The following is a 970,935-nucleotide window of genomic DNA, read 5'->3' on the forward strand; positions in this document are numbered from 1 at the left end:
TTTTGTCTATTCTATTTCCAAGATTTTGGATCATCCTTACTATCATTATTCTGAATTCTTTTTCAGGTAGACTACCTATTTCCTCTTCATTTGTTAAGTCTGGTGTGTTTTGACCCTGCTCCTTCAACTGCTGTGTGTTTTTCTGTCGTCTCATTTTGCTTATCTTACTGTGTTTGGGGTATCCTTTTCACAGGCTGCAGGTTCGTAGTTCCCGTTGTTTTTGGTATCTGTCCCCAGTGGCTAAGGTTGGTTCAGTGGGTTGTGTAGGCTTCCTGGTGGAGGGAACTAGTGCCTGAGTTCTGGTGGGTGAGGCTGGATCTTGTCTTTCTGGTGGGCACGTCCACGTCTGGTGGTGTATTTTGGGGTGTCTGTGGCCTTATTATGATTTTAGGCAGCCTCTCTGCTAATGGATGGGGCTGTGTTCCTGTCTTGCTAGTTGTTTGGCATAGGGTGTTCAGCACTGTAGCTTGCTGGTCATTGAGTGATGCTGGGTCTTGATGTTGAGATGGAGATCTCTGAGAGATTTTTGCCGTTTGGTATTACGTGGAGCTGGGCGGTCTCTTGTGGACCAGTGTCCTGAAGTTGGCTCTCCCACCTCAGAGGTACGGCCCTGATGCCTGGCTGGAGCACCAAGAGCCTTTCGTCCACACGGCTCAGAGTAAAAGGGAGAAAAAATAGAAAGAAAGAAAGAAAGAGGCTATAATATAGTGAAGTAAAATAAAGCTATTATAAAGCAAAGCTATACAGACAAAATCTCACCCAGAAGCATATACATATACACTCACAAAAAAAGGAAAAGGGGAAAAATTAATATATCCTGCTCCCAAAGTCCACCTCCTGAATTTGGGATGGTTCGTTGTCTATTCAGGTATTCAACAGATGCAGGCACATCAAGTTGTTTGTGGAGATTTAATCCGCTGCTTCTGAGGCTGCTGGGAGAGATTTCCCCTTCTCTTCTCTGTTCGCACAGCTCCTGGGGATCAGCTTTGGATTTGGACCCGCCTCTGCGTGTAGGCCGCCTGAGGGCGTCTGTTCCCCGCCCAGACAGGACGGGGTTAAAGGAGCAGCTGCTTCGGGGGCTCTGGCTCACCCAGGCCGCGGGGAGGGAGGGGTACGGAGGAGGCGGGGCGAGCCTGTGGCGTCAGAGGCCGGCGTGACGTTGCAGCAGCCTGAGGCGCGCAGTGCGTTCTCCCGGGGAAGTTGTGCCCGGATCACGGGACCCTGGCAGTGGCGGGCTGCACAGGCTCCCGGGAGGGGTGGTGTGGAGAGTGACCTGTGCTCGCACACAGGATTTTTGGAGGCGGCAGCAGCAGCCTTAACGTCTCATGCCCGTCTCTGGGGTCCGCGCTGATGGCCGCGGCTCGCGCCAGTCTCTGGAGTTCGTTTAGGTGGCGCTCTGAATCCCCTCTCCTTGCGCGCCGTGAAACAAAGAGGCAAGAAAAAGTCTCTTGCCTCTTCGGCAGCTGCAGACTTTTTCCCGGACTCCCTCCCGGCTAGCTGTGGTGCGCTAACCCCTTCAGGCTGTGTTCACGCCGCCAACCCCAGTCCTCTCCCTGGAATCCGACCAAAGCCCGAGCCTCAGCTCCCAGCCCCGCCCGCCCCGGCAGGTGAGCAGACAAACCTCTTGGGCTGGTGAGTGCTAGTCGGCACTGATCCTCCGTGCGGGAATCTCTCCACTTTGCCCTCCGCACCCCTGTGGCTGCGCTCTCCTCCGTGGCTCCGAAGCTTCCCCCCTCCGCCACCCGCAGTCTCCGCCCGCGAAGGGGCTTCCTAGTGCGTGGAAATCTTTCCTCCTTCACAGCTCCCTCCCACTGGTGCAGGTGCCGTCCCTATTCTTTTGTCTCTGTTATTTCTTTTTTCTTTTGCCCTACCCAAGTACGGGAGGAGTTTCTTGCCTTTTGGGAGGTCTGACGTTTTCTGCCAGCGTTCAGTGGGTGTTCTGTAGGAGCAGTTCCACGTGTAGATGTATTTCTACTGTATCTGTGGGAAGCAAGGTGATCTCCACGTCTTACTCTTCCGCCATCTTCCCACCTCCTCCTATATTCTTTTTCATATTCTTTTCCATTATGGTTTACCACAGGATATTGAATATAGTTCCCTGTGCTATTATGGTATGACCTTGTTGTTTATCCATTCTGTATATAATAGTTTGTATCTGCTAATCCCAAACTCCCAATCCATCCCTCCCTCACCCCCCTCCCCCTTGGCAACCACGAGCCTGTTCTCTATGCCCGACAGTCCCTGGTTTCTATTCAGGGATTCGTGTGTTTCTACCTGGGGATCCAAGGTTGGAGCACTTGAGCTCAGCTAAGCCAATGAGCACATTGCATTCCCCTAGGCATGTGGTTGGCCCAGAGGTGAGCAATGGACCCACGCAAGTCTAATCGGAGTGCTCTCAGAATCTTTAGCTCATGATGCTCTTTCTTGGACATGAAAGACAAAGCACACAGCCTGCATCTATGGGCAGTCATCTTGCCACCATTAGTGAGTCAGCTTTAGGACGAAGCTCATACCAAGGAAGGCAGAATGGAGAGAAGACTCAAAACAATACTTTGGTGACATCCCCTAACCCCTGAAGCAACCATTGCTTAAAGCTCCTTCTACTTATGAATTTTTTAACATTGAAGTATAGTTGATTTACAGTGTTGTGTTAATTTCTGCTGTACAGCAAAGTGACTCAGTTACATATATATATTCTTTTTTATATTCTTTTCCACTGTGGTTTATCTCAGGACATTGAATCTAGTTCCTTGTGCTATATGCAGTAGAACCTTTTTGTCCATTCATTCTATATGTAATAGTTTGCATCTATTAACCCCAAACTCCCAGTCCATTCCTCCCCACCTCACTCCCCTTTGGCAACCACAAATCTGTTTTCTATGTCTGTTTGTTTCTGCTTTGTAGATAGCTTCATTTGTGTCTATTTTAGATTCCATATATAAGTGATATCATGTGGCATTTGTCTTTCTCTTTCTGACTTACTTCACTTAGTACGATAATCTCTAGGTCCATCCATGTTGCTGCAAATGGCATTATTTCGTTCTTTTTTATGGCTGAGTAGTATTCCATTGTTTATATGTACCACATCTTCTTTATCCATTCATATGTCGATGGACATTTAGGTTGATCCATGTCTTGGCTATTGTGAGTAGTGCTGCTATGAACATGGGGGTGCATGTATCTGCCTATGGATTTTTTAAATGAGACTTTATATGATAAATTTCCTTATTGTTTAAGCCACTTTGGGTCAGCTTTTCTGCTATCTGCACCAAAGAGGGTTCTAATTGACTGATAACGGGAAAGAATTTAGTACTTGGACTTGATAGAAGATCTATTTTGGTACCTCAGAATATATCATTGGTACACTTTGTGGTAATACATGGGTGTGCACTTATTCTTTAAAGTGTACATACGCATTGTATGCACTGTTGTATTATGATATTTCACTATTAAAAAGAAGATAGTTAATACCATTATACACCCATCTAGGCAGAATAACCAATAGTATTCATTCAAAAATATTTATTGAATGTCTATTATTTGTCAGACACATTCTAGGTCTTAGGGATATAGTTGGGGAACAAGAAAAAAATCCCCATTCGAAAGGATACAATTTAAAAACACAGAGGATCTATAGGAATGCCAGGTAATGATGTGTGCTATGGAAAAAGTAAAGAAGGTTAAGGGAGGGATGAACAAGTGCTGTTATTTTAGGTAGCATGGCTGGGAAGTCCTCTCTGATGAGGTGACGTATGAGCAGAGACCTGAAAGTAGTGAGGGTGAGCCTTGCAGATATTGAGGGATTCAGAAGGAGCTCTCCAGACATGGGAACAGTGTGTGCAGAGGTCCTGAGGTATGAGTGAGCTTAGAGCACTCAGGACATAGCACGGAGGCCAGTGGGCTGGAGTGCAGGGACTGGGGGAGCGGGTGTCAGAAAGAAAGCCAGGAGCACAGCCTCATATACAATGTCAGGGGCTCTGATTACCTTCAGAGAGAGGTGGGGTCTGTCTGGAGGATTTTGAAGGAATATTAGGATCTGACTCAGTATTCAAAAAATCGCTGTCGGGTGCGGAGAACAGTCTGTTGAGACTAAGGACATGGGGTGCTTTGATGTTGCTTGCTTCAGCAGACTTCTATTTCTTTTTTTTTTTTGGCTGTGCAGAGCGGCTCGTGGGATACTAGTTCCCCGACCAGGGATCGAACCTGCGCCCCCTGGAGTGGAAGCGGGGAGTCCTAACCACTGGACTGCTAGGGGTGTCTCTCAGCAGACTTCTAAATAGCAAAAAAGCACTGACCTGAAAGAGAACAATGCACAAGTTATTGCATTTTATTTTTGTCCCCAGAGTCCTTCTGCACTGTGGTTTCTGTCCTTCTGCAGGATGCCGTTCTCCCTGAGTGACTAGGGAGCCTGTAAATACAGCAGGAGTATTGGGAGCAGATGATGACAGCGGTGCCTATGACTTTGCAGAACGTGGGAGTCCCTGCCCTGGGTGTTTGATAACCTCTGACCTCTGACCTCTGACCTGGGAGGCAGCCCTGGGCAGCAGAAGCAGCAGTGAGTCTGAAACCCATGGCCCTGCTGGACCCCTGGACTCTGCTTCTTCTCTTCTGTCAGACACATCTATACCTTAGCCTGTAGGCTGTTTCTCTGTAAGATGATTTCAAAATGAACACAACGTAATGTTCTAGGAGTTGAAATTAAAAATGCTCACTTAGGGACTTCCCTGGCGGTCCAGTGGTTAGGACTCTAAGCTTCCACTGCAGAGGGCATGGGTTTGATCCCTAGTCGGGGAACTAAGATCCCATATGCTGCGCAACATGGCCAAAAAAAAAAAATGCTCGCTTAACCTAGCTAGATTCCTTCTCTACTTTCCAAAAGGGAGAGGGCAAAGAGAAGAGGTTGAGAGAGCATTAATAACTCTCCAGATGATCTCTGAATACTCCTGTGGAAGGATTAAGGGTTCCTTTGAGGCATCTGGCCAAAATACCCCCCTGTAGTGTTGCATTGAAATTAACTGATGAGATAAGCTTCCTGTTTTAGTTTCCTGTCTTTGGTTATAATTGCTGCTGCAGCCGTGCTCATCATTTCCTGCAGGTTTTCCTTCTCTGGCTGTGATAAATATTAATGCCTTTAATTTTTCATTCCTCCCTTCGGCCTGGGATTCTGTGAAGAGTGAGATTTTCTTGTTCTTTAGTCTGCCTTTCTCAGCGATGAAAAATTTTCATTTTCTACAACAGATCTTCCTAGGTTAGTTTTTAATTCAGACCTTCACTTTGGTTTTTCTTTGACTATTTTAAAAAGAATGAGAAGCCTACAAAAGCCAGAGCTGAATCCAGGGCTTTGAAGCTCATCATGGTCTCTTTTTCGTTGTTTTCTCTCAAGAGTCCTTAACCTGAGGGTGTCAGTTCCCTGTGATTCTAGGCAACATTTTGTATGTTTAGGAAGATGTGGTTTATTTCGCCTAGAATAGATGTCATAACTTCATCAGGTTTTCAAAATATTCTTACTAAAATAAATTTTAAAACATTCAGAAACGCTGCTTAACCATTCTGGGGATCATTGCTTTGGGCAAATCTAGTGACTAATCCTTGTGATACATGGGAACAAACATAATCATATCTTCTAGAGATTGTAGGAAAAAGATTCTCTCCTCCCTTAGAAGCACAGGGCATTTGAACCAAAAATGATTACCACTTCCCCACCCCTTCTTCATTGCACAGATGCAGAAATGAATTTCTCAAATCTCACAGCACGGGAGTGGCAGAGCTGGGGCGCGGTATTCTGTTTACTATCCACGTTCCACCAGCAGCAAGGTGACATCTAGCACTCCCTAGTATTCCACTTCCCAAACTCTTCTCTCTTTATTAAGGTACACTAGTTTATTCCCTCCAATGAAAACAATTTCATTCCAAGTACCAAAGTGATATTTAGTAATTGACAAGAAACCTGACAAATCATATAAAGGGTCTGTATGTCATAAACCTGAGAAATCATTTCTTGTCCTTCCCAGCCTACAGAGGACATCCCTGTGCTTTTTTTTTTGGCCACACCATGCGGCATACAGGATCTTAGTTCCCCGACCAAGGATGGAACCCCCGCCCCCTGCAGTGGAAGCACAGAATCTTAACCACTGGACCCCCAGGGAAGTCCGTCCCTGTGCCTATCATGGACTCCAGCCATTGCATTGTTAGTTATCTCTTTGTATCCATGCTCCCCATCTCCCTCGGGATTTTCGGGGCCTTGAAGACAAGGACCTTCTCTTAAATGCTTTTATATTCCAGAGAATCTAGCACACAGGCCCAAGCACTATTTGTACATTCCATTGCACTTTTAGGACATTGTCTAGGTGTCACCACTGTGGATCATAATTCCTAAGCTCAGTGCCTTCAAGGGTGAGGCGGATAATGAAGCAGAACAAGTGTAGGACCATAGGGACAGTGGAAACAGCAGAAAACTGGGAAATTTGTGCCCCATCAAAATTAAAAATTAAAAATAAAACAAACTTCAGAGGCCAAACTTCCAGCTATCGTGACATGAAATGGTCAGTAAATCCTCTCCTCCCCAGGCAGTATGAAACTGGACAGTATTGTCAGAATCAACCATTTCTGTGCTTTGGAAATTGGCCAAAGGCAGATAACAAATTGAGAAGCGTTTACTCATGAAAAATGGATACAGCTTCAGGCAAGAACAGGTCTGTAGCCCTTTTGTCTGGTCTGTTTCCATCCCAGCCCTCTTCCCAGTTCTGTCCACTGTTTTATCAGCAAGGGGCTGACCAGAAAAAAATATCAAGTTTACTGCCAAAGGGGTCAAATCAATTTTGAGCAGAGGGTGAAAACCTATAGCACTGACAGCAACAGAGAACTTGGCAGGAAACAAATGGGGAAAACTCACATCTCTGCAAGTTTGAGAATGTGCTCCTGATTAGGGTAAGTGGTGAACCAGCTACAAATTTAACAGAAAATCTTGGAATGGGACAGCCAAAGGGTTGAGATGGGCTCTCCACACATCCCTGCTGGCTGGGAAACTATGCACATGTGCAGGAGAGACCCAGGAGAGCCTGGTAGAACGTGAATGCTGTTTCTCCAGGACCTAGCACAGTGCCTGGAATATAGGAAGTGCTCCGTTTATGTTGAATCGATGAATGCTAGTTGCCATATGCAGTATATCTGTCTATGAGTTGCCTTAACTGCTTTGCAGAACAAGACAGGGTATAAGTAGACACATTAATTAAAAGCTAATATTATTAAATAATATATGTTGGGAGAGGGCTCAGGAGAAAGGAGCCATTAAATACCTGAGAATCCAGGTACATGGGAGCAAATCCAGGGAGAAGCAATGGACAAGGTAATGGACAAAGCATTTGCTCCCCTGGAAAAGCTCTTTCCCTGACACCCTAAATACACAGGCCTGACTCTTGGTACTTTTCTAAATGCAGGCTGGCTCCTTTGTGTTGAAATCTTGCTTGGGAGAAAAAAATGTATGTGAAGTGCTTAACACAGTGTTGGTAATGAGAAAACTCAGTGGAAGTGTTTGTTTTCAGGAATGGTATAATAAGGTCTTCTGGACATTCCTGCCTTGATCCAGATTTCATGGCTCCAAATAATTTTGCCAGGAATGATAAAGACCCAGATGTTAAAGACACCTCCTCCATTTCCAACTCTTGGTCTGTAACTTCCTTAGGGAACACAAGTAAAGCCCATTAGACCAGAAGTTTATTCAGAATTTGGGGGCTCATTCAGCCTGGTCCTCGGGCAGAAGACTGGCTCCATGTGTGCTTTGCTGCTCAGGGCTTGTAAGACCAAGAAAGGCCTTCTCTTGAGGTTGGAACAGGGCCCAGGAGCATGTGAACGTTTGGGTACGTTGGGCTGGCATGAGTGACTGATGACCCCAAATACACCCCCCACTTCCCTCCTCAGGGGACAGTGGGTTCTATTTACAAGGAGGCAATGAACTCCCAGGAGAAAAGACACCCAGCGAACACCTGGTGGAAGGCACCCAGCTAGACTCCTGAAGAGCAGTGCTCCCTTCTTCAAGGCGTTGCCTGGTAAGAGAGTTTTCATCATTCTTGGCAGTGTAGGCTTGCTCCTCTCCAAGAACCATAACTCGGATGATGTTAGGTGTATTAGTCAGCTCAGGCTGCCACAACAAAGTACCACAGGCTGGGTGGCTTAAACAATGGACATTTATCTTCTCACATTTGTAGACTCAGTGTCCCAGATCAAGGTGTGGGCAGGGTTGGCTTCTCCTGAGGCCTCTCTCCTTGGCTTGTAGATGGCCGTCTTCTCCCTGTGTCCTCACGTGGTCGTCCCTCTGTACCTGTCTGTGTCCTAATCTCCTCTTATGTCAGGAGGCCAGTCCTGTTGGATTAAGGCCCACCTATACAGCCTCACTTTATCATAACCACCTCTTTAAAGGCCCAACACCAAATACAGTCACATTCCGAGGTACTGAGGATAGGTCTTCAGCATAGGAGTTTTGTTATGATTCAGCCCATCACGTTAGGTAACCGAGGCGCAGGGGCAGGGGCAGCTTAAGGCTGTAACTAACTCAGCAAGATTGGAAGAAAAGAAGAAAGAGTGTACAAAGAGGGGCTTTGAAGGGAATAAGGGAATTAACATTTGTTTATTTAGCCTCTACATACACAGGCAATATCCTAGGTGCAGTTTAATGAAATTTCGCAACCATCTTATAAGGAAATTATTCTTCACCTTTTAAAAAATAGTGTTACCTTCCTTTCGTCTTTGTTTTTAAAATCTTATTCTGATGGTGGTGGTTGAATCTGTGAAAAAACTTAAATTCCAAACGTTCAAACTCGTTTTGACGTTTAGCTCTTCTCTTGGATCCTCTGAGCCCTGGCAGAAATGTATATGAGCCTATCAGCTGAGCATTAGACTATTTCCCTGAAAAGCTATGAAATACCCTTCAGCATCCCTAAATGCTGGCCTGATCCCACCTGGACATCAGGGGACTGCAGTTTGGTGTGGTCAGTTGTGTGAGGGGTAAGCCTGGGATTGTACATGTATGTACCTTCATGGGGGGGTTGGGAGGAGGGTGGGAGAGAATTTTCTGCTGAATTTTGTCTGACTGAATGAATAGATAAAGAGATCTACCTCTTAAATGAGACGCTGAGCATTTTATTCCTTCTTCACCCTTCCTCCTACACAGACACAATGTATCCTACATGATATACCCGGAGACCAGCTACATGGTTTGAGGGAGCCAGTGCAAAATGAAAATGCGGGGGTCTCTTGTTCAAAAATTGTTGCTGAACTAAACTTGGATTTGCTTGCCTGATGTGCAGCAAAGCCAACCCACTGACACCAGGCTGTGGGGAAGGAGAGTGCAGCGTTTATTGCAGGCTCCAAGCAGGGAGTCCAGGCAGCTCATGCTCAAAAGGCCCGAACTCCCCGATGGCTTTAGGGGAAGGGATTTTAAGGGCAACGTGAGGGAGAGTGTCCCCAGGTGCATGATCAGCTTGTGTACGTCCTTCTGATTGGTTGGTGGTGATGCAACAGGGTGGTATTTCGGGAGTTAACGTCATCAACCTTCTGGTTCCAACCGGTCTGGGGTCTATCTGGTCAGCAGTTTCCACCTGGTGGATGTTTCAGTATCTGCAAAACAACTCAAGGACATGGCTCAGGATATTATCTGTAGCCCCTGAGAAGGAACTAAGGGTCCTTGACTTTGTTTTATGGCTAAACTATTATTATTTTGTCTTGCTCGACTGCTTTCCCTTGTTTCTGCATTTTCTCACTTCTCTGATTAAATTTGCTCTCTGGAACTTGGGGAAGGCCTAGGAGGCTAAAGCTTTTCTACAAACAAGAGGTGGGGGACATAGGGGTCTGCCCCCCGGGAAAGTCTCGCAGGGTCCTGTTCGGTTTCAAAATGATGAATAAGTTTAAGATGGTGACAGCCGAGCTTGAACCCAACCGTGAGGTCCTTCTGGGTGGGGGCCCTGGGGGGCTGCCCAGGTCACACACACATGAGGCTGACCCTCTGACCCTGCCACTTGTCTCCTGGGGTCATTGGACCGAAGGGGACCCTCCTGGTTAATTATTATCCCTCTCTAGATGAGCAGCTGATACTTTGTCTTCACTTGCAGACTCTCCATCCCTCATCCCTAGTTACCATGGACGCATTCTCAGCTGGCTTTCCCAAGAGAAAGGAAAACCCGCCTCTGGCTGCAGGTATTCCTGTTAGTCTGCTCAGCACTGGGGAGGCGGATGGGGCTTGGTTCCCTGGTCATAGCTGACGCCCCTCTGTCACTCTCCTCCCACCCGGCTCCTCCTCTCTGAGGCCCCCCAGCCTTCCCAGACTCTGCCTGTGGTGGTAGAAAAGTGGGAACACCTTTGGAATTTTATCATTTCTATGGCACTGAGGCTGGCAGGATTGCTGGTGCATGTTTTCCGGGCGGAGTCCTCTTCTGTTTCTTCTCCAGCCAACCCTTCTTGGCTGCGGGGGTTCTGAGTGGTCGGTGGAGGTGACTCAGCCGCTGGGCAGTGCTGGGCGGCCAGCCCTTCGCTGTCCCCCTGAGCACAGGCTCCTTTGCCCTGGCCTCACACAGACCTACTGACACCACAGCTCAGCCTGCTCCTCTCTTCCCTACTCTCCTCGTCCTGATTCCCTTCTTTGCTGGCTTCTCATCAGCACGGCTGGTGGGCATTTGTACCAGCCCTCGGGCTGCTCCCAGGGCCTTGCAGATATGAGGGGGCTTCATCCCACCACACTCAGGTTCCTGAGAGGTACCCTCATGATAGCCAGCAGCACTATCGTTACACCCCCAGCCCTTTTCAGTGAGCCACCAAGATGCTTCCTGAACCTCAGGGGCCAGCCCCTTCCTTCTGAGGAGTGATGTAATGTAGGGGTGGTTACGGGGTAGCAGGGGTATACGGCGTGTGCACAGTGGTAAGCCGCCACTTCAAGAGGAAATCCTCTGCTGCTGTGCAACCCAGCTTCTATCCTTTAACCTCAGAGATGACCCTGAACTCTGAGGAGCCCAAGGGGTAGTGAGAGCCTGAGAGCTATAGGGACACCCGGGCTGGGAGTCAAGGAACCTGGGTTCTGGTCCTCTGTAGCAGACAGAATAATGGTCCCACAAATGTCCGTGTCCTAAACCAGTGAATATGTTACCTTACGTGGCAAAAGGGACTTTGCATATGTGATGAAGTTAAGGATTGTGAGATGGGTAGAGATGCCTGGATTATCCAGGTGGGTCCAATATAATCACAAGCCTCTTTGTAACAGGGAGGCGGGTGGGTCAGAGCCAGAGAAGATGTAATGCCAGGAGCAGGGGTTGGGGTGATGTGATCGCTGGTGGGAGTCACGAGACAGAGAACGTGGGCAGCCTGTAGAAGCTGGAAAAGACAAGGAAACTGGTTCTGTCCAGAGCTTCCAGGAGCAACGCGACCCTGCTGACACCCTGGTCTTAGTCCAGTGAAAGCCATTTTGGACTTCTGACCTGCAGAACAGTGAGGTAATATATTTGAGTTGTTTTAAGCCTCTAAGTTTGTGGTCGCTTGTTACAGCAGCGAGAAGAAATGAATACATTCTACACCTGCCATTAATGGAGGTACTTGACTCTTGGGTGGGTAATTCCTCTTTTTTGACCTCAAGTTATTTACATTAGGGAGTGTGATACACAATCGTTTTCAAACATTTACTAGGAAATTTAAAGGAGCAGGATGGTTTTATTAGTTGAAATCATGTGCAGAAGCCCAGTGTCAAGCAGGTGAGAGTGGAGCTTCTTTGGTGCTTTGGGACCTGCTGGGCTGTGCTGAGTAGTCAGAAGGCGCTGGCAGAGCTGGAGGTGGGCCCTCAGCGTGTCTCTTGTTATTGACTTTCCCTCTGGGGGGAAGGTGGGCACTTGTGTACTTGATTGGTTGACAACTTCTGACACACACCAAAAACTCATTGGAACTGAGTAGAACTTAAACTACTGTTGTTATTACTTTTTCTTTTAACGCTATGACCTTTATTTATTACTTTTAATTTAATTTTTTAAAATAAATTTATTTATTTTAGGCTGTATTGGGTCTTCGTTGCTGCGCGCGGGCTTTCTCTAGTTGCGGTGAGCAGGGCTACTCTTCATTGTGGTGCACGGACTTCGCATTGCGGTGGCTTCTCTTGTGGAGCACAGGCCCAGTAGTTGCAGCGTGTGGGCTCAGTAGTTGTGGTGCACTGGCTTAGTTGCTCCGAGGCATGTGGGACCAGGGATCAAAACCGTGTCTCCTGCATTGGCAGGCAGATTCTTAACCACTGGGCCACCAGGGAAGTCCCTACTGTTGTTATTAATGAGGCTTTATACACGTATCTTACTTGGGGTGCTCTATACAACTTATAAGAATAGATCTTATCTTCAAGGTATGTCCATTTCTTGCAAGATCCTCATTTCAAATCCCTGCCTGTTCAGGAGTTTAAGCAGGGAGGTAATGGCCATTAATACAACACATCATCTGGAAAGTTTGTCACTGTTATTGAAATTGACTTTTGCAGCCTGCCAGCATCCTCAGTGCCCTTGGGGAAGGTCCACTCTCCTTGGAGTTTTCCTTTTGCTTTTCTTCTGTTGCTCTTGAAGTCTAGCCAGGGTCCAAACTCGTGCCTCTATACGTGACTCTGAGTTTCAGATGTCTAAAGTTGGGGACCTCCTATGACATCGTGCTCAAAAAGTGGAAGGGATAAGTAAAGGGGGCAGCAGACTCATTTTCTCACTGGCACTAAAATTCTCTGGGAGGACGCCAAGGGCAATGTAAACCCAGCCCGACTGAGAAATCAAAGCAGCATTTAAAAAACAAACAAATAAGCTTCATGGGCGAGTATCTCAACTCCCTTAATAAAAGCAACTTTAGGACTAGACAAAACAAACACAGGAGTGGAGGAGGGTTATTAAATGTGAACTTGTGTGTTCTGTACTGGATAATTTTTGGTCTCTCTCTCTTCCTCTTGATATAATGTATAAGGATCAACAGAGGAGCTTGTTAAAATTGCAAATACCTGCATTCCTCCAAACCCAGAGATTCTGCTTCAACAGGTCTGGCATGAAACATTTCAGGTGGTTCTAACATGCATGGCCCTAGGAGGAAATTATGACAATCATTGACAATTGCGTCTGAGCTACCGAAGTGAAGATAGCTTTAAGTCCACTCTTGGAAACTCGAACAAGTAGGACCCTTGTGTATACTTCTTTTTATTTCCTGCAGTGCCTCTTTCTACAAAATTTTTTTGGGTGACTGCATAGTGGTTCTCTAATAAAAAAACATTAATTGGGCTTCCCTGGTGGCGCAGTGGTTGAGAGTCTGCCTGCCAATGCAGGGGACACAGGTTCAAGCCCTGGTCTGGGAAGATCCCACATGCCGCGGAGCAACTAGGCCCGTGAGCCACAATTACTGAGCCTGCGCGTTTGGAGCCTGTGCTCCGCAACAAGAGAGGCCGTGATAGTGAGAGGCCCGCGCACCGTGATGAAGAGTGGCCCCCGCTTGCCGCAACTGGAGAAAGCCCTCGCACAGAAACGAAGACCCAACACAGCCATAAATAAATAAATAAATAAATAAAAATTTAAAAACAAAACCAAAAAACATTAATTATCTTTGTTATACAACATTATGTTATATAATGCCAGCCCTAAACATATTGTAACCCAATACATTTTGCATATAGCTATCTAGTTTTCCCAACACCATTTATTGAAGAGACTGTCTTCTCCCCATCGTATATTGTTGGCTCCTCTGTTGTAAATGGACCATATATGCATGGATTTATTTCGGGGTTCTCTATTCTGTTCCATTGATCTAAGTGTCTGTTTTTATGCCAGTACCATCCTGTTTTGATTGCTGTAGCTTGTAGTATAGTTTGAAATCAAGAAGCATGATGCCTCCAGCTTTGTTCTTCTTTCTCAAGATTACTTTGGCTATTTGGGGTCTTTTGTGGTTCCACACAGATTTTAGGATTATTTGTTCTATTTCTGTGAAAAATGCCATTGGAATTTTGATAGGGATTGCACTGATTCTCAAGGTGGCTTTGGGTAGTATGGCCATATTAACAATATTAATTCTTCTAATCCATGAGCATGGAATATCCTTCCATTTATTTGTACCATCTTCAGTTTCTTTTACCAGTGTCTTATAGTTTTCATGGTACAGGTTTTTCACCTTTGAGGGGAATTCTTGAGTTCCCATGCTTCATCCTTGCTGCTTTGCTTCTATATTCTCTCTCTTTCACTGTTAAGAATTCTTTCTCCTTGGCCTTGATTCCTTTTGCAGTCCTCTCAGTGGTTGTAAAGAGCTCTCCAAGCAAAGCTAGAAACTGCTGAACCAAGATAAAAAGCCTTCTCCTCCTCGCTGAGATCTTATTCATTCATTCACTCATTCATTTGTGCATTCCACAAATAATGGTTGAGTGCCTACTTTATGCCAGGCATGTCCTTGAAATGAGAGGTACAGAGATGAAGAAGACAGTCAGGGTCCCTGCCCTCATGCAGCTTATATTCTCGTGCAAAAAAATAAACAAGAGAGGGAGGGAAAAGAAAAGAGAGAAAAGAAAGAAAATCAGAGTTGTAGGTGCTGAGAAGGGAATTAAAGGGAGGTGGTGGATGGCGTGACCAGAGGACTCTAGATTGGGTGGTTAGGGAAGATTAAACATCTGAGAATCATCTGAATGTCAAGAAATTATTATGCAAATAGAAAGAGGGGCATTCAGCCAAGCAGGAGTATGTGCTCAGGGAATGTAAGATCAGACCAAACAAAACGCAATTAATGGTATAATTTTGTGCCCCCACTAAATACATTTTCAAAAAATCTTATTTCTCTTTTTTGTATATCCATTAAAATGGACTATTCGGAATCAGAGTCAACTGTGAGGAAGTGGAGCTTAGCAGAAAACAGAGACTACTGAAAAATGTTAGCTGCTGAATGGAATGGTCAATTCTGATAGAATTTCTTTCCACAGTAATTTGCCACCCTTCCTAGGCAGGAATCCTGCCTTTTCTTGTTCTCAGAGTAGAAAGGAAGAAGAAGAAACCCAAACCTAACCCAAAACATCCCACCTCATCCCAAACAGAAATAACCCCTATTACCCACCAGCTCCAGCCATGAAAGAAGAGATTGCCATCAGGGTATGACGTCATTATATTCTGCATTAATTGGAGCAAAGGAGCAGAGAAGAGGTGAGGTTTTGGGGAAGAATGCTCAAAGAACTACACCCTTCCTCCTTGATTGTTTAGAGCAGCCTTGCAATTAAATACTAAAAATATACCAGCTATAAATTGTTTGACCAACTCACCAGCTGTGGACTGGATTGTCACCCCCAAATTCATATGTCAAAGTCCCAACCCCCTCATGTGACTGAATTGGAGATGGGGGCCTTCAAGGCAGTGATTGAGGTTAAACGAGGTCATAAGGATAGAGCCCTGATCTGATGGGACTGGTGCCCTTATAAGAAGAGGAAGAGATACCAGAGATCTGTCTCTGCCATGTGAGGACCCACTGAGAAGGCAGCCATCTGCAAGTCAGGAAGAAGAGCCCTCACCAGGACGGGACCATGCCAGCACCTTGACTGTCATGGTCTTGGATTTCCAGCTTCCAGAACTGTAAGAAAATTAATTTCTGTTGTTTAAGTTGCCCAGTCCATGGCTGCCCAAGCAAACTAAGACATCACCCCACCTCTAGTTGGCACAGAGATGGTGCAGTAAAATGAGTGAAGGATCATGACTCCCCCCATCCCCAAGTCTAGTGTTGGAAAAATATCCAATGAGATCACGGTCCCTCAGGATTTAGTGTCAAATAAAAAAAAAATCTCTATTTTTCATAACTTAGAACTAATGTATTGAATAGTATTTAAAGCAAAAGTTTAATAATATTTTAAATTTTTATTTTTCCATTTACAGCAGGCCATTTGAAATGTTTGTTGAGTGAATAAATGAATCTATGAAAATGATACCACTGACCCCATAATAGCTAAGACTTGTACTTTTACATTTTCCCCCCAATGTTGAGGTCAGTTTTATGTTGGACCAAGACTGGCTCTGTATCAAGCAGGTGTGTGTCAGCTACACCCTCACCAAAAATGGAGCACAATGTCTGGGTGCAGGATGACTTTACGGGACCCCAGGCACTTATGCCTTGATGTGCTCCTTCCTCCATGAAAAAATTTTAAATTATATTTTATAATGACATTCTTCTGATTTTAAAAGAAATGAACACGAAAACACTTTTCCGAGCCCGTGGAAGTATCATGCGCCCTGACAGATGTTCCTTCTCTGTCTGGAGTCCAAGTCCTGCTTCCATCACTTTTTGGCTGTATGATTTTGGGGACAATCCCTCGGCATCCTCATATATAAAAATGAGGTGAATGAAGGTGTAACAATATGGAGAAAAATCCTCCATGTTAGCAAGAAACTTGTTTGATGGGGGGATACTTTGATAAGAGTCTTGGGATGGGGTGCGCTGGAGGAGTAATGGTTTCGTGAGGGGTGCAGGGTGAGCTGGGGCTGAAGACAGAAGAATCTTCCTCTCTACCCACCAGGCCTGGCAAAGGAATTTTGGGGTCAAGGACAGAAACGTCAAAGGAAGAATCTTAGGAAGAGGCTTGTCTTTGTCTCCTCAGGTCACCTTCAGGAATATTCCCATTTTCCTTTAATGCTTTCTGAGAGTTGAATCTGTTTGGGGAGAGTGGAGGGTGCTGAATTCTGCTCCGAGGTGGGCCTGGGTCTAGAACAGAAACTCTTAGCCCAGGGCCCAAAAAGCTCTCAGTAAACGCTGCCCTTTGATATTAACAGCCCAAGGCAGGCTTGAAAACATGGTTCTGGCCTCATTTGCAGCATCAATACTTTGTTTCGCTGATAAACTAACTGGCCCAGATAATCATCCAGGGCAGTGGTTCTCAACTGGGGTGATTTTGTCCCTCCACCCCCTTGGGGACATTTGGCAAAATCTGGAGACAATTTTGGTTGTCACAAGGGGTGGGGGGGAGGGTATATTGGCATCTCATGGGTAGAAAGAAGCCAGGGATGTTGCTAAACATCCTGCATTGCCCGGACAACCCCACAACAAAGGATTGTCTGGCCCAAATGTCCACAGCACTGAGCCTGAGAAACCCTGGTATGGAGCCTTTCGTCTGATGACCACCCAGGAATGAAAATGCAGGGAGCAATCTTTATAGCACACCATGAGGTCCCCTGACTCTATTATTTAAAAAAAAAAAAAAAAGCAAACAATTATATTTATGAGCTTCTTCCTCTCCACTGCCTCAGATGAACTGACATCTAACTAACTTTACTAGTACTGAATCTGCTAAATATGTTTCTTTTATTCTCAGGACTAAAAAGCAGATGTGATTTTCCAGTCCAGGTAACCTGGCAGCAGTTAGGCCGTGGCGATGTCCATCTAGAGCTAAGCTACCACTGCCCTCTGCTGGAGAAGTTTGGAACTGCAGCTTCAAGCGCTGAGAACCAGAGATTCTAATTGAGCAAGGGTCTGGTGCCTGGTGGTCACCCTGGGACTCCCTTTGCTGGCATTCATGGAACTCCCTTGGCCCCTCCCCTGGTTGGCATCTCAGCCTGGGTTTCCCCCGGAAAGCAGAGCCTGAGCCCCAGGTCTGCATGGAGGTAGTTATTTTGGAAAATGATCCCTGGGAACAGGAGGGAAAGACATCCAAGGGGTTGTTGTGAGATAAGAGAACATGTATATGCTGGTCTCTGTCCCCAGGTCCTGGCACAGGGCTCCTGAGACCCTTGTCATTTCCTGAGTGATAAGCGCACCAGGAGCATCTTTTGTCCTAATATTTGCTTCTTGACCGTGGTTTCATACACAGAGCTCCCAAATCCCTTGGAATTTCCTGGGTGAGAGCAGTGCCTTTCTGTTCTGAGAAGGTGACTCTGGGATCCACTTCAGAAGAGTCTGGGTGGGGACCGGGGGTGAGTGGGCATGGGGCAGATGACACAAGATTGGCCAGGATGGTTGATAAACTATCCACTGAGGATTGTGAAAGCTGGGCCACGAGTACATGGTAGTTTATTACCACATTCTCTCGTCTTTTCCCTGTGTTTGAAATTGTTCAGAATAAAAAACCCATGTAAGATCAGACCCATTGGAAAAATGGAAAAATAGCCATTCCAGGCTAGATTCATGGTGGCAGGGAAGGCGGAGGAGGGTGTATGAAGGGTGAATGACGGGAGCCTCAGACGTCTCCAGCTGCTTTCCTAAAGCATCACCGTGTGCAGACACTGCATTTCAGGGGCGAGATAAACAGTCTGTCAGGGGAACCGGACACCTTCCTCCAACACCTGCTGGTTCCAGGCTTTTCCAAGGCAGACTTGTCATTCGTGGTGAGAACCTGTGGTCTCTGAGAAGTAAGTCCTAGTGATTATTTCACCAACAAGTTCTCCATAATTCATCTTTAAAAGAATCAGAGAATTAAACCTGAAATATGTCTTTATAAAGAGATGGGGAGGCAGCACGCCAGAAGCTGAGCGGTTCACGCCAGGCTGGCTGGTTGTCTGAGTTCAGTACACAAGCCTCGGGGCGCTGTCAGCCCGGAGGAGTATTTAAGCAGGATTACCTGGGCTCCTTGCTGCTGCAAAGACGGATGCTTTCTAAGTGGAACCTCTTCTCCTCACAGTGACCAGGCATGATGCTGAGTAAAATAATGGTCACAAGGAACATCACCAGGCCCCTAATGAGAAGCTGTTGACAGAAAAATTGCTCTAACCTTCATCAAAAAGCCAGTAAATGTCAAGGAAGGGACTAGAGATGCAGCAGCTCATAAATTCCTTCTCCAGGGGCCACGGGAGGGGAGTTTGGGGACCACACACTTGCTCAGCCTTTTCCCTGAACGTTGCTAAGGAAACTTCCGGAAAGCTTGGATTGTTTATGGGGCGGCTCACCCTGACAGTCTCGAGGGGATGTCACCAGGAAGGGCACCCCAGCTTCTGGTCAGAACATCCTGCATTGAGTACCAGGGCTGGCTAGGTCTGTATCTTTTTAGTCATCTAGACCTTGTCTGTGTGATGTCACAGTTTGTAAGGGCGCTGAGATCCCTTCCGGCTTGAAAAGCTAAAGCTTCACGTAGAAGATTCCATCTGCTCATGAATGAACCAGAATTGATTTTTCCTCTTGGTTCCTGTAATACTTATTGCCTACGGTGTTCATTTAGCAACCGGTCAGATGGCCCCACTGTAACGTGTCTTCCGTGGCTAAATCTTGTTTCCACTTTTTTGTGAGGGATGGGGGGTGTTCCCTGAGTGACTGATGTGAATCTATCCCTTGACTTAGTTTGGGTTCCCCAAAGGCAGACCCCGAATCAAGGGCCCGTGTGAAGGCAGTTTATTTGGAAGGTCATCCCAGGAAGCACAGATGAGGGCGTGGGACCAGGTGAGGCAGGAAGGAGAAAAGCAGATGAAGTTTGCATTAACGAGCAGGTCAGTGCTATGGGTGGTGGGCTCAGCCCTGCCGGTCCTGCCTGAGAAGACACAGCCCCGCACCTGAGAGCTTCGCCCTCCGACAGCCAGGGCCCAGGGCGGTTATCCACACACCCCACCTGCTGTGTTGAGGGGTGTCCCTGGAGGCCTTACCTCCCCGCCACTGTGGGGTTTGTGTTGAAGGCTGAGCCTGTTACTGGAGGGCCAGCACCACCGCAGAGGCGGAGACAAAGTGCTTGGGGGCGGGTCTTAGTCTGCTCGCTGTAACAGAACACCTGGAGGACTGGAGGACTTAAAAACAAATGTATTTTCTCCTAGTTCTGGAGGCTGGAAGTCCAAGGTCAAGGTGTGGGCAGGTTTGGTTTCTCCTGAGGCCTCTTTCCTTGGCTTGTGGACAGCCTTTCCTCTGTGCATATATATCCCTGGTGTCTCTCCTTCTGCTTATAAGGACACTAATCCTTCTAGATTAGGGCTCCATCCTTATGACCTCATTTAACCTTACTACCTCCTTATAGGCCCTAGTTCCAGATACAGTCCCATTGGGGGACAGGGGTAGTTCAACATATGAACTTTGTGGGAACACAGCTCATTTCATAACGGGGAAAGCTGTTATCTGTGGAAAGTGCCCACCACAGCTGCACGTGATATGGAGGTGGGTCACGGGGACAAGGTGGGGGTGGTCATCAAGTCTCATCTACATTAATCCTCCAACCACTTAGGAGGCAGGTATCACTATCATCCCCCTTCTAACCATGAGGAACCTGAGGCTCGTAGAGGTTAGAGGACTAGCCCCACATGACACAGCGAGTCACAGGGCGTGGGCACAGAGGCAGCCCAACTACCTGACTCCTGTGCATGACAGCTATTTTGTATTTGAGTTTTAACGTGGTCATGACTTATCTACTAGACTAAGTTCCTGGAGGGTCGGAATTGTCTTAAAAAAAAACCATCGCATGGTGCCTCGCACAGTGCTCTGCAGTTTATTTATTTATTTATTTTTGTTTATTTATTTATGGCTGTGTTGGGTCTTCGTTTCTGTGCGAGGGCTTTCTCTAGTTGTGGCAAGCGGGGGCCACTCTTCATCGCGGTGCGCGGGCCTCTCACTATCGCGGCCTCTCCTGTTGCGGAGCACAGGCTCCAGACGCGCAGGCTCAGTAATTGCGGCTCACGGGCTTAGTTGCTCCGCGGCATGTGGGATCTTCCCAGACCAGGGCTCGAACCCGTGTTCCCTGCAGTAGCAGGCAGATTCTCAACCACTGCGCCACCACGGAAGCCCCGTCTGCAGTTTAGACTCAATAAATACATGCAGTGATGTTTTAAAATGCTTTCAACTGTTTCTTTTGGAAATAGACGCAGGGGAAAAAAAATCCATGCAACTGAAATAAAGGAAATTAAATCTGCTTTCACGGGAACATGGTAACTTGTGTGTGTGGGGTTCACCACTAGACTGGCAGGAGGACAGGTGTGAGGGGTCCCTGGGGTGGGTGGGCTGGGTGGGGTGAGGGGCACAGTGAGTGACCCTGGCAACTGTCCATCCTCCTTTAGGGACCGGGCGGCGTTGCTGATATGGGACTGGGCCTTGAAGAAACTTCATGCGTGAAAACTGGACAGACTGGGTAACTTAAGGGATAATTATCAAAGGATCAGAATAATACGACAGCAGTAACAAATGAGCCAATTTTGGTTTAAATAGGCATATTAACCATTTCAATAGAGTCTGTCAAGAGCAAATCAATTAGCTGTCTTCTCCCCTTGCCAACCAACCATATATTTTCTCTCTGTTCTATCACCAGAAGTGTAAGCATTTGGAGGCCAAAACATGCTTCAGCTGTGCTTTAAAGAAAGAAAATGGGCTTTTTGGAACCCTGGATCTGAATTCATCGAAAGTAACTCCTGAATACCGACCTACACAGAGACACCGTCAACTTCCACGGACCTACAGAGAAAACATGGATTTAATTCATGTTTTGCTGAGCTATTCAACTTTGCAAAACTGATTTAGAAAATGTGGTCTGAGAATTTTAAGAAATTTCTCATGTCTGTGTCACAAGCCTGGACGGGGTGAGGGTGTGTGTGGGGAAACTGCACCCTGGCTGCATTCAGCTGGACCCGGAAAGTCTCATGGGAGATCTATGCTGTGCCGGGCAGTGTCCAGGCGCTGAGAAATAAACAACAGAGGACTGATGTGGCCCTGCAGGAACGCACACTCTTGTTCGGGGGCAGGGAGCATGATACACTAGACTGTGATTAAAAAGAACAATTCAGTGTGCTTCCTGCACAACAGAAGTGTCTACAAAGTGATGGAATGTCGCCGTCACCTCAAAGCCAGTAAGAGGGGTAGCAGGGTGGCCTGGGGGAGAGTCCGTGCTCAGAACCGGCCCCCCTAGATTTCAGACCTAGCCCCCTACCGGCTGTGTGATGACAGGCAAGTCACTTAGTATCTTTGTGTTTTAGTTTCTTTTCTGTAGAATGGGGTTCATAAAGCCTAGTGCATAGAGACTTTATGAGGATTCATGTATTAACATCCAGAAAATGCTTAAACAGTGCCTGGCACAGAGCAATCACTACATCAGTTGAAGCATTGATAAGCTTTAAATCACACTCCACTTTGATCAACACATTTTTCTTCCTGTTTCTAGATTCCTAGAAATTTCTAAACGTGGCCAGTACCATCTCAATACAGAGTTAGGTAAGGTAAATATTGAAAACATACAACAGAAAAGGGAAAGATTTCTTAAATCTGTGAACAAATACTTGCAAATTGGGTCAGAGCTGAGACGTTCCTGGGCAGGAAGGGCAGCCTGGAAGGAAACATCGCTATGAAAATCAGCGAGGACGTCAGAGGAGCATAAACCCCACAACACCGGACTCACCCGGCCCCCAGCCTCCCCGCCCCCTTTCCTGTGGGACAGCGGCCTCCCCTCCCCCGGGGAGCCAGAGGGTGCCGGGCCCTCCCATCCTGCAGGCCCAGGACGGCCTGCCAGCTTCTCGGGGGGCCTCTGGTTGGGACCTGAAAAATACATTCTGGGCTCCAGAACATGAAAGAAAAACCCCTGCAAGACTGAAATTTCTAAGTTTATTAACAGTAACAGGTGAGCTTCAATAAGGCTGATTTGAACTCTGGCCTCTTAACGACTGCCAGGAAAGAATAATCACTCATTGGTCAAATATTTTAAAACAATTTAAAAGCTTAGTGCAGTGGGTTTTCAGAGGACGGAGAGAGGAAAGGGGGCCCCTAGACAAAATTAGGATGATTGCCGATTTCACTCTGTAGGTGCTTCCCAGCCGGACATTTTAAAAAGGTTCAGGTGTGGCCCCCAGGCTCCGAGGCTCCGTAATGGATTTCTCGTGCTCCAATGTAATCAGGTGTTTTCACTGTTCACCACTTCTCGGGAAAGAGGCCCATCTCCTTTTGTAAAAGAGCATTTTCTCTGAGCAAAGCTGCCTGTTTCTGGTTTCACAGCAAGTTTCCACTGCTGTAGAATCTGCAGTGTCAGAACTGGGAGGACAAGAAGGTCCCAGAAGGGGACCTGGGTGCTGAAAGAGGCTCCGTCACCTGCACCGTCACACAGCTAGATGGTGGCAATCCTCGGACTTGAACTCGGTGTTCTTCGAGGTTGAATCTGTGCTTCTCCTGCATCCCCTCGGTAAGCAAAGCTGTGTTGCCTTGGCTCTGCCATTTCTGATTGGTTTCCTTTGAGTGTGTTGGTCGTCCGTCTCTCCAGGTTGGAACTGTGATCTTTTCGGTACATTGGGAGGACTGCGGTGTGGTGTCAGAGGCACGGGATTCAGAGTCATATAGATGCTGGCTCAACTGTGGCCAATGCCTTAACTACTCTGAGCCTTGCACATACCAGGGGAGCAGAGAGAGCTCCTTCCGAGGGCTGCCTGTCAAGAGTTTCGGCTCAATAAATCTCCTGGCAGGCCCCCCCATTTGTTGGTGTAAAATTAGTCATTTATTCGCGCCATCTGTTTGTTTTTTGGGGGGCCGAGGCCGGCCTTGGGAATGCTCTCTCCCCCAGGCCGTGCAGAATCAAAGGCCCCTTTCACTGACTTTCTAGTCCCTGAATCTACTAGTGGGGGGTCTTCTGGGCTGAGCTCAGCAAAGCTCCCTGAGCAGTAAATGGTACAGAGGGAAAGATGAACACACGAGGCTTTCCAAAAGCAGTCATGTGTGGTGATCAGAAAGTTTTCATTCAATATCCCAGTGGAAGGAAGCAGAGATGCAAATTAAGCCCCAATTTATATTTGCCTTGGGGGTGAATTAATATGACACTGGTGGTTGGGTAGCAGATTTTCCTTCTGGATTATTTTCTGCTCCAGCGATTATTAAGATTTATAGCGAGTCCCTGAGGCACTTCAGCTCGCAGGTTGGGAAGCCAGCCTAGAGGCCAGAGGATTTCCGGGTTGGAGGCTATGGTGCCGCTCATACAGAAACTGGAAAGGCAACTTGGTTTTCCTTGGAACGTGTGAGAAGGCTTTGCTAGCTTTCTCCAAAGCCCAGAGTTTATAACACCCTCTCCTCACTGTGGGATCTATCAACAGCCACACAGCAACTCCCACGGGGGGCAACCCGCAGGACCCCCCCCGCGGATTATTTTTGAGCAGATCATGACGGCCAGTCCTTCACAGCCTGGGTTGAAATTTCAGACAGTTGTTTATCAGATTCGTGGTAAAACTCCACTGGTGATTTGCCAATAGTCAGATCCCACGTCCCCGGTGCACTGGCGAAGTCCTCCAGGGGGCGCGCTTAGCCCAGCCCTGGGTTCTGGAAAGCTGAGGGGCAGGGGGCAGGTCTTCAGGCCGGCCTCCCTCCAGCCCAGGCTCCCCGACAAGGTGGGCAGCCGGGGGTGGGGGGGAGGGCATCCACGGCTTTATCCGTAAGCTGGAGGCGATGGTGGCCCCGCTCTGCTGGATTCTGGTGGTGACTGAATGAGGATGTACAGGGGGTGCTGGTGTATCCCAGGCTCCAGGGACTGGTGGCTCTGATGATCTTTCTTCTTCTGAGGAACATTCTCAGTAACAAGCTCCTCCTTTCCAAGAAAACATTCTTTTTTACGTTTATTTTATTTACTTTTGGCTGCGTTGGGTCTTCGTTGCTGCACGCGGGCTTTCTCTAGTTGCGGCGAGCGGGGGCTACTCTTCGTTGTGGTGCGCAGGCTTCTCATTGCGGTGGCTTCTCGTTTCAGGGCACGGGCTCTAGGCACGCGGGCTTCAGTAGTTGTGGCACTGAAGTTGTGGCTCAGTAGTTGTGGCTAGCGGGCTCAGTAGTTGTGGCTCGCTGGCTCTAGAGCACAGGCTCAGTAGTTGTGGTGCAGGGCTTAGTTGCTCCGTGGCATGTGGGATCTTCCCCGACCAGAGCTCGAACCCGTGTCCCCTGCACTGGCAGGTGGATTCTTAACCACTGCGCCACCAGGGAAGCCCTCCAAGAAAACACTCTTTTTCACCTTTCTAAACTCTGGCAAAGAAAAAAAAAAGGCCAATCTCAATAGAAACCCACTAGGGGACCTCCCTTCCAGGGGCTGCTTGCCCCCGTGATTAGAATGAGAACCACCGGGTAGAGCCTCACGGGTGTCTGTCTTTGGTACTAATTACATTTACGGCCACCCTACTCATAGGTTAAAGAAAATTGGCCTTAAAAAAAATGATCAGCCCCAGATGTGAGCTGGCGGATGAGAGGTCTAGGACATTTCTGGGGCCTAACTGGACCAGAAGCCAGAAAGTAAGATGTTTAGGTCCTAAACCACCTTTGGGGAACTCAAATGCTTGATGCTAGTCTGGATTCTTTACCAGAAGCTGAGCAGAGTTTGGAAATGTTTCCAGAGGAGGTGATTCTTCGTGGGGGAGAATGTGTGTTCTGCGTCCCTCCTTTCTCTCCCTGATGCTTTTATCCTCAGGTTTAGCCCAGGGTCCGGGTTCCCAGTATCCTGGTGGCAGGGACCTTCATTACAGAAGCACCAGGCACCTACTAGATGTCCATCAGCACAGGCATCAAAGAGTTTATTGATTTTCTTCTCTCAGCCAGCTTACAGTCTGGTTGGGAAGTTAAAATTACCAGTCTCTCTAAATAGGTAATCTTTAAAAGATCCCATAAGATTATCCCAAAGCCAGAGGCATGATTATTTCTCAATAGAATCAAGAAGATTTTCAGAGTGGAGAGTATCTCGTGGAGATCTGAAATGTTTCCCGTCGTGGGCAACCGGCACCACCTCCACCTTGGGGGCCCTTTCCGGTCACAGAGTCGGGCTGAAATCCTTCCTTCTCACCTCAGTTTTATCTTCGCCTTCTCCCCTGGTGGGGGGCATCCCCTCCCCTAAGGTCCTGGGAAGGAGCATCACACACGGGCTTTCTTGTGTGCTCACAGCCCTTCCGCTCACGTTAGCACCCGACCCTCCAGGTCACCCCTTCCCCAGGGAGCGCTGGCTCGTAACCCAGACCCCGTGCACTGAGACGTGACTGATGCCGGAAAAGCAGGCTGGCTCTGCTACAGTCACGAGGCAGCAGTGGCGTCTGGGGGTCGGAAGGTCACGGGTGGGGCCGGTGGTGGGGAGCCCTGAGCGCTGCCCACTGGGCTCACGGCCCCCGGTTCCTCTGATGAGGCCGCTCAGTGTGACCAGACGGGCTTCCTCTTCTGGAGGAAGGCCTTGACCCCCTCCTGGCCATCCGGCAGGCCCAGGTTGTCCACCATGGTCTGGGAGGTGAGGTGGTAGGCGGTCCTGAGGTCCTGAGCCAGCTGCCTGTAGAAGGCGGCTTTGCCCAGCGACAGCACGGGCCGGCTCAGCGAGGCCACCTTCCTCGCGATCCTCAGGGTCTCCTCCTCCAGCCGCTCCTCCGGCACCACCCTGCTCAGTAGCCCGTGGAGCAGGGCCTCCCGCGCAGAGATGGGCTCCCCGGTGAAGAGCATCTCCAAGGCCACCTGTGGGAAGGGACAGGGGTCGTTATTTAGGCACCGGCCGTCCTGCGGCCCAGCGCCACCCAGGCCCCACCCGCCCCGGTTCACTCTGCAGAGACGTTTGTACCCTGACGCTCAGCCCAGTTACCTGCTCCTCAAACACCATGTCCCCCATCACCCCTGAGGTCTTCCATCCCCAGACTCCTGCCAGGGACGGGATCCATGAGCACCCAGGAGAGGGGGGGGCCCTCCTCATCTCCTTCAGGTCACGTGTCACCACTCTATTGAAATCATAGCTCATACCCCAGCACCATCCCCCTTCTGGCTGCATTTTCTTCCTTTGCACTTCCACCATTTACTATATATTCTACACATTCATTTTGTTTATTGTATTATCTCCTTTGTTGGCACAAAAACTTCACTAGGTCAGAGGCTTTTTTTTTTTTTTACTGTTCTGTTTATTTCTGTATCGCCAGCACCAGAAGAGTACCTTGCACATAGTAGGCAGTGCCAGGATATTTACTGGTGACTGATTTAAGGAGTGGATGGATGGAGGCAAACACAGTACAGGAGAGGTGATGCCACAGTCCTGCAGAGGCCAGGTCAGAAGGTGACACGGCTTCCACTGGTTCTTTCTCTCCGGCTGTTCAGCCTTGGAGCCCAGCTGCCACGCCGTGAGGAAGCCCAAGCCACACTGAGGCTGTGCTGTGTGTGCCCCTGACCAGCCCAGCCGAGGTCCCAGCTGAGAGGCAGCCTCAACAGCCGGATGTGGGAGCGGGCGGGCCCTCAGACCACTGCCCCCAGCTGTCATGCTCCCCTTTCAAATCTTCCCGGCTGAGGCCACGGACCTTGTGGTGCAGAGATAAGCCTTCCTCTCTGAGCCCTGTCCAAGTTGCAGATTCACGAGCTAAACAAATTACTATTGTTTGGAGCCACTGAGTTGAGGGTGGTTTGTTACAGATCATTGGACTAGCTTGTGGTATCACCAGCACTTAAGTCATGGTTTTTCAACCTCAGGGCTATTGTATGTTTTGGACCAGATAATTTTTTTGTTGTGTGGGGCTGTCCTGGGCATTGTAGGATGTTTGTGGCATCCCTGGCCTCTATCTACTGGGCAGTAGTACCCCTGTCCCAACTTGTGACAATCAAGGCACTGCCAAACGGCCCCTGGCGCCAATATTGCTCCCAGTTTAGAACCACCGATTAAGGTGGTTTTTTTTAATCATGAGACTAGATCGTATCACGGAGCGATTGGGCTTTGGTGGAGGAGGAGAGGCCAGAAGGCGGGTACAGATGGAGCACACAGTGGACTGGACTGGCCACCAGGGACAAGGCGATGTTGGCCCCATTTTCTCCTCTGCAGTTAGGGGAGAGGACTAAATCCCAATGTTGTCCAGTTTTGGAAATTTCATGATGACATGTTGGAGGCAGCAGGAGCTACAAGGCTATTTCATAGTTGAACAGGAACAGCACTGTCACTGCAAAGCATGTCTGAAGTGCCTGTTTGAATGTGGAGCTAAAAACCGGTGTGGCTGATCCAGGGCTGCTAAGTAAGATGCCTCTGAAGACTCCCAGCGAGTCCCAGTGAAGGGCAGAGGCCAGGGCGTCCGATCTGGGGAAGGAGCAAGAGAACACGAGAGTCACCCCCTGTCCCGGGCACTCATGTTCCTGGCCCACCTTCAACTTCCTACCTGGTCCTACCTAGTTCATGGCCCTCTCTGGCATCAGTGTCCTTACCTGCCTGGTGGGGTAATGCTATTTAGCACCACATTGATTTATAGGGGTTGTACCCACACGGATTAGATAATAGAGTGGCATTCCCTGAGAAAAAGAAAGCCTATTTTATGGCGAATTAGCACAATCTTTACTTACTGTTTCCCCTGAAACTTCAGATGAGAGAAGAAAATACCTCCTCTCATCCTTTTCTGTAATCAACCCTTGTTAGGGTCCCCCTAACAAGGTGGTGATTTTATACTTCCTCTTCCCAGAGTATCTGTATTAAAAGCAACAAAAAGCGCTTGAAGCCAAGGCTGATCTTCAAGGCTGACCCCTGGTGTCTGATGTTCCCAAGTTCCAATCCCACTTACCAACTACACGAACTTAAGGGGGCAGTTTAACCCTCTGAGTATGTTTCCTCATCTGAAAAAATGGGAGTAAAGATTCCCATTCTCCTGCAGAATTGTGAAGATTGGAGAAAGCTGTGTAAAACTTATACTACAGTGCGGGGCACCCAGGAGGCCCCTAGAAAATGCAGTGCCTGTTATTAACAGGCTTCTTCCTCCTGTAAATTTGTATGAATCTCCAATGTTGGCTTTAGGTATCAAGGCCCCTGATTATTTAAAGCAGAGGGGTCTCTGGGGTTCCTCAAGTCACATGTAGGAGAAGAACTAGCTGGTGGTGCGTCAGCATTAGGGCTGCGATTCGGCAGGACCGGAAGGGAAGGACCTGACAGGGGATCATGGGTTAACTTCATCAGCCGGGAGACCTCCGGTGAGTCATTGAGACCCCAGCCCTTCCATGAGGTGGGCTGTTGAACATACGCCTGTGGTGGCCACAGCTTCACTGTTAACATGCAGATTCTGACGCGGTGGGTCTGGGGCGGCAGGGGGGCCTGAGACCCCCGGTTCCCAGGCTCTCTGGTGATCTGCACGCGGGCTGGGTAGCAAGGCTTTCACTTAACATCCTCTCCATCTTGCAAGTTCTACTCTGATCTAATCAGACAATTAGGAATTCAGATTCCGCAGATGCACAGAGTTACTGTGGGTAAACTGGGGGAAGCAAGTGTTCCCGCGGAGACCTGACTCGTTTGGGAAGCCGGGGCTCTGGTCTTTCACATGCTCCCCCTGACCGTGGTACCCACTGCTTGAGGGGCTGGGCGAGACCAGCTCTGACTGGGGGAGGGAGCAGCTGCACCAGGCAGGTCGTCTATATGTGCAACGAAGATGCATATTTAACTCAAGCCGGGGGAGGGGGACACTTTGCACACGTGGTAAATGATTCACGCCCAGGCTCAGTCTGGCTGGAACCCGAGGGCTCCTCGCCACGGTTTCTGCAGGACAAAAGGCAGCGTCCTCCGCAAGCTGGGCAGTTCCCGAGGGTGACCAGCAGAGGGCACTGGCGACCCACACCTGCCGCCTCACCCGTGTGAAAGGGGCGGAGCTTCCCAACCGGGACACTTTGCAAAGGCATCTGCTAGTTTTGCTTCCCGGCGGATGTGCACGGGGACGCTGGCCTGTCACCCACGCAGTTGGCGGCCCGTGTATGGATGCGTCCCTGTGGGTGCAGCCAAGCACTGACGACAGGCGGGTGTGTTTTGGTCGGTTTTAGATTTTTGTGAATCCCTAGTTTTCCTCCTGGGGGGGCCACGCAGGTGAGATTTATGCAACATGGTTCTGAGAACTGGGCTTCCTGGGAATTTAAGCCCTGTTTTTGTCAAAAAAATTTTTCCTTCTTTCTTCTCAAAAACGAATTTAAAATTTGACACATATGATCAATTTGTAAGTTTCTGGGACTCAAGTATAAGCCTTGATTTTTAAAGTTTGTTTTTAAGATTTTTTTAAATGAGAATTTATTTTTAATTTTTGGCTGTGTTGGGTCTTCGTTGCTGCGCACGGTCTTTCTCTAGTTGTGGCGAGCGGGGACTACTCTTCGTTGTGGTGCTCGGGCTTCTCTATACGGTGGCTTCTCTTGTTGCAGAGCACGGGCTCTAGAGCGCAGGCTCAGTAGTTATGGCGCACGGGCTTAGTTGCTCCGCGGCATGTGGGATCTTCCCCGACCAGGGCTTGAACGCATTCCCCTGCATTGGCAGGCAGATTCTTAACCACTGTGCCACCAGGGAAGTCCTAAAGTTTGTTCTGAGAAAGAATATATTCTTATCCGGAAAGTAGGGCTGATTTAAAGGTTTCAAATGCTTTAACATGTAACCTTCCAGAATGTTAGGTGTCAAAGCTGAACAGTGGCAGGTTGGCCAAGCAACCACCTTTAATGTGCAAAAGGCCTGGAGATTTGATTTGCACAATTATAAGATACTTCGTTCATAAGCTCTGACGATAACTTTGTGATGCATTTTAATTTAATGTGCTGGCACCAAGCAGGGACTTAAGAAGTATTTATTTATTTATTTATTTATTTATTTATTTTTTTTAAATTTATTTATTTATTTATTTATGGTTGTGTTGGGTCTTCGTTTCTGTGCGAGGGCTTTCTCTAGTTGAGGCAAGCGGGGGCCACTCTTCATCGCGGTGCGCGGGCCTTTCACTGTGGGGGCCTCTCTTGTTGCGGGGCACAGGCTCCAGATGCGCAGGCTCAGTAGTTGTGGCACACGGGCTTAGTTGCTCCGCGGCATGTGGGATCCTCCCAGACCAGGGCTCGAACCCGCGTCCCCTGCATTGGCAGGCAGACTCTCAACCACTGCGCCACCAGGGAAGCCCAAGAAGTATTTATTGAATGAATATATAACATTTAAGGTAAATGTGTATCCTGGTGGGATCCAGACACCCCCCTGAGTCTGAGGACACTGGAGCAAGCTGTTGTGTTCTGAGGGTCACCTTTTCCAATGTGGAGCCCACATCCAGCTGGTTTTCATAAGTGTGTGTGTTTGTAGGTATCTGTCACCAGAATTTTCTCACAAACACACATTTTTGTAAAAGCTAATGAGGAGGTGCATGAAAGGCAGGTGTGCTCCCCTGAACCTCTTGGTCCTGTGGCTTGATTTCCCTTGGCGCTCATTTCTTTTGTGCCTCCGGCATATGAGCAACTGCTAATTTTCCTAGTTGATGCTAAAATGGTTAATATATTCTAGAAAGCAATTTAGATTCCCTACTTGCTATGACTCTGGCACCCCCTTTGAAAACAGATTTCCAGTTGAGAATAAGGATGTATTTTTCTAGAACAAGGAAACCACCGGTTTCCACTTAAGAGCTGTTCAGTAAACATTCTTTATGACGTTATAGGAAGGAGGAAAGCTTTGTGAAGAAAGTGGACTTGACTCGGGTTAGCAATGACAGAACAACTCTGGCAATGCAGCTCCTTCTGGGGCAGATTTGACACACCATGTACAGGACATTCCTGCAACCACTGCAAACCTGACACACTTGGTGTATCAGCTACTTTTAGTCCGTTCTGGAATGAGAGAGATTGCTGGCAAACAGGAAGCCAGCGACAAAGTGTCCTAGCCTCTTATACTGGCATATGTCACCATGCTATTATAGCTCATGGGCAACCTTTCCGTGAAACAAAACTGTGTCTGAATTGCATTTCAAATAAGAGTGCAAAAAATGTTCACCTTTATGAAAACAAAGCATATCTAAAAACCTAACCAGCTGTATTGAGGGGTAGGCAAGAATGAAAAGCAGTGATTTACAAACTGACAGCCACTGGGATAACCTCCCAACATGAGACATTAGTACATTCAGCCAGCTCTGCTTTGGGCAGAATGTCCTGAATCAAATGGTACTTTCAACAAGAAAGTTCTGGAACTCACCCTCACAGGCACTGGAGGATTACAGCTAGCAAGGGGGTGCAGGGAGTTCAGTTACCTTTCTCGGCAGCGCTCTCCCCAGGGCCACCCCGGGGGTGGAGCAGAAGAGCCCGATGTTCACGCCCGGCGCGGCAAAGGAGGACTTGTCACTCGCCACGGCAATGTCACAGCTGGCAACCAGCTGACACCCGGCGGCAGAGGCCAGGCCGTTCACCATGGCAATGACGGGGACCGGGTGGTTCTGGATCAGCACCATGACCTGAGGAGCAAACACACCTGCTTCACTTCCATCCAAGAGTGAGGTGCGACGTGAATACTTAGGATTTTATGTGACTTTACTGTTTTCAGAGCCCTTTTCCTATGCTATCAGTGTATCAGATTCTATGACAAAAGGGTAGGGGACGTCACAAAGAGAATAACTTTCATTAAATATCGACGGTGAGCCAGACTGTATGATTTGGTCTTCCTGAGATCCAGGAGGAAGGAACCAGGACACCAAGGGTCACGGGGGAAGTAACCCCCTAAGGCCACCAGATCCGCAAGGGGAACTATGGGGTCTGAGCCACCTCTGTCTGACTCCAGGCCCCTGGTCTGTCCCCCAGCATGACTTCTGTGAGGATGCTGTCCCCTCAACCACTCCCCTAGCAACCCTGCTGCAGAAGAGGGCTGACTTTGACCTCTGGGGAACAAGCAGTTCTGTCCCAAAGGTGCCTGCGTGGAGCTCTTGTGTTAAAAGTCTGAAACAGGTGGGAAAGGGCCTGGGAGGTAATTTCCTTAGTAATTACTTCTCCAGTTACCACCATGATACTCTCTCAATTCCATTAAGATGGTGGGGAACACCCCGCTGTCATCAAAATAAACAAAATTCCAAAATGCATTGGCACAGAGAGGGGAGCTGGAGACTGGCTCAGGTGAGACCCCCCTCCCCCCCAAAATCTCCAGAACTTTAACTTAGTTTTGCAGCTTATGAAATAACTTGGCTAATTTCTCCATTTTTTTCCATGACACTCTAAACAGATTGTGTTACTATGGTGACTTCAGTGTATAAATGTTTGCCCTTCGACCCCGGCAGGAGGGAGGGGAGGTGGGGACCTGGGCTTGCTTCCCACGCAGCTGCTCCAAGGAAAATGACCTTCACGGATTCCAAGGTTTTGCCTAAGGAACTTACTTTTTGTGTTCGTGAACATTTGGTACTTGTCAGCTTTATTATAAAATGACCAATTATATATTTAGGGATATGATATCATATTCCTGACTTTGGGGGGGTCGCCTTTTGAGAATCTGGTACATGCTAATGACCCTCCTCCAGAGGAATGCACATATATGTACCAGCACCCCAAACTGCTGGAGGGTATAGGGGGTTCGTGCACATACGTGAGGATGGGGAAGGTGAGGGGCAGCGCTGCTTCTCAGTGGATATAGTAGCAAGCAGGCTGCACAAGAGCGTCTAAGGTCTGACTGCAGAGACAGAAAAGACTGTTTCAGCTCTGAGTGTCATCCGTCACCTGATCAACTGAAGGTATGAAGAGTCAGTTGGCTGTGACTTGGGTGGTACAGTCTGTCTCCTGCCTGTCGTCTAGGAAGGGCTGAGATTCCACACAAGCTGGTGGGAAATACTTAGGCGATCCAGTAGATCACCAACATTAAAAAATATCGTACCCTCGATCTAGGAATTCTAAGAAATAATCTGAAATAGGGCAAAAAGCTGTCTGGACAAAGATGGTCACCAAATCATTATTTTATAATAGTAAAAACTATAAATAATATAAATATACAAAAATAAGTAAATGGCTATATAAACTAAAATATATTCCAATGCAATGGAATGCTACATTCTCATTACAATGAAATTTTCTGAGAGAAATATCAGCATGGTGGTCTGGAGCGAGGCTGCTGGGGGCTGACACCCCATCTATCACTTACTTTCTGCCTATCCCTCAGTCTTCACATCTGTAAAATGGGTATAATTATAGTAACAACCTTACAGAACAGGAGGATTATGTAAATTAACATGTCTAAAAGTTCTCAAAATATCACCTGGCACATAGTAAGCATTCAATGCTATGATGATATTATACAATTATACTGTATAATCACACCCATGTATGATCATTCAAACAAATGGGTACACATGGGAAAGGATGAAAAAGAAATACAGCAAAATATTATTTACAGTTCTCTCTGGGTGGTATGATCATGGGTGTAGTATCAGTAATTTATTTTTGTTCTTCTAGATTTTCCAAATTTTCTATAAGAAGTATCTATTACTTTTATGATTAAAAAAATATTTTAAATAAAGTTAGAGGGCAATTCAGGAAAGACAGAGGGAACGTAGCTAATACACCAGCTGGGTAACCAATCCCTTGATTGTCAAGAATGATTAGTCCTCCTGTTTTGCCTCCTGAATTCAGTACTTGTTTTGGTCCTGCCTACTCCAAAATGGGACATAAATTTAACTCTGCCCCGGCCTCACTGAACAGCATCACGGAGGGTTCTACGCTCGTTCCCAAAGCAAGTGGCCCTGTCCCTTTGTCATGTCAGTGGTAGGTGTGAGGAGGAGGGAAGACTCTTCCTGGGCCAGGGTTTCCACCTTCAAACTTGAACGGGACAAAAGAAGAGACCAGGATGGGCCTCCAGCGAAAGCCCCCCACATCTACCCGAGGAAGGTGACGTTTGCTCTTCCCTGACCAGGTGTTTCTTCTCATTCTCAATTTGCCCCATTTCTGATTTGTAAATAACTAACCATCATGCGGCACTTGTGGTCTGTGACAAATCTGCTACAGAATTTAGATGCGGAGACAATCCAGATATTTCTTCCTTTCTGCCATCACCTGTTCTCATGCATAAACTGAACGAGGAAATACCTAGCTCATTCTGTTCCAATCTGCCTGCTGATTACACTTGCAAACTGAAATCTCGCACAAGTTCATGGTGTTCAGATTTATCCAGGGCAATTTGATTTTCTTCGAAAAAGTATTAAAGAAGTCAGTGTACTTTCACTCCTATTTTACTACATCGGGGTGAGGTCCTGTTTGCGTCTTTTTTCAGTGAGTTGGAGGCATCTGTGGGGTGGAAGCTTCCAGAAAATCTGGCCTTTGTCTGGGGAAGAAGCTCAGCTCCCCTGTGGCCCTTTGCTGTTTAGATCTCAGTTCATGAAGATACCACAGAAAAGTGACCAAAACAGGCCCTTTAGGGAGGATGGAAGGGCTCCACTGGTTCTCTACGATGATTTTCTATTTCGACCAAACATACGAGGTATTAGTAGAAAAATAACTTTTAAAGCACCAAGTCCTGGCAAACACAACAGCGGAATGTCCCATAAACATCATTAATGTGAAACAAAAGACCGAAGTCTTGGCTCTGACTTGCTTCCATCTCCATGAAGTCAAGTTGGTCACTTTTCCGGTTTGTCCCTCCACGAAATGAGAAACTATAATCTGATCTCCTAAGGGGTTTCTGGAAGGGCAAGGAAAACGAGAATGTATCCCAATCACCTTCCCCTTCCCCTCTCTGATGCTCACTTCTGTCTGGTCTACATTGAAGGTATTGCTAAATATTTGTTGAATCATTAATAACATTAATAACCAAAGAGATGAATGACTAAGTCAATGTATGAAGGAGAAACTAGGTGAAGTAATCTCAGGGTTAGGTTATGAAACTGCTTTATACGTCTTCCTTCTCAACTAGATTTCCAGTTTCAGGTCGGCTGGAAACTCTTTTTTCCTTCTGTTTCCCTCAGTATCTTGCAAGTATGCATATAGCGGGTGCTCAATAGATGCTCATTAAATGAACAATGTGTTACTTAAAGTTGGATTCTATATTTTTGATTATCTGGGTTGATTTGATGCATTTATAAGTCATCCCCAACTTTTGTTCTTCCTCCCCTATATCTGTTGTCAATTTCCCTCCTTAATGTGGTTAAAGAGACAGAAGATGGCGTAGAGGTAAAAATGAAGAAGTTAATTTTCCTACTTGGAGGCAGTGATTATAAAGGTTAGTTGAAAGAAGGGTTTGAAAATAATTTTAAAAGTCATTATTGTTATGAATGCTCTCTTTGCCATTAACAGAGGTGTTTTAGTTTAAAATTTTAAAACTTTTAATAATCTTAGGTTCTTCCTCTCTAAAGATGTACCTTTCTGCCCTTTACCTCTTACTTAAGACATGGATACCAAGACATACCCCCTTAAGGTAGAGGTGGCAACTCTGAGTAGCAGCATATGTTTTCCTTTCTTTGGCCTATGGCAAGATCCAAAGCCAACCACGGTCACTTCTGAAAAGTCTACACCAAATAGTTGCTTGGATGAAGCGTTCGCCGATGACCACAGAGGTTTCAGTAGTTCTGCAGTGGTGACGTCTCATAGCTTAAGACCTTATCTGTGAACTAGAAGCCTAATTCAATATTTAATACAGTTGTCACTCTCAGGCTTGCAATGTCAACTGTCACCCTGGCTTACCTCGGAACAGGTTCGGAACACTTCAGCGTGATAATCTGGGCCGTGCTCATCCGTCAGTTCCTTTAAATCATGCCCAGAAGAAAATACAGGGCCCTCAGCTGCAATGTTTCCAGTTGAGCAAAGAAAAGACAGAGATGTAAATAGCCAGAGCTGGGGCGATGAACGACTTCAGGGAGCGATCGTATGGACGCTGTGGACACTTAGAGAAAGTTAATGGCCCGATTTTGATAAGAATAATTCCAGTTCGCCTGAAAAGCTACAGCCAGTATTTTATGATGACAGTGCCGGGTGAGGCGTCTATTTTCTAAAAGGTCCCTGGTGGAAACCAGTGAAAACAACAATTGCAAAAAGGAGACGGCTCAGTGACCAAGGCGACGGTACTCTTTTCAGAGTCGTCCCTTTGGTCCCACACTTTTTGTTTTGGGACTTGGACTGGCCTGAGTACACAGACTCACCCAGGGCCACATAAATCCACCCGGCCTTCAGCAGCGCCCCTGTCATTTAGCCTGTAGACAACGGCCACCCCTGGGGCTGGAGTCAGGAAGGTCAAAGTGTGAAAGAGAATCCCTTTATTTTATAAACAAGGGACCTGAGGACGTGATTCTATTGTCATTGTTGTCATTAACCACAACAACAAAATGTAATTCCACTGAGAAGCCGGTAACACCTCTTCATATTTCCTCTTGTCCTGGCGGTTCTGACAGGCAGCAAGGGAGGAAATGGTGCCGTCTGGAAGTGAGCTGCCTTTGCTGCATCCGGGTTACGCCCCCCCTGACTGCTGACCTCAAACAGCTCTATTTCTTTTCTCTTCACCACATGAAACAGTTGAAAATGTATATTCAACCACTGATAAGAAGGTCACGTTCTCCGGAAACACTGATCCTTAATTTTTTTAAAAAAAGCATCACAGAGCATCATCCATATTACTTGTCTGTGGATGCTTTAAAATACTGACGTTGCTATTATTTATACCACTGCCATCATCACCAGATAATCTGGTAAAAATTCTTACTGGAAAAAGAGCAAGGAAAGAATTGGGCAAAATAGGGCACCTTTTCTGGCACCGTTGAAGAAGACTGCGCATCTCAGTTGAGAGCCTGGTAAGAACTGAAAGACAAACCGATCGAGTGTCCTAGCAGCCTGGTCCTAGCCGACTAGGCAGTCTACCAAAAGGATTGGTGATTAAACCCATCATATAAGGTCCATGAGGAAATCAACGCTCTGCTTTTGATGGGAAGACCAGCATAGCCACGAGTGGCAATGTTTAGTATCCAACAGAAAGGAAAAGACATATTTTCACCGCACAGTAATCTTTGCCATAATTTCCACAGTTAGTAGTGTCAGGACCAAGGTTCCCACCATGCACAAGTTTAGGAGCTTCAAAACAATTCTCCCATTAAATGAGGGAATGCCCTAGTTAACCAAAGAATTTTGAGACACCTCTTCTGGGCTCTGCAGAACACTGAGGATGGACATCTGATCAATACCTGAAATAATAATGACCTTCAGATCTTGGCTTTCGGCTTCATGAAGAATGTCGTTTTGGAGAGATCTCAGCATCGCCAGTGACAGCGCGTTTCTTCTCTTTGGATCGCTCAAGACAATGCTCCTGCGAAGAACAATTTATAATTACCGGGTCATGTGCCAGTCAAAACAAGTAAGGATCCTTTGCAATTCCTTTCTAATTTGGGAGCTATTTTTAAAACCCCAGAAAAGAGAGCTGTGGGCGCTCAGAGGCCATTGAGAGGGTTTGTTAACTCTCGGGAGTGACAGCTAAGTCAAGACAAGGAGACTACCTGAAATGCAGGTGGGGTTCTCTCTCTCTTCCCTTGAGTTGTTTCCCTTTTTCTCCAAGTTTGCTGTCAGAACCATTACTGCCACCTCCACAAAAAGGGCAAGACGCAGCCGTTCCAAAATCATCACCGCCCAGACTGAGTGGCTGCGAGGTTTGTAAGACAGCGGCGGGGGCCGGAGGGGTCTGACACCCAGTGCTACTTTCAACTGGCTTCTTTCCATTGTTCTTCAGAAAGAATAGGTTAGAGAAGGAGCCAAGAGAGAAAATACGGCCCCAAATCTCCTCCCACCCACCCCACGGGAGAGGCAGCTGAGGTGCAGATGCCAGTATGCATATCTGACAACACTGTCTCACCTTCTCTATAGTGACATCCTGTAATTCAAAAAAATCATTCCTGTTTGAGAATGGGGTGATAAGTGAAGAACTGAGCAGCAAGAGGGCCTCCTGGACGTCATCCCCCAAAAGCTGGTGTTCAAAGGCCTGCTTGCTGTTTTAAAGTACCCCACGTGCTGGTGATAATAACCTGGATTGTCATCTTACTGCCCAAACACAGAAATGTCTTCTTTTTGCTCTTATACGGAATGGGCAATGAGCCAGACACCAGATGATTGTTATATATTTTCTATGTGTTTCCCATCCATCTCCGCCCACGTTTTCTGCCTTCCTCATTCTTTTTTTTTTAATAAGTGGCTTTTTTAAAATATAAATTTATTTATTTATTTATTTTTGGCTGCATAGGATCTTCGTTACTGCGCGCGGGCTTTCTCTAGTTGTGGTGAGCGGGGGCTACTCTTCGCTGCAGTGCGCGGGCTTCTCACTGCGGTGGCTTCTCTTGTTGCAGAGCACGGGCTCTAGGCGCACGGGCTTCAGTAGTTGTGGCACATGTGCTTAGTAGTTGTGGCTCGTGGGCTCTAGGACGCAGGCTCAGTAGTTGTGGCACATGCACTTAGTTGCTCTGCAGCATGTGGGATCTTCCCCAACCAGGGCTCGAACCCGTGTCCCCTGCATTGGCAGGTGGATTCTTAACCACTGTGCCACTGGGGAAGCCCCTCATTCTTTTTTGAATCTGATATTTCCACTGTTGTGTGTCAACTTGGATCCTCAATAAATAGCCTCTGTGCCATTGTTTTCTGGGAAACCACTTCGATGACTGAATTTATTTCAGTGCGTTATTAAGAATAACCATTTTCTTTGGAATGCCACTTCAGTTTTGCTGCCATCTTCAGGTGGCTGTGATAGCCGTTGTTTGGTTTCTCATAAATATGTTCTCTCCCAAGTACAAAAGTGACTGGTAGCTGATATGCTTATAGCCCCAGAAACCATATTTTGGGGGTGGTGGAGAGAGACTGCTGATAAGCCTTCCAATAAAATAATGAGTGTGCTTGCTATAACAAACCTAAAAAGCTGCCATCCCATGGGTGACATTTGCTTAAATTAAATTCTAAGGCCTCAGGCAAAATTGTGTAAAAAGATGCCAGCCCTCAAATGCCCTTGATGTGTCGTGTGTCCCGTTAATCCTTTGGCCGGAGTGCTCTGAACTGCGAGTTCACCCAGGGTCACCAGGCTTCTGTGGCTCCCACGCCACCAGAGCTGTTGCTGCCGAGACTCTCCCAACTGCCAGAAGCAAACCCAGTGGCGCTGTGACCCTGCTCGCCTTCTGGAAACGCGTTCCTCCTCCCGTTCTTCTGGTGCTTCTCTCCTCCTGTGATGGGCTCCCAGCCCTCTTCTCACCCCCGGATGCCACGGTCCTCAGCGCCCCCTCTTTGGCCCTCCTCTTGCTCCACACACTCCTCCCAGGCGACTTCACCGGGGCCCTGGCATCAGCTACCGACCGCCTCTGTGCTGACCACGCCCAGTCCTGGCCCCACCTCAAACCTCTCTTTGAGCTCCAGACCCGCAAGTTCACCGGCCTGCTTCCTGGACTCCTCCACCGAGCTGCCCCTTGGGCGTCTTCCCCCAGTGACCCAACCGGCCCCTCCCCCTTTGCTTATCTCAGAAAGCCATCCTGGATTGCGGTTCAACTGGTTATTGAGACCCAATGGCTCCGTTCCTCATTCCACAGGATATCAAACCCAGTGGATAATACCTCCTCAGAATCTCACCCGTCTGAATTCCCCCAGTGGCTACCTTGGTTCAGAACATGGGATGTCTTGCACCTGGAGCTTTAACACCACCCCTCTTGAGAGAGGATCTCTTTAAGAGTGAGGTCACCACCAGGGCAGGTGATAAAAGTGTAAACTTTCCGGGGCTTCCCTGGTGGCGCACTGGTTAAGAATCCGCCTGTCAATGCAGCGGACACGGGTTCGAGCCCTGGTCTGGGAAGATCCCACATGCCGCAGAGCAACTAAGCCCGTGCGCCACAACTACTGAGCCTGCGCTCTAGAGCCCGTGAGCCACAACTACTGAGCCACAACTTCAGTGCCACAACTACTGAAGCCCGCACACCTAGAGCCCGTGCTCCGCAACAAGAGAAGCCACGGCAATGAGAAGCCCGTGCACCGCAACGAAGAGTAGCCCCCGCTCGCCGCAACTAGAGAAAGCCCGCGCACAGCAACGAAGACCCAACGCAGCCAATAAATAAATAAATTTATTTAAAAAAAAAGTGTAAACTTTCCATTCACGGGGCAAGAGATGGTCCCTGTAGATGCCGCAGTGAGCTGTCGGAAGGCCATCCTATCGGCGTAAACCACCAGAAGGTCCATGAGGCAAGACACTGCCAGATTCCCACACAGGGGAGACACTCAACACGTATCTGTTGACTGAATTCATGACCAAAAAGAGCATTTCTGTTTTTCACGGCCAGTTCCACCAACTGCTGTGGATTTTAACCTCGTCTAGTTTTTTGGCATCTCTTTTAAACCTAAGTGGCGAGTACCCTGAGATGGCACGGCAAGAGGACGAGTTTGGAGGCGGATGGGCCTTTCTCTGGCTCCTGGCAACCCTACCTCCTGGCCATGTGAGCTAGAACAGGCTGTTACCTCTCTGAACCCACTTCCTCACTGTCGAGTGGGGATAACGTCATCTACCTAGTGGGCTGTAGTAAGGGTTAGGATAAGGAGTGTGGAGCGCCGAGCACAGTACCCAACTCTGAGCTGGCCCTCACTACGCGGCAATACTGTCACCGAGAGAAGCAGCTTTGAAAAGAGACACTTGAGTGAGTTGCTCCAGCTCACCCACTTAGTGCCTGACATAGTTCTGCTTTAGTGCTGGCCTCCGGGCTTCCTTCCTACTAAACCATTCCCAGCATGTGTGATAGATTGTTCCCACCATCCCCCCCTTCTGATTCATGTTTAACTCTGGAGAATCAACGAGATCTTCTGTTGCCTGGCTGCCATGCCAAATGGGCCAGATTGGCAAAAACAGAAGTGCCCTTGAAAATGGGCAAGAAGGGCCCCTGCCCGGGCCCCTCTTCTAGCAGTGCCCCTCCAGGTGAGCAAGGAGTCCACTGGGAAGTTGGGATGTGCCCACCTGGAAATCACCACCCTCTTCCACAGCCCGCCCCAGTCACCTGAAACCCTGGAATTCCCTGGCTCTGCAGTGGGCACCATTAGGCCCAGAGGGTGGCTGTGAGCAGCTGTCTGTGGGGGGGTGAAGGATTAGACAGATTGTGGGCATGCTGCATGGGGTGTCTGCAGACCTGTGTGCCAAGCCCCTGGCAGAGCAGCAGGAGGGAGGGGTGGAGAGGTGGGGCAGGCAGGCAGCACAGGGTGGGAAGAAAAGAACAAAGCTGCAGGCTCTCCCTGCTTTGGGGGAGTTCCTAGGAGCCTGGGGATTGTAAATTCAAACACAGCCTTCCAGGTCTTATGACGGCCTACTTGTGAGGGGAGGAGAAGAAAACATATTTCACAGCTTGATTTGTAAGGTCTAAATACTCAGACATGCTACCTAGGCCTCCCTCTGCACTCTTGCCCTGGCCAGGCAAACGTCAGAGTGAGGCCTGGATGGGGCTGGGGCCTTCTACCTTTATCACGCCACCGTCCACTTTCAAGTGTGTGCCCTGGTATGTTTTTGTAAAAGGGTTTTAGGCTTGTTGAGCCAAAGGGCAGAGCTCAGTACCCTGTGTCCTTCAGCCTATTTATTTACCTGCCCTCACGTGGGCACTTCTGGATGAGGGCCAAGGAGCGGCTCGGTTATGCCTGACCTCGCCTCGGAGCCAGGTCAAGTTTGTGAGGCACAGAACCCTCTACTGAAGGGCTTTCTCAAAGGTACAGCAGCGGGGGAGCCTCCCACAAGGCTGCCCACGCTGAGCCCAACTGCCCTGTCGACTTGGCCTGGGTTTAGGGGCAGTGCTGGAGCCCTCCCAGGTAGCCCCACTTAAATCCTCCGTGTGCGTCCTGCAGGGTCGCGAAAGCCACTGGGCCCAGGCAAGGGACGTCTGTAAACGCAGCATCCGCGGATTCCCTCCACGTCGGACTTCTCCGCCAGACCGATCCGCTGTGATGGATAAACTGGGCTCCGTGGCTGGCGGAGCTGACCCCTGACCGAGCCTCGCTGTACTCCGCATGGGGTGGCGCGGCCGGCAGCCCGGCCTCCTCCGCCCCTCTCTCTTCCCGGGTCCCGCCGGCCACCCTCCCTGGGAACAGCCCCGCACGCCCGCGGGCTGCTGACCTGATGCCGTCCCGCTGCCGCGTGCTGGTGGGGCGCGACCCCGGCTCCGGCCGCCCGATCCCGGCCGGTCCCCCGCTGCAGAAGCCGGCGGTGAGCAGAGGCCACGGGCCGCGCCGGAGCCAGCCCGACCCCTTCGCCCCCAAGGCCCGCAGGCCCGTGGCGGCGGCCATGGCGGCCAGAGACGCGCCGGGGTCGGACGCCACTGAGCTCAACGCCAAGGACCGTGGGCTCTGGGCACTCCGAGGGGCGCGGGGGCGAGTCGGGCAGCTGCGCTTCGACCGCTCCGGGCAGCGGGCAAAACCGAGTCGGGGATCGCAGGCCCAGGTTTCGACCGGACTCTTCACCCAGACCGGACCCAGCCCCGCCGCCCCGCCCCCGTCCCCGTCCCCGTCCCCGTCCCCGTCACCTCGCCCCCGTCACCTCGCCCCCGGGTCCCTGCCGCCCCGCCCCACCGCCCGGGCCCCCTAGTCTTCCGGCCCCGCCCCGACTCTCCGCCCCCCGTAACCCCTCCCCTGGCGCCCCGGCCGCCCTTGCTCCACCCCCGAGCCCCGCCCCCGATATCCCTACACCGCCTCTGATCCCTCCCCCCGCGCCGCCCCGCCCCCTGGTCCCTGGCGCCCTTCCCGGGAGGAGTTGAGGGCTTGGTTCTGGGGTGAACGACTCTAAACCTGCAGGGGCGCTCTGAGGGTTTTTCTCTTGCAAGCCCAGATGAAAGGGTTTAAAGGAGGCGAGGAGTGGTGTAGCTTGCTCCTTTTTGTTACAACACCAAGAACATAGTGGTTTGCCTAGATTAGGAAAAAATGAAGTGTCGGCAGGTAGCGAATGATGTGAGCTAGGGACGCCACCTTTTTACAAATTGCTTTATCCTACCCATCCTATCCCAGACCTCGCATGTGATCCCTTGAACTGTATCCCACTCAGGTATTGGCTTTTGAATGCTTTGTGTCTTCTGTTACCGAGAACCCGTGGGATCTACATTTATATCTTGCGTTTTCCCAATACACCAAGGAGGGAAAGGGAGGCGCTTTTCAGGAGATAAGTGGCTGGCACGAGACAGGGTACATCCTGCGGCTGAGAGCTGAAGTGTGATGAGAATATCCTCATTGTCATTTGCTAGTTAACTGCTTCCTGTATTCGTTAACTTCCTAAAGTCTGGAGATTTGCAGGATACTTGGAAGGAAGGGTCTGGGCCCTCAAGGATCTTCCAGTCTGTAGGGTTGACACCATGCCCAGGACCCTCCTCGGGCTTTGACACTGAGAAATTTTGCAAGGATAACAATTATACAAAGGCATCCACAGGCGGGGCCATTGAGGTTGCACAGTGGCTTAAAATAGTCACCCACTGGATTCCTTTGAGTGAGGCCCCCTTTAATTCTCAGCTTCATAATTGGACAGATCACTTATGTACAGAATGATATTTTGAAATATCAATTGGCATCTCTACCAACACCACCACTCACTCCATTTCCTTGGTCCTTGTTCCATTCAGGCAGCTGGGGCAGAACTCTGAGACACACAGGGGCAATTCCTGGCTTTCAATTTGTAAAAGCCCAGCCTTGGGATTGGAAAGAACACCATGCAGACATAATAGATTTGGGGAGCAGCTGATGAATAGGAACAAGGCCTCTAACCTGAGGCCAGATTAAGGTCCCCCAGGTTTGAGGGCAAGGATAGGGCAAGTAGGACTTCAGGAAAAGCCAGAAGAGAGTGGGATTCGGGAAAAAGGGTGTACCAAAGCCTCCTGGAGGAGAAGTGGGAATAGTGAGAATAGTGGGAAGGATTGCTCCTTTCCTTGGTAGAACTCCAGGTCACTCATGAGACTCTGGGTGGCACGGAATGTCTGGGCAGATGGACCTAAACACCTCATAGAATTTCCCATGGTCCAGTGCAGTGCTGTGACAACAAACTTGTCCCTGTCCTCTGAGAGGGGATTGGAAACAGCTGAGAGAGGTCTGGACCTGAGGAGGCCCTGAGGCCCTGAGGGGAACAGAGATGACTCAGCAGGTGTGGACTGACAAGTTGAAGACAAGGTGGGGACGAGGACATCTCGGGTGGATGCTGTCACCTGTACCCTTCTGGTAGACTGGAATATGCTGAGGTGACAAAAACAACTACAACAAAAACAAGTCTATGTGCCCCAAACAACCAAGCCTCATTTCTCACTCACACTACTGTTCTACTGCAGATCAGCTGAAAACTCTGTGCTGAGTCAGCCCTGTCTTTGCCTCGGGACCCAGTGGAGCAGCTTCTATCTGGAAAGTTGCCAGTCTCTGGGGCAGAGGAAAAAGAAAGGATGGGAGAGGACTTCCCTGGTTGCACAATGGTTAAGAATCCGCCTGCCAATGCAGGGGACACGGGTTTGAGCCCTGGTCCGGGAAGATCCCACATGCTATGGAGCAACTAAGCCTACGTGCCACAACTAGTGAAGCCCGTGTGCCTAGAGCCTGTGCTCCACAGCAAGAGAAGCCACGACAATGAGAAGCCTGCGCACCACAACAAAGAGTAGTCCCCGCTTGCCGCAAGTAGAGAAAGCCTGCACGCAGCAACGAAGACCCAATGCAGCCAAAAATAAATAAATAAATAAATACCTTTATGAAATTTAAAAAAAAAAAGGAATGGATGGGAGAAGCATGAACTGGCACTTGGTCCCATGATTCATTTGCCAAAGCAAATCACACCACCACACTTACCTTCAGATGTGCAGGAAAGTACAACCCTCCCATGTGTTTGGAAGAAGCAAGTCTTTTTGAGCAATGATTGCTTAATGATGACCACAACTGCCCAAGCACAGAGCCTTGGTGTTATAAATGAACAGATGCTTATTACTCAGGGATCGGGAATAGAATTCCAAATTGGCTTAGTTTCTGCCACCAGGCAGAATGGAGGTTTGAAATAGAAATAAGCTGAGAAATAAAAGGAAGTTAAATCCTTAGAACACTTGAGTTTGCACACTGGGATTGGTGTCCATCCTCCCAGTCATGCCAAGTGCTGCAGAAGAGACAGAACATGTTCCCTGAGGCTGTGAGTTGTGCAGGATCAAAAACTCTGACCAAAGTGATCACCATCATGGACCAGTCCACCACCGGAGGACCTTTTCCACCTTCTTACCAAGATGAAGTGTCATTGGCAGGACGGGAGGTTTGACTGGGAAGAGATAAAGAGACTGCTCCCTCCCAGCATAGGAGCTGGAGTAGAGGAGAGACCTGGAGTAGAGGGTTTTGAGAGAAGGAACGAGGAGGGCACTCGGAGCGTGAACGTCACAGATGAAAATGGAAGGTTTCAGAGACAACTTCCACCTGCTTCTAAACTTTATTTAATAGGGAACTATACTCAATATTTTGTAATAACCTACAAGGGAAAAGAATCTGAAAAAGAATAGGTACCTATGTGTATAACGGAATCACTTTGCCATACACCGGAAACTAACACAACATTGTAAATCAACTATACCTCAATTTTTAAAGAAAGCACTCTGAAAATTGTCAAAAAAATTTTTTTAAATTTAATAACAGTCGCTCTTTATGAAGACCCCCACTCTGTGGCAGTGCCTGCACTTAGCGCATTACTTATGCCAGCTCAGGGTGACCTGTGAGACAGGTACCATTAACCTAGTTCAGAGAGGCTTCGCCAGCCCCACTCGCGCTCAGCACAGCAGTTACGAAGTTGGGACTGGGCGCCGGAGGTCACCTGAAGGATGGGCTGCGATGGAGGTTTTCATGCTCGTCTAAATTCCTACACTTGCTCTCCCATCCCTTTCATGTCTCCTTCCTCCCCTCATAGCTCTCTGTGCCTCTAGCCCTGGTTTGAGAGTGGAGAAACACACAAAGACGGAAGTGGAGATGGACAGCCATCGTGTTATCCAGGCGGGAGTCGATATCGCTTGCTGAAACGCTCATCCATCCTTAAGCAGTGCGAGTCTTTTCATTCGGGCTGTTTCTCCAGGCCTCCTCTGCCTCTCATTAATTTTGGTAGGGGCTGCTTGTCTTTCTTCTCTCTTGTTCAGTGCCCTTCTAATCTATTTTTCCACGGGAGCCCTGACACAATCTGATTTCCAGGTTGCTAGCAGGCTTCTCTCTGGCTTTGATTTATGTGTGCCTTCCCTGTGCCGCATGTCTTCGCCATATGGATGTGTCTTCGCTACCTTTTCTCAGTTTCTTTAAAGACCCACCGATGCTTGGCAGGACGTTGCAGAAATAATGCAGAATAAAAGACAGTTCTAGGGGGCCTGGTATCTCAGGCTTGATGTTGGAATGAAGGAAGATTTAGAACTCCTCAGGGTGCAGAGAAAGAAAAGTGAAGGGCAGATTTTCAGCTGCTTATGGAGCAGTTTTTGAACTTCTTTTGATTGATTTCGGGCCCTTCAAAGACAGGCACGTAATGACACGGTTCAGAGTACAACGTGAGAGATCTGGGGGCTTAGTTTCAGCAGAGATTCCTCTGGCATCCGGCTGATTCTCCTGTTCTAGCTTGCCACCCTCATTCTCCCCACGTCTGTCCCTTCTTCCCACCACCGCCACCCCCAGAGTGGTCATAGGAGGATCAAGCGCCTACACACCAGAACGTTTCAGACGTTCATTGTTTTACACAGCTGCAGATGCTGTTCAATGCCCCAGTTTTATTTTGTATTTTATTTGTAATCCACCAGTCATTATCCAAATGCCTTTTGCGAACCTAAAACTTCTTCAGAAAGACCCATGCCTCAAGGTGGGTGAAAATTAATTTAGAAACGAAATGGGGTGGGGAGCAGGGTGCATGGATGAAATGAACTTCCTTTATCCCCTCTTAGCACAGATTCTTGAGTTTGCTCATATGCCTTAAACCCAATGAATTCAGTAACATCAGGTAAAGGATATGGAAAAGTGGTACAAACAGATGACAAGGGGTGTGTGTGGACAACGTTTTGAACGAGCTTGCAAAGTTAAAGCATCCTGTTAGTGGAGTTGATAGACTTTTGGAGGGTAAGAGGTCATTCAGGGGAGGCGTGTTGAATGTTTGATCCATTAAATGGTGCAAGACAAAGACAGCCATGCAGCTCAACACTGTTCATGGTCTCTGAACAGAGCACCGCAGGGGCGGGAACCCACCGGCTCCTGTCTTTCCCACCTCCTGCAGCTGCATCACACCTCACCATGATTATACTCCTGCAACAGCAGAGGAGGTCAGTACTTTATTTATTTACTTATTTATTTTAAAATTTATTTATTTATTTATTTTTGGCTGTGTTGGGTCTTCATTGCTGCGCGTGGGCTTTCTCTAGTTGCGGCGAGCGGGGGCTGCTCTTGGTTGTGGTGCGCGGGCTTCTCATTGCGGTGGCTTCTCTTGTTGCGGAGCACGGACTCTAGGCACACGGGCTTCAGTAGTTGTGGCTCACAGGCTTAGTTGCTCCGCAGCATGTGGGATCTTCCCAGACCAGGGCTCGAACCCGTGTCCGCTGCATTGGCAGGTGGATTCTTAACCACTGCGCCACCAGGGAAGTCACGAGGTCAGTACTTTAAAAAGAAAAGAAAAGCAATGGGCATCCTGGCATGGAACAGGTTAACCTTCAGCCAAATGGAACATTCCACCATGCAGTGTGGTCTACTGCTGGAATATTCCAGATAGCCTCAGCAGCAGGGAGTTAAGGGAGTGTTGGAGGGGAGGAAGGAACGAGGGGTGTTTGCTTGATCAGAAGTGGGGGGGTGATTTCCTACTTGGTTGCTGCGAAGGAGGGAGGGGGAAGGTTTAGCTCTTGTAGTTACTAGATTACTAATTGATGACCTCAGCCAGTGACCTCTGAGCCTTGTTCCCTCATCTGTAAAATGGGGGGAATAGTTTAAATAATTTGCATAATCCATTCCTTGAGCTCGTCACGTGCCAGGTATTGCTCTAGGCACTGGGGAGACAGCAGTGCTCACAGCTGTGTCTTTACTCACAGAGGGCTTGGGTTCTAGGGAGGGGAGTGGCAAATAGATTCGTGGGAAGTGTGTCGGATGGTGATGGACACCCTGGAGAAGGGTAAAGCAGAGGGAGGGGTGTTATTCCGTTGTAAGGGTGGGGTGGGTCAGGGCATGTTTGATAAGATGGTGTTGGAGCAGAGAACCGGAAGTGTGGGGAAAGCCCAGCGGGGTGCTGGGGCAGGAGGGCTTCCAGGTGGTGGTGGCGGGAGCAGAGTGAGGGTAGGAGAGGTGGCGGGGCCAGCTGATACTGGCTTTTTATTTAGGTGGCAGCAAGCCCTTGGCTTTTTCACGCTGAGCAAGGTGGGGACCCACAAGAGGTGTAAGCAGGGGAGTGAGTGGCAGGACTTGACTTGCCCCCCACCCCCAAATAGGGGCATCATCTCCACCTCTCCCATTCCCCAAGTGAGACAGCTTGGTCAGAGGTTAGAGAATCACAGTCTATCATGAAGCCACAGCTTCTGGCCTCATTTCTCACTCCTTCCTGGACGTCTCCAACTGGGTATCATCCTTGCTTCCCAAAGCTGATAGGCCCCAGTCCAAACGCATGCTCTGCCCTCACTCGATCACACTTCTTCCTTTTATTCCTATGGAGACTCAAAGCTTTCATGTCTCCTTGAAGGCCTGGAGTGTCTCCTTGCTTGTTCCCTAGACTGAGGGTTCCCCACCCCAAACTACATCCTGATCACCCTTCCCTCTCGTGGTTCACTCCTATACCCCCATTAAGACAATTGCAATGGCCTCTGAATCTGGCCTCCCTGCCTCTAGCCTTTCCCCTTGAACTCCATCCTGGAACCAGATTAGCCTTCCTGGAGCCCTTCTCTCCATCCCCATTGACACCTGCCTCAGTGCAATCCCCACTGTCTCACCTGGCAATTGCAGAAGCCTCGCAACTGGTGTCTCTGACCTGCCCATACCCGCTCCTAGTGCGTTCTTCACACTCGACCCAAGTGATGTTTGTTTATCAGCTGTATGTGTGGTCACATTCCCCCCAACTCTCCTTGGCACTTAAAGTGCAGGCTCACTGCCGTGACCTGTAAGGCCAGCATGGACGAGTGTCCATTCCCACTATGCCATCTCTGGTCACCCACCTCCCTTGCTCCTGTCTTTCAACCACATCAGCCTTTTTTCCAGCCTCTTGAGCTCAGCAAAATCATTTTTTCTTTAGAGCCGTCACACAAGCATGGAAGGTTCATTTCCCGAAGCTTCACCTGGCCGTCACCCATCTCTCCTTCAGTTCTAAAGTCATTGTCTCAAAGGGCACGTCTCTGACCCCCAAACTCAGTGAAGTCTCCAGCCCCTCATTATTCTTTATAGGACCCTGTTCTTCATCTGCCTTATCATCACCTTTAATCAGGTATTTATATGTATGAATTCTTCTTTATCACCTCTCCCCTGTATAAGCTCTGTAAGAGCTGGGCCTGTGTGTGTTTTTCCCAACGCCGTGTGCCAGGCACAGACAGGCACGCTGATAGCTGTTGAACAAGATGGTTGAGTAGATCAAGGAATAAACGAGCATCCCTTCTCTGGCTCCACTATATCACCCAGGGAAGTCCAAGTTTGTTGGACCTTAATTCCCATCCTTACTCTTCACACATCCGTGCTCCAGGAATGCAAAACTCCTTGCTCTTCTTCCCACAGGTCCTGCGCTTTTCTGCCTTGATGGTTTTATTATGCCACTACTTAAAATATTTCATAAACGAAGGAATGAAGGACTGGTCCTAAATCATACCCAGTCTTCAAGGCCCGTATCAAATGGGCCGTACCTGCCATGAAGCGTAAATGATAGCCTGAGCTGGAATTAATTTCGCCTGCTCTCTGGCTTTCATAGCACTTTCTCTGTAACCACTAAAGGCATTTGTCACGTTTTACCTCTTTTTTTCAAGTTTCTTTCTGCGTGTCTGATTTTCTCTACGAAACCACGAGTTTCTTGAGGGCACGATCCATGTTCTCCTCACCTCTGTATATGCCACCGCGCGATGCTTCAGCGTAAGTGAGGTAAAAAAAATTATTATGGGTTACTGATTCAAAGTGATTACGATTTTTCAAAGCACTTAAATGGTAGTTCCCTCTAGAGACACGTGGAGGTGCCCTAACCAAGCGAAATGACACAGACTGCTCTAGGTGGATTCGTTTCTAAACTATTTTATATTTATTTTTTAATATTTATTTTTAAATTGAAGTATTGTTGATTTACAAGGTTGTGTTAATTTCTGCTGTAGAGCAAAGTGATTCAGTTATACATATATATACATTCTTTTTTTAAAATATTCTTTTCCATTATGGTTTATCACAGGATACTGAATATAGTTCCCTGTGCTATACAGTAGGACCTTGTTTATCCATCCAATATATACTAGTTTGCATCTGCTAATCCCAAGCTCCCAATCCACCCCTCCCCCCACCCAGCCTACCTCTTGATAACCACAAGTCTGTTCTCTATATCCATGGGTCTGCATTTCTAAACTATTTTAAAGATGATGGGGTCCCTTCTGAATTCTGTCTCACTGATCATCATATTGACCAGCTGTGGATGACAGGAAAGAAATGTAAGAGACGATTTAGTGGGTAAAGGAAGAGAGTTAATCGATTAAAAACAAAGATCGCATCTGGTCAGAGAGACAAGGCGAAACACAACGCCTGCTTTCTCTGAATGAGGGGCCCTGTGATCGCAGACAATGGATATAATATTGGTATCGTGGGCCTCCAAATAAAGAAGGGCTGGGGGCTGTGTCATGGAACGAATTGTGCCCTCTCAAAATTCATAGGTTGAAGCCCTAACCCCCAATGGGGTGGTATTTGGAAATGGGGACTTTGGAGGTGCTTAGGTTTACATGAGGTCATGAGGGAGGGGCCCCATGGTGGGATTAGTGTTCTTATAAGAAGAGAGACCAGAGCTCTCTCTCTGCCATGTATGGACACAGTGAGAAGTTGGCTGTCTACAAGCCAGGGAGAGGGCCCTCCCCCAAAACCTGGCCATGCTGGCACCCTGATCTCCAACTTCCAGCCTCAAGAACTGTAAGAAAACAAGTCTCTGTTGTTTAAAGCACCCAGTCTATAGCCTTTGGTTGGGCATCCGGAGCTGATTCAGACGGGCTGTGTGAACGGGAGGGGTTGCCTTTCAAACGCTCTTTCCTATCAAGGAAAGATCGATATTTAGATAAGAAAATGCTGGAACATACATCAGGAATAAACAACGGGATTTCAATCCCCTACCAGATCTTCTGATTTTGTTTTCTTAAAGTATACGTGGTGTTTTGAAGACCTATCATACGTGTAATAAAGGAGCACCGTTAGCTTTTTCTTTCATAATGGGCGTGTTGGTGGCAAATCTCTTTCATTAGTTTGTTTGGACCAGAATTTTATTTCTATTTTTGAACGTAGTCCTTTCCATTCTTAATGTTGGGACATTATGTGGGACATGGGCTCCGAGAGCTCTGTCACCTGGGCTAAGTTGATTTTTTTTTTTTCACTATTGGTCTAAATGTGCAAAGCATTAATTATAATTAATCCAGGGATGTCTATACAACAATAGCCATAGAAATTGCTACCCAGGACACTTTGGCATGCCTGGATTTACATGTGTCAAACCATCGCTTTCCCGATCCCTCCTCACTACCCTGTGCTACTGTAAGACCTTTACATTTTCTAATTTGCATGTTTATTTATTTGGAAAAGCTGAATTTGAATAAGCTGAATATATTGGTAGAATTCAAAGGTGCAATTTAAAATTAAGGTGGTTTATGGACTTGCCTGGTGGTCCAGTGTTTAAGACTCCACGCTTCTAATGCAAGGGACACGGGTTCGATCCCTGGTTGGGGAAGTTCTGCATGCTGGGAGGTGCGGCCAACAAACAAACAAACAAACAAACAAACAAGTAAGGTGGTTTACAAGCTGAAATAGAAACTCCTCCTTTCCATCCTCCAGCCCTCCTCCCAGCTCCATCCACCTTCCCAAATGGGCTGTCCTGCCTCTCTATGTGTGGGTGTCTGTGTATAATCATACTCTGCATACAGATGGGGCTGAGTTTCACATCATAGTGAACATAGTGTAGCTGTGAAAACATAAGCGTCTTCTCCCTCATCCTCCTCCTTGGAAAAGGCAGGAACCTCAGGGAACGCTTTGAACTTCCGCATGCATGGAGTTGGTGAGGGGGTACTGAGCTGATTATCACTAGATCTTAAGAAGTAAAGAGGGCCCAGTTTATAGCTAAGTCACAGATCTTTTCTAAATGTATATATTTTATAACATGTAATATAAACTTAGAATAATACAGTGTAATATTTTAAAACCTGCTTTTTCCCCTAATAAATGATAAATACTTCCATGACACTGAATATTCTACAAATGACTTGAATAGCAGCATGCCATTTTATAATACCGCTTTACTGTAATTTATTTGACCAATCACTCTTGACAGACATTTAAATTGTTCCTAATTTTTAGTATGAAAGTAATACCACAGTGAGCAACCTTTTGCATAAATCTCTCTGCACATCTCTGGTGTTTCTCTAGGATGAACTCCTAGAAGCAGAGTTGCTGGATCAAAGGATAAGAATGTATTTGATGGCCTCTGGTACTTGTTGCAAAATTGTCCTCCAGAAGCATGGTTCCTCTGATCTCAAGTTTTTTAAAGAGGAAATGTATTTGACCTAGGATCAGACTTGGTAATCACCTATTGATATAGTTCATTTGCTCCGCAGAGATAAAAACACCCACTGGATGCCCTACCTTGTACGTGTACATCCAGCCTCGTGGGTTGAACAGTTTTTCAGGTATTTTAAAGACTTCCTCTGCATTCATCACAACGAAGGGCGATGTGGCCGAGACGGGGATAGGCAGAGGGTGTACAGGAAGATCTTACAATCATTGCAACTTTACTACATCGTTTAATGATTCCAGACAGTTCACAGGTTGATTAGCAAAAACTCCAGAGAAAGACCCAAATGTTAAAACTTTGAGGTTAGATTATCATTGATTTAAGAAACAAGTTTACAGAATGCCTATTTCAGTAAGTAGGCAACCTCAGTAAGTTACACCCCTTTGGAACACTGGCCGTGTGGTCCTCCTGGCCCACATATCATCCTCTCCTCTGTCCTCACCTCATGGGAAAGGGATCTCTTTCCCTTTGTCTGCACTGTCTTTTATATATGAAGGAAATGCCTGTGACCTCCTGCAGTCAGATATGCCCCCTTGATTTTTTTCTCTTTTGTAGAAATGTTGCTCATACCCATCTGTTGCATTCTGTCCTCTTCCCGCTTCCCCGTGATGACTCCCTGCCATCACCCCTTCCATCACCCCATTAGCAACGGCTCTCACCATTCTCAGCCCGGTGTATTGATAAAAGGAAACGAACTGAGTCTGGAATCAAGACATCCAGGTTCTAGTGATACTTGTCTACTCATCTATCAGACGGGAGCGTGAAGCTAATTGGGATTGTTAAAGAAAATCCAGAGCTAGGCTGAATGTGGTGAAAGCAGCAGAACCACATTTTATTGAGGACTCTTGCAACAGGGGAAAAAGACCTGAGTGCAGAACCAGGCTCAATTCCAAGTCCAGCGTGAGCAAGTGGGAATTTACAGCCCAGGAGTGGGTGTGGGTTGGTGGATGGAAGATTCCTAAGAAACAACATCAGGGGTTGGCGGGGGGATTCTGGCTAACCCACCCTAACAGGATTCTTGCCAAGGGCAGGCCGGGGAGATCAGATATTCCCTGGGGGTTGGTGAAGGATGAGGAACCTGGTCAGATATTGAGGGTGATCAGATATGGAGGGCGGGGGATTCTAGCTAAACCAAATTAGCAGGATTCTTGCTAAAATTGGACAATGCTGAGATGAAGATGGAAGTCCTAAAGCTGAAGCCTGGAAAAGCTCAGGGGAGCCTGGGTAGAGTTTGAGCAAGGAGGGATCTTTGTCCGGATGTTTTTTCAAACTGTCTTGAGAAGCCCCAGGGGTTCTGAGGAGAGGCCTTGGGACTGTGGGTTGCAAGAGGGTGGAGCTGAAGGCCGGAGCAGACAGCCCTAGCCTCTCGCCCAGCCCCGCAGTTCCACTCGTACCTGTGTGATATGCTGGGCTCTAGCCACCATTCCTTAAGTAAGTCAGTAGAATGAAGAGCATTAAACTAGAAGATGTGTGAAGACCCTTCCAGACACATCATTTTAGGATTTGGAGTCAGCCTCCAGCAAGCTAAGCGCTTACTTTTCTTCCTAACAGACACCCCAGGGAACTTTGCATGAAAGGGAGAGAGACTTTTTTTGTGAATTACAGAAACTCGCGATGCTCAGTCTGCCCCTTCCTTCTGTCGCACGCATCAAGGACAGACCCTTCTGAAACCCATTTACACAGCCAGCACCGAAACTCTCTCGCTTCCCAGGGATAAGTGTTCATCGCTGCTCCTGACTTGCATTTTAGGGCATCCGTCCTCTGTGGGAGGCCCTGATCATTCATCCATTTCCACAGCGCACGCTGTAGTATGATTAGTGCCTGTTCTGCAGAAGAGGAAACTGGGACACAGAAGGGATGAACAACTGACCTCAAGTAGCACGGATTGTTTCTCGGGGTGGAGGGTGAGTGAATCAGGGCTGGCGCTTCCCCAAACCAGTTCCCTTCCTGCTAAATGCCACCCTGCTGTGGAGAGACTCTTTCTCTTTTCTCTTGATGGCACCCTGAGTACTTCTGTCTTTTTATTTTCTTCCACTGGGAAACCAGCCAATCACAGCGTGGCCACAGTGGCCAAGGAGGCAGCCTCTGGGCTTGAAAGGCGGGACTCAGAGCTGAAAGACGCACCTTGTCAGAGCTCTGGGAGAGCAATGACACTTCTCCTGCGTGGCTGAGTAAAAGGAGGAGACGGTCAGTGGGGTTTGGCCACGTTGCCCCACCCTGACCTCATCTTTCATTGCCATGGGGACAATCATGGGCTGCAGCACAAGGACATCATGGAATAACCTGGAGACAGCCTAGCTGTTGACTGAGTCTCAAATAACTTTTAAACTCATCATCATCATTCATGACTTGAAAGCCCAGGCCCATTTCATGTGCAAGAGCTGAGTTTTTGTTTTGTTTCTAAAGGGAAAGGATTCTAGAGGTCCAGAAGTTTAACTTTTAATGAAGAGGCAAAGCCCAAAGAACTCAAAGAACAAGGGTTATACCATAAGAGCTTCCTAAGTCTTTCCGTTTTGTGGCACACATAGAAAACTATATAATACCGTGTTTGTAGAGTATACTGGGCAAGGCAACTGGCCACCAACTCAGGGTGACAGCCCACCTCGAGCTCCACCTGGCCACCGGGAGGCAGAAGGGATCAACATCGTGTCCCACCTGTAAAGAAAAGAATGTTGCCTGCCATTCCAGTTCTACAAGGATCAAGCCATTAGCCACTGCAGTGCGCCCTGGGAGGATTTCAGGATGGAGAAACCCAGGAAGCATTCTGTGCTTTGGTGACATGGCCCCTAGATAGTTAAGATGCATATCTAAGGAAAATTTTCGATGCCCTTGGATTCTTGCATCTTCCTGTATATAGAAAAGCACTAAAATCATTAACTTGAGGTATCTGGGGTTTTTTGTGTGTGATTAGCAGGAATCTTTTACCAAGATGTATGCTTGACTATATGTATTTCCAGCCAAAAAAAATTTGTACATACCCTGGCTCCTCCTCTACCTCTTCAAAGCAGTTCCTCAGAGCTGTCTGAGAGGCTGTCCCCAGGGCTATAGTCCTCAGTTTAAGGTCCCCAAACAAAACTTAACTCACCACTTTTTACATTGCACATTTTTCTCTCAGTCAACACACCCATCCTGGTTACAGCCCACCATCAGGAAGCTCTGCCAGATAAATAAGAGTTGGGGACAATCACAGTGATGTGACAGTGACATTTCCCATTAAAAAAAAAAAAGACAGAAAAATAACATCTAAACAGCAAAGAATAGAGTGAGACTGACGTGGATACGCTGAACAGGGCTTTCCCTGGGGGAGTCTTGAGGGGACTGGAAGTAAATTTTTTAAAATTCAAGATAGGACCATGGGGAGGCGGGGAGGGGGGGCACCACCTCACACCCATTAAGGTGGCTACTTAAAAAAAAAAAACATAAAACAACAAGTGTTGATGAGGATGTGGAGAAATTGGAATCCTTGTGCACTGTTGGTGGGAATGTAAAATGGTGCAGCCAGTGTGGAAAACAGTATGGCGGTTCCTCAAAAAGTTAAAAATAGAACTACCCTGTGATTCAGCAATTGGACTTCTGGGAATACAGCCAAAAGAATTGTGAGCAGAGTCTTGAAGAGATATTTGTACACCATGTTCATAGCAGCATTATTCACAATAGCCAAAAGGTGGTAACAAATCAAGTGTCCATTGACAGATGAATGGATAAGCAAAATGTGATGTATACACATGGTGCAATATTATTGAGCCTCAAAAAGGAAAAAAAATCCTGACACATGGTACAATATGGATGAACTTTGAGGACATTATGCAAAGTGAAATAAGCCAGTCCCTAGAAGACAGATACTGCACAATTCCACTTATATGAGGTACCACGAGTAGTCAAATTCATAGAGACAGAAAGTAGAATGAGGGTTGCCAAGGGCTGGGGGAAGGGGGGTGAGTGGAAAGTTGTTGTTTAAAGGGTGTCAAGTTTCAATTTTGCAAGATGAAAAGTGTTCTGGAGATGGATGGTGGTGATGGTTTCACAACAATATGATTGTACTTAATGCCGCTGAACTGTACACTTAGAAATGGTTTAAGGTAGTCAATTTTATGTTACATGTATTTCAGCACAACTTAAGAAAAAATTCAACATATGGGATTAAAAAAAACCAAGATAAGTTTGGGAGGATCTCAGACAGAAAGGGCTTGTGTCTTGATTTTCTAGAAAAGCCCAAGGAGGCTACAAGCCTTGGAGAGAAGTCACCTTTACTAAAGCGAGTGACATCTCTGCAGAGGCTCATAGGACAGAAGGTGGCCCCTTCTCTATCCCCTACATCTTCTGGCCTAAGGACCTCCCCTGTGGAGAGAAGCAGGAGAAGGAAAACCCCGATGTGACTGACTCAGAGTGACTGGGAAGTCACTGAATTGACTCAGGTTGCCTGGAATTGACTAGGTCAATTTCTGCTATGAAGACAGAAATGATGTTATAGAAACGTATAGAAAGCACATCCTTCCACATTTGATGTCATTATCCTAAAACACACAAGCTGGAACAAAACAGAAGAACATATGCCAGGAAAAAATAGGACCGTGGCTGGATTTGCCCCAGAGCTCTCAGCCATCTGGCTTTGACTGTAATGGTATCTGTCACATCCTTTCCTTCGTGTGGTCTTACCCAGACGAACTTCCTCAGTAGAGGTGACTGGTAAAAAGGGGCCCAATGTGAGTTATCATTTGAGTCACCCATGGGTACAGAACCCTTTCCCATTTTACAGGGTCCAAGAGTTGTTGCTGTGTGTGATTGATCCTGATAGAAAGTTTTAGATTTTGTGAACTTTTGTCAGAGCGTAGCAAATTTTTTAAAGATTATGTTTGAATGTTTTATTGCAACCGGTCTGCCCCAAACATCACCAGAGGGTCAGCCTCATTTACATTCATGCTTATACTGCAGTATGGCTGTGCTTTTATCTTGCTTTTCTAGAAGAACTTCTTTCCTAGGGTTTCCCCCTGAGCATTTCTGGGGCTTTCCAAGGACACCAACATGTCCTTGGATCTGTGCTGGCTCGCCCACCTCCCCGGGCCTCGTGCAGGACTCTGAGGTGGGTCCCAGCCACTGCCACCACGGCTGCCTCCTCTTCCTGGGTGAGTTTCTAGAACAAGGAATTCCCTCCAGCTTCCACCCGAGGTGGGCACGAACTCTTCCCTTGCCCCCCTCCGCCAAAGTGACAGCTCAAGTCAGGTTGTCAGAGTATAACACAGAGAGGAATATCGGGATGGTGACAGGCCCCGGGCGCTGAATGGCTATTGGTGGAATAGATGAATTATGCTCACAGGCTGTGAGGCAGAATCCAACCTACCCTTGAACCAATCCCGACGCCCTGGTCTGGGCCCAGCTTTCTCCTTCAGGGGACCTGAAGGAGGAAGCTGTTTCTGCAGCTCTCCCGCCCTCCTTCTGGGCCGCTTCCAGTGTGATGGGCAGTGGCGTGCCCACCCCTTACTCAGGGAGGCCAGGGTCTTGCCCAGTGGCCACCAAGGGGACGCAGTGGCCCAAACCTAGCCCCTTCCGAGTCTTCAATCTTGGACAACCTGGTGGCTTTCACAACCTCTCCTTTCCCCACATCCTACCCCACTAAGAATAAACAACTCACAAATACAACAGCAACAAAAACGCCACACATGCCAACCAAAGGATAAGCAGTAGTTCCTGTAAAACAACCTCTCAACCTGTTAGCGCTGCTCTCCAGTCGCCATTTGTTGCTTCCAACCACCCGTTGCCCAACCAGTGGGAGAAAACGAAAGTTCTTCTTAGCATTCTTTCCCTTTTCTGGCCATCCTTTCCCACCTCCTTGCACGCTCTCTCTGAGGTTGGACGTGCTGTGTCAGGCGGAGGCCTTGATGCCTCTTTTGTGTCGAAAAGGAGAGAAGGCATGTCTGCTGTGGAGGTGCTTAGGTCAAGGCCCTGGGAAGCCTTTTCCTTTGGCTCCTACTGGTCTCTGGCGCTGGGCCAGCGCTGCTCTGAGGGGCAGGGGTGGGGACGCCAGATAGAGACGTGGCCCCTCAGACGGCTGGACGGGGGGGTTCCTGGAGCACAGACGTTCCCCCCTCGCTCCCAGAGCCAGCGGGGCCTCTGTCCCCTCACGTCCGGCCATGCCAGCTCCGTTTATGAAAGGACTTCTTCATTTGGGGCCAAGTAGCCTCCGCTCCACCCATCCTGGCTCCCCAGACCAGGCCATGACTGTGGGACCAGGTAATCACCCTGTGGTCTGGGGTGAATTTTAAGGCAAGTTTGCTGGAGGATGGGGGATGGAGCCTGGGTTTCTGGCTACGTTTGATCCTTCAGTTGACATCCCTACTCGGACCTGGAGCTGGGTGTCAGGCTAAGGCCAGCCTTTTGGCCCCTCTCTTTGGGGGCCAAACAGAGATGCCAGAAGGCGTCCCAGATTTTCCAGGCCATACGTCCTAATGTCCCAGGCCGTTCAGGTACTGGGACGCAGGCCACTGTGGTAACAATGGTTTTGCCTCTTTACTTCCTAAAACTCCTCCTTCCTAAGTTCAAAACCCAGTAAGAATTTTTTCCAACCAAGATCTTAAAGTTTATCAAGAGCATCTATAAGTTCTTCCTCCACTGCATCCAGCAGCAGATGTGTAATGGATTCTGTGACCTCACGCAAGTGCTGAATGAGGGTATGGAAGATCCAGAAGGTTAAGGAACAGCGTGCGGTGCCCTAGCCTTGGTCCATGGCAAACCGCTCGGATAGCATCCTCTTAGTTGAACTTTCCTAGGCTTCCTTTTCCTCGGGCGTGATTGCAGTCTGGCAGATCCTTCTCGGCGTGTGAGTGGACGTTGGTGTGTGTGAATGTGTGGGCAGCCCTTTGTCTGGATTGCCAGGCCCACCCAGGCCTTCCTCCCACTAGCATTCGGGTGGGAGGACAAAGAGACTCACTCCTGGCCAAGACTTCACACAGACGTCTCGTTTGCTCCTCGAGATGTCACGCCAGCGCGGTGCCTCGTCTGGCTTTTGTATAATGCCTTGAGTTCTGGAAACACAGACACCTACACCACAGCAGCTGGGTGTCTGTGGATGCCCCAAATAGCAGCTATTTCTCAAACAAATATAGCGAGGACGGAGTGATGTTTTAAAGGGGACTTTTCATCAGGAAAGAAAACATAAGTTGATGTTTCTACTGATTCGATGAAAGAGATACTTCCATGCAAACTGAAAAAATACAGGCATGGCGGGTCCTGCACGTCCTTGGAAGGATGCAAGGTGGGGAGGAAGTGATGGGCTGCTGAGGGAAGGCCAGAAGGTACTGAAGAGAGTTAATGCTTTCCCTTGAGGAGGGAGGACCCTCGTGTGCTTTTTATTCTGCTGGAGCAGTGCCGGGCGTCTGCAAATGGATGGGGGCCGAATGCAGAGAAGACAGTCGAGTCTGGATTCTAGTTGTTTCTGTTCAGAGATCTCCCTAAGATGTTCCCGAGGTTCTCTCTCCAGCTGTGGTTCAAAATGCAGCCAGGTGATCCAGAGTGGGTGTGAGGTTACACAGCAGCCCCCTCTACCTGCACCTGCCTTTCCTTTTTGGAGGTCAGAATGCCCCCTCCTTACCATTCCTCATCCCTGAAGAAAAGTGAGTGGGAGAGAGGGTGTGACTGCAGAATTCCAAAGGGTCTCTGTTAGGAACCAGCCATACTCCCAACACTTTCTTACACAGTGAACAATTTTCCTCCCAGCCGGCATGGCTTTGGGTGATCAAGGAGTGCTATTTCTAGAAGCTCCATATCTGTTCAGCAGGGCAAGGTTCTGCTGCCTCTTTTCCTCTCTCTAATGGCCTTTTCTCCCCCTGTGAATAACAACAATGATCATTAAGATTATTCACTCAATCAGTGAATGTTTATGAGCGCCTGATTATACTGGGCACTGTTCTCAGGGGAGATGCCTGTCATAAAACCCGACTCGTGCATAGCGCTTTACAGTTTACAGAGTGCGTTCAGTTCAGATTAGATCACCTAATCTTTTCTTTATGCATTTTAAACATTGTGGTAAAGGACACATAACAAAATTTACCATCTTCACCATTTTTAAGGGTACAATTCCGTAGGTGTGAAGTATATTCACGTTGTTGTGAAACTGATCTCCAGAACTTTTTCACTTTGCAAAACTGAAACTCTACCCATTAAACAAGAACTCTCCTTTGCCCCTCCCTCCAGCCCCTATCAACTGTCTGCTTTCTGTCCCTATGAATTCGATGACTCTTGGTACGTCATATAAGTGGAATCACTCAGTATTTGTCCTTTTGTGTCTGGCTTGTTTCACTTTGCATAATGTCCTCAGGGTCATTCATGTTGTAGCCTGTGCCCTGATCTTTTCTAAACCTCTATAGCAACCCTTCCAGTTGGGGTTCCATGCTTCACAGGTGAGAAAATGGAGCCTCAAAGCAATTAAGCAATTGCTTGGGGCCACATAGCTAGTGTAGTGGGCTGAATAACGTCTCCCCAAAAGCTGTGTCCAAGCCCTAACCTGCAAATGTGACCTTACTTGGAAATAAAGACCCTTGTAGGGTCTTTGCAGATGTCATCAAGTCATGGGTCTCGGGTTGAGATCATCCTGCATTTAGGGTTGGGCCCTGAGTCTAATGACTGATGTCCCTATAAGAGCAGGGAGAGGAGGACTGAGATACACAGAAACGGAAACACAGGGAAGAAGGCCAGGTAAGTGAGGGGCTGGTCACAGCTCTCCGGCAGCCCCGGCCTTCCCCACCCTACTCTCTGCTGCAGGGGGCTGACCTGAATGAACTGATCCACAGGCTCTCCTGTCCCCTGGCTTCCAGGTGAGGTCAGCAGGCTTATCCCCCTGCTTGGCTCTCCTCCCGCGAGGCCACTTGGCCAGAGGTCACTGCCCCTCCAAGCCTCTCTTCCTGGAGTCTGGCATGAAGTCCCTCCCTCCTCTGTCTGGTCGCCACTGTAGCTCTTCTCCCTGGCCCCCAATCACACCTTTGAGCTAATCCTTTAGCGATCAAACCTCCCCTAATCACCCTTCTGGGCCACGTGACAGCTGTTTCCTCTTGGAACCCTAAGTAACACGAACCACTAGAATGTGAACTTCATGGGGGCACCTGCTTTTTACCTATTTTTGTGCTGTATCCCAGGAGCCTCGACTAGTTCCTGGTAAACCTTTCAACAGGAAATCTTTGCTGAATGACCTGGATATGGAATACTCAGGTAGGCTCTAGGCTTATCTGCATTGTCAGTTCCCAGCGTTTATTGTCTCCTTTATAGAGAGAACACTTTTAGGCAACTTCAGATTTTAAATATGACTTAAGCAGTATTATTAATAAAGCTTACGGTCATTTTTGGGCCCCCTCGCCCACTGTCCTGCATTTGGCTGGAAGAGCAGGACCTACGGAGACCTGATGGGTCCACGATTGTTTGGCTGGAGAACACTGATATTCTTTCTGCTATTAGAATAGTCTGAACCCAACCTGCCGCCCCACTGGCTTCCACACGTGTCTTATTTCCCTGCAGACTCTTAGATGGAGTGGCTGACACCAGCCATGTTGGTCCCCTCTCCATCCTCCCCTGCTGGGGCCTCCAATGTCCCTCCCTTGCTGGCACTAAGGCTTCTCTTCCTGATGGTCACTGACGCCACCTTTATTTAAGGAGCCGAGGGTCTTTCTCCATGTCTCTCTCTCTGAGCTTTGTGTTACCCTTGACCTACTCCTGCTTGTCCTCTCTCTTCTGATGAGCTTTCTCCTCTCTCAGTTGTGGTCCTTTCAGTTTCCTTCTGCTCTTCCTGCATGTGAGGTCATTGCCTTGAGGGCCAGGGTGCAGCCGCTGTTGCCCTGCACGCCCACAGCCCTCCAGCCAGGAGATGTTCATTTGTTCTGATTCTTCTTCCTCCGCCTGGTGCCTGCCCTTCTTTTTTTTTTTTTAAAGGGCATATCCTTTTTTAAAAAAAAATATTTATTTATTCATTTATTTATTTGGCTGTGTCGGGTCTCAGTTGTGGCACGCGGGATCTTAGTAGCGGCATGCGGGATCTTTCGTTGCGGCGTGTGGGCTTCTCTCTAGTTGTGGCGCATGGGCTCAGTAGTTGCGGCACACGGGCTCTCAAGCACTCAGCTTAGTTGCCCCACGGCGTGTGGGATCTTAGTTCCCCGACCAGGGATCAAAACCACGTCCCCTGCATTGGAAGGCAGATTCTTAAGCACTGGACCACCAGGGAAGTCCCGTGGTGTCTGCCCTTCTTGCTCCTGGTTTCACGTGGATGTGGGCTGGCCCCACCACTGAGTCCTGTTCCCTCTGCTGTGTTCTAGATCTTGTGCAAAACTGAATCTTCCCAGGCAAGAGGGTCTGTTACCCTTGATGTTGTCCCTTAGTGGGTACTTGGATTCCTCAAGCAATCGTTACCACTTGGTGTATTAGTCAGGGTTCTCCAGAGAAACAGAACCAATAGGATCTATCTATCTATCTATCTATCTATCTATCTACCTATCTATCAAAAGATTTATTATGTGGGATTGGCTTATGCAATTACAGAGGACGAGAAGTCCCACAATTTGCTGTCTTCAAGCTGGAGACCCAGGAAAGCCGATGGTTGTTCCTGTCTAAGTCTGAAGGCTCAGAGATAGAACCAGGAGTGTTGATGTCCAAGGGCAGGAGAAGACTGTTATCCCAATTCAGTCGGGCAGAGTGTGAATTTGCCCTTGCCTTTTTGTTCTATTCAGGACTTCAATGGATTGGATGAAGCCCACTGCGCTGGGGAGGGGCAATATTCTTTACTCAGGCCACCAATTCAAATGCTAATCTCTTCCAGAAACACCCTCACAGACACACCCAGAAATAACCAGATATCTGAGCATCCCTTGGCCCAGTCAAGTTGATACATAAAAGTAAGCTTCAGACTGGAACATCTGCCTTTCTCCTCCACCTTGATTGAGAGTCAGGCCCTGCCCTGGATGAGAATTCACAGTGGATGCTGATTTCACTTTCTTCGGAATAATTTTCTGCTTCTTTGGAAGAGGCACCTTCACTACTGTAGAAACCAAATGATGGTGCTTCTGATTTTCAAGAGTCCTAGATTCTGAAGATCTATCTGACCTGCAAATGAAGACTTGGGGATGATGGCAATATATTTATTTCTCTGATGGCAGAAGGGACCGTGAGTCAAATTTCTTTTTATCTCTCATAAAGAAACCATGTTCTGTTCTCTCTGGGGCAGGGGTACAGGAGGCATCAGAACCTTCTAAACTTGGGGCAGTCTGTGTGCAGCAGCATGGCACAGTTGTCTCCCAGGTGTGCCCTTGTTATCTGGGTAGTCTAGCTCCTCAGAGGGCCATTTCTCAAGAAGAGGGTTCCAGGCTCCACTAGGTCTGGGAAATGCTAAGTGAAAGCAAAGTTATATAGGCTGCTTTATTGCAGAACTTATCAGTGTCCTTAATTTGCTAAATCAGCCATTGAGTCAGTACATACCTCTCTACCACCCACTGTGTGTATGATGTCGTAGGAGGTGCTGGAAACCTGGGGGTGAGAAGGTTGATATGAAGCTTATATGCCAGTAGCAGCTAGACAGGAAATAACTACCTCTCCACTGAGAATGCAATTGTGATGATCGATAAGCACTATAAAGGAGAACAGCCCGCTGTTGTGAGAGTGCTTATCTCTAGGTCCTAATCAGTCTGGGGAATCCTGGAGCACCTTTTCTGGGGAAATGACGTTCAACATAAGACCTGAAGAAGAAAAGGCTGTGGACCAGGAGGAAGCCGTCTGGGTGCGAAGACTTTCAGACAAGAGTGCGGTTTATGCAAATGTCTTGAGTAGGAAAGGGCTGGGTATATTGGCCTTGTTTTGAAAACAAATCAGATCTCAAATCAGGGAACTCCTCCCTCTACACCGCTTTCCACCCTCCTGTGTGTTGTGGGATCAGCACTTGGCTTTGGTTTTACAGAAGGATCCCTAGCAGGGGTTCGGGAGGCTCGGGCTGCGGTTGCCACCAGTCAGTAATTGGCAGAGAGACGGTGTCCTGACTTCGCTGAGCCTTGTCTTTCTTGCCAATAAATTCAGGGATGGACAACATGATTCTGAAGATCCCTTCCAGCTGCGGTGTGCTGTGATTTCTTGGGAATGTGCCTCATTTTCTTAGGGTAGAGAGAGAAGGGAGTCGAGCTCATATTAAACAGGGGAACTTTGAGGCTAGGAGGGAAGTCGTTCAGTACTGTGGAGGGTGAGATAGAAAAATGCAGCATGGTGACCATCCTAAGGCCTGAGGTGACCCAATCAGGACGTTCTGTAGTCACTGGGGCCTCACTGTGCTTTTATCATTTATTGAAGAGCTGCTATTTGCCAAGTGCTCTGGGGCATGCGGGGCCTTGCTGTGAGTCTGGAGGGCAACCTGGAAGGGGTGTCCTCACCCCACGTGCTTTCTTCTTTCAAAGGCAGGATTTCCAGGGACATGAAGCCTAAAGGGCTCTACTGGGGACAAAGGGCTCTGATGGACACTGGACAGGCCAGAGGGCTGCCCAGGAGAGACTGGCATCTCTTCCTGCCAACCCAGCCCCCATTCTGGGAGACCCTGGGGTGGGAACAGTGACCCAGAATCCGGGAGAACCCAGCAGGAGACTTTCAGAGGAGCATTTATTTTATGAAGTAAGTGACACGCTCAGAATGCCAACCCAGTCCTATTTTCGAACTCCTGCAGGTCAGAAAAGAAGACGCCCTCCGTAGCACCAGCCTAGAAGTTAAGAACGAATAAGGAATGAAAACTATGATCTCCCAGGATCCCCGTTTCTCTCTTTTTCCGCTTGCAATCTCTCTCTCTCCTCCCCCCCACCGCCCCTCCACTTGTTTCTGCTCCTCGGAGTCAGATGCTTCGTTCCATCCTTCCTCCCTGTCCCAGAAAACAGACACTGGCTTTGCTGCTGCTCTCAGATTTCTTCACTGCAAGAACTTCATGTGAAAAGCTTTCTCCCTGCTTGGAGGGAAGTAGAGCACTAGTCTTATCTTTGAGCTGTGGCTGGGAACATTCTGGGTGCCCACACCCACCCTGCCCCAGGCCCACAGCAGATACACGTCCTGCAAAGGTCCCTTTCTCCGTGGGGCTGGTGTGTTCGTTTACTAGGGCCTCTGTCACAAAGTACCACACACTCTGTGGCTTACACAACAGACAGCTATGGTTTCATGGTTCTGGAGCCTGCAAATCTGAGTTCAAGGTACCAGCAGGGTTGGTTCCTTCCGGGGGCGGTGAAGGAAGTGTCATTTCCAGGCTCTCTTCTTAGCTTGTCCACGGCCGTCTTCTCTGTGTCTCTTCATATCATTTTCCATGTGCGTGTCTGTGTCCACATTTCCCCTTCTTATAAGGCCACCAGTCACATAGGACTAGGGCCCACCCTAATGACCTCATTTTGACTTGATTACCTCTTTGAAGACCTTATCTCCAAGAAAGGTCCCATTCTGAGGTACTGGGAGTTGGGACTCCAACATATGAATTTGCAGGAGATACACTACAACCCATAACAGCCAGTAAGTTTTTTTTTTTTTTACTTAATTTACTTATTTATTTATTTATTTATTTATGGCTGAGTTGGGTCTTTGTTGCTGCACATGGGCTTTCTCTAGTTGCAGTGAGCGGGGGCTACTCTTCGTTGCGGTGCGCGGGCTTCTCGCTGTGGTGGCTTCTCTTGTTGCAGAGCACGGGCTCTAGGCGTGCGGGCTCAGTAGTTGTGGCTCGCGGGCTCTAGAGCACAGGCTCAGTAGTTGTGGCGCACGGGCTTAGATGCTCCACGGCATGTGGGATCTTCCCGGACCAGGGCTCCAACCTGTGTCCCCTGCATTGGCAGGTGGATTCTTAACCACTGTGCCACTAGGGAAGCCCAACAGCCAGTAAGTCTTAAACTTCAGTGTACCTATGGCTTCCCTGGGGGCTTATTAAAAACTGGATTGCCAGGACTTCCCTGGCGGTCCAGTGTTTAAGATTCTGTGCTTCCAATGCAGCTTCCAATGCAGGGGTTGTGGGTTCCGTCCTTGGTCGGGGAACTAAGATCCGCATGCTGTGTGGTGTGGCCAAAAAGAAAAGAAAAAAAACAAAAAAATGGAAGTGCTATTGACAGCCCCACAGATTCTAATTTGATAGAACTGGGGTGGAGTTCAGGACTCTGTGTTTTCACAGCTCCCTGGGATAAGTGTGATGTGCCCCTTCTTCCCATAAACCCCTCCCAGATTTCATACCATGAACTCAGCACTTCGCTTACTGAGGGCTTATAACGGTGTTGTACCTACCACCTCAAGCTGCAAAGAAATGACTTTCTTTTGTATCTAGCTTTTCCTAAGTCCCTACTGCAGGGCCAGGCCCCACTCACAAGTCACCACACACCCTCTTTAATTTTCCACCCTTGTCACATCTGGAGGCTGCCAAGCCCACTTTGATGGCCATCATCCTCTCTTACTGGTGGGTGGATGGTGTGACTTGGGTTTGGGACTTTGGGGCCCAGCTCTCCTGCTTATTGACTGGTTGATCCCTGGGCCTCTCTGAGGCTGAGTTTACGCACATCTGCATTGAGAAACTTCCTTGTCCATCCCAGAGGGCCCCTGACTGGATCGAAGGAAACAATGTTTGCAAAAGGCAGGGTACCTGGTATGTAGAGAGGGCAGAGTGGACACTGGTTACTATTATAATCCTCTTCCTGCTTCAGATGGCAAAATCCGATTTAACTCATTTCTGCAAGGCACATGTGCTATAAGGCAACAAGGGGAAAGTCTATCCCAGAGACCACAGAGGCTGTCAGTTCTGGAAATGAAGATGGAGCCTCTCCTTCGAATGTAGCATCCAGTGTCAGCACGTGAGATCAGCAAGGTGTGCTCTGAAAACCTGTTTTAGAAATCCGCTGCCTGATGACTTCTCGCCTCAAAGGTATAGTGGTTATACCAGGATGGCATAATGGTTACAAGCACAGGGTCTGGAGCCTGCCTGGCTTCAAGGGGCCAGTACCATCACCTCCTAGTTGTGCCACCTTTTGCAAGTCACTTAACTTCTCTGTGCCTTGGTTTCTTCATTTGTAAAACAGAGAAATAATCATTCTGTGATGGTTAATTTTATGTGTCACCGTTGACTGGGCCAACGGTTGACCAGAGAGTTGGTAAAACTTTGTTTCTGGTGTGTTTGTAAGGGTGCTTGGGGAAAAGATTAGCACTTGAATAGGTAGACTAAGTAGAGAAGATCGCCTTCACCCATGCAGGTGGGCCTCACTCAAGCTGCTGAGGCCTGAACGGAATAAGCAGGCAGAGGACGGGCGAGTTCACTCTCCCTGCTTGAGCTAGGCTGGCCACCTGCTCCTGCCCTGGGACATCGGTGCTCCTGGTTCTTGGGCCTTTGGACTTGGACTAGGACTTACACCGTCTGTCCCCTGATTCTCGGGTCTTCAGGTTTGAACTGGAACCACACCACGGGCGTTCCTGGGTCTCCAGCTTGCAGAGAGCAGGTTGTAGGATTTCTCAGCCTCCATCATCACGTGAGCCAATCCCTCATAATATCTGTCTGTCTGTCTGTCTATCTATCTATCACCTATTGGTTGTGTTTCTCTGGAGAACTCTGACCAATAAAATTACCTACCTCACTGTGTTCATTGTTTTTTCTTGCTGTATGACAAATGACCACAAAGGTAGTGACACCCAGTCATAATTCTGCAGGTCAGAAGTCAGGCAGGCTCAGTGGGACCCTCTGCTTAGGGGCTCATAGGCTGGAATCAAGACTGTTATCTGGAGGCTCTGGGGGTGAATCCACTTCCAGGCTTACTCAGATTGTTGGCAGAATTTGGTTCCCTGCAACTGTAGGACAGATGTCCCTGTTCTGGGTTTACTGTCACTCCAGGGCCTCTCTGGAGTGGGTTGAGTCAATGAGTGCATTGACTCATTCTTGTGCTTTGCATTTCTGTGACTTCCTCTTCTGCCCCTGATCTTAAGGGCTTATGTGATTATATTGGGCCCCCCCAGATCATCCAGGATAATCTATTTTAAGGTCAACTGATCACATCTGCAAAGTCCCTTTGTCATGTACGGTAACACATTCATGGACAAGATAGCAAATTCATAGTCTCAGGAATTAGTGCGTGGAATCTCTTGGGGCACCATAATTCTGCCTACAACAAGGGTATTCCTTAAAGACTTTCCCCCTGGATCAGAGGTCAAGGTGTATTTTACATACATACAATTTCACCTACAACACAGGCTGTAATATGTTTTGTTTTCTCTGCTCTTCAGCACAATCCACATCCAACTTGTGGATGCAGTGGATGGTAAAGCTGATCCCAAATCATCTATGTCAGCCTGCCTCTGTGGCTCGATTCTTGCAAAGCAGTGTGTGGTTTGGGTGGGGTGGCTATTCTACCACCCCCCTCCAGCTCCAGAAATGGGTCCTTGTTTTCTAAGGTAGTCCTACCCTACCCCCAGGCACACTGATTAGTTCAGAGATGGGCATGTGGTCCATATCAGGAGGATGTTTAGGATCTCTGATCCAGTTGGGGGAAGGTATTCTCTTCTTGCTCTATGGGATGGAGGCAGCTTATCCCAGGAGCTGCTCGTGACCATCTTGTAACCAAAGAGGACAGAGCCCTTGGTTGAAACCGATACCAAGAAGACAAACAGGGACAAGAAATAGAAAGAAAGATGGGTTTTTGGTGGCCTTGTTGAACTGCTGGATCAACCCCTGCCTAAAGCCCACCCCACATTTGGGCTTTTCATTTATGTGAACCAATAAGTTCTTATTGTTAAAACCACTTTGAGTTAGATTGGCTCTTACTTGCCATCAAAAAGTACCCCAACAGACAGAATTTTTTTAACAATATGGTGATTTTACAGATTGGAGTAATGGATGGGGCCACCGAGAGAGGTGGGGTCTCCTGGGTTTTTCCTCCCCCTGCACTGTGGGGACTGCAGCCATGGGTCCCTCTGAGTTGTGGTCGACAGTGGGGTGAGGAGTGGCCCTGGCAGAGCAGGAGGACTGCCCAGCTGGAGAGGCCGTGGTCAGACAGGGGGCCCTGGACCCCGCACGGGACAACCCACCTCCTTCTGCTGTCACGCCTGCCCAAACGCACCAGAGGGGGTGACACTGAAGAGGGAAGGACAGGCCAGTACCTGATTAATGTGAGTGACGTGCTGGGCAGGGCCTGGCACGTGTAGCCCTGGGACAGAGCCGCACGCCCTGCGTCCTCTGAGGTGGACGGTGCACCAGAGCAGGGGGCGAGTCACCAGAGAATAGGCGTTTGCTTTTTCTCTTCTTCAGCAAGGTCTGTGTCTAAAAACCACCTCCTTGTTATGGGCTGAATTGTGTCCCCTCAGAATCCCTATGTTGAAGCCTAACCCCCTGAACCTCAGAAGGTGACTGCATTTGGAGATAAGGCCTTTACAGAGGGGACTAAGGTTAAATGAAGGCAGTGGATGGGCCTCTCATCCAACATGACAGGTGACCGTATAAGAAGAGGCAATGTGGACACACAGAGACACACCAGGAATGTGCCCACAGAGGAAGGACCACACGAAGACGCTGTAAGAAGGCGGCCATCTGCAAGCCAAGGAGAGAGGCCTCGGGAGAAACCAACCTTGCTGACACCTTGAACTTGGACTTCCAGCCTCCAGAACTGTGAGAACATAAATGTCTGTTGTTTCAGCCACCAAGTCCTTGGTATTTGTTACGGCAACCTGAGCTGACTAATACACCCGGATTTAATGGTGCTCCCCTAAAAGATATGTCCAGCAGAACCTGTGAATATCACCTTATTCAGAAAAAGTATCTTTGCAGATGTAATTAGGTTAAGGATTTCGAGATGAAAACATTCCAGATTAACCAAGTGGGCCATAAATCCAATGACAGAAGACAGAAGAGCAGAGGCGAAACACAGAGACGGCCGCGTGAAGGAGGCGGAGATCAGAATCATGGAGCTACAAGCCAAGGATTGCTGGCGGCCCCCAGAAGCTAGGAGAGAGGCATGGAAAGGGTTCACCCTCAGAACCCCAGAAAGACCAACCTGCCAACACCTTGATTTCACACTTCCGTCCTCCAAAACTGTGAGAGAATAATTTCCGTTGTTTTAAGCCACCCAGTTTGTGGTCATTTGTTATGGCAGCGCTAGGAAACCAATACACAGGGGGACTCACATTTGGGGCCCTCCAGGCTAGATTTAGTCCTGAGGAAGAGGCTGACCCCACCTGTAAGAGCCCAAGCTTCTTGTGCACAACTCTTGCCGGGTGGTGGACGGAGATGGCTGGTGGAATCAAGCAGGAACGGTGTCCAGCAGCAGTGCTCGGTGGCCTCCAGAAGCAAAGACATTTTAGACTTGTTGTGTTTCTCTGCTGAGATGGTGTGGACCTCTTGGGGTGAGGAGGGAGAGGGAGAGCCCCATGAAGGAGATAAATGGATTTCCTCAGACCTTAGACAAGGTCTGAGTATTAATGGTAAAAGTAAAAGGGATGTAACCATATGTGCACACTGATTGGAGCACTTTTTACTGGTCACCCAGGGCTGGACCTGCCCCCATAGGTCTGCTCTGGGCTGTGCTTTTGAACGTGGAGATTCCTCACATCTCTATTTCTGCGATCCCTTCTCAAAAAAAATGTAATTACAATTCAGGAATTCTGATGTTTGAAAGAAAACAACTATTATTGGTTAAGCCAGAGGTGGGGTGCTGGAAAACAGTGGGCACCCTCCCCCTCCCCCTTCTCCCTCTGTGCCAAACCCTGGACCCCACAAACCACACAGGCAGAGCCAGATCGCTCCATGGCACTGCCAGGTAGGGGAATCACCGCTTGTTACAGGAGCATCTGTGGCCAGGAATCAGGTGAGGAATTCCTAACATCTCTGGCAGACATGTGGGTGGGTTTACCAAATAGTGGCTCTCCTTCCTACCAGATGCCTCCTCCGGCTGCAGGATGATGGCAGCACTTAGCTCTGGGTGCCCTGATCTTCTCTCTGTTTGGCAAATTCTTCCTTGGTTTTCTCTGTGCCCAGGTCCACTTCACACACTGTGTGAGTGTAAGTTAAGGAAATACGTGATCACGGCCCACGGGGGTGGGGGAACCTGGTGCCGGGAGAGACTGGAACCGACCTAAGGGCTTGGAGTCAACCAGGAGCCTTCCTGGGATAAGGTGAAACCCAAATCAGGGCAGGGAGTCTGGGCTTTGCCACTGGACGCCAAATGTTAGAGGGTGCAGATTTTTGAAATAATGGTTTTAAAAGACTGTAATGTTGTAAGCTGGTGACTTTTTTTAAAAATTTTTTATTTTTTTGGCTCCACGGCATGTGGGATCTTAGTTCCCCTACCAGGAATTGAACCCCTGCTTGGGAAGCATGGAGTCTTAACCACTGGACCACCAGGGAAGTCCCTTAAGCTGGTAACTCTTGAGGAAGTGCCCTACCATACTCCTTGCCTCTCCCATCCCCACCCGAGGGCAGCTCTCTGGCTGGGGTGGCCAGGTGACCCCTGTCCCTGTGTCAGCTATGGTGGACACCGGGGTGCAGAGAGGAGGCTTTGTCTATGTAGGGACCGCTCTCCCCTCGCCATCAGGCATATGGTTGTTCCGTTGACCTGAGGGCACTTTTCACATTTTGATCCTCTACTGCCAAAATGGCTAGTAGAGCTAGCTATAAACTTGGGGAAAGATTCTCTTTGGAGGAAGACGGACTCCTGTGCACCTGGAGAAGGACCAGGCGAAGGGATTGGAGAATGTGGATCCTTGGCAAGGGCCTGCCGAGGTACCGGCCACAGAAGCCATCTCTACCAGTGGAGCAGACAGATTAGCTTTGAGGGTGGAGGCGCCTAACAGAAACGAAAGGCTTTTTCTCAGATGTCAGCTCAGTTGAAAGCAGGTCCCTGTTTTCTTGGCTCTGGTTGAGGCCAAGAGAATGTCCGTCTCCAGGTGGGGACTAAGGGCTGGCAGAGGTATTGTGGGGAGAACGCTGGGGTCACCGTCCCAGAGCCACCACAGCCTGGGGGCCTGTTCTGTTCTCTGCTGCCCACACCCTGCTCGGTGGAACGCTGGTCTGTAATTTCATGGACCTGCATTTCCCAAGAATAAAGTCAGACCACAACTCTCTCACTCCCTAGAACTTACTGAGATCAACAGAACATGGTCATGTCCAGCCCCAAACCCCACTGTCGGTGCTCAGACACAGAAAAGAATACAATCCTGTACTGTAAACTTTGAAAAGTGGTCCCTGAGGAAAGAAACATGATATACTAAGTAGCTCCTAACTCCAACTTTACCCCCTGCAAACATCCCTCGAAAGCAAAATATAAAAAGGAAGATTAATCAATAAAATCAGGAACATTCTCTAGTGAATGAGACAGCTTGACAATATTGATAGGGAAACTGCATGAGAATAAAAACTCTTACCCCGCCCCTCCACCCCCAGGCTCTCAGGATCTTAGCCCCTTTCCAGAACTCCAGAAAATTTGGAGGACTGACCCTAAGACCCGAGGGATCCATACAGCAGTTAGAAATACTCATAATGAGGTAGTGTGAAATCTAGGACATTTCACACCATCTCAGAAGAGAAAGCTAGGTGCAGCTTTGCCAGCAAAGGCTGCTCGGAACCCCACAGAAACTCTCCTCTGTCTCTTCCCTGCCAAGTGACCAGATACAGAAAGTGGCTATGACTGCAAAACCCCCGTCAAAACTATAGCTCAGAAGGGGAGACATAAGCGATCCGATAAGGAATGACGTATGTCACAGGGAATTCAACCACACTCTAGGAGAGAGAAACAGAAGCCTGGAACAGCAGACGTGCAAAAATAATCAAGAAAGCAAAGGCAGGAATAAATAAACAGCCATAAAGATGATGGACGAAGAAACCAGTCTGGAAAAAAAAAAACCTCATCAAAGGAACACAAGTAGATTGGAATCCGTGTTTCCGGCTGTAATAGACACAGGTGGATCCCCAGACCCCCTCTAATAGGCCGTGTTGGCTGCTGACAGCCAGCCCTTAGCTGCCCTTAGCTGCCCTTAGCTGCCCTTCTGCCCAAGATGCTATGCGGCCTCCCCAGCCCCAGGGCAGCTGGAAGCCAAGGCCGCCTGATGAGGAAAGGCTGGGCCCCTCGCCTTAAGGTGGACCAACCTCATGTTCAGGCTCCAGAGTGCTGACTTGTGGGGCCCACAGCTTTACCCAGGACCGTGTGGGTGGTGCTCGAGAAGCATGTGAAGGAGACAGTTCACACCAATTGGGACTCATGGCTCACCTATTTCTCAATGAGCACAGAAAGCCTTATTCTTTCCCCACCCAAGAAGAAATAGTTCTAAGCCCTTGATGTGGCTGTAAAGGGAGGATTTTCTGCCCAGAAACTGGGTTTCACTGAGGCTTTTCCTGGGCCTGGCATCCAAGCCCAGCGTCAGCAGGCTGTGGGCCGTGAGCAGGTGTAACTGGTTTTCTGGGCGATGACGGTAGTGAGGTCACCAACGAGCCATCCCTCCTGTGTGTTTAAATGGCACAAGCCCAGAATACCTGAGTTTCTCCTGGGGTGACAAGGAAGGGACACACCTGGGGCCAGTCTGACTGCTGATGCCATTTTCTATATCCAGATACTTCCCTCAACCCTGTGTATGAAGCCCCTTTGTAGAGAAGATCTTCTCCTCTGGGAGACAGAGCCCCCGTCCCCCAGCATGGAGCACTACTGAGGCCACACCAGATAGAGCTGGCAGTAGCTGGGTCACCCTTGTCCCCTGGTTAAGTAGCCTATCAAAGGTGGTTTCTCCTGAACAACTGGTCTACCCCGTAGTACCTGGCCTGGTCCTGTGTGTGGCTTGCGTTGGTGACACCTCCTAAAGCGTGACTTTAGAGCTTCTCCATGATGTTCCTCCCTACCCCTCACCTTCCCCCGTATCTCCTGTTCCTTCAGACATCTGAAATTCCAGTTAGACCATATTCCTCTTTGTATTAAGTCAGGCTTCTCCAGAGAAACAGGACAAATAGGATATATACAGATAGACAGATATACAAAGGAGATTTATTGTGAGGGATTGGCTCATGCAATTTTGGAGGCTGAGAAGTCCCACAATCTGCCCTCTGTAAGCTGGAGGCCCAGGAAAGCCAGTAGTGTAGTTCCAATCCAAACCTGAAGGCCTGAGAACCAGGGGGCTAGTGGGTAAGTCCTGGTCCAGGTCTGAGGGAGTGCTAATATCTAAAGGCAGGAGAAGGTGGACATCCCAGCTCAAGCAGACAGAGTGAGTTCCTCTTTCCTCTGCCTTTTCGTTCTACTCAGGCTCTCCATGGATTGGATGATGCCCACGCACATCAGAGAGGGAAATCTTTACTCACTCTACCAATTCAAATGCTAATGTCTTCCGAAAACATCCTCATAGGCACGCCCAGAAATAATATTTTACCAGCTACTTGGGCATCCCTTGGCCGAGTCATATTGACAATTAAATTACCCAGCAAGAACACAGATGCTGCTCAGAGAGGCAATAGCTCCACTGCCAGAGATCAGCCATTGACATCTTGATGAAAGACCATCACATTTTCCCTTAAAACCTGAGGTTTAGGAGAGCATAGGGCTGGGCTGGGACCTACAAGAAGAAGGAAAGGAGTGAGGTGGACACTAGGGTGGGCAGGTGGAGGAAGCTGAAGATTCCTTTGTCTACTTTTACAGTTTGTCTGTGGGCTGGTCCAGCTTTGGGCCAGATGTGGGAGAGAGGGCCACGGGGTACAGAAGTCCACCAGGACCCTACATACTTCTTCCCAGACCTGTGCCAAAGCTAACCTTGCTTGAAAAATAAGATCAATGCACTGGTGAGCCGTGGTGAGCTCTGGGGACTGTGGAGGAACCCAGCCTTGCCTCCCCAACCTGTCCAGTTACAAACGAGGAGGAACCTGGAGCACAGCCACCATTGGCTTCATGCTCTACGGAGCTGCCTAATGACTAAGGACTTCTCCTCTGAGTCGGGTTTGTTACCACGTTTCGCTCCTGGAATGCATTGTTTTCTTTCCTTTTTAAGACATTTGAAGTCGTTTGATGAGCTGATGTTTATATTTCATGTTCTCTCATGCCAAATGAGCACTTATTATCATCTAGAATTACAAAAGCATTTGGTGTTTTCCAAGCTTAGCTACCTTCAGATTCCAAGAATATCTTGCTTTTTATACAATATAGGGGGTCTGAAACAGTTGTATGTAAATCCGATTTCTGACAATTTAGTAATGTTGAAAATTCACTAGTGACCAAAAGGAAACTTCTGATGGATTTGGGGTGGGGGGAGCAAAATAAAATAATTATCATTCTGTAATGATTACAGTTGCCTCTGTGCTAGACAATTGAGGTATCGTAGGTTGAGATTCTGGGTTGGCATTTTTTACAGGAAGGCATCCTGTAAAACATAAAAGTAACATAAATGCTTACTTGTCTTATATCCTCTATGTAGTTATCCCGTCTTTTCCTTCATTTTTTTTTTCCTCCTCCACTTTTACTTTAATTGGGCTTTAATTGGGCTTGACATAACAAGTCAAGCGCATTAGAAGCCAGACCAAGACATTCAGGGATAGTCCCAAGAACCCTGGGGCTGGCAGGCACCCCAGCTCCAGGGGAAGCCATCCGTTTCCTCAACTGGTCCAACTGGCAAAAGGTAATCACTGTTTGTGGCGCTTGTTAAAGCAGCTGGTGGAGTGAGAGCTGGTTGAGCTGCCCCTTCGCACCCAAAACAAATGAAACACCTACTGTTCACAGCCCCATCCTAGGTGCTGGTGCAAGCGCCTTCCCTGGATTCCCAAGAAGTCAGCCTTGAACATGAGTCCTTGCTGCCTTGAAGGCTCATAGGCGGGTCCTGCCTGGAAGTAGTGGGGCACAGAGAGGGGTCTCCTCCAGCCCTGGCCCCAGAGTCCCCCTCAGCCTGGAGTTCTCTGATGGCAGCGGGAGCCCCAGAGTTCTGGTGACTCGGCAGGGAGGAAGCGGTGACTCAGCAGGCTAGTTGTGATTTTAAGGTGTGAGGCAGCGGCTCACTTAAATGAAATGCAGCCTTCTCCTCTCCCGTCCTAGAGGGAGCCGCCAGAGCCCTGGTTTAACACGAGTTAAACAGGTGCCAGAAAGAACAAAGAACTCTCGGCCTGCTGATCTGGTTTGAAAGCTGCTTGTGCAAGCGGCCAGGGCAGGGCTGTCCCAGTGTCTCTCAGCCCAGCCCTCCCCGGCCGCCCTGAGGTGGCCGTGCGTTCTGGGGTGAGGCCAGTGGCCAGCAAGGATACGCTTATCTCCGTGATCCAGCAGGCCTGGGATCTAAAAGGCAGACTCTTTCCCTTCTTGTTCCAAACGTGTGTGTGTGTGTGTGTGTGTGTGTGTGTGTGTGTGTGTGTGTGTGTGTGTGTGTGAAATTGCAGGGGGAGGGGGGAGCCTGCAGGGCACAGAACAGCATCTCTCATGCCAGGTGCCCCGTCTGTTCCCCTCACGCTGGAGCTGGGCAGAGCAAGAGGCTGAAGTTGATGTTACTCCACTAACAAAGACAGAAGCTTTGAAACAGACCAGCTCAGGCCTCCATGATGGGAGGCAGAGGTTCTGAAAGGAGCCTGATGGGAAAGTTGCTGTTTCACTTGGCTCAGTGATGTGGGACAGAGAGGAGGGGAGATGCACCCTCGGGAGCCGGCTCTGCAAAGTGGAGACAGGACGAGGGCAGATGGGATTTTGCAGCTTTGTGCCTTTTTAGGAGGTCGCGCTGTAACTGCTCTGTGCGTTCTCCAAGAAGCGGGCTGGGGAGAGCACCTCAGTTGCCTGGATTGGGCACGGGACAGAGCATGGAGCCCTGGCAGCCGTTTGGGGGGAAGTCAAAACATAAGCCAAGGCCAGTCCAGGCCAGGATGGTGGGGTGGTTTCACCTTGTGAGCCAACTCTGACCCCAGGATGCTGTACTGAGAAGGATCCTAAGTCTCTATCTTAACTGTCTTTCATGTTCCACCAAGGCTGTCAGGGGTGCAGGAGGTCCTTAACCAGCAGACTGCCCAGCTTGTGGAGCTGTGCATCTTTCCTCATCTCTGACGTGCATGTGACCCAGGTCACACAGAACTCTGATTCCTGGGTTGTGGGACCCCTTTCTTTATGAGCCCAGACATATCTGGGCTGGGAGGCAGGGGCAGGCCAGGGCCTGGAAGGCTGAGCCCAGATCTCTTCCTGGTCAGTGGACAAAGAGCTGGTAGCTAAATGTGGGACCCCTTCTCCTAAAACTCTGGCAGGTTGGGGCAGTTTTTTGACCATTGCCCTGGGGACAGAGGCTTACACAATGGTGGGTGCACTCCTCCCAGAAAGGCCCAAAGTCCAGAATAGAGGGCGGTCTCTGGACACCTGACCAGGTGCGGCTGCTTGGTGCCTTGCACAGAGCCTGGGTGGGTTTGTGTGGGATTAAATAAATTGAAGCACATCAGTTAGGGTGGTGCTGTTATACACTAGGTGCTCCATGATTATAAATTCACTTTTCCTTTCTCTCTTTTGGAAAAAATGTGGTAAAAATGTGCATAATGTGAAATTTACCATTTTAACCTTTTTTTTTTTTAAATTAATTAATTAATTAATTTTTGGCTGAGTTGGGTCTTTGTTGCTGTGCGCGGGCTTTCTCCAGTTGTGGTGCGCGGGCTTCTCATTGCGGTGGCTTCTCTTGTTGCGGAGCACGGGCTCTAGGCTTGCGGGCTTCAATAGTTGTGGCACGTGGGCTCAGTAGTTGTGCCTCACGGGCTCAGTAGTTGTGGCTCGCGGGTTCTAGAGTGCAGGCTCAGTAGTTGTGGCGCACGGGCTTAGTTGCTCCGCGGCATGTGGGATCTTCCCGGACCAGGACACGAACCTGTGTCCCCTGCATTGGCAGGCAGATTCTTAACCACTGCATCACCAGGGAAGTCCTGATATGTCCTTTTGTGACTGGTTTATTTCATTTAGCATAGTGTCCTCAAGGTTCATCCATGTTGTAGCAAGTGTCAGAATTTCCTTCCTTTTTGAGGCTGAATAATATTCCATTGAATGTATATGTACCACATTGTTTTTATCCCTTCATCCATCAGTGGACACTTGGGTTGTTCCCACCCTAGGCTATTGTGACTAATGCTGCTATGAACATGGTATATGCGCGTCCATTTGAGTCCCTTTCATTGAGTCCATTTCAGTGCTTTTCTGGGCACACACAGAGGTGGATCCTTTCTCCTTTGAAACACCTTTAGCAAATTTGATTTTCAAAAATTTGAATAGATATCTTGGAGGTTGGAGTCGGCCAGCTGTTGTCTGTAGCACTGTCAGATGGCTTCTCACCCTGTGTTCATCTTGGGGCCCAGAGATGAGGTCATCAGCCCACCTGGCTCCTGGCTCTGTATGGGTCCTCTCTCCCCCGCAAAGAGCCTTTTAATCTCCCTAGGCCCCTGTCCCTTCCAGTCTATAGCACTGATGGATCAGCCTAAAACCTACACTTTACAAGTCCTCCCTGGAGCGTGAGCTGTAGCAACAGCCTTCCACCTGTGCCGATCCTGCAAGTCCGTCTTTTCCGTTGGCCCTAGTGTCATCCACTTGCTGTGCACATCTCACCCTAACACCTCCCGCTGCCTGCAGGATACGGGTGAGGTCTTCCCTGACCATGCCGCCCCACTTTTTGCAATTTATACCATAGTTGCTCATAGTTTTGCCCCTTCTATGCCTTTGCTCGTGTGGTCCCCTCTGAATGCCATCCACCTATTACGCCCAACCCATCCTTCTAATATCTACCTGATCCAATTTACCTCTGAAGACTCAGCTCAAGGATTCGCTCCTCCAAAAGGCCTTCCTTGTGTGGCCTGGCAGAGTAGGAATTCAGAAATGTCTGATGAATTGACAAGGGAATGGCATCCCCAGCGATCTCCCTCCAGGTGAAATGCGAGCTTTCTTTTAATTTTTGCTTTAGAGGTGGGGTCATGCCTATAAAGGGTGTGGGCTCAAGTAAGTCCCACTGGGCGTCCATCCCTTCCCTGGTTGGACAGTTCTCTAAAGTTGAAGGTTAACAGAAACACCAAGGGCTCTTTGAAAGGAAGAAGCCACTGAAGGACACGGTATAATTGGAAGTTGTACATGGAGCATAGTGGGGTGATGGCGGCTCTTTAAGGATTTATTGTACAACTTTACGTGCATAGATCTATGTGTGAGTCTAGATGTGTAGACCTAGCTCTACAGGAGTCTTAGTGCTTTGTCAGTAGCCATGAAGAGCACTGCCTCTCTGATTTGTCCCCTGGCCCCCAGGGTCCCCTAGAGTGGGGGAACCAGAGCCGGGCTAAGCTTTGCTCTGTCCTGGGAACATTGCTTGTTCCATCTAGGTTGTGACTTAGATATTAATAACTCCGTTTCTTGCTGTCCTCAATCTGGTAGCTTAGCCCTCCCCCATGGGGTGCTTGCCCTACATGTAAGCACATTCTTCCTTGTTCTCTGCAATAGTTCAGGCTTAAATATCACCCTTTGCAGAAAATGTAAATGCTAGGACGAGAAAGTACAGAGTTCAACCGGTTGTAGGTTATAAGTAGTGATTATACCACTTTCTCAGTAATGCCTGCATGGTGATTAGCACTGTGTATGTATTATACCCTATATATGGGGGCTGCTGAAATCTCCTTGGTAGAGACAGACTTCAAATGCAGCTGCACTGGTTTCAAAACAACATCAGTTTAATGTGTGAGAGCCCATTCTGTCACCAGGAAGCCAAAGTCATTGTGACATGGATTGAACCACTTAACCTTGGAGTCATTGCAACAGTGGTTGAACCACTGAACATTGTGGTGGTGGCAGCCTGTGTCTGATGGATATTTTTCTGTCTTTGGGATGTTAAAAAAAAAAAAAAAAAGTCACAGAAAACCCTGTGTGAGGAGGATAGAACTTCCCTTCAATTTATACCTTCTCTCTGAGGCTGGGAAGAGACCAGACAGAGATCTCCAAAAATGGCTTCCATGCATGGGCCAGCCCTGCTGTGGTCCTTGCCCTGCTCTCATTTTGTTGAAATTCCCATCCTAGCTGGGATTCTGTTCCCAACATGGGTCACCCCTCAACCTGTGGGATGTGCCTAGAGAATCCCCTCCACGTTATACACAACAACGGTTCCCACAATATTTCTTCCCTCCACTCTTTATTCTACCTGGTCTCTGCCCTCAGGAAGTTTGCAGACACGTAATCGATCATTATGGCATTGGGGGAGATGAATGCGGGGATGCTGGGTTTCCAGGAGAGCCAGATGAAGGCCCTCAGCCCAGCCCAGGGAGGGGGAGCAGAGCGGGCATTTAAAGGAGGTGACTTTGGGGGTGGGGGGCACAGTCGGGAACGCTTCTTTTCAACTCCTGGTGTTTCCTTCCATGTACAGGAAGCTTTGTTAGTGTAACGCTTCTGGTCTCCTTCTGCCATGTTGCTTCCTAGAGGAAGAGGAATTCCTTACATTTGGAAAGAGAAACTGGGTTTGCAGAGTCCAGATACGTCCTCTCCTTTTCTTGGCGAGCCAGCCTGCCTGCAGAGAGCGCAGGTCTGCTCTGCCTTCCACCCCGCCCCTGCCCCCACTGTAAATATTCCAGGGGCAAGCACGGAGGTGTGCTCTGACACAGCACAGCCTGTTGCTGGGTGGGCAGCTGTATTTGAAGCTGGGGTTAGTGTCCAGAAGCCCCTTGTTTGCAGATAACATAAGCCACATTCTCCAATGTCTATTCTGTCAGTCTTAAAGATGATGTTTTGGTTTCCATCTGCCTGGCTCCTTTGACTTACTTCTCAAGGACTCAGAACTTGGATAGAGAAGAAGGGTGCCATTTGGGGGACCATGCTGCATTCCAGTAGTGACAGTCAGCTCAGCCCCAAACTCTGATCATTTAAAGAAAAAGGAGGTTGGGAGCATGCTCTATCTCCAAAGTGGCTGCCTGTGAAGTATGTGGGGGTGAACTGTACAGACACAGGGAAGAGAAAACACAGAGCTCAGAGTGGGAAGGATTAGCGTCCAAAGACTGAAACACACCAGTGTGGATGGAACATTGTGACTGAGGAAGGAGTGATTGAGAAAAGCCTCGAGAAATCACCAGACCAGACCATGCAGGCTTTGCAGGCTAAGGAAGAAGAATTTGAATTTTATTTTAAGAGCGATGGTAAGTCAGTGAAGGTCTTAACAGGGCAATGATATGGTCTCATTTACGCTTCAAGAAGTCATTCTTTTGACCCTGGTAGAGAATGGTCTGTCGGCTGGGTGATGACAATAGGGGAATTGGGGATGAATCCTAAATCTGGCTTGATGCGTGGATGGAAGTGCCATTTACAGAGTTGGTGAAGACCAGGAGGAGGATGGGGAAGGTAATTAAATTTCAGATGTTCCAAGACTTCTCAGTGGCAATGTTAGGTAAGCAGTTGGATATGGGTTCTGGGACTCAGAGGATCTGGAAGAATCCCAACATTTAGAGGGGTGTGTATGTGCGTGCGTGCGTGCGTGTGTGTGTGTGTGTGTGTGTGTGTGTGTGAGTGACTGTGGATACCACGCAAAGGAGACAAATGAACACATCCCTGGCCAGTCCATATCATCCTGCCTGGACAGTCACTGACTAGAGAACACTAGCAAAACATCTTTTTTTTTTTTAAATTTAAATTTTTATTTAGCAAAGTTTGGGGCTGAATGATACAAACAATTTCCTTTGGAAAATTCCGTATAGAATACCTAGCATTATAAAGAACTATCATATGATTTTATTTTGGGGAAATTTTCATAACTTCCAGGATATTTTTCTCTACACAATAACTAGTTGTCAATCATTTTCCTGTTGAGGGCAAAGAATGCACGAGACTTTTCATTCATTACAATTGATGTCTTTTGCAAAAGGACCCCTTAATTAATGTTTATATGGGGCACATAGCTTTTTCAAAGACATCCGGTCCTTCCTAACACACACAGCTGTGTTTGAGAGCCTGATTTTTCACCCAGCCAAAGGACCCCACAGGGATCCACTCTTCATCTCGACCTCTGCCTTTCCACATTTTTCATAGTGGAGCCACTTTCCTGCAACGCTCCTGCTGGCTGAATTGCATTCATCTCCATGAAAGGGGCTGCCGATATTTAAAGTTCATTTCAGGAAGGTTTCATAATAAGAACTGGGTAAAATAACATAATCTCATTTTAAAACATTTCCTTCCTCTGTTCTGCTGATAGAAACAAACAATTCAGAGTTCCATCTGTCCTGTAACAGGTCCAGATTGCATGATGTGGTTTTTGAAGTTATTTGTTTGCTTTGTTTCAGGGCACCTCTGGTGGGATTCCCTCCCCTCCTGGCTGCATTCAGACTGTGCCATTTGATCCTTGGAATTGCAATTCCAGGAGCAAAAATAATGAGCTAGCATTGTAGGAAAATGTCACTCAGCTCCAACACAATCAGAACCTAGGTCTGGGGAGGGCTGTCAAGCTCTAAAAGGCAGAGTGGATTTTTGCTTAAAGGAACATTTTTAAAGTCAGTATAAAAACACACAAGCATGGAATAAGACAACAGCAATAATAATCCAAATGTGAGTCTATATGTAATGTGCTGACAGGCTCCGTGGTATATTAATCTTTTTTCCCTCCCTGGGCCTCTGAACAACCAAGGCATTTTATGGTGCTAATGCTACACTGAGAGACCCTTTCCTGATGTGATCTCAGTCCCAGATGAAGGTGGAGGGGACCACCTTCTACAGCTTTGCCTGACTTTTCCTTTCCTGGGTTTCCAACCCGCCCATTCCATTCCCTGTAGCTTCTAGTTTGAGGGCCGGCAAACCTTTTCTGTAAAGGGCCATGTCTTATTGGTTTAGGCAACTATAACAAAATACCACAGACTGGTGTCTTGTAAACAGAAATTTGCTTCTTACAATTCTGGATACTGGGATATTCAAGATCAGGTGTCTGGTGAAGGCCCACTTCTCAGACTGTGCCTTCTAGCTGTAACTTAGTGTAACATAGGGGTGAGAGCTCTCTGGGGTCTCTTTCATAAGGGCACTGATCCCATTCATGAAGGCTCCACATCCTAATACCATCAACAGCGGGTGTTAGGTTTCAACATATGAATTTTGGAGAGATGTAAACATTTAGACCAATGCAGGCCAGATGGTAAATATTTTAGGCCTTGTGGATCACACATCTCTTTCACAACGACTCAATTCTGTCACATAGCATGGGAGCAGCCACAGACAACATGTAAACAACAAGAGTGACTGTGATCTAACAAACTATTTATGGACATTGAAATTCGAATTTCAAATAAATTACACATGTCATAAAACAGTATTCTTTTGATTTTTTTTTAAACCATTTAAAAATGTAAAAAGCCTTTTTGGCCCATGTGTTGTTCAAAAAAAGGCCGTGGGCAGGACAGATTTGGCCCATGGGCTGTAGTTTGCAGCTTTTGTTCTAGTTTATTTCTTTTGTGCTAATGTTCCTCCTGGCCACTAGGGGCACATGACTTCCTCTTGACCACACATCAAAATTCTTTCACTACAAAAGCAAGGATGAGAGTAAAAGTTTCTATCAGATTGCAGTTGAAATGAGGAAGGATCCTTCTTATTTTCATTTTTTTAATTCTTTTTTACTCACTTTCCCCTCACTGCGCTCTCTGCTCACCTCCTCACCTAAGTGTTGATCTCCTAAGCTTTCATTCTCTTCCATTCCCCCTTCTCCATTATGTGCTCGATTCTCTTCCAGGACTTTCTCATCAAATTTCACAGTTTGGGTTACCCTTGTGTCTTAAGCCCATGCTGGGCAAATGCAAACCAGACGGTCTGTGACACAAATTTCACAGGTTTGCAGCCAAATGAGACAAATGGGGATGATGGAGGGAGGTTTTCATATAAATCTATTTGATTTAAAGGAGTCTCCTTTATTCTGATGGCTTTCATACTTTTTTTGGAATTACAATATCTGGTCTTTTTTGAAGTGGTGGTGACAGTAGATGGTAATATATAACAAACAAAAAAATTAGCCATGTGAACTGCCCTTTTTTCTTTTTTGAGAAATTTTACCAAAATTTGAAATTCAAAGATTGACAACAAGTATAAATATGATTCCTACCCCAGCCTCTCTCCTGGGTTCCAGACCCATAATCTGAACTGCTCACTGGACATCTTACCTGGAAATACTGTAGGCACCTCCAATTCAACATGTCTAACTTGAAATGTTTTACCTTCCCTCTCCTCCTTCTTCCATCCCTCTTTCCCACCCTTCCCTGAAATGAACTCAGATTTTCCTTCTTCTTCCTGAATCCTCTATCATGGTCAGTGCATCACTCTCCCCTTAATAACTCGGGTTAGAAATGTGCAGTTATATCTTACTCCTCCCCCTTCCTCCCCCTCCACGGCTGATCAGTTGCTAAATTCTGTTGATGTCACCTGAGATAAGTCTCCTGAATTGGTTCCCTCCAGCATCTCCAATGCCTCTTCCCCTTTCAGCCCTTAATAGTTTCTTGGTTCCCTACCAATTACCCCCTGCTCCATCAGTCTTCCCTCCAGCTACCAAAATACTGTCATTAACAATCATCTTTCTAAAACAGATCTGATTGTGTGATTCACCTGCTCAAAGAAACCACCAAGTTCTTCTCATTAGGTACAAAATAAAGTCTTGGATTTCCTACAGCTGTTACTCAGGACTCTGTGATTTGCCCGCAGCCACCTTGCTAGCTTCTTTATATATTTACCTTATAAATTTATTTATTTATTTATTTATTTACATTTTCTATTCTCTAGTCAAAATGACTTAGTCACTTGACTTCCCATCTTTATTCCTTTGCTGATAGCATTCCTTCCATTTGGAATGCCCTTTACTCTTCTCCAAATAACTAAATCCTGCTCAATCTTCAAGACCTAACTAAAATGTCACTTTTTCTATGGAGCTTTTCCTTGTCTTTTTTTTTTTTAATTAATTAATTTATTTTTGGCTGTGTTGGGTCTTCGTTGCTGTGCGTGGGCTTTCTCTAGTTGTGGCGAGAGGGGGCTACTCTTTGTTGCGGTGCGTGGACTTCTCATGGCGGTGGCTTCTCTTGTTGCGGAGCACAGGCTCTAGGCGTGCAGGCTTCAGTGGTTGTGGCACGCAGGCTTCAGTAGTTGTGGCTCGTGGACTCTAGAGCACAGGCTTAGTAGTTGTGGTGCATGGGCCTAGTTGCTCCATGGCATGTGGGATCTTCCCGGACTGGGGCTCGAACCCGTGTCCCCTGCATTGGCAGGCGGATTCTTAACCACTGTGCAACCAGGGAAGTCCCAGCTTTTCCTTGTCTTTGTTCCTGCCTATCTCTTCCCTACACAGCAATCAAAGCAACCTCTTCCCAATACTAATCAGAGTATTTCTTTCCCTTTTTTGAAGCCCTTCAATAGCTACCCATTGCTCTTAGAATAAAGATCAAACTCTTAGCATTGTTGACAAGGCCCCTGAACATTTGCCCCACATCTGACATTCTAGCTTCATTCCTCACCATCCCTGTGATGGTTAATTTTATGTGTCAACTTGACTGGGCCATGGGGTGCCCAGATATTTGGTCAAACATTATTCTGGGTGTTTCTGTGAGGGTGTTTTGGATGAGATTAACATTTAAATGGGTAGGTTGAGTAAAGCAGATTGTCCTCCATAATGTGGTGAGCCTTGTCTGATCAGTTCAAGGCCTGAAGAGAACAAAAAGCTGATCTCCCCTGGGCATGGAGATTTCCTCCTGCCTGACAGCCTTCGGACTGGGACATTGGTTTTTTTCCTCCCTTTGGACTCAAACTAAATCGTTGACTCTTCCTGGGTCTCAGGTCTAATGGACTTGAGACTGGATGACACCATCCACTCCCTTGGGTCTCAGGCCTTCAGTCTTGGACTGGAATTACCCTCTTGGCTCTCCTGGGTCTTCAGCTTGCTGACTCACCCTGCAGATACTAGGACAGACCCGCCTCCATAAACACAGGGACCTATCCCTTATAATAAATCTCTCTCTGTATATATCAATGCATTCTATTGGTTGTGTTTCTCTGGAGAACCATGACTAATACAATCCCTTCCCACCCTAATTATCATCTGCAGCAACCTGATCTTTCAGTTTCTTGAAAGTACTAAGTCCCTTCCCTCTGTGGGGACCCTCCATCCCTCCTTCATGTCCTGGCTAAAGCCAAATCCACCTCAAGCCTCAGCTTAAGCATCACTTCCTTAAGAAAGCCTGACCCCTCTGCATCCCCACCCCCACGGCTAGGCCAACTCCCTCTAAACATCTTTCCTAATACTTACCATAACTGTAATTTAAATGTTTATCTGTGAATTTACTTGTTTAATGTCTGTGTTCCTCCCAGGACAGGGCGCTTCCTGAGGGCAGGGACCACACCTGTCTTGTTCAACACTGTGGTCCCAGCACGTGGCACAAGGCCATGCATGAATGGATGAATGATTGCGTGGACCCCTGTGCCGTGGCTGATATTATACCAGAAGTGATTATGTTCTGCAGAAGACAACAAAAGTGTTAGGGCAAGGTAAAGAAATAAACAACCTGCCTGCCTTCATCTGTGTCAAGAAGTGTAAATCCCGAAGAGAAAGACTGTTTTTCTTGTAGTTAGTAATATCGCTATTGCTCTGTCACAGCTAAGATAAAAATCAATCTAATTAAAGCAACAAGGTGTTTTCCAGTTGGGTAATTTTGCTTGTTGTGGTTTTTAAAGTGTGTGTAGAGCTGGATGATAATAAATGACTAAGAGTCAGGACAGATGAAATTTTAATTTTTGTTTCTTCACTTTTATCCTTCTCCCACTTTCCATAATGACTTCCGTATGGGGATAAACATGACTCATAACTTGTGTTTTTAAGTTAAAAATGTATAAATTGTAGCTCCCTGGTCTGCCTCATTATTTTCACTTTGCAGAGACTTCCTATTAAGCCAGGTTGTCCTTGATCACTGAGGCCTCCCTGGACGCTGGGCAAAATGAAGCTGAACTCCCTGACGCTGGGTTTCCCACGGGCAGGCCCACCTTTGCTTCTGAAAGACCTTGCAATTCCCTTCTTCCATCTCTTCTGCCTCTTGTTTCCCTTCTTCCTCCCCCACACCGACTTGGCCAGTTTCCATCAGAGGTTTGGAGTGGGGTATTTCTTTTATTCCCCTATCGTGTGCTAAATTCTATTTACAATTCTCCAAAGGACACAACATGCAATTAACGGAAGAAAAATTTTCCAAAATAATGGTGAAGATTTTGATACGTGGGAGACCATCAATGAACAAATCAGTTAACATAGATATTTAAAAAAAAAATTTATTGAAGTAGAGTTGATTTACAAGGTTGTGTTAATTTCTGCTGTACAGCAAAGTGATTCAGTTATATACATGTATTCTTTTTCATATTCTTTTCCATTATGGTTTATCCCAGGATATTGAACATAATTCCCTGTGCTATGCAATAGGACCTTGTTGTTTATCCATCCTATATATAATAGTTTGCATCTGCTAATCCCAAACTCTCAATCCTTCCCTCCTGTACCCTCCTCCCCCTTGGCAACCACAAGTCTGTTCTCTATGAACAGACGTGTTTTGAGAGTCTTCTTTGAGATCCGTTCTGTAGTAAATGATCGAGAGCTACAAAAGTATACCATTATCTATTTGTTCCCCACCTAATTAGTATTTATTGAATATTTGTCTTATGCAACTCAAAAGATAGTGTTGGAGCTGGAAAGCCCCATGTGCTAAAGTGGGGCATGTCCAGAGGAAAGGAAAGGAGGAAGTCAGTTAGGAAACGTGTCCTCTGGTGTGAGGTGTTGAGTGCCCACACCTGAGAGGTGATAAAGCCTCATGAGGCTCATACCTGATTTGTTCCCTCTGCATGGCTACTCTGAATGCTGTTTCTCTAAGTATCTTCATGGCCACCTCCCTTACCTTCTTCAACTGTTTCTGCAGATGTCACTGTCTCAGTGAAACTTCCTTATCTGTTATGTTCTGATTTTTGTATTTGGTGTCTCCCCCAAAATTTATAGGTTGAATCCCTAACCAGTAATATGATGGTATTAGGAGCTGGGGCCTTTGGGAGGTGATGAGGTCATGAGGGTGGGGCCCTCATGAGTGGGATTAGTGCCCTTATGAAAAGAAACCCTGCAGCGCTCCCTCATCCCTTCCTCTAGGTGAGGACACAGCAAGGAGACAGCCGTCTGTCTATGAACTTGGAAGTATGTGCTCACCAGACACTAAATCTGCTGGTGCCTTGAACTTGGCCTTCCAGCCTCCAGAACCGTGAGAAATACGTTTCTGTTTATAAGCCCCGCAGTCTGTGGTATTCTGTTCTAGCAGCCCGAGGAGACTAAGACACTCACCGTGCTATTTAAAATTGCACACCCCGTTCCCTCTGCAACATTCCCTGCCTTGTACTCTCAAATTCCCTTTAACCTTTCCAACTTTTCTTCTTTTCATAGCATTTGCCATCTTCCAATATACTATATAACACCCATATTTATTTTGTACATTAGTTATGTTTGCACACACACCCCCCCCCCCGACTATCCATTCCATGAAGGCTTATCTGTTTTATTCACTGATGTATCTTAAGTACCTAGAAAAGTGCCTGCATATGATAGATGCTCAATTGGTATGTTTTGAACAAATGACAGGGTCACATATTCTTAGCGAGTTTGCTTTTGTGTTCCTCTAGAACATCACAGCATTGAAATTGATAAATAATTTACCTTCCAACACCTGTTAGTTGATGCTATTGCTTTTGTTTCCTGGTTTTTAAGTAGCTGAGAGGGAATCATGGAAGTGGTAACTTTATTGAGAATGGAGATGCTAAATTTGCATCCAAGGAGCAGGTGGGTACTCTTTCTGGATGTTTATGGTTCAGACTCCAGACACTAAAGACAAGGAATGAGTGGGGGCAGCAAGACTTAGGCTGGGACTGGAATAGCTGGAATTTAGATCAGTGAAGGTCGTAGGAAGAACCTTCCTGGCACGATGCCCCAGGGGCACAGATGCAGGAGAAAACAGAGCGTTGGTGAGAAGATCAGCCTGTGGGATGATGGGGACTAAGGTGAAACAGGAAAGGAGGGTCCGGATGCTGAGAACCAGGAAAGCTGGGCAGAGGAGTTTTGACGTTTTGTGATGAGCCACGAGGAGATAGGAAGTGGCCCGATGAGAGCTTGTTTTAGCAGAGTCTTGTAGCTGCTTTACACAGGCTGGCCTGCAAAGTGGAGCCGGAGAAGGTCAGAGTAACCTGCCTTGATGTTGTTACCCACAAGCCAGCCAAGGTCTGAACAAGGTGTAGTAAGGGGTCATCTCAGAGATTTTGAAAGAAGCAACTGAAGTTTTTCCGATTTTTATTATGAAAAATTTCAAACATACAGAAACATTTGTAATATATTACTCTACATATATATGTACACACACACACACACACACAACACACACACACACACAAACATTGCCTGTATCCAACAACCAAAACAACAGAATTTTAAGTGGGTTTTATTTCATTTACCAAGAGTCTACAGATGGGTTACAGCACGGACATTATATACACAGAAGAATATTTTTCCAATTATTGCAGTAAGACCTCAGATTCAACATATGATCATATTTTCTCATTATAATTTCAATGGAATCAAGACTATAATGCCATTTTTAGGATACTTAGTTCTCGAATGCAAACCTCCATGTGAAGTCACGATTCATTAAATTAATGAGGAAGGCAACGTGATGCTGTTTGGCTGAGTGCATCTGTGATTGTAATCTCTGCCAGCAAAATATTTTTTAAATGTTCCTGTTAGCTGGGTTGAGATGGAAAATATTGTTTTGTTCCCCTCTAAAGAAAATAAAAGCTTGTGCGGTTACTTTTTTTTTTTTTTTGCCAAACATTCTCTGAGGATAAAGAGCTCATTCGTGCTTCACCATCTTCACCTCTCGTGTGGGGAAAAAAAAAGTAAAAAAGTGAAGTTTGAAGGTGAAAATACTGACGAAAATAAGACTTAGCAGCTTGACGTGTATTTTTTTTTTTTTTTTCTTTTTCCAGGTTTCTTCCTTTCCCCAGTCTTCTGTTTTAGGTTGTTTTCGTTGCTGTGTGTTTTCTTCAGCCTTTTCGGTCTGACCCAGCGTTATTTTCTGTGTCCATCCATTCATAGGTCACCGTTGTCACTCACCAGTTCTTTCGTGGGTGACTTGTTAAAATGCCAGTTCAGTACCTTCAAACTGGTCCACTGTATCTGTTTTAAAACCACAGATACTGCAGACTCACTGAGGTTGAGTAGTGCGATAGTGAGGGCCTTTGAATTCTCTGTGTAATAAAGAAAAACCCCCTGGATGGGGGTCAAGGGAAATGGTCTGACGGTGAGTTTTGGAACTGTAGGTTATCGCGTTCCAGCGAGGTTCCTAACTGTTAAGTTCCCACAACAATGGTTCTCAGGCCTGTGTCTTCCTCATTCTGTGGGGGATGAGGTAGTGGTTTGCGTACCACACTGCTTCAGAATAGAGTGCTGGGGCCACCCAGCCAGTAGAGATGGATAGGACCGTGTGCCAAACGTCCAGTCAACTCTGGAGGGAATGGGGGAGGGAGAGAAGGAGGTGGGTACTTTTGCTTCGTTCCCTGGGAAGAAGTTCCACCCTTTTCAGTGGTCGACTCTATTTATTTGCCTGGCTCATGAAGACAGTTGCTCTTGTTCCTTACCCTCATTCTTTTTTTGCTTTTGTGTAAAAAATTTTTTTCTATTGAAATATAGTTTGATTTTACAATGTTGTGTTAGTTTCAGGTGTACAGCAAAGTGATTCAGATATATATATACACACATATATATATATATACATATGTATATGTATATATATTCTTTTTTTAAGATTCTTTTCTCTTATTGGTTATTACAAGATATAGAGTATAGTTCTCTGTGCTATACAGTAGGTGCTTATTGGTTATCTATTTTATATACAGTAGTATGAATATTTTAATCCCAAACTCCTAATTTATCCCTCCCTGCCCTCTTTCCCCTTTGATAACCATAAGTTTGTTTTCAATATCTGTGAGTCTATTTCTGTGTTGTAAATAAGTTCATTTGTGTCCCTCATTCTTTTAAAATCCATTTTGACTTGCACAAGTAACACATGAATACATTCTCATTGTAAAATACAGATAAAGACAAAAATCTCCCTGAATTCCTCAATACCCAACCTACTTCCTCCCCCAGACGTAATTGCTAGTATCATTTTGGTATAAATGTGTCCAGATTTTCTTGTTTGCATTTCAGTAACCATATTTACATAGAGAAATATAGAGTTTTGTGTATGTATTTACGTGAACAGTGTTACGCTTTCTGTAGCCTTCTGCAACTTCAGCTTTCAGTGAACAATACGCCTTTGAAATCTTCCCATAGATCATTGATGTGGTCTTTTCCATCTGAATTTACTTCATTCCTTCTTCTACTGCTACATTGTATTCCATGGATGTGCCAAAATTTAACCAGGCTCCCTAATGATGGTTTTTAAGTTGTTTCCTTTTTTAAAAAATTTTAAACACTGATGTAATAAACATTCTTTGCTTCTTTGTGCATACACTTGAGTAATTCTCTAAGACAGATGGAAACTGGGACAGACATCCAGAAGTGAATTGCTAGCTGAAAGGCACAGGCATTTCATAAAGATAGATCCTGACAAAATCCCATCCCCCAAAAGTGTTATCAGAGTACCGCCGGTGAATAGAAGACAATCTATTTCTCCACCTTGTCTATGGACAGTCTTGAATATTTACCGCTCTGCTTTGCAAAAACATAGTATCTCACTGTCATAATTATAAATGGTATTTCATGAGAATTAGTGGCCACTGAGCACATTTATTAGCTACATGCCCTCCGTCTTCTCTTTTCCTCATTAAGATGCCTTAGATGTTTCTTTTAACAAATGTACATAATGACAGAAAGATGTGCGTTATTTGAGGGGGTTGAAATGGAAATGCTTCGATCTAGGACCTGGCCCCCCTCACCGGGTACAATATCTGTGTTTGGGGTCTGGACTGTGGTGGGACCAGGGGTCCTGCCTCTTGTCTAAAATGACTTGGAAAGCTTACAGTTATTAGCTTACAGTTAACTATGTCTAGTTACAGCGAGCGGGGGCTACTCTTTGTTGCAGTGCGCGGACTTCTCATTGCAGTGGCTTCTCTTGTTGTGGAGCACAGGCTCTAGGTGTGCGGGCTTCAGTAGTTGTAGCACGTGGGCTCAGTAGTTGTGGCTCGTGGGCTCTAGAGCACAGACTCAGTAGTTGTGGTGCACGGGCTTAGTTGCTCTGTGGCATGTGGGATCTTCCTGGACCAGGGCTTGAACCCGTGCCCCCTGCATTGGCAGGCAGATTCTTAACCACTGTGCCAGCAGTGAAGCCCCATCTGGCGGCTTTTAAAGAAAGAATTCTCTTTTACTTTGGAGGCTTAGTGACGCCGAGTCAGGTTTTACTGCTCACCCATATCCTTTGACAAGGCTTGATTCTAAACTACAGTCAGCTGGTCAACTGAAACGTTCTGGCCCCTGTTCATCCCCTTCTGAGTGGTTTTCATTCATCCCCAGAAATACCAAAGGCTTTCCTCGGGTCTTCTCATCCCCAAGAGCAGATCTGAAGACATCATTTTCCTGGTACATTCGATCTTATCACTTATCAGGACAGGGCCCTTCTGAGCAGGACATTTTCATGCCCTTCACTCCTTGACTCCAATCTACCTTTTTTAACCTCACCTAGATCCTCCTCTTTCCCACTCCCACCAATCACAAGCATTCTAGAATCTACCTGAGGTTTCTGAGCCCAGTGAAAGTCTTGAGAAACGCCTTGGACCCGAAGGCAGGGGTGGGGCTGCCAGCGACTGCTGTTCTGTTGTGTTCCCTTCGCCTGTCCCCTCGAAGAGCTGTCTCTGCTTCACTGTTCTCGGCTGGCCACACCCTCGCCGCTTACCCTCTGCCCCTCCCCCTCCAGCCCAGCTGTTTACCCCCAGCTTCTTCCCTCCTGGCTGCAACCTAATCCTGCAGCCTTCTCTGCCTACCAGGAGATTGACTTGGCCTCTTCCAAGAGGTGTGGGCAGTGTCTGCAATTGAACCTAAGGTCCCTGGGAAACTCAACAGCTACTCACCGCCATGTGCTTTCTCCTGGCTCCCCACCCAAGCAATGCACTGACACGGACCGGATGAATGCTTCGGCTGGCAGCCACCGGTATGGTTTCAAGTTCCCACCTGCTGTCATTTTGTCCTACCTGTTTGTCCAGGTGAATGCTGTCTACCTTAGAAGGTAAGATCTTGAAAACAAGAGAGCAGTTCTATGCAGTTCCCTCTGTACAGTGCTTAGCCCAGAAACACAAGCAATTAGGTACTTAATAAATGCTTCCTGGTGGTAGAATACTACAGGAAATCATTTCTTTAATTATGTATTTCTTAGACTTTCTTGGACTTATCTCTTGAACTAGGTGGAAAGTGGGTGGAGTGGGGTTAGAATGGTGGTGATTAGTTTTTAAAACTTTTTCCAGGGGTTGAACTTCTAATTTGCATATGAGTGATTCCCTAGAGGGTCTGATCTGATGCATAGTTCTGGAAATGTAAAGCATATTTACAAAGCCAGGTCCCCAGATGAGCTGCCGTACGCAGATCTGAACAAACATGAGTGAGATCATCCCATTCTTGGCCTCGAGTTATTGCAGTTCTGCTTTGGAGACTTGTTCCAAACCAAATAAAACACGAAGGGCAGAGAGTGTTTCCCCATTGCCGTGCCCCGCCCGACTCTCTTGAGTCTTTAGGCAGCCAGGGCACCTTGCTTTATGTCCGATTTTTCATTTTTAAATAGAAAATTTCTACAATTTAAAGAATTGTTTAAACTTACACAATTTAAATTTTAAGTGTAACTTACTTGTTGGGGAGGGATGTGGGTGTATCATTTCATTTGAAGAGTAGATAAATTAAAGGAGGTATATAGGATTGGAATCAGAAAAAGCTACAGATTTTTATTTTTTGTTGTCTGTTTTAGTTTAGCCAACTTGACCTTTCTAAGCTTCAGATCTCTTACAATAAGACAGGTGTAATAACATTTTAAAAAACATATGAGTAGACTATTATACTATCCCTTATAGCTTTAAGTTCTTCCTCACGAGGCATTATCAGAATACCACCCCAACGATTGTCCTGGGCCTCTTTGGTAAGACTTAGGTCTGTGGACTGAGGCCTTCTAATCCTGGCTGGACCCAGTGACTCACTTTGTGATAGGGAGACGGTCGGTTTCCTTGTACAAGTTTCAGAGTAGTGAGATGGGAACCCTAACAGCAGCTAGGGTGCTGTCTGCCACTGTCTGCCACCCAGAGCTACTCAGAAGCAAAAGTTGCTACGTGAATGCAGAATAGAAAGCGAGCCCCGTGTAGAAAGGACTTGCCCCCAGACTGCATGTCACAGCTAAAAACAAGAGCTCTGGACTTCCTGCCTCATGGTCTAGTGCCCGGGCCAGATGTTTGGTGAGAGAGGAAGTAGAAGGGACCAGCTCCAAAACTCTGTCTGCTTTCGCCAGCTCCCAGCTGGCCTGGCATCAAGGGACTTTCCCGGCTACTATGTGAAGACGGTTTCTGTCTGGCTCCATCCATGAATAACATTCTGGTGAGGACCAGGGACACTGCTGCCCAGAAGGTGGATGTTGGTGGAAGCTCGTGCCATCCCCATACCCCTGCTCACACCCCTGTGTGTGTTCCCGAGGCCTGCAACTTCCTGGGCTTGTCCATCAGAGCCAGGCACAGGGTTTGCTGGGAAGGACCCCTTTGAGGGATGCGAAGGGGCAGGGCCCCGCTTGAGCCTGTTGTGAACAGAGCTGGGATAGGAAATCCAACTGGCAGAGGAGGAGAGAGAGAAGGAGAGCAAGAGGGAGAGGTGTGTGCGTAGTAGAGGGGATGAAAAAGAAAAAAAAGAGGCCAGAAGACAGAAAGTGGGCTCTCTTGTTTCATTCAACTTAATTTTCATTTCAAAATTCTTTTCCTGTCTCTCTGTTCTGGGCTGTCTTGTCCACTCTGCTTCCTGATATTCTGACTCTCAGCTTTGGTGTGTTTCATCTGCGGTCAGCCTGGCCCTCTGTTTGTTTCCCACTTTTGCCACATTGATCCAGGCATTTTTTCATTTTTTTTGCCTTCTGCAGTTTCCAGAACACACTTTAGAGAGAGCACACGTCTCAGGAATTGGGTGAAAAGCTCTATTTTTATAAGAACATACTTTTTTCTTCCTCCTAAAAACCCTCTCTTTTTTTTTTTTAATAGTTTTTTGTTTTTTTTGGGTTTTTTTGGCTGCGTTGGGTTTTTGTTGCTATACGCAGCCTTTCTCTAGTTGCGGCAAGCGGGGGCTACTCTTCGTTGCGGTGCGCGGCCTTCTCATTGTGGTGGCTTCTCTTGTTGCAGAGCATGGGCTCTAGGCGTGCGGGCTTCAGTAGTTGTGTCTCCCGGGCTCTAGAGCTCAGGCTCACTAGTTGTGGCGCACGGGCTTAATTGCCCCGTGGCATGTGGGATCTTCCCGGACCAGGGCTCGAACCCATGTCCCCTGCATTGGCAGGAGGATTCTTCATCACTGCACCACCAAGGAAGCCTCTAAAAACCCTCTCTCTCTTTTTTTTTTTAAAATTATTTATTTATTTATTTATTTATTTATATTTTTGGCTGTGTTGGGTCTTCATTTCTGTGTGAGGGCTTTCTCTAGTTGCGGCGAGCGGGGGCCACTCTTCATCGCGGTGCACGGGCCTCTTCACTATCGCAGCCTCTCTTATTGCGGAGCACAGGCTCCGGACGTGCAGGCTCAGTAATTGTGGCTCACGGGCCCAGTTGCTCCGCGGCATGTGGGATCTTCCCAGACCAGGGCTCAAACCCGTGTCCCCTGCATTGGCAGGCGGATTCTTAACAACTGCGCCACCAGGGAAGCCCTAAAAACCCTCTCTTGATCCCCTTCTGATTTCTCTCAGCCTCACGGTTCATTTCCTCCTACACCGACTTCTTCTTCCTCCTTTCTCCTCACTGTGGGTTGTGTTTTGGTAACAGCTTTATTGAGATACAATTCACACATCTTACAATTCGCCCACTTAAAACGTTCAACTCAGTGGTTTTTAGCATAGTCACAGAATTGCGCATACATCACCGCAAGCCACTGGAAATCATTTCCGTCACTCCCCCAAAGAAACCCTGCACCCACCAGCAGTCACTCCCCACCCCGCTCCCCACCCAGCCCCTGGCAACCAATATTCTATTTTCTGTCTCTATGAATTTGCCTATTCTGGACATGTCATATAAATAGAATCACCATAGAGTATTGTCCTTTGTGACTGGCTTCTTGCACTTAGCCCAGTGTTTCCAAGGTTCATCCATGTTATAGCATGTGTCAATTCCTTGTTCTTCTTTATTGCTGATACCCAGAGATTTCGTGTGTCCATGTGGCATGGACAAGGCTGGGGCAAGAGTCAGATGTGATGACGCGAACATGCGTTGTGAGGAAAAGAATGCAAAGTGATAGATTATTGAAATACAGTGTGGAGCTTTTGCCAGAAATAGTGCTGAAATTATATTAAGGACCATCAAATAACCCTGGCAGAAGATACGACAAACCCTCCCGAATTCAGGAGGGGTCCAGTCTAGAAAATCCTTTCCATGTACATCTCAGTGCTCCCAAACTCCCTCCTCTTGTCCCTTTCTCCCTTTTTGCCTCTAGTCTTTTTGTGCAAAGGAGCAGCATCACCCCGCTTGGAACTGTGTGCCCATGAGGTTGTACCCATACCTGGGAATTTCAGTTCCAGTCTTGGTCAAGAAGGAGGGAAATGATTTCTTTCTTGGGAATTTGGAAGAGCTCAAATGAGAAAGATCAATAGATAGGTTGAGTTGGCTTTTTAAAGTAAAAAAGATGTTATCAAGTCAGGAGGAGATAAAAACCCAAGATACTGATAGACAAGAGCTTGGAGGCTAATTGGCATTGAAGTCTGATGTCATAACAAGACCATGTGAGAGCCAGCAGGCACAGGAGCAGGGAGTAAATTTTGGTAGGTGTGGGTGGAGGGAATCAAGGAAATGGTGTCTTGAATTTCCTTCATTCTCCTGGCAGAGGTTGGAAAGCTTCCTGCAGCCTCCAGCATGGTTCTCATACACAGAAACAGCTGGCCATGTTTAAAGTCAAGGAGTTAATAGGAACTGTAAGCTAAGAAAGGAATAGAGGAGCAGGATGGGAAAGCTCTCCGCTTGCAAAAATATCTCAAAAATTATATTAATAGTTCCAAAATCCATTAAATGTAAATGTCACGAACTTGATTCATGTGGCTCCAAAACATTAATATACAAAAAGAGAAAGACCATTTTAAAGCTCTGGGATGGCTGGCATTAGGATATTTTAAGGTTGGGTTGGAAAGAAAGCAGAGAAGTCAAGGTATGATTTACCGTGTTCCACTGTCAGGTGATACGCTGCTGTGCACTCTGAAATTCTGAGACTCAAGCCCATCCCAGACAGCCCTCATCCATCTGCCATGTTCTCTAAAGGGCCCAAGTGGTGCTGCTTATGCCCCTGAAGTTTTATAGAGTTCACAGAGACAGTTATTCTATTTATAATCTTCTGTGACCCCAGGACCCAGACGTGCATCCCCAGAGCTGGGCAGGAACAGATGTGCTAACCACCACCACACAGTATTCCAAATTCATTCCCTCACTCAAGTAGGGAACAAACAGGTATTAGTACTACTGCCAGCGTAGTAAGCTGAGTGCTGGGGACAGAGCCATGAATAAAATAATCATGGTCCTGGTTATGAACTGAACGTGCTCACCCTCAGTGTGGTGGTGGGGTCTCTGGGAGGTGATGAGGTCGTGAGGGTGGAGCCCTCATGATAAGATTAGTGCCCTTATCAAAGGGGCCCCAGAGAGCTCCCTCACCCCTTCCACCATGTGAGGACACAGCGAGAAGACAGCTGTCTATGAAGAAGAAAGTGGGTCCTTACTTGCCACTGAATCTGCATGTGCCTTTAAATTAAAAAAAATTTTTTTATACAGTTTTAAAGGTTACTTTCCATTTACAGTTATTACAAAATATTGGTTACATTCCCCATGTTGTACAACACATCCTTGTGCCTTCCTTACACCCATTAATTTGTACCTTCCAATCCCTCACCCCCTCCCCACTGCTAACCACTAATTTGCTCTCTATCTGTGAGTCTGCTTCTTTTTTGTTGTATTCACTAGTTTGTTGTATTTTTTAGATTCCACATGTAAGTGATATCATACAGCATTTGTCTTTCTCTGTCGGACTCATTTCACTTCGCATAATCCCCTTCAAGTCCATTCATGTCACTGCAAATGGAAAAACTTCATTCTTCTTTTATGGCTGAGTAGTGTTCTATGGTATATATACCACATCTCTTTATCCATTCATCTGTTTATGGATACTTAGGTTGCCTGGCAATTGTAAATAATAATGCTATGAACATTGGGGTGCATGTATCTTTTTGAATTAGAGTTTTTGTGTTTTTTGGATAGATACCCAGGATTGGCATTTCTGGGTCATATGGTAGTTCTATTTTTGGTTTTTTGAGACACTTCCATACTGTTTTCCACAGTGGCTGCTCCAATTTACATTCCCACCAACAGAGTACAAGGGTTCCCTTTTCTCCACATCCCCACCAACATTTGTTATTTGTGTTCTTTTTGATGCTAGCCATCCTGACAGTTGTGAGGTAATATCTTGTGGTTTTGATTTGCATTTCCCTGATGATTAGAGATGTTGAGCATCTTTTCATGTGCCTGTTGGCCATCTGTATTTCCTGTTTGGAAAAATGTCTGTTCAGTTCTTCTGCCCATTTTTTAATCAAGTTTTTTGGTTTTTTGATGTTGAGTTGCATGAGCTGTTTATAGATGTTGGATATTAATTCCTTATTGATCATATCATTTGCAAATATTTTCTCCCACTCAGTAGGTTGTCTTTTCATTTTGTTGATGGTTTCTTTTGCTGTGCAGAAACTTTAAAGTCTAATTAGGTCCCATTTGTTTATTTTTGCTTTTATTTCCTTTAGGAGATAGATCCAAAAAAACATTGCCTTGATTTATGTCAAAGAGTGTTCTGCCTATGTTTTCCTCTAGGAGTTTGATAGTATCTGGCCTTACACTTATGTCTTTTATCCATTCTGAGTTTATTTTTATATATGGTGTTATAGAATGATCTAATTTCATTCTTTTAGATGTAGCTGTCCAGTTTTCCCAGCACCACTTATTGCAGAGACTATCTTTTCTCCATTGTATATTCTTGCTTCCTTTGTTGTAGATTAATTGACCAGAAGTGCGTGAGTTTATTTCTGGCCTCTCTACTCTGTCGCACTGATCTATGTATCTGCTTTTGTGCCAGTACCATATTGTTTTTATTACTGTAGCTTTATAGTATAGTCTGATGTCAGGGAGTGTGTGAATCTGCAAATGCCTTGATCTTGGATTTCCCAGCCTCCAGAACTGTGAGAAATAAATGTCTGTTGTTTATAAGACCCCCAGTTTATGGTGGTCCGTTACAGCAGCCCTCATGAACTAAGTCAGGTGTACTCATGCAGCTTTGAGTGTGTGGAAGCAACAGGCATTAAACATGTTTTTAGTTATAACTGCAGGAAGGGCTATGAAGACGCTAAAAGTGAGGGTGTATTGCAGGGGACACTCCCTGAACTGGAAAATTGCTTTTCCCCTGTGCTGAGCCAGTCTGTGTTTCTGGGTCAGCTTCCTGCTGCCTGGGTCTTTCTTCCTTTACAATGAGTTCCCAGCCCTCTTGCAAATGAACTTCTCTCAGGTCACCCCAACATTTTCCGAGACTTGTCTAGGTATATCCCGCCACAGGACATGGTTACAGTCTGAACTCAAGCTGAGATCCCTATTGTGTATGTGAACTTTAAAAGTTTTCTGTTTCTTTTTTTTAAATTGTGGTTAAAAGAAATGCATGACATGAAAGTTACCATCTTAACCATTTTTACATGTAGGTTCAGTAACATTAAGTACATTCATATCGTTGTTCAACTATCACCACCATCCATCTCCAGAACTTTTCCATCTTTCTGAGTGGAAACTCTGTGCCCATTAAACAAAACTCCATACTTCCCTTTCCCCCAGCCCCTGGCAACACCATTCTACTGTCTGTCTCTATGCATTTGACTATGCTAAGAACCTCATATAGTGAAATCATATAGTATTTGTCTTTTTGTGTCTGGCTTATTTCACTTAGCATAATGTTTTCAAGGTTCATCCATGTGTAGCATGTGTCAAAAGTGTGTGTGTGTGTCTAATTCTAAGTATCATTGATGCCCCATTCTCACTATATTGTCAGGGTCCCCTGACATGGTTTTAGATATGGACGTGGATACTGAGCAAAATTTAATAAAGGAGCTATTTATAAGGGTGTGGGTTTAAGGAAACTAACAAGGGGTGGTGAAGCCCCCCGCCCCCCGCCAGAGCTAACAACCATTGGGGGCTGTTACCACTCCAAGGCCTGAAGGGCAATGGGGGTAATGATTACCAGAATCTGGAGAGAGTATTGTAGCTGGAGACAGGGCCACCAGTCAGGAGCTGAAGACCTGGGGAGAAGGGAGAATAGATCCCCACTTCCCTCATCCCCCACCCCCCAATCTTCTTCCTGTGCTTTACACTACCCAACTCAACCAGGAGCCAGAGGGCAAGACTGGCCTTCCCAGGCACAGAGCATGGGGGCAAGGATGGAGACTGGACCTGGAGGAGCAAACAGTATATCCAGCCTACCACCTTCTACAAGGAGTTAAGTGTGGGGTGAAAGGGGAGGCAAGATGAGAAGCTAAGAACAGGAGTGGGCTGAGTTCCTCTAAAAGAGAAAGGAGGGTGTGGGAGATACTCAGAGGGAAAAACACGTCTGAAAGGAGAGAGAAAGAGCTGGAGAGAGAAAATGAACAGAAAGTAGAGAGATCTGACAGTTCCAATGAGAGACACTGGGAAGAAACCTTAGGAAGAAGAGATGTCCAAAGGGGATTTACTGTGTGAAGACCTAAAACTCCCCTTTCAGTGTTTCAAGGGACCTTTAGTAAAGATCACTTTATTTTCAAGGCTTTTGTAGAATTTTGAATGTGACACTAAGTTGGACCATAGTTAGGAACAAGAAAGACCAGTTTTACTTGGCATGGAAGGCAGAATAATGCCCCCAAATATGTCTGCATCCCAATCCCCAGAGCCCATGAATATGTTAGGTCACATGGAAATGGGAATTGTTTGCAGATAGAATTAAGGTTGCTAATCAGCTGACTTTGAAATAAGAAGATTATCCTGGGTGGGGCCAATGTAATCATGAGACCTTAACTGGGGAAGAGGGAGGCAGAGGAGTCAGTGTCAGAGTGGCATAATGTGAGAAAGACTTGATTGGCCATCACTGGCTTTGAAGATAGAAGGAAGCCACAAGCCAGGGAATGCGGCAGCCTCTGGCAGCTGGAAAAGCCCTTCCAACAACCTGACCTCCAGAACTGTAAGATAGTATATTTGTGCTATTTAAGCCACTGTGTTTGTGGTAATTTGTTACAGCAGCAATAGGAAACTAATACACTTGGGTTTTATGAGTGTGGCGCATAGGTAGCTAAATTTTGGATTGAAAATGTGAAGCTGCTTATAATTACCGTAAATACTGTATGTAAATTTATAGCTATGAATTTTACTGATAAGAGCTTTGATTAAACTCCTTAACTTCCTCACACTAGGTGAAAACACACTAGCTAAAGCAGGACTTGTCCTTTATACTTGCTTTCAGAGCTGTAGTAGCTGTATGGTTCTTTTAATCTTGGTTCTTGTGTAGCTGCTCTCATCCTGATTCCTTGATCAGTGGAGTGTCTGGATTTTCACTTTGTGGCTTCCTTGGTCTCCTTTGAGAGACTAGTGCTGTGCCCACTTCTGAGCCCCCACAGTCTGTTTTTAGGGTTCTCCATACAGGTGGTTTAATGTCCAATCCGTCATGCAAAGGTTTTGCTCTTCTTTGTAGCCTCCTTATTGCTGGCATGAGCTTTCACTTCAATCTTGTTGGACACACAAACACAGCAGACTTGTGGTGGGAAGGTTTAAAAGACGAGCTTTCTGGTGATGACAATACCCACAGAATAAACCCTCCACTCCCAGGCACCTGCAACAGATAAGCTTCTCTATGTCAGCATTTCCACAGCTGAAAGAGGTACTTTCAGGCATTGCTGGCAAGAGTTCAAAGCAACTTAACAACTAAGGAGGAGGACTTAGTAATATTTAATAAAACAACATCAATGGGTCTCACCGAATTGAAATCAGGGTGTCAGCAGGGCTGCATTCTCTTTGATCCAGCAATTCAGCTTAGATTAATTTATTCTGAAGAAACAACCCCCAAAATGAAATACAACATATGAAAAAGGTTATTGATTGTGGAATTTCTTATAATAGCAAAACATTGAAAGCACAACCAAAGTTCTTGTCCATAAGAGACTGGTTGAATCCATCATGGAACAGTCAAGTCATGGAATATTATACAGCCATAAAAAAGAATGACTGAATCACTACGAACTGATGTGTGAGGATTTCAAAGCTATATTATTAAGTGAAAAAAGCAATGTGGAAAAGAATATATAAAGCACATTACCATTTGTGTAAAAAAAGGTTGCAGGGGGATGAGAATGTGTGTGTGCATGCATGCTTGTTTTCACAAGAATCACAGAAAAGGTAAACCAGAAATAAATGAAAATGATTACCTATAGGGCGTAGGTGTGAATGGAGTGGAAGGAATACGGATGAGAGTAATAGTTTTCGCTTCTCTGAGTGTATCTTTTTAGGCAGTTTTGAATTCTGAATCATGTAAAGGTTTTAAGTATTAAAAAATTACATTAAATCTAAGAGGAGTTAAAAAAAAAAAAAGAAACCTTGAAGTTGAATGCAAACAGAAACAAAGTAATGTATGTGGTTAGCAAATTGATGGCATAACAACACAGAGATAAGAACTACATGTAACTTTTAAACCCTGTGCTTTTGACTAGTGGGATATATTCTAAGGGGAAAAAATCGGCAGGAGGCTTATGAATTAGGCTAGTAATTGAGACTAATGTTAGGGTCATCGTGCAAACCTCTCTTGTGTATGTTGTAGGATACAGCAAATGAGTCAATATATTAATTGTGTGTGGGCGACCTAAGGCCCTCACTGTAGCAGGGGGGAGGTAATATAGAATGGAGGTAAATATGGAATGGTAATATGATCCTGCAATGAGAAATGGGGTATTAGAATGAATTCATGATGTTCCAGTTCTATCCACTGTTAAAGACAAAGTGGGACATTAGTTAAAGCTGTGAAAACATATTTTATTCAATAACTAGTGACAGTAGGGAAAAGAACTGAGCTCTGTTCTGATTTGCACAGAGTGACTGGGTGTTTTAACAGGAGAAGGAAGGAGTCGGGAGTGGGAGAGAGCAGGGCTCAAGTAAGTGATTACCCTGGGTCGGTCAGTGTAGATGTGATTAGGTCAGCTGTGTCTGTTAGCTGGCAATCACCGAAGTGAGAATTCTTCACCCCACAGAGATTAGGAAACAGAGGTACCTATACTTCCTGACGATTACATTTCAAAGGAATGGCTTTTAGGGCCTTGAAAATGACACTCTTGGGTTGTAGGAGATACATACACATCTCAAAGGGACAGAACAAAGATTCACAACTGTAGGCAATTTTTAGTGAATGCACTAAGAAAGGCTGGTGAGGGGCCTGTCCTCAGGTGTTGGCTGGAACAAACAGTAAATTCTCCTGGGACTGCTGAGTTTTCCAAGCAGGTGTTGAAGGGAGGGGCTGGGGTCATCCTAGGGACATGGCCTTATGCTGCTTGAAGCCATGCTAGAATTTAGTTGTCTCTTGGTGCAGAGGTTTGGATGGAGTTGTTACATGCAGTTCTCACCATTGAACGTGCCTTGAAGCAGTGACACCCCAGGACCAATAGACACAGTAGTACTCAGATCTTCGTTTCTAAATACCATTTCCCTCTAAAATGAACAAGCCTCCTTGAATAAATTGACTATGCATCAGGGACAGGGCAGCTATAATGTGTTTGGAATGTCTTCTTGTGCCAGAAATCAATGGGTGGGACCAGCTACATAATTTGCAGGGCCCAGTGCAAAATGAAAATGCAGGGCCTCTTGTTGAAAAACTACTAAGAATGTCAAGACAGCAACATCATAGCAGTGAACCACATAGAAGGCTTTGTGAGAACAGGGTCACAGGCCCACGAAGCCGGCCCTATTAATGGAAGATGTGTTAAAATTTCAGAAGAGCCAGCTTGAAGGGGCTCTTGCTGGTGAATTTTGGGACAATTTGAGCACTAAAAAAAAAAGAATAGTAATAACAATGGCTTATAAAACACAGAATTAAAAAAGAACCAATTGAGACTTCCCTGGTGGCGCAGTGGTTAAGAATCCTCCTGCCAGTGCAGGGGACACGGGTTCAATACCCAGTTCGGGAAGATCCCACATGCCACGGAGCAACTAAGCCCATGCGCCACAACAACTGAAGCCCGTGCGCCTAGAGCCCGTGCTCCACAACAAGAGAAGCCACCGCAATGAGAAGCCCGCACACCGCAAGGAAGAGTAGCCCCCGCTCGCCGCAACGAGAGAAAGCCCACGTGCAGCAACGAAGACCCGACAAAGCCAAATAAATACATAAAAGAAAGAAAGAAATTTATAAAAAAAAAAGAAACCCATGAGTTTATAGTGATACTGAAAAGTAGTATCACTAAACACCCTTGCACAGAAGGGAAAACTTTATGAGGAATGCCAGCCAATAAATGTAGACAGAATAATATAATTAGAAAATTTACCATTTTTACCACCACCAATGTAATAATGATACTAAAATATTGGGTTAAAGATTGTTGGGAAACAGGATATTCACACAATTTATAAAGTCTCCCCTTATCACCCAATAGATTACTTATTAATTACAAATGGGAAAAGATGCCTTTGTGATAGAGAGATCTGACAGAAACCATCTTACCCAAGTGATCAGCTTAGCATGAGGGATAATGAGACAATGTTATCATGCATCTCTCAATGTGATGCAATGAAAAGTACATGTGTAGTATTTTGCTCAAAATGTTTAACCTGAATCTAAGCATGAAGAAACAAACAAATACGGACTGTGGGACATTCTACAAGGCAACTGGCCTAAGCCCTTAAAAAAAATGTCATGAAAGAAAAAAAGTCAGGGGGAGTTGTTGTAGGTAAAAGGAGGGTAAAGAGACATGAGAACCAAGTGAATTGTATGACCATTGATTGTCCTAGATTGAAAAAGAGCTACGGGAGACATTTAGGGGACAACTCTGGAAACTGGAATTTTGGACTGTAGATAATACTATTGTATCAATGTTAAATTTCTTGAGTGTGATGATGGTGTTGGTTATGGTTTTGGTTATGGAGGAGAATGTCTTTATTTTTAGAAGATACATGCAAAAGACTTAATGCCCCAGTGTCTGCAACTTATTTGCAAACAAAAGGGAGAGAGAAAGGGAAAGGGAAAGGGAAAGAGGAAGGGGGAGTGGGAGGGAGAAGAGGAGAGGGGGAGAGGGAAGGAGAGGGCAAATGTGACAAAATGTTAATGATTGTTTGAATCTGGGTGATGAGTGTACAGCTATTCTTATACTATTCTTTCACTTTGCTATAGGAGAGATATTTTTAAAATAAAAACTTGGGGGAAAAAGTTTTCCTAGCTAAAGTCATCTCTCAAGGAGGAACACAGTAGCACATCAAGGGCAGAAAGCCACTCTAGGTTGGTTGGCAGGACCCCTGAAGCAGCAGACATGCCACCTGGCACTTCAGCATCATTCACGTGTCTCCCAACCTGTGTGCCCAGCATAGTCGTGGTGAGCAGAGCAGAGCTGACAGCAGGCAGTGGTGTGAGATGGGCACCTGTTCCCAGTGTGGGCTAACAAGAGCCAAGACCAGACTGGTAGACCAGCTAGTCAAGGGCTGAGGTTCCTTCCGTGCTGTGAGAAAGCAGGAAGTCTAGTGCCAGTTCAGGCTCGGACAACTTCTTTGGGTCTTATTTGAAAATTGGGGAAAATATACCCTCTTATTTATGCAACAGAGATCAAATAAGATCTTGTACGAGACAAAACAGTCTTCATAGATTTTCTTATTATCTTATTTTGTAGATTATCTCATTTTATTTTATAGATTTTAATTCTGGAAATATAGATAGCTTTTTTTCACATATGAGCTGTTACAGATGTACTTGCTGTTTGTAGTTCTATTACAGTTTGTGTCCTATATGTACAGAATTTATGATCTTTCTATTTTATACGATTTCCATTAAAAAAAGAAAAAAAAAAAAGCGGTGCACCTAGAAGGGTCTCTGCTGCGTTATTGAGTCCTCCTAACTATTTAGGAGTCAGAAGCAGAGGACTTCTTTTCTGACTGGGGTTCACTGAGAACAGATTGCATATTTCAAACTTGTTTTTCTTTCACTACCAGTATCCTTTCAGGACTGAGTGCAGTAGGACACATGTCACATCATGACGTGCTTTTTAGGTGAATCAGCCTAATGGACAGTAAGGAATATTCCTGAAAGCCATTCCTGCACCAGAGTAGCTAGCAGCAAGCGTACACCCAAGTGACTGTGAACCACATGGATATATCCCGCCAAACCCAGTAAAATGCATCCCTAACTCAACTTCCCTTTGGCTAGAATCCAAAATGCCATAGCCATTCCAGTGGTATCTGTGCAAGGGGAAGGAGGATGGAGAGAAAATCCAAGAGGAAAGAGACAATGGTTTTAACTGATTACAGTTAATATATCTTACTTTAAAAAAAAAAAAAAAGAGAAAAGGAGAGGCAGAGACAGGGGGAGGGATAGACAGGGAGAATCTCAGTGTTACATTAAACAGGAAATAGAGAGGTCCATTGGGCAGTCAGAAATGTGGGTTTGAAGAGATGATGGATGGTAATGTAGAGATTAGGGATGTCATTTCACAATCATAGCTGCATGAGTGGATGAATCCCCCCAAATGAAAGAAAAGAGGACAGAGGACAGAATCTTGGGTAATGCCTATATTTCATTGTGAGGTAGGGGGGATGGCTATAAAATGAGATGGCTATAAAATCTTAGACCAAGACATTGATTACAGCCCGGATATGAAGAATGAACACAATCAGGTTGATCTGGGGTTTTGTCATTCATAACAGAAAGATTTTTGATAATACATACATTTAAATATTTAAAACCAGCTATAAACCTATATTTATAGCTCTTATACAATTATAAAATCAAAACATATTAAGTACTAACAAAACTACAAAACTCATAAAAATAGAAATTGACATTCAGTATGACAAATGGTACTGTTTTGCTGAAATAAAATCACTGCTATTGACGTTAATAGGAGAAAATCTATTTATATGGTTGAGATTTCACTTGCTGGTTTGGTTATTTTGATTTTGAGCATATTTCCCATCATTTGAGTAATTGTCATGATCTCTGGTGATATTTTTCCTTGTGGACAGAATTTATTTTATATCCCCTATCCATTATTTAGAAGAGACCGTCTAATGGTGCATCTCAAATATGATGGCAAAAATATCAGTTAACAAAGTTTATTCACGGATTGTTCACTGTACCCACTAATGATCTGTTGTAAGCTGATGTGTGTTTTCATCATGGACTTCTTACTCTAAATCACTTGCAATGTGAGCATGGAGCTGAACTCTGGGACACACTCTTTTGAGTTCTGTATGCTTATACCACCATGTGTATTTTGATGACTTAATTCTCCCACTATTTTTCCCCAATCAAACTACTACAATACTTTTCATCTCTATAGCGTGGCTTCCGATGGCCTATAAATACTTCACCATATAAAGAAAAGAACTAAAAATATATAATCAACTAAAATTGGGTGGTGGAGGGAAGCAAGGGAGGGGGGAGAAAGGAGAGAGATACTAATTCACCATTGCTCAAAATAAGGTGTTAATACTGTCAAAAGAATGTTCATACCAACCTTTCCACATGAAAGCCTTTATGGGAGTCAGTGTACCAGGAGCGTGGGAGTGGGAGTTAAACAACTCTGAATCTGGTGATGCTCTTACCAGCTTTGACATTGGTAAGTTACTCAATCACTTGGTTTTCTCATCTGTAGAGAAGTGTTATGATGATTAAATGAGGTCATGTAGCTAAAATGCCTAAAACTGCCTGATCCACGGTTGGTGTTCAGTAATAGTAGTTATTATCAGTTTTTGACACTTAGCAGGGCTAGGATAAATGTGGAACTTAAAATGCTGGTAGATTAGGTAAGTAAGGCTCAGAGGTCTGATAGGTCTGGACCTACCAAGCTAAGGGCGGGCGTTGGCTCTTAGGACTATTTAGAGTCTGTATCCAGGTTATTGCTGGTTCTAAATGTTTACAATGCGATGTCCTGCTGTGTTTGTGTCAAGTTAGTGCACCTGTCCCCCAACTGTCCAAAAACCCAGTGTCACTTACTAATCATATCTTTTTGTAAATTTCATTATCAATTTGGGGAAAGGCTTTGGTACACAGTCCATTCCTGGGGGTTAAAATGATTATTTCCTTCATCTTTGAAGATGATAATTCTTTTGGTTTTCTTTGGAGCTTCTCCTTTTAGTCTTTCTTAAAGAACTAATTTCTGTTCTTTTTCATTGCTGTTGTTAGTCTGAAGAGTTCAGTCCTAATCACTGCAGGAGCAGAGGTTAAGTTCAAGCAGCCCTGGTTCCATCCTGGCTGTCATTTAGCTATTGCCTGATCTTTTTGAGCATGAGTTTCCTCTGCTGGCAGATGAGGAACAATAATGCTCACCTCCTGGATTGTTAAGAGGATTAAATGAGAAATGGCTCTGAAACCCTGGACATTTCATCACTGTTCACACCTTCCCAACTTCTCCCACCCCAGTTAAAGAGCTCTTTGCAAGATTAGCAGTTCTTTGGCATACAAAAAAAAAGTATTTAGTTCCTGTTTGGAAAATATTAAAAATTATAGCACCAGGCTGAGTCTTAACCACACTTGAGAAAAATTGGAGAGGAGTTTTAAATTGGAAGCTTACTTTATTCAGGATGAAGAAATACTGAAATCAAGGGGGAAAAAATCTGCTGTTAAATTAAATACATGATTATTATCATAATTTCTTTTTTTTTTTTTAACTGAGAAGTACAGCTAAAACACAAATGATTTCCAAAGATTATCTGCAAATGCATTTAGTGCGAGGCAGTGTGGTGCAGAGGTGCTGCTAATGAGCTCTGCTAATGAGCTCTACGGTCTCCGCAAGTCACCCCCTCTCTCTCGCCTCATTTTCCTCACCATAAAATGGGGTGATTGTTCTTAACTGGGGGAGGGGAGGGAGGTTGAGGGGATGTGTGGGATGCTTCTGCTCTCACAGTGGTGATAGATATATGGTAGCCATCTTCCCAGAGGGCCCCCAATGACCCCTAATTCTGGGGTTCCCATCGCTGTAGACCCCTCCTCCGCAATACTGCATCAAGGTTGGTCTGTGTGACCCATAGAAGGCTTCAAAAGTGAGGGCCAGGGCTTCCCTGGTGGCGCAGTGGTTGAGAGTCTGCCTGCCAGTGCGGGGGACACGGGTTCGAGCCCTGGTCTGGGAGGATCCCACGTGCCGCGGAGTGGCTGGGCCCGTGAGTCACAATTACTGAGCCTGCGCGTCTGGAGCCTGTGCTCCGCAACAAGAGAGGCCGCGATGGTGAGAGGCCCGTGCACTGCGATGAAGAGTGGCCCCCGGTTGCCACAACTGGAGAAGGCCCTCGCACAGAAACGAAGACCCAACACAGCCATAAATAAATAAATAAACAAATAATTAAAAAAAGGAAAAAAAAAAAAAGTGAGGGCCAGCCATTCAAGGTTAGAAAAGGCACCGCAGCTTCCGTCTTGGGCTCCTTCTCCCACACCTCCCCTTCCCTTTCTCTCTGTTTCTCTCTCTCTCCCTCTCCCCCTCCTTTTCTCTGTCTCTCTCTCTCTCTCACCACTTGCTCAGTGGAAAGCCCTGCTGTGAGCAGCCCTGTGGAGGGGCCACGAGATGAGGAACTGAAGCCTTCTGCAAACCAGCCAGATGCGTGAACTTGGAAGTCAGCCCTCCAGACCCAGTCAGGTCTCAGAGGACTGCAGCCCCAGCTCATACCTTGACGGCAGGCTCGTGAGAGACCCTGAGCCTGGACCACCCAGCTAAGCTGCTCCCAGATTCTTGACCTACAGAAACTGAGATAATAAATAGTTATTGTTTTAGGATGCTAAGTTGGGAATAATTTGTTTTGCAGCAATTGGTAACTAATACAGGATGCTACTGGCTTTTAATTAGCAGAGTCAGGATGCTAAGCACCCTGCAGTCTGTGGGACAGTCCTGCTCCCAAAATTCATGTATTGGAACCTAATCCCCAGTGTGATGGTATTTGGAGATGGGGCCTTTGGAAGGTGATTAGTTCATGAGGGTGGAGCCCCCATAAGTGGAATTAGTGCCCTTAAAAAGGGACCCGCAGAGAGCTCCCTCACTCCTCCTGCCATGTGAGGACACAGGGAGAAGACAGCTGTCTATGAACCAGGAAGTTGGCCTTCACCAGACACTGAATCTACCAGTGCCTTGATCTTGGACTTCCCAGCCTCCATAGCTATGAGAAATAATTGTTTAGTGTTTAAGTCACACAGTCTGTGGTATTTTTGTTAAAGCAACATTAATGGACTTAGACATACCCCCACTGTGGAGATCAGACCTCTCCCAACACTGGCATGATCTCTCCCAGCTTGAAATGTGTATGATTGTCTTTTGCAAGTTAAAAGCATAAGGTCAAAAGGAAAAGGTGTCCATAAATTGCTATCTAGTTCTATGCACATTGAAATGCAGGTATCCAATAGCCCAGTGATTCTTCTTTGAATCTATCCTGCAGAAATCCTGGCAGATGTGCACAAAATTATGTACAAGGATGTCTCTTGCCCCTTTGTTTGCAATACCCAGACACTGCAAATAACCTAAATGTCCACCAATAGAAGATTAGTCAAATAAGTTGTAGTACATCTAAAATATTACACAACTCCTAACAAAAATGAAGTCAGTCTATATGCAATAGCATAAAATGAACTCTAAAGTATATTGTTAAATGAAAATCTAAATCACAGAATAATATAAATGGTATACCGTTCAGGTTTTAAAAACAGTATGCTGTGTGTGTGTGCACATGTATGTAAATGCATGTAAATAGATAAGATATGGACTGATTCACCTCAAACTCTTATCAGTAAATTTCTAGGCGGGAAGGAGCTGTGTGAAGTGGAACTTTGACTTTTGTTCTCCAAAACACTGTTCTGTTTGAATTTTTTACAAAAAACATTACTTTTGTGATTATAGAATGTTCTAAATTATTATGTTCAGTGATATTGGTAATGTCCTGTGTACTTTGGGTGCCACTGAGGTTGGCAGTGTAACAGAAATGGGGATGTCGGCGTGGAGCATATTTCACATCTCAGCCCTGTGAACTCTGCAGTCCCCAAAGGACCCATCACCAGCTGGTCTGGAAACATTGGAAGCAGCTCCAAGTCCAGAGATGGAACTGGGGACACTTAAACTCAGAACGTCCTGGAGACCCTCAGTTTCCCCTTGGCTCCTTTAAAATGGAAGCTGTGCTTCCTCCATCATTTCCAATTTCAAAGTGGAGTCAAAGATTTCAAGTAAGAAGTGTGACTTTATATAGGTTGGACTGGAAAGCATCTACTCCTTTGCTCACATTGCACCTCCCCTTGTTCATTGACAGGCTGCATTCTTACCTCTGCAGCTCTTTGCCAGATAAAACACATGCTAATAGAGTAGACCTCACTCATTATCAACCAACGAAAGCTTGGTGTTATGTGTCCAAAGTCCAAAAAGGTACAAACAGTGAGATGAAAATGAGAGTAATAAATATGACTAAGGAAACTGAAAGTTTGATTTATCTGTGAAGATAAAACAATAAAGATAAACAGTACAGGGACTTCCCTGGCAGTCCAACAGTTAAGACTCTGTGCTCCCCATGCAGTGGGTGCAGGTTCAATCCCTGGTCAGGGAACTAAGAGCCTGCATGCCGTGTGGCGTGGCCAAAAAGGAAAGAAAGAAAAAGATAAACAGTACAGACATCTCAGCCAATGATAAATAAGATCCAAAGACAAGAGATAGGGAAACAACAAAAGAAAAAAAAAAGAGAGAGAGAGAGAAAAGAAGTACATTTTAAAAGACTTGGTTGATCATTGCTTGACCACCATGATTTATTTATTTATTTATTTGTTTGTTTGTTTGTTTTTGGCTGTGTTGGGTCTTCATTGCTGTGCGTGGGCTTTCTTTAGCTGTGGCCAGTGAGGGCTACTATTTGTTGCGGTGTGCGGGCTTCTCATTGCAGTGGCTTCTCGTTTCGGAGCGTAGGCTCTAGGCGCATGGGCTTCAGTAGTTGTGGCACCTGGGCTCAGTAGTTGTGGCTCGTGGGCTCTAGAGCGCAGGCTCAGTAGTTGTGGCGCACGGGCTTAGTTGCTCCACGGCATGTGGGACTTTCCCGACCAGGGATCGAACCCGTGTTCTCTGCATTGGCAGGCGGATTCTTAACCACTGTGCCACCAGGGAAGTCCCTTGACCACCATCTTAGGAAAATAGAAAATTGCATAGTCTGGGTTGAACAGAAACTCAAAGGACTCCCCAGATGCCCTTTTCCCTGGGGTTTGTTACGAACAATACTTGTTCAAGACCTGTAGAGCCAAAGATGTTGTTTTTCCCCACAATCCACAAACCCCTTACTCAGGACAGGAAATGTACATTCAGTGAATGACTATGTCAAAAACACAATAAAAGAATGGGAAAACCTTACTTTTTTCCTTTGTATGGAATTAAATAGTTGGAAGGAAGCCAAGGAAATGACACATCTCACCTCTGTTTCTGGCTAAACAACCATTTAATCATTGATAGTTCTTAATCAAATTGGGGTCTTAGATACTATAGGTTAATGAATTTATTTTCCAGCAACCAATTTTAATTTTTTTGTGTTTCCATGAGGAAATGAGATACAGTACCTATATGTAGATTATAAATCGATACTACTTTTTAAATTAAAACTAGTGGAAAATTATCCTTTGTACCATCTGCCTGAGTAGTAGTTTGGTTACTTGCATGCACAGGCTTGTGTTGATTTTTAATATCTTTATTTAAGTAACTTCTCTCCAACCAAGTCAAGGCAGAGAATAAATCTTTTATTTCCTTCATGTTTTTCTGAATATACTTGACTTTTCACTTCACCTCACAGAGTCTTAGTTTCCTCATCTGTACAATACAAGTAAGAAAGTGGTCAATAAAAGGCTGTAAAGTGTAAACTGTATTAAGGAAAAATTCTGTGGGAAAGGAAATGTGATATTAAAGGGGGAAAGAAACCATATAAAATGCCATCTGTTAAAAAAGAGGTTGTTCAAATATTTTAAAATATGATGATAGTGGGTTATAACAAATCACCATGCTTCGTAGATTCCATTAGATTTATTTAGAAGAATCATATAACAGTTTCATTTGAAAATATTCATATTTACACTGTATTAGAAAACTCATTCTTGCAACTATTTAGACTTAAGATAACATTTTTTAATATGCCAACTTAAAAAGGTACAGGGAGAGTGTATAATCTTTCAAAGTACTTTTAGGAAGAAAAAAGGGGGAAAAAAACATTGATTTAGGGAAGGACAGAACAAAGAGGACTAAGAAAGGATAGTCAGAGAGAAAGAAAAAAAACTCAGTGAGCATGTTCACAAAATTCAAAGGAGGAGAGACTTTGGAGGAGGGAGATTGTTCTAGGCCTCAGAGAGCTGAAGCAAGGCAAGTGCCACGAGATAATCTGCCGAGGCTTCAATTCATGAGAGTACAGGTCCATGGGAGACAGTTCACCCTTCCCCTGTCCAAGGGGGATTTTGAGTTTGGAGATCAAGGATTCCCTTGTCCCCTGAGGGGCTCACAAGGAGTTGAATTGTTTGAGAGCAGAGGAAGCGCTCCAAGGATACTGCAAAATTGAGAGAGGACTATTTAGTGAGGACAGTGTCCTAAGGGATTGGGAATGAATTGAAGCCCGTGGACTCTCAGAGCAGTGGGGCCCAAGGCCTTCCCCCTTAGGAACCCGGGGCATGTGGCAGGTGCAGTGTCCACCTAGGGGGGAACGAGGTTATCTAGTCTAGACAGCACCCCCTGTGCCCGGCTTAGAACAGAAGCAGGGGAGCTATTCATCCCCGATGGAAGCGTAGGGGATGGGCGAGAAGCAGGTCACTCCAGACTCTTGGGATCCAAAGATCCCACCCCCAGTGTTGTGTGCTGTCTAAAACCCTCTGGAATCTTGCATGACCCAGGTCCCAGGAAGGGAACCCCAATAATGGCAGAGATTGGATTTCTTCCCTACCTAGTGGGAAAGGGAGCTTAGAAACAGATTAATTTTTAGAGGGGGCAACATATAAATAGAACATTTCTTTAAGTCTGTGTGTTGTTGCGTATCCAAAGCTGCTCCATAAGGACTGAAAAGTATTTGGTTGCATCTGACAGCTAGGAGGTCATAGGTGCAGTTTCAGCAGAGTGTGGGACAAGATCTAGATTTTATGGAATGTAGAATGAGTGGGAGGTGAGGAAGTGGAGGAAACACATGCAGACTGCTATTCCTAGAAATTTGGCTATGAATAGAAAGTGAGATGAAGGGTGCAAGCTTGAGAGGATGCAGAGGAGAGGATTCTGTTGTGAGGCCCTGAGAGCAGCTTTGGAACATCATTCTAGCTGACTGTGGTCCTCCTGTCCAGCTTCCCCAGGCATCTTTTTGTTATTTCCTTGGTATTTATAAAGGAATGTATTATCATAATAAAGGTATTTAACAACGAGGTCCTACTGCATAGCCCAGGGAACTATATTCACTATCCTGTGATAAACCATAATGGAAAAGAAAATGAAAAAGAATGTGTATATATGTATAACTGAATCACTTGGCTGTACAGCAGAAATTAATGCAACATTTTAAATCAACTAAACTTCAACAAAATAAATTTTAAAAAATTCTAAGGAAAATAGTGGCAGACCAAATTCAATAATAATAATAATAATAATAAAGGTATTTATTGTAAGGTCAAGTGAGCTGCTTCAGTAAATGAACTCGCAAGTCTCAGTGGCTTAACACAATAAGGTTTTGTTTCTCATGAAGTCAAAACCCAGTTGCGTATTCCTACTGGGACCCAAGCTCATTTGATCCATGTCATCTTCCATGCGTGGCTTCCAGAGTTGCTCTGGAAAGGGAAAATAGAATAGAGAATTGCCTGTGGGAGGTTTCTGTGGGCCACGACTGGAGGGGATGAACATCACCTCTGCACACTTTGAGGAGAGTGCATTTATGTGACCACACGTAACTGCAGAGTGGCTGGAAATGGAATGTGAGTCCATGAAGAGGCAAGGCTGATGAACGTGCACTGGTCTCCACCACGTTATTTACCCACTCACTACTATGACCCACTTAGCCTGTATCTTAGCCTCTCAGGACCCCACCTTCAGGTGAGCCTGGTATCCCGACTAGGGTACTGCCCAGATTCCTGTCTTAACCTATTTCCAGGCTGATACATTTAAGTCTCAGAGTTTCTTGTAGAGACAGTAAGGGAATCATCCCTGCTTAGAAGTGAAGTCACAAAACCCGTACATTCTTGGCTTGGGAAGTATCAGAGGGGAAGGCTTAGGTGTCTGGGGGCGGAAGAGGCAGCAGGACCAAACACCCTCCCTTGAAACATGGGCATTTCACTTTCCCTTGAGCATCTCTACTGTGATGACCACTGTCACCACCATGGCCACAGATACTTTCTCTATGAACGTCCTACCCCCAATGTAAAGAAACCCGTCTTCAGAGAGTTGAGACAAGATGGCATTTTCACAGAGACTTTACTGCATTCTAAGGGAGGACAAATGGAAATAAATGAAGCTTCACCAGCTTTTCCTTGTGAGCATTCTCGTTAGCCTATCTTTTGCCTCCAGCTGTTATCCTCAGTCTCAGGGAGCTGCAACATTAAACAGTTGCCTCTAAGTGTTTTTCACAAATGTCCCAGGGAAAAGGCTGTTCTCACTGGGTGAGCTCTGAGTCATGTCAAAGACAGCCTTGCAAGTGGAGTCTTCTAGGTTGGACAGACAGGTCAAATAATGACGATTCTCTGGTAATGAGGTGTTGAAGGAGTTCTGACCCTATTCTCCCCTTTCCAGTGGCTCTCTGGCTGCTGGGTTTTTTGGGGATTTTTTTTTTAAGGCTACCATGGAGCTGTAGAGAGGGGATTGAAACAGGAAAAGTTAAAACACCTCAAGAATGTTAAAACATTCTGATCAGAATTCTGCAATTTTTCTTGATTAAACACTCCCCAGATTGCTGTAAGCCTTGGATTAATTTCCAGAGTTTTGAAAATGCTGATCCTGTCAGTTTTTGCCAATTCTCTCATTGCTTTTTTGTAAGGGAGCATTTTCATAGGTCTTTACCCCACACCATTTCTGCTGACATCACCCTGTATTTATTCTTATTAGCCTCATTATCCTTAGAATGGAAAAGTTCAATCTTATTTGGAGCTGTTACACACTGCATCTAGCATATCAATTCACTCATTCAATCATCCATTCATTCATTTAAGAAAAAATTGTCGGGTTCCTGATATTTGTTCAAGCTTTGTGTGAGGTATTGAAGATGCAACAGTGAACAAGGCAGACCTAATTCCTGCCTCAATGGAGCTTATATTCCAGCGGGGGCAAAAATTGGGTGCGAGGGTGACGGGTGTTGAGGATAGGGTGAGAAACGTGTAATAGAAAATAAGACTACAGTGTGATAAGTGTTATGATAAGAACGTACTGGGTTCTGCGGGGGGCTTGTGGGAGAGGCATCCAACTTGAACCTGTCAGGGAAATCTGAGAAAGTTAAAGAATTCATCATGGAAGAAATGACATCTAACATGAGATGGCAAGAATGACCTCAGTTTGGCCATGTGATGATGGGGAGGAAGGTGTTCCAGGCAGAGGTACAGTGAGAATGTGAGAAGTTTTAGCACTGAACTCCTAGTTGAGTAGGGTTAAAGTACTGAGTAGGTGGGAAAAGATAAGATGCTGGAAATACAACTGGGGCCAGTCATAGTTCACCTTTATAATAATATTCCGAGGGCAGTGAGAAGTATCTGCTGGGACTATCAGTGTGCTTTTTGTGTCTACGGTCCCTCCCTTGTTCAAGAAATAACACTCCCTCTTTTTTTGGGAATTGTTCTACCCTCCACTCTACCCTTATGGCTCTAGTGAAGCTTCGCGTCACAAAACTCAAATTCTGACTGGGGATGTGAGGATGTTAATTAAGTTGAGCCAATCAGAGTCCTTTCTGAGAATTTTTGTTTTTAATTGGAACTATAGAAAAAGGAGGTATTCTTGGATTGTGAGGTTGGGCAGAGAAGAATCTGGGCTTAAGGTTATGGTTTAATGGAGAACGCTAGTCTGAAAGAATAAATTCAACATATGAGGAAAAGCAAAGAGAGGAAGAAGAAGCAGCCGAAGAAGAGATGGAGGAGGAAGAAGAGAAGGGGGAAGAGGAGGGGGAGGGGAAAGGGAGGGAGGGGAGGAGGAGGAAGGGAGAAGAAAGAGGAAGAAGCAGAGGAAGTAGGAAAGAGTCCCGGCATATTTGGATCCTTGGATCAGTCATCCTTGATACCTAGGACGAAACCCTGAGGAACACGGCGTTTAAAATATGGGCAGAGGACAAATAGTCTACAAAGCAGATGGAGGGGAGATAAAGAGGAGGGAGAAAAATCAGGAGAAGGAGGCATATTGGTTTTTAAATTTAAAAAATTTAATTGTGGTCAAAAACATAAGATTTGTCATCTTAACCATTTCTGAGTGTACATACAGTTCAGTAGTGTTAAGTATATTTATATTGTTGTGCAACCAATCTCCAGAACATTTTCATCTTGCAAAAGTGAAACTTCATACCAATTAAACAACAGCACCTCCAGCCCCCAGGCCCTGCCAGCCACCATTCTACTTTCCACTTCTGTAGATTTGACTTCTCTAGGTACTTCATATAGGTGGAATCATGCTATATTTGTGACTGGCTTATTTCACTTAGCATTATGTCCTCAAGTTTCATCCACTGTAGCATGTTTGGTACATTGTTTTATAACCAAGAAAAGCCACAGGTATTTTCAAGGGAAAACAGTTTTTGAAAAAATGTGAATATCTGTAGAAAAATTAGAATCACTGAGAAAAACTTTTGCACAAAGGCATTCTGGTAGTTATACAATAAAATTTACAACCAAACTATGTGAAGCGTGAGCGTTACTCTTAAAATGTATTTTTCATCACCTTAATTTCTCCCATACATTTGTTTAGTTCCAAAAATATGTTCTTCCCTATGGTAGCAAATATGACATAAACATCCAAATTCATGAGAAATGTGCGTTAAAGGTCTATACTCAGCTAGTCTATAAATTAAGTATAGGTTTAAAAATTCAAGTAACAGTTGCTTAGACAAGATAAAATGTTATTTTCTCTCACATATTATAAAAAACAAAGTAGGCGGTCCAGGGAAGTATGGTGCCAGTGTCATAAACGTCCTCCTTGGAGACACAATATGGCTGCTGTAGAACTTATCAATGTATTGCTATCTGGATTTCTGGTAGGAAGGAAGGAGATGGGAAAAGAACAGAGTAAGCTGAAGCCTGAATCAATGATTTCTGCATGTTTTTCATAGGCTACTCCAACTGTAAGGAGGGTTGGAAAATGTGTGTTTCAACTGGGTATAGTGTTACCCCAACAGTGTATGGAAGGAAGAAGTGGGGAATGAACAGCATGTGATGACCAGCTGTCTTTGACTCAGACCATTATCAGTGAGCTCTCAGCTAACATCCAACTAAAATTTAGAACACTGTCCCTGTTAATGAACAGCTAATTGATGTCTCAATCTTATATTAAAAAAATGGACCTATTTAATCAATGACATTTTGCCAGATAAGCAGTGTTTATGGCATGTGGGTACACACATGCTTTTTCGTACACTTTTTAACCTCCTATCTTGGAGCATCCTAGCCTCTGGGAAAAAAAAGTTTATGTTTTCTTTTGAACAACAGAAAACTCTCATTGGATACATCATTGAGGGTTTCTTTTCTCTTGAAATCAGAAGTTGTCCTGGGGACTTTCGTCTCTCTGTTTCTGCATAGGTTATATGACTATAGGCATGTGACCCACATGCTTATACTGAAGGGAATCTCAGGGCAATAGCTCATCTCTGTGTGACAATTTTCTGGTCTTCACCCAAGATGGGGACTGTTTCCCAGGCCTCCTGTCAGTATTATGACTTAACACCCAGTGGGCTGCAGAGGGGGCATTTCCTTCTCGATTTCACCATAAAAGTGTGAAGTTCTATAGGCAGGAGCTGCTGGGGAATGGGATTGGGAGCTCTGGCCTTGTACGTGGAGCTAGATCAGGAGCTGGAAAGTAAGGAACTTAGGGGCCACCAGGGAATGTGTCAGCTCCTCAGGGTTAGAGTTTAGATATTGTAAGAGAGGGGGCGGAATAGGGTCTGTGAATCCCAGGAGGAGCTACTTATGTGGGGGTCAGACCCCTGTACTTTGAGAACAACCGTGTTTGATAATAACAATTTATACATGTATTTTTATCATCTGAATTTAGTCATGGCAAAACACCAAGCTCATCTAAATTGAGAGATCTGTCTACAAAATAACAAGCCTGTAGTCTTAAAAAAATGTTAACGTTACAAAAGGTAAAGAAAGACTAAGGAACTACGTCAGATTAAAAAGACTAAAGAGACAGATCTACTAAGTGCAAGGTGTGGTTATGGACTGAATCCTGAGCTAGGGAAAATTTTGCTATGGGACATTATTGAGATCATTGACAAAATTTCAATATAAACTGTATATTCAATAGCACATTGTTTCTTGATTTTGATAATTGTCCTGTGATTATGTTAAAGCATGTTCTTATTCTTAGAAAATTCACATTTAAGTATTTGAAAGTAAAGGAGCATGATATTTATGCATTATTCTCAAATGGTTCAAAATGGGTGTGTGTGTGTGTGTGTATGCGTGTGACTGATAATGAGATAATAAATGTAAAATGTTAACAACAGTGAATTTGAGTGAAGCATATACAAGAGTTCTTTGTACTTTTTTTTTTTGCAAATTTGCTATACATTTGAGACTCTTATCAAAACAAAAAGTTAAAAAACAATCTTTACAGAGGATCTACTATATGCCAGACATTGTTCTAAGCATTGAGATATAGCAGTTAACAAAAGAAAAATTCTTGTGTTCATGGAGTTTCCATCCGAGAAGGGGGAGACAGAATAAACTAAATAAGTAAACTATATTACATTTGGATGGTGGTAAGTGAAATGGAGGGAAATAAGCAGGGGAGAAGGATAAGAAATTCCAGGGTGAGGTATTTGCGATTTTAAGTAGGTGGTGGGTTAGATGTCTCCTTTTGTGCCACTTCAGATCTCTTGTGTGCGATCTCTGACCATCCTAACCCAGGTGCAACCTGGTAGCACCACCTTCACCTTGTCTCCCATTGTAGGGCTGCTCTATTGATGACAAGGTGTGGGACACATCTCTCAGTGCCCATGGCCACGCATGCACGACCATGGACACTAAATCTCCCCGTGGGGACTTCCTTGGTGGTCCAGTGGTTGGGACTCTGTGCTTCCACTGCAGGGGGCACAGGTTCGATCCCTGGTGGGGGAACTGAGTTCCCGCATGCTGAATGGTATGGCCAAAAAAACAACAACAAAAAAGTAGGATCTGTATAAAAAATAAAACATCCTCAAAACAATAATTCTATAAAAAAAAAAAAAGAAAGAAAGAAAATCTCCTCCTGCAGTTAACCTTTGACCAGTGTGGGACAGGAGCTGATAGTTACATGCTTCCTCCTTTCTCCTCCACCCCAGATGGGTGTAGAAGTCCTGAGGGACATTTAGAAATACATCTCAGTTGGTCCTATAGAACCAAGTAACAAGTCACCAACTTCATAATGCAACCTTGCATCTTTGTGTTGGCTCTCCCCTCTGCCCTGCTTTGCCTCCTTCCTCCCTTCCTCTTCTGATCCCTGGGGTCACAATCCCCAACGAAGTATGCACACAAAAGCATCTTTCTCAGATTCTGTTTTCTGTGGGAACCTAAGCTATGACAATGGGTGAGGAAGGCCCCCCCCCGACCCCGCTGAGAAGGTATCTTTTTTTTAATAGGAATTTATTGAGAATTTAAAACAATCCAATAAGATAGGTTCTGTTATTATCATCTCTCATTTCATTGTTGAGGAAACTGAGGCTTGGGGAGATGATGTAACTTGTCCAGGATCCTACAGCATAGCAGTGGCAGAACCCATTTAGTTTGTCTCTTGGCTCATGTTCTGAGCCTTTGTGTTCTGCCCCTTCTTTTCCCCCATTGTATTTATTAATGCCATTTCAAAAGTTCCAGTGTCTATCAGCTAAGTCAACAGAAACCTAAGAAAGAATTTTTGTCAATGTGGGGTTCTTGGGTTAAGGGAAAATTAATAATGAGGGTAAGGGCGTTAGTGATAGTAATAATCTCACTGTGATTAGTCAGGATAGGCTAGACTTGGCTGCACTAACAAATAACTCCAAAATTCCCATGGCTAAAACTAAGATTTAGTTCTTGCTCATGCTACACTCCTACTGCTGGACAACTGGGGGTTCCACTCTGCATTTGTTGTAAGTCAGGCTGATGGGGCACCCAGCATCTGGAGCACTGCTTTGCTGGTTGTTGTGGCAGAGGGAACGTGTGCTGTGAAGGGTCTCACACTAGCAATCATGTGTTTCACACAGAAGTTACATATGTCACATTCTGTTCACAACTCATTAGCCAGAATGACCCCACTCAACCCAAGGGGGCTAGGAAGAAATCCTACCATATGTCTGGGAGGCAGAGGGCCAGAAATATTTTTTAAGCATCACTAACGACTGTCACACCCACTGAGCAAACCCCAAGTGGAAATGAAACTCAGGTGCAGAGGCAAGTTCTCCATTGTCAGCATCTTGTCCTCATAAGGAACATCTCTCAGAGATTAGGGAGACAGAAATCCCTTATATTTGTGTTTTTAAAAAATATATATTTAAAAAATTGTATTCCAAGTGTTTCTCTTAAAATGCCTTTTTAGATTATTCTTACTATTATTAATTTTTTGAGGAAGGATAACAAAGACTCCAATATTAAATACACAAGCTTCCCTGCTGCTGAAACAAGTGACAACATTCTCTTTAACCTCAACGTAATTATGTCTTATTAATAGTTTTATTTGTATATCCTCTATTTAGTCAAAGACACTCACAGTTTATACCCAAATACGTACACAGTGTAGAAAGATTATCACTGGTCATTATCTATAACATCAACTGCCATTTTGAGTCTGTCTACCAGAGCAAATTTTGTTATATTTTGGCCATTGATGTAATGAAAATGAAAAGAGGGTTTCTATATCGATTTGCTTCTTGGTCCTAGATTTTGCAACGTTGGAAAAGGTGGATCTTAACATTTTCTTTGTCAAAAAGAGTATATTTGGTATTCTTTGAGAAGTGGCTTGATGCTGGTATCACAATATATACATATATGTCATTAGCCATTCTTTGACTGAGCTGCATCTTCTCAGCTTCTTGAGGATAATGCCACGTGGGAATCTTTATTGAAGAAAGGTGCTGTGGATCAGCGGTCCCCAACCTTTTTGGCATCAGGGACTGGTTACATGGAAGACAAGTTTTCCATGGACGGGGGGTTGTGGGGGGATGGTTCAGGCAGTAATGTGAGCCAAAGGGAGCGATGGGGAGCGGCAGATGAAGCTTCGCTTGCTCGCCACTCGCCTCCTGCTGTGCTGCCCGGTTCCACAGGCCTCGGACCACTACCGGGGGTTGGGGACCCCTGCTGTAGATTATAGCCATGGTTCCTCCTTATCAGTGAACCCTCCACTTCATCCTAGAAGGAAATGAAATTGCCCTTGCACGGTTTGCTTTGTTCAAAGCTCTCTTCTTTTGTACTTTTCGCTGCTCCTCAGTACTTTTTTTGGTTGATGTTCCTCCTTTTACTTGGAAATGGATTTTATTGCATAGTTGATCTTAGTATCTCCCAGGTAGCAAACATAAAAATGCATGATATGTAATTCCCAAAGCTGTCTTTTATTTTTCCACTTTTTTAAAAAAATAAAATTTATTTATTTTTGGCTGTGTTGGGTCTTTGTTGCTAAGCACGGGCTTTCTGTAGTTGCGGCGAGAGGGGGCTACTCTTCATTGCGGTGTGCAGGTTTCTCATTGCAGTGACTTCTCTTGTTGCGGAGCACGGGCTCTAGGCGCGTGGGCTTCAGTAGTTGTGGCACTCGGGCTCAGTAGTTGTGGCTTGCGGGCTCCAGAGCGCAGACTCAGTAGTTGTGGTGCATGGGCTTAGTTGCTCCGCGGCATGTGGGATCTTCCTGGACTAGGGCTCGAACCCGTGTCCCCTGCACTGGCAGGCAGATTCTTAACTACTGCGCCACCAGGGAAGCCCTCCACTTTTCAAAAGGACTTTTTTTCAGTTGTAGGTACTATGGGCCTTCCATTATAGCCACACAATAATTGTCATGACCACATAATATACTGCAGGACTCCCCTTGTACTTCTTGCTGAAGAGTAAAAAATGAACAACTAACATGTAACAAAACTTGGGAAGAACATTAACAGGCAAAGGATACCTGTTTTGAGTCTTTGCCTGGATACCAACAGAGATTAGCTTATTATGATAAAGGATTAGTAGCCCAAAGTTATCCCAGAGGAGGAAAAGATTGACCATCTTGCTCTGAGTTCAGTCATTCCTTTATTCAGTCAGCCTGTCAATCATTTACTGAGTGTTCACCGTGAACTTTGTTTTGGAGCTCTGAACGGGCAGGTAAGTGACATGGTCAGATTTAAATTATAGGCAAATCATGCTGTTAACAGTGTGAGGCATAGCTGTGTGGGAAGGAGTGAAGAATGGATGGAAGATAAAGAAGAGATTTGTATTAATCCAAACACAAAGTGATGAGAGATTGAATCAAAACAGTGGTGGTGGGAATAGATGAGGAGGAAATAGATTCAGCAGTTGTCTGAAGATGGAATCTACACTTGTTGACTTGTTGGAAATGGGGACAGATGAGAGGGAGCAGTAAGGAGGATGCCCAGGTGGTTGGCTTGGACAATTAGGTGGATGGTGGTGCCATTTATTGAATATGAATACAAAGGAAGAATGGTGTGTGTGTATGTGTCTGTGTGTTTGTGTGTGTGCATGTATGTATGTGATTAAGTTAGTAGTAGAGGGGTTGCTGGGAGGGATATGATGGGTTAGTTATGTGGGTCTGGTGGTCAGCAGAAAGTTTCATTTATTTAATAAATCACTGTGTGCCTGGGCTCCAGCTACAAGTGTGGCAATTGGATCATTCCCATACGGGTAGTAGTTAAAACCACGGTGTGGATGAGATCGTGTTAGACTGTGAGTGGAATAAGAAGAGCCCCTTCTCTCCTGTATCATCAGCCCCTCTCCTGCTCCTGGATGCTTTTATCAGCAGTGAAACATGCTCTTAGGTTTCCCACCTTGGAAAATCCTCTCTGGACCCCTCCTCCCTTCGGACCTGGCTTCGCCCTTCTCCTGAGCTGACTCTTGCTAAGGCATCCGGGTTTTCCATGTTGCCACATCTAAGGAACACTCCAGTTTTCTGGCCTCGCAATAGTAGGATGTTCCCATAGGTCCTCACTGCTCCTCTGGCTGCTCTGAATGGAGGACAATGACTCTTTGTCTTACTCAGGGTCACCTGCCACGTGCCCTATCTGGGCATTGAAGTAACACTGTTTATGCCTCTTTGTCTCACAGTGTCCCCTGGGAAAACATCTCTTTCAGTCCTTGCTTGCAGCCTCTCTTGCCATTAAGCTCAGCCCTAATCTGGGGGTCTGGGCTGTAGGTTAGACCTTGACTGTCCTCTTCCTCCAGCTTCTCCATGCCCCCCATCTTCTCCCCATAGAGCCGACCCCAAACTGCCTTAGACACTGTTCCTTCAGTGAAAATTCCCATGCAAATAGGTGTAACATGTCCGGATGTTTATTTCACAAAATGCAGAGTTTTAGAGGGGAAAGGATTTTGAAAGTAATACAAGCTCGCTGTAGAAATTATTCAGGAAACGTAAAAATGTATAAACACAAGAAAATTTCCAGTAATCATTACCCAGAAATTACCACTCAACGTTTTCAACGATTTCCTTCCCACTTTGGTCTATGTGTCTCACACATTTTATTCAAAAATAAATTAGTCCAGTGGTTAAGACTCCACATTTCCAATGCAGGGGGCGTGGGTTTGATCCCTGGTTGGGGAACTAAGATCCCACATGCTGTGCGGTGCGGCCAAAAAAAAAAAGTATACTATATATGTAGTTTTAAAAAGTCAGTGAAAGGTATATTTCCATTGTTAATAAATATAGATGGACATAATTTTTTAAAAATTTATTTTATTGAAGTATGGTTGATTTACAATATTGTATTAATTTCTGGTATACAGCAAAGTGACTCAGTTATACATATATATTCTTTTTTATATTCTTTTCCATTATGGTTTATTACTGGATATTGAATATAGTTCTCTGTACTATACAGTAGGAACTTATTGTTTATCCATTCTGTATATAATAGTTTGCACCTGCTAATCCCAAACTCCCAATCCATCCCTCCCCCACTCCCCCTCGCCCCTGGCAACCACAAGTCTGTAGATGGACATAGTTTTTAATGGAATTGCATTCCATTAGATGGGTTGCTCTATTTTAACCAATTCTTTATTGGCATGGAGGTGGCTTCCAATTTTTTTTATATTGTAAACAAGGCTGTGATAAACGGCCTCCTTATACATAGATCTCTGTGGGCCCTTTTTGTATGTGAGTTATTTCCTTAAAAAATATGCCTAGACCGAGACAGTGAGAGGCCCGCGCACCGCGATGAAGAGTGGCCCCCGCTTGCCGCAACTAGAGAAAGCCCTCGCACAGAAACGAAGACCCAACACAGTCAAAAATAATAAATAAATAAATATTTTTAAAAAAGAGATTAAATACTTAAAAAAAATGCCTAGAAAGTAAATTACTGGACCACTGTATTTACATTATAAAATCTAATACATATTGCCACAGTGCCCTTTAGTTAAATCCTACCAGTTTACATTCCTGCCAACCCATATCACCAGATTCTCAACATATTCTGGGTGTTTTAAAATCTTTGCCAATATGATAGATGAATAATTACATTCTACTGGCCTCAATTTAGGTTTGATTACTTGTGAAGCAGAACAGGCAGTTATTCATCATCTGTGTTTCTATATTTCATGAACTTCCTTGCCATGGACCTTGGTGGTTGCCCAGTTTTCTACTGGCACATTTGTATCGACTCGTACTACAAGACAGGATAACAGCAATGATTACCGTCATTATTTAGAGTAAAATTGACCACTGAATCTGATTAACACATTAATATAAGTTCTGTGAGGGCAGGAACCATGTGTGTCTTGTTCATTTTTGATACTATAATGTACAGTACTTGTATAGTACTTGGCACATCTAGGTGCTTAATAAGTATGGGTTGAATTAGTAAACTCCCCTTTTTTTCATTGCTTTTTTAAAAATAGACTTTATCTTTTAGAGCAGTTTTAAGTTCACAGCAAAATTGAATGGAGGGTGCAGAGATTTCCCATATGCCTCCTGCTCCTCCTACCCAGACACACTGCCTCTCCCAAGATCAACATCCCTCACCGGATGGTACATTTGTTACAATTGATGAACCTACATGGACACGGCATCCTCACTAAGAGTCCATACTTTACATTAAGGTTCACTCCTGGTGTTGTATATTCTGTGGGTTTGAACAAATGTATAATGTCACGTATCCATTATTAAAGTATCATACAGCATTTTCACTGCCCTAAAAATCCTCTGTGCTCCAGCTATTCATCCCTCCCTACTCCTAGCTGCTGGCAACCACTGATCATTTTACTGTTGCCATAGTTTTGCCTTTTCCAGAATGTCTTAGAGTTGGAATCATACAGTACGTGGTCTTTCAATGTTTTATATACATTCTCCTTTAAATGTAAACTTGACTTCTAATAGCAAACTTAAGCTGGGCAGTTTCACTTCTGGACCAAGGCAAGCTACATTTTCTGGGTTGGAAAGAGAATTGTTTTAATTTCACATGCATCCTTCCCAGCTCAGGTAACATAGGGAAGAAAGGAGTGACACATACTAAAGGATGGGGAGTGGGCAGGTAAGGGACGTTGGTAGCTGTTGTTCTCAAGTCCTGCCCCTTTGTAAGTGCTCAATAAGTGTTGTTGAAAAAAGGGAGGAAGGGTGGGAGAGAGAAAAGAAGGAAACTTCCAAGTACATTATGGGTAATTTAACTTAATTATCCAGTCTCTGCTTTGATTTTAACATGACAATATTTAGGTTTACAAGGCGGTGAAGCAAGAGTGACCTATTTTTTGAGTGAGTCTGTTGGGCTTGAGGTATAGAAGACCTTTAGACGTAGCTCCTGTCCTTTCACACATTTAGGGCTAAAGAGTGACCTCTCTGTAGTGAAGTATTAACCAGACTCAGAAGACTCACAATAGGAATGGATTAACTTGGCAAGGGACATGGAGATTTTGAGAACATTGTTGGTCTCTGAGCTACCCCCGGTCAGGTGTGTTAACTATGATTTGAATGCTTTCTTACCTTGCTTTCCACTGGCTGTGAGTGATTCAGTGGCTGTAACTCTCTTCTGGCCCAGAAGAGAGTTTAACCAATGCTTTTCAAAGGCAGATGAGACATTAGAATCTGATGACATGATGATATCACGTATAAATTCTCCATTGGCTTATGACCGCCACAAGGGTGATGCTCTGTTTTTTTATCATTGAATCACCAGCTCTTGGCATCACAGTGCCCAGCACACATTAGGGACTCAACAAATATTTGTTGATTGAATGAGTGAATGAATGATTTTCCATAAATGAATAGCTTATCAAATACCAAGTCCTAGCATTAAGATGAATTTTTCTAAATTCTTTCTTTTTTTCTATTTTTTGGCCATGCTGGGCAGCATGGGGGATCTTAGTTCCCTGACCAGGGATCCAACCTGTGCCCCTGCAGTGGAAGTGAGGAGTCCTAACCACTGGACTGCCAGGGAATTCCCTTTAAATTTTTTTTTTAATTTTTAATTTTTTAAAGATTAATTCTTTCATCTCTATACAGTTTTAGTTAGAGAAACTTTTTTTTTTCTTTTTTTTTGGAGAATAGGTCTCCTTCCACCACCCCCCCCTTTTTGCTGCTTAATGAATTAAGTCTAAACTCCTTAGGCAGGCATTTGAAGTCCTCCATAATGATATGCTCTCAAGTTGTGCTCCTAGGATTACTAATTTTCACCTAACACCAGTGATCCAGCTAAAATGGATGATTATTCTTTATTTTTAAAAATGGACCTCCAAACTCTTCTGCTATTAGATTCCCTCTGACCAGGTCAAATCCCATCTCCTCTGTTATGACGCCTGTAAGATTACCTGGTGAATGTTGTGATGACCCACCATAGCCATTCCTCTTTTCTTTCTCACTGGCCCAATTTTCCATGTGAGAACCATACCTTCCCCATGTGGGAAGAAGCCTAACTCCATATATATATATATTTCTCCTATAGATATCTGTACAATCTGTACAATATCTGTACAATGACTTGTCTATAGTCATGGCTAAACAAACTCATTTATTAAAGAAACAAATGAGTCTCTTAAGGCTGAGTAAATTTCAGTGGTTATAGAGTTAATTTTGGTCAAAGGATTTACCTTATTTCTATGAAAAATTTATAGTGTGGTTTAAAATTCTTTTATAAATATAAAAACTCAAACATAAAACTCGTAGAAGAAAACATAAGGGTAAATATCCATGACCTTGGATTAGGCAATAGGACACTAAAAGCAGAACAGTAAGAGAAAAAAGTAGATAAATTGGACTTCATCAAAACTGAATACTTTTGTCCATCAAAGGATATTATCAATTAAGTGAAAAGGCAACCTACAGAATGGGAGAAAGTATTTGCAAATCATATATCTGAGAAGGGTCAGAATACATAAAGAACTCTTACAATTCCAAGATAAAAAGACAAACAACCCAAGTTTTTAAATGGGCAAAGGGATTGAGTAAACTTTTCTCCAAAGAAGACTTACAAATGGCCAACGAGCACATGAAGAGATGCTCAGAATCATTAGTCGTTAGGGAAATGCAAATCAAAACCACGAGACACCACTTCTTACTCACGAGGATGGCTATAATCACAAAAGTAGAAAACAAGTGTTGGCAGGGATATGGAGAAATTGGAATCCCTGTGTATTGCTGTGGGAGTATAAAATGGTGCAGCCGCTATGGAAGACTGTTTGGCAGTTCCTCAAAAAGTTAAACCCAGATCAACCATACGACCCAGCTATTCCACTCCTAAGTATATATCTAAAATAATGGAAAAGTAGGTACTGAAACAAATTCATGTAGCACATGCTTATAGCAGCACTATGTACAAGTCAAAAAGTAGAGACCAACCAAATGTCTATCAATGGATGAATGGGTAAACAAATTGTGGTATATCCCCACAGTGGAATGTTATTCAGCCATAAAAAGGAATGAAGTAGTGACACATGCTATAACATGTATGAACCTCATACTAAGTGAAAGAAGACAGAGACAAAGCTCATGTATTGTATGATTCCATTCCATTTATATGAAATATCTGGTGTAAATCCATAGGGACAGAAAGCAGATTAGTGGTTGCTGGGGGTTGGGAAGACAGCAAATGGAGAGTAACTGCTTAATGGGTACTGAGTTTCTTTTTGGGGTGATGGAAACGTTTTGGAACTACATAGGGGTGGTGATTGTACAACATCGTTAATGCACTAAATGTTACTAAATTGTTCACTTTAAAATGGTTAATTTTATGTTATGTGAATTTCACCTCAACCGCATCCAAAAATCTTGTATGAGTGAGTCAGTAGGAGTAAAACATACTGACATGCATTTAATACTCAGCTATGAAGTAGTTTTCAAAATTGAATAAATAAATACCTGGATTCTCAGCTAAACTTTCAGTATTGATATGGCAGAAGGCAGTGTTACCCAAAGTGTGGGTTGTGTTCTATTGATGGCAGGTAAGACGGACAAGGCTTTAAATAACATTGCCTTGCGTAGTGAGAAATTTAAATTCTTTACTGAGATTTCAGTCACCTTTTAGTCCATGTGAATATATCAGTGACAGTCTCAATTTGGTGCTAGGATGTTTGCTGTTAGTACATTTAATGTCTCTAGTACATGCTAATCTCCCTTTACAACAAAGAGAGAGCAGGCTTCAGGCTCAGAGCCCTCTGGGCAGTGTTATTCTAGCGGTTTTTTTTTTTTTTTTTTTTTTAAAGATTTATTTATTTAATTGATTGGTTGCTATGTGGGGTCTTCGTTTCTGTGCTAGGGCTTTCTCTAGTTGCGGCAAGCGGGGGCCACTCTTCATCGCGGTGCGCGGGCCTCTCAGTATCGCGGCCTCTCTTGTTGCGGAGCACAGGCTCCAGACGCGCAGGCTCAGTAGTTGTGGCTCACGGGCCCAGTTGCTCCGCGGCATATGGGATCTTCCCAGACCAGGGCTCGAACCCGTGTCCCCTGCATTCGCAGGCAGATTCTCAACCACTGCGCCACCAGGGAAGCCCTCTAGCGGTTTTAATATCATTGTTTTCAGTGTGTTCTTTTTTACTTTTATCTTCTGTTTATGTCATGTGACATCTGTTTTCTACTTTAGTGATTGCATTCTACTTTACATAGTGATGCAAAATTTCCTCTTTACATTGATCTAAGTAGAAATGTGAGTCAATAATAATATAAATGGTATGAAGATTTAAGGGATAAAGTAGAACCCAGATGATTAAATAGGACACACCAGCATAAAGACACATTCTCTAGATTTCGAATATAAGGACCCGAGTCTCTCCCTACCCGTGCAACTCCAGACACATCACTTAGCCCCTTGTGCTACTGTGCCTGCCTACCTCACAGAGCTTTTATGGCAAGTGCTTTACAAATGTAAATTATTGTTATTAAATTACTGTTTATGTTGGGTATTGCCTGATCTAAGGGCTGCATTTCCCAGAGTCCTTTGCCAGCAAGTTCTGATAAGGTTTAGGTTCTGCCCGTGAGATGCACTCGAGATTTGAACAGCATAAGGACCATGCCATTCTTCCTCCAGGAGCAGCTGACACGAGGGTTTGACAGACATAAATTTTTGCAGTGAAGCTAGGCACCAAAGAGTGCCCCTGACGGTCACCAGCTTCTAAGCCGCAGGGCAGCTGTGACATTGGCCATGATTTCCTGTCATTTCCTGCAATATCTGATCTCTGGGTGCAGCAGCTTCCTGACATTGGGTCCATAGCTGACGTGGAATAACCTGAAAGTTAGTGGAGGGTCATTCTCAACCTTCACCCATCCACTCCTTCCAAAGCCTTTGTACACATCTGATTTCATGGGTTAAATATTCAATATCTTTCTGCTGGTAATACCTGGAGTAGTTTCTTTTTCCCTCACTGAATCCTAACTGAGATATTATTTATTTCATTGAATTTATGAAAAGCTTACGTTTAATAATAATACAAAGAGTGAACATTTTTTGAGTGTTTACTACTAGTCATTGGGCTAAGCATTCTGCATGCATAATCTCACTTAGTCCTCTAAGCCAACCCCATGAGGTAGTTTCTATTGCTGTCCTCATTCTGCAGGGGAGGAAACTGAGGCAGAGGGCTGCACACTAACCCAGGTCTCAGAGGTGGCCAGCGGTGGAGTTGGGGTTTGAACTCAAGCTGTCTGAATCCAGAGATTCCTCAATGACTCCGCGGTAGACTGCCCTTCCCCCTGCAAAAAAAGTTTACTTTAGGTCGTCAATAAAGTCAACTTCAGGTCTGAAACAAGAAGTGTCAGTTTCAAGGGTGACACAGCACATATACTGCATGTTACTTGAGGGGGGCAGCCTAAGCGGGATCTGGGACAGGACCTTGTAATCAAACACACTAACTGTTCTGCGATGAAGTGAGTGTTCATATTACATAAGGTAAAGACCATCATAAATAGCCAAAGGAAAGTGCAGTTGCTACCCAACGAGTTTAGATGGCAAATTATTTAGGAAAAAAAACTTTTGGTTTTCAGAGCTTTGTGGATTCCAAAATTACAGATTAGGAATTACAGACCTGATATTTTTTTTTTTTTGCTGCCCCACGCGGCTTGTGGGATCTTAGTTCCCTGACCAGGGATTGAACCCGGGCCCTCAGCAGTGAAAGCATGGAGTCCTAACCACTGGACTGCCAGAGAATTCCCCTGGACCTGCATTTTAAATAAAATATTAGCAAATAGAAAAGATAAACTGAGCAGATAAAAAAATTTTTTTTCCATCCCTTGTTTTATTTTAATTGAGTCTTTGGTCTGGCTCCTTGTGACCACTCCTTCTTTCCTTTTTTAGCCAAAGCATGTGGGCAAAGACTATTTCATATCTATTTAAGTCAAATGTAATTGTGAATATATTTACTTTGCAGACACCAAAAGGTTAAGGTCACTGTGTTCTTTCACAGCACCCAGCAACATCACCCCACTTCAAAGGAAAGAACCAGACAAAATCGGCAACTTAGTAGTGAAAAGCGTGATCGGAATACGTTAGGATCTCTTACAGCTCACCTCATTCTTCTACAACTGGACCTTCTAATACAGCATTTCTGTTAATCTTGATAAAGCTATTTACTTATTAAGGTTTTAGCTAAAATATATCTAAGTATAGCTTTAACATTTTATTTTTAATCAATTTATTCCAGTTATCTGTAAGTGGGTAAAAAACCACCCTAAACTCAATGGCTTAAAATAATTTATTATTGCTCTCCTGGTTCTGTGGGTTCTGTGGATTGACTGAGATGTCCTCATTTGGGGTTTCTCATGGGGTTGCACAGTTGGGGCTCAAGACATCTTGAAGGCTTGACTGTGCTGGATGTCCAAGATGGGGCACCCACATGGCTAGCAGTCAATGCTGGGGGCTCAGCCAGAGTTGTCATTCAGACCACCTATGTGTGGCCTCTCTGTGTGGCTTGGGCTTCTTTCAGCATGATGGCTGAGCTGGGAGGGAGCCCATCAAAGATAAGTATTCCAGAGACCCAGGTGGAAGCAGTAAGACTTCTTATGATCTAGCCTTATAAATCACTTAACATCACTTCCACCTGATTATTTTTGTCAACAGTGAGTCACAGGTCCAGCCCAGATTCAAGAGGAGGAGAGCATAAAAGGATGTGGATAGTGAGGCATGGTTCACTGGGGGGTCATCTTTGAAATCCAGCTCTCAGACAATGTATATAGATTTATGTGTACAGAGTTTAAAAGTAAATTCAAAAATCACATACACAGAGGCAAAAGTTTTATCGCCCTTCAACGGAGACAAAAATGCCTTGAAATTGTACTTCAATTTTTTTCCATATCTTAGAATACTTTTTAACACAACTCTGCTTGATGAGACAAATAAAAAACAAATAAATGGCATGAATGATATCTAAAAGGTGGTCAAACAGAGAGTTGAAGTATGGAAACTCTAAGTTGAGCAGACAGAAGAAATTCTCTAAAGCTATAAAAACATAAGGAGATGCTTTTCAAATGCTATGACATCAATATAGGTCTCTGGCAAACCATGACAACCATTCTGGTGTGTAATCAGGAGCAGGTTGGCTTGTGAACCAAAGAGCAGAGGAGATAATGAGAGGCAGCCTTTGTAGTTGAAAACAAATCATTCCTACATTTTTTCCCCTTTGAGTCACAGACCCTTTGGAGCACATGGAAAAGTTAGGAAATATTTTGCCCAGAAAATAAATGTATTTTTAAAAATTGAAGTAGAGGTGATGTACAATATTATATAGGAAAAATGTATATTTGTATACCTTTGTTCCTTCCTTCATTCTTTCCTCCCTCTCTCCCTTCCCCCTTTCCTCCTCCCCTTCCTTCATTCCTTCTACAATTATTTAGAGAAAGCTCATTCTGTATCAGACACTGATCTGGACTAAGGGATAAAGTAGGGAAGAAGACAGATCCGTTCCCCAGTCTCACAGCATGTCCATTTTTAAGATAGACAGAAAAAACCCAAGTATACCAGTAAAAAAACAAGACGACCCCACATAGTTATAAGGAACAAACTGTGTACACAGCATCTTGCATACAGTTTTATGGGGTTCACAGTCGTGCCATGGACTCTCCTTCCTTGCTGTGCAATCAATAACTTCTCTTTTAAACCAAAGGATAACTTTTCAGTATGAGCATTGTGGATGTGGTTGTTGATTAGTTGTTGCTTTTTCACTTATACTGGGTACCCAGGTATTGACTGGCCCGAGTTGTTTTCAACAATGAAGCACAATTATACACAGTGTCACTGGAGCTGACTTTCCTAACCAATGGAAGAGCCCTGGCTCCTTATGAGATTTCAGAAAGTACTACTGCTGGTGAGCATGACAATGTGCCTGCAAGGCTTTCCACAGCTTTACTAAAAAAAAAAAACTCCCCCCACTAGGGAGCTATCTGCTTACCCTCATTTAAAAAAAATTAAATGGATCCAATAGCCATGGGTTCACATTTCAAATTCTCAATTTACAGGAGACTCTAGGAACGCACCCTTTCATCCATATTCTGAAGATGATAGTGAAGGATGTATGATTTGCTTTGGAGATTTTTTTCCCACTATGTCCTATGTTCTTCTGTTCTCACCACAAATTGTACTGCTGGCCTTAGCTATTATGGCATCCTGAGGATTTAAACATATACTTTTACCTTTGGCAACATTTTAAGTTTTTTTTCATTAGCATAATGCATAACTTTTGCAAAAATGAAATGCAAATATCCACCTATCTTATTCCATCATAATGTGTGAGACATAGTTCTAAACCTTTGTTAGTTTTGAAATATTTTAATTGGTAACATAAACTGTTACTCCATACTTTTTTTTTTTTTTAACTTTTTGGTGCTTTATGGATATCAAGCTTTTACACTTTCTTCAGTTAATATCTGACATTTTATTGAAATGAATATAAAAGTGGAGTGAGCATAATCTAAATATAATTATTTAGGGGGTTGGTAAAATATGCCCTGTGGGTCAAATCCACCTATTTCCATGATAAATTTCTAGTGGAATACAGGCACACTTATTCTTTTACATATTGTCTATGGCTGCTCTCATGTTCATTATCTTTCCCCTTTAAGAAAAAGTTTGCCCATCCCTGATTTAGAGGAAAAATGATTCTATCTTTATTTCCTTGCTAATCATTGACATAAATTCTATATATTTATCATATGCCATAGATAAGTGAATTTGCATGCCTACCACGTGTCAAGCACTATGCTAGGGATATAAAGACAAAACTTTGTGTTTACGGTTTAACAATAGCTCTAAGACGGTTAATAAAAAAAAATTCTGGGAAGCCCCTAAAGGTATACCTAAGAACAAATACAGGTTTTTTTTTTTTTTTTTTTTTTTAACATCTTTATTGAAGTATAATTGCCTTACAATAGTGTGTTAGCTTCTGCTTTATAACAAAGTGAATCAGTTATACATATACAATATGTTCCCATTTCTCTTCCCTCTTGCATCTCCCTCCCTCCAAATACAGGTTTTATACTGAGGTGACACAATTCATTCGTGACACTTTGACTTGGGGAAAATGTGGGTTTTTCTGAACCTTAATCATGCTATTATTGTAGTATAAAATTGAGTCAGTGGTGCTCATAATTAGGTCCAAAGTAAAGTTTTCAAAAAATTACCCATAAAATTTATGGAAAAACATATCTGAAATTTCCACTTCGTTTTGCCAAATAAGCCTGGGGCTGAGGTTGTTCATCCAAAATCCCATTAACTCATTAACTAGTAACTCAGGGTTCTTGTTTATGATGTTTGCGAGGATGTCCCTTGAAGAACATCTCTTGCGTGTCTCTGTGGTCCCCAAGGCCTCCTGAAATGATGAGAGCACAACCACAAACATGGTGATTTAATTCAATAAATGTTTATTGAGGGCCTACCATGTGCAAAGCAATCTCCTGGTCCAGTGGGGGCTATAAGGCTGTATGAGAGGGGGCTCCTGCCTTTCAGAAATTCAAAATTTCCCAAGCTGGGGGATCGCTAATCAGAGCATTCCATAACTTTTGGAGAAGTGTCTGGGTGTTGAAAAAGTTACCAAAGTCCTGCTGTCCGGCCAGCTCCTGATCTGTTTTTACCCCAGTTCATTTCATATATCAAGCTATTTATGGCTTTGTTTTGTTTGCTTTTTGTTTTTGTTTTTGGCTGCACCATGCGGGATGCGGGATCTTATCGATAGTTTCCTGACCAGGGATCGAACTCGTGCTTCCTGCAGTGGAAGCGTGGAGTCTTAACCACTGGACCGCCCTGGAAGTCCCACTATTTTTGGATCAGGATCATTAAACACGGGTCTTCACAAATCTGGCTTAAATGTATGAAGGAAGACCCGAAGGGAAGTATACATTGTATTTTCTTAAAGAGTGTACAAACGAGATCACAACATTTGTGAGCTAGAAGGAGAAGCCTTAGAGACCATTTGAGACCTAAGCTTATGCACGGTTCTCAAGGTTGCATCCTTTGGAAGAGGCCGTGACCCCGCCTCCTTCCTCCCCTCCTCTCCCATAGTGCACACAGCACCCAGTTTCTTGGTGTCAGTTTTCAGCAGCTGGAAAAGAGAGATAATAGTCACCATGCAGAGTTGCCAGCTTTAGTAATTCTAGTTCCTGGAATCAAGGACAGGAAGCCTTTTAGTCATTTGCACACCCTAACTTTGCTAGCTTCTAGTGAATAAATCATTTAACTGCCAGCTAATTACAGTATTGGAAAGTTTACATCAGTCATCTTTTTATGGAACCTCTTGATGGACGATTCTGGAGATTAAAACTCTTGACAATTTCCATGATCTAAAAAAGGAAAGCTGACCTAGAGAAATATGGGACAAAAGATCAGCATTTCAGAAGTCTCAAGCAGCAATGGGATCTTACACAGTAGCCTATTTAAAGTGGTGATTTGAACACTTAGATTAAGTTCCTGGAAAAAGACAGAAATGTGACTTTGGTCACAAGCAGTGCCATTTTATTGAATGAATGATAATTTTGCACTTTCTAAGTACCATGCACTTGCTTCCAGGTAACAACCCTATGAGGCAGGTACTATTGTTATGCCACTTCACACATGAAGAAGCCCCGCTCCAGGTCCTGGCTCTCCAGTGCCGCCCGGGCCTTCCCTCGGGGTTCCAGGCGCCGCTTCTGGCCGCGCATCCCGGGGAACGGCGCCCGCACCCGGCAGCGCGCCCCCGCGGCCGGCGGGAACGCGGGAGCGGCGCCCACGTGCCGCCGGGAAGAGGCCGCCCGGGCCGCGCCAAGATGGCGGCGGCCGCGGCCGCAGCGGCGTCGGTTGGCAGCGGCCCGTGAGGCGGGCGGGGCCGGTGGCGCGGAGGCGGGGTCCCGGGCAAGCCGCCCTGGGAGGCGGGGGCCGTTTCCATAGCGGCGGCAGGAGGTGTCGCGCCGGGGAACTTCCTGGTTCCAGGGCTCGGCTTCGCCGGGATCCTCTTGGAAGGGAAACAATGGGGCGGAGGGCACTGCAGTAGCCGCCGCCGCGCCGGGACCTCCTGGGCCCCCGGGACTCCCCGCGCTGCCTCCGCCGACGGGACCGTCCGGAGGTAAGTTCTTTTTCTCCTCTCCCCCAGCCAGGGGCCGGCGGCGGTGGGGCTCGGCGCGTTTCCTCCAGGCAGGGACTCGGAGTTGGCCCCGGGGAGCCGGACGCCGCCATTCCCGGCCCCAGGGGAGGTGGACGGAGCAGCGCTCCCCGTCCCCGCCCTCCAGGGGGGCCGGCTCCGGAAACGAGCGCGGCCGCCCTGGCCCCTACCCCCTGGAACCTGGACGGCAGCGTGCTGCGGGTGTGATTGGCAGGTTGGCGGGCGCCGGGTAGGGGGCGCAGGGGGCGTGCGGGGAGGGTCTGGCGGGGCCGGCGCGGGAGGGGACCTGCCGACCGGTGAACGGGGGCTCTGGAAGGGGCGGGGGTCGGCCAGGTCCGGGGGGAGGGGAGACCCGCTGCCTCCCCCTCCCCCCCGAGCAAGTTTCGGTCCCCTGGAGACGTGTCTCCCTTGCAAGTTTCAGTTGCGTCCTCCAGAGTCCAAGTGGGCAGGACTGAGGCAAACTTCGTTCTTTTAAATTATTGCCTTCCTGCCGCGGGACTTCGTTTCGACTAGGCAAGGGCAGGATGGGGTGAATGAGGGCTTTGGAGAGGCTGGAAATCTCTGCGCCTTTGCAGAGTTTGCAAAATAGTTTGGAGCTCACAGCCGGGTGTCGGTGCAGCAGTTGTGATGCGGCAGAATGGTTACTCGCAGGTATTTTAATGCCAAGAAATGTGAAGAGTCTATGAATCCACGGGTGGACATTTCTAGAAACTGAAGATTAAAGTCTGCCCGCCCCCCTCCCCCCGCCCTTCATTTTAATCCACGGAGGCTTTTTAGTCAGTAGATTTCAACCTGAGTTAAATGAGTCCCTTATGGGACTAGGAAAGAGTTTTGAATTGGGGCAATACCCAGTCATTGGAAATAATGTGACACATAGAAAAAAAGTGGGGACACGGTCTTAAATATTTTGTTTGCTGGAAGAAAGTGATTTCAAGCCTATATTAATCCATTTATAAATAGAAGTAAGTCTTTGGGATATTTAATATTTCGTAGCACAGAGAAGTTAGACAAAACTTTAGATATCACCCTGGCCAACTCCCTCACATGTTGAATCTATGAGAAGTTCTGTTACAGGGAAGGCAGGGTACTTTTTTCTTTTGTGAAGTCATCTTAACAAGAATCAAATTAGCCAGCATCAAATGGACAGTGGTTTATTTGCTTTTATTTCTCACTCTGTCAGACCCGAAAATTAAGAAAAACGTTTCTGAGCTTGCTGTTTTTTTTATAGTAAAGTCTGTAAACATAGTCTAGTTTATTACTTAAAGTGGATGTTGACCTATGTTATATTCCACACAGGTAACTGAAATATGTCAAAATATGAGAAAAAAGCTACACTAATAAAGGTATAAATTAATTTAAAAAGGAAAACCAGAGCCTTAATTCCAAGTACAGGTATTCTGAGTTAACAGAAATTCCTTTGCTGATTACCTATTTAAAGAATCACTGAGGTGTCACAAGGGCATTCAAAGAAGCATCATTTCCCAAACATTAAGAACTTGGGCCCTGAGTCTTGCTGGTGGTGCCTACTTACTGTTTTTAGCTAGTCTGTCTGACTCTCTGGCATCCTTGTTTCTGAAGAGAATAGCTCATTACCAGTTATAACATTGTTTTGACATGAAATAGCTCCTCTGGAGGACAGCTGCCATTGGTTAAACAAGCCAGTAAGTAGAAGTGTCGGCTTTGGCACCATCTGTTAATTGGCTGGTCATCCTTGGGAACCAAGACAACTTCCTGGCATGGCAGATCCAAGCTGGACTTCCAGTGCCAGGCAGAGGTTGTGCGTCAGGCTTTGCCTCCATGTTCGCATCTCTCAGGTTACTGTTACATTTTGTAGCTAGTGAAGATGGGTGAAAAAGAGGCCAGTAAATTTAAGCTAGTGGCAAGCTGAAATGAAACAAAATTACTTTGATTTGTAAATGCTAGGAATGTTAAGGCAGTTTGAAGCTGGCAAAAAAACTTAGCCACAATACCAAAACTTTAGGAATTGCTGCTTCAGTTAGAAAGTGGCAAGTGATTACGTTTTCTGGTTTATGTTTGCAATTTCACTTCAACCATCCTTGTTTCGTTTTAGCACAATGGTATTGTTACACCAACAATACTCAGACTATTTATTACCAGAAAGGTATAGTTTGTCCCTTCAGTGTGATTTTTGAAAGGCATATTGCATTGTTAGATATGATTTCCTTATATTTAGTGTCTCATTTTTTTTCCTTTAGAAAGTGTCTCAATTTTTACAGTGGAAGTCGATACAAAAATAATATTCATTTGAAAGAAATCTGACTTCTAGCACATTTCCTTATAGTACATGGGCATTAGAGCACAGGAATTAGAGTCACAAACTTGGAGTCTCAACTGGTCTCTGCCATTTTCAGGTTATGGCATTTCATGCAGATAACTTAATTTTTTAAAGCTTGTTTCTTTGTAAAATTCGGGGGGGTGGATCATAAATTCACACTTGTTTGTTTATTCAACAAATATTTCTTGAGTGCCTTATTGTACCTATGACCTTGTGTTAGGTACCTTGTTTTCAACAACAGGAGGGATCAGTCCTTTGAAGTAAAGTACAGGGAGCTATAAAACCTGTCACCAGGGAACCTAACTTGATTGGGAGTGGCAGGGCAAGCTGTCCTGAGGAAGTGGCTGGTAAGACCTGAAGGATGAGGAGGAGATGGCAGGTGGAAAGGGCAAGTGGGAGGGTGGGACACTTTGAGTACGAGAGAGAGCGCGTACACGGTCCCTGAAGAGAATGCTTGTGTGTTAGTTCCCTCCGTGGCACATACGCCACCACTGTTAGTTGTGGAGAGAAGGTAGACTCTTGGCCCCGTGCTCGCATCATCTGAACCAGGTGAGAACAAAGGTGGCTCAGCCTCTGTAGAAAGGGAGTTAGTCTAGATGACTGTCACCTCACTAGACTGGAGATGAGTCTGCACACTTTGTGTCTACTTTTATAACTATGGCGCCGATTACTTGATAGTTTTTTTATCTGTTAAGTGGTAAATAAAAGGTTCTTTGATTTCTTTAGAGAGACGCTGTATAATATCAGTATAGTGTTTTTTTATTTTTTATTTTTTTATTTATTATTTATTTATTATGTTTATTTTTGGCTCTGTTGGGTCTTCGCTTCCGTGCGAGGGCTCTCCCCAGTTGCGGCGAGCGGGGGCCACTCTTCATCGCGGTGCGCGGGCCTCTCACTATCTCGGCCTCTCTTGCCGCGGAGCACAGGCTCCAGACGCGCAGGCTCAGCAATTGTGGCTCACGGGCCCAGCCGCTCCGCGGCATGTGGGATCCCCCCAGACCAGGGCCCGAACCCGTGTCCCCCGCATCGGCAGGCAGATTCCCAACCACTGCGCCACCAGGGAAGCCCCTCAGTATAGTGTTTTGATTTAATTTTGATAGTATTTTCCCTCGGAAGAGCTTAGAGCCCCCCTCACCCCCCGCTTATTTAAAATATCTCCTCCTCACAAAATGCAAGTAGCAATCCACTGTTAAATTGAAAAAAAAATTAGTAAGTGGCAGGTAGTCTCATTTGCTTATAGGAAGCTCAAGAGTGACTCTGGAGTTTCATATCTTGTTTGGTTAAGTATCTTTGGCTCTAAAGAGATTATTTAGTCATTCTCTGATAGAGGTATATGTTGCACCTGTGTCTTGCTGACATTGATACTAGTGTAGAAAAAGTTTTAATTTTATCCTGGGATTTCCCTTCACTGAATTAACAAGTGAATTAAAAAATATTAGAGCAATGTTTTTCATGAAATAAGTGAAAGAATATTATTTTAAGCTTCTTAATACATTAATTTTGGTTAGTATTGTGGAATTAATGCAGCATTTATAAGCCAGTTGGTTCTCTGGATTTTTTGTTCCTGTTTCTTTTTGTTTGGTTTTTGGATGTTTTAATGCTTGTTAGCATATCTGCAGTTACATAAGCAAAGATAAGGTGAAATAAGACTTTGAAAAGTCAGTGACAATGGAAAAAAATGGAATAGATGTGGAGGTTAAAATTTACAAAGTTTAGGTATGTGAGTGGGGGCTAGATATTTCTGTGTATTTTGCTGATGGCTCTTATAAAAATGAATTGGCAGATAATTTGATATTAATGGTTAAATATTAAACATCTCACCTGTTCCATGTTCCTTTTTTCTCTTTCTAGATTTGTTTTGGATTGATTTTAAAAAATAATTATTCCATTTCCTCCTTTTTTATTAGCTTGGGATTATATATTCTTTTACTCTTCCTTTAGTATTTGCCTAAGAAACTCTAATCTTTTCTCTACTTATCAAAGTGTAGCATTAATTGAGACTTTCACCCTTTTTCCAGATAATGTAAGGCCTTTAAAAACATGTAAGTCAATTTCTTTCCTATTTTTTAAACCTATTTCATTGTTATCATGTTTTTAAATGCATATATGTATTATACCCCAAAGACCTATTTCTGTTGTTTTGTACCATTATTATTCAGTTAGACTTACTGCCTTTCTTTTCCTGTATTCCTTCTTGCGATACTGACCTTCCTTCTGAAACAATTTTCCATCTGCCTGCAGAATACCCTTTAGTATTTTCTTTAGAGTGGATTTAGTGTTGAAAAAATTTCAGTCTCTTAGTTTGTCTGAGAATGTTTTTATTTCACCTACATTCTTGAAAGATACATTTTGCTAGGTATAGAATTCTAGATTGGAGATACATACATACATATATTTGTATATTAGTTCTTTGAAGAAGAGATTATTCTATAATCTTTGTTTCTATTGAGAAGCAGCTGCAGTTTATCACTTTGTTGGTAATTTGTTTCTTTCTCAGGCTATTTTTAAGATTTTCTTTTTGTCTTTCAGATTTCATTTCAGATGATGTCCTCTCCCTCCCCCCCCCCCTCCCTCACCCCCCCCCCCCCTTCCTTTTCTTGCTTGGGCGTATACCTGTTAATGCTGTGATCTGATGTCTTTCATCAGTTTTGGGTAGTTTTCAGCTGTCATCTCTTAAAATATTGCTTTTCCCCATTTCTCATGCTTAATCTTTCTGGGACTTCGGATCCAGTGTTAGGTCTCACTGACCCCTCTGTAGGTCTCACTGACTCCTCTGTGTATTTCACCTGTCTTCTAGGTTTTCTATTTTTTTTTTTTAATGGACATTTTCTTCTGGTCTATCTTCCAGTTTACTAAGTTAGTCTTTATCTCTGTCTAATTTGGTCTTAAATGTGTTCATTCTCTGGGTTCTTAATTTTGGTTATTGTATTTTTCATTCTAGAATTTCAGTTTGGTTCTTTTTAAAATCTGCTCTGCCGCTTTTATAGTTACTAATTCCCTATCAAAATGTTCAAGCTTTGCATATATCTCTGTGGACAGAGTAAGCATGTAACTCTGTCCCAGAGTCCTGCAGGTTTTTTCTGTCATCTGGTATTTCTCAAGGAGTCTCATCTCCTTGTATGCCTGCTCGTCTTTGATTGTGTACTGTTCATTGTATTTGGAAAATTATTTCTAGAAGTAATAATAGATTTAGATAAGGATTTTTCTGTTGCTTTTGCCAGGCACTTAGGATCACCTTGATCCAAATTGAGATTTTTTTTTAGCATCTGTGCAAAGACTGGTTTAGTTTACTTTTGTGTTATTCTTTCTTCTGGAATTCAGCTTTTCAAAGTCTTATTCCAGAGCAGGGGATGGCTCCCTTGGTGGCTCTTGTACTCTGACATGTTGTCTTACTAGCTTGCAAGGCTGCCTAAGTGCATTTTAGCCTCTCAGGCACCTCTTTTGATTGGGCAGACATTTCCAGGAGGGAAGAAGCCCCAGGGTACCATGGTCCCCATTTTGGATTCCTCTTCTTAGACTGTGGCTGGTAATTCCTCATTATCTTGTTAGCTCTTTGATTGCCCCACCTCTCCCCACCTTTTAAAAATTAAGGTATAATATACATATAATAATATGCACTAATCTTAAATGTATACCCTGAAGAATTTTTATAAATGTAATTAAATATATAATCACACCCAGTTTAACGTATAGAATATTTTTGCCACCGCAGAAGGCTCTGTCACACTCCTTCCGAATCCATACCACCTTCCTCCCTTGCCTCAAGTAACAATTACTCAGTTTTCTCTCACCATAGAAGTTTTTTAGTTTTTCATCAAAATGGTATCATACAATATGTACTCTCTTGTCTGGCTTGTTTCATTCAACATTGTATCGTATCAGTGAGATTCAGCTATGTTGTTGCAAGTGGCAGTAGTGTTTCTTTTTTATTGCTCTGCACTTTTTCTAGTTTACTGTGGCCTCAAAAAAAATTGCTTCAAAACTCAGTGACTTAAACAATGACAACATTTATGTTTGTCACAAAACTGCAATTTGGGTAACGCTTGTCTCTGCTTCATTTAGTTTCAAGTAGGGCGGCTCGAAGGCTGGCTAACGTTGTTTGAAGGTTTGCTCCCACAGCTGGTGGTTGATGACAGAGCATCTTAGGTGGCCTGAGTTCGTCACTATGTGGTGGCCGGTTCCCAGGGCGGTCGTCCTGCACACGCAGCCCGGGGAGGGGGGGATGTGGAGAGCCAGATGGACGCTAGGTCACCTGTTAGGAACCGACCCAGGTTTAGAAAGAGCAGAAACCTGTTGATGAGAGATGCAAGATTCTGGAAGAACATGTGAGTCGAGAAATATTGCAGTGACTGTTATTGGAAAATACTGTCTGTCATAGTAGTAACCTAACATACGAATGTATCACAATTTATTTCTCCATTCTACTTTTAATAGGCATTTGCATTATTTCCAATTTTGGGCTGTTATAATAAAGCTGCTATGAACATTCTTATACATGTATTTTGTTGGACATATGGACTCCTTTCTTTTGGAAGTATCCCTAGAAATGGAATTGTTGAGTAATAGGTAGATAAATATTTAGCTCTTGGAGTTACTACCAGTTTTTCAAAGTGGTTGTACCAATTTTTACCCTCTGATATTTTTAATAATTAAAAAATATACTTTATATATACATTTATATATATATATATTTTTTGGTCTAGGTTTTTGTCTTTAAGAAGGTTGGTGTGTAATATGTGGTTTAGCTTTGTCGGAAATGCAGGTCCCTTATTTTGTCTTTTTTTAGGAAGGGCTGAGGTCAGAGACCCAGCCTGGCTCGGCCCTGGGTTCCACCTCTGGTTCTTTTTTTTTTTTTTTTAAATAGCTACTTTATTTATTTATTTATTTATTTTTCGCTGTGTTGGGTCTTCGGTTCGTGCGAGGGCTTTCTCTAGTTACGGCAAGTGGGGGCCACTCTTCATCGCGGTGCGGGGACCGCTCTTCATCGCAGTGCGCGGGCCTTTCACTATCGCGGCCCCTCCCGTTGCGGGGCACAGGCTCCAGACGCGCAGGCTCAGTAGTTGTGGCTCACGGGCCCAGCTGCTCCGTGGCATGTGGGATCTTCCCAGACCAGGGCTCGAACCCGTGTCCCCTGCATTAGCAGGCAGATTCTCAACCACTGCGCCACCAGGCAAGCCCCCCTTATTTTGTCTTTTATGTAACTTTCATGTGTTTGTGTTTTACTTTCCCAGCTGATGATTAGTTATTGGAAAATAGAGGCTAAGTAGAATAATGTGGTTGTGAAGTAATGGACTCATTTTGAAAGCAGCATTTTAGAATATGTATTCAAATTAGTTACCATTAGTAGACTACATTAGTTGCTGAAGAGAAATTTCTTTTTAGAAATTGCTTTTTAGGGATATGAAACCCTATTCATCATCAATTTATATCACATTTTATTATCAGTTTGAATTCTAAGCTCCTTCACCAGACTTGCTTGGGAAATACTTTTCTTTTCTTTTTTTTTTTTTAAAGAAATATGCCCTTCCAGGCATTTCACTATTTTTTAAAAATAAATTTATTTATTTTTTATTTTATTTTATTTATTTTTGGCTGCGTTGGGTCTTCGTTGCTGCGCGTGGGGGCTACTCTTCGTTGCGGTGTGTGGGCTACTCATTGCGGTGGCGTCTCTTGTTTCAGGGCACGGGCTCTAGGTGCACTGGCTTCAGCAGTTGTGGATCCCGGGCTCCAGAGCACAGGCTCAGTAGTTGTGGCGCACGGGCTTAGTTGCTCCGCAGCATGTGGGATCTTCCCGGACCAGGGCTCGAACCCGTGTCCCCTTCATTGGCAGGCGGATTCGTAACCACTGTGCCACCAGGGAAGCCCAATATTTTTCTTTTACAAAAACTTTTTCCTACAAAGTTGATGATCTGCCATCACTGAGGATTGCCAAAAGAATATCATCTGGATTCTCCTTTTGAATTTAGGATTACCTTTGATTACTTCACTGTTAGTAGTCATTTTGACTTTCTTCCAAGTGTCCTTTGAATCTGCCATCCCTCCCCCACCTTTTTAAAAACATAACCAACATTTTAGACCAGTTTTTTCCAGCTCATACTTGGTTTACTGCAATAATTTATTGAGTCTACTTATAATGCTGAGGAAGTTAGAATCTTTCTTAGTTATCCATTGATCTAAAATTAGTTTTTAGGTCACAGACCTTACAGTGCTAGAAAGAGAACTTAAAAATTATGTTTCAACTCCTTTATAATAAGACCAAAAATGGATCCATGCTCATGCATGTGTCAAATATATGAGATATTTAGTTTATGAAAGCATTTTTTTTTAATTGACTTCATTTATTTATTTATTTATTTGTTTGTTTGTTTGTTTATGGCTGTGTTGGGTCTTCATTTCTGTGCGAGGGCTTTCTCCAGTTGCGGCAAGCGGGGGCCACTCTTCATTGCGGTGCGCGGGCCTCTCACTATCGCGGCCTCTCTTGTTGCGGAGCACAGGCTCCAAACGCGCAGGCTCAGCAGTTGTGGCTCACGGGCCTAGCTGCTCCGCGGCATGTGGGATCTTCCCAGACCAGGGCTCGAACCCATGTCCCCTGCATTGGCAGGCAGATTCTCAACCACTGCGCCACCAGGGAAGCCCGAAAGCATTTTTTTTTTTCATGCGTAATCCCTTGACAATCTTGAGTGGTAGCCAGGTTCAAAAAGCTAACTCTCATTTTATGGATAAAGAAACCAAGGCTCAGAGAAGTGAAGTGACTTGATCTACATTCCTAGAGCTGGTTAATGGCAGAGCTGGACCACTTTCATCTTGGACTTGCTGTATGTTGAGTGATTTTCTTACATTCTGCCATCAGCTTGCTGAATTCCAGTTTTACTGACATCCTACGTGAATTTTCCTCTTTTCACCTGTATACATGTACATTTTTTTGCCCATACATTTACTCATTTTAACTCAGTATAGGGCCTTTGCATGAGCTGAAGCCCTTGAGTCCCATCTTCTTTAGGATTTTTGTCCTGACTATGTTCTGTTAAAGGCAGGGTGGCTGGGATCAGGTTTGTCTCGATTGCTGTATCTCAAGCCCTTTGAGAAGTTTTTACATGTTGTAGAGCTGAATTAGTATTTATTGAATGGATGGATGGATACATTCTTGTGTTTAGAATCCAACTAGATGTAAATTCCTTAAAGTTGGGCCTGGAATCCTGTCTACTTTTCTTTTTAGTCCTCAGTGTCTGCAGCAGTGCTTATATTATACTTAGCTGTATGTAATTTTTAACTGACTTTTTAAATGAAGCCAGGCCCCTGAAAATCAGAGATACTGTACCCTTCATTTTAGCTTTTATCTGTAGACCTCAGGCATTATGCTTAGTTCTGGTAGGATGTATCAAGTACGTTAGGCAAATGTGACATGTAAGCAAATTATAAGCTGCTTTTGAAAGGCACTGCGTCTCTGTAACTGAGATAGGAAAGGAAGCCTTGGGAAGGACATTTGTTTTCCTGAATACCTAGAAGTTGACGCGTTGACCAGTGTAAAGCTACTAGAATTCGATAAGTCCTTCTGGAAACCTAACTTAAATTCTACCTGTAGAAGGGGAAATCAGACCTGGTTCTTATCTGATGCTTCATTAACATACACGTGTAAACAAACCTAGGAAACCGAAGGATTTCTCATTTTGCCCATCTCCTTCTCTGATCTTATTAGCAGGAAGTACTTTGTTGATTGAGTGAATGGGGTAAATAAACCTTCTACTCTAGCTGTGATAGAAGATTTGCTTTACTTCTCTTGAGCAGGGAAAATACTGAAAGCCATGGGAATTCAGCATTGTGTTTCAGGGGGTGTAAACTGCAGAAAGAGCATTCTTTATAGAAAGCTCAAGAACTGTGAAAGTACAGTGGTGAGACCATCCATGTCAATGAATAATGACTTTAAATATTAACTAAAGTTTTCTTTATCTAGCACGAGAAGACATTACCCTGGAATCTGCCCTGACATATTTATTTGAACTAATGAACTGTGCATCTGAATTAAGAAGGGAAGGTACTAGAATTGCTAGGATGTGAGTTCCATGAGGATGGGGTATTTGTTTTGTTCGTGGCTGTGTATGCAGAGCCTAGAACACTGTCTGGCTCGTAATAGCTGCTCAGTAAATATTTATTGAATGAATAGTAAATTTTTATATTATCTGTTCATTTTAAATTTAAAAATTGAACATTAATCACTTTAAATATTGGTTTATAAGGCTTTGGGGAAATACATTTAAATTGGTTGAGGCATCATTTCTGATACTTCTTGCTGATTGTGAGAAAGTGGCACAAAGCACATTGGAGAGCATTCATTCACTCACTGTCATTAAGTTTCTTTGCGATGTTTTTTAAATGGATGCATGAGACTCCATTACATGTAAATTAACAATTCATTTAGTCAGTCCCTTATTATTGCACATTTAAGTTGTTTATACTTTTTTTTTTTTGCTGTTACAAATAATGCTTCAATTAAGACAATTTTCTTAAGCTTTTTCTTGGGATGGTAGTTCAATGCATGGCAATTCAGCAAAACAGGATCTAGGAATTTCTACTAGAAAATGAACTTGTATTATACAGCTGTGAAGGTGAGATCAGAGTCTTCAGTGATCAGATAGCTGAGAACAGATGCACAAATGACACAGCTCTTTGGGAAGGCCAGCTGCTTCTGTGTTTGGATAATGTATAATCATCAGTCTTTTCACGTAAATTCCCTCTTGCATTTTATAGTGGACCTGGCTATCACTTGTATTTGTCTCTTTCTCTTAAAGAATAAGTGAGTCAGGGCTTCCCTGGTGGCGCAGTGGTTAAGAATCCGCCTGCCAAGGCAGGGGACACGGGTTTGAGCCCTGGTCCGGGAAGATCCCACATGCCACGGAGCAACTAAGCCCGTGTGCCGTAACTACTGAGCCTGCACTCTAGAGCCTGCGAGCCACAACTACTGAAGCCCGCGTGCCACAACTACTGAAGCCCATGCACCTAGAGCCCATGCCCCGCAACAAGAGAAGCCACTGCAATGAGAAGCCCGCACACCGCAACGAAGAGTAGCGCCCACTCACCACAACTAGAGAAAGCCCATGCATAGCAACGAAGACCCAATGCAGCCAAAAATAAATAAAATAAAAAATAAATTAATTAATTAAAAAAAAAGAATGTGTCACTACAACTCTTTCTGCCTCTTAATTATGGCTTAAAGATTATAAATGCATTTAACTCTTTTATACATGTAATTACTTACATATGTTGTCATTTTTATTTATAATCATTTCATTTCTGAATTTTGTTGGAAAAGTTTTGCTTTTTCATATTAAAATATATATTCATAAAAAGGACTATATGTAATGTTATGTAAGGTCTAATAGAATGATATTTGTACTGTCCCCTCCCTCAGGTTAAGTGGTAGAATGCTAGCACTACCCTCTTGGCTCACACCTCCCTACAGCTCCTCCTCTCTCTTACTCCTGTCCCCAGAAACTCTGGGATCCAGCGTTCTCTTGCTTTTCTTTATGATTGTATTACATATGTACATGTTCCTAAAAAACATATTGTTAATTTTGCATATTCTTAAACTTTATATAAATAGTATCACTTTGTGTGTGTATACACATATGTATCAGTATTTGTAGTTTTTTATATGTATATATACACACATGTTCACAAATGTAGTGAGTAAAATTTTTTATTAAAACTAATACCCACAAATTTAATTTGCATTTAAAGTTATTACTTTTGGGCTTCCCTGGTGTCGCAGTGGTTAAGAATCCACCTGCCAGTGTGGAGGACATGGGTTCAATCCCTGGTCCGGGAATATACCACATGCCGTGGAGCAACTAAGCCCATGCGCCACAACTACTGAGCCGGCGCTCTAGAGCCCGCAAGCCACAACTACTGAAGCCTGCGCACCTAGAGCCCGTGCTCCGCAACAAGAGAAGCCACTGCAATGAGAAGCCCGTGCACCGCAACCAAGAGTAGCCCCCACTCGCTGCAACTAGAGAAAGCCCATGCGCAGCAATGAAGACCCAACACAGCCAAAAATAAATAAATAAATAAATAATAAAAAAAAGAATATATAAAGTTAATATCTTTCGTCTTGGTATTAGTCATCTTTTGCTGTAATAATGCTGGGTAACAAACCGCTGCAAAATTTCAGTGATGTACAGTGACAGACATTTATTTCCAGCTCACAGGTTTGGTGGTCTCTTCTGTGTGTGGCTGGGTTGGCTGGGTTTGGCTAGAACCTGTGGGTTGGGTTCAGTTGAGTGCTGGGTATCTCCTCATTCTGGGACCAGCAGTGACTGGCAGGCAGTGTCTGAGTACAAGAGAACACAGACAGCACAGTGCTCTTAAAGCCTCCAGTTAGAACTGGCACAGTGTCAGTTCTGCTCACATTCCAGTACGTCATGTGGCCGGACCCTCAAATCCATGAGGTGGGGAGTATCCTCCACTCCCAGGGAAGCCACGGCAAGGGCAGCAAGTGATGGAAGACATATGAACAAAAGATAGTGTCTGCCACGTCTTCCTCCTGAAAAACAGCATAAGAAACTTGGAATATTTCCATTCCTGTATCTCCCTTCTAGATTACATGCTGCTTTTGCTCAGTATTTTAGGTTTGTTTGTTTTTATACCTCCTAATTTAGAAATTATACCTCCAATATTTGTTTCCATTTACTCATTTTTACAATCCTCTTTTCTCACCGTTCTTTCCTGTATTTCAGACCTTCTTTTTGGCATCATTTTCCATCTTTGTGAACTACAGTTTTGGAAGCATCCTTAATGATTACAGTGTACTCCCTCAGTTTAGGTCTGAAATTTTCTTTATTTTGCCAGTTTTCTTGAAAAGATAGTTTAGCTGAGTTGGGTACATAATTATAGCTTAACAGTTATTTTCTCTTAGAACTTTGAAGATATTATTCTATTGTCTTCTGGCTTCCATGGTTGCAGTTGATCAATCAGTTGTCAAGTCTGATTGTTCCTTTGTAAGCAATTTGACTTTTGTTTCTGGTTGGCTTTAAGAACTCCTTGTCATTGATGATTTGCAGTTTCACGGTGATGTCTCTAGGTGTCAATTTCTTTTTTTTTAGAAAAAATTTATATCTCTTGGAATTTGCTGAACTTGAATCTGTGCAATACTGCTTTTCATCAGTTCAGGAAAATTCTCAGCTATTCTCTTTTTGCATATTGTCTCTCCCTCATTCTTTTTGTTCTCTTTCTAAAATTCCAATTAGATATACATATTAGATGTTTTATTCTATTTTTCATGTCTCTTAATATTCCTTTATTTTTTTAATCTGTCTTGTTGCATTCTGGATCATTTCAGGTCCATCATCTGGTTTGTTAATTCTCTCTTTAGCAGTATCTAGTTTGCTGAACTTGTCAATTGAGGTTTAATTTTAGTTATCCTATTTTTCACTTGATTTTTAAAAAAATCTGTTGCCCTCTTTTTTGCTCATATTTTCCATTTCAGTTAGTATTTTGAAACATTAATGTACCTTTTTTAAAAAAATCATGAATTATATACTTATTTCTGTTGTATCTTGCTTATTATCCTTAGTTTTACAATTTGAACTTGTTTTTATGGTAACTTTATCTGTGGAAATTCTTACGAGACCTGGGTTAAGAGTGCTTTCTCCCAGAGAAGAATTGCAATTGAGGACACTGTCAACCCAGGGCCACTTAATTTCTAGGCTTGAGATTTTCACAATGTACAAGTAGTATGGATTTGAACTTGATACCCGTGTGAAGGTTGGTTTTCGTTACAAACTTCCAGGGAATATTCCCCTTCTCCTCCCAAAACACCAGTAAGCCTAGACACAGGGGAGAATTTTCCTCCAGTCTCGGTTTGTGGTAGATTGTTTTTTCATAGTTTATTCTTTTTTATTGAAGATTTAGTTCTTCAGGGACCAGGCTTTAAGTGCTTATCTTTAGTCTGACTTCCCATATTGTGTAGTGTGAAGCTTTTGCTTTGTCCCTTGCATGACTGTTAACACTGAAAGCTCTTGAGCATTATCCAATAGAATTTTCCATGGTAATGGAAACATTATACATCTGTGCTAATATGATAGCTAGTAGTCACCTTTGAAATGTGGCTAGTGTGACAAAGGAACTGAATTTTAAATTTTAGATGCTTTAAATTAATTTAAAATTAAAAAGCTACACGTGGCTAGTGGCTCAGTATTGGACAGTATAGCTTGGTTATGGGGGATTGTCAGTGCCTCTAGAGCAGTTGCTGGCATCATGGCCCACCTACCACTCTCTGTTTGTGCTCCTATTTACTTTTTTGGTCTCTGAGGACATCTCTTAGTTGCTTGTGAGCTTTGCTATGCATTCAAAAGGATAATTCTTATATTTTTATCAAGCATTTTTAGGTGTCATGTAGCAGAAGGGTTCTCAAGCCATTTAGACACAATAATTGCAGAAAGAGAAGTCTCTTACAGCTTTATTTTATTAGTTAGTGAAGTACTTATCTTGAATGATAAACATTGGAAAGTTCATAGCAGAGTGGTGGGAATTCTTTAAGTAGAAACTGACCATGAAATTAAAAATTATGAGAAAGAATTAATTAAATAATTACTTTGTCCTTATTCTACAAAATTTTTAAAGATGCTAAAAGATAAAAATAGAACTGTGGGTAAAGTTTTTAAAGTCTTACACATCATCTTCAGCTTCTTGGTGTCAGTAAGTATTTTATCTATACAAGAGCTCATGAATGAAAAAGTATACACGTATTTAGAAGGAAAAATATTTTGAAAATGGATGGAAATAAACCAAATGAGTTTAAGAGATCATAGTGAATGGTGGTATTGGGGGAATAGAAAAGGGTTTTGCATAATCAATGCTAAAAGTATTTGCTTTGCTTCTGGATTTAGCAGGAGCATGTGTTAGTAATTTAGTTGTAGGGATTTTTAAAAAAAGCTAAATAATGAGTCCTAGCTATTTCTCACGTAGACACTTCTTTTTCTCTTATAGCCAAATATTTTAGGAACATGCAGTTGGTTTTTAATATTTATGAATTAAAAAGTCTAAATTCTTTGTAATTTCTGTTACTTCAGGATTTGCTTACTCTTTCGAAACCATAGGTAACTGATTCTTTTTTTACATTCGTATTTCTTATTGTAGTAAAATACACATAAGCTTTACCATTTTAACTATTTTAAAGTGTACAGTTCAGGTACATTAAGTACATTCACATTAATGTACAGCCATCACCATTCATCTCCAGAACTTTTTTCATCTTCCCAAAATGAAACTCTTCACCCATTAAACACTAACTCCCCATTTTCCGTTCCTCCAGCCCCTGGCAACCACCATTCAACTTTCTGTCTGTGTGAATTTGACTTCTCTAGGTCCCTCATATATGTGAAATCATAGAGTACTTGTCCTATTATGACTTGCTTATTTCACTTTGCATAATATCTTCAAGATTAAATTTGATTTTTAAAAATTATAATTTGTGATGAGATTAAAAATGGAGATTACATTAGCTTTTAGTAGAGATTGGGAATCTTTGTGTATTTTCTTTGTAGAAGTTATTGTACAATGAAATAAATTAATGTTAATTTGATCTCCAGACAGAATATTATTAGAAACAATAGAATGTGCTACTGTATGTTGTGGTTTATAATTCTATTAAAGTTTTAAAATAATTAAAAGTGGGACTGTTGAGCTAGTTTCAGAATAGATGATCTGGTGTTATAAAACCAGAAATCCTTTTAAATACTTCCATAGGTTTTAACTGACTAAAAGTGACAGGAGGGACTTCTCTAGTGGCACAGTGGATAAGACTCTGCACTCCCAATGCAGGGGGCCCGGGTTTGATTCCTGGTCGGGGAACTAGATCCCACATGCGTGCCACAACTAAGAGTTTGCATGCCACAACTAAGGAGCCCACAAGCCGCACCTAAGGAGCCTGCCTGCTGCAACTAAGGAGCCTGTGAGTCGCAACTAAGGAGCACGCCTGCCGCAACCAAGACCCAGTGCAACCAAATAAATAAAATAAAATAAATATTAAAAAAAAAAGTGACAGGAATTATTTTTAGGTCATGTTTAGTGCCTGCAGTAAAGAAAAGGATATGGTGGAGTTTCTTTCCTTTAACTGGACCTTGAGTTCCCTGTCAGGATGGGTGTCAGCAGGCCTAAGGAGGCCTGCTGTAGCCTTACCACTTGTGCATATCAAGTGTTATCACAAAAGTTGGAGGAGCCACTTGAAAGAACCCATAGTAGGTTAGCATGAGGATAAATTCTTTGCTGAAAATAAACAGCAGTGGCTCAAGTTCCTGGAAAGTGCGTTGAAAGGCCAGATTTTGCAGAAATGTCCCAATAATGCCTTTTATGTGAAACTCTGGATTTAAGACAGTACTCTTTCCCTCTTAGATGGTGTGAAAAACAACAAGTAAGATTTTTCTTCTTTCTTCTTCGAATGTCCAGGTGGTAGCATTTTGAGGAGGAGGAAGGGAATCTGAAAGTTTTATCATTTGTGCTTCTGGACTGCCTCATTGCTGAATAGAATTGGTAACCACCTACTTGGGGATGGAGGGTCTGCATTTCAAAGCTGTGATTAGCATAAAGAATCTTGAACATAGGACTTCAGTTATAAGTAATTTAAAAATATGTTTTCTAAGAACTACTCCATGACATTAATTCCAACTCATGCATTGTTGCATATTTGTCAAGTACATTTATCACCTCAGATAGTAAGGTTATAAATCCAGTGTTTATAAGTTTTATTATCCTGGCTTTTTTGAGGTTACTGTTTTTATTTTTTTTTTATTTTATTTATTTTATTTATTTATTTTTTTTTATAAATTTATTTTATTTTTGGCTGTGTTGGGTCTTCGTTGCTGTGTGCGGGCTTTTCTCTAGTTGTGGCAAGCGGGGGCTACTCTTCATTGTGGTGCACAGGCTTCTCATTGTGGTGGCTTCTCTTGTTGTGGAGCACAGGCTCTAGGCGCGAGGGCTTCAGTAGTTGTGGCACATGGGCTCAGTAGTTGTGGCTCACAGGCCCTAGAGCGCAGGCTCAGTAGTTTTGGCACACAGGCTTAGTTGCTCTGCGGCATGTGGGATCTTCCCGGCCCAGGGCTTGAACCTGTGTCCCCTGCATTGGCAGGCAGATTCTTAACCACTGCGCCACCAGGGAAGCCCGAGGTTACTGTTTTTAGTGCTGAGAAAACTCCTAATATCTGAGGAACCTCAATCCTTGAATAAGTTTTTATTTGGCAGTTTATAACTGTGGGTAGGAGGGGTGCACGACTTAGTACAAAGTGCTTTGATGTTGCCATGTAGGAATTTTAAATTAAGATAAAAAACTTGATATAAGCATGAACAAAGAGAGAAGTCCCTGGGCAGAGAGAGGACCCCACAGGTGTGAGCGAGCTGTGTGTGAGCTCCCGGGGCCCCTGTGAGTGGGTAGTCTCCTCTGTGTCTCTGTGACACGGGGCCCTGTCCTTGGCCACCTTTCAGTGCACTCCTCGGGGCAGCGTGCGCCACCTCCTAGTCTCCTGGCCGGGAAACAAGTCTAATAGACTCGGCGAAGCGCCAGGAAGAAAGTGTATTCATGGTGAGAACCTTTCGTCACGTGGATTATGTGTTGTTTTAGATTTTTCCCTACAGCTTCTCATTTTCTTTGGGATAATTGGGTTATCTGGAAATGGAAATCATTTAATAGTATCCACTGCAAGACGAAGAGGAGGGCGTGTGGGGTTGGGGCCAGGTGATTATGCGGTAGCCCGGCGAAGATAGGCCACTGCTAATTACAGCATGTGGACCCTGCTGGGTGTCCAGAATTTCCATTCGGTGAATTTATCCTTCTTTTGTATATTACACAGTATGAGTAGAGATGTTTTATAGATGGGGCAAGCATTATTTCTTCAAAAAATGGTTCCTGAACTGCAATCTGTTTCAGAAGCAGAGGTCCTTAGTATTATGCTATTTTCTTAATTGATCTAGAAAGTAATCTCCGCCTCTGGTGATTGAGAGAAGTAGCTTATCAGTTTATGAAGGCAGCTACACATGACTTAGCACAAGTGTAAATTTTGTATCGAATCTGATGTTACCTTATTTGTGGAGTTTCATATATTAGGTTTGGGGAGGCATTTGTGCATCCGTGGTTTTGTTTAAATGTAGCATTAGTATTACTTTATGCCTCATTTTCTTTAATATATTATCAAGAGAGGAAGATTTGTAATGGAAATCTTCGCAAAGGGTTAAGTTTGTATTTATAATAATGCAGGATGATGCTATATGTTATACTCAAAAGAACCAAATACAAAATTTTGTATGTAGTATTTATAAAGTGTATTTTTAAAATATGTACAGAAAGTTCCTGGGAAGGAAATATGCCCGACATGATCGGGTAGGTGTAGTGGCATTGTACTGTGAGAGAATTTTTTTCTTTCTACTTTGCTGCTGTTTCTAGCTTTTTAAAACAATGAAACCATATTACTTTTATAGTGAGGAAAATGCCCATTATAAGGGAAAGTCTATAGCAATAACTTTGGTAATCTTTATTTGATGGTGTATATAACTCACTTATGGGCAGTCAGAATACATTTAGCACGTGTGATGTGCTTAATTTACCCCAAGTGGAGTGCTTTCTTCCTATGACTTATTTATGTGGGGGTGGGATGGGGAGGGACTGAAGACAAAGGTCACCTGTTAATAAGTTTCTGTGTGGTAACTCCTTTAGACATACTTTTGCTTTTGAGGTAATGGCTTACTGAAAAAGGAAAATAGGAGCAGAATCATGATATTCCAAAGATTGGTAATTTTTTATATTTAGATGATGTCAGGAGGTTCTTCCTTTTAGAAAACTTTAAACACTGACCTTTAGAAAATATGATTTCTTTCTCTTTGTTTTCTGACCAGGACATGTATTCCTCTGAGAAACGTTGGACAGCAGATTTGGGTGTAGTGCCTGATCGGGACCACGAACAAAGCCATCTCCAGTCATGGGTAAGTGTCCTTCCTTCTGTGTATCATTTCAGTCCTCTCAGGAGCATCTGCGGTGTTGTACTTAAAGAAAAAATTTGTTACTGAGCAGGTTGGAATTATGTCACTTCATCAGAGATTGGATAATCTGGTTCAGCCCGATACTGTGCACTTGCCTCTATTTAAACAAGGAGATTGATGTTTGATTTATTGTAAGAAGTTAGGTGTGGTGAGGATATCTGTGTCATTAGCTTCTTGGCTGGTTTAGTTCTACTATCTAAACTTTTCTATTGACTAGCCATTGGAAAATGAGTTTTTGGAAATATGAAGAGGGAAAAAATTGCAGTTGACCATAATTAGCAGAGGTTTTATTGTGTGAAATTTAATCATTGGGTAACATAGGTTAATATTATATTTAAGCAAAAAAAAGAAAGAAATCTCTTTATCAATGTCTTTGATGGATCAAGGAACCAAGTCTATCCTATAGACCTATCTTTTGATATAGATTTTATCTTCTCAGTTGTGAGGGGATGGTATATGTAATATTTTCTGTCATTCCTTTCCACTTCTGTTTGTGAACGGAGAACTGGATTTTACTATTTTGTGTTGTTTACTTTTGGAGAGTGAGGAAAGAATTAAGATTTAATCCTGACTGGGATCCTATGATAATTTTGATGTACTTTTAGAGTACAGCTTTTTGATTATGGAAACTTTGGGATGAAGTGAGCATTTTCTTATTGGAATATAATATTAGAGAGTTTAAAAATTTTCACATATTATTTATATTGATTATATTTACCTTAATAGGAATAGAGTCGCTTTTCTCATCAGTTTGAATAATCAGGCAGTTGATAAGTGAAAATGAAGCTGTTATTGTGAAATCTTTGAGTGCTTTCTACTAAAAGTAATATTGCAAATAGTGGTCTTTGGTTTTGGAGACTTTTCAGTGGGTTACTTTTTCGGTGGTGTGCTTTGAATAAACAAGGATAGTTGCCAGATGAGTTCAAATACAGATTCGGAAAGAAGCAGCTTTGGTTATTTCAGCTCCATTCATATGAAGTTTTGTGAGACTGTTTACCAATCATAGAATGCCAACTCTAGTAAAGATGGTAATACGACTTCATGAACACTAAGAGCATTTTAATTTAAAAAATGCTTACCTTTTTTGGAAATTTAACTAAATTTTGTTCTGCGTTGTAACCTTAGTGGTCTGGTAGCATCACTGTTACAGATGGCAAGTTCTTTGAGGACAAATACAGATTGTCTTTGATTTTTGAATCTTGGTGTCTAACACGACTGCCCCCCAAAACTCAGAGCCCTGTGAGCGTGAAGGCAGAGGGAGGGATGGCTTACTAGGCAACCAAGATACGTATCGGAACCACCAACAATCTATCTATAAATTACAATGGTTATACTTCATTTGCAAGATTTTTAATTGGTTTTTTTTTATATCCACTAGTTCATTTCTCATTTCTGCTCGTTTGTATTTAACATTTTTTTGGTTCTTTTGTTATTTCTTTATCTCTTCGAAGATCTCTTACATGCTTATTTTAAAGTCTTTTTGAGATCATTCAATGATTTTTGTCTTGTCTGCAGTGAGTTTATGTTGTGGTTGTTGATATTGTTGGTGTTTTCATCATGTTCTGTAATTCTGCAGGCAAGTTCTGATGGGAGTTTCTTTTTTCTTCTTCCTGTGTGTGTGTGTGCGCGCGTGTGTGTCTCTCTTGTCTCTTTGTGATTTCCCCTGCTGGTCTAGCAGATTTGCCGTTGTCTCTGCCTGGCTTTGGAGTTCCCAGATCAGAATCAGGTCTGTGTTAGTGGACCAGAGCCCCGGTCCCATGGTGACGTTGGGGATATCACAGATTCAGTCACTGAGGCAGCTGGCATTAGGTCAGCCGCTTCCTAAGCTGTAGCCTGAGTGCAGTTGGCAGAAGTCTTTTTCAGTCTAGTTTCCTATCAAGGAAGAGTGCCAGCCCAGTCCTCGGTTTTGAGCAAAGAGCCTGTCTACTGACCCTCGTAGCCCTTGTGGAGCCCTTGTTACCCCACGATCAACCCATAGTTAATCCCCGAGGATCAGCTGCCTGCTGCCTTTGCCTGCTTTGGGGCCCAGAGCTCAGCAGACCTCCTGGCTTCAGCGTGGCTCACACTTTGTGTTCCTGTTAGATTTCTGATCTGTGGAGATGTTTAACATGTTTGGGGGCATAGATATGTCCTTTTGGTCATTTGTTTTCATATTTTATCTGTAATTTCTCTGTGTTTGTTGCGAAGAAAGGGAGCTGCAAAGCATGAACAATGCCGTCGGGTGTTTAACCACTGGGATTACAGTGAAGTCCCAAATCCTTACTTCACATTTAAGATTTAAAAATAAATCAGTTTCTGCTTAGTTCCCTGGTTCCTAGAGTTGCTCCCCATCGTCCGTGACCACTTCACTCGCTGGGTGGGCCCCGTGGTGCTGCTCCTGCAGAGATGCTGCTTGCCTCACTCGTCGTCCTCCAGTGAAATCAGCAGCCTGTTCACTCTGATCTTCATCTGTTCTGTAAACTCCTCGAGGGCAAAGACTTATTCCTAGTGCTAAGTTCCTGGCACTCAATAGATGCTCAGTAAACAGTGCATGGATTTGACTGTTCTAAGTGACATCCTTACTATGTGGTAACTGTAGCTGTTCCATGTGTTATTATTCTTAAGTTGAAATTTGAGCTGCTCCCATGAAAAGAGTGCGTGTGTAGGATAAAGCATTCCAAGTAGGGGAGCACTGTGAGAAAGGCATGAAGGTTTGACCATACAAGGATGTTACTGAGTAGTTGAACATTCTGGAGTATAGAGCTGGGGAGGAGATGAAATCAAGGTCCAGGTCGTGTACATATCTGGAGGTTTGGACTTCATATTTCAGGGCTTAGGAACTATTGAGGGACTTCAGTTAGGGGAACAACTTAAGATTTTATTCTGGAAAAATTACTCTGACAAAGAGACATTTTTGTTAGACGTAAATGAAAAAGATGGGTTACAGGCAGTATTTGCTTTGCCTAGTTTTGTTCTTAGTTTTCAGCCCTTTCCTTGCTCCCTTTGAAATAAACTTTGAGTTTCTTTTTCTTTGAGTTTCTCTCTTGCCAACTTGATTTTCTCTAGTGATGGAAATCATTCTCGAGCGGAGAACTGGAACCATAGATTAGGGAGTGTTGTCATGGTCTGTGCCGTGTTGCAGTGTCTATGGGGTTGTAAGTTTTCATAAAGGTGGGAGGGAACTGAGTATATCAGAGCTCCTGTTTTTGTCAAAATTACTGGAGAAGCATGGTACAGGTTAAAAAATAGGAAGACATGTCATTAAAGATAGAATTTCCAAACCTAGATTTGGGTGAGATTGATGGGTAACTAAAATTTTTTTCAGTATTTCTCTAGAGAGTACAAGAAATGTTGGATACTTGTATGTCTGGATGCGTTTAGCTCTGTAGGATTTCCTAACCCTTCCCATGTCATGAACCATGTAGGACATGGTAGTAGTTGTACAGCATGTGAGATAAACTGATGGAGATGTTTGGGGCTTGAAGGCAACCAGCTCTGACACCTCAGGCCAGGCCGAGCGATCAATTTCTCTGCACATCCTGACACACGAATTGGGATGCTCCAACTGTAAGACCTAGAGAATTTGTTAAATGCTTTAAGATGTTTTTCAGCTTTTAGTCTCAATTTTTATGTATTCTGTTAAGTTCTGAGGCCGAATATTTGTCTTGTGGAATATGTGTTATATGATGCTGTTATGCTGTGCATTTCATTGTGAATTGTTAACTTTATTACAATCTACAAAAAGCCTTTTTCAGTACTTAAATTGGTCTTAATTTTCTATAATGCATATTTAGCAATATTTAGCATTTATCAGATTTGTTAAAGATTTTGTTTTATCAGGTGGTGCCAAAGATGCAATGAAGTTGTTATATTTAAAGTCTGGCTGTAATTTAAAATGGAGTTTTTAGGTCTTTGATGGAGATTATAAAAGCAAAAGTAGTTTGTGTAAAGAGCAGTGCTCAACAATTTCTAGATGATTATTTTGATGGAATATGTTAAAAAAAAAAAAAAGCCAAAAAAGCACCAAAAACCAAAAGGGATAATTTAGGGTACTAATTATTTTTCTTTTCCCAAGATTTAAGTTAAAAAAAATAAAGCTTATCTAATCTATTAAAAATTTTAATCTTTACTTCTGTATTTATTTCACTTTCTTTGGAAAAGTTTTGCTCTGTAAGTAATTATATGAAATGTTTCCTAAGAGAGTCTTTTTGGACGTTGACTGGGCAATCCAGGAGTGAATCTATTGTGTGGGAGAGTTTGATCCTGCTCTTTGGCCTAAATAGTGGAGTGAGTTTTTTGAGGTTACTTCGGGATATGAAATATTTCTCTTTTATCTGAGGAAAAAGTAATGGCAGCGAATAATTTGGTATGTGGCGTATTTGTGGCTTTCTAATAAGAGTAGGAGTAAATATCATCATTCGTTGGAGCGGTAGACTAAGAGATGATGCTGAAGTGAAGAACACTAACATTTGTTAGAGCAGATAATGTTACAAATAATTGAGGAGATTACTGAGTCGCTGAGTGGTGGGATAAGGATTCTTCTGAGTCTTTTATTAAATAGAAAAAATCATGCAACAAGTAAGATAGGACTTCCCCTGAGTACTGGCTACATCTTCTCTTTATAACAATAGCCTATCTAGATGTATATCCTATTTTATGGAATAGCTGTGTACCTCAGAAGTTGGGCAGAAGTTAAAGAAAAGAAAATTTAAGTTGAATTGCATTTTAAATACTGGCGTGTCTGCATTTAATGAAATCTGGAGAGAAATCCTCTTGAAAAGGGCATTAATTTCAGAAAATAGAGTTTGAGTTTTACAATTTTTTCTTGAATTCATTTTATTAGAACTGATGTACTGGTTTGAAAAATTTCATATCTCTTTAACAAAAACTTCTCTGATAGTTTCTATATGAAAATATTATAGGTATGACTTTTAGTATTTCTCATTTATCAAAAGACATATAATGGAAAACACAACTTAGTAAGTGATATTTGTTATATGGTCTACAACTAATATATCTACATATAATTAACATCAGTTTACTTTTTTTAAAACAGTGTCTGGACAGCTGTATATTATCACTTTTTGCATTTGGTCAAATAGACATTTTCTTTTAAGAGAATTTGAGCCTGTCAATGTATATGATGGATATCATTGTATAGTTGTCTTCTCATTTCCCAGATATGTGAAATTGATGTTAAAAATTTCCTAGCCTCGATCTTTCTCCCTTAAAACTGATCTAAAATGATATTTTGGTGTTCCTTTTTTTTTTTCTGTTTTGGAGATAGACAAGTGATTATGTAATAATTTTTTCTAGCCTCTCTTTAAAGCCTTGGGCTGAAAGGATGAAGAATACAGTGAGAACGTCTTCCCAGTTTCCCTTACCCCAGTCTCCCACTCCCACTTCCAGCACTGAGCCATAGTTAGTTATTTTTTTTAAAAAAAAGGAAACGTTGTATAGGTTTCTATCATGATTGTGGTCAAGAAGTTAGGAGGCCAAATGGAACTGAAAACTCCTTATATGAGTTATCTCTTATTTAGCTTCAAAGATGGTGGTCATTGTGTAGGCAGATGGTAGTGGAGTGCTATTTCCCCCCCTAAATTCAGAAGCTGACTTCTGCTGGCATTACCTAGGTACCCCTGGAATTGCAACAGTTTTCTTTCTGCTTACACATTTGGAGCATTCAGGTGTTAAACTTTAAACAGTGGGATGTAAAAAGATTATGGTCAGACACTAACATACACTCATATACATCTTATATTAAATTGTGGGGCATTTGGAATTGCAATGTCTTTTTAAAAGTACAGTTGCCTGTTTCAGATTCTAGAAGAATGGAACAGAACTGGAATTTATTGGATGCACTGGTAAAAGTTTTTGACACTATATAGTAAAGTACTGTGATCTCCTCGCTGGTTAACCTTGTTATATTCTAATAAATGCAAAGTAAGGCAAAGTATGTTTGCTTGACTATAACTTAAAAGAAATTTGAAAAGCAAACATGTATTAAGTTTTTATGTAAACCTACAATAGTTGGTCTTTTGTATTTTCCTTAGGTAATAACTTTCTGTTCTTTCCTTATGTGATATGTAGATATAGATCAAGTAAGTGTATGTACCAGGAAAGGAGGAACTAGGTATTACCAGTGTTGGAAGAATATTAAAAACTTGTTTCCTTGTGACAATTATGGCACAACAAAATTTGAATTTGATTTTTCAATCTGCTTGAATTTATTGTTTTAACTGCAGTAATACAAGGTTATATGCCAAATGATTGATTCAGACTGTTAGAATATGATTGCCAAGATATATTAATAGTTCATTGGCATGCTTTATTATAAAAAGTGTTGTTTCTGGTGGTAGAAGTAACCTAGAAGCTATATGAAAGGGGGTTTCCTTACTGCTAACTAAAGAGAAAGCTTCTTTGTACTCTCTTTTGGGTTAGGAAAGATCCTTCTCTGTTGCCATGAAGAATGCACATGGTCTTGGTCCACATTACCACACATGGAGGCAATAGGGCCATTGTGATTTAAAAAAAAAAAAAATCAGCCTTAGACCTTTCATGGAACTTTGTACCTATATGTACCTATGGGTATATGTACGGGGAACTTTGCCCAGGACTGGAGAAAAACCCCGCACCAACTTTTTAGGTACCCAAACTGACTTTGTTAAAAGGAACTTGGATCTCAAATGATTACTTAGTAGAAGTAACTCTCCGCTTAAGAAAGGTATACTTAAAAATGTTGACTTGTGTTTTAAAAGTGGAGTCATTATTCTCTTTTCCCCTAAAATGTGATGTAAAAAATTTTTAGCTATCAGGTTTTAGTCTAACCTAAAAGCTATGCTTTCCTAGCTCAGCGCTGAGCTGCATTCTGATGGACAATAATAACTTGAAGGTCTGCAGAATTTTCCTTCTTAAGTTATTTTTTTCTGTTTAGTGCATCTCTGTTCTCAGCAGGTGAAATTCTACCTCTGATGTCGTGAAATTCTATCCTTCCTTCCCACCCAGTCCAACTTTATTTTTTCCATGGGATCAATTCTTTATTTTATTTTAAAATATCTGAATGTGTATTTTAAAAATACACATTATTTATTTGGGAACCATTTGAGAATAGGTTGCATATATCGTGTATTTCGGTGTGTAGTTCTGAAGAATAAGGATACTCTATTACATGACTGCAGTAAAACTATCAAAAAGATAAATTATGTTTATCTGGTCTACAATCCTTATTTCATTGCTGACAGTTTCCCCAATAATGTCCTTTATGACAATTCTGTCCCTCCAGTGCCGGGTCCAGCTGAGTATCATTCACGCCTTGCGTTTAGTGTGAGGTCTCTTTAGTCTCCTCTGATCTGGAAGGTTCCTCAGATGTTCTTTATCTCACATGATGTGGTGTTTTAGAAGAATACAAACCAATTCTTTCACAGAGTGTCCCTCAGGTTAGGACTGTCTGAGGCTCCTCTCCCGGGATCCGTCCTGGCATGTGTGACTGGTCTGGGGGCATTCCTTCAGGAAGCCTGTCTGGAAGGGGCAGGAGGACTGCGTGGTGATCTCTCCATTTCCTTCCCATTTGGTTCTTTCACAGAAAAATTTCCCATTTCTTCTTTAATTGAAATAGGATTCAAATCTCTTATATAGGAACAGGATTTATTATTCTGCTTTACTAGTTTCTGTTTTGCTTTTATTGCAAAGGCTTGAGAAAAATGGCAATGAAATATTTTCTAGAATGTGAGATGACCTTGAAAGGAGACATTTGGCTTTTATCAAGAGAAATTCCTTTCCGTATGATTCCTGTTCTGAATTACATCGACGAAAATCTCAAGATGCTCTTGAATAAGTACTATGAAGGTGTAAGGTATAGCACTATTGAATTTAGTTTTTTTTTTAATAACAATCAAGCAGCTGCAGCTCTTCATATATAAATTGAATTTGCTTCACTAAAGATTAGCCCTTCCCATAACCTGGTGCTTCTTTGTCTTTGTCCTAATAAATTTTCTTTAGCTAAAAATAGAATAGATGAACATATCAAGACTCTGATTCTCATTGGGTTTTTATGGGTTAGATTTATGGGTTATATTAAATTTAATGTGAAATGTCAGGATACTTACCATCTATAGTTATAATTCTTAAAAGTTTAATAATTGAAAGGTATATTGGAAGCTAGAAAATTGACAGAATATTGCAAAGTATAAGAGATTCAAAACTTGTTTTTAGACAACATTGAGACAGGTGATGCTATAAATTAATTTCTTAAAATGTTTTAAGAGTTGTAGTGTTTGAGTCTGATTTTAAAACAAATTTTAAGGAAGAGAATATATGATTTAGAATAAATATTAATAATGTTTTCTTTTTAGTACTAACAGATATTTAGTGAGCACCTCCCCGTGCACTGCTGCTGTGTTGGTCTTTGGGGATATAGACAAGGACAAGACTAACATGGCCCTGGGCCTCATGGAGCACAGAACTAGTGGGGAAGACAGATACCGCAGCGCTGTTAATGCAAAAAGGGAAGCTGGTGTCTGCAGGAGCCAGGGAACCTCCTTCTGGGAGGGCAGGAAGACTACCCTTAGGAAATCATATTCCAGATGAGGCCTGGCTAAGTGAAGAGGAAGGGGGAGAGGGTTCTAAACAGAAGGAACATGTGTGAAGATCTGGAGTTAAGAGGTTGAGATTAAGATTAAGAAATTAAGGAAAATTTAGCATTGGTAGAAGTAGGTGTTTGGAGGGGATTAAGTTGGTAACTTTTGTTTAGATAAACACCCTACTGTTGCCTCCATTTTATACTTAATTTTACCTAATCTCATCTAAACTAACCTGTTCTCTTCATTTTCTCTAATCCTCTTTTGTTGTTGTTGTTTTAAAGTATAACCGTAACATTAAAATAAATACATTTGGGAATGGGGGGGAAAAGTCATTGGTAACCCCACTCGTTTGCTTTTTTGCATATGGTCCTCTGGTATTGTCCAGATACTATATATTTTGATATAATTGGGTTCTTGGTGTATATGCAATTTTATATTTGGATTTCTAACATTGAATTGTGTTTAGAGAGTTATCATATTTCCATAGTTGTTTTTTATACTTAGAATTCATAATTATATTCCTTAAAGGTAATGATGCATAGTAACTTATTTAACTACTTCCCTATTATTTTTTTTTATTTATGATGGTTCATTTTTAAAAAAATGTTTGCAAAATGAATATCATTGATGACTTTGCCCTCTTTCTTAAAAAAAAACAACTATAATTCTTTAGGCTAGATTTATAGTATTGAAATGTTTTTGTAGATTTGTAGTATTGGAATGTTCTTCCTGTCTTTCTTAAAAGACTACATCAATTTACAGTGACTCTGGTAATTGGTGTACAAGGATATCAGTTTCACCATGACTAGCTCAGTAGGCTCAAAATGACATTATACTGTTGCTTTCAGTTGCGTATTTGATTTTTAGACAGGATAACTTTCTAAAAAATTTGTGGTAAATATCCATAATGTAAAATTTGCCATCTTAACCACTTTTAAGTGTACAGTTCAGTAGCATTAAGTATATTCACATTGTTGTGCAGCCAATCTCCGGAACTCTTTTCACCTTGCAAAACTGAAACTCCGTACTCATTAAAGAACTCATATTCCCCTCCCCACATCCTTTGGCAACCACCATTCTACTTTCTGTCTCTGTGAATATGACTACTCTGGGTACCTCATGTACGGGGGAGCATATAGTATTTGTCTTTTTGTGACCGGCTTATTTCATTTAGCATAATGTCCTCAAAGTTCAGACATGTTGTAGTATATATCAGAATTTCCTTACCTTTTAAGGCTGAATAATATTCTACTATATGGATTACATTTTGTTTATTCATTCATCTGTTGATGGACACTTGGTTTGCGTCCACCTTTTGGCTATTGTAAATAATGCTGCTATGAACCTAGGTGTACAAATATCGCTTTGAGATCCTGCTTTCTGTTCTTTTGAGTATACACTCAGAAATGGAACTGCTGGATCATATGGCAATTCTATGTTTAATTTTTTGAGGAACTGCCATAGTGCTTTTCACAGTGGCCACGCCATTTTGCATTGTACTAGAGTTCCAATTTCTCCACATCCTTGCCAACACTTGTTATTTTCTATTTTTGGATAGCAGCCATCCTAATGGGTGTTCAGGAGGTATAGCATTGTTAGGATATCTTTTTTCATGTGCTCACTATTTACATTTTCTGTTGCATCATATCCTTCTAAAATAGTCTTTTCTTCCAAAATGCTTATTGAAAAATCACAGATTTTTAACCTTGGATGATGCTTTTTTGTCTCTCCAAAAATTTATTATGAAACAGTATAGTTTTTATATGTTTATTGGAACATGGGTAATTTTGTGATCGTCAGAGGAGAGAGAATGCACAGTATACAGAAAAGGCAGAGGTGGAAAAGGTTTCAGGAAGGGAGGAAGAGCAGAGAATGATAGGTACTATGGATCAGTTTCGCTCCGTGTATTGTTCTGTCACGGACTCTCTTAATGGTCTTCCTTCCCTGTTGTGGTTAATGTGTTATGGTGATTACAGATTTTACATTGAGGAAACGCTGGAAAGATCTTTCTGAATGTTGAAGAGACTGCTGTGTTTATGTACACAAGCACTTTTATGAACTCTATAGAAATCCCTATGTCTTTATGTTTGATGTGTATATATATATATCTCCCCACATAGGACTATTGATCTAAAATGTGATGTTATAATGAATTATGATTTATTCCAAATTGAGTTATGATTTATTTTAAGAGATAAACATATACTTAAATGATTTTTAATATGTGTTTTTTAATGGTAATGAATTTTTTAAAACTAATTATGTTATTTCATAGCTTTGTTAGAATCTGGAGTAGGTCAGATTGCCTGGATACTGTGTTTTCTTTGAATTCTTGATTTTGAAAATAAAGTCATATTTAAATTTCCTTATTATGACTAGAAAGTCTCTTTTCCTCCCATATCTGTGCATTCATCTGCATGTAGCTTGGGAAAGTCAAAAGAGAGGTCGTTTCTGCACAAAGGAAAGCTTACTTTAAAAATTAAAAATGTGGTAATTCAGAAATTGGAATATGTTCAGTTATAATGTACTATGTATGGCCTTTAATTCACACCGTTTTTCCACTTAAGGGCGCGTGCTCCAGTCATCCAGTTACTCGCAGTAGTCATCTCAGTTGTAATTCAGTAATGAATTGTGTAATTATGTGTTTAATGCCAGTTTCTCTTGGACGAATGAAAGGAGGTTGATCACACCCCTGTAATAACCAGCAACTGGCATTGTATCTACTAGGTACCTGCTAGGTATTGTACATACATACTAGATGAGTAATATATTTTGTATGGATGAACAAGATTTTATTGCCTTTAACATGCACTTAACGGTGTACAGTCAGTACATTAAGAATTTGTGAAGATGTATTGGGATAACATGTTTGTATTTCCCTTGCTTGTAAAGCATATTTTGTACATATTTATGACAGTTTCCACTGAGCTACACAGTTGAGCAGTTTCTTGGTTGCTTTTTATAAGTAAAATGAATTGCCCTTTGGTAAAATATTTTTAAAGACTGGTTTTGAAAGAATTGCTAACTTAATTACATTAATACAGATACTTTGTTCATAAATAGTTACTGTATCTAATATACTTGGAGATTATGTAAAAGAAGGATAATATCAACATCCATAAACACATATTCTGTGGCTGTTTCCACATCCTACAATTTCAGGGCATTTACCTTCATATCTTCTTTGTTTTGTTTTACTTTTTTTCTATGAAAATCTGTGAAGATAGTTGATGAGCTTTTGATAATGTTAATTTTTAAATACCCAGTGTGAATTATTAGGAACACTATTTGGACAGAAAACAGTATAGATTTTTAGGTATAGAAAAAATGTAAAACTTTTATTTTTTATAAACAATATATGTTGTATTTTCTATTGATGAGTTTGTAGAGATTGATTTTCAAAATTCTAAAACAAAGTGATTATATTTCAGCCTTACAATTAAAGTAGAATGACAAAGAAGTGAAGTATATTAACTGGTTTATTAACCCAAGAGGAAACCAGTTGGAAGTGGTTTATAGCTTAATATTCAATAGTGTTTTTCTATCTGCAGGCCGACTGACATCTTGAATATTTTCAGATTATTTTTGTCACAAGAAGTGTGGCCTCTCACATTTTTTTCTTCTCATTTATCTACATGTTCTGAAAAAAGAATGACAGTAGTTTAATTCTGAAATATATTTCCAGGAAAACCAAAGAAGTTTTCTGAAAATTGGGTAGAAAAAATCTGAATCATTGCCAAGAATGAAAAGATGCTGGGTTGTTATTCATTTGATCAAAAAATTTTGTGGACAGAGCACAGTGCAAATATCCTGGTCTGTGTTTATTTTATGAAAGAGATGATGAAATATTCAGAAGTGTGAAAACACATATCAATTCCAAAAGAGTATGCATACTGTTATCTCATTTTTGTAAAATCAGCAAGCAAAAAGTACATGAAAAGTCTAAAAGGTTGTTGGTAGTGCTTATCTCTGTATAATGGGCCTAAGAGAGATTTTTATTTTCTTTTGGCTTATTTTTAGATATTTTTTTTTCTACAGTGAACATGCATTCTTTTTGTAAAGAGAAAACTATTAAAGATGTAAACTGAAAAAAAGAAGCAACCAGAAACCTTGTTAAATTAATTTGCAGTTCTTTAAGATTCTAAGGAGTTGGTTTGAAGTATCTATAACACTATTTTTATGGATAGTAATATAATTCTGCTTCAGAATATATGGATTCTCTTGTACTTCTTTTCACTTAGGGCCAAGAAAGATGCTCCAGTGAACTTGTTCATGGTTTTATTAAATGAATGAGGGAAAGAATACAAATGAGATCAAATTCAGTCTTGTTCTTTCTCTCTTCCTGTTTCTTTTCTTTTCTTTTTTTTTTTGGTGAGCGAGGAATGGTGGGAAAAGATTTCTTTCCTCTGCTGAGCTGTTTTTTCTTTATATCATTTGTCATACAGTTCCTGTTCTTGATCCCTTTTCATCTGAAAGAACTTGATTTTTGCCTTATATTCTCCTTTGGAGAAAGGAAAATGGCACAAATTGAAATATCCAAATACGAGTAGAGAGTGCTGTATTTCCAGCCTGCTGTATTTCTCTCTTTGTCATGTCTTTCTCGTTCTCTCACGAGTTTTCTGCCTTGTGTCTGCTCTGGGAATGCTGGATTTGGAAGTGATGGGAAGGAAAAGTAAATCAGCGGTTTTGGGGCTTAGCCAAAAGTTAGTGGTTTTGGGGGTGGCTATGTATAACAAAAATACAAATGTAGGAAACAAGATTGAGGTAAGAATTTTTCTGTTAAAAGAAGTAGCTCACAACTGTTTGCAGGCAGCCCATTGCAAGGGCAACTGTAATAATATTCCTTGTCCTCCAGGCCACATGGATCTCTCATGTATGTAGGCAATTAGGATTTTTGTTTTAAGCACACTCTCTCTTGTTAAACTCTGTACTCTTTGGATTTATCTTTGTATTAAAGTGTGAAGAGTGGGATGTAGATTAAATATATATTGAATATAGATTTCCTTTGTAATTTTTTATAAAGACTATTATTTTCAGAACAGTTTTAGGTTTACAGAAAAATTGAGTGGAAAGTACCAAGAGTTCCCTCATACCCCTGTTACTAACATCTTACACCAGTGTGGTACATTTACTGCAATTGATGAGCCAATATTGAAGCATTATTGTTAACTAAAGTCCATAGTTTACATTAGGGTTCACTCATTGAGTCATATGTTCTATGAGTTTTGACAAATGTATAATGACGTGTATCTGTCATTACGACACCATACAGAGTAGTTTTCACTGCCCTAAAAATCCACATATTCATTCTTCTCTCCTTCTTCCCAAATTCCTGACAACTACTGATCATTTTATTGTCTCCATAGTTTTGCCTTTTCCAGAATCTCATGTGGTTGGAATCATATACTATGCAGCTTATTTCAGATTGACTTCTTTCACTTAACAATATGCATTTAAGATTCCTCCATGTATTTTTGTGTTTGATAGCTCATTTCCTTTTATTGCTGAATAATATTCCATTGCCTGGATGTAGCACAGTTTGTTTATCCAGAATTCACCTACTGAAGAACGTGTTGGTTGCTTCTAAGTTTTGGCAATTATAAATATAAAGGTTTTTGTGTGGACATAAGTTTTCAACTCATTTGGGTAAATACCAGGGAGCACAATTGGTAGATCATATTAGTATATTATATTAGTATATTTAGTTTTGTAAGAAACCAGCAAATTGTGTTCCAAAGTGGCTGCACCATTTTGCATTCCCGTCAGCAATAGATGAGAGTTCCTGTTGCTGCACGTCCTTGCCAGCTCTTGATGTTGTCAGTGATTTTAGCCATTCAGGGAGATGTGCAGTGGTATCTGATTGTCTTAGTTTGAAATTCCCTAATGACATAGGATGTTGAGCCTCTGTTCGTATACTTATTTGTTTTCTATATATATCTTTTTTGGTGACATGATATAGATTTTTTAAAAACCAAAATGTAATTCCCTTTAAAAAAAAAGTACTGATAGTATAATGTGTTCTGTGTAGAAAAGTATAGCAAAAGGAGACAGTAAATATTTATAATGCCACCATTCAGAGGAAAAATCATTGGTAACATTTTGATAGTTTCCTTCATACACCCATCTCTCTCTTTCCCCTCATGTATGTATAAATAAATGGCAATAGGGCATTCATTAACATTTTGTACTTTTCATGTTTACTTATCCACATATAGTTAGCTTTTCCTGTGTCATTCTTCTAGAGTAGTGGTTCTTAACCTTGGCTGAATGTTAGGATCATTTGGGGGAGCTTTTAAAATTTATGGTGTTCAGGCTGCACCCTAGGACAGTGAAGTCAAAATCTCTGTGGATGGACCCAGGCATCATACTTTAAAATATTTCCCAGGTAATTTCAGTGTGTATTGAAGATTGAGAACCACTGGTCTAGAATGTAATAGAATTACTTTTAAGAAAAAATATAATTCCCCAAACATCACATGAAATATGATGCCCTTTTTATAAAGTTCAGAACAACCAAACAGCAACACAAGGATTGTGTGTGTGTGTGTGTGTGTTTAATAGCATATAGATAGACATAAAGGAAATCAATGGAATGATAACTACTGGATTCAGGATGATTCTTACTTTGGGGTGAAAGCAGGGGGCTGAGTTGGTGTTTGGGGGCACCATAGGTTAAATGTAGATTATTGTTAACATCCTAGTTTTTGTCTGGGTGGTTGCTTTGTGGCGTTTATTAAATTATTGAAAATTATTAAATAATTAAGTGGATAAGTAAAACTGGACCATGCATGGACCAATGATAAGAGCTAAGGACAATGATTAAAGCAATTCTTTGTGCCGGAGGCCCAATGAGGAAAAATATTAAGTAGATGAAAACTGTTACATCCCTCTTGTAAGTGTATACAGTAGGGTTTAAATATCACAGTGGTTTGATACCCAGTGTCATCCAACTAAAAAAAGGAACAGGCTATTCCTTAGTAGCTAGAGATTTTACATACTTCCCTTTTTTTCTGAAATTATACATTCATTCCACTTTTCTCCCAGAGTTTTATCCTAATGCAGTTGGTCAAAAACAACAAACGTGATAAATTTTGATATTCACTATAAACAAATACTTTATTAGAAACTCATGTATCTTAATCAGTTGAATGGGCTGATGTTACTTCTTGTGCCTTGATCAAAGGAATTGCTGAATTTTCTGTGTCCCCCACCTGCCATGTTTTTACCCTTTGGAGCTCTGCACCATAGTAAAATGTGTGAGGGTTGACCTTTGTCTCGTAAAATGGGAGAAAGGAGATTGTGTAAAGGGGTAGGAGTGGAGGACCACTGCTTCAGGCATCTCCTCCAGCAGATCGGTTTTAGTGGCAAAATTAATTATTTTAAGCCTGACCATGCCAGAGTAAGCCCAAACTTGCCTTACAGGAGGGTTCAGAATGATCTCTGGGGTGAAGGAAGCAAGTGTGAGAATGCACGTGCAAGTTAGGTAAATGTGTACATACATACACAGAGTTAACTGAAACACAGCCTATATACAAATGTGTAATTCTTCTTATATTATTTATCTCCTCATCATTTTAAATTACTGTTTCGTATGATTTAAACATATATAAATATGAACACATACATATCTTTTTTAAACAAAAAAATAATGCATATATTGGGATATGTAGTCAGAATTTAACTTATTTTGAAATAGTTTCAGATTAGGAAAATGTTGCAAGAGTAACATAAACAATTCTCATCTTCTCTTACCTGGATTTCCCAAATGTTAACATTTTACCACATTTGCTTTCTCATTCTAATAAATATTATTTTTGCCCCATCAGAGAGTAAATTAATGTATTGATATTTACCCTTAAGTACTTCAGGGTGTATTTCCTAACATCCAGGATATTCTGTTACATAACTACCATGGAATGGTCATAGTCAGGAAATTAATATTGATGATCTATAGATTGTATTCAAATTTTGCCAGTTGTCTCAAAATGTCATATATTTTCCTTTATCCCTTTCTGGTCCAGTATCTAATCCGGAATCGTGTGTTCCATTTAGTAATCCCGACTCTTTACTCTCCTCTAATCTGTAACTGTTCCTCAGTCTGTCTTTGTCTTTCGTGATCTTGACATTTTAGAGTACAGCTCAGTTCCATATATTAGAATATATGCTCAGATATTTTTACTGATGTAATGTGTGATAAAAACATGAGAAGCAAATGAGAGAAACAAGAAAAAACTATTGGTAGGTTAGCAGAAGTTAAGGGCTAACAGTGGTGAACCAGTGTGTTCAAACTGATCATTATATGATTTTCATTTTCAAAACCAATACTGATATCAGTGAGAATAGGGAGTTATGATAATTGAAATTTATGGAAACATGAATACAGATATTCCTCTCTTCACTGATCAGATATGGAAGATAGAGTTGACTGAGAGGATGGTGTCCTGTATATCCCCTTCCTTGCATGGAAAGAGAAAAATTATGAGAGAAAGCAAAGCTACCAGAAAGTACTTTTCACAGACATCATTTCTTTCCCAGAAAAGTGGAAGTAATTTCTCAGGGGCTGGACATGCAAAGAACTGGAAAATAAAGCCAGTAGATACTTAATACCTGTTTCATGTTCAGAACTGCCCTAGGAAATGGGGCAAGGGCTAGAAAGAATTAGGGGAACTTGATTTGAAGGGTTTGACTTAAATGTTGATTTGTCTATTTCAGGTCTTCAAAGGGATTCATTGAAAAACACAGTTTTGATTTGAGGTTTAAAACTTGGTCTTTGACCCATCTGAACTCTTGATTTGGTTTGCAAGTACAAACAAGCTCTTTAAAGATAATAGGTAGTTAGGATAATTGCTGTGTTTTGTCTTCCCATTTGCAAATATTTTCTCACCATCATGGATTTGTAGCTCTTATGTCTTCAATTAACACCCATATGGAGAGTACATTATGGGTGGATATATATGCACATGTTATAGCACCTCTTCTTTGAAGAGCTGACAACTTTACCCTGAATTTCAAAACTGTACATTTTTACAGAAGAGACTTGGTGTCATAGAAGGCAGAAGCCTTTGGGTTTTGGATCCTGTGTTTTACTTCCAACCATAGTTGATTCACCGTGTACCTCAGTTGTCCAATTGAAAAATGGGAAAATAACAAGCAAGCCTTTAACTGTGTGGAGGCAAAGGAACTGCCTTTGATTTGCTCTGGCTCTATTATTTTATGATACATTAAGAATATCAGTAAATGGGAAGGGAAGGAAAGAAAACTAGGAAAGTCAGCAGTACAGTAAGAGGAACAATTTGCTGGTGAAGAATCACTTTAGTAAATGTAACATTTGACAATGTGAACCTGAAGCTCATTTTTCTCTTTTAATTAACTCTGTAGGTTTACTTTGAAAAGGGCTGCTATGTGCTAAATAGAACACATGATGAAAGTATTAAATATTAATTGAGCATGGTTGCAGCTTGGCTGTTAAAAATCATATGGTTATACTTGATTTGAAATTCTCTGGCCCACGCCTCTGACGGTGAGACCAATGCATTTACAGCCCTTCTGGGGATTTCCAGTGTGCGGCAGGACCGAGACCTCTCTTCAGGGGCTAGAACCTCAGGGGCATGTGTGAGGAGGAGGGCAGGGAATCCTTAGGATATTTTTTGAGGTACCATTTCTTCTGTGCAGATCTGGGAGCTTTGAGTTAGCAAGATAAAGTTGTATTTTTATCCACATTTTATTTTCTGTATTTCAAATATGAGATTTTTGAGAAATTGGAAAAAAGTATCAGGGCTTTGACAGTGCAGGGTATTTTGGTTGCCTGCTTCTGAGTGTGTTTTTAAAAACTTGCACACAGCATCTGCAATCCACTCTATGAGAATTTATAGCATAGCACTTTATTTTTCCTGTCGTGACTTTTGTCAGAAAATGTTTTCGCTGTGCTTAGTGCTTTAACAGATGATTACTCGTATTTTGTTTTGCTTTGTTTATAACTTGTTAATGCTCTGCAAAGTCATACATTTTGGACTTTGAGGACGGTGGTTTTCACATGTGCAAAAATCACTTTGAATCCATCATTTCAAGAAGATGCAGCCCATCCTTTTGTTGTTTCTTATTAACTGCTTCAGAGCCTTCAGGGAGAGCTAAGCAGAGCATGCACTTCTCTGGAGTTGAACTGTGCTTGTGCCTGAGCTTCCTGAAAGCAGAGATGCAGTGAGCTCGCGGTGATGAAACCTGTTGGATTCCTGGAGGAAGCAGCTGGAGCCTTTGGCTTGTTAACTAGCAATGATTCAAGTCTTGCAGATTGTAAAGGAGCTGGTGACACCATCCAGGCAAAAAGCAGCCAGAGTGAAGGAAGGTAGGAACAGCATCAGGATGAACAATCAGAGCACTTTAAGGCACTTAGGGATTTTTACGAATATCGACCTAAAGAGCAGCTATAAAAAAGGAGTTTGAGTTATCCTGTGTGTTTTTGCTCTTCTGATATATTACGGTATCTGAGGAGGATCAGGTAATGACATAATTGTGAACATGCCTCATTATTACTGTTTTTAAACACAAATTAGAAGCATTCCATTTTATTTCAAGGTACGAAGAGTGAGGAGAGGTTATGACATATCTGCTGCGGCAGTACTTTTCATGCTGTAAGGATCCTCTTGCATTATTTATTTGGGAGGTAGAAGAATAATTTATATAATCCTCTTCTCTTTTAACTTTAAACTATAAATGTTCATGGCAGAAATCAGAAGAGAACAAGCTAGGATTCTGCCTATAGTAGAGCAGAAGAATTAGATGGTTCTTATTTATGTGAATAAGTGATAAATAATAGTAATAAATATGAATTTAGCCAGAGAAGGGTAGATTTTATTGCCTTTTTCAGTGAATAATTGCTTTTTTCTGTCCATGATATATGCTTAATCAGCACTGTTTATATTTAAAATAGTCCTATATTTATAGCCTGCGACAGTTTGGGCTATGCTGGAATACATTTTCAAAATCTTTTTAATTGCATGCCTGACTTACAGATCTTAAAACGAACTAATGCAGATACATCTTTGAAGAAATACTTGTATATTTTCTTTTTAAAAGAAAGATTTACTATTTCTTTTTGAAATAGTAAATCTCCAAAATAACAGTTAGGAATTAATTTAAGAAATGTAGGCCATCAGCTAAGTTTATAATACTGGCAATTTCAGTAATTTAATCTAGGGTTTAAAATCAGTCAGTTGATAAATTTATATACCAGCCTTTTCATATGAAAGATATAGCATTCTGTCTTTATATGATTAGCGTAAGCATACCTCAGATGATATAAAATATAGAGTACTTTGGATTTTTTTAAAAACTTGATATGATCTGTGTTTAAAGTGAAGCTTATGAGATTCCTCAAGTCCTATGTAAAATGATTTAGGGTAATGGTATTAAATAATATTGTAACATGTATACGGAATATTACAGCTGAAAGAAACCTTAGAAATCTTCTTGTCTGTTCTGATTTTATGGAAGAACGTGGTATTTAAATGGACAAAAATGCATCTCACAAAGCAAAGAAAATATTGTCATTTACTTTTGAAAATGTGTTAGTCTTATTTAGGATATTTTACAATTACTTACCTCCTGTTTTCTTCTTCACTTTCTTCTGAAACAAAAGATTGTTTCTATCTCTGAATAGCAGGATTCTAACAATTAGGCATTTTTTAAAAAGCTTTTCGCTTTTACTATTTCAAGAGAATATAAATCAGTTAATTTAATCCCAATCTGTTTGAAAATGTCAGATTCATACAGTTTGACCTTTACAGACAGTCAGAATTTTTTTTTTATTGGAATGTTTCTTCTAGTTTATATGTTTTCAGTCATAATCATAGTTACTTGGAATATACCTGGGGAAAGAATAATAATATTCTTCTTGCCTTTCATAATGCTTACACACACACGTAAATAATGTAATCATATTGACAGGAAATGCCATATGAATATAGGAAAAATAGTACTAAAAGATACTAACTAACGTAGTAGAATGGTTTTTGCTCTTAGATTTTTTCCCCCTATATTTCAGACAGAATTTTCCATGACCAGGGAAAACAGAGGCAGCTTATACATAGACATTTTTCTTAGAAGCTTGTTTTTTTCAAACCCATTCTCATGGTGTTTTGAATCATTTAGCAAACATATTTACTATTAGTTTTGTCTTTTTGCAAAGTAATGTTATATTTTACCAATTTTTAACATTGATAAACTGCTTGAGAAAGATAAAGTCCTACAGACAAGTATAAAACAATGGCCCATAGGAAGAGAGTTTTTAACTCAATTATTTAAAATATAGTATGAATTTGGATGGCTGCAGAGAGAGCAACATTTCAAAGTATTGTATTCACATTAGTGTTAGTAAATAGTATGGAAAAATTGATTTGTGAGGGGAAGTATCAAAATTGAGGATGAAATAATTATGATAAATGGTTTGAGAAGTTTTCATCAATTAGTTTTCCTTGGTATGAGATAGTAAACAAACTTAATATATTTTAAGTAAGATCCAAGGGTATAGCTAAGAATTATTTTGGGGAAAGAGAGAAATTATGGAATATTCATGAATATTTTCTCTAAAATTTTCAAAATATTTGCCAAATCATTGCTTTGTCACTTAGTAGAAACATTAATGAAGTATCCCAACCTTCCAGAACTTAGTGAAATACAGTGCTAAGTGTTCATACTAATGCTCTTTAAGGAACTTAGAATTTTGCAACAGTTAGCACTATAAGAAAGGGAGAGAACTAGTAACGCTATTTGAAGGATAATTTTTGTGGATCCACACTCTATTCTGGTGATGCTGTGGTAACTGCTGGAAGTGATTGACGTTTGTGAGTAGTTAAAGTGCATAGGAATAGATATTTTATAGTACAGCCTTGGAAGACTAGGCAAAGGATAACTGGTCTTTGGAAAAGTTATGGGATGGAGGGTCAAATATGCATGTATATGTATTCATTCATTTGTTCATTCATCATTCTCTCATTTGTTCACCTTTATCAGGTGTCCACTATTTGGAAGACACTTTGCTAATCACTGGGGATACAAAATAAGATACGATCTCTGCCCATATCTGGGATATAGTAGATCCCAGCTATTTACTGAGTGAAGGAATGAATGGAAGAATATACATTTGTTAATGCAGTCTAGTCTTAAGAGGTGTTTGTATAGTCAGGGCAGTATAGTGAGTTGTTTGTTTTGCCATGAGGTCAACGTGTGCAGAGTTAAAGCAACTTAGTCTTGTGGACTAGGGAAAGGAATGGGATAAGTGATTCTGTGCTAAATGGAAAAATAAACTGTAACAGTTTTCGTCTTGAATGACCTGGTTAGCCTGCACCTCCAGGGCCAAGTTTGACTAGATTGGGAAGGAACCACCTCATCGAGTAGACCAGAGGTAAAACCCTACCGTCTGTTCAGATGTACATAAGGCACAAATGTAACCATCGTAACTTTGTATTAGTAAGAAGCCTGGTTTTCTCCTTTAAAGGCCTCATGTTTATTTGGACAAAAATGTTTTGAAAATATGACATGTTTCTCTATCTGGCTAAATAGAAGTATGCTAAATATAAATTAATCGTTTCTTAATGATTCAAGTTCTTTATTAAAACAATTTTTTTGTAGGTTACAAAACCTGATGACCATGTTTATCAAAATTATTCTTAAAATAAGAGTAGATTTAGAGTGAAGCCCTGAAAGTCTCTCCTGTTAGTAAAACATATGAGCTTTGGCATCTGTCCTAACCTTTTCATTCCCACTTTCATGCCTTAGCACCTCTCCTCTAGATTATTAAAATAGCCTCCTCATTTATTTTATTTGATAAACATGCATTGAACACTTACTGCATCTTAGATGAAAGGGCACAGAGATGTATCCTCAAGGAACTCATATGGGGGTGGTAAGAGACAAAAGTCAATGATTACAATAGTATGAGAGATGTTGTAGTAGACGAGGTGTCGTGGGAACCCAAAGGGGGAACTGGCCCTGATTTGCTAATTAGGAGAGTGAAGGGATTGAACTCTTTGGTGAAGTGACAGATGCCCTCATTTGAGCTAAGTATCAAAGGATGCATAAAAACTAGGGGGGGAAAAAAGAGAGTGTATAAGCATCTCAAGCAAAATAAATAGTGGAGGAGAGCTCAGGTGCCAAACATGTGAAGAAGTTTGAAAATATTCTTAAGGTGACAGTGGGAGAAGGTGAGAAGACTGGTCAGTGGTAGGTGGTCATTTAACTCTCTATTCCATCCTTCCATTGCTGTCTGAGATCATTTTGTGAAATAATTTGCCATAAGACCTGGAATTGGGACTTCACCTATATTTCTAGCTGTGACGATCACTAACTAGATCTCCCCATGCACCCTCTATGCCAGCGACACCAGAATGCTTGCTGTTTCCCAGATGTGCTGCTCCATCAGGACGGCAAGTCCTTCCCTTCCTTCTCCAGTGACTATAGTCCTTACAGATCTGCCTCCAAGGCTCAAATGCCACCCCCACCAAAAAGCATTCCCTGATCTTTTTCTCCTCTTGCCCTTTTAGGTCAGAATTAATCATTCCTTTCTTTGTATTCTCTTAGTATTTTGCTTTTGCCTCTATTACTACACGTTTAAAATTCTACTGTACCTTATGATTATATTTATTAAATTGACCAGTAAATGTTAATTGAAATGTTTTGGCTTACTGAACATTTTTGTTTCCATTGTGTTTTTTAGCTGTGTTTTAGATAGTTGAGATGGTCATAAACTGATCGTTAGATAAGTGAAATATTATAGCTAATAACCTAACAATGGACAGAGAAATGTGTGATTCCCCTTTAAGATATTTTGTAATGGTTTGATAGAAAATGGCTTTCAGCTTATGTTTAAACTATACCCATATTTTGCTTCATGTTGACTGTTTAAGCTTGAGAAAGTGAAGTTGTAGCATCTAGTGTACTTTATTTAGTTGTTTGACTTACTGCTAGACTTCTTGGTTTATTACTCACGGTCAAAGCAATCCTCAGTAGTATGGTATCCAATGTGGTTAAAAAAAAAAGTGTCTTTTAAATGCACCTCTAACACCATTACAGTGTACTTTGTTCGGTGCTGGGGTTGGGCAGTCTTAATGAGGAGTAGCCTATATCCCAAGTTAAAACAGACATGTGGCCATTATAATATGGTGGGCAGGACATTGATGATTTGGGACCCAGAAAACCTGTGATCTGGTCATACCACCGTGCGACTTTGGGCAGGTCAGTGAGTGTCTTTGTGTCACAGCGTTTTCCATCTGTTCTATGATGAGTTGTTCCCTAAGACTTCATATAGCCCTGACATTCACATTCTACTGGTTTTCTTAAAGCCATTTTTGTTTTTCCATGGTAGCCTCTTAGATTAAAATATCAAATTCACAATGCCTGCCTGCCTACATCTACTCTTTCTGAACAAACACATACACACAGTAAATTGGGTTGTGTAATTGGCTTAATTATGAAGAGCTTTTAGAGATTTCCCACAATTTACTGCCCTGTGAGTGACTGCAGCAAGGGGAGGCTGATTGAGAGCATGGCTACCCAGTCAGGCTGATTGGGTCTCAGCCCTGGATTTGCTGCTCACTTACTTATTCGCTGTGTGACCTTTGGCAAGTTACTTAACCCCCCTGTGCAACAGATTCTTTATCTGAAAAGTAGGGATAATAATAGTATGTACTTCACAGGAGTGTTGTGAGGATTGAGATAAGGCATAAGAAGGACCCTGCGCAGTGGCTGGCACCTAGTAAGGGCTAAATGTAAGCTGCCGTTAATATTTTTGTTGGTTTTGTCATCTTTATTAATGTTATTACTGTTGATGCTGCACTCTTGATCACTTAGATGGCTGATAGCTTGTTTATAGGTGTTTATGTCTGAGACACTGTACAGGGTTCTGTGGACAATGGTCAGATTCAATATACTGATGTTTATTAATATTTATTGTAGTGTTGGTTCATTTGTACTTGGAAAACTTTAAGCAGTGAATTTATTCTTTAAATTTAGCTATGTAATATTGGACGTCAAAGTTGTATGTGTCTTGTGGGCAAAGTTAATTGAGAAAAGTTTTATCAAAACTTTGTTTTAGGGAAATATACTTGTATGTACAGATCTTAATGACCTTGTTTTAAATATTATTTTAAAGAAAAATGGGTCCATTTTATTTAGCTCATAGACCCAGTGTATCTTTTGGTGTATCTTTTAACTTTGGTGAAGAATTTCGAAAGTAAAGAGTGAATTTTGCAATCACTTGTTGCTTGAAACTAAATTATTGGAAAGGTTTTCTTTGAATTGTTTAAACTTTAAAAATTGAATGCAGTGGACTCCCTGACTAGCATTCCTCTCTTGCTTGTCAATAATGCAGTGCTCTGCTGTAATGAAGCGCAGAGTCTGAACTCCGTCCAGTGTGCTACACTAGCCACTAATATGTGGTTCTTTAAACTTAAATAATTAAAATTAAGTAAAATAAGACATTCAGTACCTCAGTCACGCTAGCCGCATCCTAAGTGCTCAACAGCTACGTCACAGAAAGTTCTTTTAGACAGCACGGGATAGATTGTAGAGCCAGATTGCTTGGGTTCATTTCCTGAATAGTCATGTGACCTTGGGCAAGTTAATTCATTTTCCTGTGCCTCAGTCTCCTCATATGTAGACTTGGACAAAAGTTCTCCTGTGGTTGTTAATGTGGATTAAGTGAGTCAACATTTGTAAAGTGCTTAGAACAGCACCAGGCACGTAGTATGTGTTTGTTAAATACACAAGTGTTCATCGTGTTCAGATTTATTATGCTTCGTAACTTATTAATGTGTAGTGATTATCTTTTTGTCTTTTATGTATGTTTTATTGCCCTTTTGAGAAAAAGTTTATATATACCAACCTGCTTGGATAATTTTTTGTATTTGAGTTTTTATATTTAGCCGCAATATAATGTCTCTGTCATGCACTCTGGCTTAAAAATTCATTGGGAGTGCTCACTGCTTTCAGGGTGAAGCACAATTTCCCTTGTCAGGCATTTTGGGAGTTCCAGCCTGCCCTTCCCAACTCATTTTCACTGCCATCCAATTCTAGCCCTTCGTTCCATTTTTCAGTTAATTACTGCCTTTGTTGTTAAAAATATTTAATGGTGGTGCTTTCATCTCTTCAAATGGTGTATAAGCTCTCCCAGAATGTGTAGCAGTATTATCTGTGCATTTAGTAAATGCTCAGGATATGTTCAGGTTGAGTAAAAGAATCTTCCATTTTTGAAATGCAATCAGTATTTCTATTAATATCAAAACACAGTCATTCAAGTCATCTCTGAAGTGAAGGGAATTCAAAACCCATTCCACCATCTGTGATGTCAGCATCAGAAATGTGCTCCATCTCTTAAGACTCTGCTACTGGGCTGTACTTGTCTCAGTGGGGAGGGGTCTGGACAGTGGTTCTCACCATGGTAGTCACTGCCCTGCAGCATGGTGGTGCCGTGTAAAGCACCATTTTGGTGATTTTCTGGATGACGCATTCTAAAAGGATGCTGATTTTATCTTGGTTTACTCATTTCTTTAAGTTATCTCCCATATTCTTTGGTCTGCTGTTTGTTGCTTCTTTCTGTGTTTTTCCTGATTATATGCAAATGCTTATCACATGAATGTAACAAAGGGAAAAAAATTCATTCAAGAGGAAAAAAAGTACCATGTTATTATAATAAACAAAACTTAGTTTTTATGTTTCTATATTAATGACATTTAGGTATAATTAGGTATTTTTTCACTTTTCTTAAAAATTATTTATTTATTTATTTATTTTTGGCTGTGTTGGGTCTTCGTTTCTGTGCGAGGACTTTCTCTAGTTGCGGCAAGGGGGGGCCACTCTTCATCGCGGTGCGCGGGCCTCTCACTATCGCGGCCTCTCTTGTTGCGGAGCACAGGCTCCAGACGCGCAGGCTCAGCAGTTGTGGCTCACGGGCCCAGCCGCTCCGCGGCATGTGGGAATCTTCCCAGACCAGGGCTCGAACCCGTGTCCCCTGCATTGGCAGGCAGATTCTCAACCACTGCACCACCAGGGAAGCCCCTTTTTTCACTTTTAAACAGGTTGTTTTCTCCATATGAGGAAAAAAGTATAAAAACTCTGAACCTCTACCATAGAATGGTGTGTGCTTGTGGTCTAAGGTCATACAGAATTCCCATTTGTTACTACAAGTTGCTTAATACATAACAACATCAGTGGCAAATCCATAACTATCTATGGATTGCTGCATTTTGGATTGCATGTACTGTATTGCATATATTGCATTTATGTTGTGCAAGTTGCCTTGTATTATGTTGATGGAGAAAGGAGTGGATATTATAAAACCAGTAATGTGAATAAAATTCATACATAAATGGTCTTGCATTGTAACTGGAGATACTCAGACATCTTCTTTGAGACTTTGATTCATTATCCTGTGTTGTGGTCTTGGGTTTTTTGGAGGTGGCCTGGGGGATAGTTGGGAACTGTAGGACAGAGGCACCAGGTTCTACCTGGGAATGATTTAGAGTCTCCCTCTGCATATATTACTACTTGTTACCCCATAACACGGTACTTCTGGTTACTTTTCATAGTGCTGTGGCTTCATTACACTGTGAGCTTCTTGAGGACAAGGACCACAGTTCATTTATCATTTTGGAGAAAAGTGAATTCTGAAGAATGCAGTGGTTTGTGAGCTTCTCTGGTATTTGTTTCTCTGTAGCTTATCATCAGAGTGATGAATGCACCTATGGGTAATAGGTAATTGGTATACTTAATCAGTTACCTAATTATTGAGAGGACTCAATTCTCACTTTATATTATTTTATTACTGAAACAGACTGCCCAGTAGATTTTTTTTTTTAATAAATTTATTTATTTATTTTTGGCTGCGTTGGGCCCTCATTGCTGCGCGCAGGCTTTCTTTAGTTGCGACGAGCGGGGGCCACTCTTCGTTGCGGTGCGCGGGCTTCTCACTTGGGTGGTTTCTCTTGTTGCAGAGCACTGGCTCCAGGCGCGTGGGCTTCAGCAGTTGTGGCACATGGGCTTAGTTGCTCTGCGGCATGTGAGATCTTCCTGGACCAGAGCTTGAACCCATGCCCCCTGTGTTGGCAGGCGGATTCCCAACCACTGCGCCACCAAGGAAGCCCCCAGTAGATATTATAAACATTCTCTAGAGAACAATTAGGTTTACAATGACTTATTATGCTTAGAATGCTACTTGGAATTAACTGTTTGTACCACTGTCTTGATATAATTTAAATGTAATTTAGAAGTGCTGCAATATCTTCATTCAGATAACTTGTTACCCTTTAAAAATTGGCTGCTTGAGTATTGTTTCTCTCCCATTTGGCAGACACCAGATGCAGTGATTAATAAAGGTCATTATGTTGCTTAGTTATGGAGAGCTTTTAATGACTATTACCTGAACATCTGCTGTTTTCATTGCTGCAATTACCCAGAAAACATCTGATACAATATAGAAGCTGTACTTTGAAAATGTGACTTAGGCTAATCTAATAAATTACTACTTTAGAACATTTAAATATTCCTTTACATTTTAAATAATTTTGTGAGAAAGCCCTTATCTTTCTGTAAAGTGAACAATAAAAAGTATCAAGGACAGACTTTTGGAATGGTTGTACTGGATAGTCCTGGAGTCACATGGGCTGAATTCTCAGCTTCTAGGAGTTGTCTGTGTACAGAATTGGGTGGGAGAAGCGGTGACTTTCTCATGCATTCTATCATGTGAAACCTTGACTGAAAATTAGGGGCTTGGAGTAGAATTGAAAGGAAGGAAAAAGGTTACCCAGACTCTGCTGGGAGAACATTGAAAAGTGAGAAAGGGTTTATTGATTATGGGGTTTTTAAAAATAGGACCAAATACTTTAAAATTTTTGAAACAATTACAGTGCTTGCTTCAGCAGCACATATACTAAAATTGAAATAACTACAGTTTCACAGGAAGTTGCAAAACATAGTACTGAGAGGTCCCGTGTACCTTTCACCCAGTTTCCTCCAATGGTAACATGTTACAGAATGATAGTCGAATATCAAAACCAAAATACTGACATTGATGCAACCCACAGACTTTATTCCGATTTCACCAGTTTTATATGCTCGTGTGTGTGTGTGTGTGTGTGTGTGTGTGTGTGTGTGTGGTGTATAGTTTATGCAGTTTTACCACATATATAGGATCCTTGTAACCACCATCACCAATAAGATACGGAACTGTTCTGTCACTTACAAAGCTACCCCTTTATAGTCAGTCCTACTCCCCTCACCTTCCCTGCCCTTCTCTAACCCCTTGCAACCACTAATTTGTTTCTTGTCTCTATAATTCGGTCATTTTGACAATATTATATAAATGGAATAATATATTGTTACTTTTGGGGATTGGCTCCCTACCCCCTGCCAATATCGACACAAACTGTTTCATATATCAATCATTTGTTTCTTTTTATTGCTGAGTAGTATCCCATAGTATGGATGTACCAGAGTTTGTTTAACCATTTACCCACTGAAGGATATTTGGATTTTTTCAAGATTTTGACCAACGCAAGTAAAGCTGCTATGGGCATTCATATACAGTTTTTTTGTGTGGACATAAGTTTTCATTTCTCTGAGATAAATATCCAGAATATGATTGGTGGATTGAATGATAAGTAGATGTCTAGTTTTTCAGGAAACTACCAAAAGACCAATACTTTTATTTCTCCAAAACTTATTTACTAATGCCTAATAAAACTGAGACACTGAGAAATTAGTTCCCATATGGTTGTGTTCTATAAAATTCTATGTCTGCAGATCAAGAGACAACCAAATGGGCATTTAGTAGATATAACAGACAAGTTACAGAAGAAGTACAAATGTCTATTAACATATGAAAGGATTTTGAATGTCACTGATAATCAGACAACTATTTATTGTTAGAATTATGTTTAGATGCAAGTAATTTAAGAGCAGGCAGAATGGCTGGAACAGCCCAGGGTGGCTAGTATGGCAGGTACAGTGGGCAAGAAATGCCTTGAGCAACCCAGATCTTCTCATTTTTTTCCTCAGTCACACGCAATCTTTGTCCTCATATTGGCAAGATAGCTGCTGCTTCTCCATACTTAGGTGCAAGAGCCAGGCCAGAAGAAAAAGGAAAGGGGGAAATCCAGAATGAATGTCACCTGCAGAAGGGAAGCAAAAACTTTTCCTTAAACCATCAGCTAGAATTATGTCACATGCTACCAGCAGCTGCAGGGGGGCCTGGGAAGCAAGTATTTTTTTACTTGAAACATTCTTGCTGAAAAGATATGGGGTTCACTTAGTAAGGAAGATGTGGGAATATTGCATAGGCAACTAGCAAAGTTTGTTGGAGAGTGCAGATATGGAATGTCATGTGTGCCTAAGACCCTGAAATTTAAAAATATGAATAATGTCCTGTGTTATGTAAGAGGTACTAACACATTGTTTGTAAGAGAACAAGTTGGTATACTTTTTTTGATGGGCAGTGTGATATTCTTTATCAAAATTAAAGGTTGTGTTTCATCTGGCCCATCAGTACCAGATGGGCTGTAGAAATGCTGTCCCTGCATATGTGCAGAAAGATCTTCGCTGTAGCGTTGTTTACAGAAATGCTCTCCCTGCATATGTGCAGAAAGATTTTCGCTGTAGCGTTGTTTACATAATATCAAACCACTAGAAATTATCTGTCAGTGGGAGGAAGGCTCATACATCATGGTATGTCCATACAGTGCAGTACAGTACAGGCAGCCGGTAAAAATAATAAGCTTGATTTATGTACATAGACCTGGAAAACAGCCATGAAATATAAAATTGCAGAACATTATGCATAGTATGGTTCTACTGCCTGCCCTCCAATACATATGTATGTGTTTTTGTATGTGTTCTTGTGCATGTGTGTATGTGTGTGGTATGATTATATCTGTTTTGGCCTATGCTGAAGAGAAAGACTTTATTGAAAAACACTAAAAACAGTTAACATTGGGAAGTGGGTTTGGGAAGGGAGAATGTAGGAGGAGATTTCACTTTTCTTTATATACATCTGTATTGCTTGAATAGTTTACAAGCCTGCAATAACTGTTCAGTTAGGAAATAAAGTATTGTATGATGTGATTTTTTTTGGATGCTTGAAGCACATACTTTTATATTTTAACCATTCTGGATGAAACTGCATAACATCTTGTTTTGCCATTTTATGCATATAGTATACTAAGTATTTTTTCTTAGTCACTCAAGGCCTAATGAGATAGTCAGGGCTGCTTAAATATACTCAAAATAGATTTAGATTAAATGATTTTTAACGCTTCCTTATAAATTTTTAAACTTTGACTTCTTAGGCAGGCCGTACTTTTTGTGTATTATCAGTGTATCTGCCTCTAACAGTTCTTCCTATTTCTAATTTCTGCTGTAATCTTCTTTGACTTGGGAATGAAGCAACCAGCAACCTGTAATTGTGTCTAAAAATAGTTCTGAATAAAAACAGGATAAATTAGTTCTGAATGAAGGTTTTGAGAGACTTTGTGGGTAAAGTACATGAACTTTAGCTTACTGCTATTTGAACATCTTTTTTTTTTTTTACTGTTTAGAGCTCTTTTTTTCTTCTTTGTTTACCTTTGTTCTCAGCTGTGTTTTAGTTGTTTGAGATGGCTTGATACATGAAGTTTGCTAAACCTAGGGATGTTTAAAAAGCAGATAACCCATCAGTGTCCCTCTTTTAGAGAAACTTACTACAGCAGTAAGGAAAGGAGATAGGGTGTTTTAGGACAGGGTTATATAGGAAAAAAGCCCCTGAGCATTTGCATTTTCTTTCTGTTCCTTAATGGTAAGATGATTCTTGTCTTTGTTGACAAGTTAATAATTAACCCCATGTAATGCAGTGTGTAGTGCATACACATCAGGCTGGGGTTTGAATCCTGGCTCTGTCCTGTACTTAGCTAAGTGACCTTCCTGATCCTCAGTTTTCTTACATTTAAAAGCTATTTTGCTTAATATTAGTACATAGTTTATATAAATGCCTAGCTGACACATTCATAGATTAAGTGGAGAAAATTTGTGTAATGTATCTGACCCACAGTATTCAAATAGTGACTGTTACTATGGAGGATAATGGGAAATTTGAGATTTGCATACTGTATTATATTTTTTTATAACAAAACATTTTATTTTTTCCTTTTATTTTTATAGAATTATTATCCTTAGTGCGGAAAACTTGAACAACACAGAACACACAAGAGGAAAATTTTTTTTAAAATCCTCTGTAATTTCCTTACTCAGGAAAGATCTCTATTAATATTTTATAGGTCTGTCATTCAGTCTTTCTGCCACGTGCAAATACTACTTGCTTTATATCAATAGACTCAATGTTAAATCCTTCAAACAACCTTACATCGCATGGTGGTGTCTCAGTCTTCCCTTATTTGAAATGAGGCTGAGAGAGGTTAAGATCAAATTGCTGGTCAGTGGTGGAGCTGGTGTTCATGATCAGGAGTGAGAAGGGGCTCCCCTCCCCACCCAGTTGGAAGCAGTCATCTCTCTTCATAATCAGTTTGCAATAATCTGTGATTATAAGATGTTTGATTAAGATTTAGGTTGTACTTTGTATTGTTTAAGAAAGCAAAGTAGATTTGGGCTGAATGCATGGTATTTCCGTGTATTATTGTAGTATAATGTTACTTAGGTGATATGCATGTTTGTAGCTCCGTAAACATTAAACTCTAATAATTGAGGTCAAAATGAGACTTTGTATTACTCCAGCGTGATCCTAACTCTAAGCTATAGAAAATCTGACTGTGGTGCTTGGAATACACTATGTGTTCACTTTGGATGTTGGATTCCTGAGTGGTGTGGAAAATGATCTTAAAGTTGCTGTTTTATTGTACTCAAAAAATGACTAAATCAGCCATATCCTTATTTTTATGATATTTTTGAAATTGTAATTTCCATGATCGTGTGTTTTTCAGATAAGAAGTTATTATTTGGGTCAGTAAATGTTGCCTTTAATTTAAACATCCTGGGGCTTCCCTGATGGTGCAGTGGTTAAGAATCCGCCTACTAATGCAGGGGACATGGGTTCGAGCCCTGGTCCGGGAAGATCCACATGCCACTGAGTAACTAAGCCCGTGCGTCACAACTACTGAGCCTGCACTCTAGAGCCCGTGAGCTACAACTACTCAGCCCACGCGCTGCAACTACTGAAGCCCGTGTGCCTAGAGCCCGCGCTTCGCAACGAGAAGCCACCGCAATGAGAAGCCCGCGCACTGCAACAAAGAGTAGCCCCTGCTCACCGCAAGTAGAGAAAGCCCATGTGCAGAAACGAAGACCCAACACAGCCCCACAAAAAAAATTAATTAAAAAAAAAATCCTAAAGCATTTACAGATTTATTTATAATCTTCAGAAACTCCCTGAAAAACTAGTTTGTATATTGAATTATATATACTGCCTATACAGTACCTGTAGGTACACACACAGATAAATCTGTTTTCTTCAGGAGACTTTATCCTTTGTTACACTGTCATATTTGGACCTTTAGCTTAGGGGGTTTGGCAGCCTCTTATTTCAGATATTTTGAAAATTGTACTGTCATGATTATAAGTATGTAATGAAGCTTGACTTCATGTTTTTTCGTATTGCTTTTTCATGATTTTTTTCAGAAGTAGGTTAAAAAAAATAATGTTAGTAGTTGACCTGAATATATCATCTAGACAGTTACAAAACATGTACCAATATTAAGCAAAATAAGCTGCGGTTAATTGTAGATATTACACTTTGAATTTAGACATTGTTAAAAAAGAATTCCAGAAGAAATTCACTGTATTTGCTCTGTATTTGTAGCTGAGGAGGGTAGATCTGTTTGAGTTCTTTAGATATTTATATATAACTTCAGTATGCGGTAACTTTGAACTTGATTAGGATTAAGTGGCTATAGTTTATATGAAGTTAATGAGATGAATTAGATGTGGTAATCTTAGAGGTGTGGAGCTGTTGAAGAGCTGGGTGTGTCTGGGGAAGAAGTACAGTGTGCCTTGATTATGGAGTCCGTGGATGGGCAGTGGTTTAAGGGGATGTGTTTGGAATTCCACAACCACAGATGAGGACCAGACTGTCAAGGGTTGTTTCAGATACACTGGGATTTATCCTGTAGCTATCCAGTGTAGACATCCAGAAAGCATCAGGATAGGAGTTTAGCATCTAGGTAGTACAGGGTAGAGGGACATAGATAGAGGATTCATCATTTTTGGGAAAGGATGTGATCACTCATGGGAGAACTTGATGACAGAGGGAGTGAAGACAAGGAGAGAGACCCAAGGGAACCCTGTTGGTAAAGGAGACCCTGAGATGATGGTGTTCCTCTGTACGTGGGCTCTAGTGCTTATCCCTGTCGAAGAGGAATTTAGGCAGGGGTGGGGGGGGGGTGAGGGGGTGGCAGGGGAAGAGGGGAAGGAGAGTCCAGGGCTTCAGAGTGTTTTTGGTGGCTGATCTGACCTCTCCCCAAGAGGCTCTAGCCAGCTTTACACCCACTTTGCTTGTACCCGTGCAGCGGGATGTGGCTGGAGAATACACCGCCTCTGAATAGTTGTACTTTGAAGTCCTGATCATGAACTTTAGGTGGGCTTTTAATGCTGCCCGGCAGTCATACCGTATTATTCCTACTTCATTCGTATCGGTGACTCTCTCAGTTCCCCTGCCTTTCTAAAACCTTCAGCATCTGTTTCCCATATCAATTCTCAGCTGATTATCGTCTCCCTTTTTAACTGAGGAACTTGAAGCATATTGCTTCAGCGGACTAGCAGACTCACACTGTCAGTTACGTCCGTCCCATCAGCTGAGCGCATGGGCTCTGCCTGTTCCTGCTACACGGGAGCTATCTGCTCCCATGTAAAGCTAGCCCCCTCCTTGTGCACCAAGTTCTCTCTCCTCATGCGCTCATAAACATTGCTCACTCAGCTCTCTGTTCTTTCTCTTGTCCCCAGTTTTCTTCCTCTAATGCATCATTCCCATCGTTATACCATGTGCTGTTATTTCTCTCATCATGTGAAACAATACTTCATTTGACTCTGCTCCTCTTGTCAGCAGCTGTTCCATTTCTCTCTTCCCTTTTGCAGTAAATCTCCTCCAAGGAGTTGTCTGTACTCAGTCTTCAATTTCTCCTCTTCCACTTTTCTTTTAAATTCACTGTAGTCAGACTTTCAGCCCCATGACTTCAATTTAACATTGGCAGAAAGTCAGTTTAAAATTTGCTTTTAAAATCATAAGTTTTATTTGAAGTGGAGTGTTATTCACAGCACTTTAATTTCCTTTGCTAAGTATAATATATTTAGAGAAATGTGTAGACTTTACCATCCATCCATAGTTGCTATGGTTATATCATAAAGAGGTCTTAAAAATGGTAACACATTTTAATTGCTGTTGTATCATATTGGGTATCATACTTGCTGGCTTTGTGCTATTGGGCTCCATATGTCTTTTTTGGTGATTGTTCCTTAATCTTTCCTACTACTAAGAAGTTGTCTAGTTTTGACCAAGCAGATGGTTTCAAGTTGCTCTGTAATATGTTGAATGAAGTTGTGAATGAATAACTGAGCTGAGTGAGCATGAAGACAGTTAGCATGCAGGAAGTTTAGTGTAGAAGGACAACAAAATATTCAGCAAAGTTAATCTGATGTATAATTAATGATATCCATAATTGATAATGAGTTACATGCTTTAGCTTTAGAAGTCTGTTAAAAGTTCTTCTGAGGATATGGAGTTGCACTAGAATTCTTTTAAAATTCTCTAATTATGATCCCCCAAGGCCGCCTTCTTTCATGCAAGGATTATAAAAAATCTAGGTCTTCAGTTGGTTATACCTATGAAACTGAGAGCCAGATTAGTTTGCTCAAAAATATTGAATATGATCAATTTGTTGTTGTTTTTCAGTCTTTTATATAATTGTAACATATATAACAAGAGACATTCACCTGAGTGAGTAGTCTTGTGGACAGGTTATCGGTTATATCTGGCATAGTTGCTCAAATGCCATCACTTTATTTCCTGCACAAGGAAACATGGAAATCCAAGTTAGTCAGAGGAATGTTACTACAGGGAGAGATTTGAATTCAGGTGTTGTTATGTTTGGCAAGTTACTTATGACATACCTACCAAATGATCCCAATCGACCATACTTGGGAATTACTGGACATTGTCTTGTAACAGCATATTCTTTCCATTCAACAAATATAATTCCACGAACAAAATATGGTTGTAGACTAATGTGGTAGCGGGGGAAATGAAAAAAGCAAGGAATGATTGAAAAACAATATTCAGAGATTAGTGAGAAGTTACATGTAGAGGGGTGAAAGAAAAAGAAATGTGAAAAATGACTCTAAGCTTTTGAACTTAGGGTCTGGCATGGTGATGCTATTGGTGGAAATAGGTAAATTAGGAAGCATTTCTTGAAAGAAAAAAAATGTTTCATTACTTAAAGTTAAGAATATGTTTAATCGGCATGCTTCCTCTTGGTGTGAATGAATTCTCTGCATAATGTGAATTGTATTACACCAACATAAAAGAATTTCTTTATCGTATTCCCACCCTAAAGGATATTACCGAACTTTACCAAACCTTTGGTTGCTATTGTATCCTCATATATTCCATTGTATACTCCCTGCCTGCCCCTCTCCATAGATGGTATTTCAGGAACTAGTCTTAAAACCATGTACAATTCTAATGTAGGTGGCAAAACTCTAACCCCATTGAAAACAGGAATTCAACATAAAGCAGCATCATTTCCTTATTTTGACAGAGATTATAATTAGCATCTTAGGACTTACGGTAGTATCTGTTCACAGTTCTGAGGTATACACTTAATAATGACTCACTATCCTGACTCACTTGTTCAAGTTCACTGTCATTCAGAAGCCCTTTTATTCCACTGTTCTTTTTCTGGCTTTTATTTTTTTCCTGATGAATAGAATTATTGTAGTAAGTCTCACATTGCTGAATATAACCTTTGTTTTTTCTTAATTGGTGTGTATGTGCCACGCCTCTAGGCACATTCAAGCCTTTTGCTTACGATGGCTGGCATTTTGTTGTTTAGTCTTGGCAGGAAGTACGGTAGAGTGAGAGTTGGTAGTGTGTAAGGGCCGTGAGACAGCAAGCTCTGTGGTTAATAGGGTGAATGTTATAAATACTGTATCATTTACTTCAGTGAAAATATGCACCTATTGTTTGGGAATGTACTATAAATTTAGTTGTACCCAATTAAAGCCTGTTCCAGGAAGTACCATCAGGTCTCGTAAATATTTCTGCTCAACAATTGAGCTGGCCCACTTATTTCAAAGAATATTTGATCAAACAAAATTCCAGGGAAGTAATCTGAATAGTCCTTGAGTTTGTGATAGGAGCTGACCAATAGCTTAAGACTAGATGAATAGACCTAAACAATCCATTATAGAACTACTAACAGATGTTAACACACAGTTAGACGCCCAAGATTTGGAGACTGAGAGACCTGGGTGTGATTTGTGGCACCACCACCTCATGGCTGTGTAATGGCCAGTGTCACCCTCGCTAAGTCTGCAGTGGTTCCTATGGCACTAGGGTTTTGATTAGGATTAAATTAGGAAGTTCTCGTTCATTCATTTAGTCATTCAGTAAGTTGAGTGAGCATCAGTTTGGTGTCAGGCACTGTATCACCACTGGTTTACAGTGGAAAATAAAATGACATGGACTGACCTCTGGGTCCAGTGGAGAAGACAGAAAGCAAACAAACAAACAAATAATTTACAGTTGTGATACTTTCTGTCAAGGAAGATATCAAGGCACCACAAGAGAACCACTGAAGGAAGCTCTCCCTGAAGGGGTAGCTCTTAGGTTGACAAGGGAAGAGTGGCAGGGGTCAGCCAGCCAGCATGGAGAGGAGAGCTCCAGCTGGAGCGAACGGAGTATTCGATGGTCCTGACGCAAAAAACAGAGGTGGGGTGGTGGCGGTGTTACTAGGAACTGAAGGAAGGCCTGCGTGGGTTGGAGTATTGCTTGCAAATGGTGAAGAGTGGGATAAATAGCTGTGCCGGATCTGCGTGGTGCCTGGCCCAGGGGGCATGATTTGTGTCAGTTGCTATCATTGTCCTTATTATAATGATCCTTTACTTTATTTAGAGGTTACTTTATGGGCTGTCAGTTAAAGCCTTGAAGGAAGCTAATAACTTCCCAAGTAGATGCCGTGAAGTCAGTGCATTAAACTCGTGTATGCTGTTTAGAGAGGGCTCAGGCCCTCACTCAGAGCTTCTTGGTGATTATTTTCCATACTGTTCACATAAATTTAGTTACTTGAGTTTTATAACAGCCTAGAAGTAACAAATTGGGGCATGAATTTAGAGGTTCTCCAAAAGACAGAAAGAAGTTACAGTGTAATAAAAATAAAATTTAAAGTGATTAGTGATGGTTAAAAATGTGAGATGATGAAATCTTTTTTTCAGATTTATTGAGGTATTGTTTCCATACAGTGTAATGAATCCATTTGGAGCATAGCTTAATGAATTTTCATAATTATATATAGTCACATAGCCAACCATATCCTGATATAGAAAAGTTCCATCAAGAATCCTAAAAATTCTTATTTTCTTGTGTTTCTCTGCCTTGGCCACCAGCCTCAAGCAGCCACTAATCTGCTTTCTGTCACTATAGTTTTGTGTTTTCTAGAATTTCATGCAAATGGAGTTGTACACTATGAAGTCTTTTGGTTTGACTTCCTTTTGTTCATGTTATTGCATGTATTAGTAACGTGTTCCTTTGTATCATTTTGTTGACTGAAAAAAATTGCACAACCTAAAAGTGGAGAACTACGTTTTATTCAGTGGACATACTGAGGACTTCAGCCTGGGAGACGGGCTCTCAGGTAGCTCTGAGGGACTCCTCCGAAGAGGTAAGTGAGGAGCCAGGATATGTAGGAGTTTTGAAGCAAACCAGGTAGTTGAACATCAAAAGATTTCTGCCAGTTAAAGAAAAAACAAGCACCTCAAGTTAATGAATTTAGCCAGTCTGGGCTTATTGAAGTCATTCCTTTGGTATGCACCTTAACTAGCTAGGGCCAGTGTCCTGTTTTTCTCCATCCTGAATTCCCTCAGGGTGCACAGTTGGGGGCTGCTGCAGTGGCCGATGGCTTGATGGCCGCAACATCCTTCATTTACTGATAAATCAGGACATTCTTTGCCGACAGTTTAGTAGTATTCCAAAGTAGAGATTAACCACAACTTGTTTATCCATTCACCAACTTATGGACATTTGGGTTGTTTCTCATCATTGGCTATTATGAATAACACTTGTATGAACATTCACATAAAAGTTTTTATGATTGTATGCTTTCATTTTGGGTAAATACCTTTTGGATAAATAACTAGGAATTGGATTACTGGGTCATATGGTAAAGTTCATGTTTAACTTTATAAGCTACTTCTACTTTTTTCTAATGGGGCTGTACCATTCTGTATTCTCACTAGCCCTGTGTGAGGGTTCTAGGTGCTCCACACCCTCTGCGAACTTGGTATTGTTCATCTTTTTAGCTTTAGCTGTGGTGGATCTCAGTGTGATTTTAACTTGCATTTCTCTGCTAACTAGTGATGTTGAGCATCTTTTTATATGCTTATTGGCCCTTCGAATATCTTCTTTGTTAAGATATCTGCTTGGTATTTTAAGTGTCTGTTAAATCTTTTGCCCATTTAAAAAACATGCTGTTTATCTTCTTATTTAGTTGTAAGAATTCTTTTTATATTCTGGGCACAAGCTCTTTGGCAGATATTTTACAAATATTTTCGCTATCTGTGGCTTGCATTTCGTTTTCTTAACTATATTTCTTGAAGTTGAGTTTTTAGCTTTGATGCTCTCTTTTAATTTTAATGAGATCTATTTTATAAATACTTCTTTTATAGTTTGTGCTTATTTTAGTTAAAAGAAATCTTTGTCTAACCCAGTGTCACAAAGATTTTCTCCTGTGTTTTCTTCTAGAAGTCCCATAGTTTTTGCCATATATATAGATCTGTGATTTATTTCAAGTTAATTTTTGTGTACTGTTCGAGGTAAGGGACAAAGTTTATTAATTTCTCCCCATATAGTTACCTAGTTATTCCAGCACCATTTATTGAAAAGACTGTCTTTTCCCCATTGAATCATTTAGACTATGAGACTTTGCTATCATTTGTAACCATCTTCTTTCACCAAGAACTTAAGCTTGACAACAGTGCTTATTCAAATATAAATAAATCCATCTTGTATTCTTACTGGTAAGTATATACTTTAGGATGTTATAAGAACAATGAAGGGAACTGCTTTTCAGGGCTAATTCAAACTAATGGGGGGGTGTTTGTTGGTAATGTAGAAGTGATGGTAACTTCTTAGAATCTGTCAAGTTCTAAGGAAGAAAGTTCAGTAACCAGTTAGTGATATATGATTATCTTTAGGAAAGTGATTTAGAAAAATATTAGTGTGAAGGTGGGCTTGCTTATATTCACAGACTCTAAAAGGAGACCTGAATCAATAAAAGAAAAATCTACAGTGGCTACTGATTCTAATGAGAAAGAAAAGATAAAGGAATTTACACAAAATGAAGTAGCTGCTTAAAGGTGCTCTTTGAGTTCAAGGGCTTGAATGAAAGGTAGAAGAAAAGATTTGTAACCAATAATGAATGAAAAGAGTAGTAGGTACTTACAAAACCAGTGTCAGGAAGGATGAAGCGCAAATGAATTGACATCTGTGAATAGTGTAGAGCATGTCAAAAACATCCTAAGAAGCATAATTTGGTACCTGAAGATCACTAATGACCAGATAGGCCTGCTGTTCAGGGCAGGTCATCTTGTGTAAACGTGAGAGAGACAGAGCATCTGAGTCCCAGACTCTTTTGCATCCAGCTGCTTTTCTGTTTTGTCAAAGCAAAATTATTTTCAAACAGATAAGGGAATGGACAGAAATGAGACGTGATTGAAGCCCAATGTAGGTTAGAAGGTGGTAACACCCTTTAAGTCAGGTCTTTAGGATAAGTCGAGTAATACAGTCTTGGATGGTTTTGTAGTAATTGTGAATAGTCTTGTAAGGGTAATAAAACATGGAGAAAGTACCTGAAGAAAGGACTCAGAGAGGAGCAAGGGGAGACTCTGGTAATTAGAAATGATTGAGTTTCATGATAATTTGAATCAGAATTCTAGCTTGATTTTATTAAATAATGGCTTATGAATGCATTTAAAAGGAAGCGATCTTTAGGAGCTTTTCTGGGTATAATAAGAATAAACTAATGCAACCTCCTTCTTTGTTGTTGTCACTGAACAGACCACCTAAGGAAATGTTAGAGATAGGTTTTATTTGGGTGTTAGAAAGGTATGTGATAAAGTCTTCTATGATGCCACCATAGACTAGAAGTAATTGGTCATGTAAGGATTTTATAATTGATTGATGGATCAGGTTTAATTTATTTATATCAGAGTGAAGGTCTTTGCCAGTGTGTCCTAGGGTCTTAGCTTATTCAACAGCTTCTCGGTGGCTAGAATAAAAATTCAGTTATAATCATTGGATTTATGATGGAAGGAGGAGGGTACAGAGTTGACAGAGGTTATAAGATTATGAAATGGAGATTTACAAAGATCTTACAGGCTAGAATAGTGGACCAAAATGAAAAAAAGCTTGACTAAAAAAGATAAAACGTCAACCTCTACATTGCGATTGAGACAGCTCCTAAGAGAAGGTTGAGAGATGTTACATATATGCTAAATGGGAGTGCATTACGTTGACTTGCCAGCCTGGTTTGGTTGCAGATCAAGGGCGGTAATAGAGCTGTTGTTCTCCTCACCTCAGACTTTTTCTGGGCTGTCATGTTGGATTTAGGTGTCACATCTCAAAGGGGACTTTAATAAAATGTCATGTGCGCAGTGTGAATATATCAGTGATGTGTATTTATGGGTTGTCATGTGGAAAAGCCCAATTTTGTTTAGAACTAAAAGGAAAACATTTCTAATAATAATTAGAACATTTTAAGATGGAAGGGGATGACTTGTGAGCTTGTGAGATTTCATCTCTGGAAGCATTGAATGAAGGTCACTGCATTTAGTGACCACTTATTAAGAATGTTATAGAGGGAAGGTCATCATTTGGGGGAGGCTAAGCTGGATACACTTTGAGGTTCCCTTTAATCCCTTTAACTTTTCTTTTTAATTTTAATTTTTACTTAGGTACCTACACAATCAATTTTATCAATCTTGTCTTAAAGACTTCATTCATAATGAATGTCTTATGTTTATATGGCACTTAAAAGTTCTGGAATGCTTTTATGAGCCTGATTAAATGGGGTGTTTGCAAGAATTCTACAGGTTGGACAGGAGATTTTTACAATTTTTAGGCAGCTGTATCTTAATTTAGAATATGGCTTCTGGATTCTCGACAGTCTGGGCTCTGGCACTTGGCTGTGAGACCTTTGGAAATTTCTGAATGCCTTTGTTTTCCTCATCTGTAATTTGGTGCTAATGATAGTGACTACACCATAGGGTTGTTTGAGTTTACATATGATCATTGCTTGAGAATATATGCCTAGAACATTATGCTCTGCTTAGAGCAGTACCTGACACATTGTAGACGTTTAGTAAATGTTAGCTAAGCGCTTGTTCTTATCACCGTGTATCTCTTGTACAGGTAAGGAGACTGAAGCTCACACAGGTTGTGGCCCAAGTTTACATCAATAATAAGTGGTAGAGCAGTTATTAAGAATTCTGTTGAATTGGATTTAAAAAATGGAGTAAAATTACTGGTATATGGACTAATTTGTGAAACAATATTGATTTCACTTTAATTTATTAAGACTTTTGTGAAATTATTGACTGTAGATTTTAGGAAAGCTAGGGTTTTTGTGGGTGTTTACGTATATACACGCATTCCAGACATAATTCAGTAGGAAGGCCTTTTCTAAAGCATATTATAAATAAAGATAACCACATTTCCCACAAGATTTATGGTGCTTGATAGGGTTTGAAAGGAAGTAGGCAATTAACTTTGGTTTCTGTTGGCTTTCTAGTGCCCAGCAGTTTGAGCTTCTGATTTCTAGATGTGGTTAGATTTCTCGAGGAACGTAAGTCAAACTGAAGGCATCTCCTAGAAGAAAAATCCAAATCGGCTCTCATTTATAATATTGAAGTAAACAGAAGAATGATCTCACCAAAACTCTGTTCTATCTTTAGATAATCACCTCTTAGAATTATTTCATTAAATGCTATGTAGTTTTCTGGTCAAGTTAGAAACAGTTTAAGTTGTGTAGTAACGATGTTGTTCTCTGTAGAGGGTGTGATGTGCTCTAAGAAGGATTGTTACTTTTGCCTTGCTTCCTTGCTGGGGAACACATCTCATAGGGTAAGGATACTTTTATTCATTTACAGGGTTGTAAACATCTTGAGGGCAGATACTGTGTTTCAATATTCTATGTTTCTCAGTACTTGCAAAGAGCTTTGCACATAGTGAGTCTGTGAAGTTGTCAAAGCATTGATGGCTTTATTGGAAACCAAAGAGCCCATTAAATTGGTTGTATTAAAAATGGTCAGTTAAAGTAACTTGCCATTCACAGTGATCTATTGCCATTCACAACAGATTACAAATGTAATCTATTTGTCAGCAAGTTTATTAAAGTTATGTCCTTGAAAAGGACTACAGTTGGCAAGATCAGTGTCATAAGGAAGATATGAGTTTTAATGAAAAAAATACCCTCTAAAGGGCTTTAAAGGCATTTCAAAAACATTATAGAAGCAAGTGTATAATGTTTTGTGGAAGAGAATTTTTCCACGGACGGGGGGTGGGGAGCGGCAGGTGTACGACATCCATTACAAAACCACCCAGATTTGTCAGCAATAAAAATCCCCTCTGGTACGTAAACTGATAGGAAAGTTGTAGTGTGAGTTGCTGAGACAGATTCTCCTGTCAGTTTTGTTATTTGGCTTGTGCTTATTTTTAAAGTATTTGAACCAGCCCTTAATAGCATAAAACGTAATGTATTATCCTTTGTTTAATTTTTGCAGTTCTCAGTAAAGCGCTGATCCTTTTGCAGATTATTGTGGTAGAGGGCCTAGTTTTCTAGTCATATACCGAGAAAATAGAACATAGACCCTTAATCTCCTCTTCCTGCGCTGACACAGGCCCCCTGCCTGCATGGGCTGCTGGAGGTGAAAGTATTCATTGGTTTTCGTTTGGTCACAGGAGAGAAGTTGTTTTGCATTTGACAGTAGTTTCTATCTCTTTGAATTTCTGTTCTTCCTTTCCTTCCTTTAGAGCAGTAAAGACAACTGGAAGGTGAATCCGTTCCATCAGGAAAAGCTGAGGTGGCCTTGCACTTGAGAGGTCTCTGGAGACTAAAATAAGGGACCGTCTGCTTGTGCAGAAGCAGCTGTGTTGAAGTAGTAGTAAATCTTCAACCTTTTCCTGAGGAAGGATTTTTCTCCTATTAATTATCTTTACAGTTGTTAAAACTTTCATGTGTTATGTTTTGATAAGGTGGCACATGTACATGGTAAACAATTCAAGGTGTACTGAAGGTCATCCAGTGCAAGATGTGTCCTTTCCACTCATCTCCCCCAGGACAACCGTCGTTAACTTTGTGTATTTATGTACATCCCTGACCCCAGTAGTGTGTTATACACACTGTTCTGAACCTTGCCTTTTTTCCCCCTCTATTTATAGTATATCTTGGAGATGAATCCGAATCAAATCAGTACAGAATATTGCTTCATGATTTTTAACAGCTGAATTGATGGACATTTATGTCGTTTCCAATCTTTTTTGCTGCATTGTGAAGTTGGTCATGCTTATTTACTCATAAAAGAGGAATTTGGTTTACTGTTATAAATGCATTCTGTAATTTCAGATAGTTTACTCAATGAGTAGGTAATAGTGCTTTCTAAGAAATACTTTCCACAATGAGAAGGATGGCAGGTCTTTTATGTAAAATGTATTTTTATAGTCAGTCTCCTGGAGTATGTGAAAATTGGCATAACTCATCAAGTACAGTATCCTGGAAGAGACTTTGTCCCATTTAATGACTTCTTAAAAGAGTTTTATTCTTCGGCTGCTGTGTAAAAAAAATGATTTAGAACCTAATTGAACCTGTGTATAAGTTTCTGAGGTAAATTGAGGGTGAGGCATTGGAGTGGGAATGGGATTTATAGATTACTGTCAAGAAACCTTAAATGTAAATTTTCAGGATTCCAGACAAGGTGTTACCTGGAGCCTAATGGCAGCCCTTTTCCCTTTTCTCTCATCAGTCAGTTGCATTTAAGACTATTGTTTTGTTTTTGTCTTTAAATCTTGAATGTAATGGTGCAAGTTTCTTTTGGAAATCTATACGCTACTACTGCTATTTTTCTCAAGTATGTTATATTCATTATTAGGAAGTTAATGAATGCATTATATAGGCACTTCATAATATTAAAGGAAAATATATTTGGATGTGTGATTAGACTTGTTTTTAAAATTTGTGTTTTGAGCAGAATTTACATCATTAATAAAAGACTTATAATTACCATTCTCTTAGTCATTCAATTCTGAATGACCCAGGTAGTAATGAATGAATACCTCGGTAATAATGATATGTTAATGTATCAAAAGATGAGTTGTTGGTAAGTTTATTTCATTTTATTTATGGCCTCAAACTAATTTTTAATCCCCAAATCTTTTCCTTTGCTTATTTCTCTGTGTACACTTAACTTTTGCACCAAGAGATTACCTTCTGTTCCAGTGGATGGGTGGGATATTATGAAAAGAGAAGGAGAAGGAAAAATGATAAAAGTTTAAAGACCTGTCTTTCCTGCCCAACATGCCTGTTGCCATAGGAGCTATTGAAATAGCTGTACTGTCACCATGGACTCCAGCTTTTTATTAGAACGTCACGGCTTTCTCCACTTGTCCAATTGGTGAGTTTCCACCATTCTTTTAAGACCTGGGTCAGATGTTGCCTTGTAGGTAAAGTCTTTTTCTTTTTTTTTTTTTAAATTATTTTATTTATTTATTTTATTTTTTTGGCTGCGTTGAGTCTTCGTTGCTATGTGTGGGCTTTCTCTAGTTGGCGGCAAGCTGGGGCCACTCTTCATTGCGGTGCGCGGGCTTCTCATTGCGGTGGCTTCTCCCGTTGCAGAGCACGGGCTCTAGGCGCGCAGGCTTCAGTAGTTGTGGCACACGGGCTTTGCCGCTCCGTGGCATGTGGGATCTTCCTGGACCAGGGCTCGAACCCATGTGCCCCTCATTGGCAAGCAGATTCTCAACCACTGCGCCACCAGGGAAGCCCTAAAGTCTTTTTCTGACTTTGCTTTTTTCCTATTGGCTTCTCTGTAGCATTTAAAAAAGATATCTATTGAGGGGCATTTATCACATTATTTACAGTTGATTATTTTTCTGACTCAGAAAACTGTGATTTTTTAAAAGAAATAAATTTATTTATTTATTTATGGCTGGGTTGGGTCTTCGTTGCTGCGTGCGGGCTTTCTCTAGCTGCGGCGAGCAGGGGCTACTCTTTGTTGCGGTGCGTGGCCTTCTCACTGCGGGGGCCTCTCACTGCAGTGGCTTCTCTTGTTGCGGAGCACGGGCTCTAGGTGCGTGGGCTTCAGTAGTTGTGGCATGCGGGCTTCAGTAGCTGTGGCTGGCGGGCTCTAGAACGCAGGCTCAGTAGTTGTGGCCCACGGGCTTAGTTGCTCCGCGGCATGTGAGATCTTCCCAGACCAGGGCTTGAACCTGTGTCCCCTGCATTGGCAGGTGGATTCTAAACCACTGCGCCACCAGGGAAGTCCTGAAAACTGTGATCTTTTTGAAGAATTATGTTTTATCCATATGTATTCACAGTGCAATGGCAATAAATTATGCTCAGTAGTTTTTGAATTAATACATATTGGAAGACTTAATCCACCTCATTTTTCCAAGGGAAAGCTGGTATTTATATTCTTAATCTGACCTTCATTCACTTACATGATTGATTATTAGATATTTCAAACGGAATTTTTAGGTATCCATAGAGATAGAGCAGAGTCATTTTGATGACTGTAGATGACTTTCTTCAAAAATTGTTTCATAGCTTTTCATCTAAAACCTCATAAGAAAACTGAGGAGCAAGTCTGTTTTCCAGTCAGCATACTCTTTTATTAAAAAGCTTAAAATGTATTTGGAAAATTAAAAAAAAATTTTTTTCTAACATATATCAATATTATATCTTTATATTTGTTATGAAAGCATATTTTATAATAAAAGTAGTATATGCCTATTATTGATCATTCAAAAAATACAAAAGTGCAAAGAAGAAAATAAAATTATTCATATTTCTTCTTTTCAGAGGTTAAAATGTTACCATTTTGGTGCATTTCATTTCAGTCTTTTTTTCTGTTCATGGTGGTTTTGTTTGTTTGTTTGTTGATGATTGATGATTTGGTGCTTGGTGTTGGGATAACCGTAGGCTTCCGATGGCACACTTCTGGTGAGATCCATCCTTTAAGACCTCTGTGGGTCACCTCTAGAGGGGCTCATGCTGTGCTACTGTAGCAGGCCCCTCAATTCAGAAGTACTTCCAAAATATTGCCAGGTTGTTTTCTTTTTGAAGCTATTCAGTTTTTTGTTTTGCTCAGTTTTTCTTCACCCCCCTCCCCCCCGCCCCATTTGATTTGGTGTGTTGGTGACGGTGCATAGGGACAGGCGCCGGCCGGGCAGTGGGGCTCCCTCTGCGGCAGGTTACCAGCTCTCTCACACACGGGCTGGTTCACACTCACACCTCAGGGACCTGCCGGTGGTTATACGCCGTGGCCTTTAGGATAACTTGCTCCAGTATTGAAACTGAAATGTTAAAAACTGACGAATGCCAAGGATGAGCTGGGGCAAATCCTAGACAGCAAATCCTGGGGAACCCCGTCTTCAAAGAGTAGACAGAAGGGAAGGAATTAACACAAAATATTGAGAAAGAGTAGCAAGGGAGGAAGGAGAAAAACCGAGGGCAAGGTGTACAATGTAGGCAGAGTTTCAAGACCAGGGAAATATTTTGCATTGTTCAGTACAGCTGAGCTGTCACAGGAACGATCCCCTCCTCTTTCAGGCCTTCCCTGACTCACTCAGCCAGCCTCGATTGCTCTCTCTGTTTTGCGCTCACAGCACATGGCGTGTCCTTCTCCTGCAGCCTTTGTCGCCATGTGGCATGAGTCCCCCGCTGCTCGCCAGGCTCCCCGACCGGCTCGTTCCGTACCACGGTCCCGGGCACCTGGCTGGCCCTCCATCAACGCTGCTGAATAAACACATGGCTACATATACTGTGCCTGCTTTCCACATTTTTCAAATTTTGTCCAAGGGTAAAGCTAAGGAAACTTTATTACCTACTCTGCTGGTAACCAACAAAATGCCAAAAATGTATATATGTCCATGCCACTCTCTCACCCTGTCACATGGACATATACACACTACCAAATGTAAAATAGATAGCTAGTGGGAAGCAGCTGCATAGCACAGGGAGATCAGCTCGGTGCTTTGTGACCACCTAGAGGGGTGGGATAGGGAGGGTGGGAGGGAGGGAGATGCAAGAGGGAAGAGATATGGGAACATATGTATATGTATAACTGATTCACTTTGTTATAAAGCAGAAACTAACACACCATTGTAAAGCAATTATACTCCAATAAAGATGTTAAAAAAAATGCCAAAAATGCAGATGATTTGTTTCTTGGTCTTAGATGGATATTTATTGAAGATAGGGTAATATTAGTGTGCTACTGTGCTGATTTTTCTCTAACTCAGCTTGAAAATGCTTTTACTTATATTTTGGTATTTGTATAAGTCAAGAGTTAAGAATTTGTGAAGGTGTTTGATCTTTCTTTAAGTTATGCACATTTATGTTCCAAGTTGATATTCAGATTGGATTGATAGAATGCTTTTAGTAAGTGGATGTTTTGTGAAGCATCTGTGCCACCGTTGAAACAATGATGTGAGAAATTCACTGCCCATTCCTTTAGCTTTGGTGAACAATGTCTATTTTGTTTTATTAAGGTGTCTTTGTCAGGGAAATACTGAAATCTTTGTATAATGTTTATATACTACAAATTGCCAGTAGGAGATGTGTTGGGAATATTATTTTTTAAAGTTTGATATACTTTAGAGCTAATGAATCTTTACTCGGAAGAACATTATGTGTTGTATATAGAAAAAAATAAAGATGTGGTTGAAAGGGTTTGTAAAAAAGAAAAAAACTGTAGGATTGGATTATAGTGAATGGACAGTATGAATGAAAAACCATGTAAGATGCGATTGGTGCGGAACCCCTGCTTTCTTGTTTCTTGCCCAGGGTCTGGCAGTTGGTAACTAGTAAAGCATTAATTAAAAAAAAAAAAAAAAAGCTTAATTGTATAATTGTATCTAGTTGTATATGAAAACAATAGTTAGCTGCCTCAATTTAAACTTTAGAAAAATTTGCTTCCTTGTTTATAATAATCAGATACTGTGAAAATGCATTTTATATCCTTAAAACTCTATGGCAGCTTTATGGAATCAGTGGAGTGAAAGCTTGGAAGCTTGGGTATCTGAAAGTGTACAGGAATAAGTAATTTTGGAAAGTAGTCATTTTCAGATCTAGGAAGACTTTTCTTTTTATTGGAGTAGGATATTCACTGTGGAAACACAAGAACAGTAGTTTCGAGCACACTGGAGTCAACTAACCCACTTCCTGGTGACTGTGCACCAGTTTCTAGGTAGTGTAGACCTTATTAGTTTAGACACACACACACACACACACACACACACACACACACACACATTCTCTCTCTCTCTCTCTCTCTCTCTCTCTCTCTCTCTCTCTAGCATAGTGGGCAGGTGGACACAGACTTTGGAGCCTTTCAGATGTGGGTTTGAGTTGAGCTCTGACGGTAATTTAGCCTTGGACAAGTTGCTTGACCTCTACGTTTCATTTTTGTCATCTGCAAAATGTAAATGATAATAGGGTTGTTTGAATATTAAATGAGATTTTCTGTACACCTAGCACAGTGCCTAATGGGTATTAAAAGCTCAGCAAACAAGTGTGCACTGTTAACAGGCAGACTAAACTGTTCTTCCTTCCTGAGTGATCTTCATTTTCTCCACAGCTTTTCTGGCCTCTTTTCTCTTCAGAAACACGTTGGCTTCCTATTGACTGGAGGGTATTTCCTTGGCCTCTTGCCCTTGTTTAATGCTACTTTGATGATACCTGTTGACAGATCCTCTTGATAAACCTTTGTTCATTTGCTTGCTATTTTATTTATTCAGAGACCATGTGGAGTGATTAAGAGCGCTCTGAAGCCTTATTGTCTTGGTCTGAATGCCAGTTCTGCAACTTCAAAGCTGTGTGATCCTTTCAAGTTCATTAACCTAACAATTTTCTTGTCTCTTAAATGAATGATAATGATACCTACCTCGTAGTTTAGATGTGAAGACATTAAATGAAATAATATACATAAGACTTTTAGATTGTGCAGATTAAGTGCTAGCTATTACTTATGAGCCTGGCTCTTTGTTGGTGCTTAATGCATCTAGACTCCTGATCAATGACTACCCTGTATGTATAGCAGTTTTGATGTTTGTTGTGTAAAATAAATCTTACCTGTATAGGTCAGCCTAACACAACATTGTTAGCACAGTAACAGTAGCCATATAAAGAATACATATCATATTAAGCACACATACACATGAGATATGTATAGATCATGTTCTTAGGATTTGTTAGGTGAGGTGTGTTGTATGTTGTGAGAGTTACGTGGTGTTGTGTCAGAGTTTAGAGCTCTGTCTCTTTTTAAAAAAAAAATAGATTTATTTATTTATTTATTTATTGGCTGTGTTGGGTCTTCGTAGCTGTGCACGGGCTTTCTCTGGTTGCGGCGAGCAGGGGCTACTCTTCGTTGCAGTGCGAGCGCTTCTCATTGCGGTGGCTTCTTTTGTTGTGGAGCACAGGCTCTAGGCGTGCGGGCTTCAGTAGTTGTGGCATGCGAGCTTCAGTGGCTGTGGCTCGCGGGCTCTAGAGCGCAGGCTCAATAGTTGTGGCGCACGGGCTTAGTTGCTCCGAGGCATGTGGGATCTTCCCGGATCAAGGCTCGAACCCGTGTCCTCTGCGTTGGCAGGTGGATTCTTAACCACTGCGCCACCAGGGAAGCCCTGTCTCTCTTTTTTAATGATTGAATGAATGACAGCTTCAGTGTGATATGAGCATTTACATTTATTGTATCCCACATTGCTGGCTTTTGATGGCCTTATGTTCCAATTTGAACCTAAGGGCCATTTGGGGACCAAATACTTGCATAGCTCATACTTTTGTTTATGTATTAATGCAGTTCTTCCTGTTTACTACTCAGTTGTTCTAGGTAATACTTAGTTCTTGTAGGTAATACTTAGTTCTTGTTTTCATGTGTCATTTTGGGCACAATTTGGTTTTTGCATATTTGCATTTTTGATTTAAAGAGTAGAAAAGTTACCTTTGGGTTGAGAATAAGGCTTGCCAAACTATCTGTGGAATTAGTTATTTGCTATTAGGGTGAGCAGTCTGTGAATTCTCTTTGTCTTATATCTGGTCTACAAGAATTTGCTGTAATTGCATCATTTGTTATTAATACCCATTGGGCTGAATTCAACACAAAGTTTTTTTGTAATTAATAAAGCTGTACATGCTTACAATTCCAAATGAAATGAAAGAGTTGTGAAAGTTAAGGAAATGAAGTGGATTCAACAGAATTCTTTCTGTAATCATAGAAATTAATGGTGAAGACATTTGATTTAGTATCTACTAAAAGCATAAAGTATTTTAGTAAAGTTAACTTCAGTATCCATTTGTTGATTATCCTGTCAATTTTTTTTGCCTGTTTCTTGATCATTTCCTGTTACTATCCTAAAGTATTGATACACCACTTAAAATGTAGTAGAGGAGGTTATGATCACAAAGAATATTTTATATAAATGGTTCTTGGATTCTACACAACACCACTGGTCTCCATTTTGCACAAATAATTGACAATTTAGTGTGATAAGATTGGAAGGCTGCTGGAACCCAGAAAACACAACTGTTAAAATTCATAGGAATCACAAATAGATTTGTTTCTAAGAAGAGAAATGTAAGGACTAGCAGAGGTGAGAAGAAATAGAAAAAGATCACTCACTTATACTTCAACAAATAGTGTGGCGGTTAGAAACAGGGCTTTGAAGTCAGACAGCCGGACTCTGCTCTGCCACTTTCTTCCTGCAGGACCTGAATCACTTCGCCTCTCCGAACATCACGCTCCCTGTGTGTAAACTAGGGAGGGTCATAAAACTAACAGAGTAGGTTACTGTGAGGATTATGTGAGTTTATGCATAGTAAATGCATAGTAAATGTCTGGTACATATTAAACCTGCACTAAGCAGGTTATAAAGTATCCACAAGCAAGGAGTTGTTACACACCAGTCTTGTGTCATCTATTACTACAATCATGCTCTTATGCTGCTGGAAAAACTGCTAAGGTGTAGTCTTGAGTTTGCCAGCAATTGTAGGCGGGTTGAAGTGAGTAAAATGACTCATATGCTTGTCTTGGTTCTAGGTATCTGTTGTTGGCTATTTTGTCATTCAACCCTGCTGCCAAATGTGGAAATTAAACTCACATTCAACAAGTAATAATTATGTTTCTCATTAGTAGTAATGGTATTTAAACATTGTTACATCACTTCATATCCTTTTTCTCTGTGAATCATCTTACACATAAACGTTGGCATTACTAGTCTGATTTTGGGAGTTCTAGGGAACCAGTAGTAATGCTCTTTCTTTTTGAGAAGTAAGACAGGAGAGATTGACAGATGGAGAGCAAAATCTTTTGGCTGATTGGAGGGCACGACGTTAGATCTGAAGTGGAAAGGGCTTATTAGCCTCTCTTGACTTAGATTTACCCACCGGGTGACTAGCACAGCCAAGCAACCCCAGGCCTCCCATCAGGGCAGGTGCTTTCCTGCATAGAGAGGATATCGGAAGGGTTGTGCCCAGGGACAGGGTCGCTGGGTGAGAAAGCAAGGAGCTCGGCCAAGCCCATCCCCGACTCCTTCTGCTCCCGAGAGAGGAGTGAGGGGAGAGTGGGAGGGAGTTGCGAGTGTTTCTCTAGCTGAAGGCCCTCCACGTGGGCTTGAAGCATGATGGGGGCACACGGAGCTGAGTGAGCCGGAGCTTCCGGTAAAGGAAGTGAGACAGTGATGGTCTGTGAGGAGGTTGGGGAGCTAGAAAAAGGGGAAGCGTGAGGTTGGAACACAGACATAACAAACAAGTCTCTGATTTCTTTCATCTTTCAGTAGCCATATAGTACATACATATACTTATTCATGCATGTATTCATTCATTCCTTAATGGATGTGAAGGTCTTGTAAATAATCAGAAGTACTCATCAGAAATAGATTGTGACTTCTCATGTCTGAGTCCTAATAATATTTCAAATGCTACCTTGAAATAGACTTTAAAAAAAACAGAATAAAATATATGAGAAAGGTGAGAATCTTTAGCAAAAGCATATTTTTTTTCTTTTTTTTCTTTTTTTGCAGTAAAGCTATACCTGGAAAATAGCTTATAAATCTAATTTTTAAAATAAGTTGATATATTGTGTTTACCTGGTTGAATAATTCACATTAGTAACTAATTTTGACTAATTTTTTAAAAGAAATACTTAGTGAGCAACTACTGTGTGCCAGGCACTGTGATGGATATAAGAGATACCAAGATGAATGAGATACTGTCTTTTGTTCATGGAGATTACAGTTTAATAGAAGTGACATGGAAGTAAGTATATTCAATAAATTGTTGTGGGTAACAGATGGTAAATACAGTAGATCTAAAGGCCAGTTCTACCAGTGACCAACTCTACCTTTATGGCAGTGGGCATTGGTAAGGTGGATCTTCTAGTAGGTCTGTAGTCATAATTAAATTTTAGGGAAAAAAATTATCTTGTTATAATGAATCCTTGTTAGTAATTGTAGGACTTTAAAATTATTTTGTTTCTCATCTTTCTAGAATTCAGGAAGCAAGTAATAGAAGCCTTCCCTGGAATTGTTGTTAAAATTATGATTTAAAATATTTTATTAGTTATAGAAATATTAAATATCTACCTGATGCTGGGTGCTCCATGTTTAAAATATTGGAGATGTGTCCTGTTCTTACAGGTCTTAAATATATATATGCTTACAAACAAAACAACATACAGACAACCTACCAATTATAAAATGTTAATCTTTTTATTTGTAGAAGCAAGAGAAGGGCCTGGAGAATTGAGAGGACTCTATGAAAGGGAGGTGGCGATGGCAGTTAGGAAACTCTTGGAGGAGAACTCATTTGAGCAGTAGATGACAAACGTGCTAACACAAGGAGGACTTTGCTTCATCTCTCCTCAACCCCATCACTCTCCTTGCTTGAAAGTTGGGCTTCTATATAAGAATTTGTTTGAAGAAATGTGTTCTGCACATTTAATGAAAAATTTAAAAATGAAAACATGATATAATAGAAAATGCTGATATCATGCTGCTAGTGAGATAATAGAAATATTTTGAATGGAAAGGTATAAATCATATTTACACTGATAATTGAAAGCTAAAATTGAAGAGCACTTAGGCTTATTGTTTGAACACTTTTATTGTATCAGACAATGCATATTACCAGAGGGGTATGAAGATGTATGTGGAAGCTTGTGTGGCTCTTTTGAAGTGGAAAGTGGGGCATTTCTGAGAACTTTTGGGTTTATGGCATTGGTTCTTTCCTGTATTTAACTTTCAGCCTTTGGCTGTCCCTTCCTTGATCATGATTAGTTACACTATTTTTTTAATTGCAGCTGTGATCAGAATCTTGTTGTTGTGTTGTTTCCAAGTTAACATGGAAAGAGGGAAGGAAACCAATTGATTTTTCTGAGATTATTACTCTAGTGGGGGAAGGAAGAAGGAGAGAAATGGGTTTTGAGGTTGTACATTTTTGATAAGACACTTGTTTAAGGTGGAGTTAACCGAGCTGTGAGAGGTGGAGGTGGGACTGTGCTGGAGGGCACAGGAGCATGGATGGATTAGAGTCCCTCCGGCGAAGGGGGTAAAAGGGACAGGAGATTTGGGACCAGTGCTCACAGGACCACCAGGTGGAGCTTTTGGCTGAGGATGTGAAGCTCTCCCGGGATGCTACTCCAGTATAAACTTTGTTGCGGGGAGAGTAGGTATATGTCACTTTTAAGTGTCCATATTGAATTTCATCTCTCACAGAAAAACCAGTTAAAATAAGTGGTATTTCAGGTTCTCTTGTGACTGGTGTGCCTTCCTTTATTTTGTTTTTAGTTGTGTTTTGATGTTGATCTGTTTAACTCTGCTTATTTCTCCTCTGAGCGTTCCCTTCAGCCTTGGATCTAGAGCATGGCAAAATAAATGCTGAAGTTTTTAGCAATGGTGCCTTTTAAGATTTTATCATTAGAAGAATCTTTATAATTGGTGTATCTCAGTCCATAGTATACTAAGAAAGTAATCACAAATAACTGAAACATTGTTTAGGCACCATCGATACTTAGGGCCTCTTTTGGTTGAAAGATGAGATGGAATTAAAGAACTCAAATTATAGACATGGATAATTTACTCAGATAATTTCAGGAAAAAGCATTTGCTTTGTATGCATGCATTGAGCAGGAAAGGAAAGCCAGCAACTGCAGCAGCAGCTCAGGGGCGGGCTAGTCTCTCTTTTGTTTAGGCTAAAAGGTCTCTCTGATGGTGACTCTGCTTTGCTCTGCGTATTGGGTACCGTTTTCCTCTCTGAAGCATCTTTTTCTCAGCTTACTGGTAGTTTTTCCTTCCTCTTTTTTTTCAGCTTGCCTTTGGTTACAGTAACCTGTTAAGCTCTTTACCTCATAATGTTTCATCTTTAACTCTCGTTACAAATTGACTCTCTAGTTTATCCTAGTTCGAATTCCTAAGACAGGACTAGTTGAATAAATTATGTTCGTGCATTGGGAAACTTTACAGCTGTGAAAAAAGTTGAGGTAGATCCACTGATTTATTGGACCCAGCCTGAACTATGCGTTTGGTGACATCACATTGGTACCTTGGTAATTGGCTGCCATAGTGGGAATATTCGCAGCATAGAAATTGGCAGGTGCCGGAAACCAGGGCTCACAGCCCTAACTTCTTCCCTGCAAGAACTGGTTGCTAAGCCTTTATTGGTGTTGATATGCATAAGCTTGAAGATGTACTGTTAAGCAAAAAAGAGTAAGATCTAGAATTATTTATAGAATGGTTCTAGTTTTTAAATAGAAAAGGGACATTTAAATATATGTGTAGTGCATACATACATGCAGATTCTTGTATAGTGTGGAGAATAGTTTTGGGAGATAGCGGTGGCTTCTTCTAGGAAGGGGGACTTAGGTTTGCAGTGGGGCGTATGGAAGTGTGCAGATCAGAGTTCAATTTTAGATGCTTTGTATATAGTTGATTATGAACATTAAAAGCCAATAAAATCCTTATATAATCACAATGTCAGTAGTTATTATAATTTACTTCAATCTCAAACATTATGATGAAGTATGTAGGAAGGAAATATAATCCTAATGTTGAAAGTGTCAAGGTCAGATGAATTCACTTTTCCCATATGTATCAAATTCATAGCCATGCCCCTTTGTACATTGCTTCATAGTTGACCATGACTTTTATCACTCTCTGCTTTGTTTGTTCCAAATTTTCTAATAGTCTTCTTATCCTCTTTTTGGTGTCTTTCATATGTAAGCTTTCACTGTATCGCTAATAATATCTGTGATCTATATGTTGCCTAGAGTCCACTTTCTTCTTGAAGACACCTTGTATTCCCTATTCTAATGCAGGCTAGTCACTCTCTAGGCAACTACACAGTTAGCTTCCTGAGATTTCATGGATCCTGTGTCTACCCCTTTTTTTGATTCTGTTAAAAAATTATTCTGACACTTAATAAACAATAAAGAAATCCCTATAAATAAGAGATTTATAGTCAATCAGTCGAGTGAGGGCTTTGGTGGTTAGAAAATTACTAAGAGGAGACTTCAAGGATGGGATTCTTGCTAAACCAACTTAACAGGATTTTTGGTAGAGGCAGGCCAGTGTTACCAGACATCAAGGGAGGGGGATGAGGAATCTGACCAGATATCAAGAGCGAAGAGATGTCAAGGGTGGGGAGACTCTCACTGAACTGACTTAGCAGGATTTTTGCTACAGCTGGGCTAGGCAGGCTAAAACAGGACTCAAGGCCTAGTAAAGAAGATGGTTAAAAGTTTGGACAAGGAGAGAGTCTTTGTCAAAGAAACATTGTTTAGGCAGTAAACTTTGAATCATTGTATTAGTTTCCTCTTGCTGCTGTAACAAACTATGACAGACTTGGTGGCTTAAAACAACAAAATTGATTCTCTTACTGTTCTGGAGGCCAGAAGTCTGAAATCAGTTCCACTGGGCTGAAGTCAGCAGGGCTGATTCCTTCTGGAGCCACTAGGGGAGAATGGGGATCCTTGCCTTTTTGAGCTTCTGGAGGCCACCTGCTTTCCTTGGCTCATGGCCCCTTCTTTCTTCACATCACTCCAGCCTCTTGCCTTCATCCTCGCCTCTACTTCCTCCTCTGACCTTCCTGGCTGCCTTTCATAAGAATCCTGTGATTACGTTGTACCCACCTTCACGATCCAGGGTCACCTTCCCATCTCAAGATCCTTACTTAATTACATCCGCAAATTCCTTTTGCCATATTAGGTACCTCCACAAGTTCCAGAGATTAGGATGTGGACATATTTTGGGGAGTCACTCTTCAGCTCACCCCACCTTGTAATATCTGTAAATGTTTTTACTTTTTCCTCATACCGAATCAGTTGTTTAGCTTGGTATAGAATTCCAAACTCATGATAATTTTTTTTTTTCTCAGAAATTTGAAAATAAGTGCTTCATTACCTTCTAGTTGATAAGAAATTTTATGCCAGTCTGATTCTCATTCCTTGGTTTATGATTTGAACTTTTTCCCTCTCTCTAAGCTTCTGACATCTTTTACCTGTATTGAATGTTACACCTGGCTTAAGCTGAGTGTAAACGTAATTCATTAGTGTCCAGTTAAGTGTAATTAATGTTCATAATCATGCCTCTAAGGTGGCTGTCACTTTCGCAAAGTAGTTTCCATATTGTAGGTCCCAACCCTTTAAAAAAAGGAAAAGAAAGAAGGAAACAGTGAAGGGAAGAAGGAAAGAATAAATAGAATAGGACATTTTACAGTGCCACCCTGCAGTAGCTATGTATTTTGTTTCATGAAACATTTATTTCACTTGTATATGTGTGGTGTGTTAAGTATTTCCAAAACCCTCCAGAATTTAGTATGCATTTGCTTAGTGTCTGAAACAGGGGCTGAAGCTTTCACATTAAAAAGTATCATTAAAATTAAGTTATAAAATGTACTTGAGAAGAGTATTCCTACTTAGCTTTAGTTTAATGTTTTAAATAAAAATTTTCTTTATTGCTCCAAGACAAGTTTTATTAAAAGTAATAAGAATGTGGCTAATTTTGAAGTACAAGATTAAGGCATATTCAAAGCCCCTGTTTGTTACTAGATGGAATGCTGGGTGTAGGCTGGTGTGGTTCATACTTGGGATCTAGCCTGAAAGGCATGTTTTTACCCTCAACAAACATCATCTTTGTTTGAATATCTGTAGTGCGTGTAACCACAGCAAGGTCTTTTTTCCCCCTTAGAATATATCTCAGACCTTTTCTTTCTTGTGCCTGTTTCACAAATAGTTTAAAGTAGAGCTGCCTTCCGCTTTTCTGTTTCAGTTTGTTGCAGAATGTGTGAGGGACCACCTAACACTCTTGGTGTGCTTGCAAACTATAAAGCAGTAATGGAATATTGGAAGAGATAAGTTTACTCTATGAGGACTGAAGCTGTTGTTAATTCCCAAAGCCAGACTGGTTATCTAACAAAGGGTAAAGTACTTTTAAAATTGAAATATATATTTATTTAACATTCATCTGCTAAAATGTATACTAGGAAAAATGGTCTGTCAATTTTGTTTCATTGAATTTAAAATTTAGTAACTTTGAATGAATTGTTCATTACAATTTGGGGCTAACTTAGTGATACTAAGTTACAATCCAGGTGGATGCTTGATTCTTAAAAGTTTTTATGTTTAAATGGAATTAGAGGTCTTCTTAAAATGCTACAGTTGTCATTTTCTTCCCTACATTTGTGCCCAGAGATGTTTTCTGTATACTTCAGTATTTAATCCAAATGCCTTTCTATCCTTACTGCTTAAAATGTGCCTCTTATACTTTGAAACATTGTTATATTAGATGTAAAGTCAATTAAGATAATTTGATTTAATTTGGCTTGAATACTGTGATAGGTTTCTTGTTTGATAATGACAAGTGCCCAGGAACACAGCCGTCGTGGTTTAATAGGTGCCTGGAATCGGTGCACACTTGCATAGACATAGACAGCTGCCGATACCTTCTGTGGTCAGTGTTTATAGGGCCAACTCTGTTCTGCAGTGGAATTTCTAAATAAGCAATCAGAACAAAACCAAAGGGAGTATTCTACTATAATTCTTAATAAACTTCTCAACTGTAGATCAGACAGTACGAAATATAATTTAACTATAGTGAATTCTGCATAAGGACACTACTTCTTACTGGAAAGATGCTTGCTTCACAATGCGGATTATTAAATAATGTCTCTAAACTTGGTGTTGGGAAAGATTGGCATTTCTATTTAGTCTCTTCAAAGAAGCAGGTGTGGCTATATTTTATAAAATTAGTTTGACTTTAACTCTGTTCTCTTTTACATTCATTAACATTACAAAATTTTCTCCCCATCAGGAAATACAAGGATAAGAACTTTCTAAAGGAATTTAAAGATTAGTACTGACTTGATTTGGAATCAACTATTCTAATCATGTTAATCATTTTATTCCCATAAAATTAGATACAGTTTCATCCAATTCCAGTACAACCCCTATTACTTGGCTAGGTCTCCTTTCCGGAAATCTCTAGACTGGAGATGACCCTTGTAAAGCATTGTATCTTACAGTTTGCCACAATGATGTTTTCTTGGGATACTTTGCATCTTCACTTCCCAACTCTATACTGTTTCCAGTTCTTGCCTTTACACTTTTAAACTTTTCATTGTTAAGTTGGAAATATAGTTGAGACTCCTAGGACTAGTAGCAGGAATAAAGGACTAGTATAAAATACTTCAAAGAAAGCACTCATTTATTGGATTTGGCCTAATCACCATAGAAATTCATGCTTAGCTGTTCTGGTAATGGAAATAGAATTTACTAAGTAGCCAAGTTTCCTAGTTTGAGTTTAATTTCTGTTAATTTGCTTTCCCTACCCTTTTGTAGAAGTGTGAGTGTAATGTGTTAAAGCTGGGTAACAGGAGAGGGAAAAAGGAATTGATGAAGGTTCATACGTCTAAAATAGGATAATAAATATGTGTATAATTGAGTTGAGTATCCCAGACTTCTGAATGTATAAGTTAACTGTGAAAATCTGAACAACTAACCTGTATTTTTGTTATTTTATTGAACCATTTATTGTTTATTCACATTTCCCTCAAAGGATAGTATATTGACACTTTGTAGTCTGAGAAAAGCAGTGGCATAAACATTTTTTTTCCCAAATAAGCTTTAAGAAATTCACAAGTTCCATTCTGCTGTTTTTACTATTATAAACAACCTTGTGCTTGTTTGATTATCTCATTATCATAAATTCCTAGATTTGGAATTATTGAGTAAAGGAGACGCCTGTTTTTAAGATTTTTTAAAAATTTTATTTTTTTCTTTACTTTAGAAAACTTTTCTTGTGTCTTTTGTCCTAATACTATTTAACATATAGACAGCACTTTGCTATTATATGGGTATTTATTGGGCTATAGTCTCTACCTATTAAGGTTTTTTTCTTTTTAATATTTATTTATTTATTTGGTTGTGCCGGGTCTTAAGTTGCGGCAGGCAGGCTCCTTAGTTGCGGCTCACGGGCTCTTTAGTTGCAGCTCACTGGCTCCTTAGTGCGGCAGGCGGCCTCCTTAGTTGTGGCATGCAAACTCCTAGTTGCGGCATGCATGTGGGGTCTAGTTCCCTGACCAGAGATTGAACCCGGGCCCCCTACGTTGGGAGTGCAGAGACTTAACCACTTTGCCAACCAGGGAAGTCCCTGTTTTTAAGATTTTTGATACATATTATCAAGTTGCTTTCCAGAAAGATTTTATACATTTTTAAGTCTACCCACAGCATAGGTAATGGCAGATTTCCCCACACTATATCAAGATTGAGTAATATCAATGCATTTTTTGGTCAGTGTGAGATAGGTGCAAAGTGGTATTTTATTTATTTATTTTCATTTTTAGCTGTGTTGTCTTCGTTGCTGCGTGCAGGCTTTCTCTAGTTGCGGCGAGGGGGCTACTCTTCGTTGTGGTGCGTGGGCTTCTCATTGCGGTGGCTACTCTTGTTGTGGAGCACGGGCTCTAGGTACACGGGCTTTATTAGTTGTGGCACACGGGCTCAGTAGGTGTGGTGCATGGGCTTAGTTGCTCCACAGCATGTGGGATCTTCCCGGACCAGGGATCGAACCCGTGTCCCCTGCATTGGCAGGTGGATTCTTAACCACTGTGCCACCAGGGACGTCCCTTTATTTTATTTTATTTATTTATTTTTTACATCTTTATTGGAGTATAATTGCTTTACAGTGTTCTGTTAGTTTCTGCTGTATAACAAAGTGAATCAGCTATATGCATACATATATCCCCATATCCCCTCCCTCTTGCTCCTCCCTCCCACCCTCCCTATCCCACCCGTCTAGGTGGTCACAAAGCACCGAGCTGATCTCCCTGTGCTATGCAGCTGCTTCCCACTAGCTATCTATTTTACATTTGGTAGTGTATCTATGTCCATGCCACTCTCTTACTTCATCCCAGCTGACCCTTCCCCCTCCCCGTGTCCTCAAGTCCATTCTCTACGTCTGCATCTTTATACCTGTCCTGCCCCTAGGTTCATGAGAACCTTTTTTTTTTTTGTAGATTTCATAGTTAGCATACGGTATCTGTTTTTCTCTTTCTGACTTACTTCACTCTGTATGACAGACTCTAGGTCCATCCCCCTCCAAAGTGGTATTTTAAAATTTGTATTTCCTTAGTTTCTGATGACTTGAGTTTTTTCCCCCATGTCTTGGCTTTTAAAATTAGCTTTTATTTTTATCAGAGCTGTACTTGGTATAAAGATTCAGCAGCCTGTAAAACTTATTTTGAAAAATAAGCTGACTTCCACACCCCTCCCTCCGGGCTGCCCACCCCAAAGAAGTAATCACTCTCCACTCCCAGCTGATTCATTATCCGTTTACTTCCAAAGCTCTAGATACCATGCCTATATTGCCGCTTCCTGTTCTGCAGATTTAGTCATTATCTCATGGTTTCCTGCTTTGGAGGGTGAGGATTTGGTTTTCTTCCCTGCACTCACTCAACCTCTTACATACACACACGCATCCCTTCAACTCTCAGGGACTTGACATCTTTAATCAACTCCCTGTTTTTAACCCCTCCCTCACCTCTTCTCTGGAACCTCCATTTGCTGGGCCACTGAGGGCAAGGATTTAAAGAATCCCTATATTGTCATTTTAGTGGGGTTTTAGGAGGAATGGATATAAAAGTGTGTGTTCCATCTGCCATCTTTAACTGGACATCCTTTTTCGTGTCTTTAGTGATCTTTTTTTTAAAGTAGTGGTTAAAATTATGGACTGTGGAGTCAATACTGTCTGGATTTGAATCTAGCTTTGCTGTTTACTAGCTTTGTGACCTTAGACAAGTTGGTTAAAATCTCTAAACCTCATTTTTTTCCATCTGTGTAATAGAATTAATCCAGTAAAGTGCGGTTGTGAGAATTAAGTGTGATAAGGCATGTAAAGTGCTTTCCGCAGTATCTTACTATCTGCCGGGCACTCTGTTCGAACACAGCGTTGTCACTGCCGTTGTTACTCCTGTGAATTTCTTACTTATGACCTTTGCCCAGTTTCCACTGGAATGCTTGTCTTTCTTCTTGATCAGAGGTGCCTTTTATACAGTCTGTCATTGATCTTTTATTTTTATTTATGGTAGTTGGGGTGTGTAAGCATGTCCACACTACTTCATGTTTTGATGTTTACTTGTTATCAGACAACGTTTTTGAAAGATAACCTGGTGGTAATAAGAAAGAAAACTTTATTTGTGGTTGTGTTGTGGTAGAAAACTGGAGATTATAATAGTAGTTGGGGCAGTTGATAAGGGAGACCTGAGAGGCTAAATGAAGAAATGATTATATTCATCATGTCAGAGAAATATTTTTTTTTAACTCCTGAAGTCTATCTTGCACTGATTTATTTTGTGAGCAAATTACCTAAAATTTTAAAAGCCTTCTTGAATGCTCTTCTCATCATCTACCCAAGTGGATTTCATCTGAAAACTTAGAGCTCTCAGTTCCAGTTTCTACTTTAATATTTATTTCTATGAAACTAGATCCAAAATTAACTCTTGAGGGATAAGATTTACCATATCCCCTAAGTTAATGCTGTGTTAACAAATTTGCTTTCTTTTGAGTATGGTATTGTAATATTGAAATGGTAGATATGTTGATATTTCAAAGTTATAATTATGGATACTTTATTCGATTTTGCTGGTTTGCCATTTTAGGCAGCATTGATTTACTGTTTTATTTTCATTTGTTTTATCTTAGTTTTATAATTAATTAACTTTATAAATCTTTAAATAACAGTTCATTGAAATTTGATCTCTCCACAGATTCAAACCAGGATGTAGCAGTCAAACTTGCCCAGGAGCGAGCTGAAATAGTTGCTAAATATGACAGAGTAAGTATTCATATTTACTCTTTGAGTAATTTTTATTTACAAAAATATAAATAGAAATGGAGTTGCTTTTTGGAGAGCTTAAATTACAGCAGCAGTTTGTTTACTTCCCGTGACTGTTGAAGTCATCTTATTTCTCTGATTTCATCTCCGCATTTTTTCTCCCTCCTTCCCTGTGCTTTAGCCACTCTGGTCACTTGTTATTCTTCCAACACTTCTTCCCGGCTTGCTCCTGCCTCAGGGCCTTCGCACTGGCTATTTCTTCTTCCTGGAACACTTGTATCCTGGATACCTTCATGCCCTATTGCCTCCTCTTTTTCTTTGCCCAGATGCTACCTCTTAGTGAAGTCTTCTCTGACCACACTGTTTAATACACCCCTCCACCCCCTGGCTCTCTCTGTCCCCTTTCTCTTCTTTATTTTTCACCATAGCATTTAAAGTATCAGCATACTTTATATTATACTTTGTTTTCTGCTCTCCCTCCTAGAATGTAAACTCTCTGAGGGTAAGAATTTCTTTTGTTTGATTTGCTCTTGTATCCTAAATACCTACAATAGTTCTGGCTCATACTAGGTATTCAATAAATATTTTAATATATTAGTATATGGAATTGAATACCCATTTTATTTATCATGGATGCGTGATGTTAAAAATTGAACATGGGTCTGAAAATTTGAATTTATACATGATGTATAATCTCCATTAGCATCTTATCCTTAAGTTAATTATGGAATCTCATTTTTGATGCCCTAGAAAATCACAGTTGTTGACGATTTACATATATCCTTATTATTACCTTATCTCTTGAGATCTATAAAGAGTTGTAGCCGTGATTTATAAATGTCATGTTTTATATTTATGTCACTTGGATGTAATTTTGTACCTGTTATTTTTGATTATTTATGAGAATAACAGGAACATGAAATTATAGAAGGCCATCTGGACTGTGCCCTGCTTCCAGGGAGGCATTCAGGCAGAGCTCAACTTAACACTTATGTTCCCAGAGTTTGTTTTTAAGTTGGTTATTTGGAACATCAGACACCGTTTCCCATTATTATGATTAGGTTTTAACGTAGTCCGTGAAAAACCTAATTAATTTATTTAACTGCTTAACTAATTTAAAACCAGTAGAACCATCGTTTGTTCATGCTCACGTGCATTTTTTTTTTCATGCAGTTAACACTTAGTGACCAGGCCAAGTGTCATGCTAGGCCTTGGGGTTTCACTGTACAAACGTGAGTTACAAGGGGTCCTTGCCCACAAGATGCTCACGGCCTACTCAGAGAACGCATGAACAGGCAGTTATAAAACACCCACGAGACAGTCGGGTACTAAACGTTAGACGTGAGGGATTAGTGTAGACTCTTGCCCTGGGGCTCCTGCTCTAATCAGTGCTGCTTCACAGCTCAGGAGGGGAGTGTGGCGGGCAGTGGGCTGAGGATGGAGCTCTGGGCACACGGACACTCGGTGGGGGCGGCCCATGAGGAAGCTGTCACAGAAGAGTGGGGGAGGGACAGGAGAACCAAGAGACGATGGTGTCATGAGGCTGAGCAGCACTGACAAGCGCAGTGGAAAAATCCACGCGGTGAGGACGCCAGAGTAGTGTCCACGGGATCTGACGGTGGGAGGCCGGTTCTGACCTTGGCAAGGATAGTATCAGGGCCAGTAGAGCTGGGAGTGAAGGGGAAGAGAGGCAAAGTAGGTAGCCTACTCTTCTGAGAAGTTAGCATGAAAAAGCAAGACATACTTTTTTCTAAGATGTTTTCACTCTAAAACCTTGAAGTTTGGCGGTTCATTCTTTTTTTTATAAATTTATTTATTTATTTTTGGCTGCGTTGGGTCTTCGTTGCTGCGCGCGGGCTTTCTCTAGTTGCGGCGAGCGGGGGCTACTCTTCGTTGCGGTGCGCGGGCTTCTCATTGCGGTGGCTTTTCTTGCTGTGGAGCACGGGCTCTAGGAGAGTGGGCTTCAGTAGTTGTGGCACGCGGGCTTAGCAGTTGTGTCTCACGGGCTCTAGAGCGCAGGCTCAGTAGTTGTGGCGCACGCAGCACATGGGATCTTCCCGGACCAGGGCTCAAACCCACGTCCCCTGCATTGGCAGGCAGATTCTTAACCACTGCACCACCAGGGAATCCCTGGCGGTTCATTCTTGAGTGGCTTCTTGTCCTCTGCTGCTCCCTCTTTCCCAGTCTGTTTCTCACAGGAACCCAGGTCTGATCATGGCTTAATGTCTTCCAAAGTTTGTATCAAAGAAATAGTGATTATTGCCAGAAATTTTTTTTTTAAGTTAATTAGGGTTGATAATGCCTCAGTTCCAGCTCTTATTTTTAGTAAAAAATAAGTCTTGTTTTTTGTTCTTTTTAAGAAATTATTCAGTTTTATATATTCCCAATAACACCCTTCTTTGTCCCCTATTATAGGGACGAGAAGGTGCAGAGATTGAGCCTTGGGAAGATGCTGATTACCTTGTTTACAAAGTCACGGATAGATTTGGCTTCTTACAGTAAGTTGCATAGTTTGAAAGCTAACTTTTAAAATTATGTTTCTATGGTCTCCTATTTTGTTGATTTTCTTTATTTTTAATAGCATTGCTCTGAATAAGATTCCAGGATTGATCCTGCAACATGCTTTTTTTATTAAATTCCCGGCATTTTTAACCTCTGTGATTGAAATTGAACTATAGTTAAGAATACAATCTTTAATATTCATTGTGTTTTAGTAAGAACATTAAGTGCAGTGAATGAGTTATATTAATAATTTAGCAGAATTAAGTGGAAATCAATAACACCTTGTATTTCAAAAATAATTATAAAACATTTTATTTTATATAAATGCATTTTAAAAATAATTAGCAGTTAGAACTTTAGTATTGTGCAGCCTAAAAATGAGCAATGAAAAGAAATGCCACTGATCTTCCTTATGGTGGGAAATGTGTTCGTGTTATTGCTTCTCAAAATTAATTCCATTTATCCTGAGTATGTTATGTAAGGAGTCGAGAGAGGTCTAGAGCACTATAAAGTAAAGTAGTTAAAGTGATTTTGACTCTTAAAAACATCCTGAAATGATGTGAATTTGCCTGTTTGGTTCTGGCTTTGTTTAGTAAGATTCCCATGGGCTGGAGACTTTTCTGCATCTCTGTAGTTTGTATGGTTCCATACAATTTAGTGATTAACCTACTACTTATTCACATTTATCCTTTCCCAGTCTCATTTATTATAAAGAGGAAGAAGCCAGGGATTTTTATTTTATGATACATGATTAAATTTTGAAGGAGGAATACAATTTCTTAGGGAGTTCATAGCAGTAACTTTATAGTACTCAGACCTTCTTTTTCCTTTCTGTTCCGTTTTCTTGCATTTAGAAAGTATTTTGTTGTATCATGTTTTTCTCAGGGTAACACAAGCAAACAAACAGAAACAGTTCTGGGAGTTAGAATGTATGGTCTTCTTCTGGCTTTGCTGGTTTCAGTTAACTATTTCACGCCTTATCTGTGAAACAGAAATCATTAACTGCTCTACATACTTAGGGGTACTTGAAGCTTTGAAGAAATAAAATGATAGAATACTACATACAGGTCTAGACAAATGTAAGGTGTCATTATGCTACCTAATGATATCAGCATATCCGAAATGTTCTCCTGTGTGGTTCTAATTAGAAGACTTTGAATTTCAGCAGACCAACAGAGCAGTGTGTAACTGTGATGAAAATACGTTCCTAAGGGAAACCCCCACTTCAGCTTTTTTTTTTTTTTTTTTTTAAAGTAAATCAAACTTGGCCACAAATGGGACAGGAAATGATTTTACATTTGTGTGGGTTAATGTGCAGATCTGAGGTATGTGAATGCTGTTTGGAAGGACACTTTGAGCATTTAGCACTGTCAAGATCAGTGGGTCCCAGAATCTCCTGCACATTAGAATTAGTTGGAAAATGTTTGTTTGTTTGTTTGTTTGTTTAAATAGATATCTGGGTGGTATCCCAGATTTTGATTCAGAAGGTAGGATACAACTCAGCTGATTTTGACCTCCCCAAGTGTTCGTGATGGGCGTGAACCACTACAAAGGATGTTTTTATCATAAAATGGTCTAATATAGGACAAAATGCATATGAAAAATCCGTGCATTCCAGAAGGGTCTAGGAATTACCTAAATTCTCTTTTCTCATTGCTTAAAACAACTAGGTTCTGGCCCAAGAGCCTAGCCTGTGTCTACAATCTAAAAATCACACTCAGTTACTCCGTGTTTCTTTTTACCTCTGTGCTGAGGTCCATTTGGCTCTAGTGGGAAAAAAAAGCCAGTCAGTGATTTACCTTAATAATATTAGCTAATATTTATTGAGCACTTACTGTGTGCCAGGCACTGTTCTAAGCTCTTAACATGGATTATTTCTCTCAAAACTTCTTTGGGATAGGTACTCTTTTTGTCTTTTTTTAGATGAAACTGAAGCACAAAGAGGTCAAGCAACTTGCCCAGGTTGTGCTCGCAGTAAATGTCGGGTTGGGGAACTGACCATGGCAGCCTCAGGGCAGAGCCTGAGTTCTGACCTTCTGCATGCTATTGCCTCTGTAGTTTTAATAAGAGAAACATCGAAGAAGCTCTTTGAAATGCCTAGAAAGAAAATTAAAGGGGGAAAGAAGAGTGCCTAAGGAGAGGGATCTGTTTGAAATGATCCCACTCCTCAGATGGACGCTCACATAGCTGGTGAGCTCAGCGGTCTTTGAAAACGAAGCCCAACCAGTCCTCATACTGCCCCCCTAAATTTTTTATTAACTCCGTGGTGCAATCCTAAAGCAGGCAGCACAAATAAAAATAATGAAGCATAGAAATGGATTTTAGTGTAGTGTTAGGCTTTATTGAACTTCACCAAAGTCATTGATTTTTGTTACAGTGCTTCATTTCAGTGAGACACTTTCTCCCAAGGTTGCTGCTGGGGTGTTTTGCGCTACTGAGTAAAGTCACCTGGCCTAGGAATTTTAGACGTTGCTCCCTGTCACACCTTGATCAAGAGTGTTTCTTTCTGCTGTCTTAGTTCTTTGTAATTTCTGATTGGTTCTGTGATAAACATGGGTTTTAAGTGTCAACATCAATAAAATGGTGCAAAGTAACTTTGCAGCCTTCTCTGAAGGCTGCTGACTTCATATCTGATTACAGTTTTTGTAACTTAAATTACTTGTTATGATATGTGGAGAGGGATGACAGTAATTAACAAATACAGTATAGGACTAACTTGGTTTTATAACAGATTTCACAATAAATATAAAAACTGTTGCCAAACTAGCCTGGCGTGATGCTGGAACAGGGCCGTCTTTGTTTAGTGTGCAGAAATGGGGAGCTGTCCCTAGCTGCATGCCTGTGATGGACTTGTATCTGGAGAATGGAGAAATCGAGCTTATTTAAGAACTTAGAGAACTTTCAGTACTTGAACTTTCAACACTTTTTTCAAAAATAGTCACTGTTAGTCTGCTCGACAAAGAATGCTTGGTATTTGGATAATGATAGATAATGCTTTTAGGCCACAAGTTATTAATAGAAGAATTAGAAGGAAATTGTTTCAAAAATAAAGATAAAATTAATACCAAGCTTCAGATTTTCAACTACTTATCAAAATGTGTATATTTATAAAATTTAGCACATTGTCTGTAGTTTAATGTGACTATATAAATATTTGTAAGCCAGAATAATGGTGTTTTTGTTTTTAAAGAATATCTGTTTTAATAACGAGGCCTTGAGAACTCTTTCTACCCATCCAATAATTTTGACTAGAGTAAATCTAAACTTAGGCAAAATTTGCTACAAAATGGGAAATAAAATTTAGTCAGTATATTGAATAACTGATTTTCACAAGTTAACTTTTATGTTTCCAAATGAAAGTTTATCTCATAGTTACAGAAATACTCTGTTTGAGCTATTGAGAAATTACAAGCACATACACTCTAATTAGTAATTCTTTTAAGCTTAATAGCAGATAAAAGAAAATAGATCCAGGTAAGGTCCCTGTGTTTCCAGTGATGGCTACGTTGTTGTTTTTACTTTGTGTATTTCTACAAGGCATAGCTTCTTGCTGTCAGCTTGGTGTTTTCTTTAAGCAGTCTCTAGGTGCCTCTTTCCATTAGACGACGAACCTTTGTTTTCTAAAGCAGGGGTAGGCAAACATTTTCTGTAAAGAGGCAGATATTAAATACATTTTGGCTTTGCGGACCATATGGTTTTTGTTACAGCTATTCAACTCTACCATGGTAGCATGAAAACAACCATAGACAATATATAAATGAGCATGGTGGTGTTCCAGTAAAACTTCATTTACAGAAACAGGCCGATGGCCAGGTTTCATTCAGGGGCTGTAATTTGCTGATCTAAAGGAACACTGCACTCACCCAGATTTTGGTCTTCCCTTTCTTCTACTTGGAGGATATTTAGGTGGCAAGGTAAAGATGCATACATGAATGCAGGCATGCGTTCAGCCTTCCCTTCACACATTCATTCAGCAACATTAGTACACTCCTGCAGCATGCCAGCCATGGTGCCTGAGGCTGCCACAGTGTTTTACCTGTGTATCTATACATTGTGTATAGCTCTTGATAAGGCACAGTTCCCTGTTTTCTCTTTGGAAGGCTGTGAGAGAGTGTATGCCAACACAGAGACTTGAAGAGGAAAAGTTCTTTGGAGATCAGTGGAGCACATAGCAGATTTTGTATGAAAGATTTTAGAAATGGAGCAGTAATGCAAGAAAATTCATGAATGGACCACATTCTATCTATGAGGTCTTAAGACTTTATAAAATTCAACATCCATTCAGGATAAAAACTCATAACAAAATGAGTATGGAGTGAATGTACCTCAACATAATAAAAGCTACATGACAGGCTTGCAGCTAACATCATGCTCAATGATGAAAAACTGAAAGCTTTTCCTCTCAGATGAGGAACAAGACAAGGGTGCCCACTCTCACCTCTTATTGAACATAATATTGGAAGTCCTAGCCAGAGCAATTAGGCAAGAAAAAGAAATAAAACACATCTAAATTGGAAGGAAAGAAGTAAAGCCGGCTCCATTTGCAGATGATATGTCTGTCTATATAGTCTCTAAAGACTCCACTAAGGGGCTTCCCTGGTGGCGCAGTGGTTGAGAATCTGCCTGCCAATGCAGGGGACACGGGTTCGAGCCCTGGTCTGGGAAGATCCCACATGCCACGGAGCAACTGGGCCCGTGAGCCACAATTACTGAGCCTGCGCGTCTGGAGCCTGTGCTCCGCAACAAGAGAGGCCGCGATAGTGAGAGGCCCGCGCACCGCGATGAAGAGTGGTCCCCACTTGCCACAACTAGAGAAAGCCCTCGCACAGAAACGAAGACTCAACACAGTCATAAATAAATAAATAAATAAAAGAACGTGAATTTCTTAAAAAAAAAAAAAAAAAGACTCCACTAAATGTTGGAACTAATAAACGGATTCAGTAAAGCTGTAAGATATACAGTCAGCATACAAAAACCAGTTGTATGTCTATACCATGGTAACAAACTATCAGAAAGAAATTAAGAAAACAGTCTCATTTACAATTGCATCAAAAAGAGTAAAATACCTAGGAATCAAGTTAACCAAGGAGGTGAAAGACCTGTACACTGAAAACTGTAAGACATTGATGAAATATAAGTAGACACAAATAAATGGAAGGATATTCCATGCTCATGGATTGGAAGAATTAATATTGTTAAAATGTCCATACTTCCCAAAGCAATCTACAGATTTAATGCAGTTTTCATCAAAATTCCAATGGCATGTTTCCCAGAAATAGAACAGTCAATTATAAAATTTGTGTGGAACCACAGAAGCCCCAGAATAGCCACAGCAATCTGGAGAAAGAAGAACAAAACTGGAGGCATCATGCTTCCTGATTTCAAACTCTATTACAAGTTATAGTAATCAAAACAGTATGGTACTGACATGAAAACAGACACATAGATCTGTTAGAGTCCATGCATATGTGGTCAATTAATTTATAACAAACGAACCAAGAATATACAATGGGGAAAGGACAGTCTCTTCAGTAAATGGTGTTGGGAAAACTGGACAGCTACATGCAAAAGAATGAAATTGGACCACTATGTTATACCATACCCCAAAATCAAGTCAAAGTAGATTAAAGACTTGAACATAAGACCTGAAACCATGAAACTCCTAGAAGAAAAATTAGGTGGTAACCTCCTTGTCATTGGTCTTGGTGATGATTTTTTGGATTTGACACCAAAAGCGAAGGCAACAAAAGTAAAAACAAACACAAACAAACAACAAGTGGGACTACATCAAGCTAAAAAGTTTCTGCTTAGCAAAGGAAACCATGAAGAAAATGAAAAGGCAGCCTACTGAATGGGAGAAGAGATTTGCAAATCATGTATCTGATAAGGCAGGGGTCCCCAACCCCCCGTCTGCGGACTGGTACCAGTCTGTGGCCTATTAGGAACCAGGCCACACAGCAGGAGGTGAGTGGCAGGCGAGTGAGCAAAGCTTCATCTGCCGCTCCCCATCGCTCGCATTACCACCTGAACCAATCCCCCCACCACCGTCTGTGAAAAATTGTCTTTGACGAAACAGGTCCCTGGTGCCAAAAAGGTTGGGGACCGCTGTGATAAGGGATTAATATCCAAAATATACAAAAAACTTATACAACTCTAGCCAAAAAAGCCCTCCAAACAGTCCAGTAAAAAAATGGGCAGAGGATCTGAATAGGTATTTTTCTAAAGAAGATGGCCAACAGGTACATGAAAATGTGTTCAGCATCACTAATCATCAGGCAAATGCAAATCAAAACCACAGTGAGATACCACTTTGCTCCCGTTAGAATGAATATCATCAAAAAGACAAGAAATAACAAGTTTTGCAAAGATGTGGAGAAAAGGGAACCCTTGTACACTGTTGGTGGGAATGTAAATTGGTATAGCCACTATGGAAAATAGTATGGAGGTTCTTCAAAAAATTAAAAATAGAACTACCGTCTGATCTAGCAATTTCACTTCCGGGTATGTATCTGAAGGAAATGAAAACACTAACTCAAAAAGGTATCTGTACCCACCATGTTCATTGCAGCATTATTCTCAATAGCCAAGACATGAAACAACCTAAGCATCCATCAACGGATGAATGGATATGTGGTGAATATATTCAGTGGAATATTATTCAGCCGTAAAAAAGAAGGAAATTCTGCCATTAGTAACAACATGGGTGGACCTTAAAGGCATTCTACTCAGTGAAATAAGTCAAGGAAAGACAAATGCTGTATGATCTCACTTACATGTGAAATGTAAAAAAAAGAAAAACTCAAACTCATACATATAGAGAACATACTGGTGGTTGCCAGAGGCGGGGGTAGGACCCGCCCGGCACAGACCATGTAGCCTGAGCAGATGATTCGCACCATTCCATTCCACAGACGTGTGCAAAACTTGGTTCTGATTCAGTGCTGAGAACAGGCACAGTTAGGTCTGTTAGTCCTGTTTAGTGAATAGGAGGACACTGAAGAACTTGTCCTGTGGTGGCAGCCAGAGTTGGCACTTCATTTGCAGGTAGGAATGTCCAGTGTTCGGTGTTAGGTCAGGATCTGCTCAAATCAGCTGCACAGAAGGTTGCTCTTGCCCAGGGCAGCCCAGCCCACTCACCCCAGAAATACCATCGTTGGTACACACAGAGGTTGCCAGATGTTCTTATTCTTTCAAGATGCCCTTGCTGACCTAATCACCTAGCAAGTACATTGCAGTAGTGTTGACCTGGAATCAACACTGGACCTGGAAGGCCTGTCAAGGCCTTCTTCTGCCAGTACATGAAGAATGGACGGGTGCCATTCATGCATCGCTGGTAATTCATGCATTACTAGTAATCAGGATTACAAATCAGCAGGGAAAGTTAGACTAAGAGCATAACAAAAGCTATTTAAAAAAAAAATAAAAAAGGTGAGTAGGCACTTCAAAAAAAAAGAAACTTATATTTAATCCTCAGATATTCTTTTTCTTGAGAATTGGTTTCTTAGCCTGTTTTTCATATACTCTTGCACAATCTGAAGATAGATACTTATCTAAGTTTGAACCCACTGGGTTAGATAGTGCTGAACATCTCTGTATTAGGATAAGTGATGGCGTCTGAGTGAAAATGTTAGTTTTCTTATCTGTGAAATGAGGGGGTTGGACTATCTCTCTGAGATCTCTTTTGGCTCTTACACCTTTTGGTCAGTTTCATTGCTGTAGCTTCATGCTTCACCTAAGGACTCTTCAGAGTAGCAAAAGAGGGCTTTTGAAAACGTTGGACTCTTGAATACTAACATATTATACTCTTAAAAGTGTTATTATCTGGTGTCAATAGAAACTAAGGGAAGAATATGAATAGTTCTTGTCAAAACATCAGTACTACTGATAGAGCAACTCAAAGCACATAGCACTGTTTACAGATAGTACATTGTTTTCATATTACTGACAATTAATTCAAGAGTCTCAGAATGTTTTATATTGGAGGTAGTATCACAAAATTACTGTATCAGAGAAATGGATTTGATCTTTTATTATATTTACATTTTTAAAAATTATTCCCATTGAAGTTTCGACAAATGAAGCTTTCCTTATTTACAGAATAAAAGTTGAAGTTTTCTTTTTAATTCATAAATCCATGGGAGGCAGTTTTATTTCCTTATACTAATTTTTTTGAACAATCATTTGTTACAGGCTGTAGTTGAAGACAGAAAGTGGAGGTGATGGTCTAGGGTAGAGGTTGGCAAACTATGGCCTATAGGCCAAATCCAGCTCACCACCTATTTTTGTAAACGTTTCATGGGAACAAAACCACACTGTATTTACATGCTGTCAGTATCTGCTTTCACAGTACGACATCAAAGTTGAGTATTATGAAAAACACTGTGTGGCCCACAAACCCTAAAATATTTACTATTCGATATTTACCTTTGCAGGAAAAGGTTGTTGACTCCTGGACTGGAGCAGTGTTGTCCAGTAGAACTTTCTGCAGCGGTGCAAGTGTTGTCACTATATCTGCACTGTTCAGTGTGGTAGCTGGACCATGGCTAGTGAGGCTCATAACTGAAATTTTAATTTTATTTCATTTTAATTTACATTTAAAATTAAGCAGCCACCTGTGACTAGAGATGACTGGATTGGACAGAGTGTGTCTAGAGATTTGAAGACAGGGGACGTGGTGACAGAATAGCTCATTGTTTTATGTTAGATTCGGTAGAATGGAAGCTTATGTAGCTCTTGAGATGATAAAGAAATGGTTGTACATCGTGTTTACCTACAGGTTTATAATTTTTTAAAAGTTTGCTCTGGTTTCAACTATTTCACGTCCACTGTTTTTCCTCTGCAGCGAAGAGGAGCTCCCATATCATAACGCAGCTATGGAACGGGTAAGTCCAGCTCTGCGTTTGTTTACAGTTACCGGGGAATTACGTTCATCAGAGGAATAAAACCTGCCACCTTTGTGATTGTGAGTGCCGTGTTATATGTCAGTGCTGCAGTCATCGTTAGAATTTGACCCTCATGTTTCTTACTGTAAGAAAGTAATTAAATTAATGATGAAATAATTTTAGATTTTATGGAACTTCTGATAGGTACTTGGAAAAAAGGAGAGGTAGGCGTTAGCAGAGAGTGCATTGTGGACGTGCCTCTCAAGCACCGTGTGGCTCCTGAAGCCGTGGTCCAGACCAGCAGCTCTTTGGAACATAACTGTGCCATGAGCTTTTAATCACATTTTCCACAGACAACACCAAAAAGAGTTTGCTGTAGTCAAATAAGTACATTTGCATTTTAAAGACTTAGAAGTCTTATATATAGTAAGCTCATCAGTTTTTTTGTAACTCAGCCGTTCCCCTTTCCTCATCGCACTTGGCTGGGGAGCTGGCCCCATAGCTGGTGGGCACGAGAACCAGCGACTGAATGTCTAAGGCTGCTCAGAGCCTCCCCCCCTCCATTGTTTTATGTACCTAAAAATGAACTGTAGAATTTATGAATTGAGAGGGAGGCTATTGATCGGGGGGATTATTCTCAGTTTGTTTATGTTTGATGGGGGAAGGAGGCTGGGTTTCAGACAGTGGAGGTAAAATTGGAATTGGAATTTGAAAAATATTTTAGAAAATCTTTCTAAAATAAAAATTTCCTGAAAATTAGAACTGTAGCATAACTCAGGATAAAAAGTGCCATTTTACATATACCGTGTAGAGAGCCCTATAGGTACTTCCTGCAGTTAAATTCTCTTGTGACTGCCTGATTCTCTCTGTGTCATAACGTTGATGTTTGGGCAAAGAAATTTCTTTCTCTTAATAAAGCTGTATTACTGCTTAGCAACTATATATCAAGCATGGGTCTAGAACCGAGGTCATAGCCTGGAATATCAGGATCAAATACGGCATGGTTTCTGCTCTGAGAGGCTGGCTGTTCATCCAGTGACTAGAGGTGGGTCAGGTGAGGCAGCAGTGGGAAATGGTAGTGGCTTTCAGGGGCGTGGTGTTTGCCACGTGCCCTGGCAGTGGTGCTGGTGGAGAAGGCGGGCCCCTGCGGCCCAGGGAGGCAGGAGAAGGAAGTGACGGCGCTTTCTACCAGTTCTGCTCCTGGTGAACTTCTACCAGACCACTTGGAAATGGGCACACAGGGATTTGCTTGTGTCCACTCTCTGGCCATTCTCTCTCTGTTAGTGCCCTGACTTGGCTAATCCGTGGACGCTCTGGATCCCACAACTGTTATGTCTTCATTCCCCTCTCTTCCCAGCTCAGCTCTGCCACAGGCTGGGCCCACCGCCTCCCCACCTCCTGCCCACTTCTCCTGGGCTGAACTTTGTGTCTCTGCAGCGCCTGCACCTGAGCGGCTCAGTGTAACTGGGAAAAGACTCCCAACTGGGATGACTGGTTTTACTTTACATGCATGATCACAAACCTCAGCTGGATGTTTATGCTGCCTGGACATCATACCGTTTCCTCCTAGTGAATTTCTGCTCCCATTTTAACCAGTGCAGCTTCCTATTCCCTCTCAAACCTCCAGTACCTCCGTCTCTGGCCTGGCCCAGCCGATGTGCTTGCTTCGTGTTTCTTATTTCTTATCTCTGCACTGTCACACCAAGTAGTCAGTTCCCAGTGACCCACCCGCGCACGTGATGTGGTTGCTTAGCCTCTCTCTCTCACACGTTCGCATTTCTTGGCCTTCAGAACCCCGTACTCTCCGCATATTCTTCTTTCCTCACTGGCTGCTCTTTCTCCATTTCCTCCACTTGTTCCTTCTCATCTCACGACTTTATCCTGAGCCCATGGCTCAGGCCTGGAACTTCTCTTTCCTGTCTGGATCTCTTCCTCGGTCATCTCATCTAGTCTTTTGGCTTTAAACACCAACCCCCAGACTGTGTGTGCATTTCAGTGTCTAGACTTAGTGTCTGGCTTACTCCATACACTCAGATGTCTAATAAATGTCCAAACTGGGGTTTCTGTTATTCTCTTCAAATCCATCTGTGAACAAGCTTCCCATCTCAACCAGTGGGAGCGCCGCCCTTCCAGGTTTCAGTCTAAAAACTTCTGAGTTGTGTTTGAGCGTCCCCACACCTCATGTGTCAGCTCGGCCTTCAGCGTGTGTCCAGAGTCTGATGACTTCTCAGGATCCCCGCTTCTGCTGCCTGGTCTGCTGGAACCTTTCTTGTGGGGCTTCCAGCTCCTTGCTTCTGCTAGTGTCTCCTGTCTGTTCACCACAAGAGCCGGAATGATCCTGTTAAAATAAGAGAGAGCATGTCACTCTTGATGGGAACATCCTGCCTGCTCTCCAGCTTGTCCACAGTAAAAGGGAAGGTCCTTAGAATGATCTCAGAGCCCCGTGTGACTGGTTTCCGTGAGTCTCTCCTCTCTTGCTCCCGTCTCTTGCTCACCCACCGGCCTCCTCAGTGTTCCCCGACTAGCCCGCCATGTTCCCTCTTTCAGGCTTTTGCCTGGCTGCCTCCTTTCCTGGGGAACCCCCTCCTCCTCCCCCCAAGAGCTACAGGGCGCGGCCCCTCATCTCCTCCAGGTATTTACTGTATGACGCCGCCTTCGGAATAAGACCCTCCCTGGCATCTCAGATCTTACGTTGGGAACTCCCTCCCCCCTGCATGTCAACTATCCCCCTCCCTCCTTTGTTCCTCTCTTTAGTACTAACACTGTTTCACTTACTCAGTATTTTACTTATATCTTTATTTTGTCTGTTTCCTCACTAGGATGTAATCTCTAGGAGGGGGGTTTCATCTGCTTTGTTCACTGTTGTATCCCCAGAATCTAGAGCAGGGCACATGGTACGTGCTTAATAAATGGTGGCTGAGTGAACGACCAGGTGAACATAAAGACTGCGATGTGTCATTAAACGTGCGAATTTAAAAGTTGGCGGAGCTTGTCCTTTCAAATGTTGACAATGTGCTTTATTTGAGAAATGAGGGAGAGATGAGTTGGAAGGTATCTTTTAACAAAAGATATCCATATTTGGCAGAATAAAAATCTGACAACCCACTATTGACTTTTCTCTCCAATGCCACCTCTCTTACCCTTTCAAAACGAATTCCTGGTCCAGAAAATTCAGACATGTGGGAACCAGTAGTGTAGATGATTCAAGAAATGTGACAGTGAAGGAAAGAAGAAATATGAGACAAAACCTAGTTGGAGAATGCATGCTTGAGGGAGGTTGTTTGTTTTTAATTTTTTTTTAAAGAGATTTGCCTGTACAGTAAAAGACCTCTTATCCAATGCAAATAAAGTTATAATTAATGGATTGTTTACTCTAAAGAGTTTAATATAATAGGGAATCACTCTGAAATGATATGCACACCTTAATAATTTAACATAAGACATAGCTTTATATTCCCTTGTCAGTCTTTTACTGGGAGCAGGGGTTCTGAGGCTGCTGACTGAGACCCCGTCCTACCCTTGTCTATAAACTGCACTCGTATTGTGTGGCCCAATTGTTTCTTTAAAGTGGAATGAGAACTTTAGACACATGCAAAGCAGTCTGAGGCTGGAAACTTTTTAGTTTTCAGGATTTCCCCCAATTTTTCTAGTTTCAGTTTAGCTCATATGTTCTTCAGTGATTGCCTAGTCCTAATGGCCGAGGTCTGCCATTTCTAGGAAACTAATAAAAAATTCTACATATTCATATGCGGCATTGAATAAAATCAGTGGAAATGATAGCCTTGTGGATGTGTACAGGTGTTCATCAATCTTCACAAAGCATCCACTTGCAGTGTGTACTTCCTGCGTGCCGTTTGGGAAGACTTGTACACTGATGCATAGTCAAGTCATCGGGGCTTTTGTTCCAGCTTTGCCAGTGTATTCTTTTTACATAAGGTAATTCTCTGTTTAAAATAGGGTGTAGAAGGCAGTCCCTCATAAGAGGATTGGTGTTGGTATTTGCAGACTGCTTTGGATTCCCCCAGTCACTGAAACAAATAAACAAACACACTTATTATATTTACTCTGCAGAGAACACTATTAATAATGTATTATATTGTTTCTTTGAGCTTATTGATGTTTTTAAGAAGGAGGAAAGGATATATAAAGCTATGAATTTTCATGGATTCAGCTATTCCTTTTTGCAGTGTGGTATTTTGCATGGCTTAACAGAATATTGGAGCCTTTTCAGATCTTTAAAAATTATATTTTAATTTTACGAGGTGTGAAATCTTGCTCAAAATACATGACTTTTCAATGTCATTATTGTATCAAAACACAACTCTTTGCTTCTTACACTCCTTATCCTCTCCTGACCTCTGCTGGTGAGGTCTAGGTGTGCGTGACTTGGGTCAACTTTATCCTCAGTCACACATCCTAATATTCAAAAAAACATCTGAAGACTTGAACTTCAGTAAAGTTCTAAGACTTCTTATTCTAGAAGAGAAGGCTATTTAATATCCATCCATGCATTGTGTATATGGGTAGCCTTTACTATCTAGATTATAAATCATGTTACTAGTGGGAGGAGCATTGGACCCAATGCAAGGCAACTTCATACTATGTGGGTGATGCAGCAGTTGTTAAGTACTTCCTATTCAACTGGTCCTGTATAGGATTAAGTTATAGTCTCAGATCACTAGAGGTTGAGTGATCTCAACAAAGAAGACATTGGTCCCATTTTTAATCGTTATATCCTCCTTGCCCCAATAGGAGGGGCCAGTCCTGATTCAGAGGGTTTGTGAATTTAAGATGATCAGGTATCAGATTGCAAACTTCAAATGGAAGTTTAGTCCTTTCCTGAAAACAGCTCCTGGGGAAGAGTATACAACACTGTACCGTTTCCTAATCAGTGGAGGTAATGGAGAGATAACAAAGGGAATATAGGATGGAGATTAAGACCTCTGCATCATTTTCCTTTTGATATATGTTGTTCTGACACTCTCAGGGGAGTAGAATTTTCTTATACTAGGGTCTCCTATATGATTTTTAAAATTTCAGTGATGAGCACATCTAGTACCCAGATCATAGTTTTGGATTACCATTCCCCATTAAAAAGAACTGCTGTTTCTTTAAAGAAATGGATGATCTAGGTCTAGGATAGAAAAAAGTATAAAGTGAGCCTGAATTATATTGTGCCAGATCGGTCATGTCTAAAGGATCTGCCTGAAGAGGGGAAATCTCCAACCAGATAAGAGGCAGTCCAGCCAAATTTGGGGGAATTTGAGCTTCAAAAAGAATAATGATGATAATAATAATGGATTATAACACATTGAATAAAATAGTCCTTTATACCTTAGTGATATTAAAAATGGGGAGGGACTTGAAAGGAAAAACTTTCTAATAGAAAAATATCAGTTAATAATATAGAAATAATCCTAAGGAAAAAAAATCCACCATACCATTTTACCACCATCAGAATCAGAATTGACTCAGGCAGAGATTATAGTGGATGAGAAGACCACGGAGTAGAGCTATTAGGGAACAGGATGTCCATACTATCTCAAAGTGCACCACCCAGATTACTTATTAGTTACGAAAAGGAATTTCTCTATTAGTTAGTGGAGAAATTGGGCAAATACCACTTAACCAAGGGATCAAAAGTTGTATCATTGATAATGGTACAAATCAGCATGATCTGTCACTGGATGTGATGCCATAAGAAGGACACAAAATCACCTGTGTAATAGTGCTACCCAAATCTAGGGGAAACAGTTAGGCAAAGCCAGATAGTGTGCACTGGACTCTTCAAAAGTCAACATCATGAAAGACAAACAAAGGCCAGGGGACTGTTCTAGAGCAAAGGGAACTTAAGAGATGTGCCAGTAAAGGCAATGTACGTTCCAAGGTTGGATTCTGAATTCCCCTCCCCAACTCACCTAAAGAAAAACAGCTTTAAAGAACGATTTTGGGACAGGTGGGGAGTTTGGTATATGGACCGTTTATTACCAAATAACGGACCAATTTAAAATTTCTTGAAAGGGTGTAATAGTTGTACTGTGATTATGTAGGATAATGTGTCTTGTTCTTAGGTGTTACATACTTGAAATATTTGGAGTGTTCACGACGTCTGAGATTTTCTAATAGATCAGCGCCCCCCACCCCCCTGCAAAAAAAAGCCCTAATATAAATAGATTAAATCTGACAAAATGTTAATAATTGATGGATTTTGGTGAAGCATATATTAGTATATGGTGCATTGGTCTTCCACTTTTCTGTAGGCTTGAAATATTTCAATAAAAATTGGGAGAAGTAAGATGTCAGTGTATAAAGGCAACAGAGTTATTTAATATCAGCTTTGTATAGATTCCTAACATCATTAGTTTCACATTTTAGCAGCACTTTGAAAAGCGTTGCCAACATGATGGAATGATCCATATCTTTATTATGCTACATTAGAGATACTATTGTACTTCACTTATGTTTACTTCTGTATTATAGTGATCAAACTGCTATCAAAAGTACTTAGGATTTTAGCAATCCCACTACTGGGCATATATCCTGAGAAAACCATAATTCAAAAAGAGTCATGTACCAAAATGTTCATAGCAGCTCTATTTACAATAGCCAGGACATGGAAGCAACCTAAGTGTCCATCATCGGATGAATGGATAAAGAAGATGTGGCACATATATACAATGGAATATTACTCAGCCATAAAAAGAAATGAAATGGAGGTATTTGTAGTGAGGTGGATGGAGTTAGAGTCTGTCATACAGAGTGAAGTAAGTCAGAAAGAGAAAAACAAATACAGTATGCTAACACATATGTATGGAATCTAAGGGAAAAAAAAAAAGTTACGAAGAACCTAGTGGCAAGACAGGAATAAAGACACAGACCTACTAGAGAATGGACTTGAGGATATGGGGAGGGGGAGGGGTAAGATGTGACAGGGTGAGAGAGTGGCATGGACATATATACACTACCAAATGTAAAATAGATAGCTAGTGGGAAGCAGCCGCATAGCACAGGGAGATCAGCTCGGTGCTTTGTGACCACCTAGAGGGGTGGGATAGGGAGGGTGGGAGGGAGGGAGATGCAAGAGGGAAGAGATATGGGAACATATGTATATGTATAACTGATTCACTTTGTTATAAAGCAGAAACTAACACACCATTGTAAAGCAGTTATACTCCAATAAAGATGTTAAAAAAAAAAAAAAGTACTTAGGATTTTGGTCGGTCTAGTCATATTCATTCTCCTTCCCACCCCTCTGCTTCCAAGACCACAAAATGCTATTACATAATTGCTTCATAGTATTGTTTGCTTGTCTCTCCTGATGTAAATTATGTTTAAAAATGTTTATTTAACTTTTCTTGTACACCAGTCACAGTTTTAGGTGATGAAATTAAAAGAAGAGAATATGATATGGTTCCTGTACTCAAGGAGTTCATCCTTTAATAATAATAATAATAATAAATATTTGGGCATTTAGACCAACTAGAACACAAGTGGTGTTAGGTGCTATAACAATAATCATAATAATCCTCATTTTATAGATAAGGAAACTAAGATACAGAAAGATTAGTAACTTGTCCCAAATGAAACAGATAAGAAGGGGCAGAACTCAGGCCAACTGAGTCCTTAGTCCATGCCAGGAAATGCTGAAGAAACGTTTATTTTGCCTGGAGGATGGAGGAATTTAGAAAAGGTTTTGAACCTTTGACATCTGACTGGGTCTTGAGAGGATGCGTAAGGTTTTGCCAGATGATGGTGAGGAAGAGCATCACAGGCAGATGAAAAGCAAACACTGGTCAGAGAGGCATGAAAATACATTGTGTGTTGGGAATGACAAATAATTCAAGGTGGCCAGATCATAAAAGTAGCAGGAAGTGAAACTAGAAGGTGAGTTTGGGCCATATTGTGAAGGGCCAACCGTGTAGAGATTTTAACTTTATTTGTAGCTATTGAAAGATTTTAAGCTGGGACTCACTTTTAAAAGGTCATAGCAGTGTGGAGGCTGGCTTGAAGCCATCCAGGGCTACCTGTGAGGAGTTACTGCCCTCATCTAGGGATGAGGATTGACAGAAAGAGGGCAGAGGATGTGAAGGAAGCAGAAGTGGATGGGACCAGCAGAGTGTAGGTTGGGTGTGGAAAGAAGATACAAGGAAGACTGAAGACAACCTAAGCTTCTAGGTTGATTGACTTAGTGGGTGGTGATGCTCTTCATTCGTAGTAGGAAAGGGAGGGGTGATAGCAGCATGTTTAGGGAAATCGTGTTGGGTGTGTTGAGTTTGAAGTATCTGCTGAACTTCTGGGTGAGATTCTAACTTGCTGTTATATTCTAGTCTGTTTTGGTGTTACTGAGTCCATGGCAAGATGATGTTCCTTAGCCTGTTTTTCTAGAGCATTTAAGTTTACATTTGTCACATGTGTTTTCGGTTACTTCTTACCTCAGAATAAATTCTGGAGTTGTTAAGCTATAGCATGTTTGCTGATAAAGTATATTGTATCCATTTATTATAGATTCATGAGTGCATGCAAGTCTGGTGTAGTTGATCTGGCAGAGTTATGGAGTTAACACTTAAACCTGATTGAACTACTGATGTATAATTTTAAAATCCTACAGCCTGGAAGCTTTACCCAAAGTGTATTTTTTTCCTTTTTTTGCTGTAGGGGAAAGAAATGTATACTTAATGGTTCTGAAAATTGTGTGCGTCTGTTTTATCCTTGCATGTGAGAATGTGTAGCATTTAAAATAATCTCTCTATATATATGATGAGCGTTAGAATACAAAAATGTGCCTTTAAAGAAAAGAATAGCTATTTCTTAAAGTGATTTATTGACAGTTTGATAGTCATAAAAATGAAAGATAGCAAGAGACCTGCTAGATCTCAGCAGGGTTTTTCCTGGCAAAGTGTATGTTATTGTACTCTTGGGTGGGCTTGAATTACTTGGTGTTTTCCTGTTGGTGGAGAAAGGGATTATGCTTTGAAGAAGTCAGGGGGGGAAGTGCAGAAGAACAAGCAAGTACCAAATGGCATCTTAGATCAATCTTAATTTTTCACAGCTTGGCCTTCTCTAAAGTCACATTTAGCAGAAACATTAATTAGATTTCAGAGCCCCACTGAGTTTTAAAATTAAACATATTTCTGGAACCATCTGTAAGATTTTATTACTAATAATATAATGAAGAATATGCTTAATCTTTTGAAAAATGAGAATCATAACAGAGTATCTTTTGCTCACAAGTGATCATCTTTGGTTATGAAAAACCCATCAAAATTTTTAAGAGTAAAGAAGTAATTAAAGAGTTTTAAGGATATGCCTAAAAATAAAATTCCATAAAAATATTCTGATTGGTGAGAATCTTTTCCTAAATTCAGGACTTTCTTTGGGATTTTATGCTTCTTTTGAATCTAATCTAATCTATCGATGGTGGGCCTATGCCATCTGCCTGTTTGAGGCTGGATTGAAGACCGTCGATGAGGAGCTATTGCTTTCATCCAGGAACTGTGATCCCCAACGAGAGCGGGGACATGGTGGAGGCAAGAGCATAGGATATGGCGGCCTAGAGCGCAAGTCCTGGGGCCACGCTGCCTAGCCTTGAACTCACCAGATGCAGGAACTTGGAGAAGTTTATTAGACCCTTTGTGCCTCTGTTTCCTTATTTGTAAAATGGGGGTGATTATACCTACCTCATAAGGGTGTAATGAGCATACATTTTGGAGCATAAAATGTATCCTCAGAACCATTTTCTCTCCTGTTTAGTCTTCCATTTCGTTTCCTTTTTAGATACACTTAATACACTTAGGCCTTCTGAAAAGACAATGCTGGGATCGAGGAGAATTAACAAAATAGCAGAATCTCAGCTCACTCATAAGAAAGAATTCTGTTGAGTTTTGTTCTAATGAAAAGGTCATCATTAGGAGTGGACCCTGCCGGGCTCTGTTCCAGGCAGTGGGGAAGCAGCGAACATCTCGGCCTTCGTAGATGGAGTAGTTAGGGGGGAGGAGGTTAGGTGTGCGGCAGCGAGGGGCCTCCTAGGCTGAGCCCCCAGAGGAGAGGACTTGCTCACCTGGTCATGGGCACAGGGGTCACCCAGACTTCTTGGCTGAAGAGGGAGTTTTTTCCTGCCTGAAAGAACAGAGTACAAATGGATTTTCTGAGGGTAGCTGGGCTGCCAAAGTAAAGGGACAGAGGGCTGTGCACACCCAGTTCTTTTTCTAAATGTACGAATCAAGTAAGTCACTCTACCACCATAGGAGTGAATAAGAGATTGGAGAGCCCCCCCCCGAGTACTTAGGAAAAATATCCCTTCTCCTTGAAACCAAAGAAGTGCGGAAGAAGCCTTTTCTCTACCACCTTCCCCGTTCCCAGCTTTGCCCCAAATCTTAATTTAGTGTGACAGCCAAGACCCCCGCCTGTGTGTTCAGCCTCAGCTCTGGATGCTTCCTTTTTTAGCCCCTACACTGCCGCATTGTCGAAGAAGTACATCTGTCCATGCTTCTCGGAATGTTCTTTCCCATGTTGCGCTTGATAAAAACCCTAACCCTCTTCCAGTCCTTCATTTATAGTCATCTTCTCTGACGCCCCTGGGTGGGTTCGACTGCTCCCTCCACAGGACTTGAGTCACCGTCTCTGCCTCTAGGTCACAACACTGCATATTCCATGTCGGGTGCCCTTAGCAGACAGTGAACTTGCCTTGGGGCAGCAACTATTACTTATTTTTGTACAATTTTTCACTAACATAGTGCTAGTTATATGATGATCTCCCCCCAGTAATACCCAATTGTCCTTTACAAAACCACCTTTGTCACCAAAAACATTAAGATGCCAGAAATCGGTAAAATGTGAAAGAAGAGAATGGAATTTTGAAGTTGTGTTCTGATGCTTCATAAAAATATTTCAGACTGTTTTAAAATTTCCTTTTGGCTTAAATTTGTAGAATACCCAGCGTTTTCAGTGATTAAAATGTTAGAAAATTTAAGTGATCCCTTTCTCTTTACCTGTCCCAATGGAGCATCTCCTACGTGTCTTAACTTCGGTGAGGGGATACTGTTGACGCAAATGTCATCAATTATCCAACTTTAAAAAAAAGTTAGTTAGGATATTTGCTGTCCAATATAGCATAACTTTTTTAGTAGTCCTTTTTTCAGCAGCATTTTCCTTGACATTTTTTTGTAATTTGTAAGTAAAAGAAGCCTGAAACAAACAGTAACAATGAATTTCAATTTTATTTTTAGCAAAAGCACCTGGAAATTGAAAGAACTACTAAATGGTTGAAAATGCTAAAAGGATGGGAAAAATACAAGAACACTGAAAAGGTAATTAAAAATGTTACTTCCTTATGAAACTATACAAATTCAATGTGGATTTTCCCAGTAAAAGTTCCTCTTTAATTATAAGAATATTACGTTCATATTCTTAAAAAATTTTTAAGTGTAATTTAATTGAGTGGAATGCCTCAAATTAGGAGTCTTTGTGCTGTCACAGAATAGCCAGTTCAGATGGGTTGCAGGAATTGAGAGGATGTGGCGGACAGTCCAGAGGTCAGCTGGCTTTCGGGGATGATTGAATTCCGCCGCTTGGTTAGGTTGCCTGTGATTTCGTTTCTTTCCGTCTCTCTTCTCTGCCTACTTCAGTGTCGGCTTCCTGCTGAGCTTGGCTTCCCTTTGGGATCAGGATTATTGCCGTCGGTCCAGGCTTCGTATTCCCCTGTCTCCCTGCTCAGAAGGAGAGAGGCCTGGCCTCTGAAAGCTTTCCATGAAGCAGGAGCGTCTCCTTGTCCTAAAGCTTCTAGCAGACCACCCCTGCACCCCGCCCCAGATCTTTTACCCTGCATTGACTCTGTGCTGTTTTGAATCAATTTGTAAAAATGCATACATCTATTAATATTCCTACTAATCTAATCAGTAGGAATTCCTACTAATTCCTACTATTCTTCTTTAAATATTGGGAAGCTGTGAAGTTCCTAGTGGTATAAGTTTTCCAAAATTCTAACTTTTGCTTGAAAGGGCAAATGTTATCAGGGGCAAAAATACTGTCAGGTATTTTCCTTAAAGTGGCTTACTTCATTTATTTTTGAGAAAAATGTCTGCTAAGTACCCAAGTCTCAACAACCACGATTGGCTGGTCAGTCGTTCTTTCAAGTAATGACGGTGTCCGTGACCAAAGCAGTTGGTTCAGATCGTGATTCATACAATTTCATAAATGCTCTTTCTTGAGGCCGACACTCTGCTCTGTGTGCGTTCCACCTCATCGCTCAGAATATTAATAAGACGTGTGTGTATTCAGGATTGAGATTGAATGAAATTAATAGTTTCTATTGCTTCGTCAAGGGCATTCCTGAGCGAACTGACCTCTTTTTTAAACTGTGAGGAAAGAATGCAGTGACTGCCAGCACAGTGCTTCCTCTGCCTCAGTTTGTGCTGAGGTGCCAGGGGCTTCACCACCATGGCTTTTCTGCTCCCAGTGCCAAAGTCAACATAGGGAAAGAGGCAAATCATGGTTTAGTATCATTACGAAAATGTCTTGACCTCATGGCCCACGCCTTGAGAACTGCTGACATCTAAGCCTCGGTTTCCTCATCTATAAAATGGAGATAACAATACCCATTACAAAGAGACGAAGATTTAATGATTTCATGCATATAAAGCAAGAAGGTTGGACAGTAAAAAATATTTAAAGGGAAAAAAGAAATCTTCCATAATCCTACAGCAAAACACTGAGTTAACTGTTAGGATTTTTTGTCTGTTTCCTCACACTTTTTTTTCCATGTAATATATATTTTTTGCTCTTTACATAGATATAAATTGTTGTGTGTCAGCCTTTACCAACAAGAATTCCAGGGAGCAGCAGTTCCTTGGGGTCTAACGGGTATTACACAAAAGCATTGTTGCCTAATGGTTAAGCAATAGACTATCCTAGGTTCAATCCCTAGCTCTGCCACATTACTAGTAGTATGACCTGGAGGAAGGTATTTAACCTTTTTCTGCCTTAGTTTACTTGTCTGTAAAATGGGGGTAATCACAATACCTCCTTCACAGAGTCGTTTTGAGGATTAAATAAGTTAATTCATGTAAAGCACAAAGAATAGTGCCTGATATTTAACATGCAGTCAGTAAGTGTTGTTTATTATTACATGAGAAAGGGGCTCTCTGGTTAAATAAAGTTGGGATAAAGCTGAACCGAGGTAAGCAGGTTTCTTTACTCCAGGATGCCTCAGCATCTTTAATATTATAGCGTGGTAGAAATTTTCAAGAGGGACCTTAAATTGCATGACACTTATTCAACCATGAAAATCTTTTTGTCATGGGGTATCTCACAGGAATAATGTCACTCTTCTTTTTGAGCATCCTAAATATCCCTATTTAAATTCCATTAGACTCTTACTATTATATTTTCATCAGGAGTAAGTTCATTTCTGGGTTCCTGATTTCATTAAGGTGCTTCAAGAAGAATCTGTTCAGAGTAGGATGTTGGTCATGACCCCTGTGCTCTTTTGTTTAACACTCTGCTTCTCAGACTGGCCTAAAGCTGACAACTACTTCACCTGGCATCTTTGTAGAAAGGTCTCTCAAGTGCTAATTACAGGATCAGTTTTGATGCGTTGCACCTACACTTTCGTCTCAGCTTCAGTTCAATAAAATATTTGTAGAATTGTATGGCTTTATACATATGTCGGAAAGTATATAAGCCTCTGTAAAAATGAGCATTCTACTAGGCTGTTATGCTCACAGCAACTCTGGCTAATGTACTTCCCAGTAAGAGAGATTTTAGTAGAGCTCTTCCTTTCATGAATAATTTTAAAGTATTTTCCCACAGCTATAATGCTAGCATTATTTGATGATATATATGGTCCAATCTGGTATGAGGTAGAATGTGCCTTCTAAAAGAATGCTGCTTTCAGTTCATACCCAGTTTTAAATTGCATTGAAGTTAAAAAGTAGTATATATTTTTCTTCTCTTCCAAAGGGAGGTATAAGTTTTCTCTCAACAGACTCCTTACTTATGTAGTAGTGGTACAAAGAAATATCTAAAAATATCTTGAAATAAAGATACATAACTCTGATGAGAATATTTGGATTTTTAGAATATAAGATTTAATGAAAAATAGTTGCCATTACGGTTGCCTGTGTTTTCACAGTGACTGCCCCCTATGTACAGTCATAGTGTATTTTTAAAATACAATCTATTAAATGAAGATATGAAGTTATCTCTGCTAAGTAGAGGCCATTCTGATTTAACTAGCCATTATATAATTGTGTCTAAGCTCTGTCACAGCAGAGTTCCTACTACAGGTACACATTTTTTTTCTGGTTAAATAACTGAATGGACCTTTGTTCGTCAGGTAACTAACAGACTCATATTAGCCAACATTTGATTGTACTGATGTGAAAATGGAGGCACGATGTTTAGAAATAAATTTCTCAAGGCCATTATTAGTGACAAGCAAGAGATGCAACTTCCAGACGTACCATCTGTTTGCTAGCTCTCCCTTTCGGTGTTTGTCAGTAAAAGGCCGGAAGGAAATAGAATGTGGTTGTAAGAGGCGTTGGGGCCTTGTGGATTCTAAAGCTTTCAGATCCAGACTCAGGAGACGTGGGCCTATTTGGAGACAGAGACGAAGGGACCAACGGAGCAGGGGCGACTGAAGGAAATGAAGGCGGTGAAGAGCACAGGCAGCTCCGAGAGTAAACTTTTGTCTCCTGGGGTTCACTTGCAGTTTTGAAAGTCCCACCAAACTGAGCCAAACTTGCTGGGCTGAAAAGTTTACTCACTCGCAGCCATGCTGACGTGCACTGCGCATTTATCACTATTTTGAAACCAGTAAGGTTAGAAAGACGTGTTGAAAACATTAGGTCAGTTGATGGAAAATTTTTTTTTTTTTTTTTTTTTAGTTGATGGATTTTTAAATGTATCTGTGTGACTGAAATAGACTGCTTGATTTTATTGGCAAATGAACAGAGAACATACCCATAAAATAAAATTGTAACAGAATTTTAGAGGTAGTACTTTTCAAATTGGAATATTAAAATATTAAAATCCAACATACAGAAGTTCTATATATATCATGATTGTTCAGACTATGATCTATGAAATCTGACTACTTGAATTTCAGTTCTTCTTCCACAGTGTATTAGTTGTGTGACTTTGAGCTCATTACTAAACCTTTCTACACTTGATTTTCTCATCTGTAAAATGGACATGAAAAGCATAGTACCTACCCCTTTAGGAATGTAAAAATACTACGAGGAATACATCGATCTAGAAACATATCTTGGCTCCTAATAAATAATCATAGAATGTTAGTTAGTGTAACTGGTGTTATTAGCATTGCTATTACTGTTTGATTTATCACTATCCTTACCCTCGTCCCCACCCTCATTTCTCCTTCCTGGAAAATTCCTGCAAATCCTTCATGTTGAGTTTGTTGTCATCCTCTCTAAAGGAAATCTTTCCTTACTCTCTCCCGCAGAACTCACCCCCCTTCCTCCATTATAGTATCTCTGGTATAGTCTCGGGATGAGAGCCCCTGTGTTGGACCAGTAAAGAAGAGACCACCACAGCAGATTCACTGCCCCTGCCCCCAACACCTTTATCCCTAAACTGTTTCTGGTTCCCCTTAGAATCTCGTGTCTATTCCGTAAGGGCCAGCTGCCCCCTGAAATCACTCGCACAGATTAGACAGCGTGGCGCCTGCCATTCTCCCATTAACACCCTGGCCCACCTCTTGCGGGGGGGAATGTCTCTATCACGACTTGCCCCTCAGGGTGTGATACTCAACTCTGACAAGAATTAATGTATGTGACCTTATTACAAAGGATTACATTTATAATTATATGATTATATGATCATCTTCCCCACTACACTGTGAACTCCACAGAACTTTTTCAAGTTTGTATCCATAGTACCTAGTAAGCGTTGGCCACAAAGCAAAAAGTCATTACAGTTTCTGTTTACAATGAATGAACGAATGTTGTTCACTTTTGAGTTGGGATGACCAGCTATCCCCTTCTACTGATAAATTCTACTACTTTAATAAAGTAGTGATCTCTAAGGGGTAGTGTGATTTGGCAGAAATATCCTGAAGCAGGAGCAGGAAGATGGAATTCTTGGCCTAGGCAGGCCACTTCTTTGTCCCTTGATTTCCTTCCTTTTAAACTGGAGTAGCACCTGCCCTGCCGACATTACAGAGCTGTCCTAGAAAGTGTGAGATACTGCTTTGTCAATTGAAAGATTCTCAACAAATGAAAACTGTACTACTGTTCTGGAGAATAAGCAGATTTTATTATAATTGTTGTGCTTTGATATGATTCCTAATTTGTTTTACAAAATTTCCAGCATTTCTACAATAGTTGAAAATTTGTGAGGAAAGATCTATAACCACAGTGTCAGTCTGTCATGTAACAGTAAAAGTATTTGGAAAATAGTAACTATAATTTAAAATGCTTGTTTTAAGATCTCATAATTTGATTCGTTTTCTGCTGTATCTTACTTTGTATACATGTTTCATTTCATTACCTCGCACAGCTTGAATCCAGATACCTCCCTTTTTATATTCCTTTTAGGTTTTGAGTATAATTTTATTTTATTTTATAATTTTATTTTTAACTCTTTCTGCTCTTCGATTTCATTAATATTTTCCATTCCATGTATTTTAGTAAGTCCAGTTGAGCAGAACAGTGGATATACTACATAACACCGTGGTTTTAGAAAGATGGTCTTTGCTTTTTATAAAATATAAAATCAGTATCTTCTACTAACTGGGAACGTCTTCTGTGTGCCTTTGGGCAAGTTACTGAATCTTTTTGTGATTCACTGTCAACGTTTGTAAAATTGGGGTAATAATATCTCACAGAATTATTAATATCATTGAATGAGACAACATATGTAAATAGTTTTAAACAGTTTCCTGTACATAGTAAATGCTCAGTAAAAGTTGGTTTTAACTGTTACTGTTGATAATGATAATGACAGTGCATCAGAGTTTCTTTCTGAGCCTTTTCTAGACATGCCTCATTTTTCATTTTATCCCTGGAATAACACTAGGACCATTAAGTTTTTATTTCTACCTGAAATCTTTCTATTATTTCTTTTTCATTGAATCATGGCAGTTTAATGTTTTATTTTTCTAAATCTAGATTTAACTTTAGGATAAACAATGAACAGTAATTTATGTACAGTTGTTGAATACAGAATTGAATGAAAGCAGTAAATAATGTCCAAAACCTTTGTAAGTGATACAGTATAAGAAATGCATGTGGTTCCTATCTTACTCATTGAAAAACATCTGTCTAATGGACATTCAAGTCCATCAAAGTTTATCTGTTTACCTGCCGTCATGTTTTACTTGACTATCAAAATTTCACTTTTCACATTTGCAATAATTCCCACATTCTGGTATTCATATTAACTGCTTTCAGTTTAACATCCTTACTCTAGAAATTCAGGAGATAATTTGAAGTTACTTTTAGTGGGTGATATTCCTTTAAAAAGTTAAGTTTATCATAATTTTGAAATGAATATAGATGATAAACTTTCTTTGGAAAGTAAATCTTAAATTCACTTTTTTTTAAACCACACTCAGTTTGCAATTAATGGTGGTAAATGTTTAGTGCATGGGAAATGTTGAAGAAGCAGAGTCTAGTTTATACAAAGCCTTTCTGTACATGTTCTTCCAGTTACATCTACCGCATCAGTTAAAACTTCAGTGTTTCTAGTCACTGTCTGCTGGATTTTCAAATTTGAGACTTACTGTGTTTACACCAAAAGAACAAAACTGAAATTATGTATGTAATTATGTAATTGAATCAACTTCACAGTATTCAGTGTTTCACAGGAAAAGTTATTCTATAGTGTCACTGATTTAAAATCACAGAGCTTCTTAAAGCTACATCATAATTTAGTTACTAAAGGTTTCATTTTTAAAAATCTAGTATAATTGTAGAAGTTGAAGCTCTGCTTATTAGTTCATAGCTCGTCAACATCTCAATTATTAGAACTTGCATCTTATTTTCTTAGCCGTACTACTTCAATATATTATTTTGATCATAAAGGTAACTATGTACTTACTCTTACCTCGCTCCTGAAGTTTCTGCCATAATTTGTTTAATCATTGCCTTTTAAGTTTCATCTACTTTTAAGTTTCAAAGTTTCCTTATGCACAACTTTGTAATGAGCATAATACGTTTATATGTTATTTTGAATACGTAATTAGCCTTGAGAAAAAAGATGTAATTACAAGAAGATAGAGAGGTATGGTGAGTCTTAAGATTCTTAGAGTGATGGCAGTGTACTTTCAAGGACCCAGAGTGTTAATGATGCTGATGATTTATCCCTAATTTCATTCAAAGGTGATGATGCTCCTTCTTGATGGAAATTTATCACTGTTTTTGTCTGGTCAGATAGGATCAATGTCATTAAGAAGAGGACAGAGGTTTTCCTGAAGGAACGCTCCAGAATTGGGAAGAGGAGAGGGAAGAGGAACAGAGTGTGTGTTTGGGGGGTGGGGGTGGACCTGAATGAAGACTGTAGGTCACACTGAGTTATGAGATAGAAGGTTCTAGAGAGACTCTACCCTCCTTGAAGGCACTTTGACACAAGAGAACCCTTTTGCTATTTGGAACCTTTTAGATGTAGGAGGGAAAAAGAAGAAAATGTGTATCTAGTTAGTTATATCGATGGGGAGTGTGTAAGTCAGATGTTCACAACTTGAAGAACGGCACTGATTGTGCTCTCTTGCCGCTGAAGGAACACCTTTGCAGTGTATGAAAATAACTAACGTACTGGGCATACTTAACATTTCCTTGTTTATTCTATGCTTTCTGTGTATATGCCTCCCTGTTCGGATCTGAAAAGTAGAGATGAGAGGATCCAAATGTGCTGTGTTAAATTGTATCAATTATCAGGAATCCTTTGAAAAGACTAACAAATATTCACTAGTTTGATTTAAGGGACTAGTCTAAGCTTTGTCAGTTTGTAACTTTCAATTTATGTTTCTTTTAATAAGTTTCATAGGAGAATTTACAAAGGAATCCCACTCCAGCTCAGAGGGGAAGTCTGGGCCCTCCTCCTGGAGATCCCGAAAATGAAGGAAGAAACCAGGGACCTATACAGTGTGAGTACCGAGAGCCAGCCTGTTATTTTGAAACGATCGGTCAATGTTGGGGCATATTTGTAAGGAAAATTGGCTAACACCTGGTTGTAGCTACTCATTTGCAATGTAGTATTAATAATAAAGAGATTTACAATGTCACTTTTAGAGTTTTTGGGAAAATAACAGCAGAATTCAGTTTATCCAACAGCTGCCTGTGTATGATTGACTGTTTTCTTCTTCTTTCCCCTAAGATTGTTACAGTATTTCTAGGTTTTATTATTTATTTATAAAAAGTTAAACGTTTCACTCAGTGATCAGTAATGCTTTCTGTAAATTAGTCAGGGCATTAAATTTGCCTCCTTGTCATCTCAGCTACAGCCTTTCTAAACCTAAATTTTATATTAACCTTTGAAAGGAATAAGAAACATATATCTAAAAATAACTTTGTGCCTTAGAAAAAGTGTTCAATGTCACTAAATAAAAAAGGAAATGTAAATTTAAAAAATAAAAAAGAAAAATAACTTTGGAATCTGTTTCTCAGAAAATATATATAAATAGAATAAATTAAGATAGAATAACTGAAATAAAGACAAATTATTTGTAATTTAAACCCAACACCAATTATAAAAGGGGCTTTGGAATGCTCTTTTGATATTTTCATATTTACGTATAAATAAGCAAAATTTCATGAAGATGTAAGGTAATAGGGCTTCCCTGGTGGCACAGTGGTTAAGAATCCGCCTGCCCATGCAGGGGACACGGGTTCGAGCCCTGGTCTGGGAAGATCCCACATGCCGCGGAGCAACTAAGCCCGTGCACCACAACTACTGAGCTTGTGCTCTAGAGCCCATGAGCCGCAACTACTGAGCCCGCGTGCTGCAACTACTGAAGCCCTCGCGCCTAGAGCCCATGCTCCGCAACAAGAGAAGCCACCGCAGTGAGAAGCCCGCACACCGCAACAAAGAGTAGCCCCCGCTCACCGCAACTGGAGAAAGCCCGTGCACAGCAACGAAGACCCAATGCAGCCAAAAATAAATAAATTAAATAACTAAATTTTTAAAAAAGATGTAATAGATATTGGTTAATTTAAACATTACTTGTTTTTTATGATGAAAAGAGTTTTTAAATTAGTTGTTTGGACCCTGCACAGATTATGAGTTTTGTCTCAGGATTTTAGAGTTTCAAATTATTTTAGATGGTTGATTAGATATTTGCCTTTAATGTCATAGTTTTAGAACCAGTATTGAAAAATGATATCTGAGAGAAGTATTTAAAATCTAACCCCAGCCCCTAGTACAGTGTGCCTCTCATATGGTGGGTGCTCAGTAAATATTTATTTAATTAATAAAGAAGAAAATTTTAGTTAGCATGCTGTTTTGGTTTCCTGGGGCTGCCATAACAAAGTCCCACAAACGGAGTGGCTTAAAACAACAGACACTTACTCTACTGCAGTTCCGCAGGGTAGACGTCTGAGATCAGGGTGTCAGCAGGGCCATGCTCCCTCCCAAGGCTTTAGGGAAGAAGCTGTCCTTGACTCTTCCTAGATCCTGGAGTTGCCGGAATCCCGGGTGTTCTTTGGCTTGAGGTTGCGTCCCTCCAGTCTCTCCCTCTGTCTTCAAGTGGCCTTTCCTTGTGTGTGTCTCTGTGTCTCACCTTGTAAGGACACTAGTCATTGGATTTAGGGTCCACCCTAATCTAGTATGACCTCCTCTTAACTTGACTACATCTGTAAAGACCCTATTTCCAAATCAGGTCATAGGCCCAGGTTCTGGGTAGACAGGAATTTGGGGGTGATACTATTCAACCCAGTACACATGCTAATATTAGAACTGTGGTTCAGGCTTTTTCTACATAGAATAAAATTATCCAGTTACTGCATATCCAATATACAGTAACAAGAAAAGAAATGACTTGCCCACCAGTCCTTTCAAGCTTATAATTTTCAGCGCTATCATAAACATTATTTTTACTACTTGAGATTCCTCTAGCATTTAACCAAGTCTTCCTTTCCCAGTTACTTTCTTTTACTCTCTCTTTGCAAAAGTAGTATAAATTACTGTCCTGAAATGGGAAATTCAGTGGGAATAAAACTACTTTTTCTTAATCTATTGATACTAAGATTTTTCTCAAATGGTGGAATTGTCCTGATTCCTGAGCCGGTGCTCTTATCTACTATTTCTCCTGTTCTTTTAATTGTATCTCATTGTTATCTGTCTCTCTGGGGTATAGTGCTCTGTCTCACAGATGGCAGAGGTCTGGTGACAGTGGATAACAACCTCACCTGCAGCCTTAGCAAGGCTTAGTAATCTTATTGGCCAAACCCACAGTGAAATTGCTAGTTTTTCATCCAGCTACTTTCCACTGTACTTCTGCTCTCAGGTTTATAGGTTCATTATATTCCTATTTCTTTTAAGTAAAATGTTTATTCTTTATTATTGTGACACTCATGGATCTTAACCCACCCAATCTCAGAGTAACCTTAGAAGTTGCTTACACCTCCTTTCATTAAGGTAAGAAATATGCTTGATTTCCTATATTCTGCACATTGGCTTGTAACCATTCTAGGACATAAATAATCTTTCTGCTCTATTATTTTTTACCTGCTTAACTGGGCTTTGTTTTTGTCATGAGGTCTTTTTTTATGTTGAATTTTCTTGTCCTCTAGAGTAATTTTTTTAAATAGATCTTTATTGAAGTATAATTGCTTCACAGTACTGTGTTAGTTTCTGTTGCACAACAAAGCAAATCAGCCATATGCATACACATGTCCCCATATCCCCTCCCTCTAGGTAGCCTCCCACCCATCCTCCCTATCCCACCCCTCTAGGTCATCATCACAAAGCAGCGAGCCGATCTTCCTGTGCTATGCTGCTGCTTCCCACCAGCCAACTGTTTTACATTCGGTAGTGTATATATGTCAATGCTACTCTCACTTCGTCCCAGCTTCGCCCTCGCACCCCATGTCCTCAAGTCCATTCTCTATGTCTACCTCTTTATTCCTGCCCTGCAACTAGGTTCATCAGTGCCATTTTTTTTTTTTTTTTTTTTAGATTCCATATATATGCATTAGCATATGGTATTTACTTTTCTCTTTCTGACTTACTTCACTCTGTATGACAGACTCTAGGTCCATCCACCTCACTACAAGTAACTCAGTTTCGTTTCTTTTTATGGCTGAGTAATATTCCATTGTATATATGTGCCACATCTTCTTTATCCATTCATCTGTCAGTGGACATTTAGGTTGGTTCCATGTCTTGGCTATTGTAAATAGTGCTGCAGTGAACATTGTGGTACATGTCTCTTTTTGAATTATCATTTTCTCAGGGAATATGCCCAGTAGTAGGATTGCTGGGTCATATGGTAGTTCTGTTTTTAGTTTTTTAAGGAACCTCCATACTGTTTTCCATAGTGGTTTTATCAATTTACATTCCCACCAACAGTGCAGGAGGGTTCCCTTTTCACCACACCCTTTCCAGCATTTATAGTTTCTAGATTTTTTTGATAATGGCCATTCTGACCAGCGTGAAGTGATACCTCATTGTAGGTTTGATTTGCATTTCTCTAATAATTAGTGATGTTGAGCATCTTTTCATGTGCCTCTTGGCTATCTGTATGTCTTCCTTGGTGAAATGTCTATTTAGATCTTCCACCCATTTTTTAACTGGATTGTTCGTTTTTTGATATTGAGCTCCATGAGCAGTTTCTATATTTTGGAGATTAATCCTTTGTTCTTTCATTTGCAAATATTTTCTACCGTTCTGAGGGTTGTCTTTTTGTCTTGTTTATGGTTTCCTTTTCTGTGCAAAAGCTTTTAAGTTTAATTAAGTCCCATCTGTTTATTTTTGTTTTTATTTCCATTACTCTAGGAGGTGGGTCAAAAAAGATCTTGCTGTGGTTTATGTCAAAGGGTGTTTTTCCTATGTTTTCCTCTAAGGGTTTTATAGTGTCTGGTCTTACATGTAAGTCTTTAATCCATTTGGAGTTTATTTTTGTGTATGGTGTTAAGTAGTGTTCTAATTTCATTCTTTTATATGTAGCTATCCAGTTTTCCCAGCACCACTTATTGAAGAGGCTGTCTTTTCTCCACTGTATGTTCTTGCCTCCTTTGTCGTAAATTAGGTGCCCATATGTGCGTAGGTTTATCTCTGTGCATTCTATCCTGTACCATTGATCTATATTTCTGTTTTTGTGCCAGTACCATACTGTTTTGATTATGGTAGCTTTGTGGTATAGCTTGAAGTCGGGGAGCCTGATTCCTCCAACTCCGTTTTTCTTTCTCAAGATTGCTTTGTCTATTTGGTGTCTTTTGTGTTTCCATACGAATTGTAAACTTTTTTGTTCTAATTCTGTGAAGAATGCCATTGATAGTTTGACAGAGATTGCATTGAATCTGTAGATTGCTTTGGTAGTATAGTCATTTTCACAATATTGATTCTTCCAATCCAAGACCATGGTATATTTCTCCATCTGTTTATGTCATCTTTGATTTCTCTCATCAGTGTTTTATAGTTTTCTGAGTGCAAGTCTTTCGCCTCCTTAGGCAGGTTTATTCCTAGGTGTTTTATTCTTTTTGTTGCAGTGGTGAATGGGAGTGCTTCCTTAATTTCTCTTTCTGATTTTTTGTTGTTGGTGTATAGGAATGCCAGAGATTTCTGTGCATTAATTTTGTATCCTGCAGCCTTACCAAATTCATTGATTAGTTCTAGTAGTTTTCTGGTGGCATCTTTAGGATTTTCTATGTATAGTAGTATGTCATCAGCAAACGGTAACAGTTTTACTTCTTCTTTTCCAATTTGTATGCGTTTTATTTCTTTTTCTTCTCTGATTGCTATGTCTAGGACTTCCAAAACTATGTTGAACAAGAGTGGTGAGAGTGGACATCCTTGTCTTGTACCTGATCTTAGTGGAGATGCTTTCAATTTTTCACCATTGAGTATGGTGCTTGCTGTGGGTTTGTCATATATGGCCTTTATTATGTTGAGGTAGGTTCCCTCTGTGCCCATTTTCTGGAGAGTTTTTATCATAAATGGGTGTTGAATTTTGTCAAAAGCTTTTTCTGCATCTATTGAGATGATCATATGGTTTTTATTCCTTAATTTGTTAATATGGTGTATCACCCTGATTGATGTGTGTATATTGAAGAATCCTTGCAAAAAAAAAAAAAAGATGAACAATAACAAAGTCAAAAAATAAAATTAGTCTAGGAAACTAACAGATATGTTAAAAAGAATATAAAAATAAAAGTATAGACAAATCAACAACCGGAAGGTACATCAGTACCACAATAGTAAAAAAAAAAAAAAAAAAAAAAGGAGGAAGGAAAAGAAAAAAAAAATAAAAGAGGGGGTTGGGAAGGCCTTGGCAGTGAAGGGTGGGGCCTAAGCAAGGGCGAGGTTTGGGCAGTGGGCGGGGCCAATGCTCAGGACCCACGCGGCCTGGAGGGGGCTTTGGAGGGGGGTATACCGGCTTGGGAGCTCAGCAGGCTCCCCGGCCCATGGGGGCCAGGCGATCGCCCTCCGCTCCTCTCCCCTCCCTCTCTTCCCAGAGAGTCCCTCCCACCTGCCTCTCCTGATCTCCCCGGCTTCGGGGGCGCCGATCCTGTCTGGCCTCCTCTTCTCCTCCCCCCTCGGTCCCCCTATGTCCTACTGGTTCACTTTGGGGTTCCTCCCGTCTCCTTGGGTGTCAAGAGTCCCCCACCAGCGGCCGGCAGGTGCCTTAGTGTGGGGAGATGCTAACTCCCTGTCTTCCCACACCATCTTCAGGAAAAGTTTTCTAGAGTAATTGACATTATACATGTGTTTGGGTGGTTTTCTCCCTTTCAACTAGATTTTATTTTAAAGCATATTTTATCATGTCTTGTCAAACATTTCCTTTCTGTGTTTTGATATCTCATCTTTTACCAAAAGGCCTGCAGAACCATAATTGAAACCTCTCTGTTTGCCGACTACCTTATGTTTTTTTTAAAGATATTTAAAGAACAAATATGTAAAGATTATTTTTAAAGCTAAATTTTTGTAATGTCTCTTGGACCAACTTTTATCAGAAATAGCATACAATACTATTTTAGTGGTTGTATGGTTCTAGTACAATAGTATAAATATCTTGTTGCTCTTCAGAACTCTGAAGTGTTTTAAAACACTGTGGAAGTGGTCATGTTTTTAAAAGCTGCAGAAGCTGCCCTTCTCTGAGCTCCTACCTCAAAACACAAAACCCACATACTCACAAAACATTTAACATACATACACATATTCCAGGTAGCCTTGTTTTCTCCACTTTTAGCTTATGTCAGGAATTAACAGTTATATTTATATATATTTACTAGAATTGGTTTTAACAGAAATATATATTTCCAGTACGTGGTAAATAGGTCAATATAACACATGTATATAGATGTTTAATTACAATTAAATCTGGTTAAGTATAAATTAATATAAATTTTAATCTCCCACCTGGTTAAACTACTCATTTTGTTCTTTTCCCCCTGAAATGCTGCTTAATTGACAGCAGAGAGGGTTTTTAAAAAAGACAAAAACTGCAAGGAATAAGAAAATGGGAGAAGCGATAACCCCTGCCAATTTTTGGAGACCACAATTCAGACAAACATTTAGTAATTTTAGCAACCCTGAGAAAACCGGAGGAGCACCTGATTCATATCTCAAAATCCCCAGTAGGCTTCGTAATTGCCAGCTCCAGGTACCTCTGGAAGTGGAAGTGAAACTAAGAACAGTAGAAGTGGTTGAAAGCCTGTTGCAGAAGCAGTTAAAGTCCCTGAGTTCCCCCACCTGCTCCCCACCCCTGCACGAGACGGGGGCAGGGTGTGGGTTACTGTCTGGAGAGGATGAAACAGAAGGCCTGTGGGCTGGAGAGGACACAGACCTGCGGAGGAAAGCACAGACGGAGTGAATGTCCTGAATTTGGGGCAGCCCCGCCTTTCCCTCCGCTGGGCTCCCAGAACAAAACACCGGCAGCCGGGCGCTTGTCCTCCTGACGGGGACTCAGAGGAGTCTTCTCTAGGAATCTGACCAGCCCAAGAAAATACCCCCAAACTCCTGACTTCAAGGGAAGCCCAGTGAAACCAGCCAGATCACTCTACAGTGAAGACAGAGCTTGAAGCCCCACGTCTGCACATAGAGCTTTCCATCCGCTTTCTCATGCCTTCTTTCAAATATGAGTGAAGAGAGGAGCTAGGAGCTAACATGGAAAATAAGAACAAGTAGAAAAAGCAATTTGTGAGAAACAGACTATACAGCAAGAAGAAAACGGAAGAGCTATTGCTGATGTCTTCAGAGGGATAAAAAGAGATACTGTGTCCATAAAACAAGTATAGGATGCTATAAAAGGAACATTAGAGAACAGCAGAGCTTATGAATATAAAAAATGATAATAGAAATGAAAAATTCTAGAGGAGGGTTTGAAAATAACAAGTGAAGAAATTTCCCAGAAAATAGGTTGTGAAGTCAAAACTCAAATCAATGAGTTTTTAAGATTGAAAAGATCCATCAAGTGCCCAAACCTGTGGCTAAAAATACATCCAAGCCAAGCACAGAAATTGCAAGTTTCAAAACTTGAAGATAGAAGCTCCTATAAGCTTCTAGAGAGGAAAAATAGATTTCATATAAAGAAGAAAGAATTAGAATGGCCACACTGGAAGCTAGAAGACAGTGAAGGTGGTGCCTTTTGAGCAAAAATATTTTCTGACTTAGAATTCTAAAATAGCCAGATAGCTAAGAAAGAAGATAGATTTATCAGACATTCAAAGTGTCACAAAATTTATCTCCCACACGCCCTTTCACAGGAGCTACTGGAGGACAAGCTCCTCCAGAACAAGGGAATAAACCAAGAAAGATGTGAGATGCAGGAGACAGGGGACCCAAGCAAAGGAAGGCCTAGCAGATGGTGAAGGGAGACCCCCCGAGACCCCTGCTGAGCAGCGGGTCCAAAAACTCTGGAAGCCAGGTCTGCAGGGAGGGTGCCTGTTCTGTTAGAATAGCACCAGGAGAGGCTCATGCAACTTAAAGTGAGTTTGGATTGAATTAGCGACAGATATGTAGAAAATGAAGCAAATCAAGAAACAAGGCAATGATAAGCCCCAAGGAAAACAAGAACATTGTGCTAGAAAGAAGAAAGGAGGCATAGTGAACCGCATGGCTCAGCTGTGAAGAGTCTTAGGAACACAAGCTCCAAAACGCTCTCCATCCAAAATGAAAATCTAACTGTACTGGCAGGATGGGAGGGAGAGGGAGGGGGTGGGAGGAGGGAGAGGAGGGGGTAGGAGGAGGGAGAGGAGGGGGTGGGAGGAGGGAGAGGAGGGGGTGGGAGGAGGGAGAGGAGGGGGTGTGGATGGAGAGGAACCTTTCACTGTGTACCTTTTTATATTTTTTTCATTTTTGAACCATGGAAATGGCTTTCCTAAGTCAAAAAAAGTTTTTTAAAGAGAATTATTTTGCTATTCGTCATAGGCTTTTTGACAACCGATTTCCATAAAAATGTGCTTTCTTCCTCTCTTTTTCCTCTTCAGAAATTAAAACACAGAGCACGGGGTTGTTCACCTGATATCAGACAAATAGACCTCGATGTCAACCGCACATTTAGGGACCATATCATGTTTAGAGACAGATATGGTGTGAAGTAAGTAAAGTTTAGTATTATGAACTATGAATAGCATTTACGAATAGTCTTTATCAATTTGAAATGTCAGTGTTTGGAATGTCTTGTATAGATGATCATTTTGATTCCAATTCTAAGGGTTTAAGTTTTGGTGGATCATTTGTTCCATATTGTGTACAATTCAGGAGCTAATTTAACTTAAATTTTTAACCTTTGACATAGTAGGTGCTATAAAATTGCTATAAAATCATTTTATGATCTGGGAATTCTTAAATATATGGTAGATACTTTTATTAAAAGTGTTAGAAAAGAAATGAGAGATTGTGTTCCTTTTTGAGAGCCGTGTCAGCAATAAATATATTCTTAGACCCTTGACTCCATGCAAAGGTGAAACTAAAAAAATGGGAAATACACAAATGAAATGACTATGACAGTTTAGGAATGAAAGGTACAGTTTTGCTGACCTCTGTATCAGTTAAGGTTCAACCAGAGAAAAAGAAACCAGTAAGAGATGTAAACTAAGGGATTCATCGTGGGGAATTGGCTTACACAGTTGCAGGGACTGACTAGGCAAGTTCAAGATCTGTAGGGCGGGCCCTCAGGAAGGGCAGCTGGAGCTCTCGGGTGGGTGCGAGCGAAGCTGCGGTTCACAGGAGGAGTCCCTCCTTCAGGGAAGCCTCGGATCAGCTCTTCCGGCCTTTTGACTGCTTGACCCAGGGCTTCCCAGATTATCTAGGGTACCCTCGCCTACTTCAAGTCAGTTGACTGTGTACTTTAATGACATTTACAAAACACCTTTTCTACAGCAGCACCTACATTAGGGTTTGAATAACTGGGGGTTGTAGCCCGGCCAAGTGGACACGTAAAGCTAACCATCACATCCACCCTTGTCAACTTAATTTCCGCATAAAGACGATAAAGGCATGCTTTGCCTAACATGGTACAGCTATTCTACTTACGACTGAAAATATGCTAACCCCCTCCCCACGAAAAGATGCAGCGCCCCTGGGCAGTGTTTACTCTTTTTGCTTTGATATGTGTAACCTAAATTCTGTGATATAAAGTCAACTATTATTAAACATCTTATGTTAGCTGATAAGGAAAAGAGAAGGAAGAAAACACATTAAAATATATACACAAACATATTGATATCAAAATAAGGAAATGCTCAAAACAGATATAGTCAGCAGTTCTGCGACTGGGCATGTGGTCACTGCTGGTTGGTTACTTACCTTCCCACTACCCACCCCCTGTTCCCTTTGCCCTCAGCAAGTGCCTCGGCTGGCCGTGGTTCTTTGCCTGGTGGGGGGACCTAAACCTTTATTCCTGAAGAGCCTGGACCATTAGCAGTCCTGCCTGAATTTGCTTGTGGAGGTTTTCCGTTGACTTTAATCACAGGGTTTGGTTATACTCAGAGGCACCTTAAGTGTCCTCTGTGTTCTAGACGTGCTCCCGCTTGCGTCTGCTGTGTCCTAGCACCCCCTTCCCCTTAGTGGTTGGGATCAGTCCCTCCAGCCGGTACAGTCACTTCCTTCTTTGCCTGTTGATTCGGAGGCATGAGGAGCCCAGAGTGGCCGGTGGCCATCTTGGCTTCCAGTTCAGTGGAATCATTGTGTCTCCTGGGGGGACATCCCTCTCCTTGGAGCCAGGACCTCTAGAGCAGCAGAGCCAAGCGTGTTGTTAGTGGACCCAAGAGGTAACGGTGTGTGGAGCCACTCCCATTCCCACCCCTGGATCCTGGGAGAGGAGGCAGCGCTGGTGCTGGAGGCTGGTTTTGGGTGTATACCGCCTCCTGGGGGACATGCCCCCCCAGCAAGGTACTTCTCGGAGCTGGCAGTGTGAGTTGAGTCTTCAGAAGGCCGGTCCGCAGCTCCGTCCAGCCGGCTCCTTCTACGGGGATGATTCTATAGTGAGAGTAGTTCAGTGAAAGAGGGGAGCAAACTGAAGAAATTGTGAAGCCCTCCGTGCTTTTTGCTATAAATCCTTTCTGTCAAATTTAGCCTCAAGTTTAGACTGTGTTGTTTAAATTTGAGCTGGGGGATCATTTCCTTATTATAGTAGTAGTTTTATCTGGATTATCTGTTTATCTTCAGTCAAACTGTTGTTTATTTTTTTAAGTTTATAATTTTAAAAATATGTGAAAAAAACTAAATTGTGTTCAATGTAAATTTCTTTTTCTAGGCAGCAATCCCTGTTCCACGTTCTTGCTGCATATTCTATCTACAATACGGTAAGTTGGAGCACGCCTGCCCACAGCTTTTTGAGTTGTGCTCTGAGCACCTGGAGGAGATCTTTGGGCCTCCCTCCTGACAAGGCCCTTTTGGCCTGCATTGCTTCATCTCAGGGCTAGATGGTCTCCAGGTCTCTGTGGATCTTCCTGAGGCTCCCGTGGCCCCCCTGGCGTCTTAGAGCAGAGCTGGTTGGGAAGTGGAGAAACCGCAGTATGACAGCGAAGCTCACTTTCCCCCTCTTTCTCCAGACTGTTCTGTTATGTTTTGCGTTGTTGTTTGTCTTATTTTTATTTTAAGCAAGTAGGACCGGAATGAGCAGCGCCAGAAGGGCAGGAAGTGGTAGCCAGGTTAATTTCTGCCCGACTCTTGGTGACTCCACTGCCCGGGAGGCTGCCTTTCAGGGTCACATTTCATTTATTCAGTGAGGTCCAGGTAGGAGACCATATGTACCTACTTGCTGTCTCCTGGAGTAGGCCAAAACCAAGCTTTTTGGTATTAGAACATGTTATTCTTAAGGCATTGATTACTCTGCGGGGAGAGAGACTTGGGGGGAAAGATCAACTCGTGTTGAAACCAGTGTGGATGCCAAATAAATGCTTGTTGCCAAGATTCCAGGAAGGGCACCTTGAACCTTGGGGTGTATCATTTCCATTATCATCAAAACCTTTAAGTCACAAGGGACAGAAATTCACCCAAACAAGGGCAAGTTAAAAAGGGATTGATTAAAGGGACTTCTCATAGAAATGAAGCTCGGGGGGGTCGGAGCTGGAGAGTGAGAAGCCTCCAGTGAGAGAGCTTCCCTTTCTCTCTCTTCCACTCTGTGGCCATGTGGTAACCCTCATTGTTTCTGGGAACCGTTCGTTCCACTGTTTCTCTCTCCAGATTGCTTTCTTTGTCTGCTTATCTGTTTTTCCAAGGCTAATATTGCACCCAGGGACTCACCATGACCATTCTGTTCAAGTACATACCACCATCTGATTGCAGTCTCTGTGGCTTTATTCAGTTTTCTTAGAGAAATTAGTAAATTAGTCTTGCAGCCAATTAATGGTTCCCTGGGGCCAGATGTCTTCTGCTCCAACAGCTTTGGTTCACATGGCACAGACATGAATCTCTAAGACCATGTTATAAGCAGGGATTATGAGGAGAGTGGGCAGTTCTCAGGGAAGGAGCATAGGCTGGATAGGTACCCCACAATGTGTCTGTATAAGGGTCCGGAAGTCTAGAGGAGAAAAGACAGCAAATTTGGGAACTATATGAGGAGAGAAATTTGCCAGCATCTGAGCAAAGAAGAGGAATATTGAGCTGAGAATCACACATAAAACAGGAAAGTAAACAGCCTTTACAGAAGGTGTAATGGTATCAGTAAAATGGGCTCAGTAAAATCCGTGTAGGTTAAACTTGCCCGTACTTCTTCATTTATTCTCCAATACCAGGTGCATTCTTTGATTGTATGTGGCTCAGTGCTGTTGAGATTGTAATATTTCTCTATAGAATTGCCATTAAATCATGTGTTTAGGCATTTTCTGATTATTTTCTACATCAGTTTTTTATATGTGCATGTACATGTAATTCGATCTGAAAACCCCCAGTTTCTCTGTTCTCATTTTCTCTTTAGGAAGTTGGATACTGTCAGGGGATGAGCCAGATCACAGCTTTACTCCTCATGTATATGAATGAAGAAGATGCCTTCTGGGCCCTGGTCAAACTGTTCTCGGGCCCCAAACATGCCATGCATGGTAAGAAAACCCCATAGTTGATCATCAGCAACAAACAAGGGAGGGAGAAAAAGGCAAATTCAAACAAAGTCAGACTTTGGAAGATGCTTGGTAGGGTTAAGTACAAAAAAATGTTTAGGGGCTTCTTTAATTCATTAGTGTCTGTTACTAGTTTCTTATTTAATTCTTCTCTATTGAACTTTTCTCAACTTTTCTGTTCACATTTATATTCCTTCGTGTTTACTACAAAGTATACTGTTGACATTTTAAAACTCTTTCCTTACTTGCTCCAGTCAGGAGAAACTAATTTAGGTTTAGAAGAATTTAGGAAAAACTGAATTATTGAGAGCTTTTGATCAAAACTTTTAGACAGTCATGCATTCAGTGAAATGTCTACTGTTGACTGGATATTGTGATGTATACTTCTTTGTCAAAGAATATTAATTGAGAAATGACACTTAGGTGTTTAAAGGAAAGGTACACAGTAATTAAGTAGTTTTGTATTTCATGTGTGTGTTTCAGTTCTTTCAGCCTTAAAATTGACTCCCTTTTACAGTAAAAAGGCTGATAACATATTCTGGGCACTTTATTATGTAATATTTCAAAACTTGCATAATTTTTTGGTTTTCAAGTTAGAAGGAGGTTTTTAATAACGTTTTCGTTATATTTGCCAAGCATATGCAGTAAACTTTACTTGCGAGAGTTTGGATTGCAGCTTCTCTTGGAAATAAAAGTGGCATTTGTCCATATAATGCAAAATTATTTTCCCAGTGCCACTGCGTGTGGTAATACCAAATTAAAAACAATTTTAACACTAATCACTCTGAGAATGGACCATCTTAGTTCTGTTTGTGAATGTTAAAGCTTTATTTGGTAGGGAACCTGCCACATATTAAAGTAATATTTTAAATTTTCAAAAGTATGACCTTCTATAGTCCATAGTTTATTAAATCTCACATTCTTACCATGTGGTTATTGTGGGGGCATTGTGTGTGTGTGTGTCTGTCTGTCTGTCTGTCTGTCTGTCTGTTTCTCCCTCAGTGTTCCCTGTGAATCTTTTAAAAAATAAATACTATCTGCATGATAACTGTTTCTGGTCACTTTGCGTCCCACAAAGAGACTCCAGTAGTAAGACACATTATACTGAGCTGCCATCCAATAGACAGTATCATTTCAAAAGGCATCTTGAAGAAGAATAACTCTTCCTTATCAGTCTTCATTTTGCTTTACCCTGAGATGGTGTTGGTGATATATCTTGAAGTACAATGGAATGTTACGGTTTAAGTAGTATGTAATTATGTGGAACACCACCCAATTTTAGAAAATTCATTCTTTTAAACAAACCTGATAGCTTGCTTTCAGTAATTATTGTCACCAGTCTAATCTATAAAGCAGTATTAATTTTACTATCCTAACATTTACATTACCAAAGCAGTTTAGGTCATTATTATGGGTAAGTTTGTACTTAGAGGTATTTGTTTCAAGGTCTGCCTGTGAAATTATATAACTGAAGATTACCTCAGTTCTTTGCATTTCCTATATGAAAGTGGTATCACTTACAAATGTGTAGAATAAAGTGAGGGCTGAAGAAAATGAGATTTAAAATATCAAGTCTGGGACACCACTGAAAAGTGAAGCAGCGTTGGGTATCTTAGCACCCTTGAGCACGTGTGTATTACTGAAGGGATTGCCTTTTTCAAAATCAGACTTTTTCTTGAAATTCTTCCAACTCCCATTCCTATCAAATTGACCATGAAAGTGGCACAGAAAGAGAGACATGGATTTTTTTATGGACTCACTTCACTGGACAGTGTTACTAAGGGAGGACGTTGCTGTCTGGGACGTTCTACAGTGCCTTAGAAAGCGGGGAATTAGCTAAGAAGTAGCCCTTCCCTGAAGATTATAAAGCTGTGTTTCCCAGCAATGTGTTTCTTGGGTTCTTGGAGGGACGTAGTTTCACTTTTTGGAAACAGGCGTGCTGTGCGGAAAAATGGACTCCAAGAGCCAATAAGGCTGGGAGATGAACTAAACGAAGAAAACCAGGTTTCTGTAGTCTATAAAGCAACTTAGAAACATTCAGAAGTTCATATGCCTCGTGAACATAGGCAAGAAGGGTATATATAACACACAGTATTTCTCCTGGATTCTTTTAAAAACATAGAACATTTATTAACGTCTTTCGAAGTTAAATAGAACCCAGGTTGGAAAACGCTAATGTGGATAAATCATAAATTCATTGTGTATGCGTCCTTTTTAACAGATCATATAGAATATCTGAAAGGAAATTTTTGAATGAAAATAGATGTAAAGTTCCATGACTTAAATACACAAAATTAATACTAACTTCCCATTTACAGTTACTTCTTAGAAATCTTATAGATTATATTGTATAATCAGTTGGGATAGAATATATTAACGTCGATCATATAGTGCCCGTATGTTTTAGCTGATGTTAAGTATCACTTATAGAAAGGATTACAAAGTGATAATAACCTTGGCATGGTACTGGAGTAAGCCTGAAAAGGGTAATAAAATGTTTGTTATGTAATGTATTAATGGTAAAACAAAATAAGTAATCAAGATTAGAATAACTTATAAAAATGTGTACGTATAAGACATGACCCAGTACTTCAAGAGAACAGATAATCTTGATAAATGGCTTCAGTTTCCATTTTTTCTTAGTTTCCCTTTTAATTCAGAAATATTCTGTCCTCTTTTATACTTTTACAAGGATATAGAAGATCCTTAGCAAACACATACTAGACTGTTAGTTTCATTAACCAAAGCTTATTCACAATTGTTTCCTTGGAGGGGAGGAAAAATATTTGGGTACTACTGGATTCGTTGTTCTTGTTGTTGTTGACAGTTAAAAGATGAAAGAGATATGTTGCACTTAAAAATAGAGATTTCTGTTGGTATTGTTTATGAAGTATTGTTTTTATGTTTATATTCTAGGATTTTTTGTCCATGGTTTTCCCAAACTCTTGAGGTTTCAAGAACATCATGAAAAAATACTGAATAAATTTTTGTCCAAGCTTAAGCAGCACTTGGTAGGTAGATGTGACATTGACTTACACCCACCTACACCAAGAATAAAGTTAGAAGACTTGAGTGCAGCCGTTGGTCCCAATTACCCTATTGATTTATAGTCTTGTCCATGTCATTTACTGAGCAGTTGTAATTCCCAGTTGTTAAAAGGACGTTAGATTTGTGAAATTTAGTACGGATGAACTATCACAGCCCTAACTCATAGAATCAAACTTTGAAGCTGATATATACAAACAATATAGTTTTTAAGGATGTGTGATTTCTCAGTGATTTGGGAGGTTTTTTAATCGCACTAAAATATTTTAAGGGTCATACAAACTCATCCTCAGTGAACCATATACATGCTGTCCTGTAAAACACAGTAATTTAGTAAAGCAAGGATACGTCCCTTTAGAATATATTGAAGAGAAGCAAAGTGTTGTATTACAATCCTTTCTTATGAAGGGTTTATTCTCAGGGTGATTTTCAAAAGTAAAATTGAGGGAGAAGAGGGAGTCAGAAGAGAAGAAGTGGAACTACTCCAGCACGAAAGAGATTTGTAATGAATGGTTTTGTTTAGCTGTGACAGCTACCTCCAAAAACCTGCCTAACTTTTAGTATTATATTGTCATATTTTGTGTGCTGCAATCCAGAAGTTGTGAAGTCTTTGTTTTTTCCAGGATTCTCAAGAAATCTACACAAGTTTTTACACAATGAAATGGTTTTTTCAATGTTTCCTTGATCGGGTGAGTATTTATTTACAAAGCCCAATCATAAAATGACAAATACCAGCCAAGGGCAAACTGTTAATCTTATTTCTGTTTTGTTTTAATTGTAGACTCCCTTTACACTAAACCTCAGAATATGGGACATCTATATCTTTGAAGGAGAACGAATTCTTACTGCTATGTCTTACACAATCTTAAAATTACACAGAAGTAAGAAAACGTTTAATTATAAAGATTTCACAAAAATCTAGCCTTATTTTAACTTTGATTTCTCATTACCCACCCAAATTCAAATTCATTTTCTTTTAGTAATGAGTTTTAAAAATTCTTGGAAATCAGTGAAATTATCTTCAGTTGGCACTTTACTTTCATTAGTTCTTCCTCATGACCAGAAGCTTACTACATTGGAAAACGTCTTTGATTCTTTTCTCTATGTCATTTTCATCTTCACACTTCAGTAGAATGCAGTGTATATGTTTCACTAATAATAATATTCCTGTTAGTTATTTGTTTCCACGGGGGATCCCTTATTTCTTTTCATTGGTCTGAATCTCAGGTTTGTAGTAGGAAAAGGGAGAGACCAAAGAAGCCAGGCCCCTTAGTTAAAAGGGCTAGTGAGGACATTTTCCTTTACTGTGTCCTTCACCCAGGAGAAAAGCATCCAGCCCCACGCCGTAGACCAGAGATGGGGAACCTCCAGCTCATCTACCTGTTTGGCTGCTTTGCGGCCTCTGAAGCAAGTACAGTCCATGTCCACAGTTGCCCAAATGTAACACAAGGCTTTTAAAAGCCTTCAGTTGCAGTATTTCAAGGGCTCTGTAAATTTGAGATGCTGTGCCTTAAGTCAAGGAATTCCTTAAGTCAAGGAATGAGAGTTTCTCTTTATGAATATGAAGAACCTTATTCGTCTTAAAGTCTCAACCCAGCCTTAAAACTTTGGTGACTCTTCTTGTAACAATGCAGAGAAGAGAGTCACTGGAATGTTCGGAACCTCACACAACACTTCCAGCCTAGGGCACAGCCTAGGTTCATGTTCGTTGTATACTCTGCATCTTATCTTGTTCTTGAATGATCATCTCTTTAGTTGCCCCCATAACTTATAAGCTAATTGAGTGCTTGGGGTCATGTTTTATAGTTTTTCTCCCTGCTGTGCTTGGCTTTGTTCTAAGAATGTGTTAGGTACTTTGATATGAGATTGCTTGATTGCTTACTTGAAAAGCGTGGCCTTCAGGAGCACCAGATTATCCAAATTCTAGGTTGGAATGAAACTTTAAAATCATGACTGTATAGTTTACACTGAAAGAAGAGGATTCAGAAGTGTTGTGGTCCATTTCCCTCCCTCCCCAACACGCAAACCACAGCACCCAGATGAAACAATTTGGCAATGAATTACCTCCCAAGACTCAGGGTCTGTCATTATAACCACAGGAAATCAATCAATCAGTCTCTCCTCTCACCCCCTTTACTTCTTTTCTCTCTTTCTGGATTATGAACGGACAAAAATGTAGAGCAAAAGTATACTCTTAGTATACTAAACATCATTAGTTTAGTTTACATTAGTTAGTTTAAACATTATTAGTTTAATGTTCCCTAAGCAGTGAGAAAGTAAAAACATGATGTTATATTTCCCTGTAGCTCTCTTCCTCCTCTTAAATTGTGTTTTACTTCAGACTCTTGCTTAATTTTGACAAGTAAAAAGTTTCTCCCCCTTTTGTAAATAAACTTTAAGCATAACAGTTAGTTTATATCCTACCATGTCATTAGATTAAATAAGCTGTGGAAAACCGTTGTCTGCTGCTGTGTATTTTTTCTCGTTAGGAAGACACAGCTCAAGGACTTAACATGAAGTTCCTTCACCATATAAACCTTCAAAAACTGTCTGGACCAATAGTTAGCTGAAGCTCGTAAGATTTTTTTCTTGTTTTTTTCCCTGATGGCCTTACCAATATTTAGAGACATTGTTACTAAAAAAAAAAAAAAAAAAAATCACACAGTGATTTTAAACAGTAAAAAATAATTAGAAACAACCTAAATGCCCAATATTAGAAGACCAATTAAGTATAGAGCGTACAATACAATGGACGCTTATATAGTTAATGATGGTGGTATAAAATCATGTTTGTTGAAGTGAGAGGTATCAGTGATGTACGCCATCGAGTGGGGGAAAAACGAGGTGAATAACATGGAGAGTATCATTTATTTTTGTAAATTGATACACATGTACACACATCTGCTTGTAGGTCATTGGCTAGTGGATCTTAGCTGATTTTTACTTTCTGCTTTGTATCTGTAATTTGAATTTTTTCATAAGTAGAAATACAAATAAAATTAATAATCCAGATTTTTGAGAAATTCTGAGACAGTTAAAATACAGACCTAGAAGTGGATGTGCCTATAGCAGTTGGAGCTCCGTATCAGTGAAACAGAAAACACACATGTCATCCTGGGTGGCTCTGGGGGAATATTAATACCCAGGTCCGGTTATTCTTACACCAATGAGAAGGTATTGAGCAGCATTCGCCTCTCCCCAAGCCCCCAGGGGTACCTGCTTTTCTCTGTGACTGCTTTAATATCAGAAAAGATGTTCATCTTACTCAGTTTCGGTGAAATTCACAAGGCCATGTATAAATTGTGCGCTGTGCCCTTTTAAAAACATACATCAGAATAGAATACATTATATTCTCAACCTAAAGTAGCTGTTGTTTACCTTTTTCATCCTTTCTCAGAACATCTTATGAAATTGTCTATGGAAGAACTTGTGGAATTTCTTCAGGAGACCTTGGCAAAGGATTTTTTCTTTGAAGACGACTTTGTAATAGAGCAGCTCCAGATTTCTATGGTGGAACTAAAGCGGGCAAAGTTAGACCTTCCAGAACCTGGTAAGGAAATAGCCAGACTCTTTATGTGTAACTTACAATTAAGATTGGAAGACACGGTGCAGTTAACATGGTCCATTTCTGTTTGAAAACATCAGCATACTTGTGATGACATCATGTAAACCAGATTTCTTAAAATCTTCGATTTTAAGAAAAATCAAATAAACATATTAAATCTGCCTCTCCTAATAGAGTCCCTACTTAAATTTAGGAAGTTTGATATACAAATAATGTTATTTCAACAGAAGTGACCATGGTGCTTTAAGCTACCATAACAATAAACGCTTTTTACTTTCATCATCTCATTTTGTGGAACCATATGCAGTAACAGAGCAAGTAAAAGTCCCATTTTCTAGAAGAGGAAACTGATACTAAAATGCTAACTCTGAAGCTGCAGAACCTGCAAACACAGCATTACTGCTGCCACTGGAGTCCGAGTTTCCTGACTGCTGATGCAGGGCTCTTGGCAGTATGTTGCAGTATAAATAATATATTTTATTCACTTATTTCAAAACATCTTCCAGTACCACCTGTTAGGTTTTCTGCTAGGTGCTCTGTTGGGGATTTAACTGAAAAGAAAGACGTGCTTCTTGCTCTCAGGGTGCACAGAGGAGAGACAGGATTTACACAATAATAGAGTGTGAATAGGGTCATAATAGAGCTAGAAACAGGATAAATGGGGGAAGATGGATGGAGGGTGGTACCGGGTGAGTGGAAGAGAAAGAAAGAAAATGTGGAGAGAGCACAGTAGAAAGAAGTTTTAAGAACACACCTTTGCTAAAAACCAAGATGCTCTGCTTTTAGTTATTTAATTGCAAGGGGTCTAATCCGTGTTCTCCGAGGTTTGTTCTGGGTCTTCAGAATTCACTAGAAAACAAGCCGTCACAGCAATAATGGAGTGGGGGCCTGGGCCCTGTGAGACCATCACCTCTGCTCCAGAAGGTCACCCATCTCTCGTGCAGTGTAATGATGTCCCTTTTCTACTAATTCTTTCCTATAGCAGGGAATGCATTTGGAAGAGCAGTTACTAACTATATTCTTGCTATTTCAACATTTATTTTTAAAGGTCTTGCCTACGTTTAAAATGAGTTTAAGACAAGTTTTAGTAAAAGACACATAAAGAAAAAAATATATGTATATAATAGAACTATTTAAACATGAGAATAAAATGTCAAAACCTGTGTAATGGAATGGGATGATTGAGCATGTAACTGGCAGCTAGTATGTATTGAATGCTTGCTCTCTGCCACATACCACACGCACTGTCTCATTTAATCCTTAAAATAACTAAGAAAAAGTACTCGTCCTCATTTTACACATGAGGAAACCTGGTAGCAGTCCTTTGTAAGATCTTTTGCTAGGAAACGGTAGAAAGGGGACGGAGAGTAGGGTGGGGATAAGAGGAGAGGGGTGGATAAATAACAGCGGGAACACTGGTTGATGTTGCTCTGCTCATGCTGGCGGTTAAGGGGGAACGTGGTGAGGGGGCTCCGCACCCCCGGGGCCTCTGACCCGGTCCACCCTGCTGAGTGCACACGGCTTGGCTTAAGCCTTGTCTCCTTCCTGAAGACTCGGCCAGTCCCCTGCCTCCCCAAAGCCGCAGAGTTTGGTCACCGGTATTTTGTGCTGGAACCGTGCGTGCTCCGTGTGTGCATCTGTCCCCACACTCGCTGGGCGTCACCCCCCTGTCAGTTAGTTTGATGTCTGCACTAGACAGTAAGCTCCTGGAGGGCCGTGACCGTGTCTTCGTGTCGCCAGCACCTAGGGCAGTGCCTGGCATAGAGTAGGCATTCAATCGATACTTTTTAATGAACAAATGAAGCTATAGTGTATTTTTTAGGATATAAAAACTTATCGTCTACAGAAGGTTAGCGGGAGGCAGTTTTTGGAGGTGATGGAACCTTTCTGTATCTTGATTGCACACACAGACAAGTCAGTTTAGTTATGTGTTCTGTCTCACTTTTTGAGGGTTTGAGTGCGTTTTCACTTCTCTTTGTATAGTGGAAACTGATGTTACACATGCACAGCAGTTTGTACTGTGTTTGTGACTTGAAACCCTAGGAAACACACAGTACAGGTTTTAAAAATTAAGTTATTTCACAAAGATCTATTGAATTTATGTGGCATTAAAATAGGTTTATAAAAATAAATGTGTTTAAATAATTGTGTCCTTTCCGCTTCCCTTATCTTTCAAGTTTAATCTGCTAGAAAGTCCAGCCTATGAGCCTAACTACAATAATTTTTTTGGATTTTTTAAAACTATCCTAGCTATAATTTTGAAAGCATACTGTATTTCTTTTGATCACCTTGTTGAAAGCTGTAATAGTGTTTGAATTGTATATTCTTCTGGCTGATAGTACATTAAACAGAAATGAAACTGCTCAATTTTTCAGATATAAATTTGAAATCAGTAATTTTGTGACAATATTTGAAACCTCAAATGGACTTAATATTTAATCTGGAAAAAGGAATAAGATGATTCTGTCCCTAGAAGAATTTTCCTGACAGTGGCCCCCACCATTTCTCACTGAAAACTGTTAGAACAGTCAGAGTACATATATTCTGTTGTTGAAATTTAAAAGTAGAAAGTTGCTCACAGGGAAGAGCATTGAGAGCACTTTCCTGTAATTACGTGCCTCTCCTTGGGCGCAGGAAGCTGCTCATGTCTTCAGAGGCAGTCTGTGAGACTTGTAGTTGCGCGCAGTGTCCACTGGGTGGTGACAGAGACCTGAGTAAGATCAGAGATGGACCAGCCCGAAGGGACTTGAGACTCTTTCCGTATTTCTTTAGGGATGCTTAGGAATATTCTTTTTGGTGGCTTTTCTTTTTGTTTTTCAAGGAAAAAAGTTATTTAAGAAAAAATAATAAGCATCTTTGCGTTTATTCTGAAATATATCAAGCTATAGTTCCTTTTTTTTTTTTGAGCAGAGTAGTCTAATTGTTGGCACTGGCATAAAAATACTCACCACTCACATAATGGAACGCTAGTGAAAAATATCATTTAAACTCCTGGTTTTCAGGGGAAGAAGGGAAGAACACAATTTTAGGCAGGGAGCTAGAGTGGGGTGAGCAAAGACAATGTTATGTCTACCGAAAAGAAGTCCAGAATGAAAGTGTGGATAATAAATATTAGTACTTATTGCCTGTTTATAGCCATCTGTTTTGACATCAGTTATGCTTGAATCTTTTAGTTACACTCAGTTGCTTAGGGGTGAAAGGCAATACTTAAACCAAACAAAGACCAAGTATAGCAGTGTGTGTTTTGAGGGGCAGGTAGTTCGAGTAGGTTAAGGTGAATCTATGAAGAGATTGTACAAGAATGTTTAATGCTTATTTGGATCTACTTTTGTGGGAAAGGGCAGAGGATATTTATTAGCATATGAAGATATGATGATGGCATACGTATTTCTTGGAGGGTCTGCCTAGTATAGCTTCAGCTCAGGGAAAGTTGAATAACTAATCTTCACAGAAGAATCGCCTTACAACGAGGTCGGGTAGATTTTTCTTCTTGATTTTGTACTTACACACAGAGGTCAGCTCCCCCAGGCGCAGGGCCCTTGGGTTTTGGTGCTGCGGTTGCCGAGACTCGGCCTTGCTCAGTTTTTGAGAAACAGGAGCAGGTCCCCGCTCAGACGCGCAGGCCCCAGCGGCCTCCGGGGGGGTGATGCTCCGTGGGCCTCCCCGGCCCTGCTGCCCTCCACGCTCCTTCCTTCTGTCTCCCGTCCTCTCCCTCCCCTCCTCCTCCCCCTTCTCTCTCTCTTTTCCCCTCTGGTCCCTCCTTCCCACCCCCTTCTCACTCCTCCTCTTGAGAGACAGCCCTTCCCATGGTCACGGTGGCCCTGAGGACCCTTAGAGACGCCAACAGCAAGTGCCCATTTGCTCGCTCCTGAATCGCTGGGGAGCTGCGCTGTTCGGAGGGGTTGGGTCACTTACAGGAATAAACTGGGCGTGGCAGGGTCCGTGTGTCATCAGTCAGCAACTGCTGGTGGCCCTAGCCTGCTCCCTGGTCCCAGGTCACTGTGGGCAGTAGGTGTAGCCCAGCACTGTTTCCGGCACTGCGGCCCGGCCCTGGCACCGGGGAATAAGCTTACCCTTACCAAGCAGGGCCTCCTAGCCTAACTTGCATTACTGTCCGTAAAATTGGGAGGAATTAGGTTTCTTAAGCACTTCCATTTTAGAAGGCTCCTCCTTATATCCTTGTCTACTGCCTTTTTCAAATTACTTTCTTTTCTTCCATGCTTATTGATAATCTTTATGGGGGCAAAGAGGCCATATCCTCTAAATGTCTTTGTACAGTCGAGGTATTCACCATGCACCTCTTACAGAATCCTAGTTCCTAGTGAGAGACTGACATTCAGGAATTAATTAGACACAATGTCCTTTTGTCTGCATTGGATTTTTTTTTTTTCTCCAAACCCTGCTATATCTAGTTTCATAGCTACGTAGGTCTTGGGTATTTATAACCGTTATGTTTTGGTACTATTTGAATGGTATGTTGTTACTCTAATTCAGATTACTTACGTATGAATGAGTGGACATTTTGTCAAAACCTTACTTGTAATTCTGTTAATATTTTAGATGCTATAGGAAGGTCTGCAAAATAAGTAGGACTGCACTTTAAGTAGGTTATCTTCTGCTAAGGTGAAAGGGAAATGTATTATGGGCTACCATGAAAGAACTTTAAGAAGCTACTTTTTTGATATTTTAGAACAGTCACAGATTTTTTTTTTCCCGGTGTGGATTTTGGCCTCTTGACCATTCAGTAAATGGAACATGCTAAAATTTTCTTTTAATTCTAATATAATGTGTAGATGCATAGAATATTAATGTCTCTTCCTTAGAGAAATTTGTGTATTGACTTGAATATAAAGTAGTGTTAAGTGTAAGGTGAGTACTTTTCTTACCCTTTATATTGGAAAATTAAAACTCCCTTGTATGGATGACACGTACCTTTCCATTTTGTTTCAGGCGTGAAATTACCACCTCAGTCCATTGCTTCCTTCTCACTTTTTTATTCCTTCTCCTGAGAAATAACATGCCTTATTTTTGTAATCCTGCCTTTTACCCTGTGTCCTATTAGTCTTTACTGATATGGGCCTTTTATGTATCCAAAGGATTTCAGGATGGAAATCTATGGACTTTAGAATACAGGAACAGGACGTGATGTTCAGTTTTCTCCCCTAGTACCTCTTCCCCCTCACGTTCTCCCTCCCACCACCACTGTAAAGTGTTCTTCCATTGCATCAGTCCCTTATTAAACCCCACTGTACTGCGTTTCAGTTAGTCCAAACCTAGAATATTGCTTAAATTCTGGGTACCACACTTACGAAGATGCCCTTTCATCTTTATCATCATCAGTAAGTAGCTACAGCTGAATGTCTGCGTTTCCATAGGAAATCGCAAGAATCTGTGAAGTAACGGAACTCGAGTTACCCCTGTGGGTCTGTTACTGCCTGTGTCCACCCTCCACATTTATTGTGTTCAGTTGTCTTTTTGACCTGGTTTTGTAAAATAAATTTTAATTACTGTAGTTGGTTTCATTACATTGTTGACATTGAAAATGTCCTAGAACCATAAAAGCAGATGATCATAAATAATGAAATATGTGACTTTTTACTAACAGGAAAAGCAATCCATAAAATTTGTGTTTAGTAAAGCAAATCAGTTTTGAGGTTTAGGATGTAGACCGAAGGGTAGTGTCTTAGTCCGTGAGCGCTGCTATAACAAAAGCACCACAGACAGTGGCTTAAACAACAAAATTGATTTTCTCATGATTCTGGAGGCTGGAAGTCCAAGATCAAGGTGTGTACAGGGTTGGCTTCTTCTCCACTTGGCTTTAGGTGCTACCTTCTCACTGTGTCTTCACGTGGTCCCCCCTCTGTGTGTGTCTGTGTCCACATCACCTCTTCTTATACGGTCACCTGTCATCTTGGATGAGAGGCCCACTCTGCTGACCTCATTTAACCTTAGTCCCCTCTGTAAAGGCCTTATCTCCAAATGCAGTCACCTTCTGAGGTTCGGGGGGTTAGGGCTTCAAAATAGGAATTCTGAGGGGACACAATTCAGCCCTTAACAAGGAGGTGTTTCTTAGACACAGACCTTGCTGAAGAAGAGAAAAAGCAAACGCCTATTCTCTGGTGACTCGCCCCCTGCTCTGGTGCCCCGTCCACCTCAGAGGATGCAAGGCGTGCGGCTCTGTCCCAGGGCTACACGTGCCAGGCCCTGCCCAGCACGTCACTCACATTAATCAGGTACTGGCCCGTCCTTCCCTCTTCAGTGTCACCCCCTCTGGTGCGTTTGGGCAGGCGTGACAGCAGAAGGAGGTGGGTTGTCCCGTGCGGGGTCCAGGGCCCCCTGTCTGACCACGGCCTCTCCAGCTGGGCAGTCCTCCTGCTCTGCCAGGGCCACTCCTCACCCCACTGTCGACCGCAACTCAGAGGGACCCGTGGCTGCAGCCCCCGCAGTGCGGGGGGAGGGAAAACCCGGGAGATCCCACCTCTCTCGGTGGCCCCGTCCGTCACTCCACTGTGGAGAGGGTGGGAGCACCAATCCCATCACGAGGCTGCGCCCTGTGACCTGATTACCTCCCGAACCCCGTCTCCAAACACCGTGACGTGGAGGTGACGCAGGGGAGTTGCAACATGGATTTTAGGGGGACACAGACCTTCAAACCATAGCAGATAGCTAACCCTCGAAAAACCTAATTTCAAGCGACTGTTTTCGTGACTTGTGAATTGATAAAGACTGAAACCCCAGCGCAGGGTCTGGGCGGAGAGAAGCAGGTGAGGCTTGCGCTGATCGACGGTGTTCTAGGGAGAAGGCGTGCAACCTGCAGCAGCCGGGCAGCTTGAAATCTGTTCTTTTTTTTTTTGTTTTTTTTAATACCGCTGTGGAGAATTTTTAGAAACATGTAGAATGATTTCGTGGGAAGTAGAGTGTTGGCAGCTCTGCAGGCTGCCGGGAGCCGTCGCGTGGCGGGGAAGTGGGGCGCCTTCGAGGGCTCAGCGGGAGGGTCTCTGCAGCTGAGCCTGTCTGTCCCTGTAACCGTGCGTCTTGCAGGCATGAATCAGCCACTCTCTCCGGGAGCCACTGTTTTCCCTTTCTTTTTAATGGCCATGTTTTCCATCAGGTTTCCTACACACCAGCCTGAAAAGGCTGATGTTATTCTCTGATGGAATATCAACGAGCCATTAAATCGGCCAGTCCGATTACTGTGTTGTGTGCTTAGAGAGTTGTCAGAGTGGAGGCGAAAAGAAAATTCCTGCATTCGGTTTTTCTATCATGTCTTCCCAATAATTTGTGTTTGTTGGGGTTATTTTCCTACAGGAAAGAAGGAATTCATATGTTTACTTGGGACTAAATGGATAACTACTTGTAGAGCTGATAAAAGCTTTCGGGGGACACCAGATAGATTTTAATTTTATTTTTATTGTTCGTTTTTAACCCGATAGGCTGAATGACTATTTGTGAATATTCTGGACTAGGGCTGCATTTGAATCAACCTTCTCACCTCAATTCCAGAGATTTCATATGAGGCTAGTCAGGCTGAACTGGAATGCTCCAGCCTATTTTACCTGCAACATTCATAAACAAAACTTTTCTCAACGACAAGCATTTTCAAGTTTGGGTTATCACTTAAAATAGTCTGTCCATATATCATAAAACGTCTTTATTAGAGAAAGATGCAAGAGCCATGTTGATTATGCCAAGACCACTGAATCAGAAAAGCATGAAGTATCTTTAGCTCAATAATTCTGATTCTGGTAGCTTAACTATTTAAAGGATATCGCATTGCCATCATTCTCTGCTCCCTCCCCTCCCAAAGAAAAGCTCATTGAATTATTTTAACATCTTAAAGAAAATTATGGTATGGTATGTGGGTAAATAATACAATTATCATCACCTAGACCGTAAGCTACATAAAAACGAGGCAGCGTCCGCCTGCTCACAGCTGGTGGACTCATGGCTTTCCTCAGGAAACATTTGTTAGGTGGGAGGGTGGCGGAGCATTTGAAGAGTGCAATGACTTATTTTTAAGTGAGAATATATGGTTTTGTAGTAATAGAAGACATAAAAAACATACGTCTTAAACCTTGGAATTTTTACAAGCGGAGTCTGTTGGTTTTTTCAGGATGGTATTCAGTGGAGCCCATATTGTGGTGGATCACTTTAAACAGCTGTTTACAAAATGCCCAAGTTATTGCACGTTCCTTTAATTCCTCATTAGTTTTCCCATATTAGTTATTTAAAATGTAAAACCAAAAGTATCTAATATGATTTTCTCTTTATTATTCTTTTTCCCTTTTTTTTGCAGTAGGACCCTCTTAGAGTAGTAATTTGGAAATAGAGAGTGCTTTTTCTTTGTATACGGTGGAAGGTACTTGAGAGAATAATAATAAGCTATTTGGGGATAACTTGGAGACCACAGTTGGTCATCAGTTGACTTTTAAACTTGGCAGACCTGCTTGAGGTTGATAGGAACCGTTTTACTGAGATTCCAAAACCGTTATAGTTGAGGTATGCTTAAGTGGAAGGAATGTAACGGTGAGACACTGAGCTACTGACCTGCAGGATTGTTTTAGGAATAGAAATGAAAATATCAGCTTCTCATTCTTGAAAAAGCAGGTAACTATCTTAACAAAATATAAGAATCATATGTTACACAATTGTATGATCCTTACTCATAAGGTTATAAAATCTTCCCATCTGCACATTGCGTAATAAGACTTTGAGTTTTGTTATGCCTTAGTATCAATCTCTGTAAAAAATGCTGCTCTTAAGCCACTAAAATTCTGTGTGTCTGTGTACGTATATGCATGTGCTTGAGTGCACACATGAAAAGTAAGCAGTTATTCATGATGTAGTTCTTATATTTGATACCGTTTATTCATGCACTTATGAATTGATCTTTCCCTTTAGGTAAAGAGGATGAATTTCCAAAGAAACCTTTGGGACAACTTCCCCCTGAATCTCAATCAGCTGGCGTCAGTCACCTGAGCAACGGACAGAGGAGTGTGGGCAGGTCAAGTCCACATCCGGATGGCAGGAGAGAGAGCGGCTCGTCACCTTACAAAGCCCACGAGCATTCCCCTCCCCGTCAAAGTAGAACAGGTACCCCCGAGAGGGCGCGGCAGCTGCGGCGGAAGTCAGTGGACGAGGAGAGTAAAAAGCTTAAAGACGAGGTGGATTTTCAAAGGAGACTTCCATCGGGTCCACAGGACAATTCCAGGCAGTATAACCACGCCGCCGCTAACCAGAATAGCAACGCCACTTCACACATCAGGAAGGAGTTTGTGCCCAAATGGAATAAGCCGTCAGATATCTCAGCTATTGAGAAAACCGCCAAGTATGCCATTGAAGGGCGAAGTCGGGCTGCACACCCCACGCTGAGAGTCGCCGTCCCCGGTTCCGCTGATGCGCGGCCCCCCAGCGTCAGGCAGAAGGTGAAGGTGCTGGATGCGGACGAAGGGAAGCGTGGCTCCACCGCCTCGCAGTACGACAACGTACCCGGGGACGGCGCCAGCGCGGCCCTGGAGCAGGCGCTGGAGAGGGCGCGCTCCCAGAGCCCCCGGGGCGCGGCCTACGCTCACAGCCCACGGAGGCACGCTGAGCCCAGCTCCAGTCCCTCCGGAGCCCCGAACGCGTTTACTTTCAAAATACAGCCTCCGGGTTACGCAAAACATCCATCCCAGTCAGACGGGGAGGATCGAGGGGCAGCGCATCCCCCGTCTTACAGTGAGCCCCCCACTTACCAGGGCAGTTCTCCGAAACGCATCCCTGCTGCTAACAGCAGCTTTGTGTCTCCACCGTTTCCCCACGGGATGCCAGGGAATCCTTCCCGGAGACCTTATGGTTCTACTCTTTCGACTGATGTTTCTCCAGAGAAATCTTACAGCCGCCCAGCTCCTCTGGTCCAGCCGTCCAGTCGAATAGAAGTTCTCCCTGTTGATATTGGTGCTGGGGGATATTCGGGCAATTCAGGGTCACCAAAGAATGGGAAATTCCTCCTTCCTCCAGTGGATTGTTTTCCAGACAACAGAAAATGGTCGGAAGTTGGTTATGCATTGAGACCGGAGATGCACGGACCGTCGTGGACTCGTGATGCCAACCGTAGCCACTTAAGCAGTTCACCCAAATACCCCACCTTTCAACACGTCCCCTATCAGGACCACACCCTCCCTGCAGTTTCAGTAGATAGTCCGGTGCGGTATCGAACTTCCCCAGCTCTGGAAGATGCCAATTCATCTGGGTATCAGTATTCAGGGCCCTCGCCTCCAGTATATCACTACAGGAATCGGGATGGACTCTGTATCCAGGAATCAGTATTGCTGTGAGAATTGATCTGTACTTGCTGCAGATGAGAGAATAGAAACCGTATGAAACCTACATTGCTATGTTGATAATTGCCAAAGCAGTATTTTATACAGTTGTGAACAACTCGCACAATTCTCGTGTATGTCAGTAATAAGAGTATATGGAAGTGATTTCATCCCCACCTAGATGCTGCTTAAGATGAGCTTTTAACTTGCATCATCACTGAACCTGTTAAAAAGAATTTAACCTGGAAACATAGCAATAGTATTTAGGGATGCACGCACGGTTTCATTTATATCTTTCTCCAAAATCTGAATATTTGTACTCTGTTAGCCCATTCTATTTTGAGTAATGATACAAAGCACTGAAAAACTGTAGAATAGATATTTTTAAGGCTATGTGTAGTGTACGTGTCTTTCAATAGATACTATATGCATCTACGCATACACGTTTGAACACAGAACTAAAGAAATGTTTAAAAAAAAAAAAAAAAACAACTACTTTTCATTTAGATCCATGGAATAATTTCTTCTTCTTCTTTTCCCTACCTTGTCTTTTGGTCAAGTTTTTTTTTCCCCCTTATATTTTTAACCCAGGTCCTAAACCGACTTGAGGGTTTGCCCTGGCTTAATTCAGCATCTCACGGAATGCTCAGCTTTCTCATTCAATTGCTCATTCAGTTTTCAATCTGAAAATTAAAGACATTGGAGAGAAAGGCTAACCACTTAATGGTGCTTAAAATCGGGGCAGTTTAATTTTATGACCAAAGGTGCAGCGCGCAATGTATCCGTGTTCACTGAGAGATCAGCTTTCGTGCGTCTGTGCCCTTTTTTCTGGTCTGACCCTCGCAAAGCTCAGGGCAGAGTGTTCCTTGCCAGATGCCCAGGAAGTGTGCACACAGCCCTCCGGCGGATGCCAGCAGGAGAAGCTGCAAGTTACTGATCATCAAGCACTCACACGGGGCAGCAGAACAAATTCCTTTACACTCATTTGAAAGCAAGATTAACAATATGGTTACTTCTTATTTCTGCCCCTTAAATGACTGTGGAGTCTCCCCGCAAAGGGCCCCGGGGTGGCATTCACATGATCTTTTCCTGGCCCTCTTCTTTAAAGAATGTAGTCAGTGGATATTGCTGCTCATAGGCCATTAAATTATATCTGTGTAAAATTGTAAAAAATGATCCTAATTATTACTAGGAACCTCAGATTTTGGTGGTTTTTGTTTTTTTTAAATAGCGTGACTTTCATACTTTCAAAAATCTTTTTTTTTGTTGTTTGTTTCAGTGAAAAATTCAGGTTCATGGTAACAAATCAGCAATGTCTTTCAAAATCTTCTGTTACACTACAATGACCAAAACACTGACCAAGTTTTGGGCACTCCAAGAAAGTATGCCTTTGGGTTTCACTGGAGAGCTTGTTTTCAACATTACTTTGATCCTATTTGAACAATAGGGAATAGAAAACCTAACATTGATGGTTCTTGTTGCAAGTTGGGACTTTAAGCTTTCAAGGTACAGAAGTATGTCTTTTAAAACGAGAGTAACATTTGTTTAGCTAGTGAATGTGACAATATTTTTTATGTATATAATGAGTCTAATATAATTTTAATCAACTTGGTAATGATGTTATTAAATGGCAAAACAAATGCAGTGTATTAGCAGTCAAACACTGCACGGAAACTCCGATCTACTAGGCTCCTGGTTCAGATCATGTAGAAGCTTAGAAATAAATGTACATAAAATTGTAGCTGGGGATGTGAATTCCAATTTTAAACCATGATTCTGTGACTTGTAATAAACCAAGCTGTACAATTTAGTTTATGATAGCAGCATCAGAGCTGTTCCAAAATATATATATATATATCAACAGTGGTACATACTGTAGATTTATATATATAAATATATATATATATATGCAAAAAATATATGCACACACACTATTTTCTTATGTCACCTATGACTTTTTTATCTGTATACTTTTTTTGATGTGATTGTTTTTAACATACTAAATAAGTATATTTTGTTTTGTGTCTTTTATGTGCTTTTTTCAGATGGCATCTCTGATTTTTCTAAAGCTAGTTCCTTTCTAACTGAGTAGATACTGCGTAGCGTTTGCCTACATGACTTTATATGTATCACAGTTCTATGTTATATGTTTTACTAATTTCCAGTAGTTCTGTATTTAGAACCGTATCACCTGCCCTTTATTTGATTTAATCAGCCATTGTTAATAGTGATAAGGTATTATTTTCAGTCTTCCCCCATTATAAAATGTAGATCTGTTAGTTTTTCAAGTAGGAAAATTTAATTCAGTCATTTTGCCACCATACAGTTTTACTCTTTCAAATTTATCTTTTAATAAAAGATAAATAGTGAAATAATGATAAAAGATGAAATAACATTCATAAAGTAGGCTAAGTATATTTATAAAAAACATTTGGTGAGGATCTTCATGGTGTGGAGACTGATTTTGCTTTAACTGCATGTACATGAGGTAACTATTTTGCCACTATTAAGTCTTTTCTTCATAGCAGTTTTGCCTAACACAGTAAGCACTTTGATATAGTTTTTATTTTTTTAATATTTAGTTTGAAAAGTTAAAGAAACTTAGACCCAGTGTCTCAAAGGGTTTTAAAACTTCGACTCTTTCAGGTGCTTATGTTGCTTACAGGATTTTTAAAATAGCTTTGAGAGCTGGGGGATAGCCATAGCTGTCAAATCAGACACCCTGGTATTGCAGGGGAGGAAAAAAAATTCTTCTTCCTTCTGCCCTCTAGGTTCTCCATCCAGGCCCTGTAGATTGGACTGACAAAGGACAGACTAACGGGAGAAAAGGAACTGGAAGGTCATTAACACGTGCGTTCTGCATTCACGCGGTATCCGGTGATCAGTCACTCAAAGGGAGGGTTAGCTTGGGGTCTCTCCACCCAACTTAGTCAAGGCAGGGGTGAGGGTGGTAAGGGGGAGAAAGGGCACTTATGGAAAAGCAGGTGACTTTCTGGAAAATAAATGGGCCTTAAGAGAGCAGGTGGGAGACATGATCGTCTGTGATGGGGTCTGCTGGGGCACCAGAAGGGGAGGTTATAGAGTTGCCCCAGGAGGGGATTTAGGAGAGTTGCGTTCTTTGGGGGTGCGGGGGGGGGGGGTGGCGCTCTGCTTTTAGGCAGATAAGAGATTTCAGGAACTCAAATGCTTCAGCTCAAAAATCATTTTTATTGCCCAATGGCATATTTTGGGGTAACAGAACCCGATCCCCTTCACTGTCAATGACAGAATGTTTCTCAAAAGAAGGAAGAGAGATTCAGGTAATGGGGCATTTCCGGAGAAGAAAAATGGTTGTTTACAGGATGTGATGTGATTGTTTGAACTTTTTTTCATTTTAAGAAAATTCTTATACTAAATTTATGTCATACTCAGTGTCACTTTAACATGGAGTTTTATATTTGTTGTCATTTCAGATCTCTCCCTCAGGGCTCGTTATACTATAAGCACAAAAATGATGCCTGGTCAGTACTTTGCTAAGATCCCTTTTCTTTTCATTTTCATGATTAGAGAAAAGCATTCCATCTCCACAAATAGGGATTTATTCACAGAGGATCTACAGCTTAATCTTCTGGAAATATTATTACTTCTCAGTTATCTTTTATTTATTTATTTTTTAGCATCTTTATTGGAGTATAATTGCTTTACAGTGGTGTGTTAGTTTCTGCTTTATAACAAAGTGAATCAGCTATACTTACACATACATCCCCATATCCCCTCCCTCTTGCGTCTCCCTCCCACCCTCCCTATCCCACCCCTCTAGGTGGTCACAAAGCAGCGAGCTGATCTCCCTGTGCTATGCGGCTGCTTCCCACTAGCTAGCTATTTTACATTTGGTAGTGTATATACGTCCATGCCACTCTCTCTCACTTCGTCCCAGCTCAGTTATCTTTTAGATTCACGCCTTTGTTGTAGTATGCACTTGATTGTGGGTTAATTAAGACTATGGTTTTGGCAGTCTGTTTCTTTGTTTTAATTGTCCTTTAATAGATTTTAAATTTCATTTCTAATATTGATATTAACACTTATTGACCAGATGGTTTTAATAAGTCAAACTTTACTTTTATAATGACCTAAGGTATTGAGAATAGGAAGAAAGGATTCCATTTAACATTTATGTATGAATTGTACTTTCAGAAGGATTTTCAGTTTCCATAAATCTAAGCATAATTGCCACCATTTTATCAATAAGAACCCTGAAAAATAGAGGAACAAGTATTAGATTTCATAGGAGTGGATCTTGACCCCTGCTGCTCATTAGAACTGGAGAAATTTTTTTAAAAAATTGATTGTATATTACCACTGTGGGCTGTCTCAAAAATTCTTAACAGATCAGTTTCAGAGCTTAGAAACTCTGATTTCAGGTAAGTTAAGAAAATTTCCACTGGAAAGACTAACATTACCAGCCATCTCTGTAAATGCTCATGAACTACTGGCAGTTGTGGAAAGTAGCAGTGGCTTCAGCTGAAGGTGGCCTGACCCTGTACTTTCTCTCATTACGTCTTACAGTAGTTCTTCCAAATAGGTAGAGCCTTACGAGGATTTCCAGTTTCCTGGACAACCTCTGTCACTTTCCTTAAGTGACAGGCTAAAAAGAGGCTTAAGCTGTCAGGAAGCCCAAGTGCGTTTTCCCCACGTGAGAAGCTGAGAAGATGCTGCATAGCCTGGTCGTCCACTTGACTGGTCAGCATTTTATTGAGCACCTACAGTGTACTAGTTGCCTTGGGATTGTGCTAGGTTCACGCTTCAAGATAGGAGGCACATTTTGTAATCTGTGTCTCAATTCAGTGTTGGGGGCAGGACGTGCACAGGTGACTATTATGGGCACAGAAAGGCCCAGCTCAAGAGGGTGGGGGAGGGCCTGTGTGGAGGATTCTCAGAGTAAATGGACTAAAGGGAGGGGAAGGGGGCGTTTGTACAGAGGGGATGGGACGAGCAACCGCGTGGTGCGTGTGGGGAAGTTTCTCGCTTTGGTGTGCGTGTGGGATGGGGAGGGAGGGTCCGCAGAGACCGGGTCCTGGAGGGCCTTTTGTGGCCTGTGGAGGCGGATGCAGGGGCGCAGGCCTGGGGGAAGTTAGGACAGTTGCAGCAGGTGTTCTGTCTACAAGGGGGTCCAGAGCTCAACGCCAGGGAAGAAGTTATGAAGAAAAGGTGATGAACTTGAGAACTGTTTACTAAGTAAAATTGGCAAAACTTGATAATTGGTTGAGTGTAACCACAATAATTAAGAAAAATAGCTAACATTACTGAATGCTTGCTGTGCATCTGGTGCTGTGCCAAGCGTTTTACCTGTATTAACTCACTTAATTCTCAGAATAACTCTCTGAAGTGTGTACGACCCTAATTCCCAGTTTACAGATGAGAAAACTAAGGCACGAAGAGTTGAAGTAACTTACCCCAGGTGACACAGCTGGTAGGTAAGAGAACCCGGACTTGAATCTGAATCTAGGGCCTGTGCTTCCCTCCCCACTCCGGACAGTTTTAAGGAGGTATAACTTACCTACCATAAAATTCACCCATTTTAGTGTACACGTCAGTGATTTTTTTAGTAAGTTTACAGACTTGTGCAACCATCACAACAAACCAATTTTAGAACATTTCCATCATCTCAAAAAGATCTCTTGTCCCCATTTGCAATATCCATTCCCACCCCCAGCCTCAGGCAACCACTAATCCACCTTCTATCGCTTTGATTTTCCTTTTCTGGACATTTCGTATAAATGGAATCAGATAATACGTGAGATTTTTGCATCTGGCTTCTTTTGTACTTAGCATAATGTTGTTGAGGTTCATCCATGTGTAGCATGTATCAGTAACTACTTTCTTTTTTATTGCTGAATAGTATTTTGTTGTATGGCTATATCACATTTTGTTTATCCAGTCACCAGTTGATAGACATTTGGATTGTTTTCACATGCTGCTGTGACCATTTGTGTACAAGTATTTATGTGGCCTTGTTTTCACTTCCCTTGGGTATGTATTTAGCAGTGCTATTGCTGGTTTTTATGATAAGCTTGTGTTTAACTTTTTAAGAAACTCCCACACTCTTCCAAAGTGTCTGTACCATTTACGTTCCCACCAGCAATGTTTGAGGGTTCTGATTTCTCCACATCCTCACCAATACTTGTTGTTTTATATTTTTTGGTTATAGCCGTTCTAGTGGGTGTGAAGTGATATCTCATTGTGGCTTTGATTTGCATTTCTCGAATGGCTAAATGATGTTGAGCATCTTTTCATCTTTTTATGAATCATTCATGTATATTCTTTGGTGAAATGTCTATTCAGATCTTTTGCTTACTTGTTTAATTGAGTTTTATTTTTGAAAAGTAAGTGTTCTTAAAATACTCTGGATACAAGTCCTTTATAAGACATATTTGCAAATATTTTCTCCCAGTCTGTGACATGTCTTTTCAGTTTCTTAATGGTGTCTTTAGAAGTGTGAATGTTTTTAATTTTAATGAAGTTCAGTTTATTGGTTTTTTCTTTATGGATCATGCTTTTAGTATTGTATCTCTCTGCCTAACCCAAGGTCACAAATGATTTTCTCCTATGTTATATTTCAGAAGTTTTATAGTTTTAGCTCTTACACTTAGGTCTGTGAGCTGTGTTGAATTATTACTGTATAAGGTGTGAGGTAAGGATCTAAGTTTATGTGGGTATTCAGTGGTCTCAGCACCATGTGTTTAAAAGACTGCTTTCCCCAACTGAATTGCCTTGGTACCTCTAACAAAAATCAATTGACCATATATATAAATATTTATTTTAAGTTTTGAAATCAGGAAGTGTACATCCTCCAACTTTGTTCTTTTTCAAGTTGTTTTGGCTATTTGGGGTCTTTTGCATTTCTATACAAATTTTAGAATTAGCTTGTTAGTTTCTGCAAAAAACAAAACAACAACCTGTTGAATCTATAGATCAACTTGGGAATCTTAAAATGTTGGGTCTTTCGATCCATAAACATAGAGTATTTATTTTGATCTTTAATTTTGATTTTTAATTTATTTTTCATTTGGTTTTTAATTTATTTTTCATTCATTTTGATCTTTAATTTCTCTCAGCAAGGTTTTGTAACTTTAGTCTTACACTTCTTTTGTTAAAGGTATTCCTAAGTGTTTTATTTTTCTTGCTCTTGTGAACAGAATTGTGTTCTTGAGAGCCTGTGTGCTTACACATCATTCTGTACTGTTGAGGGGAGAGGAGGCTCAAGGTTGATTCCTACAGTTCCCAGGTTGGGCGGCGGGGTGGATAGTGGGGTCACAATCTGATGAAAAGAATTCAGGAGAAGGAGCAGCTGTAGGCTTGGTGAGGAAATGGCTTCTGTTTTGACGTGTAGAATCTGAGGAATAGGGGACGGACAGGTCGTGCCGTCTGATGGGCAGCTGGGAATTCCAGAGAGATTTGGACTTGCCGGCATGTAAGAATCAAGTCATAGGAGAGCACCTGCCTCGGGAAAAGATGAGCTGAGGATGGGAGAGCTTGCGGGGTGGGGGGGGGGGGGGAGTGTCGCTGACAGTTAAGAGGTGCCCCAGGGAAGGAGGTGTGAAGGACTCAGAGGGACAGTCCTGGACTGGTTCCGCAGTACCCACGTGCCCGGTGATTGAAGACGGAGCTTCGGAGTCAGACTGACTCGAGTTTGAAGTCGACATCCACGGAGGCCACTGTTGTCGATTCTGGGAAATCGTGAAGTAGCAGGATGACAGCATCCGTGTCCTCGGGGACCTGATGTGATCCATTTCCTCCTCTGTAGTATGGAGAGTGTAGCGCTTATTTCATGGAGTTGTGAGGATTAAATGAGTTGACTTGTGCAAAGTGTCCAGCGTAGCGTCGTCACGCGGTAGTAATGCGGAATGTTACCTGTCGTCACACGACCCCACAGAGCTGGGTGTTAGAGACCAGGAGGGTGTGGACCTTGACTTCATGGAGCGGAGAGTCTCGTGAGCAGCACAGAGGCACACACGACATGACACGACACGTGGGGGGAGGGATGGCACAGGGTGCTGGGAGAGGAGGGGCCCTGGCTAGGGGGGCAGGGGTCCCAGGAAGGAGGAAACAGTCGGCGGCTTAAGTGCAGCAGAAAGGCCCATTGCCTTGACTGAAGAAACGATTGGGGTTTGACAGTTTGGGGGTCGGTGCCGTCATCTGCTGTCTCTTCTAGAGCCATGGCCAGGTTGGCACCCATGGGTGGCGATGCCGGTCTCTCCAGAGAAGGGTGGGTGGAGGGAGGGTCTGGGAGGGGTGGATTTACATGGGGAAAATAATGCCAGTTAGAGGGTAGTTCTGACCATTCAAACACTCAGGTACCTCTACCAGCCAGCCTGTGGTTTTATTCCAGTTTGTTACTTTCTGTATTCATGGGGATTAAAACACCAATGATTAATCTTCCTGTAGTTCAGACTTTCTACTTTAATTTGGAGGAAAACCAGCATAATCTGAAGATAAAGGAGGCTGCATCAAGAAAACTCTCATATCCCGCCCAGGAACATCCTTGACTTTGGGGAGCACTTCTTTGAGTTTTGCTGCCATGTGTAGTGCACTAAGGAGGTGTGATCTAGAAGTTGCCATGTGCGGACAATGGAAAGGCTCACTGCTCTGAAAGCTAAACAGAAATCAGCGATAAACCGTAGCTCCCAGAAAGCCCAGCCTTGAATGCGGCCGTCAGCTCTGCCAGGATCCCTGGTGTGGCTCCAGGCAGGTCACTGGGCCTCCATAGGCCTGGGTTCTCTGATCTGCAAACTCTGGAGGTCGGAAGGAGAGTTTGAAAAGGGCTCTGCCTCAAACTCTGAGGGGAGGGTGCCCCGACCCCAGGCCTCTTTGTCTGCTTTGTGCAGGTACCATGTCGGGTGCTAGGGAAACAGTGGTGAGCAAAGACCAGATGGTCCCTGGCATCACGGAGTGGACGGTCGTGTGGGGAAGGCTGGCGTTAATTCTTTGTTACCAGCACCAATGAAGACCCACGTGTGTGGCAGGGACCGGGAGGGAGGAGGACCCAGTGCGCTCGGGCCCCTGTGATAACGACAAGCACGAAGGTGATGCTCGTGAGAAACGATGCGGCTTGAATTGTACGGGCAGCGAAGTCGGTGCGGTAATGGGCCGAGGAAACCGGCTCACGGCCGTGGGAGATGAGGGGCCCTCGCAGGACAGCCTGGGAGCAGAGGACGCAGAGTAGCAAATATGGTACAAACAGTTCAAGTTGCTAATGTGAAGGCAGTTGTACATTATCAACCACGTCTGTACCCACGAATAATACCATTCGCTGGACCACCTTTGGAAAGGCGGATGACGAGGGCCCTGGCCGTCTGCAGTTTGCTGGAGTAGACGAGGCCGTCACACCTGCGCTGCAGTCTGAGCTTGCCGCTTGTCGGCAGCTGAGCTTGGGCAAGTCACGTTCCTGTTCTGGGCTTCACTTTCTCAGCTCTAAAACGTGAGTGTTCGAGCTAGACAGGGTGGTGGAGATGACCTCGGACAGCGGGTCTCAACCAGGGCTGTGAACGAGAGCCACTCGAGAAGCTGCCAGAAATACTGATGCTCAGGCCCCCCCCAGACCAATAAGTCAGAATCTCCCTGGCTGGGGCCTAGGAATTAGGATTTTTTTTTTAAAATTAAACACACAGTCCAATATTTCATGATTCTATAACCTGTTCCTCAGAACTGAACCATGTGATGCAATTGTATAGGAATAAACTGCAAGAAGCCAGAGCCTTGGGCTTGAAACCTTTGTTGAGAAGCCATGAATGACCTGCCTTTCTTAACAAAGTGTTTTGACCATGAAGAAAGGAGACATCCCTCCCTCTCCACCTCTATGTCTTTATTGTTCTAGCTCCCATGTCATTCTTCTGTTACTATCCAGAAACACCTTAAAATCATGTGAGGGCATTTCTATGTAGAGGGTTTGAATGGTGTGTGGAAAGAACTCAGGCTTGCAGCAGACTTGGAGGTGAGTCTTAGCTTTTCCACTAACCCTGCTGGACCTCAGCCTCTTGAGTAAAACAGAGAAAATGAGGCCTTCCCTGCAGGGTCGCTCTGAAGATGTGCTGAGGTAATGTATGTGTGATACAGTGCCTGGGACAGAGACGCTCCATAAATGTTAAATGATGAATAGAAATGTTTGTATAGGGAAAGGGCTAATATCATTTATATTTAAAGGGCTTGTTTTTCCCCTTGAGACGTGTGACGTACCCCCAGGTGGAATATGGGCAAAGCATAGTAAAAGAAAATGTACAGATAAGTACAAAGCGATTAAACATATTCTCCATCTCCATTAATTAGAGAAACTGAAATTGAAGCAATGATTGACAAACAGTTGGCCAGAAGGATGTCTGTGCCCTGCTAGTGGGAGGAAAATGCATCCCAAATGTGCCACTTCCCATGCTGTGTTCTCCATCCAGCAACACCACTTCCAAGAGCAGAAATACATGTGCATGTAAAAGGATGTTTGTTTCACCATTGTCTGTAATAAAGAGGAACTGGAAATAGCCTGAATGTCCATCAACAGAGGATAGGTTAAATTAGGGTGTAACCATATAAAAGAACACTAACACTGTTCACCCTTTAAAAATCCGGAGATGGGGGCTTCCCTGGTGGCGCAGTGGTTGAGAATCTGCCTGCCAATGCAGGGGACACGGGTTCCAGCTCTGGTCTGGGAAGATCCCACATGCCACGGAGCAACTGGATCTGTGAGCCACAACTACTGAGCCTGCGCGTCTGGAGCCTGTGCTCCGCAACAAGAGAGGCCGCGATGGTGAGAGGCCCGCGCACCGCGATGAAGAGTGGCCCCCACTTGCCGCAACTAGAGAAAGCCCTCGCACAGAAATGAAGACCCAACACAGCCAAAAATAAAAATAAATAAAAATACGGAGATGGCCTGATATGTACTGACATGGGAAGATGTCTGATTTATTGCTCAGTGAACAGTGCTACAAACAGCATTCACATAGCCCTTGGTAGACTTTCCAGCTTCTGCCTCCGTGTCAGGCCAGCCTTGAAGCAGACGGCATTGTGGTGTTGAAGGTCGTGCATCGGGTGGGGTCGGGGGTCACTCACCGTAGGTTTGGGAGGGCCAGGGAAGTTCTATGTACCCGAGCTTCGAAGCCTTGAGGACAGACTCTGAAGAAGGTTTTAGAACTGATGGGCAGGCACCCGGGACGTAAGAATGAGCCACGTTGAAGTAAGACAGGGTGATGAGGAGGGGTAAAGACCCCTAAAGATGGGGGGATGTCCCAGGTCGGTAGGGGTAAGAGGTGAGGGGGAGGCCGGGCGGATACCTCCCACTTGGGTCACCGTTTAAAGGCTTTAACCAAGAATGAGACTGACAGGGCTTGACATGGAACTCAGCAAGTACGCATCCTCCGGGGAGAGGCCCTCAAACTGCCACGCCCTCCCCTAAACAGTCCTGCTTCCCTTCCTGTTCTTTCAGCGGAGGAAGAAGGGGCAGGAAATCAGAGAGGTCCCTGGGGCAGCCCTGAAAAGCAGCAGGTGGTCACGGGCCAGGAGCCCAGAGCCCAGAGCACTGCTGGAAGCCACACCCTGATTGTCTGAGGCTGGTGTGGCCTGGGGTGAAAGGGCACTTGTTTATTTTCACATCGAAGCTAAAGGTCAAATGATGCCCAGTGAGTGAAAGTTTGAAAAGCAATAATAGTTTTTTTGAAAGGCAGATAACTCAGAAATATGAAGGCCTTGAAACAAGGGGGAGTCCAATCCCTGCTAGTCTCTTCTGGCTGAGTAAGTCGATGTTGGACTTGCTTCTGTTTCAAAGCCTGTGTGGGAAGCTGTCTTCTCTTCCCTGCTGGCCCCATCAGAAACAATGGCGGGTGTTTACTGATTCCAGAAAGGGGTGAGGAGGTTTTAAACCTGGCCTTGGCCCATCTTTTTAAAATCACTAGATGTTCCATTCGCCTGGGATAGCCTATCTTTTGGAGTTCATGGATCAGTAAAATGTTCTACAAAATTTGAGGTACATAGAATTGTCCATTTTTATTTTATCAAATGTATTTATTAAAAGGAAAATATCGGACTTCCCTGGTGGCGCAGTGGTTAAGAATCTGCCTGCCAACTCAGGGGTCACGGGTTCGAGCCCTGGTCTGGGAAGATCCCACATGCCGCGGAGCAACTAAACCCGTGCGCCACAACTGCTGAGGCTGCGCTCTAGAGCCCTCAAGCCACAACTACTGAGGCCGGAGCGCCTAGAGCCCATGCTCCGCAACAAGAGAAGCCGCCTCAATGAGAAGCCCATGCACCACAACGAAGAGTAGCCCCTGCTTGCCGCAACTAAAGAAAGCCTGTGTGCAGCAACGAAGACCCAACGCAGCCAAAAATAAATAAATAAATTTATTAAAAAAAAAAAAAAAAAAAGGAAAATATCTTAAACATTTTTAAAAATGTTTGTTTTGGTTGCGCTGGGTCTTCGTTGCAGCAGGCGGGTTCCTTAGTTGTGGCATGCGAGCTCTTAGTTGCGGCATGCATGTGGGATCTAGTTCCTGTGTTGGGAGCAAGAAGTCTTATCCACTGCGCCACCAGGGAAGTCCCAAAAGGAAAATATTTTAAAGAATATTGTTATACAGGTGAAAAAGAAGAAAGTAAGAGCATAAGTCAGAAAAATGGACAGTCCATTAAACTGAATGTAGTTAGCCTTTTAAAAAATCCACTATATTGACCTTTATTTTCTTTCTTTTTTTTTAAACACCCACATTGTCATGGCAGACTGGTGGAAACTCTAAGTGGCTCAGCCATGGTGCACACATCAGCATTTAAAGGCCACTGAATTCGTGTTTGAGTACCAGATGATAAAATTAGATTGTGTGGTTTGTAGAAAATTAAATTCTTTAGCTAAACCAGATGCTAAGCTTCTGCCCAGAATCAATATACTATTAGAAGTCTGGAAACTAATAAACATACCGTAACTATTAATTTATGGATGGGTTGTTGGTAAATAACCTCAGAGAAGGAATCCAGGCTTGAAACAGCTTTTGTAACACCAGATGGAGTGTGTGAGTTTAATCGAGTCCCGAGAAGGGATATCTGTACAGTGCCTAAAAAAAAAAAAAAACCCACTGGGATCTGAGTTAGGCCTGAGATAAGCTTAGAGAAGCAGGGAAAACTAGAACCTAATTGAAACTGATACAAGAAATTAAGACCCATGCAAAGAAAACCAGATGTTCTTTTATGGTGAAGTGCGTTGGAGGGAAGCAGGGACTACTTAACCCACCCAGAATCCAGTCACCTGGCAGCTTCACCCGAGGACAGGAGGCCCGAAGGAACCAGGCTAACTAACCAAGCTAATGTCCTGCACGTAGGGTGGTAGAGCTGGAACGCTGTGCTTTGGGGAAACTCTCAGGATGACAGACCACACCCAGTGGACTGAGGCCAGGCAATTCCTGAAGCTCCCCGCATCGTGTGATGAACAGTTTCCAGATGAAGAAACAAGCCCAGAGTTGTCCGGGGATGACTCGCCCGAGGTCTCACTACTGGGCAGGAACCAGACCGCAGCTTTCCCTCTGCTGGTCCACCCCAAAGCAGATTGAAGACACAAATCCAAAGGAGGAAGGTGGGCACTGCGGCGACCCCTGCCATCAGCTTGACAGCCCTCGCTCAGCCTGAGAGCGAGAGGAGGATAAGCCTAGTTACCTGAACAACCAACCAACCAACCAACAACCCTGGCGCAGATATTCAAGAAATGGCAATATGGGTGAAAGAGCCCAACAGATCTGAAGTCTTCCCTGCATCACTGTGTAGACTGGCCTGTGTAAGGAGGTCCCTGAATCCCACACTGTTACTGAATGTCGGCTTTGTGCCCATAAGTGTTTATCAGAATAAAGTCATATTTTGTCCACTACACATCCAATTAAAAAACAAAAATTCCTAGTTGAAGTCTTCAGTAACACTTGCTGGATTCCTGCAGTAACATTCTACTCAAAGACAATCTCAAATCATACCATTAAAGCCCAGCTTGGATTATGTCCTTTTCCTGCTTTAAAAACCTTCGGTGGCTCCCAAAGGCCATCCGATGAAATATCCATCATTCAGCCCGGCTTTCAAGGCTGCCTGTGACATACGCTGTGAACTTCCTTTCAGCAGGGTTTTCCTGTATGTGCTTTCTGGGGCCCCAGGGCCTCTAGAATTGACTCAGGCAGTGGTGGGTTTGGAAGTCATGAAGTTGGATGTTGGCGTAAAAGTCAGGAAGGGGCTTTGCTGGCTGAAGCTCGCTGAAGAGGTACAGCTGGACTCAGCTTTGCGGGTGACAGGTTTCAGTAGCTTAGTCAGTGTTCCAGGCGCCATGGTGCCCGGCCCTGCAGCGGGGGCACCGTCTTCCACGGAGTCCACGAAGGAAGTCGCCCACCGGGCTGTCGGCAGAATTACAAAGCCTGGTTTGCCTTTCTGTCCCTCACACCCTTCCTGTTGCTTGGTCCCCCTCCCGTATCTAGGACTCTTCCCACCTGGTATCACTTCTCTTGAGGTCCTCCACATCACATTTATATTTAAATAAAGGTGTCAGATCCCAGTTATGAGTCTCTACCCAGTGGCCTAGATTTTTCAGAGGCTTCGCTCTTCTTACGGTTCTAAGTTACGCAGAACTTTTGAGGAAAGGGTGAGTTTCAACTGGAGGTTGAGCTGTACCATCCATTACCCGGGTCACCGGTTCCTAAACTTCCATGTGAGTGGAAATCGCCTGGGGAGCTTGTTAAAATGCAGATTTGGTTCCGTGGGTTTCAGGATCTCTATTCCTTTTAAGCTCCTGGGCGATGCCAATGCTGCTAGACCGGGGAGCACGCTGTGAGTGACGAAGATCAAGACCAGACGCCCCTGGAGAGCCGTCGGGGAGAAGCTCAGGTTCCCAGGCTCCGGCACTCCCACGCCAGGGGGCCAGAGGCCGCTGCCCGGCATAAGCACAAGCCGTTTGCCTCGGGAGCTCACGGGCATACATGAGATAGTGGGGTGTCTGCTTTTCCACATCTTTGCAGACCTCAGTTATCTCACAGGGCTAGACCCTCAGAAGGCTCTCATCTGGCTGTTCGAGATGGTCCTTCTCATCTCCAGAAGGCAGTTCAGCAAGTTCTCGAGGGAAAAGGGTAAATGCTGCCTTCGGGGATCTCCTGGAGCAGCTTCCAGCAAGCGGAGGAGGGGCCTGTGGACTTGTTCTCCTTAGCCCATCGTTTTTCTTCCTACTGTGTGCACAAACAGGCCACTTAGCCGCAGGTCTTGGGTGGATGACACCCACTCTCGTTCACTTCTGTGTATGTTACTCTGGAGAGGGAAGATAACGCAGTTTAGCTAAGCCAAGCTGTAGGTTGGAAGTTATAACCCACCTAATTCCTTACAGAAGCTATTGATTAAGGCTGTGTCTCTGCCACCTGCTATGCCTGGGCCTCCTGCCATGTGGTCGATGGCAACTCTGACAGCCCCGTCCCTGCAGAACCCAGAGCTCCTGCCACGTTTGTTTCCAGCAAGTCTTTAGTGTCTGCTCTCCTGCCTCCTCCCACCCCCCGCTTCCTTCTAACGCATGTTTTGAAGTCCACACTGAGACAGGTCACCCAACCCATTTGTCATGCGATGGGGTTACAGACTGGAGTCTGCAGCAGATGTCATCTGGGCCTTTGGAGGCCTGTCACTTCCCCAAAAAGGACACTCTTGTTGACCATTTGGCACGGGAGCCAACACCTTTCTTGCCCAAGAGGTCCTAGGCTTCACTCCAGGGAGCGGCATGAGGGTTAGAGCTCAGAGAGAAAGAAAAAAATGGAGTCAGAGACCCAGGAAATGAGGTCCCCGCGGAAGGTAAGAGCCTTTGTAAATGCGCCTTTGTTACCTGGATGGATGTTCAATAAGCATTTGTTGAATGAATGAGTGAAAACAAGTCAAGAAGGAAAAAGCTATTGTATATGAAGCACGGGTGTCACCACCAAATGTCCTGTTCTCCTGCTTCCCTCCCACCAATTGCTTGTTAAGACGCTTGTCCCAAACATGCTGGGGGCCTCGTGGAGACATCTGGACGGTGTCCTCCTGAGAAGGTGAGCAGCGACTTATTTCATGGGGTTGTGGCAGCTGTGACTGGTCTCCTTCTGGTCATGGAGCTTCTGGACCTGGTTGATAGCAGAGCCTGGACTAAAGCCCATATCCTGTGACCCCCAGCTCAACACGCTTTCTATTCTGTCAAGCTGTTGACCCAGCCAGGAAATGTGCACCATCCATGTTTACCCCGCTGTGAGCGAGCATGGGAGTGAATTAACTCGGGAACCTGTCACTGACCTCCATAAGGCCAAGGGGCCTCCCTAAGAACTAGCGTCCCAGAAGACTGGACCTCGAGCCCGGCTCTGCTCTTCACCTTGGGCAAACACTTTTACCCAAAGAAGTTACCTCTGCCCCCATATACAGTGGGGAGGATGCCTAAGATCAGCAGCAGTGGGGGCCGCGAACTAACGGTGACTCGTCTGTACCGGCACTAAATGAAAGATGAAGGGACAGGGATCCAAGGGGCTGCCATACTTCCCTTCCCTGCTGAGGAAGTGCAAAGGACTCTCCATTCTAGTTTAGAACCCAAGCAAGGCTCCACACTTGATCAGCCTGGATTTTTTTTTCTAGGTCGTTTGAGGCAAAGAAGTGGTGCACTGTATCCCCTTCCCTTTTTCCTTCCCTCCCTCCCTTCGGTGAACAATTACTGCGTGTTTGCTGTGTATTGGGCACTGTTTCTGAGCACTGGGAGTAGAGCAGTGAACAACAACCCACACCCTCATGGGGCTCACATTCCAGTGGGGGAAACAGCAAGGCAAAGCCAACACATAGCGAGGTAGCTGGTGGGGAAACAAAGCATGGAGAGGAGGAGAGTGCTGGGAGGGCTTGTGATGTTAATCAGGGTGGTCAGCGAAGACCCCCCTGGAAAAGTTGACCTTTGAGAATAGACTGAAAGGAGCTGAGGGAGCCAGACATTTAGGTCTTTTGGAGGAGAGTCTTTCAGACAGAAGGAATAGCGAGTGCAAATGTCCTGAGGCAGGAGTGGCCGGTGTACTTGAGGAAGAACAGGAGGACTGGCGAAGCTGAAGCCAAGAATGTGTGAGGGGCCGAGAAATCGACGAGAGAGAAGATCTGGGGCCAGATCATGAGATCACAAGGTCGTTAGAAAGATGGGAAATTGCTGCAGGATTTCTCCTGGCTGCTGGTGAAGGAGTGGGTCAGGGCGTGTGGAGGGCGGGTGGCAGCAAGCGGAGGAGTTAGCACCTCTCAGCTGTAAACAAAGGGGGGTGGCGATGAGAACTTGGACAGGGGCAGAGCAGTGAGGGGTGAGAAGTGGTCGATTCTGAATATTTTAAAGACAAAACCAAAAAACCTTGCCATTGGGTTGGATGTGGGATGTGAGTGAAGGAAAGGAGACGGAATGACGGCAGGTGTTTGGGGTTTCTTTTCGGCTGAGTAGTTCAAAGGATAATGTACCATGAACTGGGTTGGGGAGCATGTGGGAAGAGCAGGGGGATGTGAGGGCCTCTGCGTTGGGCATATTAAACTTGAGATAATATGGAATGAGACTAAGACGAGCCTACGTTTGCTGAGCTCTTCCTACGTGTCAGGCACTGGGCAAAGCATCTTACAGATACTGTCCCATTTCATCCTTACAACGGCACTCTTACCATCTCCATTTTAGAGATAAGACAGTGGGTAGCTGTGCCCATTCACAGCCTGACAAGACCTCCTGCAGCAGCAGCAGTGGCAGCAGCAACATAGATCTTTCCTGTCTGATTGTTCTGTCCTAACTGCACAGCCATGGTTGGTATTGGCTCGCCACACTGTTAATGAAGATGTGAGTCTTCTTGGTCCCACTGCACGGCAAGAGATTATCAGCTTTGTTCTGCTCCTGGAGCCTCATGGATGCCGTGTAAACACTGAGTGAGTGAGTGAGCTTGCGGAACCTGTAGGCGCCGGCCACAGGCTGGACTGACCATGCTCCTCGCCTGTGAGGGGGTGAAGCCAAGGAACAGGACCCAGAGATGGGGTACATCCATCTACCGGGCGCATGGTGGGTGCGTGGGAGAGTGAGCTTGAAAACCAGGGGCATGGAGTGTTCAAGGTGAGCAACTTCATAACTAGAAACATCAAAAATAGAAACGTGAAAACATGAGTCAGCATCTGAGGTGAGCAGCATAAAGCAAGGTGTGAGTGATGGCGGGGGGAGTGGGGAGGGGGACAGTTCAAGCCTAATCTGTGAGACCTGGTGTGCTTTGTTGTTCCTTACTAGCTGGGAGCCTTACTAGCTGGGAGAGTCTTACCAGCTGGGAGAGTCTTACCAGCTGGGAGAGTCTTACCAGCTGGGACAGTCTTACCAGCTGGGAGAGTCTTACCAGCTAGGAGAGTCTTACCATCTGGGACAGTGTTACTAGCTGGGAGAGTCTTACTAGCTGGGAGAGCCTTACTAGCTGGGACAGTCTTACTAGGTGGGAGAGTCTTACTAGGTGGGACAGTCTTACTAGCTGGGACAGTCTTACTAGCTGGGACAGTCTTACCAGGTGGGAGAGTCTTACCAGCTGGGACAGTCTTACCAGCTGGGACAGTCTTACCAGCTGGGACAGTCTTACTAGCTGGGACAGTCTTACAAGCTGGGAGAGCCTTACTAGCTGGGACAGTCTTACTAGGTGGGACAGTCTTACCAGCTGGGAGAGTCTTACCAGCTGGGAGAGTCTTACCAGCTGGGACAGTCTTACCAGCTGGGACAGTCTTACTAGCTGGGACAGTCTTACCAGCTGGGACAGTCTTACCAGCTGGGACAGTCTTACCAGCTGGGACAGTCTTACAAGCTGGGACAGTCTTACTAGCTGGGAGAGCCTTACTAGCTGGGAGAGTCTTACTAGCTGGGAGAGCCTTACTAGCTGGGAGAGTCTTACTAGCTGGGAGAGCCTTACTAGCTGGGAGAGTCTTACTAGCTGGGAGAGTCTTACTAGCTGGGAGAGCCTTACTAGCTGGGAGAGTCTTACCAGCTGGGAGCCTTACAAGCTGGGAGAGTCTTACCAGCTGGGAGAGTCCTAAAGAGGTCAGCCGTGTGTGCTGAAAAAAAGAGAAGTGGGAAGAGCTCCAATTGTAACCCATTTAAGAAGTGTGTTATTGATTTGCTGAGTAACAAATCACCCCAAAGTGAGTGACTTATAACAGCCATGATGATTTATGATCTCTCACAATTCAGGAGCCGCCAGCGACATCTCAGAGGCTCTTCCCTCCCACGTGTGGCACCTGAGCTGGAGTAGGTGGAGTTCCCTGTCCTCCGGCATTTCTCTCTCTGGGGTCTCCACTCAGGGTCTTTCCAGCGTGGTGTCTTCACGACAGTGATACTTCCTATGTGACACCTCAGGGTTTCAAAGCCACGTGTCCCCAGAGAGAGAAACAACCAGGAGGAAGTGCGGGGGACAGACAGCTGCCTCTTTGCTGCAGTCTGATCGTCAGAAGCTAGTGCCCACAGTTGGCCCTTGTTCACGGGTCATGAAGTAGACTCCACCTTTTTCTGGGAGGTAAATCCAAGGATTTCCTCGCGTGATTTATAACCGCACAGAAGCCTGTGACATGGTCTGGGGACCTCATAATTATACCCTCCTAATTATACAAGGGGCATTCAGTGGAAAGTTTCTCGGTGCCTGCGGTGGTTGGCGATTAGTGTCGGATGTGTGAGGGATGATGTGACATGCAGGCAAGTGGCTACGTTTTCTGAGACTAAATACTGTGTCAATGTCATTACCAGGAAAACCCCCAGGCCTGGAAATACTTTTTTTCTGTGACTCAGGATGGTATATATCAGAGTAGATTGTAAAGTAGTTCGTGCCACAGGGATACAAAATAGAGCTAGGAGACAGTAAGGAAAGGAAACAGTAAAGCAGGAAACAGGAGATTGAGTAGTAGGTAAGAAACTGACCTTGACTTTGCTGTGCTTTTGATTTGATGCAACAGCAGAAAATTCCGAGTCTTTGAGAGAGAGCAATATTCTGGACCAACTAGATCGGCCAGCTGCCTCCATGACTATTAAAGCCAGTAGTGACACCAGTCCTGGCAAAACCAGACCTCGCATGCTACTGACCCCAGTGTGAAGGCGCTTGGGGTTCTATGTGCAGAAATCGGACTATAGATAATTGTTTTGTTAGAGGGGAATTGGGAGTCTTAGTGAATTCAAATGTACTTCCAAGAGGTGTTTGAAAGCCTCCTGCAAGGACATTGATTGCACTATGGGATGGTTGCCTGATGCCAGCTAATTAGGAAAACCCATTCTGGGCCTAGCTTGAGTGAGCCCAGGGAAGGATAAACAGTGTCACTGTAGCTGGTACCCTGGAGTTCCCAGGATAACCTGTAGTCTCCTTACACTTGATTGAGTTTTTTCCATGCACAGACTTTCGCTAAAGGCCACCGTGTCCCATCGTGTGAGGCAGTTGCCAAAATGGAATAGTGCCAATAGCTGGAGCTCTTATCTGTTGTTGCAGCTAAACAATTAAAGAGGAACCTGAGTTTCACCGGAAGCAATTCCTCGGACCATTTGACGCCGTCTACAACTGGGTCCAGGCATTACCACCGCGGGGCCGACTGGCTGGCAAAGGCTCGCTGAGGCTGGGGGACTTTCCACTTTGGGGTCCAGCATTGTGACTAATTTCTCAGTGTCTCGGGCTGGGCAGATTCCCATGGGGGCAGACCCCAGACCCACATCTCTTAGTGTGTGATGGTGGAATGTAATTTGGTAAATGTTGCACGTATGATGCAAAAATAAATTCATAAGTAAACAAACTTAAAAAGGAGACAAAGAGAAAGATAGCAAATAAATTTGGAACACTAGGCTCAATAAAAGTAGTTTTTTACTTTTTTTGAAACAGGATTTCTCGGAGCCTTTAATACGCCACCACGCCTTGTGAATGTCCAGAATGACAGGTAGCATTTTCACCTCTTACGTGACCATCGGAACCATGTTCCCATGATCACCTTGGGTGACTTAGTTTTCCAGCAACAACTTTGGGATACACTGTCCTAGATCAGAGCTACTTGGAGTGCAGCCTTTGGCCTGATGGTCTCCAGTGGGGTAAGTATGGAAATAGAGAGTAAGCTTTTAGAAAGTTTTCTGGCAACTGGACAGATTAATTTTTATGTCTGTTGAACCTAATACCAAAGTAGTGGGGCCTATATTTTGTATTTCTTTGTTTGGTATTTCATGTTCGAGTCATTAATTTTTAGGGCACTTTACAAAAAATACCCATCCGCAGCACACTGAAAATAAAAAAAAAAAAACACGGTCCTTCTCCTCATCATTTGAGAGCGTCCCCACCAACATCAAACCCCCGATCAGATTTTTCTAGCATCAGGCCACGAGCACAAAGGTTACCCAGATGGACTCCAGACTACCTTCCAGCATCCCCTACCCCTGTAGGGCAGCCAGCCCTGCCTGGTATCATTTCTTCGTGCACCTGTAATTTTGTAGTCTGAGTGGGGAATCTCAGACCCCCGCAGTGGTCCATCCACTCCTTGCTCTAGAACGAGAAGCCCCAGGATGCTACCTTGTCAGGAGGAGAAAGAAGGCAACAGCCATCACTCTGCCTGACCCGCCCGCCACACTCAGCAGCGTTTACCTCCCACCCTTGGAATATTGCTGACAGCTCTTTGAAAACTTAAAAAGTATGACAGGCTTTCAGGAATGGTGACTTCCCACCAAGGAATGGAGGCATGGGAGGATTTAAGTAACTGGGTTTAAACAATGCTTGCCTTTTGTTCTCCCTAATAGTGCTGGTCATGTGGGTTTTTCTTCCCCACAGCTTTCTGAGGTGTTCTCCAATAGAGGACTTAAGTCTTTTAAAAACAGTAATTTTGGTAACAGTGGTAATTGCTTTAATTGGAGTTCTTTAAAGGTAGAGCCTTCTCGCCCACCTCCTCTTAAGACGTGACTCATGCTCTGATCTATCGCGTTACCCTGAATCCACGCGGTATTATTTCCTCCTTATATCTATTAACGGGCATTGTAGGAGGGGAGGTGGAAAACTTCCAGAAGTCGCTATTTTTTCAGTCTAGAATAATTACAAGTAATTTTTCTTTGTTTCCAGGAAATGGTAGATAATCAGCTTTATGTAGAGAAAAATATGCACATTGCATATGACTGCACTTTCCACTGGGGCCTTTCACAGAGGATTAGAACTCTTAACCGCCCACTGGGTTCCATTTGGATCACAAAAGCCTTCTCCTGCTCCCCAGCAGAACTGATTTGCCTCTCATGTTTCCGAGGACCCAGTCCTGTTATGAAGCAACAGTAGTTGGCCCTGCATAGAGTTTTTTATCCCCAAATAGCCGCATTCTTTCAAGTAGCTGTTTGAGCTGCTTGGCACACACTAGGGAAGCAGGCAGAATATCATGCCCTTCCCTTTGGGTATGAGAAACGGGACAAAGAAGCCACCCAGAAGGCCCCACACGGCTGGGCGGGGGGCTCAGGAGAAACTTGCAGGGACCAGCCTCCCCCTCGGCCCATCTGGACAGCCTCCTCCGCTCCTGTTCTTTCGTATGTCGGAGGGGACAGAAACGGGCCAGCTCTGGCTCTTAGAGTTCTATTTTCTGTTAAGTTTCTATCTCCTGGTTGATGTTGGGTGAAATTGCTGAGAAAAGTATCCATCCCCTTTTCCCTAGAAAAGGGGAAATTGGGAACCATTGAATTTTGCTTCTAAAACTCCTCTCGGAGTGTGACAAGCAAAAGTAAGTAATTTGTATTCTGGAGTTCCTGTTCATTTATACTTTCATGTCCTTTCTTTGTGCTTGTCCACATTTTAGGAAGATAATAAAACTAAATGTTTCCTCTGCAGTTTTCTTTCTATCTGTCATCCATCCATCCATCCACCCTATACCTATATCTGTCTATCTATTTATCTATCCATCATTATCTGTCTATCCACTGTAAGGGAGGACAAATTCTCCTCTACTCTCTTTGGGTCTCCAGTTGGGTCTAAGAATTAAATGGGCAAAGACAGATGAACAGGAGAAAGGCATACACGTTTTAGTAAATTGTTACATGTACATAGGAGCCTTCATAAGAGAATGAAGACCTGAAGAAGCAACCAGAGCAGAAAGCTTTTATACCTTTTAGACAAAGAAACAATACATTTGTGAAGAATGGACAAGACACAGGGGTTTGGGCCAGAGGTGGTAAATGGTGAAGTAACCAGGAAGATAAGGGTTGGCTGAAGAGGGTTTGCTTGTACAGATCTCTCGGCCTCAGATTCCCCATCTCTGGTGATAAGAATATCTTCCTTTCTCTCGGTACAAGGAGGACACCTTTCACAGGGAAGTTTATCTCCTGCTTTCAGGAAGAAAAAGGAGGGTTAGAGAGCCCTTGTTATACCTGCTATTTCTCAAGTGCCTTTAATTCAAGAGAATCAGTATGCCTGAGTGGCATATTTTGGGGTGACATCCTCTGAACTCCTTCACTATCCATTCTATACCTATATCTCCATCTATCTATACATCAGCTGCCTGCCTATCTTCCAGCTGCCTGCCTATCCATCTGTTCATCCATCCATCCATCCATCCATCCATCTGTCTATCCATCAGTCCATCCATCCATCCATCAGTCCATCTGTCCGTCCGTCCATCCGTCCATCCATTCATCCGTCCTATACCTGTATCTCTACCTGCCTGCCTATCTATCCATCATCCATCCTCTGTCTCATTCATCAATAGCCCGCATAGCCAGGTCTCACCGGTCTGTGATCACTAATTAAGCCACACTTCATCTTGCTGTGAATTTGACAGCTACTTGTCAATTTGTGGATTGTTAATCTGGGTCCCTTCCCTGTCCAGCCCCTCAATCCTGAGATCTCTCCAGCATCCAAATTTGGCATTGTGGTGTCTTATTCATGCTCTGTCACTGAGCTGGGCCACCGTCCCTCCCTGTCAGGCTGCTGCCCTCACGAACATGCTAGCTTTGGCACTCGGCCCTGCGTTTCAGGTACAGAACAGGCTTTTCCCTTAAATTCTGACACCACAACAGGAACCAGACTGTGTTGACGAGCATGAGTGAGAGAAGGGGAAGGAGGTACAGCACAGGTAACTGATAAGCCTACTGTGTGTGGCTTCCCTTAGAGCCTCTAAGTGGGTCTGTCCTGGGGGTCCTTTACAGAGCTCCCCCCACACCTGCTGCCAGGTGACCCTCATGGGGAGGAGGGGCCACTTCGCCCCTGGGAGGGCTTTGTGCATTGTCCCGTCTCTGCATTTAGAGGCCAGCCTCCCTAATCCTCACTTCCTGTCTCAAGAGCAGCCTCTCCCCAGGATGACTGACAACAGAAATGGCCCTTGTGTTTGAGAGATAAACCCGCCCCCCACCCTTAGCCTCAGGAATGCTCCCTTGCCTTCTGGTATCTGATAAGAAGGTCCATTAGAACATGATTTTCCAACGTGAGCCTTAAAAAACAAGCGTGGCCAACAGTGTTCCCAAAGGCTGACAGAGACAGCAAGCTACCCAGGTCCCTGCTCTGGACTTTCTTCTCTCATTTATGATAGACTTCTCCAACCCAGCCTGGCCTCCTGCAGATGTGCCACCTGCAGGCTGCAGGTACAGCCACTGCAAACCCATTCCTTAGCCTCTAGCCCACCAATTACTTTTTTTTCAGGAACAATTCTGTTTCTGCCATTTACTCCGCACAGAATATGGAGCTTCTCAGCCTCAAACACGCGCATTCAGGGCAACAGACTCAACAAGAAGCATGATATTTGCTTTATATTTCATAATCAAATGTTCACTTAATAGTTCTTCCCAAAACAAAGAATCAGTCTGTCCCAAAGGTGAATTCAAATTTCTTCTTTTTACTAGGTAAATACTGCTTACATATTTAAGATGATTTTTAAAAGGTAACAAAACAAACAAAACCCCCCAAACCTTAGTTAGGGGCTGGGATTCTATTTGGGCATCCTGTTTCTCCCCTTCCCTCTCTACCTGTCCTTCCTACCTACCCGGCCAAAGCTGCTCTGAGACAAGTCTGTACATAGTCCCATGCTGTTTACCCTCGGGAGCTCTCTGAGCCCATGCTCCACTCCGGCCATATCTGCCCTCTTTACCCATTCATTTCTGTCCCCTCTGAGCAGAGGTGAGGGAGGCCACATTGCACATGCAGTCTCAGCTGGGGTGGCAGCAGCTACCGGGACCCCCTTTCCTTAGAAGCAGTCAGTCAAGTGGGAGTTCCCTTTCTCAGTTCCTGGATCACATCTGCTTGTTAAGAAAAAGTATTTAAAACTTGAAAATGAGGCAAAAGGTGATGGCATGTCATTTCAGTGTTAACTCAAAAAGATAATCCCAAAGGTTTCAGTTCATTATTCTCTAGGGCATTAACCAATTTTGTACTATTTTGTATTAACCTAGCACTCAAATTCTCACAGTCCTTTATGAAATTGCTATAAATATCAAGTTCCCCAAGTGTTCCTAGAACTATATTACTATTTCCATCATTCATTAATGAATTGAATGAAGTATTTGACATGCTCATTTCAATCCTGTAATAGTTATCTTTGCTGGGTAACAAATTATCCCAAATCTTAGTGGCTTAAACAAATAATAAACATTTGTTATGTTACACAGTTTCTGTGGGTTGGGAATTCAAGAGCATTTTAGTAGAATGATCTAGCTTGAGTTCTTTCATGAGATTGCAGTCAGCCAGGACTGCAGCCAACTGTAGGAGGCTGGGCGGATCTGCTCCCCAAGATGACTCACTTATGTGGGTGACAAGCCAATGGTCACTACTGGCAGGAGGCCTCAGTCCTCACCATGGGGACCTCGCCGCACACCTGCGTGAGTTTCCTCATGACATGGCAACTGACTTCCCCCAGAGCAAGTGATCCAGGAGAGAATAGGGGAAAGTCACAACGTCTGCTAAGACCTAGAAGTTACATCCTACTGGTCACATTAGTCAGTCCTATTCATTGTGGGAAGAGGTGACACAAGGGCAAGAGTACTGGAGGATGGGGATCATTGCAGGCAGTCTTGGAGGCTGGCTACCAACATCCTCCCTCTGTGCCCCAGTGATTCACGTCCTACCCACACACAAAATGTGCTTAGCCTCTCCCAAGGCCCCCAATACAGTAGAGTATCAGTTTGAAGTCCAGAATTTCATTATCCAAATTAGGTCCAGATGTTCTTGAGGCTCCTTAGGTGTAGTTCCTTGAATCCTCAAAGCCAGGTCTGAAATTTGTGAACTAGAGAGACAAGTTATCTGCAATAATAGGACAAGCATAGCATAATTACTGAAGACCCTCCCGTTCAACAAAGTTGGAAATTGGGGGTGCACAGAAGTCACTGGCTCATAGCAATTCTGAAATCCAGTAGGGTACCAATTGACATTTCCTGGGAATAATTTTCCACAGCTCTTGGATTTACTCTGCAGGCTTTTGGTTTTACCCTCTGAGTCATCCTTCCCTTTCCTGTATTTGTGTTGTTTTCTCAGCCTGCTTCTGCCTTGTACAAGTTTCAGGGTCCAAAGACATCTTTTCAGTTTGTGCTGTCTGTCCCTTTCAACTCAAGCTGTCAATGCTTCTTCCAATATAATTCTCTTAAAAACCTTGTGGTTGATCTGTGACTCTTACTGGGGGGGTCTCACTCCATTAGGAAAAAAAAAAAGCTTCACCTGCAAATAGGTGCAATATATGCCCTGAAAGGACAGGGTTGTCGAAGTGCTCAGTCTGTGGCGTTTGTTATTTGTATGGCAGCCCAAGCCACCTAAGACACAGTCACACTCTTGGGTCCATCTTTAGACCAGATTTTCCTGATGGTGCCCTGTACTTGATTTTTACCTAAGAGCCCTTTAAATTTAACATCATTTGCCATCTGGAGAGGGTGAGAATTTTCAAAACCAGGAAGTGCTGCCTCTCTTTTGTTTAACAGTCCTGCCTTTAGCTCATTTCTCTTGTTTCACTTTTTACCAGAAGCAGCAAGAAGAAATCACTCTTCAGTACTCTGCTTGGACCATCTCCTTTGCTAGACCACCCCATGCATAAGGTACGTTTTCTGTCTTCCTTATAAGGCAACAGTGCTGGTAAAATTTCTGTCTCTACTAATAACAATTTCCAGTAAGATCTTCCCTTTTCTTTAATCCCTTATCTGAGGCCACCTCAAAGACAGCCATGCTTCTATAAACAGTTTTTCAAGGCTCTTCAAGTTTTCATGGACACTTCCCTCAAAGTCCTTCCAGCTTTTACCACTAGGAGCTTCCAAAGCCACAAGGAAACTTTCCTCTAATATCCCTAAACTTATCTGGGAATTCCCACACCAAGAGACAGGGGCCCATGCTCAGAAAACCCCCTCTCACTCTTTCCCAGGAATTCCCCCACGCCTCCAACTCTGTTCTTTTTATCCTCTCTCTCTCTCAGTAAGGATGGTGTGTGATTAGTTTGTTGGATATACTTTAGTCATGTCTTACACAAAGATCACAGCTCTTAAACTTTTGGCCAAGAATTGAAGCCCCTGGAGGTCTGTGTCTGATGGGGAAGAGGTGGGGACCCTGACTAGTGGGAGTGCAGTTGCATTCACACTAATGAACACATCACACTGTCCTTTAGAACCTTGTGTCATTCTAGGTGCTGCTCCATTTCATTCCTTCAGAACCTTATGCAGTAAGCTCACTGATTGACCAGATGGACCCTGGCGGAGTCATGCAGGGATCAACTCAGGTGTCTCATTTCTGTTCCCATCTGAACCTGAATCCAGGCATTTGCAAGGAGCCTGTGACATTCCAGGGGCAGTGGCTGCTGCTGCCACAGCCTTCATCCCTCCATCTCAGGGTCCCTTAGAGTCCCATGGCCTGAGCCACCTTTGTGCATGGCAGCCAGAGGGGCCTGGTGCCACCCCATCGCAGCCCCTGCTGGAAACAGCTGCCGCCCTCCTGTCCATAGGAGGCAGCAGCACTTGCTCCCCGGCCCTGTCTCTGAGAGCAGCCTTGGCCAGAGAAAGGTTGGCGGAGTAGAGTTTGTTCATCTGCTCCCACCGCCGTGGAAGAGGTCATGACAGCCCACTTGTGTGCAGCCAGTAAATCTATACGAGTTTTGCTAAGACTGGAAGGGGCATACATGGGCTTGAGAGTTAACTGGATCATGGCCAGCTATGTGGATTTTGGCAGGTGATTTAATCTCTCTGAGCCTCTGTGTCCTCATCCACAAGATGGGATGCCAACCTCTTAGAGGTGTTGTGAGAGTGAAATATAAAACATTTGGTACAGGACAAAGGGGAGATGTTTAAAAATGTAAGTTTTATTATTTAGTAGTAAGGAAAGAGGTGTTCATTTGGGGAAAAGTGTATAAGTGTGAAAAAAATTAGATAGCAGGTCTCTATTAGCTTGATGTAGAAAAAGATATTGCAGGACCCCAGACTTCCATGCTACACCCACAAAGAATGAGGAGAGCCCCTTCTGTCTACCATCAGGGGTCCTCAGGCCATGTTGCTTGGTCCATGTCATAGACTGAATGTTTGTGTCCTCCCAAAATCCATCTGTTGAGATCCTAACCCCGCAGTGTGATGGTATCAGGAGGTGGGGCCTTTGGGAGGTGACGAGGTCATGAGGGTGGAGCCCTCATGATGGAATTAGTGTCCTTATAAAGAGACCCCAGAGCACTTTCTAGCCCCTTCTGTAATGTGAGGACACAGCAGGAAGGCACCATCTGCAAACCGGGAAGCAGCCCTCGCCAGACACAGAATCTGTAGCCTCCACAACTGTGAGAAATGAGTGTTTGTTGTTTAGGACACCCAGCCTCTGATATATTTGTTACAGCAGACCGAGCTGACTAAGACAGTCCCATGGCTGATTTGAACCCAGATGAAATCAGGGGTTTCCAGACACAATACTCCTGTGATGTAGAAACAGGCACAGACGTATTATTTTTTGGAAAGGCTACATTTAATTCATTGTCTGTGTACCTCGTTTTCTTTATTTGGAAGGTGAAGGATTTGACCGGCCCTCCGACAGGCTCGGAGAATAACGGTCCATCATTCCAGGGGTCTGACTGCCTTCAAACAGCCTCTCAGTCTTTTCTTTGCCCCGAATTGTTTTTCATTGCCCAGCATGGCGTCGGCACATAATAAATGCTCAGGAAACCTAGGGTGACTGTCCGATAAGACCATTTCTCACTCTGCCTGATCTTTGTTACAGCCTCCAGCGCCCGAGGCTGCTGGAACCGAAGTAGAAATTCCTGTTTGCCAAGCTCTGTCTCCCTCAGTGGCTTTCATGGAGCCTCTGTGTGTCCAGTCTCCCCCGAGTCCTGGTTTGTATGTACTTTTTCAGCCCTGGAAAAAATGCGTGTTTGGGCAGTTGATTGGACTCTACTTACAGGTGAAAAGAAGGTAGAAAAAGAACTGCCCCCGCCCCCCCCAAAAAAAACCCTCAACTCGAATTCTATTGCCAATCCTCCTGGGAGCTTCACCAAACTCGCAGCCTTGACACCCAGTCCCGCGAAAGGAGTCGAGTGGATGTGGTCTGGGTGTCAAGTGTCCTGCCGAGACCCAGCAGGAGGGATGAGTCGTATTAATTAATTCCGTCTGACACCAAGGGCCTCGTTGCGGTCCTTTTCAGTCCCCGCTCAGAGGTCTGCAGGGAAAAGAGTGTTTTTAAATCGAGGATGCAACCTTGGTGCAGGCAGCCTGCCTGGTCTTGGTGGCCGGCTCTCAACAGAGAAATCCAGCGTCCAGAGTCAGGCTCTCCACGTGAAGGGCCCTCCCCATGTCCGTCACTGACCGGGGAGCCTGCGCTAGTGGTTCTCTCCGCCCTGGAGCTCTCTGCTTGGTGGCTGACTGTGAACTTGGTAACTCAGGGAGTGTGGGTCTGCGTCCCCAGACCGACCGCTGTCCTCTCCCCTCTCAGAGGAGCGCATCTGTGGCCTGAGAGTCGTTCGGTGAGGTCGCTATTTGGTTGACCAACCAGTGGCATCGATTTTGTGTCGCTGTGTAAGCCCCCGGTTCAGCTGGACGGGAGCTGCCGACTTGGCCCTGGGCTGGGGGCCCCGGGGTGCCTGGCGGGCAGCTGCCCCTGGCTCACGTTAAATGCTGTGGCCCGTGTTTCTTTCCTCTAAGAGTCTGTTCATCAGTGTCCTTCTGGACGTGGCTGTGTCTCCGCGGCAGCTTTGGCTTTTAATTTATTCACGTGTGTGTTCTCAGAGCCCTGCACCACTGCCAAAGGCTTTATGGCCTCTTAAAGTTTCAGAGCCTTTGCTTTTATGGCCACTGTTTGTTGAAGGGAAGTGCTGTTTGGGGAAATGATCGGTTTGCCTTCCGACTGGATGATGGATGAAGGATTAGATTTTCCTCTTTTATTTAGCGCTTGAACACAACCTGAGCGTATGCTGTCCAGCGCCGCGAGTTTTCCCGAACGTCCATTAATTCGTGCAGACGTCCATGGGATCTACTCTGTGCCAGATTCAGCGCTAGGCATGTGCTAAGTTTGTGTGATCTATCACACTGAATCCAGTGGATCACAGGTTCCTCTGAGATCTGCTGCAGCACTGTTGCGATTTGGATGCAAAGCGTGCATCCTCTAAGTGCAGAGCAAGCACTCTCTAGCCTGGCCTTCGCAAGGCGTGTTAGACTCAAGGCTGGGTCTGTGGACAGCGGGTCTCCCGAATAGCTGTGGTGACCGTCATGAGCATCATCAGGTGAAGAGAGCTCAGGACCGCGCAGGCCTGTCTTAGCCTGTTCCGCCTGCCACGTATCAAGGGAGCCACAGTCGCATGGGGCGGGAGCAAATGGGGAAGCAGGTGCCACTGTAATAGCGGTTGGGCGAGCGCAGGTCTCGCTGTGCAGGCCTGTCCCACACAGCTGGGGCGGACTCAGCAGGAGCCTCTCTCCCCCTCTCTCCCACAGCCTTGAGATGGGATTTCACCCCCTTCTACCCTGGTGCCTCACGCAGGAGAGCAAAGCAAAGCACACCAGGTACAGCAGCCGGGAAGAGAGACGAGCACGGTGGCCGGGCTCGGCCATCGACCCTGTCCCACCGGAGCCTGAAGAGAAGGGCCCCGCGGTGTCCAGATGAGCAGTGACCCCTCCTCCAGCAGCCACAGCCCAGCCTGAGGTGCACAAGGCCAGGCGAGAACCCCTCTCCCCCACCCTCTAGAGGGAGGTGGAGAGCGACAACTCCCTCCTCTGTGTTACTCTGCGAACCCCTCAGATTCCTGCAGGATCAGTGCAGTGGGAAGTTCCGCTCTTGCCCCCAAAATAGGTCAGAATGGACATCAGTTAAAGCCAAGAGCACACTGCACATCAGACCCCAAGTCCCCACGCCCAGTTCCATGCCCACCTCTGTAACCAGGGAGAGACCCTGTGATCAATTGTCCAGACACAATGCCCAGAACAGGAACCCGCTCCCATCTGTGTTTCACCAGAGAAACGAAAGCCCCAACCAACGAAATCCCCTGTTTCAGTTATTAGTTTATCACCTCTCAGCCCCAAATCCATCCTTCTTTGCTCTGCCTGTGACACCGGAGCTGGACCCCATATACATTTCTCTTTTGCTGGCTGGAGGAATGTTAGGGTTCCTCACCAGAGGGCAACAGATGGACCCATGGGGCCAGGAAGGCCCTTCCCTTCTGGGTCCCGGCCCTGCATTGCTGTTGTTCCTCAGTGAAAAGCCTGGACAGCTGCCCCCCCAGCGAGCTGCTTCTCCAGCTGGCTGCATGCTCCCTGTCGGGCAGGGTCTCCTGAAGAGGTGGGAGTCCTAGCCCTGGTTGGGGGTGACCCCCTCCCAGCCCTTGTTCCCTATGTCAACTCTCCCTCCACCAGACAGTATCAGGCCCTTTTGCACCTGCTACTGCGGGACCCCCTCCAGTCTTCTTATACCCCTTTTAGTGGTTTTAGTTAACAGTTCTTAATATTAAATTTCCCCATTCAGATAATCCTGGTGGTCGATTGCTTCCAACTGGATCTTGACCAATATTACCCCTCCCTTTTTTGCTGAGAAATGAAAGTCCAAAATAAACTCCCCTCCTTTAAAGAAATTGAACCCTCAAAGAAATCACAGCCCCCAAACTTCTTCTCCCTTATTGCATATTGGGTGTGTGTGGAGTTAGCTGATTATTTAGACCACAGGGATATGAAGACAGAGCTGGGCTGTGTCTTTCTGCTGGGGTTCTGGGCTGGGAGCACTGGTGTCTGAGGCTGAAGGTGTGTCACCCTGCGTGTCTAGTGGAGGCTGAGGCACATCAGAGACAAGGTGACACGATGATGGAAATCCCCTATGGTACCATTTCAGTCCGTCATTTAGCTGAGGCTCCTTCGTCAACTTCACATTTATGTGAGCCAATAAATTCCTCCCTCCCTCCCTCCCACTCTCCCTCCCTCCCTCCCTCCCTCTCTTCCTTCCTTCCTTCCATGTTTTTTTTAACTGAGGTGACATTCACATAAAATACAATTAACCATTTTAAAGTGAGCCATCCAGGGGCATTTAGTACATTCACCATGTTGTACAACCACCACCTCTATCTAGTTCCAAAACATTTTCATCACCCCAGAAGGAAACCTCATACCCATGAATCAGTTATTCCCTTCCCCTCCCCACCCAGCCACTGACAATTAATCAACTTTCTGTCTCTCTGGATTTGCCTATTCTGGATACTTCATGTGAATGGAATCATACAGTATGTGACCTTTTGTGTCTATATTCTCATCACTTGAAAACTCAGTGTTTCCAAGGTTCATCCATGTCGTAGCTTGTATCAGTACTTGATTCTTTTTATGGCTGAATAACATCCACTGTATGTATATATCACATTTTGCTCATTCATTCATCCGTTGATGGACACTTGGGTTGTGTCCACCTTTTGGCTAGCGTGACTAATGCTGCTGTGAACATGTGAGTAATGCTGCTGTGAACATGTGTGTACATGTATTTGTTTGAACATGTTTTTAATTCTCTTGGGTATATGCCTGGGAATGGAATTCTTGGGTCACATGGAAACTCTATGTTTAACTTTTTGAGGAATTACCAAACTGTTTTCTGAAGTGGCATCAAGAGTCCCAGCAAAAAAAAAAACATATTGTGGCTTTTGGTCTTTATCTTGTGTTAGTCTATTCAAGCTGTCATAGCAAACAAGTCTATACCACAGACACGGTGGCTTATAAAGAGCAGAAATTTATTTCTCATAGTCTGGAGGCTGGAAGTCCAAGATCAAGTGCCAGCATGGTCGGGTGAGGGTCCTCTCCTGGGTCATGGACAGCATCTTCTCCCTGCATCCTCACATGGTGTAAGGGGCGAGGGAGCTCTGTGGTGTCCCTTTTATAAGGGCACTAATCCCATCCATGCAGGCTCCACCCTCATGGCCTCATCACCCCGGAGGCCCCACTTCCTAATACCATCAGCTTGGGGGTTAGGATTTCAACATGTGGATCTCGGGGGGACACACTCAGACTATAGCAGTCTGGGAGCACTGGGGGGCTGTGGAAGGTTTTTAAGCAGAGAGGTGACAAAATCAGATCTGTGATTTAAACCACAGCTCTGGCTACGCTGTGGTGGGTGGATTCGAGGGAAGAAGCACAGACTCAGGGAGATCGGTGTTGAGGGGAGGGGTTCAGACCATGCAGACTCGGGGAGGCTGGTGGGCGAGAGAGGAGGGATGTGTCCCTTTACCCCATTTCTATGCCGGGAGAGAGTAGCCCTCAGATTCCGGAACTGCAGCCACCCTTATGGCTGAAGACGCCTTACTGCGCGGCAGTTAGAACGGGCAGGCCTTATAGTCAGGCTGTGGCTGAACCACATTCTCCACCATTTATCAGCTGTGGGACTTGGGGTCCTTCCTAGCTTCTCTGTGTCTCAGTTTTTGCAGCTAGGAATCGGGGATAGCAGGATAATCTGGCCATATACAAGGTAGGTAATATATGTAAAGTACTTGGCACAGTGGTGAAGGCAGAAGGGCCTCCCTGCAAAGATGTCCACGTCCTAATCCCTGGAACCTGTAACTGGGTTGTGTTCTATGGCAAAAGAGACTTTGCAGGTATAATTAAGGTTGTAGACCTTAAGATCGGAAGATTATCCTGGATTATCTGGGTGGGGCCAGTGTGATCACGTGAGTCGTGTTATGGGCTGAATTGTGTCCCCCCCCCCCCAAATTCATATGTTGAAGTCCCCAGAATGTGATTGTTTTTGGAAAGAGGGTCTTTACAGAGGCAACTGAGGTTAAATTAGGTCAGTATGGTGGGCTCTATTACATATGACTGGGGTCCGTATGAGAAGAAGACAGACACAGGGACGACCATGTGAGCCCACAGGAGAAGGCGGCCATCCACAAGCCAAGGAGAGAAGCCTCAGGAGAAACAGCCTTGCCCACACCTTGATCTGGGACTCCCAGCCTCCAGGACAGGGAGACAATAAGTGTCTGTTGTTTAAGCCCCCCAGGCTTAAACTGGGACTTCGGTGTAGCAGCCCTAGCAGTCTAATACACCTGTGGTTCCCTTACTAATTTTGTTTTCAATTTTAAAGATGAAAAGAAACGAAGGACTAGAATCGACATTGCCAAGGCCCACAGATGGAACTGCATGGGTCAGGTCTTCTCATGTGCATCACCCACCAGAATCAAAAACGCCTTTGCTGGTCCCAGAAGAGATCTCTCTTCCCACCAAGGACAGAGGCCCCCCAGCTCAGTTGGACCTCACTAGGGTGGGTCTGCTCTTCTGCTACGCCCCTTGGTGGTCGTGCTGGCAGCTGGAGGTCTGAACACAGGGCCCGGCCGCAGCCCACACCGTCCATACGACGTTCATCCCTAATGCTCGTGCCGGGCCACCCCTCCTCTGCCTGCTGGAGCGTCTCCAACAGAGACCCACTGCCCCACATCGAGACGTGGCCTCCAGAGGAGGTGGCAGTGATGGGGCTGCCCATGGCCGCAGGCGAGAGGAAGACAGAGGGAAGCAGCAGGCTGGGGCATCCTGGCCCAGCTCGCCCACTGGGCAGCGTGAAGGGAGAGGATGCCGCCCCGCTTAGAACGGCCATCCTGCTGCTGGTAAACCTGCGCCGGCGGCGCCCTGGGGCCTGGCTGCCTGGTGAGCACCCTGCTGGGTGGCGGAAGGGAGTCCGGGTGGATGTCCTGTGACACAGAGGAGCGGCATGGAAGCGGGGACTCCAAGGCAGGCGACCCCGTCATGTTCAGTGTCAAAAGTCAGTTAAATGGGATTAATGGTAATGCTGGCCTGACCCCATCAGAGGTTATTATTATCAAAGCCATCATTCGTGTCTATGATTATGCCACATACATTCCAGGTCCTTTTCCCACCTGTTTTCTTAAAGCTCAGAAATCGGTGCTGAATAGGCTGCCGGAACCAGGCAGTATGGAGGATTTCTTCAAAATAATCCACTTAGGCCCCGTTCAAATGTGTTCTGTGTACACAGAGCTCCTCTGGCCTGTGGCACTGCCACGTGGATGCATCAGGGTGGCTGGACGGACCCTCCTGTCCCTCTCACGAGGACACCTGGTCAGGGTTGAGTTTCTGGCTCCGGGGAGGGTCCCTCCCACCCAGGGGGCAGATGTTCTGGCTTTGGAATGGGCAGGTCCTTTAACATCTTTGACATAAAGTCCCATGACTTTCTTTGGATACCAGTCGTCACCCATTTAACCTGGCAGTGACAAAAATCCCTGGGTCAAATTGGAGAATTTCACAGTCTCATTTACCCAGCTTGGGTTTTTATGAGTTTGCCCTACAAAGGAGAGAAGGTGGAGAGAGGAGGTGGGCAGAAATGCTGCTCCTCCGGCTCTAGATTCCTTCAGAGACAGCAGAGTTAGTGGAAAGTATGCCAGGCATGGTGTGTCTCACTCAGAATTGTGTGAAGTTGCAAGGAACAGAAAACCAGCTTAAACGGCTTGAACACATATGGGTTTACTTTTCTCATGTAAGCAGGTGTTCAGAGGTAGGGCTTGCTTCCCCTGGTTCCCCTAATCCGTGATGCTCACCCAAGCTTTTCCTTTGCCTCATGGTTGCAAGACAGATGCTATAGCTCCAGACATCATGTCTGAATTCAAGGCAGAAAGAAGGGAGGCGAGGAGTCAAACCAGCCATGTCTATCCCTTTAATAGGAAAAGTAAAGTTTTCCCGGAAATGTTTTCAACCTACTTCCATTTGGATCCACTGGCCAGAGTGGATCATAGGGCCACCCCTAGTTGCAAGGGAAGTTGGGAAGTTGGGGAACAGGATTGTCATGATTATCTGGTGCTGGGCATGTGGCCACCACGGAAAAGAGGAAGAAGGGAGGATGGAAGGTGTGGAGGCTACAACAGTTGCTTTGTCTGACTTATTTTGCAGTCACATCTCCATGCAGAGAACCTCCAGTTGAGATTCATTTACGATGCCATCTTGAACAAACAGGGTCTTTTTTACCAGCTGTCTTATGTAGAAAAGCTGTTTCTACAAGTGATATTATTAACATCCCGGCCGAGCAGCCCTGTGGGTTGACCTTCACTTGCCGGTTGAGAGGAGACTGCTGAGTCCTGCATATTTACCAGCTGTTCCGTTGAAAACGGTCGCATATTTGGAAAGGAAATGAAGCAGATTGGTCTGAGGTTTCAGGATGAAGTTGAAGGTATGAAGGAGGGACGTCTTTCTTGAACAAAGAAAATCTCTTCAATCCCAGTGAAGCGGTGGTTTGTGAGAAGACCTTAGAGAGCCAAGGCCGAGTGGCGGTTGCCCATGGAAACCAAGGGAACTTTCTTCCTGATTGGGTAGCTGGTCATGAAGAGGGTTATGGCAGCCTGGCCGCCATGCTTTTTTCTTTTTTTAAATTATTTTTTATTGAAATATAGTTGATTTACTGTGTTGTGTTAGTTTCTGGCATCCATACAGCAAAGTGATTCAGCTATACATATATATTTTTTTTTTTTTTTTAAATAATTTTGCTTGTGGCCTTTTTTCAAGTTTGTTTATTTATTTATTTATTTATTTTTGCTGTGTTGGGTCTTCGTTTCTGTGCGAGGGCTTTCTCTAGTTGCGGCAAATGGGGGCCACTCTTCATCGTGGTGCGCGGGCCTCTCACTGTCGCAACCTCTCTTGTTGCGGAGCACAGGCTCCAGACGCGCAGGCTCAGTAATTGTGGCTCACGGACCTAGTTGCTCCGTGGCATGTGGGATCTTCCCAGACCAGGGCTCGAACCCGTGTCCCCTGCATTGGCAGGCGGATTCTCAACCACTGCGCCACCAGGGAAGCCCCATATATATATATTTTTCATATTCTTTTCCATTATGGCTTATTACAAGATATTGAATATAGTTCCCTGTGCTATACAGTAGGACCTTGTTGTTCTGGCTGCCATGCTTTCATGGAGATTTTTTTTTTTTAATTACGTAAATGGAGAGAAAACAAAGGATAGAGGATAAGAGCCCATAACAGAGGGACTGTTGGTTTTCTCTCAGGAAGGAGACTTCAAGAACCTCCAGCAAAGCTTTGCTGATTATTACTTAGGGAGCCAAAGGGAGGCCTCTTTCCCGTAAGGCTAATGAGAGATCTGACACAAAGTGCGTGTTGCTCCTGATATTCCTGATTCTACAAAAAATTCAGAGAGTTTTTCAACCCAAGGCAAGGTTAGGTGGTAGTTTATGAGAGGTTGAGTTCTTAGTGAGTTGACACCACGTTGTTCTTATAAATGAAACTTACACTGTTTTCTTTTTTGTTTTTTTGATAAATTTATTTATTTTGTTTATTTATTTTTGGCTTCATTGGGTCTTTGTTGCTGCACGTGGGCTTTCTCTAGTTGTGGCGAGCGGGGGCTTCTCTTCGTTGCGGTGCGAGGGCTTCTCGTGGTGGCTTCTCTTGTTGCAGAGCAGGGGCTCTAGGTGTGTGGGCTTCAGTAGTTGTGGCACGTGAGCTCAGTAGTTGTGGCTCGCGGGCTCTGGAGCACAGGCTCAGTAGTTGTGGCACACGGGCTTAGTTGCTCCACGGCATGTGGGATCTTCCTGGACCAGGGCTTGAACCCATGTCCCCTACCTTGGCAGGCGGATTCTTAACCGCTGTGCCACCAGGGAAGCCCAAAACTTACACTGTTTTAAATAATATATATGTTTATTTATTTATATTTACAAAAAGAACTCTGGACTGGCTCCTAGGTTTCCTAATTCTCTCAGCTTTCCTGGCTGGAGAGGAGCGTTCCCTCCGACCCCCCAGGCCACCTGGCGGCCACGACAGGTACCACAGTGTCCAGAGGGGACTCGTTTGTCCCCTAGGGGTGTCCATACCAAATCCAGTTCCTTTTTAGTGATAGAAAAGACACATGGACTGATTCGCGTCTCGGATGCTGATTTTTGTTTTTTCAGATTGCATCCTCCTGTCTTTGTGTGTGTGTGCGTGCGTGTGTGTGCACATGCGTGTGTGTGTGTCTTATGCTATTATGATTTTTACTATGGTAAAAAACACATAACATAAAATTTACCATCTTTACCATTTTCAACAGTACCGTTTATAGTAATATTGAGTATATTCCCATTACTGTGAAACAGATCTCCAAAACTTTTCACCTTGTAGAACTGAAACTGTATACCCATTAAGCTACCACTCTCTCTGATTTCCTCCCTCATCATCTTTCAGCAGGGAGAGTTTAAGCCTCTCTCGCCGACAGCTGAGGACCCAGGGCTTCAGTGGAAAGCTGGCAGCTTGTCGCCCGTGAAGCACCCTCTTCACCTCGGATGAGAGCTGGGGGGAAATGGAGCTGAAGAAGGTAAAGCAGTTTCCCAACGTGGGGCTTATGGATCAACACGGAAAGGGTGGCGCTGAGCTGGCAGCTTGTGAGACGGCTGTGAGGCAGATGACCCAGGTTCCTTCTCGTGGTCCTGCTCCCTGGAGGGGCGGGGGGCGTAATCACGTGAGGTGTTTGCAAAGGAAAGAGAAGCTGGTCAGGCCAGTGATCGGTTGAAGGCAGTGGAGCTGAACTGAACCTGTGTCTCATGTCGAATTTGCCTTATGTTGGTACACGGAGAAGAGTGTATTTTCCTACTGGTTAATGTGAATTAAAGTCGTATTTGCTTCCTTTGACGGAATCATCCCAAAGTGATGGGAAGCGGTCTCCCCGTGCTCGCTGCCCGCTGGTGGCCTCACTGCTGCTTGGGCTCAGCAGGGCCCCTTATCTGCGGGGAGGAGATCTGTGATCACGGGTTCCTGTCCTCTCCCTGCCATCCCCAGCCACAGGGGAGGACGTCTGTGTGTAAATATGTGTGTGTGAAGATATAGTCTATTTACATATAAAATGTGCTTCTATTTATAAACTGGAACGATAAACCGAAGACTGCAGGGCCGCAGGACAGGGAGAGATGCTTGGCTTGTCCGTCAGGGCTACCTGTGGGCCTGGGTGGGAGGAGCCCTGCCCGGGCCTGGGGGGTGAGGACCCCGTGGGCTGAGTTACGGGGAGCCGACACCCTCCTTTCTAGATCACAGGACTCTGGAACTCCCTACCCACACGGCCCCAAGCCCACTTCGAGGGCCCCGTCTCAGGGTCCGTCCTCCTGAAGGCTGACTAGGGCTGGTGTGTCCACGTGTGTGTGTGCAAGGCCCCCTGAGCTGTGGGGAAGCGAGGGGGGGGGGGATGGGACCAGGAGGGGCAGTGAGCTGTCCTGTGCCGCCACGTCCCAGCGTGGAGCTCTAAGTAGCCAGGAATTCTACCTTGGAAACTGGCCTCCATGTCTGTGAAGAAGTGCTTCTCTGAGAAGAGGATGGGACATATTCTATTTAAGAATTTGTTGGCTTGATTTATTACTTTAAAATACATGTCCACATAGAATGTGAGCCTCTGTCTGTAACCTTGTCCCAGGACCCACACATGTTAAGGTCAGTCTACTAAAAAATTCACCTTGTTTTGTATATTTGCCTTGGGAATCATGAAAATATTTTACATACCGATGGCATAAAATTAAATCTCAAGGTGTGCTTCCTAAATGTTGAGAGCAAAATGAAACAACTGGGCAGAACTGGGTCTTGAACCACTGGCGTAACTATCCAGAAAGGAACTATTTCAGGTGACTATAAGATGCAATCATTTGACTCTACGTCCCTGGTCGGGCCATATTCTGAGGACAAAAAGACCTGTAAAACATTTTTAAAAACTAAGGCTACCCTGGTGGCACAGTGGTTGAGAATCCACCTGCCAATGCAGGGGACATGGGTTCGAGCCCTGGTCCAGGAAGATCCCACATGCCATGGAGCAATTAAGCCCTTGCGCCACAACTATTGAGCCTGCGCTCTAGAACCTGTGAGCCACAACTACTGAGCCCACGTGCCACAACTACTGAAGCCCGCACTCCTAGAGCCCGTGCTCTGCAACAAGAGAAGCCACTGTAATGAGAAGCCCGCGCACCACAACAAAGAGTAACCCCTGCTCACAGCAACTAGAGAAAGCCCGCACGCAGCAGCAAAGACTCAACGCAGCCAAAAATAAATAAATAAAATAAAATAAATAAATTTATAAAAAATAAAAACTGGATTCAGTGACTCCTGTTTGTGGTGGTGTTAGGCATTTTTATTCTGGAGCGGTTGTGTGCACGTTGTGGAATAAAGCACAGCAGTTCTTTGGTGGGCGTTTTTGAGGACTGGAATATGCGGCATAAAGGAAGAAGTACAGCTGTACCATTAATGAGTTAAGTAAAAATCCCATAGTCCTGAATCTGAATTGAAAATTTTAGTATGAACTCATATATCATGAACATGATATTCAAAGTATTTCATGGTTTTGTCCAATAAGGAGGTTTGAAAGCAATGAACACCCCCAGAACACAAATCAGAGTATCTGAATATCTAAAACCATTTGCTGCCAAAAGGAACCAGAGCTGATTCCAAGTTTGGGAGACTTATTCCAAGATGAGCTCAGACTGTCTAATTTACCAGAAAGTAAGGAGGTTATATCAAAGATGCTGACATCATGCCAGAGGAGCTGAAGGCCGCCCCCCTGCTGCAGGTTGGGGATCTGAGGGCTATTTTAGGGAATGAACCATAATAAATTGCCCCAGACTTAGGAAGCTTTCAGTCTATTTGCTTCTGGTTCATTCCATGGACAAAATAATCTACTCAAAAATCTCTTTGGGATGCAGACCTTAAGCCTGCCCTAGGTCTTTTTTTATTTAAGGGTTTACACTGCCAACCTCCTCTTCCTCATTTTAACAGTGGCTTTCTGGAAGCCACCTGAAATGTTTGAGTGGAAAGCAACATCCTTAATCTGACTGTTTCTTCTAGCCTGGATCCTGTTGTCTGGCTGAAAAGTCTCCACAGGAGGCCTTTGAGAAAGGCTCTGAGCTTGCGCCAGGAGACTCTGCTGTTGGTGACAGAGGCAGCTGGCTTTTCCAGCCACTTGGTCAATTTCGATTGCAGGCCACAGGCAGAGCGGCCTTTCTGCCGCAGAGCTGCATCCCTCCATCTTTGCTTGCAAACACACCTGACTTCATGTCTCTCTTGTGGTCCCTTGTTAAAGGTGTCAAGGAACAGCCAGACGATCCGTGTTGTGAATGTTCTAAAATTATTTTTGCTGGAGACACAGGCTCTTTACGTACCTGATCTGCTTCCAAGTTACTGAAGGCAACTGATTTGCCAAATATCTTGCCACATAACACAGATCACCTGCTTTCCAGCCTGCTGTGTGACTTTCTCACTGTCTGCCACCCCACTGCTAAGACAATGCTGTATAATTTAGTTTTCATTATGGCAGCACCTCCCTTCCAACACCAATTTCAGGACTAATTAGGATACAGGACAGCTGCTGTAACAAAAGATCCCAGAAGACAGGTGCTCAAAGAAGCTGAAATCATACCTCCTTCTCGGCAGAAGCTGGGAAGTGGTCCAGGGATACTGCAGCTCTGCTCTTCAGGGTCACCAGGGATCCCGGGTCTTCACCTGTTTTTGCTCATCCCATCCCTGAGGTTGTTTCCTCTGACTGTGGCGTTGAATTTGAATCATTCCATCGTATCTGCATTTTAGTCCATTCAAGGCAGAATAAGAGGAAATGGAGTGCAAAGAATTTCCTTATAAAAGCAAACTGTAACTTGCACAAATCACTCCTGCCCACAGTTCATTGGCCAAAATTTAGCCATATGGTCACCCCTGAATGCAAAAGAGTCTGGGAAATGTAATTTCTAATTAGGATGCCATGTGCCCGGCTGGAATTCAAGGGGTTCTATGACTACAAGGAAGAAGGGGGAAATAGATACTGGGGTACAATTAACTGTCTCTGCCACACCCAACCTGTCCTTGGGAGTAGAGCTCACTCCAGGGTACTTTCCTTTAAATCTCTGCTGTCTAGGAAATAGCCATTTTCTGTCCCTCAGAATCCCAACACGCAGCTCGTGATTTGGGTCAGACCATTCGTGAGGTGTTAGTTGGAGTGATGACCCTTCTTCTGGGTGGCTGATCTAATGCAGACCCCCAACTGCCCTGACATGAGATAATAACAGACAACTACTACTTACTGAATAGCCGTTTTGCAATGGTTATTGTTTTAAGTGATTCACATGCATTATCTCATTTCATCTTCACCAGACCCTACGAGACAGGTATTAAAATGCCTCTGTCCTATGTTAGGAGACTGCGCCCAGGGCTGTGATTGGGAGAACTTCTCACCGACCTTCTCACCCCCGCTAGGCGTGCAGCCTGGTCTCCCTGAAGGAAAGGAAGAGCTGGCTGGTCATGGTGCGACAAGGGCACCCAGGAGCAGGCTAAGTAACTCTTTTTTTTTTTTTTTTGTATTCATACAAGGATGTTTATTATGGCATTGTTCATAGTGACCAAAAATGAGAAGCAAAGTGAATGTTCATGAATGGTTGAATAAATTACCCCCATACACACACTACTAAATGTGATATAGCCACTCAATATATAGAACTCATAGAGCAGTATGAATTTGGAGGACTCTTCGAAAGTAGCAAAGGGACTTCCCTGGTAGTCCAGTGGGTAAGATTCCGTGCTCCCAATGCAGGGGGACGGGGTTCAATCCCTGGTCAGGGAACTAGATCCCGCATGCATGGCGCAACTAAGAGTTCGCATGCCACAACTAAAGATCCCACATGCTGCAACTAAGACCTGGCACAGCCAAAATAAATAAATAAACAAACAAATAAATAAATATTTTTGTAAAAAGAGTAGCAAAAGCAACATGTAAGAAATAGGTAAGAGATGATGTAATCTCATTTTTAAATATGGGAAAACTGGGCTGTTAATGTAGACTGTTGGGATGGGAGGGCCTCACGAGAGAGGAGAAGAAGCAGAAAGCAGAGATCACAGGGGCTTAAGTAACTTTAATTAACTTGGACTTTGCTGTAGGATCAGCATGTCTCGGAAACTAGAGATCTCCAAAGTGGGGACCATGCACCTCGGGTGGGGAATGGGGTCAGGATGACTCACTGGAATGCAGGAGGACAATTTTAGAACTTCGCTCTGTACTTATTTTTGTCTTATTCTCTAAACATTTCTACTGGGTGTATGCTTTATGACATGCACACTGTCATTGGAACAGTAGTAAATATATTTAATTGATAAATAAATACGCAACATGAAGTGCTTATGAGACATTGGAATATGATGAGGTGCAAAGCTTGGGGACCACTGCTGCTCCCACAGCCCTCACAGCCCCCTACGCCCACAGCAGAGGGAGGACTCAAGGGATGTGGACATTCCGTGGAAACAGCGCTTTGTTCACAGGAGGAGGGTGAGAGTCTGCCTGACACCCAGCAGTAGCGGGGAGGGCATGCTGCTTGACTCTTCCAGGTGGCCAGGCTGTCTCACAGCCAATGATGAATCCACGCAGAGCTCTCAGAAGACGGAAACCATTCCTCCGGGCTCTCCTGGGGCCTCCTCTCCTGTGTGCAAAATGTGCCTCCTCAGAATCCTTCTCGATCCTTCCGTCCATCTCCTGGATGTTCCAGCCCTGGCCTCATGCTACCTTTGTAGACTAGCCAGTGAGTCCCATGTGCCTGGACCTCGGATTCTCCCGATGAAAGCACCAGCAAACTCCTTTGCTGGGCTCATTGTAGTGCCACCCACGGGGCTGTCGTGAAGATTAATGACTTGGTTCTCAGGACGGGCTTTTAGTAATGTCACCGTCACTGTTCTCTGGCTGCCTGTCCTGGGACCTGGTAGCCCTCTTAGGGCTCCTGGATAAATGTTTGCCATTTGAGTAAATACATCCTTCACTCCATCCTTTCCTGCTGCCCAACTTCTAATGAAAACACTTCAAAAACAAGGTCTAAAGCACTATCCTCGCTGTATGTTTCCATCTGGGTCTGGTTAGGAGGCAGAAACCACACAACGATTTGAACAAGGGAAGTTAACTATAAGGAATTATTAAGCAGTGATAGGAAAGTGGCTATAAAAATGGAAAGAGAACGCTAAGGGGTGCCCTCGGGCAGGGAGACAGCCAAGAAAGGGCAGACTTGGAAGGGGGTTCACCATGGTCGAAGCAGGTGTGGTTGGGGGTCACTGGCTGGGACAGAAGTCCACTGGTGGCCTTGGCCAGAGCTGGCCCATGTCCCTGGGCAGCAGGAACCTGTGTCTAGAGCACAGGCGAGGGGGGCTTATAGGTGGGTGCACAGAGGGGTCAAGGCACTGCTGCCCACGTGAGGCTGGGGGAGCACAGCAGTGTCCGCACTGCAGGTGGCTGGTCACCAGCCTGGGCCAAGGCTGCCTGTGTGCTAGGGCAGAGCACCACCGGGCATTCATGCACGTGCGTGTGCATACACACAACTGACAGTGCAATAGAAATGAAAAAGAGCAAAGCCCTCACCCTGAAATGTGCAAAGAGAACCTGGCCTTCTCCTGCAATGTCCCTCTCACGCTGTCTCCTGACAAAGTTTAGCTTTGCTCTCACGGTAAAGGAGAAATGCTGAGAGTACACACAGCCCCTTGTCACAGAGCAGGTACTGAAGGGTGAATTTGGGTCCAATAGGCAAACAATTGATATCTGGCACACTGGGTAAAAATCACGGTATTTATCTGCAAGATAGAATTATATGAAGTAATTAAAAATTATGTTTTAGAAGACTATTTAATGCCCTGAGAAAATTCTCATGATATACTAAGTGAAAAAGCAGATTACAAAAGCAATCAATACAGTGTAATCCTAATTTTTAAAAAAAGAGCAAGAAAAAGAGTGAAGATCTTTGTTTAAAAAAAGATTCCTGAATGTCTTCTCCTTTTCCCACTGCCTGTCAACCCCCCTCCCATCCTTCCCCATGTTTTGGTGAGAGTGAGAAAGTGAGTCAAAGGTCAGGCGGTGTATTAGAGAACCAATGATTTTAATTCCCTTCCGGTCATCTGCCTCACCCCTTGCCCAGGAGGAGCTGGGGAAATGTGCAAGGAAAGTATTATGTTACATAGAATGTCAGCCACTTTCCCTCTCCTTTTTGCTTTCAGAATTCCCCCAGTGATATTGGACTGGCCCCTCCTCAGGCCCAGGAGAACTGGAAAGGATTGGACCCCGGCTTCAGGAAAGGGTATGAGAAAAGATGGTTCCCTTTATCCCGCAGACCAACAAGGATCAGTGGTCTCATGAAGAAAGGTGGCCCATGGCTGACGGTGCTGGGTAAACCATGCTTAACGGATTTTGCTACAGGGTTTCTCAGGGTCTCTGTGTGCCCTGGAATCTCTAGCTGGTCAGCAGCAGGTCCCAGCTTTTATTTTAATTCATGTGTGTGTTTTGTGGAACACAGTTTGGAAAATGCTGCTATAGAAATATATTAAAGATGTCTACAAACATTTTTAAAGCTTTAAATACCAAAATGCCCCTGATCTCACAGCATCTTTTCTTATCCTGGTGATTGACTTTTGTTACAAATAAGTGTATCCTCATAAAAATATAACTGCCTACATATACATATACATGCACATAATATACACACATAAATGTACATAATATGCATACATATAACACACATAGGTATACGTGCATATGCATGCACACAATATACACTCATATACACACCTACACATACACATACATGTGCACTTACACATAATATGCACATACACATAATATACACACATACATAACATATACATGCACATAATATACACACACACCTACACATACGTATGCATATACATGTAGACATACACATATAGATACATATATATACACATAATGTGTACACATATATACACACATACTATGCATGCACATACATATACCCATACATACATGTAGACACATGCATATGCATACACACATATACAAATAATATGCACATATATGCACATAATATACACACACTTAACACATACATACATATACACGCACATAATACACATTTATAGACATACACACACATACACATACTCACATATACCTACACATATACACTACACACAATGTACATGTACATGCATATACCTACACATATACACTACACACAATATATATACATACATATACATGCATATAATATACACATACATAATATACATGCATACATACATATATACACATACATACACATAATGTATGTGCATATACATACACATAATATACATGCGTACACATGCATACACACACACACACACACACACACACACACACACACATTGACAAAGATCCAAGGACTCTATGACATAGAGGCAGCAGCTCTCATCTCTTAAGGATGAAATTACGGGCAATTTATTTCGTCACTGTGCTTTTCTGTCATCTCCAAAATTCCTGTGGTTAGTTGTGCCTCTTGTATTAAGGCAGAAACACCCGTGAACAGCCTTCTGTTGTGTTTTTACTCTGGTGTTACAGCCACCCAGAAGGAGAGCTTGGCACACACCCCGTCAAGGTGACTGCACAGAGGGTGTCTCTCCCATCACGTTTCCTGAAGCGGCAGCGACATTGCAAATGTCAGTGGGGGCCGGTCCTCTGACCCGCTAATGGGCTGCATCCGATTCCGCAGGGCTTGCTTGCCTTTCAGGGGGCACTCTGGTGTTTTCTCAGCTGCTGGAGCCTGACCCTCTCTGACAATTATGACTTCATGTCAAAAGACTGCCGGGCGAGCTGTCTGGATCTGCCAGGAGAGACGGAGCTGCCCCCATCAAACTCTGGGCCGCGAGGCTCAGGTGGAGAGTGAAAGGTTCTGGAGTTTTCTGTGGAAAGACACCTCGGCCCCGCTCCTGTGCCCCACCACCCCTGCCCTCCCTAGTAACCCCTCACCAGCCTTCAGCTTCCCTTCGAGCTGGAGCAGAGACCTTAGGCGGTGGCACCATCATGGGGCCAGGGTCTGTGCCGTGAGAAAGTGACAAGAAAGATGGCCCTGGGCTGCTGGCTGATCATCTTCAGGATGGATGATCTGAGTCTCCTGGAATTTGTTCCAAGAGAAAGTGGAGAGGGCTTCCCTCTCCCTGTAATAACGACCCACTTCAATCCCCAGGCTTCCTGCAGGCGTAACGCAGGAGGGAGCGAGGCCCGTGTTCACAGCCCCCATCATCTCTCACTGGCTCTTGTTTGCAAAGTGCCAACCCAGGCTGCATGCTGCTCTGGGCCTTCCTGGAAGGGTCATTCATCTGGGAGGAAAGTAGGGGTCCCTGAGAATGATGAAGGGTGATGGAGGGCAGCTGCCAGGGCCTCCTACCTCTGGGTTTCCCAGAAGGTCACAAGATGGCAGGGACCAGCCTGGGTCCAGGGAGCACCTCCTCAGGCGGAAGCTGGTGGAACTTCGGGTCCTGACTCCCAAGTTCAATGGCACCAGCGACGTGTAGCTCTAACTTGTGACTTTTCCTGCCTCTCTCTGTGTGTGCCCATGGGGGTGGCCTGAGGAAATGCCACTGCTTCCTGGCAGTACTGAGAGCTGCCCTCTGTTTACATGGATGAATCTAGAATGAAGATGGCTAATCACAACAATGGCTAATGCTTTTGGAAGGCTTACTGTGTGCCAGAAAGAAGTGCTTGTAATGGATTATTTCATTTAAAGCAGTCTTTCAACACGTATCCTGTGTGCCGGCAAGGTTCTAGGCACTGCAATGCAACAGTGGATGAAAGAGACAAAATCCCACGGATGAACAACATGTGGTCTGTACACACGATGGGACAGTATTCAGCCTTAGAGGAAGGGAATTAGGCCACGTGCTACAACATAGATGAACCTTGAGGATGTTGTGAAGGAAATAAGCCAGATACAAAAGGACAAATACTGCAGGATTCCACTTACATGAGGTACCTGGAGTAGTCAAGTGCATGGGGATGGGAAGCAGGATGGTGGCTGCAGGGGCTGGTGGGAGTGGGGAGAATGGGGAGTTGTTGTTTAATGGTGTTGAACTGAAACAAATAGACAGCCAGATATTTCTCCAGCAGAGAGGGTTTATTCAGAATCAGCAGAGAACTGCAGTTCGGAGTCTGCGACAATAGTGAGCACATGCAAGTCCCCGCCCGGCAAGGGAAGGAGAACCCTTTTACAGGGGGGATCGCCTGGGGCTTTAAGAACGTGGATGCACAACCCCTCTTCCCTGGGCTTTTTAAAAAAGCTCCTCAGGTAATTCTCTTGGGCAGCTGGGGCTGAGAATCAGTAATTCACAAACTTGAGTGCACATTTAATCAACCGGGAGCTTTAAAAAAATACTGGTGTCTGGGTCCCATCCCGAGGTTCTGATGTCGTTGTTTGAGTGCCTTTGGGCTACAGGGCTTCTGAAGGCTCCCAGGATGGTCCAGTTTACATCCTTGACGGTGAGCCAGACTGGCAGCTCCGAGTCTGGCAACCGTCTGCCATGGCCAAAGCCCCCATGAAGCACTGTGCCTGGGACCCATGATACTCTCAGGGGCCCGCGACTTTTAGTTTTCATTTCTTTTAAAATCAGAAGCAAAAAAATGAACTTTTAGGTCGAAGAAAATGTTGTCATATATATTATTAATATATTCACCTTTGTACCAACAGAGCCATAAAATGGAATTTTTAGGATTTTTTTGTTGTTGAGGAAGAGCCCACGAAAGTCATGGTGCTGCCCCAACGTCTGCTTTGCTCTTGGCAGCCCCAGGGCCCTGTCCAGAGCTTTGAACCCAGTGGGCGCTGAGTGAATGAGGGAAGAGACTCAAAAGATTAAACAGCTACAAGGAAAATGAAATGCATTACGAGGGGGATGGATGCTCGAGGGACATTCCATGGAACTCATCCCACCGGCAGAGCTTGAAAGATGTGGAGACATCAGGCTGGAAAAAAAATAAGGAAAGTGAGATTGAGGAGAAAACTGCCTGAGGATAATGCAAAGGGCATCTGACAGGACCAGGGGCATCTCTCTGTCTCCCTGTCTCTGTAAGTCTCTGTCTGTCTCTGTCCCTCAGTCTCTGTCCCTCTCTTTCTCCACAAGAGCTACAAGCCTTATTCAATTTGAAGCAGAAGAATTTGAGGTGGATGTCTGGGGAAACTTCTAGAACCTACAAATTATCCTACACAAGACGGGATTATTTGCAAGCAGAGCAGCGACCAGGGTGAGGCAGGCTAGGTAGTCACCCAGGCTGCCCACCTGGGGGCTTTGCCCCGTGAGTTGGGCCCCCGGGAGGCCTCACTGCCTCATCCCAGTCGCTGCCCTTCTTCCAGGGGTCAGTGCGGCCTGTCCTCGTTGGGGGATGTTTGAGGAGGCAGGTGGCTCTCTGAGCCCACCCCAGGCTGGAAGCAGGGAACGGGTGTGATCATTTGTGAGGTCCATTCCCCAGGGCAAGGGCAGCTTTCTCGAGCAAACAGATAAGGGACCTGGCCTTTGGCTCATCTAAAAACAATTGAGGGACTTCCCTGGCGGTCCAGTGGTTAAGACTTTTCCTTCCAGTGCAGGGGGTGCCGGTTCGATCCCTGGTCGGGGAGCTAAGATCCCACATGCCTCACGGCCAAAAAACCGAAAACATAAAACAGAAGCAATGTTGTAACAGGTACAGTAAAAACTTTAAAAACGGTCCACATCAAAAAAAATCTTAAAAAAAAAAAAAAACCAATTGAAATAAAAAAGCAAGCTAGCAATAAAGAGTTTCCTGGGACCCCAACGGGAGTGCCCTATGCTGACAATTCCGAGCTTGGATTTCCAGCTCCCAGTGGAGAGAGGCACTCTAAGAATTCTGTGGTCAGAGCCTCCAGGAGGCCTGGCCCGGGGGCACCTGCCTCTTGTAGGTAGGTCGGGTGCCTAGGTTGAGAAACACACGTAAGGCAAGCCATGGAAGGCGAGCCTGCACACATGACCTGTTCCAGAAAGATGCACAAGAACACAGTCTATTCATATGTTAGGAATAGAGAGCGGCTCATAGGGTGTTTTGTAAAGGCTCGTGCACCAGTGTCCGTCTCAATCAGGCTGACCCGTGGAGGGTGGGCAGAGGGTGGGCCAGGGCAGACCCCCCTGTGATGAATGTCCTGCAGGCCTGGGGCAGGGCCCACGTTGTCACACGCCCAGATGCCGCTCCTGTGGCAGGCCTGCGAAGGAAGCGGGCCTGGAACTTTCAAGCCTCTGCCGGAACACAGCCTGGAGCTTTGTGCAGCGCTATGAAATGTTACTATGCGATGGCCCTTGGTGGTTACCAAGCTGCTTCGCTCCCTGGAAGCCCGCCTTCCTGCTCTCCGTGCCCACGAGCACTGGAAGTGGGTTGAAGGCAGGGCAGGGCCACACATCCTCTGGTCCTAAAGAGCCTTTCCCCCAGTGCGGCTGCAGACCTGGAAGCCTGCCTCTGCTGGGATGTCCCCAAGCGCGTCACCCCTTTCGGGGGAAGTGACACCACACCTTTAACACCCCATTAAACAACCTGAGATTCCATTTTCACTCCCCTGTAGAAAGAGCCCAGCCTCTCCCCGCTCAGTCCAAAGGCCACTTTCCTCTGGAATAATTGGAGGTTGTTTCACTTCTGCTCCAGAGATGGCCACATGCCAGCCTGTTTTCTGACACCCCTGGACACAGAGCTGCCAGCCTGGGGATTCTGCCCACTTCCTTCATCCCCTGGGGAACGTCAGCCCAGGTGTCTTCCTGACAGTTCGGGACAGCAGGGGTGGGTTCATGACAGAGCTGACAGGCGACCACTGAACATGTGGCCCTGTCTGTCCCAAGGGACCCCCCCCACCCAGGCCTTCCAGGAACCTCCTCACTGGCCACCTTCTTCTTCGGGTGCTGGCCAGCCCCTCCCTTCATCCCAGGGCTCCCCTGCCCCTCCAGCCCTCCAGGGGAATTCTGGTTTTATTGCTTAGATCACTGTTGCTTTTTTATGCTGAGCTTTGAACCCTGCTTTGGCTAAACCCCTTTTATCTGGGCAACACCTTTTGAGGGAAGGGGCAGGCGTTTCTTTTAAACCCGAAAGACCCAAGAAAGCCCACTTAGGGCTTCTGCAGCTACCCTGGAGCTCCATTTTGTCTCTCACCTGGAACACGCTTTCTTCTTTCATTCTTCACAGCAGCGACTCCATCCTGGGACAGACTCTGGGGTCCAGGAAGGGCCTGTAGGTGGATACCGCGTGTCACAGCTGCCTCTCCGGGTTTTGTGATGCCTTGGCACGGTTGGCCAAGTCGATGGGTGGGGTCATCCTGTCTTGGGGATGAGAGGCCATCTTGCTAAGTGTTCTTACTCGCTGCTTCTCCAGAGGCTGGTTCTTCCACTGAGAAATTCTATGCTGAGTTCATCTTTGGTTTCAGATCCGGCTGCCAAATTTGGACAGGGCAGCTTTCTCTAGTCATTTATGGCTCTTCTCCTTGCTCTGGATGGAGTCATATCTGGTTTGGAAAAGTGAGACCCCCAAGGAGACCATTACTGGGTCTCTGTTAAAAATCAGGGCCCTCCCATGTTCCAGCTGAAATCTGAGGGCAGGGCAGAGCCTCAGGGACTCCCAGTGATTCTGAGTCAGAGAGGACAACAGGGAGCCTGGCTTCCTGCAGGGTGTTGATCGCACGCACACGTATACACATGCACACACGTGTGTGCACACATGCACTTACATATGTGCACACACATGAATGTGCTAACACAAATGCATGCAAGCACGCACACGTGCACACCCATGTACTCACGCACAAGCACACCCTTAGCTGGTCCTGCACACATACAGTCCCGCATCTAGTTGGGGTGCCCAGGGATCTGTGTACACACCAGTCCAGCTTCAGAAAGAGCTGTTCTTGAAGCGTATTCTGTCCTAACTTGTAGGTGGCAGGTGAAAATAGCTACGGAAGACTGTAGCCCCCCAACTTGCTTTTGTGGGCAGGCAGACAAGCTTTTGTGGGATGAGAAGAGTATGAGGTCTGAAGGGTTTGGGGAAACAGAAGGACCTGAGCTGGGTCTTCACAGACAGGTAGGGTTTGAATAAGCAGAAGCGCGTGGGGCATGTAAGACTGGGGAGTCGGTGTAAATAAAGATTGGTGTGGGAGCTAGTAGCTTGGGTGAGAACAGGCTGGCGAGACTGGAGTGGAGGTGGGTGGAGAGAACAGGCATCAGGGGTCAGAGGAAAGGGGGCTTGGAAGTCTGCATGACAGGAGGGGCACTAGGAACCACTAACATTTCTCAAAAGGAACAAGAAGAAAAGGAAGGAATGTTGACACGTACTTACTATTCGCAGAATTCTAAACCAGGTGCTTTACATTTATTTAGTCTTTACCATAATCCTGTAAGGTAAGGTATTATTATTCCTATTTTTACAATTGAGGCAGTTGAGGCTCAGAAGATGATGTAACCAACCAGGGCTGCACATCTTGTAATTGATGTGGCCAACTTTCAAACCCAGTTCTCCCGAGTTCCAAAGGTCCTGTTTGTTGCCTGTATCACACTGTCTCCCAAGAAGAGAAACAGGGCTAAAATTAATTTGAGGAAAGATTAATCTAGCTGCAGTGAAGACACAGACAGATTGGAGGTGGGGGTCAGGGGACCTGCTATTGAAATAAACAAGAGTGAGATGAATGTACAAGATGAGCCTGGACCATCCTATCACCCCAGGAAGCATGGAAACTATCAGAGTGCACACAGGAGCGAAAGTCCTACTAGACAAAGATGAGGCAATTCAGACATCAGTTACAGTGATAACTGCAAGGGATTGATTGCAATGGATTAAAATACATCAGATATGTTGAAATCCAAGCCTTTATAGCAGTACTAAAAATCAAGCGCTCCTTGGTCACTTTTGGAGAGGGTTAGGGAAGCAATTCAGTCTTTGGGAAACTGGTATAAGAAGGGAAGAATCAAGCATTCATTCTGTTTTTCCATGAAGTTTCTCTTTTTTAGAAGCATTCTAGCCAATAAATGCAGGAGTTACAGAATTAGAGCATCACCACGTGACCACCTCTAAGGAATGAATGGATCTGGCATCAGTGTCTGTTAACATCACAAAAAGAACTAACCAGACTCTGTGTACCTGCTGATGGAAGGAACACCACTGCCTTTGAAGTTTTTGCCAAAAATAATCACTGAGTCTCTAGGTCTAAATATCCATTTACAGAAAAGTCAAGGGACAGAGGAACATAGCAAATGAAATCTTGGGGATGCAGTCTGAAAAATCCTGACTGTGGGATTGCCGACTGGATATTGGATGATATTCAGAAATCGATATCATTTTTTAAAGGAACGAGAATGGTCTTGCGGATGTGCTGAGAAAACTCTGATCTTTTTGGGATAATTTCTGTAATAATTACAGATGAAATGGTATGTTGTCTGGGGTGGAGGTTGGGGAAATGGAGCAGGATTATGGATGAAATGCGACTGGCCACAAGGTGAAAATTGTTGAACTTAGGTGACAGAGGTGCATTAATTTATCTTCTCTACTTTTGTATGTGTTGAAAAATGTGCTTCAGGTAGGATGGTAATTTTGGTGCAGTGAGGGTGTAAAAGTGGTGCAGGAGCGAAGCATTTTTAGAAGGGAAACATGGGTGAATTGGAGCTGGATCGGGGCAAGAGGGAGTGGGAGGCACATGTGAAAGCTAAGCCCCTGACGCCCCATCAGCGTGCAGCCAGGAACGCAGTGGCCTGGCGTGACCCAGGCTCCCGCGAGCCAGGCCCTGACCGCAGACAAGCTCCTCTGCCCTGGGGAGCTGAGAAGTGTTCCCAGCCCAGCCAGGAGGACTATCTGCCAGTTCTTTTTTTTTTTTTTTTAAACTTTTTATTTTATATTGAAGTACAGTTGATTAACAACATTGTGTTAGTTTCAGGTGTACAGCAAAGTGATTCAGTTATACGTAAACATGTATCCATTCTTTTCCAAATTCTTTTCCCATTTAGGTTGTTACATAATGCTGAGCAGAGTTCCCTGTGCTATACAGTAGGTCCTTGTTGGTTATCTGTTTTAAATAGAGCAGTGTGTACATGCCAATCCCAAACTCCCTAACTATCCCTCCCCTCTACCCTTCCCCCCTGGTAACCATTAGTTCATTCTCTAAGTCTGTGAGTCTGTTTCTGTTTTGTAAATGAGTTCGTTTGTATCATCTGCCAGTTCTTAATGAGCCGCTCAGTGTTCCCAGCTCTGAGGTCACCTCCTCTGTGAAGTCTCTGGGATCTTCCGGGGCAGAATCTGTCATGCCCTTCTTGGGTTCCCCGGCTCCTCAACCCTGATGGGCTTCTGCCTTGCATTCCATAGGTTGTGTTCAGTCTGTTGTCCCCACTGCCCCATGTCCCCCTGGGGCAGAGCCCAGAGCCCTCCCCACGGGAGGCGTTCAAAACCTGCGTATTGGTTATGAAACAGACTGCCCCCTCGCTCCCTGGCAGGCAAGGACGCAGAAAGTGTGGGAGTGGGTGGGACCAGGGATCAGGAGGAGGAAGGCCTTAGTCGAGTTTCTTCTCAGTGACCACGGCCCCTTTTTTCCCTGCCTGGCAAACCTGTAAGAATCTGCTGGGGTTGGCCCAGGAGGAGAGATGGCTGAGTCACAGGGCCCTCCTGGACCCCAGCTGTGGTCCTTCTGGTTGCCATGGTGATGGCTCACCCTTGCTCCCGCATCGTGTGATGTGCCTGGGCTGGCCAAGGCCATGGGGTTGTGAAACTTTGGTGTCTCCCATCCCTTTCCTCTTCTGCAATTGTCTGGGACACTCAAAACGGCAGGTTCTTGGGATTCTTGGCAATCCCTTTGCAGGTTTCATGACGGATGGGAAGCTGAGAGGGGACTCAGGTGGGCCACTGCATTGCTTGGGGTCTTCAACTGGCTCCAAGTGTTCCTCCCAGCTAAGATTGACAGCAAGAAGCACAGATCTGGGACTACAGTGGAATCTGGCTGAGGAATCCCAGTTTTCTTTCCTGATGTCATTCGCCTGTGGGAAATGATTCCCAGCCTGGTGGGCTAGGAAGGCCCTGGAGCCATGATCCCTTTGTTTCCGTTCAATTTAGTGGGAGTGATTTTAACAGGACCAGGTAGAAACCGTTCACCTTCCGTGCACCAGGCACTTGACAACACATTTCATTTGTGGTGATAACCAATCTGCTGTCATCCTTTAAGGAACTCTAGTTGGTCCCCACAGAATTAGGGGGTACTCTTAGCTTTCTTGTGCCTGGAACCCCCAACTTCAAGTCCTTTTCCTTATTAGGTATCACATTCTGAAGGTCAGCTGATTGCTAAGCAAGTGAACGTGATTGGAGGCCGGCTGGGGCTCAGGGTCAGACCGCAGGGCGGTAAGGGGCGCTCCCTCTCCTCGTGGCCCCCGGCAGAGGTACCAGTGGAGTCCTGGCCCAGGAAATGCTCTGAGCACACGCTGAATGCTAGGAACATCTTGGTCGATTTCCACTGTATTTCCAGTTGTCCAGTCGCTGTCAAATTCTTCACTGTCCCTGGAGAGCACGTCCCTGTCCAGACCCTGAGGTTCAAGCGGGACAAGTCAGCGCAACCAGGAAGCTCCTAGAGGTGTCACTTTTCCTGGCATGCGGCCTCCACCGCTTCTGAAGACCTCTTCTGGCTCCAGGGATCTCTCATGCCTCCTTCCTACCAGTGAGACTAGCCATGGAAACTTCTAGAATGACAAATTCCAGAACGCTGGACATCGGTCACTAGGACGCACAGATGAATGTCTGCTCTGCTTATAACCACCGCAGCCTCCCGGTGAATCCATTCTTCATGCTCCAGATCGCTCATGGTAGGAAGTTCTTCCAAAAACACTAAAAACTTTGGGGCTATAGTCAATGACCGTTTCCCCCCGTTTCTATTCAGTGAAGTAGTAGAGGGGCTGGTTTCTCTCCTCCACGTGCTCACACGCCATTAGCAGGAGGAGCTGTCACATTACCTGAGCTCTGATGAGCCCCATAACTGGAGAAGATGAGCCTTTGGGGGTGATTCAGTTTGAAATGCAATGGCCCGGTTATTCCAAGGGGCTTTATTCCTGACCCCGGGGCCTGCAGAGTGGGGTGTCCGGTCACAAGCACATCTAGGACCTGCAGGGGTGTTGAGGAGGCCCCAGGCAAGGATGGAGGAGGAAAGACCCAGCTCAGTGGAGGTCTGCCCGTTGTTTTCGCTCATAACAATGGCCTTTAAAATGATCCGGGCCCAGACAACCGTTCTAGCACACTCTGTGGTTTGCAGCTTTAGGGGCTTAATCACACTCCTCCAGCTTTTGTAGTTAATTCAAAATATTCTGGAGAAAAGATTTGGCTTGTCTGTGGGTAGCTCAATGGCCTACTTCCAGGGGGTAATGGGATGACTCCTGACTGCTAGTCTAGATACCGAACCGCCAAGGGGCACAGGTGGCAATTTGAGGACAAATCTTATTAAAAAAAAAAAAAAGAGCAGGCCTGATTCGTACATCTGTCGCCAAATGCGTTGGGTATTCACTCTTGAGTTCATTCTTTATTAATTCATCCATTCTGTCTACATCCACAATCTACGCAGAGGATCCCTCTACTGCGCATTTCGCCTGCACACACCTCTTGGCTGGGATGCCATCGCTTTGATTACAGGCTCTGATTGCTCTTTGTTTCCTGCTTCATTTGCACGGAGATGGAAGAATCGCCCCTTTTCTTTCCTAAGGCCAGCGTTCCCACCTGCCTCCTCAGGATCTGACATTCTTCCTCTACTGGCTCTTTCCCAACATCGTTCAAGTGTGTTTCAACCTTTTCCCTCTGAAAATGTTCCTTTGGGATCCCTAACCTCCCAGCTGTGATTCCTTCCCTCTCCTCGCATCCCCAGCCCAAATATTCCAGAGTTGTCCCCCCACCTCCCCTTCCCGTGGACCTTTATCTTTCAGCCCTCCACGCCCCTGAAACTGCCCTCACCCGGGGCACCGCTGGCCTCCAGATAAATACATCCAATGGCCACTCCCCATCCTCCCTTGTTGGACAGTTCTGCCCTCCAACCCCTCCCTGCTAGGGGCACTGCGGTCCCCGGCTCTGGTGACCGCATGTTCTTGTGGTTTCCTGGCCCCTTTCTGGTTGCTCCTTACTGCCTTCTCTTCATCATCAAATATCGCTGCTTCCTGGGGCTCTATTCAGCCTTTGCCTCCATCCCGGTTTATAGTCACATCCCAGCTACTCCCCAGACCTAGGGGTCTCCTCCAGTCCGAGTCCCCTCCACCTGCCGCCTGCACTGTCGGCAGCGCCTGGGCTCCGTGTACCCATCTTGTTCCTCCAATTCACGTTCCACAGTGAAACCAGAATGATCTTTCTAACCTGCGGTTTGTCACGTCCCTCTTCCTTCAAGGATCTCAAGGTCACCTTTACGATCTAAAGTCGGAAGTATTTAACCTGATTTACTAGACCTTTCATGATCATCCTTGCTCTTCTCCAGCTGTGTTTTCTTTCTAGAAGACTCTTTCCAAGATTGGGCACCTGGCTAGCAATGAACAGGCAGTTATGGACTGAATTGTGTCCCCCCCGCCTGCCAAACCCCAGTACCTCAGAATGAGCGTGTATTTGGCCATAGGATCTTTTTATAAAAATATTTTATTTACTTATTTAATTTTTGTCAGCATCGGGTCTTAGTTGCGGCTCACGGGATCTTCATTGTGGCATGTGGGCTCTTTCCTTGCCGTGCATGGGCGGGCTCTTCGTTGCAATGCACGGGCTTCTCTCTAGTTGTGGCGTGTGGGTTTTTTTTTTCCTCTCTAGTTGTGGCGCGTGGGCTCCAGAGCACTTGGGCTCTGTACTTTGTGGCACGCAGGCTCTCTAGTTGCAGCACGCATGCTCGGTAGTTGTGGCGCATGGGCTTAGTTGCCCCCGCCCTCCCCAGCATGTGGGATCTTAGCTCCCTGACCAGGGATCGAACCTGCGTCCCCTGCATTGTAAGGCAGATTTTTTACCACTGGACCACCAAGGAAGTCCTGGCCATAGGATCTTTACAGAGATAGTTAAGTTAAAGTGAGGTGGTTAGGATGGGCCCTAATCCAGTATGACTGTGGCCTTTAAAGAGGAGGTTAGGACACAGGCACAGAGGGAAGACCATGTGGAAGACACAGGGAGAAGATGGATGCCTATAAGCCAAAGAGAGAGGCCGAGCCCACCAGCACTATAGTCTTGAACTTCTGGTCTCCAGAACTGTGAGAAAATAAGTTTCATTGTTTAAGCCACCCATCCTGTGGCACTTTGTTATGGCAGCCCTAGTAAACTAATACATAAGCTGCAAGTCTATACAGTTTCACCTAGTCAAGGAGGCGTTCCTTGACTCACCCTCGTAAATTCTTCCCATACCCTCGATTTCCCTTTTGCAACACTTCTAATGTGTGGAATTACTCTTCAGTGACAGTGTTCCTGGCAAGTCATTAAGCTTCTATGAGAGTAGAAACTTGTGTTTGTCCTGTATGGCTGTATCCAGTGTTTAGCACGTTATCTGGTATCTAGAAGACATACCGGTAAGTATTGGTTGCATGACCAACTGAATAGTGACAAGTGAACAGATTTTAAAGTATTAATAGGATGATCCTCTGAGCTGGAAGACTGCCCACTTCATGGAAGCTACACTGACCACAGATTTGGAGTGTACCTGTTGGGTGTGAGGAAGATGATGGGGAATCTTGATTCCTTGGTCTGGTCTACATCCTTTGCATGGCTTCTTGTTTAGGTGTAAAGTGAAATGAAAGCAAAAATTTAAAATACTATTAAATTTTAATTTAAAAATATTATTACAAGAAATGGTGTACCATTTGGGGAAGCAGTGAGAGGGCACTAGGGTAAGATGGGAACAGGAAAGATAATTCCGGGAAGGGAGGCAAGGAAGACGGTCTTCACCTTTGACTCATTTTCCACAGGGTCTTCCTGGAATAAGAAGGGATCCAACAGGCTGCTCCTGTTTGGTAGCTATTGAGTGAGGCAAAGACATAGGGGGAAGGATTCCAGAAGGTTCCATGACACATAACTCAGTGTTCATGTGTTTAGACCTGGTTTCTTTTTGCCCTGACAACTGAGGAGGGAGGTGTCACACTTCCTGAGAACAGGAGGCTAAACAGGTTTTTCTGTCCCTCCTTTCCCACTTTCTGGAGCCTTCCCTCACCTAACCATTAGGGTGATCCCTCTATCCTAGGAACCCCCCCCACTTCTGCCCCAGGGCTGGGCTCTGGCCCACATTTGCATCGTGTGACCCCTCCCTGCAGTATTGGACTGACGTGGGCGTGTGTGGGCCAATCAAATTCTCACCCCAGGGAGGTTGGACTTGGGATTCAGAGATGGCCAGCTGGCTTCTGCATGCGGCTGGGTGTGGGGGACATATGTGTATGATCCTAAGAACTGGCGGGTCTTCATGTGCAGCTTTGAGGGCTGAGAAGTGGAGGGTGCTGGGCTGGAGAGACAGAATGAGGCAGAGGGAGGAGCAGGGTGGGGAGCTGGAAGAGCCTGGGGGTGACATGGGTGCTTGAAGATTTTCTAGGTCCTTGTTCTAGAACTTTCCCAAGGCCCACTTGAGTGGATTCCCATGAATCACCTCTCTGTCTTTATAGTACATCCCTCTTTTTCTCTTAAGTGGCTTGAGATGGTTTATCTTACTGTGACCAAAGGCACCTTGAAATCGTTCCCTCTGTCTCTTCATCCTTCTTTTCTCTCTCCTGCCCGCTTCTCTCTTCCTCTCCTCTTGCTTCTCTCTTTTTCTTCCCTTCCTTTCTAGTCATTGGGCCTAAATGGAGGGGCATTGTTGGAAGCAGGAGGCTCCAGGCTGCAGCAATCAGGGTCCTTCTCTCGCCTGAGGCTCTGGGGTTCAGTTCCTCCCAGGTTCAGCCATCAGGTGAGAGGCCTCCAGTCTCCTTTCAGTCACATTCCTAAGTCTAGATCTGTTTCTCTGACCTAATAAATGTATTTTTCTCATGTGTTCTCAAGTTAAAACCATACCCTAGCGATGGAAATAAGCACTTTTTTGTATCTTTATATATATAAATATATATGGGGCCATTTTCATTTATATTTTTATATGTATGGCTTTTCCCCAACAGATCCTCAAAGAGGTATTAGCTCCTACGGAGGGTCCTATTGTCCTCATTTGGTAGAAGTGACACAGCAGGCGTGTGTGTATCTAGTTTATATACAGAATAGAATCACAGTAGTGCAATTTTAATGAACAGGGAGGAAATAAAACCCTTTAAAACACTGTGCTTGATCAAAATTTCAAGGCCCTATACTTCTTATTTGCTAACCCTCCTGGAAGAAAAGTGCTACAGTAATGACTAAAGCGTGCTGAGTTTGGGCTCTCTTTATTAAAAATGTTGTTGTTGTTTAAAGGAGTTTAATTTGAGCATCAGCACCAGCCAGTCTCCCTTTAATTACAGCCTTGCATTTCTGTGGCTAGCTGCACCGCGCTCGGGAGAGTCGTGGGGCGACGTGATGGTGGGGTACAAGCAGGGGAAGCCTTCTTTCTGGGAGGGTTTCAATTGCTTTTATCTGGCTTAGTTTTGCTTTCTTAGTCAATGTACACTTCGAATACAGGGAGAACAGTTGGATTCCCAGAGCAGCGCTTGGTGTGAAAGCCTATTATTATTTATTTTTTTCCCCTGACAAAACTTCCTTTGAGCCTTTGTCATCTTGGTTTCCTGCCCTCCCCGTGCTCCTGCTTGCCTGCTGAGTTGTGAGAATCAAAGGTCATCACACAGACGGAGAAAACAGGGATGCGAGCAGGTGCTGGTGTTGGCGGTTGACCGGTCACAGGGCCAGTGGAGTCTATCCTCCATCCCCTACGGACTCATCCTATCCTCACATCCACCGCCTGCCTCTCCGCAGCCCTGTCTCCTCCTGAAGACTGTCTTCAGGGCGCGTCCAGCACAGGTGACTCATGGCCCATCCACTGGTGCCAGATGTCAGCTGTCCCTCGTCCTCTGGCGCCAGCATTTGTGGGAACGGCCTCTATTTCTATCCTGCATGGACTTGGGAGCAGAACTCAGAAAGCATCCCCTCACGCAAGAGCAGAAGTCAGCTTAGTAGGATTTCCAGAAGCTCTCCCAAGGGAGGCGGTGTGGGTGTTTACATCACAGGAAACTGCTTAGAGATCCATTTTGGGTGTTTCGCTTCTCGAAAATCTTTTTCTATCTCCCTGTCCCCAGGAAGTGCCCGACCTGGGTGGCGGTCCTCTCCTCTTTCATGAGAAGCGGAGCAGCCCTGCCCAGCCTCCACTCCCAAACTTGCAGAAAGCCCTGTACAGACCACAGTGAAGCAAAGAGTGACGGGGTTAACTAGACCCACTTTCATTTCAAAAGGCTGCTTTATGATCATTTCTGATAATCATGTCATTCACCGTAAGTGACTTATCAAAATATTTATTTCAAAGAGAGGTCTCTGCCTAAGAAAAATAATAATTTGTATTTCACTACTGAGTTTTTAATTGGCGGTTGTAAACGTCATGTCATATTTAACGCTCATTAGACTCCCTCCCTTTGGATTCCAGTAAACATCACACTGTCCGTTAATGCGCTCAAGAAATCCTGTTTAATACCCTCTCGATGCCAAGCACTGACCTGGAAAGCTGGCTGGGGCAGGAAGTGGTATGTAGAGGAAGCGTGGAAGAGGGGCCCTTTGGAGGGAGTAAGAGGTGCTACCAGCGCACATCTGGACGCCGATTCCTCTTCCCTCCTGCCTCCCTTCAGGGCCTTCCCGTTGCTTCCAAGGAAAAGCCCACACCTCTTAGCTGCGTGTGCAAGGCCCCCGCCCACAGTTGAGCATCAGTTGGAATTTCAGACCTCACCTCCTACCATTTCTCTGCACTTTAACCAAGCTGAATATTCCCGGGTAATGCCATTCATCAGGTGTTCTTAATGTGGTCCCTTACACTACTGAGCGCTCTAGGGTCTTGTAACATCTGAGGGCACGCCCTGCTCCTGCAGCCCCATCCCATCCATGGAGGGCAAACCCTTTAAGCTGTGGCAGGCTAGTCTCCTGGGCCCAGATCCCTGAGGCTTCCCCACCAGCACGGTTGCCTTGGAAACCGTGCAACCCTGCCCCCCAGACCCCCGGAGGCGGGCGTGAGTAGCAGGGGTCAGAAGCCATAGTGTCATTGCATATTGATTCAACCAGGTTGTGGAAATAATGGGTTAACACTGGACTGGATGAGAATTTGTCCCAGTAACCTGGGCCACGTTGCCAGGCATTTGAGGTGCAGCATGAGTTCTCTTACCCTCAGGCCATCCCCCGAATTCCTGGCCTGTCACCACGTACCTCGCAGGGGTGTCTGTCCTGGACCTGCATCAGAGGCCGAACTCTGCTGCGTCCTGCAGTGAAGCCTGGGTTAGATGCTGCTGGGGAAGGACCAGAGGAGTATCATCTTGGGACCTAACCTCTGGCACTGCCAGGTATGTTCCCCCCTCTCTGAATATGCACCTGTCTCACCTCCGGCCCTGCCAGCCAGGGAGCTGGCCGTGGGAGCTGTGGGGAGCTCTAGCCTCCCCGAGGCCTGGTCCAGCTTGTCCTGACCTGTCACTAACATCTCCTCCAACACCAGAGATATTTCAGAGGCTCTAAACAGCTCACCTTTAACACCACCGTATTCATGTGGGAATCAGAAGTGGGAGGGTGGAGCCGTGAGCTGGGCCTGGCCCCAGGTCCTCGGGGTGGGTTTGGAGCATCCTGTTCCCACCCTGTTTGGGGCAGCTGCTAACCTCTCTCCCTGTGACGTTTTCTCTTTTAGTCTCTAAGACTTGAGCTTGCAGTGTTATTCTCTTTCTTCAAAATTCCTGCGGCCTCTCCTTCCTCTTCCCCCACCCAGACTAATCATGAAGGTTCTGGAAGGCCCTTGGGCACTTCATGAAGCCTGAGGCTTTTGCTGACACCTTGAATGTCTCCAGCAAACGCTTGGCTGAGTCACACGGAGGCTTTGGATAAACCTTCCCAGCTTCTCTGCCCCTTCCACTGCCTTGTCCATGGAGCTCTGCAAACTCACCTCCCACTTAGGGATCTTTTCACCCCCTTTCTGCCAGGAGGTAAGAAATTTAGCTTGGATTTTCCCAGAACTCTTTCCTCCAACAGACCTGCCTCCCCTTTCTGGAAGACATCTTTGCTTGAAACTTTGGGGCCAAGAGAAGAGTGCTCACACCCACCTCCCAAGCTGATTCCAGAACCAAGGTTCCAGCTACCCATTCCAAGTCCCTCTCACTCCAAGAGGCTATTCCCGTTGCCATGACCCCATTACCACACCCCTGGACACCAGAACAGCTCTGCAGCTTGGCACCTTCCACCTCTGGCTCTGTGGGACCCTAAATGGGATTGAAGCACAGAGGGACCTTGCAGCAAAGTTTGGAGATCCAAGATGGTAGCCTCTCCCACTGTTCTCCTTATCTTTTCAGCCAGGATATGAAGCAGAGTGGGTAGGAGAGAGCCCAAAGGACCCACCTTGTTATTTTTTTCAGCCATTGAAAGTGACTCATGGCCCGTAGTAAAGATGACTCTCTTGCCTGGGTTGACTGGAGCTGGGGGTTGGGACTTACTCTACACTCTTAGCTGTGGCCAGCTTGGCCACCATCCCCTTAAAGCGAACACACGTGAGCATAGGAGTCACCAAGGATGTTCAGATTCATCTTAAGGTGTTTGTGAGAAATCTAAACTTCAGAGGTGGGACTAGAAGGAAACTCAGGCATTAGATGCTCCCTCCGACCCCCAGTCCTGGGCTCGCAACTGTGCATCCTTGCATCTTCCGGGAGTTGGCTGTCTTGGCTCAGACCTTTGGGATGGCGCCAAGTGGACACCCCCTAGGCCAGCGTGCGGCACCCTCTCTGCTTTAGTAGCTATTTCTTGCCTTCCCACACAATTTTTCTGCCCTTTTAACCCCTTCTTTCCTCAAGACCCCTCCCCTTCTTCTCCACCCCCACCCCCAGCCTCCACCAGGATTTGAGAAGTTTCTTCCGCCGCCTTGTGAGCTCTCGCTGCCTCTGGATATAGTCGTGAGCCAGCCACACCGTCCACCCTGCTGCTTGGTGGAATGAAGGGGAGCGGTGGTAACGCTCTGCTCTCGGGAGACTTGTCTTTTCCTCTTATTTTCTTTAAGTTCCTGAAACCAATCGGAACCATTGAAAATTGCAAGGGGGTGATTTCTCCCCAAAGTCCTCATCGGTTTCACATTTGAGATTCAGAGCCTCTGTGCTAGCATAACACTGACCTTATTATGATATAAACAGTTCTCCATGCCCCCCCAGCCCCGCAATGCACACACACTTCCTGACTTGGGGTTACCTTGCAAAAACCCCTCTCTGGCCACAGGACAGGGGGGAGGGTGGGGGCAGGGCAGCACTGCCACACTGAAGATTGGAAATGACTCGGAGGGGGTCTTCTCTGAGACCTGTCATTTTACAGACGTGAAGCCTGAGACTCGGAGAGGTTAAGTGATTTGCCAGATCCCACTGTCGACAAATTCGCTGCAGAATTGGGAGTGGAATCCATCCCTTCTGATGCCTTCCCTCCCCTCCACGGAGTAAACAGGTGCACTCCCTGGGCTGGGGCAGCCCCCGAGACCTCTGGGGCGGGTGGAGTCCAGCCTTCCGACACGCCTGTCTTCGTACCTGGCCTCCTCCCCTCCCCTGGCCTCCTCCCTCCCCTCCCCTGGCCTCCTCCCCTCCCCTGGCCTCCTCCCTCCCCTCCCCTGGCCTCCTCCCCTCCCCTGGCCTCCTCCCCTCCCCTGGCCTCCTCCCTCCCCTCACCTGGCCTCCTCCCCTCCCCTGGCCTCCTCCCTCCCCTCACCTGGCCTCCTCCCCTCCCCTGGCCTCCTCCCTCCCCTCCCCTGGCCTCCTCCCCTCCCCTGGACTCCTCCCCTCCCCTTCGTCTGGGAGCCTGCCTTGTCCAGAGGCAGCCACACAGCCTTGTCCCAGGAGATTTGTCTTTCTGTTGCTTCCACCCGGAGGGCCTGTTTCCACCTGTGGGGGTCAGTACCGTCATTCTGGTCCTCCTATGGTGACGACAGTCCTCATGGGAACCCGGAGGTCTGTCCTTCTGTTGTCTCTTCTCCAGGTGAAGTAACCCTGCTTCCTGCCTATGATTCTGACACCAATTCCCGTGGGTGTGTTTTTTTTCTCCCTACACCACCAAGCAATTAACTCAGTTCTGACACTCCTTGGAGACAGCGTCAGATCCCACAGATGAAAGGCTCAGCCCCACAAGACTGCCCCCCCAACCTTCAGATGCCAATTGCAAGTCCAGGTTGTCACCGGTGACCCACCAGCTGTCTAGTGGGCGTTCTCACGACCACCTCCTTGCGTTCGATTAATTTGCTAGAGCAGCTGAGAAGTCAGACAAGCATTTTATTTACTAGATCACTGGTTTATTATAAAAGGATTAACTCAGGAGTCAGATGGAAGAGATGCATAGGGTAAGGCATGGGGAAAGGGGCACAGAGCTTCCGTGCTCTCTCCGAGGGCCGCTCCCCCCAGATCTGTATGTGCTCACCAACCCAGAAGCTCCCCAAACCATGTCCTTTTGGGTTTTTCTGGAGGCTTCATTGCGACTGATTAAATCATTGGCCGTTGGTGATTGACTCAAACTCCAGCTCCGCCCTGCTCCCCAGAGGTCGGGGGAGGGACTGGAGTTTCCAACCCTCCAGGCACCCTATTCACATAACAAAGACACCGTTATGGCTCTCCTCCCGTAGGTAATCCCAAGGGTTTTGGGAGCTCTGTGCCAGGAGCAGGGACTAAGACCAAGTTTATATTTCCTGTTATTAGTCACAGCATCACAGGCCTTCATTGTGGGAAGCCTGGCGTCCAGGGGTCCCCTTCCCCATCCGTGCGGCTGCCCTGTGCTTTCTGACCACCCCAGCGCAGCTGAGCAGGAGAGGAGGCCACCGTGCTTGCGGGTCCAGCTCCGGGAGCCGCCGCCGCCTGCCAGCGCCGCTTCCCCAGCTGTTCCTGTGCTCGGCAGTGCGGCCGGAGCGGAGCCAGCCAGGGTGTGAGCCCTGAGCCGCACGGGGACCCAGATCCTGGAAGCGGGAGAGGAGCGGCGGCCAGCGCCTGGCACGGGGGACGGCAACTCCGCCAGCCTGGCTCTGGGAGAAGCGCGAGGACAGCCCTGCTCCTGGAGATGACAGATAAAGAGGGCGAGCGGGGGACCCTCTCCACGGCAATTAACAGGCTGGGGTGGCGAGAGTGGACGCTTCAGTCGTGTGGCCAGGGCACTGGGCCATCCAGGGGGCCGGCGGCACAGTTCCCACAAAAGGTTGAGCAGTTGGCATGTCTGGTGGAAAAGCCAGCTTTTGAAGGGTGATTTCTCAGCTTCTCTAATTAACGAGAAACAGAGATTTCAGGCTGGCAAATAGGGCTCCCTCTGGCCGGATGCACATTTTTGTGCTCTCTCGCTCCCTTGCTTTTCATGCCTTTAAGCCTTTGAAAAAGACTGAAAAGAATAATAATAATAAGCCTTTGGGTAGGCTCCAATTTTCAAATTTGATAGGAATGCCCGAGGCTGAACAAAGAGCTCAAAGAAGCTCCCAGCCCCATCCCTTGCCTTTGGAAAGCACTGAGCCCAGACCCTCTGTCCCCTGGCCTCCCTGATACAGTCAGCCTTCCACACAGGCTGCATGGTCTCACTGCTCATAAAAATCCCGAAGAGCCCTGAGTTCCCCTTAGGGTAGACTCCAAATGCCCCAGCCCTGGCATCCAAAGTCCTCCAAGGTGGTTTTTCACTCTTCCAGGACAAAACAAGTCCAGCTTCCAAAGGGACAGACATTTCCCAAGGGGATGTGATGTTCTTGTCCTCAAATCCTTTAGGGGCTGGTGGGGGCACTGGGTGGCAGTCGGATTCCTCAGCTATAAAATCAGGAGCCTTTAGAGTAGACGGATGCCCAGGCCCAGCCCAGGCCAATCCACTTGCCCCGTTTTCACATTCCTGTGGCTGATTCAAATGTGCACAATGGCTGAGAACCACCGGCCCCGTGACACCCAGGGTCCCATTCCAGCTCCAAACATCTATGTTTTTATAATTTATTGAGTGTCTACTATCATTCCAGGGTCAAGTTAATTTGATATATGATCTGCCCTTGAATTGAATTAAAACCAACACCGAGAGGGGGATCACGGGCGTGGAGGAACCGGCTTGTGGAGGCTGGGGCTTGGGACCAGGGGTTCCTAGTTTTCATCCTGGCCCGGGGCCTGTCACTCTCCGTGAAAACACAGACATCTGTTTCCCTTTCTCAGTCCGTTTCCTCGTCTGTCAGATAGTGTGTTGCCACCTCAGCAAAATTTTCACGAATGCAAAACCTGGGTAGAACATCCAGCCGTGCATCAGCCTCTGATCTATTCAGCCAGCAAGTTGGGAGCTGTCTCCCTCCACAGAAGTTTGCTGCACTCTCAGTTTCTTTAGCCCCTCACGGTACTGTTATTTGGGGTTGAAATGAATTTAAATGCTGCATGAGATTTTTAAAAAAATCAATTCATGGCACCCCGTGAAGAAACTGAAGTCCCTCTGGACTGTCACTAAGCTGGTCCCTTTGTTTCCATCCAAGAAGGCTGGGCCCTTGGTCACATGCCCCCGCTAAGGCCAATATTTCACACGTTGGCAGAAGTGGGACCAGGGCTTTGGGGTCTCACAGACTCTGCCGCTTCTCAGCCATGTGACTTTGAGGACATTACTTAAACTTTCAAAATCTCCGTTTACTCTCTCTAAAATAGGAATAAAAGGAAATGGTGGAATTTCCACGGGTTCTGTGAGAGGATAAAATCACGGAACTCTAGAAACCCCTTTCCCTCCCTCGGAAAATGCAGGAAGTGGTTTCTGGCTTCCTCAAGAGATGCTCAGCCCTTTAGAACCATTACTCAAAGAAAGATGCTTCTTGGCAACCGGAGCTGGCTTCTGGCGGGGGCTTCCTGCTAGCTGTTCTCTGTGCTGCTCAGGCAGCCCTCACACCCTTGCAGGCATCCCATCCTCACCCATCCTCACCCATCCTCACCCATCCTGGAGCTCAGCCATTCACAGAGGTGTTCTCCAGGCTGCAGCACTTTTAATTCTTCCCCCCCAAGAACATCAGATTCAGCCTGCCTGAGTTCCCGAAGTGAACCCTGGGAATGCAGAAGAAGAGCAGAAATGCTTAACATGTGACCTGATGCCTACCACCAGATACCAGGTTTTATTTTTATTCACCAACTCTGCCCATCCCTTTTATCCTTGAGAGCTCATTCATGGGGAAGGTTTGGGCCCGATTCTGTTTTTCTTCTGCGTGGTCGCTGTGGGCTGTGCTCCATCCATTTCCTCATCAGCATCCCTGCCCCCCTCCCCCCCGTGCCTCTGCATCGGAGCTTGGAGGGCGGGACCGTGGCTTCTATTTCTCTAACTCTGTGCTCTCTGCATGGCAACCAGGTGACTGGCCCCTCTTTAAAGCTCAAAGGGCTGTTGCTTAAAGCTTTCTCTGAAAAACAGCACCCTGCACATAGTCGAACTCAATGGTTGTTGGAACCAAGGAGAACCTTTGAAGATGCCCTCTCCTCGCCACCCGCCTCTACAAAGAAACAGACCTTTCTGACCACAGCCTCTCCACGGAGTTTGCCCTACTTAGCTAGCCGAGGATGGCTGACTCTGAGTCAGCCTCTCCACGGTCTCTGCCTCTCGGCTGTCCTGGTTTATATAATATTCAGAGTTTGGGCTGTTAGCTAGCTGTTCCCCTTCAGTCGCAGACCTGGGATTGTGGCCAAGAGAGGTGGTCAGGGCCCAGCCATTTCCCCAGCTGTGGACACCACCCCAGGGAAGGCCCCCGTTTTAGCTACAGCACAGCAGAGGGGGACAAGCGAGGACACTGGTGGCCACCGCTCAATCCATTTCTTCAAGCCTCAGTTTCCTTATCGAATGTGAGGTTGAGAAGCATGGCCCATGAAGTCGACCGGGTAATGAGGTAAACATCCAGCATGATGTCCATACATGGTAGGTGGAATGGGTTGAATAGTGAGCCCCCCAAATTCATGTCCATCTGGAACCTCAGAATGTGACCTCATTTGGAAATAGGGTCTCTGCAGATGCAGTTAAGGTAAGGACGGAGATGAGATCAGCCTGGATTAGGGTGGGTCCTGAGTCCAATGAGAGTGTCCGTATAAGAGACAGAAAAGGACACAGGGACACAGAGAAGGCGGCCCTGTGAAGACTAGAGGCAGAGATGGGAGCGTTGCAGCCACAAGCCAAGGAATGCCAGGAGCTGCCAGAAGCTGGAAGAGGCCAGAAAGGGTTCTTCCCTACAGAGGGTGGCCCTGCTGACACCTTGGCTTTGGGCCTCTGGCCTCCAGACTGTGAGAGAGACATTTCTGTTGTTTTTAAGCCACCAAGTTCGTGGTGACGTGTTACAGCAGCAACAGGAGACTAATACAGGATGTTCTTAAGGGACAGCTATTACCTTCTCTCTTTTAAGGAGAAGACTGGACTGTTTAGAGACTTGCTGGGAAAGGAGGAGGGGAGGGCAGTGGGAGGGAGGATCCAGCTGGGGACAGAGGGGCCCGAGGGGGAAGGCTTTGCAGGGCAGAGCAGGGTGTGCGAGGGCGGAGGTGCTGGGAATTAACGCTTTGAGGAGTTGACCTGCCCCTTCCCACCTTTCCTGCTCCCACACTCCCCGGGGAGTAGGGCTGGGGACACAGAGTGCATTCCATAGGTTCAGAAAGTCAGTGGACACCCCAGAGCCCCTGGCCTCCTGAGCCAAGACTGGACGATGTTCAGAGGTGGCTTAACTAAGCCTGGACCTGCAGTCTCCCCAGGTGAAGGCTGAGCAGCTGGGTGGGGATGGAGGACTGTCAGGAGGGGGTGCCCACCTGGCCGTGACCCGCTCGGCTGCCCTGGGGCACAGGTGCCAACATAGCAGAAGTTGACAGAGGTCCCAGTGCAGTTTGCTGGGTTACAGGGGGCCAAACTGCGGGGACCCCTGGTATTTGAGGTGTGTTTAACCTTTGCAAGCTTCTGGCAAGGGACACGCAGCGGCACTTACTGGGCATGTCTCTGCGGTGCCTGGGAAACAAAGCCTGCTGCCTCCAGATCGTTTCACACGGTGTAGCCTGAGATGCCTGGGCTCCCGAGCCTGATTTGGTTCCAGCAGGAGGGGAGGTGTGACCCCCGCTTCCCACACCACGGGGTCAGTTACATGCAGCTCACTTGTGTCGCTTTTACGGGTCTCAGAAGCCAAGGGCAGCCCATTCTCTCCCTCATCCTTGTTACTCTCTCCATCTTCAAGAGTTTGGTTCTCAAACACTGGACCAACTTTGAAGAGACGAGGCTGGAAGGACTAAGTCTCCAGTCCCGCCGGAGAGCTACCTGCCGCAGCTCCCGCGCCCACCGGGGAGAGAGACTAGGGTGCAGCCATGGGAGGTTGGACCGGGGCCTTCCCTGTCGGGGGCGGCCTGCTCTGACCTCAGCCTTGCTCCCCGGGGATCTCACCCCCAGCACAGCCTCACACGGAGCTGGAGCCCAGGGGCAGCCAGACCTCCCGGTGGTCCATGCGGGAGCGCTCTCGAAGGCAACGGAGTGCCAGGCAGGAAGGAATGCTATCAGATTCACCTTTTTAAAAAGATCGTCTTGGGACGTCCCCGGTGGTGCAGTGGTTAGGACTCCGCGCTTCCACTGGAGGGGGCCCGGGTTCCATCCCTGGTCGGGGAACTAAGATCCTGTAAGCCGAGTGGCGTGGCCAAAAAAAAAAAAAAGGAGGCAGGGGTGCAGGTGAGGGCGAAGCAGAGAGCAGCCTCGATGAAGACGGAGGTGAGAGCCGGTTCAGAGGTGAACTCGGACCTGAGCCTGAGCGGATTGGAGGTGTGGCAAGGGGGTGAGTTTTCACACACAGACCCTGGGCACTCCTGGATAAATCAGACCAAGTGTACAGCAGGCATGAAAGAAAAGCTTGCTCGGTCCTTCCCCCTAGCGCCCACCCAGAGCCTCACCTGCACCATGTCCTACATTTCCCACCCCTCCCCCTCCATGCCTGGGTCTGCAGCTCCATCAGCCAGGCTCCCTCCCCGACTTTTTTTTTTCCAGTTGAAAATACTGCAGATGTCACCGATGGGCCAACCCAGAACTGTGACTCTCTAACTCTACGGAATGTGTAATTATAGCAACACAAGCGTCAAATTACCAAGGACAAGTAGCTGCAAAGTAATTATATGATTCTTTGTTACTGGGAGGGTTTGGGGTTTCTTCCCCCCTTTTTAAGCTGATTCCTTTTAAAAGCACCCTTTTGGTGGGTGGGCGGGGAAAGCAGGTGGCAGATGGGCCAGAGGATGAAAGAGAACGGTGAGGGAGTTCTATCCGCTGCTCCCCAAGGCCCCCTCGCCAATGGCATCACCCCACCCTCCTGGAGAAGGAGAGGGGAGAGCCAAGAGGGGCTGGTGATGCCAGGGGTAGACGGGTCAGTGAGATGGGGTAGGAGTTGGGGAGGAGGAGGGGGTGGGTGGTTATGGGGGGGCTCTGGAACCACCACGAAGAGGTGCAATGGTCCCCTATGCTTATGTCCTCAACTAGTGCCCCCAGCGCCTCTGTCCCACCCCATCACATGCTTCCCGTGGACCCTTCAGCCTCTGCAAAAGCCAAAGGTTGCCGTCAGAGGGGGACCTCGGTCTTGGTACCAAGCCTCAGCAACGGATGGGAGGATGGCAATCCTGGCTCCGCCCACCACGCCGGTGGGCTGGAAGATGGGGAGGGATGCTTCTGTGTGCAGCCTTCCCCGCCCAGATCACCATCCGCTGGTGCCCAGGTGTTCGTGGTGTCGTCGTCCCTCCCCTGCTCCCCGGCCCCGGCAGCTGCTCAGCCAGTGACAGCCCCACTGTGGCCCCCGCCGGGCTCAGCCCCAAGCTGCCATCCGCGTCTGCCCGGCTCGGGGCTGGGCCCGCAGTGGGTGGCTGGCGAATGTGGAGCACAGGAGGATCGGACTGAAGTGGGACTTGGTTCCAGAGGCGGGAACCCCGGTAGGAGAGGACTGTGTGGTCCCCCTTGTTCTCCAGAGAGTGCCAGGCTGCCAGCGGTTGCCTGGAGGCAGGCCCGCCTCCGCCTCCGCGATGCTGTGCAGGGACCCATCCTGTGAGTCCTGTGCTGCTCCAGCAGACCCTTGTGCCATCTTTGCGATGACATCGTCTGCCCCCCGCCTCTCATCCTCTGTGTGCGCTGTTATTAATTTGCACTCACCTGACCTAATGCCTCGGAAGGGTTTGGTCAGCTCCCTGCACGTGTGTGTGCGTGGATCCTTTCTCCCCCACTGGACCCCGCGGTGCTCTCGCCTGCATGGGGCGCCGCGCGCCCGGCTGGTGCTGTGTCCACCGGGCGCTGCGTCTCGTGAGCATCCTCAGACGTGCAGCGCAGCCACTGTTGAAAACGCTCTCTCCCTCACACCCATTATGGTTTAGATTACAGAGCAGTTATCCCTACCAGCAGCTGTGTGATTCACAGGTGGCATCCGTTCACGCTGCTAGTGGCGTTCGGCAGACCCACACTTAGCAGAGCCCAGAAGGCCGGAAGTAGGCCAGTGCCCTTGAACCAGGACCCCTTGGTGCTGTGGGGAAGTGATGGGGTGCTCTTGCTTCAGACCCCAGGTCTATGGAGGGGGGGTAGGGCTGGGGTCCCCGGGGAGCGTGGGCAGCCGGCTGTGTGGCTGTGGAGAGTCCCCCACCTGAAGTGGGCAAGGGCATTTCGGCAGATTCGGCATGTCACACAATGTGCTCTTTGAGTGGCCCAGTTGCTTATTTGATTGGGGTGCAAGAATTCCATTTCTAGGTCTCCAGGGGGCAGAAGCCCAGCAGTAATGCCACCAACATGGCAGTCCCGGTGGGCCCCCTTCCACGCAACCATCTGTCTCTCTCTGTGATGGGAGGTCACACGGGATATTTGGAATTCTAGAGTCAAAGACATCTAGAGGATGGTCTTCCAAGATGTTTCACTCATCTGTTCATGTTTAGCGAGTCTAGAACTTAATTACCCAAAGGGAAAGGCACAAACTAACACTGTACTTTTCAACTACTTTCCCCACAGAAGCACAGAGTGAACAGCAAAAGCCCTTTTTCACCCCCAGCCCAACCCTGCTTTCCCACAAGCCCAGGAATAGTCATTGTTAACAGGTGGTGTATGTTTTTCTTTTATGTATACACTTATAGATATATAGGTACATGCACACATATAATTTTTAAAATCACATACATGGGTCAAAACTGCATTTTGTTCTTTTGATTTGTTTGTTTTACTTGGCAATATATTGTAGAGATCTTTCCATGTCTCTCTATATGTGTGTGTTCACATCATCCTTGTTAACCACTATGTAGTTTTCCATAGTGAGATGGCTCATAATTTATGTTACCACTCCCGTAGCAACTGTTCCCATTTTATGCTATTACAAATGATCCTCCAGTGTCTGGGAATGCATTTTCCTGTAAGTTATAGATTATAAATATGAATTAAATATAAATATAATAGCTTAAACAAGATTCTTCCCTCTTATCTTGCTTCTTCCTTCCTTCCTCTTCTTTTTTTTTTTTATTAATATTTATTTACTTGGTTGCACTGGGTCTTAGTTGCGGCAGGAGGGCTCCTTAGTTGCAACACGTGGGCTCCTTAGTTGTGGCTTGTTGGCTCCTTAGTTGTGGCACGCATATGGGATTTAGTTCCCTGACCAGGAGTTGAACCTGGGCCCCCTGTATGGGGCGAGCGGAGTCTTATCCACTGCAGCACCAGGGAAGTCCCCTTCCTTCCTCCTCTTAAATGTAACAGGAAGTCTGGAGGTAGGCATTCCAGGGCTGCACAAGGATGTTCTTGTCTCTTCCTGTTCTGCCATCCTAGTGTATGGCTTTGGTCCTCCTGGTGAAAAGATGGCTGCTGCAGCTCCAGGATCTTCTATATTCCAGCAAGGAAGGAGGAAGAGTGAAGGTGAAGGGCGAAAGCCAAGGGCTTTCTGCTCTTGTGAATTCGTGTGTGTGTGTGTGTGTGTGTGTGTGTGTGTGTGTGTGTGTGTTGGGGAGGTTATGGAAGGCAACCCTTCTACAGGAACCCACCTCCATGTAAATGGCCAGACTGTGTCACGTGACAAATCCGAGCCTTAAAGGAGGCTGGAAATGGATTTATGTTATAGGCTCAATTGTAGAGGAAGGCAAGGGAGAAGGTGGTTGGAAAGGCACGTGAGCATCCTTGGAGTCCCTCTGCCACAGGATATGTGTGAACAGAGCTGTAGGAGAGGTTCCTAGGATTGGTGTTTTATTTAACTTCAAGCTGTTTGACCTGCCATTCAAGGTCTAAGATCTGGAACCTTGTCTCATTCTTTCCCACACGTCCCTCTGGCTCAGTTTCCCCACTTCTGAGCACTGGGGTACCACATGCTCTGTTGCACCCCCGCCTTGGACCCCACTCTCCTGGAAGGCCCTGGGCTGCTACCTTCCAGATCCCATCCTCCTCTGAGGTTGTTATGCCTGACATTTCCCCTGAAGTGTTCTCTGGCCGATTCAGCTGGGCAAAAGCCCCTTTTCCCCCACATGGAGAGTCTGTTTTGCTCTCAGTTCCCCTCTCCTCCAGATCTTTCCTAGAATTATTCCCAGGGGCCTTTGCCCCAGGAGCTAAGGAGGAAAAAAATCAGCACAGAGAGGGCCGTGATCCCAGGCTGGATTCAGAGACGAGGCCTGCCCCGGGGACACAGCTGGGATCCATATTCAAATCAGGCCGCGTGGATTTGGGCCGAAATCCCGAGAATGGGGGCTGCCAGTAGAAAGTGAGGAAGTGCTTTCGCCGAGTCTGGGTGGCCGCTGGGGACAAGGTGGGCGCTGCGGCTGCTGAGAGATGGGTTCCAGAAGGAGTCTGGGCTGGAGGACCTGGGAGCCGCGGGCAGAGAAGCAGCACCGAACGTCGCCTGCCACAGTCCCTCAGCGCCCGGCACCCGTGGAGTCACAAGTGGGAGTTTGTGAGCAGCAGTGACCTTGACACAAACGTCGCGACCTTTGGCGGCACTGGCACTGGAGCAGGAGAGGTGGAAAACGGCCGCGGTGGCGGGAGGATGGCGCGCATGAACGTCCGAGAGGGGTCCTGGGTGGGGTGGGTGAGGTGGGGGGGGATTGGGTTTGTGAAGGCCTTAGGATAGCGGGTGCGGCGGGGCAGAGACATGGCGCTTTATGACTGGTGGGTTGATGCCTTCCTTCAAGTGGGAAGCCTTGGATGACACATGCAGAGGTTGCCTTCAGGTCTGGATGGCAAGTCCCACAGGGTCAGGCTCTCTCTGTCCTGCTCCCGCTCATGCAGTGAGTCGCCTTCTTTCCCGCAGCTACATTTTGCTGCGAGGTGACTTTGGAGAGGACACCAGGAAGCAGCATGGCACAAAGCCGGCCAGTCTGTGGGTGCTGGGTTTCCATAGTCCAGAAGCAGCTTTTGAGTAGAGCTGCCTCCAGGTTCCTCCAGGCTAACGTTGCTGTATTCCTGCTCTCCAGTGGAAGCTTAATGTTTCCGTGTTGTATCAGATTCCAAATTATCTTCTCAGGAGAGGGGACCTTTCTTCTTAATTTTTCTTCCTGTTAATTTTTCTTCCTTCCTGCCTTCGGCTGAGCTGTCTTCCCTCCACAGGTATTTACTGAGCTCACAGTCATTGAGAGGGAAGGTCTCAGACTGGAATGAAATCCTGGCTTCACCATTTACTAGGCGGCAACGTTGGATGAATTACTTGTCTTTGCCATCCTTGGTTGGCTCAACTATTAAGTGAGAGATAACAGTCGTGTCTATCTTGCTCGGCATTGGCAGGATTAAGTGGCTTCCTATAGGTGAAAGGCTTAGAATTGGTGACTGGCACATGGTAAGAGGTAAACAACAACAAAGTAGCTATTATTACTGAGCCTGGCAGGTATGGTGGTCAGTGCTAAGTGGACATAATTGGCACGGTTCCTGTCTTCATGGAGCTCGTAGCCTGGTGCTACAAGGCACGTGCTCAGCCCACGACCACCGCTGATTGTGATAACACAAGACTCCTGCTTCACTGGGGGCATCAAATAGGTGAAGCCTCAGAAATGTAATGTGATCTGACCATCGCTTAACACATTTCACCTGTGGCTGAGAGATATTCAATTTTAAAATCAACTTTTATTCTCTGATGCACATAGTCAAACAAGCTAATGGTGCTAAAGAGTTAAATCAGAAAAAACCAGAATCCTCTGGTCCCTGTTTCCATCCTGTCCCCTTCCTGAAAGCATACTTTTCATTCTCTTCACTGTTTTTTCTTAGCATTTAATGCCCCATTCCTAGATCATATAAGCGTCCTGTATCGTGATTCGTCAGCTTTGTGGAAGATGAGGAATTTTACTTTCTGACACCTGTCTTCTCCTTTCCTCTCTATGGTTAAATTACATGTTTTGTTGTCCCTATTCTTCCATATCTTGTATTGTGACCCCGTGAGTGTTGTTCAGTGCCGTGTCAACTAACGTACCAGGAGAGTATTCCATTTCTTGCTCAACGTTTATTTTTCCTGGAGTTAAAAACTGCATTATTTTGTCATCTGTTTAGATTTTTCCTTATCCAGCTGAGAATATTATTTATAGGCAGCTTTTTTTCCTTTCTATTGCTTGAAATTGTTTTCTCCAGCTTTCGTTTTTCTGTTTGTTTTGGTGTCTCCCCTTCACATGGAAGACATTCCTCCCAGGCCTGGTGGTCCTTGAAAATTCATCCATGTTAAGAGGTGGATACAAGAAATTGATTGGAGCCCTGTGTGCACAGATGGGGCTTGTTAATTGTTTTGGGAGCTGTGCTGGAAGAGGAAGGGGTGGTCCGCAGGCTTTTTCCGATTTTGGGGTCTTACTGTTCTTGGGGGTGTTTCCATTTCTTTAGTGAAGACTCCTCCAGTTTCCTGACCCGGAGTGTAACCCTGTTTGCTGGCGTTCTGGGACTGGGAAGGAGCAGGGAGCTAATTGTCTCAGCGGTCTGTGTGCAAACCTTAAATGAATTCCCCTAAGTCTGGTTGCGGGACCACCCATCGCCACCCTCCTCATGCCTGGCACCTGTGAATTGGTTCAAGCGCTTAGCACTGCTGGGGGATGGGGTGAATGGGTTGTGGGACTGGGTGGGGTCAGGAGCTGGGAATCTAAGCTCTCCTCCTCCTGACTTTCAAACGACCTTCCTGCTTCCCCTTCTTCCCTTTCCCTGCAACCATGCCCCCTCCACCCCCCCCCACCCCCCACCCCCGGTCGGTACCTGTGCCTCCAGATCCAGAGGCTTCCTGGGCTTCACGGCAAATCTGCTTTCTCTGGACCCAACTCGCCACTGTAGGCTCTTAGGTATGACATTCCTGCTCCCAGCTTGGTCATTTCCATCTGCTTTTTGCCTTCATTTTGTTCTAAGTTACAAAGATTCTTTAGTTTCATCGAAAATGCAGTCCATATTTCTGACTTTTTTCCTTTTACTATTTGGGATGAATTTAAGAAGAAAAATTGACAGGAATGTCTTTATCTGATATCTAGAAACTAGTTAGAAACAGTATTAAGTGAAGATCACTGAAAGACATGTAGTCCTTCCATACATCTAGATCATCTAAAATAATTCTTTGAATTTAGCCTGAGCCACAGAGAGCTGTATACCTGAAGGCTATTGCATTGGCTTCCTGAGTTACTGAGTTTCACATTCATGTGATGCCACCAGCCTGTAAGTCCCAAGGAACTCATTGCTGTGTGTCCAGTAAGGAAGCTTTGGAGGACATTGATCATTGCAATAAACATTGTTCTCTCGAAAGGATCCTTAAGAGAATTTACATGTCTTATCTTTGTATACTGTCCAGTTTTTTATTATTATTTATTATTATTATTTTTTTTAAATTGAGTGATTGGTTTGCTTTTACTCTTTGGTCTGTATAAGTTTCCCTTTTCCCATTGGCTTCTAGGCAGCTCAGAGCACAATTTTGGGCTTGCTTTTAGCAAGGATATAGAACTTAGTTTTGTGTTCTAGTCTCATTTTTGTTAGCATTTTATCTCCTCCTCTTGTTTACCATTGCCTTTGTTTCTTCCCTCTCACCCACTCCTAATTCTTGTCGTGTTGCTCTATTTTATATGTTGGTTGCCAATAGCTTTAAATCTTTTTTGTACCGAAGAGTTATTGAAATAAGTAAGTAGAAAATTGATAATAGAAATTAATGAATGCGTAAGTATTCATAATTTGTATTGTTTGGTGTATGCCCTCTTTAGTCACAGATTTGGTCATTTCTTACTATTGGTCTAATTTAATCTTTTCCTTTTATAGATGAGGCAAGTGTGGTCTAGATAAATTGAGTTAGTCAACATCAGGTACCTTCAAATTGTTGTGATACCATCACAACCCTCCATCCATAGAATTCTTTGCATTTTGCAAAACCGAAACTCTGTACCTATTAAACAATAACTCTTCATTCCCCACTCTCATGGTAACCACCATTGTACTTTCTGTCTCTATGAATTTGAGTGCTCTAGATACCCCCCATATAAGTGGAATCTACAGTATTTGTCTTTTTTTGTGTCTGGCTTATTTTACTTAGTGTAGTGTCTTCATGCTACTTGTAGTAGCATGTTGCAGAATTTCCTCCCTTTTCAAAGCTAAATAATATTCCATTGTATGCATATACACATTTTATTTCTCCATTCCTCTATCGATGGACTCGGGTTGCTTCCGTTTTTTGCCTGTTGTGAGTAATGCTGCTGTGAACATGTGTGTACAGATACTCTTCCTGTGTTGCCCTCTTATAGCCACACCCACCTCCTTCCCCCACCCCCTCCTTAACCACTGGCAACCCCTAATCTGTTATCATTTCAACAGTGTTGTAGAAATGCAATCATACAGTGTATAACGTTTTGGGATTGGCTTTTTCACTTTGAAGAATTCCCTGGAGATTCATCTAATGATTGTGAGTATTGACAGTTTGTTTGTTTTTATTGCTGAGTGAGAGTCATATTTTTCAAGTATATGCACTGGATCACAGTGTTCCATGGTTTACATCTCTGCAGTAGCATATGCAGCAACATCCAAGCTTCCTGCCATATCCTCTAAGGCCTGTTGGGGTTTGATCTCCAACCTCAGAGCCGTCCACCATCCACCTTGCCTTGCTCACTTTGCTCTGTTCACATGAGTTTCTTGCTCTTCTATGAATACTCAACGCTTTTCTGCCCATCCTTTCTCCCCCTCCCCCTGCCTTTGAATTTACTGTTTCTTCTACCTGGAAAAGAAGTAGTTGCACCCCATCATATGGCTGTTAGCATATGCCAGGCATTGTTCTGACTTTACACATCAACATATTTAATTCTCACCTCAGCCCTCTGGGGTAAGTACTATTATTATTACAGTTTTACATATGAGGAAACTGAGGCACAGAGAGTTTATATGACTTGCCCAGGGTCACACAGTGATTAACTGGCAGACAAAGTGGGATTTGATTCCAGGAAGCCTCTTAAACCCCAGGCTGTGTAGAACCCTGGGCTCCCACCCCTATCTCAGCACTGGACCCTTTCCTGTCACTCAAACATATTTCCTCAAAAAACCTTCTCCAACTGTCAAATCTAAACCAGCGTGATCTCTCATGTTGCCGTATTTCTTTTTTTACATCACATATTTGTAGATCCATATACTTTGTATGGTGTTTTTTTTACAAGTTTTTAAACTTTGTGTAAATGATATCATACATACACATTGAAGATACGGTTCTAGGTCATTTGTTTGAAATAACTGAAGAGTAATCCATTTTATGACTACATATCCATAATTTACCTACTCTCTTGTTGATGGACATTTAAGTTGTTTCAATTTTTTTCTGCTATAGACAATACTGGAATGACCAGTCTTGGGCATGTGTCCTTGGAGACATGGGCAAAAGCATCTAATATCGAAAGTTCTATACTCAAGAAGGGTCATAGGTCATGAGAATATTCAACTTTACTAGATATTGCCAAGGTTCTATCCAAGGAAGATGCTACCAGTTTATACTCCCACCAGCAATTTATGAGACTTCCTTTTTCTCCACATCAAAGAATCAGATTTTTGTTCTGAGAAGATCATTCTGGTTGCAAAGTAAAAAGTGAGCTGGGTGGGGGTAGGGAGGTGTGCAAGGGGGGTCCTGGCACGTGGAGAGCTAAGAGCCAGGCCAGCCAAGCTTCCTCAGCTCCAAACTGGTGGTGGAGAACTTCCTGAATGACCCTCTGCTGCCTGTTCCCATTTTCCCTTTTATCATCAGGCTGGCAAGAACGGAACTATCTGCTTCTCAAGTGTTATCAATCAAATAGCAAATTATGTGGGCAACCCAACTGCTATTCTTTGTAGAAAATTATTATTTATTTTTTATTTAACAGAAGTCAAGGCTGAGAGGGTGCTCCACGGTGCCCTTCTGTGGCTTTAGTGTTTTCTCTGCTTTGGCTCAGCCCCGGGTTGTTTATCATGCGTGTGTTGTATTGCAAATGTGGAACAAATGAAGCCGAGATATCAAATTAATACTGTGATCTGTTTTTCTGTTTTGTTGCCATAACAATCTGTGGCTCTTGAAGCAAAGAGAAAATTAGAATTGTATTAAAGGTGTTTACACCATGTACACTCCATACTGCATTATTATTTATTGCTATAATAAGTGTATTTAACATTTGCTTAAGGAAGGTTGACTGCTACTGCTTTTTGTCTTGTGGTTTTTCTGCTCATCCTTCCAACCTGGCTTTGCTTTTGACCTTGACGTTTCCTATAGTTCTGAGCAAGAAGGATGCTTCACCACCTTGTGACTCCTTATATTTATCCCTCCCCTTCACAGCCCCCCACCCCAATACTTGGAGCTCTTTCAAGTCAAGAGTCTTGTTAGAAACAAAACAGGACTTGAAATAAGTTTTCCTCCTTTGTTTACCCCATTCCTGCCTTCTAAACCTGAATTGGAAGTTCAGCATCCTTTGGGAGAAATGAAGAGAAGCTCAGGGGTGGAAGAAAGGAGAATTAGAGCAATTTATGCCTCAGAAGAAGTGCAGTGGAAATCAATAGGGCATATGGAGGCTCAGGGTGCGGGTGCCCTAAGATCTCCCTCCATTCCACTCTATTCCCAAGGTCAAGTGCTCCACTGCCCAGAGCCCTCTTTGACTGATGACCTTACTGCCTCAGCCATCGCAAGCTGCAATCTACTGGGACACAAGGTGGCTGAAACGGTGGGGCTGGGGTGGTGGAAGCCCCTCCCCCCACTAACTAGATCAATTTCCGCGTGTGGATGCCTGCGTGGGACCGTCCAGTGTTGTAAGCTCTTTGAAGGCAGGCGCTATTCCTGCTCCATGTATCAGCCTACAATTCCTAGAATAAGGCTGGGCACACACGAGAAACTCAAGAAGAGCTTCATTCACGGATTGTTTGGGTCATCGTGGTAACACCACTAAAGAATATTCTGGTAATGAGGGAAGATGTGTAAAGATGTTTATTAGTTATGCCCATTTTAGAGCATCTGTTGCTCCAGAGACAATGGAATGAAAAGGGATATTTCCGACCCTGAAGAGTCCTCCAGGTGACCTGTGTCTATTTTCTTCTTCTGTGGGGAAGAACGTGGGCAGAGGGGGGACATGGGGCACCTTCACCCGGTGACTCTCTATGCTGAAAGAGCCAAAGAGGCCCTAGGTGATGACAGATTTTTAAAATATCCTGCTGTTGTCCTTTACTGCCCAGGGGACCTTAAGTCAGGTCTAAAGCCCAGGGTGGGATGTGAAGGCCATTTCTTGTGCGAGTCTCTTTTGGAGCACGATAGACTCAAACCTAGGATGGTCCCTGGTTACGTCAGCAACACAGGCAAAGAAAGCCCAAGAAAAATCAACCTTTGTCTCAAGGCCAGAGTTTTTTTCTTCCTCAAATTCTTGCACAGGGACTTCCCTGGTGGCATGGTGGTTAAGAATCCACCTGCGAATGCAGGGGACACAGGTTTGATCCCTGGTCCAGGAAGATCCCACATGCCATGGAGCAACTAAGCCCGTGAGCCATAACTACTGAGCCCACGTGCCACAACTACTGAAGCCCACGTGCCTAGAGCCCACGCTCCGCAACAAGAGAAGCCACTGCAATGAGAAACATGCACACCGCAACCAAGAGTAGCCCCCGCTCGACACAACTAGAGAAAGCCTGAGTGCAGCAACAAAGACCCAACACAGCTAAAAATAAATAAATTTATTTTTAAAAAAATTTAAAAAAAATTCTTGCACACGGGCGTACACGTGAGTATACACACACACATACACACACACTTCAAAAGAAAGGAGAAAGAGGGTGAAGATGGCTTTGGAGTCCAGGTTAGCCTATGAGCCGTCACAGTGTTATCACACAGGAGGCAGCTGCTTGTGACTATGGCAACTTGGATCCCGAGGGAGGAGTGTGAAATGGAAGGAATATTAATCACGCTGGTGGAGGGAAGATGCAGGAGTGACAGGAGGGTCTGAGATGGTTGGGTAAGGTTGGCTCTGGGTGCATCTTTGGGAAAAGCACATTATGTCTTTTAGGTTTCCTGTCTCTTCCTTCAGAGCCCCTCTTTTCTTCCTGGATGCCCATCCCAAGTCCTAGGGTAGAGGCTCCTCTAGAACTAGGGGTGTGGTGGGCAAAAGACAGGAGGCTGAGCCCAGTCATCCTCAAGCACCAACTCTTTGTGTTTATGAATGACCTGTTAGAAATGTCCCATCTTAATCACCTTCTCTCACTCAGACATTTCTGAGAAGGGTGAGTAAGCACAGTAAATTCTTTTGTCTCAGTGGATTTAAATTGCTTGTAAAGTGTCACATCCACTACTTCAGTCAGCAATTCTGACCATAAGGGTTAATATTGTAGTGTGTTTATTTTCATGCCACGCCCTTGACTCAGGTGTGGGGAGAAGTAGCTTGTCCAGGTTCACACAAAGAGGAAACACCTGACTTCAGAGTACTCTGTGATTCCGCTTGCTTCAGCAAGCACAGTGTGTATGTGTGTGACCAGGGAGCATTGGAGCTTTGCTGACTTTTATTTGGTTGAATTCCCTTGTGTCTGCATGGTCTGAATGTCAGTGACTGAAACACAGTTACAAGAGAGCAGGTTGCAGTAACTGTACTTGCACTTCCTAACTTATATAGGACATGACGGTTTTGTTTGTTCCAAATAAACTCTTCACGGTATCCTGCAGATAAAATGTCCCTATTGTGTGCATTTCTATTTGTGTGGGAAGATGATATTGTGAAATATTAACATAATCTTGCTCCTCACAAAGACACACATGCACCTGGTACCCCATGGCACCACCCTGATGGAGGGTAACAGAAAACAGGCCTTTCCCAAAATAGGGTTGCCAGACTTAGCAAGTAAATATACAGGATACCCAGTTCAATCTGAATCAGATAAATGACAAATACTTTTTAGTATAAGTATATTCTACGCAATATTTGGGGTATACTTGTACTAAAAATTTATTTGACATTTATCTGAAATTCAGATGCAATAGGTGTTTTGTATTTTCTCTGGCAACCCTATCCCAAAGGAGAGTGAAATCAAAGAATGAAAGTAACATGCTTGCCTTTTAAGTTTAAAAACTGTGGTTTAGTATAAAACAAAAACACCAGGAAGATGAAAACTCTGTCCTGGGGAAAGGACAGAGGGCTGGAGCCAGGGAGGAAAGAGACAACAGTGCCTGTAGCTGTTTCCCGCGCCTCCCTCCGTTCCACACAGCGCTGCAGCGCCGTCAGATACCCTGGGGTACCCAGGAGCAGCCGGGGCTTGGAAACCGGAACAAAGGCGCGGCCTGTGGCGGCCCCGCCCACTCCCCCACCCCGCCCCCGTCCCCTCCCAGAGTGCCATGCGCCAGAGACCCGATGTCCCAGGGTTCCTCGCGGCCCTGCGGGTCAGCCGACCTGGAAGGAGGTGCGTGCTGTCTCCGGGGTTGGCCCCAGGCGCGGTGGGACCTACGCTACCCGAGCCGGGGTCAAGGTTGAAGGGCGAGGTCAAGGACCGGCTGCCGAGAAGCAGCACCAGGACACTGCGGACGCGGGAGGAGGCTGCCTGCGCGGAGTTCACTCCTGGCCTACCACCAGGTAAGCCGACCCGGCCTGTAGAGCCTGAGCAAAGCGGGGCAAACACAACCTAATGTCTGCGTTTACCTAGAAAACCTGAAACTGATGAGATTCAAGGTGAAAACAAGGGCCGAATGAGAGGTTGGGAGCGGGAAGAACAATAACGGGTCTTGCGCACCTGAATTCATGGTCCGGGACGTTTGCCCTGCCTGTTTGGGGTTGCTGTGGGAACCATGCTGGCCTGCGGAGGCCGGGACGCCGGGAGGGTGTCTCCGTCTCCACGTTGTCGCGTGCGGTGTTCGAGGCTGCGGTCTAGTGACCCTTAGGCCTGGGCTGGCAGATACACGACCGGGCGGCCCCCTGCATATAGCAGAGCACTCTTCCCATTGCACTTGACAGTGGACTGTGCCCTGTAGCCACCAGGGGATGACGCGTACTCGCCCTCCTGAGCCGGGCTTCTATCACCTGTGCGCCAAGATGGTCATCAGGGAAACCACGGAACCGAACTATTGCGCCGTTTGCTGGCTGTTTGGCCTTAAACGAACACATAACACCTGAAACTGTTTGCTTCCCTCTAAAATGGAAACCATAATGCCCCCTTCGTTGGGTCCCTCTGAGGATGAGATGAGATAATGTGTGTAGAACCAATATAGTGCAATGCCTGGCACATAGCCGAGGCGCCCAAGGTCCCATTTTGGGCAGAAGCGATTTGTCTTCGGCGCCCCGCGACCATATCCTCGCTCCTCCTGCTCTCGGGCTCTCCATCCTATTCGATTACATCACCTCACAGAGGAGGGCCATTCACGCTTCCAGGTGGAACCGTGCGTTGTTGTGTAACCTCTTCCAGGATCGTTGCCTTTTCACCGTTTATCGAATTGTGGAATGCAAGGCTTCAGGTTCTAAGTGGAGCTTGTTAGGGAGCAGGTTTTCGGAGCAGGGAGCCCTTCCCCGCTGGCGGGGTCAGAGCAGATGGCAGGTGCAGCCCGAGAGGAGTGTGGTGGCGCTGCGCTGGGCCCCGCTCCTGGTACAGGGTGATGCTCTAGTGTCTCCAGCAGTTGGCAGGGAGATGTCTGAGTGCTAGGAGCCTGCGGGCAAAACGACAAGCCGTGACCCTGTAGACTTTCAGGGTCACAATGCCGCAGATGTCTGTTCTTGGCTGGGGTGATTAGCCTCAAAGTGGAAAGTCAGCAGGAAGAGAATGGGTCCTTCACACAGTGAGGGACGTGACTGATGTGCATTTGGTACAGTTTTCAGCTGCCAGAGAGGGAAGGCAGCTAGTCAGATGAGCTCATCCTACTAGAGATCTCGGCTGGTCCAGGTGTGGGTAGAATCATAGCTCCAGGTAGGACATTTTCTTGTGCTGGTTTTGAGGCAGCCATTTTAACATAGGCATGGCAAAAAGGAAAAAATGAAGGGTTTTTTTTTTTTTATTTTATTACCAGGTAATGTGCATATCAGACACTGCTGACCCTTAACCCATCCTGAACTCCTTCCTTACCCCCAAGTGAAGCTCGGGTGTACACTTAAGCCAAGGATGGGATAAGGGTGTTGAAGGGTGTCAGGGGTAAGGTGAGGGTTTTGAGCATGATAGCTGGTAATGAAATAAATGTTGAAAATGTCTAGGCTTATACATTTAGCCATGTCACTATTTTCCTGTGTCAAGTAGCCATTTCAAGCGTAGAGTTTCATGGTTGAGTGTGGAGCTCGACAGTCCCCTGGCCCGCGTGGAAGAGGGAGGAGGGAACTGGCTCCACTTGTTAGAAATCCCAGGCTTCTGTCGTCAATTGGGGAGAGGAGGAAGGTGGCCGAGGCAAATGGGCTTTGAATGGAATATAGCCTCAAGACGTTACATCCCAGCTTTCCCGGAGTCCCCACGGTGATCTCCTCTTGGGGACAGGAGAAATAAAACCCCTGCATCTTATTCAGGTGTCAATGAAAAAATGTTGCCTGCTATATTAGTAAACAAAGGATGCCACAGCCATCAAGCCATCACACTGCAGCCACCCGCAGCTGTGCACCCTGAGGAGACTCAGGATGAGAAAGCACAGGATACTGGCCCTGGATAGCTGAGGTGCCTATCAAAGGAATGATTTCAGTGAACCCAGACTCTTGTGTCTTCCCATACACAGAAAAGCGCTAACTTCCTTAACTTGAGATACCTGGTTTTCTTTAATTAACAGTAATCTTTTGATGTTCCGACACCTGGTCTTTGTTGTGAAAATTCCTGTATACCCTGGCTCCTCCTTTACCTCATTGGAGCAGTCCCTCAGAGCTATGTGAGAGGTTGTGTCCGGGCTTAAGTCCTCAGTTTTGTCTGCCGAATAAAACATAACTCTCAACTTTTAGGTTGTGTATTATTTTTCAGTTGACACAGGACAGGCCCCTTTCCCTCCTTTTGATGCTCTTGTAGGGTGAGCCCAACCATCCCCTTAACTAATGATCACCCAGATTCATGTCTCCCACATCTGTCTCTGGCCCTGCCTCCTGAGATCAAGACCAGGAGAGATTTGAGCATGACATGAACCTGCTTGATACCCCACAACCCCTCCCAGGGTATGCTTCTACTCCTCCTGTATCCATCTCAGGGATATTGCCACCACCTGTGGCCTTTTCATCCCTCACACCTAATATTTTCTTTCTTTCTTCTTCTTCTTTTTTTTTTTTTTTTGCCATGTCTAAACTTTCTCTAAATGTCACACCCAGTATTTTGCTATGTTTGAAGTACCTTTAAACCTGTTTTCCCGTCCTCTAGTCTGACTGCTGTTTTCTTCTCTGCTTACCTGAACTATTATCTATCCTTGCACCTAGTCTTTTCCTCTTCAGCTCACTTTCCACACTGATCCTCTGATCCTTCCCTGGTTGATTGGTTGTTTTTAACATTTGTGCTCCTTAATTCCTGTGGAAGAAGCCTCAAGGTCCTTAGTTTGGAATACAGGACTGTTAACAATCTAATGTCAACCTCATTTCCAGTGCATTCCCCGTCTTCCAACTTAGACTGCACTCTAGTCAATCAGGCTACTCACTGTTTCCCAACCAGGCCCGGTCTTGGCTGCTATCATTCTCCACTTCTCTGCTTGGTGAAATCCTACACGCATTGTAGGATCTCTGTCGATTTGGCTGTGGATTCTCTCCTGAAACATCCCTCACCATTAGAAATATTATTCTTTCCCTACTCTCGGTTCCAGAGTCCTCACTTGCTCCTTGTTCAGTACTTAACATACTGTGTCATAATTGTATACCCCTGTCTCCAACGAGCTGGTAATCTTCCCATGGAGAGACACGAGCCCCAGAATTCTAAGGGGCTCGATTCTCTACCAGTGTTTCTCAAAGTGTGTCTTAGAACACTCATTCTGCTGGATGTTAATCAACATTATATCGTGCTTATAGTGTTGTCAGTGCTGCTACAAATACTTTGCATGTAGGTAGGTATTATTATTATCCATTTTATAGATGAATAAACTAATAGCTAATAAGTGGGAGCGCTAGCTAGGATTCAAATGCAGGCAGTATTGTTCGAAAGGCCGTGAGCTTAACCTGACATGATTTGAACCTGTGACATCACACTATATTGTCCCTCAGTTTAGTAGGTATTATATGATACAGAGTTTTAAGAATGAATGCCCTATTTAATAAACACTGGGTTAAGCAAGTTTAAATAGGTGGATCTTTGCTTCTTGGAGCTTTTCATATGTTGATACACATTGTGAATTTCCAAGAGGAGGCTGTAGTTAACAGCATTTCTCACACCATCTCAGCTACCAAACCCTATTGTTTCCCATGGATTACTTATCTTGCAGGTTAATGTCTGTGCAGTGTAATTTGGAAAACATTGCTTTAGATCGGTTTTTCCAAATTCATACCACATTGTAAATTAATAAATTATCCAAATTTTAAACTGGACTATTGTAATAATGTATGTGAATATTATATATTTATATTTATCACATTCTTTTTTTTACCGTCAGTTTTACTGAGATACAATTGACATACATCACTGTGTAAGTTTAAGGTGTACAGCGTAATTGTTCAACTTCTGTACATTGTGAAACGATCACTATAGTAAGATTAGTTAGCATCCGTCATGTCATATAGGTACAATAAAAAGAGGCAGCAAAAAAACCCTTTTTTTTCTCGTTATTATGGGAACTGTTAGGATTTACTCTCAACAGTTTTCATTTATTCCATACAGCTGTGTTAACTATGATGGTCATCATGTGTATGTTACATCCCTCATACTTATTTTTCTTATAACTGGAAGTTTATACCTTTTGACTATCATCTCCCCCTCCCTGCTCCCACCTCTGGTAACCACAAATCTGATCTCTTTTATGAATGGTGGTTTTTTTTTTTATTCCAAAAGTGAGATCATACGGTATTTGTCTTTCTCTGTCTGACTTATTTCACTTAGCATAATGCCCTCAAGGTCCATCTATGTTATTGCAAATGGCAGGATTTTTTCATTTATTTTTTATTTTTTTATTTTTTTTAATCAGTCATCAATTTTATACACATCACTGTACACATGTCAATCCCAATTGCCCAATTCAGCACACCACCATCCCCACCCCACCGCAGTTTTCCCCCCTTGGTGTCCATACGTTTGTTCTCTACATCTGTGTCTCAACTTCTGCCCTGCAAACCGGCTCATCTGTACCATTTTTCTAGGTTCCACATACATGCGTTAATATACGATATTTGTTTTTCTCTTTCTGACTTACTTCACTCTGTATGACAGTCTCTAGATCCATCCACGTCTCTACAAATGACTCAATTTCGTTCCTTTTTATGGTTGAGTAATATTCCATTGTATATATGTACCACAACTTCTTTATCCATTCGTCTGTTGATGGGCATTTAGGTTGCTTCCATGACCTGGCTATTGTAAATAGTGCTGCAATGAACATTCGGGTGCATGTGTCATTTTTTTTTTTTTTTTTTCACACACACACACTGTATTTTATTTTTACAAGAGATAAATAGACTGACACCAAGCATTGTACATGGATGACCACAACAAAAGCAACAATGATTGCAATTACCAAACATGAAACACACTCATACTATGTCATAATATTGACATTCAGTCCAGTAATCCTCCACTGTAACAGCTCCTTTACTTTGCAGTGAAAATTGATTTGTATATTCTTTGCCTCTGAGTCCTTGTGGGATTTTTTTTTTTTTTTAAATTCAGACAGAAAGTCACAAAAATTATATTCATCCTCATCAGTTCACTCAGTCCCATGTAATTAATTTTTTTTTCATCTTGATCTTTTGTTAGCACTTTTATGAGTTCATCAGTTTTTCATTAGAGTTCTGAAAATGCTTATTCATTCAGTTCAGCAGTACAGTCAGTTACCAGAAACCTGTACTTGTCAGAGTCTTTTCCATGAATTTCTTAAAGATGAAACCCTTTTATAGGAACATATTTGCAAAATCATCAGAGTACAGCCAGAACTGTCTGTAAATGACAAAAGACTTAAAAATGACCACGGTTAAAGATTTGATGAAAGTTCATAATAATGCAGTTGACAAGAAAATTAGTTATTTCTGAGATATACATTTTAAAGTAATAACTAGGATTATTACTTATAACATTATACCAGAACATATAAGATTTTTAGAAATTTCATGTAATGTCTGAAACATTTATATTAACATATTTCCATACATATTTCCATACAAATACAAATACAAGATTTTTAGAAATTTCATGTAATGTCTGAAACATTTATATTAACATATTTCCATACAAATAACCCAATGAAAGTTTAGTATTAGTTGTTTTGTTTGTTTTTTTATACTGCAGGTTCTTATTAGGCATCAGTTTTATACACATCAGTGTATACATGTCAATCCCAATCGCCCAATTCAGCACACCACCATCCCCACCTCACTGCAGTTTTCCCCCCTTGGTGTCCATATGTCCATTCTCTACATCTGTGTCTCAACTTCTGCCCTGCAAACTGGCTCATCTGTACCATTTTTCTAGGTTCCACATACATGCGTTAATATACGATATTTGTTTTTCTCTTTCTGACTTACTTCACTCTGTATGACAGTCTCTAGATCCCTCCACGTCTCAACAAATGACTCAATTTCGTTCCTTTTTATGGCTGAGTAATATTCCATTGAATATATGTACCACAACTTCTTTATCCATTCGTCTGTTGATGGGCATTTAGGTTGCTTCCATGACCTGGCTATTGTAAATAGTGCTGCAATGAACATTCAGGTGCATGTGTCTTTTTGAATTAGGGTTTTCTCTGGGTATATGCCCAGTAGTGGGATTGCTGGGTCATATGGTAATTCTATTTTTAGTTTTTTAAGGAACCTCCATATTGTGCTCCATAGTGGCTGTATCAATTTACATTCCCACCAACAGTGCAAGAGGGTTCCCTTTTCTCCACACCCTCTCCAGCATTTGTTGTTTGTAGATTTTCTGATGATGCCCATTCTAACAGGAGTGAGGTGATACCTCATTGTAGTTTTGATTTGCATTTCTCTAATAATTAGTGATGTTGAGCATCTTTTCATGTGCTTCGTGGCCGTCTGTATGTCTTCTTTGGAGAAATGTCTATTTAGGTCTTCTGCCCATTTTTGGATTGGGGTGTTTGTTTCTTTGATATTGAGCTGAATGAGCTGTTTATATATTTTGGAGATTAATCCTTTGTCCGTTGATTCATTTGCAAATATTTTCTCCCATTCTGAGGGTTGTCTTTTCGTCTTGTTTATGGTTTCCTTTGCTGTGCAAAAGCTTTGAAGTTTCATTAGGTCCCACTTGTTTATTTTTGTTTTCATTTCCATTACTCTAGGAGGTGGATCAAAAAAGATCTTGCTGTGATTTATGTCAAAGAGTGTTCTGCCTATGTTTTCCTCTAAGAGTTTTATAGTGTCCAGTCTTATATTTAGGTCTCTAATCCATTTTGAGTTTATTTTTGTGTATGGTGTTAGGGAGTATTCTAATTTCATTCTTTTACATGTAGCTGTCCAGTTTTCCCAGCACCACTTATTGAAGAGACTGTCTTTTCTCCACTGTATATCTTTGCCTCCTTTATCATAGATTAGTTGACCATAGGTGCGTGGGTTTATCTCTGGGCTTTCTATCTTGTTCCATTGATCTATGTTTCTGTTTTTGTGCCAGCACCATATTGTCTTGATGACTGTAGCTTTGTAGTATAGTCTGAAGTCAGGGAGTCCGATTCCTCCAGCTCCGTTTTTTTCCCTCAAGACTGCTTTGGCTATTCGGGGTCTTTTGTGTCTCCATACAAATTTTAAAATGATTTGTTCTAGTTCTGTAAAAATGCCATTGGTAATTTGATAGGGATTGCATTGAATCTGTAGATTGCTTTGGGTCGTATAGTCATTTTCACAATATTGATTCTTCCATTCCAAGAACAAGGTATATCTCTCCATCTGTTGGTATCATCTTTAATTTCTTTCATCAGTGTCTTATAGTTTTCTGCATACAGGTCTTTTGTCTCCCTAGGTAGGTTTATTCCTAGGTATTTTATTCTTTTTGTTGCAATGGTAAATGGGAGTGTTTCCATAATTTCTTCTTCAGATTCTTCATCATTAGTGTATAGGAATGCAAGAGATTTCTGTGCATTAATTTTGTATCCTGCAACTTTACCAAATTCATTAATTAGCTCTAGTAGTTTTCTGGTGGCAGTTTTAGGATTCTCTATGTATAGTATCATGTCTTCTGCAAACAGTGACAGTTTTACTTCTTCTTTTCCAATTTGTATTCCTTTTATTTCTTTTTCTTCTCTGATTGCCATGGGTAGGACTTCCAAAACTATGTTGAATAATAGTGGTGAGAGTGGACATCCTTGTCTCGTTCCTGATCTTAGAGGAAATGCTTTCAGTTTTTCACTGTTGAAAATGATGTTTGCTGTGGGTTTGTCATATATGGCCTTTATTATGTTGAGGTAGGTTCCCTCTATGCCCACTTTCTGGAGAGTTTTTATCATAAATGGGTGTTGAATTTTGTCAAAAGCTTTTTCTGCATCTATTGAGATGATCATATGGTTTTTATTCTTCAATTTGTTAATATGGTATGTCACATTGATTGATTCGCCTATATTGAAGAATCCTTGCATCCCTGGGATAAATCCCACTTGATCGTGGTGTATGATCCTTTTAATGTGTTGTTGGATTCTGTTTGCTAGTATTTTGTTGAGGATTTTTGCATCTATATTCATCAGTGATATTGGTCTGTAATTTTCTTTTTTTGTAGTGTCTTTGTCTGGTTTTGGTATCAGGGTGATGGTGGCCTCATAGAATGAGTTTGGGAGTTTTCCTTCCTCTGCAATTTTTTGGAAGAGTTTGAGAAGGATGGGTGTTAGCTCTTCTCTAAATGTTTGATAGAATTCACCTGTGAAGCCATCTGGTCCTGGACTTTTGTTTGTTGGAAGATTTTTAATCACAGTTTCAATTTCATTACTTGTGATTGGTCTGTTCATATTTTCTGTTTCTTCATGGTTCAGTCTTGGAAGGTTATACCTTTCTAAGAATTTGTCCATTTCTTCCAGGTTGTCCATTCTATTGTCATAGAGTTGCTTGTAGTAGTCCCTTAGGATGCGTTGTATTTCTGCGGTGTCTGTTGTAACTTCTCCTTTTTCATTTCTGATTTTATTGATTTGAGTCCTCTCCCTCTTCTTCTTGATGAGTCTGGCTAATGGCTTATCAATTTTGTTTATCTTCTCAAATAACCAGCTTTTAGTTTTATTGATGTTTGCTATTGTTTTCTTTGTTTCTATTTTATTTATTTCCGCTCTGATCTTTATGATTTCTTTCCTTCTGCTAACTTTGGGTTTTGTTTGTTCTTCTTTCTCTAGTTGCTTTAGGTGTAAGGTTAGATTGTTTATTTGAGATTTTTCTTGTTTCTTGAGGTAGGCTTGTATAGCTATAAACTTCCCTCTTAGAACTGCTTTTGCTGCATCCCATAGGTTTTGGATCGTCGTGTTTTCATTGTCATTTGTCTCTAGGTATTTTTTGATTTCCTCTTTGATTTCTTCAGTGATCTCTTGGTTATTTAGTAACGTATTGTTTAGCCTCCATGTGTTTGTGTTTTTTACGTTTTTTTCCCTGTAATTGATTTCTAATCTCATAGCGTTGTGGTCAGAAAAGATGCTTGATATGATTTCAGTTTTCTTAAATTTACTGAGGCTTGATTTGTGACCCAAGATGTGATCTATCCTGGAGAATGTTCCGTGTGCACTTGAGAAGAAAGTGTAATCTGTTTTTGAATGGAATGTCCTATAAATATCAATTAAATCTATCTGGTCTATTGTGTCATTTAAAGCTTCTGTTTCCTTATTTGTTTTCATTTTGGATGATCTGTCCATTGGTGTAAGTGTGTTAAAGTGTTAAAGTCCCCCACTATTATTGTGTTACTGTCGATTTCCTCTTTTATAGCTGTTAGCAGTTGCCTTATGTATTGAGGTGCTCCTATGTTGGGTGCATATATATTTATAACTGTTATATCTTCTTCTTGGATTGATCCCTGGATCATTATGTAGTGTCCTTCCTTGTCTCTTGTAACATTCTTTATTTTAAAGTCCATTTTATGTGATATGAGTATAGCTACTCCAGCTTTCTTTTGATTTCCATTTGCATGGAATATCTTTTTCCATCCCCTCACTTTCAGTCTGTATGTGTCCCTAGGTCTAGAGTGGGTCTCTTGTAGACAGCATGTATATGGGTCTTGTTTTTGTATCCATTCAGCAAGCCTGTGTCTTTTGGTTGGAGCATTTAATCCATTCACGTTTAAGGTAATTATCGATATGTATGTTCCTATGACCACTTTCTTAATTGTTTTGGGTTTGTTTTTGTAGGTCCTTTTCTTCTCATGTGTTTCCCACTTAGAGAAGTTCCTTTAGCATTTGTTGTAGAGCTGGTTTGGTGGTGCTGAATTCTCTTAGCTTTTGCTTGTCTGTAAAGCTTTTGATTTCTCCATCAAATCTAAATGAGATCCTTGCCGGGTAGAGTAATCTTGGTTGTAGGTTCTTCCCTTTCATTACTTTAAGTATATCATGCCACTCCCTTCTGGCTTGTAGAGTTTCTGCTGAGAAATCAGCTGTTAACCTTATGGGAGTTCCCTTGTATGTTATTTGTCGTTTTTCCCTTGCTGCTTTCAATAATTTTTCTTTGTCTTTAATTTTTGCCAATTTGATTACTATGTGTCTCGACGTGTTTATCCTTGGGTTTATCCTTTATGGGACTCTCTGCGCTTCCTGGACTTGGGTGGCTATTTCCTTTCCCATGTTAGAGAAGTTTTCGACTATAATCTCTTCAAATATTTTCTCTGGTCCTTTCTCTCTCTCTTCTCCTTCTGGGACCCCTATAATGCGAATGTTGTTGCGTTTAATGTTGTCCCAGAGGTCTGTTAGGCTGTCTTCATTTCTTTTCATTCTTTTTTGTTTAGTCTGTTCCACAGCAGTGAATTCCACCATTCTGTCTTCCAGGTCACTTATCCGTTCTTCAGCCTGAGTTATTCTGCTATTGATTCCTTCTAGTGTAGTTTGCATTTCAGTTATTGTATTGGTCATCTCTGTTTGTTTGTTCTTTAATTCTTCTAGGTCTTTGTTAATCATTTCTTGCATCTTCTTGATCTTTGCCTCCATTCTTATTCCGAGGTCCTGGATCATCTTCACTATCATTATTCTGAATTCTTTTTCTGGAAGGTTGCCTATCTCCACTTCATTTAGTTGTTTTTCTGGGTGTTTTTCTTGTTCCTTCATCTGGTATATAGCCCTCTGCCTTTTCACCTTGTCTGTCTTTTTGTGAAAGTGGTTTTTGTTCCACAGGCTGCAGGATTGTAGTTTTTCTTGCTTCTACTGTCTGCCCTCTGGTGGTTGAGGCTATCTAACTCATTTTTTTATAGCTGAATAATATTCCATGATATGTGTGTGTGTGTGTGTGTGTGTGTGTGTGTGTGTGTGTGTTTGTATATCACAACTTCTTTATCCATTCAGCCGTTGATGTTTCCATGTCTTGTTATTGTAAATAATGCTGCTATGAACATAGGGGTGCAGATATCATTTTGAGTTAGTGTTTTCATTTCTTTTGGATATATTCTTTGAAGTGAAATTGCTGTATCATATGGTAGTTCTACGTTTAATTTTTTGAGGATCCTCCATACTGTTTTCCACATGTACCAGTTTATAGTGCACAAGGGTTCCCTTTTCTCCACATCCTCATCAAGCATTTATTATTTCTTGTTTTTTTATAATTGCCATTCCAACAGGCAGGAGTTGATATTGTGGTTTTGATTTGTGTTTCCCTAATGACTAATGATGTTTTTTCATGTACCTGTCGGCCATTCATATATTGTATTTGGAAAAATGTTCAGGCCTCTTGCCCATTTTAAAAATTGGATTATTGGTTTTTGTGCTGTTGAGTTGTATAAGTTGGTTATATATTTTGGATATTAACCCCTTATCAGATATATGGTTCACAAATGTTTTTCCCCATTCTGTAGATTGTCTTTTAATTTTGTGGATGGTTTCTTTCACTGTGCAGAAGGTTTTTAGTTTGATGTAATCCCACTTACTTATTTTTGATTTTGTTCCTTTTGCTTTAGGTGTCATATCTAAAAAATCATGATCCTTGGATCCATGATCCATGTCAAGGAGCTTTTTCTCTCTGTTTTCTTCTAGGCGTTTCGTGGTTTCAGGTCTTACATTTAAGTCTTTAATCCATTTTGAGTTAATTTTGGTGTATGGTATAAGATAGGGGTCTAGTTTCACGCTTTTACATGTGACTATCCAATTTTCCCAGCACCATTTATTGACAAGACTGTGTTTTCTCCACTGAGTATTCTTGGCTCCCTTGTCAAATATTAGTTGACTGTATATGCTTGGGTTTATTTCTGGGCTCTTGATTCTGTTCCATTTATCTATTTGTCTGTTTATATGCCAGCACCATACTGCTTTGATTACTATAGCTTTATAGGATAGCTTGGAATCAGAAAGTGTGATGCCTCCTGTTTTGTTTTTCTTCCTTAGGATGGCTTTGGCTATTCAGGGTCTTTTTAGTTCCATATAAATTTTAGGATTGTTTTTTTCTACTTCTCTAAAAAATGCCATTGGAATCTTGATAGGGTTTGCATTGACTTTGTTGATGGCTTTTGGTGGTATTGACACTTTAACAATATTAATTTTTCCATTCCATGAACATGGGATCTATATCCATTTATTTGTGTTATCTTTGATATCTTTCATCAGTGTCTCGTAGTTTTTGGATTTTAGATCTTTCACCTCCTTGGTTAAGTTTATTCCTAAGTATTTTATTGTTTCCGATGCTATCGTAAATGGAATTGTTTTATTTCTTTTTCAGATAATTTGATGTTATAGAAATGCTACATGACTTTTGCATGCTAATTTTGTATCCTGCAACTTTACCACATTTGTTGATTAGATATAACAGGTTTTTTTGGTGGAGTCTTTAGGATTTTCTAAATATAAAATCATGTTGTCTGCAAATACACACAGTTTTACTTCTTCCTTTCCAATTTTGATGCCTCATATTTTTTTTCTTGCCTGATTACTCTGGCAAGAACGTCTAGTACTAGGTTGAGTAGGAGTGGTGAGAGTGGGAATCCTTGTCTTGTTTCTGTTGTTAGAGGTAAAACTTTCAATCTTTCACCATTGACTATGATGTTAGCTATGGGATTATCATATATGGCCTTAATTATGTTGAGGTACATTCCTTCTATTCCTAATTTGTTAAGAATTTTTATCATTAATGGATGTTAAATTTTGTCAAATGCTTTTTCTACATTTATTGAGATGACCGTATGATTTTTTCTTTCATTCTAGTAATGTGGTATCACATTGATTTGTGTGTGTTGAACCATCCTTTCATCTCAGGTATAAAACCCTCTTGATCGTGGTGAATGATCCTTTTTATGTGCTTTTTGATTTGATATTATTTTATTGAGAATTTTTGCATCTATATTCATGAAGGATATTGGTGTGTTGTTTTCTGGTAGTGTCCTTTCTAGCTTTGGTATGAGGGTAATGCTGCCCTTGTAAAATGAGTTTGGGAGTGTTCCCTCCTCTTTGGTTTTTTGGAAGAGTTTGAGAAGGATTGGCTGAAGCCTTCTTTAAATGTCTGGTAAAATTCACCAGTGAAGCCATCTGGTTCTGGACTTTCTTCACTGGGGTATTTTTGATTACTGATTCAGTCTCCTTATTAGTAATTGGTCTATTCAGACTTTCTATTTCTTCCTGAATCAAACTCGTAGTTTGTATGTTTCTAAGAATTTTTCTATTTCTTCTAGGTTGGCCAGTTTGTTAGCATATAGTTGTTCATAGTAACCTCTTATGATCTTTTGTATTTTTGTGGTATCAGTTGTAATGTCTCCTTTTTCATTTCCTTTTTAAAAAAAAATTTATTTATTTTTGGCTGTGTCGGGTCTTAGTTGCGGCATGTGGCATCTTTCGTTGTGGCGCACTGGCTGTTTGTTGCGGCATGCGGGCTTCTCTCTAGTTGCAGCGTGTGGGCTCTCTAGTTGTGGCAGGTGGGCTCCAGAGTGCATGGGTTCTGTAGTTGTGGCACGTGGGCTTAGTTGCCCCACAGCATGTGGGATCTTAGTTACCCAACCAGGGATTGAACCCACGTCCCTTGCATTAGAAGGCGGATTCTTAACCGCTGGACCACCAGGGAAGTCTTGTCCTTTCTCATTTCTAATTTTCTTGCGTGGATCCTCTCTTTTTTCCTTGATTAGTCTAGTTAAAAGTTTTTCAACTTTTTTATCTTTTCAAAGAACCAATTCTTAGTTTGGTTAATCTTTTTGATTGTTTTCCTGTTATTTCATTTATTTCTGCTCTAGTCTTGATTATTTCCTTCCTTTTGCTAACTTTCGGCTCAGTTTGTTCTTCTTCTAGTTCCTTAAGGCATAGAGTTAGGTTGTTTATTTGGGATCCTTCTTGCCTCTTAATATAGGCATTTATTGCTATGAAATTCCGTTTTAGAACTGCTTTTGCTGCATCCCATAAGTTTTGATACGTTGTGTCTCTGTTTTTGTTTACCTCAAGATACTTTTTAATTTCACCTTTAATTTCTTCTTTGATCTATTGGTTGTTTAGAAGTGTTATTTAATTTCCATGTTTTTATGAAATTTTCAGTTTTCCTCTTGTTATTGATTTCTAGTTTCATACCATTGTGGTCAAGAGAAGATACTTGGTATGATTTCAGTGTTCTTGAATTTGCTAAGACTTGTTTTGTGGCCTAACATGTAGTTTATCCTAGAATATGTTCCATGTGCACTTGAGAAGAATGTGTATTCTACTTTGTAGGATGGAATGTTCTATATATGTCTGTTAGGTCCGTTTGGTCTATAGTGTTCAAATTCACTGTTTCCTTATTGATTCTCTGTCTGGATAATCTGTTCATTTTTAAGAGTAGGGTATTTAAAGTCCCCAACTATTATTGTATTGCCATACATTTTCTTTTAGCTTTTCTACAGTTTTTGCTTTATATATTTAAGTGCTCTGGTGTTGGGTGCATAAATATTTACAGTTGTTATATCTTCTTTTTTGTTGTTTGTTTAAAACACACAACCTAAGAGTTGTGAGTTTAAGGTTTTTTTAAAAAATTTATTTATTTATTTATTTTTGGCTGTGTTGGGTCTTCGTTTCTGTGCGAGGGCTTTCTCTAGTTGCGGCGAGTGGGGGCCACTCTTCATCGCGGTGCGCAGGCCTCTCACTGTCGCGGCCTCTCTCGTTGCGGAGCACAGGCTCCAGATGCGCAGGCTCAGTAGTTGTGGCTCACGGACCCAGTTGCTTCACGGCATGTGGGATCCTCCCAGACCAGGGCTCGAACCCATGTCCCCTGCATTGGCAGGCAGATTCTCAACCACTGCGCCACCAGGGAAGCCCTTGTTATATCTTTTTGATGTATTGACCCCTTTATCATTATATAATGACCTTCTTTGTCTCTCTTTACCATTTTCAGTTTAAAGTCTATTTTGTCTGATATAAGTGTAGTTACCCTTTTTTGGTTTGGTTTGGTTATGCTTTGCTTGAAATAGCTTTTTCTATCCAATCATTCTCAGTCTCTGTGTGTCTTTAAGGCTAAAGTGAGTCTCTTGTGGCAGCATATCATTGGATCTTGTTGTTTTGTTTTTTTTTTTTAAGTCCATTCAGCCATTCTGTGTCTTTTGAGTGGAGAATTTAATCCATTTACATTTAAAGTAATTATTGATAAGTAAGGACTCACTATTGCCATTTTATTAATTGTTTTCTGGTTGTTTTGTAAGTCCATTGTTCCTTGTTTCTTATCCTGCTGCCTTTTTTTGTGTTTTGATGTCTTGTGGTATCACTATGCTTTGACTTCTTTGTCACATTCTTTTGTGTAATTACTACAGGTTTTTTCGCTTATGGTTACCATGATGCTTACATAAAATCTTTAAATTATAACACCCAAATTTAAACTAGTAACATAGCTTCAATAGAATTCCTATGCTTTACACTTTTATTTCTCTCCCTCACATTTTAGGTTATTGATGTTACAGTTTACATATATTTTATATTGTGTAACTAAGAACAGATCATTGTAGTTTTGGTTATTTTTACTATTTTTTTTAACTTTTAGAGTTGTAAGTGAATTATGTACCACTCTTTCCTTATTACAAAATCTAACTTTGACTATATATTTACTATTACCAGTGAGTTTTTCACTGCCTTATGTCTTTATGATGTTAACTAGTGTTCTTTTATTTCCACTCAAGTAACTCCATTAGCATTTCTTGTAAGGCAGGTCTAGTGGTGATGAATTCCCTCAGCTTTTGTTTGTTTGGGAAAGTCTTTATCCATCCTTCATTTATGAAGGACAGTATTCTTGGTTGACAGTTTTTTTCTTTCAAAATTTTGAATATGTCATCTCATTCTCTTCTGGCCTGAAAAGTTTCTGCTAAGAAAATCTGTTGGTAGTCCTATGGGGTTCTCTTGTATGTAACTTCTTTCTTTTTTCTTGCTGCTTTAAAAAATCTTTTTTGTCTTTGACTTTTGACAATTTAATCATAATGTGTATTGGTGTAGCTCTCTTTGGGTTCACCCTGTTTGGGATCATTTGGGCCTGTTGTATCTGGATGTTTAGTTTGGAAGTTTTTAGCCATTATTGCTTTAATATACTTTCTGTCTCTTTCTCTTCTGGAATTCCCATGATGTGAATATTGTTTCTTTTCATTGTGTCCCATAAGTCCATAGGCTTTCTTCACTATTTTTCATTCTTTTTTCTTTTTGCTCTGACTGGATAATTTCAAATGTCCTATCTTCCAGGTCATTGATTCTTTCTTCTGCATGGTTGAGTCTGCTTTTGAAGCTCTCTATTGAATTCCTCAGACACTTTTTGTATTTTTCAGCTCTAGAATTTCTATTTGTTTGTTCTTTTTGATGGTTTCTCTTTCTTTGTTGAACTTCTCATTTTGTTAACTTCTTGTTTTGTTAATACATTGTTTTCCTAATTTCAGTTGTTTTTATTTTCTTGTATTTCACTAAACTTCTTTAAGGGGATTATTCTGAATTCTTTGACAATTCATAGGTCTTTATTTCTTTAAGGTCAGTTATTTGAGCTTTATTAATTTCTTTTGGTGGTGTCATATTTTCCTGATTTTTTTAATAATCCTTAATTCCTTATGTTGGTGTCTGCGCATTTGAGTAAGTGGTCTCCTCTTCCAGACTTTGCAGGTTTGCTTTGGTAGAGCTAGTTTTTATCATTAGCTCAGTGTGGGTTTTTACGCATGTCTGCTGGTAATGTCCTTGGACAGGTGGGGCCTGCTGGAAGGTCTGATTTTAGTGAGGCAACTGTTTGAACTGTGAGGTTGGGCTGAGGGGTGAGTGCCACTGGCTGAGAACAGCTGGATAGAACTGCTAGCTTGTTCCCTGTCCAACTGAGGCTGTAGGATGGGCTCTGTGGTTGCCTGGATTCTCTGGTCAGGCTTACTAAGTGGTCAGGACTGGATACTATGCTCAGCAGTAGGTGGGGCTAAGAATTAGCTTCCCTGCAGTTTGAGGACCTGAATCAGGCAAGAGTGTACACTGAATATTTCTGGTCAGGTGATGCCAAGGCTTTGCTCTGCATAGAGGGAAAGCCATGGGCTGTGCTCTTTGTTCAGGTGTCACTGTAAGAAGGGCTGTTGGCTGGGCTATGCAGCTTGCTGCGTGCTCTGGTAAGACTCTCTGGTCCAGCAGGCTGAAGGCTGTATTCAGTAATGAGTGGGGCTATGAATTAGTTTCTCTGTCTGGGCACAACAGAAGCAGCTCCAAGGCTGCTAAGGTTCTTTATGGTCTTGGTGCAAGCTAACTCATGCCCCAGGTGGTCCCCTGGCTGAACAGGGCCACTGGCTTTGTTTTTTTGTTTTGTTTTTAAAATTTATTTATTTTTGGCTGCGTTGGGTCTTTGTTGCTGCTCGCGGGCTTTCTCTAGTGGCGAGCGGGGTCTACTCTTTGTTGTGGTGAGTGTGCTTCTCATTACGGTGGCTTCTCGTTGTGGAGCAAGGGCTCTAGGCCTGCGGGCTCAGTAGTTGTGGTGCACGGGCTTAGTTGCGCCTTGGCATGCGGGATCTTCCCGCACCAGGCCTCGAACTCGTGTTCCCTGCAATGGCAGGTGGATTCTTAACCACTATGCCACTAGGGAAGTCCTGGGCCACTGGCTTTGCTTTGGGGGTGATCAGCTCTGCCTACCTGCCTCTTGGCTTAAGCATTGCTGTGTTATGCAGCAGGTTCCAGGTGTTCTTGCAGCTCTTTCTGTCACATGGGGCTGGGGGCTGTACTCTGCAGCATGTGAGCTATGACTCAGCTCTCCTGCCTGGGTGGGACTGGGTGGGCCCACTTCAGGCAATTCCCAAATTTTCCCAAACAAACTTTCTGGTGAGGGGATGCGGGGGGCAGGAGCCATCCTCCACAGCAGGTGGGGCTGACTCAGCTCTTCTGCCTGGGTGTGAGCAGACCTGCACCTTGCTGAGTTCTCTGGTCACGCTGCACCACCACCTTGGTTTTGCAGGTGAGCAAAGCCACAGGTAGGCACTACTACTTAGGTTCTGCAGGTAGGAACTTGGTCTGCCAAGGTCCAAGGGCTGGTTGCTGGAAGCCCCTCCCCACTTCTTCATCATGATCAGATTCCCCATGATTGAGCCTCACAGATTCCCATGATTCCTGTGGGGTGAAGCTAGAGTTGGGGATCCCACAAAGTGACCTATTGTGCTAGGGAGGCTGGATGTCACCCCTGGGCTGTCTTTTCTCACTGGAGGAACCGGAGGCTCTGGGAAGAGCTCTTGGCGTGGTGCTGTGCTGCTCTGGTCTGGGGGAGGGGCATGTGGTCAGCATGGGGCTGCTCCTCCTACCCTTCTGTTGCAGTTTGTCTTATCTCGGGGGTGGTGGGGAGTGGGTGCTGCAGCCTCACTCTGGTCCCAGGATTCTCTCAGTGGTCTCTTGCCCATGATAGTTGTTAGCTGTTCTTCCTGTAAAGGGGAGTGAAGTCAGGAATGACCTATGTCGCCTTCTTGGTCATGTCACTCCTATCGTATTCTTCAGTGAGAGTCCTCAGTGTTTCCTTTTTGGTTTGTTCTAGCCAATACGTGACTGGGCTGAAGGGGGTACTAGGAATAGGGGTATGTCTAGCCCTGTAGGGGAAGATGAACCTGGAATGTGGAATACACTCTCACAATGGGATGGGAAGGTGGGGGCTGGGTGGAGAGCAAGCTTGTGGGCTTGGGACCCTGGCGCTCCGGGTGGGTGGTGACTGCACCGTCAGCTCTGCAGGACATTTTCTCATGCCATAGCCCCATCCTTCATTCCCGCCGAGGCTCTGTCTCCCCTTACCAGTCCCCTCCCCGCCGCATTGTACTCTTTGATGGGAAGGCTCCCATTTGTTTCAGGTCATAGTTTTTAAAGAGGTGAGGTTACTGGATGGAACGCATTCTGTGGACTGCTAAGATTGTGCCATAGATGTCTGGGAAACACAACTCTTGAGCACACAGGGCCACTTTGCTCAGCTCTGCCCTGGGTAGAGACGGTGGTGTTGAGAAGACTTTCCCAGCTCTTCCAGCCCCATCACCCCGTGTATTTCATTCTTCTCTAGGACAGGCCTTTAAGCTTTAGCCAGGGAGACATTGTGTCTGAGTAGCACTGAGCTCAGTGAAGGACTAGAAAGTCTGAAACAGCTGCCATCTGTTTGTGGCTCTTCAGTACGTAATCCCGGGTGGGTGCTGTGGTGATACAGTGTCCACTGTGGGGAGAGAGGGTTTTGTTTGGACCATCTACCCTTGCTGGTCTGAAGGGTTTCTCCTTACTTGGCAGATATGCTAATCAAGGCAGAGTCCTGGAGGCAGGGCCATGTATTACTTTTCTTTGCACTGCCAGCCCCTACCCGGGTGCCTCGCATGGAGTGGCTGCTCAATACATGGTTTCTGAACAAATGAGTGATTAGTGGATTATGCATTGTCCTTGTGGTAGCTGTTGACAAGTTGGGACACGTTACTTGTATTCAAGTGCACTTCCTGGATGCCTGGAGCTACCTGGCCTCTGGCAGCAGCGTGGACTGTTTGCCTTCAGGGCTGTTCTGATGACTCAGTTGTACTGTACTGCTTGTGGGCTGGCCCGGCCCCGTCCTGCTCCAGGCAGTAACTTGGCAGGCTGAACAGTAGCTGCAGCTGAGAGGACGTGAAAAGGCGTTGACCTGCTTCTCAGGAGTGCCTTAGCATCCACTGCCTCTAGTCATAGTTTTCTATTGATTTGTACTCCGTTCAGTGGTCTGGTCTCTTAGATATGAAGCATATATCTAGGGACAGTCCCTAGATATAAAATATTCCTGAGAGGGTACAAAATTTAGCTTAAGAAAAGATGACAGTACTACTCAAGGTAGTTTGACCTAATTGCAGGAATGTCTTTCCACTCAGGACCCAGTAGCTGATTAGCTCTGTGGCAACAGAGCAGAACCTGCATATGTGGGACACACGAGCAGCTGCGTGTTCTTCCTCATCCCCATCTGTGCCCCCGGCCTCCCATAGTGGCTCCTGACTTCTGCCACCAGTTTCCACATCCTCATCCCATCCCATAGTCAGACTTCTCTCCACAAATATTTCCTGAGTTGTCCATTTAATAAGGAATGCTTTTCCCATCCGTAGCAAGGTCACCTGCTACATCCATCTACCCACCCATCCGTCCATCCACCGGTTCTGAACACTGACTATATGGCAGGCACTGTGTCGAGGCACTGGGGATACAGCAATGAATGAGACACAGTCACTTCCTTCAAAGAGCTCACAGTCTAGCTTGGGAGACAGATGTAAGCAACGTGTAAACACACAGCAAATAGTGAATGTCACGATGCATCGCAGACGGTGAACTATGGGAACATAGAAGTGTAGAGAGATGAGGAAAGGAGAAGGAAGGAGAGAATGATTCCAAAGACAATAAATGTATGTCACAGGGCTTAGGTAATGGTGGCCCTGTCTGAGAGTTACCCTCTTGTAAAGCAGTGGTTTTTAATCTTTTGTGCTTTTAGTAACAAAATTGTGTTTCTAAATAAAATTCTACATGGACCACCAATAAATAAAACAAGCAAAAGCAGGGCACCTTTGGTTGAACTGGGGGTGGGGCGACGTGGTCTAGAGAGCTCTCTGCTTGGCTACATCCAGGCTTCTGAGCTCTGACCCCTGCTCCTCCCAAGGTGGTCAAAGACCTATAGATTCTGGTTGCTACTGAGGACACAGCTTTGCCTTGGAAGGGCATAGAACCTACAGGCTTGTTACAGGCAAACCTCCAGGTGATTTTGTCATTCCCACATAGGACCTAAACTGGACGGCTGGGCTTTTCTTTTGGGTAAGAGATACCTAAATATAATACTTAAAGGTAGGGAGGGGTGGATTCGAGTGAGGAATCAGTTTCCTTTTCTGAGAATGGAGTTAGTTGTTGTTCCCCAAGGCTTAGGGCAGCCTAAGGGTGGGTATGCCTCTAGTGTACGGTTTCTCTCGAGGGGAGAAGCCTGTCCTGGACCTTGTTGGTGCAGAGGTCTCTGCTGGAGGAGCTGCGGTTTCTGGTCAGACCTTGTCCATAGTTGTCCAAGGAACCCAGGGAGAGCTGTGGGGCTCTCTGGGGATGGCGGAGTGCATACCTAGCAGGAGAAAGTAATAGACCAGGCCGGTGGGAGGGGAGCTTAGCCCACCATGTCGGTAGATGCGACCACTGCTACTAACTGGTTGACCTTACTGAGTACTTACAATGTGATGGATCCTCATCTCAGCGTTTTGTAAGTATTGGCTTAGTTAATCCTCATAACAACCCCTTGCAGTAGGTGTTATTCTTATGCCCGTTTTGCCAACGAGGAAGTTAAGGCACCGAGAGGTTACACGGGTGATGAGTGCAAGAGCTGGCATTCCAACGGGGGCGGTGTGGCTGCAGAGAGCGTGCCTAAGTATTGAATACTCCCCGCCTTTAACACCAGCTTCGCGATTGAGGGGTCAGCTAGCGTCTCAGAGCTGGGGAGTTTTATTTGGGGCTTTGACCAGTTGCAGAACACATACTATGTCTTATATTTTTGTATGTAATATACATATTTATATATTTTTTATTTTTAAAAACATCCTTCAGATGTGGGCAGGCAGAAGTTGGCGCCAGGCAGCTTTGCTGCCAGTAGGGAAAGGTTCAAAGAAATGGTGCATTCCCCCTAAAGCAGCTCCCGCCTGACAGCCCCTCAGCCCCTCAAGCTGTGGCTCTGAGCTGGTCTCCGAGCACGCAGCTCCTGGCTGGTGAGTTCCGGAGTGGGGGACGATGGAATCGGGGCTGCAGACCTGAGAGCGGAATATGTTGGTGTTCATCCTTTGTTCCCTGAGGCTCAGAGCTCTTCTTCCCATTATTGCCTCAGATGTGTCCTTTTTCACAGAGAGGATCCTTTCTAGCAGTGTGACTGATGCTCAAGGTAAGGCCACCAACTCTTCAGCACCCGAGCCCAGTTCATGTACACCAGTGGTTTTAACCTTTTTTAAAAAACAGAACCTCTACTCCAACCTCAAACTACATGGGCTCCAGTAAGCACGTCTATCTCGACCCTTTCATTTTGCTACCCTTGGTTATTTCTCTTATCTCTCACTTTCACTAGAAGTTTTTGGTTTGCTGACAAATATATGAGTAGGAGGTTTGGGGTGGGAGGAGGCAGAGACTGGACGAAGAATTTTGGATTATCTGGGGATTTTCATTAACCGTCTCTCTCTGTCCCTCGCTATCAGGGATGACTAAGATTTGTTTTATAAAGGATTAGGATGCCTGTGCCATTTTGCAAGTAGAAGTTTACGACTTTTTCTTCAAATCAAACATCAAGCAAGAAAAACAAATCTAACATAAAACCTCAAAGGAAAAAAATCCAACAGGAAATGCCATTCTGTTCAGACTTATGGCCTGTAGGAAAAATTTCAAAAATATTCCTTCAAAGGACCAAGCAGCAGGCCTCCCATATAAGCTTTGCAACTGTTACAGGATGTCTCTCCTCTATAGCTTTGAAATTTTACCCTTCTCATCCTGAGTGATCAAACCCCTTCTCTTGCTTTCTCTCATTTTGCAGTCCTGAATAGACCCGCCATTGCTCTCCAGCAGGGTATGGTTCTAGTGTCATCTCATTTTGGAAAAACTTTGGTGCAGACCAGCATTATTCTTGGATCTGCCTTTCTTTTTCATCCCCTTTCTTCTGAGCCTAAAGAGATCGATCACGTTTAGAAAGGCAGTTGGGTTTTCTAGGTTAGGGCAGATTCTGGACGCTTTCCAGGTGTCTTTTGGCGGCGAAGTGACTGCTCTCTTCTGCCGCCCTCAGCGCCTGGGTAGAGATTTGCCAGGGCCACCAGTAAGGGCATGATTTTCCAGATGACTCTTGCTAAAATGCACCAGGAAGAACTTCCCCCCACTCCATTTTGTTTCCAAAGTCAATTTATTGAATATTAAGTCATAAAGCCAGTGATCATAATTTTAATGAAAAATAACCTGTATCACTCAAGACAGAAAAGAACAAAAATACTCCTTAGAAACACTGCTTTGAAAAATAATCACATTAACTTTACACACAAGAATCCTTTCTTAAGCTTTATTTAAGAAATCGAGTACTATATAGTTCAATATATATAAGACACATCCAGTATTGTGTTCCTGATAGCAAGTGCATAGATTTTGTTAAGATATCATTTTCACTCGATATAAACGTTTCATGGTCACATGAAGATAATATTCCCAGTGATTTTGCCCAAGCATGAGAGGAGAAAACAGAACACAGCAGAAATAGTGAACTACAACAGAGATGAAAAACAAAAACAGCGAATTAGCAGAACAGTCGATTCCTGATAAGTGAATAAGCTGATTGTTTGGTCACAATGTTTTTATTCACTTATCAGGAACGATTCACAGTACATTAATGTTCACTGTGTTTCCTAGCCTGCCAGCTAAGAGTGCCAGCCCGAGATTGCTCGTAACTGCTGTGGGCTGTGCAGATATGTGGCTTCCATCAGCAAGGTAAACGTTGACAGGTCTGTCATTTCCCAAGGTGGTCCGTGTATGGCAAGCAGATACACCTTGCTGACACTGCAGTGGTGTTGTACAGAATCAAAAGGGTGAGTGTGAATTTAGGCAGGGACAAACTTTACAGTCTTAAGTGCTTAAGGGAACTAGCATTTTTGTCCCCTTCTTTGGAGAATTATTGTGTTGTTTTTCCAAAACAACAAAAAAATCTGGCTTTGTCTTTCCCTTCTTTTGCTTAGCATGAGTATTTTGCCTTGGTCAAATGGTGGACCTATATACTTATATGACTTAAATATTTAAAAAGTAAACACTTGCATCTTGGAAAGAATCGATCACCCTCTTTACCCTCTTCTCCCCTCCCTCACACCCTCCACCCCCCCCCCCCCAAATAATAACATAACAAGAAAGAAAAAGAAATCACACCCATAGCCGTCTTTTCCCACTAATGTAAGCAGTGGGTTTTCAGAGGCAAACTGATGAAGGCTCTGATGAGATTTAAAGCAGAAGTATTGGCAGGAAGTCAGCTCTCATCTGTGCAGGTTTAGAGCTGGTGGAAGTTACTTCACTGAGGTGTTCGGCCTATGGGGGAAAGAGCCTCCTTCCCTCCGCCTCACCCGGCCCCTCTGTTGTTGAGCCGACTGGAAAAGACAGTCTAGGGGTCAGAGGGGCTGCCGAAACCGGAGGGTGAGGAGCCTGAGCACCTGCAGGGAAAATCTCATTGGCGGCCAGAGGAAGGCTGCCGGCGCTGGGTGGCCTGAGTTGGACAGAGCTTGTGCGTCTGAAGAGTTGGAGGGAGAGATGAGACAGGGAGCAGACGTCAGTGGAATCTTGTAAGAGCACTTGGAGCAGTCAGATTCCTGAGCACAAGAGACGGGCGGAAGAGGGAGGAGGGCCTGCGGCGTCAGCTCTCGAGGGCTACAAGGAATGGTTTTCTTCTCTACTTCTCTCTTTGCTAGCTGGAGTTGGGGCGATCGTGGGGGACAAGGCTTTTTACAAAATGTGCACTCATTCAGGAAGGAGTGTGTGGGTGCCTATGGCCTTCCTGGCTTTCATTGGGAAATGGATGATATATTATGAAGACTTGGGCATGAGAAACTTTACCTCTTCCCCCTCCCATCCCACCGGACTGAGTAGAGCTTCCATTTGAGCCCTTGCGAGTATTTCTTTTCTCTTCCATTAGTTTTAATAATTAAAGCTGCTCCTGGATTCAGTTAGCTCTAAAAATAAATAATTTAAATTACTTTTCTATACATATCTATTGATTGATGGCAACGCATAGATTTAAATTTAACGCCTTTCACATCTATTCACCAGGTAAGTAAGTTTATTTTTTCTTCCCTTGAGAGCTCACCTCTTTCTTTTAAAAAATGTGACTGGTTTCTGAGAAGAGTTTGATGGTAATGAATGATATGCCTTTGGACTCATGGGTAGGCAGAAGAAACCCCAGCTCTGCTGCTTCTCTTCTGAAGGTTATGCAGCAAAGCAGAGCCATTTTTAATGAATGTTAAGAACTGCATACATATACCCAAGGGAAGGGGAGAGAGGGGCAGAGAGAAAGTGAAATATACCAGTGTGGTGAGAAGACCGGATAAGGTCTTGGCAAATCCAACTCTGTAGGTGGACCATAGAAATAAATAAGTATAAATCTTGGAAGCAGTGGTTAAAATAGGCTGTTGTACATAAATTAGAGGTGGCTGGTGTGTAGTTTCCCCCTTCCCCAAATCAGATATTCACTTAGGTGGAATCGACTGTATCTTATTACACGACATATAGAAAAAAAACATACGTGAAACAGTGAGGTGTGTAGATGTATCACCAACATATAATGACTACCAACAATACAACACTCAGAGAGAGAAACAAGTATTAGGAAAATGGTTTAATATTGGAGACAGAAGCAAAAAACTGCATCACACAATAACATACGTTACAAAAATAAGTTTGACTGTTTCAACTACACGGTTATGTTCACAATGAGGACAGAAGAATCAGAAAAAACTTTGATCTAAACAGCAAAAAAGCAAACCCCTAAAGTTTTAACTAATACATTTATCCACTTAAAGTGACTGAGTACTTCTAAATCTAATTACCTTATTGTGTAACTGCACAATACAGAATAAAAAGTGAAACTTACCGCTGTATTTTAAGACAAAATTCTAATGCTAGATATAAGCAAAGGGAAAAAAGAAATCAAGCCAAAGTTTTTAATTCTCAAAAGAAAAGCAACTTTCTTTCTATCAACCAGAAATCAAACTTGAAATCAGTCATTGTCAGGGGGCCCACTAGAGTAAGCCACAAAAATTTCCATTTTTTTTTTTAATCTCCAGTATAAAAAGTTCCACTGGTACAAAATGCATAAGTACAATCAGTTGTAGAAATAGGAAAGCCTGCGTATTTTTTTTTTGGCTCAAATTCCATCAATCAACAAAATCCAAATGCATCAATAAAACAGAAACAATACTCAAATGGTCTTACAGTTTTCCACTAGGTTGCATTAACTTTGGCTTTTCTCAGACAATATTTAAAAACTATTTTGTAATTCTAAACAAAATGATATTATTAATCTACAAACAACAATTCTCACAGCACAAAAAAACACAAATACATTTTTTTTGTATGACATTATTCAAAAAGGTAATGAAACTACAGGTTTTTTTAAAATTTTATTTCTTCTTGTTAATTAGCACTTAAGATAATAAAAACAGAAACAGTAAAATGAGTCCAGAGTAGCACAAGCCAAAGAACTATAACCCCTATGGTGAAAGAAAGATGAACTTGTTACGCCTTTGAGGACTGCCATTTGATCGCAATTCTCTAATTTAGTTTAAAAATGACTATTGTCTACACTTGATTTTAAAAAAAGCAGTTTCCCTGTGTGTTTGTTTTTTCTTCTGGCACAGGCCCTTCGCACCCTTGCAGCTTTTTCCTTTTGATATTAAAAGAGAAAGTGAAGAAAAGGACAACTTGTCTTTGAGGAGGGTTATCTTTTTAGCAATGAAACATGCCCCCCCCCCCCCACAAAAAAAAGGACTTTCCCTGTAACAGTACAGTCTTGGTTGCCTGCAGAATAAACACTCAGCTCTAAGTGCCCACCCTGAGCCTCTTGTCAAGTGCATTCAGCTCCTCTGGGGGAGATGCAGGCAGCGGGAGGAGGGCACTGGAGCGCTTCTGGCTTCAGTGAAGAAATGGGAAAAAATGGTTTAAGAAGATTTATGTATACTTGATAAGAGGTTCTGAATGAGACAGTCTAGGAAGTTCAAATGGTGTTGTCTTATGTTCTTATGGACGTATCTGTGTACCACCATATTATCATCTACACGAGAGACAGACAAGTGCGATAACCTCTGTTATTCAGCTGCTTGCTGCAGGAAGTACAAAATAGCCCTCGAAGGATGAAGGAAGGCCCCAGCAGTAGTAAACACGTGTGAGGATAATACAGATCATTTCATTGTAAGTGCATGTGCTATAAGAAGGAAACTTTTTTTTTTTTTTTTTTTGCATCATTAGAGGCTAGTCCTTTCCATCCCAGGGCTATCGCATCCACACACAATATTAAACCAAACAGGGTGGTGAGCGGGAAAAGGAGGAAGGAAATGGAGCCAGCAGTTTCTGAACTCCATTAGAGAGACAAAGAAGCTTCCAGAAAGGCAGGAGTGTGTTTGTTTTGGGACTGTGGGGATGACTTTGGGGTTTGTCTGTCAGGACAGCAAGAGACCTGCTCACATGAAGTGAACATCAAAGAAATATGGAGCTTTAGAAAGTGGCAGCAGGAACGGGTGCTAGGTATTTGGTCAGTAACTGTGATGAAGAACTGAGTTTGCCTTTGATGGTCAGTCCCCTTTAGATGCATTCAATTCAAAAGAAACAAAAAGGCAGGGAAAAGGACTGTCAACTTCTAACTCCAGACACCTTGCTTATTCAGAGGTATCCACTGCACAATGGCTGATAAGAAACATTAATTTGGGAATATGTAAGAAACAAAACCAAAAATCCCTCAAAAGACTACCCCATCATCACAAAGCCGTTTAACTGGAAGGTATATGAAATTATTCTAAACTGGAACATACCGCTAACCTGATCTCAAAAGCATATTGAATTTAAGGTTTATTTAGGTGCTTGACTATCTACTGTTCCCCTCAGAAGGTTTATCCAGTAAACTCTTTTTAAAGTGTATTTTTTTCCTTCCTTTTGGCTCTCAACCAAAGGATAATAGTAGTAAAGACAGAAACAACTCAAAGATATAAGCAGAAAAAAAATCCAAATTAGAAACACCCCAAAACAAACGAAAATGATGACAGCATAAAAAGTTAACATTCCAGATAGCGCTGGGTAGAAAGGGTTAAAAGTTCAAAACTTTCTCACCTTAGAGGTTTCCATATATCATGAAGAAAATACATTGTGAGGTTGCCGTCACAGCATTGATGTGCAGAGTGGTTAAAAAAGTGAGACATGGGCACTTATACAATGTCTTACAAAAAACATCATAGAGAAATAACAAACAATAACAATTTCAGGCAACAAGACCACAGGATAGCAAGTTAACAAACTTTTTAACCTCTTTTTTTTGTTGTTTTTTGTTTTTTAAATATTAGGGATTTATACAAAACACATAATAAAATACCCATGTTATCAAATTACTTCTCACAAGAAACACACTGAAGCTCTAGGAAGGAAGTACCTTTGGAATTTGGCACTATATATTTTCACTTTTTTTCTTTAAAAGAAAAAAAAAAATCACATTTTGCTGAACACAAACACATCTAAATAGTCCACAAAAAAAAAAAAAAAATGACATCAATGCTTTACAAGCCAACACAAAACTTACTCTGGAATAGGTTTTCTTTTTTCCCTCACATGAAATTTTTTGTAAGCAAACAACTTTTTTTTGAAATTCTTTTTTGTTTTAAGTAAACCAATTCTAAACTTGTCTTATCAACAAAGAACATTAAGACCATAAGACTCATGATGAAACCACAACTTAATTCACAGAAGCACCAACGTAACACAGTTTACAGTAACCTTTCTCCTGTACATTGAAACAGTATAAAATATAGGTAATTTCATGTGCATTAAACCATGGATTGTCTAACTGTGAGTCAGTTCAGCAAAAGGTGACACAAATAGGTAGCATTTGCCCCAAAACAGGGTAAATATTTTTCTTATACTAATCTACAAAAAGTGGTTCTATATATATATCTTAATGAGAAAGTGAGCCACCTAAAATGGCCTTATCAAAAAACTTTACACTGCCTGAAAAATGTAAAAACTATTACAGACCTCTAGAGACTTAAAATCAGACAGTTTTTTTCTCAAACTGTTTTTGGAAGTAGTCTGTTAGAAACCAACATTCTGTGTCCCTGGACACATATTGCTATTGTTACCAGTGACCGGGAAGAATGCCAATCCCTGTATAATACTTTCAAGTCTGTTTTATGAAAAGAAAAAAAAAAAAAAAAAAAAAGAAACATTTTTGCCACAGGTTTTTTCCTATTATTAATTTGTGTAATAATAAATTTCAGTCTTGCATGAATGCAGCAATGTTTTTCACATTGACTTCCCAGAATTCATAGCTAGATGAGGTCACATGCAAATTTCAAAGGTCAAACTAGATCAAAGGTCAGTAGGAGAACCAAATATGATGTGAGGTCAGAAAGACATCAGAAACAATGACGGGACGATGAAACTTTTTTTTGAGACGCCACAGGGACATGCTAGGCAAACGGTGAACTAACGGGCATGAAGATGTCTAGGGAGAAAACAGGGAGAGTAAAAAGTTACACAGAATCTACGCAGCAGCAACAAAATCACTCTTCAGGGTGCAGGAGAAAAACTAATGCAAATCTTAGGTCATTAGGGAGTCTACGAGCCATCCACGTAATTTGCATTTCTTACACTCTTTATCCACAGCACAAAGGAACCCAAGAGAATCCATCCGGAGAGGGAGAGGGGATGGATTCTGGGTGTTTTGGGGTGAGGGGCTGGCAAGGGATGGGGGGGAGAGGGTCCAGTTTCAACGAATGTAACAGATGGGGAAAGTCAGACGACTGAACTGTAAACTAGATAATGGCAGTTACGAACAAAATCATCAGACAGATACAGACACCGAGAGGATAAAGCATGGACTTGAGGCCTAGGGTTCAACGGTGAAAAAAAGCCCATTCCTAGAACGATTCCTCTAGAGACTACTTCAGAAGGATCTGGCTAGCACAGAGAGCTGCTCTTTAGGTACCCAATAAGTTAACAATAGGCAATAAATAACTTCCATTATTTCTGAGGCAGTAAAAATTTTGTACAAAAATAGAAATGCTTTTTTTACAAATAAAATTTACAGGCCTGTGGCTTTCTTTTTATGTAGTATTTATGTATTACTTATTTATTATTAAATTTATCTTTCAAGAAACATCAAGTATTTTCACTCATTTTTAATTTTTAAACCCTGTAGCTTTAAGAAACAGATCTCTAAATCTTTTTTTACATTAATCCTTTCTAAAAACTAAAATAAAACAATAACAAAATAGACAACCAGTGTAATAATCTGACCAATAAATGTCATGTTTCTTTGAACCCTAAAATAAAATCCTACTTATTAAAACAAACCAAATGTAGTGGAAAGACATTTTGTATTGTTTTTAAGTGCTTCTCCTGGCTTTTCTCTCGCGCTAGGCCACCGCCTTACCCTCAATGAACAGCTGGCGCCCCTCTGCGGGGTGGGCGCGGGCAGGAGGGGTGAATTCTCCAGGCAGTGCTCTGGGGCACGGGGTGGGGGAGGGGGAAAGGGGGTGAGTCTCAGAGTTAGAATTGCACGTTAGCCTTTCTTTGCCTTTTAAGTTCTTAAGATGTCATTTATTGTGTATGTGTTTTTCTTTAAAAAAGCAAAAAACAAAAAACAAAAAAGGTAAAAGGAGATTCAAAATTGCAAAACAAAGGAGAATACAGTGGCACAAGTGGAGGAGGAGTTTACTCGATAGAAACAAGGTAGCCGAGTTTATGGCGAACTGGGTAGGGGGCCGGGAGGGGGTAATGGAGGCCTTATTGTAAAAATAACCGTCTCTCTTGGTAAAAGTTGGCAATGTGGTCCTCCTCTGCCTTTCCTGTTGAGCCCAGGCTGGCTCGTGGGACTTACCCTAAGAAAGCTAAAATAAGAGCAGGGAGCCTCTGGGGTTAGGATCAGTAAGGTTTGCTGTCGTTTTTGGAGCGCTTCAGCTGGACCTTCAAGCGTTTCATGCCAATCTGAAAGCCATTCATAGCCTGGATAGCAGCTTGCGCAGACACGGGATTGTCGTAGCTAACAAAACCTGGAAGACACAAGCGGAAGGAGGGCGGGAATCAAGATGGAGAGGCAGGGGAGCAAAGGAGCGTGGCTGCAGATGCTAAGTGACACGTGCCCAGCCTGCGGCCTCGGGTCAGCTCTACTCAGTTCACGGACTGCAGGTCACGTTTTAGGGGCAACACTGGAAACATCCACTCAGAAGCAGTGGAGAAGCTGGCTGGACCGGTAACTTGCTATCAGGAGAACAAAACCCCTCCGCAGAAAGCTAAAAATCTCAAACATTGAGTCAATTTAGTCTGTTTACTGATTTCAGTCAAACCTGTTTGTGTTTCAAGTCCCTTAGAATCCGGAAAGAGCCTCCAGTACATCAGTAAGTGCTGCTCCTAGAAGCAGTGGTATAAATATTCTAGGTCTCCAAGGGCCCCCAGAGGCTCACATGCCCCAACCAGGCGAGGTTTAAAAGCAGGATGATTAAGGGAAGGGCTGGATAACCGGTATGCTGCCCAAGACCCTGACGGTTTCCATCCCAGGTTCTCCATGTATGCAGGACGGGCTCAGCTGGTGAGTTAGCGCGAATAAATTTCTACTTGGTTTTTACCACTTGGAGCTGTTACTGAGAGGAACCTAGGGGCCCAGGGGAAATGCTGTGCCGTTCTCCTTATCTCAACTTCCATTTTCAAAGCTCCAGTGAATTCAGCGGAATGGAAATTGCTACCTTGTATCCCCGGCTGTCCTGGAGAATAAACAGTCTAAAACAGCTCAGGGCTTCACAGCCATCCTGACATACTTCCCACCACCTTTCTCTGTGCCAACACTCAGACGCCTCTGACGACCACCCAGGCTCTGCCAAAACCCAGCAACAGAATTCTGACCACATAGTTTTGTTTCAGCACTGGGGGTGGGGGTTACATGCAAAAGTTTCTTTAGTTAATGCTAGTGCAAAAGTATTGTCCCTACTTACTTTTGTTGTTGAAAGGAAGTTATACTGATTGGATTTCAGCTCTGACCATCCACTGTTCAGAAGGTCTTATACCAAGTTCTCCATCTTTCTACTATTAAAGTATAAAGCCAAGGAGAACATTCCTTTACAAATTAGAGGAGGAAGAAAGGGACATAAATATACCTTTAGCAGAGTTCTCAGCTGATAAAAATAGGCATACAGTATAAGCAGAATAGCTTCTCATAGGCTGCCTGTATGCAAAATGGTGGTTTAAATTTTTATTAAATTTAAATTCCCAATAAATGTGATCTTGAATCTAAGATTTTTGCTGATTTTCTCCTTTCCTCCTAGGTCTTATCCAGAGGTAGCAAGATGATTGAAGAATGGAAATGGGTCAAGGGCAAAGTGGATAACAAAACCTGGCCAAGAGCTTAGGCTGAAGAATGGGGTACCATGTTATGACTAGCAAACCTGGGACCCCAAGAAGTTAGGCTGTCTGACCGAGACACCTACCTATGGGATGTTACAGCTTTTTAATAAAAACTGAAAAAACATAGTGCATAACACTAAATACAATTGTCTGATGCATTATTATGAACACAGTGGTTAAGTAGTTTGGGGGCTGATATAATCTCTTTTCAAGACATTAAATATTTTCTCAAAATCAAACCATGAACTACAATCCTTTTTCTAATCTCCAAATAAGCTCAGGACATTGTTTAGCGATGAGGACTGTAAATGTCTGGCTTGAAGCCTTGTTCAGGGAAGCTCCCAATGGGGAGCTCTTACTGAGACGTGCACACACCCTGTATAACAACTTACTTTCCATTTCACTCTCTCATGAACCATTACAAGGGCGTTTATATACCTGTAATGGGTTCAGGCTAACAGCCTTTCCACTTGGATAAAAATAGTGACTTGAAATGGCTGACACGCTAAAATTCCCCCAACAACAGAGGCTTCAGACCTTCCTGGGTGACAGCACAGAAATCAGAAGGACGTTCCGCGAGTGGAGTTTCAGAAGCCAGAGCACTCTCCTCCTTAGACTGGCCGCCCATCGCCGGTCAGCTGAGCGCCAAGTCAGAGTTTGTGCCTCTGCAAGAGCCGTCCTCACCTTTCCTTTGATGCTTTCCTTTTCACCGTGCACACTTCTATTTGTTTTCCTCTGCCCACATCTGTTCTCCTTTGTTTTGTGCTACTCTTAGCACCTATGACCAATGTGAGTCATTAAATCGGAGGAGTGATTAAAGCAAATGTTACATCTCAAACTGGGCCAGAACTTGCCAAGTGAGAAATATATACTCTGAACATTCTAGCCTCTAAACTACCTTGGGGAACACAAGGGTTCAAAAAATAAAACAAGAACTAGATTTAATGAATGTTCTCCTCCTCTGTAAAACACTAGGGCATGCAGTGAGCCTGCCATACTCTCTCAGGGAGCAAAAACAGCCCAGGGAGCCAGAGTCCAGGCTGCCTGACGAAGGAGACCGTGACAGCTCGGGCCACCGAGGAGCTGGGATGTCCAGTGTTCTGAGAACACCTGCATCTCCCGTGCTCTCCACCCACTCAGGCAGCCACTGCAGATCCCAGCATCCCAGCACACCGCAGCACTTCATGTCACCATGAGCTAAACCAGCCACCGTCCCCTGGGCTCGCGGAGCTGCAATGTTGGGCGTGGCCTGAGCACACCCCTACTGTGAAGGAGTGCGCGTTGATTAGTGTGTTTTTATGTACATCCAGATGCTGAACAATAAGCCCCCAATACAGTGTGCTGCCTACACCCACAGGGTCTGAGTCCCAGTGGACCTGGAAGGGTATGGAGTTTGCGGCAAAGTGTCTGCAGTGGCATCCTGTGTCAGGAGTCTCAACTACACTACAGTCTGTAAATTACTTCCATCCGGTGAAGCCTGTGGTTCAAACTGGGGGGCCCGAAGAGACTGCTGCTGGTCAACAATGAAAGGGGATTAAGTTATAGGTAGTAAGACCCTTGAGTACAGTATCGAGCATTACCTACTATATGGACATTTAATTTCCCAGATCTTTCCTTTTTCCCAGGTCTTTTCTCTCTCTTTGATGAGATGACTTGGCCCAGCCTGCTTACATGGATCCAGACAGCCTGGAACCGCCACACACACTGAAGGCCCTATCCTGGCGTCTAAAATACTGGCCATTATGTGTTCCTTCCCATGACTCCTTACTGGCAGTGCACTGTGTATTCTAGCTGGGTTTCTTTTGCATACCAAAGCACTTGCTCAGATTGGTCTGTTTGTCAATGAAGACTTTAGCAGAGATAACATTTCCAAAAGGCATGAACATCTGCAGGATGTCCTGGTCTCCAAACTCCTGTGGAAGGTGGTAAATAAAGAGGTTTGCACCCTCTGGACCTAAAGAGGGAAAAAAAAAAAAATCAGAGTAAGGTATTCTGCACTTCTTAATTCCCAAAGCCTCTTCTTAGGAATGCTTTAACAACAGATGGGCTAAGCACGTGGCTTTCTCTCATACGGAAAGAGATGGATACAAGTCCAGTGCTGGTATGTCTTTTAGGACAGGAGTCGTCCTTCACATTTTCCTGACTTCCAAAGAGACACCAGTTAAGAATGGCTTCCTTTTCATCGATAATCTGTGGGTCACATTTGCTTACTGCGCGTGAGCACGTATCTTCAGTCTTCCTGGGCGTGAAGGCGGCAGACGAGGGGTAGAGTGGGGCAGGAGAATGCAGGCGTGGGTTTTCCCCACGTGGCCATGTTTTATAGTACATAGTATATATTCTCTCTTGGATACAGTGTCCTGTGTATTCTAAGCAAATTGCAGCAATTTAGAAGTAATGAATGTAGCAGTAATGCTGCTTGGATTTCTCAATCATTTACCTAATTATCCATCCAGTTCTGATTTGGCAGATCTCTTAACACACAGTCTAATAATCATCTTTCTTAGAAATGACTGGCAATGAGTCAAGGCAGGAAAAAGTAGGTGCTAGAGTTTCACAACTGTGCTCGGAATTACACCACTGGGAATTAGCCTTGCAAATTGAGCGCCTGAGGTGCACAAGCTGGTCAGAGACTAAGCGAAGCCTGGTTCTTCGCTCTTCACCATCACTTCCAGAAATACAAGGAACAAGGACAGAGTAGGGGCGATCTTAGCTACACCGGACAGTCTTAAGTTCCTTTCCATTTCATTCTCCCATCTCTCCAGCCACCTGCAGAAGAACTAGCTGCAGCTTAAAGGAAGCAGAAAGGAGGGAATCCCAATGATTACAGCAGGTAATCACCTTCTAATATGTCACAGGCGAGAATGCTTTCCAGGTCAGAGGGTGCTTGGGGGAGTTGCAGATCCTTCCCCAGATGGTTCTGGGGAGGCCTCAGGGCTGGATGCCTCTAGGATGTTCTGGGCATGGTGTCTGGGAGGGAAGGGAGCTCATAAAACTGGCGAAGTTCCCGGGACCTTGACTGACTTTCACAGGAGAGGAACCAGGACTGCCTGCTCCACTGGGAAGCCCCAGGGGACAAGGTGCCCTGGGTTCCCAGGGGCTGGGGGGAGAGTGTCTGTTTGTATGGGCCGAAGAGAAAGAGAACTGGGGTAGAAAGAACTTCGTAAAAATAAAAGGGATAAACATCTTTGCAAAGAAAAGTCAAACCAAATTTCTTGCCACACACACAAACAATCATAAAAGAAAAAAGTATTCTAATGAATGGGACTTTTCACAAGGAAATCTTCTTGAGGCAAATTCCTGAAGCCACAGAGATGAAGCATTTCTTTCTTATTTAAGTGTTAACATGGCCACTTTAATTTTCTGTATTGCTCACAATTTCCAGGGGCATAGCCATGTTCCAGTGCAAGAGACACAGTTTGTATGTAAAGGGGCACAATTACAGGGTTAGGTCCCCCGATGTTTCTTTGTTTAAAAAAAAAAAAAAAACTCTTAAAAAGTCAAAACTTAATATAAATAGATGCAAAACCACAACACTGGAGGTGGGTGTTCTGAGGGCCACTACGCATGTGTGTCCCCTGCAGTTTGTCTATCAGGCAGATCTGGTACTGCCCAGACTGGATATGCCTTCTAAATAGAAGGTCCAAATGCACAAATGAGGATTAATGGGGCCCAATCGGAATTGTGAAGTCATCTCACCTCCTGAAGCCTGGGGGGAAAATGCAATTTTAATGCACTATGACAGATTACTGGCTATGCCTGGATAGTCCTGGCCTTCTCGAATGCAGTGCATTCTGAACGTATCCAGGCCAGATAGGGGACTAAGAAAACGGGAAGAAGGTAAACCCAAGGAGGCTGTCTTTTTCCTCATCACCAAGAAATACTTGGATTTTGCAAACTGCCAAAGTCATTAACACTAAAATGAGAAAAAAGTGACTTGGTATGGAAAACCTCTTAATATTCAGTGAAGGAGGCTACTGCCGTAGACACCAAGGGTAAAGAAACAATTTTTTGAGGGTTCAACCTAGGTATCTTCCTTCCGTCTCCCTTCAGTAAAAACCTGCTGACCAACCACACGTTCCTCAGACCTCTAGTATACGTGACTAACTTGCTAGAGCTCGTTCAGTTGTATCTTTGGTCCCAGTTGGCTGGGTGTTCATGTTCCGATTTCTCATAGGGCACCTGATATAGCAGAAAGCACTGGGGGTGTCTGTATCAGACCGCCAGTTGGGATCTGGAGGCTCTACCTAATTCTGTGTGTGTGACATGCCTCCTGCAAACAGAGGGAGATGGGAAGGGTGTGAAAGAGCTCAGAGGATATTTAGGAATGGCAGGAAACATGGTCAGCTTGCCTGAATTTAGATCTGTAGGGGTGCCATAACCCTTCAGAAGATTTAGCTGGGGAAAATATTAAAACCATTTCTTTACAAGGCCAGACTGGTTCACTTTCCAGTCGGAAAATATATAGCAGGGTACACGACTAAATACATCAAATTGACTCAACTCTCTTGATTAAAGAACAGAACTATGGAGTAGAAAATCTAAAACTCTTACTTAGTAGTGGAATTCATCATGGGGTCTTTCCTTTGCTTCTCAGTATGACCTGCCTTTCAAATTATGTTTTAGTTAAGCTAATGTTAAGACGGTTTAAATTTCTTGAGCACAGGTTACCAGGGTGAGAAGAAGGTGATGAGAAGATGGAAGATGATTTAAAAAGACCTGAACAAACCTGAAACACCATCAAGCACTAATCCATGCTGCTGGTAGCCCACATAGCTAAATATAAATAATCTGGAGCGGGCAGTATTTATTTTGAACTATTTTACATTAATCCCAGAGGATTAATTATTGCACAAGCAGTGCCTAAAACCCAAGGCATAGAAATTTAGGGCAGTGAGCTGGTGTGAAGCAACTTCCGGGCCCAGACCTTCTCCTTAAGCTACTGACTTTCGAGTCTGCTGGTGACAGATGTTTTCTCAGTGACCCAGGTTATACGGTTTGCTGTGAGGCCCTGCTGGGTGAGGGAGAAGGGACCAACACTCTCTAAGACGCACGTGGGGGAACTGGCTTTTATGGTCTCTCCTGAGGACACGGTTATCTGACAGGCTCCCTCCTACCACCCTCATCTGTCACCATGGTAGTCAGACCTCAGACACAGGGACCTCAATACAGGCTTTCCTTTGGGAAGGCGAGGTATTTATGACATGGGGTCGCCACACGCCCGGGGAAAACACAGTTGTCTGAACAGTTGTGCAAGTTTTAAAAAAAATCAATAACAGTCACAGCTGAGAGGAAAGAGAAAGTTGAAAGAATGAAACTCAGATTTTCAACTATCTTCCATTTTTAATGCTGTTATATATAAACAGAAAAATATCTTTCTTTAAAAAACAAAAACAAAAACACATGAGTATCTTTAAAGCTGTGTCCCTTTTACAATTCCTAACTTAAAAAGAAAAACCCTTCTATTTCTTATAGGACACCATGTTTAAAGTCAAAATATTCAGACAAAAACCAGTCTGGAACTATGGGGTGAGGATATAGGGGAAGGGAAAGAAATTTTAAAAACATCTTCAGCAGTACTTCCCTATTCTAACTTCCTTTCTTGTGTTCAAAACAAGTCAGAAAGAGAATAAATATCACAGTGCAGATTCTGCTTTAAAAGCAACTTCAGTCAAGGAGGAAAGAAAGAGACAAGCCCTCCCTATTCGGGCCAGCTCATTAACTGCTTTATAATTAGCTTTCATTTATTCTTAGCATTCACTTCCTGATGTTTATTTTGCCTTACCGGCAGAGAAGCAAGGCAATCAATCACTTATTTGCTTCCCCAGAAGACCCCTGATTAAACCGAGACTGAGTCAATCCTAAGAGTGGATTTTTTCATTAACCTGGAAACCGTCGCGGACTAAGAGGCAACTCCACCATCACGGGGGATGTGGACTGCAGGAAAGCTGGGCCGAGCCCACAGGGGGCTGCATCGACCCACCCCTTCCTCTAACGAGGAGTCTGTGTTGAACGGGAGAAACGAGAGGCGGCCCTGCTGATTCGGGAGAGGGGGCTCCCGGCAATTTTTTGATGGCAGCAATCGCTAGGTAATTGCGTATGGCGCACAGAGGGTGAGGAGTCCACCTGAACAGGGAGAGGAACAGTAAAGCTAAATACGACAGGAAAGAAGACTGGAAGGGCCTGTCAGATTCCTTTAAGAAAACCCAAACAAACACGAGTAGGAGAAAGAAAACAACTGCTTTCTCTTAGGACAGTGGCTCGTGGAAGTTCCCTGGAGCTCTGCTCTGGGCGCGAGCGCCGCCCTCCGGCCCGGGCCCGGGCACCTACCTTCCTTCTGGCTGCCGGCCGCGCTCTGCTGCTGCAGCAGGCTCTGGCTGTACAACGTGGGCAGCGCCGCGGCCGCGTACTGCTGGATCCCTGAGTAGGCCTGGGTGAGGGCGTCCATGGTGCCCGCCGTGCCATTCGTCAAGCCCGTGGCGCCAAGTCCTCCATTCAGAGCCGCCATACCTGAGAGCATTTGAGCAACTTTACAAAAAACCCAACAATAGAGAAGAGAAACAGCACTTTTCATTAGTGCTTTCCAAAGGAAGTTAGAGAATCATTTGACACAAGTACGACAGCAAGTGCATGCAGCGAGCACAGCAATTACAGCAACAGGAACTTACAGACAAAACCATGAAGTGACAAACTGTAATAATGGCAGACACACAGACGACCACCGCAAACCCCTGAGCATCTGTAAGCCTCACCCCCCAGGCCGGTGACGGAATTCACCGAGGCACCCCAGGGGGCCAGTGCATCTGCGCTCCAGCAGCGCGCTGCTGGCAAGGGCTGGGGTTCTTTCTGAACTAGAAGCCTTCTGCCGCTTACAGCTTGAGAGCATGTAAAAAAGCACTAGTGGCAGAGGCCTGTGACATCTGTGCACGTAACCCACTTACTGGGCTCTTTGAGGAGCCGTGGGATGGCCCCAGGGTTCGAGGGGGAAGGACAGGATTGAAACTCCTCTCCCTTAAGCTATCTGATGAGGAAACGGCAGAGAGCATGAGCTCTGTACTCAATAAACAAGTGAATCACCAGTTCCATTGACGGGCTTGCTCAACAGCTGAAGGACGCTGTCAGGGACGAGGACCTGAGGGGAGCCTCGCTGATGATGAAGAATGAAGGTGTGGGGAAAACGCGGCTCCCTCCCCTCGGTGTAGCTACCTGAAGCTGCTTGTTCAGTATGAAAGGCTAGAAACGGGATGGGGCTGTTCTCAGCAGCAAACAGACGCACACACAGACAGACAGACAGACAGACACACACACACGCACACGCCTGAATATCAATCAGTGCCCGTGGGACTGGGGTTTCCGCCAATGAGAGCACCCCATGCCAACTGAAGTGACCCCGTGTCTGAAAAGCTGGATCCTGGCTATTAACCCATGTGAACTGCATGACGGCCAGCACACTGTTTTGACTTTTTTCCTTGTCTCCTGGCTGCTCTTTTGCTCTATGATGGTTGTTGACTGTGTCACTTTTTCCCTGAATACTGAGTCAAAACAAGTAATATTTTATAGAGTGTGAACTTTTCTATAAACTCAGGAAATGGAAGAGGTGACATCATAATTGCCTTGAGTTCCCTTTATGATGAAGACTTTTTTTTTTTAAAAGATCTGTTTATGGGAAGAACTTAGTGAAAACATTAATGAAAATCTTGAAGGAATTAGGGCTATTAAGGATGTTAAAATAGCAAAGATGGTTAACTGAAAAAAACTGTAAGAAGTCTAATGAGAATAGAGGACAACTAAGATGAGGGTGCTTAGAAATTACACAGAGGAATCAAACCCCAGCATCACCTCAGCACCCCCACCCACAGGACACAGGGGCGGGGGGTGTGCTTACCCCGCCATGCTTCTGTTCTTCTGACACCTTCATCTCTTGTATGAAAAGGACTACACACGAGATAGGAATGAGAGCACGGCCTAACAGCAGAGGAATCTCATGGAGCCTCAGGTCTGGTGTTCTCCCTGGGGGGCTTGCGGGGACAGAAATGGGCCTTGGGTGACGTTTGGGGTGGGGCTGGAGTGTCAAGGAAAGCCTGGGGGCCATGAACATGGAAAGCCAGCTTCCTGAAAAAGTGATTTCAAGCAGTTCTAGCCGATACCAACTAAGCTCAAAAGGTGGTGGCCAGCAGAGGTCCTGCTGACGTTGCTTGAAGTTTCTTATTATGAAGGAGTCTATTCTAATTTTTTCTGAGGTGTGTGTTTACCACGGCCAAGGTAGAACAGGTGATTGATTACCAGGTAGAATCTGAAAAACCATCAAAGGAAGATTTCAACTTTTGAGAGTTATTCCTATCAATGATCTAATGTCATTCTGTATTAAATAGTCATTATACTGAAGATAACATTTGTCAATTCAGCTGCTGGTATTTGATTCCATCTAAACACTTTGGACAATCGAAACAGAGGTTTGAAGAAGGTTAGCTGAATAAAATGCTTCCCCTTAAAAGAACAGGGCTTTCTTCGAAAAGGCCAAATGGATTGATCATTTCATCCCAATTTCATCTAGACTCCCATGCATGCTATTTGGGTGAGGAAGGCTGGAACAAAAGGACAGGTGTGGCAAACCTCAACGAGGGAGGGAAGGTCTTTGCAAATAGTCTAGCAATGAAGTTAGCGCGTGTCCAGACTACCACGTGCTTTAACTTAACCGCTCTCCCAGGTCCTCCCTGACGGAGTCCCGGGGAGCTGTGAGATTACCGAGTAAACCTGTGAAAATGACCTAGAAGGACCCACCCATAAAGATGAGCATGAACATCTGGCGTGGCCAGCATGAAGATGGTGCTGAAAAGCAGAGTCGGAGGCGGAGTGCCACAAGCCAACCACAGTTATCTGCACACCCCTCGGCCAGGCTTTATACCAAATAAAGAAAGGGCAAAAGTGAGGAATGTATTCATATATTCTCATAGATTTGTATCTATTTGCTGGGATAAATTTTCTTTGGTATAGATGGGATATATCCTTCTAAGCTGCAAGCTGATAATGAGGACTTAGGTAAGAAATGTCTAAAATCAGGGTAGATGAATATGAATATGTACAATTAGTGGCACTTGTACTCATGCCTGTATTAATAATATGGTCACAAGTGTATGTGACGTTGTATGTGCTTGTGTATGTACCTAACTACATGTATCTTTATATATTCCAATAATACAGATTAAAACAGTGATTTCACAAGGCATACCAAGGGTGACAAGCCACCGCAACACTATGCCCAAAGCATCGCATCTTTTCTCTCCTTTACATAAAATATTTCCATAAACACTATTCACCAGGCATTTGTGGCTGGTGATATGCAGATAATCATAACTTTAAACACTCTACGGTAAGCCGTTTGGAAGAATTAGCTCATTTAAAAAAGGAAAAATAAGGATGTCACTTGACATACATTTAAGCACAAAATCAGATACAGATTCCTGGGTGGATATAACTGCAAAAAATATTTTCTTCGTCTTCGTTCAGCTATTAGTATATGAAACCTGCCTGGAGAACCCTCAAGAAATCCAGGAGGGAAAGCTCTGTTAGTGAATTGCCCACATTCCTTCCGTGTGATCTTGCTGATTTCCGCTCTTAGCTTTAGAGCGCTGTCCTTTTTTTAGTCCCTCCTTCTATGAGTGTATTAGGAAGAACAAGGGTATGAAGCTCAAACAGTCTGGTTCAGCTACTTGTCTACCATCCGAAGCTTTATCTTGTGGGGAGCTGAGAGGCCCTCTGGCAGGGAAGGTAGTCAAATTCTCCCGGGATGAGTTTGGGAATTAACTGGATTCCATCTACCTACTTTCTCCATGGCGCCTTCGTCCATGGAAAAGAGGTGGCTTTACTCAGAAAATCAGAAAACTCTCCTTAACGGTAGCAAGTAATGGCTCCTGGGTGGAGTGGGGGAGGAAATGGTGATGATATGGAAGCTGTGTGTGGCCAACTATTTGTCAAGCTGCCTCTGTCCAGGTAACCGTTTGTTGACTGCCTTCTTATCCAGTAGGACAGGTAGCCTCATCATGTCTGTTAAGGAAGAACGGTCTGAAAGAGGACACTCTATATTAGAAGGTTTTCTCTCGGTATTTGAGAAAGCAAATCTTAGCTCCAAGCCGGTGCCGGGATTGTTAAATAGCTCTGATAGTAATTTACCCAATCAGAAGGAATGTATTTTTCTTTGTGCATGACTTTTGGTTTGATTAAACATTTTTCTAGTTCATACTGTCTAGTAGGGGTTATTTGAAACTAGAAACAGTCTTAATTTCCCACGACCTATATGTACTTACATTAACCCAATGGCAAAGAATTTAAAAAACAAGACAATTTAAGGCTGTTTTTCTTGCCAGGAGCAAAAGTGGAATAACACAGGTCCCACACAGGAACTACTCACAGTCTCTCTGCCATTCGACACAGTCCCTCTCCAGTCGCTCACGAAAACGATGGGAAAATCCCCGCAAAGGACAACAGAACAGGATGGAGAGAGGCGGGACCACACAGACAACACACAGCAGTCATGAGCACGTGCTGAGGAGGACAGCCATTCCCACTGGCCTGTTACTGTGCAGACCAAGGACAGGCAGGCGATCAAATCAAATTCCTTGTTTTAGGGGAACTAGGTCCTGGGGCAAGAGAAGCAGCATGAAGGGATGTGTGCAAACACACGTCTGCAACCGAGGGGAAGGACAAGTGAGTTGGAGCGTCTGCAGAACAAGGTCAGAAACAGGAGGCAAGGCCATGAGGGCTGCTGGCAGGAGGGCAGCTGGAGGCAGCTTCACTGGAGTAAAACATTCTGCTGTCACGCGGCCACCACTTCATTCAACACGTGCTGGCTAATCAACAGCTATCTGGTCGGGAAGGAAAGAAAGCTTTTTCTTGTCTGCTCTTTTTGGCCTTTGGTCAGATAAAACTCAGTCCAAGGTTATGACTGCTTTCCCCAAAGCATTGGAATAAAAGGATTTAATAAAACCTGAACACATTTCCTACCTCTAAATGTATGACTTATCCTCTTATCTGGATTATAAAAGTTAGTCTTCATTTGGATGAGCTCTAAGTGCTTCCTTACCAAACAAATTGCAAGGTATTCTTTTGGGATTTGAAGATATAGAATTATTGGGGTGTTTTGTTTTTTTTTTTTGGCTTTTAAAAAAACTGTACTGCTTGATCACCCTTTAAAAACTGTACACTTAGTCAATCATGGCTTAAAATAAGGCAACTTGCCAAGGACCCTTTTCTTAATGCTTAAAATGGGCAGAGGCTGGGTTGCCTGGTAGGTAATTAGGTCCCCGAGTCAGGCTGTCATGGTCCTTCTGGATGTGGCTATTCTCAGGCACGGGGTAGGGGTGCGAGCCCAAGCTGAGGGAAAGGCAACTGAGGTGTCCCTTCTGTGGACCGAGGACCTTTCCCAATTGGAGGAGCCAAGGCTAAGCTCGAGCCTCAAATATGACTCATCCTCTGGCCGGGTACTATTCTCCCCATAGATCTAGAATGCCGGAAATGGGTAGGCTGTGTAGACAGAACTTAGAGTTCTTTGGTGAGTCTGTATGTTTCAGAGCTAAGTAATTCTGTAAGCAATTTGCCTCACTCTGCTTCAACCTGCGTTAGTGGAACGGGGCCCTTAGGAGATGCACTGCAGTAGGGTGACCCCTGACTCCGGGGGCTTGATAAAGACTCTAGGCGGTTCCTGCAGGGGCGGCTCCTCGCCACTCAGCCTTGTTTCCTGCTTTCCAAGGCCTCATTTCTCCTCCTGTATAATCGCCATGAACCTTTGGGTTTTAGAGCTGGAGGGGACCTTTAAGATCATCTGATCCAGAACTTTCAATTTTCAGATGGGACCCTGAAGTCCAGTTGGGGGCAGTGATTGGCCTCAGATGCCTGCAGGTGACTGGGAGCTGGCCCCATGCGTCCTGATTTCTAGCCCATTGATTTTTCTTTTATAACACACTTCCTCCTCTCAGAAGAAGGGACCCACACTAGAACCAAACCAAAGCCCTCGAAACCTGCAGATACCTGTCAACCACAGAGACCTATGGCTAAATACACAGTCTACACGTTACAAGAGACTTGGGGTGGTGAGGGTGGGGTATTTCTGGAGACAAAACAAAGGTGGGTAGCATACGCCTGTCAAAACACGGGCCCCTGCTCCTCCGTCCCAAGCTTTAGCTCTCCCCGTGACATAACCTTTTTAGGTCGTCTCTGGCTGACCACTGTCTGTGGAGAATTTGGGGGAAGGCTGTCCACCAGAGCAGCAAGTACTCACTGTTGATGGTACCTGCTAGTGCGTTAATGTTATTCAGTCCGACAGTGGCTCCTGCCAGCCCTTGCAGAGTCCCGAGAGAGGTCAGAGAATTCATGGCTGCACCAGCAGTGGAGTTGGGGGTTGAAGCAGCCACTGCAAAACAAAAGAAAGACAGGGAACCCGGGAGAGAAAGAGCACAGGATGAGTGAAAGCCAGCTGGTCCGGGAAGTAGTCTGTCCCCATCACAGCAGACGGAGCCGGGGAGCCTTCAACCATGGGCAGTCTGGGAGTTGCGCTTAGGTTTTGGTGTGAAAGACGTGGGATTATCCTTGTGGCAACTGTGACAATGAGATCTGGTGGAAAAAAAAGCGTCACAGCTCTGTTGTGCCAGCCAGCGAACATGTGCATTGCTGGTTAGCAGGGGACAGTCCAGGATAGGAGGCCCGACCTCCTGGGTGGCAGGTCCTTCATCAGCCCCACCTTAGAAGCCTCTGAACAAATGACTTGCACAAAAAAAGGGGAGGGAAGGGGGAGTAAAATGGCATTTCTTGTCTTTCATATTGCTTATGCTTCAGACTTGGCATTTTCTCAATGAAGCTTAAAAAAAAAAAATTCCTGGGTTTGACAGACGACTTCAGGACCCAGGTAGTGGTGCTTATAGAAGCGGGGAGTGATACGAGATAAAACCATTTTGGTCCGAACTCTCCTTCCCCTCCCCCCCTCCCCCTTTAAATAACCGCTTTATTGGGATGTAATTCATGTTATAAAATTGACTCCTTGAAAGTATACAATCTACTGATTTCAGTATAGTCACAGAGTTGTACAACCAGCACCACTAAGTTTAGAACATTTTTATGACCCTCTAAAGAAACCCATACTCATTAGCACTCATTCTACATTCTCCCCTCTCCCTTGACACTGCCAACCACTGACCTACTTTCCGTCTCTGTGGATTTGCTTAGTCTGGATATTTCATACAAATGGAATCATAAAATATGTGATCTTTTGCACCTGGCTTCTTTCACTTTGCAAAATGTTTTCAAGGTTCATCCACGTTGTAGCACGTGTCAGTACTTTATCCCTTTTTATTGCTGAATAATATTCCACTGTGTGGAAACACTCCACTTTGTTTATCCATTCATCAGTTGTGGACATTTTGATTGTTTCCACTTTGGGGCTATTATGGATAATGCTGCTGTGAACATCTGTACACAAGTCTCTGGGCAGACATATGTCTTCAGTTCTCTTGAGTACATACTTAGGAGTGGGACTGCTGGGTCATATGATAAATCTATGTTTACCATTTTGAGGAAATACTAAAATGTTCTCCAAAGTTGCTGTCCTCCCTAATCCCTTTTACACTTACAATGTAAATAACATTTCAGGTATCTTACATTTGTATAGCATGATAGTCTGCTGACTTTTTTCACATATATTATCTCACTTTATCCCGGTGATAGACATAAAAGCTAAGCGAAACTCTGACCACTGATAAAAGTGGCGCTTGATCCACTTCTAGCTGTGGAATCATTGTGAGCATGTGAACATCCTTCCTTCTAGGATGACCGGGAACTTCAGTCCATCCTGCTGGAATGTTCCTGCCCAGATGGAGCTCATTCCTGCTGTGCCTTCAGAAACCACACAGTATTGCTTGCAATGCACCTTGCTTGGGATTCCTTCTGGGTGAGGCTAGATCAAATGCCTGAAAAATGAATTCCCCACCTTGTCACATTTCTGCCCATGTACAGCATTAGCTTCTGACTCCTCATAATGTGTACGTATTTTCTTTCTCTTTTTAAAATAAAATTATACATAATCAAGTCAATGTTTCTATAGTCCTTTTGTGTTATGAAACTTTTCAAGTACACACAAAAAAAGAGACGATAGTGACAAATTCCTTCAAACTCATATCCAGATTCTAGAATATTTGAGAACCACCCTATTTCCTACTTCCATCTTATCCCTACATACTTCAGTATGCAACTCTAAAAATTGAGGACATTTTCTTTTAAAACCCCAAACCACTTTTCTCTTTCCTCTTGAATCAGTTTTATTAAGGTTATAGCTTTCTAGGAATTTGTATATTTCACTGAAGTTTTCAAATTTATATTGGTATAAAATTACTCATAATTTCTTCTTAATAAATTTTAAAAATCAGGAGCATTTACATTTAAGTTCCATTTCTTTGTCTGCTTGGGTTACTGAGAGAAGCATGTGAAAATCCTCCACTATGGTAATGCCAATTACTCCATGTAAATATGTAAATTTGGGGGAATACCTCTTGAAGCTACTTTACAACTTCCACAGATGTTTGTAGATCATTGTATCTTCTGTTGAAATAAACTTTTTGTGGTGATCTCTTTATTTCTAGTTTTACCTTGACGTCTGTTTTATATGATGTTAAAAAAAAGCAGCACCAGCCCTTCTTTTGTTATTTGCATGGTATATCTTCTGCCATCTTTTTTTGTCTGTTTATATTTTAGCTCTATCTCTTATAATCAATATATAAACAGGTTTTCAAAAATAGAATACAGCCTAATAATTTGATAGTCTTTTAGCAGAACTATTTAAATTTTGTGGTATACATCCTGCCTATATTACATTTTTTCTCTTCTTTCTTGCCTACCTTTAGGATTACTTGTTGGTTTTTTCCACATTCCATTTTCCCCCTCTACTACTGGAGGTAATATTTAATATCTGGAGGTAATATTTATTATTTGTATTCTTTTATGTATTACCATAAAAATTTTAAGTCACACATAACTTACAAGAATCAAAGTTAACATTATCTTTATTCTTTGCCAGAACATTTGCTAGAATGTTTCTCCATTCGTGTATATGCTTAGGACAATTTCTAGAGACTTTAAGTGGTTGATTTTTTAAATAAGTTTCACCAGTTATGGGTCTTTCACTGGGAAAAAGTCCACAGATATCCTCATACTGCCATTCTAGAAGTTCTTCCCTGGTGTCACCTAAAATTGTGTGAAAACTCTTCAGGCCTTTATTACTGGCTTAGAATCAGAACATGCCTTAGGGATAGTTTTTACCCCTTACTCACAGGCACAACAGTCTGGTAAGAGCTATCACATGTAGACTGACGTCAGACAGAAGTGTATTTTTCTATGGGAAAGCGGGGTGGGGGGACTTCAGTTTCTGGCAGTTAGGTGGTCTAGGTTACCAGAGAGACTCTCCCACTGAAAAAAAACTAAAATGCTTAATAAGATATTTTTAAAAATATTTTTAAATTGCATCAATAACTGACCATTTAGTAAGAAATACTCAGAAATCAATGATGTAAGTGAAAGATGGAACCCAGAGAAGTAAGTAGAGCATTGAAGGTAGCTTTCCCCTTAAGGGCATTTGGTGAACCAGATAAATTTGAGCTTCAGTTCTCAAAGCTTCCCAGTACATAAGAAATACAAGAAAGCCTAGGGCCCACTTGAGGTAAAGCATCTAAGAAGAGGCTTCCCCCCCAATAAGTCTGGAACACTAAAAGGCTAAATAAACAGTCAGTGAACAAGATATACTCTCACTTCAGAAACTGTAAGGAAAACTGCCTGTCTCAAAACTTAGTGCGGAGTATGGCAAGGGGAATTTCCCTCTGATAATATATAACCAACTAGCCCTCACATCAGTTTGCAAACCAACTTTATCTGACTGGTCAAAACTGCTCAAGCCAGCAATTTAAAGTGGTCCCTAGCTTGTACTGTCTTCCAGCATCCTGCAGAATCAACTCTAAGTCAACCTTGAAAAGGCCCATTTTCAGCAAAGAATTCTCAAAAATAAGGTTCCAAGATAGTTAAGCTCACAATAAAAAAAAATCACAAGTACCAAGAAGCAGCAGAGACAGAGTTAGACAGACACCATATTTAGATCCACCAAAACTTCAGATATTGGAATTATTAGCACACAATAGAATGGAGGTATATTTAACATGTTTGCACAATTTAAAAAGGGTGGAAAATGAAAAAAAAAAGATTATAAGAAATGACCAAGTATACTGATAAAATTATTAAATAAAAGTCTTAGAAGTGAAAAAACAATCAAAATATAAAATTCAATGGATACATAGGTTTAACAGGATATTAGATACAGTCACACAGAGAATTTGGTGAGCTGGAAGACAGACCTGAGGAGATTATACATAACTGAGAAAGAAAAGATAACAGATTAAGGGACATGGACTAGTCTAACATATTTCTAGCTGAAGTTCCTGAAGGAAAAAGGAGAACAGGGAAAAGGCAATATGTAAAGAGTTAATGACTGAGAATTTTCCATAACTGATACAAGATCCTCTCCCACATCCACGTGTTCAAAGGTCCCAGTGAATTTCAATCAGGAAAAACGAAAATAAATACATAATTAGATGCACCACAGCAAAAAATGCAGAACACCAAAGAAAAGAAGATTTAAAAAACAACCAGAGAGAAAAAAAAACCTCAAAAGACCACAATTAGACATCTCAGTACCTGACATCTAAACAGTAATAATGTAAGGAAGTTAGTAAAAGGTGCTGAGATAAATTAACCGTCAAGCTAGAATATCCAGCAAAAATGTATTTCACAAACTAGGACAAAATAAAGAAGTACTTTTCACACAAAAGCTAAGAGACTTTTTCACCATTAGACCCTCACTAACTGAAGTTCTACTGGATATACTTCCAACTAAAGGAGAAATGATCCCAGATGAAAGAAGGAGGAATAATAAGCAAAGGGTGTGGTAAATATATGGGCATACCTAAATAAATGCTATATAAAATAACAATGGACTGAAATTCAAACCAAACCAAACCAAACCAAGTTAGAGCTAAAATACACGACAACATGAATACACCACCCATGGGTTGGTGCGGGGGTGGGGGGGTGGGGGGGGAGCTTTTTTGAGTTAAAGTATCGTAAGATCCTTGAAAGAAAAAGAAATTTCTTGGGCTTCCCTGGTGGCGCAGTGGTTGAGAATCTGCCTGCTAATGCAGGGGACACGGGTTCGAGCCCTGGTCTGGGAAGATCCCACATGCCCTGGAGCAACTAGGCCCGTGAGCCACACCTACTGAGCCTGTGCGTCTGGAGCCTGTGCTCCGCAGCAAGAGAGGCCGCGATAGTGAGAGGCCCGCGCACCGCGATGAAGAGTGGCCCCCGCTCGCCGCAACTAGAGAAAGCCCTCGCACGGAAGTGAAGACCCAACACAGCCAAAAATAAATAAATAAATAAACAAATGTGGGGTTTAAAAAAAAAAAAAGAAAAAGAAATTTCTTGCTTGCTTTTTTTTTCTTTTTTTTTTTTTGGCTGCGTCAGGTCTTAGTTGCGGCACACGGGATCTTTCGCTGCGGCGTGGGCTTCTCTCTCGTTGTGGTGCACGGGCTCCGTAGTTGCCGTGTGCGGGCTTAGCTGCCCCGTGCCTGTGGGACCTTAGTTCCCCGACCAGGGCTCGAACCCGTGTCCCCTACATTGGAAGGCGGGTTCTTAACCACTGGACCACCAGGGAAGTCCCAAGAAATTTCTTTCTCAAGAAAACTGACTAAATCTCAGTAGCAAGAGCAGGAGTTTGTGACATGTGAGCCACGAGCAGCAGGTTGTGCTATCCCCTCTCCTCCTCTCCCCCAGCTCAGCACAATGGAAGCTCTACCCCAGGAGGCTGTGGTCAAGAAGATGGGGGCTCTTTTCAGCTCCCAAACTATAGCGATGGTTTCTCCTAGGGAGGGGTAGACCACTGGCCTTTCTAACCATCCTTCCTCCCTGGCCCTGTTTTGCAGAAACTCTACTGCAGGTCAAGAAGTGTTGAGTCCTTTCCTCAAACCAGCCTGTACTCAGAGGGTGGAAGCTCACCCCAGGCACAGCCCTCGGAGAATACTGGGCCCAACTACCCTCATCCCATCTTGCTTCTGCGGGGAGGTTCTATGCCCAGAGAAGCAAGCTGAGAAGAGCAGGTGCTACTGCCCTGGTGCACCACCCCTCTTGTAGGCCAGGGGTTGCCTGAAGCGAAGCAGGTTGCTGTCCCTGCCCTCAGCTCCAGGGCAGTGGCAAAGAGGGTCTGCCCACAGAGAGAGAGAGAGCGGTCACAAGAACAGAGAGCTCCATAACTTTCCCTAAGAGGAATGAATTTATTTGGAACATAGTGCGGGGAAGTTCAAGCCTAAGGCACCATGGAAAACAATAGATATTTTGGTGGTGGGCCATTAAGAGGAACAAAATGGTAGACCACCCAGAAGTTTAACAGAGATAACCAGAGAAACAGAGAGATAAGAAGAGTGTTCCTGGGGTCACAGCAAGCTTCAAGGAATGAATGGCCTTGAAGACTTTCCCTATGGAGGGGTCTGACTTTAACAGAATCAGACTGTGGTGGCCATTTGTGCCCAGGGTCAAAAATAATAGATTAAACAACTGGAAATTAATGGAGGCTGGGTGGGACAGCAATAGAAACAGACCAGCCAGAAACTGAACAGGGAATCCGGCAGAAAGGCATTCAAAGAGAGCCATTTGGAAGAATTATGCCGTTTAAAAAAGGAAATATAAGAATGTCACTCACAGCCTGAGGCTGTGTTCTCTAAGGAGTGACATCAGAAGCATATTGTAGGGGAACAAACTTCACTTGCTAAGTCACTAAGCAAATCAGCAAACAAGAAGCAGCTGGGTTTGGTGGGGGAGAGTAGGGAGGAACAGTGTCCAGAATAAAATGTCTAGTTGTTCTCAAATTATGAGATGTGCAAAGAAATGAGAAAGCGTGATCCACACACAGGAAAGAAAGCAGGCAACAGAAACAGTTTGAGACGGCCCAGACACTGTTCTTAGCAGACAAAGACATCAAAGCAGCCATTATATATATGTTCAAAGAACGAAAGGAAACCAGATCTGTGTACACTGTCTATAGGAGACACGTTTTAGATTCAAAGCCACAAACAGGTTGAAAGTAAAAGGGTGGAAAAATATATACCAGGCAAACAGCAACCGTAGAGAGCTGGACTGGCCATACTAGAATGAGACAGCATAGACTTGACCATCATTTTAGAGAGAAAGAAAACTGGGTCAACTGCTTGCATTGCAAAGGGCCTTAATACACTTTCATGAAAATCTGTGTCTTTGGTAGCTCATGAAAGAATTCCAGGGCCAGTGTGCAGTGACCGGCAGAAAACCCTTATTTTATTCAGGGCTCTGTTTTTCTTTACCTCCCTCAGACTCTTCATTCAGATCTAAGAAAAGGGAAAGGAATGGAAAGGACCAGGGTGAGGAGGTGACATATTCCTCCAACAGCACAGGAAGTGAACGTGAAGCAACCTGGGAGGAGGCATGGAGGGGAGTAAACTGAGTACCTGGGTCAGGATGCCCTCTGGCACACATCTGAGAAACACGTACAAGCTACTGTTATCATCAGAAAGGCCCCCAGACCCGGGTGCCATTCGCAGCAACGATGGAGAAGGGCGGGTACCCGCGCCCTCAGGTCACTAATCTGGAGAAGGTCGCTTATTAGTAGGGACGCCGCCACGTTCCTAGAAGCCTCACGTGACCTGTCACCATGCTGATGTGGGGTATTCCTCACAGCTGCCGGAGACCCGACACCTACGACAGGGCCTTATCACCTCAGTCTCTGTAACGTGAACTTTTCAGGGTCGTTTACCGCACAGACCTCATGAGTCTCTAATCCTCTGCACCACCCCTTGGCGGGGGTCGCCCTGTATCTAAACGGTGGTGGCAGGAGAGGGATCACAAAGGTTAGCATGGGCGTCCTGAGGAGGAACAGGTAAAGTGTATTAGCTTGGCCCGGCAGGTGCTGAAAAATGAGGCTATGGCTGTAAACAACACACTGTCACGATTTCATTGTTCTCTTTCAAAAACAGAAAACTGGAGGCAAAGTGGGTCTGTAGTTAAGACTGAGTGCTTTGCAGCACTATTTACAACAGCCAAGACACGAAAGCAACCTAAATGTCCATCGACAGATGAACGGATAAAGAAGAGGTGGTATATAGATATAATGGAATATTACTCAGCCATAAAAAAGAACAAAATGATGTCATTTGCAGCAACATGGCTGGACCTAGAGATTATCCTACTAAGTGAAGTAAGTTACACAGAGAAAGACAAATATCATATGATATCACATATATGTGGAATCTAAAAAAATGATACAAATGAACTTATTTACAAAACAGAAACGGACTCACAGACATAGAAAACAAACTTATGGTTACCAAAGGGGATAGCAGGGCAGGGCAGATAAATTCGGAGTTTGGGATTAACATACACACACTACTATACATAAAATAGATAATCGATAAGGACCTACTACATAGCACAGGCAACTCTACTCAATATTCTGTAGTAACCTATATGAGAAAAGAATCTGAAAAAGAATGGATATATGTATATGTATAACTGAATCACTTTGCTGTACACCTGAAACTAACACAACATTGTAAATCAACTATACTCCAATATAAAAAAAAAAAAAAAAAGAAACAATATGCGAGTGAGAGGTTTCTTTATGTCTTGCTTTTCTATTTATTTAAAACCCAGGAAGACTGGCTACGGTGCACTGTAGTTTTCTGACCTCTTGTTGTGCTGTTCTTGGATGGTCCCAGTAGACTGATGGGGAGAGGGTGAAAAATAGGAGGGAGAGGAATCAAACATGAGATTAATTGAACTAAGTAACTTGCCTTAAAATGAGAAGACTCCATGTGCTCCAGTGCTTTGGAAAATACAATGAAAATTCAGCCCAGCTTGAGTCTAAATTGTAAAAGATATCTCGACTGTGTATCTAGCTGCCTTTAAGAACCTTCTGAGTTCTAGCAAACAATCTGTTTAAAGCAAAAGGAAAACTCAAATTTGTCATACAGCCAATCTCAATCAAATACTTCAAAACCAAATATTCAAGAGACACACGATAGAGAAAAGCCCTTAGACACAAAGACAGACGCACATTAAATGCCACCAACACGCATATCTTCCTATTTCTGTGCTGGCAGACTGGCCGGATGCTGCCTTGGGTAACTGCATTCTGCCCTCCTAAAATTCCCTTCCGTCTCCACTGAGAACTGTGTCCTTCGCTTTCTCAGTTCAACTGTTTACAAGACGCCAAAGGAACATTGGTAAATAGATGTTGGCTCAGCTTTGCCCACAGCACCTCCTTCAGTCGAAGGCTGCTCCACGCAAAGGAGAGGCCGGCCGTACAACAAAGCCGAGAGGAAGGCAGGTGGGGAGCAGAGCCACCTCACCTCCCGGGCAGTGAGGACAGACCCTGTCATACGTCATGTTTCACGCCTGCTGTACCACCAGCTCAAGACCGCCAAGCAGCCCAAAGAGGTTCTGAGCGGCTAGCCAGCCAGGAAATGAAATGGCCAAGCAACACACCAGAGCCATGTGTCTATGACCTCACATGGAAATGCAGTTCTGTGTCTTTGGATGAAAAAACTGCAGGAGGAGGGGCTTCCCTGGCGGCGCAGTGGTTAAGAATCCGCCTGCCAATGCAGGGGACACGGGTTCGAGCCCTGGTCTGGGAAGATCCCACGTGCCGTGGAGCAACTAAGCCCATGTGCCACAACTACTGAGCCTGGGCGCCTAGAACCAGTGCTCTGCAGCAAGAGAAGCCACCTCAATGAGAAGCCCGCGCACCGCAAAGAAGAGTAGCCCCTGCTCGCCGCAACTAGAGAAAGCCCACACGCAGCAATGAAGACCCAACACAGCCATAAAAAAAACCAAAAAAAACAAAAAACTGCGGGAGGGGGACAGTGGGGTGGAGAGGGAGGGGGCCGGGGGAGGGGGAGACTGGCGGTGAGGAAGTACATCTCTGCCTGTTACGGAATCACTTTGTTCATGTGACCAGGTCAGTTCACTGACGGAAAGACTCCAAGCTCAGGAATCCCCAAACACCCATCCTAATCTAAATGATAAGATGGGTGCTTTCTTCTCAGAGCCAGGGGATGCCTTGCTGAATGATGTGTCTAGAAGAGCTTCTTGACTCAGGTCAAAACTGCAGGTAACAGATGGAGGGCCCAGGTCATCTGGTCCCTTGCTATGCTGGGAGACAGAGAGGGCAGAGGGAGAGAGGGGGAGAGGGAGAAGAGGGGTGACGGAGAAGAGGGGTGACGGGGAAGAGGGGTGACGGGGAAGAGGGGTGACGGGGAGAGGGGGAAGTGGGGGAGGGGGAGAGGGGGAAGAAGGGGAGGGGGAGAGAGGGCAAGAGACTGGGGAGAGAGAGAGAAGGCAGGAAGGAAAAGGAAGGAAGGAAGGAAGGGAAGAAGGAAACAGTGCTAGAAGAGCCCCCAGAAGAACTGCTGTTCAGCACAGAGCTGAGAACTGGACTCACTCATATCCTCAGCCCAAGGATTTGTTTCTCTTACATCAATAAGTCCTTCACACATACTCTCTCATTTCCGGTTGGTCCTCCCAGGAAACCCACGCACTGGCTGGGGAAGAGGAGGAGGAAGCAGAGGGGTATGTGTGGTGCACACGGTGCGGAGGTACAGGACGGGACCCTCTCCAGCTGTGTGGCCAATCAGGGGGGCCAAACAGCAAGACACACACAGCTGTGCGAGAAGGGCTGTTTGGAAAACTTTCTTAAACCAGTATAACAAGCAAGCCTAATCTTACCTGAATTTTAAAAAGATGTTCCATTTGTTTTCTTTTTATGTTTATTTGTGCCAGAGATAAAAGCTTATTCTCTTTTTCTCAGCCTTCCAGAGAGAAAGGACCTTTGCTTCACTTCCCAGGAAAGAGTCCCCTGGTCTCTGCTTCTCCCAGGCCCCAGCGGCCTTGATACCCTTTCTGGGGACAAGGGTGACTCACCTGACTGCACAGACTCGGGGGGCCCTGCTGTCCTCCGGGCCAGAGTCGGGGCCTCTGAATTGAAATACGAGACACCAACGGGTGCCTGAGAAAGGCCTTCTTGCTCTCTGTTCTCTTTTTGTTCTAACTTCTGCATGACTGGGTAGGTAAACTAAGTTTATTTAGGCCTCCAGGGCAATGTTTAGAGAGGGAGGTAAGAATCACTACTCTTGTTCTCTAAGGTAGGCAGAATTTACTGTCCCCCTAAAGAGGTCCATGTCCTAATCTCAGGAACCTGTGAACATGTCAGGTTACATGACCCAGAGGAATTAAAAATTGTGATTTGGCTGACCTTGAGATGGGGAGATTTTCCTGGATTATCTGCGTGGGCCCCATGTAAGCACAAGGGTTCTTATCGGGGGCTGGAAAGAGAACCAGAGAGACAGCAGCACGAAGACACAGCAGCTCTGAAGATGGGAGAAGGGGCCGGGAGCCAAGGGGAGTCAGTGGCCTCTAGGAGGATCTTGTTCTCACAAGGGGGGATTACATTCTTTTCACATCAATTTGCAACACTTGAACATTCGACATCTTCTCCCCTGGGGAGGCGAATGCGTGGCCAATGACCGGTCCTCCAGCCTTCATCATCAGGCTGGTCCTCAGGAGACTACATCTGGGGGTACAGCTTTGAGAGGGTCTGGACGAGGGTGAGCTGGCCTGAAAGCCAAGCTGAGAGACAAACAGGTGACAGAAAGGTAAAACTTAGCCTAGAGAGGAGAAGGCTAAGGGAAGAAACAGTCTGAGGTCTTGACACAGAGAGAGAGTCGTTGTAGCTCCAGAGACCCCAGCGGGGACCAGTGGGTGGCGGCCGAGAGGGGCAGAGTCAGGGTGAGGAAGAACTGGCTTGCACGGTGGGCCCAGCTTCCCCCTGTTTGTGGGAACAGGAAAGCAGAGGCTGCCGCATGGTCACGGATCGGGGGTTTCGGCAGACCCCGCGGCTAGGCTGGGTGGCCTCCGAGTCCAATAAACCAAGGTCTGAGAAGCTCTTACTTTCTCCACTAGGACTGAACACACACTGGCAGCATCTCCCGGCGGGGCAAACGAGGACTCCGAGAAGGCAGGACTCGACCCTCAGCGACGGGGCCGGCCCCTTCGCCCACAGCATCACTGAAGGGCCTGAGAGCCCAGGGCTGCTTGGAGGCTGCAGGCCAAAGGGATCCACACAAACACAGGCCCCATCGAGCTCAAGACATCACAGGCTCCCACCTTCTCTTCTGAGCAGGAGAGGCACGCAACTCAAACCCCAAATGGCCGGATCGTGGGGGAAATGATCGCCAAGAGAAAGGCCAGCCTTGCGCGGGGGACACTCCCTCCGACCTGCGGCCCAGGGCTGCCGGGCTGCTCCGCCGGCCACCGCGTCAGAACCATCTGTCTCTGGAGGCGGGGACCACGATGCCCTGAGACGGCGCAGGAACCACACACGCTGGATGGGAAGGAGGTGTAGCCCAGGGTCTCCTGCACCGCAGTCCCCTGGACGTTCCCTGGGACCTGCCGGTGGTGAGGCTCAGGGCTGTGGATTAACACACCCTCTCGGTGCGTCTCCTGCTCGTTAAAGATTCGGACCCACTGGTCTCAGGGGTGTGTGCGTGTAGCATCGCCAGGTCCCCTCCAGGCTGGGTGCAGAATTTAGTGTGGGGTGTGAGGAGGTGAGAGGCTAAGAGGAGGTGAGGTTGGGTTTGTGATAAGACAGGGGAACAGATGCTGGGAGGTAGGAACCAGGGGTAAAAAACTATGGAAGAGTGAAAAGTTCTGGTTCTATCTTGCACATAAAGAAGTCCCGCCTGGAGGTGAGTGTATTACAGGGCAGGAGTTCACTTGTCTTATTTCCTAGAACCTACGAGAGGGACTGACACATCGTAGGCGCCACACAGGGACGTGCTGAGTGAAGGAAGGGGTGGAAAGTCCACTGTGGCCGCGGCAGGTGCACTGGACTCTGTGTCCGGCCGCTCCCAGGACGAGGCCCCGCACGGGCCTCCGTGAGCTGGAGGGAGGGCGTCCACCTGCCGACGCTGTGGCCGCCCAGAGGGCCCCCCACGGCCAGGTGAGCCCGGGGCGGGGTGAGGGGCTCTCATTAACTGTTCCTTGAACACCGGAGGAAGGGTGGGGATGCCATCACAGACAGAACTGGCCAAGCCAGCTGCTGCCTCGTCACCGGCACAGCAGCAGAGATGCCCTTCGTTCCTCTGGCGTGGCTGCCACAGAAGGAACCAGAGGCCCCTCTGAGGTCCCCGAGGCTCCACGCTGGCCTGGCCCCTGCAGAGGCAGAGACCTCGTCCTCCCTCTCCTCGAACTGTGATCAGGGACATGGAGGAAATCCCGGCTTCCTTCTCATTCTTTGCACGAGGTGGGCTGGTCAGCAGTTTGGGGGGAGGCTGACTGCTGATTGTAGGGAACGTGGCTCTTCCCCCTTTGTTGTGTGGCCGCGTGCCTTGCGGGATCTTAGCTCCCAGACCAGGGATTGAACCCGCGCCCCCTGCAGTGGAGGCGCAGAGTCCTAACTGCTGGACCACCAGGGAAGTCCCGGCTCTTCCTCCTTTTCCGGATTCCAGATCCACCGAGAAAAGTAGAAAAGTGGTCATTGGGGGCCATCAACCTCTGATACGGACCACGCCTCTGTCACCCTCCCTACGCGAAGGTGATCTTTCCCTCCGTTCTTTTATTGGTGCACTGGCAGGGCCTGTCTCGGATATGTCTGCCTCTGAAAGGACCACGCTTTCTAGGAACCCAGTGCCTCAATTTCCTCCTGTTAACCCCCTCCCCACTTTTCCTGGACTGCAAGATTTTTAAAAAGCTACAACGAGACGACATTAATAGAGGACGCCAAGAATCTGCCTTTAGTGCATCCACAAAACGCTTTCCACAGACGAATGAGACGGTGTAAGCACAGTGGTTTTGTAGTTTAGGAAATCAATAAAATAACTGCAAACAGAGAAAACTGCCTGCATCGACCAAACACACTCAGGACGGCGAAGCCCGCGGTCACCGCTCTGTGTCACACAAGCTTGGATGTTCGGAAAGGGGGCAGAGTCATGAAGCGGTGACACAGGCAGCCGTGGGGACTCGCCAAGCAACAGTGTCTCCTCTTCTAAGGGGTCTAATTATCCCACAATACCACACGTCTTATTTTAAATTTATTCCCTGAAAGGTTTTTTTGGGGGGCGGAGTGGGGTGAGGAGAGGAGGGATGACAGGGCAGGAGGTGGCTGTTTGGGTTGGAAAATGGCATTGAAAGCTTCCAAGGTGTTCCGATCTCACTACCTGACGGTCTGTACGGGCACGTCCGTGACCCCATAGACACCTGCATCACTTTCTTCCTTCACTAACCTACTTCCAACTCACCAGGAGACCGGTCAACAACTTGGTGTGTGTAACGCTGGGCCAGACAAGTCATTATTGGTTCTCAGATGGGCCAGAGGAACACTCTGAGTCTGAAGGACCAGAGGAAGAAAGCCCCTTGTTGGGACTCTGAGTCCTTTCTGAGCACTAGTCTATGACAGTAAATGTTTCTGGAGGCGAGAAAGTGGTATGGAAACGGACGTGGGCAGCATCAACCTCTTCACGTCTACTGCAGTCCCACTCTTTTCTTCACTTTAATTGTCACTTAACAAGTGCTCGCTGGAGCCGTCACTGAGTGATGTTTCTAAGAAAGAATCTACTTCATTAGTTGTCAACAACCTAGGTACCTCTGCACCTTGCCTATTTTCAGTACCCTCCCCTGTCCCATGAAGAGGGACACAAGAATGAAGGTGTAATTTGGGGCCATGAGCTTGAAACAGTCAGTTTATACTGATATCAACTCAGCCTATATGGATCAAACAAGAATGGAGCAAAGGAAAGGGAAAATTGGACCTGTTTCCCCTTCTAATGATATTTTGCTTATGAATTACCAAAGTAAAAGTACACGCCTCCCCATGGCTGGGCCCTGATATTTGCTTTTTTTTTTAAAAATAGATGCTCATAGGGGCTTCCCTGGTGGCGCAGTGGTTGAGAATCTGCCTGCCGATGCAGGGGACACGGGTTCGAGCCCTGGTCTGGGAAGATCCCACATGCCACGGAGCAACTGGGCCCGTGAGCCACAACTACTGAGCCTGCGCGTCTGGAGCCTGTGCTCCGCAACAAGAGAGACCGCGAGAGTGAGAGGCCCGCGCACCGCGATGAAGAGTGGCCCCCGCTTGCCGCAACCAGAGAAAGCCCTCGCACAGAAACGAAGACCCAACACAGCCATAAATAAAATAAATAAATAAAAATTAAAAAAAAAAAAAAAAGATGCTCATGGACACAAATTGAAAAATCATGGTGATTTCCTTATAAGGATGAAGAAACTCAGAAATACAATTCCAGGTCCCCAGGAGCTCCTGCTTTTGAACATTTCCTGGGGTGGCAGAAGTGGTGGCCCCCTCAGCTGCGGCTAACAACCTGTGGCCCCTTGGGCAAATCACTTAACCTCGCAGGCTTCTGTTTCCTCATCTGCATCATGAGTGAGGCACCTGGATGGATGATCTCGAAGATTCCTTGTGATTATGAAATGGGATGATTTGACCAAGCTCTGGACTCTGGAGAGAAAAAGTGAGGAACACGGATCTCTGTGGAAAGCAAGTGCATGTCACTGGGAGGTTAATGAAGACCTGCTGGATCCTGGTCTGTCCTGAAAAGGGGGCAGACCTTCCTTTCGATAACAGGACCCCAAGGTTGGCAAGAGGTCACCTGGCAGAGTTCAAGGTCCGAGATGCTAATGAGCTGCACTTCAGCTACTTGGGTGGTTTCCTTTGCAAATGACCGACCACAGAGCACACACTCAGTATACTGCCTGAAATAAAACAAACCACTCTCTGAGGGCTTCACTCTCAGTGGTGACAGCTACAAGGAAACGGGTCCGACTATGGTTATCGTGCTTTATTTAATCCAATAGAGCATTTTGTCTTTGATAAGCAGGTGTGTTGGTTCTATAACATCAAGTCAAGTTTGAAGTTCACTGCCATCTTCTTCAGCTAAGCCCCAAAGCAGAAAGAAGTAAGGAAAGGGTCTACTCCCTGCATTTATATTCTAATATTTTTAGGAAGGGTGGGGAGATATTTGTTTTCTGAAGGCAAAGGTTCAGAGAAAAAATATCACTGGATCTTATTCCAGTTTTAACCTAGTTTCTTACTGTCCAGAGTAGCAGAATTTAGTGTCACTCCCAAATAATCATCTCCCCCAGATGATACTTTAATGTCTTTTTAGCAATAGCATGTATTACATATACATATTCCCTCAATAGTTCAATAAGGGTAAAAGTGGACAATTCCATTTCACAACGGAGAAAACTAACCAAAGAAAGATGAAATGATTTGCTCTAAATCAGTCCTTCAGCTCCTGGTCAAGATGTCCACACACTCTAGAAAGAAAATGAAACTGTAATTCCTCTATCACATTCTTTAGATTAACTGGTTTTTAAACCTCTGCCCCGGGCATGAACTTTTTTCGGTTTCTAGCCCTAGACACTTAAATTCTTGACTTACGCATGACGTGAATACCTTCCTGTCTCAAATCCTGTACAGCCTCCCAGTCCTGACCTCCTCCTGTTCATGTCTCAGCAGCAAAGGCATTCCCTCTTTTAAGGCTACACCATCCACTTACTGAACGTTTTTACGGCTTTGTGCCCTGTCCCGTACATTAGTGTATAACCTAATCCTGGGGCAGCTGGGAAGGCAGGCATGGGAGCTGCTGCCCTGGGGCTGGGGACACGCGGGACAGATTCTCACACACGCTGCTCCAGGCGCCAGACAAGGGGCTTAGAAGAGGGTTTGATTCCATCCCTCCAACCTCCGCCCCCTTCAGTCCGTCAGTTTTCACCTCTCGCTGGCCTCTTCCTTTCCTTCCCTGTTCTGCCTCCTCCTGAACCTAGAAGCATGTTTACGTTTCTCCATCTTAAAATTTTTCCTCCTATTGACCCTGCTAGACTTTGTAAAAGAAACCACTACATTTCATGAAAGTGTCATATATCAATACATAATTCCCGCCTCCAGGCTCACATCCCCCCTCCTCTCATGGCCTCCGGAACCATGACATCACGCCACCGCTGCAGTGATTGGCCACTTGGCGGGGAACCACCTGCCCAGTGGCGAAACTCAAATGCCTCTTCTCTGTGCTCACATTCACCTCCTTCCTGCTTGGTTCCCTGGATACCAGGCTTCCCCGGAGCTCCCTTCCCACCACCTGCCTCCTCCCGACTGTCCCCCAAACACAGTCGTCAGCCCAGGCTTCACCCCCCAGGCCCCTGCTCTGCTGTGTTTGGTGATTCTAGCTCAATGATCCCACCCAGGCCCCACCTGGCTGACATCTGCCCACCTCCCCGCCTCTGCAGCTGACCCAGGGCAAGATCAAGTATCAGGTAACCCATCTGCTTTGGGGATGTATTTAAATGAAAGGCCAGTTCACATGTGCCTCAGCCCAACGTGTATAAAACCAAACCATCTTCCACTATAAACTTTTCCTGCTCCCGACTGCCCTCTCTCTACTAATGAAAGCACTGTCCTACTGGTCCCCAAGCTCAATACACTCCCGTCTTCAACTCCTTCCCTTTGTCTCGCCCACATCCAATCGGTACCCAAGTGCCGTCACTGACACTCTTGCGCTCCAAGTCCTTCCATGGCTCTTCACTGCCTGCGAGAGGAAGTTCTAGCTTCTCAGCCGCGGCTTTCAGGGCCCTCCCTCCCTGGTTCCTATTTCCCATCCATCTCCTGCTGGTGAACAGTGAGATGCATTTCCATTTGCTGACTGAATGCTTTTTCTGTGTTTTCTCAAGCTTGACACATCTGATAAATCTCCCATTTCTACCTCCCAAAATCCTATTCGTCTTATGATTTTGGCTCCAATGCCAACTCTCCTGTTAAAAGTTACCCTCATTTCCTCAAGACAGAATCTCTGCTGTCACTGACACCTTGTGCCTTATCTGATTCCTGCTCTTCAACCAGAAGAGTCCAGGGTGGGGCATTTTGCTTATTTTTTTGCATGTGGCCACTGCATCCAGTTTAAGGGGTTAAGCCACATACGAATGAAGCATTTACATTTTGCTGCTTTTAAGTCTTAAAGCATGGACCTTAGATCATAAGCCTCTGGGAAGTTGTGACTAGAGTCAAGTTTTGTTGCTTTTTCCATCTACTATAAAACACAATTAAGCGCTCGATACATGCTTTTACTAGTGCCAGCAATGATAACATGGTTATATCAGACAGCAACACAGATAATTTGGGGGGCGGGGTAGTCTCACTGAGTGGCTGCGTTATAGAGAAGACACACCTCTGAGCTCACACACACCTCACAAGGGGCCATGACGTGGACCTGCACACGATGCAGGAGACTGTGCAGGGCAACGTTTACACTGAAGCACGGACACAGCACAGCCTCCAGAGCCACTGAAGCAAACACGCGGAGAATGAGAGCCCCTATCTAAAAATATTGAAAAAGTGCACCCCGAACAAAGCAGGACCAAAGCCCTGAGTGAGTGACAGCCCTACGAATGAAGGACGGGATGTGTCCACCCCCGGGGCCAAGCTTGCAGAAATCCAAGCTCTGCGGCAAAGGGGAGGACCATACGGTATCGTCACCCACTCGGCGGGGCAGCTTTAGTAAGCTTTAAATTAGCTCAGGACGATTAAGAGACCGCGCCAGGGCAGGGGCATCTCATCGACTGCACAGGGCAGCATGGCCACCGCGCGAAGCTGTTCTGACGGCAGGTGCTGAGATGCCTCTGGCAGCTCGGGAAACTAATGAATGAGACAATGAGCTGCGGTTCTGCTATTTGGACCAACAGATTCTTCTCATTTCCCTGATGGTAAGGGAAATTTAGAGGTAATTCCACAACAAAACGCCCAGCACATGCAGGGGCCGTCAAAACTCCAGTTGGGAGGTTTTGCATGTTTTTTTGTTTTTAAACCCTAGAAGCACAATGATCAATGCCAAATAAAGAAGCATTTACTGGAAAGATGGACCACTCCCAATGATTATGTTTTAAATGCCTAAGGACTTTTGAAATATTTGCTTTTCATGAAATGCCTCTGTTGAGAAGCCATGGAGCAGAAGTGCCAAGGACACTTTTCTCTTTTTTCTGGTTTTGCCACTTACCAAATCTAATCTAATGGTGAATACTATTCTCAGAGCTCTTTGTTGCATTAAGTGTATAGAAAAATGGTACAGTTTACAGAAGAGGGAGAAAGTAGAGAAAGATCTCTCCTTTCCCCACCTTGGTCTAATTCACAAAATTTTAGCATAAGGTATACAAAAAAGTTGGTCATGAAAAGTTTTTTTTTTTAAAGGGTATAGAAGCTATAGTTTATATTTAAAGACTGATAACCAAATCCTTTTACCACAGTGGGAATTTAGTCAATATGTCTTTTAAAAAGCTAATGCTAAAATATAAATGACGTGAGGGCAGGGGTTTGGTCAGCTTTGTCCACTGATGTGTTTCAAATGCCTGGAATCGTTCCAGGTACATAGCAGATGCTGAATACATATTTCTTGACTGAATGAAAAAAATATATCAGGAAATTATAGTCACTCTAGTGACACTGTATTTATGGAACATTTTACATAATGTTCAATCCCATTAGCAATGATGAAAATAAAGCGAGCCCCATAATGTCAAGAACAAGTTAACATGTGGAAACCTTCTAGAAAAAAAAAGTACAAAAGGGTGAAACCTACAAAAAACAAGCAAAAAATGGAATGTCCATTCTCTTTCTGCAGCAATGAGGATGTAAGGCTGTTTGACGGATTCAACCCCACAAGTAAATAGCTGATCTTAAAGACCAACTTGTTTCTGCTTGATTACGACACTTTAAAGTATAGCTAACGAAGGGGAAAACTTGACTGCTTGAGATTCACTTGCTTGATAATAAGCAATGAGAAAAGATAGGCCTAAGGGGAAATGTGGGTAGGTAAGAGACCCAGGTGATTTTCAAATGAATAATGGATCCCTGAATTAATAACATGCTGAAGAGCAGCATGGGAAAAAAATACCCCCGAAGTTAAATGGAACCCTGCTTCACGGACCCTGTGGAGGCCCACCTGAGGGCGCTTAGCGAAGCACACGGAATTAAGAGCGCGTCTGAGGATGGTCTTTCAAAAGCCCACATCAGAGTAGATGGTTCTTTTCAAATGAAATCCCTTTATCTGACCGGAGACTCTTACTTATTCTGTATCACGACATCAGAATGTTTTGAAAGCCAATCTTCGTAAAATTATTGGAATAAAATCCCTGCTTTCTATGACCTTGTTCTAATGTGCATTAGTATTGATTCATTCTTCAGAAACCTGTCAGACCTGAACATCCACCTGGCAGGTGCGGCTATGTTGGGATTTACTCAAGAGTCAAGTCTTGGTGGTAAGGCGGGGGCACGGACCCTGCCACACGTCACCACGACAGACTCAGGGTCCTTCTTAGGGACACGTGTGCTGAGCTAGACAGAACACGAGGCTTTCAAACCTTTCTCTTCCAGCACTTCTACTTGCTGTTCAACTGAAGTAACACTTCAAGTATGCATGACACTGTGCATAACATACTGTTCCAAATGCAAGAGGGGTTACGAGTAAAGAAACTGTTCCTACTTTGCAGGACTTACTATCTAGAAGGTGAGAGACAAGTGCCCAAACAACCAGCCCGCAAAGGAAATAAGTGTTTTAGAAGAAGTAAGAAGAACGTATTTTGACAGTACAGGAGGGCAGACGTGAGGCATTGATGGACCATTGCTTTCCTGCTCAGCGGTTCCTCTTTCCCTCCAATCCGCCCTCAGGGAGCTTCTAATACAGCTCCTTACCAAGGAGCCTGCGTGTGACCCAGGTGTAGAATGAGGTACGTATTTATATTAGAAATACATTGTGGAAGCAATTAATTGTTTCCAGAAGGCTTCATGGTGGAGATGACATTTGCACTGATTCTTAAGAGATAAGTATGAGACTACTAAAAGCAAGTTTTATTAATTACTAGAAAACATTTTTTTTTTTACTGCTGCTTAATCTATGGAAAGCAGTACAAACTATACTTTTCATAATGTGCATTAAAAACACCAATTTTATACCTACTCATGAATCTTCCCAACCATTGACACTGTAATAAAGGAGTGATGTAGGAGGTTTTCACAGGAGGAAATGGGAGAGAAGATATTCAAGGCAGAGCAGCCAGTAGGTTTAACAAAGGCAAGAAGGCCGACAGTGTGTTTGGGAGGAGGCAGAATCCCGATTTTGCTGGAGGGTAGGCTGCTGGGGGCTGGGGGGCCGCGGCAGTTCTGGGGAGAAAGGATGGAGGCAGGTCAGGGAGCTCCCTGAAGGCCATGCTAAAGAGTCTGTCCTGCTCTAGTTGAAACTACAGTGAACTGCGTGGAAAGTGTCTGAACCGAGCTGTTGGCTTTGTTAACAGTGTGCAAGATGGAGCTGGTGGCGGCGCTGATGGGACAAAGGGAGCTTCACCCAGGGGGCGTCAGGTCAGTGGGAGGGGAAAAAAGACGTTTCAGAGAGCGAACCGACTGGACACGGTGACTGATGAGATGACAGTGAACCAGAGGCTGGCTGCAAAGGTCACTTCACCGGCTGAGCCTGGGTCAGTGAGAGGGGGAGGGTGTCTCACGGGGATGGGAGGCGGCGGGAACAGGTTTCTGGAAGAAGGTTGGCTTCAGACTCCCCGAGGTCGTGGCATCACCCGGCAGCCTGGGGAGATGGCCTCTCCCAGCGCCCTCTGTCTGTCTGTGCCTCTCTCCGGGCCCCATCAGACTCCACCCTGTAACTACTGCCCCCGCGTGTGACGGCTTGGACGGGGCAGTGCAGGCCCAGCTCATTTTCATGGACTTGCCCTGCCAAGCAGAAAACTCCAGAATGTGGGCTAAGTCTGCCTGTGAATCCATCTCTTCCCACGATGCGAGTTCTCGTGTGACACGCGTGCAGAGACACTTAGCGGGGGGACAAAAGCCTCTTGTAACACTGAAGGGCTCTGGGATGACTCGGGGGATAACGTCCGGGTCCCCACCACTCAGCCAGCCTGGTGACAGCGGTGGGTGACACTGGAGGGGACCACTTGCTGGCCCTCCTTAATGTGAGGAGCCCGGGAAAGGTCTGAATCCCATGGAAACACCCCCGGTCTCTGTTCCCCTCAAAGAGTCCACAAGGAAGCTTCACAGCCTGCAAGGAGGCGGGCCGCGTCTTGAAGATGGGAAAAAATACTGCCTAGACTTCAGAGTGAAAACTATGCGATAAGCCAATGGTAGGAACGGAAAAATGCTCCCTACCATTTTAAAATGCCTTCCACTGCCGACAGAAATTATTATCCTGAAGTGTTCACTTGACTGAGTGCACTTACAGAAGCATTTGGAGAATTTTAAAACATCCTTTTATAAAAAAAAAAAGAAAATAGAAGAAGGTCAGTGGAATAATGTGGTACATGAATGCAACATCATGTTTCAGACAGAAAATGCCAGAGAAATGTTCGCGTGTGGTAATGATAACCCTCCTGCCTAAGTTCTCAGAATTACCAGGCAAAGGCAACAAATCTACAAGCTGGGGAGAAGACAGATATTATTATCTTTCTTTAAGACCTAGCCACATGCCTCACAGACAATTTGCCTCTTTATACCAATATCGAGACTCATGCCTCAAAAACAGGTTGAAAATTGGGTAAGGAGAAATGATCCAAGAATTAATTAACTAAATAGGAGACTAGAAGTAAACAAAGGAAAAATTATCATATCAAAATAAAAGACAAGAAATACGATTAAATTAGGCTTCAAAAGACCTCAGAGAAACTCATTAAAGGCATAATATGCATTTACCTGGTTTTTATTTTTTCATGATTTAATTTCTAACTTTATTCCCTACCATCTGATAATTGCAAGAAACACTTATTCTAACCATGGGCAATTGAGACGATTTTAATGTTTATTTCAAGGTCAGGAGACAAAGAAACCTATTTATTGCCGAAGGGGATTTTTTTTTTTTTTAATTAATGCTTAATCTTTTATGTCTTAAAGCATAGACTGTTTAAAATCATTTATAATAATGCTGTAGGGAGCTTGTTCCTGGGTGTGCAAAATTGAAATGATAAATTTACAATTATTAAAAAAATAAATAGTTTTGAGGACTGAGTTGTCCCTTTACTTTCTAGATGGATTTGCCTGAAGCGTAAGAGACATCTTTAAAAACAGGGTAAAAACAAGGCCTGTGCAGGAGGGTGGGCTGAAGCGTTGATTCACTTTACAGTTTGAATGGACTGGTTCACGGTTCAACTGGAAGCCCTGTTTTTCATTATTTAAAAAATTAAAAATCACATTGGCCTTGGGACCAGCTTTCCATCCCTTTTATTTCCTGGGAAATTGCTCTGATGAAGTGGAGAGTCATGAATTCTTACTAACCACCTTTCCTGTGACTTTGAAAGAGTCCCTGATGGAAATTAGACAAATAATTTACTTGCACTTAAACGCCAGATTTTTTTTAGTTACACTTAAGAAAAATAATTGAAACGTAGATTTAAATCGTTTCTGCTGCTACACTTCAGGATTCTAATCAAATACTTTCAGCTCTTATGCAAAGCATTCCTCAACAGAGAAGAGAAAAACCACTCTCCCTGACACCTCCGTTGGCAGAATTTCCAGAAGGGCCAGACACCACGTTAAGAGCAGAGGGAAGGACGCTTGGCTGAGGTGGGAAGAAAGAAAATGCATCTCAGGACACATTTTCCCTTTCATTCAGGTCTCAGGAAAAAGCTGAAAATGGTCAAATATGTTTCAAGTTCCTTAAATATTCTGGCTATCTTCTTAGGCTGTTTTGAGTGCCCTGCATTTTAAGAAGGTCACTATGTATTTGTGCTCCTGACCATACTGGATGGAACGGATCCATGTACACGGACCTTCTCTCTTACCCCTCACCCTTCACCTCTCACCTCTCCCTCCGCCCCTGCTCAGCACCACGCCTTCCACGTGAGCCTGTGATCGTGCCAGGCCTCCTCCTGCCCCACAGCCTGTACTTGCTCTGTCCTCTGCCTGGACACCCTTTCTCTGGACTATCCACGTGCTTCCTTCACTTTCCTCAGGTTTCTGCTCAAACGCCACCTTTCCAGAGGGGGAAAGCCTTCTTCAACCCCTTCCACTCTCTCCATCTTATCCTGCCCGGTCTCTCTGTTCACAGCGCTTGCCTGGCACACAAGTGGCACACACGACTTCTCATTGTCCGAGCTCCCCTAACAGCCGGGGAGACTCCCGGGGGCGGGGAGTGTATATATTCATTCACTGCTGTGTCCCCAGCACCCAGGCCAGCGCCTAAGGCTATACAGACGCTCAAAAGCACTAGCCGTCAATTACAGTATCGACACCGATCAGCTGACAGACACTTTTGCACTTGGCTTCTTAAACCGACGAGCCTTCTTAACGGAGAACAAAACGTTCGAGTATCAATTCTGATTCTCTGGAATGTCCTGGGCACATTCCTGCCCAGACATCACAACGGAATAATATATTTTCGTAAAGTCGAATGAACCTTGCCCAAGCAAACAACAGGCCACATACCCTTAACCAAAATGTCCATCACGAGAATGGTCACTTCTGGAACAGCAGAATAATTTCAGTGTAACTACAATAGTAAACTCTTTAAGGGCTGACGGGCCAAACGGTGGACTCTGGCTCCTTCCCATATAAGGAAAAGAGTCTTCATAGAAAAAAGAGTTTTCTTTTTTCTCCACCTTGTTACCAACTATGTGGTGAGTTTCTGCTGGTTACTCTAAATACAAGGGAGTCAAGGCTGAAAGCCAAGGTTGGAAACATTACAGTCATTTACTTTTGCCAAAATAAAGTTAATATTGCTTTCTCTTTAAAAAAAAAAAAAAGCCTATCTTCTTCCTTTTCATATGAACAATTAAAAAAGCATTCAGATTTTGAGGGATGTTTAGTTGTTTCACTCCAAACAAAATATAGTTAAAAATACCAGCTGCTGACTAAAGATCCATGTATAAATGTATAAAATCCATGTACAATGCTCTGTGATGTTTTTCAATTTTTATTGGAGTAGAGTTGATTTACAATGTTGTGTTAGTTTCAGGTGTACGGAGTCTGTGCTGGTTTAATGTAATCTTTTCATAGTTCTCACAGGGAGACGATAATTCTCACTTAAAAAACACTTTTCAAGCTGATTTCTAAAACAGATACATTAGCGAGGTCAAATATTTAATTTGTTTTTAAGGAAAAAAATCACTATTATTTTCATAAGCGGGAATATACCATGTCAAAAATGTGTATGTCTTAAAAAGGATTTAAATAACCAGTTTATGTTTTGCATTAGAGTTATAACTTAATCTCTTGAAAAAAACGACACAGCTGATGTCTCAGGAATATTATCTGTTGCATGAAATGAGGCCCACATGTAGTCATGGTACGTTTTTGAAGACATTTCAAGAATGAAGGCAACGTCCCATGTGCTGTTGCTTTGAGATGAGGTGGAGGATACAACTTCCAGCCTCTCCTAAACATCTCTTAGGTTTCTCCCTCAAAACTGTACTCAGAAGAAAATGTGTTAGAAACACAATGTTTTGTAAACAAATCAAGGGCTGTGGCAGCTTCACTGCTCCCTGAAGTTGGAAGCCTTAACAAAGCTGGTCTGCCAGGTGCTGTAGCTTTCCTTCTCCATTTTTCTGAAAGAAATGTCCACACCATGACATAAAAGTGTGTTGGACAGTTAGCTCATCTTTTGGGAGCAGCCGACAGAGGGCCCTGGGGATTCCAGTTAGAAGGGGGCTTGGAAGTTGTTCAGGCCAACTCCTCCACGTACCAGAGGAGAAGGTGAGATCATCCATCAAGGCCCAGAAAACACAGAGAGGAAGGCAAGCCAGCAAAACGCTTCTTAAAAAACAAATCCCGGTGTCTAAGCAACCACATTAGGTCTGGCTCCTATGCAAAAGAAAACGGCTGCCTTTGAATAAGGCAACAGAATTTCTAAGGGGGGGGAAAAAGAAAAAAAAAACACTTTAAATGACACGGCCCAGAATGGGACCACAAAGGAACAACAAAGATGGTCCCCTCTAGGCCACGGTGTTGAAAATCAAATGTAAAGGATGGAGCTGGTGTGAAGTATCATGACGAAGATGATTCCGGATTTTGAGATTTAACAGAGAATTCTTAGATTGCTAAACCAAAACCAAAAACACAACCAAAAAAAACAGGAGAAAAGAGCATTCCTGAGAGACTGAGCTCCTCATCATGGGGAAACCTCGCGAGGACTGAAGCGACAGCACATTTTTCAAACAAAATGAATGTGCGAGAATCAATACCAGGGTGGACTCCCTCGCAAAACTTTTTTTCTCATTTTATCCTTGGAGGATAAAAACACACACGCTCAAACTTTTGTTTCTTTAAAAGATATACGCACCCCTATGTTCACAGCAGCACTATTTACAATAGCCAAGACATGGCAACAACCTAAATGCCCATCGACAGAGGAAGGGATAAAGAAGAGGTGGTGAACATTACTCAGCCATAAAAAAGAACAAAATAATGCCATTTGCAGCAACATGGACGGACCTAGAGATGATCATGCTAAGTGAAGTAAGTCAGAGAGAGAAAGACAAATACCACATGATATCACCTATATATGTAGAATCTAAAATATGACACAAATGAACCTATCTGTGAAACAGACTCACAGACATAGAGAACAGACTTGTGGTTGCCAACGGGGGAGCTGGGGAGGAATGGATTGGGAGTTTGGGATTAGCAGGTGCAAACTATTGTATACAGAATGGATAAACAACAAGGTCCTACTGTACAGCACAGGGAACTACATTCAATAGCCTGGGATAAACCATAATGGAAAAGAATATAAAAAAGAATGTATACATGTGTATAACTGAGTCATTTTGCTGTGCAGCAGAAATTAACACTGTAAATTAACTATACTTCAACAACAAAAAAATAAATTAAAAACAGGCAAACAAAAAAGGAAATTAAACAGGTAATTAAGCCTGGTGCCCGGCTCCGTCTGGACGCGTCCACCCTGCACTTGGCATTGACCCCCGCATCCTGTCTCCCAGAGGCAGGATGACCCCTTACCGGGACTGGTGAGGGCTCCCAGGGCGCTGCTCGTGGTGGAGAGAGGATTTGCATTGGTGGTAGTGGCTGAGGTCTGGGCTGCGGCTGCAGCCGCCGCCAGCGTTGCCAGGTTCTGTAACTGTAAAGCATTCATGCCTGCGGGGGTGGGGAAGAGAGAGGCAACGTCAGCAATAGGCCCACTTCGCCCGTTTCCAGAAAGAGAGGGCAGGGGACATGGGCAGAGAGCTCCGGGATGGCACACTCGCCCCAGCTGCCCTGGGGACTCGTGTGTCACCACGCAGCCTGTGCCAACCCAGCACCCTCTTCCCAAACGCCTCCTCCCAGGCTGCGCAGGGCCTTCCACCTCGTGGCTGTCAAGAAACTGTGAGATCCGGGCTTGGACAGCTGGAGTTTCAGGGGAAACTCTCCATCCCTAAACTCGACAGGTGCACGTACGAGGTATTACAGAAGAAATGATGTTTTGTTGCTCTGAAGCTGCACTGATTCAGCTTCCTGGCTCTATCAGCTGTGTGACTCTGCACAAATTTCTTAACCTCTCTGTTTCTTGCTTCCTGAGTCAGTGGTAACAGTTACTGTACCTTCCCTCACATGGTGGTTGTGCAGATTAAATAACTCGATGAATGAAAATTACCCAGCATAGTAACTGGCACGATGTAAGCCCCCAATAAATGTCAGCAACTACTGTTGCTGTTACTATTATCATTGACCCTGAACTTCTCTCTCCAGGTTTATTTTGAATGTGAACTTGAAATCGCGTCCATGGCAGGAACTCAAATAATATTTGCTGAATAAAAGAATGAAAAGAAGTGGCAATGCCATAATATTTTTATTTGTAAAATATTTGTGTTTGCATTTTAAACGTATTTGTATCTGAAAGAGGAACTACTTTTTAGCTAGAATGAATCGAGGACTAATGAAAATTAAGAAATGAATAGCAGAGAGAAAGGAAACTCTGCTGAGAGGTCTGGGGCTGATCCGTCATGGGGGTGCTGGCCGGGCCCTGGGGGGCTCGGGTCTGGAGTCTGTGCTGTGTACACTTTTAGTCTCTTTTCTCCCCCTCCTTCTGCTTCTCAATCCAAAGGTTCTCTGCACAAAGTCTTTTTCCATGATTCACTTTACCCCCACGTACATTCAAGAAGCAGGAAACAATGGTCCTCTCCTCAAACAGAGGAATTTTATACAGAAAGATATTGGAGTTAAGTCATCAGCTTAATTTTACCTTCTTCTTATGTCTCAAATCCGGGTACTCAATACATGGCTACTGAGCAAATATAACCTGCTTTATAACCGGAGACAGTGGTCTGACAACAGTGCTGGGTGGGGATGGGGGGGTGGATGGAGGGGCAAGAGAACGTTCTAGCAACACACCTGCGAAGCCCCCGGCCACCATGTGGAGCCCTGTCTCAGCCTGGCTCGGAGCCCGGCTGCCAGGCTCACTTACCCTGCTCCTCTGTCCTGGCTGCTTCAGTCAGGACTTATTTCTACTCAGAAAAGAGTTCCCCAAGTCCATGCTGCAAAATGGGTTCTCATTTTGCTCAAAATGATACTCTACCTTCTTCCAGGAGGCACCCAGTCCTGTGGCTTACGGTAAAAGCCAGCACCTGTTTCTCAAACCCACAGAGCTCCTGGAGATGCTGAGAAGCAGGACAAAGCACTGGGGGCATCCTGTGGACGTGACCCCGCTCCACCGAGCAGGGGACACTGGGAACAAAGCTCTCTCCTCCCCTCAGATCAGGGGTCAGACACGGTGGTTCTGATGAGACCCTGGGAGTGGAAACAGCCCAGGGCCTATTTTTCCGGTTTGCTTGAGGAAAACGGAGCTGGGGGAACAGGGCTTGAGTGCAGACCCCATCGGACACTCCCCCTCCCGCCCCTACCCAGGGGGCGGCTCCTGCAAGCCCCTGACGCACTCATGCTGGCGTGAGCAGGGGCCGTGCTTGGGGCGATGCTGCTGGGGGTGTGTGTGTGTGTGTGAGGTGCACCAGCACGGACCTGCCAGGCTGCCACGGCCCCTCGAACGTGCTAAGGACGTGACGCAGCCGACCAGACACCGCCACCAACAGACGGCTGTGCAGACGAGAGGAGGGTTCAGCACCGACGTTGACGTCTGCGCGTCTGGCAACGTTAACGATCAGCCGAGCACCCTCCTGGGCCTGGGCCGGAGGGTCCCCCAGGGCACCTGCTCTGACCTGCCTGGCGGAGCCACGGCCCGATTCTGGGGCGGGAAGGGGCTCAGCCGGCTCACCGGGGTCAGAGCCTCACAGACCCTCCCGAGGCTGAGGCACGAGCCCTGGGAGGGTGACTGACAGTCTGTGTCTCACGCGCACTTCCTGCGTGTCATCTGTGAACTCCCCCATCGCTGTTCCGAACCCTTGCTGCGGTCACCCCCTCCTGCTTTCACATCGTTTGCACGGATTGCTGACCTTCACGACTAGATGCTAAGTTCCCTGAGGACCAAGATGCCTTATTCGCTTCCAAGTCCAGACACACACACACACGCGCGCGCGCGCACACACACACACACGCACACACATGGCTACATTCACTCACATGCACACACACACACACACGGCTACATTCACTCACATGCACACACACACACACACGGCTACATTCACTCACATGCACACACACACACGGCTACATTCACTCACACACACACACGGCTACATTCATTCACATACACACACACGGCTACATTCACTCACACACACACAGCTACATTCACTCACACACACACACACGGCTACACTCACACACACACACACACGGCTACATTCATTCACATACACACACACACGGCTACATTCACTCACACATACACACACAGCTACATTCACTCACACACACACACACACACATGGCTACACTCACACACACACACACGGCTACATTCACTCACACACACACACGGCTACATTCACTCACACACACATGGCTACATTCACTCACATACACACTCACACATGGCTACATTCACTCACACACACACACACGGCTACATTCACTCACATGCACACACACCACACGGCTACATTCACTCACACACACACACACGGCTACATTCACTCACATGCACACACACCACACGGCTACATTCACTCACACACACACACACGGCTACATTCACTCACATGCACACACACACGGCTACATTCACTCACACACACACACACACGGCTACATTCACTCACATGCACACACACACGGCTACATTCACTCACATGCACACACACACACGGCTACATTCACTCACACATACACACACGGCTACATTCACTCACACACACACACACACACACACACACACACACACGGCTACATTCACTCATAGTAGGTGATGGGTGGATCATGGAAGATGAATGAACAGGGCAACAAACAGCATGAAATGTTCCCGCGCTGCTATAAAGAGCGCTGTCTACAGACCCAAACGAGGTTTTTCTCTGTTCATAGTTCTTTAGTATCTACAACAGCTTCAAATGTTGACTGTTTCCCTCAACCGTTAATCAATTCATTCTACAAATATTTATTAGGACCGTGAGCTTTCCTCATCTCATCCACCGACACTCAGCGCTGTCCCGGAGTCCCGCCGACCACGCTCGGGCTCTCTGTCCCACCGTCCTCTCCCTGTGTGTCCCCTTCCACCCCTCACCTGAGGCGCTGCCCCGCTCAGCCCCTCCCCGCCTCCACTGCCAAGGCCAGGCTCTGGGGCGCCACACTGGGCAGGGCCAACTCTGTCCAACCACCGCACTGCACTGAGGGGGAGAATACAGACCAAAGGAAGCAGAGATGAAGCTGGGAAGGAGAGGCCGTGGTGACCCCAGCATCTGAAGGAATGGGGGGCGCGGGAGGGGGGGGAGTGTTAGATGGAGAGAAGCAGCAGCAGGAGGGCCCGCAGGCGCCACCCGGCCAGCCGACAGTTACCACGTGGCCACGCCAGGCCAGACCCGGGGCCCCGCCCCCAGAACTGAGTGGGGAAAACGACATTCCCCGCCCCGGGGCGGCCGCTGGAGATCAGCGCGGAGGGGAGCCAGGGCCTGGGGGGAATCCGGTCCGTTTCTGGAAACAGGCCTGGATCCAGAAGCCCATTCTCATGCGTCTTTGGTGTTTGTTTGTTTTTTTTTAGCATCTTTATTGGAGTATAATTGCTGTGCAGTGGTGTGTTAGTTTCTGCTTTATAACCAAGTGAATCAGCTGTACATATACATACGTTCCCACATCCCCTCCCTCTGGCATCTTTGGTTTGACAGGGATGAGAAGAGGACAGGGAAGTGCCGGGCGGCGGGGAGCCGAGGAGGCCGGGCCGTCCTCCTAGCCTGTCCCTTCGTGGTCCTCCTTGCTGGCTCTGGGAGGCCCCCCTCCTCTCCTCCTCACTTTTCTGGGTGCAGTCCTGTTCCCAGCCCTGACCCCGACATTCCTCCCTTCAACCTGTCCTGTGTTCCTCGGGCCTGGAAGGCACAGCTCTCCCTGCTGGTGACAACAGTGACAAGGACCCCGTTCACTGGAGGCAGCACGGGCTCCGCCTCCAGGACATCTGGGCTCCAATCGGGCTCGGCCTCCCCTCTGCCAGCCTCCCTGGCCTTGAGCACATGAACTGTCTGCCTCTTGCATTTCTTGGCTGTGAAGTAGGTGTAAAACTGAACGGACCTCGAGGGTAAAGAGAGTAAATGCTTCGTACACTTGAAGCTAAAGAATAACTCCCAGGGCAGAGCGGACTCTTATCAGCTGGATAATAATCACAACAGTATTACCCCCCAGTAATGAGGATAATGGTACCAAAGACAAAGCATGTGCCGGACACACTAATCACGCTCAGTTAGTATCTGTAACAAACCCACATGATGTTGGCACTCTTGCTGTCCTACGTGCCACAGAGAACGTGGGGGGTCAGAGCCCTGGGGACAGGAGGCTGGTTCTCGGTCCCTCCCTGCCCCCCGAGCCTCCCCACGCCTGTGCCTCTGTCCCTCCTGGTTCCCACCTGGGAAGTGGGGGCGGGGGTGGGGAGGCAGTGAGAGGAGGGAAGGGGTGACAAACACAGGGCTTCACAGGAAAGGGGCCGGGACATCAGATGTAAATGTCCACTGGCTCCGAACACTTGCCCATCATGGCCCTGCTCCTCCTGATGGAATCTCAGCAGAGAACAGCTGTGGGTGAGGGACGCCGCCCGGCATGCGTGTGCGTGGGTCCTGGTTAGCAGGAGCCCAGGGTCCAAGGACGTGTGTACAATGGTGCCCCTGCTTGGCTTCCAGGCACCTGAGCCCCAGAGGGCCTGGAAATGAACCTGTGATCTGCGTCAGCAGCTAAGAAACCAGCTAACCAGGCACTAGATCTTGTCTCGAACTCAATCAACCCTTCAGTTTCCTACTCTCATTTCCTCTCCCCTCCATGCTCAGAATCCAGACATTACAGACCTCAGCCCACGCATCCTCGGGGAACGGTGGGCCGCACCCTCTTCTGAACCCTGAGCGGGTCACGTGGCGGCTTCCCTCCTGCTTGTCACTTAACTCAGGGGCTCCTCACTGGAGCTCCCCTGATGAGATATGGGGGGGGGGGGGTTCTTTGAGCTCCCTGAAGTTTTATGAAAAAGCATGTGTATGATGCATGCACTTTTTTGGTAGCAGGTCCTAAGAAGCTGGAGGACTTCCAATGCCTCTAGATAGCCTAAAAGTGATGGATGTGAGTCCTGGTAGAAAACCATCGAACGAGAGGCCTGGGGTTGGTGGTGGCGACAAGAGGAATCGAGAAGAGATCAGAGCTCAGGAGTGATGGCGCAGAGAATGCAGAAAAAGGATGAAAGAAGATGGCTCTTTCTCCCTCTCAGGACCAAGATGTATACACAGTCAAGCCAAGGAAAGAAAACAAGACCAACCAGAGATTCTGCAAGAACATGTGAGCTGGTGGCTGGCAGCAGGGCAGGCCCCGTGCCAAGGCTGGAGCTAGGAAACTGGGGGCAGCACGCACGTGGGGCTCGGCAGGTGCTCCTGACCACCGCCCGCGGGCCTCGCTGCGCCATGGGGCCCCAGAGGCACCTGTTCCCTGCACGGTGTCCTTCTGTCCGGCCAGGTGGAGGCCCGAGGCCTCCCATTCTCTAGTCCATCCCCCAAGAAAGAAACCCTCCCGGGGGGACACCCCTGCACCACCCCGGACCTTCTGAGCACTGCTAACGTCGGCACATCACGGGGTACGTCTGGGGTTCCGTGAGAGCTTGGGCAGCTTTCGCGGGGCAGAATCTCTGGACTCTTCACCGACAGCAGCGCACGTCCTCGGTGACGGGTGTTTTGGCTCTTCCCGCCCCCGATGTCCCCTCGCCTCCCCTCCCGTTTAGGGAAGGGGCTTGGGGGCCACGCTGCTGCTGGGAAAGGCGTCTGTCCCACGCTGGGAAAGCAGCTCGGAAGCTTCGTGCGGACACACCCCGAGCTTCATCCTCTACCTCCTCATCTGCACCAGACTTTCCGGGTTCCCAGCAGCACCGTCTCTCCAGACCTCCAGCTGCTGCAGACTCAGCCCCTGGACGGGCAGAGTTACCCACCAGGGTCCGGCCCATCCTGGGCCCCCCAGGCTGTCTAAAAGGGGGCGTCTGCTTCTGCTGACTTTGAATTCACATTTCTGGTTGTTTCTCCGTCTGTTTCTGTTGTGAGCACAGCCTGTCCTGTCCTCCTCCTCAGTTCCTTTCACAGCGCCTCTGGTTTTCCACCCCCCAGCCCATCTCATCGCGGCTCCTCCCACACGAGGATCCTGAAAGGGCACCGGACGGGAGGCGTGGGGGTTGTGTGGGTGTGTGATGCTGGTCTGCTTTGGCAAATAGCTCTTCTCTGAGAAGAAAAACCACCCCCATTTAACCTCACAAAGCACGCTGCTCGGATGGGCACCCGTCAAACCAGGGGTAACAATCTGGGTGACGAGAAATGCAAAACATTTAAATAAGTTTTAGGAAATCCGACAGTGTGCCGAGATCAAGAGGGCTAAAAAAAAAAAAAAAAAAATTGGGGGCATACAGGGCTTCAACTTTTCACTCATTACTCGGGAAAAGAAAACCCTTCTCCAAACGAAGAAATTATGTACCAAACAGATGCACATTATGCCTACTTGAAATTTAAGATTAAAAAAAAAATTATTTATAAGGAGAAGAGCATGAAAATTTAATTTAATGTTCACCTTAGGTAATTCTGTATCTTATTGTTTGGAGCAATTACCATAAATCTGCATTTCAATAAGCGAGAACAGATGTCAGTTGTTACAAGCGCTTGCCAATCAGGTTTGTTAAAAAGTGACAGATGGGTGGTAATGGAACATTCTCAGAAGGCCTGTTAGCACTTTCGCAGGAAGTGGGGGTTGCGGAGGGTGCTTGGCTGTGGGAAGAACTTAGGGTCTTCGTGGGTCCAGTTTGCACACCCCCCAAGTGTGTCCCTGACGTGAGGGTCTCAGCCTCCAATGCACAGTTTTTGCCGAAGTCTTCCCTCTTCTCCGCTCGTCACAGACATTCCAAGCCCGCCTTTGCTGGGAGGGGATCTCCAACAGGTATGGTAGTTGCTACGTTGTTGTTTCGGGAAAATATTTGCCCTCTACGATTTCACTGTGACTTTGGAAACTTAGGCCAGATATTCTGGAAGCGAATTACTACCAGCTTTCCTGAATATCGTAAGTCAAGGGAAGCAGTTTTCCCTTGTTTATCACAAGATCCTCTTCTTTGGCCATCGCTTCTTAATCTCTGTAATCTCTTACAAACAACCCCTCACCCTTGAAAAATATTTCCCCTAACAAAAAACAATCCCCTCTTAATAAATTTGGAATGTTGTCCAGACTGAAAGGAGGAGGTCTTCCTGTGGCTGACTCTGAAGTGCTGCTTTTTGAGCAGTTTTGCGGTTCTCCTGCATTGTTTGTTGATGGCTCAGAGTTGTTTGTTATTTGGCCTCTTCAACCGTTTGTGCAGACCAGTCACCGAGGCTCATGTTGACAGAACACACCTGGATTTGTGGAGACGCGGAGCGCTGTGTGACCATCTCGGGGGCCAAAGGGAGCTCGGGGTTTGGATCAGGCCAGTTTGTAATGTGGATCTGCCATTTATTAGCTTAGTGACTCTGGGCAAGTTTGTTAATTAACTTCTCTCTGCCTCAGTTGCCCCACCTGTAAAATGGGATGCTAATGGTCCCTATCTCATAAAGCTTTATGATATTTGGGAATTCTGTATCCTAATCCATATAATACCATTTCCTGGTCCTTGGGCTCACAGAACTTATTTGACCTTTTTGTACTTTGGTGTTCCCAACTGTTACGTAGTAACAAGTAGTAGTTTTGTCCTTGGCTGTGCTGTGAGGATAAACCCCATGATTATTTCAAGAAGCTCTGTGAAAAGCAAACTTGTGCAATACTACCCTTGTTTTTCTAACACGATGCTTTTTTGAGATGATAGTTGTTATAAAGAAGTGAAAAACCGGAAAGCCACTTTCCCCTTAATTCCTTCTTCTTCAGGAAAAATCCAGACTCTTGGCCTGAACACAGACCCCATGTTTCTGAGATTTCAGAAATTCATGGAACAAATACCACAGTTGAGTGAGAAATGGACACATTTTTATCAGAAGTTATGAGAGGGAAAGTAAAATCAATCGACTGAAGGATGCACATAAAAGCAGTCAGCTTATAAAAATTTTATCCTAATCTATTTTCTGCTTTTTAAATTTCAGATTTAGTAAAGGTTCCCTTTTATAAAATCGTAAAACACGTCTGAAGTTATTTTCAATTTGAAAGGAAAATGGTAAGTTTTTTTTTTTTGAAAAAAGAAGTATAGTTGATATCTTACTCAATTTTATTGATGTAAGTACTTAGGAACTTGTCTCCTAATTTTTTTTTTTTTCGTTTTTCTGTTTTTTTCCAGCTTTTATTTTCTTCTCAAACAGAAAATGTTTACTCATTCAAATGAGACATTTTAGACTCTAGGGAGACACCTCAATTTCCTGAAGGACAGACCATTCTGTTCTGAGAGCTGTTCACAACACGGTATCATTGTTTTCCAAAATGATGTTTCACTCTTTGGTGATGGTGCTCTCAGCTGCAGTACTCGAATTTTCCACGTGGCGTTTATTCCCCGGCCCTGGAGGACATGAACGCGGCATCTGAATTGCGGAGGTGCCCGCTCTCACTCTGCCACAATCTCACTCAAGTTACAAGCATCGTAAGCCCAGGGGTGCTTTGGGATGAACCACCTCTCGGGCTCCTTCATGTTGCTTCCACCGTGTATGTCAATACCACGCGCTGTGTAACACGTATGACGTTGTACCAACTCACTGATCCCAAATCTTTGACAACTCATTCATGAAGATACAGTCGTTAGGTTATGGAATGGTCTGTGGCTTAGACGTCGGGCTAAAGTCAAATTTCTTAATTAAAAAACCAGGTATTTCACTTAAGCTTCATTGGGACTGTATCCAACACATAAATTTGCACCTGCCGAATTATAAATTTACTTACTCGTCCACGCAAAAACAGTCACAAGTGCCACTGAGAGGAGTGAGGGCTGAGGCCACGCCTTCTTGGAGCATCAGTGATTCAGAGGTGAGGGGGGAGGGGAAGGAAGAGAGGGTTTTTAGGGGAACGCGGAAGAGGGCCCCCCCCTCAACACGTCGGTGCGCTGGGGAAACGTCCTCCAAGAAGGGGCCTCTATGATCCACCCACTTTCTGAGACTGGTTTAGGTGGCTGAAGGTGACAAAAGTTAAGCCGTACTCTTGGGAGAAGATGACAGAGCAGGGGGCCAAGAGCACTTGGTTGAAAAAAATACCCCAAACCACGATGCTTCCATCAGTTGGGATGATGAGATCTGATTTTCCACAGGAATGAAGGGTACTTGTTATAGAAATGGCCAAGCAGGCAGAACCCTGACATCCATGTCCTTGGTCCTCACTACTCAAGGTGACAGTGGAAAATGGGCCACTCGGCCCTCGCATGCACAGCCTGGGCAGCCTCGGTGCTGAATTTAATGCCGAAGGTTCGAGAAAGGGGTATTTTGGAAAGCCGAGCGCATTTACAGACCACCTTTAAATTAGCCATCTGCCCCAAGCACCTTCTAAGGTGATTCCCAGATACCCTCCGTTTTTAAACGAGCACACGGCATGCGGATGCTACCATCCTGACCTGACCTGGCGAGCCACGGGCGCCTGTGGCCTAATGAAGAGTGACAAGGTGCTCTGTCCACCCGAGAAGACATGCCTGGCAATAGCCTCAGGACCCAGTGACCCTCTTTGCATAATTCAACTGTGGGAACGGGAGAGCCTGAGGCTTCCTCTAAGGAAAGACTCTAATTCTGGATCTGGGTGGGTCCCTTTGATTAGAAGAAAAACAAATCTTGCATTGGTGGAAAATGCAACAAATCTCAGCATTTCTTTCAGAGCTTGCAATCTGGAAGGTTTTCTCTTTTTAAAACGTAGAAAACTCTCTGAATATTTTAGTTCTGTCTCTCCAATCCCCTTCACAGAACTAAAAATAAATCAACTGTTCAAGGCAATGCTCAGCTACAAGGCCAGCTTCCCCAAACGTACTCGTCAACATTCTGCTGAATGATTTCACTACTTATTATTTTAACACGTATTTTTTTTCCCCTAATAATCCTAAAGTGTTATTACAACAGAACAAGCTGGGGGTACCAGCAGATTTAAAGCCCCACGGGTAACTGAGCACTGTTTTTACTGTAGGCGAGTATGTCCCATCAGACAAGTTACCATTAACCCTGGAGGCCACCACGAAAGGCTGGGCTGACAACAACTGGACATACAGGAGCAGAAATCTACGTGTGCTCATTCCAAGTGTCTCCAGATCCATTCAAAGTGAAACAAGGAAAAAAAACCCCACAAGGATATGCATGTGGGCGGGGGGAAAAAAAAAAAGAGAAAAATGGAGTTTTCATAGTGACAGATTAGGAAATCAGGCTTTTATTCTGCACATCCTGGGTCCATTTCATTGACTCAGGGTGTCCTTGATGAAAACAAACTGTGCTCGATTCTAATACGCCAAAAATCTGTTCTCCTTGCCTGCGCTCCCCTATCTTTTCGGAATCAAGCAAGGAAGAAGCTTCCTCACTGCTCCTCGCGGCAGGTTCCTGGCACCTGTGTTCTGATTCATCGTGCGGGCTGCCTTCCCTGGCCCCGTGGTGTGGGTTAGGATATGAGCCTGGAAGGTGACACAGCAGGACTGACCTTTCACTAATCACTGCCCCTCAGTTACTACTGACACAGCTCATAATAAAAAGAAATCCTTCATGAGCCGGCTTTCAAATCCAGTCCCACTTTGATTTTGCTCAAGAACAAAGATTCTACTTTCCCATAAAAGATTCGGATGCACAATTCTGTCTACTGGGGTTCTAAAGTTAAAAAAAAAAAAAAAAAAAAGCACCCTGTTAATTGTCTGTGTTTATCAAGGGACTGCAAACGGTATCAGAGATAGGCCTGCAAGCCTGGCTTTCATTATGAAGGTCAAAACATTTTTATTGACTGCCTATTATTAAAATTTTAGCGGGATGTCAATCATGGTGGCTGCCCTGGATATAGGAATCTTGTTGGAAATCCCCCAGGAAGCAAACCCATTTTTTAAAAAAAATAAACACAACTCTGGAGGGTACTGTGCAGGAATTCTCAGCCCCCCAAATTTTCTCATTTTATAACTGTTGGAGATGCCAGAGTTAGAAGATCAACTTCTGAGCAGCTGACTCTAATTTTAACACCTAAGCCAGAAAGCAACTAGGACGGGTAGTTACTCTTTGTTCTTCTTTTCCCCAGCTTCTGAACCCATCCCAAATTCAGACAACAGCACAGTCAAAAGGCAAGGCTCGCTTCATGACTTACCAGCCATTTGCTGAATGCCACTGAATGCACCCAGGTTGCTGGAGGAGGTGGCCTGCTGCAGAAGCTGCAAAAGAAAAGAGAAAGGTACTGTCAAAATGAAGTGGAGCTTGGAAATGTACTGTCAAGGGAACTTCCCAAGTCCACTGAGGGCACGTCCAGTTCCCTTTACATTTACATAGTTGGTTGCTGCTGCCTGTTAATGGGCTGAAGGTTCCGAGAGTTGGGGCTATAAATCCATATTAATGTCTAATCTCTATTAAGAAACACAGACACTGGGGAAACTCAATAACGTAGCTGCCTTAAAACAATTCATCAATTTACTCTTTTTAACAACCAGGTGTTAAATCTATGGGAACCAACATGGCGTGACTAATGCTATCTCTCTGGAGCCTAGTAGTTCCCGTAACTCATCTCTGTCAATCGTGGTCCATCCCTAGGTCTCCTCTGCTTTCCTTCACAGCTCAGTGTCCTACAACCTTCATTAGAGAGGTATAGATTCACTGACTCTTGGGCTAACAGAGAGATCACTGTAATACCTACAGATGTAAGTGTATGTATCTGCAGCCATAGTCACTGTCATGACTTCATGACCAAGACAATGTCACCCCTTTTAAGATGGTCTTCGTTGGCAGAGAGCAACATACTACTTGTCAAAACTCAGAAGTATCTGGTGCTATGTATGTTCATGCTATGCATTATAAATATATCAGCATCTTTTAAAAAAGAAATGAAGACAGCTGTGAAAAGGTCTCTGTATTTTGTCCCTAGAGCTTCCAAAAATACATTTAATCCCCCATATAGAAACGGTGGGTACCACAAGGTAAAGGCATGTGGTTACTGTTCAAAAGAGCTCCTTTATTCGTCCACATCAATTGAATTATAGGTTAACTTAGACACTATACTAAGTGTTTGACTAGGCTTATTGATACTCTCCTTTTGGTTGATCAATACAGCTGCAGTTTGTACCTGGGGGCAAGTGTGGAGTTATCTCCTATACTCAAAAGTCCATGGATGCTAAAAGCATAGATTCACCAAATTTATTATTAAAAAACTGCTATGGTACTATGAGCTTAGGAGGAACCAGATGAATTCACTATTTAAAAAATAAGCTCTCAGAATTTGTTTGGAGTGCTGCAAAACCTAACGGAGAGCACTGCTACTCTTCCAGGTAATGGTAGGTCTCCTCAGCTTAAGAAGAAGGAAACTCTACAACTGGATGTGACTCAGAAATGGGCATCTAGCAATTGACTTAAAAGCACCAAGTAGAGTGGAATATCGGTGGCTGACTCAACTTAAGTCTTAGTTACAATGATTAATGTAATCCCTATGGGGATTAACATGAACAGCTGTGGGCCTTCCCTGGTGGCACAATGGTTAAGAATCCGCCTGCCAATGCAGGGGGCACAGGTTTGATCCCTGGTCTAGGAAGATCCCACATGCTGCGGAGCAACTAAGCCCGTGGCCACAACTACTGAGCCCACGTGCCACAACTGCTGAAGCCCATGTGCTGCAACTACTGAAACCCACGCACCTAGAGCCTGTGCTCCACAACGAGAAGCCACCGCAAATGAGAAGCCCGCGCACCGCAACGAAGAGTAGCCCCCGCTCGCTGCAACTAGAGAAAACCCGCACACAGCAACAAGGACCCAATGCAACCAAAAAAGAAATAAAATTTTAAAAAAAGACAAAAACAAACATGAACAGTTCCCAGACATATGTCTGCAACTTTCATTCATCCTTCTCGACTCAGGGTAGTATACTACCTAGATATTACACACAGACACACACATAACACACAGACAGACACACAGAATGAGGAAGAGGAAGAAGCTAGGAATTATCCGTTCTGACAGAGAGAAATCCCTTATCTTGGTTTGATTTCTGGGGTTTCCCATTCTCTTGTGGTTGCAAGCCCTTACTCTCTCCTATATTAGATATTTAAAAAAATTAAAGTTTAGTCAAGTTAAATTAGCTTTGGAGATACTTTGAGGAATTAATAATCTTTATAAGTGGCAATACCTGGAGTGTCATTAAACTACTTCTGTGGATTCTTCCCACTGACAACCACTCTTTGGTGAGCCACAGTCAGATCTACCCTCAACACAGAGGCAGGGGATGCCTTAAAGGCCAAGGGTCTTTTCAGAGAAATGGGCTTCCGATCGAAAGGGGTAGAGCAAACTTGGCAGAGAAAGAATGGAAGCCCTCGGTAGGGGAAAACATAGTTCAGAGCGTGTAAGAACATGTTCTTATAAATGAGGTGGGGATGAATTCTCTTTCAGGATTCAGAAATAATTTTCAGATGTGATCACAGAAACATGTGCCAGAGATTTCTGTGAGCCTTGGGGCATGGGAGATGGTCCAGAAGACCAGGGTTAGGCACATGTGTCTTGGTTTTCAGACATGGTGGAGCGGGAAGCTGGATTCTTAGAAACTACGAAAAGGTGAGCTTGACATCGATCTCTGATAGAAATTCTTGCACTTAAACCGATGATCTGTGAACAACTGAAAAACACACGTTTGTGAAAAACAAATGATTGTTCAGCTAGACTCATTTTTTTTTTTCTCATAGTTTCTAGACCGACAGACCAAGAAAAAGATATGGCAGAGCACATACAGATTTCAGCAAGACACGTGATGAAATCTCTCATCTCTTATCTCTTTGTGGATAAGATGGAGAAATGGCTAGAAGGTGACAGCAAACTTGGTCACTGCTTTTATTAATAACTCAGGGGAAGACAGGAGAGGCACACTTCTCCAGCAAGACATCCAGACATGTCTTGAGTAAAAATTACATGGCAGACACCAATAGGCACTGGGGTGGGGTGGATAAAAGAGGAATGTGAGTCACATCTGTCCTTGGAGAAGCAGCCCCGCCAGATGGAGGGAACCCATGGAGGGCTGAAACCCTGCTTGACCACCAGTGCCATGACCTTGGGGAAAGTTACATAACCTCTTTTTTTTTTTTTAATTTTTATTGGAGTATAGCTGATTTACAATTTGTGTTGGTTTCAGGTGTACGGCAAAGTGATTCAGTTATACATATACATATATCCACTCTTTTTTAGATATTTTCCCCATATAGGCCATTACAGAGTATCGAGTAGAGTTCCCTGTGCTATACAGTAGGTCCTTATTAGTGATCTGTTTTATATATAGTAGTGTGTATATGTCAATACCAATCTCCCACTTTATCCCCCCTCCCCCCACCCCTTTCTCCCTTAAGTCTCTCCCTTTCCTCACTTGCAGAAGCACGGTGATCTTACCTTTCAAGATCACAGGAAGGACTGTTTTACAGAACAGTATTGGTTCTGCTACAAAGTACGGAATGGGTCATACAATCCTGAGAGGGACAGTTCAAATGTCAGGACAGAATTAGGACGGACGGATGGACACACACACACACAGTCTAGAATAAAAGGTCCAAAGGCACACTATGAAATTATATTAATAAATGTGTAGTCCAGCATTTAGGTTCCAAAGCAGAAAAGTGGGGTAGAGTAGCATGCTTTAGCAGTAGTTCAAGTAAAAATAAATAAAACCTTAGAGGAGTACGAGCTGCCTTCCATTGCTCTCAAGCTACATTAAGATATTTTAAAGTCCACAATAGGGGGTCACTGCTCATGCTGTTTGGATCTTCCTGGGAGGAACTGTCTTACATTCTGATTATGGCATTTTAATAAAGACACTGGCAAAGTAAAACAGGCAGCACAACAGAAAAAAACAAGGAAGTGAAAGTTTAGAAACAATGAAATGTAAGGGATGGTTAAAGAATTGGGTCTATTTGGCCTGAAACAGGATCTGAGTTTTGGGTGTCAAATAGATAAAGAAACATTTGAATTTAGTTGACATCGCTCCACTGGGAGGACCCAGTGAAGGAAAGTTCCATCTGAGGTCCTGACGTGGAACGGACCGACCGGGGAGGTGGTGAGAGTGCCAACCATGGCTGCCTCAGCGCCGTTAAATCATCATCTATCACGCATGCCGCACCCCTGCCAACGCTGGAGTTTGTGCTGAAACACAGGTTAGACACTCAGCCCTGGGGGACCCTGTTCAGCCTCCATGCGGCTAGAATGAAGAGTCCTGTTCCCATGCTAATCAGCTTCACCTGGAAAAATATTCTTCATCGACGCTGACTTCAGGAATTTCCTGGCATTCATAATGTCCTGAAGATGAGCTTTGGGTGCACTTAGGGGCCAAGGAGCCTGTAAGAGCTCCACTGGGTGTGCTCCTCTCTCCTGGGGACCACATGCCCCCCACGCCGCCCCCCCCAAGAACTTACCGCCAGGTACTGCGGGGTGAGGCCGCCCAGACCCGTCAGGTTCCCCCAGGTGGCAGTGTTGAGCTGCTGCATCTGCTGCGCCAGCTGCTGCTGGAGGCGCCTTTGCTCCTTGTCCTTCTGAGTATCGGCGAACTTCACCACAATCGGTGAAGAGCAGCCCTGTGGTCAGACACAGCGGAAAGTGGAGAGGGGGTTACAGGCTGGTCCACTCCGCTCAGGACACTCAGCTCGGGGCCTAGCTTTCTGAACTATTCTGGAGCACAGGGGATGGTCTGGCCTCGTTTTTAAATGGTTTGATGGTCCTTCTTCTTCTCTGAATAGTACCACCAACAGAAAATTCCAGATCCTGTCACTGGTGTCTTTGGGGCTCTGGTGGTCGATGAAGCCATTTGTGCTCGTGCTCTGATTATTACACTGCCTCGCCTTCTCTCTTCATGGGTCTTCCTTCGACCATCCCAGGACCTCCTCAGAGACAAGAGACCTTATCATTGTTCTTTAATTAAGCTTCACGGTTCGCTTGTCTGAAAGATGGACTTGTCCTGGTGTGTCTGCCTGTTTCCACGTGTGAGCAGGGGACAAAGGAGGGGAACGAAATGCTGTAACGGGAATGAAAATGCCTGTCGTTCATGTCTTTTTTTCCCACTCTTTCCAATGTTCAGTTAAGCATTTTTGAACTTTGGAACTGTAGGAATCATACAGACCCAGTAATATAATCGGGAGAAGTGGGTTTCATTTTAGGAACATGGATGAAGGAAGGAGATTTTCAGGGGACACAGGCATGGACCAATGTCACTGTCCCCATGTTTTCAGAAGGGGTTCTCTTCCTTCTGTATCACATCTACTCTAGCTGTAATCCCAGGAGCTACCACAAATCAAAAAGAAAATATCAGGAGCATTTTGGACCAAGGAGATACATCTCAAATGGCAGGAGGAGATGTCTACTTAGCTTCTTTTCCTAATCAATCTCGCTGTTCTAGGAGCTTCTGTGTTCATTTCCTTTAAAAGGCAGGAGCAGAGGTAGTGAGTGAGAAATGGCCAAGGGTTATATAACAGGACCAATTCATGTCTGATACGGAGAAAATCATTAGGGAAAGTAAGGGCCTGACACCTCAGACAGGAGGACTTCCTTTCGAAAGCACCTTTTCAACATTCGCCACTTGGCAAATACTCAGCAGAAACCAACTCTCTTCCCTCTCTGTTTAGCTTGCTAAACATTCCATCACAATTAAAACTGTGAAATTTTGCTGAGATAAAAAGAAGTTAATTCTACCCAAGTGATTTAAAAAACCCCCACTTTTTATTGAAACTCAGCATGATAACAGACCTCTCTCTTCTCCTCCCAGAAATTTAATATTCCTATTTAAATGAGCTTTTCCCTTCCCTGTGGGTTATTTTTCTTTCTCCTAGAAAACAAAGTTGCATTTTTTTCTCATCACGTTGGGTAGCTACTGGGGATGGAACGATGCATACGTGAAGCTATCATGCCTGCTGTTACCCCCCAACATGTGAGAAAAGTGAGGTGACTGGTGTTGAACCTCCAGCGGACTGGTCTTCAGCTCTGGGAGTCACAGTCACGGCACAGATGTTAAGAGTCAGTAAATTGCATAAAAGCAATATTTCCACCATTTAAAAAATCTATACTTCATTGTTCTTCATCTGCTCCGTATTTCAGCGCTTTCATCACTTTAAAGACAGCAAAACCACTCTGAAGATGGAAATTACAGAGAGCAAGGGTTTTGCATGGAAAGGGTTGTTATTGTATCAAATTTGTCCCATAACAAATTATAGCATCTCCTCCTAACAGTTCATTTACGGTTGGCTTTTTTCTTCCTTAAATACCAAAAAATGATATAAAAGCAGAAAATCAGGCCAATGATTATAGTTCAAAAATGAGTTGTATAAACCATGAAAGGGGAAAACAGGGTGGGGAGAGATTGGAGGAAAGCGGGAAAATCAAGGTACCATATAAAGATTAATGATTTTTAAAATAACATGTTCTTTTAAACTTTAACAGTGACATCATTTTGAATTCACATCTCTTAGATCATACATCTTGGTGGAAGATGTAAGCCAGAGTCCTGAAAATAATGTAATTAATTCAAAAAAAGAAAACAAACTGCAGTGGTACAAGTATAATGAGACTGCATAATATATAATCTTCTGTTTAAATGTCAATATTTTTGAATTAAACAAGAAATTTAAGTGTCTGAGGGCTCCTCTGATTAAGCATGGAAGTCCAGATTTAAAAACAAGTGCATCAAATCTGTTTTCTGATAATAGCAGTATTAACAAAGGATCAAGGATTTCTGAAGAATAAATAAGCCCCATTCTCTACAGCAAATTCTTTTCACTCTGAGAGCCTGTTATTTTCTCGGTTCGGGTTCATACCCAGTTCTGCTGTATTTTCTCGTGCTCTCCTTCCGTAGGGACCCAGGAGAGCACAGACCTCCCACTCGGGCGGGGGGCCCTGGGTGAAGGAACTGGGGTGGCAATGTTTCCAACAGAGCTGAAAGAATTGAGGTTACAAAATCATCTAAGGTGAGACCAATTTAGGTACAAATCACTCAATTACAGGAAATAAAAATCTTTCAGAATGAAACACATATATATATGGAAGATAATAAATACAGGTCAAGACTTCCTTTTTCTTAACAGTACTTTCATTTCATCTCCAGATTGATAGGTAGCTGGAAACCAGGCTGATCCCCGATAATGGAGCCCCCCAAGGTAAGGGAAAGGGTAGCGGGAGGGGACAAAAACATGATCACGTGTGTAACTGCGTGTTGTTCAAGATTGGATTCCTAGACATTTCAAATCCTGCTAATTCTCTCTTATTGTGGCCGATTTTCACCTGAGCTTGCCTTCACGTAGGGGGGTGTGAGTGTCTTAAAAATGCATTGCACTGAAAGGAAAACACAGTGATTATATAAGATATGTTAGGAATATTAAAGTCAAAAGGAAGTTCGAAAAAGACAATAGGCTTTGCAATGCTGATATAAAAACTCAGAAAAGTACAGTAAACACTTAATGACAATGCCATGCACACTCTTTACCCCCCGCTTCCACCCACCCTTTGGCTCCCTAGAAAAAGGTTGCCCACAAAACAAGACCCATAAAGATCACTAAGCTCCCGGCATGCTTCGGGAGACGCAGCATTGCAAAAAACAAACAAATGAACAAAAAAAAAAAATTAAAACCCCCCAAAAGTGGAGGCAAAAAAGAAGCTCAAACGATCAATAAAGAACTTTTTGGCACATTAAATAAAACTGAAAACAATTTTATTTTTCAAAAGATGAAAAACGTAACTTCAGGTAACACTACAAAGCCACCTCCAGAAAAGATCACCCATACACAAGGATACAGTTTACATAATACAGCAGAACATGCACTCCCAAAGGATTCTATCAGACAATACAGAATAAGTAACAGCATATCACTCTTGGAATGTTTTTGTGCAAAATTCTGAAAGGCCATGACCCGAATCACAGACTCAAAGTACAGAGCCATTGTCTACATTTGTGGACCCACGCCAGCCTATTTCTCTTCCCCGAAAGCCACTATCTCTCATTAGGAGATCACATTTGAGCCTTTGAATTTCTTGGTTATCGTTCATTTTTTAGTAAGGGGGAAAATCTAATTTTTCGGGGGACTCTCATACATGAACATTTGCACTGGTTCAATGAGGTGGGAGAAGTCTTAACTTTCTCCAACATTCTTGACGCAAAAACAATTCTGTTTGTCTCGATTAAAGATAACTTGACCCCGCATTAAGAAGAAAATAAAAAAGAAATGAAAGAACCCTGTGATTTAGCACAGGGCCAGCTGCAATTTGGAAAGGGGTCTGTTAATGTTCTACCCATCCCACCCCTGGGGCTGGGGAACGTACTTGATCCTTGAGGTACAGAAGGATGCTCGGTTTAAATTGCATCATGAACTTTACACGGCAGGACCTGGGCCACTGCAATAAAAGGCTCAAAAAGGAATATAAAGCAAGTGGAAGGTTTTACTAAGTGCATTTTCAGTCATCAGGGGAGAAATTCAGAGGGAGAGAGAGAGAGAGGGAGAAGGAGAGAGATTAAGGAAGAAGGAATATGAATGAATGAAGAGAGAGAGATGGTGAAAGTTTACATCTGTGATTGTCATGTGAACAATCCACACAGGAGAGAATTGCTTTCCATTCCCCACCATTTGCACAAAGAAAACAAAGAAAGGGCAGATGATACAGTACCTCCATGGTCTGAGACTGATGCATGGCTTTGATTGCATTCTGTGCCATTGCCCTTGTAGAAAATGTGACAAACGCACAGCCTGTGGGAAACAAGGGGACAGGGAGCAGGAAAGACAAAAAACAACAAGACAAAAGGTTTGGACGCTTGTTAAACCAACACAGTCTACGAGAACTGCCACAGGACGACACTGTTCTCAGTAGTACATGAAATCAACAACTTCTCTCTGTGGTTTTTACCTCGTGTTGCTTTTTAACTTACAGTGCTGACTTGCTAATCTGACCACAGCAGAAAGATTTACTGATGGATTAGTTTATTTATTTTTTAAATGGAGTCCAGGGGAAGGAGGCTGGGTACTTCCTTTTTTTAAGCCATGGTTGGGGGGGGGGGTTGAAATGAGCAAGACCTAGTTTGCATTTTCTAAAATAAAAAGTTGCGATTTTACATTTTCTCCTTGTCTGACTGTCTTGACTTAGGGCATCTACCCATTCCGGCTCTCTGTATTTCAAACATGAGGCTTGATTTTTAAGCAGCAAATAGTAAAATCCTCACACCCAGGGCAAATTAGCAACTAGATTCCAACAGCTCGAAATGTCAGCAAATAAATATACCTCATCTCTTCTGGGTAGTTAAAAAAAATAGATGTATGTATAAATATACACTCATGCTATTCAAATGCAAACAAATATACCCAAATCCTGTACAGACTACTTGGTAACTGTTAATGATGAACAAAAACAAATGCTCTGTTAACTCTGGGAATATTCAACCGTGTATATGAAGTAAAATTTAAACATTTGCATTGGATTTCTTATTTGTATCAAACCTTCAAGACTTTAAGCTGTGACTTGTGGATTCTTATCAGAGATTCCACCTCAAGTGTAACATACACAAGACAATGTATATTTCTCTGAATGTCTCCCCTGAGACCCACAGAACTCTCCATGGCTATTTTGTTTCCCCAGCTGTAAAATAACTGGAATCTACAGTGCTTGTTCCTGCTTCCTGCCGCAGTGCTCGCTACCATGCAGGTCACCGTTCCAGCTACATGGCTCACTGCCCTTTCCACTAAGAAAAACACTGCCTTCTGAAATTTACATTTTATTCATCATGCACCCTTGGGCTTCTCAGAGAAAAAGACTGTGAAATTAATGCAGATTCAGGCTGATTTTATAATAATACCACCGCACACTAAAAGCTTAGCTAAAGCAACGCTGACTATTTCACTTATGATCTCTAATGACTTTAAAAGTGCATTGATTTTCAGCTTCTTTAGCCTTGCACAGTTTGAACTTAGGTATCAGAGAATAATTTAGTGTTCCACTCAATTGCCTGAAAACATTATTATTATTACTACTTAAAAGATTTCCAAATGAAGCAGATCTAAACACTGAGGGGCTGAAGCTTGTCATCTCAGAGTGAGTGCACAAAAGTGGAATTCTGGCACCAATCACGTGAGATGGTTGCCTCTGTGGCCGGGAAGCCAAACAGAACATTCTACATCCAAACAACCAGCGGATGGCTTGGTGTATGGGAGTCACTGTGGGAGCCATTAAATACATTTTCTTTGTTTGCTCTGCATGGGTACCTGGTGAGATTATCAAGTCAATACTGTATTAGCACCTTTCAGTCAAACAGCAGTAAGAGAAAGCAATGCCTGCCCACTACCCCCAAAGCACACCAACAACCAGTCATGAAAATAAGTCAATGCATTTTTTTTTTTGCATCATGCTGTAATTTTTAATACACAAAAACTCTCTGTACATGGGAGGTTCATCTCATTCACCTCCGCTAAGTTGTCCTCACTGAAGCCCAACGTCTAGCTCACTAAGAATGCCAAGCTATTTCCTATGGTTTTTCTGATGTTACAGCAGCTGGTGAAGCTGACTGTTTCAACATGCTGCCTGTACCTACAGTGGCTGTGGCTTTTGTCATCAATAGAAGCAGCTGCACAGCCTTCTCTAAGGCATCTAGATGATGTGTGTGAGACAGTGTGAGACCTACAACAGGACCTCTGCTGGCTCCGTACTGAAATAGACTCAGCTCTAAAATGACAGAGTCCCAAATTTACCCTCTGTTTCAAAGTAGTATCTCATGAAGATTGTGATGATCACTGGTACTATTAACAGAGGAAATAACGCTAAGAGATTTTTCTTTTTCATTTTATTTTAAAAATTAAAAAAAAAAAAAATTTGGTGCTGCGTGGCTTGCGGGATCTTAGTTCCCAGACCAGGGATCAAACCTGTGCCCTTGGCAGTGAAAGTGCAGAATCCTAACCACTGGACCGCCGGGGAAGTCCCTTCATTTCCTGTCTGGAGGCTATAGTAGAGGCACAAGCAAATCATCTAATGGAGGCATATTTGAGGCCACAGGAAGCCCAGACTAACTCTACTTTTAAGAGTCAAGAAGCCTGTTTCATTCACTTTGCTTGCTCTTATTATCTGGGAGCATGTGCCAAACCAACAGCTTCTAAACGGAGGTTAAGAATGCATGAAAAAATGTAAAATGTCAACAAAAATCAATAAGGCAGAGCTTATGCATTTACCACAATTTCAGAGCAGGCAGAGCTTTTGTAAGTAACTTCGGGAGAAAGATCGAGCAATTAACAGGTCTCAAAAGAAAAGTCTGAGCAAGAGAACAATGAAATGATCTCTCTATAAACTGGAACCATTGCCCCTTCCTCTATGAAACCTGCAATTAAAAGGTTGACTGATGCTTTTAATTATACAATCCTCATCCCATCCAAAAAATGATCTGACAAATCTGATGACTCCTTTAACTTTTTTATTCTACCGGCAGTGGTGCAGTAAGAGAGAACTTGCCTCCTAGGGACTCTGTCAAGTTCCCTACTGGGTGCTGTGTTCAATTACTTAAGGGAGAAAATTACTGTCATTTATGAAGTGGGAGCACATGCTGAAAGATTCACTCTCTCTGCCGCTCTGGATGAAGCTAAGCAACTTCAGAACCAAATGTTCCACGGGTTGGTAGCCAGTTAACCTTCGTAACATCTCTAAAACAGGAGGTCCTGGCTATATTTTCATTTTCTTTTCAGCACCACTGAAAACACTGGCTTCGGGGTGGGCCCTCAAATCTGCGCTTTTCACTAACGTAGGGTCGCACAAGCTCCTACAGTCAAAATGGGCTGCTGGCCTCTTCTACAAACCAACCAGATGACTTCCCGCTGGACAGAAATGACTTAGGTCAGTTGTCCTCTTCTCTCTCTAAAGATGAGCTTCTGGGTACAGCAGAGTCTACAGGGTCTTGACGGACAACTGCTCCGATCTTATAGGGTTAGCCCTCAACTGTTCTAGACTGTTGCACGTGCTGGTGACCGACCAAAATGCTGGAGAACTTAGATTGGGAGAAAAAAAATATAGGTACCAAGACAATAAAGCTATTTTTTGGGGGTGGGGTAAGATAGCCCATATATTACTGTCTCAAAGCTTCCAAATACATAACAGCAAAAAAAAAAAAAAAAAAAAAAAAGGTAAAACTTCCCTCTGTAAATGTGTCCAACCTGTAATTTAGCTTGCCACTATTTATTGTCTCCACTTTCAGAGTGTCAGAGATTGCTCATAGAAATGAAAGGAGCTGAATTCCTTCTATTTCGGTGAGGTTGTCTTCTTGCTGCTAAAATAGATAAATGATTGACTGGGGAAAGGTTTCTCAAAGTCATTTCCTCCTACAGACAGGATCTAAGGAAAGCACAGAGCCCTGTCACAGAGCAGATTTTGGAACCCAGCTATTACACTTGTCATTTCAGTTGAAAGGATATCTTAACTCAGGTGTTCTACCTTTTCTCTAGGCTACATGAGAATTTTGAGAGAACTAGATGAATTCTTGCTCTGCATCAAAAAGAAGGGGAGAGAGGGAGAGAGAGAGAGAGAGAAAGTAATGAAAAAAGTAGAGGCACTTTTAAAAGCACATACAATGATGCCAGGGTCTCTTGCTTTTCTGCTTCTTCTTTGAAAGAGGAGCAACAGCTGCTATATTTCAACTGAAGGAAGCATAATTTAAAATAACTTGTGTGGCTGAGAAGATTTCAGCCTATGGAAAACTTGTTTATAAATTCCTCTTCAGCTGTAGAAAGATCTTAATGCAGCCAATTTTCCCTCTCAGTATCTTTTGAGCAATGGCAGGGTTTAAACATATGCTATGAGTATAACATTGGAGCATCAAAAATAATACTCTAATGTGCAATTCCCAACGCTGGGTTAGTTTATTTAAAATTGGCATGGAGAGATCTTTCATTCATGGCACCTGAGGCTGAGTGCAGACTAGGACTTAATAGTTGGCAAAAATCTCATCCTTGAGATGAGGTTGGAAGACTGTACCCAGAGCAGCATGACAAGATGCATTTAATAACCCAGGGGGCATCTGATAAAGGTTTCCACATATCTGAACATTTGGGTACCACGTGGGCAAGACTAAAATGTCACGATCAAAACTGAGTCCTCTCCATGTACGTTTTAAAAGTCAAAAGCCCTCTCCCAATATCCCGATCAGATATAACGAAAACAAATGAGGATTTAATGGCTAAATCCAGTCTGTGGTCGCTAACATCCCTGAAGATACCGCCAATTCATTTGTCAAAGGTTTTGGCAGGAGAATGCTGGAACACCATAAACACAGCTGGAATATTCTTAAACCAGCAGAAAGTTACCTTAAATGGCAGTGAAGATTTGACTGCAGTTTATGGGAAAGAAAAATGAAATCAACCCCTTCATTGTCTCTGAGTTACAGATATTCAGTTGCTATGGTGCAGCAAACCTGGCAGATTGTACCCAAATAGTCCAATCTGACTGTGGGACTGTGGGTAAATGAGAACATGTGTATTTTAGGAAATCAACATGCTAAGGTGACACTGTCCAGTAAATATGTTGGCTCAGAAGCCTCAAGCTTTGATTCTGAGAGCAACCATCTCATTTCACTTGCCATGTGTGGGCTTGTGCTACCCTGCTTGCTTTCTCAATGAAGGCTCACACAGCGGGCCTGAGAGGTGGATATGCCACTGCAGAAGGATCTGAGTATCATGAGGGGCTTGAAAGCATCTCAAACCAGGCTTTCCAAATCAGAAAAAAACGGCAGAATGGGTTACCGCCCCCAAAGGGGAAAAAATGCACGTTTAGATGTGGGCATACAGCGTAAAGCGAGGCAGAGTCCTAATGTTTGTTGAGTGGTTTCAACAGGCTTGGCAGGTGCTGTCCGTGTATAGGCATGACAATTTCCCAGCAGGATGGGGCAGAGAGGTCCCATCTTAAAACATGGCACAGATCTGGGTGCTGGTGAATAACTATGGGACTTTTAAAATAGTCTTTCTTGCCAATGTGTAGATCATGATTTTTTTTTTTTTTTTAAAAGACAGTGATTCTAACTGAAAGTACAGCAGGGCTAAATAGGTACAAAGATGTGGGTGCTGGCAGCCCACTACTCTGATTTGGGGCAGGGGTACTGAATCAACAGCCTGGAGGAACCTCAGCTTAACACCTGCCAGGTAGGAATGTCAACTACTGATGTGGCAGAGAATGAACTACACGAGACGCCTGTTGGGGACCCAGGGCTACTAACTGCCTCCTCTGTCTTCCTTCTTGTAGCTGAACTGGGCAAAAGCAAAACCAAGAAAAGTGAACCACTCAAGGGCACCTCTCCCTCATCATAATCAAATGGTTCGATTTAAATCCTTTCCTACTGACTAATTTATACCCTGGTTTAGTATTACAAGGTACTTTTCAGAGCAGCCAAGCTTTCATTTCACTTCATTTTTATTTATTTTGTAAACAGCTGAGCCAGCAACAGGCATGGAGACCAGAAATGCTGAACGCCCCTGATCTGCAGTGCTGCACTTATTAATATTTGATTGAAAACTGCAATTCTTTAATGAAAGCAAAAGAGTAGCATGAAAGAGAACTGTTCTTTCAACAAATCACTGATTTAGGAGCAGTCCCCAGTATCCAGGAGTCCCTGGGTCCTGCTAATTGAAAAATGCAACACTGTCTTTATATTTCAGAACAAATGAGAATAAATGAGTATTATCTTTTTTGCCACAGGGAATTCTCATCAGTTTGCCAGAAAATCAGAAATTATTTTTCTGTTAACAAAAAAGGGGGGGGGGGCAGGGAGGAGGATTCTACTCTTTACATTGAACCAGCAGTTGCATAAAATATTGATGAAAGTGCTCCCATCACTTGTTTCAGAAATAGGCTGCTTCTGGTATCAAGTGCTGGTTCATCAACCAAATGGCAGATGGAATTGGTCAGGTTCTCCCATCAAGTACAGTGTCTTGACACCCTTTCCTATGAAAGTTTTGACCATTTAAAAAATCTCATCTGCGAAAATAGCTAACATACGCTCAAGGATCTCTAGGCACCAATGTTCTTCATCACTGTCCCCATTGGACAGATGGAGAAATTGAGGCAGAGAATCAGTTTGTAAATCAGCAGAGGGAGAACAGAAGTCCAGCATTCCTACTTCATAGTCAAGGCCTCTATGAAACACTATGGATGGCCTGCTTCTACAAAAAACCTACCATGGCAGTAGCTCATCACGCCCTATCAGAGAAGCAGGGCAGATATTTAGACTGCTGCCATTTTCGAGTGTGGAAACTGGGGACAGAGATAGGACAATGAATGGACCACGCCCATGATTCATGTCAGGAGAAGTTCTGGGACTGGGCCCCAGGGTCATTGACCTCCAAGGCACTATACATTTCACTATGCCTATCGGTTCTTTCTCCATGCTGTACACCTTGGCGAATGCAAAAGTGCAATGATAACACGGAAGTGTGACTGAGAATAGTCACAGGGGGAGAATAGTGGTTCTTATTACTAAACTGGCAGCAGAAAAGGGATCGCAAAAATATTCTTTTGTCTTTCTTGCCTATTTAATTCTTCCTCAGCCCCGCTGCTTTCTCCCGTGCTATTCGCTCTCCTGGTCTGTCTACCTATCTACCTCTCCTGGATCAGATGTGATGATAAGCTCTCCTGGTGCGTATCTCCAGGATGGCACAGAGGGACCCAGGATAGAAATCCTGGTATCCTTCTGCCTGCGAGGCTGGATAGGAACCAGAGGCGATGCGGGTGCCCAGGACAAGGAACTATTTTGGGTGACACTGGTAAAGGCACACGTGGTAAGTGACAGATTAGCTTGAGGCACTGGGTCTGCTGTTTAGGGACCCCACTCAACATCATGTCTTGCTCAGCTTTTAGACTCCCATCTTTCAGTGAGTGTTAAGTGTCATTTCCAGGCCTCCTCCTCCTCTTTTTCTTAAAAACCACCTTCAGAAGAAAATATAGGCATCACAAGCTTGGAGTTACTCCTCCTCCTCCTAGTTCTCCTCGAGATCACCTCCGTTTCAGGGCTTTGGAGGTGGAGGTAGGTGGAAAACTTCTGTTCCCTGTGCCTTCGATTCTAGCAGTTGACATCATGAAGCTTTATGTCTAAAAGTCAAAAGAACAAATGTTCTTCCTCCCAGGGCACTGAGTTTACGTAAGACCAGGGAGATGAATGAAAACTAGTGCCTTGATACTTAAGGCTTAAACTTTTCTTTCAACATGGGGCGCGGGCAGTGCAGTCCCAGAACCAGAGATGGGGAACGTAAAGACATTTCTAATTAGCCCTGTGGAACTTGCCCTGGAAACCCCATTAATTGAATGAAATCCTCTCTGCGTTGCAAAAAGACAGATTTCTTACGAGAATGGAGAAATGTGTTTTCCATGTGCGTCTTCCCCTGGGCCTCCTGGGCTGACTCAGGAAACTAGTCAGATGGCTGGGAACACGGTGATAAGCCTTATAAGCGGTTTAAGGAGGGAGGCGTGTGGGTCCGTCAAAGGGGGAGGTAAATGTGGACAGAAGAGAGTCATCTCCAGCTACCTTGTGTGGCTGCTCACGGAAACACTGGTTTTCATCCGCGCTCGAAGCCCCAGCCTTTGCCTCTATCACGGTGACAAAGAACCTACAGTCTTCTCCTGGACGAAGTCACTTCTCTGTCACTTAATGGACCCCTGTATTTAGGACTCCAGGAGCTTTGCTCTTTGCCATAAAACCCTAACGCCCTGAGACAGGCCTGGTTACTCTGAGTCTGTATCTGCTCTGCACTATGCGGGGACAGGGGCCTTTTTTCTTGGTTTATTTCTCTGTCAAGAGGCCCACACGCTCAACATTCTCCCAGGCACAGGCAGAAAGCCAGAAGACTAAGATGCGAGCAGCAAACATTCTCTCTCGCCCTCCCCATCTCTCCCTAATACCTCCCAAAGCTCCTTCAATCTGAGATTGAAAAGGGATGTGTAACGGCAGGGCAGCCTGTGGGCCTCCCGTCTGACAGTGATAACCTGGGCTAATATGCTGCCACTAGGACCTTCTTGACTTGAGAAGTAAAAGGTGATCATTCCAGCTACGGTGAAAAGTTTGGGTTGGATAACTTTGTCCCGCGGGACGTATCTCAGGGTGACCTCTCGCTGAGTGTGGGAGCTACGTCTACCTTGACTGGGACACAGAGCTCCAATCAGCACTTAAGGGCAGAGACTCTGCAGGGAGCACACTCACCTCGACTCAGCCCGTCGGGTCCCCGGAGGATCCGGCATTCTTCTATCTGGCCAAATGGAGAGAACATCACCCGGATATCGTTCTCATTACATTTCTTCGAAACCATTCCTATGAACAATTTTCTGTCTTCCACGGCTAGAAGAGAGAAATAATGAATGAGCCAAGGCCATTTCACCTTCTTCCTCATAAACAATGCGTCATCACCACCTCCGACTGGGTCCCGAGGCTAACTCTTCAGACACTCAGGCCACTTTCCTCCTCCACACGTGCCGTCTCTGCTCTCCCCACCCTTGCTCGGCATCTCGGCTCCTATTCCAACACTGGGAGCTTGTTTACTAATAAAACATCTTCAAAGGACACGAAACACTGTTTTTAAGTCCTTTTCCCCCATTTGGAAACAGTAATATGTTTACTAAAATGTTAAAGTTCTAAGTAACTGCTAAATGCTACTGTCCCATAGAGAAATTTTGGGATACAGATTTTAATTTGTTTTGTTTTGTTTTTTCTTTTGGGTAGATGTTCTTTTAACTTGAGTGACAGCAAAAGAGAAAGATTGGGAGAGGAAAAATAACAGAAACAGATATAGTGGAAAATTGATAAACAAAACTTTTAACAAAGGATTCAATGGAAGAAAACATTCTCCTTCCCTGATTTCAAATAGCTTCGTCCCCACTGGTCCAGATGAGAACAGGAGACAGGAGAGATGTGAATTTCTCCAGAGAGCTGGTTAAGGGCCTTCTGTCCGTAGCACTGGCTACGCAGCCCTACCCAGGTCAGCACATGTGGTCTGCACCTTACAACTAAAGCTGAAGGCAACTGTAGTCGAGTGGGGCTGCGGTTATTTAAGAATCATGTCAGGGTGGCCCCAATCTCGGAGTGAAACCTGTCACCAAAAAAAGAACAAGGAAGGAACAATGCTATTCTGCTCACTTGGAGGTAGGATTCTTGATGAACAGAAAAGCATTTTGGGCGTGAGGGCAGCAACGTGCAAATTCTAACTTTGGAAGCTGTCATCGGGTAAAGACTAGGGAAGGTTTACCTCTGATGACCTGGGAGATTTTTTCCCCTAAACTGACATGCTTGTGCTCAGGATAACTGGCCTATACTCAGCCTCAAAGGCACAATTATTATGGATTTCAAGACAGTGTTTGGAGCCGTTTGTAGGAGACAGAGCAAAAGATAGTCTTAGAAGCCCTCAGGGAGAAGTCTTGCTTATTTCCCATGTTTCCTTTCAATCCATTTCTTAGAATTTAAAAAAAAAAAGAAAGAAAGAAAAAAAGAAAGAAAGAAAGAAAGAAAGAAAGAAAGAAAGATAGCCGGCTACACCAGCACTTCAGAAAGTCCTAGCTTATGGGATCATTTTATATCTGTATTATAATCTTGTCATTGCTATTTAATTGGCTTTTATTTCTGTTTCTCTTACTCTCTTTCTGGACAGTAAGTGTCTCATTATCATTTAACTGGCAAGAGTGTATTCTAGACTTGCCAGGGCCAGTTGCTTCGGGTACCTAAGTCAGAATCCCTGGTCTGTGTCTTCCAGGAGCCGGGATGGAAGATCTATAATGGAACAGAGACTCGTTTACTCTGAAGCAGCTCCGTCCAGTAGAACTCAGCGAAAAGGGAAAAGTTTGGTCTGTGACGTCCACCCCAGTAGCGAAAGCCATGTGTGGTCACTGAGCACTTGAAAGATGGCTACTGTGATCGAGAAAGTGAATTTTTCATGTGATGTAATTTTAACTAATTTAAAATTTAAAAGCTGCATGTGACTACTATATTGGACAAGGGTGGCGCTGAGGGGCTAAGAGCTCCTAGTTGTAGAATCCCAGGCCGGAAGTAACAGACTTGAAAGACATTTTGTCTGACTCTAAAGAGATGCCAAGGCTCAGCAGGGGGAAGGATCTGGCCAAGGATCATTCTACAAGGAGGCGGCCTAACCTGCACCAGGATCTGGTACCCTCTTCAGCCCAGGGTTCTGCTCACTCTCCTGCGTTTCTGGCGAGTCCAGAGGAGGCAGCTGAGGCTGGGAGGGTAGGGCAGTGCTGTGACTGGCTGACCCTGGTCCTCGTTCTAGTGCTGCCATGAAGGTGACGGGTGACCTTGGAGGATGAGCTGACCCCTGTGGACCTCAGTCTTGTCATCCATAGAATGAAGGTTTCAACTTGATTCTTTTTCCTCTTCTCTTTCCTTTCTCTCTCTCTTAAGTGATGGAGAGAAGGCAGCCTGGTTACACGCTTTGGCGGAATGAAGCACTTGAACATGGACTTCAGAATCCCTTTCTACCTAGCCTCTCTCTCCACACTGGTGGCGGCTCCCAAGACAACACAGAGAAACGAGGGCTCCAAAGAATACAGGTTGAAAAGCACAATTCCACAATCCTTGTGAACTATGAATCGGGTACCAGAGTTTGAGAAAGGCTTGATGTTAGATGTGGAATTGAAACCGGACTTTAAGAAGCACGTGCAGGGTCTGGACAGACTGGTACTGTGCTGGGGGCATCACATACTAACCGGACCAGGCGCAGAGTCGGGAATGAATAAGGACTGTCTTCGTGGCGGACGGAGGAAGGCAGCCTGATTGAAGCACAATATGTACCGTTTTCTGCTTCGTCTGCAGAGAGGGGCTTGATGCAGAAGGAAGGTCACAGGTGCTCCGGGGCCACTGCCTGTGTTGAGCTTCCTCAAGGAGAAAGGGGGTGTCACTGGCTCTCATTCCTCAGCAGAGGCTGCTGAGGACCCCACTTGCTTTATGTAGATGAAGATTTTTAAATTTAAGAAGTCCTTCTTTCTCTTGTCAGAGTAAGTGGACTACCAATGATCTACTAGGAACTGGTGAAAGCACAGTAAGTTGAGGGCTGTGTTGGCACCGGGGTCTAAGCATCAGAAGCATCAGATGCCCCAGAAGAGGTGCTTTCTTTCCAACGGGAGCCTTTGACCTCCAGTGCGACGCCAGACTCCTCAGCACGCGAGGACTCCAGTGGCCCTGAGAGCACGTGGCATTCCCTCGAAGCAGAAGGGGAACGGATGGGACTGGCGGAAACGGGGCTGGGGAGGGAGGGAAAACTTGCAGCTGCAGTTCTTGCTCCCCCGCCCTGATCCCTTCCTGCCCTCACCTCTGGGACTCCTACCCCGAGGAAGCTATGGCTGATACCTTGATGAGTAGAAAAAAATTTCTGTTGTATTTCTTCTTATCCTGAAGAATCAGGTTTTTGTTCTTTCAAACAAAAGCAAAGGATAAAGTCCCAGTTGGTCCTTGGTTTCCCTGATAAACCTATAATGACGGTATTTAGCGAAGACAATTTTCAGGGTTTGAGCTTCAGGGTGCGGGATGCTATAGTCAACTAAATGCGCAGCTCCTGAGAAGCTCAAGTATGACTCTTTTCCTAAGATGGATTTACAAAAAATGGAAACCATTTATGAAGAAATCCTGACATCCTAGGCACAATGAAGGTCTAAACTCAGGCAGGGAAATGAAAGATAACTGTCACTTTTTTCAGTAACAAGTATTAGCTAAAAAGAAAAGAAAAGAAAATCTGCACCATCCATATGCTATTCAAAGTGCTAACTTCCTTCCCTGTGTGTGTTTGTTGGCACGTGTGTGCATGTATCAAGGAACCTGGATGTTGGCAACCTTCTGCAAGCCAAAGTAGCTCTGTGGTTTTAACAGTTGGGCCTTGTTTGCTTTAATGGTGAAATGGGAATAACTACAAATATCCAGCTTTCCTCTCAGTGAGTTTTCCCGATCTTCCAGTGAAAATTTTTATTCCTAGGATCCCCATTCTAAGGATCGCTAAACAGCTTTGTCAACATTTTAAATAAACTTAATTATCTTGAAATCACTTAACTTTTTCATCAATGTTTGATGAATTTCCTGGTGGGCTTTTCCTAAGTATTCATGGGCAGTTAAGTATCTCACCAGTTTTTTCAATCCACAAGAATGTCAATTGCTTAGATAAACCTACCATATTCACAGTATTCTGCTAAGTGCTTTAGGGGAACTAAAAAAAATAAATAAATAAAAGATAAGGTGTTTGCCCTCTAAAGAAAAAGTCTGTTTCCCTTTAGGATAACCAATGAATGAATGAGGGGAAATACTTCATATACCACGTGGGCACAGGTGGGGTTGCTGCCATCAATCACAGTAGCAGAACTGAAAGTGGATTCATAGCAGTGACCACTGCCAGCTCCCCTTCCGTGGTATAAATGAGAAGGGGTTAATATTAAATATAAGTGGGGACTCTTTTAAGTTCAGGGACTAGAAACTTCATTTTTTAAAACTCCCCTAATTGTAAGTCTGTGCTAACACACCGGTGTACAATCTGTCAAAGTCACACCTGGATTCGGGGCGGCCTGAATTAATTAACAACTTTTCAATGTGTTAGTGCTAACATATGGCATTTAATTACGGCCTCCGAATCCACGGGTCTCTCTACTTTGAATTTCAAAATGATTTCTTCATCTTCTAGTACATCAGCAAGTGACTGCATGGGAACACCCCGGATTCCTTTCTCTACAGGCCTCGCCCTCCCCAGGATGACAACGTCTGGTCATCCTGACTCTTGTGAGCTCGGAACTTGATGCACAGCCACTGGGGGTTTTAGAGGCCTTGAGGAAAGAGATGGGGGTGGGGTGCTTAAATGGCATTTCTGGATTCAAGGCTCTAAGGACCCTGACAAGCTGCGAGGTTGGAGGTTAAAGCAGGATGGACCTGATACTCTGCCTACAGAGTCAAAAATAATCCTTCAAGTCAGAAGTGTGACTTCACAGTGAACACTGGCTCCAGCCCCCGAGACCCCAAAAACAGAACCAAAGGCAACCGCCACGACTTCCTTGTCACCCACTGCTGGACCGACTTCAGATCCAGCAACTGCCTTTCACTTTCAATCTCGCACGGCTGGTTGCTTTTTCTGCACAGTGACGGAAGATTAAAAGCTGGAAAACAGGCCCTCCAATGGGAGAGAGAATGATAAAGAGTGACTAGGTGTGCGTGAGTGTGGCTGGTCCCTGAAATAATCCACGCCTCCTCCAATGCTCTTCCTGTACCATCCACTCAACTAGGTGTCAGGGAAAAATTACCAAAAAAGGTGGGTGCTGTTGAAATCTGGGTGTATACTCAGTGTGCTCTTCTTAAAGTCCCTGACATTGTATTGCCAATCCAGAGGAGGATCCGTTTTTTGGATACCTGGCGCAGTAGAAGCATAAGAAATGGAAGATGCTAGGAGTTTACATAAATGTGCTAGAGGCTGCAGCTGAAATCAGAGCCATTGGAAGGGCAGGTTCTAGGAAGCCGTGGAGATTTCAGAAGCCCGTTCAGTAAGACAGTAAAGTGCAGGGCAGATATAGCAGACTAACATTTCTGGGCTTTGTCAGAATCCCTGCATGGACAAAAGCTTAAAAGAGTCATTGCTTTTCCGGAATGCGTTTGTCCATCACTAATGAATCTGTGATGAGTCTTGCTCAGCAAATATGAAGTTCGGGAAATCTGAACACGATGATAATGAAGAGAGTAACTGTTTCACTGTGATGAGTCCTTTGTGTCATCCATAAATGTCAGCAAACTCAAAAAAAAGTGCAATTAGAGCTCGTTATATTTCTTTCACAGCCACAGGAGCTATTTCGAGCATCTGAGCCAAAGAGATCTTGGTGCTCTCTGAGCTGCAGAAACTATGCTTACCTGTTAAAAATGTCATGTGAAATCAGAAAAGGCTTGCAGCTTTCATCCCTGGCTTTGGGAAATAATACCTTTCTCCTGATTCTTCCAAGCAGGTCCAAGGACAACCCTGAAGTCTGCTCATGGCTGTGCAAGGTGGGGGTCCGTCTGAGCCTCCGTGAAGAAGAGCTCTTTCAAAGCAGCTTTTGGTCCATTTACACTATTTGACTTTTTCTTTTTACTGGAAATTCAGAAAATGAAGGTAGATCTGCAAGCAAAGGGACAACTGGCCCAGCAAGAAGGTTTGGGGGTTTTCCTTTAGGTGTACAGATCTAAGCTTTGGCAGGAAGAGCCCAAGGCTGGAAGGGCTGGCCTCTGCTCCCAGGATGCACCAAAACAGCTACCTCAACTGGCTGGAGCTACGCCACCAATGTAGCAGACTGCACGCACGCTACGTGCCAGGTGTGACGCAAAGCTCTGCGGGTGTTAACTGCATGATGACTCTGTAAGGCGGGCCTTACAGGAAGAGCACAGACTAGACTTCCGGAGCCCCTCTTACAGCGGGAGAGATGGAGGCTGGGTGAGGTTAGTAAAGAACTTGCTCAAGGTCATAGCCAGTAAGTGCAGGGTCCGGGTCAAGTCCAGGCTCCTCAAAATAGATTTCCCCTGCTACCCTGGGGCGCTTCCTGAAAAATCACATTTTTAGGTATTTGCTCATCTTAGTAAAACAGAGTCCAATCCTGCTTGGCTTTTGAGATCGTGCAACATGGGGTGTGCCCACGGTAGTTTGATTCTATTGCTGTGGTTTTAGATCCAAAGCAAACACTACCCTCAGTGTCCAAAGGAGACAGAGGACAGCAAGGGCAGCTGACCATTTTGAGCCCTCCCGGCAGCTACCCTGCGGACAGTCAGGGCTCGCACCTGCACAGGAGAAAATGCAGAAGGAGAAACCCTTTCTCGGTTCAACTCTTCGGGTATTTTAAGTCAGACATTTCCAACTCGGTTCTCTCTTTTGTCACGTTTTTATCACTACGGCCTAAGGTTCAGACGAACCCCCTCCTGCAGACTTTGATCCCATGGCCCGTGTCCTGAAACGGTTTGGAGAATTATGGGGCCAAAGGACAGAGAACATCTCCTGGTGGCTGGATGTGCCAGGATGACCTTCACTGATGGAATTCATCCCACAAATACTAGATCCATCCCGCCTCTCTCCCAGGAGGAAGAGAACAGATTGTAACACGCACTCCTGGAGCAAATCGGCACGGGGAGATGGCCTTCTGCCTGGGCAGACACACTCGGCGAAGGCCCCTAAAGGCCAGGGAACACTGGCCAACATCTTATAGAAGTGCTCGATCATTTACAAAGCACTGTCACAAACATCTTCTATGAGTCTTAAAAAAAAGCTCATCTATGAGAGGCAATTAGCATTATTCCCATTTTATGAATGAGGAGACTAAAGTCTGGTCTTTAAGTGATTATGAGATACTGAAACCAGTGACAATGAATGTGAGTTCCAGCAGGTAAGGGACAGTGTCTCTTGTGTCCTTTTTTTCTTCTTTTAAAAATTCACTGCTGCAGTCCCAGCTTCTGGCAACGTGCCTGGCACATAGTAAGTAATCGATGAATAACTGTCAAGTACAGGAATGAGGTGACTGGACCAAGATCCCACAACAAAGCAGGGGTGGATTTTAGACCCTCTGACATTCAATGCCACGTCTGTGATAAAGTACTGTAGGAACAAGGGAGTTAGACGTGCAGAGACGTGTGTGGCTGGTGAGGGGATGGTGGGGAAGCACCAATATCTATTCTCCAACAGACACCACTGTACGATGTGGAATTTCTTTCGAAACTGTCTAGTGTGTGGGGCCGGAAAATGGGATGCACTACAATTAGCAAAAGAAAATACCTCGTGGAGAGATGCAGAGCCCCGCCATAATTTACACCTGCAGATAATGCAGATCTCTTAAGTGTACGGCTTCTGCTCCATGACTAATTAACGAGGTGCAGAGCTGCCCGGAGGAAGGCGACCATGCTGACCATGTCAGTCTTGTGGGGCAGGAGAGGGCTGAGGTCTAGGAAGGCAGACGATTCCTTTAACATACAATGCAGCCAGTCCAAAGAACAAAACAGGGACAGAAGGTTTGCAGAAGTGGAAGCAAAAACTTGAGAGAGAAATGGGGTTAGCAACCCTCCGGTGTCTTGGAGAGGCAAGTCTCAATTATTTCACCGACCTCATCAAATGCGTTTTTCTTTTTTTTTTTTTTTTGCACCGACTGTATATTTATTTAATCAGCCAACGGAATTCTGAATGAATGTGGATGCAAATGCATGGATACAAGCTGGAGAAAAGTGCAGTGAGACAGTCGCAAAGCCAGAGGACCAAAGGGAGGGGGGGAAAAAAGATAGCCTCATTCTTGGTGGGCGATGCCTTTCTCACTCACCTTCTCTGCATAATATAAGGTCACCCCTCCCCATCAGATGCCCAAGCTGCTGTCAGAGGAGGTAAACAATAGCCACAGGGTGGCCACACAGAGCAAGCCCCAAACAGGGACACAGAAAGCCGTTTCTTGTAGCATCTTCACAGGTCTTTACCCCAGAGATACAGGAGGCAGGAGAGCGAGGTACCCACCGCGATGGAGGTTTCCTGGGGCACATCTCTCTGCCTTCCCCAGAGAAACAGCAAGGGGGGCCAGCTCCTCCCGCCCCCCACCTCACGTCTTCACTTAAGGGAACAGACATTAAAAGGAAGACAGTCAGCACCACCTACCGTTTGATTTTTCACTGTCTGCAGGTTTCATCTGAATGGGATGATGCATCTAAAAATAGAAAAGTGAGAAAGTAAGGCAGATTGAACAAGTGTTCAACAGTCTCAGAAATCCCATGCTATTCAACGCAGCTACTGATATTGTTATAAGGGCACGTAAATAATAACGAGACCTCTCACAGTTAAAATGAACTACCTTAAAATGCAAGCATGTGTTTGATGTTCAGCAATAGGATACATTTAAGTCCCGGGGTGCTGTGACATGGTATCTTAACACGTGGGCTTTGCAGTCAGGCTCAAGTTCAAAACCTGGTCCTGCCATTCAATATGGTTTCTGCCTGGATCTTACAGGTAATTCTGGTTCTGCCATTCATTACAACTACGTGACCTCGGGCAAGCGTCTTAACTTCTCTGAGCTTCAGTCTCCTCATCTGCGAGATGGAGGTGACACCTGCATAGTAGGGCCGCGAGAATTACCTGAGAAAATGCATGTGACGTGCTTAATGCATGGGGCATAGAAAAAAAATAGTTATTGTTATTTTGTATTATTACAAATTAAAACACAGATGATCTGTTTTTCTTCTGGCCGTTCTATGTCTGCTGCATGGCTGTTTCTTAGAGTTCTGAGTAATTTGAAGGTCGACCAGTTGATTGATTGAGGCGCCATTATCTCATTTTTATTAAACACGAAGTGTGAAACAGGAATGCAGAGGCACCGAAAGAATGGAAGGAAGGAGAGAGGGAGGGAGGAGGAAAAGCAAGAGTGAGGGGCTTATGATCACATTCAGTACATACGTAGGGGGAGAAAGCGCCTGAGACAAAGTGGAACCAAGATCCTGCATCACGGCAGAACGAGATGCTCTATGGTTCTTTAAACGATGCCAATCACATCGTTGTGCATGATCTGCAGATCTGCAGAGCACAGAAAGCTGCCACCATTTCCAATTAAAATAAATTCCTCAAATGACTTTCATGGGTTCTCTTGCTTCATATTTCATCCTACCCCAAGGAACGTCGCAGCCACAGGGTAGATGGAATCAGTGGCTGTGCAAATGCTTTTATTATAATGGGCCCTATTCTCTCTGAACCTTTAATTTCCCCAGTGGACTTCCCTTACTTGCCAGCCACAGCTCTGGGCTTTATCTAATTGAAATGAAAGGGGAATGGTACTTGGCTCTGGCACTGAAATGATGGGAAACGATTATCAGGCGGTCGAGACCACGTGCACCTAATGCCTGCCAGGGTCTTCAAAACACAAGAGGAAGAGGTAAGAGGGAGCAGTATCAGGGGACAAGAGGCTAAATAATTCAGAGCTGCTTCGTTTATTCTCAAAGGCAAGATGCTCTTATGCACGGAGCATAGGCCTGGAGTTGTGGGGTCTACTTGTATTCCCACTCTACTCGTTAACATGCTCAATTTGTAGAGAAGAGACTAGCATGAGAATGGAATGCTTAGGAGTCAGTAAGTAGACCTGCCTTTTAAGAAAAGGTGCTGTGGGAGCCCAGGGGAGCAGATACTTCATTCTGCCTGGTGAGGGAGGTGGGGGGATTTGTGGCAAAGGGCCCATCTGCTTCGAGTCCTAAAGGCTGGTTGGACTTGCCAGCAGAGGAAGGGGGTGGCTCTTGAAACGAATGGACAACCCCACACAAGGACACGGTGGTGAGAAAGCCCTCAGTCCTCCTGGAGGGAGTCCACAGTATGAGGGTGGAAGGCACGAGAAGGGGCTGCCAGGGCAGCCAGCATCCAGGCCTTAGAGGAACCCACGTGCTAAGGAGCTGAAATTTCCTCTAAAAGTCAACGATCAGGCATAGAATATTTAAGGAGCAAGGCAATGAGATCCCATTTGCGTCCTTGAAAAGTCATTTTTGGCTGCAGTGTGGAGGACGGATGGTAGAAGAGAGACACAGGAGGCAGGGAGAACAGTTAAGAGGCTACTGCAACAGCCCACGTCAAGCAGGGAAGGTCTAAACCTCAGAGGTAACTGGCTGGTTGTAGGGATGAGGGGGCAGCGGAACCCCAGGCCTGGACAACTAAATGTGTAGTGGGATCACTGCTATTCATTTCACTTTTGTGTCCTATATATAACTGCCTAAATAGGGAAAACACGAGAAAGCAGTTTGGGGAGGGGGTGTAGAGACTGATGGGCACAGGTCAGGACACGCTGCATTTGGGGTGAAGTTGGAAATGTGGGTCTCAAGCTGTTGGGACAGCTCTGGGAGGTGGTGGAAGCCCCAGGCGTGGCTGAAACTGTCCAGAGAGGGAAATGCAGAGTGAAGAGAGACAAGAGCCAGGGGCAGAACTGTGGAGAACAGCCAGGAAGAGGAGCCTAAGAGGGACAGAGCAAAGGGCCATCCAGAGAAGCAGGAGCAGAACAGCTGGCCCCACTGGAGCCACGCAGGGAGTTTCAAGAACAAGGCGATGGTTAGAGCAAGTGCTCTTAGACGCTACGATGAAAACGCCCCAGTACCCTTCTGGGTTTGGCAATACAAAAAAAAAATTTTTTTTTTTAAGGGAATTTATCAAAACAGTTTCTGTGGGGTGGTAGGGGCCAGAATGCCAGCTTGTAGGCAGCGGGAGAGTAACAGGAAAGGTAACAGTTGATATGAGAAATGCAGACAACTATTTCAAGAAGATTAGCTCTAAGTGGGGAAGACAGGAGGCTCGGTGGAGGATGGGGGAGGAGGATGGGGCTGGGGTCTCTCCTTTCCAGATAGGAAAGACTTGTAACAGGTCAATGAGCTGAAAAGACTCAAATGAGGTTCACAGGTTCAAGGGATAAGAGACAAGAGATAAGTGTACCAACGTTATGTATAGGACACAAAAATGAAATGAAGGACTCTTGCCCTTGGGAGGATGCCGACCCAACATGGTCGTTGATAGGCACATATATAAAGGAGAAAAGATGGTGACCAGCATCAGAAAAGCAGCACAGAGAGAGCGCCGTGAGCATTCAGATCCATCTGTGACGCGCACGGAGGTCTGGAGGAGGAAATCTGGGAGCAGTAAGGACAGAATCATTCGACTCTAAAGCTGCAAAGGGCCCTGGGAGTCATTTCATCCAATGTTCTCAATGTATAGGTCTGAAGGGAATAAGTGACTTCACTAAGGACACACAGATGGTTAATGACAGAGTTGGGATCAGAAATCTAAGCTCCCTACTCTTAATCCAGTGCCGATTCCCCCAAAGCACATTGCTTCCCCCCAAAATGCCCAACACGGGATTTGGACTTATGAGCCTATGATGCTGAACTGCAGGCTTCACTCACTGCAGGCACCAGACAGACACTCAGTTGAAGGCGCCAGCAATATCCCCTTGGGTGAAAGTAATCTTCCTCTGCCCTCGCATCATGCTTTATCTACGGAGCTTTAAGACGGGTATTGCACGAAGACTTGGCTCTGGGTTTTCCTGCTGCTGCTGAGAGAATTAGCTCTGATTCTGACCTAAGACTATCCAGAAGGCTCAGGAATGTAGCAGTGGTAGCTACGGCCACTGCCGACTTGAACTTGGTTTCGGTCTTTCTGGGGCTCTGAAGGGGAAAAAAGTCAACCTCACAGAGATCTGGGTTGTCAGACCAAGGTGAATTCTGAATGCGTGGTCACCCTACTCCAGCGATGTTCTGAAGACAATTTAGATAATGTATGTAAAGCGCCGTGACCTTCTTGGAGAGAGGTATTCAATCAGGACTGTATTAAGAATGGCTCATTACCAGGAACAGTTCATTTGAGTTACAAATTCCTGATCAGATACAGGATGTAAATGTCAAGGAAGACAAAAAAAAAACACATGGTTTGGAGGAGTCGTTCTCATAATGTGTGTCACTTCCTCAAAGTCTCATGATTCCAAGAACTTTGGGAGATTTGTTGAGCGGAGTAGGGAAGTTATTGTAAAGGAAGGGGTATTCTAGTTTAAACTTTCAAATTATAATACAGGGATTCTTTCCCTGTAACAGGAAATGATGTCAAAGATTTGACCCAGTAGGATGCTAAGACCACTCACACATTCGCTTATTTCTGCTTTGACCAGGTGATCTGTTACATGGTGGGAATAATGGGTGAAAAAGAGTTCTGGTCATGATGGAGTATGTAATGTAAGGATGAGACAGACAGACCAGCCGTTTCCCACATGCAGTGTGGGAACTCAGAAGAGACACACCCCACACAGTCAAAGGAACGGCAAGAAGGCATCTCAGTTGAAACCACGGTCAAGTTAGATCTTGAAGGGACCCTAACGCTAACCAGGACTTGAGTGAAGGGCATTTCAGGGAAGGAACAACAAATCTGAAGGAACAGAGTAAGAGAAACTAAGTCATATTGTTCCTGAAGAATGATGATGGGACATTCTAACCAACAGAGGAAGCAATCGATGTCACCAGAGATCATTCACCAAACACAACGTAACTGAAGCATGACAAGACCAACAGTGAGGGATACATTCCTGGATCGGAGAAGTTCAAGTACAGGGAAAACAATGCACATCTCAGCCCTGAATCAAAACTGCCCTGGACTGGCAGCCAGAGGCTCATCGCCTTCCTCAAGGACTGAAGGTGACCCCCACGGCATCAAGAACTGAAGCTTGTCAACAGTGCTTCTGTCATGACGGGGAACTGGCGCCTCCAATACCAGAGCTGGAGGGGCCAGAGGTCAGAGGTCTGCACTGTGCTCTGCACTGGGGAGGGTCCCAGGCGATGGCAGCAACAGGAGGAAGGGCCCGATAACTTAGCCGTCACCCTTCCAATCTCTTAACGTCCCACCAGTTGCAAGGGAACCTCAGAGTTGAGGGTTGGGGCTGGACCCCTCCTCCTTCTGTCTATGGCGAGTGAGCACATCCTCTTCAAGAATTCTCCCAAGGAGTCTCCTGAGAGGCATGTTATTTTTTAAATTAATTTTTATTGGAGTATAGTTGATTTACAATGTTGTGTTAGTTTCAGGTGTACAGCAAAGTGAATCAGTTATACATATATGTATATCCACTCTTTTTTAGATTCTTTTCCCATATAGGTCATTACAGAGCACTGAGTAGAGTTCCCTGTGCTATACAGTAGGTCCTTATTAGTGATCTATTTTATATATAGTAGTGTATATATGTCAATCCCAATCTCCCAATTTATCCCCACCCCTGCTTTTCCCCTTGGTAACCATAAGTTTGTTTTCTATATCTATAACTCTGTTTTATAGGTAAGTTAATTTGTACCTTTTTTTTTTTTTTTTTTAGATTCCACATATAAGTGATATCACATGATATTTGTCTTTCTCTGACTTACTTCACTCAGTATGACAATCTCTAGGTCCATCCATGTCTCTGCAAATGGCAGTATTTCATTCTTTTTTATGGCTGAGTAATATTCCGTTGTATATATGTTAAGAGGCATGTTAATTATACTGAGGCTGCATAATTAAGGCAGTTAATTATACTGATACTGTTTAACTCCAGCCATCACCAATGGATGAGTTAACCACCTTTAACGTGAGACTCCATCATCACACTGGATCAGCTGGGTCTGGAAAAACCTTCACTGGTCTGTATTGTCATGATTTGTCTACTTGGTCAGAGGAGTCTAGGCATTTTATAACCTCCGGCCTGTGACACTGACAGGGTAGCCTCCCTGAGGGCTGGAGGAACAGCAGCAGTGAGTCTAAGACTTGAGTTCAGCTCAGCTGCCCTTGGAGCGAACTTCGACCACAACAGGGCTCTGCTTGTCTCACACCACCAGGCTCCCCTGTGGCAGAGGGCCTGTCCCAGGGAGGCAAAATCAAGTGCTTTGGAAACAGATCCTGGTTCCTGGCAGTGCATTTGACTTAACAGAGTTCATCAAGTTTACGTTTCAATGACGAAAGCCTTCCAAACCCATTTCCTTGAAGATTTCTTTGTACGTGAATTTCTTTTGCATTTTATTACAGAACAGTGACATCTTGCCTCCTGTTCAACAGTAAGGTACTGGGTAACTTGTTGGTTTCTATTTAGCCCTACTTATTTAAAGGCAAGTGAAATCTATAAAATAGATAAACAACAAGGATTTACTGTAGAGCACAGGGAACTATATTCAATATTTTGCAATAAATTATAATGGAAAAGAATAAAAAAGGAACATAAATACATACATATATATGCATAACCAAATCACTTTGCTATACCCCTGAAACTAACGTAATATTGTAAATCAACTACACTTCAATTAAACAAACAAAAAGCAAAGGAAATCTAATGAAAGGAGGAATTGCAAGAGCTCCCTCCCTCCCTCTGGGACGGGTACTGGAGTCAAGCAGCTTCTGGAGAAATCGGTGGTTTACTTCCACTTACATCTGTGTATTCAGTTTTGATCACATGCTTAGGGCACTGTGACTGCAGCCCACTGAGCTGCCGTTTCTCGGGGGTCTGATTAGGGTCTCACCATATGCAGGCCACTCCTCTCTGGGCTGGTTTTCATCCCACACCTCCTCTCTCGTGGGAAGCTGTGAATGTCGGAGGGCGCCAGCCTCCAGTACCAAGCCTCACCCTTTATCCTGCCTCCTAATGATGAGTGAGTGGCCTCTGGCCCTTTTTCTGCTTCTCCGCCACATACACATGGGGTCCCAGAATTGAGTTCCCCTATTGCTGACGGGACCTGCTGCTCCTCACTCCCGAACGCGTTTACCTTGGATGTGTGACCCAGGGGCCCAGCTGTGGCTCAAGGAAATGAAGGTGAGGACACAGCTGTGGGGCAAAGGCATCCCCCAAAGCCTGTGGGGGTGACAGCACGTGGAGGGAGCTGCAGAGGCCCCATTACGAGTCCCATCACACCCCAGCGACAGAGACGCTGCTGGGCCACAAGCACCAGCATCCACGAACCAGGTTCTCTGGAGTCGCACAGTCTACCAAGTCAGCGTGATTCCTCCACATCTCTCTGCCTTAATCCTGTGATGGTTACGGGGGCGATTCTGAGTTGAAATAGGCAGTGTTAAGCCAGGTGGAGGCCGGAAGATAGAAGACCCGGGTGAAGGTGAGTTGGCTGGTTTCTCACACCCAGGAGAACGCACGTTGAAACTTGTTTAACTCCAGCCATCACCGATGGATGAATTAACCACCTTTAACGTGAGACTCAATAAAAACATGCCATTTTTAACATGAAATGGGTTTTACAGCGTCACTGTTACGCCTATCATTATTAAACCCATCCTGACACCTAGAAAGCGCAGCCGTGATGGCACATGCTATAAGCTTACTGCCCATAAAATATTTAAAGGGAGAAACAGAGGGGGGAGGGAAGAAGTGGATGCATGAAAGAGCCACACGCCAACCAAATGAGAAAATGAACGGACTCCAGCCAGGAGAGACGAACTGGGATTTTCCTTTGGCTCGCTGACAGTGCAGATGTGACTCCTGCAGAAGATACTTGGTATCCTGTTGGAGAGTGGACTGTGCGATACCAAAGGCACCCACGCTTCCTGAATTCTTCTCAAACAAGTTGTGTAAATGGGCAAAAACAAGTTTCAAAAGAACTGCCACCAACTGGACGCACGCCATCCCCCACAAGGAAAGTGTGTGTCTTGTCAAGGGATCTTCTACGACCATAAGGTACTCCCAGGGCTACAGAGGCTCCCCTACCTCTCTAGGTAGGAGATTCTGCCATTTCCGTCACTGTCCTTTATGCTCCGCGTAAAGGAGACTGGGAAGAAACAAAGGGAGTTTTAGGAATGTTGACTTATCAGTATTGAATAAGGACTTTTGAATTACTCTGATTTTTGAAAATGGTGACATCGCTAAACTTGCAAAAGCATCTTTAATAGAGTGATGCCTCTGTACGAATAGAGATGACAAAAGTCATGTGTTGGATGGGTCTAGACCAGCTTTTATCATCAGGACGAACCTGGTTTTGGAGCTCACTGCCATACTTGTTAAGTGAAGTGGAGAATTTAGGCAATTTTGGTGAAAACTGAGGAAATCTTCCCTGTGCTCTCAATTTTCCTGTGCTAAAGAAGCACTGCTGTAGGCTCTTTATGTATGCTAACTAATTTAATTCTCACAACAGCCCTGAGATAGATGTGAATGAGGAACTTAAGGGGTGGGGGGAGGTGGGGGAGAGGGAAAGAAGGAGGGAGACAGAGAGAGATTAAAGAACTTGGTTAAGGCATTCAGGAAGTCAGCAATGGAGCCGGGATTCGTGGGACTGTCTCCGGCTGGAGCATAAACCCCCAGCCACTCCTCCATACCGACCCTACCCCTAGCATATCCAGACAGCTGTGCTGTGAAATGGTGGTTTCTAAGAACCGAGAGCATTACCAAAATTCCTTTTCCGTACTAGACATAATGACCATCTCAATCTATAGGGTACTTTCCAATTAGAAACTTACATATGAATGTGTGTAGCATACATGTGTATGTGTATATATATGTTTTTATGTATTTCACTTGCACAGATGAAATACATATTTTAAAAGCTTATTTAAATGAAAAAACAATTAAAAAAACCCCAGTTCACCTATTTTTCCCACCCCTCACCCCCTGCCTCTGGAAACCACCTATCTATTCTCTGTATCTATGAGTTTTGTTTTTTTTTTTTAATTTTTAGATTTCACATATAAGGGAGATCATACAGTATTTGTCTTTGTCTGACTTATTTCACTTAGCATAATATCTTCAGGGTCCATCATGTTGCCCAAAGGCAAGATTTCATTTTTTTAATGGCTGAATAATATTTCATTATATGGTATATGTGTGTGTGTGTGTGTGTATATATATACATATATATATACACACACACATACATATATACATATACATACATACATATTTATATATGAAACAACTTCTTTATCCATTCATCCACCCAACCCTTAGGTTGCTTCCATATCTTGGCTACTGTAACTAATGCTGCAGTGAACATGGGGGTGCAGGTATCTTTTTCGAGTTAATGTTTTTGTTTCTTTCAGATAAATACCTAGAAGTAGAATTGATGTATCATATGGTAGTTCTATTTTTAATTTTTTGAGGAACCTCCACACTATTTTTCATAGTGGCTGCACATAGTGGCTGCATCAATTCACATTCCCACCAACAGTGGACAAAGGTTCCCTTTTTTCCACATCCTCACCAACACTTGTTATTTCTTGTTTTTTTGGTAAGAGCCATTCTAACAGGTGAGGTGATAGCTTACTGTGGGTTTGATTTGCAATTCCCTGAAGAACAGTGATGCTGAGTATCTTTTCATGTGCCTGTTGGCCATCTGTACGTCTTCTTAGGAAAAATGTCTATTCAGATCTTCTGGCCATTTTTTAATCAGATTTTTTTTTTTGCTACTGAGTTTATGAGTTCTCTGTATATTCTGGATATTAATCCCTTGGATATATGATTTGCAAATATTTTCTCCCATTCAGTAGGTTGCCTTTTTTGTTTTGTTGATAGTTTCCTTTGCTGTGCAGAAGCTTTTCAGTGTGATGTAGGCTCACTCATTTATTTTTTATTTTTTTATTTTTTTTGTTTATTTATTTATTTATGACTGTGTTGGGTCTTCGTTTCTGTGCGAGGGCTTTCTCTAGTTGCGGCGAGCGGGGGCCACTCTTCATCGCGGTGCGCAGGCCTCTCACTATTGCGGCCTCTCTTGTTGCGGAGAACAGGCTCCAGACACGCAGGCTCAGTAATTGTGGCTCACGGGCCCAGTTGCTCCGCGGCATGTGGGATCTTCCCAGATCAGGGCTCGAACCTGTGTCCCCTGCATTAGGAGGCAGACTCTCAACCACTGCGCCACCAGGGAAGCCCTCACTCATTTATTTTTGCTTTTCTTGCCTTTGCTTTTGGTGTCAGTATCCAAGAAATCATCATCAAGAGCTATGTCAAGGAGCTTGCTACCTATGTTTTCTTCTAGGAGTTTTATAGTTTCAGGCCTTATGTTAAAATCTTTAATCCATTTCATTAATTTCTGTGTATGGTGTAAGATGGTGGTCTAGTTTCAGTTTTGGCATGTGGCTGTCCAGTTTTCCCAACACCATTTATTGAAGAGATTGTCCTTTCCCCATTGTATATTCTTGGCTCCTCTGTTGTAAATTAATTGACCATATATGTGTGGGTTTATTTCTGGAGTCTCTATTCTGTTCCATTGATCTATGTGTCTGTTTTTATGCCAATCCCATACTCTTTTGATTACTACAGCTTTGTAATATACTTTGAAATAAGGGGCATGTTGCCTCCAGCTTTGTTCTTTCTCAAGATTGTTTTGCCTATTTGGGGTCTTTTGTGGTTCCATACAAATTTTAAGACTGTTCTGTTTCTGTGAAAATTATCATTGGAATTTTGATAGGGATTGCACTGAATCTGTAGATTGCCTTGGGTAGTATGGACATTTTAACAATATTAATTCTTCCAGTCCATGAGCACAGAATACCTTTCCATTTATTTGTGTCTTCTTCCATTTCTTTCATTAATGTCCTGTAGTTTTCTATATACAGGTCTTTCACCTCCTTGGTTAAATTTATTACTAGGTATTTTATTATTTTTGATGCAACTGTAAATGGGACTGTTTTCTTAATTTCTCTTTCTGATATTTCATTACTAGTGAAGAGAAACACCACAGATTATTGTGTATTCATTTTGAATCCTGCAACTTTACTGATTTTGCTCATGTCAGACCTAACAGTTTTTTAATGGAGTCCAGGGTTTTCTCTATATAATATCATATCATTTGCAAATAGTAAGAGTTTTTATGAAAAGAATGAAGATAACTTAAGGGACTTACAGGATAACAAAAGGACTAACATTCACATTCTAGGTGATCCCAGAAGGAGAACAGAGAGACAAAGGGGAAGAATTATTATTTAAAGAAATAATGGCTAAAAGCTTCCCTAACCTGGGGATGGAAATAGACATCCAGATCCAGGAAGCCCGGAGAGCTGCAAATAAGATTAACTCAAAGAGAGCCACACAAAGGTAGGTTATAATTAAAATGTCAAAAGTTAAAGACAAGGAGAGACTATTTTTTTTTTTTATATTAAAAGGAGAGACTATTAAAAGCAGCAAGAGAAAAACAACTTGTTACGTACAAGGGAGCCCCCATAAGACTATCAGCAGATTTTTCAGCAGAAACATTGCAGGCCATAAGTGAGTGGCACAATATATTCAAAGTGATGAGAGGAAAAACAAAAACAAAAACGAAAAAACTTCCAACCAAGACTACTCAAACTAGTAAAGTTAACATTCAGAATTGAAACAGAGATAAAGAACTTTCCAGACAAGCAGAAACCAACTGAATTCAACAATACATTAAAAAGGTCATACACCATGATCAAATGGGATTTATTCCAGGGATGCAAGGATGGTTCAACATCCGCAAATCAGTCAATGTGATACACCGTATTAACAAAAATGAAGGGTAAAAATCATATGATCACCTCAGTAGATGCAGAAAAAGTATTTGACAAAATTCAACATCCATTTATGATAAAAAAAAACTCTCAATAAAGTGGGTACAGAGGGAATGCACCTCAATATAATAAAGGCCATACATGACAAGCCCATAGGTAACATCATACTAAACAGTGAAAAACGGAAAGCCTTTCCTCTAAGGTCAGGAACAAGACAAGGATGCTCACTCTTGCCACTTTCATTCAACATAGTACTGGAAGTCCTGGCAAGAGAAATGAGGCAAGAAAAAGAAATAAATGACATCCAGATTGGAAAAGAGGAAGTAAAATATTTCAAATTAGCCTCAGAGCAAAAAAGATTGTCTAGATTTTCTCTATGAAAAAGGAAGGAAAGAAAACTTACAAGCCTGCCACGATTCAAAGAAAAAACAGCCTTATAGTTGTATTAGGAAAGTATAGCTCCAATCTATGTGCCATTTGACCACAAGGGAACTATATGCGCTAATCCAGAGAGATTAAATGCTAGTTCTTCTACAATCCCTTCAGGCCATTTAAAATAGATGTGCAAAATGGAATTAGGACTCTGAGGTTTGTTTCATGGGCCAAGTTACCCAAAATGTTCTATACCTATGTTGATGAGAAACAAATTGATAACAAGCAAAATTAGCTGTCAGTTATTCTACAAGAGGAGAATAATAGTTTTGAATCACTGACATTAATTGATCCTACATTTTGTGGTTTCTTCACAAACTGTTAGTGCAAAAAAGTACACTGGAATCTATAAAATGAATCAAAGTGTAGACCACTTATTGGATAAGTCAGCATTTACAACAATAGGCATTGGTATTTGGCTTTATGCTAACTGACTGGATTGTACAATGCCTGTTTATTTGAATACTGCTTTGGAAATTCTGGATGACACTGAGTAGACAGTTGCCTTCTGAAGATGCAGATTCCTTGGTGGAAGCAGTGTATGGGATTCATCTATGCCTTGAGTCACAGTACTATTGCAAATTGCTCCTTTGTGCATCTCTATTAACTAAGTTAACAGAGTACGTGCACAGAAAACTTTCAACCAATATTTGCTGACGTATATTTTTATAAAAGTGACCAAAGCAAAGAATAAAAGGGGATTTGAATATGACAATAACAAAGAAACCTAAGTGATCCTTTATCTTCCCATGGCAAATCACAACCAGGGGGAAAAAGCCTAGAGTGGAAATAAATTACTATTTCTTCCTAATAGCCATTGATACGTGTGACATGCTTAAAGCACTGCCTGCATAATATGTGCCCAGTAAAGTTATCATTATCATTGTCATTATTATTTTACAAAGCAAAAGGATTTCCCTGAGGGAAAAAGGAAAAGGTCCCATTCAAAAGCTGAGAGAACATACTAGAGGGAACAGCCTTTCTTGGTCACATGGGAAGTATACAGATAATACTGCTCCCGGCTTTTTCCAGATATACTAACAACCCAGTGAGGGAAAACAACCTATAGAACTCAGAATTATATGTCTGCTTTTGGCTTCTCAGGCTCCAAAGGCAGCCTTTTTTTTTTTTTTTGGCTGTAATGACACTAGCTATTTACATTTCTGTTACAATCGTGTGGTACACTAGAGGGGAGAAGTCAAGCAGTGAAACCATTTAGTCCTGGCAAAAAAATAAAATAAAATAGTGCAGGAAAATTAGATTACTCTGGGTGGAATTCTATGAGGGGAGTTGGAGTCTGTTATGGTGATTAAGTCATCATTTCTGACAGATTACTCTAATCGGCTGTCAAATAGCATTCCCCAACCCCATCTGTAACTTGGCGTCCCCGCTACTCAGCCTATGTTACCTTCTGTGTATAAAACACATACACAAACAAGAGGAGGTACGGCCTGGCATTTACTACACTCATTAGCTATAATTAGGTTCTGTGTTTTCATACTAAATAATAACACGAGCTTCCATTTTGCTTTATTTATTCTTAAAATGAGAAGAAAAATGAATAGGCTCAAAATAGGAGGCATGGAACGTGAATGAAAAATAGTTGTTATAACAAAAAGCAAGCGTAAGGCTTTTCGAAGCATTGCTATTTAAGAAGAATGTTAATCCTTTATTAGTTTAATTTTTCTTGGAACTATTATATTACTTAGAGAGGTGAATCCATAACACTTTTTAAACCTTTTTAAACCTCTAGTCAGATTTGGTGCCTAATTAGCTGTGATTTCAGTAGAAGGTATTATTACTGTGTTTAGTGGTATTATTGTAAACAGAAAGCAATTTCTTTGATAAGATTTTGGTTCTTCCCTCTGTCACAGCATCTTTGAGCTCCCAAATAAATATGGTGACAAGCAAAGCAAAACTAGTTAAAATTGAACGACAGTATTTAGCTTTTCTGTTATTCTCTGTTTAGATCTACCTGTTTTAATGACAGAAGACTGGAGGGTCTAAAACTATTTTGAAAATGGAGGTAAGTGGAAAGACTTAATGTAAGAAGAGGCATGTAGGATTACGGTGCTGCTCAGGCAACACTATGACAATCACAAGCGCAGCAGAAGACCACACAAGGATTTTGGGTGACGCTTAGAGTATAACCACTCCTGATTAATAAGCCAAAATTTACAATATACAGATATCCTTTCTAACCATGATTTCATTCTGATTGTGGAACTGTCTTCCAAAATCAACGATGGATGCTCCAAGAGTTATTCTTCCAGATGTTACCCAGATGCTACATTAGACACGCGCCCTAATTGAGTCAGGAAAATACACACTGAAATAACAGTGCCTGACCTGGCCACGGAGGAGTGATTTAATGATCTGGTATTTCCCTTACATTTCCCATACGATGGTTCTTCAGGCCACAGACTTAGTATAATCTCGTATTTTAAGACAAATGAGTCTGGTTTAAACATAAACGGTCCTTTTGACATTAGCCTCGACCCATCATGACCACCTTTGGGCTCAGCTCGCACATGGCCTTGGCGTAAACCAGAGCCCAGCCCGCTGGGCTCATGGTGCCTCCCTCCCCAACCCTGGCTGTTTCCAGGTGGTCGCCGTTACCCAGTTCTCAACACCCTGTGAACTGGGGGGAAGCAAGGCCTGCAGACTGGAGAGCGGATGGCACCGCCCCTCTGGATGGCACCTGCACTCTGGGTGCAGATGCCCGTTTTGTTTAACCGGCCCTTCTGCCTGGGTCCACAGGGCCTGCAGACTCCTGGTAACCCAGTTCGGAATCTTAGCCAAACTGGGAGGCTGTTTCCTCCCCCGATCTCTCCACCCCCTTCCCAGGACTCAACTCAGTTCCTGACAATTCCTGGTACTGCTTCCTAGGATTATCTCTACTCAATTCCAGCCACACCCCTGCCTCGTCCCCATAGGAAATATCCTTTGGACAGTGAAAACTGCCCACATTGCACTTAAGATTTCGGTCATTCACTGGAAACATCGGTGCTGGGCTGAACTTGGTGCTAAAGAAGCATCATCTCAGGGATGGGAGCAGCTGCCGGGTCTGCGTTTCCAGACCCCTCATGGAACCAATACCCTGGCTAAACTGGCTTACTTTTCTGCCTCTTGGAATTCTCACTTTAGATCTGTCTCCACCAAATTTCTTTTTCACTCCGGCTCACTCAGATTCCTGCCGTGGTCTCCATGCACTCTGGTCCTTGTCTCCCAGACCATCCTACACACCGCTGCCTTACTTAATCCGTCGAAAACGCAGGTGTAATCATGCCTCTGTCCTGTTCAAAAACTTTCAATTATCTGCCAAATTAAATTCCAGCTCCTTGGCCTGTCTTTCAAGGAACTCCATGCTTTGCCCCCAAATTACCTTTTCAGGCTTACTTCTCATCATTGCTCTACATTTCCCTTCTCTTCCAGTCAAATTGGAGAACTCCCTCTTCCTGGTACTTCTGCCATAGGCTCACCCACAAAAAGGCATCATGACCCTTCCCGTGCATCTACACAGAGTATTTTCCTTGACAATACAACCGCTTTATATCTGTTACACAGAAACACCGATATGTCAAGTTACTAGGTTGATCATGTGAAACTGCCATTTTTGTAGATTGACAATGGTTGAATGGTGACAACTTCATACAGTGCAACCTCCTATAATGCATAGCAAGGAACTGTATTATCTTCATTTCAGATGACTCATAAGAAGCCCTAAACATTCAGTTTATGTGGGCTATCTCCTTTGTCAGGCTTGGAGAGCTTTCCAGTAATTCATCTGCAATATTTACAAACTGTATGAGTTCAATTAAACATCGACTTGATGATGTAAAATAACACTACCCTCTAAACCAACCGTGGAGTTGATGGACAGTTCGTGTGCAACCCAAGACACTTATCTACTCTTAGTAGCTTGTTAAGATCAGCGATGTTTTATCCAGTAATCTCCAGTTTCCTTTCAACTCTAAGGCAAACCAAAGCCACCACCACAATGCCCCTCTAACAAGCAAATCTTTTAAAATCTCTGGTTCAAAATTAACTCGGAATATTTAAGCCAACCGTATTCTATCTTGAACATTCTGACAGGGTAGAGGCATTTCATCCAATCAACAGAAAAGCACCATTGAACTCTGTATTCTAATGCTGCTGCTGCAGCTTAGTTTCCAAGTCCTGAGTTGTCTGAGTTGCTTTACCAGCCACGTTTACTAATTAGTGTCTAACATTTCCATCTCCTGCAAGTTGCAACCTCTCATAAAAAATGCATGATTTGGTTGGCTTAGGAATGACAACTTCATTTACAACAGACAAATAAATACCATACCTCACTCAGCAGCCTCTTCCCATTTATTTATTTAACTACCTCCATGGCCTTTGGGATTTGTACTGACTAAGTGAAGGAAAGGAGATAACTAGTGTAATTTTCCTTTCTTAATGATGTTTAAGCAAAAATGATTAAATCTCTCTCTTTTTTTAAACAAATGAGAACTGGCTAAAATAAAATTCCCTACTAAAAATAGATGGCAAGTTTGAAAAAAATGCCTTAAGGGCTATTTCATATTACCCATGTTTAAAATGCAAATCCATTAAACATCTGAGCAAGACATATGATATTGTTTTTAGCAGCTATATTTATTCATCTCATCTTCTGCCGTGGTACTAAACTTTGGTTGATATTTTGCCAAATGAAGATCTATCCTCCAGCGCTGCTAATTCTTTATGAGTTTGAGCTTAATATCACTGTCTCGTTTTGATTTCCACCTTCTATTCTAATGTGCGAGATCATTTACCAACTTTGGAAATTACTTGTTGGCAGAGCTTAGGGAAATTATGACAGTTCGACTGTTCTATAAATACCTTATCCTGAAGCTCAGTCTTCTAGAGATCAAATTCAAGGCTTGGGCCTTTCAATATATGGCATGTGACCAAAGTTTAAATGGCAAAGGTAAACTTAGAAAGGGGATCCATGAGACAAGAATATGGGAGAAATTTATCCTAAGGAAATAAAGTAAGAACACTTCACTGACACTCGATCTGAAATGGCAAATCTACTTTGATGGTTTCTTACTTCTCCGGATGTGCTGTACTGAATGAGGGTCTGGGAAACCCAGGCTGCTTTATGTTTGTTTCGTAGTGGAAAGAACACCTCGGAATCATAAGGTCTGGGTTTGAACCTTGGCTTTGCCAATGCTAAGTACCTACAGTCAAACCACTTGGTCTCTTTAAGCCCTAGGAAACTCATATTCGAAGCAAGGATCATATCAGAAAACTCATTGCCTGGTTGAGTCCATGTCTCACCCTGTGCTTCTAGTTTGTAGGGCAGGGGTCTGTCTATGTGACCCAAAGGATTGCGACGGACAACCAAAGAGCTGAGACTACATACACCCCTCCTACTTGTACCCCACTGGTCTGTAAAGAACTCTTGAGATTGTTTGATATTGTGAGTGTCTATGAATAAAAGCTACCTCCTTGGGAATTCATTTCTCCAACAAACATTTGTGGAGCTGGCGCCCATGGCACAAGGCATCACAGCGGCCTCTGAGAACATTCCTTCTCCAGGAATCTGGAGCTCTGTGTAGGAGAGACTGATATGCAAGCCGTCAGGGGAACAGAATACAGCAGGTGGGAGGGTGAATTTCAGCACAGACCACAGTGGATCACAAGGCAGGAGTATTTACTTCTACCTTCCGGGAAGCCTGAGACTGTGTTCTTACAGTGGGAACACAGTGTGTAAGCAGAAGCCAAAGACAGAGGAAGGGACACGGTTCGGAGTTCCCATCTCACCCTCAAGACTCAGCAGTTATGTGTGTCCATTTTTTTTCTGCCAGAAGACACAACACAACGATGTACACACACTCCCAGAGCGGCTGAGGGAAACGTGTAGCCCCCAGCGTCCTGAAGGTAATTCCACCCATCCGCTTGCCTTCAGGAAAGCACTTGGAAGACTAATGAGTGTAGTTCTTAGAGGGGTAACTTCAAAAATTCCCCTAAGCTCTTCTGTGCTTTTATTAGCTGTGATGACAACGGATAAGGCCCAGTTGATGAAGAGGGCAAAATTCCAGAGCTGCTTCTCAGGTAGAACACAGATTTCCTCACTAATTAGAAATGGGGTCCAGGAAAGGGGAGGGACAAGAAGAAGAGAACTTGAGAATGATTTCAGCTACTTGTCTTGGTTGGACCGCCCATCCACGTAGGTGACACACGAGGAGGGCCTGGCTTGTGGAGGGGAGAGGATTTCAGTTTTGGAATTTCCTGTGGGTCATTTGGATGGAACTTTCCAATTACAGATGTCGAGTGTCCAGGTTTGGGGCTAGGCAGAAAAGCCTTATGTCAAGGTCAAGATTTGGGATCCAGCAGCCTACAGGAGGTAGAGGAAAGCCATGAGAACGTGTGACACTGGAAGAAAACGACCCTAGGGTGCAGTGATGTCTAAGGCGTAGTCCTTTGCTTGCCATCGTTAAGAAGAACGTATGTTTTCATAAGTGTGTTGTTAATAATTTCTCTTCATTGTGTGATGAGGAACTGGGAAGGCACGCGGCTTGAGATGCCTTTCCATTCTCGTCTACACTCAGCTCTGCTCTGATCCAGCTTCTTCAATGTTCCAAGCTTTAGGCCAGATGCAGCCTCTCCTTTCCCCCAATTTTTTTATTGTGGTAAAATACACAGAACATAAATTTGCCATATTGACTATTTTTAAGTCTACAGTTAAGTAATATTAAATACATTCATAATGTTGTGCCATCATCCGTCTCCAGAACTCTTTCATCTTGTAAAATAGCTTCTCCTTTCATAAATCATTATTGGGCCTAGCCAGCTGGTGTATTTTTTTCTTTCATTATTTAGAATTTTGTTAAAGTCGCAGCTAACATTCCTCGTTCCCAATAAAGCTTTTAAAAGTTACCTAACTGCAAATACTGAATATCTGCATTTCCATAAAACTCAAAGAGCCTATCATGTTTAGAGGAGTCAAGATAAAATGCCGACGAATACGCCCCCAGAATCCAAACTATAACATCTGTCCCACCAAATGCTGCCAAAGAGACTGAAGGTCACCGTTCATGCGAGACCTTGGGATGCTATTCTGGGAGCTGGGCGCCTGGCACAGTCGCCTTTGCAAGACCTGCATCCTCCTGGAGCCCTGACTTGTATGCAGAGTGTTCTTTGTTTTCCTTTTCCCGTCCGTGACTGTGAGTGGCTTTCACCTGTGATGTAAATGATGAAGAATACAAGGGTGTGTCCTTAAAATCAATACAGAGAACTTCTCCTTGACCTACCTCATCGGGGCACCTCTCAGGAGGTGTGACCAGATTGTCTCCAGGACTGAAACCTTCTTAGCATTGTTTTCCTCTCCTTCCCAAAGGGTAAGAGAAGTTCATGGTTAGTCAACTGGGTTACTGGCTTCTTTCCAAGACCAAGGGCGAGGGGGCTCAACTCATGGGACTCAGGGCGCAGTGAGCACCGGTGAGAAAACAGTAAGGGTTAGGAACCTCCAAACTGCCTAATGAAGAAGCAGAAGTTGGGTTTTTTTTTTGGTTTTTTGTTTTTAGCTCCAATCTATTAATCCAGCTCTAATCAGAATGAAATATAAAGATGGGTAGAGGAAGGTGAGCATGAAAGAGCATGTATCAACTGTATACAAACGCAGCTGATGGGAGTTCTTATTCAAGAGCTAGTCAGTTGCCTGTGCTAAACACAAACAGCACAAGGTGTGTGTGGCAGGTCCAGAGGAAGCCTGGTGGTTTTCCTCTTGCGTCGCATGTTCTCCTTCTGGGTCACCTTTTCTGTTCGGGTCTAATACACCGTCAGCAGGTGTTGCACGAAACTCTTCTTCCTCTGGGCACCTCCCGTCCTGTCCCACCTGCTTCCCTTCCTGCCTGGCTCCTCTCTCCACTCTCGGCTGCTTCTCAGAAGGCCAACCAGCCACAGTTCATGCTTTGATGCTGGTCTGACAAGAGACAGCTGTGACTTCGGGAAAGGCTGGCCGTGGTTTTCATTTTATGTAGCAACAAGTGACCCTGTGTGTACAGACTGCTACCTAGGATGTTTGAGGATTAGGAATAAGCCCAAATGTGAAAGACGTCTCCAGATTTATAAGAAGTATGGATGGAAAACAAGAACTCACTCAAGAGGAAATCTCACAATGACTCTGTAGGGCAGATGACCTTCCTTTTAAGCCTCCTAAACTGCAGAAACGTACAGGTACACCAAGGTACATAAAGCACCTCTTATTAGGAGACAGTCTACTCTACCCTAGCGTTCGGGTGGTGGTTACACTTTCTTTGTCTCTCAGGCTTATCAAGAGAAACAGCAGAGCAAGCACTCTGCTTTCCTGGGAAGGCATTTCAAGTCCACAAATGATGAAGCAGCAGGGATTCTACGAGACTATGGTTCCTGCGAGGTGGGGCCGGGCTGCCGAGTATTACAGATTAACTCTTTGTGGCAGAAATCGCTCTTCTTGCTTCAGAATAGAACTAGGCTTAAGATAGCACCCACTCCTCTCGTTCCCTTCCAGTCTGGGATGCATGAATTCTGTGTAAGTCTCATTCATGGGAGATTTTCCGGCAGGTCTTCGAGTGTTGATGGGATAGAAAAACACAGGTGCCCGGAAACATGGATGCTGGAGAAGAAAGGATCCCCTCCTCTGGCCAGTGACCTCTCTATCTCCTTCTTCACCCGTCCTGGACAGTCAGGTCGTCCTGGTGCACCCAGGACTCAGATGAGCGAACAGATCAATTCAGCGCAGACGAGAGGTGTGTATGCACACACATCCAGAGCATCTTAAAGGGAACTGCGACAGATTCCCAGGAGAGCAGCACGGGTGAGGCTTACTTCTACCAGTGAGTTAAGCATCAAACTTTACATGCTACGCATATGCATCATCCGGGGATCTAGTTTAGACGCGGTTCTGGGGCGGGGCTGGAGAGCATTTCTAACACGTTCCCAGATGATGGCCATGCCACTGCTTGACGGACCACACTTTGAGTAGCAAGGCTACGCTGTACTTGCGGGAGGATAAGCAGCAGGTAAGGTGCTCCCAGGTATCTGGACGGGCAGGGGAAGGAGGAAGCAGTTAATCGCCACCACCCGTCCCTGGGGGTTGAAGATGATTCATTCTCCCAGCTTCGGTTCTCAGATCTGCCCGTCACTGGGAGAACTTGAAAAATACTGATGCTGGGCTCCCAGCTTCGAGAGATTCTTACTTAATTTGCCTGAGGTGTGGCCTGGGCATGTGTAGTTTCAAAAGCTCCCCGGGTGAGTTTGCCGTGCTGCCAAGGTTACAAATCACTGCCGCAGCTGTAGATGCAAATGGACTTAAAGGTTAAGGACTTTCCCTTTCTTCTTCCATTCTTTATAAATTCATCTCATTCATCTATCATTTTAGGTAAATGGCCAGGAAGAATATTATCATTATCTCTCTGGGTCTTTCTCAGAGAATGGAAAGGAGAAAAGGAATCGCCATGTTCAGTCACCTCCTATCACAGAGTGTAATCCATGGACAGACTGGTAATCTGGGCTCTGAATTTCTGACTCTTTAAAATGATGTTTTTGGCATCGTCTTGGACAGAAGTTCTGGGGACATGAGGTGCTGAAAAGAACAACAGGGGCAGAGCTGGGAGACATAAGTTGTCCCACGTCCACCACCAAGTGGCTGTGTGACCTTCCACACGTCACCTAACCTCTCTGGGCTTCAGTTTCCTCGACCATAAAGTGAGGGGGTTGGACGGTGTTGTTTCTAAAAACACTTATGATCAGTTCTGGTCTATTTTCCTCCACATGCCCTGTGTTCCTCTGCTGACCCAGAGAACAACATTCAAATAAACAGAAATCTACTGAAACTCGCCATGGATTTCCTAGGTTTGTGACTCTTACTTTTATTTTCCTTACTAATGATAGTTTTTGTCAATGACCTCCAGGGGTTTTATGTGGCAACTCTGACTCAGGAGTGATTTAAGTAACTTGGTGATGGAGATTCTCTGATAAATGACTCAACAGTATCTGTGAGATTTTTTTAGGGGTTGTGATTATAGTTAATGCCTCCATGAGCAGAAGAAATGTAAGCTACAACTCACCGAAATCTGGGCTAACACTCCTCTTCCTCTTTAAATGATAGCTTATAAGTATTAGTAAATCATAAACCAGGTATTAGCAATGGATGAAGATGACAAGGAGAAGCTCACCTGAAATTAGCTGCCAGCTGTCTTTCCCATCTAACCTGCATCTAGTTCAGTTGGAAGAGGGAAATTATTAGCCATAAGAGATACTCACTGATTTGTCAGAGAGATTTTCTCCAATAGCCATAGCTACTTAAAGTTTCTTGGGTTGAGAGTGACGGACTTCGAGTTGAAAAGGCAACCAGAGTGAGAAAACAAATTATAACTCACTGTCTAATTATTTACCTAGTATTTTATCATTAACATGAGCTCAGCCATATATAAAAGCCCTTGGCACTGTGCCCAAGACAGATGGAGTGGTCAATAAATGTTCACTATTACTATGATTTCTATTAACTGAACATTGATTATTTGGTTAAAATTATCTAAATTCTGAAAGCCAATGGAAAATATCAGGCATACAGACAAAGGGTTTACTCAACCCAAATCTGCTAGAGACCTACTCCTCCTGGGGTTCTAACAACTACCGGTCTGACTTTACACCTAAGATGTAGGATATAGGCAAGGACACCAATGAATTTTCTCTTTCCTAATCCACACAACTTGTTGACCGTTCATCAAATGTACCCTGGACCCCATACACCGCTTAATGCGAAACATCTGGCACAGTTTCCTGGCATGTATTTAAATAACAATATATGCTCTTCTGAAGAAATGACGATACAGTCTATGTATGGGCAAGTGCGTAACACGTGGAATTGGACAGCCTGAAACATACCCCATGGACCTTCCAGGGATGGAGGTGAGTTTCCAGGGAACCTGTTCTTTGCTCTTACATGGTCCTTCCTGTCCCTGATGGAGGACAGTAACGTAGAAATATCGGTGGCCTAGAGAGCACAGAACTCCTGGTCTCAGAACCCCACACGTCCAGGGTCACACGCTCCCATGACCAAGACAGCGGCAGAGGTGACAAAAGTCTAAGCCTGTACAATCATCCACTTAGCCACATTCTTACCAACACAGAAATCACAGCGTGATGGACTGGACAGAATTAACCACATAAACTGCCCTAATATCTTCAACGATCCTTCAGCCTTTGATCTTAACTTGCCTCTTGACAAAGGGGGAGCACAGAGCAGATGACTGGATGGGGACAGAGGGAGAAGGACATCTGAGCCCCCGGGACCCATGGCAAAGCATCTGCTGACCTAGTCTCCCTGCCCTCAACTTGCCGTGGCCAAGAGGACAGCAGTGACTGTTCGGTGAGGCTGCTCAGGGAGGACGTACAACCCCATCCGTGGTGTTTGCGGCATATTTAAGTGCCCTTGTGTGTGGGGGGGGAGTCTGATCCCTCATTTTCAGAAGCAGAGGATTCAGATGCCTGGATGGTTTTGCAGACTTCACCCCCCCCACCCCCAGACCCTGGTTCCTCATGCATAAAATAAGAGGGTAAGTCTGATTGTTCTATAAAGGCCCCCAGGTCTCCTCGGGGCCGCAGGGTTGGGGGAGGGAGGCTGGGCTGGAACCCCTCCGAGTTGCTTCCCACGGCCACAGCCTGCTGCCTCATGCTTTGGGCGGCACGTAATAGGGTTTACGCTTAACCTTCGGAGATGAGCCCAGGCCCCCACCTGCCCTCCCCCCTTGCACGTGGAGCCCGGAGATGGGGGAGGGCGGGGAGGCCAGCTGGATGGAGACAGGACATTAGAATGCAGATTACGGATTGGGACCAAGAGCCTGGGGATGCAGATAAAGAAGAGAACCCTAATAACCTGAATGTTAATGAGCTGATGTTGGTAAAGCTACACTCCTCTGGAGAAAAGTGTTGCATTTATAATCATTTTGCAAAGCGGTTCCTCTTACCATAACGACTGCCTCTGATCTGCGGCTCCCTCTTAGAGGGCCTGGTGCCAGTCACCTGGTACCCGGGTTACCAGCGAACCCTGCCTCGCCTGCCCACTGTTTCAGGGGACCTTGGAGCCCCAACTCGTGGCAACAGGACCGACTTGCAGATGGGGCGCCCGGCCGGCCGCTGGGGAGGGAAAGCCCGGGCCCAGGCACTCTGGCCCTTAGGTGAGATCGCCGCGCGGCACGGCTAGCAGGAGCGCTGGGGCTTCGATCTGCTTCTAGAACGGTTGCACGGGGAGCCACGGTGGTCATCCGGAGCTTATCAGTGAAGCCATGGACGGGAACACACTTCCTGCTGGAGGTCCCCTGAAACAGGGGGGCCCAACGGGGCTTAGGACCTGTAAGCCTCTGCCCTGACCAGTGGGGTGCAAAGTCTACAGGTGCCAGAGATGTTGGTCTGAATCTGACTGTCAACTCCCGGTTACCAGCTGTACAACCCTGGACAAGTCACTCCCTTTCTCTGAGTTTCAGCTTCCTCACCAGCAAAGGGGCTGGATGACACATGCCTCGTGCAGCGGCGGAGACAATGCAAAGTATACATCCCGAGAGCCTCCGTCGGGGGCCTGATACCTGGGCCGCCGACAAAGAGTCGTCACTGTGTACTGATTTTCACCGTTATGCTGTGTTGGCCCCTTGAGTCACACACCCTGCTCCCTCACGAGGCGGGGAGCATCAGGCCAGAATCCCCTGTCAGGAGGCCAAGCTTTTGGGGAGGCTGACCGACTGTGACCTCTAATTCTCGTTCCGTCACCGCTGCGCCAGGGGAGGGCAGAGAAGTTAATTTAATCTTCTGGAGCCTCCGCGTCCTCCGTATAACAAGGTGAATGCTATCGATACATCACCCAAAATGCTTTTAGGAGGGAAAACAAATAAACATCAGAAAGCCGTCTACAAACACAGGCAACTCACTTATCCACGGGGACTGGTGACAGTGACCAAACAGATAAAGGAAATCCACCAGTAATCCCGGAGCCTCGTTAGGCTGAACACCCTTGTCAAACCAAGGCCGGAAGCAAGGAATCAGACCGACCTGATGGCATTCACTGCCCTCCCTTTCCTTTCTCTGTTCCCTGGCGGAAGAATCATGATTGCTAAGCCCCCTGCTGGTTCTCAACCAGAGGGCAGAGGGAAGCAGATGTGCCGAGAATCTCAAAGTGGAGCGTCACACCTTGGATGGTCCAGATGCGTCTGTACCAAGTCCTCTACAGTCACTAAGCCACACCTGAAGCGAGTCAAGTCAGAGACATCTATGTACCTCCTGCCTATCTATTTACTTACCTATCCATCTAGATAGGTTTTCTTCAATTCAATAGGCCACTAATGTAGTCAATGCATAGAAGGCCAAGAACACTTTCTCAAGATTGGAAAGGACTCTAAGAGCCGTCGCAGTCCAACCGCTTCCTTTCGCGGAATGAAGAAAGGACGGACTCTTGAGCGCTCTGAAGTGCTGGTGGAGGAAGGGGTGGCAGCGCGCATCTGCGTTTTGAGTACTGATGGGAGGTATCGACGGTCGGGAACAATAAAGAGGACAAAAGAGAGCAGTGGCCACGGTGCCCCTTGCTGCAGCCTCCCGCAGGTGCTGCTGACTGTTTATCCTTTCGTCTCGGTGGCTTGTGGGCAGTGAGAGCAGGAATGATATGGTCCTGAAATACTGCTTTATCATCAGAACAACTTTAATAGCTTATGTCATAATCCTAAGGATGCTTCCTGAGCACCCGTGTACTGTGACGGTCCAGGGCTACAACAAGCAGAGGACGCATGAAGCTTCTGTCCCTGCCCGTCTCCCTCCCAGTGGCCGGTCTGCTTCCCTTGCGCCCAACCAGACCGGATCCGGCCCCGCAGTGGAGCTCCAAGGCTCCCTCGTGTGCCGGCCTCCCTGGCTCCGGCTCAGCCACTCTCTGTTGCTCGGTGGCTGGGGAAGGACCGTGGGGCTCCTGGCCGAACTCTCTCCACACCTCCCCACGTCATACACTTCTTGGTGGCCCAGAGTTGGAGGCTCTGAACTGGCCAGCCCACTTCCACTGGACCGTCTCCTGAGCTGGGCTCAGCTCCCACCTGAAAGAGTCAAGCTCTGTCCGCACGCTAGTCATATTTTGGGTGATGCATTCTCACGGAGACTGCATACTCTAGAGACAGAATTTGGACTCTTTTCCAACTTTATTTTTTAAAAATTCCCCCTTTCATCTGACTGTCATAATCCTTTCCTCTGTGATTCCATCCAGACCTTTAGCCAAATTCATGGATTTTCCCCGCATTCTTCTCTTGAATGAAATCTTATCAACCTGGTGGGAAATGAGATCTGTGTAAGTGAACCAAATATTCCCAACTGAATCTTGACACATCACAGAGGGATGATAAACTCTCAACTCTATGACTTCATTCTGCCGTTGTGCCATCCATCCCCTCGTGCCTTCACTTGTTACTGTGAGAGACCAACATTCCTTAAGCCATGACACAGGTGACAACGCACATCTGGCCAGGCGCCCGTGCTAGGTCACACGCACGCTGGCTCTGATAAGCCCTCAGAACCGTCCTATTAATTAGGCTGGTATTTGAGACTATGTTGCTTGCAGAACAAAACTGGAAGCCCTTCCACTGAGTTCTGTTACCAGAAAGGGGTGCAGCTGCTCCTGCTTTAACCCTGGTTGCCCGCCTCAGCCATTTTCAACTCGCCACCACTAAGGACCCCCTCATGAGTTTTCTCCCTTAGGCTTCCTTGTCTTGAGAGGGCCATATTTTAAAAGTAACTGGTTTTTCATTTTAGGTCATCAAAGCCATACATCAGTAAGTGCCAATCAAAGTTACTGAACTGGCTGCCAGTCCAAAGCAGAGGTGCCCACTATTCGGGTGGCATTGTAAAACTTTACGGTGGGTGAAATGGACAGTTTCCAACTGCCTTTTTAAAAAAAATTTTTTATTGGAGTAAAGTTGATTTACAATGTTGTGTCAGTTTCTGCGGTACAGCAAAGTGAATCAGTTATACATATACATATATCCACTCTTCGTAAAATTCTTTTCCCATATAGGTCATTACAGAGTACTGATTAGAGTTTCCTGTGCTCTACAGTAGGTCCTTATTAGTGATCTATTTTATATATACCAACGGCCTTTTATGAAGTACTAAAATATACTTTTCCAGATCCCCTGGGATTGGCCAGCAGACTGGGAAGCACCAGGCCACGGATTTCTTCCTCCCTCCAACTTTCTCGGGTCTAAACCAACGAGCTGACCAGCAATCCTGCCACACCTGGCTGAGACCCACTTGGGGCCGGTTCTACACCCTAAGCCCTTCTTCACACTGGCCCGGCTCCGCAGGTGGGTAGGGGCTTCTGCGCCCACCCCTCCCAGGAGCTCCTCCACGGCCGCACGGTGGCGCTCTCCACCACAGGCCTTTAAAAAGTCATCGTAACAGCACAGGTTTACGTTTGTTTAGCTTGTATTTCTGCAGGACTGAGTATTAGGGTAAAAGAACACAGGCACAGCAGGGAAATAGCTGCTTCGGGGCAGTCCTATAAGGCCAAATATTTCAGCCCTGGCCAAATTCTGCAAAGGTAAATCTGAAGAATGTACACCCAAATCAAGGTGTCCTGATTTCTTCCCCAGCAAATACATTTTATCTGTTGGGTTGCTACCCAGGAAGACTTCATGCCTACAGAAACTGTCAAGTGGAAACAACGTCTTACAAGCCCATTTCTTCAGGGGCTCGGAAAGCTTTACATACATTATCTCATTCAGCGCCTACTCTTCTCTTAAGAAGGTGGAAAGGCAGGGATTATCATCATTAAATGACAGTTGTCAAGTGCCCTCACACACGCGCTATGAATCAGCCATGATCCTGAATCGAAGCAAAAACCAACCAACCAACCAAACAACCAACATGAAGAATTATACAGTTCATGAAGTCAAAGGTCAGAAAGGTGACTACATTGCAATGAAGAATATGTGCGAAGGCCAAACACAAAATGAGATTTTCTGCTATGTCTTCCTGTATTTATTTGACTGAATTGATATCCACATGTGGACGTGTGTGAATGTTTATCTATCCTGTAGGTATACAGAGATATACGTAAATATATAGATCTCTATACGTGAAACAAACTATCATTATATACACATGGAATCACAAATCTACATGCATCTTACATTTTGGAGCGTTTGGGCAAAATGATCATTTTTGGAATAAAACTTGACTCCTCTAGAAGTATTTTATTAAACTAACTCACTCAGGCATTAAATAACCAAGAGTTATTTATTAAACATCAAACTTACATAAGCACACTGGCTGGCTTTGTTTTTTGAAGATTTAGTTATAAATATCACGGTAGCTACTGTAGTCCCCAGTACGTAGGATGGTGCCTGGCAAACCATAAAAATGCAATAAATATTTGTCGAATGAAGGTATGAATATCTGCATGTCCTACACGGCACGTGAGTTTGAGGACTCAAATCTGTTCAGACCGATGTTTTGACTTTTTTTTTTCTAACAATCTTTAAAAATTTTTTTATGATTATTTTTTTAAAATTTTCATTTAATTAAAAAAAATTGAAGTATAGCTGATTTACAATGTTAAGGGAGGGAAGGACTGGGAGTGTGGGATTAGCAGAGGTAAACTATTATATACAGGATGGATAAACAACAAGGTCCTACTGTACAGCACAGGGAACTATATTCAATATCCTGTGATAAACCATAATGGAAAAGAATATAAAAAAAAGAATGTCTATATGGGTATAACTGAGTCACTCTGTTGTACAGCAGAGATGGGCAAAACACTGTAAATCAACTAACAATTTTAAATAAAAGGCGCCTGAGGAAAAACACTTCTTTTTGATTCAAATGGGATGGTTCGGGGGAAATTTCCATGACATGAAGAGATGGGGTTTGAGAGATTTTTATGACAGAAATAATAATGATGATGAAAATGATAAAATAATCACCATGGCTCTGAGAACAAAGGCGTTAAATATATATTAATAATCAGAAGAGGTGGTTCAGAGTAAATGAGTACCTCAAAAAGCATTACAATGGGCAAACTGAATTTGGTTCCAGCGAGAGCCTTTGCTGTTCTGCCGAAAGAAATTAAGCCCTAGCATTCCTCTCTTAGAGGACACAGGGGAACTATTCCGTGGAGAGTCGTGTTAAAGGCTGCCGGGGAGGACTGCCGACCCACACAGGGCCAGCCAGGAAGGGGGTCATTCACGTCATGTGGGTGAACACACGTGGCCCAAGAGGCCATTTTATTTACAGCTTCTTCCTGCTGGATCAGGCCCATTTGTCTTTATCTCTCAAATCTATGTGTCGTTCCCGTCTGCCACTGCTAACATGGAGTGCTCTAAACAAATGTGCCCTTAGGGCTGTAACTCCTTAATATAAACTGCATTTAATAAAACTGGTAGTGACTCTAAAAAGAAAGGAGGAAGGCAGACTTGGAGAAAATGGCTGGAAGAAATTTGCAGTTAATATTTTACAAGACATTTGGATTCTGATTCCTCCTTGCTGCTAAAGTTTAAGAGATTTTTCAAACCTGTATTCCTCTCTGTTACTACATCCTTAATTAAATTAATTTATACGGTGAATGCTCTAACGATACTGCTGGAGATTTTCAACCAAAAAGCCTTATTGCTAGAGACAATGTGTGTGAAGACCTTGAAAAAAAGAATGGCATAAGGCCTAGTGCTGTCACTGGCACAGGGCTATTTGGCCCTGACATCTGATTACTGAAGAGATCGTGGTAGTTTTCCTGTGCCTCTGCTGAGGTCGTTATTTTATTTTTTAATTAAGCTGAATTAGGTCAGTGAAAACAAAATGAATCTTGCAAGTTGCCTTCACAAGGGTTTTCTCTCTCGGAAACACAATGGCAGACGATGATATTTCTACTGAATAATTCTACCAGTGAGGTTGTGCCTGCCTGAAACCCTAAACAAAGGAAGCTATCTCTTAGCCTGATTGGCTACGTCGTCAAAGGACGGGCAATCAAGATTTGTCCAAGAACGCAAATGGCTCAGCTGTGGAAAAAGTCTAACAAGTTGGTACCAAGGCCAATGGTTCATCAAGCTCTGCTTTCTGTGCAGACATGGTCACAGACTCACTAGGGATCTCAAGGGCGTGTGTGTGACTGTATAGCTTTGTTGCCTGGCACACAGCAGGCACCCGATAATCATGAGTGATTTGTTAACCTAATGAAATGTCAGTAATAAATTAGGCACTGTGCCTAAGATTTGATCTGTTGCATATGTGTCAAACCACTATTTCTAGAGCAGAGCATGATCAAACCAGGGGAAGGACCTCCCCACCCTCCGAAGTTCATTTCTTGCTCCCTGTGTTGAGCTCCTGAATTTTCTCCCTTAATTTCTAATAGTGTATTTCTAGGATTTATGTTGAGCATTTCAGAGGATGTAAGACCCAGCGTCTTTCTCAGTCACATGGTAAGAAACAGGCTTGAGAAATGTGTCCTTAATGACTTTGCACTGCTAAGTAAGGCCCAGATGCTTTGTCCTATACCTCACCACAGAAAGGGTCTCTATAATCCATACATGACATGGGAGGAAGGGTGCCTTTATATAAAAATCTGAGAGCAGACACATCCAACTGCATAAATGAACATCCCATCAGGTTTTCTTCCTCTCCCATACTAACCAAGTTCTTTGCTTCTCTCAAGAATGATAGTCTCTCAACATTCACCAAGTTTGGCTGCGTGATGAAAAGTTGCATATGACAAAACACATCAACTGCAGAAGAAAATTAAATAGGGAAAAAACCTCCAACCAAACACCAGGCACTATTTGATCTTGTTTTAAACAGAAAGTTGTGGACACTTTAGAAAAAAAGGCAGCAAGGGCATTTTTAATGGATTTTATCCACAGGAGAAATGATTACAAGCAGAAAAGCTTTAAAGTGTCAGCTGGTGATGCATTTTTCTTTATCCCTTTTATTTTTATTCAGAAAGAAATTGAAGGCATATGGCAAAGTGCATCATTAATTTCTTATTAATTTCATAATATGAAGGCAACCAGTTAAAATAGTAGTGTTACAACTTTAAATTACCGAACTCACTTGGTAGTTAATGAGAGATTTAGCACAGCAGGGATTCTGTTAAATTAAGTTATTCCTTCACATCACAGTGGGAAAACAGGTGTATATTGGTTTAGAATTATGGAAATGTCGACTAATTCCAAGGCTTGTAATCAAACAGAAAGGCACCCTGTAATATTTTTTTCCCCAAGAATATGCATTAATCTTTTATCTGGTCCCTTTTCTTCCTGCCCACCAAAGCTCCCAGCTGATAGGAAACCACTTTCAGGTTCTTCCTGGAGCTGTTAAGGGTGACGCTGATCAGATAAAGCAATACATAAATGCAAGATGTGGAACTCTGTTCCCATGCACCTAATTTGAAATGGCAGATGTAGCAATACTGTGTGCACTGTGAAGGCTAGGAGCTTACAAATCAGACCTGACTTCTCAAAATTTTCATTTAACCCACCTCAAGTAATTGGGCATAGGAAATTGAACTGGATAAAAAGAAAGCCGAAAACAATCCACAAACCATCTTTTCCAACCCCAGATTTCTTGTCCTTAATAATGGGTTTCCAAAATCACCATCCCTGACTTCTGCATGCAGAATTTTTAAGGCGAAAAAGAGACATGGGCAACATTTTTTTTTTTTTTTTTTTTTAATACAGAAGATACTATTTGTTTGCTGAGAAAAGGGTCAGAGTAAGATGTCCCAAATGGGAGCAAACTCATCAGTCATTTATAGGTTTTTCAACATGGCCCCTTCATCAGATTACTTCTGGGTTTCTAGGGAGCATCTTCACGTATGAAAATTGCATGTTAAGAGCTATGTCCCTCCTAGTGGAGGTGATGAACTCAAATTAACCAAGCTCTGCATTAATTTAAAATAGGATGTGATGTGGCCTCTATACACCCTAAATGCTAAATAACAATTTATCATCAAGTAATTTTTTTAAACATACCGAGAAGGGATTTTGTACACTAATTACTGTAAAGTATTTCTTTCTAAAAGAAGGAATACCAAGTGGGTTTTGGGTTGGATTAGGAGCCTGGAAAATAAAAAAAATATTTTTCTACCATTGCCAGTAAATATTTAACTTAGTTGCTTTGTTCAATAATGTAACCTAACGCTGCAACCTCCTAGAATTTACGTTGGAAAAATTCCATTTATACAGAGAATGAAGCTGAAATGATACTTAAAAAATCATTAGGCAAAGCACTTAGACCCAGTAAAATCTCCCTTACTAAAAACCACCTTAGAAGTTTCAGGGAGAAGTAGTTAAGTTGAACTGGGAGGGAGAATTCTGGTATCACACTTCCTTTTCTGAACCACTGTCTCTCTGATTTGCTCACACAAAAAGGGGAAAACCAAAGTGGTGTGATTTGAGACCAAGGTTCATAACTTATTACTTTTTTGTTATTACGAAGCTAATGTTTTGAAAACCTTCTACTGAGTGTCTTGCCACTAAAATATTATACAATTTTCAATTGCGCTAAGGTGAATTAAACAAATGCTATCTTTTCTGGGGGTGACAGGGTATCAAATGACTTGTGTACATAGGTTAGCACGACAGATGAATGATAAAAAGTTAGAATTATACCCTGAAAACATTAGGGACATCATGTTATCTTTCTTTTACTATTATCAAACCAGGTTTCAATAAAATCATTAACATAGCACTGATTACCAGAGGTTCTTCACTGTCACTTACACAAATCATTATGCTATTAAATTAACTCATCCCTGATATTTGAGTCAACAGGGAAGATATCCCAACAGCACAGAGAAATTTATACCAGCATACACTAGATAAAACTGTCACAGCCCCCCAGAAATCATGTATTCTGATGAAGTAGCTATAGCCCACATCAGTTCATTTCTAGTGAATGGTAACAAGCATCCAATATTACTGGGAAAGAAATGGAAAAAAATTGTAAGCTTTGTATTTTCTGTTCTCTATCGACATGAAGCCGCAAGTTGGGCATTAAAACATTGACTTTGTTAACCACCATTGACTGTTTAGAAACCATTAGGAGGTTGAATATTATGGCTGTGCAGGGTACGTTTTTGTCCTTTCAAAAGAAAAATCTAAGGACTAAATTTGAAAAGAGGCTCCCGGGGAGTAAAAGCTTTTCCTTTTCCATTTGCTCCTCTTGTGCGTGTGTGTGTGGAGTCCCCCCCGCCCCTTTTTGAAACTGCAGCCCACCCAGTACTCTTCGCAGCCACTGGGACCCAGTGGGGTCACTCTGATTTTCTAACCAGGGGACATGCTCTCTGAGAGGTCTTTCTGTCAGCGGTAATGCCAGCGTTTCTTGAGGGGCTGGCCAGCTGCTCTGGCTGCTGCAGGGGGGACGGGGGGTGGGGTCAGCACACCCACCTCAAAAGCCCAAAGTCATTTTTGGCACTAAGAGCCCATCACTAGAACCTTCAGTTGAAAGGACCATTTTCAAGCAATAAAGTGATTTTGGTACAAAAGTAAACCGACTCACCCCAGGTAAAGTTTTAATATTGTGCAGTGCATTCTGGGCCTCAAGTGCAGCTTTTCTTGTATAAAATGTTACGAAACAACAACCTACAGAGAGAAATGAAAAGGTTTTAGAAATTTCTGTGAATGCTTTGCTTCGATATAATGGAGACTGGGGCGAACGAGTCATCTACTTAAAAGGATGCGCAATTTAAAAATAAAGTGCACGGGAACAGTAATAACAGCTCAGGCATTTACACAGCGCCTTTCATCCTAAATCATATTTATTAGCTTTTCCCCACTTTGGGGAGTCAATTCATAACTGTGCACCAACTACCGGGAATCCAGCTCTTCAGGAACGAGGGCGGGAGGTGGTGGGCGACTTGTTAGTGGGACTTGTGGTGCACCCACGGCATCCAGCGAAGTGCTTAATCACAAGCACAATAGCAGAAACTTACATTAACTATAATTTTCTTAAAGGATATCTCCAGAACGTCACCCTTTTAAAACACTTTCTCAACTCCAAGGTTTAGACAGCTGGATAATGAGCTCCCTAGGAGCTGGGATTGTGCTTTATTCTTTTTAACTTCCACCACAGTACATAACGCAAAATTCCATACATGAAACACGCAATGTTTGTTCGCTGAAATGAAAGACTCTATTTTAACCAGTTGAGGAAGTAAGCTATGATGCGGTGGGCATATGCTGAAACATGTTTGCAGACTCTGTCCCGTATATTAAATATGGCTGTGGTATGTCAACTGGTAACCTCTTGATTCCTCGTTTCTCAGAGCTGATGGGAGTCCAGGCTGAAGACCCCTCCAAGAGAGACCAGCATATACCCTCTTCCCACCCAACTCCCTCCACCAAAGAAAATGGTCTTGAAAACTTTTTACATTCCTTCTGCATTCTAAAGGATGGCTGACCCCTTCTTCAGCCTGTATCTAAATATACTGGTTAACATATGTGGTTAAACCAGAGGAAGATGCCGGTTAATTATCTATTAATTAGCATATAGTTTCTTAGCACAATCAGGCTTAGAAAAAAGGGACAAAAACTTTGGAAATTAAAAAAAAAAAGATGCTGCCTCTGACCTGGGCTGCCTTGGATGAGTTGGGCTGAAAAAAAAAAAAGCAGAGAGATGCAGTCACCCAGATTGTACATATTTCATCCTGATCCTTATCCTAATGCTTGGAGAGATGGAGAGAGCCTTGAGAGGTCCTCAAACGCCAAGTACAGCAAGTGGCATGAGAGAAATTCACAGCACTAAGGCATCAACGTTGGCTCTATTTAGGGGAATGATGTAAGTGAAGAAACGTAGCACAGCTGGAGAGCAGGAAGTTGGCACCACAAACCATCAAAGGTTCAAAATCATACACTGGCATCTACTTTTCAAAACAAAACTCATTCAAAGGAAGAAAATAAAGTACAATACCATCCATAAAACATTCCAAAATGCATATGCTTCCTCCTTATTTGGCAAAAAAAAAACTTGGAACCTTGTTGTCAAATACTTGGTTTCACTGGAGTCTACTGAGATTAAATATGTAAGGCCTCCACCTCCTGGACAAAGGAGAGTATGATCATAGCTCCTCGGCATTTAAAAAACTCCATGCCTCCAAGGATCAGAAACTCTTAAAGTATATCATTTGCATGATGGAGGGATACGAAAATTATGAAGTGTCCTTAAAGAATCACAGATAGACAGAGTGTTCCTTTTTATATGAGCTTCCCATTTCAGCTATTTGAGTTCTTTGACCAGAGTTCATTTGGCCATGCTGCCTGGTGGTAGATTTTTTTCCTGAACTAATCAAATTAATGTGTGATTTCCAGCTTCAATGGCATAACCTAAGTCCAGAAAAGCTATAGGAATTGCTTCAAATCAAGGAATGATGTTAAACAGCAGAGTCAAGTCCCAGCTTCCAGTATCCATTGTAATCACTTTAAGAGGAAGAAAAATTATATTCCCCTAGGCTTGATACAGAAGGAAGAACAGGGAAAGAAAACCATGATGCAAAAGAATATTTAAAAAGAGAATGTATAACTGAATCACTATGCTGTACAGCAGAAATTAATACAACATTGTAGATCAACTATACTTCAGTAAAATTTAAAAAAAAAGAAAAGAAAAGAAAAGAAAAACAGGGAAAGACATCATCTCTGTCTTCCAAAAGCTTCTAACAACCAGACTCTCAGTAAGTTCTCCTTTCTCTCTCCTGGGCTTATGGGGTTGGCTTCTGGGTAAGCAAGCAATGAGGACGCTCTGAACTTCAACTTCAAAATCGAAGCTACAAACTCTGATGCTTTCAAGCAGGTAGATTTTGAGGGTGTGATACTTAAAAAATAGAAGATTTCGGATGCAGTAGAAGTCATAAGGCAGTCTGCATGCCTGGAAAGAAGGCAATTAAGGAAGAATGATCTCAGCAGAAGGAAAACAAATGCCAGTCTGGCCAAGCTCAGAGCTAAGAAGGAAAAGCTGAGGTTGGCCTAAAAGAACAGTGTAATGACAAAGGGAACGGAAATTATGAATGACAGATGATAAGATAAAAGCAACGAAGAATAAAGATGATGTAAACTGAAGGAATCTTGTTGTTGGGTCACTGTGGACCCAACACACAGTGGTCTCAGGAATAAAGAATCCCTTCCTGTCTTAAACACCCAAACAAAATCCCTACCACTTCCCATGGCCTGAAATTCCACTGGGAAGGTGCAGTTCATTTGCTATTTAAGTATTAAAATGCTACCCTTGAGGAAGGTAATATGTAATTGTTCCTAGCTATTTACACCTTGAATTTGGCAACTTCAAGTGCTTCCCTCTTGAACAAGGTTCTTAGTGAACAGAAGGTGGTTTCTGTGTTTGTTTTGTTTTGCTTTGAGAAAGAGCAAGTTTGAAGCTGATGTCTGAGCAGCGTGGGATGGGGGTGAAGAGGGGCAAGAATGCAGAGAGGAGTCTTAATGGACAGAAGGGAGATGGAAAGATATTCCAAATCTCGAACTCTTTCCAATTTCATCCAGGATCCACTCTGCCTATGCAACCGACAGGGTGAAATCAGGGATTTGTCACTACAGATCCTCTTTGAACTGTGCATAGCTTTGAACTCTTTTACTCTCGTCCCATCTAAACAAAGACCCTGGAAGAACATGCCCCTTGAAGCTCCAGTGCTAGTTGTAATACCATAGAAGAGTATCCTGGACACCACTGGTGATACGCCTAACCCCTCACTGCTCACCAACCCCCAACCCAAAAGCTCAGCTCCATAGGCACCATGCTTGGCAAGCAAACTTGGGACCTTTGAAGGAGGTATCCCATCTCCAGGTGGGCAGAGCCCCAAGGCTCAGTGAGTAGAGCTCGGGCTGAATTTCTGCCCCGACTTGTAGCCTCAGCTGGGCACCCTCATGCAATGAACCACTCGCACCAACATGGGGGCTCTGGGGGAATCTCACCCCAAGACTTCTTTTGGTTTCACACATTCGGTTCCTGAATGACTCAGTGGAAAATACCTTACTTCCTCTATACCTGAGCTACTTTAGCTGCATCACCCCTAAAGCAGTGAATAAAAACCAGGTCTGGGGACTTCCTTGGTGGCACACTGGTTAAGAATCCGCCTGCCAATGCAGGGGACACGGGTTGGAGCCCTGGTCCAGGAAGATCCCACATGCCGTGGAGCAACTAAGCCCATGCACCACAGCTACCAAGCCTGCTCTCTAGAGCCCACGAGCCACAACTACTGAGCCCTCGTGCCACAACTACTGAAGCCTGTGTGCCTAGAGCCCGTTCTCTGCAACAAGAGAAGCCACCACAATGAGAAGCCCACGCACTGCAATGAAGAGTAGCCACCGCTCCTACTTGCCTCAACTACAGAAAGCCTGTGTGCAGCAACAAAGACCCAATGCAGCCAAAAATAAATAAATAAAATAAATTTATTTTAAAAAACATACAAAAAAACCAGGTCTGCCTACCACTCCCTCCCCCTGAAAAAAAAAAAAACCCTACATGGATATATAACCAAAGGGTTTCATTCAGAATAAATTTTTTTTTAACAGTCAAAATTATTCCTTCCCTTTCTTGGGCTAAAAATGTCTTGCACTTCATTCAGCATGCATACTAATTGACTTAATAAAAGTAATGTTTCATTAAGTTATCAGAAAATCTGCGGTAGAAATACTCCCAATTTCAACATTCATCTTAGAGTCAGCCATTTGTGTTTTTCCCCCGATGGGACATGAGTCTGGACACTTCCAGAGTAAGAATGTGTTTCGCAGACTCTTGCTTCTATGAGTACTCTCCCAGCTAAACAACCACAGACTTTTTTAGTAGTCAATCACTTGATATACTCACTTAAAATCTTAGACCTGCAGAGATCATTTCAACACAGGAAGGGAGAAATATCATTAATGTTTGCCCTGAGATGGTGATCATCATGGCAAAAGGCCAGGGAGCGACTCTAGATCCTAGAAAACCCATGGAGGTGCAACAGGGTTGGAATTTTCTTTCCTGCCTACCCTAACTGGATGGACAGCTGTTAAGGGAACCACCTGGCTTTTAGATTTCCCCGCACCAGCTGTAACTCAGGTCTGAAATTTACCGGATTCGTTTGCAGGTCAGCTGCAACACCAGATGGCCCAGCAGTCTGATTCGGGGGACAGACCTCCCTCCTCCACCAGGCTCTGCTTCCAACATCATTGTAAGGTGGGTGGTTAAACGCCGACAACAGCCCCGGGCACTCTTCAATGGTCAGCGGCTGCGACGTGCACCCGAGGTGACCACCCCTCCGGCGTCAGCATCGCTCCCAGAATCCGCTTTCCCTGCTGCCTGTGGAGTGCAGAGCAAGGCCTGCTCCACGTCATAGACGGGAAGCCACCTGCCAGGGGACGCCGGGGATGGGCAGAGCCGAATGCTTCAGCCAGCCTCAGCCCTCCTGTTACTGCTCTGTGCGGCTTCACATTTTTCTGCGCTACCCGTCTGACACAGTCTCATAAGCACTCGCACTTTATAATTCTTGCCACCTTTATCCACTGGCTCTGGAGTTTCTGCCAGTGGCAGCAGCCAGCTTAGGAAAGATAAACATGATGTCCCACACCCAGGTGACTTCGTGGCATCCCACTTTCCAAGAGTTTCAACAATTCACTGTGTTAATAAGAGCTCTGGATTTCGGAGCAAAAAATTAAAAAATCCATCTGTTGCATGTCTATTTATCAGGCCCATCCCCTTACGCCTCACCATGGCTCTTTAAATTCACAGGTAGAACAGGTTAGGGGGTAAAACTCGAGAGGTGATTCCAGAACCAAATATCAGTGTTTCAGGCCTATGCAGAGCCTAACATGCCCACTAGTGATGACTCCTGTACTGAACCGCAAGAGACGCTGCTGAGTCTACATACTGCAGGGGGTGTCACGTGAAAGCTCAGTGGCCGTTACCATCTCCCTGTGAATTCACTGTGCGGCTCAACTTTGACCACCTGGCTGACCCCTAGGAAGGCCACTTAAGACGGATCTGTTTGGACGGGGAAGAAGGTCTAGAGAGAAAGGTCCTGGGGTGCAGAGTGCCCACCGCGAAGGCCACCAGTGTGAGGCCTCCCTGTGAGCATCTCTGGATGGTCAGGAGGCACCCAGGGGACGCTGCCCCCCAAGGGAACGAGCCAGGGGAACTGGGAGCCTCTGATGGCCCGATTCCCACAAGTTGGCAAGTTCAGCGATCTGGTTGCCCATGTTCAGCTTGTAAAGCAATGTGTCATCAGGATCATAATTGTGTGATATGATTAGACCATCTTGTACCGTAAGTTGAGAAGGGTAATCCTCAGAGACGCCAAGAGCTACCTACTCCAAATAGGGTAGTTGGTGTCTGACTATATTTCCTCACAAATACTTTCTGCTGCCATAAAAAGTTCCCTCAGGTATTCTTCTGGCTTCACTGCTGAATAATCTGAGACACCGTGACGAGGTTTTTGCTGTTTCCGAAGATAAAGCCTCAAAGAAGACAGGCCAGTGGTCTCTCTACACACACATACACACATACACACACCGCCCCCCAAGTAGTGTACTTAAAGCCATCAAGAAGACACTCAACTTTACTGAAAGACTTTAATTTTAAATGATCAAGTAGACTTATCCTAAAAGAAACCATCTGGATTATCACCAGTCTTTTCAAACCACAGCTGTTTCTCTTGGAAAGCCTAACTTGGAAACTCTTGGTAATAATACTCACAGGGGAAAAAAAATGCACTACTTATGTAGAGATAACCAGTTTATATCATGGCCTGTCCTGAGTCAAACAGCACTTAATTTACATTCTTCCGTGTGGAGGTCGGTGTAGACACAGCCTGAGAGAACGGTACTGAGATCAGATTTTAAAATTAGTTCTGCCCTGAAGAAAACTGACACCATACTTGTTCAAGAAACTTCTCTGAGGTTACCAAATTGGGGAGGAAGGAAACTAAGGTTTGATGCTCTGAAGACACCATTTTATAAAAAGACAGTTTTCTTTCAGTATTTGGCTCTAAAATATGGACAGCATGGTAGTTTTTTTACTCTGTGTGTTTGGTTTTAAAGAATCCAGGTATAAAGATGGGAGGTCAGTGACTTGAAAGGTTTGCAATTATTGAAATAGTCACTTGTCTGCTGCAGGGTAGAAATTTCAGATCATATGCCAACAATTACACTCTCAATAGCACAGGAAGCCAGCCCTACGTATGGCTGGTCTAGTGGAACATTCCTCACGATTCTCCTGGAGCCACCAGCTCCCTCTCCTTGAAAGGTTGCTCCCATAAATGGGAGAAAGGGCCTTTTTTGGAACGTTCTAGTCCTGATTGTTAATACTTTTTCTGATGCAACTCTTCAGTAACATCTTAATATGGGAAACTGTGGAATGTTTTCTGAAATACAAGCAACTAGACAACTTGAGGATAGAGGAGAGAAGGTGAAAAAATGATTTCCCACAACGCTGTGGCCAAGCTGGTAAAATAAAAAGTACTTCAAGTTCGGAGCTTCTGGTGTTGTGTACGTGGACACCTGTCTCCCCAAGTCAACTCTGTCCTTGGGGTATAAAGAGGGGTCATCCACATCCTCAAGGTCACTCAACATCTCATACAAGAAATCTGCATCACTGTCAAAACCTACACAAATAAACACTTGAAAACAACCACAGAAAAATCTTGTGCTGATTGAATTGTGTACGTATTTATTTCTTTTAAAAAAAAAAAAGGAATAGCCCCGGCAGAGAGATTCAGTTCAAGCTGTATTTGAATTCAAGACAGCAACAGGGTCACCATGGTGTAAACTGAAAATTCCTTCAAAGGCTGCCTCTGAATTCTAAGGGGCCGTCAGATCAAGAGACCAAGGCCCTGCGAGGCTAAATGACTGAACCTGCTACGCTTTTTTTTCTTTCTGTGAATGAAGCTCTCTTTTGTCTACACATTTGCAAGCAAAGCAAGTGCTCCCTTTACACAAGTCCAACTGCAGTTGGGATCTTGGCTTCGTGTTGAGTCAGTTGCACAGTTTAAGTCAAAAGAGGATGGACTTCTCATTGTTGCTTCCTCTTATCATCTGTTTTCTCCCCCAATCTCAGCCACTATGTAGAGGATTTCATGCTTCTTTGAACGTTGTTGATCTCAGTGGTGCACTTTATGCTCAAGTGAATCTCCCACGTGCTAAGTAAGGTTTTGACTATCAACCATGGGCTTACCCACTGCCAAGACCCTTGACTTTCAGTTTCTACAAGGCAGTTACAGGTTCAAAAACCCCATCAAAAAATACCCTGAATTAAATTGTTAAAGTAAACTTAGCACTGACCTTAAAAAAAAAAAAGAAGTAGCCTTCCAGTGGTCTAGGAGATGACCCTCAAGAGTCTTGAGGAAAAGGACAATGGCAAAATGCCATCCTTCCAAAGAACACAGATGCTTCAGGAGGCAAACTGGTCCCCTGGAGAAGCACGGATGGATCGCTTTCCTCAGCCTAAAGTCCACCCCTCAAAAGAACTGGCACTGCCGGTTAAAAACCACATCCAATGCACTGTTATTAACTTGGGGCCCCATGGTCCTAGGTCTTTCTTTATTCTTTCTACTTTGTCCTCAAAACATGGCTTGCTTTAGAGGAATGTAAGATGGGACTTAACACATAATGCTACTGATGTCACAAGCTGCATTTAAAATTCAGTCCCCTGGAACCCTCCTACACTGTTGGTGGGAATGTAAATCGGTGCAGCCATTATGGAAAACAGTATGGAGGTTCCTTAAAAAACTAAGGATAGAGCTACCATATGATCCTGGGCATATATCTGGAAAAGATGGAAACTCTAATTTGAAAAGATACACGCACCCCAATGCTCATAGCAGCACTGGTTACAATAGCCAAGACATGAAAGCAACCTAAGTGTCCATCAAAGATGAAAGGATAAAGAAGATGTGGTACATATATACACAATGGAATACTACTCAGCCATAAAAAAGAATGAAATTTTGCCATTTGAAGCAACATGGATGGACCTAGAGATTACCATACTGGGTGAAGTCAGACAGAGAAAGACAAATATTACATGATACCATTTATATGTGAAATCTACAAAATAATAGAAGTGAATTTATTTACAAAACAGACACAGATTCACAGACATAGGAAACAAACTGATGGTTACCAAAGGAGAAAGGTGTGGGGAGATATAAATTAGGAGTATGGGACTAACATATACACACTACTATATATAACATAGATAAACAACAAGGACCTACTGTATGGCACAGGGAACTCTATTCAATATCTTGTAATAACCCGTAAGGGAAAAGAATCTGAAAAAGAATCAATCAATCTATCTATCTGCCTATGAACTCTATCTATCCATCCCATCCACCTGTCACTATCTATCTATCTACGTATCTATCTTTCTGTCTATCTGAATCACTTTGCTGTATACCTGAAACTAACACAATACTGTAAATCAACTATACTTCAATAAAAAAAATGATAAAATTCAGTCCCCTGGCTGCTAAACACATTTATGTATTCCCTAGTATGATTTCCTTATCGTGGCCCCTCTGAACTTGGATGCTGTGCCAAGGTGGTTGTAATGATATCAACTGAGATATCAAGGAAAAGAATTTTAAAAAGCAGCGAAGCAGAAATTCCTTAAATGGTAAGAACCTGCAAGAAGATGAAAGGGTTTTGTTTCGCATCCTTTTTTTTTTTTGCTTTAAACTCAAAAGAAAAAAAAATTAGAGGAAGTTAACGTGTCATCTTTCTCTTGGCTTCTATGCCTGTTCCACAGAATCAAGGAATTTTACAATTAATTAACTTGAGTCACCCAACTCTCCACCCCCCTCCCACAGCATGCTAGCCAAAAGCCCACAATCACACAAGTAGCTCAGAGCAAAGGCAAAACCACCCACATCACTAATGGTTCACAGCCGCCTTCAAAGTCAATGCCTATCATAGGAGAGTTTGCCATGAACCACCCCTGATAGGTTCTGCTTTCCTCTGAAGGATCCTCAAGACGGCTTCAACCTCCTCTCATGTCACCGAAAATGTCTTTTTATACCCCAAACCTCCCCTGTTTTAAACTTCTAACAGTCTTCTCTAAGACAAAGCAATTTTTTCTCTCTCTATGTAAAAGTGGGACTTCCAGAGCGAGAATAACAGCTACCCAATACAAATGCCACATCCTGCAGAAATCAACTTTTAATGAAACCGTATCCAATTAGCTTATTTTTATAGAGTTTCATATAATGGGCACCCTGAGGTAAAAAGTAGTACCATCTGGCCATTACCTCGGAAGCAGACGGAGCCGTCATTCTGCTTTCAGTACCTGAATTATGTGGACACCACTGTTTGGCCCACCAACTGCAATCCCAAGGGAATCCCCAGGGAATTTCACTGACAAAGCAGGAGCTGTGCTTATGACTTCTGGCTGCCTGGGGCGCAGATCCTATGCTCCTCCAAGAACCCCGACTCATGTCCCCAGCAGGAGGACCCCTAGACAGTAAATCAGTGCCAACTTTTCAACCAGGGAGACAGTGCTGATCTCACGGGGCTCCGTGCAACCCCGCACCCTTTCCTGAGACTCTGCAACTGACATGCTGGGACCACAGCCGGTTAATTGGCCACAAGATCACAATCTGCCCTGGTGACTTTTCTTGGAGGAACCGTCTCCTGATACGCCCATGGCCCTGTGAAGTGAGGCACGCTCTCCAAATCCTCTGCCAGGCAAATGGAGTTTCTTTCTTTTTTTTTTTTTTTTTTTGACCTAGATTAAATCTACCGCATTTTTAAGCCTTTTGGGAAAGCAACCAGGAGGGATGTGCATGGATCTGTGTGTACTGCAATACTTCCTCACCAATTATTATGTAAATCCCAACAACTGCAGGACACAGATCGAAAAGATATCAAGGGCAAAATTGCTGGGATCTGCTTTTTCCCCTTTCCCTGGGCCTCTGAAATAAGCCACTTAGGTTAAACCATTTCAGTGTAATAGCTATAAAAGTATCTGAAGAATTTTAAAGTCACCCTTTCCCCTGATGGGACAATCACTGCACGTAGCTGTTTCTTAAAGGCTCCCACTCTGCTCTAGGCATTGGAAGGTGAGTTTACGGTGCCGTGCGTGTCTGCCGAGGAGTCACGGGGACAGAATGTAGAGGGCAAGCAGTCTCCTTTGTTAAGAAATGCAAAGGAATAAGCAAACTGTGGATTTGATTAATTTGTATTTTTAAAATATTAACTCTAGAGTAGGAAGGAGGGCTATAGTTTTTCTTTCAAGGTAAGAAAAAAATAGGTTGAACATGACAAGCCAACAAGAAGGCCATACTGGGTGGTCTCCCTAAAGTCAGTGTGTCTGGCCCCAATTCCTGGGCTGGTCAGTCCCCCACGAGTCTTGGTGGCAGAGAGGGTTCTAGGGGGGCATGGCAGCACAGGCTTTTTCTCCAAGGGTCCAGAGGAGTGAGCAAGGCCTCAGGCTGAGTTAATCAAGATACCTTGACATAGATTAAGGAAGGTGTCCCAGGGTTAAATGTGGTAGAAGATAGTTCCAATTAAAAAGGATTTAGTTTCAAAAGCACCGAGGGACCTCATTAAAAAGAAGTTTCTAATATAAGGTTATTGTGTAGTATGCGTTCTCTTGGGGACAGGATGTCGTTATAATTAGGAGTCTGGTGGCAATGAGAGTCATTTTCCTGTGATTCTCAATTCAGCACACTGGGCCATGAGATGCTTCCTGGCCAGACCACTCTCGTAAGTCTCAACTTCACTGTCCTGCTTTGATGGCCGGGCAACTTGTACTTGCCAAGTCTACACATTCAGACCCCTTATGTTGGCTTCAATAAAATACAGCTCAGCACTTTAGCACTTACCAGTGGTATCACTGGTATTCCAACTTCTTATGGGCCCGTTCTAGGTGGGGCTGGACTCTTTTATAAGAGGCTTTGAATCCAGACTAGAGCCAAGGTATTTTTCCTGTTATGGGGGTGAGGAAAGTCATATTTATTTCCTCATTCTGATCTTTACGGGTCAAAATGAAATGGAGGCAAACTCATTGGCTATAGAAACTGCATGTTGGCTCAAGTAAAGATCTGTCCTTATTTTAGACCTTTCCTGTGGCAGATGGCTTCAGAGAGCTGATATTCATGGGCATTATAACCGCCTCGCCCACTCCCATGAAAACTAAGGCATCTTTCATGTGCATGTAGATCGGGGAGGGAGATATTTTTACAAATTGCCTGGAACAGCAGAAATCATATAAGAAATGCACTTTTGTAGCCAAGTATAAATTGATGTTCTAGGGATAACAGGCAAGCATCCTTGGTCCCAGAGTTCTCAGGGCAGAGACTATGACAGGTTTCAAAGTGGCCCTGGATATTTCCTCCCTGCTCTGTTCATAAAGCTTTGCTGAGGTCATCCTTTCCTAGCACTTCAGACAGACTGGGTGTTGGACACATTTCTGAAACTCTCTAAGCTGTTTTTCCTTACTTTTAAAACGGGGTAACAGCAGCTCTATTCCAGGGTTATTAAACAAGGTAATTTATGAAAATGTATATAGACCACAGGTCCTGGTATATACACTGACGTGCTTAATAAGTGTTAGAGATTATTGCCCACCGTAAATCTGTTGCGTTCCTCCATAAAGCCCCTGGCCCACACAGACCCTGTGCAGGTGCCCTACGAGGCAGGTGAGAGACAGTCAGCATTACCCTGATTATTTAACAAAAAAACGCCCCCGAGGTACAGAAAGGCAGCATTCGCAGGCCAGCCGCAACTTCACGCTGCTCCCCGCTGGCCTCTGGATGGAAGGGAGGCAAGCGAGCCTCTTTTGCAAGTGATGACCATACACCCGGTAACAGGGTTTGGAATTGATTTTGTTGTCTTGCTTTCTGAAGTAATTACTCGGAACTGGCCAAGTCCGCCCATTTGCATGGCCCTTGAGGACCCTGGACATCCATTTACATGGCCTCTGAACAGTCAATCCATTTTAATGGAATCATTTTGAGGACTTTCCTTTTCAGAGTACAACAGAATTACCCCCAACTGTACACTTGATGGTACTCCCCCAAGAGGCAAAAATTCCCTAAAACAGTGAGTTATTTGAAATAAACCCTGTGGCTGTCTAATGAGCATACCTGGGTTTCATCACTATAAACCTTTAACCACAGACCTGTCATTTTCCTGTATTTTACAGCAACTGGGGAGGGGGAAAAGAAAAAAGAGCAGTGATCCTGGGCTCTGCATGAAGAGGTGGGGTTCTAAATGTCAGGATCAGGAGAGGAGAGGAAGGGACACGTGAGGAGGAAGACCGGGGACAGATGTAGGCATCCCCTGAAAAAAGGGGTTCCCAGCAGCTGGATTTCATTTTGAGAGTTGCCATCACACGATGATAAGACACAAGAAAAAAAAAAAATCACTGCCTGCTTGATGAACTGCTGTCCCCTACAGTGAACTTGCTATAGTGGTTCAGTTGTTACTTCATTATCATGCCACCTAAGGACCACCTTTGAAGGCAGGGAGCCACTTCTGAAGGTTCCTTGGTCCCCTTCACAGGGCACAACATGAAGTTGGGCATGTAGGTGCTTTTGAAATACTTATAGATTGACTATCCTCAGGGCCTTTTCCCATCTGCTTGCCTCACAGCAATACGGTTTTCTTTTAGACTTCATGTGTCATGAGTCTTTCTGATTTGGACTACTGGTGATGAAGACGGTCTGTGCAATACTCTTGAATCCATTTTCTGAGAAATGACCCTGGTAGGGCCAATCAATTTCTGACCTGAGGTAGCTGTGGTTAGATGGTTAGGTGAAATAGATTTTGACCAATCCATTTAGTAAGTTAATGTATACACAGTACCAAGCTCAGAATTGGGCACACAGAAAACACGAAGGAACGGTCAGCTTGTTTTCTTCCTTCTATTGTCTGGTATCATTTTGGGGGTACTGTAAAGGTTTCTTCTATATCTAGAGTGATCCAGAATTTGGAGAGTGGGAGGGGGAATATTAGTCATTATTCTGGGACAATAGATGAAAACCGGGCTGTCGCAGGTAAACTCTACATGCCCCTTCTCCACTGAGATCTCTCCCAATCCTGACTCTCCTCCTTTGGGCTTCATCCTTATGGCTTGAAGCTCAGATTTATATTAAAACAAAAATTCCTTGGAAAAAACAACACTATGATCTATTTTCCAGTGATTTATACTAGAGTATAAATCAATCGCTGACTACAGACTTTGATAAGAGCATACACAGTGAGAATGTCAGGGTTGGGGCATGAGGTAGTGCCATGGAAAAACTCTGGTGGCTGGGGAAAAAGAAACTTCACTCGTGGGCTTCCCTGGTGGCGCAGTGGTTAGGAATCCACCTGCCAATGCAGGGGACACGGGTTTGAGCCCAGGTCTGGGAAGATCCCACATGCCGCGGAGCAACTAAGCCCATGTGCCACAGCTACTGAGCCTGTGCTCTAGAGCCCCCAAGCCACAACTACTGAGCCCACGTGCCACAACTACTGAAGTCCACGTGCCACAACTACTGAAGCCTGTGTGCCTAGAGCCCGTGCTCCGCAACAAGAGAAGCCACCGCAATGAGAAGCCCTCGCACCGCAGAGACCCAACACAGACAAAAATAAATAAATAAATAAATAAATAAATAAATAAATTTTAAAAAAAACCAAAAACAAACAAACAAAAAAACTTCACTTGCATTGTAATTTCGACAAGGGCTGGTCCAGATTTGACTGTGATCCAATTTAAATCTTGGACTGGAGAGCAGAAAGGGGCCTTAGTAATCATCTAGTTTAAGTTCCTATTTCCAGCAAAAGAAACTAAGGCATAGAGAGGAAGCATTTGGATTGGCAAAGCCTGAACCCCAATCTCACTCTTGACAAAGACCTAGAGATGATCATACCAAGTGAAGTAAGACAGACAGAGAAAGACAAATGTCATATATCATTTATATGTGGAATCTAAAATATGATACAAATGAACTTATTTACAAAATGGAAACAGACTCACAGGCATAGACTCACAAACTTATGGTTACCAAAGGGGAAAGGGGGGGAGGAGGGATAAATTAGGAGTTTGGGATTAACAGATACACACTACTATAAATATAATAGATAAACAGCAAGCACCTACTGTATGGCACAGGGAATTATATTCAATATGTTGTAGTAACCTATAATGGAAAAGAATCTGAAAAAGAATGTGTGTGTGTGTGTATAACTGAATCACTTTGCTGTACACCTGAAAATAACACAACAGTGTAAATCAACTATACTTCAATAAAAAAGGTGTTTAAAAAAAAAAAAAAAGAACACCGTGCTTCCTCATTGCTCTAAATCTCAACCCAGATAAACAGCAAGCGTGGCTTTCCATTTCTCAGAAAATTAAATAAGTATTAACTGATGACGGATACAAGAAAAATATAATACACGGTCCCTGCACTTGATGAGTTTAATATTTAGCTGCAGAGTTAACTGCTCATTCTTTAGCAGGTAGAGAGAAGACTCATCTTCTTCGCCAGAGACTCTCTCCCTCAAAAACCTCAGAGGGAAAAGGTGAAATATCTCCTTGCTTTCAAGATTATGGAAAACTCTACACACTGGCTGATCAGCAGCCATTGGGCTTCACTCGAGAATAACATGCCATCCATCAGCCTTCCTCACCCTGCACAGACGCTGAAGTAGTATTTGATCTAAGAACTTTCGTTTTCCTCCATCTTTGCCAATGACACTTATTCTTCTGTTAAACCTTTTAGAAGAAAGGAGAAAGGAAATAATACCCCGCAGTTTCCCATTCCATCCTCTGATGACTGCATCAAGATGGATTTCCAAGTCTTCAGCCCCTTTTGAACTGAAGGGCTACTGCTCGTCTGGATTTCAGACAAACACACACGATGATTAAGATGGGGGCAGGAAGAAAGGCATGTTGTAAAACACTCTGCAAAGAGCTAAAAGGCTCTAGGCAACAAAGATCACTGGTATGGGCGAAGCCTCTGCTGAACTCTATTGCTCCCTAATTGTGCAGATAACAAATGATAATAACACTGCTTTGTAGTTACAAGAGATGTTCTCCCACCACTAAGGGTCTCGTAGTTAGTTCTCAATTTTATTCTATCATGAACAGATCAATAACTCAAGCAATCTAAAATAGTGGCCACTGCAAATATCTTTTCATTGACTGTACTGTCCTGGAATACTTTTTACGTTAGTGAGAGGAAGAGCTACCTTCCTGGATATAACTGTGTTAGACTAACCCTAAAGTTTGTTTCAATTCCCCGAGCACATCCACTTTGTCGAAAGGGACGTGGTCCACATCGCTGCTGGGTAGCGTGGAGAAGACAGTGTAGGATTCAAATGCACCATGGAAAGCACCACTGGAATTCCCCACATCTCGTGTCACTCTTCTGGAACGTTTGGAAGGCTGGGTGGAGCAGCTTTCCAGCCTTCATTTTTGGACCGAGGTCACTGATAAATAATCCAACCACTATTCGTCAAATGTATTTTATACTTTTAATTTCCATGATGGTAGGTTTCTAAAGGATTCAACATTATGACAGGAGGGGTAAAAAAACTCCGATGAGTTCTTTCCTTGTCAGTCTTAGACAGTGAACTATGTGTTAAAGAGCTGTCATAAGTGGATATATTCCAAGTAGCTGATATAAACCATAAAAATAACTGTGTCAAAATGACTGGTGAACTTGATCAACTAAGTGACGCAATCGGCTAATTCGAAGAAAAATTCAGGTTTGGACAGGTGTATAAGTATTACACGCAAGAGTCACTGTATAATCTTGTCTATACAGCGAGGCCTGTAGCTAAATCCAAAGAGTAAAGGGTGTCAGGAGTTGGGTCTCCTTACAACACGGCATTCTCAGCCTAAGACTGCAACAAATGTACAAAATACCTTTCCACAATCCAATTACCTCTTAAAACAGTGTTTCTCAAACTTGCCTGAAGACCATAGTCGCTTGTTTATAAATTCCTTGGAACCAACCCAGGGTCCTCCCATGGGATCAGGATTTTCAGGGCCAAGGTCTGGTCATCTGTACAAGTGTCCCTCACGATTCTTATCCTCTGGGGAGCCTGGGAAACACCACCTGTGGCAGAGCCCACCAGCTGCCCAACCAAATCCATTCCTCCCACAGGGCCAGGACTGCAGCAGACGGCAGGGTGAGGCCACGTGGGCTGGCTTCTTGCCATGTGACCACATACAGTCTAAGGCGACATGAGCGGAGTGATCCTTGCTGCTTCAGGGCCAGGCCTTTTAACAGAGCAGATATAAGTCGTCCACATTTTCCTTCCTTTCCTCCTGGATGGATGCACATGGCAAACGACAACAGCAGCAGCAGCAACAAACCCAGGGGAAGGCCGAGCCACAAGGTGAAGTAGGCTGGTTCCCTGTATTGCCACGTGGAGGAAAGCGGCCACCAACCCAGAACACCCAGAAGGGATTCTTGACATGAGCAAGAAGGAATCTTCTGTGTTTGGAGTCCTAATACATTTTTAGGCCTATCTGTTATAGGAGTTGAGCCTCTCCTGATCACTACAACGTCAAATGGTAAAAAGTATATATATAAAAATATAGTTGAAACAAGGACAATCATGTTGGTGCTCTTCGGCCCACACCTTTAGCACAGTGTCGGCGTCCTGCCCAAAGTAGCTGTGTTAAAAACACATCAGAAGGATCGAAGTGAGCGTGCTTTAGAATTTGGTTTCAGAAAATTAGAAGTTGGTGGACAGCTATAGAAAAATCAGGTAGATAAAGTGAGTGATGCATTTAAACCCGTATTTAATGGCTTTGTGGTGAGAATACTTTTTTTTTAAACAAACCACTCGGCAAAATTGACTAGATTTGCCGGAGGATGTAATCTTGATAGGAAAGTCTAACGTTTCAATCCACATCGCTAAATGATTCCTAATTTCATCTCCCTGTTGGTGAGATTTAGTCCACGAACAGAAGTTAATTTTTTGTCTCCTCTTTCAATCTTTTCTCTCTTCTTTTTGTTACCACTTCTCAAAGCGCTGATCCAGCAATTCAGGTTTATCCCCCCCACCCCTTCCCTCTACTGCTTCTCCAACCTACTAGTATCTCAAGTGGGTCTGGGGACCAGGCAGGGCCTGCTGTGCAGGCGGGTACAGAAATCTGACCTAGAGAGGTCTCAAGGGGTCTGGACCAAGTTGGCAGAGGAAGGAGGCCATCTCCTGTACCATTTTCCTGGGTTGAGTTATGGGCTAGCAAGTGGTGTCTCCAAGTCCTTTTGGTGCCTAGGTAGATCTGCAATTGTTTTAAATCCCTCCAAAAAAATTCACAAAAATAAGCACATGCCCAAATAAAACCGAATATATGCGATATCAAGGTGTAGCCTACAAAAATCTAGGGAACAGGTATTTTAAAAATTTAATAAATTCACCTCTTTTCTTTATCCCCGTTGGTTGAGAGTTCATGTGAATCTAAAGAAGTATACAGAATACTAAGTATCTTTGCGCTAAGAAGATGCTTTGAGTCTTTTAGCATTGTGATAGAAGGACAAAGAAAAATTAGTACTTCGAACAGAGGTGAAGGTGAGGTTGGACATGAGAGACACCTACACGGAAACACGATTCCTGAACAGTTTGTAGACAGCATGGAAATCATATAGGCTAACAGGTTCTTGCAAACTATTTCTTAAGCCTCTAGAGTGGGCCCAAAGAATTCATTTACTCCACCCACCCCCCAAACTTCTCACAGGACCGCCAAGGCAATAGCTGGAAAGTTTGGGTGCGTTTGAACATCATTCACTGTCTCCAACCACAACTAGAAATCTGGAAGGTCCCTCAAAAGCTGTCCCTGGAAGATCTGCCCTAAAATATATTCTCTGGAATGCACCTTCCATGACCCAGTTCCACGACATCGATGCCAGGGTGTCTCTGGGCACTGGCTGTGCTGGAAAGCTCCCAGGTGGGAAATGCAGGCCATCCAATCAGGGCACATCTAGGTTATCTGGAGCCTGAAGACTCTGACTGGTTTTATCTCATCAGACTTCATCATACCCCTTGTTCTATGTTAAGCCTTCCTCAGTACTGCTTTAGGGAAGCCATGCAGAGATGGTAGGGAGAGTTAAAAGAAAAAAATTCTAAATTTCCAGCCGTCAAGCCTAACTTCTTGCCTGTCAGCAGCTTTTGAAATATTGATGGCGTTTTCCCCCTCCTAACAGACAAGCTGAGTGGAGTCTGGCGAGCCCGCACTTAACTGTGACTAGAAATAGACTCTGTGTAATTAAATATATTTTTCAAGAGAAGGCGTACTCAGACAGGAGGGGAGCCACACCCATCGATCCGCCTCTCCAGGCCCGATCTGTCTAGTGCAGACTCTGGACAGTGCAGTAATATATGGGCCTGTTCTACGTGCAAGCCTGACATCTACTTCTGGCGCATCTAGCCGGGTAGCAATACGATGCGGGGCCCATGTTCAAGTAACAACAGAAGAAGTGTTTGGCTGGAGGGACGGGAGTCTGTCTGGGAGTGATTTACTGTATATTCAAGATGGAAAGAAGCAGCCAAGAGGTGATGAGCAACTAACTGAACAGGAAGAGTAAATCATCACAGAAACAAACAGGAAGCATCTTGCACCATCTTCTTAACCAAATGGCTTCTCACTGTCCCCCGTTCAAGAGGGTGGCGCCAGAGACAATATTCTCGGGTTCTAAGAAAACTAACATTTCTTCCTTGATCATCTCTCACCAGTAAAAAAAAAAAACAACCATACGACCATACATGATACCTCACCCACCTCTACAAACCCCTATCCATGAGGCACCCCTCCTTACCCAACAGAGAATCTGTTCTTGGGCCACGCAATGAGAAGTGCCCCAAATACAATTAATTCATTGTATTCTTTTTTCTCATGAACTGAAAAACTTACAGTCTACCCTCAGTTCAAAGACAGGTTGTGTAATCTCACCGGCAGACGGTTACATAACAGATTTTATTCTGAGTCTTGGGTCTTCCTCGAAACATCAATAAGTTGTCTATGGATTTTTTGCAAACGTCTTTGTAAACAGAGTTATTATCCTTACAGACTACATAGTTTATGAAAAAAAATCTATGATGCTTTTCCTTCAGATGAGCTTTGTAGAAAATGCTAGGTCTGAAGCTGACCAAATAACCTTTCCCTTTCAGGTCTTCTTCAATACGTGGTGATGAAAGGAGAATGCTAAAAAGGGGACACCGGTCTGGAATTTTTTTTTTTTTTTTTTCAAATCTCCCTGACTTTAGATATCTTCTGACTGCTTTTAGGACAAAAGAAAACTCTAAGAATCAGTATCCTTATTTCCAAGGAGCGCTACCTACATCCAGATGAGTGAATGAAAGTCTAGTCTAATCAAGTTTATCTGAAAACAAAAGGTCAAAGGTAGAAAAAGCCACTGAACAGATTAAGTGTTCTGTCTCCCAGGCCTTGCCCTAAGCTTTCAAGCTCCCAGGAGGTCTGACCATCACAACCCATGTTTTCCCTCTAAGAAGATAACAAAATAGAACTATCCAATATGGAAAAGGACTTGGTGAATGCAATTTTTATCAGTGGCTGCATTCGGCTCCCATGTTTTAACTACAGCAGAATAATTATTTTGGAGACTGTACACTGCCGAGTGGAATAAGCTGTAACACTGAGAGATAACTGACTGATTACACAGCCATCTTTTAAACGTTTCATCAGTCTTAGAACAGCAGATAAAACTATTTCATGTGTACCAGCGGGCTCCAGATTAACCCTGCAGAGTTCAAAACTGTGGAATCAAATATCAGCTGATTCCAATTTAAAGCAATAAATCACTGGCGAATGGTGACATAGTTATATGGGGTCTGGTTACCAGGTGACAGTTACTGTACATTTTAATCCAGCTTGTGTATTAAAAAAAAAAAAAAGGAGTATTTTGCAACCGCCTCAAAGCTGCCACAACAATACATTTTTAATGGAGTAATAACAAAACCTAAAGAAATAGCCTTAATAAAACTGTCAGCATCAAAAAGATACAGAAGATTCCTCGTAAAGGCATGAATTAAAATCCGCAGTAAAATATCTACCCATAAAGCAGGCAGGAACAGATTTTGTGCACATGCACCTAAGTATCAGACACCCACTTGGGAATAAAGCTTTAAGAGTTGCCCCCCGCCACCGTGCCACTGACCATGTCAGTCAAACAGAAGCAAGATTCTATTCAGCATAATGAGCACGACAGTCCAAAGGCCAGTCTGTGTTCCTTCCACCGTGCACTGTTTAAAAGAAAAGTGTCTCTTTGAGAGACGGCTGATCAATGCTACTACTGCCTTCCTTGGAGGTATCATGCAACCTGGACGCTGAGCTGGATTCTGGAGAATACAGAGAGTGATCTTTGTTTTCTCTTTTCCCTGTGACATCTGATAAGGGCCGCTTTGCTACCCTAGTATCTGTTCATTTCATGGGAACCAGGACTTGAGATGACAATGGATGCCTCCGAAACCACAAAGCCTTTTTGACGCAGGAGAAAAGAGGTGTCCCACGTGGCGATGGGAGGCCCCTGGATGAAGCTGTCCGCCTGGTCGAACAGCAGGACCACTGGCCTGAGTCCAAGGCGGTGGCTTTCGTCCCCCGTCTCCCAGCTGGGCAAGTCCCTGACCACCTCCAATCACAGATTCCCGTTCGGTGCACCATCAAGACGCCAGCCCCACATGGGACTGAGTGAACTGATGAGGATGAGTATAATTTTTGTGACTTTCTGTCTGAATTTAAAAAAAAAAAAAAAAAAAAAATTCCACAAGGACTCAGAGGCAAAGAATATACAAATCAATTTTCACTGCAAAGTAAAGGAGCTGTTACAGTGGAGGATTACTGGACTGAATGTCAATACTATGACATAGTATGAGTGTGTTTCATGTTTGGTAATTGCAATCATTGTTGCTTTTGTTGTGGTCATCCATGTACAATGCTTGGTGTCAGTCGATTTATCTCTTGTAAAAATAAAATACAGTGTGTGTGTGTGAAAAAAAAAAAAAAAAGACGCCAGCCCCACCGTGTGTACTCTCAGGGCCATGATGGGGGACAAATGCGACGATGATGTGGAAACGGGGCCTCTGCAGATGGAAGTTATTATCAAACAGGGTGTCTAAACTTGCTTGTTTATAAACCTGGATTGGCGGCTGCAGAAGCTGAGCAGCTCTCGGGAAATCGCTCTCCATCCCTTCTTGTCCTCGACAAGGAGGCCGGCCACACTCGCGGGCTCCGCAGGGTCGCCATGGGATGACGGGTCCAAGTGACTCTCAATGACACCTTTATGGGTGTATATGATCACACACTGCCAACCAAGAGAAACAGCCCACTTACGGATTCGAACCATATGGAAACGGAAAGGATAAAGCCATTTTCCAGAGGCTAATGCTTTTCCCCAAGGTGCGGGTGCCCCACAGACGTGGACAGAGCAGGTTTACACGGAAACTCTGATCTGCCGCATTGAAGGAAGAGCATTAATAGCCGTGGACAACATCTGTGAATGAAGACATTCGAGAAGCCATTATGTTTTCAACGCAGGTTAACAATAAAGCTATTTTTCCACCCACTCTTTGGCACAGCTGTACTGTTCTTGGCCTCAAGTCGGAGGCGATGTGAAACACGGATTCAGAAGATAAGTAATATATGGTTACCAGTCCAGTTCATGTGAAATATTACTGGATTGGAAACAGGCTGTTTATCGTCTTAGCGATCGTGGCTTTTTCCTCCATTTTTTAGGAAATGCAGAGTTGGGGTGCTAAGGCCTGCCAGCTGAGCTTGGTTTGGAGTACCTAGGTAATGGTGAATTAACTTGTGTCCTAATTCCAATCTGACGCCAGCCAAAACTTTAAACATGATTTAGCTCCTATCCTGTTTTCCTTGATGACACTGCTTTCTGTATGCTTTGCTATTGGCCTGGATGGGTGTGGCAGGGGTAGAACCAAGTCTGATGATTAGGAAAAAGGAAGGGATAAAAAGAAATGATACTTAAGCATGGCTATCAAGCCTTGTGACCCGATGCAGAAAAAGCACAGAAGCAGGGGTCAGGGAATGCCGGAATTTCACTCGTCACTGTTCAGAATTGCCTATTTACTGCACACGAAATCTCTCGGTGCCCGGTGTATTTCTGCTCTCTCCGGTGCAGAAAAGAGGCAAATAGCAGTTAACACTCTTAGCGAGCACTATGGGGCTATTCTAGGAAAAGGACAGTAAAAGTGCCAAGTGTGACATTACTCGGTTGTAGCAGAAAGAGAGATATTATTACACCTAGAGGTGTGATAGGAGGTGACTTTAAGTTCAGAGTGGAACACTGACAATAAATATCATAGATTTCTATGGCTTCCAAAAGGGCACTTCAAAAGCTCCTTCTGAACTGTGCAGGGAAAGGCACTATTGTTCCCCTTATATACAGATGAGACAAATGGCACAGCATGCCTAAAAGTGACCCACTGAAAATTATAACTCAGGGCAGAGGCCACTGAGATCAAAGCTCACCTCCATTCCTTCTTGAGATTGTGACTCATCCAGCAAAGAGCCATCAGTATTTTTGTAACCCATATGGCACCATAAAAAATGATGGTGTATTGTTTGCTGTGAAACAGACAGCAAATAAAAACTGAGTTGAACTCCTCCATGGTAGATAATACCTATGGGTGTCTGCAACCAATGTCACTTTCTTCCGGGTTCAGAAACTGCTATCTGACTCAGTGAGTATCTATTAAAATTCAACAATAGGGCTTCCCTGGTGGCGCAGTGGTTGAGAATCTGCCTGCTAATGCAGGGGACACGGGTTCGAGCCCTGGTCTGGGAAGATCCCACATGCCACGGAGCAGCTGGGCCCGTGAGCCACAACTACTGAGCCTGCGCGTCTGGAGCCTGTGCCCCGCGACGGGAGGGGCCGCAATAGTGAAAGGCCCGCGCACCGCGATGAAGAGTGGCCCCCACTTGCCTCAACTAGAGAAAGCCCTCGCGTGAACCGAAGACCCAACACAGCCAAAAATAAAAAATAAAATAAATAAATAAAGTAGCTATAAAAAAAAAAAAAAAAGAAATTTCTAAAAAAAATAAAAATAAAAATAAAAAAATAAAAAAAAAAAAAAATTCAACAATATATTCCTAGTAAAACAGCATAATATATTATGGTGTCATTGATCTTTGCTAATAATTACAAAAGGCGGGGGGGTGGGTGGTGGTTAGGAAGAGTTTATTTCAAGGATCCAGGCAGTTTCTCTTAACGCAGCTTGCTTTACTTTTCTTCCTACCTGCCCACAATCAGTTTTTTAGATCCTGAATGTCTCAGGATGCCCTTTGCAGGAAAAGGACTTGACGATTCTCAAGAGCTAGATGAATGCAAAGGTGGAGACATATTCGGGTTACTGGGCAAAGGAAGGCTGATTTTCTTATTTCGAAAGTTTCAATTTTCTCATGCTTTCACTTCAAAATGAAAACTCCATTTAAAAATCCTTATTTTTTAAAGCTCAAAGTAAAACCACGTGAAAATTTATAAGACAGAAAAAACACCAAAATGAGAGTCTTAAGATGCGTCCAGTCCCCGAAGGTCCAAATTTCTAGCTATGTGACCATTATTTCAACAGTAAATCTCAGTTTTCTCATCTGCAAGATGAGGATGGACTAGATACCTCACAGCCCCCTTCCCAGGATTATACTGGGAATTAATACTTTATAAATCTGTAAGGGTAAAGCCCCATAGAAGCACATGCGTTACAGCATTTTTTTGGAAAAGTGATTCCCTCAACAAAGTAATACAAACACACGTGAAATCAAACAATGCCTTAAAAGATCATATTCTTTCTGTTAAACCTGCATATTTTTTCCTCACAGCACAAACCGTATTAGACCCTCAGAAGGTGTTATCTTTTCTGCTAAAAATTCACCATTAGGGGGGTTTGATCCACATGCCCACCCCGGTCCTTGAATGGAACAAACAGGAATGCTTTGCTGAAGGGGGCACCAGGCCCAAGCAGAACCAGTGAGGCATTAGCCCAAACACAGACCCTAATGTTAATTCAATTATACCCCAGTGTCGAAAACCTTCTTTAGTTAATGCAGTTTGTGGTGAAATTTTCTTCTGCACTCATTTAAATATAATTACGGCACTTATCTTGTCACTGTGAAACTTTTCAGTTGTTCTTTTCACATTCACATAAACCTGTGATTTCCTGCAGACCCTTCCTTGAAAGATTTCGAGGCTGAAGTTAACTGCCATATCCGTCAAAACCATTTTTTCCCTTACCCTTATGTTTGACACCTGTCTCCCTGAAGGAGCCTCAGGGGTTTCCAAATGGGAAGCACGAGTGCTTCCTGGAATCCCAAGCGTGGAGATGCCTTTCCCAGTCCACTGAAAGACCACGGTCTCCCAGGGAAGGGCTATTATGATATTCCACAGAAAAGTCACTGCAAGTGCGGTGAGAGGCTCCAAATTTGGGGGTGTTTGTGTTTAGGGCAGTGAAACACCTAATTCTCACTTAAAAATGGTCTGCACTGGGTGTTGGAAGCAACGTTAAGAAACACAAAACCAAAGCAGGTCATGAATGATCATAGTACCTTTACATCGGTTGGGTCAAAATTCTTAGTCATCACCAAAATGAGTGGAAAATGTAATGACAGTAACACCAAATTAAGTTAACGGAGTGACTTTCCACCTTCTCAAAAGTGTTCTAGCCCCGTCTAACTTGGTCCTTTGAACTCTAGCTGCATGTGAGAATCCCCTGAGCATCTTTAGCCACTGCCCGGGCCCTTCTGCAGAGGAAAGAGGTCCACGTTCCTGAGGGTGGAGGGCAGGCACTGGTGCTTTTGCTTCTTAATCTCTCCAGGTGATTCTAACATACACACAGGGGGGCTGCAAACCTATCTACCTCGTGAACAGGGCTCTGAGAGAGCAGGCAATTTACTCCAGGTCACACAGGAGATTCATTCTAAGTCTGGATCAGAACTCAAAGTCCCTGACACCTTTCCAAAAATAACAGGGCTCACTTGTCAGGGTATAGGAGACTGTCACGGGGGTGTTGTGATGGGGGTAGACAGGTTCAAGAGCGGAGTGGTTGGTTTCCATGGAATCCCGGCTCCCCCAACATCTAGTCTGTGGGCGTTAGCGGGTGACACAGCCGCCCCTCCAACGGTCAGCCCGCCGTAGCAGGTGGCAGGGCCGGGCAGGACCGTGGGGACGGGGACGACATATTCCGCCCCTGGGCTCCTCAGCGTGGGAGAAGTGGCTCACTGGGCAGCAACACCAGCTGGGGCCCTACACCACTGCTAGAATAACCCAGCTGTGTGGCTGGTCTTCCTAACTAACTGCATCTCACCTCCAACCCTGCCGGGACTAAGGGGTCCTCATTCGGGGGGTGGCTCTTCCTCAGTGCCTGGAGCTGGGCATCTGGGGATTGTGCTGGAGCCCCACGTAAACCATGATCAGCGCCCTACTCAGTGTGAGTGAGTTTCTGACAAGATCACAGCCCAAGGGGGCACAGCTGTACACTCGGGACAGCCGGTCCTTACAAGCGATGAACGAGCACACACGAAGGCACATGGGGCCGGAGAGGAGCCGACGACCATCCCTCACTACCAACTGGCTCTTCTGAGCAGACAGTACAAACCATCAAGTGACAATGACTCTGCTCCTCCCCAGGAAAATTCCCTGGACTGTCGATTTTGTGAGAGATTGAAGACACGTAGAGCCAGGACATCTGCATGTGAGGGGAGGGCGGGAGAATAATATAAACCAGAGAAATAGAAAGAGAGCCCCCTTCCTCTTTTACTGGAGATTTATTTCTCTATATTCAGACTTTGGATAATTGCTTTGATCAGACGTCTAAACACTAACGAAACATCAGATAACTATTTTTTGTTTACAAAAGAAGCCAAGTCTGATGATTTGGGAACAATCTAAGCTTTGAAAATGAGGGTGCTTGTGGGTATATATCCTGGGGAGTCCACATTGAAATGAAAAACAAGGGGAGGAAGAGGGTTACCCCGAGCTCTTACTTCCTCCAGACGTTTGGTGACTTGAGACTGTGAGGTGCTGTCCCTGTTCTGTGCCCCCTGACGGGTCAGAGACCGCCAGCTGCAAGCTGTTCCCATGGAGAGTCCTGGTCCAGAGGACTCTGCCTTTTCCAAAGCCACTACCCTTGCCCCCTTCACTCTCCAAGCCTGTACCAGGGCAGGAATTTCAAAGTAAGAAGACATTCATTAGAATGCTGAAAAGGGAAGAACAAGACAAACATTTGTGAGTGCCCATTATGTGACAGGCTGGGCCAGGCACTTTCTAAATACTTGAGGCCCCATAGATAAGAAAACAGGTTCAGAGAGGGCGAGCTGCTTACCCAACCTCACACAGCTAGTAAGTATTGGAACTGGAATTTAAACCCAGATTTACCTATGATCCTTCCATAAACATGACCAGGACCTTCAATGGATATCTTTTTTTCTTTTAGATTGTGGCAAAATATATGTAACTGAAACTTTACCATTTTAACCATTTTTAAGTATATGGTTGTGGCATTAAGTACATTCACAATGCTGTGCAAACATCACCACCATCCACCTCCAGAACTTTTCCATCCTTACAAAATGAGACTCTGCACCCACAAAACAACTCCCCATTTTCCCTTCCCCCAGCTTTTGGCAACTTCCACCCCACTTTCTGTCTCTATGACTCTGACTACTCTTAAGTGCCTCACATAAGTGGAATCATTTCAGTGGATTTTTATAAAGAGAGAAAACCCAGGACGTCAGAATTTAATTTTGTGCTTTCTCTTTCCTTGAATGCTTACAGTATTTCAGACAGATTTTGGAAGACAAAAGCTCTCTGTACCACATCCAGGGTCCAGTCTACTTTGTGGAATTTTTTTTTTTTTTTAAAAAGACTAATTCTCTGGAGAGGACCTCCCATTGGGAGTTACTGCTGTGATTAAACAGCTATTTCTTGAACCAGGTACAGTACCGGGTTGTGGGAAGACAAAGATAGTGATATAAAAATCCCTGACTTCAGAGTCCTTCTTTCAAAGGGACAAGGGCACCTCTTGTTTGTAGGCCGACACACAGAGAAGAAAGAGGTTATATCAGCTAAGTTAAGAGTGGACTGAAGCATTCTGTAGACATTCAATCTCCCCAGTTATTTTTACCTAGGATATTCTTTATCATTGGGTTAAAATTTCATCAACCTCTGTTCAGTGTTCATTCCCAAGATTCCCCATAAATGTATGTTTAATGGACATTTACAGATCGCTTTAAAATGCACACATTGTATTATTTCTAAGAGCATCTGTAGGAGACAGGAATCTTGTCCTCAAGGGATTTATAGATAGAGGAGATAAGACATGTATGTAAATAAGCTACTACATATTAGAAGGTGATAGGTTGAATAAAAGAGGCACAAATAAGTCTTTATAGTAGTTTGGAGAAAGAAGAGATTATTTTCAACCTGGAAATTTGATAAAACTTTGTAGGAAATGGCAGGTCCGGAAGAAAGGCAGGCTGTTGTGAGAAAGTGATGGAGTACAGGGATTCCACCTTACAAAGAACAGATCTGTAGGAATGGAAATTATGAAAGGAAATAGAAAAAACACAGAATGGTTTACGTAAGACATGAAAAATATGGCCAAGGAATCTGGGCTTTATTTACTAGGCTATATGGTGCTATTAAATGTTCATGTACCATAATCAGTATTGTGACTCCTCTGGATATAAAGGAAGGCATTTTGAGACAAGAATCAGGGATAAAAAATATAATCCAGAAGAGCAGACTTCTGCTTCTGGTCTAGATGGTAACTTTCCAGGCTGAAAACAGCTGACGTCCCTATAAAGAGTTTCCAGGCTATGTTACAGGGAGAGGAAAGCCAGGTAGAACGTTGTAGACATCCTGAACTGATTTAAGCTGAGAGTCCGGGGGAGGCAAGTCAGTTAGAATTAACAAGGAAGCGTAATGGAGAGGAAGGAGCTACACAGAGAGAACCCCCAATATCTGCAGAGGGCCCCTGGAGTATTCAGTATAGTACTGATCAGTCTATGCGGGAAAAGAAACCAGCAAAGACCAGAAATGGAAAAACCATCCAAAAGGATTAAAAGCTAAGAACAGTGCTGTTCCCAACAGCCAGACTAGAAAAACTCCTAATTCATGGCACATTGGGTAGAGAAATCAGGAAAGCCTTACCTTCGAAGTAGGAAATAATTAGCTCCAGGCTGGGTATTGTTTCAGACCTGCCTAATACATCAAAAGAGCAAAACTCAAAAGGATCACATTGCTTTCAACTAACTTAGCTGCACTGCAGAACAAAGCTCAAAAATGTTAAAGGAATGCAAAAATATCTAGCATCCAACAAGACGAATTTCATAATGTGTGAGTATCTTGGTACTTAAAGATTTCCAGGCATGCAAAGAATAAGGAAAACACAGTCTGTAGTGAGAAAAATCAACTAATTTAAACCAGCCTAGGCACTTCTCTGGTGGTACAGTGTATAAGACTCCACGTTCCCAATGCAGGGAGCCCGGGTTCAATCCCTGGTCAGGGAATTAGATCCCACATGCATGCTGCAACTAAGAGTTCACATGCCACAACTAAGGGGCCCACCTGCTGCAACTAAGACCTGGTGCAACCAAATAAATAATATAAAAAAAATTAATAAACCAACCTAGAACTACTACAGATGCTAGGATTGGCAGACAAGGACATTAAAAAAGACATTTAAAATAGTTATTATCCCTGTATTTGGTATGTTCCAAAAGGTAAGTAAAGATTTGAAAGGTATAAAAAAGACCCAAAATGGACTTACAGAGATTAAAAAACTATAATGTCTGAGATGAGAGAGACTGGATGGGATTAATGGCTGATTAAACACTGTAGAAGAAAAGGTTAGTGAGTGAACTGTGTTTCAAAGTGAAGCACGGCAAGAAGCAAGAATTTTAAAAGAAGAAGAAAAGCACATTAGTGAGCTACTGGACAACTTCACGTGACCAAATACGTGAGTAACTGGAGTCCCCAAAGGAGAGGAGAGAAAAAGGGGACAGAGAAATATCTGAACAAAGGAAGAGCTGGAAAAGTTCCAATTTCAATGAAAACTTACAGTTCACAAATCCAAGAAGCTCAATGAAGCCCAAGTGCAAGACATATGAAGAAAACGAAATCAAGATACTTTATGATCAAGTTGCTCAAAATCAGTAACAAAGAGACAATCTTAAAAGCAGACTGAGGGAAAAAGACTCACATATGGAGAAACAAAGGTAAAGATGATGTCAAATTTCTTATCAGGAAAAATACAAGTTGAGAAGACAGTGGATCTTTAAAATAATGAAAGAAATGAACTCATAGCTACAGAGAACAGATTGGTGGTTGACAGAGATGGGGGCTGGAGGGTGGGTGAAACTGGTGAAGGGGGTCAAAGGTAAACTTCCAGTTATAAGTTCTGGGGATGTAATGTACAGCATGGTGGCTATAGTTAGTTAATACTGTACTGCATACTTGAAAACTTCTAAAAGTAAATCTTAAAAGCTCTCATTAAAAGAAAAAAACTAACTATACAAAGTGATGGGTGTTAATTAAACTTATTGTGGTAATCATTTTGTAATGTATACATATTTCAAATCACCATGTACTACACCTAAAACTAATATAATGTTATATGTCAATTAAATCTCAATAGAGCTGGAAAACATAAATTAAAAAAAAATACTGAAAGACAAAAAATCTGTCTACATGGAATTCTATATCCGGTGAAAATATATTTCAAGAACAAGGGCAAAATAAATGCTTTTAGACATACAACAGATGACCTACCTTATAAGAAATGTTAATGAAGTCTTTCATCGGAAGGAAAATGTTACCAGAAGAAAACAGGGGTCTACACAAAGGAATGGAAAACACCAGAAACAGTAACTACATGGGTAAATATGTAAGATTTTTTTTATTATTATTTAAATCTCTTTAAAAGAAATTGGACCACCTAAACAAAGATTATAACTATGTATTGTGGGTTTTACCACATATGTAAAACCAAAATTATGACAACAATAGCATAAAGTGTGGGAGAGGAAAAAAATGGACATATACTACTGTAAGATTCTCAAATTATATGTGAAGTTTTACACTATCATTTGAAGGTAAATTGTAATAAGGTAAGGATATATACTATAAACCCTAAGACAACCTCTAAAATACCAAAACAGAGTTTGATAGTTAATAAGCCAATAAAAGAGATAAAACAGAATAAAAATAGTCTTAAGAAAGGCAGAAAAAGAGAAGAACAGATGAGAGAAATAAAAAGTAAACAGTGAAATGACAGATTTACACTCAACTTTATCAACAATCATATTAAATATTAATTATGTAAACACTTCTACTAAAAGGTAGAACTTGTCACAGTAATTTAAAAAGAAGTAATACCCAACTGTCTGCTATCTATAAGAAATGCACTTTAGATTATACAAATACAAATAGGTTAAAAGTGAAAGAAAGTAAAAAGATACACTTTATAACACTAGTTAAAAGAAAACTTGAGCGGCTTTATTAACATTAGTCAAAATAGATTCAGAGCAAAGGATAATATCAGAAATAAAGAACATTTCAAAATAATAAGTCAATTCATCCAGAGGACATAAAAATTCTAAACATTTATGCACCAAATAACAGAACTGCAAAATACATAAAGCAAAAACTGACAGAACTGCGAGGAGAAATAGAAAAATCCACCATTATATTTGGAGATTTCAATAGCCTGACTGATAGTATATACAGAAAATCAGTAAGGGTACTTCTGCACAACACCATCAATCAAACTGACATTTGTAGAACACTCGGTCCAAGAATAACATTATACATATTCTTTTCAAGTGCCCATGGAATATTCACCAAGATAGGCCATATTATGGGGCAAACAAGTCTCAATAAATTTGTAAGTCTGCAAGCCATTCAAGGTATGTTATGTTCCCTAACCAAAATAAAACTAAATTAGAAATCAATAATAGAACAATCTCTGTAAAATTCTCGAATATTTAGAAACCGTATAACACACTTTGAATAACCACGGGTCAAAGAAGAAATCTAAAGAAATTAGAAAGTATTTTGAATGGAATGAAAATGAAACCACGACATATCAAAACTTGTGGGATGTAGGTAAGGCAGTACCTAGGTTAACTGTATACCAGTAAATATGCTCATTAGAAAAGAAAGATTTCAAATCAATGACCTCAGCTTCCACCTTTAAAAACCAGAAAAATGAGAGCAAATTAAACCCAAAGTAGGTAATAGAAGAAAAGTAATAAAAATCAGTGAAAATCAATAAAATAGAGAAAACAAAAGCAATGAAGAAAATCAATAAAACCAAAACTACTTCTTGGAGCAGACAAATAAAACTGAGACACTTTCAGGCATATGAAGAAAAAAGAGAGATAAAGCACAAATTATTAATATCAGAAATGAGAGAGATGACATCACTATAGAGTCTACAGACAGTAAAAGGATAAAATAAAAGAATATTATACACAGCTTTGTGCAAATAAATTTGACAACTTAGATGAAACAGACATTCTCTAAAGGAGAGAAACTCAAGAATATACAACCTAAATAGACCTGTAGGTACATTTATATATATATATATATATAAAAAAAAAATATATATATATATTTAGTACATACACGTTTATACATACTAAGGAAAATGAATTTGTGCTTAAAACCTTCTCTTTCTCACAAAGAAAACTTGAGCTCCAGATGACTTAGGTGACGGATTCTACCAAACACTTAAGAAAATAATAATACAACTTAACAAACGTTCCCAGGAAATTGAAGAGGAGGGAATACTTTCTAACTCACTCATGAGGTCAGGATTACATTAAACCAAAATCAGCTAAAGAAATCAGAAGAAAACTACAAAACAATCTTCCTTCTCAATACAGTTGCACACATTCTGAATAAAATTTGAGCAAACAGAATCCAGTGAACACAAGGATTGTACCTTATGATAAAGTTGAGTACCTTATGATAAAGTTGAGTTTACCTCCTAGCAATGCAAGGCTGGTTTAACATTGAAAATCAACCAATGTGATTCACAATATTTACAAACTAAAAAAGAAAACCATATGATCACCTCGACAGATGTGGAAAAAGCAACTGACAAAGCCCAACATCCATTCTCCATAATCATTTTCAGCAAAACAGGAAGAGAAGGGAATGTTCTCAACTTGATAAAGGGCATCTATGAAAAACCTACAGCTTATACCATACTTAATGGTAAAAGACAGAATGATTTTCTTCTAAGATCAAGAACACGATGGTGATGTCCACTCTCACTACTTCTATTCAACTCTGACCTGGAGATTTTAGCCAGAGCAAGCAGGCAAGAAGAAAAAAAGTGCCTATATTAGAAAGGAAGTAAACTATCACTTTTTTTGTGACTGTGAGTTAGGTTTTCCTTGATACAAAACCAAGAGCAGAATCAGTAAAAGAACAAATTAATAACACTTCACCAAAATGAAAAACTTTGGCTCTTAAAAAGATACTATTAAGAGAATGAAAAGACATGAAAAGACATGACACAGACTGGCAGCAAATACGCACAAAACATTGATCTGATAAAAGGACTTGCAGTCTCAAAACTCAACAATAAGGAAACAGCCCAATTCAAGATTGGGAAAAGATTCAAACAGTTCAAAGAAGATATACAGGTGTCAAATAAGCTCATAAAAATATGCTTAGCATCTTTAGTTATATGAAAATTAAAACCACAATGACATACACCACTACACCTATTAGAATGGTTAAAATTAGAAACAGTGATTATACCAAGTGTTGGCGAGGATGTGGAGGAACTGAAACTCCTACACTGCTGGTGGGATTGTACAATGGTACAACTGCTGTAGAAAACACTTCGGCAGTTTCTTAAAAAGTTAAATATACACCTACCATTAGATTCAGCCACTCCACTCCTAGATGTTTAGCCAAGAGAAACAAAAGCATACAAACACTTGTAACATGAATGTTCATAACAGCTTCATTTGTTAATCATCAAAAACTGGAAACCACCCAAACGCCCATGAACAGGAGAACTGAAAAACTGCAGTATATTCGTTCAAAGGAATGCTACTTAGTAATTAACAGGAGTGCATTACTGATGTAAGTGAACTACTGATATTAAATCTTAAAATAATTATGCAGAGTGAAAGAAGCCAGGCCCCCCCCCCCAAAAAAAAAGGCACACGCTGTATAACTGCAATTACATGAAATTGTAGGAAATGGAAAGTTACAGTGACAGAAAGCAGATCAGTGGTGGAGGGCAGGGCAGGGAGGATGGGATTTCTAAGGAAGATGCATACATTTTTAGGGGTGATGGATATGTTTATTTTGATTGTGGTGATGGTTTCACAGGTGTACACCTATGTTAAAACTTATCAAATTTTACACTTCCGGTGTGTGAAGTTTATTGTATATTAATTGTGCCTCAACAAAGCTGTTAAGAAGAAAAGACCATTTGAGAGTTTACTTGTAATATCCTAAGAAAGCAGTACAAATAGTAGTGGTAGTAGGAATGGAGAGAGTAGCTCTGAGAACACAAAAGACTCAAATTCACAAGATTTGGATGTGAAGGTGAAGATTTGGAGACCAGTTGAGAGGAAGGAAGATGGCACCCTTAATAGTCAATGGATTACCAAAGAAGAGTGGGTGAATTCACATTTTGGACATGCTGTATGCTGCCAGATCATCTCATTCCAAGGGGCAGTTTAAAACCCAGGAGTAGAAATGAGGCAAGAAACACAGCCTTTGGACTCTTCACCCTTTCTTCAACTTTGTACTCCTCCCTCATTCCCCTTGGGTGGATACATTTTCTTCTGTGTCATAATCTTGAAGGAAGTAAACCCAAGTCTGGAAGAGTTCCATTCACCTATGCGTGACCTTTGGAGAATTTCTAGGATCACAACCAGAGGTAAAACTTATCAGAGAGTTCCAAAAATGCGCTCAGCTAAGTGGAGCTTTCATAGCCTCATAAAAAGGTTGTGTATGTGTTGGCACTAAGTGAATAAAGTGATGTATGAACACTCAAAGGGAAATGGCAATGCACACCACAGGATCTAAGAGACTCGGAACAGAGGAGACCTATGAAGTCATTCCTCTGCTTGCTGCCCCACTCCCTGTTACATTCATCCCTGCCAGAATGGAACTGTTCCTGAGAACTGCGCTGTGGCTCGTCACACCAGAGCCAAAGGAAACATCTGTAAGTCTGGCGGGGTTTCAGGTGAGCACGCCGCCGTGCTTGGAGAGCATGCCCAAGTCTTTGCTGGCAAGAGACCCCAACTACACAGTGAACTGTTTTTCTCCTTCCTTATTTTATTTCAAATGTCAAAGCTTTTCACACTACAGTGACACCCTAAAATGATTCTCTTCCTTCCGTTGCTCCAGTTGAAACAATATTTTTTCATGCTCCATAGACTGCCCACCAGCTGATTCAAAACTGGGAATGTGACGGGGCACTCTATTTCAATGTGCCATGAAAAGAAAAAGAAGCAAAAAAGGTAGAATCACCTGGTGGGGAAAATATCCCTTTCTCTTGAATGTTTTGCACTCACTCACTCAACCGGCGTTCATTGCGGTTTTAAGGCACTGTATTAAGTTCTATGAGGTATACCAGTTGACTTGAATAACTCCCGACTTCCAGAAGCTTCAAGTTCAGTTAAGACCAGTGCAAACCCTACTGCAGCATGACACAGAAAGCAATGCACATGGGGAGAGGGGGCCACAATGCCATACGAATTTCAGTGGAGTGGACATTACTCTTTGATGGGGTGTCCAGAAGGAGCCTTTATGGATGGAATGGTATTTGCACTAGACCTTGAAAGGCCAGATTATGAACAATCGGAATTGGGAAAAGAAAAAATAATACTTCTAGTTAGAGGAAATGGGAAGGACTCAAGGCATGGGAGCCAATATCCAAGGAGTGTTCAGGAAATAATTCAATACCATTCAACAAACATTATTAAGCACCCACTGGATACGACGCACTTTGCCAAGTGGTAGGCATACAGAGCCGTCAAAGTCAACTCACACTCCAGAGGGGTACGCATTTTGGGGGGAAAAAACACAATTTCAATTAGTAATTTCAATTACAATTTATAATTAGTAATTGTAAATACCAAGTATAGAGGCACATCCAGAGTGCTGGAGGAACCCAGGAAGCAGGGCAGTGTAATGGTTTGGAGCACGGACTCTAAAGACAAACTACTTAGGTTTCAATTCCCTGTCTGCCACTTATTTATATGTGTTTGTTTTGTAAGTTTAGGTTTCTTTGCTATAAAATGGGCTCAATAAATAGTACTTGCCTCAAAAGACTGTTGGGAGAACATATGTTAAAACAAGATACTGTATATTAAGCCCTTAGTGTAGGAGCTGGTACATATCAAGTACTCTGCATAAATACTAGTTGTTGTTACTATTATGGTCAGTACTACTGAGAACTGATCCTGCTTTTACTGAAAGGCCCGTTTGTTTTGAATGTAGGCTGCATGCACAGGTGCTGCTGGGAGACCAGGTTGAACTGTGACGCTCACCTAACCTCTCTGTGCTTCAGTTTTCTCATCTAGAGTAGACTGGGAAGAACAGCAGCTTACTACGTGCCGGATGTTGTTCCTAGTGTTCTATCTGTATGATCTCATTGCATCTGTGTAACAGCCCTATTCATCTTGCAGACAAGGAAACTGAGGCATGGAGGCATCAGGTGACACAAAGAAAAAAGGTGTGTGTGGGGGTCAGAACGCAGGCACTTAATGGCCAAGGCCTGTTCTTCACCCCTGCACCTCGCTGTCTTTTGGTTCTACCACCATCCAATTCCACAGCGTTTGACTGCGAGGTGGCATTTTATTTTGCAGGCAGAGTACACAACAGCTAAACACTCCATGGTGATCAGCCTAAACCAGGAAAAGCACACCTAATACACACACCTAAGCATCACACCTCACATTCATGTGGAGTTGGACAATTTATAAAATGCTTTCACTTACTTGATCTACTTCTCTTTCCTTCTGGCCCCAAACGACTGAGGACCATAAATGGACTAATAAACATAGCCTCATCTAAGAAACACCCAAGCCCTGTGAATTTGGGGGTGTGGACAGAGATGACTTGGGGATGAGTGGGGACAGAGTGGATGTTTCTTGTTTTGGAACAGTGCTGAGAGCTGATGGTGGGCACAGATCTTTCCAACATCTGACAAGCCTTCCTAGCTGAAGGCTTGGTTTTGAGCACGTGCCTGGCAGGATGCCATACTAGTCGGACAACTCAGAAGTCCCGCCCCCTATTTGTACACTGCTGTTGTTCTTAACTTTAATTGGTCAGAGAGCTTTTAGGGGAAAAAAGGAAGAGTATTATAGACTCTCTCCCCACTACACACATACACACACAGCCCTTGTGCACCCACCCCACCCCTCTGTAGACTCTGAGTACCCCATGGACATGGGCCATGCCTTTTGTGTTTGTATCCCTGGTACACTGCACACTGCCTAGCACCTAAGGCTCTCAAAACATGTTCTAGGGATGGATGAAGACCTCTCTCTGCTTCTCAGCAGTAACTCTGTAAAAATGGGTAAGTCATCGTGGGGCCCAAAAGAGGTAAGACTCACTTCACTTACCCAATCCACAGCTAATTTTGATCGCTTAGTCTATGCCAGGCACTGAGCTAGGCACGGGAATTGCAGAGGTACAGAAGATATAGTCTGCTAACAAGCAGTTTCAGCGAGTTGCATGAAAGACACTTATGAAAATAAGTGTTAGAAATTCTAAAAGATTTTCAAAGTGTGCCTGGAGCTTTGATTTTTACAAGACAGTATTATGTGCCTATTATTATTTGAATGAATGCCACGAAAGAAAATGGGAGACCGAGTTGTCTTTTGAACTCCACATGCAATATTAAGGCTTAGATTCAAGGTCATATGGAACCCACATGGTGTAGGTAAAAGGAGTGGAAGCCTTAGAAAAACAACCCCAAAGCGTGTGTTAGATTTTTAAGACGAGATCAGCAATTTTCCCTGCATCATCAGCTTTGCTCAAAGTATCACTTAATCTTTGTCTCTGGCTCCTCTTCCAGAAAATGGGGGCGACTTTCCTGGGGGGGTGCAGAGGAAGTGGCCGGAGGGCAAGGGGAGGATGTGATAGGGCCTTAACGGTTTCCTCACTTTGAAGTGCTCTAAAAATACAGCGTTTTCATCGCAAACACGTGATGGGCTATGTGTCAACACAGAATTTTGTGTTGCTAGGGCCGCCTGACCAACAGTTGTACACATCCTCGTGCAACTCTTCAGCTGATGCAGCAGGTGAAGAGAAAGCCACGGAGAGGCAGTTCCCCCTCTTATCTGCTGAGCCGTCCTGGCAGGGTAACCTGAAGCTACGTGCAGGCCCTCCGACTACTCCTGAGTCCAGGTTGGATAATCAAACTCTGCCAGTGGCCAGAGACTCTTCCCTGCCTCTTAAGCTGTCACAATTTTATTTGCCTGGGAGTTTAATCTGTGGCGTAAAAGCCTGACATGTCCCACTTCAACACCGTGCTCCTAAGTACAGATTAGAGAACAATTAGGAAGAGAGGAAAACCCAGCCAGCCGATTAAAAAAATGTGTCTTCATTCATTACATTTCCTTAAGTCTTTTTCTACCTTCAAAGAGATGAGAGCAAAGCCTTGGCTCTTGGAAGCCCGGCCTTTTGCAAGCACGTGGGCTGGGTGGAGGGAACCATCCGTTGTCTACCTCCAGAGGGGAACGCGACCCACATTGGACTTGCAAAACAGCTAAGGACTGTCACCATCTGGCAGCTGTGTGGCGGCCTCTGTCAAATGAACTGGTGGTCACAATCCAGTTCCCATTAGACAGGTGGTCCCTCCACAAAGAGAGCATCACACTCAGCAGCCTGCTTGGCCAAGAGGAGAGTGGATGGGGCATGGGAATTGCATCTCCCTGTTTTGCTGAACCAGGTTGCTTCCTGGGTGGCACAGGGGACAGGGAGGATGGCAGCGGCTCTGAGAGGTGTATTCGTGTTTATGGCTCCATCGAGCCCCTTACAACACACCTCGACCCACGCCTCAGATGCCGTCTCATTTACCCTACTGGGAAGCAACGTTTTTCCAAACCGGGTTTTGTCTTATGCAGCCACATGGTGGCTGTCTTCTAAGACCAGCCCCAGGACATGCGGACTTCAGTCGGGGGCTGGCGGAGATGACAGTCCCCGCCATACTCGCTCCTCAGCTTTGGTTACAGTGTGAATTAGGGACTATGTCTGGAGCAGAGGATGCTGAGAATGGTCCTCCTCAACCTTCCTGGGACTGACTAGCATTCTCGCCCCAAACGAACAAGTTGTGGCTGATGCTAAAAGAAAGGGCAAGATCAATGGTCCTTTACCCTCCAAAGGTCCCGTCTACCTGGACAACGCATGGACAGGTCAGAGGATTAAAGCAACAAAAGCCCTACTTGCTGTTCTGCCACTCAGGGACTTGATTCTGTCTCAAGGGCAAAACGAAGTTGGTCTGTTTCCTCCCAGCCTAACGGAAGTGCTTCCCCAGCACAGCAGCAGAGTGAATAAATTAAGCAATGCTTTTTCATAACTCATGCAAACAGTTCTGCTCACATCCTCTCTTTAATAACCTGGAATTGTTTTAAAAAAATTCATACACACAAACATCAACCGCCAAAAACCAAACACCCAACTAAACAAACACCAACCAACCTGATGTAGAGAACCTTTAGGCAGCAACACAGAGAGTGAAAAATAAGAGCCTAACATCTTGGATTAGGTTGCATGAACTATATAACATGCTAGCAAAACCTGTTCAGCACTGGTACCCATTACTACAATACTTCTCTACCCAACAGAATGTAGGTCCCACATAAGGGATGCCTTGGGAATATAATTTTTTTAGAGAGAGGTGTTAATGTGCATGAAAGCTCACGTTAGCTAATGCACCTATTTCCTTCTCAAAATGGTGACTCTTCTAATAATCACCTTAATGGTAATTAAGGGTCATGTGCAAAATGAGCTACCCTATACAGGCTTCTGAAACAAGTGGTGATTCTTGGTACTGGGTAGGGGTGGGTTAAGAACTAGCCTCTGTGTGAAAATGATGTTCTTGAGGATGGTTAGTCCAGGATGCCTAGAGATTCCTGCCATGAAAATCAGGCAACTTTATTCCACTTTTGGCCACAAAATGCCCCTCTAATGCCAATGAACCCTCTTCAAAACTGAGTGCAGCTGGAAACAAGACAGGCTGCGTAAAAAAGAGTGAAGGCACTGGGATAAATGTTTGAAAATAACTCAAAAGTAACATCCTATTGATGGTAGTTTAGATGCAACATCAAATTTGAACCAATCATACGGAAAGGTCTGAGTGCCAAAGACAAAACCGAACCAAACCTGAAAACCCCCAAACAGAAAGCCTAATACAATATTAAACACAGTCCAATGTACTGAGCAGTTATGACGTGAGGCCTGCAGTTACTATAGAATGTCCGTGGGAATCGGGGCCAAAGCAAGATAATCAGACATAGAAATATTCTGAAAGAGTCTGCTGTCCTCAAGACCAGGCAGGTTAGGATCCAGAATTCTGAGAAGTAACAACAACTGACACTGCAGAAATACAAACGATCATGAGAGATTACTACAAGCAACTCTATGCCAATAAAATGGACAACCTGGAGGATCCAGAATTCTGAATAACTACACACGTTTGGAATCGATAGGAGACCCTCTAAAATCTGATTGAGTTGCAAGTATTTGTTTTACCAAATTTTATCCTCTTTTGCCAGAGATCATTGGTTTTTACTGACTACCCATCCCGTCTCATGCTGTCATGTCCTTCCTTTTTCCCCACATAATGCAGGTGCAAATTGTGTATAATATTTTCTAGCAAACTCACTGAGAAAGAAGCATCAGAAGGTTTAAAACAGCCTTTCCTATTAGACACAGGTTTTACAAAATCAAGAGCCCATTACTGTGCTCTTTTCTCATCTTTGTCTTCTCCCACACCTACTATACACTACCTACATGCTTCACTCAGTCCCCACCCTACACCAGGCACTGCACGAGGCAATTTACAGCCAATATTTTATAAATGATTTATTCCTCAGAAGTCTACCTCACAGGCAATAATACGTACAGTTGAAGAAATGGTGTTCAAAGAAATAAACTTCGAGTTACCACGAAGTTCAAAACATACGTGTGTGTGTGTGTGTTGTACACAGGACACATGTACACACACACCTCCCATGAGGGGTCAGGCTATCAGTCGCTCATTCGTGTCAACTGGATGTACTGAACAGTTCCATCAGGTAGGGGCCAGCTGTGTCTTCAGGACCTGGCACCAAACAGTGTGACACTGAGGGGGTCAGTAAGGACCAGCTGCTGCATGGCCACTGACTCAGTTATGCCAACAGGAAGCTGCAAACTGCGTGCCCCTGGATTTAACAGAGAACCCTCAGAAAAGCTGACTGAGTAAAACTTAGGCTAATCTCGTCCTCAACTCCCTATAGGGAGAAGAAAGAAGAAGGAAGACTAAAACTGAAGAGAAAGGGGAAAGGGCATATTGGGGAGGTGCACTGCTGAAAGGAAAACCCTCAGACTCCCACCATCACACGACCTTGGGGTCCCCCAAAACTCTCACTCCACTTTCGTTATACGAACGGCACAGGATCCTCTGCTCACGAGGCCTCCTGAGCGTCTGCTCCGAAAGAGACAACACACACGCACACCAAGTGGACACCGACGACCCCAAGCTGGCTGGACGTTTCTAAACGACTTGGGCAGTCCTCCCTTTAATGACATTCAATGCTTTCTCTCCTTGTGGTGCCCAGAACATGGCCTGTTCGTCTCTATGTTCTCAGCACTAAACACAAGGCCCTGCACACAGTAGGTGCCAATGAACATTTATTGCCATGTAACAGGTCCTTTGGTAAACACGTGGCTAGTTTTCCAGGCCACGTCTTTCATCTTTTCTATTCGAGGTTAAATTCCACTTTAAATGGGACCTGGGGCTTTCAAGGTTACCCTAAGGTCCAAATCCCCGTTACAAAAGAGGGAGGCATGAAGTCCCAGGGGAGCGCCAGCCTGAGGGCCACTCCTCGGGGCGGGGGGCGGGGGGTAGCTGTAAGCAGCTGCCCCCCACCCTCGCCATAACTTCCATCCTTTTCTCTAAGTTCACCACCTCTTCTGTGTAAAAGTTTGGCTCCAACTCTACACTTGGCCTGCCGTGCCAACATTGTAAGCCTAAGCCCCAGAACCCTGGGGTTCAGCATGAATTGGAAGCGCTTATCTATATATGGCCTCACTGCACTTCAGCGTCTTCCAAGCTTCAATCACATTCGCTTCTGACTTTCTTTTTTTCTTTTGGAGAGCACAATCTCTCTTTTTATGTTTGGCTCCAGCCTTTCTCTCTTTTCATTCTTGTGACTCCACGCTCTCAGGTCTTTTAAGTTAACCTCCAGGACCTTTCCAGATGGGCGCACCTTCCAGGACCTTTGTGCTTCGTGCTGCTTTGCCTCTGGAAGGCGTCCATCTTCTTGATGGAACTTCAATAACATTTCCTAACATGAGGCACTGTGGCCTTTTTGGAGCGAAAAAGTTCTCTGTGAAAAGTGGTGAATTACCTGTTCCTTAACACTTGGTGTCTGGCACCTTTGTTTGGAATGTTTAGCATTTGGGGGCCATTTTTTGACCATTAACTTGTCAGAAGCCTTGCTTCTTACACCCCCCCTCCCCCTCCCCATCATCAGGTCTCTCTCTACGTCTGTGATGTGGTTTCCATTAAACTAAAGGGAGTTCGGGGGCATTTTTTTTTTTTCACCTAAAACTGAAAAGAAGGCAACAAGACCCGGCTGGCAAGAGACCATGAAACAGCACAGAGGATGCTGAAGACGATTTTGAAGACAGGCCTCCATCCACATGTAGGTTGTGAACTTGGCCTACAAACGTCTAACACACCCCAAAATGTTTTATGACGATCAGATTCTGGGTCACTTCAAGAGGGTAATGGGTGGATATTCTCTTTCACCCTCTTGATTCACGTCTCTAATTCCAATTTATGATCCTCTAATAGAAAGGGGGAAATTATATTCCTTTATTCTTCCAACTGATCACTGCTCGAAGTATATTTCTCCAGTTGGGTTTCTCTAACCTGAATTAATGGCAGGACGTGGATACTATATCGGGGACATCGTTCTCAGTCATCTACATACAGAGTGAAAAAATATTGATCCTAATATCAGTTTCTGTGGCTTTTAAATTGCCATCCCGATTCTCCTGGACCCATTAGTTTTTACCATTACAACCTGCCCCTGTTCAGCCAAATAACTCCTTTTTCCATTAATAGCAAACCTGCTTTTTTGCTCTACCTACGTGTCTGTCTATGTGACTCAGTGAAAAGGGAGCTTGTGAAATCCACACGATCATAATCCATCATTCCACACAGGCCTTTTTTCCCCGTTGTCCTTTTTCCATCACACGTACAAGGGAGGGAGAGCTGTTCCAATAAGAGGTGTGGGCTAGTCAATATCAGACAGGAAAACATGAGCATGGACTGTTTCAGGACCAGTGAAATTGGACAAGGAAGAAAAATCTCATGCCTAAATCTTGGTAGCATTTGGGGCCATAGGTCCAAGGTGAAAATTCAGTCTTTTAAGAATCTACGAACACAAGATTAAAAAAAAGGGAGCTAATTGTGCTAACCGCATGGCACATTTTACCATGGTTGGAATTATTTTTTTTTTTTTTTTTTTTTTTTTTTTTTTTTTAAAACTTAACTTGCAACTCTCACATTGTGCTTTTTTTTTTTTTTTTTTTTTTTTTTTTAATTTTATAGCTACTTTATTTATTTATTTATTTATTTTTGGCTGTGTTGGGTCCTCGGTTCGTGCGAGGGCTTTCTCCAGTTACGGCAAGTGGGGGCCACTCTTCATCGCGGTGCGGGGACCGCTCTTCATCGCGTTGCACGGGCCTTTCACCATCGCGGCCCCTCCCGTTGCGGGGCACAGGCTCCAGACGCGCAGGCTCAGCAGTTGTGGCTCACGGGCCCAGCCGCTCCGCGGCATGTGGGATCCCCCCAGACCAGGGCCCGAACCCGTGTCCCCTGCATTAGCAGGCAGACTCTCAACCACTGCGCCACCAGGGAAGCCCCATGGTTGGAATTATTAAAGATAATGTATTATCTATGAAGCTAATGGTTCATAAGGTATGTAATGATTCTATTTATATTTTTAATGTTAGCATTTCTGAACACTTCTAAAATATAACATAGCTATAGTTGATTGTAAATTTTAATTAGAAGCCAAGATTGAAGAAGGAAGAAAGTCACCCTTTCAACCCGATGGCCCGACTATCTGGTGTCCTTGGAGCGAAAGTGAGAAGAGAGTCATGCTAAGGCCACTCCCAGGCAATGCATACGTACTGCAGAGTAACCAGTAGCAGCCTTACCCCAGAGGGAGCACTTCTCTTTCTGGCTAGGAAACTGGACTTCTCACTTCCAAAGACATTTCATAATGACCCCACAGTATGGTGACGCAGAGTGGTACAACTGCGTAACAGATGGTGGAACATCTCTAATGTGGAGAAATCTCCTTGGGTGCAAATAAAAAGGCAAGTAAGACCTCCAGGCAGGCAAACTATCAATACGTCCGTGGGAAATGTGAGTTGTGATATCACCTAGACTTGGCTTTTTCAGTCAACCTCTAATATGTGTTGGAGGGACTAAAACAGACAGCAGGCATGAAACCCTGGATTTACTGCTCATGGCAAGTTTCTACCCCAAAAGCCCATTCTCCTTTTGTCCAGAGCCTGTTTACTTTATTCTTTTGCCACTTTAATTCCAGAAATGCAAATTCACTGGGGACAAGATGACTGGGGACCAGCTGACGTCCCAGACAGAGGAGAAGAAAACAAAATGGGTAGAAGCAACCTTAGGTTAATTTCATTTCTTCTTTGATACCGGCTTGCTCTGTGTGTCCTCTGGATTGCTCTCCTGCCCCCCTTTCTTCCTCTTTTTTCCCTCCAGAGATGTAAGGATCAAAATGTACCCAGGACAGATACTACCTGCCAGGGTAGATGCCGCCCTTTAAGTAAGAGAAATTCAGGCTGAGCTAGACAAGCACAGCCCAATCTCTCAGCACAGAGTATGGGGTGTTTAAAGGGATTCCTTCTCACTATAACTTAATCAAGGCTCACTTGACATTTCTCTCTCATTCATCTCAATCAGTTCCATGGGTATGGCCTGTGTAAGCCAAAACAATTTAAAACTCCATTTCAAAAACTTGAACTGTTAATTTTTAAAAATATAACCCTATGCCATAACTGATGAAGCCACCTCTCCCAAGGGTGTGACAAGGATCCCTGCTTGCGTGAATATAAAGCCTCTGACTGCATTTTAGGTTTATCCTGTAGGATCTCGGTCAGCCAACAATGAAAGGATAAAAGGATGTCACAATACGTTACATAGCGGTTTCTGTTAACATAAAATTAATTCAGGGCCTTCCCTGGTGGTGCAGTGGTTGGGAGTCCGCCTGCCGGTGCGGAGGACACGGGTTTGAGCCCTGGTCTGGGAAGAACCCACATGCCATGGAGCAACTAAGCCCGTGTGCCACCAACTGCTGAGCCTGTGCTCTGGAGCCCGTGAGCCACAACTACTGAAGCCCGCACGCCTGGAGCCCGTGTTCTGCAACAAGAGAAGCCACTGCAATGAGAAGCCCTCGCAAAGCACTGAAGAGGGGCCCCCGCTCGCCGCAACTAGAGGAAGCCCGCATGCAGCAATGAAGACTCAATGCAGCCAAAAATAAATAAAATAAAAATTAAAAAAAAAAATGAATTCAGGGTGAAAGCATCCTTCCTGTGGGCCCCTGAGGCAGCACGAACATAACTCGGGCTGTCCCAGGCAATCTAGGGCAGCCACCCTAGTTTGCAAGAAATTTAGGGCAGAAATCCTATCCCTGACTTGTGTGCGTTAAAAATGTAAAATTGGTTCATCTTCCTGCGTTCCGAATTCTTTCTCAATTACTGATTTCAAGAGGACAGCGCTTAAATAAACTGGCTCCAAGTACATTTCTACTACTCAAGGGAAGAAAGCAAAAGCAAGAAACACAAAAATGAGCCTCTCTCCGCTCCCACCCCAGCCCCCCACCCCCACCCCCAATATCCTTCCTTGAATAAAAAGGGTGAAGGTGCTCTTTACAAGCCTTTCACATTATGAAGAATCATCAAGGTTGTAAGATTATCAGCTCTCCCTGGACTCTACCAGCAGCATCCACCTTTGTCCTTTCACTGAACATGTACAACAGTTCGGAGGTAGGTATTATCAATACTGCAAAGACACAGAGATCGAGGCTGGTTCTCCAGACTCATCTGTGATAATAAATACCAGTTATCGGTCCCCCGACTCCAGGGCCTGCTCTCATGCTGCCAGAGCCCAGAGGGCTGTCCTGTCAGATTCTGAAATAAGGACAATTAGCTCTGGTGCTTTTTGCCCTTCTTTTCCTCCTCTTCGCCTCCCCTGTTCGTCCCCTGGCCATCTCATCTCATCCTCCAGGACAACTTTGCCATCGTGCTGAACTGGGAAGAGAGGAGGTTGAACTTAGCTTTTTGTGAATGAATTCCTGAAGACTGAAGTAAGGGCGCTGAGAAGGAAAGAAGCGACTCATATTCTGTCATCACCTAAGATCGGTGGAGGGAGGAGGGGAGAAGGATGAAATCACCCAAGGCAAACCGCTGTCTAGGGCTGTCCCTGGCGTCACCCCAACTGTAGGCTGCCCAACCAGGAGATGAAAGGGCAAAAGCTGCTCTTTTGAAACTTAAAGGTAATCACCCTTCCCCGAGGAGCTGTGAATGTGATTTTTGTTCCACCCACTCTGGACTCGAGGCGCTGGAAGGGCTGCAGCTGCACGGCGGTTATGCCACAGCCCCCAAGCACATTTCAAGAAAAAAGGAAGTTCTGTTCTTCAGGCCTGTGGCACGGAGCGCTAGTCGACACAAGCCACTTCCCCTTCCTAGTTCTCTTTTGGCTGAGAAGTCACCAAAGAGAGACAGTAAAAACGTGATGGGCAAGGCACTGGTTAGGGTCAAGGGTCTGCTTCTACCTCCCATCTCAAATATCAAATGACTAGTCTGGTCACTCAGCAAGGCTCCGCAGAGTTCCTTCCAGTAAAATCAGAATAATAATACCTAAGCGTTCAAACTTAGAAAAGTATAACTAGTGTTCATGAGAGGGTAGGTTTTTTCAGGGTGCTGGGATCCTGAGGTATAATTTTGATTAAGATGGAAACCTCAAGAGTGATGATCCAAGGCACACAATTTATCTACTGCCTAGAGGTTTTGAGTTTGGTGTCACTGGACCCCATCCCCGTACCCGCCACCCCTTCCACTGTACCTTGTTCCCCACCTCCAGCCCCCAACTCTTCCTTCTCCAGAAGACCAGAGCTACCCTCTGTCTTTACCAGCTTCAGTGAACATTCTGACACACTGAATACCCTTCCTGACCTTCAGCCACATCCCTCTTGCTCATCTCCAGCCCGACATTCCCTGCTCACTCGCTGACGGACAGAGAACCACAACCGCCAGGGCCCACTGTAAACTGACACAACCAGGGGGTAACCGCACCCTCCTGTTCAATAATCCCCTTGTTCTCTCCCCTACTGGATTTTCCAAAACAGTCATTTTACACCATTTTTCTTACGTCTTTGATTTCACCCAGACTTCTCAGAAACATACTGCCTCCTGAGAAGTCCAAGGGCATCTGTGACCGAGTGTCTACCTCCCTCATTAGATGGAGACTTAGTCTGGTGTTACTTCCTGCTAAAGGCCCCACTGTCTCGAATGAAGCATCTTTCCACCCGCTGACATGTGCTCTCCAGCCACTCCTTTCGTCCCTGCAAGGATCCTGATCCTCACCTTTCTTGCACTTGCACTATCTTTTTTTGCTCCATCTTCTTACCTTTGGCTCAAAAAAAAAAAAAAAAAAAAAAAGCGCTGCATCTAAGATCTCTTTCCTTTCACGCTCTGACTTCCCAGGGAGGGCAGTATCCACTCACAGCCCTGCACAGAAACCTACACCATCCCTCTCCTGACCTTCCCCATCCTTCTGAAATGCTCCCAGCTCCTCCAATCACCAAATCTGATGGCTTTCCTTGGCCTGCATCCTGCTTGACTCTTCTGAGGCACCTCAGACTCAGAGCGATCAAAACTGAACTGACCACCCCTCTCCCTGTCCACTCCCACCTGCTGACTGCTTCCCCAGTCCTCCCAGTTAGGCCAAAAGCTCCCAGTTGTCACTGCCCCAATGGAGTTATTAAGCCCCCTTCCTCTCACCATGGTCATGTCTGTGTCACTTGGTTCCTCCCTCTCCGTTGCCATGACAGCGTCCTGTCCAGGCTCCACAGATTCCCTGAGATGCGACACCAGGCTCCTGGCCACCTTCCCTGTTGCTGAAATACCTTCACAGACCCTCTGCTGTCTAAGAAATAAAACTCGAATATTTTAGCCTGAGAAGTTAAGTCTTCTAGGAACCGGCTCCAGTCTTTATTTCTAAGCCTCCCCATCTTCCCCACTTCCTTCATTTCCTATATTTCACATTTCCTCTGAACTCTGGGAGAACTCATAGTTCCCAGAACCCGCCCTGCATGTTCTCACCTCCACGCCAGAAACAGGCCAGTGTGTCTACTTGTCTTTACTTACTGAAATCCTATTATTTTTTTTTTTCAAGACTTGGTAAAGATGCCATTTTTTTCCTATCTCCATAGTTGCAAGTTATTCATTCCTCCCTTTAACCTCCAGAGTTCAAATATGCTCATCTCTTTCTTGCTTATTACTCTTATCTCATGTTCTTTTATATTATAGTTACCTGTGTATATATTTACCTCATTGTCCCTATTAGATTTCAAGTTCTTGGGGGCAGTGATAATAATAATAACTGTAATAACCACCGCCACCATAGCGAGCTCCTACCACAGTCAGTTCTGTGCAAAGCACGTGATTTCACCATCTCAGCAGCCCTATGAGGGCTGTCTCCATTTTCAGGGGAGATTAAGTAATGTGCCCAAGGCCAACATGTAGCAAGTGGTACAGCTAGAAATTGAATCAAGCCTTGCTGACTTCAAAAGCCATGCTCTTAACTACTATATATTCCTATCTAGACTTGACCAATAACCACTAAATAAAACATGCTTTCCCTAGGTCCTCGGCGGTGGGATGGTTTACTGAGCCAGGTTCCCCAGAGCTGCTGAGGCTGCTTGATCAACACATGTATTTATGTGAGAGAAGAAACAGATAGCTTAAACTCTAATTCTTAAAGGATACTTTCAAAAACAGAACAAAGTTTTTATGCCTCAAGATTAAACAGAACATCAAATGCAAAGTGACAGGAAAAACCTAATTCACCTGGATTAGGTAATAGCCTGATTTTGTCTCTTTCCTTGGAACCACTGATGTCAGTAAGGCAACGAATCAAGGCCATCCTAAAAGCCTTAGATAATTTAAACCATGTTTAGAGAGAGCCTCCAAATTTCTAATTTCTGAGGCTCTGACATCAGCCCTGGGAAAACAGGATAATTTTACTCTGTTGATAGTCAGAACCAACGTAAACGTGGGGTCGTATCTTATCTACGAACAGGCAAATAACGTATGGCACACATAGGTCTCAGTATAAAGAAAGGTGGTGGTGTTTGATCTCTACACGTAAGCGGCTAAGGGCTGTAATCTTCCGAGAGGAATGTCATTATACAGCTCAAATCCCATCACAACAAACACCGTTACAACAGAGATGTCTGTATAACAAAAACCCTTTCAAGCTTTGGCTGACAGCCCATGTACTTCAAGCAATATTTGATGTGAGACTTGGAGTTCACAGTAATGGGAATTGACCTATATTTCCAAAGGTAAGATTTGAATGATTTCATCTGTAACTTCCATCCCATGATACCGTGAGCTGGAGTGATGTACAATCTTGACCCAGGGGTATAAAAACTAAGGACAAAGACAGAAGCAAGATCAACCCTGTTCTTGAAGGGTGAAATTCCTTCCTTTCACTTGGGGAACTCTTAGGGAAAGGAGAAGGCCTGACCCAACCCTGAAATAAAGCAGACCAAGGCAGGTTTTGGCCTCATCTCCCTGAGAGGCGAGATGGAGTAGCCCATGAAGACAGATGAACCGGGCTCAAATTTCTACTCTGCCGCTTACTAGCTGGGTGAACTGGGCTATATCTCTTAACTTTTTGTGACCCTCAGTTTTCTCATCTGCAAAACGATACTAATACCATCTACTTCCAGAATTCCAGTAAGAATTAAATGAGATAACTATGCAATGCTCCTAACCTAGAGCCTGGTACGCAGCATGGGCTCAAAAAAAGTAAATTCCCTCACAAGGCTTCCCTTTCCCTCCAAGACTCTGAGCTGATGCAAACTGTTTAAATGAAGTTAGTTATAAGATCTAGTGAATGGAGTTAAAATACAGAGTCACAAATACGGCCTGGTAAAGATACTGATCAGAGGAACATCGGAGAAAAGAGAGCAAATGGTAGAAGAACTAGGCCAGGCATAAGCATTTACTTGACTCAGAGAAAGGTCTTTTTGGCTAAAGTAGGACACGTGTAATCAAAAGCTAAAATGCACGTAACAAGGCATCGTAACAATAAATGAGCTTCGATCATGATGTCAGAAGTCATTTTGAAAAATGCTGAATAAACTGAAATTTGCAGGCACGTTTTCCTAGTCAAGGATGAACTGTGGTTACTGCTCTCAAGCAATGGTTTACTGCCTCTGGCCTAGTTTTCTGTGGGTGCCATTCTAGATGGTGGGAAGGCCCTTCTTTGCTCAGTCCTGAGCTTCAGCCCATTCATTATACTGCCTTTGGATACTCTGAAAGTATTAAAACCAGTTCTAGTCTTCTCCATTTGGGAAACACGTAGGTAAATAGCTAAGGAATATGATCAATAAAGAGTCCCAGCATTGCCCTAATTTGTGATGTTTTTAATCCTCTTGATTTTTAAATATTTAATTTTCCATTTTTCAAATTATGGGACAGTCAAGTCTGTGATGACAAAATCCTTATATATATATTCTTTTGAAAACACTCTTGGTGTTACATGATAGGTTTTGAGATAGAAAAGGAGAGTCCTATAAACATAGGCATGTCTGTTCACCTTTATAAAACAGATATGATCTAGGGGTTTTCAAATTTCTTAAAAGGTTCCAAAAAGTACTATCAGAGCTCAGTAACTACAGGGAACAAGAAATGGACCAACGTTTCTCAGAGTCAGAGAACATCAGAGTTTTAACAATGACTTAGTCCTAGCCCTTCACCTTGACAGTAAAGAAGAGGCTCAGAGAGTAGTATGGGCTGATGTTCAGATGCTCAACTCAAGTGTGTGTACAAGCCAAACAATGAGCTTGCAGGAGCTCTTGTGAGAGGCAACAGAGAAATAAAATAACAGGCCAGACAGAAATACCAAGGGGCAGAGAAACAGCAACTGTGAGACCCACAAAGAGATGGAGGAGCCCTGGGTACGAAAACCAAGAGATCAAGACCAGAGAAAGAACAAAATTACTAAAGCGAGGTTAAAACATGAACACAGACCAAATGGTAGAGGCAGAGGAGATATCTTAACTGAAGTCTACAAAGGGCGTACAAAGGGTGACTCCAATACCCAGAAGCTTCAACCTGGACAGAGGTTTCCGGCCTCTTTTTTAATAACTGTACCCCCCCCCCCCCAGAATCACTCTCATCTTAAAATGGAGGCAGTCACAGCCACCAGATTGTACACGTGAATCTTACCACTGCTAAGGGCGTAAACCAGAAGCATTTTTGAAGGTGTGCTAACTATTTCAGGCCACTAGGGTGCTACTTCCCGCCCCCCCAAAGGCACACTTCACTTAATGATCTCCATCCAGACCCCAAGAATTAATGTCCCTGCTAAAAGTGTACCCTTTATTCGTTACACCAGTGATTATCACTGTTTATAAGGTACTTCAAGATCCCCACAGCCTATGGAAAAGTGAAATGCAGCTGTAATTACATGGGCAGTAACAGAAAGGTAGGGGTAGAAAGAGCTCTGTTCCTCAGAGAGGCAAGCCACTGCCTAGAAAGTGACCTCAGGGAGGAATCACGCGCCTGGACGGAGGCGCGGCCGCGCCGCCCCCGCTCGGCTTCTCCCTCCCCGCATCCCAGACCGTCTGGTCCACCTGTCCGGGAAGCAGGCGGGCGGGGGTCGCGGGGAGGAGCCCGGCTGGCCGCGGGGCACTGGGGTAGCTAGCGGCTCTCCCTCGCCCTCCTCCCTCCCGCGATTCCCGGGACGCCCAGGCGCCCTGCGCGCCCCTGACCGCGCGCGCGCGCCCCACTATCTGTACCTTTACTCTGGGGAGGGTTCTGACTCCGGTCCCGGAGGACGTTGATCTGGTAGACAGCTCCGTAAGGCTCAAAAAGTTCTTTCAGCTCCTTTTCCGACCAGGACCGGGGGATCTGTCCGACAAACATCTTAATGGCATCTGGGTCTGGTTGGTCTGAGTGATCCAAAGCGCCGTTCATCTTGTTGGCTGTGCCGTTACTGTCAAAGAGGGAAGCGGGAGCCAGAGTTAGGGCTGCAGGGTGAGGGACAGGAAGACAGAAAATCGGGGGTGGGGGTGGGGGCGGGGAGGCGGAAGGAGGAGGAAGAGGAGCACGGGGCAAAGTGCCTAATGAGTCGTGGAAACGTGATGAACTAAAACAAAGCACAGGCACCATTAGGTTGCTCCTCGGCGGCAGCGGCGAGAGCTCTCACTGCAGGCTGCTTGTTCAGTATCGCCGCCCGACCCCGGGCGGCGCCCTGCCGGCTGTCACCCGGGGCGTGGACATCTTGAAACCCGGCTCGGGAGGCAGCTGCAAGTTACGAGCAGGTCTCGCTTGGCTAGGCTGCCATCAAGCATCCAGAGCGTTATCAGCCCCACACTGGCTCTCCCGTGGAAAGAAAGGCGGGGCTGGATTTCCGCTGCCTTTCCCACCCTTCCACCCCTTTTGGGAGGTTTTTGGAAGAGAGGAGAGAGGTGGTAATAATAAAGTCACAGGAAAAGAAAATGAAACACTCGGCAGCCCGTCAGATGACTAATGCAAGACGCTGGGGATGAATTTGCAGAGCGCGCGACGCAGCCATGTGTGCATCAGATTAGTACGTTGTTGCTGCTCAGAAGGGAAAGTGCTCCAGCAATGCGGCTGGGTGCAGCCGATTGGCTGCCCACGCTGGAGAAAAGGGCCCGGGCGGGGAGGGGGCTCCCATTTAAAAAGCACGTTGTTTATGGGACCCGGGCACAAAGGGTTTAATTCAGAGAGGCAAAGGCGATCTCAGAATTGCCTGCTTTGTGCCGGGAGGAAAAAAAAAAAAAAAAAAGCAGTCCCAGAAAGTTGAGTTCCCGCTAAAGGACACTGAATACTTCAAATCTTTCACACTCCGTAAATTGCTCTCCGTATATCTGACATCCAGATGTTGCACTTGAGTTCTAAACAACCACACGTTTGGGAGAGAAAAGAGGAGCCACACGTTTGGGAGAGAAACGTTTGGGAGAGAAAAGTCTGCCTTTTCTTCTCCTAGCTTCAGTAAATATTTGGGGCGGATACAAAGAGCAAGACCATAAGCTTTTACATATCAATCCTCCTTAACGCTGTTTCCCGAAACCCTTATTTGAAAGAGACAATGCTTGTTTAGAACGTGCAATTCCAGTCACCATCATGTAAAAGGATGATGAAGTATTTATGTTTTACTTGGATTCCGCCCCCCCCTCATTTGAGCTGCAGTACATAGTAAAGCAAAACCACATACCCTCTGTCTCCCCCACGTACCCCGCCGACTAATGCACCCTAAACCCACCTACTCTGCCCGGCGAAAGGCTGAATGCCTTAAGCAGCATTCATCTGCAGTACCGTGCTCTTGATTCCCAGCCTGTGAAAATACAGTAAAATGCACTTAAACACAGCAGACGTAGAACCTACACAGCCTTGTCCACGACTGTCCCTCAACCCCCAGCCTCCAGCCCAGAAGGCAGAAAGAAAGGGCCCCACGGACTAAAACTTCACTGCAAATGGTCACTTCACTGTAGTCTCAGGTAACAGCAAGAAGGTTTTCAAAGATCTTAAGCAGGCTTCCTTATTTCAATCAAAACCCATCAGAGCACCTTAAATTTTCTGTGAAACTAGGCTAGTTCTGAGCCCTTGGTGGGGGGGGGGGGCGGGTAAGACACTGATGGCTAACAAACAAACAATAAAACCTATGGAAAGGAGAAATCCTGAATTCAATTTTATCCCAAGAGGAAAATGATGGCAAATACTCTTCACTAGGTCCTGGCTTCAATTTCTACTTCTTATTCCCCAATTTACCACTCTGTTTTTTTATCCTTGAGATAAACAATCAGACTAACTTGAAGCACTTTCAGAGCTTTCTCGAATCAACCTTATTGTTATAAAAAATGTTCTGCCGAATACAATGCTGAGCACAAAATCTTCCTTCAACAACTTAGGTGTAACGCAATGCCTGCTTAGATTAGAGTGCGAGCATTTATCTTGTTCCTGTGCACCTCTACTGCTTTTCAAATCGCCCTCTGGGAATTCAATAAACACTTTAACCCCGTGGAGCCGGCTCGGGCAGGGTGGAGGTGGCAAAGGCCCACGCGGAACAGAATGTAGCATTCACAGCTCGCTGACAGTGTGGCAAGACTTATTTCTGGGACAGGAAGGGCTTGTGGTTACCGCTGTTGACAAGCAGCTAGAATGAAAAGAGGAAGGCGTTGCCACAGGTCCCAGCTAACAGAGAGCGGAAGTTCAAAAAATGGGGCTCCTGCATCTCGCCTGCACAAAGCACGGTTCATACAACGGAGGCGTCAGGCAGCAGCACAATGGTCCAAATATCTAGAGCAAGCATTCATGGGTCTCCAAATGAGGGGCCATTTTTACTTTCTCAAAAAACACACACTCACCGAGGTGCATAAAGGAAGGGGCGCTGCAAAGAGGGTTTACGCCCTTTGGTCCTTATGTTGGTGAGTATGTGTTTATAATCCCTGCCCCCCCCCACCCCCCCGCAGCCATCCTTCACAGGTGCCTTTAGATCTCTTGTACCCTGAGGCAGAGCAGTGTTGGGGCTGAGGGTCTGAATCCTGGCACTACCACTTCCTAACTGTGCCGCCCTGGGCCTCAGACTCTTCATCTGTAAAATGGTAACAAACGGGCTCCACCTCATATAGTCATGTGCTTTGTACAGGACGTGGCCCCGGGGAAGTGTCCAATAAGTGTTAGCTGCTTCCGCTGTTCATCTTTTCTGTGCACTTGTGATGCACTACAAATGAGTGACTATCACAACTCTACTTTTCAATCCAAATTTTTTCATAGTATGGACTCAAACACAATTCATATCCTAAGTAATAATAATAATAGGCATCTTTCAGTGAGCACTTATATGCCAGATACCATGCTAGGTGCTTTACATACATTATTTCTAATCCTTATCACATCTCTGTGAGAAAGTATTATTTTCCAGATGCAAACGTCTAATAAATAAATTCCTTTTCTTTTTTTTTAATTTTTTTATTTTTTATTTTTTTAATGTTATTCTTGTCTGCTTACATTCTTTTTATGTATGTATGTATGTATGTATGTATGTATGGCTTTGTTGGGTCTTCGTTTCTGTGCGAGGGCTTTCTCTAGTTGTGGCAAGCGGGGGCCACTCTTCATTGCGGTGCGGGGGCCACTCTTCATCGCGGTGCGCGGGCCTCTCACTATCGCGGCCTCTTGTTGACGAGCACAGGCTCCAGACGTGCAGGCTCAGTAATTGTGGCTCACGGGCCGAGTTGCTCCGTGGCATGTGGGATCTTCCCAGACCAGGGCTCGAACCCGCGTCCCCTGCATTGGCAGGCAGATTCTCAACCACTGCGCCACCAGGGAAGCCCAATAAATTCCTTTTCTAAGATTACCGGCTTATACATTGTAGAAGTAGAATTCGAACCTGGACCCAATGGGCTCCAGAGCACGGAACATTTCTAAACCATCATGTGGCCACGTATTGTATCAGGTCTGCTTTGGGCTGAGAGTGAACAGCTTATGGTAAATCTATGAGAAGTCAAGGCCAAGAGCAAGGCCTGCTGGTTCCCTGGAATCACACTGCCAAGTAACAGGCGTCACTATTAGGAACACATATACGCATCTTTCCTTTTTGTGTGTTGGAATTAGGGTGCAAAGTACTGAACTTAAGAGTCCGTGAAGGCTACCTTACAACCCACATTTTCTCCATAATCATATAACGTGTCTCCATCTCCACTGACCGCCTCCCTCTCTGTTCCCACCAGATCACATCGATGAGCACCTCTCATACATATCTGCCTCCTTTCCCAAATACCTGCCCATTTTGCAAACAAATGTTCCAAAGATTTGCATCAAATGCTAAGAGCATGCAGTCCCTTAAGTAAATCCAACTATGTCTAGTTGTTACACAAATTCAAAATAACACATCTGGGACTTCCCTGGTGGTCCAGTGGTTAAGATTCCACGCTCCCAATGCAGGGGGCCAGGGTTTGATCCCTGGTCAGGGAACTAGATCATCCCGCATGCTGCAACTAAAAGAGCCTGCATGCCACAACAAAGACCCGGTACAGCCAAATAAACAACAACAATAGCACATCTTCCAGATCAAAGCATCAATGGTCCTACCCCATTGATGACCCCTGTGCTGCTGAATCCCATGCCCTGGATGCTGACGGTATTGCAGCAGCCTGGGTAACTTTGTTCTAATGTGTGAGAGCTCCTCCTTCTTTGGACTCCCAACTTTCTTCCCAGCTGATACTCATTTCTACCAGAGACTTACTGACTTCTTTTGTCCTCATGGGGCTGCAAGTGCTGACACTTCTAAGGAAGCCAGAAATCATGTGTCTAACAGTTAAACCTTTCGAGGTACTTGCCAGAGGCCACAGCAAACCAATTCGATCTACACAGAGGCGTAATTATGGGAATAGATACCCTAACTCTCAGTAAAACTCTCAGTAAGATCTTCTATTTACTGGAATCTGATCTCGGGCTTAGAAAATTAGACTAGCTCCCCTCCCCGCACAGCCTCCAGGACAGTGCAGGAATTAGGTTCAAATTCAAATATTTATTGAGAGCCTACTCTTTGCCAGAAAACTTTGCCAGGTACAGGACACACGGCATCACAACAGCTCCAAGAAGACGAAATTATTATCCCCGTTTTGGAAATGAAGCAATCGAGATTCACAGAAGTAAAGTGACTTTCTCCATGTCACACCCCTAAGAAGAAGTGTCTGCAGAATCTGGACACAGTATGAAATAAAGGCCAATGGTTACTGCTTAATATTCCATGAACTGGGTTTCTCTAGGGTGATGTTTCCCTTGGACTCAGTGGCCATTGGCAGGCCCGAGACACAAGCCATACCTCTCTGCTGGCACCTCACCTACAAACTACAATACTATCCTGGACGCCAATTCCGCTTTTGCTCTTGGCAAAGTGCCAACTATCAGGCTCCTCCAGGACAGATGCCATATGGAATTGGACCACGAGTTAGAGAGCACTAAGCCAGCGGGCACTGGTGGTATTAGTCTCAGAGCCAAGACGAAAATATAATGATGTTGGGGGAGAAAAATGATGGTGCTTACTCTTTGCTTTCAGCACTGGCACTGACCTACTTCCCTACTCTATTTTCGAGTAAAGAGAACTAGACCAACAGAGGATATGCAAAATCTTCTGAGGTTCCTCTAAGCAGCAAAATGTTCCAGAAATTACAGTAATTGATTCAATGTATTCTTATTATTGTTATTATTTCCAGGACACAAGCTTTTACGAGGTCCAGTGAATGCAGGTTTCTTTTTGGAGAATGCAAACAAAAGAATTGATACTTCTATTCTTCTATCTTGCTCATTGGACAGCAACCTTCTGCATTACAACTCCATCTCCCTTATCTATACAAAAGGAAGAATACCAAACTTACAAAATGGGTATGAGAAATGCCAAGTGGCTACAAGTAATTTTATAAAAGTTGAAAAAAAAGGACATAAAATGCCACCTTCAGAAGATATACAAACCTGAAAACAACACAAAAAGATGCCTTGTCTTGCAAAAATTTTGAATAAAAGATAGCTAATCTCCTTGGTAGTTACCAATAATCTTATTACTCCCATACTTTTTTAATCCATCTTACTTTGGTCCTTGGAATACCCTGCATCAGTACTGCCAACTGTGTGCAATAGTGGGAATGTTCTATAACCTGCGCAAACCAACATGGTAGCCACAAGTTATATGTGGCTACTACACACTCGAAATGAAGTTAGGGCAACTGAGAGACAGAATTTTAAGTTTTATTTTACTTTAATTAATTTAAACTTAAATAGCTCTAAATGCAAATGTAAGTAGTGTTTTTTGTTTGTTTGTCTGTTTTAAAGACAAATAGGAGTTGAGATTTACCAGAACATTTCATCAGATAGTTGTTTTGGGAAAATAGAAATGAAGGGCCAGGAAAATGACACCAACGCTTGAGTCAGCCGAGAGCTAGTCAGTGGGCAGTGGGCTGGCTGGCCTGGGTTCTCGTCTTGGCTCAGCATTAAATTAAATGTGGGATCCCAGGCTAATCATGTAATCACTCTGTACCTCAGTTTCCTCACTTGTAAAACAAAGAGACTCAACAGTTCCCATCTGGTTGTTAGTTCCTCTAATTCTGTGAGTGGCTGAGTGGCTGGTCGCTCAGGGCTGCTGCCGGAGCAGCCCCTCTCTCAGTTTGCGCCAATTCTTTCCAGCATCTTAACTGCAGTCAGCAGACAGGCCACTCTTTCAAAGGGTCCGGGGACCATTTTTTAATATCCCGTGTACTTAAGTAATAGCCCATGAAGAAACAGGCTTGTGTGGCGATCGCAGGAAACTCTCCAAGGCTGAGCTGCGTGAGGCACAAGCAGGAAGAACCTGGCGATGGGCCTGGGGGCGGGCAGCGGGATGGTGTGAAATTCAGTAACGTTAACAGCCTTCTACACTGTCCCTGTTGTTGTTGCTTACTATTTAAGAACAGAATTCTCTCCTTGACGATTGGCAACGTGGTGCGAGGGCTACAGCATCAGCTCTTTGTCCCTCCACTACTCTCTGGGGATCAGAGAGGGGCCCTGCTCCGGAGCTGCAACCTTCTACTCTAAACCTAACCCTCTCCATTTAAGAAGAGGCACTGGCTGTCATCCAACCTCGAGCTCTGGGAACTGCAGCTCCCTTTGAAAACACACCACTTCGGGGTCACCATGAAGAACACCTCTATCTCCTGTGCCTGCCTTTCAACACGGCACCTCTGCACTGCACCGATACAGGTGCATCTCCATCGGCGGGATCCTGGTGTTAGATTCTGGTAGACCTAACAAAACTCTCCGGATATCAGTTTACTCAGCAATCAGATGATGAAACCAAGGCCATTCCTGTATTTACCTGGAAGGTATGGATATAACTTCTCACATGCAGCCAAAGTTTTGTGAGTCATGTCTCCACCAGTTATAGAATGGTAACAGGACGGGGCCCTCAAACTTGGAGGTGAGACTTCTGCAGATCAGCTGGTGAATTCACAGAAGATTAAATGGATCAAATAATACCCTAAGTTGCTGAAGGAGGCAAAGCCTTTCTCCAAATGGTCAAGTTGTAAATAAATTAGTTTGTGCTCCTCTGAAGAAAAGTTCAAGTTTCCTGTAAGTACGCACACATGTAACATCTTCATCCCTGGGCTTTGACAAAATTTGAAAAGAAATAGAATTTATTAAGAATGGATAGCACATCTATTTCATTCACAGATGACTAGGAAAGCACACATTTGTGACGGGCATTCCACTGGACGGCTGAAGTTAACGCAGGATTGCATTTGGATGCAGGTCTAAAAGTTATCCATTCGATTACCGGGGTAAAATGTAGCCCTGATTCGTAGGAATTCATTCCTGCAGAAAAGGCCTCACAACACGGGTGTCTGGACTCACCAAGTAGAGGGGAAACCTTATTAGCTTATCTCAACTTGACTGCGAGTAAAAAGCAGAAAGCTAGAAACCCCCCCCAAAGAAGTCAACGTGGAGGCATCCAGGGGGTACCTGAAGGCTGGACACACACAGCCCTCGCTGGGAAGGCAGTCAGGCATCAGCTCCGGACAGCCCCCGCCCAGGGAACTCATTTCCTTCTGTGATTTATCAGAAATAGTCCCGTGGACTGCAGAGCAGAAGGTATTTGTACGGGAGAGTTCTTTAGATGAGCTTTTAGAAATGGCAACAGGGAAATAATCATCACACAGATTTGTATCAGGCTTCACCTTTTCCAAGTGCTGCTGGAGCACACGTTAATTAATCCTCCCACTCCGAGGGCTGAGGTCAGCGCTCCTGCCCCCACTGCACAGATGAGTCAACTGTGGCCAGGGAGGGGGTGCACTCGCTCGGGGCGCACACCCCTTCTAGGTGCCCCCAGGCTGATTCTCCTGCCCACCACTAAATGCTGCAGAATTCACCAGTTTGCTTGGGCAAGCACTTGCAACTGGCCCTTCTGGATGACGGAGAAGACACTGGCTTGGCCTCCGTTAAGTAACTGAACCCATGAATCATTATGAAATGAAGACGGGTGTGAGGGACAACTCAATAGTGGTCCAAACTTCCCAAACCGAACACTAATTTTTACCTAAAATGTCTCTCCCCTATTCACGTTCCGGCAGCGAGTGATGAAAACGAGGGATGTATGTTGAGAGTGACAACACAGCTCCTGGTACCCTGCACCTGGGCTTTAGCAACTGTGCTTTTCAAGGCAAATAACTCCTGCTTCTACCGCTGGCTACAATATTTTGCCTCGACCTACTTATGCAAGAGAAAGAAAGCAATCAGGGCGGATTCACAACACTCTCCATCCACTGAAGAAATACTGGTAGTGAAAGTGGATGGTTCACCTTTGTGGGATTTCAACCCCTACTCCTGCCCCCGCCCCGCCCCCAAGGGTTATTTGCACACAAAGCCCGTTTCTTACTCAGGTACTGAGGACCTGCCTTTTGTCAGGCACGGTGCTGGGTTTTTTTTTAAGATTTTTAAATTTAATTTATTATTATTATTATTTTTGGGGGGGAGCTGCGTTGGGTCTTCGTTGCTGCGTGCGGGCTTTCTCTAGTTGCGGCGAGCGGGGGCTACTCTTCATTGTGGTGCGTGGCCTTCTCATTGCAGTGGCTTCTCTTGTTGCGGAGCACGGGCTCTAGGCACATGGGCTTCAGTAGTTGCAGCATGTGGGCTCAGTAGTTGTGGCTCATGGGCTCTAGAGGGCAGGCTCAGTAGTTGTGGCGCACGGGCTTACTCGCTCCACAGCATGTGGGATCTTCCTGGACTAGGGCTCGAACCCGTGTCCCCTGAATTGGCAGGCGGATTCTTAACCACTGTGCCACCAGGGAAGTCCCACGGTGCTGGGTTTGAAGGAGAGAGAGTTGAAACATATGTAATTTATGCCCTTAAGCCACTAGTAGCCACTGATCAGAGTCAGCCGTATGTACAATATAGAATCAAACCACAGAACACTAAGGCCCAGAAGAGAGCAGTATACACGGGCCCGCCGTCAGCCAGCCAGAAGGGATTCATCTGGCCACAGGGACAGACATTCAGCATCGTGAACCACGCTACATCCTCGTGGTCCAATTTGCCAATGGAATCTGCAATAATCAGAGCCACAGGATGATAAGCTATCCCTGAGCTGGCAGTGAGACTGAATGAAAACCACCGCAGCAAGGAAGCTGGGCCTGGAGAGAAAGTGGCCACAGGTGTCTCCCATCCCGCGGAGCATACATTCGAGACAGGGGACGTGAGCCACCTGGAGAGAGTGCCACGCAGACCCATGGCTGGATGGCCGTCACCCGCACTGCTGACCCTTGAGCTCGGGGGACAGCCCAGGGTCCCACCTCTGCTCCCAAGGCCATCAGCTGGACGCCCATTCCGTCCATGAAGCCCTTCCAGCTCCGCTTTTCACCCTGGCCTCTGGACTAACTCCTCTGTGGTCACCCCCCTCCAGCATTCCTGTCACTCACTCACTCTCCTTGGTCTCGTCTGATCAACCCTCCCACCTGACCCTCTCCAGCGACAGCTGGCAGAAGGCTGTGGTGCCACCTGGATCTCAGCACCTTTACAAATAACCTCTTCCCGTCTCCCTTTCCTCCAGCTGGGTTTCACGGTCAACTTCCCTGTTTTTCTTACTGCCTCAAACTGCCCCCTGCTCCACCCCAGATCCACGACCAGGAATAATGTCTTGCACAGAACACGCACACAACAGAGTGATTGCTGGCCTGCACCCCACCCCTTCTCTGGCTGTTGAACCTACGGAAACTGTCATTAACTGAGCCCCCAGTTCGGCACATGGTGAGACTGTGAAATTCCTGAGGACAGGGATGTCTTAATCATTCCCTCAATACGCATTTCTGAAGTGACCCCACCATTCAGGCATCATTCAAGGTGCTGGGGATAAAACACTGAATCAAATCAGGTAAAGCTGCCTTCATGGAGTTGCTATTCTAGAGCGAGGCATAAAACGAGCAAACTAAGTAAATCTTCTAAGAGATTAGAAAGAGATCATTTCAATGGAGAAAAAATAAAGCAGGAAAGGGAGATGGGAAGGGTTAGGTGCCAGGGCACAATTCTAAATAAGGCGTTCAGAGAAGGCCAGCACGGTGCCTTGAATTCAGTCTCAGTACAACAACAACGCATATTTTCTGAATGAATAGATTTAATACAGCGAGAAGTCTTAAAAGTTGTCAACATTAAATCACACACTACACAATTCAACACTACGATCATAAAGAACCACGTTATCCCGTCTGGAACTGTTGTATTGAATCTGGGGGTCAATACACCTATAACCAACGAGTTACTGAGTCAGGCCAGTTTTCCCTGAAATGCCCACTGGGTCCACTTGTCCTGGTGCAGGCACTGTCCTAACTCTGACTATTCTGATGATAAAATCATTGCAAAACCGTTCAGGGGGCTCTCCTACTTTGGACTAAAGGACCAAGATTTCACTGACCTTTGTGCTGGCCTCGTATTCAGAACTCTATCTATCCTTCCGTTAAATATTGATCATCTGTCCATTCATTATTCATTTCATCATTTATCAATGGCAAAATTTAATCTCAGGCTGCTCTTTCCTCAACCTGCCTCTGGCCTACCTTCCTCAGTCATAAATGATGTGTAATCAAGGAATACAACTTAAACTGAATGCCAGCCTCAGGGATGCAGCCAGCAGTAGAAGGTTGGAAGATAAATGCAGAGGAGATCAGTAATGCTGCTGTTTCCTTCCACTGATCTGGAAAATCAAAAGCTGACAGTTAATAAGAACTAACTATGTCATATTAATGACCGTAGTTTAGATCAGAAAACAGAATCCATTTGTGAACAAAGATGTGTATTTCTGTGCACTTGCCATTTATGAGGTTCAGATGTACTTCTTTTTTTCTGATAATGCCTTCAACTCATGATTGTGAAATGCCAAAAACAGAATACCGAAAAAAAGAAAAAAAAAGGACAGTAGGACCTCCCTGGTGGTCCAGTGGTTAAGACTCGGTGCTTCCAATGCACGGGGAGTGGGTCTAAGATCCCGCATGCTGCGCGGCGTGGCCAAAAAGAAAACAAAAATAATGAAAGTTTTTTTTGAAAAAAAGGACACCAGAGCAGTCAAAACGTATTTCACAAAGTTTCTGGCCTGATGTTTATGCCCCTTAAGCCCTTTGGGGGAGCTTCCCAATCCTTTACTCAAAGATTTCTTGTTTTATGTTGGTAGGTAGCTGGGGCTGACTTACATTCTCCAGGAGTTCCCAAGGACAGCCGCCCAGCAGAATAATTAATTTGTGTAACGACTATCATGTCTCATCTACAGGGTCACATTATGCTCAACAAATTCTGTTTAAGAACACAAGGAAATATATAATTTATTGTTAGGAAGAATTCCTTCCAAGTAAGAACAAAGAAAATCACTGCCTTTAAAGATAAGCTTTCAACTCTACTACAAACTTAGCTAATCAGACTGACTCCCCTCCCTGGGGGGGCTCCAGGTAGCTGAGATTTTACTTTCTCATTTTAACACGGCTGTGAGCATCAAAACTCAAAATTTGTGGACCATCTAATTTGCTGTCGTCACATGCAGCAACTGATTTTGCTGAGATGCTTCGACTTTTGGGGGGGGGTATTAATTTTTATTAAGTGTTCTGCTCGATTTTTATTTGCCTGTTTTTTGGCTGGGAGAAGTGAGAGAGGTGGGTGAGGACTGGGGCAGAGATGAGTCGTTTCTCTTGTGGGAGTTGGTTTTTCCAAAGTAAATTATGTTTGTTCCCTGATCAAGCAGCCAACTTTAATTCTTCCTCTTCAAGACATCACAGAACATGATGCTTGAGGTCTGAAAATGAGAAATAAAGGGCCCATGTAATAGATGATTGTGTTATCATTCACGGGACTAACCATGAATTTTTTAGATCTTTCTGTCCCAACATAAGAAAAGGTGATGACAGGTTTTAGAGGGATTGCACTAAATTCCTAGATAGCAATCCAAAACATGTGCCTCTCTGATAGTCTGCTTAAAGCAATGGAAAAAGAACTTTGCCAAGTTTGTGTAATTACTCGAAGATGACCTCCAGAATTGTATGCATGTCAGCTCTTTGTGTGTTTCTCTATGAGACAAACATGCTGGCTTGTCATGCTACAAAACTCCATTTCAAAAGACAAAGTCCAAATGACATTCCACTTTGCTAGTTTTTAAATCTCTAAATCACTTCTTAAGATGAAATCAATACCAAACACCACATTCTGATTCGGAAATCTATAGGCCTTCTCTCTCTCTCTCTCAGCATGTCATCAATTCCATTTAGCGTCTTAAATCACCAATTAAAATAGGCTTTGACATTTAATTTGCTTATTCCCTAAAAAAACACACCATCAGCTCTAACCCCCTAAACAAATAAGAATAGAAATAGGATTATGTGCAAAATTATAAAGGCTGTTATTCCACGAGGCTGAATATCATCATACCAGAATTCCCCATAGCTGATTTTTTTTAAAAGCCATTTCTTCATTTTTTGACACTACATCTGGCACAATGAATACAGATGATCACTTGTTTATATATCTGTCTAACTGGCTCTCCCAAACACAGCCAGATGGAGTCTTTCAGAATCAAATTAATTTCAGATTAATTCACTCTGGACCTACTCCAGTTCCATGACTCCTTGCTTTGAAGCACCAACCAAACTGATGGGAAGTCATGAACTGAAAAGAGCACAGGTTCCTCGATATCAAGGGGGAAAACATGACACAAAGCTGGCGTTGCCCCCGTGTCCAGAAAGTGATCCATTCGGGCACCACAAGGTGCCAGCGTAAGGCCTGGCCAACACTGCACAGTGTCAAAAGCATCCAGCAAGAATTTCCTCTTGGATCCAAAGAGGATCACGGTTAATATTACATCTAATATTCATAACGCCTTGAGAGGATGACAGTCAAAATGAGCGACTTAATTACTAACACGAGAACCAGGGAGGTCACGTTAAACTTGCCCGTCTACGCGGAACCAGGTGGGACACGGGACTCGGGAGAGTGAATTCTCAACGCCCCAAGTGCAGAATCTCTATCTCGAGCTGTAGCTACTGAAGGAACCATCACAAAACGTAACCAGGCTCTGCTTGCTGTCAATCTCGGCGGATGCCTTTATTATCGTACTTGTTTCAATTGCAATTTGGGTTTCCATGGAGACACAACAGTCAGCTCTAGAAAATTATAAGATAAATGTCAGGCAGTGATAACAGTGTTAACGAAGCTTCGGTGACAAGCAGCTCCGCGCTTCAAATAATAAGCTTATTTCTATTAGCATATGTATAACCTGTCAAAAAACCTGGGAGAGAATATTAAAAATTAAATATCGATCTATCTACATTTAAGAGAGAGCGGGGAGAGACCCCTCTGGAGTGGCTTAAGTTTGGTGGGTCAACTTGAACAAGAAAAAAGAAAGTAACCACTGCTTTCTTGGGAAGATGAGGCCCCAGTCATGGCTCTCAATGATGCTTTAGCTGACATCCAGAAACGCCTTACTTCATCCAGCAGTGGAGAGAATTTTTTCTTATAATGTGGTTAAAGTAATCCCTTTTGTTTCTGGAAGCTAAGAGCTCAACTCACTAAGTCTGACGGTGACAGACTGTGAGCTTCAGAGACGTATGTTACAACCAACTTTACGGTAACTGGATGGATGCAGCCCCCTCTCCGGCTCCCCTCCCTCGGTTGCTGCTTAACTATAATTGGATTGCTAGAATTCACTATCCTTGACTAGTCTACAGCCAAACATGTGCCACTGAAACTTTACCAGGAAGTATCTGTCAGATCACACAAAAAAAGGACGACTACGGATTTATGTAAGTTGGATGCATTCCGAGTACACAGATTGATACAGTGAGATGGTGAACAACAGCACAGTTCAAGGTAAGATTCCATAAAAAGAAACGGAAGGAAAAATAAGTTTCCTTTTATTTGGAAAAGATGATTTAAGAATGGAACAAAAGTTGTATGTTTTCTTCATGAACATCCTCAAGGACCTTGAAAAGTTAAAAGGGTAACAATTCTGCAAATCAAAGTCTTTCCAGGAAGACACAAGAAAGACCGGTACATATAAACTTCTCCTTCACAGTTCATGCTCTCTGAACAATCCCTGCCATAGTGCCCATTATTATTTGATTCATTCCACCATATTTTTGTTCATTTATTGAACCGCTGTTCATCGAGTGCCAGGCACTGTGCTCAGAACACAGTGATGAGTAAGACACTGTCCCTGCCCTCACATTTCTCATTGTTTAGTAGCTCATACAACCGAATATCCAAGGTCTTGAATAAGGTGTCACAATGTTCTTTTCTGTCCAAAGTTTGGTCCTTATTGAAGTGACTACACAACTATGCTTTTCTGGGGTGAGGCAACGCTTTTTGCTACACCTCTGCACTGGGAACAGCTGGCTGCTGAAATCCTCTTCTACCCACCCTGTCTTTGTCTGGATCACTATAACAAAAATACAACATAGTGGGTGGTTTATAAACACCAGACATTTATTTTTCACGGTTCTGGAGGCTGGAAGTCCAAGATAAAAGTACTGGCAGATTCGGAGTGTGATGAGAGCCTGCTTCCTAGTTCCTAGATGGCCGCTTCTCCCTCTGGCCTCACATGGTGGAAGGGGTGAGGGAGCTCTCTGGGGTCTCTTCTATAAGGGCACTAATTCCATCATGGGGGATCCACCCTCATAACCTCATCACCCCCCAAAGGCCCCATCCACTTAATAACACTGCCTTGGGCAATAGGTTTCAACGTATGAATTTTGGTGGAGAAACATTCACTCCATAGCACGCTCCTTAACCACTCGTAACTCCTCTCCCTTCTCCTAGCTCCTCTCTTCAGGAGGGAAATTAATGGTGTCAAACCCAAGGTCTAGGATATAACTAGACCATAGTGCTAGGGTAGGAACTTTTGGTGCAGCTTTTGAAGAAGCTACAAGTGCTTGTTTCCCCAGAGAGGGTTGCTTTTTCTCTTTGGAATGCTCCCTTAACTCCACATGGCTGGTGCCGAAGGCCCTAGGGCTGCCCCCCATTCCCAGCTTTGCAAGATCTAGCATGGCAGATCCAGGAATGGCTTAAGCCAGATGCTCTGGTTTTGAGAAGAAAGGCAATCCTGAGTTTCCTAAGAGCTTCCCTACGTTCTTTCCTCCCTAACTGAATTCACCATGAGGATGTGAAGACCCAGGGATTCAAGTCAGGGTTTGGTCCAGAAGAAACAGCCTCAGGCCTCCCTTTAGGTTAAAGCTTAGCTCACAAGGCACTAAGATCTTTCAGCTCTCTTGTGGCCAAGCTGGTTCTCTGAGTCAGGGGTCCCATACACAGTGTCCCCCAGGCATCTGTCACGGTACATCTGCAGGAGTGGTAAAGCTAATACAGGATTCCAGAGCTCAGAAGCCTCTCTACCTCACTCCACTGCAAGGAATTAATGTATCCTTACCTCAAGGCAAAATAATGCAAAACAAGCCAAAAACTATCAACCACAACAACAAACCTCTATAATATTGTGACGTACTCTCATACTCCCTGGTTTCTTTCCCTGTTGTCCCACCCATGATATGAAAAGATATGAAAGGAAAAACAATTCAAAAGCACACAAAACCCAAAACACTAGCAATATAATTCTTTAATAGGGCCAAAGTGGTCCTCTGAATCCAGGGGATATACGGGAAAAGTCATGAGGTTTAAATTTAATAACTCTACTTTGACTGTGGGACTTGAGATCGAAAACTTTTCAGTTGTAAATCAAATCCTAATACTGTTACTAAAAACTGGGTGAGGAAACATCCGTGGTCATGGAAACAGATTATAAACAGCATGCCTTTGTCTCATCAGTTAAATATCCTTACCCTGTCAGGGTTCATGATTAGGACTCCTCATTTACGTTTTCCCCTGGTAAAACTTTTCACAACTTCACATCACTGTTGTAAGATCTTGGGGAGTCAAAGAGAGAAGTTGAAAAGTCACCTACAATGATTATTGTGGGTATTTTTAAATTGTTGAAATAATTACTGTTATCTTTAATAACAACAACACAAAGCATATTACGATAGTTCTTCAATTTTAAAATGACAGCTCTAAACTGGGGCAACCAAAATTACAATCATAATTTTCCAGAATTGACAATATTTGCTAAATAGACTCCTTGAGGAGAAGGACGTTATATACGCGGGAAATAAATAGGAGATGATAATTCGAGTGTGGCACAGCTTTAAAAGGGAGTTCAGAACTGAAAGCCGAAAACAAATTGCTACCTAGGTTTTTCTTCTTGTTGTTGAATGTTGAGAGGTTTGACTACATTTAGGCAGCTCAGCTTTGGCTGATCTGCAAGGCAACCATGATTTGAAAAGTATTAAAAGTATCTTTTAGATTCTAGGGTTGTATGTTTGTTTTTATAGACAATGGCATAAGGCAATCAAATCCAATTAAATTGAAGAGGAATTCCTTTATCAATGGAATCATTAAAATATGACCATAAAAGAAGCTTTTCCAACAATGCAGAAGGGGGACAGTAAGTTCCTCTAGGACCTGGGATGATGGGGTTCATGTTCATGTGAAAATGGACACACTTTACTACGCTGGAAACATGCACGGAGTTAGTAACGGTGCCCAACAATAAAGATGACAACCATGGAAGGTGTGATACCTGGGATCTTGCTTTTAGCTTCATGTTTACTTAGAAAATCACAATCTGTTGGTTGGTTTGTTTCTATAAGGCGGAATGAGGGAAAGCAAGACTACTTGGAAAGATTTATGTCTTATCTTACTGAAACCAACAACGAAATAGAAACACTATACAGATACTGAAACTCAAAAATGCATCAAGGGCAGGAAGATACAAAAATATTAAAAACCACCACCCAAATGGCTCTGAAAACAATTTTAGCTCCCCTCCCTGGGTCATATGGTACCAATTCTGGAAATCACATTTCCCCTGGGAAACAGAACTGTGTGAGGTTTCGTGTGTCCACAGTATTGTGAATATACTGAACAGCAGAAAGGCAATTGTTTGGAAATCCGCTGACTAGACAGTATACACCTGAGTGAATGGACACCTTAGGACGGAGGGTATTCACATGGTGAGGGGGGGCAAGATGATGAGGAAAATTCCTAATTACGTACCTACGACCCCACACATGCTGTGACAGCAGCTTGTTTTTGAGGCTTCCACACAGAGGTTTCATTAGCAACCCAAAGCATCGTGAAGTCAGTGGACAGCTTGGCAACGTCCCACCCCCTCACACAGGGACTGTGAGTGCAGAGCATGGAAAGATCCAGAAATAATAGGAACGCCAGAGGTGTCCTGAAGCCACACTGAGCAAGTTCAAACCCTTGGTGTTCATTTCAGACACTGTGTCTGGAAATCCCACGTCGTCTGGCCACGGGGCTCATCCTCATGTGTACTGTATTTATAGAAAGAATTTGTTCTTGGGGCATTTTCATCTAGGTGCCCTAAAACCTCAAGATCTGTGGGTTCAGCTGTGCGGGAAAGTCAAACTGCACCAGCTAATGAAGACGCAGGGGATCTCCTTAATACGCAGGTTAATAATTTAGCTGTGGGTGGGAGGGACTGGAAATCAGCAGAAGATTCCCTCTGGTCAATGGGTCACTCGTGATAAATGGGTTCTCGCTAGGAGTCAGTTCACCTGTGAACCTGGAATGATAAGATTTACTAAGCCAGTTTTTGACTCACTAACTGGTCATTATTGACAGGTTACTAGGGCTGTTTTCGGGGTTGTTTTTGAGACAACAATCGCTAACAGCAAGGGCAACTGGCTTCACTGACTGGAGGGAGATATTGCCTTTTTTCCCTTTTCTTAATTAACACCAACGTTCAAAACCCTGACAGAGAATAAGGGTGAAATAAATTATGGAATCACTTATGTATGAAACCATACGTTATTAAAACTACTCTAAATGGGTCCTTAATCTAAATAAAGATGGCCATTTTAGGAAGCCAAGCATCTCAGGAATTAGAAAGGACACAATGTTATTCTGACCCAAGATATCAACAGTGTACCATTTTGCCACCCAGCCAAAGTATCAACTGTCCTAGACTCTTATTAAAATTCACGTATGTCTCTTCTGCTAGATGAGTCTCAGCTTCAATTATTTACAGCCCTATATTTCTGTTGGTTAAAGACAGGAGAAAGAAGCAGATTGGGCAAAATTATCTTCTAATATTTACACTTTGCCTATTCTAACCAGTCAGCAAAAGCAACTCCATCTGTTCTATGTTGTGTAAATGAGTTCCAGGACCACCTTTGGCAAAATCTGAATGAAGCACAACGCATCACGGTACAGGGTTCTCTTTGATGCTAAAACTATCGACTTGGGGATGGTGGGAATACCTTTCACTCTATTAGTTTTAATACAAGGGATCTCAATGAACATTTAGGAAAAGCACCGGAGTCTCTCAATAAACCAAGTCCTTGCCATACCAGGTCTAGTCTCACTGCTGCTTAACTTACGCAAATAAACAAGAACAGGTGTTTTTTGGCAGCTCCCATGGTGCTAAGCTCTAGTCCTCCTTTAATGTAAAATTTATTTGAACCTAACATCTGTACACTATTTCTGACACTGTCAGGCCAATCGTCCTTCTGATGTGTGGCTCTTGACAGGAAAAGAAGCCACTAGGGTTGCCACCATGACCACTCTCCGGCTGGGAGGAAGGACATCTCCCCACGTGTGACACCTGGGCATGACTCTACATGGCAGTTTTACGCACTGTGGTCAGGTGTTCATAAAAATAAATTTTCAAGTGAAGCAGTAACTTGAACTCTCCAGCTATGCCATGGAGATAAGGACAATCAGAGCAATTTCCTCCTAATAAAATCAGCAAACAGTGATTATATGTGTTTCTGTAACTTAAGAGTGACACTCCACACAAGAGAAATGCACTTCCTCGTGTTTCTTGCCATGTGATTACAAAACACCGAGCTCAATGGTTCTAACAGGCTTACCCTACTTAATTAACAGACATCCTGATTTGTATGCACGGGGGCCACACTCAAAAAAGGCTTATGGGGACAAGCTTTGCATGAGCATTTTATTTTTTAATGACTACAGAAGCTCTTGGGGCCCATCATATTAAAAGAAACAAAAAAGGAGGGAAGTAGCATTGGTTTTTAATTACTTCTGCCTCTGAAGCTAACAATCTCAAAACGAGAGCTCTTTAAACATTCAGCAATCAACTAAACTGCGACCTTTCTGACTTGGCCAGCCAACAGTTTTCTGTCGGTACCACTACTGTCGGCATCGTGATGATTCCTCACTAAGAGCAGATGAAAAGTTGCGATTCCTCTCCCCAGGGTATCATTCCTTCACAAAAGCAAAAACCTGAAAGTCTCAAGTATTCGTTTCACTTGAATCCATCACCTCCTGTTCATTCCTATGGTCATCACTCTAGAGCATCTCTGTGCTTAAGCAATGAGCCTGGCGCATACAAGGAATCAGCAGTGGATGCATGGATGGAGGGAGGGAGGGAGGGAGGGATGGATGGAGGGAGGGATGGATGGAGGGAGGGAGGGAGGGATGGAGGGAGGGATGGATGGGATAAACAACTAGAATACAGTAATCTGTCTCTTAGTTCAGGTACTGACCTTAAACTCTAATGACTTCTAGCAACATTTATTAAGGCATTAATAAATCTGAAATACCATTTTGTAAAGCTGAATACCAATTTGTAAAGCTACATTTACCATTTTGGGTCCACCTTTTTCTTTTAAATAAACACATCCAATCTAGGTCTGACTTCATTGCCATGGCCTTGGGCTGGCTGCTAAACTGCTTTACTTTATTTTTTTCACCTAAGCGATGTCAGGGAGATCAGGAAAAGATAATACTACATGGATCAAGACACTTTGGGTTGCGGCTGTGGACTGTAAAAGGGAGATGAGTTATCTACTGACATGGAGAATCAGGTGCCTCTGGCCTCAGAAGGAAAAGAATCCTGAAAAGACCTAGTCAATGATAGGAAAGATTCCTTCCTTCAGGAACGTGAAGAGCAACCATCCAGAGACAGACAGAGCACATGAACACGTGGCCGGCGGGGACTAATGGAATGTGGTTCACAGAGCCAGACATCTTCTCCCATCCACTCTGTGCTTCGTTTCCCTCGGCCGGCTAAGGATGCATTCGTGGCCTGATAGATGCACAGGCCACACAAGGGATAATAATAAATTGGAAAGGGAAAACAAACCAAGTTCCTTGTTCAGATTGTAACAAAAATGTTTCCTCCCTATGAATGCATGTAAAACACTACTTAATAAGGTGCCATTATCTGAATCATTCATTCATTCATAATTGATTGTTTTCCTGAGTGCCTATAAAATACTACAAAACATTTCTAGGAAGGGTAGGTAATCAATGGAAAAGAGGAAGGGTTTGATGATAGCCAGACTCAAGTTCAAATCCCAGCTCTGCAGCCTTCTAGCTGGGCAAGTTACCCAAGTCCTTCAGCTAGAGAATGAACGCAATGAGGCCCGTGTGCTGTTGTGAGGATTGAGTGAGCTGTTTTAAGTGTTAAACCACGCGTGGAAAGAGTGTAGGTGCCTTCTCATTGTTCTTTGATTTTTTAAGTAATATCTGGAAAATGGAAAAATGCATAAATAAGGAATAACTGTTTCTCATACAAGGTGAATAGCAGTATATAAGAGCCATGACACCCCAAGCACCCAGAATGCTCAGTATAACTTAACTAATATCGACAAAAATGCTGAAGAAAGAAAAATAAACAACTTCTTTTTACTATATAGAGGCCTGCCTGGATCTTCTACTTGGCTTAGCTGTGGCTGTTCCACTTTTAGGTTAAAGGGAGTTCGCTGTTTACTACCCTCTCTCTGCAGTCACCATGCATCTCCCCACAGCTCACTTCCTCTCTCTACTTCCTGCCTCAGCATCCCCACCCTCCTTCAGTAACTGATTTGAGAATACAGATTTCCCCGAGCAATTCAAGCCTTTAATATTTCCACCCCACCAACTGGTTCTGGGTGAACAATTCCACCTGATTCTCATATTAAATGTAATCACTCACCAGGCAACAGCGTTTGCAAACATGGGAGTCCTACGTACAACTTGCCACTATTTGCTTGGTCAGCACAAAACGTGTTGCAGAGCCGCTTATGCATCCTGATGCCCTTGCAAACCTAACTGAAGCACAGCCAGCTCTTTCAATGATACATAAAAGTATCTCTGCCACACAGATGCCGGAGACTCATTTATGGACCAATTACAGGACTGGAGTGGCAGCAATGTTTTACATTTGTTCTGTTTCGTATTTTTAGCCTGGGCTTTTTTCCTTTCGTGGATTATGGTAAATACAACATTTGCTTCCAGAATGTGGGACTTGCTGGGATCATAAAGGAAAGTGCCTGACAAGCAGATTACCTTGGGCTACTGCATTGTGGGTATGCAGACAGTTACGCTAAGTGTCTGGATTTAGTCAAATTCAAGTTCTATCAAGCTGCCTTGGTTTCAACACAGAAATCAACAAGGGAGCCTTGGTGTGTAGTGTATTTTCAACTCCCCGGCCCCCCAGTCAGCACATCCCTATGAAGGCCTCACAGTTAGAGAGGGATGAGAAGATGCTCTAAGAAAAAAAAACTAATCAACGTTTCTGTAAATTTGTTCCTCAAGTTTTTTTCCTTTGTAAATTGCTTGCTCAAGATCAAACTAACAAAGGAGTCTGGAGAACAAAGTAAAACAAGAAGGATGATTCTACTGGAAACTACATACTGCCCATTTGTGGAGCCAAAGAGTAACACTCTGCAAGTAGCACTCTGTTCTGTCCTGAGCAGATGACATCCCACAGCTAAATCTATTAATGCAACATCAAACTATAAGTTGGATATTTTGCCTCCTTGCCCAAATACACAAATCACTATGAGCCTGGGGGACAGATGTTTTTTCTTCTTCTCTTACATGCCTGCAGCTTTTCCGACCTTGCCATAGACGAGCAAGGTACTGAGCTGTAAATGCAGAGCTGAGACTGTCTTCCAGAGGCAATTACACTGAAACTTTGTTCCAATGTCAGGAAATGTGGCATTTTCACGAGATAATGCCCATATGAAGCACACCAACCAGATGCCTAGAGAGTGAACCTGAAAATGAAAATGTTACACGCAGCCGGGCATTAACACTGGAAATGCTGTAAGTAGCTCTCCTGGTCCATACAGGGATGCCACTGGCGTATGGCGGTGCCGTGACTATACTGTATTATTCAAAGAGCTGACTCCTGCATGTCTGTGCATTTTATTTAATAGTTTCCCTTTTTTGAGGAATAACATAAAGACATTCCACCCCCACTCTGATTTTGTTTTTAAGTCAGGGGTAGCCTTCGAAGAGAAATATAGTTGAATAAAAGATGACCATATACGCAAAGCTATTTCTAGAGATTTCCAAATATAAAGAGATGTTCGGCAAAGCACTGAAAAGGTTACGGGAAGACCTAGATTGGTGCCTTAGATGGGGGTTTTGAACTCGGGAATAAACAGCATGAAATACTGCTGGGTATGCACGGGGCTAAGGTAACCAATGTGAGGGATGCAACAGATGAGAAATAAGGGAAGAAGAGAAAAAAAGCAGCATGCGTATTAGAAAACTTCCAACTGATTCATCTGGGGTGAATATCATTCTAAACGCAGATATCCTAAGTGCCGATGAAGGCAGCAACACAGTAAGGGCAAGAATTATCTGGCTGGAGGGTAAGTCAGCCAGGCCAACAGGTAACGTGAAGAGAAAGGAAAAAGTATTGAGACCTCAAGCTGCAGTGGTAGGGTCCCCAGGACCTGGAAAGATGTGAATGTGTTTCTTTCCAAGTACCTAGCATTTCAAGGGTTTGAAAATTTCAGGACACAGGCTCACCTCAGAGATAACTGCGGTTGGGTTCCAGACCCCTGCAATAAAGTGAATACTGCAATAAATGAGTGGCACAAATTTTTTGGTTTCCCAGTACATATAAAAGTTATGTTTACAATATATCTGTTAGTCTATTGAGTGTGCAATGATGTCTTAAAAAACAATGTTCATACCTTAATTTAAAATAATGTATTGCTAAAAAAATGCTAACTGTCGTCTGACAACATGGGGTTGCCACAAATCTTCAATTTGTAAAAAAGAATGCATTATCTGCAAAGTTCAATAAAGCGAAATGCAATAAAACGAGGTAAGCCTACTGGAATCATAATTACTACAAAGCATCAAAATAGTTTATTGAACTCGATGTCAGGATTACAAAAAAGTGACAGAGAGAACCACCTTAGGAATCGGCAGGCTAAGGGAAATATCTTTATCATCTCAAATACGGAAGAAACGTGGAATGCATGTGTGACAATTAGAGGAACATGAGACAGAACAGAAGAAACACGAGACAGAATAGAAGAAATGAAGAAGCAGGTGGAAGGAAGTTCTCCCAGGGGAGGGAGGACATGCCTTGGCTTTACTGTAATCTCTTCCTAAACGACTTGACCTTCCATCTCACCTGCCCATTCATTCCACACACCACTGTCGAGTTCTTTCTTCCTACTTACGTGTTTATAAGCCCCTGAGGTCACCACTCTCTCAGGGAGAGCCCATATACTTTTAATCTTGACATTCAAATTCTTCACCATTGGATCCAACTGAAAATTCCAGTTCTTTCCCTATTTCCTCTACAAGAACCCTCAGGCACAAACTCTTCTAACCCGTCGTCTGCCTCTGCTCCTTTCTTCATTCACTTCTGTGGCCCAGAATTAGCTTCCTACTCCATCAAGAAGCAAATTACCATTCAAGACACACAGTAATTAATTCTTCTCCAAACTCACCACATAGTTGTTCTCTACATAAGCCGTCTGATGAATAATCACAATTTATGTATCCCATGTATTTTCTTCTTATATAGTTACCTAATTACAGGATTTTTTATTATTTATACAGTCCGGTATAGTGGCAAGACCACAAGCTATGGGGCCAAAGACATTGGTTGGAGTTGGAGCTCCAATGCTTCTAAACAGGCCCACAAGACATGGAGAAATCTAGGGTACAGTCTTTCACTAATGAAATGTTGTCTGTAATCATGTGACAGATCACAGTTGTTTCAAGTCTCAAAAGACATACTGAATGTGACAGTCCTCTGCAAACGATTAAAACATTATATTCCATACATTACGTGATCATCTTTCTGATTTGACTCTAAGTGCCTTGAGGGCAGAATCCAGGTCCAACAGATCTTTGGATTCTCAACTTCATCTATGGAGGCACATCAGGATCTAAATAAATATGCAATTATTAACTATTTTGCACTTCAAAGTCAACAGCAAAGGGCCTGAGGAACCAAGGCCCATTGCTTCTGTACCCGCCCCACTCCAGGGCTGTCTAGTCTGGACACAGTCATTCATTCACCACTTGGTTCCCAAAGGGATCTTTTAAGGATGTGAATCTGCCTCTGTTGCTCCAGCTCCTTTAGATAATCTCCAAACTTTTCGGGAAGATCAAGGCTTTTTAGGAGCTAGTCTGCGGCTAATTCCAGAGCCTTTCTTTCACCACTCTGCCCCTCAAAGTCTGCTCCAGACCTGCTGGTCCCATAGAGACCAAACTCACTCTTCCACTGTCCTCCAGCTCCATTCATTCGGCCAAATCCTAGTTGCCTTTGACACACTCCTCAGAGAACTCCTCTCTCCCACTCCAGTCCCTAGCTCCTGAACAGGTCAGGAAGCACTGTGCGCGGTGCCACACACCACACACACGGCCCCGAGGGTAGGCAGCTGCCTGACAAAGGGATCAGGCCCTCAGACTTGCATTCCCAGAGCTCAGCACAGTGCCTGGCACAGGGCGAGGGCGGACGGTTTTGTACTGAATGATGACTGTAGATGAATTTACAAAACATAAAAGTTAGCAACTCTGTTTTTAATGGAAATAAGCGATGGGTATTATTCCAGAAAATTATTATAATTTAACACATGCAAAGACATTAGATGTCAAAGAGCTACATCTACGTGACAGAAGAACTGAGTATTTTGTACGTTTTTGCAACGTATCAAAATATTTCTTAAGATTAAAAATATGGGACTTCCTTGGTGGTGCAGTGGTTGAGAATCTGCCCGCCAATGCAGGGGACATGGGTTCAATCCCTGGTCCGGGAAGATCCCATATGCCACGGAGCAACTAAGCCTGTGTGCCACAACTACTGAGCCTGCGCTCTAGAGCCCGCAAGCCATAGCTACTGAGCCCACGTGCCACAGCTATTGAGTCCACATGCCTAGAGCCTGTGCTCTGCAACAAGAGAAGCCACTGCAATGAGAAGCCCGCGCACTGCAACGAAGAGTAGCCCCCGCTCACCACAACTAGAGAAAGCCCACACGCAGCAACAAAGACCCAATGCAGCCAAAAATAATAAAAAAGAAAGATTAAAAATATGTTCTCATACAATGAAACGCATCTCGTCAAAGTGAATATAACCACTGAAGAGACCTGTCTGAGGCTAAACGGTAGACCAGCGTAGAAGGGAAGACTATCCCGCGTCTGCAGTATTTCATGGAGACGCGTACTTGGTAGCAGAAAGCAGACCCTCATCAGAAGAAGAACTCTAAAATATAAAAATGTGATTCCTGACCTTTTGGGTTCCTACAACTGGGGAAGAGTGAAAATCTACCAACTAGATTTCTTTTTAAGCCAAGTTTAGTTACTGTTCAGCATTTTTGATTAATTGATTAAGCTGTGAGGCTGTTTTCCAAAATATCAATATGTTAGGCTCACCGTCCTATAAAAACTGGAAATGTCTGTTTTTATTTCTACTTTAAGTAAAATCCCAAGAAGCCATGTCTGACTTTACCCTCCTCAAAAAGAACACTGATGAGAAATTGAAGGTGGTGAGGAAGCGATGTAATTAGGCAGAATGGAAGGATTCATTGAGTGACGGGTGTGTATGACTTGAAAGGGGGTTTGTTGAATAAAACATAATTGAACCATGAGGCCTAATTTGGGGGGCTGGGGATGGAAAAGGGGGATAAAGGATAGGCACTTGAATGAAATTTCCAGGATAAGGAACTAGATATGGGGGGTGGGAGGAGAGAGAAGAGGAAAGAGGAAAAAGGTAAAGATCTGACAGGTTTTATAACCTAGAAGACTCAGGATTCCTCTGAGCTCTCCCATGGAGTCACTGCACCCTAAAGAAGCTACCAGAATAGTAACGGGAAAACATACATATGAATTGCAATGAAATAACTTACAAACTTTGGTGATCGGAAGTTCTTCCCTGTAGGCTTCCTTTTTACATAAAAATCACATAATCTGCATGAAAGTTTCATCCTTAAAAAGTAACTGAAATCTTTATAAGGAAACATTAATATGGCCCCTTTTAGAACATAATGCCATTAATATTAATGAAAGGTTTTTTAGTCATTTAAAAATATTTCTCAAAAAGTAGATTAATGGTTCAAAAATAATCCTGGATTTCTTGTCTCGGTTTTAAAACTATTTTAAATTACATTTTGCCAAGACAAGCTTTCTGGAAATGTAATTTCTATAATTTAAAAATTTATAGTTAAAACTAAAAGGGGAAGATTCACAAAACATCTAAAAGGATTTAAAGATAACAGCAAACTATAAAATTCTGATAATTTTTTTCATTGTTTAAAACAGTACCGATTTCAGTGTAAACTCAGCATTTATTCATTTCAGTTTCTTTACGTGTAATATTCTCAGAAGCATTACTGTTTCTGTAGATACTCTATACGGGGTGGTTGAAAAATTCTCGATGTGATGACGGTAATTCATTTTCATGACTTAAGTAATTGAGCCTATCTTTAGAGTTATTAATTATAATTACATTATACTGTATTTCCAAAGGAAAATAGAATAAATAGACCATAATCACTATAACCATACTGTAAAAAACAGTAATTACACATTAATTCCCATCAGTTCAGTCACATACCATTGCACTTAATGCCTTCAATACGTTCCAGGCTCGAGTTACATGATAAGCACTACCTTTCACTTAGACTTGATAATTTATGGCCTTTCTCGACCACAGCACCCAAGGTTCCATCTTAAATCATTATAGACTGTTTAGGAGGGAGAACATAGCTCTGTTTCTCAAGAGATGGTCTGAACACATTTTAGTATCTTGGTGCCCCAAAGAAAAACGACAAGGTTTTGACACACATTCAAAGGCAGTTGATGACACCTGCCCACACCTTTTTAAAACAGAAATCTGGGAGCATGTCTTCAGGCTACTGCTTTCTGTTAGATTATAAATTCTTTGAGGGTCAGGCTCGTTTTGGTAACCACCGTGCACCCGGCACAATCCTGAACATTCTATGCTCTTGGAACATGTGTCTGTGGAGTGAATAAAGTCTCTCCAGGAAGAAACACAGGACAAGCATGTGAGAGTCACGCGGCTTTTAACCGCCCGACTTCTCAGAAGTTCCCTGTGCTTCAGCTCAAAGCTGGGCCTGGCTGGTTGACAGCTCCAGGTGGTCCACCTGGGAAATGTCATCCAGAACAGCCAGGTCCCCTTCTGGGTCCTAGGCCTGAGCCTCAGGACAAAGGTGATTCCATCCTGTGTCTCAGTTTATCTTTTAGCCATGTTCTAATATTGAACATGTAAACAGCTCCAAGAAACCCCAGCTGCTGGGAAGTGAAAATCCCACCATCGTTGCTGTCAATATCGCCAGGCCTCTTTTGTGGGAATTGTTACATTCTGCTTCAGGACAGCTTCACATTCTGCTAACTTTGTTCCAATTATTTTTATCATCCTAAATTGAGGATGGTATACTGGTGGGTATATGCACTATGCGTTACTAAATAACGCATTTGTAAAGTCATACCCTCCTTTGGGTATAGATCACAAGGAAACACATTTGAAGCTTGCCTCCACAATTCCAAGATTCTGGATAACTGAAAGAATATGGATAATTTTATTTTAAAAAGTTTTCCCACCTGCTGAAATACATGTAGAACTGGTTGTTGAAAAAGGCCAGTGTGTTATTTTGTAGAACCTAATTTGTCTTACTTTTTTAGAGAAAGGCAAATAAATAAATATACAGTGGATCCTTTTAACAAACAATAAATGATGATGACAATAATCAGAGCTCATATTTCTTGAGAGCTTAATTTTATGCCAGACCTTTGGGTAAGGGCTTAACATCTAATAACTTATTTAATATTTTCTATATCCCTCTTAGATAAGTATAGACAAGAAAACTGAGTCTAAGAATTAAGTCCCATGGCCACACAGAAAAGGGAGAGCCTGGCAAGAACCATCTTGACTCTAAAAGTATTAAACCACTGCACTGATACAGTCTCTGCCCTCTGGGGTTTTATAAGCATCCAACTCCCCAAAATGTGCCTTAAATTCAGGGTACTTAAATCACAGCAAGGCCATCCCAGGAGAGCTAACTGGAGAGTAGTACACAGAACATTTCTAACTCACTCTAATCTACGGGCCTTTTCAAAATTCTCGAGAGAGGATATTCCAGTTTCCTCTGCAAAGCCAACCCGTAGCAATCTCTTATATCTCAAATGATCAAAAAGTTCCTATATCATAACTTTCAGTTGAGTTAATGTATTCTGGAATCACAAGTTTTCCAAGCCTGTCTTCCATCTCCTTGGATTTTTCATATGTGTTTATGTGTAATATATACATAGGTAAATATATACACACTCATACAAATAGGCCATGCATATGTATATACACATATATACACATATTCAAACTAGGTAGCATTTTGAGAATCAAAAAGTGTCTATTTTATCTGAGTATACCTCTACATAATTAGGTAATTAACCTTTGCTTTACAGCTGGATAATCTTAAATCAGCAGGATGATCTGAGCAGAGGTAGCCTGTTTCAAAAATCCCAAACATTCTACAGTACAGTATGAAATGTTTTTTAGTGACTATCTAATATTATACATTAAATTTTTCTAAAAAGAATTCTAGATGTAGGATGGACTCACGATGGAGAAAAATCCAGATGGAAGGAAACTTAGAGGAAAGAAAGAGTGACACTTAAAACATTAATAGTTATTGTTAGTATCACTCACTCAGAGATTAATCATGCATTAGATGACGGTTTCCTTGTAGTAGTGAATTAATAGACTCCTCTCCTATTATTTAACTTTTCAGATGCTGTTCTCCCAACCAGACTGGAAGCTCCTGGAAGCCTGGAAACCACGTTACACCCTCCATCACCTGAAGTGCTTACTTAGCACAGTGCCTTTCCCCTGCGAACTGGATAAATACTGGCCAATTGGCTGACTGATTGAACCTGTCAGCTCCAGGTTTTCAGGCATCTTTCTGAACCTCACCATCCAAGGCCGCGTCACATTTCTAAACAAGTATGAAGCAGCACGTTCAGGCTCCGCATCCGTTTTTGTGCGTCTTTCTATTCCCAGGATCTAAGGAGGTGCCTGGTACATTACAGACCATAATGAATATTTACTGAATGGATCTAGTTGTTCTCAAAGGGCCAAGAATCACCCGAGAGCTTGGTAAAAGTGCAAAATACCAGGCTCCATGCCCAGAGAGTCTGATTCCATAGATTTGGAGAGAGATCCCGGAATCTACATACCCCTGCCCCAAGGGATGCTGGTACTTAGAAACCTGAGACCAAATTCAGACAAGCACCAACATTATCCAGCTTCTGCCAGGACTTCTGCACAAGGTCTTTGGTCAGGGGAACCCATGCTATTTTACCAAAATTCAGGGGAGCAGTATAATGATGAATTTTATAAAGGAAAGATAAACGAGAACATTTAGAAGTACACAGCAGCTTAGAGCACCCCTTGCTCTGTGACCTAAGGTTCTATTTTCCCTTGAGATGGAGGAAAAAATGACTATGGATGTTTATAACATTTCTTGGAAAGGCCAGGGTTTTTCTTGGAGCATATTTCTTGGGCATTGATAAAATTAATTCTCATTTTAGAAAATCTGTTTGCTAAGTTGTGAGCTATTGTGGAGTCAAATTGGAAGAAATGCCTTTTTAAAACATGAGTGTTTTTTTTTTTTTTTTTTTTGACAAACCAAAAGAAACATAATGTACAAGCCATGCACTTGGTCCCGGCTCCTGACCCAAACTACTTCATGTCATGTACCCAAAAAAGACATGTCAGGGAAGGGAGAAATTGCTACCAAAAAAAAAAAAAAAGTGTACAGGTTAATATAGAAGCTGTATATAAATTATTTTGAAACAAGCACAGGGACAGCAAGGGCACTGTGGGAAAAAAATTTAGGCAGTATTTCAAGTTAAGAGAATGTTTAAAATAATATCACAGCACATTATACCACAACTGGTTGGTGTAGGAAAGTGCGTGGGAGTCAGGACCAGGGATTCCAGTCTTCCCATGGCGTCACCCACCCCTCAAAGCATCAGTCTATATAAACGCCTAACCTATTAGAATTCTGTGAAGCTGCAAGAATTGGCATTTGAGGATCACGTGAGAACGTAAGATGTCCAACAGCACTGACGCTAGGCACTGTGATTTGGGTTATATCTTCTGGAGTCATTGGCCAAAGTTATTTCAATTACTTAAAAGGAAATGGCCAGATCTCCCCACCTCCTTCCACCAGGGGGACTCTCTCTGCGTGGGTGGAGGCACTGAGGAAGGACCCGTTAGCCATGTGTTCCTGATTTTCTCCTCCTGCTCTACTTTGCAGATCCCACTGCCAACAGAAGCACAGAAACTTAGAAACAAGTGTTCACTTGGTCAATCCTCAGCAGGTATCTAGAAAGTCTAAACAAAGCAGGCATACAGCCCCTAGCATGGAGGACCGGCTCACCCGTGGGTGACTCTGAGAATGAGAGATGCTGAAAGGGAAAAGCACACAATGCCTTGGGAGACCCACACTGATGCCCAGTCAAACCAATGCCCCACACCTTCGGTCAGGTAAGAACCAGTTCTACTGAAAGCCTTCCCTGTGGCGGGGGGGGGGGGGGGGGGGGGAGGAGGATCTCCAATTCCCAAGGGGACACATTTTTTGAGGCAACACCTGACTACCTGCTCTTTCGGCACTGGTGCTTCCAGGGCGCCCAAGAGCAAACCCACCACACCTTTTTACTATGAATAAGCAGATCTGTGGGATCTACACACAGCTCTCTGAACAGTACCTGTACACCCACTGGGAAAGGGCAGAGGCAAAAGCTCTCCTGCAGGGCAGCACCTTTTCACTTGGTTTCAATGTTGGGCTTGACTGCAACATGCCCTTCATTCAGGCAGGAGAGAGGGGAGGACAGTGGTATTCATCTCTCTTTAGACGGGTAATTGACATCCTTAGCCAAACACATGCAAGTATTGCTATGCTAGTAATTCTATGCGCGTCGGAAAATATCCAATAACATACAACTGTAACCAGAAAATACAGAGAGAACCTAATTGTGACAGGCAACTGTGAAAATACAAGATTTGTTGTGCAAATATTGAATTTTTCAGCCTCTGTTCAAGACTTGCTAACCTGGGGAGGGGGCATTCTTTAAAGATTTCAAAGTCCTTTGCAGGTTCAGCCCTAAGGAATTACTCCTCTTCTGTAAGGAGGCTGTGTCTTTTACTGGACCCTTGGTGAAAAGACACTGGGTGTGTGAAGACAAAAGTGAAGTGAGGGGCAGGTGCTACAGGTGAGGCAGGTGCTACAGGGTGGGAAATAATCGGCACAGAAGTTACCTGGCACTTTTGAGATTCAGATTTCCTCTACAAAGCAGGGTTAATGATACTCACTGGATGGTAGTGATATAAATGTCTCTTAGGGTAGCCTAACACACTTATTTCCCTTTTGTTTTTTAAGGAATATGATGTTTGCTCTTTTGTTCAGACATTTATAACATATTCTATATCTGGTACATATATGTACAAGACTTCCCTTTCACAGTGATCATTATTGTCACCTTTGATTACAGCATAATTGGACAGGCCTCTAAATTGTGAAACACGAAGAACCTTGTATTTTTATTGTTCTTCTTGGTCCCAAAGTAGAAGCTGTTGGATCAAAGAATCAGTATTTCAATGATGAGAAAGGTCAACATTTGAATCGTGGGTCAGTATTTGAATGAGGGGATCAATATTTGAATGAAGGGCACTTAATGGCTCTAGCTTTCTAGATTCTGATAGTTTAAAAAAATCTAAATTCTTGACCTCTGTCAATTCAAGGCTCCAAAAACCTGTTATTTTATCTGGCTGCCGTCTTCTTCCACGGTTCCTTGTGCACTCAAGGATCTCTTTAGGGGAAATGAGATGTGCTCGCCTTCTTCCTTAGACTTCTACATTTCCTTCATCCCTACTTGACGATGAAAAGCTCACTGGAATTCTAGAAGACGGCACACATGTAGCCCAGCTGTCTTCTTTAAGCTCCTTCCAGTTTTATACTTTCAAGCATAACAGCATTTCTTAATTAACGGTATTTTCATCACTCACATTTAGCCCAACATTTCTGCCACCACCTTCATTACACTGAGCGTTTGATACAAGGAATCACCAGTACCACCTCTGAGATTATTCAGAATCCTCATCTGTCTTGTCGTGAGGCTGAGAAAGTCTGCTGGTGCCTGAACAAAGCACATGTCACTGTACAGATGACCAATATTTTGGATGTATGATTCACAAAGCCCTAAAGGTCCCCTTGGTGGCCCTGTTCTCCTGTGTTCTACAACACCCCCTGGACACGGGACTAGCTGAGACTGTGTCACGTCTTCTCCGAGGCAGGCAGTTAGCACCGCTTCCTATTTCAGTCTTTTGCCGGTGGAGTGACTTTGCTGCTGTCAGCCTGAATTATGGATGTTAGATCTTGAATGAGCTGTAACTTCCTGCAATTGAAAATTTATAACACAAAGACAATTTCGTTGGGCCCTGTCACTGTTTAATACACACTCCCGTGAGTCTTCAGGATCAGGTGGGTTTCTAAGATACTACCTGGATGGCCCACATTTGCTGAATTATGAAGGTAGTTTGTTTTCCTTCCTTGGCCGTGCTCTTGAGCCAATTCAGCCTCACTGTGATCAAAGTATGTCCGGATTTCCTTCCCTTGATAGTATACCCTCTTGCATACCACTCCTTTGCCCTCTTAAAAGCTTAACCTGCTTATAAAAACTGGTACTAATAGAGAAGATAACCATAATTAAAATCTACCTAGGAGCTTATTTTAAATATTAGATCTTCAGCAACAAGTACCTCTTTTGCAAGAAGTAACGTAGATCATCTTTCCTTTTTCTTCCTTGTTCTTGACTACACAATGATGGACATATTTAACTGGCAGTGAATTCTTAAAAACAAAGCAGGAAGGAGAGAGGCAAGGGACCTGGATAAAACAGGACAACCTGAGGATAACTAAATTGGACACAGATCTGCACACGGACATAAACTGTACCTTCTGTTAAAAAAAAAAAAAAAAGTTTGAATAACCACAAGTCTTCTACTTTTTTAAAAAATTAGAGTTTTGTCCATGAATACAAGACATAAAACTCAATATCCATCCAAAATATTACTCAAAATCTGTTCTAAGTTTTATCTATGAATTAACAGAAAGCCAGTGCTTTGAGAGTGCCAGCTTTTATGACTAACCAGCTACAAAACTAGACTGTTGGACCAATCCTTTAAATCACCTTCTTGCTTTCAGCCTGGAGACTTCTTTTTCCCAGAAAAAATCACCAAGGCCAACTGACTACTGAGCTACAACTAGCTGCAAAGTGTAGCCCATCTATAACATTTTATGCAACCTCAACATAGCTGAGAGTATCTCATCCTATGTCATGAGTCCATATTAACCCAGGACAAAGATAATGCAGGGGAGGGGGCCTGAGCCTCAAGAATGGCGAAAGATTCTTGATCCACAAAATTTGTGCTGGTTGTTATTTGATATTTTTGGACTTTACAAACCAGTTATGAAGACTGGGCATCAAAGTCAGCTTTCAGAACAGGTCTGTTAGGTGCAAGATAACCCCTGGCAACTAAGAGGAACCTCTTTTCAGCTGGGATGATGAATCTGAGAACTTAAAATTGGGCAGAAGTTCCACAAAAATGTCATGATACTCTTTCTTCAGTGACCAAGTATACAATGTCCATAATGAGCCCCATGGGTTCTCATGCTTCTTGGTACAGCGTGTCCTCCATGAAGCTCAACAAATGAGAGCTGGCTTCCTTCAGAACATGCTTAAAGGGCATCATGATATTCAAAATTGTCTTCTTTTCCTTGGGCTTCTAAGGTATCGTGTCAACATTATACCCAACTCGTTTACTCAATTACTGTCCTGCCAAGTTTTCAAAGTAGTCAAATATCCAAACTTTCAAGCTGTTTTACTGTTTTCAGTGGAATTGCAATTTGACTGCAAGTTATTTTCATTTATTTTATATTATTTTTTGGTTTAATACCACAACACACAGGTAACGATGGCCGAGTTCGTCTTGGGTGTTTGTTGACTATCTCTCTGTTAATAAGCAAATGTGCTAAAATGCAGTTTTATGGGTTTGTCACGTTTCTAACATTGGATGGATCACCTTGCTCTGAGTTTCAAGTTCTAGTTTGTATAAACCGGTAGTGAAAGGGTAGAGCAGAAAAAAAGGAACTCTGACATTTAGTGGATTAAAAACAGACAAGGTTGCAGTAATATTCATTCACCCAGCAACTATTTGTTCAGCATTTACAAATACAAATGCCCATATGCAAGTACATACACATACACAAGTACACATATACAAATGCATACATGTATACAAATACACATAGGCAGTGCATATATATATAAACGTATAAGATTATTCTAGTAACGCTGTGGGGAATAAAGAATAAAAAATACACTGCACCCTCAAAATATGTAATCTGGTTAGAAATATGAAAATTATTTACACTTCAGAACTCAAGGCCATTCATACAAATACATGTTACATATCTTCATATATATACACATATATATGAAGGTAATATATGTATGTATATATTGAATACACTTCAGATCTCTCAACTTTTAATACAAAGTAGCGATCAGTGTCTTAGAAGAATAAAGTGCTGACGGGCATCAGCGTAAGAAAACACACCTTCCAGGTGAGTGAGGAGGGAAGAGGGAGGTGACGGTTCCGGCTCCTATCTCCTCCTCACCTCACGAGACAGTTTTGTTCCCCTCACGGTTTAAGCATTAGGAAAACTCTGAGGTGTAGCAACGCTGGCATAAAGTATGTGTTTGTGGAAAGATGGCTGAAAGTATGAATGAGCACTGATACTGAAGATAACGTTCCCTGGGGTATGAAATAAATGGCGAAGGCAAACGCTCAGATGATTAGAAGGCCGTGGGAAATGCAACACGCTAACTGCCAACAATGGGCACATCACGATATTCGTCAAACCTCAAAGACACTCGGCGTGCTGAGATAGGACCATTTTCTTCCATTCTCTTACTAACACATTCCATTTTGTGTATCCACATCACTGATTTTCACACAACTCTGTACAAAGAATAGTAATTAGCTGGAGCCAAAATTAACCAAGGGAAAGACAATTTTTTAATACACATCCCCAGCGTTTCCTTTTTTTTTTTTTTTTTCAGAAAATAGTTGAAAAGATGTATATAACTATAAATACATATACACATGTTTGCATATCTACTTGTATGTATCAAGTTATCCTGGAAATTTCTGGAGATATGCCAAACTCCTCTTGGACTCCTAGTTTGCTTAATATTATAACCCACTATGCAAGGGCTGACGATATTTTTCTAAATATACTATTGGTCAACTGCTGAAATCTTGAAACATAAGAGTAGTCATGTGAGAGAGAAAAAGCAGGTGCTTCACAGATGCGGGGAGGCACAGGGCTCTGGAAAGATTCCTTGGTTATTAGAGAAAAAGCTGTGAAGGATGATGGATATAAATACAGAATGGAGAACTGGAAATTTAGGTGCAGGTGTTCCTTTCTTCTGAGACATGGGTCTCCATCACTGAGTGGACCTTCCATCCACTGTTTTCTCGACAGAACATTCTGTTTACTCAGAGGCGGTGTAAACTGGCACAAGCCACCAGAGCCCTAGGAATTCCCATTTTCTGTCCAAGAGACAGGAAGATCTTATTCTGAGAGATGGAAAGAAAATTTGAGGCAATATACTGAAAATTATAAGCGGGTGTTGACGGAGGAATGAGATGAACGGTCTACACTGGTAGAAGTTGCACGAACCCAGCAAAGGCTGCGATTTTAAAAACGGGAAATTAGGGGCGGCGCCGAGTACGACTCCGTTTGAAAACGAGCAGACGTACAAATTAAGTTGCCAAGGAAGACATCAGAAACAAACAGTACAGATGAGTTTTAGGAAACAAGTCGACACCTGAATGGGGGCGGCAGGGATTTAAGGCTATAGTGACAAAGTGAGGAGGTGCTGCAGCAAAACCGAGAGGTGACAGGCAGGGTGACAATACGCTGCCGTCGCTATCTGAACAGCACCCACTCTGGGCCACTGTGCCATTTTAGAGCAACTCGAAACAAAGGCGGCACATCATTCGATAATAGATTATCGGTTTATAAAAAAAGGGAGTGAATGGAAGAACTCAATCCCTCACCGGAGGAGTCTTCAAAATTGAGTTGTGAAGGCTGAGTTATCCTCTCAGCCGTTGGGTTCCTCGTGTGAAACTCTCATTTTCTTCACCAAATTATCCATCCTAAACCTGCCTCTCTGTATCCATGTCTCCTACTCAGGGGCTTCCCCCTACAGCCACATTACAAATAACAAAGGTCATTCAATCATCCCAACACCTGGGCTCAGAAGTTCAGATGTATGTCTGAGCAAATTAACTCTACAGCCAACAAGAGACAGGACTCTCCTTCCCCTCCCCAAGCCTCTCTGCTCAGAGGTCGGTTTGCGCAGAACCTGCTGTTTCATGGTCTGCACTCGGCTGGGGCCCGGAGGTCCTCACCCCACCTTTGTGTACGTTCTTGGTCATTTCCACCACCGATCAGGTCAATTTCAAGAGCGAGCCTGTGGAACCTGAAACCATCACCCTTAATGGTCCAGCTAAGTGGTTCCTATTAGAAAGGAAGCCATTTAGATGGAAGTAACTTGTAAAACAATCTCACGCAACACATGGGGAAATTCCAGCCCACGCTTCTCTGGCATCTACCTGTTTTCCCAAGAATGAGAAGTTCCGTCAGCATTTTCCTCCTCCATCCTAGTCTGTAAGAAACCACCTCATGCTTTTCTTTAAAATGCACATATGTGAATCCGAGGGAAAAATCATGTTGTCCAAAGCTAAAGAAAGTAACTAGAAGAGGAATTTATGAAGATGTATCAAAGGGATTTTCAAGCTGTTGAATATCTTTTGAAACTTCATATACGGTGACAGGCTGTAAGCTCCTTGAGAGCAGGGACCAAGAGTATCACAGGAACCTTGCTATACCCAGAACCTACCACAGCGTCTGGCCCCAAGCAGGCAGCCACAAAGCTGTGTTGAATAAATGAATGAATAAAGGAGTGACAATACTTTATCACATTTCCTATCCGCCCGACATAAATATCACTAAATTTTGGAACATTTTAAACACTACCTTTTAATGTCACATTTTAAAATGCTGAATCAGTTTCTGTTCTAGATATGAAACACCTGAAGTGAATTACACGCGTATTTGTACTGAAATTTCTTTTCAATGGAGCAACTTTTATCCCAACCCATTTCCACCTTTATTAGGAATAAAAAAGCTAAGTGATACTATCCTTTTCTTAAACAGGCGTGAAAACAGTTGGAACCAATCGCATTTCACAGGTAAGTCATCAAGAATAACAAGCATGACCACATGAGGTGTGTGTAGGTGTGTGTATACACAGAAATCTTTAATCTTTCAGCATTTGGAGAGGGAGAGGGGGAGGGAAGGAGGGCTGGAAGGGAGAGAAGACACATCTTCAGGTTTCTGTATATATTAGCTTCCAAATTTTTTCCATGTCTTTCAGCTTCGTTAGAAGTACTTCACCAGAGACTAAGGTCTGGCAGAAGTACACCCAGATTGAGATCTAACACCGTCCACAGCCTTCTCACTGGAGAAGGCGGGCCGCTGTCTCACACGACGGAAGTAGCTGGCTCTTCTCCACGAAGAGCAAGGATCCCCCACAACATTAAGGAATTGCCCCAATACGGTTTTCAGCACCAGCGACATCACCGAGTGTCACTGCCAAACTCTTATTCCTCACCAGCAGTCAAAAGCCAGCCTCCCGGGCTGGGCTCCCCAACCTGCCAGGTCTGTCTTGGAGTCACAGCTCTGTTTCCTCTGGACTATTACTCTCAACTCCATGTTTACATCTGATGGAGTATGGATTTTATAGTCGCTGCACGAGGGGAACAGAAACAGTGTCTGGAACGATAACCATGAAGGGCTGACCGAAAATGCTTGAAGATGGAAAGCACGGTCCACAAAGCTTTGAACACGTGTATGAAAGTGTGTGGCCTTGAAACTGCTCATTTCATGTACCTGAAGGTGGCCCTGTAGAATGTCCTTATGGACAAGGACACTGTGGGGACCGAGGATCTTCCTGGTTGTGGAAGATGCCTCCACCCTTAACATCTGTGACTTTCACTCCACCATCTGGAACCGGAGACTTGGGGAGCAGGGGAAAATGGGAAACTCCAGACGGCAAACTGATCTGCCCTTGTTTTTCTCCTTTTTCTTGGCCACTCAAGGGATACTGACATTCAAAGTTGTACCTTTCAGCCCCAGCACTTACAGTAGCACCTAATGTGCTAGGTCTTAGGACAGATGCTCCAATGCCCACCTTCTACTGGCTGAGGAGCCCTGCTCCCAGCGCCCAAAGATCAGTTATTTACTTCCATGCCAGCAATTTCTGACTCTAAGATATCTTCTTGTATTTGTGTCCAAGACTGTAAGTTTCCTGGGGACAGAAAATTATATTTTGCGAGCTACTGAGCTTGGCCATCCTCCATACTTGACATATACAAATAAAGCTTTAACACATCTGCATGAGACAATTTATTCCCCACAACCGCTTGATTTCAACCACTTGAAACCATTCCTCATGGTTTCAAAGGAGCAAATCTAAGAGGAGGGAAAAAGAGGGCTCTGATTTCTCCCACAAGTTGTCAAGTTAGGAAGGTTCTGGAACACTACTACTTTCTGAAGACGTCTGGCAACACCACAACTCGGTGGCGTTCGGCAGTCACTGTTTGGAGGGGACAGCTGGTTGCAAACTGACACAAAGAGTTAACTGATTCTACCGCTTGGTTTTTTGACTTTGTCTAACAGGCAATTTCTGAACATCATAAAAGCCTTCTTAATTTGGCTCCGTATTGTGTAAAGCAGCTGTCCTTGGTTACTAAACTGATTAGTAAGTGGTTTATATTATTCTAATGGTTGCCATCGTTATTGCAAGGAAAAAAAAAAAAAAAAAGATAGTTGAGTGAGTAAAGCTGCAAAACAAGACTGTTATGCCCAGTACTGGGACGACAGGCTGTCGCATTCAGAACGGAGCCAGGTCTACAGCCCAGGCCTTGCTGCAGAGATCCATCTTCCAAAGGCCCTGCATCAAATGCTGAACAATGCTATGCTTTAAAAAAAAAAAAAAAAATTCCATTCAGTGGCTTTCTTAAAAAAGATGATGGAAGGCAGGGTGGAAACCAAAGGCAGTTCCCAGAGATGCTGTAATTGCCTGGACTATCTCGCCTGGATGTGAAATGCACCAGACCTTTTAAACTGGGCCCACATTCTGACATCATGCTCGGCCATACATATGGTGATCTGGCAAATTTGGACAAAACACCGCCCACCGCCCACCCCCCCACCCCCTCCAATCACTCTGCACGAGCCCTTCCTTGAGAAGTCAGTTTCCTCAGTAAAAGGCATAATAATTGCCATGAAAGGCATGCATCCCTGTCATGAGAGCATTTCTCTTTGCCTGCTGGATTCTACGTACTCAGCATAAGACCTCCCAAAAGATGGTGTTAGAAAAGCCCTTCCTTCAGAAACAAACAGCACAAGCATTTTTCCCCCAAGTGAAAAGTCAAAGGCAGCAAGGAAAGATGAACCTCTCAGCGCTGGGCACGTTTTCTTCATCGTGCTCACTGGAATTTGTAATCTATGTGGATTTGTGTGGTTATTTGCCTCATGTCTGCCTCAATTTGACCATCAGCTCCTTGACAGCACAAGCCAGCTTTGTTTTCTTTGATTCTTGCATCCCTGGCAAAATATGGAGTCTGGCACTTAGTAGGGCCTCAAATATTTGTCGAGGGAGGAAGGGAAGTAGGAACAGGAGGGGGAGCCGGAGGAAGAAATGATGGGGGCCCCAAGGGAGAAAATGTTGCTTCATGGCTCGCATTCTACTAGAATTTGCCTAATTCCTTTCACACAAACGGCCCAGACCTACAAATACGCAAACATCTGACATGTGTATATATTCACAAGCCCGCAGAGAGGGGCCAGCCTCAGAAAACGCTAAGATAGGTCTTAAAATTTTATTTCAACCATGTAATTGGACCCATCAAGGGAGAAATTGCTTTTCTATGCCTGGAAATTGGTGGGAATTTTATTATTTCTGAATTTGCAAAAATAGCATTGAGTTGAAAAGTCCAACTGTGTCGACTTCACAACTTCTCGTACCAGATCTGGGTCACGTCAGCGATTTCTGTCCCTGACAGCAACACGCCTTGGCAGCTAAGTCACAGAAACTGTATAGACTCTGAGCTCATTTACAGGCGGCACAGCTACCTGCAAGCTCTCGGTGCCTCTGCAGATGGACAGGCTTAAAAGCTGCTGATTCGAGAGGCACTGCTCGGCCAATCTGTGCACTCTTTGAACGGCACCTGCCATAATTTTGCACTTCGAGGACTGCAGGCTTCAGACAGGAGCGCCCGTGAAGGATCTGTAAGAGCCTCGGCGCTCTCTCTAGTGCTGCTGCAGGGCTGGCTATGGCCCTTTTCCTTTCCCAGATAGTCATCCAGGAAATCAAGAGCCCACCCACCAGAGTGGATGGAGGCGTTGGACGGGGTGGGGAGGCTGGAGGATGAATCAAGAGGCTCCAGATGCAGGAAGGGTGAAAGCACAGGCTCTTCCAATCTCCCGGCTGAATGGAGCTTTTCCATTTGCCTTCTGCTTTTTGAAGAGTGGAATCTGGTACTTGGAGGTGGGTCTTTGGAGATGCTTGATATTTACAGGAATGTCAATTTCAAAGACATGGCAGTGAGAGTGTCTTTAAACAGGATGAAGGACATTTGAAGTCTGATTTTCTCTTGGTAAATTTCCTCTTATTCAAAATGATGAAATCGCGGAAATGAAATCCTGTTAGAACATGGAGAACCTAGAGCAAAACCCAGCAAAGTTTTTTTTCTTGAAGGGAGAAGCACAGGGAGTGTGGAAAGTCTGGCCCCTTGAGAAGTCTTGCTCCCTGGCACTAATAAGCAGATATCCTTTCCTTCATCAAGGTGTAAATTAACGACTGAATACACACAAGTTCTTTCTGCAATGGCTTACACTTATAGGTACAGAAACTCCATGAACTCAGTATCCCTTGCACCTGGCGAAAGTGCCTGACACACAAGGGCTCAAAGGATGTTTTCTGACCTGAACGAACCTCTCCCTTGGCCTGTAGAATCAGCAGCGTACCTGGCTCCAACCAAATTCTGCATGGTCGGGAAAATTAGCTGCTGGTGAATTGCAACATAAAAAAGGAATAAAATGGATTGGGGCAGTGTTAAATGACTGTATACAATGATCACAATTCATTAAACCGGACTGCATGTAAATAATACCTTAATAAACAAAAAAGAGGAGGAAAAAAAATCCAACAGCTAAGTAAGTAGCTTGGTCAGGACGTGAACCCAGATATACCCATCCTGTTTGATCTTTACGGATGCTGAAAAGCAGCTTCATGCATCTATTAGCCATTGGCATTTCTTCTTCTGTGAAAGGCCTATTTGTATCCCTTGCCCATTTCTTTATTGGGGTTTTGGATTTTTAAAATATAATTTATGGAGAAAATTTTTAAATATTAAAATACATTAACTTTGTCAATAAAAAGAAACTAAAGATTTATAGTACAAACATGACATTTCTGAACATGACATTTCTCCTAAAATTGATAAGTTATTAATGGTTAGATTATGTGAGAGGGAACCATAAATTTGATTGGTATTACAATAGAATTTTTTTTCTCTTAAACAATTTTTTTAAAGTGCTATGAAAGGGTCCATGAAGAAAGTGCTTGGTAGCTGGTTGACAGAAACTGCCCCTCAAGGAAGACAGGTGGAGGTAAAGGAAAACCTGACTTTTAGGAAGCAGGTCCACTGAATTTCCCCAGCTCGATTTATTGCCCTCTTTTATCAGACCCTCCTAAATTTACCTGTTTAAGTTTACCTGAGATATCTCAAGTTTCAGGGGAAAAAACCACACCTCTGGACCATCACACCTTCATTAACTCAGGGAGACTGAAGGTGTCAAGGTTACGACCCTGCTGTTCTGGCACATCTTCTTATTGAAAAATCATGGGTTCCCATCTAGCTTCAGCCTCGTTTATGTATCTGGTCAACCGGAGGGCAGCCCAGGCAAGTGCCTTGAGCAGCCTGTTCTGAGCATCTCCACTCACCTTTCCTGATAAAGTCACCCTCGGAGACAGGTAGGGGACGGACCAGAGCTCCTCCATCCTCATTTCACAGAGAGTGACAGAGCAGTTAAGTGACTTGCAAAAGGTCAAACAACCAGTTGCTGGTCAGGACCAAAATAGAATCAGGGTTTGCTGACCTCCTTGTCTCCTGCTCAAGTGATTCAAGGACAAGAGCAGTTGATTCCTGAGCTGTAAAATAACATGACAAGCTTTTGATCTTCTCATCCTCGGACAGAATGAGCTAAGGAATGGAGCTGGTTTAACGTTGCTCTTGGACATACAAATGAGAGGCTGCTGAATTGGTGGGGAAAATCCAACGCCAAGAATCCAAAAGAGAGTAACTTCAGCTTTCCCACTGGCTAGCTCTAATGTTATGCAAAAATCAGGGGCTTCTGTGCCTCAGTTTTTCTCTCTATGAAATGGGGACATTGCAAACAATTTCTTGAATGTACTAATCTTCTAACAGAAGTACCTTAACTTAGGAGTGCTGTGACTCAAAGCTTCAGGAATGGAAGAGATGAATATGGTTTGGGGGGGCATGACCCTTGCAGTGAAAACAAGAAATAAGAGAAGGCAACATTGTGAAAACACTACACTGCACCTTGGATTAAGACTGAGAACAGGAATAAGGAAGAAGCACACATTTAAATGGGGCTCACTTATCATGCAATTGGGCCACAAGCCCTGGGTTTGGACGTTGCTAAAATACATCCCCTTTTCTGGGCACATCGGGCTTGACACAAGACCTTATTTCATTCACAGACATGCTTATACTTCCGCAAAACTGCAAAAAAAAATAGCTTTTAATTACTATTTGTAGAGCATCGAAGACAATTAAATGCTTGTGATTACCCTTTTGTTTTTTTTAAAAACATAGAACCAGAGAGTAAACATTTCTGTACAGCCATCAGAGCAAAATGCCTTTTGAGGCAGAATGCTCTGAATACATTCTGCCTTATAAAAAATGTATAAAAGGATAGCACAGAAAAGGGCTATGAGGCGTGACGCGGCCCCATCATGCTGTGCATGCCTGAGTTAGCCGTTACAAGATCAGAACCAGAAGCAGAGATGAACGCCATTCAACCAGAGCCCGAGGCTGGGAGGTCCAGCATGGCATCGCTTGGGGTCAGTGGCGGCGCCGCTCCAAGGTACCCTCTCTGGAGAGTCAGCCAGTTTAAAAATATTTGGGCCAACGTGTTACCACCTGGAATGGAGACTCTGTCCCCCATTTTAATGTGAACAGGGATCATGTTCATTTCATGATACTATCACATCCACAGTCTTTGTTTTGATCACGACTATTATAAAGAGTTAAACAGAAACCCCCAATAGGTTGTACAGCATGACCTCAAATGACACCCAGGTCTCCAGGTGACCTCCAGAGAACTGGCAGGGAGTAACAGGAAAGCTGGAAATCCAGGAAAAGAACGAGACCCCCTTGAGCACTGCCGTCGTCGGAGAACCGCTTGTCTTTGGGAATGACGCCTGGCCCAGTTTCTACAACGCTTTGCATGCACAGAACATTTTGACTTTTGTGACATCACTGTACCCATTTGGCAAATGAGAGTCACTCAGATGACTCTTCCCAAGCCATATGGTTACTAGATGTCAGCATTCAAAGACAGGTCTTCTAAACCAGCATGCTTGCTGTTCAGCAAAATCTCTTAATGGTCTTAAGATGTGAGTAGAGAGAGATGATATAAAGGAGTAAAATATGTTGGGTTAGAGGGACTCTATGGCTGGTTGTCAACGTGATTCACAAATCACGCCTCGTATGACTTGGAGGAAGCAAAGCTTAGTGGGTTGGGCCTGGAGTCTTGAGCCAGACCACCCAGATTCAAGCCCAAGTTCTGCCATTACCAGCTGTGTGATCCTGGAGTAGTACTTAACTCTCTGGGCCCCAGCTTCCTTATCTTTAAAATGAAGGTGATAACAGAACCTACCTCATGTAATTATTATGCAGATCAAGTAAGTTAATTTTTGTAAAGCATTCAGAATAACATCTGCCATATAATTAATGCTGTATATGTGTTGGTTAAATCAATCAATTATTCTACCAGGATGTTGCAGGTTCTTCTCCAACTGGCATAAACAACTTTCTGATGAATTTTTAATAAAGAGACATCACCTCCCTATTATCTTGTTAAAAGTTTCCTTGGACTCATCCCAATACCCTTTCTTGACCACATGACTGACAGGAACACAGAACCTCTCCCCCCACTGATTTTCAAAAGGAAAGCCATCACGACTCAGCATCCAATGTGTTCCCCAGACTCACCAGGATCACTCTTCTCCCCACACAGCTGGGAAAACCACTGACAAATTTTATCAAATAATTACATGGATTGATCCAAGAAAGACACTTGTTCCGCCAAAATGGGCACCCCTGCCACCTGCTGTGCTAGTGCATCTGGCTTGAAACCTGCAACCCTGCTGGTCAGTCTTGGGTTATAGACCCCCAAGCCTTGGAGGCCTTAAATGTATGGTATGTAGGTGAATAAACATAGACACTGACAAGCCTAACAGACTCATCAGAGGAACTGCTGCATCTTAAAAATCATCAAGCTTCAAAAAGTAATTTAAAGAACAGAGTGCTGAAAAGGATCTGCTTTGGAGGAGACCTGGCCGTTTACTGCCAGTTAATTTGCATACGGCCTGGTCCTTTGATCTTCTGAAGGATGATCTATAAATTTCTGTGGTCTCCAGTTCTTGCAGAGAAGCAATTCAAATACATTACTGTAGAGCCTTCAATTAAAAGGATTTTATCTGAGAAATGACTAATGCCATCCCATAGGATTATGGCCATTTAAAAAATTACTTGCTTTTCAATCTTGAGAAAGAAAAACAGAGCTGGAGGAATCAGGCTCCCGGACTTCAGACTATACGATAAAGCTGCAGTAATCAAGACAGTATGGTACTGGCACAAAAACAGAAATATAGATCAATGGGAACAGGATAGAAAGCCCAGAGATAAACCCATGCACATATGGTCACCTTATTTTTGATAAAGGAGGCAAGAATATACAGTGGAGAAAAGACAGCCTCTTCAATAAGTGGTGCCGGGAAAACTGGACAGCTACATGTAAAAGAATGAAACCAGAATACTCCCTAACATCATACACAAAAATAAACTCAAAATGGATTAAAGACCTAAATGTAAGGCCAGACACTATAAAACTCTTAGAGGAAAACATAGGCAGAACACCCTATGACATAAATCACAGCAAGATCCTTTTTGACCCACCTCCTAGGGAAATGGAAATAAAAACACAAATAAACAAATGGGACCTAATCAAACTTAAAAGCTTTTGCACAGGAAAGGAAACCATAAACAAGATGAAAAGACAACCCTCAGAATGGGAGAAAATATTTGCAAATGAAACAACTGATAAAGGATTAACCTCCAAAATTTACAAGCAGCTCATGCATCTCAATAGCCAAAAAACAAACAACCCAATCCAAAAATGGGTAGAAGACCTAGATAGACATTTCTCCAAAGAAGATATACAGATTGCCAACAAACACATGAAAGGATGCTCAACATCACTCTTCATTAGAGAAATGCAAATCAAAACTACAGTGAGGTATCATCTCACACCAGTCATAATGGCCATCATCAAAAAATCTACAAACAATAAATGCTGGAGAAGGTGTGGAGAAAAGGGAACCCTCTTGCACTGTTGGTGGAATGTAAATTGATACAGCCACTATGGAGAAAAGTATGGCAGTTCCTTAAAAAACTAAAAATAGAACTACCATATGACCCAGCAATCCCACTACTGGGCATATACCCTGAGAAAACCATAATTCAAAAAGAGTCATGTACCACAATGTTCACTGCAGCACTATTTACAATCGCCAGGACATGGAAGCAAGCTAAGTGTCCACTGACAGATGAATGGATAAAGAAGATGTGGCACATATATACAATGGAATATTACTCAGCCATAAGAAGAAACAAAATTGAGTTATTTGTAGTGAGGTGGATGGACCTAGAATCTGTCATACAGAATGAAGTAAGTCAGAAAGAGAAAAACAAATACCGTATGCTAACACATATATATGGAATGTAAGAGAAAAAAAAAAAAACGGTTCTTAAGAACCTAGGGGCAGGACAGGAATAAAGACGCAGACATGGAGAATGGACTTGAGGACACGGGGAGGGGGAAAGGTAAGCTGGGATGAACTGAGAGAGTGGCATGGGCATATATACACTACCAAATGTAAAACAGATAGCTAGTGGGAAGCAGCCGCATAGCACAGGGAGATCAGCTAGGTGCTTTGTGACCACCTAGGGGGGTGGGATAGGGAGGGAGGGAGACGCAAGAGGGAAGAGATATGGAGATATATGTATATGTATAGCTGATTCACTTTGTTATAAAGCAGAAACTACCACACCATTGTAAAGCAATTATACTCCAATAAAGATGTTAAAAAAAAATTACTTGCTTTTTCCTGTGTTTATCTTTTGGAGACCAGGATACACTAGCACTGTGCCGGCTGCTTTAGGGGAAAAAGGTCCTTCCTGCTTTGTCTCCACACGCTAACTCTCAGAGCACAAATGTCAGGTATATTTCAAAGGAGGGTGGTGTAAGATGGGGCAAATCAACCTATTCTTCACTCCATGATACGGTGACGAGACACATAAAATCGCTTCCTATGAAAATTCTATTTTTAATCCCACTGACAGCACCAAACTGGATTAACAGTGGTGAGGAGTTAACTCAAATCTACCTATATTTTCATCACGCATTTTGGGGTTTTGTTTCTTAGGTCGATTGTTTTTCCTCTGGAGCTCAGTTGAGTGTCAGCTCTGACTTTTTGAGTAGCTTTGAGTAATGGGATCAGCTAATGTTCTGTACATGAAGAAATTCCGTACCATTTCGCTTCTCTAAAAATACTGCTGCCTGCCACCAGAGCCAATCAACAGTGATGAATAGCTACAGGGACACGTAGGTCTCTGAATGTACTTCCGATCTGACAGCCCTTCAGCAGATACGGAGAATGGATCCCTGTGACTCACAAACCCAGCTCCCTCCTAGGGCAAGCAAGTCCTTTCTTTTCCATGTGAGAAAGGGCAAGGATTCTTAATGACCCAATACGGTCCTCCCCCTCCCCCTTTTCAACAACCCAACAAATATCTGTTCAACGCCTGCAGTGTCTGGTTCTCGGCAGCTGCTGGGCTGGATATAAAAAGCTGAGTAAGACACACGTCCTTTTAACCCATTAAAAATCCGTTAGTATGAGGCTTCTGACTTTGTCTGAATTGATGTTACTCATCAAAACAAAGCTGAAAAAACTGCGTTTGTATGCACTAGATACATCTTCCTGCTCTAGTTCACTGACCTCCAGAAAGTCACGTGGTTCATCTGCATATTGGGTAATTGGCAACACGCAGGTCTCCACACGTTGACGTAGGGCCACTTTTACTCTCTAGGTGTGTAACTGGATTCAACCACTCCAAAATGTTTCTTAAGCCTCTACTACGTGCCAGAAGCTACAGGCTACCTGTTGGGAACCCACTGGTGATACAAAATGGACAGCAATATATAAAGTCATTTACCCATTGAATTGATGACCTTAAAGAAAAAGCAGATATAATTTTGATGCATTGGTTATATGTTTTGGCTAATCAGAGCTTAAAAGTATATGCCTTCTACCAAGATTACTGCATTTTCTGCTGTGGGTGTTCAGACTGGGAAATGATATTTTGAGAGTATAAACATCTTTGTGAGGTCTAAGACCTTAGGATGCATTTAAATTTCTCAAGCCAAAAGAAGGAAAGGGCCGTTGCCCACCCATGAAAACTACACAGTCACTTATTAAGAACCTTTGCTTTTTCAAAACCCACTGCCACCATCCACTAGCTCAACTCCACACACAGAGTAGTGCTTGGCCGCAATGACATTCCATCCACGTGTCTTAACTGCAAGTCCTCCTTTGATTATGAGTCAATGAGGGTGTAGCTAAGTAAGAGTGTCAGCTAGTTTCCAATAGCCACGAAGTGACTTGTGACAAATCCGAATCTGGTATTATCAAAAGATTTGATACAACATCAGAAACTGTCAAATTGCCTTCAACATGCTACAGATTTACTGATACTGTTAGTTTTTCTTATTAACTTCCCTTCCCATCTGTTTTATCCTGGTATTTTACATAAATATCATTGGCCTACGATTCTTGTGGACACTAAGAGACTAGGATTTTCGTATACATATTTTTTAAAGGTCATTTTGATCATTATTCACTCTCTTTTGATTTATTGTTTTTACTCTCAATATTTTCTGTGCACTGGGCCCCTCACTAAGCGCTAGGGCTAGAAAGACAAATGAGAAATGGGGAATCCTTAATTGAGCTCTTACATCACATTTTTAAAAATTAAGCGGGAGAAATAGGGAGGAACGTGATAATCAGAGCATAGATGTGTTTCCCAGAATTGGATTTGCTATGAGCTGTTTTGCCCAATTACTATTGTAACTGAGCCATCTATAATTCCTTTCACTTCTATTTTCAGTCTAGAGGAAGCCAGACACAAGATGTTACACACGGAGCCTGAAGCCAGTGCATTTTCTGACAGCAGAGATTCCCTAATGTCCATCCAGATCACTATAAGAAAGAAGAAATCAAGAAGTGATGCTCCTGGAAAACAACGCCTGTCAAATCCAGAACCTTGATTTCATTTCTGATGTTCCTGGGATGGCTGCATGGAGGGGACAAATGAGGACCCTGAATTCGGCACAAAGGGACTTGGTTGGGGACCCAGGTCAAGACAGACCATCATGTTTAAAAAGCAATTCTCAAGAATCCAGCTCCACCTTTTCTGTCTCTGGTTTAAAGAATTCCTGCTTCTAACTATTATAAGATGAATAAACAAGGTCCTATTGTATAGCACATGGAACTATATTCAATATCCTGTGACAAACCACAATGGTAAAGAATACATATATGTGTATATATACGTATAACTGAGTCACTTTGCTGTACAGGAAAAAAAAAATCAACATAACATTGTAAATCAACTACTTCAATAAAATAAAATTTAAAAATCCCTGCTTCTGGTACAGGACATTTATACCATGTAAACATCACTTCCCTGCTTCAGTATTCCACATCTATTTACAGGCCCACACACGGAAGGCCATGTCTCCTGCCGTGGTTACCTCCACCCCTCTATACCCAGCATAAATTTAATTAATGAGAAAAGTCCATTGGATGTTACCATCCCCTTTCCTCCACTGTCTGATACGTTTCTATATTCCCTTAACAGCCAATTAGTGACAGCATCCAGGAGAATGGATCCCATCATGGTCCATGCCCCCAGTTCCCCACACACCACCTAGTGGTGATAATTATATTAGAAGTCATGATGATGCTGATGACGCTATTCTCACTGAATTTAAAACACCTGAAAAGGCCACCGTAACACTGAGTGTAACAGAACCTTAGTTTTCCTTTTGGAAACACTTCCCAAGACACATAAAGTGCTCGTATTACCTTGACAAGAATCACCAGGGCCTAAACTTAGGTTAGAATGCAAGTTAAAACCACCTATATTTTGAAATAGGAAGGTATTGATTTACTGAGCAATTGAAAATTGCATTTCCCTGTTCACTGGCTTTCCAAATAAGGGGGGTAAGAAAATAAAGTATTTCTGCGGTCGCAGCAGAGGCTTCAGATATGGGCCACACATGTGGAAATGCAATGCTTTTACTTATTGTGACTCCGTTTCAAAACTACCTTCCATCATGATTTCATTTTCACTAGCCTTATTTTTGTCTATAAATCACTTCTGTTGCCCAAACTTTGCTTGCCTCCCAGATGCTGACAGAACTGGTTATTACTATGGCTTTCCCCCCAATAAATATTGCTGTCTGTAGTTTACTGCCACTTGAATTCCTTCTCCTTAAATAAACATAAAGGCATCTCTCTGGCTATCCACCACATCTACTTCTTCCTTTGATCCTTAAAAAATAATAAACTAACAAAAAAGCAGTAAATATAGCCCATTTCGAAACCTTCACTTCCATTACCAGTTGGAAAACTGATAAACCAACAGTCACTTCAACTAACAGCTCTAGTCCTTCTAATTCAAACGTGTATGTGGATAAAGTCAGAGTTAGGGATACACACACATACTTCAAAAGGGATACCATCAATTTGGATTCATCTTTCTTCAACTCCTGTAGTCTCTGATTCTCTTTCTTGTATCAAATAACCCATCATCTCAACCCATAACCCATTCTGTATGCATCCCTGGTTCATGATTGGATGCTTTCCACTTCCTGCTATACATCTTAAAGAAATGAAAAAGCTTACTATCCCCATGGGTGAGATGAAGAAGAATATAGAAGAGCCTACAAAGTGAGATTTTCTTGAAAGGACATTAGCATCTAATAAAAAAATGTGGTTTGCAGAAGAGGGTCAGCTCAGAATCTGCATGGATACGGGACATTTCTAAAATTTTGCCACGGTGTTTCATGTATACTTCAAGGTGCAAATATGGAGGAGGCCCCTTTGAAAACCAAAAACGGATACAAGAAATCAGCAGGTAAGTAGACTTTTAACAAAGCTACTCTGGGGTATCTCCCAAATTCTTAGCATGTTTGCTTTACAAAAGCCAAGCTTACCACACAGGTTGCACTGACTCTTCTTGTCAGAGAATAGGTCTCTCCTACCCCAAATGTTTGATTACTGTAAGTCCACCAAATTCATAAGATGCAAACTCTACTGCTTTATATGAGAGGTGGCTTTCTAAAATGTATTATCGTCTGAGGTATTGACTTGTTCTCAAATTGCCTAAGGAAACACTCTGAGTTCCAATGTCTCCACCATAAACTCAGGGCATTCTGACTGTATTACAGACACAGCCCAGGAAGATTCATTCCTATGATGTTGATCATTTTTCATCTATAACTTCTATGACATAAGGTTAGTGAAAGAGAGGATGCTTTCACATCAGACAGACAAGCATTTAGAATCCTCTCCAAGCCATAAACCAGGAACAACTGTTTCCCATTTAAAGAAAAACAAATCGTCTTTATAATTGAAAATAGCTTTCCTTTACAACTCTGTTCAGCTTTGCTGGGAAGAAAAAAAATTTCTTAGTTTATGAGGCAGCTTTCATTCAATGTGGAGCAAAGGAGAACTAAGCTGCTGCTTTTTAGGACTCAGCCTTAACTACACTGATGAACGTTCATCATTTACAAAAGCATCAGAATAGTCTGTGGCTACTATCTTTTTAGCTATCACGAGACGACCTAGCTAGCGGACAGGTAAGTTGTGCAATAGTTCTGTTAGGTCATTTTGCCCATTATTAACATGGACATTTAGGAAGTAAATAAAACACCCAGCAGAAAGATGGAGATTACTATTAGGAGGCCCAGAAGATTTCTGAGGGGAAAAAATCATTCCGTTAATAAATGCTACATATTATTATTTCATCAAAGGATTGCAAATCACTTCCAGATGACAGCTCTGGGTTCAGAGGCAGACAATATCATGGAAATGATTAGGAGCCTGGGGAGAGGCTGGGCACGTTATCTTCCAATCTGCCAGCCCAGCTCCCAACACACCTGGCTGTGCATCCATGGGGCTGTGCTGCATTTCCAAGGGCCTCTCTGCCTTGTTCGTAGGGGTCAAGGTGTCCAAGTGCTCAGGGGTTACACGATCAGGCTTACGGATCCTGGACGTGAGTAGAAACAGCACTTGATGGCGCTCTCCCTTTGGCACGTTTGCCTCTGGTATTCTGCAAGACGTGGCCCTTCGTTGGTGCACTGCTGAGAATGGCTGTGACCTCAGAGATCATGGTCAAGACCATACTGGCTGCCTTCCTGCCTCACCCAAGCCTCTCTCCCCACTCTGATTCTCTGCCTCGGGATGTTACCTCCCCTTCAAGTGCTTCTGTTTCTATTTCACGAAGTAACATTTTTATACCCCTCCCCCCGTTGAGAGGAGAAACAAAGGATAATGCAGGAGCCTGAGCAGGGTTCGCCCCAGACTTAGGGAGAAGATGGGGAAACACGCAAGAGGCTGAATGGCTTCTGACAATTCTTTCTGTTCCATAGCATTTTTTTTCTGTTCCACTCAATGAAAGAGAGAGAAAGAAAAAGAGCGATTTTCACATAGAGAAGCTTATCTTTATAATGCATCTAAAGACACAGTGCATCTCAGAAGGAACAACGGTCAGATTAATTTTTCTGAGACATATGTTAAAATTGCAAAGCACCAAAAGGCCATTCCTGTCATCTTTGGTCTCCAGCCTGCCTTGCCTCCTAGACGGGGAAGGAAGGGAGGAGGGAGGGAAGGAAGGGAGGAAGGAAGGAAGGGAGGGAGGGAGGGAGAAAACGAGAGAAAAATATAAAGTATCTGCACCCAGTAGTTAAGGGTAATAACCAGCCTACGTAGCGAAACTGCTGGTCACCTAACGAGGTCACGCGAAACCCACGGAACTGTGACGGGAGGAGTAGCGAGTGAGGCCGAAAACCAACGTGGTTTGCCCCTGGAGAGGCAGGAGGCAGCCTGGGCTAATTCAGAGAACACCGGGGCGGCGCTGGAGGACCGCGGGTCACAGCCGCGCGTCTGCCGCTGGCACGGGACGGGACTCCAAGCGCTTTGACCTCGAAATTTCAGGCTCTTCACGTGAAAACAAGAGCATGCAGCAGATGACACGTAAAGGCCCTTTCAGCTTGGTAATTCTAGATGGAAACCCCCAGTCCAACCCCCAGGTGCACGGGGCGCTGGGGCCCCTGGTACGTAAGATACCCAAGTCTGTGTGCTGTTCTAGAAACAGAATCAGGGTCCTCAAAGAGTTCCCGTGTATATGTGGTGACTTGTTACATGATACAGGTAGCAACACAAATTAGGGGGAAACAGATGGATTATTTAGGGGATGGTATTATAGAAACTAATTTACCACAGAGAGAAACTGTTGGATCAATACCTCCTCACCACAGAAACAAAACAAATCCCCCAAACCTCCCCTCCAAATGCTGTCAAGGTCTAGATATAAAGTGCAGCCACGAAGCAAACCGAAATAGCTACTAGAAAATATTCTTGATCGCTTGAGACGAGGAAAGATTTCTTAAATATGATTTTTTAAAAGCTCATAAAGGAAAAGGATGGATCTGCCTACAACAAAGGGTACCACAGACAAACTGACAGGAGAGATCTTCCATCTCTAAAGATGAACAAAAGATTAATACCCAGACTACACAAGAGATCAACAAGAAAAAAAGATAAGAAATGCAATAGAAAAATGTGTGCAAAATATGAACAGGAAATTCATGGAAGGAAAAATCCAAATGGCTAAGAAGTATATAAAGAGACGCTTGATCTCACTAGTAATCAGAGAAATGCAAGTTACAAGGACAATGATACAGCTACCAGATTAGAGCCAGAAAGTAACACAGTGCCACGTGGAGATGTGGGGTGACAGCAAGGCTTGTTCACAGCTTTGGGAGAAGGAACTGGATCCGTCCTTCTGGCAAACAATCTCCTGTACGTGGAGAAATGAAGTGGGCTCCTGTCCCGCAATCCTGAGAAAAATAACCCACCAGCCACGCGCCCACAAAGCACCATACGAGGACATGTATGTTCGTCGGAGCAGGATTTGGAATAGCTGGGAATTGGAGGCAGCTACGGGTGACTAGTACTAGGGGAATGAATACATAAAACCATGGAAAGTTTACAGGATGGTATATACCACGTGGCAGCCAGAAGCGAGGAATACCATGCATACCCACAACCTAAGCAGCTCTAAAAGCAGCACTGACTGAAAGAAAAAAAGGAACCGCACTCCACACTCCCATGGATGTATATTATGAGTCATTCATGCAGGTAGATATTTTTCAAGGACACACATACATCTAAAGAAACGTTGAATGCATTACAGTGGTAACCTCTGAAGGCGATGGGGACAGGGGCGAAGGGGGCAAACAGAATGAAACAAGAGGGTCCTTGAATGGCCTGATGATGACGGTGATGTGCCATGAATGCGGGGAATGACGCTATGAACCACCTCTGGGCACCTGAATGGGAAGGACGGGGTGGCGCCGGGGGGGGCGGGGGCAGGAAGCCAGCTGAGGGTGGGGGGGGGTCTCTTGCATCTTGTGAAAAGTGGAATGTAGACATGATTAAGGGCGAAAAAGCTAAAACACCAGGCTAAAAGACTTTCCAAAGAGGACACATGAAAGAAGTGAGATATCGTAACTTCTAGAAACACGTGTCTGCTTAAAATAGAGTGTGACATTCAATCAGTAAGTATTTAGGAAATGCTTGAGATTGTAGGAAGTTGCAGATTCAAACTAAAGTCAGCCCTTCTCTGGATATGCTGAGGTTCCTACAGCCTCTGACAGGCTGCCTGCCTAGACTCACAAACTCACACTCAGAACAGTGAGGTGGCTATCGGCGGGTGGGAGAGATGCCTAGAAGCTCAGAAGCGTGTGTGTGTGTGTGTGTGTGTGTGTGTGTGTTTGTGTGTGTGTGTGTGTGTGTGTGTGTGTGTGTGTATGTGTGTGTGTATTTGTTTTCCTTGTCTGGGAGTAGCTTGATGACCTGGAATGCTTCCCCTGGGAGTAAACCATGGATAAATTGAAAAGTCTGTTTTCGAAAACGAAGGTCACAAGCTGGTGGACCACAAGTCAAATCCAGCGAAGACAATGTTACTGAATTGGCTGCCAATGTTTAGGTTTTGCAGCCAGTCTGGATTCCTGGTTTTCCTGGGAAACTGGAAAAATATGAGACAGAGGCCCCACACACAACACTTTTGCCTGAACCGCCCGGGCTGCCTTCCCACAGCAGCAGCTGCGAGCCCTCAGCTTTGCCGCAGGCCTCACCCAACCCTGCTGTGCACCTGGACTGCTGCTGCTGGTCACTCGCTTCCAGGCAGGATGGTCTGCTGTGCAGCCACATGGGAAACTGGTTATCACAGGACTCATGAAAACAGTGTCAGTCTGAGCTTAAAACAAGCGTGAGCCCACTTCAAGGGGCACTTCTGGAGGAGCTGTGTGCCCCATGGAATGGACCAGAACCAGCAGAGGCAATGGGGCAGGGACCGGAAAGGCGCCCAGTCCTTCTGTGTTTGGAAGACATTCAAGCTGACGAGTTTCCAGAACCACGTTTTGGAGAGTCAGCCTGAGTTGAGGAGAAGCCTGCACGCTGGATGGTCACGGTCCCCAAGGGCCATTGCCCCCTTCAAAGTAGATACAACTGTCCGTGCTAATCCCGGTCCCCTCCCAGGTATCATCTTCTTCCATCGAGGAGGAACCATTTCGCTCCACCTAGCATCCCTTCATTGTGTCGTTTATTAATTTTCTCATCTTTGCTTAAAAGCTTAACTTCAAGTGCTCTGAGGATGCTGGGTTCTTGTCCCCCTCCCACAGTTCCACAGAAATGAAGGTAGTGCCTATGTTTTAGGACTAATATTAAAAGTGCCAGGAATGACTAAGCTCTGAGTTTAAACCTTCTTTCTCATTTAACGTCTGTCTACAAAGTGGCCTTCTCAAAATTATCAGGACACATCTGCTAACGTACACATGTGGGACTGACTAGGACCTATGTCAATTCTTTGAAATAGAAAGCCCTGGTACCCAGAAACAATGTTCTATCCAAAGAATTCAGACACTACTTAGATATGCTTTGTTTTGATTTTTTTTTTTTTTCCCATCAAAAAGGATCTGTACATGAACAACATACTATCAGTCAGGCAATGGTAAGGAAGAAGTCTATAAAAGGGTAGCAGCTAGAGTGTGACTCAGATGTAACAGTGTAAAGAGGAGTCAATAAAGACCTAACCTTGGAGAGGAAATCCAAATCAAGTGAGGGAGCCCCCAAGCGAGATGGTATCAGGGGAAGAACACTGCAGGCCAAGGGAAGAGCGTGTGCAAAGGCCCTGGGGCAGAGACATGCTTTAGGTGTCTGCAGAACAGCAAGGTGGCCAGTGTGCCAGAGCGGGAAGAGCAGAGAGTGACTTACTGATAAAGTCCTATGGGAAGAAGAGAACATTTAGAGTGGGGAGTGAGAAAATGAATTAGGTTATGGGCACACAGAGGTAGGCAGAGCCAAAAGCAAATGAAGAGTCGACCTTCAGTGGGCAGTTGAAAAATACAACTGGATGTCCGAAAAGGCAGGGGCTGAAGATGTCATCAGAGGTCACTGCTGTTTCGGAAGTAAACGAAATCCGGGCTGACTCATCCTGAAAGGTAACAGCATTGGCAGCTCCCACTTCTTCCTCTGTGCCAGGAAATGTGCTACAGTTTTACAAACACGTTATCTCAATCTCCACAATGGCTCTTTGAGATGGGCACTTAATTATTCCGTTTTACCGATGAAGAAACCGAGCCCCAAGTAGCAAACTAATTCAAGCTCACAAATAAAGGAAGCTGCAAAGCCAGATTCAAACCCAGATGGCGTGGCTCCAGATTCTGTGCCCTTAATCACCACTGTTGTTGGTAAAAAGGACTATTTTTATTTTCCACCCACTGGAAATTGGGAGATAACTTGATCCGTCTGGACTTAAAGTTTTTACTCCCCATCACATAACCCATCCGGATGTGGATTTGCATCCCTGTTTTAATTTTGCTCATCATGAAATCCTAGGGTTGGAAAGAAAAGGCTTGGCCCCAACTACATTCCAGTTGAACCCGGGTTTTCATTCTTTGATTGTGGACCCTCAGAGAAGATTACAAAACTGTCACCAGGAATCTGTTGCAGTGTCTCAGAGTCCACAGTCCTAAGTTACCTGTGTCTGCCACACACCACACAGCCAGTCTAGACACAAAGACACACACCGATGCTAAGGTTCTGAACATCCTATAGTTTCCCCATGAGACTCCCATACTTATCGACCCCAAAGAGCATTCTTGGAAAATGCACTGTCACTTGCATTTAATGATTCTTTTTTCCCTTAGTACATTTGGTGAATTTTTTTCTTAGTTCAAGGTTATTTCTTATCGCTCATATTCCTGGTAAATATGTTAAGTTCATGAGGTCAACCTCATCAAAATATGTTGTATGAAGCTTCCTGGAAGCTGAAACGCAGATTTTTAAAAATTTATCCGAAGATTCTAAAATTTCATCATCCAAAGGATTATAGTAGTTTATAGCACGTGGCAAAAGACGAGCAAATAAGTTAGAAATACTAGAATAAACCTTTAAAAAATTTACTTTTCTCCAACTTGATATAATTTATGGCACTTTAAACACGGTATGATACGAACAGTAGTCAAGATCAGTAATAATTGGACCAATGCTGCAGGCCAAATGCTAAGAGGAAAAGGGTGATATGGTCCATATTTCTCTATCTAAATATTTCTCACGCTTTGCTGAATAAAAGCAGGCTGAACAACTATGAACAGCACAACCTGAATTTCTCACATTTCAGGAGAGGATAAATTCAAGGGTTATTAAATTTCACTCATCCAAATTTTAAAATACTTGATAATCTGTTAGCCTTCTAATCCCATATCACGTCCTAGAGGAGTTTTTTTTGTTTTTTTTTTTAATCTTTGGGACAACCAAACTACACTCATATGTGAATCTACCACTTGTTCTCTATTCATTGACTATTTGTTGGACTTCTACTAAGGACCAGTTATTGGAGCCCACGATCTGGAAGCACCACCCACCACCACAACACATAAACATATACCAGGGGCAGTTTTTAATGTGCCGAGCGTTTTATATCATTTATCTTGGGTAATTATGATGACCCTTTGAGAAAAGTACCGCTATGATTCCCATTTTACAGATGAGCCAAGTGAAGTTCACAGAGGTCACATAACTTGAGCATCAACTTAGTTCAAGGTGAAATGAGGTTTCAAGCTCAGGTTTATCTGATCCAAAAGCCTGTGCTTTTAAAAAAAAATTTTTTTTTTTTAACAATCTGAATTATTATTTTCAAACTTTTAAAAAAAATTTTGAGGCTGGAAAATTTCAAACAGATATGACAAGAAACACACCACTGTCATAAACCTTCATGTACAGTTCCCCAGGTTCAACACTTTCGATTCATCTGCCATGGAGGTATTCTGAAGGACCTCTTAACCGTCATATGTCTTTTATCAATACGTGAGCCTGGATCTCTAAAAGATAAGGGCTTATCATTAAATACATACCCACAGTGTCATTATCTCACCTAAAAATTAACAGTAATTTCTTATCATCATGAAATACTCAGTCACTGTTCAAATTTCCCCAATTGGCTTATAAAAGATTTTTACGGTTTGTTTGAATAAGGTCCAAATAATAAAGTCCATAAATTGCAATTGGTTGATATGTCTCAGAAGTGTGTTTTACATTTTTTTTTTTAACATCTTTATTGGAGTATAATTGCTTTACAATGGTGGGTTAGTCTCTGCTTTATAACAAAGTGAATCAGCTATACATATACATATATCTCCATATCTCTTCCCTCTTGCGTCTCCCTCCCTCCCTATCCCACCCCTCTAGGTGGTCACAAAGCACCGAGCTGATCTCCCTGTGCTATGCGGCTGCTTCCCACTAGCTATCTGTTTTACATTTGGTAGTGTATATATGTCCATGCCACTCTCTCACTTTGTCCTAGCTTACCCTTCCCCCTCCCGTGTCCTCAAGTCCATTCTCTAGTAGGTCTGCGTCTTTATTCCCGTCCTGCCCCTAGCTTCTTCATGACCATTTTTTTTTTTTTAGATTCCATATATATGTGTTAGCATACGGTATTTGTTTTTCTCTTTCTGACTCACTTCACTCTGTATGACAGACTCTACGTCCATCCACCTCACTACAAGCCTGTGCTTTTAAAAAGCACTAGGCTCTAAAGCCTCTTGTAAAGTTTTAATAAAAATAGATCAAAAAAATGTATTCACTAGAAGCTTCTACAATGTCACGGGAACAGAAAAAAGGAAAAATTTAGCTCTGGAAGTACAGGAAGCTATCAGGGGAACATTATATCTGAACTGAATCTTGAATGACGAAGCAGAAGCTCAAAGACGGAAGCATGGTGTGGGGTTGGCTGCGACAAGATGTGGATTTTTTCAAATTCTGATAAACGGTTTTGTGTAGCCAGGTGAAGAGTGTATGCAAGTTGCCAACTAAGCTGTTGGAAAAAGGCAGGTTGGAGCTTCATTGTGACGCGCCCTTCGGACATGCTAAGAAGGTGAAACTTCATCCAGTCGGCAAAGGGGAGGCAATGGAGAATTTTGAGTAGGGGGTGACGTGCTGGCACCGGGTTTTAGTTTAGAGGCAGGGAGGGTGGTTGAAGAGATTTCTGCAATCGTGCAAGGGAGAGTTGGCCTGTCCACGCATGATGGAGAGAAGGGGACTGACTTTTTAACATGTGTTTATTAGGAAGAAAAAACTGATAGGACTGAGGGTTTTATGAGCGGTGGGGAGTGAGGAAGAAGAAGGTGTTAAGCATGATTCTGATGCACTGCTTGGGTGATTTTTATAAGACCTCTGGGGAGAAATAAATTCAGAGGGGAGTTCTACTTTACATGGGATTTGGCTGTCTGTGGAACAAATAGGTAGAGATTTCCCGTGGAAAATTACTGAAATTCAAGAAATAAGTGGGGCCTGCGATAAAGATTGGGAAATACCCACAGTATGGACGATGTCTAAAGCCACAAGCGTGGCTTAAGTCGGGACTGGACAGGGAAGCGGGCCCAGAGTTTCAGAGACGAGCAGCAAACATCCCCCACAGAACTTACGGGCAACTGCTTCTGATGCTAGAAGGGAAATCTATGTATTTCAAAATCTTAAGGCTCTTTAGTTACAAAATAAGGCTCACGGAAGGAGTAAGAGAAAGTTTAACTTGCCAAAAAAATCAATAGCACGTGCCTTTGTTTTATCTTCCGCGACAGCAAAACTTGTTTATACAGGGAAAGTAAAGTTACTTCAGGAACCGAGGTTTGCTGAGATATTTAAAAATTCTTACTTACCTCATACCCCCAAAAAGAACCAGTTAATGCCTTTTTCTTCCAATCAATGAGTTTAAAACTGGCATATTGGGGGAAGTATCTTGAAATCTACTGAGGGTCTATTTTGGTCATGGACTGGGAAAGCTTCAGTAAACAACCATGGCTATTTTCATGAATTTATTTCTGCTTCTGCAGTGGACTCACTGGATTATAGTCTGATCTAATAGCGAGCGTCAAACCTTCAAAGTCAGAAACTTCAATGCGGTAAATAAAATCGAAGGAGGCCCAGTTCTTTCTACTCCTCCACTCAAAACCAGAGTAGCGCTATCAATAGTCCTACCACTATAATTAGTTCAATAAAGGGCCCCGCTGCTTCTGTGTGGAAGCAAACACACTTTTTCAAAAATACATTTATTAAATCTGGACTATCACTTTATTAGGGGCATTCGATGCTTTCTCCCAGGAAAAAGGAGATATATATATATATATATATATGCTATAAAATCAGGACACCTCAGCAGTCATGATTATTTTCCCGTCATTATCCAAATTGTCAACGAAAGGAAAGATCATTATGACCCCATATAAGATAGAAAAGAATGGAGCAATAAAGTAGATTCATTTCCCACAGGATGATATTAAAGCAAAATTATTCCAGGCCGGGGAGACATGATGCTTGGTATGTAGAGGCTGGAAGTTTTTCTCGTGTGTCACAGTGGTAAATATACAGCAGTCAGCCAACCGGAAAGGGTGATTCCTTGCTGTGTAGACAGCACAGCTGGTTTTCTACAAAGCAGTTTACATTATGATGTTGCCAACATCTGACTAGGTCTGAATTAGCAGAGAAAGAAGCGCATTTCATTCCCGAGGCTGTCACTTTCTCCGACCCGGAAATGCCCTCCTGTTTTGGGTTCTGTGGCGCAGGCTGTCCTGGAACCCCACCCCCTCCCCCGACCTCTTGGGCTCCTCCTCCTCTGCCTCCCTTGGAGGCTCATCTTCCTCTTACCAGTCCTCGGGCAACCTCATCATACGCACGTCTGAAATGACCCCTGTGCACACACAGCCACACTCTGCATCTTCACCCAGGCCTTTCCTGTGACACCCAGGTCTGGACATCCAGTCTTTGATGTGCCGTCTCCACTTGGACGTCTCCAAGTACTGCCACTTTCTCCGTGTACCTAAAACCTAATTCTCCTGATCTTTCCCCCAAAGCGACTAGCTCTCCAGCTGGCTACCACCATCTTTCATTCAAGTACACGAGACACCCTGGGGCCAACATTCATGCCTCCCTCTCTCACCCTCCACCCACAATCCAGCACAGTGCTGTATCGATTTCCCCTTCTAAGTGTCTCTCAAATGTCCAATTAAAAGAAACGCAAGATTCAGAAATAAAACAATGTAGAAACAGGAACAGTCTCACAATCAAACTAGACAGCACCAAAGGTATCCAGTGGCGCAAGTGCCTTCTTTGCCAGGTTTTCCAACACTTCGCCATCTACATCCTAACGTGGATTTTGTTCCAGTGAACGAAACCTTCCATTTCCCAGAAGGAAGAGAAGAAAACCAGACAGCTGCTATCTGACACCTCCCATTTCAACCAACACAGAAAGCAAGTCGGCTTTTTCTGGCCCCCTCAAGGGTGCTGGTCACCGGGTTTGAACGGCTCTGCGTGCTGGCAACTCTTCTCTGCTCCAAAAAGGTCTCATGCTATAAAATGCTACGGAACCTCTTTCTGGGCAGGAAAACCCTGTACATTATTCCATTTGTGGATTTAGATTTAATGTTTAACTGATGGCGGGGTGTGAAGAATGGAAGGTGGGGTTGAGGGTCATCTTTTCTTGCCAGTATAAGGATGAATTTCACAGACTTTGGCAAGTTCCCTGCGTCTAGACAGTATAATCCACCTTGATTTATCAGCAACTCCAATCTAGCCCTGCACAAAGGAAGCCCCATGCCACTTAGGAATAACGTGTCGACGTCTTAGGAATGGAGAAGAAGAGAGAAGAGTTACTACAATTAGCATCACCCTCATATGAGAGTCCTCAGCACCAACTTTTTGACCCTGGGCCATTTTGCGTTGTAAATATACATTGTGTACTGAAAAAAGTAGGAACACAGAGTTCCCATAACAGGCTGTGTAATGTATAATAAATTCAGAATTCTACCACTGAAAATGGTTTCAACCTACCATTTATAAGAAAGATTGTAATTTACACAGCAGTGAAGAGAAATAAGATATTCCGCGAAGAAAAGCCAAATATATAGGGGTAATAACACAGGACTGTGTTGAGAAGTAATTTCCCCTGATCATGAGTAACAGCGACTACAAAATTTCAGTAAAATTTAATTGAACACATTGGCGTTAACTCTCTCACTACTACCCAAAAGCAGAAAGAGAAGGAAATCTGGAATCCTACGCCCGTAAGCTGGTCCTCTTTTTTAAATTTGTCTCCGAAGTGTATTTGTCTTCGGCAGAAACCTAGTAAAGAGCCAACGAAGAGAAGAAAAAAAAAACTGACCCTAAGATAATTTTAAATGAGTAATAAAATCTGGAGGAAAGCCATGCCAGAATTTATTGAAAAGCAGATTTTTCTCCTTCAAAAATATTATTAAAAAATACGAATGTTTTTGTGACTTATTGCCAAGTATCCTGTGTAGTGAGCTCTCTGCTCCTCAGGTATACCACACTGTCCAATGGGATGGATGGGGGCTCTTCAGCACTTTTACTGAACAGCAGAGCTGCCTGGGCTCCACCTGCTGTTTGGAAAGGTGAGGGTATTCATCTCCTCAGCAGGGCACACCTCACGTAGCCCTCGGTTTTTCACACAGTTCCTTCCGACTAACACACACCTGCAGGTCCTAGGAGGTGGGACGGCTGGTGGTAAAGAGCTGTCACATTGTCGGCAGGAGGACGGTCCCAATTCTCTAGCCAAACTTTCACCTGAAGTCATCCTGGTGTTTCACATAGTACAACCCTATTCACAATTCTGTCCGTTATCTGCATTTTAAACAGAAACCAACCTCACATATTCCCTTCCTGGACTGTTCTCTAACCAGGGGGATGAAAACAGGCGTGGGCGACCTGTCTGCTCTCACCCCTGGCTAGGCAGAGTCCAGCCTCAGACAAATCAGCTGCCCATCAGTGCAAAGGGATTAACCACTGATGAGTAGACAGAGGCCCCCAACCACAGAAGAGAAAAGATCCAACAGACAATTCTAAGCAGGGCCTTTCCTATTTTCACAGAGAAAACAATATACTCATTATATATATTTGTACCTATAATGAATTGTCTTAAATAGAAAAAAAATTGATGAGAGAGAGCCATTATAACAGTCTCCTTTCTAAAGGGCTAGGTGAGGCTTTCAGTGTTTGTCATCTCCTTATTCACTCTCTTCCTTATCTATTTTTTTCTCTCTTCTCTCCTGAGTCCACCCCCCGCCCTTCCTCTGTAATTCTTTTTTTTTCAAGGCTTGCTTCTTCATTTCTCTCCAGGACACTGGGGCCTGAGCTTAAGTCCAACTCCTGCTGACCCCGGGGGTGAAGGGGGCAGGGCAGAAGGAATAATCAGACGCACCCCTCTATTTGCTAAGTGGAGCCAGAGGCAAGAGCACCCCGGATCCTGACGCTTCACATTAAGAAAAGGCAATGCTTCCAAGGGCCTGTCTCCGTCCACAGCAAAGGTTATTCTACTCACCAGCTTCTTTATCACAGTCCTACTTGGTGGTCCATTCAACCTAAAATCTAGGCATGTAAAATACTCTTCGCCCTTCCAAAAGACAAAACTCGAAAGCTCCACGTTCACCGTCAAGACCTCATCACCTCTGGAGAGTGTTCACTTGAACAACTGAAGTCCAATCACTGAAGGACAACACCCAGCTTTATGTGACTTGGTGTGTTCGAATCCCATGGTTGGTGGCAGGAGGGGTGATACCCCAGAAGGCCAGAGGCTGGAGAAGAGACCCACTTGTGGTCAATTTGGGAAGGCCCATCACAGGTGATTACGGTAGCAGAGTTTACCAGTTGATCAGAGAGCGACCACTGTGAGGGGGTGGCCCTAGCAGGGGAACATAGTATCAGAAACCCCAGAGAAACCCAGGTACCCAGCAGGATCCTCAAAGCAGGAATGGAAGAACACGACATGCTTCACGTGGGCGCCTGGTCACAAAGAAGAGAGGTAGGGACAGATTTCAGAACTGAGGCTGAAGGTCCAGACAGTCAGTCAGATGACTTGAGACCTAGCCACTGAATCGGAACGCTGGACTCTTTCCAATCTCCTGGTCACAGGGTTCAGAGTCCAGTGGAACTTATTACAGTGGGAGTCAAGAGTTTCCAGGTAAAGGAAAAGAATGAAGTAGGTCATTCTGTTGGGTATTTTCATTTTCCCAGATTTCCATCTCCTATCTACCACTCTTCTCCTAAACCTTCCCAACTAGAAATGAAAACCTTCTGACCTTCCTTCATCTCTATCAAGATTAGACAAGGCACTTGAAAAGCAAAAGGAACTTCTTTATGGATATCCAGTCAAAAAGATGACACATAAACATTTTCAAAGGCAAGTTTCCTATGTTAACAGTTCAATGAAATAATTCTCTTTATGCTCCTGCTTTTTATACAATACCCACAGGCACATCATGAAAACGCATGGAAATACCAGCCCTGCTTTTGGTGGGATATTTATAGGAGATATTCTACATCACTAAATTGCACTGGATAGAGAAATACGGAAACTGCCAAGTTCAAACTGGGTCAGGAGAACTGTGCATGGAACAACAAATACTCCTCAGACCACATGTTCTGGAACCAGTGATTAAAAACTGCATTTCACTGTTGGCTTTAAACTCCAGTAGACTGGCATGCATTTGAAGACACAAGCTACTGGGACTAAAGAAATTCAAGCAGGAGAGGAAGGATTTGGTTAGTAATAAGCTTATTTCAGACCTCTTCAGATTAAGGTCAAGTATAAAATTCTCATTACTTTCCAGTTTATGTAGAATAGGGCTGCAGTGATTTGAAAGTCACCTCCATCATCCTGGGCTAAGAAGGAAAAGAGAGGGGAGTAGGTCCTACAGGACCCAAGGGAAAGGGCTACCTGTGGCTTCCTCATTTCCAAGAGATCCTTGGTTAGAACTGCTCGGATCTGAAGTTGCTTCTGAATCATTTTGGCCTAATTCTTTGCAAAGGGGTTCCACGGAGCCTTCAATTAGCCCAGGAGCCAGACTTGCGAGATGGCAGCATTTCCCCCTCTTTGACTGTTAACTGCTTTTATTTTCCATTTTATTTAAGATGCTTAATTTGTTTTTAGTGATTTATTCCTCCCTGTAATTAGATGTAGTGATTAACGAGCACCTTTTTCCCTGGCAAGGTAGTTTTCCTTGAACAGAAATGAGCTTAAGTCAACGGTACAGGGGTTGCTCCTAAATACGAAGATTTGCAACAGGGAAAACCACCCACCAGATTCCCTCTCTGGCACTTCAGGGATGCAAATGAGAAGGAAGACAAAGAAAGATGTAATTAGTAGGAGGGAGGCAACAAAATGGATATTTTAAATGCAGCATCCATTCCTAACACAGCACTTCTCAAGAAAGCTGTTCTATTAAATTACCTTGCTGGAATGCATTATTTAAGCCTTGGTTGTTTAGAGCTAGAAGTAAATGTATCTCCTCCGCATTTGGTGCATTAATGCCTTTCGCATAAATGCAGGTCAATATGAGGCTACTTATTTGTCTGTAAAATCAGATCTGATATCAGCACAAAGGCAAGAGGAGATAAAAGGGGCTGTTCATATCCAAGAGTGTGAGGGAGGTGCCCAGACACACTTCCACGACAGTATAGACTAAATATGGCAAAACGTGAAAGCACATTGTGGCTACCAAGGAAATGCTTTTTTTTTTTTAAATAGTTTTACTCTGCAGATCAGTTAAAAGATATGCATCCTTTTTCACCAGGGAATTTCACAAGGGGTTTCGTCACTTTCCTCCGGATCCTAAGTGTTGGTCTCCTGTTTTGTACGAATTTCATTTCAAAGTGTCTCCTGTCGTGATGATGAAGGCTGACAGCCCTGCTTCTCCTGCTGGGGAGGATCACGTGCCTGCCTCTCACTCTCCTTTTCTCGTCTCCAAACAAAAATTCCAGCACTACCTCTTTCAAGTTGAAAGGCAATGAGGCCTTTCCCCCAGCTGGGAGGCTGTTTCCAAGTGACAATGCCTTGTCACAGTTAAAATGTGAGCAAAAGATGGTGGTTTACATGCCTCTGGTAAACCCCAGTGGCCCTGACCCTCTGCAAGGCATGGATTAAAACGTCCCTGGGCTGCATCCTGGTTACAGGTAAACCATCACAAGCGAATGGAGAAAATAAGTGGACACCGGGGAGCTGAAACGTGGGCAAGAGCCATCACAGATGGCAACTCTGACGGTGCTGGGAGATCTCAATCCACGTGACATATTCTGGAATCATGCTGCAGACAACCAGACAGTCTGCTGCTTCCTTCCTCCCCCCTCCAGCCGCCCCCCGCCCAACCCCCCCCCCCCCAAAAGCAAGGATTCTCATGTGAATTAAGTCACAAACTCTGGTAAGTCTGCATGGGTGAGTGTCCCTGTGTGCATGGGTGAGCTTCTCTTAGGGTCGAGATTCTCAAAGTTTTTGGCCCACTGGCACAGGGAGAAACTCCATTTTGCAAATGCCCGGTACCAAGAATGATAGGGCAACGTATCGGGGCCAGTGCTGATCTCGGTGCAGAATTAAGAAGAGAAACAGAAAATGAACATGAGTACCATTAAAAAGGATAAATGCTTGATAGGAATAAATTACTGCCAAGATCAACAGCAAATCGAATCCAGTTATGACTCTACCCCAAAATATCAAAATGTAATTATACTGTTTTCACACATCATTATTTGCCATTTGGGGAAATGAGAATGGACACATTAATTAATGTCCAAAATGATATTCAATTAAAACAAGTGCAGTGTATCCTTCAAGGTCTGGCACTAGGACGCTTGCCAGCGTCCCTACTCTAGGAGTTTAGACCAGCAAGTCTCACATATGTTTATCTGATGGTTAAGGTTTATCTGCCAGGGACAGGGGCTGCCTAGTGAAGATTCAGAAACCAAATGACAGACACCCTGGCATGAACACACTGCAGGCAGCCCTATCTCACAGTGCTTGAGATGCTCCCTTTTTTACCGTAAAAAAATCAATCAGCAGTATGTATTTAATACAGAGACGTGGCTCTTGCTTTCCTGGTGCTTGTTCCCCCTTCCAGAGAACATGTTTTCAGGAAAAGCCTGGTTGCTATGGAAGCTTTATTGTCTCCCACTTCACTGTTTAGAAGGTTGGAAAACATTCAGTCACCTGATCTGCTAAACATCCCCAAGTTCATTATAATAAGAATCGGGAAGAGACAGACAAGGTGGTTTCAGAAAACAATGTGGCTCTTTGCCCACAAACGGACAGCTTAGTAACGAGACTCTCCATAACCACGGCTGACCCTGACACACTTTTCTTCCTAAGCTACTCTTAGAAACGACGGCATTTTAGAAGAATAACACAGAACCGTAGATTTCTAGGATAACAGGCGGTTTTTGTCATTGTTATGTACTTAGCATAAAGTGAATGCTCTGGAATTCAATTCAGCCCGGCTGCTGGGTCTCCAGCAAGTTAATCTGCCATAAAGACACGTTTTCATAAACAGGAGTACAAATAAAGCACTGGAATCCGCAGAGAGTTCTCCAAACTGACCTGAAAAAAAGAAATGGCCTCCAATCTACCATTTGGACGTCCAGTCTGAGAACCGCTGGACTATCATGTGGTCAGTAGGCTCTCGTCCTAATACCATTAGCAGAAATGAACCGCAACCAATCGTAAGTGGCTACTAATTGCCCGTGACAATGATGGAAAATACGGACTCGACCTCACAAGAGTTCACTTAGTCTGAGTGGTAGAGATAGAGTCTGAGGCTACCATAAATCTATCACAGGATGACCTTATTAGTTCGCCGTTCTGGGGTTCTAGCTGTAAAACAGCGATCAAGAAATCAGTGGTAAGCTGTGACCACACTGACAGTTTGGGCCAAGTGAACTGAATCGACTGGCTGATTCGGTTGGGGGAAGAAAAAGGGCCCGGATAATGTAAGTAAAAAAGTTGTTCCCTAGTAAATTCAACCTTGCTCAATCGTTTTGTATATGGAGATTATTATTAGCATCAGGTTTGTTTAAAAGTTTGCCTGACACATTAGAACAGTTTCACTGTGATACCCCAATTTGATGACATGAAGGAAGTGATTTGTTAAAGTTATAAAGCTGGGATATGCGTTATGGCTGTTGGTTTGATTCTGTAACATCTCTGATACTGTTCTTCCTCCTCCTCCCCCCACCCCCTCCTTCCTCCACATGCCTGGTTTGTGCAGCATGTGTTTATTTAAATATTGAAATAAATTACAATTGATTCCTGCGTGAATTTCACAGCACCTTTTTTGAGGACAGAGGAACCCGGAGGTTCAAACAAATGTTGGTTGTCAGGACTTTTAAGACTAAGCTCCAATCCCAGGAAGAGTCCCTTGGAATCTGCACATTGACTAATTCCCAAACACCAAACTCTTGTCATCTGAGAAGCACCCTCTGAAGACGGAACAGGCCAAGTGTCCCACGAAATGACTGAGAGCAGCATTAACTCCTCCTTCTGTCAAGGAAATGAACATACCAACGGATGCAAAAAAAAAAAAAAAAAAAAAAAAAAAACCTAGAGGAGACAATTACAAGTGACCGCATCATTTTGCATCCGTTGGCATGCTAATTCCATGACAGAACAGAAAATTAAGACTGATGCCAATCAGGAAGCATGGCCTCCTGTCACACACACTGAAAGGTCACACACACTGAAAGGTCACACAATCACACTGGGCAGCATCCAAAATGCCAGGAAATGCATCCTTTTTTAACGGAGAAATGCAAAGTGAGGTCGCAAGTTCAGAGATGGCTGCAAAGTAAGATATGTGGGTCCCACACGCATGCGCGTGCGTGCGGAGGGACATTCGTTCAGCTGTGAGGCTGAAGTATTTATTTATTTATCAATCCAAGATGACATGGCCTGAAATTAGGGTGCAAAAGGCTGAAGCAGTATCCACAAGACCCCCTGGCAAGAGCCTGACTCTGTTTTGGTCATCATGACCACTCTGATGAAGGGAGCTGAAAGCTGTGTTAATTTTTTAAAACTTTTTGAAAAAAGTTGAGGGGAAAAACTTGAAAACTGTGTGGTTAAGAAAAATGACCTAAAACTTACTGGGAGGGAGTACAGCATGTCCTTAAATTGTCACAGTGGGGCACTGTTTAACAGGCCAAGGATTAGTCAATTCTCTAGAAAATATGTGTGCCTTTTTTTGCTATTTAGTATTTGACTGGAAGTTACAGGTTAATTTCTAGATTTACGTCCAGTTGAAAGGAGTACCCCAAAGCTTGTGGTTGTACTGTTGTCTAGGAAATTAATCAGTTCAACATATAATCAAGACATTTTAATCTAACATTCTTTTCTAAATGCCTTATAAACACAAAGTTCCTCAAATGCTCTTTAAACCTCCACGACCACCTTACAAGCATCCTCACTGATGAGATCAACCTTTGACCCGCATTCACTCTTCGCCTGACGGAGAATCTCATTGAGAAAGTCCCGACAGTGGTAAGCTCACTTTTGGTCATTCCGGAGAATTCTACTGCTTACCCTTCTCCATTTTTCCATGGGTTTTTCCTACAGGTTAAATTTTACAAAATGAGTTCAGAAGCTACTAGGCCAGTGCAGGGAGGGACAAAACCTTTTGCGGGGGTGGGCGGGGGTGGAGTGGGGTGTTGCCTCCATGTTCGGTTTAGCCTTTCCTCAAATTGTTCCCAAATCAGCAGAGAATGCGCTCATCTGACTGCAGAGAGCTGCATTTTAATATTTCCCAGCAAGTATGGTTTGCATCTTTTTTAAAAAAAAGCTGGGTGAGGCATTAAGAGGAAAAGCAGCGCACATTCATCTTCTTGGAGGGGCGGTCTCACGTGTCGGTGGCCTCGTTTCTTCTCGGCGCTGGGCCTGTGGGTCAGTGTTCTCTCAAGGCTGAAAGGGGCTGATGAACTTCTGTAAAGGAGGCCGAGTTTCTCACCAAAGCCTTCATTCCTCTGCTGAAGAGCTCCCCAGGGACAGCGGCCTTACCCACCGTCTCCCGAGAGACAAGTGATTTCACTCAACGCCCTCAGCGCCCTGACCGTACAGCACCTTGTTCAAAGCACAACCTGAATTTGAGGTTGTCCTAGAGTCATGTTACTTGGGGAAGCCAGTGGGACAAAATGTAGCACCAAACATTCATGCTGTGGGCTTACTGCTTGATACCTTTTTCCTTGAAATCATCCTCTTTGAAAGGTTTCAGGTTTCAGAAGGTAAGGGGATCCCTGATACTTACAAGACTACATGTGACCTTGCACACATGCCCTAAGGGCTGCAAAACTAAGGATGATGAAGGTGACAATCTCATTTTTTAAAAAAACATGATCGAATCATAGGAAATTCAGGGAACAGAAGAAAACACAGGACCTCTTTCTAACAAAACAACCATTGGTGTTTTGATCTATTTCCAGCTTGTATTTTTTTTTAAGCTTTTTACATACACTTGCACACGCATCTGACTTTTTCACTCAGACTATATCAATTTCTCATCCATAAGTAAGTGCAAATAAAGCCTAAGGCTCATAAGCTCTGTTGTGAAATCGTACTTGATCACTTAACGTCCTCTCCAAGTTCTGGCAAATAGAAAATAGTCAATAAATATCAGCCATTTTCCTAATTATTATTCTAATTTCAGATGGCTATAAAACATTCGATTAAGTTGAGATGCCATAATCCCTTTAGCTATTCTATCACTGCTGGATATTTAGGTGGCTCCTAGGTTTTCACTATCATATAATGTGATCACTTCATTACCTACATTTCTAAATTACAAATCCATCTTTTCGGTGTTCTCTCTGATGACTGTCAAAATATCCGAATATGTAACCTATGTATTTCTTCTTTAACTATTAAATACTAGAAGAAATACAGAAATTCTTCTGATTTTTTTAATTGGGAGGGGAAAGACAAATTTAAAAAGGAGGAATATCGAGGGTCAGACATGATTTACTCTGTATTACTCTGTATTCTCCAAAAGTCACAAATGATAATTTTCTTAATCTGGAAAGAAAACACGATTTATTCTTTCAAATATGTGTGTGTGTATATATAAATCTTCTCTTTATCTTGCTAAGTCTCTGAACTAAGCGCTCTGCCCCTTTTCTCCTTCTGTCAGAGCTTAATGCTCCACAGGCTACTTCTCATGCTACTACCTTCTCACCACCCACTTACAACCCAAGCTTTGGCCACCTGGCTTCTATCTCCACCAGCCACTGAAGCTACTCTTTGCAAGATCACAAATTACCACTTCTTGTTACAACTCTTCATTCAGCTTCCAGGACTATATTCTCCTGAGTCTATGGCGCCCCTGCATGGGTTCCTTCTCAACTCGGGGTGCCCGATCTTCTCCACACAGACCCTCTTCCTTGACATTTTTCACCTTCTCCAGTCTGGAATATCATTCCTCTACTTTCAATCATTCTGCCCTTTTCACCTCCAAAGTCCGATGGGCACTTCCCACCCATCAAGTGCAAAACTGACTTAGTCTCCTTTGCTGCTGTCAACTGCCACCCTCCGCTGCCGCAGACTGTGCTTCCCAAAGGTGACTGCAGTTAGCACCCCCACCCCAGCCGCTCTTCTGCAGTGTGACCTCGCCACCTCCATCCACCGAGACGGGGAGCCCAGTTCTCTCCCCTTGAATCAGGATTCGCCTTGATGACCTTCTTGCAGCCAAAGGAATGTTTGACTTTCGAGGCGAGGCTGAAGAAGACTGTGCAGCTCTGGCCTGGTTGTACTGGAACATTCCCCTCGACAGCTCTCCCTCCCTCTCTGAACACCTGGCAGCCACGCCAACATGTGTGGAGAGGCCAGGTATGTGCTTCGTCTCCAGCTCAGACTGGTTTCTGAGTAACCGAATCCTACGCGCCAGATGACAATCTCTCCTTGCCCATACTCGGGCCAGGCTCCTCTGAGCCCTTCCTCGACTAGGCCTTACCCTGGCCGATAAAAGCTTGAACAAACCCTGTGGAGTGTTTCTAACAGCTCAGGACCGTGTCCCTAGGATGACCCTCCCCTCCCCCTACCACTTAAAGTGCCCATCAGAGAAAGGTCAGGGCAGCCAGAAGAATTTGCTGTTTGTTCCAGCCAACACCTGAAGATAGGGTCTCTGTGGACACCCCAGCCTCTGTGGGAGGGTAGTAGCCTAACTTCCTTAAGTGCCACTTAGCAAACCCACATGGATTTCACGTGGACCAAAACCCTCCTTCCTGCTCTTTGTAACTTGCATATCCCTAACTCTACCGACGCCCCTACCTACCCCCTCTCCATTCCCACACTCTCCCTCACTAACACTCAATGAGCTCTGTACAAATCCAAGTGAAGTTCCATCCATGCTGAACTCTCTTTCCTATTGCAATAGTGTAACACTAATTAAACGCTGTCCTGAGCACTGTAACCAGTGTCCAGAGTTATCTTGACACAGACACGTGACTGAAGAAACTGGGGATGACTCCCATCCTCAGCCCAGGGTGTCACTGCCAGCCATCCGAATCTTTCCAGCTGAGGCCCCAGACACCATGGAGCAGAAACAAGCCATCATCACTACACCCCGTCCAAGTTCCCAACCCACAGACGCCAGAGTGATGTGGTTGTTTTACGCCACGCAGTTTGGGATGATTTGTTATGCAGCAATAGGTAACTGATACACCCAACAAAACCACCAGTTCTGCCTGGTTCCCCCTGCTGCCCTGCTGGCGTTTGTCTTCTCAGCTTATCCATCCACACAGCTGAGACACGTGATCATTTTAAGAGTCTAGCTGAGCAGTGATACACACAAGGGCTCCACTCCTATGCTCCTCCTTCTCTAATTGATTCTGTCTATTGCTGAATTAATATTAACCTTTTTAACCACAGGTTTAACCATGTCATTACCCTGCTACACACCCTTTAATAGAGCTCCAATGTGTACGGAGAAAAATCCAAACTCTTTAGCCCTGCATTCCAAGTCCTCTCTAATTTGGCCTCAATTGGCACTCTGTCTTATCTCCCATTTTTCACTGCTTTCACAGAGGGATGCCCACCATTTGTCCATGGCTTTGCCCTGCTCACGCGGCTCACCCTGCCTCGGTGTCTCTTCCTCTCACAGGCCTGGGCATGAGCTGATGCCTCCTTTAATGCACAGCTCTGCCTCCGCCGCATGTCCTCAGCACCTAGTTACCACCTTCACCCTGGCACACCTTTTGTCTTGTACAAATGTCTGTTTTCACATCTTGTCTCCTCTCTGGGACCGCCTCTTTCATCAAGAGCAGAGATCACGTCTGGGACATCTCTCTGTCCCAGTGCCTAATACTTGGCCTTGCACATAAAGGGCATTCAGTTTCTCTGTCATTTCTGTGACTGTATCAGAAAGACAGACTTCGCTGGCAGGAAAACGTTGAACCACTGGGTCTGGAAATTCTTCTTCCTTAACATTTAATAAATACGAATGAAGTACAAGGCCATGGGAATGACCACCTCCAGATCCTCCTTGGGAAGTTCTGGGACAGCAGAACAACCTCCCTTCAGGTGAAAAGAGAAGCTGAGAGTGAGAGTGAAATTTTAAGTTTAGGTGCCTGGAGAAGAACAGACTTTGGCCAGTGCTATCCAGCATCTGGTTGGTTTAAAAGGCTATAAGCCCCTGTTTCTGTGGGCATGTGTTGTTGTGATAGGGCAATTATTCCTACTGACTGAATAATGTGGAGTCAAATCCCATCATAAATGTGATGAGTCTCGTTCCGGGCCCTGCTGAAATGCACTGGCACTTTGATAATAAAATGATGGACAGGTGCAACTTGTCGTTATAGGGTAATAAAGTCATTTCCCATGTCAATAGCAATGCCTTCAGAAATGCATCATTTATGAGGGGGAGCTGGTTGCTAATGTCCTTCACCTGGGTGACTTTAGTGAGCCCTCTTTCCAACACAATTACATACGTGTTTTTGCCCCTTGCCAAAGACCTGGGAGTTTTTAGGTTTAAGATAACCTAGTGTCACGTGTTCAAAACACTCTACCATCTGTACACTCTCTCAACATGTAGGAAACCCATCTCTCATCACACATACACCCTTCTATTACTATTCATTCTGCCTGGTAGCTGGCATCTGAAGAGCGTTCCTGTGGTGATAAACGCAGTCTGGGAATGTAAAGCAATTCACCCAACTCAGCAAAAATCCTGAAATCCCAACGTAAACTTTATAGATACAAGATATCATCCCCGTGCTTTCTATTTTTTCCTGGGTATTCTCCTCCAGCTCCTTCTAGAGGCTGGAACTGCACAATTCTCTCTTCTCCTGGGGCCCAATGTCTCTCAAACCCACCTCCCAGTGATACAGTGACACACAAGCCAGCCAGTGTCTCCAAGAAAATCAAACACACCTAATTCTTTTTAAAAACCCAACCCGCGACAATCAATTTCTCTTTCAGGGGCTGCTCCCCCCTCTCCTGCTGCCCCTTTAAGAAGGCAGAAAACACCTTCCCCTGGAATGTGCAGAAACACATTTTTAGATGAAATTTCATTTTGGTCTCGCCATGCAGGAAGCTATTACCCGTCCGTTGTTATCTTTATGTGCATGATTAGGAATAATAGCTGATCTGTGAAGTTATCTATTACGGGAAATAATCAAGATTAATGAGCCCTGTGGCACTTGCAGAATGCCTAGGAAGATTTATTGCTCAAGCTGGGCGAGTCTCCTGTTGTGCTGTTGGTGCTGTCAGGAGTTCTTTTCACACGTGCAAACGGAGACATGGATTAATTGTGGAAGAGGAGAAAGGCTCTTTCAATGTTACCAAATACTGGGGACTGCTCAGCCCCGCCTCTTCCAATGATCCCCTTTGGTTATACATAATGATGCTGCAGTCTTGTCCCCATCCTGCTTTAGACCCAAGTAGGGAGTGTGTAGCTCATACCACCCAGGGTGCATGGACTGTCCACTAAGAGTCCTGTCCCAAAGTCAAGATTTAGCCCAGGTGGAGACAAAGATATGGGTGCCATGGCTGCAAATGCTCAGGGAGTTTCACTTACTCAAGCAGGGAGATGCTATTTCAATACCTCTCCTCCGTGGACCTGGCCTACAGCTACAGGGCTGCTGCAGATGGCAAAACCATGGCTGTGGTGCCAACATACCTTTGTTCTGAATGTCTGGACTGATGCAGGACAGTTCTGTGCCCTATGCCTCTCTGGAAATGGAACAGTGATCCAGGATCCAAATGAAACTCCGGCGGTATAGCTTCTGTATGGTCCCAACTTCATAGTTAATAAGAAATTACAAAGACTGCTTCCTGACACAAGGCAGATGGGAGGCAGGGACAAAAAGCTCCCAATGATCAGATCCCATTTAGGGGAAGCAGACTGACCTGCTAAGGGCAAAGGAGTCTTTGCCTGCCAGCATCAGAACCCTACTCTGCAACGCGCACCCCTGCCCATATGTATACTCTTTGTGCCTCAATGGCCCATCTGTAAACTGGGGAAAATAACAGTACCAATATCACAAAGTGGTTTTGATGGATTAAATGAATTAATACACATACCAGTGCTTAGGAGAACTTCATAAACGTTAGCCGTTGTTATTATTTTTAAATAACAATTTGTTAGTCGAAATGTACTTGAGATCTCCTGGGCTAGAGATTCATGGCATTCTGATACACTGCTTCAAAACTGTAAGTTCCCAGATTTTTTTCCAACGGGCAGAATGAGGGTGTAATGGGTGAGCCCCAATTCAGGGGTTAAAAGGCCTAGCTTCCAGACCTAGGTCAGTCACTAACCACCAGTATGATATTGGTCTGGGCACTTTATATCTTTGGGTCTAGTTTTCCTATCGATAAAATACAGAATTGGAAAATGACCTCAAATGTCTTCAGTGATGGTATCACATAAGCCTTTAGGTCCCACACTTGGTCTTTTTGTTACTTAGAGGGAGAAACACCCCCAGGAGTAAATGTAAAATTCAATGCAATATACCTGAAATTTTATACGAATAGAAGGAAACCCTAACAAAGGTACCTTTGAATATTTCCACAGGGTATAATATATATTTGTAGAAATTTTAAGAAGTCAAAGGCTCTAAAAACACACTTTGCAAAATACAGGAATAGCAAAGCGTCCCAATAGAATACTTTTAATGTGCTGGAGCTTGCATTTCCATAATGATATTAAGAGGATCATTGGGTTTATTTAAAAGCATATGTACTGATGACCTTAGCAGTCAGACGATAATGACCGTTCATTGAAAGGGTTTATACTCTCTAGACCATAATTTCCATATTCTCTTGGCAGAACTTAGAAAATATTTTTTTTCCTTATATCCTTTTCCCAGAGACCTGTTAATTAATTATCAGGTAGGGTCAGAGATTTCTACACCAACAGAGAATTGGCTAGTTTTTTAAGCAACATATTGACTTTCAGCTTAAAAGCCAAAATTACTGCTTGTGAACTGTACCACTTGTAAATTCAAGAGGATGACTTCCTCATTTCTCTCTCCCAACCCTACCCTTGATTCTGCCCTACACTAAGCATCTTAGAGTCAGTAGGTTTATTGTATCACAGGTGAGACATCCAAGTCTCAAACTATGGAACTTTTCATAGGCCGCCACGTGCTTCAGGCCAAGAGTGGAAAGAATTTAGTTTTCAGCTTAAACTTGGAAATGTGAATAACTGGCTCGAGAGATCTGTAATCAGAAAATCATAGCAGTTCTAGAACTGAAAGGGATCTCAGAGCTCACTGCAGTAACCCCTTCATTTTCCAGATGAGAGGGGAGACAGCCAGCCAGGGAGGGTGATTTACACAGTCACTCAGCCACTCATAGCAAAGTGAAACCTGGAACTCGCGTTTTGTGACTCTCAGGCCGCCATGTTTTCCACTCTGCAGGGAAACCTAGCACGTCGCCCTACCTATAGCAGCCACCAATGCCCTGTAGTTGAATAAATAGCTGAATGACCTGGAAATCTAGAAAAAGTGGAGGGAAGAGAGCTTGGAGAGGAATGTCACCATCTGGGCCAGGTCATGAGTTCATCTCTCCCATTATTTCAACAAAAGATAGGCCCACTGGTTGCAACAGGACAGCTTTTCTTTAGGGTCCTCTGTTGGGAGGAGCTAAAGGCTGGATATCATTTTGCGGTGTGCCTTTTGGGGAGTAATCAGAGTTCTGAACTCTGAGAAAGCAATGGGGGTTACGTGAGGGAAGGGTGGGTAAGGGCGTGGACAGGCCTGGAGTCTGAAATTTGTGTTCCCTTCCTTATTCCTTTCCTCCACAGAACCCTGGCTCCAAGCAGAAACAAGGAATCCAGCGTCCCAGGCCCCAGTTCACTGGAATATTGACCATTCTGTGATAAACTGGCCAAAGTTACAGGCAAATTTGAAAGTCCCTCCAGGGAAAGAAAAGTAGGGCAGGGTGGTATGCTATTGGCCCCAGAATAAAGCTTGTTTTGTTTTTCTTTTCCATGAGTTAAAAATGTACGGAAGAAAGCATGAATATTATAGGGAAATTAGAATCTAGAGAAAATAAGTCAGTAAATGACCAACGTGCCCTGAAAGCCTTTCTTTCCTAAGAGATGCACACTGGAAACCCTTTAGCAACACATTTACCAGGCTGGGCAAGATAACCCATCAAGCACTTCAGAGAAAAAAAAAAAAAATCAATCAATCAAAATACCCTTGTTCAAATTTTCATCTATTTCTAAATGAAGCCTCCATGAGAACCTTTTTAGAGGTTCCAACATGTCAGTTTAATGAATTCTCTTATTTATTTTTTTCTATCTCAACCTTTCCAGGTTCTGGCTAGTATCTGAACCAGTGGTGCCAAAATAGTGAAGTGGGGTCCTGATGTAGAATTTCCATCTTTCCTGGGAACAAATTCTACTGGGAATGGAAATGTTCTTATCCTAACATTTTTTAGCCAGGTGTTTAAACTTGAATTGTCCCAGGTGTGACTTACACTGATATAAATCCAGACAGTGAAATTGGATGCTAGTTCAACTTGAATTTTCAAGTGGTACTCTTTCAATTATGATACTGAGATTGAGACATCTTGACCAGCAAGCTTTCTTCTCCCTTTCCCCCTTGGGTCTTTCTGCCAACCTAGTAAATAGGAAATCACTCAGTAAAAGTTATCTTCTTCAAAGCATCTTACTGTCTAGCTGATGTTATTAACATGAGACCAGGCCCCTCTATGTGGAAAATCACATCTATAAGAACAAAAAGTAAATTAGTAATTCTTCACTGTGCTAAAGAATTTATTACAAGATTGGGCTTGCCCCTCCTCTAAAATAAGCCTCCTTAAATTTAAAGAATAATTGTATTTTTTTAAAAGTTTGATTCCTATGAAATGGATGCTCAAGCAACATGTGATAAGTTCAACAAACACACACCTATCTTTTTTTTTTTCAAATAAATGCCACACTAATTCATCTAACAAAGCCAACTTAGAAACTGAAAACAGGAGGATGCTGAAATAGACAGCTATAGCCTCCTGCCTCTAGGAACTGACAGCTGGCTAGACTTAATTCTAGTGACAGCAGACATGGATCAAATCACAGTTCAAACAATCTTCTTTTCATAAGTGAATATTAGGACTTTGATTCCAGTGAAAGGCTATCCCAGCAAAGGCTGGTCACCATTCTCCTCCACCTCTGGAGCACTGCCTTTCCTTATCGCATGATTTAAATTAAGCACATAGATGAGGTTCCCTCTGTAAGGCACAATGAAGAGGTCCTCCAATATCAGACACAGTGCCATGCACAAATTATACTTTCACAAAATGAGTGCTTGATGGAGAAGAAGGTAATGGTTAATACATACAGGAACGTTCAAGTCTAATACTGGCTTTGCCTGAAATTTGCCAGGGCTGTACATTTCTAGATGCCTGTGTAGGCAGTGAATCCATTTTCTGGGTAATCTTGGGGAAACTGCAAATTCCACGTTTCTTGTCTAACAGAGGAAGAAATAATGGCCACACCTCACTAAATATATATATCATCATCCACTCACTCGTTCCATGAACATTTACTGAGCAATCATTATGGGTCAGAAACTGGGCACTGATTAGGAAATAATCCATTAATGATGTTAGTAGAAAGACTTGTAAATATACAGATTTATTTAAACAAAGACAGAAAAAGCAAAGGGAACTAACATGAATCGGGTCCCTACTGGGACCGTTTATACATTACCCCACTTAATTCTCATAATGAGCCTATGTTATTTCTATTTTTTTAGATGGTTAAATAACTTAAGTGGTTAAAGAACTTGTTAAGGTGACACTTAGTAGCAAAGCCAGCATCTGAACTAGTGTCTGACAAGTGCAAACCCTTTTCATTCTACCTTACCAGCTCTCACAAATACAGCCAAGACATTTACAAGCTGGGAGCAATTAACAGTGGTTTATACTCTTGATTATTCAGCCAGATTCATTTTTTCTTCATGTTATGAGTTGTACAAATGATGAGCAACTAATTCATCCCACAGTGATCTGGTTTTTCTTACTAAATGCTGTTGCTGTTTGTACTGTATCATGATAATTCTGACCACACACAATGATGCAGCCAGGTGATAACAAAAGCTGACTCGAGGGCTAAGTGACCACTTCTCATTCTATTTTGAATAGCTAAACTCCATGGACCTGCAGTCTCCCCACATTTTTGAGGGGATAGCTATACATCAACGCTCAAATCTGGTAATATGCTAAAATCAAAGTCTATAGACAGAATATAAAGAAATTATGGAATAAGAGATCACTTAGGTGATCCTAAAACATTAATAAAATTTACATGTTTTTTCCAGATGCCTTCTTCTCCACCCATTCTGAACAAGTTTAAGAATGTTTTTGTTTTTACTTCTAAGCCAATAAGTACAAAGAGTATCCTGAAAACCACAGAGAGGGCAGGGAGGTAAAATACGGAAGGAAGAGTAGTTTTATACGTTCAGTTAATTAAGGACGGCAAGGCTCTTGCACCTCAGCTGTACACACGGTATGCAAATAACAGCCGAAAGGGGGTGGCGATCTGCTCAAGTGAATTAATCAATTGTAAAACAACTCTCTTCTGGTCCAAAAGTGTTTGCTTATTTAATTCTTTAATCACATCACATTTACACTAAAGATGGGAGGAGTATGATTCTGAAAGACGTGGACATGCCCAAGAGCACCATCACTCCCAGATCCTACCTACTGTGCATCCCACGGTCCACAGTCTTTCCCACGGAGGTCAAGAACACATAATACAGAAGAGAACACAGAATGGTTTGCGTTATTTTTGTAATTTTTGTAGGCAGTGCATGAAGAGACAGAACCAACACACTTTGGTGATCTGGTATCATTATGCATTCAGCAAGCTTCTGATGGGTACATAACACTGTCCTGTTACATTTCTACACAGCCTTTCTGAGTAGTAAATGTGTAGGGGGTATGGATTGATTTTGGAAGATGGAGATTTCAGGGAGGAAGAAGGTTCGAGATAAATGAAGCTGGCGGCTCTAGAAATAGGGCCAAGCGCTCAAGTGAGGCCAGCGAAAAAATACAGTCAGGCAACCTCTCTCATCCAGGACTCAGGCTCAAGCTAGTCTCTATGGGTTCCTTTATTACGGGCAGAACTTGTTCAGCCCTGAAAAAGCAGTAAATTCATTCTCTTTGTAGTCATTTTCTCTGAGCAAAGCATAAGTTTATGAAAGGTGGAATCTGTAGCACCCGAGAAGAAAACGCTGAACCCTGTTTCCCACTGCACGCGCTCCCCGCAAACTGCTTTACGATAATACAAGAAAGAGCAATTACAGAGACACTGGAAGAGGAAATTAAAAGAAAATTTAGGCTGACTGTCTTAAAGAAGCTTTCAAATACCTCGAGCTACTAGACTGTGGAAGTGCCCTCCAAGGGAAAGCGTTCAAAACTCACACGGATGAGCCATCAAGGCCTATAAGAGGGAATGACCTTGAACTAGCAGAAAACAGCCTGCTCTAGTCAACCTAAGCAGGTCATTTCCCAAACTAATTTGTATTTTCCATTCCCTTTGGTACGTTATTCTCAAGTACTATTTTGGGCTTCGGTTGCAAAACTCCTCATATGCTTTTATAAGTATAATTTATGTCTCAATCCTGATGTAGCAGTTTGCAAATCAGACTACTGTCTTCCAAATTTTTCTTCTACTCACACAGTAACTTCTAGAGCTATGGGACTGGAGTCCATAAAAGTGAAATCAGTTTTATGTTTGTGTACTGGATGGTAAAGATTATGGGGGAATAGTTCATAATTCATCTGTCCAGAGGCCTACCTGGTCTTTCAATTCCGAGAGAATCAGAATGTTTAACACACTCAGCAATAATTAGCTAACTTTGAAAGTAACGATTTTCCAGTTTCAACTTAAAATTTTGCTAATAGAACTAATAATACATATTTTTATAGGGCAGAGAGGACTTGCACCATTTTCCAGGAGGCAGAAGAACACACGCTCACGACTGCGCATTTGGAAGACAGAAGCTTCTAATGCCGACAGCTTGACCTAATTACTTTTGATATTTTGTTCTCATTTATGGTGTCAAGTCTCTAGTTATAAAAGCCTTAAAGAACACCTTAAAAACTGGACTAATCAGAACTGACCCACTTGGGATGATTTAGGATTTTTTTTTCCAGTGTAGTATTTGTTCACTTAACCTGAATTTGGCTTTAAAAAGAAAGAAGAAAATACTAACAATCGTCATCATGATTAAAAACTTCGATTAAAACAAAACTAGCCAAGGAGAAGCCTTTTGCTGTTCTATGTTCACATATCACTCCCATCTTTTCACGGACTGTTTCTACAACCAATCTGGTATTTCTAATGCTAACCCTAGCCATTGTCTGAACTGCCTTCACCCAGGAGACATTAACTTGTCTCAGAGTTAATGGTTTTTTAAAACTGCAAAGGACTTGGGAACTTACCATTTTATAGGTGAGGAAACTGAGGCCCAGAAAAAATACAGCGACTCACGTAAGGTCACAGAGCCATGAATGACAGAGCAAGAACTCCAAGGCGGATCTGATCTCCAAGCCCAAGACCTCTTGCCCAGACTCTCTCGTTTACTACAACCTGCTTTCTGGAAAGCTCCATGCTACCAATAACCAAGTCAGATTTGCAAGACAAGCTCTCCTCTGGCCAATCCCCTGTAAGCCTGAAATTCTACTACTGGCAACCAATGCCTTGATTTGTGGGGCTCAAACCAGGTAATTAAAAATTTCCTCAGGCTTAAGGAAGCTGAAAACAGATAATGCCTACGATCCAAGCAGTGCTTCCTGTCTCATCTACTCTTACTTAATGAATCCAGGTCATTTTAGCAAACACTGAGAGAGAGGCTAAAACACAGTTTCAGCTAGAGCAGGGTTCCCTTGAGAGAGAATGCTAGGTGCTACATGTTACATCGTTAACTCAAGCTTTCCTGGTTATCAATCACTACTTAATTCTGGGTTGTAAAACAATTATAAGGCTCTCACCTAAGAAAACACCCAAGCACTGAAAAGTAGCCGTGGATCCAGATGTGTCTGCAGATATGAAACCAGCACAACACATTTATAACCCTCAGGCCACATTTATCCAGCTCCTGCTGTATATCAAGGCTACCTCCCCACAGGACAAATGGACTCTCACAGCATCTGCCTTTTCTCTTTACTGTCCAAACACAAAATTCTGGCCCTTTCTGCTTGTTGCTAAACCTGCACTCTTTGACTATCTCTTCAGATTGTACGATAAAGGCCCCATACAGCATTCTCTGTATCCTCGAATATTCTACCTCAAGCAGGAGTCAGCCTGCTTTAGTTAAGCTCAGCCCATACTGTTAACAAGCTTGCTCCATCTATGACAATAAATATTCCATCTACTTAAGAAAATAAACTTCTGTTTTTTGTCTATCAGCAATCTAGCTTTTTTTAAAAAAAAAAACAAGGGATCATGACTTTTCTTTCTGAATAACTCAAGAGTTTTTTTTTAAAACCTATGTTCTGAAATAATCAGGGTTGCCCCACACTAAAAGAGTATGCTGGTGCATCATTTTAAAGAAAGCTTTTAACAAAAATAGGGAGAAAAAAGAAAAGATTTTTTGCTTTGCTCCTTCTGAGATGTTAATGTTAGCAGTAAATTAAAGATTTCGGTCAACTGAGATTTTGCTCTCATGCTAGTCCTTTTTTCTTGCCTAGAAAGTTTCTAGCCATCATTTCATAGTATCTGCTTGCCTGGCTTCTTTATCAACATCACTCATTATTCCTAAGAATTCTTACGGCTTCTCACTCCATTTCATCCTTGCCGTTGGGTGTCACCTGCTTTGATGCAAATATTTTATCCCCCAAAGACAGGTCTCTTAAATGTAAATCAAACGGAAACAAAGGAGATAATATATTCACCTTTTATAGTCTGGACATTTGAATCAATACTTAGACTCACAGCAATAACCCCCTTTATTTACACAACAGCCTTCTTCTGAGCTTCTTAAAGGTCTTGATATATAGAATAAAACACTCCAACAGACTGCTCCTGAGGATCAAATTACCATCTCTCTCCAACTTTCCCGACCACGTCTTTCTTATACACGGGGACTCCACACCTAGTCAATGTTTACTCCTTAATGAGGTGCTGTATCATAGAGCATAATCTTTCCATTGAGCAACTCTCATACTAACCTGCAGTTACTTTTTTCTATTTAAAAAGTGCGTGTGTGTGTGTGTGTGAGATGAGCCGAATGCTGAAGGAATACAGTGGAGTGGCATTATGCTTTCTTTCACTATTCCGTACAGGAATAAAAGCATGTCTTCAGATGACTTATGAGCACCCCTTACAAACGCAGAAGCACACCATGGGGCCTCCCCCAACACCTCTGCCACTCCGATGTACTTGCCAAGGAAGGAGGGGACAACCACGTGGCAAGGGGAAAGGTCAGAGGAACTTCTCAGGCCAAGGGATCAGGACAGAGGAACATCTTCCCACAGTAACAGCAGCAAACTAGAATATTATCAAAAACAGCTTTCGGTTGGTTCCCTTCTGAGTCCAAGAGCGTTTTTTTTTTTTTTTTTTTTTTTGTAGCCCAATGGGGACCCTACCTGTAAACCATTTTCTAGGAGAAAATAAGCTCCAAAATTCAAATATGGGACTTAAAATGAACTACTGGCTAATGCCACTTAGAGACCATCAGATTGTTCTGCTTTAGGTACCTGAACATAAGAATGACCCGTAGTACCTACGGCTAGGCAAGGTCTCCAGTGAGTCTTTGCTAAAGAAATGGGTGTCTTCCTACACAGAGGTTCAAACAAAGCGGTGCCCATGTGATCACCCTGATTTGTGATGCATGATTCATACCTTTTGGGGGCACAGAACGACCACTTCTCTCTCAATTGCATTGGATATATTTTTGTACTGCATGCTTTGTCTCTGCTTACACTCATGTTGCCATAACATCGGGTCACAGAGTGACTGCAGGAAATGGAGGGCATCTTTTCGCCTGTTTCAAAGAATAGCGAGTCATATTTCCACGCCAAATATTAGTTACGAAAACTAAAGAACACCAACCAGAACTCGGCTGGAAATCTTTCCCTTTAATTCCATGTTGCTCCTAAGGCAGTGCCAAGATATTTTGAGAATGGAGGTGTTCATTTCAACGATGACATTTGACTTCAGAATGGAGCTGACATACTTTCCAAGAACGGAGAACCAGGCTAGTAGCCAAAGTCACTAAGTAATTTCCAATCTTTGGCTGTTTTTTTCACACTCCCTTGCACAGTAATTCCTACCCTTTTTGAACATATTTTAAAAAGTTTTTTGCTCCCTCATGTGATAATAGTTGAATAGTTGGTATCTGATGACTGAGAATATACAGAAGGATGTATTTTCAATTTAGTAATATGTTTCAAAATTATTTATTTTACTGCTCAAAGTAGCAACAAAATGGATCGGACAAATGTTATAACACACACACACACACACACACACACACGTACCTCTATAGACAATGCTTGATGTGCTCAAGGATTTTAGGACTTCTGCTAATTACTGTGCAGTCCCCTCAGGGGCTTGGGGCACAGAGGCTGGAAATTATTCCTCTAAAACAGTCTTTCAAATCACAAGCTTCCAAGTTCTATGACTCAAATATATAAAAATGTTCTCACTTTGTCTACATTTGTTTTGTACAAGCCTCCCGCTGGGACATGCACTGATTCTTGTCATCAAGCTGTGAAGGGCATGATGTTTTGTTGGACCAGGGGCCCAACATGCTTTATCTCAATTTTATTCCTCAACACGGCCCTATGAGGTTGGTCTATGCCCTCCATGCTACAGATGACAAAACTGAGGTTCAGAGAAGGCCATAGTCAAACATCTGGGAAGAGGAAGAGCGGGATTCAAACCTTCCAGCCCAGCTGCCTCACACTTCACATTCCCTGATTTGCCTTCTATGCTGAGGATCATCTCGGTTAAAATAAACTGCCTTTCCATCTGGCTCAGTCCCAATGTGCCACTGACTGGTCTGATTAGTATGAGTATTTAATCAATGTCTGCTCGCCCACAAAACTGAAGATTATGAGGGCAGAGCCTCTGTCTGATTTCGATCCCCCAGCACCTGGAATCAAGCAGGGCACACAGTAGGTTCTCAAGAGGGATATTAGGGAAATAGATCCCAACTCAGTTCTGTTTTTCTCACCACACTCTGTGAAATAACTGTAATTGCCCATAATTTCTGAACTGCTTCATAATTTTTCCCTTTAAGATTATTATATATTTTCATTCTCCCCTTCGCCCCACACCCCTGACTGCATGATCCTTGACAACAGTGAAGGGGAAGATTTACTAAGTACCTACTGGGGGCAGGTGGTTTACATGTATTGCTCTGTTTGGTTTTGAAATTCTCAACATCTTGCAAAGTGAATATGAGTGTTCTCATTTTATAGACAGGAAACTGGGATTCAGAAGGTGAACTAGCTTGCCCAAGATCACAGAACCAACAAATAGGAAAAAAGGGATTCAAATTCATGCCTGATCTGACTCTAAACCTGTGATCTATTTCACCCCCTGAAACATACACCAGGGAACCATGTTCTCTTTCTTTTACAACCACAGAGAACATCAAGTTTCTTGCCTTAGAAACAATAGTTCCTAGGTGGTATGGTCCGAAGAGCAATGACTCAATTTACATCAATAGATTTAAAAAAAATTTTTTTCTGTAAAGCTGGTACTCTCCCTACCTTGTGTGTAGAATCTTATTTAAAAGTGGAATATATGCCACTCCTGACTGAGCAGCACTTTCGTTTTTTGTTAGAAAACAAAAAGTCAGCTCCAATATATTAATACCAGCAACGGGCTATGGATCTCACACATCTCACATCCCCAGAAAATTCAGAAAGTTAGCTCCCCAATGAGAGATCTGCCTTTTACCAGCACCTGAAAAGTATATTTCCACTGGCTATCATAATGCTTGTTCCCATAAAATCTAATGGCTTCAAGTAAGTCCCGTGTTTTTAAATCTGTCAAGTGTGCACACATGTACGTGCCCTTGAAAAGAGGTTACCATGGCTTCCTCCTTAGAACTTTCTTGGTCTCATACATTTCTATTAGATGCTTGGGCTCTGCCTTGCAAAATGCAAAACGGAATTCATGAGACGACATCGTTAACAGCCATAAAAAGGTCAGCGTGACATTAAGTGACTAACAGCAGGATGTAGAAGGGAAATAGGAGTGAATGTCACAAATTCAACTCCCGAGTTGTAATTGTTGTGCTTACAGCTCAGCAACATCTACACCAGTGGTCTCGTGTGTGTGTGTGTGTGTGTGTGTGTGTGTGTGTGTGTTTTACGGGTCCCATGTCCACTATACACAGACGGGTCTCTGCCCCCCCCCCACTCCCACCACCTGGCACATGGGAAACGATACTACATTGGGAGATTGTAATTTGATTAAATCCCAGTGTAATTTAATGACTCTGACAAAAGCAACAATGTCTCCTCTCACAACCTCCAGCAGACACACGTGTAGTGCTACCCAGGTGTGTACCAAGGTTGCCTTGGATGGTCCCTCAGCCAACCAGGTCTGGGGAGTGGAGGGTGAGGGGGCCTGAGGCTGACGACGAGGTGGGCTGTGGAGCAGCTCGTCTGGGCATGAGGCAGGAAGGGGAGGGCATGGGTGCCCACCACTGTGGTTAAGAGCCAGGGGTCGGGAGGAAACTGCCCAGGCTTGAACACTGACTCGGTCACCTGTGTGTCCCAGGGTCCTTGGGCACGTCTCTCATGCTCTGAGTCTCAGTTTCCTTACCTAGAAAAGGGAGATGAGACCGTCTACTGCTTCAGCTTGTGAGGGTCACAGGGATTAATCCACATACAGTCACTGGCAGCTTAGCCAACACAGTAAATGGTAGCTGTCATTATAATTTTCAGAAATGAAGGAAGGAGCTTGTGGTTCCAGAAAAGATATGAAATTTGAGGGAAAAAAGAAGTCATTGCCAAACATCAGATGGGTGCTAAGACACATAGTGAAGCTGGACCAATCACTCCTCAGCTCAAACACCTCCAAAGGCTTTCCATGAAACTCAAATCAACCCTGGTCCGTACAGGCCCGCCAGGCCCTACGTGGTCTGGACCTCTGTGACCACCCTTACCCCCTCGGCTCCAGCCACACCAGCCTCTGGGTCTTCCTCTAACCCACCAGGCACACTCCTGTCGTTTCCTTTGGATGTACCTTCTGTCCAGATGGTTCACCCCATGTGACCACCTGGCTGAACCCCTCATACCTCCTTCCTATTTTCGTTCCAGTAACTCCTCCTTGATGAAACCCACTCTGACATCTGGTTTAAAACTACAAGCCTTGGGCTTCCCTCGTAGCACAGTGGTTAGGCATCTGCCTGCCAGTGCAGGGGACACGGGTTCGAGCCCTGGTCCGGGAAGATCCCACATGCCGCGGAGCAACTAAGCCCGTGCGCCACAACTACTGAGCCTGCGCTCTAGAGCCCACGAGCCACAACTACTGAAGCCTGCGTGCCACAACTGCTGAAGGCTGTGCGCCTAGAGCCTGTGATCCGCAACAAGAGAAGCCACCGCAATGAGAAGCCTGCACATGGCAATGAAGAGTAGTCCCTGCTCTCTGCAACTAGAGAAAGCCCGCATGCAGCAACGAAGACCCAACACAGCCAAAAATAAACAAATAAATAAATTTAAAACTATGAGCCTTCCCCCACCCGATCTGGCACTCCCAAGTCTCCCTGCTCTGCTTTATTTTCCCTCCATGGCACTTAATACCTTCTCATGTAAATTACTTGTTACATTTAGCATCTATTTTCTCTTTCCGCCACTGGACTGTATGCTCCAACAGGGTGGGGAGATTTGTCTGTCCTGTTCACTGCCGCTCCATAAACATTTATTGAGTGAATAAGTCCTGACCTTAATATGTTAGATTTCCTCTAAGTTTTTCCCTCAGGTTTGAAGAGGAAAAGCTCATCCTTGCCCTTCTTCCACTGTGACATGAATTTACCAAAAACAACTACCGAAGCCCCTTATAAATCAAATGATCCCAGAAACCATCACGTAAGTTGTTTACCGGGTAGTAAACTAACTGGTATATTGAATTTATTTCTTCCCATCTCTTTCCAAAAAGCATCTGAAATAGCTTCAGTGGTAAGGAATGCCGCTTCAGCAATGTAGGAATTTACTGTCAAATCTACTGGAAGAAAGCTGAAGGGAAAAAAAAGATAATCTCACATTTTTGCAAAAGGAATCATCGTGATTAAGAAATGTACCCTTGGATACACCATGCAGAGTATTACTTTCCAGGAGAGGTATAGATGTGCTGGTGATGGAGATGGCTTGTCCAATGTGTGAATACCCCAAAATCCCAGCATACATCGACCGTCTCCAAAGGGGAAACCTTCTTTTTTTAAAATAGATTTAATTAATTAATTAATTAATTTATTTATTGGCTGTGTTGTGTCTTCGTTGCTGTGCGTGGGCTTTCTCTAGTTGCGGTGAGTGGGTGCTACTCTTCGTTGCGATGCACAGGCTTCTCATTGCGGTGGCTTCTCTTGTTGCGGAGCACAGGCTCTAGGTGCACAGGCTTCAGTAGTTGAGGTACGCGGGCTTCAGCAGTTGTGGTACGCGGGCTTCAGCAGTTGTGGCTCGCGGGCTCTAGAGCACAGGCTCAGTAGTTGTGGCGCACGGGCTTAGTTGCTCCACGGCATGTGGGATCTTCCCGGACCAGGGCTTGAACTTGTGTCCCCTGCATTGGCAGGCGGATTCTTAACCACTGCGCCACCGGGGAAGCCCCAGGAAACCTTCTTTAACGGAAACTGTGATTCCCAAATTATGAACAGAAAACCAACCTTAAAATATGTAAATCGCTTAAATGCTCAAGTCCTTTGATAGCAAGGCACTTCACGCTAATAAAAGATGAGCTTTAAAGGATTACCAGGAATAGCCCAGGTGACAAATGATGCACACGCCTCGAGAAAGAAATATTCCTGGAATTGAGACCAGGTCTGCATAGCTTTTGCCATATTTTTCTGCCTGGGCTAATTTCTGTTGATTCTCTGATCACTGGAGAGTCTGTACTATGCCAGGCTTACCCTGGCTCAAGCAACACACTTCCATCTCCATGACTGCAGGTCACATTACCTCATGAATGAACTGCTATTTGGGTCAGTTAGGAGTCTCTGCCTAATTGAATGTGCATTTTATCTCTGGTGTTCATGCTCTATATATCAAGATTTTAGATAGTTATTGGGGGGTGGGGAAGAGATAAAATATTGGTATCAGGATACACAAGGGACTGTGTTCATTATACTAGGTTTGAAGCAGAACAATTCAAAATCCTGAATAATTCAAACTCTTTTATTCTTGAATGATGGGTTTACTTTTAAATTGAATCATTATCATTTAATTGATATCACTTGCTTACCTACTACTTCTTCCACAGTATTAAACTCTTATTTTTTTTTTTAACCAAGAAATGTTGTTTGATTTTAACGTTAAAGCTTAGGGTTCTTGAAAAATAAAAGCAATGTACTATTTGTCTTTTTACACCAGGCAAACAAATACAATTCATTGGTTACATGGTCAGTCCTGAGGGGAGTGCAGGTAGAGAGTAACTTGCTGAAAATAGTGAATTAATCCAAAATACTGCATATGGGGGAGGAGAAACAAAATCCACAAGTCAGAAAAAGAGTCAAGCCCTATGAACTGATTCTGACCACCCAGCCCAGAGCCAAGAATTAGGTTAAACTGATCAATGAAATCAAAGGACCCTGTTAGTGGTATGTTCAGACAGTGACAAGACTCAATAAATCATCTTTGGCAAGAACCAAGAAATATAAACTCCAGGAGGAAGGGACTAAGAATCTCTCCAGCAGGTGCTGGAATAGAGCCTGGTACAGAGGAGACCCTCAAAGGATGTGCTGAACAGACTCAATGAATGGTTTCCTGTACTTCAACTCAGTGAATACAACTCCATGGGATGGACACCTCCTTCGGAGCTGTAGTAGATTATCTACACAGAATGCAAAAGTCACAAATCCACCCCCCACACACACACGCGCACACACACGCGCACACACACACACTTAAAAAACCCCAAATATTCAGGCTCTTCCTTTCAGAAAGGATGACTTAACTGGTCAGAGTGGGACCCTAGTATCAGTGGGGTTTTTTTTTGTTAATTGAGGTATAGTTGTTTTACAGTGTTGTGTTAGTTTCTACTGTGCAGCAAAGTGGAGTTTCCTGTGCTATATAGCAGGTTCTCATTAGTTATCTATTTGATACCTATTAGTTTATGTATGTCAACCCCAGTCTCCCAGTTCATCCCACCCCCCCTTTCCCCTCTTCATGTCCATACCACTATAAAACTCTTAGAGGAAAACAAAGGAAGAACACTCTTTGACATAAATCACAGCAAGATCTTTTTTCACCCACCTCCTAGAGTAATGGAAATAAAAACAAAAATAAACAAATGGGACGGACCTAATGAAACTTAAAAGATTTTGCACAGCAAAGGAAACCAGAAACAAGACGAAAAGACCGCCCTCAGAATGGGAGAAAATATTTGCAAACGAATCAATGGACAAAGGATTACTCTCCAAAATATATAAACAGCTCATGCAGCTCAGTATCAGAAAAACAAACAGCCCAATCAAAAAATGGGCGGAAGACCTAAATAGACATCTCTCCAAAGAAGACATACAGATGGCCTAGTATCAGTGTTTTTAAAGCATGACCCAGGCGATTCTAATGTGTAGCCAAAGATGAAAACCACTTACCTACACAACACTGAATTCTTAAATCTAAACTTTTTTATATAATAATGTTTTATCTATATTGACAAGCAAAAAAGAAAAAAGTAGTGTCCCTTTTAAAGGACATCTGCCATACTTGTGTAACACATCAAAATAACTGGAATATTCAAATTTAAAATCGCTAAGTATATTCTAAAACATTTTATTTACTATCAAGTCAAAAAGTAAACCTTAGGGCTTCCCTGGTGGCGCAGTGGTTAGGAATCTGCCTGCCAATGCAGGGGACACGGGTTTGAGCCCTGGTCCGGGAAGATTCCACATGCCACGGAGCAACTAAGCCCGTGCACCACAACTACTAAGCCTGTGCTCTAGAGCCCGAGAGCCACAACTACTGGGCCCGCATGCCACAACTACTGAAGCCCACGCACCTAGAGCCCATGCTCCACAACAAGAAGCCACTGCAATGAGAAGCCCGCGCACCGCAATGAAGAGTAGCTCCCGCTTGCCACAACTAGAGAAAGCCCGTGCGCAGCAAAGACCCAACGCAGCCAAAGGAAAAAGAAAAAAAGTAAACCTTAGATCTATGAGGCTTTAACTTAAAGTGTGATCCCAAGTGACTTTCAAATAGAAATGTTCAGCACAGTGCCTGGCACACAGTGATGCTTTCAAATGAAAACTCATAAATAAAAATTGATAAATAAAATCCTACAGTTTAAATATTGAGGTTTACACATTTCTGTGCCTAGATTTTATAGATAAGCCACAAACAAGTGTTATGGTGGCTGCTGGGCCATCTCAAATCAGCACTTCTCACTGAACGATTTCCAATCACTTCACAGATATCAAACGGGAGTAACCATGGAAAAGGCAGCCCCTCCCCCGCCGCCCCTTACATAGAGCATGTCCCTAATTATTCTATGTTTATTCTATGTCCAGGTACATCCAAGAAGGACACCCCAACTCCAGGCAAAGGAGAGAGTTCAAAGCAGCAGATCCGAGGCTATGAAACCAGAGAACATTAGGACGTGAAGAAACCCCACCGTATAAAATACATCCAAATTATGCTTTTCCTGAAATGAGCCAATTGTAATGACCACATCTGGCACTGGGGCCGGGGTGCAAAACGCCCTTTCGATCACGAAGGCATCACTTGTCCACGGGTCCCTGGGTCCGGTGGGCCGGTCTATCCTGGAGGCCTTGTGAGGGAGGTTCCCTCTGGACCCGGGGGCAGAATTCAATTACCAGGTGGATTCCATCTTACCTAAAGTATCAGAAGAAAGGAAAACCACCACGATGCAGGGGGTTGTTCAGAGACTTAAGACAAACTGAAACTGAGTCTTCCAATTCCTGCGCTCGCCCCTTCACAGGCAGTCAACAGCCCTCTCCTGAAATGGTCTAGATCTCTCTTCTCTTCCTCTTCCATTTTGAGCACAAACGTCTCATTTCAAAGGTGAGCATTTCAGATAAGCTGTTAAAGGAAGAGAATCTGAGAAAAAGATCCACGGCCATGTCCACTGGTTTTGAGTACCTGTACCGAGCCTCTGAAGGCTGAAACTTGCACTTGATCAGATAAACGCAAATGGTTTATTTGCAGATAACACAAAGGTTCTCTGCCCTGCTTTAAGCAAGCTGTCAGGAGACAGAAAGGTCGCATGTTGGAGGGACGTCACATATTCAATAAAATGGGCTAGGGAGGCCTTGAGGAGTTCAGCTTCCTTAAGTGCAAGTACCACTCGGAGGCCCTTGGGGTGCCCGGGGCCGTGCTTCCCTGGGCCAGTGGAATTCACTGATCTTTCCTTCCTCTGTCCCGACAGCTTACCTACAAGGCCATGTGCTTATCGCCGTGGCTCAGATCTTTTCTTTGGGTTTCTTGCCTTTTTTTCAAGGTTGCAAATCCTTGATGCAGGGAAATGAAAGCGGTCACCTGGGAGGTTCTCACCCTCTCACCCCAGCTCTCCCTCCAACAGGCTCAGCCACAGAAGCAAAACACTTCCCCTCGTGGTGGGGAAAGGCCCTACTTTCCTGAGCACCAGCTTAGCGTGGGCTCTTAACAATTTGCTTTCACTTTAGTAAAATGGCTCCAACCCCGCCCCATTCTTAGGAGGCAGGCCACATTATTAAGCCCACTGGAAAGACTAAGAAATTCAAGCAAAGGATGGCCATCCTGAAATAGACATTAGATTCAAATCAAATCATCACGGATTAAGGATCAGAATACATATTATTTTAGCTGATTCATTAAAACAGCATTATTGTGTGGCAAAGCCTTGTTAATAGAAAGGAAAAAGCAGTGGATGAGGGTCAGAACACCTAGACAGGCTGACCTGACCTTACTGTGTTTCGCAGATACTGTGTTTTGGTTTCTAACACATTGAAGGTTTACGGCAACCCTGCATCGAGCAAGTCTTTCGCTGCCATTTTTCCAACAGCATCTGCTCACGTCATGTCTCTGTGTCACATTTTGCTAATTCTTGCAATATTTCAAACTTTTTCATTATTATTCTATCTGTTCTGGTGATCTGTGATCAGTGATTTTTGATGTCACCATTGCAAAAAGATTGACTCGCTGAAGGCTCAGAAGATGGTCAGCATATTTTTTAGCGAGAAAGTATTTTTAAATTAAGGTATGTACATTGCTTTTTTAGACCTATTGCACGCTTATCAGACTTTTATATGCACTGGGAAACCAAAAAATTCACGTGACTTGCTTTACTGCAGGGGTCTGGAACTGAACCTGCAATATCTCTGAGGTGTGCCTGTATTCTAGGGGCCGTTCTATTCCTTGGTGTCGGGCCCTGAAGGCATCATTTCACCTGCCTGTAGCTTTATTTTCTCACATGTGAAATACAGGAAGCAATGCCTCACCCACTGGCTTACGTGGATGGTTGAAAAATGATGCTTTATCCTTTAATAGAGCGCATTAAAACAGAGCTCTTAAAACCAACAGGAGTAAAATGGGAAGCAAACATGAGGTAATTCACTGCAATGAGGCCTTTAAAACTTTCCATCAAACAAACACACAGGAGATCTGGGTAGATTCCACCTGTAGGACAATTTGCAGACAGTACTTAAAATGCTACTGCACGGCTGAGCTCAGGCTAACCTGGTCTTGTGTTTTATTTATGCTCTTTTGCACCGCGCTGAAATACTAAAATCTAACCAGGGCGTGCTGAATTCTCCGGGGGTTCCAGGTTGAGAGAGATTTAACATTAGATCTAGATATATTTTTTTTCCTTCAAATAATATATTCCCATTTGGTTGAGAATAAAGGATTTTCCTTTTGTGCAGTCTCCTTTTGACTCCCAGGCAATCTAAGACCAACACCCAAAAAAGAGAGAAGGAAAGAAAAATTCCATTCAATTTAACTTGCATCTTGCTAACAGTCAAAAGCAGAACTAGTCTTGCTAAATGTAATTGTTTCTTGTGATGGACTGCTAGCAAATGACAGGATCTCACTGGATGCCATATTTTAAAATGCATCTTTGTGATAACAGGGGTTAGAGGAATGAGGCTGGGCCTTGGAGAAATAGGCAAGAATACAGGTTCCTGGAACAGTATGGAGGTTCCTTAAAAAACTAAAAACAGAGCTACCATATGACCCAGCAATCCCACTCCTGGGCATATATCTGGAGAAAAACATGGTTCAAAAGGATACATGCACCCCAATGTTCACTGCAGCGCTGTTTACAATAGCCAAGACATGGAAGCAACCTAAATGTCCATTGACAGATGAATGGATAAAGAAGATGTGGTACATATATACAATGGAATACTACGCAGCCATAAAAAAGAATGAAATAATGCCATTTGCAGCAACATGGATGGACTTAAGAGATTATCATACTAAGTGAAGTAAGTCAGGGAAAGACAAATATCATATGATATAGCTTATATGCGGAATCTAAAAAAATGATACAAATGAACTTATTTACAAAACAAAAACAGACTCACAGACTTAGAGAATGAACTTATGGTTACCAGGGGGAAAGGGTCAGGGGGAGGGATAGATTGGGAATTTGGGATTGACATGTACACACTGCTATATTTAAAATGGATAACCAACAAGGACCTACTGTATAGCACAGAGAGCTCTGCTCAATATTCTGTAATAACCTAAATGGGAAAAGATTTTGAAAAAGAATAGATACATGTATATGTATAACTGAATCACTTTGCTGTACACCTGAAACTAACACAACATTGTTAATCAACTGTACTCCAATATTACAAAAAAAAAAAAAAAAAGAATACAGGCTCCTGTGTCCCCAAGTAACACCCAGACAATCATCATCCCTAGTTAGGGCCTCACACTTGTAAGCAAGCTTCAAGAACTTCATTAGGGGGAAAAAAAAAAAGGAATAATATTTCAACGGCTTTGAGCACAAAACTAGCGTTTGTATCCATAAAAGCCAAGCACTGGCCTTTAATGATTAACACATTTAGATGAAATCCTCCCCCACAAGGCCCTGCCCGGGGAATTCCTTCTAGGAGTGCCATGGTGAGTAGTTGTTTATCATGCCGTTAACCTGTTTTTCCTTTTTCTCCTGTTCTCTCTAGATTAACATGCAGCAAAGTGAAAATTTCCTCCAGGTAGTTACCTGGCTGTATTTTAAGGCATTCACAGAAACTGCCGCTCCCCCTGGCGCAGAATTCCACTCGCAGAGCACCAGAACTGGGGCAGTGGGGAGAGCTCACCCCGCATCCCCTTCCTGGGCGGGCAGCTCGCTCCCGCCGCCTCTCAGAGCCCAGCCTCACCGGCCCTGCTGGCATCTCCCTGAAAGTCAGTTCTGGGACCTCTTGTTCTTTCCAGGGCTGGATCTGCTGCCTCTGGAGATCAATGTTTCATCAGGGCAGCCCGTTTCCCTGTTACACAGCTGGCACCAGAGTCTGCTGGCGCGGCTGCGGGCTAACCGTCCCAGTATGGCCTCCCCGGGGCCCACCTTTGGGATTCAGCTGACAGCAGGAGACTGATACCTCGCCCAGCTGGTGAGGACCCCCCTCTCCTCCTCCCAGGGGAGGCCCCCTCCAGAAGGGTGTGGTTAGGAGCCTGATTTTACTCTGAAGGGTCCCCACCCTTCCATGTATGTAAAATTCCCCTAGTCTTAGGACTTCTGGGTTTCTCGTTTGTTTGTTTCGGTCTACAGTCATTTTTAATGTCTGTGGCCTTTCAGACTCCTCATCTTCCTTCTTTGACTGGAATGTCCTGCTTGCATGATTTTCTTCTAGCACTGGCTCTTAGAGTCTTCAACACCTCTTTAGAGATTAGTGGTCTACGATGTTAATGAAACTGAATCCTCTAACCCCGGTTCCTCTTAAGACATTTCGTGATGCTTCTATCAAGAAATCAATCAGCACACTTGGCAAACATTTCATTCTTACTCATACCATGTATAACCCTTGACTCCCTTCCTGTACAATTCAAGTACCTTCCCTCCCTGCATGAAGGTTGCTCAAAGATCCTACTGCATCCCCTCTCTCCCCTTCTCTCTCTCATTTTGCATCATGAGTTCATTTTATGGAATTTATGCTTTAATCTCACCTTACACTTCTCTTCATCTTGTACAGAGACTGTCACAGTATTGAGAAGTTTGAACAAGTGTAGTAAAGCATTATAACCTGATGGATTACAAACTACAGGGCATGCTACTAGCCACCCATCCCCAGCTCTGCATTTTAGAAAAGGAAGAGGATCTAACCATTAATTCTAACCATTCATATCCTATAGGAACAACAAAGCCCCATTTATAGAATAACCATAAAATAGTATGGAGTGTGAAAGGACATACTCTATACGCAGAATAATTTGTTTCTGTGATTATAAAATATGTTTTAAATAGTTTTATAGAATTGTGGAATACAAAGTACCATGGTGCACATATATTTCTACCTGTAACAAAAATCTCCAGTTTCCTACAGAGATTTTTTTTTTAAATCTATACAGGAGTTCAGCATTCTCCATTTTCATTGGACAAACAAAACCAATTCTGCCTAAAACAAACAAGAACTCCTTCTAAATGCATTTCTTGGATTTAGGCCATTGTCACAAAATCACTACTCTTCCGTGTGACTCCCCTGGCTGCTTTTAAAGCTTCATTTTCAAATACAGAAGCAGATTTCAGCCTTGCTTGTAGTGAGTGCGGTAGATGGGATTTAAATAATACAGCAGTTGGGACTGAAAAAGAACCTTTAGAAGTGGCTGGACAGGCGATACACCAGATGGGGAAAAGGAACGAAAGCAAAAATTCACAGGCCAGAGCTTTCAAGAGGGCAGCTGGCATCTGCCTGGATTCGTGGAGTCTGCCACGCTTTCTAGTGCTATCAAGAGTTTGGGGAAGCAACTGGGATCAAAACTAGGTCACGTTTATCAAAAACGCTTTGTTTTTCCTCTCCAGAACCCATTCCACAGAGTGTCAGGGTTAGACCAAATCTCAACAACCTTCTAAGACCTGTACATCTATCCCGCTCACCTACTCAGGGCTCACGGAGGACAAGGAACATTTTGAAAGGAGAAATGCACTGGAGAGAGCTGGCCGTATCTGTATCTCTGTTAAAACTACGCCGTATAAAATGATTCTGTTTTGCTAGCCAAGTCACTCCCTCTACTGTCCTTTCTTTCAGTTATTCCAATTCAGAAGCTCGGTAGAAACAGGAATTTGTCCTATTTATAAAGTGCTCTGATTATAATGAAATTGTAGTACTAAGTACAGGATAATAACGGACCCACTTGGACTTTTAAAGGCATTCTACACATGTAGAGTCTACCTACTTCTTTTGTGTGAATGTGTGTGTATCTTTCAGCTATATTCACTCTGTGCTAATAAAGTATCCAGGGAGAAAAGACAGATGAAACAAGACTTATCACCTTTCCCATCAATACTTTTTTCAGTTATCCTGGGCAACTGGAAATTTGCATAAATGATATATGAATACATGGAATACAGGTTACGACCATTATGGTAATAGCAACAATTCAATCAATTTTACTATCTACTACAGCTAGACCATGGATTTAGATCTCATAGATTACACTAGAAAAGGGAGTTTACAATCTTCCCTTAACAGCATCTTTACTCTGTTATCCTGACCTTCATTTGACTTTCATGGTTCACCCAGGCAGTGTTAGCTCACAGAGTTCCCTCCAGTCCATGGTGAAATGAGAGCAATCAGGACACTGTACAGATTTTTCATAAATTGAAATTACTTTAAAAGCCAGTCCTATTAATAACCACTGAGATTGTCTACTTCTTTTAAAAATTATGATGAAAGCCAATGATTTTTTTTTAATGCTCTTCCTTGTCAAAATAAAATCTTAGCAACCTTATGCACGTCCCTCCCCATCTAAGAACCACGGCCCTAAATATCAACCTCTTCCTAACGATATCTCATTAACTATGGGATGGTAAAATAAGAAAAGGAAAGACGAAAGATCAAAGCTTTGGTGAAGAAAGGCATAATGGAAGGAAAGGCATGGTTGTGGACCCTGGGACCACAGCTGTATAAACATGCACCAGCTTAGCAAGAATCACCCTAAGAAGCATCTTTTGTACAAGGTCTGTGTACCAGGCTCTGCATTAACAGTTGTACGTACATTATCTCATCACATCTCACAACTGGAGGAGTCAAGTCCAAGAATTTGCTGCTTTCTAAAGATATCAGCATCAAAATTGGCATTATCCATCAAAATTCATAGCGGCTATGTTTAGGCTATATCAAAATGGGTATCTGCTTGTCTTTATTTTCCAAATTATCCAATAGTTCCATTATTTATAATACTATCACTATCAAAAACTATAAACAAAATTGCCAAAAGTAAATTCAAGATGAGCTGACAGAGACAGCAGAGTCCGGATGTGCAAAGAAACTGGTTCAGTCTTTTCTAAACATGTGTTTCTTGGAACAAAAATAATGTAAATTTGTTGATGCCAAAGAAAAACAATTATGTTAGCCTACAAATAGAGAGGGACAAGAGAAAGATAACACCATGAGATACTTCCTCCTAATCCAGCCACCACACGTAGCTGAAATGGATTTTGAATGTATTTAAATGTATTTTATTTCCTTGGATGTGTCTCAGGTGAAAGAAAGGACCAGCAGTGATTGTAGGGAAAGGATCTGAACAAGACCAGAGAATCCATCTATTAACCGAAGAGATGGTCTCGTGAGGAAAAACTAATTGACAGTTGATCCAAGGAACAAAAGAATGCTCTTGTGTGACATTTTGTTGGAAAAGTAACTGTAATAATAATAATAATAATACAAATCTCCAGAGAATGTGTCACATAATTACAGGGTTTGTGGCTGATAATTTAAAGGCACAGATGAAGCGGACTCTTCTGAAGGACTCCTCCAACCTGTGAGAATACAACTTACTGTGCTATGTGACCTTGGTTTTCCATAAAATAAAAATCTCTGAAGCAATAAACCCAATACTACAAGATTATATTGAAGAAGAATACATTTTTTTGGCCACACCATGCGGCATGCAGGATCTTAGTTCCTTGACCAGGGACCGAACCCACGCTCCCTCTGCAGTGGAAGCACAGAGTCTTAACCACTGGACCGCCAGGGAATTCCCAAAGAAGAAAATATTAAAAAAAAAATAACTCAGGCTCCAGTCAGGAGGGAAGTGAAATAAGATCATGTGGGATTTCACTCTAAGGGCAGTAACCAGCTCTAAAGAGTTAGTATGGAGCGGCTATGTGTCCCCAGGCAGAAAATACTAGATTTTGACATTAGAAGACTTCAGCTCTGTGACTTTCCTAGCTGGACCACCTGGATCCACTTACTGCATCTTCCCGGGCTACAAGTTCTCCCTGTAAATCTCACTATATTAACAGGACTATCTAATTCATGGAGTTGTTGCTTGGATCAAACAAGATACTGGTTGTGAAAGAGCTTTCTTTTTAAAGGACCCTACAAGGTAACTGCCAGAGACACTTATAAGGATCCACAGAAACACCAACCATCAACAAGACCAGTCAATTATGGTAAGGGAATTATACTCTATCTGCTGTTAGTTTTTCATTTTTTATTATGGCACTGCTTGGTCCTGGACAGGGTAAAAGTCCCATTCAATAAAGCCATGGGGCAGAACCCAAGACCCCTGCAACAACCATCATCTCCTGAGGAAGGTGTCTCAGTACTTGGCAATCTGGTGATTTCTCAGGTCAAACAATGTAGAGTTTGCTAACAGTATAAAGAAAAGTCTCTCTTAGGTGTCTGGATCAAGAAAGGTGGGATCACAGTAACTGAAAACTGGATTATCTGAACTAGTTTTGCAATGTCTTTGAATAAGGGTAATGATCTCTACTGCTATGTCTTCTCTGACTTCCCCTAAATGGTCTACAGACCCAATCTGGCAAAGCAAAAAGTATTAACAGCAGCAACAAATACACAGATGAAACACACATGAGAACAGAAATCTTCAAAGTCTAGGAAGCAGTTAAGGTCATGAAACTGTAGGGTAATCCTGTATAGTAGACAACATGAAGATCTTTTACCTGAAGCTTAAACATTTCATCCAAGTGAACCTGGACCAGCTCCACCCACAATCCAGCTGGATCCCTTGTCTGTCCACCTTAAACTAGCTTGGAATTATATATTTGTGTAATTATTTGATTAATATCTGCCTTCCTCTCAAGTGTAAGCTCCAGAAAAGCAATCACCATATCTATCCTGAACCCCTAGCCCGCAGTGTGGTGCCTGTCACTTAGTAGGTACTTAATAATAGACACTAAATAAATAATTCAAATGCAGTATCTGATTGGGAAGGCATCATCTGATTTTTTTTTTTTAAGTTTATTTATTTTCTTCAGATAAATTCCAAGAAATAGAACTGCTGGGTCCAGAGGCACATATATTCTTTTTTTTTGTTAAAATTAATTAATTAACTAATTTTATTTTTGGCTGCATTGGGTCTTCATTGCTGAGTGTGGGCTTTCTCTAGTTGTGGTGAGTGGGCGCTACTCTTTGTTGCGGTGTGCGGGCTTCTCATTGCGGTGGCTTCTCTTGTTGCGGAGCACGGGTTCTAGGTGCACAGGCTTCAGTAGTTGTGGCACACGGGCTCAGTAGTTGTGGCACACGGGCTCAGTAGTTGTGGCCCACGGGCTCTAGAGCGCAGGCTCAGTAGTTGTGACACACGGGCTTAGTTGCTCCATGGCATGTGGGATCTTCCCGGACCAGGGCTCGAACCGTGTACCCTGCACTGGCAGGCGGATTCTTAACTACTGCGCCACCAGGGAAGTCCTGACTGACTTTCATAAACGTGTAGTGCTAAGGTTATTATTATGTTTTATCTCAGCCAGATGAATTGAAGAGGCAACCCCAAAAGAATACAAGCTAGGACCCTGCTGGATTTAAGTATTTTTCATAAATAATATATAAATGGATAATTGAAAGAGAACTGAATACGTACCAGTTGTTTTCAACGTTCAAAATGAACGTAGGCATTTTGTGTGAAATGAAGCAGAAAGGATGTTTTCAAGACAGCATCCCCATCATCGCACGGCCCCTATGCAACCCATCACAAGTTTTCTTTTAAGAAGGCTCTAAAAGGCTAACCTTTTCAAGAGCAGTTCTCTTAAGAAAAACCAGAAACCAAAGCCTATGGAGATTTTAGCTCTGAATCCTTACCACTCCCACACACCCCAGCTCTTGCATTTAAGAGGGTCCCTGTGCTTTAAAGAAGGGGACAGCGGATCACAGCATATTTATCCTGCTTTCACGTGTCCAGGTCTTGCTGCTGACACAGTCCTGGGAAGTAGGTGAGGTTCTGGGAGGGAAGGAAGGAGGGAAGGAGGGAGGGAGGGAGGGAGGGAGGGAGGGAGGGAAGGAGGGAGTGTGTGGGGGGGGGGCGGCGCGGGGGCAGTCTGTTGGGCTCTCCTGCCCTCGCTATTAGGAGCTTTCCGCAGAAGGAGTCAGGACAGGGCAGGGAGGCTGGCAAGTAGTGTATGTAGTGGGTGCAGAGCGGTGATGGATAAGAGACAGGCAGCAGTCTGCAGAGCTCTGAGTGCCGCAGGAGAGCTGAGGGCAAGCACGGGAGTGCTGGGAAGAAGCAGATGGCCTTAAGATGACTGATCCGGCCATGCTGGGAGGAAAGCACCCTGCGGAAGGGTCCAGGGACAGAGAGATGAGGACTGATGGGACATGCGCTCTAAAGAACAACATGCTCAACCCAATATGAAAGGAAAAACCAACGGTGGACTACGATGTAGACGAAGCATCTGCAAACAGCTGTGAGGCGGTGAGAGCGCCCCCAGCAGCCGGTCCAGCCCAGCAGAACCAAATTAGACCCAGCATCCTGGGTTCGAGAAAGGCCAGGTTCTGATAACACAGAAGTCTCCTACTCGCCAGTTTCCGCCTCTTTGTCCTGTCAACCATCTTGTGTATGTCCCAGAAGTGCCTGAACCCCAAGACCCACATGATATCCAAACAATGGATCGTGGTGGTCTTTAAATGTTGCATTTTAGGGAACCCTCCTACACTGTTGGTGGGAATGTAAATTGGTACAACCACTACAGAGAACAGTATGGAGGTTTCTCAAAAAACTAAAAATAGAGTTGCCATGTGATCCTGCAATCCCACTCCTGGGCATATATCCAGACAAAACTCTAATTCACAAAGATATATGCACCCCAGTGTTCACTGCAGCACTATTCACAATAGCCAAGACATGGAAGCAACCTAAGTGGTCCACTGACAGATGAATGGATAAGATGTGGTCCATATATACAATGGAATACTACTCAGCTATAAAAAAGAATGAAATAATGCCATTTGCAGCAACATGGATGGACCTACAGATTATCCTACTAAGTGAAGTAAGTTAGAGAAAGACAAACATATGATATCACTTATATGTGGAATCTATAACAGGATATAAATGAATTTATCTACAAAACAGAAACAAACTCACATACAGAACAGACCTGTGGTTGTCAAGGGCGGGGGGGAGGGGGATGCGGGGAACAGGGTAGGGAAGGACTGGGAGTTGGGGTTAGCAGCTGTAAGCTATTATATATAGAATGGGTAACAACAAGGTCCTACTGTACAGCACAGGGAACTATAGTCAGTATCCTATGATAAACCAGAATGGAGAAGAAAAAAATAAAACGTTGCGTTTTCTTTCACCATTCCAATGAGATCAACGCAGGCAGGATGTTTTTAAGCCCATTCCACTGGATTTCTCTCTGAAAACTGCAGGGACAAAGAGTTCGGGACACAGACAGCATTCTGTTCTCAGAGAAATACATCTTCTGTGGCTCATGAACTCCTCCCATTCGGGTCCCTGCCCTCATCAGGAGGCCCGTTAGTCGGGAATCCCGGGGGAACCGCAGCTGCAGCAGGCCTGGCTGAGCCCCAGGTCCTGAGGCCGCCGCTGAAGTGCCAGCTGCCTCTGTGGGCCCTCCGGGCTCCTGAGCCACTGGTGGCAGGGGGTCCGGCCAAGGTCATCACACCTCTGTGGGGACGTAGGGCTGCGGACATCCGAGAGGGCATCTCACATCCTTCCCAAGTTCCATTTACCATATCCTATTCTCCTCCAAACTGCGGGGAGACAGTCTGTGAAGGCTGTCACGTTGACCACCTCCCTCCCCCACACACCCAAGTGCACACGAAAAACAAAGCAAAACAAACAAAAACCCAGCACCTGAAGGAGGCAGGCAAGACCTCATAATGAACCAGTTCCCTAAGGACCTTTTTCTATGCTAAATTCTGAGTCCAAGGATGTACTGAGTCTAAGGATGTACTGGCATGGTACAAGGAAAGGAGAGATGCAGAAACAAGATGATCCAGCAAGTTTTATTGTTTTGGAAACGAAAAGGAGGCAAATCAGAACGAAAGCAGAGGACAGGAGAGACCCGAAAAATATCCAGTTGGAAGAGAAAAAGGAAAGGAAATAATGAGAAGCACCAAATAAAGGCAGATTATTGAGTGACCCAGGCTGGGGAAAACCAGAGGTCCAGGCTCATAGCTGTGTCCTTAACCTCTCCCCATCCTGTTGGCCATAAAATGATTAGATACAAGCAAGGCATGCAGACGAGCATAACCCTGTTGACATCAGAACTCGGTAGTGAAGAGGTGATGGGATCCAGCACACTGGAGCACACTGTCATCTTCCAAAGAATTAAAATACCGCTGAAAGTCAAGCTGCTGGGACTTGCCGGCCAGGCTCACATCTGCAACCCAACATTTGGGAAGCTGGGGGCTGGGGGAGGGAGCACGCACAGATGCAGTTTCAAAAACAATTAAAAAGGCACACAAACAAGTACAGCTCTCAAAAATAAGGCTGAAGTTTGATCTCTTTTTTTTTTTTTTTTTTTTCCTAACAAGGGAAAAGTAAAGACTTTTTAACAGAACAGTGTGTTCAAGGTTACATAAGCACATGCAGAAAACAAGAAGTGATTTCCTCCCTGCCAATTTTTCATGGTAATAGGTTACACCCAAGATCCCACTCAATCCTGTACGTATTTTGTAGCTCCTCTGGCTTCAGGAAGACAGCAAGCAGAGACAAAGAAAGGGCTGTAAAATACCTAATTTCTGTTTTCCTGACAATTTCCACAATGTTGTGCTCCCTGCCATTCATTTAAATTAGGTATCCTGTACTTAGAACATTTACATGCAACACATTTATGTGCGTGTGCGTTTGGGGGTTTTTTAACCAACAAATTCATAACACCTACACTCGTAATTACACTCAGTGAATAAGAACCAGATTGGCTGCAACAGAAAATGCCAGTGCTCTGTGATAGATCACGTTAAAAAGTTTGGATGGCCCCTGGAGAAGAGAGGAAGAAGACAACGTTTTTAAATTCTACCTTCCATGTTTTACGCATGTGTTTTCACAGCTCGGCGGATGTTAACAAGCATAATATTGCCGTCAAATGGGGCTGATCTAACTCTTCCCAGACGCCAATATCCCTCACATGTGTGGGTGGTTGGAGGTGGGGATAAGACAGCAAACTAGGATGGGTGGCACTAGAACACTCGCTGTCACCAGCGGCCACCCTGAAAAGCTGAATGGCACAAAAAACTGAGACTGCCCTACCTTCAGAAAGCCAGCCATCTCTTCATCAAGTCCATGTGTGGTTTCATCTCTCACCACTTGTCTATATGGGATCTTGCAACAACTAAAAATGCACATCCTGTTCATTGCCAATTCTTAAACAGTGGCAATAGCCCAAATGCAAAGGAAACAAAAAGGCAACTTTTCTCTTGTAGGTAGTGTTAATAACCTACAGCTATAAAACTTCCCTTTGACGGTGTCTCAGAGATTAATAGCCTCTGAAGCCCAAACTATACTTCCTTGGTATTTTCTAGTGACTGAGAAAATGGGGTGACACACAGTATATTGCTAACTGCAATACAGCCTTGGGGGTGTTGGGGGGAGGGATACAGGGAGAACAATGAACTTGGAAGTGTACAAACCAGCAAGAAACAATTCTTACACGTGAACTTTCGGCATCGTGGGCTTGTTTAAATTATGAATGATTGAGTTTCAAATGACTATTAACTTGATTTTTCCATGATTTTGAAAGCTGACATCTGGGAGGGGAGGAAAAAGCCATGACCTTTCTGCATGATTTCACCCTAGAATTACATTTAGCAATAGAATGCCAGATGTATTGGGCAGTGGGATTTTGTCTAAATATCAACAATGGGAAATGAAAATTTCTACATTCTAGGAAAATTTAACCAGACATCAGCATTCAGTGTAGGCACTGTGGCCTTCAGTAGTGACAGAATTACTGACAAACAGGATCTCTAGTACTGTACATTTTCTAAAAGAGAATTAAAATTTTTTTCTGCTTACAAAAGGAACCAAAATTATGTCACTGGTATCTGCACAGAAGACCAGCTTTCTATATCTTATACCTCTGAGGCTTCTTTAGGAATCCAAGATGATGATAGTACACAGAATGTTCAACAGTACTCCCCAAAGTCTGTTGTGAATAACACTGATACCATAAGACGCTCTACCAAAAGCTCCCATGTCGAAGAGTCTAGAAACACCCCTCTCCCATATCTACAAGGCCTAAAACCCATATTAAAGATTAGTCTTGAATAAAGAATTAAAGATACTTGTTTAACTTTATTTAAACCTGTGATTGCTAAGCTTTACTTTTGCCACTGAATCCTTTTCATCCATGTAACATCCTTCTAGTGTTCCATGGAACCTACTTTGCAAAACATTAATCTAAAACCCGAACTCATGTGTTGGCTGAAAGCAAAGAATGAAAATTATACTCAGAAACTCAGTGGAAAAGATATTTAAAGGTCTTTAATATCTTTGCATAGGAGACTCCCTTGTAAGTGGTAATGGGTCCGTAGAAACTGAAACAGATTTTTTTTTTCTATTTTATTGAAGGAAAACATCACTTTCCTCTAAAATTTGTTGATGTTCAAATAGAACTTTAAAGGATGTGCAAAACCACCCCCTAAAATTCTTTTCTGGTGAAGGAACACCCAAGTGCTCGCACTCAGAAAAATGAGATAGAAATAAACAATGAATTTGGCAATATAATTCCAAACAATCTTTCCTCTACAAGTCCAGTTGGTTTTACACCACTTCCCTATAAATCATTTTCCTCTCCCCCGGGACTCCAACAAACGTTAGCTTAGTGAAGGCACTTTCAATCAAATTTAAAATTTTAGAAAATGAAGTCACAAGCCAAGGGCTCTGGCTTTCGCTTAAGGGGGTGGAGGGACCAGTGAAATGAGATGGATGACAAGGGACTCAGAGAAGCTCTCTGGGAGGTAAAAGAATTCTCATGCACGTACTGGTTCTGAGGATTCCTTCCGATGTCTATGATTACTGTTCTGTCTAGAGAGACTCGAGAAAGGAAATGAGGAGAACCTTGGACTAGATGAAAATAACAGCACATCAGGGATCCAGAAGCCATGAAAATGAGCACTGAGCCCACACGCCCAGGACATAAAAGAAATCAGGACAGTCTTAATGAGAATCAGGCAGGGCACCTAATGAGAACCTTAATGTACTTTATCTTCCTTTTATATTTCACCTCAGTGGCCTCAGACGAGGCAAACCAAGAAGTATATTTACTGAGTTCATACCCTGTACCCAGCTCCAGGCCGGCAGCCCGGGGAGATCTCCAGCTGCCTGCAGCAGGGCTTCACATCTGATCGCCTGACCAGAAGCAACAGCAACAGCAACAGCAACCCCTGGGAGCTCGTTAGAAATGCAAACTCTCAGCCCCACCTTGGACCACTGAATCAGAAAGTCTGGGGACAGGCTGGGCTTTCGGGGTTTCAATCAAGCCCTGCAGTGCTTCTGAGGCACGGTTCTGTCTGAGAACCTCGGCAGACAGTCTAGCTGAGGAGGCATGAAATCACTAAGCAGCAGCTGGACATCAGAACCGAGCGGAAAGTCTGGAAAGCTCGGGCAGGCTCCCTGCACATGCAGACTCTTCGTGACCAGGTCCTTGCCTTTAAAAACAAACCCGGGACATTTGCAATTCTGGGTTTGCTCTCTCACCGCCACCCCCAGAGGCTTAGATGAAGAAGAGGGAGAGAATGTGAACTCCCATTATAACAGCTAAATGAGCACGGAAGCTAATGGTTATTCTGAGGGTCCTGGCCAGAGTCGGTGCTACAGAAAGATCCATTTTTGTTCCCTAAATAGGTTATACACATATATGTTACCTTAAGCGGGTCTCTTTCTGTATTATTTTGTTACATTGTGTTTAGCAGCAGCCCGGCTCTCTTCTTCCAGGAGCTGAATGAGATACAGTTGGTGGGGGGAAGCAAAGGGAATATATCTGCATTTTATTGCCCTATTTAAAGCCCTTTTTACTACTCTACCTGATATCCTTCAGCAAAGCGATGCTAGAATGACTATTTCTTCAGCCAGAGTGCGCAAATGTTTTAAGATAGTAATAGTACTAATAAGTGCAGTTAACATTTACTGCACATCTTATTACGAGCCGGGTACTTGAAATGAATCATCTCTCTTAACTCTCACACAACCTCAGAAAGCGGCTACTGTCACTCATTCCATTCCTACAGGCGAGGAAATCGCAGATTAGGAGACAGTCTCAGCAGTACATAGTGCGTTCAGGACTGAAGTCAAGACTCAAACTTAGGTAAACCTGACTGTAAAAGCAAGTTCTTCCCTGCTGCATCATATTCTCTTGAATTATTTAGTCTACTGGAAGGCACTGGAACATTATCTTCACCAAAGTTAATATCAGCCTCACTTATTTTTGGCAATTACATGACATGGAATAAACAGACGAAAGGAAGGTTGGAAGGCACCTGAACAATGTGGAATTTTAAGGAATGATGTGCAACACAGCAAGATGAATGAATTAAACTCTGCATGTTCAGCTTACACACATGAATACATTTTGTCGATATCCTGTTTGGTATCTTATGTTTTAGACAAGATTCTCAACAGCAGATTCTCACCCCTGGATGTTTATTAAAAAACTACTAGAACTCTATGCGTATATAAGTGAGATCTTTATCAGCAGGAGCACTGTAATAAGATATTATTACATTACAATATTATATCCTAGGGTATTATAATGCAAGGAGATTATCACATACTTGGCTAATAGGGTCCATACTGTTGTAATGTATTAAAACCAGCCTGACTAATAAAAACGACAACATAATCATAATCTTTGGTACTTGGGGCGGAAAACATTTTTCAGATAAGGTCTCAAAGCACCTGCCTCACATGCTTGCAAATTTATATATGAAGGAACTCTGCTATGGAAAGGCTTGCACAAATTTATACACGACTATAGGGAAGTCTTTTTGCAAAATGTAGGAAAGATTAAAAGCTCACCCAATACAGGCTGACAGCAAAACGATTCTGAATGATGCCAGGAAGAATAAAATAACCTGCTCACTCAAAAGTGATTTATTGAGTGCCCAGCACGTGCTAAGTCCAATCTCAGGCTATGAGGGTAGAGCAGTAAACCCAAGATAGGAAGTGTCTGCTATCTCAGAGCTTGCATCCCAATAGGTAGACAGAAAATAAACAAATAAGCAAATAAACATATGCTGGCATCTTCGGAGGACAGCTAAGAGCTAGAAGCTGGATGGCTAGAGTAGACCAAGGAGGAAACAGCAGGAACTGAGAGGTGTGGGGTAGTCAAGGGCTACAGGACAGTGTAAGGATGTTCGATTTCTTTCTAGGTTGGAAAAGAAGCCATTGGTGGGGGTGGGGGGGTTGACCAGGGGATCTGCAAGATCTTAAGTCCAGTGAGATGACAGTGGTTTGGTCAAGGGAGTGACAACGAAGGGGCCTGAAGAGAAGTGACTATGGGATGAACCGGCAGGATTTGGTGATGGGCTGGATGTGGAGGATGAGAGGATAAGTTCAGAAGCATTTTAGGGTATGGCCCTGAGCAGCTGGGTACCATTCAAGTGAGATGGGGAATGGAATGGAGAGGGGAGCGAGAGTTTGGTTTGGGTCAAGTTTGAGATGCCAAGTACACACCCAAGTGGAGACAGGCAAGGAAGCAACTGGCTATTCAAGGCCAGTGTTCAGAGAAAAGGTTGAGGTTGGAGACACACAACTGGATAATGAAGAAACAAAACGCTCTGTTCCTGTGGTGGGGATATAAAAATAGATCGATTCCAGAATCATTATTTTTCCGCATCTGGTTTTCCTAAAACACAGTGTGGCAGAAAAATAGTGACAATGATCAGGAAACACACATCCCCTCCCTGGCCCTGCCTATGACCCTCTGAGGGTTTGACTCTTACCTTCTATATCCTACACTTCTCATCTACAAAATAAACATAACTAAGAACAACACTGCAATAGACGATAACAAAAGTCGGTGAGAACGTAGAGAAATTAGAACCTCATACGCTATTGGTGGCAAGGCAAAATGGTGCATTCACTCTGGAAAACTGTCTGGCAATTCCTCAAAAAGTTAAACACAGAATTACCCTATGACCCAGCAATTCCACTCCTATTCGTATCTCCAAGAGAACTAAAAATATATGTTCACACAAACACCTGTACAGAATGTTCATAGCAGCCTTATTTATACCAACCAAAACAACCTAAATGTCCATCAACTGATGAACAAATAAACTGTGGTCTATCCATACAATGGAATACTACTCAGCCATAAAAGGAATAAAATACTGATAAAGGCTATAACATGGTGAACCTTGAAAACATTATGCTAAGAAGCCAGACACAGAGGTCCACATATTGCATGACTGCATTTATGTGAAATGTACAGAATAGGCAAATCCACAGACACAGAAAGCAGATGAATGGTTGCCTAGGGCTCACAGACTGGGACGGGGTGCTGGGAGGTGATCACCACGGGTAAGGTAGGGTTTCTTTTTGGGGGTGATGAAAATTCTGAAAATAGACAGCGATGATGGCTGTACAACTTTGTGAACATACTAAGAACCACTGAATTACACACTTCAGAAGGGTGACTATCTCAGTAAAACCAAACCAAACCAAACAAACGATAATGGGGGATGCCAGGTAGGGGGCGGGGGGTGACAGCCAATCACAGTTTCTCAGATAAAAAGAAAACCAGGTTGAAATCAATTGTTAGGAAAAACTCAGTGTGACTCTTTGAAAGTCCAGGGGGACTGTCAGATCATTTGTACACTGGGATGGCCATGATGCCTGCCAACTGTGTCCTCATTTCCACCTTGACTATGACCCTGGCTTCCAAAGAACCTGGACCTTTGATTTCCCAGTTAAAAGTTATTCAACTTACAGCAATGTTTTCACGCTCTCAAAAGCTCTGAATTAAATATAGTGTCTACTGTGGAATAATAACAGAAATATGAAAGGTCAGGTCATAAATATAAAATTTCCCTTTTTCCCCCAACAGAAAACCAACCTCTTGGTAATTTCCTGAAATACCAACCCCACGCTAAGCCCCCAGCTTTCCTTTTCATTGCATTTTACTAATGAGATTCTGATCATATTTCTGATGAAAACAGTTCATCACAAACGTTCTAGTCTATCCTGCTAACCATGTACCCATAACTGTGTCCCCAGGGAGATCATAACACAAATTTAGTGAAAACCAGATAGAGGATAATGGAACTAATCTCAGAAAGGTATAGCTAGGTATGCACCAAATATATGAAAATCCAAAAAACCCTGACAGAATTCTTTTTATATATAGTAACAGGGCTGTGAACATCCAAATATATCAGCTTAAATACTGTAAAATCTCTGGGATGCATTCAATTTTAAAAGGATTACTGTTATGTCCTGGATTACAGAGATCACACTGGGTAAACATCATGGAAAAGGGCCCAGAGAGATCTCTTTACATAAGGTAATTCTGTCAAGAAAATGATCTGGACAACTGGATGAGAAAAGTTCCTGTAACTTGATTGAACAGAAATTAAACATGTGTTAAGAAAACTAAGAAGTACGAGTCATATTTTTAACACGAAGCCTTACAATCTCAGTACCATCGACACCTGCAATGTTCACGTTATTTTCTCAGCCTCGTGAAACAAGAGGGTTTAGGAACTTCCTCTGATATGGCTTTCCAAGTGCTCCGGCTCCAAGTGTGAAAGGGAAATCCCCAAAAATGTGTGTTAATAGTGAACCACTATTCATAGCTAATGGGCCTTGGTGTTATACTATCACCTTCCTAACTCTATCCCACTTAGCAGTATAGACTGTGGTTGCTCCACCTCTTTTGGGGGTCTGCTTCTATGTCTTGGTAGTATCCCTATCTGTTATGGATGGAATGTTTGTATCCCCCACCAAATTTGTATGTTGAAGTCCTAACACCCAAAGTATTTGGAGGTGGAGCTTTAGGGGGCTAATTAAGTTTAGATAAGATTAGAGGATGGACCCCCATAATAGAATTAGTGCCCTTACAAGAAGAGGAAGAGACATCAGAACTTCTTCTCTCTGCCATGTAAGGATGCAGCAAAAAGGCAGTTGTGTGTAAACCAGGAAGAGAGCCCTCATCAAGAACCAAATCTTGCCAGTGCCTTGATCTTGGACTTCCCAGTTCCCAGAATTGTGGGAAATAACGTCTGTTGTTTACACACCCAGTATGTGGTATTTTGCTATAGCAGCCAGAACTAAGACACTACTAAGGGCAGGAGGCTAGAAGAAGAGCAACTAAAACAACCTATCACAGAGATGGAGGTAAACAACAGGTGCAACACAGCTGAATCATGGATAACTCTACAACGTAGAAGGTGAAATGGATGGAAGAAGGGAACTCACAAAATAGGAGGCAAGTAAAAAAAGCACTGTTTCTATGAATGGGGCTACAACTTGAGGATGCAGGGTTCTCCCAGCACCTAAAGCAGTCACTGGCACATAGCCGATATTTATTAAATGCCTGGCCTGAGCCAAGGAACAACAATTAAAATCATCGTATAGGGAAAAGGGAGTGACCAACCAGACCAGAATGACAAAAGCTGCAACACAATAAGCTACTACACAGGAAATACAGCATAAAATAGGTTTTTCCTGGTGGCTCACTGTTTTGTTGCTCCGAAATTAAAATTCCATACAAATTATACCTTTAAAGTTCCTATAAACTATTGTTACTTTGATTATATGATGCAATCTCTCAGATGTGAAAATGTTATTATAGCAGATTAAGATCTTATCAAGCACTAACCATCAGTCGGTGTGTTTATAGAACAGAACCTATTTTATTTCTTCTCCAAAACACTGTGTCTGAGTCTTGTGAATGCTTGTTTTGTATTATCTCCATATCGTTGGAGACAATTTGCACAGAGAACATCATGAAGACACGGTTAAATACAGGAATGCCACTCTTTCCTTCTGCTTTGCACTGGCATGGGATTTCTTTCACTTCCTCCTGCCCCTGTTTCCCTTAGAATCACCTGGTCCCATTGCCAATGACATGTAAATGATACATTTTTTCAAAATTTACATTTTCCTAAGAGACACTGAACTCCCAGGAAATGGGAAATCTTCAATTAAAAACTGGTTTCTAATAGCCCGGATATACACTATCAACACATTTTGTTCTTCTCGATCCCTAGAATGTCTTTGAGATCCTTTCTGTAGAGGTGACATAGTAATATTAGCTTCATAAAATCATAATAGAGAAGATAATACCACCGTCTTCCCTGCCCCAGCCCCTCAATGTATATTATGTTCTGAAGTCATAAGGGATTTTAAAAAATCTCTATCTGCATATTTGAATTGCTTGGTCCTGTGGTCTCCTCCAGGGCACCGGCATAAAAGTGTAAAATGTAGGAAACATATAATTATCCCTTATTCTGTAATGAAACTAGCCTGAAAAACTGGTATGCAAGTTCCTACTTCAATGACCAGAGTTATGAAGCACACTTAACACCTATTTTCCACTGAGTGGCTTTCAATAAAGCTTTAAAAACAAACTTGTGACTCTTAAATTTTTTTTTCTTCAATAATGTGCATTTAGAAGTTCATAACACTTACGTAAGGACTCAAACGTGCACCCGGACAAATACGGCAAAGTGGTGCCTCTAGAGGTCAATGACTAAGTCCACAGCCAAAGAGCCCTGAAGTCCAGTTTTAGGACACTCAGCTTGGTGCCCTAAGAGTCTGAACTCAAGGATTTCAGGAAGTGCCGATGTCAGCTCCGATGACATGCTTTTGCCTGTGTGTCCCACACCCTGACCTATGGCAGGAGCTCCAGGAGAATTTGCTCAGTTCATTTCAATCCTAGCAATGTTAGTTCTCGACTCTTCTTCCTTTTTCACCTGATGTGATGTGCCCTCACCTCCTCTGAGTTGTAGGAAGTTCTAGGTGCTGTGGGCATCAGCTCACTGAGTCTTGGTTTCTGATTTCAGGGTGCCATAGTCTAACGGGAGAGATGGAACAGGACTCAAGATGCTGCTGCGGGCACACAGGCACAGGATGCCAAGGGAGCGCGGGGTGCTCGGCTGTGGGGGGCAGCGGTGGGGGGGGGGACGGAATGAGAGGGCAAGGCAGTCGGCTTCCCACCGAAGGTGCTACCCCTCGCTCCATTTCCAAGATTCTGTAAAGCTTTCCAGTTTTAATTCCAAAATCACGTTTAATAATGGAGTTTCATCCCTGCCGGAAATGCTTTAATAAAAATGAACCCAACCTGTATAATCTAGCCTAATTATCTGATTTCAAGCCCATACCTGGGGGTTTCAAATATTAAAAGAGTTTTATGTGGGACATTTATACAAAAGGTTAGAGCACATTTTAAAACCATAATCCTTGGGAGTTTGGGATTAGCAGATGCAAACTATTATATATAAGATGGATAAACAGCAAGGTCCTACTGTATAGCACAGGGAACTATATTCAATATCCTCTGATAAACCATAATGGGAAAGAATATGAAAAAGAATATATATACGTATAACTGAATTATTTTGCTGTACAGCAGAAATTAACACAACAATGTAAATAAACTCTACTTCAATTTAAAAAAAAAATCCTTAAGAAAGAGCACTGAACCCCACCTCCATTTGTAATTTATGTCTGATCTCTACATGGATGGGTATAATATGCACGAAATCAGTGCTGCAATGGATATTCTAAGCTTCACTCTAGAATTCATTTTGATGGCTGTGTACTGCATAATACTGAATTGATCCCAGAAATTCTGTCAGGATTCCTTCTGTCCCAGCACCATAACTCTTTTAATGCATTTCCGGTAGAAGAGTAATCACTTTCTAGTAGGATTATCTTCACACCTTGCCTAAGTCGACAACCCTCCTGTATCAATAACTTAATAAGCCCCACAGTTTCACACACCACATACCTCCACCAGCACAGCCTGGCAATGTAACACAGTGCAAATCACCTTCCACACATTCTTTCTAAGAATTAGAAGCTTTTTTTATTTTATTTTTTCTCCTTAAGAATATAGGCCAGATGCAAGAGGATTTCACAAAGAGAAGCCGGAATGCAGGTGGGGTAGAGGGAAGTCACTTCTCCAATGAGGCTGAAGTGGGTCGTTCCCCGCCCATGCCCCAATCTGACCCAGGCTCCTCCTTGCCCAGTGTGGCTTGGTCCCTCCAGAGGCAGCCACCTCTAGCAGCTGAGGGACAGACAGCACTGCACATGCCTGCCTTTGGCATCTCTTGCTCTCAGAGATGGTAGATTTCTAACTTAGCACGGCTATCTACTGGAGGTCTAGGCACTGTCAAGCATTTTTTTAAAAAACATCTTTATTGGGGTATAATTGCTTTACAGTGGTGTGTTAGTTTCTGCTTTATAACAAAGTGAATCAGCTATAGATATACATGTATCTCCATATCTCCTCCCTCCCACCCTCCCTATCCCACCCCACTAGGTGGTCACAAAGCACCTAGCTGATCTCCCTGTGCTATGCGGCTGCTTCCCACTAGCTATCTATTTTACATTCGGTAGTGTGTATATGTCCATGCCACTCTCTCACTTCATCCCAGTTTACCCTTCCCCTTCCCCCTCCCCACTGTCAAGCATTTTGACAAAATCCACTAAAAACCACAAACTAACATCACTTTGGTTTTGCTATAAACCTAAGCTCCTCGATAACGAAGGATTTAATGCTTTTCACTTTGCCCTGTTCATTAATTCAACCTATAGCTTGGTTCTTTCTTGCTCTCTACCTTTATGATTTTTTTTTTTAAAGTTTTGGGGCTATGGAACAGAAGCACATCATGGCACGAAAACCAGCTATTATGTCAGATCCACTTCAAAGAGGAGATGGAAATGTCAGTAAGAAATGAAATAGCCCAGCCTGGGCTGGGAGGTAACTTCATCTTGTGAAATATCACGTCTAATAAATAAATGAACAAACAACTCTCACTGTTTTTTCAGTAAATTACCAAACCCTTCCTGAGATTCATAATGCTCTTAATAAACTGTTGAAATGGAACTGCGGCTAACTCAAGGGTTCTCACTCAGGAAGCAGCCATCACCGAGCAGACGGACTCCATCCACCAGCTCCCACGACTGACTCGAAGCCCGGCCACCGAGGCAGAAACACGGCTCACCAAAGGACACCCAGATAGAAACCCAGATCAAACTCTGAGACACAGTTTCCCGCCACCCCAGTCAGGCTGGACAGGTTAGTTGAGGATATAAGCCGTCTAGAAAAGGAAGGTTGAGAACGACAAGCTGAGAATCAAAGACTGAGTAATGCAAGATGCCTAATATCTAGAAGACATGCAATGCGTACTTAATGACACAAAAAACACTGAGCCATATTGATGCTTCCCTCGGCCACCAGTGGGGAATGAGGCTAATTTTAAATCCCCAGAGAGGTTGTGGGGTAAAACTAAGAAAGGAACAGACCCTGGGGTACCATCTTCTCATCAGAAACTGGTCTAAGAAGGCTAAAAAAGATCAAGACACCACCAGATGGCAACACAGAGCCAAATATGATTCCCACGTATTTCTCTGGGATATACAACAACACTGGATCATAGGAATGGCCAATATATCACTGGAATGTCTACTTTTATGTTTAATAAAAGATAAGATTAGAGAAATAAAAATCGGTCCCCATAGAAACATAAATACTGAGACTGAAGAAGTCGCTTATCATTGTACAGAACGGACCCTCAATTAGTAACTGCACCTTTGCTGTGTAAATGGCAGGGGAATGTAATTAACAATTAATAGAAGCTGCCCTCAATTTAAAGCCTCCGAGGGAAGTAATTAAATTTGGTAGAAGCTGTAGCCTCTAAACAAAGATACATCATACAAATACAAAAGGAAACACAGATTTGAATAATAAATGCAAATTAGAAACAAGGTTTGACTATAGACGGCAGAGAAATGATCCTAAAATGATTTTTCCTAAGAAATGTTCTCTTCAAGAGACTAGTTTATGAACCTATTTTAATCTGGGCCAAGGTTTGATATGAATCCTGGCTGACGTTTCTTGAGAGCAACCTTACTTCCAGAGTATTTATGCATGCAGATCAGACAGCTTCCTGCCGCCTGAATTAGCGGTACAAGTACCTTTCATATCAGTGTGGATGTACTTGATATATACAGTGTCAACATTACTACCAGGGATGGAGCTTGCAAACACTGCTCTGCTTGTTGGTCGTGAAATACAATTGCCAGGCAGAATGTGTGTAGCTCCAGAGGGTAAATTAATGCCGGCAACCTGGTTATCAGCAGTCTTTAGCCTGCCTCTCTAAGCTTCTAATGGAAGCATTTAGGGAGCAGAAGCGTTACATCTGGCTACAGCTGCACATTACATGGTCCACTGAGACTCCGATGATGATGGCTGCACTGAATAACAAACAGCTGGGTATAAATGTTAAAAATCAGGAAATCGATTTTAAACACAGATTGCACAAATCCTCTGAAGTTCCAGCACCGAAGGAGAAAGACCAATTAGTGTGGAAGAGGACAAAAACGCATACCAGAGATTAAAATTCAAAAATATAGGTGGGCACCCTGGGGTCATCATTAATACCTTGGCTGGGCTCCGGCTGTTACTGTCTCACCACGGGCAGCGTGAGGACAAACAAAGCCTGTGCATCAGATCATTTTCTGGCCCTCGTCACGCTCTAACTGAACCTTAACAGAACTGAGCCACCTAGTTGAGCTTTCCAGAATGGGGCAAAGTTATTTCATGAATTTAACGGAACTGAAGGGAAAGGCAACTTTGTAAATCTGGTCTCAGGGTCCTCAAACACTGAACCTATGTGCTGGGGGAAGGGTGATCAGACAAAGCCCTCCATGGGAATTTCCCAGGACAAGAGATTTTGTTTAGAAAGAAACATAAGTTAATGAGCTAGCCTGTCCCAAGGTGCCCAGCAGGGTACTAACACATTAGAAACAGCAAGGAAACTTCTGTTCAATTTTGAATAACTTTAGGTAAGGGAATGGGCCAGAGAAAGAGAGGCTAGAAATCGCTTTTTCTGAACGTTTCAAAGCGTGGATAACCCTTTTTGTGCAAAGGTTTGGGTTAGTCCTATGTATAGACTTTTAAAAGCTAGCAAACATGTTTATATTTAAGAAACCTAGTGATACAAGATCAGACATGAGAAGGGGGGGGCACGTAATTTATCATCCAAACTGGGACACTTTTTAGAGTGAAAGGCGGATGCTATTAGTGATGACGCCAGGATGATAGGTACAAACTGGGAGTATCCCAGCAAACCAGGACACATACACACTGTGTTTTGAGTTCCAACCTGGGGGTCATATCTGGAGCACCAGTTAAGTGGCTGCTATGCCATCAGCTTATTTTCACTCTCCGTGCCTACTTGTTCTCGAGATTCTAGATCTAGAGTAAAATCAAGAGTTTGTCTAAAGGAAGTTGAGGGAGCAAAAGGTTCGACAGGATAAAAATCCAGATTTCTTTGCTTGCACAATTATTTCTGTGGATCATACCTGATCCAGTCAGACCTAATGGAGTAGGTAAGGCACTATTACTCTTGCAGCTTTTTTAGATGGGAAAGAACTGCAATATTACAGATTTTGTTTAATGTTGTTTTCCCCCATCTCTCAGGCTGCCTGGATTCTACAATCCTGTTGTTTTCCCCCATCTCTCAGGCTGCCTGGATTCTACAATCCAAATGCCCAAGATCATAAATGTACATGCACATCACCACCAAGAGACCATGCTTCTTCCACTTAGTGTTCTTAGTAATAATACTTGTAAGGATTCTAGGAAGGATCTAGGTACAGCAGAAAAAAAAAAAAAATTGATGAGGCAATATCATATTTCCCTCATCTGATCTACAGGATGCGGAACGAAGGTCTTTTTTCTTTTTCCCACATCTTTATGGGAGTATAAATGCTTCACAGTGTTGTGTTAGTTTCTGCTGTACAATAAAGTGAATCAGCTATATGCATACATATATCCCCATATCCCCTCCCTCTTGAGCCTCTCTCCTTCCCTCCCTATCCCATCCCTCTAGGTCATCACAAAGCATGGAGTTGATCTCCTTGTGATAGGCAGCAGCTTCCCACTCACCATGAAACTTAAAAGCTTTTGCACAGCAAAGGAAACCATAAGCAAGATGAAAAGACAACCCTCAGAATGGGAGAAAATATTTGCAAATGAAACAACAGACAAAGGATTAATCTCCAAAATATATGAAGGTCTTAAGAAAGATGTAACAGTTAAATTTTTATTTCCCAACAAGAAAATCCTTTACTAATATAACAGAACCCAAAGCAAATAGTGCAAAGCCTTCTTCATCTTAAACCAGTATATCCCAGAAAAAGAAACAGAGAGACAAAAGCTCAGAGTAACCAAATGTTTAACTTAAAATATGAACCACTGTTAACACTCTAGAAGATTTTGTAACACCAAGAACAGGCAGTAACCATTCAGTACATTATGAGACTTCAAATGTTTGTGTTGAGGTTGACAATACACGCTGCAACTCTTGTTCACTAGCAGGAATTTCAGAGTTATAAAAAGAAAAAAAAAAGAAACACAGATTTCAGTACAGAAAATGTTTAGGTGGTTTCCACAGAACAACTGATCAATTCAGCCAAATAATAGGTCAGCTGTGACTCATAAATCCTCAACTCCACAGCTGTCCAACTTAATTTTAACTATTCAATCTGCAGGACAAACTGTAAAACGACTACACACTTCCTGGCTCCCGCTCTGCCTACTACACCACAGTGGAATCAATTTGCTATTGTAGCAGCAAACAAGAAACCCGAGAATCAGACAACTTTAAAAGCTAATTAACTTTGGTTCTAGGCTAATTACATTTCTTAAAGTAAGTTGTGCTGATTGGTTAAGAGCCCAAGCTATTGGAAGCCCAGGCACTTACAGACATAAACACATAACCTGTCAAAAAAAGTGTGCTGCTGAACATGAAGGAGTGTTTGTAATCCACAGAGAGAATTGATGAAATACACAAATTAAGCTGCCCTCATTTATACCTCACAATCGGGCAATTATATTATGGAGACTGGCTAGGTCTCACAATTTCCGCTGCAAAAGAAGTGTCAACAGCTACAACAATCCCTTTACATTTTTAAAAATGAAACACACACACTACCCTTGTTTATGTGTTGTATTACTTAGAAAGCCCTTTACTTGGACCTCCAAATTATCTCATTTCAGCTCCATGAATGTTAAAAATACTGAACGTAACTTTATTATTACAGTATAAAGTGGTTTGTCCAAAATCCAACTGTACACATGTTTGAGTGTATAATTTATGTTAGAAAAGGTTACATATATATGTGTGTATATGTATACACACACACACACACACACACAAACACACACACGGGAGCATCCAATTCACCAGGTATACACCAGAACTAAATGGATTTCAACTGTCCACACTTTAATTATGACCTGTTAAACACATGGGGGTCCTACCTGAAAGGGCAGAACTCGACAGAATCAGGAAAGGTTGGTGGGTTTTCTGAGCAGCCTGACTCAAGTATTTGCTCTGCTCCTTTTCTGGATTAAAGCATCACAATGATTTTTTTCTTTAGTTTTGCTAAGAGTTTGAACTCTACTAGGGCCTAGCGAGTGAGCTGTGATTTTGTGAACCATCATGAAAATGACAAGTTTAATACCGTATAAACAAATTAACAATAACAACGTCACCATAATTTCTTCCTCCCGTTTGCTTTCCACCAAAAACCAGGGAACATTTTCTATTTCATGGGTTCCCTGGATTTTCAGATGCTAATCAACGATGAGCAACATACTAAGGTCAGGCATGTCAGATTCTCTTTTTTAAAATTCCACGTGGTTTAAGCTCTCATTGAAATTAGACATGGGGTCTTATCCTGTGTCTAGAAGAGCAAGGTTGGCCAGAATGTTTTCCTTGTCCCATGGCCAGGCTCTAAGACCAAGGCAAGAGTTTACCTTGCAGTAGGTCCCCATGGGGGCAATCTTTTTTTTTTAATTGCACCCTAGGTGGGAGGTGAGGCTGCTTGAAGACAATATAATGTTGTACAGATATAACAGTATCTGTCCCAGGAAGGCAACAATGTCTTCACCTCAGCCAACTCCCTCAACTTGGCCGACCATGCCTGGATCTAAATCAAATCGTGGTTTCTGGTTTTACATCCTGGAAGGAGAGGATTTGGGAGAGGCGCTGTGACTGTGACAGCGCTGACAATGGAGCCGGCAAAGTACTAAAGGAGTAACAACGTTTTCCTCCAATTTTATGATCATCACTGGGAACCCAGCATTTTGACGAAGTGTTCAAACATCAGAGAATGGAGTTGGTATCATGTTGTTGAGAGCCACGGCATTGGGCCTTATAGTTTGATTTCTGAAAGCCTTATAATGAGGGTGGAGTGGATATACATTCCATTCTTTGGCTGTATTTTTGTTCAACAAAGCCTGCAATTTTCAGTCACTTGAAAATGTAATTACAGATAATGTTTGCATCAGTAGCAAGAATACAATAAGCACATGGGGCACGAAAACTCCACTCCAATCACATCCTCTTAGGTTACAACGCGCGCGTCTCCTGCTAAGAGTAAAGGCATTTCAACAAGCTAATATCTGGTATGAAATGGTGGTGTGGGTTAGACCAACCCAGGCATGAATTCTACGCTAACTTTTCTACTGCCCATTCCTTTACTCTGGATAGCTACGCAGGAAACACACATCTCTGATTTGCTGAAAACCCAGGGTCCCATCAAATGTTTATGCACTTGAGCAAAATGCTATGGAAAGGTCAAAGGTGTACTGACACTTGAAAGGGACCAGGGGCCACGGCTGAGTTGGTCACCACCGTCAATCATCTAAAATCCATGCGTTATCATGTTCAGAGACACTTATTCTACTGCCGACCCCTCTGGCTCATTTATGAAGGAGGAGGTAAAACTGCAAGTAACTACAGAAAGGACACAGCAGCAAGTCACCACATGAGGGGGCCAATGGGGACCGAATGCCACCCAAGAGCTTTATTCTAATTCACAAGAAGGCACACTATGGGCTGGAGGCACCCTGAGAAAGGTGTTCCTCTAAATCAATGCAAAAATCAGGAAGTTGGAAGTAAATGCAGGGTGGGATGCCAGGTGTCTAATGAAATCCCCCAAAGAAACTTCTTCCTGGAAGAGGCAGTTATCTCTCTCTCTTTTTTAAGTGTATTTATTTATTTATTTTTAACATCTTTATTGGAGTATAATTGCTTTACAGTGGTGTGTTAGTTGCTGCTGTATAACAAAGTGAATCAGCTATACGTATACACATATCCCCATATCTCTTCCCTCTTGCATCTCCCTCCCACCCTCCCTAACCCGCCTCTCTAGGTGGTCACAAAGCACCGAGCTGATCTCCCTGTGCTATGCGGCTGCTTCCCACTAGCTCTCTGTTTTACATTTGGTAGTGTATATATGTCAATGCCACTCTCTCACTTCGTCCCAGCTTACCCTACTCTCTCCCCGTGTCCTGAAGTCCATTCTCTACATCGGTCTCTTCTCTTTATTCCTATCCTGCCCCTAGGTTCTTCAGAACCTTTTTTTTTTTAGATTGCATATATATGTGTTAGCATACGGTATTGGTTTTTCTCTTTCAGACAATGATCTTTTTAAAGGAAGAATAAGGAGCCACCTTAACATTCAATGTTAACTGCTTCCTTATCTCAGCTGTAAGACAGACCCTGCCTCTGGCATTAAGATATCTTGACTTTGCTATGGTGCCCCTTTCTTCTGACAACTTTTACAACACTCTTGCCTTCTAAACTCAGAAACTGGTCTGGCTATGAAACAAAAATCAAGAAATTTATGTGAAAGAGCACATAAAAAGCAGGTTATTATTATTAGTTCATAGCTAAGAAACTATTTCATACTCAGGATCCACAAACTCAGCTGCCAATTCGCCAACACATCTAGAAGTTCAACCTGTTTATGGTCATACAAGGTTCTAGGGATCCCTCAAAAGACAAAGCAACCTTCTGGGCCAGAATGGAAGCTGGCACAGTAGAAAGAGCTCAGGCTTTGGAAATGGATACAGATACGTGCCTTTACCTTCTAGAACCTCCCTTTTCTCATTTGCAAAATTGGAACAATACAACTTACCTTGCAAAAGTTTTCTGAAGAGTACTGATAACTTATACAAATCCCTTAGCTTAATGGCTGACCCACAGTATATCCTAAATCAAGAACAGCAAATGTTATAAAACATTTCAGAAAGCGTACCCACAGGAAGGCAACATCCTTTAAAGCGTTAGGAATCAGAATTAGGAGAAACATACTAAAAAGAAGTATTTCATTGTCAAAGAATTACAGTTTTGTTGACACCAAAAAACATATTTTGGCTTCTAGGTAGACACCATTATTTTATTGAACAGACAACTCAAAATCAATTTGGATCACAAGTATCACGTTCTGAGTAGACCTGAAAAAAACAAGACACAGTCAGAGGCGAGATCAAGGCCATCCCGTGGCTTCTGAGGCCGACAAGAGTCTAATTTTGGTCACTTTTTATGATAGCTGGACACAAAATCTTGGCCCAATTGAAAGGCTGCCTATAAAGTCAATTAGACGTCCTTGACGCTAAGATAAAATGTGCCAATTACAAAGAACTCATCAATTTGTAGAGAAACATTTGTAGTATCTGCGAGGCAGACCCTTCTCGAAAGATTCTGCCAGATTTCATCCAGAGACCTCATGTTCCTCTCCCGACAATGTCAGAAACAGCCGTCATCTCGGATAGTGCCCGAGTTCAGCCTAGCGCAAAGTGGTTTGCTACGGGGGCAAGGGATTCTTGATTTGGGAGGTCACGTTCATGGCCTGGGGTTGGGGGGGGGGGCAGTGTCTCACAGGCAACATCACTCTCTTGGCCAGAGTGGGTGCTGCGTGGCCTCTGGCCCACCATGGAGGACATTCCTCAGCTAATGGACTCAGAGGAGGCTCTGAGCTTCCCAACTGAATCTGATCATGTCTGATCTTAATCAATCAAGTGACTTATAATGTTAGGAGCAAACCTTCACACTAGCTGTAGCAGCTCTGGCTTCTCAGGACTTCAAGGACCTTACTGGCTATGTCAGGAGAAGAAGAGCCTGTATAGTAGGGCAGAAAAACAATAACTATGATGAATCCTGCGGCGGGATGCACACCTCCACCCATTGTGCCAACTCCTAAAATCACTGATTCCTCTTCCAAGTCATTTCCTCCTTCAGAGACTCTCCTGGCACGTTGTGGCCTGAGCACCTAACGAGGCCAGCAGGTGGCAGGGTCTACAATACTCGCCTCCACGTTCACATCATTGAAATTGTTTTCTTAAGGGTTGGGTTTCTGTTGGGGTTAGGAGTCCCATCACGTGAGAAGCAGCCTTCCTATGGTGCAGCTGAGTCTCCTTCCATAAGAAAATCAAGATTTCAGCTGATGTAGAGATGGGCTTTTTCCAAATGCACTTATGGAGATACCGGGATGGAGATACTGCTTTTTGCTTCACCCCATCCCAGAATGCAAGGTCTGACCACGAGTTCAGTTGGAACACAAACTGTATTTTTTTTTTAATTTTTTTTAAAATTATTTATTTATTTATTTATTTATTTTTGGCTGTGTTGGGTCTTCGTTTCTGTGCGTGGGCTTTCTCAAGTTGTGGCAAGTGGGGGCCACTCTTCATCGCGGTGCGCGGGCCTCTCACTGTCGTGGCCTCTCTTATTGAGGAGCACAAGCTCCAGACGCGCGGGCTCAGTAGTTGTGGCTCACGGGCCTAGTTGCTCCGCGGCATGTGGGATCTTCCCAGACCAGGGCTCGAACCCGTGTCCCCTGCATTGGCAGGCAGATTCTCAACCACTGCGCCACCAGGGAAGCCCTGTATTTTATTTCTCAATCATCAAGCAGAAAGAGGAGAGAGAGAGAGAAAAAAAAAATCAGTCTTCTTAATGTGGTCCTGGGGACGGAGCATTTTCTGCACGTCTATATGGAAGCCATACTACTTTATGGGTCTTTGGCTGAGACTTTAAAGCATGAATGTTCTGAGGGAGAAAACATTAACTGGTCAGTTGTAATGAAGTTTCCCTGAGTTTCATTCTCCCAGGAAAGGCAGGTGAACTTTCAGTCGATCTTAAGTGCCACAAAGCTGTAAAATATTTAGGTTATAACTCCTCTCCCGACATCAGCTTCACAATAATTCTGGGGCACAGGTAAGAAGCGTATCTTATTATCCTTATTTTCTAGATGAGGAATCTTGACAAGTCACCTGAGACTTGAAGGGGGCATGGAACAAGTCAGAAGACAAGCCAGGAGAAGGCAGGAGACTCTTGTTTAGTAAAGGACCCTTAGCCTTCAAGGATGACCTTCTAACGCATTGCTGGAGAGATCATAAAGCCATGTCGCTGGTGATGCCATTCTGCTACACACAGCAGATCCCGACGCAGGGCAAGCGTCCCCGACAAGCAGAAACGACCCATGAGGAAGTTCTAACTCAAGGTTAAAACTCACGCATAGCCAACAGAATTAAAATGGTTTCTATACAAAGAACAATCTTTCCTAAAATCTTCCTGAGAGAAAAGAAGATTCTGTGGCAGGGGCTCAGCTAACAGGAAGAAAAAAATGCTCTGCCTTTAAGTCTCCTCTTCAACACGGTGCTCCGTGAGGGACCTGGAAACACCAGAAGTAAGTAAAAACCTGCTCGGAAGTGCTCTAGTAATACAGAAACGGAAGAAATATTGCCCGTCAGTAGATGCTGGCAGCAACTTTTTGCCGTCGAAGAGGAAGAGAGAAGTAGGAAAAAAGAGGAAAATATGGGCTTTTTGTGAAAAGAAAGAAGTACCCTGACAGGTCGCATTAGAATGTAAAATGTAGGTGACTTAATATTATTGTCTCGAGATGGAGCCGCCAGTCGCGTTAACCAGCCATCAGGGCTTGCGTGTTGCCTTTGAATCCTGATGCCACGCAAGATGGCGGGATGGACCACGGGAGCCACAAGGAAGGATGTTTCAAGCACGAACTGAAGGGAATAATTGCAGTTGGAGGCCTCCTGGTGACAATTTTGAGAAGGCAAACACAGCTGCAGCAGAGCCAAATATAGCGGGCCAAGACAATGACATCCATAAAGTTAATCATTCGAAATATGCTGCCCTTCTGCCCAACCAGAAAACTCAACACCCCTCTATAGCCTAGGAAGTCAAAATATAGTTCATGCACAGAAACACACAGCTGTGCCAGTGGAATTTACTGCAAGTGACGACCAAGGTGTTTGGACGCTGTCCTCCCTCTCAAGGCTGTGGTTCTGAGAACTGTGTTGTGGACGGATGTGGCCCCTTCTCTTGAAATTCAGGAAACTGCTCAAAAGAGGGATAATTAATGGGGCTTAGAGAAGCCCACTGAATCTTAGAGAAGATTCAAATAAAAGAACAGGAAAGATATACATCAGGAAAACCTAGGAAAGGCATAAAGAGAACTTCAGGAAGAGCTATGCCGTTGATGACCTAAAGACGTCTGGGTTAGGGTACAAGGAATCAGGAGCGCTGCGTCAAAGCAGAACAAAATGAATATCCGTTAGTCCGCTACCAAAATCTTTCCTTCCTTACGCTTTTTCCTATCATCTTTCACTTTTTTTATTCCCCAAAGATTTTTTTTCCAAGGAGAAAATGAAATGTCAGATTTCAGCCTGCATTTGCTTCACCTGTATGACGCCCAAGGTCTACTCTGGAGACGCACAGAGAAAACAACTGGGTGAGAGGTGTGCGTGCATGTTGAAGAAGGTTTACACCAATTCACCTCCTTACGGCTGCATAGATCTCCCATAACTTTAGCCTTTTTAAGATGTTCAGTTGATGTGTTGGAGTCCCACTAGACACAATCAAAATCTTGAGTTCTCCTTTCAACAGCGATAGGAAGCTATGGGATAATGGTCTGGACCATACAAGATGGCGGCAGCAGGCAAGAAGCACAAGGTGAGGAATTTGGTCTGATGGGCACCAGCGTGTCTACACGAAAAAATATCAGTGGAGGGTCTACTGTCAGGCTTCTGTGAAGAGTCTTTCTTTCTTCCTACTTGAAACCTGTAAGGTTTTGACAGTAGCAACAACTCAATTGCAACTGAGAAACGTCCCCAAGTCTGGGGACTTTTTGGCAAGGAGAGAAAAGCCACTCAACTGGGTGGGAAGCATCTCAGCTTTTCACCCAGAAGGTATGACAGAACCATCACAGTGAACCTCTTTTCTGTCCTTTAACAAAAGCTACTCTGAGGTTCTGGGCCAAAGAGTCAAAACAAAGTCCTAAGAACTACTTCCAGCAGTGTCACTAACATGAGGTACATCTTTGGTCAAGATGTTAAACCTTCTTGAATCTTAAACGTTTCAGTTATGAATGTAAGAATCCATTAAACACATGTTACGTTGTACACATATTTCCTAACTTTTAGAGCCAAAGGCCATTAAATGGAAGATATTTTAAGAAAGTGAGGAATTATGCCCAAGCTAGTTTTCCATATATCTATTTCACCTATATTTACATACATATGTATATATACATGTGTGTGCACACATTTTATATACACATTTACAGCCAGGTGAATAACATTATTTTCCTCTTTTAGCCTAAAGGACCAACTGATTTTGTGTCACATAAATCTGGTACAACTTTCCTGTTATTGGGGGAGACCAGGAGATAGGAAGACATCATTCAAGGAAAAGGATCTAAAATACCACCTTAAAATTTAATGAGCCCGGGACTTCCCTGGTGGCGCAGTAGTTAAGAATCCATCTACCAATGCAGGGGTCACGGGTTCGAGCCCTGGTCCAGGAAGATCCCACATGCCACGGGGCAACTAAGCCCGTGTGCCACAACTACTGAGCCCACATGCCACAACTACTGAAGCTCACGTGCCTAGAGCCCATGCTCCGCAACAAGAGAAGCCACCATAATGAGAAGCCCGTGCACCGCAATGAAGAGTTGCCCCTACTTGCAGCAACTAGAGAAAGACCGCGCGCAGCGACAAAGACCCAATGCAGCCAAAAATAAATAAACAAATTTAAATTTAAAAAAAATTTAATGAGCCCAAGTCCAGCTATGAACTCCCTTCTGAAAAGACACGAAAATTAAGCCTTTCAACATAAAAACATAGAATTTTCGATCCTAGTATGGAAGCTGGAGAACTATTCACTCCCATGACACTCAAAAAAAAAAAATTTTTTTTTAAAGCTGGGCAAAAATGATGTCAAATGTCAAAGAAATCAGCTGAAATTAATTGCCTTCTCTCTGAGGAGTGAGTCAGCACCATCATCTGTGAACCTCGGAAATCTTCAGTCTTGTTTGAGCCTATAAATGTCAGACAAAGCAGCTGCTGGGTTGGGGGAACTTGATTTCCATCGTCATGACAGAGCCATAAACAATCTCCCCGAGAAAACAAACCTCTGACTTCTTTAATTATTAAGGCTTAAAATCCAAACACTTCACGTACCCCATTTTTAAAGCACTATCACTATTAAAGGAATCCTGTACCTATCTGTCTCTTACCCTTCTACTGATGGAAAGGGAGCACAGATCATTTAAACTGAGGTCTCTTTCAAATAGGTTTCTTTATTTAAAATCTGACCTTACGTAAAAGGCCATATAAGTCTGGCAGAAAAGTTGAGAATAATAAACCAAAATGGTATTTTAGTCTAAATGCAGCCTAAACTTAATTTACATACATATTTAGGAGGGAAAACTGAAAAAAAATGGGTCTAGTAATTTGCCAGCAAGTTGGCTCTGAGGCATTCATTCAAATGGAGTAATTAAAATTTAACCAAAAACCGAATTTGTACTCATCTGTCATTTTGAGAGCCATATGATTACATATTTATTAGCATTCCATTTTAAATCATCAGCTGATTTTAAAGCATCACTCTCAGTATCTGAACATAATATACAATCTGCAGTTCATAAAACCGACTGTTCATAAAACTCCGGGGGTAGCACTGTGCAAGCGTAAATCTCAAATATGCTCACAAGGCATTTCAACCACATAAGTGGAATTGTATTTCTATAAAACTAGTTGGAGTAATCACTTTCTGTCGTGATTTAGAACAAATGGGCAGAGTGAAGCTGCTGAAAATCCCCTGTATGTTTCCCCCTTTCTTTTTAAAGTCCTTTCGGAAGAGTCTAAAGCTCACAGTAAATGAAAAAGACAGTCCCAGGAGGAGATGGGGGGGTTTCCATCCCTTTACATCTAGATTCAGAGCATGAGAATATTGGATGGCACAATTAAACAGTGATGATGCTAAAGGGGGATAATTATTTTACAATTACCTGCGAGCATCACATTTACCGCGCTAATTAGTTTTTGTTTCCCACCAAGGTTTTTCCAGGAATGTGCAGCTCCGTTTCCCTTGAAGTTCAGCAAGAGCTTTTTCTTAAGGAAAAATAAAAATGCATTTTCTGCACTGCTACACAAGTAGCACAGCACCGTCGTTGGCTTCCTTATATTCCCCACCAGCTCCCTGATAGTGGAAACACACACAAGGGCACGAGAACGGGGAGGTGCTAAAGAACTGGAAATCATTCGTACTTTCCAAAGCCTCCCTTCCGCAGTTTTGTAGAACAAATATGACACTGAGAAATAGCTAACTCTTCGTGATGGCCTAATCCACCAACACAAAGCAAAAATCCAAGCCTCCCCTGAAAAAACAAAACCCTCCAGTACTAACACTCTAAATTGGAAATAAAGACTTTTTAAGTTTGGGTGAGGTTCAGCATAGGAAGTGAAAGACATCAGTGACTTACTGATTTATCATTGGGCTCCTTGTAACGTGTTGAAAATACCCAGGTTTTCCAACGAAATGCAAATAAGAGATACTGGTAGTATAAACAGCTGTGAGGTTGGTTGCTACAGTGACATCAGATCCCCCCCCCCATCATCCATGTCTACATATAAGCCTCAACCATGATCACATTTATCAGATTATCACCCGTCTTTTCATGAGAAGGGAATGAGTGTTGAACTTGTAAGAAAACCACAAGGTAAGAGTAAGGAGAAATGAAAAGTCTGGGGGTTTATGTTAAAAAAAGGAAGGAAACTGCAGTCTTTTATCAGAGGCCAAATATACTATTGTTATAGTGGTGAGAGCAGGGGTGGGGGGAGTAGGTAAACACTCAGAGATGGAAAACATTCTTAATGATCCCATGAACCACTAGGTTCATACCTGAAAATCTTATCTTCTTTTCATCTTGTCTTGCAAGGTTCTTATTCCTCCCAGCTCACCGCATCTCATCAACAGATGCCAGAGTAATCTCAATCCAGCAAATTACAATTAAATAGCAATACTCAACAATTAAAATAATACCTCTAACCCAAATCAAAGATAACATTAGTGTTCTAAAATGCCAATGTGGGAGGAGTTTTCGGTTTCAGGAAGCAGCTGATACTGAAATAGGCACTGAGAAATCCCACCTGAAAATGCTTCTTTAAAAATTTCCTTATAGAACCATATACACAGCTCTTCTTTTAGAGTCTTTGCATTTTAATCTCCTCTCATGTCTATCAAGGAATCGGGTGACGAATCTCAGTGCTGTATTTTATTATTGGTAATGGCATTTCCTAAATATACTTTATATGCCATATGGAAAAAAAAAAGGGAACTCAATGTCTTTGACCTTCATCTTGCTGGTACTCAGTAAACAAAAAAAAGTTTTTAATTAAAGTATATTCTCTTTAGTTCATTAGCATATGGAATAACAGTGTGAATTTGAATCAAACAAGAGAGTGATCAATTCACTAATTGAATCAAATTAGAATCAAATTAGAGAGTCAATCCTGAATCGGTGATATGAATTTCCTATCGTGCTCCATCATTCTCAAGTGACAATTATGGTTTCCCAACAAAAACTCAGTCCTCTCTTCTCTCCTCATCAACACTTAAACATGCATTTATATAACACACACGCGCACACACACAAACCACAGCTTTGCCATTTACTGCCTACATGGCATGTGCAAGAATGTAATCTCTTTAAGTATCACCTGTAAAATGGGTACAATACCCACCTTGCATATCTACTATGACAGCGTACGTAAAGTGTCCTGGTACATAGCAGGCATTCAATGAATGACTCATGTTCTTCTCATTTTAGTGGGGAGAGGGAAACAGTAATTACACTGCCTTCTTGGACTGGTCCCATTGCCCCTCTAATAGCTTCTTCATCTATAAAACAAGGAGGTCTGGTGAGATGGTCTCCAAAGCCTCTTTCAACTTTAACAATTATGTCCCTAGAACTGCTGGCCAGTTTAATTAGACCCTGATAGACATCTTTCCAGTTATCCCAACTTGGGAGGACTCAACAAAAAGGTTAATGCACCAAGTTGACTCAGGATAACTTTTTCTCCTTGTCAGTAAGGTTACTCACGGAATGTGAAAAAAATAAGATTTCGTATTAATTTACTGGTAGCTTCTCCTCAGCATCTTATTCTAACATCACAAATTTGAACTAACATGTTTAAAGGTGCATTCATAGATTTTTCCACCTGTAATTTCTCAACTCCAAGATAGCATGTCTTAGATTTTGTTTAAAATTTGTGTAAAAATTCAAAAACATTAAAAAAAAGAAGTCCAATGCATACATACGATCATTCAAAAGGTGAAACAAAGAAAGACACTCATCCCCGACTCCAATCCAAAACCAAGTGCCCCAGTTTAAAACAGAATTTTTTAAATATCAGTTGTTTTTATTTTCATTATGCTTTTTTGCAAATGACATTCTATTTCATTACGCTTTTTTGCAAATGACATTCTAAACACAAAGACAACAAAACTGTGATAGTTAAGATTATTTAAAAGGTCCATTTCCATGTACAGTTTTGATGTTGAACATCTAAAACCCCAAGACTTTGAAGCCTATGTCATAACAATTCTATACCCACTACAGAGCCTTAAACGATCTGGGCTCTTTAAACACTTGATGGCTCATGGGGCCATGAAGCGTAATCATTTACCTCAAAAGCTATTTGTTCATCTGCCTTGAGGACTCAAACATATTACATCTTGCAAACTTATCTAATATATTCTTGTGGGAAAACGTCATTGAAAATATGTTCTACTGCTTTAGAAAATCAACACCAGAAAAGCCCTGTGCTTTATATAAGTTCCTTTTAGGAACAGGCCAATAATCTAGCTGACGGCAATTTAGTCCGAATGGCAATACACCATAAACAACCACCGGTCCAGAAAACAATAAACCCGCAAAGCTATCTTGGTGATAAGATATACTTCCAGTGGGTTTCAAGCATTTTCAACTTATCACATTCCTTCCCACGCACCCCTATTCCCCAAAGACAGTCTCTAACGTGAGTTAATTACAAACTCTTTCGGAAAACATGCTACAGTATTCTCAGGGCTAAGGAAACATAAAATCATTATCTTGGAAACAAATAATAAAGTTATCATTTACAAGTCCTCTGTTTTTCTTTTTTTCTAGGTTCAATTAAGCAAGAGTTGACAAACACTGAAAACAATTTGAGTTTGATTCCAAAATAACTAACACATGGAAGAGAAGTGGGTAGAAGTTATATTAGGATTTGTCTAGCAGACTCCATCACTAAGACAAAAAGGCTCTATTCAGAGCAAACAGTTTGAATGAGCCACATTCATCCACCAAATGAAAAGGACAAATTAAACTTCCATAATTAATAATTTAACTGACAAGAGATAGCATCTTTCAGAGGCCATTAACACTTTACATTCAGAGAGTATTCTTAGCAGGTGACCATCGATTCAAAACCACTATCAAGCCAATTCTTTGGTTCCGCACCAACTCTCTTACAGAGGAGAAAACACGGAACTTTCAAACTAGCTAATGTGCAAACATGTATTAAACGCCTATACAGACAGCCATTTTAAGAGGGGGGAGAGGACAGAGATCTCTCAAAACAAATATCATGGGAACAGTACTAATCAAGATTACTTTCACAGAGAAAACTGCCAAAGGGAAATTCAATATTTTAATCTACATTATCTGATTATCTTAGTTGGGACAATGAACCTGATCATGTGTAAAAGCAAGTTAACATTCTTAATATCGACTAGAAGGACAATTCACATTTAACAGACTTTCATCCCTCTCCCCAGCTTTTTTTTTTTTCTCCCAAATCCTAGGGGCTCAAATAATTGGCCACTGCGGAGTTTCTCAAGAATCTCTCAGCTCATAACATTTAACATCCTAGAAAAAGAATCTAGCACCGTAGGGGAAAGTTAGTTGCCAGGGAAATGGATCATAAAGCTCAGAATGGCCTGAAAATTGCACAGGATAGAGCAAAGTGCCAGAAATAATATGAACGTTATCTCAGGGTGTGTACAATAGGAAACATTTTATACGTACTCTTACCAAGGATAGCAGTCCCTTTTTCACTCGATTAATTGTAGCCTAGATTCAGTATCACATTTCTTGCCTGACAAGAGACAAGTCTGAAATTGACACAGACCTTTCAGACCCACTCCTGACAACCTTCTAGGTCGTCTTTTCAAACACTCCTGAAGTACAAGCAGATCCCACTGCCTTCAGAGTGACCCAGCTGATAAGAGAAACTTTCCTATCAAGACTAACGAGACCAAGAAAAATTAGGCATACTTTCCCTTCCTCAGGAATCCCAGCTCTTGACTTCTCCCAATAAACTCTCTACTCTAGTTTGACGACGTGTAAAACAACCAGAATCACATTAATTATTAAATTATAGACTGCATATCAGACAAACCACCGTGATTACCTTAAAATTACCTCTAATTTCTGCAACAGAGTACACCTGGCTATTTTCATGCTTTATAATTATCTCCCCCACCCATTTTTTTTTCCTTTTCCCCTCCTTCCACTCTCCCATCCTAGGAAAGCAATCTTTGCAAAGGGTAAGTCAGAGAAGCGAGCAATTTGGTAAGAAGGGATCTTTAAATGGGCCACGAGAGCTCCAGCAGCCCCGAATTTCAAATGACACGAGCGTGCACGCGCGCACCCCACCCTGGGACGCCGCGCCACGCTCGCCTGTCCCCGCGGGCCGGACCCCAAGCCCAGACCCCGGGGACCCGCGTCCGGCTCGCCGGTCCACGCTCTCCGCCCCACCCCGGCCACCGCGCCCCGCTCGCTGGTCCCCGCCGCTCCTCCAGACACACTCCCACCACCCCGCGTCCAGCGCCGGCTCCGAACCCCAGGGCGCGGCCGAACCGGAGCCACCCCCCGCGTCCGCGGGGCGCAGGAGCGCCACCGCCCGCCCTCTCCCTCCGCGGGGCTCCGGGCCGGCGACCCGGAGGCGGCCGGGCGGCCAAACTCACATTCGGTCGGGAACTAGCAGGCGGCCCTCAACCATCATGTCCGGGAGGAAATCCAGCTTGAAGGCAGAAGTCATGTTCGCGGCGCGCGCTCTGCGCTCGGGCGTGGGGGGCGGCGGTGCGCGCGGCCGAGCGGCGGCGGGCGGCGCAGACGGGCAGGGACAGGTGCGCGCGGCCTCCCCGCGGCGGCCGCCCGAGCCGGCACTTGTCACATTCTCTCTCCGCGGCTCTCCGCCAATCCCCGCCGACAGCCAGCGCCCCGGCCGCGGGCTGCCCAGCGCCAGGTGCGGCGACCGGGGGCGGAGCTCCGTGCCCGCCGCGCCGCCGCTTAACCCCTGCGGGCCCGCACGCCCGGCCCCCGGGGGGAGGAGGAGGCGGAGGGACCGCCCCCTGGACAAGTCGCCCCCCGGCCTAGGGTCCCCGGCGTCCAGACACGCACACTCGTCCCAGGCGCTGACTCTGTCCGGTCCCCTAGTTCCAGGAGCCTGGCACGAGGCCCGACTCACCCACCGCTGGTCGTGGGTTTAGTACCACCGTATTGCCCAAGGCCGGTGCACTCCACGAGCGCACCCAAACTCCCCAACTGAAGCCACGAGAGACGAATCATCACGGGGGTTTGTTTAAATGCTCCTCGGTGGGCTGTGCTCGCCAGTGTATGAACTCAACTGAAATAGCATTCGTGGTTGAGCCAAAGTAAATATCAGATAAACGGCCCAAGTGACATTTGCGGACTTTTCCGTGCTTTACAAGGAGAAAGATTCATCAGTCTCTGCACGATTATATTTCCTTTTGTATCATCTTGAAAACGTTAAGAAGTACACGGGACTAAAAATAGTGATAAAGTACGTTTTCTTTTAAAACGATACATCGCAAATGGGTCATTTCGAAGTATTTAATACAATGATTAAAAACCAACAGTGTGGCTTCATGAAAAGTGTTAGGCCTGTAATGGCCATGAAGCTTAAATACTCATTTAAGATCTGTGACCGATTTACTAATAGGAATTGAGAAATAGGGCAGAATTCTCACAGAGAAGGGAGTTTAATTTTCCCAAGTGACTTGTGAAAATTCTTAAAAGTATTTTTATATGGTGATGTTCTAATTTGGCGCCCTCATCATTGTTTTGTTGCCCGGTTATTTAGATGAAACTGAAATTCTCACAATGTCACCAGTCTGTAAAACTTCTTTGTGGCCTATTTCACATTCTAAAGCAGCCTCATAAATTGCAAACCAGAAGTCTTATAGTTTGCCTCTTTTATTAATCATCACTTTAAATTTTATTTTGAAATGACATATCACACTTGGGGGTGTATTCACAGTAGCCAGAGGGTTAAACAACTAAGTCACATGGAGTTAATTGTATCACGTGGTGTTAAATGTATCAGACAACATGCAGAAAAAATTGTTTTCATCTTTTCTCACCAGTTTCTTGTGTTATAATGAGAACTGATCATCTTTAGAGATTATGAAGAAAAATGGATATTTATATACCAATATTAAATCCACATATCAATTGTAAATCCAGGCTTGCTGCATTGAGCAATTTAGAATAACAGGCCTGGTGTATTCAATTAAGTCCATACTTAATTGACTTGATTTCCTTCTTCAGCTGAACAACATATCTGGCTTTTGACCAAGATGGTTCTAATTCCAAGACAGATATAGGGCTAGGACTAACCTTCAGTTGAAAATATTGCCTTTCTGAGGAATCAGGGCTAGGTTCATAAAGAACTGAAAAACAGATGCGGTAAAATCAATTCTTATACCCCAAATGCCCCAACTTTTCCTAATAATACTAAGCTACATTTTTTCCCTACCCTAGCTACCGCAGGCTGCCTTTGAAATTATAAGAATTTTGTTGGTCTTTCAATAACCTTAATAAAGTAATTAGCCAGATAAATGAGACAAACCTTGACAGTTCCTGATTTTCTAGACATTTACATAACTCCCAAATGTATGTAAGCAGCTGACTCTATAATAAACTATTTGAAGAACGAACTAACAGAACCGGCCTCCAGAACAGAAGCAAAACACAACTGCATTAATTAAAAAGGAAAATATTTTCAAATCCGCTATGGAATGAAGCGCCATGTACATCTGCATTCTATAAGGTAGAAAAAGCTTCATTAACACACTTCTGAAATATTTATTCTCTCTTTAATTGCATGTGAATTATTTGGGAGACGCTGTAGGGAAGGCCTCTTACTGACTTAAGCCTTCTCAGCAGTTTGTTAAATTCTAGGCTCAAATCCCTTGAGGCAATAGTGGATTCAAAGCAGCTTTTAATCATACTATAAGAAGGGTGAAGAAGTATGTAAGTAGGTCATAGAGAAAGAATTACTAGTGCATAGGTTACTGCCTTATTTAACAACTACAGTGTGTCCCAGAGTTTTCAAAGCACATTTGCTTTTGCCATTTAAAGTTAGAAGCAAAACCAGGGTCAGATACAAAAGAAATCTCTAACATGAAATACAGTGACGACGGGAACCAAGGAAAGCTTCTGGATGTAGCTGAGCTGAAATAGTTTGGCTGCCAAATACATAAATAATAGAGTGATTGCATAGGCACTTAATTTAGGTGCCAGAGAAAAACAAAATACACACACACACACACACACACACACATACCCTATAGGGTTTTGTTTCCATGATCACAGCACCTACACAATAGCTCTTTTTAAAAATACAAATTTTAAAAGCTCTTGAGCTTAAAAACAAAAACACCCAACCAAATACCACCTGATGAAAAGCTTCAATTTCTCATCTGACTGCTTTGCCAGAAGGAAAAAAAAAAAAAATCTAAAACAACTCGACGGGGGGGCCCCCTTTTTTAATTTTCACGCCATAACGAGCCATCAGGTATCATGTTTTGGCAGTTGGAATTACTTTGCAGACAGCTCGTCTGGGCCGCTGCTAAACACGTGGGGTTCAGTGAAGCTATTTTATAGCCAAGGATCTTATCAACATCAGTGAAAGGGGGTGAGGCCATGAGCGAGCCCCCCTCCTGGACCTGACCTGGTAGGTGACACCTCTGTGTGCTGACATCCCTGGGGACGGGGCTGTTGGGAACAGTGCAGTTTCCTCACCATTTTAGCTTCACTGTAGAAAAACCTTAAACTCTTCCCGAAGCCCATCCCCCTACCATCCCTAATTGTCTATTTTTTTTTCTTTTTAATCAACTTGCTATTCATTTCCCAAACAAAAGGCAATTCAAGAATTGGAAGCACTTCAAGGGAAAGTTTCTGAATGACCTCATTTTATATGAGGCCTTCCCAGGCAATTGGGTGCACTGTGCTGTTTCAGCACACCCCCCCTCCCCATGCCTCATCTCAAACTGAGTTTTCTCCAGTGGTCATTGTTTGAGCACTGAATTATCACTGGCATTTTTTTTTAAAAACCCAAAAACCTCTCCATAGAAACAGAATGCTAATAAACGCGTTTGTAAATGGAGTCACACTGCTTGAATGGAAGGTATCCTACTCCTATCACCCATCTTCATCAATGAAACAGGATAAAGCCCCCTGACTATAGATCTTTTCAACATCTTTGCACAGTTTATACCATAACTTAGAGACTGGAGTCTGATAGATAGTGATGCACGTTTATAACCCAACAGTTAATTTTCTTCTCCTGCAGACAGCCCTGTATATTTTGTGACAAATTTCCATTTTTTAATTATTCCTATGCATAACGTCACGGGTTGCAATCTCTTTAAAAGCAGTAGACAGTCGGCCATGCAACTACAGATGTACCAATACTGCTCCATCTCCTCAAACAGCTACCTTCACAAAAGGGTTTTTCTCCCCTCACTCCTGGCTCTTTATTAGAAACTAGAATCCAAAACATCTTTCCCCATCACATTTTCAAATTCAAATTTTATTAAATAGCTGTTCCTTTTTTTTTTTTTTTTTTTTTTAAAAACCCAATGTACTGAGAGCCGTTTGGAGCAAGAAAGACAGGCCGTAGAAGGGGGGGTTCCCATCACTGGGCGTTTTCCAGCCAATAAGTTTGAAATCCACATGAATTTGAAGTACCTGTGAAAGTATCTGACTTTGCGGTCACGTGTTTGTTCTTGGTTTACCCCAGTTTCATCAGCAACTTGTAAAAATAAACAAGTGTCTTTATGCAGTTAAAAAATCCCCAAATAGATCCTTAAGTGATACATTATATATATTTTCTTAGCTCCATAAAGGTACCTCTTAAAAAATACTTATATCACCAATCAAGTTTAAAATGATCTTATTACCCCCCCCCCATTTTGAAAGCTTCTGGAATGGTGACTTTATCACATTCCTAAGACTTCAGTAAAATCACACGCCAATAAAGATGACATCGTTATTAAACTCTGATTTTACATTTGTACGGGAATTTTAAGCCGTCGCTCTCCCTTGAGAACAGCTGCTACTGGCTTTTTGCAATCTTGTGTTTTTTGAATCTGTTTTCAATAGAGCCAAAAGACATAATGGTGAATCTCTCTCCCTTCTGAAGAGACCCTCCAACGGAAGATGGGTTCTTTGTATACATACCTTCGTGCTCGGAAATGAGATGCCCCTTTAAGGTTTCCAGAAGTTTCCATTCCAAGGGGATGAAATGCTAATACTGTGGACCTGTCAGACCCTGAGCCCAACCAGCCTATCACTTCCCTCTCGGACTTGCCTTTCCCTTTTCCTCCTTTCTCCATTATCCCTCCTGCTGCCTTATTTCCCTCCCCCTTCAGCGTTCTCTTTCTTTCTCCCTCTTTCTCTCTCAAATGGAAGCCAGACAATGCCAGACGCTCTCCTCCACAGCTGTGGGTCTGAGGAGGCAGGTGACCACAAAAGTTAAGAGTCTTGGTGGCTCATCTGTCAGGGCAATCAAGTTTGCCTCGACCAAGGCTGAGTTCTCAACTAGGAACAGCTGTCTCTGGGGCGATTCCTTTCCAGACATCATCACAGGGGGGAGGGGGAGGATGGACGATCACGTCCCATGAAGTGAGTAAATATATGAAAATTGGGAAAGAGAAGATTGGAGAAAGGGCGGGGAGGAGAAAAAGGCTGGCCTGGTGATATGTACACAAAGGCACTCAGAAAAAACCACCTCTGAAGGAATGTCCCAGCAGCCTCTTGAAGATGCTGAGATTTTTCAAACTGTATCAGGTAGCTTTATCTGGTGCCAGCCTGGCGGCGGGAACAAAATTTATACCTATCAGAGTGGGGTTTTGAGTTCCCTGGCAATCTGCCCTTGAACACCCACCACCCCCACGAAATGTTCTCCCCAAATGGCCAGAAGTTCTCATCTTACTGTCACATGCTGTAAATTTCAAAAAGAGAAGCTACTGTTTGATGAAACACAGCAGCTGAGCAGCGACAGCTGGGTGGATATAGCAGTAGGCATAACATTGGGTCTAGAGAGAAAGCAGCAACAGGTGGGGGCAGAAGAAAAAGAAAGAGAAAGGAAGTTTTAAGACTTAGTGGGCGGGGGAGGGGGGCAGGGGGAGGGTGTTGTCTGAGACTGATCTTGGCGAGAAGCAAAATCAGGACTTGAGAGGGACTCTCCGGAGGCATGAAAGCCCCACTGGCCTCCATGTCCCTCCTTCTTCTAAACAAATACATCTTGAAGAAGAGGAAGGATTAAAGAGACCAAATGCTTGGATTGCGTGTAAAAGAGAACACATGAATCTGCTTTACCCACAATGATGATGGATGCCCATCAAAGAGCTTTCCTTCCGAGGATCAGAAGTCATCTGACACAGTGGATGCAGATCAGACTCTTTAAGACAAATGCTACTTGCAAGCGGAGTGAAAAAGATGATAAGATTTAAGAATCAAACCTGTTGGATTCTGCACCTGAAAGAGTGGACTGACTGCGAACACGTCATTTAATTTTCTGATTCATCATCTAGACCTTTGCATGTACGTGGCCATCGTTTCCTTGTAGGGATGGATGGCTGAAAAATCAAAATCTACCATGATCCTCTGATGAGAGGTATGAGGTGTTAACCTAATTATTACTACAGCAATTACATAACCAAGCTATTAAAATGACATGTAGGTTGAAAATACATTAAGGTTTTCAGCACAGGAAATTTATTTTTTTCCCTATAATATGGTTCAAATCTCTAACTATTTTTAGCTTATGATAGAGGTTTTTGCAAATCCCAAATGACTTTTTCTTTAAATTTGCTTTTGATGCTCATTCCCATAAAGTCCGTTAGGGGAAAGAAATTCTTTTTTTCTTTCTCTTAAAAGAACTACCCAAAATCTTCATGGAAAAGTGGTGTAGCAATCTACCCAAGCTAAGTGGAAATGTGTTATCTTATCTTATCACTATGGCTGAGTGTAAACCTTCATGTTGCCCAATCTCTTAGTCTCTCATACTCTCTGGTGGTGGCTAACAGCTACATTTGCACTATTTCATAGGAATATGGCAAAGCGAGAGAGGAGGAGAGATGTGAATGACTTTGAGGTCTGAGGAAGAAAGGTGATGAAATTAAGGATTTTGTTTGGCTTTGTTTTAATAACAAAGACAAATCCGGGGTGTTCTAAGGACAACTTCCCTTTCCTGCTCCCTCTTCCATCCTTCAAGGCCCCCTCCCCTCGTTATACACCACTTGATACCTTCTTACCCACTGTTCCCTCTCTGTTTCATGACTGTCTTGAGCTTCTTAACGAGAAAAGATTATGTCACATAGTATATTTGTTGCTTGGTTGGTTCTGATTACAATATGATACATTTTGGCCCCTTATGCAGATTAGAAGTCACATTTCAATTTCATCATGCTTCAGATTTCTCTATTATTTCTCTATTATTCCCTCCAACATGTGTTCCCATTATACAGATTAAAGCCTGAGAAAAGTGAGCCATGGGTGCTTTAATTCAAAGACCTCATGAGCTATAAGGGGAACCAGTGAGCATACGCAGGGGAGCTGTAAAAACTCAGAAGCAAAAACGACTGTGATTTTCCCTTTCTTACTGTACAGCTTACTCCGTACAAAACTAGAAGGCATGCACAAATCAGTGCACCGCGGAAATGTGGCACTGGAGGAAAATATGACTTTCAAATGTCAAATATCCAATATTTGTACTCTTAAATTGGCCAGGGAAGGAGTTGGCCTGAGTCGTGACTTAGAATCCCTTCCACCATGAGCTGTGTGTCCAGTTTCCCTCTCTTGGTCTGTTTTTTTCATCTTTGAAATGCGAATAACATAACTACCACTAACTCTTGGGTATCTGTGAGGATTGAATTATACAAGATGAAAAGAGATCACCTAGTGCCCGGTAGAGAGTAGACTGTCAATAAATTTTGGATTTAATCCTTACTTTTAATCATAACACTCCCACTCCCTGATCTTTGTTTAAATCTGGAACTGGCAGATGGGAAGGAAAAGAGGAAGCCAGTCCTAATCCTATTGTTCTTGTAGCATTAAAGTTTTCACTGATTCTAAGGCCAGCAGCCTAACCCACAGGGGAGAGGAAGGGTACGGTTTATGCAAGGCAGGCACTGAGCATCCTGGGGCTGCGGGTGAGGGCTCCATCCCTTTTGATCAAGTCAGTTTCCAAAGCGAAAGTCAAAATGAACCCTAACTGCCACCACCAGGAGCTCACGCCACCCATCACCAACTCAGTGCGTTTTCATTCACAGAGACGCTTCCTAAATCATCTCTGAATGAACGGGGAAGCCATCTCACAGAACCCCAAAGAGAGCTGGGGTCCCAAGCCAAGATATTCAGAAAGCAAGGCATGACAAAGAGGACAACACCACAGGAGGACCTGCAGCCCCTGAATCACTGAGATGGGCAGCTTTACAGGAGCCATGACGAGAGTCTGATTCATTCCTGCACCAGGCACCACAGTGCCCCTTTGCGCCAGTTCACCCACCAGCTGGAAGCCAGCAATGCCATCCTTAAGTTTCAACACAGAATTTTTACCGATTGCAGCTGCAACCTTTCTCAGCCCAGGGATTCAAAGAGCCATGGATACTGAAGGTGTATCAACCTGGTAACTTCAAACCTCACGCTCTTCTTGTCCATGACAACAAAGTTTGTTCAACTGAATGATTATGCAGGAAAATTCTGGTTTTTGTTTTTCTCCTAGGGCACGCTGGCACGTCCTGCTTCCTGAACTGCAGTGATTCATCACAACCCTAGGCAGCCAATCACGGGCGGGTCAATGTGGAAAGAGGTGAGGGAACAGCTGAGCTGCCCTGGGAACACATGTCACCCTCCCCCCACAGATGCCATTCCCCGTTAACTGTGACGGTCTTGACATAAAAGAAAATGTGCTGGGATCTGTCACAGTCAGAAGAGAGCTATGGATCAGATAAACATACCTGCATGGAACAACCCCTAATGACATCGCATGAAGCAGAAGGCTGCGTCTGGGAACAAAGGGTACCTCATCCCAAATCAGGGTTAACCAGCACATTTCTGAGCTGAGTAGAGGTTCTCTCTCTCTCTCTCTCTTACATGTACATCTAGCTTCCATCTCAGTCCGACCTCTGGAGACAGGTACCGTGGGATCAGAAAGGTGCTTCAGCTCTAGGACACTTCATTTCAATTCTTAATGGGCTACAACATTGAAACCTCACATAAGCTTTCCTTCCTCTGACACCCTCTTCCCCATGTCAGTTAAGTGAAATGCCACGGATCTTAATCTTCTCCATAAACCACTGCCTCTTCTTTCCTACAGAATGAAAGTCACTGCGAGTTCAGAAAAATTCCCAACGCCAGTAATAACCAAGAGAGAAGCAATAGTAGTTTGATGAAAGGAGAACCCGCCCTCCCCTCACCCCCACCGCCAACAAATTCCCCAGGAATTACCAAATGTAGAAAGAAATTCAAGGAAGGATAATCAAGATGATCTAAGGCGTTATTGCAACTGGGTGAAATATACTTGTTACCACTGGAGGAAGGGCAGATAAATGCTGTGGAGCCACAGGAGATGCTTCTTGACAAACTGCATTCTGTTAATGACTTTTACTGAAATCTCTACACCAGAAACTAAGTTGGATATTTCTAGTTTTCTCACTGCCACGATTATACCAAATCAAGCTATGTTTTTCATCGACAGATTCTGACCCCTTAAATACAGAACGATCATTCCCACCTAACACTCTTGCTTTTGTATATTACCTTCTTTTCATCAACCTAGGTGTTTCCAGGGCTGTGAGCAATGAACTTTCCATCAGCCACATTTTCACCTAATTAACCGCCCTGATTACAATAATTAGTATTGATTCACTCTTCGAATGACTTCCTGGGTGTCCCAGCACAATCTGCACTTGCTCTAAATTTCTAGATATGAATATTAATCAAATGCCTTTCTTTGTTTTTCAGCCCCAAAGGGATATTTTGCAACTGTACACACTCATATTTTGAAAAAGAAAAACTGTGAGGTGTCATTTTCACAAATAAAGGACTATTGATACGTCGAGGTTACAGATCTCAGCCTGTGGTCTGCTGAACACAGCTATGTATTCCTGAGTCTCCTGTGTGAAGGGACTCCTCGGGGTGCAACTGCAACTCTATTGAAAGAAGCCATTTTCCCAGTTTGACTCTTTTGCTATTCCTTTTCTGCAAGTCTGGGCTTAGAATTAAAATTCACTTTGACATTTGTTTAGGTCACCCTGGAAGGGAATCATCCCACATAGAGGCTGATGGCAGGATACAGATTACATATCTTGTTACTGTTGTGGAAATAGATGTAGACAAGTTTGCCAACTTCGGCCATCTCCTACTTCCCCATCAGGCTAAAGGAAAAGATAGTTGCGTGTCAGACACTTGAATGGGGGTCTTGGAATTCTGAAAGCTGGTAATGGGTTAAAGCACAAGTGGGAAGGGAGTTCCCTTGTTCTTGGACCTAATATGATCACCCAGGAATTAAAGTGAATAGATCACAGGTAAATGATTATAATTTAGTAAAAAATTTAACGTGTAGGTTTCCAAGATATTTCTTTATTTCAGCGTGCTTCTGACAGGCAGCTGGGGAACACAGGACACTGCTTTTTTTCCCAAACCACAAAAAATTGCTTTGTGACCTTTGTTTTGGAATAAAAATTTCCCATGAATGCAGAATCTAGGTGTGCTGGTAATAGTGGGCCAGTTTCGGATATAAAGCTTCACCAATTACCTTCTATGAGCTCATCCTAAAAGCAATTACTGGCATACCCAATGGAATGAGCAGTTCAGATCCCTTTGGAAGTAAGAGAACATAATCATAAAATCCACTTTACTCACGATGGATGACTTTAAAAATATTATTATCCTACAGATACGTTTTGGGTCCAGCCAGACTCTGAAAATATTGTCTATAGAAAATCTATGTTCCAGAAGGCAATTTATTGAGCTTGCAACATTAATTTTCATAATTCTGAATTAAATATAACATTTCAACTTAAGTTTAAAAAATAGAAATGCATGTCCAAACTCTAAAAAATAGTTAATGTTTCATAACTGTTTTTATAAGGAATACATCTTGTTCCTTGTTTACTGAGAACATCACTAATTTGAACACAATATAATCCAAGAAGAAATATTTGTAACTAAATACATCTGTTTTTTAAAATTTACCCTTTAAAATGATTTCCCTTCTGTTTTTAAAAATTAGGTCCTTAATCTCTATAAATTTACTAATATTTTTCAATATACTGCTCTGGCACAAACAGCTAATTAAAGCAAAACACTAAAATGTTAGAAAAGATATATTCTTTATGGAAACGAACCTTAGTGACATGATTTTCATGTAGATCAATTACCATTTAATATTCTAGGATCAGTTCTTTTATATCTAATGTGAGAATAAAAATGTTTTTAATATTAGAGAAGTTTGCAACAGATTTTTCCATTTTCTTTTTGAAGTCTCACTGTTTTCACATGAGAAACCAATGCTTATGTTATAAAAGGAAAGATTCTTGAAGATGTGAGAAATGTTTACCTTGCATAGAAATGCATTTTATGAGCACATAATCATATATCAAAAATTGACACATTCCATAGACACCTTTAACTTAACAATTTAACAGGCTAGATAATGACAGTTTGTGACCAAAATTAGAAGGGCGGAAGTTCTCACTTGTCCTTGAATTTCTAAACTGTTTACCTACCTAGGGGCCCAAAGAGGAGGCAGACACTAGAAATTATAATTTACTTAAACATTAGAAATATACCTCTTAACTTCTCTTGTGTGCTATGTTCCGTAAGTCCACTAAATAGGCAAATTTTAAATCCCCAAGCATTAAATACTGTAGAGGCATGTCTGATAACAAGGTATCTGCCAGAATGATAATAGTGTTACAAGCAGTCTCAATCAGTGAGTTTCTTCCTGTAGTTAACAGAGAGGTAAGCAATAAATCTCTAACTTAATCCAACCAACATAGCTGCAAAATGCAAAAAGCCCTATGAACAGCAGATATTAAATCTTTTAAAAGCACAAAACCACAAACAAGCAGTCCTAAAAGCTCTTCAATCTGTATAGTCTATACAAACAAGATTAAAGCAGATAAAAGGGTGTTGAGAAAGAAAAAAAAAAAAAGCCCCAGACACGCATTAAGCTAGTTTGACAGCTCCATTGTTCAATGGGTCCCATTGTCAGACCCATAGATGTATTCAGTGCTACAATGTCTGCTAGGAAATAAACAAAAGACTACATTTTTCAAAGCAGGATGCCAATTCTATCATAATTCCTTCTCTGCTTCCCAAAAGGTGGCTCATTCTTGGTAAGCGGTAGGACCCTAACACAGATGCAGGAAACAAATATTTGCTTTCAATACAGAGGGACCCAGGACGCCATGCATGAATAGAAGTCTTTAAACAGGTACACATTTTGGCAAACAGGATAAAGTGATCCAAACCTGGTAACACAGAAGGACTATTTAGGTAGGCTAAATCCAGATTAGAGCGGTATCTGGAACGCAAGTCTAATATGGAGTCTCCTTAGCTCCTTTCTCGCTGAGTATTCCATGCAGAGTGCATAATAATGAAAGAGGCTTAGACATTGCAAAGGAAAAGACAAACCCAGAGCCAGATTCGGAGCCTTTAAAATTATCCACTGGCCGCGCACAAATAGCAGAGAGCAAATACATGATATGCTTGCAAAAGGCAACTCCTGCAAATATAACTCGTCCACAGGAGTCCTTTTCCTTTCTCTTGCTTGCTCTCTCTTTCTCCCAATCTCTTGGTCTCGATATCGTTTCCCTCTCTCCTCTCTCTCTCTAGCTTCTTTTTTTTTTTCCTTCTAAGATAAGGAAGCTACTTGATTCAGGGCATGGTGATTGTCTCAGCCAGCTCTGGAAACTAGCACGGCATACGTTAAAACAAAGAACACAGTAACATACCTTAAAAGCAGCTCTTCATTTCTCATAGTAACAGCGGATTTGGGACAGCGCATGCTTTCTGCACAGATACACTGATAGTCTCAACAAAAGCCAGTTCAGAAGTGCGCTCCAACATCAATGCCACAGTAGCTGTTCACTAATGTGCGCTCCCCGTCTCTCTCCCTCCCTCTCTCTCTCCCTCTCCTTCTCTCCCCACTCTCTTCTCTAGTCAAATTCTGAATGGGAGAGCAAAGGGGCTCCTGCAGATCCACTAAGTAGAAATAATCCTCTCTGACAAGTTATGTTGTCTAAGCATATTTTTACATTAATACACTGCACTGCCTATAGGGGTCTTGCTTCCATTCACTTGAGCCTGGCTGGTGTGAGTTCTCCTAATTACCATCTTTAGAAATTGGAAAGAAAAATAAGTAACTCATTTCCCTCTTTGTCTTACACATTTCATAGCAAAACCAAGTTCACGTTTGCTCTTTGCCATCCACTGTCGGCAAGCATCGCAGATGACTCACAGGAGATGTGAGTATGTCAGGGTGCTAAAAAGGATTTTTGCTTCTCTTTTCTGGGACACTGAATTCACAGTTGGATTCAGCTCTTCCTCTCCCCTTGTCCTCAGGCAGAGTGACAAGGTCAAGACCCTTAGCCCCACCAAGGGGGTTGAGGATGCAGTGGATAGAGACTGGGGGACTTGGAAAGGTTTTAACTCTGTGAGGCCCGGAGTTCTTGGAGGTTCAGGGCATAAGCCACCTGAAGCAGGCCTTCTAAAGGAGGTGGGCGATGCAAAGATTGTTTGGTCATATTGAAATCCTAATAAACACTGGAGCATCAGCCTCAAAAGACCAATTAGATGCTCTCTTCCAAAATAAGAAAAAAATCTGCTTCCCTACTTCATGATCCACACCGGGCATAGCATATACAGTTAGCCAAGGAAATAAACACTGTCCTTCTGCTTATCGGAATTAGAAGAATTCCATGCAGATTAGCCAAGTAAAAGAGCAAGTTAAACACACAGAGAAAAGATGAGATGCTATGGACGGAATAGTCAGTTGTCCAAAACTGCAAATTAAGGCATTGCTCCTGGAGGTGTGTGCTGACCGGAAAGCCAAAAGCGCGCTCAGCTTGGATGGGAACAATGCAGAACGCAGCCCGAAACAGATCTGGATCACTGGGCACTGGTTTCCTCGCTCCCAGGTTCAAACCACTTCACCTGTCCTCATCAGCACGACTGTGCAACTCAGTAATAATCTGGAGTTAAAATACTTGTGGGAATAATAGTGGGGCGGGGAAGATAATGGCATGCCCCATTACCCTCCCATTTGGAGATCTGGAATATACCCCAATATCTTGCTATGTCTCTGACCTATGACCTCTGAACTTAGTCTTGGCCCACAGCTAAGGAAATGGAGATGTTCTGGAGGGCGAGGAAGGTGCTTTCAGGGTTACTGCACAGTAATCGCGCTTAGTTTATGACAACAACCAAAGGTGACCAAAAGCAGTCCCCATCCCCATTTCTAGATGGCAAGAAGACCACATGATGAATAACCTGACTGGGGTAAAATAATGAAGCAAGAGCTCTGTCCTTAAAACAAGCACATTTTTACATTGCCTTCCTTCATGACAGCAACTAAAAGTTAGAGAGTGAATATGTAAAAATGAATGACCTTGCCAGGGAAAGATACTATATACAATCTGAGGTGTTCTTTTATTTTTTTAAAGTATCTGTTTATTTCTCTTTTTTTCTTTTTTTAAGCCACGAGGCATGTGGGATCTTAGTTTCCTGACCAGGGATCGAACCCACATCCCCTGCACTGGAAGCGCAGGGTCTTAACCACTGGACCACCAGGGAAGTCCCTAAGGTGTTCTTTTAGAGCAAGATCAACATCATGTAAATGAGTCTGGAACCCCAGACAATGCAGAGAGAGAGAGACTTGAGCCATTTCCCCAGCGACTTGTGCTGAGGCAGGAGTCACCTTACCTCTCTGGAGCTCTCTTTGCCAAGAAGTTAAATGGGGGTGACAAATGCTCATATATTTTAAAGCACCAGAAGCACGTGTGATGAAACTGGGTGTGTTCCACCAGTGCAAATATTAATAAAAAGTGGAATGAGTGGCCTGACACAGGCCACGGTTTTGTCCATCAGAGAAAAGTAAAAATACACTGTTCCAACACAAAGCCCTTTTTTAATACTTCCATCCAATTTCTAACAGGGCTAAACTATGAGGCAAGTACTAACACGTAGCACTAATGCATTTGCTAATCCATAAATAGATTCTTAACCCTGGAAGCCAGGGCTGCAGTATATGGGGCTATTCCTCTAGTGAAATGAATTATGGATCCCTAGCAGTAAGGACTGGGATGGAATCAAAGCATTAAATATTTTATATTCCTTCTACTTCCTTTTGAGTCTAGGGACCTAAATAATGAGAAAGCTGTTGAGGTAAGAGTTTAGTACTTGTCCAAACGCCAGTAGGATGACAGATCGGGGGTCTTACATCCACCAGTTGCCTGTGCTGAACGTGGGGATAGAAAGATGAGCGAATATAAGGCAGGCGTGTCACACTGTATAGGAATTCTCTGACTCCAAATCCACATTGGATCAATCTTTGTATTCTTAATCCACCCAGTCGAATAACCTTCCCTTAGCTGATCCTTAATAAATATTTGTTAAATAAAGGAATGAATTTGTTTTTAACTCTTGGGACTTCGGGGAGAAGACTTTTATTTTCAATATTCCTTTATGTAGCTTCCTTAACAAATATCGCGGGTGGGGAACACTTCTTACTCTAATTCAGGCATTCCACTGGCACAGCTCACAACACTGGGAAGTCCTTCCCTGCCATCGTGTTTCAGATTTCAAGACCTTTTCACGTTTTCGCTGATGAATCCCTACAACACTCTGGGGTGGGCACAGCTGGTTCTGTTACTTGCTCACCTTTAAAAGTTCAAGTGCAGAAACAATGAGCAACTTGCCCACAGAAGGTAGATAATGACAGAGCTTGGGAACTCAGTCTACCAACCCTGGGCCCATGTTCTTTCCACTGCATGGCGATGCAACCCAGCGACCCCACTGTGCCCAGGGGTGACAGACACACACCCGGGAAGGCATGGCTTTGAAGTAGTGTTTATTGTACACCTTCCTAAAATGATGTTAATTACCTTAGAGGATAGATAGTAAATGATTAAAAAATTCATGGAAAGGTTATGTCTGGGCTACTAGCATTTATCAATTCCTTTCAAAACTTTATTTCAAATACAGTTTGAGTTGAAACTAGACAGACTAAGCACTTTTGGAGACCAATTTCTTTTTGAGGTCATCTAGAGTAGGAATTAATTTTTAATAATCCTGATTATTATTAAATTTGTTTTGTAGGGGAAAGTTTTTAAGAGGATGAGAATTATAGTAGTAATTAGCAAAGAAGAACAATGAAAACTTAGTTTATTTCAATGCCCTCTATATCCAAAAAGATTTTTTTTTAACTGTAGAAATTAAATGTTTAGCTAATGCAAATTTGGTGAGGGAAAAAGTGGAGAGGTACAGCGATGTGGAAGTATGGGGGTGAGCTGAGAATCAGCCAGATCTCATGACCTTCCTAGATATGAGATTCCTAAAAAAATTTTTATAAGTATATGATATGTGCATTTCTTTATGTTGTAGATAATTTCTGGAATAAAAAGCTAAATTTCCAAACGCAACCATAACTGCTCCAACTTTTTTCTGCCTTCTATGCCTGGTCTTTGCCTTTGGATATTTACATTGCAAAAGTAGTGGAAAATGCCACTTCAGTGGAAGTGTATGATATGAAGTATGTTAGAGATTAGGGCCTGGCAGTACAGAATCCTTTGATAAAAAGGATGGGACACTAAAAAAATCTAGCCTGCCTCTCAGATTCCCATCGTAAAAGAACCATCTTGAAACGCGGAGGCACCGAGGATATTAAATCTATTTAGTTGCTGGTTTCAGATACTGCCTGAGTCCACTCAGGGTGCTAAAGCAAAATACCACAGAGGTGGGGGCCTTATAAGCAACAAACATTTATTTCTCACAGTTCTGCAGGCTGTGAAGTCCTAGATCAAGGCACCAGCCCGGTCAAGTTCTGGTGAGGGCCCTCATCCTGGTTCATAGCTGGCACCTCCTTGCTGTGTCCTCACATGGTAGAAGGGACAAGGCATCTCTGAGAGTCTCTTTTGTAAGACCACTAATCCCATGCATGACACCCTCATGACCTAATCCAGAAACCCCACCGCCTACTACCATAGCATTGGTCATTAGGATTTCAACATATGAATTTGGTTGGGGGTCACAAACATTCAGACCATAGCAGATACCAAGAGTTGCCAGGTTTAACTAAGAAACATACCACATTGTTATGAAAGATGGAAAGAGCACAGAGTCTGTGAAGTGAATATGAAGGAATGACCAAAGTCTACAAGAAATGGGTTTGCAGCAAACTCAGCACATGACATGTAGGAGGTGCACAGTAAAGTGGCAAGTCTGTGTGTGAGGGGGTGGATTTCCATCCAGGGCTGATTTCAAGCAGAAGACACAAAGTTCCTCTGACCAGCTTTGTCAGCCTTGGAGGAAGGGTCTCTATGGGCAGAATGAGGCAAAGCAGTGAAATCTGCACACAGGAGCCAGAATGAATAGAACATGGAACAATCCTGTGCTTCCAGAACCTGTGCTCCCTCCTGCCTTGAGGGGAAAGACCTCCAAAGCCCCAAGGATATAAGTATCACAAATCACTATTGAAACATAAAACTGATGGTTGGTTTAACGTAAAACCATAGCAGCCTTAGCAAAGAAAGGATTTGATGGTAATCTGAGGGTCTATGTAACCGGAGTTCCTCTCACTTGAGGGCTCACAAAGTTACCACCAAGTCAAGCAGAAGGCAGCTATCCCTGTAACCAACTCAAGGGTCCCACGTTCCACATGGATATTCCCTCTCCAAGCTGTGGAATGATGCACTTGTTTGCAAAATGGAGATGTTTTTCTAGAACTGGGGCATGGGGATGAGTAATCAGCAAGAGTAATTGTAAAGCCCCTTAAAATGATCAAGCACCATATTTATCAATGAGTAGGTGTAAATAATAAACCATAAAGTACTTAGAGCTCCAAGAAGCCACTTGAAAATAGGCCCTAGATAAATTTAAGAGGTTTTATTATTATAAAGAGTAATAATAACTTGCCTACTATAGACACGAGGGGCTATGAAAACAGACACCACAAAGTGGGTTTGGAGATCTATTTCTGTGTAGGCAGGTTTGAAAGGTCTGTTGAAGACAAAGAGAAGAAAGTCAAGGATCCCCCATGAAAATGGACTACCATAAGTAGCCCCGTTGATAAAATAACTAACTTTGGCTTGTGAACTCATATGACTTCATAAATAACATGTACACAACAGAGTGGTCATTTTTGGCCTAATGTTTTGCCGAGGGCCACCCTTGGGCATACGGGAAATCTTGAGAAGGCTACAGGAGAATACATGTAAGTTAGGCATTAACATTTGCATGGGAAATGGGCCACATTTATTATTTCTATTTTTAAATACAGACACGTGCACGCAACTGCCTGTCTGCTCAGGCTGCCACATCCCAGAGATTCTGTAACTTAACTATTATCCATGAGTCTTCGATGGTCATGTAGAGTTTGGTGCACTTGGGGATCCGTCTTTCTTAGTGGTTTTGATCCTAGGGAATCATAAGGAGTGAACAGCACAAGCGTAATGAAGACCGGGGTAGAGCAGGTAGCCTTCCTGATGGGAAGGTGAGACCAAGATGAAGTGAAACAGAAATGAAACAGAAACCCAGATGGTCTGGGAAAGATGGTTTTGAAACTACCACGATAGCTCTCACAGAATATGCAGATGCTTTAAATGTTACATTTCTTTATATATCACTCTCTGAAATGAAATTATCTACTTATTTACCTGTTTATTATCTCTTTCCTCCATCTGAACCCAAGTTGCATTAAAGCAAGAACTCACTCCATTTTTATCACCACTTTAGGCCAATGTGTGGCATATGGCAGACACTTAATAAACTTTTGTCAACAGCTGAATTTCTTTGTGAAGCATTCTTCTTATTGAGTGATGCAATCTCAGTGTCACTACATGACATGACTTATGAAATACTGATACCACAGTCAACCATGACAGTCACTGGGCTAGACCCTGAGAGGGACAGAAAGATGGAGAAGGCTGTGTTTCTGACTTTAAGAAGTTGATAGATTCGTTGAGATGGAATGATCAGCTTGTTGTCTTAATATTTTTTTAAACTTGAAGGCACCATTTATATGGGTGCACAGAAAATAAAACGAAAAGTGATACATTTCGCTCATTACTTTCCATCAATGTTGAAGTTTGGGAGTTGACAAATTGCAGGCAGGTAGGACCAGGCATTGAGGAACAGATGAGTAGACAAAACTTTCAGAACTAAAGCAGCGGGAGTTGGAGGGTGATTTGCGGGGTATCTTGGAAAATACAAGTGTCTTTATGGGCAGGAAGCAAGCATCAGAAGTCAGTCTAATTTTTGCTTCATTCATTTTCAGTCGACCTATTTCCTGTATTTAACTCTTTATATATGTTGGTAAGTTATCCCCTTCGCCCAGTGTAGTCCTGCCCTACTTCCCTCTCAGCTCATTGAGATTCCCCAGGGATTTACAGCAAGTGATCCCCTTGTTAAGTTTCCTCCTCCGCCTGCTATTAAAAACAAAACAGTAAATGCTATTAAAGGCCACCCACACATTCTCAAGGCAGTTCCTAATGAGGTGCCTCCTCAATTTCAAAAGTGTATTAATTCAATTTTGTTTTATGTTGCAGGGATTGAGATGAAACGCAACGTTGACCTCTCTATTCCTGTTACGTCAGTGAAATATTGTTATGGTGGGTATCAGAAATGCACGAAGAACATGACTAAGTCACGATCGTCAAGGGAAAGTTCCTAGAGGCCAAAGGGGAATGGGGATGAGGCAGAGTGGTCCCAAGATGAGGGAGCAAGGACACTGCATCCCAGACTAAAACCTGGCTGTCGAAAGCTATGAAAGATTTTAAACGGCTCTGGATCTAGAAAGATGACTCTGGTTTCAGTGTGGAGCGTGACCCGAAAACAAAGAAGAGCGTGGAGTCAGGGGGACAGCAGGAGAGCTGCTGTACAGCTAAGAGGCCATGTGGCCTGTGAGGTGGGCCTTCTATTCGTGACCACTGCCTATTAGTTGGGCTTGAGATCCTCCACGTAAGATGAAATCACTCAATTACCAGAGCAATTCAGTAAATTGCTATTATCATCCACATCACGCAAATGAGGACACTGGGGCCTGGGAGGTCAAGAGAGGCCCAAGCCAACAAGTGCAGTGATACTGCCAGAGATGGGGGCAAGCTCAGCTCTTTTCACTGTCCTACGTGGTCCAGGCAGTACGTATCTAGAGAGAAGAAGGGGTAAAAAGATATTTTAGTGGTAGAATCACTATAGGGACAACTGAATGGGTGGAATGGAGAAAACAGCCGAGTTAAAGATAATTCTGATGTTTTCTAACCTGGACGTTTTGGCAAATGATGACACTGCTAAGTGAATGGAAACCCAAAAAAGCAAACAGGGTAGATGGGGAAGATAACCGATTCCACTGGGGATAATTTGAGCTGGAGACGCCAGCAGGCAGGTCTTCCAAGCAGAGGAGTTAGAACCACTGCAGTGGATGAGATTGGCCGGGAGGAGTATTGAGGGCTTCTGACCAAGACCAGAACCCCAGGCAAGCCAAAATTTGAGGAGGAGGCAAAGAAAGATGCTCCAGTGAAAGAGAGGACTGAACACATCACCAAGCAGCTTAAACCCAGCTGGAGAGAGAAAACATATGCATTTGAGGTTTTAAGTTACCTTGCCATATATGAGATCATGAATTACCTGTTTAGATGCTAAATGAAAAAGCAGGGCAGTGCAAATCAGAGGCAGGAACATTCAAAAAGTTTCAGGAATCAGTTGCGAACTGGGGCAATAACTTTAAAAGGAGGCCTGATTTTAAATTAAGGAAGCAGGCTACTTCCACACCTGCATACTCACTGGCGCGGGATGGGGAGGGGGAGATCCAAGAGGTCCTGGATCAAATCCTGCTTGCTCCAGGCTGACTCTAGCCGAACATTCATCTACTTGCCCTGAGTTTGAGATGGCAGTGACAAGTGCCCTGCTGTTTGTCACCATCTCCTTGAAGGCATAACTAAAAAACCAGGAAGGCCGGGGAGGGGGTAGAGGGGCTGCATCCAGCTTGCAGAACAGGAAAGCAACCATGCAGAACAAACTTGTATGCTTCCATAGGCTGGCTGGATCCACTAGCTCAAAAAGGCAACAGCAAAAGTCGTTTTTGAACTGTGCATTTGGCCAGATTAGGATTCCAAAAGTTATAAGGAACTATATACTCTAGACCTGGAGAGCATATTCCGGGGTCAATGGTTTTAAACTTTTGAGTGAAGTATCACACACTTAGAGGAGAGGACCCACAAGTGTTCCCTAAATATTCACAGAGCGAACAGATTCAATGCAATTAAACCCAGTTTCAACTAAACCTTGCGTCCGTTTTTAATTCCATAACCAAAGCGTGACTGGATGAATATAAATATACAGGAATTAGAGTGCTTGTGAGTAAAAGTTGCCAGGGAGACAGTGAGTCAACTGAACAAGACTTTCTCTAGAACCCACCTACTTGTCACCATGTACGCTCTCCTAATTCAGGCTCTCCCAGTTCTTCAGGCACCTCTGACCCACGCTACACATTTCAGCAGAGTCTCTGATACCAAAATATGCTCATTAGTTGCCCCCAGCTTAGAACCCATCAGAGCTTTCCCCCTGCCCCACGATGAAGTCCAAGCTGCATCATACGGTTCACAAGGCACCCGCACATCTCCAACCTCCTCTCGCGGGTTGTCTCAGCCCACACACAACATTCTTTGCACCATTAACTTTTTTCAAGTCCTCATATATATGATTTCTCTTGCCTCTGTGCTATTGTTCATGCTGTTTCCTACACATGGAAAACTCTCCCGGTTATCCCCATCCTCTCACCAGGTTTATTTCTGCATCGCCTTCAGGACTTGGCTTTATGAAGTGCTAAGCAGAAAAACAGGGACTCAAAAAATACTTGTTGCCTGGTTGGCTGAATCCATGAATAAGGAAAGGACATCATCTCAGCAGCAAAGGAGATACCCAGATGTCATTATATGGTCCCAGTTATTTTTTAAAATTTTTTAGGGACTGACATGTTAGTTATCTAAAGCTGAATTCAAAAGAGGTACCAGTCATGGCCCCTGTACTCAGGGAATGTATAATCATGTTAGAAAGACAGAACTTACACGAAACAAAAAACAGTATCAGGTCTACTGCTGTGATGTTCCGTGAGCTGTAAGAGTTCCAAGGAAGGAGAGGTAAGAGTTGGCTGGAGTGATATGAGAGGAATAAGACCTGAGGGCATCTTGAAGAATACGCTTGCATTTGGGGAGGACGTGGAGACAAAGGGTGAGGATGCCCCAAGCTGAGGGAACCAGCATGAGACGAGTTTACGTAGGAGACAGTGGAGAGAAAGTCTGACTAGAAGAGCATGAATATTGACAAATGTGGGGAAATAAAAGAAGAGGGAGGCCAGCCTGTGAATCTTGTCAATGGAGCAAAAGAATCTGGATTCCACATCATAAGAAATGAAGATTCAATGTAACTTCTGGGTCAGTAAATGAGCATCCTTTTTCGAATATGCCAATGAGAAAGTGAAAAACAACTCTGGCAGCTGGTTGCTGACAGGTATGCCATGATGCTTCCAACTAAACATAAACAACTCTTACAGAATATAAAGATAATCAGACTTTGAGATCATGGTGGAACAAGAGAGAGACAAAGACATTGCAGGTACAAAAATAACAAAATATCCCCATCTTCCGACTGCTTACGTACCAGTGACGACCGAGCTCTGCTTTAATCCTCCTGCTCTCTAGATGAGATGCCAAGATGCCTGTATCAATCTGCTTGGGCTGCCACAACAATACCATAGACTAGGGGGCTTAAATAACAGAAAACAATTTTCTCACAGTTCTGGAGGCTGGCTATCCAAGATCAAAGTGTGAGCAGGTTTGGCTTCTCCTGAGGGCTCTTTGCTTGGCTTGCAGACAGCCGCCTTCTCACTGTGTCCTCACACAGCCTTTCCTCTGTACATCCCTGGTGTCTCTTCCTCTTCTTATAAAGACACCAGTACTATTGGATCCAACCCTTAAGACCTCATTAAACTTCATTACTTCCTTAAAGGCCCCCTCTCTAAATGCAGTCACATTCTGAGAGAATGGGGGTTAGGACTTCAATACATGAATGTGGCAGCAGGGGGGTGGCACACAAGTCAGTCCATAACAATACCCAATAATTCCTGAAAACACCCAATCCGGAACTGGCTTCCACTGCCTTTATACCTCCTCAGTATGTGCATAAGCCCTATTTCTATAATAAACCCCTTCTGACCTCCTCTTCCTAAGATGCTCCATCATACCCTTGGTGTGTATTCTCCTTTGCTGTTGCAAGTTAAATAAACCCAATCTGGACTCTGGGTGTGTTCCCGGTGGCTTTGGCTTCCACACCAGGACCTTCCATATTCTGTAGTCTTACTTCTCTCATACTTTGTGTCTGCCTCAATTGCCGTTCCTCCTTCCTGGGTAACTCCTGTTCATCCTTAAAGATTCAGTTCAAACATCACCTTCCCTGAAAGCATTTCCTAATTCACTGTGTCCAGCAGTGGAATTAGATTTCCCTTGTGATGGCTCTACAATGTGTTGACTCGGCTAGGCTGAACTACATTTCCCAGAATTCACTTCTTTCTTTTTTTAATAAAATGTTTCTGGTTGGAGTGAGCCACAAGGAAGAGTCTTGGGAGATGTGAAGGCCAGAAGGGAAGCGGCAGTCATTTTGCGGCTTGCACACATGGTTGCTGATGTACTGACTTGCCTCCTTGGTGAGAAGCAGCAGCTCTGCCTTCCCGATCCTCCTGAGTGTCCCTGACCTCTGTGCCAGGTGTGTGTGTTTACCTCTGTCCCCAAGGTCCCCAAGGCAGAGGCAACAAGAACTGATGTGTTTTAGTCCATCCTTGAATACAAACATGTAGTATGTAGTGTCTGTGCATTCTAGCCTGCCCTTGGTCGCTCCAACTTTACATCCATTTTTCCTTCTTGACTCTTTGGACTGTGGATGTCAAGTTCCAGCACCGGATGCAGAAAAGCCTTACAGAGACTGCTTAACCTACTGCCACAACTACTAAAGTCAAATCCCTGTAACAACTATGTATCTATCTGCCATCTATGTATCGTCTATTTATGTACTTATCAATCTATCCATCTTTCTTTTTCCTTTCTTTCCTTTTGTTGCTTTCCTTCCTTCCATCCACCTATCCATCCATCCATCTATCCTTCCATCATTTATCATCTATCTATCCATCCATTTATTATCTACCTTCTATCTATCATGTATCTTCTATCATCTAAACTCTATCTATAGTCTATTTATCTATTTCCTTTCTAACTATCTATCTTTCCACCCATCATCTATCTATCCATCCATCTTTCCATCCATCCATCCATACATCCATCATCCACCTACCTGTCTGTCTATCTATCTTCTATCTATCCATCCTACTGGCTCTCCTTCTCTGGTTGAACCCTGACTGATGTGCCCCTCCTCTGAGATACTTCTCTATACTTCCTCTACACCTTGTACCATTTAAGATATTACTTTAATGTCACAATTTGTGCGGTAGATAAGATTGTCTTGCAAATTCTTCATGTCCTCCCTCTATCATGTGACCTTGTAGTGCACTACAGTGGGTAAAATATATTTCCCCACTCCATTGACACTCGGCTTGACAATGTGACTTGCCTCAGCTAGTGAAACGTTAGCCGGCATTATATTAAATGTGCTCGTGTGGTGTAGTTTGGGTGTTGACGCTCTGTGGCCTGCCGTGAGACAAGCATGCCCCAGGGAACCTGCTGCCCGTTCCATCTGGGCCTCAGAACGAATATACATGGAGAAAATCTGAACCCAACCCACAGTCTGGAGCCAAGCATAGCTGAATCACAGCCTGAAAGAGAGCCACCCAACCAACATCTGCCAAGCTACAGTTGGCCTGCAGACTCGTAGTGTAAGAGCAAATGTGTACTGTTGCAAACCACTGTACTGCAGATCATCTGTATGCAGCCTTGTTGCAGCCACAGACTAGTAAATTACTTTTCATTGGTTCCTTGAGACTAGGGACCATGATGATAATTTCCATTTCTCCGATGCCTACTAAGATGCCTGATAGATAGTAGGTGCTAAATAAATGTTCTTTGCATCCTAGAATAAATAACTGACCAAATGATCAAAGAACCAGAATGGAGAGACGCATGGCACAAGGGGTGTGCCGTGGAAGGAGAAACGAACAGAGGTGGACGGGATGGAAAGGCGGGAGTGAGTGTGGAAGCAGGTGTCAGCCTAACGTGGTCCATGCACAACCATGCGACACAAAGTTAGCTGCCTTTAATTTTCAGATGATCAAAGGTTCCATGTGACTCCCGTATCTTTGAAGAGCATTTTTTCCTACTCTGAACTCTCATGACTCTCTGGGGGCAGCTGGCAATAAAAGCCACAGTGCCTGTCTGTAGCCACATATAGTAGGGAAATTGACAAAAGATGAAAAGCCTGAACCGCCTCAAAAAAAAAAAAAAAATCAAGAAAACAAAATTACTGGGAAATAAAACTTTCATATTCTTCCTTCAGGTAAACTTGTCTCTGTGTAATCATCTAATCTGATGCGGTCAGTTTACAGACCCCTGGCCCACTGATCATCTTTGGTTTTTGTTATTGTTGAAAGGCTGGCGTGACACCATATCTGAAGCTCTCAGACTGGTCACCAGAGGTCTATGCAGCCTGGGCCAGCACACCTGGGAGATGTAAGCAGGTCTGCACAGCAGCAGTCCTCCCAACAGAGACCACTGTCACATTCCCTTAGCGTGTGTGGCATGGGCCTGCCATCAGAATTGCTCCTTGCAAGACACAGCTTGAAGGATGCCAAATGCATTAGTCTGCGGTTGCACTTTTCAAATCTTGTTCTTCCTTTGAACAAACCACACCCACAGACGTGCACACACATATACACATGTGCGTGCATGCACACGTGTGCACTCATGCACATCCAACACAGACACACATGCATACATTCCACTGTGTTTTGGAGAACAAAGAGCTAGTCTGCATTTTGTTTGGTGTCAATCAGAACGTGAGATTAAAGCTGCTATTTTATGCATTCAAAAGTTACACCCGTCCAACTCATGCTTCTCTGCCTAACTCTGAACTTCAAAAGGAATATTTCATAGGAAAACACGCACACACACCAAAACAACACAAACGCACAACCAGACAACACATATGAACCTCAAAAAGATGCCGTAAGCACCTGAATGCATTTCACCCCCATTTCTATAAATGAAGGCTCAATGACAGAACATCTGCAAGCCCATTAGGGTTGTACAAAGCCACCGGTAACACAAGCTGCCCCAAATAATACCCAAACCACGTTGACATACAGAGAAAAGCCTGTCAGTCGTGTCATTTGCGAGCAACTTATTGAATCCTACTTCCAGGCTATTTCAGGCTGAAACCAAACTTGTTTTATAACAATTATTTATCTAACTATCTCTGGGAAATAATTGCCTTTTTTTGAGCCTATATTTAGCATATTGTTACAAATGATACTTATCAATATACTGAATTCCCACTGAGCGTATAACATTATATCATTAAAACTTTACTATTAAAATGTTCTTAATTTAGATGCCATTAACTCAGATTTAGGGATAACTTGGACATCGAATGTGATTCTTTTAAAAATAATGTTTATTATTTTTAATGATTATAAAAGCAATTCATGTTCACAATATTGCCCAGAAATATAGAAAAGTATAAAGAAGAAAAATTGTCACCTAAATCTGACTAGAAAAAAATAATTGTTTAACTTTTGGTATATTTCCTTTTAGTTATTTTCAATACATATACTTCATCTCTTTATATACAAATGGGGGTGCACTGATCACATAATTTTTAATTCTTTTTTAAAACATGAGCTATTTTTCTCTCATAAGTATTTTTTTTTTTTTTTTTTGGTACGTCATGTGGCCTGTGGGATCCTAGTTCCCCGACCAGGGATCGAACCTGGGTCCCTGGCAGTGAGAGCACTGAGTCCTAACCACTGGACTGCCAGGGAATTCCCCAACAATATTTGAAAAAATGTTTTCCAAGGATTGCATGTTATTTCATTTTACTGATGTCTCACAACTTATTTAACCACTTCTGTAAGATTAGATATTAGCAGTGTTTCTAAGTTTTCACTTTTATACATAACGTTGAGATGAAAATTCTGAAACATGAATGTTTGTGGGCACTTCTGATTTTCTTCTGAGAGACAAAAACTAAGTTAAGTCTTAACACAAATTACCAAATTGTTTTGCAGAAGATTTGCAACAGTTGATACTTGCCCACAAGACCAGAGTTCTTGGTTTGCCAATCTCTCAAACACACTGACTCTTATTTAAGTCGGTAAACATGATGAGTGAAGCAGATTATGTCACTGTTTGATTTGTGTTTCTTTCTAATAAAGATAAATATTTTCCCCAAAGTTTATTGTCATTTGTCTTCTTTTCTGAAGGATCAGTTTCTGTGCCTCAGTTATAAACTGGTGATTTCTGAATAGAGCTGTAGCACTTCTCTATATATTTATCTATGTTAATTCTTTTAAAAAAGGATTTATAAATTTGTCCCAGATCATCATTTACCTTGCTTTCAATTAAAAAAATTGGGGGTACTGAATTAAAATTGTTTACATAATTATTTCAATAATTTCCCTTACACTTCTTTTTTTTACGTAAAAAGTCTTCCTTGCCCTGAAAGTAGGTTAAGCTTTTTACCTTTGTATTCTGTTGGTTTTTATTTTTACTCTTTTATTCATCTAGAATTATTCTGAAGAATAAACTCCAACCTGAGTTTTCCCTCTTTTACAGATAGGCAGTTTTACCTCTATCATTTATTATGTGATTCATTCTTTTCCCAGTGGTTTTTGGGGTATGATGCACGTGTTGATGTATTAGATTAAGTGCTACTGAATCTCCTCATTTCTTACATTGGTACCTCATTGTTTTAAGTTGGAACACTTGGTAGATGTGTTTTATAACTGCTGGAATGTCAATTACCCTAATTAGTACTCTTTTCTTGCAAAGGGAAATTCAAGTTGAACTTTAGAATAATCTTGTCCATTCAAAAAATTTTTCTACTGAGATTTTGATGGGTATTTGAATTGAAACCTTAGATTTCTTTGGGAAAACTTAACATCTTTACAGAACTTGCTCCTTCCACTTGGAAACACGGGTAAACTCTAAATTTACTAAAATCTTGATTTCTTTCTCTCTCAGGGAGAATTAATGTTTTCTTCAAATAGTTCCCACGTGTGTTACTACTGATTTTTGGTAAAGTTATTGAGTTAAAACATTTGTTACTACGTTCTCCTTAAATTCTCAGAGATTTTTAGTTGATTATCTTGGTGTTTCATGATTAGAGTCATAAACAACATGCCTATCATGAGCAAATGACATATTTTTTATCTTTGTGTTCCTAACTGGAATTGGCATATCAGTATTTCAGTTCCATGTCTTATTGCTATGATGCAACCTTCCAAAACATTATTTAATGAGTGATGATAATTTGCACCCTTGCTCATCTCTCATTCAAGGGCTGGTTTAAGATCGTTGTCTTTTATTAAGTTTTAAAAGTTCCTCTGTGTTCCTGGTTTTCTCAGACTCCCCACCACCACCCCCCCAACCTCAGGAATAAAGGTTTAATTTTACTGACTATCTTTTGAGATCATTTTTTTCTTACTGACCTACTGAGATCTTGTATTATATTAATAGATTTTTCTCAAACGAAAACATCTTTTTATTCTTGGCATAAAACCATAATTTCTTGTGGAGGATGAATTTTTGCTTTTCGTGTACTCTATCTCTGAATTACGTCAAGGGCCGTTAAGTCAAAACACCATCTTAACTAGAAATCCCAAAGAATACGTAATTCTTTTGTATACAATTTTTAAAAGTAAATGACGTAACTTGATATTTTAAAGTTTAGAAAATACATGTACTCTAGCCCTGTTGTGACATATTTGTTTTCATTTAACATACTTAATTCAACTAAGTAGTATATGTATGCCTTAGTTTAAGTATAATATTTACAAATACAGCTTATTTGGGAAATTCTCCAATTTTAGGAAAGACTATTTTGAATTAGTGAGGCTTTAGCACACTACCAGAAATGGAAAAAAAAAATATCTCTGAGGATCGGTTACGTTTTCACTACTGACTGACCAAACATTTTAAAGTTATCAGCCATTTTGCTGCCTGCTTTCTGCAATCAGGAGTCTCTATGGCTTTGCCAATCTTAATTCTTTCATTAATACCTTGAAACATGTTTCAAATAGCAGAATCAAATTGAGGTGGCGGGATCTGAAAATTAAAGATCACCACTGCCAAGAAGGCTGTCCATGGCTGACCTTCAGAAAATCTCTCCGTGACTTTTAGCTTCTTCCCATAAAATAAACAATTTATACACTTCTACAGCACTCTCTTAACATTTTCATCAATTACGCTTTGGGTTTGTGCCTTCCTACTACTGGGGAGAGTCCCCAGGGCAGGGGGTCTTCTCTGAGTGCAATGTTCCCTCTTTAATACACTCATATAGACCCATTATGTTTGGCAATAGGAGAGCAGAACCATTGTGATTCTGATGCTGACACTTCCACATTCCTCCCAGCGAGTCTGCAGGGAAGTTGGAGAGATTGAATGACTTACAGTTGTGCCATGGTCACTTCAGCTGTGGTTTGAACTCCTCTAATTCATTAATTCATTTTAATTTTTACAGTTGTGCCATGGTCACTTCAGGTGTGGTTTGAACTCCTCTAATTCATTAATTCAATTTAATTTTTAAAAAACACTGAGTATCTGCTGTGTGCATGGAACTATCCTATAGTGTAAAGATACTCAGTCTGATTCTATGAGACTGTTTTCTCCTTCCTAGTTAAATTAAAATTTTAATTTTTACCCTTTGGGTACCAATATCTAACTAATTTCAATAATTTTAAAACTACTTAAAAAGCACCCATCGTTCTCTTTCACTTCTAATGTGATGCATTTATCTCACATGAAATCCTACAAAATCTATGAATTAAATGATAGTAGGAAGCAGATAAATCTTTACGAGATTAATCAGACTCACATAAAACTTGACTACGTCCATATTATACTATATCTTTCTTAGACATTACACGGAAAAAACCCTATTGGTATTTTGACCTATCTCAGAATCTAGCAAATTATATAGAGAGGAATCTTTTGATTGTTTGCTTTTCTCACAGTTTAAAATATAGAGAATGCGCTCTGTTTTTTAAGGTTTACACTAAATGGATAAATTTCATTGTTATTGTATGGTATAAGGAAATAAAGAAAAGTGGGAGTTAATCAATTATCTATGAAATTTTTATAAGTTCCATCTGAGGAAAAAATATATATCAATGATTAGAATTCCCTCTCAAATGTAGTTATGTTTCTGTATTTTAATCTAAACATAGAAACTCTTTTAACTGGAATTTCTGGATGGTCCACAAATTTCCTAGGAATAAGTCCACGAATTTCCTGGGGGTGGGGGAAGGGGAGAAGAGCTCAAATTTTACACACAAACATAGCCCACATGCTTCCTCTATGGTTTGACAGGATAAGGTCAATGCCCATTGGCTGCCCAGGAATGGGGTTCCCCCCCAACATCTCTGTGGCCATCGTCATGGTAACATTGAGATCCAGCCTCATGACACATTCATTCATCTGTCTTTAGGGAGACGAAGGAAACGGAGAAGGAAAGAGAAAATGAGGAATTTGGACTTTCCAAGTGGAAAGCTCTAACTCTTTTATCTTACTTATTATGACAATGGCAAAAAGAAAGGTTTAAAGGTCACTGCTAATTCCAAATTTCACCAAGGACACTGCCTCTAGCATGAACCAAACTCCCACACACAGCCTCCAAATCCTCACAAAAGGAAACTTGTAAAAGATGATTACCAAGCACATATATGGAGACAATGTGTTCTTTGTCATCAATTAAAACGCAAGAATAGTCTGTAATGGAATGTCTTACAAAGGAGCCCTTTCTTCTTAGTACATTAAAAAAGGCAGATCTATCAAACTTATGATAATGCATTGCCATGCTGATTTAATTGTCAATTACAAATTACTTACGTGTACTTTAATGATCTATATAAAGCCTTATTTTTTTTACCTCTAATAGCTATTAATGGTTGTTAAAGAAAATGAAACCACTTTACTGAAATGTAATGTGAGGGTCTATTAAGAATAAGTTTTCAAAATGATAAAATATTATCACAAAAGTGTGAACCTCTGTACATTTTAATGTGCCTGAGTAGGTCAGTCTTCATGCCACTGAAAGAATATTTCCTTCAAATTGCACACAATTACAGTTTAAACATCTTCACTTATATGGAGAATAAGTTTTACCTAATTCCCAGTCAAAATGCTTCTTCAGAAGTTGGGAAAGGAGTGGGGGCAACATATTATCATATTTCCTCTGGAAGTGACAGAAGATTTGAAATATCAGCCATTAGGATAAATCTCGGTGAACTTACACCCGTATTTTTCTACATCTCTGTACTGGTCCCTACTTGCCTTTTTTTTTTTTTTTTTTTTAAAGTTATTTATTTATTTATTTAGGCTGTGTTGGGTCTTCATTGCTGCGCGCGGGCTTTCTCTAGTTGCGGCGAGCGGGGGCTACTCTTCCTTGCAGTGAGTGGGCTTCTCACTGCGGCGGCTTCTCTTGCTGCGGAGCATGGGCTCTAGGCACGTGGGCTTCAGTAGTTGCAGTGCGTGGGCTCAGTAGTTGTGGCTTGCGGGCTCTAGAGCGCAGGCTCAGTAGTTATGGGCTTAGTTGCTCCACGGCATGGGGGATCCTCCCGGACCAGGGATCGAACCCGTGTCCCCTGCATTGGCAGGCGGATTCTTAACCACTGCGCCACCAGGGAAGTCCCCCTATTTGCTTCTAAAATTATTAAAAGGATGCACAAGATCACATAAGAGAAGTGTCTTGTCCCTTATGGAAGGACAAACATTCGATCAATTCAAGATACAGATGTGCCTCCCTTAGGAGAAAAGATACATTTCTAAAGAGAAGTGCAATTCACACTCATCTATTAAAGTAATAGTTTTTTGATTTTTAAAAATTGAAGTATAGTTGATTTACAATGTTGTGTTAGTTTCTGCTGTACAGCAAAGTGATTCAGTTTTATATTTATATATATACACACATATACACATACATTCTTTTTTGTATTCTCTTCCATTACGGTTTATCACAGGACATTGAATATAGTTCCCTGTGCTATACAGTAGCACCTTGTTGTTTATAAAATAATATTTTAAATATACTTACTAATTAGATGAAATCTGTGGTTAATTTCTTTGAGAAGAGTTGTTTTATAAACAAATAATTACTTCTTAGTGTATTTGTTTGTAAGCCTGACTTTTCTGAACAAAATTTCTTTAAAGGGTGACACACCTGTCCTGCTCTAAGGACTACTAAACACATACAACCTAAGACATCCTCAAAATGTATCTTTCCCGCTCCTCCAGAATACCCACCAGACAGGAGCTATCAGGGATATGAAATTAAATATAATTAGAGTCAGAATAAAACCATGTCAGGCTTATGTCCAAATAACCTAATTTAGAGATTTTACAATTATCCATTTAACTCGTAACTGTAGACAATTAAAGAAGCCAAATAGTCAACGCAAAATAGCTATTTAAAATTTTTTTTTAAAGTATTTGTTTATTTATTTATTTATGACTGTGTTGGGTCTTCGTTTCTGTGCGAGGGCTTTCTCTAGTTGTGGCAAGCGGGGGCCACTCCTCATCGCGGTGCGCGGGCCTCTCACCATCGCGGCCTCTCCTGTTGCGGAGCACAGGCTCCAGACACGCAGGCTCAGTAATCGTGGCTCACGGGCCTAGTTGCTCCGCGGCATGTGGGATCTTCCCAGACCAGGGCTCGAACCCGCGTCCCCTGCATTGGCAGGCAGACTCTCAACCACTGCGCCACCAGGGAAGCCCAAAAGAGCTATTTTAGACTCTTTAATTATTCTATTTGGCTGCCTGAATTGATCATATTAAAAAGCTATCAAAACTTTATTTAATTTTATATTTTATGACTGGACACGAAATGTACCAGTAAGAAGACAGGTTTTATTTTATTTTTTAAAATTAATTAATTAATTAATTTAAAAATTTTTGGCTGCGTTGGGTCTTCATTGCTGCGCACAGGCTTTCTGTAGTTGCGGTGACCGGGGGCTACTCTTCGTTGCGGTGCGCGGGCTTCTCATTGCGGTGGCTTCTCTTGTTGCGGAGCACGGGCTTTAGGTGTGCAGGCTTCAGTAGTTGTGGCGTGCAGGCTCAGTAGTTGTGGCACGTGGGCTCAGTGGTTGTAGCTTGTGGGCTCTAGAGCGCAGGCTCAGTAGTTGTGGCACACGGGCTTAGTTGCTCCGTGCCATGTGGGATCTTCCCGGACCTGGGCTCGAACCTGTGTCCCCGGCACTGGCAGGTGGATTTTTAACCACTGCGCCACCAGGGAAGCCCTGAAGACAGGTTTTAGAGTAAGACACAGCTTGGAGTCAAATTCTGCCTCAATGACCATCTGTCTGTTTCCTTGAGCAAATTTCTTATCTGAACCTATTTCCTCATCTGTAAACTGGGGATAAAGAACGTTTGCAAAGATAAAATAATTGAACAGATGTTAAGAACTTATCACATAATATACTCCATAAGTGTTACTGTTCCTTATCATGATCTCTTCCACCCTGAGGTCTCAAAAAAGAATCAAACTCCCATAAGCGAGTATTCCATTTTCCACCTGAGTTCAGTAATTGAGCTCAGCAGTTACATGCAAACTGAAATGCTGGTTTTTAAATCATTGAGGGCAAGATTCAAAACCTGCATTAAAACATATGTATCTTCAATAATACCTAGCACAGCACAAGGCCTCCACAGAAACTCAGCAAAAATTGGAGATTGAATTGTTGAGTCCAGTAGAAGAACCATGTGTTTGTTCTTTGGTTCTCAAGGCTAATTTCATTTTTTCATAGTCCCTAATCAAGTCAACCACGTAAACCATTAGGTTAGGGAGGATGTGTCAACTTAGGTACAGGTTAAGTACCTAGTGAATACCACACCCATAGTTTATTAATAAACCACACCATAGTTTATTTTGCTATGATGTGTATACATAATGTTATGTGGGAATGCATGATATTTAAGTGAAAAGAACATCATTCAAATGTATCACTAATTTTATTTAATAAATTCATCTCATACAAGCCCACGTGTCTGAATATGCCTTCTGAAAAACCGGAAAAAAAATAATTTTAAAAAGGGCTTAAATCACTTAAAAAATTAATCCCTGAGCTAACCTGCTGGGGTACGATGCAGCCCTCAAGTCAGTAAAGGGTTAATAACCCCATCAATACAGCTAAACTGCTGGGGTAAGGGACTTCTTCAGCATATGACAACATACTTTCTGACAGTTTAAATGAATAAATCTAGAAGCACAGTATTCCCATAAATTTCAAATATGAAAAAAATTGAGGAAAGCTCTAGTGGACCAAGAGAAATGAAAGTCACTTCAAACCCAAAAGCATTTTAGAAATTGAAGCTTTGGGGTAGTTCCCAACAAGAATGGGAAAAGTGGCAAGTGCTTGATAAATTAATTAGTTTTCAAATAGCTGTGGGAAAATGTAATCCTCAAGTTGCCTGGATAAATATGCCTGAAGTAATAAAATGAATCTGGTCTGGACACAGAACTGACTTCTTCCCTTCCGATCAAAGCTGAAAGCACAGGGCAGTAAAAAAGTGTTAGATAAGCTTTACTTATCTGCTGATTTGATGAGAAGCTCTTGCCTGGCCTTCATTCCTTCTTGCTCTGGCCTCACCCCCCTCCTCTTGGGCCTCTAACCTGGCAGGGCTGGGTTCTGTCTGCCCACCTCTTCTCCAGGGGACCCACATGTGCTTGATTAACCTCAGCTGTGCCCCCAAGATGGCCAGGTTCACACATTTCTGTAGCAGCTAATGACTCATTTCCCAAGTGAGCTTGGATGCTGGTTTTCCTTTGTCAGTTTAGAAATGTAACATCAGGCACATGCATGAGAAGGGGGCGATCTGGGTCACTGTAAGACCTCCTACACCTCCACCTATGATTTCTATGTGACCCCAGGTGCCAGAGAATTTTGGGTGGCCAGGGTACCAGGAAGTAGAGGAGGTCACCTACAAAGCAGTTAGGAGCAGAGGCTTAGAGATGTGACAGACCACAGTTTAAATCCTGAGTGGTCCCTCTAGATCTCAGTTTTCTCATTTCTAAGATGAGAAGAATATAATTTTACCTGCCTAACAGAGAGGATTAAATGAGGAAATTCATGCAAAAGCCCTTGGCACAATGCCTGGCACAGAGAACATGCACAAAAATGTTAGCTATTCTTATTATTTCTATAATATCTCAGTGGGAAAGGGTTAGTGTAAAATATAATAAAATCAGTGATGACTCAGAAAGGGGAGTAGCTATGGCCAGCACTGTTCAAAATACCTACTTTTTCTAAAAGTCTCTGTGAAAATAATGCAAGCATGAACGATAGACCACTATGCATAAATCTTTGTTATTTACAAAGTAGGTAGAGAAACTTGGTATTTAAAAAATACAGATGCCAACCTCTGAAGTACTCATGAACTTGTGCAAATTACTGTAGGTGCCAATTCTCCAAACTTGAATATATTAGACTATATGCATCCTACTTCCTCCAGCTATTACTTTTCAGTGCTCTCAAAATGCAGCATCAATAGAGGATTGCTAAGTGCCTGGTAAAAGCCAATAAATATTTTGACAGGTGGGTGAAGTTTAGAGAGCTCATTCTCTGTTCAGCCTTCCAACACACTCCACTGTTCCAACAGCTACACTGACTACAGAGAAAAGACCTTTGATGAGAGGTATTTTATAGAAGTCTATATCATAAAGTGGAAACCCAACGAGAAGAAGGAAATAAAACACGTGGGAAGCATTCATTCATTCAACAATACTTACTGAACACCTGATATATATCAGCTCTGGGAATTCAGCTGATGTGTCATGAGGGCCCTGGCGTGCCACTAACCCACAGTCCTCATGCACTAGTAGTTCAGGGTTTTGTGACCATCTTTGTTGTAAAAACAGAGGGAGAGAGAGAGAGAGAGAATATGAGCCATTAGAAGAGCAAATGCAGGTTCCTGAGTCTAGCTGGTGGTTTTTGAGAACCATCCAGATGGCCAGCGCAGCTGAGCAGAGGAAGCTAAGTAGTAAGAGAGTGAGGGCACAGAGAATGTGGACTTCATAGGACAGAGTCCAAACAGAGGCACACCAGAGTCAAAGATCCAAGAAGGCCTTTGAAGATAACATTCCTTGTAAAACAAGATGGATACTGTCTTGGGAGCAAAGGAAAACAACACAGCTTCTTTTAAATAAACAGGCACATCTGTAACGATAGACCTCAATGATTTGGGAAGAGAAACTGGAAAGTGCAACAAAATAGGGCCACCAGCAGAGACACCGGAAAAAGTAGAAAATAAAATGGAAACCAGGCTTGATGTAGTCCCACGTGTCTATTTTTGCTTTCGTTGCCTGTGCTTTTGGTGTCATGTCCATGAAATCATCGCCAAGGCCAATGTCATGAAGTTTTTCCCCTATGTTTACTTCCAGGAGTTTTACAATTTCAGGTCCCATGTTTAAGTCTGCAAGCCATTTTGAGTTGGCTTTTGTGTGTGGTGTAAGATAAAAGCCCCCAAACTTCTGCACGGCCAAGGACACAGTCAACAGAATGAAAAAGCAACCTACACAATGGGAGAAAATATTTGCAAACCATATATCTGATAAGGAGTTAGTTTCCAAAATATAGAAGGAAGTCCTACAACTCAGTAGCAAACCAAAAACGAATAACTGGATTAAAACATGGGCTAAAGAGTTGAATAGCCGTTTCTCCAAAGAAGACATAGAACAAACGGTCAACAGGTACATAAAACGTGCTCAGCGTCACTAATCATCAGGACAATGCAAATCAAAAAATGAGGTATCGGGCCTCCCTGGTGGCGCAGTGGTTGAGAATCTGCCTGCCAATGCAGGGGACACGGGTTCGAGCCCTGGTCTGGGAGGATCCCACATGCCGCGGAGCAACTGGGCCCGTGAGCCACAATTACTGAGCCTGCGCGTCTGGAGCCTGTGCTCCGCAACAAGAGAGGCCGCGATGGTGAGAGGCCCGCGCACCGCGATGAAGAGTGGTCCCCACTTGCCGCAACTGGAGAAAGCCCTCGCACAGAAACGAAGACTCAACACAGTCATAAATAAATAAATAAATAAATAAAAGAACATGAATTTCTTAAAAAAAAAAAAATGAGGTATCACCTCACACCTTTTAGGAGGCTATTATCAAGAAAACAAAAGACAAGGGATGGTAAGGATATGGAGAAACTGGAATCCTTGTACACTGGAAACTGGATTCCTTGCTAGCTGGAATCCTAGCTGGGAATGGAAAAAGGCACAGCAGCTATGAAAAACAGGGGTTCCTAAAGAAATTAAAAATAGAACTACCATATGATCCAACAAGCCCACTTCCGGGTATGTATCCAAAAGAACTGAAATCAGGACTTCAATGAAATATGTGCACTCCCATGTTCACTGCAGCATTATTCACAATAGCCAAGATGCAGAAACACCCTAAATGTCCATTAATAGATGAATGGGTAAAGAAAATGTGTGAGTATACACACACACACAGTACATACATGCACAATTCAGCCTAAAAAGAATCCTGCAATATGTGACAACACAGATGAACCTTGAGGACATTATGCTAAGTGAAATAAGCCAGTCACAGAAGGGCAAATACTGTGTGATTACACTTACAGGTAGAGGTGTCTAAGATATTCAAACTCATGGAAGGAGAGAGCAGAATGGTGGTTGCCAGGGACTCAGGGGAGGAGGGAATGGAGAGTTGCCCAAAGGGTGTAGTTTCAGTCGTGCAAGATGAATAACTTCTAAAACTCTGCTGTACGTCATGGTGCCTGTAGTTATCAATACTGTATGCACACCTAAAAATCTGTTAAGTGTAATCTGGATTGCTCCACTACTTTACTGTTCTTTGACATTTGAAGCTAGTACAATTTCCCTCTCTCTCTCTCTCCTTGTATTCTTCTGTCTTTCCTCTGTTTTTAGCAACTTATCAGAAAAAAAAGTCAGATGGCTTTTTGTTGAATTATGGAACCAGGGTCCAGGTTTGCCAAGTGCTTACTTATTTATCACCTTTTGCTTTGCCTCTACAAATGCTTTCAATATTCTCCCTAAAAACAATGCCCTTTCACTTTCTTAAAACAACCATGCCACCAAAAAATAATCTCTTTTTATCAAAAAGGGACCAAAACATAGTTACTAAAATCTTTGCAATTGCACAATTTTCCTCTTTCTGTTTATTATTATCAATCCTCCATTTGGCCCCATTTCAGTAGCTTTACCATATGCATTCTGATGTACTTGTGCATTTCCAGGCATCACAAAGTTTGACTTGCTCTTTAGCTGACAACTTGGCAAACTGCAAAGTTACAATCCAACATGATTTTTATGATAATTGTTATCATCAAAGATTATTTAAGCAATTCCAGTGGCTCTCCCCTAAAGTGCTTTCTTGGATTTACAATTTGCAGTTTGCTAATCAGTGACTCTCTGGGCCTCATCTTATCTGGACAGTTGGAAGGTGCCTGCCTGGAGCCAAGAGAAGAGAAACGATCACTGTAGCAGAACATGAGTGTGGAGGTGGGACCCCAAACATGCTCCATCCCGGTCTTTCCTTGCTCTCAGGCTGCTGTGTTTCAGCCACTTTTTCTCCTGGAAAATGGTGGCCAAACCTGGGGCCAGAAAGTGAACGGAAAAACTTCAAAGGCAGAGAACTGGCTACAACTTGCACGCTGAAGGACAGTTTCCAGGTTTGGAAAACAAGAAGCCTGCACTCCTGGATACAGGCTACACGGTAATCAGGAACTGCGTCCTGCCAAGGAGCCAGAACTGTTTGGTTCCTGACTTCTCGAAAGGCGTGAAATATGCTTACATGAGGCTCTCTTTGCTCATGGATATCTTTGTCAATTTTCCTTCTTTGCATCAGCAATACTGACACTGTTTGGACACTGGGCTTTTCAAACGGCCCCTTTCTCTTTTCATCACTCTTTTTCTCCTCTCTTCATATTCAGCTTCCAGGCTTAGGGTAACAGTCTCCAACATCACTGGTAGCTGTTGAGTCTTGCCTATTTCTTCCTGCCCCCCTCTTCTTAGACAATTGCTAGATATGCCTCTGGTATTCCATTCACAAGCTGCTATAATATTCCCAATTGTTTTGATTGCATTCTGGGCATGCAGGGTACAACTTTTGAGCTCGAATTCAGTCAGTCATTCTGGACGTTGATTAACTTGTAGTTGCCAATCACCTATCACCTTTATGTCTTGAAAATACACAAACTATCTCAGAGACCTATGAGAAAAGCTATCAAGAATGCTTCAGTGCTTGCCTTCCTAATTTGCCACTAATCGAGGTCATCAAAAAAAGCATAAATATAAACAAAAAAATCCTGAGCTAGTCTACTTTTTAACACAGCTTTTTGAAAAGAAGCAAATCATGCCTGATTAGCATTTGATCATTTCCCCCCCAAGACTTACATTATCAGAACTGCAAGAAGGAGGTGAAATGGTTAAAGTATGACACAGATGGATTTTGCAAAGCATTAGGTTCCAACTGGATATTCGTTTTCTGAATAACTGAACAGTGGTATAAAACCGGTATCTTAGGAAGCCTGGAAATATTTCGAGAGCTGTTCTTCTGTTTTGATTTTTGAGTCATATAATTTCAATAGGAGTCAAGTATGGTGATTTCATAGAAACATTTTTGTAAATCTATTATCAACTTCAGAAAAGACTCATTTGATGTTAACCACCTTTCTCTGGAAAAAACCCCCCACAAAAAACACTTATACCTTCTTTTGGTACATCTACTTCCATGTAATAACAAAATAGCAGCTAACATTTATCAAGCATTTACTGCACAGGCACTGGTTTTAACTCTTTATAGGCAAGATATTTATTCCTGCAAAAATCCTAGCAGATGAGGAACTACTGATACCTCCATTTTACAGAGGAAGACTCTGAGCCCTGAGAAGTCAGATACCATGTTCAAGGTCACACAGCTATGAAGCAGAGGGGGCAGAATTTGAGCCCAATCTAATTCCAGGGCACATGACAATGAACTGTCAAGTAGGCAACGAGGTACCCAAATAAGCTCAGCAAAGAGAGTGGACAAAATTCTTACATTTCCTTTTAAAAAAAATTGCAAAGTTTTCCCCCAATAATTTCGGAAGGGGATGACATTCAGTATAAGGCTTTCTTTCCATTTTTGGGCTTCAGAATATCCAAATCGACTCCTAATCTTTCAAATTTGTACATTTTCACACTAGGAAAGATAGTTAGAGAAGGGAACATTTTATTCCCAAGTGACATTCTGGGTTTAAATATCCTTTGCAACAGTTTTGTTTTGAAAGATTTCAGTGGTTACATATGAACCAGCCAGATGTCAACGATGAGTCTACCACGTACAATATTCCCTGGAGACTAAAAGCAGTCCTTGCTGATGGAGCATTTGGAAATACCACACAAACGCCATTGGACCTGTCGCATCCCTAAGTGTCTGTGTCAATGTATCTGAAATAACAGATGTTCTAGGCTCTTGCTGTCCCCTTTGAATAACAAAATCACTGGTGGGGAGCTGCGGTTCCCCTCACTTTTCCACAACAGTTTCCGGAAGGATCGATGAGTTTCCCTCCTTACTTCAACTTCCAAAAGGAGCATTAGACACTGTGCAGGTTCTGGAATCCACCTCTGGCTCCCGGCAGGTTTCTGCAGGTGTTTGCCCTCGGAAGCTGTCAAGAGTTGGTCCAAATCAGGGCAATGCTCTGACAGAAGGCAATTAACTGGCATACCTTTCCGGGACACAGATATGTAGGTGGGATCTGCACTCAAAAATCACTCAATGATGGGGACAGCAGAAAAGACTATGGCTGAGCAGAGCAGGCAGAAGAACAATTTTCTAGAAAATGCACAGCAAATGATAAGAATTGACACATACATGATGGGGGTCCAGAGAGAGACCCAGGGTTGCATTTTGAATTCCCTCAAGGGAAGAGAGGGGACATTTCTAGAAGCCAGATCCTACAAGGCAAGGGAAAATGACATCCATATAAATGAACATGGAACTGTGGCTTGAACTGCAAGGTTAGTCATCGTGCTGATGACATTCAATACCTTATGTCTACAAGCACTTTGCAATTTCCAAAGCTTCACTAAAGGCATTATGTCATTTGACTGATTAGGAACTTGGGACTAGAAAGTGGAACCAGGTCTTGAACCCAGAAAAGAGAAAAGGGAACAAAATGAAAGGTGATTTCAAGTCCTCCTCCCTGAAACTAAAGGTGTGGGAAAGGAGAAGGGTAAAACAGCTTAAAGTAAAAAGAATCCCCAAGCCTGACATGAGATAAGACACCATGAAGACAAATGCAGACACAAACTCCATCTTCCACATCGCCTTGCAATGTTCAGAAGAAGCATCAGATGGTAGGCAGGAGACCCACATTCTAGACTTGGCTCAATCAGTAGGCAACTGGGTACCTTTGGGCATGTCATTTACCACAAGGAGCCCATGTTTCCTTATCTGCAAAACAGAGTATATGGGATCTGCCTTCTGCCATATACTCAAATGCATGTATGGTATTGCTTGGCATTTAGGAAGCATGCAAAAATGTTAGCTTAAAATGACATCAGATTCCTCTTAGTCAATCACCTATGAATGTTTCTCCTCACAACAAGTTCATGTCTAAGATCTCCGTGAGTTAGATATTGTTCCCACTCTACAGGTAAGGAAAATTGAAATTGAGTGCTCAGTTTGTGGACCTGCCATTAGAGAATAGGTCTTTGAACATCTGATCCCTGAATCTTTTCCTTGGGGAAAATAAAAAACAATATGTCCCATGTCACACAGCTAGAAAGGAGGTGAGAGACACCATCGTGCTTTTAGTACCCATTTAAACTAAAAATTGCTGGCTTTCTTCTTCACCCTCTATCCACTGTTGATTACAAGTGACTATTATTCATTTTCAAATAAATATCTAGACAGAGTTCTGCCAATAGGGGAAGATAAATTTTTGAGTCAGAGCACTGTAAAATCACTCCCCACTTTGCCTTTATGGTAAAAACAGAAGTTCGATTACACTGTGATCTGGAAATTAATTTCAGTCTTGGTTCATGAGCATTTGACTAGGCAGGGCCCACTGTTCCTTTAAGACGGTATAACTTAGATGGTGTAACTAACTCAACTTAGTTACCACAGTTGAGAGGTGGGACCAGGGAAAACAGCAATTCAGAAAGCATTTCTTCTCCTTTCACTGTTAGAAAATTGCTATATATAATCACATAGCCAGAGGGCAGAGCTTAGTACACTAAGCCTCAGGTTTGCTATGCCTAGGCTGCTTAAAGCCTGAAGTTCAAATCCCAGGGGAGTCTATATGACTCTTCATCTCCTTGAGTTTGATCAATTACATTTCATAGATTTTTATTATCTGAGAGACTCAAATAAGGCTTTATAACCCAAATCTGGTTTATCTTAGGGAGACTCTAAATACCTTGTACTTTTTATTTATCTAAGTATTGAATTTCAGGCTTACTCTCTCTAACACCTTCCCAGCACTTAGGAAATTATGTGGAAACTTTTAATGAAGATGAGAATATTTTAGTGGAGTCATGAGCTATATTATTTATATAAGTGATCTGCCAGTACTGGTGAAGGAACGCGTGCAGAAGAAATCCAGTTGGAAAGACAAAGGTGAATTCAACATATGAAGTGAGAGTGACCACCACTGAGTGAATGACCGCCATGTGCATGGCACTTAATGTGAATTATCTCATTCAGTCCTCATGGTTCCCCTACAAGGTAGGTTATTTTTATACACAGTTGACAGAGAATTCTCAGTGCCCTATCCAAAGTCTCATGAGCTGAAATAGGAGAGCTGAGATTTAAACACAGGTGTGTCTGATCCCAGGTCCATGAAGTTGCATTTATCTAGCCTGCCCTATAATCCCTGTATGCCTCATTAGAAAATAAGAATGACATGTGTGGAAGGCACTACAAATGCAGTTGAAAAGTGAAAGCCCAAATCAGGAAGGCAGCAGGACCCAGGGACTCAAGAAGAAAACTTGGGTCAAACTGTCCTAATTTTATATCAAGATTGTCCTTAAAGAGCTGGTGACGGATCTTCCCACTCATGCTGGGCCTCTTCCACATGGTGAGTAGGCAGGCTTATAGGCACGGTCTCCAGAAGAGCCCAGCGTGAGTGGGTGCCAGGATTTAATACCCTTTAAAAATGTCACAGGCAAAGTTCTTCCACTTAGTGGAATGACATCATGCTGAGATGCATGGCCTGGGGCGCTGGGGCCCAGAAGTCATATCCCCATCTGTTGGTCGGCAGAAGTCTGTTGTCTTCTTTTTGTCCAACCATCTCCCTAGGTTCCTATATTCTTTGCCATTAAAGAAACTCTCCATCCTCTGTTCACAGCTTTCCATCACATGATCATCCTGCTGGGACAGTCTTGTAGTGCAGACCGAATTGGGAGAAAGCCACAGACAAAATCAGCTCTGCTCCCATGTTTTCCAGTGAGGGGGACTCTACTGGTGCCATTCACTGATACCATATATTCGGGGACAGAAACAGGTCAAAAATGAGGAGTAGGAGTGGGAATAATCATATCAGTTGGAGACATGTTGAGTTTGAATTGCCTGAGTAGCATGAAGGTGAAGAAAGTATCTAGAAACACCCAGGTGGAGATGCAGGGTAGAGATTTGGATATGTGGGTCTGAAGTACATGGGAAGTTCACAACTGGAGACCTAGACCGGGACTCATCCGTATGTAGGAGATACTTAAAACCACAGAGAGGACAAGCTCACCAAGGAGAGAACATTTAGAAAGGAAAGTAGAGGGTCCAAGTAGAATGCTAGGAAATGCAAAAAAGAGAGAGAGACAGAGAGAGAGAGAACTAGGAGGACAGTCTTAGAGATTCAGAGAACCAGGAAAGAACAGTAACGGGGGGAATCAAGTTTGAGGGGCAGCATTTCCCAAAGGGTATTCCTGGTATTATACCAAGATGAGTTTTACAGGTTAACACTGGCTTGCTAATATTCAGTGGGAGTCTTTAAAGAAGATAATAGTATGTAGAGCTTCCTAAAATTATTTGACCATGGAACCCTTCATTTTACATAAAACCTATTCATATTCCCAAAAACTAATGTTCCTTGGAGCATACTTAGAGGAAACCTAGAGTGAATTTCCCCAAACAAGAAATTGCCTGTGATATCAGTACCACAGAGAGATCCAATATATGAGGACTCAATAAAGGCTACATTTTAGCAAGTAGCAAGTCACTGATTATCAGAGCAATTTTAGTGGAGCAGTAAGGACAGGGGCAGGGCAAGGATTAACTAATAAGTAAGATGTGAGGATGTAAAAACAGTGCATGTTGATGACTCTTTCAAGAGACTTGGGTTTGAAAGGAAAGACACACAGGATAGCAATGTAGCATCAATAGGACATTTCAGGATGAGAGAGCTTTGTACAAATTTATAGGCTGAAAGGAAACAAAACCAGAGAGAGAGAGAAGCCAAAAATACATGGGGTGTGAGAATAAGGTAAAAGGGATGAGCTGGAGCACAGGACTGAAGATCTGGAAAGGAACCAGATGTAAGATAGAATATGGGAAGGCTTCACATAAAAGTAACCATCTCAGGGAAGACAGAGGAGGAAGAGCTCAGTACTAATTGGGAGGACAAAGACTGGGCAAGACTCCTTACAAGAGGGAGCCTTTGACTTGGGGCTGGAAGGACCAGGAGAGAAGCAGAGAAGAGAGGCATGCAGGAAATGAAAGCCATTCCAAGGAGCCAGAAGAAAAGGTGTGGAGGCACTAAAGGACAGAGTGTACCCAAGGAAGGACATTTGGGATTGGAATTCTAGCACTCTTCGTTTTCAGCTAATTCTCTTCTCATTGGATGTCAGTGGTTCCATGTAATGGGATGTCTAATTGACTACAGGATCCTTAATGACTACCTGCTCTGTCCATCTGTTCACCTGTAATTTGGGGCCCATTTTATTATTTGATTCCCAAGCTCTAAAGTCACATACCTCAAATGTTCTATTAAAAAGAAAAGGAGAGTGAAGAAACACAGTTGACTTTCGGTGAACTGAAGACTGTAAGTAGACAAAACCAACCAAAATCTCGTGAGTGGAAAAACTGCATGTGCTTCATTTTGCTAATCTGGAACTAAGAGTTGAGTCAAACGAGTGATGCAGAACAGAATCTGGGGGACTTCCCTGGTGGCACAGTGGTTAAGAATCTGCCTGCCAATGCGGGGGACGCGGGTTCTAGCCCTGGTCCGGGAAGATCCCACAGGCTGCGGAGCAACTAAGCCTGTGTGCCACAGCTACTGAGCCTGCGTTCTGGAGCCTGCGAACCACAACTACTGAGCCCCCGTGCCGCAACTACTGAAGCCCGTGAGCCTAGAGCTCGTGCTCCACAAGAGAAGCCACCGCAATGAGAAGCCCGCGCACCGCAACCAAGAGTAGCCCCCACTTGTCACAACTAGAGAAAGCCCGCGCGCAGTGATGAAGACCCAATGCAGCCAAAAATAATAAATAAATATATTTATTTATTTATTGGGGAAAAAAAACCCCAGAATCTGGAACGAGAAGTGTGTCATAGACCTGAATAAGATTATAGTTTCCATCTTGTTGGAATGACATTTTTTTCTAGATAAGAAAGTGGGCATGTTCTTGGTGATTACTATTTACCACCTAAAAGTATGAAATAATCAGTATTTGGGGTCATAGTCTGAAAAACAATTACGTATTTTAAGAGGTTTTCTCTTCTGTGCAGTTCGAACCAAGAACTAGCTAGCTATCTCCTGTTTTTAGAGAAGGCATGGATACTAGGGTTTGGATTATTCAGACGACATTTCGGCAAAACATTTTTGTTCTAAGCAGATGGCATAAACAGAAACTTCTCAGCTGTTTTCCTCTAAACATTACATTTCAATTCTTTAGCTAAAGTCGTATTAAAAATAACAGAAATAGAAATTATTCTGTTCTAGAGATGTTGCTTTAATCAGAAGGTTGCCCCACTCAGTTGCCTGATGAAATCTCATTGTTAGTCTGTGTCAGTAGCTGGGGAAAGTTGTTCCTGGCCCCAAACATGTATTTAAATATCTATTTATTTATTTATTTATTTATTTATTTTTGGCTGCATTGGGTCTTAGTTGCGGCACACGGGATCTTTCATTGCAGCGCGTGGGCTCTTCGTTGCGGTGTGTGGGCTCCTCTCTAGTTGTGGCGCACAGGCTCATCAGTTGCAGCACAAGGGCTCTCTATTGTGGTGCGGGCTTAGTTGCCCCGCAGCACGTGGGATCTTAGTTCCCAGATGGAGTATCAAACCTGCGTCCCCTGCATTGAAAGATGGATTCTTAACCACTGGACCACCAGGGAAGTCCCCAAACAAGTATTTAAATGACAATTATTAGGTGGCAAATTGGTAACCCATGACACGAGCATCAGCCAACACCCTATTGAAAACAGGACCATTAAATGTATATATCTTTCATTGCCACAATTAAGCTCATCTAAGGATAAATGTCTCCATTTATGTGGGAAAAGCTTATATAAACAGACCTCAAGTAACTACACATTACTTCAGATGTATAACTGTAGGAAATGCATCTCTGTTTGATATGTATTCTGAAGCACAGAACTAGAGAGACCATTCCTTCCTTTTTGTACAAAGTGAAGGAAAGAACGTGCCTATAAGTGTGTGTGTGCACGTGTGTGTGTGTGTGAAAGAGACACAGCATGAAATACTGCATGTGTTTTTGTGTGTGTAGCAAAATAGGAATGTTTGTAGTTTGTTCATTATTATTACGTAAACCAAGAGTATAGACTAGTTGATCTACAGGTCATCATTTGCTCATCTTAACGGCTAAATCTCCATTTCACGTAAGATAATGCACTTTCCTGAAACACTGGAAGCCCCTCCGAGTCACAGTCGTTAGAAACACCTCACTGTTTCTGTTCCCTTGAATGCCCACCCCTAGCCTACAACTTACTGGAATTCACTTCATGCCTTCTGGGGTTCACCCGAGTCCCACATTTTGAAACTGTCCCTGAATCCATCTGTCATCACAATCATAATCTTAGCTGTTCTTCCTCTCAGAGAAACCAAGCTCTTTGTCCATCTCCCTTGTGTATTACTAGAGCTGGCTAATGTGTTTTCACTCTGAACAAGAAAAAAAAAAGATCTTTTATTCTTAGAATCATTATCTTGCTATTAATTCGAACTCCAGTCATTAGAACTATATCTCCTTAACCATACAATTCGCAACTTTATCAGTAACCATAAGGGTCTGACTTTTAGTCTATGTATTCTTTACCAAGAAAAGTAATATTGACCAGTAAGCAACTGCCCCACTCTGATGCCAGAATGGTTTTTAATCAGTTTTTAAGCAAAATCCATGGATAGGTTGTCATTTTGTGACACATAATTTTCAGCCTAAAAGAACAGGGAGTGAAGTGCCCTACAGTTAGGATATAATGCGGCTGCACCATCCCGGGAAGCTTTGCATTAGTTAAGCTTTTCAAAAGTTATCTAAAAAGAAAACCTGCTCTCTGTGCACCCACACCTCTCACAAACAGCATCACAAATACAATACCCATGGGGATATATGTATACATATAGCTGATTCACTTTGTTATACAGCAGAAACTAACACAACATTGTAAAGCAATTATACTCCAATAAAGATGTTAAAAAAATAAATAAATAATAAATAAAAGACAAAAAAAAATACAATACCTGTCGGGTTTTAAAAATAGTGGCTCCTTATTTCTCCAATTCGACATCAGAGGACACAGAAAGCAAATTATTTACATAATTTTAAATACAGCATGATACGTGTATATTTAACTTTGGGAACATGGCTAGGTGGCAGCTGGTATTCTAAACATCATCATGCATTCCACCCAGTGGAATGGAACACGGATTATTTATAAAATGAAAAATTAGGTGCTCCACATTTAAAGGCCAAGATTTTTTTTCTAGGTCAAAAGAATGAAAATTTTAGCAATCAAAAAAAGAATGCATTGCAATTCTTAACTATGAAGCAGCAATTATTCACTTGGTGCTTTTTCCAGTCCTCCCCTCCCCCCCGCCACCCCTCCAGCTGCCAGCTCTATGGCATTTTGTTGCCCTTTCATTAAGCACTGAGAGAAAAATGAGGCCAAGGCAGATCATTTTGCTCCTCTTACCAGCTCTTAAGACCAGTCCAGAGGGACAGACAGGCTGAAGCTGTAGGCTTAAAGTGAAAGTTTCAGATCATGGCAGGTTTTAATGGTCTCCACTCTCTACTTTCGAAGTACTGAAGATAATGAAGCATTTTTCTTTTCTTTCCTTTCCTTTTTTTTGGGAGGGGGGCTTAAATAACCAATATCACACCATTTCCATCGCAAAGCACAATTTTCATTGACCGTGGACGCTCTATTGGTTTATGTGGAGGAAACCCACTTGGCAGAACGCCCACGACGGGGGCCACATGTGACCAAGGGTCTCCAGCCGCCAGGCTCTGAAATCCATCAGCACGTGTGCTCCAGATCACGTGTCCCACTGACTGCTCCCAGCCACAGACTGAGCACAGGAGGGATGTTAAGGCAGGTTTGTTCCTGGGAGACACGGGACGGCTCTGGGGGTCAGGTTCACTCAAGGACTCCCCAGGGTTTCCACTTAGGTCTGGGACGCTTCCACCAACCTTGCCTTCCCTCCAGGTCAGACATGCATTGCAGTTTAGCCACTCTCTCAGCCTTTTCTGGCTCCGTCCCATTTTCTCCTAATGAAATCCTGGCACGTTTATTTCCCTCTTGGTGCCTCCTTCTCAAAGTATTCCGACTCTCCTACAGTCTATACTTCTATGCAAAATCAGGTGTAAGAAAGTATGAATTGGTCATCAATGAAATCCATTCAGACATTACACTGTGTGTGTGTGTGTGTGTTTAGTCAGGAATTCCCTGGTTCACAAATGGCCACTTGGAATATCTGTTCTGCTTCACCCCAAACAATGCCAGTCAGGTGGCTAGAGGAAATATTCTTTCTTTCTGATTTGCCAGTAACGATGACTTTCTTCTGCTCCTTTCCATTACCCCCCAGATGACAGAGAACCCTCTGTCCCCTGGGGTCCCATGCAGGTTTTGAGGCGGTTCACGCAGTGATACGGGGCTACAGGACTGATGGTAACTCACAGACACACTATCTGGGCCTCTGGTTACCTGGTCCTGTCCTCTGCCCACTTCCTCAATTCCCTAATCCCAGACTTTTTGCTTTCTCCACGTAGAACACCTGCCCAGTTCCAGATGATGTGGGTTTTCCCCTGAAATGTCGGTGAATGGGTGTCCCCCCAAACATCTTTATCAGCTGTACATCCTTTGTAAATCTGAATAAGAAAAGGAAAAGGGAAGCATTGGTGGTAGAGCAGGAAGCCTACAAGAGAAGGAGAGAGAGGGGGCAGAGCTATAGAGGAAGGTGCTGAAATATCTAAGCAGACCTGTCCACTGCTGAACCTCCAGAAGCAAAGACAGGGATTATGAAAAAAAGGCCGGGAAGTATCCTCAGTGGTTTATACCACAGGTGGACGTGGAGCTCTCCCTGGACTCTTCAGCCCCACTGTGCTGTGCTCATTGACCCAGCTGGGGAAGAAAGGCACCATCAGCCCCCCGTGCCCCTGCAACAATCACTGTCTGGCCGACAAAAGGAGGAGGGCAAATGGAATCTGTGAGTGCCTGCAGTGGAGGTGGGGATATACCCATAATGCTGTGCATAGTGGCCATCACCTGGATGCGCCAGAGAAAACTCGACATGTCCAAAGTGGAATGTCCACCTCCTTCCTCGATCTTCTATCCAGGTACCCTGTTCAGTTGGTGGTAATAGAAAGCTGTACATCCTAAACTTGTCCCTTTAGAAACCCAGGATTAGGACCCGTGGTACTCTTACAACTATCTTTGGGTGAATTGTGAGTTAGACGTTTGTTACCATTGCTTCTCACAATTCTTCTATGGCAAAACACATTCTGAGTTCCAAACCACAGACTCCAAATAAACTGTGGAATATGATCCGCTCATAAGTTGGGTAATAGCTGTGCTGATGATGTGGGATACATCCTCATTTAGAAAATTATCATTGTCATTAATCAGTTAGAGTTATTCATTCATAGCCTGATATATTGGGAGCTCAGCTTGATTTCTTTTAGGTCTTTTAACTTATGGGTTTGGCAGTGAGTTCCTTGACTACATTTGTTTCTATGAATAATGTTGCTTTGTGCTCTTAAATCCCAATTAGACGTTGGTAGAGATCTTAAATATCATCAAATACAATTTGGAGGAGACTTTAAACAGCAATCTAATGCAACGATCCTCAAAGTGTGGTCTCAGGACCTGTGGCATCAGCATCATCTAGGAATGATTAGAAACGTGAATTGTCAGCCGGACTCCACGCCTCCTAAATCAGCATCTCCGGGAGTGGGGCCAGGATTGTGCTTGAACAAGCCCTGCAGGTGATTCTGATCCATGTTCAAGTCTGGAAACCACTGATCTTCTCTGTCTACTATCTTTAGGCTGGGATTATATCAATCATGGGTCAATTATACTGTTTTAAGTGTCCTGTATGTAACAATCCCTGTGGAGAGTACAAAAATAGCTCCAAGAATGAGTCTTGTCTTTTAAGAGTTTTCAGTCAAGTCGGGGAAATTTACAAACATGAAATTAACAGAAAACTAATCGGACAATAAATAATTAAATGTGTGCAAATCAAATGGTACAAAAGGCTATCAAGACAGGGGGACTGGAAATTAACACAACATTGTAAATAAACTATACTTCAATAAAATAAATTAAAAAAAAAAACAGACTTGTGGTTGCCAAGGGGGTGGTGGGGCGGGGGGAGGGACTGACTGGGAGTTTGGGATTAGCAGATGCAAACTAATGTATACAGAATGGATAAACAACGAGGTCCTACTGTATAGCACAGGGAACTATATTCAATATCCTGTAATAAACCATAATGGAAAAGAATATGAAAAAGAATATATACATGTATAACTGAATCACTGCTGTACAGCAGAAATTAACACAACATTGTAAATCAACTATACTTCAATAAAATAAATCTAAAAAAAGAGAGGGGGACTATATTTATTGTACTTTATTTTGGATATGATTCAATATTTGCCTTATGAATATATAATTAATATTGACGGAAAGGTGGATTCTTCTTTGAGTAAAGAGAAAAAAGTAGCGAAAGCCTTTTTTCCTGGACCCCAAGAATTGGGTTAGAGGCAAATTTAATCATGTCTCTAAATGTGCTTTGCTTTCATCATCAGAGATAATGATGGCTCCACAGCCTTTCTCAGTAAACCATGCCAGCATCCTACCTCTGTGAAAGCTGAGAGTTTTTTCATGCCCAGCCAAAAATCTTTCCTTATTGACCAGAAAGATAAAAAAGCTCTTCATAGCTAATTCACAATTGACACCGTGAGATAGTGGGATGGCAAAGTATTTTGTAAAGTCTGAAATGTTATACGAAAGGTAGATATCTGTTATTATTGTAATTATTATTATTGTTTGATGTAAAGAGCTGCATCAGCTTTTGCATGAGAGGCTTAATGGTTTTGTTGATTCTCAAATGACAATATGAGAAGGGAAGGTTCACATTCAGTTTAAAATTTTAAAAAATCTATTTTCTTATTCCTTCTGTAGATGTGTCTGAAAATGTACAACAGACAAATCAAAAGCCCCAGGCTTTCTTTTGCTCTTCAGATGATATTTTTTTTAAGTCACTGAAATGACATAAAATCAAATCCCTTTGAAAGGTGGATGGCCTCACATATAATGCTATAGACCTGATCCTAAAACTGAAAAAGGAATAATTTTCTCACTTTTGATGATCATTAATTCTTTTAAGTTACAAAAGTACCATTTAGTAAATTACCTTTTCCAGGGCACCAAATGACATCATAAAGGTTTGAAATGTTAAATCACCTTCAAAAAGTGGTCACTTTACCCCCAATCACTGATAACATCAGTCCAAATAGCTTCAATTTCTTTAGTGCTAGAGTCTGATAAACATAAATCACTTTTACAGACATTATTAAATTCACCCTTAACATCTGTAGTTAGGGTGGGGGAAGAGGAGCCCCAAAGAAAGATTTTAGAATTTCCCTAGTAAGGTAAAGGACTGTTACAGTTTTCAAATTTTTAAATTATATATTTGTCTAATAACTGCCAAGTCATATTATCCAAATGCTGCTATTTCTTTTTTATTGACTGTGCTTTAGGATGCTAAGGAAGATGTCTAGTCTAATATCCCCTTGATTCTAATTTATGCTTTCAGGCTGAGTGGGAGCATATGGTATTAGAATTTAGATTTTGGTCTAGGGGAGAATCTTGCTGAATTTTTTTTGACAACTGTCAGCATGGTGGGAAGTCAACAGCCTTGTTCATGAGGAGTCTGCAGGGAGTGGGTGTGTGTACTAGAACGGGAAAGGTTGAGAATTCGCTGCTGCATTGAGGTTGTGGTCACCGTGGTCAGGGTGACAACATCAGGAGGATAAACCCCTTTCTTCACCTTCAACGGGCACCTTTACCTCTTCATGTAACCTTCACTCTGACTTCAACTTAGCACTCTTACCCAAAAGTCGTAACTTAAGTCCAGGTCACGAGCTACCTTATCATTTTCCAAAACACCAGTGACTAAACGTTTTCCCAAGAGTAATTAATTCATCACTAAAAACACACATAGGACATAATGGACTTGTAATTAGAGATCCATACCTAGAGGAACTATGCAGATATCTCACACTGTCAGGCAAAAGCTCGCCAGGGTGGGCCCTCCTCCAATCCTTCACATCAGTTTCTCCAGTTTTCAGCTTCGTGGACTGCTTGTACGTACATGTCTGACAAATTTCAAGGAAAAGCTCTAACCCTCAATGGCAAGAAAATGTTAAAGACCCCATAAAGGGGACAGAGTAAAAGATGACAACTTCAAGTGTGGAAAAGAAAGGACACTGTTTTTCAGTGTAGACTAAAACAGAATTTACTTACTGGGAAGTTTAATCCACTTGACTGACAAAGATGGTGTTTCACATGTGATTTAGACGTGACACTTGGAAGGCAGGGATCAGAAGGCATCAGAAGGCCAGGCAACAGCGCGGAGCTGCCTCTGGCATGAGCCAAGGCTTTGCATGACCTCTGCAGGGCTTGGAAGAAACAGTAAACTTTGTCTCCTCCTCTTCCTCTATCATCTCCCTTCTCCCTCCACCTCCTCATTTTCTAGTTGTTGAAAAAGAGATTTCCTGTCAAGGTATATTTTCTCTGCTACTTCAAGCACGGCAGCCTCTTTGGGCAGAATGATGGGCCTATCCTACAGCCATCAGTGGTTCCGAGAGCTCTTCAAAGCCTTGTGTGTGACAATAGAAAGCAGAGGCAGAGCAGGCCGGTGGGAGTGATACCCAGCACCCCATCTTATTTCTTCTGAAACCTCCATCATGTGGTTCCATGGGGCTTGTGGGTTAAGAATGGGGGAGAGGGCTTCCCTGGTGGCGCAGTGGCTGAGAATCTGACTGCCAATGCAGGGGACACAGGTTCAAGCCCTGATCCGGGAAGATCCCACATGCCGCGGAGCAACTAGGCCCGTGAGCCACAACTACTGAGCCTGCGCGTCTGGAGCCTGTGCTCCGCAACAAGAGAGGCCACGACGGTGAGAGGCCCGTGCACTGCGATGAAGAGTGGCCCCCGCTTGCCGCAACTAGAGAAAGCCCTCGCACAGAAACGAAGACCCAACACAGCCAAAAATAAATAAATAAATAAATAAATTTATTAAAAAAAAAAAAAAAAAGAATGGGGGAGAAGAAAGAGCCTTTTCTAATTTTAGATTAAATTTTTGTTTTTCATCCATATCTGATTGAAAAAAAAAGATCTGAGGGGAAAAAAAGAGAAAAAAGTATATGCGGGAAGGCAGTGAAACATTAACTTAAAAGGCCCAAATTGAATAATGTGGAAAAAACTTCAAACATCTTTAAAAAAAAAAAAAACCCCAAAACTAAAACTAAATCTTTGGTGTTACTGGCACCATTGTTTAATTAGTCACATGAAGAAACTTACCTGGATAGGAATGTCACACATTCCTTCTTTAATACAGTAACATCCCCCAATATATTTTTAGTTTTTCTCTTCGAGAAGTCAATATCACAAACTATAAATACACAGTGTAATCTTCTGCCAATAAATTGAGGTCAGCTTTCCTTTGGGTCTCCTTTAAACCTGGAGGTCATTATCTCCCTACTCCAAATCCCCTCACCTACTTAAGGAACTTACCTCTTCTCTCTCTATTTTTTTTTTTTTTTTTTTTTTTTTTTAGGGAAAAGAACAGAGCCCTTTCAATTCCAAATTAACTCTTTGGCCTTCCTCAGGCCTTAAAAAATTGCTTGTAAGAAGGATAATTTTGGAATTCAAATTCCATTGAGCAGCTGCTCAAGAAATAGGTAGAGATGTTAGAGCAATGAAAGAGATTCCGTTAATCCCATTAGCCAAAGAGGATGCCAAACTTTCAGAAATTAGGAGCAGCTAGTTGTTTGGCTGAGGGCACAACTAGTTACAACACCTCCCTCTAAAATGTGCCTACTGTATTGAAATCTGTAAAGCTAATGCCCAATTAAAAAGAAAAAGGAGGCAGCTTCTAACTCACGCCTATTAGGTTCCCTATAAAAAATAAGAATCACCTAACTCTGCCTTGAGCAAAACAACCAGCCACATGTAACAAGAAGTCTCTGCTAGGAAATGGGATTGTGTCAAGCACTCAGTTTAATAGAGTACTACCAAAAATACTAGGTATGCATTACCAATTTGCAAGATACGGAACACAATAAAATACACTTAATGTTAAAACAACACTGAACATATTTTAATCTTTCTCTGATGATTCAAGGCGTTTCAGAATATTTCATTGCCTCTAGGTCACCATTCTGAACCTCAATTTTCACTATGCCCAGTGAAGCATGGTTATATCAATTAATAGAGGTTTCCACCTGACAGGATGTTCTAACAACTAGCTTTAACAATACAGGCATATCTCGGAGATATTGAGGGTTCAGTTCCAGACCACTGCAATAAAGAGAATACTGCAATAATGCGAGTCCCGCGAATTTTTTGGTTTCCCAGGGCATATAAAAGTTATGTTTACACTACAGTGGTCTATTAAGTGTATAATAGCATTATGTCTAAAAACAGCCACATACCTTAATCTTAAAATATTTTATTGCTATAAAACACTAACCATCATCTGACAAGTTGCCACAAACCTTCGTTCTATAAAAGACTGCAGAATAAAAGCGACGTGCAAAAAACAAGGTCTGCCTGTATATTGTTTCTACTGGGTAGGTACTAGGCAAAACATGAATTCCAATCAGCTGGATTTTTTGCATTGCATGGTGGTCCATTGGTTCAATGCCTCAAGAGGTATTGGCTTCCACTGGTTTGAATGATAAAGGTTTGGGGAAAGAAGACTCAGACGTTACACGTGGGGAGAAATGGAGAGAGAAGGATAAGTTCCTTCGGTTCGTTCTTCCACCATTGTTCTTGCAGCCCTCTTACCAGAAAGCTTTCCAGTTGTAAAATTCTCATGTTTCCAGAGCCCCAGGATCCTCAAGGAGGAGCGTGCCACCAGCTGAAAAGTCTGCTAAGAAGTTCAGTATCTGGCTATGAAATCCAACTGCAGTTTAAAGCCATCCTGAGTGGCTGGAGAGTTTTGGAGCCCGTAGCCGGAATCCTGACCAGCTTCGTGCACACATTGATGACCACTGCGTTGGAATAAAAGCGTGTTGATGCTAATCCTTTTTCAGTTTGGGTCACACAAGGTGACAGCTCCTGGTGCTAACTGAAAAGGAAAACGATAATTCAACGCTACAACAGTTTGCCCCTACCTCATGCTTTTTCATCCAGGAAACATTTTTTTACAGAGGAAAATAATCTAAGGTAACTTCCCCTGGGGTTTGGGGTCATTCTATGCCTCTGAAAAGGCCAGACAATACTTATGTGATGACAGCACCTTCTGCAGATGGACCAGAAATACCCAAGGAGGAAAAATGTAATATTCGATCTTAGGAAGATGGTAGAACTGCCCTGAAATAACACATGCTGGAAATTCAAGGACATTTCCTATAATCCCCGCTTGGTTCTCCATGTTGGACAAGCTAGCCGCTTGGAGCCTTATCTGTCTCCCTTTGTAAAATGCATGTAATAATTTTTTTTTTAACATTTGTTTTCTTCTGAGCAGAATTCAAAGTATTTTAAATGCTTGGTAAATATTTTTGGAAGGTGAACACAGACTCCCAACTCTGATGAAAAGTACAATGTGGTATAGAAACTAGTGGGCCACGATGAAATGGATGACTTGGATGACTGATATACAAAAGGTCATAGTTGTGAAGTCCATCTGTCTTAGTCAGCTTGGGCTGCTATTACAAAGATACCACAGACTGAGTGGCTTAAGCAAGCATTTATTTCTCACAGTTCTGGAGGCTGGGAGTCTGAGATCAGGGTGCCCACGGGGCCCGGTTCATGGTGAGGGCCCTCTTCCTGGTTTGCAGAGGGCTGTCTTCTTACCGTGTCCTCACATGGCTGAGCGAGATCCTCTCTCTCCGGTCTCTTCTTATAAGGACACTAATCTCATTCATGAGGGCTCCACCCTCATGACCTAATCTCCTCCCAAAGGCCCCACCTCCACGTACTATCACATTGGGGGTTAGGGCTTCAACACACAAATTTTGGAGGGGAACACAAACATTCAGTCCATGGCAGTATTAAACTGGATTTGGGACTTCTTGGTACTGGAAAGATGTGTTGGCCTAGTCTTTGGTAGGCCAACCAAGCACAGTACATACATACACAGTGGTGATACTGTGGCCCTCTTCTTTGTTTGTTTTCTAACAGATTGGAAAGGCAGCACAGTGAAATGACTCTTCAAAATGGCGGACAGGGAAGTTCCGAAACAGAGGCCCTCTCACCCAGTTTTGCCAGGATGTTCCACGTTCCATGTGCTTGCTCCAGAGAGCCTCGGGTTAGGGTGTAAAATATCTCGGGCAGATGGCTGGGTTTCTCACTTCTGTCACCCTGCCTCCACTGTCTGTTCTATTTTCCCCCTTTAAAATGTGTTTCCTTCTAGAAGCAGATGAACTGGTACACACGGCACTTCTGAGGATAAATCCCTGAGAATTCAGCTGCAAAGCCCAAGAGAAGCACTATCTCTGGGAAGAAGCCAAGCACAGATTTCAGTGAAACATTTCCCTCATGCTTGAACAAGTTTTCCTTTCTTGCTGAACTGGTTCAATTCCCTCTATACACCCTCCTCTCTAGACAGATGGACAAAGAGACAGACACATGCTTCTTTTGGTCTACACATTTCTTTGATGAAGGAGAGCTTTCAGTCAGGCTCAATTACTGACTCCTAAAGAATCATTCACATTTAATCTGTCTACTTCATTCCAGCCTACCGAACACTTCATAAACATTCCTGAAGTCCTAACACTCCTCTGAAACAGAAAACCAAAACAGCAACACTAACAATAGAGTGGGCCCTCCAACTGTATCCTCTGTATTCTCAGATTTGACCAAACATGGACGGAAAATACTAGGAAAAAAAAATTTCCAGAACATTCCATAAAGTAAAACTTGAATTTGTCACACGCTAGCAACTGTTTACATAGCATTTACATTGTATTAGGTATTATAAGCAACCTAGAGATGATTTAAAGTATACAGGAGGGTTGCATAGGTTATACGCAAATACTTTTTCTATAAGGAACTTGACCATCTGTGGATTTTGGTACCCGCAGGGGAGGGGGGCCGTCCTGGAACCAGTCCCCCAAGGACATTGAGGGAGGACTGTGATGAAATGATTTTCTTCTGAACAACTTGAAGTGATTCTAGTGTTTAGCTTCATGTAACATCACCCCAGCATGGTGTGAAGAACATGATTCCAATGAGGAACATGTGGAAGGCTAAAGGAAAGTGTAGTCTGTTTGTGAGTCCGTTTACTACACTGTGAGTAAAATGTAGTCCGTTTGGAGGTCTGCTCTGGACTTCCAAACCAGTTTCTATCCACCAGCTACGAACTCTTTTGCTGAATCATAATATTGAGAATAGTGAAAAGCTGGACAACGCAGGCAATCATCAGTCATTTTACTGAGGCAGGGAGAGCAGGAATCATCACGTAAAGTATTCCTCAGGTAAGAGGTCACTCACTGGCTTTGACCTGTGATCTGTCTCGTTCCTTTCTGGTAAGAGACACACACAACAAGGACTATTCTATAATCCACTAGGCCTGAGCAGTTGTTGAAAGCACGACCTGGTTAATTCCAGTGGGTTTCTTCTGGCTTTAACTCACATCGCTGAACAGGTGAATCAATCCATCCTTTTACATTAAAACAAAAGGCATTCTGGGATATTTCAGTGAGTGAGTGAGTCCCTGAGGATACATACACGCAAAAAGAATGTTAATTCTATCCCAGCACTCATGTACCATTACTAGTGGTACCCTTCTTTCAATAAATTAACCAGGACCTTAGATCACAGCAAATACATAATAAACCAGTTTGAGTGAATGCGTGGAACAATTGGTTAAATGATAAAGAGACCAAGAATTATCATATGGGGAAAAGTCAAAACTCCAGAGTACTGAAGCAAGGGGAGGATTCGGGGGAGAAGGTGGCTGCTTTTAAATGTTTTGGGAGCTACCCTGCGGAGGGTTCTGCACTTTATCCTGAGCGCTCAGAGAACAGAGCTGGGGCTGGTCGTCGAGACAAAAGGAAACAGTTTGTCTCATTATAAGAGGATCTGAGGTGTAAGAGGCATCTAGTACGTGTGGGCCACTCTGGTGAGCGCTTTCACAATGGTGGTTCACTGAACCACTTGATTTGCAGTCCTGTCCAGTGGGTATTACTTAACACTGTGGTACAGAAGTTTAACAACCAAGGTTCAGAGAGATTAAGACACTGGCTTCCAGTCACACTGTGTAGAAGAGGCAGAACTAGGATCTGATCCAAGTGTGGGCTACTCCCAAGGTTGTGCCCACTTGATGGCCACCATCCGGGGGTGGGGGGGGGGGGGAAACTGCTAAAAAGGGAGAGAAATACAAGTAAAAGGAGCACCGGAACCATTTTCTGCCCATGACAGGAAACCATTCTCTCCAAAAATAATTTTAAACCCTAAAACTTTGTTGACAGGCTTCTCTTGAAGAAACAAGAGTGGAAAGACCATAAGCTTTCATTCTTCTTTCTTTCACTTTTTATTAAGGGCAGCTTTGTGGCAGCAATAAAGTAAAATAACTCAGTATTGATGTTTGGCAAGCTCCCCATCAAACACAGAGGGAAAAAAAAAAAAGAAGAAGGATGTTGCTATAAAAATATCTGTAAACTGATTCATCCACAGAAGGCAACTTTAAAAGCCAGGGCAAATGGATTATCAGTTGCCCTTTCTTCCCCATCTCTTTCTAACAAGTGTAATCTTTCCTAACTTAGGTCTGGGCAATTCCAAATGATGACTTGATTTGCAGTGATGGACACAGAAGGAAGCAGGGAGTTCTGCTGAGCCTTTAAACTATCATGATTCTTTGCCTCTCTGACTTTCGGTTTCCTGATGAGTAAAAGGAAGGAAGCCCCGCGGTCCGGTTCACCTCAGCCCACACATACACCAGCACGGCCCCACAACAATATCCCAACGTCTTGTCTTATGACGGCAATTACTGGATACGAGCACGGTGTGCGGCTAAGAATGTAGTGTAATGGGTCAGAGTCCAGGAGCCAGACGTCCTGGCCTTAAATCTCAGCCCCCACCCCATCACTAGCCCTGTGACCAGGGCAGATTATTTAACCTCTTGCTCTAAGCCTCAGCTTCCGCATCTGTGAAATGGGGAAACTGACAGTACCTACTGCATATGGTCACCTGGGGATGAAATGAGTGAATGCGGGCAGTGGTTCTGAAGCTCCGTGTTATCAGGCTCATCCAAGGAGCTGTGAAAAGCCCACGTGTAAAGGCTCTATTCCAGAGGGTCGGATCAATAGATTTAGGATGGGGCCTAGGAAGCTGCAGAGTCCGTGGGGGACCCTCATGCACAGCCAGAATTTCACCATTTCACGTGAAATGCAAAAGGCAAGGCACGCTTGCTCAGCCTGAGCGAGAAGCACACAAGCTTTAGGCCCAGACAGACTTAGCTTCAAACCCTGGCTTTGCAATTTCCTAGCCACATGACCTTGAGCGAGTTACTGATCTTCGCTGAGTCTCAGTTTTCTCATCTGTAAAAGAGAGACAATACCATCTTTCTCAAAGTGTTGCTCTGAGGTTTAAAGAGAATCTATGGAAGCTCCAGCAGGCAATCGATAAATGATGCTTTAAAAAATGTAGACTTACCCTTACAGAGATTGCTCAAACCAGAAGGAAATATAATAGAAATGGGAGAAGTGCTGAATATTTGGAGCCTTTGGAATAGCAGTTAATCTTTTAAGAACTAAGAATGATGATTTATCTTTTTAAAACAATGAATACATCTGTTTTTTTCCCTTTTGAACAAAACATATTTATGCATTCTTTGCTACATATTACTGCTTTTTTTTAAAAAAAAAACAACTTAACAATATAACTTGGGGATTTTTCCAAATCAGTACATAAGGAACATCCTCATTTTTATTCTACAGAAACACAGTGTTCCACTGGATTGATGTCTCATAATTTAACCTGTTCCCCACTGAGGGGCATTTAGATTGTTTTCTTGCATTTTCTTTTACAAACAATGCAGGAATGAGTAACTTTTAAATAAATCTCCTCACGCAAATGTATCTGTAGGATAAATCCCTAGCAGTGGAACTACTGGATCAGAAGGTTTGTACATTTGTCATTTTGTTAGAAATTGCCAAACTGTCCTCTACAGATTTTTGTACCAATTTATACTCTCACTGGCAATGGGAGAGAGCCTGTTTCTCGTGCCCTCATCAACAAAACCTCCTGTCAAACTTTCTGATCTTGCCAATCTGATAATCAAAAAGTATTATTTCATTGTAGTTTAACTGGCATTTACCTTATGAGTAGAGTTGGACATATTTTTATACATTTTAGGAAAATGTGAATACTCTTTTCTGGGAAATGGTTATTCATATCCTTGCCTATTTCTCCATTGGTTTGTTGGACTTTGTCATTTTGATTTATAGCAGCTCTTTACATATTTGAGATAGCAGGCCTTGGTCCGTAATATGAATTGCAATTTTTTTTTTCTAGCTTGTCAGTTATTTTTTGACTTTGCTTATTGCTGTTTTGGTCTGTTTTTGTCAGTTTGCCATGCAGAATTTTTTTTTTCGGAGCTGAATTTATCTAACATTTCTTTGATAGCGTCTGGGTTTTGTATTATGGTTTTAAAAAGGCTTCCCCACACTGATGTTATCAAAGAATTCCCCCATGGTTTCTTCTGATATATTTATTGTTTTATATTTTGCATTTAAATCTTGGATCCCTTTGAAATGTATCCCAGTGTAAGGTATGGATCTAACTCTTTTTTTTTAATTGGCTGAATTCTATTTCTTACATTGAGAGAAGAACAATTTATAAGACATGATATGTAGGGTAAGAAAAAAACAGCCTTGAAGATTTCAAGCAAAGAGAAAATGAACAATTATTCTTGTTTGATAACTTCAACAGCTGACTTTCTTCCAGTTTCCCTTGTGTGAAAGTTCAATATTCTTCTCCTTCTTTTCGACAGTTGTCGCTCACTCACTAAAAATATTAATCTTCACAGTGAACTGAGTTAAAAATTACAGATGGTAACAGTGGGCGAAAATCTCTGAAGATGCACAAGCCATGGGGCCATATTTTCCCTCCTTTCAGAGGATTCTTCTTTTGGGGGCATCAAATCTCCTTTATCGCCAATGCTTTAAATGCCTCCGAGCAATAACAGTATAATCATAAAGGCTAATTAGTAAAGATTTTGTGTCTTGTTAATGATGTATAATTGATTATGGCTGGAGGACAGAATGAGACTAACCACTCATCTGTGATGAGCATTGCATTTATCTTCCCACAGTATGTAGGTGATGGCATTTTTATTACTGTTTTTCTATTATGTAGACAATCTAAACCCACTCGCCCATCTGTTTTTCTCCAGCATCATCTTTTACGACCACCAAACATGAGCCCTTTAAAAATCTAAAGATCATTCTGGATGCCTGATTACAGGAAGAATGAGCAAACTTAATTATACGTGGACCAAATGGGGAACAAGCATCAGAGCACCCCTTCTCCACTCTGTCTTGGCTTAATTTTTTAAACTATACTTTTCTCCCATAAAGCCATGGGCCATAATTACATTATATAATTGTCTGATTAAAACTAACTTTAAAGTAGCCACTTAAATAACCGTACTCCTTTTTTTTCCTGGACCACCTCATACTCATTCATTCTTTAGAAATAGAGGTAGCTATATATAGATATATAGATAAGTGTTCAAACATTTATGTAGAAAAAGGAACAGTATGCAGAGACTCAGGGACTCCTCTGTGAAGGCCTCTTCCCAGGGGTTCATGCCCTGCCACCTTTATCCCCCTGAGTCCAACTCCTATCTTCTCCTTCCCTCACTGTCTTCCTTCTCTGTTAATGATTTCCTTCTCCACAAAGCTGTGTGCAATGGTAGCTCCTTCTTGGAGAGTGTACGGAAGCAAAATGTGCCACACCTAAATGTCTCTTTGGCGTGTGGATTATTTCAAGCTGAAGACAGTCAAGCCTCAAGAGACTCAGGAAGAACCTTCAACCTCCCCTCTAACCGCCTAAAACAATGTAGATAGAGGACCTGGTCCAGGCATGGAGCACCACCATAGATCACTATAGTATAAACCAGGTGTGCAGACGGGGAAGGATCTAGCAAAGTCTGTTAAAATGCCACTCCGTGTCCCACTGTCTTTGCAGGGCCCAGCAAACATTTGTTTACCAAGCATTTGCTTTTCCATCTCTATGTGATTTGCCTTCCTCCTGTTTGAAGTCCCAAGCCCCTACTCCCAACATCCTCTTTTGCCTTTAGCTGAAGATGATATTTAAGGTGAGGGTTTCAGCCACTTTGGTGACTGACTCAGTTTTCCTGGGTCTCTCCCATGTATACATGTTATTAAACTTTTATTTGACTTTCTCCTGTCAATTTGTCTCATGTCAGTTTAATTTTCAGACCAGCCAGAAGAACCTAGAAGGGTAGAGGAAAATTTCTTCCTTCCCAATAGGGGTATGGTCCAACACCTAATTTTTCAAAGGGATGGGAGTCTGGCTCTTTTCCGAGTTGGTCCCGAGCACACAACTGTGATGAGAAAAGTACCTAATAGCTGCAGAACTTCAACGGGTGAGGATTAAGAGTTTGTTATGACACGGCTCTTCCCTCAGAACGTACAACCAAGACAGTAATTCTGGCAGGGTAATTCCCTGTTGCTATCTCCTGACATTTGAATAGGTCCAAAGACATTCTCCTTGGATGCCCGCAGAGCAGCTCTGGGGCCTCCACTCCCATGGCTGAGGGCGGCCACACTCCCTGCATGACCACGATACCGCTCTGTCTTGGGGCCACCTAGCTCCATTTGCCCCCCGCTCTTGCCCCTTTCCTTGGACGGTAGGGCTGAAGGCTCCCTGTGGCCGGTGGGACAACTCCAGAAGCCCAAAGCGCGGAAGAGCGAGGGGAAGACTGTCACGAAGAAGCCCTCGGCATTTTGGAGATTGGCCCTAGATACCTCTTCGTGCAGAATACCCTTCCTCTCTGGTGCTAGTCTGTTGGCTTGGCCATGGCTTTATCACATCTGGGCTGCTGGGAAAAGGTACGGGATTTTGGTGGGGGGGTGTGATAGAATGGGAGATGATCTCTTCATCCGCCCCCCCCCCTTCTCTTTAGGTGACTGGAGTGTGATTGAAATGGAAAAGCGGGAGCCGCCTTCTTTGCTCTTTGTCCAGGAGGTAAAATGAAAGGGCTGGTGTTGAGCAGGGGACACTAGCTGAACTGGAAACACTGAACAGAAGGCATGGGGCTGGGGAGGGCTGTGGTCTTCACCCTTCAAAGCTAGTGTCCTCGGAGGAATAAAACAGCACGGAGCCGTGCTCACTCACCCAATCAGCCTTCTCTTTAGCTGATGGCTATTCACTGAGCAGAAACTTATTAACGTCAGGCTTGACTATTTGGAACTATGAGACAGGAGGCTGGTACTGAAGATGAGTTCCAGTCGGCTTGTTCTGATGGCTTTGGTAACTGGCTTTTATAGACACCAAGTATCTCACTAAACAGTAGATCAGGAAACAGAGAGGGTCGCCAATGGGACATGAGCTATGTTCACGAGTTACCATGATACTATCGTGAAAGTAACCACTGCAACGTACACACCCCACCAAGCTAAAACCTAACTACTCTCAAATTTGACTTACAAGGTGTTTTTCAAGGAAATTCTGCTTTTGTTTGGGACAGGCCTGGATGGTAGGACGCCACGTGTGACCTACCTTCGTACGACACATTCAACAGTAGATATTTTAATACGTGCTGATAGCTGCTGCTGTTCTGTCTTACAGACTTTAACAGAACTTTTATGTTTTGTGTGCCCTGAGGCAATGTAATCACAAGAATTATGATTTTATACGCAACAATGATAAATAAATAAATGGTCTCCAATTTCCAAAAGAGGGTGGCAGCAGTAGAAAACTCATAGAAATAGTCACTCTTCATATCTCCCTCTGAGACCCCTGTAATTCTTCCATTCTTCCCTGAGCAGGGCAGCCCCTGGCAGCATCCTATTATTAAAGGAATCATACGTCTACCCCTTCCTGCCCCCATAAAATGAAGAGACTATTAAAGACCATGCCCATCTCCCCTTGCGGCGGCTGCTGTTGAAGGGAACATCGTATGGTTCCTTTGGCCCTTTGTCCAGGCCGCTATCTGAAATCCTGGCTAGTTTAAGGCACTCACCCCACTGGCTCAGATCCAGTGTTTACTGGGACCCCAGACAGAACAGCCGGTCCTAAAGGGCTAAAGTCACCATTCTCCCACTCGTGACCTGTTCCCGCCTAGTAACATCCAAATCATGGCCCTTCCCAGCTCAAGCTTCCCCCCCTGATCGAGAACACAAAAGCCAGGCAGAGGCACACAGCCTGCAAACCAATTAAGTGGCACAAGTGTGGCCAGAGACCCAACCCCCTCCTATAGCCATGGGATGAACTCAGGGGTGAGGGGAGGGAGGCAATCAGAGAAGACCCTCAAGCAAGCCAGGGTCAGAAAGGGGACAAATGCCCTTTGGGCATTAAAAAAAACTCAAAGATCTGTCAACCTAAAGAATGTGATTCTCTTCCACAGACTAGGCAAGGGTTTTCAGCTAGAAACGGATCCTTGTAGCATGAACTGAGTCTGAATTTCTGTATGGGACTTAAAAACACACACACACACAATAAACTGTCTGCAACTCTGAGGGAGGGCCCTCCTGCCATCCCCCCATCCACACTGTCCTGTCCTCCACTTTGTCCCCCAACATCCCCCCTCTGTCCACACGGTGAAACGAGGCTTGGGGGAGACCCTGTGGAGTCACAGCCTGCTTGGGAAGCTGTGTAGTCAACGTGACACAGGCAGGGTTTGGGGACTGGTAGGCTGTTCCAGAAAAGGCAGGGGCTCTGGGAGTGGGACAGAGCTTAAAGGAGAGCGAGCGAGAACATGGGAGGAGATGAAGCTGGAGAAGGCTGGGCAGGGCAGGCTTCTAGAAGGAGGGGACACCCTGGGGGGACCCTCAAGTTCTGGGAGGGGGGGCCTCTCATGCTGTCTTAGTGTGCTTGGGCTGCTGTAACAAAAAGTCACAGACGGGGTGGCTCACAAGCAATCGGAACTTGTATCTCACAGTTCTGGAGGCTGGAAGTCCAAGGTCAAGGTGCCAACGTCACGTTCTCACGAAGGGCCTCTCCCTGGCTCGTAGCTGGCACCTTGTCCCTCTGTCCTCACACGCTGGAGGGGGCCGGGTGCTCTCTGGAGCCTCTTTTATAAGAGCACTAATCCCATTCATGAGGGCTGCACCTTCACAACTCAAGCAGCTCCCAAAGGCCCCACCCCCAAATACCATCACCTTTGGGGGTTACGATTTCAATATATAAAATTTGGGGGACACAGGCATTCAGATCATACAGCACATGCCAAATACTTTTCAGCCCGGATTTCCTTCTCCTCCCCCAAGATTGTCCCCCCTCCCCCTCTAATTCCCTGAATAAATACCAGCTCCACCTACTATGTGTGCGCGTGTTCATTCCGGGGCACTCAGGTCAAGGTAGTATCTGGGACACACAAAGGACTTGCTCCTTCTTTGCTCTGTCCATAAGCAGGCTCTGCATCTTTAAGATGAATATAGAGGCAACTAAGGATATTTGCTGGAAGCCAGAGCCAGCCAATGCCTGAGGCGGAAGTGAGTTTGAACAGGGGTTTGACCTCAGTAAGAAGGACCACGGAGAGTTTGCAAGAGTCCATGATTTAGAAGGGAAAAAACTGATGGCCTCTGAGCAAGGGAGTTTGCTTGTGTTAGGGCTGTGGGCAGGAAGAGACTGAAGGGCAGAAAGGAAGCTGTGGAGTCTGGTACGGAGAATGAGGTTCTCCCGCTGAAGACTTAGTAGCCACACTTAGCCTTGGTTTCCCGAACATCCTCAAGGTCCTCTGAAATGTTCTGAAAACAGCTATTTCAGTGGGAGGAAGAAAGGATTGGAGCCCACAATGTATAAGAAATTTGATAAAACAGAACATCAAGTTCTGTGCCAGCACAAGACAGCATGAGGTTCTGGCAGCAGCCCTGAAGTCTAGGGACCTTCAAACCTTCCCTTCAAGGGCAAGGAGCTCCGGGCCCAGCTCACAGACCATCCTCCTGAGGCTACTCCACTTCCTGCTTCTACTCTGGATACATTTAAGGGCAAGATGTAAACACCCAGAAGCTCACTTCCTGGTGGTGGAGAAGCTGAGAGCACACAGCCTTAGCTGGGGGGAAGGTCTGTTGCAGGCCTGCCCTAGAGCGTGGAATTATAGGACCAGGGGACCAAAGAAGGCACAGACAGACTATGCTCTGGAACTGGTTCCCAAAAGTCCTTCTGTGTGTGTTAACTAGCCCACTTTCTCTTTACACGGTCTGATGGGTCTAGGTTTCTGGTAAAAAGCAGAGGTCCACCCCCAGGGAGACTTGAGAGAAGTGGGCACTGCAGCAGCCAGAATCCTCGCTCCGTACTCACTCTCGTCCCTTCTGAGCATCAGCCTGGTGTGAGCAGAATCAAGTCAGAGACAGGCACCTGGCTAATTTCCACTGCATATCCCATGTGCCTTCACCTACACCCCGGCGGAGGCCAGCCACAAAGGGCCTAGTGCACCAGGCACTTAGACTGTGCAGTCAGTGGTCTTCTGTGCTGTGTTAAGGGGTGGGGAGGGCAGAGAAGAATAAGGAAAAGAGATGAGCTCTCTTCACGTGAAGTTTCTCCAGTTGGAGAGGAGGACTCCATGGACCCCATGTCCCAACACACATCAGCATCAAATGAAGAAGGCAGTCGGGAAAATGAACTACTGGGAGGTACCAGCATCTCTGGCAAAACATTGTGTTTAGAAGGATTTTAGCGGAGCATGAATCATTATCATCAGTTCCTTAACCAGGTACTGAACTGTCCCTTGGGGGTATGTTTGATGCTGCCTTTTGATGTGTGTCACTTTTGTGGCCCTTAGTGAATGACGCAGGACACAGTGTATACTCACAAAGGGAATCTTGGATCCAAAATCTACTTCTGCCCTGAATACGGGTCCATCCCACTGACCCTGGGGAACTGACCGAGGTCTGAGGGCTCTGTGGGTGTTGTCCAAGACGATCCCTAAGCCACTCAGCAGCCTGTGCGGCCCCATGAATGGACAAATGAACGGACAGGTCCACTGCTTCCCTGAGCCACTGGGGAGCACTGGGGAGCACTGGGAACGGAGACACGGCATTTGGGAAGTTCATGAAGCAGAAAATCAAAGGGCTGGAACTTAAACCAAAGGGCCTTTTGCATCACACACAGAATCCTGTTCTGAGAAGTGGGAGGCGGTCCAGTGACTAGAAGACCCCAGAGATGGAGCTGCACTGAGGCAGAGCTTCCCGGCAGAGGGCTTGAGATGTTCAGAAGGGCTGTGGCTTTTAGTCTGGCGAGTCTGAGGGGTGGAGTGGCATGATATGCATTTTATATGAAAAACGTCATTCTTGTTGCTGTGTTGGGAAGAGGCTAAGGAGTTCTGGGCTGGAAGCAGGGAAACCAGCTAGAGGATCGTTGAATCCCAACAACCCCAAAACTGACTCTACTGGCACTGAGCAGTGGGGGTCGGCAGGCACCACTGTCCCACCACAGGTCATTCTGAAGCCTGCCTGGACGTGCCCCCCGGGCTGCAGGGGCTGGAGAGGGTGGGGATCAATCCTGGTCACCAATGAGGAAATACGAGTTTCCGTTCTTGGCCGTCTTGTGCTCACAAAACATTAATGACTGATGTTCTTGCTGACCTGTGTCCAAGCCATCCCCAAATACCTCATCTCACTTACTTTCCCTCAGGGTTCTGTTTCATCATCGTTTCTTCCACCGTCACTTCCATGGAGGTGACCCTGAGCTCGGTCCCTCCCGCCCGCACCTCCCCAACTCCCAAGCGTGCAACTTACAATCCCCTATGTCCTATCCCAGCAAACTCAACTGGGCAGCTCCCCTCCCACACCCACTCTTCCTCCTGACCCCCAGTTCTCCTGGTTCAGATTTTTAGTTGTAACTCAATCTTCCTTTGTTTTTTGCTCTCCTCCAAATAATTCTGATTCCTCTAAATTACGCCCCTGAGACATCTTTTCTTTGTAGTCCCACTGCCGCCACCTCTGTTCGGCTCCCTTCCTCTGGACAATTCTGATGGCCTCTCAACAGCTCACTCTGTTCCCAGGTTCGCCCCTCGCGACGGACTCTTAGAGCTCAACCCTGCCAAAGGCAAGCTGTGAGCTCTGCTTCAAAACCCTCAACCGTCCCTCACTGCCTGGTGTACCGGACACGAATGCTGCAGCTCGGCAGTCACACGCCCCACTGTATGTCGTATCTGTTGTAGCTTTATTGTTCCCTTTATAACCTGCATACACCTAACACTCGAAGGCAGGGGACTTGTGAACCTTCTGCCAGATCCTGCTCATCCCTGCCTCCTGCCCTGAGAGTCCCACCAAGCCTCTCCCAGCTTTCTCCAACACCCTCTTCACAAAGATTTTCTTATTCCCCCAATCGTTTTCTCTCTCCTCTAAATGCCGTATTTCTCTTATGCATCTGTGCTACAGATGTGTATATTTGTCCTACTGTATTACTTTTGACCTTGAAAGCAGAAAGTTGAAGACATTCTTGAATGACTTCAGATATCTAAAGGGAGTATTCTAAGTGCTAAGTGTTAGGTACCTAGGTGCTAACTGCTCATTTATTCATTACTTTCTTTATTCCTTAAACACTGAAAGCCAGGCACTGTTCTAAGAAAGGCACCGAGGACACAAAGGCAATAAGATACCTAACAATGTGCTTGTTAGGTATGCCACGCAACATGAAATAACTTACAAATTACAGGCGTGGTAATCTGACTATCCTCACTTAACAATTATGTTTCCCGACTCCTTCTACTCCTGCCCTCATAAATCAAGGTAATTGCCTGGCAATCTGGCTAAGCCTTGTGAGGCAAAAGAGCTGTTCATGTCTTGTGTCAAATGGTGGACAGGGAGGGGGGAGGAAAAGGGTGAATTACCCTGCCTCCCATCTGTGCCCAATCAGCTCTAAATCTCCAGGAAGGATGTGCTCAGGATCTCCAAAGAAAGATCCTCCCAACCGTGCATCCAAAAGTAGGGCTTTAAGCCATACATAAGGGGCTGGCTATGATAAGTATGTATGCATATCTGAAACTCTGTGTTGATCTTTTGCTTTTGAGAAAGAGCTTGTGCACTTCTGGTGGATTTCAATGGGTACCTTACCTCTCCAGACTGTACACAGCTAGCGGAGCAGGGCTCTGAAGGTCTGCCTGGGACACGTACTGCACATTTTAAAGATGCCTCGTGAAATGGAAAACACCGCTGTCTGCTCAAGTTCGAGTGCCATTCTGATATCTTTCCCACCGTCAATGTAGCTATGTTAGACCATCAATGTCTAACACGCTGAGATTTTAAAATGTATTCTCACCCAGAAAGATGGGGCAAACGAGTAGTTTAAATGCCCCTTGAAACCGAAAATGAACAAAACACGTGTGAAGGGTAGTCAGCGCATAGCCGTGGCCAGGGGCCCCTGGAGCAAGTCTGCTCGGGCAGGAGCCCCGACTCCACCACTTCCTAATCGTGTGACCTTGGATGAGTCACTCAGCCTCCTCATGCTTCACCTCTCCATGGAGATAATAACACTCCTTAAAAGTGTCACTGTGAATATTAGAAGAGTGAACATTTATAAGATGCTGAGGACAGTGCCGGGCAATAATCAGCACCATATAAGTGTTTATTACATTAAAACAATTTTTTAGACTTCATCATTTAAAAAAAAAAAAAAACTTCATCTTTTTAAGAAGAAAATAGGACTCGTGGGCCCATCAGTAGCCTCACACCGCACCCCTGTACGGCCTCGTCATTATTTGGAGCTGACTCTGGATTTCCCACTGTCTACTGGGCAGCCAACGTTATTTGTCAGAAAAGGAAGGGGGTACGTTTCGTCATATACAGTACATTTTTATACTCACTACTCTTAAATGAAGAAAAACATCCAAAGAGAAAAAAAAAATCTTTCCCAAATGAAACTTGAGTAAGCCCAAAGAAATGAAAGCGCTGTAGGTAACATAACCCTCTGGATAGAGCGACAGAAATGCTACACCATTAATGAGAATCACGTGCTGTCTTGTGGGGTGAGAAGTTCCCCCAGTCGGCCCTCTTTTTGCCTTTTTCCTCCTTCATGTGCAATGTCATCTTTCTGGGGCCGGTATAAATCTTTCTCCCCCTGTATTATCTTCCCATTAGGAGCGTGCGGCCGTAATGACAGCCACCTGTTCTAATGACAGCCAGGATGCCATCATTTTCAGCCCAGTGTTGTTAATCTGAGTACCCTTCCCCTCCAGGAAGGCCGTGCCCACCCTCATGCAGTTACGAGCCATTTCCAGAGCACCTGTTCCCCCTCTAGTTTTAAAAGGTAAATTCCTCCCAAGGGGGGCTCCCTGCTCACGCCCCAAGCCCCTACTATGCTCTCTGGATAAATCTTGCACTTTCTGTTGCTATGATTTTCTCAATCAAACCAGCAGGGGGAAAAAGTGGTGGTGCTGGAGATACATTGTTGGAGAAGCACATTAACATACTGTAAGAGACCCGGCAGAAATTTGTCGGCAGAGCTAACTGCCACCTTCCTGGGCTCGCATCCTGGAGCAGCTGCTGAGGCTGCGGACAGGTCCTTGCGTCGCCTCCTCGCGGATGTCAGGTGTGCGGTGCCCATGGCCCTGTGGGGTTGAGTGCCAGTGACCACCACCAACACTCTTTGCCACGCAGATGCACACAGCAGCTCCCGGAGCTCTACCACCTCTGATCAGCAGCTTCCCAAGCTCACCAGCAGTGCTCTGTCACCCGGGCTGGGATTTCTCCAGCGTCAGAGCTGCTCTGGCCAGCCCGGCCACGCTCTCCACTTGCCCACACAGCCCTCGGGACGCAGCGCGCGGTATAAACCGGAGACACACAGCCTCAGGTCAGGGCCTGGCTGCTCCTCTCCCAGCCCAAAGACCTCGGGAAAGTCTTGGCACTTCTCTGACAAAAGGTTGCGGGAACACAGGTGACAGGTGACAGCATCAGACAGGGAGCAGGTTCTCAGCACACATGGCTACCTGCCTTCCTCCCTCCCCTGAACACCTGAGTCCTGACCATCCTCCAAGGGGCAGGCTCCGAGTCCCACCTCCTCCAGGAAGCCTTCCCTGACTTGCCCGCCTGCACTGCTCCCTTCCTGGCCACCTGAGGAACTCCTTCCCCTCGTCCTCTCCCTCTTGTCTTGTCTGTACGGCCACACACAACTCCTCCTCCCTCTGCTGAAGTACAGGTGGCAGGGCCGGGGGAGGGAAATGCCGTCAGCTGTCTCCATCCACCACCTTCCAACCTTGTTCTTCCTGCCCCTTGTCAGGCTCATTAACAGCATCCCCTGCTCCTGGGCCATTGGCCATGTCCCTACTGCTCCTGTCTACTCTTGGGTTGAATGTCTAGGAGACCCAGTGATGCCACCAGTCCCACAGGTTGACCTGAATCCACACACACCTTTTCTTCCTTCCATCCTGTTTAAATGGAAGCGTTGACTGTCTTCTCTTAGGCTAACCCTCCACCTGTGCTTTGGGTCCCATGGCCTCTTACTTCCCCAGGGACTGCACCCCTTTCCCCCACCCTCTCTACTGACGCCTTCTATGAGTTTAAACATGTGTAAGTCTCTTCTATCTTTAAGAAACATCCTACCTCAAGTTCATTATTTCCCACCAGCTACCACCACCTCTCTGGTCCCCTCTGAAGCTGAGCTTCTTGAATGTATCTTCTTGACTTGCTCACTTGCAACTCACTGCTACATCCACTCCAATCTGGCTACCTTCTTACCTCTTAGGTCAGTACTTCTGCTGGATACACCTTCTTCACCTGTTCCCTGGTACATGTAATTACTGAGGTGCTAATGCAGCCCTCCACTATCTGCTTGCAACACACCTCCCCCGGGTCAAATATGCCCCCATGCTTCAAAGATAAACTGTTTGGTAGTGACTTCCGAAATTATATCTACAACGAGGGAAGAAGTTTTTCAAGGAGAAGGAAGTGGTCAACGGTATGAAATACTGTGGAGAGACTAAGCACTACATGCACGTGAGTGTCTTCACATGGAATTGGATTGAGCTACTCATGGGTCTCTGGCAACCCCTTTAAGGTTTGGTAGGTCAGAGCGGGGTGGGGGAGGGTAAATCTCTACCTGATTCTGCAGATCAGCTTCCTAAACCCAAAGAGGCAAAGTGACCAAAGACACTCAAAATCACACACCTAGATGGATCCAGTAACACCTACACAGATCCAGTAACACCTGGACCGACCCAGGAACACCCAGACAGATTCACTAACATCTAGACAGATCCACTAACACCTACACAGATCCACTAACACCTAGACAGATCCAGTAACACCTACACAGATCCACTAACACCTAGACAGATCCACTAACACCTACACAGATCCACTAACACCTGGACCAACCCAGGAACACCCAGACAGATTCACTAACACCTAGACAGATCCACTAACACCTACACAGATCCACTAACACCTAGACAGATCCAGTAACACCTACATAGATCCAGTAACACCTACACAGATCCACTAACACCTAGACAGATCCACTAACACCTACACAGATCCACTAACACCTAGACAGATCCAGTAACACCTACATAGATCCAGTACTAGAACAGGGACTCCTGACATCCAGTTCAATGTGTGCCCAAGACATGCTGATATGTCATTCTATGGTGAGTAGAGACCAAGCTCCCCTTCTCCTGTGTGGACAGAACACTACCCTTCAGGCCACGGCCAACTTACCTTCAGGTGGTTGGGCTGCAGAGTCAACCCATTCAGGAGCCATCCTGGGTAGGTGACAGAACTAGCTAGTGTTTTGAGAACTGTTTTTTCCAGGTCTCTAAAGTCTTTCTAGAGCATCCCAATCTTTCCACATCCAGTCCTAGATGAGTGACTCTTGCTCCCTATCACAATCTGCTTATTCTAGAAGGAAGTGCACATTTAGGGTTCCGCTCCCACCATCTCTCTAGGTCTCAGATCCACAGGCCCTTCTGCTATCAGAGCTCAAACAACTTCTCCTTCAGCCCATGTGGGAGTTCTGCCCTCACAGGTAGTCATTCGACAGTGATACCTGTCTCATAATGCACTAGAGCAGACATAAGGTCCTACCCTGAGTTTACCCTGGGCTTGAACTCTGGTTCCTTCTTAGCCATAGTGGGACAATTTTCAGTTACCAAAGAAATAACTATCACATTTTTCTTAGCCCTATGATTTCTTTCTTCTTTACCCTCAAGGCATCAATCCACATCACCACAAATAACTTTGTCAAAAGCATGTAACTGCAGCAAACATAACTCTCCATCAAACTGCAATTTGGAATCATATCTGTGTAAGCAGCTTCTATCACAGCCCCCAATGATCCCCACCTCTTGCTATTTCTGCCCCTGTATAATCCCTCTTCTGAGCACAGGCTGGGTCTTAACGGCTCATTTACGATGAAGAGAACACAGTAACAGTGATAGGAGGTCACTTAGGATACTAGGTTATAAAAAGACTGCAACTTCCATCTTGCTGGCCGTATCTTACTCTCGCTCTTGTTCACCGCCATGGAAGTCAGCTCCCCTACGAAGAGACCCACATGGCAAGAAAGTGGGAGGAGGCCCCTGTCAACAGCAAACCAGGAACTAAGCCCTCAGTCCAAAGGGCTGGAAGAACTGAATCCTTCCGACAACCACGTAAGAAAGCTAGAAAGTGGGTCCTTCCCCAGTTGGGTTTTTGTATGAGATTGCAGCCCCAGCCAAAACCTTGATTATAGCTTTGTGAGAAAACCTTGAAATGTGAGCCCTCGGCTAAGCCAGGCCCAGATTCCTGCCCCGAGAAACTGAGATAACAAATGTCTGTTGCTTTAAGCCGCTAAATTGTAGGGAAATTTGTTACATCAAAACAGGCTCAAGAGTAGGAAAGAAACACATCCAAGATAATTTCTTTTTCTGATTCTTAAATCAAAATGAAGATAGAGAAATACATGGCTGAAATTCAAACACAATGACACATGTGGTGTTAGTGATGGTCACTTGACTTTTGATTTCTGAGGTTAACTGTAAGAGGAAAACAACCTTCAGTAACCTTCAATTCCCACCATCCCAGCAGAATAATCGGAGGAGATAATTAGTTGTCATTTGCTTGGTGTCACTTCCTCGTTTTATTTGGCTGTTTTGGGCAGATGGAAAGTGAATGTAGCATCCAAGTGCAGTGTTAGCATTAATGAATTCCCAAAATACCCTTTTTTTCTGGGGTGGATTTACTTTGTAACTACCACCATTGCCAACCAAAAATTAAATCAATTAATCAGTATGAGGAAAATTGTCAGGAGAAGCTAGGCGTCCTGCTAGAAGAAAGCGAGTGTTTATGGGTTGAATTCCCACACCACTCGGTAACGGGCCTGCCACCCAGTTCCAGGGCCATGGGAGGCCCGGAGAGAGAGGCAGCATCAAGCTCCTGGGGGCAGGAAAATGTTTGCTTCAGTACTCTGGGTCCACGCTAGCCCGGGTGTCTCTGTAGCCCATTTTTCCATGACTCCAGGAAAAAAGAGAGGAATCATTGCCAAGTGCTTTCTGCTCATGTCTCTGGCACGGAATTAAGTATTTCTAACTTATTAACCCTTTGCTGATAGTGAAGCTCTGCATGCTTGATGCCACTCTCCCATGGGTCCCTTTTTCCTTTAATGTGATTTATCTAGAACAACATCACTCAGGGCCCAGAAAAAGGGACACAAGAGCACTCTGACTCTAAGTTATCAAGTTCACACACTTGTCATAGTCAGAGAGGGCTGTTTGGTAGAGAATATGGCCTTTTGAGGTTTTTACATTCACCGAATCAAGGAACAATCATGAGTGTTACAAAACTTACAGATGATCCAAACCACCAAATAAGCTAAAAACAAACAAACAAAAAAAACAAACAAGAAAACCCCCAAAACCGCTCCACTTACTTTCGGGAGGAGTCCCTCCCTCTAACTTTCCTCCCAACATGTACACACTACACTCACATATAAACACATTCAGGTCCATGCTTAGCTAAAGAGAAACACTCTCAGGTGATAACTATCTATTTGCATAATGAAAATGATTAGAATAATAAATGCAAGTGATCACATGCTATTTCTAGATATTCCTATGCTTAGTGCCATGTATTTGAAATATCTGTGTGATTTACTGAATGCTGTACTCTTCGTTCAAATATGTTAGCAGAATGTAAACAAAGCCACTGGCTATCTGCAAACAGATGACCAAGGTGACCAAGGTAATTTTTCCATTTTTGTCTGGATGTTGGGCATATGCTGTCCTACCTCAAACCTGGGGTCCCCCGGTCACCCCACAACCAAGAAGTAAGTCATTTCCCCTGTTTATTCATCTAGGATGTAGCACAGATAATCCACGCAGCTCTTCAATGATTCACCCATAACTAGGAATGCACATATACTGAATAATCAAAGATAAACACACTGTTAATCTTTTAAAAAGTTAAGTGGATATAACATAACTATTGATGTCAAAAGTCGAAGTCCCCAAGTGCCAGCCTTTGGAATTGAGGTAGTTGATACACAGAGCTGTCTGCTCTCTCACGCTTACCTTTTCTTATCCCATCTCCTCGTGCATGATAAATCTGGCAAGCGTAAAGTTTCGATATTAGCTTGGGGACCTAAGTCAGAAGGGAGATACTTCCCATTCTATTTGAGTCAAGCATTTTCCTCCCTCCCTATCTTCCTTCCCTCCTTCATTGAATAAATATTTAGTAAGCATCTGCTAGGTACCTCACACTGGAAAAGGTGCTGGGCATACCACAGTCACCACACTGATACGATAGATATTGTCAATGCCCTGCTTTTAATTTGCCCTGAGGGTCACCTGCAGATCCTGTGTAGAAGCCTATGGATTCCTCCTATTTCTGCCTTTCAGAGTGTGTCTTCTCTGGCCTTAGGAGTGCTTGGCCTGAAAGCGGGGAAGAGAGAAGTGCCCACGAATAAATTCTCCCTGAGGGGCATCAACCATTGAAGGACAACCAGTGAAGGACAAGGCATTATGGAACATACAGCAGGTTGCTTGCCCCTCAGTGGGACAATGCTCCACAGGGCCCCAGTGGGCCTGAGTCCCCACTGCCCAGGCAGCAACCCACTCCTGAACATATGTCCACCGGCTGTCCTCCCCTCCTGTCTCCCCTCCCGCCTCCCCTCCTTACTCCCTCACGTCCTTGGACTCCAATCCATGTCTCCAGGGTCTGCTTTGTACAAACTCACTGGGGAGACACAGAAAGGTAACTCCAAATTGTCACGAAACTCCTATTTTTTTCCAAGTAGGAAAATAGCAGCATGCCATAATAATTCAAATCGAGAATTATCTAAACCTAAGTTGCCTGGTATGTTTGCAGCAGTATTTTAACATGTCCCCAAGCGTCACAGAAATCCATAAAGCATTCATTCAAATGAAATTTGAAGGACACAGAAAACATAGGCCTGTTCTCTGAATGAATTATCATGTGCTGCCGTACATATAATGCACTAGCATTTTTCATTCTCTAAAGATAATCCTTTGGTATTTGGGTCTTTTGGACTGGCTGGACGGTTCAGCTTTTTGCTCAACCTAAATAACGTTTCCTATTCTGCAAAATCATATAACACCCTGCCTGAATCAAACCAGTCCTACTTGGTAAACTTTACGTGAACGTTATTTTTCATCAACATCACATGCCTATTAGGAAAGAAAGAACAGCTGGCTTTTCACTAAAGTGATTATTTTTCATTATTGAATTCTGAATATTCAATGTTACCTATCTTTCTGTATCTCTCTTGAGTCATCCCAAATTAGATTGCTATATCCAGACACCTCAGTTTACTTTAGTAAAGGGGATAGGATGAATGGGGATAGAGGGGTAAGAAGAGAAGTAATATTGCTTCTAGAATACTTTGCAGTTTCACAGGGAATAAATAAAACAAAGACAATTTTAACATCGCACAGTCAATAAATGTCAGTTTCCAGGAATAAGCTTGATAACCTGTGAATTGACTGTAGTTTTGAGGCTGACTCCTGAATATGAATACGTATATATTCATTCTCTCATATTACCTAGGCTGACACTGTTTACAGTCACTGATACAGAATGAGAACATCTGGGAACTCAATTACTTGACATAAATAAGACTTCATGTTTGTAAGATAAAAACTTTCTAATAGTCAAACTTCTGGTTTCTCCTTCAACGAGAGCTGTTCGTCATAAACCCAGAACTGAAAGTCAAATCTTGATTGACATTGTATCCTAAACTCACGTGGGCTCGATAACATAAGATTACCTTTATATAGTTCAATCCATAGGCTTCTACAGTGGTTTTATAGTATCTCAGAGTTTGAAAAGAAATTACTTCTGCAGTGGCAGTTTGCAAAATGGTCTGTAGCATCTTCTCAAAAAGGAAACAAACCAACCAGAGATAAGGGAGAACAATATAAATAAAAGCATCATATTCCTAAAGATACGGATGTAGAACTTGAAAAGTGACTGGTACTTCTTTCAAACAAGACGTGGCCGGTGGGTCTGTAGTCCCTTGCTACTCACAGGGTGGTCCGAAGACCAGAATTAGCAGATCTCCTATGAGAGCTTATTTGAAATGCAGAATTTCAGGTCTCATCTCAGACTAACTAAATCAGAATATGCATTTAAATAAAAATCCCCTGGTAATTTACATGCACATTAAAATCTGAGAAGCACTATTGTTCACCCTATATAACCAACATCAACCAGGTCTCAGCACTTGGCTTTCATTTAGTTAGAACAAGGCTATGATGAAAATACTGGAAATGAAGATTTTGTCCCCAGGGGCAGATAGTGGAGGCAGACAGAAATTACTAGAGAAGTGAGAGGAAAAAGGTCTCAGAAAGTAGTTAGAGGGGTTCCAGGTCTATGGTCCCAAGAACAGACCCTGAAATGAACATGGACTCCATCCACACCAAGCAAATATCGACTTGTCCAGCAAGCCCAGACAGCGTGGTCATGAGAGCTAGCTTCCAACTTTCTGATGCTCAAGTCTATTCATCTGTAAAGCCAGGAGGTGACACAACATAAGTTCCATCTACTCAAAAGTCCTCTCATTGAATGTACAAAAACTAACAGGGCTGGTGGTGGGTGGGGGAGAACATTCACATAGGAATATCTGCACAATTCTTATGCAGATATTACTTTGGGACCTTGGACAATTTTTATGTTAAAATGTGATTATTGCTCCACTGAGAGTAATTTCTTTATCTTTTTTTTCTAGGAAAGACATTTATTTATTTTAAAAATGTTTTTGGAAAATTACTTTTTTTTGCTTGAGTGAGAGCAACCATTTCTTTACCTTTGTTCCTTCTAAAGGTCTTATTGCTGCTTTCTACTTCACCAAAGTCAACTACAATGCACACATACGTCAGAGAAGGGAAAGGATCCACTGAGAGCTTGGAAGAGGAAGAGAGAAGAATAAAATACATAAATCTTTGCAGTCACTGGGTTGAAAATTCACAACAACTACTCTGACTTTATCTTGCTCCCCATCCTTAGTTCCTTTCAGGGTTTCATTTCCCAATTTTCTAAAGTACTACTGTCCTTTACTCTAGTTCGCAACAGAAACATAACATTTTCACCTTCACAAGCATCTCTGTAGGATGCTTGAACGGCCACACACATTCACAGACAAAATTTAAAATCTACAAGATTCAACAACCCCTGGGCTGATCTGCTGTACCAGCTCCCAGGTTGCCTTTATGACCTATTTTCCCTTAACAGTTGTCCCTAAAGTTGTCCCAAAGCATCCCTAAACGAATCCCCCATCATGGAAGTTGAACTTGGATAGGACTTTCTCAACTGAACACGGTCAACTGCCAGGGCTTCAGGCAAGAACCCAGAGAAGATCAAACTCCAGACACGATGGAATTAGTCCAGAAACACCAGGCCAAGATGAGAAAGGCCAAATGGGAGCAGGCAGCATATAGGATTCTGCCACCAACACAACCTCTCCAGGAGTGCCAGGTACCAAATTTTCATAGTGAGTGTCAGGACCAAGATGGCAATTGAGGTAGGCATTTAAAGGGAAAGCATAGTCTATATGTAAGTCACCCCCCAGAGAACTTCCTTTTTTCATTCTCTTGAGAAATTTCCAGAATGAATTAGAAACAATTTGAGTATTACACTCATCTCTGCTTCAACATCATTTGCCCTCAAGGACTCCGAATCAAATTTGCATCTTGCCTAATATGGCAAAGGATGTCACTGTGACAGACAACCACAAAACCCATGTGTGCACAAAATGACCTCAACTAAACTTCTATGCAAGCAACTCCCTAGACGCTTTATTACTCAACGCTCAAACCTGCGGTTCCACATCCACAAGTGTCCCTCACTCTCTACCAGAAATGCTCATCTAAATATTTGGCTTTTATCTCAAACTCAATGTAAAGTAACCCTTTTTCTAGCCCTGCATTTCCCAACAAGCCTTCTCCAGACCTCTCTCGCTGGGTTTGATGGGTGACACCAATGACATGCCCAAACCGGAAGCAAGACACACCGGAAACTTCTCCTTCATTGCCTGAGTTTCAGCAAGTAATACTGATTTGTTTTTCCCAGTATTTTCTGTAATCAATCACTGCTTCTTTTCTTTCTACAAAGACCAATCTAGTTCATGTATTTATTATCTTCATTTGAACTACCTGGAAAAATCCTCATCTCCCATTTACCATTAATTCATTCGGCAGATATGTGAGCACCTGTAGGCACTGTTCTAGGTGCCGAGGATAAAAGAGATGAACAAACTGGACTTGGTCCTAGTGCTCACGGAGTTTACGGGTTGGTGCTGCTCTTCCCAGAATAATACATTCTGCAGGACACCATCAGAGTCACCTTGCTCACACACTCTTTGAATCATATATTCATCCTGCTCAAGTACCTCCAATGGCTCACTGAAAACAAAACATAGCAAAAGGAAAACTCTTCTATCCCTTTAAAGTGTGCAAGCTGGCTTCTACCTACTTCTCTCATATTTCACTATTCTCTCAACAAACCACCCAGGTGAAACCAGCTGGTTGAATCCCTATTTCAAAACTCCATATTCCTTGCTCTTTGCTTTGTTACTGCTGTGTCTTTTCCCAGATCTACATCCTTCATGGTGAGATTTTTCTAATTGCCTTACCAAAAAATGTTCTCGCTCTCCTCCAAACTTAAATATTTGGTCAATTTATATGATACTTAATGCATTCAATAGAAATTTTTTCATCTTATCACGTGACAGACTTTGTCCTAGGCATGGAGAGCTAGTGAAGAACATACTTGCTCCTACTATAAATCAACTTTTCACTTATAGAATTTTTTGGTTCTTAAAAGCAGGGGTCATTGTACGACCCCTTAAAAGCAGGATGCATCATACCTTGCATCCTCCGTAGGACCCTGTTCCTTGTTCATATGGGTGCTCGGTGATGCAACTAGTAATAACAATATTGTTAAATATCGACAGATTACTTTTAAAGTTTCATAATTTATTATGTCCATAAGCATCTTCATTGTTCATTAAATATATTTTTTTAATTGTGAACTATTCACAGAAACCTATTTCACTGAAAGCCTATTTTGGGAATGATTTCCCTTTGCTTTGGAAAGGGAACTTGGTGCATTATAATGAGTTACAGGCCACCAGGTGTCACTCTTGGAGATGCTCACCTGATTTTCATAGGTCTGAATCTGACTGAGAGAGGGTCTCAAATGTTGTACTGTGTTGGTAAAGCAGGATTTCCACTTATTCACTGGATAATCATGCTCCTGATAAGGACTTCTCTTTAGCATCCTTTATGTAGCTCAGCATTATTCCTTGACGTTCCATCCTTCCTCCCCCACCAAAAGCATGAGAAGCAGAGGGTTAAGGACGGATGGCTTGTGTCACTGCCTCAGCTTGGTTTTATATTGCGGTATGTGAGTTTAATGTTGCTTATTTGAAAAATGAAAGCAACATCAGATGCTTGAGTAGTTTGGGCCCAAAAGGAAATGTGTATATTTGCCAGAAAGAAGGCAAAGGGAAATACATAATAGAAACATTTATAAAACCTAATCTGAAAAGAAAGGTTTACAAGGTTTAAAAATATATATGTATAAATGAGAATAAATTTTATTAATTTACGTGACCTTAGGAGCTTGAACATTCCAAACATTGATGGAGGCAAATGTTTAAGAAGGTATAATAAAAACCTTATACGTTCTTCAGGTGGGAAGAGAAAAGCTCGCACCTGGTGCTTTGTCAAAGCTCAGTGGACAGCAAAATCTGAAATCCTTTAGGGAAGACAGAGAAGCGTTTCTCCTGATATGCTTTCTACGACAAAGCAGTATTAAGTAAATATGAAAAAAATTTATTTAACATATAATTTTATCTTGGCAGCATCCCTTCTAATACAAAAGAAAATGAACGATGGAAGGTTATGAAACAAAATTCTTTACCCAAGAGGCTCCAATAGCTCTTAGGATGCTCAACCCAGGAATTCTCCTTTACTCTGCATTAGCCCTAGCCCTTCTTCCAACAGGCTGTGTGTGTTTGTGTGTGTGTGTGTGTTTGTGTGTGTGTGTGTGTGTGTGTGTTTTCCCTTCAACCCTCTCAAGAAGTGCAATTTCTACATAGCAAATAAGGAATTCTAATTGCAAAATTATATCTTCCACGGAATCCATTTTCTACCCTTTTGCTCTGGAAGCTCTGAAGATATGAATGCTTCCACAAACAGAATGAATAAAGCCCCAATTCTCTATGGTGACAAATTCGGAAAATGGCAGGTTTTATCTTCAAGGAGTTCAATGGCTACACAAAAGCTCTCATGCGCAAATAATGGAATTCTCAAATTGGGATAAATGTGCTTTAAAGAATTTTTATTTTCATCATTTATTTCAGGTAATACTTGTGGATAATATAACACAGCTTTGGATTCCTAAGCAGATAAAGAAAATCTAAAAGGGAAAAAAATTAGGGCAGGCCTTTATTAAATTTTAAAGTATGCCTTTGCCATACTCTTATAAAGAGCCAAATAGGGTATCAAAGTCTCTGGAGATCACCAGTATAACTTCTTTATCATGTTCCATTTAAAATTTAATTATGCAGTCTACAACAAGAAGAATCTGAGCCATTTAAATAGGTCATGCAGTGAGTAGCTTTACAATATTCTAAAGTTTTCCTTGTAAAGATCGTTCCTTTGATAGTCTGTTACACATCAGAACACTGTATTATAAAACAAGTGTAATTTAATTCACTCACTATAGACTCTTATTTACATCCATAAAGAATGAAATGTTTTGATTTAGGTTATTTGGAGAATTAATGAAAACCATGTTCCTGATAGAGCTGCCCAAGACACATGGGCAATATCTGCATATATACTTCGTTGGGTAATTGTTATTTTCATACATTATAGCAAGGTCAAGGGAACTTTATATTTAATTTAATTAATTTATATTTAATACTTGGGACATTTTGCTTTAAATCAATAATCACCAATAGCATGGCAAAAATCTAGCCACTGAATAATTAATATCTGAATTAGAGGTTTCTATGGCCTATGGCTTAATATTCCTTCATATTCGCCATCACAAATTTCGATTAGCATGCCACTCTAATTTCCTTACAATAAAATAAAATAAGCATTGTTTTGAGCACTTTACACCTATCACTTCAGTTCATTCTCAGAACAACTGGTCGTATTATGACTCCCAATTTACAGATAAAGAAAATGAGGCACAGAGAGGTGTAGAAATTTACCCAAGATCACAGACCTAGCAAGGAGCTGAACAGAGATTTGAATACACTCTGGAGTTTGTCTCCAGAGCATATGTACTGAACCACTTCACTAGGCTGATTCTTATAATGCAACAAGGCATCTTGTCTTGACAGGGGCACTACCCAAATAACGAGCACAAAGCTACCTTTGAATGCACCACTCTAAGAGCTACCATGTATTGATTACTCCCTGGGTGCCAGGCTAAATACTTTATATAGACTATCTTTTCACAGTGACACTATGATGGGTATCGTAATTTTTCCAAATTTTCAAGTGAAAAACTGAGACAAAGATATTAATTCACTCACTCAAGGTCACACGATTAAGAAATGGCAGACAAAAGACTGAAGCATGTCTGAGCCCAAAGCCCAATCTCTCAACCTTTGTGCTAACAGAGACTCAACAGCAAAAGCTCTGAACAGCTTGGTAACAGTCAAATTTAGGTTAATAACTTTCCAGCCAATAAGATGCATTTTTCTGAGTGCCAAGTGTATGATGCAGTGAGCAGAGTGAGAAGGGTGATAGAAGGCGGAAATCATATACCTGGTCTAAGACTGTTACTTTGGGAGGTTTCTTCAATGCTTCCTTCCTCCCTTTCCTCTTAGGGACTGAATGTGTCCCCCCAAAATTCATATGTTGAAGCCCTAATGCCCAGTGTGATGGAATCAGGAGGTGAAGCCTTTGGGAGGTGATTAGGTTTGGATGAGGTCATTAGGGTCCTCATGATGGGGACCCCTAAAGAGCCCTTACAAGAAGAGACCAGCAAGCTGGCTCTCTCTCCCCTTCTCCCCTCCTCCCACCCCCAACCCGGTGAAGATACAGAAAGAAGGCAGCAGACAGTAAAGCAGGAAGCTGGACCTCACCCAGACACTGAATCTGCCAGCACCTTAATCTTGGACATCCCAGTTTCCAGAACTGTGAAAAATAAATGTTTAAGTCACCCAGTCTATGGTATTTGTTATAGCAGCCCCAGCAGACTAGGACACTTCCAATTCAAACGTTTATTCATTCATCCAAACATCCATTCACTCACAGACTTACGTAAATATTTACTAAGGGCTTACTATGTTCCAGGCACTGCTAGACATTGAGGGAAAACTATGAATACTGGTAAGATCTCAATGCATGTCCTACTTAGTGGAGAAGGTCTAAAAGTCCTCCACTGAACTCTGTTATCAACGATACAGATACTAGGATAGGAGTTAGCACTGGAGACTTTGGACACTAATAGAAGACTCATGAAGCCCTTCAGGACAGAGAAGCCTTCAGAGGAGAAATGGCATCTAAGATGTGTCTGGATAGTAAATAATGAATAGTTTTGGTTTGTCAGGTCATACAGTCTTTGCCATAACTACTCAACTCTGCCTTTGTAGCACAAAACCAGACATTGGCAATGTGTAAATAGAGGGGTTTGGCTGTGTTCCAATAAAAACATTTATAAGAACAGGCCACAGGCTGGATGTGGTCTGTGGGCTATAATTTGCCAACCCTGGTCTAGAAGAATGAGTGAGAGAGAGTTTGGGGAGGGAGAAGAAGAACTGGGAGATGACAAGAGACTTCCAAGTAGACAGAGGAAGAAATGCAAAGACTGAGAGACTGGTCCTCAATTTTCTTCTAAAATGGGGGCTCACACAGTCATTCAAACATCTATTGGCTGCCAGCTCTGTTGGGAGTCCTGCGAATGGAGGAATAAACAAGAAAGCCAAAGGAGACTCTGTTCTGGGGATGAAGGGAGGGGAACAGAAAATAGATAAATGGACAAATAAATGAACACACAACGACAAGTGCTGTGTGAACAATACAATATGGTGATGTGACCGTGAGTAACTGTGCTGTGGAGAGGACTATATAGAACAGGGTGGTCAGAGGTGGGATCTCTGAGGAAGTAAGAGGGAAGAAAGGCCGGTATGTCAAGAACAAAGTAAAGGAGAGGCTGAGCAGGAGGCAATGAGGTTGCAGAGGTAGACAGAGGCAGCCTATGGAGGCCCCTGGAAGCCCAAGTATGCTGTTTTGACTTTATTCCCAGCAAGAGGAAACTATTACCCAGTTTGAAGCCAAAACCAATGTGGTTTGATTGATGACTTTTCAAAGATCTCTTGGGCTACCATGTGGAGCAAAAGAGGAAGGGGGAGACCAGTTAGGGGCCATTTTAATAGTGCAGGTGGGTGTCTATGATGGCTTAGAAAGAGATGGAGAAAGTGGCCAAATTAAAGATGAGTTTTGGAGGTTGAGCCAATAGGCTTTCCTGATGGATGGTCTGCTAAGTATGAGAAAAAGAGGCAATATAAATGACTCAAGAGTTCTTGTTTGAACAGTTGGGTGCATGGTGGTAAGGTGGGTGGGGGTAGGATTCAAGAGTTCTCTTTGGCCACATCAAATTGAAGATTATATATCCAAGAAGAGATATTAAGTTGACAGCTGGGTATTCAGATTTGAAGCTCAAGGGAGCAGCTGAAGCTGGAGATGTGAAAATGGGAACTATCCTCATAAAGATGAACTTGATGACATCTCTCTCCACACCCTCTCTACAAGTGAAGAGAGAAATGGCCAAAGGAAGCCCTGGAAAGCTCAGCACGTAGAGTCCAGCAGAGGAGGAAGAACAGGCAGGCGGACTGGGAAAGGCCGGCCAGTGAGAGAGGGAGAAAACTGGAAGAATTTGGTGTCAGAAACTAAGAAGGTGTTTCATAGAGAAGGAAGAAGTCCCTACTTTGAGTGCAGCTGAGAGACCAAATAAGAAAACAGATAAACGGCCAATGGATTTTGTTAGATGAAGGTTGCTGTTGACCTTGACCAGGACTGTATGAAAGGGTCAGAAGCCCAGTTGGAATAGGCTGAGGGTTAAGTGAGAGAAGAGTTCTTGTGGCAGATACCACTCCTTACATACATAAAGCCATTTTCCCCCTACCCTGACTCCTTCCTTTCTTCTTGATGGCAGAACATGACTCCCATTATAAAGGCTGCCAAAACCAGAAACCCCATTTCCCCTCCATAAGAGCTTAGGCATAGGCAAGAAATTCTTTCCTAAAATAGAAATACATGAGAAAAAAAATGCCCTTCTTCACTAGATGTGGTCATGTCTCCATGTGATGGCTGGAGCTGTGTCTCCATGTGATGGCTGGAGCTGTGGCAGTCATATTGTGAGCATGAGGCACATCCTACCCAAGATGCTGAGGATGGCAGAGGAGGAAGAGAATACACCAGGGCACCACGTTAACCTTGGGTCTTCTCAGACCTCTTGAACTATAGCTACAAACTCAATATGCAGTTTCCACCCTGATACAGCTACAGTGCCTTTTATTAAATGGATTCAACCTGGGAAAAATAATAAAGATACTGTAAGAGAAAGATTCATGCAGGAAAGAATTCAGTCATAGACTATGAGTGGGGGATACGCTGTAAAAGATTAGTAGGTGAGCGTTGGAGCAGGGAAGAATACTTCTTACCAACTGCAAGTGTGGCCTCAGAGTCGGTGTGCAGTATGATGGTGGGTGCTGGAAGCAGGAAACTGGGCAGTGTAAGGTTTGGAAAACAATCACTTAAACCAGAGGCTTGTTTTCTATTGTTAGCCAAATAGTGAATCTGAGACAGGGGAGCTCTAGGGATTATAAGGTCTGGGAGTACCATGGGGTCCCATGTGGAGAATGTCAACCTTTTTTTCTTTCCCCAAATCCATTCCATCAATTTGCCCAGATGACCCTTTGTAAGCAACAGCTTAGAACACTCCCTGGATGAACAGTGTCAAAGAGAATAACAGCTCCTCAAACTGGTGTCTAAACCCTTCACATCAACCAGTGATCCTCCAAGCACCTCTTCTTGCCTCTGCATTCCATCCAACAAGATGGCACCACTTCCTGTTCCCTGCACACAGTCCCTGCACACCTGCCCTGGGTGACGATGTTCTCTCTGTGTGGAGCGCACAGCCCCCTCCACGCCACATGCTCAAACCTGACCCTCTGTCCAAGTCCTGCTCAGGAGGTTGACTCACGATGCTGTCCTTGCTTCCTCCAGTCAGCAGTATCCCATCTTGCTGCTGAAATCCCTTGGCACCTTTTGTTTATTTATATGACTTTGAACCCCTCTTATGGCATTAAACACTGTTCACCTAGCACTGTGATTATCTGTACCTGCTACACTAGACTACACTACTTAAGAGAAGAGATGATGATCAGTTTGTTTTCCACCACAGAGCCTATAACCATTTTTGGCACACAGCTAGCGTTCGATGCACCTTTGTTGAATTAATGAATAAATGACGGATGCTGTAGATATCAAACTGCACCAGACCTGGGTCCCAGGAATTTGAGAAAACTATTCTTTCTTAGGGATTATAAAGAAGATAGGAAATGTTCATCAGTTCTAGGTTACTTAGTAAAAGGTTGGCCTGGACATACCAACATTTTTTTTTTTCCTATTTCCTCCAGCCCCAGGCCCTGGCAACCACTTTTCCACTCTCTGCTTCTATGAGTTTGACTTTTTTTTAGATACTGCACATAAGTGATACCATGCGGTATTTGTCTTTCTCTGTCTGACTTATTTCAGTTAGCACAATGCCCTCAAGCTCTCTCCATGGTGTCACAAATGGCAGAATTCCTTCTTTCCCATGGTCGAATAATATTCCAGTGTATGTATACACCACAACTTCTTTATCCATTCATCCACTGACAGACACTTAGGTTGTTTCCATGTCTTGACTACTGTGAATACTGCTTCAATGAACATGGGAGTGCAGATATCTCTTTGAGATCCTGTTTTCACTTCCTTTTGATAAATACGCAGAAGTGGTAACACTGGATTATATGGTAGTTCTATTTTTAATTTTTTGAGGAACCTCCATACTGTTTTCCATAGTAGCTGCACCAATTTACATTCCCACCAACAGGGCATGAGGATTCCCTTTCTCCACATCCTCATCAACACTTGTTATCTCTTGTCTTTCTGATGACAGCCATTCTAAGAGATATGAGGTGATAGCTTACTGTGGTCTTGGTTTACATTTCCCCAGTGATTTGTGATGTTGAGCGTCTTTTCATGTACCTGTTGGCCATCTGTATGTCTTCTTTGGAAAAATGTCTATTCAGGTCCTCTGTCCATTTAAAAAATCAGATTGTTGGATTTTTTGCTATTGAGTTGTGTGAGTTCTTTACATATTTTTGGATATTAGGTCCTTATTAGACATATAATTTGCAAATATTTTCTCCCATTCCATAGGCTGCCTTTTCATTTTGTTGATGGTTTCCTTTGTTGTGCAGAAGCTCTTTAGTTTGATGTAGCCCCACTTGTTTACTTTTGCTTTTGTTGCCTTTGCTTTTGGTGTCACCAACATTCTCATCTTCTAATTTCTAGAGTTCTTTCAGAAGATAGCACCTTAATTGAGGACAATGAGAAATACGAGATTCTGTCACCTACGAAAGCCCCCCACAGGGGAGTGAACACCTAACTGAAAACCCACAGAGCACAAGTGGTGAGCTGAGCTGGCAGAGATTGCTTTGATTCTCTTTGTCTCCACGTTTTCCCCTTGCTGCTACCTGACCAGTGATAACCATGACTGAGAAATCTGGTCAATCAGAGAGTTCAGTCTTGCCCTCCCACTGCATGGAATCTGTTGAGTTCAAATTTCAGATAACAAAGACCAATAACTGAGGACCAAAACTCCATGAGTGAAACTGCCACGTCATGACTTTTCTCTCTGAGAGTCACACCAACCAAGTAGCTCTAACTTCTTGGTAGAGAAGCTCAAATAATAATCTGATGGTGTACAGTGATTTCTAGGCCTTGGGTATTCCACTGCTTCCGATGAATACTTGTTTCCTAACCCCCTCTGAGGAGGCACAGAAAAAAGATCAAGTTATTGGATTAAAATAGAAGAAAAAAGGTTAAGTGTTTCTTCCATAACTTTAATCTTTGGCCCCTGCTTCCATTGGTTTCTGCTAAAATCCAGTAAAAAATCGCATCTTATTTACATATTTAATTATTGTAAGCTTCATTTACAAATACTTAATGTGTTTCAGAGAGCATCCTGACTTCTGGGTGCTGAGCTTTAAAAACTGCTCATGAATCTCCACTGTAGTCTGTAAGATGCTCCTATTAAGGCCTGTTAAATAGCTTTATTTTCTATATTGTTTAGTTTATGTTGAGAAACAGTAGACTATGTTTAAGGAATTAAAATGCTCTCTCTTTTTCATAAACAGCCACTAATATTACAGGATAACAGTAAAACCTCTGTTAATATACACCTTGTTTACACCTTTACTCTGCTATCCAAAATAAAGTTTTCCTCTGTATAGTCATCCTTTATATTAAAACCCCAGCTTATCATAACTAATTTAGTGCCTCCATTCCATTTGAACAATTGGGATTTTACCATGATTTAATTAAAACACATCTACCTAAACTAAAAACTTTGCACCATTGAAAAAGGTCTTGAAAGGCATGCTTGCAATGGAGAAAAACAATTGTCCTTTGCTACAGCAAAATAAAGCACAGAGTCATATGTAAGATTAAAAATGATCCTCTTCACAGCTCAAGAAATGGACCCATACATCCCTTTGCCAGAACACTTCAAGATTAAGAGGACAGCATGAGCGGAACATGTAGCCAGCTTAAATATTTGTTTTAATCCCGACAAGATCATCGGTTTTAATATTTATAATATAATTACAATGCTTTACACATTGCTCATATAATCTAGTTTTTTCCTGGTGACATATTATTACCAGGCTTTAATTTCAGCAATGGCAAGAATTCATAGACACATTTAGGTTACCATTCGTAATGAAAGACAAACCAGGTGTCTGTTCAAGTACCTTGTACATGTATTTCATCTCAACCTCGATGCATTTTTAACAACCAATACACAATCCACTGCTGTATGATTTGTACATATTCACAGAATAGTATCAACCAGTGGCCAGCTATGTAAAGCAACTAAAGTTGAAATACCCCATCTCTGTGCAATATTTATAAATGGCCTTTCAGAAAATTTCAAGACAGTCAAAGCCAAGGAAAACCAAAGCATAAACTTGCTATAAAACACCGTCCTCCTTTCCAGCCACATATCACAAGTTAGCAGTTGCCTGAATTGCAATTTTCCATTTTTCCTAGATGTCACCGCATAAGCACACTTTTATGACTAAAAGGATAAAAACCCCAACGTGTCATGTTCCACTAATCATTAGCCAACAAACAAACCGAGTTAATGACAGGTGCCTTGTTCTAAACGCACCAAGGTTTTCCAGGGTTCATTTGCACTTTCCCAGTGACAGGCTGAAGAAATTAGAAAAAAAAAAAAAAAAAAAGGCTGAAAGTTGAACAACTGATTGAATTCTACAAGACTGTAAAACAAACAAACGTTAGCAGAAGAAATAGTCTGGATGGCAAGAGAAGTTTTCATCATCAAATAATCACATTCATGGTAATGTGAAGAAAGGAAAGAACTGTCAATGGATAGTGTCCCAAACTGCCCCCAGAGAAAGTCAAAAGAATACCTGAAGCTACATTAGAAGAATAATTGAGAAATAACTGACATACTCATGCCCTTACCACCACATATTTCAATGAATGCACACTGCAGTTAGAATGGGATTGGTGTCGTGTTTATTCTCAACACAATGCAATATCAGAGTAACAAAAATTCATGGAAAAAAACAATAAGTAGGCTCATTACTAAAATACCTCCCACAAAACTCACGAAGAGAGCAGACTCCCTCCAGTAATAAACCAGCCACAACAGAAGATCATGCGAGGTGAATGTGGGAATTGCCACTTGGTATTCACAACAGAACAGTACTTAATAGAATTCAGGGTGCACACCAGATTTCGCAGACATCTCAGTAATTTATATCTGCATGATTACAGCTCCGTGTGGGTGTCATCTGACAACACGCGGGTGGCCCACTCCTTAGCCATTCTAGAAAAGTTTAAAAGTCATCCTTCATTCCATTATTTGGGGATTAACTTCTGCACCACAAACATGGGCAGATACACAACTCTCTCTCTTCCAGAAAATGACAAGGTGCCTCGGTCTTCGCACTGGACTCTCTCCAGAGTGAAAGCACCATGACAAACAAACTCAGCTGCGACACATACACCAGAACACAGGCACACTTTTAACCCTGTAAACTAGCACGCGGTTGAAATGCTTCTTTGGGATGTTATCCAAAGAATTAAGACATACAGTAATTTAAATATTTGGATCACAGTAAACAGTTTTTTAGCCACGTTAATCATGATCCTATAAGCAAAGATTTTCTTTACATTAAAAAAAAAAAAAAAAAAAGCAACCAAAGGTGCTTATCTCCTGGAACAGATGGTGACAATATGTACCCTCCCCCGATTCCCTAATGCTGTTCATCATCACATTCTGTAAGCTCTTCTTTTTCTGGTTCTTGAGATTCTCTTGACTTCTGTTTCCAACACTTCCCAGGCAAAACCCTATGCCCTATTAATTCATTCACAGACAGTTACCAAGCACCTTCAAGGACTCAGGCGTGATACTAGGTGCTGTACGTGATGCCCAGGAAAATATCTCTTAAAACATTTCCGCTCCCTTTCTTTCTTTTTCTCCTTTCTTCTAATAAATAGTGGTAATCATTTCTGATGGCTAGTTGTCTATAATTGGCATCCTGCAATCATCTCTTATTTCATATAGTGACATAAGATATCCAGAATATGTTAAAGACATCGATCAATTTATATATTGATTTCTTTCCCTGGTGAGACAGTAACGAGGTATTTAAATGATGATATGAATTACAAATGCATTTATATATCATCAAAACTATGATGTAAGTTCTCTAGAGGAAGCTCAAAATTTTCACAAGTCTATAAATCCTTGAACACAATACTACTAATGAATATACTGAAGAAAAAAACAATTCAATGCACCTTTAGATTACCAATAACCATAAATATAATAAAGGAAGTGGCATACTTATGAGTTCTCCAGAGAAAATAGCTCCAATATACTTATGGGTACATGTGATATAACTTCCAAGGGATGAGAATGATTTCTAAGTCATATATGGACATCACCCTCATTACCTCTTGGTTACATCACTTATATGCGACTCATACACCGTTTTTGGCATTTACACGGTGAAGCATGAGGTCTTAAAATCTAACATGAGGAAGAGAAAATGAAGAAGACCTCTCCAAGGCGACACAGGTCTTCTGTCAGGGGGTGCATCAGAACTCAGGTACAGAATAAGCCAAGTGTGCTGCTTACCTTGGTAGACTTCCAGCTAATTCTGTGGTTGTCTCTCTGGAAGAAAAAGAAGATAAGCATGATTAGCTTATTTTAGTAAATTATAAAAATGTGTTTAATAAAACCACAATCCAATGCGTCAGGGCATTCTGGAATCATATGGGTGCAGAGGATACTGTATATGCAGCTGTTTAGAAATTTAAAATCGATTCATCACATTTCTGATTAATTCCCATAAATGTTTCAATGGTTACTTCCCAAGGAAATTTTATACACATGCAAAATATCTGCCTCTGCTTTCTGGTGGTAGAGCTCAAGTGAGTTTAAAACATTCAAATTTTAAAATGTACGACATACAGAAGGAAAATAGGAGGGAAAAGAGTCCCAAACTGCATTTGGATGTTTTCCACTGAAACAAAGCACATTGTACTGTCTTTCCAAGAATCATTTAGGAACGAATTCATTGGAGGGTGTGTCTTCGTGTTGATCTCTGTCACCTGAGGTTTATGAAGGAACACGTACAGCACAAAATCCTATTATTTTAGTAGCAAATTGCTGTTTTTCATTTCTTTGTTGTAATCTCAGACCAGTTGGGATGGTTGAAGGCAGATGCTATCACAATTCAAACGGCAAAAAGATGTCACTGAGGGAAGCCCTGCAGCACATGAGTAAGAGTGACCAGAGATACATTTCAGAGCTTACTTTTTCCTAATTGCAGTATCTTATCTTTCGATTACAGATGTGTTCTTGGAAGGAATGGGAAGCAAGAAGGAGGAGGAGGAGATGGAACCTTACTGCTGAGATATTCTAAAAGTGGAGGAGGGCTTAACTTGAGACTGAGGGACGCAAGGTATAATTTTTAGGAACAGTGGTGCATAATATTCTTCATGTCACGTAATCGCTTTAAGAATCTCATAAGAAGAGGTGATATATACATATACAAAGGAATACTACTCAGCCGTAAAAAAGAATGAAATAATGCCATTTGCAGCAACATGGATGGACCTAGAGATTGTCATACTGAGTAAGTCAGACCAAGACAAATATCATATGATATCACTTATATGTGGAATCTAAAATATGACACAAATGAACTTATTTACAAAACAGAAACAGACTCACAGACATAGAAAACAAACTTATGATTACCAAAGGGGAAAAGGGTGGGGAGAGATAAATTAGGAGTTTGGGATTAGCAGATACACACTACTATATATAAAATAGATATACAACAAGGTCCCATGTATAGCACAGGGAGCTATACTCAAAATCTTGTAATAAACTATAAAAGAAAAGAAAAAAAAGAATCTCATTAAAGATACAAACATCTTACATAGAAAAAAATGATACACACATACACAAAATGTGGTGTACAATTATAATTGTCGTGGACCTCCGAAAGCTCATATGTCAACGCTGGGTTAAGAATCTCACCTTGAAACTCACATTGTCTTTACATACGCATCTTGTCGATCCAAATAGAGGACTTCCTCCCGGCTTCTAGAACTCCCCCCCCCTCACCTATTGTCTGTGACAGCACCTGGGCACTTTAGGGACATGCTGGTTCCCCTGGAGCCATGCTGCCTTAAAAATATAAGTGATTGGGCTTCCCTGGTGGCGCAGTGGTTGAGAATCTGCCTGCCAATGCGGGGGACACGGGTTCGAGCCCCGGTCTGGGAAGATCCCACATGCCGCGGAGCAACTGGGCCCGTGAGCCACGATTGCTGAGCCTGCACGTCTGGAGCCTGTGCTCCACAACAAGAGAGGCCGTGACGGTGAGAGGCCCGCGCACCGCGATGAAGAGTGGTCCCCGCTTGCCGCGGCTGGAGAAAGCCCTCGCACAGAGGTGAGGACCCAGCACAGCCAAAAATAAATAAATAAATAAATTTTAAAAAATGTTTAAATGTAAGTAATTAAAAAATATATATATATATATATATATAAGTGATTATAATTTCAGCTCCCATAGAAATGTTCTTTCCTAAATAACCACATAATATTAAACCTTCAGCCTTCATTGCTATTGGCTTTCGAGAGAATGTTTCCATTCCTTCAACAAAACCATAGTTGAAAGCACTGTCCACTACACAGCTGAAGGCCTCACATGTATTCATCTAAGAATTTAGTACCTGCCTAAGAAATTTCTCTTTCAAAACAGAATCTGGAATTGTGGGTACCCCCCAGCTAAGAAGCACCCCTCCCTCTAGTCTTCCTTTATAACATGGATCACAACGGAAACACCTTTTGAATTCTATTTTATTATTTATCACTTCGTCACTTGAGACCAACACACATGAGGACACAATCAGTATTTGTTCAGTTTGTAAGGAATGAATTAATGAACTTCTCTGACCTTCTTGTTGACCTTGAGGGCTAGATCTATGTTTAGAGCTTGATCACAGTAACAGCAGCATCCCAGAGTTAAAGTACAGTGACCTTGCCTTCTTTCTAATCTTCTAACTCTTTATTTTTGGCCCCAGACTGTACATATTTAAATATTATGGGTCCCCCTGGTATCTTTTAAAACTACATTGGACTTATATTATAATAAATCCAATTAAACCACAGTAGGGCAGAACTTCTCAATCTGGGCACTATCATGACATTTGAGGCCAAACAATCCTTTCTAGTGAGGAGCTGTCCTGTGCTTTGCAGATGTTCACCAGCATCCCTGGCCTCTACCCACTAGACGCCAGTGGTATCCCCCCTCCCAGACTGTGACAATCAAAATGTCTCCAGACATTGCCAAATGTCCTCTGGGGGCTAAACTGCCCTCGGTGGGGAACCACTGCAACAGAACAACAGAGGCCAAGGGTCTGCAACTGACCTCCGTTTCAAAACCTTCCTGGATTAACCAACAGTCTGTATTCTCTTGGAAAAACACAGTGGCTGAGCCCCCTCAAGAGCGCCTGTTTCACTTTGCTCCCACCACCTAAGCTTGCACACTCACCAGGAGTATGTTGTGTTTGCTCCCCCACCCGTTTACGTTAGGACTCCTTCTACTCTTTAATTAAACGTGATGTAAAACCAATGAAATAGGAGTACGGAAAAGTTCTTGTTTCTATGAAAACTAAGTTGGGTTCTTTGGAAAAACTAAAAATGACAAGTAGCTTATCAATGAAAAAATGCTGCCTGCCATATCAGTAAACAAAGGATGTTGCAGCCATCAAGCCATCACGTTATAGCCGCCCTCACGGAACTCAGGATAGAAACAGAATGTCCACCATCTAGCAGTCAGCCAGCTGCAGCCACCCCCGGTGATGTACCCAGAGGAGACTCAGGATGAGAAAGCACAGGATACTGGCCTCAGATAGCTGAGGTGCCTATCAAAGGAATTCAGTGAGTCCAGACTCTTGCATCTTCCCACACATAAAAAAGCGCTAAATTTCTTAACTTGAGATATCTGGTTTTCTTTAATTAACAGGAATCTTTTGATGTTCCAACACCTGGTCTTTGTTGTAAAAACTCCTATATGTCCTGGCTCCTCCTTTACCTCATTGGAGCAGTCCCTCAGAGCTATTTGAGAGGTTGTGTCCCGGGCTTAAGTCCTCAGTTTTGTCCACCAAATAAAACATAATTCTCAACTTTTAGGTTGTGCATTTTTTTTCAGTCGACAAGCTTAAGAAAAACTGATGGTAGATTAGGTCTAGGGACAAGACAACTATAAATATTGGGGAGAAAAAAGACGTGGTTGTTACAAGTTTCTCCAAGTTCTTGTTCCTCTTAAAAAGTAAACTAGAGGGACTTCCCTGGTGGCACAGTGATTAAGAATCCACCTGCCAATGCAGGGGACACAGGTTCGAGCCGTGGTCCGGGAAGATCCCACATGCCACGGAGCAACTAAGCCCACGTGCCACAACTACTGAGCCTGTGCTCTAGAGCCCGTGAGCCACAACTACTGAGCCTGCATGCCACAACTACTGAAGCCCGCGTGCCGAGAGCCCGTGCTCTGCAACAAGAGAAGCCACCGCAATGAGAAGCCCGCGTACCGCAACGAAGAGTAGCTCCTGCTCGCTGCAACTAGAGAAAGCCTGCGCACAGCAACAAAGACCCAATGCAGCCAAAAATAAAGAAATAAGTTTACTAAAAAAAAAAGTAAACTAGAAATTCCTAGATGGTGAATTATAGGTGTGATTTATACACAAAAGACAATGCAGAATTCCTCTCATCCATAGACTCAAGGCATCGGCCTTGCCTTTACAGTAAAAGACAAATGCTAGAAAAAAAGTTATGCTTTCCACATATTTAGCACCAGCAGGGGAAAATTTATGTTTTATACAACCACGTTCTCAAAAATTTACATTATAATGACAGACATTATTTCATAGGAAAAGTAATTTTTGTTGAACATGAATGAATGAGTGAATACAGTTTAAATTACAAGATGTTACCAAAAAAACCTGATGATTCCATCAGAACACGTAGCTCCACGATTTTAAAAAAAATACAAAGAAAGAACCACTGTATTTGGCAGTAGTAATGTGGCAAGGATTCACCAACCAATTGCTATTTTTGAGATCATCAGAACACAGAGCTTTTAAAATAATAACTTGTTCATTTTTACCGTTTTATTATTGCTAACAAATCATCTGAATTATTCACATTTTCATGAATTCATACCTTTTGTAAAGAAACCCTTGAGGAAAATAAACGTAGCATAATATGCTATGCTTCATCTAGATAATGTTCCTTCATAACCCAATTGAGAGAACTTAAAGATACTGTACGAAAAAATTTTAGGGCAGTAAAACTACTCTTATGATACCATACTGGTAGACACATGTTATTAAACATTTATCCAAGCCCAAAGAACGTACAGCACCAACAGTGAACCCTAATGTAAACTATGGACTCTGGGTGATGAGGACATGTCAGTGTAGGTCTGTCAGTCGTAACAAATGCACCATCTGGTGGGCGTGTTGATAATGTAGGGGGCCATGCGTGGGGTGGGGGGCAGGGGGCATATGGGAAATCGCTCTACCTTCCCCTCAATTTTGCTATAAACCTAAAACTGCTCTAAAAAATAAAGTCCACTGAAAAAAAGATGCCATAAAGACCATGCTTTTTCCAATGAACTTATATAGATTGCAATGTCCATTAATAACATTACTTTGTAAGCATAAATCATCTGCATCACTAATATTTATTTATCCAACATATTCACTGAACACTTACAATACATTCAACATGAACTGTGCCGGGTTCTTTCAGAGGCACCAAGAAAAATTAAATCCTGATCCTTCTTTCCAAGTGTTTACACCCCAATAAAGGATATTGTGTAAAGCATAAAGTGGTGAATACTTCTGAATTTTCCACTCGTGAAAGCTCCTCTAAGTCAAAGGTCACGTCTTACTCAAGATTTTGAATACTCAGTGCCTGGCACATACCAGACACTCAATAAATACGAGTGCAAGAGAACCATAAAACATTGTCTCATGGAAGCAACCTAAGTGTCCATTGCCAGATGAATGGATAAAGAAGATGTGGCACCAAGATATATACAATGGAATATTACTCAGCCATAAAAAGAAACGAAATTGAGTTATTTGTAGTGAGGTGGATGGACTTAGCGTCTGTCATACAGAGTGAAGTAAGTCAGAAAGAGAAAAACAAATACTGTACGCTAACACATATATATGGAATCTAAAAAAAAAAAAAAAAAAAAGGTTCTGAAGAACCTAGGGGCAGGACAGGAATAAAGACACAGACATAGAGAATGGACTTGAGGACACAGGGAGGGGGAAGGGTAAGCTGGGACGAAGTGAGAGAGTAGCATTGACATATATACACTACCAAATGTAAAACAGATAGCTAGTGGGAAGCAGCCGCATAGCACAGGGAGATCAGCTTGGTGCTTTGTGACCACCTAGAGGGGTGGGATAGGGAGGAGATATGGGGATATATGTATATGTATAGCTGATTCACTTTGCTATAAAGCAGAAACTAACACACCATTGTAAAGCAATTATACTCCAATAAAGATGTTTACAAATAAATAAATAAATAAATAAATAGAAAGTTTAAAAAAAAATTGTCTACTGGCAGGTAATTCCAGTCTCTTAATTTTCTAAAATGCCTGTTTTGTTATAGCAATATTTGGAGTTCAATTGCACTAGTTTTCTTTCCTTAGTTGTCATTACCAAGATAATCTGATTTCAAGAAGAGAGCAGAATGCTAAAAACTGAATGAAAACAATGATGAAAAAGATGACAAAGCAAAGTCATATGTTTCCAGAAACAGAATTGACCTAGGGGCTAAGAAATAGACCAAAATGACGGAGGGTGTGCGTTTCTGATAGGTTGCATATCCTTGGGCAATTCCTTCTGTCTCCTGGGGTCTCTCTAAGTCCCAGAATGGAATAATAATGCCTCCCTTTGATCTACAGTTGCTGGATCAATCATCAATGTGAACAAACAGGAAAGCTTTCTGCAAATTTGAAGTTGGGCTATAAATTCCATTTTATCAAAGGAAAAAACAAAAACAAAAACCAGAAGAGACAAGTACTTTTCAAAAGCAGACAAGTGTCCCGTGTGTATTACACAGTTTTTGTAGATTATTTAGCATTCCTTAAAAACAACTTTAATTTTAAATGTGTAGAACATTTGCCAGGGCGCACAGAATGATGCCAACTTTTCTTAGCTGTCTGAAACAGTGCTCTTCCTCATCCTCTCCTATCCCATCCCGCTCCTGAACTATGCAAACAGTTCTTTTTTTAGGATGTGTTGAAGCAAGAGCTATCTATTTCTGTGCAGCTTGCCAGTTCCCAAAATTAGCTGACAACTATAAAACAGAGGACATGAGAGCCCCCCTGTTAATTGTGTGTCAGCATGATAAATATTTTTAAGACCTGGAATGTCTCTCTCCAATGGTACCTCCAATTCTTCTAAAAGTACAAAGACTTTTTAAAAAAATGTTAAAATACCTTTTTTTAAATTGCCTGTCCTACAAATAAATGATTTAATGTTCTGATCGTAGGAGGAGTGAGGTTTTCTTTACTTCAATTAAGGGTGAAAGTAACACAATCAAGCAGATTTTGTTCTTTTTCTTCTCTTTTCATTTTTTCTTTTTCTTGGGGCAAATTGTGGGTCTTTAAAGTTGCATCTATTTCCAAATAATACATAGATAAAAAGATTAGCTTCAAGGCATCATTACATATTCATATATCATTTTAGAACAGTTAACTTTTTTTCCTATATGGTAAACCTTAGGTCTGGGAAATTTAAAACACCTTAGAGATTAACGTTACTTCTCTGGTAAAGAAAGCCCAAAGACACTGCTCCTTCCCCTTGCCCCAGCTTCTTTCTTTCCAATCATTTCTCTGAATTTCTCTTCTCTTTTGTTTGGTCCTTTGTTTCTTCTCTTCCACTTTTATCCTTCCTCAATTTTCACTCCCATGATTAAAATATGTGTGTGTGTGTGTGTGTGTGTGTGTGTAAACCCAAGCAATTACTCTCACATGGTGAAATCTACACACACACACACACACACACACACACACAGCCCATAGCTCACATTAATTGGGCACTTATTTAATACCAGCCCTTTTTCTAGGCCATTTACATGCATTCACTCACTTAACCCTTCTAAAAGCCTCATAAAGTCATTACTATGATTCAACTACAACAGAGATGAGGAAAATGAGACAGAAAAATGTTAAACAGCTTCCCGAGGCCACACAGCTAGTGAAAGACAGAGCCAGGATTTGAACCCAGGCATTCTGGCCCCAAAGCCCATGCCTGTGGTCACTATGCTACACTGCTGCTCAGTATCTACCAGATCTGATGTATCTATATTTTACATCCATTCATTGGTTCTGGATTCTGCACTAGAACAGAGAACAGCCACAAAAAATGGCCCCACTGTTGGAAACTTTACAATCTGGAAGGGGGAAACAGACAAAACACAAATTAGCAAATGAATATTTATCACTATCTTACATAGCATATGTCATGAAGAAGAATGAGTCAAGGTAGGAGATGGTACCTAACAGTAGGAGTTGTAGGGGGGCTATTATTTCTATAGTGGGGGCTAGTTCTATAGAGAGGGCTCTCTGAGGAATATGTGAAGGCATGAAACACAACCACTTCTACCCCCGCCTTCCCTTCTTAAGTCCCTTTCTTTCCTTTGCACTACTGCATTTCAATCTTCTTTTCGGCGAATATTCACTGGTACCAGGTGCATGGAGCAGGCTATACAAGATGGTGCTGTGGTTTTAAAAAAATGATAGACAGTATGGACCTGTACATTCCAAATACTGACAAACTAAAAGGGGAGACGAGACCCTTACAGAAACTCAGCCAGTCACTTAGAAAACTGCAGGTTTCGACAAGAGACACTTCACATCACAAGAGAGGCCGGCCAGCCTCTCAAATCCACTCCGGCGTGGAAATGAATGAAATGTCAGCCGGCAGCATCCACAGAAGTGGTTCCGCCTGCAGACCGACTTCACGAGAGGTACCACTCCAAGCTCCTTCTGCCGAGCCTGCGCTCCCAGAAGTTAAACCTCCCATGCCTGAGTTTTAAAAAATTAAGTCCACCAGGTAGAGTTTCTCTTTATATCACTTTGGTATTTAGCTCAGGCTGAGGGCAGGCACTATGGGGAGATGGGACTTCTGCCCACCAAATCGTTAGGAAACAGGGTCATACTGGGGGGTTATGGGGAACTAGCACCTGGCAGCAGGCACACATGCCACGTGGGTTGTCAGAAGACTTGCTGCACGAAGATTAACTTCATCTCACCACTGATATATCCAGCCTCTTTCTGAATAGGCCAGTCCTATGTAGAGTCCTTGCTAAGATTGGATTTGGCTCCAGATTTCCTCAGATTATTTTAGTATTCTTCATATAAAACAGCCACAAATGTGTGCCTCTGGCTGTGTTCTTGTGCTCATGGGGCCTTGAGAACACAATCACCCAAGGTTTCTCTTAATCAAATCTGCCACAGATACCGTGGTGCTCCAACTGTCACCTGTGAGTCGGGCCACTGTTCAAACAGCACTGCCATCCCTTCTGTCATTGGGAGATGGTGTAAAGGGCTTTTGTCTTCTCTTCTTTCAAAAATGTCATCTTGACACTTAGCTCAGGAATGCACCTGAGAAGAAGAGGCCTGTCCTGGACTTTGCTGGTGGAATCAGGAGAAGGAGAATTATGTCTCCACACTCACAGGTTTACCTCTTAATCATCGTACTCCTGCTCTGTGAATCCACCACGGTTAAATGTTATGATCTGGTAAGAACCTGAATCAGCCATACTTCAAACACTCAGCTTCTACCAGGGGAAGAGGGTGTCAGGTTACTACAAGACCTCTGCATTTAATATTGCTTTATCATTGGGCCCGAAGCTGTACTGCAGTTCATAAGTGAGCTTCTTAAGGGAAAATATGCCCCCCACATTATTCACTGAAAATAAGTTTTTTCCTATTTTAAATCAGTTTAAAAGGAGGCCCATTGTGCACAAAAAGCCTAATTTTTCTCTCTTAGCTCCCAGGGACATAATATCACCAATAAGTCCTCTTAATGAGAGAAAATCATCCCCACTCCTGATAATTTCTGGATCAAAGAGGGATTTGCAAATACCAGCCTGCACTGTAATGTTTGACTAATGGCCTAATCCATCAACTGACATGTATGGGTATTGAGTTCATTAGCATTTATCATTAGCATTTATTTATTAATTTGTTCAACAAATATTTCTACAGTTCCTACTATGTGCCAGTTTCTATGTGCTGGGGATGAAGTGTGAAATGAATAAACATGGATTTATAAATAAACAAGGCTGACCATCCAGTGAGGAAGCCATCGCAACAAACTCTCACACACAGGCATGCCTACGCGTCAACAGCAGGAAGAGATTTTATCCGCCCCTATTCCATGATGATCCCCTTCTGCGGAGGTGTTTGGGAAAACAAATCCAGAGCGACTTCATAAGTATAATGACACCAAAGTCCTGCCTGATGAAACAGACTTTAGCAAGAGGAAGGATATTCTGTCTTACAGATGCTGTCCTTTCCAAGAATCTGAAATACAAAAGTCACTGCCCAGTCAGAGGCATATGTGAGAGATTGCAGGAGGACATTGTGGGCTTGCCCAGAATGGGTTCTGGGCTGGGGGAGGGCAGCAGAAGACCAAAGACACAGGGAGGATGGGGGGAGGCAGGGAGAAGGAGAAGGTGGTGGCTTCTGACAGCCAGTCAAACTCCATGGGAGATAGAGCAACGTACTGAAAAAAGGTGGAGAGATGGGTTACACCAGCTCTTGGACCCCTGGCTGGAGACTGGCTAGGAGTCCAATTACTTCCTCCCCCCTTTACAGACAGGCCCCGCAAGCCCTGCCAGGCACTGGGGGCTATCGGGCTTTGAGGAACACAAGCTGGAGCTCAGGCCTCTTGGCCTTGTTTGCTTCCACCCAAAAGCCCGAGTAAGGACCAGATAGATATGCTTCTGTTTGGGGTGCAGAGTGTCCACAAGGCCAGCACCTCAGAGGGTGCTTCTGTGTGGTCCTGGCCTCCAACCTGCTGTCAGGGATGGGTCTAAGGCCAAGGCATTAAAATTTTTTTTAATTAGTAATTAAAAATTTGTTAATTAAATTAGAATAAGTAATTTTTTAATTAAAAAAATATACCAGAAATTCTGTCAAAGCTTACTCTGGCTATAGGGTGGAAGGCTCGCAGCAGCCATCCAGGGACACTGAAAAGTAAGGATTGTTTTGATGTGATTTGGGGGAAACTTGGTTTTTTGTTGGTTTTCTATTTTTTTACTTTTCAGAACAGTGGCCATAGTAAGTACATAATAAAAATGCCTCTTTCTCCTGAAGCTAAAGAACTCACTTCTTCTCTCCAGTAGTGTCCAAGGCTGTATTCATTTTGTTTTTCAATCTGCCCCGATACAGTCTTGGATGAGGAACAGGATGGCGCTACCACGTACCACCCCTCATTTTGCAGACAAGTAAAGTGAGGCTCTAAGAGATTCAAGAGTTTGTGATCAAACAGTCAACTCAGGGACTCCTGCCCGGCCCTTCTGACTATAAAGGCAAGCAGGGAGGTCTGGGCAGAAACACAGAACTCCATCTGAGTTCTGAGCACAAAGGGAGGAGTGAGAGGAAAATTCTCCCATTCACAGCGTTCACCATTCTTAAATGTACCCGTTTGAAATAACACGACTCTGAGAGCTATCCACAGAGGGGTAGTTAAGGCTGTTTTAGATCCCTCACATCTTCCAGGTCGCTTCGTGGACCCTGCTGGGTAAATTAAATGTGGTATTCATCACTACCTCTGGAAATTCAAATCTGTGTATTCAATCATGGTGGGTCATGTCCAAATCTCTCCTTTAACAATTGCCAATATGCCTTTTTTGTGGCGATGGGGATTTTGAACCCATCCCAGATGAAATCTCCAACCTTCAACACATTCACAGATGACAATTATATCTCTACAATCACTAAAAAAATAAAATAAAATAAAACCAACAGAAACGGAATCAACAGTAAAAGAGCTGAACTATAGATAAGAGAATATTCATAAATCTATACCTCATCTCGTGAATGTGGGTGCACTGTCTGTATGCCAGGATTTCTTTAGCCATTGGTGATATTCAGCATATTGCAATCGAGTGCAATTACAGTTAGCTATAATTAAGAACAATTACAGCTTTTATTTCTCTACTTGTTCTTTAAAAGTACATGTGTAATAAAACTTTTTTTTACAAGGTGAAGAATATAATTATACATCCTTATAACGTCTCAAATAATTAGTCTGACTAAAGTTTCTTCTGGAACAATTTTCATTTTAACTGTCAGATCTGCCATTTATAGTCAACGGAACATAGTTTTTAAAAAATTCCATCATTAACCTTTTTCACCCCATATAGCTGTATATGTATTATTGGTATAAATGGAAGGTTTTAGGATTTAAAGCTCTAGGGCCTGCTCCAAGCTAGAAAACAATTTTCCCTTTTAGTTGTGTGTGTGTGTGTGTCCTTTAATTAAAAGAAAATAAAGAAATGCTAGCTTTGTAGAGTCTGTTTTCTTGCTCAGGATATTTGGGAAAAAAAAATTGCTTATGTTAGAAAGATATGTTCACTAGTTCTATATGACAGAACACTGTCTCTTTGTTTATTTATGGCATATTTACACAGTGCCTCAACTACGCAGTGCCAAAACTAAGAAGTCCCTGGATTGTGACAAATCTGTCTCTTGGTTTAGTAAATCATGAGGCACAAGGTCAGTATCAGCCAAACAGAATCAGTGACTAATTACTATCAGTGAAATGCTACCTTTTCATAAAACTAGACTCCAACTCAAACATACTTTATCACTGCCTCCCCCGCTAGACTGTAAAGTCTGACAGGCTCCTGTCCATCTCTATCACCGGCACCCAGAATGGAGAGTGGCTCTTATAAAGTGCTCAATAAATTGCATATGTTGAATCAATGAAGATGCAGTTCCTTCCCATTTATGTAGGGAATAATTGAAACTTAATCACCTGAATGACTCTGACGCTAGAAGAAAATTAGGTAATACCATGCTGGAAATTAAGGATATTTTCACCACTTATCTGGTTGAATTAGCTGTCCTGGGAAATAAATTGTTAGACAAAGTCTGTGCCCCTGGGAATGAGGGGCGGAGAGTTGGAACAGATCTTTTAAGGTCCTTTACAACCTTGAGATTATCTAACAGCTTACCAAACTTAGACCAACCTAAAGGCAATTAACATAAGCCTAAATAGGGCATGTGTAGTTGTGTGGAGGTAAATAAATAGCAGTCACATCCTTGAGACACACTATTAGTATCAAAGATGCTAATACACTGAGACATGGCTCTTGTTAAAAATCCCCTCAGTATTCAAAATACTGAGATAGATTTAGGTGCAACTAACACTTCAGAGTTTACCATTTATTCCACAACAGCCAGCAATGACCACGTTCTTACTATAGTTTGAACACTTAGCACTTTACATAAATTCCCCCTTCTATTCTCCACAACTGTTATTTATCATTATATCCATTTTTCAGAAGGAAACTGAGGCTCGGAGAAGTCAAGTAAATTTGAACCCAGGCCTGTCCAACCCTATAATAAATGATTAAGACAAGAAAACAAAACAACACATGGCTAATCATGGTCAAAAGACACCAAAAGTAGGATGATAATCTGGGTGGATCTCTATAGCAATCTAATGGCCAAAGTGAGAGAAACGGGGATCTAGGAAAAAAGTTTCACCCCCCAACTTTACTAATAGATCAACTTTTATCTTATCGGTTCTAGACACAGATACTTTCTGTGGAAAAGGTCTGAATGCACTGGAGGTTTTGGGGAGTAAATAAGAGGGTCAAACGGTGCTTCTCAGGGTCAGGCCTGGGGCTGAAGGTTAACCTACTTCTCGGTATCCACCGCCCCCCGCCCAACGCACGACAAGGCCTTGGAAATTCATCACAGCGCTGTGTGCTACGCAAATAATCCAAATGCCCACAAATAAGGCAATGGAATAACTGTGCTACACCCACACTGTGGACCGAATATGGAGCCTTTAGAAAGAACCAGGAAGCCTTGTTAAGTTCTCAAATGGACAGAATTCCAATGTATATTGAAGGATAAAAAGAATCAGCTGCAGAAAAATACGTTGGGTTTTAACGCTGCTGATTTTAAAAACAAACAGAACAAGATGTTCCATGGGTCCGTTTGAGAATGGAAAGGCAAACAAATAGACCTGGGAGGACGCACAGGAGGCGGAAAAGCGGTGACCTCTGCAGAAGAAGGAGAGGTGGGCATAGAACTTCTACACACAAAACTTTTTTTTTTTTTCTTTTTAAGGGCCGTGCAGCTAACCCGAGGGCCCCGAGGGTGGAGGGTCCTTTCCTGCGCAGCAGCTCTCGGGCGAGCGAGGGTGCAGGGTCGGCCTGAGAGGGAACAGCGGTGCGCACCAGGCTCTGCACGTGCTCCCACTCGCGACGCCCGCCCGCCGGGCCAACAGGGAACACTTACCCCGCCTGCCTCTGGGCCAGGTCCAGCCACAGCGCCAGCGGGTCGCTCATGGCGTCGGCCGTGCACGGGCCTGGCGATCTACCCGCCCGGGGAAGGGAGACAAGGAGCCCAGGTCGCCTACCAACAGCGGGCCTCCGGTCCGCTAGTGGCGCCAGGAGGGTCCCCAAGGCCCCTGTGCGCGCGGCTCGGCAGCACGCAGGTGCAATTCGGCGCCACGGGTCCAGGTCGCCCTCATCACCGGCCGCCAGGGGGTGCCTGGGGTGATGCGGTGGGGACACGTAGGACCAGAGGGGCCCATCCACAGAAAAGGCTGCTTATGCAAAAACTACTTTCACTCGGTCAGGCCGGCTTAAGAGCATGTAGAGAGATTCCTGACATGCATGCAAAGCCAATTTTGCATGTATTAAATCAATTTTATAAGTCCTCCGATAGCTTTCCTATTTAAAGGAGCCCTTTGGGGACGCTGGGTAAAGAATATGCTCCATCTCTCGCTTGTCTTATAACTTGGCATCTTCCTAAATCGGGCTTGCTTATTGGAAAGTTCTATAATGAACAGAATTCTCTACGGTAAGGGTTAAGTAGAAAGTGAGGAGGTATTTCTGCTAATAGAAAAAATAAGTCCGAGATGACAACTGTGGCCTGGGTTCTATGTGGAGTCCTTCACTTTTTCATCTAACGTCTGGGAGAAGAAAGTTTTTAGCTATTTCTAAGAGGGTGGACAGGTGCGACCCTGATGTTCCACAGATATCACAGACAAGTTGCAAAAAGTAAATGTTGCTGGAACCATCTGAACAAACATCCCAGTGGAACATGTCTGGTAGCTCATATGCCGAATCAGGGCCAGTCTTACTCAGATTGGGAAATATTGGGGAGCTTCAAGGAAATTCTTTCCTCTCAGTAACCTGGCCTCCCAGACTGCTTCCCTGAGAGCTGAAATTTCCCTCTCTCCCTCTCTCCCTCTCTCCTTCCTTCCTACCTTCCTTCCTCCCTCCCTCCCCCCCTTCCTTTCCTTTCTTCTCCTCCTCCTCCTCCTTTAGGAAGAGTTCATCTCTGCTTTACTAAGGTATAATTATGCACAATAAATTGAGTATACTTAAAGTGTGGGATTTGGTAATATTAGACATATGTATATACCCATGAAACTATTCCCACAATCAAGATAATGAAAATACCCATCCACCCCAAGAGTTTCCTTCTGCCCCATTGTAATCCCTTCCTCCCATCCCTCCCTCCATCTCCAAGTAACCACTGATCTGCTCTCTATCACTCCACATTAGTTTGCATTTCCTAGAATTTTCTATAAATAGAATCATACAGTATTACTTTTTTTAGTCTGGCTTCTTTTACTCAGCGTAATTATTTTGAGATTCAGACATGTTGTAGCCTGTATCAATAACTCCTTCTTCTTTACTGCTGAGCACAATACCCTGAATGTGCCACGGTTTGTTTATCCATTCTTTTCTTGAGGGACACGTGGGTTGTTTCCATCTTTTGACCATCACAGATAAAGCTGCTAAAAACATTCATGTACACATCTTAATATGGAAATTGTATGATTTCCTTTCTCCGGGTAAACATCTAGGAGTGGAATGGCTGTATCATATGGTAGGTGTATGTCTAATTTTTTTAGGAAACTGCCAAACGGTTTTCTAGGGTGACTGTCTCATTTTACATACCCACCAGGAGTGTAGGAGAGTATATGAGAGTCCCAGAAGTTCCCTCTACCATGATTTGGTATGATCAGTCTTTTTAATTTTAGCCTAGAAATTCTAATAGGTGTATAGTGGTAGTTCATTGTAGATTTAATCTGGCTTTCCCTAAAAACTAATGATGCTGATCATTTTTTCTTGTACTTATTTGACATCTTTATACCTTCTTTGGAGAAGTGCCTGTTCAAATCTTCTGTCCAATTTTTTAAAATTTTAGTTATTTGTTTTCTTGTTGCATTTTCAGGGTTCTTTATCAGATCCATAATTTACAAATGTCTTCTCCTAGTCTGTGACTTCTCTTTTCTTTCCCTTCATGATTTCTCTCAAAGAGAAGGATTTTTTTTAAGTCCAATCACAACTTTTATTTTTTTATTTTTATTTTTTTAACATCTTTATTGGAGTGTAATTGCTTTACAATGGTGTGTTAGTTTCTGCTTTATAACAAAGTGAATCAGCTACAAGTATACATATATCCCCATATCTCCTCCCTCTTGCGTCTCCCTCCCATCCTCCCTATCCCACCCCTCTAGGTGGTCACAGAGCACCGAGCTGATCTCCCTGTGCTATGCAGCTGCTTCCCACTAGCTATCTATTTTACATTTGGTAGTGTATATATGTCCATGCCACCCTCTCACTTTGTCCCAGCTTACCCTTCCCACTCCCTGTGTCCTCAACTCCATTCTCTATGTCTGCGTCTTTATTCCTGTCCTGCCCCTAGGTTCTTCAGAACCTTTTTTTTTTTTTTTTTTTTTTTTTTTAGATTCCATATATATGTGTTAGCATACGGTATTTGTTTTTCTCTTTCTGACTTACTTCACTCTGTATGACAGACTCTAGGTCCATCTGCCTCACTACAAATAACTCAATTTCATTTCTTTTTATGGCTGAGTAATATTCCATTGTATACATGCAATCACTAACTTTTAGATCACTCTTTTTAGAGTTGTATCTAAGATCTTTGCCTATCCAAAGTCACAAAGATTTTTCTCTAATGTTTACTTCTAGAAGACTTATAGTTTTAAATTTTGTATTTAGTCCTATGATAATTTTGAGTTAATTCTTTTTGTATGATGCAAGGACCAAAGTTTATTTATTAATGTTTTGCATGTGGATATCTAATTGATCCAGCACCATGTGTTGAGAAACCTACCATTTTCATACTGAATTGTCTTTGCATCTTTGTTGAAAACCAGTTGTCCATATATGGAGAGATCTCCTTCTGGGCTGTGTATTTTGTTGCCTTTATCTGTCTATCTTTTCATCAATATTACACTGTTTTGATTACTGCAGCTTGATAATAAGTCTTGAAACCATGCAGTATTAGCCTTCCAACTTTGTTCTTTATTTTTCACAGTTATTTTGGTTATTGTAGGCCCTTCACATTTCCACATGAATTTTAGTCGATTTCTATTTTTAAAAGCCTGCTGGGATTTTGATTGGTATTGCATTAAAACTATAGATCCATTTGCAGAGAACTGACATCTTAACAATACTGAGTCTTCTGACACATGAATTGGTATTACTTCTCTCCACTTACTTAGGTCTTCTCCAATTTCTCTCTGCATGTCTGGTGGTTTTCACTGTATAGATTTTCACCTCTTCTGTCAGATTTACTCCTAAGCACTTAATATTTTTGATGGTATCATAAATGGTAGTATATACAAACAGCTCATGAAACTCAATCAAAAAATGTGCAGAAGACCTAAGTAGACATTTCTCCAAAGAAGACATACAGATGGCAAACAGGCACATGAAAAGATGCTCAATGTCACTAATCATTAGAGAAATGCAAATCAGAACTACAATGAGGTACTACCCCACACTGGTCAGAATAACCATTGTTTAAAAGTCTACAATTAACAAATGCTGGAGAGGGTGTGGAGAAAAGGGAACCCTCCTGCAATGTTGGTGGGAATATAAATTGGTGCAGCCACTATGGAAAACAGTATGAAGGTTCCTTACAAAACTAAAAATAGAGTTACCATATGATCCAGCAATCCCACTCCTGGGAACATATCCAGAAAAGATAAAAACTCTAATTTGAAAAGATATATGCACTCCAATGTTCATAACAGCACTATTTACAGTAGCCAAGACATGGAAGCAACGTAAGTGTCCATCAAAGATGAATGAATAAAGAAGATGTGGTATATATACACAATGGAATATTACTCAGCCATTAAAAAGAATGAAATATTGCTATTTGCAGCAAAAGGATGGATCTAGAGAATATCATACTAAGTGAAGTAAGTCCAACAGAAAAAGACAAATATTATATGACATTACTTATATGTGGAATCTAAAAAATAATACAAGTGAATCTATTTATGAAACAGAAATAGATTCACAGACATAGAAAACAAACTGATGGTTACCAAGGGAGAAAGGAGGGGGATAAATTAGAAGTATGGGATTAACAATACACACTACTATATATAAAACAGATAAGCAACAAAGATTTACTATATAACACAGGGAACAATACTCAATATCTTGTAATAACCTATAATGGAAAATAATCAGGAAAAAATACATATATATATATATATATATATATATATATATATATATATATATATATATATATAACTGAATCACTTTGCTGTACATCTGAAACACAGTATTGTAAATCAACTATACTTCAATAAAAAATAAATGGTAGTATACAGAAATATAACTTACTTTCATATATAGATCTTATTTTTTTTTTAATTAATTTATTTATTTGGCTGCCTCGGGTCTTAGTTGAGGCATGCAGGCTAAGTAGTTGCAGTGTGGGGGCTTAGTTGCGCTGCAGCATGTGGGATCTTAGTTCCCCAACCAGGGATTGAACCCATGTCCCCTGCATTGGAAGGCAGACTCTTAACCACTGGACCACCAGGGAAGTCCCATATACAGATCTTATATCCTGTCAATTTGCTAAGCTTATTCATTAGTTCTAGTAGGTTTATGTAAATGCCATAGAATTTTCTACATAGACAACCATATCATTTCTAAATAGACAGCTTTACTTCTTCCTTTTCAATATAGATGTCCTTTATACTGCACTTTTATATCAGTTTTCCTGATGGCACTGGCTAGAATCTCCAGTATAATGTTGAATAAAAGTGGAGAGGCAGACATCATTGTCTTGATCCTGAGCTTAGACGAAAATCATTAAGTCTTTCCCCATGAAGTATGATAATAGCAGTTAATTTTTCATATCGGATTGAGGCAGTTCCTGTCTAGTCCTAGTTTGCTGAGACGTTTTTACCCAGGAATAGATGCTGAATTCTGTCAAATCCTTTTATGCATTAGATGGTTTTAGTTTGTTAATATGGGAAATTACATCAATTGATTTTCAAATGATGCAACAAGTTTGCATTCCCGACATAAAAGCCACGTGGTTATCATGAATTTTCCTTTTTATACATTGTTGGATTCAATATGCTAAAAGTTTGTTTAGAATTTATATATCTATGTTCACAGCGGGTACTGATCTGTAGTTTTCTTGCAGTGTCTTTGTCTGGTTTCGGTAATAGGGTGATGCCAGTCTGTAGGATGAGTTGGGGAGTATTCCCTACTTTTTAATTTTCTAGGAGAGTTTGGGTAGGATTTTACTATTTCTTCCTTAAATATTTGGTAGAATTTACCAGTAAGCCCTTCTGGATTTGGAGTTTTCTTTGTGAGAAAGTTTTTAACTACAAATTCAATTTCTTATTAGATATAGGGCTATTCAGGCTATAGTCATCCCTCAGTACCCATGAGGCATTGGTTCCAGGACCCCCGACTTCAGATGCCAAAATGTGTGGATGCCCAAGTTCCTTATATAAAATGGCACAGTACAGTTGGCTCTCCATATCCACAGGTTCCACATCTCTGGATATGGGGGGGCCCACTGTATTTATTTCTCATCAAGTGAGCTTTAATAATTTGTGTGTTTCAAGGAATATGTCTATTTCATCTAAGTCAGCAGTTGGCCCATAGCCTGCAAGCTAATTTTTTTTTCCACATTTTTAAAGATAGAAAAAAAATGTGACATAGACCATATGTGGTCCTCAAAGCCTAAAGTTTTTACTCATTGGCGCATTCCAGAAAAAGTCTGTAGATCCCTAATCTAAGTTTTGAATTTATTGGTATAATTTTGCTCATAGTATTCATTATTCTTCCTTTAAATATTTGTAGAATCTCAAACCATGTCACATCTTTCATTTTTGGTATTAGTAAATTGTTTCCTTTTTTTCCCTAATCCATCTATCTAAAGGCTTAGCAATTTTATTAATCTTCTGAAAGAACCAGCATTTGGTTTCATTAATTTTTTCTGTTGTTTTTCTGTTTTCTATTCCATTCTCATCTTTATTATTTCTTTTATCCTACATATTTTGTGCTTAATTAGCTCTTCTTTTTGTAGTTTCTTAATGTGGAAATTGAATTCATGGATTTGAGACTTTGTTTCTAATATAAGAATTTAGTGCTGAAAAGTCTTCATAATACCACTTTAATGGCATTCCACAAATATTGATAGGCTGTGTTTCTATTTTTATTCAGTTCAAAATACTTTCTGATTTTCCATTTGATTTACTTGACCAATGGATTATTTATAAGTATGTTATTTTCATTTCAAATATTTAGAGATTTTCTGCTATTGATTTCTAATTCAATTCTATTTTGTCAAAGTGTGTACTTTGTACCACTTGAATGCTTTTAAACTCATTGAGACTTGTTTTCTGGCCCAGAGTGTGGTCTATTTTACAAATGTTCCATATGCACTTGAAAAGAATATGAATGTTGTTGTTGGGTGTAATGTTCTATAAATGTCAATTAGGCCAAGTTGGTTCAAGTGTTGTTCAAATCTTTTAAACTCTTGCTGATTTCTTGTTTACTTGTTTTTATCATTTCTTAAGAGAGGAGTGTTGAAATCTGACTACTGTGGATTTGTCTGTTTCTTCTATGTTTTTGCTTCATGTATTTTGAATCTCTGTTATTAGATGCATAAAAGTTTAGGATTTCTATATCCTCTTGACCCCTTTATCATCAAATGACCCTATTTTTCTCTGGTAATATCCTCATTATTAATAGAGCCACTCCAACTTTCTTTGGATTAGTGTTACCATGGTGTATTCGTTTCTTAGGGGTGCTGTAACAAAATACCAGAAAATGGGGGGCTTAAAAAACCAGAAATTTATTCTCTCACAATTCTGGAAGCTGGAAGTCCAAAATAAAGATGTCAGCAGGGCCATGCATTCTCTGAACTCTCTAGCAAAGAACCCCCCTTGCCTCTTCCTAGCTTCTAGTAGTTGCCAACAATCCTTGGTGACCCTGGCTTATAGGTGCATCCCTCCAGTCTCTGCCTCTATTGTCACATGTCCATCTTTCCCATTTGTGTCTGTGTCTCTGTCTCCTCTCTTCTTACAAGGACACCAGTCATATTGGATTTAGGGTCTACCCTAATCCAGTATGCTCTCATCTCAACTACTTACACCTGCAAAGATCCTATTTCCAAATAAGTCACATTCTGAGGTTCTGGGTAGACATGCTTTCGGGGGGGGGCACTACTCAACCCATTACAGTTTGCTCTCTGGACCCCCCCCAATTCACATCCATACACTTCCATGAATGCAAAATACATTTATCTCATCTCAACATCCCCTAAATTCTTAACCCATGCCAACATTAACTTTAAATCCAAAATCCCATCTAAATATCATCGTTTCAAAAAAGTTCCAAATATCATCATATAAATCATCTAAATTAGGTATGGGTGAGATTCTGTGCATGATCCATCCTGGGGAAATTCCTATCTATATGTAGGCCTATGATACTAGAAAATAAGTTATCTGCTTTCAAAGTACAATTGTGGGTCAGGCATTAAGATAGACATTTCCATTAAAAAAAAAAAAAAAAGGAATAAAGGGTCATTATTGGTCTAAACAAGTTTGGATTCCAGCAGGGCAAGTTCCATTAGGTTTCAGGGCCTGAAAATAATCTACCTTCTGGGCCCATGAAGACTGAGCCAGCTCCTGCCTCTGGGCTGGCAGAGATCTCATCAACCTCTGTCTCTGCGCCCATGGAGGCCCCACTGGCCCCTCCTCTGGGTCTGTCTCTCTGACCTCTGTGTCTGCAGTTCCATCCTCGGAGTCTGAGGAATTCGTCCATATTCTTGAGGAGCAGAGCACGTTTCTAGTTGAGTAGTTCTATCAGCCTGTTTTCTATTATAGAATCCAAGACATCTGACAGCCTTCTTCCATTTCATTCTGTCTTTGTTCCTTTCAGTCCAAGCTGTCAGTGTTTCTGCTAATATAATATTCTTAAAAACCTTGTTGGGGGGCTTCCCTGGTGGCGCAGTGGTTGAGAATCTGCCTGCCAATGCAGGGAACACGGGTTCGAGCCCTGGTCTGGGAAGATCCCACATGCCATGGAGCAACTGGGCCCGTGAGCCACAATTACTGAGCCTGCAGGTCTGGAGCCTGTGCTCCGCAACAAGAGAGGCCGCGATGGTGAGAGGCCCGCGCACCGCGATGAAGAGTGGTCCCCACTTGCCGCAACTAGAGAAAGCCCTCGCACAGAAACGAAGACCCAACACAGTCATAAATAAATAAATAAATAAATAAAATAAAAAAAAAAAAAAAAAAAAAAAACCTTGTTGGTCTCCTACGTATGCCATGGGGATCTAAACCATTACACAAGAGGATTCTCTACAGATCCTTCCTAGATAACCCCATCTCTATTCCTGGCTTCTGCTGGGATGGTTGGTTGGATCCATGAGTCACACACTTAGTATAGTCAGTGAAGGTGTGTCCAACCACAGCCTTGGCCTTGTTTCCAGAGCACACTCTAGACAAGCTGAGAACTTTCTAATCATCAAATGCTGGTTCTTTTTTGTTTAACAGTTCCTTCTTCAATGTATCTTTTTCCTCTCTCATTTTACCATAAGCAACAGAAGGAATCAGGCCGCACTTTCCACACTTTGGTTGGAAGTCTCTTCAGCTAAATAACCAAGTTCATTGCAAATTCTACTTTCTACCAAACACTAGAGTACAATTCAGCTAAGTTTTCTGCCACTTCATAACAAGGACTGTCTCTCATCCAGTGTCCAATACCATGTTTATTCTGAGACTTCACCAGAAGCACCTGAGTTTTTGTATTTCTACCCATATCTGTTCACGATGATATATGGATTATCTAAGATGACAGAAGCTTTCTCTACATGCCTTCACTTCCTTCTGAGCCTTTACCAAAACCACCTTTAAGGTCCATATTCCTACTAACAATCTCTTCAAGACAATCTAGGCCTTTTCTGTCATGCACCTCAAAATTCTTCCACCCTCTACTCATGACCCAATTCCAAAGCTACTTCCAGATTATTAGGTATTTGTTACAATAATACCCCATTTCCCAGCACCAAAATCTGTACTCATTTCCTAGGGCTTCCATAACTAATTACCAGAAACTAGGTGACTTAAAACAATAGAATTTTATCCTCTCACAGTTCTGGAGGCCAGAAGTCTGAGATCAAGGGGTTGGCAGGACTGTGTTCCCTCTGCAGTCTCTAGGGAAGAAGCTCTTGCCTTTTCCCAGCTTCTGGTGGCTGTGGACAATGTTTGGTACTCTGTGGCTTGCACCAACATCATCCCAGTCTCTGTCTCTGCTGTCAGATGTCCTTCTTCCCTGTGTGTGTCTGTGTTTCTGTGTCTCCTTCCCTCTTCTTATTAGGCCCACCCTAATCCAGGATGCTCTCATCTTACTAATTTTATCTGCAAAGATCCTCATTCCAAATAAGATCTCATTGTGAGATTCTGGGTGGATATGAATTTGGGGAGGGCAGGACACTATTCAACCCAGTACACATAGTGTATCTTTTTCACCCTTTTACTTTTAACCTATTTATATCTTTATATAGGCAGTGCATGTCTTGCAGGCAGCATATAATTGGGTCTTGCTCAATTTACAGTTTATTTTTTATTTTATTTTTTATTGAAGTATAGTTTATTTAAAATATTTATTAATGTCAGGTGTACAACATAGTGATTCCATATTTTTATAGATTATATTCCATTTAATGTTATTGTAGAATATTGGCCATATTCCCTGTGCTTACAGCTTATTTTTCCCATTAAGACCTTTTTATGTACTGTACCCATTACCCTGTGAATCTTGAGGGTTTCTGCCTGGCTGATGGGAAAAGGCACTATTTTCAGCCAAGAGTGAATGCCAGGCACTATTATTTCTAAACCACTTAGGTGGTTCTTTCCCCAGCCACCAGTAGTTTTTTCATATACATAAGCTGATCAGTACTCAGCTGATACTCAAGAGGGACCTTCTGGTGATGTCTGTACCTTTTTCTCTACATAGCTCTCTGCTTTCCAGTACTCATGTGAATTCTAGCCACCTTGGTTTTCCTAGGCTCTCAGCTTTGTCTCCTCAACACAGAGAGTCCACCAGGCTCCTCCTAGCCCCATACCCTGAGCCATGGCTTGAAAAATCTCTCCAGATAGTACGCCAGGACAATTCAGAGTTTACCTTATTTGTTTCCCATTTCTTAAGGATCACCGTCTTTCATTGTCTGGTGTCCAGTGCTTTGCAAACAGATTTTTCCCCCCAAATACATTTAATTTTTTACTCTATTTATAAAAATGTTTTGCCTTTTAAAAAATAGTTTCATCAGAGAGGAAGGTAAACCCACCCTATTACTCCATCTTGGTCAGAAGCTGAAATCCTCCAGCTGACTTTTCTTGAATTGGAAAATAAACTTTCAATTTCACAATTACAGTTAAGATTAAAATGTGTAGGGTGGGTAATATTGTCAAATTCACAGCAAAATGACTAGTATCTCTTTCTTAAGAAAACAGCTTTACAGGGGAAGTCCATGAAAGACGTTAGGAGGCAGCACAAGAATGTGGGTCAACACATAACTCAAAAACAAAAAAACAAACAACCCAATCAAAAAATGGGCAGAAGATCTAAGTAGACATTTCTCCAAAGGCATACAGATGGCCAACAGGCACATGAAAAAAATGCTCAGTGTCGCCAATTATTAGAGAAATGCAAATCAAAACTACAATGAGGTATTACCTCACACCAGTCAGAATGGCCATCATTAAAAAGTCTACAAATAACAAATGCTGGAGAGGGTGTGGAGAAAAGGGAACCCTCTACACTGTTGGTGGGAATGTAAATTGGTGCAGCCACTATGGAAAACAGTATGAAGGTTCCTTAAAAAACTAAAAATAGAGTTGCCTGCAATCCCACTCCTGGGAATATATCCAGACAAAGCTCTAATTTGAAAAGATACATGCACCCCAATGTTCACTGCAGCACTATTTACAACATCCAAGAAATGGAAACAACCTAAATGTCCACAGATGAATGGATAAAGAAGATATGGCTCGTATATACAATGGAATTCTACGCAGCCATAAAAAAAGAATGAAATAATGCCATTTGCAGCAACATGGATGGACCTAGAGATTATCATACTAAGTGAAGTAAGTCAGAAAGAGAAAGACAAATATTATACGATATAATTTATATGTGGAATCTAAAATATGACACAAATGAACTTATCTACAAAACAGAAACAGACTCACAGACATAGAGAACAGACTTGCAGTTGCCAAAGTGGGGGCTGGCAGAGGGATGGATTGGGAGTCTGGGGTTAGTAGATGCAAACTATTACATATAGGGACTTCTCTGGTGGTGCAGTGGTTAAGAATCCGCCTGCCAATGCAGGGGACACGGGTTCGAGCCCTGGTCCGGGAGGATCCCACATGCTGCGGCGCAACTAAGCCTGTGCACCGCAACTACTGAGCCTGTGCTCTAGAGCCGGCAAGCCTCAACTACTGAAGCCTGCGCACCTAGAGCCCGTGCTCCGCAACAAGAGAAGCCACCTCAGTGAGAAGCCCGTGCACCGCAACGAAGAGTAGCCCCCACTGACCGCAACTAGAGAAACCCCGCGTGCAGCAACGGAGACCCAGTGCAGCCAAAAATAAAAATAATTAATAAAAAAAAACTATTACATATAAAATGGATAAACAACAAGGTCCTACTGTATAGCACAGGGAACTATATTCAATATCCTGTGATAAACCATAATGGAAAAGAATATGGAAAGAATGTATATATATGTATAACTAAATCACTTCACTGTACAGTAGAAATGGACACAACATCGTAAATCAATTATACTTCAATAAATAAATTTTAAAAAAAGAATGTGGGTCAAGAGTTAGACCACCTGGGTTCAATCTTGGTTCTGTCCCCATCCGCATGTGACCTTGGCAAGCTACCTCACCTTGTCACCTCAGTGTCCTCATCTGAAACATGTAGATGAATCTGGACTCTTGTGAGGATTAAATTCGGTATCAGATGTCAGTACATTCAGCACAGTGCCAGGCACATAGCAACTAGCATTCATTTCTCAATAAACGTTAGCTAGTGTTTTTACTTCTATTTCACGATATTGCCTGGGGACTATAAGGGTGAGCAATGTAAGAGACATTCTTTAAAAATGGAGCTTTGTGTTTCTCAAAGGACAGACATTTTCCAGCTTCTAACTTGAGAGAGTATGAAATCATAGTCGATTTCCAGTGGATTCATCCTCCGGGTGGATTCACCACAAGGTAGGATAAGGGGACTCACCGTAGGGTAGCATGTAGAATAAGTTTGGGAATTGACTTAGTGTCATTTAAAAACATTAAGCCTGATAGACTGCCTGCTTTTAACACAGATTTTTTTTTTCAGGTGGTGCATTTTATAGGTGATCACAGTAGATTACGCTTTCTAGTTAATCATCTGTTTCTTAAGGTCAGACAAGCTTTTATAACCAACTGCTTATAACCAGACCTATTGGAATGATTGAAAGTTGATGATATAAACCAGTAACTGCGAAGAGGAATTTTCACATTATCTTTGAAACTGCCCCATGTATCTGTGACTTTGATAAAGAGGATCCACTTTAGAACAATAGCAGCAAAATCAAGTTACTCTTAGCATCTCACTATGTGGTCAGGCTACTTACAATACCAAAGCTTAGCAATTTTAGACGTTACATTAAAACCATCATGTTGGTGCGGTTGAACTAGGCAGATGATTCATCTCAGGAAATCCAGTAACATGTTACCAACTCTTCTACTCAGACCCCAATTTTATTCTATTTGGCTCTTTATAATCCATTTTAAAGCTCACATTATACCTCTTCTTTGAGCTGCAAGTTTTGGCCTCCGGGCCCAAAGAGGTATACTTCTGAGATTACCTCCAATTCTTCCTGGCCCCAAATGAAAAATCTATCACTTAGACTTTCTCTGCCCTGTGTGAATCAGGTTAAAAACATTTTTTGTTCGAATTATCTTGAAGGTTCTGACCCACATTCATTACTGTTACAGTTAACACAGCCATTCTGGTCCAAGAACTTTGGTTCTAGAAATCATAAAGCACGTCTGGTGCTTACCTTCCCAGACTCAGTTTGCTCTGGGAACCCTGCGTAGTAGACCCAGGCCACAGTTTTAGGTCCTGCAGCCGTTTACAAGAAGGTAGACGTGGCTCTGTACACTTATAAAACTTATATTCTGCTCCTGCCTGACTCCGGGGTTTAAGCTGGCTGCTCCCCACCTCATGGCAGTTGATATGGCAACCACTCGGACTGCAGAGGAACTGCTGGATGCCTCAGATATCATGACACTTCTATCATCTTAGGCCTCCAATAATTAAGATTTTTCTCTGTGTGTAATTGCTTCCAAGCCGCTCAGTAACTGCTGTGTGGCCTTGAGCAAGTAATTTACCCTCTCTTGTGTCTCTGTGTGAAACGCCCCACATCTGGGAAGTAAGAAGAATTTGACTGACCCCTCTCATTGGGATTTGGGCTGGATTAATTTGTTGCTGTATTTAAAGGGCAGTTCATTCTAATCCTCACTTCAAAGCAGGACTTTAGAATGTTCTGTTCTCGTGTATCCACGATGCCCCCAAAGGAGCCACTGCTAGAAAGGAAACAATCAAGAGGAAACAATCCTAAGAAAAGAAAGACCATGAAAAATGATATCTCCATCTTACTTCCTGGCATGTCCTCTGTTCCCCTTTCAAGTACTATTACCTCCTCCTGAGAGTACGGAATTAGGTTAGGATCAGTCCTAACCCTCCACAAACACAACATTTTCCTGTGTTTGCCTTCAACGGTAACCATAAAAGTCCTCTTTCTGTGCTTTCAATCTTCCATGTTGCTACACAATGCCTTCCTCCCTGGTGGCCAGACAAAACTTAGCAGTGAGATTGGCAGTTTTCGGGCAAATTGGGGCAATCTGCAGAGCCCGAAGTTGCCTCAAGGGAATGGCTAATTCAAGTTCACTATGCGTCCTAGATGGTTCAGGTCTCCCTGTGAACTTATGTTGCCGTTACGCGAGAAGGCAAATAACAACAGTAAAAAAAAAAAAAAAAAAAAGGAAATAAACCCCATGAATGAGGTTGTTTGGGGAACATTTTGAAACAATTTTAAATTTCTATTTCCAGCCTTTGTGGCTGGAAGCCTTTTATTTATTTATTTATTTATTTTAAAAATTAATTAATTAATTGATTTATTCTTGGCTGTGTTGGGTCTCTGTTGCCGCGTGGGTCTTTCTCCAGCTGCGGTCAGCAGGGGCTACTCTTTGTTGCAGTGCGCGGGCTTCTCATTGTGGTGGCTTCTCTTGTTGCAGAGCACCGGCTCTAGGTGCGTGGGCTTCAGTAGTTGCGGCAGGCAGGCTCAGTAGTTGTGGCTTGTGGGCTCTAGAGCACAGGCTCAGCAGTTGTGGCGCACAGGCTTAGTGGCTCCGCGGCACGTGGGATCCTCCCGGACCAGGGCTCGAACCCGTGTCTCCTGCATTGGCAGGCGGACTCTCAACCACTGCGCCACCAGGGAAGCCCAATGGCTGGAAGTCTTTTAAAAATGAATCCATTTACTTAAGTAAACACCATCCAGAGGAACAGAGAAGTGTGCCTTTCCGTTGGATGGAGATGTGAAGAGCTCTTACGCTGAAAGCCAGTGTGCACTCAACATGACATGAAGGAGATGATGAGGTCTAGACAGAAACATGGGGGACGCGACAGAAAGGGCTGAGCTCCAGGAACCTGAGTTCAAGGCTTCTCATTGGGGAAGCGACCTGACGTCTGTGGTCCCCAGGGAGACTTCCTGCTCTAACAGCCTCTGATTGCGACCCTAGAAATACCTTAGAAGCTGTTTGGATTTTTAGCAAATCCTGGCTGTTCACTTATTTTCTTACTGATGTGCCTTGCTCTCACAAGTGGAGTTCAAGAAAACAGCAAAAAGCAATGTAGATCACAGAGTTTATAAGTACTTGGGCTCTAATTAAATAAAGCTTTTATTGCCTGTTGTGGCTTGGACTACTTGATAAATGTCCATGTCTTCGAATAATATAAAACCTTCAACAGAAACACATCTTTGGGCTTCCCTGGTGGCACAGTGGTTGAGAATCTGCCTGCCAATGCAGGGGACACGGGTTCGAGCCCTGGTCTGGGAAGATCCCACATACCGCGGAGCAGCTGGGCCTGTGAGCCACAACTACTGAGCCTGCGCGTCTGGAGCCTGTGCCCTGCAACAAGAGAGGCCGCAATAGTGAGAGGCCCGCGCACCGTGCTGAAGAGTGGCCCCCACTTGCCACAACTAGAGAAAGCCCTCGCACAGAAACTAAGACCCAACACAGCCAAAAATAAAAAAATAGAATAAAAACAAAAACACAAACACACACATCTTTAAGAACAAGCCTTGCAAACGATAGCACTCAACAGGCAGGAGTCGTAAGAAGCCCAGATATCTGTGTGGCACTCAGAATGCATGATGTCATTTGGTCTCCCCAACGATCCTATGAGAATTGAAGGCCCCCTATTAACAATACTTTACAGATGAAACAACAGGCTTAGTATGATTCAGACTCTTCTAAGAGCTCTGGAGTAATACGTGACAGAGTTGAGACATGAAGCCAGAGGTTATTTGACCTTGAGGTCTGGAGCTCTGTAAATCCATCCATCCGGCTCATCTAGCTAATAAATAGCGAAGCAGCACGCAGAGGAGTGGAGGGAACTAAGGCCTGAAGTCGGATCTGGGTTGGAGTCCCAGCTCTGTCTCTTAAAAGCTGTCCAAGTTATGTCAACAATCTGAGCTGATGTTGATTCATTTGAAAAATGGGAAGTATGATAGATACCTTTCAGGTTGTTGTAAGGGTGAAATTACATGAGCTGATATATGTAAGTACCTAGTACTGCATCTGGCACATAGAAGAAATTCAAAAAAAGTTGCCTATTATTATTATGATTGATGATGAAGGGTAACGTTTTAGGATTTTGCCATTTCCAGTTTTCAATTTCCAACACTACCAGCTACTCTTTTCTTTTTTTTTTTTTGTTGCAACCAAAACAGATTTATTAAGAACAAAAGTTTAACTCTACTTTAAATTTATCACTTTCAGCTATTCTTGCAATCCTCTTTTAGAGGAAGGAATAGAAATTCTTCCATGGAGTTTGACACTCAGGGTTAGTTAAGGGCTGCTTGCTTCTCACCCCAGTGACCTGCTTTGGCCAACCAAGGATTTATATCAGAAGAGGGCTAAGAACAAAATTAACTCCCAGTTGTTCACACCAACGTGTAGGAAAAGCAGTATGAATAATTCCAAACAGATCATGCCCCAATTATTTACATTTCTTCGGACTTAAAGCATGTAGGTCTAATCTTCTGGAAATAACTTTAAACAAAAGAGAAAATCACTCTGAGCCTTGAGCTTCCCCATGACGCTCTTTTCTTGCGTCGCTTTCCTCTCTCATTTCCATTGTGGAAACAGAAAATACCGCCTTGCACACTGACAGGCAAAGCAACCAAAACCAAAGTGCACTGCTCTCCGTAAACATCCTACCTTCCCAGGCAGAGAGGTACTTAGAGCTTCAGAAGGCATTTTCTTTCCACCAATGGACAGAGAGTAAACAAAATCGCATCTGTGGGAATCAGAGCGGGTGGAAAAGCCCGTAAATTATAAAGCAACATCTTCAAGGATTAGTTGTGATAACGAGCAACTCAATGTCATACTATTGTGCTTTTCAGTTTTCAAAGCACTTTCTCCGTGCCATCCCACGGAGCTCCGCCAGTCTTGTGAGTTGACCTAGTAGAACGCGGCTGATGAGCGGCAGAGGGGATGGGCAGTTCCATGGCCTCAGACTCTGAATCTGTAATCCTTCCTCCCTACCTCACACTCTGTGATGGGGACAATGCACCCTGCAGCACTCCAGACCTAGCGATAAAGCTCCCGGAAATACCACTGATTTCCAGAAATTTGGACAACAGTGGATTGGATCCTCTTCCATCTTGGTATGTCATTATCTCATTCTCTTCGGCTATTAATTTTACTCTCATTTTGAAACAGGAGAAAAAAAAGTCATGAGAATTAAGCACATCCGTAAGTCACTAAAATTCTCTAAGCTGAGATTTAGAAAAAAAATAAACCCTCCTTTTCATTACTTTGACCCCATTCTTTACATCTCACTAATCTGCATACTTTTGAGTTCAGGCTAGAAGATGAAGTTCAAGGTTGATCAACATTTATGTAGGACTCTCCTAGCTGTCACTGTCCCAAATTTATCACACACAAGAAGGACTCTAGTCTCTTCAAGCCATTATTGAGGATGGGCTATTTCTCTCAGAATTAAAACCAGTTGCTTTGGAACTCTCTGTGTTATTCTATTGCCCTGCAAACCCAGGGGGTGCTTTATGCTTTCTTGCCCAGCAGTTAGATGGCTGGAGGTGGCAAAACTGAGTTCCTAATATCAGGGCTCAAGTGCAGACTAGATCTGGACATCTGCCCATTACTTTTACTAGAAAGCCAAGGTCAGATGGACATGGGCCAGAGACCACTGGAGGTCTTCTGAAATAAAACTTATCACCTGGATCTTGCATGTTTCTGGTTTCCAGAGATTCTCCAGTTATGTCAGAGTATGTTCTAAACCTGATTTTAATGAAGAAACCACTCACAATAATGCACCCTTGCTTTGGGGATGGCCAGAAAGAAAAGAAAAAGAAGAAAGGAAGGAAGGGAGTAAGGGAGGGAGGGAGGGAAAAGTAAGGAAAGGAAAAAAAAAAAAGAATTACCTACTGTGATAAGCATCAGCTTATTTATCACTGTTTTGTACCATGCTGCCTAGAAAAGAAAGACCCCAAGGCCCTGTAAGGAGAGTACAGTATATGACTTCTTTGAAACTTCATTACGTGTAGATTAACCCTTGCAAAATGCCTCCATCACATGGAATTACTGGGAAGAGGCGAAAACAACAAAAAAGCAAATCCATGGATTTCAGAGTGAAAATCCCCTAGGTTTAGTTTCTTCTCTGTTGGATCTTCCCACATGAACGTTTTATATTAGAGGATTTGAAGTTCCACAACCTTCTTCTGCTTTCTTCATCAGAGAGATTTTACTTCAAGAGTTTGACATTCTTGGAGTAGATAAGAAATAGAGGAGGGTGATGGGCTGTCCCTTGGACTGGCTCGTGTTTCTTCTCTGGGCACAAATTCATTCAATCACAGAATCAGCACTCACTGAGAGGCGCTGATCTGCTCGGACAGGGCAGGAATACAAAGGTCAGTGTCACATGGTCACAGTTCACAGTCTATGGGGGTGCTGAGAGACCGACCATATTGCAGATAAATAACAATGAACTGGTTATAAAAGAAGTACGTGCAATGTGCTCGTGGACTTCAGAAAAGGGATACCAATTTTGACAGGAGGTGGTGATGACTCTTTGTTCTAGGTCTTAAGGTTTAGGTAAGAGAGTATTTCAGGTGGAGGGAACAGCTCAAGCAAAGACACAGAAGCATGAAAAAGGTCAAGTTTGAGGGTTGTAGGCTTTGCAGTGTGGTTTAAGTCACGCATTCAAGGAACACAGATAAAAGCTGCTGAAGGAGGGTGGTCAAGGTGAGCTTTGTTTCTCTCTTTACCCGGAAAAAAATTTTCTTTAAAATAAAAGGCTCTGATCTTCACTTGTTACCCTCATAAACATCAGAATTCATTTCTCTAACTGGTCCTTAAGATTGCATGCTGCTCTGTAAACAAATGATAATTTTTAGCTTTGCTGGAAGTTATGCTTTGAATTGAAACTGCTCTCCCCCAATTTTTCCCCAACAAACTTCAATTCAAAGGAAAGCCTTCTCCGTGCCCCTTAATACCCTGTGTGCACAATTAAATTTCCTTCAGAATGTTTCCAGTAAGCAACTCATGCCTTGAAGGAATGTTGTTTAGGCTCCCATCAAACCCAAGGTGTTTTTTTGTTGTTGTTGTTGTTTTTTTACCACTTAACTCTCTTGCCATTTAGAAACTGAGTAACCCAAATTATTTGCCATTTCATCCATAAGTCTCACGCACATATACAACTTGACAACAGTCTCCCATATACATACTGGGGCATCACAAGTTGCAACAGAAGTACTGCACTTTTGTCTTTGCTCCAAGACTGTTCCTAGACAATTTTTAATTTTTCAGCTTCATGTTCCACCAGAAACTTTGATGTATTAATTTCTAAGAAAAAAAAAATAAGTCACCTAGAAAAACCTTTTCAAAGTATGTATAATACTCTGGAAGTTGCTCCAAATATATATGAGCAGCCAAACAATTTAATCTCTATCGTGTGCACATGGCTTTCAGTCCCATAAGTATTTGTTTTGCTCACTCTACAGAAGCCTAGCAAAATCAATGGGACAAGGGGCCTCGTCAATTCAATTAAACTTCGCAAACTACCACGCCGTCATAATAATATGCAGTGAAATGCCTGCCTTACATAACACAGCTCTTATCACATGAGATTTATCAGCAGCCACATTTTTCTTGGAGCCCAGTGAAGTCAATGGTGAGAGAGCCCTATTAATCACAGTTGAACCTAGCGTGCTATCTGTGATACCTTGTAAAAAGGAGGGTGATAAAAAAGATGCAGTGACACTGGCTGTCAGAAATGCTTACAGGATGATGTGCTCATATCAGATGGCTTTGCAAGTTGGATTGGCATTAAACATTCCACAAGTGGAGTTTAGAAAAAAATAACAATGCTACAAATCTGGGAAGGAATAGCTCTAGGCTTCTGCCAGCCCCTGGTTATTTTAGACCTGGCGAGAGGGAGCTTTTAAGGCTTAAGAGAGGCTGCTGAGGCATCCGTTCTCAAGTGAAAATTCAAGAAGCTGTGACACCCAGACAAAACTCTGTGCCCTCCCCACCCCACCCCCCAAATCCCACCCTGTCTAGAAATGCAACTCCTATGACAGCTCCTTGCTTGGCATGCCACAAACAACTTACAAATAATGCCAACACATTACTCATTCCTTTTTTTAATGCACAGAAATGTTCCACGCTCGTTTGGTTGTCAGACTCTCACTTGAGCATCTCTTTCCAACAGTCCCGTCTGCCAGAAAGTGTAAGTATCAGGAGGGCAGCCCCTCTGTCAGCACTATGCCAGCATTCGGGATATGGAAATGTTCAAGAAGTGTTCTATCCTGACGATGCTCCAACTTGTTGACGGAAGGCTCGTCCACGGGATACCAAGTGGGGCGACAACCACATTCTAACAGCTCTGTCTTGAAGGACCAGTCAAAGGGGAGATGGATGGTTGCCTGATTTCTCTTGGTATCACTAACCTGGGCTAAAACGGGTGCCTGACACTTAGCAGGGACTCAGTAAACACCTAAAGAAAGAAGGGAAGGCAGGTAAATGATCCTGGATAGAAGGCTGATTTACAAATATAAAAGACCATCTGTCCAGATCATTAGAATACCTGGGAAGATTGAGTTCTTTCTGGTATCATAAGATATGGTTGGTAGAATGACAACCCTCCAAAGATCTCCATGTCCTGATCCCTGTGAACATGTTACTTTATATGGCAAAAGGGACCTTGCCAATTAAAACCTTAATTAAGAGTTTTTAGGTGGGAGAATATCCTGGATTATCCAGGGGGGTCCAGTGTCATCACAAGGGTCATTATAAGAGAAAGAGGGAGACAGGAGATTCAGAGCCAGAGAAGGTGGCGTTAGCAATGGGCAGGGGTTACATACAGAACTGGGGTGGAAAACTTCACTCGTCACCTTCTGGGTGGCCACATTCCCTTCTGCTCATGGCAGGCATGCACGGGTCCCACCCAAAGCCAGCCGCTGGGAAATACACAGCTCCAGCTCTCAGTAAAATCCAACTTAGTTACAGTTATTCTTTGTGGAGTCACTGTTACAGAGTTTTAAAGTTTGGAGAGGACCTTTAAGATGATTGTTTATTCAGTTTTGGCTGTTTTTTCCAAGCTTGTTTGTTTGTTTAAAAAATATAATGGAAAGAAAAAGGAGAGAAACATTGGAGTTCCTTGCCAATTCCTAAATCACAATCCCAAATGACTCCAGACAGGAAGAAAAGGAGGAAGAGGAGGGGGAGGGGGAGGGGGAGGGGGAGGGAAATCATGAGAGCGCCTAGCCCCTGTCATCTCTTTAACACCAGCAGGAGGGGAATGTATTAGGTTAAACCATATGAAATAGCCGTTTTCATAGGTAAAAAATGGTCAAATATAAACAATTTGATATGGTTTAACCTATCCATCTCCTCCACTCCCCCTAGCCCCCATGCGTCTTCTCTAGATGCCTCTGGGCTTATGTCACCTCGACCACAGCGGCTGGGGCCAGAAATGGTACCGGCCCCGTGGAGGCAGGCGCTCCGTGGCCTCCGGTCACAGCGTCGCTAGCCTACCAGGGACCCGGGGGAATGATGCAAGACAAGGAGCATACAGTTCATCTCAGCAGCACCTCAAAATGCTACTCTTGGCAGCAGCGTCCATGGTGACTAATGGTTATAAAGAGGAAAGAACAAAGAAGGCCACCTTGTATACAGAACACACATTTAAAACAGAAATCCCCTCAGAGATGCCAGGGACTCTCAACATTACCGCTTGAAGAAAACATTTTTTCTTTTTCTTATAATGGAGGACATGAAATTTTGGATCATGAAAAATGCTGTACTTCTCAAATTTTATTTCTTAAATGCCCAATTTCTAGGGGAAATTTTAAAGCCAGAAATAAACAGAATGAAGTTCAGTTAACATACACTCTCATTTATTGTTAGTAGTTTTTTGTTTGTTTGTCTGTTTCTAATATACCTTTGCTCCTCTAGCCAGTATTTAGGTTTGCAAAGCTTTCTGAAGGCATTCCTCCGGAAAGTGACAGACATGCCTGCTATTCCTGGAAGGGTGAATGTGTCTGTTACTAGGTTAGCAAAATGACAGCGTATTGGTGAGTATCTTACAATGGCCTATTAAAATATCATAAAAATGAAAGTAAACTATCTTTTACTCCCAGTGCTATCTTATCTTAATTAAAAAGTGTAAAACTAACAATTCAAGAGTCAGGGAGAATGACAATAAGCACTTTTGCCATCCTCCAATAACCAGAGCTTATAAACGACGGGGGAAATGAGCTTTATACTAAAGTCATGACAAGATCATGTATCAGAGTATTCTTAGCCTGTGCTTGCATTGAAGGGGCAAGCAAAGGGTCCAGAGCTTAATCTTACGTCCAGAACATGATGGGTATTATTCACTGTTTCAAATTTTGGAATAATAAATAATAACAGCAGTATAATAAAATGCATTTTAGTTATTTATCAAGAGCCCAAATCACAAGAAAATCTTTGGGGAGAGAATTCACATGGGGCATCCTTGTCATTAAGTATTATTTTTTTCCCTTTTTAGTAATACAGTTTCTCTCATCAATGAACGAATTGCTTTTTAGAGCAATAAAACCCAATGGAATAATTCCATTTGTTCATGTCAGCAGTGGGATTTTCCAATAATGAATTGAATTTCATGAGAAAGAGAGGCCACATTTTCCTAGCGATAAATGAGGATTAAGCCAATATAAACTTCCTTCCTTCTTCAGGCAAGTAATTGAGTGACAACAAAACACTTTCCCTTTGTGGTCAAGTAATGAGAGTGGGGATGGATTTAAGAAACCAAACTCTGAGGGAAACCACATTTCAACTCTGCTCTTCTCCAGCAATTTAAGCGGCAGTGGGGTCACTTCACAGATTCTGTGCTTGCTTTCTTTCTTCTCTCTCTTCTCCTCTTCATTGAGTTTTTCAACTCTCCTTTTCTTGCTAATGGTTTCGTTTTAAGAGACAAGACTGAAAGTGCGAATAAGAAGATGCAAGCCGATCTATAGATAGTCCTCTATAGACTGTCCTCTAAGGACTATAGATAGTCCTCTATATTGATGAACATTCTGGGGGAAATGAGAAATCCAGCCAAATAAACGGATACGGTAACAGTGATTGTATTCTTCAGAGGTACGATGGTAATCTGCCAGCTGTGCCTGATTCACTTTACATGTTTCTTCTGCAATGTTCTTCAAAACACATTGAAAGAGGCACAAGTGCAGCAGGACTAGCAAAGAAAGCTACCAACTGAAACATCACTAAGCTTTGGGAGAAACTGCCCCCAACTGCACAATAGGCGGATCATAGTGAAGAAGGAATAATATCCAGTTGTGCCTAGACTTCTGAAACTCGATAAAGTAGGATCATGCTGGATCAATGACGGTTAAGCAGCAGAAATGTTCTGAGGCATATACCTAACAACTCACTCCCAAGCTTCAGGCCTGAGAAGGGAACTGTAGCAGCAGCAGGTAGACTCTGAGAGGTGAATCTGTCAGCAGGCAAGCGCTGGGCGTAGAAAATATTTTCTTTGTTCGACAATCAGTACAGTAAACCAAAACAAATATGTAATGGGGGCAGGAGGTCTGTGGAAAGAAGCACTAGCATAGAAGACAGGATCCATTGCCCTACAGACGCAATGGAAGTATACCTTAATACAGCATGGTGCCCATAGGACCATTTCATGGCTAAGAGTAGGGGTTTGGAAGCCAAATTTCTGGCCTAAAATCCTAGCTTTCCCATCTAAGAGTTATTTAGTCTCTTGGGACTCAGATTCCTCAACTATGAAATGAGGATAACAGCACCAAGTGGTATGAAGATTAGATGAATTTATACACATGATGCCCTTGACGAAGTAGATGTCCACTGTTTGCTGTCACTGCCATCATCAGCATCATCATCACCATCAGCATTATCACTATGTGAAACTAGAGACTATGGACTTCTGTGTTTTCGTAAAATATCAAGGAAGCCTGGATTTTATGGAATAAGAGATTAAAATATTAGAGGGGAGGGGATCTGGGCAAGGTGTGACAAGGCAACTGACAGAGAAGACATTCATGTAAGAAACACAAATGCCAGAATAAATGAAAATGTGTATTCAAGGCAACGAACAAAGAGAATTAACAGTGTGTAGAAAAGCACACTGATGTTGAGAAAAGAACACCAGATCATAAATAGGAAAATGATCTTATATATGATCAGTAAGTAAAAAAGATCAAATAAAAAATCCTGATAATGCTGTATACAGCAAATTCACATTCCCAGGAAAGAAACCTGAAAGGAAAAAAAAAAGGTACATAATGCCACATCTCCAAGATGCCAAGACAGTTTCCCCTCTTCCACATAGACTTTTTAATAGTTGTGAAAGCAGGAGGTTATCATCTTATTGATGTGTAATATTTATACAAACATATGTATATAAACATAAATGTATATATGGGTATACACATATATGTATATACATACACATATAATTAAATCAACAATGTATATTACAATTGGTAGCATCTAAAAATAGACCAAAAATTCACTAAACACTTTCTTGAACTAAGAAAAATGAGTCAATAGGAAAAAATCATCTGTGTTCCAGAAAAGAATATTAAATGTAAAGAGACACATACCTATACATATACCAAGACTTTTAAAATGTAAAGACTAAAGAAAAATATTCTAATCAAAAATTAGATTGGGAATTTAGCTAACTCAACATTTTTTTCTTTAACAAAAGGAAATAGATCTGAAGTATATATGAAAAAAATATTTCATTATATTAAATCTGGATGGCGGATTTACCTTTGTCTAATTTACTAATCTTTGGACAGTGGTTTAAAATATTTGATATTTTAATAAAAGAGGGCCTCCCTTGCTCAAACTTCTCTTTCTAAACTGCAAATTCCAGAAAAAAAAAATTAAGTCGAACTTTTTTTCTGAAGGAAATAAGTGATTACTCATGAATTCTGTACACAGCCAGATGGTTTTCAGATTTTAAGGCAACAGTAAGTCTTGCTTGGATATGCAATGTCTCTGAAAATATATAATCCATGTACCAGTTCTAAAAATTTATGCAAATCTATTCCAGTTCTAAGTGAGAGGAATCAAAGGCAAGAACTTAAGCATGAGAAAGTCAAGGTGTAAAAGGACTGCGGTGAGCAATTAAACAAGTGAAACCCACAGAATTACACTCAAATAATAGTTATAAATAAAGCTGCAGAATTAAACATGAATGTTGAAAATAATTTTTGAAAGAAAAATCTATTTACAGTAACAATGAACAATTGAGTAATGAAAATTATGAAGTAGTAATAATCAGGATCTGGGATCCTATATCATATAAAATCAGCCAGAAGGTGATGGGGAGAAGTAAAATCACTCTAAATTTCTCACTATACATAAGGAGGAATTAAAATAATGGTTCTTGAATCTGTAAGTAAAGCTTTTCTACCTTTCAGAAATGGGCCTTTCTCACCACTAGAAAAAAAATAAAAGAAAAATAGAAATATAATTATGGAAAGGGTAAGGTATATAAACATGGAGTGTTTAAAATAATATGACAGAAGTTTGTTTAAACATTTTGGTTAAGACAGAAAATCAATGTTTGAACAAAGTTTAAAATCCCCTGTAAGAATGTGTTAAAACCAAAATCCAACTATAAGCTGTTTTAAAGGGAAACAAAACGACAGGTAAATGCTAACAAGAAAGAAAAAAAAAAAAATGAGCTGATACATATCAGGCAACCACAAATCAAAAGAAAGCAGTGGTGGCAATAATAATTGAAGGTAAATCTGAATTCAGTACAAAAAACTTTAAATGAAAAAGAGCATTATTTTCATTACTAAAAGTTAAAGTCCTTAAAGAAATCATCAAACACGTAGGTGACAATTCATACAGCATTTCAATAAATCAAAAACTTAGAAATAAGAGAAATGGACAAAAACAAAATTCTGTGAGAATTATATCTCTCTCAGTCTTTTAAAGGTAAAAAATTTAAAAATCAAGAAGATAAAAGATTTCAATATCATAAAATTGAATAAATATATCTCTTTCCAGCTTTATATTGCACAAAGCAGCCATCAGGAATTGTTGCAAAAATCATGATCCAATAAAAGGCTATCAAAACGTTTTAAAAATTCCTTTAAAAAAAAAGGAATTGTAAATGCCCTAGATTCTGACCATAATGCAATAAAACCAGAAATAAGAAAATTTAATCAAACATACCAGATCACTTGGAAATCTAAAACAAAATAAAATAAAACAAAACAAAAAAGTCTGCTAAGTAACATTAGATTAAAGAGAAAAATTTTTTAAACTTTACAAACCGTTAGAGAATAAAAATTTTAAAATACAAGATATAAAATTTTACAAATGGGGTAGATTTATTAAACAATGAATGAAAATAAATTATGAGAGTAAGAAAAAGATGAGAAAACAGGAGAAGGATAGAAAAGAGAATAGCAGAAATTATAGAAAGCAAAAACAAAAATAAATTCAGAAATCAATTAATAACTGATAGTTTGGGGGAGAAAAGTAAATCGAGGAAATGAAAACCACAAAGGCAACAAAAGCAAAAATAAACAAGTGGGGCTGTATCTAACTAAAAAGCACTTGCAGAGCAAAAGAAAACAACCGTCACATGTAGAGGAATGAAAGTGGACTCCTATCTTATACCATACACAAAAATTAACTCAAAAATAGATTAATACTTAAACTGAAGACCTGATATCGTTAAAACTCCCAGAGGGAAACACAGGGGTAAGATCCTTGAAACTGGTCTTGGCAGTGATTTTTTGGATTTGACACCAAAAGCAAATGCAGTGAAAGCAAAAATAAAGAAGTGGGACTACATCAAACTACAAAGCTTCTTGCACAGTAATTGAAACAATCAACAAAATAAAAAGGGAACCTACTGAATGAGAGAAAGTATATTTGCAAACCACATATCTGATAAGGGTTAATATCCAAAATATATAAGGAATATATACAATTCAATTATCAACAAATAACCCAATTTATAAAAATGGGCAAAGTACCTAAATAGACATTTTCCTAAAGAAGACATACAAATGGCCGAAAGGTATATGAAAAGTTGCTCAACATCACTGTTCATCAGAGAAATGCAAATGAAAACCACAATGAGATACCACCTCATACCTGTCAGGTTGTCTATTATCAAAAAGACAAGAGATGACAAATGCTGGTGAGGATGTGGAGAAAAGGGAACCCTAGTACACTGTTGGTAGGATGTAAATTCATGTAGCCACTATGGGAAACAGTATGGAAGTTCCTCAAAAAACTAAAAATAGACCTACCATATGATCCAGGAATTCTACTTCTGGGTATTTATCTGAAGAAAATGAAAACGTTAATTTGAAAAGGTATATGTACCACTATGTTCACTGCAGCATATTTACAACAGCCAAGATTTATAAGCAACCTAAGTAGTGTCCCTTGATGGATGAATGGATAATGATGATATTACACACACATGCGCACACACACAGGAGTATTATTCAGCCTTTAAAAAGAGGGATAAAGATGTTAAAAAACATTTTTTTAAATAAAATAAAAAGAGGGAAATGCGATCATTTGCAACAATATAGATGAAACTTGAGAGCATTATGCAGAGTGAAATAAGCCAGACAGAGAAAGACAAATACTGCACGGTATCACTTATATGAGGAATCTAAAAAAAGAAGTTAGGGACTTCCCTGGTGGCACAGTGGTTAAGAATCCGCCTGCCAATGCAGGGGACATGGGTTCAAGCCCTGGTCCAGGAAGTTCCCACATGCCGGGGAGCAACTAAGCCCGTGTGCCACAACTACTGAGCCTGCGCTCTAGAGCCCACGAACCACAACTACTGAGCCTGCGTGCCACAACTACTGAAGCCCGTGGGCCCGCGCTCCACAACGAGAAGCCACAGCAATGAGAAGCCTGTGCACCACAGCGAAGAGTAGCCCCCGCTCGCCACAACTAGAGAAAGCCCATGTGCAGCAACAAAGATCCAACACAACCAAAAAAATAAATAAATAAACAAATAAATAAATAAAATACTCCCTTTATTAAAAAAAAAGAAAAGAAAAAAAAAAAGAAGTTGAACTCTTAGAAACAGAAAGTAGAAAAGTAGTTGCCAGGGGCTAGGGTGGGTGGAGAAAATAGGGAGAGATTGGTAAAACGGTATAAACTTTCACTTATAAGATGAATAAGGTCTAAGGATCTAATATATAACATGGGGACTATAGTTGATAACACTGTACTGTATAACAGAAATTTGCTAAGGGAGTAGAACTTAAATGTCCTCACCGAAAAACAAACAAAAGGTAAATATGTGAGGTGATGAATGTGTTAATTAACTCAGTGTGGGGGACCCTTTCACAATGGAGACACGTATCAAATCATCAGGTTGTGCACTTTAAATATCTTACAATTTTATTTATTAATTATACCTCAATAAAGCTGAAAAAAAAGGGAATGAAAACTAAAAAGAAGTAGGAAAAAATGACCTTGGGCTCTCATATCAGTTTTACTGGTGAGGCTTTTTTTTTTTTCCTTATACCCTCCACCTTAAAAAAAAAACAAAACAACCCTTTTAGGAACAGATCAGATTCTATCTATGATTTGTTCCAGAATACAGAAAAATGCAAAATGTAACTAGTATACTTGGTGAAAGTAGCAAAACTCTACTATCAGAATCTGAAAGAGAAGGACAAAAATTTAAAGACATTTCCCTTATGAGGAGAGACGTGAAAATATTCTAAGTAAAATCACGGGAAATCACATTGACTATACATGAAAAGAATCCTAAGTCAAGAATTCATAGGGTTTGCCATCAAGAGGTAAGGATGCTTATATATTTCATAATCTATTAATTCATAATTATATAAACAGGTGTAAAAAATGCTTTAGGTAAAATGGGATCAAAAGTAATGAAAAATACCTATCTGTATATCTTAAACCAACAATCATCACTCAGTTGATCTAATACTGGATAAACTAGGTTAAAAATACCAGAAGTACTGTGATTCTAATTAGTATTGTGTGAGAATTCTCTCTCAGTCCTGAAAAGCCACACAACCCTCTCAGGCCCCAAAGACACATTGTTTTGCCCCAATTTATTCCCTGACCGTCACCCTTTGGACAGGAGGTGTTATTCAGATCTGTGTGAGGCAGGGAGGGAGCAAATGTCACTTCATCCTTTTCCAAGGCATCTGTTTCCTCACCACCTTCATGAAACAGAGACATTTATTTCTACTTCTGTCGGCTTCAGCCTGCTTGCAGCTCCTCTGAATGATAACGTCACTGTATAACATTATAGGTCTTCCTTTATTTCTCCCTCCGTCTGCTCTTTACGCTTCAGAAATTGCACCCCTCTCTATCCAGGTGCCCCACATATTTCAGTAGTAGAGAGTACAACCAGTGCCTTTATAACCCCAAATCCCACTTGAAGGGCCTCTCAGGTTAGTGCCATAGTTTCCTAAAAGGATGTGGATAGGAGATGTGTTCCCCGGCACCCTTTCTTTATTTGACCATCCGAAGCAATGAAGCCAGAGAATTTCTAGACTACATTTCTTACCCCTACTGTCTCTCTGCTCTGAATATTCAGGCCTAAAATCTAAGTGCATTTATCTTTCCAGCTGCTTGTAAAGATAGCACAAACCACAACGTATGCCCCATTAACAGGAGCTATGGAAGAAAATCTGACTTTTTCCAAACCTAAATTCCATGTTGATCCTCCCTGATCTGCCCAGCCCCTGACAGTTTCCACAGAACATGTAGGAACCAATCCAAGGAACTGCCTTGCCTTGGGCCACCCCTTCACTCATCGCTATGTTCTTTTATTTGGCTATTCACAGACTTCAGATTTATGGTCCTTGAAGATAGGAACCTTATCTTACCCTTCCTGACTCCCATTAGATCGAGCACATTTTTTTTTCTACTTAGCAGGCTGAATAAATATTTGCTAAATGGATTTAAAAAGGAAAATTGAACTGCTCACGTTCACCCTGTGTCAGATTTCTCAGGAGGTTAGACGTCAGGTTTTCTAATTAGGGAGATGGTCAGCTCTGTGGTGCCATTACTGTCAGACTAGACAAGAAAGTCCACAAAATGCGTGTGTGGCGAGGTGGCAGGCAGGGGGCAGGGGGAGCACACCTATTTGAAAACATCAGAACTATTCTTCTGGTGAAGACGAGGCTTAGGAACAGGATTACTGGTTATGAAGGAGAATTGGAGAGAGACAGCATTTACTCCCATGTAGCAGGCAGTAAGGACACAAGGTAATGGGAGAACGTTTGATTGGGAAGAATTCAGATCAGGCAGAAGGAGAGATTCCTGAACTCAGTATCAAAAGATTTAGACAGTCACCTTGTAGACTCTTCCTAGAGAGCTTTGCAAATAGAACTGCCACCTACCCATCAGAACACTTTAAATGCAGGGCTTCCTTGGAGGGTACTGGTCAATAAAGCACCATATTTTATTTACAATTCTGAGAATCTACAATACCGAACAACGTCAAGAATGAATTTTGTGACAACCCAGATCTAAACAATTAAACTTCCTCTTTAAATGCATGGGCCAAAGTGAAGTTCTAAATCCAGTTCCTAGTCTGGGTTTAAGCAGGTTGCATTTAAAAATATTAGCCAGAGTGTGGCACGGCTCCTTCTATACACTGGAGAAGTGTTGAAGGGTGGGTGCTTGGAGAGAAACAGGAGCTGCCAGCATCATCTTTCTCTCCTTGCTAGATGCATGGACTTGGATTCCCCAGGCCTCTTCTTTAGATGTTCAGCTGTTTAGAAAAGTGACACACTGTTTACTTTCCATTATGAGGAAGTCCATTGCTGTGCAGGCTTGGAATTAACTCTTTTCATTTGATTACCTAAAGGATAACTACCTGTGGGTACAATCTTCCCAGTTATTCCCCTAGATATAAAGAGAGAAGTAATTAACGGCCCCGTGTGCATCCTTGCCAAAACAAAAAGGAATGTAGAAAAGCCCTGAGAGTTAGGCATGTGAAAAGTAAAGGTAAAATCTTCATTGGTTTTTCTAGACCATGCATTCGAGGGCGGTCAGAGCTCTTCACCTCCCTCAACCTTGGCCTTCACCCAGAGCATGACAGAGACCAGGAAATGCTAGGATAAAGCTGTAGTCAGTACAATGCCTTTCATCTGTGTATTTATGGAAAAGAAAATCGTGTTTCTGTCATGAACAATTGTGTGATCTCAATCCTAATTGGAAACAAACACTCTCTTCTCCAGGAGCAGTTACATACTGTTACTCAGAAAGCCCACCCCTCTCCCAAGATGGGGAGGGTCTGGTAGCATGCACCACTGTCTTAAGAGAATTCAGGCAGAGCTGAGGGCATCCGCACAGCTGTGGGAGGTGCTTTCAAGGGCAGAGCTGCTTGTCTAGGTCTGTCCGTTGGACATTTGACTACAAGATCTTTAAGTACCATTTTACTCAAAGAGGGCACAAAAGCCCCAAATCTCAGCCTTGCAGAAGTGAGTAGACAGACGTGTAGCACAAAAGTACAGGTTAGATGCGACGTTTCAGTAAAGGGAACTGGTTCACACAGGGTATGTTGGCTCCATGTCTTCCTCTCCCTTCAGGACAGAAACTCTAAGGGCTCAGAGACCCACAGAAAGCTCTGTGGTTTATATCGCATCTCTGGCTGGCCACCAAATTAGCCCAGGAGAATGAACCCTCAAAGTCAGAGGAAAGGGCGACACTTGGGTCCACGATGATTGACGTTAACATTGGAATTAATATTCTTCCCTCTAGTTTAGGGATAAAGGATCCCAGTATAGTCACCCTGGGTGTGGGGGGAGGCTTCTGGGCTCCTCCCATTGGAAGGTGTAGGGGGTGGTAGTCATTTCTGTGTACAGTGGGGAAATTCCCACTGGCATGGCAGCCATCTCAAGCTTTTGGATCGTCTCAGCTTCCTGTGAAGGCAGGGCAGCCCAGCGACCCATTGTTGGTCTTATTTCTACATAGCCATCCCCTCTGGTCTATGAATTTTCTATCTTGGAAGAGTGCTTCTTCATTGGCCTGTTTTGGCTCAGCCTGCAAGAAAATTAGGTCCTTTCTAGTTGAAGGAATATAAGAGATGCATGCTGTCAACTACAAGAGGCCAGAGGTTATGCCAGGCCTGTTGAATGTAATAGGCAGAATTGGTAAATGAATGAATGAAGCAGAATTGGTGAATGAATGAATGAGTGAATGAATGAAGGACCTATCCAACTGCCACTAAGGATGGAAGTAAACTGGCTCCCTCCTATCTAACCCTTCCATTTCCCTCGTTATCTCCCAGCCTTACCAACTCTACTTCCCCAAATTCCTGGTAGCTGAGAGTTTCTTCCATCCATTCAAAAAATTTTTAGTCACTGTCTTGAAGATTGGGATGAAGGAATGTTGAATTACTGCTTGCCCAGATCACCCAAGTGGCCTCTTCTTGACCTATCCATAGTCTACATTTAGTTGCTCACCTTCACGGAGCCATATCTGAGACTTTTTAGACACATGCTAGATTAGGACTCCTCTAAAAGGAATGCAAAACTGCTCTAGATAAGAGTAGTGGAAAGAAACGTTCCAGATGCCATTCAGCAGAGGAAATGTGAGTTCAGGAATTTTAGGTAAGGACTACCACACAGACACACACAAACACACACATGTACACACAGTGACCAAACATTGCTACGCTTTACAAAGTGTCTCTTAATTTACATCTGAAATTTCATCTTCGTATAAAGAACTGTAGGATGGTGATTCTTTCCCGGCAGCAAGTTTCAGCAGGAGCAAGGGAACAGAGGAGCATGTAAGAGAATGAATCCTTTGAGTGGAGGTGCATTCCATAGAGCAGGAAACCCAACATACACATGGAGGGCGGGGGTCCGTGAAGAGCCATGTGCATATTTCACAAGTTCGTCTTGCCACCATCAGAAAATCAGAGTGGTCAAACTGCGTTAAAACTGCTCAGCCTTGGGGGGCTTCCCTGGTGGCGCAGTGGTTGAGAATCCGCCTGCCAATGCAGGGGACACGGGTTCGAGCCCTGGTCTGGGAAGATCCCACATGCCGCGGAGCAACTGGGCCCGTGAGGCACAGCTGCTGAGCCTGCGCATCTGGAGCCTGTGCTCCGCAACGGGAGAGGACCGCGCACCGCGATGAAGAGTGGCCCCTGCTCGCTGCAACTGGAGAAAGCCCTTGCACAGAAACGAAGACCCAACACAGCCAAAAATAAATAAATAAATAAATAAAATTAAAAAAAAAACAACTTATCAGCCTTGGGACTTCCCTGGTGGTCCAGTGGTAAAGAATCTGCCTTACAATGCAGAGGACGTGGGTTCAATCCCTGGTCAGGGAACTAAGATCCCACATGCTATGGGGCAACTACACCCACATGGCACAACTACTGAGCTCGTGCGCCTCAACTAGAGAGCCCTCGAGCTACAAACTACAGAGCCCATGTGCTCTGGAGCCCATGCCACAACTAGAGAGAGAAAACTCGCACACCACAACAGGAGAGAAGGCTGAGCACCGCCACAACTAGAAAGAAGCCCACGCTGCAACAAAGAGCCCGCGTGCTACAACTAAGACCGGATGCAGCCAAAAATAAATAATAAAAATAAATAAATAAATAAATAATTCTTTTTTTAAAAAAACTGATCAGCCTCAACAGATGCAGCACCTTTCGCCACATTCTCATTAGTGGTGGGCGTACTTGTCCATGCACGTGAGAGTCTGCTCTATGTGAGAGGAAAGAGTCAGAGAGGCCTCTTACTATGCACCTACGTTCTAATCAGTAGCAGGACTCTTTCGGGCAAGTTGGGGACCCTGTCTCCAAGCATTTAACTGTAAGGCTGGATAAAATCTCACCAGACTGGCCCATTGTGAGGGTTCTCTTCCAAAGCATCACCCTGCTTCTTACCACTTGGCATTTCCCCTGCCCCAGTTTAGGATAAGGCATTTCTCCAGTTGGTAATCAAATGGAAACTGACATTTGCTCTCTTCTAAGAGACTGATGTAGGTGAGGCTTTTTTATATGGCCCTTTGCTCCATCCTAGAGATTAAAATGAGCCTCAACATAAACCATAGGGAAGAGGCATAAAAATGACTCTAAACCTCACCGATGGCCAGCTGATACTGTGAAGCACAACTGTGTTTTAATGATAACACTTTGAAATGGCTCAGGTAAATATAATGCTGTATGCAAAGCTTTCAGATCCCCACAAATGCCACCAGTACTTATGATTCCTGTGGGTATGTTTGCTCTTGCTGTGTTCAAGTATGGATGGAATATAAATGCACCATTACATCTGCCCCAGAAGTACAGAGAGCGGCTATTGCATAGTTAAGTGAAAAAGGCAGCATTTTATGTCGGATAGAGCAGTCATCTTGTAAAGAGCAAATTGGTAGAGAGAGGCAGGGGGAAGAGATATATGGAGAGTGGCTTCAACAGGAAAGGCAGATGGAAGTCTGAATTCTTTTATAAATTCCTTTTAAGTCACATATTTTATTGAGCTTTTAGGGAAAAAAAATGCTGATTCTTTCCAAGGCTTAGAAATAACGGTGCCTATCCCCAAACTCCCATTCAGCATACACATCAGAGCCACTGTGATCACCACCACCATCGTTAGTAAGAAGGGGAAAAAAATAGAAACAAGAATAAAAGTCATCTTTCACTACAGTAAACAAAGTGAGTTTAGCTTGTCACAGTGAATGATGAATGTCTCCCCATCACTTTCCCAAGGAGAGAGAAACCAGATTGTGTATCAATTCTTATAATTTTAAGGCTGAAAGATAATAACTCTGCAGAAATGGAGCAGACTATATAAAAATCCCCTCTGAAAATGTGATTACACATAAAAATCCATAAAAATGTACAAAGTGATAGATGAACCAAAACTAAGCAAATGCAGTTTTTTATCCTTTTGGAACCGAGCAGAAATAGCATATGTAGAAAGAATGATTTTATTTTGTGTTTTTAAAAGAAATATTTGGAGCTTAATTGAATTATACTTGTGGCGGGAATTGAAATTTTCAGATGAAATATTGGGTTTTATTTTAAGTTGAATTCTCTATTGAAGAAATAAAGAATCAACCATCAGTGAAATATTAGCAATAAAGTTGACAAATTTCAATAAACAACTAAAAAAGTTGAGCATAATATAAGCTAACACACTTTCTTTCCATACTTTCCTTACCCCCAAAGGGTCTATATCAACTGTTCTTGGTAATTCTACTAATGAAATCATCTTAAATCTATTCTAATTAAATCCAGTTTATATCTGATATTTACTTCTCAACATTCTTAAAACAAATCAAAATTAAATCCTTTTCCTGTGGCTGCCTTGCTAAATCTACTGTGTCCCTCGCACCTTCAATTTATTATTATTAATGAATCTGAACATATATCAAGATGCACATCTCATTTGGCTTATTCCTTAGAAGTTACTAAATTAATCTCAAATTCTATACACTACAGCTTACCAATATATATTACTTTTTATTCATTTTCAGTTATTTTATTTATTTCAGGGATTTTATGATGTCCCTATCAGGCAAATTTAACCAATAGTAATGAATAATAATATGTACTTAATTTTCTTTTGCATTTAGAAATTACACCAATAATTTGTATTTATTTAATGATTATGGTAAATGGAAAAAAATGCCCCTTTCTGCTCTAAACTGCAAAAAGCTGGTGGCACAAGTCCTCAGAGGTCTGTGTATTTTTCAACTCATGGTTAACAAGTAAGGACACAGTTGTACAATATAGGCAAGGTGTTTTCTCTGTAGTCTGGGTAAAGGGTATTGTGAACACAACGGATAGTTTTTAATATGCAATTTCAATGTGTTATTGATGCCAACTAGGTGTAGGGGATGTACAGAGGCTAGGTTAACATCATGCCAACCAAGCTGTATTTTGAATGGCCATAAGGAAAAACAGCATAGCACGTGCATGGAACTTGGCTTCTAGCAAACTGTTTCCTCTACACCCTCAGAGGAAGGCTGGACAAAGGAGGGAGGTTCTGACAATCAACAATGAGGGCTCAGGGAAAGGAGACCAGGACAGAGATGACAGATCAGAAAAATGAATATTCCAGAGCAAGGTGGAGAAGGCCGGATTCCCAAGCCTTTGGTTTACTGCTAATTTCTTTAACATCTGATGACTCTTCAAACCTTGGTTAAAAACCCACTCAGGGTGTATACACTTCCACCCCTCAGCTGCCCCAATTCCTAATAAAAGAGACCTAGTGAGAACAGACAATAGGCTAGAAGCAGGCAGGTACCTGCTGTAAACACTCTGAACTGCAATTCATCTTCCGAAACACCTTGGACAGCATCCAGCTTGAGACTCATAAAACACCGTGGAATACAAGATTCTGTCCCCGAAGAAACCCTGTTTGCTTATCAAAGAAAAGGCAACCAATTAATAGTTTTATTACTAATACCATTGCCCCCGAGGGCTCAAATGAAGTTTATTTATTTATTTTAAGTTCAACCTGCTAAATTCCATGTAATACCCAACAAGGTACAGGTCGTATTACAAATGAATAACTTAATTAAAAAACATTGATTTTGCTCATTGACTGCAGCAAATTTTATTAAATATTCATGATAACATTTTGTATTTTGTATACAAGTCATGAAAGTTTTATTTGCTCTCTCCCCTACAGCAGCCTTAGGTTTTATGACAAAATCTTAGGCAGCTCAAAGTACAAACATAAATATTGCATTGGCCAGCTTGGTACAATCTATGTGTGTACATAAGCCAACGAGTCAATGTGTGCACATTTACCCAAATACCCACTGAGTTAGGAGAGCTGACTTAACATGAGCAAGGGAGAAACCTGAAAGGTTTAAGTGTGTGTTTTATTTTAACCACCAAGAAGGGTCACCCAGAAACTCTTGGAAAAGGCACTCTGTGAGATGGGACCTCAGAATCCTTATAACTGAGGGTGTTGTCTCCCCAAATCCTGTGTGTGTAATACCAAGCACAAAACATCGTTCCAGAAATGACATAATTTTACATGTTACAAATCCTCCATAGCAAGAGGTTTCACCAAAAGGACGAAATTCTCCTTTTCTCATCCCATGTGCCTCTAAAGCCAAAAAAGTCCACCAGGCTATGGAAAAGCCTTTAAAATGTTGTTCGCATTTTTTGTTGTTGTTACTGTGGGTTTATTTCCCATGTTTATGGTAGAGTCAGTACAGCCTCAGGCCTTTATCAGTCTAGATGGACCAGAAGTAACCCTTATCTTGTTCCTCTAAGCTCTTAATGGGAACCATAAATGTTTGGAGTCAGCTGACAGCTGTGGGAAGTGAATCAGATGACACATTATTTGGAATGTTTTTTTCAGTATTTGGAAATTTTTACTTAAAATTTTGGAAAGCGTTTAGCAGAACATCACTATGACTTTGAACTTTTGCAGTAACTTTCTTCTCTCAGTGTTTCAGACATTTAGAAACAATTGAGAAGTTAAGTTACTTCCTCAAATCACCTCAGAAGTCAGAGGGACAGGCCAGGACTCTGAATTATACAGTCTTAGCAAAACTTCACAAACTTCCTTAGGAATACAATCACAGCAAGCCAGGCTTGAGAAACAAAGCTTGAATATTACCAAGTACTTGTCAAAAAGGTTCCAGCCATACTCTGCATAGTTTGCAAATACCCTGATCCTGAAAGGTGAGGGAGGGAGGAAGAGCAGAAAAATGCTTTCCAAAAGGAAATACTTCACATGAAAAACATGAAGCATTTTCTAAAATGTGGAATTAAAAGGCAGGCCAAAAGATCTTTAAAATATACACTATCATATGATATCACTCATATGTGGAATCTGATTTAAAAAAATGTTACAAATGAACTTATTTACAAAACAGAAACAGACTTACAGATATAGAAAACAAACTTATGGTTACCAAAGGGGAAGTGGGGGAAGAGGGGATATGCCAGGAGCTTGAGATTAACATATACACACTACTATATATAAGATAGATAACCAACAAGGACCTACTGTATAGCACAGTGAACTCTACTCAGTATTCTGGGATAACCTATATGAGCAAAGAATCTGAAAAAGAATGGATATATGTATATGTATAACTGAATCACTTTGTTGTACACCTGAAACTAACACAGCATTGTAAATCAACTATACGTCAATAAAATTTTAAATTTTATTTATATATCTATTAAATATCTATTATATATATTTATATATTCAATTTTGTAGTTACTAGTGACCCCAGTATGTTTCAGCTGTGTATGGCCCTGTTCTCCATCCCCCCATCCCAAATGTCCCTCTGGGCTCTGGGAGGTTGAATCCCAAGGCTGCACCCCACCCAGGGGCCCTTGGCAGCTACTCTCTGTTGGGTTGGGCCAATGAGACAGCAGATCTAAGGATGGAAGGAGAGAGAGATGGAGGGATTGCTTCCTGCTGCTCCCAGCTTTGGGCTGAGTTATCAAGTTTCTGGCGTGTCTGCCTCTCTGGAACCTCTTTCCTCTCCTTGCTCCTGGCGCCTCCTTCTACTTCTGGTCTTTGGGTTTCTCCACATCCCTTGCTGGCTGCACACCCAACAGTCCTTCATGAGAAATCCTTTGGACCATCTGAGTTTGGATTTCTTTCTTTCTGTCTGTCTTTCTTTTCCTGCTAGGATTAGGACTAACAAAAGCCAAGAAGTTGTAGCTCCTACTAGGTGTCCTTCACAGGTTGTGTAATGTAAAACAGCAACTCCAGAAGTCAGGTCACAGGTAGGTTTCAAAAAAGAAAACTTCTAAAGAAGGTCTAAAGACGAAACAATCACCAATCAACAACGTTAGAATTTGTGCCTACATTTTCCTGTGAACTGAGAGATCTGCAGAATGCCATGCATTTCCATCAGTATTATTTCCCTTTCTGTTGTGGAATGAAGTTTCTTTCTTTAGTGGTGAGTACCCAGGAAAAACAAAGCAAAACAAAGCAAAAAAAAAAAAAAAAAAGAAATCAACCAAACAACACAACCATTCTTTGCAAGGAGTCCAGTGCTAGACCCAAGGGCATGTGCTCTGTAAGTGTGACATGTCTTGAAAGGAACTAGTGTCCCCAACTCAGCTTGACTGTGAACTAGGTTTATAGAGCCACTTTTAGTCCTCCCAGGGAATAAATTAAATCTGCATCTTGACTGTGTTGCCTGGAAGAGATTTTTAAATTATTTATGGCACAATAGCAGGGAGTTGCTCTTCCCTGCAAGTTGCGGGTGGGGTAGAGTGTACGCTGCCTTTTGTTGACTGCAGGCCACTGCGCTCCTAAATTCAGTAATGTCTACAGAAAAATAACTGGGCTGGAGGCAACCAAGATATATTAACAAAAAAGAGGCAGTAAATCACTTTTCAGTTTGGAGACTGCTTTCGGGCTGGCACGGCTGCCACTTCACTCTGGTTCTTACCTGGGATACAGCAGATGTCTGCTGATGCCTGGCTGGGGAAGGCTGGGCAGGTAATGGGCTAAGGGACCCCATGGAGTCAGGGTTGAAGTTTTCAAAATGGAAATAAGAAGAAACTCAAGAATTTGTAAAAGGGATTTTGCTAATTTGACTTCGGCTTCCGAGCTTTGATATATATATGGTATATATCTATACATACTCACTGTTGAAATGGGTTTACCTTGAGAATCAGTATACCTGACCGGTTCCTATAAGGGTGGTTTGGATGAGTTCCTTAAAGCTTCTCAGTGATTTACTGGTAGTTTGGAAATCACAGAAGCAGAGTCACATGGAGGGTTTCAATGGTGTTTCCATTAGATGAGCCTTTCCTGTGGACCCTTATTCCTTGTGCCCTGATGCCCTAATTGCTTTAACATGAATTTTAAAAACCTACCTTATAATTATAGAGAAATTTTAGATTCACATATCCTGGGACAACTAATACATTTAGGCATCAAGGTAAAATTATCTCGATAACTAATAGCTGATTTTTTAAGGGATACATTATGTAATAAGGCATGGTGAAAGAATGCAGTGTGGAGGAGGGGTCAGAGAGAATGGACATCACACAAAAGGAAAGATGGAGGGTGCCAAGGACTGCATGGTCTGTCCTTTTCCTAAAACCAGGGCTTAGAAAGTGATTTTTCCTACTTGTCTGGCCAAAGAGAAATTCTATCCTAAAATGTATATTCAGGACCATCTTTATTTCAACTTGCAAGGGATATTATTTTAGCTAACATCATTGGAAGTAAAATAGAAATCGAATTATCTTATATTTACATGAACTTTCTCTCTTCTTAGACCATAAAACCTTTTCTACACCTTATCTAATCTCTCCATATCCAAGTTAAGAGACCACTTTATTATCTCATTTTACTCTTAAAGAAAGTAAGGCATGGAAAAATGGAAAATTTTTGCCTTCCTTGCTAGATAGATGTGTTAAAGATATAGAGATACAGGTAGAGATGTATGTGGTAGTTTTATTTATTCTGATATTAATATGTGTTATTATTACATTCTGACTTTGGTATGTGTGGTAAACATTAATTAGTTCTCTAGTCTAGAAAGAAAGGTGCTAAGCTTGGGGCAATACCAAGCACTGGATGTAGAACTCAAAATACACATAATGAATTTAGTACCAAAAATGCATATGATGTCTTTGCCAGCAGTGAGCCACAAATTCTTACCATTTTCTAAATGTTTTATTGAAGTATAATGTACACAAAGAAAAGTACACATATCGTAAGTGATGAATTCATTGATCTGTATACTTTTTCTTTTTTTGACAACATAGAGATATGAGATTGCTTATAGGTCAAGGCAGTAGAGGAGCTAGCGGGAAGGAAGAAAATGAAAACTAGAAGCTTTAGTATTATGGCAGATTGTAGGTTCCAAAGATGGCCACAGTAATACCTCCCATCCCTTAAGCTCTCCTGCAATGTGACCCTTCTACTCCTCCATCAAGAGGTAGAGCTTATTTCTCTTCTCACTTGCATCTGGTTGGCTCTGTGACTGCTCTGACTCACAGAACACAGCAGACAGGACACTGTGTCATTTCTGGGCACGACCTTTAACTGGTTTGGTAGCTTTAACTTCGTGCCTCCTGGAATATCTGCCCCTGGTATGTTCTCTCTCAGAACCCAAGGTTGGGCTGTAAGAAGCCCAAGCCCCATGGAGTGGCCACACGTGGGTGCCTTAGTCACACCCCAGCTGAGCTCCCAGCCACACAAGTGTGCCATCTTGGATACCTCACACCATCAGGACCTCAGATGACGGTCGCTCCAGCCAACACCTGACTTCAGTTACATGAGACGGCCCAGAGAGAAATGCCCAGCTGAGTCCAGTCAACCCACAGAACCACAAGAAACAACAATGCATGGTTTTAAAGCCACTGCTTTTGGGGGTGGTATGCTAACTAGGAACAGATAACTGGAACAGGTACCAAAACACAGATACAGGAATTTGGCTTTGACAGGAAGAAAGCAGAAAAGAGGCCAAAAAATAAGCGAGATGATAGATACGTTTCCAGATTGAATGGGTAAGAAATGAGAGGTGAGAGTTTGGAAGCAATATCATTTGATAAGAAAGAGAAAAAGATGAGGTAGCAGGTTTAAGAAAGGGATACATATTTGGAATATCAGATACGTGTACTGGAGACAGAATCCAGCGAAAGTTCACGGACATGTCTGAAGGCCATGCTGCTGTTGTAAACTATAAATTTGAAGAATACCATTTGCCAGGGGCTGGGATTTTCCCCATCTGTACTCAGCTGTCCAGTTAAGAGAAGAAAAATCCTCTGACCTGATTGATCTTGGATTGCAATTTTAAACAGCAAGTGAGGAAGGAAGACAGAGCAAGATAGCTGTGGGTTTTGGTAGGTATTATTTGAACCAATGGACCATGGATTTTAGCCTGTGTAGGGAAAAGAAGTGAAATGGGGAGAGAGCTGATAATAGGAGTGAAAGAAGATGCAGACATTTGAGGTCTAAAAGATTACTATGCAAGAGAAGGGATTAAGGAAGCTGGAGAGGTAAGTTCTGATCCAAAAATAGAATATTATTGAATTCTTTGCTGTGCTTGTATTTTTTTTATAACCTCACTAGTAATGAAAGCTTTTATTTATGAAATATTTAAAGACTAACACATTTAAAAATCCAAACCAATTAATATTTCCAGTTGGAAGTCATTTGTAAGTATCCCTGGATGGTAAGCTGATTCACAGGGGAGGGTTAGACTGAGGTTTTATTTGCCCATATCCAGGTGTGGGGAGCCTACTTACACCCACTCATGAGAGCTGACTGTGTACATCTCTCTCTATATTTCTGCTCAGTGACATCACATTGTAGCTTGACATTGGCCATGGTGGAATATTTACAGTATAGAAACTTGCAGCCTTTGTTTCCCAGAAAGTGGGTATTAAATATTTACCAGCACACAACTACCCACCCATGCTGTCCCTATACACAGTTTCCACGACAAAGAGAATTTAATTTTGTGCAATTTCTTGTAAATGTCTCCTAATTTATGCCTTATCCTGCAAAGGACATGAGTGGAAGATTATTTCATCCTACTTTTATTATCTGCATGAAGCACAACTGTTGGATTCAAGATAAGTAATTTATTACATGTGAAGACACACGTCTCCCTCTTTCCGATGTCAGAACATTCCAAGACTGAAGGGAAAAGGCAACAAAACAAGCTGAAGTAAGCAAAGTTCAGCCATGTGAAGATGTAGGTCCTATAACAGCTATGGAATTGGAAAAAGGATTAACTGTGAAAAGATTATTTTCAGAAGGGGAAAACTGGCATAGTTTAATCTTCCTTCTCAGTGAGCTTGTGGTGAAGAGGAATTGAAGTCAGGATAAGAATTCCCCATGGTCCCTGAAAATATGCCCAGCTACCCATGCTACTCGCCAAAAATCCACCCCCAAATGTACATGTTCCTTCTGCCTTCAGTTTGCAAACACTATAATACTGGCACTGAAAGGAATGCTAAATAAACTAATCACTCAAAAAAGTTATTAAGCACCCCAATTTGCCCAATGATATAGCTGATATATTATAAACTAGGGCCAAAATAGGGTTAGCCTCCTACTTTATCTATTTGGGATTTTTTTCAGTTCAGTTTTCAAATACTGCCTGCACTTTTCTTTCTCCCTCATTTTGCTTTATAGTAACAAAATTAATACATTAGCAAAATAAGAAAGAAAAGGTTACTGGGAATATGAATGAAGACATAATCCTCAAAGGATTTCAGCCTAGTAAGTTTGAAATAAGACACAAAAATTTTATCTGCTAGGCAAAGCAAACCTGGGAATTTTGAGCTGTTACTTAGTATGCTAAACTAGATAAATATTTTTTTCCATTCATGCAATAAAAACTTATCGAGAATGACTAAGATGTGACTATAAGGGTAATAAAGCTCTTCGTGACTTGCTTTCAGAATCGCTATATAGACTTGAAAGGTTTCATTAAAATTAGAAGCATGTTAGATTATTCTGTTTCTATTAAACGTGTTTTAGTTGGGGGAGAATTAGAAGAGATGAATATGTAATAACTAGTGTTAAAATGCGGAGTGATATTTTTGAGACAGAAGAAAAGCACTAACAAAACCTCCATTCTACTTGAACTCTGGTTGGTGACATTCTTTATCCGGGTGGCTTCAATGATAATCCCATCAGGCATTTGCAGGTGTTATGTTAGACAGCTTCCTTCCATACTTTCCCTTGAATACAGTAGGAAACAGACCATATTTCCTACTGAGACCAGATGAAAAGTGAGGCATGTGGTGAATTCTGTTTAACAGTTACTCTGTTGAGTGAATGAGAATTATCTAACAGGGAAAAATGATTTTCCTCATTTTTCACTCCAAGGGCACTTATTAAAATGGGTTTTTAAAATGAATATGCCATGACACAGCAATTTAAGCTTGCTATATCAAAACAACAACACACTATGAGATTTTGAAAATATGCAAGTTTTAAAATTTTTATATAGGGGAAACTACTTTATTGAGGATATGTATTTTTTCCCATTACTTCTAGATGATAGAATTTGGGGAGAAGAAGAGGCTTTAAAATTTCAACAAGCATTCCCCAAGGGAAAAATGGCATGTGGAGTACTGTGGACGTGGAGATGAAAGCTAGTCTGTGATGAACTGAATGTTTGTTTCTTCCCCAAATCCATATGTTGAAGTTCTAGCCCCCAAAGTGATGGTATTTTGCAATGGGGCCTTTGAGGGGGGTGATTAGGTTTAGATGAGGTCATGAGGATGGGACCCTCATGATGGGATTAGCGTCCTTATAAGAAAAGACAGCAGAGAGTTTGCTCACTCTCTTTCTCTCCACCATGCAAGGGCACAGTGAGAAGACAGCCACCTGCAAACCAGGAGGAAAGCTCTCACCAAGAACTGAATTGGCCAGAACCTTGATCCTGTACTTCCCAGCTTCCAAGACTATGAGAAAACGAATTTCTGTTGTTTAAGCCCCCCAGTCTATGGTATTTTGTTATGGCAGCCTGAGCTAACTAATATATAGTCTGTGCTCCCAAAGAACTCAGTCTAGAGGAGACAAGAAGTACAAAAATGATTGTAGTAAGTACTGTGGCAGCAGTATGCATTATGTGCTGATGTACTACACTGAGAAATGACTTAGTTCTCCTCTGAGATCTAATAGGTGACAAGGTAAAGGAACTGCCCAGATTTAAGGTGACTTGCCCAAGGTCAAAAAATGGTTGGTGGCAGAGCCAGAATACTGAGATTTTGTGTGTGTGTGTGTGTGTGTGTGCGTGCACACATGCACGTATATTTAGATTAATACATTTTTTTACCCATTCACTCAGTGAATTTTTATTGTGCTAACTACCATAATACATGTTTACACAAATATCTAATTCTCACTCACAAGCCCCATTTGACAGATGAGAAAACTGAGGTTGAGAGAGATTTTAGTGAAGTACTTGCTTTTAGTAGAGTACTAACTTTAGTAAAGTTAGTACTTGCAAAGGTCACATAGCTAATAACATCAGAGCTGGGCTTTGAACCAGGACACTTGAAACATCAAGGTTTTTGGAAGGTAAGAAATGTAAAATGACTTGGAAGAAATTAAATCGTAAACTGATGCCGATTAGTAGATGCCTAGCACTTTCTCACATGCTATTAACATACATGAAAATAACACAAATTATATCATCTTCTCATCAGTAAAACTGGGGTAAAGCTTTCCTCGGAAGGCTAATGTGAGTGTTAATGTGACTCTAATGAAAATGTTTCTCTCTTCCTAGCTGGGAGAGGGTATGGAGTCCTCCTTGCTCACCCATGTTCTCTCCAGACCATTGCAAAACCACTGCCACTTTGAGGCTCAGGGCATCTGGTTACACCAGCCTCTCACCATAGCTGGTGCCAACATTCCTTATTGCCCTAACTGTTGCCATCATCATAAGGACCTCTAAAGTCTATGCAGATGACACATCCAGCACTCTGGCTCTCAGGTCTGTTCTGACCATCTCTTTTAGTGACCCGCACTCACCCTGCCATCACATCCTTGACTTTGCCGTCACATCTGAAATCACAAGTTCATGCACCTCACTCTCTAATCACAGCCTCCTCTCCTTCCAGCTTGCTTGCTTAAAGAGCCCCACTGAAATCGCCCTCCAAGTGGATGAAGAACTAATTCCCAACACATGTGATGCATTCTCTTTCAGCTTCTAGTCTTCACTTCCTTGTTTACTCTGCTTTGATTCCATGGTCCCCCAACAGTGTCATTTTTTTTGTCTTTCCTTCCTTCCTTCTCATCTCCATGGCACAAAGGGAAAATTTTCTACTTACAGAAGCCCTTGCCTAAGAGGTATCAAAATGGAATGCTGTGTTTTATCACAACTGGTTCTAACATCAGAGGCTGATAACAAACTTTGAGTGGCCTGGGATACCAGACTTTTACTGGACCTACTTGAAATCTCTTTCCTGACTAATAACGCAATGAAACTTTAAAAAATTAACCCTGTACAGACCTATGGGCTCATTCCATTCTATCTAGAGTGCTAGTTTTTAATCCTTTAATTAGCATAATAACTACGAATCATCCCACTACCAATATTTAATGACATCTTTTTTTCTAGCTAACTACTCAGAGTATTCTCCACTGGTGTATGTTTTCTTGCCTGGAAGAAATAAAGTTGGCCTTGTATCTTTTTAAAGCCTTGGTGTTATATGTTTTGTTCTTTGACAAGAAAATCCCAACTCTAGATTGGTTTAGTCTCTCTCCTTCTTTAGGTCTTGATAGGAATAGCTAAATAATACTGAAGAAAAATAACACTAACTCGGATATTATTATCATTATAATATGTACAACGAACATCGCAACTGGGTGGTCTCAGTAACTGGCTCTACTGAAATGATCTCAAACTCCATGGATAACTTTCCAGTTGCTCATCTACCAAGTCAATGTCCTATTCTTCGTCTTCCCCAGTTTAAGCACAGAAAAACTTGACACTGTTGCCCAGTCACTACTATTTCGTAGAATTGTATATTTCTTTGACTGCCATGATTCTCTCATTTCTTCAGATCTCTTCATATATTATTTCTTTCTTTTCTACTGACCCCTTAAACCAGAGCTCCTCCTCAAGGTTCTATCTTTATACGTTTTTCTCTTCTAATGATGCCCTCTCTCCATGGATCTCTACTTTTATGAAACCAGTTCTCACAACTTCCAGGTCTGGATCTCCATACGAGCACTCTCTTTTGATTTCTAGACCTAAGTGTTCACCGTCTGTCGGACAAACTTGTTATGGCATTCTCCGAAGGAAGGGAGGGAAAGAGTGTCCCAGGAGGACTTTGCAGGGAGGGGCTGAGCAGGTGGGTGAACATGTCAAGGAGGCAGGTGGTGGGAGGGGCGGCAGAACACGTGGACCTTTTACAGCCTCAGAGATCATCATAAGGTCTTTGCTTTCTACCTGGAAATTTTTGAGACTGACTTAGGCTTTAAAAGAATAGTTTTGCTACCAAGGATAAAGGCATGGAGAGTAGACAGGAGGTGACAGCCCTAACCCAGGCAAAAGGTAAAGGGGGACTTTTAATCTAAAGTTCATATAGGGTTTTGTTTTCTAGCTTTTTCTTATGACAAAGTTTTTGCATCTAAAATAAAAGAGAAGTATCATATTGTCTCTATAAATTACTATGAATTTCAACTTAATTTAACTTTGTTCTAATTCTCAGTCTTAAATTAGAATGTTCCATTTTAACTCACCCTAAATTCTGTCTCAGCAGTTAAACTGCCCTGAATCTGGTTCAACTCTTGCTGTTAGGCCAACCCAGTGTCCAAAGTCCTTACAGGATGGACGTTTTTAGTTTTGGGAACCAGGTTTTTGCCTCCCTCATTTATTGCCCACTATTGAAATGCTTGTGATTCTGTATAGATTTCTTTTTAGTTTTCTTCTCTGTTCCTTTTTACTTTCATATAGAAAGTGCAGTTCTACTTGTCAATGCCTTGTTGAGAATATACAAATCTTTCCTTTATGTTCACATTTTCACCAATCAAAAGAGTGAAACCATCCCTCTCTCAATAGTTTCCAGACTCAGAGCTTATCTGAACAATTTTTAATACAACAATATTTAATTTAACAGTAACTCTATTAACAGCTTAGCAATATGCAGCTTTTAACAAATTAACTTTAGAATAAAAGAATTACTTAGAATTTGTTTTCTGAAAAAGATTGCTTCCTTTACACAGACTACAGCAATTTTAACAGAGTTAAAATAAGAATTCTGAACATAAGTTGTTTTCATGTGATCATGAATATTTTTAATTACAACAAAGATATAATCAATTTTACCAATATTACATAGTCTCCATGGGAAATATATTTCATTTGAAAGTATTAAAGCAGGCACTCTCAACCTTACATGGTGTGTTGATTTTTAAAGCATGTCTGTAAACTGTTGAACACATTGCCCATTGAAAGGTAGGGTACATATGCCCTTCTTTTGAATCTGGGTTGACCATAATGACTCTCTTGTAACCATCAGACTACAATGGAAGTGATGCTGAGTGACTTCTTGGGCTGTGTCAGGAAAGGCTGAGTGAGAAGCTTCAGCCTAATTCTCTTAAGATGCTTGTTCTGGGGTAAACCAGCCAGGTGCCACATGAGAAGTTTGAAACTGTCATGGTAGAAAGTCCATGTACAGGCATTCTGACTGACAGCCCAGCTGAGTTCCAGTTAACCGCCTGCAACAAGTCCCAGGCAGATGAGGGAACCAAATTGGAAATACAACCCAGTCGAGCCTTCAGATCATGTTACAGCCCAGCCAACACAAGAGACCCTAAGTGAAAACTGCACTGACAAGTCCTTCTTGAATTCCTGATCTACAAAACTGTGAGAAAAATAAAATGATTGTTTTAAGCTTGGTGATAATTTGTTCACAGCTAGTAACCAGAACGCATGGATATTAGAGCCATTACATGCTTAAATGTCCCCTATTCACTGCCAGCTGGTCTTACAGCCTTGAAAGCTATATATTAATATTTCCAAAGAAGTATACTTTCAGATAGAAGTCATATGTTAATACAAAGGGCTAGTTTTATTTTTATTAAAAGGTCTCAAGAACTGACTGTAAGCATTTTGGAGAGCTGGCCACAATGAGGATAAAAAAGAAAATAGGTTCACGATGCTAATTCCTTTTATTAGACCTCTTATGTCTTAAAGATTATTTCTAATTATTTAATGGTTATGGAGTCGAGGGCCTTTGTCTACCTTTGAGCATATTAATTATCTTCCGTCTTAGTTTCACAAACTCAAGGATGTAAGTAATTTTTATCTGCCTTGATCATGTCTTCTAGTGAACGCTTTTCACTTTAAAATATTTTAGAAAATAATTTTGAAAGCAGAAAGTTCCAATTCTTGCAAGATATCAGGATTATAGGTAAGAAGAGAGATTGGGAGAGCAGAGTTGTTGGTTGGCGGTTAAAGCGGCTATAGAGGCTAACTCTTGATGGATTTACCTACAGCACCTTTCGAAGCTGAGAAACATTCTAGGGATGATTTATTTTTAGAAGACCATGCAAATATATTTTTCTTTTACAAAACGTAAAAGTCTCATCATATAAAATTTATCAACTGAACTAAAATCAAGTTTTGCCAAAGGAATGGTTGCCAAAGAAACCACAGGAATAAAATTTACTTCTTTCTCTTATACTTTTGATAACTTTTCATTTCTTTTTTATGAGTCATACAATTGCCATCAGGAGACTCTGGTCAGAGAGAGAAGTTCTTTGAACTGGTTAGGGCACACATTCTCAAAGTATGGCCTGGGGATGCCTGTGGGTCCCAGAGACCTTACCAGGAGGTCTGTGAAATCAAACTGTTTTCATAATGATGTTGAGACTTTATTTGCTATTTTTCACCTAATTCTCTCATGAGTACACTGTGACGTTTTCTGGAAGCTGCATGGTGTGTGATATTGCAACAGACTGAATGCAAGGCTATACATGAGAACTCAGTTGTCTTATTATATAAGATATTAAAGAGATTTGCAAAAACGTAAAATAATGCCATTTTATAACTTTTTTGAAAGTAAAATTATTTTACAAAATTAACAAAGAATAATACATTTTCCTTTAAAAGTATTAATACGTAATGGATTTATTATTATATTGAATGAATTATTTAAAATTTTCTCAGTTTTAATCTCTAATGTAAATATTGATAGACACAACACATATAAACAAATACTCTTTGAGCTCATCAAATTTTTTTTTAAAAGGTAAAAAAGGATGGGAACCAAAATGTTTGAGCACTACTGAGTTAGGAATTTATCTGAGGAAACAAACATTATTTTACTGACAATAGATAATAACATTTATACTTCTAGGTAAATCGAAACCTTAAACCTCTATGTTATGCTGCAAATCTCAAAAATTCTTATAAGAATCAGAAATATCAGAGTGTAATATATGGTCTAACTAATAGACCTAGGTAGGCCAGGCAGGTATTTAGAGATCTCTGAATCAAAGATTCTGGCTAGTACAAAAAGGTGTATGTGTGTGAGTATTTGACAGAATGGTGGATTCACCAGAAAAAATGTTCTGTGTGAAATACTATAAATTGAAGAATTGGGTTATCTTCTCTCTAAATCTCTCCCCTCTTCTCTTGTCAGACCAGATAACAGGTCATACAATGGAGGCTACTCATCATTCCCGTGTCTGCTTAGCAAAGTAGGTAATATGAAAAATGGTCAGATCCTTCTGTTCTGAAGGCTTCTTAATACTCCCTCCATTTAGCCTCTTGACCAACAGAATAAGACTATTGAATCACTTTCAATAAATCCTAAAAATTAGATTCTAATTAGGGTAATAAAAATCAACCACCCTGACCAACCTGAGCCTTCAACCAAGCCTTGGTCTGAGGATTACGTTTTAAGGGAATGTGCAATTTGTTTTTTATTGTTTAATGACTTGCTTTCAGGTCTTTAAAGTCACATTTGCAGTCAAAACCAAGTAAATAAATGAATAGCTGTGTCCCTCCCTAATAAAAAAGGAAAAAAGAAAAAAAGTCACATAATTTTCACAACTCCTTGGAAAGTCCAGTTCTTACAGTGTCTGCTCATGATTTTGAATTTGCTGTGTGAAAATCAGTCCTTCAAAGAAAAATAAATATTTACTTATTATCTGTTAGTTATTGAGCACCTTTCAGGTATATAAAAATTGCGCAAAAGATAAAGAAACCTGTTTTCCAAACCTAATATTAAATTATACCTATACACATAGTGCTTTATCAAGAGTTGTGAGACAAAAGTACATTCCTTCTTAGTTTATAAACTCTCTGGCTTTCTGAATCTTTTAATTGAATTAAAAAGATAATGTTATTTAAACGTCTTACTGAAAAGCAGAGATGGTATATCCTATGTACTTTTCAGAAAATACATATATTCCTGCATTTTCCCATTAATTCAACAACTATTTATTGACCAAGTACTATGCACTGGAAAAGAAAAAACGTCAGAGTACTCCATTATAATGGAGTGGATAAATTAATATTTAATATAATTTTGATTTCTTGTAAGTGCTAGGCAGAAAAATAAAACAAGAATATAGAGTGTGATAGGATATGGAAGGAAACATATTTAAATAGGATGGTCAGGAAGGCTTCTCTGATGGAGTGATGGGTAGATTGCAAATGGCCACACATTCTTCCATCTCACTAGGCCTGTCTGTTTGAAATGACTCTATTGAAAAATAGGGTATATTTCTCTAGCCTTTGAATCTGGCCCAGGTCATGTGACTTGATGTGCCAATGGGCCATTAGAAAATGGGACATAAGCAGAATCTTGAAAAGTAGTTGTACATTGGGGTTTTCCCTCTCTTGTAACTCCTTCTATCATTTAAACAAGCCAGGGCTACCCTACTGGATGATGAGAGACCTCACACATCCCTCCCAACCCTGCTTAGTGTTTGTGAAATTCTTGAATCCGTGGGTTTGTAGTTTTCATCATGTTTTGAACAATTTCAGTCATTATTTCACCAACTACTTATTCTGCCCTCATTCCCTTCTGGAACTCCAAACTACATTTAAGGCCACTTGAAATCTGTCCGTGGCTCAATGGGGCTCTGTTCATTTTTTTTTCCACATTTATTCTGAGTTTCTTTCTGATTGGATAATTTCTGTTACTATGTCTTTAAGTTCATTAATATTTCTTTTATTGTTTCTAATCTGTTGATAAGCCCATTTAGTGATTTTTAAAAAAAATTTAGAAAGAGTATTTTTCAATTCTAGAAATTCCCTTTCGTTGTATTTTTTTTTTTTTTTGTATTTTATATATCCTATTTCTCTGCTCATTACATTCATGTTTCCCTTTAAATCCTTGAGAATATTTATAATAGCTGTTTTAAAGTCCTTCCCTGATAATTTCATCATCACTGTTATTTCTGAGTCTTTTTTTATTGACTGATTTTTCTTTTGGCTACATTTTTCTGCCTCTTAGTACACCTAGTAATTTTTGATGGGATGTTGGACATTTTTAATATTACATTGTTGTCTTCCATTAAGTGTGTTTTGGCAGGCAGCTAAGTTGCTTGTGGGGCAGCTTAATACTTCTGAGATTTGTTTTTTAGCTTTATTAGGGTGAATGTACAGTAGCTTTTACTTCAGGGCCAGTTTAGACCTGCTACTAAGAAATAACCCGTTTGGGATCTCTTTCGAATGGTTTGGGTGTTCGACAAAGTCTCTCCCTTCTAACTGGTTGGAGTTCAAACATCTCCAATCCTCTGAGGACTCTGTAAATTTTTTAGTTTGTGGAATCCCTGGTTGTTCTTATTCCAGCCTTGTGGAGATTCACCCAGCGCATGAGAAGCTTAGAATTCAGCCAAAGACTCAAGGCAACTTCATGGATTTCTGGAGCTCAATTCCACCTTCCTAAGCCTCTTCAAACTCAAATCTTTTTGTGCTCCATTCATTGATACTGCTCTTCTCTGCTTGGGTATCCCTTCCTGTGTTGCAGTTCAGAAAGTGCCACCAGGTAGAAATCTGGGGTAATCATGGGACTTACCTCACTTGTTTCCCTTCGCTAAGGGATTAGAATCCTGTGATGCCAGTTATCCAATATCCAAACAAATTTGATTTATAGATTTTCCCCCAATATTTTAATTGTTTATGATGGGAGGGCAAGTCCAATACTAATTTCCCAATCACGTGTGAAAATAGAAGTCCAGATGACTGTTATTTATTTGTACATTTGTTTGAAGATGGAAGATAGTATAGCAATGTTATATGCCAACAGGAATGATCCAATTAAGAAGGGGAATCTGGTGATGCTTCAGAGAAATGATATTTCAGAGGCAAATTCTTTGAGAAAGTGAGAATGGATGTAAACTCATACTCAGTGCATAAGTAGAGGGGTTAGCCTTAATAAGGAGAAGGGGAATTTTATCTATTAATTCAGAGTTAAAGTAAGAATGCTAATAAAGTCAGAATAATAAAGTAAAAATTAGTATGCAATGGAAAGACTATTTTCATTATTTATTGTGTGATCAAATGCTTTGAATGAGCAGAACAGTAAATATGATAAAGCATTTGTTCTTTATCTTTGGTCAAAAGGGAGTCATTTTTTTCCTCCTAAATTACAAGCCTTTAAACATTTAATCTCTCTGTTCCACTATGCAGATACTTTCTTTTGAGGATCTCTATATCCAGAGGAACCAAAGAAAAGATTTTTAAAAAATACGTGTGCAGGACTTGTGGATGAATTCTGGGTTTTGGTGCCAGTCAGATGGTTGCTTTTAAACAGAAAACATTACTATTCTCTTTTTTTTTTTCTAGTTAGAAAAACCAATGCAAGTTTTGTATATAAAATGGGATTAACACCCACATAATAGAGCTGATAGGGTTAATGTGAGGATTAAAATAAAATATAATTAATATGCTAACCTTAGTTGTCACTGAAATACTAAATTTCTCCTTTTCTCCTTCTAGGTAGTGGGAATCCTGGCTCATATAGCTCTGTCTTGAACTTAGAAATTTTAAGTTATCTGGAAAGATTAACTAACTAGGAAGACAACATTAGATACCACCCACCAAAGAAGTCTAATAATTTAGTTCCTTTTTCCTCCAAATTCTCTTACTAGAATGACTCTTAGATTTAGTTTTCCCAAACTGAGATCTCCTTACCACTTTTCCTGATTTTTGTCTCTCTTGTTCATTAATGGATCTCCTAGGCTAGAATCATGCCTAGCATATAGTAGGAACTCAGTAAATATAAAGTTGGAATTAATGCTCAATATTAGTGCCTGTGAATACCTCCAGTGATCCCAATATTCTGTGGAACAAATTTTGGGAACTGCTGTCATGGAGAATAATTCAGTCTAAGTTAATCACCCTGATTCATTTCTGTTGAGACCTTCTGGAGCACAATGAATGGGAAGCTTGCTTTCTTTGTATGTGTCAGAAACTTAGGCTGTAACCTAAGTTTGGTAGCTAAACCTTTTAAAGTCACAATCTGTGTAGGATTTATGTGCCAGGGATATTGAAAGGATTAAATCTCTCTGTGCTCTGCTAGCCTTTGGTGACAGGGCACTGTGTCTGCTGTTATCAGAGCCCCTGTCCTCTGCTCTCCCCCCAGTGCCAATGGATTTAGATGAGCAGGCTGTGCACTGCTGTTGTGTGTACTCATGTCAGCTGCAGCAAGTCCATCCTAGGTGACAGCAGTGTCACTTTGGTATCACATCCTCTTTTACACCTGATCACACTTGCAGATGGGGATGCCAAAAGCACCTTGGAGTTACAAGGCTGGAGGAAGTGACTGGGAGACTAGACGCCTAATGGACATCTTGATGTGCAGAGGGGGCCCAAAGACCCTCCATGTGAGTGCTGGGGAAAGAGAGAAAGCTTGCGTGTCACGCACAGACTCTCACTGGGACTGGAATCCAGGGGCACAAAGTGGGAACAATTCAGGAACCAGAGAGAGGCAGGTGAACCTACACTCAGGACCCAAAGGTGAAGTTTCCAGGCAGGTGAAGATGGACTTTTGTCTGCTTGGCCGAGTTACATGCTCGTTGTGCTGGGGACATGAACTTACTCACCAATGCTTAACAGTTGGACTTTGTCTATAATTCTTTGCCTGGAATCCACTTCCTGCCCACCCACGTGTGATTAAATCCTTCTGTAACAGGGCCAAACATTATCATGGGTGAAAAATGCACTTTATTCTTCTTGTCCAAGTACCTTCAGCAGATCAAGGCAATCAGGTAGGAGAGTAGGGTGGGCGTGAGGAGAGGGTTGGTGATATCTGATTTGCATTCAGATGTTTTTATATTTATATATAAAAGGGTGAGAATGGGTTTTGGATTGAGAGTTGAAAGAGGAAGACAGTGTCCTCAGGTTTGGTGTGTAGTAAAGAAGGAAAGGACAGAGCAATGTGGAAAAAGGTTTTGGGAAATGTGGGTTATGAACCAAACACAGTTCATTTAATATTTTTGAGGGAAATGCAAATAAAACTAGAATTATTTTTGCCAGCAAATATCTTTGGTTCCTGGACTATGTTTTCCTGAATGAGCTATTGTGCTAGAAACAGGCCACATGGACCCTGGGGTTTATTTGGGTTATGTTTGAACTGAATCCATTTACCTGGGGCCTTTTAGCTGACTGGTCCCTGTACACTCATTTCTAGAGAAAGTGGTCATGCAGGTGGAGCCCTTTGCAGGTTTGGCTGAACATTTTGTTAGTAGCCACAGCATGTACATAACTTGACTCCTGGTTCTGCCTTGCTTTGTAGTTTTTCACATCCTGGGTCTGACAACACCTAAAACAGGTACACTGCCCCTAAATCATTCCTTAGGTGGGGACAGCTCTGGACAAAATCAGAGCAGACATAAGCTTCTTTTTTAACTTCCCCATTCCAGGTTCTCCCCTTTTGTTGACACAGAGCCCTTCTAAGTGTCCCCAGACAAATCTGATACTAATATTTCAGTGATTTGGCATTTTGGCTCTACCAGGAGAAAGCACATTTTAAAAGAGCTATCAAATGAGGGTTAATGCTTAACATGAACATATTCCCAAATGATGGGATTTTAGAAACTACACAAAGAAGGAACTGTGAAGGTAGAAAAGCTGCCTTCCCAGGCCGTCTGAAATACCAGCCCCCCTTGACTTTTGCACATGTGTAAATCTTGTTCTCCCTTGTAACATCCTTGTTGAGACTGACGTTTATCACCATCTGGTCACCCAGCATTCATTTCTCCTCCCCAATGCCATCCTGATTTCCTTTAGGGGAGCTGCCCCTCCTACACTGTGGGAAATTGACTGTAATGTTAAGTTCAGGTGTCTGCCCCTCACTGAGGAGACCAAGAAGGCCAGATCCTTGCTCTCATTGTCTCTGTATGCCAGGAGGAAGCGATGTAAGTCCTTCAGTGAGAGACCTTGTAGGCTGGACTTTGGCCCATAAGCAAGTGATCTTATGACTGAAAAATGCTTGGTGTGGGCTTTCCTTGTGTTGCAGTGGTTGGGAATCCACCTGCCAGTGCGGGGGAACGCGGATTCGAGCCCTGGTCTGGGAGGATCCCACATGCTGTGGAGGAACTGAGCCCGTGCACCACAGCTGCTGAGCCTGCACTCTAGAGCCCACGTGCCTGGAACCCGGGCTCTGCAACGGAAAAGGCCTCCCGCAATGGGAAGCCCGTGCACCGCGGCGAAGACCCAATGCAGCCAAAAATAAATAAATAAATAGACGTAATCTCTCATCATTTCTTATTTAAAAAAAAAGGTTGGCGTGCATTCTTCCCAACCACCAGGCCTCCAACCACCTGTTCCTACCATAAGACCACTCTATTTATGTGGTTCCCTTTCCTAGACCTCCAGAGCTGCTTCTGTTTCTCCTCATTTCCAAAACTTGTTCTGTAGCCTTCTAGTAGATTCTCTGAGCTCCCCAGATCCTTTCACTAAATATCTTTCTTTTTTCTTTTTGGCTTACAATAGCCTGGTAATTTAAGTCTGTTCTTATTATTGCAACTAAGAATCCAGGACTGATAAACAGGGAAAAGACAAAGTTAAAATAATGATGAACAGTTGTAACATATGTGCACAAACCCTCCTGTGCCCAAGTAAAATGGAAATGTTAATCCCGTGTCCTAAAAAAGGATCCATAAAAATAAATTATATGCCTCCTCTCCTGCTTCCAATGTCAGCTTTTGGAAATTGAAGACCTGAATAAGGGGATTTCATCTTATGCTGTTGTCTTGAGATACATATGTATGTTTTAATTTAATTAAACTTTTCATTTTGAAATAATTGTAGATATATTTAGTTATAAGAACTAATACAGAGGGACTTCCCTAGTGGCACAGTGGTTAAGAATCCACCTGCCAATGCAAGGGACACGGGTTCGATCCCTGGCCCAGGAGGATCCCACATTCCACGGAGCAGCTGAGCCCGTGTGCCACAACTACTGAGTCTGCACTCTACAGCCCGTGAGCCACAACTACTGAGCCCACGTGCCACAACTACTGAAGCCAGCACACGCTAGCGCCCGTGTGCCACAACTACTGAAGCCCGCGCGCCTAGAGCCCTTGCTCCGCAACAAGAGAAGCCACTGCAATGAGAAGCCCACGCACTGCAACAAAGCGTAGCCCCCACTCGCCGCAACTAGAGTAAGCCTGCGTGCAGCAATGAAGACCCAACGCAGGCAAAAATAAAAATAAATAAATAAATAAAGAACTAATACAGAGATCTTTTACCCTCTAGCTATTTTCCCCCAACATTAACATCTTGCAAAACTTATAGTATGATATCACAATCATGATATAGATCCTGATACAATCCATGGATCTTATTCAGATTTCACCAATTTTTCATGCACTCGTTATATACGTATATTTAGTTTTATGCAATTTTATCACATGTGTCCAGGGTTGTGTATCCATCACCACAGTCAAGATACAGAGAGTTCCATCACTACAAGGGTTCATCGTGTTGTCCTTTTATAATCACAAACCTCTCTTGTTCCCCCTTCCAGTCCCTAGCTCTGGCAACCAATAATCTGTTCTCCATTTCTATAATTTTGTCAACTAAAGAATTTTATATTCATGGAATCATATAGCTTGTAACTTCTTGGAACTGATTTTTTTCACTCAGCATAATTTCCTTGAGACCTATCCAAGTTGTGTATATCAACAGTTAGTTTCTTTTTGTTACTGAGGAGTATTCCATGGTATGGATGTACCTCAGTTGATTTATATAAATCAAAGGTTCATTTCTTTTTGTTACTGAAGAGTATTCCATGGTATGGATGTACCTCAGTTGGTTTAAACATTCACCTGTTGAAAGACATCCAGGTTGTTTCCAGTTTTGGGTAGTACAGATAAAGCTGCCATGAACATTAATGTACATATTTTTGCACAGAAATGTGAATTCTCTTCTTTTGAGTAAAACACCTAGGAGTAGAATTGTTGCATCGGATGGTAGCTATACATTTAACTTTTTAAGAGACTACCAAACTGTCTTCTAAAATGACTGTATTATTTTGCATTCCCACCAGTGGTATATGAGCATACCAGTTCCTCCACATCCTCACCCACACTTGATATTGTCAGTTGTTTAACTGTAGCTATTCTAATCTATGTACAGGGGTAGCTCATTCTAGTTTTAATTTCTCTAATGACTAATGCTGTTGAGAATCTTTTCTGTGCTTGTTAGTCATCCACATATCTTCCTTGGGGATGTGCCTGTTCAAATCTTTTGCTTATTTTTAAAAATTGGGTTGTTTCTTATTGTTGAATTTTGAGAATTCTTTACATATTCTGGATATAATTCATTTACCAAAGATATGATTTGTGAGTATTTTCTCCCAGTCCGTGGTTTGTCTTTTCATTCTCTTAATGATATCTCTCAAAGAGAAGAATTTTGTTTTGTTTTGTTATGTTTTGTTTTAATGAAGTCCAATTTGTCAACTTTTGGATTAGGGTTTGAGAGTCATATCTAAGACACCTTTGCCTACACAGGGCCACAAAGACTTATTCTGATGCCTTCTCTGGAAGTTTTGTAGTTTTAAGTTTTATATTTAGACCTGTGATATTTTGAATTAATTTTTTAAAATATAGCATGAGGATCAAAGTTCATTTTTTGCATACACACATCTAATTGTTCCATCATCATTTGTTGTTTATGGTGGGAGGGAAAGTCTGGTACCCAAAAGCTGCTATGAACATGTGTTGTGTGAACTTAAGTTTTCATTTCTCCGGGATAGATGCCCAAGAATGCGATTGCTGAATTTTATTAAAATCTGCCAAACTATTTTCCAGTATGTATTTGAAAAAGGAAGACACAAAGGTTAAGAATGGAATGAATTTGGCTCCTGCTTCTTCCCTGTTAGTAATCCTGCACAACTTACTAAATATCTCCGTGCCTTAGTTTCCCTATTTATAAGCTAAGGACAATAATACTGCCCTCCTCACTGTGTTGCTGTGAGGATTCAGTGCATTAAAAAGCAAAGTATTTAAAAGAATGCCTAAAAGGCTTTGCCACATTTTTTACATTTGTATGTTTTCTCATAAGTATAAATTCTATGGTGTCGAGTAAACCTTTTGTGCCACTTAAAAGCTTTGCCACATTCTGTACATTTGTAAGGCTTCTCTGTAGTATGAATTATCTGACACTGCTTAAGACGTAAACATGGAGTAAAGGCTTTGCCACATTCTGCATATTTGTATGCTTTCTCCCCAGTGTGAATTCTCTGATGCTAAGGTATGCATGCCACATTCTTTACAAAAAACTTAAAAAATTAAAGAATGCCTAGCACATAAAGCATGATCCGTAACGTTAACTGTTACTGTTTGTAAGTGGTGTCGCTACTGTCATCTTTTGTGGCTGTCCAACACCCTCGAATACCCTGCCTACATTTCAATAATTTTCCACATTATGAAATCTCCAGAAAGAGCCAGAAAACTTGCATTCCCATCCTTCCTTGTAGCTGGGGTAAAGGCATGTGACTCAGGTTCTACCAATCAGACATGGCTCTGAAGGCCTCGGTTTCAGAGGTGAACAATCAAAGCAGATGGTCATGTACCAGCAATTCACTTTTCAAAGAACTTCTATGGGCAGACATAGCAGCATTCTAGAACTCAGACCCAAGTAGTATAGGTACTGAGCAGGGCTGCACTGTTGGGTTTTCTTTTTGCCCTGTGTTTTTCTTGGGCTTTTTTTCCTAGTTATGTAGCTTCACAGTGTGACTGTCTAGCCTTTTTTGGAGATGATCATACTACCTAATATTATTTAATAATTTCCCTTACTATTTAAATTATCCAGTTTTTAAAAGCCATATATCCAGAGAAAACAATAATTTGAAAAGATACATGCACCCCAATGTTCACTGCAGCACTATTTATAATAGCCAGGACATGGAAGCAACCTAAATGTCCATCAACAGAGGAATGGATAAAGAAGATGTGGTACATATATACAATGAAATATTACTCAGCTATGAAAAAGAACAAAATAATGCCATTTGCAGCAACATGGATGGACCTAGAGATTGTCTTACTGAGTGAGGTAACTCAGACAGAGAAAGACAAATATCAGATGATATCGCTTATATGATGAATCTACAAAAAGGCTACAAATGAACTTATCTACAAAACAGAAATAGAGTAACAGATGTAGAAAAATAAACTTATGGTTACCAGGGGGTAATGGGGTGGGGGATGAGAGATATATTATGAGATTGGGATTGATATATACACATTACTATATATAAAGTAGAAAACTAACAAGGACCTACTATATAGCACAGGGAACTCTACTCAATACTCTGTAATAGCCTATATGGGAAAAGAATCTAAAAAAGAGTGGATATATGTATATGTATAACAGATTCACTTTGCTGTATACCTGAAACTAACACAACATTGTAAATAAAATATACCCCAATAAAAACCTTTTTTAAAAAAAAGGCATTCTAAGAGGGAAGTTTATAGCAATAAAATCCTACCTGAAGAAACAAGAAAAATGTCAAATAAACAACTTAAGCTTACATCTAAAGCAATTAGAGAAAGAAGAATAAAAAAACCCCACGAAGATAGCAGAAGGAAAGAAATCATGAAGATCAGATGAGAAATAAAGGAAAAAGAAATGAAGGAAACAATAGCAAAGATCAATAAAACTAAAAGCTGGTTCTTTGAGAAGATAAACAAAATTGATAAACCATTAGCCAGACTCATCAGGAAAAGAAGGGAGAAGACTCAGATCAACAGAATTACAAATGAAAAAGGAGAAGTAAGAACTGACACGGCAGAAATGCAAAGGATCATGACAGACTACTACAAGCAACTATATGCCAATAAAACAGACAACCTGGAAGAAATGGACAAATTCTTCAAAAAGTACAACCTTCCAAGACTGAATCAGGAAGAAATAGAAAACATGAGCAGACCAATCACAAGGACTGAAATTGAAACTGTGATTAAAAATCTTCCAACAAACAAAAGGCCAAGGCCACGTGGCTTTACAGGCAAATTCTATCAAACATTTAGAGAAGAGCTAAAACCTATCCCTCTCAAACTCTTCCAAAATATAGCAGAGGGAGAAACCCTCCTAAACTCATTGTATGAGGCCACCATCACCCTGATACCAAAACCAGACAAAGATGTCACCAAAAAAGAAAATTACAGGCCAATATCACTGATGAACATAGATATTAAAATTCTCAACAAAATACTAGCAAACAGAATCCAAGAGCACATTAAAAGGGTCATACACCATGATCAAGTGGGGTTTATCCCAGGAATGCAAGGATTCTTCAATATATGCAACGTAATCAATATGATAAACCATATTAACAAACTGAAGGATAAAAATCATCTGATAATTTCAATAGAGGCAGAAAAAGCTTTTGACAAAATTCAATACAAATTTATGATAAAAACTCTCCAGAAAGTGGGCATAGAGGGAACCAACCTCAGCAATAATAAAAGCCATATATGACAAACCCACAACCAACATCATTCTCAATGGTGAAAACTTGAAAGCATTTCCTCTAAGATCAGGAACAAGACAAGGTTGTCCACTCTCACCACTATTACTCAACACAGTTTTGGAAGTTTTAGCCACGGCAATCAGAGAAGAAAAAGAAATAAAAGGAATCCAGATTGAAAAGAAGAAGTAAAACCGTCACTGTTTGCAGATGACATGACACTATACATAGACAATCCTAAAGATGGCACCAGAAAACTACAGAACTAATCAATGAATTTGGTAAAGTAGCAGGATACAAAATTAATGCACAGAAATCTCTTGCATTCCTATACACTAATGATGAAAAATCTGAAAGAGAAATCAAGGAAACACTCCCATTTACCACTGCAACAAAAAGAGTAAAATGCCTAGGAATAACCTACCTAAGGAGGCAAAATATCTGTATGCAGAAAACTATAAGACACTGATGAAAGCAATCAAAGATGATACAAACAGATGGAAAGATATACCATGTTCTTGGATTGGAAGAATCAACGTTGTGAAAATGACTATATTACCCAAAGCAATCTACAGATTCAATGCAATCCCTATCAAATAACCAATGGCATTTTTCACAGAATTAGGACAAAATATTTTACAAATTATATGGAAACACAAACGACACTGAATTGCCAATGTAATCTTGAGAAAGAAAAACGGAGCTGGAGGAATCAGGCTAACTGACTTCAGACTATACTACAAAGCTACAGTAAATAAGACAGTATGGTACTGGCACAAAAACAGACATATAGGGCTTCCCTGGTGGCGCAGTGGTTGGGAGTCTGCCTGCCAATGCGGGGGACACGGGTTCGCGCCCTGGTCTGGGAGGATCCCGCGTGCTGCGGAGCCGCTGGGCCCGTGAGCCACAATTGCTGAGCCTGCGCGTCTGAAGCCTGTGCTCCGCAGCGGGAGAGGCCGCGGTGGTGAGAAGCCCGCGCACCGCGATGGGGAGTGGCCCCCGCTTGCCGCAACTGGAGAGGGCCCTCGCACAGAAACGAAGACCCAACACAGCCATAAATAAAAAAATAAATAAAATATATAAAAAAAAAAAACAAACAAAAAACACTATCTAAAACAAACAAACAAACAAAAAAAAACAGACATATAGATCAATGGAACAGGATAGAAAGCCCAGAGATAAACACATGCACCTATGCTCACCTTATCTTTGGCAAAGGAGGCAAAAATATACAATGGAGAAAAGACAACCTCTTCAATAAGTGGAGCTGGGAAAACTGGACAGCTACATGTAAAAGAATGAAATTAGAACACTCCCTAACACCATACACAAAAATAAACTCCAAATGGATTAAAGACCTAAATGTAAGGCCAGACACTATAAAACTTTAGAGGAAGACACAGGCAGAACACTCTTTGACATAAATCACAGCAAGGTCTTTTTTGACCCACTTCCTAGAGTAATGGAAATAAAATCAAAAATAAACAAATGGGACCTAATGAAACTTCAAAGCTTTTGCACAGCAAAGGAAACCATAAATAAGACGAAAAGACAACCCTCAGAATGGGAGAAAATATTTGCAAATGAATCAACGGACAAAGGATTAATCTCCAAAATATATAAACAGCTCATGCAGCTCAATAGTAAAAAAAAAAAAAAAAAAAAAAAAAAAAGAACCCAATCTAAAAATGGGCAGAAGACCTAAATAGACATTTCTCCAAAGAAGAGATACAGATGGCCAAGAAGCACATGAAAAGTTGCTCAACATCACTAATTATTAGAGAAATGCAAATCAAAACTACAATGAGGTATCACCTCACACCAGTTAGAATGGGCATCATCAGAAAATCTACAAACAACAAATGCTGGAGAGGGTGTGGAGAAAAGGGAAACCTCTTGCACTGTTGGTGGGAATGTAAATTGATACAGCCACTGTGCAGAACAGTATGGAGGTTCCTTAAAAAACTAAGAATAGAATTACCACATGACCCAGCAATCCCACTACTCGGCATATACCCAGAGAAAACCATAATTCAAAAAGACACATGCACCCCAATGTTCATTGCAGCACTACTTACAATAGCCAGGTCATGGAAGCAACCTAAATGCCCATCGACAGACGAATGGATAAAGAAGTTGTGGTACATATATACAATGGAATATTACTCAGCCATAAAAAGGAACGAAATTGGGTCATTTGTAGAGACATGGATGGATCTAGAGACTGTCATACACAGTGAAGTAAGTCAGAACAAGAAAAACATCGTATACTAACGCATATATGTGGAACCTAGAAAAATGGTACAGATGAACCGGTTTGCAGGGAAGAAATAGAGACAGAGATGTAGAGAACAAACGTATGGACACCAAGGGGGAAAGTGGTGGGTGGGTGTGGTGGTGTGATGAATTGGGCGATTGGGATTGACATGTATACACTAATACGTATAAAATGGATAACTAATAAGAACCTGCTGTATAAAAAATCAAATAAAATACAAAAATTCAAAAAAAAAATTAAAAAAAGACAATAAATAAAAATTAAAAAGCCGTGTGTGTGTGCATGCACACGCATGTGTGTGTATAGCTTAAATAGATCAATTTCTTTAGCTGTGTATATAAACATGTATAAATATATATTTAATAATATATATATTTATATATATAGTGGACAATTTGGGGAATTAGACAACTTTGGATGAGGTGGATTGTATTATAGTACTGTTTCACAATAATTTCCTGATTTTGATAACTGTATTATGATTAAGTAACAGAATATTCTTGGGGTTTTTTGTATCAGAATATTCTTATTTTTAGGAAATATACACTGAAGAACTCAGGAGTAAAGGGCATCAGATTTGTAATTTATTCTCAGATGGTTCAGGAAAGAAATATGTATGGAAAGAACAATAAAACAAATATGGCAAAATGTTAAGAGAGAGGAAATCTGGGAAAAGGATATATGATATTATTTGAACTAGTCTTAGGATTTTTCTGCAAGTTTGAAATTATTAAAAAAAAAAAAAGTGTAAAAAAATTAGCCAAAGCAGATTTTGTTGTTTGTAATTAAGGACTGTAGTAATACAGAAGAATAATGGGGAGTCAAGGATAGAGACTGTCTCAGGCAGCTCAGGCTGCTGTAAAGAGACTGGGTGGCTTACAAACAACAGAAATTTACTTCTCATGGTTCTGGAGGCTGGAAGTCCAAGATCGAGGCACCAGCAGATTCAGTGTCTGGTGAGAGCCTCTCATAGCTCCTTTCTTGCTGTGTCCTCACTTAGTGGAAGGAGAGCAGGCTCTGGTCTCTTCCCTTTCTTATAAGGGCACTAACCCCATCATGGGGGTCCACCCTCATGACCACATTGAAGCCTACTCACCTCCCAAAGGCCCTGCCTCCAAATATCATCACACTGGAGATTAGGGCTTCAACATATGACTTGGGTGGGGGACACAAACATTCAGTCTATAGCAGACAGAGAGGTTATTTTCATGATTTTTCCCCTTCCCTCCCATCCCTGGGCAATCACTCTTTGAGACTATGTGAGAGCAGGCCACAGGCATGGACTTGCAGAAGGGGGGTACTCCTTAGACATGGGACTCAGATGCCATTGAAAACATGGTGGCATCCCCTTTCCAGCTCCCCCTCAAACCCAGGCTATAATCACCATTTTCTAGATGGTTGAAGAAACTGGACAGAGACAAACGAAGTGGCTTTTTCAGTTTACTTGGTTGATAGAGGCAAGAATAGGAATAGGGAATCTTTTGATGTCCCTTCTCGGTCTCCCCAGCTGGCTTGGGAGGATGACCCAGGGCACACGAAAGCCAAAACAAACACTTCCCCTTCTACTCTACAGGGAAGAGACCAGCAAAATCCTGCAACAACATGGGAGCCTCCCCGGGAGCAGAAAAAACAGAACTGCCACAGCCTGCCTTCTGTTATGCGTGGCTCTGAACTGCTTTAATTAAAGACTTCTGTCTTAATCCCATTCATAAACTGAAGCCAAACTTTAATTTTCCATGAAGCATCTTCTGGTGAAAAGCGACATTCCTAATCTTTAGCAGTTTTTCAGTTTCACATGTCATGCTTTTAAAGAGAGTGCTACATAAAACAATCCCGCCTCAATATTCAAGGCAGTGTTGCTAATTTTAAAGCTTGCGGTACAGAAAGGGGAAAGGCATATCAGCACGAACATGAGATGCACAAAATGGTTTCACTCCCTATAACTCAAGAGCATTCAAACATATTCAGGACCACGCTAGTTTTATCGCAATAAAGAGGTACTGAACAGATCAAATAGAAAAGCTTTTACCTAAAATGCACTTGTTTAAAAGGGCAATTTCATATAGGAAAGGGAAATGAAATTTCCTCCAAAGGATTTAATCTGAACTGATATGCACAATATAGCAGGAAATTGTAATCTCCAGTTATCTGATGGACTCGTATACCTTGAGGGTAAGAGAAATGAGAGAGATCGAGAGAGATAAAGGAGGTGGGAGGGAAAGAGACTGTCCTATATATATTCTATGATAGTTACCTTCTGGTTAAAATTCAATGCTTATAACATTTACTTGACTGTATTCATTTTAATGGAGTCACTTTTTCCTGGATGTATGTTAAATATTGTATCTTCAAATTCAGAAATCACGCTATAAAATCTGGCTGCCCATTAGAATCTCAAAGATGCATAAAACTACACCATACTTGGGTCTCAGCTGAGACACCCAGTAAGTCAGAATCTCCGGGGCTGTGGCCCAGGTAATTCTGCTGCACAATGAGGCGGGGGCCACTGCTTTAAACTACACACTCAGCTTTCTACAGTCAACACGCTCCTGAAAATGGAAACCTTTTCGCATTCACCTGAACTTGATATTGAAAGTCATTCTATAATGATGCTTTTTCAACATGAAAGCTATCCTCCCTTTTAGAAATGTGAATCGATTTTTTTTTTTTACATTCTATTTGCTTCAAATCATGTGAATGTTTATAGAGAGACGTGCTTGTAGTAGAACGAAGGTGCATTTCTTCACACACATGCATCACAGGGACACACCTGGACTTCACATTTGTATTTTTTTCCTAGAACAGTTTCTCATTTGAGCTTAAAAAGTAAGTAGGTCAGATGGTATCATTGCTGTTTTACAGACTGATGAGAAGTCAGGGAGAATTGAAATGACATTTTAAAATTATCCCTGTGACAGGACTAGCATACAGTTTTCTTTGCACCTCATGCAATGCTTTGCTTCTTCCACTTTTATATCCTTATCTATATAGATATAGATATAAATATAGATATAGGTAGTAGAAGATACAATATATCTATATATAGATGAATTTATCTCTATATAGAAGATATATGTAATAAAATGCTATATATAAATATAATTATATATTATTATATAGGAGTATATGCTATATAAATTTACTTATATACAAATTTATTTAAATATAAGTTTATGCATATCTATATGCATTACATATGTATTTATATATATCTATATATAGGTATATTTATACATAGATATATAAATTTATATGTAAGTAAATTTATACAATATATACTTCTATATAATATATAATTATATTTTTATATGTAACAGATTATTACATATTACTATATCTTCCACTTTTGTTTATATTTGTTTATATAAAATATATATACCTCTCATGCAAATAAAAATATTAAGGTACTGCTTAGTTTTTTTAGACCACCTTCTTCAAGGTTAATAATGGACTTAGCTATCAAAATCATACATCCAATACGTAGGTAATAAAAGAAATCACATCAGATACATCTTTCTTAACCTTAGGCGAGCAGGTATGGGGAAATTGCAAGAGGGAATTACAAAGAGAAAACCAAAACCTGCAATCACTTGGAAGTGCTCAAATCTCATTTAAACAGCATGTACAACAGTTTGGTGCCCAAACTCAATTTTTATTTTAGGAAAACATAACTTTTCTTTCGATTGTTTTCAAAACTCATTTCAGCAAAACAGAGCTTGATCTTGAGATTCATAATATACTGCACTCTGCTTGCAGGCATACCTACAAGGGGGTCTTTCTGCTTTGCGTGAAGTGTAAACTCAAGCATGTAATGTAAACTAAAGCATCCATTACAGATCTGGACCATTCAGGGTTTCACACTGGCTTCACATATTACACTCAACTCAGAAGGCAATTACTGCTTTCTCTTGCAATTTATGGATCCCTTCTAAATCTTTATCCCCAGTGATAAAAAAAGGAAGACAAGTTCTTGAAAAGAAGGTGACAGGGAAACGATCACATACACAAATTCTTCTGGGTTTTTTTTGGAAAGTTATTTGCTTATCTGAACGATATTTGCCAAGACGAAAAGACACCAGCAAATTCCTTAGACTCTCACTGACCAGGCATCTGCTGCTGCTCTGTTGCTACAGGGAACATCTGTGAAAGAGTCTGGGCAGCGAATGGAAAGATCTCAATGTCAGCAAAAAAGCTCCAGGAACAACCAGGTCCTGGAAAGCATGAAGAAGCTGGCAAACAACACTGAAACATTGGGAAAGGAAAGGGCCATGCTACATATAATTAATAATGAAAATGCCAGGTCTGCACAGAAGAGGAGGAGGGACGAAATCCTTGCTGTGAATGGTCCCAAAGATTGTCAGAGGAAATGTTTGCTCTTGTTTGAACTCAGGAATCATGGAAGGATAGTTCAAATCACAAATGTCTACAATAAAAGGGGACTCACGGGTCAATGAACCATTTTACAGATGGGGAAATTGAGACACATGGATGCACTAACATCTTGACTTGCTCTATTGAATTAATGATTTGCTCATCTCTGAACCAAATGCGTAGATGGTATCCAGTTTTATCTTCTGCTTTTAGAATCCCTCTTTGACACCTCTTCCCAAGGCACTGCCTTTCTTTTGGAAGAAATAGCTCAGAGATGCACGGCAGGCTTTTAGCTACAACTCTCTGTGTGTGTGTGTGTTGTGTTTTGTTATTTTATTTTATTTTAAAATTTTAGGAAGTTTCCACAGATATTATCACGATAACATAGGGTTATTTACAAAAACAGCTCCCATTTTCTTTGGAGCAATGAGCTGGAGGCTAATGGACAGGAAACGGGGGCTGTGTTTTCCTTCTTTCTCCTTTTACAAAAGCTCATTTACACTTGGAAACATGTTTAAAACAGATTTCTCAGTTGAGGCCCTCTAAGAATAAGCCTACCCTCTCAGAGACTCCAGTTAGTCAAGCAAGAAAGTGGCCAAAGCTATTTCCCATCTATGATGGCAAAAGCCACTCATCATTAAATAAAACATTTAAGCAGTAATTTAAATATTACAGGCTATGAAACTGCTTAGGCAGTGAACAGGAAATGGAATTAGAAGACCCAATCCTGTCCTTGAGCAAATAATTAAAACCTTGCTGTTTCTCACTCTTGTCTACAAAAATGGAATGAAAATTCTGGTCATTCATCCATCTAACACGAAGCTCTGAGAACTAATGAATAGTTACAAGGCTCTTTCTCAAAGGGAAGTCCTTGTGGGAGAGGTGAGCAATAAATAGCAGCTGTGCTTTCCTGAGTTTCCAAGACAATTCTAATTGCAAATTTTCTGTCCCTTTGTCAGGTCACAGATCAGGCTCTGTGCCAGATTTTTCCACTAAACGTAATCAAACTCCCCTTCCTCATGGACCTAAAACATACTTAAAATTTCCTGAAGTCAGAGAATCCCAAGAAAACCAAACAAAGAGTACCTGGAGAGGAGAAGCTTGGGAAACTTCTCTAATATTAGGTATAAGACGTATGCTAATTTGCACAACTGATTTACAAACATCATAAAAGAGTCATTTGTCAAAGTTTCCTCAGGCTTATCATTTTTCTGGGGATAAAAGTGCAAATAGCAGTAGAGCAAGTCCTCCCTGCACTACTTTTCCCCACTTAGCAGAATCTTCTTTACTATCCAATTTCAGGTGTCTCCAAGTTCAGGTGTTGTAGAGAGTTCTATTTTTTTTTTTTTAATGATTTTATATCAGGGGAAGGTAGCAAGAGGATCACTGTTTTGGCTAGAAGCATTGGTAAAGACTCCTTATTTTTCTTCAGCTTTTTCAGACTTATCACTTTATCTGGTTCACAGGGTGGTATAGGCTGTTTTACCTTTGGTTTGAATGTTTTAAGACAAACACTTCTTATTAAAGAATGATCTCAGGGAAAAAATTAGAAAGATATTTGACCCACTAGGTCCCTCAATGAATATACTTTTATATATTGGTCAGAAGTCACAGATGAGGTTTCATTTAACAGAGAACTTCCATTACTGAAGACAAAAATACCAGGACTGTGAGGCAGGAATAAGAATGGGAACAAAGAAGTAGAAAACTCAAGTAAAAATATCACTAAGAGAATCCAGAATCACAGAGTAGGAAGGATCTTAGAAATCTTCTAATTCAATTTTGTCCTGATTCGTGATTCCCTTCTACAATATCCTCCACAAGTTGTTGTTAGCCAATTTTTCTCATAAATCTAATGTCAAGGATACGCATTTTCATAATTCATGGAAAAACGACTGAGGTAGACCAGAGAGAACTTGGATCTGCAGTGTTGGGGAGTGATTTTCTTTCAAAGATCAAGGCATGGTCAATGCCTCATACCCCTCCTGTCAGTAACTGATAGATGAAGAAGACAGAAAACCAGTAAGGACAGAGATGATTTGAACAGCACTATCAATCAACTTGATCTAATTGACATTTATGGACAACTTCATCCAACAAGAGAAGACACTTTCTTCCCAAGTTCGAATGGAACAGTCATCAAAATAGACCATATTCTGGGCCATAAAATACACCGTCACAAATTTAGATGAACAGAATTCATACAAAGTATGTTTCAGACCACAACAGAATTAAACTAAATCAGTAATCAAAAGATAGCCATAAAATCCTCAAATATTTGGAAATTAAACAACACACTTCTAAATAAGCCATGGGTTGAATAGAAGTCTCAAGAGTACTTTAAAATAATCTGATCTCGGATTTCCTTGGTGGTGCAGTGGTTAAGAATCCACCTGACAATGCAGGGGACACAGGTTTGAGGCCTGGTCTGGGAAGATCCCAAATGCTGCGGAGCAGCTAGTCTTGTGCGCCACAACTACTGAGCCTGCACTGTAGAGCCCACAAGCCACAACTACTGAGCCTGCACTCTAGAGACCACGAGCCACAACTACTGAGCCTGTGTGGCACAACTACTGAAGCCTGCGTGCCTAGAGCCCTGCTCTGCAACAAGAGAAGCCACCACAATGAGAAGCCTGTGCACTACAACGAAGAGTAGCCCCCACTCACCGCAACTAGAGAAAACCCGTGTGCAGCAATGAAGACCCAACGCAGCCAAAAAGAAATAAATACATAAACTTAAAAAATATATGTATAAAAATATAAAATAATCTGATCTAAATGAAAATAAAGATACAATTTAACAAAATTTGTGGTATGCAGCAAAAGCAGTGCTGAGAGGGAGATTTATAGCAGTAAATGCATATAATAGAAAAGAAGAAAGCTCTAAAAATCAATAACTGGTTTATACCTTATGATACTAAATAAAGAACAATTTAAGCAAGGAGAAGAAAAGAAATAATAAAAAAAATAGGGCAGAAATCAATGATTGAAAATAGGAAAAACAATAAAGAAAATCAATGAAACCAAAGCTGGTTCTTTGAAAAGATCAATAAAATTCATAAACCTCTAGCCAGGAAAGAATTAAAAGAGAGGACACAAATTGCCAATATCAGAAGTTAAAGATGGGTCATCATTTGTGAAATTTAATGAATAATTTAAAATCTTTAAAAAAAAATTAGGTCCAGGCAACTCCATAGGTGAATTTTACCCAGTATTTATGCCAGTTCTTCAATTATCTTCCAGAAAATAGAAGCAGAGGAAACACTTCCTAACTCATTCCAGGAGGTCAGCAGTATCCTAATATCTAAGCCAGATAAACACAGTATAAGAAAGGAATACTGCAGATCAGTATTTCTCATGAATAGAAAGGCAAAAATCCTTAACAAAATTATTAGTAAATTGAATCCAACAATGTATAAAAATACTATACACCATGACTAAGTGGACTCATTCCAGTTATGAAAGGCTGGTTCAACATTTTAAAAGTAAATAAATAACCAATGTATTCCACCATTTCAACAAGCTAAAGCAGGAAAATCATATGATCATATCAACTGATGCAGAAAAAGCATTTCAAAATTCTAACACCCATTCATGATTTAAAAAAAAACTCTCAAAAAATATGAATACAGGAAAACTTCCTCAGCTCGATAAAGAACATCTACCAAAGAAAAACCCTTACAGTTAACATTACTCTTAATTTTGAAATACTGGACACCTTTCCCCTGAGATTAGAAACAAGGCAAGGATACCCTCTCTCACCATTCCAATTCAACATAACACTACAAGTATCAGCTAATGGAAAAAGACAATAAAAAGAAATAAAAGGTATACAGATTAGAAGGGAAGAAATAAAACCATCCCTATTCACAGATGACATGATTGTCCATGTAGAAAAATCAAAAAGCATCTACAAAAATTTCCTGGAGCCAATCAAAAAGTATGGAAGATCGCAGGACACAAGATCAGTACAAAAAAGTCATTTTTCCCTCTATACCAGCAATGAATGATGAACATTTGAAATTAAAGAAAAATTACTTGCAATAACACCAAACAAAATGAAATACTTCAGTATAGACCTAACAAAACAAATATCAGGCCTGTATACAAAACACTGATGAAAGAAATCAAAGTTTTAAATCAATAGACAGTACATGGTTATGGACTGTCTATGGTTATGGTTATCCATGGTTTGAAAGTCTCAATATTGTTATGACATAAATTGTTACCAAATTGATCTACAGATTTAAGGCAATTTCAGTCAGAATCCCAGCAAGTTATTTTGTGAATATCAACAAACTGATTCTAAAATTTATAATGAAAGGCAAAATTTCTTTAATAGCCAAAATAATATTGAAGAAGAGAAACAAAGTTGGAAGATTCATACTACCCAATGTCAAGACTTATAATTAAGCTACAATAATCAAGATAGTACAGCACTGGTGAAAAAACAGACATATAGATCGATGAAACAGAATAGAAAGCCCAGACATAGATCCATGCAAATATAGTTAATAGATTGTTTTTGTTTTTGTTTTTTTTTAAGATGCAAAGGCAATTCAATGGAGAAAGAATAGCTTTTCCAACAAGTGGTGCTGGAAAATTTGGATATTCATATACACAAAAATCAATCTAGACACAAACCTATACCTTCCATTAAAAATTAACTCAAATACAAAACTATGAAACTTCTAAAAGAAAACAGAAGAAAACCTATATGACTTTAGGTTTGGTGATGAGGATTTTTTTTTGATACAACATGAAAATCACAATCTGAGAGAAAAAGTGGATAATTTTGACTTTACTAGAATTAAAAATTTCTGGTTTGAGAAAGATACTATTAAGAGAATGAACAGGCAAGCCACCAGTTGGGAAAAAATATTTGCAGAACATATATCTAATAAAGAACTTGTAATCAAAATACACAAAGAACTCTTACAATTCAGCAACAAAACAAGCAACACTATTAAAAAATGGCAAAAGATCTGAATAGACACCTTATCGAAGGAGATATACATATGGCAAATAAGTATATGAAAAGATGCCCAATATCATTTGTCATTTGGGAAATACCAATTGAAAAAATATGAGATACCACTACACATATTTTAGAATGACTAAAATCTAAAGAACTGATGATTCCAATTCCTGGTGGGATGTGAAGCAACAGAAACTCTCATTCATTGCTGATGGGGATATAAAATGGCACAGTAACTTTGAAAGATTGTTTGGCAGTTTCTTACAAAGCTAATTAGCTTATGACCTAACAATCATGCTCCTAGGTATTTATACAACTGACATGAAAATTTACACCCACACAAAAACCTGCACATGAATGTTTACAGCAGCTTTATTTGTAATTGCCTCAAACTGGAAGCAACCAAGATGTCCTTCAGTAGGTGAATGGATAAACTAACTGTGGTGCATCTATATACTGGAATACTATTCAGTGATAGGGAGGAATGAGCTATCAAGTTGGCACAGAAATACATGGATGAATCTTAAATGCCTATTTGGAAGTGAAAGAAGCCATTCTAGAAAGGCTACATACATACATATGATTCTATGTATATGACATTCTGGAAAAGCCAAAACTATAGAGATATTAAACATGTCAGTAGTTGCCCAGGGATTGGAGTGGATAGGCTGAATAGATGAAGCACAGGGAAATGTTAGGGTGGTGAAACTATTCTGTACGATACTGTGATGGTGGATACATGATGCTGGATTTGTCACAACCCTTAGAACTTTACAGCACAAAGAGTGAACCAAAATTTATGCAAAGTTCAAAAAAGCTCACTTAGTATCTCAGGATGGAGTTCAGAGTTCAAACATATGAAACAGCTTCACCAAAGGGTACGGGGGGAAAGATTTTGATCCAAGTAACTTTGGAAATGAGTGGAGTCTGTAAGACTAGAGGCAAAAGAAAGTATCCATAAGCACTGTACTCTAGTTGATAGAGTTGTTTCCCAATGGGATATGAGTATGGGTTAACATTCTGAAATCACTATACATGTGAAATTGAACACCTTAGTAAATGGATGGCATAAGCTGAGAGCCAGGTATCTCACTGTTTAGAGTGAGAATTTGCAGATAAACAAGGGGAGGAGGTAATGGATTAGAGTTGGAGATATTAGTATGAATTTATGCTTAGCTCACTATTGATATCAATAGGTTGTACATAAATATTAGAGATGAATATATATGCACATACTTCCTTGCTCTGTCACCTGTGAGGGTCTAAATGCAATGACAACCCAACAGTATTGAGCACACCTAGTACACTGATCTTGGTTTCTAATACCATTCTCCAATAAATGGAACTGGGGCTCCTTAGAGAAAAGGGTGTTTCTAGGACTTGGGCAGAAAATATACAAGATGCACATGGAGCATCTTGTTTTTGAGCAAGAAAGTACTCAAAAGATAACAAACAAACCAAAAAGCCTGCAAGGATGGGGTATGTCAAAGAGATACAGGAGATAACTGAAAGAGCTCCCAATGGTGAAAGCGGAAACGATTTGAGCAACAAAATAAAGAAGTTAGTATTGGATTATAATCTAAAGTATAAAATAAATATCCATGAGTCCATCCTGATATAAAAAAAATGGTTTAAGAGCTAATTAAATGGGAACAAGAGACAAATCTGCTATTTCAAATAATTTTTGTAGCTACTCTGCCCTCAAGTAGGTGGAGCAGAGATCTCCTCCATTCCTTAAATGTGGGCTGCACATTGTGACTTCTTTTCAAAGAGCACAAGTATGGAAAGGGGGGAAAATAAACAACTTTTCAGTGTAGAAACATGACAGACACCAAGAGATCAAGGTCAACATCAACAAGCCATGGGGACAGTATGCACCCTTGATATGAGAATGGTGGCACGTTATCTCTCTGTTCATCCTCTCAAAACCCACAAGCCCAGTCATGAGAAAAATATCAGACAAATCCAAATTGAGGGACATTCTACAAAATACCTGACCAGTACCCCTCAACACTATCAAGGTCATCAAAAACAAGAACGTCTGAGAAACTTTCATAGCCAAGAAAAGACTCCTTAGTCTCCTTAGACATGATGATTGAATGTAATATGACATCCTGGATTGGGCCCTGGACCAGAGAAAGGACATTAGGTAAAAACTAAGGAAATCTGAATAAAGTAGGAACATTAGGCAATAATAATAATAATAATATGTATCAATATTGGTTCATGAATTGTAACAAATGTACCTTACTAATATAAAATGTTAATAATAGTGGAAACTAGATGTGGGGTATATGGAAACTCTGTACTGTACTATCTTTGCAATTTTTCTATAAATCTAAAACTATTCTAAAGTAAAAGAAAAAAGTTATTAACAGCAAAACAAAACATAGTCACTGGATCAGGGTCTTGTCACTACACTTCAGTGTAGGAAAACTACACTGGCAGTAATTTTCCTCCAGAAGGCATCTAGGGAGGTGTGTGGGTAAGTCTGTTCTCCTTGATGCCAACTCCAAAGTTAGGAAGAAGTGAATGGAAAATGTCACCACCACTCAGACAATTAATACCGTGTACCAGTACATGTAAGATTTTGTGTTGGGAAAATGCTAAAAGCAATGTCCATTGCAGTCCCGACCCTTTGGTAAGAGGAGACATGAAAGATAAAATGAATAAAAGCAGTATTTGATAAATGTCACACCAGGGGTTACAGACAGAATGTGCTATGAGAATTCAGAGGATGGAAAGATCAGGGCAATCATGAAAACCTCCATGTAGGAGCTGGGACACAAAGAAGGGAGCAGGGAATTCCTGGCGAAGGGATATATGTGGGCAGAGGTGGAGAGGAAAGAAGGTAATCGGATTAGTTCAGTTTGACCAGAATGGAGAATTCAGATGGAAGACAAGTTGGCAACGAGGCTAGAAAATTTGGGGTTTATGTTACAGGCAGTACATAGGGAGCCATGCAAAGTTTCTCACTAAAGAAGTAACAGAATTAAATAAGGATTTTAAGCAGTGCTTTGCCTGCACACATTGTGTTTCTGTCCTCTTCCCCCACTTCAGTCCACCCCCGAATGGCTTCTCCCAGCCACCACTTCCCTGGGCATTATCTGCCTCAGTGCTGTCACATCTAATGGTCACACTGCTAGTTTCAGCTCTAGTTTCTCAGCAGCATTTAACTCTGGTATTGATTACTCCCCCTTGAAACAATGTTTTCTATCAGTTTCTGGAACTCCACCCTTTCCTGATTTTCTCCTTGTCTCTCTGGCTACTTTCCTCTGCTGGTTCTTCGTTCTCTATCCAACCTCTAAGTGATGGGGCTCTTCCAGTTACCTCTCCCTTTTCTTCTTTCTCTGTAGGCTCACCTTACTTGACCCCATGCATTCCCATGGCTTGGTTTATTTCCTTCTGCTTGATTTTTCTTTCACAGTCTATATCTCTAGCCCAGAATTCTTCTCTGAGTTCCACTCTTATGGATACTGCTGTATAGATGACACGTCTGTGTGGATGCCTGAGTTAGGGAAGAGCTACCTCAAATTTAACACATCCAAAGTTGTTCTCTTAATCTTCCAAGCATCCTCCTCAAATCATGCCCCAATTTTTCACATCTTCATAAACAGCACTACCCTCTTCCTAATTCTGTACAGAAACCTAGAGGTCATCCTTGATTCTACCCTTTGCCTCACCTCCTCCACTCCCTGCCCCTTCCAATCCATTAGCTGGTTCTGTCCATTTTACTTTTTTAAATTACCTTAAAGAAAATGTGGTATATGCATACAATGGAATATTATTAAGCCTTAAAAGAGAAGGAAGTCCTAAGAGACATTCTTCAAAGAAGAGATACAGATGGCCAACAGGCTCATGAAAAGATGCTCAACATCACTAATTGAGAAAGGCAAATCAAAATGATGATGAGGTACTACCTCACACTGGTCAGAAGAAAAGATGCTCAACATCACTAATTGAGAAAGGCAAATCAAAATGATGATGAGGTACTACCTCACACTGGTCAGAAGTCTACAATAATAAATGCTGGGGAGGGTGTGGAGAAAAGGGAACCCTCCTACACTGCTGGTGGGAATGTAAATTGATACAGCCACTGTGGAGCACAGTACAGCGCTTCCTGAAAAAATTAAAAATAGAGTTGCCATTTGATCCAGCAATCCCACTCCTGGACATATATCCAGAAAAGACAAAAACTCTAATTTGAAAAGATACATGCACCCAAATGTTCACAGCAGCACTATTTACAACAGCCATAACATGGAAGCAACTTAAATGTCCATTGACAGATGAATGGAAGCAACTTAAATGTCCATCGACAGATGAATGGATACAGAAGGTGTAGTACTGCTCAGCCATGAAAAAGAATGAAATAATGCCATTTGCAGCAACATTGATGGACCTAGATATTATCCTACTAAGTGAAGTAAGTCAGACAGAGAAAGACAAATATCATATGATATCACTTATACATGGAATCTAAAAGAATGATACAAGTGAACTTATTTACAAAACAGAAATAGACTCTCAGACATAGAAAACAAACTTATGGTTACCAAAGGGGAAAGGTGGGGACGGATAAATTAGGAGTTTGGGATTAACAGATACACACTACTGTATATATATAAAAATAGATAAACAACAAGGTCCTGCTATATAGCACAGGGAACTATATTCAATATCTCGTAATAATCTATAATGGAAAAAAAATCTGAAAAAGAAAAAAAGAACCTAATCACTTTGCTGTACACCTGAAACTGACACAACATTGTAAATCAACTATACTTCAATTTAAAAAGGAAGGAAATCCTGCCATTTGTTGCACAATGTAAGGGACCCAGAAGGTATTATGTTAAGTGAAATAAACCAGATACAGAAAGACAAATGCTGCATGATCCCACTTACATGTGGAATCTAAAATAGTTAAAATAATAGAACAGGAGAGTAGAAAGATGGTTACCAGGGGCTGGGGTTGCGGGGGGCGAGGGGGTGGGGAGGTATCAGTCAAAAGGTACAAAGTTTCAGTTATGCAAGATGACGGAGATTTACTGCACAATATAGGGCCCATAGTTAACAATACTATCTGGTTATAAGATGAGGAAGTTCTGGGGATCTAATGTGCAGCATGGTGATTACAATTAATAATATTGTATTATATGCTTGAAAGTTGCTAAGAGAGTAGGTCTTAAATGTTCTCACCACAAAAAAGAAATGGTAATTATGTGACATGATGCAGGGGTTAGCTAGCTACAGTGGTAATCATTTTGTAGTATAAAACTACCAAACCAACACATGGTACACCTTAAACTTATACTATATTATATGACAAATCTCAATAAGGTTGGAAAAATTTTGCTAAGAGGGTAGATATTACTTTCAGTTCTCTGACTACAAAAGAAAAAAATATTAAAAATAAATACAGATTTTAAAGTTTAATTACCTTAAATTTGTCCCCTTTTCTCCACTGCCTTAGTCTAAGCCATTGTTATCTCTTGCATGAACCCCCGAAGCAGCCTCCTAACTGGTCTTTCTATACTTCCTCTCTTGTCTACCTCTGTCCTTTTTCTCTGTCATAGCAAATCTTTTCAAGTCACCTTCTATTTAAAATACTTTTGTGGCTTCCTGTGGCTCTGAGGATAAAAGTCCAACAATTTAATGCACGCTGCATGGTCCTGCCCCATCTCCACCTCTGGTGTCACCTTGCTTCACATTTTTCCTTGCTCTTTACACTTCAATCACACCTGCTTTTCTTTCAGAACCTGAAATATAAATCTCATCATACAACCACCTTTATTGGCAATGGCCTCCATCTCACATGGAAGAAAAACACAAACTCTGACATGAACTAGAAGGCCTTGTAGGACTGGATGCATGCTCACTTTTTCTACCTCATGTCATTCTGCAGCCAGACAAGTTCATTCACATGTTGGGACTTTTCACCTGTTGTTGACTTTCCTGGCAATCTCACCATTGACCTTTTACAAGACCAGCTCCATCTCAGCTTCAATATCACCTCTTAAGAGAGATCTTCCCAGGCCACCTTATTTAAGTAGGTTCCTCACTGTTCTCTATCCCAGCACCCTATTTTTATTCTTTAAAGCTCTATGGTCTTATAATTATGAATTTGTTTGCATGTCTTTGTCTATTTCCCCCACTAGATCATAAGTTCCAAAAAGATGGGGCTACACCTGTTTTGCCTACCCTGGCATACAATCTCAGGGTCTGATGCCTGGTAAGGACTCAAGCATTTAAAAATGAAACTTGTTACAAGGTATGTGTAGTTTTGAGATACAAAGCAAAGTTAGGAGGATGATGCAATAGACCATCACATCTTTGACTTATACTCCAGCCTCCTATATAAGGGAAACAAAGGGTGGGGGAATGCAAATGTGAGAGACATTAAGAAGGTAAGAGAGACACTATTTTGTTACTGATTTGATGTAGTTGGAGATGAGAGAGAAGGAACAAAGGTGATTCTAAGGCGTCAAGTCTGGGCAGACACATTGGCTAATCACGGAGACAAGGCTTCTGGAGAGGAAGCAGGATAAAAGCATCCTGAACAGTCTGTCTATTAGGAATCTGCACCATAAATATATTAGGTTTCCTTTTGTGCTGCTAATGAATGCTATAATTTTATGTGAATCCACATAAAACTAAATCTTTGTCTTCCATGTGATGTTTAAGATGTCTAGTGAGTCTCCTGGTTCCTATGGAAAGAGGAAAGGCTTGGGGGTCAAGTAAAAAATTGGGTGTAACTCCCAGCCCTGCCACTCCCTAGGTATGTGTGCTTGGCATGTTGATCAACCTTTCCAGTTCTTGGAATCCTCTGTAAAATGAGGATAATAACTTCATGTTGTTGTAAGAATTAAAATCAGGTAACACACGTTGCATGGCATGGGCATGGCAACTGCCAGGTGGTCCTGTACATCCCAACCTACCCCTCAGCCTTTCTAATACAGCCCTGTTCCTATGTGTCCCTTGATCTTCATGATTCAAAATCCTTGACTATATTCCTACCTAGTTTCAAGGGACAGTATGAAAATAAATGAGATAATGCTTCCTGCTTCTAATTACCCACTTCGTAGCTTATTTACAGAGAGTTCTTTCTCTTGGTTTGGCCTCATCCTGGCCCTAGGAGATATTTTGGCAGTTTCTTTATACTGTCGGTTGCTCTGTGCTCTGGAAAAGGAGTTCAAATTGAACATCAGTCTAATGAACACAACTGGTAAGGGAAAATACCATGTACATTCCAAAATCAAGCACAAATGACCTTTAAAATTATTGGTGGTTTTGAATTATGTCTGCTATTGCTTCATTTACATTAACGAGGTTGATTAGAATAGGCTACAGGCCATAATTCTGAAAAGACATAATGCTCTTTGGAGAAAAGACAAACCGTAAACATAAAGCATCACACAAAAGTTTTATGCATGAGGACAGACCCTCAAAAGCATGAAGGGGCTTCACTGTTTTCTGTCTGCTAAAACTTTTGCCTCATAGAACTCACATTTTAAAATATCTATTTATACCCTTCTTTGTGTGTATTAGGCTCAAAAACTTCAAAAATTGCCAGTTGATACATCTGACATGCAGAACTGCAAAATGGTGTCCTGGGGTGATTCCTAGATAGTTGAGAAACCTAGTTTTTATAACCGAGGCATCTCATTCTTTACTGTTTTTAGTGACAGGCTAAATTTGAATTGCGCCTTCTTTTCCCTCCAATTCTAGTGCATTGAACGCAGGTTTTCAGAGATTGTTTATTTATGGTATTTCCACTTTAGAAACAAGGCATCGGGGAGGAGAGAAGTAACTTTAAGACTATAATCAAGGATACTAGGGAGAAGATACTGAAATCAGGTTGGGTCCTTGATCCTGAATCATACTATGTTTAGTCAACTCACTGGTCATAAATGTTTTATTGATCTGATTCACTCACACGCCCATCACAAAGCTATAATTACTCCTAGAAAGGGTTACCCTCTGCTTTGTTCTACTCTTAAAATGGCATTCATCAAGAAGTTGAGGTCCAGAACTTCCATGGTGGTCCAGCGGTTAAGAATCCACCTTCCAATGCAGGGGACGCGGGTTTGATCCCTGGTCAGGGAACTAAGATCCCACATGCTGCAGGGCAACTAAGCCCGCATGCTCTGGAGCCTGTGAGCCACAACTAGAGAGAAACCTGCATGCTGCAATGAAGAGCCTACACGTCGCAATGAAGATCCCGCGTGCCGCAACTAAGACCCGTGCAGTCAAATGAATAAATATTAAAAAAAAAAAGAAGAAGAAGACGAAGAAGTTGAGGTCTAAGGAGAAACTGCAAAAGAAGAACCTTGACTATTTCCTCGCTTCTGCAAAGATTCTTGGGCTAGGGGTGATCCCCATGTCTGGGGATCTTACAAGAGGCCCCAAGCACATTCGCATCTATGTGCCAGTAGCTCTAGAATCCCTGTGCTGAACCCATTTGTACAAATCACCCCCAAGTGCTACTCGTTCAGCAAATATTCATTAAATACCCACCATGTGCCAGGCACTGTGCTAACTTTTCTTGGGGTGACTGATACAGGACAGGTTGCCCAGGTAGATGTCAGGCTTCAAGTGCAACATCAGGGGTGCCCTTATACACGGTGGAATGAAGAGCTTCTCCATATCCCTATCCTGTGGACAGGAAACGTCCAAGAAGACTAAGCTTATCACATTCTCATTCTCTTTCAACACCTCCCTTTAGGATGTACTGCATCACCTCTTTGGGCTGAGGGCCTTTGCAGGGAGCTGTGCACATTGGCCTGTGCCAACCACATGGCACAGGAAGACAGAAGTGGCTCTGTGAACCCCGTTCCAGAAGTGCCTTTGCTACCCTTTGTGTTAGCCATGACCCTTAGCCAACCCTGAGGATGTAAACACCAGGGAATCTGGGATCATATTCAAGTATCTCAGAATACTCATTATACCATCAGGAGTCAACACTGGAGCAGTTTGTTCTAGAATAATGCTAACATACTTGAAATTTGCAATTGGGAATTTAATTCATCTCTGCATAGAACAACATTTCTTTCTTTGTTCTATTGGCTTCTGGAAGAACTTGTTTCTTTTTTCCTGTATATCACCACTGCCCATTTCTAGTACTTTTAGTTCATTTTAGGCCATTTTCTCTCATGCAGCCTCAGACAAGCCCAACACTGAAGCTAGACAGGGGATCAAACGTAGAGTTAAATCCCCCGTAGAGTTGGAGTCATCAGAAATTTGGAATTTGATATGGTGACATCTATTGTTTTTAACACATTGAAAAACAAATTAGGGAGTAGATTCCTTGACAGATGTGGATGATAGTGATGAAAAAATAGTTTTGCAATATATTTGTGTTTTGCAGCTAGGCAACCCCAAATGACTAACACACAGGAAGTATGTACTTGTGTGCTTCTTCTAGCCAAATTATGGGAATTGTAAATCTCTTATTTTCTTTATGTGAATATTCTCTATGTAAAAGAAAAAAAAGAAAAGAAAAGAAAGCCTCTTGGGTTTAGAGGGCTTGTTTTCCACTGATTTTCTCCCACAGTCCTTTTATTTTCTTTCCTTAGTTTTTCCCACAGGGCGTCAGGAGTGGGAAGTTCTGTAAAAAGGAAAGAAGGGAGTGGATTGTAAGCTATTAAATTAAAAAAGTCCTTCAAGGACCCAAGGAAGAATACCATAAAATGAGGAGTCAATCTTGGCTTCATTATGGAGTGACATATTACATGAACTATGTTATATATAACTTTTAAGCTTTCAGGAAACAGACTGGCATTGAAGTAAAGACTATTGCTATAACATAGCTATGATAACATTGTAACGCAGACTCCAACAATCTGCTATACATACTGTTTGTATTATTACTGTAATTCTACAATAACTTCCTGTTGATCTTTTTTTTTTAAATCCATGGCTTTAATAGTCCACAATTTGTATTGCCCTTTGGAAATCTTTTCACAACCTAGGCTAAACAATTGCTTTTATGTATCCAAGTGCAGAGACTTTCATTATTGTACATCACTCACGCATTGTTAAGAAAGGGGTCTTATGAAACTTCTCAACAGAAATTTCTGTATTTTGACCTTCAACTGGCTTTAGTTCAATAAACTTTCTACACTGAAGTGAGGCAGACAAAGAAGTAAATATGATAGAACACCACACAACTGTTGCTGGGGAGAAACAAATAGAACTTGGCCAATGGATACAGGTGGTTCCTGCTGGATTTTAGAAAATGCAGTTGTATGTTAAAAATGTTATTACATCAGTTCCAATGATTAACCAACTACTGAAAATGTTGGGGACTCCATGAGAACAGATGTATCACATCCACAGAAATCAACCTCTGCAGGGCCAAGAGTCAACCACCTCAGCTCTGCCAGGGTCACCGTGTGCCCTTCACCTGTGTCCCAGTCCCCTTGGTGTCTCCCTTTTGCTTCTTATCTCTGGGGATGTTGGCTGATGAAGGCTGAGATGCAGAAGTACATTTTGAAAGCTTTCCTTGGAAAGGTACCTGAACAAGTCCTCATACTTTACACCCCAAAGCCTGCTGTACCTACAAGTGTGACAAAACAATTCCCTTGGATTAACTTCTGGTAAATTAATCTGGAAGATATTTAAATCCATATTCCATAAAATGATTAAGGATTAAAAAATTATGTTTATCTATCTACTTATCTATCTACCCATCTATCTATCTATCTACTTACCTATCTACCTATCTATCCTTCCTTCTAGTACACAAGTTGATTACAATCACTCAAAATTTCAAAATCATTAACTCTTATAAAGTCATCTCTGGAAAGAACCTTCTCTAGAAGTCTAAGGATGTTATAGATCTTAAAATGAGTCTCAGAGAGAATGTGATATATCCAATCAATGTCTATGGCTTGTCAATGATTAGGTAGGAACAAAGATGCAGGTTTCCTGGAATAGAGGCTGACTTGCAATTAAAAGTACTTTTAAACAATTCTGTTTTAATAAGTAAATAATTACTGTAATTACATGAATAACTTCCATGCCTAAAGGAAGGCCTAGCATATCCACATCTCTTCTAGATCATCCTTGGTACTAGGGTCAAGGACATGAGAAGTTAGTAAAACTAATGGATAAACCCTGTTTAGCTATTTCTTCAAACATTTTTTATTCTTTAATGCTTTTCCACAGTGGTCTGTTGTCAGATTGCAAAGATAAATGATTTACATTCTATTTATTTTTTTCTTTTTTCCCTATCTTCAGAAAAAGGCACTAATGAGAGATTAGAGTGTTAGTTATGAAATAATTCTTAGCAGGTTAGTAAAATGAGGGAAGAAGGGCAAAAATCCCTGGATTAGTAGGATTCCCTACTTAATTATCTACAAAAATAGTTTGATCACACTAAAATTTCCGGGAAGCCAGAGGATTATTTAGTCCTGTCTGATTAGTTCTATGTCACCTGGAATGTTCCTTTACTCGCCATTCCCTGGAAGGTCCTCGGGAAGGGTGTTAGGTTATTTTATTTTAGTCCCCACTATCTGTGACTGTGCGGAGTTTGTCCTCATCTATAAAACAAGAGATCTGAATCTATGGATTCTAAAGCCATCCACTTTCCAAGACTGAAATTCTGTAATTCTGCTTCTCTTGATTACTTTGCACAAATTGCCTTTGTGCCAAGAGCAGGGCAAATTCTAGCTCTCAAAGATAAAAATCCAAAAGAAGGAAGCAAAACAAGAGTCCTTTATTTCCTAAGGCTACTCGGGTGCCCTTGTGGATTCTCACTCTATTTCTTGTATCAGTTTCATCATCTGGATTTCAAACTTCTCAGCAATGGGGTCTCCTGCTCATCCCCAATACATCTACCAAAGCATGGAGACCCAGATTCTGTCATGGAGTTCTGTCCTTAGGTAGGGCTGCCTAATCAAAATACAGGACACCGAGTTAAAATGGAAATTCAGATAAATGACTAATAATTTTTTCTGTATAAGTGTGTCCCATGCAACATTTGTGACATACTAATACTAAAAAATTATTGATGCTCTCTGGAATTCAAATGTAACTGGATGTCCTATATTTTTATTTGCTAAATCTCACAACACTGAGAACATGAGTCCTTTCAGTGTGAAGTCCATCTTGGCCACAGGTGGATGAATAACTGAGCAGGTTACACAACCTCCATGCTCTTTAGTTTCCTTACCTGTCGAGTGTCAAGAATAATCATCTTCCTCAAAGGAGGACCAGCTCAAGATAAATGGGTACCCTGGAAAGACTACTGATTTTTTTCCCCATCCAATTAGTATTAGTGAAACATTTGCCTGAAATTTATTCAGTGAAAGTAGGAGTAAGCTGTTTTATTTTAATAATAAATGAGTGTTCAAATGAGAGGTTTTAATTTATTAGAAACCAAACCTTTTATGGTTTGATGACCCTGGCATCTGTTTGCCTATATGGCCCCTTAATCTGAATCTGTAAGGATTAATATTAGAGACTGTACCTCAAGTTCTGAGTATGGCTCCTGGCGCTGAGTATGGCTCATTTGAGGTAGATAATATTATCGTTACTAAAATATCTTTGTACGAATAACCTACTCCATAACCTGAAGATGGGTTTACAAGCATCATATAATCAGAGCTTCAGATATGAGAGATGATCTGGTCTAAGTTTACCATTTTACAGATAAGGAAACTGGAGCTTAGATAGATTGAGTGACTTACATGAAATCTCTAGCTAGGGAAATGTCCTCTGTGCTCTTTGTTGTTATGTCAAATGACTTAGTGGAGAGGTACACAAACGCTTTTGATATCTAAATAGGTGACATAATTCATAAAGGATTTACCGCCACAAAGCAAAAATACCAGGCATATTTAAACACACGTGCAAATATTAACTGTACCACTATGAAACTTTATAGGAACGCAGAAATCTTCCTATCACCGTTGGAAGCTTCAAACATTGGCATCTTTCCCGAAAGAGACCCACTGAAATCACACAGGGGGAACCCCAGGGAGGTTGAAGCAAATGATCCTATTAGAGCCATCTCCAAATAAATGCCAATTTCCAATTGTAAAACAGCTCAAATGAGTATCCGAGTCTCTTTGGAAACTATTAAGATGCTTGTGCAGATTAAAATTACAAACGCTTATTAAAACAGTATGCCCAAGAAAGCAGAGAGGACAAACAATGACACATGGAAAGGTCACCGCCTGATGAAATGTTTCCATTAGGTGGCCCAGCCCAGGCTCTTCCCCTGATTCTTCCCTCTTAATCAGAGGCTAAAAGAGGTGTGGGTGAGTGCTGGAGACAACTTTCCATGAGCGTTAAAACTTTCAACTTACGATTCATTGTTCTCAATATTTTCTTATGGATTTTGGCAGCCTGACCATACAGGCACAGATCTGAGCTGACCTCCTATGGCTGAGGTTCCCTCCCAGTCTGTTGGGCAACAGAGACTAAATATTTCTGACACGGCTTAAGAAAGGAGTTAAGTGGGTTTACACTGGCACTGTTATTAAAAGTAAGGCTTAACATTAAGAGTGTTAATGCTCCAATTAGAGACTGTGCATAATTATGATCTGTGCATAATTAGGATCCCAAAGGCACGTGGGGTTAAGGAAATGGCAATATCTGAGGTGTGTGCTCAAGCTGGTTTGACGGGAATTTCAAATACTCCTCCAGTTCAGTTCACTTTTATTCTTTTCCAGAGTTTTGGGGGACTATCTCAGGTTCCAGATATGCGTTTGAACTTCGAGGGATGGGGCTGTGGATATGACTGAGAGGTCACAAACACTGTGAGATGAGGCAGATGGAAAATTCTAGAACACTCTGCCTTGTCTGACCAAATACATACATAAATAAATAATAACCATCGCACGCTATTAATAGCATTCCCGAGTGTGCTTGATCTGTATAACACAGCTCGTTATTTAGGTGATAAAAGAGTGTTTTCGGGGCTTCCCTGGTGGTGCAGTGGTTGAGAATCTGCCTGCCAATGGAGGGGACACGGGTTCGAGCCCTGGTCTGGGAAGATCCCACATGCCGCGGAGCAACTGGGCCCGTGAGCCACAACTACTGAGCCTGAGCGTCTGGAGCCTCTGCTCCGCAACAAGAGAGGCCGCGATAGTGAGAGGCCCGCGCACCGCGATGAAGAGTGGCCCCCACTCGCCGCAACTGGAGAAAGCCCTCGCACAGAAACGAAGACCCAACACAGCCAAAAATAAAAATAATAAATAAAAAAATTAAAAAAAAAAAAAAAGGGCTTCCCTGGTGGCGCAGTGGTTGAGAATCCGCCTGCCAATGCAGGGGACACGGGTTCGAGCCCTGGTCTGGGAAGATCCCACATGCCGCGGAGCAACTGGGCCCGTGAGCCACAACTACTGAGCCTGCGCGTCTGGAGCCTGTGCTCTGCAACAAGAGAGGCCGCGATAGTGAGAGGCCCGCGCACCGCGATGAAGAGTGGCCCCCGCTTGCCGCAACTTAGAGAAAGCCCTCGCGCAGAAACGAAGACCCAACACAGCCATAAATAAATAAATAAATAAATAAATAAAATATTAAAAAAAAAAAAAGAGTGTTTTCATAAAGTTCTTACATGGGTTTTAATATGCTAGCTTTCTACTTTTAAACTTTAATAACTGTGATTATTTGTATAACAGGAACAAATTCAAAATAGTATTTGAAGGGAAAATGAACTTTTATCTCTTAGTTGTGGTGAACCTCAATGCTATCTGCCTCTCTCTGTATAATACCTATATCTAGATCTAGATACTTTTAGTAATACTCTGTATCTATATCTATATAGCTATCTAATTATATATAATTATATGTAATTTAATACATAAAGTATATATAAATATATATAATTTAATTTATATCAAAATATGGGGTTTTTTCTTAATGTAATTATCGTCATTTGTCAAAAGATCTGAAATAAGCGTGTACGCTAATGGTATGAGTTTGGGGAAGTTTTGTGCCTTGTTTTTCTTATTAGTAAAATGGGGATGGTAATGATATCTGCTTCCTAGGCTTCATAGGGTTGTTGCGAGGATGAAACGAGAGAACAGATGTGAAATGTTTAGGATAGGGCTTGGTGTATGATTATTCGAATGGCAGCTGATACTATACTTAGAAAAAGATTTATTATAAATTCTATGATCTCCACCACATTTAATTCAGTATTTTCAAATGAATAAAACTGTTTGATGGTTTTCACATATATTTAACATAACTCAGCCACTCCACTCTTTTGTTTGTAGGAAAACATACACACGCATGCACGCACACACACATATATACATACACAGCTCAGTTAACTAAGTCCCTCACTTTCTTTTGCTTATAGACTAAAAAGCATTAGGCGCAGAGAAGAGAGATCTAAATCTGAACGGTCAAAGCATGAGATGGATCACGACTCCCCATTCCTATTACCCAGGTGAGATTATAGTCCAACAACCAATTTCCATCCCTGCAATATCTCTGATTCTTACTCTTCCCCACTCATCCCGTAAGACTGTGCTGGGAAAGTCTGTAAATGCAGAATTAGCGCAACTAAAATGCTTGGGAGACAGGGCTCAGATATTGGATTTTGACTTAATAATATGTAATTTAAACTACAGGCTCATTCTACATTTATTTTTAACTAGAACTCTAGAGGGTACAGGTCATACCTATATATTTTTTCTCTCTGTTTCTATGCCAAAAAAAAAAAAAAAAAGCTTTAAAAAGTGCCTTCTGGATTGTGGTATTTTTTTTTCCCCAAGGAAACAACAGAAGAATAGAATTACATATGTTATTTTTAATGACCTTTTTGCTCCATCTCAAGGAAACATCCTATTTTTAACAGCCCAGTGTATCTAGGCTCTTATCAAAATAAGTAAATAATTACTAAAAATTTCATTTTGGATTTACCTGCATCCATCATTGCCTTACAAGTGAAAATCTTCAAAATGTACAGAAATTTTCATTAGAAGTAGATTCTTTGGAATGCATCAATCCTAGGCAAGCTGTTAGGGCCAGCCAGTTGCTTTCCAATCAAGATGAAAAATAAAAATCTGTAATAAGTAAATATCTAATTTTCTTAACTCCAAATGACTAGGTTTCCAAACTTATTCAAAAACATGTTCTCTCTCTCTCTCTTTCCCTCTCTCTCTCTCTCATATGAAAAGAGAGTAGGAAAAGAACCTGCATTGCAGAAAAACAGTAAAATAGTAAATCAGGTCTACATACAAGTATAGGTAGTTAATTCCTTAAAGAGACATTTTTTCCCCTGAGGTTCTTCAAATGGACGTTTGAACTTTTTCTCACTGAACACACATAACTAATCTATGGAATGTAATCCAATGGGGTTTTGAGAGCATTTTATTTTGAGTAAAAATAATGTCATGCTTAAACCAGTAAAGCAACTTTGCCTATTGACTTCAAAACCCATGACTGCATATGTGTTCCTAGCACTCCTTTAAAAAAAAAATTTTTTTTTAACATCTTTTCTGGAGTATAATTGCTTTACAATGGTGTGTTAGTTTCTGCTTTCTAACAAAGTGAATCAGTTATACATATACATATATCCCCATATCTCTTCCCTCTTGCGTCTCCCTCCCTCCCACCCTCCCTATCCCAATACTGTATGCTAACACATATATATGGAACCTAGCACTTCTTTTAAGCATTGTTTATATAACTCCTCTCCTTAAAGTAAGGAGATTCCTTCCCTTGTAGAAAAACGTGCCTCCGAGGCAGGTAAGCGGCAAAGAGCTGTGTCTACATTTGTACAGAAGGAAATAAAGGTCAGATGGCAGCAGGGTTCACATCACTGCACGCTTCCTAGATGCCAAGTGCTTTCCCAGGCTTTGGAGATGCAAATGTGGGTGAAGTCTGGTCCCCTCTACCAGAAAGTCTATTGCATCCCAGCCATTGAGGAAACAGATTTTGAAATAAGTAGTGACAATACAACGTGATTCTTGCTCAGCAGACATAAAAACAGGGTGCTGGGAGAGAACAGGAAGCCTCTGAGGCTTCTGAGTAGGGGAGAAACAAGATCACACTTGTCTAAGAAGATAACCGCAGTAGCTCCGTGAGAAGCTCCAGAGTCAGGAAGGAAAGTGGCAGTGAGCCCTGCTAGAATCTAAAGCATTAGAAAGAAAGATTGAAGACCTCACTTATGGCCAAAGCACTAAGGAAGTTGAGAAGGACCTTAACTCAGGAGGTGCTTCCGAGGAGAAAGTGAAAAATTTAATGACAATTAAAAGATGTGTGGTGGGGTCAGGAGCTAAGCCATTGACGACTGGCATTTTTCAAGCCTTGGTCCTAGGTCCTCTTTCCTTCCATGCCAATGTCACATATAGGCATTCAACCATCACAGATGTATCCAATTACCCCCTCTACACAAATGAACTATATATAGATCTCTCCACTAGTCTCCTTGGAATTCCAGATCCATAGGGTCAACTCACTGCTTGAGATGTCTTCTTAGGTATCTTAGAGGCAATGTTGGACCAAAGATGTCCAAAACCAACCCCAAATCTGGTTCTCTTGCAAGATTCAACTTCAGGAAAACACCCCCACCATGCCACAAATCTACAAGTCATCCTTGATATTTTTCTTCCCTCACCCTCATATGCAAGATCACTCCAAATCCTTAGATTTTACTTCCTAAATCTCATTTGAATCTGCCCACTCATCTCCATTCCCACTGCTATTGTCTTAGCTCTAGCTACTGTCATCTCTGCCCTGAGCATCTCCAACAGCCTCCAAGATGCTCTTCCCACATCCATACTTGTTCTCCTTTTGAACTTTTGGAAATGTAAATCTTTTCCTGGCACTGTCTCTGTTGAAAAATCTCAGTGGTTTCCATTGCTCTGAGGTTGAAAGAACAAAATCCTCAACGTGGCCTAGAATGTACCTTAGCACCTTTTCCTGCTAGTTAAGTCCTACAGCATGTTCTGATCTCACCTTAAGTACTCCACAGGAGTGCCTTTCCTGATGTCCCTAACCAGGTCAGAGACCCATATATAATTCTCATAGCTCTCCATATCTCTGTATCCACACAGGCGCCATTTTGTGTTTATTTTCATGTTATCTCATTCATGTTTTCCTCTCCGACTAGACATTAAACTCCATGAGGCAGGGACCAGGTCTGTTTCTTCTCACCACTGAATTCTCTTCCTCCAGGAGAAAACCTGGTACGTGTTAGGTAATAAGCATCTGAATAACAACAGACTAAGTGAATAAAAAATAAGCCCATCGTTCCTAATGTGAAAGAACAGTGAGACGGATTAAGTCGTTGATTAAAGTTGAGAATAGAGTCAGACAAATGAATCCAGTTAGGAACAAGGTATAGACTTTCCTTTTTTAGATTTCCATAGCATACCCCAGTGGGTTGTGGAATATACAAAATACTTTCAAGAGAGAAGGTGACACTGGCAGTCACCACGCATAGGTACTTGGAAATTTGCAGTGTTAAGGGGGTGGGTATAAAGAAGAAGTGCAAGTTCAAATATGTCCAGGAATGACCCAGAAAAGGTAGTGTCAACTGGTCAAGTAAGAGACCAGGGACAGTGGGTGTGAACTGGAGAATACACACTCTGCACCAAATCAGATCAAAACAAAAGGTTTCCTTTTGCTAAACATAAGTATCTCACATTCTCCTTTTAATGTAATTTTAAAAATCCAAATAAAATTTAAAATAGAACCAAAAGTAAGTCAAAGCAGGAGTAATTTTGAATATACCTTGTACTATTATAAAGTGAATACCCAGCAGCCTGGAGGGGTATACAGGAGGGGTCTTATCTCCATTTTATAGATGAGAATACAGAAGCTTAGGGAGGTCAAGGATTTAGCGGGGATTATGCAACCACTTAAACAACCCAATCACAAGTAGCCCAAATCTGGGCTCCTCCCATGTGACTGGGCTGGATGCTTCCTGTTTTGTCTGTCTGGTGAGATGCTATTAACAGTATCAGCCAAGCACACCTCTACCACAGGAAACAGTTACTCAGCAGGCCAAGCTGACCCTGGTTCAGAAGAAGTTCAACTCCCCACATGGAAGAAGACTTCCATGAAGGCTGGGACCTTCTGCAGACCCCAGGAAATAGGCTATCTCTGTAAGTAAGTATCTTCTATGATCATGTCTTCAATGGAAGCTGAACCTCATCTCTATGAAATGGAGCAGGACCCTGCGGGGCCCTCTGGGTACAAGTCCTTTCTGGGTACAAATTTCTTGTTTGTTGGAAATAGGCTTCTTTCAGCCTCCTTGACTTTACCTGAGTTCAAAAGGGCAGATTCAAACAGTTGCTTATCAGGGAAGGGAGGAAATGCAGAAACTAAGGAGGAGTAGTCAGGAACAATAGAGCAGCCATGGGGCAGGGTCCTGGTTCCTCCTCAATTAATATATATAATAATATCATTGAGTTCTTCTATAGGAACTAGAGCCCCCACCCAGGGAGAAGATGGTAACTTCCGGCTGAGCACAAGATTCCTGAAGTACCGCCCTGCTACCTCACCACCAACCAGTCAAAAGAAAGTCTGCACACAGTAAAAGATAATGAAGACTCTGACCCCCTCCCCAAATGATTCTCTCTTTAAACACTTTCATGGTCAAGCAGAATCTTTGGAGTTGGCTTTTGGACACAAGTCGGCCATCTCCCCAGGTTGCCAGCCTCCTGAATAAAGCAATCTTTCCGTTTCTATCATCACCTGTCTCTCGAGTATTGGCTTTCAAATGGCAAGTGGCCGAACCTGAGTTTGGTAACATCTAGGGAGAAACCCTTCCTTCTGGATGTACACCTTTAGTAGTTGGGAAGCTGGGGCTGCTTGAGTCCTCTGCCCTTGGCACCTGGTACATATAATCAGTCTGCCCATGCCAGCAACATGGCTATTGCATTCTGGAAGAACAGAGGGGAGGGTCACTGAACGTGTTCCTACAGGTCTCAAGAATGCTTATTTACACAAAACCAATGGCAGATGATTGCCTCTTAGAATTTTGCTTGATAGTGTTGGGGAGGAAGAAATTTTCCTCCACCCTCTAGGTTCTTCCAGTTGGTCTAAAAATTAAATTGACATGAGACAGGTTGATAGAAGACAAAACAAAGGTTTAATAACACGTATGCATGAGAGAGACCCAGGAAAAATGAGCAACTCACCAAAATGGCCCAAGCCCTCACCTTAAATACCATCTTCAGCTAAAGACAAAAGAGGATGTTGGGGGTGGGGCTTTGACACTTCAAAGGGGAGGAAGGCAATTCACAAGGAGCCGGAAAAGCAAATGTTTGGTAAACAAATGTTTGCTGGGCCTGCACAGAAAACGGGACACAGGGTGGTCTCTGATCTCTAGAGCCTGCAGAGTTTCCCCCACCATACCTCACCCATATTCTTTGCAGATATCTCTGGTGAGAGCTCTATTCTGGGAACAGAGGCTCCATCTAAATTCTTCTAGGCAGTTAGGGGGAAGGTCAAAGTTTCTTCCCGAGTCTCTTGGGCCTTGATTGTTTTCAGCTCAATCTTGCATGCCAAAGAGATACATTTTGGGGTGGCAAATTTTGCTCTCTTATAACAGTCTCAAAATATAATTTCAGAACAGATGCTATCTAAGCAATTCTTTTTGCCCCTAAGTAAATACCAGTAAGATCAGAAGTGTCTGGTCTTCTGTATAAGTGATGTTCATAGGCACACTAGCTTGTTAGTTGAGTGAGTGAGTGAGAACTAGGTGCCAGAGGTTTTGTAAAGATTACCTGTGAGTTTAACAGCAGACCTTCAAGGTAGGCTACTGAAACCGAGCAGGACCCTGTGGGGCCCTCCTGGCACAAAAGCCTTTCTTTCTGTGTCCCCTGCTTCTTGTTTGTAGGAAATAGGTTTCATTCAGCCTCCTTGACCTTCCCTGAGTTCCAAAGAGCAGATTCAAACAGTTGCTAATCAGGGAAGGGAGGGAATGCAGAAACAAGGGAGGAGCAGTCAAGAAACAATAGTGCAGCCTCGGGGCAGGGTCCTGGTTCCTCCTCAAGGAATATATATAACAATATCTTTGAGTTCTTCGGCAGAACTAAAACCTCCACCCAGGTGGAGGATGGCAACCTCCAGCTGAGCACAAGATTCCTGGAGCACCACCCTGCTACCTCACCACCAACCAATCAGAAGAAAGTCACATACCCTGTAGCCCTCACCCCAAATTTTGCCTATAAAAACTATTCCCACAAAACCATTGGGGAGTTTGGGGTGTTTGAACGTGAGCCACCTGTTTTCCTTGCTTGGCCCTGCAATAAACATTTCTCTGCCCCAAACTCTGACATTTTGGTTTCTTTGGTCTCACTGCACGTGGGGCACATGAACTTTGCTTGGGTAATACTACCTCAGAGACTCAGTACCTACCTAAGGTCACACAGCTATTAAGTGGCAGACTGGATTTGAACTCGGGTCTATTTTGCTTTGAAGCCCTCTCTCCCCCTACATGTTAGGCTCCAGGAACAAATTAGAACAAGAAATGCTGAGGAATGGAGCAAGCTCAGCAACCTCATTACCTTACTCCATAACAGTGTTCATGCCCATAATTCAGGACAAAGAAAACCTAATATAGACAGATGTGTCTATTCCTTCTCTTCAGCTCTGACTCACGACAAGCATCCATTCACTTCATGCAACCTCTCCTCCTTGACCGCCTGCCATGTTTGTTGTGTACCATCTGGAAACTTCTGGAACCAGTTTCCAAGTTGCCTGTTTGATTTCCTGATGCCACATAACTCTGACCTACAGACTTCCAATTTCCTTTTCCAACTCCCGATTTTCTTTCTTAAGGAAGGGGCAGAAGAGTGCCAATTAACATAGTTTATCTTTCCTCTACTAGAGGTTTTCACGTTGAAGACTCTAGTACAGACTTTGGTTACATGCTGTCTTTTTAAAAGAATATCTACTTAACTTTAATCCATTACCTGAATCTGGAATCTACTAAACCCAATTGTTATATGGAGTCACCTGGGGAGAGTTTAATGGAAAAGCAAGGCAGCAAATTAGTACCATATGATTAGCCTAATACTAAGTTTGTTTATCCAAGGTTCTTCAGAAGAATGGACTGTATTTTTTTTTTTTTAAACATCTTTATTGGAGTATAATTGCTTTACAATGGTGTGTTAGTTTCTGCTTTATAACAAAGTGAATCAGTTATACATATACATATATCCCCATATCTCTTCCCTCTTGCGTCTACCTCCCTCCCACCCTCCCTATCCCACCCCTCTAGGTGGTCACAAAGCATGGAGCTGATCTCCCTGTGCTATGCGGCTGCTTCCCACTAGCTATCTGTTTTACATTTGGTAGTGTATATATGTCCATGACACTCTCTCACTTCGTCCCAGCTTACCCTTTCCCCTCCCCATGTCCTCAAGTCTATTCTCTAGTAGGTCTGCGTCTTTATTCCCGTCTTGCCCCTAGGTTCTTCATGACCATTTTTTTTTTTAGATTCCATATATATGTGTTAGCATACGGTATTTATTTTTCTCTTTCTGACCTACTTCACTCTGTATGACAGACTCTAGGTCCATCCACCTCACTACAAATAACTCAATTTCATTTCTTTTTATGTCTGAGTAATATTCCATTGTATATATGTGCCACATCTTTATCCATTCATGCAGCTCAATATCAAAAAAAACAAACAACCCAATCCAAAAATGGGCAGAAGACCTAAATAGACATTTCTCCAAAGAAGATATACAGATTGCCAACAAACACATGAAAGAATGCTCAACATCATTAATCATTAGAGAAATGCAAATCAAAACTACAATGAGATATCACCTCACACCAGTCAGAATGGCCATCATCAAAAAATCTACAAACAATAAATGCTGGAGAGGGTGTGGAGAAAAGGGAACCCTCTTGCACTGTTGGTGGGAATGTAAATTGCTACAGCCACTATGGAGAACAGTATGGAGGTTCCTTAAAAAACTAAAAATAGAACTACCATACGACCCAGCAATCCCACTACTGGGCATATACCCTGAGAAAACCATAATTCAAAAAGAGTCATGTACCACAATGTTCATTGCAGCTCTATTTACAATCGCCAGGACATGGAAGCAACCTAAACAGTGACTCTTAATTGTTCATAATGGTGATGTTGTCTTGACTAGGTAATTTGTTATGAGTGCTGTTGATATTCTCCTTTCAAAAGGGACCCATGTTTCTCACCATGAGTTTCCAAGTCCTGAACCAATGCATGGGTATCAAACGTTAATTTCCTTTGTTCTAAAGGAATTATGTCCACTCGCCTCATATCATATCCTTCCTTGGCTGTGGTGGTGAAGAAATCTCTCCTCAGGGCCGGGGGGAAAAACGCCCACGGGGAGTTGAAACCCAGCGGCCCCCGCTGCCTTCAGAACGCAGGAGCTGCCCAAACCAGCGACCCCATATGTCTTCGGCTTTTCAGCTGGCGGGGGAGGGCGAAAAGCTGCTGGACTGTATTTTTAAGATATGACTTGTTTTCCATATCTGCATGGAGGCTTGTTGCTACTTAACTGGACATTTAATTTTCCACTTATTCATTTTCCCCCTTACAGACAGCTCGATGGCTATTCAGTTATGTGCATAATGCAGAGAAAAATAATTATAGGAAAGGGACACAAAGAATGTCATAATTAAACTGTGCATTTGCAAAATACACTCAATATACCCAAAACATCTTGATTGCTATAATCAGGTAGATTAGGTTTTCAGCAAATACTTTTTAAAACAGAGGTTTACCTAAAGTCAGAAACAGAGAGGCAGCTCTCAGAATCACCTTGTAACACAAAATTAACTACATTTGCCTCCAATTATTTTTTTTAAAAATCAGATATAAAGAGAAATCAAAATGTAAATCAATGGATTTGTGAAACATGAGGGCATTTTCTGCGACCTTCTAGAACGGGTTTATTTTTTCCTCATCTGAACTCTAATTAACAAAAGCCACTGTGCCTACCAATGGCAAATGCAGAAATTTATTGCCTCAAGATTTGGTTCAAACTTTTATTTTACAGTTTGGAGATTAAAGTTCAGAGCAAATTCAGTTGCAGGGGTCAATGAAAGTAAAAGATCTACGTGGGAGAAGGGTGTTAGGACAAGTTAAAAAAGCATTCACGGAAGATGGCGGAAGAGTAAGACGCGGAGATCACCTTCCTTCCCACAGATACAGTAGAAATCCATCTACACGTGGAACTGCTCCTACAGAACACCCACTGAACGCTGGCAGAAAACGTCAGACCTACCAAAAGGCAAGAAACTCCCCCCGTACCTGGGTAGGGCAAAAGAAAAAAGAAATAACAGAGACAAAAGAATAGGGACGGCACCTGCACCAGTGGGAGGGAGCTGTGAAGGAGGAAAGATTTCCACGCACTAGGAGCCCCTTCGCGGGCAGAGACTGCGGGTGGCGGAGGGGGGAAGCTTCGGAGCCGCGGAGGAGAGCGCAGCCACAGGGGTGCGGAGGGCAAAGCGGAGAGATTCCCGCACGGAGGCTCGGCGCTGACCAGCACTCACCAGCCCGAGAGGCTTGTCTGCTCAGCCGCCAGGGCGGGCGGGGCTGGGAGCTGAGGCTCGGGCTTCGGTCGGATCGCAGGGAGAGGACTGGGGTTGGCGGCGTGAACACAGCCTGAAGGGGTTAGCGCACCACAGCTGGCTGGGAGGGAGTCCGGGAAAAAGTCTGCAGCTGCCGAAGAGGCAAGACACTTTTTCTTCCCTCTTTGTTTCCTGGTGCGCGAGGAGAGGGGATTCAGAGCGCCGCCTAAACGAACTTCAGAGACGGGCGCGAGCCGCAGCTAACAGCGCGGATCCCATAGCAACAGGGGCGCAGAGGGAAAAACGGAGAGACTCCCGCACAGAGGCTCGGCGCCGAGCAGCGCTCACCAGCCCGAGAGGCTTGTCTGCTCCCCCGCCGGGGCGGGCGGGGCTGGGAGCGGAGGCTCGGGCTTCGGTCGGATCGCAGGGAGAGGACTGGGGTTGGCGGCGTGAACACAGCCTGAAGGGGTTAGCGCACCACAGCTGGCTGGGAGGGAGACCGGGAAAAAGTCTGCAGCTGCCGAAGAGGCAAGAGACTTTTTCTTGCCTCTTTGTTTCGCGGCGCGCAAGGAGAGGGGATTCAGAGCGCCGCCTAAACGAACTCCAGAAACTGGCGCGAGCCGCGGCTATCAGCGCGGACCCCAGAGACGGGCGTGAGACGCTGGGGCTGCTGCTGCCGCCTCCAAGAAGCCTGTGTGCGAGCACAGGTCACTCTCCACACCGCCCCTCCTGGGAGCCCGTGCAGCCCGCCACTGCCAGGGTCCCGTGATCCAGGGACAACATCCCCCGGGAGAACGCACTGCGCGCCTCAGACTGCTGCAACGTCACGCCGGCCTCTGACGCCGCAGGCTCGCCCCGCCTCCTCTGTACCCCTCCCTCCCCGCGGCCTGGGCGAGCCAGAGCCCCCGAAGCAGCTGCTCCTTTAACCCCGTCCTGTCTGGGCGGGGAACAGACGCCCTCAGGCGACCTACACGCAGAGGCAGGTCCAAATCCAAAGCTGATCCCCAGGAGCTGTGCGAACAGAGACGAGGAGGGGAAATCTCTCCCAGCAGCCTCAGAAGCAGCGGATTAAAACTCCACAAACAACTTGATGTGCCTGCATCTGTTGAATACCTGAATAGACAACGAATCATCCCAAATTCAGGAGGTGGACTTTGGGAGCAGGATATATTAATTTTTCCCCTTTTCCTTTTTTTTTTTGTGAGTGTATATGTATATGCTTCTAGGGGAGATTTTGTCTGTATAGCTTTGCTTTACAATAGCTTTATTTTACTTCACTATATTATAGCTTCTTTCTTTCTTTCCTTTCTTTCTTTCTTTCTTTCTTTCTTTCTTTCTTTCCTTCCTTCCTTCCTTCCTTCCTTCCTCCTTCCTTCCTTCCTTCCTTTCTTTCTTTCTTTCTATTTTTTCTCCCTTTTACTCTGAGCCGTGTGGACGAAAGGCTCTTGGTGCTTCAGCCAGGCATCAGGGCCGTACCTCGGAGGTGGGAGAGCCAACTTCAGGACACTGGTCCACAAGAGACCTCCCAGCTCCACGTAATACCAAACGGCAAAAATCTCTCAGAGATCTCCATCTCAACATCAAGACCCAGCATCACTCAATGACCAGCAAGCTACAGTGCTGAACACCCTATGCCAAACAACTAGCAAGACAGGAACACAGCCTCATCCATTAGCAGAGAGGCTGCCTAAAATCATAATAAGGCCACAGACACCCCAAAATACACCACCAGACGTGGACATGCCCACGAGAAAGACAAGATCCAGCCTCATCCACCAGAGCTCAGGCACTAGTTCCCTCCACCAGGAAGCCTACACAACCCACTGAACCAACCTTAGCCACTGGGGACAGATACCAAAAACAACGGGAACTACAAACCTGCAACCTGTGATAAGGAGACCCCAAACACAGTAAGATAAGCAAAATGAGACGACAGAAAAACATACAGCAGATGAAGGAGCAGGGTCAAAACACACTAGACTTAACAAATGAAGAGGAAATAGGTAGTCTACCTGAAAAAGAATTCAGAATAATGATAGTAAGGATGATCCAAAATCTTGGAAATAGAATAGACAAAATGCAAGAAGCATTTAACAAGGACGTAGAAGAACTAAAGAGGAATCAAGCAATGATGAAAAACACAATAAATGAAATTAAAAATACTCTAGATGGGATCAATAGCAGAATAACGGAGGCAGAAGAAAGGATAAGTGACCTGGAAGATAAAATGGTGGAAATAACTACTGCAGAGCAGGATAAAGAAAAAAGAATGAAAAGAACTGAGGACAGTCTCAGAGACCTCTGGGACAACATTAAACGCACCAACATTCGAATTATAGGGGTCCCAGAAGAAGAAGAGAAAAAGAAAGGGACTGAGAAAATATTTGAAGAGATTATAGTTGAAAACTTCCCTAATATGGGAAAGGAAATAGTTAATCAAGTCCTGGAAGCACAGAGAGTCCCATACAGGATAAACCCAAGGAGAAACACGCCAAGACACATATTAATCAAACTGTCAAAAATTAAATATAAGGAAAACATATTAAAGGCAGCAAGGGAAAAACAACAAATAACACACAAGGGAATCCCCATAAGGTTAACATCTGATCTTTCAGCAGAAACTCTGCAAGCCAGAAGGGAGTGGCAGGATATACTTAAAGTCATGAAGGAGAAGAACCTACAACCAAGATTACTCTACCCAGCAAGGATCTCATTCAAATGTGATGGAGAAATTAAAACCTTTACAGACAAGCAAAAGTTGAGAGAGTTCAGCACTACCAAACCAGCTTTACAACAAATGCTAAAGGAACTTCTCTAGGCAAGAAACACAAGAGAAGGAAAACACCTACAATAACAAACCCAAAACATTTAAGAAAATGGGAATAGGAACATACATATTGATAATTACCTTGAATGTAAATGGATTAAATGCTCCCACCAAAAGACACAGGCTGGCTGAATGGATACAAAAACAAGACCCATATATATGCTGTCTACAAGAGACCCACTTCAGACCTAGAGACACATACAGACTGAAAGTGAGGGGATGGAAAAAGATATTCCATGCAAATGGAAATCAAAAGAAAGCTGGAGTAGCAATTCTCATATCAGACAAAATAGACTTTAAAATAAAGACTATTACAAGAGACAAAGAAGGACACTATATAATGATCAAGGGATCGATCCAAGAGGAAGGTATAACAATTGTAAATATTTATGCACCCAACATAGGAGCACCTCAATACATAAGGCAAGTACTAACAGCCATAAAAGGGGAAATCGACAGCAACACAATCATAGTAGGGGACTTTAACACCCCACTTTCACCAATGGACAGATCATCCAAAATGAAAATAAATAAGGAAACACAAGCTTTAAATGATACATTAAACAAGATGGACTTAATTGATATTTATAGGACATTCCACCCAAAAACAACAGAATACACATTTTTCTCAAGTGCTCATGGAACATTCTCCAGGATAGATCATATCTTGGGTCACAAATCAAACCTTGGTAAATTTAAGAAAATTGAAATCGTATCAAGTATCTTTTCCGACCACAACGCTATGAGACTAGATATCAATTACAGGAAAAGATCTGTAAAAAATACAAACACATGGAGGCTACACAATACATTACTTAATAATGAAGTGATTACTGAAGAAATCAAAGGGGAAATCAAAAAATACCTAGAAATAAATGACAATGGAGATACGACGACCCAAAACCTATGGGACGCAGCAAAAGCAGTGCTAAGAGGGAAGTTTATAGCAATACAAGCCTACCTCAAGAAACAGGAAACATCTCGAATAAACAACCTAACCTTGCACCTAAAGCAATTAGAGAAAGAAGAACAAAAAAACCCCAAAGCCAGCAGAAGGAAAGAAATTATAAAGATCAGGTCAGAAATAAATGAAAAAGAAATGAAGGAAACAATAGCAAAAATCAATGAAACTAAAAGCTGGTTCTTTGAGAAGATAAACAAAATTGATAAACCATTAGCCAGACTCATCAAGAGAAAAAGGGAGAAGACTCAGATCAATAGAATTAGAAATGAAAAAGGAGAAATAACCACTGACACTGCAGAAATACAAAAGATCATGAGAGATTACTACAAGCAACTCTATGCCAATAAAATGGACAACCTGGAAGAAATGGAAAGATTCTTAGAAATGCACAAACTGCCGAGACTGAACCAGGAAGAAATAGAAAATATGAACAGACCAATCACAAGCACTGAAATTGAAACTGTGATTAAAAACCTTCCAACAAACAAAAGCCCAGGACCAGATGGCTTCACAGGTGAATTCTATCAAACATTTAGAGAAGAGCTAACACCTATCCTTCTCAAACTCTTCCAAAATATTGCAGAGGGAGGAACACTCCCAAACTCATTCTACGAGGCCACCATCACCCTGATACCAAAACCAGACAAAGATGTCACAAAGAAAGAAAACTACAGGCCAATATCACTGATGAACATAGATGCAAAAATCCTCAACAAAATACTCGCAAACAGAATCCAACAGCACATTAAAAGGATCATACACCATGATCAAGTGGGGTTTATCCCAGGAATGCAAGGATTCTTCAATATACGCAAATCAATCAATGTGATACACCATATTAACAAATTGAAGGAGAAAAACCATATGATCATCTCAATAGATGCAGAGAAAGCTTTCGACAAAATTCAACACCCATTTATGATAAAAGCCCTGCAGAAAGTAGGCATAGAGGGAACTTTCCTCAACATAATAAAGGCCGTATATGACAAACCCACAGCCAACATTGTCCTCAATGGTGAAAAACTGAAACCATTTCCACTAAGATCAGGAACAAGACAAGGTTGCCCACTCTCACCACTATTATTCAACATAGTTTTGGAAGTGTTAGCCACAGCAATCAGAGAAGAGAAAGAAATAAAAGGAATCCAAATCGGAAAAGAAGAAGTAAAGCTGTCACTATTTGCAGATGACATGATACTATACATAGAGAATCCTAAAGAGGCTACCAGAAAACTCCTAGAGCTAATCAATGAATTTGGTAAAGTAGCAGGATACAAAATTAATGCACAGAAATCGCTTGCATTTCTATACACTAATGACGAAAAATCTGAAAGTGAAATTAAGAAAACACTCCCGTTTACCATTGCAACCAAAAGAATAAGATATCTAGGAATAAACCTACCTAAGGAGACAAAAGACCTGTATGCAGAAAATTATAAGACACTGATGAAAGAAATTAAAGATGATACAAATAGATGGAGAGATATACCATGTTCCTGGATTGGAAGAATCAACATTGTGAAAATGACTCTACTACCCAAAGCAATCTACAGATTCAATGCAATCCCTATCAAACTACCACTGGCATTTTTCACAGAACTAGAACAAAAAATTTCACAATTTGTATGGAAACACAAAAGACCCCGAATAGCCAAAGCAATCTTGAGAACGAAAAATGGAGCTGGGGGAATCAGGCTCCCTGACTTCAGACTATACTACAAAGCTTCAGTAATCAAGACAGTTTGGTACTGGCACAAAAACAGAAATATAGATCAATGGAACAGGATAGAAAGCCCAGAGATAAACCCACACACATATGGTCACCTTATCTTTGATAAAGGAGGCAAGCATATACAGTGGAGAAAAGACAGCCTCTTCAATAAGTGGTGCTGGGAAAATTGGACAGGTACATGTAAAAGTATGAAATTAGAACACTCCCTGACACCATGCACAAAAATAAACTCCAAATGGATTAAAGACCTAAGTGTAAGGCCAGACTCTATCAAACTCTTAGAGGAAAACATAGGCAGAACACTCTATGACATACATCACAGCAAGATTCTTTTTGACCCAGCTCCCAGAGAAATGGAAATAAGAACACAAATAAACAAATGGGACCTAATGAAACTTAAAAGCTTTTGCACAGCAAAGGAAACCATAAACAAGACCAAAAGACAACCCTTAGAATGGGAGAAAATATTTGCAAATGAAGCAACTGACAAAGGATTAATCTCCAAGATTTACAAGCAGCTCATGCAGCTCAATAACAAAAAAACGAACAACCCAATCCAAAAATGGGCAGAAGACCTAAATAGACATTTCTCCAAAGAAGATATACAGATGGCCTACAGACACATGAAAGAATGCTCAACATCATTAATCATTAGAGAAATGCAAATCAAAACTACAATGAGATATCATCTCACACCAGTCAGAGTGGCCATCATCAAAAAATCTAGAAACAATAAATGCTGGAGAGGGTGTGGAGGAAAGGGAACACTCTTGCACTGTTGGTGGGAATGTAAATTGATACAGCCACTATGGAGAACAGTATGGAGGTTCCTTAAAAAACTACAAATAGAACTACCATACGACCCAGCAATCCCACTACTGGGCATATACCCTGAGAAAACCATAGGTCAAAAAGTGTCATGTACCACAATGTTCATTGCAGCTCTATTTACAATAGCCAGGACCTGGAAGCAACCTAAATGTCCATCGACAGATGAATGGATAAAGAAGATGTGGCACATATATACAATGGAATATTACTCAGCCATAAAAAGAAATGAAATGGAGGTATTTGTAATGAGGTGGATGGAGTTAGAGTCTGTCATACAGAGTGAAGTAAGTCAGAAAGAGAAAAACAAATACAGTATGCTAACACATATATACGGAATCTAAGGAAAAAAAAAAAAGGCCATGAAGAACCTAGTGGCAAGACGGGAATAAAGACACAGACCTACTAGAGAATGGACTTGAGGATATGGGGAGGGGGTGGGGTGAGATGTGACAGGGTGAGAGAGTGTCATGGACATATATACACTACCAAATGTAAAATAGATAGCTAGTGGGAAGCAGCCGCATAGCACAGGGAGATCAGCTCGGTGCTTTGTGACCACCTAGAGGGGTGGGATGGGGAGGGTGGGAGGGAGGGAGATGCAAGAGGGAAGAGAAATGGGAACATATTGTATATGTATAACTGATTCACTTTGTTATAAAGCAGAAGCTAACACACTATTGTAAGGCAATTATACTTCAATAAAGATGTTTAAAAATAAAAAAAAAAAAAAAAAAAAAAAAAAAAAGCATTCACAGTCTTTATAAAGAAAAAACATCGCCAAAAAATTAGAAATGATGATCAAAAGGGACTTAAACCAATTACCAGGACGAAATACCCATGCTATGAAATTTGGAGTCAAAGACTCCAAATCTTCTTACTCTCTCTTTCTCTACTTTATGGTGTTTGAAGTTTATATGCAAAATATTTCTCTCTGATCCCCACCTAACTAATGGGCTCGTTGAGAGGGCTGGTGATTCTGCTGATTTACTGAATGGTGACCTGCAGAGAAAAAGCAAAAGACAAGGAAACCAATTTTATGGAAACAAACAAAAAAATTAACTAGAGATTTAAAGCTTAATATAGCTTTATCCTCCAGGGAGCTTTGCCTGATTGCAGACAGAGCTTAAAAACAGGATTCAAAAGCACAACACGCTAGTTCCGTTTTGAGAGCTCTGCTCAAGATATGTTCAATAAATGGAAAACCACCTTTACCACCTGCCTTTTGTCATGAGAGAAGACAGAAAGGCAAAAACTAGTTTGGGAAGCAGGGAAAAGGGCTTTACTCTCCAACTCAGTTACTGGTTTTTAAATTTTAGATAAAAATCCAAGTTCTCAGGCACTGTTTTCCTCAAACATACTCTCCCCTCTTTCAAAAATGAAAATAACGACCCTCCCTTCCTTTCCTTCGGAAATATTAATTGAGCAAATGATGCCTTGCGTAGCGCTTGTTCCTTCCTGCCACTTTTGGTCTGTCATCACCAATGCCAGGTGCCCACAGGTAAGATCTGCCTCCTGCTCCAGGAGGGGACAGTTGGGAGGTGGGGAGGAGGAGGACAAAGCCAACGTGCTGGGAGGGAGCCTGATTCGATGCCGGGCAGGGCCGGCACTCAAGAGGGTTTCCTGCCTATTGAGAAGAAGTTATAAATGTAATTAAAGTCTTTAAGAAAGAAATTCTGCCTCAAACCACGTCCCTCTGCAGTGGTCTTCTCTTGTATAATTCTAGCTCTTTGCCAAGAGGAACTGACACTTTCGATCTAGTCGTTTAAGGGCAATTTATTGTGAAGTGGTAATTTATTAAGTGAGATTCAAGAGTGGAGAGAGCTCTCAGAACCAGGAAGGGACTCAATTCACCCTCAAGTGCTCCCGACTCAGGTCCTCTAGACAGAACCTCTGGGGCACAGAAATCCTCACCAAACTTCTAATTCCTGAATACTTCCGTCCCCACTCCCACCCCACTCCCCATGCTGCATAACTGGAAGTAAGTCTTAAAACATAAATTCCTGGATGTCATATCATGTTAATCTAAATTCAGAGTAAGCTATAACTGACTGGTCTCTCTGAAGAGCCTTCCCACGCTGGAGGAAGCTAGGAAAGCTGTGGTACTTCATTTGGCCTGGGGCCAGTTCTTAATCCTAAATCTCTTCAAAAATGCTATTTGTATTCTGTAGTGATCGTGATGAATGGCCCATCATGGTGGGGGCAAAGAGGTACCCATCATAAGCAGGAAACGTAGGCTTCCATGAGATGCTAAATCTCTCTGCTTGCTATGATCACGCATGTATTCAACCTGCCTTCAGTCCGTAAGAGAGCTTTACTTTTGTTTAAATCCTAAAGAAGAGGGCAATTCTGTGGTGATGAAGACAGCAACAGTGGATACAGACCAAAGGCACCAGGAGTCATGTTAGATTTCTCCAGAAGTCACTTTCTGACTGACTCTCTTGGGCTTTGGGCAATCAATTATCCCAGCTGCCTTCTTTCCCCAGATTCCTATAATCCTTGTAGGGCAGGTTTTTCAAGATCCTCTTTTCTTTTCTTCCTTTCCTTGGTCTCATTTCATCATCTGGCCCCTTCCCCAAAGGGATGAGTTCCTGCTATGGATGATGAGATTCCGGGTCATCATAAAGGACAGGTGGGTGAGAGTGCTGGACCCTCCTTTAAAGGTAAAGGATGCTTTGCTTCTTGCCTCAATGTGGCAAAAGTAAAAGGTGACCCTGGGTCTGAGACAGTCCAGCCACCCCTCCCTCACTCCTCATATACTTTCTCTTCTTCCCAGGGATGAAAGACAAGCACAGCTTAAGCCAGCTCAGCACATAGCATTTGGGGAAACATATTCTCTCTTGCTGCTTTCTCTGGTTCAATTTCCCTACGGCTCTGCAGGCTGCCTTGGCTCTGAAAGGTCCAAAACTCAGTGTAGCATACATGGGCCACTGGCAAACTATGGCCTGAGGGCCAAATCCAACCCACCGCCTGCTTTTGTAAATAGAGTTTTATCAGAATACTGCCATGCCCATTCACTTCTATATTGTCTCTGGCCGTTTTCGTGCTACCATGGTAGAGCTGAATAGTTGTGACAGATACCATATGGTTTGTCAGCAAAGCCAAAAGTATTTAGTAACTGGCCCTTTGCAAAAGAAGTTTGCCAACCCTTGGTTTAGACCCCTGAAAAATGGAGACGAAATATTCAGTGTTTGATTAACCTGCAGCAGAAACATTCTTAACTAAAGCTGTGGTTTCAATGAGAAACAGAGCAGAAGTTACTTGGAAGAAGCTAGATTACATCAGGGAAAAAAAATGGGTGTTCTACATAGTCCAACCCAACTCATTAGATTTATGTACATATATACATAGGGGTTTTGAGCCAATGGTACATTTAATTATAAACTATTGCTTTTGCTTCAGTTTGTCATTGTTTCTCTCAGGCCATGAGGGTTTGGGTTTGGCAGAATTGGCAGTAGGGGAGGCTGGCTAAGTATCATAGAATGTTCCAGCTCCCCTCTCTCAACCCCAGGATTCCCAAACAAATGGTTTTTAAAATCCTTGGCTGAGAAACAGATGGGCCCCCATCTTGGTCCCTCTACCCTCAGGCCCTCTGGAAACTTGTACATGAGAGGCGGCTGTCATCTACATCAGGATCCAAATATTCTTGGGTTCCCTGGGCATACTGCCATCTAATAGTACCCAATCTCACTTTCCATCTTTGTGTAAAAGAACTACATTTGTTATGTCACTCAAATGTGTAGATTTCATAAATACCCACCACAGTGGGCCTCAATGTTGAGGAAGTTCACCTAATTTAAAAGTGGGCAGAGAATCTGAAAAGACAGTTTTCCAAAGAAGACATACAGATGGCCAACAGGTACATAAAAAGGTGCTCAACATCACTAATCATCAGGGAAATGTCAATCAAACCCACAATGCAATATCATCCCACACCTGTTAGAATGGCTATTTTCAAAAAGGCAAGAAATAACAAGTGTTGGTGAGGGTGTGGAGAAAAGGGAATCGTTGTGCACTGTGGGTGGGAATGTAAATTGGTGCAGCCACTATGGAGAACAGTATGAAGGTTCTTCAAAAAATAAAAAACAGAACTACCACATGATCCAGCAATTCCACTCCTGGGTATTTATCTGAAGAAAATGAAAACACTAACTGGAAAAGATATATGCACCCCCATGTCATGGCAGCATTATTTACAACAGCCAAGACATGGTAACTACCTAAGCATCCATCAGTAGATGAATGGATAAGAAGATGTGGTATATAAACACAATGGAATATTCTCAGTCAGAAAGAAGAATAAAATCCTGCCATTTGCAACAGCATGGATGGACCCTGAGGGCATTATGCTCAGTGAAATGAGACAGAGAAAGACAAATACTGTATTATCTCATATGTAGAATCTTGAAAGAACAAATGCCTCAGCCCGAAACTCAAGCTGCTTACAGATGCAGAGAACAGATTGGTGGTTGCCAGAGGTGGGGGCTTGGGGGTTGGGCCAAATAGATGAAGTGAGTCAAAAGGTACAAACTTCCAGCTATAAAATGTATAAGTCACGAGGATGAAATTACAGCATGGTGACTATAGCTAATAATACTGTATTGCATATTTGAAAGTTGCTAAGGGAGTAGATCTTAAAAATTCTCATCATAAGAAAAAAATTTTGTAACTATGTTTGGTGATCGATGTTAACTAGATTTATTGTGGTGATCATTTTGCAATCTATGCAAACAGAGAATCATTATGTTGTACACCAGAAACTAATATAATGTTGTATGTAAGTGATACCTGACAAAAAAACCCACATTCCAAATAGTTATTTAACCTACATCTCTGTAGAGTGGTAACTAAATGTTAAGGAAGTTCTAATGAAGCAAGTGGTCGGTCTATGTGAATAGGGTTATCAGGCAAAGTTACCTTCAGGAGCTTAGGTGAGAACAAACCTTTGAAGCACATGTGTTTTCATGGAGAAGGAAAGAACAGTCCAGCTTTTGGGTACTCAGTAATGGCTGTTATGGTCAATAACGATCATGATAATGATGGTGGGAAAAAATATCACGTGCCAAGCCTCAGAAGAAGCATTAAGTTCCATTTGTAAATACCAAACTTAAATGAGGGTGACATTTTTCCAGTTTACAAAATCTTTCACTTGCTCACCAGGAAACATGACAAAACAGAGAAAACTGCTGTTTCCAGGGGCCTCTTACAATTCTTTCTGGCTTAGACATTTGTGTCTCTATAAGAATGAAAAACTAGTGCAATGAAAAACAAAGGGCGTGCCAAAGCCATGGGTAACTGAAACACCTACAACCCAGATTGGTTGCAATACTCAGCCCTGCAGGACTGGTCCTATGATTGCTAATATCAGTATGTGTCAGCAAAACTCATCCCTGGAACAGCTGATTTACATTATTGCCCTAGTTCAAGACAGAACATCTGAAAACAGGTTTGTAGTTTAGTCCATCAACTCTACAGAAGGACTGGGAGTAAAACAGCCTTGAAAGAATATGTGGATCAAGAGAAAGAGAATTGTTTTGCTGGGAGAAAAACTCAACAATCCAGGGAAAGGATGCACGGTCTGGCTCAGAGGTGGCACTCAGGGTCCTGGGGGAGAGTGCTTCTTTGTTCTATCTCACATGATCACATAATTTTATAGAAGGGCATCCTTAGATATAATCTGGTTCAATCGCTCATCTTACAAATGAGGAATGTGTGGATGTCTGTTCAAATCCTGGCTGGGCAAAATGCGGTGTCGGGTAATACTAAGGATGCAAGTGGATGCAAAGATGAATGGGGCATGGACTTTATCTTTTGAGAGTTCACAGTCTAGGAATGGAACTAAGGTATACATAAATATTACAAAGCAGGAAATCTGCACTTGCATTGGAGCATCTAAGGTTTAGATTCAGGGCTATGAGCATTTAGGGGAAGAAAACCTTCCTTCCTGGTGGGAGATGGGTGGGGTGGAAGCCAGGGAGAGAGGGTTAGTGAGACATCCTTGCAGGAAATAAGTATCAAACCTGCATCAGGGCTGGGCACTGCTGGAGACACAGTGGTAAACAAGACAGACAAACCATGTCCTCGTGAATAATATGGTGTTTGGGGAGTGGAGACTTTTTAACACAGAGATGCAGAAAGAAGAGTGATTAGTTGATCTGTTGAGGTGCCTTCTCCTGTTGCACTAAAACAGAAAGGGGAGGTAAACACAGGGACTCCGTGTGGGAACAGACATGAAACCTACACACTGAGTTCGCTCCTTATACTATAATCTATAGCATATGATGCTGGTATTCGGGAACTCTCAGTCTGAACACATATTTGGGGAGTGTAGAGAGGTTAAGTGTCAGATTCTCTTCCCAAAGAGTGGAATAAAAGTGCCAGGTGATTCTCCTTTATTTTGGGAAGATAACTTCCCTGTGGTCTCTGACCCCTGGGAGACGTTCCCCAACTACAGGGATTTCCTCTTGTGTTTCTCCTAACAGAGATTTCACAGGATCTGGATGTGTTGGGTTTGTCCTTGCTGGTCCAGCCCACTAGGGAAACAGACCCGTTCAGGAGGGGGAACAAAATAATTGTCAAGTGAATATTTTTCTGCTGATTATTGGAGTCAGTGGAGTGGAAACAACTCCTGAGGGTGTTTTAGTGGTTTGGTTTTTTTTGAGTGCTGGAAGGAGATGTAAAAGCCTTGGCAGTAGCATTCCAACCTATAGATAACAGAATTTCTCTACTTTACATTTTTATATGATCTTATAATACCCTTTGTTATTATTAGTTATGTAATGTGCTACATTAGTCACGCTTTGTGAAAAATAGTAGATTATTCTGATATAATACATTATTTAAAAGGCCCAGGTCTTGTATTCATTTTTATAAACATATAATTCTCTACCTAAAGAATTATTACTGGATATAACTCTGTTTTCATAGCCTACTTCCCCCCTGCTCTGCAAAGGTTTTCTAAAGAACCCAGTAGTAACTGGGTCATGATTCTTCAAACTTTCCAGTGAGGAAAAAAAATGATGTGGTGCAAATTTTTCCCATCTGAGGCATAGTTAAGGCAAGATGCTTCATTAAGTTACCAACATACCAAGGAAAGGTGCCATGACCAGACAGTACCTACTTCATAAGGTTGTTGCAAAGATTAAATGAGATATTAAACACAGAGCTCTTAGCATAATGCCTGGCACACAGAAAGCATTAATAATTCTTCTATCATCCTCTAAGAAGACTAATCTCTGATCTTCAGATGGCCAGCCTGCTCTCACTGGACACCAAGAGAGTTCCACGTAAACTCTCCTCACTCCAAGCGCCTCCAAGATGTCATGTAACGTGAGCTGAAGAGTATCTACACGTGGCATTCATTCAAAATCACACAGCACGCTTTCCTCCGTGAGTTTGGAATTCATCTTGGGAGATTTATCAGGCATGTGAAAGGGAAACATCTCCTAAATGAGCTGGAGAAAGCAACGAAACAGAAAGAAACGAGGCCAAGCACTGACTTAAAACATGTCAGGATTTGGTCTATTTTTTTCCATCAACATGTGCTGTTCTCATTAATGGGAGTTTCTCACACACTCAGTAAGGGAACAGGCAAAAGTGTATTTTGTTATAGCCTGAAGGCTCACCCAAACATTTAAAGAATTTGGGGAGCCATAAATTTCTTCCAGACTATAATCATCTTTGTGAGATCAAGTGCTCATGACCGAAAACATCTCTGATCTGTGAAATATGACCAAGGCTCTTTAAAATATTTTTTCCCAATAAGGAGGTAAGTTCATGATATGTACTTTGTCATGAGATTTGAAAACATCCTTCTAGCTATCTGTCAAAACGACTTCTATTTTTTTGTTGGTCAAATCATTAGCCTAGATAACAGATGAAAGGTAGGCTATGGTCCTTGGGCCAAATCCCACCCATTTCCTGTTTTTGTAAATAAAGTTTTATTGGTTCACACTCAACCTTAGTCATTTACATTACCTGTGGCTACTTTCATGCTAGGATGGCAGACCTAAGTAGCTGCAACAGAGACTGTGTGGGCAGCAAAAACTGACCTATGTACTATCTGGCCCTTTATAGAAGTTTGCCAACCCCTGATCTAGATCACTGTCTTGTGTAGAAAGAATTCTGCTTGAATAACAGTCATCTGTCTGATTCCCAGAGAATTAAAAAATTTCCCGTGTTATCAAATCCAGACACTTTGCTGACTGGAACAGAAAGGAGGAAGTGAAGAGAGAATTACTAAACTGGGAGTTAGAAGCCACTCATTCATTCATCCATTTATTCATTCCACATAAGACACCACCACCATTCCTGTGGTAAATACTGGCATTAGAGTATGAACAATCTGGCCTCATAGAGTATAACGTCAATGAGGGAGACAAACAGTGACCACGTCATTCATTCATTCATCCTTCATTCATTCATTCTCTGTAATGTGCCAGGAAATATTTTAGGCACCGGTTAACCATACCAGTTAACCACACCAATTATACATTCTAATGGTGAGGAGAAATAATAAGCACATATGAAAATAGCAGGTACGATAAGTGCTATAATGAGAATATTAGTTCAACCATATGAAACTGAAATTTTTATAGGTCTACAGTAGTTAAATATTGACAATCTTATATGATTCAACCTATCAGTGAGAAATGCTGAAGAGTGATTTTTGGATGGCTTTAAATTAAGGGATCTGGGAGAGGGAGATAAATTAGGAGGTTGGGATTAACATATACACACTACTGTATGTAAAATAGATAAACAATAAGGTCCTACTGCTTAGTACAAGGAACTATACTCAATATCTCATAAAAACCTATAATGGAGAAGAATCTGAAAAAGAATATATATGTATAACTGAATCACTTCTGTACCCTTGAAACTAACACTAATTGTAAATTAACTATACATCAACAACAAAAAATTTTAATAAATTGAGGGATCAAGGAAGGCTTCACTGAGGAGGTGACATCTGAGCTAAGACTTGAATGACAGCAGCGTCTTGCCCTGCAAACATCGAGGGAGAAGATTTCCAGGCAGGGAGAGGGAGAGCTCCTTGCAAATACTCTATAGCCAAAGTAAGCTTGGATCATTCGAGGAAGAGAAAGAAGACCAGAGGGGCTGGAGCAACTTGGGCTCTGGGGAAAGAGGGAGGAAATAAGGTTGAAGAGGTAGTCAAGGGCAAGGTCAGATGGGGTCTTGTGGGTTAGGATAAGGATCTTGGCTTTTACTTGAAGAGTAATGGGAGGGCTTTTAAAAAGGAACATCACATGATCCAATTTATGGCTTTTAAGTGTTTTCATTCCTCTTCCGTGAGAAGTAGACCATGATAGCAAGAACTGAAGCAGGGAGATTTAGGAGGTAGTACGGAGTTCTGAGCAAAACAAGAAGACTACAGCAAGGAAAGGTGGAGAAAAGTGGGGAGGCAGGAGATGTTTAGGAGTTGAAATCAGCAGGAGCTGGTGATAGTTTAGATGTAATTAGGAGGGAAAATGAGGGAGGAGGGAGGATGCCAACTTTCCAGTTTGAGTACCTGGCCGGATACCTACTTGGTGTGATTCATAAGCCTGTGAACACCAGAAAAGAAGCAGGTCTTAGGGGAGATAATAGGTACCGTTTTCAACCTGTTGAACTTGAGTCATCTTTATGACTTGTTTTCCCTCAAGTGGTATCGATGAACACGAAATCTTATATGAATCAGATTGGCAGGTTTGTTTTATTCTTGTAATCATACATCTACTACCTTGTCATTTCCTTTTTCGTCTTCTATGTACTGACTGTTTTTTCTTGATTTAGCTGATTTTGATTCTCTTGAGTGAAGCTTTTGTGTTTGTGCTTTCCCAGTGGTCAAGAGGGGAGTCTTACAGTTGCAAATTTGTTGGCGTGTCTTTTGGTGGAAGTTGTTTCTTTTATGCCCCTTGAGGTAGACAGAAATTAAAACAGCCAACAGCAGGATTCCCAACCTGGATTTGTTTTCCATTTGACAAAATGGACCTAGGAGGGAGTGATGCTAAATATACAGTGCCCGACAAAGGTTTAGGACCGGAACTTGTATCCCACCCTCAGATCATATCTTAAAGCACTAAATTAGGGTGTAAGCAGATTTAAAAAATGTGCCTTGCAATCACTTTTCAAGAGCAGCAGATTTGGCAGAACTCCAGGCCGCATAACTGGAGCAAACATCTGAAAATATTCCAGGGTAGGCAGGTTTGAAAGCCTTTCCGTGTTATATACCAAGCATTCCGCTCACCTCTTATCAGACAAAGGCAGTAGCAGTATTATAATAGGATCCCCCACCTCTGGATTTGAAAAGCATTTTACTGAGGTAAATCATATCACGTACAACCCTGTATGCCATCAGCATACACATCTTCAGTCTCCTGCTAGATTATCCCACTTAGAAGGTCATGCTATATCTTTCCTTCTCCCACATACACAGGCTCACCTCAGAGATATTACGGCTTTGATTCCAGACCGCTAAAATAAAGTGAAAATCGCAATAAAGTGAGTCACATTTTTTGGTTTCCCAGTGCATATGAAAATTATGTGTACACTATACTGTAGTCTATTAAGTGTGCAATAGCATTATGTCTAAAAAAAACAATGTACAGGGACTTCCCTGGTGGCGCAGTGGTTAAGAATCCGCCTGCCAATGCAGGGGACACAGGTTCGAGCCCTGGTCCGGGAGGATCCCACATGCCCTGGAGCAACTGGCCCCATGCGCCACAACTACTGAGCCTGCGCTCTAGAGCCTGCAAGCCACAGCTGCTGGGCCTGTGTGCCACAACTACTGAAACCCACGTGCCTGGAGCCTGTGCTCTGCAACGAGAGAGACTACCATGATGGGAGAGGCCACCGCAATGAGAAGCACGCGCACCGCAACAAAGAGTAGCCCCCGCTCGCCGCAGCTAGAGAAAGCCGCACGCAGCAACGAAGACGGAATGCAGCCAAAAATAAATAAATTTATTAAAAAAACAAGGTGCATACCTTAATTAAAAATATTTTATTGCTACTAGTGGGAAGCAGCCACATAGCACAAGGAGATCAGCTTGGTGCTTTGTGACCACCTAAAGGGGTGGGGTGGGATAGGGAGGATGGGAGGGAGACGCAAGAGGGAGGAGAAATGGGGATATATGTATATGTATAGCTGATTCACTTTGTTATAAAGCAGAAACTAACACACCATTGTAAAGCAACTATACTCCAATAAAGATGTTAAAATATATATATATTTAACTGTTAAAAAATGCTAACCATCATGTGAGACTTCAGCGAGTCACCTTCTTTTGGCAATGGTAGCATCAAAGATCACCGATCACAGATCACCAGAATAAGTATAATAATGATGAAAAAATTGAGACAGTCTGAGAATTACCAAAATGGGACACAGAGACACAAAGTGAGCAAATGCTGTTGGAAAAATGGCACCAAAAGGCTTGCTCGACACGGGGTTGCCCCAAACCTTCAGTCCGTAAAAAACAAACAACAAAAAAAGGCAATATCTTCCAAGCACAATAAAGCAAAGCATTAAAACAAGGTGTGTCTGTAATGGACAGAGCATTAGTGTTGGTGAGTGAATGGTTCCATGAATCAGAATTAGCCAAGCTGATGCCCGATTATAAACAATTAAGGAATTTAAAATGCGACACCTAAACACTACACACTTCATAATTCCTTATCGCAGGAAAGAATTACACACAGTTAAAATGATGATGGAATAACACCTGCCAAGAAGAGGTGTGGACAGAACAAACTTAGTGTACCCAGAGGTCAATGGGAAGATGTTTCTCTTTCCCAGGGCTTCCCAGTCCAAGTTTGTGAAGCTTTATTTACTCCAGCCATAAAATAACCTTCACTTATGTTAGAGACACATTTAGGGGAAAGGCAACATTACCACTGGCTTTTTAAGTGTGTTAAGACTAAGGATCATTATCTGAAAAGGCCTTTGCAGGGCAACATTTTTAAAGATTTGTAATCTTACACACGTTCTTAGAGCTGGGGCCCACCTTATCCACTTGTGCAATAATAAGTTAATCACTGAAAACAATTTTTTAAAAAGCACCCTTAAGAAATATTTCAATTTTAGAAATAGGTTAGTAATCCAGTTAAAGAATGAAATTTATTATAATAGCTGCATCATAAGGACATGTACAGAAGTACTTTAGCATCTCTCAATTAAAAATAAAATTTAAACCTACAAATAGAAGAAAGTATCACTGACAGGCCCATAAAACATTCGTGCCTTTTCATCTAGAAATCCTGGGAATTATTTAATGAAAGCAGAAAGGTATAGCTCTCTGAGTCCGTCGTTCATATAAATCAAGGACTGGAAATAATCTAAATTTTCAGCCAACAGGGTAATTTAGTAAAACAATGTACATCAACATCATGATGCTGTTTTAGTCATTAAAATTATGGTTATGAAGGGGAAGCAGAAACATAGAAATGTGTTTGATATTTAACTGGAAAAAGAGCAGATTATAAAATGACACATACTATATGACATGTATACACGTGAAGTTCTAGAAAGCAAGAATTTTTAAAAAGAAAATAAGATGGATAGTGGCCAATTTTTCTTTTATTTGCTCTTTTGTATCATGTGGTTGCTTTTAAAAATAATCAAATTAGTTCAGTGCAGCACTATTTTTAATAGCCAAGACATGGAAACAACCTAAATGCCCATCAACAGATAAATGGATAAAGAAGAGGTGGTACATATATACAATGAAATACTACTCAGCCCTAAAAAGGAATGAAATAATGCCATTTGCAGCAACATGGATGGGCCTAGAGATTATCTTACTATGAAGTCAGAAAGAGAAAGACAAATACCATATGATATCACTTATATGTGGAATCTAAAATATGACACAAATGAACTGATCTACAAAACAGAAACAGACTCACAGACATAGAGAATAGACTTGTGGTTGCTGAGGGGGAGTGGGAGAGGGAGGGAGTGGGAGTTTGGGATTACCAGATGCAAACTATTATATATAGGATGGATAAAATTACAAGGTCCTACTGTCTAGCACAGGGAACTATATTCAGTATCTGTGTTAAACCATAATGGAAAAGAATATGAAAAAGTATGTGAATATGTATATATATGTATGTATAACTGAATCACTTTGCTGTACCATAGAAATTAACACATTGTAAATCAACTATACTTCAATAAAATAAATTTAAAAAATAATACAATTAAAAAAAAAACTGGGTTTCCCTGGTGGCGCGGTGGTTGAGAATCTGCCTGCCAATGCAGGGGACGCGGGTTCGAGCCCTGGTCTGGGAGGATCCCACATGCCGCGGAGCGACTGGGCCCGTGGGCCACGGCTACTGAGCCTGCGCGTCTGGAGCCTGTGCTCCGCAACAAGAGAGGCCACGATAGTGAGAGGCCCGCGCACCGCGATGAAGAGTGGGCCCTGCTTGCCGCAACTAGAGAAAGCCCTCGCACAGAAACGAAGACCCAACACAGCCATAAATAAATAAATAAATAAATAAACTCCAATCTCTTTAAAAAAAAAAAAAAAAAACTAAGGCAGAACTCAGGGAAATAAGTAATAGCCAATTAATACAAGATGTCAGGAAAAAGAGGTGACTTTTTGGGTCTTGGTTTAGTTCCAATGGAATCATGTTTGGGAGTAGGTATTCGGGACAACATGCCATTGTGTTAAACCACTTTTCATAAAAACTCCTCCATTTAACATTTTTGTATTTTAAAAATTGCCCAAAGTGCTTTTGGCTGGGAAATACCCTTCAGTGTTAAGTTAGACCTAGGAAGGCATTGTGAACTCTATGGAAGGAGTCAGCTTAGACCCAAGTGGAGGAAATGCATGAACTTTCGCCACTTTGAGGTCCTTGAGTTCTCATTTTTCTGGGTCTCTGAATCATGAAGAGGTCTGAGTTCACCTTTTCAGGAGCATTCAGAGAACGACCTTGTTTCAGAAACTCTACTCATTCCCTTCCGAGGTCAGCTGAGTTTTTATAGGACCAGCATTTCCAAATTAGGCCTGGGGGTGGGAAGGAGAGGTCACAGGAGGAAACCGCATTTCCACAGACCCTCTTACAAGAGGGGAAGGAATAGTCTTCTGGAAAGTTCGCTTTTTTATCTGAAGTCCCAGAAAGTTTCCCACATCCCCTCTGATGGATTCAGGGCCCCATGGAACGCAATAATAAGTATAACTGGCTCCCTGAGTCAGCCAATGTGAGGAATCATTTCAGTAAGACAAACTCTCATTAAAATGCACCGCCTTCCCCTGAGGGAGTGAAACTGAGGACTTCTCCCGCCCCTCTTTCCACATCCGCTGGAAGTTGTTTCCGCATCACCACGGCGCATCCCGCTAAGCGGACCCGGCGGTCCCTGCCACCCACCCCTGGCACTGCACGCAGCATCCCACGCGCCGTAATTGGGGTGCGGGCGGGGGAAGCACTTGGCCGTGAACGGTAACAGCGACGAGAGAGAAAGAAAAGCAGGCCTACCTTAAAACTTTCCAGTCTTTGAGTGGATCCAAGTCAGAGATTAAGGAGACCATTGTCTAAAGGGCGGCCGAAGGCAGATCCAGTCCGGAGAGGAGGGGGCGCGGGGAGGGGATGCGGGGGAAGGAAGCGGCCGCCGGCTGCTCGGCTCAGGCCCGGAGCGACCGGGCGCCTGCACGCGCGGCTCTTCCTCCTTCTAGGATTGATAAGCACTTGTCCTGGCTTTTCTCCACGCCCACGGCCTAATCAATCTTGCGCTAGATTACTCCCCAGCCCCGGCTCATTTCTCCACACCACCTTTTAAAGCCCTTGTAATCTGCTCCAACTGATCACATTTGACCTTTTTGTAGCCCACTTTATTCCAAGCACAGCTCTCAGTTAAATCTCTCTTTATTAACACTGTCCTCCTTGGCTTGCTTTTGGAACAAACAGATCAAGCCTGAAGCCTCCAGACTTTAACAGCAATCATTTACAGATTACTGCAAGCTGCAGCTTTCTCCTCCTCTGGGGCATCCTCGTGAGATTTTGCTTTCATATTCCTGTCAGAAGACCGGTTAGGTTTCTTTTTTCCCGTTTTTTTTTTTTTTTTTTTTTTTTGGTGGCTTGGGTTCTGGGACACCAGCGTCGGGCTTACAGCTTCCCTCAGAGGCTGTAACTACATGACTCTTAGGATTTGTTTTTTAGAAATCATTTGGAACTGGCCTGCTAACAAGCTAGAATTTACTGTGTGCTTTCTGGCAGGGAATTTGTTACACTGCTATTTTTCCCCCCTCCTTTCTTTCTTTCTCGGGATTTAAAAGAACATGAAGAGGGGGAAATGTAGAATCTCTCCAAGCATTAAGAGAAAAGGGCGTGGGCTTTTCTCCCTCAACTTGTATATCTTTTGTCCTTTATTTAAAACTGAACATCCTTTCAACAATCATCTGAAACCGTGCACAGATGTTGCAAACAATATCCAGAGCAGAAATGTTTTCCTCTAGACTGGTCTGTGTGCTGATGTAGGTTTTTGTGACTGTATGGGTTTCTTATTTTTGTAAGCACTGCCTCATAGCATATGCTAGCATATGCTTTCCGAGGTTCTAGGTAATAAGACTCTACTACTGAAGCCCCTCCCCACCCTGTCCTCCCAGGATCCTGGCATTAGAAGACCTTGAAATCACCTGGCATAGGGGTCTCCATGACCTCCCAGGTCATTCAGATTTTCCTCACACCTGCATGCCACATGAGCTTAACATGATAGGACCTTTACTCTCTTTATATCCAATTCCTCTTTTTCCTACACTTATTTTAGAAGGTAATTTTAAGACCATCACCATAAATGGAAGATCAGCCTCCCTGGTCTAACAAAACAATGATTGTTGTGCCTGGACACATGGCCGGTTGTAAATCTTTTTGTCTTGGATGAAAAGAGTGTAGAGAGTGAGTGTTAGGGGATGTTAAGGACACACCGGCACCAACCAAGACATTCGCCACAAGCAGAGTCCAGATTTAAAGAGAACACAGTGCCATTCAATGTTCTGCAGTGACCTTACTACCTCAAATGGTCAGCCAGGAGGATGGGTTCCAATTTCTTGCCTTTAGGCTGAGCTTACCAAGAAAAAGAATCTCTTCTTTCCTGAGAGTCTCCAGAGGGAAAGATGTGGTGACAGCTGTTGGAAGCATGCTGCTTTTACTGTCAGGAAGTTCTTCCAGTCAACTCGAAATGCCCCTCACAGCATTTTAAATCCTTTCCCTGTTACCCCTTTTCTTGAAGGACCCCCTTCTGTCTGAAAATATGCAGCAAACCCTCAGCTGTCTCTTTTACAGTCATACATACTTTCCCTAATGGCTGTAAATGACTCTCCTCAGAAGTACAACTCTCCTTATGCTAAACAAAGAGAATTTCATACCTTTTCCAAAAACCATTGCCTCTCTGGGGCTTCGTGCTCCTTCCTGGGCTGTCTTTGCTGTCCCACTGTGGATCTTGGGTCACAGTATAATAATGTGTAAACATTTACATGACACTTGTAATCCCCAAGTACCTCACCAAATGTGGGTGATAATAATAGCATTTGTGGGACGTGTACCTGCAAAGAGTTCCAAATGCTTAGATAATTAATAAGCTGTTTTTCCCTTTAGAAAGTTAGCAGGAAAAAACAAAAGATTATAATGAAATAGTTTCTGTGACTACAATGATATCATTTTTATATATTAACCCACTGCTCTGCTGCTGAGATTCTGATCTGGAGAAGAAGGGGGAATGGATCCTTAACCCTTGGAGTTCAGGGTTAATGGGTGAAAAGGGGGAGGGACTTGGCTTTTGGCCAAAGGACAAAAGGACAAAAGCATGTTCCTCAATTATTAAATCATGTTTTAAAGCAGTAGTCCTTCCAAAAACTTTTTAAAGGCAGTAGAAACTTTCCTTTGGATGAAACCTTGTCCCAAGTCCAAGTGCAGAAACAGATACTAGTGAAAGTTTATTACTGGGACTAATTTCTTTAGGTGTGTTAGCTTGTTCAGCCCTTGTGACTAAGTTGTTTACAAAGTAAGTTACCAGAAGCACCACTGTTTTGTTAATGCAGGTGAGGACATTTGGGCATGCAAATTTGGGCTCACAGGGCTAGTCCTCAGCAGGGGGAGGTGTGGTACCCAGAAGCCACGCCCACTGGACCCCACGTGATCAACCACACAGGGCACTCCTTTCCTCCAGCAGAGAGGAATACACAAATAGGGTTCATCTGTATTGGGGTGGGACTAGGGTTGGGATCAGGTTAGGGGTGGATAAGACTGCATGAGGCTCCTGCTTCCTCTTCTAAGGTGCCCCTAGGAAACCCTAGCATTCAGGAGGACATGCTTTGAAATACACTTCCTGAAAGTATTTGGTGATAGACAATCTTTGAAAGGCTGTGTTGAGTCCAATACAGGCTGAAGATTTTGCTCTTAACTTTCTTAATTTTGAGGAACAAGTGTTTTCTTACATACACTGGAGATTAATTCCATGCTGTATATAGTGCGAATTTTCTTTTCCTCTCTCCCCTAAGCATTCTGTTCCTGATTCTGAACAGCTTTATATCAAATGGATCCGTTGCCTACCAAGAAAAAGGCCATCAGAAAGATTCATTCACCTTCAGCTATGAGGGAGACCAGTAAAAATGAACAAACAAGATACTGCCCTGTTCAAAACTTGGCCAACTATTCATCTTTAGCTCAGGAAAAGCAACAATATACTTTCTATATGTAAAACTCAAAGGTTAAATTTAGTTTTGAGAAACTTTGCCCCCAAATATAATTTTCTTCCATGTCACTATATGAATTACAAGATTTAATTTTGGGTTCTTTTCCTCATATTTTGATAAACTGATGCCTTTAAAAAATGAAATTTTTTTATTATTGCTTATAATGACTCTTCAATGGTTGGCTCTTCTGAATGGTCCCTATGTGTTAAAAAAGAATGTCATCCATATAAAGCAACATTCTTAAATTGTCCCACTATTACCAGGGACAAGACTCGTAGTTTTCCTTTTCATATAACTAAAATTTCTGCGATATCCTTCCCTCTTCCCACATACAGAAACTAAAACCAAAATCCAAATCCAAACAAAAAGCAATGCCCCCTTTGGACCTCTTCCATCCAAACAAACAAAACCTCCAGCCCCAAACCTTATGAGCCTGTGGTTTCCATGAGTATGGTGATTAGAGTCACCTGTGAAGAAACTGAACCACGGAATCTCAGTGAAGAGACAAGAGCAGGAGCCAAAGAATCTGCATGTCACACCAGACCTAGGCAGGAAATGCTGATAGAGAGTCAGCAAGTGTAAAATTTACCCCAGTCATATAGCATCCCGGGTGACTTTTCACGGGTTGAGGGCCATGACCTTGAAGCCAAAGGTGAAGATCTTATGTTATAGAGAAACAGGAAGCACCTGGGTGTGAAGTAGCCAAAGAAAGAAAACAAGCATTCTCCATCAGTCAGAAGTTAGACCAACTACTGAACAGAGCTTCAGAAAGACAGGTATGATGTCTCAGGAAATTCATCTCCCAAGAAAATGTCTAACTTCCTGATAGTCAGGAATTAAAAACAGAAAAAAAATCAAAAACAAAAAAACAAACAAAAATAACACAACCTTGCTAGGGAAAAAAATAACATTTTACGTCCTTTTTTCATTCTATGTTTGTCTCTAATTTCTGATTCCTAGGAATCCAATTATCCTGTTTGTTTGTTTTTTTATTTTAGAAAATCTTGTTTCAAGCTTACTCAGTCCTAATTCTGTTACTTCCTGATAAAGATTCTTTCTCCTGCTTGTTCCAGATTTTTCTTTTTCTTATTTGCCAGCTCTTTCCTTCTCCTCAAGTGGGTAAGGTCTCTCTCTCCCTTTTTTTTTTTTTTAACATCTTTATTGGAGTATAATTGCTTTACAATGGTGGGTTAGTTTCTGCTGTATAACAAAGTGAATCAGCTACACATATACATATATCCCCATATCTCTTCCCTCTTGCGTCTACCTCCCTCCCTCCCACCCTCCCTATCCCACCCTTCTAGGTGGTCACAAAGCATGGAACTGATCTCCCTGTGCTATGCGGCTGCTTCCCACAAGCTATCAATTTTACATTTGGTAGCATATATATGTGCATGACACTCTCTCACTTTGTCCCAGCTTACCCTTCCCCCTCCCCATGTCCTCAAGTCCATTCTCTAGTAGGTCTGCACCTTTATTCCCATCCTGCCCCTATGTTCTTCAGAACCATATTTTTTTTTTTTTAGGTTCCATATATATGTGTTAGCATACGGTATTTGTTTTTCTCTTTCTGACTTACTTCACTCTGTATGACAGACTCTAGGTCCATCCACCTCATTACAAATAATGCAATTTCATTTCTTTTTATGGCTAAGTAATATTCCATTGTATATATGGGCCACATCTTCCTTATCCATTCATCTGTTGATGAACACTTAGGTTGCTTCCATGTCCTGGCTATTGTAAATAGAGCTGCAATGAACATTTTGGTACATGACTCTTTTTGAATTATGGTTTTCTCAGGGTATATGCCCAGTAGTGGGATTGCTGGGTCATATGGTAGTTCTATGTTTAGTTTTTTCAGGAACCTCCATACTGTTCTCCAGAGTGGCTGTATCAATTTACATTCCCACCAACAGTGCAAGAAGGCTCCCTTTTCTCCACACCCTCTCCAGCAGTTATTGTTTGTAGATTTTTTTGATGATGGCCATTCGGACTGGTGTGAGGTGATACCTCATTGTAGTTTTGATTTGCAAATCTCTAATGATTACTGATGTTGAGCTTCCTTTCATGTGTTTGTTGGCAATCTGTAAATCTTCTTTGGAGAAATGTTTATTTAGGTCTTCTGCCCATTTTTGGATTGGGTTGTTTGTTTTTTGGCTATTGAGCTGCATGAGCTGCTTGTAAATTTTGGAGATTAATCCTTTGTCAGTTGCTCCATTTGCAAATATTTTCTCCCCTTCTGAGGGTTGTCTTTTCATCTTGTTTATGGTTTCCTTTGCTGTGCAAAAGCTTTTAAGTTTCACTTGGTCCCATTTATTTTTGTTTTTATTTCCATTACTCTAGGAGGTGGATCAAAAAGGATCTTGCTGTGATTTATGTCATAGACTGTTCTGCCTATGTTTTCCTCTAAGAGTTTTATAGTGTCTGGCTTTACATTTAGCTCTTTAATCCATTTTGAGTTTATTTTTGTGTATGGTGTTAGGGAGTGTTCTAATTTCATTCTTTTACATGTAGCTGTCCAGTTTTCCCAGGACCACTTATTGAAGAGGCTGTGTTTTCTCCATTGTATATTCTTGCCTCCTTTATCAAAAATAAGGTGACCATATGTGCGTGGGTTTATCTCTTGGCTTTCTATCCTGTTCCATTGATCTATATTTCTGTTTTTGTGCCAGTACCATACTGTCTTGAGTACTGTAGCTCTGTAGTGTAGTCTGAAGTCAGGGAGCCTGATTCCTCCAGCTCCGTTTTTCTTTCTCAAGATTGCTTTGGCTATTCGGGGTCTTTTGTGTTTCCATACAAATTGTGCAAGTTTTTGTTCTCGTTCTGTGAAAAATGCCAGTGGTAGTTTGATAGGGATTGCACTGAATCTGTAGATTGCTTTGGGTAGTAGAGTCATTTTCACAATGTTGATTCTTCCAATCCAAGAACATGGTATATCTCTCCATCTGTTTGTATCATCTTTAATTTCTTTCATCAGTGTCATAATTTTCTGCATACAGGTCCTTTGTCTCCTTAGATAGGTTTATTCCTAGGTATTTTATTCTTTTTGTTGCAATGGTAAATGGGAGTGTTGCCTTAATTTCTCTTTCGGATTTTTCATCATTAGTGTATAGGAATGCAAGAGATTTCTGTGCATTAATTTTGTATCCTGCTACTTTACCAAATTCATTGATTAGCTCTAGTACTTTTCTGATAGCATCTTTAGGATTCGCTATGTATAGTATCATGTCATCTGCAAACAGCGACAGCTTTACTTCTTCTTTTGCAATTTGGATTCCTTTTATTTCTTTTTCTTCTCTGATTGCTGTGGCTAAAACTTCCAAAACAATGTTGAATAATAGTGGTGAGAGTGGGCAACCTTGTCTTGTTCCTGATCTTAGTGGAAATGGTTTCAGTTTTTCACCATTGAGGACAATGTGGGCTGTGGGATTGTCATATATGGCCTTTATTAAGTTGAGAAAAGTTCCCTCTATGCCTATTTTCTGGAAAGTTTTTATCATAAATGGGTATTGAATTTTGTCAAAAGCTTTTTCTGCATCTATTGAGATGATCATATGGTTTTTATTCTTCAATTTGTTAATATGGTGTATCACACTGATTGATTTGCGTATATTGAAGAATCCTTGCATTCCGGGGATAAACCCCACTTGCTCATGGTGTTTGATCCTTTTATGGTGCTGTTGGATTCTGTTTGCTAGTATTTTGTTGAGGATTTTTGCATCTATGTTCATCAGTGATATTGGCCTGTAGTTCTCTTTCTCTGTGACATCTTTGTCTGGTTTTGGTATCAGGGTGATGGTGGTCTCGTAGAATGAGTTTGGGAGTGTTCCTCCCTCTGCTATATTTTGGAAGAGTTTGAGAAGGATAGGTGTTAGCTCTTCTCTGAATGCTTGACAGAATTCGCCTGTGAAGCCATCTGATCCTGGACTTTTGTTTGTTGGAAGATTTTTAATCACAGTTTCAATTTCAGTGCTTGTGATTGGTCTGTTTATATTTTCTATTTCTTCCTGGTTCAGTCTCAGAAGGTTGTGCTTTTCTAAGAATTTGTCCATTTCTTCCAGGTTGTCCATTTTATTGGCATATAGTTACTTGTAGTAATCTCTCATGATCCTTTGTATTTCTTCAGTGTCAGTTGTTACTTCTCCTTTTCATTTCTAATTCTATTGATTTGAGTCTTCTCCCTTTTTTTCTTGATGAGTCTGGCTAGTGGTTTATCAATTTTGTTTATCTTCTCAGAGAACCAGCTTTTAGTTTTATTGATCTTTGCTATTGTTTCCTTCATTTCTTTTTCATTTATTTCTGAGCTGATCTTTATGATTTCTTTCCTTCTGCTAACTTTGGGGGGTTTTTTGTTCTTCTTTCTCTAATTGTTTTAGGTGTAAGGTTAGGTTGTTTATTTGAGATGTTTCTTGTTTCTTAAGGTAGGATTGTATTGCTATAAACTTCCCTCTTAGAACTGCTTTTGCTGCATCCCATAGGTTTTGGGTCTTCGTGTTTTCATTGTCATTTGTTTCTACGTATTTTTTATTTCCTCTTTGATTTCTTCAGTGATCTCTTGGTTATTAAGCAGTGTATTTTTTAGCCTCCATGTGTTTTTATTTTTTACAGATTTTTTCCTGTAATTGATATCTAGTCTCATAGCGTTGTGGTTGGAAAAGATACTTGATATGATTTCAATTTTCTTAAATTTACCAAGGCTTGATTTGTGACCCAAGATATGATCTATCCTGGAGAATGTTCCATGAGCACTTGAGAAGAAAGTGTAATCTGCTGTTTTTGGATGGAATGTCCTATAAATATCAATTAAGTCCATCTTGTTTAATGTATCATTTAAAGCTTGTGTTTCCTTATTTATTTTCATTTTGGATGATCTGTCCATTGGTGAAAGTGGGGTGTTAAAGTCCCCTACTATGATTGTGTTACTGTCGATTTCCCCTTTTATGGCTGTTAGCATTTGCCTTATGTATGGAGGTGCTCCTATGTTGGGTGCATACATATTTATAATTGTTATATCTTCTTCTTGGATTGGTCCCTTGATCATTATGTAGTGTCCTTCTTTGTCTCTTGTAATAGTCTTTATTTTAAAATCTATTTTGTCTGATAGGAGAATTGCTACTCCAGCTTTCTTTTGATTTCCATTTGCATGGAATATCTTTTTCCATCCCCTCACTTTCAGTCTGTATGTGTCCCTAGGTCTGAAGTGGGTCTCTTGTAGACAGCATATGTACGGATCTTGTTTTTGCATCCATTCAGCCAGTCTGTGTCTTTCAGTTGGAGCATTTAATGCATTTACATTTAGGGTAGTTATCAATATGTATGTTCCTATTACCATTTTAGTAATTGTTTTGGGTTTGTTATTGTAGGTCTTTTCCTTTTCTTGTGTTTCCTGCCTAGAGAAGTTCCTTTAGCATTTGTTGTAAAGTTGGTTTGGTGGTGCTGAATTCTCTTAGCTTTTGCTTGTCTGTAAAGGTTTTAATTTTCCATCAAATCTGAATGAGATCCTTGGTGGGTAGAGTAATCTTGGTTGTACATTTTTCCCTTCCATCACTTTAAATATGTCCTACCACTCCCTTCTGGCTTGCAGAGTTTCTGCTGAAAGATCAGCTGTTAACCTTATGGGGATTCCTTTGTATGTTATTTTTTGTTTTTCCCTTGCTGCTTTTAATATTTTTTGTTTGTATTTAATTTTTGATAGTTTGATTAATATGTGTCTTGGCATGTTTCTCCTTGGATTTATCCTGTATGGGACTCTCTGTGCTTCCTGGACTTAACTATTTCCTTTCCCATTTTAGGCAAGTTTTCAACTATAATCTCTTCAAATATTTTCTCAGTCCCTTTCTTTTTCTCTTCTTCTTCTGGGACCCCTATAATTCAGATGTTGGTGCTCTCTCTCCCTTTAAGAAACTCAAATGACTGATTGGAAAATACATTCTACTTCTGTAGAAGAAGCTTCCATGGTCTTGGTGATGTGCCAGAGTTTTCAAGTTGGCGGATGGAATGAACTCAGAGACTCTAGCTCTTGTTCTTGACCCTGGAAATTGGATCCAGCTTTGCATTGTTTTCATAGCAATGATGATAGACAGGGGTCACCAGATAAATGCCGTACTCTCTGTTAAAGTTGGATTTGAGACACAAGGATGAAATTTTTAGTATAAGTATGCCCCCTCCAAATATTGCATGGGACATACATATACTAAAAAATTATTTGCTTTTTATCTGAACTGACACTTTAAGTCCTGTTTCAGTTTAGGACTTATTTAGCAAATAAGTCCTTTTTACTTGCTAAATCTGGCAACTGTATGCTAGATTGACTTTTTTTTTTAACATCTTTATTGGAGTATAAGTTCTTTACAATGGTGTGTTAGTTTCTGCTTTATAACAAAGTGAATCAGCTGTACATATACATATATCCCCATATCTCTTCCCTCTTGTGCCTCCCTCCCTCCCACACTCCCTATCCCACCCCTCTAGGTGGTCACAAAGCACTGAGCTGATCTCCCTGTGTTATGCAGCTGCTTCCCAGTAGCTATCGATTTGACTTTTAAATAAAAAGAGCAACATCATGGTGATGATTATTTTTCATTTATGGAGGTCTGTAAAGGCACCCTGATGTCACTGGCTATGTCGGGGTTCAGAACAGTCCTCCCTAGGATGTGGATTATTTTGAGTTAAAGGCAATCAAGACCCCACAAGCTAAGGAGACACTACTGCCCATCCTTCAACTACCTAGAAGAATTTAAATTGGGGATTTTTCCTAGAAAAATAATTATTACCAGAGATACATTTTATCTAAGTGGCCTCATCTATATGGCAGGGCAAACATCTAATTACCAGACATGTGCTCTTCTTATCATCCTGTGAATGGCCCTCCTGTCCTTGGAAGCCCCAGGCCCCATCCCATTCCCTAGCTCAGGATGGCATATAAGCCTCATTTTACCTTTCTGTCTCTGACCCTCTTGGGTACATGTAATTCCCATACATGCAGAATTAAATTCTATTTTCTCCTGTTAATCTATTTCACGTTAATTTAATTCTTGGACCAGCCAGAAGAACCTAGAAGGGTAGAGGAAAGTTTTCTTCCTCCCTGACAACCAGGCATCAAATTGCATTTACTGAAATGTTCTTAAAGCATCTTTACTGTCTTATGTGTTATAAGTCAAACATAAAAAGCCCCATTTGAGGTTGCTTTCTCAACAAACAGTGATATGATGCAAGAATGCCTGTATCTTCCAACGTTGGAAATTAGAAAGTGCCAGGCACCCTTCTTGTCTCAAGACTGGCAAGTTGACTGCATTTTTAAGTGTTGGTAACATTGATATGTTCAGAAGCACCAAAGCTGACATTTTGTAAAATTTGGGAGCATCTCTATATTATATTTATTTTATACAGAGTGACTTGGCAGATAACACAGTTGCTGTGTCCTCTTGTTTTTGCACCCAGCAAGCATCAGCTCCTACTGTACAAAATCTGCACCTGAAACAGTTAACCATTAATCTTCGGTTACGTAAAATGTGTCTTGTACATATCCTTACACTAGCAAGGTCTACAGAGACCAACTTCCAAAGATGGTGGGGTTTTCTTTTTTTTTAAGAAATGAATGTAACTTTAATGGAATTTCAAGTGCTTTCGTGTTTAGCTCCCAACACCTGATACAATGAAAAGTCTATGAACAAAGATATATGTTTTGGTGCCTCATCAATGATTGGAGAATTGCTATTATGGGACACTAAAAAAAAAATTGCTATTATGGAAACTAAAAAAATTCTAAAGGGTCTCTGAAGAGAGAGCTACAAAACCTGCTAAATAGAAGGAAAGACCAAATGTGTTATTCAGGGTCTACATATGTACTGAATATTTTCTACTGGTGTAAAAGCCCTCTTAACAATTGGGAAGTAATGCTTTTTCTCATTTGGAGTCTTTCTTAGTCAGCTGAACAGGAGGGCAAAATGGATTAAAGCAGGGGGAGGGGAGGGCTGACTCTCTGCCAGGCATATTTTAAAAGTGAGAAAGGAAGAGAGGGGAGAAGACTCACACCCAGCCAGCAGCTTTTCATGCCGTTCAAAGGCATCACAGGCCAAATTTGGCCATAAAGTGGGAAAAAAAAAAAAAAAAAAATTCAAGCTTTAACTCCTGTACTGCCACAGAAGATGTGATTTTTAAAGCTGTGTAATGTCCTTCTTTTAATTTCCAGTCTGCTTTGTTAGCACTCACGGCTCGCAGCAAGCGGGACAAAGGGATGCCCAGAAAAAAGATGTATTGTTCAGACGGTCCCTGTAGCTCAGGCCAGGAAATAAAACCTGCAACGTTGATCCCATTATCATTTTTTTGGTTTTGTTTTTTCTTTCAATGGCAATTTCAGATTACTCTGGTGTTTGTGTGCTTCAAGACAGGACTCCTCACTGCTTTTTAAGAGGGGAAACTGAGTTTTAGAGGGAAGTCAAACACAAGTGTCAAGTTTCCAGTCAATGAAACAATGTCAACTTCTGCTTATGAAGGACTGCCTAACCAGGAATTCCGCCTAGGGATCAGAGAAAAAGATAAGCTGCCCAATATTATCCCCAACTTAAAAACAGCAGACCTAAGTGGAATTAAGTGTGCAACAAATTTACTTGAAGACACAGGTTTAAATACTTAATAACTTGTTAATTTAATTCAAAGTAGTAACTACAAAAAATACTGATGGATAATTGATTGATTGTATAAAGTGTTTATTTGGCAATCAAATGAGCCATTAGCATGCCAAAGCATTTTCCCATTTGTCTACTAGGTAAGGCTTTTTACCATGCTGAAGCACCATGTTTCTTTCTTTTTCTTTTTTAATTTCCAATATGTTGTAGACCAGTATTTTTGTAAAATACAATAAAATTGAACTACTAGAAAAAAATAAAGCAAAATAATACAAAGTATAAACCCCAATTTTAAAAATTATTGGATTAATAGATATAAAATTACTCTGTAAAATTGCTATGCATGTCCAAACTCTTACTCCTAATTGTTAAAAAACAAACAAGCCACAGACCTGCGTTGGTCTGCTTTTCACAGTCTGAGGAATACTGGTGAAAAGTATTCAACAACAATAAGAAACAAATTCTACAGACTCTGAAAGAATAGTTTTAGGACCTGTATTGAACCAAGCCATATATGATCTAAGGCAAATAGAAATTATGTCCATTTATACTGTTGATGAAAAGATAAAAAATAAGCTAATCGGGACTTCCCTGGTGGCACAGTGGTTAAGAATCCACCTGCCAATGCAGGGGATACAGGTTCGAGCCCTGGTCCAGGAAGATCCCACATGCCGCGGAGCAACTAAGCCCACGAGCCACAACTACTGAAGCCCACACGTCTAGAGCCCATACTCCACAACAAGAGAAGCCACTGCAATGAGAAGCCTGTGCACCGCAATGAAAAGTAGCCCCCACTCGCCACAACTAGAGAAAGCCCGCGCGCAGCAACGAAGACCCAATACAGCCAAAAAGTAATTAATTAATTAATTAAAAAATAAGCTATTCTAGTAAAACATAAAAAATTAAAATCAATTAACTTAGCCACCGGATGCCAAACATTCTTAAAGTCACCATTTAATGAGAAATTTAAAAAATCATTTATAATTACACTCATGCTTTAAAAACTGGGACTCGAGTTCATTGAAAATAATTCTTTGTTGACTGGCAAGTTTGGAAATTAGTCCTTGCTTGTGACACCTCTTTACTTGCTTCCTCTAGTTCCTATTTTATTCTACGATAGCAAAAGGAAAACAAAACACCGCTGTTGATTTGCTATAATTTAAGATATCTCAATATATGAAAATCCAAATGTATTCCCCAAAAGATCATTTAGATTATAAAATATTTTGAAGGGTTGCTAATGTAGTTAATTTCCCCTAGTGTGCTTGAGCAGTGTTTTAAATCACTAAACAGTTGGTATAGCTATAAGTAGAAGGGCCTAGAAGTGAAAATGGAAAAGAATCTTGATTTAATAAATGCATAGCACTTACTATGTCCCAGCCACTGTTCTAAAGGATGTACAAAAATTAAGTCACTCAATCCTCGTAACAACCTATGAGGCAAACTCTATTTTTATCTTCGTTTTACAGATGAGGAAACTAAAGCTCAGAGAGGGTAAATGATGACTGTAGTTAGTAGCTGGCAGAGGCAAGATTTGAAACTAAGTGGTCTGGTTTTCCAGTCACCCTCTCATTCCAAACCTAAGGGGCATCTTCTAATGGACCATCAGAAAGAAGGGCAAAGCATTTTTCAAATCATAAATGTAATTCAACTGGACAATTAATGAGCATTGTGATTTAAATAAAGCTTTCCCATGAACATATTTAATTTATAGATCAAGGCAGAAGGCGGAAACCATCATTTTATTCTTAGATCACTGAAGATTCACTGAATATCCATTCACCTCCCTTTAGAAACCACTTCTTTCAGTGTCCTTTCTAAATAACTATAGTAATATAACTAATGTCCACTCAGTTGCCTTTGTACTTTCCTTTGTAAACATCCACCCTGAATTGCTCCTTTATCGGAGAAGATAACCCCAGCTCTAACCCTCATCTATGGATCATTTATACATACTCTACAAGAGCTTAGAAAAGGATCAAAAGTCTCTGAGTGTGTAGGCAACAAAAACCATACAAGCATTTCCAGAGTCCAGAGGGGAATTACTGTTTGCTGTGTATAAATCAAAACCTACATGCATGTAAGTACAATTATGAAGGAGATATTCCCAAAGGGGAAAAAGTAGGAAGGAAAGAAAACATATCTAGACAACAACGATAGAATGGCACAAACAATGGCACAAAATTTAACAAAGGCATCACTGGAACAGAATTTGGCCCTCAGTATTATATTATTCCTTGAATAGAAAAACTAATAGATGATGGTGAAAACGTAACGGAGAAACTGGAATAATTACTGAACTAATGTCTTTTGAAAACACTGTGGGACCTCTATCGAGGTAAAAATATTAGACCCTCAATTTGTATCAGAAACCAAAATAAATACCAGACAGATTGAAGAACTAGATATAAAAAGTGAAACCACAGAAAATTAGAGGAAAATATAGGGGAGACAAATCTTTGTCTTGATAATTTCTCTGTTTTTAAGTAATTATAAGGGAAAAATTTTAAGTAAAAGCAGTTATAAAAAATATGAAGAAAAGTTTTACATTTGAGTCCATAAAAATCCATTTATCAAAAACATCATACGTAACATTAGAATATGAAAGACAAATTAACACATTATTGACTGGGGGTTTCTGCAGAAACTAACGCCTGTGGCTGTAATATATCTCCAGTCAAAAATGTGTTAAGAAACATATATGCATTTATAACAGAGCAAAACTCTGTAGATACAATGATAGAAAAAAATGTGGGCAAATGCCAAAAACAGAAAATGTACCAAAGAAGAAATTCAAATGAAAATATGCATATAAAATTTCTGAAAGAATCAAGGAAATGTAAGTTAAAATAAAATACAGTGCTTTACCCATCAAACTGGTAAATACCTTTAAATGACTATATGTAATGGCCAAAGAAGGTACAAGTAAAAGGGCCCACTTATATATAGCTATATGGCTAGTGAATGTTTAAATTGTTGTCCAGAAGGCAATTTGGAATTATGTGTCAAAAATTTTAAAAATATTCCTACTATTTGACTCAGAAATTTCACTTCTAAAAGTTTTTGTTTTTAAGATTTACGTAGAAGGATATTCAGTGCAGTACTAATTATATTAATAAACTATTAGAGGCAACCTAAATGTCCAGCAATTTAAGGTACATTAAAATATATATGCATACAATGTTATAACTATAAGATGGTATATTATGAAGCCATTAAAACCATATTTTGGTGGAATAACTTTGAAAGACTTTCAAAATAAAATAAGAGAAAAAGGCAGGGCATAACATGTTGTCTATCATGTATTATCAATATTTTGTTTTGCTACCAGGGATTGTAAACTTAATTGCCAAAAGTCCACAGAGGTATCACAGTGAGTAAAGCTAGCAAAGAAGACACCTATGAAAATGCAACAATCTTTCTTTCTCCAGATTTTCCAAAAACATTCAGCCTACTTGGTCTAGCTTTTTCTTTTGCAATTATCTTTCCTTCCTCCATTGCCCATCTTTCTTTTTTCCCACTCTTATTGAAGACCAGGCACAGAAAAATATATCTCTACTGTAAGGATGTGTAATTACTGGTGATGGAAATTCAGCATCACATTAAGGAAGAGCACTCAGAGTGGGGAGTGTGGCTAGGCGGAGAGAGGAGCCCTCTGAGGGCAGGAGTCCCACCCAATCTATTCTTGCCATAGCAGAGTGGGGCCCAAATGTCAGTTCTTGCACTTCATTTGACTTAAGATTATACATACACACAGTGTATAAGATTTCATGTATGTTTCATAACACACTGTGCGGACCAGACAAAACACACTGAAAAGCTTCAGGTTTGTGACTACCAACAATCCCACTTATGTACAGGAATGCAAAAGCTGGAAAGAAATACACAAAAATACAGTTATTAGCATAATTTCAATCATTTTAATTTTATTTTCTTCATATCTTTTCTATTTTCTAAGTTCTCGCCATGTATTTTTTTTTTTATAATCAGTAAACTATGACCTCCTCATGTTATTTTATCCCTTTAGTAATCCTTTTAGGAGATATAGTTAAAAAAAACAAATGAAGGGTCCTATTTTGAAGTTTGTCTTTGATCTTGTACGTCTAAATATGTCCACCTATCTATATGGTTATAGATAATGCCCTTATTTATGAAATCATTATTTCTTTCCTTTTCTTTCTTTTTTTTTTAAATCATTATTTGTAAGCTGCTGGAAACTTCTTTCAAAAACAGGGGTCTAAAAATTTGTCTCATTTTTCACTCTCTTGCAGCTTACCCTAATCATTTTTGGCATAATTTCAACTGCATTTTTCTTTTCTCCTTTAAATCATATCCATCCTTTTCAATTACAGTTAGGCAATGTTAAGCAATTTTCTAATCTAGTGGCAGAGACCATCGATGGTTCAATTTTGGCAGTTCACTGGCCAAAGTGTCTTATTATTTCAAATATTAGGACAGTCCATAACTGTTTGGAAAGGCATGGCTTTTAAAACAGAAAAGAAAGCTCTAAGGTTTGTTAGCGCTGCCGTGCCATCTCTCAGCACATGCTTCTCTGGATAGTCACCTTACAAAAGGGGGTTAAAAAAAGCAAAAAGAATGTAGCACTAAGTACAGTACTCAATCTAGGAGAAAAGAATATAACAGGTTCAGCTGATTGAGGGTTATGATAAAATAACTGGCAACAACTACAAAGCCCTCTCTTTATGTAAGGACAAAGAATGCTTTTCACAAAGCTCAAAACAAATTAATTACAGAATCACTGCTGCACACACACAGTAATCTTTATACACCTCCCTGTCTGGGTATCTTATGTTTAAAGGGTGAGGCTTCTTGGAAACAGGCTTGTTTGACCATTTGTCTTGTTTATAAAGCTTGAATTTTATGAAAATTGGGAAAACAGAAAGATCTGGATTTCATTTTTAACCAGCCATTGCTTTTTTCTAATTCCTCTATTTTATTGGAAGCATGTTGTGTTTTGTAAAGTATTACATAAAAAGAGAAAATGAAAATTGTTCAAATTAGTATAGCATAAAAACAAGTGTATCCTAGCTATTAGGCTGACATTGGACCAGGAAATAGTGTAATAGTGTAATTCATTTTCAAAGAAAGGCTTGCTATAACCTTTAAAATGAGAATTTTTTTTTTCAAATGTGTGATATCAAACCTTAAGGGCTTTCTTCCCACTGAAGCATTAAAAAGTGAGAATTCTGACTTCTTGTTGACAGTGTTTAAATGAATATGTCAGTTTATAATTACAAATGCAAGGGGGAACTTTTTATAACTGAATATTTAACACATGTTAAAGTTATAACACAATCCACATAATGTATTTCTTGCCCCGTTTTGTCCGTGCTTTCTCTCTACAAAATAGGTGTCACAAATCACTCACTTGAAAACTCGAAAATAGTTTTCTGAGATGACGAGTTTGCTATGAAAGTGGGGGTAGATTACTCTATAGCCTTTCTTTTAATGTGTGTGTGTGTGTGTGTGTGTGTGTGTGTGTGTGTGTGTGTGTGTTTTAATAACATAATCCTTACAGGCAAATAAAGACCAAAAGGAGTAGAAAATATTTCCTGTAGGGGCAGAGGGTGTAGATGGGTTAAATTCACTATGTTTATGATTTCACTTTGCTTAATTGTAGAATGCTTCTTATTCCTGTAGCACCTTTCAAGTGAGCTGGCAGACTCCCTGATCAGTACGGAAATGTATTTCCCCAATCCTCTCCTTACTTCCCTGTGACCTCTTGAAAATAAGGTTAGGCCATTTGTTTTCTGCTAACTTGATTTCCATTCTTTGAGTTGAATCACAGAGTATAGAAAACTTGTCATAGCAGACTGAAAAATGCAGAAATATTTCAAGGATTTCTGCTCTATAACTTCTTTTTAGAAGAAGCAACCCTTTATAGGGATTTTTTTTCCCTCCCAGATGAGTCACAAGGTGTGATTGAAGACTTCTCATCGTAAAGACCTAAGTTTTAATATTGGCCAACTGTGTGCTTTTGTCATGTGATAGCTTAGGGTCCTTTATATTGCCTCTTCTAAACACCCAACGTGACCAGAAATCCCTAAGTAGACAGTCTGAAGGAATTTTTTTTTAATTGAAGTATAGTTTATTTATAATGTTGTGTTAGTTTCAGGTGTACAGCAAAGTTATTCAGTTTTATGTATATATATATAAATGTATATATACACACGTATATATATACACACATATACATGTGTATATATGTTTGTATATATATATATATATATATATATATACTTTTTCAGATTCTTTTCCATTATAGGTTATTACAAGATATTGAATATAGTTCCCTGTGCTATACAGTAGATCCCTGTTCAAAGGACATTTTTATTCTTGATAACAACATGGAACAAACATTTTACATGCATTTATCTCTTTTAATGTTCACAGAAAACACTATGAAGTACGTAGTATTATTGATCTTGTTTTACAAATGAGGAAATAAATTCAAGCCCAAAGTAGCACAACCATTAAATGTTGGAGCAGTGGTTTCAGCTCACTTATGGCTGACTTCAGAACCTACACTTTCCCAATGGTTCTCAACCTTAGCTGGGAGCTTTAAAACCCCAGAAACATTGATCCAAAGGCAGCAAGTTTGAGATCATGACCTCCAGTTCTTATTTTGCTTGAGATACAACCCCTGCCGGAGACTGAAAAGATTCTCGCTTAGAACTTCAGCTGCAGGGCACTTCAAGTCTTCCGGAAATAATAACGCATTAGTTTCCTGGGGCTGCCGTAACAAAATACCACAAACAGAGTAGCTCAAACAACAGAAGTTTATTGTCTCGCAGTTCTGGAGGCTGGAAGTCTGAGATCAAAGTGTCGGTGAGGCTGGTTTCTCCTGAGCACTGAGAGGGAACACCTGGTGTCCCCCCAGCTTCTGGTGACCTCAGGCATTTCTTGGCTTGTAGGCGGCTGTCATCTCCCTGTGTCTTCATGTTGTCTTCTCTCTTTATGTCGTGTCTCTGTGTTTAAGTTTCCCTCTTTTATAAGAACACAGTCCTTTTGGATGAGGGTTCACCCTAATGTCCTCCTCTTAACATGATCACCTACAAAAACCCTATTTCCACAGGTACGGCAGGTTACCACTTCAATATCTTTTAGAGGGACAAAATTTAGTCCATAACATGTACTTTCTGCCAACTGAAAGAAGTTGTTACTAATCAGAAATTGTGAAAAGCCCTCAGAAAAGGAGATTTCTTATTTTTTCTGAAAAAAGATAAGAACTGTACCTTAAACGTGTGTAGGATATTCAAGTTGATAAAACACATCCAGAGACTCTCACTCACGATCCTCACAGTGGCCCTTTAGATTTACTAAATAAATTTAAAATCAGAGTGCTTAATGACACGCTTTGGGGCCACACAACTTAGGGGGAGTCGTGGTTGGAGTTCTGTCATCCATCTCCACCCACGACTGCTGCTCTCTCCCCAAATAAATTAGGGGTCAGGCCCGATTCATCACAGATGATGAGGCGTGATGACTGGGAAACCTCAGATTTACTGAGCTGACATCATGAAGAACCTGAATGGTGTGGCCGCAAGAAGGCAAAGGAAGGTGAATACATTCTCCCCCAGAAAGTAGAGCATTCAAGATGAGATGCTGAGTAAAACATAACACTACCACTATGTGGGCTTCCCGTTTATTGCCAATAATTGGTACTGTTTATTGGCAAAGGGAGAAGGACATGGAAGACTGGCTTTTTTGGTAAGTGGGTCAATTTTTCCAAAATGCTTTCTTCGATGGATTCACTTGATTTCTTAGTGTTTCTGCTTTGACTCAAGAAGAGTACAGTTGGATTAAGAAGACGTGTTGCTTCTTGAAACCTGCAAAGCCCCACATGGAACAGTTACTCGGAGTCTGTGATAACCCCAACTTCATGCCCATTGACAAGTGAAACTAATTAGAGCTGTGTTGATGTGTAGGTTCTAGATAAGGGTGTCAGGCACAGAAACCCTTGCAAATAGTGGAGGCCACAGATGTTTGAGCTCCTTGGCTTTTGAAGTGTTTCCCTCCGTTTTCAAAAAAACATGTACTTAGGTCAGGAAGGGAATAGATCTGTAGAGTCACTGAGCTGTACTGCTGATCTGGCAACATTGAGAATCACTGCGGCTTTATCCTCTTATTAAAAATGTCCAGAATAAGTGCCTTCAAGAATTTTCTATCTTATTCTTGCCAGATATTCACATGCACAGAATTGGGGTGGGATTGGGAAGTGCTACAGAATGCCTGTTTGGTTCTAGACTCTATATTAAGACAAAATAAACAATAAGCAAAAGGTCCAGAGTGCTTGTCATATCAGATGTCCAAATATGACTTAAAAGGCACTTTCATCAAAGGAAGTGTGGGTTATCCTTCTTGAGAAAAACAAAATAAAACAAAAGCACAGGGAACTCTACTCAACAGTCTGTAATAACCTATATGGGAAAAGAATCTGAAAAAGAATAGATATATGTATATGTATAACTAAATCACTTTGCTGTACATCTGAAATTAACACATTTTAAATCAACTACACTCCAATATAAAATAAAAATTTTAAAAAAAAGCAAAAATAAAATGCATATGTTGGAACCATTAAAAAAAACAAACCCAGAAGACAAAGCAGAACAGAAACACAAAATTCTCTGCTATCAGAAATATCAAGCCTAAAGGTGGATGGAAAAGTTGTCAGAATCCACCCCTCCCTCCCTTCCCATCTTACTGGCAACGAGCTTCACCCTCTCGTCCTCTGTAACTCCCAGTCCTGACCAGATCTTCCCCCAGGGATCCACCAATATGGGCCTTTGGAAGGGATGTCATACACTGGGAAGTTGACAGTTTTCTTAAATATCATTCAGACCAATGACTGCATTTTACAGAAGGAATTAAGGTATGAAGAGAAAGTTTAGATCAGTGATTCTCAGCTTGATTGTACTTTAGAATCTCTTAGGGAAGCATTTAAAAATACCAATGCCTGGGTCCCACCCCCGAGTATTTGAATTCAATGAAGCCTTGAGACGAAGCCATGAGTATCTACTTTAAAAAAACAAAATCTCAGATGAATGTGATGAACACTGAAGTGTGAGAACCACTGGGCTGGGTGGGCCTGATCATTCTCTTTGGACCAGCAGAGCTGGGAGTCATGCTTGCTAGTAGAAAGCTTCATGGTGCCACACAAAGCAAGGGGGACCAAGGCAGGAGGAAGGACAGGAAGGAGAGAGAGGAAAGAGCGAAACCAAAGGACAGATAGACAGACCCTGAGAAGAGTAAGAATTTTTATTCTTCACTCCACACTAATCATACGTAGTAGTTGCTTAATTGACTATGTAGGAAAAGACAATGGCAGAGAAAATCGGGCAAAACTAGCCTAAATACTTCTGGCAACTGAGTATCTAACCTACTCCTTTAACTTTACAACATTTTATGACATGGGAGGGTCACAGGAACACAGTTTGTGAACTGTCACCCAGATACAAATGTAGGTTTTAAAGAGATGACCCAGTGGAGGTAGTGATAAGAAGGTGAACGAAGACAGAGCAACTCATACTCAGTCAAATGCACACTATCTTGTAAGGCAGTTTCCAAATGCCTCTTCCTGGGATTCACACTCAGTGCCCTCCTCCAGCCATCTTTGTCTTTTTTCTCGTTGACCCTCAGCAGAGATGGTGTCTATCCAAATTACAATTGGGCAATTTCATTAACTAAGCCAGATGTGAGATCCTATTGGTTATCAAAACCTGTTTTCTACCTTCACATCTAAGCTCAAATGTCATCTCCTCCATTAAGCCTTCCTGGATTCCTAGCAAGAATTTCACTTGTTCCCTCTGGTGTTCCCATTGCCCTATATATGTGTCTCCACTAGAACCCACTGCTCCATAGTGACTTGTATCCTTGTCTCTCTCCCCAACTGACTGAAATTCTCAGGATTCTTAATGATGATTCATTTTTGGTTCAGAAACATGTATTCATTTATTTATTCTTTTCCCATAAATTTATCAATCACTAATTATTAGCCAGATCCTATGCTCTAGTCAAGGCACTTGTAATCTAGTTAGACAGACAAACAAGGAAATAGGTGATTAATATTCAGAGGAATAAGTGGGACAATATAAATTTCAGTTCATAACTCAAGTGTGCAAGAAATATGTCTTTATTGTTCTTTAACTTGCTTTTTTTTTAAGCACCCATTTTGCCAGGGCAGCTCTCATTTAAATCTCAATTAACTCATAATTTCTCTCCCTTTTCTAAGGCTTGGTTTAAGTTCTGGAAGCTTACAATTGACTAAGGTTTTGGAAGCAGGACAGTCCGCTGATGCTTGAGCTGTCTGTCCATGCATGTGTGTGCTTGGACATCGTGCAGAGAGGCACTGAGACACCTCTCTTTCTCACCTCCCTGGCCCTTCCAGGTGGGATGGTTTCCTCTCTCAGGTCAGTGTATTTACTTAAGATTCCTTTCAAATCTTCCCTGTGAATTTGACCCCAACTATCACTGTGCCCAAGCAAGTGGGGTCCATCCTCCATGCCCCAAACTTCTTGACCCTTCTCTAGTTTTGCTGCTACTATGCTGGGCTCTTTCCCAAAAATGGGGTACAATGGAAAAGAATCTGAAAAAGAACATATATATATATCTGAATCACTGTGCTGTACACCTGAAACTAACACAATATTGTAAATCAGCTATACTTCAACAAAAAATCTTTTTAAATATAGAGTAACAAAAAAAAAAAGAAAAGTTAAAGGAGAATTTCTCACTTTCAGGTTTTATGCCTTTACTTGCATACGTATTAATGCCTCAAGTGACTTGCTTAGAGACATTTGCTTAGGCATACGCCACAAAATAAGCCTTGACTGAGAATAGTCTTAAAAGGTGGGCGACTATAAAAAAATGGGGGGTTATTTTTCTCTCCTTTGTTTCATATTCCTTTGAAATCTACATCATATTTGTGTTTAAAGAGATGTTCTACATATATTTTGCAGCCAGTAGTCGATCCTGTTTACTGAATAAATGCTAAATCAGCATGTCTCACACAGTTTAAACTACCTTCTGCTGTCTCCCCCATTCAAATTTGATAATATAAATCTTTAAAGGTATACCTTTTAATGAAATGTGATTCATGCGCTAAAATTTCTTCTACTGTATAGAAATTAAAAGCAACATGTCTCTGGCCTAGAGCTAACTTTTCATGACTCCCTTGGCACTCTCTTTTTTATCTTGATTTTTTAAGATGTTCAAATATGCGAGTTTTCTTTTTTACTTGACACATTTTCACATATGTTGCCTTGATCTTTCACATCTTTTACCCATATGGGAGACTTCCTAGGAAATAAAGGATCTGTGTTTAATTATCTCATGGGGACAATTTAAAGGGAAATCCAGAGCATCTCCTCTATAGCTCTGCCCTAAGGAAGAATAAGAAGCATTGGTGAGTTTACAGCTTTTGGCTGTTGATAGAGATTTCTCCCAGTTTCCCCTGTGACAGCGCTACTCCCACCTGTTCGCCTGGGTCCATCCCAGGCTCACTGATTCAGACCCTAATTTGTGAACATTCAGACTGGAACGAGGCTGAAGTGTATGGTATGTGTATCACGAAGGTTTGCTTAGCAAATTAAAAAAATATAAAAAGATAAAAGAGATAGCATTCTCATGGGAACCAAACTATTATGCAACTTTAAACATTTAAAAATTATTTAATGTTTATATAATTTATGTTTAATAATTTAAAGCTGATTTTAAAAAAATCTAGAATCACATAATTTATATTTTACAGCTGAAACTAAATATAGAGAGTTCAGAAGGTTTATCCAAGATCATGTCTCTGGATAGTGGCAAAACCAAGATTAAGAAGGCAAGTTTCAAAAAAAAAAAAGGTTCTGAAGAACCTAGGGGCAGGACAGGAATAAAGATGCAGACATAGAGAATGGACTTGAGGACACGGGGAGGAGGAAGGGTAAGCTGGGACGGAGTGAGAGAGTGGCATGGACATATATACACTACCAAATGTAAAACAGATAGCTATTGGGAAGCAGCCACATAGCACAGGGAGATCAGCTTGGTGCTTTGTGACCACCTAGAGGGGTGGGATAGGGAGGGTGGGAGGGAGACGTAAGAGGGAGGAGGTATGAGGATATATGTATATTTATGGCTGATTCACTTTGTTATAAAGCAGAAATAACACACCACTGTAGAGCAATTATACTCCAATAAAGATGTTAAAAAAAAAAAAGGCAAGTTTCTAGATTCACTATAATGCCACACAGCCTTCCTATTCATTCATTAAAAACAGGTCCGCAGGGCACTCTTATGCTAGTTCCAGTTGGTTTTGTTCTTGAACATAATAATACTTCTCATAAAATACATTCTACAAATCTAGACCTTCTCCCTAATTTCCTTCTTGTTGGTCAATCACATTAATGAGGGGCTACTCTATCCTGCTCTTGTGTAAGTCATGTAATTGTAAGAGTCTTTCCTCCTAATACAGATGAACCCAGAGAAATTAATGACAAGTTGATGTAAATATTAGGAAGAATTTCCCTTCCATATATGAATCAATAAGGGCTTTTTCAGTTGCAAGTGGCTGAAATTGATATTTTTGGATCCCATAGCTGGGAAGGATACTGGGTAGCACACAGGATTGAAGGAAGAATTTCAGGAGCCAAAATCAGTGGCAGGAATAGGGACTCAAATATCATTTTTGCTTACCTCTGCTTGGTTTCATTCTGTAGGCAGAGTCCTACCAACACCTGGGAAGATGGCCATCAATGACCTGAGATTTACACCAATTAGCAACACCACTGTAAACAATGGCTTCCAATCTATTTCTGAATCTCAGAAAAAGACTTTGATTTGCTCTGCTTAGTTCACATGTTTCATTGTGTCCAGAAGAAAAGGACAAAGTTGCCTAGGTTACTACAAATTGGGTGAGGGGTGGATGCAAAACTGGAAGATGGGGCATAGCAAAGCTTCATGGAGAGACAGAAAGAGTAACTGCCAAAGTTAATTACATATAGAAGAAGTTACCAATTTGAAGAGCTAGAAGGAGGCTCATCTATTCCTCAGTTGCTTTTCCACTGATCTATCTCTTTACTGGAGGTGTTTGCAAAAATTCAGATGCCCCCCTGCCGTTCGTTCTCATGACAGAGCAATTGAATCAGAATCTCTTAGGATGGAGACCAGAGGGCACTTATTACTGAAGTAGCACGACAGGTGACTCTGCTGCTTCCCTAGTTTAGACCCATTGTTTTAAGTCATTATCATCAGGAGTGTATTTTCTGGGATGGATAACGTATCAAGCATTCATCAGCCATCAATATCTTATCGTGAATTAGTTCAGCAGATGAGCCTAATTCATTTCGCTGGGTTTCAGAAGCATGAGATACAGGATGAATACAACTTCATGAAGAAAAAAAGAGGAATTTGGGCTGGCACTAATGGGGCTGGGGGTGGAGTGTGGTAAGGGAAGAGGGGTGTGGCATTACAGGGGGGTCATGTCCAGTTAAGAATGATCTTAAACTCTTATTCGATTTTCTGACCACAATCTAAAATTCCAATTCTCTCACAACCTCACGCCTATTACAACTTCTCTTTGGTCTCATACTTTTATTTCATGGTTTCTTAGTTTTTTCCTAAATTCACACTGGCCTCAAACTCCTTCCTTACTAACCTGGACCAACTGCTTCAACTACTTTGTAACCTCATTCTCTAGTGCCCCTTGCCTGCCAGATCTCAGCGCTGGATCTGCCTCATGTTTTGATTTCATCCCTCCTGTCTGCCAGCTGCTGTTCACTGCTGCAGAAATGGTGCAATGACACCCTAAGTCAGGATTTACAACAGCAGCTTGATCTCAAGACTGTTCATCAACCTTTGATTTACCATGCTACCTCTTTGTCCTATTAACATAGAGACTAAACCACACCTGCCCTGGTCTCATCAAACCACCCACTCAACCCTCATGTCCCTCATAACCTTCACTACTCCCTACTTCATGGAGAAAATTGGGGCCATCCAGCCTACAACCCCAATATCAAATTTATCCACATCTGGACTTGGGCCCCTACTTATCTTGCTTTCTTCTCAGAAAACCAAGCATTTCTCTTCTTGTTCATGATCAGCAACTCTACTCTCTCCTGACCTTCAAAACTCTTTGGTGGGTCCTGTTTTTATTTCTCTCCATATTCCATCTTTTTCTCTTTGTGAGTTTCTTTTGTCTGCCCATTCCTTATACATTTGACCTAGTTAAGAATATATTTGTGGTCCATTCACCCCCTCAATTCAGAGAATTACCTTAGGTGATCGCATATATCCTTATATTTTTAACCACCAAATCCATACAGATGATTCCCAACATTTCTAGCCCTAGCTTCCTTCTAGACATTCACGTGGATGTTCCGTGGGCATGTCAATCTTACTCTATCCAGAACTAATTGCATCATCTTTTCTGCCAAATCTATATCTCTTCCTGTATTCTCATCCCAGCTAATTGTACCATGTCCTCTTAGAAACCCAAGTCTGAAACCTTCAAGTTATCCAGCATAACTGTGCTTACCTCCGTCTCTATAATTGATTATGAAATCTTGCTGATGTTACCACTTAAACATATTCTAACCTAATTCTTTACTTCTAACCCTCTGTAACCATATTACTGATTCAGACCTGCATCATCCCTTACTTGGTCAACTGTAGTAACACTAGTATTCATCTCCCTGCTGCTATAAATTGATCCTTTACTCTTCAGCCAGAATAATGTATCTAAGAAGTAACTCTGATTGCTACCCTTTCTGTTTAAAATTTTACTATGGATTGACGTCACTTACTGAATAAACGCCTGTTCCCTTGTCATGATGTGAAAGCTCTCCCACGATCTACTACCCACCAGCCAGTCACTGCATCACATTTTATGGGCAAGTGAGACAGAACAAATTGCACTTCGTTTCATACTCTGTGCCTTGATCAGACGATCCTCTCTCCTATTGTTCTTTGCTGAATTGACCTCCTGCTCATCCTTTACAACTCAGCTCAGGAGTCATCTTTTCCAGGAAACTTTGGTTGGTCCTCCAGGTTAGGAGAAGTGTCCCACTTTTGTGTATTGTCTCTGATGGTAGAAGGTAAGCTTATCAGGACAAGAACCACATCTTTAATCCCTATATTCTTATTCCATAGCACAGTGCCAAACTCTTAATAAGCTTAAAATAAATATCTGTTTTACTGAACTGAAGGATACCTTGGGGAGACAATCTCAAAAGGAAAAGAGAAAATACAGAAATATTGGGAAGTGAGAAGAAGGCCAAAATTCCCTTTGCTGGGACTTCCCTGGTGGTCCAGTGGTTAAGAATCCACCTTCCAATGCCGGGGATGAGGGTTGGAGCCCTGGCTGGGGAGCTGGGATCCCACATGCCACGGGGCAACTAAGCCTGCATACTCTGGAGCCTGCGCACCACAGCTAGAGGGCCCACACACCACAACGAAGAGCCCGTGGGCTGCAACTAAGACCCGACACAGCCAAAAAAAAAAAAAAAAAAACAACTCCCTTTGCTTATTTTATAATTTTGTCTATGGTAGAGCATATATTTGGTGGGTGGAAGGAAGGATGGAAGAAAGAGTGCGTTGCTATCACTACAGATGACGGCTATGGGTAGGGTAAGAATACAGACTCTAGGAGAAAACAAAAATCAGGAAAGAAAAAGCAAGATCTGGAGAAGGGAAATGACAGGGGGAAAGAGGTCCTTTCTTGGGATCCTCTTGACCTTGCTGGTTTCCAGGGTCTTTGGTCACCTGTTGCTCCCCAGCAGTTGCTTCAACAAACAACTCTTCATGAGCTCCAACCAAATTCATGGAGCTTCAACCACCAGCACTTTGCCCCATGTCCCTACCACATCACCTCTTATCCCCCATCCTGGGGCTTTGATTTTGATGCTGAGGTGAGAGATGCCCACAACATCCACTCAAGGATCAGCACGTGCAACCCCAGAAGACTGGGAGAAACTGCCTTATGGGGCAAATCTTTGATCAACTGGATATGGGAGCTGGAAGATAAATTCTTACCCCCTACTCCAAACAGATGGATTGTCCAAAGATGAAATTATTCATTCAGCCCGTTGAAAGACACTCCCAGGAGACTGAGTAATCAATCATGCTGAATACTGAGCAGTGGTCTGCTTGCTAACACATTCTGGAGAGGTGCTCTCTTTTTCTCTGCTTCCCCCCTCTTCCCCTCATCTTGCTTCCCTTGCATTGTACTCCCAAATACAGTAGTAACATATATGTTTTTATTTATTTTATTATTACTGTTTCAATTCCAGGTTCTGCTTTCTGGGGGACCTAGGATGAGACAGTTGGTAGCGACCCTTGAAAACACACCCTCATGATGGCATTTTGGAAGCCTCTTGATTTGGAATCAGACCTAAGCAGATCCAGAAGACATGAATAAATTACATGAACAGGTGGCCTCGTCTACCTTGTCATCTGCTTCTGAAGGACTGATGTCTGTCCTTCAGTGTACACCTATAACATCAGGTATCATCATGGTGGGTGGGGAGGGGATTGCTTGTGATCAGCTGAATGTGTTGAGACTTGTTTATAGTTCATTGATAAGTGAGTACTATATATTGGTGCTGGCCAAAATTGGGCTAGTGCTACGTTTCAGCCCCAATCACGTGTAACCCCAAAAGACAGAACTTCCGGCAGTACACTTAGTTGTTCCTGTTGTACTGGTGGAGAAGTGGCCTGAGATACAGATATCTATGGACTCTTGGTAGTGACAAGTGAATTAGTTGGCTGGTCTGGGGTTTAGAAGGAAAAATACTGGAAGAAAGGACAAGATGGTCTGGTGAAGACACATGTGGACGGGCACATGAGTGGGCACAAAGCATGAAGATCTTTGAAGCAGAGGCTCTCAAACACCAGAGGGGCAGGAGGACTAGACTGATCCATGGCTACTGCTGAGTACCCAGCCTCCCAGCAGCAGAGACCGAGGCTGAGCCCTCACATGCACTGTTCCCCAAGGAGCCCCATCGGACATTTGTGCAGGTCACTTACACCAGACTCTCTCCATCCCGATGGAGACTGCAGGTTGTCCTCCTCGGAACCCAGACATTCTCCATCTGTGGTCCACCTTCCCTCTTCTCAAGGCCTCAACCTGTCGATCTATCCCATACAATCATCTCAGACACATTTTACAACAAAGGAAGTGCAGTAATGCGCCCATGGCAAGAGAGTCCTCTCATTATTCCACGCGACTCATCACCCAGAAAGAGCTCGTCCTATGGAGCAACAGATAGGCCTGGTAGAGGCTCAGCTAAGGCACCAGCTCAGGGAGGACATGCTACGAGTCAGTGTGTGATCCTATATGTTAGTGTACTTGCCTTTCATACTAAGAGTCTGATACATTCTCAATAGCTAAAATACATGAGCCTGGGAACCAAAGGGACGAAATGGGATTGGCCCCTCGCACCATCACTCAATGACCAAGTTACAGAATTTGTGTTTCCTGTCCCTGCACTCTTAGTTTCTACTGGATTAGAAGTTCCGGTTTCCAGGACTGGGGGGTGGGACACCTCTGCAGGGGCACTTGGTTTCTCAGGTCCATGGGCCAGAGGCCAATAAAGCAGTTATTGTCAACTGGCAGCTCGATCCTGTCATCAGGAGGTGGAGGCTGCAGCATGAAGAGGCAGGGAGAATGTGTCTGGGATCCAGGGCATTTTCTGGAGTCTCTTGGTGCTTTGGTGTTGAGTGATGACAATGAGAAATGGACAAGGAGAAGACAACCAGCCCCTTGGGGATGCAGGTCTGGTCAGCCCTTCCGGTAAGCAACACAGGTGAGCCCCAGGGCTGGCCAAGCAGAAGGGCAATCTAGAAGGGGTGGTGGAGGACGAGTAGCAGCCATGGCTCCAAAACCAACCGCAGGAGGGGGGATGGTACTATGTTTTATCCACCTTTCTAATTTTAAGTCCTCAGACACTGAGTCTGGCTACTACCTTGAAGGGAACTCTGAGACTGATTGGTTTTATATCCCCTCTCAGGGCATCCTGTTTTACAGCAATGAAGCCCCAGTTGTAATGCAGAATTCAACACAATACAAGGGCATGAGTGATGAGTCTCACAGTCACTGTTTCTGGGACCTGGGCCACTGGCTCTGACCTACCCACTGCTGTGTAACCAGCCCTGCCTGGGTTCTGGCGAATTTCACACAGGCACAACCCAGCTTCACCTTCTGCCATTGCACCGGCACTCTTGCCTGGTGCCCTTGGCCTTCCATTTTTCTAAGAATGGAATCAAGAGAGGCCTTGAGACCTGCCCAGTGCCACGTTTGTGCAACTCAGAAGTATGGGGCAGTTATCCCATAAAGGGAGTTTTCACCAATGGGAACTGGGAGCTGGTAGATAAATTCTACCTCCCTCCTTCCCCAGACACATGGTCTGAGGTTCGTATAAGCTCCTTGGATGTCAGTCCCACGAGATCAAGCCATCAGTGACACTGGATCCCCAGGAGTGGCCAGCTTGGTAATGATAAGCTTCCCTTGGATGGGGTCTCACTTCTCCCCCTTGTCACTCCTTTTTTCCCCTTAATCCTGCTTTCCTGGAATTGTACTCCCTAATAAAATATTACATAGAAGTTTTCGCCTCAGGTCTTGCTTTCTTGGAAGCCTAGCCAAGGCAGAATTTAAGTAAGAACGCAGAGATTTGAGGTAGGGTTAGTTTGTACAAAGATCTGGAAACAGATGTTTAGGATGCAGTGGGGTTGGGGTAGGTGTGCCCAGAGACACTCTTTCTTCTTGACTGTGTTATCCAACTCAAGAAATTTTCAAGTAAAGTATTGGCATGATGATTTATAATACTATTAAAAAGAAATTAGAAGGACTGGAAAAGTAAGGTTTTGAGACATGTAAAAAAGGGGGCCCTTTGATATGTGTTTTTTTCTGACATCAACTCCTGGTCTGGTGCCTTCCCCTCCAGAGACTGATCTCCAGACTCATTCCTCTTGTTGGAGAACTTGGCTTTGCCTCTTCTAGGAGGATACATCGTGCAGCATACGGTGCCCTTCTGTTGTTTGATTAGGTTTTCATGAACAATTGTGTTGGAGCTTTGAAATGTTTTGCCATGAGCGTGTTGGTTTATACCTCTTATGTATGTGGGACCCCGGGTCAGGCGGGCAGACATGACCAAGTGTGAAGGTACCTGATGAGATCCCTGTCAATGTGCCAAACAGAGTTTCTGTGGAAACTACGGCTTTTAAAAAATCCCATTCAAAGCAGCTTTGATTTGAAATTTTTAAAGGACACATGATTTCCCTTTCAGATGTGAACTAGTGGGGTTGTGTATTGTCAATGTGCACAAAAACAGTATATCACAAACAGTCTCACAGCAAAGCACATTCATCTTCCCGAAGTGTCCCACTGACACCCACTTTCCTTTTCTTCCTTTCTGAATTTTTATATGACTCCAGAGTTGCTGCGTTACTAATAGGAAAGAATGGCTGAATGAACTCTAAAAGCATGGGGTGCTGCTCGTCTGTGGTTTACCATTTAGAACTCTTTCAGGCGGCCTCACAGCGTGAAACACTAATTCATTACATCCACAATACCAGATCGATTAGTGCCTCTCATGCTGGAATTTAAATAGTCCAAAGCTCAGAGAGTCACTAAAGAGAGTAATTAATACAATAGCACAATTCTCCATGGTTCAGGTGATATGAAGGACTGACTTACCTGTCACGAATAAATATACGAGACAGCCTCCTTCTGTTTGACATTTTTAATCATCCTCCTCCTTCTCCCTTCCAGCTGGGTCTTATATTTTTGCCTAGTGAAGACACGCTGACCCTCTGTTGGCAGGCTCATGCCTATTTCTATTTAAAATAGTTACACAGTTTGACTAACCACACAATGGAAGAAACCATGCACAGAAGGGAAACGGTTTCTATGTGTCACTTTCTCCTGCCATTAGCTGCCTTTCTTTGAAGGGAAGCAGAATTCATCATCCCAGAAAATGCCTTTTTTGGCATAAGGATTGTTTTAGGGTGATTATTTTAAAGAAACAGCAGAAACAGGGAAGGCTTTGAAAAGTGAGTAGAAGTTATCCTTTTGTGGGAGACATCTATATTGATAAGGGAAATCTCAGTTTGTAAGCGTATCTTCCTCTCTGTAGTGGGAAGAGAAAGATGAACAAATCTCTAGAAACTCTTGTCAATGGAGAAGGCAATGACCTAGGTCTGCCCTTCTTACTTGTTACTGTGCTTTTCCCGGTCACCACCCATTAATAGGCCTCCTCCACCCCACAACATCTTTCCTTTGTCGTTACCTAAAGATAGTATTTAAGATGATGGCTTGGACTATTTTGGGGAGTTACTCAGTTTTCCTGAGCCTCTCCCATGCATACAGGAGGTATACATGTCACTAAATTTGATTTCCTCCTGTTAATCTGTCTTTTTGTTACAAAGGTCCCAGCCAAGAACCTAGAAGGGTAGAGGGGAAATTATTTTTCCTCCTCTACCATCCTCTTCCTCTTTTTTCAAATTCTTTTCTCTCTTACACCAAATTCTCAGATGAATTTCCTGCTCAATGTCTCTCCTTCGTCACCTCTAACCCATGCCTTGAACTTCCATCTGGCCACTGCTAGCACAACTCATGAGTAGATACCATTACAAGCACTGACTTTCAGAGTACTCAACCCAGTGAGTATTGCCCGGTCACCTCCTTAAATTCACTGAATACACCTGTTCACCCCTTTCTTGCAGCATCCTCCTACTTTCCATGATGCCCTAGTCTCCTAGTTTGCCTCCTACCTCTCTAGCCATTCCTTCTCTGTCTCCTTTGTTCGACCATTTTTCACTACCCAACCTCTAAGTTTGGATCTCAGATTCACAATCTCTTTTCTCTCTCCCAGTTTTAGGTCATCTCATCAGTTTCAATGGCTTCATTTTTTACTTATATGCCCAGACGTTTCAAATTCACATCACCAATCAGATATTTTTTGTATTAGGGTTCTCCAGAGAAATACAGCCATCTATATCTATATCTATATTGAAGACAGAGATTTTTTTAAAATAAGGAATTGGCTCATGCAATTATGGAGTCTGAGGAGTCCCACAATCTGCAGTTGATACTGGAGACCCAGGAGAACTGATGGGATGGCTCTCCTGTTCTTTCTGTTCCAGTCCAAGTCTGAGGGCCTGAAGACCAGAAGAGCCAATGGTCTAGTTTGAAAGCCAACAGTTTCCAGACCCAAGAAGATCTGATGTTTTAGTTTGAGTCCAAAGGCAGGAAAAGACCCATTTCCAGCTCAACAGTCAGGAGGAGTTCCCTCTTACTTGTGGGAGAGTCAGCCTTTTTGTTCTATTCAGACTTTCAGCTGATTGGATGAGGCCCATTCACATTCAAGAGGGGAATCTGCTTTGCTCAGTTTAACAATTCAAGTGTTAACTTCATCCAAAAACATCCTCACAGACACACCCGGAATAACGTTTGACCAAGTATCTGGGCATCCTGTGGCCCAGAGAAATGGACACATAAAATTAACCATCGCAACATATACCTCTGACTACCTAGTTGTCAAGTCCACCTTGAATTCACACACGTCCTTCAAATTTATCCTATCAAAAAATTAATGTATAATCTTTTTTTTCAGATTCATTCCTTCTCATGTATTCCTGAAACTATAAAATGACACCACCACCCCTTCAACTGCTTATGTCAGAACCTGAGAGCCATCTTCTACACCTCCCCACCCATATCCCCAAATCGTCAATTTCAGCCAATCAATTCCAATTCCCGTAGATATTTGTGGAAGCTCTCTACTTCTTTTCATTTCTATTGTTATTTAATTCAGGTCATCACAATACTAACACTATTGACAGAACTGGTCTGCAGCCTTCTAATTCCCACCACCCCAACTCATACTCTATAAAGCACTGAGTGATCTTTTACAATGCTCATTATATCGTGTTACACCCAGCTTAAAATTCCTCTATGGCTTCCCATGGCTGTCACGATAAATCCAAACTCCTTAACAAGCCCTACAAAGTCATGCATGATGTGACCTTTGCCAACATCATTAGCCTTATCTTGTCGATCTTTCTTATTCAAGATGCCTTGCCGGAATTTTTTTTCTGTTCCTCCCACACATAGAGCCCTTTCCCTCCTCAACACTGTTACAGACACTGTTCTTTCTGCTACAAACACTCTTGGCCTTTTATTGCCTTTGCCTGGACAAGTTCTATAGAGCCTCAGGACTCAGCTTACATGTCAGTTCCCCTGGGGAATCTTCCTGAGTCCTGCGATGAGGCGGCTGTGTGCCCACAGTACCCTGTGCGTCTCCATTATAGCTCGATTCATAGGCATCATTAATTCTCTGCTTTTGTAATTATATTTAATGACCATCTCCCATATCAGACTGTAAATTTTATCCATCTGAATTCTTTGCATCTTGTAAGTTAAGCATGGCTCATACAAGGTATGGGCTGTTTAGTGAATACATAAATAATGATCTATCAAACAAATGAATGGATGCAATGAAGGAACAAATGAAATGGCTGGCTCTTCCTACACAGATACCAAACCAAGTAACAGTAGCAGAATCTCTTCCCCAAGTGTCAGTCTGTACCCTGTGGAGAATCCGAAGGACAGTAGCAGATGACTCCTAGAATCCCATGCTTGCAGGGATAAAGAGGAGGTCTGGATGTGCCAGGGCAAAAAGGCTAAGAATTAGGAGAGCAATGGTAAAGATGATACAAACCTGGCTCTTCCTAATAAAAATAGTACTTTCTTTTCAAGAATATAATTTGTCCTCTCTGTGTGGTTTTCCAATGGACATCTATAGCTAGGAAAACACTTGGCATCTGATATTGATAATCTTATTTTTGGTGAGGAGGGGAAGATAAACACGGAGATTTATGCAACCACTGGAAGAAACTTCTAGGACAATGGCAATTCTCCTGTGTGTTGGTGGGCCCTGTGGCTGAGCTGGGGGTGAGGCCCAGGGTGAGCCGCGGTTGGCTGCCCGGTAAGGTCCCTGAGTTCAGCCAGCACTCACTGATGCCTGCTGTATTGTAGGCTGGGTGCGTTGGGCGTGGCATCATCATCTATATGCTCTTATTTCATCTGGTTTCATGGAGTATTATGCCTTTGGGATTTGGCTTCAGTGATGAATTTGTATGTTATGCTCAGACTGAGACAAAGGATGGCAGGAACCGTGTTACGAAGCAATCAGAGATTAGCTAGCTCATATCACTGTGAAGCAAAGATCCGTGCCAACCAAAGAGAACTTCAGCTTTTAGGAAGTTTATAAACATTCAGAGGACTGTCTGCCAATCAGGAGACACAGAATGCTATCTGAGTAGCTTTGTTCAACGAAGGCAGTTCTAATCAAAAGACGAAGTTAGAAGACACATTGTACTGATCTTAGGGAAACTGAGTGAGGCAAATGTCAGGGGAACAAGAAGTGTATGAAATAAAGGAAGAAAAAGGGGAGGCACTTGTTCTGAATGGGGTGGCTTATTTCATGCCACACTGTTTAGATGTACCAAAGTTTGTCAATTACACAATGGATGCCATGTTATAATTGTTTACAGCCATGCAGTGTCTGAGTTCTCTTTTCTCATTAAGGCACCAAGGTCAATGATACAGATAATTAACCAATTGATTTAGTGCATTAATTTTCCTGGAAGTTCTAGCAAGAGTCTTACGATCCAGCTTTGAGATTCCTACTCCATGTAGACATTGGGACAAAGGCTGGCTCCCTATGGGACGCTGATGTAATCCATGGCTGAGGTTTTGTCTACCAGCATCGTGTGTCTACTTAAATGATGATGAATGCTATCTTTGGTCCAGGCAGGAAGATGTCACTGTAATCACTGGCTCAGATTGCCGACCTCCCAGCGTTTCCCAATAAGTGTTGCCAAAGGGTTGTGCTGCTGATAATTCCTCCTAGAGCTCTGAAGAGAATAAAGCAGAGAGGCAAACCTGATGAAAAGTAGATAAAGAGCCTAAGGTGAATTGAAGCTTAATACACCAAAACAGCATAGAGCACGGCTGGTTTCTCTTGCCTCCTCTTGTTTTTCCCTTCCACAATTGCAGGCAGCAGTCCACTGGTTATTTCTGCCCTCTCAAATCATCCTTCAGTCACTCATCTCTAGTCCTGTACTTCACCTATCAATAAAAGGAATTTGAAATCTTGCAACACAGAGATATTATTTCTGCTTCAATTTATTTCAGGATGCCACAGTTCAAAATGAAAATCTTCAGATTGCTGATGGCTCTGTCAATATCATTCAGCGGCTAACAACACTTTATTGGAGGTGCTTACAGGTAGAGTGTAGGCATCTGAATCCATCAATAAATGGAGAGAAAGTCCTGGGGCTCAAACAATTCCATTCTACAAGGGGCCAAGTTTACAAACTTCGTTTCTTCATTATGGAGGAATTCTTTACAAGTTTTCAACTGTATAAAATGTAACCATCTTGTAACGGATTCGATGGCGGGAAAATCAGGACAAGAACCACCCTACCTTCTATTTCGCTCTGTATTGCTTTCATTTTATGCTTTAAAAAGGAGTATTAATCCTTTGTCCGTTGTTTCATTTGCAAATATTTTCTCCCACTCTGAGGGTTGTCTTTTCATCTTGTTTATGGTTTCCTTTGCTGTGCAAAAGCTTTTAAGTTTAATTAAGTCCCATTTGTTTATTTTTATTTCCGTTACTCTAGGAGGTGGGTCAAAAAAGATCTTGCTGTGGTTTATGTCAAAGAGTGTTTTTCCTATGTTTTCCTCTAAGAGCTTTATAGTATCTGGTCTTATATTTAGGTCTTTAATCCATTTGGAGTTTATTTTTGTGTATGGTGTATGTTAATGCATATATATGGAATCTAAAAAAAAAGGTACTGATGAACATAGTTGCTGGGCAGGAACAAAGATGTAGACATAGAGAATGGACTTGAGGCCATGGGGTGGGAGGGGGAAGCTAGGGCGAACTGAGAGTAGCATCGACATATATACACTACCGAATGTGAAATAGTTAGCTTGTGGGAAGCGGCAGCATAGCACAGGGACATCAGCTCGGTGCTTTGCAACGACCTAGAGGGGTGGGATAGGGAGGATGGGAGAGATGCTTGAGGGAGGGGATATGGAGACATATGTATGCATATGACTGATTCACTTTGGTGTACAACAGAAACTAACACAGTACTGCGAAGCAGTTATACTCCAATAAAGATCTATTAAAATAAATAAATAAATAAATAAATAAAATAAAATTTTAAAAAGGAGGAGTATTTGCCATAGTGTATTACTGTTTCATATCACAGGTGTATAGTCAGTCTCTTCAAACTGTATGTTTAAGGACAGATTATTCTTACACTTTTAGAAAATAGTTCATAGTTGATTTCATTGCTATTACTTTTTATTGTTAGGCTGCTTAATATCTTTTCATATGTTTCTTAATCATTCCTTTCTCTTTTCCATACATTTATCTATTTGGTTTACATACACACACTCATGCATGTTTGCATGTATGTATGTGTATTTGTTATTGCCATTGTTGAATTCAGTGAATTCATAGAAGTTTTTTTTTTTAATTATGTGTATTGACCTTTTGTCTAGTGATTAACAAAAACTATTGATTCTTTAAGTCAATCTGATTTATAGGGTCTTGATATTCACACTATTCTAGGACAATGATTCTTAGAAAATTACTGATCACAAATGAATTTTAATAAAGTGGTAATTCAAGAAAAGAAAAATGAAGGAATCAATAGAAACATCATTATTGTCACCAGTTAATTTAATTGAATCAATATAACTAAGCCATTAAAAGTCAACATATCAGAGAGAATATTCAATAGGAATCTACTTCCTTTGAGGTGCCTCTGCTGTTCAGGGAAAAATTACTAAACAAATATGGAATAAATCTATGTGATATAGGATAGACTTTATAAATCGAGATTTAATATACTGTAGTATTATTTTAGGAGAAGTGAAGATAAAATCTCTAGTTGAAAACTATGAGAGTGCTCTTATTTCCAGGAGAAAAAAATAAACTCTACCCCAAACATAATAATTCTAACTCAAATATCTAGTAATGGGTATATTAGATATTTTAAGCCAATGCTTACAAGCAGAGGTATTTTCTTATTGTACTCCTTATGAATAAAATGATAAAAATGAAATTTCCTTACTACCAAAAGCCATCATAGCAATAGTGAAAGATAACATCACCATTAGTAATCAGTGAGCTAAATTTTCTTTAACACTTTTAAATATAGAACACCTTTGAAAGATCTTCTGCATCAGAATATTAAATGACCTACTAAGTATAGCCTTTTTCTAAAAGAAAATATATAGAAATGGAGAGAATCAGCATCAGTATTCTTGGTGAATCACCATGTTCCTGGGACTATTTCAGGTTTGCAGAATACAGAGGAAAAATTATTCTTGATGTCATATGAAATGGATTCTTCCAAACTAATTAAATATTTACTAGTTAGTTTCCCCCGTTAATATACCTATGAACTTATTGTGGGAAACACAGATTCTGCCCAGGGAGAAATTTGTATTTAACAAAGTCAATATATATTCATACTAAACAACAGAGTTGGTCATTACAAAGGTATGCTTTGGATCTACTTGGGAAGAAGAGATTTTTTTTTTTTGAAAGTTGGAGTAAGGGTTGTTGATTGTCTATTTAGCATCTTTTCTCTCATTTCTTCTTCCCAAGAGAACTCCAGTTTTGCTGAGGTCCTTTCTTATTTCCCACTCAGCTCAGGTGTCTCAGGTGAATTTGAACACACCCACAGCTCCAAGAGTGATTGGTTCAGCTGTGTTTGCAGGAAGGGTCACCTAACCTAACTTGGCAAAATGGCGCATAGACATCACTGCAGAATCATCTTAGGAGAGGGCTTTCTTGCTGTTTTGGGAAAGATTACGAAAATGCCCCTTTCTCTTTTCCCTTTGGACAATTTGTCCTGTGCAAACATTGGTCATGAAGCTATTGTTGCTCTATCAAGACCAATCCAAGGAGGAAGCCAGCACACACAAGAGGGCAGAGCCAAATGAATTACAGGCAAATGGAGCAGAGCCAGCACATTAAGAGAAATATAAAACCTGTCCAACCCCTAGATTTCCAGTGTTTTAAGCCAATAAACGCCCTTATCGTTGATGCCAATTTCAGCTGGGTTTTCTGTTACTTGCAGCCAGAGTCATCCTAAATAATACCTAAATAATTGGAATATTGGTATACTATGTAGAAGAAGCAATAGAAGACAAATATGAGAATGGGAAAAAAAACCCTCATGTTCTAACTCCAAATATCTGGTGTAAAATGATAAAATGCTATATTAATTAATTATGTTAATCATTCATAGATCTTAATATGAGGATTTTTATGATATTTTGAGATTATAAGCCTATAGTTTATCACTCATTTTTTCCTTGTTCTCTTTTAAGTTTTCATCTCATTATTGGTCTTTTGTAGACAGAACCTTGGAATATATTTAAAGTTATTGATTAGTAACATCTCTGAACCCAGTGAAGATGGTCTCTGCTCACAGGAAGCAAATAATCTACTTTTAAAAGCCTCTAAATTTTAAAAAGCAATAATAACTAACAATATACAAAGTATATTCTTATTGTCAGTTGATTGAAGCAGATAGCTTGTGGCTTAGCAATTCAAGAGGGTGTTATTTAAGGCTTTGGTAACCAGGAGAGGCTTTGGAGTCACAGGGAGACTGGTTTGGGGTTTCAAAGAACCAGTAGGACTCAGATCTGCCAAGAGAGCTGGGGCTGCAAAGTAGTAAGAGATTAAGTTTGGCAAAAATAGTTTAAGCCTTAGAAAAGAGATCTAAAGTATCTGGATGTAAACCCATGAACAATGAAAACAGACCTGGGGCTAAGCACTCTTAAATCATCAAATTCTAAGACAGCAGAGTTTGTTCTAAAGCCATTTTTTAAATGATCATGCTTACTTGTATTTATCACTTGAATCTGGTCTAGTGGCTTCATTTCTCCTCTAGTATCTTAAAGAACAGAAAAAGAGTGCTTCTGCTTCATCATTGAAATAGGTAACTTCTTATGCTTTTCTAGTTAAATGTTAAAAAAGGCGTAAATCTCCAAACAAGCTTTATTTACATTTACTTTTAATGAGAGCTATAAAACAAATCTCTTGATCTGATGAACATACTGTTCACAATAAAGCTTTACCTATAAATATATGTTGAAAATACAAATTAAGCAACCGTGTTAAGCAATGTGGCCTGTTTTCTAGATATCGTAAATTTTGTTCTGGAATTATCTGTATAGCCTCAGGAAGGGCCTATGTTCTTTGTGTAAACTTCAGTTTTAATTTGGAAAGTCAGAGACATGTGACTATATCCCCTAGGTAAGGACAACACAAGGAATTTTATAGTTTCAAAAGTCAACTGTTCATCCTAGGAGTTCTACCAAGAGACTTGTGAATTTCTTTACATAAGAAACAGAAACACTACTCTTGTTTAGTTGCCCAGGAATAAAAACTATAATCAATCAATAAACATGGTCCTTTTTTTCTCAATCCTTGACTACATTTCTTTTTTGGGAGTGAGTTCACTTTTCATAACACACTGTTCATTAACAAATTTCCATAATGTTACCAGTGAAACAAGAGGAGAGAATGTTCTACTGCTTCTAAGTGGATAAGATGGGAAGTCATGGTGAGGACTATCGGAACTCTGCAGTAAAATATTAATTTTTTAATCACTTATTGTTCCTGTTGTAGAATCACACACAAACACACATACACACAAGTGTGTAAGTAAAAGCCCACACAATCTCTTGTTTTGCACATGTGCGTGCATGCACCCACACAGAGCTTTGGAAATTAGAATTCATATTTAGAGAGGAATTTTAAAAAGCATGACCCTTTATTATTAAGAGGACATAAACTTCCTATGATATTGGCTTTAAGTTTTATTTCACATTGTGACATAATATACAACCGACCAAATACACACAAACTGAAACAAACGTATCATTAAGCCATACTTGCCTTTTAATATGACAGGCTAAGAGAAATTTTATCCTATAGTATGTTTCATTTAAAAATAAAAGAGAGGGCTTCCCTGGTGGCGCAGTGGTTGAGAATCCACCTGCCGATGCAGGGGACACGGGTTCGAGCCCTGGTCTGGGAAGATCCCACATGCCATGGAGCGACTAGGCCCGTGAGCCACAACTACTGAGCCTGCGCGTCTGGAGCCTGTGCCCCGCAACAAGAGAGGCCGCGATAGTGAGAGGCCCATGCACCGCGATGAAGAGTGGCCCCCGCTTGCTGCAACTGGAGAAAGCCCTCACACGGAAACGAAGACCCAACACAGCCAAAAATAAATAAATAAATAAATAAATTTATTAAAAAAAAAAGAGAAAGTTGCAACCCACAGCACTGATTTCACAACTCACTAAGGGTCACATCAGTTGAAAAACACTGTCTTTAAGTACATTAGGTAATGTTTGTAGACAACTATAATATGTATACATACATATGTAAATATACACATATTTACATATTTATTTGTGAGTATGTGAACTAGGATTCTCCTGAACCAGGGATTGCCAATAGAATAATCCTGAGACTCAGTATTTCATTTTTAATGTCTATTACAGTGGAAATATTTTTAATATCAGCTCTTTCCCTCAGGTAATATCAGTAAATTAATTTAGCCTGAGTTCTTTCAGATCTCCAGAAATATCTTGAAGCATAAAGAAACACCAAAGCAGCTCACTCCTTCCATGTCATATTTCTAGAACCAACTTTATTTAAAAGCTTCAGCTATCTACGTGCTCTTAGTCGCATCTTTGAGCATGAGGAGGATTCCACAACGTGATGGATAGATTAGCAAACGTTGATAGTGACAAAAAACATCCCGGAAGTATCCCTGGCCTGGATTAGAGGCCAGCTTCTCTTCCAGGAGGAGCACAAGTCAAGGAGAACCAGGATTTGGATTTGGCACATGCTCTATTGCTGTAAATGCTGAGAAGCAACACTTCTCAGCATCCCCTTGAATGTTTTCAGTTACAACATCAGAGGATGAGGTAAAACCGCACATTTGTCAATTCAATGACCTAGGCATCTTTTCTCAGCAATGATCTTGGTCCATTGCATTTGGAAATGTGTGCATTTTAAACTTTAATCAAAGAAGATGAGGTCAGGAGAACTGGGCAACAAAAGAATATATTAGTACCAGAAACCACATGTGAATATCTAATTTCTCACCCAATTTTTAAAAACTTTGCACTTCCAAACTGGAAATATGATATATTTTACAAATACACCTAAACTCATTAAAACATAATGTTAAGCTTATTTGTCCAAAACCAGCACAAGATTTGTGCAAATCTATCTCTGTTTTTACCTTACTCCTTTGTGAAGAGGGGGGTAATAATTAATAAAGCTTAGTAGTCACAAAACTTACAGTCCTAAAACAGAGGTCATTTGACAGGTCACTATAGAGACTGAATGCTTTGTCAGCATGAAGGGCTATTTAAGGGAAGTATAGAAGAATAAGGCAAAAGGCACCGTCAGGATGGAGTTACAAAGTGGCTGACACAGATAATGTCTCCTCGTGGTGTCTACTTTGCCCCACTTGCCCCTAAAGAGTTGTATTATAATTCTGTCCCTCTCAGATGCAGACTGGATTCTATCTCATAGATATATCTGAATTGGAATTAAGTTCTTTTATTGATACTTTCTAGAACGTTCACTCCTCCACCTCCAGACTAGAGTCAGCAGACCTTGCTTTAAAGCAAACGTCCTCATACAACACAGTGGACAGTCTCTCCATTTGGTGCAATTGCTTGTAGGGCAGTGATACTAATTTTTAAGTAAAAAGATGGGGCCGGGGGAGGGGGTGGTGGCTACCAGAAAATGTGATTTATCGATGTAGCCCCCCAACCACAAGCTCAATACTCCAATATTTCTCAGAGAAGGAGATTTGGTTAGCACAATGAGATCTTAAGGCTGCTGAATTCTAATAAAGAGCACAAAGAATATTCAGGGATTTCTAGATAGCTCTGAAATGTCTTTGAAATCCTGAAACAATTATTCTGAGGAGTGATGTTTGTTACTTCTGTAGGTCTTTCTATCTGCTTTAACAAAGGGATTTGGATTGTATAGCTGCTAGTATCTAGGTTGGAATAAGAATGGAATGGATTTAGTGACTCTAGGGATCTTACTCTCTGCACCCATGGCAACTGCAGTCTCACCACTTCAGCTTCAAGGATGCCTTGCCAGCTGGGCTTTAATTAATGATAAATCAACAGACAGACAGGTGACAGCCATTATATTCTTCCACCTTATCACTGGGGCTAGAATTAGTGACAAAAGTTTTAATTAAATTTTAACTTTATCTCACTTAATTAACTTTATATGAAGATGGAACACACATACACACACACTTATATTTGCATGTATGTATTTGTTTGTTTAGTAATTAAATTTTTCTAATTTCTTGTTTTACATCAGAACATTTAAAGAGAAAGGGATAGTGTTTAATCCAAATTAATCCAGCATACATTTAACATTCTCTAATTGTCTTTCTTTAAGAACTTAAGAATTGTCTTTCTTTAAGTAAAATACTTAAAAGAGTGCCTGACACACAGTTAGTGCGCCATAGATGTTAATTAACAGTGACAATTTATCACGTTCTCTTATTTGTCTTCCCTTGTTGAGAATATCCCAGATCTCTGGCTCATTTTCCCCATGCATTCTCTCCATATGAAACACTGGTTATAAATAACGGAAGCACTGATCCTTTCAGTGACTTAAGGGGAAGTAACAAGCCTGTTTTTCATATACCTATTCCATACATTTAACTTAAGGGTAGGGGTCGTATCTACTTATTCCACCTATTTCCCCAAAGTGCCTCCCATCATGGTTCTCTTTCTTACCAATAATTGAGGGTAGGTTCATTTAAAAACATTTTAAAAATACTTAAAAGCATAGAGAAAACATGAAAGCCACTTTAAATCTTACCACATATTGATAAATCTAATTGACATTTTGACTCATTTCCTTTATATTTCTTCTATGCATATATTACTTTCAATCTTTAAAGAAAACTGAGATATGCTCCAAGTGTGTTCCAGTAGCCTACTTTTCACTTATACATTTGAAATATTATCTCATGCCATTTAATATGTTTCAAAACTATTATTTACAATGGCTGCTTAATATTCCTTTTTACAAATGTATGCTATTTAATCTCTCCTGTGTTAGTCATTTAGATTGTATCAATATTTCGCTATTATAAATACATGGTAATATTCTTTGCACATTGATTATTAAAAAAAAAAAGTCAACTGATTCCAGTCACTCAGATGCCATTTAATCCACAATTTGTTGGATGGATAGTATATAAAGTTCCTTCTTTAGGAGCACTGGTAACTCTCAGCTTATCCTGATGTGTCTCAGGAGATGGTCTATTAGGGAGGCAGAGAAGGGAAGGCGTGTTCTGGCTTCATTACAGAACGTGCCTTCTGTAATGAAGCCAGTGCTCATAGCAGCTCTAAGTTGATTTTATACCCAGCCCAAACTTCCTCTAGATCCAGAATCACTTATCTTCTATCATAATAGAATAGTGTATGACACATAGTAGGTATTAAATAAAAATTTGCTAACTGAATATCCAAGTATCTACTTAAAATTTCACTCAACTGTCTTACAGGCATTTCAAACTTAACACGCCGGCATGCTGAACTCTTAATAACTGTCATGAATCTCTCATAGAACAGATAAAAAAATCACCTGTCTCTCTCCCTCCTTCCCATCTCAGCAAATCGGGCCATAATTCACATGTTCTGTCAAACCAGAAAGCTGGGAATCGCCCTTGACACTCATCTCCCTCACCCTACTAAGCAAGTCCTGATGCTTCCTTGACAGAACCACTTCCAATCCATCCATTTTCCTCCATTGCCACAGCCACCGTGGTCCAACCCTCCGTCAGTTCACCTTGAGTCCTTCTTTCTGGTCTTCTTACCTCTACTATCGACTGCTTTCAGACAGACTTTTAAAACACATTTAAGGATCCTGCTACTTCTCTTTTGAAAACAACATTGCCTTTTGCACTTAGCACTTTTAATATTGTAAATACAAACTCAGACTTCGTACTGTGGCTTACAAGGCACTACTTGATTTGTCTCTTGCCACAGGTCCTTCTGTAAGTTCTGTGACTATACCAATATTTCTTGTTCTCCAAGCACCCACCTAGGCTGTCTCTTTTTGTTCTGTATCCCTCCCCCCTTCTCTGTTGCCCTTCACAAAGCTGGATCTCTCTTGGACTTCAGGTCTAATCATCTGCCACCTTTTACGATACCCATCACTCTCTCCCAATGTGCCTTTTTCATTTTCTTCACTGCACTTACCATAATTTGCAAATACATTTATTAATTGGCTTACTTGTTTATTCTTTGTCTCCCTCACTAGACAGAAAAGTATAAGAAAGCAAGGACCACCCTATCTATTTTACTTACAGTGTTTTACTCAATGCCCAGTACAGTGCATGGCACATAGTGGACCCTTCAGGAATATTTGTTGAAAGAGACATGACCTCAGGCTCTATCACCCCAGGGTGGTGTAGGGATAACTTAGAATAGTCTCCATCTATAGGTCCACCAGCTTATGGACTCCCCAAGGATGGGTCTTTTCCTAGCTGGGCAACATCAGGAACTGTTTCAGTATTTTTTTTCAAAGCTTCCTGAAATAATTCTACTTCTGAAAAAATCTTGATTACTGTTTGATAAATTCAAATGGTTTCTAAGCAGGTCTACTTCGAGGTAACCATAGCCTCTGGAGGTGCTACACTCTGATGCTACCCAGCTCTCACTTGGAAATTAACACAACCATTTACTTCTCTCGCACTTCTGTTTCACACATGGCAATGCTTTGTAAGACTGCTAAGAATTATGATTCAGCGGTGATATAGCAGTTATCCATTTTGGGTACGTTTGAGATATTTAAATTATTATTTGAATAATTTTATAATATAATAATTTTATTTTATTAATTCTTATTAAGAATAGCAACTCTAAAACCAATATCATCCACATTTTCAATTCTGAGGTCTAAAAGATTTAGTAACAGGTTTAAAAACATCAAGAAACTGCTTCACCGTGATTGTTGGCTTCTGTTCAGTTTTAGGGAGAGAGATAGCTGAAGGATAATGAGAATTCCCTCTTTAACAACACACATTGGAACTATTTTTTGCGTTTGGCCTCATTCAGAAGTTAAAGTTAAAATGATTCACTTAAACTTCTAAAATTTTGAATTAGAACTCTGTATCCTGTAGCTAATCAATCTCCAATCTAGGTCTCGTTTTTGGCTTATTTGACGCAGCATCTTTCCAAGAGGCTGTCAGCATTAGTCAAATTCTTATATTCTCCATCCACCAAAAGAATGATGATAGCACATTTTGCTAAATAAATGCATAATTTAATAATAAACATCTGATTTTTAGTCTGGATAAATAGTGTTCAATACTGTTATGTGTTATCTAAGTTTTCTGCAGATTTGCCCGTTGCCCTCAAAGAACACAGAACATTAAGTTTTCCTAATAACAAATCCTGCTGCAAGATTTAAAAGTAAGAGAGTGAAAGAAAGCATGAAAGGTAGGGCAGCTGATTTGCCTTAGATGAATGGGTAAAATTTAGGTGAAGCAGGATTCATGCCCTGGACGGGCCATCAAATTAAAATGAGAAATGGCACAGGCAAAAGTTAAGCAGTTGGGGGAATTAATAATCAGGCACAGATGCAAAATAAGGACAGTATTTTTTAGAGTGCTCATTTCCATCTCTATCTCTATGTCATCCAATCCAAACAACAGGCAGGAAATAATATCAACACGATGCAGACAACATTAAAAAAATGTTTTGCCCTCCGATAGCACAAAACAGGTGGGCAGACCAGGTGATCATCCCTGTTTGAGTACAGAAGCAGTGAGAAATTACCAAGGGTTACACGACTCACCTAAAGATCCCTACGTCAATGTCAAAGACAGGGACTATTGACAGCTGGCTAGTTCCATGGTCCTTTTAGAGGGATCATCCTTCATCAGACAGAGGCCAGCAGAAAATAAACCTTAAATAGTGAAGCAGAACAAAGATGGGTGGTCTTTGTGGAGATAAATATACCCACTGGAGGGAAATGGAACTGGTTTAAAATTATACTATTGGCAGGCAGGCCAGTTAGGAGGAGGTTAAACACAACACACATCTCCAACCCCAGGAGGAAGCATGCTGCTTTGCTAGCGAGGACCTGCCAAGTTCTCCACTTCAAAGACAGCTCTGTAGGGGTGCAGGCGAAGGGAAAAATTTGGATGAACATGTAAAAATGTTTACATGGATATGTACTGTTTCCCCATGTAAAATGTTTACATAGGAGAAAAGATTGAACAAATTCACATGGACTAGAAAATTGCCTTGAATACTATAAAAAGAGATGTGAGTCAAAAAAAGGAAAATAATTTAGTAAGAAATCAAGGTGATGACGGAGCAGCTTTGATCACTAGAGTGTTATCTGGTACCAGTTCTTTTTTTTTTATTTTTTATTTTTTTTTTAATTTTATTTATGGCTGTGTTGGGTCTTCGTTTCTGTGCGAGGGCTTTCTCTAGTTGCGGCAAGTGGGGGCCACTCTTCATCGCGGTGCGCGGGCCTCTCACTATCGTGGCCTCTCTTGGTGCGGAGCACAGGCTCCAGACGCACAGGCTCAGCAATTGTGGCTCACGGGCCTAGTCGCTCCGCGGCATGTGGGATCCTCCCAGACCAGGGCTCGAACCCGTGTCCCCTGCATTGGCAGGCAGATTCTCAACCACTGCGCCACCAGGGAAGCCCCCTGGTACCAGTTCTAACCCCCATTCTGTAAATTTTCTGTGCTTGCTGAGTGATGATGGAAAAAAAAAAAAAATCACAAGTAGGCCATGCCCGTAAAACAGGTCTCTTTGAAAATGTCTCTTCAGTTTTTACCAGAGTTTTTTTTTTTTTTTTTCTATTGCTTTACGTGGCACGGTTTTGATGGATTTGACAGCAAGCACATTCTGCCTATCTTTTATGGAAGAAGCTTTTCCCACAGGAATAAACTCATATTCATGTCTCTGAGTCGGCTTTTCTGAGCCTTGCTGCTCTGGTTATCTTCCTGGAAGTCTGACTATTAGTGGGCTGTTTTGGGAGCCCCATGTATGAACCCTCTATACCAGGAAAGGTTGGTAAAATGGAACTAGGAAAGGCCGCTAATTGGCTTCCAATTTAGGTAGAGAATTCACTCAGGTAGGAATAGATCCCTCCTCTTGGTAGAAAGCCTCTCTGTGACTTACAAATCTTGATCTTACAGTCAGAGTACAAGGGAAAAAGAAAATCAATGGCAGTGTTGGCCAATTAAATGTCAAACTAGAAAGGGTACACCTCCACTCAACAAATGTTTGCTAAATAAAAATAGTGGAATCAGTTTTACTAGCATAATAGATATAAATGCATATTTTGAAGTAAAAAAATGCAATGTCTTCTCATTACATAGGCTTTTGGGAATTAACATGGAGCACAGGACATACGTAGTTGGATAGGAAGGTGTATGTGTGCCACCCACAGAGGTGGTCCATGGCTAGAGATGGCTATTGTACCACAGGGTCAATATAATCACTTATGCCAACTTTTCCTTAATTGGGAACAAGTATATATCCTAGGGAAATGCTTTGAAAAGTACTCTTTAAACACTTTGGAAATGCACTAGTATAAATAAGTATTAAATTGCATGTACTATTATTGCTAATTTATAACCAAAAGATGTCTTCTTGTTTCTTGCAAATGTGAATAATTACACCTAACACCTCTAGGCACTGAAATTATATGCATTTGAATGACTTAGGATGCAAAATAGCATTGATATTTTTTAAACTCAAAGAGAAGAAAACTATGTGTTTACAAGAGATTGTGGCTTCTAATGCCATTCCCAATATATAGTTGGTGGAGAGAGCTGATGCTTTGTACTTATTTATCTGCGCTTGAGATTTTAGAGTTTCTTTGAGCAGCGTTGGCTCATTTTTGTTCTTTCAGATATTTGTGATATAGCCTTATCTGAATAATTTGGAGAAAAGATCCACTTACAAACAAATACATTAAAAAACTGTGTCGAAAACAATTAATGTGAAGAAGGAAAACGGGTTACTAAGAAAAATTTCCCCTTGATATTCCACATTCTGGAATTACTAGAGATGACCAAGTTTGCTGAACTGGAATCATTTCACTTGTATCGCTAGGTTTAGGCTTCCAGAAATCTATTTTCTCCCAAATTTCTCGCTGGAACATTTGCCTTAAATAATGTCTTTAAGAGTTTATATGGTCTGGATAGTACCCAACCAAAGGTAATAATCCTTTCGTGTGTGACATTCTAATCATTTCCATAGCAACCATTTATGGTTTAAGATGTCACAAAGAAGATTATGACTTCAGGTGTGGAATAAACAACAGGAATGAAACATCACTAAGACAAAGATACTGCTTGGGCACTAAATAAATGAGTGGGAAGTAGACAAAATGGAACAGCAGTATTTTCCAATTAAAAAATTCATTGCACTTCTAAGTTGTCTGTCAGAGGGAATCCTCAAATGTGAGTTTGGGCAGATGGTGTCTTCTCATCAGGGGAGAAAATGGCCCAACGCTATGTAGCCGTTTAGAGATTAGAGCTATTCTCAGTTTCTCAAAGGGCAGTCCTTGAGCTGGCTGCAGAACATGAAACACTTTGCAGAAAAACTATATTATTGTGTGTACCTGTAACTTGTCTTTTTTGGTTTTCATCAAAAATGCTCCCATTTCTTCCAATCTAAGGAAGCTTGCTTTGCCTCTAAAGGCCTTCCCTCATTCCAATGGAGACTTCTAGCTGCCTTCACACACTAAATCACAGGGGTATCCTTAGGAACTCTCCAGGTTTGGAGGGACTTTTTTTGGTAAAACTGTCAACATTATTTTGGGATCAGAAGAATCTGTGAACTGTGGAAATATCTTCTAAACAAGGAGGTAAAGTTCCTGGGAGGCAAGATCATTTTCTTCACCATTTACCCAGAAATGGAAACAGTCTCGAGCACAAAAAAGTATTTGTTAAGTCGAACGTAGCAATGGATACCATGAGAGCAAAGGCAGAAACGCATATTATGTAACTCAGAATGTTTCACTCCAAAGTTAAGATTCCAACCTCAAAGACTACAAACTTGAATCCCTCCTTTGATGGAAGCTGCCACTCTTAGTTTTTGCTAATAGAGATCATAGATCTTGCCTTTATGTACATTTCCAGAGAGGAACAAGAGCTTGGCTGCGGTGGAGGATATTGTCCCGGTCATGGAGAGAGGAAGCTAGGGAGGCAGGTAGAGAGCAAGCCATCCTGTAAGCCACAAAAAGCACTGGCTTTGGCTCTAACCATTTCAAGTTAAAGCTTTGCTCTTTCTCCACAGCTAACTTAATGCTACACCTTTCTGTTAACTTGATTTCTTCCAATTTGGTTTCAGCCGAGTGAACATGTTCTTGTAAAGACATGATGGAGAAAGGGGTGTGTGGCCATACACAGGAATAAACATTAACCTGATTAGGGTTATAAATCTAAGAAGGAAACCATACAAGCATTGGAAGAAAATATGGGTGAATTCCTCCTTAACCTTAGGGTAGGAAAAGGTTATTTAACTGTCTTAAAATCCAGAGGTAATAAAAGATTGATAAATTTGATGATGTAATTAAAATATTTCACAAGGCAAAAACATTTCATAAACAATATCAAAAGACAACAACAACAACAAAAAAAGGACAACGAATGAACTGGGAGACAATATTTCAACATATATCACAGACAAAGGGCGAATATCCCTACTATATAAGGAACTCTTAAAAAGTTAGAGACACCAATAAAGATGTTAAAAAAAAAACCCAAAACTTAGAGACAAAGGATCAAAAACACAATAGAAAAATGGGAAAAGATTCAAAAAGAACATTTGTAAAATATATATAAAAAGGCTCTTAAACATATTAGAAAACCTTAACATGTTTAGAGTTTAATTCAGTTGTTAAATTTGTTACAGGGGTATGGGTTGGCAATTCTGAAACTGCTTTACGTGTATATTAGGACTGAATAAATAAGTACATACATTGTAGATAATGAGGACTAGGTTTTACATTGTTAGAGAAAAGTTATAAACAAGGAAGGCGAAAATGAATCTGTGGTGTTGGATTGGAATCTGTCTATCTCTCTATCTACCTATCTATCTATGCAGATAGATGGCTATATTAATAGAAAAGTAGGTGTTTGTGTATATGTGTGGGTTGGTATACACACATGTATTTCCTAGCTCTGTCTGCTCAGAGGTCCTAGAGGCAATGGTTTTCCAGTATTAATAGCATACCTTGGGTCTAGATTTTGTTTCTAAACATCATTTTCCAACAAAAGGGACCAGGGCTCCTTGGAGACATGGTTGATCACAGAGTTGGCACAGAGAAATACAAGAGGAGCCTGGAACATCTTGTGATGCCATAAAGTAGCAATGGCTCCAAAAGAGAGGAGGGCATATTTAAAGGACAGACAAGTCAACCCAAAGAAGTTCCTAATGGCAAAGTCTCGAACAATTTGATATGTTTATATTTTTTATATTTTATTTTAAAATAAATAATGATAGTATTGGATAATAACCCATAGAATGGCATGAATTCATACTGATATAAATACTTATATAAAGAAGAAGAAATGTCTTTTCCTTAAGAATTCCAATTAATAAATACAGAAAGAATGAAAGAAAAATCACCATTAGATGACACAGTAATAGTTGTTGCAGACAAGAGACACAAAAGGGATGCTAAAATTAGGGGGCAAAAGCTTAAGGAGGAATCTGGATATTTGAATAGTATCAAAGTGTCTTCCCCAAGATAAGGAATTTCAAGAGAAAAACAGTAACTTTACAAGTGGAAATATCTAGCAGACACACCTTAACCAAGTGGTCAAAGTTAACCTCCCCAGTAATAAGGCATATCA

The 970,935-nt window shown here is 42.6% G+C and overlaps 4 protein-coding genes and 1 long non-coding RNA gene across 11 annotated transcripts; 2 read left to right on the forward strand and 3 right to left on the reverse strand.

Moving 5' to 3' along the window:
- Positions 1 to 22,471: 22,471 nt before the first annotated feature.
- On the reverse strand, positions 22,472 to 43,025 carry ECHDC3 (enoyl-CoA hydratase domain containing 3). The gene is made up of 5 exons (XM_059912090.1): positions 42,638 to 43,025; positions 37,722 to 37,843; positions 36,235 to 36,332; positions 31,839 to 32,039; positions 22,472 to 26,325 (listed from the first exon to the last, which is right to left on the reverse strand). Exons 1-5 carry the CDS (start codon positions 42,805 to 42,807, stop codon positions 26,014 to 26,016), a joined length of 903 nt encoding a protein of 300 aa, XP_059768073.1. The 5' UTR covers positions 42,808 to 43,025; the 3' UTR covers positions 22,472 to 26,013.
- Positions 43,026 to 138,366: 95,341 nt separating this feature from the next.
- LOC132356283 (uncharacterized) lies at positions 138,367 to 138,969 on the reverse strand. The gene is given in 3 exon segments (XM_059909184.1): positions 138,367 to 138,814; positions 138,816 to 138,930; positions 138,933 to 138,969. Coding segments are annotated over 3 exon segments (600 nt in total).
- A 19,094-nt stretch (positions 138,970 to 158,063) lies between these two features.
- Positions 158,064 to 282,051, forward strand: USP6NL (USP6 N-terminal like). Of its 2 annotated transcripts, XM_059912091.1 has the most exons (14): positions 158,064 to 158,153; positions 221,521 to 221,588; positions 224,004 to 224,086; positions 232,933 to 232,972; positions 244,198 to 244,278; positions 251,967 to 252,074; positions 260,575 to 260,684; positions 262,845 to 262,893; positions 264,510 to 264,630; positions 267,565 to 267,659; positions 268,317 to 268,382; positions 268,475 to 268,574; positions 271,091 to 271,243; positions 280,160 to 282,051. In XM_059912091.1, the coding sequence occupies exons 1-14, from the start codon at positions 158,150 to 158,152 to the stop codon at positions 281,572 to 281,574; spliced, it is 2,493 nt and encodes an 830-aa protein (XP_059768074.1). In that variant the 5' UTR covers positions 158,064 to 158,149; the 3' UTR covers positions 281,575 to 282,051. The 2 variants fall into 2 exon arrangements, with proteins under 2 accessions (XP_059768074.1, XP_059768075.1); XM_059912092.1 differs by lacking the exons at positions 158,064 to 158,153; positions 221,521 to 221,588; positions 232,933 to 232,972.
- Positions 282,052 to 390,714: 108,663 nt separating this feature from the next.
- CELF2 (CUGBP Elav-like family member 2) lies at positions 390,715 to 919,106 on the reverse strand. 6 transcript variants are annotated; one of them, XM_059912093.1, is made up of 15 exons: positions 919,089 to 919,106; positions 786,922 to 786,957; positions 559,278 to 559,474; positions 507,498 to 507,580; positions 474,213 to 474,261; positions 465,800 to 465,934; positions 457,261 to 457,340; positions 453,033 to 453,191; positions 448,754 to 448,817; positions 436,925 to 437,059; positions 410,096 to 410,215; positions 404,140 to 404,337; positions 399,623 to 399,766; positions 396,296 to 396,467; positions 390,715 to 394,918 (listed from the first exon to the last, which is right to left on the reverse strand). In XM_059912093.1, exons 3-14 carry the CDS (start codon positions 559,453 to 559,455, stop codon positions 396,340 to 396,342), a joined length of 1,473 nt encoding a protein of 490 aa, XP_059768076.1. In that variant the 5' UTR covers positions 559,456 to 559,474; positions 786,922 to 786,957; positions 919,089 to 919,106; the 3' UTR covers positions 390,715 to 394,918; positions 396,296 to 396,339. The 6 variants fall into 6 exon arrangements, with proteins under 6 accessions (XP_059768076.1, XP_059768078.1, XP_059768080.1 ...); XM_059912095.1 differs by having other exon boundaries at positions 404,140 to 404,319; positions 410,084 to 410,215; XM_059912097.1 differs by having other exon boundaries at positions 404,140 to 404,319; positions 919,089 to 919,105.
- LOC132358577 (uncharacterized) lies at positions 446,249 to 450,351 on the forward strand. The gene is made up of 3 exons (XR_009500486.1): positions 446,249 to 446,473; positions 448,688 to 448,837; positions 449,922 to 450,351. It is a non-coding gene; the product is annotated as an uncharacterized LOC132358577 (long non-coding RNA).
- Positions 919,107 to 970,935: the final 51,829 nt, after the last annotated feature.

This window comes from Balaenoptera ricei, chromosome 2 (assembly GCF_028023285.1).
Source record: "Balaenoptera ricei isolate mBalRic1 chromosome 2, mBalRic1.hap2, whole genome shotgun sequence".
Lineage (NCBI taxonomy): Eukaryota > Metazoa > Chordata > Mammalia > Artiodactyla > Balaenopteridae > Balaenoptera > Balaenoptera ricei.

Coding starts and splice junctions, on each gene's coding strand:
- ECHDC3 (XM_059912090.1), bottom strand. CDS start 42,807: ATGGCCGCCGCCACGGGCCTGCGGGCCTTGGGGGCGAAGGGGTCGGGC. Junction 37,844..42,637: donor CGGCAGCGGGACGGCATCAG/GTCAGCAGCCCG, acceptor TGTTCTTCGCAG/GAGCATTGTCTTGAGCGATC. Junction 36,333..37,721: donor GAAGGTCATTATTATTTCAG/GTATTGATCAGA, acceptor GAAACATTGCAG/CTGAGGGCCCTGTATTTTCT.
- USP6NL (XM_059912091.1), top strand. Junction 260,685..262,844: donor AGAGACAGATATGGTGTGAA/GTAAGTAAAGTT, acceptor TTCTTTTTCTAG/GCAGCAATCCCTGTTCCACG. Junction 267,660..268,316: donor CCAAGCTTAAGCAGCACTTG/GTAGGTAGATGT, acceptor TGTTTTTTCCAG/GATTCTCAAGAAATCTACAC.
- CELF2 (XM_059912096.1), bottom strand. CDS start 694,490: ATGACTTCTGCCTTCAAGCTGGATTTCCTCCCGGACATGATGGTTGAG. Junction 559,475..694,416: donor CTGCTAGTTCCCGACCGAAT/GTGAGTTTGGCC, acceptor CCTCTTTGACAG/TAACGGCACAGCCAACAAGA. Junction 474,262..507,497: donor ATATTAAAACTTTACCTGGG/GTGAGTCGGTTT, acceptor TTCTATTTTTAG/ATGCATCATCCCATTCAGAT.